Below are 976,200 nucleotides of genomic sequence, written 5' to 3'. Positions count from 1 at the left end.
GCACTTTTCGACTCTGATCTCCAGCATCTGCAGTGCTCACTTTCTCCTAGTTGTGAAAGACCAGTTCAAATTCGGGCTTGCCTACAGTCTTAAAATAGATGGTCTGCCTGTTTTCCCATTTGGCGAGATATGTTGGCGAGATGCAGATTTTGGAACAAAACCTTGTTATGTAGATTAAAAAAAGGCTATGAGATTGAAATAGAGAAAAAAGAAACAAATTTGGGCATTTTTCTTCAGATTGTAGAAAGAAAACTTTTATTACTTCTTGATAAGCCAGCAGCAACTTTATTCAACTTTTCTTTTTGTATTTGGTTTGTTAAGTTTTGCTCTGCTGCTTGAGTTGAGTGAAAATTCAAACGTGGCTGCTGCATGTGTGTTGACAGCCTGTAAAGTAATCCACTCACTGCAGAATAAACTTCTGCCTATTCAGGTTTTGACCATAAATTTGCTTCTATTTGTAAGTTGGTTTTGTTGATTAGGTGAAGGGCATAAATTTTAATGTCCCAACAGTGGTCAGTATTAACTGTCAGTATTAGACTGGGAGGCATCTTACTCTGGATCAAAATCCGACTTTTGGAGACCATAACTGAAACAGAGAATCTGCACGATTAAGACTAGTGGTATGTTAGTGCTTAAACTGACATTGTCAGTCCTTCCTGGGGTTTCTGCAAAATCTCAGACGCTGGATGGCAAATCACTTTAAATGTGCAGTGTTGAAGTTCGCGGGTTGCTCTGTGACAAATCACTTGCCCTAATTATAATGGCAGTGATTGAGAAATTATTCAGTATTCTTGGGTTTTGTGCTTGAATCAGACCCATGTTTATTTGGAGCAACCTTTACCTTTGACAGATGTGTAGGTTTTTAAAATAAGACATGTCTTGGCTCCAGTTTTTATATTTAAAATTTATATGCCCTACAGCTGAAAAGTTAACTGTTTGTTTTAACTTGAAAATAAAATATGAATTGCTTGTGATTAATGTTCTATGGTTTTTCTCACATTGCATTTGTATAATCCCTATTCCAATGATCTGTATTATTCTGAGGTTGGATGTAATGTAAGATTATATGTAAGGTAATTCAAGTTTAAGAAAATACACTTAATGTTGGGAGATAAACTTCGACGATGTTCATATTTCATCCGACCCTTTAGTAGCTCCTTCCCAATAGTTGTACCTAGCAATCCAGAACATTGGCAATGCAACTATCTTTCTTGGGAAAATTAAATTTTAAAACCAAAACAAACACAAATGTGCATAGAAACCGATCAAATTGAGTGAGGTAATAAGTGACAACCTTAATAAAATAAATTTGATAACTAAGCTCCTTGCCATATTCGCAGACTCGGAACACAATTCACATTCATTTCGGATCAATTAAAGACTTTACATTTAGCTCAAATGCATGGTGTTGATCAGTGATCTAAAATTCTGCTTCAGAACCTTACAAATGAAATAGTGACCTGCATTTGCTATGTGCCTTTGCAAAAAAAATGTTTGTTTAAAAGAACTGCATATCATAGGATTGCTGTCTGTCTATTCCTAATCTTTGCATTTACTTCTGAATAATTGACTTCCTGGAGGAGTGCTTCCACAAGTGCTTTCTGGAACATGACCCAAGTGATCCGACCGTCATATTTGAGCCTGGATGTTTGAGAGTGAGTAGGCTATTTGAGTGAATGGTTTTACTGGTGATTTAACAATTTTATGTAGAGGCCGAGAGAGGCGGTGGAAGCTGATTGTAGCGACAGCTGCAAAAGAGATGGGTATGTATGTTTGGTAAAGTAGTGGAACATGATACTTCATTCGCACTGGTGTCAGAGATTGCAGTGAGTGATCTTTTTTGGTCCTACTTTTCTGCATAAGCTGAGATCCATGTTTTTAACGGGAATCATTGGATAGGAATAATAATTCTGCTGAAATTACTTTTTCTTCATCTCCTGATCAAACTGATTGTACAGGCTGAGATAATTTAAGACGACAGATTGAACCTGGATCCTGCCGATATGTGTAGCTCAGCCTCACCGTCCAAGATGCTTTGAGCTATCACATGCATCAACATTGATTTTCTTCTGGCTGTCTAAGTTATTGATCTTTTTCTCTTAATCAATTTGAAATTCTGATTTTTTAATCAAATTTTTATTCACTTTCTCTTTCTGTATTTTGTTCTTTTAAGCTTGACTTTTCTACACTTTTCGTTTAAAAGTGGTGTTCTTTTACAAGTTTAGAATTGATGTGATCATGTGGTTGGGAAAGAAAATTAAAAAGTTAAAAATGGGCTGCTTGCCCCCGCTCATGTACAGTTCTGATAACCGAGACACAAACTATGGAATAGTTCAAAGAAGGCCTAGTATCAGGGAACTGAAGGGACACAACAGCAGGTAAACTAAACAAAGCAGTTCAGAGCTTAAAAGGTGTGTAAATTAGTATATCACACATGGCTACTACATACAAAGTTCTATTTCGGGTTACAGTCATCAAGTTCTTCACATGCTGGATGCTGAACACTTGGAATAAAGTTATGTTAAGAGCAGAGGTTAGAACCCAAGGAATTCATTTAGATTAATTGAGTACAGTGCTTGAAGGGTTTGTCTCTCAATGTTTATGTTGGTTACAGCCTTGGTATTAAGTTGTACCACATAACATGTGATTCTAGCTGCAGTTTATCATAGAATCAAAACAGTAATTTCGTGAGGATGCAGAGCTCTATATTCCCATCTTTGACTGTTAACTATAAACCATCTCATTTTGATACAAAAGAGATATAATACCTCCACATTGCACATTTTAGTGGCATATGTGAAAGAGATTTAATTCATTCCAGGGGAATGATAACTCATATTTTAACTTCCATTATTATAATTGGCTCCTTATTTTGCAGCATTGTAAGAGTGCAGAGTGAGTAAACAGTAGACTTGGATCAATTGATCCTGCAGTCGTAGGAGAAATTACAATGCCTGAAACAGCTAAACTCAGATCGGATGTACTCCCCCTCCAGTAATTGTAGAGCTGGCATGGTCTTGCAATCTGCACGTGCACCCTCTCGCACGAGTCTCGGACCTTATCAGGTCTTACCTGGACAAACGATATCTCAGGCTGCGAATAATGCTGCTAAGGTTCTGCCTCTGCAGATACAGCTGTGGTAGTGTAATAGTCAGGTACTGTAGATAATCGTGGCATTGTTTCTGCTGTTGTCGTTGATTTACATAGCAAATTCCTTGGCATGCACACAGTTTGAGGGAGAGGATTGGATATATCTTTTCATAATCCACTTGTTTCTTTCAAATGGTTGGTTCTTTCAGTCAGCTGTCTGATTTTGGAATACCCATGATTTTGGATGCGGAATGGCTTTTGGGGAGGTAGGGGTTGGGTGCGAGGTGGCAGCTTGGGGGAGGTGGTAACTTGCATGTGGCACTGTATACAAGTATTCTATCTTTGTCCTTCTAAGTGATAGTGATTCTGGGTTTGAAAGGTGCCATTGAAGGAACCTTGGTGATTTTCTGCAATGCACCTTTTTACCCCTGAGCTCAGTGTTGGAAGGAGTGAATGTTTGTGGGTGTCATGCCAATTAAACAGGCCGCTTTGTCTATCGTGGTGTCAAGTTTTTTGTGTGTTGTTAGAGCTACATTCATGGGAAGCATTACAGTACACTCCTGACTTGTGCCTTGTAGATGGGAGTCAGGAGGTGACTGACCGTCAATAGGATTCTGAGTTTTTGGCTGGCTCCTGTAATTACTGCATTTGTATAGCTAATCCTGTTCAGTTTCTGGTCCGTGGCAACTCCCAGGATGCTAATAGTGGGGGATTCGAAAATGGTAATACCTTTGAATGTGAAGGAGTGATGGCTAGTTTTTCTCTTTTTTGAAATGATTATTACCTGCAATGTCACTTGCTGCTTGTCGATACAAACCTGAATACAAAACCACTAAGTGTTGGTGTAATTGGACATGGACTGCATCAAGATATGAGGAGTTGTGATTGGTGCTCATCACTGAACAGCAAACATCCTCTCAAACCTTATAATGAAGGGAAGGTCATTGATGAAGCAGCTGAAGATAGTTGGGCCTAAGACACTTACCTGAGACACACCTGCAGCGATATCCTGGAACTGCGATGACTGACCTCCTATGACCACAGCCATCATCCTTCCTGCCAGGTATGACTCTAACCAGCAGAGACTTGTCCCCCTACTACCATTGACTCAAGTTTTATGATGGCTGCTAATGCCACGTTAAGTCTAATTTGGCTTTGGTGTCAAGGGCAATCGTTCTCATCTGACCTCTGGAATTCAGCTGTTTTGTTCATGTTTGAACTTAGGCTGTAAAAAGATCAGAAGCTGAGTGGCCCTGATGAAACCCAAACTAGGTGTCACTAAGTAGGTCATTGCTGAGCATGTGTTGTTTGATAGCACTGTCGATAACATCTTCAATTACTTTACTGATGATTGAGTATTAATTGGCTTGGTTGGATTTGTTTTACTGTTTGTGTCCAGGATGTACCTTGGTAATTTTCCACAGTGTTGGGTAGATTCCAGTGATGTAGCTATACCAAAACAGCTTAGCAAGTGCAATTGGTTGTAGAGCATAAATCCTCAAGGCTGTTGCTGGCCTGTAGCTTTGCAGTATTCAGTGCCTTGAGCTGTTCCTTGGTATCATGTGAGGTGTACTGAATTTACTAAAGACTGGCATTTCAAATGCTGGGGACCACTGAAGGAGGCTGAGATGGATCATCCACTCAACACTTCTGGCTGAAGATTGTTGCAAATATTTCAGTCTTATATTTTGCCCTGATGTGCTGGGTTCCCCCATTATTGAGGATGGGGATATTTGTGGAGTCACTTCCTTGAGTGAGCTGATTGATTGATTGTCCACCACCATTGATGATTGGATGTGGCAGGACTGTAGAGCTGAGACCCAGTTGTTGATTGTGCAATCGATTATCTCTATCAGTCATTCACAAACACTTTATGCTGTTTCGAGTTGAGAGTGTGGCACTGGAAAGGCACAGCAGGTCAGGCTGCATTCGAGGAGCTGGAAAATCGATGTTTCAGGCAAAAGCCCTTCACCAGGAATTCTGATAAAGGGCTCCTCGGATGCCGTCTAACCTGCTGTGTTTTTCTGCACCACACTCTGGACTCTACTCTCCAGCATCTGCAGTCCTCACTTTCACCTTATGCTGTTTGGCATGCATTTTGTCCTCTTTTGTAATTTCAATGGGTTGACATCTCATTTTTAGGTATGTCTGGTGCTGCACCTGTACTCTTCGTTTGTGTGATGACGTGGTAAAATTTGAATTTCATCCTTAAAGTAAAAAGAGACTTAAATTTTCCATTTCATTCCTTAACAATATGCGGGACTGATTTTGCTGCCACATCATTTCTGTGACATCAGCATGTACATTGTGTTCTACATGCCCCGCTGATATCTTAATTCTGTCTTCATATGTGTATTCCTGGCAAGGCTGACATTTTGTTAGCCACCTGACGATTGTATACATCATTGTAAATGAACTGGCATTTTAATACATTGTGTGCCTTGCAAGGCTACTCCTGATATACTTGAGAGTCACCCACATTAGTGCAATATGGGAGTCATACAGGCCAGACTTTGTAAGGGCAGCAAATTTCTTTCCTGGAAAAAAAGTGAAACTAGCATTTTTTTTCACACTTACTAAATTGCAGCAGGTGTCCTATGGATTAATCAATTATTTGAATTATGAGCCTGGCGTCAGGTAAGTGACTAGAAGTGAAACTCTGATGTAAAGTGGTAAATAATTAATGGCTGTTAGTTAATTTTGATGTTTTAGAGGTTGAAAGTCTGCAGTGAGTGGCAGAAGCATATCATTGTTCTCTGGCAAACTAGAAGGTTAGTGATTGTCTGAGGGGGCTCAGAACTAGAGGGTGTGAAGGCGTGAAAGAGGAATGAGCCCACATGTAGGGAAATAATCTGGAGGGGAGTGTGAAGAGGAGAGATTCTGTGGGCAGAGAGTTTGGTAAATTGCATCATGAGTCAGCAAGCACTTCTGCAGCACTAGAAAACCACCTTTCCACTAGCTGCTCATTTCTTTGTTCAGATGTTGACTTACGCCTTGAGAAATATATTCCGCTGCCCTTACACTAAACAAGCTGCCAGGATCTGAGGCACAGAGCTTCATACAAATGTTGAAATCACTGACACACCTCTCATAGAATCCCTCAAGTGTGGTAGCAGGCTATTCAGTCCATTAAGTCCACGCTGACCCTTCAAAGAGCATCCCACCCATTCCTGTCACCCTGCACTTTCCATGGTTTACCCGCCTAGCCTGCACATCCCTGGACACTGTTGGTAATTTAGCATGGCCAATCCACCTAACCTGCACATCTTTGTGATGTGAGAGGAAACCAGAGCTCCCGGAGGAAACCCACAAAGACACAGGGCGAACGTGCAAATTCATCACAGTCACTCAAGGCTGGAATTGAATCCGAGTGCCTGGCCCTGAGCTAACAACTGAGCCTGTGTGGTTTACTTGACCAATCACAAATATACCAGAGTTCAACTGCAGGTTAACATGATCATGGCAGTTTTGAGTTGTCTTTCACATTTTCATCTCTTTAAATCCCACCCTTACTCCTGTAGTGTAGTTACAATTATGCTGAATGTCAATTTCAGCAAATTGGAAACCATCTTTTTGAATGGACTCATTAAGCTCACAGTATTATCTCCCGAGAACTTTTCCTCGAAAAACTGTCTTAATAATATTGAGTCGTAACTATTGTGAATAACAGACTCTTGGCACTAAGTAGGGGAAATAATTTTTTTTGTGTGTCCTTTTTACAGCAAAAATAAAATAATGTCAGCCTTACAAGAAATGTTCTGAAATGAGTCCAAGCTTTAAGTTGAGATGCCATTAATGCTTTTCAGAAATCTCTTTAAAACACTGCAATAAATCTATCATTCTGTAGAAAAGTGCTCTGTAGGATAATGACAGGCTAATTATTCTCTTACAGGAAGCAAGCACATCAAAAAAAAACAAATGGAGCATCATTTTTTAATTATTGCATGCAGTTCAGATTATTTTGTATCTTTAAAAGCAGTTGTACTTTCTTTTATCTGATCATCTTTGTCAATTCTGCTGTGTGAGATATGGAGTTAACATCATGCCAGCAAAGCTTTACTGAATTTATCTGAAGAGGTTTAACGTTGAGTTTGTAATTATGTTTTGATTTTTTTCCCCTGAGTGACTACGCATAAATTGTACTGTCTGTGTCCATGTAGACTGTTTATAAAAGCATAATAAAGTGAAACAATAGACAAGGTACATTGGGATTGGGTTTTTATGCTCTATATCACTTTGTTTAACCTACTTTCCCTAGTTATATATTTAAGCAATGCATGTAGAATATCTTTATAGAATAGAATGCCATCTCTACAACAATTCTGAAAGCAATAACATTAATTTATTCAATATTAGTCATAATAGAGACCCTTTAATGAGGTGAGAAGTGTCAAAACAGCATTATATATTCATATTTATACTCATAATGTTCATGTCACAGGTACAAGATTGATCTGTGGTTTCTGCTTCAATCCAATGTATGCAAATTCTGCATTCTAGATTTATTTTACTTCTGTCATTGGATGAAGTTTGCTTAAGAAAGCATAAATGCGTTTTATTTGTTTAATAACCTTCATACTCTGCAGAGTGAAATTGTCTTCAAATTTGCTCCCTTTGACTAATACAATATTGAAGAAAATCAAGAAAGTCCTTGTGATTTTTCTGTATTTGTTCTTTGAAGATTATTATTTTGATGAAAATGTTTAGCCCAGTCTATGGTAATATTGCTTTTACAACAATTATATTTTTAATGCAGTAATTGTACCCAGACCCTTGATAAACATAGGAAGAGATATTGAACAATAGGATGATAAGGATAGGAAGAGACAGCTGAAGATCTGTATTAGAGACAGGTTTGAGGTTCCTGAAGGTGGCAAGTTAGGTATTAAGGTTTTAGAAAGAGAGGTCCAGACTGTGAGGGTGGAATCAAAGAATCATTGAAGCTTACATTACAGAATGAAGCCTCTTTTCCTCTCTTTATAGGTAAATCCATTAGTTCCTCATCCTCTAGTATCTGCCTTTATTCCTGTTACGTTTGTTTATGGCATTGGCTTTTTCCACCTTTACAGTTGGTGTGTTCCAACTCCAAGCAATTAGAGTCATACAGGTTTACAGCATAGAAACAGACCCTTCGGCCAGACTTGCCCATGATGCCCACTTTTCACAGTTTGTCCCATTTGAATGCATTTAGTCTGTATCCCTTCATACATATCCCATCCAGGTACCTGTCCAAATGTTTCTCAAGTAATGAAATTGTATATGCATCCACCATTACCTCTGGCAGCCTGTTCCAGACACTCACCTCCTTCTGTGTGAAAAAATTGCCCGTGGACCCTTTTCTGGATGAAAAAATTGTATCTTCCCTCTGCGTATTTTACCAATGATTTTGAACCCACGACTTGTAGTTACTGATTCACTTGACAGATGGAAGATATGTTTTTTTCTCTATTTATTCTGTTACAACCTCTTATCACCACAAAAACCTCTAATGTGACCCCCTCTTCCCCTCCCCTGTTCCAATTTGACTTCATAACTGAAGTTCCTGATCTCCAGTAACATCCCCGTACACTTTATCTATACTCTTTCTAATGCCTTTATATCTTTTCTGCAGTGAAGTGGCCAGAATTGTCCACAACATTTCAACTGAAACTTGACCACTGACTTATAAAGTTTTAGCATGATTTTACTTTTGCATTGTATTTTTTTTTTACTTGGATATCGAAGTACTCAAAATAATTTTTTTTCAGTCATACCAGCGTGTCCTGCCATATTTAAGAACTTGAGTATATGATTATTGAGTGTACTGTGCTCAAAATTATGCTATTTGTGGTAAACTGATTTTTAATTTTGGTGCCCCAAAAGTGCATCTCTTAACACCACCCAACATTGAAGTCCATGTCCATGCTTTTTGCTGATTTCACCATCCGGTTTGTCATTCTGAAGCCGATGGCTTTCTTCATCATGATCACAGCCAAGTTTTGTATTTGTAAGTTTCATTATATGGCTCCCTGCATCTACAAAGGATTCAAGGAAAGGATGTGCAGCAGGAAATTGGAGTTAAGGTATAATCAGACGATCATGGTTTTGTTGAATGGCAAAGCAGTTTTCCATCCAAGTGACATACCTCCTATTCAGAGTTCTTGGTTTAAGTCTAACTCATTTAAATAAATGACAAAAATTAATGAACCTAAAGTGATACTTGGGGAACATTGTTACAAACCAATTCCCAGTCTGAAAACATCATCCACCAGGGCAGTTTCTTTCCTGGATTTTGAAACTAGTGGTATGAGTTTGATCTGTTTCTGTGGAAGTGATTTTTCTCTAGCCATGGTGATTTCTTATAAAATGGTAAGAGAGAGATAATTCCTGGAGAGTTATGAGGTTATATTTATACATAGGAGAGCTCTCAGAGAGTACAAAGTAAACATGGGAGGATATGAGGAAATGGCTGAGGCATTGAAGAGGTATTTTGTGTTGGTCTTCACAGTGGAGGACACAAATAACATGCCAGTAATTGACAAGGAGGCAAAGGTAGGTGAGGACCTCGAAGCAATCATTATCAAAAACAGGATAGTGTTAGTCAACTTAATGGAACTAAAGATAGACAAGTCTCCTGGCCCTGATGGAATGCATCCCAGAGTACTAAAAGAAATGGCAGGAGAAATAGCAAGTGCACTTGCAGTAATTTTCCAAAATTCACTGGACTCTGGGGCAGTTCCAGCAGATTGGAAAACAGCAAATGTGACACTACTGTTTTAAAAATGGGGGTAGACAAAAGATGGGAAATTATAGACTGGTAAGATTAACTTCTCTAGTGGGGAAAATGCATAAATCTATTATCACAGAAGGAATAGCAAGACATCTAGATAGAAATTGTCCCGTTGGGCAGACACAGCGTGGGTTCATGAAAGTAGGTCATGCTTAACTAATCTACTGGAATTCTGTGAAGACATTACAAGCACGGTGGACAATGGGGACCCGGTAGGTGTGGTGTATCTAGAATTCCTAATGGTATTCAACAGGGTGCCACACAATAGGCTGCTGCATAAGATAAAGATGAATGATGTTACAGGTAATATATTAGCATGGATAGAGGATTGGTTAACTAACAGGAAGCAAAGAGTGGGGATAAATGAGTGTTTTTCTGATTGGCGATCAGTGACTAGCGATGTGCCTCAGGAATCAGTGTTGAGACTGCAATTATTGCAATTTACATGGATGATTTGGAGTTGAGGACCACGTGTGGTGTGTCAAAGTTGGGGATGTAACATGCTGCTGTGCAGAGGGACCTGGGTGGCCTTGTGCTTGAATCACAGAAGATTGGTCTGCAGTTACAACAGATAAGAAGGCAAATGCAATTTTGGCCTTCATTGCTGCAGGGATTGGGTTTAAAAGCAGGGGGGTTATGTTGCAGCTGGAGAGGGTGCTGGTGAGGCCACACGTGGCGTACTGCATGCAGTTTTGATCTCCTTACTTCGGAAAGGATGCTCTGGCTCCAGAGGGGATGCAGACGAAATGTTTATGAGGTTAATTCCAGAATTGAGGCAGTTGGTTTATGAGAGACTGAATAGACTAGGATTATATTCACTGGGATTTAGAGGAATGATGGGTGATTTTAGAGTCATAGAGATGTACAGCATGGGAACAGATCCTTCGGTCCAACCTGCCCATGCTGACCTTTTATGGAAACATATAAAATTATGGTACAAATAGATAAGATAGAAGTCGAAAGGATCTTTCCACTGGCTGGTGAATTAGGACAAGAGGGCATAGTCTCAAAATTAGGGGGAGCAGATTTAGAACCAAACTGAGAAGGAACCCTCTTCATCCAAAGGGTTGCAAATCTGTGGAATTCTATGCCCAGTGCAGTAGTTGAGGCTTCCTCATTGAATGTTGTTAAAGCTAAGATAGATTTTTTTTGCACAGTAAAGGAATTAAGAGTTATGGTGAGATGGCGGGAAAGTGGAGCTGAGGCCACGGAAAGATCAGCCATGATCTTATTGAATGGTGGAGCAGGCTCGAAGAGCCAGGTGGCCTACTCCTGCTCCTATTACTTATGTACAAATGACAAATGATGGCATTGCCATGAAAAATCACTTGCTCCTCTTCAAATTGTGCATAGTGATCTTTTATGCTCAACTGAAGTTGACACCTTGATTGAACATTTCATCCAAAACCTAAGCTCTCCATCAGTGTGGAATTCCCTCAACACTGCAATGAATACTAGTCACTGATCGCCAATCAGAAAAACACTCATTTATCCCCACTCTCTGCTTCCTGTTAGTTAACCAATCCTCTATCCATGCTAAACCACTTGAGCTAGCATTGGGCCCAGATCTGCCTGATAGAGAGTCAAAATTGTTACATCTAAGTAAAGGCCAGCCAGATGTTCAACAGAGACTGTAAAAGACTAACAGCATTGAGATGGCAAATACTTTTTTCAAGCTCATGACCTTAATGCATCTGTTTTTGTTTCTTTAAACTGTTAATGCCAGAATAAGCTTAAATAGCAGCATTGATATTTTGATTCTTATTTCCTTCTTTAGAAAAACTAAAGGCTTTGTGAATGAAGATATAGTTACTAGAATTCTTATTGTATGTAGTATTTTGTCGTCTCTTCGTATACAGGCCTGGATATCTTTCATATCAGCAGATGCACTCATTGTCACATCTCAATTTGTACAGCTGACTGTGCCTTCCATAAACTTTGGCCTGGCAAGTATTCAAATGACAGTTGCTAGGTTAAAAATCATTACAGATTATTTTAGTCTTCAATATTGATTGATACTTAGCAAATATTGACAGACACGTGTTCTTCATTTGTTCATGGGATGTGAGCTTTGTTGGCCAACCAGTATTTCTTGCCCATCTCGAAGTTCTCTCTCATTTCCTAAAGCACAGTATATAATTGACACTGCCATTTGTGATTCAGGAATAGTAGTTTAATTTGAAGGAAAAATTAAAGTTAATTTGTGTTTTTTTCTTCATTTGACTATTGCCCTAATTAGGATTTTACAAATTGTAATTTATATTATAACAGGTTACTCCTTAGCTGGCTCACTTTCCTATTACCATTTCTAATGAGATCATTGAAATCAGGAGGTTGCTGTATCATGCAGGTGATTTCTGCACTTACTGTTATTTTAAATGGTCATTGCCACCATGTTGGGAAACTTTCCAGGTGGGTTTGGCCCCAGCAACAATGAAAGACAGGTCTTCGTAACATGGAATCACAATGGCTAAAAGAAAAAAAAATCAAGCACATAGCTTATACTTTTCATTTTTCTTAAAATAAATTCAAACCTTTACTATTCATCCACTTTTTTTGGTGAATACAAAGATCTTGCAACCTGTGTGACTGAGCTGACAATGCAGCTTCTAAAATAATACTGATTTAGTTGGTATAAAATTAGTTGGAATGTGACAGTGATAAATTTTGCATTTGAGTTTAAATGTAACATCGTCAGAGTCACCAAATCAGAATGATTGTCAATGAGTTTTGTTTGTTCTGCCATGCTTGTCCAATGCAGTTTTTCAATAGTGGGGCAAATGGAAATGATTCAAAGTTGTTGCCTTTCTCCATCAAGACTGTCTTTTATTGGTTGAAGTATACTAATGATAATTCTAGAGAAAGGAGTGACTACGCTGTGCCACCCTTCCTGAAGCATCAAAGGACAAATTCCAAACTACAGCACAAGTAGCTTTTACTCATTCTCTAACACAACCTCAATTTAGTATGAAACGAATGCATTGGTGAGAAAATGCATACCTAGGAATTGTTAAGGCTTTCAGTCTATTGACCTTCTCTGCCATTTGCCAAAATTTTGGCTGATCTGATTGTGGCTTCAACTCTGTGTTCCTGTGTCCCTTTGACTCCATTCTCAATTGAGAATATATTTAACTTCACCTTAAAGATCTTCTTTGACCATCATAGGAGCCTAAAAGAAGTAGCAACAGAGATAGTGGATGTTCAGCAAGTCCAGACTGCAATCGGTAAGAATAGGCAACAAATACCTCCTCCATAATAATTGGCAACCCTGGTATCCCACAAGGCAGCAGTACTCAGACCCATACTATGCTCCTGATACAATCATGACTGTGTGGCCAAATTCAACTCCAACTCCATTTACAAATTTGTAGATGACACCACTAATGGGTTAGATCTCGAAACAATGACAAGACAGAAAACAGGATAGGAGAGCTTAGTGGCATGGTAATAAAAGCAACAATCTCTCTCTCAATATCAGCAAAATGAAGGAGCTGGTCATCACTTTAGGAAACGGAGTCGAGGACATGCCCCTGTCTGTATCAATGATGCTTAAGTGGAAGTGGTCAAGAGCTTCAAGTTCCTAAATATTACCATTAATCTGTCCTGGTCCATCCACATTCACACTACAGTGAAGAAAGCACCCCCAAGCCTCTACCTCCTTAGATGGCAAAAGAAATTCAGTATGTCCACCATAATTCTTACCAATTTTTATCGATGCATCATGGAAAGCATCCTATCCAGATGTATCACAGCTTGGTATTGACAACTGCTCTGTCCAAGACTACAGGAAATTATAGAATTGTGAATCCATTTTTGTCCCTCAACCTGAACACTAATCAGTCATGTTGTGATCACTGCTACCTGAAGGCTGCATTACTATGAGGTAATCAATTAATCTTCTCATTGCTCAAAGGAGAAAATAAGTTTTAAAAAGGCTCTTAACTACCTTTTCATTTGGCCCAGTTGCTTTCCAAACAGACCATAGGTGTTTCTTGCTCGACTCTGAAGCCACCCTTTGGAAAGCAGGATGGTGTGAGTTACTGTTGGGATGCCGATCCAACGTCAATTTCAAGGAGCTAGTTTCCTACATCACTGAAAGCTGCTTTCACCTAGATGTGAAAACTCCAACCTGGAGGGTTGTTCTCTTCTATTCACTAAATTTAGCAAACAGATCCTTAAAACTAGCAAACTATGGAAGTATGATCTGGGAGTTAATCTTAGATATATATAGATTCAGCATCTTGAAAGATTGATAAATTCACTCAATATTTAATGAAGCAATAACAATGATGTTTCTTTTCTCCTCGCAAATATAAAATCACTATACCTTAATTGAAGTTTTCTACTGTCATTATTTTCATGCAGCAGCACTGTGCGGGAAATTGTCTTGTTAGATTAACATTGCAGAACAGTAGCTTCTGCTTGTTTATTCAAGTCTTGTTTTTTGGTATGCAAGTTCCTTGTTCAAATAATTGTGTGCAAATTTCATCTAAGCTAGAAACATTACACTAATTGAAATGTAATGAAATGTATTATATTGTCATATGCAAAGTGCACATCAGTATATTAATTGAGTATTCTTCAGGCTGTAGTAGGTTTTCAGGTTTGTATTTTGCATACATGTTTCACCTTCTCTTCTCAGAAAGTAATGACTCAGTATTTTATGTTCCTTAATTTTCAGAGACTAATAGAGCACAGAACAAAATCCCCTTGGCCTAATTGAATTATTTAATAACAGTGTTATTTAGTAGCACTTCTGTTTATACCATATAGCCTTGCAATTTTTTTCATGAAAATATTTAGTCAATTCTCTTTTGATTGTTATTATTGAATCTGCTTCTATTACCCTTTCAGGTAGTGCACAACTACTGCTATACTAACAGTATAGCAGATTGGGATTGATTGATAGTAATATAGCAGCAGGAGTAGGCCATTTACCCGGTTGAGTCTGCCCCACTATTTAATGCGATCATAGCTGATTAAACACTTCAGTGCCTTTCACACACACTATCATCATAACCCTTTGATGCCATTGTTAATCTGAAATCTATCAATCTCTACTTCAGATATACTCAAAGATTGAGCTTCCACAACTCTTTGCTGTACAGAATTCCAAAGATTCACCGCCCTGTGAATAAACACGATTCTCCTCATCTTTGACCTAAGTGACCCCTTGTTTGTAAATTGTGCCCCCTTCTAAACTCCCCAACCAGGGAAGCAGCTAGCCTGCATCTGTCATCTTTAAGTATTTTGTAGGTTTCAATGAGATCAGCTCTCATTCTTTGAAACTCTAGAGAATACAGGCCCAGATTGCCCAATCTCTTTTCATAGGACAGTCCTGTCATTCTGGGAACAACTTAAGTGAGCCTTCATTGCACTTCCCCTATCACAATAATTTATTTCATAAGCGGAGATGAAAACTGCACACAGTACTCCAGTTGTGGTCTAACCAACTTCCTTTACAATTGAAGCAAGACTTCGCTCCTCCTTTACTCAAATCTCTTTGTGATAATGGCTAACATTCCATTATCCCTTGAAATAATGTGTTGTACCTGCACATTAACCTTCATTGACATATTGACAGGGACACCCAAGTCGATTTGCAAATTTACATTTGTCAATTTCTCACCAGTTAAGAAATACTCTGCAGATCTGATCTTCCTACCAAAGTAGATAACATCAAATTCTTCCATATTATGTTCCATCTGCCGTGTTCTTGCCCAATTGCAAAGCCTGTCCAAATCATGCAGGAAGAGTGTGCTTTTACCTGTATTAAGCTCCAGCTTAATTTTGTATCATCTTCAAATTTAGAAATATTACATTTGATTCATGCTTTCAAGCTATTGATACATACTGTGAACACGTAAGACCAAACCACCGATAGTTGAAGTACCCTGCTAGCCACAGTCTGCCAATGAAAGAATAACTCATTTATTCTTACTCCTGTCTGTTAGCCAATTCTTAATCTATGCCAGTACATTCCCTCCTATACCATGTGCTTTAATTTGGCTAACCCACCTCCTGTGTGGAACCTTAACAGATGCCAACTGAAAATCCAAATATGCTACATCCATAGGCTACCCTTTGTCAATATTTTTAGTGAAATCCTCTAAAACTCCCATCAATTTTCTTAAACATGGTTTTCCATTCACAAAATGATGTTGTTTATGCACAATTAGGTAATTTTTATACAAGTGCCCATTTTTCATATCCTTTCTAATAAATGTTGGCTTTTTTCCTCCCTACTGCTGATGTAACGCGAATGGATCTGTGGTTCCCTATATTTCCCTTGTTCCTTTCTTCAATGGGGTGACATTTGCAAGCTTCAAATTTTCAGAAATCATTCTATGATATATGGAATTTTTGAAGATGATTACAAATGCAGAGACTTTTTCTGTCACTACCTCCTTCAATTCTCTGGAATGTAGGCTATCAAGTCCCTGCGCCTTTACCAGCTTTCAACCTGAGAAATTTCTCCAATACAGATAGTTCTTCTATAACGTGATTGTCGTGTTCCTGTGCAACCCCACATTATGAAAATGTCGTGCTTTAGAAATGGTGCTTAAAGTGTTGGCAATGTAATCGTGTCACAGCCAACATGCATTTTAAGAGTTCGCACTTTAGAAACAGTGTCCCCAGTTCATTAATTGCATTACAGGTAATTCATGTTAACAAAACGCGCATTATAGCAGTACGACCTGTACAGACTTACTAATACTGCTTGACTTCAGCTCCTCATTCACCCTAGTCAATTAAATCTATAGTTCTGGGCAATTTCTTATACCTTAATGATTTTAACCAATTCTCCTTTTAACTTTAATTGTCCAAAGAAAGATCCAAATCATATAACTGAAGTCCCTCAACTCTGGATTCATTCTCTCTAAGGCCTTGACATCCTTCCTGAAATGAGATGCCTGGAATTGAGCACAATACATCAGCTAACTTCTCTCAAGTGATTTGTAAAGTTTTAGCATAGCTTCCTTGCTTTTATACTGTATTCCTCTATTGATAATAGAGCAATGTACAACTTTGTTTTGTATTTTTTGTGTTATGAAAGAGACAAGTTTTTAGCTCATTGTTTTTGCATTGTTCTTGTGAGCTTGATGTTTTTTTTCAAAATTCATTTGTGAGACTTGGGCATCGCTGGCTGGCCAACATTGATAGTCCATCCCTATTTGCCCTTGAGAAGGTGGTGGTGAGCTGCCTTCTTGAATCACTGCAGTCCACTTGCTGTTGGTTGACCCACAATACTGGTAGGGAGGGAATTCCAGGATTTTGACCCAACGACTGTGAAGGAATGGCGGTATATTTCCAAGTCAGGGTGGTAAGTGGCTTGGAGAGGAACTTGCAGGTGGTGGTGTTCCTAAGTACCTGCTGTCCCCATCCTTCTAGTTAGAAGTGGTTGTGGGTTTGGAAGGTCTTTGGTGAATTTCTTCAGTGCATCTTGTAGGTAGTACACACTGCTGCTACTGAATGCTGGTGGTGGAAGGGTTGAATGTTTGTAGATGTGGTGCAAATCAAGCAGGTTGCTTTGTCCTGAATGGTGTCAAGCTTCTTGCCTGTTGTTGGAGGGATGTAGATACCTTTTTGTATGCATGCCTTTTTCATGAGTTTTTGAAGTGAATAGATGGGGATTTGTACTTAGTGCGTTAACTTTTTGTTAAAATCTATGCTGTTGCCTAGTGACAGCAGTGCAAGGATACATGAAGATCCAAAAATGTGGGGCAGGGTGCAAATGTCAGAGAGTGGAGACAGGAATGTAAAACTCTTTCAAAATAAATCCCGCAAGATCACTGGAAACAGAGTTCAGGGAAATTGTGTTGGGTTTGAAGTTTGTTTTATATGCCTCAGGGAAAGATGCTAGTTGAAGATACAGCATCGAGTGAATACATAAGATTTTGCCAGAAGAGAACCATCTGCAGCTGTGCTAGCAACATGAATGAGAAGCTTTGGTGTGGAGATAATGGTAAACCTTCATTGGAGTTTTAATCTTTCCAAAGATGTTCCAGGGATAAAAAGAATAGTGAGTTTGAATCCTTTTCTGGTGCTTGTAATGACATTTTTCCAACCTATTTGCCTTGTGTAATATATTCAAATTTCTTTCTTGTTTAATAAGCATATTATTTTTTGTTAAAGGTACTCAAAACAGACTTTTGTGAATGTGTTCAGAGCTGAAGGCCATTTAAAAAAAAACAAAGTTCAAGTCTGTCAGAGTATGTTTCACTTTGGGATCTGACTTGTCCAGTACTAACATCAGCTGGGATCATAATGATAAAGTCAGCATTTTCATGGTATTCTCAATTTGTCTTGCTACCTTCAAAGAGCCAAAAATTTATATATGTACATCTCCAGATTTCATCTGTCATTTTTTCTACTCAACATGTATCTCTTCACACTTCTCTGCATTAAGTCTCATCAACTACATATAAGCCCATTTCACCAGTCTGTTTGAGTCTTGCTGAAATCTGTTTTTAACCTTCTCATTGTTTACTTCCTTCCTAAGTTTTGTATAGTAATGTAGAAACTAGGAGCAGGAGTAAACCATTCAACCCTTTGAGCCTGCTGTCCCATTCAGTATGATCATGGCTGAGCTTCTATCTCAATGCCATATTCCTACTTCCTCCCCATACCACTTGATGCCTTTAAAATCTAGAAATTTATTCACCTCATCCTTGAATATGTTCAGTAATGTGACTTCCACATTCTTCTATGGTGGAGGAATCCACAGGTTCACTAGCTTTTGTATGAAGACATTTTTTTCCTTATGTCAATCCGAAATGATCGATCCCGTATTCTGAGACTGTGCCCCCCCCCCCCCCCCCCCCCCCCCCACTCACCACCCTGCTGATTCTAGACTCTCCAACCAGGAAAAACATCCTCCCTGCATCCATCTGCTCAACTCTATTCGAATTTCAATCAGATTCCCTCTCATCCTATTAAACTCTCGTGAATACAGACCTAGTCAACCCAATATTTCTTATTAGGGTAGTCTTGCCAACCCTGCTTTCAGCCTAATGAAACCTCCACTGCCATTCTCTATGGCCTTTATATGTGAAGAGCTCGGATAGAGGATGTTGTGGTTTTACTAAAGCAGCACAAAGTTCTGGTTTGACCACACCTGGATTAGTTCTTTAAGCATTTCTGGGAATAAGATATTGGGAAGGAATCTTTAAAAATATGTTCTTTGGTATGATCATCAGCAAGGCACGCATTTGTTACTTGTCACTAATAACCCATGCGAAGATGATGAGTGTTTGAACTACTTTCCATCTGATGTATCTACATTACAGTGATGTTGATCAGAGAGTTCCAGAATTTTTACTGTGTTTGAAGAAGAGTGCTGTTCAAGGAGCATTGGCAAGCTGCTGCTGAGTACCTTGCAAATGTCCTGGCATTCTCGCCAGCTTTGCATCATCGACAAACATGCAAACATTACAAACAATCTTATTGTCTAAGTCATTAATATAAAGTGTAAATAACTGAGACACTAGCATTGATTCTTGTGGAACTCCATTAGTTACAACTTCACAATATATTAATGTCTTACATTCTGCTTCCAGTCCATTAGGATATCCTCTATCTATGCTAATATCCCAATTTTCAGTCTTTACCTCACGTAGTATTTCCTTGTTTGGCATTGTAGCAATTATGTTATGGAAATCCCACATACATACATTTTGGTTCTCCTTCAGTCAGTAAAGTTGTCAGAATTCCAGAGGACCACTGTCTGATTGGAGAGAGACAACTCGTGGTAGTTTAATCTGAGGTTCAGGTGAGGGGAGAGGTTGAGAAGCACAGACCTTTCTGGTAACCTCCACCACTGCGGGAATTGAATCCATGCTGCTGACCTTGCTGTGCATCACAAACCAGCTGACCAGCTAAGTGAGTTAACTGGCCCCAGATTCCTCTTCAGCATCCCGACTTGTTACATCCTCAAAAAAATTTTAATTCATTTGTCAAAAACAGTTTCTCTTTCGTTGATTGATTTGTATCTGATCATCTTGTGATTTTCCATATGCATTCATAGCATTTCCTTAATAGATTCCAGCATTTCACAATGACTGATGTCATACTTACTGGTCTATAATTCCTGCTTTTCTCTCTCCCTCCTTCCTTGAATAGTAGTGTTTCATTTGCTAACTTCCAATGCACTTCCATTGCTAGAATTTAGCAAATTTGAACATTTTTTGGAAAAATTATAATCTTTGCACCCACATCTCTGCAGCTTCCTCAGATACTGAAGCAGTCCCCATGGGAGGACCACATAGAGTCGCCAAGAGCAGAAGTCACTGTGTTGTACAGAGCATTGATTAGTTAACTGGGCTTTGCCTCATCTGTAAATGTGCACGCTTTCTTCTTCAACACTGAAAATATAGATAGTTGAAGCCAAGCGTGTGAGCCGTAACCAAAAATTCTTTAATGGTGAGCCAGGAAAAGGTAAAGTGAAGCAAGGGTCCTTAAGCAGGGTTGTGAAACCTCTGGACCAATCAGCATCTTTCATTAGCAGTAAGAATGTCTCTATTCCAGGCTGTTTTTAAAGCAAGTGTTCTCACTGGCAGCTGAAAGAAAATTCCAGACCTTCCGGACCCTCCTGTATGACAAGGACTCAGCTGAAATTTGGATTGATCAGTTGATCTCTGATGCTGATGGCATCCTGACAAAACCCTTGAGTCCTTCATGTGTCATGGCCTCCTTGCTGTGCAGCTGAAGCACCTCTGTGATCTGCAGCTTCCTGCTACTCCTCATCTTCCAAATCCTGTTCTCAGCCCTGCTCCACCTCTTCCTCTGATAATCTCTGTCCATCTGCAGGCACACCCAGTCTTTCCTTCTGGGTCATGCTGTGGAGAACATAACATCCCAGCAAAAAGGATAGCGTACTTGCAGTGTTGTATTGCAATGGGCCCTGTAACCAATGCAGCTACTTCAGAGGTCTAGTGGATTGTATGATCAAATAACTTTGGTTGCAATGCCCTTGTGGTTTTGTCTCAGGGTCACATAAATGCATGTGTAGCCATTAAGGGCAGGAGTGGAGAGGCAAGCAAGGGGTGAGATGAACAACTGCAGCACCCTATATTTTTAGTAAATGAATGATTCAGGGCAGTTTGCCAAGGAGTACTTATGGTCACAGACTAGTTGATTACAGAGGGTGGGGAAATCCTTTCTGCTTTTGAATCTCAGTGACTGTGAAATAGCTTAGTAGCTTGCTGGCCCCATGGGTGTAATCATTTGAGCTGTCAATACCAGTGTTGGCCTTTCTTGCACTCACCTGGGCTCCATTAACATCTGGAATCCTTGCCCTCTCCTCTTCTACCTGCAAAGTGCCAGCAGGGTGATGGCACAAAGTGACCACTCTCCCCGCAATTTGTTTGCATTTGCATGCCACTGTCTCAGTGCCCCTCTCACCAGTTCTTCCTGGCTGCCCACTGTGTTTCTGTGTGCCCCATATGCAGCATGCACCCAGTATGTCTCAGCAAGAGGTCAGACCGGCTGTCTTATTGAGCAAAGTTGGCCTTATTGCAGGCTGGGATTCCTCTGTGCTGAGGAAGCTCACAGATGGCAGGAGAAGAGCTGAAGACCAGTATGCCTGCCAGCATTGTTATTTTCACTGCATGCAGCCTCTGTTCCTATTCTCAGCAGGACCTAATTCCTGCTACATGGCTCCCACTGATTGTTAGATCACTCAATGATTAAATCTCAGATATTTATCTCCATGTCTGCCTGTAATTCATCTCTTTTTATGAATGTTGTACGCGTTTAGTAAAAAGAACCTTTTCTTATTTTTTGCATGGATCTTACTTGCTGATGCACTCTGTTGCCTCTTGCCCCTTTCTCCTTGTCTTTATTCAAATTGTTACACTGTTCCGTCGCTTTGACTTTTCAGATTTATAAATCTTTCTCCCCCACCAGCCTGTGGGTTTTCATTTAAAATGCTGAACACATGACCAAGTTATACAATTCACCAGGGTGTTGATTCCAGGGCAATTTAACTGGTATCCATCCCAATAGCCCAGATTTCTTTCTCACCAGTACGGATACCAGAATTGAATCACCTTCTTTGTACACATTTCATCTAATCTGTCCTGGGTTCCAAGGACAAACTACTTTTAAGCCTATTATCCTTTTGTAATCAATTCCTTGTCACTCTGCAAAACAAGGTCTTATTTTTTCTTTAGATTATTTCTGATTGCATTCATGAAAAGGTCCAAGCACATATTTCATTTGCATGCTGAGCTTTTGTTAGTTGCGAGGTTCGGTACTTGTCATCAGCAACAATGCACCTACCTGTGAGAATTATGGCATGAATTACCAATAAATGGCTGGATCAGCAACCAGCAATTACATGCAAAATCAATGTAAAATGTTTAAAGGGGAAGAGCTTGGAACAGCATGATGTCAAATGATTGAAATTGTCTACTTTAAGGTACCAGTAATTGTTTCAGCAAAGTCCTACAACTCCAGTCTGAGCAAACCAGTTTTGTAACAATTGCTATATTTTAGGAAGCATTCATACTGTTGATTATATTCATGATCTGAGCATTAAATTTGAATGCATCAGATATTTACATTAAATTTCACAGCAAGATTGAATGTAAATTTTGCTATTGTTCTTCAGAAATAGACTGAAGTCTGTTTATAATCAGTAAGAATTCCCCAGACTGTCTGCAGAGGCACAGTAAGCAAAGCTGATTGCCTTTTTAGTGCAAAAATGAAATGTGTCACATTTTTGACCCAAAATAAGTGCCCATTGGTCCTAACAGGGAAGATGTGCTAAGTCGGCAGTGATAAGGAATCTCTGCAACATCTATAATATTTCAATGCTGTATCCTCACATTTAAGAAGTTCTGCAGTGCATGTTTTATTAATGTACAGCAGGTCAAATTGTACCATGAATCTGTCGACTCAACATTTAAAAAAGTGTGACTGCTAAGGTTTTCTGGTTTACTGGATATTTGAAGAATTTGGTAGTTTTGGCCAAAGATTGCTAATTTTTATCTGCATTTTATGGATAGTTTGATCCATGTGTTTCATTAGTTCATGATTTTATTATTCCTTCATTGGGACTTGACTATATAATTCCAAATGGCCGCCCATTTATTCATGGTCTTGTCTGAAATGACAAAATAACAAGGAAAAGATAAAAGATCAGCTCAGAAAGAGTAGCAAATTACAATTATAAAATATACACAGCCACATTTGGTTTTGCTCTGCCAATATGTACTATTTGCTCTCATTAGACCATGCTAAACATTTACATTAGACCATGTTAAAAATTACATGGCAATTTCCTCTATGCAATGAGTAGCAGAATTTAAAACCCCTTGAAAAAGACCAAGTTAATAAGATTCCCAGTCCAATATGTCATAGACTGGTAGTGACAGGCCTAACACCCATCGCACCAATATTTGTTCCTGACTGCAATGCTTTCCGAAAGGTTGAGGGGAATTTCCAGGTTTTTTTTAATAGAGGTAGATGGGGTCCATTAATTGAGTAGGAGGCAAAATATCTGATACAACAGAAAGTCAAGCTTTTCATATTGCATTAGCAGAACCCTTCGGGAATGATAAGATGAGAAAATTAATAACTATTTACTGCATTGCACATATTATTTCGAGCAAAATAAATAAACTAACAGCACATGTAGAAGTTAATGGGTATGATTTTACAGTTATTTTGGAGACATGGTTAACGAGGAGACTAAAGTTTGGAACTAAATATTCAGAAGTATAATATTTTTGAAAGGATAAACAGGAAAAGAAGGGTGATGAGGTAGTTTTGTTAGAATAGGGTGGAATAACTGCAATAGCAAGAAACGATCTTGGATTTGAAGATGTAGAATCCATATGAGTGGAGGGAAGAAATAGCAAGAGGAAAGAGACACTGATAGGAATAGTACATAGGTCCTCTGACAGTAATTACATAATAGGACAAAGGATAAAATAAGAGACTATGAGGGCATGTTAAAAAAAAAGGCTGTGCATCAATCATGCCTTATTTTAATCTTCATTAGATTAAGATAGTTTGACTGGCAGGGATGACAATGAAGAAGAATTCATGGAGTGTGTTGGGGACGGTTTCCTAGAACAGTATGTTGTGAATCCAACAAGGGTTCAGGCTAGTTTTGATATGGTAATGAGGAAAATTTAATAAATGATCTTGGAGTAAAAACATCTCAAGGTAACAGTGACCAGAACATTGTAGAATTTAGCATTCAGTTTGAGAGGGAGAAACTTGGTTTGGAAACAGTTGTGTCAAACTTAAATAAGGGGACTTACAAAGAAGTGAGAGTAGAGCTAGCTGGAATAAACTGGAAAAGGAAATAAACAGCAAAGATGGCTCAGGAACAATAGCAGAAAATGGTTCATGACTCACAACAAAGACACATACAAGTGAGAAATAAGGATTCAAGGAAGGGGATAAGCCAATTATGGTTAGCCAGGGAATTTAAGAATAGTATCAAATTGAAAGAAAAAATATAATGTAACAAAGATAAGTGGTAATCGTTACATAAGGATGTAATGGCAGAATCTTTAGCAATGCACAATGTGTGATCAAGCAGAATCAGCATGGCTTCATGAAGGGGAAATCATGTCTGACAAATTTATTGGAGTTATTTGAGGATATAACAAGTAAGATAGAGGGCAAGTGGTGGATATAATATCTTTAGATTTTCAGCAGGGGGATTGATAAAGTGCAGTATGTTAGAATATAAAGAGGTCATGGTGTTGAAGACAACATGGATAGGGGATTAGGTTAGAGTGCTGCTGGAAAAGCACAGCAGGTCAGGCAGCATCCGAGGAGCAGGAAAATCGATGTTTTGGGCAAAAGCCCTTCATCAGGAATAGAGGCAGGGTGTCAGCAGAGTGGAGAGATAAATGAGAGGGGGGTGGGGGTGGGGAGAAAGTAGCATAGAGTACAATAGGTGAATGGGGGTGGGATGGAGGTGATAGGTCAGAGAGGTGGGTGGAGTGGATAGGTGGAAAGGAAGATAGGCAGGTAGGACAGGTCATGAGGGCGGTGCTGAGCTGGAAGGTTGGAGCTGGGGTGAGGTGGGGAAAGGGGAAATGAGGAAACTGGTGAAATCCACATTGATGCCATGGGGTTGAAGTGTTCCAAGGCGGAAGATGAGGTGTTCTTCCTCCAGGCGTCGGGTGGTGAGGGAATGGTGGTGGAGGCGGCCCAGGACCTCCATGTCCTCAGCAGGGTGGGAGGGGGAGTTGAAATGTTGGGCCACAGGGCGGTGTGGTTGACCTGGCTATCTTCCTTTCCACCTATCCACTCCACCCTCCTCTCTGACCTATCACCTCCATCCCCACCCCCATTCATCTATTGTACTCTCTGCCAATTTTTCCCCATCCCCACCCTCCTCTCATTTATCTCTCCACACTGCAGACACCCTGCCTCTATTCCTGATGAAGGGCTTTTGCCTAAAACGTCGATTTTCCTGCTCCTGGGATGCTGCCTGACCTGCTGTGCTTTTCTAGCACCACTCTAATCTAGACGCTGGTTTCCAGCATCTGCAGTCCTTGTTTTTACTTATGGATAGGGATTAACCAATCAATAGAAGAGAAAGAGTTGGAATAAAGGAGGCATTTTCAGGATGGGAATCTATAATCAGTGGAGGGCCACAGGGATCAGTGTTAGGGCCATAAATGTTTACAATATAAATAATGACTTAGATGAGGATGGCGAATTTGCAGATGACATGAAAATAGGTGGAATGGGAAATAGTGTGGTACAATGAGTCTGCAGACGGATATAGACAAGGTTAAGTGAGTGGGCAGAACCTTAGCATATGGAATATAGTCTGGGAAAATGTGAGGTTATACTATTTATTAGGAAGAATTGAGGTACCAAATATTATTTAAATAGAGAATGACTGCATAAAACTACAGCACAGAGAGATTTGGGAATCCTTGTGCAGATGTTGGCTTACATGTTTAATAGGTAAAAGCAAAGGGAATGGTATGTTGCCTTTATTTCAAAGGGAATGGGATCTAAATATAGGGGATCTTGCTAGGACCATACAAGTCACTAGTTAGACCACACCTGGAATATTGTAAGTACTTTTGGTCACCTTACCGAAGGAAAGACATCCTGATATTGGAGGTAGTCCAGAGAAGGTTCGCATGAATGTATCTGTGGCCACAGCGATGGAGTGAAGGTCCCCATGTGTACTTGCAGATTCTGAGTGTGCTGCTAGACTTGACTCTCCCTGGCAGCTGCCATATGGATGGAGTCCAGAGACTCATTATCTGGACTAGCCTCAGCAGAAGCCGGCTCTCCAGCAGTCCTCTGTCAGAGATTTTGACCAGTTCTTCTTCCTCTTGCTGTGGGCCCATGTCAGTGCTGTGTTCATCAGTATCTGGCCCGACCCTCACCTTGATGGATTGCCTCCTGAGATGTATGTCTCTGTGCTGTGGAGGGTGGGATGGAATACCTTGCTAGTGCATCCTCCAAGGGATCATGTTATCTCTGCTCAGAGATGTTTGCTGTAAAACTGGAAGAGAGAGATTTCAGGGCTGAGGCTCTTCCTATTCTGACACTTGCTTGTCTCTGTGTTCCGGAAGCTGCAGAGATAAAAGGTTATGGTGTTATGATCACTATCCTTACTCAAAATTTCATTAACTCGTGCAGCTGGCAGAGGCTTAACCTATGAGGAGTGTTTGAGGACTCTGCCTCAATACTCTGGAATTTAGAAAGATGAGAGTGGATCCAATTGAAATTTACAGAATACTGAATGGCCTGGACAGAGTGGACTGTGGGAAGATGTTTCCATTAGCAGGTGAGACTAAGACCCAAGGGCACAAGGTAAAGGGGAAGACCTTTTAGAACAGAGATGAGAAGAAACTTCTTCAGCCAGAGAGTGGGGAATTGATGGAATTCATTGCCACAGAAGGCTATGGAGGCCAGGTCATTGAGTATTTTTAAGACTGAGATAGATGGGTTCTTGATTATCAAGGGGTTACAGAGAGAAAGCAGCGGTATGGAGTTGAGAAGCTTATCACCGTGATTGAATGGCGGAGCAGACTCGATTGGCCAAACGGCCTAATTTCTGCTCCTGTGTCTTATGGCTGCTCAGAGGTCTACTCACTCGATGGCTGGACAGATCCAATTTCACCTCCAGCACAAGCCTATTCCCTTCATTTGTCTGCCAGCTCAATTGCTTGTTCCTCACGGGTTGAGCAGACTTACATCAGATGACCCCCTGTCTATGCATGCTCATGCTGGTTCTGCATGTTCTTCTCCTGTTGAAGGAAAGCACCTTGAAAATACATGACCATGGGTATAACCTCTCTCTGCCTGTATTGATGGATACAGAGAGAAATGTGAATCCCCGGTGCTTTGGTCTTCCATATGCACATGTAAGATGAATGTGGTATGGGGGAAGTTAAGAGTTGAAGGATTCTGAATGAACAGTCTGTTCACAGAGCTTGACTAGATTGAAATCGATAAAAGGACAAAAAAAAATCCAGTGTGTTCTTGTCACATGGCAGAGTTTAAGTGAATGAGAATAAGTTTGGTAGATGGAGTATGATGGTGCATTCAAGGCTATAGGCCAGGTGCTAAAAAATAGGATTAAACTAGTTAGGTGCAAGATTTGGACTGCCACAGATTCAATGGGCCGAAAGACCCTTTTTCTGTGCTGTTGACCTCTCTGACTCTAGAGCTTCACATGACGCCTGATATCTGTGAGGGGTATTCATTTTGAAGCTATGTTTCATGGTGTCCTTGCCCATGCCAGCCTTTGATGAGAAGCTGTGAGATGTGTATGTTCTCCTCTCCTGCTTCTGATGAAAGGTTAACAAACTGATAATGTGGGAATACTGAAGTTCCTTTTGTGTTTGAACTGTGAGCCTTGGCAGATGATAGAGAGGCAAGTGTGGAGTAGGTCATTCAACCCATCAAGTCCACATCAGCCCTCTGAAGAGCATCCCATCCAGACCTGTCCCCCACCCTATCCCTGAAACCCTGCATTTCCCATGACTACTCCACCTAGCCTATACATCCTTGGGCAAATGAGCATGACCAGTTCACTTAACGTGTACATCTTTGGACAGTGGGAGGAAACCGGAGCACCCAGAGGAAATATATGCAGACATAGGGAGAATGTACAAATTCCACACTGACGGTCACCTGAAGCTGGGGGTGATGGGGGTGCCTGGCACCTAACTTTGTGTTGCTGGAAGAGCACAGCAGTTCAGGCAGCATCCAAGAAGCTTTGAAATCGATGTTTCGGGCAAAAGCCCTTCATCAGGAATAAAGGCAGTGAGCCTGAAGCGTGGAGAGATAAGCTAGAGGAGGGTGGGGGTGAAGAGAAAGTAGCAGAGAGTACAATGGGCGAATGGGGGTGGGGATGAAGGTGATAGGTCAGGGAGGAGAGGGTGGAGTGGATAGGTGGAAAAGGAGATAGGCAGGTCGGACAAGTCCGGACAAGTCAAGGGGACAGTGCTGAGCTGGAAGTTTGGAACTAGGGTGAGGTGGGGGGAGGGGAAATGAGGAAACTGCTGAAGTCTACATTGATTCCCTGGGGTTGAAGTGTTCCGAGGCGGAAGATGAGGTGTTCTTCCTCCAGGCGTCTGGTGGTGAGGGAGCGGCGGTGAAGGAGGCCCAGGACCTCCATGTCCTCAGCAGAGTGGGAGGGGGGGTTGAAATGTTGGGCCATGGGGCGGTGTGGTTGAGTAGTGCGGGTGTCCCGGAGATGTTCCCTAAAGCGCTCTGCTAGGAGGCGCCCAGTCATCCCAATGTAGAGGAGACCGCATCGGGAGCAACGGATACAATAAATGATATTAGTGGATGTGCAAGTAAAACTTTGATGGATGTGGAAGGCTCCTTTAGGACCTTGGATAGAGGTGAGGGAGGAGGTGTGGGTGCAGGTTTTACAGTTCCTGCGGTGGCAGGGGAAGGTGCCAGGATGGGAGGGTGGGTCGTAGGGGGGCGTGGACCTGACCAGGTAGTCACGGAGGGAACGGTCTTTGCGGAAGGCGGAAAGGGGTGGGGAGGGAAATATATCCCTGGTGGTGGGGTCTGTTTGGAAGTGACGGAAATGTCGGCGGATGATTTGGTTTATGCGAAGGTTGGTAGGGTGGAAGCTGAGCACCAGGGGCGTTCTGTCCTTGTTACGGTTGGAGGGGTGGGGTCTGAGGGCAGAGATGTGGGATGTAGACGAGACCATTCCCTCCGTGACTACCTGGTCAGGTCCACACCCCCCTACGACCCACCCTCCCATCCTGGCACTTTCCCCTGCCACCGCAGGAACTGTAAAACCTGCGCCCACACCTCCTCCCTCACCTCCATCCAAGGCCCTAAAGGAGCCTTCCACATCCATCAAAGTTTTTCTTGCACATCCACTAATATCATTTATTTTATCCGTTGCTCCCGATACGGTCTCCTCTACATTGGGAAGACTGGGCGCCTCCTAGCAGAGCGCTTTAGGGAACATCTCCGGGACACCCGCACCAATCAACCACACCGCCCCTTGGCCCAACATTTCAACTCCCCCTCCCACTCTGCTGAGGACATGGAGGTCCTGGGCCTCCTTCACCGCCCCTCCCTCACCACTCGACGCCTGGAGGAAGAACGCCTCATCTTCCGCCTCGGAACACTTCAACCCCAGGGAATCAATGCAGACTTCAACAGTTTCCTCATTTCCCCTTTCCCCCACCTCACCCTCGTTCCAAACTTCCAGCACTGTCCCCATGACTTGTCCGGACTTGTCCTACCTGCCTATCTCCTTTTCCACCTGTCCACTCCACCCTCTCCTCCCTGACCTATCACCTTCATCCCCTCCCCCACTCACCCATTGTACTCTATGCTACTCTCTCCCCACCCCCACCCTTCTCTAGCTTATATCTCCACACTTCAGGCTCACTGCCTTTATTCCTGATGAAGGGCTTTTGCCTGAAACGTCCATTTCGAAGCTCCTTGGATGCTGCCTGAACTGCTGTGCTCTTCCAGCACCACTAATCCAGAATCTGGTTTCCAGCATCTGCAGTCATTGTTTTTACCTAACTTTGTGTGTTACGGTGGTGTACAACAGCAAACTTAACAATAATAAATCGATTTGATAGGGAGATGGAGCATTGGGTAGATAGTGACTGTTTTCACTCTCACTGTCTTCACTGTACTTCTTCAAAACACTCAAGGATGCATTACTGAGCCTTGGTCTTCAGTCAGACATCCCCAACAGGGCTTGGTATGAGTCAAAATGTGAGGTCCGTGGATCGTCCCTGAGATTGAAATGCTGACCAAGTGCCTTTTCTACATGGCCCCCAGAAGTTGGAGACTGGAAATCCTACTCAGGAGGAGCAGAGCTTCCTGACTGTCTGTCACCACAATGTAGTGTTTTACCGGCGTGTGAATATGTAACGAGTTTAAAAGATATAATTGCATGGGATAACCAACCCTGAGCAAAGCTTCCTCCCGTCATTTGGACCTGCCTTCATATGTAGACTTCGAAATTAATATTTTACTTGCAAATTTGCCATCAAGGCAGGCATAAAAGTTAGAGAGGGCAATCCACTGACAGGTATCCTTGTGAGCTCCTTGTAGCTGCCATCTGCATTTTTTGATTAGTCAAATGTTTGTGAGTTAGTCATGCTTTTAATTGCTTTATGTTTAAGATAGAGACTGACTCTTTAATGACCTTCTCCTCTACATAGTTCTTTAAATATTTATACTGGCTAAATGCTGAGAGGATTATTCTGATGACAGTGATGCTAAAATTGATTAATTTTAAAAGGTTTAATTTTTCTGGGCTTCTTTATTTCATAGAATCTCAGGACATCATAAAAAATATATTGGCCAAAAGTCTCCACTAACTGCTTCCACTTTGGAAACTGTACCCTTCCATATTCTTGCAGCAGAGCAGGAGCAGTACTGAGGATATTCCTAACCAATATATTCTTTTGATGTGAATCAAATGTCCGTGTCCAATTGACAGCAAAGCAGAATAAGATTCCCTTCTTGTGTTGATCCTAATGCAGTCAGAGAGTTATCATGATTAAACCATTTTGGCATATTTTGTTTTTTTTTCAAAATGAAATGTTCGCCACTGCTTTTCTTCTACTAATTTAAATACTGTGTCGAGGAAATTAATGCTTCCCCTGTTTGTCATTTCTTTAAGTTTTATGGAGTGTTGGTAATTATTGAGGCTATTAATGAATTATTATAATTCTGTTTGTGCAAGCATAAATACCCTAGATGTCAACAGAAGTACAGAACGTGTGATTGCTACATGATGGCATCACTTAATAAATGGGTTTGTGAGAATAAATAAAAAGTCTTCCCTGAAACCAAAAAGTCACCACTAAAAATCAACAAGTAGTCCTTGAGAAAATATCAAGTGGAGTCCTTTGAAGAAAAGTGCTATTTTTATTCTTGTCACCCTGACAACTGCTGCCTTACTCACCCCACCCATTTATAACCTTAACCACTTCGCTCACTCACCCTATCAACCTACCCACCAATACAGTCATCTGTTCATATACACGCTTGTTTACTAATACACAGAAAAGCTGTTTGGATGCTCCAAAATTGTTCAGTATATTAATGAATGAACTTGCCAGAAACAACTGGTGCCATTAAAAAGTGTGGCTAGGCTTCCCTTGAATGATCCAGAGGCAAGAAGGTAGACTCTGATTTCCAGTACACTCTGCATTTTTGAAGAGGCTGGGATTGGGCATCACAGCTAGAAATGTGGAGTTCCACTTGGGCGGCAAAGGTAGGAGCAGGAGTAGCAATGCAATGTGATTACCACTCTTGGAAGAGTCAGAGCAGCAGGCATGGTGAGTAGAAGCTTTGCAACAGTTGTACATTTTGTGGATCATCTTGGAGTAGAAAAGAAAAGCAAAGAAATGAAAAACCTTAGAGAGAAAATTTCAAAGTCTAGGGTCTAGGCAGCTGCGGATTTGGTTAGCAATGGTGAAATGATGAAAGTCAGGGATGCATATAAAGCTCGAATTGGAGAACCACAGACCATACAGAACAGGAAGAGCTTAGTGATAGAGATGGACAAAACTCTGGACGAGTTGGAAAACAAGCATAGGAATTGCCAGAATGGAAACCATTATAATTCAGTGTCATCTTTTCCAGACCCATCCCACCTTCCTAACTTCCTTTCACCTGTACTTTGAAATGGCATTTTTCCCTGTTTCCGGCCCAGGATATTTCATAGCAGATATTCACATACTCGCTTCAATAAATCAACCCAGTGAAATTAAGTTTATATATTTAACTAAACTCCATTATTATTGAAAAATGCTTTTTCTTTAATTCACATATTTCATAGGAATTAGAATAACAAAGAAATGTTCAACATAGTAATTGAAGATCAGTAGCAAAAAACAAAGGCTCTTTGGGCTAGAGAATGTAGCATTTCCACCTCTTCTTATCAATACTTTCTTTGTTTTGGGCTTTACGAGCGAATGAGCAGAAGCATCAAGAATCAATAACACAAGAAGAAAAGATCCAGCTGGGGAGGTTGCCCAAAGAGAACGGGCTAGAAACAAAGGAGGAGTGTTTCAATTTGAATAGAGTGATTCTGGTTATCCCTTTGAGACAGAAATAAAATTGAGAGAGAAAAATAGGAAACATTCTGGAAGGAATCAAAATTGATTTAACATACTTGTATATTCAGTTTAATTTTATTACACTGGAATTAATATTGTCTATTTTGTATTTACCCTCCAGATTGAGACAAGTAAAAGAATGTCATTGTTAACTTTTCAGAACACAAGTCACAATTTAACCAAAGGTAATAAAAATCACTTCTGCTCATGTTAATTTTGAATATCACGCTATAGATACATGTATATTCAATACAAATTACACCATTCCCATTTTGCTGCAAGCATGGATAAGGGGTGAGTACTGAATGTAACTATATAGCAGAGCTTTTAAGGTTCTGACCTAGAATACAAATGAAATACCAACAGAATTAAGAGACATGCAAAGGTAGCCATTTCCAAATCTTCATGAAAGTAGAAGCAAACACAAGATTGTGTTCATTCTAAATTGACACAGGGAGGAAAACTGTTGGGTATTCTGTTTACTATTGATATAACTCTCAACCAATTTATCAGGAGAATAATCTCTCCCCAATTTCAAACAAAATATAGTCAGCATAATGTAACTTAATGTGGCAGAGTTCTGGAAATAAATGAGAAACTAAACAGCATATATATATAAGTAACATTGAGAGCTGAAATGGAAAAGTTACTTCTGATGAAGCTCTCGTGTTTCATATTCTGTACATTGGATTGTCATCAAGTGCTCAACAATAATGCATAAACTAGCATTCCCTTTGACAAGACTCCACTTTCACTGCTAATGTACCGATTAACTATACAGGCAAGTGCTTTATGTCTAGCCAGTTTCTGGATTCAGAGACTTGATACTGATCTGGATTGGATCTCAGCATCAACAATTATAGCACTTGTCTATTAGTAGCCAGGCAATTAAATGAAGCTTCTCACAGTAGCAGTACATTAAGTCTTTAGAGTGTTGTAAACTGAAAACATGTTTTATATTAACCAAAAATGTTGCAAAGGTGCTTGGTGCCCCATTCAAATTAATTGAGTGTCAAATGGTGACAAAATGGTATGAAATAGATTTTTAAAGATATGCAATACTTATCTTTCAGAAAGGCTGCTGGAATGGCTGATGATGAACTTGAAAATAAAACTGGAGTTTTGAGGGGGCACCAAACATCTTTGTATCATTTTGGTTAATATAAAATATGTTTTCAGTTTATGTTACCCTAAAGACTTAATGTACTGCTACTATGAGAAGCTTCATTTAATTGGCTACTAATAGGAGTTTTAGTAAATTTTGCAGTGAAAATGTCCAAGTAATCAAATGATTAAATAAATTACTGAATTTTGCATGGAAAACAATAGTTTACAGTTCCAAAGATACAATGGTCTAAACTTAGTAATGCTTTGACCAAATCATTACCTTGTGTTATATCTTGTACTAGCCACTAAAGACACAAAGGAAGAAATTAAACTTTGGAAGTAGTACTTAGAAGAACCATAAGACTACTTGTTGATCTTATTCATTTAGACTTAAGAGTCTTTCCTAGGCTGTGTGATGACACAGCCAAAGCAATTCTGTTTATACAGAGAGATTTTCCTGGAACAGATCACCCAGTCTATGTGGAGTGGTACTCCTCAATAAAGTTTCATTGACTAACAGACTCTTCCATTCTTGCCATTGTTATGGACTATTAAATTAATGTGTAGACTAATAATCAAAGGTCTGAATCACCTTTCATGGTTATCAAGACCTGGAGTGCAACTGGAACCCAGAGCTTCTGATTCAGAGGCAGAGACATCACCTTCTGTGCCACAAGTATGCCATTTGTTGTTTTTAGAGATCCAAATGATGGGAAATAGTCATAGAAATTTGAGGTTTCATGACAAGAAAGGATGCATCCTAGAGGTGATCATACTTAGAGTATTATGATATCTTCAGAGTAAATCTTATGGAAATTCTAGAGAGTTTTTACAAAGGGGCTTCAGTTAAAATTACTAGAAGACAAATTTAGGTCTGTAAGCAGGAAGTTATTTTCCAGATAAGTGATTATTTTTGGGCTAGACCTACGGACAAAGTAGTGGAGATATAAATCCCAGAATCACTTAAGCCTACTCCGATACCACAGTGAAGGAGTGCAAGTTCCTTTTGGGTAAGGTCACCAGATCCTTGGGAACAATACAAACCTGCAGATTCCCCTCCAAACCACACACTATGTTGACTTGGAAATATGATCATAGTTCCTTCATTGTCATTGGATCAAAATTCTGAAACTTCCTTTCTACTTGCGCTGTTACATTTACCACATAGACTGCAGTGGTTGAAGAGGGAGGCACAGTACCAATATCAGGACTCATGGCGGAAGCAGTAATGCAAAGACTTGAACAAGTTGCCCTCCCATCCATCCAACCCAAATTTTTGGGTCCACTACACAGATGACACCTCTGTTATCACAAAATGAAACAAATTAGAGGAAACATACACCATCAATAATATCCTGACAGGCATAAAATTCACAAAAGAGGAGAACAACAAGGCTCCCTAGATGTGACAGTTGAATGTAAAGCTAATGGAGAACTTCAAACCAGCATCTACAGAAAAACAACACACACTGACCAAATACTTAACTTCAGATGCAATTAGCCCAACACCCACAAACCGAGCTGCATCAAGACATTATTTCAATGAGCTACATCACACTGCAGCACCCAAGGGCTACAAACAGCAGAAGAAAAAATCTATACAACGTTTTCAAGAAAAACTGATCCGCAATAAACGTGATTCGCCGACTCCTCAGAAACAAATCCAAACCAGCAGACAAAATGCAACCAAAAACTATAGCCACATTACCTTACATCAAAGACTTATCAGAAATGACTTCCAGACTACTCAGACCCCTTGGCATCATGATAGGCCACAAACCTACCAACAGACTTAAACAACAACTAATGAACCTGAAGGATTCAACCGATACCATGTAAGAACTTTAAAAACAAATACTACATTGGACAAACTAGCAGGAAACTTGCCTCCAGGTTACATAAACACCAACTGGCCACCGAAAAACATGACCCACTATCACTAGTTTCCATACAAACATACAAAGTTGGAAATCACTTTGATTGGGACAACACCCACATCCTAGGACAGTAAAGATAAGACACGCACAAGAGTTCTTAGAGACATGGCATTCTAACCAGAACTCCATCAATAAACACATCGATTTAGACCCTATCTACCTTCCCTTGGGAAAAAAAAACCTGAAATGACGTAACCCACCTTAAGAAACCAAGACCTCTAAATAGAGAGGTGTGACATACCACCAGTGGTTCACAAGAGACTCTCATTGATGATGTTATCCAATATGGTGACAAAATGTCTGAAAACAAACCTTCAAGGTCAGTGAGCTAACATACATGCTTATAATATTAAAGACTGTATCAGGTTGCCTCCCAGTCTTCTCTTTGTTCAAGTAAAATGTCTTTCCTGATGGCTTTATCTTCTCAAGCTCCTTATAAGCAGTTATGTTTTTTCAGTGCTTAAGGATTCTATAGATAGTGTGGGCACCAGCCTGTGATTGATTCCCTAAATGCAATCTAACCAAGGTTATTTTATAAATTTACATAACCCCTCTGTTTTTGAATTCTATGCCCTTACAAATGAACCACAGCCTTTGTTTGAATTTCTTATGGTTACATTAAAAGTACGCTTACATTTCCATCACTTTATGTTTAACCTCTCAAAAATTTTAAATGCATATTTATCAAAATTCTAATTCATTTAAGTGCATGCAGTAAATACTTTGAACAATCATGCACGTTACCTGCAAAATTCTGTTTTAGTCTCATTGGTTTACTTGTGAAGGTGTGATCAGCCAGCTACATTTCAATTATGGTTATTACTGGGCTATCTATTACAAGGTATGAGAGGACATTGTAACATAATACAAAAAACAGGAAAAAAGCAATTTATGTATATGTGAAGAATAATCTCACAAAATTGAATATATAAGCCTCCTCCAAATGCTTCCCCAATGAAGACAAAGCCTTTTTAAAATAAGTCACAATTATGAAAATATTTTATAGTAAGCCACAGAGCTGGTCTAACATAATTTTACCCGAAATGTACTGCTGGAGGAGGAACTGTTTCCATTCCCCAGTATTTCATGTTTGTGATATAATTACTGCAAAGTTCCTGGAGTTCAACCTTTAATTACTAGTCTGCAGGACTGCCCTGTGTGCTATGCACACCAATTAATTTAAATGTAGAGTTTTGTTCCATTTTATGAATATGCTATTGGAAGTTAATCAGACGTTAGAATTTGCCCACATTTGAAACAAGATGATGAAACTATTTCCTTAGTTTTTATAAAATCCTCTATTTCTATGAAAGTTTATTAATATACAGAAATGGTAATAGGGCTAAGAAAGGAAAAGGACCCAGCTTTCTAATACACAACAAAGCGGGGTTATCTTGGGAAATGATTTCTTGTTGACTGACCAAGGTGCCAGATAATTATAACTCGAAACCTGGTGCTGGAGGCGAATCTCGTAAATGTTAAAAAAAAGCTGAATTGCTTAATAAAATATATATGAAATATATTTACTTGGCTAAATGAAACAAGTATACATAAAATCACAATCCAGCATTCAGTTTGAGATCTGTGGTTTGAATCTCTAGTATGATGTAATGATCATAAATAATAAAACACTATTAATGTATGAGTTCATATTTCTAAAGTCAGTGATGTTTCTTAGCTGTGTTTATATATTAATCCCAAGTAATGAAATGCTGCAAATGCTTAACTAAGGTTTATTGAGAGTCACGCAAAAAAAAGGGACAAATATTTGTGTCATTTCAGTTGTGCCATTCAAATTAATTGTACACATTTTTGTGGAGCAGGTTGGTTCAGTTAAATAGATGTAAAGACTTAGTCCTTTATCTAATGCTGCTGTCATTTCAAATAAATCTACACAATATGTTATGCTTTTACAATGGCTGGCTGGTTTTATTGCTTTGCTTACTGAGCAAATGGGACAAAAAGATATTGGAAAGGGTGCAGCTGATTAACTATTTAATATAAAAAGACCCTGCCCTTTGTGTGCAATGAGGATGAAGATAGGATTGGGTTATGTAGATTTCCAAGATACAATCTTGCCTTGAAACTACAGCAAAAAATACAGTAAAACTAATGTCTTCAGAAGGAGAATCAATTTTATTAAAAGTTAATGTCATCAGTCCTGAATGCATACAGAATGTCAAACTGGGGCTTTTATTAATGTACTGTTTGTGCTTTTATATCGGTATAAAACTGTATCTTGTAACATTGATTCAGATGCTTTCTGCGCCATCGTTAATTATGTTAGACTTCTTCATTTTTTTGCAAATTATTTTTAAAAATAACCCACAAGAGTCAATTTTGGGGGGGTTGGGGTCAAAGTTAATTTTTTTCTTATTTAATCAAATTAAAGATGTAAAATACTAAGAGCATTGTTGGATAGTTCCCTCTAAGGCCAGTATCACTCAGATAGTGCCAACAGCATAAAGCAATAAATATTAAGACAGCATAGTTATCCAGTAAGAAAAATTGAAAATATGTTTACATTTAGGAAAATGAATATTAAGCAAAACAGCTTATATACCATAATTTGTGATTGAGTCCCTCACTTTGTGGTGTTAAAATATCAGATCAGATATATATATGTAAGCTTTTCATTTTCTGTATCAAAGTGTAAGATCCAGGTGACTTACTAAGTGAATAAAGCCACAAGAATCCATGATTTTTGACATGTAACTATGTTAGAACAGTAATGCGATCCATGTGTAGAACTTAGAACTAACACCGAGATTTTGCATGTGTTATCTATAGGTGATAGACTGTGATCAACATCCCACAGCGCACATTAAAAAGCAAATGCAATTAAGACAGACCTAATGATTTCCTCAGTAATTTCCCCCCAAGACAGCTGATTATCAAATATCATTAAAACTTCACAAGGGGTCACAATACTTCACACTTACTAGTTTAATCTTAAAACTCCATCTCAGGACCCACCCCATTATAGACTGCCCCCAGTGAATCTTCAGTTCTGGTTAATTATTCTCCTGAATTCCCAAACAGCACTCCAGTATTTGTTCACAAGCATGACTCCAGCTCTTCAGTGACAGCAAGCTTCACCAGGTCAGTCTTGCCCCTGGGCATTTCCCCAGTTTCAATCCCACTCAAATACATCAAGCAAATACTGCTTGTAAGCTTTTCAACTTCTACACTCTCAATTGCACTGAACTTTTTTTTATATAGGTATTTTTATTGAAAAAAGAAAATTTTAAAGATTTTTTACAAAAGTTATAAACAGATCCTCCATGAGTGAGGCAAAGCGTTGTGGGTAACGCATGGAGTATTGAATACTAAGGTCTCTCAAACGCTTCTTCACCTCATCGAATGCCTTCCTCTTGCAGACCACAGCTGGTGAGAAGTCCTGAAATAGCATTATTCTGGAACCCTTGTGCATCATGTCCTGGGGATCCTTCTCCAGGACTCTGGAGGCATCCAGGAGTGTTTGTTTTTCTTTGTAGCATTGGAGCCGGATTAGAACCGGGCAGGGGCGCTGGTCCGACCCAGGCCTGTGTACAGCAACCCGGTGAGCCCACTCCACCCACACCTGGCCCAATCCCTGCACCAACTTCAATAATTGTGGAAGCCATCGTTCCAAAACGTCTACAAGCTGGCCTTCCTCTTCTCATTCGGGAAGGCCCAGCAACCAAATATTTTTCCAACGGCCCCGATTATTGAGGTCGATGATGCGCTCCTCCAAGGTCCGGATTTGCTGTTCGAGAGCCCAGGCCTGACCAACGGACGACTCGACAGCAGTCTCTGAGGCAGATGCTGGAGAAGCCAGAGTCGAAAAGGGTGGTGCTGGAAAAACACAGCAGGTCAGGAAGCATCTGAGGAGCAGGAGAGTCGGTGTTTTGGGCATGAGCCCTTCATCAGGTATGTGGGCGGGGAAGAGGAGTGAGAGATAAATTAGGGGGATGGTAGTGGGGCTGGGGAAAGGCAGGTGGAAAGGCAATAGGTGGATGCAGGTGGGGGCTAATTGTGATAGGTCAGTGGAGAGGGTGGAGCGGATAGATGGAAAGAACAATGGGCAGGTACGACAGTTCAAGAGGGCAGTAACGAGTTGGAGGGTTTGATCTGGGATCAAGTTGGGGGAGGGGAGATTTGGAAAATAGTGAAGTCAGTGTTAATGCTGTGTGGCTGAGGGGTGCCAAGGCAGAAGATGTGCTGTTATTCCTCCAGTTGGCAGGAATAGAAGGTTCAGGATTTGCATATCCTTGGGGGACTGTAGGGGAAGTTGAATTGGTCAGCCATAGAGCGGTGGGGTTGTTTGGTGTGTGGATCCCAGAGATGTTCCCTGAAATGCTCCATCAGTTGGCATGCGGTCTCCCTGATGTAGAAGAGACCACAACAAGACCAGCGTATACAGTAGATGAGGGGGGGTGGATGCACAGGAAAATCTCTGCTGGATATGAAAAGATCCTTTGGGGTCTCATCCCACTCCCTCCCTCCACATTCCTGATGAACGGCTTATACCTGAAATGTTGACTGTCCTGCTCCTTAGATGCTGCCTGACCTGCTTTGCTTTTCCAGCAGCACCCTTTCGACCTGTACACACAATCAGTGCAGTTAACTGCCTTCCCATCAGTACGGCTAACTGAAGCACTCCGAAGGAGCAGCCTATTTCTGTCTTCACATCCTCACTGTTTATAACCTTTGAACTCCTTTCAGTGATCCAGTACTATGTTGACTGTCCTAGCAGAATTCTTACAACATGACTCCCCCCTATTGCTTGGCAGATTCTTATTAACATTTTGAAATAGGTTTGTATCCTTGGAACAGAGCATACCCTGAAACTTACACTTTCATAGAGGCAAATTAGGGCAGGACTTATACACATAAGGTGTAAGGTCCTGGGGAATGATGCTGAACAGAGACCTTGGAGTGCAGGTTCATAGTTCCTTGAAAGTGGAGTCCCAGCTCAACAGGATAGTGAAGAAGACATATAGTATCGAGAGTGCACAGCAGGTCAGGCAGCACCTGAGGAGCAGGAGAATCGCCGTTTCAGGCCGGAGCCCTTCCTCAGGCTTATGCCCAAAACGTCACCTCTCCAGCTCCTCGGATGCTGCCTGACCTGCTGTGCTTTTCCATCACCACACTCTCGACTCTGATCTCCAGCATCTGCAGTCCTCACTTTATCCAAGACATGTATTATGCTTTCCTTTGTTGGTCAGTGCACTGAGTACAGGTATTGGGAGGTGATGTTGCAACTGTACAGGACATTGGTTAGGCCACTTTTGGAATATTGTGTGCAATTCTGGTCTCCCTGCTGTAGGATGAATGTTGTAACACTTGAAAGGGTTCAGAAAAGATTTACAAGCATGTTGCCAGGTTTATTGGGTTTGAACTACAGGGAAGGCTAAATGGGCTGGGGCTGTTTTCCCTGGAGCGTCAGAGGCTGAGGGCAATCTTTATAGAGGTTTATAAACTCATAAGGGGCATGGATTGGGTAAATAGGTCTTTTCCCCAGGTTGGAGAAATCCAGAACTAAAGAACATTGGGTTCGGATGCAAGGAGAAAGATTTAAAAGGGACCTAAGAGACAACCTATTCACACAGAAGGTAGTGTGTATATGGAATGAACTGGGAGAAAATGAGGATTGCAGATGCTGTAGATCAGAGTCAAAACGTGTGGTGCTGGAAAAGCACAGCCGGTCAGGCAACATTCCTGATGAAGAGTTTATGCTCAAAAGGTTGACTCTCCTGCTTCTCAGATGCTGCCTGGCCTGCTGTGTTTTTCCAGCACCATATTTTTCAACTTTAGATGGATGGCAAATGGGATATGATGAATTTAGGATATCTGGTCAGCATGGAAGAGTTGGACTGAAAGGTCTATTTCCATGCTGTACAGCTATGTGACTCTATAATTAGATGTAATCACAGCTGTTTGGTATTACAGGCGATTTACCAACATCCGACTTGTGAATGCACATACCTACTCACTTGATCCCACTTTGTGTATTAAATAATTTTAGAGATTTGATTGTAGTTATGTGCAGCTATTGTGTGTTTTGACTTGCGTACAAATCCATTTAGAATGTACTCAAGAATTGTAACCTGGGGACTGTCTGTACTTTCTTGTATTGATTGTTCCAGTCCTTTCATTACCCAAGTCTCATTGTGCATGCACGTTGCTTTCTTACTCTGCTCTGTTGTGTTCGTCTGCCTGTCTATCCACTGTTGTACCCATCTTTTAGTGTTGATTCCATACTATACCAGCTTGCTTGTATGTGCTCACCATTTTACCAGTTATCTTGTATAATACTGGTCTACCTGTGAGCACTTTAATGTTGTACAAGATTGCGTATGTTCAGTGTAATACCAGTAGACTTGTGTATACTTGATGTTCTGCAATTTCTTTTTAAGAATCCCTACAGTATGGAAACAAGCCCGTTGGCCCAATAAGTCCACACCGATTCTCTGAAGTGTTACCCACCCAGACCCATTCCCCTATATTTTACTCTGACTACTGTACCTAACACCACGGGCAATTTAGAATGGCCAGTTTACCTCACCTGCACATCTTTGGATTGTGGGAGGAAACTGGAGCACCTGGAGGAAACCCACGCAGACACGGGGAGAATGTACAAACTCAACACAGACAGTTGCCTGAGGGTGGAATCCAACCACTGAGCACCCTGCCGCCCTTTAAATTTGCTGAGTGCATCCAACATAGCAGTTTGCCTGTGTGTACTCAGTTCTATGTTTCTGGGTAATCCAAGATGGAGGACAGGAAAAATTTCTGGCTGTAAGAGCAGCTCCTTTTTTTGAGGTATTTTAGGTGTTGGAGGTGATTTCCTTGAATTCCAGGAGCAGCAATTACTGTTTTATATGCTGTTGCATTGTTTTGGAACTTTGGAAAAAAAAGTCAAAACAACAGCAGTTTAAAAGGGAGAAGAGCAGACAAAGGAAACACATGGTGAGGACAGTGCAGGAGAGAGAGAGAGAGAGCGAGAGAGAACCTGCACAGTTACCGCCTTTGCTGTTTGAATTCGTGTATTGCTAGACATCGGAGTGCGTCTGGGAAAATTAACAAACAGTGAAATTCACAACTAACCTTGAAGGAACTGTTGGGCGAAGTTCACAGCACAGAATCAGAGAAGTTAATTGTTGTTTTAAGTCTGTCCAAGAGAAAGGCTGCAGTCGTGAGTATAGTGGATTCTTTCTTGATTATATGTTTTTGGAGATAAGTCTCTTGATTAAACTTAAAATATAAGCCATAGCTATTAAATTAACCTGGGGCAGTGTTTGTAGAGGAATAAGACGGTGTTATTTTCTGGGTCTGTAGATTGTGAAGGAGCAAAAATGGCCTTTGCAGTGATATGTACCTCTTGTCAGATGTGGGAGATTAAAGAGAGTTTAAGGGTTACTGCGGATTACATCTGCCATAAATGCTGTTGGATATGAATCTTATCAGATCGAGTGGATCGGTTGGAGAGACAGATGGAAGCAATGAGGAATTTGCAACAGCAACAGTATGTGATGGATGGCAGTTGTAGGAAGGGGGGGGAAAGTCTCAGATACAGTCACATAGATATCTTAATTCGAGGAAGGGTGAGAGAGGTCGGCACCTAGGGCAGGAGTCTTTTGTGGATATACCCATTTCAAACAGATTTGCTGTTTTGGAAAATGTAGGGATGATGGATTCTCAGGGGAACGTAGCATGAACAGCCAAGTTTCTGGATTGGAGGCAGACGTTTGCAGGTAAAGGGACGGCTGGAAAATGGGAAGCCTTCAGAAATGAGAAAACAAGAATCCAGAGAGAGTATATTCCTGTTTGGGTGAAAGGAAAGGCTGGTAGGTATAGGGAATGCTGGATGACTAAAGAAATTAAGGGTTTGGTTAAGAAAAGGAAGGAAGCATATGTCAGGTATACACAGGATGATCGAGTGAATCCTTAGAAGAGTATAAAGGAAGTAGGAGTATACTTAAGAGGGAAATCAGGAGGTCAAAACGGGGACATGAGATAGCTTTGGCAAATAGAATTAAGGAGAATCCAAAGGGTTTTTACAAATATATTAAGGACAAAAGGGTAACTAGGGAGAGAATAGGGCCCCTCAAAGATCAGCAAGGTGGTCTTTGTGTGGAACCACAGAAAATGGGGGAGATACTAAATGAATATTTTGCATCAGTATTTACTTTGGAAAAGGATATGGAAGATATAGAATGTAGGGAAATAGATGGTGACATCTTGCAAAATGTCCAGCTTACAGAGGAGGAAGTGCTGGATGTCTTGAAACGGTTAAGAGTGGATAAATCCCCAGGACCTGATCAGGTGTACCCGAGAGCTCTGTGGGGAGTGAGAGAAGTGATTGCTGGGCCTCTTGCTGAGATATTTGTATCATTGATAGTCACAGGTGAGGTGCCGGAAGACTGGAGGTTGGCAAACATGGTGCCACTGTTTAAGAAGGGCGGTAAAGACAAGCCAGGGAACTATAGACCGGTCAGCCTGACCTGAGTGGTGGGCAAGTTGTTGGAGGGAATCCTGAGGGACAGGATGTATATGTATTAGGAAAGGCAAGGACTGATTCGGGATAGTCAACATAGTTTTGTGCGTGGGAAATCACGTCTCACAAACTTGATTGAGTTTTTTGAAGAAGTAACAAAGAAGATTGATGAGGGCAGAGCAGTAGATGTGATCTATACGGACTTCAGTAAGGCGTTTGACAAGGTTGCCCATGGGACACTGATTAGCAAAGTTAGATCTCATGGAATACAGGGAGAACTAGCCATTTGGATACAGAACTGGCTCAAAGGTAGAAGACAGAGGGTGGTGGTGGAGGGTTGTTTTTCAGACTGAAGGCCTGTGACCAGTGGAGTGCCACAAGGATTGGTGCTGGGCTCTCTACTTTTTGTCATTTACATAAATGATTTGGATGCGAGCATAAGAGGTACAGTTAGTAAGTTTGCAGATGACACCAAAATTGGAGGTGTAGTGGACAGTGAAGAGGGTTACCTCAGATTGCAACAGGATCTGGACCAGATGGGCCAATGGGCTGAGAAGTGGCAGATGGAGTTTAATTCAGATAAATGCGAGGTGCTGCATTTTGGGAAAGCAAATCTTAGCAGGCCTTATACACTTAATGGTAAGGTCCTAGGGAGTGTTGCTGAACAAAGAGACCTTGGAGTGCAGGTTCATAGCTCCTTGAAAGTGGAGTCGCAGGTAGATAGGATAGTGAAGAAGGTGTTTGGTATGCTTTCCTTTATTGGTCAGAGAATTGAGTACAGGAGTTGGGAAGTCATGTTGCGGCTGTTCAGGACATTGGTTAGGCCACTGTTGGAATATTGCGTGCAATTCTGGTCTCCTTCCTATTGGAAAGATGTTGTGAAACTTGAAAGGGTTCAGAAAAGGTTTGCAAGGTGTTGCCAGGGTTGGAGCGTTTGAGCTACAGGAAGAGGCTGAACAGGCTGGGGCTGTTTTCCCTGGAGCATTAGAGGTGAAGGATGACCTTATAGAGGTTTATAAATTATGAGGGGCATGGATAGGATAAATAGGCAAAGTCTTTTCCCTGGGGTTGGGGAGTCCAGAACTAGGTTTAGGTTTAGGGCATAGGTTTAGGGTGAGAAGGGAAAGATATAAAAGAGACCTAAGGGGCAACTTTTTCACAGAGGGTAGTACATGTATGGAATGAGCTGCCAGAGGAAGTGGTGGAGGCTGGTACAATTGCAACATTTAAGAGGCAATTAGATGTGTATATCAATAGAAGTGTTTGGAGGGATATGGGCCGGGTGCTGGCAGGTGGGACTAGATTGGGTTGGGATATCTGGTCGGCATGGACGGGTTGGACCGAAGAGTCTGTTTCCATGTTGTACATCTCTGTGACTCTATGAACTGCATGGTGTGTGTGTATGAGTACATACTGGAATATATAAAATCATACCTGTGGGAAATATCTAACAGTTTGAATACTTCCCTTTTGTGTCAATGAATGGCACAATATGCAATTATAATTGAAGTGTGAGCCCAGGAAGTTGGCGCCGAGTAGAATCCTAAATGATTTAACTTTGCATGGTGTAAACAAAAGGAAAATAAAGGGGGTGGGGGTAGTGAGCTGCTCACGCCTAAAATGTCGCAACAGCTGGAGACAACAAGAAGATGTTGATTAATGACCAGCCGTTCTGGAATCGTGCTGAACCTTGATGGCTTGGTAACCTCGGTGAAGCCAGTTGTGGGGAGGGGAGTGGGGGTGGGGGGTGGACTGGTTTGATGTCTCTCTGGTGAAGGCTTTGTGGTGTTGCTGCTGTGATGGAGTATGTTTCTGTGCAGGGGGCGCTGCTGCCTTTTCATTAAATGCCTTTTAATGTTTCTCGATTTTACTTCGAATTTCAAGGCTCGTGTCTGCGCCTTCTACTCGGCAAGAGACGGTCGGGCGCGCCTGGTGGGGGGGGGGGGGGGGGGGGTCCTTCAACTATAACACTGTGAGCAGAGCAGTGCTTCGGGGAATGCCACCTCTTGGTCTTTGTTCTGGGATCTTGAATGCATTGCAGCTTCAGAGAATTCGGCGAGATGGAGGAGACTGAGTGTATTTCTGACCCTCCTTCCAACTCAGGCTTCTATTGAATTCCACACTGTAATCAGTCAGCATTATGTGCATGCGTGTGTGTGTGTGTGTAATTTATATAATTGCATGGCTTTATTGCACAGGTATTTTTAATGATCCGTTTACTAAGTAGCAAACGCAAAAGTTTAAAACCATGGTCATTAACAGAAATTCCGAACCAGGTCGACGCAGGATGTGGATTGATTAATGTCTAACAAGATGTGAATGATACCAACAAATGCAGTAATGGCTTAAAACTGAGCTGGAAACTCCAGCTCCTCCGTCAGGGCAGAGATCATGTATTTGTATTCATTGGGTGCTGGTGCAGTCAGGAGGATCGGACTGGGCGCCAGACGAAGCAGCAATCTTTCTCCCTGGTTTGTTTCGTAAATGATGGTAGGAATAAGACAGAAAACCAGAATAAACATGTTTAAAACACACAATTTGCTTGGGTATTGAACTTGAAAATGTGCACCTAAATGTACAGCGTGGCGGTGAAATATTAATCTCGGCTTCTACCCAAGGTTTCCAAGCCGGACCGTACAAATACTGAGGAGAAATGATTAATGTAGTAATAACGTTGAAACAGCTCGCTGCTCATACCGTATTCCATACCAACCTCTCTCCACCCAAGTTCTGATCTCTCCAGCCAGTGGAAACATGCTGGAAGTTTAATCAGATTCCTTTTTATCTTACCTTCTTAATTCATATGCAACATAAGGCCGGGAGTAACGTGTGTGTGTTTTTTTTATATAAATAGCGAGAGAGAAAGAGAGAGCGCACCTTTATTTAAAAAAAAGATTGGCGAGAGATTGTCATTGGCAGAGATTTGTGACGCGATGACCTAGGACACAGAGCTATCTAGACAGAGGGGTATGCTAGCCACTTTCGAGCTCTGGTGTGTGTCCTTTTTGCACGCTATCTTTCTCATATTTTCAATTAGTGCAAACGCGTTCTGATTCTAGTTCGGACGTCAGTACAGGTTCAACTCTTGGGTCTTTAGATGTTCTCAGGAGGCGTGTAGGTCATGCTTCCACATGTGTGTGGCATTCGCTTGTCATCTCGGAGGCAAGAAATGCACAGGGTGATGTATCAAATTCCTGGAGAGACAGGCCGTCTGTGTTCCCATTCAGTCAGAATCTAGGATACATATGCAATAGAACACAACCAATAAATCGGCTTTAGGATTCTTGTGGTGAGTGGTATTCCGGTCCGAGTTTAAGCCCCACCTGCTCCAGAGGTGCGTAATAACATCTCTGAACAGGTTGATTCCTAAAATAATAGGTAAATGTATCTTGGAACCCTGGACCCTAATATTGTGTATGTTTCGATGGAGAAATATAGGCGACTGGCCAAACCCAGTCCTCGTAATAATCTACTGTCAGTGGAATAGGTGTATGTGGGTCAGTGGGGAATCATCTCAGAATGCATGGATCTAGTTAGTGCCCCTAAAGTGACAGATATAAAGGACAAGATAGAAGTCGGAAAGCTGTTTTAATGTTGGGCTAGAAAACATGGATAATACAAATGACGAAGGAGCAATGTTAGAAGTGGAAGATCATTATACTAGTACAAAACGGTGAAGAAACTTCTCGATAAGGTAATTGATTCATTGAAACTTTTTTTTTCAAAATGGAGAAAACGTAATTAAAGATAATAAAAATATATATTGTTTTATTTAAGATCGTATCCCTGAGCAGCTAACATCCAGTGAATTAGTTGTGGATATGCCACATCCAACTGCTTCCATCAAGGGCCCACAAACTATAGCTGAGAGGAGTGGCCAGTCATGTCTCACATTTTGGACGGAGTTGACATGATGGTTATTCTCTTTTACACAATCAAGCCAAAAATCATGAATTTGATTGAACGTCAGAAATAAAATTTAACAGCGCCAAGGGAGACCGTTCGATTCTTAAACCTTGTGTCATTGGAGACGTTTAAAAATTTTAATCCGGTCATCAGGGCCTCAAATAGAAACGTTTTCTGAATAATGGCTTCCCTATTATCTCAAATGATGAGAGTGTGAAACATGGGCCTATCTGTGTAATGAATTAGAGTGCGCTATTGAATGAAATAGTCTTACTTCACTAAGTCACTGGTTCACCGTTCGGTACCAATCGACTGAATAACACTTTTGGTCCACTGTAAAGCAAGTTATTCTGTATTGCTACATTTGAACGCGGGTTGGTTTTGAATGATGTGTCGTTGATCACAATGTTATGGAATTCAGAGATCAAAAATGACCTCAGCAGGAGAATAATCCCAGTCCGCAATCAGTGCCCATGGTAGAGCAGGCGGGGAATACTCTCGGAGCATTGGCAGAGATGAGAGCGCAGTCAAGAGTACAAAGACACGCCGTTCACGTCAAAACATGTACTGCTTTAGGCCCTAACTACCCACAGTTAAACCCCCAAGAGAGTTAGTGGGCGTCCTATGCTACTGATAATGGGTTAACTCAGGCCCTAATAAAACATGAGGCGATGTCCCCCAGTGATGATAATACCAGAGACTATATCCATATCCAATATTCCTTTGTTTATACTAAGAATGTGTTATGTGTTGTACCTGGGTTGAAGTATTAGAAAGTAGAGCTCTACATTTTGGCTGTTTCCTTTCCTAAGACTAGTTATCTCTGTGCGTATGATGACGTGTGACCAAGAACATAACAATAACGCAATCATGTAAATGTGTTTCAAGCATTAATAAAAAAAGTGTCCAACTTGACCTAGTTTCCGAATTTTTCAGTCAGTTGCATTATTCGTTCCTACAAATGTTGGTGGCGTCACAAGAAATGGCGTCAGGAAAGTTATTTCCAACTTGTTTGATATGCCATTAACGATCATGGGTACCAAGAGAACTGAGGCTAATAGTGGAATTGCAGAATTTCCTGCTTTTACCGGAATACACTTTGAAATAAGTCAGTTTGAACAGAGGTACAAAGAGAAAGTGAGGTCTACAAATGCTGGAGGTCAGAGTCGAGAATGTGTTGCTGGAAAAGCACAGCAGGTCAGGCAGCACCCGAGGAGTGGGAGAGTCGACGTTTCGGGCCGGAGCCCTTCGTCAGAATGTGGGCTGTCAGACGGTTCTGTAGGCAGGTACTGAGGCCTGTATCAGAACGCCGATTCTCCTGCTCCTCGGATGCTGCCTGACCTGCTGTGCTTTTCCAGCACCACACTCTGAACAGAGATGCAGTCAATAACTCAATCTTTTGCTAATCCTTCATCGTATAGTCATGATGGATGTAGAACTCCTTAACGCCTCAACATCCTTAAAAAAAGATGTTGCTTCTGAGTAAACGTCTAATTAAGAAACTATGAGCAACCTTTTATTTCCCATTCTTTTAGTAAAGACTACATGTGAAAACTTAAGTGAGTTAACATACAGGAGCTTAACTTCTGAAACTGACAATATTATAGATATTAAGACTGTATTAACGTGAAGTCATCTTCAAATGAAATAGGTTTTTCTGAATAATTCTCATTACTAATTGACGATTATCCGTCTCCCGACTTATTTAGCAACTGTGTTAGAACGCTCCCACAGTCGCCCCGTGAGAATGAAGTAATAGAGAAAAAAGTGTGGGAAGGGATATAATTAGCAGAATGTAAATCAGACTCTTCTCTCTGATATTAATACATTCATGTGAGGTACGTCTTTCATTGGCTTCCAGTGTTAAAGCATGCACACAATCCAGCCAATTTGATGTTACCTGGGAACGGCTGCTACTCTGAAGATCCTCCCCATCATCCTGAACCCTGCTACTCATGTGACACGGCGTCTGTTTGGACAAAGCGGGCGCGGTGGAAGCGCTTTCGCACTGCCTAGGCTCTCCGAAGAGAAAGAAGGCACACGCTGGAACATCACACGGTCACCCGCCCCACACCCAACCCTTCCCGAATCCTTGGCTCAATCAGCATCCGCTCGAGTATGTCGCTGGTTTAACTTGGGATCAACTTTTCGGCTTTAGAGGGCAGATTGGACTGAAGGAGCAATGATCGCTTCAGCTTGGCCAAAGCGTGCAAGTCAACACAAGTGCTCGGGTGCCTGGGGCTGACTCCCTGCGATCTGAGTCAATGTACTTACACTCATATACCCCCCTATTGTTTAATCCTTTTTAATGGCTACGGCTGTTATTGTCAGTACACGAAAAGATGCCTGTCATGAAAGGGTTGCTTGCGCCGCAGAACACCTTTCTGGATACAATAGCAACACGATTCGACGGAACTCGTAAGTGAACTACATCGATGCATGTCTTTGCTTAGAAACCGGGTGAGTTTAGGTATGGGAGGAAGGAAGGGATGTTTCCTGTGTCAGTTCGGGAAGATTATTATTTAATCCGAGGACTTTTTTAAAATCTTTATACCAAAAGCGAAACTTTGCCAGCCTGTGCCGTGACTTTGAAAAGGGCTGATGGAACACACTCATAGACAGTATTCTCATTGTAAGAACACACTTTCACTCCAACTTAGTGAAATCGTAAGCTGAATATAGACCTCTGTGCAGCCGAAGGACACAGGGGGTGTCTGCTATTTTAATTACAATGTTCAGTCTGATCCACCGCCTCGACTGAAAGGGAAAGCGTGTTGGAACGGCTTCTTGTTAGTGATTATTGACCAGCTGTGATGTGACATGCATAGTGCTGTAAAACGACCCGTTACATTAAGGCAGTATTTGGACACTGGAGTTCTCAGTACCACGATTCCCTCAGACAGCCCAAAATAAATTGCTTGGCTGAACACTGAGCCCCTTTAGAAATCGCCCAGCCCATTCCTCTCTTTTTCGAATTGCTTAATAATGTAACAGCTACAATTCCCAATGTTCCATTCCCCTTTGGGAGCGCTGCAGCTGGTTTCCTTGTTTCAGCACCATGGTCAGAGACAATGGGGGCGCCGAAACAAACAGCCAGGAACCTGACCAGAAATGAAACATAGCAGAGTTCCTGGTGAACGTTAGTCCCTTCGCCCGCCCACGGTCAATAAAGGAACTAGATACGCTCAAATAGTTTCTTTTTTAAAAAATCGGTTTCCGGATTATGATTTCCTGGTTAAAAAAAAACACCAAACAATTGTCCGATTATTCAAATTCTCTTTTGATGAAGAGTGTGTGTCTCCCTTTCAGATTATTCAATTTAAATGGTACTCAGAAAAAAACATGAACGTGAGTGCTCTGAGATTACAACCACCAGAGTGCAGAACATGGGCTTCGGATAGGTTTGAATAGCTGTGTATGTTAAATGATCCAGACTCGAAAGAGTCATAATTTAATGAAAGATTTAGAAATCACTCGCTGTTTGGCATAGTTCTTTCACCCTTCCTGATGTCTAATTCATTCATGAGCCAGAGTACTTGTGACAATGAAATACCTTTGTTTTTAACTTGCAGAAAGTCTTTAGGTCCACTCTGTCAGGGAGACAACTCAGACCTGACATAATTCAAAAACAGCAAATGGGTTAGAAAAATAATGACTATTTATTGTCCACTACAGCCATTGAATGATAGATACTTTATGTAGGGAAAGCTGACATACTAAAAGTTAACAACTGCAAAGTAACACCATTTGTGATCAGCAGTAGATGGCTGGAGTGGGAGAGAAAGACACTTTGTGCACATTAGCACCCATTGTTTGGATGGGACAAGTGTCCTTGTACTACCAAATTGGCATCAGCAGTGGGTGTGCATACACTTGAGGTTCAATTGCACCTTATTAGTGAGAGCACATTTCAATGGACACCCCATTCGAAGCATACAGCACAGATGGGTCATGGCACTGTCTATTGTGCAATGCTGATTTAGTACAAGCAGTGCAATTTTGGACCTGAGCACTCCAGCTATCAGCCTCTTGTAAATTCACACTGTTGAATATACATTCAGCAGTTTGAAGAATTACCCCCACCTCCATTAAGTGTTTTTTTCTGCTGCTATGATTCTCCAAGTATTTAGCACTTCCTACAGTTGTTTAAATTACAAAAGTCTACATGTTATTGAATTAGTTCAATAACAGCTAAAAGAGTCTTCAAGACGTATGTACAAACCAATTACCTTTAGAGACTAGTAGGAACCCTCATTCAAATACAGCATAATGTTGGGGTATAAACAGAGATTGTGAAGTGCAATACAGGTTGTTAGAAGAGGGAAGAAAGCTTTAGGTGGAGGTCAAAAGCACATAAGGTGTTCAGGCAGCAGTTCTCCAATCTGTGTCCCAGTGTGGAACAATCTGTGAGACATCTGTGTGTCAACAAGAATGTGCTCTCTGGAATTTGCCACTTCCTGCAGCCACAATTGCATCTTCAGAACAAGGCAAGGACTGCATTGCCAATGTCTGTGAAGGTGACCATGTCAATGATTTTGTTTTGTTACTTTTTAAAATTAATTTGGAGGTATTGTAACTTTTCAGAGTTTGCTGTTGATTGCTGTGAAAGGCAGGTGACTGATTCCCTTTCTTACGACAACTACTGACAATAGATTTGTCTAAATAGAGAAAAGCAGGTGGAGCACACAGAGTTCTTCAATTGGCATACAGGCTTTCCCATGGCGCTGACTATTTATCATTTTATGAGTGCTTTATGTAAACTCCACCCTTTACAAGAGACAAAAGGAATTTTCTCAATGTCCAGTTAGTGTGTGGCAAATCACAAGGTCAATTGTTAGTATTCAGCAAGGTGTCACACAGTGGCATTCTGTGGTACCAGTTACATTCCAGCTACCAAGGCAAAATAAAGTTAGTTGCTGTGTAACAAGGGCTGATAACATGACTGAGAAACTGAGAGAAGACAATGGATTCATATTCTCTGGAGTCACTGCCAGCCCTCAGTAATCATAGTTATCTGGGAGTGACCAGATTGCTGGCTTGATGCAACACCATGTGAGCCATTTAGCAGATGATCCTCAACCATAATGGCAACAATCTGAGGTTGGGGACTAAGCTTATATGACTGTAGTCTCAGATTCTACTGCAGCACCCACATATTGTATGCCTGCTACTTGCACTGCAAGGGAAACTATGGCACTGGCTTTTGGAGGCTTCATCAATGTACCAATGGAATTGGAAACCACTTGCATTCTGGAAAGGTTGGACTACTACTTCTGAACAAACTTTGTACCAAGCTGGTACTAGAGTCAATGCTTTTATGAGATTGATCACAAGTTTTCTGGAATGCTTCCCAATGTATTGAACATCTCAGTGTGCATACCCATTAACATTCTTCTGTCAGCTTACACATCAATATCCTCAACTGAGGTCTGTGTAGCTGAAGCTGTGCCTTTTGGTAATCTGGCATCTGTACTTAGTCCTTGCTGTGACTGCATATTACTCATGGATATTTTTCTTATCAGCCTGTTCAAACATGTTATTGCAAAGCTCTGGAGCAGGTGGGGCTTGAATGCGGGCTCCCTGGCCAAGTGGTTGAGACACTATTGTTAAACTACAAGAGCTTTTCTGCACATTACTTGTGCCGTGTATCCCACCACATGCAGATCACCCTTCAGTTTCATTCTCAAAGGTACACAAAAAGTCAGTATTTGAGCTGATAGGTGCAAGTGTGCAATCGTTTGGCAGACTATGTCATCAACACTGCTTTACTTCTCCTTTCGTACCTGACTGGGTTGTACCTCTTGAATATATGACACTTAAAAAGCTAAGGTTAAGAGTCTGTTGCAAGAAGTTAGGAAAGTAATAGATGCTTAGACTACCTATGACTGGTAAATTAGAATAGAGTGTAGTATTAAGTGAAAGTTGGAGACGAGAAGGATGATTAGCTATCACTATAATGTTTAACCTCACCACTGGTTACGGTCTCAGCAGTGAGCATCCCGTTAATGGTCAGCACTATTTCCTCTTTGGGAGTTAGGAACGATGAGTGGCTGCCTCTAATTTTTTAGATTAGATTTCTTATGGTGTGGAAACAGGCCCTTTAGCCCAACAAGTCCACACTGACCCTCCGAAGAGTAGCTCACTCAGACCCATTTCCATCTGACTAATGCACCTAACCTTATGGGCAATTTAGCATGGCCAGTTCACCTGATCGGCACATCTGTGGGAGGAAACCAGAGCACCCAGAGAATACCCACACAGACATGGGGAGAATCTGCAAACTCCATGCAGATGGTTGCCTGAGGCTAGAATCGAACCCGGGTCCCTGGCGCTGTGAGGCAGCAGTGCGAACCACTGAGCCACCTTGCCATCCCTGGTTTATTGTTGCTGTCTCCATTTGTGTACCACCTTGTTCTGCAAATGAACTGGATGTGTGTCAACATGTGTTGTATGATCTGTTTGGTGATATGACTGTCATGTCAGGGTTTGTAATCTGTGAGATGTGTAGTGTGAGCATTGCCATAATGCTAAGTGTAAAAATACTATGTAAGAATGAAGGCATGTGAAAGTCAGGTATGAAATTTAATTGGTAGATATTGTTGATAGCTAAGTGATGGGGATGTGGCAATTTGAGCAGTGCCTGATACTACAGATGTAGTTGGTAGAGAGAACATGGTGTGTGAGGATGCATTTGCTGACCACTTATGTGAACGTGTGAGGTTATTTAGCAACATGTTTTACTGCATCTAGATCCTCGGGGCTTGACTTTCTGTGATTTGCTCCCACTGCTTTGAAAATATTTCAAGAGAATAATCTCAATTCTTAAATTTTTCTGTCGATTTCTTTCTTTTATATCTCTCTCTTTCACAGTTCAATCTTTTCGCCCACACCTTGGCACTGAATTTACTTACCTGACCCAGCAGTGAGATTAGGTCAGAAAATCCCAAAGAATTTGGAAGTCATGATTCTTACACACAACCCGTGGAGTGATAAGGACTTATTAAGACTGTACTTGAGAATGAATCAAAAACATTTGTGCTTTGTGACTCTGATCCATCGGAGCCCTGATGACAGCCTCAGTAAATGCCACAGGGCTGGGTAGCCTATGCTGGGATGCAGGAAGTTGGCTAATATCTAGCAAGAGTTAGTTTTGTAAATGTGGAGGCAAATGTGTGGTTTAACCATCAAATAGTGAGTGGGAGGTGGGATGAATCCCCAGGGAGAGGGGAGCCTCTGTTCTTGGGGAGCAGATTGGAGGCCTCATTGGGAAGGTCACTAGACTGGTGCCTGATCCTGAGGACCCCTCAGGCAGGCTGCCAGATCCAGGAAATGTGTATAAAGACATTCATGCCCTGCATCCCTAAGTCCTGCCTCAATGTAGCTGCTGTGTTTCTAAATGCCAGCAAACCCAGACAATAACAGGTAAAATTTAAAACAACAGATTAATATTTAAATATTATAATGAGGCTGTGAATTTCAAGAATTAAACTTTCTTTTTGGCGCTTGTTGCTACATTTTGCGTCTGTCCTATGAAAGGTGAGTCTCTCTTAAAGGTAAAGTAAGACCTGTAATTTCTGAAACCGTCATTAAACTATTCTCCTCACCCTTCTCCTATTGCATGCAAAGGAACCAGTCCCTGGTCCAGTTCTCAATCATCTCAAATCATCTCCCTCCAAAGCCTTCCCCTGGCATTTTTTCATGCGAGTGTAGAAAGTGTGACATCCATCCTTTTACATTTCTCCCCACATCGTCCAGGACCTCAGAAACACTCCTTTCAAGTAAAGCAGCATTTTACATTCACTTCTTTCAATCTAGTACACTTTGATGGATGGCTGGTTAAATGATACAGGGTGGCACCAACAGTTTGGGTTCAATTCCTGAACCAGCTGAGGTTACCATGAAAAACTCTCATTCTCAACCTCTCCCCTTGCCTGAGACATAGTGACCCTCAGGTTAAACCAGCACCAGTAGTCTCTCTCTGATGAGAGAGCAACCCTTTGGTCTGGTAAGTCAATGGCTACTTAATACTGTGTTCATTGTTCACAATGTAGTCTGCCCTACACTAGGAACACAGCCACAGATTTTGTGACCATTTTTCAAAACACACTCATGTAGCCCCCAAACATGACCCTTCCAATGGTCTTTCATTTTAACTTCAGTCTACACTTTGCTTTTGTGCTGATCTTTCAGGTTTAGACCTCTGCCTGTGTTCCAATGAAACCAAACTCAACATAAGCTGAAGGAACAACACCTTATCTTTGAGTGTGGAGTTTACAGCCTTCCAAACTCAACACTGAGTTTAACAGATTTCATGGTCCAGTCTCATCTTTTGTTTCTCTGTTCCTTCTTTTTTCTGTCCCAACATCAACCCCTTTGTCATTTATTGACTCCTGTTCTACCCTATCACGCTTCTTTTCTTTGGGTCTTTTTCCCCAACTCTCCCTTTCACCTGCTTAGTCTCTTATTAAATTTCTAACTTCTCTCCACTTCACTAAACTTTAACTTTGTTCCACTCTCCACAAAAGGTGTCAGACATGCTGAGTATTTTGGCCATTTTCTGTCTTTATTTCAGCCTTCCAGCATTAGTAGTATTTGGTTCTTATAAGTTTAGAATCCTCTTCTACTTCATGCACATTCATTTTCATTCAGTGACATCTTGCCTTTCTATTTGAAGCTAAGATATGGTGATGCAGGCCAGATTATAGTTATTGTTAAGAGCATAGTGCTGGAAAAGCACTGCAGGTCAGGCAGCATCTGAGGAGCAGGAGGATCGACGTTTCGGGCATAAGACCTTCATCAGGAATTAGGCTTGTGGGCTGGGGCTGAGAGATAAATAGGAGGGGGGGGGGGGGCGGGGGGGGGGGGGGGGGGGGGTGTTGGTGGGGCTGGGGGTAAAGTAGCTGAGAATGTGATAGGTAGATGAAGGTGAGGGAGAAGGTGATAGGTTGGAGAGGAGGGTGCAGCGGAAAGATGTGAAAGGTGATGGACAGGTCAGACGGGCAGTGCCGAGTTGGAGGCCTGGGACTGGTATAATGTGGGGGGGTGGGGAAGGGAAATGAGGAAACTGTTGAAATCCACATTGATACCATGTGGTTGCAGAGTCCCAAGGTGGAATATGAGGCATTCTTCTTCCAGACGTCGGGTGGTAAGGGTTTGGCGATGGAGGAGACCCAGGACCTGCATGTCCTTGATGGAGTGAGAGGGGGAGTTGAAGTATTCAGCCACGGGGAGGTGGGGTTGGTTGGTGCGGGTGTTCCAGAGACATTCTCTGAAATGATCCGCATGTTGGCGTCCTGTCTCCCCGATGCAGAGGAGACCACGTTGGGTGCAACCAATACAGTAGATGACATTGATGGAGGTACAGGTAAATTTCTGCTGGATGTGAAAGGATCCTTTGGAGTCTTGGACTGAGGTGAGGGGAGCGGTGTGGGCGCAGGTTTTGTACTTCCTGTGGTGGCAGGGAAAGGTGTCAGGAGTAGGGTGTGGGCTTGTGGGGGGCGTGGACCTGACGAGGGAGTTGTAGAGGGAATGGTCTCTCGGGAACACTGATAGGGGTAGGGAGGGAAATATATCTCTGGTGGTGGGGTCTGTTTGTAGGTGGCGGAAGTGGTGGAGGGTGATGCGATGTATGTGGAGGTTGGTGGGGTGGAAGCTGAGGACCAGGGAAGTACAGTCCTGGTTGCTTTGGGAGGGGAGGGATTCAAGAGCAATGATGTGGGAATTGGAGGAGATGCACTGGAGGGCGTTGTCAACCACGTGGGAAGGGAAGTTGCGATCTTGGAAGAGGGAAGCCATCTGGGATTTCTTGGAATAAGGAGGTTGTAGTTATTGCAAGCCCTGTTTGGTCATAAAGATGGAGATGCATTTCCTCTTTGAACTAAAGCAGTAATTGTGCACTTACAGCCTGAGAAAGTTCCAGAATATTGATGGCAATGATGAAAAATCACTGATATGTGCTTATCAGTTTGGTCTGAGACTTGGTGGGGTATTTAAAGATGATGATGATCCCAAGTTATTGCAGTTTTGCCCGAACAATTGAGAATGTACTTATCAGGCTTCACAAATTGAAAGAGTATGTAGAATGATAGATGGACCTATTTGGTTGGATTCTGTTGAAGTCTTTTGAACATATGAGTGTGTCAAGACTTAACAATTGTAAATTATGGCTTGCCTGTGTGCTGGATTGGGAATGCCTGGTTAGGAAAGTCTGCAAAGTTGTGAAGTACTTGATATAGATGAGCAGTAAGTGGACAGCCAATTGCCTAACAATCATTTCTGTCGTGCACACTTAGGGTCTTACGAGTTACAAAAGTAGTGCTTAGTAACTGACCCTGGCAGTCTTATTTATGATTTTCCTTCATCTACTACATCTGTTGCTGTACTGTGTGGGATGTGCTGAAATTGACAACAATCGCTTGTTGAAAAGGTTGCACTGTTCTTGTCTAGCGCAAGTTCCTCAGTGTAGTAAATGTAGGAACTCTACTCACTTCCATAGAGTAATAGACTTTTACATCACAGAAAGAGTCCCTTTAGTGTCTGCATCTATCAAGCACTTTACCCACTCTAGTCCATAGATTTGCATGCTTTGTGGTTTCAGGTATTCACCCCATCACATCTTAAACGCTGTGATAGTTTCTGCCCCCGCCACCCTTTCAGACAGTGAGTTCCAAATACCCATCACCCTCTGTGTGGGGAAAAAATACTCTTTTAAATCCACTCTAAATTTTCCTGCCCCTTACCTTAAATCTATGCCCCCAGATTAAAAGATATTAAACGGAAGAGTTTAAAAGGTTAATTCGTTTTCTATCATAATCTTATACAATGCAGTCGGGTTCCCTCTCCAATCCCCTCACCCACCCACCACCACCAGCAGGTTTCTCTCTACTAAGGAAAAAAACCTAACCTAGCTTGTCCGTTTTCACAGCTGAAATACTCCAACCCAAACAACGTCCTCGTAATACTCTTCTGCACAGTCTTTTGTGCAATCACATCTTCCTTGTAATGTGGTGACTAAAACTCAACACAGTATTCCCGGTGTGGCCTCATGGAATGCGTGCACATCTCAGGCATAACCTCCCTACTTGTGTATTCTGTGCCTCGGCTAATAAAGGCAAATATTTCATATGCCTTCTTAACTACATTAACTGCCTGTCCCCTGCCTTCAAGGAGCTCTGGGCATGCACACCAAGATTTAAGGCTTTCCTCCTCACTATTTACCACACCACAGATCTACATGTCACCTGAGAAGTGGCTGATCAAACCTTGTGCCATAGCTCTTCCAGGATCCATCAAATTATTCAGTGTGGTCAGAGGGGGGAGGTGCATGGACACCGTCTAATTCCATAAATTATCAGCTGCCACTGTTTATATTCATTAGATTAGGCTCTGAGTTAAAACAAAACTTCATTAACAATTTCCCTTCTATGTTCCATCTCTCCATTTATACTCTTGCTATCATTGTTTTTGATTGATAATTTTATTTACCCTGTACAGCCTTTGGAACAGTTGGAATATTAATTTTAACTATTTTTGTCTTCATATGGGCCGTAACTATTTTTTCCCACATATATGCAACCTTTAATTGCTCTTGCCTCTTTGAGATTTTATGGTTTTTTTCAAGCTATCAGGTAAGTGATTTCTTTCTTCTCCTTTTGTGGATCAAGAACCCACCATAGATAATGAATTGGGATTGATTGTGAATTCTACTTGGCAAGAGCATTAACTTTGCCGTACTCTAGTGTGAGCACCATCAGAAACTGTCCAATTGAATGGGGATAGGCAGGCACATTAACTTTCTAATACAATGGTCAGGCTGTGGCTGTGCTGTAGGGGGATGATATTCATACTATAACCAACTTCAGACAAAATTGGAATCAAGAATGAAACAATGCCCTGATTAAAGTTGATTAACAGTAAATATTACAAAATAAAGGTTCCTGTTAACAATGTAACCCATTGATAAGTAAAACAAAGAATAAACATTTTTCGCTTCTTCACAAGAGCTAACATACTATCCCTGACTGTAGCATAATGCAGTTCCTTAGTTTACCTCAAGTGCAGTGACTGTACTTGAAAAATGATAGAAGGGAAATTGTTAATGAAGTTTTGTTTTAACTCAGAGCCTAATCTAATGAATATAAACAGTGGCAGCTGATAGTAGACATCAATTTGCATAGTGGTTGCTGTCTGACATGTTCGCTCGTGTCATCGGAAGGCTTTAGATTGAAGTGGTATATGCAGGTAGCAGTACATGATGGAAGGGAAAGCAAAGCTGTTTGTTATCTCTGTGAGAACATGTAGTGTTTCTATAATACACTGGAAAGCATTGAGGTAAAAGGTCTTTATGCCAAGAACTATTAATCTCACTGCTCTGCTCTGCATCGAATTTATCCTTCAACCTGACACTAATTCCCCCCAACCTGCTATCTCTCTCCCCTTCAAAAGCCTCATCACATTGTGTTTCCACTAACTCTTCTTTCACCTCTTGCAGGCATAGCTATTTTCATTTCTGTGAAACGTGAAGGACATTGTAATGTTAATGCGCAGCACAAAAACAAGTTGTTCTTTGTGTGTTGACAGTATATTTGTACAAGAATTGATTCTTTGATATTAATTATTTAAAGTTCTTTTTATTGGCACCAGCAAGTAATAGCAGAAACTTCAGATCACAAAATATCTCAAGAGGGGTGACCCTTATAGAAGTTTACAAAATCATGAGAGACATGGATAGGTTGAATAGACAAAATCTATTTCCTAGGATGGGTAAGTCCAGGACTAGAGACCTGAGAGGGGAAAGATTTAATACGGACCTGAGGGGCAACTTTTTCATGCAGAGGGTGTGCGTGTATGGAATGAGCTGCCAGAGGAAATGGTGGAGGCTGGTACAATTACAACATATAAAAGGCATCTGGATGAGTATATGAAGGATTGAGAGGGAAATGGGCCAAATGCTAGCAAATGGGACTCGATGAGTTTAGGATATTTGATCGGCGCAGATGAGTTGGACTGAAGAGTCTGTTTCCGTGCTACATGATTGTATGACCTCAGGAGGAGCTTTAGGCACCAAGTAAAAATGGAGAGAAGCTGGGGAAAACACCAAAAACAAGGTGGAATAGATTGTTTCTGTGAAGAATTTGAAATTGGTGTTAGAAATCTGAGAACTGAAAGCATCATTTCTGATGGTACAGAAGAGGAAGAAGAGGGGAGTATGATGTTTAGAAAGATGAAGAACACAAACTGAAATTAGAATGGGACAAAATCACAGAGGTGGTTTGAATGAAAATCTGAGAGAATTTGAGATTGAGGAATTTGAAGCTCATAAGTCAGAAGCCAAGGAGTCAGTAGAAGTCGGGGAGGATTGAAGGGGTGCGATTGCTACTCTTTATTCAGTGTGAGATGTGGCTCACTTACCTCCCAACCAGGCCTAATAATAATCTGATAACTAATTGTTTATTTAATTGCTATTTGTGGGTGCATACTGTGCAAACATTGATCACTGTATTCACTACGTTGTAACAACGTCTAGACCTCTTGGTCATCAAATACTTTGAGAAGTGTTAAGACCAGGAAAGGTATTTTATAAATATAGCTTTTGTCATTCATTTGTGAATGTTTTGACTGCAAAAGTTGATTTTGTAACTGTAAAGAAGGGGCATGTGAGAGAGAAATCAAGCTCTTCACAGAACACCCTAACCACTGAGAAATTCGAGGGACTATCTCTCCTGTCTCCACTTCAACCAGAATCTCTATCTGAGTTGCTTGAATTTCAGAAAAGAGGTGGTCACTGAATAGTGTCAATGATAATAATACTTGGATCCTCACAGCAGGGTGAGAATAATATTGTCAGCAGCAATCAAGATCATCAATGTTGGGAGAGATGGCATCTACATTCAGAGTTTGCTGTCCATTTTTTTCATTATGGAGATGACAGAGGCCCTGTATAGAAGGTGTGGGGACTTACCACCTTCTCACTGTCCAAAGAGCAGCAGGTGGTTAGAGTGTCTGGATTTACGAAGCTGATAGGGTTCTTGAAGTTGCACAATGCCATCGACAGCACACACATGGATCTACAGGCACCATATATGAAAGGGGAGGTGAATCAAAAGTACTACAGCTTTATTAATTATTGTGCTCATGCTCAGATGTTCCACTTTTATGTCCTGGCATTTATTCTGTGCCAACCAGGTACACTGCCATCTTTCATCCACCCATGAAGTACTGAAGGCTGGTTGACAAGGGATGCCCACTCAATATTCAGCTAATGTCTCCCATCCATCACTCAACAATTGGAGAACAGCATGCCAATAATACAGCCAAACAGTCATCAGATATATCATAAAACGAACAATCAGCATTCTCCACGTGGAGCCCTCCAATACTCACCTCCGCCAGAACCTGAATAACATGATCCCTTGCTATTTGGAGCACAAAGGCCATCTCAGGAGAAGGAGGAGGAAGTGGAGCACACGAGAAAGATCCCTTCACTTTGGTCTAACTATTCCTGGGCCAGTACTCAGATTCTAGTTCCCCGAGATATCAGTCCCACATCTGCAATTCCCGATCTTTCAATCCATCTACCACACGCCATTGACATGTCCAAACTTCGAAAAAAGCCTTTTGCTGAATGTATCCTCACCAGCGTTGGTTTGGCCAACGATACATCAGGCAGATATACTGCCATCATTCTCCTTTGAGATTGGGATCTAAACAGACTGACTTGTCTAGTGTGGCAGAGGAAAGCCACTAGCTTGCCTAATGAGAAGAGGCTTTTAGTTTAAACTAGATCTAGTTTATTGCATGGTCAGAATCATGTAGAAGTTACATTGGTTTGGTAGACATTGTTGCAAAGACTAGGAGAGAGACCTAGATGGTAAGTCTATCTCCATTGAAATTCTGAGCTGTTCTCTCAACCAACTCCATGACAACATCATAAATACCTCAGGATTAACCCTTTTAAAGCCTAATACCTTATACAGCAAAGTCCACCAACATAAAATCATTCCATAAGAGCTTTGTCCAATAATACTTTGACTAATATATTAAAACTTGAACTATTCAGTCTTGTGCATTCCTTTAGTAACTATTTTTGTGAATAGCTTTTTCTTACACTGCTACCCAGTGGTATCACAGTGCTTGAAGTAGAGTTGACAGAAGGCTTCTGAATTTCACAGGGGACACTAAAGATGGCTTTGCAGGTAAATCTCAGGCCGCCCTGGAAGTAGAAAAGCCAGCTACAGGCTGCAACACCTTGGCATATGCAACAGTAGTCTGTGCTGGGGGTGGGGGGTTGGGGGGGCAGGCTGAAAAGTGATAGCAAGCAGACTGGTCAGGTGGGAGTGCTGGAAGCAGGACTGCTGCCAACCTGAAAAGTTAGTGCTCCAGAGAGTCACTTGCACATTCCTGGATTGTGCCTCAACATGTGCTAACAATCAGCTCAACTACAACTGCGTTGCTGCTGTGGGAACCTGCATATACTTTGAGCGCAGGTGTCAGCCATGATAGCAGCAATCTGAGCTGATATGGATCCAAACTTGCATCCCGTGATTTCAGTCTGAGTGTCCGCTTTAACATTAAGGTATTGGACAGTTTCTGCTTGTGCTGCAATGGAAACAAATACTTTGATCCCCAGATAAAATTTTCAAATGCTATAATGAATGAATTCTGAATTCTGCAGAAACCAAGTAGGAACCAGTGTTCTCCTGGTTCCTTAACAGTGATAAGTGGTTCTCTGGCTCAGGGTATGCCTTGTAGGATTCCTGGGTCCCTTTGGGACTTGGCAGATTTCCTCCCTTCTAGTTTATATCACTAATTGCTTCAGCACCCCATCATCTGAAATCCTGGGAGTTTGTTTGCTGACATGTGTTTCTATTTACTTGTTTTTCCTTCCAGATAATGTTAGAGGCATTCTTGTTGCATTAGTGCAGCTCCCCTTTAAAATAAGAAAGCTGTTTTTATACACTCAAAGCTAGCTGTGCTTCACACCAGCCACACGTGTCACTGTGCCCACTCTAGAGTACGCAACCAGTCAGCAGTATTAGTTGCACTGCCTTAAAAGCCAAAGTTATTAAACTGAAGAGTATGAAATTTGCACGCTGTTTACCTCAATACAACCAGATGTAGGGAATGTAATGAAAAAAAAAACAGGTCTTATCCAATTTTCCCCCTTCATGTTCTTCCAAATAGAGGATGTTCATCCTTGAGATGCAGCATTTGTTGCTTAAAAATACTTGTTATTTTAACTTTTTTTTTGACTCTGTAAGTTTTAAATAGATGGTGATTTATAACTCACTGGTTAGACCTCATCCACATTGTAGATAATTGGGAGCAATTTGGAAAAGACGTCAATGCTTTAGAAAGGACACAATAGAGGTTTTCTATGACATTACTACTGCTGAGGGGTTCATTCATGAGGAAAGGTTTGAAACTTATGATTTTTTCTTGGAACAGTGAAAATTAAGAGATGGCCTCATCAAGAGGTTTTGCGGAAGATGTGAGGTTTAAATAGAGATCAAATTTACTCTGTATCAAAGGGACCAAGAACCTGAAATCAGAAATGTTTTTACATAAAGAAGTGTTAGCATCTGTAGCAAGCTAGTTGATAGAAGCTGATTCCATATGTAGTTTTAAAAAGGACTGAACAGATAATTAAGCATGAGAAAATTAGAGTTATTGTCAAAGGGTGGAAGGTTTGGGCATAACTAAGTGCAATTATTCTTTTAATGAACCAGTAGAGGTAAGAAAAGCTAATGATCTCCATCTGTAGTGTAAGTTTCTATAGTTCTGCAGTTCTCAAATTATTGTTTTTTTTAATACTTATTCATTCTGCTTTGCATTAGTATAATCTATTTCCTACTACAATTTAATTCTGAGTTAATTAGAATTTTTGCCCACAAAAAAATCACATGCTTAATCAACAGATGCACACTATTTTCTGAAGGAGTCAAAATTCATAATTAGTTTTGGCAGTAGAACTGTTGATGTTGCAGTTCTACTCTTGCAGTACTGATGATAAATACTATAAATATAAACAGTGCTACATTTTGGCAGCAATTGCAAATTATTGTGCAAAACTGCAGTAATAAGATTATGACTTTTAGCTCATCATTTTGTAGTTTATAGTTGATTTAATTTTGCATAAAAGAAGATAGTTGTGGTTGTTGGAGGAGATCACTGCAGGAGTTTCTCAGGGTAGATATTTTGCTAATCAAAGATGTTATGGCACACCTATGGAGCAGATGGGACTTGAACCTCCTGGATCTCCTGGGTCTGAGGTAGGAATACAACCACTGCACCATAAGAACACAACTGAGTTTCTCAGGGTATGATCCTGAACTCACCCACTTTTAGCTGCTTCATCATTATGTCAGAAACAGGGATATTAACTCATGATTTCACAATATTCATCATCATTCATGACTCATCAGACACTAAAGCAGTCCATGCCCATGTGAAACAAAACCTAGAAAGATCCAGAATTGAGTTGCTAAGTGGCCAGGAACATTGTGCCATACCAGTACAAAGCAAATACCATTACCTACTGGAAACATCTAACCATTGCCTTTAAAGTTCAATAGCATTTTTCATCATTGAATCCCCCAATATCAATGTTCTGGGGTTTGCTATTGACCAGATTTGGAGTGGCCATATACATACTGTAGCTACAAGAGAAGCTAGGAATCCTGCAGCTCACCTCCTAATCCCTCAAAGCTTCTCCGCAAAGCAAACGTGAGGTTAATGATGGATGTTCCCCACCTTTCTGGATGAATACATTATCATCAACAATTAAGAAGCTTGACATCATCAGGCCAAATCAGTCTATTTGATTCATACTCCATCCACCATGTTCATCATTCACACCCTTCACCATTCTCTTTCTGTAAGAATTCTTCCTCTTAGAGAGTGGTGGGAATCTGGAATGCATTGCCTGGGAAGGCAGATGAGATAGGAAACCTCATAATCTTTAAAAATTACAGGGATGAGCTCTTGAAACATCATAGAAGTTAAGGCAGGTTTGGGCCAAGTGCTGGAAAGTGGGATTAGTGTCAATAGGCCTGCACAGAGTCGATGGGCTGAAGGGAATTTATGTGCTGGATGACTCTCTGACTATGATTATACATGGCAACACCACCATCTCCAATTTGCCCTCCAAGCCACACATTGTCCAGGCTTGGAACTATATCATCATTCCAGTATGTCACTGGATCAAAATCCTGGAACACCCTCCCTTAACAACACTGTAGGTAAATAGCCCACAGGTTTCAACAGCTCAAGAAGGCAGCTCACTACCACCTTCTTAAGAGGAATTAGGGATGGGCAATAAATGCTGGCCAGCTGGTGATTCCATGAATAATAAAAGAAAGACCCATCCCACATCTCACAAGACAAAATACAGGAAGGAGATAGACAGCTTAGTGGCTTTGTATAAAGCAAACAATCTCACCCTCAACATCAGCAAAATGAAGGTGCTGGTCATTGATTTCAGGAAGTGGAATGTCTGTACCAATGGTGCTGAGGTGGATATGGTTGAGAGCTTTAAATTCTTTTGAGTAAATATTACCAACAATCTACCTTTGTCCATTCACATTGATACTACAGTTAAGGGAGTGCACTGACATCTCTACTTTCCTATCCTGATGCATCACAGCTTGGTATAGCAACTGCTCTGCCTAAGATGACAAGAATTTACACAGATGTGAATGCATGAAAACCAGCCTTCCTTTCACTGACTCCATTTATATTTCCCACTGCCTTGGGAAAGCTGCCAACATAATCAAAGAGCCTTCCCACCCCTGTTATACCCTCTTCCATTGCTTCAATTGGGCTGAAGATACAAAAGGTTGAAAATATGTCCAAATATATTTAAATACAGCTTCTTCCCCACTGCTATCTGATTTATGAATGGACCTCTCATATATTAGAGTTGATCTTTATCTGTAGCTATAACGCTATATTCTGCATTCTGTTCTATTACTCTGATAAACTTATGTAGGGTATGATTTTTCTGGCTAGCACGCAAAACTATACATTTCACTGTAAATCAGTACATATGACAATAGTAAATGAAACTTATCCCTCATTTTTAATTTGAATTGACTCCACAAGTGACTTCAAAAACCTTCAAGTATCCTAGAATGGTACAGGAAAGAAGTGTGTCATTTGGCCTATCAAGTCAATGGCAGTTTGTATAAAGAGTAATCCCAGTTGGTCCCACTTCCTTGCTTTTTCCCCACATTCCAGCATTTTTTTTTCCTATTTATTCAATTGCCTTTTGAATGCTGCCATTCAATTTGTATCCATCACCCAACCATACGGTGGACTTGAAATCCTAATTTTCTGTTGTATACAAATGCTTTTCCTAATATTGCCACTGGTTCCTTTGCCAATGATATTAAATGTGTGCCTTCCGATCTTCAAACATTCAGTTTTATTGTGTTTACCTTATCTGAACTCTTCAATGAGTTTATATACAGCTAACAAATTTCCTATTGGCCTCTTTTGCCATAAAGCAAACAACGACAGCTTCTCTACTCTAGCCACATAGCTATCTCTTATCCATGGAACTATTCTAATAAATCTCTTCAAAACTATCTCCAGAGTTTCTGCAAGCCTGAACGGTGGTGCCTAGAATTGGATACAAGATTCCAGCTGGGTCTTAACTAACATTTTAAACAGATTTACCATAAGATTCTTGCTTTTGTAGTTTGTGCCTCCATTTATAAAGTCTAGGATTACAAATGTTTTCTTAACATCTACACACACACATTTCCCTCTCTTTGCAAATCATTTAACATTGCACTGCATTGTCTCTCCTCAATTTTCATATAAAAACACATCGCCATGGACTCTTCCATCACATGGTTATCTACTCACAGGGTGATGCAGCAAAACATTTCCTATTGATCCAATTTGTTCCATTCATTCACAGATTTCAAAATAGTGATCTCTACCCCATGTACAAGTGGTTAAGTCCCATCTCTGAACCAGAAGGCCTAAATTCAAGTCCTAAAACTATCCAGAGATGTGTAATAAATCTCGCAGCATGTCTATTAAAAAAAATCTCTCAGGTACCTAAGATGCACCCCAATTAAATTGTTTGACTTATCCATTTTATTTATGGCATGCCTTGCCGGTCCCTCTTCATCTGTTCTTAAGTCATCCTGTATTCTGCCAATCTCGTCATTTTTCATAACTCTGACTAAGTCCTCTATTTTAGGGAAAGAAATAAAATTGCTTACTGATTCTCAGTAACAGACCATGAATAAATAATAAATGCAAGGTCCACTAATTCATGGATAAGTAGGAACTGTGCAGAAGTGCAACTGAAACCTGAAAAAGCCACGATTGGATCTCATCATTGTTTTGTTTTTGCAAAGGTGGCTGGTTTTGAAGGGGGTGGAGGATGGAAGCTGATGGCAAGAGTCATTAGCTATGATCCCAGAAACTGGCAGGACAGGTAGCTGGAGGGGTGCTTAGTGGGATGAATTCAGAGCCCAGCGTGAGGCTTGAGATCAAAGTTTGTTGGGAGCTGAGGTTTCAGGGCTGGCAAGTGTAAAAGCTATGTGTTTTTATTTTGCTGTATTTTTGATTGTGGACTGAAGTGAGAAAAGAACTATGTTAAAAACAAAGGATTTTTTTGAAGGAATACTGTGACTTTTAAAAGTATGTACCCTGCCACTCATTGTACACACTGTTTACACAACTGCTTGTTCAAGCAGTAGTTGCAGCATAGTTTGCAGACAAGCTGGAGTTAAAGGTGGAGGTAACAAATAAAGATTCAACTGGCAACAAGAAGCTGATTGGTGATTAGTGATCAGTTATTGATGACAAAGACCTTCTGTCTGCCAACAGTTAGCTGAACAGCTTGAGGATGTGAACAATGGAGTAAGAAGCCATCAGATTTCCTCCAGCTCAGGAGCTCTCTCTGTTATCTGCAGTATGAGCCATTTTATGTCTGATGAGAACCAGTTTAATTTTTTCAGCAGTTGTAGGAAGCTGTCACTTTTAATTAATAAGTCAGAGACCTTTTATATGTGTGAACCACCTCCTTTGGGCCTCCTGCTCTCAGTGGAAGTACCTGGAGAAGAGAATTGAGAAGCAACATTCAAATGAGTATATGAATCATCTCAGCAAATCCTATGAACAGAGATGACTGAACTGCCTTCCTAGTTTTCCCACAGCCCCCAACACCCATGTTATTTTTATCCCTTCCTGTGTTTGTGCATGTATGTGTGTGAGGGGTTGTTTGGTAAGGGGCATGATAAGGAGTTTTATCTGTTGGAATTATATGCCAATAGTTCAGAATTGTTTACCTGTAGCCAAAATTTGATTATTGGAATAAATAGTTCTTCTTGTTAAGCACAGATATCTGGTCCGTGCTTTTTGTTAACCTGCATCTAAAAAAAACAGGTATGTTGGGAATTACATGTACTATATAAAAGCGCTAACTTCTGTCACAAGTCTGAGAATACTGGGCTTGATTTCTGGTACACTATTCCAGTAAGATACAACACAGGAAATGCATAACCGATTGTTTGGGGAATGTGGTGGTGAAAGAGGGTGGGGCGAGTCGTTGACTTCAACACGAAGGATAGATTCTGTTCAGAAGAAGCAAAGCTATATGGGTGGTTTTTAATTCCTATCTGAATTTTGCTTAAAGATTCTCTGAACTCTGTCCAGCAACTGTTAAATTTATGTCAGGCTGCTCTAGAGGAACCCCATTTAAAAATAACAATGATGTGTCCCACATGTTGAAGAGCTCAGACATTTGTGTGACATGCAACCCACACCATTAAAAGTGGCAGTAGGCTGAGGCCACACTCCCCAGTTTTTAATCCATTTCCCAACTCTCTCCCAGACTGAGAGGATCGGTATCAATGCTCAAGGTATTATTTTGCCCTTGGGATTCGTTGCATGAGTTCAGCTATGTGGTAAGGTAATAACTACCTTGTAAATGTTCCTGGATGTCCATTAGTCTCTTTGTTATTTCAAGTGGAATAATATTCCATCCACCCAGCTATAATTGTGCAGTGTGTCACTATATCCCAGTTGTTTGAATGGCTACTGACTGTTTCTGCCTGCTGACAGACTGTCAGTTTGTGGTATGCTGACAGTCTTGTTACTGTATCTTTTACATAGACCAGTCAAAAGGAAAGAAAGCAAGATAGCCAGGGAAACGATCACAATCAGCAAAGAATGCACAAGTTACTGTAAAGGGATAAAATGACGCGTTTGCATTATACTATGATTTACAAACAACTCCAATCAAGTTGAAAAGAGCATATTTTAGTAGCAATTTTTAAAATTCACTCTTGCGCAAGATCAACATTTATTGCCTGTTCTGAACTACTGTGGAGAAGGTGATGATGCACCACAGGGCTGTAGGGGAGAGAGTTCAAGGATCCTGACCAGTGACACTGAAGGAATGGTGATCTAGGCCTGACTTACACCAAGTCAGGATGATTCAAGAGCCCTTTACAAATGACAGACAATCCCAATTCTGAGATTCCTATCTCAATCCCGGAATTTCCGACTTTCACCATTGTGGATTAAGGTTCGGTTTATGAGGCTGAACCTTGGAAGCTTGACCCTGGCTGGCTCCATTGTGGGGGCAACCTCGTGTCATAGTTCTTCACATGGTCATGGAGTTGAGCCAGCTCAGAGTATTGTGAACCCTAGCTTGTATGCAAGTTAAGTTCAAATGGTCTGCCTCATGCCCTCCAAACTATGACCTTGTCTCTCCATAGCCACTGATTCACCCTATCCCTTGTTATTGGCCTCAACCCCCAATCCCTGGGGCTCTCATGCTCCCAAATCCCCCAAGCCAAGATATGCCTCTTCTCCACACACACATCCATGTTCCACCCATTCTGCATTATGAAGCAATTAACCCTCTGGTGACAATCAGACGTGTAAAAACAGTTTTAAAAGAAAGTTATTCTTTAATTATTATCTCCATAGAGGCATGCAGTCATACAGCATGGAAATTTACCCTTTGGTCCAATCAATCCACACCAACCATGTTCCTAAACTAAACTAGTTCCACCTGTCTGTGCTTGGGCCAAAAGTTGCTGCAAACCTTTCCTCCTCATGACTTATTCAAATGCCTTTTAAACTTTGTAACTGTACCTGAATTCACCACTTTCTCTGGAAATTCATTCCACACACAAACCACTCTTTGTGGAAAAAATGTTGCCCCATGTCCTTTTCAAATCTTTCTCCTCTCACCTTAAAAACATGCCCACTAGTTTTGAAATGCCCCATTTTTTGGAAAAGACTCTTTGGCATTCACCTTATCATTGGCCCTCATGATTTTACAAATCTCACTAAGGTCACTGCTCAACTTCCTACGCTCCAGTGAAAAAAGTGCAAACTTTCTGTTCTATTTTTACAGCTCAAACCCTCCACTCATGGCAACATCCTAGTAAATCTTTTCTGAGCTCTCTCCAGTTTAATAATATCCTTCTTATAACAGGGTGATGAGAACACCATGCAGTCCTCCAGAAGAAGTCTCACTAATGTCCTGTACAGCCTCAACATTATATCCCAACTCAAAGGTCTGAGCAATGAAGGCAAGCATGCTAAACACCTTCTTAACCACCCTACCTACCTGTGAATCAAATTTCAAAGAGTGATGTACCTGAACCCCTAGGTCTCTCTGTTCTACAATGCTTCCCAGGGCCCTACCATTAACTATATAAGTCCGGCCCTTGTTTATTTTCCCAAAATGCAATTCCTCACGTTTATCCAAATTAAATTCCATCTGCCACTTTTCAGGTCATTGACCAAATTGATCAAGATCTGTTTGTAATCTTAGTAATCTTCTTCACTGTCTACTAGACCAGCAATTTTGGTTCTCCAGTCTTTGCAATTTCTTCATATATCCATATACTTCCTGGGGTCAACAATTACTGTTTGGGTCAGTGAACTCTTGTAACTGTCTGGTCTTCTAGTGCATGACAGTGAGCCATTAGGTCAGAGAATGGTCAGAGAAGAAGACTGGATTGATATTGGTGAAAGTTACAAACAGGAAAATACCAATCATCTGGCCTTGTCCAGTTGTATCAGCTCAGTGCTCCATTTGTAGACTTGTTGAAGCTCCCAAGCACTAAAAGAACAAAGGATGCACCTTGGCCCAATCAAACAAGCAGCGAGATTTGACTTTCATGTCGGCAATTCTTGGCGTTTAGTTTCCTCACGGTGGATGGTAAGATAGGAAGCTGCCAAATAATGAGGCAAGATGTGCCGTTAACAAGGCTGACAACAACAGGCATTTCGCTGCTGCCAAGCGGGAATCTCATCTGGAACTCTGTAGGAAAAAGTAGTTAGTTGCGCCTAACATCCAGAACGACCTCACTGGACTTCCCAGATGATTCATCACAATTTCTTGTCACAGCCAGACACAAGCAGAGCCCTATAACATATCACCATGAGGAAATCATCTGTGCCTCATGACAGTATTGATTTGACTGACCGGCTAAATCTTCCTCACCTCACGTTGTAAAAAGCCCATTGACCTATTGATTCCTTTCTGATTTTGGTGGAAAGTTTCCCATGCCATTACGTCAGATTTCCTCTGCTCTGACATTGCCTTTCCATCTCAGTGTCTTTCCTGTCACTCTTAGTTTTACCCATTCCTTCCTGAGATTGGGCACTTTGTTTATTTTACTTTACCCTTGAACTGTGGTGTCCTATTCTACTCCTTAGTCTTTTCAGTTGTTGTGTCCTGAGTCTATTAATTCTTCCCTTACTTTATTGCCTTATTGATTAAAATGAAGCCCAACCTCTGCTAAGTATTTTCCTATCAACAGCCGTGTCTGATTTTCATGGGACTAGTATCTGAAGCAGACATATCTTCTGACTTTCCCTCAGACTAATGCCAACTCAGCCTCGTATCTCATTAAAACCCAAAATAAGCCAGATCCCTCAGGAAGGTTTTCTTCCACCCCTGCACAAAATTAAGTCACCAAACAAATTTCTAACATGTCAAACACAAGTTATGAACTGCGTTGCTCTGACAGGAACCAAAACATAACCAGGTAATTTCTTTTTTGTTTTTTTGAAAAATATCCACAATCTTTCCCTTCCCTAACTGATTTTCTATTTCACCCAGAATACAAATTGTAAAGCAGACTATTCCTTCATCTGTTCCTCATCCATTTACCAAATCTGTGCTTTACTTGAAATTGTTTCAACAAAAGGTGCCTTTAATCTAACTCACGAAATAACAGAGGGTATTCCATCACATTGCTAGTCTGTTCCCTTTAGATGGCAACTACTTCTGGTGTGTCAAGGGTTAAGTTATTTTTTACAAGTGGACAAAAATTTGGAAGAACTTTGGCAGGAAGAGCATAAAAGTATAGTTTTTTTTAATGGAGAGAGATTGAAAACTTGGAGATTAAATGAGATCTGGATGTTCTGGTACATGAATTGCAAAAACAACTTAGTCCAGTAAAGAAGCATAGCGAGTGATTAGGAAGACAAATGAAAAGTTGTTGCTTATTGCAAGGGAAATGCAATCTAAAAGTAGGGTTGCATTGCTACGTTTGTACAGGGAATTCACATCTAGAGTATGGTGTACAATCTAATATAGGATATGATTGCATTAGAAGCAGTTTGGATATGAGTTTGCTCAATTGATTCCTGGGATGACGAGTTTCTCTTCTGAAGGAAGGCTGGATACATTGAGCCTGTATCACAACTACAACCAGGTGGTTGAGGGCTTTCCCCCGATTCCTGTTGATTTCAGTTTTATTAGGGCTGTCTGATACCACATTTGAGAAAATACTACCCTGATATCAAGGCCAGTGATGCTAACCTTACCTCTGGAGTTCTTGGTCATGTTTGGATCAAAGTTCCTGGAAGACTTTAAACTGAGCCCTGGTGAGCATGTTATTGGTGTGTATGTGTCACTTGGTAGCTCTGTCAATGACATGTTCCATCACTTTGCTAAGATCTAAGTAGACTGATGGGCTAGGAATTGATTGGATATGCTTTGTCCTGCTTTTTGTGACAAGACACACTGTCCACTTTATCAGGTGTATTCTAGTGCTGTATCTGAACTGGAACATTTGTTTATAGACACCACTAGCACAAATCTTCAGCACTAACCTGGAATTTTATCAAGGCCCATAGCTTTTGCTGTGTCCAGACTGCTGAGACATTTCATGTTATCATACGGTATGAACCAAATTAACTGAAGACTGACATGTGTGATTTCAGGAAGAGACTGAGATGGCACTTCTGACTGAAGGTGGTGACTTTGTCACTTGCACTGATGAGCTGAGTTCCACCATCAATGAGGGCAGGGATAGGAGTTGACCGCCCTCCTGTTTAATTAATCACTGCTGTTCATGACTGGAATTCTCAGAACTACCTCTCCCTTTAATGCATGAATCATAAAGCTGTAATTCAAAACTCTCAGCCAGGATATTTCATGGGTGGACCACTGCAACTCTGCCTTTATATAGCTCAGATCAGAAATTGACAATGTATGGATCAAATCTACCTTTATATTCTACAATCTAGTTTGAGCGGTAGTATTAAGTGCACTGTGTAAAGAATTCTATGTGTACAGCACAGATTAATAATACATTGTAATTGTTCAGTATAAATTTTTTAAATGGTTCAGGTTTATAAAGACTGCTCTTGTATTATCTATGTAAAACAGTTAGGCTGACAATACTTTATCATGACACACATTGCACGTTTTCCTTGCTAGCAGTGATGCATATCTTAATCTCACTACACACAATGACATCAAAGGTTTTTATGTAATTGTGAAGGGGCCTAGATAAGGTGAATGAAAAGGGTATTTTCCCTAGGGTGGGGGAGTTCATGACTAGGGAGCATATTTTTAAGGTGAGAGGCAAAAGGTTTAAAAATAACATGAGGGGCAACCTTTTGCACAGTGAGTGGAATGAACTGGCAGAGACAGTGGTGGATTCAAGTACAGTAACAACATTTAAAGCACAGTTGGATAAGTTAATAAGTAGGAGAGGTTTAGAGGGAAATAGGCCAAGAACAGGCAGGTGGGACTAGTTTAGTTTGGGAACATCGTCAGCATGGACTAATTAGACTGAAGGGTCTGTTTGGAACTGTATGACTCAATGACTCTCCAACCTTTAATGTCGATGTAATCAGCACACATATTACTTCAGCTGCATTCAAAATTCAAAGAAAGAAATACTTGCCTTTTATTACTTCAGAGTGTTCCAAAGTGTTTCAAAGTCAATGGGTGCTTATGAAGCATATTCACTGTTGTAACACAGGAAATGCAGTAGCCGATTTTCACACAGCAAGCTCCCACAAACTGTACATTGATAATGGCCAGATAACCTGTTTTAATAACGTAGGTTGGTCTACTTCAAAATAATCTTATGGAATATTTTACATCAACTTAGTTGCTAAAGGGGGTTTCAGTTAAATATCTGAAAGATGGCACCTCCAACAGTGGAGTATGATCTTAGATTACTTTATATTATGTGGTCAAATCTCTGGAGTGATGGTCCAACCTACACGTTTCTGACTCAGGGGTGGAAATAACACTGATCCATAGTTAGCAGGTCTAAATTTACAAATGTTTTGCAGAACACATCTGAATAGTTAGTGCTAAATGCACCAAATAGTATGATACTGAACCATATAGTTCAAAAGCTCAAAATATTAATTCTTGCTCTGCATTGAGTTGGAAATCTTAGGTACAGCTATAATAGGAACACCACAAATTCTCTTATCATTTGAGGGGCAAGATTTGTTAAAGTTCTTACTGTTACTTACTATTCAGTGATATAGTGCAAAGGCATTGTATGCATGTTTGCATACATTCATCTGTGGGAACTTCAGTTGAATGGCTGCTGGCTTAGGAACCTAAGAGTTGTTAATGCTCAATAGTACCTTTGCGTGAGACTTTTAGAAGAGACAATGGAAGAAAATACAAACAAGACTACCTGCAATTTACGCAATACAAAATGGAAGTGAGCACTTAATATTATGTTTAGATTGTTTAGTTGACTATTTGTACATTGATCATTTCAAAATAATATTTTCGTTCTATCAGAGCAAAAGTAGCCATTCTTAATAAAGATTTTGATATCTATGTAAATGACCATTCAGAGCCTTTTGAAGAAGTTGATTGACAATTAAGTTTCCTGCTAACTCTCATTAAACATGCTGCACGCCACATGATGTGTACCTCCCCTAACAATGACTGATTGAAGCCACCTTATTGTGCAGTAGTAGTGTCCCTACCCTGGACTGAGAGGCCTGAGTTCAAGTCCTGCTTCAGAGGTGTGTAATAACATCTCTGAACAGTTTGATTAGAAAAATAGGTTAAATTTTAAATATTCTTTTAAAACACAATAACCAGTTGAACAGGAGTTCTGAAAATTCTCCAAGGACTTCACAAAGAAAAAGGTGCTGGTAGTTTGTACTCCAAAGGCGTTACCAGGAGAAAGGGAATGGGACCTCTGCTGATCTTCAGGAGGAATAGGAAAAGGAGTAAAGACCAAGAGGGACCAGACTAATGGGCTACAGGAGAAAGGGACAGTGGACTCAGATGGAATCCTTTCCTTCTATTAGTACATGATACCAGTTCTTCTAACTACATGATCTTGAGCGCATCCTGCCTCATTCTCTGAGATATTCTGCAACTGTTTTTGAGACTCACTACATGTGCACAGTACCACTGAAGGTGTGGAGTTTGATCATACTGTTCCACAAAAATGAGTGAGAGGTAGATCTGTGCCGATGTTTGATGTAATGTGTGCACTTAAGTTTATATTAGAAAAATAAGCAATTCAGACCAAAATTACATGTTAAGACCAGTCTTTCAGTTCTAGCATAGTATACGTTCATCACCTGTTTTCACCGTTTAATATCTGCCTGGTACTCAAGAGTTTGAACCCAAGTCCTTCTGACTTAAACTCAGGGTGATAAAAGCTGACCATTAATATCAGACAAAAAGTAGAAGAATAAAAGCAGATGCTGGAATCTGAAGCCAAAAGAGAAAATGCTGGAAAATCTCAGCAGGTCTGGCAGCATCTGTAAGGAGAGAAAAGAGCTGACGTTTCGAGTCTCACTGACCCTTTGTCAAAGCCAAAAAAAGGGAGAAATAGGGAGGTATTTTATACTAGGGTGAGAGAAGGTGAGTCATGGCTCCAGAAGTAAAGGTAGCAATAAAGAGGTGATAATGACAGTGCATAGAGAGATGATGGGGAGATTAGGATCTGTGAATGACCAAGGTTGAAGCCAGTGCTTTGTGACAAAATATGTGGGGGATGGGGGGGAGAGGTGAAGCAGAGGCAAAATGGAAAACAGGAAAGAAGGGTAGCAAAGGGGAAAGAGGAGTGGGAAAAGGTGATGAGAGAGTGGGGGAGCAAGAGAAAGAGAGACAGTCAAAAAATAAGAGGTACAGAACAGTAAAAAAAATATATAAAAAGATCAATAAAATAAATGAAATAAAATTACAGAGCAGAATGAAAACAGAGGGGTCGTGATAGCATAATCATCTGAAGTTGTTGAATTCAATGTTGAGACCGGCAGGCTGGAACATGCCTAGTTGCTGTTCCTCCAGTTTGTGGTTGAGCTTCACTGGAACATTGTAGCAGGTTAAGGACAGACATGTGGGCATGGGAGCAGGATTGTGTGTTGAAGAGGCTTCCCACCGACAGTTGTTGACAGGGCTCTCGACAGCGTGCGGTCCATCACCTGTGCCATGACCCTCACCCCCTCCCTTCCCTCCCAGAACAAGGATAGGGTCCCTCTTGTTCTCACCTTTCACCCCACCAGCCTTCACATGCAAAGAATAATCCTCCGCTATTTTTGCCAACTCCAACACGACGCCGCCACTAAACACATCTTCCCTTCCCTCCCCCTGTCTGCATTCCAGAGAGATCATTCCCTCCGGGATAACCTAGTCCACTCCTCCATCACACCTAACACCTCTCCCATCACACACGGCACCTTCCCATGCAATTGCAGAAGGTGCAACACCTGCCCCTTTACCTCTTCCATGCTCACCATCCAAGGCCCCAAACACTCATTTTAGATTAAGTAGCATTTCACTTGTACCTCTTTCAATTTGGTCTCTTGCATTTGTTGCTCCAATGTGTTCTCCTCTATAACGGAGAGACAAAACGCCAACTAGGTGATTGCTTTGCTGAGCACCTTCGGTCTGTACACAATCAGGTCCCGGACCTTCCCATGGCTAGCCACTTCAACACCCAATCCTGCTCCCATGCCCACATGTCTGTCCTTGGACTGCTGCAATGTTCCAGTGAAGCTCAATGCAAACTGGAGGAACAGCATCTCACCTTCCAACTAGGCACGTTACAGCCTATCGGTTTCAACATTGAATTCAACAACTTCAGATGATTATGCCATCTCAACCCCTCTGTTTTCATTCTGCTCCATAATTTTATTTCATTTATTTTCAAAATTTTTTTTTCACTGTTCTGTACCTCTAATTTCTTGATTGTCTCTCTTTCCCTCGCTCCTTTTTCCACTCCTTTCCCCTTTGTGACCCTTTGCCCTGTTTTTCATTTTGCCTCTGCTTCACCCATTCCCCCCATCCCCCACATATTTTGTCACATAGCACTGGCTTCAGCCTTGGTCATTCACAGCTCCTAATCTCCCTATAATCTCTCTATGCACTATCATTATCACCTCTTTATTGCTACCTTCTCTCAGCTGAGTATAAATACCTCCCTATTTCTCCCTTTTTTTTAGCTTTGACAAAGGGTCAGTTAGACTTGAAACGTCAGCTCATTTCTCTCCTTACAGATGCTGCCAGACCTGCTGAGATTTTCCAGAAAGTAGAAGACCTCATTCAAATGTAGCTTGATTGCTGCATTGTCACTGTGGACTGGGAATTAAGAAACAGCGACTTCAAGGAACAGGAAAATGCAAATTATGGCACAGCGGTGTCTGTGATTTATATTTTTACTCTCAACAGAAAGTCTGGTGACCTGCAATTAATTTATTGTGGTATATAAAGTTCTTTATTGAGCCCATAATAAACGTTAATGGAACCATAGAAACCTTTTTTGGGACTGTCTTTGTGAAGTGCTGTAACAAAATAAATGTGAGCAAGCGGTTGCCAGTTTTTCATTGGTGCAACCTTCACTGAAGTTATTAATTAATGTTGATACAAACTTGAGTGTCCTGCAAAGGGATGGACAACAGCTGTGAATATGGATCTTTCATCCCATTTCTGTGATTTGTGGCTGCACAGATTTTGTAAATAATGGCTGCCAATAAAGATGGTACCAGGTTTGTATGGAGATAGCCTAGAGGTTTGTAACTTTGAAACTCTATCACCAATGAAAGTATGTTAGGCCTTAGAGAGTTATCAAAAATGCACTGCCCTTTCTTTTGTTAACATTTCCCTTGCTCAATGTGAAGAAAACATAAATTGCCTTTCCTGAACAGGTACTTCGTCATGAAATTGGCATCTCCATAAGTTACATTGTCATTTATCAGATGTTCAGGTATTGTTTTCTAATGAAAACTGACAAGTATTGTTCTCTTGTGACACCTCTTGTTTTTCTCAAGCTTTGTTCTAAGATCCTAATTACCTCTGCATTTCCTTCTGACTTTCATTTATCATGAATGAAAACATGTACAATGTTTGCTCCCTGGTAATTTTCAGTTTGCTCCAGGCCGGCTGGGGGAGGTCGATGTTCACTGCTATTACCCACTCCTGGGGTTAACCTAAGAAGCTATTTCCCATGAACATCAGGTCCATGAAGCCCTTCAAATCACAAACCATGTGAGACTTTCAGCCGAGCGCAAAGCCCAGTTTTAGAAATTCGTGGACCATCCATCGGGTTGACTGAGGAGTTTTTATATCTTTTAAAGTCTTGCTCCCAACTGGACAGATACCTGTCCACCTTTGTTCCAATTTCATGGCATTTCAGATTCTGGCAAATTTGCTTTCCTTGGCTGGTACTGAACAATTTTGAAGAATTAATGTAGGAGTGTTTTTCGTGACCTCAGCATGTCTCAAAATGAAGTATTTTGAGGTGTTGTCGTCATTGAAATATAATAAAATGCAGGAGGGAAGATCCCTTGGACAGCTTTCTGTTAATGGACAGATTTTATTTTTGTGATGTTGTTTGAGGGGTAAATAGTGCTCAGGACACAGTCGTCCACTGTTCTGTTTTGAATTGCTGCCATGGTTTCTTTCAATACCACCTGAGAGGACAGACTGGACCTCATTTTAACTTCTCATCCATAAGATAGTACAATCTGACAATGCAGCATTCCCTTGTAATTTTTGCACAAGTCCTTGTAGTATGGAACAAGAATCTACAACCTTCTGACTGGGAGGTGAGAATGTCACCACTGAACCAAGCAGATGAGTTCGAGTGATAGAGCTATAATATAACAATACTTTGGTGCAAATTGCTTACAATGTAGCAAGGCGAACACAAATGGGTTAAACAAAATCCACAAGCAAAAAACAGGTAACTCAATTTATAGAATCTTGTTCATCCATGATTAAATCACTTTTGAATTACAGGGCTATATTAACCTCAAATAAATGGTGAGTTTGGGGTGAGCGGGATGATGAATATTTAAAAATCAGAATCCTGACCCAAATTTGCCAACAATCCACCCATTTCTTGCTTTAATTGAGATCAGGACACAGACAGATGACAATCTGATCCACGGAGGCTGGTTGGCACTATCATAGGCCAATGATTTTCTTTCTTCTTGAGTTTTATAACTTTAGCTCTGGACTGCTGGGCTTCCCAATCCTCAGGGGACCTGGCAGCTATACCCAGCTAAGAGCTTGGCAGATCCAGGAGGTATACAGCAACCACTGATTGGTCACTAAATCTGGCAGAATCCCTTTTACCTGCCTGTCAACCACCTCACATTCTTACCAGCCTCTGATCCCCCTCATGTGCATCTGACTAGCCACCAGACATCAGCCACCAACTAGGCTTCTGACTGTCCTCTTTCACTTTCAATTTCCCCATTCCCTCAGGCCTCTATTCTCCTCAACCAGCTACTACAGTATCCTCAAGTATCTAATTCCACTCTCAGGCCTTCAATTCTCCAATGCTCTCTCCAGGCCTCCCACCATGCTCTCCTACAACCCTCCCCTGAGCCTTCCCCAAGACCTCTGATTTTTCCATCTTCTGCCCTCCAAACTTCTTATTAGCTCACCTGAATGCTCTGAGGCCTTCAATTCTCATATTCTCTTCTCTGGCCATTTGAATCTTTCCTCTGATGTCATCCAAGACTTCTGCCTTTCACATCCTTTCCGCCTTCTCCTGGAATTCTCATTCCCCTAGGGTTTGCACATCCACCAAATAGAATTCCCTTTTGCTACTTCCGGTGCCCTACCTGAGATCGCTCTCATTCCCTAGCCCTACCTCAGCCTCTAGCCATCACCAGCTGGCTTGAGGGCCAATTGAAAGCCAAGCTTGTCAGTCAGGCTGACTTATGAAAGAGGAATCAGTTGATCATGTTATAACTCCAAGTGCCTGAGGGAATTTTAACTTCCTGGTTGCTTGTGCTTTGGAGGGTCAAGTAAGTAAAATTCAAGGCTGTATTTTCTGGGTGAAATTTCTACATTAATTGGTAAAAACAAACAATTAGATAAAATTGCCAACTATTAAGTCCAAAATGATAAGAGGACATAAAGCACTAAAAAATACCCTGGCCTACTCTTCCTTTAATACTGCCTATAAAGATCCCCCACTTTGTCGAAATGTTTGGTTGCCATTCTCGATGGGTTGCACATTACTGAGAAGGTAATGGTGTGATAATGACATAAACCATTATCATTGTACAGATCAGGCAACAAGCTCAGGAGATTAAGAGATATGCCACATGTTATAACTTTCCAGAACTTTCTGGTTTATTAACGTTACTTTGCCTTTTACATTACACATTGCTTGCTTCCCTGTAATTTTTAGGAACTTTCTGTATTTGTAAATTAATTACCAGAACTTTCTCTGCAGCAAGTTAGATTCATTATCTAAAAGTATTTGGACATTTGAACAATGTGATTTCATGGGCGGCACGGTGGCACAGTGGTTAGCACTCGTGTCTGCGTGGGTTTCCTCTGGGTGCTCTGGTTTCCTCCCACAGCCCAAAGATGTGCAGGTCAGGTGAATTGGCCATGCTAAATTGCCCGTAGTGTTAGGTAAGGGGTAAATGTAGGGGTATGGGTGGGTTGCGCTTCGGCGGGGCGGTGTGGACTTGTTGGGCCGAAGGGCCTGTTTCCACACTGTAAGTAATCTGATCTAAAAAGTTAATGGCTGCTATTCAACTTCTTGGGACCTGATAATGAATAATTACAAGTATGGAGTCTCATTCCTTTAAGTTGTAAATTGTTGTTGGAGATTTGGAAAAGGTTAATTTCAAACTTTTCTTCACATTCTGTCACTTTCAATTAATTTAATATTTATTTTCTTAATTCTTTGTCTGCATATAATTCTGCATCCAGTCCATTCTTCTCTGCCCTCCATCATTTTCTTTCTCAATACTTAGATTTCATTAAGTAGATACATTGTTGGTCCATTTATTCATTAAGGTCCTAGATGCTTTATCGCCATAGCCACACTGTTAGGAGGTCACGCCTAGAATTTGTTTCTGCGTTAAAGGCACAATATAAATACAAGTTGTCAGTATTTGGGACTTCATATTTTTTGATGTGTTAGTTTATCTGTGAAAGCTTAAAACTTGTGATGTTGCCTGTGATATGTAAAAACAGGTTGCAAAAGTGCAATGCAAATATCAATGTTGTCCAACATCGCAGGGTTGGCGATGCAGGAAAAGCAAAATGAAATGTCAACTAAGAAACCCCAGCACATAGTGTAAGGTTAAATGTGACAGATGTAGGGCACTGCAGAAGGAGACTTGTTTTTTAACGGAGGAAATTGTGTGGCTGGAGAATTCACTACTGGCATTTATGATTGAAGTAACATTTACATTAGTTGGGAGATCGAAGGAAAGTGGAACACCAAGACAGCAAAGCAGAATGCCTGCACGAATGTATTGATGCTTGTGTGGAGAATAAAAATCAAAATGCCCTGCTGGGTTGAATGGTCTGTTTCTACTTTGAAATTGTTGATGTAATGCTATTTAAAATGTAGACCATATCAGAATTTTCAAAGAATTAACAGATTATCTTGTTTTTAAGTGCATATCCTTTATCAAAATTCAACTTTTATTCAAAATCCAAGACATGACAAATAACATTTTAATTGCATGAGTGGTAATGATCTGGAACACGCTGCAGGCTCTGAGGCAGGTGGAAGTGGAGGTGGTCAATGATTTCAAGAGGAAATTGGATAGATGTTTGAAGGAGATAAGTCTGTCCAGTGACGAGCCGTGTCATGGAGACTGGGAAGATTCCTGGTTCAGTGCCTGCCTTCTGCTCAGTTGTCTTAAGTAGAATAATTGTAGGATTGTGCAAATGACCTCAATGACATTGATTCAAGGAGAGTAAAATGAGTGGAATTCTAACTCTTGCTCAATTTCTACTAATGCTTACTAGAATGGTTTATATATGGCCTTTATGTTAGTGCTTGGCCTAAGTAATAAGGGCAATTGAGCACAATCCCACATGAAGGAGAAAGTGAGGACTGCAGATACTGGAAATCAGAGTCAAAAAAGTGTGGTGCTGGAAAAGCACAGCCGGTCAGGCAGCATCGAGGAGCAGGAGGAGAGTCGACGTATTGAGCATAAGCTCTTCATCAGGAATGTCCATGCTGCAAAAGAGCCACTTTGACTCATTTTTTCCTCACTTACTGAAGTTTCATTGGAAAAGCTAGTTTAAGAAAGAATGGTTGTATCATTGTATGCCAGAAAACCTTTGTAGAGATGCAAGTCTAGGAACATATCAATAAAATTCAGCCAATTGAACCTGTTTCACCATTCATTGCCAATCTGTGATCTAGCTCCATACATCTGATGTGTTACTTAGTCCTTACTACCATTGGCTAACAAAATTCTACCAATCTCAGATTTAAACTTAACAATTGATCTGGCCTCAATTGCTATTTGCAGAAGGGAGTTCCAAACTTTGTGCAAATAAGTATTCCTGAGCATTACTCCTGAGAAATCCAGCTCCAATTTTTAAACTATCTGAAATTTGTTTTTTCTTAACTTAATCAAAACATTGCATGATCTCTAAAGCACAGTAGTTGTTTACCATATCAAGGAATGATAAAAAAAAATTAAAACTGGAAAACTTCCAAAATCAATGTATCTTGATTAAACCTGCATAAGCTTTAATAAAGAATGAATGTTCATACAATTTTATATTTGCTTTAACGTTGATAATTAAATTTTTTTAATTTCAGCTTTTAAATATCCTTATGTTTATTTGATGGCGTTGTGTATTTCTCAATAAATTTTATTGTCAGGTTCACGCAATAAATAATTAAGTGCTGTGTAAGTGCTGTTGCTAATAAATTTTTATATGTTTAACATCTGTCAATGTAGATGTTATTAATTTTGAGTTTGAGTTTTACTCTGGGCATGATAAAGGAAAATGAATGTAAATCTAGTTTGTAATCAGACCGTTTATTTGGGAGATAATGGGTAGTTTTAACAGAGGTCCCATTTAATTCTGTCCAAGCTTTGGGCTGGTTGGATACCAGGAGGAAGTGTATTAACTCACAGTAGAGGGGTTTGTAATTGAATGATTTGCTGGTTGTAGATTGGTGAGGGAGCTGTTGATGTTGTGGGAGATTACACAGGAGATCCAGAATGATTGTAGCCACTTAACTTCTGGATTTCCCAATCAATTGAACTCTATTATTTAAAAGAGCACAGCGAAAATGGTTTCTGGAGATGAAAAATGGAGCCCACTATTCTAACTGTGTGCCTTGCTGTTGTGATTCTTCCTTGGATGGGAGGCTGACTGCTGTAATGGTGCATAGAGAGATACTGTCCCCTACTGATGACATGAGGGTGGATTCCCACAAAAGGAGGAAGATGTGATGAAAGATTGTCTGTGAGATCAACAACAGAATTGTGGTATCATGCTCTTGGATCCTGTGCCAAAAGCATTTCCACAAATTAATCGGGACCGGAAAATATTTTAAATTAATGACGTTCTGATCTAGCCAACTCTGTCTCCCACAAATCACTCCTGACACCTACGTGCCCTCGGGATAAACCCACCAACATCTTCAGTGAAATTCTTCACACTCCCATCTGTCCAACTACCTCTAACTCTTATAGTCCTCTGAATATATCCCTCCCTCCATTGTTCTCAATAAATGTTGCCCATTCATACATTCAGCATATTCTATTGCTCTCTCTTTCTTCTTTCCCTATTTGCTGAGGAGGAAAGCAGAAAACCAGGGAGAGACAGATAACTTGAAAGGTCCTTTATTAATCCAACAATTCACATTGACAGAGGAGAAGCTGGAATTGAGTGCAGTGTCTGTGCTTTTGGCTAGGAGAGATGGGAGCTTCCTAACTATTTCACAGCATTAAATACTAAACAGGAAATAGCATCCGTAACAATGATTTCAGGTTAGCGGTAAATGAAAAAGGTTGTGTACATAATGTTTATTTGAAACATTTGTACAGAGACAGCTCTGATTCACATCTGTAATAATACCCAAGAGATGATGTCAGGTGACATCTCAGAGGAGGTCGCTCACTGTCAGAGAGTGCTGTCACAGGATCCATTTCAACATAGCAGCAGCAAGAATTCTTACACTTTGGTGGGATGCCTAAGGAAGACAGTTGTGTTTTCATCACAAGTGAGAAAAAGGCAGATAGTGGAGACAGGGACAGAAAGGAGAGTCCATATGGGCAGGCATTGGGCACTTTGAGCTCTGCACAACTAGTCAGAGATACTGCAGTCCTTCAATAAAGCAGACACTCTGGAGCAGCAGAAGAGAGCAACTGATCAATAGCGGGCTTTCAGGCTGCACTGTACATACTTGCAGAAAGATTGGTAGAGTCCTCCTCAAGCGTGGGTGTCTCAATGTCACAGGCATTTGTGAAAGTAGCTCTCTTCATGGAAAGAGTGGCCACCTGCGTGATGTATCAAAGACAGTGACCAAAAAGTGAGTGTGGGTCTCACCAGTGACTTGCCACCTTAAACAGGATTTCTGAAACCCAACTTTTGTCCATTCACTGCCTCACTGCTCTGCAGAAAAGTGTTTTCAAACTGCAGAGTGCAGCATACCAGAACCACAAAGGAGACCTTGGCTGATGTATACTACACTGAGGTGAGCTTCAAAAGGTATCAACGCTCTGGAAGTGCATTTTCAGCGTGTTGGTCAGTTTTGCCACATGCATCTGGCTGTTACATGGGCTTTCATTGTAGTGTTCCAAGGCCTCATTTGGAAGGTTCCTCATGGATGTTGTTAACCATATTTCACATGAATGTCCTTTGTCTGAGCAGTCAACTGGTAATCGTACTACATGATGAAGAAACTCAGGGAGGTGGGGTAGCTTGGGGGCAAATGGCTGGATAGAAAGTAAGTATTCCCCTTATCTGAAAGGTCAGTAACAATGGGGATACATTTTTTACGGTGAAAGGCAGGAGGATTAGAGGGGATTTGAGGATTAGTTTTTCACTCAGAGGGTGGGGGTCTAGAATGCACTGCCTGAGAGGATCGTTGAATCCCACGACCTTTAAAACGGGCGTGGATGAGCACATGAAATGCCATTGGACCAAGTACTGTAAAGGAGCACTCGCATTGATTTAGTCTTGTTATGGCTCGATGGGCCAAAGGGTCTCTTCTATATTATATGACGCAACAAAAACCGTCAAGACAATTGTCTGGGAATCTTGCATATGAATGCATCAAGATCTTTTTTGTGGTTGCATATTAATGGCGTGACACCCCCTGTGTTTATCTACACTCCCGGTCATTTAAAACTCACCAGATGACCGGTCTTATCCATTCTCACCCCCTCCTCCCACTGAGCTCTGCTACTCCTTGGCCTGTTGAAGTTTCTGGCTGGCAGTTCTGGAGAGTGAGATTTCCTTCCACTAAGGGGCAGAAGTCCTGTTTGCACTCATTCAGCTCATCGACTGCTTGTTTTGCATCTGTCAACATGTCTCCCAAGGCTCAGGAATAAGGCGTTGCGAGTTGCCCATAGCCCCCCCACAACCCCACCACATCCCTTCAATCTCTGCCCAGAATCTTAGTCCAAATAATCCAATCCTTGTATAATTTAATTCCAATTGTTACCTCAAAGGGTTCATTTAATTACTTGTTAAACAGTATCATTTAACATCTGAACGAATTTCAGTCATTCATTATAAAAGGGTTAATTTCATTAACTAGTCGATAGCATTTTTAGAATCTGAAATAATTGCTAAGTAATTAGTAATTATGTTGGAAAAGAGGATTATTAATACTTCATAGCATTTTAAAAATGTGATTCTTTTTAACTTTTAAAAATTACTTGAGGATAGAGAAGAAAAAAGAACAAAATGTATTTGAGAGAAGCCTCAGGTCCCCATTGTGATCTTGACATAGTAATGCACTATGTGAGCTGTCACACAACAGTTCAAGTGCTCATTATTAGCTGTGACATGCTGCTGACTGGCTTCAAATCCAAAAACCAAGCTTTGCATTAATTTCCATAATCCCCAGCTCTCGAGGGATTTAAAATTAAGGACAATACAATAGCAACCATCTTGGAAAATTCCCTTAGGCACCATATTTATTTGTGTCTAATTTAATTAATGCCGATTTTTAAAGATGTAGTCTTGATTATCAATGAGTGAGGAGAAGTGGCAAAGAGCAGTTTGTTAAGGTGTGGTCTAACATTTCGTTACCCACTTTTGGCGTTTTTGATTTTGACAGTTAAGTGTGGCCTTAATTTTATTTTCCAATAGCCCATTTTGCTTCTTCAGTAGAGCCACTTAATATTCCACATGACCAAGTTGGTCCCTGCCTCATCATCAAATTTATACAGGACTACTTTATGATCATTGTCATTATTGTAGCTCAATGGTAAACTACAGTGCAAATTCATAGATTAACCTACCTGGCATCTAATTACTAGTGTGCATTTGAAAGAAAGAATGTCCATATGATCTGACTAATAGCTTTATGATTGGATTGCAAGTTCTCAATGACAACATACTTGATTAAGCTGCAGAGATCGTCTATTTTGAATTTAGAATATTAAATAAATGCCTCTTTAGAATTTCAGAACTCAGAGACACTTCCCATATGTTGTAACTATCAGGCAATCTATCTAAATGAATCTGTAAGTAACATTTTAATTATTTCACTGTTTTCATAAAGTTTTCTTCATGTACAGTGATGTACTCACTGAAATACAAAGAATAGGGTAGAGAATGATCTGAAAAATACAATTTTAAATCTTTCTGTTTTAGCCAGCATTTGTGTGACCTTCATTGGACAACATCATTCTGCACAATGTCCAAGCACATTCAAGGGCTACACGGTGAAGGTGGGGGCTTGGCACTCAGAACTTAAGGGATCTGATGCAGACATTATGCACTGAATAGCTTCTTTCTATGCAGCAACTATTCAGAAATTTGCCTGCTTTCCTGTTGCAATCTTGTCAAGAGATTGGTGACCAAAGGACACAATACTGATAATTAAAAAAACAGCAGGGAAAGGAAGGGCACCTTACTGGGTGTGCAAAGGATAATTTCCGAATTTCCAGGTGGCACAAACCTTTGACCTGTTGTGAACCGCGGAGATGATATCTATAGTTTTCACAAGGCCATAGAAAGGTTTGTGGAATGGCCATTAAAACATAACTAGCCATTCAACAGTTTGGGCCAGGCCCAGCTTTCAGTAAATTCATTGATGTGTCTGATTATAATCTTAATTCCGCTCTGCTGTCTGCTGCCCATAGCCTCCAGTGTTTTTTGGAAGAGAGAATTCCTCCAAGGGAAAGTCTTTCTCCTTATATCCATCCCAAAAGGAAGGTCTCTTATTCTTAAACTGGGTCCCCTGGTACCAGTCTGCCCCACAAAAGGAAATTCACCGAAGCTTCTTCGCACATTCCAAACCCTTTGTAATTGCTATTCACAAAAACAAGAGGAGCTGTTACATGGAAACATCACCACCTGCTAAAGTCTCTCTAAGCTCGTCACCACTCTGACTTGGAAATATGTCATCACTTCTTCACTATCGCTGAGTCAAAAGTCTGGAACTTCTTCTCCAGCAGCAACTGCAGCAGTTCGAAAAGGCAGCTCATCCATCAATTTCTCAAGGACAGTTAACAATTAGCAATAAATTCTCACCTAGCCAGAGGTGGGATCAAGGCCCTGGATAGCTGCAGGAAAACATTCCTTCTTTTAACAATTGCCAAGATTCCACGTGCCTTCCTAAATCAGTATCTGCATACTAACTTTTTGTGATTCATGTGCTTTTAGAGACTCTAACTATCTGTTCTTATATTACCAGCTAACTTTCTCTCATACTCTATCTACTCTTATATTTGATCATTCATTATTCCTTGCTGGTTCTCAAAATGTGGAGAGATTTCCATCAGTGTACTTCCATTTGATTTAACTCTTCACTCTATATTAAACCACTCATGATGCATCCTTCTCAGAAAGCCTTTCTTTCACATTGGTATGAATTTTTACTGAGAAGTATTAAATAATATTTTAAAAGTGTACCACTGCATCTCTCTTGCCCTAACCTTTTCACCTGGTTTCCTCATTTACTTTCGATAGCTCTGCTTTCATATCTTATAATTACCTTTTTTCAATTTTAAGAAAATAAACTCCTTGACCCATATCTCTCACCTTCAAATGGAACTCAGCATTCTGTCATGCTATGACTGACGGTGTCTACTCTACTCTGAGATTATTGATTAATTCTGTCTCTCTGCTCATTACCAGACCTAGAATAACCTACTAGTAAAAACAGAGGAGTGCAGATGCTGAAGGTCTAAAATGAAAACAGAAAATTGCTGGAAGAACTCAGCATGTCTGGCAGCATTTGTAAAGAGAGAAACAGAGTTAACATTTCTAGTCCAATATGACCCTTCTTGGAAGTGGAGTTGTATAGGAACAGAAACATTTGGGCCAAGGGGTCGCAGGTTGGATTGGAAGACAGGCCAGACAACCCAGGAACAGCTTAGGAAGCTTACAGTGCTGAGGTGGACTTGGCAGAAAGCCTGGCTTTGGCTCTAGAATAGTGTCCAAACATTAAACTAAACTAATTAAATAGAAAACACTCCTACAGCTCCGTTCCACATAGTCCTCATGCCCGACCCATGCCAACCCATGGAATAATACCCCATTTCCAGCCCTATGGTTCCTTTGGCCTTCACACCACACCAAGCTTGGCTACCCACTTCCCCCATGGTTCCTCATGCCCTTATACCAACGTAGTACCATCTCATGCCGACACATAGTTTCATCCTTAACAGTTTGTACTTAGATAGGAGTAGACCACATAGCCCTTTGAGTGTGCTACATTATAAATGAGACTGTGACTGATCTGGTTGTGGTCTCATCTCCATTTTCCTGCCTGCATCCTAAAACCTTGACTCATTTTTTTTATCAAGCATCTATCCCAGCTTTGAATAGACTTAAAGACCCAGCTTCCATACATTCTGGGGAAGAGAATTCCACAGACAATGACTCTCTGAGATAAAATAATCCTTTATTATCTTTGTCTAAAAATGGAGAACTCTTATTCTTAGCCCATGCCACTATTTTCAGTATCCTCTACAAAAAAAATGAATTCCACACTATTCGGCCAGATCAAAGTCTTATATATTTCAATAGTTACCAATCATCCTTCTCATCCCTGATGAATATAAATCTAACTTGTTCAGTCTTTCCACATAGGATAAACTTTTCATCTGAGAGTGAGTTAAGTAAACTTACCTTCAATAATTTTGAATACATTTTTCAAATCATGAGATCAAAGCTGTACACAGCCCTCCAGATGTGGTCTCATCAAGTCCCTGTAAATGTCATCCCTCTTTCAATATAGTACATAGAACATAGAACATAGAAAGGTACAGCACAGAACAGGCCCTTTGGCCCATGATGTTGTGCCAACATTAATCCTAATGTAAAATATAGTAACTTAACCTACGCACCCCTCAACTCACTGCTATCCATGTTCATGTCCAGCAGTCGCTTAAGTGTCCCTAATTACTCTGCTTCCACCACTACAGCTAGCAACGCATTCCTTTCTCGCTTCCCGGAGCAGCCTAGGATAAATCTGGCCTGGCCCTGGAGACTTATCAATGTTTTCCAAAATTTCTAGCACATCAACTTCATCAATCTTGATCTAGTCAAGACTGTATCCCAGCTCCTGTAAGTTTTCCTTTACAACAAGTTCCCTTTCCTTGGTGAAAACTGAAGCAAAAAAGTCATTTAGGGCTTCCCCTATCTGCTCAGACTCCATGCACAAGTTCCCTACGCTATCCCTGATCAGAGAAGGACTGATGAAGCCCTGATGAAGGGTTTTTACCTGAAATGTCAATTTTCCTGCTTCCCGGATGCTGCCTGACCTGCTGTGCTTTTCCAGCACCACTGTAATCTAGACTCTGGTTTCCAGCATCTGCAGTCCTTGTTTTTACCTAGTTGATTTTAACCCTACTGCGAATACTCTTGCAAGGATGCCTGCCTTGAAGAAGTTTTGCTCCTCTCTCTACATTCCTAATGAAGGGATTTTGCCTGAAACATTGATTTTCCTGCTTCTCGGATGCTGCCTGACCTGCTGTGCTTTTCCAGAACCATTCTAATCTGTCCCTGATCGACCCTACCTTTTCCCTGATCATTCTCTTATTCCTCACGTATGAGTAAAATGCCTTTGGGTTCTCCCTAATCCTTCTTGCTAAGTCTTTTTTGTGTCCCCTCCTGGCTCTCCTCAGTCCAATTCTGAGCTCCTTTCTAGCAAGCCTGTAATCCTCTAAAGCTGTGCTAGATCCTTGCTTCCTCCACCTTACGTAAGCTGCCTTCTTCCTCTGTTCTTGTTATCCAAGGTTCCTTAATCTTACCCCTTCTTACCTGTGTCTCAGAGGAACAAATTTGTGCATCACTTGCAACAACTGCTCCTTAAATAGTCTCCACATGTCTGCTGTGGCCTTTCTATGGAAAAATTGCTCCCAGCCTGTACTTCCCAACTCCTGTCTGATCGTGTCATAATTTCCTTTTCCCTAATTAAATATCTTCCCTCGGTAACTGCTCCTTTCACTCTCCAAGATTATGCTAAATGTGAGGCAGTTGTTATCACTTTCACCAAAATGCTCTCCCACCGCGAGATCTGACACCTGTCCTTGCTCATTGCAGAACACCAAATCCAAAATGGCCTCTCCCCTCGTCAGTCTGACTACATACTGAGTAAGGAAACCCTCCTGAACACACCTGACAAAAACAGCTCCATCCAAACCATGTGCACTTAGGAGGTTCCAATCGATATTGGAAAAGTTGAATTCTCCCATAACAACAACTCTGCTATTTTTGCATTTTTCCAGAATCTGCCCACCTATGAGCACTTCAATCTCTCTACTGCTATTAGGTGGTCTGTGGAAAACCCCAAATGCGGTTGGCTGCTCCCTTGCTGTTCCTAACTTCTATCCATACTGACTCAGTAGACAAACCTTCCTCAACAACCTTCGTTTCTGTAGCTGTGATGCACTCTCTGATTAGCAATGCTACACCCCCTAAATGTTCTAAACCCTGGAACATCAAGCAACCCTTCCTGCTCCTGTGAAACCCATGTCTCCGTTATAACCACAACATCGTAGCCCCAAGTACTGATCCGTGCTCTAAGTTTGTCACTCTTATTTCGGACATTCCTGGCATTAAAGCAGACACACTTTAACCTATCCCTTTGTTCCATCATGTGAGAAACCTTCCTGATAGATTCAATATATCCTGTCACTGTCCCGTCTGCAACTGACCCCCTTTCAGACATGCGGCTCTGATTCCCACCCCCCCTGCCAAACTAGTTTAAACTCTCCTGAATCACACAAGCAAATCTCCCTGCCAGGATATTTGTGCCCCTCCAGTTCAGGTACAACCTGTCCTTCATGTAAAGGCCCCACCTTCCTCAGAAGGTATCTCAATGGTCTAGGTATCTGAAGCCCTTCCTCCTGCACCAGCCTCGTAGCCACGTGTTAAGCTACATTCGCTGATTGTTCCTCATCTCACTGTCTCGTGGCACCGGTAGCAAACCTGAGATCATTACTCTACTCTTCCTGCTCTTCAGCTTCCAACCTAACTCTCTGTAGTCACTTTTCAGATCCTCAATCCCTTTCCTGGCTATATCATTGGTGACAATACGTGCCATGATTTCTGGCTTCTCATCCTCCACCTTCAGGAACTTGTAAACTCGATCAGCGACATCCTGGACCCTGGCACCAGGGAGGCAACATCCCTTCTAGGAGTCCCGTTCCTGACCACAAAATCTCCTGTCAATCCGTCTAACTATTGAGTCCCCTACCACTAGCGCTTTTCTATTTTCCCCCTTCCCTTCTGAGCCACAGTGACAGGCTCAGTGCCAGAGACCTGACAACTATGGCTTTCCCCTGGTAGGCTGTCCCCACCGGCACTATCCAAAATGGTATACTTATTGCTGAGGGGAACAGCCACAGGGGATCCCTGCTCTGACTGTCGGTTCCCTTTCCTCCCCCTGAAAGTAACCCAGCTGTCCTTATCCTGTGTCTGGGGAGTGACCACCTCCCTGTACATCCTCTCAATTTCCCACTCAGCCTCCGGATGATCCGTAGTTGCTCCAGCTCCAGCTCCAGGTCCCTAACTCAGTTTTCGAAGAGCTGGAGCTGGATGTACTTCCCGCAGATGTAGTCAGCAGACACATGTGAAGTGTCTCTCACCTGCCACATTCTGCAGGAGGAACATGCAATTGCCAATAATGGACGGCATTCGAACATCTCTTCTCAGTTTGCTCAAATCTTGACAGTTCTTGATAAGTTTGACATGTCTTGACAGATCGTGACACTTTCTGACAGTTCATGGCAAGTTTGACATGTCTTACGAATTAGTGACAAGTTCAACATTTCTTGACTAGTTTCGAACTTCTTTGGTGGCTCCAAGGTTAAAGGACCATTCCCTTCTGGCATAATTTTCTCTATTGTTAACAATTCCAAAGGATACCTGATGCAATCCTCAGGGTACCTGACACTCTCCCATCCAAGGGTAATTGATTCTACCACCTTCCCACTCCCAGACCAAAAGTTTGAATAGGCTCACATCCATAGAGGTGCCTTACTCCTCCAAAAAGAAACCCTGGCAATCCGAACAAATCCACATAGTTCAAACACATTTTTTAACTGTTTCTAATAAGCGTACATCAGATTCCACTCTGCAGAGCTATAAAATTGCCATTACAGTTGAGACAGTAAAACACAGCCTGACTCCACTCCCATCCTTGAGTAAAGAGGGAAGTGCCATAATTGGGATGGTTCTTTTGTTTTGGGACACATGCACCATTTCCTTCATTCTCAGTGTCTGCATGAGGTGACAAACTACTCCCTTCATATTTGCTTATCTGCAACAGATGCATGCCAGATGAAATTTAGTAAATAGAGATGTAAGGTGATGCATTTTTGTGCGAAGAATGAGGAGAGACATTATGAAATGAAAGGTCATTCTAAACAGGGCACGGTGGCAGAGAGAGAGCGTTTATCTGCAACACTCATTGAAGATTGCAAGGTGGTTTGATAAAGTGCTTAGAAATACACATGGGGCCATGTACATTATAAATCAGAGTGCTGAGTACCAAAGCAAGGTAGTTATAGTTAATCTTTTTTAAAAAATACACAGTTTCAGCCTCAGCTGGAGTACTTAGTTCAACTGTAGTGCTGCAATTTGAGGAGGCTCTGATGGTTTTAGGCAGAAACGGTTTCTGAGATTAATGTCAGTGAAGAGGCACCTTAGTGACATTAAGCTTGGAGAAGTTTGGTTTTGGTGGTGAAACGGTGGTTTGGTGGAATTAGCAGTATTACTCCTGCAGAGAACCGACATGAACTTGATAAATTGAAAGGCCTCTTTATGGTGTAAACATTCAATGACTTTAGGGTGTAAATATCTATTCTAGATGTATTTTTATCATCTCACTGTTACTTTTTTTTATTGTAGAGTAACCTTCTTTCATTCAGTACCTACTCAGAATCTGCCACAATGAACTGGCATCATTCCCCTTAGCTGTGATGCAGCATACAGATTATTGTTTAAAACCATAGAGAGGGCTTTTCTAACTTACTTAGTAATGTCAATACTTGTGAGCCACATTGCTTCTCTTGCTTATGAATAAATTCTGGATTCCATTTTTGGATATGGCCAGCAGGGTGTCCCATTATAATGAGGAAACCTCTGCAATGTTAAAACTACCCATGAAAGGGTCGGTGTGTCACAGACACTGCCTGAATAAATACTTGTGAATAGTTGCAATATTTACTCTCACTATTTTCTAACAGCTTCAGCCTGCATTCTGAACCACATTCATAGTGTTGTGAATAAGCTATGGGTTACTGAAAAACTTAGCAAAAGAACAATGGCATACTTTAGCTTTTGGGATACTGGGGCTGGATATTTCCTGTACCTCAGTGAACCAGGATAGATGCCTCCTCCTTTCAAGATGCCAATGATGTTTGTAAGGGTGAAGAGGGAAGTGAGGTAAGGACAGGCCAGTGTCAGTCAGCAGCTTAATTCCAATAGTTAAGGAGTTCACAAGGTGCTTTTCTGGACTGTTGTAATTTTCACACAGGTTGTGAGGGGCAGCCTTCAGCAGGTTATATTGCAGCTCAAGGAAGGCGAAGATGATTAGCTGCAAACTTAGGTGAAATTCAGCAGTTTGAAGAAACTGAGCAAGACAGAAGAGTCCAACCCCATTATGCAACAAAACAAAATTAAAAGAAGAAATTAGAAACCTACTCTTTGCCAGATGCTAGGCCTCCCACTGCCCTCCACAATGTGAAGAATATTAACTTTTCCAACTTTTGTCTTAAAACCTTGCAGTATAAACAAACCTCACCAAGCAGTCTTCTGTGGATATCCCATGTCTCCAATGAGCCTTCATAAGGCTGCCACCATTCCCCTCACCCCACTCCAATAGGCCTTGCCCTTTTCTTTATCTGTGACCTGATCTCTGTGCATCAATGCCATCTCTCCCATGATTCAATAAAGCTTCCCATCCAAGAAAAGCAGCTCCCACTCAGTCCAAATCCAGTATGAAGACTACCTGACCCTCTGTTCACCACTTTTCACCAATTCTGAATCTGAAGGCTCAGTGTTTATTGTCACATATTTAGTTTCAAAAACGTGATTTAATCTGGGAGAGTTGTGTTTCAATGAGGATGTTTAATACACTTATGCATCAAAAATAGTTCCTGCTGCTTATCTTCAGGAAAGACAGTCTACCCTCAATTCATTGCCAGCTTAATGAGCAATTTTCATCCTGACTTAGGAAGTAGTCATTTTATCTCCTGTTGAATTTAATGTCCCTGCCTACCTTGTTTCCTGATCCTGGGAACTTCATAAGATTCCAACCATTCCAGTCTGTTCATATGCATGTTTTTAAAAAAAAGGTATCTGGCATCTAATTTCACATTCTACTGAGGAGCTTATATTTTCATTGAGAAAGAAGGAGACCTAATAGAAATGAAATAGCATAAGGACAGTAAAGTGGAGAGAAAACTACTATCAGGAACTTCCAATGTTGAAACGGAACGTCACTGCGCCATGCAAAATGGGCAGTTGTGATATAAACCAGCACACTATTATTCTGTTAAACAAGCTTCTGTTAATTGAGTTGGTCTTGATGGTTTCCTAATTTTTGTTTAAATGTCATCAGTAATTCTGTTGAACATGTAGCTTGTTTATCTAGCAGTACTTGCGTATTATACAGTTAAACTGGAAGCATTAGGTAATGATGCCCTTTACTGTAAGCCATAAGCATGAGTCAGAGCACCTCTAACTAACAACAAAAAAAGTCTTTGATGAAAAAGGATCTCCTATTTGCTTTAAGTTAGTAGAGTTGAATTTTAGGTTTGATCTGCATCATCTCTGTTGTAAGCAAATGTGCAACAATTGAGACAGTTGTTTATGCAAATGCTGACCAATCATTAATTGCTGCATGTTTGTGCCTTTATTCTAATTGGTTTGTTGCAAGTAGTACCCAGAGAATTAATAACTTATACCACCGATGTAGCTGAAAACTCTGAGAATCACAGAGAAATATCTGTACTGAAGACAGCATTTCTTACACATGAGCTTGTTGGAGTAACAATCTATGATACATCAAAAGTCTTGGCCATTTACCCTCAGAGAATTGGCATTAGCCCTGCTTGCAAGGGCAGGTAATCAAGCCAAACCTACACAGGGAGAAAATGGGAGTGTAGAAAATGGAGTATTTCCATATCTTTGTATATATGAAACAGAAAACATCTTTCAACGTTGTAATCGCAAAGTGCTTCAATGTTGAAGTTTTATGTTATACATCACATTACATTTGTTTTATGATAGCCAGCAATGACAATCTCTGATAACAATATAACATGGGTGATAGTGAGTGGGCAGCCTGTTTTGCATCTCTCCCCATTTTTAATTCGATTATCCATGAATGTTTTGTGTTATCTCACAATGTCCTTGCCCATCCCAGTGTGCACAATTGGTTAATACAGTACCAGATCTCAGTACTCATAATAATTCACACGTATCTCACATTTCCATGCTACTGCTTATTCATGTCCAGTGTACAATTGTGTCTAAGATGGCCCAGCTTAAGTATCAGTTGGTGAAGATGCATGGAAATAAGGTGACAGCAGTAATGGTCTGCTCTGGCTGAGACAAGGAAGGCTCTTTGCATTAGAAAACTAGTCACACTTTATTAATGCATTTTGATTACTGAAAATCCTATGTCTTCCTTTTAAATCTGAAAATAAAAAAAAAATTATGTATTTATGCAGTGCCTTCTGGATGTTCCAAAGTGTTTTGCAGTGAATGAAGAAGTCTTGAAATATGGTTATTTTTGTAATATAAGAAACTGGACAATCAATGGGCACACAGCAATCTCCCACAACAGCAAAGATTTCACTTAGTAATTTCTTACATGTTGATTAATGAATACATATTAACCAAGATACTGAGACAATATGTTCAGTTGTGCACACTATGACCACATCTCATACAGAATAAATGGAGTTGTGAAGAGAAATATAGGAATCCTTGTGACTAAGCTAATACTGCCTTAGCAATGTGTAATATGGCCACCTGAGAGAATTCTATCAATCCAATTGTCAAAGCACAGTTTATGAAGCCTTCATGAAACTCAGCACCACGACTGCAAGTATTAAGGATAATTGCATTTGAATTCATGTCATTTCCTTAGTTAAATCAGATGGCTGTAAAGCATGGAATGCAGGGCTGCACAAATAACATTAAACTGCTTATCATTTGCACAAATCATTGAAGCTGTTATTAATAACCGTTGTACCGAAAAACGAGAGAAAATTACATTTACAAAGCTGTCCAATTTCTCCAGTAAATGGATGATTTTCTGATTATCCAAATCATTTTATGTGTATATTTAAACAATAAAATCTATTTAGAAAAACTGTACAATTTACCTTGGTTGCTGCTTGTTGCCAAAGCAGAAGCTCTCTTACTCCTTCATAAACTTTTGTAAAAGATTTTCTGCTCTCTAGTTATTTCCATGGGAACCTCTAATAGGTGGTTTTTAGATGATTCCATAACTTTATAGAAACAGGTGTCTTATGCAAATGTTAGCAACAAGTTAATGAGTTTACCAATATCTTTGTTTATTTGTCTAGAAAGCTGGTTTATTTGCTACTTCACAGATAGTATCAACAAGCGTTAATAATGTTAAAATATATACTGAAGCAATACCTGCTGGAAAATGGATCCAAAGTGATCATGGTTAATTAGAAGTCTCTGCTATCTGACTCCTTGACCAAGATAAGGCAAACTACTATAACAATACATACGAATACCATAGGTAAAAACAAGGGCTGCAGATGCTAGAAACCAGATTCTAGATTAGAGTGGTGCTGGAAAAGCACAGCAGTTCAGGCAGCATCCAAGGAGCAGGAAAATCAATGCTGCCTGAACTGCTGTGCTTTTCCAGCACCACTCTAATCTAAAATACGAATACCATAGCAAAGAGAAAAACAATCTTAACTCTATTGCTTGGCTGATTGGTGAGATGAGGTCAATTATGTTTTTCCTTTGTAACTGTTTCCCCACCACCTGCCACAGATCCTGTCCAGCAGTGATGTTCTTTAAGACAAGATCAGTTGAGTCAGTAATGATGGTTCTGAACCACTCTTCGTGGTGAACACTGAAGTCGTGGAATATGCCATTTTCAACCTCACTATTTCTTCCAACTGTTGCTCAACATAGAGGAGGTAGTGAGAACTGCAGATACTGAAGTGATCAGAGATGATACAGTGTGGTGCTGGAGAAAGCACAGCAGGTCAGGCACCATCTGAGAAGCAAGAGAGTCAAGGTTTTGGGCTTAGCTCTTTTCAGAGGGTGGTGCATGTGTGAAATGAGCTGCCAGGGGAAGTGGTGGAGGTAGAACATTTAAAAGGGCATCTGGATGGGTAAATGAAAAGGAAGGGTTTAGCGGGAAATGGGCCAAGTGCTGGCAAATGGGACTAGATTAGTTTAGAGTATCTGGTCAGCATGGATGAGTTGGACTGAAGGGTTGTTTCCGTACTGTACATCTCTATGATTCTGATTCATTGGCCAAGGAAGACATAACTTAGTAAGTAACAGGAGGGTTCCTTGCCAATGTTTAACCTATTGCCCTGAGACTTCATGGAGTCTGGAGTTAGTGTTGAGGGCTCCGAGAGCAATTCCTCCTGACCTTGTACAATGTTCTGCCAACCTGGTGGGAAAGGACACACCCAGGAATGATAATGGTGGTGTCTGGGACTTCGTACGGTATTATTCTGTCTTTGTGACTACGTCAGGCTGTTACTTGGCCCAGTTTTTGCACTAGACCCCGGATGGTAATAAAGAGGACTTTGCAGAAGTGACAGGACTGTGCTTGCTGTTGATATTTCTCGTGTCTCTGTCAGTGCCTTTTGGCCACCTGATGTCACTACTATTTTGAGCCGTTCCCATGCCTGATGCAGCTGAGTGGCTTGCTAGGCCATTTCAGAGTCCAGCTGAGAGTGAAACACATTGCTGTGGGTCGGAGTCACGTGGAACCAGGCAAGATAAGGTTGGCAGTTTCCTTCTGTCGAGGAGTTTCAGATGGGTTTTGATGACAATTGGCAATAAGTTCAAGGTCATCATTAGACTTTCAATTCCAGATTTTTATGGAATTCAAACTCACCCATCACCGAGGTCTCCCCTAATACGGGATAATTGCCTGCCTTATCATTTGCAAAATAATCTTGAGTGCGTGAAGAATTATTCTAACAACCAATTTAGTCTTAATTATATTGCCAATTTTGAACTGAGTGCAAGTTGTCTCAGATATTTATCGATGTAAAAATTCCCCAGCACTTCAATGCACAATAGAGTCATAGAGTAATAAAGGTGTACAGCACGGAAACAAACATTTCGGTCCAACCCGTCCATGCTGACCAGATTTACCAACCCAATCTAGTCCTACCTGCCAGCACCCGGCCCATATCCCTCCAAACCCTTCCTATTCATACACCCATCCAAATGCCTTTTAAATGTTGCAATAGTACCAGCCTCCACCACTTCCTCTGGCAGCTCATTCCATACATGTACCACCCTCTGCGTGAAAAAGTTGCCCTTAGGTCTCTTTTATATCTTTCCCTTCTCACCCTAAACCTATGCCCTCTAGTTCTGGACTCCCCCACCCCAGCTTTCCCCCAGCTTTAACTCTTGCCCTGCAGTGTATACCTATCCCCTTCCATCACTAAAGTAAACATAACCAAATTGTGGTCACGATCATCAAAGTTCTCACCTACTTCCAGATCTAACACCTGGCCGGGTTCATTACCCAGTACCAAATCCAATGTGGCCTCACCCCTTGTCGGCCTGCCTACATACAGTGTCAGTGATGGAAAGGGATAGGTATATACTACAGGGCAAGAGTTATAGCTGAGGGAAAGGCAATTACGATGCAATTAGGCAAGTTTTAGATTGCACAGGATAACACTAATAGTGCCTCGCCACCCCCTCTTTTATCATTTTCTCTGTTCTTACTGAAACATCTAAATCCCAGAACCTGCAATAGCCATTCCTGTTCCTGCTTTACCCATGTCTCTGAAATGGTCACAACATCGAAATCCCAGGTACCAACCCATGCTGCAAGTTCACCCACCTTCTTCCAGATGCTCCTGGTGTTGAAGTAGACACACTTCAAACCAACGACTTGCTTGCCGGTGCCTTCTTGTGATCTTGAAATCTTTGGTCTGTCTTCACTACTCTCAACTTCCCCTATACTCGAACTACAATTTCGGTTCCCATCCCCCTGCTGAATTAGTTTAAACCCAGCCGAAGAGCATTACCAAATTCCTTCCCCCCCAAGATATTGGTACCCCTCTGGTTCAGGTGAACCATCCTGTTTGTAGAGGTCATACCTACCCCAGAAAGAGCCCCAATTATCCAAGAATCCAAAACCCTCCCTCCTGCACCATCCCCGTAGCCACATGTTCAGCTCCTCTCGCTCCCTGTTCCTCATCTCTCTAGCACGTGACACGGGCAACAAACCAAAGACAACTCTGTTTGTTCTGGCTCTAAGCTTCCACCCTAGCTCCCTGAATTTTTGCCTTAAATCCCCATCTCTCTTCTTACATATGTCATTGGTGCCTATGTGGACCACGACTTGGGGCTGCTCCCCTTCCTCCTCAAGGATCTCAAAAATACAATCAGAGACATCATGAACCCTGGTACCTGGAAGGCGACACACCAACCATGAGTCTCTGTTGTTCCCACAGAACCTCCTATCTGTCCCCCTAATTATGGAATCCCCAATGACTTATGCTATGTTCCTCTTTCCCCTTCCCTCCTGAGCAAAACGGACAGACTCTGTGCCAGAGACCTGTGCCCCATTGCTTACCGCTGGTAAGTTGTCCTGCTCAACAGTTTCCAAAACTGTATATTTGTTGTTGAGGGGAATGGCCACAGAGAATCCCTGGACTGCCTGCCGGTTCCCTTTCTGTCCCCTGACGGTAACCGACCTGTCTCCTTCTTTTACCTGAACTGTGACTACCTCCCTGTAACTCCTATCAATAACCCCCTCCACCTCCCGAATGATCCAAATGTTCATCCAGCTCCAGCTCCAACTCCAGCTCCAGTTCCCTCATCCGGATTTTGAGGAGCTGTGCACTTCCCACAGATGCCGTCAGCAGGGGACACTACTGGTGACCCTTACCTCCTACATTCTGCAGGAGGAACATTCAACTGCCCTAACCTCCATTCTCACTATTCTAAATTCCCAACAAGACTACTGAAAAACTAAAAAAAACTAGTCACCTTACCAATCCAGAGCACAAAGCCTTTTTTTTGTTAGAGGAAGAGGATAGGTGGGCAATCCTACTGAGTCTTGGGTAAAGCAACCACCAAGATATAAAGTCTCACTTACCCAGCAGGCCCATGTCCACTCCTACTCAGTGTGTGCTCCACCTATACATGAGGTAAGCTTTTATACCTTTTAAAATTTATCTTCCCATTGGGCCTCTGGTCCTCGCTGTTGCTCCTCCCACTTCAACTGCCGCTAAGAAAGTGAAGGTAATGGGAGATGGGGTGCAATGAAGAAATGGAACATATGTTGCAAGGTGCAAAGCTTTGTGGTCACCACCGTCCCATGCTACTCAGCTGGCAGTGATGACGTATTAATGTAAGAGCAAGCTGACAACTAACACTTAACAGGTTCAGATCATTAACTAAAATATAACAGTGGCCAAATTGCTAGCTAGTACACTTCAGTAGATGGGAATCAATGGGCAGAAATCAAATTTTGACGTCTGAAACTTGGAAATTTCATAGCGAACAGCATGGTGAAATGGAAATAGAATTGGTGGAGGAGGGTGAAGGGATTAATACAAAACTCCAGTTACAGTCTAAAAACATTCCAGCCAGATTTCCTGAAACAGCTGCTAACTTGTGTAAAAATAAAGCTACCCCCATTTACTATATAGTAACGCAAATGCCGTCCAACTTTGCCTCTGGGTAGAGATAATAAGTATAATCCCAAACAGTACATTACTAAAAACATGCTTATGACAAAATATTTCATTTGTTTGCCTAAGAAATCATTTGAAAATGTGAAGATTGAAATTGCATGTTATGTATAAAACAAGGTTGTGCAGCGTAAATTGTTAGAATCCAGTTCAATCTGAATCAAAGTTCTGGATTGTTCTGAGTCAGGTTTAGCTAGGCCTGAGTGTGGATCAGTTGGCATCCATTTAACTGTAATCTTTTGAGCTAGAATTCAACAAGCTAAGACGGTCGATCAATTTGAAAAATTATCCTAATACAGTATTCTAAAAGTGTTTTATTTCTAATTAAGAAGCCAAGGACTGTCGCCTGTAGTAAAGACTGCAAGGTTGAGAAGTGTAGAGAGATAGAAAGATGTATAAGGTTGAGTATAGTTTTAGAAAGTTGAAACAGTGTAAGAAAGGAAAGAGGGAGTTAGAGAAGCAGTTCTACATTTTCTGAAGTCCTAGGGCTAGAATGAATTAGAGGAACAGCTGGTGCTATAAGTCTTAGGCTTCAACATGATTTCAACTGGGTAAGACGAAGAAGAACAGTTTGTACTGTGATAAGAGAAAGAAGAGAGAAACAGTCACAGGAGGGTTAATGTTCGTGACAAAATAAGAATTGTTAAGAAGGGTTACCATTGGAGGGAAAAGATACCAGGTAAGAGAAGGATTAGATGGTTCTTTGCAATACTCAGAAGCAAAAACTAGGCCTGAGTCACACTTCATCTGAACTGAAATACCTTTCAGGATTTGAACATTTTGGGATTTATGGATATAAACATTGCTGAAGGAAAAAGAAATATTTGGCACAACAGTAAAAAAGTGCAACTTTGAGAGAGATAACTTTTATTTAAAGATATTTGAGTGACTCTCAAAACATATACTTGGAGTAAAAGCATTCTTAACAGAAGCCCACGCTGATCCTGGAATAATATGCAGTGGTTCTTGTTCTATGGGTTCTTGTCCAGCTCTGTACACTGAGCTGCTGCTGATGATTTGAGGTTGTACCAACATCCTTTTTTCAGTGCAGGAAATTACAGGGGGTTGTGTAATCTAATGTAATGGAGGAAACCACTTCCTGGTCTAATGGAAGAGTCTCCCTTCGAAAAGATACAGGGCAGAGTTTTTATAGTGACCTGAGTGATGTGGGCTATGTCAAGTTGTGGCAGGACTAGATGAAAAATCTCTACTTCAAGATCAACAAATTCTATTTTTTATTCATTTGCTGAGCAATGAGGTGAGTTTTTCACTTGGCAGTAATGAGTCATCAATTAAGGAGCACTATTGCTTGTTAAACACTTTGTTATCCGCACAAGTCAATACCCTTCAACACAACTTACCATGCACACCAAACAAGTTAAATGTCGAGAATTCTTGACATGGAAATCAAAGGGTAGCTGGCGACTTCAGCTTGCTGCTTCTTCCAAGATGTGATTCCAAGATGGCAGCAGAGTAGGACTGTTCAACCACAGCTCGTTTTCTCTGTCCATTTCTTTTTCTTTGTTTTCTCTTTTTTCTCTTTTGTGTTTTCTTTTCTTCTTGGCCTCAGCACAGACTTGGACTCTCAGCCTCAGCATGGACCCAATATGGTGGTGTCCCAGCCCAGCATGGTGGTCTCTTGGCAGCTCATCTCGCAGCCCAGCGTGGCAGTCACTCAGCCCGACATGGCGTTCTCTTGACAGCCCTACATGGAGGTCACTTGGCAGCCCGACATGACGGTCTCTTGGCCTGGTGTGGCCTCAGCATGGACCTTCAGCCTCGAGATGATTCCAGAAGGGTCTCCAGGTTTCAACAGCCTCGAGGTGAAGCCCAGCATGGTCTGAGTGGACTGGAGGATAGGTGCCAGCATGGACTGTTATTCTGAATTTTTTATTTATTTTTCTAATTCATGCTATGAAATGTAACACCCGACTTATTTATTTATTTATTTTTCTAATTTTTTTTTTCCCCTAAAAATTCTTCAGCACTAGGGGAATGAATCCAGTACGTGGCTGGGAGGAGTGGAAGGGAGGAAGACGGGCTGAATTTGGGTGTCCTGGGGATTTGAAATTGGAGAACTCAATGCTGAGACCTCCGGGCTGTAGGCTGCCCAGTGGAAGATGCCATGCTGTTCCTCTAATTTGCGGTTGGGTTCGGTTTGACAATGGAGGAGGCCAAGGATGGTCATGTCGGAAAGGCGGTGGGAAGGGGAATTAAAATGGGCGGTGACTGGGAAGTCTGGTCGGCCCCTGCAGCCCCAGCTGAGATACTGTGCGAACCATTCCTTAAGTTTAGGTAAGGTCTCCCTGATGTCGAGAAGGCCACATCTGGAACACCTGATGCAGTAAACTAGGTTAGAGGAGAGACAGGTGAACCTCTGTCTCATCTGGATGGACTATATACAGGGATGGAGCTGAGGGGGGTGGTGTGCTGGTAGATTTTGCATCTTTTCTGGCTGTAGGGAAGGAACCTGGGGGTTTTGGTGGGGTGGGTGGGGATTGATGCAGAGAGTAGCGCAAACCAAGGACTGTCGAAGGGAATAGTCCTTGCAGAAGGCAGGGAGAGGTCAGGAGGAAAAGATATTCTTGGTGGTGGGGTCTAGTTGGAGTTGGCGGAAGTGTTAAAGAATGATACATTGGATGCGGGGACTGGTGGGGTGGTATGAGGACCAGGAGGACTCTGTCTTTATTGTGTTTGGGGTTGTGGTTTAGAGCAGTGGAACGGGAAACAGAAGTGCTGCAGTGTAGAGCCTCATCTGGATGACAGAGGGAGGAAAAGCACGTTGCTTGAAATAGGTGGACATCCTCATCTGAGCAGGTACAGCAGAGGCGGAGGAATTGGGAAAATGGGATGGGGTTCTTGCAGAATACTGGGTGGGAGAAGGTGTAGTTCAGGTAGTTATGGGAGTCTGTGAGTTTGTAGAAAATGTCCATCTGGAAATTGTTGCCGGAGATGGAAATGGAGAGGTCAAGAAAGGGGAGGAAGGTGTCTGAGATGGACCAAATGAATTTGAGGGCAGGGTGGAAACTGTGGGTGAAGTTGATGAACTGTGCCAGTTTAGCCTGGGTGTGGGACACAGCACTGATGCAGTCATCGCTGTAATAGTGGGAGAGTTGGGGAACAGTATCTGTGTCTGAAGAGTAGCTAGGGCCCATGCAGGTACCCATGCCCTGGAATTGGAGAAAGTGGGAAGAATTGAAGGAAAAGTTATTGAGGGTGAGGTTTAATTCTGCAAAGCAGAGGAAGGTATTGGTGGGGGAGGGACTGAATGGATATGTTGGAGAGGCAAAAACTGAGGGGTCTGCAGGCTGTCATTGTGGGGCACAGACATGTATGAGGACTGCACATCCACAGTCTAGATAAAGCATGGGTTTGGGGAATTGGATGTTTCTGAAGAGGTGGAGGGCATGGTTTCTGTTCTGGATGTAGGTGGGAAGTGACTGGTCCAAGGGGTGAGAATGGATTCGAGGTTGGAACAAGTGAGTTCAGTGGGGCAGGAGCATGCGGAGACAATGAGTAAGCCGGTGGGGGGGGGGGGGGGGGGGGGGGGGGGGGGGGGGGCGGGGTTGGACTTGTGGATCATGTAGAACACTGCCCAAGATTCTGCCGACAAAAGGATTGGGACCTGCCTCAACTATCCTGCAACTTCCACCTCCACTCCAGACTCCACCCACCCCCTAATCAACAAATGGACTCCAATCCCCAGGGTCACTCCTGGGTCCCACTGCCCACCTACAGCTAGCCAGTACCCCAGAGGGGACATGTATCTAGACATGACAGACATGCCGAGGACTTTCTTGCCAGAGGAAAGTGGATGCTCCTCAGCTATAACTTCCAAGGTTCAAAGTGGGTTAGGGAGGGTGGAGGTGAAGTAGTGTCCTGTGAGGGGATTCCTGAGGGGCTTGTGTGTGCTTCCTTGCCCAGCTGAGTGCCTCTTGGCACTGCCTTGGTCTCCCCATGAGGAAGGGCAGCTGAATGATGTGCCAGGTTCCCTGTCTCCCAGTTGACATGCCTTCGGTCCTGGAAGATGGTGGGGGGTTGACGGAGTGCAGGTCTGTGTGATTCTCCAGCAGACCCTGAGGGTGCTGGATCTGACTGTCCTTGCCATCACTAACCTGTAGCTAGGTACAGACAGTCACGCGCATGACCCACTGCCCTACTACAGTTTCTGGGCAGTGAAGGCCACTTTGTCCCATATCCCTGTCGGCCTCTCCTTTTCTCCCTGTGCCTGTGGGCCAAGTCTCTGATTGCCCACACCACAGGGTCCTCCTCCTGCCTGGGCCTCAGTTCCCCCCAAGTGCCCAGCATTGGGGCAGTCCTCTGTGTGCCAGTGAGCTGCTCTCAGACTGTGCTCCCACATTTTCCAAAGTGAATGATCCCACCGAGGTGTCAGTATCTGAGCTGGCGGAGGTGCAGGAGGCAGTCTTGTTGATGCTTCCTTTGAGGCCTCAGTACTGTCATCCTCAGAGAACAAGGAGGTGGCATTTCTCTGCCATGGTGTTTAAGGGAGTTGGCATGGTGGCCAGTGGTTAGAAGTGTGTGCAATGAGTGACACTGACATTGGGGTTAATGTGAGAATGGAATGGTACTTACTTGGTTGGTGGGAAGTGTCGACATTCCTGCAGAAGCAGTCCTGCTCTTTCCCAGTGAGGGCCAGGATTCTCTCCTGGGGGCCTAATATCTTGCAGCCTTTCACCCGTCTGGACTCACCTGCCTTGAAACAGGCTGTTTTGAGACAGAGAGTGATATAAAGTGAGTGGGACAGCCATTAAGCTCTGATCTCCAGCATCTGCAGTCCTCACTTTCTCCTAGCGATTAGTGTTGGTGTAAATGTGCAAAAGATGGTGAGGTGTCCTGAGCAGATGTATAGGCTGCACTGAGGGTGTGCAGGGTACGTGGGGTGGGGTGCAAGGATGGCACAAGACAGCAGTTGAGAGAAGATTTTACATGCAACAGTGAGAAGGTGGTAGAGCATGAACCTTAGTGGGAGGTGAAATAGAGTGAATGGGAGCTACCAGAGAGAATGCGATGGAACCTCTTAACACCAGTCTGCCTTTCAAATCAAAAAGAATATGAGCTTTTAGTGAATATCCCAAAGTGCCAATTGATGGAAAAGGTAAAAATCTATACAGATAAAATTACCTTGATTTTCGTTTCAGGTCAAGAGTGCAGAGAAGGGAAAATTCCTGACCCAATCTTTAATATTTTTCCTCAAACTTCCATTTCTTGGGATTGGGGCGGGGGTAGTCTTGTTTGGAAGTCAGCTTGTATCCAGTATGGGTAGAGCTCAGGACCCCTGCACAGCTGAGAAAGGGAAAGTTACATAAATTAGCTAAAGTGAGTGTACTACAGCCTTCACTATACTGGCAAATCACTCTAATTCATAAAAATAACGTCATTACAGTTTCATTCGTTCACCTTAATAAAACATCTTATCAAAATCAACTGCATTCTATTCAAGTGCAACAGACATTGGAATTCATAGATCCATATCAAAGAATCCAAAGCCATTTGTAGATAGCAATCAAACTGTGAAATAGAAGGCATCTCACTATGATAATGGATCCTCATGAAAACTAGTCATGCTGCACTAATCCAGGAAACCCTCAGGTTAATGTCTTCAGAAAGATTGGTATTGAAATAAATCTTCTTTGTAACTCTCCAGACTTTTATCACAAATTAGAAGACCTGAGGTTTTAAATACCTTATGCACCTTGACAGTGTGACAGTTCCATTGAGTTTGTGCATTTCATGCACAGGCCTATCTCCTCTTAACAATTCAAAAGGGGTACCCCACCTCTCCCACTAGGACACTTTTCCTCTCCTACTGCTGTGTTAGCTCCCCAAAAGAATGAATCCACTAGGTTCAATCTGACTCTGATCTGGTCTCATCTGGACATGTCAGCTTTGAGGTACCTATCTCACCAAATTCCCACAGTACTGGATTCTGGATTAGTGGTGCTGGAAGAGCACAGCAGTTCAGGCAGCATCCAACGAGCAGCGAAATCGACGTTTCGGGTGAAGGGCTTTTGCCCGAAGCGTCGATTTCGCTGCTCCTTGGATGCTGCCTGAACTGCCGTGCTCTTCCAGCACCACTAATCCAGTATTTGGTTTCCACCATCTGCAGTTATTGTTTTTACCTCCCACAGTACTGGAGGCAGGTGATAATGTAAATGGTCAGCTGACTCTGTAAACTGCACTTGAGCAAATCTCAACATCATTCCTGCCCCTGTGAAAATGGAAATGCTGTGTTTGGAGACAAAATGCAGGATTTCTGAGAACCCGCTCTGTTTTTGCCACATTGGAGAGGCTGTCTGGTGTGGCAAAATTTGGGTCAGCATCTTTAAATATGAGTCTCCTGACCTGTCTGTAACTCTTTGTTACTTTGCGTGAAAATAATTCAACAATTTATTAAATCACGGCAGTATTTATTCATCTTTGACTTAGAGGGGCTGAGAAAACTAAAGACCTACTTTCAGGTATCAGCACGGACTGTCTCTGAGTTAGCACCAGTTACATTGCAGCTTGAGAAACATGACAAGTGATTCTGAAATTAAGTTCCATTTCTCTTATGGAAGGAACAATCCTTTTATATGGAGCGGGACTGAACAGTCTCGACTTTGATAAAAATTCAATTTGAACCAAAACGAACAATGCATTAGTGCTTTTCTTTTCAGCCATGTGATATTCTTCTATTGTGAACAACGGTGGAAAAGTAAACAGAAGGAACAAACTGATCACTGGTTTAAGTGGAGCAGAATCTGTAACAACTGGAGACTGTCATCTTTAGGACAATGACTTCAAAATGTTGGCTCAAGTGCCACAAACATTCAGTGCAACAGTTTTCTTCTCCCATTAGTTTTTGTTCTCACTATTTTCATTTAGATGGTAAGCTTAATGCCAAAAACATGGGAGTTGGGATCATCTGGGAAGGTAAAATGTCAAAAAATCTGGAACAGGAAACCTAACCCATCTCACACTCTTCTACCTCTGGACTGGACTGAAGGGAGCAGATGATTAATCCACTTTCAGGGAATGAATCAGCCATTGAATTATTTTAAAAGGGCTATGTGCCATTATTTTAACAGCGATTGTATTGTTGACCACAGTCAGACTGTTTCCAGATGTCAGGGAACTGGTAAAAGAAGTGGCAAGGGTTGGATACAGTATGTAAATGTCTTTTCAACACGGTGTCTGGGTCAGCAGGAAGCAATGCTTTTCCTTCAGACCCAGCAAGCTAACCTGCAAAATCATCCACACCTCTGTGACTTCCATCCTGAGCTCTCAGGATCACCAACCTCCCTCTGTGATTGCTGACCACCTACTCCCTCTTATCTCTGAACACACACACACACACACACAGTCTTGCCGACAACTCTACCACTCACAACGTTTCCACCCTCCTGTCATTACCCAACCACTCACCAATTCTCCCATCATGATCCATATGTCAAGTGTGGTCTAAGTGTTCCTATACTTTGGCCTTTTCTGAAGTCTCTCCCACCAGTTGGGAGAAAAGTCAGTCAATCAGATTGGCTTTGAAAGAGGAAAACCTATCGTAAGAGAAAAACCATAATCAGAACTCTGTAGCATTTGGCCTGACTAGAATTTCACCCCCTTTTGAAATCCCATCTTGTAGTTTGTAAGATTTAATACAGATTAGTGCTACATTTTAGGAGAAAGTTTCATGATAAATAGTTCTTAAAATAAATTAGTTACGGTCACTACAATTAAACAAAAACAAGTAAATCTGACTTGTATAATATCTATTCTGAGCTAAAATTGCAGCACTGTTGTGCTTTCTAATCCTTATTCTCTCCTGCACTTGTAAGGAAGAATGTTTTATTCATATTTTAAAATTTTGTCATCAGCATTTCTTCTCTGGACCAAGGTTATAATATTGTGAACTTGACAGGTTTACCGAATGATAATGCTCTTCTCTGGGCTGAAATATGTGCTAAAATGGTGGAACTCATTATAAGCAATCTTCAACAAGACTTGACTTTAATGTCAGATATACTGTGTTCTCATTATATGTCGCAAAGCTGCATTCAGGAATCTGGGGTTACTGATTTAAAAGAGTACTTACTGAAATAAGTGAAGCTTTAGAATTAAATGAGAAATTTCAAATGAGAAATCTTTGAGATAGTTTGCTTTTAAAATTGAAAAGACAACTCATAAAACTGGAAACTTTAATGGTCTGTCAGAATGTTGAGTAATAAACAATCTCATTTAAACAATGCTGTTTTATTGCTGGCTTTTAACACACAACAAATAACATTCTGAAGAAGGGTCACTGTACTCAAAATATTAACACCACTTTCACTCCACAGATGCTGCCAGACCTGCTGAGTTTATCCAGCAGTTTCTGTTTTGTTTGCAGAATAATACTTTATTGGAATTTTGTATTGTACACCAGTTGAACTAATGGTTTGGGTTTATATGATGGTGTGGTGATAATGCTAAATGTGTTGTGAACAACAGGCATAGTATACACCGATTGTACACTGTAAGTTAGGGGTAAGGAGGCAGATAGAGAATGTGTTACCACCAGGCAGTCCAGGAGATACATGCATAGCTCCCTTGTGGTTCTGCTTACTTACCAATGTTCTGTTCTGGGTATTGGTGACGGTGATGGAAGAGAGCAGCAAGAGCTCCATGGCCCAGTTGTACAGAGGGGATGGAAACAAAGACAAAAGGCCATACTGATATGGGACTATTTATTTGGGGAGTACACCAGTGTTTCTGAGGCTGTCAATGTGACTCCAGGATGGTACATTGCCTCCATGGTGCTAGGGTCAAGGATGCCACAGAATGGCAGGACATTCCTCTGGTGGAGAACAAACGGTGGAGGTCTTGGTCCATGTTAGTACTAATGACACAGTTAGGAAGGGAATGTGGTGCTGCAATCAAAATTTAGCGGGTTAGGTAGAAAACCAGCAAGACGAACCTCTGAAGTAGTAATGTCCAGATTATTCCCAATGCTGCATGCTTGTGAGTACAGAAAGATAAGGCAGAGGAATTTATTGTTGGAAAAATAGTACAAGAGGGACATTGGGGCTGGCTGTAGGGGAGATGTACGAGCCAGACAGGTTGCAGCTGTCAGGGTGAATCTAAACTAACTCAAAGGATCCTGGGAACCAAAAGGCAATTTTAGAAAGTAATAAAAGGGTGCATTAAATTCTGGCAGAGGCAGATATCATTAAAATAGAGAATAGGAAATGAATAGATGGAGTTGGAGTCAGGACGATAGCAATGAGGTCTGCATGTATGCAAATACATAGCGTATGGTTATTAGACTGGGAAGTTGCAGGCACAGATTGTCTTGTTGGATTATGATGACGTAGCAATAACAAGACCTAATTTAAGGAAGGACAAAACTGGATGCAAAAGATTCTTGGTTACAAGTTATTTAGAAAAGATAAGAAAAGGAGAAAAAGAGGGAGCATTTTTGATTTTGTTTCAGAGGGCTCAAGGATAGAGTTGAATTGGCTAGAGCTAAGAAATAAAATCCTGCATCCCGTAAATAGATTGGAGCAGTGATAGAGTAAGGGACCACATAGGCCAAGTGTTCCTAGGCAGTGTTCAGAGCATTTCCTATTGTAGTATGTGTCCAGTCCAACTGTTGTCATGTTTAAATGACACTAGAAATGGATGTGGTTGAGAATCTGAATAAGGCAAAAGATTTATTGCACAAATGTGTACCCAGGTGATACCGCTTGTGAAGAGACAGTTTCTCTGTTTATAGCTTGGACTGCATATTTATAAGCTATAGAGTCATGTTAGTATCACTGCCCCACAGTGCCTAGGGACTCAGGTTTGAGTCTAGCCTTGGGTGGCTGTCTGTGTGGAATTTATATGTTCTCCCCATGTCTGCGTGGATTTCTGCCGAATGCTCCACTTTCTTCCTACAGTCCAAAGATGTGCAGGTTAGGTGGATTGGCCATGCTAAATTGCCCCATAGTGTCTAAGACTGTGTAGGCTAGGTGGATTAGTCATGGTTAATACAAGGTTATGAGGATAGGGTGGTGGAGTGTGTCTCGGTAGGATGCTCTTCAGAGGGTCAGCACAGCCCTGAAGGGTTGAATGGGCTATATCTGCATTGTGGGGATTCTATGATTAATCAGTTCCTCTACTTTGCACATTCCACAACGTATATATCCCTTAATGTGACTGAGAGATGGTGAGGACTTCAGATGCTGGAAAGTCAGAGTCGGTAAAATGTGGAGCTGGAAGAAGCACAGCAGGTCACACAGCATCAGAGGAGCAGGAGAGTCAACATTTCAGGCAGAACCCTTCATCAGAACTTCTTCAGAGTCTTGATGAAGGGGTCTTGCCCAAAACGTCAACTTTCCTGCTCCTCTGATGCGGCTTGATCTGCTGTGCTTTCTCCAGCTCCACATTTTATTGACTATGTTTCAAGTGACAAACAAAAACAGAAACTGTTTGAGCAACTCAGCAAATCTGGTAGCATCTGTGAAGAGAAAACAGAGCGTACATTCCAAATCCAGTGACCTTTCTCGTGCCAGTTTCTCCAGTCATTTCTGATGTTGTTTGTTTCAGATCTCCAGCAGCTGCTGCTTACAATGAAGCTATAAATCTATGTGTATTGGTTTGATCACACTTAGTGGTTTTGAACAGGCTCACCCTCTGTTCACTGGAACCATTTCTCTATAGGGTTCAACAACTTCCTGCTTTGCACATACTGAATTGGTTTTGGCCTCCTTTGTACTTTTAAATAGTCTCATTTTTGAGCCCAATGAGCAAGCATCAATCACTTTTGATGTCTACAGCCAAATTAGCTGGCTAATAATTTTCATATCTATGCCTTACTTCACTAACTTGAAAGGAGGCACTGCTAGACCTGGTTCTTGGGTATAAGGTGGGCCAAATAGATCAAGAGACAGTGATGGAAGGGGCCGGTGATCTCTGCATCTAGGGTTTAGGATCATGGCAGAAAATGATATTGGTCAATCTAGAATAAGGATAAATAATTGACTTCAATGGTGCAAGAATGAATAGGAATGAAGGTTGGCGGAAGAAGCAGGAGCTAAACAATGGGCTATCTTCAATGCAGAGATAGTTCAGGCACAATCAAGGTATATCCTCTCAAAAGGGAAAAGTAGAACGAACAAATCCTGAGCTCCTGGATGACAAAAGAGACAGCAATTAAATTAAAAAAGAAAAAAAAGTATACTTACAACAGGTGTCATATAGTAAATAGAATAATAGAATCCCTACAGTGTGGAAACAGGCCCAACAAATCCACACCGACCCTCTGAAGAGTGTTCCACCCAGACCCATTCCCCTACCCTATTACAGTAACTAATGCACCTAACCTACACATCCCTGAACACTATGGGCAACTTAACATGGTCAGTTCACCTAACGTGCACTTCTTTGGACTATGGAAGGAAACCAGAGCACCTGGAGGAAGTCCACGCAGATATGGGGAGAATGTGCAAACTCCACACAGACAGTCGCCCGAGGCTGAATTGGAACCTGAGTCCCTGGCGCTGTGAGGCAGCAGTGCTAATCACCGAGCTACTGTGCCACCCAAAATGTTTAAGAATCAAGCAGTATACAGAAGATTCAGAAAGGTAATGAAAAAGCAAATACATGAAGCAAAGAAGAATCATGAATAAAGCTGTCAGCTAACATAAAAGGAAATGTCAAAGTCTCCTGTAAGTAGATCAATAGTAAAAGGATCATAGAAGGGGGTGTAAGGCTCTAGGACCTGTTTTCAGCAAGAGCTGCACAAGCTTGTCCAAGGCCTGACTCAAGAATTAAGTGAGGTCATAAAGTAACAGGAAACCAGGATAATAAAAGGATAGCATGGTGGCTGAGAGGTTAGCACTGCTGCCCCACAGCACTTGCGATTTGAGTTCAATTTCAACCTCGGGCAACTGTCTGTGAGAAGTTAGCACATTAACCCCATATTTGTGTGGTTTTCCACCAGGTCCTCTGGTTTCTTCCCACAGTCCAAAGATGTACAGGTCAGATGGATTGGCCATAGGAGGTTGTGCCTTCATGCCTCAGGTGTGCAGGCTAGGTAGATTTGCCATTGTAAATGTGGGGTTATGCGAATAGGGTGGGAGGCTGTGTATGGGTGGGATACTTTTTGGAGTGTTGGTACAGATTTGGTGGGCCGAATGGCCTCTTTCCATACTGCGGGGATTCTATAATTACAATGGAAGTTTAGTAAACACCTGTTAATGCTGGCATAGAGTGTTTGGGCAGTGCAGAATTAGCCAATAGGTAGGCTACAGTAATGAGAGTGTGTATCTTTAGATAAGTAATATTGGCAAAGTAAAAGTATTGGAGAAGCATAAGGGTTTAAAATCCAGCAAATCCCCAGTATTGTCTATTTCATATTATTCTAAAAGGAGTAGCTGCAGAGATAGTGGCAGCGTTAACTTTGATTTTCTATTAATTGGCCAAGTAAGGGTCTCAGTTAGCATAAGGGCAGCTTGACTGGTACTTCTCCTGCTACTTGTAAAATTTCAATGGGAGAAACAGATATTGATCATTATCTTTTCCAGGCCTTGCTGCCTGAAAACCCATTGCAGCAGGTTGTAAATTTCTGTCCCTGAAATACCATGCACAATGTTGGTCTCCATATCTTAGGAATGATATATTTGCCTTGGTAGCAATACAGTGAAGGTTCACTATATTAGTTCCCGGGGTAAGACACTAATTTTGTGCAAGACCATTAATGGAGAAGTCATACATTTTAAGATATTCTTTTAAGATTGCTCCTCATCAACTGATCAACGAATTGACTTAACATAACTTAATGCATAGACCAACATTAACTGTTTATGTTGGTTATTAATTACAATTTACAAGATAAGATACAAAATCACACATGCTGATCTAAAAGTGCACATGATGTCTATTCAAGGGTGATGCCTACTTAAACAGCAGAGAGGATGGTAGATGTCTGAGACATGTGGTTGAAAGGGATTGAACTGTGTCACCTTCCTTGCAGCAAACCTTTGTTGCACACATTGGTATAAGAAGAAGGACCCAAATGTTGAAGAAAGGGTTGGAGGATTGACGCAGATAAGGACATTTTTTAATTTGTGCATCTACAGATATCTTGAAGTTTCATCTATGCAAACAAAAGGGAATTATCTGCAGAACCTGCTTGCAATTCGGCAGGCAGCAGTCGAAGTTTGGAGGTTCTTGTTACCCAGCATGACAAAAATAGTTGTCCTATCCCAGATGATTAGCTTTCTGTCTCTCCTGGAGATATGGATGCTGGCAAGAGATTGCTGCTAGTTTTGAGAGCCTGTTTTGACACACTGCACTCATACCATTTTTGGAAGTTGAACCCTGCTAACAGAGATCATTTTGGTTTATTGAGCACATCAGAATCTCACATATCCACAGAAGTTTTGCATTCATGTACAGAAACAGTCCTACAAGATGCTCCAAGTGCCTATATACTTGAAGTATTCACTGACTGATGTCACACCAGCTTGGCCATAATCAAAACTGTAGACAAGTCTTGCTGCATGACTTTACAACAGTTTCTGCAACAAAATAATGGTTAATAGTTTTAGCTGGACTCCATAAGTATCTTCCATGGAGCAACCCGATAGGAACTTTCTTTAGCAGCCAATTCTATCTATGCCTCCTGACAAAACGTACTTGCCTCTGGGCACACTCTTCTAAATCATCACAGTCATCCACAGTGTCTCTTTCTGGATCAGGGTCAGTCTCAAGTTGTGGTAGAGTCACTGAACATCACAGTGAGATTTATTGGTCAGGAAGACATACTTGTTACTCTGGGATGCAAATAGATACAGATAGACCCATCATATATAACGTTATCCATGTATTGTAATATCCATATTTAGGTTTGTCTGCCCAAAGTGCACATGTTTACAGAAATGCTTCCTTATTTAAAATGAACTCGCCAAGCAGTCAGATGTTGACTTTCACTTTGAAGGAACACCGTGGTAGATTTCAACTTCACGTTTTGACCTGAGCAGAAGTCCTCTCTGTGATGAAAGGTATCTGAACTCCGAAGGTAGAAATGACTCATACTGCTTTTAACAATATTTTAACCAGATTTCCTGTCAGTTATTGCAGTGGTGCACATTACTTCCAGACTTCCCTGCTTTGCAACTGTTATGAACAATTAATGAGTATTTCCTGCAAAGGTTTTCTGTTTCAAAGCTCATTCGGTAAAGCTGCTCGTCTGGTTTCAGAGTCACTTGCTCAATGTCTGGTAATGATGTGTAACATAAACCATTAGTGTCTAATGGATTCTCATCTCAAATTTTTACAGGTTCACTGTCATAGTGCAATCACATTGTGCTTATTTCATCAGTGAAAGTAATTCCTTAATTCATATTTTATATGGACTGTTATTTAAATACAAAATATCTGCATGCTACTATCAGCAAAGTGATTCAGATGATATATAATCTAATAGATCCACTTGTTATTCAAAATAATCACAAATCTAAGAATTGTGATAAAGCCAAACCCTGTTTATGCTAGAAATCTGACATTAAAAACAGAAGGCATTGGAAATATCTGCAGGTCCGGCAGCATCTGTATAAAAACATGATATCAGGTCTGTGACCATGTATCGGTATTGTGAAGAGTTGGGCTTGTAAAATGTAAATCACATCTACTAAGACTAGTTGATTTTTTTTTAGTGATAATTAGTGTGGTAGCTAAAAGAAGGTCTAGAGATATTTATATGGATTTCCAGAAACTGTTTACAAAAATGAGAAAATTGATTGGGAGGCTGGAGAAAGAAAGAATGGATATGTTCTTAAATTAGCAGGATGTGATTAGGGATCTGCAACGGGGCTTCAGCCTTTTATTGTATTTATAAAATAATACTAAAATTTTACAAATCCACGGGACTTGATGACCTACATCCTAGGATTCTAAAAGAGGTAGCAATAGGATGTACTGGTTATAATTTTCCAAAGTTCCTTAGATTTTAGAATCTAGTGGAATGAAGGTTAGCAAATGATTATTGCCATATTTAAAACATGATGGAGAGAGCTCAGAGGTCAGTTATTCAGCCATCTGGGAATAGCTAAAAACCTATTAGAAACACAGAAAGATTACAGAAAGAGACCATTCAGCTCATTGTGTCTGCACTGACTGACAAAACCCATTGCCCGTACAAATCTCATTTTTCAACATCTGAATTCCAGACACTCATTAACCCCATATGCCTTCTCTACCACTTTATCAATTAAACTTTCCAGCTTCAGGGACATGTAGTTATGGCCTTCAAATTCTCTCACTGCTTCCTGTGATGGTATTACGGCTTTAAGAGGTTATTTCATCCTGTTTTTCTTTTGAAGAGAGGTGTTAAGGCAGACCTAGTGAGCAGCTTGCCAAATTCACTAGAGTAAACAGTTTGTAAAGCCTTGGGTTTTTTTGTTTAAGTTGGAACAAGAGAAACAGCTTGTACAGGTATGGCCAAGCTCCACAGAACTAGGATTTTTAGTTTTAGATTTCAGCATTGCTGTTGGGACCTTGAAGAAGGGGAAGCTATTTTTTTCTCTCTCTCAGGTACAGCCAAAAGCTGGTGGTTCTCTTCCTGATGCAGGAGTTGTGTGTGAGACAATCTGTTTCTGAATTTGCCTTTGCCATGGGCATGTTTATGGGATGTTCATATATTGGAACAGTTAATTCATAATAGTTACTGTATCTATGATTCTGTTAAGTTCTCTAATAGAGTTAAGCTATTCAAATTTCTCCTTTTTTTTACTGTAGTGGATGAATTTGACCAATCAATTTGCATCTGGAATGCAATACTTTAGATTTACTTTCAAAATAAGAAAAGGTTAGGGTCTAGTCTATCTTCTTAATATATTTAGAGGGTCTTTTTATTTGGTCCATAACATTCCACCCCTCTTAATATCCTCTCATTGATTGTGTAATCCTTGCTTTGTTTGCCATCCCCAAATGCATAAATGTGCCCTTCTCTGGATTGAACTCCATTTGCTGCTTTTCCACCCAATCTAATCAAACTATTGATAACATCCTACAGTTGACAGCCAACAGTAAGCACTTTAAACCAGTTTTCATTCATGAAATTGACATTTGCCTCCTGCCACATCGTCACTGGATTTTAATTGTTTCAACTGGTCTGCGACATGGGACTTTGTCAAATGCTTTATTAAGATCCATGTAGACAACATCTGCCACATTATCCTTATCAATGCTCTTGCTCACTTACTTAAAATTAAATTAGACTATTAAGACACAACCTTCCCTTCATTAAAAATGCTGATTATCCCTGGTTACTCTGTGCCTTTCTAAGAAACAGTAAATCCTATCCTGTAGTCCTGCTTCTACTATTTTGCCACCACTGCCTTATCCTTTGCAGCTCCTTTGAATAATTGTACAACATGCACGGAAGGCTTTGTCAGACCTTTGACACAATTCTCCCATATTTCTCATGTTGTTCAGGTCCCCGTGAGATTCTACTCAGGGACACCTTGACTATAGTGCTTGCTGTTGCTGACAACACAAAGCAAAGTGGGAATGTATGACTTGAGGAGGACAGAATTTGGAAAGGTTGATATAGACAAAACAACACTGCTATTCACTGGATTTGTCTTTGGGCTGAAGCTCTCATCCAGTGTTAAGAGTTTGAATGCATTTGGTTTTCACTCCCTAAAGTTTGTCAGAATAAAAAGTGATTCCATTGAATTATACATGATTCTGAATGGGTTTGAAGGGGTAGCTTCAGAGGGAATTTTGTTCTCTTTTGTTTAAGAGCGCAGAACATGAGAGCACAGTTTCAGGATAATGGGCCAAGTATTTAAGACAGAGTTGGGGACACATTTCTTTGCTCACATTCTCATCAATCTTTCAAAACCTCCACTTCAGAAGTTGCTGGAACTCCACCGTCGAGCTCAGTTCTGAGGAAGGGTCACGAGACCTGAAAAGTTAACTCTGATTTCTTTCTGCAGATGCTGCCACACCAATTTAAGGGTTTTTGTGGGTCACTAGAAGTTGTTGGAAAGCTGTAAAAATTAATTTAAAATGCAATCAGGGTGTTGGCTTATGCCTTAAGGAGGATAGAGTACATAGGACCGAAAAGCTTGGCTTGGTTTGGCTTCGTTTTAGAGAAGGATCAATTGGCTTTGCAACGAGTGCATCGCAGTCATCTGAATGATACTGAGGATAAAATGGTTAAATTATGAGGACAGGGGTCATGTAGATTAAGTTTGTATTCCTTTTAAAATAGCAGACTAAAGGAAGCATTCAGTTGAAATGTTTAAGATGATTTAAGGTGTTGATATGTTTAAGAAAGATAGAGGAACTATTTCCTTTGGGATCACATCTGGGATTTCAGAAGAAAGGCATACAATCTCAGATGGCAGTTCAGGAGTGAGGTCTGTTTTTCACACAAAGGTCAGTTGAAATCTGGAGCTCTCGCCATACAAAAAGCTGTTGAGACCAGGTCGCACGAACTTTTCAAAAGTAATATTGATAGATCTTTGTCAAGAAAGCGTGATAAAAGTCGTGGAATCAAAGCAGATAAATGGAGCTGAGAAGCAGATTAATCCAAATCTCATTGAATAGGAGAATTGACTCAAGGGGCTGAATAGCCTATTCACATTGCAATGTTCTACAGCAATCACCCTTTACATAGTGCAACAATTTGAAGTGATAACATTTTAAAAACATTTTGAAGCCCGAAGTCTTGAGAGTGGTAACAAAGTAGACTTATGATATGGCCATTAGTACAAAGGATTTTGTTTTAGTTATGGCATTATTACAATGGATTACAAGGCCCTCTGAGCCCGCATGAAAGTTGTATTAGAGAGATTTACTATTATGACAAGTTACAATGGCTATTCCAATTATTGGTTGGCAAGTTCCAATTAATAGCCTAATCTACAGTATTAAAAATCATACAACATCAGGTTATAGTCCAACAGGTTTATTTGAAAGTAACTGTGTGACTATAACCTGGTGTTGTGTGATTTTTAACTTTGTCCACCCCAGTCCAATTTGGATCATGGTATAATATCTCTGCTTGTCTTTCTGCTGCTGAGTTTCTGGACGTTTTATTTTGCATATTCGATCTTAAGTTGCTTTCTGATTTCCTTCAATGTCTTTTCTTCGTCTCAAAGGTGAATGATCATTTATAATGTTCTGAATTTTTTTTGGAATCAGATTGGATTTGTATTTTTCTGTTACAGTACCAGAAGGCCAGATAGTATTGCGTATCCTCTCTCTCATCACTGCACCATCAAAGATTTGATAGATGGACCATTGTCATGGCATCACATACATTACACCTGCTTGTCTATTAGTGCCATCTCACATCACAAGTTTTTTTCCAGAATTGATTTATATAGAATTACATAGAATTTCAGCAAAAAAGGGATAATTTAGTCCAACTTGTCTAGTACAGTATTTTTGCTCTACAAGAACTTACCCTTTGAGAACTTTATCTAACCTGATAGGATTACCTTTATGTCACTGTCTCTCAAGTATTGTCCTTGAAGGTTTTCCTTGAACTTCATCAATGCTATCCACCTGAGCTTTCCCTTGTGGTACTAGTGTCCACATTCTCGTCACACTCAGGATAAAAAAAATTCCTGAATTCCTTATTAGATTTGTTTCTTACATCTGTCTTTTCACACTTTCGTCAGAGATAGCTTAACATCTACATTAGTTTAGATGTCTGTGGATTTATTTCAGGTGAAATGAATTATGAATGTTTGGCTGAGTTCCAAAAAACCCATGCATGTATTAGTTCAACAATTGTGAAAACATTCGAAAAAAAACTGAAGTGAAGTATTTACTCTAATCATAATTTTTTTTCTCAGTTATTTCTTTGGTCAATGTCTGTACATTTATTTGTGCAAGATTAAGTTTTAAAGTAAGTCATTACTACTGTCTGATAAATTTTATAGTGTTATATGATTATGCAACTTATTGCATAGCAGATTTCTGAATGGGCATTTTTTTCAGCATTCGACACTTCCTATTATTTGATGGCTCCTTGGCTCTGTACTTATTGCATATTCAAATAGGGTGAATGGGAGAAGTATGAATGGGACATAAAAAGTGGGTCAGTGATGTAAGTGGATGATGGATGAGCACTGAGGGACTAACTACTTGTTTAGTTCCCATGGAAAATAACTTAATACTATTCAGTGGTACTTACTCAGATCAAATCACCAAGTGCATTACCTGTGCATGAATCATCTACAGCTTTGCTGGTAGCTATACATTTTCTCTTGTAGTCACACTGTCGTCTTTGCATACACAGTCACTAATTTTCAGAGTCAGGAGACAGTGCAAGGCACATGCTAAGGACAACAGTACTCAAATGTAGTCCTAACATGGTGAGGCTACAACACAGGACAAAATGAATATTGAACCGTAGGAGCAGCATGTTATAGGTAGAGCTAAATGACCTCATAGTAAGAGATCATACCAAAATTCTACATTACTGCCTTGACTGATGGTCAACAATTAGAAAACAACCAAGAGAAAGGTCCATGAACATACAAGTTATGGAGAGCTTAGTACACCAGTGCAAATAACAAGGCTGAAGCATTTGCAACCTTCATCGATCAAAAGTGCCAAGTAAAAACAGAATGTGTTGGAGAAACATGTCACATCTGACAGCGTCTGTAGAGAGAACAACTGTTAATGTTTTGAATGCAACATGGCTGTTCTTCAGAACCCAATAAAGAGTCATACAGGACTCAAAATAGTAACTCTGCTCCATATCTCATTGCAGACTTGGTTTTTGAAGAAAAGGGCTAAACTCACAATAGTAATTGCTCTTGATATCAATACAGTATTTGACTAAGTATGGCATGAAGAAATCTGAGCAAATTTGAAGTCAGAAGTATCAGAGGGAAAGTTTTTCACTGGCTAGAGTCAGACCATCACTAAGGAAGATAGCTGTTGTCATTAAAGGCTAATGATTTCAGCCCCAGGACATCACTGCAGGAAATTCTCAACTCAGTGTTCTGGATCATATACCCTCCATTAAGAACTCAGAACTGTGAAGGTTTTGATGATCACTGTGCAGAGTTCCATACCATTCATAATTGCATAAAGCAAACTCAGGCCAAGATTTAGGTTCGGGCTGATAAGTGCTAAGTAGTAATCACACTTCCCAATTACGAAGTAATGACTAGTTCCAATGAGAGAGTTTAGACACCTCCCCTGAGTAATTGCCGAGACTGCCATCTCGGAATTTTCCACCATCAACATCATTGGGTTGGCATTGGCCATTAGGAACTAAGCTGTGGACCAACCACATATATACATGACATTTGAGGTTGGGTAATCTGCAGAAAGAAACTCACCTTCTGACTCCCTAAAGCCCGTCTGACATCTTCAAGGCATTTTTTAGGACTATGTTGGAATAAGCTCCAGTTGCCAGATGAGCGCAACTCCAGAACAGTCAAGAAGTTCAATGCCATCTGTGATCATGCAATAATTTTGATCAGCACCGCATCCACCATCTTAAAAAGTTTTCACCTTTTAGTATCCCTAATGTTCATATGCTTTAGAGATACAGCTTTTAGTTTTAGAAACTGAATCTTTAACGTAATTTCAGTACCATTCACAATTCTTCAGATAATCAAGTAGTCTGTATCTTGAGGCAGAATAAATCCTGTTGTCCAAGCTGCAGCCTGGAACTAAGAGCTCATATTTGGTACAAGACAAGGTTGGAAAGGGGCAAAAAAATTGAGGTCTTGAGTAGTTCAAAGCTAAAGGAAGAAATCTGCAGTAAGCCTCTCAATAAAAGGATATCGACCTTGTTTTGGAAGTAATCGGCTTGGTTGCAAGCTATTCTCACATCAGTTTCCTAGGCCCAAGCGTCTTCCCTCCATTACAAGTGGCCGTTGGAAACCAAGGTGTTTTCTGATGTTATAAGTTAGGGAGTTGCAGGAAGGCCTGTGCTTGAGCTATGGAATCCAGAATTGTGATGGAGATAAGGAAATTGGAGGGTCACTTGCCAAAAGCTATAGAGCCCCATTTAATCTTGTACTGTCACTGAAGAAAAAGCAGAATGAATTCTGGAGGATAGTGAAATACCTTTTGAAGAAGAGTGAATAAACGTGAAAGATTACATGAGATAAGGGATCTCTTGCAAAATGCAGAACTGAATTTGTAGTTCTGGAACTCACTCGCTGACAGCAACAGTATAATAACTTCATCACACAGAGCGTAACAATTCAAAAATGCAACTCACCACCAATTTCTTGAGGGTCATTAGTTATGTGCAATACATGCTGGCATTCCCATATATGAATAACAGAATAACTCAATATAGAACAGCCCATTTGTAAGATATCAGCATTTTCTATTTTTAGCATGACCAATGGAGTGATGTCAAAAAGGGTAGCATGTGACTACTTAGATGACATCTTGATTGCATAAGTGCTGCAATTCCAGCTAATGCAACACTTAACCCTGAAGGATGCTGTGTCTGCACAATTTGCAGATCTCACAATCTGTGATACTTTTGCTAATATAATGCTTGTTATTATTTTGTCCCTGTCTTATGGCACCCAGTCTATCAGCCATGCAAAGTGCTCCCTGAACAGACATAAAGCAGTCCTCGCATATGGCAGGGTATTCCAAACAGAAAGCATTTAATGTCAATTTATTGCATGATGGTATTTTATTTTTAGTTATTCTTCAGTAAAATGCTGCAACTTTGTTGAAAGTGATCATGATTGCAAAGTATAAAAATAACATTGAACATTGCAGTGGCATGGTAGCTCAGTGGTTAGCACTGCTGCCTCACAGTACCAGGCTCCCAGGTTTGGTTCCAGCCTTGGGTGACTGTCTGTGTGGAGTTTGCACATTCTCCCCGTGTCTGCATGGATTTCCTCCCACAGTCCAACGATGTGCAGGTCAGAAGAATTGGCCATGCTAAATTGCCCATAGTGTTAGGTGCATTAGTCAGAGGGAAATGGGTCTGGGTGGGTTACTCTTTGGAGGTTGGTATGGACTGGTTGGGCCAAAGGGCCTATTTCCACACTGCAGGGAATCTATTTATGCTGCATGGGCTATGAATCCAGGCGAAACTGTTTGCTAAATCACAAGACATTGTTAGAATTTAGTGGAAGCCATCAACTGGAATAAGGAAGAGTTGTTAGACAATGGCAATCTGTTCAGACATATTGTTAGAGCTACGGCTGGTCATTTGGCTTCAGTTAACCTCGTGAAAGCTGAATTTCGTTTCACGTGATGAGATCTCTCAAATATATTGAACATGGTGAGTTGAAGGGGCAAGTTTCTTTTTAATAAAACCAACAAAATGTAATAGGCAAGTGCTGTGCGCAGACTCTTAAGATATGACAAATGTTTATAATAAAGATCTATGGAAAACATGAGAAAGCAAAATTGGGAAGAAAGCAGCGATGACACTTTGTCAACAGAGTCATCTGATGTAAATATCGTTTTATATGTTGACACATCTTGATAAGGCAATGCACTTATTATAATTGATGGATGATTTTGAGGTTAACTTCAAGTGTACTGGAGACTAGATTGAAATATAATTTTAGTCTGAATAGTTACAAATGAATCCTCTATTCTTCATTTTTCTCTGATGTCTATATTAGTCCTCTTTTCACAAACCCTCTTAAATTTCTTCTATGATCTGGGCAATCCCTATCATTTATGTAATAGCTACAATCAGCTTCCCACTATTAACTTCCCAGTATTATCACTCATTTTAGTTATTACAGAACCATATGTAAGAATGGAAAGATGACCACAGACAAGGATTAATGTATAATTGCTTAGCGTGCACATATATTAAATATATATCTGCCATTTTATTAATGTGATTCTTTAAACAACAAACAACAGAATCCTATGTGAACATGTTCAGCATTTGGATACTGGTATTTACAGAAAATGAGTTCAAGAGCAAAGAATGCAGTGAACAGAAGTTATTCACCCTGATTTTTTTAATGACAGGCAATCAAGATAATTGGGGAACTGTTTGGAAATGTATCTAACCTCATTCATTTAACTTGGCTCAGAAGAAAAATAAACATCAAATTATCTAAATCTGAAAACAAATCCCTAAGTTCTAAAATCTGTACAGGTCATTCTCCTGTAATGTACATTTTGTCCTCATGTTTTGGCTGTCATGCAATTGGTGAATTGGGGGAACGGTTTTCTGAAAATGCAAACTCCCGTTGGCTATTATGTGATTCTGTGAGATCATGAACAAAGGAACTTGAGGAGATGGAATAGCTTCTAAGTGTGTGGATAGAAGATCAATTGAAAAAGCGATCTGGGACCACCTTTCTGACTGTAAAACAGAAAGCCTCATCAAGTTATGAGGACCTGAGGAAAAAAGCTGAAAGCCTTACAGATGTGCCTAGTTTCAGTGCTAGTAATGGCTGACTTGCTGGATTTGAATTGCTATGTTTTCATAACGTGAAGTTATGTGGTGAAGCTGTCAGTGCAGCTGAGGAATGTGCGCTGTCATTTCCTCCCGTGGTGAAAAACATTGATCAAGGAAAAAGGTTACACCTTAGATCAAATCTTCAATTTGGACGAGACAGGTTTATGATAGGTGGAAATGCCATCCAGAACCTACATTCCTAAGAATGAAGCAAAGGAGGTTGGATGATTGGGCAATTTTTTTCTGACTTTATTGTTGATGTTTTCAAGGATGTTTTTAGGAATTATTGCAGGAGAAAAAAATTTGGCTTTCAAGATTCTCCTCATTCTGGACAATGCTCCAAGCCATTCTTACATCATTGATGAGCTTTTTGAAAACATCAAAGTGCCATTTTTGCCTTCAAACATAACCTCTCTTATTCAACACATGGACCAGGATGCAATAGCAGCTTTTAAAGTTTATTATTTAAGATGCACACTCCGGAGGCTGATCGCAGTTACTGAAGGGGATATCGAAGACAGTGTTCTCCAATTTTGGAAGAGCTTTAACATTAAGAGTGCTATTGACATCATTGTGGAGGCCTGGGGTGATGTCAGTAAGGACTGCTTGCATGCAGTTTTGCGGAAGCTTTTCCCAAAATTTCTTCATGATTTTAAAGGCGTTGAACCGTGAAAGGAGCTTCCAGCAATCAAAGAACATTGTGTTGCTCTTGCAAAGCAAGTTGGATTTGAAGAAACGGAGACTGAGATGTTGAGGAGCTGCTTGAGTCCAATTGTGAAGATCTCTCCACAGCTGATCTACAACACCTTGTTGCAGTGGGGGAAATTGAAGCTCGAGATGAAGACAATGAAGTCCAGGATGCAGCACCATAAGAGCTTTTCACTTCCCTTTTGTCTTTTATCCTGAGGGAAGTTGAGAAGCAGTTGCAACTCTTAGAAGACCATGACGACAACGCAGAATACAGCAAGATAGTAGTTAGTGGAGTGAAGTCTTAGCGGGCACCCTATGAACAGCTTCTTCATGAAAGAAGAAAGATGGCAAAACAGCAAAGATTAGATGTTTATTTTAAGCCAACCCCCAAGAAACACTCTGAGGACAATGAATCACAACCATTCACACCTGAGCTAAATATTTTATTTTGTTGTAACCTTGCACTTGAAAGGGATGATGATGCTGACGATGACCCTCAGCCCCTGCCTTAATGCAGTACTGTTACTCAGCAAACTCAGAAACTCTTTAAAGTGTTAAATTTACTGTATTATTTCATTAAAATCTATCATGTAAAAATTTACTTAGACTGTTTTATCATTTGTGTCAGGCTAGCTACTAATTTTGTTTTGATTTTATTGATATTTTTGGTGGTTAGCCCCGAACGCTGTTTTTCCCATAGGCTCTGTTATTTCTATTGCACAATTTCCAATAACATGAGGTCGCATGGGAATGCAACTATCATGTTATAGCAGAACAGCCTTTAAGACCATACATACAATGAAAAAGCAACGTATTTCCTTTCTTCAGAGAGAGCAAGCCAATCTAGCAGGTCTGAAAGCTAATGTTTCTCAGTCCAGATGCTGATGGAAAAGCTATTTGAAAGAGTATGGGTAGAAATCTATGGTTAATAGTTCCATTTATAAAGTGACCTTAAACAACTTATTGGCTTTTCTATTCATAAATTAGCAAAGTGCAAGTTACTCCATGTCATGGATTTCTGATGAGTTGTGACATGTCCTGATGTATGAAGGCAACTCATAAAAGAGTTAAGTATCTGTGAGAGCAGACACAAAATGCATTAATCTACCTCAGAATTTCTCAAAGTGCCCATTGGAGAATAATGCGTGGTTAATAGTCCATTTTTCTGGCATCAGGTCATCCTTTTAGAGTGTCATTTTAGACTGGAAATACTACCTCTCAATTTGTCCTAGTTCTTAATTAGCATTGGGTGTATAGACCCAGCACCAAATTACTTCATAATTCTAATCAAATATCCAAAATTCTATTCTTCCCTGTGAAGCAGGAAATGAACAAATCATTCTGAAGTAATAATTTTGCAGAAGACTTCAGTTAGTCCATTTTATGCTTTTGATATAAATGTCAACTGCATTTTTTGAGACTGGAATATATGTGGTGGATGATTAATTATAGAAGTGGGAATAGACTTCCCTTAATCTGGGGAGGGTATTGCAATGATTAGCTAATAAAAATAATTTATAACGAATGCATGTGAACTTTACAAAACTTCAGGTATAATTGAGATTTCACTTTTAGTTTATGATGTTAGCTGAATTTTAAAAGTGAATTACAGCTAAATATTCCTAATCATGCAGAGTAATAATTGATTAATCAATAATATCACTGAAAAGCCAGCTTGATCAGATTTTCCTGTTCTCCTTTCATTAGTGTGAATTATGTATATTCAGTGACAATAAAGATGCTCTTTGGGATGAAACTGGAAACCGTCAACTAATGACAACTCTGCACAAATTAGAGTTGTAGTGGAAAGGCGGAATCCAAAAAGATACATCAACACAATAATTTATAAAAATAAATAAAGCTTTCAATCAAACTAACCTTAATTGAATTGTTAGAATAATTACTGCGAAATGTATTTTGTGACAATATGATTCACCATGCATGTTGTCAACAGCATCCATAATTAGGAGGGCAGCTAGTGCATTGGGTGATCTGAAGGAACCTCAGAGACAGATGGTACTAATCCAAAAATAGCACCCTGACTAATTTTTGTCACTCATCCAACATCACCAGAAAGAAAAGAACATGCATGTATGCGGCACCTTTCTTAAGCTCAGGATGTTTCAAAGTGCTTTCCACCTAATGAAGTGAATTGAAATATATTTCAGTTGTAACGTAGGAAATGCATCAGCCATTTTGGCACAACAGTTTGAAGTCCCACAAACAGCAATGAGCTAACCATCAGAAAATCCTTAAACAAAAGAACCAAAGAGCTGTGGATGCTGGAAATCAAAAACAAAACCAGAAATTTCTGGAGAAACTCAATAGGTCTGTCAGCATCTGTGGAGAGAACGTAGAATTAACATTTAAGGTCCAGTCTCCTTTTTACAGAGCTGAAGTGTTTCTCTAATAAATTAATTTGACTGAGTGTAGCATCAAGACCACTGGCAAGAATGGAGTCATCAGGAATTAGAAAAAAACCTCTCCGCTTTGCTGGCATAAGGAAGGTGGTTGTGATCGTTGGGATCAGTCCTCTCAGTTCCAGGACATCTGTGCAGGAGTTCCTCAGGGTCATGCCCTGAGCCCAAACATCTTCAGCTGTTGCTTCAATGACCTTCCCTCCATCAGAAGGTCAGCAATGGGCATGTTCATTGATGTTGCACAATGTTCAGCACCATTCGCAATTCCTCAGATACTGAAGCAGTCCATATAAAAAATGATATATTAGTCTATATATGATATAGCGCTAGGATTCGAGAACAGGAGCGGGATGTCATGCTGCAGTTACAAAGGACTTTACATGAGATCACACCTGAAGTATTGTGTAAAATTTTAGTCTCCTTAACTGAGGAAAGATGTTGTAGCTATTGAAAGAGTGCAACAGAGGTTCACCAGACTGATTTCTTGATAGCAGAAAGACTGTATGAAGAAAGACTGGATCAGTTAGGAACTAAATTCATGGGAATTTAGAAGGCTAAAGGAAGACCTCTTGGAAACCTGTAAAGTTTTAACAAGATTAGATAGAGGAAATGCAGGAAGGATATTCCCAATGACCAAAAGTCCACACCAGGGTCACAATCTAAGGATACAGAGAAGTCTGTTGAGGACTGAGATGAGGAGAAATGTCTTCACTTGGAGATTGTCAAGCTGTGGAAGTCTCTGCCACAGAAAGCAGTTAAAACTGAAACATTGACTGTTTTCAAGAAGGAGTTAAGCACAGTTTTTAGGGCTAAAGGGATCAAAGGAGCAGGGCACTGAATTAGATAGTCAGCCATGATTATATTGAATGGATGAGCAGGCTCGAAGGGCTGAATGATTTACTCTTGCTTCTATTGTCTATTTTTCTATGTCTCAATGTCCAAATGCAAAACATCTGGACAATATTCGAATATGGACAGAAAGGTAGCAAGTTACATTCATGCCACACACAAAAGTGCCAGGCAGTGTCTGTCTCCAACAAGAGAAAATCCAATCATCACCCCATCACTCTCAATGGTATTCTTATTGCAGAGTCCTCACTATCTACAACCTGGGGGTTACCATTAAACAGAAACTGAACTGGACCAGCCATTAACAATACTGTGGCTACAAGAGCAGGTCAGATGCTAGGAATCCTGTGGTGAGTAACTCACCTCCTGACTCCACAAACCTTGTCCATTATCTACAAGGCACAAGTCAGGAGTGTGATGGAATACTGCCCACTAGCTGCTCTAGCAACACTCAAGAAGTTTGACACCATCCAGGACAGAGCAGTCTGCTTGATTTGTATCACATCCAAAACATTCATTCTCTCCACCTGTGCAATGTTAAACAATTATGTGTCATTTACCGCTGCAGAAATTTACCAAGATTCCTTAATCAGCACTTTTCAAACCAATGGCAAATATCAACTAGAAGGACAAAGCAGCACATACATGGGAACTTACAAGTTCCCCTCCAAGCTACTCACTGTCCTTCTATGTTGCTCAGTCAAAATCCTGGAACTCCTTCCCTAACAGCATTGTGGGTACAGGGGTCCCTGATTTATGCATGTCCAATTTACGAATGTGACCTTATACAGAAGTATCTTAATATTAATTTTAAAGATCTGACATACAAACATTTCTTTGTCCTTACAAACTGCTACTTTATGTTGTCCTGCATTTTGCTTTGACTCGCATACAAATCAGATTGCGAACGAACTCATGAATGGAACCATACGTAACCCTGGATATGCCCGTGGAGCAAATCAAATGGTTGTTAGCTTACCACCACCTTCCCAAGGGCAACTGGGTGCAGGTAATACATTCTGACCCAACCAAAGGAATACAAAACCCACAAAATTATCAATTTCTTATTTAAAAAAACTCATCCAATGGAAAAGTAGAACTTGTTAATGTACACAGTTTGTAATCTGAAAATATAAATGTTTATCTCTCAATAGCCCAAAACATGCAGACAAGCCAGCTCACACATGCATTACAGATAAAAGGGAAAATAAAATGACGTTCTCACTTTGAAAAAGAAAAACACTTGCTTTTCTTGAGTGCAAAATTGGAAATGGGATAAAATGTCTGGAGTCTGGTGTTTTTGGTTGTGTCATCATGTCTCTGGGGTCTTGGCAGACATGGTTTTGCTCAAGAGATACAAAATTGAGAAGTTTTTTCAGTCACTCCCCAGAAGAGCAATCAGTTACATCCCTGATCCCAAAGCAAAGGCTTTTCAGAAAAGGCATCGTGGGCTGAGCAGCTTGTTTGGTAACAACCTGTCTCCGACTGAAACTTGAAACACAGCTCAGAGCTGGCAAATATGCTTAACAGGCCAGTCACAAATCCAATCCCAAAACAGCTGGGTGATTTCCCTGTAGAGTGTTTAAGCAATCAAGACCAAGAATTATCTGGTTCTAAGTAGTTCCCAGAAATGGCTTGTTTTTAAAAAAAAAATCCAATATCTTTTCATTGATCTCTTGAAACAACAATTCGGTCATCTCCACAATCTATAAGATTAGACACAGTTGTGGGGTACGCCATTAGCATGGATAGAGGATTGGCTAACTCACAGAAGACAGAGTCTTGGTTTAAAGGGTGGCATTCATTCATGGAATGTGAGCATTACTGGCTAGGCCAGCATTTATTGCCCATCCCTAATTGTCCAGGGGACAGTTAAGAGTTAACTGAATTATAGTGTGTCTAGAGTCACATATAGGCTGGAATGACAGTTTCTTCCCTAAAGAATATTAGTGAACTAGATTGTTTTCAACAATTGACAACAGTTGCTTGATTATCATTGAAGTATTGCTTTTGTTATTGAATTCAGATTCCTGGGTCCTAGACACTATCTTGGTCTCTGAATGAATAGTTTAGAATATCATGATGGCATCACCTTCTTGGAATCATAAAATTCCTATAGCGTGGAAACCAGCCATTCAGCCAAACAAAAATCCACACTGACCCTCAGAAGAGCATCCCACCCAGACCCAACCCCCTACCCTATCCCTAAATTTCCCATGGCTAATGCAGCTCACCTATACATCCCTGGACACAATACATAATTTAGCTTGGCCAACGCACGTAACCTGCATATCTTAGGACTGCGGGAGGAAACCGGAGTATCGACAGAAATCCGCGCAGACAGCAATGGGCATGTTCATATATATATATATATATATTGAGTCGCCCAAGATTGGAATTGAACTTGAGTCCCTGGTGCAGTGAAGCAGCAGTGTTAACCACTGAGCCACCATGTTGCCCTATAAGTTTCAGGATGGCAACCTGTAACTAGTGGAGAGCCACAAGAATCAGTGCTGAATCCACGATTATTTACAATATATACCATTAACTGGGACAGGGAAAGTGAATGTACTATTACCAAATTTAAGGGTGATACAAAAATAGATAGGAAGGCAAGTGGTGATGATGACACAAGAGTCTACAGTGAAATATAGACAGGTTGTGAGTGGGCAAAAACTTGGCAGAGGGAATATAATTTGGGAAAATATGAGGTTATGCACTTTGGCAAAAAGAATACAGGGGCGGCACGGTGGCACGGTGGTTAGCACTGCTGCCTCACAGCACCAGAGACCTGGCTTCAATTCCTGCCTCAGGCAACTGTCTGTGTGGAGTTTGCACATTCTCCCCGTGTCTGTGTGGGTTTCCTCCAGTGCTCTGGTTTCCTCCCACAGTCCAAAAAATGTGCAGGTTAGATGAATTGGCCATGCTAAATTGCCCATGGTGTTAGGTGTAGGGGAATGGGTCTGGGTGGGTTGCTCTTCCGAGGGTTGGTGTGGACTTATTGGGCCGAAGGGTCTGTTTACACACTGTAAGTAATCTAATCTAATCTAATACAAGTAAGAAAGTCTTGTTAAAACTATAGAAGGTACTACTTTGATCACAGATAGAATACTGTGAACAATTGGTCCTTGTCTCTAAAGATATATTACTTTTGAAGGCTGTTCAGGGAAAGTTCACTAAATTAATCCCAGGTATTGAGGCTTTTTTTAAGAGGGGAGGTTGAGTAGGTTGGGTCTGTATTCATTGGAGTTTAGACGAATAAGGGGTGATCTTGTTGAAATATATAAAATTCTAAGGGGTCTTGGCAGCTTAGGTGCTGAGAGATTGTTTTCCCTTTCTGGCTTGGTTAATGACCTGAGGATGTAGTCTCAGAATAAGGAGTTGCCTGTTTAATATAGAGATGAGGAGGGATTTCTTGTCTCAGCGAGTAGTGAACTCTTTTAAGTAGAGGGCTCTAGAGCTGGGTCATTATCCATATTTGTGGCTGACTTTTAGTAGGTTAAGGAATCATGAGTTATGGAGAAAAGACAGAAAAATGGAGGTGAGGATTATCAGATCAGCCCTGATCACATTGAATAGGCCAATGGGCCAAATGACCTACTTCTGCTTCTAAGTCTTATAATCTTCAAATCCAGGTTCACAATAAGTATTAAACATGGAGCATCTTCATCATAAATATGGGCCAAAACGCTACTTCCAAGTATTTGGAGTGGGACTCTGAAATCAAAAGGGCTGTATTTAATGTGGCAGGACACAAAATTTGGGTTTGAGAGGCAGCAATTAAATGAGAGATGTAGGAAAAGTCATTACTTACTGTAATTTCTTCCTAACTTCAAAATTAAATCAGCAATGCATAGGAATCTCAAGGCAGTCAGATCACATTCATGTATAGGTGATATGTAACAATTAGTTAACTTGGTGCTGCTGAGGAGTATTCAGTTTTGTTGTTGAACTCTGTCTAGAACAACAGAGAGGAGCAGAAGAATAGCAGCTTTCATGGACGCTCAAGATCAGTTGGAGAAAGTCCGGGGTGGAATGAGGTTAGGGGCATGGAGAAGTCAGGGATACTGCAGATGGTAGAGGCTGGAGACCGGAGTGGGAGGAGATGGTATCACAAAGGAGGGCAAGCTGCAGTAGAGGTGGAGGCTGGTCAGGAAGCAGCCATCCAGGGAAGGCACGGCATCATAGAAGACAGGTACCGACGTCCTCAGGAGAAGAACTAACAACCCACACATTTTTGAGTAGTAATGTCAGAGACAGGCCCAGGACATTGTCACTGAGATCTATGGGATTGTGCAGCAAGTCCTGCAGCCACATGGATGGGGTGGGACCTCAATGTCAGTGGCCCTCAAGATAACTGTGTTGTTCAATTGTTTTGCCATCAGTAAATTCCAGAGCTCTACGTAGACATAGGTGGCTTTTCACAGATTGTCGCATGCAGATGCCTTCTTCCTCATTGTGTGAATTTGATAGGCGCTACGTAAATGCGGTTTCTTTTCTCTGTCATGGTCTGAAACAGAATGAATCCTCCTAGTCTATCGCAGTTCCTCAGAGATAATTTCATAATGAGTTCTGTAGAAAAGGGGTTTGCGCCGGTATTAGTCATCATTTTAGTAACATCAACATTAATCAAATGAAGATGAAGGTCATTGGCTGCCTGCAGCAATGCAGTCAACTGCAGAAAGCTGCTCAATCTACTATTGGACTTGTCCTAATTCTTTCAGTCCTTCTTAAAATAAAGAAGCTCCACAGCCAGGAACTAATCATCATTATAACTAAAATACACAGATTTCATGCATGCATTTACTCCAGTGGTTGCTTGTTAATTCTTTTATTGCAAATTGTTAGGAAAAAGGCTTATCAGATCAGCCATGATCTCAGTGAATGACAGAGCAAACTTGGTAGGCCAAATGGCCCAAGTCTGCTTCTATCTCTTATGGATAAAGGAAAAATGGAGCAGTCTTGTTGGGGATGTGTGTGGAAGTTCCATCAATCGAAACTAATCGTTCACTGAATTTAGGGGATTTGTCATTGTTTGAGAGAGAGATTTTGAAAGAGATAAGAGTAATGTTGAATCATAGATCAGCATGATGGCATTTCCTAACAATGATATTTGCCTTCCTTTACTGGGCACCCTGTCATACGCTGTGAAGGAAACTCTCCATTAAACTGAACTAACATGCTCTTTTTAAGACTAGGCAGTGTTCTGTTCTTAGGCTGTGTTATAAGTAAATTTTGGTTCATACATCATATCAAGATGTACTTTGCAATTCATTATCTTTCTTCCCTCCTGGGCTATTAGATGTCTGGTATTGGTTTTCAAAAGGTTCAGACAACATAGTAAAGCAAGTGAGCAAAGATCAGGAGCCATTGGAATCCAGGAACGAGGAATGGTCTGGTTTAAGGGGACAAGTCGCAGATGAGTGAAGACATCTCAGTGAAGGAGCTTTTCATGGACAATACCCCAAAACAAAGTTGAGTTTGGTGGGTGGAAAAGGATGAGATGGTCAAATAAGGGAAAACTGCTGTGAGATTTTGATATAAGCATCGCACCATCAACATAATGGAGAGATATAAATCTAAATGTGCAGTGGCTTTCTGAGGGAAAGGTATTGTCAGCTATGAACCAGTCTGTAATCTAGGTCAGGTTAAAATGTTCCTGCAGCAGAAAGATCATGGATAAAAAAGCATTTTTGAACCATTTTGAACAAAGACGACAGGGTGCAAGGGGGGGTGCTGGCTAGTTAATCGTGAGAAAGGAGATTGGCCACAGGCATTAGAAGAATCAGAAGTGTAGCACAAAAATAAGATGAGCGGTTTGCTCAGGTAGTCACTGGAATTGAACCAGCACTCAGTCAGTGTGACAGAGGAAGCTCAGCTTGAGGAATAAGGAGGATGGATGAGTATTAGTCTTGGAGAAACAAGATGCAGAAAGAAAAATAATAAAAGTAAGCAGAAGCCAACTGTGAGAATTACAGTTATGCAGGATGTGATGAAGATAACTGCAAATAAAAGGAGAGCTTTGGAAAAGAGTGTAGGTAGAGGGACTTGGCAAGGGAGCAAGGGTGATCAATCCATATCAATCCACAGCATCATTAGCACTGCTCAGGATAAGCTGCAGGACAAATGGACAATATTCTAAGGAGATGCTTAGAAATTAAGGATGCAGCATGTCATAGAGTCATAGAGATGTGCAGCACGGAAACTGACCCTTCGGTCCAACTCATCTATTCCGACCAGATACCAAACCTAATCTAGTCCCATTTGCCAGCACTTCCCTCTAACCCCTTCCTATTCATATACTCATCCAGATGCCTTTTAAATGTTATAACTGTACCAGCCTGCACCACTTCCGTGTTTTCTATTAAATCTGGATCCACCCTGAAAAAACAGTGAAGTGATAGAATTTGTAAAGGTGGCCTCAGAATTATGCCTGGAAATTGGTCTTGAAATTGTCTGTTTGAATGCAGGATGATCCACAATGAAAATCACATTTAACCACATATTTCAGTTGAAAACACTATCACAATCATTGCACATAGACAAGTACATTTGTCAGGAGAAATATTCTGTACTCACTTTAAGCTAATTAATAAAAAGAAGATTATATTCAGCTCATAAATACCAATTTGCCTTGCTTCTAAACTATATACTAAACAGGATAGGTGCACCAAGGATACAACATAGAACATAGAACAATACAATGCAGATCAGGCCCTTCGCCCTCAATGTTGTGCTGACCTGTCAACGATTCTAAGCCCATCCCCCTACACTATCCCATCATCATCCATGTACTTATCCAAACATTGTTTAAATCTCCCTAATGTGGCTGAGTTGACTACATTGGCAGGTAGGGCATTCCACGCCCTTACCACTCTCTGAGTAAAGACCCTGCCTCTGACATCTGTCTTAAATCTATCACCCCTCAATTTGTAGTTTGCCCCCTCGTACAAGCTGACGTCATCATCCTAAGAAAACGACTTTCTCTATCTACTCTATCTAATCCTCTGATCATCTTGTATGTCTCTATCAAATCCCCTCTTAGCCTTCTTCCTTCCAATGAGAACAGACCCAAGTCTCTCAGCCTTTCCTCATAAGACCTTCCCTCCAGACCAGGCAACATCCTGGTAAATCTCCTCTGCACCTTTTCCAATGCTTCCACCTCCTTCCCGAAATATGGGGACCAGAACTGTACACAGTATTCCAAGTGTGGCCGCACTAGCGTTTTGTACAGTTGCAGCATGACATTGCGGCTCCGGAACTCAATCCCTCTACCAATGAAACCTAACACACCGTATGCCTTCTTAACTGCACTATCCACCTGGGAGGGAACTTTCAGGGATCTATTACATGGACTCCAAGATCCCTCTGCACATCCACACTATCACACATTAGATGTTCCCAATGGTGGGAGAGTCCAGATTCAGAGGTCAAAGTCTAAGGATACAGGACAAATCCTTTAGGACTGAGACAAGGAAAAACATCTTCACCCAATGAGCCTGTGGAATTCACTACCATGGAATACAGTCAAGGCCAAAGCAATGTATAATTTCAACAGGAGTGCAATAGAGCACTTGGGACTAAAAGAATATGGGGAAAAGTGGGAACAGACTATTAAGTTTGAAGATCAGCCAAGATTACAATGAGTGGCATAGAACATTCGAAGGGCTGAATGGTCTACCCTTGTTCCTATTTTCTATGTTTTTATGTAAAGACCATTAGCTCCAAATAATTGAGGTTTACTGACAGTTTCTACTTAAGAGAGAGTCCCTAATGTAATGATAATTGAATCATTATCATTACATTGTGCTGAATTCCTCATTTATAACAGTTTTATTTTCAGCCAAGGTGCTACGTAGTGAAATGAGATAAATGTGTATGATTTGTTTTGTCAGACTAGTAATCTCTTAGGCTATTAGTTGCTTTGTTCGGAAATGGAGGCAAAAACTTTAGGAGGTATTACCATGACTTTTTATTGACCAGTTCAGGAGTGAATTGGTTGTTACTGTATGTTTGATTATTGCACTGTTTATAATAACAATCACTGTTGAAAACATGAATTTCTTCCCCATTTATAGTCAATCTGCCTCATACTCCAACTCAAATAACTCATCTGTAGCTTCCTCACATCCTGTGACAAATAGATGACGGATATATTTCTGGCATTTGAGCTTACAGTTGTACACCAGCTGACTGAAAGGCCAGCATTTGGCTGTACGGGAAAGGCACTCACACAGGCAGAAAGGTAGACTGATCAACAATGCACAAATGTCATGTTGTTACTGGATATTTGAAATTAAAACTGTAACAAAAACAAATCAAACTCAGAATCAAAAGCCAGTATGCTTCCATGTTAAGTGTAACTCGACACTAAAAAACAACCATAAGTGAAATTGCCCACAACTTATGAAGTGTCACCCAACTGTTACGCAAGTATTGGACAAAGGAAACATGCCATTGGTCCAGAATGATACACAATGGACATGGCCATTATTATAGACACACATCAATGATCACTGACACATCACCCTTCACAGATACACATCATGGATCACAGACACGTATCATCAATCACACACATCACCAATCACTGACACACATCATCGATCACTGACACACATCAATGATCACTGACACATCACCCTTCACAGATACACATCATCGATCACAGACACGTATCATCAATCACACACATCACCAATCACAGACACATCATCGATCACTGACACACATCAGCATTCACTGACACATCACCGATCACAGATACATCACTGATCACACACACATCATCGATTACAGTCATACATCATTGATCATAGACACACATCATCGATCACGAACACATCATCAATCACAGACAGGCATCATCGATCACTGACACATCATCAATCACAGACACACATCATCAATCACTGATACACATCATCGATCACAGACACATCATCGATCACTGACATGTAATGGATCACAGACGCATCATTGATCACAGACACATCACCGATTACAGACACATCATTGATCACAGACTCATCATCGTTCACTGATACACATCATCGATCACTGACATATCATCGATCACAGACATACATCATTGACCACAGACACACATCATCGATCACAGACACACATTACCGATCATAGAAAAAACGCGGATCACAGACACATAATCGATTACTGACACACATCATTGATCATAGACACACATCATCAATCACAGACACACCATCAATCACAAACACATCATTGATCATAGACACATCACCGATCACAGACACACAGCATCTATCACAGACACACATCATCGATCACAGACACATATCACCAACCATAGACACATCACCAATCACAGACACACATCATTGATCACTGACCATTGACACACATCATTGATCACAAAAACATCATCGATCACAGACAAATTATCGATCACAGACATACATTGACCATTGACACATGACCGACCATTGACACATCACCGATCACAGACACATCATCGATCACTGACACAAATCATTGATCATTGACACACCACTGATCACGGATACATTATCAATCACTTGACACACATCACTGATCATTGACGCACACCATTGATCACAAACACATCATCGATCACAGACACGCATTATCGATCACAGACACATCATCGATCACAGACACATCACTGATCACAGACACACATCAGCATTCACTGACACATCATGGACCACAGACACATCATCGGTTACTGACACATCATTGATCACTAATTCATCATCAATCACTGACACACATCATCGATCACTGACATATCATCAATCACAGACACATCACTGACCACAGACATACATCATTGACCACAGACAAACATCATCGATCACAGTCACACATTACCGATCATAGATACAACACAGATCGCAGACACATAATCGATTACTAACACACATCATTGATCATAGACACACATCATCGATCACAAACACATCATCAATCACTGACACACGCCATCAGTCACAAACACATCATCGATCATAGACACATCACTGATCACAGACACACTGCATCTATCACAGACACACATCATCGATCACAGACACACATCACCAACCATAGACACATCACCAATCACAGACACATCATTGATCACAGACTCATCATCGTTCACTGATACACATCATCGATCACTGACATATCATCAATCACAGACATACATCATTGACCACAGACACACATCATCGATCACAGACACACATTACCGATCATAGAAAAAACGCAGATCACAGACACATAATCGATTACTGACACACATCATTGATCATAGACACACATCACCAACCATAGACACATCACCAATCACAGACACACATCATTGATCATTGACCATTGACACACATCATTGATCACAAACACATCATTGATCACAGACACATTATCGATCACAGACACACATCATTGACCATTGACACATGACTGACCATTGACACATCACCGATTACTGACACACATCATTGATCATAAACACACCTCATCAATCACAGACACATCATCAATCACTGACACATCACTGATCACAGACACATCACCGATCACTGACACATCATTGATCACTAATTCACCATCAATCACAGACACATCATCGACCACAGACATACATCATTGACCACAGATACATATCATTGATCACAGACATTCATCATTGACCACATAAAACACATCATCGATCACAGACACACATCACTGACCACAGATACATCATTGATCACAGACACATCATTGATTACAGACACATCACCAATCACAGAAACATCATCAACCATAGACACATCACCGATCACTGACACACATCATTGATCATAGACACTCATCATCGATCACAAACACATTAACAATCATTGACACACATCATCGATCACAGACATATCACCAATCACTGACACATCACTGATCACAGAAATATTACCGATCACTGACATACACCATTGACCACAGACACACATCATCGATCACAGACACACATCACCGATTACAGATAGACATCACTGACCACAGATACATCATTGATCACAGACATGTCACAAATCACAGACACATCATCAATCATAGACACATCACCGATCACAGAAACATCATCAATCATAGACATATCACCGATCACTGACACACATCATCGATCATAGACACACATCACCAATCACAGAAAGATATCACTGACCACAGATACATCATTGATCACAGACACATCACCAATCACAGATATATCACCAATCACAGACACACATCACCGATCACAGATACACATCATTGATCATTGGCACACATCATTGATTACTAACTCACATCATTGATCACAGACACATCACCAATCACAGACACATCATCGATCATTTGACACACATCACCGATCACAGACACACATCACAATTGCTGACGCACATTATTGATCACAGACATGCATCATCAATCATAGACGCAAATCATCGATCACAGACACATCACCACCTATCACATAAACATCACCGATCACAGACACATCATCGCTCACAGACACACATCATCGATCACTGACACGACACTGATCACAGACGCATCATAGATCACAGACACATCATCGATCACAGACATACATCATTGGTCACAGATACACATCATTGATCACAGGGATACGTCATTAACCACAGACACACATCATCGATCACAGACACACATCACCGATAATGGATAGACATCACCGATCACAGATGGACATCATTGATCACAGACACATCAGCGATCATTGACACACATCATTGATCAATGACACATTACCGATCACAGACTCATCATCGATCACTTGACACACATCGTAGATCACAGACACACATCACAAATTACAGACACATCAATGATGACAGACGCATCATTAATCACAGGCACACATTACCAATCACAGACACACATCATCGATCGCAGACACACATCACCGATCACACACACACATCATCGATCATAGATGCATCACCAGTCACAGTCACACATCATCGATCACAGACACATCATCGATCACAAACACACCTTATTGATCACAGACACACATCATTGATCACAGACGCATCCTCGATCACAGATACATCATCGATCACAGACACATCATCAATCACAGACACAAATCATCAATCATAGACACCTCATCATCAATCACAGACAGACATCATTGATCACTGACACATCGTCGCTCACAGATACACATAATCGATCACAGATGCATCATCAATCGCAGACACATCACCGATCACAGATACACATCATTGATCACAGACATACATCATCGATCATAGATGCATCATTGATCACAGACACATCATCGATTACAGACACATCACTGATCATTGACACATCATCGATCATAGACACACATAATTGATCATTGACACATCACCGATCACTGATACATCATTGATCACTTGACACACATCATTGATCATTGACACACATCATTGATGACAGACACAACATCGGTCACTGATGCGCATCATTGATCACAGACACACATCATTGATCATTGACATACGTTATTGATCACAGACACACATCACCGATCACAGACACATCATTGATCACTTGACACACATCACTGATCACAGACACACATCATCAATCACTGACACACATCACCGATCACAGACATATGATCAATCACAGGCACATCATCGACCACAGAAACACATCACTGATCACAGACACACATCATCAATCACAGACACACATCATCAATCACTGACACACATCACCGATCACAGACATATCATCAATCACAGGCACATCATCGACCACAGAAACACATCATTGATCACAGACACACATCATCAATCACAGACACAAATCATCAATCACAGATACACATCATTGATCACTAACACGCATCATCAATCACTGATACACATAATTGAACAAAGACACATATTCCCGATCACAGAAACAAATCATCGATCATTGACATACATCATCGATCATAGACACATATCATCGATCACAGACACATCACCGATCACAGATACATCATCAATTACTGTCACACATCATCAATCACTGACAGATCATCGTTCACAGACACATCATCGATCACAGTCACATCATCGATCACAGACACACCTTATTGATCACAGACACACATCATTGATCACAGACGCATTCTCGATCAGAGATACATCCTTGATCACAGACACATTATCTATCACAGACACACATCATCAATCACAGATACATCATCGATCATAGACACCTCATCATCAATCACTGACACACATCATTGATCACTGACACACATCATCGATTACAGACTCATCATCGCTCTCAGACACATATCATCGATCACAGCCTCATCATCAATCACTGATGCACATCATCGATCACTGACACGTCACTGATCACAGATGCATCATTGATCACAGACGCATCTCTGATCACAGACACACATCATCAATCTCAGACACATTATTAGCGATCACAGACACATATCACTGATCACAGACACATCATCGATCACTGACACATCACCGATCACTGACATACATCAACGACTACTGACACAGATCATCAATCACAGACACTTCATTGATCATTAACACATCACCGATCACAGACACATCATCGATCAACTGACACACATCAACGATCACAGGCACATATCATCAATCACTGACACACATCAGCATTCACTGATACATCACTGATCACAGGCACATCACCATCGATCGCAGACACATCATCGATCACAGACACACATCATTGATCACAGACACATCACCGATCACAGACACATCATTGCTCACAGATATATTACCGATCATTGACACATCATTGATCATAGACACACATAATTGATCATTGACACATCACCGATCACTGATACATCATCGATCACTTGACACACATCATTGATTACAGACACAACATCGGTCACTGATGCGCATCATTGATCACAGACTCACATCATTGATCATTGACACACATAATTGATCACAGACACACTTCATCAATCACTGACACACATCACCGATCACAGACATATCATCAATCACAGGCACATCATCGACCACAGAAACATATCATTGATCACAGACCCACATCATCGATCACAGACACACATCATTGATCACAGACACATAACCGATCACAGACACATCATTGCTAACAGATATATTACCGATCATTGACAAATCATCAATCATAGACACACATAATTGATCTTTGACACATCATCGATTACTGACACACATCATTGACCACAGACACATCACCGATCATAAGCACATCATTGATCATAGACACACCACTGAAGACAGACACACATCATCGATCATAGACACACATAATTGATCATTGACACATCACCGATCACTGATACATCATCGATCACTTGACACACATCATTGATCATTGACACACATCATTGATCACAGACACACATCATCAATCACTGACACAAATCATCAATCACAGGCACATCACCATCGATCGCAGACACATCACCGATCACAGACACACTTCATCAATCACAGACCCACATCATTGATCACAGACACACATCATTGATCACAGACACATCACCGATCACAGACACATTATCGATTACAGATATATTACCGATCATTGACAAATCATCAATCATAGACACACATAATTGATCTTTGACACATCATCGATCACTGACACACATCATTGACCACAGACACATCACCGATCATAGGCACATCATTGATCATAGACACACCACTGAAGACAGACACACATCATCGATCATAGACACACACATCATTGATCATTGACACATCACAAATCACTGACACGTCATTGGTCACTTGACACACATCATTGATCATTGACACATCATTGATCGCAGACATATCATCTGTCACAGACACGCATCATCAATCACCGACACATCATTAATCACAGTCACACATCATCGATCACAGTCACACATCATCGATCACACAGACACATCATCAATCACAGACACATCATCGATCACAGACATACATCATTGACCACAGAAACACATCATCGATTACAGACATACATCACTGATCACAGATATACATCACTGACCACAGAAACACATCATCGATTACAGACATACATCACTGATCACAGATATACATCACTGACCACAGATACATCATTGATCACAGACACATCACCGTTCACAGACACATCACTAATCACAGACACATCACCGATCACAGACACACGTCACTGATCACAGATACACATCATTGATCGTTGGCACACATCATTGATTACTAACACACATCATTGGTCACAGACACATCACTGATCACAGACACATCATCGATCACTTGATACACATCACCAATCACAGACACGCATCATCAATTGCTGACGTACATTATCAATCACAGACATGCATCATCAATCACAGACACAAGTCATCAATCACAGACACATCACCATCGATCACATACACACATCACCAATCACAGATACATCATCGCTCACAGACACACATCATCGATCACAGACACATCATCGATTGCAGATACATCGCTGATCACAGATACACAACATTGATCACAGACACATCATTGATCACAGACACATCATTGATCACAGACATACATCATCGACCTTAGACACATCACCGATCACAGACACATCATCGATTACAGATATATTACCGATCATTAACGAATCATCGATCATAGACACACATCATTGATCATTAACACATCACCGATCACAGACACATCACCGATCACAGACACACATCACCGATCACAGATACATAATCGATCATAGACACATCATCGATCATAGACACATCACCGATCACAAACACATCATCAATCACAGACACACATCATTGATCACAGACACATCAGCATCAATCACAGATACAAATCATCGATCACAGACACATCACTGATAACAGACACACATCATCGACCACAGACACGTCATCGATCACGCTCATACATCACCAACCATATACACATCACCGATCACAGACACACATCACAGATCACAGACACACATCACTGATTACTGACACAGATCACCAACCACAGACACATCACCGATCACAGACATTCATCATTGATCACAGACACATCATCGATCACAAACACACCTTATTGACCACAGACACAGATCATTGATCAGACACATCACCGATCACAGACATATCATCGATTACAAATATATTACCGATCATTGATAAATCATCGATCACAGACACACATCATTGATCATTGACATGTCACCGATCACAGACACATTACCGATCACAGACACACATCACCGATCACAGATACATCATCGATCATAGACACATCACCAATCAGAGACACATCATCGATCATAGACACATCACCGATCACAAACACATCATTAATCACAGATACACATCATCGATCACAGACACACATCATTGATCACAGACACATCATCAATCACAGACACATCATCGATCACAGGCAGACCTTATTGATCACAGACACACATCATTGATCACAGACACATCATCATCGATCACAGATACAAATCCTCAATCACAGACACATCACCAATCACAGACACACATCATCGACCACAGACACATGTCATCAATCACAGACACATCATATATCACAGACACATCACCAATCACAGATACACATCATTGATCACAGATACACATCATCAATCACTGACACACAATATTGATCAAAAACACATATCACCGATCACAGAAACAAATCAACAATTATAGACATATCATTGATCATTGACATACATCATCGATCACACACATATCATCAATCACAGATACATCAATGAACACAGAAACACATTATCAATCGCAGACACATCACCGATCACAGACACACATCACAAATTACAGACACATCATCGATCACAAACACATCACCGATCATTGACACATCATTGATCATAGACACACATAATTGATCGTTGACATATCACCGATCACTGATACATCATCGATCACTTGACACACATCATTGATCATTGACACACATCATTGATCACAGACACAACATCGGTCACTGATGCGCATCATTGATCACAGACACACATCATTGATCATTGACATACGTCATTGATCACAGACACACATCACCGATCACAGACACATCATTGATTACTTGACACACATCACTGATCACAGACACACATCATCAATCACTGACACACATCACCGATTACAGACATATCATCAATCACAGGCACACATTGACCACAGAAACACATCATTGATCACTGACACACATCATCAATCACTGATACACATAATTGATCAAAGACACATATTCTCAATCACAGAAACAAATCATAGACATATCATCGATCATTGACATACATCATCAATCACTCACACACATCATCGATCACAGATACATATCATCAATCAGATACACATCATTGATCACAGACACACATCACCAATCACAGACACATCATTGATCACAGACACATCATCATCGATCACAGATACATCATCGATCACAGACACACATCATCGATCACAGACACACATCACTGATCACAGACACACATCACTGATCACAGACACATATCACCGATTACTGTCACACATCATCAATCACTGACAGATCATTGTTCACAGACACATCATCGATCATAGATGCATCACCAGTCACAGATACACATCACCGATCACAGACGCACATCATCAATCACAGACACATCATCGATCATTGACACACCTTATTGATCACAGACACACGTCATTGATCACAGATGCATCCTCAATCACAGATACATCATCGATCACAGACACATCATCAATCACAGACACATATCATCAATCACAGACACAAATCATCAATCATAGACACCTAATCATCAATCACAGACATACATCATCGCTCACAGATACACATCATCGATCACAGACGCATCATCGATCGCAGATACATCACCGATCACAGACACATCACTGATCACTGATCACAGACACAGATCATCGCCCACAGACACATATCACCGATTACTGTCACACATCATCAATCACTGACAGATCATCGTTCACAGACACATCATCGATCATAGATGCATCACCAATCACAGACACACATCACTGATTACTGACACACATCACCAACCACAGACACATCACTGATCACAGACATGTCATCGATCACAGACACACCTTATTGATCACAGACAACATCATCGATCACAGACACATCATCAATCATAGATGCATCACCAATCACAGACACACATCACTGATTACTGACACATATCACCAACCACAGACACATCACTGATCACAGACATGTCATCGATCACAGACACACCTTATTGATCACAGACTCACATCATCGATCACAGACACATCATCGATCACAGACACACCTTATTGATCACAGACACACCTTATTGATCACAGACACACATCATTGATCACAGACGTATCCTCGATCACAGATACATCATCGATCACAGACACATCATTAATCACAGACACAAATCATCAATCATAGACACCCTCATCATCGCTCACAGATACACATCATCGATCACAGACGCTCCATCGATTGCAGGCACATCACCGATCACAGATACACATCATTGATTTCAGACACATCATTGATCACAGACCCACATCACTGATCACAGACACACACCATTGATCACAGACACATCACCGATCATTGACACATCATCAATCATAGACACACATAATTGATCATTGTCACACCACCGATCACTGATACATCATCGATCACTTGACACACATCATTGATCATTGACACACATCATTGATTACAGACACAACATCGGTCACTGATGCGCATCATTGATCACAGACACACATCAGTGATCATTGACATACATCATTGATCACAGACACACATCATCAATCACTGACACACATCACCGATCACAGACATATCATCAATCACAAGCACATCATCGACCACAGAAACACGTCATTGATCACAGACACACATCATCAATCACAGACACAAATCATCGGTCACAGGCACATCACCATCGATCGCAGACCATCACCGATCACAGACACACATCATTGATCACAGACCACATCATTGATCATAGACACACATCATTGATCACAGACACATCACCGATCACAGACACATCATCGATTACAGATATATTACCGATCATTGACACATCATCGATCATAGACACACATAATTGATCATTGTCACATCATCGATCACTTGACACACATCATTGATCATTGACACACGTTATTGATCACAGACACACATCATCAATCACTGACACACTTCACCGATCACAGACATATCATCAGTCACAGGCACATCATCGACCACAGAAACACATCATTGATTACAGACACACATCATCAATCCCAGACACAAATCATCGATCACAGGCACATCACCATCGATTGCAGACACATCACCGATCACAGACACGCATCATCGATCACAGACCCACATCATTGATCACAGACACATCACCGATCACAGACACATTATCGATTACAGATATATTACCGATCATTGACAAATCATCAATCACTTGACACATATCATTGATCATTGAAACACATCATTGATTACGGACATAACATTGGCCATTGATGCGCATCATTGATCACAGACACACATCATTGATCATTGACATATGTCAATGATCACAGACACACATCACTGATCATAAACACATCATTGATCACTTGACACACATCACTGATCACAGACACACATCATCAATCACTGACACACATCACTGATCACAGACATATCATCAATCACAGGCACATCATCGACCACAGAAACACATAATTGATCACAGACACACATCATCAATCACAGACACAAATCATCGATCACAGATACACATCACCATCGATCACAGACACACATCATCGATCACTGACTCATCACCGATCACAGATACACATCATTGATCACTGACACACATCATCAATCACTGATACACATAATTGATCAAAGACACACATTCCCGATCACAGATACAAATCATAGACATATCGTCAATCATTGACATACATCATCAATCACTCACACACATCATCGATCATAGACACAAATCAGCAATCAGATACACATCATTGATCACAGACACACATCACCGATCACGGATACTCATCGATTACTGTCACACATCATCAATCACTGACAGATCATCGTTCACAGACACATCATCGATCATAGATGCATCACCAATTACAGACACACATCATCGATCATAGACACATCATCGATCACAGACACACCTTATTGATCACAGACAACATCGCTCCCAGACACACATCATCGATCACAGACGCACCATTGATCACAGACGCATCCCCGATCACTGACACATATCATCGATCACAGACACATCATTGATCACAGACCCACATCAATGATCACAGACACATCATCGATCACTGACACGTCACTGATCACAGACGCATCACTGATCACAAACACATCATCGATCATGTACACATATCATTGATCACAGACACATCATCGATCAATGACACCTCATTGATCATTGACACACATCGTTGATCACAGACACATCATGTATTACTGATGCACTCAATGATCACAGACACATCATCGATCACTGACATGTCACTGATCACAGACGCATCATTGATCACAGACACATCCCCAATCACTGACACATCATCGATCACTGACACGTCACTGATCACAGACGCATCATTGATCACAGACACATCACCGATCACAGACACATCAATGATCACAGCCATGATACAAATCATCGATCACAGTCACATCATAATCAATCACAGACACACATCATCGATCACAGAAAAATCACTGATCATTGACACATCCCTGATCATAGACACATCATCGATCTCCGACACATCACTGATCACAGACGCATCACTGATCACAGACACACATCACTGATCACAGACACATCATCGATCATGGACACATATCATTGATCACAGACACATCATCGATCAATGACACCTCATCGATCATTGACACACATCGTTGATCACAGACACATCATGTATTACTGATGCACTCAATGATCACAGACACATCATCGATCACTGACATGTCACTGATCACAGACACATCATTGATCACAGACACATCCCCAATCACTGACACATCATCGATCACAGCCATGATACAAATCATCGATCACAGTCACATCATAATCAATCACAGACACACATCATCGACCACAGAAAAATCACTGATCATTGACACATCCCTGATCATAGACACATCATCGATCTCCGACACATCACCGATCACAGACACATATCACTGATCACAGACACACATCACTGATCACAGACACATCATCGATCACATACACAACATTGATCACAGACACATCATCGATCACAGACATACATCAACAATTACTGACACACATCATTGATCATAGACACACATCATTGATCATTGACACATCACCGATCACTTGACACACATCATTGATCACAGACACATCATCAATCACAGACACATCATTGATCATTAACACATCACCGATCACAGACACATCATCGATCAATTGACACACATCACCGATCACAGTCACATATCATCAATCACTGACACACATCAGCATTCACTGACACATCATCGATCACAGACACACATCATCGGTCACAGAAACACATCACCGATCACTGACATGTCCTTGATCACAGACGCATTCCCAATCACAGATGCATCCCCAATCACAGACACATACCATCGATCACAGACATATCATCAATCACTGACGCACATCATCGATCACAGACACATCATTGATCACTGACATGTCACTGATCACAGATGCATCATTGATCACAGACACACATCATCAATCTCAGACACATCATCACCGATCACAGACACACATTACTGATCACAGACACATATCATTGATCACTGACACATCATCGATCACAGACACATATCATCGATCACAGACACATCATCAATCACTGACGCACATCATCGATCACAGAGACATCATCGATCACTGACATGTCACTGATCACAGATGCATCATTGATCGCAAGCGCATCCCCGATCACAGACACACATCATCAATCTCAGACACATCCTCACCGATCACAGACACATATCACCGATCACAGACACATCATCAATCACTGACACACATAACTGATCACAGACACACCATCTATCATTGACACAACACCGATCACTGACACATCATCGATCACTTGACACACATCATAGGTCATTGACACACATCATTGATCACAGACACATCATCAATCACAGACATATCACCAATCAAAGACACATAATCGATCAATTGACACACATCATTGATCACAGACACATCATCAATCACTGACACATCAGCGTTCACTGACAGATCAATGATCACAGACACGCATCATCGGTCACAGAAACACATCAGCATTCACTGACACATCATCGATCACAGACACATCATCGATTACTGGCACACATCATTGATCATAGGCACACATCATCGATCACTTGACACATTATCGATCACTGACACACATCTTTGATCACAGACACATCATCACTCACAGACACACATCATCAATCGCAAACATGCATCACTGATCACAGAAACACATCAGCAATAACAGATACACATCATCGATCACAGACACATCATCGATCACAGACACATCATCGATCACAGATACATCCTCAATCTCAGACACATCATCATTGATCACAGACACATCATTGATCACAGACACATCACCGATCACTGACACATCATTGATCACCGACATATCATTGATCACTGACACATCACTAATCACAGACACCCATCACTGATCACAGACACACATCATCGATCACAGTCACATCATTGATCACAGACACATCATCGATCACAGACACATCATTGATCACCGACATATCATTGATCACTGACACATCACTAATCACAGACACCCATCACTGATCACAGACACATCATCGATCACAGACACATCATTGATCACCGACATATCATTGATCACTGACACACCACTGATCACAGATGCATCATTGATCACAGACACATCCCCGATCACTGACACATCCCCGATCACTAACACATCATTGATCACTGACATGTCACTGATCACAGATGCATCGAGGAGGTGACCAAGCATGTGGATGAGGGTAGAGCAGTGGATGTAGTGTACATGGATTTTAGTAAGGCATTTGATAAGGTTCCCCATGGTAGGCTTATGCGGAAAGTCAGGCGGCATGGGATAGAGGGAAATTTGGCCAATTGGATAGAAAACTGGCTAATCGGTCGAAGTCAGAGAGTGGTGGTAGATGGTAAATATTCAGCATGGAGTCCAGTTACAAGTGGAGTTCCGCAGGGATCAGTTCTGGGTCCTCTGCTGTTTGTAATTTTTATTAAAGACTTAGAGGAGGGAGTCGAAGGGTGGGTCAGTAAATTTGCAGATGATACAAAGATAGGTGGAGTTGTGGACAGTGAGGAGGGCTGTTGTCGGCTGCAGAGGGACTTAGATATGATGCAGAGCTGGGCTGAGGAGTGGCAGATGGAGTTCAACCCTGCCAAGTGTGAGGTTGTCCATTTTGGAAGAACAAATAAGAATGCGGAATACAGGGTTAATGGTAGGGTTCTTGGTCAGGTGGAGGAACAGAGGGATCTTGGGGTCTATGTACATAGATCTTTGAAGGTTGCCACTCAGGTGGATAGAGTTTGTAAGAAGGCCTATGGAGTATTATCGTTCATTAGCAGAGGGATTGAATTCAAGAGTCGTGAGGTGATGTTGCAGCTGTACAGGACTTTGGTTAGGCCACATTTGGAGTACTGTGTGCAGTTCTGGTCGCCTCACTTTAGGAAAGATGTGGAACCTTTGGAGAGGGTGCAGAGAAGATTTACCAGGATGTTGCCTGGAATGGAGAGTAGGTCGTACGAGGATAGGTTGAGAGTTCTCGGCCTTTTCTCGTTGGAACGGCGAAGGATGAGGGGTGACTTGATAGAGGTTTATAAGATGATCAGAGGAATAGATAGAGTAGACAGTCAGAAACTTTTTCCCCGGGTACAACAGAGTGTTACAAGGGGACATAAATTTAAGGTGAAGGGTGGAAGGTATAGGGGAGATGTCAGGGGTGGGTTCTTTACCCAGAGAGTGGTGGGGGCATGGAATGCGCTGCCCGAGGGAGTGGTAGAGTCAGAATCATTGGCGACCTTTAAGCGGCATTTGGATAGGTACATGGATGGGTGCTTAATCTAGGATAGAAGTTCGGCACAACATCGTGGGCCGAAGGGCCTGTTCTGTGCTGTATTGTTCTATGTTCTATGTTCTATGTTCTATTTATCACAGACACACAACTTTGATCACAGACACATTACCAATCACAGATAAACATCACCGATCACAGATACACATCAGTGATCACAGACGCACATCACCAATCACTGACACACATTATTGATCAGATACATATCACCGTTCACAGAAACAAATCATCGATCATAGATATATCATTGATCATTGACATACATCATTGATCACACACACACACATCACTGATCACAGATACATCATCGATTACCGACACATATCTTCAATCACAGACAGATCATCAATCACAGACACATCGTCAATCATAGATACATCACTGATCACAGACACACAACATCGATCACAGACACATCATCAATCACAGATACACATCGTCGATCACAGACACATCATTGATCACAGATACACATCATCGATCACAGAGACACATTATCAATCACAGAGACACATCATCGATCACAGATACACATCATCAATCTCAGACACATCACTGATCCCAGACACATGTCAGCGTTCACTGAAATATCATCGATCACAGACACATCATCAATCACAGACACACGTCAGCGTTCACTGACACATCACTGATCATACACACACATTGTCGATCACAGACACATAATTGACCATAAAAATACACCATCGATCACAGACACATCATTGATCACAGAAACATCATCACTCACAGACACACATCACCGATCAGAGAAACACATCATCAATCACAGAAACACATTGTCGATCACAGACACAAAATCGATCACAGAGACACATCATCGATCACAGACACATCATTGATTACAGACACATCATCGATCACAGAGACACATCATCAATCACAGACACATCATCGATCACAGACACACGTCAGCGTTCACTGACACATCACTGATCATAGACACACATCGTCGATCACAGACACATAATCGATCATAGAAACACATTGTCGATCACAGACACATCATCAATTACTGACACACATCATTGATCACAGACACACATCATCGATCACAAACACATCATCGATCATGGACACATATCATTGATCACAGACATATCATCGATCAATGACACCTCATTGATCATTGAAACACATCGTTGATCACAGACACATCATGTATTACTGATGCACATCAATGATCACAGGCACATCATCAATCACTGACACGTCACTGATCACAGATACATCACTGATCACAGACACATCCCCAATCACTGACACATCATTGATCACAGACACAACATCGCTCCCAGACACATATCAATGATCACAGACACATCATCGATCACTGACATGTCACTGATCACAGACACGTCACTGATCACAGACGCAACATTAATCACAGAGACATCACTGATCACTAACACATCATTGATCACTGACTCTCATCGATCACTGACACACATTAGCGATCACTGACATATCATCGATCACAGACCCATCATTAATCACAGACACATCACCATTGATCACAGACACATTATCAATCACAGATACAAATCATCGATCACAGACACATCATAATCAATCACAGACACTTCATCAATCACAAATACATCATCATTCACAGATACACATCATTGATCACAGACACGTATCATCGATCACAGACACACATCATCAGTCACAGACACATCATCGATCACAGATAGATTACCGATCACAGATACACATCATTGATCAAAGACATATCATTGATCCCAGAGACGCATCATCAATCACTGACACACATTATTGATCAAAGACACATATCACCGATCACAGAAACAAATCATCAATCATAGATATATCATTGATCATTGACATACATCATTGATCACTCACACACATCACTGATCACAGATAAATCATCGATTACTGACACACATCATCAATCACAGACAGATCATCAATCACAGACACATCGTCAGTCATCGACACATCACTGATCACAGACACACATCACAGATCACAGACACATCACCGATCACAGACACAGATCATCGATCACAGACACACATCACAGATCACAGACACACACCATCGATCACAGACACATCAGTGATCACAGACACACATCATTGATTACAGACACATCATCGATCACAGACACACATTGCCGATCACAGACACACATCATTGATCACAGATACACGTCATCGATCACAGATACACGTCATTGATCGTTGACACACATCATTGATTACTGACATACATCATTGAACACAGACACATCATCAATCACTGACACACTTCACTGATCATAGACACACATCATTGATCAAAGAAACATCATCGATCACAGACGCACGTCAGCGTTCACTGACACATCACTGATCGCAGACACACATTGTCGATCACAGAAACATAATCGATTACTGACACAGATCATTGATCACAGACACACATCATCGATCAATGACACCTCATTGATCATTGACACACATCGTTGATCACAGACACATCATGTATTACTGACACACATCAATGATCACAGACACATTATCAATCACTGACACGTCACTGATCACAGACGCATCAACGATCATAGCCACATCACCAATGATCACAGACACATCATCAATCACAGGCACATAATCAGTCATAGACACATCACAGATCACAGACACACATCACAGATCACAGACACACATCACAGATCACAGATACAGATCATCGATCACAGACACACATCATTTATCACAGACACACATCATCGATCACAGACACATCATCGATCACAGATACACATCATTGATCACAGACACACATCATTGATTACAGACACACATCGATCACAGATACACATCATCGATCACAGACACATCATCGGTCACTGAGACATCACTGATCACAGACACACCTAACTGATCACAGACACACATCATTGATCACAGATACACGTCATTGATCGTTGACACACACCATTGACTACTGACACACATAATTGATTACAGACACACATCGATCACAGATACACATCGTCAATCATTGACACATCACTAATCACAGACACACTTAACTGATCACAGACACACATCGCCGATCACAGATACATCATCGATCATTGACACATCACTGATCACAGACACACATCACTGATCACAGATATATGTCATTGATAGTTGACACACATCATTGATTACTGACACACATCATTGAACACAGACACATCATCAGTCACTGACACACATCACTGATCATAAACACACATCATTGGTCAAATACACATCATCGATCTCAGACACACGTCAGCGTTCACTGACACATCACTGATCACAGACACACATCGTCGGTCGCAGACACATAATCGATCATAGAAACACATCGTCGATCACAGACACATCATGTATTACTGACGCACATCAATGATCACAGACGCATCATTGATCACAGACACATCCCCAATCACTGACTCTCATCGATCACTGACACACATGAGCAATCACTGACATATCGTCGATCACAGACCCATCATTAATCACAGACACATCACCATTGATCAGACACATCATCGATCACAGACACATCACCGATCACAGGCATATCATCAATCACAGATACAAATCATCGATCACAGACACATCATAATCAATCACAGACACACACCATCGATCACAGACACATCACCGATCAGAGACACATCACTGATCACAGACACACCTAACTGATCACAGACACACATCGCCGATCACAGACACATCATCGATCATTGAGACATCACTGATCACAGACACGCCTAACTGATCACAGACACACATCATTGATCGTTGACACACACCATTGACTACTGACACACATCATTGATTACAGACACACATCGATCACAGATACACATCGTCGATCATTGACACATCACTGATCACAAATACACATAACTGATCACAGACACACATCGCCGATCACAGACACATCATCGATCATTGACATATCACTGATCACAGACACACATCACTGATCACAGATACACGTCATTGACGCATCATTGATTACAGACACACATCATTGAACACAGACACATCATCAATCACTGACACACATCACTGATCATAGACACACATCATTGGTCAAAGACACATCATCGATCTCAGACACACGTCAGTGTTCACTGACACATCACTGATCACAGACACACATCGTCGGTCACAGACACATAATCGATCATAGAAACACATCGTCGATCACAGACACATCATGTATTACTGACGCACATCAATGATCACAGACGCATCATTGATCACAGACACATCCCCAATCACTGACACATCATCGATCACTGACACGTCAGTGATCATTGACCCATCATTGATCACTGACTCTCATCGATCACTGACACACATGAGCAATCACTGACATATCGTCGATCACAGACCCATCATCAATCACAGACACATCACCATTGATCAGACACATCATCGATCACAGACACATCACCGATCACAGGCATATCATCAATCACAGATACAAATCATCGATCACAGACACATCATAATCAATCACAGACACACACCATCGATCACAGACACATCACCGATCAGAGACACATCACTGATCACAGACACTTCATCAATCACAAACACATCATCATTCACAGACACACATCACTGATCACAGACACTTATCATCGAACACAGACACATATTATCAGTCACAGACACATCATTGATCACATACACATTACCAATCACAGATAAACATCGTTGATCGCAGACACATCATTGATCACAGACACACATCATCAATCACTGACACACATTATTGATCAAAGACACATATCACCGATCACAGAAACAAATCATCAATCATAGATATATCATCGATCATTGACATACATCATTGCTCACTCACACACATCACTGCTCACAGATACATCATCGATTACCGACATACATCATCAATCACAGACAGATCATCAATCATAGACACATCGTCAATCATAGACACATCACTGGTCACAGACACACAACATCAATCACAGACACATCATCGATCACAGATACACATCGTCGATCACAGACACATCATCGATCACAGATACACATCATTGATCACAGACACATCATCGATCACAGATACACAACATCAATCACAGACACATCATCGATCACAGATACACATCGTCGATCACAGACACATCATCGATCACAGATACACATCATCGATCACAGACACATCATCAATCTCAGACACATCATCGATCACAGACACATGTCAGTGTACATTGACACATCATCGATCACAGACACATCATCAAACACAGACACACCATCGATTACAGACACATTACCAATCACAGATAAACATCACTGATCACAGACACACATCATCAATCACTGACACATATTATTGATCAAAGACACATATCACCGATCACAGAAACAAATTATCAATCATAGATATATCATTGATCATTGACACACATCATTGGTCATTCACACACATCACTGATCACAGATACATCATCGATTACTGACACACATCATCAATCACAGACAGATCATCAATCACAGACACATCGTCAATCATAGACACATCACTGATCACAGACACACAACATCAATCACAGACACATCATCGATCACAGATACACATCGTCGATTACAGACACATCATCGATCACATATACACATCATCGATCACAGACAAATCATCGATCACAGATACACATCATCATTGATCACAGACACATCATCGATCACAGATACACATCATCAATCACAGATACACATCATCGATCACAGACACATCATCAATCTCAGACACATCATCGATCACAGACACATGTCAGTGTTCATTGACACATCATCGATCACAGACACATCATCAAACACAGACACACCATCGATTACAGACACATTACCAATCACAGATAAACATCACTGATCACAGACACACATCATCAATCACTGACACACATTATTGATCAAAGACACTTATCACCGATCACAGAAACAAATTATCAAGCATAGATATATCATTGATCATTGACACACATCATTGGTCATTCACACACATCACTGATCACAGATACATCATCGATTACTGACACACATCATCAATCACAGACAGATCATCAATCACAGACACATCGTCAATCATAGACACATCACTGATCACAGACACACATCACAGATCACAGACAAACATCACCAATCACAGACACACAACATTAATCACAGATACACATCATCAATCACAGACACATCATCGATCTCAGACACATGTCAGCATTCACTGACACATCATCGATCACAGACACATTATCTATCACAGACACATCATCGATCACTGACACATCATTGATCACAGACACATTATCTATCACAGACACATCATCGATCACAGACACACGTCAGTGTTCACTGACACATCATCAATCACTGACACATCATCAATCACAGACACAACATCAATCACAGACACATGTCAGCATCACTGACACATCACTGATCACACACACACATCGTCGATCACAGACACATAATCATTCATAGAAACACTTCATCGATCACAGACACATCACCAATCACAGAAACACATCATCGATCACAGACACATCACCAATCACAGAAACACATCATCGATCACAGACACATAACCAATCACAGAAATACATCATCGATCACAGACACATCACCGATCACAGAAACACATCATCGATCATAGACACATCATTGATCTCAGACACATCATCAAACACAGACACACATCACCAATCAGAGAAACACATCATTGATCACAGATACACATCATCACTCACAAACACATCATCGATCACAGACACACATCATCGATCACGAACACATCATTGATCATGGACACATATCATCGATCACAGACACATCATTGATCAATGACACTTCATTGATCATTGACACACATCGTTGATCACAGACACATCAATGATCACAGACACATCATTGATCACTGACACTTCACTGATCACAGACGCATCAACGATCATAGCCACATCACCATTGATCACAGACACATCATCAATCACAGACACATAATCAGTCACAAACACATCACTGATCACAGACACACATCACAGATCACAGACACACATCACCGATCACAGACACAGATCATCGATCACAGACAAACATAATTTATCACAGACACACATCATCGATCACAGACATATCATCGATCACAGACACACATCACAGATCACAGACACACACATCATCAATCACAGACACATCATTGATCACAGACACACATCATTGATTACAGACACATCATCACTCATAGACACACATTGCCAATCACAGACACAGCATCGATCATTGACACATCACTGATCACAGACACACATCACTGATCACAGATACACATCACTGATCACAGATACACGTCATTGAACACAGACACATTATCAATCACTGACACACATCACTGATCATAGACCCACATCAATGATCACAGACACATCATCAATCACTGACACGTCACTGATCACAGACGCATCATTGATCACAGACACATCACCGATTACTGACACATCATTGATCACCAACTCTCATCGATCACTGACACACATGAGCAATCACTGACATATCAATGATCACAGACCCATCATCAATCACAGACACATCACCATTGATCCCAGACACATCATCGATCACAGACACATCAATGATCACAGCCACATCACCATTGATCACAGACACATCACCGATCACAGACACATTATCAATCATAGATACAAATGATCGATCACAGACACATCATAATCAATCACAGACACTTCATCAATCACAAACACATCATCATTCACAGACCACATCATTGATCGCAGATACTTCATCAATCACAAACACATCATCATTCACAGACACACATCATTGATCACAGACATGCATCATCAATCACAGACACACATCATCAGTCACAGACACATCACTGATCACAGACACATTACCAATCACAGATAAACATTGTTGATCACAGACACATCATTGATCAAAGACAGACATCATCAATCACTGACACACATTATTGATCAAAGACACATATCACCGATCACAGAAACGAATCATCAGTCATAGATATATCATCGATCATTGACATACATCATTGATCACACACACACATCACCGATCACAGACACATCAATGATTACTGACACACATCACTGATCACAGGCACACGTCATTGATCAGAGATACACATCATTGATCATTGACACACAGCATTGATCACAAACACATCATCGATCACAGACACGCATCATCGATCACAGACACATCACCAATCACAGACACAAATCATCGATCATAGACACCTCATCATCGATCACTGACTCATCATCGATCACTGACGCACATCAATGATCACAGACACATCATCGAACACTGACACATCACTGATCACAGACCCATCATTGATCACAGACATATCCCCAATCACTGACACATCATTGATCACTGACTCACCATCGATCAATGACTCATCATCGGTCACCGACACACATCATTGACCATTGACATATCATCAATAATAGACACATCATCGATCACAGACACATCACCGATCACCGATACATATCATTGGTCACAGATACATTATTGATCACAGACACACATCGTCGATGATAAGCACATCACCGATCAGAGATACACATCAATGATCACTGACACACATCATCAATCACAGAAACAAATCATCAATCATAGATATAGCATCGATCATTGACATACATCATTGATCACACACACATCACTGATCACAGATACGTTATCGATTACCGACACACTTCAACAATCACAGATAGATCACCAATCACAGACATATCATCAGTCAGAGACACATCACTGATCACTGGCACACATCACAGATCACAGACACACATCACCGATCACAGACACACATCATCGATCATTGACTCATCATCGAACACAGACACAATACCAATCACAGATACCCATCATTGATCACAGACACATCATTGATCACAGACAGACATCATCAGTCACTGACACACATTATTGATCAAAGACACATATCACCGATCACAGAAACGAATCATCAATCATAGATATATCATCGATCATTGACATACATCATTGATCACACACACACATCACTGATCACAGATAAATCATCGATTACTGACACACATCATCAATCACAGACAGATCATCAATCACAGACACGTTGTCAATCATAGACACATCACTGATCACAGACACACATCACTGATCACAGACACTCATCGCAGATCACAGACACAAATCACCGATCACAGACACACATCGATCACAGATACACATCGTCGATCACAGACACATCATCGATCATTGAGACATCACTGATCACAGACACACCTTACTGATCACAGACACACATCATTGATCACAGATACACGTCATTGATTGTTGACACACACCATTGACTACTGACACACATCATTGAACACACACACATCATCAATCACTGACACACATCACTGATCACAGACACACATCATCGATCACAGATACACGTCATTGATTGTTGACACACACCATTGACTACTGACACACATCATTGAACACAGACACATCATCAATCACTGACACACATCACTGATCACAGACACACATCATCGATCACAGACACATAATCGATCACAGACACACGTCAGCATTCACTGGCACATCACTGATCACAGACACACATCATTGATCACAAATACACGTCATTGATCGTTGACACACACCATTGACTACAGACACACATCATTGAACACAGACACATCATCAATCACTGACATACATCACTGATCATAGACACACATCATCGATCAAAGAAACATCATCAATCACAGACACACGTCAGCGTTCACTGACACATCACTGATCACAGACACACATCATCGATCACAGACACATAATCGATCATAGAAACACATCGTCGATCACAGACACATCATCAATTACTGACACAGATCATTGATCACAGACACACATCATCGATCAGTGACATCTCATTGATCATTGATACACATCATTGATCACAGACACATCATGTATTACTGATGCACATCCCCAATCACTGACACATCATTGATCACTGACACGTCACTGATCACAGACGCATTATTGATCAAAGACATATATCACCAATCACAGAAACAAATCATCAATCATAGATATATCATCGATCATTGACATACATCATTGATCACTCACACATATCACTGGTCACAGATACATCATCGATTACTGACACACATCATCAATCACAGACAGATCATCAATCGCAAACACATCATCGATCACAGACACATCACCGATCATAGACACATCACTGATCACAGACACTTCATCAATCACAAACACATCATCATTCACAGACGCACATCACTGATCACAGACACGTATCATCGATCACAGATACATATCATCAGTCACAGACACATCATTGATCACAGACACATTACCAATCACAGATAAACATTGTTGATCACAGACACATCATTGATCACAGACACACATCATCAATCACTGACACACATCATTGATCACAGACACATTACCAATCACAGATAAACATTGTTGATCACAGACACATCATTGATCACAGACACACATCATCAATCACTGACACACATTATTAATCAAAGACACATATCACTGATCACAGAAACAAATCATCAATCATAGATATATCATCGATCATTTACATACATCTTTGATCACGCACACACATCACTGATCACAGATACATTATCGATTATCAACACGCATCATCAATCACAGACAGATCATCAATCACAGACACATCGTCAATCATAGACACATCACTGATCACAGACACACATCACAGATCACAGACACACATCACCAATCACAGATACACATCATTTATCACAGACACACATCATTGATCACTGACTCATCATCGATCACAGACACATCATCGATCACAGACACACCATTGATCGCAGACACATCATTGATCACAGACACACATCATCGAAGATAAACACATCCCCAATCACAGATACACATCATTGATCACTGACACACATCATCAGTCACTGACACACATCATTGATCACAGACACACATCATCAATCACTGACACACAGTATTCATCAAAGACATATATCACCGATCACAGAAACAAATCATCAATCATAGATATATCATCGATCATTGACATACATCTTTGATCACTCACACATATCACTGGTCACAGATACATCATCGATTACTGACACACATCATCAATCACAGACAGATCATCAATCGCAAACACATCATCGATCACAGACACATCACCGATCATAGACACATCACTGATCACAGACACTTCATCAATCACAAACACATCATCATTCACAGACGCACATCACTGATCACAGACACGTATCATCGATCACAGATACATATCATCAGTCACAGACACATCATTGATCACAGACACATTACCAATCACAGATAAACATTGTTGATCACAGACACATCATTGATCACAGACACACATCATCAATCACTGACACACATCATTGATCACAGACACATTACCAATCACAGATAAACATTGTTGATCACAGACACATCATTGATCACAGACACACATCATCAATCACTGACACACATTATTAATCAAAGACACATATCACTGATCACAGAAACAAATCATCAATCATAGATATATCATCGATCATTTACATACATCTTTGATCACGCACACACATCACTGATCACAGATACATTATCGATTATCAACACGCATCATCAATCACAGACAGATCATCAATCACAGACACATCGTCAATCATAGACACATCACTGATCACAGACACACATCACAGATCACAGACACACATCACCAATCACAGATACACATCATTTATCACAGACACACATCATTGATCACTGACTCATCATCGATCACAGACACATCATCGATCACAGACACACCATTGATCGCAGACACATCATTGATCACAGACACACATCATCGAAGATAAACACATCCCCAATCACAGATACACATCATTGATCACTGACACACATCATCAGTCACTGACACACATCATTGATCACAGACACACATCATCAATCACTGACACACAGTATTCATCAACGACACATATCACCGATTGCAGAAACAAATCATCAATCATAGATAGATCATCGATCATTTACATACATCTTTGATCACGCACACACATCACTGATCACAGATACATCATCGATTACTGACACACATCATCAATCACAGACAGATCATCAATCACAGACACATCGTCAATCACAGACACATCACTGATCACAGACACACAACATCGATCACAGATACACATCAATCACAGACACACATTGCCGATCACAGAAACACATCATCAATCGCAGACACACAACATCGATCACAGATACACATCATCAATCACAGAAACATCACCGATCATAGACACATCATTGATCACAGACACATCATCGCTCACAGACACACATCAATCACAGACTCACATCACTGATCACAGAAACACATCATCGATCACAGAGACACATCGTCAATCACAGATATTTTGTTGATCACAGACACATCATCGATCATAGAGACACATCGTCGATCACAGACAGATCATCGATCATAGAAACACATCGCTGATCACAGATACATCATCAATCACAGACACATCATTGATCACAGACACACATCAGCATTCACTGACACATCACGGATCACAGACACATCATCGATTACTGACACATATCATTGATCACAGACACACATTATCGATTACAGACACACATCATCAGTCACAGACACATCACCGATCACAGACACATCATCGATTACTGACACACATCATCGATTCCTGACACACATCATTGATCACAGACAAACATCATTGATTACAGACACACAACATCGATCACAGATACACATCGTCGATCACAAACACATTGTCGATTAATGACACACCATCGATCATAGAAACACATCATCAATCACAGACACACGTCAGTGTTCACTGACACATCACCGATCACAGACACATCATCGATTACAGACACACATCATCAGTCACAGACACATCATCGATCAAAAACACATCACCGATCACAGACACAAATCATTGATTACAGACACATCATCGATCACAGACACACGTCACCGATCACAGACACAACATCGATCATTGACACATCACCGATCACAGACACGTATCACTGATCAAAGATACATATCATCGATCACAGATACACATCATTGATCATTGACACACATCATTGATTACTGACACACATCTTTGAACACAGACACATCATCAATTACTGACACACATCACTGATCATAGACACACATCATCGATCACAGACACATCATCGATCATTGACATATCACCGATCACAGACACATCAATGATTACTGACACACATCACTGATCACAGGCACACGTCATTGATCAGAGATACACATCATTGATCATTGACACACAGCATCGATCACAAACACATCATCGATCACAGACACGCATCATCGATCATAGACACCTCATCATCGATTACAGACACATCATTGATCACTGACTCATCATCGATCACTGACTCATCATCGATCACTGACGCACATCAATGATCACAGACACATTATCGAACACTGACACATCACTGATCACAGACCCATCATTGATCACAGACATATCCCCAATCACTGACACATCATTGATCACTGACTCACCATCGATCAATGACTCATCATCGGTCACCGACACACATCATCGACGATTGACATATCATCAATAATAGACACATCATCGATCACAGACACATCACCGATCACCGATACATATCATTGGTCACAGATACATTATTGATCTCAGACACACATCGTCGATGATAAGCACATCACCGATCAGAGATACACATCAATGATCACTGACACACATCATCAATCACAGAAACAAATCATCAATCATAGATATAGCATCGATCATTGACATACATCATTGATCACACACACATCACTGATCACAGATACGTTATCGATTACCGACACACTTCAACAATCACAGATAGATCACCAATCACAGACATATCATCAGTCAGAGACACATCACTGATCACTGGCACACATCACAGATCACAGACACACATCACCAATCACAGACACACATCATCGATCATTGACTCATCATCGAACACAGACACAATCACAGATACCCATCATTGATCACAGACACGTCATTGATCACAGACACACATCATCAATCACTGACACACATTATTGATCAAAGACACATATCACCGATCACAGAAACGAATCATCAATCATAGATATATCATCAACAATCACAGACAGGTCACCACTCACAGACACATCATTGGTCATAGACACATCACTGATCACAGACACACATCACCGATCACAGACACACATCATTAATCATTGACTCATCAGCGATCACAGACACACATCATTGATCACAGATACATCATTCGTCACAGACACATCATCGATCAAAGACACCTCGTCGACCACAGACACATCATCAATCATTGACACATCACCGATCACAGACACACGTCACTGACCACAGACACACATCATCAATCACAGATAGACCTCACTGATTTTTGACACACATCATTGATTACTGACACACATCATCGATCATTGACACACATCATTGATCACAGACACCTCATTAATCACTGACACACATCATCGATCACACACACATCATCGATCATTGACACATCACTGATCACAGACACATCAATGATTACTGACGCACATCACTGATCACAGACACATCATCGATCATTGACACATCACCGATCACAGACACATCAATGATTACTGACGCACACCACTGATCACAGACACACAACATCGATCAGAGATACACATCATTGATCGTTGATGCACATCATCAATCACTGACACACATTATCGATCACTTGACACACCTCATTGATTATTGACACATCATTGATCACAAACACATCATCGATCACAGACACACATCATCGATCAAAGACACATCACCGATCACAGACACATCACCAATCACACACTCATCATCGATCACAGACACAAATCATCAATCACAGACACATCATCGATTACAGACACATCACCAATCACAGATACACATCATTGATCACATATACATCATCGATCACAAACACATCATCAGTGACTGACACACCAACAATCACAGATACACATCATTGATCACACGTACATCATCGATCACTGACACATCATCAATCACAGACACATCATTGATCACTGACATATCATCGATCACAGACACACATCATTGATGAGTTACACATCATCGATCACAGAGATACGTCACTGATCTCAGACACCTTCCTGGACCCAGCAAGACCAGATCACCATGAAGGACCGCATTATACTATGGGGAGCAAGAGTGATTGTCCCAAATAAAGGTTGCTGCTAAATACTGGCTGATCTCCACCAGGATCATCCAGGGATTTCTACTATAACAATGTTCGCAAGAAGCTATATCTGGTTTGCCAAGGTTGGATGTCGAAATAGCTGTGTTGGTGGTGCAGTGCCCAAAGTGCCAGCAAGCACAAAATGTACCACCAGCCTTTCCCCACATTCATGGGAATGGCCAGGTAATTCCTGGACCCTGTTACATGATGACTATGCCAGCCCTTTCATGGGCTCATTGTTCCTGGTCATTGTGGACACCCTTTCAGGGTGATTGGACGTACATAGAATTCATTTGGCAAACTCAGGCATGACGAGTGAAAAGCTGTCAGCATTTTTGAGAAAATTTGTAGCTCAGGTTGATAATCTGGAAGGTTCATTTTCAGATGTTTCATCACCATAACTAGATAACATCATTAATAAGCCTCTGGATGAAGCACTGGTGGTATGGCCCGCTTTCTACTTATGTGTTCAGGTTTCCTTGGGTTGGTGATGTCATTTCTTGTGGTGGTGCCATTTCCTGTGGTGATGTAATTTTCTGTTCTTGCTAGAACTGTAACAAACACTACATTGGACAAACAGGCAGAAAACTAGCCACCAGGATACATGAACATCAACTAGCCACAAAAAGACATGACCCTCTCTCACTGGTTTCTCGACATACAGGTGAGGAAGGACACCACTTCGACTGGAACAACACATCCATCCTAGGATAAGCCAAACAGAGACACTCAAGAGAATCCCTACATTAGGTTGATTAGATTAGATTCCCTACGGTATGGACACAGGCCCTTTGGACCAACAAGTCCACACCAACCCTCCAAAGAGTAACCCACCCAGACCTATTTCCCTTTGACTAATGCACCTAACACTATGGGCAATTTAGCATGGCCAATCCACCTGACCTGCACATCTTTGGACTGTGGGAGGAAACCGGAGCACCCGGAGGAAACCCACGCAGACACAGGGAGAATGTGCAAACTCCACACAGGCAGTCAACTAAGGCTGGAATCAAACCTGGGTCCCTGGCACTGTGAGGCAGCAGTGCTAGCCACTGAGCCACTGTGCTGCACTCTAGAAGCATGGCATTCCAACTGCAACTCTATCGACGAACATATTGACTTGGATCCCATTTACCACCCCCTGAGAAAAAGAACAGGAAATGATATCACCACAGGAAATGGGGTCACCACCAGAAATGATGTCACCAACCCAAGAAAATCCAAACACAAAAATAGAAAGCGGGCCATGCCACCAGTGCTTCATCTGGAGGCTCACTGATGATGTTACCTAGTATGGTGACCAAATGTCTGAAAATGAACCTTCCAACTCATCGAGTAAACCTACATCCAGAAGATGTTAGCACCATTCACAATACATGGACTTCTGGAAACATTGGTCATGGACAATGGGACTTCATTTACCAGCAGGGAGTTCAAATATTTCCTGAAGTTGAATGCATTTTGCATGTTCGGACAACTCCATACCATCCATCTTTCAATGGTCTAACAGAAACATTGAAGGAAGGCTTAAAGAAACAGCCCACAGCTTCATTCAATACCAAACTGTCCTGGTTCCTGTTCGATTATCGGACCATACCTCAAACATCTATTGGGATAGTTCGAGTAGTGTTCCTGATGAGGAGAAGGTTAAACTTGGTATTCCTGGGCCCTGGGGAGAGGGTGAAACAGCAGCAGGAATGTCATTGCCAGCCATTTGCTTCCCCTAAGTGCAAGTTTACTGCAGGAAGCAAAGTTTGGTGCCAGCACCACAGAAATGGCCCAGCATGTGTTTGAGACGAAATCAACTCAAGGTCAGGTCTCCTGACATATAAAGTTCGGGTAGGTGAGGTGGTCTTGAACAAACATATGGATCACCTGAAAGCTGCTACCTCGCAAATGGGGCAGGAGCAAAATACACCTGGCCCCTCAGAACAGCCTGAGGGTATATCAGAAACCATGGATTCTCCCCCACTGAGTAGCATCAAGGAAATCTCAGAGACCAAGATGGATGCAGCCTCAATACTATTACCACCAGAAGAAAAGGACAAAATTCTCCCAAAACACTCTGGACGTAAGAGTTGGGCTACAGTCCAGAACCTGCCGACATGCTCACGTCTGAGTCAGAGGAACTGGATCTGGGGCAAAGACATCTCAGGTGAAGCTACTAGAGAAATACCAGACCTACATCCTCAGACTTAGTCGAGGAGGGATATAGTAATGGGAACCAGGTGGATCTCTGTGACTATGAAATCCTTAATCGGAGTTGTTAACCTGGGCCAATCAGGGAGCCCTAGCTAACAGGTTTAAACAGGAGATTACCCCTTCACTGTTTAATCATGCAGCACTGCCCTTTGATGTTAAGGACACTGCTTGTCACTGGCCACTTGGATGTTTCTTTTCTTCCTGGTGGTGGAAAATGAATAAAGATTTGTGCACCTTGTGTAAGAAAAAAATATAAACAGGAGCGTCAGAGGCTCTGTTCACTCTGAGAGCTGGCTCTGAGGGAGCTGGATCAGTATGGAGTGAAGGACTCTGCTCTTTAAAGAGGAGAGGAGACAGATTCTGTAGGTGTCTTCCCATTTAGGAGAAAGAGTTTATTTTAAAGTTTTTGTTTCTTCTTTATTGTTCATTGAAAAAAAAATAAACAGGAGTGTCAGAGGCTCTGTTCACTCTGAGACTGGCTCCGAGGGAGCTGGATCAGTGTCAAGGACTCGCCATGTGTAAATAAAGGGTGAATTGGTGATGGGACCCCAGCCTCTGTAGAGTTATTTAAGAAAAAAAAGAAAAAAAACCCAAAATAAATAGGAGATACAAAGAGTGTCCTAACTTTCGGGACTGACTCTGAGCTGACTGGCCACAGCCAATGCACATGTAAATAAAGAGTGCTGGGATATTGGCCTCTATACAATTATTTCAATATGAAATTGCCCATTTTGGCAGGAAGAATAAAGAAGAAATGCATTATTTAAACAGTGAGAGGTCACAGAGCTCTGAGATTCAGCGGGACATAGTGCATGAATCAGGCACATTTATCACAAGTATTGGGGAACACTAGTGGAATGTTATCATTTATCACAAGGGGAGTTGAATACAAAAGTAGAGCGGTTATGTTAAAATATACAGGACACTAATAAGGATTTAAATGTGTTGCAGGCCATTCAAAGAAAGTTTGCTAGACTAATACTTGGAATTGATGCATTGTCTTATGTGGGAAGATAGGACAGACTAGTCCTGTAGTGCTGAAGTTTAGAAGAGTAAAAGGCAACTTAATTGAAACAAAGAATATGGAGAGGATGTTTCCTTTTATGAAAATCTATAAATGGAGTCATTGTCCCTTGCTAATTACTTAATTATAAAAAGTCTTTGAGCTTGATTAGATACAGTGTGGAAACAGGCCCTTCGGCCCAACAAGTCCACACTGACCCACAAACCACCCAGACCCATTCCCCTACATTTACCCCTTCACCTAACACTACGGGCAATTTAGCATGGGCAATTCACCTAACCTGCACATTTTTGGACTGTGGGAGGAAACCGGAGCAAACCCACGCAGACACGGGGAGAATGTGCAAACTCCACACAGAGAGTCACCTGAGGCGGGAATTGAACCCGGGTCCCTGGTGCTGTGATGCAGCGGTGCTAACCACTGTGCCACCGTGCCACCCAAAAGCTTCTCTTGATTATATTTGCCATTACATTCTCGTATTATTTCTTTGTTTTCCTAATTTCTTTTTCTCATTTCTCTCCTCCATAAATGAGGATCCCTGGACTCTTCACGGAAGAGCATGGAATCTTCCTGGCATCCTGATTAATATTCATCCCTTGACCAGGATATCTTCCAGCTCCTTGGGGAAAACTCTTTGGTGGCTATTCAGAGGCTAGACTAGATTTATGGTGTCTCAAATCTGATTCTTCCATTCATCAAGCATAAGAATTAGGAGCAGGAGTATGCGATTCAGAATCTCGAGCCTGCCTATCCTCGTGATAGCTGATCTCATCTTGCTTCCACCTTTCAGTCCACACTTCATAACCGTTCACCCCATTACTATTTAAAAATCAGTCTATCTCCTGCTTAACATTACTTGATGCTTGACATCCCACCACAATTTGGGGTAGTGATCTCCAAAAACTCATGGCCTTTTAACATAAGTAATTTCTCTTCATCACTATTTTAAATCTGCTACCCATTATCCTAAAACTATGACTTCTCATTCTAGAGTGCTCTGCACGAGAAACATTGTCTCTTCATCTACTTTGTCAATCCCCTCTAGATTCTTATATACCTCAATTAGTTCTTCTCTCATTCTTCTAAACACTTGAGAATATAGGTCTAAGCTGCTCAATCTCTCTTCATAAGACAAGTTCCTCACCTCGGGAATCAATGCAATGAATATCCTCTGAACTGCCTCAAATACAAGAACATCCCTGCTCAAGTAAGGGGAACAAAATGGTAAGCCATACTCCAAATGTGGTCTCATTGATTCCCTGTACAGTTCCTGGAACTAATAGTTCAAATGTAGGCCAGGCACCCATTTCCAACATTTGCTTCAACTGTTTCATTCTATTAAGGGTCTCCAATGAAGATTTGCAAGTGTCAGCAGCTAAGAGGTCAGAGCATATGGGAAGGATATGAATGTGTTATGTGTTCCCCCGTGATCCATTACCCAGTCTACCCTTTTGTTTTAGACTCTCAGTTGAAGAGTAGTTACTTCAGTGAAATATATTGGGCTATTTCTCCTGTGATTCAACGTCAGAAGGAGAGGGTAACCTTTTTTTTTATTATGTGGACAGTCATCTGAAGGATGCATGCAGAGTTCTGAGCTATATGGATCCTAAAAGATTTTCCAGGGTGAGATTATGTTCTTTCATTTCACTCTTGGTGATGAGTCATGGACACGTCTGGTTTGATCAGGGAAGTAGAATACAGTAGCAGAAGTGGCTGAATTCCATGAGGACTGAACTTTAACCACTCTCCTCCACCCAGACTGCATGAAGTTGAATTTCTCTTAAATTAATAGAGGATCCACCTCTGCTATGAAGATGGCACCTGCTTTGAAGAAACACCTTGAAAATCAGGTCATTAGGAGAAGGTAGCTCTGGGAAATCTTATGTCAGGATTTCTACTCACTGGCACTGCCCTCTCTCTGCTCCTTACACAATAGCACATTTTTGGACTATACACAGTGCCCATGTCTCAGCCTATAGTTTTAAAGAAGCCCCACTCATTTCCCATTGTGGAGAGCAATAGATAATCCATGCTTTTTTTGATCCCAACATTTCTTGTTAAGGTTAGCAGGCACGCCAACCGAACAGTTTGGATTCGTTTCCCAAAGAACATAGAGTAAAATGAATTAATAGACTGGTTTGACAGTCTATTCTCAAACAGGCAATGGCTGCACAATTGGCTGTAGCTGTACTCTTTACTATAGCAACCACAGTGAGGTACGTATGGTGACCTTGCTGCACCATGACAACAAACTCCAAAAAAACTTTGACCTTTTACACTAACAATAGATTTCAACATGAGTGAGCAGACAGCATTAATTAGTACCTGCTAACATAGATGCTAATTACCATAAAGAAATCAATATAAATGACGCTTGCTGTACACCTTTAAGATAAGACAAAATGGTTTAATCAGTCTACTAACCATTTTAAAACATGAAATAACTGTGAAATAATATCCATAATATTTCTTGAAATTTTATAATTGGCTAGAAATTACTGTTGTCAATGTTAACAAATGAACATTTAACACATTCAAGCGGCATTCATTGTTCTGTGTGGAAGCATTAATCCAGTGGGCAGAGGAATGTGCCTTAAGCATCTATCCACTAATGTCATCAGTTAATAACTTCTACCTGTATATATTATTCATCTATCACTGCTTTAGTTTCATACCATGAACTGTGGTCTCTAGTTGAATTTCCATTGACAGAATCTGGTCCATTAAAAGAATTGCTCTTAATGTGAGATGTGTTGCTCTTTATTGCTCTTAATAAATCATCACTATAGCACATGCAGTTTTCTACGTACTTATAATGTTGACCCAGTGGTGCCTACGAATTGTTAAATATTTTGTACAGTTTGACCTAAATTGTCCTTTCTCACAAGTGAGCATACTACACAACTAAAATGACTCAAAATTACAGATCTCATTAGCTAATTTTATTCTGCTTTTTGACTTATGTTTGTACAGATTAGTGTTTCCTTTCAGTACTTGAGAATTCTATCCCATTGACAATATCATTAGTACTTACATGGATTACGTAAAATCAAAAGTAGGAGCCCATCATTACATTGTCTCAAGATAATCTAAACTTCCCCCTTCTTTGGTGCTCATTGAATTCTAGTTTCTTGTAACTCTAGACTGTGGCATGTTTTCTTGTAACTCTCGACTGTGGCATGTTTTTACTGAGAATAGTTAGTTAAATCATCATTACCAGTTCCACAAACTCTGCTTTTGTCTAATGGAAGAGAAATGGCTGTCAGAGCCCTTTAGTGCTATTTGATGTATCTTTTTAACCCTACTGTTAGACTAATAATTTAAAAAGAACTCATAGCATAGTCAGCTTGACATTGACAAATACAATCTAAGTAACTCTGCTATCAGTCTGTCAACACATTTACTTCATAATCCTTCTGTTCTCTTGACGTTGTTCAGTCAGAACTTTGTTAATGCTCTGGTGATTTGAGTTCCACATCTCAATATTTCTAATTAAATTGGTACTGGTAAAACAATAATTGCTCACATTTTCAAGCAGGTGTCGCTCTGTTTATTTCACCTTCCTAAGCTTTTCTCTTATAATCAGCTAAGTAGTAAAATAATATTATCAGATGATGCTTTGACATAAGTTTCTGAAGCAAGTCACAATTTGACATTGGCAGAATAGTTGATCTACACAGAACAGCTGTACTTTCACTCACTTAACTGTCTTCCTCAAAACAGTGCTATGGAAACATCTAGGATCTTGTTTAGTGACCATTTTTCATTTGGGAGTCTATACAGTGATTGTTTGCAGGTACTCAACACTGGAATCATATTAAAACAATGACTACAAATGTTAAAACTGATCTCCAGCCTATCCTCATCTGTGCCATCCATAGGTGCACTCGTCCAACCTGATATTATTGGTTAATGCTCAGGAGCAGGACCCCTGTCTGATTTGCCTCCTCCTGAGCCAAGGAGAATTGACAAAAATTGCGATGTTGCAATCGGCAACATGTCTGAGGCCAGTTAACCAAAAAAAAACTGGAGATCGAGCCTGAACCTGATTGGCTCAAGCACATGGCAACTGAATAAAAGCTGATCAGGAGCCTCAAAGATGCTGGTATCACCTGAAAAAGTCTAAGAACTAAAACTGATTTTGAATGCAGGCAATCCATTTAATTATCCAGCAAGAGTCAGGAGATAGGTGATTGTCATTATTTACCCAGAATTCCATCATGTGTATAATGGATGCAAACACCTTTCTTCACTTCTCAGCTGGTATTGGCACACACCTCCCTAACTCCCTCCACATCTGATCAATTCCTCTCCAGTAGCCAGTGTTTTGCCTTATCTTCTACAATGTGGCTGTTCCATTGATGACCCAATTAAATTAAACCATCTCCCATTCTGCCAACAGAAAAGTACTGTGGTTGCCAGCAACAAATAAGAGCAGAAATTACTTGGAATGCTCGACAGGTCTGGCAATCTTGGTGGATAGAGAAGCAGAGTTAGGAGGTGGAATTTTCTACCATCTTTTGAGCAATACAGGCAATGATGAGAAAGTTGGAAAAAGGCAACAAATATTGAGAAATCAGATTCTTGTTATTGAGAACTTTTTTAAAAAATCCCATTAGTATTTAAACAGCAAGCTGGAAGTGCAGAGTAGATGTTTCAGTGGTCCCCAGCATTATATACCGCAGTTTTCAGCCAATTCAGTTCATTCCACATAATATCAAGAAACTGTTGGAGGCACGGGATACTGCAAAGGCTATCGGCCCTGACAACGTTCCAGCAATACTACTCTAAACATCTGGTCCAGAATTTGCTGCTTCCCTAGCCAAGCTGTTCTATTAGAGTTACAACACTGGCATCTACTTCACAATGTGGAAAATTGCCCAAGTGTGTTCTGCACAGAAAAAGCAGAACAAACCCAACCCAATCATTTACCACTCCATCCGTCTACTCTCGATCATCGGTAAAGTGATGGAAGGTGTCATCAACATTGTTATCAAGCAGCACATGCTCATTTACCCCCAGTTTGGGTTCCACCAGGACCACTCAGCTCCTGACTGTATTATAGCCTTGATTCAAACATGGACAAATGAGCTGAATTCCTGAAATGAGGTGAGTGAAAGCCCTTGACACCAAGGCTTCCGTCTAGAAGGATAGGAGCAGCAGATACTTGGAGACACTTCTCTAAGCCACTCACCCATTCTGACTTAGAAATATATCGTTATTCCTTCGCTGTTGCTGTGTCAAATTTTCACAATCAGTCTGGTTTCAACACAAAGCCAACAAGGGCATGGCAATTCAGAGGCCAGACAAAAGCTCACTGAAACCCACCATCAGGAACAATAAGTTGGGTTTGCACTTTCTTTTTTACTTGCATTTGGTTGTATGGCAAATAGCCCTTGGTCAGTCAAAGTCACATGTGCGCCTGGTGGTTCCTGGACTTCTTGAACTTTTCTGTTGGCATATCAATGTTTCCTTATCTGTATGATTGTACAAGTGATATCTTCAATTGATCTCATTTTCAAGTGTCTGCACTTTAAAGGTCCTCCTGACTATTCAGATGACAGCAGCAGTCAATGAGGCAGGACTGCAACATGGCAAGACACTGAAATCGGGTAGCTCTTAAGGCTGCAGCTGGCATATGGAATCTGAGTCCTGTTCAGTGCAGTGCAGGCCCTCATAATAGAAAGCAGGTTAGCAGTACTTCTGAGTCATTTTTCTAACATTACTTAGCTCTCATGTTTCAGAGTTTGCATTGACTGCTAAATTACCAAGATCATTTTATGGGGCATAGTTAACCCTGAGTGCAGTTTCTCTTGGCTAAGTTATGAGAGAGAGTGGAGATGTGAATTTCCCATGGTGCATCTCCCAGGTTTGAATGGCAATGCAACTCCCTTGAAGACTGAAAGACTAGTCGCTCAGCATTTTCCTCATTACAGGACGAAGAGGCTAATGTCTGCCCTCTTTGCCCGGTTATGAGAGATTTTTTTTCCTGCCATGACTCAAATGAAGAGAATGCATACATTGTAAGTGTATGGAAAATCTATGTTAGGCCTCATTTAATCATATTTATTAATGGCTTGAACAAGGTGATACAAAGTTAGGTTGCATTATAGACATCGCTAGGTCTCGTGGTGAAATGGGTGCCAGTTTCATTTTCTGGGCCATTTCCTCAGTTGCTCCATGCAAGGCCAATTCCTGCCTTGCAGTGTCAGAACTGCCATGGAACTGTGATTTAAATAAAGTGCCAGTGGCATGAACATTGCAAAGTTCAAAGGAGCAGCATGCTCTACCACCTCTACTGGTGCACAGTGCCACGGCAAGGGCAACCGTGGAGGTTGGTTGCGTATCTAATGAGCTGAAGAGCAGACCATTGCATGAGAAAAGTTGACATGGGCAATGGTGGGCCACCCATCATGAATCTTACTAAAAACATTGCCAAAAAATGGGAAAATTCATCCCACGTTTTTATGTCTGTCCATCATTAATAGTGTCATCCCTATCTCCAAACCACGGGAACTTTCTGGACATTAGTTTCAATAGTGTCTGGATTATGCTGCTGCATTTGCAAGTTGAAATTTTGGCATTGTATTGCCTGTAATTTCTAGTATCACAGCAGCAATTCTTTACCTGCATCATGGTCTAAGGACCTGCCACAGGGGTTGAATGAGCAGTTTACCATTTTAAATTTGCTGTCTTGTAGCTTACCTTGCAGTAACATGGAATTATCGCCTAATTGGAAATAAACAAATTGTTAAGTCAGGAACTGATGAACTGAGTCATTGAATTTATGGTTATCTCTTGGTCCCCATGCTTTCATGTGCTATTATTGTTTTCCTTGACACAATTTTTCCATCTCATATTACATCAGTAGGCCAGAAGTAATTGAGGGACATGTTTTTGACCATTATCTGCACTGAGGTAAAGCTGTTCGTCTCTTTACAATGGAGAGTCATTCTTAAGAGTCCAGTCAAAGTGAAATCAATAAAATCTTCAGTAGCACCAGTGTGTAATTTAGTCAATGCATTATATTGTCTTTATTTCAGTTCTCTGGAGAGCCACATGAGACCATGGGAAAGGAAAGAGTGAACTTAATTACAGACATGTATTACACTGGACTTCAGGTTTCAGGTTTAATTTTTTTTTCTTGTGGCTCAGTCTCCTGAATTTATGTCCTACTAAAATATTCAGACCAAAAGAATATTGCTGCATATTTAATGTTTTCAACAAAAATTGATTTAAAGAACCTGCCAGCTAGTTAATATGTAATTGGTAGAAGGCAATATGGAACAATCTGGATTTTCCAACTTTCCCTTCAGAAGTGGCTGGAATTTGCTCCTGAATGGAACTAGTTGTACAGTTCAAATCTCTGTATCAGACTGGGAGTTACTGTGTACAGTTCTAGTCTTCATATCAGACTGGGAGTTACTGTGTACAGTTCTAGTCTTCATATCAGACTGGGAGTTACTGTGTACAGTTCTAGTCTTCATATCAAACTGGGAGTTACTGTGTACAGTTCCGGTCTACATATCAAACTGGGAGTTACTGTGTACAGTTCCAGTCTACATATCAAACTGGGAGTTACTGTGTACAGTTCTAGTCTTCATATCAAACTGGGAGTTACTGTGTACAGTTCCGGTCTACATATCAAACTGGGAGTTACTGTGTACAGTTCCGGTCTACATATCAAACTGGGAGTTACTGTGTACAGTTCTAGTCTTCATATCAGACTGGGAGTTACTGTGTACAGTTCCGGTCTACATATCACACTAGGAGTCACTCTGTATGGTTCCAATTCCTTTATCAATTGTGAGTTGCTGTGTACAGTTCCAGTACCTGTATCTCATTGGGAGTCATTGTGGACAGTTTCAATCTTGGTATCACACTAGGAGTCACTGTGTACAGTTCGAGGACCTGTATCACACTGGGAGTCACTGTGTACAGTTCCAGTACCTGTATCTCACTGGGAGTCACTGTGGACAGTTCCAATCTCGGTATCACACTAGAAGTCATCGTGTATAGTTTCAATTTCTGTATCACACTGGGAGTCACTGTGCACAATTCCAGTCCCTGTATCACACTGGGAGTCACTGTGTACAGTTCCAATCTCTGTATAATTCTGGGAGTCACTGTGTACAGTTCCAATCTCAGTATCACACTGGGAGTCATTGCGTACAGTTCCAGTCCCTGTATCGCACTGGGAGTCACTGTGTACAGTTCCAATCTCTGTATAATTCTGGGAGTCACTTTGTACAGTTCCAATCTCAGTATCACACTGGGAGTCACTGTGTACAGTTCCAGTACCTGTATCACACTGGGAGTCACTGTGTACTGTTCTAATCTCAGTCTCACACTGGGAGTCACTGTGTACAGTTCCAGTCCCTGTATCACACTGGGAGTCACTGTGTACCATTCCAGTCTCTGTATCACACTGGGAGTCACTGTGTACAGTTCCAGTCTCTGTATCACACTAGGAGTCACTGTGTACAGTTCCAGTCTCTGTATCACACTGGGAGTCACTGTGTACCATTCCAGTCTCTGTATCACACGGGGAGTCACTGTGTACAGTTCCAGTCTCTGTATCACACTAGGAGTTCTATTGAGGGAGGTGATGGCCACATGGTATTATTGCTGAATTGTTAATCCAGCAACCCTGGTTATGTTCCAAGGACCCAGGTTCAAATCCTACCAATAAAAATATGGAATTAAGAATCAAATAATAACCATGTTGATTGTTGGAAAAATCCATCTTGTTCACTAATGTTCTTTCAGGAAGGAAATCTGCTATCCTTACCTGGTCTGGCTGACATGTGACTCTAGACTCACAGCCATGTGGTTAACTCTTATCTGCCCTCTGAGCAGTTAGGGATGGGCAATAAATGTTGGCCTACCAGTGATGCTCTCTTCCTGTCCACCAGCCTAGTTGAGCTTCACTTTACTGCTTGAGCAGAATTGTCGCAGCTGTTTGGAATGTGTGCCTCAGAAATGTGTGGTGCAAGGGTGCTATAGGCTAACTTCAGTAGTGTCCCAAGCTTTGCGCTGACCACTGCAGTTTAAAGAGCCATTTTCCCAGTTGGAATAATAATAATAAAACAATTGTCTGAGTGGGGTATCAGTTCACTGAACCTATGGTCCGTAGGTTTCTTGGGAGATGTTTCATTGTACTCGATAACGGGAAGGAGTTATTCACATCAAGGCATGGATTTCAAACAAAAACAGCATGCTTTTGATATAGCACACATTTAAATTCTTGAAATGTCTGGCTAGCCCCACACAGGGTTACTCAATGACGTCAGCAGGGAAGCCAAAGTAAGGAAAGGTAAACTTATGCATGTTTTAACCTGCTCTTGTCCCCCACCCCTCCCTGTTGAACATTGCTTAACTGTTTGCCGCAATATATTTCATGCAACTTTCTCATTACACAGTACCCTTCTAAAACCTCACTATCACTCCCATTAAAGAAAGATTACTCATATCCAGTTGTACATTGTACTTGTGTGTGCAGCCAGGGATGTCTGAAGAAGGCTTTTGTTAATTATTTGTATGTAGTGGAGACTGACAAATGTTTGAGCTGGAATTAATTGCTATTTCTGTAATGGATAAACACGGTGATGTGACTGCATATGCAGTGGGCACAGGTGGTAATTTAAAAAAAACATTCTTCCAACACAGCTGTTACCGTAGAGATCTGAACTTGACAAGAGATTTAGCTCTGTTGTAACAAATGCAGTTCTCAGGCTCTGATCTTGCAATCCTGAATCTTTCTGATGAGTCCTCTTCTCAGTACTAAATTATGAGAATACAATACAGAATAACTCCCCAGTTTGTTGAGAATATGGCTTTATAATTTCAATTATCTATTGTAGAACCATAGAGCCATACAGCATGGAAACAGACCCTTTGGTCCAACTAGTTCACACTCACCATATTCTCAAACTAAACTAGTCCCAATTGCCTGCATATCCCTCAAAACCTTTCCTATTCATGTACTTATCCAATTATAACCCACGTTCACCACTTCCTCTGGCAGTTCACTCCACATACAAACCACTGTCTGTGTAAAAAAAGTTGCCCCTCATTCTACTTTAAAAGATTGGTAGTGAGGTAGCATTTTCATTTTGGTGCTCAGGTTTAGTATGAATGGTGCTAGGGTCATCATCCATCACTCCAGTAAAACATCCACCACCTCACTGACTTTGGCCAGTGAAATGTCGTGACACAATGAGCTAATTGTCCAAGGTTTGTCAATCTCACTCAAACTGCCACTCGGGTCCTACTCTTTTCTGTTAAGATTGAACCCTGAATTTCAGACAGGAGACTGTGATCACTGCTCCTTAAGATCCTTCAAAGTGCAAGATATTAAGAGAGATCAAACCTCACCACCTATTTAAAAGCAAAAGTCATTGTATTCTGTAATTTAAATGTCCATCAGCAAAAGACAACATTTTGATAGCTCAATTTAAAAGGTATGTTTAATCGGTAAGTACAACTTTAGCGTGCTATGTGTCTGATGTCCCAGGATGTGAGAGGTAGGTGGGTGCCAGGTAACTGATGGAGTGTAGTGATACTTTGCAGTGGGGATGGGCATCATGTCCAGAAAGCAAGGAGAGGGGTTGTCGGGTCTGGGTGTGGAGGAGGGTTATGTTGATCTTGGTGTGAGGGCAGAGGTGGGGTGTCAGGTCCTGAGGGGAGAGGGAATTGTTGGCTCTATCAGTGGGGCAGGAGAGCGAGAGAAGTCGATTCAGGTTCCGATGAGGGTGAGGAGTCTGGGGAGGTGCAGTAGGATTTGGTGAATGGACAGTCAGGGTTGGGGTTCATTGTCACACAGGCAATCAACTTGGTTTTAATCTTTTAACTTTTCCTCTGTGACAGTTAACAGCAGATGAACCTTCTGAAGTCTGATTACAATTGATATTTTTGGAGAGTTGTAAGCACAGGGAAATTACCCATCAGAGTCTTCAACTTCCTGCAATATCCCTCATAATCTATTATTTCGGGGATACTACAGGATCCTGATGCACAACACCCATCTACAGTGTAAAATTGGCTATTTGGCCATTGAAAACTCCAGGGGATTAGTTTGCCTTTTGAATTAATAGTAACAGATATTTTACACCAAATATTTATACACAACATGATGCGTTGATCATTAACCAATGATTGATTCACTGAAACACTTTCCTGTTCAAGCAGTTGATAGCCTTTTGAAAAATGGTAGTCAATGATTCATTGAACCTATGGAAATCTTATCACTCAATAAAATTTATGTAGCTCTCTTTCACTGATGATCTGTACTTATTGGGAATGCAAAGAACTAGCTGGATTGAGAAAATGATGCAGAAGTAATTTGTTAGGACTGATGTACAGCTGATCCACTAGCACATCTGAAATTATCTCCTCAGACAACAACCATTAAGGACAAAAGTTAAGGGCTGTGGCTAGTTTTTTGCCACTTTATTTGGTGTGTCAAAGTAGCCTGTGTGAGCAAGCATGTGGGTTTACTCACTCTGCCGGGAGGCCAAACCATCTCACGCTTACTCATTGTTGAACTTTTGATTAAAGTCAGAAGTCACACAATTCCAGGTTATAGTCCAACAGGTTTATTTTATTTCACCCCTTCATCAGGTGAAGTGCAAGGGAAGCAGACAGAACACACAGGATTTATGACCAGAGAGATCAAGGGCAAAGAGATCAGAAGATCACACAAATGGTGTGAGTTGAGTGTCGAACAATAAATCTGTATAGGTGACCAAGGGTGTTAGACAGTGTGAGTAAAGTAGGAGAAAGTGAGGACTGCAGATGCTGGAGATCAGGGTCGAGAGTGTGGTGCTGGAAAAGCACAGCAGGTCTGGGAGCATCTAAGGAGCAGGAGAATCAACGTTTGGGACAAAAGCCCTTCATCAGCAATGAGGCCTCACTCCTGATGAAGGGTTTTTGCCCCAAACATCGATTCCCCTGCTCCTTGGACACTGCCTACTTTTCCAGCACCGCAATCTCGGTGTGAGTAAAGTATCAATAGCAGAATAAAAACCAAACGGATGGTCTATAATCTAATTAAATGAGACAGAGAGATACAAAAAACATTTTAAAATAAGGTGGTGCTGAAGACATGCCAAATGACTGGAGTAACATAAAACAAAAACAGAAGTTGCTGGAAAAGCCCAAGAGTCCAGTGGCATCTGTAAAGAAAATCAGAGGAAGGATCACTGGAGCCGAAACATTAAATGTGATTCTTCTTCACAGATGCCACCAGACACCCCACTCCCACAACTTGCGCTCCGGCAACCCCTGCCCTTGCTCCTGATTTACAATATCGGCAGTTCTTTCGGTTTTTATTTGACAGGAATGGCATATGAATAGGCGTATGAATCACATGCTGAGGGTCTAACCAAAATAATATGTAATCCAAAACTACACAAACTGTCTCATTTAATGGATTATAGGTCATTCATTCAGTTGTCATTCAGCTATTAACACTTTACTCACACTGTCTAACATCCTTGGTCACCTTGGTCACAAACTAATTATTTGATGCTCCACTCACACCATTTGGATGATCTTCTGATCTCTCTGCCCTTGATCTCTCTGGTCATAAATTCTGTGTTCTGTGTGCTTCCCTCACACTTCACCTGATGAAAGGGCTAAGCTCTGAAAGCTTGATATTTCAAAAAAAACCTGTTGGATTATAACTTGGCGTCATGTGATTTCTGACTTTGTCCTCCCCATTCTATCACTGGTATCTCCACAACATGAAGTTCTGATCGGAATATATTGCTTAGGTAGATGGGAATGTGTGAATCAATAATGTGACAGGTGCTGAGGGAGTCCCTATCCCCATAGAGCTCCTGTTCTGCTGCTTTCGTATCAGAAGAGGACTCACAGTGTGTGCCCAGGGGTCCATTGTGAACTATTGTAGTAAATTTCATACAAAGAACCATAGCAATAGTCTCATGCTGAATTTTGGAAAGTGTCAAAATTATTGATTCAACCACAGCATAGAGCCTTCATCAATATTTCTGCCCTTTTGTATTTGTGGTCATTAATACTTTATCATATATGGGAGCTGGCTGAGTGCATATCTGTGGTTTGTTTCCTGCATTACAACACTGATCACAGTTCAAAAAAGATCTCATCCACAAAAGTCTAGGTATAAGCAAGTACTTCTTTCTTTCAATTATACCTCTTGCACAGGCCTGTTTTGAGGTATGCACCGGGTAGTCATGGAAATAAATACCAATATCAAAGGACCATTTAAATTCAGTGCAGTGGCAGAACTTATGTGCATTGGAGAAATCTTGAAACATTGTTTACAGTAGGGAATTCAGCAATGATTCAGCAATCCTATTTTGTTTCATCCACTGAAAATCCATCACAGAGCAGGAGATATTTAAGAGGAAACCTTAGGCCAATGCATTGAACAGATGGAGATTGCAGTGGTATTGTAATAAAATGAGATATTACAATACCCTGGACCAAAGAACCTTCACTCTCCTGCGCACCACTATGAGCAGGTGTTAAGGCCAGACCAAATGGCAAGACAAGGGGTTAATACAGACCATTATCACATTGCCCCTACCAGATGGTTAGAACCATCTATAGATTAATTGGCAGAGAGCCAGGAATAGGTTATAATTTGGACAGGGTGATTTGAAAAGCAAAACATTGGAAGGCAAAACGGGAAAATATCTTTAGCTACACTACACCTTGGCAGTCTATGTGCTTGCTGGAACAGGAACATATTTTTCTTTTTTCTTTCAAGTTTATATATGAATGCTTTAATCAAGTTGGAATTATCCTTCCTTTGCTAAATTTCTTTGGCAGTACAAATACAGGTTAGCTCTGTCCATACCAGAAATCAGTTCTTGGTTACATCATAGAAATACCTCCCCATCCACATTTTGCTTATCTAACTTAGTTAGTTAATATTTAAACAAGGAACAGTTAGGTTTAATGAGAATTGTTTGATGATAATGGATAGCAAAACCTTACCTAAATAATAGACTGATGAATCAAGACATTTAAGGTGAGATAAAATGGGTAGATTGGCTTTTCTTCTTTCATTGTTTTAAGATTTCTGTAATCTTGCAATATGCAAAAAATAAGAAAACACTTTGGATTGCTTATTCCATCATTATTCTTACCAATGAGGTAAACAGTCAGTCTCAACATGCATTATGTGTAAAGTAATATCACTCCATACAAAGTTACTCCAGTTTTATTGTGATGTTAATTCCTGTGTTTTCTGAAGGTTATCCGTGATGTACAGATGGCTATTTTAAGTCACAAGAGAAGCTTTCAATAAACAATAATCAAAGTTGAATGCTACTTCCTTTTTACAGCTCAATACATGATTAATTAACTTTGAAGTGTTTGACTGCACCCTGCACACAAGGGTAACATGGCCAAACTACATCAGCAACATCACTCAAACAACAGGATTAGTGTCCAATTAATCTCTGCCCATCTCTTTTAGCAAGAACAAAAGTACAGATGTATTTGGACTTTGGATTTAATACTTAAAGTAAGCCAGCAAAAAAAGGGAAATCTTCTTTGCAAAGTTGTAAAAATACATGATAGTATTAGAAACTCAGAACCATGAAGTGCTATTATATAGAAGGAGGCCATTTGGTCTGTCATGTCCATGCCAGCTGTTTGAAAGCGCCTTTTAATTATTTCCATTTACATGCACTTTTCTCTGTAGCCCTGCAGTTTTTCCACTTCAGGTATTGATCCAATTGATTTCTAAAGGTTATTATTGAACATGCTTCCATTACCCTTTCAGATAGTGCATTCCAGATCAAAACAACACTCTGGTTAAACTTTGATTTATTTTGTTACCTTTAGTTCCTTCACCAGTTACATTAGATATGTGTCCTCTGGTCAACAGCCATTCTACAACTGGAAACAGTTGCCCTTAATTTACTCCCTCAAAACTCTTGCGTTTCAATACCAATATCATCTGGGATGTAAGGTTTATTATATTTATGTAAATTATGTATTTTTAAGTTTGATTGTTTGATTTTGCAACAGTGACATCTGGGTTTTTCTGTGTGTCTGGAAGGTTTAAGGATTAACTTATAAAGACATGTCATTCTGATATAAAGTGTGTTTTTTAATGCGAATTCACTATAACATGATTGGTGAATTGCGGATACTGTTTCTAAGGTGTGAACTTTTAAAGCGTGTGTTTGTTATAAAGTAATTCTAGTCCCATTAATTTAAAGGGTGCTGCTATTACGTGATTTTCTTTTAACATGGGTTGAACGAGCACAGAACTACTGTGTTATAGCAGAACCAACTGTATTTCCATAGCCATAATGATTTCTTATGAAACAAATTGATAAGTAGCATCTTCTAGATGAATGGGCTTTTGTATATATTAGGAGATTTTAAAAAAGATCAAGGTAAACAATTGTACTTGAGGATTCCCATTAGAAATTTCAGTGATTGTCTCTTTTAAGTTTAGAGAAAACATCCATAGTTTGAAAATCAGTGTTTTTGTTTGAGACTGTGGCAGTTCTGCAGAAGTCCTTGGATAAAGATGAATATAAAAAAACAGTACTCCTGAGAAATGGGAAGGAGGCAAAAATAGATTACCTTAGAGAATGGAATTTAGCAATAGTTCCTTGCAGAACTGTTTTACTAAAACTCCACAAAGGTTGTTTGAGGCTGAGAATGTTTACGTTCAGGCAAATAATGGCTCCAGAAAAAGGTGATCAGATTTTATAGTTTGAGAGTTAAGTCACAGTTAAATTAAACCTATGGGAGATGTAAGAGGAAGGAATTATTCTCTGGTATAAGTTCTACACAATTGGAATTTTTAGGTGCTTCACAGGTTGTTTTGGGGATTTGTAAGATTTTTTTTAGATTAATGGGGCTGTATTTTACGATGTTGGTAAATTATTTCAAGTTTTCCAAAACTGTGTGAAATGGAAATAGTTTGATTTTATTCAATTTTATCTTCATGTCTTTTGTGACATAACCTTCTGTTATATTGGTAAAACCCAATCTGCAACATTGTTTCCTCCTGTTTCACTTAGAGACCATCTCATTTATACCAAAACAAACTAAATAATGATTTACCAAGCCCAGATTCTAGTCTGAGATCTGACTTGTCCTGCAAGAACATCAGCTGAGATCAGAACACAGGTCTCCTCTTGCCCTACTCTGCTCTAAGGAGAACAACACCAACATTTTCTCGTCTCTTCAGAAAAAAAAAACTTTCATCACTGGTACTGTTTCAATAAATCCTGTCTGAACACTTCCCATTGACATTTTCTTAAAGAATGCTGGCTAGAATTTAACACAATACTCTAACTGGGGCCTAATCAGTACTATCCATAAGCTGAGCATAATCTTCTTGTTTTTGAGTCATTTATTTATGTGTGTTAGGCCAGGAATTTTTTAACCTTTTCACTTGTTTCTCCAGAGTCTGTGTTTAGGTATGTTTTCAATTTCTCAGACTCCCTACCTTCTTTACAGTTGTGTCATTTATTTTGTATTGCCTTTCTCTTTCTTCTAAAATACTGAGCAATTCTCGGCACGGTGGCTCAGTGGTTAGCACTGCTGCCTCACGGCGCCAGGGACCCGAGTATGATTCCAACCTCGGGCGACTTCTGTGTGGAGTTTGCACATTTTCACTGTGTCTGCGTGGGTTTCCTCCGAGTGTACCAGTTTTCTCCCACAATCCAAAGATGTGTAGGTTAGGTGAATTGGCCATGCTAAATTGCCCAGATTGTTCAGGGATGTGAAGGTTAGGTGTATGAGTCAGGGGTAAATATCGGATAATAGGGTAGGGGAATGGGTCAGCGTGGATTATTCTTTGGAGGGTCGTTGTGGACTTGTTGGGCCAAAGGGCCTGTTTCCACACTGTAGGGATTCTATGATCTATGATTCTATGAAAATGAGTTGCTCCACATGTTTCTTTGTTGAATTTCATTTGTAATATATGTGCCCATTTTACCAATTGTTCAATTGCCCCTTGGCTCTGCTACTATCTTCCTCACTGTTTACTAAATTTACAAGTTTTGTATCATTTGTGGATTATGATATTCTGCAAAGTTTACCCAAGCCAGCATCATTAGTATATTATATATATATATATATATATATTAGAGAAAAAAAATTGAGAGCCAAACATTGACTTCTGGAGATCACCAGAGCAAGATTTCCTCTGGTCCAAAAACCAAACATTCACTACTACTCCTGACTTTCAGTTCCTTGACTAGTTTCATATCCAAGCTGAAAAGGGGTTGCTGGAAAAGCGCAGCAGGTCAGGCAGCATCCAAGGAGCAGGAGAATCGATGTTTCGGGCATGAGCCCTTCTTCAGGAATGTTTCATATCCACACAGCCACTGACCCTCTAATCACAGGGATTTTAATTCTGCTTACAACTTATACTTTATCGTGATATTTTTGGAGTCCATATTCAGAACGTCAACTGCACTATCATCATTAACCCTCTCCATTACTTCAATGAATTCAATCAAATTAGTCAAATACATAACCCCAATGATGTCTTTATTATCCAGGTTTGTCTAAATCTCAATTAATTTTGTTCCGGATCTTTGGTTCTAAAGGTTTATCCTGTCCAACGTTAGGCTGACTGGCCGATAGTTGCTGGCTTTGCCATTCTTCCATTTTTGAGAGAGGTGTAACATTTATGATTCTCCAGTCCTCTACCATATCTAAGAAGGATTGGAAGATTGTGGCTCAAACAACAGCAATTTCCATTTCCAACCTTCCTTTCCGCGGCAACTTAAGACTCCCTTGAGACTGAGTGACATTATTTCTTTGAGGACAGCCAATGTTTTTACCGTTTCCTCTTTTACTATAGGTTTGGAGTATTCTATTCTCATGTAAAGACAGCAAGTACATCAGTCATGTCTTCTGTCTATGCAGGAATGTCCCTTTCATGCTCCCTTAACAGCACTTCAACTACCTTTTGGCTAGTAAAATATTTATAAAGACTGTTGGGTTCAATTTTTTTGCTCCCTGATAATGTATTCCCATAGACCCTTTTTTCCCATCTCATTATCTTTTTCTTTTGCATGTATATCTTTGATCAAACCTGCTCTGACACTATGAGACAGGTGAGCCTGACCTCAATGGCGGGCAAGTTGTTGGAGGGAATCCTGAGGGACAGGATGCACATGTATTTGGAAAGGCAAGGACTGACTAGGAATAGTCAATTTGGCTTTGTGCATGGGAAATCATGTCTCACAAACTTGATTGAGTTTTTTGAAGAAGTAACAAAGAAGATTGATGAGGGCAGGACTGATTAGCAAGGTTAGATCTCATGTAATAAAGGGAGAACTAGCCATTTGGATACAAAACTGGCTCAAAGGTAGAAGACAGAGGGCGGTGGTGGAGGTTGTTTTTCAGACTGGAGGCCTGTGACCAGTGGAGTGCCACAAGGATTGGTGGTGGGTCATCTACTTTTTGTCATTTACATAAATGATTTGGATGCGAGCATAAGAGGTACATTTAGTAAGTTTGCAGATGACACCATAATTGGAGGTCTAGTGGACAGTGAAGAGGGTTACCTCAGATTACAACAGGGTCTGGACCAAATGGGCCAATAGGCTGAGAAGTGGCAGATGGAGTTTAATTCAGATAAATGCGAGATGCAGCATTTTGGGAAAGCAAGTCTTAGCAGGACTTATTCACTTAATGGTAAGGTCCTAGGGAGTGTTGCTGAACAAAGAGACCTTGGAGTGCAGGTTCATAGCTCCTTGAAAGTGGAGTCGCAGGTAGATAGTATAGTGAAGAAGGCGTTCGGTATGCTTTCCTTTATTGGTCAGAGTATTGAGTACAGGAGTTGGGAGGTCATGTTGCAGCTGTACAGGACATTGGTTAGGCCACTGTTGGAATATCGTGTGCAATTCTGGTCTCCTTCCTATCAGAAAGATGTTGTGAAACCTGAAAGGGTTCAGAAAAAATTTACAAGGATGTTGCCAGAGTTGGAGGATTTGAACTATAGGGAGAGGCTGAACAGGCTGGGGCTGTTTTCCCTGGAGCGTCGGAGGCTGAGGGGTGACCTTATATAGGTTTACAAAATTATGAGGGGCATGGATAGGATTAATAGTCTTTTCCCTGCAGTTGGGGAGTCCAGATCTAGAGGGCATAGGTTTAGGGTGAGAAGGGAAAGATATAAAAGAGACCTAAGGGGCAACTTTTACATGCAGAGGGTAGTGCCCCAGAGGATGTGGTGGAGGCTGGTACAATTGCAACATTTAAGAGGCATTTGGATGGGTATATGAATAGGAAGGGTTTGGAGGGATATGGGCCGGGTGCTGGCAGATGAGACTAGATTGGGTTGGGAGATCTGATTGGCATGGACAGGTTGGACCGAAGGGTCTGTTTCCATGCTGTACATCTGTATGACTCTATGACTCTATTTCATTCTCTGTCTTTACTGAATGCATTTCTCACCATTCAGCCTATTGTTTGAGCCAACTTTTCATTATGATTTGTCCCATTGCTCAGTGTGTTTTTTATTTTCTTATCATGCCCCAGTGGACCACTTTGTATAAGAGGCCTTATATGTTAAGGTTATTGTGGGGTCTTGTGTCCACAGTTCAGTAATTTTATTTACCATGTCTTGTACATTTATGCATATGTAATCTAAACATATCTTAGAGTCTCTCTCATGTTTCCAAACTGTTTGCTCCTTCCTATTCCTGAACTACTTAGTTGTATTGCTTCCTTTTCCTTCCCTGTCTCAGAAGCAGGGGTCGCTGTCTCAGGTTTTGGGGGAGGCCATTTAGAACAGAGATAAGGAAAAATAGTTTCTCCCAGAGAGTGGTGGGTCTGTGGAATTCTCAGCCGTTAAAGTGGTTGAGGCCACAACATTGAATGTTTTCAAGAAGTGATTAGATGTGGTTCTTGGGGCTAAAGGGATCAGCAGATATGGGAGAATACAGGAAGAGGATACTGAGCTGGAGATCAGCCATGATCATACTGAGCTGGAGATCAGCCATGACCATAATGAATGGCAGGACAGGTTCAAAGTATATATGAGCACTGCTGCCTCACAGCGCCAGAGACCCGGGTTCAATTCCCGCCTCAGGCAACTGTCTGTGTGGAGTTTGCACATTCTCCCCGTGTCTGCGTGAGTTTCCTCCGGGTGCTCCGGTTTCCTCCCACAGTCCAAAAATGTCCAGGTTAGGTGAATTGGCCGTGCTAAATTGCCCATAGTGTTGGGTGAAGAGGTAAATGTAGGAGAATGGGTCTGGGTGGGTTGCTCTTCGGAGGGTCGGTGTGGACTTGTTGGGCCGAAGGGCCTGTTTCCACACTGTAAGTAATCTAATCTAATTTCTGTTTCTATGTTTGGGCAATTGCATTGAATAACCCTTTACAATTTCGTACTAACTCTAGGCTAAACCTTCTAATCAACTTGTCACAGAATTGCATCCCAGGCTCTAAACCGACAGATCTAATTTCATCTTCACCCAGTCCCTGCAGATACTGTGGGCACCATGAATTGAGTTAAAGGACAGCTCATTTAACACATTCCTCAGATATATTATGACACACATTCAGGGCAGGTGGGACTTGGACGCCATTCTGCTAGCTCAGAGGTAGGGACACTACCCATGTGCAGCAAGAGCCCCAAATTAACATTATTACTCACACATATTTTTAATCAGCCCTGTTCAGACAGAATTTTGATCCAGCTCTGGAACAGTGTGACTTGAATCCAGGCCTTTCTGGCTCAGAAGCAAAGATACTGACAGGGCACGGTGGCTCATTGGTTAGTACTGCTGCCTCATAGCATCAGGAATCCAGGTCTGATTCCTGCCTCAGACATTTGTCACTGGTGGAGTTTGCATGTTCTCCCTGTGTCTGCATGGGTTTCCTCCAGGTGCTCTGGCCTCCCCCCCACAATCCAAAGATGTGCAAGTTAGGTGGATTGCTAAGGAGAGGGCAGGGTAGATGGATTAGCCATGGAAAATGCAGGGTTACAGGGTAAGATGCTCTTGAAAGGGTCGGTGTGAACTTGATGGACTAGATTGCCTGTTTCCCACACTGTAGGAATTTGATTACTTTACTACCACATTACACAAGACCCAACACTTTCTCCTAACTTTTTGGTAAAACGCTGTTCTAGTCTAGATATTTTACCTGTCCTCTTATGACCATGCTATAATGGCCATTGCAATTTGCATATGGCAAATTATGATTGTGTGAAGGCACTGAAAATGTTCAAGGATTAGGTCTACCATTGATATGTAATTATAATGAATGAGTTACACACTTGACCTATCCAGAATACCCCCAAATTCTAAGTTCATGTAAAAAGAATGAATTAAATCACCTTGTTAATTTCAGAACCATCACTGAGTTACACTTTTAAAACTTGAGCTGCTGACCTTAAAGATTGCTGTTTTGTTCAGTACAGAATTGTGGGTTAGCTAATCCATAGACATGGCTACTAATTAGCAACTGCTAATCTCATTCAGTCTTCACATCTGATAATGAAAAGATTACAGAGTGGAGATCAGATGAATTATTCTTGTACTGTTAGCAATCTTGTCATCATTAACAGGGCTATCAGTTTTGTAATGAGTTTTTTTTTAATTTCAGAAATTAGATTACTTACAGTGTGGAAACAGGCCCTTCGGCCCAACAAGTCCACACCAACCTGCCACCCACCCATACCCCTACACCTAACACTATGGGCAATTTAGTATTGCCTGCACATCTTTGGATTGCGGGAGGAAACTGGAGCACCCGGAGGAAACCCACACAGACACGGGGAAAATGTGCAAACTCCACACAGTCACCTGAGGCAGGAATTGAACCCGGGTCTCTGGCGCTTTGAGGCAGCAGTGCTAACCACTGTGCATAATGGCATGTACAAATAGATTAGATAAATTTACAATAAAGCTTATATTTTTTACAATTCCCATTTTGTTTATAGAAATCATTTGACACATGAGCATGACATTTGTTGACTCTGAGGGAAATTATATGCTTTGGTCCAATATCCATCACTTCAAATCATTTCATGTTGGATTTATAGCAATCAGAGAGAAATTCACTTTCTACAAGTCTGGGCTAGAATTGGACCTTTGCAAGTATGGACCTCAGCATAACATTTATTCAATATCAATCATATAGTTCTTTTTCTAAGGACTCAAGAATGCCTGCTTTTGAAAAATAAAAATACATTTTAATGTTCATAATGTCGCACCTATTTTGCTTGAGGCTTCAGATGAAGGTATATCACTTGACAATGCAGAAGGACTTGCTGTACTTAGCAACGCTTTCACTGTTTACAGGATGTAGATGTCACTGACTAGGCCAAAACTTCTTGTCTATCCCTAATTAACTTTGAGAAAGTGAAGGTGAACTGCTTTCTTGAATTGGGGAGTAGATAAATTTACAGTGCTGTTAGGAAAGGAATTCCCGGATATTGACCCAGCAACAGTAAAGGAGCAGCAGCATAGTTCCAAGTCAGGATGGTGAGCAACTAGCAGGTGGTGGTGTTCCCATGTACCTGCTGCCCTTGTCCTTTGAGATGGGAGTTGCGAAAGGTGCTACTGAAGGAGCCTTGATGCATTTCAGCAGTGTATCTTGAAGATGGTGCACTGATTGTGGAAGGGCCTGTTTCCGCACTGTAACTAATCTAATCTAATCTAATTTCTGTTTCTATGTTTGGGCAATTGCATTGAATAACCCTTTACAATTTCGTACTAACTCTAGGCTAAACCTTCTAATCAACTTGTCACAGAATTGCATCCCAGGCTCTAAACCGACAGATCTAATTTCATCTTCACCCAGTCCCTGCAGATACTGTGGGCACCATTAATTGAGTTAAAGGACAGCTCATTTAACACATGATTGTCATAGAATCATGGAGTTGTACAGAGCAGAAACAGACTCTTCAATCCAACTCTTCCACGCCAACCAGATATCCTAAACTGAGCCAGTCCCATTTGCCAGCATTGGCACACATCCCTTAGAATAATTCCTATACATTTGTCCATCAGATGCCTTTTGAATGTTGTAATTGTACCCGACTCCACTGCTTCCTCTGGCATGCATACACTGTACATGTACCACTCTCTGCATGAAAGAGCTGCTCCTCAGGTCCCTTTTAAATCTTTCCCCTTATTGGGTTGCATTTATTTTTTGTGTAAATATATCTATTAGCAAAAAAAAACTTTCTTTGACTTTACAAAAATATAGAGCTATTGAAAATATAACAAATACTAGTATAACACAAAAAACACAAATTACAATTACTGTCTATGAACTATTACTCAACCTATATTACAAAACACAACCAAACACTGTGCAAAATGACACCATTAAATAAGTAAGTAACTAATAAAACAAAAGAACACACAAGAACATAAAATAATGATGCTCGGTGCAAAACTCCCAAACAAAAAGTGTGAGTGTTGTATATATGGCTGGATTAACTCAGGAGTACCCCCCTTCAGGGCCCATGGCTCAGCAAACCTAACCATCCTGGTTAAACAAACACTCTAGTTAAGATGATTTGGAAATGCCGGTGTTGGACTGGGGTGTACAAAGTTAAAAATCACACAACACCAGGTTATAGTCCAACAGGTTTAATTGGAAGCGGACTAGCTTTTGGAGCGACGCTCCTTCATCAGGTGATTGTGGAGGGCTCGATCGTAACACAGAATTTATAGCAAAAATTTGCAGTGGGATGTAACTGAAATTATACATTGAAGAATTGATTGTCTGTTAAGCCTTTCATCTGTTAGAATACAGTGATAGTTTCACTTCTTTCATGTGTAAATCACAAAACCTTTTTTTTAAAGTTCCATTCTCGGGTTAGCTGTTAACAATGGTGATAGCTAGGCAATATGTTGAAGGTGTTAGCCCCCGTGTTCTCTTTCTATGACCTGATATTTAGATTGATTCCAATCTAAAAAGTGAGATAACAGAGTTTTACATAAATTCATGCGGTTTTTGAGCTCAGAGTTCTACATGAATGTATGCAGTTTTTGAGCAAAGTGCAATGTAACTCTGCAAGTACAAATTCACCCCACAAAATATATGTGTGCATGTGGGTCTTTGTCTGTGTGTGTGTCTGTCTGGGGTGGGAGTTGTGAGTGTGAGAAAGTGTGTGTGTGTGTTTGTGTGTGTAGTGAGTGCAGAGTGTCTTAAGTCTGTGAGGGGGTGCATGTGTGAGTGTGGGAGTGTGTGTGTCTATAAGGGTGTGTGTGGGTGTCTGTGTGCGCATCTGTGTGTACCTGTGTCTGTGTGTATGTGAGAGTGTGTGTGTATAATGCAATGGTGATCACCTGTAATGTGACATGAACCCAAGGTCCCGTTTGAGGCCCTCCCTATGGGGACCGAACTTAGCTATCAGCCTCTGCTCGGCCACTTTCCTCTGCTGCCTGTCCCGAAGTCCACCTTGGAGGATGGTCACCCGAAGGTACGAGGCTGAATGTCCTGGACCACTGAAGTGTTCCCCAACTGGGAGGGAACACTCCTGTCTGTTGATTGTTGTGCAGTGCCCATTCATCGTTGTCGTAGCCTTTGCTCGGTTTCCCCAATGTACCATGCTTCCGGGCATCCTTACCTGCAACGTATAAGATAGACAATGTTGGCTGAGTCACATGAGTACCTGCCATGTACAAGGTGGGAGGTGTTCCCATGTGTAATAGTGGTATCTATGTCCACAATCTGACAAGTCTTGCAGCATCCACCGTGACAGGGTTATATGGAGTTGTCCTGAGAGCCGGGCTGTTTGCTACGAACAATGATCTGTTTGAGGTTTGGCGGTTGTTTAAAGGCAAGTAGTGGAGGTGTGGGGAAGGTCTTGGTGAGGTGCTCATCCTTATTGATAATGTGTTGCAGGCCACAATGAACATGGCGTAATTTTTCAGCCCCTGGAAAGTACTGGACAACGAAGGGTACCCTGTCAGTTGCAGCACGTGTCTGTCTCCTGAGGAGGTCATTACGGTTCCTTGCTGTGGCACGTCGGAACTGGCGGTCAATGAGTTGAGCATCATACCCTGTTCTTGTGAGGGCATCCTTGAGTACTTCCAGGTGTCCATCACGTTCCTCCTCATCTGAGCAGATCCGGTGTATGCGTAGGACCTGTCCATAGGGAATGGCTGTTTTAATATGTTTTGGGTGGAAGCTGGAGAAGTGTAGCATTGTGAGGTTGTCTGTGGGTTTGCGGTAGAGTGTGGTGCTGAGGTGTCCGTCCTTGATGGAGACGCACGCGTCTAAGAATGAGACAGACAGTCGAGAGTAGTCCATGGTGAGTTTGATGGTGGGATGAAACTTGTTGATGTCACTGTGTAGTTGAGATAGCAGACAGATCTGTGTCCAAATAGTTCAAGTAGAGCTGCCATGTCTTATTAAAAAATGGTCTGTTGTGTGGTGCACTATGATTGTAAAAGAGTCCAAGGGAATGTGCTCCATAATTAATTTCTGCCAACCCAGCAAGTCCGGCGGGTTCTCAGACACCCAGTTCATCAGAATATTCTTCCGTGCACAGTATGCAAGAATATTAAATAGTTTCTTCCCATGCCCATCTAAAGATGATAAATTCAGTAGACCCAAGAGGAAAGCTATCGAGGTCTACTTTGATTTCAGTCCTCAATACCCTCCCTATCTCTCCCGCCACAGTGCTCCAATAAACACGGAGCCTGTGGCATGTCCAGAAGCAATGGGTAAGAGTACCTACACTTATTTTACATTTGGGGCATGCTGAAGATGCCCCTCTTTTAAACTTTGCCAGACGGTCTGGTGCCAAATGAACCCTGTGCAGAACTTTTAACTGCATAGTGTGTGTCTTATTACAAATTGAGATCTTTCGTACATTCTCCCATATGTCCTCCCACATTTCAGAAGAGATCTCCACTCCTAGCTCTTGCTCCCAGACCTCACATAACTGATTAATATCCTGCCAGACCCTCCCACACAGCAGGTGATAGAAGACACTCACTGAAAGGGTGCTTGTGGAGCGTAGCAACATCCTCTCTGTATTGGGCTTCTCGGGCTTAGTGAGAAGTATAGTCTTCTTCTGGATGAAATCCCTAACCTGGAAAAATGGAAAAGGTCTCTGCTGGGCAACCCATATTTGTGGCTCAGTTGCAAAGACATCAAAACCTCTCCTTCAAACAAGTCTCCCAAACTGGAAACTCCTCTCACTGCTCAAAGTTTGAGCCCTGAGTCCATCATCCCTGGTCGGAACCCCAGCATACAACTATGGGAGTGAGTGGCGAAGTCTTGGATAAGCAACCCTCACTCTGACACATCGCCTTCCATGCCTTGACCGTACTAATAACAATGGGGTTCCGGCTGTAGTCCATAACTGTCCTCATCTTATCCATGAACAGCAGGTTAACAAGAAGGCACTTTGCCTGGGATCCACATACAGTGTATTCTTGTGTACCCTCGATCCCACTTCCGAGTGGTTATGTGGATGTTCTGATGAATGGCCTCTGCCAGCGGCTCTATTACCAATGTAAACAACAGCAGTGAGAGGGGCAGTCTTGATGATTATCCCTGCCAATCCTAAAGTTCCCAGACTTCACCCTGTTGGTGATGACCATAACCAGAGGGTGGCAATATAAAGCCTCCACCCATCTAGCAAAGACACCCCCCAACCCAAACTGCTCTAAAAGGGATACAGCCATTCCACCTGGTCAAATGCTTTCTCTGCATCTAAGGAAATCACCAACCCCTGAACTGATTGTTGCTAACATGCTTGGACCATATTCAGCAACCTTCTAATATTATTAGAAGACCTACAGCCCCTTATAAACCCTGTCTGGTCCTCTTTGACAATATGGGGCAACACCTTCTCCAATCTCAGCACCAAAATCTTAGACAGAATCTTAAAATCTTGGCCAGTTTGAGGCACAATCCTCAGGAACCTTCCCCTTCTAAAGAATGAGGAAATTTTTAGCTTCCCTAGAAGATGGTGGTAGGCATTCATGCATATAGGAGTGATTGTACATTTCCAGTATTGGCCCTGACAGAATCCCTATAAACCCCTTGTAAAACTTATCTGGGAGACCATCAGGGCCAGGCGCTTTCCCATTCTGAAGTTGCCTAACTGCCTTCTATATTTCCTGAACCGTCAAAGGGGCATGGAGAGAGGCCTGTTCCAGGGTTAGCCCTGGGAGGTCTAGGCTCTTAAAAAAGGCTTCCATCTTGGCCTTCCTATCCTCGCAACCTTCAGGCCGATGCAATTCAGAGTAAAAACTCCGAAAAGCCTCATTAATCCCTTTGGCATTGTATGTAAGGACCCTGGCATTGTCTGTAACTGCAGTAATGGATTGGGGAGCACATGTTTTCTTAGTCAGATACGCTAACTACTTCCCTGGCCTATCCCCACTTTGAACAGCCTTTGTCTAGCAAAAGCAAGTTTTTTCTTTGCGGTTTGTGTCAATGTTGAATTCACGGCAGCCCAGAGGGCCATGATCTGCTGTAGCTTAGTCACCGAAGGCCTCACAAAATGTGCCGCCACAGATGCTTTCAACTGCATCTCAAGTAGACGCTGCTGCTCCCCCTTCTATTGTTTCCAGCTAGCCGATTGGGAAATAGCTAACCCCCTGACAAAGGCCTTAGCAGTCTCCCATAGTCAAGAACTCCCAAAACTCCTTCAAACAGTATTCCACAAATTTGGAATCCTTAAGGAGAAAAGGATCCAGATGCCAGTACCGCAAACCTAGCTCCTCACTCTTAACCTGGCCTTAGCCTCCAAATGTACTGCCACATGATCAGAGATAGCTATATTCCCAATTTTACAACCCATGGTTGAATCCAGAAGGGTTGAGGGACCCAGAAAAAGATCAATACTCGTGTGACAATTACGTGGGTTTGAAAAAAAGGTGAAGTCCCTGCTGGTAGGGTGAAGACATCTCCAAATGTCCACCAGACCCAACTCCTCACATAAGTCAGCCATCTGCTTAGCCTGCAAAGAAATAGTTGGGGGCCCACTAGACATCCTGTCCACTGTTGGATCCAAAAGGCAATTGAAATCCCTCCCTATAATAATGTGCCTTATTCCAAAGGCACTCAGATTAGAGAAGGCACTAATGAAACATTTGAGGGGATGCGCCGGAGGACAGTAGACATTAAAAATGCAATATTCTTCCACATGTATCAGGGCCTTTAGTATCACAAATCACCCCTGCTCATTTTTCACCTGCTTTAATAACGTGAATGGAAGAATTTTCTGGATAAGTACTGCCACTCCCCTGTTTTTAGTAGTAAAGGATGAAAAAAAACCCAATCATAACCCCCTTGTTGTAACTTCAGGTGTTCCCCATCATCAAGAAGGGTTTCCTACAACCAGGTGTTATCAACCCTTTCCCTTTTAAGGCTAGGAAGCACTTTTTTCCTTTTAACAGGTGAATGACTTTTCATGATGTTCCAGGTGCACCATTTCACAAGATACTTAGCCATATCCCCTTTCAGACACGCTTGAACCCTGTGGAGGGAGAACCTTGCTTGCAATGCATCGAGCATTGCAAGTAAATGGAAACTCATAAAGTTGCAGAATTGTGGATACAAAAACTACTCTATCATAACTACAAATAACTATTGCTAGCAAAAAACTATAAAGATAACCAACTATAAAACCATGAATGGGAGACTCTCCCCCGCTCATAGGGGGCACTCACCTTACCCATTCCCTCCTGCACAGCTTCTTCAGGCCCAGACTGTGCCCCAGCCTTAGGCATAAAAAAAAACAAAGAGATGATCCTTAAGTTAACAAAAGAACAGAAAGTCAGGATGAGCACTCCACCCATTCCCGGCTTCATGTCACCCTTACTTGTGATTAAAAGAGAAAAAGAATAGAAAAAAAGGGAAAACAACAAAGGGCACCCACAAAATTTCCCATGATCAAATCCAGTTATAGAAATATAATAGGAACAACATATTCCAAAATGTTTGTTTTTTTAAAAAGTAATTATTAGGGAAAGAGTTTAAAAAAGGGAACAGGAAAAATACAGGGAAAGAAAGAAACAAAGACAAACATTAACTGTATTCTTCAGATCAATCAGTCTATTTGAATGTGTCTACAAAGTTCTTGACTTTATCCAACTGAGTCCTCATGGCTGGAATGTGGGGTATCTCATGGAGTACTGGATGGCCAGGTTCCTCAGCTCCTTTTAACTTCATCAAAGGGCCTCCTCTTTCGAATTGCAGCTGTGGAGAAATCCTGGAAAAACATGATAGTGGACCCCTTATGCAGCAGTTCCTGTGGATCTTTCCCCAGTGATCTGGAAGCTTCTACCACTCTATGCTTGTACCTGTATGTGAGGAAGTGCATTAGGACTGGGCGGGGGGGACTGTACCAGCCCAGACCTGTGCACTGCCACCCAATAGGCCCTTTCAATCTGCAGCCGGCTGGATTCTATTTGAAGGCCCAGAAATTGTGGCAGCCTGTTTTCAAAGAAGCTGACTGGCTGCCCACCTTTTTCACCCTCCGGGAGCCTGACAATCCAAAGATTCGTCCTCTGACCTGATCTCGCAAGGCCCGCACTTCCTGCTCCCCAGTACTTGGATCTGTCCGGATGAAGACTCGATCATTGCTTCCGCGGTCGTGGTTTGACCCTCCACTTCCTCCATCCGCTGTCCAAGGCCCTGGATCTCCCATTCCTGCTTCTGCAGCATGGACACGATGGGTTGGACCTGGGCACACATCTCCTCGATCGCAGCCTCGACATTCGAGGTACGTCTCGCCATCCCCACTGCCAATTCCTGTTAGTCAGTCAGGTCCCCCAGGGGTTCGGGAGAGGCGGCTGCTGTGGCCTCTGGTGTACCTGGTGCTGCAGGAGAGTGTCCTCTTTGCTGCTGTTTGCTCGCTCCTTTTCCTTTTGGCATCCTTCCCACTCCAAATTGTCAATGAATATGTGTTCTTCAAGTTTTTAAATTAACAATTCCTCCATATAATTTGGCCATGGATGGTAAAAAATACACCAACGTGCCGTGGCTGTTAGGCAGAGCCATCCACGACAGTTCTACTGAATCGCTGCCATCTTGCCCATTCCGTGTTGTGTTTCTTAAATGTTGCTGGTATTGCACACATCCAGGCAAGTGGAGAGTGTTCCATCACACTGCTGACTTGAACCTTATAGATAGTAGACAGGCATTGTTTTATATTGAATTAGAGAATTGACACTCTTGGCTAAATGCAAAATTCCAATGGGTACTGTTCCAATTTAGATTACTACAGTGTTTAAATGAGCCGACCCTATTGAAAGAGCAGTACTGCTACCCTTGGGTACAGGATTGGAAATTATTCCCCGTCAACCCATACAGGCAGTGTTCTTGTGACAATGTTTAGTCTGGTTTGACTATAGGTCTTTTAATGTTAAGTACTTGAGTGCATGAGAAAGAAATGATATATGAGTAGAGAGTTGACAGGATACTAATGTTTGGAGCCAGGCTGCTACTTGGGCAGAATAGGAGAAAAACTAATCTAGTGATATCTAAATAAAATAATCAGTTTGACAAACAACATGACTGATGTAATAGATGTAAGGTTATGATATTTTGGGTCCCTTGTCATAAAATGGTAATCAATATAAATAATTAATTTCCAGGTGAAGACAGAGCTTGGAAATACAAGAATACATTTTGAATTGGAGGTGGATTGGGATGGTGTTAGGTGCCAAACAAGAGAAAATAAATGTATGAAAACTGCAGGCCTTAAAGCTGCTTTGCATATAGTTACTGTACAGTGTTACAATGAATGCACTGTCTTTCTCTACTTCCACTATTTTATGGCTCATAACTATTGATTTAATTATCTTACCCAGTTTCATTACTTTCGGGGCGCATACGTCAATTAATCTCAAGGGATCATTCCTATACATGGCGTTTGCTACAAGGAGGTGTCCCCCCCACGACCTCCTTAACCTCGGAGATGGTAAATTTGCCTCCCTGCAGTAGAATAGCCAGGCCAGAGGAATAGCACTCATTGGCCATTGGGCCAATAATATTGACCATTTCCTGTAGCTGCTGAGGTATGATACCCATCGCCTAAAGAAACAGGAGGTCCACTTTGTCATTTGTCAGGTAAACCAACATGGAAACACATTATGTAGTAATCTACACATGTTGACACTGGCAATTTTAAAACCCATTTTGAGAATTTATAGAATTACCCAATGTCTGTTCTTGTCACTGGGGGAGTCCCCGCAGCCTCTTGGGGTGGGTGAACTATTGGACACTCTCTGCACTGAGGTAGCTGTCCTGCTCCTCCCTGGGACCATTGTCTGACTCAATGTCATTGAGGTGAGGACAGAGTCCGGAATTGCTGCTCTCAGTTGGCCAGAGCAATGAAGTAATGGGTATACCGTGGTTCCCAACAGCCAGAATTTGAGTTTCACCTGACTTCTCACGCTGTCCAGCATTTCTGGATTGGGATGTGCTCCTCTTCTTCTCCCCTGTGGTGCTATTGTGTCTCTTTTTTTGTTGGTGGCCATCCCTCTGCACAGGAGAGGAGCTGCTGATGTGTCCGTCATGCAGCTGCCTCTTTCCATTCTGCTGCGGGTCTGTGGGGCCCTGATGTATTTTCCTTTTGCGGTCGCTTCTCACTGGTGTCCATTCCCCTGCCTCCTTCGTTTCTCCCTCCTCCATTGACTCCATCTGTTCAGGTGGAGGTGGAGTCAGTACACTGTGCCTCTGCACTGGCTACTTTTTCCTCCTCCCTGGCCTGCCCCTCCTTCTGGGTGTCCCTTGTTACAGTTTTCTTGCTGGAGGATGACATCTTATTGGCCTTTGAGGGTCCATGGCTTGCATTGCCACGTCCAGCTATCTGAGTATATGTGCCCACTCCCCTGCCTCACCTTGTCCAGGTGGCCTGCATTCCCATACAGGTTGCAGCTCTTGGACATCTTGCAGTCCTTAATCAGGTAGCCCTCCTGTTTGCAGTTTCTGCAGAGGATCACTTTGCAGTCCACTGTCATGTTGCCTTGACCATCCACAGGTTCGGCGCATTCTAGGCTCCCCCCCCCCACCATCTACATATGTTGGGTAGCATCAGCTGTCTCCCATAGCAAATCTGGGGGGCAGGTGGAGGATGTTCATATACTGTTGGTTTTACAAAATGAAACATTACTCAGTACAGAAATGATTACTGAATCAAATTAATGACATATGCTTTGATTCTAACTGTATGTATTTTGAAATACGGAACTGAAGTTTTTCCACAATGAATCAAGGTTTACAGAAATTAAATGTTCAATGATTTCTTGTGAACACAAACTGCTCTTGTTCTTTACTAGATTTGGAAGTGACCCTTATTACTTGGAGTCTCTGGTCAATTTGGCATTGCCTGAATGATTCTGTACCATGATGGAGTGCATTTTGAGAAAGAACTTCCCTCTTGATTAGAGTTAGTGGAAAAATGGCGTACCCATGTTGTTGCGTTTATTTAATAAAGTGTTGGAAGGCTATTGAAATGTCTGTAAAAGGGTACTCACATAATATCAAATTATGCTATGGAGCTAATTCTAAAAGTATTATCCAGCAATTATATGCGAACTGCCTTTCAGAATTACTGGCTGTTAGGCCCAATGAGAGGGATCATGGGTCTTGTAGTTGTGCCCGATTCTGAGGCCGTATTTCCATTCACTAGCAGCCCTCCAACCTTTCAGCCTCACATCATTCAGGTTCCAAGAATTAACCCCCTGTGGGGTTGAAATATTTTGTATAGTTTTACCAAAAGTTCGCAGCTTTTTGTCTTCTATTGTTCTTTTTGTAAAGCTCATCAAAACCTCAGGTTTCAAACTGATACATTTTACAACCACAGATTTGACAGACAATTACAAAAAAAAAGTCTTGGTCATTCATATTATCCAACACGATCTGCTTCTTTGAACCTGGCCCAACGCATTGTCTGAACAGTTACATCCAAAAGATTTTGACTTGGTCAACAGAAGATTTTTTTTTCTTCCTATATTCATTCACGGGATGTGGATATCACTGGCTAGCAGCATTTATTGCCCATCCCTTTGGGCAATTAAGAGTCAAACATATTGCTGTGTGCTGGAGTCAAACATTGGCCAGACAAGGTAAGAATGATAGTTTCAAAATACATAGTTAGAATCCGAGCATATATCATTAATTCGATACAGTAATCATCCCTGTACTGAGTAATGTTTCATTCTGTAAAACCAACAGTATACTAACAACTCCCTTCATTCTATAACCAGACCAGTAAGATTTGTTTTAATAAAGCTCCTGTTCTGTGTACCAATGCAAACTCATTAAGCACTTTGCGTTAGTCTATCAATATTAAGTATATTGTAATAATGAACAGCTTTCAATTTTCTTCTATTTTCATAAGATTGGAGGTCTTGCGGGTTAGGCATATCCCCAGTTGCTTTTGAGAAGGTGTTAGATCCTAGCAGTGGTCAGGCTGATGGAACTTAACATATCTTTGACATTTAAAACTCTGCCCTGTGCCTCAGTGATTCACAATGGCTGTTGTTTGCCCTTTTGCATATACTGACATATGGCATCTTGTACATCATGCTGGTGCCATGAGTGAATCCATGAGGAAATGCATCATCACCCTCATCGACAAGCCAAAGAGGGAGAGGGAGGAAGTTAAAAATTGGCGGCCAATATCTTTGTTGGATGCAGACTACAAAATTCAAGTTTCCTTCCTTAAAGGACGTTATTGAAACAGATACCACCAGAAAATTGTCACTACAATTAGAGCAAAAATAACTCCATTTGCCATATCTCTGAAAAGCAATCAGTCTTAAAGTGAACCTTTCATTACTTTCCAGCAAGAAGTTCATTAGCAGCTGCCTGAGATGAGGTTTGGCCCAACATTGAACAGGAATTAAAAAGAAGTTAAGGTCAGTAAAACATCAGGTGATAGATGAAGGAGCGTCGCTCTGAAAGCTAGTGTTCATCCAATTAAGCCTGTTGGACTATAACCTGGTGTTGTGTGATTTTGAACTTTGTACACCCCAGTCCAACACCAACATCTCCAAATCACAAATAAGTTGCTGAGGATAAGACATATCAAAGTCGATCACATTTTGAAAAATAAATCATGAATAAAAAAACTAACCATGACGAAGTTGCTGGGTTGTGCAGGAATTTGTACTTTGGGATTTGAGTGTGTGTGAGGTGTATGTCAGACTGAATGTGTGTACGTGCATGTGCAATGATGTGTGATGCTGTTGTGCAGCTCACTAATGCTAGGGTTTTGTTTCTTGTGCTTTTTGAGTCAGAGGAGATTGGGTCTGGAAAGGCCCAGCTCAGGGTCACATGCCATCAAGACAGAACAGTTTGGGAAGGGTCTTTGTGATGTTAGAGTGTGTTACGAGGCATTCACCTTACCTTGTGCTCCCTCCAGCAGCAAGTGAGGACTGCAGATGCTGGAGATCAGAGCTGAAAATGTGTTGCTGGAAAAGTGCAGCAAGTCAGGCAGCATCCAAGGAGCAGGAGAATCAACGTTTCGGGCATGAGCCCTTCTTCAGGAATGAGGAAGATGTGCCAAGCAGGCTAAGATAAAAGGTAGGGAGGAGGGACTTGGGGGAGGGGTGTTAGAAATGCAATAGGTGGAAGGAGGTAAAGGTGAGGGTGATAGGCTGGAGTGGGGGTGGGGGCAGAGAGGTCAGGAAGAAGATTGCAGGTTAGGAAGGTGGTGCTGAGTTCGAGGGTTGGGACTGAGACAAGGTGGGGGGAGGGAAAATTAGGAAACTGGAGAAATCTGCATTCATCCCTTGTGGTTGGAGGAATTGGGAATATGGGATGGCGTTTTTACAGGGGGCAGGGTGGGAGGAGGTGTAGTCTAGGTAGCTGTGGGAGTCGGTCGGTTTATAGTAAATGTCCGTGTAGATTTGGTCACCCGAGATAGAAATTGAGAGGTCTAGGAATGGAAGGGAGGAGTCTGAGACAGTCCAGGTAAATTTGAAGTCGAGGTGGAAGGTGTTGGTAAAGTGGATGAACTGTTCAACCTCCTCGTGGGAGCACGAGGCAGCGCTGATGCAGTCATCGATGTAGCAGAGGAAAAGGTGGGGGTGGTGCCAGTGTTCCCCTACACTCAGCCTCACCTTCATTCCCCTACGCTCAGCCTCACCTTCATCCCCCTACGCTCTCGGATTAACGAGTTCAACACACGGCGAGACATCGAACAATTCTTCTGCCGCCTTCGCCTCCATGCCTACTTCTCCAACCAGGACTCCCGCCCACCCTCTGACGACCCCTTCTCCCACCTCCAACACACCCCATCCACCTGGACACCCTGTGCTGGCCTCTTACCCGCCCTCGATCTCTTCATAGCCAACTGCCGCCGTGACATTAACCGCCTCAACCTCTCCACCCCTCTCACCCACTCCAACCTCTCAACCTCGGAACGTGCAGCCCTCCACTCCCTCTGTTCCAACCCCAACCTCACTATCAAACCAGCAGACAAGGGAGGCGCGGTAGTTATTTGGTGCTCTGACCTTTACACCACGGAGGCTAAACGCCAGCACGCTGACACATCCTCCTACTGCCCCCTTGATCATGACCCCACCTCCCAGCACCAAACCATCATCTCCCAGACCATCCATAACCTCATCACCTCAGGGGATCTCCCATCCACCGCTCCAACCTCATAGTCCCACAACCCCGCACCGCCCATTTCTACCTCCTGCCCAAAATCCACAAACCCGACTGCCCCGGCCGACCCATTGTCTCAGCCTGCTCCTGCCCCACCGAACTCATCTCTGCATACCTCGACACGGTCCTGTCCCCCTTAGTCCAAGAACTCCCCACCTACATTCGGGACACCACCCATGCCCTCCACCTCCTCCATGATTTTCGCTTCCCCGGTCCCCAATACCTTATCTTCACCATGGAAATCCCAGTCCCTGTACACCTCCATCCCCCATCACGAAGGACTCAAAGCCCTCCGCTTCTTCCTTTCCCGCCGTACCAACCAGTACCCTTCCACTGACACCCTCCTTTGACTGACTGAACTGGTCCTCACCCTGAACAACTTCTCTTTCCAATCCTCCCACTTCCTCCAAACCAAAGGAGTAGCCATGGGCACCCGCATGGGCCCCAGCTATGCCTGCCTCTTCATAGGATATGTGGAACAGTCCATCTTCCGCAGCTACACTGGCACCACCCCCCACCTTTTCCTCCGCTACATCGAAGACTGTATCGGCACTGCCTTGTGGGAACAGTTCATCCACTTTACCAACATCTTCCACCCGACCTCAAATTTACCTGGACTGTCTCAGACTCCTCCCTCCCCTTCCTAGACCTGTCCATTTCTATCTCGGACGATTGAATCAAGACGGACATTTACTATAAACCGACCGACTCCCACAGCTACCTAGACTACACCTCCTCCCACCCTGCCCCCTGTAAAAATGCCAGTCCATATTCCCAATTCCTTCGTCTCTGCCGCATCTGCTCCCAGGAGGACCAGTTCCAATACCGTACAACCCAGATGGCCTCCTTCTTCAAAGACTGCAATTTCCCCTCAGACGTGATTGACGATGTTCTCCACCACAACTCCTCCACTTCCCGCTCCTCCGCCCTTGAGCCCCGCCCCTCCAATCGCCACTAGGACAGAACCCCACTGGTGCTCACCTACCACCCCACCAACCTCCATGTACAGCGAATCATCCACCGTCATTTCCGCCACCTCCAAACGGACCCCACCACCAGGGATATATTTCCCTCCCCTCCACTAACAGCGTTCTGAAAAGACCACTACCTCCGTGACTCCCTCGTCAGGTCCACACCCCCCACCAAACCAACCACCACTCCCAGCACCTTCCCTGCAACCGCAAGAAATGCAAATCTTGCGCCCACACCTTCCCCCTTACTTCCCTCCAAGGCCCAAAGGGATGCTTCCATATCCGCCACAAATTCACCTGCATCTCCACACACATCATTTACTGCATCCGCTACACCCGATGTGGCCTCCTCTATATTGGGAGACAGGCCGCCTACTTGCGGAACGTTTCAGAAAACACCTCTGGGACACCGAGACCAACCAACCCAACCGCCCCGTGGCTCAATACTTCAACTCCCCCTCCCACTCCACCAAGGACATGCAGGTCCTTGGATTCCTCCATCACCAGACCATGGCAACATGACGGCTGGAGGAAGAGTGCCTCATCTTCCGCCTAAGAACCCTCCAACCACAAGGGATGAACTCAGATTTCTCCAGTTTCCTCATTTCCTCCCCCCCCCCACCTTGTCTCAGTCCCAACCCTTGAACTCAGCACCACCTTCCTAACCTGCAATCTTCTTCCTGACCTCTCCGCCCCCACCCCCACTCCGGCCTATCACCCTCACCTTTACCTCCTTCCACCTATCGCATTTCCAACACTCCTCCCCCAAGTCCCTCCTCCCTACCTTTTATCTTAGCCTGCTTGGCACACCTTCCTCATTCCTGAAGAAGGGCTCATGCCCAAAACATTGATTCTCCTGCTCCTTGGATGCTGCCTGACCTGCTGCGCTTTTCCAGCATCACATTTTCAGTTCCCTCCAGCAGCCTCCAGTCAGCTTTGAAAAGCAGGAAGCTCTGACAGAAGCCTCGTTTGAATCCTGACATGAGGTGACTAAAAGAGGAGAATCTGGGGTGTTTGGTAGCAGCTACTTAGCTAACGATTGCAGTTGCTCATAACAATTTATATCTCTGGATTGGAACCTGACCTGACAGCTTCCTGTCTCAGGTCAGAGCGTGTCTGACACCCAATTGTCTTTCATTCCTTTTTATTGCGACTCTTGATGTCCTCAAATTTAAACAGAGGTCATGTCCCCCCCACCATTTGGAAAGACAGCGATTGTTGTCAAGTGTACTCTGGGCTCATTATAACTCACTTGCTTGAGTTGGTAATAATGTGATTACTCCAAACATAGTTTAGACGCTGTGTTGTACGCTAATGTAATTCTGGTGCAGTTAATTAATAGTTTGTTCAGATAGTTTATCCAAGGTCAATTTTTAATGGCATTTCACCAACTTACAATATTTCCAGCAATTGAGCATGAAAAGTGTCTTACACATAGTGGACCCCTATTGAACTTAGCTGTTTGTTGCAGCTTTGCTACAAACTCTGTTTATAGAATCCTTTCTATATTGGCTATTGTCAATTAGTTGATAAAGTTGTAAATGAAACCCTGATTATCATAAAGAATACTGATAATGTCATCTGGATTAGAATGTTTTGTGAATTTACTTCCAAAGTAATTTATTATGCTGTGTCTTGTTTCGAGTGGTTTATAAAGAAATATGGCATGAAACATGCTGTAATGTTATATGAAAGGATCTCATTGAATTTGCCAGTTGGTGTGGTCCTATTTGTTATGTACTTTGAACAGATTGAGGCTGTAATATTTCCCAGAAAGAAACCTGAACTGTCAACTCATGTCTTGGTGTTCTGTGCTGCCATTCTGGTCATCAGTTGCCTGCCAAGGTCTTAATCTGAAACAGCAACCATCAAGCATGCAAATGAAGGAAGTAGCTAAATATGTAGGGGAAAATTTACCTCAGAACCTTCATTTCCCAAGCGTGCTAACTGTTTTATTTTACTTCATAGAGTTTTTTAAAGATTCTCTTTTATTATAATTGTAACTCTTAATGGTGCCTCATTGAATATTCCATATGAAGACAAGGCCCAGGAGTATATTCATAGGGTCTAGTGCTTCTCCTGTTTCCTGACCCCTGCATCTGTGGCCACCTTTAATTGTTGAGGGTGAGTGAGGGAGAAGAGGATGGACAATGTGAGTCTGAACAGTGTCATGTTGATAATTACACGAGAGAAAGGTTCTTCAAACAAAGCAATGGGATTTTTTATTGCCAGGTGAAGTAGCAAGAGAGGGAAGTGACTGCTTGGATTAGGAGGCCTTCTGCCATTGTTAAAGGGAACCAAACTTTAATCTTGAGTTGCTTTCATCTTGGAAAGAGAGCGAGAGAGAAATTCTTCGAAGCTAAAGCCAACCACTGCCAGCTTTGTTGATCTTCTTCCACCTTTAATACCAGCTATTACAGGATAGAAATCCTGGCTATGCCAATCCTGGGAACAGCTGATTAGGAACAATTTCATGCAGCTCAGTCATGTTTGCGATGGCTAATATCACCCCATCTGATTTCTTTCTACTCGTGCACCACTGCCTCTGTCACTTTGCCTCCCCTCCCCTCAAACCCTGATGGCTCCCAGCACCCCATCCTACCCAAAGTGTTCCCACTGTCAACTATCACCCATAAGGCCACCTTGACCCTGACACCACCAATCAGAGATCTCATTCCCACAACAGCAAGCATCCATTGCTGTTCTTTTGACCATAATATAACCCTTGTCACACTAAGGGTGAACTGGTGCCCAGAGCTGCCTAGCACATGAATCCATCATTGTTAATCACCACCATCTGCTGTCCAACATGTCACCCTCTCCTGACAGGATTTTCTATTTGTCTCTTTGACTGTCTTTGATATTGATTGTGTCCCATAGGGCAACTTGCACATCCCCTATCCCGGACCATTTTCTGAGGATGCAAAATATTAATTTGAAATAAAATATAACAGATTATCTTCTAAACATTAATAACAATATGTCATTTGCCAAATGGTTAACTGTCTGGAGTTGGCATGTACTTAGAAAATAATAATATCAGATTGTGTTTTGCCTTTACAATAACCTACAAGAAATGTCTCATTGTGCCTTATTGTGCCTGGATATTCACTCTGAAGCACTGACAGCTCTGAAGATTCATTATAATTAAATAGAAGTCTCAGAACACACAAAAACAGAGCTGGGAGATGTTAATCTATTCAAGCGTGTATAATGATAAATGAACATGTTTGAAGTTCAACAAAGAAAGCATGGCAAGATCACACAACTTTGTTACGTTTCATTTTAAAATTGTTTCTTTCCCTATTTATCGCTCCAAGGCACTCAGTTTTGATGTTCAATCCCATAAGCAGTGACTGCCAAGTGATCGTTGTTCATTCATAAGACTGAAACTCTTGGGAGCATTGGTAGGTGGTCAGTCATGGAGGCTATCATGACCAGTTGGTCTTATGTGATCTGCACACAAGATGACTTTTAAATTTAATTAGGAGCAGCAGCTGTACCCAATTTCCCCTTCCTTTCCTGCAATTGAATGCAATATTAGATACTAATGCTGTGATTGATTAAGGGGTTTAGGGTGTAGGTTTGCTCGCTGAGCTGTAGGTTTGATATCCATTGATTAAGCTGTGCTCCTAATAGCAGTTTGCAAAATATGGAATTGCTAGCTGCCAACATCAAAAAAGAAAATCAGCTTTTATAATTTGCTAATGCCATTGGCTATTACATTGTGGTCACATGACTAGGGACAGTACTAACTGTAAGAATTCTCAAGGAAGATTTCCTAGGCATTAGGAAGGAAGATCTGTTGACCCATCCCCACCCACCCCCAGACAGTTCCCACAAGTTTATTTATAGTGTTGTCAGTGACTGCAGCACATCTGCAGCTCAGTAGTCTTCAAGGCACCAACATTGTGTAAAAGCAATCATAAAAGTTCAAAATTTGTTTATGGTTAAGGGAGATTAAATTTGTTTTACCCAAATGCTGATAGGTTTTGGAGTTTGGCTAACTGTTCACTGTGTGTTCTTAAATGGCTGCAGAGTCCCTTCGACTTCATGTCTTGAAGATCTACAAATGCATAAATCTGACTCGATTTGTATGCTTTTTCAGCAGCACAACATTTGGGTGTGTCCTGTTGTTGATATCATTGTGCCAGAAGTTCGCTCATCAATAGTGGCCAAAGGATCAAGTATTCACTGATTATTGAAATTGTTCTGGCAGCTGCTGTACATGGAAACTGACTGTACTCCTTAAGACAAACACAGAAGGTAGCATAATTGGCAGATCTTCCATTACCTGGACAATGGAGACCAAATTAATAGCACCTTAGCACCTTGGGATGAGAAATATTCATTAAGCACAAATCAGGAATTGAGTAATGCACTTTTAGTATGTGTAGTTATGGTTAAACAACATGGTGATTGTTCCGTTTGCATCCTGAGAGATGGGTATTTGGCTTTTACTGCTACATACAGAAAGCATTTTGATCATAAACCAAAAGTTGGGGATTTAAACAGAAGGGATTTACTCACAAAAATGAGTACAAAATTTACTTATGTATCAATGTCCCACCGGGTGAGAAATGTACTCACTGAGTCATTGATCAAATTACGCATAACGTTGATTTGTGCTTATTGAAGTATAACATCTCCCATCCAAACACAGTGCTGTGCAATGCTTGCTAAATATGATGCAATAGACAGCACCTCCAACCTGTTTTTTCCTTGTTTTATATATTTACTAATCAACCTGTTCAGAGATATTATCACATACCTCATGAATAGGTGTGACTAGAACCTGGGCCTCCTGGCTCAGCATGGGGACATTGCCGCTGCACCACAATTGTCCCTTCACCACTTAAATTGGAAGGTGAGGAGAGATACATCCTAAAGTGAAAAGGCACATACTTTGATAGAGCCAAAGTATATTTGACCATCTTTATTTGCCAAATAAATAACATGCATCTCACATCAAAACGCCTTTTACTTTTCTTAAAAACATACTATTGTGCACAGGCTGATAATAGGTGTCTAAGGTTATATCAATTGCTTTGACCTATAGAAACAAATACTAGCAACATGTACCATCTGAGAGAAAAAGAAAAAATTTTTTTTTGTGTCAGTCTTCAGAAAAAGCCCAACCTGAAATGTTATCCTCACCTATTTAAAATACTAATTAAGCTGTTGTGTATTATTTTAGATTTCCAGCTTTTATATTTTTTCATTTTTAGTTTTGTCCTGATCCCTAGCCCGTCGAAATGTGCCATATAGGAAGTACCAGCAAAAGTAGGCCATTTGCCCCTTCCAGATTGGGAAAAAAGATTTTTCCTCATCTTTGTCTCCCCTTATTTGTAACCATGTCCATTATTCCCTGAGCAGGGGGCAACGGGCTAGAGATCAGGACAAAAATAAAAATGTAAAAATGTGATCAACAGAAATTGGAATGTCTACCATTACTGTCCATTGCGTTAAAAGTCTGAGTCCAACACTTAATGTACCTTCAGCTCAATTTTAATAGGGTAAGCTCAGGGGTTAACAAGTTCGCCAAGTTCACCAATATCAGGTTGCCAGTTGAAATATTATAATAAAGTTGCATGCTTCATAGTTATCCACCAATTCATCTCTAACATTGAATGGGTTTCCTGAGCCCCCAGAAACAGTGGTGAAATTATGATGAGGGTTGCTGGTCATGACTGGACACACTGCCCCACCCTTCTGATCTTCAACTTTCCACCTCTCCCCACATGTAACTAACCCGAGGCTGTGATCTCTCAGACTTCTGATCCCCATTCATTTTTCCTCATGATCTCAAAACAATTGGGCCTCCCCCCTCCAACTCTAACACTAATAGCTTAGAGTTCGTGCCAATGTGTAGAGCCCTCTTTTCTTGCGTTCTCCACCCAAATGGGAAGGCAAGGCTGTTAATCCAGCTGACACTGATGTTACACAGATGTTTCCTCTACCAGAAAAACCCCAACTTGTAGTAAATCATGGTGTCCCTTGCTGTGACTTCCCTCTGAATCTTCTTTGCAGCTCAAGCATATGCTTTTTCTTGCTAGGAATGATGCATGAGGTGAATTCTGAAGTTTTTGTATGTATCAACAACACAAATTCTACCAGTAGTTTAACTTGCTTTTTTAAAAATACTTGTTAACGAATAAAACTCTTGCCAATTATCCAGGGGAGATGATGGCCTAGTGGTTATATTGCAGGGTTGCTAATCTAGAGACCCTGTGTCTGTTCTAGGGGGCCTGTGTTCAAATCCTACCATAGCAAATGATGGAATGTGAATTTAATAAAAATCTGAAACTAAGAGTCTAATGATGACCATGTTGATTGTTATAAAAACCCATCTAGCTCAGTAATGTCCTTTAGGGAAGGGAACTGCTATCCTTATCTGATTTAGACTACATGTGACTCCAGATCCACAGCAATGTAGTTGACTCTTAACTGCCCTCTCGGCAATTAGGGATGGGCAATAAATGCTGGCCCAGCCAGTGATGCCCTTGTACTGTGAATGAATGAACAAAAAAGAAGTGACTGCCTGTTAGTTATAATCCTAACAAATTCAAAGTTTATCAGGATGTGTTGGTAAAAGAACTTGCATTAGTTTGCATATGATCTGAGAGACAATAGATACTGCCTCAAAGGGATTGAAGTGGAAAAAAATACTGGAGCAAATAAATTAAAAATAGCATTAAAACTATAGTACATGAAAATGGCAACATGAACTTCTTATTCACTATTTTAATAGAAAACTTAATGTGTTCCGTAATTAACCTGGGTTAAACCTGCTTATATTAGCAGAGAATTTCACCTTAATACCTTGATTTTCCCATAATTCCAACTCATAGTTGTTATATTTGTCGCAGAGGTGACTTACTCTTGCCCTGTAGGCAAGCAGTTGGCTTTGCCACAAAACAATACAAATTGTGTTGTATTCAACTTAATGCACCGCCATTTATATGCTTTAACTTGTAATACTTTTATGAACGTACTTTAAATTATACCATTTATATATTTATACTGGTGAAAGATCATTCACTTACAGATGATTCATGAATATTTTTGGAAACTACAAATATAATTATTACTTTGCTATAGTAACCACAGAACCTCCTAAAATAAATACATTAATAGAGCATCATTACATTCACATTTCCTTTATCATATTTGATTCACCTAAACAAGAATACTGATCTTGTGTACAATGTAACAATGGATTTGTTGTCCATTAAATTCTCTCTTTGCTAAAATCATTTCACACTAGTTGACAAAATAATGTTTCCTCTGCCCCTCTTACTGACACACAAATTCACAAATCAAACATTAAACAACTTGTGGAAATCTGCCATTATGGGACTGAAAATGGGAAGAATGCTGGTATCTTTTGTGTACTGTATAACCAACACCATTAATTTTAGCGAAGGAACTTCTATTTTAAACATTTATTTGCATTTAGATGTTTACAAATAAAATCAATTACATTGAGCCAACCAGGAAGTTAAAAATACTTAATTCTTCACTCTTCCTTTACATTTTCAGATATACCAAATAGATTATTATGATTGAATCAAGACAAAAGCCAAAATAATGATAAATAAACAATATTGTATCTTTATTTTGAAACCTTTTTTTATCATAATAGAGAAATTTGACATATTACAAATATAATATGATTTTTTTCAAGTTGAAAAACAAATAACTACAAAACGCAGTAAGTAGCCCAGTTTTTAAATATTTACTCATGGGATGTTGGCACCTGTGGCAGACATTAAGAAATTGGTGGTGACCACCTTCTTTAACTTCTGCTGTCTGTGAGATGTGGGTACATCCACAGTTCCAAGTCATGATGGTGTGTAGATTGCAGGAGAACTTGCAGTTAGTGGTGTTCTCATGCATCTGCTGCCATTGTCTTCCCAGATAGATGAGGTGATGGGATTTGAAGGTGATGTATATTGAAGGAGGCTTGGTGAGTTGCTGCAGTCCTTCTTTGCTATAGTACACATAGCTGACACTAGGTGTCAGTGGTAGAGGGAGTCTATGTGCAGGTTCATAGCTCCTTGAAAGTGGAGCCACAGGTGAATAGGATAGTGAAGAAGATGCTTGGTATGCTTCCCTTTATTGGTCAGAGTATTGAGTACAGGAGTTGGGAGGTCATGCTGCGGTTGTACAAGACATTAGTTATGTAACTTTTGAAATATTGCATGTAAATCTGGTCTCCTTCCTATTGGAAGGATGTTGTGAAACTTGAAAGGGTTCAGAAAAGATTTACAAGGATGTTGCCAGGGTTGGAGGATCTGAACTATAGGGAGAGGTTGAATAGGCTGGGGCTATTTTCCCTGGAGCATCAGAGACTGAGGGGTGACCTTATAGAGGTTTATAAAATCATATGGGGCATGGATAAGATAAATAGACAAAATCTCTTCCCTGGGGTAGAGAAGTCCAGATCTAGAGGGCATAGGTTTAGGGTGAAAGGGGAAAGATATAAAGAGACCTGAAGAGCAACGTTTTGACGCAGAGGGTAGTACATGTATGGAATAAGCTGCCAGAGGAAGTGGTGGAGACTAGTACCATTGCAACATTTAAAAGCATCTGGATGGGTATATGAATAGGAAGGGTTTAGAGGGATATGGACCGGGTGCTGGCCAGTGGGACTAGATTGGGTTGGGATATCTGGTCAGCATGGATGATTTGGACCTAAGGGTCTGTTTCCATACTATGTGAACATACTGTGTTTCCATACTGTCTAAACATAGAGTCATATGACTCTATGTTTAGATTTGTAGATTGAATGCTGATCAAGTCGGCTGGTTTGACCTTGGTTCTGACAAGCTTCTTGAGTGTAGTTAAAATTGAATTAATCCAGGCAAATTAGTTGCACTCCTGACTTGTGACTTATACATGTTGGAAAGCCTCAGGAAGTAAATCACCTTAAAATTCCTGGACCTGTGCTCTTAGTCAGAATATTTATATCACTGGCTCATTCAATTTCTAGTCAATGGCAACACTGATAATGTTAATACTCGGGGATACATTAATGTAATGCCATTGAATGTTGAGATTCTCTCTTGTTGGAGATGGTTGTTATCTGGCATTTGTGTGGACTGGATATCACTTGCCACATATCAGCCATAATTCTTAATATTGTTCAAGCCCTGCCTTGTATGGACATAGAGTGTTTTGGTACCTGAAGAGTTGTGAATGATGATAAATATTACCAACAAACATGATTTGTCTCCACCCAGGGCAGGACTTCCAGTTAATAGTAGGGCCCAGGGGAGAGTTGTCAAACAGAGAGACCTAGGGATGCAGATTCATAGTACCTTGAAAGTGGAGTCACAGGTTGACCGGGTGATGTAGGCAGCATTTGGCACACTTGCCTTCATCAATCAGAGCACTGAATATAGGAGTTGGGATGTTATGTTACAGTTGATGAGGCCCCAGTTGGAGTACTGCATACAATTCTGGTCACTTTGCCATAGGAAGAATGTTATTAAACTGGAAATAATGCAAAGAAAGATTTGCAAATATGTCACCAACATTGGAAGGTTTGAGGTATCAGGAGAGGCTGGATAGACTGGGACTTTTTTCCCTAGAGAGTAAAAGGCTGAAGGGGCCTTATCCGGGTTTATAAATCGTGAAGGGCATAGAGAAGGTAAATAGCCAAGATCTTTCCTTTAGGGAAGGAGATCCCAAAACAAGAGGGCATACATTTTATGGTGAGAGGGGAAAGATTTAAAAGGGAACTGAGAGGCAACGTTTTCATCATCGGGCGGTGTGTTTATGGAACAAGCTTCCAGAGAAAGTGATAGAGGCGGGTACAATTATAACATTAAAAAAAAGTTTGAACAGCTACATGAATATAAAACGTTTTGAGGGATATGGGCCAAACACAGACGACTGAGATTAGTTCAGTTTAGGAATCTGGTCAGCATGGCTGAGTTGGGCCAAAGAGCCTGTTTCCATGCTATATATTTCTATGACACTAAGACTCTATCTGGTCTTATGCTGAAGGGAAGCTCATTGATTACACAATAGTTGGGCCTAGGACTACTAGACACTGAAGAACTTCTGCAGTGATGTCCTGGGGCTGAGATGATTGACCAACAACCTGTCTTCCTTTATGTTCCATATGAATCCAGCCAGCCGAGAGTTTTCCCTCAATTTCAGTTTTACCAGGGTTCCTTGATGGTGTATATTTGGTAAAAACAATGACTGCCGATGCTGGAAGCCAGATTCTGGATTAGTGGGGCTGGAAGAGCGCAACCTGATGAAGGGCTTTTGCCCGAAATGTCGATTTTGAAGCTCCTCGGATGCTGCCTGAACTGCTGCGCTCTTCCAGCACCACTAATCCAGAATATATTTGGTAAAATGCTGTCTTGAAGTCAAAAATAGTCACCTGCCCTCTTGATTTTGACTTTTTTGACCCTGTTAGGGTGCCAATTGTAATTCGGTCAGAAGCCACGTATCAGAACTTCAACTGAGCATCATTGAGTAGGTGATTGCTATGTAAATGCTGTTTGATAGTTTTGTCATGATGTCAGTTTGCTGCTGATCAGGAGGCTGACAGGTGATCCTGATTGGATTTGACCTTCTTTGTGTATTTCATTGCATCTTGTGATATATTTCCAGCATAGCTGGGACTTGAACCTACACCTGATACAGAGGCATTTGTGTTCAATCATTGTATCCAAGCATGTAATGACATAGCTCCGAGACAGGTAGAACTTGAATCCAGATCTTCAACCTTATAGGTAAGAACACTATCACTGCACCATGGGGAGCTCTCTGGATTGTAACCTCCTTTTAATGACCAGCCTGGGCTTTTTTTACATTGTTATCTATATGTCAGTTTGTAGATGCACTGGAACAGTCAGTGATGTGGCTAGTCCTGGAATACAGTATACGTCTTATTTACTAATGCCAGGATGTTGCATGGCACAGAGATTTTTCAGTATCCAGTACCTTTAAGTTTCTTGATCTCATGTGGATTGAATCGAAATAGCTGATGATTGGCATCCGTGATTCTGGGAATCTCAGAAGGAGGTTGAGATGGATCCCCTATTCAGCCTTTCTGGCTGAAGTTGAATGCAAAGGTTTCAGCCTTGAATTGTCCTCTGATATGCTGGGTTCCCCTGCCACCCCCCCACTCCCCTTACTGTTAGTTGTTTAATTGCTAACCAATATTGGGTGAGAGATCACTTCGCTCTGTCTATCATCCTGTTTGTCACCCAAGTAGTCGTATGTTGTAGCTCTACCTGGTGAACTCCTTATTTTTAAGCAGAAACAGAAATTGTTGCAGAGACTTAGTAGACCTGGTAGCATCTGTGGTGAGGGAGCAGAGTTAATGATTCAAATCCAGTGACTCTTCTTCAAATCTTAATTTTTATGTCATGTTTTGTGCTGTTCCTAGCATTCTCTGCATTTGAAGCAGGTTTGATCCCTCAGCTGATAGTAATGGTAGATTGAGGGGTATGTCGAGCAATAAGGTTACAGATTGTGATTAAATGTAATTCTTCTGCTGATGTCCCTCACTGTCTCCTGAATACCCACTTTTGATCTGCTTGATCTGTGGCAAATCTTTCCTGTTCATCAGAATGATCATGCTACATGGTACAAATGATATTATGCTCAATGCGAAAACAAAACTTTTAACCTCACAAGAACTGCATGGGGGTCACTCGAACGTTTATTACCATGGACAGATGCATTGACGGCAGGCTGATACACCTCATTCAACATAGTATGATTTTTTTCTCTCTGTGAGACTAATAGTGTAAGGTTGGAAGTTTTTTTGTGAATTCACGGATTTTCAATTGATTTCAGAATGGCAGAGGTAGGAGGATTATGTGCCACAGATGTCCACACCCCACTCCCAGCACCTTCCCCTGCCACCTCGCCACACCCCACTCCTGCCACGTTCCCCTGTCACCGCACCACACCCCACTCCCAGCACCTTCCCGTTTCACCGCGCCACACCCCACTCCCAGCACCTTCCCCTGTCAGCGCGCCATACCCCTCTCCCAGCACCTTCCCCTGCCACCGCGCCACACCCCACTCCTGCCACCTTCTCCTGTCACCGCACCACACCCCACTCCCAGCACCAGCTCCTGCCACCGCACCACACCGCACACCCCAGCACCTTCCCCTGCCACCGTGCCACACCCCACACCTGCCACGTTCCCCTGCCATCGCAAGAAGTGCAAAATGTGTGCCCACACCTCCTCCTCACCCCTGTCCAAGGCCCCAAAGGATCCTTCCACATCTAACAGAAATTCATCTCTACTTGTGCAAACGTCATCTACTGTATACGTTGCACTCGATGTGGTCTCCTCTACATCAGGGACATAGGATGCCAACTTGTGGATTGTTTCGGAGAACATTTCTGGGACACCTACATCTACCAACCCCACCACCCCGTGGCTGAACACTTTAACTCCCCCTCCCACTCCACCAAGGACATGCAGGTCCTGGGCCTCCTCCATTGCCAAACTCTAACCACCCGACCCCTGGAGGAAGAAGGTCTCATCTTCCTCCTTGGGACCCTACAACCACATGGGATTAATGTGGATTTCACCAGTTTCCTCGTTTCCCCATCTCTCACCTTTTCCCAGTCCCAAGCCTCCAACTCGGCACCACCCTCTTGACCTGTCCATCGTCTTTCCCATCCATCTGCTCCACCCTCCTCTCCAACTTATCACCTTCTCCCCACCTTCATCTACTTATCGCATTCTCAGCTAAATTCCTACCCCCCAAGCCCTACCCCCCCTCCCATGTATCTCTCAACCTCCCCACTGCATATGGGTTGACTCCAAATGCTTCTGGCAGTTTCAGTGTAATCAAGATGGTAAATACTGACATATCTTTTGTTTTAAATTTGACAATATCTATGGTATTGACCATGACACACAAACAAGAGAGCCATTTAGCTACACTAATGTGCCTTTCTCTACAATAGCATTTAAGTGGCATTATTATTGGCATTTTCTGTTTATATGATTGATGCAGATCTCTGGGAGGTGTGCAGAGGAGAGAATCACGGAGACATGTCCTGATTGTTGCCAAACCATGGGCTTTATGACCATTAACATTTTGGAAGTAGGCTCCCTGGTCTGTACTTTTACATCGCACGGTGGCCTTTGCTGCACTATATTATTTCATGAATCTATGCAAGTCATAGAATGGAAATGGTATGCTTGTAAAAGGAAAATGATGCCTTACATCTCAGCTCCTGCAAAGTGAGTGTTTACATGGATTCTAGTTCAATCAAAAAAAATCCTCACTGCAGAGCCAAGACACTTTGACCCAACAGCATCCCATTTCAAAATTGCACAAAATAAACAGAAAATGGTATGTTCCTAATTTTAATTTTATTGAAAAATGTTCTCATAATCTACCTTCTCGACCCTCCTCTTTCCCTACTGAGATGCAATTGGAGTTGAATGATTTTTAAAGTTTTAATTCCCACATCTGAATCATCCCTAATATTTGAGGTCATTGAACCTTGGCCAGAATTGTTCTGTCAAAACGGCTATTGCCCTGAAACCTTAACTCTGCTTTACTTCTCCACAGGTGCTACCTGACCTGCTGTTCGTTTCGAGCATGTTCTACTGTTTGTGAGCAGCATGTATAATGTTCATGCTCAGTGACCATCTGCCATAGTGCGATAAGCAGATCTAATATTTAGCAGTAAAATGATTCTCTATTTTCTTAGCGCAGATGATGCATCCTAATAGCGAAACCTAAGATGTGCTCTTGTTGGCTTTATTTAGAATCCATGGCTTGGAACTATATTCAATAGCTCCATGTGGCTTAATTGTGCATAAGGAGTTATTTATCTAATGCCATTTGCTGTTAATTTTTGTCTGGATGGTAAACAGAATCAAAGTTGGAGCCATTCAAGCTGCCAGTTTTCTTTCTAAAATGAGCTATGTGACCACTTTGATATTTAGCCTCATACATTAATGGAGGTAGTTTCCATCCTCCTGCAGCAATTAGAATTCAAAACATTAAGGGGTATAATTACATTAGTAGCAGTTTAGACAAGGTTCACCCAACCCATTCCTGGGATGAAAGGCTTATTTTATGAGGGGAAGGTAGATCAGTTTGAGCCTGTACCCATTGGAGAGTTTAGAAGAATGGAAGATGATCTAATTGAAACATATAAAATGCTGAGATGGCACATACCCAGGAAGATAATTCCTCTTGTGATGGAGACTAAAGTAGCAAACATGGGTTAAGAGTAAAAGAACTCCCTTTTAGGACAGAGATGGGGGTTCTTCTTTTCTTTCAGAAGGACAACATTCTGTAGAGTTCTCTTGCCCAGAAAACAGGGGAGGCTATGGCAAGGAATTTATGAGACTGAATGAGTGAGACAGATTTCTGATAGATAAGGGACTATGGGGGCAGATATGAAATTGGAATTGAGCGCAGACATGATCCTATTAAATGGCTGAAGATGCTGGAAGGGCCAAATAGCCTTCTGATACACCAATGTTCTTTTCCTATTATTACAATTAGTGCTGTTTTAGATAATTGTTGTTATGGACTAGGCTAGACCACTCAAAACATTCTTAAGCAGGCAGCCCAGACCATAACTTTGCAATTTGTTTCGGTAAGTGTACAGTGAAAATTACCTGGAGTAAGGTAGCTAGGTCGACCACCAGGTTTTAAAACAGACAAAAACTTACTCACAAAAATATACAATGAAACACAAAGAACAAAATAAGGAAACCCTACGGAACTCAATCTATCCAAACTAGACTTAATTATGTTGTTCCAAATATACACAACAGTCTCAATAAGCAAACCCCCTTTAAAAACAGTAAAAATGGAACAAATGCTCACAGGTTGAAGTGAGAAGGACAGAGGAGAAAGCGAATTTTGCAACCTGTTTCCACACACCTCAGTGTTGAGCACCTAATTAGTTCTGGACTGAACTGTTCAGCTAGAGAGCTGACCATTGCCCTTCCATTATATAGGTCACTTCTAAAATATGACCAATTTGGCCTGAAGTCTCATCTATTTATATATAAACAAAAGGCCTCTCAAAATTTTTTTCATCTCTGCACCAAACCGGTCAGCTCGGAGCTGGGAGTTGTTTATGACCCCTGTGAAAAACATTAAGGGCCCCGTATCCTTGAGAAAAGGAACAGCTTTTAGAAAAAAGTGACACTGTATTTCAGGTTGTTCTATTTTAAGATTGATTGGAGCCTTTATGTCTGTTTATCTTTGAGAGTTTTGTTTTAATACTGTTATGCAAGACTCAAGATAGTACTTTTCATTCTGAGGGACTATCTCAAGATTTTCTCAGGAACTTTTTTTTATTCCAGAGGGTACGTTTTTCATTCTCAGGCACCTCTTCATTCACATTATTTTATTCATTTTGCAAAACAGTCATTACCTTGTATTATGTCGTGGTGCTTGTGTTAACATATAGGATACGTGGACTCATACAGCGCAACATTTGAAGAATTCATCAATATCCCCAATAAAGTTGTTGCTTCATTAAACTTAAAACCACAAACCAAAAAGCTTTCAGATCTGAAACACTCCATCATTTAAGTTGGTGCAAGACAACAGGCATAAGCTTACAACAACAGTGTTTTGAAAAAATAACTGATGCAAACTCATATACATAAAAAACTATCAATCTAAACATGCTTTCCACAGACTAATGAAGCCACCATTAACCAGTATATGAAATATGAATCATAAATGCAAACTTTTTGAGTGCTTTTTAGGTGAGTATTCCTTTGTGAAAAGGTTTAAAGCTGTTATCTTTATTTGGACACCCCATTCTCAATCATCTAAAATCTAATGTGAAGGATGTCTGGCACGAGGACAATCAACTGAGAGGCAGATTAAACAAGGAGATTCCGGGAGAGTGTGATCCACTGAGATTGTGATCTGGTGAGGGGGGGATTCTCCAAGAAGCGGAGATGGGGTGCCAGAGAACTGAAGAATAGGGAAGTTCAATGTGAACGGGTCTCGGTGCCAGGGAGGTTTGGCATGAGAGTGTGCTCAGGAGAGGGAGATTCGACAAAAGGGTGGAACAGGAAGAGGGAAAACCTGCAAAAGTGACAGTTAGAGAGTTAGTGAGAGCCCGCAAGGAAAATTGGTGTGAGGCATTGTTGATGAGAGGGAGTGTCAAGCACAGGAAGATTTGGCAATATGTAATTCTGGTGAGAAGGAGAATCAGGAAGCTAGATACTAAGGGATATGGAGTGGGTGACATTTAGAATCATTCGAATCATAGAATCCTTACAGTTGGGGAGAAACAAAATAGAATTAGAAAGTGCCTTTGACACTTTTAAAATCTCTAAATAATTCACCACCTGGAGAAATGAACCTCTGCACTTTAAATTGTCCAGTTTTTGAACCAGAAAGTTATTAGGGAGTGATATTCTAAAAGTAGTGTTCTCTGTTAATTACCAAACCTGACTCTCTCTGGTGAATTCAAATGATACTTGCAGGTAATTACCAGTTAGGAGAAAGTGAGGACTGTTGTGCTGGAGATCAGAACCGACAGTGTGATGCTGGAAAAGCACAGCAGGTCAGGCAGCATCAAAGGAGCAGGAGACTGAAACTAATTCCTGATGAAGGGCTAATGCCTGAAATATCATTTCTCCTGCTCTTCAGATGCTGCCTGCCCTGCTGTGCATTTCCAGCACCACACTCTCGGTAATTACCAATCACCCAAGTTTTTTAAATTCAATATGGAAGCTAAGGCCAAGTTGTAGTACATGTGAAGGAAATGCTGGGCCAACATGAATCAGCAGGATGTGGAATTATGGATAATCTCTTCATACCCTTAACGTGCTAACCGATTCAGACATAGCTGTCTACATTGTCAACATGCCATTCTTTTTCAGCAAAGTATTTGTACATAAATATTACTCCATGTAATTTGTGCCCTCCACTGTTTAGCCTGAAGATTGGCCTCATTGGAAAGGAGGAAAAGGGAGTCACTTTGCACCATAGATATCAGAGTCGATACTTCCAAGAAATGTTGCCAATATTAGCTTGTGCTCCAAATTCAAGATTTGAAAACTGACTGATCTTTCATTTCTTTACTCTTTATGGAGCTATGTACAAACTGACTAATATGTTTACCTATACACGAGTAGTTGCACTTCAAATATAATTGTTTTGTTGTAGAATCATTCTTCTATCCCTTCTTTTGTTTAAAAAATGCAACATGATTGAACTGTTCAGTGAAGCCAATAACAGTCTGTTGTATACTTACAAAAGTAATACAAAGAAAAGCTCAAATGACAAATACTCCACATTTCCCATTTGTTTCACAAATGAGGTAACACCAAGATGTTCTTGGTTATATTAAGTTTATTCTTGTGTTCATCAGTACTGTTGAAGTATTCAACTTGTGTATTGTTTTATATGGACTGATGATGGAGGAACCTGCCACAACCTGGAGAGGTACTGGGCACTGAAGTGTAATTTTCCAGCAGTCTAGGATAAAGGGGCATGATGTTCTATTTCCTAATGATTTTTTCCTGCAGATGTTTTATGAGAGAGAATACCATTCACAAAGAATATGCTTAGCATCAATTTAGTACAATTTATATTATCTGTGGGAATATAACAGAGGTGTGCATATTCCTGTAATCTGATTTCCCAAAAAATTCAGTGAATACTGATTGCAAAAGAATAGGCTAATCAAACAATAGATCGAATTCAATGTTGGTAAACCTGAAAGGGCACAATTTCATTAAAAATAACAGCAGTACCTATACTCTGAATGGAAGTGGGCTTGTTGCTGAGGGATGTGGGGACAATTGTTCACAGCAATTCAGGTTGATAATGTTATAAAAAGGGAATGGAATCCTAGGTTTTATCACAAGGTGTTGATATAAAAACTAAGAATTAGCACGGCCCTGTAAGACTTTAAGAAGACATTCATTAGGAAACAGAGTGCATTAATTGACTAAGTTCTACAAGAATGGTATTCAAGTGAATGGGGAAATGGATATAATGTAGATTAACAAGTTGCCGTTAGCTTTATGTGGAAATTAAGAAGTGAAAATATTTTAAAAGTGGTTTTATTTCTAAATGAGCAGCTCAAACATGGGGTAAAATGATAGAAATTATGAAAGGATGAGACTTAATATTTACAAATTGATTAAAGTGCTGAGGGACCTAGACCAGAAGCCAAGAGGCATGATTAGAGGAGAGATTTGGCAGAAAACCCTTACACGCACACGCACACGCACACACCCAACACAGACACAGACACACGATTGTGTTAATTACTTGTCAGGTTGCTTGAGGCAGAAGCTATGTTGACTTTCAGGTTTGATTAGACCTAAATGACCCTTCGAATTCTTTAAAGATGGTACTGTCTAGTGACAAAGTGATTCAATTCCACTTTTGGGTGGTGAGGTCAGTGCAGGTATTTTCAGAGATCCTTCAGTGTAGTGGCAATGTCTCTCCCCCTGTGCCAGAGGTCCTGATTCAAGTCTGACCTGCCCTAAAAGTGGTGTTATAGCATCTCTGAACAGGTTGATTATAAATAATTTTCAAATCTTCCAGACTAGTTGGAGGCTGGGCTTTGTCATGCTGCACTCCGACTACATTTGCACACATACTCCCTCCCCACACAAACAAACACACACACTTACCGTCCTTAAAAGAAATAAACGTATTGGAGCAGGGTGTGTAAACACGATTGGAAGTTTTTTCTTCGATGGAAAGTAATGCGACCACAATCAGATCTGACCAAATACCCAGTTTCTACAATATGACTTCAGTGTATTTCTAAAGTGTGACCATGGTGTACAATCAGTTATCATAAACAAGAGGTTTGCATTTATAAAGTACTTGTAAAATAAAATAATGTCCCACCTGCTTTCCAGACATAATCAGGTGGGTGCCAAAACCAAAAAAAAAAGATGTATTATGGAGGATAACCAAAAACAAGGCATGGTGTGTATTACGTAATGTCTTGACAGGAAGTGGAAGAACAATGTTGAGGACTTAGAATTGGATCTAGATACTGAAAACAGAGGGGTGATGACAATGTAGATTGTGCAAGAGATTGAGACCAGAGCAGCAAAGAACTCTGCATAGGTACATTGATAGAAAGCGACAAGAACATGAAACAATATGAGAAGGAGTGGACTTTTAAAATTGGTGAACTGGAAACTTATAAAAGACAATAAGAGCACAAATGACCTGTCAGCAAGAATTTGGTGCAGAGTATAGACAGCAGATTTTTGGATAAGCTGAAATTTATGAAGCGTGGTAGGTAGGAGGCTGGCCAGTGGAACACTGGAATAATGATCTTCAGCAGCAGGTTATGATGTGGAGATGGAAGTGTGTGGCTTTTGAGATGCACAGGACATAGACTCCCAATCTTTGTCAGTTTGAGGTCAGTGCGGATGTCATGCTTAAAACTATTCTGTTTCAATTTGAAATAAATGGGGAGAATGATGAAATCATTTGCAAAGCTCCAATGTGTAAGGTGGAACCTGATATAAGGCAATTTTAATTTCAGCCTCTTCATCATCTCTCTTGGTCTTCATTTTCATTGAAGTAAGCCAGTAAAGGCAGTTCCTCAAATCTGAAGAACAGAGAAGAGGCATTAGAGGATGACTATTTGATTGACTGTGTGAAAGGCTATAGTGTGGGTGCAAAGATAAAAATTATTATAGTCATGAGTTGTGAAAGATCATCTGTGAGATTTATCCAAGTATTATCAAAGATGCAGAAACCTCGTGGTGTTGTACAAAACATCGACACCATTTTCAGAGAGGCATGCTAAAGAAACAAAAAAACAGAAGTTGCTGGAAAAGCTCAGCAGGTCTGATAGCATCTGTGCAGAGAAATCAAAGTTAAAGTTTTGTGCCTGGTGACCCTTCCTCAGAACATGTTCAAGAAGTTTGCATCAGTATTTGAAGAAAAGTGATGAATTGTGGGGTTTTTTTGAGGAGGGAGAATGGATGACAGTAGATTTGAAAAGAAAGTGAATTGTATCCAAGGAAAAAGAACGATTTTCATCTTTTTGACATTTTGAGTGTCCATGATCCTGCATGAATAATTTTTGCATTTATTAGAAATGTTTTATTGGCTGGATAACATTTCTGCAAAATGTTTACGTATAGCTTTGGTGAAAAATTGTCTGATTCCCGAATGTCCGTCTTACAAATGCTCATACTTACAAGTGCAATCTCATACTGAGGTGTAATTTTTAAAATCCGATATGTGAATGTTTCCTCATACTTACAAATGACTATTTTCTCTTGTCTTAAATTATGTTCTGGCTTGTATATTAAATTGAATCGAATTGAATTGATTGTCATGTGTACCAAGACACAGTGAAAAGCTTTGTCTTGCAAGCAATACAGGCAGATCACATAGTTAAGTAGCATAGATAAGTAGGTAATAGATAAACAGCAGCAAAACCTAAAACACAGATACAGGCAAATGTTAAGAGTTTGTGGGTCCATTCAGTATTCTAACAACAGTAGGGTAGAAACTGTTTCGAAACCAGCTGGTGCATGTGTTCAGGCTTCTGTACCTTCTCCCCGATGGTAGAGGTTGTAGAAAAGCATTGCCAGGGTGGGATGGATCTTTGAGAATGCTGGCAGCCTTTCCTTGACAGTGGGCCTGGTAGATGGTTTCTATAGATGGGAGGTTGGCCTTTGCGATTGTTCACCACTTTCTGTAACCATCTCTGATCTTGAATGGTACAGTTGCCATACCAGGTAGTGATACATCCAGACAGAATGCTCTCGATGGTGCACCTATAAAAGTTGGCAAGGGTATTTGCCGTCATGCCAAATTTCCTCAGCTGCCTGAAGAAGAAGAGATGTTGTTGGGCCTTTGTAACTAGTGTGTCCACATGAAGAGTCCAAGAAAGCTTGACCACTCCCAGGAGCTTGACTCTCTCCACTTGTTCCACCTCTGTGCTGTTAACGTGTAGGGAGTTGTGTAGGGCTGACGTTTCTACTGAGTAATAGGGTTTAGACATGTATCTTTGTGAACTTACTCAATAATTCCATATACTGTTGTTTAATATAATTTGCATTAATTTTAAATATATATCTTGAGATGTTCAGAACATTTTTTGTTGCAGCTAGAACATATACATGAGAGCTAGGTTGTTCTCAGTGCACCACTTTTCCAGGTCTTCCACCTCCCGTCTGTAGTCTGTTTCATCGCCATCTGAGATTTGACCAACTATGGTGGTGTCATCAGCGAACGAGTAAATGGCATTAGTCTGGTATTTGGCGATGCAGTCATGGGTATACAGTGAGTACAGTAGGGGGCTGAGTACGCACCCGGGGGGCTCCAGTGTTGAGTGTTAGTGAGGATGTAATAGTGTCCCCAATCTTCACTGATTGTGGCCTGTGGGTCAGGAAACTGAGGATCCAGTTGCAGAGAGTGGGGCTTAGTCCGAGAACACTAAGTTTAGTTTTCAGTCTCAAGGGGATAATAGTGTTGAAGGCTGTACAAATCCACTTGCAAACAAACTGAAGAACAGAACCTGTTTATAAAGCAGGGACAGTCTGTATGTATAGAATCATTGAATTTTACAGCGCAGAAGGAGGCCATACAACCCATTGTGTCTGGACTGGCATCTAAAAGAGCTACCCAACTAGTCCCACTCTTAAGCCCAATCTCCGTAGCCGTTTAACTTTATCACTTTTAATACACTGATACATTAATAATATGAAGTATTGTCTTATGTGACGCACATTACTCTTTCCTCTGTTTACAAGCTATGAATCATTTGCAAACTTTGAAATTATGGCAACTTGTATCTAAATCCAGTACCTTCTCAGCAGTGTACAACTTCATATATTGGTGGATCTTGGATTGTGCTTCAAGGAAATAAGTGGTATATATTGTGCAGGCGCAGTTTCTTTGACATAAAGACTTCACCTTTTTAATTGAATTCCTAGGCTATTGCAGCCAATATTACTTTTGTTAGTTCTTGCTGAAATTGAGGCAGGTAGTTAGATAGACCTGAAACTTGTAATGTCTCTTTATTATATGTCCTACGCATCATTCATCAGTTTCTTTCTACTGCAAACCGTTTGCTGACGTTTCTACTGAGTAATAGGGTTTAGACATGTATCTTTGTGAACTTACTCAATAATTCCATATACTGTTGTTTAATATAATTTGCATTAATTTTAAATATATATCTTTATATGTTCAGAACGTTTTTTGTTGCAGCTAGAACATATACATAATACCTTTGCTTTGTGTTTGAAACATCGAATGGTCATTTTCAGTATGCACATCTATCCTGTGGGTTTGATTACAGCTGTTTCATAGCATTGTCCACTGGAGCCTGTAAGAGTTTGCCAGTGATGCACGTCTTTCTCTATTGCTTTCTGTGCTCAAGTAGTAAATGCCTGATGTGCCTCATTAACAAATATTCTGACTCCACAGCTGGAGTCAGAAAGTATTTCCATTTTAAACAAAATAAATAGAGCAATTGATGTCAAACAAGTGTCCTCATAGCTTTAATTAGTTGTGTCCTAATTGGCTCATCAATGGCATATGCATTTGAGTAGCACAAATCTCTCAAGAATTATCCTGTTAAGCATCTACGCCAATGCCTTTATTACTGAAGACAATAGGCAAAACGACACCATGGTGACACTGGAGTGAACAATTCTGTATTGTCAGAAGTTAAAATGAAATTATTGCTGGCATTTTGTTTATGATAAAATTACCATCTCTTGTCAACCATTCAATTAAGACAATGTGGTCTGTTCTAATCCTCTCTGCCCAGGTTACACGGTTCTAAAGTGCAATTTGTTGTTGGTCTGATGTTTATTGCATGTGACAGATCAACCAATCAGGACCTTTTACGTGATTTTCATGCAGAGTTCAAGTAAAATATATCTATTGAAACACAAACAGGAATTGCTGCAGAAACTCAGCGGATCTGGCAGCAGAGAAAAGGCAAAGATAACGTTTCTGATCCAGTGACACTTCTTCCCTATTTACTTTATTTATTTTATATAATGTATATTATATTCAAACATTTCTAATCTTAAAATGTGACATTAGAATACAATAGACACTTTACAGGCAATACATGCCTGTTTATTTAAATGCCACTTAAGAGTCATAGAGCATATGAGCAGACCGTTCAGTCCAACTTGTTCATGCTCACCAGGTATCCTAAACTTGAACTAGTCCCATTTGTCTGTGTTTAGCCCATTTCCTGCTTATGTACCTTTCCAAATGCCTTTTAAATGGTGGAATTGTACCCACCACTACCACTTTCTCTTGCTGCATGTTCCTTTTACGCACCACCCTCTGTATGAAAAAGTTGCCCCTCAGATCCCTTTTAAATCTTGCTCCTCTCACCTTAAACCTAGTCAGAAGTCACATGACATCAGATTATCGTCCAACAGGTTTATTTAAAATCATAAGCTTTTTGAGTGCTGCTCCTTCATCAGGAGTCTGACATCAGGTTGGACTGTAACCTAATGTCGTGTGACCTCTGGTTTTATCCAGCCTAGTTTAACATTAGCATCTCCACGTCATGGCTTCTACCTTAAACCTATGCTTTCTAGTTTTGGACTCCTCTATCCTTGGAAAAAGACCCTAGCTATTCACCTTATCTACACTCATGATTTTACAAGGCTCTATAAGGTCACCCATCAGCCTCCAACACTCCAGGGGAGAAAGTCCCAGCCTATCCAGCCTCTCCATATAACTCAAATCCTGAAGGCCTGGCAAAATCCTTCTAAATATTTTCTGTACCCTTTCTAGTTTAACAACATACTTCTTTTAGTATACATAAAGTGTGTGTATAACAGATCTATTGTACACTTTATCTGTTGAAGGAAAGTACGGACTTAGGTTGTGATGTTTAAAGAAGGGAATCATATTTGTCCACAACCCTTCTGCAAACTGTGTTTCAGTACAGTAAATTTCAAATATGTGAAATTCACTTCTATGTAGTGGAAATAACTCACTGTTTTACTAGTAGATAAACTAAGAAAATGTTTTAGAGAAAGACTCATTGGCACTTTTGTGGTCATTTTCAATATCTGGAATTTAGGCGATTATTTTGCTGCACTGTTTCTCACAACAGGCTTTCATAATTTAGGATGGTACATGCAAGATACTTTGGATCCATAACTAAGTGAGAGATTAAACATTTGTTCCCTGCCCAGAAACATGAATATTGATTACTGCCAATTTAAAAAAAAATTCCATTGAAATTTAGCTTTGAAACTATACTGCAATGACAATTTGTTTTAAAGTGAGCCGTTAACTCCAAAGGATTCTGTTTGAAACAAATATCTTAAGGTGATTGAAGTTGAGTTCGTTAACTGAAAACTTTGATGGAGAAAAGTGGCAGGTTCAATTTTGAGGGCATGAAATCAGAGTTAGGAGGATCAATTGTTGGGCAGTTGGTTCCTTTTGGAAAATTGCTTCTGGAAATGCACAGGTTGGCAAATTGGTAGCCAGCAAATCACCAGCACTGGGGCGTCCACCCAAAACAGGGGTTATTCCTGTTGTTGACAATAACCTATACGATGACACCTGTTTCAAGATCCCAATGCCAAATTCGTAAAAATTGAATGTGCCATATGTTTCACCGTAAATAACTCTGAATAGGAATGTATTTGACAAGGTACCTCATGGTGGGCTAGTCCAGAAGATTAAGTCACATGTGATCAATGGTAAGTTGGCAAATTGGTCATAGGAGACAAAGGGTATTTGTGGAGGTCTGTGACCAGTGGTGTTCCACAAGGATCAGTGCTGTGTTCTCTGTTTGTTTGTTTGTAATATGTATAAATGACTTAGATGAAAATGTCGGTGGTCTGATTAGTAAGTTGGCAGATGACACTAAAGTTGGTGTACAGTGAGGAAGGTTATTGTTTGGAAAGTTGGGTTTAAAAATGGCAGATGGGGTATCATCTGGTCAAGTGTAACATTGGGAGGTCAAACACAAGAGGAAAGTATATCATTAAAGGCAGGAAACTTAGCAGCATTGATTTACAAAGAGATCTTGGAGTGCAAGCCCATAGCACCCTGAAAGTGGCAACACAAGTGTACAAGGAGGTAAAGAAGGTGTATGGCATGTTTGCCTTCATCAGTTGGGAGTTTGAGTATAATTTTCGGTTGGGGGAATTGAGTATAAACATTGGCAAGTCTTTTTGCAGATGTATAAAACTTTAGTTAGGCCACATTTGGAATATTGTACACAGTTCTGATCACCAAATTAGGAAGGATGTAGAGGCTTTGGAGAGGATGTAGAAGAGGTATATCAGGATGTAGCGTGGATTGGAGTGTATTAGCTAAAAGGAGAAGTTGGACAAAGGGCTGGATTATTTTTGCTAGTGTGTTAGAGGCTGAGAGGCTTCCTAATACAAGTGTATAAAATAGTAAGGTGTGGATAGGGTGGATAGTCAGAGTCTTTTCCCAGGATAGAAATGTCAAATACAAGGAATCATTGGTTTAAGGTGAGAGGGGCCAAGTTTAAAGGATATGTGCGTAGAAAGTTTTTTAAAGTGGTAGGTGCCAGGGAGGTGATAGAAGCAGAGACATGAGCAACTTTTAGGGGCATTTTGACAGACACGTGAAAGGCAGGGAATAGAGGGATATGGACTGGGTGCATCCAGATGGGATTAGTGTAGAATGCCATCATGGTCAGCACCGACATGGTAGGCCAAACGGTTTGTTCCTGCACTGTTCTCAGTTCTATATTTGAATCACTCCTCCTCATTACTGCAGTTGGTCTGTTCTCATCCCCAATACTTCCAATTCACATTTAACAAAAGCCCCCATCATCCATGGAACTGTTACAGAGCTACTGCTGACTTCACAGCTAGCCTGAGTTGGTGCTCTCCAAAGCAGCAATCTACACAACAATCAGTACCCAAATGGTGTCCAGAGCTTGTCAGTTAAATGCAGACATGACCTGCCACTAATTTGGCATTGAGCCTTCCATTGGCTTGGATCAAACTCACTGCTCCCTGTCCATCTGTTTCAGGCAAGTGTCTAATTTCTAGCCATGTATTTTGTTGTACTCCACTCCACTATGCATTATGTATTACATCAGCCTTCCGGCTGGGCTTTGAGCAGCGTTACATCAGATTTACAAACATATGAGCAAGGAGTAAGAGAGGCCACTTGTATTAAAAAAAAGTTGAGAAATATTTCACATCAGGGAAACGTAGAAGGTAGGAACAGGAGAAGGTCACTTTGCCCTTCGAACTTGCTCTACCTTTCAATAAAATCACAGCTGATCTGACTGGAACCTCAAATTCACCGACATACGTATGTACCTACTCCTGGTAAACTTTCACCCTCTGCTTCACAACAAACTAACCACCCATGCCTTGAAAATATCTAAAGACTCTTCATTCACTACCTTTTCAGAAAGACAGATCCAAAGATTTGCAACCCTCTGACAGAAAATATTTGGCCTGAACACCGTTTCATTATGTAAATGCATTATATATACACACATAACACCTACATATATGTGTGTGTATAAATATATATATATTACAAAAAAGTATATGTATATATAATATTAGTGTAGGTGACTGAAGTGAGGTCCTGAATTGACAACTGTCTGAAACTAATGGTGATTTTAAAATGCATTCACTGAACTTGATCATTCATACATAGTCACTAAACTTCTAGCAGTACCACACCCAGGTTGTCAGCATTTCTGGCATTGACTATCTGGCATTGCTCTCTCAGTATCCTACTGGAGTGCATCCTGGCTGCCTGTGGGTAACAGTCTCTCTCTGTCCATCCCTTCCATCAAGACACAGTGTATCATTTTCTTGATATCTGTTGGGCCAAAATATTGAAACCTCCTTCCTAATGGTGCAGTTGACTTCCTTCTGGACTGTAATGGCACTTCCAACCACCCTCTCAAGGGCAATTGGAGACGGGGATTCATTTCTGGCTTGACCAGCAATGCCCACATCCCATGAAAGTCTTTCCCAGCACTGCTAGCACCTGCTCTAGTCAGAACTCACCCACCCTTTTGAAATGCAGACTGACTTTCAGTAATGCCAGTTGGTTTTAAATGGCTTCATGTGAATCAGCCCCACCCAAAAAATTTGAGGACTGTCGTTTCTCAACAGCATGTTATTTGGATCAGCAGTTAACACTAAGTTTCCATGCTGCCTTCATCGAAAGGAAAATGTTAATTGCAGATTGTGACCTCTGAGCCCAGATTTTGGTCTCATCTGTTTCCCCAACCCTACTCCCCCATTGCCTTTAATGAATTCTGAAGGAGATTTAAGAAAAATTATATTCTGTTGACCAAGTTTTATCTGAACTTTGGTACTAATAAAAGTCTCCAATAACATTTATTGTCTCCTCATATTTAATCTTTAAGTAAAACAAATGGATTACCCATCAATTACTTTCTCAATTGGATTTAATTCTTCCAGTAAAATAAAATCTGTAAATTCAACAACTGTCAGACTTTTTGTCTACCAGGAATCTGCTTAATATATATTTGCCAGTCCGTGACCAGATCCCAGATAGCAAAATGAGCAGACTTTCAGCAGTGTTCAGTGTTTTGTTGGCAGCATCATTCAGTTATTTGTTTCATTTGTTAAAGTTGAGTCCTTTCACTTAAATAATGATTGCAGAAAAATTGTACATTTTATACTTAATAAACAAAAGACAAATCCATTGAAGATTTGTGCTTTGTTTCAGATATTTATTTCCTGTAGGTTTACTTGTGCAGAGAATAATTCATTGAGTTTCCAATGAGCTGCATTCTACGCCTTTAGTCTCTCTGTTTTGCTTCAGCACAGTATTTGTCTTACAAATAACTCCAAATCACTGTAAACTGCTCATTGAGATATACATAGAATATCTTCCTCCTCCTTTTCCTCAATTAGTGGAAGCATACCACATCATTAGACATATTGTGTACAATATAAAGCTACTGTTCAGATTGACTTGATAAAGTGATACAAAGAAGCAATAACAAGGTACTATGCTGTAAGTAATCAAACTTAAACTATTTATAGTGCAATAGAAAACATGTACAAAACACACTTTTCCAGTCTATAAACCTTACATTCTGTGTCACAGTTTTGAGTCATATTTTAATGTCAGCACTTAATATTGTAGATCACTGTGTAGGCATATTGGTGAGAAAAATGGACATATTTATATACTTAGTTAGAAATCACACAACACCAGGTTATAGTCCAACAGGTTTATTTGGAAACACTAGATTTCAGAGTGCTGCTCCCTCATCAGGTATGTGATGAAGGAGCAGCACTCAGAAAGCTAGTGCTAGTGTTAGACTATAACCTGGTATTGTGTGATTTTTAACTTTGTCCATCCCAGTCCAACACCAGCACCTCCACATATTTATATACTGTCTTTAATTAGCTCAGGGCAACAACTGTAGTGATTTTAATGAGGTCAGCCAGGTGGACCTCAGAGTATGAGTTCCCTGATTAGGGCTGTTAATCAAGTCCTGGCTGATAGGAATAAACAGGAATGTCAGAGATTCTCTTCACTCCAGCAGCGAGCTCTGAGCTAGCTGGGTCAGTGTCATGTACTATATATATGTAAATAAAGAGTGACTTAGTGACAGGATACCAGCCTTCATGGACATATTTCATCAACAAATGATCTTCTAGCCGATGAGCTATTTTTTTAAAAAACGTGGGCATTAGAAGTTAGAAACACCATATCCAATTTACATACAGCAAACTACACAAACTGCAATAATATCATGACCAGATCATTCACGTTTATACTGATATTAGTTAAGGAGATGCCCTATCTAGTATTGGAAATATTTACACTCAAATATGCACACCAATTCACTCATTCAAGATGCTTTTAAAAATCTTTCCTTTGGTGAATGAAATTTCTAATCTGTAAAATTAGTATTAAAAAAAATTTTAAAATGCATTTTAAAACTAATTAGTTTTCTTCAAGTGAATTGTTATTTGTATCTTAAAGCATCAATTAATAGTTTGCATCCAGGAAACATAGAAAATACGAACAAAAAGAAACTATTCAGTCCTTCGAGCCAGCTCCACCATTCAGTATGATCACCCAATTCATTACTCTGTTCTTGCTTTTTCCCAGACCTATTCATCCCTTTAGACCTAAGAACTATATCTATCTCCTTCTTGAAAACATGCAATATTTTGACCTCAACCAACTTTCTATGGCAGAGAATTCCACCTGTTCTTTATTTCTTCACTCTCTGGATGAAGAAATTTCTCCTCAAGAAATGACCTGCACCAAATCCTCAGACTGAATCTTGGTCATTGGAAACAGCTTTTCTGCGTTTACTCTGTCTGGTCCTGTTAGTATTTTTAATGGTCCTTACGAGATATCCCGCTCATCCTGTAGTCCTAACTGATCCAGTTTCTGAATTAACCTGTTTCACTAGCCAACATTTCCACTGGAGTGCTGAAGGGTGTGAGTGGCTGGAACGGGGTTGGGTAGTTTCTACTGTTCTCTGAGCTGCCTTTAATGATGACCAAGGTACTTCTATAATACTATTTGGTGCATTCACTTCTGTTAGTAAAAACCTCTTGAAATTCACCCACTTTCTCTTCACATGTTTTTTTAAAAGAAATATACAGAAATATATTCTGCTATAATGTGCATTTCGTTATCGGGAATTCATTATAATGCAATTGTCGAATTGGGGATAGTGTTTCCATAGCACAAACCCTTAAAATGTGTGTTTGCTGTAACATGGTTACATTGCCAACACTTAGTGCTGTTTCTAAAGTGAGTTTTTTAATAACTTGGGGTTGCATGAGCACTCCACCATCACGCCATAGAAGAACTACCTGTACAAACTGCTTCATGGTTACAAAACTGTCCAAAATATTGTGGAATTTCAAACTTAGAATTAACATGAATCACAATTCCATGAACTTTTCCACTACTTTAATGAACATTCTCATAGAGACCTGCCCCATCCATAAAACTGGCCATACCCCCAAGATGAACTAATGATTTCTGTAATTTTCTGTTACTTGCATTAATTTCCAGTCCTTCAAGTTGGCATTTAGAATTAAGCTGGATCTAATAGACACACATAAGCTTTTGAATATAACTTTTTAACATTCATTCAAACTGAATACCATACACCAATGCAATTAATAAGTGTCTTGATATATTTTTTACTAGTCATTTTCAGTAATTTAAACTCTAGGTCATTCACAGGGGCTGAATTAATATTCAGTGAAGATGCATACCTTTTATGAAAACCATCATAAAACATATTAATCAACTGCACTGGCTTACAGCTCTTAAATATGTAAAAAAAATTAAAGCACATTTTCTTTTTATTGTTTCATTGGAAAGGGCTGCCAGATCATCTGCTTACAGTAGATTTCCCCTTCAAGTGATATCCACATGATTTTGAGCCAAAATAAGCAAAACAAAGAAATATAGATTTGGAAATCTGAAACAAAAACAGAAATCACTGGAGAAATCTAGCATCAGAGTTAACGTTTTGAGCCCAATGACCCTTCTTCAGTACTGAAAGCAGCTCAAGTAGGGGTGGTATTTGTGCTGTTGACAGGGCTAGGGTTGGGAAGGAGTGATTAGAGTACGTGGAGACAGTGCGAGAGAGAGAGGGAGAAAATAAGGAGAAGCGAACAAAGAAGTTGCTGATGGAGATAAATGCCGAGAAGAGTGCAAACAAAAAACATGAACAGTTGCAAATGGGATGGCTGTGCTGGGAGCAACCCATCCAAAACAGACCTAATGTTGTGGTGGTGAATAATGAACATGGAGAAAGGTGTTCACATTTTGAAGTTATTAACCATGTTGAGTCCTGAAGGCTGGAGGTGTCTCGGCAGAAGATGATGTGTTACTCCCCCCCCAATTGCATTGACATTTGCAGGAGTACTGCAGCAGGCCCAGGACCAGAATATTGGCCTGGGAACATGGTGATGCATTGGAGTCGGAGGCAACTGGAAGCTCAAGGTGATTTTTATATCCAGATGTAGGTGTTTCTCAAAGCGGTCACCCAGTCTATGTTTCACCTCCCCAGTGCAGGGGAGATCACATTGTGAGCAGTAAATGCAGTAGACTAGATTGAGTGAAGTAAATTGCTGCTTCACCTGGATGGTTTGTCTGGGAGTTGGATAAATAGAATAGAATAAAATATCCTTAATTATCATGTGCACTCAAATGAATGCAGTGAAAAGTTTGTAATGTTGCCTCTCAGTGCCATCTTAGGTACAGACTATCTAGGTATAGGTACTCTAAATGTTGTTGCAGCGTAGAAAAAACATAGGTTAGCATGGGAACAGAGTTTGAAAAGTCCAGAATGAAAATGGAAAAACTATAAATACTTGAGTTCCAGTCCCTCTCCAACATGAGTCTGTACCCGCCAACCCCAGAACACGAGGCCACTATGCCTCCATATGCCGAAATCCATCCAGAACTTGCTAAGCCACCACTCTGGCTCTGGCTCTGTCCTGCTCCACCGATCTGGGAATCAGCCCATGCTTGCTCCGCCACCATGGGACTCAGCCCACTCGCTCTTTTCTCAACCGGACTCCAGCCACAATCCGTCTCCCTCAATTCCACTCTCAATGTAGGGCCAGGCACTCAAAAACTGGGGGGCAGAAGAAAAAAGTAATAGAGAGGAGAAAAAAAGAAAAGAAAAGGAACTGGTGAGCAGAGGAGCTCCAACAGGAGGATTCTATTCTGCCGCCATCTTGGACAATTTGGATAGTGAGGAGCGAGGAGGTGGATTGGCAAGTGTTGCACTTTCTGCATTTGGAAGAGAAGGTGCAATGCCGTCTGGAGGTGTCTGGGGGGAACATTCCTTCGCAGAATGCTGACAAGGGAGGAGGAATATACAACTAGGGTGGTGGCATCCTGTCAGAGGTGATAAAAATGGCAGCTAATGATTATTTGGATGAGATGGCTGTTGGATGCTAAATGTAGACCAGAAGGGAGCCAATCATTGTAGTGGGAGGGAAGAGAACAAGTGAAAACAGAAGTGTGGGAAATGGATTGGACACGGCTAAGGGCCCTCTCAACCACAGTGGTGGGAATCCTCAGTTGAGGAAAATTATGTATATTTCTGAGGCCCCCCTTGGAGAGGTGGCATGATCAGAACATATGTAATGGAGACTAAGAAACTGCGAGAATGAAATGGAGTCCTCAAAGCAAGGTAGGAGGTTGTATAAGCCAGGTAACTGACAGAGTTGGTGGGTTTGTATTGGGTATTGGTGTCCAGTAAAAGAAACATGTTGAGGAAAGGAGGAGTCAGAGATAGATGTAAACACTTTCAACTGCCTCTCGACATTAACACACTCTAGCTGTGAGTTCCTGCTATGGGCAAGCATCGTCCTTGTTCTGAGGGATTACCACACAAACGCTACTCCAAAACAAGCAAGAAAGTGCTGACAGTAGGTGCTATCCTAAGAGAGAAAAACAAAGGTGAATTGTCAAGAGAATGGCTACAAGTAAAGCCAGTCTTCAGTCAAATTGATTTAGTCCTTACTATCAAGAGATGGATAGAGGAAAGGTCATGAACCTTGAAAACATTACAGCTATCATGCTGAAGACTTACTTATGCATTTGAACTAGCCCATCCCTAGCCAAGCTGTTCCAATTGAGCTACAATACTACTATCTATCCCACAATGTTGAAAAAAAACTTCCAAGCAGGTATTGTCCAGAAAAAGCAGGACAGATCCAATCTGGCCAATTACCACCCCATCAGTTTACTCGCAATCATCAGCAAAGCAATGGGAAGTGTTGTCAGCAATGCTATCACTTGGCACTTCACTGAAATCTGCTCACTGATGCTCATCTTGGGTTCCACAAGTGCCTTGACTCCAGGTCTCATTACTGCTTTTGTCAAAACATAGACAAGAGAGCTGAACTCAAAAGGTCAGGCGAATACAACTGCCCTTGGCTTCGAGACAGCATTTGACTGTGCCAGTAAACTTGATCTAATTGGAAGTCAGGTGAATATTCTCCATTGGTTGAAGAAAAAAAACTAGCATAAAGAAATATTAGTTGAAGTTTGTTTTCTTTAAGGCAATCTCTCAACCCCAATATATTGCTACAGGAGTTCTTCAGGGCAGTGTCCCAGGCCCAATCATTTTCAGCAGCTTCTTCAATGATCCTCCTTTCATCCCAGGGTTACTGGTAGGAATTTCAGTGATTGAACAATGGCCTGTGTCATTCCCAGCTCCTCAGATAATGAAGCAGCACATATGCGCATGTAGCAGAACCTGGGGGGCAAAGTACATTTAGGATCATAAGTGGCACATAACATTTGTGTCACATAAATGCTGGACAATGACCACTTCCAACAAGAATGAATCAACCACTTCCATCTAATGGCATTGCTGTTGTTGAATAAAAACCATTACCATTCAGGAGATTACTATTGACCAGAAACTTCACAGGATTATCCCAGAAAAATAAATTGGCCTCAACAACAGAACAAGGGCTGGGAATTCTATAGGAGCTCACCTTCTGATTTCTCAAAGCCTTTCCATCATATGCAAGGCCCAATCCAGAGAACAATAGAATATCCTCTGCTATGAGTTCTGCTCCAGCAATGCTTCAGAGACAGAATAATTCACTTGATGGTCATTCTCTTCACCATTGACTCTGCATGAAAAAAAAACAGTATCTACAAGTTCCTCTGCAAGTTACACCATCTTGACTTGGAATTACCATTCCTTTATTGCTGTCGGGTCAATATCCTGGGAATTCCCTCCCTCCCAGTGCAGGTGTACCTACACCACATGGACTCTTGTGGTTCAAAAAGGTGGCTCACTATCACTTTCTCAAGGATAATGTATGATGGACAATAAATGCTGGCCTTGAATGCCTAAATCTCATGATAAATTGTTAAAGTTTGATATTGGTTTAAGAAGAGATGAATCCTGCAGTTTGAGGAAGAAAAGTAGAGATAAAGTCCTATACACACACTCCCTGTATGTTAGTGGAGGAATCCTACTCCAGTCACTCCTACTTACAAAATACCACTACTGTCTCTTTTCAGGTGGTTACACAGCTTTTGAACTAACCTTCATTAGAAGCCTCAAACATCTAAAAAGTCACTATGCACAAAAAAGAAAGGTCATCCACATAGAATCAGTTGAGTGGGCTAATTGTATTGTGAGTGAGCGTGTTCACTGTTCTTATACAACCCATCTTTACTTGAGCAAAGGAAACTTCAGACACCCCAGAGCTGGTGCTTTGTTTAATGCGGGTTTCTCTTAAATAGTTAATACTCTATCAATTAAAGATAAAACAAACCCTATTTTTATCTTAGTGAGATACCCCAGTGTGCAATAGAGTACATGGCTGTTAATTGGATGCATTCATTGAAATAAATTTTTAATCTTGTCCCTACTCACCTCTGTTCATTTAGTGTTTGCTTAAAGGAAAATGTCATCAGTGAATAGGAGAATGCAGTGGAATGCTCTAGATTTGTCTTTCCTTTGTCTTTTATTTGACAAGTGTTAGCTAGATGACTGACTACTAATGCCAAGTGACGTCAACAAGTTCAATTCCTGAACCATCTGAGGTTACCATAAAGGACACTCCTTCTCAACCGCTCCTTTTTCCTGAAGTGTGGTGACCCTCAGATTAAACCATCAACAGTTGTTGCTTTCTAATGAGAATGCAGTCTATGGTCTGATAGATCTGTGGTGACTTGTTCTTTTATTTAACAATCCCCCCCTGTGGAATGAACCAGAGGCAAACATTATTGAGGTGACTGAGAGATATTCTAAATTCTTGAATGAGTTGTTTCAGACCGTAAGGGTAATGGTAAGGGTAATGCCTAATACTGGTCTAATTTACCAGCTTCTTGCCCTTTTGAGTAATCATTTGCTCCAAAGTGGTGGGTAGTGGCATAGAGGTAATGTCACTGCACTGGTACTCCATGAGGCTTGAATAATGATTGGCTATCATGGAATAAAGTATGTCCTGTTTTAGACAAGAACCTGCTCTCATTAAACTACCAAATCATTTTCCTCTCCCACCCAGCAGCAAGCAGGCCCTTTATATATCAATCTGAAAAGAGGATTGTGCAGCAAATCTGTCAGATGGATCTTACATCATGATGAGGTGTGTTGAGAATTCACCTTACAACAGGCTTTCTTGTAAATGATAGATCCCTTTAATTTTAAACTGTGTCCCTTAGATCAAGATTCCCAGAAACTACCCTGTCAAGCTCCTTTCAGATTCTTTTATATTTTAATATTATCGCCTCTTAAACCCTTTTAAAGTAGAGGCCCAACCTGCTCAATCATTCCTCCAGAAGTCAAACTTCTCAACACAGGAATCATCTGAGTGAAGTTTCTCTGAGCTGCTCCCAGTGGATGTCTGTCTTTCCTTAAGTAGGTGACCATATCAGACAGAGTCTCTAGGTATGGTGTCACTAATGTTCTGAACAGCTGAAATCAGACTTCCAAATGTACACATTCCATCCACCTTGCAGACCTTTTCTGCCATGGCAAACTGCAGTCACTCTCCCCATTTAAATGCCCTTTTCTATTCTTCCTGCCAAAGTGGATAATCCCACATTTCCCACACACTGTATCTGCCAATTTTTTTCTCATTCACTTAACCCATCTGGGCCCATTTGCAGACACATTAGACCGGATTTAAAGCTGAAGGGGAATTTTAACTGCATGGGTGGCCATAATTCAGAAACCCAGTCTGGGGTGGAAAGAGCACTTGGGAAGTATGGAAAGGCTATACACCAATTTCTAGCTACAGGTGGGGATCAGTCTTTGACATTTGTTTATAGCTACCATTTTATATACACATGAAGCTAAGACTGTCCACATTTAATCCCTACATGATTAAAAGGATTACAAAAGCAAAACCTCTTTTGGTACTTTTCGTACCCCATTGTGATTAGTGATGGTAAGACAACTTCTACATTCTGTTCATGAGTTTAATCAATTAATCTTCGAGGTGTAGAGGTCTCCTATGTTAGTGCCAAGGCTAACAATGTTATCATTGGTGTTCAAGATGATTATCTTGATGAAATAAATGATCAACATTGGAACCACCTTTCATGACCAGAATTTCTGGTTTTATTTGCTTTGTACCTCCAGTATCTACAGGTCTTCGTTTTATCACCAATGCGATTATATTTTTAAAACTATCATCATAAAGAAATTGTGTTCTCTAGTGGCACCAATTATCCTTTTATGTTTATGGCCTTTAAATAAATATTTGGTTTTGGTCATATATGCTGCCAGACTTGAGCAATGTATCCATTTCCCAATATAGGGAATGTGTTGAGAGTGTGAATGATTTTATTCATTGGATTTCACATACGATATTACTGCTGATAAGGCTATTTGATATGTTGCCACACTAGTTCATGCTCACTTGTCATAAACTAGTGTGTCTTTGTGCTTTATTTTTGTTGACATTGTAGGGTGAAATTCATTGTTTGCCTTGTCCCACATAGCATTCATGGAATCATTAGGATCCCTACAGTGTGTAAGCAGGCCATTTGGCCTATCAAGTCCATACCAATTCTTCAAAGAGCATGACACCCCACCTCCCCCCCTCCCATCCCTCCACAATCCCTGTACCATTGCATTTCCCATAGCCAATCCAACTAATCTTCATATAGAACATAGAACATAGAACACTACAGCACAGAACAGGCCCTTCGGCCCTCGATGTTGTGCCAACCCTTGAACCATTCTCAGCTCATCCCCCTACAGTATCCCATCATCATCCATGTACTTACCGAAGGATTGTTTAAATCTCTCTAATATAGCTGAGTTGACTACATTAGCAGGAAGTGCATTCCACGCCCCTACCACCCTCTGTGCAAAGATCTTTGGACTGTGGGAAGAAACCAGAGCACCCAGAGAAAATCCACATAGACATTGGGAGAATGTGCAAATTCCACATAGACAGTTGCCCGAGGCTGGATTGGAACGCAGGTCCCTGGTGCTGTGAGGCAGCAGTGCTAACCACTGAGCCACCGTGATTTAATTTCTTGTATTTGAAACCATCATTGTATTTGTTAAAACAGTTTTCAAGGCAATTTGAAATCACTTACACAATTGTTTAAGCAAGTGATGTAGAGACTGAATGAGATTTAGTGAATGGATTAATGATTATCTTTTCAGTGGGAGATTAGTTAGCACAGAACAGTAGGAGCAGTACTTTTCATTGCCATGTACAAAGGTTTCTAAGTTCTCTCTATAATGATAATGAGCAAACGTAAGTCTATGCTGCATGCATCACCTAAATCAGTGTACAACAGCTACAGAAAGGAATAATATGTGAAGCAAATAGGTTTATCATCCCCTTTGCAATCCTGTTTTTTCTCCACAGAAGCTGCAAGAATATTGAGACTGTTGGACAATAGTAGGGGCTGAGGTTTCCCCATTGCTCTTCTGTAGATCTCCATACTTGCCTTACCTGCAGTCACAATGTGCAGAATCTTCCAAAACACTGAACAAAATGGACATTGGCAAGAAAATTGTGTGATGTGGGCAGCGATGAGCTTCTTGATGTCAAGAGCAAAACATTCCATTTCCCAACTAGTTAGAAAAAGGGGTAGGAGATGGAGCATTTTAAGAGTACATTTATGGTGGTGGTAATGGGGCAGCAGCATGGAAATGGATGGTGCTTCTTACTTGGTTGGCACAATATGGACCTTTGGCATGAGCACATGAATGGTCACATCTTCATTGGCCAGTGCCAGCATCCTTACCTCATAGGGGAGAAGGAGCTGAATGTCACACACCTGACCATCCATTCCAGCTCTCTCAATCCCAGGCTGGGCCATTATGTCCTGCAATAAGACAAAAGAGGGGATTGAGTAGGGAAGGTTCTGCAAGCTGTTGTGAGAGTGATAGATCTTGAGCGTTGATGGGAGGTGTCTGCAGAATCAGAGAGGGGGGTGTGTGAGGGAGCAGGGGGGCATTGATACTTACCCTCGCAAACGGGAGAATGTCATTGATGTGCTTGCAGTATGGTTGGCTGTTTCTCCTGACTGTCAATAATGCATTGACCCGTTGGCAGGGTGCCGTGGATTCCTCTGCCAGTCCTGGAGGAGAAGAGCTGCCTTCCTTTGCACCTCCTGTTAACCACGTCCTTATCTGCAAAGCAGAGTGCTAACTTCCCTTTGTCTGAACTGTCTGGAGCAAATGCCAGGAATCATGAAGAGCAGCTCCAGACTGTGAGCACTTGGCTGAGTGCACAACTGCATTTTAAATACAGTGTCAGCACTTAGTGCAAGTGGAAGAATATAACGAGCATGTCCCCATAGATCCATAGTGCATAAGCAATGAGGTAAGTTTAGCAAGATAGGATGAGGAGACTCAGTGCTTCTTGTAGGGAGAAACTTTCCAGTGAAACTTGCCAAAAGTGACACTTAGTTGATTTCCAGTAAAGTTCAATCCAATCAGCTTGACTGCAGGTCAAGTCTGAAGTAACTAGCCTAAGAAGTATAATTGACTCCTGGAACAAAGTTTCCATGTAACTTTCCTCCTTCCTGATACTTAATGCCTTGCATATGGCAGAAACACTGTGGGAAATCAGGAGATGAATTAGTCCCTGCAGAGTAGACCACTTCTGACCTCCTGTCATCCACTGTGTTCATGTGGCTGGTCTAGTTACATTTCTGGCTATGCAATACCTGCAATAATTTCTGGTTATGAATGCTAATTTCCATGTAGTACTCCAAGCCTGAATTTTATATCAATTTTCTTTTCAGTTATACGGTGCTTAAGTGTCTGCGAAGTTGCAAATGGAACTGAACACTATGTAGTGGAGTGCCACAAGGATTGGTGCTGGGCCCTCTACTTTTTGTCATTTACATAAATGATTTGGATGTGAGCATAAGAGGTACAGTTAGTAAGTTTGCAGATGACACCAAAATTGGAGGTGTAGTGGTCAGCGAAGAGGGTTACCTCAGATTACAACAAGATCTGGACAAGATGGGCCAATGGGCTAAGAAGTGGCAGATGGAGTTTAATTCAGATAAATGCGAGGTGCTGCATTTTGGGAAAGCAAGTCTTAGCAGGACTTATACACTTAATGGTAAAGTCCTAGGGAGTGTTGCTGAACAAAGAGACCTTGGAGTGCAGGTTCATAGCTCCTTGAAAGTGGCGTTGCAGGTAGATAGGATAGTGATGAAGACGTTTGGTATGCTTTCCTTTATTGGTCAGAGTATTGAGTACAGGAGTTGGGAGGTCATATTGCAGCTGTACAGGACATTAGTTAGGCCACTGTTGGAATATTGCATGCAATTCTGGTTTCCTTCCTATTGGAAAGATGTTGTGAAACTTGAAAGGATTCAGAAAAGATTTACAAGGATGTTGCCAGAGTTGGAGGATCTGAGCTACAGGGAGAGGCTGAACAGGCTGGGACTGTTTTCCCTGGAGTGTCGGAGGCTGAGGGGTGACCTTATGGAGGTTTACAAAATTATGAGAGGCATGGATAGGGTAAATAGTCAAAGTCTTTTCTCTGGGGTCGGGGAGTCCAGAACTAGAGGGCATAGGTTTAGGGTGAGAGGGGAAAGATATAAAAGAGATCTAAGGGGCAACCTTTTCATGCAGATGGTGGTACGTGTCTGAAATGAGCTGCCAGAGGAAGTGGTGGAGGTTGGTGCAATTGCAACATTTAAAAGGCAGCTGGATGGGTATATGAATAGGAAGGGTTTGGAGGGATATGGGCCGGGTGCTGGCAGGTGGGACTAGATTGGGTTGGGATATCTGGTCGGCATGGACGGGTTGGACCGAAGGGTCTGTTTCTATGCTGTACATCTCTTTGACTCTATGAGTCTAGTCATCAGCAAGTACCCACTTCTGATCTTATATTGAAAGAAAGGCAATTGATGAAACAACTAAAGATGGTTAGACCAAGGACACTATCCTGGGGAGCTTTTGCAGAGGCATCCTGGACCTGTGATGATTGCCCTTCAACAAGCACAACCATTTTCTTTTGTGCCAAATATGACTCTAACCAGTGGAGAGTTCTCCTTCTCATTCCCATTGACTTAAGCTTTAATTGGATTCCTTGGTGCTGCACTTGATCAAATGCTGCCTTGGTGTTAAGGGCAGTTTCATTCACCTCCGCTCTGGGAAGTTCAGCTCTATTGACCATATTCAGACAAAGACTGTAATCTGGTCAGGAGCTCAATTGCCTTGACAGATCCCAAACCAAGCATTGATGAGTAAATGCCACTTCACAGCACTATCGATAAAACCTTATATCAGTTTGCCGATGAGCAAGAGGAGACTGACAGGGCAGTAAGTGGCCAGGTTAAATTTGTTTTGCTTTTCATGGACAGGATTGCTTAGGAAACCTCATCCTTTTGTTGAGTGGGTGACAGAGATATAGCGGTTCAGGAACAGGTTAGCTCGAAGCTTGGGTACTATGGTTTTCAGTACTCCAACAGGGATGTTGTTAGGCCTGTAGCCTTTTCTGTATCTAGTGCCCTCAGCCATTACTAACTTTCATGTGAAGTGAATAGAATTGGCTGAAGACTTGCTTTCATATGATGGGGCCACAAAGTGGGCTGAGGGGTGTCAACTTCAACCATGCGCAAGGTCTGCCAGTATTTAGGGTTGGTATATTCAGGGAGCCACCACCTCCATTGTTTCTTTGCACGGCACCTCACAACTGGATTTGATGGGACTGCAGTGTTTTGATGTGATTAACTGATTGTGGGATCACATAGCAGCAATCGCACCATGTGCATGTAGTTGTGTATTGTAGCTTCACCAGGTTGGCACCTCTGCTCTTTAACACAATTGGTGCTGTCCTTGGCTTATATTTCTATGCTCTACATTGAATCAGAGTAGATTCCCTGGCTTGATGGTCAAAGTAGATTAAAGGGTATGCCAGGTTATGTGGTGAATGACTGTGGCGAAGTAAGTTTTGCTGCTATAATGGCCCACAGTGCCTGATAGATGTCCAGCTTTGAGACTTTTCTTTTGACCTAAATGATCAGTCTCAATCACTTGACACAGCGGGCATGCTATACAATATACTGGAGGGTATTGTCAGTCGGAGCATGGGATTTTTCTTTCTCCCTGAGGACTCTGTGCTGGGTAACTGTAACCCATACTGTTATGGAGAGAGACATGCATCTGTAAAGATAGATCAGTTAGGACAAGGTCGATGACTTTTTCCTCTGGTTCTCTCATTAACTGACGCTTGCCTAGCCTGGTCCAAACTAAGACCTGTTTGGTGATTAATATTAAAGCTTTTCACCTAGAGTACATGCTGAGTGGATTTCAATGTGTAGGAACTTTTATTCGTCGACTGAGGGAAAGAGATATGACAATTGACACGTTTCCTTGCTCATGTTTGAATGGAATAGAATAGCCTTTATGGTCACGTGCTCTCAATGAGCGCAGTGAAACGTTTGTAATGTTGCCTATCAGTGCCATCTCAGGTAGAGGGCACCGAGGTACAGATACTTTAAGTGTTATTACACAGTTAAAAAAAAACACATAAGCATTGGAATAATTTAATAAAAGTCCTGAATGACAGTGAAACGTGACTATAGAATACAAGTCTTTTTGCAACATGAGTCATTGCTTGCTCGGCTTCAGAACACGTGGCAATGCTGCATCCACGTGCTGGCCCCATACAGGATTCTCTCTGCTCCCTGCTCTGGGACCAGGCTGATCATTCTGCCAGTGTTCTGGCTCAGTCCATGCACGATCTGTTCCCCACTCCAGGACACGGCCCGCGACTCAGTGTGTGCTCGCTCTGCTCCTCGCTCTGGGACACGGCCCGTGACTCAGCGTGTGCTCGCTCTGGGACCCAGCCCATGACTCAGCGTATGCTCGCTCTGCTCCCTGCTCTGGGACACGGCCCGTGACTCAGCATGTGCTCACTCTGCTCCCTGCTCTGGGACCCAGCCCATGACTCAGCGTGTGCTCGCTCTGCTCCCTGCTCTGGGACACGGCCCGTGACTCAGCATGTGCTCACTCTGCTCCCTGCTCTGGGACACGGCCCATGACTCAGCGTGTGCTCGCTCTGTTCCCCACCCCGGGACATGGCCCGTGACTCAGCATGTGCTCGCTCTGTTCCCCGATCCGAGGTCCGGCCCGTGACTCAGCATTTGCTCGCTCTGCTCCCCGCTCCGGGACACGGCCCATGACTCAGCGTGTGCTCGCTCTGCTCCCCATTTCGGGACCCGTCCCGTGACTCAGCGTGTGCTCACTCTGCTCCCTGCTCTGGGACACAGTCCACGACTCAGTGTGTGCTCGCTCTGCTCCCCGTTCCGGGACACGGCCCATGACTCAGTGTGTGCTCGCTCTGCTCCCCGTTCCGGGACACGGCCCGTGACTCAGCGTGTGCTCGCTCTGCTCCCCATTTCGGGACCCGTCCCGTGACTCAGCGTGTGCTCACTCTGCTCCCTGCTCTGGGACACAGTCCACGACTCAGTGTGTGCTCGCTCTGCTCCCCGTTCCGGGACCCGGCCCGTGACTCAGCGTGTGCTCGCTCTGTTCCTCGCTCCGGGAACCGGCCCGTGACTCCGCGTGTGCTTGCTCTGTTCCCCGCTCCGGGACCCAGCCCACAACTCAGCGTGTGCTCACTCTCCTCCCCATTCCGAGACCCGGCCCGTGACTCAGCATGTGCTTGCTCTGTTCCCCGCTCCGGGACACGGCCCGTGACTCAGCGTGTGCTCACTCTCCTCCCCATTCCGAGACCCAGCCCGTGACTCAGCATGTGCTTGATCTGTTCCCCGCTCCGGGACACGGCCCGTGACTCAGCGTGTGCTCACTCTCCTCCCCATTCCGAGACCCGGCCCGTGACTCAGCATGTGCTTGCTCTGTTCCCCGCTCCGGGACCCAGCCCACAACTCAGCGTGTGCTCACTCTCCTCCCCATTCCGAGACCCGGCCCGTGACTCAGCATGTGCTTGCTCTGTTCCCCATTCCGAGACCCGGCCCGTGACTCAGCATGTGCTCACTCTGCTCCCCGCTCCGAGACCCGGCCCGTTACTTCGCGTGTGCTCGCTCTGTTCCTCGCTCCAGGACCCGGCCCGTGACTCAGCGTGTGCTCATGCTGCTCCCCGCTGCAGGACCCGGCCCGTTACTCCGCGTGTGCTCGCTCTGCTCCCCGCTCCAGGACCCGGCCCGCGACTCAGCGTTTGCTCGCCCTGCTCCCTGCTCCGGGACACGGCCCGTGACTCAGCCTGTGCTCGCTCTGTTCCCCGCTCCAGGACCCAGCCCGTGACTCAGCGTGTGCTCACTCTCCTCGCCGCTCCGGGACACGGCCCGTGACTCAGCATGTGCTTGCTCTGTTCCCCGCTCCGGGACCCAGCCCACGAGTCAGCGTGTGCTCACTCTGCTCCCCGGTCCGGGACACGGCCCGTTACTCAGTGTATCGTCGCTCTGCTCCCCGTTCCGAGACGCGGTCTGTGACTCAGCATGTGCTCGCTCTACTCCCCGGTGCGGGACACTGCCCGTGACTCAGCGTGTGCTCACTCTATACCCCGCTCTGGTACCGGCCCGCGACTCAGCGTTTTCTCTCCCTGCTCCCCGCTTCGGCAACCGGCTCATGACTCAGCGTGTGCTCACTCTGCTCCCTGCTCCAGAACCCGGCCCTTGACTCAGCGTACACTCGCTCTGCTCCCCGTTCCGAGACCCAGCCCGTGTCTCAACGTGTGCTCGCTCTGTTCCCCGCTCCGGGACTTGGCCCGCAACTCAGCGTGTGCTCACTCTGCTCCCCACTACGGGACCTGGCCCATGAGTCAGCGTGTGCTCACTCTCCTCCCTGCTCCGAGACCCGGCCCGTGACTCAGCGTGTGCTCGTTCTGCTCCCCGTTCCGGGACCTGGCCCGTGAGTCAGCGTGTGCTCACTCTCCTCCCTGCTCCGAGACCCGGCCCATGACTCAGCGTCTGCTCGCTCTGCTCCCCATTCCAGGACCTGGACCGTAACTCAGCGTCTGCTTGTTCAGCTCCCCGCTCCGGGACACCGACCATGACTCAGTGTGTGTTCGCTCTGCTCCCCGCTCCGGGACACCGACCGTGACTCAGCGTGTGTTCGCTCTGCTCCCTGCTCCGGGACACGGCCCGTGACTCAGCGTGTGCTCGCTCTGCTCCCCGCTCCAGGACACAGTCCACGTCTCAGCGTGTGTTCGCTCTGCTCCCCGCTCCGGGACACCGACCGTGACTCAGCGTGTGTTCGCTCTGCTCCCCGCTCCGAGACCCGGCCCGTGACTCAGTGTGTGCTCGCTCTGCTCCCTGTTCCAGGACCCAGCCCACGACTCAGCATGTGCTCACTCTCCTCCCCATTCCGAGACCCGGCCCGCATCTCAGCGTGTGCTCGCTCTGCTCCCCGCTCCGGGACACGGCCCGTGACCCAGCATGTGCTCGCTCTGTTCCCCGCTCCGGGACACAGCCCGTGACTCAGCGTGTGCTAACTCTCTTTACCCACTCCGGGACACGGCCTGTGACTCAGCGTGTGCTCACTCTTCTCCCCGCTCCGGGACCCATCCCGTGACTCAGACTGTCCTCGTCCTGCTGGCGTCGCTCTGGGATTTGGCCCACACGCTCAATTCTTCACCGGTGTCCAGTCACAACTCTCTCCCTTGACTCCAGTCTTCAGGTAGGGAGTAGTTGCACCCTGGAGCAGAGGAGCTCCAACTGAGTTGTCTTGGTCAGCATCAGACCGGGGCCTCAAGCTTCTCTCTCCGACCAGGAGGATTTTCCAGCATTTACAAAGTTTTCCAATCTATTCTCGTTCCATTCCTCTGTACTTGACTTATGCTTACCTTTTATACCGAGCGCCTCACCCCCACATTCCTCAGCTATTCCCTCAGTTTGACCTAATACCCTGAGATCTTCCTGGATTTGGAGACAATGTTGCAGATTCCTAGGTCATTTCCTCCTGACTGCTGTGGAAGACAGGAATTACCGTTAGATATTGTCTGAAATATATAGGTCTGTGGATACACCTCTGTCAGACTGATGCTTAATTATTCTTTGGGACAGGTCTCCCATTTTCGGCATGGATGCCCAGAGATTAGGGAAGGCAATTTGTAATGGTCAACTGGGTAGAGGGTACCTTTGCTATGTCCATATCCAATGTTTAGTTCAACGCTGAAAAATTCACCTAGCTTTAATTTTATGCATTTTCACAGCAATTTATTACAATACTGGGCAGTTAAGAATCAAACACATTCTAAGTTTTTTTTGTGGTATTCTTCGCATTTAATATTCATGTGAGTTGTTTTCCTTTTTCCATTAGACATTATTTCATTATTGGCGGGAGCGACAACTTGACAAAGTAGTCCAATCAATATATTGTTTTCAATTCAACAGACAGCAATTTTGTTCTGGGAAATGCTCAGGTATTGAACGTGTATCCTATTGTGTACTGCTCCGATGGATTCTGCGAGCTGACTGGCTATGCCCGAGCTGAACTCATGCAGAAGAGCTGTGCTTGTAAGTTTCTCTATGGAGTAGAAACGAACGAAGCCATGAAAATTCAGATCCAAAACGCATTGGATGAGAAACGTGAGTTCAAGACTGAACTGATCTTCTATAAGAAGAGTGGTGAGTAAACAAGATAAAATTATTTTTCACTTGCTTGCTGTTTGTAATTTAATGTATCCTCCTTTTCCTCTTCCAAGTTGCTCTTCCCTTGTTGCCATTTTAATCTACACAATATTATCTCTTCCCTTCTCCACCCACCACTGGTATGAAGTTCCTGATGCTGCAGGGGAGGCTAAAATCCACTCAAGAAGTGACCAGGCTTGGGAAATGGAGAGTGGCCCTGGTGATCGTTGGGCACGGTGGTTTACCGGGTTCGATTCCTGCCTCGGGTGACTGTCTGTGTGGAGTTTGCACAATCTCCCCGTGTCAGCATGGGTTTCCTCCAGGTACTCCGGTTTCCTCCCACAGTCCAAAGATGTGCAGGTTAGGTGGATTGGCCATGCTAAATTGCCCGTAGAATCCAGGGACGTGCAGGTGAGGTTGATGAGCTATGGGAAATGCAAAGTTACAGGGGATAGGATAGGGGATGGATCTGGTTGGGATGGTCTTTGGAGGGTCAGTGTGGATGCAATATGCTAAATGGACTATTGCCACGCTGTAGGGATTCTGTGATTTTAACCTCAGTCTCTCGTTTACTTATTCGACTTCACATCCCGGGTCCATCTGCGTGGAACCTGCCTTGTTAATACCTTGATCCTACCTTTGTGGAAAATCCAAACCTATCATAACAACCCCTCCACTATCGTATCCTCAGTTTTTAAGAATGGAATATTTAGTTTTTTGAATGGAAATGTCAGTTGACTGTCAGAGTTACTGTTGAATTGTTCCAAACACTTTGGTTTATTTCTTTTATTTTATTGCATTTAATTTACCTGTTAGTATTGTACATATCAACTGTTCATAATTTCAACTAATGGGTCATCAACACATATAGTTTGGAAGCAACTTGTGTAACAGCATGACTGGGAAAGGTTGGATTATTGACATCATTGCCTGGTAGGGGATATTTTTAAAGTATTGGATTTTAAAGTACGAAAAGAGCAGATGTGTTCAGGGAGCTTGTTGTGGAAGCTGATGGCCTAATGTCTGAGTATACAGCAGTCAATGATCAAAGAGAAATGTTTGGAAATGAGGAGTGCACCAAATGTGGGAGAAATAGGTCAGTTGGAATAAGGGTGCAGGAGACAGCTGGATTTGGGAGGATATCAACAGGAGAAACTTATGTTTATTTACACGATCAGGGTGAATGTAGAGGTGCCGAATGCACAGTTTGGAATGTGGGCTACAGCATTCTGTATGAATTGTAGTCTTTGCAAGAAAGCTGGTGAGAGATGTTCGTTAAAAAATCACTCCAGAGGGAATAGTAGTATTGAACTGTAGTGAAGCAATATTAAGTGCAAGCAGAGTGACCAAGATGGAAAGTATTTCAGAGTTGGAAGTGGTTGGTTTTAATGCAGATCACATTAAGGTTGGAGGAAGAATGGTGAGAGATTTGAGTTTTAATAGTGCAATATATCAAAGCTTTCTTTGGCCTGGTCTGAAGTGGCAAACCGATGTGTTTAGTATGGGAAAGGCCAAACAGAGTGGTCTTCTGTTTGGCCAATATTGAGCTGAAGGAATTGGAAATTATCAGATCAGTTGTTATAAATGAAATGAGTTGGAATATGGGACTAAATTTAAAACTGGGACCAGAGACTACCAGAAGCAGACAGTTTGGTTAAAACGTGGGATGTATGATTTTCAAAACCATTTAGTTTTCATTTGTCCACAACTGGTTCCATACAAACTTGAGGAAGGAAGGATTAAAGATGAACTAATAATATCTGAGAGTTGTAATTATGTGGAATTTGTTCCTTTACAAGTCACATGTAGCAAACAACTAGCTAAACCAATTTAAAAGAGCATTTATGTTTGTCAAAAGTATTTTCTGTGATACCAGACTGTTGTCACATGTGAAGTTATTCTTGACAGTCTTCAATTGCTTACTTGAGATAAAAAAAGAATGTTCACTGATGTAAATTCATTTGAAAGATTTACTTAAACATTACTTAAACTACTCTCTTAAAACAAACCCAAAGTCTGGTTAAACAGTCTTCAAACAGGTACTATAGCAAAATATGATCAAATGAGTAACAAAAACTTGAAGATGAATGGAAATCATATTGTCCAGGGCATTCCTTAGCTATGTTTGTAGAGTAGCGAGGATAATTAGCAATGATAACTTTGACTTCCTTTTTACGAATTCCACTGACGCTTTTCAATTTAAAACTTTACCTGTGGTTGGCCTTGAACATGTTTTGCAGAATCTGGTTACTTTTCTGGAGATGTGGAGGTTATTTACAAGTTTATGGTTAAGTTCCCTTTGTTACCATTCAATAACTGGGGAGACCCATGCACTAACCCAGCTGGAGAGGTGACAGTACTAACTCTTCTGAAACAAAATCCTGCTCTTCTGATTGATTGGTTAGCGTAATGATGAAGAGGTGTTTAAGATTCTAAGTTGGGCAGTGGATTAAAGGATTAACCTTTGCAGGTGAGAGGTGAAAGATGTTTAAAAGGATTGGTGACTGTATTAAATGGAAGTGAAAGCTTCAATTATCAATTGTCCCCTGATCCTCTTCCAGGCAGTCACAGAGTGATTGTCATTTTGGTTCTCTGCCCTGCCATTCTGTTTCATTTCTAGCCTACGCCCATATCTTTTTGGATGAAGAAGAATCAGGGCACAGCAAGCTGCAGAGAGCTGGAGAACACTGCAGAGAACCTGTCAAGGCAATGAAAATGACTTTCACATGACCTAATGATCCTTCATCACTCGTCCATTGGAGACATTTTCCTTGCCGCACAGCTCCACTGCTGTTTGGGCTGTGGGAACAGGGGTATGCCTCACTAACCAATAATCATCCATTGACGTGATTCACTTCCCTGAGTAACTCTGCAACAGAAGGATTCTGATGGCTGAATGCATCATGTAAACTGTACATTGCGAATGTTGGTATTGATTTGTATTTTAGGAAGTGGAAGCTCTTTACGTAAACTGGTGTAACCAAATGAGATCTGAAAACAACATAGGCGCTACTTCTCACACCCTTAATTTTGGAAAGAAGGCTTCAAGATCGAATATTCTTCATTTTAGCTAAATGCACAAATAGTTTAATTTATTAGGTAATTCATAGGGTGAGGAGATGAGTTTTGTAGTGTTGGTTGGGCTGTGGGGTGGGGCGTGGTCGCATATGACCAATATGGCTTTTATCACAATTTTCTACATGACAGAACTGCTTGCTGCAAAAACAAAAGCTGCAATTTGTATGGAATTTCAGGGCTAGTGAACTAGTCTATTAGGAAAGAAAATGTTTTTCCTACTGATTGTAAATCAAATATGTCCACACCAGTCATCTGATGAACATAATGCATGAAAATGACCATCTAAATCCATTTTGCAAAAGGCTTGTGTTAATTATCTCCAAGTATATTCAACTAATATGGTCCTATCATCAAATACCAGTGAAACATGGTATAAAGTCCAGACTGTCAGGAATTGGACAGTTAAATAACATTTAAGCAAATGCAATAAGCCTCTCCAGACATGGACCCCAGCAAACACTGATTATTCTTCTATGAAGACTTGTCAGACAATGATTAGATACATTTAAATCTGCTCATATCAGTGTGACTCAGTTCCTTTGCAATGAAGTCCTATGACACTCTTTCTTTTGCAAAGTGTATCTTATCAAATGAAAATATCAACTAAATTAGCTTTAAAACTTTTGAGTTCTTTAATTAGAATTTCAGCTGATTTCTTTAATTGAAATGGAATCATCAATCATGTAAAGTGTCCCGACCTCACCGCTGACACTCCAGGCTATCATTCTTACCTTGTGTTGGAAGCGCCAATGAATTGAGGTTGTGTGATCAAATAGTGATAGATTCCACATCAGAGTGACACAAACTCTGCCTCAGATGGATGGATTGCCCCATTTGGCAACCACATTGAGCAATCTTTAAGAATGAGGCTTCCATTTTAAGAGAGTCAGAATCTTGACCAGCAGCTCATGTCTACCCCGCACATCAGCCACTTTCTTGACTCCACCGTTGACAGCTGGGCATGTGGCTACAATTTGGAATTCCCTTGACACCTCTCTGTCCTATTCAATATGTTCTTAACTTGGTGCTGTTTGTCCTAGCATTTGGTAACTTCTAATGTTTCCTTCATTTCAGATTTTCTGATTAAACTGCTCTGAAATATTTGGAACAGTTTACTTTGTTTAAAGCTCTACAGATTTTTGTTATTTGTAAAGATGGGAATTTCTTAGCCAAGCTTCAGAAATTGCCTGTAAAAAGGGAAATATTTGCAAGAATACTTCAGTGCATTACTATTGAGCAATGTTTGCACATCACTTGAAACACTTAATTCCTAATAGTACTGAATATTCAGGGCTAGAAGCTCATAAGCAGCTGTGACACATAACTCAAAAGGACTACAGATGGGCTATAATTTGCCTTTATCTAAATAGTTTTGACAAGTTACCTCCACAGACAGGCCATTGGTCTGCAAAACTAAATTTAGAGGTGCGCATCTTATTAACTGTAGTTGCAGTAAATACCACTAGAGGCAAATAAACAAGGTTGTAACCAACAGGATTTGAAGATGCCAGTGTTGGATTGGACTGTACAAAGTTAAAAATCACACAACACCATGTTATAGTCCAACAGGTTTATAGTCCATCAGGTGGTTGTGATGAAGAAACAGTGCTCCGAAAGCTAGTGATTCCAATTAAACCTGTTGGACTATAACCTGGTGTTGTGTGATTTTTAACTTTGTGTAACCAACAGGAGTCCACATCAAAACTTTTATTTTAATAACTGAGTTTGGACTAATCTTTTTGTTGACGACTTTTTACTCAACTATATTGCCACTTGCAAGATGGTAATCTTGCTCCTCTTGAACAGCCTAATTTCCTAGAAGCATCCTAAACAAGTGAAAGACCCCGCAATAGAACATAAGTGCTGTTTTAGACAATTTGAAACTGGCTCCGCCCAATTTCAGGGTTGGGCCTTAAGGGAATGGACAATCCCCATATTGTGTTCACTTTATGCCCGAGGAGAAAGTGAGGACTGCAGATCCGTCCAGTGAACCCAGTGAGATCCAGTTTCTAACCATTACTGTTTCTGCAAAGTCTGATCCCCGCATCCAGCAGGAAAATACAAATGGATTCTCCAAGTTGATTTCAACCCGACTGTGAAGCCTCTTCCAAGGATGCCTACCTTGAAGATGTTCTCCTCTTATGCCCAAAACATCGATTCTCCTGCTCCTCGGATGCTGCCTGACCTGCTGCACTTTTCCAGCACCACACTCTCAACTCTGACCTTCAGCAGCTGCAGTCCTCATTTTATCCTAGTTTCCGTTCTTTACCAAATAAACCAGAGACTCAAAGTGTTGACTATTAGCAAAGAAAACACACTGCTCTCTGATGCATCCATCAAGATGTTTCAATGTTTCACACCCAGTGAATTGTTTATTTGAAGTACAATACTATAATGTAATGGTTTTTGTGCACTGTGTTGGACAAAATTGTGTTTTACTGTGATCTACCATTACTGTTATCACTTCCAACTGAATTACAGGCATGCAGAGCTATCAATGTATTTTAGTTTCATTGTGCCACATGGAATTAAACAATAATGAATGAAACTGTATTTATTGATGTAAAAGATTGTTTGGTTAAGTTAAATCATGAGATTTACAGCTCATTCTTCCGTTGCACAAATTGCACGCTTCATCCGGTAATCACCAAAAGAAAAGATTAGAAATGATTGCTCTTTTATGTTGTTCTATATTCAGACATTTATTTTTGTAGTTCTACACTGAGGGTATTCTGGAGGATGATGGTCATAGATGCTGTGGTGTCACCTTCAATGTAACTCTTGAAGTTGAGGCCCGTTGAGCAATTCAGAATGGACAATGCTGGCAATCCAGTTATATGACTCTGCTCACTCACCCGTCTTTCTGTCTGAATCACTCTGGATCGCCTTTTTATAAAACTGTATCCTTCTCCATAACCAGATAAGCCCTAGTGTTCAATGAAGTCCACATAAAAGATCTCCCAGTGCGATCCAGTTAAGGGGTGCACAATGGGAAGACAGGCTCATGCAATAATTAGCCTGAGACTCTGTTTAAATAGGGGAATGACCTGGGCGTAACATCACAGACCCTTTGAGAAAACAAGCGACTTCAGACAATCTTCTCATGTTACATTCACAAGAAGCTTCCTTCCTATAGTTCACATCCATCACTCACACAACTACCATTCTTACTCTTGGTTAAGCTTGTGTCAGAAATCTGGCTGAAGCAAGAGCCAGGTTTTCTCGGGTCCGTTTGCTTGTTCACTCTGAAGATTCTGCAGTAGGTTTAAAAATGCAGTAGTATCATAAGAAAAATGTTTGCGATGGAAGTGCTTTGTAAGAAGATTTTTTTTTCCCAAACAGGTGAAGGTGAAAATCACATTATGTGAGTTGAATCTGAAGTTATGCCAAAAATGGCTTCTGGAATTTATCTGTTCCTCCATCTCTCTCCTCCCCCCTACTTCCCCAAACAAATTGTTACATAGTACTTCAGGTTAAGCAGTGCAACTTTAACAGCTCATTGTTTAATCTTTCAATCACTCTTTATTTTGTTGTACCACAAGCATGGATTCAATCACCTTGCTTATCCAGAATGACTGAACGTTGTGTTGCTTTGTATTTGAACACTATTAAGTATTAATAAGGAGTATTAATCATTGATGGTACCTGGTTGTGACTAAACGATCATGCTGTGACTTATTATAATATGCTGATTAATGGCAAGCGTTCCCTCTTCAAGTCTTGTTTCTTTCCAAGTAGCTGTATTGTTAGCTGCGTGGATAAATGAATGGTGCCCCAGGCATTGAAATCCAAATGACACATGTGGATTTAAGGACATTAAAGATGGTACTTATTTTGAGACAAGTTATCTGACAGTCAAGTGATGACCTTTCTTAAATATTTTAATAACTCAACATGCTAGAGTAGCAGTAAGATCAAATGCATTATGATGTAACTGAAAACTCTCTTGAAATCTCAAAGATTAGCTCGAACTGCTTAGATCAGAAAACACTTCCATAATTTACTCTGCATACTGTATGGCCTCTCAGTACATGACAGAACTCTGGCAATGAACTGAAAAGGCTGTCATTGCCATCATTGCAAAGTTGCTGTGTGGAACTTTCTAGATATTTTCTAACCAACCTGTTCAGAGAAGTTATGACACACCTCTGTAGTATATGGAACTTAAACTCCTAACTCAGAGGCAGGGATACTATCTAAAAGAGCATTCAATTGTTAACAATCTAAATTTAACAATACCTTATTGAATATAAGGCATCAAAGAACACTCTCAGTGTGCTGGCATTGTGCCAGTGACAACATTAACATAGGAATATAGGAATAGGACTAGGTCATTCAGTCCCTTGAGAGTGCTCTGTCATTCAGCTGGATCATAACTGATTATTTCCCTTTTCATTTTCCACACTATCAAGAGTGTGTTGCTGGGAAAGCACAGCAGGTCAGGCAGCATCAGAGGAGCAGGAGAATCGACGTTTCAAGCATATACCCTTCATCAGGAATGAGGCTTGTGCATTGGGGCTGCGAGATAAATGGGATGGGATTGGGGTTGGGGGGGAAGGTAGCTGAGAAAGAGATAGTGGATGAAGGAGAAAGTGATAGGTCAGAGGGGGCAGTGATAGACAGGTCCTGAGGGCGATGCTGAATTGAAGGCTTGGGACTGGGATAATGTTGGATGAAGGAGGGAAAATGAGGAAGCTGTTGAAATCCACATTTATCACGTGTGGTTGCAGGGTCCCAAGGTGAAATATGTGGTGTTCTTCCTTCAGGCTTCAGGTGGTAAGGGTTTGGCGGCAGAGGAGACCCAGGATCTGGATGTCCTTGACGGAGTGGGAGAGAGAGTTGAAGTGTTCAGTCAAGGGCGGTGGCAATGATGGGTGCAGTTGTCCCAGAGATATTCTCTGTCTCCCCGATGTAGAGGAGACCACACTGGGTGCAATGGATGCAATTGGGAGAAGCACAGGTGAATTTCTGACAGATGTGGAAGGGGCCTTGGATGGTGGTGAGGGGAGTGGTGTGGGCGCAGGTTTTGTACTTCCTGTGGTGGCAGGGAAAGGTGCCAGGAATGGAATGTGGGCTGGTGAGGGGTGTGGACCTGACAAGGGAGTCGCAAAGGGAATGGTCTCTCTGGAATGCTGATAGGGGTGGGGAGGGAAATATATCTCTGATGGTGGGGTCCGTTTGTAGGTGGTGGAAATGGCGGAGGATGATATGATACACACAGAGGCTAGTGGGGTGGAAGGTGAGGACAAGGAGGGTTCTGTCCTTGTTGCATTTGGAGGGATGGGGTTCAATGGCAGTAGTGTGTGAATTGGAGGAGATGCGCTGGAGGGCATCATTAACCACGTGAGAAGCAATGGTGGAAAAAGGAGGCCATCTGGGACTTTCTGAGGTGGAATTGGTAATTCTGGGAACAGGGGCAGCGGAGGAATTGGGAATAAGGGATGGCATTTTTGCAGGTGTTAGGGTGGGAGGAGGTGTAATGTAGTTAGCTGTGGGAGTCGGTGGGCTTGTAGTGGATGTCTGTGGTTAGTCGGTCGCCAGAGACGGTGATGGAGAGGTCCAGGAAGGGGAGGGAGGTGTCTGAGATGGTCCAGGTGAATTTGAGGTCGGTACTGAAAGTGTTGGTAAAGTTGATGAACTGTTCAACCTCCTCATGGAAGCACAAGGTAGCGCTGATACAGTCATCAATGTAGCGGAGGAACAGGTGGGGGTGGTGCCGGTGTAACTGCAGAAGATGGACTCTTCCACATATCCAACAAAAAGACAGGCATAGCTGGGTCCCATGCGGGTCCCAATGGCAACCTCTTTGGTTTGGAGGAAGTGGGAGGATTAGAAGGAGAAGTTGTTGAGGGTGAGGACCAGTTCAGCCAGGCGGATGAGGGTGTCGGTTGAAGGGTACTGGTTGGGACAAAGGGTTTGGAGACCTTCATCATGGCAGATGGATGTACACAGGGACTGGATTTCCATGGTGAAGATGAGGCACTGGAGGCCAGGAAAACAAAGATCTTGGAGGAGGTGAAAGGCATGGGTGGTATCACAAGTGTAGATGGGGACTTCCCAGATTGAGGGAGGCAGGACGGTGTTGAGATAGGATGAGATAAGTTTAGTGGGACAGGCGCAGGCTGAGACAATGGGTTGACTGGGACAGTCAGGTTTGTGAATCTTAGGAACGAGGTAGAATTGGGTGGTGGGGGGTTCATGGGCATTGAGGTTGGAGGCTGTGGGTGGGAGATCCCCTTTGGTGATAAGGTTGTGGATGGTCTGGGTGATGGTTTGGTGAGGGGGGGGTGATGTCGTGATCAAAGGGGCAGTAGGAGGCGGTGTCTGCAAGTTGGCACCTGGCTTCAGCAGAGGTAGGTGCGTCACACTACTACTGCACCCCCCTTATCTGCAGGTTGGGATTGGAGTGGAGGGCTGCGTGTTGTGAGGGCGGGAGGTTGGGGTGGGGAAGGGGGTTGGACAGGTTGAGGCGGTCGATGTCTCAGCGGCAGTTTGAAATGAAGAGGTCGAGGTGGGTAGCAGGCCAGCACAGGGTGTGCTGTGGATGGAGTGTGTTGGAGGTGGGAGAAGGGGTCCTCGGTGGGTGGGCAGGAGTCTTGGTTGTAAAAGTCGGCTGGGAGGCGGAGGCGGCGGAAGAAGCGTTCAAGGTCGCAGCATGTTTCAAACTCATTAATCTGGGACCATAGAGGGATAAATGTGAGGTCTTTACTGAAGACTAGACATTCATCCTCAGTGAGGGGGAAGTCTGGGGGACTGGTGAACACATGACAAGCCTGGGAGTTAGGACCTAGGGTGGGGCTGGAGCTGGAGGTGGGGGGGCAGAGACAGTTGCTTGCTCCCATTTTCCCACTATCTCAAAATCAGTAGATATCATTAGCTTTCAGAAATCTATTGATGTCCGTCTTTGCCGAACTCAGTGATTGAGCTTTCATAACCCTTTGGGATAGAGAATTCCAACTTATTACAATTACGGAAGGCACTATATAAATACACGTTTTCTCTCTCTTACTTACTTAACATTAAGACAAGACTTTCTTCTCTATAATATCTGCAATGATATACCCTCCTAGCAATATTTATGATGCTGGTTGTTATAAGGTAGAATTACATGATACAAGGTATATAAGGATAAGCAAACAACTACAAGACCTTGCAATCAATCCTGAAAAATCTTTAAGAAGTACTATTGCAGGCGTCCTGCCCAGTGATCGCAAATAACTTTATAACTTTTAAACTGCAAACTTTCTTTAATGTTGGCTCTGAAACTAACCCTTTGTTTCAAAACTCATGATGAATGTGGTATTATAAGGATGGCTGCAAAAGGCCAGATGAGCTTTCTTGTGTATTCAAACTGACTGTGAAATAGAGACAAAAAATAGTGGAGACCCGGCAATAAAAGAGGGCCAGCAACCTTGTGAGTTTTAGCTGCAGTACTCTTTCTAATTCAGTGTGCCACTCTGTGGCAAGCATTTGACAGCATTAGGAAGTACGCAGAAAATATTTGCAAGAATGGTTCTGGTGATGAGGAAATTCAGTTGGAGAATCTGGGCTGTCCTTAAGAAAAGAGAAGGTTGAAATGGCTGTAATAAGACAGTTCCCCATCATAAAGCATACATACAGAGTTGATTGGGAGAAACTGTTCCCATTGATAGTAAGGTTGAGATCTAGAGGAAACTGATTTAAGTTCATTGACAAAATAATCAAAGGCAACAGGAGGTTTGTTATGCAGTGAATGGTTAAAGCCTGGAATGCATTGCCTGATAGTGTGGCAGATGTAGATTTAATCATGGCTGTTATAAAGAGAATTGGATAATTATCTGATGTGAAAGTATTTGCAAGACTGCAGAAAAAAGATAGGAGAGTGGGAATAGTGAGTTGCTTTTGCAGAGAATCAGTACAGTCACAATGGACTTAATGGCTGAATTGCAAACAAAAAATACTAAATTACACTCTCTCTTTGTTCCTGAAGTAGCATAAAAATTTATATGTACAGTAGAATCTTTGGAGAGAGAAACAACTTTAATGTTTTAAGTTCAATATGACTTGGGAGAGTTCCAAACAGGAGTAATTGGTCTTGAAATATTAACTCTTGTTTCTCTCTCCAATGATGCTGCAAGATGTACTGAGTTTCTCCACCAATTTCTGTTCTCCAGAATCTATGGAAATATGTATGTCTGTCATATATTGTGCTGCTGTTATATGGTAAACGGAGGTTATTTAGCTCGGTTGACTGGACAGCTAGTTCGTGATGCAAAATGATGACAACAATGGAGTTTCAATTCCTGTACCAGCTGAGGTCACCATAAAGGTCCTGTTGTCTTCAACTTCCCCCTTCTCCTGAAGTGTGGTGACCCTCAGGCTTAACTCACCACCAGTCATCTCTATCTCTCTCTTTTATTTTTTCTCTCCCTCTTACGTTCTCTCTCTTACATTCTCTCTCTCTTTCATTTTCTCTCTCTTTCTTTCTCTCTCTCTCTCTCTTTCATTCTCTCTCTCTCTCTCTTTCATTCTCTCTCTCTCTCTCTCACTCTCATGAGTGAGCAGCCCTGTTATTGTTCTGGGATGATGGTACTTTACCATTGGAGTACACAACCATGCATGTTGAGAAAATATTCTGAGTAAAGCTTATGAACAAAAGTTGAGAAGAATCATAAATCTCTTTAAATACTTTGTGATTTAATCTTCATTGTTATGTTAACAGTTAAATAATTTCCTTAAAACTGAAACAGGACAGAAAAAGAGAGCTGTGATTAAACACAATGCACCCAGCATTTGTTTTCTAGTGGTCATTAAATAGGTTACATTCTTCCACGAAAGTAAATGCAAGATGTAAATTGAGGAGGAGTTCTCTCAATTATGGGCATGTTACAGACTGACAAGATTTTGAAGCTTGAGACAGCTAATAGCCTGATTTCACTTTTACGTTTAGGCACAAGATTTCAGGTTACCTTATCCTTCAAAAAATATTTTCTTGAGTTTATTCTCTGAAATAATTCTTCTAATCAACTTGAATCTTCTCAGGAAATAGCTTCAGTTATAATATTTCTTCCATTCCAGAAAACGATATCATTGTATGTGTTAAAAGACTTGCCAGAAAAAATATTGAACTCTCGGTATGAGCAGTAATAAAACCCTATTTCAGAGGAGTACACTAATATAATTTTGTTTAGCTAACGTCTAGAATTCGGCATGAGAGTTTGATCTCCACTTCAGTGGTAGTACTCTGGCCTTGACTTTCAGTCTCCTCAAGATAGGTGGGAGATGGTCAGGAGATTAGAAATGAAATACATGGACCTCAAATTAAACCACTGCACGTGCAGCTGGATAAGTTTTTCCAAGAGTTGGGAACTTCGGCTCTCTCAAGGTAAGTAGCTCTGTCGGTACTCCTTGTGGTTCTAAAGGTGCTGACTCCTATGAGGTCCTCGGCATTCCCAATAACAATTTCCAGTTGTCCTTTCCCAACACCATTCTGCAGCCTGCCTCATCAGGTCTCTTTCCAGTCCCTGGCCTCCTGCCGTGGCTGTTTGCTTCCACCCACAAGCCAGGCTTTCCCTTTGGCTGGATGCAGGTTGGGAGACAGTGCTACACAATGTTCACTGCCTCCACATTCCCAGCTGTGCCAGATTCTTTAACTGTTTAATTGTATTTACAGACTAGTTTTTACAGGAATTCGAGGATCAAGGGAAGTTCAACATCAAAAGTCCAATTGGCTTTCCTCGTCCAGAAGTGTCCTTTGACTAGATGTTACAGTTTGGACACAGATGACAAATATTGGGCACCCATGTTAAAAACATGATACAACAAAGGTTGATTTTGCTGACAAAACATGCAAATACTAATTTTCCAGGAGAATGGCTTAATGATTTTGTCATGTCGATGTGCAACTTTAACAAAAGTAAATCTGTTTTTTTTTGGAGATACATCTAAAACACTCCTTCTGAATGACCTGGATTCCAATTCTGAAATGTTTCTTTTAATCAACTTGGTCTGACCTGTTATGGCACATCTCCATGGTAGGTAGACTTCAAACTTGAATGGGATGCTACCATTCTGCTCCAAGACCCTATTCAATTTTTGTTCCAATTTTTAGCAGTTGGCTCTGAATCCACCCCTCAAGTGGATCAGAATTTGACTCTGGCATGTCGTCTCTGCATTTGCAGAGGAAGGCCGTGGTCTAAGATGCTACACAATTCTTGGCCTTTCTGTTCTCTTGGCCCTCTTCTCAGCTTGAGCTTTTTGTTTCTGCCCACCTCTGGCAATGCCCTTCTAAACAGTCACTAATGCATTGGCTTGACCATAATTTTGACGGGATGTCCAGAGACTTTTAACATCCATTCTGTTCTAAAGAGCCATAAGAGGGAAGCCATTTAGGCTAGCACAGTTTATATACACCTTAAAAGAACTCACTTTAATCTTTTGTATTTCTGTGGAATTACATACTGAAAATGTGAGTTTATGGGACCCATGTTGAGTAATGGTGAGCTAAGTTAGCAGTTTGTTTTAACTGGGGAGAGACACTACCTGAAGAAAATCCTATCGAGTGAATGTGCAGCAATTTGCCAGTAGGAAGCCAATTACAGTCATCCAAGCTGAGCAAGAAGCTTTAATGCGAGATAGTTACTCCACTGAGTTTGAGTATCTGTAAGGTTATTGTTGGGGTAAAAGTCATGAATCTTTATTTCTGACATTTGCAGTGGTATTGTTCTAATAGCTTCTGTCTAATGGTAATGGTTGTGTTTTCTTTTCTTGTGTAACATACTTTGATGCTCATTTGTTAAAAAAAAGTATGTTGGCAAATCTTGTCAATTCATTTAGTGACTGATTTTCATGATAAATAAAAAGAAATAAAAACTTGCGATCAATCAAACACTCTGATTTCTGAATGGTCCTGAACTATCATTGGCTGAGATCATAATAAAGGATTATCTCCCAACTCTCCATAGATCTGGCCCATAATTATAAGTCAGGACAGTGTGTGGCTGGAATAGGAATGTCGAAGGGATGGTGTTCCCGTGCATCTGCTGATCCTGTCCTTCCAGATGGTTTAAGGTGCTGAATAGGATACCAATGTGTTTTCTCCTGTTGAGCTGCTTAAGTGATTTTGGGATCCCACTCATCCTGGCAAGTGGGGAGTATTCCATCACTTTCCTGACGTATGCCTTGTAGATGGTGAATAAGCTTTTGAGAGTTGGGAGGTTGGTAGATAAAATGAAGTCACCATAGTTCCAGAGGATCATAGTGCTGCTCTTATCAAAGAGAGACAACCAGTGGTGAGTTTAACCTTACTCACCATAGAATTCGCAGCCTTTGGTATGCACTTGTAACTGTTGTATTTATAGGTTGGTCCAGTTAAATTTCAGTTCAATAGAATTGTAAATAGCAATGTGATATACAGAACTCCTGTGTTCTTATGACATGATAAGCATGTCTAGAGAGTTGAAACCAAATGCAAGAACTCAAGACCCTGAGCGCTCCTACTTCCTGGTTTAGTTCAGATACGTTGTATCACTGCAGGGTCACACAGTGAGTGTGCTGAAGTAAACCAGCCAATGGATGGATGAAGATGGAACACATTATCAAACAGGTAAAGGTAATAAACATCTTAGTCCCACCAAGCAAGGTCTACTTTAATTTTTCTGACCATCCTATTTATATCGGGGTCAAGCGGGAGAGTATTAGGGTTCAGAGATGTCTGATCAGTGTCGAGTATTCCATAATAAACCTGCTCAGGGATGTTATTACACACACTGGGGCCACTGGGACTTGAAACCTGGGCATCCTGGCCCAGAGGTAAGGACAGTACCACTGCACCACAGATGTTCAATCAGTGTACCCCTCTCACCATCCCTCATCCCAAGTAGACAGGCGAGGCACGTGGACTAAGTTTGTGCCCACTTCCAAACAGTGGCAGAAGAAGTCATTGAGGTCACTGACTGGTGAAACACTGATAGCACCTAGAATAACTCCCAAGGAATTTTGTACCATTAATATTTTAAATTCCCATCGCAATCCTTGACCACTTTGCTATAGTTCTGATTTGTTACTGCACAGGGAAATCTTGTCACATTTCATTTATACTGTGCATTCATTGGTATCAAAATTATATTTGTAGAGGCATGCTTAATATGGTAGCTTTTCACTTGCAATATGAAATTATGGAAACTGTCCATCAAAGTATACGAAACTAAAAAAAAAGTTCGTTTAGCTATCGAAACTTTAACCATTTTATTCTTTTTTTTAAAGTTAGTGCTAGGTTAATAAGATATTGATTGGGATATCAAACTGCAATTGTTGGATTCCCAGGCAATATAGTCCGATTGAATTAGAGTTGAAACCTGAAGCAATCAGATCATTTTGATTTAACTTGTACCCACGAAATAGTGAATGCACCAAACTCTTGCCATTGACATAAAGCAAAGTTTTGAAAAACCGAAGATGTGAACATGAATTCCATTAACATACAGATTTAATTCAAAATAGTAGGATTCCAAAGTAATGATGAATGGCAATGTGGTAAGAATGGGAGGTAACTGCCATCTCTTTTTATGGTACTTATATTTGGATTTGTCATTTTAACTGATTTACTGCCAGTATTATAATATAACATAGATTGTAAATCCCAATAAGTAACTCTGTCCAAATGGTGAAGAATGAACCAAGTGCAGATAGTTAGCTCTCGGGCCACAGCCACAACATGACAGCATGAAGAAGGAGAAACCATACAGTCCAGTCCCACTGTGACCTTTTAGTCTATTCCTTCTGAAACCACAATGGTAAATTTTCTTTTGATTGGAGAGCTGTCGACCCTGCGAGCATTGCAAGATTGCTTATGTCTATGTGCATGTTTGTTGTGAAGTTTGATCACTGAGCACATTGTACTTTAGTTACTTGACCATCCTTACAATTGAATTTACATGTTAGCATTCATATATTGGTGCTTCAATATCAGAATATTGGGGACTGAGGAGATTTTGGATTTGGCTCATACACTCTGAATGAAACAATTGTGCTTCAGATGACTACTAAAATATTTGAATTTGATGATAACATAATTGTAATTAAATTTTTACTCGATTATTCCTACTCATCATTAGTAGATATTGAATAAAAATGGGTGTATAAGGATTTTATATATAAGAACTTAGCACTGTCTTTGTTTCTGATGCTCTTCTTAATATAGGTATGACTTCTGTGTAGTTTTCCTTACTAGTTTTACAAAATTGTAAGTATGTTTGTTAACGTTGCATTTTGTAAAGTGGAAGCAGGCTCCAACACTGTATCTCTCTAGCAGCACTATGCTGTAAGAACAACTTAAAAACTTAACAGAATACGGACAACTACTATGAGTTCAGTTCTCAGAATATTATCTCCCTTTTGGATTTTCCCAGTAATGGAACTATTTATTTTTGTTAAATATTATAACTCTCCTATTCCTTCCCTTGGCTAGCCTAAGGTTGGCAAAGTGAACCTGAATGGTTCAACACATGTTCAGACCTCAATGTGCCCAACTTTGGTGGGCAGATCATCAGCACTCGCCCAGTCACGCCTTCAGGAGAGGCCTTGCACTGGAAAATGTACAGGAGCAGACCTACAGTTGTGGAGCTGATTGTGCATCTCTAGCTTCAGGGCTGCAACCGAGAAAAATAACCAGAAGCTTGGCTGACCTTGTGGTATATTAGGATGCTGTAAGGAAAAGAAGTACTGACCCTGCCTTGATGCCCATGCTCCCTCCTTCAAAACTACAACTGAGGGGGTTCCATGCTGACATACCATTGCCAGCTGTTTTTTTAGTCACCTACATTCCACAGAACCAGCAAATCAAAGAAGCTCTAGAAATCTCAGAGTTGCATAAAGATGGCTGAGATCCAATACAAATAGTTCTGCTCCTCTTGTTCTCAGTAGCGCCAAGGAATTGAGCAGTTTCGAGTTGCTCAGAGGGACTCAGCTCTCTGTCTACATTTCAGTTCTTTAAAAGTATACAAGAATTTAGTCCCAAACAACAAACTCTCTCCAATCTTCTTTCTATCCTATGATTTTTGGACATCCTTCAGTTAATCCAATCCCAAGATTGATTTTTCATTTTATAAACACCCTGACGTTATTAGTAACGTGATTTCACGGATGTGTCCAAAATCAAAATGATCTCAAAAGAGTTGAAAGACCTTGGAGAGTTTGTTCATTTTTTGTTAGTGCTTTTTGACCTATATCTCACAATTTAAAATATCTGATTTCATTGCTTTATTCCAATACATTATCACATATAAAGGAGAATGGGATTGAAAAACATCAGCCATGATTGAATGGCAGGGCAGATTCTGGACTGGATGGCCTAAATTTGCTCCTATATCTTAAGGGTTAATGGTCACTAGTTTTACTCCTTTGCTAAAATCAAAACAACAAAAAATATAATAGTACATGCACTCCTTTCTGAGGCTTCTGCTGTATCTTCCAGTCACAACATTTTCAGACTGCATTTCTGCCTGAAGTAATGAATGCCAGTGCACCTTGGTAAATCATTGGGAATGGAGATTTTAAAACCAATTACAGGAGAGAACTTTGACACTCTCACTGCTCCAAAAAGACTTTGATTTTTTTCACAGTCAGATGATCTTTTGCTTTCTTCTCAGGCTGCCATTGAAATGTTCACAGTTATCTTTTAAAGGGACAACGTGAGAGCTCTGTCCTCCCTTTGTTTTGAAGTATTGAAATGGTACTGCATTTTTATTGTGTTTCTGAATTTTACTCAAACCTAAAAATATTCTAAAGGGTTCTGCTGTAGCAAATATATCAATTGTTGCCTCAAAACTCTGCCAATCATCAGTAACATTCTGATCCAGTAACTCAGGTTTCAGAAATCAACGCTGTTTGAATGCTCTTCAAACCACCACATTTGAAGTTCTATTTCTTGCACTGTAAGGATTTTCATTGCAAAAATCCTGGGTCATCTTCATTTGCAATTTTTTTTTGCTAATTAACTAAAACTAACTTATGGGTGGCACGGTAGCTCAGTAGTTAGCACTGCTGCCTCACTGCACCAGTGTCCCAGGTTCGATTCCAGATTCAGGTAACTGCCTGTGTGGAGCTTGCACATTCTCCCAGTGTCTGCATGGGTTTCCTCCGGGTGCTCCAGTTTCCTCCCACAGTCCAAAGATGTGCAGATCAGGTGAGTTGGCCATGCTAAAATTGCCATAGTTTTAGGTGCATTTGTCAGAGGGAAATGGGTCTGGGTGGGTTACACTTCAGAGTGTCGCTCTGGACTGGTTGAGCCAGAGGGCCTGTTTCCACATTGTAGGGAATCTAATCTAAATAAACTGACTTTTTTTTTAAGCATCATTGTTATGCTAAATGAGATTTTTAGCTATGTTTGTATAAACATCCAAGAAGTCACATGACGTGTATGAATCGCAAAACGCCCAAGTAATTAGGCGAGCTAACAGTCTATTAGTATTTACTGTTAGGGGAATTGAATACAAATAATGATGTGTTCAGGTACAGGAGATTGATGAAATCACATTTGGAGCAATGTGTACAGTATTGGCTAGCTTATTTACAGAAGGACGCAAACACAGAGGAAGCAGTTCGGAGAGGATTCCCCACATTATTATCTGGAATGGGCAGTTTGTTACAAGGAGATGTTGGACGAGCTCTGCTAATACCATTGAAGTTTAACAGAGGTAGTGGTGATTTGATTCTGAGGGGTTTGGACAGGGTAGATGTAAACAGGATGATTTCCCTTTAGACTTAGGCTCACTGCATCAAACATGAGGCTTTTTTTTCACCCCCCCGGGAGAGTTTTGAGTTTTTGGCACTGTCTTCTTGAGAAAGACAACAGAAGCAGAGACTTTGAATGGTTAAAAGCAAAAGTAGACAGATTTTGTGACAAGCAAGGCTATCAAAGTATTTCAGGAGTAGGTGAGAATATGGAGTTGAGATTCCAGTCAGATCAGTCACGATCTTATCGATCGGCTGGGATCTTATTAAATGGTGGAACAGACACGAGGGGCTGAATAGCTTATTCCTGCTCCTTGTTCATATGGGCATATGATAGTCTGCAGTCTGGGCTTACTTTGACCCAGGCAGTAATCACTTTCAGATTGCCACTGCATTCCTACTTTATTTTCAGTACCAACAGAGCTCCACATTTCTGTCTAGGTCTTCTGATGCCAATTCTTCAGAGATCGATGCAAAGTTTTTGACACAACACAGAACCATAAGTTAGTACTGCAGCTCCTCTTGGAGGAGAAAGAAGGAGATTGTGGCAGATGATGAAACGTGTCCCCAGAATGTGACATCCCTGAACTGTAAGGAAAGGGTGAGCTTACAGAAGATGACATTTGACTGTCTGCAATAACATTGACTGTCTCTTATAACATTGAATGCATATTAGATATCAATTGTAAAGAAGGGATGTCTCTCACTTTGACATAACCTCCTTTAATGCAACAAAATGCAGCACACTGTGACAGTTTTGCCTAGGAAAGCCCATCCAGCATTCAGAGCTTCATTTAAGGCTGAATAATTCAACACTGTAGTCCCATTGAGGTCATCACGACGGGAGCTGGAGACCCTCTGAGTGGGGAACACTGTGCTTCTGACACTGTTCATATGAGGGAGAGGGTTTGCCTGGGCTGTTATGTATATAATTGTGTGGTGTTGCCCCTTTTAGAACGTGGGTTCGGGGAGACTGTCTAGAATTGACTGTGGAGCTGAGAGGATATATAATAAAGTAGTTTACCTTCCATCTACCCTGTATTAGTTCTAGTGAATACATGCAGTGAATACATCAGAAGCTTTAAACTGGCCAGTTCAATGCCTCAAACAGCTGTTTGGGAAAATTTGGTGCATAATTCCAAACTTGGGCTGTGCAAGTCCTTTCACAGCACTCTCATCATACTCACCTAACAGCATAAATTCAACTGCAAAAGTGAACACACTCTTCCATTATTTAAAAGACCACCAATCCAACTTGCAAATAAGATGACACAGGCTAATCAGTGGTTTTGGAAGTACTGTGAAGTCATATTGGAGATGTTCTGGTGTATTCTGGAGTGTTGCTGCATTCTACAGATAAGGGAAAGGATTTGGTGACCCACTCAAATGCAGGGGGCTGATGCACAGCCTTTGGGTCTGTAACAGAGTAAAAACTCTGGGAAGGGTGACTCTTCAGGCTACTGTTTGCCAAGTTGAAACCAATCTGTTTCTTAGACAGTGACTGGACTTCTCCGGTAGTTCTGCTAGTGCCTTAAGCATCTAGGAGTGCATATGTGTCAGCCTTCTCCTGTATACTTCTCCCTTGAAATCCTTATCTCTGTCCCCTGTTGTAGAATCCCCTACGCTCCTGCTTCAATGTCAACTGACATATTTGCTATCCATTTCCCAAGCCAGGCTCTATATAAATGCCTGGTGGAGCACTACGTTCAGATTCAGTTTCTGTACTGATCTTTAAAGATCACTCTAAGTGCCAGATCAAGTAATGAGATCTCTACAATAACTGTGCTCTTGCACTCCCTCTTCTTCCTGTAACTGCTGTAGCTGGAAAGATGACTGGGCTATATAAAAGTAGAAAATTACTGGACTGTTAATCCAGAGACCCAGGTGATGTTCTGGGGACTCGGGCAGAACTGTCATCTGAAATATGTTATGGGAGATGGTGGAATTTGAATTTAATACATGTCTGGAATTAGGAGTCAAATGATGACTATGAATCCATTATCAATTGTTGGAAAGCCTTGTCTGATTTGCTAATGTCCTTCAAGGAAGGAAACTGCCATCCTTACCTGGTCTGGACTCCATGTGACTCCCGACCCTTAGTTATGTGGTTGGCTCTTAATTGTTCTCTGGGCAATTAGGGATGGGTAATAAATGCTAGCCTCACCAGAGAAGCCCTTATCCCATGATTTTCCTGTTCCAAGGATGCTGCCTGACCTGCTGTGCTTTTCCACTCTAATATAGAATCTGGTTTCCAGCATCTGCAGTCCGTGTTTTTACCTAAAATAAAGCATGAGTTGAATGTGAAGCTAGTAACAGTGGAACTCGAATGGGGTGAGGTAGACTGTCTGAATGTCAGGCCTGAGCCTTGAGTGCCAGGGAATGCAGTTGAGTAAGTGATGGGGTGTGTCCAATGCTTCAATCATTTAAACATGGAGACAGTTTTGCATGCTGCCTGCTTTAACAAGAATGAGCAGAGGTGATTTCCCTGACCTCTGGTCCGAGTTTATTTTTGTCCAATGTCTTTATTTGGTTGGATATGCTGCCTCCCTCCCTTGGGAAATTGAAACTTCCATTTTCACTCATTCAGGGTGGTGTGTATGAACCTCTCTTTGTAGATCCAGGTATTAGAAGACCAGTGGCACTTTTCTGACCTGACTCTCATCCTCCATTTCTTCCTCCAAACTGTTTGGGCATATGGGGATTCCATTTGCTGATACTGCATGTGGAATGGTAATGTCGTTATGAGTAACTTGAATACCAGTTCAATGGAGACTAGACCTCCTAACAACCTTTACATTGGACACTCATTATATTAAGTTTAGTGTTCTACACACACAAACATCAGGAAATATTGCATGAAATAAACTGACATTCCTGTAGTTCTAATATAACAACATTGAGATCAGTTAGATTAGTTAGCTGGACGGCAGGTTTGCGATGCAGAGTGATGCCAATAGCATGGGTTCAATTGCTGCATTGGCTGAGGTTAGTATGAATGTCCTATCTTCTCAAACTTTCCCCTTGCCTGAGATGTGGTGATCCTCAGGTTAAACTCACCACCAGTCTTCAGTCTCTCTCTCTCTCTCTAATGAGACAGCAGCTCTATGGTCTGGTAAGACTAACGTGGCTTTACCTTTTTTATAACAACATTCCTGCCTGTTTCCATCTGTGCCTGTCACGTTTTACATGCTGAAACACCATTAACACAGTGGCCATCTGACAGAATAGAATTCTGTTGAATTCCGATGCCATTATTCCTGTTTGTTAGTGCACAAAGCTTAATGGACACTAAGATTAGGCTCACTGGCCATCGTTACTGTGAAAATGTAGAACTGTTGTCTGAAATATGACACTTCTGAGTCAGGTTTGAATAACACATCAGTCATTTCGAACCTCTGAACAGCCAATCATTGTGGGTAGTGAACAGAGCAGAGATATCCAGGCTGCAATTAGTGATACATTATAGGTATTACATGCAGTGACTAAAACATAGTGCATTTAAAGCAAGCTAAATAAACCATTAGAACAGCATTTTAACCCATACTGCAGTTAGTTCAAAGCTTTTCTAAGGACTGAAAATAAATTATATAAGCCATCATCTTTGAATTTAGTACCATTCTGGAGTTTTACAATTACTCACTTCAAGCAATGCTGATACGAAGAGTGAAATCAATTATAGTAATTAAAATTTAGCTAAACCAACGAACAATATGTAAACAATGAAGGTATTGGTTTTGAGCTGGGCTGTATTTGCCTTCCAGTTCCCAATACAAGGACTCATTCATCAGCGTGTGCAGTGAACTATGGCAAACATGTTGATCATGGGGGTATTATCCTATCCCATAGTCATGCACAAACATGCGCACAGGACCCCACCTGAGCTTAGCTGACTAGAAGCAATCATTTTTGAGTCTTCCAGAGTATAATCGAATTCCTTCTGGCTGTGCTAACTAGTTAAAGCATCAATCAGATTCTCGTTCTATTAACCAGCTGAGCTAATGGGGAAATTTGTTGTGTTTAAATACCGAATGCCAAATGCAGCTTTCAATCAGTACATGAATTTTTAAATTATTGTGTGTATTTAGTGCTGCATGTAAAAAGCAAACTGTTTCAGTGGTTTATGCACATAAGGCATGGTTGGACAATATGAGGATGAATCATTGTCCCGTGACTTCAGCTACTCATGTTGATTTGTTATAGTATTGGTATTGGTATGAATAGGTCTTATCAACAAGGATTTGAAGCAGTCCGACTGAATTGAATAGAACTGCGTGTAGTTACTTTTCATAGGTGTGGAAATAATTAACCCTAGAAAGAATGGCTCTACTGTTCACTGTTTTGTGATTTATTTTATAATGAAAGGAGAAAAATCAATGCATTATTCTATTCTTTCTGTAAGAAAAGCAAAATATGCTGGAAGTCTTTAAAAAAAGCTAGAAATTGCTGGAGAAACTCAGGAGGTCTGATAGCATCTGTGGAGACAGAAACAGAATTAACAATTTCAAGTCCTGTGACTCTTCTTCAAAACAGTTAGTCAAAGAGGTGTATTGCATGGAAATAGACCCTACAGTCCAACCTGTCCATGCGGATAAGTTATCCTAAATTAATCTCGTCCCATTTGTCAGTATTTGACCCATATCCCTCCCTTTTCATATACCTATGCAGATGCCTTTTAAACGTTGTAATTGTACCAGCCTCCACCATGTCCTCTGGCAGCTCATTCCACACACGCCCACCCTCTGCGTGAAAACCTTGTCCCTTAGGTCCTCTTTAAATTTTTTCCCCTCTCACCTTAAACCTATGCCCTCCAGTTTTGTACTCCACTACCCTGAGGAAAAGACCTTGGCTATTCACCCATGTGATCCTCATGATCTTATGAACTTCCATATGGTCATTCCTCAGCCTCCGACGCTTTGGGGAAAATAGCCCCAATCTATTCAGCCTCGCCCTATAGCTCAAATCCTCCAACCCTGGCAACATCCTTGAAAATCTTTTTTGAACCCTTTCAAGTTTTACAACATCCTTCCTAGAGCAGGGAAACCAGAATTGAACACAGTATTCCAAATGTGGCCTTACCAATGTCCTGTAAGTTGCAACATGACCTCTCAATTTCTACACTCAATGCACTGACCAATAAAGACAAGCATACCAACCGCTTTCTTATCTATCTGTCTACCTGCAACTCCCCTTTCAAGGATCTATGAACCCGCACTCCAAGGTCTCATTGCTCAGCAACACTACCCAGGACTTCACCATTAATTGTATAAGTTCACCCTGATTTGCCCTTCTAAAATGCAGCATCTCCTATTTATCTAAATTAAACTCCATCCGCCACTCCTTGGCCTGTTGGTCCATCTGATCAAGGTCCCATTATACTGTGAGGTAACCTTCTTGGCTGTCCACTATACCTACAATTTTGGTGTCATCTACAAACTTACTAACCATACCTCCCATGTTCAGAGTTAGTGTTTCAGGTCTGTAGCCTTTCAGCTGTTTAACGTATGATGTCTTGAGCAATGACTGTGTGGAGCTGGATGGTAGGGATGTATATCTAGTTGTCTCCTGATACCCTGAGTCGAATTAAAATGGCACTGAGAGGAGGAGAGCCACAGAGTCCACTACTCCTGATTCTGACTCACTGATTTGCTGAAGCATTTTGTCAGTGATAAACAAAAGTTAAAATGGTTGTTCACTATGAAGTTTTGGGTCCCAGGTTCCATAGTTACTGGCAATCACTTGTGTATTAAGAAGCAATTTAAAAAAATCAGGTGCTGGAAATCTGAAATAAATGCAAAATGCTGAGCAGCTCAAGCTGCATCTATGGTAAGACCAAAGTTGGAGTAAGGCTCGTCATTAAAATCTTGTATTGACCTTGTAATGACATTGCTGCCAAAATGAGGCTAAACCATCTCCTCCAGTGAAGCGGAAATTCTAAAGACAGCATCAATGGCTTTCATTTGCTGCAGTTAGTGAGAACGATCAAATAGTCCTTTTATTTGCTTTAAAGTTAAATAGTGACCATCTGTTGCTAAAGTGTGAATTCTAGCCCTGCCTTAAATACTCTCTGGGTTCAGTGGTGACAGCTGCTATCATAAACGGACCTCATGTTTCTCACAGTGACGGCATTCACTGTACTGAATAATGACCAAAGAAAATCTAAGTTATAATTATTGTGACTCAAATTGGATGCCAAACTTTCATTCACATCATTGTGTTCTCCTTTTATTTTTTCAGTGATTGAACTGAACTCACTTTAGTGAAATGGGGAGAAATGTAAATTGTTAATCAATTTAATTTATAAAACATAGGAACTCAGGATTTGATTTATTATAATCACATGTACCTAAGTACAGTGAAATGTTTTGTTTCGCATATAGTACAGGCAGGTCAGAGCAAACAGTGACACACAGATCATAGGGTGCTTAGACAGAGTGAAGCACACAAGATTATGACTGCACAGGAAGTGTGCAAAGCAAGATCAACATTAGCAAGATCAACATTATTTGAAGTTAGTTCACTCAGCAGTCTAATAACAGCAGGGAAGAAGCTGTTCCTGAAACCTGTTAATGCGTGTGTTTGAACTTTGTATCTTCTGCCTGATGGAAGAGGTTTAGGAGAGTATTATCTGGGCGGGATGGGTCTTTGATGATGTTGGCAGCCGTTCCGTGGCAACGAGAAGTATAAATGGAGTCATGGAGTCATAGAGTCATAGAGATGTACAGCATGGAAACAGACCCTTCGGTCCAACCCGTCCATGCCAACCAGATATCCCAACCCAATCTAGTCCCACCTGCCAGCGCCCGGCCCATATCCCTCCAAACACTTCCTATTCATATACCCATCCAAATGCCTCTTAAATGTTGCAGTTGTACCAGCCTCCACCACATCCTCTGGCAGCTCATTCCATACACGTACCACCCTCTGTGTGAAAACGTTGCCCCTTAGGTCTCTTTTATGTCTTTCCCCTCTCACCCTGAACCTATGCCCTCTAGTTCTGGACTCCCCGATCCCAGGGAAAAGACTTTGTCTATTTATCCTATCCATGCCCCTCATAATTTTGTAAACCTCTATAAGGTCACCCTTCAGCCTCCGACCTCCAGGGAAAACAGCCACAGTCTGTTCAGCCTCTCCCTGAAGCTCAGATCCTCCGACTCTGGCAACATGCTTGTAAATCTTTTCTGAACCCTTTCAAGTTTCACAACATCTTTCCGATAGGAAGGAGACCAGAATTGCATGCAATATTCCAACAGTGGCCTAACCAATGTCTTGTACAGCTGCAATATGACCTCCCAACTCCTGTACTCAATACTCTGACCAATAAAGGAAAGCATACCAAACACCTTCTTCACTATCCTATCTACCTGTGACTCCACTTTCAAGGAGCTATGAACCTGCACTCCAAGGTGTCTTTGTTCAGCAACACTCCCTAGGACCTTACCAGTATAAGTCCTGCTAAGATTTGCTTTCCCAAAATGCAGCACCTCGCATTTATCTGAATTAAACTCCATCTGCCACTTCTCAGCCCATTGGCCCATCTGGTCCATATCTTGTTGTAATCTGAGGTAACCCTCTTCGCTGTCCACTATACCTCCAATTTTGGTGTCATCTGCAAACTTACTAACTGTACCTCTTGTGCTCGCATCCAAATCGTCTATGTAAATCATGAATGGGAGGTTGGCTTCTGTGGTGGTCTGGGCTGTGCACACAATCTTCTTGTAGTTTCTTGCAGTCCTGGGCAGAGCAATTGCTCGACTAGGCTGTTATGCACCTGAATGGAATGTTTTCAATGGCACATCTGTAAAAGTTGGTGAGATCCTTATGGACATGCCAAATTTCCTAAGCCGCCTGAGGAAGAAGAGGTGTTGTTGTGCCTTCTTGACTGTTTCATCTACGTAACAAAAATTGGTTATTGGTTATTGTCACTCCGAAGAACTTGGTGCTCTTGACCCTCTCCACCTCATCTCCGTTGATGTAGATAGGGTCGTTTTGTCCTCTTTTCTTCCTGAAGTCAATGATCAGTTCTTTTGTTTTGCTGACATTGTTATCATTCAACCACATCACCAAGCAATCATGTAACTCAGTGCTACATTTGTGCACTATCCCTCAATGTTATTAATGACTCGAAATCTATCAATCTCTGTCTTGAGCAGACATCAAGTGAATATACAGGGCAAGAGTTGTCGCAGATCTTATTTATTCCAATTAATTTTCTTGATGAACAATTAGCAACCTGAAATATTTTTATCCTTGTAAATATCTCTCTCCAAAGATGCTGCCTGAGCTGGAGTGTTTCTTAGCTTTTTCTTTTTGTCTTGTCTAGGACTAAACATACCAGCTTGTAGTCATTTGTTAATATTAAATCAAGACAAGATGTGTGTTTGGCCTGGTAAGCTGTAACATCTTATTCCTACTCTTCACACACTCTCAACAGACTTGGCAAAAAGACACTGATCTTGTGGCTGACAAAATACAACTAGGTGTGTTCATTGATGCTGAGGTATAAATGACAACAATCAGATTGCACAACTTATTTTGTATTTGTTTCACATCTGGACAAATGTGTTTTCTGCCTTCTTGTCAGTGACTACTGGCAGCAAATCCTGCAAGTGATGAAAATTGGCAGAGAGCAGCTGAAAAGGGTTCTGTGTCATTTCTCTCTGCATTGCATCGGCTCCCAATTTTGGTTCTAATGGACTACTATGTTTAGTCTTCATTTATAGTCGGACAAAAGAGAGAATTTCGAGATTAATGAGCAATCACTAGAACTGTTGCTTATAACAATCAAGGGCAACTGCTGAGACATTACCTCATCTCAGACACTCCCAGTAGCCATACCCATCCTTGGGCTTGAAATGTTTTTTCCTGTTGCACTGCGTAATAAAACTAAAATAGATTGTTGTATAAGCATGCCAGCTCATTGCACTGTATGAACTGTTGATCATGATGAAGGTTGCTGCCACCATTCTCTTTCAATACCATTCCACCCTTGAATTATGAACTCAGGGACATAATAAAACAGAAACCCTGATATAGTCAATTGTTTAGACTGAGTGCTGTAAGAAAAGCAGATGAAAGAAGATAGGAATCATGTTAAGAACCGAAAGAACTGCAGATGCTGTAAATCAGAAACCAAGACAGAGGTTGCTGGAAAAGCTCAGTAGGTCTGGCAGCATCAGTGAAGCGAAAGCATTCTGGGAAGGGGTCACCAGACCCGAAACGTTAACTTCGATCTCTCATTCACAGATGCTGCCAGACAAGCTGAACTTTTCCAGCAACTTCTGTTTTTTATTGGGAGTCATTTTGGTCCATTCAAACAAGTTGATCCATCGGTACTGGGAGGGAATAGCCTTCGTATTATTTTAATATTATTCTGTGAAGACAAGTTACACTGATTTAATTAGTTGTGTCTGTTTCCTATGTGTTCAGTTGTTTTTAATGAAACAAAGCAACTGAACAATTTATATCAGGCCTTATCTTGCACATTGTGTTCTCTACACATTTTAAGAAGCTCTGAGACACATGAAACTGTGAATACGACATGAAAATGTCTGGTTGAAATTGAAAGGGTTGCAATTGATATTCTTCTGGGTTGTTTTGTTCTTCCACGTAGATATAAGATATTGAGAATCTACCCTTTTGTGTAAAGGTCATGGATTTGACTTCAAAAAGGAACAGAGACAGAGTCCAAACCAGTATTTACAAATGACCCTGAACTTTTAGCATTGAAAATAAAGGACAGGCTTTGGGGAGTTAAGAGGCAAGTTATTTGCTAACCGATTCCTAGGCCCTGACCTGCTATTGTAATGAAAATACTGACATGGATCATGCAGTTCAGTTTCTAGTCAATGGTAACCCCAGGATGTTGATAGTGGGAGAATGTTCTCAGATTTCTTCATAGTTATAGGAATTTTCTTACAGACAAAGCAAGGTGAATAGGTTAATACATTGAATTTCAGAGGCTGGGTGTGGTCAGGACAATTGAAGGCTTGACCAGTAGGAGTAGAGCAATTATCATTAGGAATATACAAGGGACCAGAATTTAAAGAATGTTGTCATCTCGAGGACTCTTGGGGTTGGGGAGTTTAGAGGGGGGGGGAAGTGCAAGGCAAAAAAAAAAAGAGTGATTTGAAAACAAAGGCAAAAATTTATTTAAAGTAAAGGTGTAATTGACCAGGAACTTGTGTGAGCACAGGACTGATCGTGGAATGGGACTTGAACTGTGAATTACACAGGAATATGAATGAGCTCCAGTTTACAGAAGGTGAAATGTGGGAGACCTGCCAGGCGTGTGTTGGAATCGTCATGTCTCAAAGCAACAAAGGAGGAGAGCAGCGTTTCAGTAATGGACGAGCTGAAACTGAGGTAATGTCAGGGGATGTTACAAGACAGAAATAGGCAGTATCAATGATGGCAGAATTACAAATACCCCTTAAAATTAAAAAAAAGTTAAAAAAATAAATTCAATAAAATAAAACTCTTTCCATTGATTAGTTGTGAATATACCTACCCTTTGATCAGTGAACCCAAAGTGGCATACTCATCCCGAAGCTGAGTTAACCAGCCATGATAATGCCCACTCTGAGTTATCAACTTCCTGCTTCACTACAAGACCCCCTTCTGTAAGCAAGTCTGTTTCTTTAAAATGTTATTCATTTTCTTCTGTTTTGATAATAACTGAAAATTCTTTCCATATTTTAGAAACACTCTGTTTTCCAACTTCCCATTTCTCCTTCTTGGAATCATAGAATAGAATCCAAACAGTATTGAAACAGGCCCTTTGGCCCAACAAGTCCACACCAACACTCCAAAGAGTAACCCACCCAGACCCATTTCCCCTACATTTAACCTCTGACTAATGCACCCAACCTATGCATCCTTGAACACTATGGTCAATTTAGCATGGCCAATTCACCTAACCTGCACATCTTTGGATTCTTCTATTCATGGCCCTGAGTTTATGTCCCTACTTTATGCCAAACTTTGAAAAAGCATTAATCTGACCCTAGCTTTCTCCATTGCAATGGAAGAATAACCAAAATGTCAATGAACAGGAATGTCTCACTTTAGAAAGGAAAAAAAAACTAGTTCACTAAAGCAGAAGGCAATTGGCGCCTTGTGGAAGGATGAAAGAAAGAGTTTAATACTCCAAATATTCTTCAAAGATGAAAAGAAACAGAAACAAATTCAAGGCATATATGAAATAAAGACTCAAGGGACACTCTGAAAGCTTTAGTGTCACCCAGATAATATGACAGCAAAGCATCAAGATTGCAAACAGATACATTTCCTTTCTGCTACATAACAAGAAAATAGACAGTTGACAAGTGCTGCACAGAACTAAACCCTTAGGACTGAATATATCAAATAATTTATTCCCATCGGTTTAGTTCTGCATCATTATCTTCAATTCCTACTAAATGTCAGATCATAACATGTACACAATTTCAATTATACAGCTAAATACATGTAGTACACTGCCACTCAAATACAGGGTGGATATGTTTTACATTATGATCCTGTTAGAGTCCATTAACTTTTAAACAGGCATTATCTTAAACAATAGAACTACATCACAAGATCTCACATTTTTAAACAAAAAGCACTAATTTTAAGGTAGTAAGAAAGGAAAACAAAGCAAGCCTGAGTTACTCAGCAATATACTTTAAAGCTACACTTTTTATGCACTCAGGTTTATTTACTTCCCCACAAATTTTCTTATACATCAAAATTAAATAAAACAAACAACAAAGATTTGAGACAAACACAGACATAAATTTCTGGAGAAACTCAACAGCAACTGTGGAGAAAGAAACAGATTTAATGCTTCAAGTCCTGTTACCCTTCTTTAAAACTGATCATAGTTTGGAAAAGGTGGTTTATATGCTGATGATGGGGTATGTTGAGGGTGCAGGGAGGGAGGAGTGAGCAGATAGATGGAGACAGGGTCCAGAGAGAGAGAGAGAGAGAGAGAGAGAGAGATGTTAAGCAGACAAAGGGATTATTCATAGTCAGCTAGAGAAGAAGAGAAGCTGGTTAAGGGATAACTGGAACTATGAGTAGCTGGAAATATAGAGGCTATGCTCAAAGCAACCCATATCATGACAAGACCTGGAGTGTGGGGATGGATAATAGGCTTGGAAGGAGGTGTTCATGTTCGAAAATTGTAAACTTGATGTTGAGTGCTGAAGGCTACAAGGTCCTCATGTGGAAAATGAGGTGTTATTCCACCAGATTGTGTTAAGCCTCGCTGGAGAACTGCAGCAGGTCTGACACAGAAGGGTTAGCATGCAAACATGGCAGAGTGCTGAAGTGGCACTCCACTGGATGCTCAGGGTCATTTTTGTGGACAGAAAAAAAACATAGGTGCTCCTGAAAGAGGTTACCGAGTCTGCATCTCATCTCCCCAATGTACAGGAGACATCATTGTGAACAACAAAAACAGGAGACTAATAGATTGAAGTGCAGGTAAATTGCTGCTTCGCCTGGAAAATATGTCAGGACTTTTGGATAGTGAGGAGGGAGCAGGTAAACAGGCGAGTGTTGGAAATTGTGGATTTGCGTGGCAAAGTGTCTTGTGGCCGTAGGAAGATGTTGGAAGTGATGGAAGAGTGGAACAGTGGAACAGTCTTCCACTCCCAGAGGGAGCAGTCACTGCAGAATGCTGACAGGCGGTGGGCGGGGGGGGGGGGGGAGGATGGTGGGTGGGTGGGGGGAATGTGTGATGGTGGAAATAGGGGTGCTGGTTACTTCTCCAAAACTTACAAGTTACTCTGCTGCTTATTGTCTTGTTATACATGACTCTGTGAACCCCACTATCAATTCTTACACTACTTAAAATTAGACAAAATTCCAGCTCTGTTCCCTCATGACATTCAAATTGAAATTAAGCCTCATCTTCATTCCATGTGGTGAATGATGAAACTAGTTTTTCGCTCAGCTGATGATACACGTTGGGCTAAGTGTCATTTACCTCAGCTATCTCTTAGTGGTCCAAGTGCAGTCAATGACCACTGAGGTTCAGCATGAAATTGTCACCTTGGCCAGGGTTGAAATGTTTAAGATGGGCTTGGGAGAATTTCTTCATTGCACAGAGAAGAATTTTTCAATGAAAACTTAATCCAACTAGAGAGTCAATAAGTTGGATAAGAATGTGCTGAAACACCAACTCCATCAAGTTTTGAAAATGAAGCAATTGTCAACAGCTCTCAAAATAATGGAAGAGGCAATGAAAATCTTCATTGAGGATGGTCCAAACAGAAATAACACAGTGCTAGAGCAAACAGGATGATAAATGATGGCATTAACTCCTGCAGAGAACTACCTAAAGAAACAAAGGGAAACTGTACAATTTCTGCAGCAATTCTGCTTTTGTCAGCAATTTATTTCACTCTGCAGATTATATCAGCTAGGAATGCAGAGTATTGCACATGTCCACAATAGTGTTATGAGTTTTCTTGGAAAAGGAATGTCTGAATGAACCTAGCTGAACCTTTAACATTGATTTCTTTGGGAATACATGATTCACTTCAATTGTTCCACTTAAAATCGCAATGCTCAGGAATGGAACCATTTGTTAAGAAAGAATGAACTGCGCAAGACTCTTGTCGATGCCCTTTCCATTGAGTCAGATGGAGAAATGATTTTTAAAAGTTCAAAATATTGTTCATGAAGACCTATTTGTAAGTTTTGTTATGTTATGAACTTTTCAGATTAATGTGTAAAAAAGCCAAAAACTAGAAATAAAAGTCATCAGCTTTAGTTGGAGATTTTAACTTTAATATTTCTTATCCTGTGAAAAGACAACTGATTGCCACTGGCTCTTACCTGTATTTTAATGCTGACTGCTTCTTAATGCTTCTATATACTGATTGCTGTTTTCTGTTTGGTGTGATTACATCTTCACTGGCTGTCATGGATTTTGGAATTATGAAGTTAGATATTTCACTTTTACAGCATTGTGGCTCTTTTGCACAGAGTATGCAGAATGCCCTATAAAAACCAACAGAACTGCAAATGCTGTAGAGCAGAAACAAAAAAAAACCAGAAACTGTTGGAAAAGCTCAGCAGGTCTGGCAGCATATGTGGAGAGAAATCAGAGTTAATATTTTGGGTTGAGTGACACTTCCTCAAAATTGACGATAGTTAGGAAGATGTCAATTTGCATGCAGAAGATACGGTGGGGGGAGAGGGTAAGGATTAAACAATAGATACTGATAAAGCCCAAAAAAAGAGAACAGTTGGGTAGACAAAGGAGTGGATATGGACAAATATTAATGAGGACTGTTGGTGACCGTATGTAATAGCAGACTATGTGAAAATGAGGCCTGATATGTGGGGATTGGAGGGAGAGCTCAAGCCCTAAAATTATTGAACTCAATATTGAGTCCAAATGGTTGCAGTGTCCCCATGTGGAAAATGTGAAGCTGTTCTTCCAGTTTGTACTGAGTCTTGCTGGAGCACTGCAGCAAGTCCGAGACAGAGATGTTGGCCAGGGAACAGGGTGATGTGTTAAAATGGTAGTCAACTGGAAGCCCAGGGCCTTTTTTTGTGCACAGAATGTAGGCACTCTGTGAAGTAGTCACCCAGTCTGCACTTAATTTCTCCAGTGTAGAGGAGACCATATTGTGAGCAGTAAATGCAGTAAACTAGATTGTATGAAGTGCAGATCAAGTGCTGCTTCACCTGGAAGGTGTGATTGGGCCTTTCTGGAAGGACCATTCCCTATGGACACCTTGATCCTTCACTCTCTTTGCTCCACACAGCCCCCCCGGCACCTTCTGCTGCAACCACCCAAAGGTGTAACACCTACCATTTACCTCCTTCCTCCTCAGTATTCAAAGGCCCAAACATATGGTGCAGCACTTCACCTGCACTTCACACAATCTAGTCTGCTGTATTTGCTGCTCACAATGTGGTCTCCTCTTCATTGGGGAAACGAAGTGTAGACTGGGTGACCGCTTCACAGAACACCTATAGTCTGTCCACAAAAAAGACCCTGAGCTGCCACTTTAACATACCATCTTGTTCCCCTGGCCAACATCGCAGTCTCAATCTTGCAGAAGTGCTCCAGCGAAGATCAACGCACGCTGGAAGAACAGGTGATGGTCATCGTTGACCTGTTCTTTTTTTAAAAAAAGAAGCTGAATTGTCCAGATGATAAATTCATTTATGTATGCTGACATTAGTGATGGTCTATAAGCCATTGGAGCAGAATTAGACCATTTGGCCCAGCAAAATTGCTCTGCCATTCAATCATGGCTGATATGTTTCTCAACCCCATTTTCCTGCCTCCCCTCCACCCCTCCCTCCACCCCGTACCCCTTGATCCCCTTAGTTGTCAAGAGCTTAACTCTCACTGACTTATATACAGTCAAATATTTGATCTCCACTGCCTTCTGAGGTAACGAGTTCCACATATTAACCACTCGCTGATAAAGAAATTCCTTCTCATTGAATATAGACCCAGAGTCCTCAACTGCACCTCAAATGACATCTTTTCATCCCCAGGATCATTCTTTTAACCCTCCTCTAGACCCCCCTCCAAAGCACGTTCTTCCTTAGATACAGGGCCCAATACAGCTCACAATATTCCAAATGTAATCTAACCAAAGCCTTATACAGCATCAGCAGTACATCTGTTCTTGTATTCTAGCCCTCTTGAACTGGATGTGAATGTTGCATTTCCCTTCCCAACTGCCAACCTCCGAAGAGAATCCCAAACTAGGATTCCCACCGAGTCCCTTTATGCTTTAGATTTCCAAAGCTTTTCTCTATTTAGAAAATAGTTGATGCTTTTTATTCTTTCTATCAATGAACATAACCTCACACTTTCCTACATTGTATTCCATCTGCCATTTCTCTGCCCACCCTTCTAACCTGTCCAAGTCCTTCTATAACCTCCCCACATCCTTCTGAACACCACCTGTCCCTCCACCTATTTTTGTGCCATCTGCAAACTGAACTTTTTCCTCAATTCGTGATTGATATACTTGCTATCCTCTATCTCTGCCTTCCTAATATTTACATTAGATTTCTACTGTGTGGAAATAGAATTTGCACAAGGATAAAAATCCTTTCCTCCATTTTTATGCCATTATGTGTTTATTTGAGGAAAGAGCCCGGTGCAACAATATTTAATGGTTAAATGATGAGCTGTGGCAATAGTCTTTAGTCAACACTACTCTCAAGATAGTCGAGGTAGCAACAGTTTCTATGCCAGATATCACTGCAAGTGAGGACTGTAGAGCAGTGAATCAGCATTCGGTCTGGATCTCCCTAACATTTTGAGTGCCACTTTGTTTGTCCAAACCCATTTGTGTGTGGAGAAATACCTTTTCTTCTTCATCATTCCTGGTTGGCATGTTAGCATTGCTAGCTAGGACACTATTTTCTTGGCTTACCCTTAATCTTCCTCATTGAAACTACAATCTGAAAGGCAGTTGGCCTGACACCTTTTATCATGGTTCTTTCGGGTTTGGCAGATAATTGATTGCATTTACATTGGTAGTTACACATCCTTTGTTAATTGTGCAACAGTGATAAATTGAAAGACCTCTGTTCCCTTAGCATGCAAATGATTTTGGCTCCTACATGCTTATGAGCTAAACCCTGGAAGAATCCATGATCCATCTATTTGGTGGCTAATCGAACAATTGCTGAACATTTTCAAGGTGACAGAGGCTCAATTTAATAAAATCTGTGCCCATGCAGCCTCTGCAGGAAAAATGCAGAGGTGGCCCAGTGGTTAGCACTGCTACCTCTAGGTGCCAGGGACTGAGTTCGATTCTACCCTCGGATGACTGTCTGTGTGGAGTTTGCATGCTCTGCCTGTGTCTGCATGGATTTCCTCTGGGTGCTCTGGTTTCTTTCCACAGTGCGAAGATGTACAGGTGAGGTGGATTGGCCATGTTAAATTGCCTATAGTATCCAGAGATGTGCAGACTAGGTGGATTAGCTATGGTTAATGCAAAGTTGTGGGGGTGTGGGTCTGGGTGAAATGTCCTTTGGAGGGTCAGTATGGATTCGATGGGCTGAATGGTTTGCTTCCACACGGTAGGGATTCTATAATTCTATGAAATGCACAAGTTTGAGTTGTGTAGCACCATTATTAATGATAGGACCAGAATGTTAAGTGAGATGTTTGACAGTGGATTCAAGTCATTTGAGTCATTCAAGTGGATGCCCGATAGAGTCATAGAGATGTACAGCACAGAAGCAGACCATTCGGTCCAACTCATCCATGCCGATCAGATAGCCTAACCTAATCTGGGAGGAGGTGTAGGATATATTGAATCGCATAAAAGTGGATAAATCCCCAGGACCTGAATTGTTGTACCCTAGAACTCTGTGGGAAGCTAGGGAAGTGATTGCTGGGCCCCTTGCTGAGATATTGCTGTTGAAAAAAAATGGTCTGACAAGTTTGCTGCAGGATGCAAACATTGCATTGTTAGTGACATCAGCATGTAATTCACTGATGTTTGGCAGGCACCAAACAGAAGGGAGAGGAGTTGCACAATAAATTACCATTAACTTACAGACAGCCAGGGGCTGATGATTGATAGCTTCCAAGAGAGAACATAAGATCAGAATTTGAACTAATTTAAAGGATAATTCAGGAACAGTTTTTCACAGGGAAAAAAAAAATAGTTTTGAAGTATGATACAACGTGCTGTGGAAAGCCATAGTTGCAAAATGAATTTACATATCGAAAAAGGAGGTACTGACTTAGGAGGTAAGGGACATGAAAAAAATACCAAGGACTTACGGTTAAAATGATAAATCTGTCATGGGAACCAAATTTATGGTTCAAATGGCCACCTTATGATTTTGTGTTCTTGTGCTGATTTCTTTGGACTCTTAGATTTTGTATGGCTGGATGAGACTGAGATGGATGGCTGAGGCTGTGGAACAACACAGGAAGCCATTCAGCCTGTCCTGCCAATGCCAGCAACTCAATTAGTCACCGTCACTTATTCTTTTCTCATGGCCCTACAAATTTTAGTCTTTTCATGTAATCACTTCGGAGTATAGAACCTGAGTATTGTTGGGGACAAAGGGCCATGCTGTTGAAGCTTTTTGGCTTATACTGTTCAAAATAGAATTGTAAGTTCTCAATGGAAACAAGAATTTGCACAACATCTAAACTTGCTAACCAGTCTCCCATGAGCTCCCAGGTGAAGTGTTAAAGGGCTGGAGTGGTTTGAGTTTTTGGTTTATGAACAAACCACCAACCTCATCACAATCATTGTGTTCTTGGACCAACTCATAAACCACTGCAGCCCTTCAACACTTTACCTGCGAGCTCAGGCCTTACATGCTTCTGCCAGGTTCCTCAGTGCACAGGGACACACATGCACATAATATATCTAAACAGGTTGTATCTAATGGTTCTTAGCTTGCTTTTTCAGTCTTTATTCATTTCCACATACTCGGAATCTACCAGTCTTGATGCACTTCAGATTGCATCCTTAGCACACACTCACCGACCTGACCACTGAGTTACTGGCTGACAGCCTCTGTGTGGATCACATTCCTTCCTTAGCACACAGGGTCTTTAGAGTTCAGTTACAGGCTGCCAGCCTCTCTGGATTGCATTGTTACTTCAATGCAGAAGGAGAAGCAGAAAGCTTGTGATAGTGGAGAGCTCTGAACAGTCAGTCTGTCAGATAGGTTGTGCACATATCACTGTATGACCCCATGCTACATTAATGTCAAAACTGCAAAATGTGCTTGCTGTTTGCAAGGAGAAATACTGCTTTTCCTTCGTCAAATGGTCATGTGTGAATTTAAGGGAGCAGTGGGTGCTTAGTGGGGTGAAAGGGGTCAGTCATGGGGTACTGTAACAGTCAGCCACCAAGGTTATCTTATTCCAGCCCATGAAGTTGGCCAATCTCAGTTAGGCCTCTGGTCTTACCATGGTCCGGAACTCGATGTCTCTAGGGAATGGGCCAAGGTCAGGCCTGCAAGTCAAATGCAAACAGTTTGGTATTTGCAAGAAGGTCTATTGGGAGTTGTGGAGACATCAGTACAGAGTGATGTATTGAGGCTGTCCTGCTGACTCTGTCTGGGTATGCAACCGTGGTCAGTTTTGGGAGTTTAGTCAATAACAGAAGTGCCTAATCGGGGACAATCCATGTAGTCCTGGGGAAATGGGAAACTCAAATATAAGGATTGGCCTCACTGAATTAGTCACTGAGGGAATGGTGACAATAATAGAGACCAATTGTAGATAGTAGGGTTGGACCTGATAGCGAATAGGCCAAAGCCATGATTTTCTCCTTGCAGGGTTTGGGGAGCTTTGTATCTGCGATACTGTAACAGGATTGACTCTCACATGCACACCTATACATTACCATACTAAAGTCATTACAGAAGAAGTAGCATGCATTTAAATATTACAAATCCACAAAGTCACTGCGACATTTGACTCTATTGAGATGGAAGCCTGAAAATTACAGGACTGATTTTTTTTTGGTGTGGTAAAAAAATGGACTGGAGGAGGTTTCTGCTGATGAATTAGGAGTGGCTTTTATTTTGAACAACAGGTTCCATTCACAGTGCAGTTGAACCCAACTGCAGCAAAAATCTGATTTAGCTCTTTAAATCAGTTGATCAAAACTCGTCCAAAACGTTCTGCCTACCGATGGATTTCATGCAGGTCCCCATTTTTCTGAAGCCTCTCTGTCTGCCCAAAGTGACTCACTGAGGCTGCTCTTGAAATATGTTTTAATGATGTGCCCCTTAGCACAACCTGGTCTCTGTTAGGTGACCATTGCGTTTCATAGAGATATGCAGCATAGAAACAGACCTTTTGGACCAACTCATTCATACTGATCAGGTTTCTGAAACTGAACCAGTCCCATTTTCTTGCATTTGACCCATATCCCTCTAAACCTTTCCTATCCATGTATCGGTCCAAATGTCTTTTACATGTTCTTCTACCATTTCCTCTGACAGCTCATTCCATACATGCACCTCCCTCTGTGAGAAAAAGTTGCCCCTCAGGTCCGTTTTAAATCTTTCCGCTCTCATCTTAAACCTATATCCTCTAGTTTTGGACTCTCCTACCCTAGGGAAAAGACCTTGGCTATTCAACTTATCTATGCCCCTCATGATTGTTTCATATTTGTTTCTCATCTGTCCACACTAGTGCTCCCTGATCAATCGACTGTTGACACACAACAGTGTTTGAGTTTCAACTATTGACATCTGCATGTAATAGAGTAGCTTTCTCCTCACAGCCATTCTGAAGAATTCCATTCTGAAGTCAGGAAGCTTGTCAGGCTGTTATGGATGAGTCTCTGCAGCTGCTTGAACAAAGGCAGCCATTAAGTCAACAAGAAAAATCTGTTGCACTTTAATGTCTTCTCAATGACATTGTTTGAAAAGCTGTTTGCAACTCAACGCTCTGATTCAGCAAATGGGCTAACATCCAGTCTTGTAGTCCCTTGTTTATTGACAGACAAGAACAGACATGACCTCTGTTTTGTATCTGAGCAGGTTTTCCATTGTCCATTTTTTTAAAAAAAGTCCATTTTTGAGCAAACCCATGAATATAACTCCGTGTACTTAATAGTTTCAACTTGGGCTCACAGGGCAAACTTGAACTTTGAGGCAAGTTAGAACTCACACTTCAGAAAGAAGAAAGACCACTTCACAAATAGCATTTATACTGAAAACAAAACGTGCTGGGAGATCACAACAGGTCAGGCAGCATTCATGGAGAGAAAACAAGCTAACATTGCCAGTGTTTTCAGTACAGATTCCAGTATCTGCGGTAATTTGCTCCTAACACTTATACAGGTTTGTTGTCAGGACACAAGAGCTTTTCTGAGGGCCTTAAAGGGAAATGTAATTTTATTTTAATTTCCAAGTTAAATTCACCCTGAAATCAGTTTGTGGAAGACAAAACACTGATCATGTAACCAAAAGAGGCTAAATGAATGAAATATTTAGGGAGTGTGTGGAAGGTGATCTTTCCAAACAGCACAGAAGTGTGGGAGTGAGTTTACATCACATTTCACTGATGTCAATGTTAAGAACGACCAGGATATAAATAGACTTGCAGTTTGTCATCACCTATTTGGTGTTATCATCAAAGGTTAAATTCACAGTTGTAATATATAATATCCTGTCAGTGTGTCTGTCTGAGAGCAGACCTTCCAGTCAAGTCATTATTTATCTCCTTTTACGTTTTCCATAATAAGCCACTGAACTTCCAATGTAAGTCACTTGAAGAGGTAAAATTTGTCAGCATGCAGTTGCTGTGGCACTCTAGGATCTACTGTTAACACTCAGCTGTGCTTTTAGCAGACAGTTATATTTTAATTTGTACCTGGTATGCGACAGATGTAGGAGGAACTACATCAAAATTCATTTTCTCCCATTTCTGTGATCCCTGGCAGAAAAGATCTATGAGTAGCTGTTTAAAATAGTTGCTCTTTCATTGCCTCACATAAAGATTCCAGTTCTCCCTCTGAGAAACTAGTTATTCCAATATTAGTGCTATAAATATTGGTGGAATTTGGCTTTCTTCAGAATATGGAATTAGAGGCTCAATAGTTTGTGATGGTTACACAATGTTCAGCACCATTTCTGAAAGGGAAGCAGTCTGTGTCCGTGTACAGCAAGACGAACCAGCATCTAGGCTTGGGCTGATAAGTGTCAAGTTACATTCAACCCACACAAATGCCAAGCAACAACCCATCTCCATCAACAGAGAATTATCCCTGGCATTCAGCAGTGTTATGATCACTGAATTTCTTACAGTCAGTATGCCAGGGGCCACAATTGTTCAGAGACTGAACTAGGCCAGCCGTGTAAATACTGTGATAATAAGAACTAGTCAGAAGTTAGAAATTCTGTAATGTGGAACTTGCCAGTCTCCCCATTTCCTATCTCCCAACAATAAGATGCAAGATAGGAGTATGATGGAATACTCCCCATTTAACTGGTGGAGCAGGACGAGACGTGCTCACGTTTCTTCTTCCAGAAGGTGCACAAAGAGAGCTCCGTGCTCAGCAGCCTGAAGAAAGAAGATGGCTCGGTAACGTCATCTCAGGCTGACGTCATGAGGATCAGCAAATCCTTCTACGCCAGCCTGTATGACTCGAAGCCGACCGACAGCGCGGCCTCCCAGTCGTTCCTGTCCTCTATCACGGAGGTCCTAGATGACGGAACACGAGAGAGGCTGGACCAGCCGCTATCTCTGGATGAACTGACCAAGGCCCTCGAGTCCTTCGAAAAGAATAAAACTCCCGGAAGCGACGGCTTACCGGTCGAGGTTTATTCCGCTCTTTGGGACTTGATCGGCCAGGACCTGCTGGAGGTGTATGTCAGTATGCTCCGGGCAGGTACCATGAGTGAATCCATGAGGAAAGGCATCATCACCCTCGTCTACAAGCGGAAGGGGGAGAGGGAGGAAATTAGAAATTGGAGACCGATCTCACTGTTAAATGCAGACTACAAAATCCTGTCAAAGGTCATCGCCAACCGGGTCAGGTCTGCTCTGGGATCGGTGATCCACCCGGACCAAACCTGTGCTGTACCGGGCAGGAAGATCTCTGAGAGTCTCGCACTCCTCAGGGATACGATCGCCTACGTGCAGGACAGGGGGGTGGACACCTGCCTCATCAGCCTGGACCAGGAGAAAGCCTTTGACAGGATATCGCATACATATATGAGGGATGTCCTCTCCAAAATGGGCTTTGGGGAGGGAATCGGAAATTGGATCAGACTGCTCTACACCAACATTGTCAGTGCAGTCTCAATCAATTGGTGGGAATCAGATAGCTTCCCTGTAAGATCTGGAGTCAGGCAGGGATGCCCCCTCTCACCCGCCTTGTTTGTGTGTTGCATAGAGCCATTTGCCGAATCCATCAGGAAGGATGCGAGCCTGAGAGGGGTGACTATTCCTGGCAGCGGGGGCCTGCAGGTTAAGGCCTCCCTGTACATGGATGATGTCGCTGTTTTCTGCTCGGATCCGCTGTCCGTGCACAGACTCGTGTGCATCTGCGACCAGTTCGAACGGGCCTCGGGGGCCAAGGTAAACCGAGGCAAGAGCGAGGCCATGCTCTTCGGGAACTGGGCCGACCAATCCTCTATCCCCTTCACCGTCAGGACTGACCACCTGAAGGTGCTGGGTATTTGGTTCGGGGGGGCTGGGGCGTGCGCCAAGACCTGGGAGGAGCGGATCAGGAAGATGAGACAGAAACTAGGCAGATGGGGGCAACGGTCGCTCTCCATCGCGGGAAAAAACCTGGTCATCAGGTGTGAGGTACTCTCAGTATTGCTATATGTGGCACAGGTCTGGCCTATCCCCAGGACCTGTGCCGCCGCAGTCACCCGGGCCATCTTCCAATTCATTTGGAGATCAAAGATGGACCGGGTCCGAAGAGACTCTATGTACAAAGACCGGTGCAATGGGGGAAAAAACACGCCCAATGCCACCCTCACCCTGATGGCCACCTTTGTGTGTGGCTGCATCAAGCTGTGCGTGGATCCCCGGTACGCAAACACCAAGTGTCACTACGTACTGAGGTTCTACCTGTCCCCGGTGTTGCGAAGGATGGGCCTGGCTTCGCTGCCGCGGAACGCTCCGAGTAGTTGGACCGTTCCGTATCACCTGTCCTTCGTGGAGAAATTTATGAGGAAAAACACCTTTGACCACAAGTCCATCAGGAAGTGGTCAGCACGTAGCGTCCTTGAGACCCTTCGGGAAAAGGAGAGGGCGGATCCTGTCGAGCGGTTCCCTGAGCAGACTGTCAAAGCCATTTGGCAGAATGCCTCATCGCCAGAACTTTCCAACAAGCACCAAGACGTGGCTTGGCTGGTGGTGAGAAGGGCTCTGCCTGTGAGATCCTTTATGCACGCCCGGACTCTCTGCCGCACCGCACGCTGCCCTCGAAGTGGCTGCGGGGGGGACGAGACTGTCACACACCTCCTTCTGGAATGTGCCTATGCAGAGGAAGTCTGGAGAGGAATGCAGTGGTGCTTGTCGAGGTTCGTCCCGAGCAGCGCCATGACATGGGACTCCGTGCTCTACGGCCTGTTCCCCGGGACTCACACCGAGACGAACATTAACTGCGCCTGGAGGATCATCAACTCGGTGAAGGACGCTCTCTGGGCGGTCGAAACCTGTTGATCTTCCAGCTGAAGGAGTTGACCCCGACCGAGTGTTGCAGACTGGCACATTCCAAGGTCCAAGACTACGTGTTGAGGGACGCGCTGAAGCTTGGGGCAGCTGCCGCCAAGGCGCGGTGGGGAAAGACCACCGTGTAAGATCGGCCTGCCGAAAGAAGAACAGGGGGCCCATACAGACGTTTTTTTGGGCTCTGCTGATGCCTCAGCCAAATATATGTATATATACAAGATTGAAAAAATGCACAGGATTGTAAAGGACAAGAATAAAGTCGAATCTGTGTTTGTAAATATGGACATATGTATGGCATGATCCAATGTACAGACCATCAAATCATTTATGAATAAAGTATATTTTTGAAATAAAAAAAAACTGGATGAGTACAGTTTGAATGACATTCAAGAAGCTTGACACCATCCAGGATAAAGCAACCTGCTTGATCTGACTCCTTCCCTATAGCTGGATGGCTATTGTGTGATGCTGAGTAACATCAGCAGCTTAAGACCAATTCCTGCATTGGCAAGGTAACCATAACAGTCCTGCCTTCTCAACCTTGCTTCCTACCTAGGGTGTGGAGGCCCTCAGGTTAAACTCATTGCAATTGTCTGTCTAATGAGATGGCAGCCTATGTCCCTTTGTACTATGGCACCTTTCACTTTGTGAAGTCTTTTCTTGTCCTCTGTTATATCCTGATGGATAGGTCTTATACAAAGAAAGCTAACCTTTTAGTTTACCTTTTCCACTTACTTCAATCTCACTAATATTAAAAACAAAACTAATTCCATGACTATATTTTGTTACACAATGTAAGTACCACTTATGTTTGAAAATAATAGTCTGGTAAAATGGAATTTGGGATACAGCTGTGTTTCAGAGAATGTGCTCTTTTTACAATGTGGATCCTTTGTGGTGCTTATGTTTTGATGCTGCTTCTTTAACAAGGCTATTTTGTCCTTGGGTTTTGTGAGAGGTTGTAAAGGCAGATGTGTAGAAATGTCTGGGAATGAACCAAGTTTAACAATGGAGTGGCCAGTTCTCCAAGTTCAGATTTTTTCTAGTTTCTTTTAGTTGTAACAGTGAGAGGCTGCTGTAGTCCAAGCTCAGCAGATGGTTCCTGACTGGCTTTCTTACTGAAATCGTTTTGGAAGTTGTTTCCTCCTGCCTATAAGAACCTGGGTTTGAATTTACCTTTTGCCAAGGGATGTGTTTATGGGATGTTGTGGGAATCGGAACAACTCCTTAGTTAAGTTGTTATATGAAGTTAGTTGGGTTTTCATTTAGTTAAGTTATTCTAAACTCTGTTTTCTTTTGTTAATGTTTCAACTATAGTGTTTAAATAGATTCTTAAAATCAAGTGGTTTGACCAGCTACATCATACCTGGAATATCCACTTCACATCTGCCTTTTAAAATAAGAAAAAGTTAGGGTTGAGGCTACCTTCTTGGAAGATTTTGAGGGGGTCTGGCCTGGTCCATAACACTTATTTGGTGACCAGATGTCTTTTGGGTTTAAAAAAATACCTAGTGGGGGGAATCCAAGATGGCGGTGTCCTATTAGGATCATGTTTGCTGGGCTCTGCGCTACAACACCAACCTGACAGAGCTAGAACCCATCCCATATACCTTACTGTGAATAAGAACACAGTAAAGGAGCTAGAAACCTGAAAAAATCTACTTACCTTTGTCCTTGCAGCTGGAGAATGCCAAGGAAAGGAGGAAGCTCACCCGAGGCCAGGACCACGGCCTAGCCCATTGAAGCAGCAGGTTTGCTTACTCACCAGACCCTGGTTGAGGAGCTGGCCAAATCCCGCGAGGTCCTGGGGAAACAGATCCAGGAAAAAAAATTAAAGAGAAGCTGGTTCCTGTATCTGCCATGCTGCAAGACCTGGGAGAAAGGAACGATGAGCTCAAGCACCAGGCTGCAAGGGTACAGGCAGAGACTGACTCCTCCAAGAGTCAGATTGAAGCCCTGGAAACACAGGACTGTGGTCTGTTGGATCTGGTAGATGATCTTGAAAACAGGGGCAGAAGAAAGAACCTACACGTTGTTGGCATACTGGAGGGGACAGAAAATGAGTGGCTGGTGGAGTTCTTCGAGGAGTGGTTCCTGGAGTTCCTTGATTTGGAGGTTGAGAAGGGATGGATAATAATTGAAAGAGCCCATTGGATCATGGCACTAAAGCCAGGTGCAGATCAGCGTCCACACCCTGTCCTGGGAAGGTTCCATCATTATAAACCACAAGGGATGAACTCAGATTTCTCCAGTTTCCTCATTTCCCCTCCCCCCACCTTGTCTCAGTCCCAACCCTCGAACTCAGCACCACCTTCCTAACCTGCAAACTTCTTCCTGACCTCTCCGCCCCCACCCCCACTCCGGCCTATCACCCTCACCTTGACCTCCTTCCACCTATCGCATTTCCAACGCCCCTCCCCCAAGTCCCTCCTCCCTACCTTTTATCTTAGCCTGCTGGACACACTTTCCTCATTCCTGAAGAAGGGCTCATGCCCGAAACGTCGATTCTCCTGTTCCTTGGATGCTGCCTGACTTGCTGCGCTTTTCCAGCAACACATTTTCAGCTCTGATCTCCAGCATCTGCAGTCCTCACTTTCTCCTCCATCATTATAAAGACAAGCACACGGTCATGGAAGCCTCTAGAACCCAGGGGAGGGATTCATTGGCATTGGTATATGGTGGCTCCAGTGTCTTATCAGTGGCAGTGGTATGGAAAAGTAATTCTTATGATGGTGTCAATAAGAGATTCAAAGATCTTGGTATCCAGTATTCTCTAAGATATCCAGCAGTGCTTCAGATCAATCATAATGGATCCATACATGTATTCGACTCACCAGGGAAAGCAACAAACTTTGTGGACAGGTTGACTTAAATCGACGGTCGAATAGTCATAGAATCAGAGCTGTTCGGGTTTGTTCTTCTTTAAAGAGGACTTGGTGGAGTCTGCTTTCTGGTAATAAATTGCATGAAATGATGTCCGGAATGGATGGAGTATTTACCTTTAATCTCTATGTTAAGAAATGGGTGACATATTTATTTTTCGTTTTCTTGTTTATAGTACTAACCTTGCTATTAGTGTTTTGTTTCTCTCTACCGGGTGGTCGGTGTATGTGGTGCAACCCTAGCTGGTAGGAGTTGAGAGGGTAGTTGGGATGGTTAGTAGGGTTGGAGGATGTGTAACCCTCTTTGACTGGTGGGTAATTTCATCCAAACAGAGCCTGTGGTGATTTATTTTGTTTTTCTGTTTTTGCTCTATATAGTTTTTGTACGTTTTGTAGATTTGTTGGCTGTAGTTATTTTAGTCTGTGCAGTTTTTGGGTTTTGTGGATTCTTTTGCATTAAAGCTCAGCGATATGTATTTCGGGTTCTTCCTCTCTGGAGTCTAAATGCTAAAGTTATGGCTAAGGATGTGTTTAAGTGGTGGACCTGGAATATTAAGGGGAGTCATTCGCCTGTCAAGAGGAAGAAGGTACTTTCCAGCCTTAAAAGGGAGAGGGTGGATATTGCCTTATTATGAGAAACACACTTGGATGATGCAGAGCATTTGAAGCTACAACAAACTGGGTATGACTGGGTTTATTTTTCATCTTTCAAGATGAGGAGTAGAGGGGTGGCCATTTTAGTTAGAATCTCCCATTTAAGTTATTACAGTGTATTAAAGACATACACGGGAGATTTATAATCTTTAAAGCTTTGATATGGGGAAGAATATGGGATCTTAAATGTTTACTATCCCCTGGCTCACCCTCTTAAATTCTTGACAGACGCACTTTCTAGACTGGTTAACCCTGCATCTCAACATATTATCAGAGGAGGGGATTTCAATTGTCTCATAGTCCCTACGGTAGACAGATTGCCCAAAGACCCGCTGATATTTTCTTTGTGATCTAAACAATTAAGGGATTTGTGTGCTGATTTAGGGTTGGTAGATGTTTGGAGGCACCTTCACCTGACTGGCAGGGGCTTCACGTTCTTTTCGAACCCACATAAATGCCATACCAGGATTGATCTTTTTCTGACCCCCGCAGCACATCATGTACAATTGGCAAGCCACAATTTCCAATCAAGCCCCAGTGTATTTAATGGTTAAGAGTAAGGATACGGTAATAGGCTCGAGGCACTTGTGACTGGACACCTTCATCCTCAAGGATAGCAAATTTACTGAGTTCTTTTCTAATGAGTTCAGGGCATTTTTAGATATTAATTCAGGTTTGGCCAGTAGCCCATCCATTCTTTGGGAAACAGCTAAAGCCTATTCCTATTCAACCAGTAAGAAGCAACAGACAAGTGAGCAGCTACGCTTGCTCGAGATGTGTCTGAAAGTTGCAGAAAAGGCATATTTTGACAGGCCCTTGGTGGTTAAACTGCAGAGGATCACAGCTCTTCGGTCTACACTGAACTCCATGATCACATGGACAGCCAAGAGGGAGCTTACATTTGCAAGTCAAAGGCTGTTTGAGTGTGGGAATAAGCCAGGCAAGTACCTAGCATATCTTGCCAGGAAAAGGAGTGCCCCCAAGCCACTACCTCGATCAGAGAGGACACTGGAACTTTAACCTACAATTCTAAAAAGATTAATGCAACATTCTAGAAATTTTACTCTGAATTATACCAATCTGAAAGTGTGAGAGTGGACAGGTTAGGATGGAGTATTTTTTTAAGAATGTGAACCTTCCAGGACTCATCCCTGAACAAGAGTCTCTCCTCAGTGCCCCATTGTCAGAGCAAGATGTGCAGGAGGATGTGAGGCAGCTCCAGAATGGGAAGGCGCTGGGTCCTGACGGGCTCCCCAGTGAGTTCCATAAGGAATTTATAAGTATATTGTCAGGGCCAATGCTTAGTATGTTTAATGACTCACGTAGATGTGGCATCCTCCCACCATCTCTGAGAGAGGCGAGCATCTCTCTCATTCTTAAAAAAGTAAGGACTGTGCTTCCTATAGACCCATTTCACTCCTGAATGTTGACTTCAAAATCCGATCTAAGAGTCTGGCATTAAGGCTAGAAACTGTACTGCTCTCCATCATTAAGGAGGACCAGACGAGGGAGAGATTAAAGATGGCAGCGACCCAGTAAGTCTGAGTCTGTAGTGCTCTACCTAAGACTTGGGCAAAGTGGGGAACCCACTTCACCTCACCCTTTAAATCATTTAGAATAGTTTTTGCCCTGTGTACTCAGTCATTTTACACCAAACTTGGATAGTTTAGTGTTTTTTTTAAATGACTAAGGACAAAAACTCCCACAGCTTGCAACAGGCAGGGACCCCTCCCCCACCTCCTCCCATAGCAGCCGAGACGTCCGCGGACGCTTCGAGGGACTTACCTTCGGTGGCGAGCCTGCTCTCCGGGATCAACAAACTCCAGGAGAAGATCAACGCTTTCATCGAGGACACCCCGTCCAGAAGCATGACTGAGAGATCAAAAGACTTGAGCAGCGTGTCGGAGGGGCAGAGCAACAGGCCGCGGCCTCGGAGACTGCTGCCGAGTCATCTGTGTGTCAGATCCGGGCTCTCGGTTGCTGGGCTTTCTGAACGGGAAGAGGAAGGCCAGCTTGTGGACTTTTTGGAACGATGGCTCCCACAATTATTGAAGTTGGAGTAGGGATCGGGCCAGGTGCGGGTGGAGTGGGCTCACCGGGTTGCTGTACACAGGCCTGGGTCGGACCAGTGCCCCCCACCCGGTTCTAATCCGACTCCAATGCTACAAAACAAATGCTCCTGGAAGCCTTCAGAGTCCTAGGGAGGGATCCCCAGGCCGTGATGCACAAGGGTTCCAGAATAATGTTATTTCAGGACTTCTCTCCAGCTGTGATCTGCAAGAGGAGGTGAAGAAGTGTTTGAGAGACCTTATTATTCAATAGTCCATGCGTTATCTGGCAACACTGTGCCTCACCCATGGAGGATCTGTTTATAACTTTGGATCACCAGAGAAAGGTAAAGAATTCTTGGACTCTCTTAAGTAGACTACCGTATGGATAACAACTTTATTTTGCTCCCCCCACTCCCTCTTTGTTTACCTTTTTTTCCTTCTTCATCTCTCTTCCACTCATCTTTCCCTGGGAGTGAGGGGGGGCTTGTTCTTTACTCTTCCTTTGGTCTCTTTTTTATAGTTCATGCGGCTTACTCGATTTGTGGGGGAGGGGGCATGTCCTGTTTTGCTTTGTTTTTCTAGAGCGGGGTTTTCCTCTTGCTTCATCTTACTTAGTTGCCTCTTACTTGCTGGGATTGTAATTTTGTAACTTTATATATTTCTATTTTGTATTGCGTTTGCTAAATGCACCCAGGTGTTGGTGTTGGGGGGGGTGGTTGGGTCACTCACTTTTAACTCAGGTTTGAGAAAACATTTGAATCTGTTTACTCCATTCTATAATGTCTGGGCCGAGGGCAGGGCCCGAGCTAGGAGAAGTTATGGTGGGGTTATTGATTGGTAGTTATGCCTCCTAGGAGCAAGGGGAAAAGTCTCCTTTCAAATATGTTTTGCGTTTTTTTTATTTAGGAGTAGTTTTTAATTGTGTTGGTTTAAATGTTTTAAAGAATTTTTGTATCTGTGAATTTTCTATCATCTTTATTCAAGGTCTTTTGGGTGGGGCTCTTCCTCCTGGGGGGGTCTCAGGCTTGCCTGGACCATCATGGCCAGCCATTCGCTTGCTATTCGCATGCACCTGGAATATCAAGGGGACCAATTCACCAATCAAAAGGAAAAAGATATTATCAAGTCTTAAAAAAGAAAGGGTTGATGAAGCTCTCTTCCAGGAGATACATCTACTTGATGAAGAACACTTAAAGCTACAACAGGGTGGATTTGATCAGGCTTTCTTTTCATCTTTCAGTTCAAAAAGTACGGGAGTAGCCATTCTTATTCAGAAGAATCTTCCTTTCCAAATGTTAAGCCAGATAAAAGATGAGTCTGGACAGTATATATTGATCAAAGCCCTAATACATGGAGAGGAATACGGGATTTTGAATCTTTATTGTCCCCCAGCACACCCTTTTAAATTTGTAATGGAAGTGTTCTCTAAGTTGATGGCTTCTGGGGTCCGCCATACAATTATAGGAGGAGATTTTAACTGTATAATGGACCCAGAGACGGATAGAATACCTAGGAGCACTACAGGTACCTCTCTGAGATCTAGACAACTGGCAGATCTGAATAAGGAGCTAGGACGAGTAGATGTGTGGAGGTGCCTTCATCCCCAGGGTGGAGACTTTACTTTCTGCTCTGACCCACACAAGTGCCATACCAGAATTGATATGTTTTTTGCCCCCTCAACCCTTTTGAATTCGATACTGTCTTGTAAAATAGGTAATATAGCTATTTCTGATCATGCTGCAGTATATATGGAAATGAAGACTAGGGATGAGTCCCTGACATTGGCGTATGGATCCCTTCGTATTGAAGGATAACAAATTTATAAAGTATTTTTCGCAGGAATTCAAAACCTGCTGGGAAATTAATTCAGGTATGGCCAGTAACGCGTCATTGATGTGGGAGCCCACAAAGGCATATGCGTGAGGCTTGGTCATCTCATATTCTGTGACCCAGAAAAGACAAAAGGGAGAGCAACATCGCCTGCTCGAGGTTCACTTGAAGGCAGCTGAGACAGTGTATGTTGACAGGCTCTCCAGTACTAAGCTACAAAGGATCACAGCCCTTAGGGCAGCCTTGAATACCACACTTACCCAAACAGCAAAGAGGGAAATATTATTCGCAAAGCAGAGATTATTTGAATATGGCGACAAGCCTGGCAGATACCTGGCGTACCTTGGTCGAAAGAAAAAGGCTCCCCCAGCCATTATGTCCATTAGAGAAAGTGCTGGTACCTTGACTTGTGATCGTAAAAAGATCAATACAGCCTTTATAAAGTTCTATTTTGAACTGTATAAATTGCAGGATTGTGAGAATAGAACTAAGATGACATCCTTCTTTAAAAATTTGGCCCTTCCAGGTATTTGGAGCAGGTATTGACCTTGAATGCCCCCCTGACAACCCAGGAAGTACTGGATGCGGTTAGGCAGCTTCAGAGTGGCAAAGTGTCTGGGCCAGATGGATTCCAGGCTGAGTTCTATAAGGAATTTATAGTGGAACTGGCTGGGCCACTCAGAAATATGTACAATTACTCACATAGTCAGGGTTGCTTCCTGCCTTCGTTGAGAGAAGCAAATATCTCTCTCATTCTTAATAAGGGAAAGGCCCCAGAAGATCGCTCATCATATAGACCCACATCCTCACTAAAGGTGGATTTCAAAATTCTTTCCAAAATGTTAACATTAAGACTGGAGAGGGTTTTACCATACATCATAAAAGAGGATTAGATGGTGTTTATAAAGAGTCGCAGGTCAACTAATAATATTAGAAGGGTCTTAAATATGATACAAGCCTGTCAACAGGGAACAATACCAGGTTTAGTTGTCTCCTTGGAAGCAGAGAAGACATTTGATCGGGTAGAATGGACATATCTTTTTTATATACTGGAAAGGTTAGGTGTCGGAGAGGTATTTACTAAATGGGTTTCAGTATTATAAAATGATCCCAAAGCAGCGGTGATCACCAATGGTTTAGGTTTGGATAGCTTCAGTGTTGGCAGGGGCTGTCATCAGGGATGTCCTCTCTCACCATTATTATTCACGCTAGTGATTGAACCACTCGCGGAAGCTGTACGAACTGACCCTACCATAACGGCTCAGAGGGTTGGATCGGGCAAGCACAAAATCACTCTCTATGCGGATGATGTCCTCCTCTTCTTAAGTGATCCTTTGATATCTGTGCCCCGCCTAATTCAAGTGGTCAATCTATTTGGTAGGTTCTCAGGTTATAAAATCAATTTTATGAAATCAGAGGCCATGCCGTTGGGAGGTCTTGCCAATGTATCCAATCTACTGGAAGGATCTTGCTTTCCCTTTCATTGGTCACTAGAAGGTTTTCTAGACTTAGGTATTTTTATCACTCCAGTACTTGGTCAGCTGTATAAAACCAATTTTGTGCATTTATTAGAGAAAATAAGGCAGGACCTTCAACGGTGGGGGAGATCTCCCAATATCCTGGCTAGGCAGAGTAGCATTAGTTAAGATGAATATTCTACCTCGTCTTCTATACCCTATGAGAATGCTCCCCCTGATGCTGCTGTGACAGGCGTTGTGTAAGCTCTACAGCTGGCTCGGCTCCTTTATTTGGAATCGTAGACGGCTCCTTATCAAATTAGAAAAGCTGCAGCTCCCACAAGTAAGGGGAGGACTGGACTTTCCAGATTTCAGGAGGTATCAGTTGAGCTCCTTATTATCCTATGTAGCTGATTGGGTCTCTTGTGACCCACAATCAATTTGGTTAGATATTGAGACCTCCCAATCAAAATGTTCCCTCATCAATCTTTTATTTATGGACAAAATGAGAACTATTATGTACTATTGTAAAAACCCTATTGTATTAAATACAATTAAAGCCTGGAGGATAATGAGACAAGATGAGGGTAACCTGCAAAAAACCTCCCCTTATACCTTTATAGTGGGAGCACCGGGATTTCAGCCAAGGGTGACAGATACTACATTTAAAACTTGGAAGTCCAGAGGTATCTCCTGCTTGGGAGACCTGTTCAACGGGGAGGTTATGATGTCCTTTGAGCAGTTGATATCAAAAACAATCAGTTAAACCTGTTGCCATCTTATGTGAACGATTGGGCCCGGGGGCACTCACTCACTTTGGTTGGACATTGAAGCATCTCAGGTAAGATGCCCCCTTATTAGCCTCCTGTTCTTAGACAAAATGAGAACAGTTAAGGAATATTGTAATAGCCCAATAGTCATCAATAATGTCAAAGCGTGGAGGGCAACGTGTCAGAGGGAGGGCAATTTTGCCAAAACATCATATTTGACACCAATAGTTGGTATGCCGGGCTTTCAGCCAGGGATGATGGACTCTGAATTTAAACTATGGGCAGCTAGGGGCTTGTCTTGCCCGAGTGATTTATTTGAAGGGGACATATTGATGTCTTTGACCAGTTGGCTTGGAAATATGAATTGCCCAGTAGGGGACCTCTTTCGTTTCTTTCAAATTAGAAATTTCATACAAAAAGAGACCATACTTCTAACTGATCCTTATAGGTCCGACATGGAAAAGAAGGTGTTGAGGGCTAAGGGTACATTATCTGTTAGCAACACTTATCATCTGTTGGGAGAGGGTCCCTCGTATGAAACTGAATGGCTCTGTAAGGTATGGGAGAGGGAGTTGGACATTGAGATCTCTTCTGAAATATGGGAGGATATCTGGGAAAATGAAAGAAGGATCTCGATTTGCAAGAGGACCCATACCTTGCAACTGAAGATTCTCCACAGGGTCCATTTGACCCAGACTGCCTCGCTACATTTAAAGCAGGATAGCTCCAAAGTGTCCTAAGTGTCCAAAGTGTCCTTTGTACTCCAAAGAGTACCACGCTTACTTATTGTCTTTAGTCCTGCCACAGACTGTGGGCATACAGGAGCACTGTGGTTGGCGAAATAGAGAAGGCCTTGGGGACGCAGGTGGAAATGGATCCGGTATCTCTTCTTCTTGGCTTTGTTAATTCACTTTCATTAGATGCACAAAAAAAAAGCTTTTCAGTATCCTCACTTTTTGTGACAGAAAGAACATTCTGTTATGGTGGCTGTAAGAAACTCCCCCCAGGGCTGGAAGGCTGGCATAAGCTAGCTATGGAGTACATCCCCTTGGACTTTCTGATGAGTATGGTGCACAATAAAACCGAGAATTTTCTCCCTCCAACTCTATTTTGATTTAGTCCCTACCCTCCCCTTCACTGTTTTGCTCACACAGCATTGCCCTGTGGTTTGAAGGGCAGTGCTTGTCACTGGCCACTCGGGTGTTTTTCATATAAAAAAGACAAAAAAAAACCCGAGAATTTCTATAAGATATGGTAGCCCTTTTGGACTACATGGATACAGATTTGTCCACCTTATATAGCCATGACAATTCTATGTAATGAATCTGGTATCCAGAGGGGAGGAACTACGAACATATGAATATGTCTAAATTTGCGCTCGATGATCCAGGGCTATTGCTTTGTTTTGCTGAGTTGTGTTATGGTTATTATTGTTAAGATGTTCTTTTTTTAAGCTTAGTTTAAATTAGATTAGATTACTTACAGTGTGGAAACAGGCCCTTCGGCCCAACAAGTCCACACCACCCCGCCGAAGTGCAACCCACCCATACCCCGACATCTACATCTACCCCTTACCTAACACTACGGGCAATTCAGCATGGCCAATTCACCTCACCTGCACATCTTTGGAGTGTGGGAGGAAACCGGAGCACCCGGAGGAAACCCACACAGACACAGGGAGATTATGCAAACTCCACACAGAGAGTCGCCTGAGGCGGGAATTGAACTCGGGTCTCTGGCGCTGTGAGGCAGCAGTGCTAACCACTGTGCCACCGTGCCGTTATTAGTTATTACTTATTTATCAATGTAATTAATGGGTTTGTTTTCTAACATTGGTTTGAATTGTTTGGTTTTGTATTTGTTGTAGTATTCAAAAGAAAATCTATTTTTTTTAACAAAGTATATTTTTAAAAAATGCCAAGCAACAACTTAAATCGCACCTTCTCACAAACTGAGGAAAGTGAATGTTGCATTTTGAGTTACAAACGAAGACAAGCCTCTGTCTCTCTCTTTTGACCTCTCCACCCTGCACCCACACCCCTTCACCTTTTGTGAATGGAAAAGAAACAGAACTCAAAAATTCTGAGAACACCTAACACAAGCAAAAACCCAGGATCAACTGACAACCTATTGAATTGAACATCGCTATGGCAAAAAAACAAGATTATATCATTGCCAGAAATTAAAAGAACCCTGGGAATGTCACCTCATTCCTACCTTTGTGATTTAGAAACTTAAACAGTCGACATTTCTTTTTGCCTATGGATCTCACCCATGATATTTCTGCAGGGCTGTCTTTCTTGTTTGTTCAATTTGTGAATGAATCTGTACATGTTTGAATAAAGTGGCTATAGTTTAAGTTTGCAAAAATAAGAATTCATAATCTATTTTGACACTTGTTAAAGAATATGTTTGTTATAACAAATAAGTTTTATTTTCTTGTTTATTGATGAAACCAGATGAGTTTATTTTGTCCTACATAGTCATAGTCAGACAAATTAATAACCTTACTGATAATATTGGCCACTTATGCATTTTATGATAACTCATGGAATATTAGTGCTTGAATCTCATTGCATAATTCCCAGCAAGATTATGACAAAAGGTAAATGACAACAGCACAGGTTTAGCACAGTCACCATTCCCATGTACATTGCTGGAACATGAGCTTCACTGGCTGGTCCAGCATTTATTGTCCATGACTAAATGCCTTTGAGAAAGTCTTGGAGCTGCCTTCTGGGACCACTTCAATTCATTTGCTGTGGTTGACCCATAATGCCACCAGGAGGGAATTTCAGGATTTTGACCCAACAACAGCGAAGGAAATGCGATGTATTTCCAAGTCAGGATGGTGAGTGGCTTGGAGAGGAACTTGCACGTGTTCCCATATATCTGCTGCCGTTGCCCTTCTAGATGGAAGTGGACATAGATTTAGAAGGTGCTGGCTAAGGATCTTTGAATAATTTCAGCAACGAATCTTGTCAATGATATACATAACTGCTACTGAGCATCAACAGTGGGTGTTTGTGGATATGGTGCCAATCAAGTGGGCTGAATTGTCATGGATGGGGTTGCATTTCTTGAGTGTTGTTGGAGCTGCACTGTCCTGGTTCCACTGGTTCCACAAGTCGTGGAGGTGATGGGGAGGCTTTGGGAAGTCAAGAGATGAGTTACTGGCTACAGGCTTTGTAGCCTCTGTCTTGCTCTTGTAGCCAATATGACTAGTCCAGTTCAGGTTTTAGTCAATAATAAACCCCCAGAAAGTTGATAGTGTGGGATTCAGTGATGGTAATGCCATTGAATGTAAAGGGGCAATGGTTCAATTCTCTTTTGCTGCATATGGCCATTGATTGACACTTGTGTGGTTTGAATGTTACTTGCCACTTGTTTCATTTAGTTTTAAAAATTGAATTGCTTTTGTTTTTTCACAAATCAACAATAATTTTACATTTATTAAACGATCCTGGCTAATGGACCTTTTTCTTTCAAACTTAATGAAGTAGAGAACATATGATTGACCATATCGAGAACTGGGTAAATTGGTTAAAAGTATGTTGTAATGGTGGAATAGTGGGACTAAAAAAAGTCAGTCCATTCTTCAAATCTTAGCGTGAACTCCTGTTAATCACAACTCTTCAATTCCATCCCTCTTACTCACAATTCATTTGTTCTTGAAATTTGCTTTTTTTTCCCCTAGCCTTTCTAAATACTGAGCTAGATCCCTTTTGGTGTGCTTTCAATATTATGTAAACTGTTGTGAGGTGTCAAATCATGCACCACTTTGTAATTTCTGGTCAAATCATAACTACCCATATAATTTTCAAAATATTTGTTCCATTTGTGATATCTTTATGCCGAAGCACCCAGATCTCCCCATTCACACTAAATACTTATCTCTCCCCAACATTTGAGGAGCATCCCCAGTTCTGGGCATGGTCTAAAGGGTATCACGGTGGCTCAGTGGTTAGCACCGCTACTTCACAGCACCAGGGATCCGGGTTTAATTCCAGCCTCAGCCGACTGTCTGTGTGGGGTTTGCATGTTCACCCTGTGTTTGCGTGGGTTCCTGCTGGGTGCTCCGGCTTCCTGCCACAATCCAAAGATGCGCAGGTTAGGTGGATTGGCCATGCTAAGTTACCCATAAATTTTCAGGGATGTGTATATTTGGTGCATTAGCAATGGGAAGTGCAGAGTTATAGGGATAGAATAAGGAAATGGGTCTGGGTGGGATGCTCTTTAGAGGATTCATGTGGCCTTGTTTAGCTGAATGTCCTGTTTCCACAGTGTGGGGATTCTATACTAAAAAAGAACATTCAAGTCTTGGTTTTAATTGGGCTTAATAAAATATGTCTTGTGCACTTTTAGATACGATGACAATGTTCTTTTCTGATCAACTCTTAGTTTCACTTAAGCATCCACTACTGTCGTCAGTGAACTAAACGTCTTACTCTTGTTCCTCAAGGTCCAAACATTCCAACCTATGGAGCTTCCCTCTGTGTTTAAGGCACATCACATAATCTTTTATTCTGATATACTTCCTCAGGATTTCAGAAATGCAGAAAACCTTATCTCCCTGAGTATACAATTCCTCCCACCATCTTTGGCCTTCTAATATCCACACTTGGCATTACCCAATAATAACTCTCTGATTTAACTCATACCCTTGTACTCTTTTCAGCCTCAGTGGTTATCATTTGCCTTTCACCCATAACTTTGTGTTCTCAAATTTTGTTTCAAGAAGTAATTTATGAAGATTAAGTTTTCACCATTAATTTATTATTAACCTATTTGTTTGGTAAGTATTCCTAATAATGTGTGCTTGCCCTTCATAATAAAATCAGCATATTATCCCATTCAAAAGACCACGAGAAACAGGAACAGGGGTCAGATATTCAGCACCTCAGTCTGCTCCACCATTCAATAGGATCATGGCTGATCCGAAATTCCTCATGTCAATCCACCAATCTCCTCTAATCTTTTAATTTCACTCCATGGTACACCACTATGGTCAATGATCTGGAACATTTTCACCTGTTCTTCCTAAACTCCATATTGCTACCAAAAAGCTAGTTAGTTGCTCAAGGTCTCCTCTCCTGACTACTTTGTTTTAAACCATTCGGCATAAGATTTACTTTTCCCCAGCATGCTGTGAACAGTTAAGCAACACTATGTGAGTTGCAAAGTGCACGTAATTTTGTTTTCCTTTATTTTTGACTGCAAACTAAAATGGGAAATTATACAGATTTTAAATGGACTGTGGGAGGCGATTTTGCAATATTAAAATGAGTTACTGGAACTCACCGTGAGATGTATTGACACTTGCCTTGTTCAAGCAATGGGGGACAATGCTGGAGAGTCAATGATAATATGGGCGTGTGAAGCAGCTTTGCATAGAGACAGGCTATTCATTGTTGTTTTCAATATGGGTCAGAGTACATTAGCATGATGATAACTATCTGATTGGCTGCTGGCCGCTGGACAGCCTGTGTGTGAACAAAAAGTAGCAGAAAGCCTCCAAACTCTTAAAGGGACAACATCTTTACTCCTTGCAGAAAAATAATAAAGAATAGAAAGATAGCTAGCTACTCTCAGTCACCATTTGCTTCTAAACGGTTGTCTCTAATTAAGTAATGGAGAGACTGAACAGTGTGCCAAATGCCCTATGCCTGCAGTGTTGAACCGATAAGATGTGGATGAGAGAAGATTGGAGATCAAAATAACTCAAAAGAAGCAAAAAGATCTCATTAAATTCTGCACATTGTTGTTGTCAAACAGTATTCCCCTCTTTTTTTTCCCTCCATCCAAAAAATCTTTTTGTCTATCACTGTCTACATGTCTGTGTAGGGGTTTAAGAAGAAGTAGAGTTTAAGTTAGAGAGTTATGTGTTGATAAGTCATTTTGCTTGTCAGCAGGTAGAACTGATTTATTTGGAATAAATAATAGTTTTTTTGTTAAATACAGAGGCCAGGTCAGTTTTTTTTTGTTAACCTGATTTTATCAGGCAGGAAAGTCAAGGACTTTGATTAAATTAATTAAATCCATGGTGATCCTGAAATTATTGGGGTTGCAGCATGATGTTAAAAATAACACATCACCAGATTATAGGAGAAAGTGAGGGCTGCAGATACTGGAGATCAGAGTCGAAAGTGTGGTGTTGGAAAAGCACAGAAGGTCAGGCAGCATCCGAGGAACAGGAGAGTCAATGTTTTGGGCATAAGCCCTTCATCAGGAATCATCTCAATTCAGTTCTGCTTTAATGCATTGTCTGGGCTGAGAGGTCACCTTTTTTATAAAACCTTAAATTATCTCAAGACTATGACTTAAAAGAAGTTCTGGGATTTACACATTAATGAACCGAAACCTACAACCCATTCTAAAATTTGAAAGACTCAACAGCAATCTAGGTTTATTCAATATATCGTTTCAGTTGCATGACACTAATTTTTTTGCAATGAGTTCTATGTCTTATGATCCTGCTCCACAATCACCTGATGAAGGAGCAGCGCTCTGAAAGCTAGTGCTTCCAAACAAACCTGTTGGACTATAACCTGGTGTCGTGTAATTTTTACCTTTGTCCACCCCAGTCCAACACCGGCACTTCCACATCGGAAATATAATAATAAGCTTTTATTGGCCTGAACTCTCATCTGCTGAACAAATAAAAGCCTTTGAAGTGGCTTACAGGCACTAGAAATAAAATGTTCTGAAGTTTTCTTTTGAGAAAATGTATTTGTGAAAGGCTAAATGATATTGTGCACGAATGGTATCAACGTGCAGCTGAGGCAGCAGAATTATTCCATCTAATGTGACTTAAAATTACAATTATATAGCTGGAGCCCATGTTTTAACTTAACCTGCCTGATAGAGGTGGGAGTCATCAAAGACCTTGGAGCATGTAATCTGATAGTATAAAAAGATGCCCAACTCAACACCCCCACCTCCCCCCTCCCGCCCCCCCCCCCCCCCACACCAAACTTTAATTCTCATGAAGCTACGTTAAAATTGGGGCTGTGTAGGGATAAGGAAATGTAATGCTGAGATAAGTAGAAACTATTTTAATTGATCGGCCACGTTTAACTAATGTGATACTGACTTTTCCCCCTACAAACTTGACAAAAATTCCAACTGGACCACGAAGTGGGAGCAGGTCGTTAGGCAGTAGTAGGCCAGTACCAGGGACATGGGAATGGTCCTCAGCATAATTCATAAAGGGGAAGAGGGTTAGCAAGTTTGAGAAGATTTGGGAAGAGGGTTCCAGAGGTTTTCAAGTGAAGCAGTGTGAATGGGAAGTCTCACCTTTTGCTTGTGGGTTCTTGGCCTTGTACAAGCTTCTCCAGGCCCAGAGTAAGTCAAAAATAAATTCACGCCTTGCTACTGCATAGCATTGACTTTCAGTGGACACTGACATCACAACTGCCAGTGATATTTCAAATTGAGTCAAGTCCAAACCAAATAATCAGAATCTGATATTGCAATATTAATGAAGCCTTTGCCTACTGTATCTAAAAGCCCCCTGGTTAACTGGCTGCTGGCTCAAGCACCTGCTAAATTCCTAGTTAAAATTTGGACGAAACTGTGTGTGTTACAGAACTTCAAATGAAACCTTCTGACCCAGAAGGAACTTTCTGGGTATTCATTGTGTTTTTTCCAGGAATTATTTGGGACAGTTTAAAAAGACCATTTATTCATAGGCAAAAACCACTCAAAACATTAACCAACGTACCTAAAAGCATTTTCTCTGATTTTCACATGCTTTTTATGTAACATGGCTTTAAAAGTGCATGGGAACTTTAACAGATAGTCCTCAGTTACAGTCATAAAGTCCTACAGCACGGAGAGAGGCCCTTTGGCCCAAACTGCTTCATGCCAGCCAGAATGTCCATCCACGCTAACCCCATTTCCCTGCAATTGGCCCATATCTTTCTAAGCAAAAGTGAGGACTGCAGATGCTGGAAACCAGAGTCTAGATTAGAGTGGTGCTGGAAAAGCACAGCAGGTCAGACAGCATCGGAGGAGAAGGAAAATCGAAGTTTTGGGCAAAAGCCCTTCATCAGGAAAAGTCCTTCATCAGGAATGGATGAAGCCCTTCCTGATGAAGGGCTTTTGCCTGAACCATCAATTTTCCTGTCCCCTGCCCATATCTCTCTAATCCTTTCCTATCCACGTATTTGTCCAAATGCCTTTGAAATGTTGTTAATGTACCCGCCTCAACCATTTCCACTGACAGCTCATTCCATGCGCATACCATCCTTTGAGTAAAAACATTGCCCTTCAGGTTCCCTTTTATTCTTTCCCCTCTAAGCATAAACTGATGCCCTCTAGTCCTCTCTTCCCCAACCCTGGGAAAAAGACTGAGTGCATTCACCCTATCCATGCCTCTCATGATCTTCGACACCTCTATAAGGTCCTCCCTCAGTCTCCTATGCTGGAAAGAGAAAAGTCCTAGCTTGTCCAACCTCTCTCTATAATTCAGACCATTGAGTCCTGGCAACATTCTTCTAAATTTCTTCTGCATTTTTTCCAGTTTAATAACATCCTTCCTATAACTAGGTGACCAAAACTGTAACACAATATTTCAACACCCTGCATAACTGCAACATAACTTCCCAACTTTTGTACTCAATGCCCTGACTGATGAAGGCCAGTGTGCTGAAAGCCTTCCTCACTGCCCTGTCTACTTGTGACTCCACTTTCAGAGAACCATGCACCTGAACTCCAAGGTCCCTCTGTTCCACTACAATCCTTATGGCCCAACCATTCACCTTGATTTGACTTTCCAAAATGCAAGACCTCAGGCTTATCTATATTAAACTCCATTTGCCATTTCTTGTCCCACTTCTCCAGCTGAATAAAGTCCTGCTGCAATTTCTGATAACCTTTCTCACTGACCATGTACCACCTGTTTTAGTGTTATCTGTAAACTTATTAATCATGCCCTGTACATTCACATCCAAATCATTGATATCGATAGCAAACAGTGATGGGCCCAGCACTGACCCCTGAGGCACTCCACTGATCTCAGGCCTCCAATCTGATAATCATCCTTCTACTATTACCCTCTACTTCTGACCATCAAGCCAAATGTGTGTCCAATTTGCCAACTCGCCCTGGATTCCACATGATCTATCCTTCCTGAAGGGCTCATGCCTGAAATGTCCAATGTCCTGTTCCTTGGATGCTGCCTGACCTGCTGTGCTTTTCCAATGCCAAACCTTTTGACTCAATCTTGTAGGGCAGCCCATCATGTGGGACCTTATCAAAGGCCTTACTGAAATCCATATAGACTAACTCTTCCACCGAATCCTTAGCAACCTTCCTGGTCACTTCATCAAAGAACTCTAACAAATCTGTGAGGCATGAACTCTCATGCACAAAACCATGCTGACTAAACCTAATCAAAACCCTGTCTTCCAAATGCATGTCTATCCTATCCCTCAGAATTTTCTCAAGTAACTTACCTACCACAGATGTTAGGTTTATTGTTCTATACTTCCCAGGCTTTTCTTTGCAGCCCTTCTTGAATAATGGTACAACATTCGCTACCCTCCACTCTTCCGGGACCTCACCGTGTCTAATGATGATGCAAAAATATCAGCCAACGCCCCTGAAATTTCTTCTCTAGCCTCTTGCAGTGTTCTTTGATATATCTGGTCAGGACCAAGAGATTTATTCACTTTCATACAATCTAGTACATCCAACACCACCTCGACTGTGATATGGACTATCCACAAGGCATCACCACGAACATCCCCAAGTCGTCTTGTATTCCTCAATGGTAAACACAGAGGAGAAATACTCATTGAGAACCTGACCCATCTCCTTTTGGTTGTACACATACACATCCTATATGGTCCTTGAGAGGCCGTATCCTCTCCCTCATTCTTTTTTCCTTTATTATACTTAAAGTACCTCTTTGGATTCACCCTGATTTTCTCAGCCAAGGCTATCTCATGCCATCCTTTTGCCCTCCTGATTTCCTTCTATACCTCCAGGGATTCCCTTCATCCCAGCTGCCTGCCCCTGAGCTACTCTTTTTTTCTGATCAAAGCCTCAATATCTCAAGTCATCCAGGGTTCCCTATTCCTGCCAATCTTGCCCTTCACCCTCGTAGGAACATATAGACTTTGAACTCTAGCTATCTCATTTTTTAAAGGCCTCCCACTTGCCAGAGGTCCCTCTCTCTGCAAACAAACTACTCCAATCAACTCCTGCAAGCCCCTGTTTAATTCCATCAAAATTCACCTTGCCCCAATTTAGAACTTGAACCTGTGGACCAGTTTTGCCCCTCTCCATAACTATTTTAAAATTATTTTAACTATGGTCACTGATCCCAAAGTGCTCCCACACTGTCACCTCTGTCACCTGTCCTGCCTTATTTCCCATTGAGCTTTACCCCTTCTCAAGTCGGACCATCCATATACTGCCTAATATCCCCTATCACTCTTGCAAGTCTCCCCAATTTCCCAGCATATTTGTTCCTCTAATTCCCGTTGACTAATTGGGGGCCTATAGTACAACCCTAATAACATCACCATCCCCTTCCTATTTCTTATCTCCACCCACAAAGCCTCACTGATGATCCTTCAGTTATTTCTTCTCTGATTACTGCAGTGATACTCACCTTAATCAAAAATGCAACTCCCCTTCCCCTCCTTCCGCCACTTCTGTCCTGCCTAAAGTACCTGTATCCTCACACAATAAGCTGCCAGTCCTGTCTCTCCCTTAGCCATGCTTCTGTAATGGCTATAATATCCCAGTCCCACGTATCTATCTATTTCAGCTCATCGGTCTTACCCGTCAGCCCTCTTGCATTGGAACAAACGCAGTTTAATCCAATAGGCATTCCTTGCTCCTGTCATGTTCCAACCTGACCTGTCCCTTCAATTTATTATTTCTGATTACCGTATCTCCTTTGAGCCTCGCACTTGCCTCCCTGCCGTTGAGGATCCCCCTCCCCCCACCAATCCAGTTTAAACCCTCCCTTGCAGCACGAGCAAACCTGCCGCCAGGATATTGGTCCCCTTCCATTCAGGTGCAAACCATCCCTCTGGAACAGGTCACCTCTGCCCCAGAAAAAAATCCAAATGATCTAAAAATCTGAATCCCTGCCCCCTGCAACAATTCTTTAGCCACACATTCATTTGCCATATCCTCCTGTTTTTACCCTCACTAGCCCGTGGTACTGGGAGTAATCTGGAGATTACCACTGATGGGCTCTTGGCTTTTAACAGTTATCCTAGCTCTCTATAATCACTCTGCAGGACCTCATCCCTATTTCTACAATGTCATTTGTGCCTACAGGCACAATGATTTCTGACTGTTCCCCCAACCCCTTGAGAACATTCAGCAGCCGTGCTGAGACATCGTGGACCCTGGCACCCTGGGAGGCAACACACCATCTTGGATTCCTGCATGCGACCACATCTCCTATCTGCCCTCCTAACTATTGAGTCTCCTATCTGTTCACAGTTCTGTTCACAGTTACCCTTTCCAGTTGTGCCCCAGGCCAATTGTAGTGCTATCAAACTGGCTACTGCTGCTTTCGCCTGAACTGTCATTGTCCCCCCAACAGTTTCCAAAAACGGTATACTTGCTTTTGCAGAGATTGAACACAGGGGCTTCCTGAACTTGCTGCCTACTCCCTTTGCCTTTACTGGTGGTCACCCAGTTATTCTCTGCCTACACCTTAGGTGTGACCATCTCACTGAAACTGTTATCTATGAAGCACTCCGCATCTCTGATGCTCCTCAGTGCATCCAGTTTCAGCTCCCTGACACTGTCTCTCAGCTGCTGCAGCTTGGTGCATTTCCCACAGATGTAATCATCAGGGACAATGGAAGTGTTCCTGAGCAGGAGGAACATGCAACTGCCCTAACTGCCATCTTAACTGCTGTAAAACTAAAAAGAAAAGTTAAAAGGACTTTACCTGAACTTACCTGTATTTTTTGTTGAGTCATTGCTATCCGAAGCCTCTCAAGCCAAAACCTACATTCTTATTCTCTTACCAACAAATTTTGTAATAGCACCTCTCTCGACACCTCCACTTTTATTTTGGTTACTTTTTTTTATTTCAAAAATATACTTTATTCATAAAATGATTTGATGGTCTGTACATTTGGTCATGCCATACATATGTCCACATTTACAAACACAGATTCAAATTTATCCTTGTCATATACAGGCGTGTGCATTTTTCAGTCTTGTACATATATTTAGCTGAGGCATCAGCAGAGCCCAAAACAACGTTCGCATGGGCCCCCTGTTCTTCTTTAGGCAGGCCGATCTTACACGGTGGTCTTTCCCCACCGCGCCTTGGCGGCAGCTGCCCCAAGCTTCAGCGCGTCCCTCAACACGTAGTCTTGGACCTTGGAATGTGCCAGTCTGCAACACTCGGTCGGGGTCAACTCCTTCAGCTGGAAGATCAACAGGTTTCGGACCGCCCAGAGAGCGTCCTTCACCGAGTTGATGATCCTCCAGGCGCAGATGATGTTCGTCTCGGTGTGAGTCCCGGGGAACAGGCCGTAGAGCACGGAGTCCCGCGTCACGGCGCTGCTCGGGACGAACCTCGACAAGCACCACTGCATTCCTCTCCAGACTTCCTCTGCATAGGCACATTCCAGAAGGAGGTGTGTGACAGTCTCGTCCCCCCTGCAGCCACTTCGAGGGCAGCGTGCGGTGCGGCAGAGAGTCCGGGCGTTTTGGTTATAGGAGGGAAGGAGGGAAACAGTGCAGTAATGTCGTGTTCAGGCCTTAAGCACTCCTTGATACCACTCCCACAACAATCTGCTGTTCAGTGCAGGTGACTGCTTGATTTCGGAGGGCGTCTTGCTGAGGTCCTCCTTCTGATAGTGGTGACTGCGCCAATGCAAGTCCTCACTCCGACGGCCAATCTATGTTGTTGCAGTCATCTACTCGTCCTGCTTGATCAATCGATATTCAATGTTTTGCCAAATTTCCCCCCAAAAATTGTATTCTTATCATAGTGACACTAGTAGACTGTTAATGGTGCAGAATGGGAATTCAGTCTGTTTACATCAAAGATCAATAAAAATTTAAATCAAGTAAAACACCTTAAGGCATTTTGGTACAAAAGGTCATACTTAACTTTCATTGTAATTTTGCAATGGCTTTGAGATGAAGATGTATTTAATCATTTAATCAGATTGACATCGAAAATGAGCCAGAATCTTATTAAATAGTGGTGTCATTCACAGGGATATGTAGCCTAATCTTGCTCCCGTTTTTTTAATGTTCTTACATGACAAGTTGTACCTACCTCTGGCTTTCAGCTGTGGACATGAAGATATTTTCTATTTCTTGCAGAAAATTCATTCATATGTGGTGTTACATAAAAAGCATGAGAAAAAGAATGGAAATTATCTGAGTACATGTTCCAGGAGAAAAGCAGGAGGCTACAAGATAAACAAAGAGTTAACAGAATTAAAGTAGACAGTTGATAATATGGTTGGTGTTTTAGGTAAGTTGTAGTCATTTCTTGAACAGATTAGAGCCCTTTTTACAAAATCATATATAATAATAAAATTATAAAATCTCCACAGTGCGGAAAGAGTCCATTCAGCCCATTGAGTCCACACTGATGCCCCGAAGAGCATCCCTCCCAGCCCCATTCCCTTGCCCTATCCACGTAACCCCACATTTCCCTTGGCGAATCCACCTAGCCTGCACATCCCTGGACATGATGAGCAATTTAGCATGGCTAACTCACCTAACCTGCATATCTTTGGGCTTTGGGAGAAAACCGGAGCATCCATAGGAAATCCATGCAGACATGGGGAGAACATGCAAACTCCACACAGACAGTCATCCAAGGATGGAGTCGAACCCAGGACCCCGGTGCTGTGAGGCAGCGGTGCTAACCACTGAGCCACCATGCTGTTGTCATATTATATTTATGATGATAAATATAATAATGACATCTCTACAGTCAGATAAATAGAGATGTTTCTGCTTTCTTACCAGGTCCAAAATATTTTAAAATATCTAACCTGACGAATTTAAGGGAGGATTCGAACATCAATCATGTTCTAAAGGTGTCTGCTTTGAAGTGTGATTCAAGGTGGTTTAGTTTTGATTTGTATGACAGCACTTTGGGGATCACTGTAGTCAGGTTGAGTGCTGGGCTTGCTTTGTCTGGAGGTTTTTACTCTAAAGAAAATCCTGATTGAAGTAGCAAAAAAGAAAATGTCAGTTTGCTGTTTCCAATCTAAGAATTAGGAAGCAATCCCATAAGATTGTTTCTCATGAATAATTTGAAGAGTTTCTGAAACGATTGGAATCATCACCGAATTGCTTATCAGAGAGTGGCATAGCTAATGAATAATTATGATATGGAATGCATGCATCCAACAAGGACAGAGTAATGCAATAGGATTCATTTCTATGATTAGTATGGAGTAGGAATTTGTCCGTTTATATTTTTTTCATGTACACATCAATCTATTCAGGAGTGAAAGATTAGTTATTTCTCTCACTCAAAATTTTTTGCTGAGGAAACTCTTCATTAAAATCAAGTGAAGTTCAAACCAGATGCCCCAGACTGCGGTTTGAGAGAGAGAGAAGCTGGAATCAAATGTAACAGTCTTACAATTGAGTAAAGGTAACTATAAAAACGTGAGGAAGGAGCTGGCCAGAATTGACAGGAAGGGGAGCGTGACAGGGAAGATGGTGCAGCATCAGTAGCAAGAGTTTTTTTGGGTAACTCGGGATGCACAGCAGGAATTCTTCTCCAGGAAGAAGAGACATACTAAGGGGAGGACAAGGTAGCCATAGCTGACAAGAGAAGTCAGGGACACCATGAAAGGAAAAGAAAAAGCATAGAATGGGGTGAAAATGATTGGGAAGCCTTTAACCACCAGATGAGAACAACTAAAACAGCAGATAGTAGGGAGAAGATGAAATGTGATGGAAAGGTAGTTAGTAAAAGAGCATAGAATCATACAGTATAGCACAGGCCCATCGGCGCTCGATGTTGTGCCAGCCTTTTATCCTACTCTAAGATCAGATGAACCTGCATACCCTTCGTTGTACTAACTTCCATGTGCCTATCTGAGAGTCACTTAAATCTCCCTAATGTACTTGTTACTACTACCACTCTCTGTGTCAAGAACCTGCCTCTGACACCTACCTTGAACCTTCCTCCAATTACCTTAAAATTATGCCCCCTCATGATAGGCATTTCTGTCACGGGAAAGGGTCTCAGGCCATCCACTCTATCTATGCCTCTCAACATCTTGTACACCTCTATCAAGTCACATCTCATCCTTCTTCGCTCCAATGAGAAAAGCCCTAGCTCCCTCATCCTTCCTTCATAAGACATGCCCTCCAGTCCAGGCAGAATCCTGGTAAATCCCCTCTGTACCCTCTCAAATGTTTCCACATCTTTCCTATAATGAGGCGACCAGAACTGACCACAATATTCCAAGTGTGGTCTAACCAGGCCTCTATTGGCTACAGCATAACCTCACGGCTCTTTAACTCAATCCCCCTGCTAATGAAAGCCAACAGACCATATGCCTTCTTAACAACCCTATCAATTTGGGTGGCAACTTTGAGGGATCTATGGACATGGACCCCAAGATCCCACTGTTCCTCCACCTTGCCAAAAATCCTGCTTTTATCCCTGTATTCTGCATTCAAATTCAACCTTCCAAAGTGAATGACTTCACTTTTCCAGGTTGAACTCTATCTGCCACTTCTCAGCCCAGTTCTGCACCCTGTCAATTTCCCATTGCAACCTACAACAGTCCTCCACATTATCCACAACTCCACCAACCTTCATGTCATTGCCAACTTACTAACCCACCCTTCTATTTCTTCATCTAAGTCATTTATAAAAATCACAAAGAGGAGAGGTCCCAGAACAGATCCTTGCGGAACACCACTGGTCATCAATGTCCAGGCTGAATATTTTCCATTTACCACCCTCTGTCTTCTATGGGCCAGCCAATTCTCTATCCAGACAGCCCAATTTCCCTGTATCCCATGCCTCAAAGAATTCAATAAGGTTTGTGCAACATCACCTGCCCCTCACAAAGCTATGCTGACTATCTCTAATCAGACTATGGTTTTCCAAGTAATTATAAATCCTGTCTCTTAGAATTCTCTCCAACACTTTGCCCACCACAGATATAAGACTAACTGGTCTATAATTCCCAGGATAATCCCTATTCCCTTTCTTGAACAAGGGAATAACATTTGCCACCCTCCAATCATTTGGCACAACTCCAGTGGACAGTGGGGACGCAAAGATCATCGCCAAAGGTGCAGCAATCTCTTCCCTCACTTCATGTAGAAACTTTGGGTATATCCTATCTGGCCCAAGGGATTTATCTAAATTTTAAAAATTTTCAGCACATCTTCTTTCCTAACATTAACCTGTTCTAGCATATCAGTTTGTTGCACATTGTCCTCACAAGCATCAAGATCCCTTTCAGTAGTGAATACTGAAGCAAATATTCATTAAGGACCTCTCCTCCTTCTTCCGATTCTACGTGCAAGTTCCCTCCACTATCCCTGATCGACCATACCCTCACCCTGGCTATCCTCTTGTTCCTCACAGTGTAGAATACCTTTGGGTTTTCCTTAATCCTACCTGCTACACTTTTTCGTGCCCCCTTCTACCTCATGTAAGTCCATTCTTCAGTTCCTTCCTGGCCACCTTGTAACCCTCTGAAGCCCTGACTGATCCTTGCCTCCTCAACCTTAGGTAAGCTTCCTTAAGAAACAATAAGTATTACCTTGGTCTTCCACACAATTGGCAAATGACCAGCAGCAAGGTTATTTTAGCAGTAAGCAGACCCACTTGGACATCAATCAGCCAAGAATATTCTAGTCTTCTGCTGCCCAAAGGTAGTCCCTCTGCTGAGAACATGGCATGGGCCTGTAACTGCAATCCAGAAAGGCTGATATGACCTTCACGAAGTAGTCCACCCACGGATGGCCTCTGTAGGCAAAAAAAGATCAAAATCACTACCGTTTGTGTTACGGATGTTAAAATCTTTATTTAGTTTATTTTGCACAAGATTGAAAACTGAACAAGTATCAGAACTGCCTAACTAAAATATCTCAAGCTACAAACAAAATCACACAGCAAAATTAATATTGGAGCTCAGAATGTTTTCATTTTTCAATCATATTAAGAACTAAAAAGTTCAACATTCCAATAGCAATCTGGCTATAAAGGCAGAGACATTTTGCATCAGGTAAAACATGCAATATACATTGATATCATATAAAGTTTTAAAAGTTACATTGGATAAAGTTTTAAAATACCATTAGCGAAACATTTCTCAAAGTTGCTTCTATATAATTTCCTATCAGCAAAAAGATAGTTTGTAACTGATGTTCACATGGTTGATTGGACTGTAATTACATTTGATGCTTTCAACTTGAATGGTTGTCCTGAATTCCTTCTTCTTGTTTCAGTGCCTGTATAGTTGTTCAAGATACAATAAATTGTTAGTTGAGAAGAGATATTCAGAATTTCTACATATAAAATAAGATTGCAAGAGTGTCTTAGATATATAAAAGGTGGGAGAGGCAATGAGGGTGGAGAAATAGCAATGGGAACAAAGAAATAGCGGAGGACCTGAATAGGTTCTGAATGTAAGTTTGCTTGCTGAGCTGAAAGGTTCATTTTCAGATGTTTCATCACCATGCTAGGTAACATCGTCAGTGAGCCTCCGGTGATGCACTGGAGTGGTATGGCCTGCTTTTTATTTATTTAGGTTTCCTTGGGTTGGTGATGTCATTTCCTGTTCTATTTGTCAGGGTGTGATAAATGGGATCCAAGTTAATGTATTTGTTGATAGAGTTCTGGTTGGAATGCCATGTTTCTAGGAATTCTTGTTTGTGTCTGTGTTTGGCTTGTCCTAGGATGGATGTGTTGTCGCAGTCGAAGTGGTGTCCTTCCTTATCTGTATGTAGGGATAGTAGTGAGAGTGGGTCATGCCTTTTTGTGGCTAGTTGATGTTCATGTATGCTGGTGGCTAGTTTTCTGCCTGTTGTCCAATGTAGTGTTTGTTACAGTTCTTGCAAGGTATTTTGTGAACGATATCAGTTTGCTTTTTGTCTGCGTAGGTTCTTTCAAGTTCATTAGCTGCTGTTTTAGGGGTTTGATGGGCCACCATGATGCCAAGAGGTCTGAGTAGTCTGACAGTCATTTTCAAGATGTCTTTGATGTAGAGGAGAGTGGGTAGGATTTCTGGAAGTGTTTTGCCTGCTTGTTTGGATTTGTTGCTAAGCTTCAAATCTTCTCAAAACTCATGAACTAAATAGATATTTTGTATCAGTCGTCATGATGGAAAACACCAGTAGCATAATAGAATTTCAAGAGAGTCAGGGAATATAAATGAATATTGTGGCCATCACTAAGCGTAATACGCCAGGGAAGCTAAAGGTGTGAAGGTTGAAAAATCAGCTGGACCGGATAGACTACACCCCAGGGCTCTGAAGGAGATAGTTGAGAAGATTATAGCTGCATTGGTGGTGAACTTTTAGGAATCACTGGAGTTAGGGAGGGTGCCAGTGGACTGGAAAGTGGCTAATGTAACATCTCTGTTTAAGAAGGGAGGAAGGCAGAAGATAGGAAACTATAGACCTGTTAACTTGATCTCAATTTTTGCTAAAATTTTAGAGTTCATTATTAAGGATGATATTGCAGAATACTTGGAAGCTCATGTTAAAATAGGGCTGAGTCAGCGCGGCTTTGTCAAGGAGAGGTCATGCCTAATAAATCTGTTAGAATCCTTTGAGGAGGTGACTAGCAAGTTAGACAAAGGAGAGCCAGTGGACTTGATCAATTTGGATTTCCAGGAGGCTGTGGATTAAAATAAAAACCCACAGTGTTAGGGCAAGGTATTGGCATGGATAGAGAATTGGGTGACTGGTAGAAAGCAGATAGTGAGGATAAAAGGATCTTTTTCAAAATGGCAGCCAGTGAGTAGTAGAATTCCACAAAGGTCAGTGTTAGGACCACAACTATTCACGTTGTATGTTCACAATTTGGATGAAGGAACTGACAGCATTGGTATAGAGCAGACCAGACCCTTTCAAAATATTTTAAGAAAGTAGCTTAGACGCTGTTTTTTTCTTAATTTAAAGATAGATGTGAAATGCATGTTCCAGATGTGATGTGACTGGTCAAACTACTTGATGCTAATTTACTTAAACACTGTAGTTAAAATACAAACAAAAGAAAGAAGAATTTAGAATAACTGAACTGTTGTAAAATTTAACTGAATAGTAGATACAGTACTCATTAATAATTAACTGTTCCAATATAGTAAAATCACATAAACACACTCCTTGGCAAAAAGTTAGATTCAGGCACAGTTTCTTACATGCAGTTCTCCAATCCAGGAGGAAACAATATCAAGAGATATTTCAGAGAATGTAGCAGCTAGGAATCATTTACAGAAACTTTGAATCCTTCTGGGACCCCAAACAGCTTCTGACTGCTATAGCTAAAAAAAACTAGAAAACCTGGTCTATAAGAACTGGCCACTCCCCTTCCACAGTTACAACCGTTTAAAAAAAAACCTAAAACCCCCTAAATTGTTGACTTAGGCCATCTCCAGGGGTCAGTTAAGCACCTCTGTCTTCGCAGCCTCTGTTAAAAAAAAAACAGGACAACATAACCTTTTAAATGGATAGCATTGTCACAGCATTGTTCCTAAGTTTTCAGAAGACACAAAGAAAGGTGGGGGGGCAGGCAATATTGAGGAAGTGGTGAAGCTACAGAAGGACTTAGACAAGCTAGGAGAGTGGCAAAGAAGTGGCAGATGAAATACAATGTGGGAAAGTGTGAGGTTATGCACTTTGATAAAAAGAATACAGGCATAATCTACTTTCTAAATGAGAAAAGGCTTCCAAAAACTGAAAGGGACTCAGAAGTCTTAGTTCAGGATTCTTCTAAGATTAACATGCAGGTCAGTTGGCAGATAGGAAGACAAATATAATGTTGGTATTCATTTTGAGAGTTGAGAGTGTGGTGCTGGAAAAGCACAGCAGGTCAGGCAGCATCCGAGAACCAGGAGAATCCACGTTTTGGGTATAACCCCTTCGTCATTCCTGATGAAGGATTTATGCCTGAAACGTCAATTCTCCTGCTCCTCAGATACTGCCTGACCTGCTGTGCTTTTCCAGCAACACACTCGCGACTCTGATCTCCAGCATCTGCAGTCCTCACTTCCTCCTAATTCATTTTGAGAGGGCCAGAACACAAGAGCAGAGATGTAATGTTGAGGCTGTATAAAGCTCTGCTCAGACCACATTTGGAACATTGTGAGCAGCTTTGGGTCCCATGTGCTGGCTCTGGAGGGGGTCCAGAGGACATTCACAAGAATGATTCTGGGAATTAAGGATGTGTCATATGAGGAGCATAGAGGACTCTGGGTCTGTACTCGATGGAGCTTAGACGGATGAGGGACAAGTCTCATTGAAACTTAGAGAAGACTGAGATGCCTGGATGAAAGGAGAAGATGTTTCCACTCGTAGGAGAGACTAGGACCTGGGGGCATAACCTCAGATTGAAGGGACCACCCTTTAGAACTGAGATGAGGACGGATTTTTTTCAGCCAGAGGGCTGTGAATCTGTGGAACCCATTGCTACAGAAGGCTCTGGAGGCCAAGTCATTGAGTGTCTCAAGACCGAGATAAATAGATTCTTGATTATTGAGGGGAGCAAGGGGTATGGGGAGAAGGTGGGAAACAAGTCAGCCATGACCGAATGGCAAAGCAGACTCAGTGGGCCAAACCGTCTAATTCTGCCCCTATATCTTATGATCATATAATGGAAGAAAATGAGGTTGGCCACTCGGCAGGAATAATAGAAAAACAGAATCTTATAAATAGAGCGAGACTGACAAATGTTGCAATGCAGAAGGATCTGGGCGTCCTTGTACTTGAATCAGCACATCAGTGGAATCGCTCAGCAAGTAATTGGAGAGGCAGATTGAGGTGGAGCATAAAAATCAGAAAGTCTTGTAACCATGGAGATGAACCACACCCGCAGTGTGGTTTCAATCTCCACATTTAGAGGGATATATTTGCATTTGAGGCAATCTAAACAAGGTTCTCTCACCTTGGTTTAAAAGGGTTTTCTTCCAAGGACACATTCAGCTGGTTGGACCAATATTTAATGGAGTCTAGAAGAATAACAGATGATCTTCAAAGATCGTTGAAGCAGAATTAGACTATTTGATCTATCGAGCCTGCTCTGCCATTTGATCATTGCTGATATGTTTCTCAACCCCATTCTCCTGATTTCTCCCTGTTACCCATCCATGGTGACCTCTGAACCATAGCAGCAATGCTTTGGATAATTCCCAGCTGTCTGTGCTGTCCACCTCACATCACAGATGGTTTTCAGATTTTCATGACTTCCTGGGATAGTGCCACTAGAAATCAAGCCAGAATGAGAAATTATTTTATTTAAACTGTCTAAAGTCATCAATTTATTAAGTTAACACCAACCGTCATTGAGTGTACAGGAGGGAGTCATATTATAAGAAAAAAATCACTAGGTTTCTGTATTTGATGTGAAAACAACTTTGTTACAAACAAATTATCTTTAATCAGTAATAATTAGGAAAAATTAATTGCTAACTTATATTTTAAATTCTACCCCTTTTCACATGACAGACAACATGAATATTAAGGGTGGAGGAAGAATGAAAGTATCAGGGAAACACAATTTGATCCCACCTATCTAGACCACATGTTTCAATTAGCCATTTGTTGTCCTTTCAATTCTTTGATGTTGATATGTAGTTGTTTGCACATCAACGCTCACTCTTTCTCTCACTGAGCATTCTTCCCCCTTTGTTGTCTCCGAAGGTGATCTTTCCCTTTTTTTGCTGCAGCAGTAAGTGGAAGGCAGCTTGCTGTTACAGGACACTTTCTGCTGCCCTCACAAGAGACAGGGAAACAGACAGAGACTCTTGATGCTCTGTCTTTATAGGGTAGGTGCTTCTCTGCCACACTGGCTCCACACAAGCTTTGGTCACCTGGTCAGGAGCCAAAGCTTTGTTACCAATCAATTCTCCTTCCATTCAGAATGCATCAGCTCTGTGGTTTCTGCTTTTACTCACACACTGTTTCAGGAAAATGCAACAATGTGCTTCAGTAAATATGATTTCCAAAAATGAACACCAGGATTTATGAACACCAACTGGTCACCAAAAGACACAACCAACTATCACTAGTTTCCATATACGCAGACAAAGAAGGACACCACTTTGACTGGGACAACACATACATCCTAGGACAGGCGAAACAAAGACATGCACGAAAATTCTTAGAGGCATGGCATTGTTACCAGAACTCCATCAATAAACACATCAATTTAGACCCTATCTACCTTCCTTTGAAAAAAAACCAGAAATGACATCACTCACCCTAAGCAACCAAGAGCTATAAATAGAGGGGTAGGACATACCACCAGTGTTTCACCAGAGAACTCTTACTGATGATGTTACCTAGTCATGGTGACAAAACGTCTGAAAGCAAACCTTCAAGCTCAGTGAGCTAACTTACATACTTGTCATCAACCTGAGCTAAAAACCTTCTCAAAAATCGTGAATGGACCAATCTCTTTGCACAGTCTCCTTGATTTCAAGAATATCTTCCTTTTTTTAGACCACCATGCAAAAAGTAATGGAAATAAAAATGTGTTTTTTCCAAGGTTATCATTGGCAGGGGTGACTGCTGGGTTTGTTTGGGCCAACATAATTAATGAACAAACACAATCAAAGCTTTGCATAAAAATGTGTTAACAATTGACAATTAAACCACATTTCCCTTTTTTAAAAAACTGCATTAATGGGAACTTATTGCCAAAGTAGCATTTGCTACATGCAGTGGCTTGGCACTGTATTTGACCTTGCATTATACAGTTGGCAAAAATCTTCTGGCATGGTTCTGCATTTCACATCGTTCCACTTTGTATCGTGTATTTACTTTATGGGATGAAGGATTATTATGGGTTACGCAGGCCTTTTGCCTTCTGCAATGTGGTACCAGGATGATTATTGCTCCATTGCTGTAGCCTAGAGACAGCCCCTTTGTTTTGTGAACACTGGGTGATTTTGTTCAGAAAGCCATCTATATAATTAAAGTTGACTCCCTGCCGTACTCTCAGCAATGGCTGGTGTTAACTTGATAGTATGGACTGAATATGTAGCTCAACATTCCCCAGTAAAAGTATGGACTGAATATGTAGCTCAGCATTCCCCAGTAAAAGGAATCAATTGAAACAGATCAAGAATATTTTGTAGCTTTCTTTCAAGATAAAATCAATTTAAAACACAATGATAAAACACAAAAGGAAAACCTGACCACATATTTAACTGTTTAGAATGAAATATTGTAGGAAGTGCCCTTTTAAAACTGAAGTATTTGCAGTGGTTTATCTAGTTTCCCTCATTTGTGACTGAATTTGCATCATCTTTGTCGGATTTTTGTTTGAATTGATTCTCTATAAATGGCTAGATTCTAAAATTAGCATCATAGCTTTGCTCTGTAAATTAGATAAACATTTCTTCTGTTTCCTTTTTTTTGAGGTAGACCATTTAAGAGTTTCAATTTATCTACATTATTTGAAGATATCAAAGCTTAGACGTCAGTTCTACCCATACTGAAATCCACCCTTTGTTTGATCTGAAATTCATTGGACAACCATGCTATGTTTAGTTGGCCATTTAGCCCCTCAAACCTGTTTGACATTCAGTGAGATAAAGCACGATCTTAACTCCAGGCAAATCGTGCGAACTAATTCAAGAGAGCAGGCCTGCTCAGGTACATAATCGTAGCTATTAATAGTGTAGGAAATTTAATCACAGGATAAGCATTGAAAGTGAACTACAACAGCCATGGTCAAAATGAAGTTTGGTTTCTTTTGTGCTTTTAACCATTAACAAGGAGAGTATTTGTTCTGTTCTGTCATGTTTCCATCCAGATAATAAACAAAACTTTGCTACCAGTCATGGGACTGGAAAGACATTTTGCTTTGTTTCATAGGTCGCAAGCTAACAAACAGCAGTCGACCATTCAGTCTCCTCTGACATTCATTTGGATCACAGCTGATTTGTTTCTTAACACCACTTACACCAATTGGCCCTGGTCCTTATTACCCTGGCTCTACTGTCGTCTGGTTGGGTGGGACAATTCTCACCTGGTTCCATTCTTATCCATTTAACTGTAGCCAGAGAATCACTAATAATAGGTTATTTTTGCTCTAATGTTTTTACTCCTGCTGTCCCAAAAGATCCATCCTTAGCCCCTTAGCCCTCCTGTTTCTTATCTACTTGGCAACCTTTGGAAACAGTAAATACATGCTGATGACATTCAACTTTACCTCATAACTACCTCTCTCGACATTTCCACTGCTGCTAAATTCAGAATATTTATTCCACAGCCAGTTCTGGATGACCAGTAATTTCCTCCAATTAAGTATTGGGAAGATGACAGCCATTGTCTCTGGTCTACGCCCAAATCTTTGTTCATTATCTCCCAACTCCACCTCTGCCGCTGCCAACAGACTGAGATGAAGTCAGTTAGATGTAACACTTGTGCGTGAGATTTGATTCCAAACCCGCACTGTGCCATCATTAAACCAATCCTTTCCACCTCCATAATATCACCTGACATATATTCCCTGTCTCATATATGCTTCTTTCACCTCAGGGAGTGACCATTCCAATTCAGAAATTAACCAACGATCCTTAGATAGCACCTTCCAAATCCACTTCCGCCTAGAAGGACAAGGGCAGCAGATGGATGAGAACCTCACCACCTGCAAGTTCCCCTCTAAGCCACTCACCATTCTGACTTAGAAATATATCACCATTCCTTTACTATCACTGGGTCAAAATTCCTGGGATTCCCTCCCTAAGGACATTGTAGGTCAACCTACAGCACATGGACTGCCGCGGTTCAAAAAGGCAACTCATCATCACCACCTTAAGAGGAAAAAGGGATGGACAATGACAGCTGGCCCAGCCAATGATGCCCACATCCCACGAGTGAATAAAACAAATTCCTGGCTGGTCTTCCATATTCTACCATGGGTACAACTGGGATAATTTGGCTGCTCATGTCTTAATATTCCGTATATTTATGGGCTATTATTGGCTTCTGGTCAAGCAACACCTTGATTTTAAAATTTGTGTCATTGTTTGCAAATCCTTAATGGCCTCAGCCTGCCTTATCGCTGGTATCTCCTGTAGCCCCTCAATCCTTCAAGCTCCTCTAACTTTAGCCTCTTGTGTATCTTCAGTTTTAGATACTTCATCATTTGTTGCCATATCTTTACATCCTAAGGCTCCAGCAACAGCTTTCTACAGTTCTTCACCTTCGACCTAGCTCTCCTCAAGTGACTCGGTATCATATTTTTAGAATTAGAATCCCTACTGTGTGGAAACAGGCCCTGCGGCCCAACAAGTCCACACTGACCCTCTGAACAGTATCCCACCCAGACCCATTCCCCTATATTTATTCCTGACTCATGCACCTAACCTACACATCCATGAACACTATGGGCAATTTAGCACGGACAATTCACCTAACCTGCACATCTTTGGACTGTGAGAGGAAACCCACACAGACACAGGGAGAATGTGCAAACTCCACACAGACAGATGCCAGAGGCTGGAATTGAACCTGGGATCCTGGTGCTGTGAGGCAGCAGTGTTAACCACTGAGCCACTGTGCCACTCCAGGTGGTGTTATTGAGATTTAATTTCTTATTAATTGAATTTTGTTTTCCTAATAATCTGTGAGCAACCTTGGAACATTTAACTCCCCAAAAGGCACAATAGAAATATAGGTTGTTGTTCTTGTAAAATGTTGCTATTATCTAACAGTCTCTCAATCTCAGTTTTGAGAATTAATTAAACTAACCTCAACAATGTTAGGGGCAAAAAGATTTTCAAACAATGATTTTGATTTTAGCTCTTGCTCTGTGGCTGCAGAAGCCTGATGCAAATCAGGACTAAACGCAAAAAGCAAGTTATCTCCAACTAGGCTGGAGTGCTCATCAGGGCTCTTTTGATGGGCATTCCACCTGGCATTTTACAATGCTGTGACTCCTGGTGGCAGATTAATTATAAGTGAAGTCTTTTGACAGCATTTCTACAACACACCATGGGAATGTGTGGTTGCGATGGGCCATCTCTTACCCAGCCGAGAAACTAGAAACAAATACTATGGAAGGACAGAAGCACCTGAAGCCTTTGATTTTTATGAGACCACAGCCCTCAAACAATGAATGTTCAAGGTAATTAGAGAAGAAGCATGGAAGGGTTGGATGAAAGAATCTGTTTCCATGCTGTATAGCTGCTAGACTCTATGACTCTACAAAAGGAGGTCAGTTTTAAGCAATTCAAAACAATAAATTCCTAACTTCCCTACAAGCAGGTGGTGTTATTGGGATTTAATTTCTTTTGAACTGAATTCAGCTTAATATTGTCATAATATAAATAATTAGAAATTTATACCAGCCTTTTATTGGTCAGTGCATTGAGCATAGGAGTTAGGAGGTCATGTTGCGTCTGTAGAGGACATTGGTTAGGCAACTTCTGGACTACTCCCTTCAGTTCTGGTCTCCCTGCTAAGGGAAGGATGTTGTGAAAATTGAAAAGGTTCAGAAAAGATTTACAAGGATGCTGACAGGCTTTGGAGGGTTTGAACTTTCGGGAGAGGTTGAATAGGCTGGTGCTGTTTTCCCTGGTGTGTTAAAGGCTGAGGGGTGACCTTATAGAGCTTTATAAAATCAAGATGGGCGTAGATAGGGTGAATAGCCAATGTATTTTTCCCATGGTAGCAGAGTCCAAAACTAGAGGGCACAGATTTATGATGACAGGGGAAAGATGTAAAAAAGACCTAAGGGGCAACTTTTTCATGCAGAGGTTGTTGCATGTATGGAATGAGCTGCCAGGGGAAGTGGTGGAGGCTGGTACAATTACAACATTTAAAAGGCACCTGGATGGGTCCCTGAATAGGAAGGGTTTAGAGGGGTATGGTCCAAATGATGGCAAGTGGGACTAGATTAATTTAGGATACCTGGTTGGCATATATGAGTTGGACCGAAGGGTCTGTATCCATGCTGTGACAAATAGTCAAAAACTGAAAAAATTAAACACTTAAACACCAGCTTGTTTGTGGTATAATGAACCACCCTTTGAATACACAATATGAAAATGGGCATTAGAAATCTCATGGCACCTTGAAAATTATAGAATTTTGTCTATGTACCTGAGTCAGCATTCTTCACTCAGTAAGCCGCACAGAAATTGAAGGCAAATAGTCTAATGTAGCGCTAAAGGAATGTCTCACTGTTGGAGATGCCATCCATCAGGTAAGGTGTTAAACTAAAATTGCATGTTTGTACTGGAGGTTGAAAACACTTGGAAGATTTTATGGCAGTATTTCTAGAAGAGCAGAGATTCTTTTCAGGCCACCATTCCTGCCTCAACCACATCACAGATTCAAAAATCTGAGCTAACTGGTTCTTCATCCAGTTGTTAATGAGCAAAGTAGCAGTTCTTTCACTTAGAAGTAACTCATTATATACAAAGCACTTGAAGACCTTTGTTGAAGGTGTTGGATACTGTGCAAACTCAACTTTGCTCTCAAAAAATGCCTTAAAGACAAATTTTAAGTGCCCCATTGTGGTTTTATATAAGATGCTTTTGCGACAAAAGTGGATAATGCATTTACCAAAATAACAATGGATTCCAAAGTAAATAATTCAGTTCTTGAGTTAGCATAAAAATCGGTGTATATATACATGTAAATGTATCGATAAAAACTCTTAAAAAAAGGCAGAATAAAATAGCAGTACACCATTCATACTTATTGTCTTGTACAGTCAATATTTAAGGACTGTGATCACTTAAAACATGTGATTTATCCAAAATGCAAACATTTTAATAGCAAGTATGAAAATTTTCAATGCTCATTCGAAGTAATTGATTTTGTTTTAAATTAATGTCAAAATAGCCAGATTTATTGTGAACGCCGCCACCAGGTGGGGCAATGAATGTGTATGTGCAGGAACCCGGTATTACAGGGTCATGTCACTGCTCAGTAAAGGATTGGTGGCAAAAGCTGTCTGTTACAAAGGTGGCACTGCTGATATAATCCTTCTGGGTATATACACTGGATGGAAACAAAGCATCACACACTTTCATCGAGGCTTCCCTTTCGATATAGCAGGATGTTTGTCATCAGTGACTGATGTCTCTGGGCATGTATGTTCATATCTATGTGGCAATTTTGAGGACCATTTTGTATTTGGCCAATTATTCAAGTCAAATGTAGTAACCCTTCTGGCACTTCTTGGAATGCAGAGCTCTGAAAAGATATCAAAGCACATTCCCAGCAATGAGGCTAACTCAGTTATGATGAGATGGAGCTCCCATTTCTTTTACCTTAACCAAATGCATACAATTATAAAATGATTACAGCACTGCAGTAGGCCACACAGCTGTTGTGTACAAGCTGGCTCTCTCAGAGCTATCCATGCTCATTTACCCTCTCCTTGCAACATTCCAAATTTTCTCTCATCATATGTTAGTCCAATTCTCATTTTGAAAACCATGATTGTATTTGCCTCTATCACACTGTTAGGCAGCACACTTCAAATCCTAACCACTTGCTGCACCAAAAAGCTTCCCGCATGTCCAATGGAACTTTGGCTAATTAAATGGGAAAGTGAAGACTGTAGATGCTGAAGATCAGAGTCGAAAAGTGTGGCACTACGTACTTTTCGACTTTGGCTAATCAACTCAATCTAGTGTCCTCTAGTTCTTGACTGTTGTGATTAGGAACAATTTATTTCCATATTCTTTGACTAGTTCCCCTCACAATTTTGAAACTCAATTAGCAAATATCCTGTCAATTTTTTTCTTCACTAAAAAGTGTTATGTACAAGTATTAGGATAGACAGAATTTCCAATACAGAACACTAGAGATATAAAGACAGCCAGTAAGAGTCTCTGCAAATATTTAAGTCAGTGAAGAGTAACTAAAGGTCATGTTGGTTTTCTAAAGTATGAAGCTTGGGAAGCAATAATGGAGAACAATAAAATGGCAGAGGCATTGCACAGGTAATTTGTGTCTGGTTTCACTGGAAAGGACTTTGAAAACTTCCCAAAGATACTTGAAAATCAACAGATGAAAAGGAAGAAGGAAGGTTCATGATGTATAGTCATGATTATTATTTGGAAACTTTGATTGTAATGTATAGCTTTAAGCTTGGCTTATACTTCTATGTTGTATGAGTTAAGAAGGGGGGGATATAGTTTTAGTTTCATTCTGAGTTCTGAGATTGGTAAAGATTGTCTGGACAATCTTTATTTACATGTATTTAAATGATTCTTCTAAAAAAAGAGAAACAATACTTGGGGTGAACAGCTCTGCCTTTTAGAAAATAAGAGTCATGGTATCAAAATCAACTTTACTCTTTTCCAAATCTCCCTTTCTCCCATATCCACCATCTAACTCGGCACTACCCTCATGACCTGTCCTATTTGTCCATCTTCCTTCCCACTTATCCACTCCACCCTCCGCACTGACCTATTACAATTAACTCCCAACTGCATCCACCTATTGTCTTCCCACCTACCTCTCACCCCCATCCTCCCTGTTAATTTCCCATCTCCCTTACCCTTCCACATTCCTGATGGAAGGGCTTTTGCCCGAAACATCGACTCTCCTGGTCCTTGGATGCTGTCTGACTTGCTGTGCTTTTCCAGCGCCACCCTTTTTGACTTGAAAATTGAAAAGTATTGGGCTGTTGCCAAGCACCAAGTTTTCCTATACAGAGACAGTGACAAAAACATATTTCCTTTTAGAAAGAGAGACAAGAATGTCAGTTGAGTGTGTAGGTTTCTTTCAGAGATATCGATAATAGTAGCCATATAATTTGTCGGACTTCAAATAAATCACGTGGCTTACAAGTTAGCATAAAGAAAGCTTCAGAGACAGAAGAGCTGAAGATGTCGGAGAGGAAGGCATCCTCCAAACATAAATGCAACACATGTGATGGAGTAAGTGAGCTGTGTTAGTGGTTTGTTTAAATGTCTCACCAAGAGACATTAATTAAGGAAGATTGGATTGAGCAAATTCAGAAGTTTGCCAGAAAGGAAGCAAGTACAGCTGGAAGTTTAAAATAATGAAAGACGATCTTCTGAAACTTATAAAAGTCTGAGAGAACTTGTGAGAGTTAATGCCTGGAGGATACTTGCTGCTGTGGATGGCTAGAAGTAGGGGACACAGTTCAAGAAAAAGAGATTTCCCGTGAGAAGAAATTCTCTCACAGGAATTATTTTTTCCTTTAAGCACTCATGGTTGGACTATTAATTGAATCAAAGCAGAGTTAAGTAGATTTTGGATAATCAAGTCAGCCAAGGATAATGGGAGGTAAACAGCAAAGTGGAATTGAGACTACAAACAGATCATGATCTGAATGAAAGGTAGGACAGATTTAAAGGGCCTGCTGCTTTGTTCCAAATCCCATTAGACCAACTGCATATAACACAAAGGTAAATCGGAAACTTAGTTGTGAAAATGACCTAAGGAGGCTATACAAGAAACAGGAACAGGAATAGGCTCATTGGCTCCTTTAGCTTGCACTGTGTTCTAATACTGAGTAAACCCCTCTGCTAACTTAAACCAGTAACAGAAAAGATTCACTCCATGCTCTAATCTGTTAAAATTCAAGAGACAAAGAACAATCCCCAAAAGTCACTATTTAAAGTAAAAATTAATATTTTTTTTAGGTCTGACAAAGAAAGGTCTGACAAACTAACAACTATTTACAACTCCTTTCTGTAAACCTATCTTTTAGCTCTCCTCCTCAATCTGGTCTGATAAAAGTCCTGATTATGACTTGCAAAAAAAAATCATGTTTCAAAACCAGTCACCTTTGCCGAGTATCCTCTGTAGATTTTGCTTTGTCTTTTCTTTTTCTAAGGGATTCTGTTTCCCAGGTCTTTGATAGATAAAGGTACCTTTAAGAGAGCAGATCTCTCTGCAAGCAGTCTCTCTAGTTGTTGGTGCTAGCTGCTCTTTGCTGCTCTGGGTAACTGCTCAAAATGTCTGATATTTATACTTCAAAACATTGGATCATTTCATTGGTTTTAATATTGTCAAAATATTACATTCAAACTTAATTAAAGTTTGGTATCTTGGGGCATAATTTAAACTGATTGGCCAAATTTGGATTTGTTTTTGTATCCAGGCAACACATTCTTAGCTCGTTATTTCCACCAAATGTTAGACTGTTACCTTGTTATGGACACTCTGTGCTTCTTTAAGTCCTTGATAGCTTTTCAGCTCTTTGAAAGGTAGAGTACCCCTACATCTTCATAACATCCCCTCCCCCCTTAAGAAGAAATGAACCATCGTAATGAAAAGGTGGCCTCATTTTTTTTCTAAACATTAAATACAATATCATGACATACATATGACTTTAATCTAAGTTCATTATTAACTTCCTCCCACTGATATATAACATTGAATAGATGTCCTATCTATACTTTATCAGTTAAATGCACAATAACGCCTTTTGCAATTACATTCTTACAACCCACAACATGTACAATATGTAAATTAAAAGTCTGTAACATAAGACTCCAAAATAATAGTCTCATATTCTTGTCTATAAAGTGTCTGAGAATGTTAGCAGATTGTGATCCGTGTACACAACCGTCTTCGACACATTGTTCGTGACATGCACATGAAAATATTGTAAGGCCAGTACCAAACTCAATAGTACTTTTTTGATTGTGGAGTATTTCCTCTGGTGGAAGTTGAGCTTTTTCAAAAAGTAACCAACTGGTTATTCCCATCCTCATCTTTCTATAGGAGTACAGCTCCAACTTCTATGTCACTAGCATTGATGGCGACTATAAAAGGCTTTGAAAAGTTTTATGTAGCTAAAACTGGTGTGATGTTTAATATTGCTTTTAAATGGTCAAATACCACCTAGCATTGTTCTGTCCACCTAAACTTTGTGTTCTTCTTCAGCAAATTGGTTAACAGTGCCACTTCACTGCTTGAAGTTTGGAACAAACATCCGAAAAATCTGCTTAGTCCTAAGAATTGAAGCACCTCTTTCTTTGGGGTTGGTCATGGAAATTCCTCAATGGTCTTAGTTTTTTCGTTCCATGGGGTCAACCTTCCATGACCGATATTATGTCCCAAGAGCGTCACTTGCGCTTTTGTAAATTCTGTTTTGTTTGTTTATCACCAGTTTTGCTCCTCGGAGTTGTTCAAAGTGCTCTGCCAGCTGTACCATGTGATCTTTCCAGGACTTACTAAAGATCATTACGTCATTCAAATAGACTGCACAGTTTGTTAACCCAGCCACAACTCTGTGCATGAGTCTTTGGAATGTGATGGGGGCGTTCTTCATTCACTTTCAATTGATAGAGCCCATTTGGGTTTACAAATGCAGAAGTTTATTTCGCCATCTCTAGTAAAGGTATCTGCCAATAAGCACGCAGTAAATCCAACTTGGTGATGTAACCGGCTTGCCCAACGTTCTCGATACAGTCCTCCAATCTCGGAATTGGATATGAGTCCGTTTATGTAACGATATTGACCTGCCGATAATCAATGGAAAATCACTGAGTAGCATTCGGTTTGGGAACTAAGACAATCTGTGAACTCCACTTGTTGTGCCTTGGTTTGATGATATCCTCATCCAGCATGGCCTCCACTCCGTCTGGCTGGCTTTGAGAGGATTAAGCCGATAGAGGTGTTGTTTTATCGGAGCAGTATTCCCTACATCTGCTTCACATAAAATAGCATTAGTTCTCCCCATCTGATTCTTACATATGTCCTTATACTGCAGTAACAAACCTTTCAACTGCGTTCTATGCTCCTGAGATAGATAGCTTACTAACCTATCCAGCTCCTCAAGGACTTCTTCATTTCTTAATCTATTTTGAGGCTCATCAAAATTCACAATGTCTGGGTTAGATTCCTGACTCTGTGGGGCAGTAACTAACACCTGTTTCTCCAGTTATTTCTCTCTAGTCAAATACAGTTTCAACATGTTCACATGACATACCTAGTACTGTTTTTGCCTATATGGCATGTTTACTAGGTAGTTCACCTGACTTAACTTTTTCTCAATTTGATAGGGATCACTATACCTAGCTTTGAAGGGATCTCCTGTCATTGGTAACAGTACTAACACATCATCCCCTCAGGAAAATATCAGAGTCTCAGAGTTTTTATCTGCCACTTGCTTCATTCTATGTTGTGCCCTCTTTAGGTGCTGTTTAGCTAACTCACCTACTCGACTTAATCTCTCCTTTACTTCGGATATATAATCTAAGTGTGAAATCTCCGACTTTGGTCCTGTTAAAGGGCCTCTCACTTCATGCCCGAATATTAACTTGAAGAGAGTGAACTGAGTAGATTCATTTGGGGCATCTCTAATGGCAAACAATACAAATGGGATACCTTTATCCCAATCATTCAGGTAATCCTGACAGTATGCTCTTTACAAGGTCTCCAAGGTCTGATGCCACTTTTCTAAAGCTCCCTTGGATTCAGGATGACATGCAGTGGATTTAAAATGCTGTATACCGAAGCTATCCATAACCTCCTTTTAACAGCCTAGCAGTAAAATTTGACCCTTAGTCCAACTGAATCTCTCTAGGTAACCCCTACTTGTGAAAAATGCTACAAACTCCTCTACCACCCTTTTTACCTTGATACTCCGTAATGGAATACCCTCCAGAAATCTGGTGGACACATCCATTATGGTTAACAAGTACTAGTTCCCACTTTTAGTTCTTGGGAGGGGACCTACGTAATTAATTATAACCCAGGTGAAAGATTCTTCACATGCGGGAATTGGCAACAAAGGTGCTGGTTTTATTACCACCTGTGGCTTATCTACTATTTGGCATGAATGATATGTACGGCAAAGGTTAACCACATCTAGTGCATTCCAGGCCATTAAAAATGTTTTTGTACCTTAGCCTGAGCCTTTTGTACCCCTCGCTGACCTCCTACAGGTAGTTCATGTGCTACCCGTAACACCTCCTGTCTGTATGCTACTGACAACACGATCTGGTGCACTTCGGCCCATTTCTTCTCTGCACTAACCTGCCGTGGTCTCCATTTCCATCTTAGGATTTTGTCTTTCAGATAATAAACCTCTAGAATATCCTCTGCCTCCTTTTCAGAGAATGCGTCCACATATATATCTTTTATTGTCTTGTCTTGCTGTTGCAGGTCCGTTAGTGTTTCAGGAGTAAGCACTTCTGTCTGACCCTCTGCCTTTTCAGGTTTTTCCTGCACCATTACATCAAATGGGGTGTCCGCTATCTGAACCTCAATTCCTTCATCTTTCTCTTTAGTTTTTGCTTTGTACAGTGACTTATGATAATGGGATCTGGTTAATACATAGTTTGTGAAAATACCAGGATATTTCTGTTTTAACTCCTCAGTTTCTTGGTCTTCCTTGGGCTTCTCCACAACAAGGGGTGTTACTCCCATTTTGGGCCCTGCTAAGTCATTCCCAAGAACAAACTGAATTTCTGGAACTGGCACTGTCAATCACTCCCACTGTAACTTCCCCAGTCTTAAGTTGGCAATCCAAACTGAACTTCCAGAGGGGAAGGCTAAATTTCTGTCCATCTATTCCACAAATGACCACACTCTCAGGTAACAGATCAGAAGAAGTGCAAATTCGCTCATCTCACATCATCAGCAATTGGTTAGATCCTGTACCTGGTTCCTTCTTTATGATTCTGAACCACTGACTATATGCTCCTGGTGCCAATTCAGCTGCGCTTAAACTAGCCTGTTTGACCTCTTCATGATCTCTTGACCTCTCAGCTGACAGCACAGCAAATGCCTCACGAGCTTGGACGACCAATTTAATCTGAACTAGCATTACCCATAAATCCTCGGACTACTCCATCTGCCTAGCCAATTTTTCAAATGAAATAAAGAAGGCTTCAACATCTTTGTCATCAAAATGTGGCAGAGTTTTTACATCTTTGTGTATATCACTAGCTTCTCTTTTAATCTCCATCCTGTTAACTTGACTTTGTTGACTAAATCACATCTTCTCAAGTTCAAATTTTCTCTCTTTTTGTCTCCCCCTTTCTTCTCTCTGTCTTTCTCTCTCCCTTTCTGCTCTCTCTCTCTTTGCTCAGCTAAGAACCTTCTCTCTCTCTCTCCCTTTTTCCTCTATTGCTTTCCTCTCTCTCTTTCTTTTTCTCTCTCTCTCCCCCTCTCTCTTTGTTTATCTTCTCGCTCCATTTTCCTCAATTGTAATTTAAGTTTTTCTACCTCTACTGCACTTGTCTGTTTCTCTGATACACCTAAGTGATTGAGTAATTCCCTTATAATTTCCACTTTACTTTTGTCCTTGCTTGCACCCAAATCTAACTTGTTTGCTAATTCTAAAAGTATAGCCTTTTTCTTTCCTTCTAAACTTTCTTGGCAAATTTGAGGATCATGTTCAAATCCCAGAACCTCTTTAGCAATTTTAAGAGCCGTTTCTCTCACTTTTAATTTAATCAATCACAAGTCACCAAAATTAAATAAATTGTCTCATCTACATTTTATTTAAAGATCTAGGACACTACCCTGCAAATGTTTAAATCTACTGAGCTTTTTTGCATGCCAAATCTATTCAAATCTGTCCAAATCTCAGTCTGGATCTATCTAAACCATTCCAAACCACGCATCCTTGACCCAAATTGTTCAAATCCTGGCCACAAGCCTTTAAACTGTTTGGATCCTGCCCGAGCCCCCAAACTGTTACGACTTGGGATAAACCCCTCTGATAATTTAAACCAGCAGCACAGAAAATATTCACCCCATGCTGTAACCTGTTAAAATTTCATGGAATACATGGAGAACTAGCCATTTGGATACAGAACTGGTGAAGGGTTGTTTTTCAGACTGGAGGCCTGTGACCAGTGGAGTGCGATAAGGATCGGTGCTGGGCCCTCTACATTTTGTCATTTACATAAATGATTTGGATGCGAGCAGAAGAGGTACAGTTAGTAAGTTTGCAAATGACACCAAAATTGGAGGTGTAGTGGACAGTGAAGAGGGTTACCTCAGATTACAACAGGAGCTTGACCAGATAGGCCAATGGGCTGAGAAGTGGCAGATGGGGAGTTTAATTCAGATAAGTGTGAGGTGCTGCATTTTGGGAAAGCAAATCTTAGCAGGACTTATACACTTAATGGTAAGGTCCTAGGGAGTGTTGCTGAACAAAGAGACCTTGGAGTGCAGGTTCATAGCTCCTTGAAAATGGAGTCACAGGTAGATAGAATAGTGAAGAAGGCGTTTGGTATGTTTTCCTTTATTGGTCAGAGTATTGAGTACAGAAGTAGGAAGGTCATGTTATGGCTGTACAGGACATTGGTTAGGCCACTGTTAGGCCACTGTTGAAATATTGCTTGCAGTTCTGGTCACCTTCCTATCGGAAAGATGTTGTGAAACTTGAAAGGGTTCAGAAAAGACTTACAAGGATGTTGCCAGGGTTGGAGGATTTGAGCTACAGGAAGAGGCTGAACAGGCTCAGGCTGTTTTCCCTGGAGCGTCAGAGGCTGAGGGGTGACCTTATAGAGGTTTACAAATTTATGAGAGGCATAGTTAGATAAATAGACAAAGTCTTTTCCCTGGGGTCGGCGAGTCTAGAACCAGAGGGCATAGGTTTAGGGTGAGAGGGGAAAGATTTAAAAGAGACCTCAGGGGCAGCTTTTTCATGCAGAGAGTGGTACGTGTATGGAATGAGCTGCCAGAGGATGTGGTGGAGGCTGGTACAATTACAACATTTAAGAGGCATTTGGATGGGTATATGAATAGGAAGGGTTTGATGGGATATGGGCCGGGTGCTGGCAGGTGGGACTAGATTGGGTTGGGATATCTGGTCAGCATGGACAGGTTGTACCGAAGGGTCTGTTTCCATGCTGTACATCTCTATGACTCTATAACTATCCACAAACGTCACTATTTAAAGTAAAAGTTGACAACATTTTTTAAAGTCTAACAGAGAATAGTTAACTAACAACTGCTTACAACTCCTTTCTCTAAACCTATTTTTCCCTTCCCCTCTACAATACTAGTCCAATAAATCTCCCAATTACAATTTACAAAAAAAAACATGTTTCAAAACTAGTCAGCTCTGCCGAGTATCCTCTATAGATTTTCCTCTGTCTTCTTTTCTTCTTCTGTTTCCCAGGTCTTTGATAGATAAAGGTACCTTTAAGAGAGCAGATCTCTCTGCAAGCAGTCTCTCTGGTTGTTGGTGCTAGCTGCTCTTTGCTGCTCTGGGTAACTGCTCAAAATGTCTGGTATTTATACTTCAAAACATTGGATCATTTCATTGGTTTTAATATTGTCAAAATGCTAAATTCAAACTTGATTGGAGTTTTGGTATTTTGGGGGCATAATTTAAACTGATTAGCTGAATTTGAATGTGTGTTTGTATCCAGGTAACACAGCTCTTAGCTAGTTGTTTCAACCAAATTGTTACCGTGTTCTGGATTCTCTGTACTTCTCTAAGTCCTTCTAGCTTTTTGACTCTCTTAAATGTACAGTACCCATGTATCTTCATAACAATGCCATTTAATAAGATCATGGCTGATGCGACAGTCCTCAAATCCACTTTCCTGCATTTATTTCCATTACTCTTGACTCCACTACTGATCCTGAATCTATTTATCTCAGCTTTAAATACACACGAACATCTGCCCCCACAGCTCTCTCTGAAAAGGAGTTCCAGAGACTCTCAAGCCTTGGAAGAAATTCCTCCTCCTGCCAGAATTAAATCAACACCATTTTAGTCTGAGGCTATGCCCTTGGGTCCTGGACGCTCCCATGAGGTGAAATATATTCAGCACTGACCCTGTCAAGCCCCTTAAGAATCCTGTATATTTCAATGAGATTACCTCTCATTCTTCTCAACTCCAATGAGCATATTTCCAAACATTTTAACTTTTGCTCATAAGACAATCCCTCCACCAGGGATTATCCTATTGAACCTTTTCTGAACTTCCTCCAGTGAAATAATATCATTCCTTAAATAAGGGGATTTTAGAAATGGTTTGTAACTCAAGTTGTGGATCAGGTTGTACATTTCCTCGCTGAGCTGGTAGATTTGTTTTCCGACATTTTGTCCCCATGCTAGGTGACATCATCACTGAGTGTCTAATGAAGCACTGGCATTCTGTCCCATTTGCTATTTATGTGTCTTACTCTGTTGTGGTAGGTGATGTCACTTCCGGTTCTGTTTCTGAGAGGTTGGTAAATGGGGTCCAGATTGATATGTTTTTTGGTGGAGTTCTGCTTTTAATGCCAGGCACCAAGGAATTCCTGTACATGTCTTGGCTTAGTCTGTACCAGGATGGATGTATTGCCCTAGTCGAACTTGTGTCCTTCTTCGTCGGTGTGTATGCATACTACTGATAGTTGGTCATGTCTTTTGGTGGCTAGTTGGTGCTCAGCTGGAGCCTCATTGGAGACTCACTGATGATGTTACCTGGCATGCTGACAAAACATGTTGGGGCAGCATGGTGGATCAGTGGTTAGCACTGTTGCCTCACAGCACCAGGGACCCGGGTTTGATTCCCATCTTGGGCAACTGTCTGTGTGGAGTTTGCACATTCTTCCCATGTCTGCGTGGGTTTCCTTCGGGTACTCCGGTTTCCTCCCACAATCCAAAGATTGTGAATTGGCCATGCTAAATTGCCCATAATGTTAGGTGCATTAGTCAGGGGTAAAAATAGGGTAGGGGACTGGGTCTGGGTGAATTACTCTTCAAAGGGTCAGAATGGACTTGTTGGGCCGAAGGGCCTGTTTCCATACTGTAGGGAATCTAATCTCTAATCTAGTCTAAACAAATCTACCAGCTCAGCGAGCAAACTTGTAACTTGACAAGGGGATGAAAACTGTTCATAGTACTCCAGATGTGGTCTCACCAGCACCTTGTACAGTTGCTAAAAGATCACCCTACTCTTATACTCCAATCCCCTTGAAATAAAGCCAACATTCTATTAGCCTTTCTGATTACCTGCAGCCCCTATGTGCTAGCTTTCTGTGTTTTGTGCACAATTATTTCCAAGTCTCTTTGTGTTGCAGCTTTCTGCAGGTTTTCTCCATTTAAATAATATTTTGTTCTTTTGTTCTCCCTTCCAAAATGAACAACTTTGCATTTTCCAACATTATATTCCATTTGCCGACTTCTTGCCCATCACTTAACTGATCAATATCTCTTTGTTAACTGTTTGTATCCCTCTCTCAACCTGCTTTTTGTGTTTGGCTCCAGTGCAATTGCTTCCTTCCTCCAAATCATGATATAATATTGATCCATTAATTGAATGGGCAAAGATGTGCAAAATAGAGTATAATGTGAACTTAGTACATTATCAAAACGATGAGAAATTGTTTGGCTCTGAGATGCAGAGGGATCAGGCTGTCCTAATGCATGAACTGCAAAAAGGCTCATATGCAGGTACAGCAAATAATTCAGAAAGCTACAAAATTATATTGTTTATTGCAAGGGGAATTGAATACAAAAATAACGCTATGCTCCAATTATATGGGGTATTGTTCACAACATCTGGAGTACTGAATCCAATATTGTTTCCTTTATTTAAGCAAGGATGTAAAAGCATTGGAAGCAGTTCAGAGAAAGGTAACTAGAATGGGTGGATTGCCTTATGACGAAAAGTTGGACATGCTAGGCCTGGGTCTGTTGGAGCTTAGAAAAATAAGAAGCAACTTGATTGAAACATATAAGATCCTGAGGGGTCTTGACAGGATGCATGTGGAGAAAATGTTTCTCCCAGTGGGAGAAACGATAACTACATGTAATCGTTTAAAAATAAGAGATCACCCATTTAAGGCAAAGAGAGGGACCTCTGGCAAGTGAGAGGCCTTTAAAAAATGAGATAGCTAGAGTTCAAGGTCTACATGTTCCTATGAGGGTGAAGGGCAAGATTGGCAGGAATAGGGAAATCTTGATGACATGGGATATTGAGGCTTTGACCAGAAAAAAAGGTGTGGCTCAGGCACAAGCAGCTGGGATCAAGGAGATATAGGAGTTCATTTAAGAAGGAAATCAGGAGGGTGATAAAGGGGACATGAAATAGCCTTGGCTGAGAAGATTAGGGTGAATCTAAAGAGGTACTTTAAGTATATTAAAGGAAAAAGAATAACTGGAGAGAGAGTAGGACCCCTCATGGAAATAGTGGATATGTATCTGTGGAACTGCAGGACATGGGTGAGGTCCTCAATATTTCTCCTCTATGTTTACTGAGGAGAAAGATGCGGGAACTTGGGGAAGTTGGTGGTGGTATCTTGGAGTCAGTCCAAATCATAGTAGAGGAGGTGTTGGACATATTAGAATGTATGAAATTGAATAAATCTCTTGGTCCTGACCAGATATATCCCAGAACATTGCAAGAGGCTAAAGAAGAAATTGCAAGGGCCCTGGCTGATATTTTTGACTCATCGTTAACAATGGGTGAGGTCCTGGATGACTGGAGAAGAACCGGAAAAAAAAGCCTGGGAATTATAGACCAGTAAGCCTAAGATCTGTGGTAGGTAAGTTACTTGAGAAGATTCTGAGAGATAAGATATATGTAAGGATAGGGTTTGTTTAGGATTAGTCAGCATGGCTTGGTGCATGGGAGATCATGCCTCATAAATTTGTTCGAGTTCTGGAGACTTTGATTTGGACCTGGAATGGTCCTTGCTCTGAGATCAAGAATGTGACCTGCTCTTTGAAGCACTGCCAGACCGACTTCGACTGGTCCTACAACTTCTGCTACGTGAATGACAATGGCTTCGGGACCTGGATCGTGATCGACTACCAGAAGAGGAGCATCGATTATGGGGGGGGGGGGGGGCGTCTTCAACCAATCAAACCTTTTTTGCATTGATTTCTAAATTACTCTGAGCAGGAAGTGCAAATAGGGCTGTTGCTTTTTGCTTCTATTGATAACCTTTTCAAAGTGTATTGTGCTACGTGAGGGAGCTTTGATTTTGAGTTCCTACTTTTTTTATTGCTGGGATGTTGCACAAAGTATTGTGCATGAAGAACTGTACAAAACATCCTGATAGTTACACTTCATTTTGGTGCCAAAATTCTAATTTTAAAATATACAAGTCATGTCAACTTTAAAAGTTTGAATTATCTAATTTGGCTCTCTGGCATGATCTTGTGTGCAGCAGGTAATTAAGCATTTCTTTGGAGGTGGCAAGACTATAATTGTGTATCATACTCCCTGAAGTATCTAATGTAATGCTTATGAATCCTAATCTTTAACAGTTGGTGTCTGTGTAGCCAAACTATACATTTTTTTAAAACTGCAACATTTAAGAGGCATTTGGATGGGTATATGAATAGGAAGGGTTTGGAGGGATATGGGCCAGCAGCTGGCAAGTGGGACTGGATTGGGTTGGGATATCTGGCCGGAATGGACAGGTTGGACCGAAGGGTTTGTTTCCATGCTGTACATCTCTATGACTCTATGACTCTAAGTGACCAGGAAGGTCGTTGAGGGCAGGGTAGCGGACGTAGTCTTTATGGATTTCAGTAAGGCTATGGTAGGGTGCTCCAGAAAGTTGGAAAGTATGGAATCCAGGAGGAGCTAGCAAATTGGATACACAGTTGGCTTGATAGTAGGAGGCAGAGAGTAATAGTGGAAGGATACTTGTCAGACTGGAGGCCTGTGACTAGCGGTGTGCTTCGGGGCTTGGTGCTGGGCCTATTGCTGTTTGTTATCTCTATCAATGACTTGGATGAGAATGTACAAGGCTTGATTAGCAAGTTTGCAGATGACACTAAAATAGGCAGTATTGTGGATAGTGAGGAATGTTGTCAGAAATTGCAGCAGGACCTTGATCAGCTGAGGAAGTAGACTGAGAAATGGCAATAGCGTTTAATATAAACAAGTATGAGGTCTTGCATTTTGGAAAGTCAAATCAAGCTGCAAAAGATAGAGCCTTAAGGAGTGTAGTAGAACAGAGGGATCTTGCAGTTCAGGTTCACAGTTCTCTGAAAGTGGAGTCACAGGTAGACAGAGCAGTGAAGGCTTTTAGTACACTGACCTTCATCAGTCAGGACATTGAGTATAGACGTTGGGAAGTTATGTTGCATTTATACAGAATGTTGGTGAGGCTGCACTTGGAGTATTGTGTTTAGTTTTGGTTACCTCGCTATAGGAAGGATGTTATTAAATTGGAAAAAGTGCAGTATAAATTTACAAGAATGTTGCCAGGATTTGAGGGTCTGAGTTATAGGGAGAGGTTGGTCAAGCTCTGACTTTTTTCTTTAGAGTGTAGGAGACTGCGAGTGGATCTTACACAACTGTAAAAGATCATGAGAGGCATGGATGGGGTGAATGCACTCAGTCTTTTTCCCAGAGTTGGGGAATTGAGGACTAGAGGGCATCAGTTTGAGGTTAGAGGGGAAAGTCTAAAAGGGAACCTGAGGGGCAAGTTTTTTTTGCACTGAGGATGGTACACTCATGGAATGAGTTGCCAGCAGACATGGTTGAACCATGTACATTAAAAACATTTAAAAGGCATTTGGATAAATATATGGATAGGAAAGGTTTAGAAGGACATGGGGTAAGTGCAGGGAAATGGGGTGACCGTGGATGGTTTGGTCGGCATTTTGGTCGGCATGCACCAATTTGGGCTGAAGAGCTCATACACTTTTTCTTTTGATTTCCCTTAATAGCCATGGTTGCCTCGCCCTCCCCTCAGTATGTTCCACTCAGCCGTAACTGTGCCTCTAATTTTGGCCTTTTGAGAACCCCCCCAACGATAATTGCTCCCTTGTTGGCCATGCATTCAGTAACCTAAGTTCAAACTTATCTTAAAAGTAGACTGTCATTTTGCTCAGGAGAAAGTGAGGACTGCAGATGCTGGAGATCAGAATCAAGAATGGGGTGCTGGAAAAGCACAGCAGATCAGGCAGTATCCGAGGAGCAGGAGAATCGACGTTTTGGGCATAAGCCCTTCATCACTTTGCTCACCCTATCTGTCAAAAGTATGAAAAGTACATGAGGTTAATAGGAGAAACAAGTGAAAATTGTGCAATCTGTAAAACAAACATTGAAGTATGTGTCAAGTTGTATTCTAACTCTTCCACTGGCACATAATTTTAAATATATGTTTTTATGGATCTAAAGGTTAGGACAAAGACAAAAATATTCTCCCTCTACACTTCAGTAATCCTATATAGTATTTTCTAATAATATGAGGAGAGATTGATTAGACTGGGATTATATTCATTGTAATTCAGAAGAATAAGAGGGGGATCTTATCGAAACACATAGAGTTATGAATGAAATTGATAGGACAGACGACGGGAGGTTGTTTCCACTGGCAGGTAAAATTAGAACTTGGGGGCATCGCTTCAAAATAAGGGGAGTAGATTTAGGACTGAATTGAGGAGGAATATCTTCACCCAAAGGGTTGTGAATCTGTGGAATTCCCTCCTTAGCAGTTGAGGCTACCTCTTAAATATGTTTAGGATAGATGGAGCTTTGAACAGTAAAGGAATTAAGGGTTATGGAGAACTGGCAGGGAAGTGGAGCTGAGTCCATGAAAAGATCAGCCATGATCTTATTGAATGGCGGAGCAGGCTCAGTGAGCCTGATGGCCTACTCCTGCTCCTGTTTCTTATGTTCTTATGTCAATCAGCTGAAAAAAATGTTGTAATTAACTAAATTGTAGAGAAATTGATTGAGATATTGCTGAATTTTGATTTGGAATAACATGAAGTTTCTGACTCATACTGGAGCATATTTACCAATGATGAGTTCGGAGGTACATATGAAAACATGAGCATGTTGGTGATGAATACTTCATCAAGATCACTCAAACAGCGATGTGAGGACAACCAGGTCATCTGGTTTTCATTTGTGACATTGATTGAGGACAAATGTTGGCCAGGATATGTCAGTTCTTCCACAAAATAGTATCATAGCATCTTTAAATCCACCAGTAAGTGAAGCTAACAACTTAGTTAAACCTCTCGTTTAAAAGGCTGCATTCCCTCAGTGCTGCCCAGAGTGTTATGCTAGATTTTGCACTCGTGTCTCTGATGTAGATCTTGAGCCCATAACCTTTGGTCTGTAATTACTAACAATGAGCTGTGGTTGACAGTATAATAGTAAGAAAGCATTTGTCAATACTGACTACATATTAACATGGCTTGTGTGTGCTTCCTTCAGCCCCCTCAATTGTAGCTTTGTATTCTCGTACACACCAGAAAGTCATGTGGTGAATGATAGAACTGGAGTCAATCTTTATACATCTTTATAAGCATCTGCTTACAGGAATACCCATGTATGCACCTCCTCACTCAACAACTTCATTATTTTCCTATGTATGCAATTACAACTGAATTAAAGTTTACACGAGAAAACAAAATTTCAAACAAATTAAATGAAGACTTTGATATCCTACACTAAGCTTTGCATTGTGAAACACTCCTGTTCTAATACCCAAACATATTCTTCATTTTTCCTTTTGTAGAACAGTCAGTCAATTGATGACTTGGATTTTTTTTTCTCTTCAGCAATTATTTTAAGCTTGCAAGGTTAGCATGTAATCTTTTCTCAGTCAAACCCTTCATATACAGAACCTTTTTTTAAATAGAATCACGACAGTGTGGAAACAGGCCATTTGGCCCAACAAGTCCACACTGACCCTCCAAAGAGTATCCCACCCAGACCCATTCCCTTCCCTTATCACCTTACACTTACCCTGAATCATGCACCTCACCTACACATGCCTGAACACTATTGGCAATTTAGCACGGCCAATTCACCTCACCTGCACATCTTTGGACTGTGGGAGGAAACCGGAGCACCCGGAGGAAACCCACGCAGACACGGGGAGAATGTGCAAACTCCACATAGTCAGTAGAGGCTGGGATAAAACTCAGGTCCATGGCACTGTGAGGCAGCAGTGCTAACCACTGAGCCACCGTGAACTTTGTACAATAATAAGTGATTACTTATTTAATGTTAATGAATTTTTTCACAAATGCGGTTCCATGACTCAACAAGACCCAGTATTTCTATAGCTAAAATGCCCTGTATAATTAAAGCATAAAATCCTCAATTTAACATTCAGTTCCTCTTGTATGCTGTACCTGTTTAATAACTTGTTGTCACACATGCACAAGGACAGCTAAATCCAGAATTCTGCAATCATTCTCAATTTCTTCACTTCTATTTCTTCTTCTTGCTGCTTTGAATCCATGTAGAATCCATTCAGACACTTGCTTCTCTTTTCTTCTGAAGTCCAAATTTTTTCAATCTGAATATTTTGAGTGTCACTCTGAATGCTAGAGTTGCAGCAACATTCAGCACATCTACATCAGGCTGACCGAAGGGGAAACCTAGCAGGAAAATGATATTGAGGTGACCGAATTAAAAAGGCACTGTTAAGTGTACTGCACTTACTTCCTGGTTTCTCATCTGCTATTAGATCACCCCTCCCTCCTTCCCAAGATCCCTGAATTAAAAATGTGGCCCAAGTTTCTAAATAGGCAAATCGGCATTTCCTTAGATTAACATTCCTCGTTTGATGAGTCGAATAATCCAGTGAAATATCCAAATTCGAACTGAAGATTTACTTTGAGAGAATAATACTTATTATTCAGAATTGTGGGATGCGTTGATAAGGGATTCATTTGTCACAAGATAACAAACTATTCCGAATTGTGGATAAGGTTACTCAGCCAGAATCGCCAATTAATTGTAGCAAAGTGGAAGATATGTGACTCCGTGGGACAATAAAGATATCTTAATGATTAACTGCTTGCTTCCTTAGAGAACTGGGGCAAATAATTTCTTTCATGGACATTAATGTTTTCTTCAAGCTCTTTTAATCAGCTATATCTTCTTTTAATATAATTTGTCAAATTGATTTACCTTCCACTGTGGCTAAACTACTGATCTATTGCTGAATTATTATTAAATGTTAAATAATTCTACAGTAGACAATAGTGTGTTATCTGTTTCTTATACCACTTTGTGTTCTGAAAGGCCAAGAACCATGAATTGAATTTTTTTCTTTTAAAGGAAGATTACGTTTTTGTAATTTTTGAGTTCCCAAACCATCTTGGCAGTGTTACGTGATTATCCCTTCCTCAATACATGTTTATGGAAGGATGAGCTACTGAAAATATGTTCAAGAATACTCTTAGACAGTGCACTCATGGAAACACATTTGAACTCTGTGGCCTAAATTTCCACTTCTGAGTTGAGAGTGCTGAGTTGAAAAAAAATCCTGACTCCAAAAAGCCGACCTGAGATAAAAAATTCTCGATTCTCTAATTTTCATTCTGGGGGCACTTGATATATTGGAAGCAATGCAGAGGCAACCACAGACACTACTGAGTGTAGAGGTAGGCTATGGCAAAGGCCCACATTGCTGCATTCTCCCAGTTCTTCCATCTCCATTGGATCTGTTCTGATGATACCACCTTCTATAGGGTTGCCTCTGACATGTCTTCCTTTTCCCTCAACTTGTCATTATGGATTGCACCTGTGTCTGCCTTGTCCCACATATTAACACATCAACCAGCTATTCAATTAATTAATTTAGATGTTATATATTTCAGAAGTGAATTTCCAAACTATTCTCCTTTGTTACAGTAACAGTTCCTTACTTAAACCATGTGGCCAAATGAAAAACACAGAAGAAATACCTACCAATCACCCTTTTCTTGTGATGTCGCCTTTGACTCTGACAGGGATAAACCAGGTTAAGGGGCTCTCTGCCACCAACTTTATCTCCTGCCACCACTGTCCTTCTTATACAGGCGTGTTCTTCTCTTTGTGAATTTGCTGTCCCCACACTGTCATTGGAGAAGCTACTGTGTCCCTGCTCTATTAGAACATTCGCTCTCTCTCTCTGCCGCCACAGATGCTGCATGATCTTCTGCGTTCCTCCAGCACTCAGTCCTTTTATTACAGGAATCATATTTTGGACACCCCACGAGAACCTTGGACCTAATGGAAGACAACTGCTCTTTAACATTTCACGTCGGTGAAAACAGTGGGTGCTGTAATCAAGGGCAGAAGCTCTAGAAACAGTGTGCCAGGGCTGCTTTGGTTAAGATGGAGACCCTCTTTGATTGGCACTTTGTGCATACAAAAGCAGGCACTGTTCTGTGTGAACATAACACTAGACTCTTGGTGTATGTGGACACTAGCTGCTTTGTGTACATGACAGCAGATTTTCCATACTGTGTACATGAAAGGAGATAACTGGGCTGCCTCCAATATCTGGGAATACACCGAGCGTTCTGGAATTGACTGCCCTTTATAGATTGCACCTAATTTACCATTTCATTGACATAAAATTGTTCACAGTATGTAATGGTGATCCATCTACTATCACTCACTTTGACAGAATTAGAATGTTACCCCGAGAACCAAGTCTACAACCTTTTTCACTGGAGATTGGCATTCAGAGTAAATTATATGCATTGTAGAAGAGAGAAGCCTGAGATTTGCTTAGTAACTTGGGCACATGGCACTGTGTAATTCATCTTGCAGTTTCCTGTTGTGCTCAGAGTCAGCACATGTGCTAAGGTCACAAGAAATATACAATTGAGATCTAGGCCCGATAATGTGCTCCAAGTGCCTGAGCAGTGTACAATTACTTAGCATTCACTTAAAAGAAGTGCTCTGTGGGGCAGCACTTTAGCTGCTTCCTTGCTGTGAAAGGTGTTTTTATTTCTGTTCTACTGATTGTCTGCTGCTGTTTGGTGATTTGTAGGATCCAGATGTTATTTGTGTTTCTGTACACAAATCACGTGCACTGGTGTAAGAAATCATCAAAAATACTGATAGGTTGTACAGAGTGTAAATGAGAAGCATCACTTTACTCAAAGAGCAGTGGAAATCTGCAACTTGCTCCAGTTTGACCTTGAGGACAATTGGAGATTTAGATAGATTTTGACAATGTATCACTGCTCGTCAGAAAAGTCAGGTAAAATGGAATTGCTGTACAGATCAGTCAGGACCTGATTAAATAACAGACTGAATAGCCTACTCCAACTCCTATTTTTGTTAGTCTTTGCTCCGGGAATACTTTTCTATAAGGGATGAAAGGGGGTTACTGAAACTTGCAGGAGTAGTACTAAAGTTGCACTCCATCTGCATCCAGTGTCCAATACTCTCAAACAACTTACTGTGTACTGCCGTGAAGGACTAAGTTTATACCTTATCCCATACCCAACTATTTGCAATGTTTTGACAGGATCATAAGTCAGAAATGCACCTGAACTGCTCAGACCAACATAACTAAGAGCACACAATGTTCACATATATGCTGTATAGTAAAGCATAACTATGTTAATAGTACTCTATAATTCTACTTATTTTAAATTTTATACAATTATTCACCATGTTATGCTTTTTCTATTGTTGCATGGAAAGTGGTTGTTTCTAGCAAAGCCATTATTAGTTCCATATCCCTACTTGCCTTTTGAGGTGGTGATCATGAGTCACTTCCTTGAAACATTCAGACTATAAAACCAGAAGACATGGGAGCAGAAATAAAGTCTGCTCTGTCATTTAATGTTGGCTGATAGGTTTCTCAACACCATCTTCCCACTTTCTCCCCGTAACCCTTGATACTTAAGAACCTATCTATTTCTGTCTTAAATATACCCAACAATCTGGCCCCCACAGCCTTTTGTGGCAATGAATTCCATTGGTTCATGACTCTCTGGCAGAAGAAGATTCTCCTCATCTTTGTTCTAAAAACTCTTCCCTTTTCTCTAAGGCTATGCCCTCAGGTCCTACTCCACCCGACTAATGAAAACATCTTCCCAATATCTACTTTGTCCAGGCCATTCAGTATTCTGAATGTTTCAATTAGATCCCCCCTCATCCCTCTAAACTACATTGAGTATAAACCCCATGAGAGTCCTCAAGCGTTCCTCATATGTTTAGCTTTTCATTCCTGGGACCATTCTCATGAACTTCCTCTGAGCACGTTCCAGGGTCAGTACATCCTTCCTGAGATATGGGGCCCAAAACTGCACACAATACACACAATGTAGCCTGACCAGGGCATTATAGAGCCTCAGAAGCACATCCCTGCTCTTAAATCCAGTCCTCACAAAATAAATGCCATTGCTGTATTTGCCTTCTTAACTACTGACTCAACCTGCAAATTTACCTTGAGAGAATCCTTGACTAGAACTCTCAAGTCTCTTTGCACTTCAGGCTTCTGAATTTTCTCCCCATTTAGAAAACAGTCCATGCCTCTATTCTTGAAAAGTGTTTGGTGCTGGAAAAGCGCAGCAGGCCAGGCAGCATCCGAGGAGCAGGAGAATCAACGTTTCGGGCATAGGCCCTTCTTCAGGATGCCCCAAATGTCGATTCTCCTGCTCCTCAGATGCTGCCTGGCCTGCTGCGCTTTTCCAGCACCACACTTTTCAACTCTGGTCTCCAGCATCTGCAGTCCTCACTTTCCCCTATGCCTCTATTCTTGCCACCAAAGTGCATGATTTCAAACTTTCTCATGTTGTATTCTGTCTGCCACTTCTTTGCCCACTCTCCTAACCTGTCCAAAACCTTCTGCAGCCTCCCTATTTCCTCAATGCTACCTATCCCTCTACCTATCATTTTACATATGGGCCCTTATCATACTCAGTAGCCTCCCTTGTGGCACCTTGTCAAAGACCTTTTTCAAGTCCAGGTAGATAACATCCATTGGCTGTCCTTGGTCTAACCTGCTCATTACTTCCTCAAAGAATTCTAGCAGATTTGTCAGGCATGACCTTCCTTGATGAAACCACGCTGTCTTTGCTCTATTTTACCATATATTCACTGTAAGTGCACCCACAGTTAGTTTTGGAAGGGGCTTATGGGATTTTGACTCTACTACAGTGAAGGATCAGTGATGTTGTTCCAAGTCAAAATGGTGTGTGGATTGGAGTGTAAATTGCTGTTGTGTCTGTTGTGCCTGTTTTCCTAGGTTTTAGAGGTAATGGCTTTTAAAAATTCTACCAAAGCAACATTGCTGTAGTGTATTTTTTAAATCATATACATTACCTCCACTGTGCATTGCATTGCTGGTGGTGGGAATGAATGTTTAAGATGTTGCATGGGATACTTTCTCCTGGGTGATATCAAGATGTTTGAGTGTGGTTCAAATAAAACATTTCATCCAAGCAAGTCAAGAGTATTCCATCAAATTCACTTGTGCCTTATGGTTTTGGAATCAATGATCGAGTTTCTTCTGTCAGAATTCCCAACATTTGCCATAGTGCTCATATTGTTGGTTCAGTTAACTCTTTGGTCATTAGTAACCCCAAGGCTGTTGATTGTTTATTATTTAATATGGACAATCCTTTTCATCAAGGTTCCAGTGCAGAGCATTAAACATTTCATACCATTATAATTATCATGAAAAGTGTATAATTTTAATGCGTGTCAACATTATTAAGATGTCTTTCCATTATGTTGTAAGTCTGTGTCTGGTGTAGCAGTCAACCTTAATATTACTTATTAGTCCATATTGATCATGAAATACCATAAACCAATCAGATTCACTCAGACTCGCTCAGTAATATATAAGAGCCATTGTTTAGCTTTTGTACTAGCCGTTGTATCCAGTTTCGGATTTCTTTACCTTCTGGCAAAACCTTCTCTTCACTTAATCCATTTGTTGCTTTCTTGCATTTTTGATTGTCTATCTAATTACACATGAAATAAATACTGGAAACACACAGCAGGTCAGACAGTATCTTTGGAGAGAAACAGAGTTAATGTATCTGATGTTAAGTAACAGCATGTAAAGTTTCTTACCACAGATGCTGTCTGACCTGAATGTTTCCATCATTTCCTGTTTGAGTTATTGATTTCAGACATCTGCAGTATTTTGCCTTTGTATTCAAAAATAATTAAATGCTTGAGTATTAATTGGGAAAATGGCAGAAGTCAGATCTTTATGATTCACAAACAAAAGAATTGCTGGAGAAACTCAGCAAGTCTGGCAGCATCTGTGGAGACAAATCAGAGTTAACATTTCAGGTCCGCTGACACTTCTTAAGAACAGTTTTTGTTTCTGATTTCCAGCATTCAAAGTTATTTCTTTTATTTTATTCTTTTGGATTCATGTCTCTTAAGTGAATTCAATCAATTTGATATTTAAGCAGTATACTACTTACAAATTACACTTTGTGAATTCATGATTCAGTGTTGACAAATAAGAGAACGGTGGATGTTCATTGCTACCTTTGAGTTACATGCAATGGTGCCATGATATTTGAAGCATTAATCTGAAAAGACAAGTGACATTTTCTGACAGTTAAAAACATGTCATGGCAAAATGAACCTTAAAGACTTAACGTTCACAATATTAATGGTTTTTGGCTGACAAGGGATAGCAAGAGGCAATATAAACAATTAAACAATTCCAGAAAGTGTGCAGAAACAAAGAGACCTGCTGGTTCATGAGTAGGTCTTTGAAGGTGGTGAGACAGATTAAAAGGATCTTGAGATTTGTAAGTAAAGGTATTGAGTCAAAAAGCAGCAAAATTAAACTGAAGCTTAATGAAAGGTCACAACAAGAATATTGCTTCCAGTTCTGCTCATCAGGCTTTCAGAAGGACATGAAGAGCTTTAGATGGATGCAGAGGACAGTTACAAGAATGGTTCCAGGGATAACAGAAGTTGTTTTCAGTGTTAGGTTGGAGAAGCTGGTGCTGTTCTCCTTGGAGCATAGGAGATTCAGGGGAGGTTTGATTGATGTGTAGAAGATTCTGACAGGTTCAGATGGGTAGATAATGATGGAAAGGGAAACAGACTTATATTTTGGGTAGGGGGAATCACAGCAAGTAGTAATGACCTGTAACTTGCTGCCCACAAAGTTGGTGGCAGCAGGGTTAATGAATTATTTCAAAATGAAATCAGATAGGGTCTTGAGGGAAACAAAATTGTAGAGTTATGAGAAAGAATCTGCGAAACAGGACTGATTTGGATCTCGAAAGAGAAATCCACGTGAACCTAATGGGTTGAGTGTCTGTTATAATTCTGTGACATTCAGAGTAATTGACAGATGACTATGTATTTTTTAATGGGTTGCATTGAAAAGCAAAATATTATTGAGAGCGAAGTCATCTAAAGTTGGTGATGCATGTAATGAATGTAAGCTGAAGTTGGATGCCTTGAAATTTGTACCTTCTCAGACTGTAGTTTTCTAACTATTCATATTAATCAGCATAAAATAATTACCTAACACACATTTCTGGAATCACTGGGACAAAATAATCCTGCTTGTAGTACAGGTATAAACAATTTGAACAGTTATTCATTTTATTAGATGATCAGCCATGTAGCTGAATTCGATTCTTTTAAATTATTCCCTTCTTTAAGGGTGAGCTCAGGTTTTCTGATCACTGTAAACAATGTGAAGAACCATTGCAAATTATTAAGTACTAGAAGTGATGCATCAAGCCTCTTGAGTGATTGTGTTTATCTAATAAAATAATGGAATGCTTGAAGCTTCACTCTTGGGTATTAGCACCGATATTTCAATGCCACTTTGAAATGATGTTGAAAAGATTAAGAGAGAATAGATTCAATGGATAAAGAAGTATTGAGTTTAGGTAATGCTAAGATTGAATTTTCAGGTCATGGAAAAGAATAATCAGAATGGGTCGGTTACCTAATCAAAAATACACCAACAGACCCATTTCAACATCACAGACCACTCCAAACCCTCAAACCCTCTAGCTTCTACAGACTAAAATGTTTGAGAAAATCTGTGGTTGGTGTTGGAGTGAGATTTGTTTGATATTTGGTTTTCCTGTACAGGTAAGTAGGAAAGAAAGTTGTACTTTCCTACCGAAGGAGGTTACAAAGGGATACAGGAAGTGGCAAAAATCTTCCAAATGGAGGAAAATGAGAAAAAGTATGAAATTGTCTATTTTGGCATAAAGTATAAAAGATAAAGGACTCTTTAAATGGTGAGGGATTGCAGAGCTCCAAGGTGCAGACAGATCTGGGTGTCCTAGTGCATGAAACACAAAAGTCTCTTATGCAGGTAAAGCAAGTCATTAGTAAAAATCATTGAATATATTTGCCTATTGCCAGGGGACTTGAATGCAAAAGGAGGGAGAGTACATTTCAGTTAGAGAGAGCATTGTGAGGCCATCCTGAGGGAAAAGATTTACACACTTTTAGAAAAGCAAGGACTGATATGGGACAGTCAATATGGCTTTGTGCATTGGAAATTGTGTCTCACCAACTTGATTGAGGTTTTTGAAGAGGTAACTTATGTTGAAAGATTGGAGTGACTGGGCTTGTATACCCTTGAGTTTAGAAGACTGAGAGGGGATCTGATTGAGACATATAAGATTATTAAAGGATTAGACACTCTGGAGGCAGGAAACATGTTTCTGCTGATGGGTGAGTCCCGAACAAGAGGACACAGCTTAAAAATAAGGGGTAGGCCATTTAGGACAGAGATGAGGAGAAACTTCTTCACCCAGAGAGTGGTGGGTGTGTGGAATGCTCTGCCCCAGAAGGCAGTGGAGGCCCAGTCTCTGGATTCGTTTAAGAAAGAGCTGGATAGAGCTCTCAAGGATAGTGGAATCAAGGGTAAAGGAGATAAGGCAGGAACAGAATACTGATTGAGGATGATCAGCCATGATCATAATGAATGGTGGTGCAGGCTCGAAGGGCAGAATGGCCTACTCCTGCAACTATTGTCTATTGTCTATTGTCTATTGTCTATAACAAAGAGGATTGATGAGAGCAGAGGAATGGACGTGATCTAAATGGACTATAGTAAGGCATTTGACAAGGTTCCACATGGTAGGTTGGTTATCAAGGTTAAATCACATGGAATACAGGGAGAACTAGCCATTTGGATACAAAACTGGCTTGAAGATAGAAGACATGGGGTGTTTGTGAATGGTTGCTTTTTAGACTGGAGGCTTGTGACCAGTAGAGTGCGACAAGGATCGGTGCTGGGTCCACTGCTTTTGTCATTTATATAAATTATTTGGATGTGAACAAAGGAGGAATGATTAGTAAGTTTGCAGATGACATGAAAAATGGAGGTGTAGTGGACAATGAAGAAGGTAACCTCAGACTACAATGGGACCTTGATCAGATGGGCCAATGAGCCAAGGAGTAGCAGATGGAGTTTAATTTGGATAAATGTGAGGTTTTGCATTTTGGAAAGGCATGACTTATCCACTTAATGGTAAGGTCCAAGCGAGTGTTGCTGAACAAAGAGACCTTGGAGTCCAGGTTCATAGTTCCTTGAAATAGCATCCTAGATTGATAAGATAGTAAAGAAGGCATTCAATATACTTTCCTTTATTGGTCAGAGCATTGAGTTTAGGAGTTGTACAATGTTCTGTTGTAGTTGTACAGAACATTGGTTAGGCCATTTTTGAAATATTGTGTTCAATTCTGGCCTCTCTGCTTTAGGAAGAACATTATGAAATTTGAAAGAGTTCAAGAAAGATTTCCAAAGTTGTTGCCAGGGTTGTAGGTTTTGAGCTATAGGGAGAGGCTGAATAGGCTGGGGCTATTTTCTCTGGAGCATTGGAGGCTGAGGGCTGACCATTATACAGGTTTATAGAATCACGAGAGGCATCAAAGTAGGGTGAGTAACCAAGGTCTTTTCCCCGGGATGGAGGAGTCCATTGAGGGCATATGTTGAAGTGAAAGGGAAAAGATTTAGATTACTTTAGATTAGATTACTTTACAGTGTGGAAACAGGCCCTTCGGCCCAACAAGTCCACACTGACCCGCCGAAGCGCAACCCACCCATACCCCTACATTTACCCCTTACCTAACACTACGGGCAATTTAGCATGGCCAATTCACCCTAACCTGCACATCTTTGGACTGTGGGAGGAAACCGGAGCACCCGGAGGAAACCCACGCAGACACGGGGAGAATGTGCAAACTCCACACAGTCAGTCGCCTGAATCGGAAATTGAAACCAGGTCTCTGGCGCTGTGAGGCAGCAGTGCTAACCACTGTGCCACCGTGCCACCCAAAGAGTCCTAAGGGGCAATGTTTTCACACAATGTGTGGTGTGAGTATGGAATGAGCTGCCAGAGGAAGTGGTGGAGGCTGGTGCAATTACAACATTCAAAAAGCATCTGGATGGGTATATGGATAGGAAGGGTTTAGATGGATATGGGCCAAATGCTGGCAAATGGGACTAGATAAATTTAGGATTTCTGGTCGGCATGGATAAGTTGGACCAAAGAGTTTGTTTCCGTGCTGTACTGCTCTATGATCGTAGAGGTCTATGTACAGTATTAATCTCTTTATTTAAGCAAAGATATGAATGTCTTTCAGAAAAGTTTTACTACGCCAATACTTGGAATGGTGTGTTTTGTTGTGAGAACAGATTGGACAAGCTAGGTTTGTGAAAATTCAAAGACTAAGTGGCAAGTTGATTGAAACATACAACATTCCAAAAGACAGGGTGGATGCAGAAAGGATGTTTCTACTTACAGGAAAATGGGTCACTGTTTCAAAATAAGGGATTGTACAGGGTTGAGGAGAATTATTTTTCTCATAGAAGGTTATGAGTCTTTGGTCCTCATACTCAGAAAGCAGTGGAAGCAGAATCTTGGAATATTTTTCAATTTTTAAGGAAGTTCTTGATACATGAAGGAGTAGAAGATTAGTAAGGATAAATGGTAATGTGGAGTAATCAGATCACCATGATCTACTTGAGTAATGGAGCAGACTTGAGGGACCATGTGGCCCACGTCTGTTCCTAATTAATATATTTGTATGTTTGCATAATCCTGTGGAGCAGTATGAAAGGAAATCTCATTCATTGCTAACAACTGTCAACTGATGATCTGTACATAACTTTCAGATCTTCAGAAACATCAACATTTGACATATTGATGCCGAACACCATTATAATTTAAATGTACAACAATCAAAAGAAAACAGGTAGAGAAAAGACCAACCAATTTAATTTCATGCATCCTGTGAATTTATACAAGTAGAGACTTGAGCTGATCATTTATTTATACTTTGATACTCAGTGGGATTTGCTCAATCATCTCTACAAAACTTTCATGTAATGTTGCTGATGAGGAGATCAATGCCCGTAGCATTTTTTTTAAATTGGCAAAATAGTTTGCTCAAAAGAATGAGCACAGGAGTTAACTGTTACTAATATCCAGTATGGGTACCTTGACGAGGTAGTTCTGAAGTGAACATTCAGCTCTCGATCCAGGGTCGAAAATCACTATTAGCACCATGCCAAAGGGTGCTTGATTTGCTGAAACACCAGAGGGAGCCTTTGATCATCAGTAGGTTATGAGTGTGTTGCCTCTGTCAGGTATTGATGCAGGTTTTCATATTTAAATGATTACATCTTTAATATGTTTCTTTAAACGAGTACCTATAATGCACTCATCATGACAAAAACTTTATTTTCTGCTTTACTGTTAATTGCTTTGTTTGCTGGGGCAATCTACTCCTCCTTCACGTATTAATAACAATTTCTTCATCTTTGATAGTGCTTGAGGATTATACACAATTTGCAGAGTATGTCACAAATGGAATTAGTGGTGCTTGCAAGATTGGAGTTGATAGGTTGTTGGGAAAGTGATGCACTATCTGTGACCGCTACACTCTGCTGAAATGTGTTTCATGCCATCCTGAAAAAGCTTTCTCAGTTTTGGTTGGTCATTAGCCAGCGACTCTCAGGAGTCAGCCAATACGTTTTCCTCTTCAGAAATTCTTTGAGGCCATCCTTAATTCATTTCTGATGTCCTCCTTCTCTAACAGAGTTCCACGTACAGCACGTTTGGAGCCAAGTAGTCAATTTAAAACATGCTGTACTCTTTAATTTATAATGTACTCCAAGACCATTAGTGTCTACAGTGCAAACAATTTGTTTCCCAGGAATTGGTAAATGAATTCACTACGAATTATTAAGCAAACCAATTACATGAGTGCAATTGTTCACGTTACAGTTCCACAGCATGGAAACCATTAACAATGTAAAACAGACCTGTCAAATGTGCTAATGACTATTCACTCCATTCACAGCATTGGCTTGCTGGAACTTCTGCCTCTTAATAAGAACACAACATATAAAAAATAAGAACTAGGAACAGGAGTATGCAATTCAGCTCTGTGAGTCTGCTCGGCCATTTAACACAATCATGGCTGATTGTAGTGACTAGTATTCTTGCTACCTGTGACGAACGGGCAGAATTGAAGCAATCAATATCAATCTATTCCTTCTCTTTAGATTCTGTTACTAACTAAAGAAACTTATTCTTGCTGATTTGGATTCGGATATAGTTAAGGAGATTCCATGAGATCAAACCTTCCAAAGTCAAATCCAATCCTAAATTATGAAGGCTTTTAAAGAGAATGGGTAAGAATGACTGTGATTTAGAGAAAAATAATGTTCTAGTTTCCCCCCTCCTTTGATGCTGACCTGGAGATTCTTTCTTCTGTTCTTTATCTAATTTAGACAAGTCATTATAAATACTGTACCCTGCAAGTAGTACTGACATGGTTTTAACACACTGTTCTACACCTTTGAACATTTCATTTTTAACTAAATAAACAGGTGTGCATCAGGGCTTAATATAACTTTCATGAATAAGTTTGCTTTCAATAACTACAACCTATTTGTTTTTGAAAACATAATCTAAAGTAACTTAGCTCATTGGAAGAATTCATGATCACAGTTTTTTAGATAAGCTTTTCAGCCAGTTTACAAACTATCAACAACTGAATCCAATTTCGTGAAGCTACCTGCATATTGTTGTTCGAATTGCTGCTCGTTATCTTTATTATGAATCACTGAATCAGTTTCCTTCACTTAGTATTTTGGCTGATCAATTGGTTACATGTATTCTGGATTCCAAGTGGAATGCTTGGGAAGATGCTGTTATGTTATGCCACATCATCAGTATGTCAGTGAGCCTTTAAGTTATATGTTCATGAAATTATTCCTGAAGATAATTATGACCTGAAGAGATAGCGATCATGTAAACCATCTTACCTTGGATCAAATAAAGAATAACACCTTTCTGGAAGGATACTGTTCTGTTGTATTAGACCAGTTACTTATATGCCTGAGGGATGATGTATATACAAAATAATTAGTTGTAATAATTATCCACTTAGTTCTTCAATACTATGATATCCATTCCCAATTTCTTATGTTATGGGAGATACTATTGGCATAGCTGCATCCTATTGAGCACAAACTCTCACAATGGTAGCAGCAGTGGTTGTCTGGAAAAGACACTAATGTTAGATATTTGGAAAGTTAAGTGATGATGAAGCAGGCAAAGTTTTGGACAAGAGAGAACTCAGTCAAATGTAGAGTACGCCATCTTTAGTAGCATCACCTTCTGTTTCTGTGAGTATTAAGAGCTGTACAGACCTTTAATAAAAATAGAAATTGCTGGTGAAATTCAGCAGCTCTGGTAGCATCTGCGGGAGGGAAACAGGGTTAACATTCTAAGTCCAGTGACTCTTGATCTGAACTGATAGCAGCCAGGAAAAAGTGGTATTTATGCTAAAGACAAGTTTAGAGTGAGGGTGAGGAGTAAGATAGGTGGTGATGGAGTCCAGAGAGAGAGAGAGATGAAAGGGGTAGGGAAACAAGTAGATTATTATGACAGGCTAGGACAGAAAAGAAGCTGAGGGTAGCAGAGAATGAGTACTCTGAGATGAAAGCAAACCATGTAATGTGATAATGGGCCAGACTGGTTGAAAATGGGCTGGTGGTACGAGAAGCAACCCATGTCATAACATGACCAGGTATGGGGTGAATCAAAAAACAGTAGAAGGATGGAATCGGACTGTAAAGTTCTTGAATTTGATGTTGAGTCCCAGAGGCTGCAGGGTCCCTAACTGGAAAATGAGATGTCCTTCGAGCTTCCTTGAGCCTTGCTGGAACACTGCAGCAGACGTGTGACAGAGATGTTGGCATGGGAACACAGTGGTTCATTGAAGTGACAGGCAACTGGAAACTCTGGGCCACCACCACTCTTCCTTGTCAGCATTCCACAGGAACTATTTCCTCTAGGAGGTTCTGGTCCATTCCTCTTCCATTCCCAATGCCACCTCACTCTCCCACAGCACTTTCCCATGTAATCACAGAGAGTGTCACCTGCCCATTTCCCTCCTCCCTCCTCATTATACAAAGTCTCAGGCACACCTTCCAGGTGATGCAACGATTTACCTGCACTTCACTAATCTAGTCTCCTGTATACACTGGTCATAATGTGGTCTCCTTTGAATTGGGGAGGTGTAAGACAGGCTGTGTAACTACTTTGCAGAACGTCTACACTCCGACGGTAAAAATTGTCTCGAGCTTCCAGTGTCATAATTATGACTTTGCCGTGAAGTGTTTATGGATATTTTATTGTGTTAAAGATGCTACACAAAGCCAATTTTTGTGTTTATATTATTCTTAGATTGGAGTTATTAATAGCATAACAATTTTGCATGCTCTAGATTCTATATGTATGCAAGAAGACTTCCAAAACAACAAAGATTGATACTTGCTTTGTGATTTCCCTTCATGCCAGTCTTATGGTGCCTTTGTAAACCTTATTGTTACACGAGGACCAGGAGCACGGCTGGGGAAGGCTGCAGACTTTCACTGAGAGATACTGCACGTGGCCTCACAGGATGGACCTTTACCAGCTTCAGATCTTCAGGGTTCTGAAACCAAGTCACACTGGACTCCAAATGTTAACTCTGTTTCTCTTTCTACAGAAGCCGCCAGAACTGCTGAATTTCTCAAGGACGTCCAGCTTTTATTTCAGATTTCCAGCAAATGCAGTATTTTGCTTTTATCTGGACCTTAGGGTCAGAGTTTAGACTGTACCACTGCAGCGCGGGAGGCAATACTCTGGGCTAGGTGGCACCAGTGAGGTTATTGGTGAAAGTGACCATGAATGCAGTCATCCTGAGTACAAGCTTTGGAACTGCTGAGAGTCTCCATGGTGGCTCTACTGCCTGTCTAATAATCTGTTGGTGCACAGGCTAACAGACAACCGGTTCATTTGAGTACAGGTATCCATGGCCTTCATGATGGCATTTACATTTTCAATGGCAGAAAGCTGGGCTTCTGTGGCAATGTGCATGCTCAAGACCTCCAAGCTGTTTGCAACTCTAAGATATTGAGGGGCTTCTGTTCCTTGCGTTATACGCTTAGACAGTGGGCATCACATGCTGCAGCATGGTTGGGTTCACTAGTCAGTTTTTGTGGAGTTTATCTCCACATCAATGCTGGAGAGGTTAGTCTCCAAGCTCAGTGGCACTGTGGCTCAGTGATTATCACTGCTGCCTCACAGTGCCAGGGATCCAGGTTTGATTTCACCCTTGGGTGGCTGTCTGTTTGGAGTTTGCACATTCTCCTCATGTCTGCATGGGTTTCTTCCAGGTGCTCCGGTTTCCTCCCACAGTCAAAAGATGTGCAGGTTAGGTGGATTGACCATGCTAAATTGCCCAGGGTGTCCAGGGATATGCAGCCTAAGTGGGTTAGCCATGAGAAATGTGGGGTTACGGGGATAGAGTGGGGATCTGAGTCTTGGTTGAAAGGTCTTAGGAGGCTCAGTGTGGACTTGATAGGCCGAATGGCCTCTTTCTGAATTGTAGGGATTCTATTCTTCTGCCCTCAGCCATATTGGCACTGGACTCCTCCTTGCTTCAAGCGGCTTTGTTGACAATCCTGCCAATGTACCATGTATGTTGGTACACATGCCAATCAACCATCTCCTTACATTGTTGATTTGATGTCCTTATCTGAGTAGTTTGGAGTAGAATCCATTTTCATCTCTGCCCTCCAGCAAGCTGGTACATGTGATATTCTCTCACTGTGACCACTTGTATCAACAGCCCGTTTACACTGGGCAGCACCCAGTGATTATTCCCATTAGCACGCAATAGTAACTGCTGCCAAAAAAAACCAACATTTTTTAGTCCTACGTGTCCCAGCGAGGATTCTTCAGTTTAACTGGTTGAGAAATCAATGCTGGAGAGGTTAGTCTCCAAGCTCAGTGGCACAATGGTTCAGTGGTTATCACTGCTGCCTCACAGTGCCAGGTTTGATTTCACCCAAGTTGTATAACAGCTTAAAAATACAGACAGCTTCTCTTTAAACACTGTTGGGGCGAGGAGCTCTGTTTGGCATCTGCACATTCTCCCCGTGTCTGCATGGGTTTCCTCCAGGTGCTCTGGTTTCCTCCCACAATCCAAAGATGCGCAGGTTAGGTGGATTGGCCATGCTTAATTGCCCGGGGTGTCCAATGATGTGTAGGCTGGTGGGCCTGGACTTGCTTCCCTCTGTCACACATGCTACAAGACCCTTATAGAGACACTCCACTGAATCACAAGCTGAATGACAGCTACTTACCACTTGAAAGCCCACAAAAAATATTTGGGTAGCTTTTTACATGATACTGTCACAACAAACAGTTGTTGGTCTGGTAACAGTAAAACCAATTGTGATTCACATCAAGCTTATTTTTATTATTATTATTCATTTGGTCTTCAATATTTTAAATGATACACAAATAATACAACCAAGTCCTCAAGCTCCAACTACATTGAAGAATGCAGTCTACTATGAAAGAGCAACGCAAGGCTTGGGGTGACCAGCTTTAAACTCTCTGCATGGTTTCAGGGGTCCTTGCCTCAACAGTGTTTAAAGAGAAGCTGCCTGTATTTTTCAACTGTTATACAGCTTGGTCTGCTCTTAAGTAAGACATTGGTACACAAAACTGGCATTGCTGAGGATCACATTTTTAGCTGCTTCCCATATATAATTTTTTTCAGCGCGTATTGACATTGAAGTTTCAAATCAAGGTTACGTTAAATCATTAATCAGACTTGTGTACCAGGCAGTGATATGTAAGGGAATGGATGTGTGTATTTTGCATATAAATTCAATACTCAAAAGGACAAAACAAGGTACTCGTGGGCAGTTCCGAGCATTATAATCACTGCAGTTGACGTTTCCACAAGCCGTTATTTTTTTTTGTGCATTGCAAAAACTGCAAATTGCAGCACATCTAATGGAAGAAATCAAAAGGCTTCTTATTTGAATTCATCCTGTACAGCTTCCCTTACTCTTGAAATGCCTTCTTCTTGAAAGATATACATTTTTAATGTACATCAAAAATAATGGGTAAGCTGCCCTGTAAGCTTCACACCTTTCTGACTTGGAACTAGATCACCATTCCTTCACCATTACAGAATCAAAATCCTGGAACTCCCTGAAGTGTGGGAATGCTTGCACCAGATGGACTTCAATACCACCATCTCATGAAAGGCCATTAGGGATGGGCAAAGCTACAGGCCTTGCCAGCAATGTCCACATAATGTGCAAAATCTTGCCTTTTTGAGAATCAGGTGTTGGGGCATTGATAGATTTTTCTCATTCACGTTCTTTATTGTAGTAGTAGGCAAGATCATGACTTATCCTTCCAACTTTTATGGTCCTAATCGTTCATTTTATATGTTCCCATTTTCAAGCTTAGTGAACAATGACATGCATGACAAGGGAAAAGTGCTAATTTGGTGCTTTCCCATTGCCTTCCTAATGTGGGATTAAACAAAATACAAGTTCTCTTTCTGAAGGATCTTCTGCCTATGATCAGCCACTGTTGTTCAACTCTTTACTGCTCCTGTGTAATTTTAGTTGCTGTGTTTTGCAGTGATTGCATGTGTTCTCATTGCTGTTTGCAATGAAATTCTACTAACTCACCAGAATTTATTGTTGGAATACTCCTGGCTCTTCATCATGTTACTTTTGAAGAAATTTAGTAAGTGATAATAAAACACATAGGATTAGAAATCCAACTGAGGGCAATGGTTCAAAATGGGTGGTATTCAATCAACCATTCGTCAAGCACCACATTTGTTATTTAACTCTTGACTGCAATCGAACTGAACATAAGGCACTGTACATAATGGATGGCCAACCAATATCACCCAATTTGTACAATCTCCAGAGACAAGTTTCTAGCCCACAGTACAATGGTAACTCTCCAGCCCTCCAATGCTGTGTGAATTGAGTACAACTTTATTTCAAAATTTGAATCATCTAAGGTGACTGTTTAATGTGCAAAGGTTAAAATCATGCACCCAACTTTAACAGAGAGGCTCCAAAGCTAGCTGGGACCATATGTTTAATGTTCAGTCTACCACAGCTAAATATCCATGGCCTAAAAAAGTAACTACCTATTCTGTATATCTTAATGAGACATCTTAATACATCATTCCTTTGGTAAATATCCTGTTTAGAACAGTGTCAAATCGAACTGAAAGATTCCAGGTTCAATCACAGGTCAGCACAGAGTTGGCTGCTGTATATTGACCCAATAGGGAAGAGCCTGGATTATGAGGAGAACAACTCAGGCCCCTTGTCACGGTCACTATTCTGTCTCTCCCACTGTAATCCATCCTTGTGTGTAGATACTGCGTGAGGATAGCATTGTGCTTGGTTGTAATAACTGTCACAACAAAATAATGTTAAGATATATAAGGCGCCAGTGGAATTCAGAGGAGAGGAATGAAAATAGGGAAAATAAAATTGTAGTCTTTAGTTGGATTACTTTTACCTGAAAGGTATTTTCGGGCTATTCGGTCTTGATTATAACTTGCAGTTACAACTGGAGGAAAGAAGACGCATCACTCCTTCACTAGCTTTGTACCATACACAAGACTGGATAATCGGATAATCAAGAGAGAATATTCTATTCAGGCATTCTTCATATGTGGTAGATCTTTAACAAACTATTTTAATATAAAGCAATATTAAACAAGCTGCTCATGGCTTGCATGAGAAGTGAAATTTGCACCCTGCTTTACTCACATGCCTATCAAAACTTTGAGGCTTGCCTCAAAAAAAATTATAAGTTTAACAACAGAATTAATCTTCTTCACAGAATAAAAGGCATTCTCTACAGGAAGTGGTGATACCTACCTAACTTGGAGTGAAGGCATAGCAATGAACAAAAACGTCCTTGCATTGTTCTGAACTAATTGCCGAATAAAGGAATATATCAAAAAAAGAGATGAGCTTATTTATAGCTTTCTGGGGTTTATCTGAGTGTTACAGATTGAGCTGACTAATATTTCTTCAGTTTGTGTACTATTTCGGACCTGTATAGTTTGGAGGCTTTCTGGTAAATGTAGCGACATGCCCCACTTGTACATTTGAATGATATACTTGGTACAGGTAATGTACAACAATCAGCATTAGGGACAAATGTAGCTCCACCTTTTCAATAAGGTAACAATGATCTGATTACTTCTCATTCCTGCCAACCTAAGGTACATTTCACTGTCTTGCTCATCACAAATCTATCTACCTTGGCCTTAAAAATATTCAGTCTCTCCTTGCACTTTTTTTCAGGCACCAAGACTCATATCCTTCTACAAGAGAAAAACAACTGTCTTCATTTCTGTCTTAAATGACCAGCAGCTTTTTTAAAAATGTGACTCCTAACTCCAAATTCTCCCACAAGTAGAAGTGTCTATCGCACATCTACCCTGTCAAGAAGTTTCAGGATCTTACAAGTTTCATTAAAGTCACCATATTTCTTTTCCTTCTAAACACCACCAGATGCAAGCTTAATCTGTGCAAGCTTTTCTCACAAGACAGTCTTCCCATTCCAGGTATTAGTCTAGTGAACTTTTTCTGAACTGCTAATGCATTTATATTCTTCCCTTAAAAACTATAGAACTGAAGCACAGTTTTGGATTCAAATCATCTCATAATAAATTATACCATTCTATCAGCTTTCCTAAGTACTTGCTGTACCTGCATATTAACCTTTTGCGATTCATACATCAGAACGCCCAGATACTCGTGCATCTTAGAGCTTTGTAATCTCTCACTATTCAAGGAACATGCATCTTTTTTATTTTTCCTGCCAAAGTGAGCAATTTCACATTTTTCAACAACATGCTAAATTTAGAAGATCTTTACCCCACCCCAGTCCCTTATTTAACTATTTTTATCCCTTTGTAGACTTCTTTATTTGGTGAAGTCTTCTCAAGATTGAATAACATGGGCTGTGGTGAGACTTGTGGCAGAATCCATTTGGAAGTTGTAACCACCTGATGAAGGAGCAGCGCTCCAAAAGCTAGTGCTTCCAAATAAACCTATTGGACAATAGCCAAGTGTTGTGTGATTTTTAACTTTGTACACCCCAGTCCAACATCGGCACCTCCAAGTCATGATTTTTAGTCTTTGTTTCAGGAAACCAATATAGCCTAGTTTTCATATTAGTGTCCAGCTGTTGTGTGTATCGCACTGTTAATTTGACTTTGGAGAAACCTTTAAGTACAATGGGACAAACAGCAGCATGTTGAGCACTGCATCTTTTCTGTATTTACGTGACAAGCTGCCTGCTGTATGTGACAGGGCAGCTACAGTTCCCAACATGGCCACTGCCTGTCACTGCTGCTGGCACCAGGCAGACAGCTCTCATCTCCTGGAGCCACTCAACCCCACTAATTGGTGCCAAGCTCACCGGCTGTCCAATTAGCATGTTTAAATTTGAAAATATTGTTGTGGAGAGTGAGGCAGCTGACTTGCAGGGTTTGGACCCAGAATCGATCAGCTTCCCAACCCTGCTTTGACAATTCCACTCTGGTCTGAACAACAAGAATATTGGTGTTTTAATAGAGTAATGTTAAAACATAAGGTTTCGGTCTACCTGTAGGTATTATGAATTGAATTGAATTGGATTGGATTGAATTTATTGTCACGTGTACCGAGGCACAGTGTCAACCTTTGTCTTGCAAGCAATACAGGCAGATCACAGAGTTAAGTAGCATACGTAAGTAAATAATAGGTAAACAGCAGCAAAAACAAAAACACAGGTACAGGCGAATGTTAAGAGTTTGTGAGTCCATTCAGTATTCTAACAACAGTAGAGTAGAAACCGTTACAAAACCGGCTGTTGCATGTGTTCAGGCTTCTGTACCTTCTCCCCGATGGTAGAGGTTGTAGAAAAACATGAGAAAATGCAAGGCACTTTTTACTAGAAGCTTTAGTGCAGTGGTATAGACAAACTTAATGGATGAGATCATTGCTATCATGTTCAGTTCTTAGAAGCCTGGAGATAAGCGTCAAAAGTTGTTATAGATGAAATTGGCATGGTTTCAGTGCTGCTTGCTGTTTCAAATTGTGTGTGCCATGTATTTCCATGCATTCAGACAAACCACTGTAATTGGTTAAAAGCATCTCTAAATCCCATTACATTGTACTATCCACTCTAGGATATCCACAGCCCCCATCTAAAGTATTTATTACATTCCTGAAATGAAATCTTGCACTTAGAAATGGAGTAATTTTCTTTAATTTCTAGCTCTAGGTTAGAGCAGAGTCACACAATGTTTTCTGAAGTTTTCACTTAGATATGGCATTGAAACCTTTCTTTGATGCTTATGGCATATTTTATAAATTGTTGAACTGAATACAGATGTCACTATAATTAATGGACGTAGCCTTTCCAGTTCATAACGGAACAACAATGAGGGAGAGACCCTAGTCCATGTAGAGCACTGAGGCAGCAGGTGTGCCAGCTTATAAAGGAACAGCAGTGACAGGGTATCCTTAGTCCAGGTAGAGCACTTAGGGAGCAGCAGTGCAGCACACACAGCAAAGGATTCTCAGAATTTGCAGAACAAAAGAGACATTTTGCAAAGATTTTCACCTTGCACATATTAGGACAGATATGAGAATGACAAATTTTAAACAGATAAGTCACTTATACTGAATAAGACAAAGATATTTGTTGATTAGTAATTGGTCAAGATGTTGCCTTGGAGAATGCAGAAGGATGTTCCAAACTCTTCTATTTAATTCATAAAGGGCACAATTCTTTGATTTATTCTTTTTCCCAGCAAAGGGTATGTTCCTCATGTGAATATATGTAAATTCTATGAAAATGTACAGGTTGTTCTGCTATACCACACGTTTCATCAATGCAAATTCATTGTAATGTGGTTGATGAAGATGGGATGTTGTTTCTAAAGCGTGAACATTTAAACTGTGTGGAGGCGATAGCATGACTGTACTGCTGATGCTTTAAATATAATTTGTATAGCATGATGTTTGTGTAGCGTGGGGTCACACAGGAACACAACTGCTATGTAATGGCAGAACTACCTGTAATTTGTTATGAAGGTTCATAATTGCAGGAGAATGGGGCTAGCTGGTTAGCTCTTTCAGAAGCCAGTCCAGACATGATGGCCTCCTGGACTCTAAACTTCGATAATTCTATAATATATTACTGTTTGGGAATTGGGGTTTTACATTTGAGGAACGAAGTATATCAAGAACTTTCATTTACTGTATATAGTTCATTCAGAGAGAAAAGGTTTGTAACAACAAAATTGCTGTTGGGTCAGCAGTCTCAAATATATTGTGGGCAGATAGGAGAAAAGTGTCTGAGTGGCTTAGAAGAAAGTGGAAATAGAACGACCTTTGATTGAGGTTGGAATGTTTGTGATATTGTTGTTGAGGTAAAAGGGTTTAAGTTTACATAATTTCATAGTAATGTAAGCAAGAGTAGGCTATTTGGCCCATTTTATTCCTGATGAAGGGCTTTTGCCCGAAACGTTGATTTCGCTGCTCGTTGGATGCTACCTGAACTGCTGTGCTCTTCCAGCACCACTAATCCAGTATTTGGCCCATCGAGCCTGCTCTGCCATTCATTAAGATCATGGCTGATCCGTCCACTGTCTCAGCTCCTCCTATCTGTATTATCGTCATTTCCCTTAATTCACCTACCATGCAAAATCCCATCCAACTGTGTCTTGAATATATTTAATGAAGTTGCCTCAACTGCTTCCTTGGGCAGAAAATTCCATAAATTCACTATTCTCTGGGAAAAGCAGTTCCTCCTCATCTCTGTCCTAACTATATTCCCCCTAATCTTGAGGCCATGTCCCCAAGTCCTTGTCTCACCCATTAGTGGAAACAACTTGCCCGCCTCTATTTAATCTATCCCTTTCATAATTTTATATGTTTCTATACAATCCCCTCTCATTCTTCTAGTTTCTAGCGATTACAGTCCTCTCCTCATAGGATAACCCCCCCCCTCCCCCCATCTCTGGAATCAACCTGGTGAACCTCCTCTGCACTGCAGGAGATTAGAACTGTGCTGAATACTCCAGGTTCTGCCTTGTACAAGTGCAGCAGAGCCTCCCTGCTCTTAAATGAAAGCAATGAAAGCCAATATTCCACTTGCCTTCCTGATTATCTGTTGCACCTCCAAATCAACTTTTAGTGATTCATGTATGAGCACTCCAAAATCCCTTTGCACAACAGCATACCGCAATCTTTCACCATTTAAATAGTACTCTGACCTAGTATTTTTACTTCCAAAGTGGATAACCTCATAGTTACCAACTTTGCACTCCTTTTATTTCTGATACTTCTAATAGGACCTTTTTAAATAGTTCTTGTATAGTGCAACATAGTTTGTGTATTTTTTTCTATTGTGTGTAATAAACTTTAATGTCTTTTCATAAAAAGTGCATTGACAGCATCTTGTGAATATTTTCAGTGACTGACCAGCATGGTAAACAAAAAGCAAGAATGAGACATATTGTCTATCAAGCAAGGTTTCACTCTGGAATCTAATTTATGTAGTGTTCCTATCATATCAACATAACTTCATTACAATCCCAACTGATAATCATAAATTACGTTGTTAGTGTAATTCTTAGCAAATGGCTTAGCTTGTTTAGCAAGTTCTACCCAATTGTGGAATTTGCTGGGCAGCACGGTGGCACAGTGGTTAGCACTGCTGCTTCACAGCACCGGAGACCTGGGTTCAATTCCCACCTCAGGTGATTGACTGTGTGGAGTTTGCATGTTCTCCCTGTGTCTGTGTGGGTTTCCTCTGGGTGCTCCGGTTTCCTCCCATAGTCCAAAAATATGCAGGTTTGGTGAATTGGCCATGCTAAATTGCCTGTAGTGTTAGGTTAGGGGTATGGGTGGGTTGCGCTTCGGTGGGTCGGTGTGGACTTGTTGGGCTGAAGGGCCTGTTTCCACACTGTAATCTAATCTATATCTGTCATTATACAAGATATGCTGAGTGTGCCTAATACAAGTTGTTTGAGCATAATCTGCCAATGGGAACAACCAAAGGAATATGTTGTTTGATTATGATCCAAGATTAAAAAAACTGCAGATGCTGGAATCCAAGGTAGACAAGTAGGAGGCTGGAAGAACACGGCAAGACAGGCAGCCATCGGGAGGTGGAAAAGTCAATGTTTTGGATGAAACCCTTCTTCAGGGCTGTGGGTGGGTGTAAGGGGAGCTGCAGATAAAGGGGATGGTGGGGGTAGGGTGCTGAGATGGGGATAGGGAGAGACAGGTAGAGGGTACGACCTGGTTGGTCAATGGGAGGGATGGGAAGGGAAGTTATTTGAAACTGGAGAACTCAGTGTTGAATCCTCTGGGCTGTAGGCTGCCCAAGGGAAGATGAGATGTTGCTCCTGCAATTTGCGGTTTGATTTATTCTGGCATTGGAGGAGGCCAAGGATGGTCATGTTGGAAAGGGACTAGGAAGGGAAATTAATATGGGCATTGACTGGGAGTTCCGGTTGGCCCCTGCGGGACCAGCTCAGATGCTTGGTGAAATGTTCCCTTAGTTTATGTTTGGTCTCCCCAATGTAGAGAAGACCACACTGGGAGCACCAGATCCAGTAAACTAGGTTGGAGGAGCTCACCCTGTTAAGGACTCCCTTTCCCAAACGTGTAGAGGACCTCTACTATTCTACATCCAATGCAGAATCTATCAGCTCAACAGTTTTTTTGTTTCATATCTGATATAAAAAAAGTTTGAAAACTCAATTCTAGTCACAGAATTCGCACACTGTTAAAAGTTCACACCCTGGTTCCAGCCACATCGAGACCCCGCCCCACACTACAACCACCTCCAGACCCAGCCTTACAGTACCACCATCTCCAGACCTATCCCCACACTACCACCATCGCCAGACCCCGCCCCACACTGCAGCCATGTCCAGACCCCACTCCACACTGCCACCACTTCCAGGCCCCACCACACACTCCCACTACCTCCACAGCCCACCACACACTGCCAGCACCTCAAGACCCAGCACCACACTGCTACCACTTCCAGACCCCGCCCCACACTGCCACCACCTCCAGACCCCGCCCCACACTGCCGCCATCTCCAGGCCCCGCCCCAGACTGCCACCACCTCCTGACCCCGCCCCACACTGCCGCCATCTCCAGGCCCCGCCCCAGACTGCCACCATCTCCAGATCCCACCCCACACTGCCACCACTTCCAGACCCCGCCCCACACTGCCATCATCTCCAGGCCCCGCCACACACTGCCACCAGCTCCTGGCATTGCCCCACACTGCCACCACAACCCAACTCTGCCCGACACTGCCACCACCTCCAGACCTTGCCCCACACGGCAGCCACCTCCAGACCCCACCCCACTCTGCTGCCACGTCCAGACCCCACCCCAGACTGCCATCATCTCCAGACCCCACCTCACGCTGCCACCACCTCCAGACCCTGCCCCACACTGCCACCACCTCCAGACCCTGCCCCACTCTGCCACCACCTCCAGACCCCACCCCACTCTGCTGCCAACTCTAGACCCCACCCCAGACTGCCATCATCTCCAGACCCCACCTCACGCTGCCACCACCTCCAGACCCTGCCCCACACTGCCACCACCTGCAGACCCTGCCCCACACTGCCACCATCTCCAGATCCTGCCCCACCCACCCCACACTGCCACCACCTCCAGACCCTGCCCCACACTGCCACCATCTCCAGACCCAGACCCACACTGCCACCACGTCTAGCCCCTGCCCCATAGTGCCACCAACTCCAGGCCCCGCCACACACTGCCACCACCTACAGACCTTGCCACACACTGCCATCATCTCCAGACTCTGCCCGACACTGCCACCACCTCCAGACCCTGCCCCATACTGCCGCCACAATCAGACTCTGCCCCACACTGCCACCACCTCCAGACCCCACCCCACACTGCCACCACCTCCAGACCTTGCCCCACACGGCAGCCACCTCCAGACCCCACCCCACTCTGCTGCCACGTCCAGACCCCACCCCAGACTGCCATCATCTCCAGACCCCACCTCACGCTGCCACCACCTCCAGACCCTGCCCCACACTGCCACCACCTGCAGACCCTGCCCCACTCTGCCACCATCTCCAGATCCTGCCCCACACTGCTGCCAACTCTAGACCCCACCCCAGACTGCCATCATCTTCAGACCCCACCTCACACTGCCACCACTTCCAGACCCAGACCCACACTGCCACCACGTCTAGCCCCTGCCCCATAGTGCCACCAACTCCAGGCCCCGCCACACACTGCCACCACCTACAGACCCTGCCCCACACTGCCGCCACATGCAGACCCTGCCCCACACTGCCACCACCTCCAGACACTGCCACACACTGCCCCCACCACCAGACCCCACCCCATACTGCCACCACCACCAGACCATGCCCCACACTGCCGCTGCCTCCAGACTCAACCCCACACTTCCACCACCTCCAAAACCCACCCCACACTTCCACCACCTCCAGACCCTTCGCCACGCTGCCATCACCTGCAGATCCAGTCCCACACTGCCACCACCTCCAGACCCAGCCCAACACTGCCACTACTTCCAGGTCCCAACCCACACTGCCACCATCTCCAGATACTGCCACACACTGCCACCACCTCCAGACCCTGCCCCACACTGCCCCCACCACCAGACCCGACCCCACACTGCCACCATCTCCAGACCCCGCCCCACACTGCCACCACCTCCAGACCCTGCCCCACACTGCCCCCACCACCAGACCCGACCCCACACTGCCACCATCTCCAGACCCCGCCCCACACTGCCACCATCTCTAGACCCCGCCCCACACTGTCATCATCTCCAGACCCCGCCCCAGACTGCCACCATCTCCAGACCCCGCCCTACACTGCCACCACCTCCTGACCCTGCCCCACACTGCCCCCACCACCAGACCCGACCCCACACTGCCCCCACCACCAGACCCGACCCCACACTGCCCCCACCACCAGACCCGACCCCACACTGCCACCACCTCCTGACCCTGCCCCACACTGCCCCCACCTCCAGACCCTGCCCCACACTGCCCCCACCACCAGACCCGACCCCACACTGCCACCATCTCCAGACCCCGCCCCACACTGCCACCATCTCCAGACCCCGCCCCACACTGTCACCATCTCCAGACCCCGCCCCAGACTGCCACCATCTCCAGACCCCGCCCCACACTGTCACCATCTCCAGACCCCGCCCCAGACTGCCACCATCTCCAGACCCCGCCCCAGACTGCCACCATCTCCAGGCCCCGCCCTACACTGCCACCACCTCCTGACCCTGCCCCACACTGCCCCCACCACCAGACCCGACCCCACACTGCCCCCACCACCAGACCCGACCCCACACTGCCACCACCTCCTGACCCTGCCCCACACTGCCACCATTGCCAGACCGTGCCCCACAATGCCAGCACTTCCAGACCCTACCCTGGGTGGCTACCACACAGTTGCCGCTGCCATTACCCCATTGGAAACTCCATCCAGCTCTGGGCGTGTCCAGTCCAAAGATTCTTCTGGGTTGGACTCTGCTTCCAATTAGGTTCCCTGGTCTTCGCGACCACCTACCTGGACCCCCAAGTACTCACCCACAATCTCCATCACCGCTCCAGACGTCTCCTGCAAGGCTGCCCCAGATCCTTTCGACAAAAAAACACTTGGACCACCTTGACCTTCCTCCAGCTTCTGGCTCTGCCCACTCTGCAATCAAGACTCGGACTACATTTCCCAGGGTCACCCGTGGGTCCTACTGCCTACCTGCAGCCAGCCAGCACACTAGCTCTCCCTCCTCACCCATCAACCCCCACAATGCACCCTATCCTTCCACCTCTCCCTCTTCACCTCATCCCCCTGTATCCCAGTTCCCAACCCACCCCCTCACAATCTCCTTTCTCTTCCGCACCCACTCCACCCCACCCACTGCTCTAATCCCCCCCGCCATAAAACACAATAAATACAGGTTCCCTCCTGTCCTCACCTACCATTCTCCAGACTCCGCATCCAATGTATCATCCTTAAACACTTTCGGCAACTCCAACTAGATCCCACTACCAAGAATATCTTCCCCTCCCCACCTCTCTCCATCTTCTTCAAGGACCATTCCCTTTACCAATGCTTGGTTCCCGCCACTCTCCCCACAAACAACACCCCTCTCCACACAACATGCGGGTACCTTCCCCTGCAACTGTAAAAGATACAACATCTGCCAGAGCACCACCCTCCTCACCTCCATCCAGGACCCCAAACAGTCCTCTAACCTAGTTTATTGTATCCAGTGCTCCCAATGTGGTCTTCTCAACATCGGAGAGACCAAACATAAACCTAGGGAACAGTTCACAGAGAATCTCAGCCAGGCCCACAGGGGCCAACCTGACACCCAGTCACCACCCATTTTAATTCCCCTTCCCACTCCCTTTCCGACATGACCATCCATGGCCTCCTCCATTGAAACAACAAATCAAACCATAAGTTGGAGGAGCAACACCTCATCTTCCACTTGGGCAGCCTACAGCTCAGAGAACTCAACATTGAGTTTCAAATAACCTCCCTTCGCATCCCCAGGACTCCTTATCCAGCCTATCCCCCTCCCTTCCATTCCTCTGATCAATCCTTCCTCCCTGCCACCAACCGGATTCATTCCTCCCATTGACCAACCAGGTTGTACCCTCTACCTGTCTTCATTAACCCACCTCACCAATCCTCTCCCCCACTCCCTTTATCTGCAGTTCTCCTTACACCCACCCTCAGTCCTGAAGAAGGTTTACACCCAAAACATCGACTTCACCACCTCCTGATGCAGCCTGACTTGGTGTGTTTTTCCAGCCTCCTGCCTGTCTACGTTTGATATGATCGTCCAGTCATTGGAATGTGCAGCCTGTGTAGCTGGAATTGTGTTGATGTGGAAATGTATATTCCATGCTATTCATTTGTTTTGTAGAATCTTGGCAGAATCCTGTTAGTATAAAACACCAAACACTTTTCTACTGCATTGCAGCACAACGAAGTGGCTTGGAAAACATTTTACGAGATGAGTGGTTAAAATTTAGAATGTAGTGCCTGAGAGTGTGTTGGTAAGCAGATTCAGTTGCGGCTTTTAACGGGGAATTAGATAAGTACCTGAAGAGAAATAAATGCTCATCGAAAGGAAAGAGCAGGGGCTAGGTCTGGCAGTGTTGGCCTCACTGAGACCAAGCCAATCCCCAACTCACTGAGTAGCTTCCTTCTGTTCTAGAACCATTCTATGATACTACCATTGAATGATATTATACAATCAGGAGGGGACAAGCCATTGAGTCACTTTAGTGGTCTGTCGTCTTCTCTCTTAATGCATGTTCGATTTTGAGAGATAGGTGTCTTAATGTGAATGTGATTGACTTTGGAGAGGTGATCTTTTATTCTGTGTTATTTTACCAAATAACATGCAAAAAGCATCAGTGCATGAGAAAGAAATGTAAACTATGTGACAGACATCAGAGATTTGGATTGAATCTAGATACTATAAAAATAAAAAATTGTGAATTTTAACAACTTATTACATGATAATGTATTAATTCGACCCCATGTCATAGGAACTGGATTCCGTGATCCTCATGTATAAATCTTCTGTATTTCTCCAATCTTCTAGAAGTTGCACTATAAAATAAATCGGTTTATTAGCCAGTTTTACGGCTATTAAACTGACTTAATTTGTAGTTGGCAGTTGAACCTACAACGTAATGAGCACAGCTAATTTTACCTTGAAACTGAATTCATTACTTCCTTGTTTAAAAGAAAACAATAAATGTGCTGTACTGTCCTGTTCACGAGCTCTAGCATTTTTCTTTGGTTAGCTGTTTCTCTGCACAAGGCAGGCTGTGAACCTAGGAGGAAGTGAGGACTGCAGGTACTGGAGATCAGAGTCAGGAGTGTGGTACTGGAAAGGCACAGCAGGTCAGGCAGCATCCGAGGAGCAGGGGAGTCAATGTTTCGGGCAATAGCCCTTTATCAGGAATGAGGTTTGTGGGCCGAGGAGAAATAAATGGGAGGAGGGGTTGGAGCTGGGGGCAAGACAGTGCGATAGGTAGGTGGAGGTGGGGATAATGGTGATAGGTCAGAGAGGAGGGTGGAGTGGATAGGTGGGAACGAAGATAGGCAGGTAGGATAGGTCATGAGGGCAGTGCTGAGTTAGAAGGTTGGATCTGGGATAAGGTGGGGGAGGGAAATGAGGAAACTGGTGAATCCACATTTATGCCGTGTGCTCGGAGGGTCCCAAGGCAGAAGATGAGGCGTTCTTCCTCCAGGCGTCGGGGTGGTTAGAATGTGGCAATGGAGGAGGCTCAGCACCTGCACGTGTTTGGTGGAGTAGAAGGGGGAATTGAAGTGTTCAACCACAGGGTGTGGGGTTGGTTGGTGTGTGTTCTGGAGATGTTCTTTGAAGCATCCTGCAAATAGGTATCCTGTCTCCCTAATGTAGAGGAGACTGCATCAGGAGCAAAGGATACAGCAAATGACATGTGTGGAAGTGCAGGTAAAACTGATGGATGTGGAAGGTTCCTTTGGGGCCTTAGACTGTGGTGGGAGTGAGGTGTAGACACAGGTTTTGCAATTCCTGTGGTGGCAGGGGCAAGTGCCAGGAGGGGAGGATGGGTTGGTGGGGGACATGGACCTGACAAGACAGCTGTGGAGTGAACAGTCTTTATGGAAAGCAGATAGCGGTGGGGAGGAAAAACTATCTCTGGTGGTGGGGTGCTTTTGTAGGTGGTGGAAACGGTGGATGGTAATGCGGTGTATCTGAAGGTTGATGGGGTGGGAGGTGAGAATCAGGGGGCTTCTGGCCTTGTTGCGGTTGGAGGGGTGGGGTTCAAGGGTGGAGGCTTGGAAAGTGGATGAGATGCGCTGGAGGGCATCATCGACCACGTGGGTGGGGAAAATGTGGTCTTTGAAGTGTCACAAAACTGGTCCCTTTTTTCTGAAGCATACTGTGTCCTTTTTTTTTCAAAGGGATCATAAAATCATCCTGGCTCCAAGGTGACAAGTTTGGTACAGAGATTAAAAAGGATTTTGAGAGGCCTTTTGTTTATGTGTAAACAGATGAGACTTCAGGCCAAAGTGGTTATGTTTTAGAAGTGACCTGTATAATGGAAGGGGTGTGGTCAGCTCTCTAGCTGAGCAGTTCTGTCCAGAACTAGCTAGGAGTTCAGCTGTGTGGAAACAGGCTGCTAAACCCTCTCTCTCTTGCCCTTCTAACTTCAACCTGTCAGCATTTGTTCCATTTTTAAAGGGGGTTTGCTTATTGGGGCAATTGTGTATATTTGGAACAGTATAATTAAGTCGAGCTTGGATAGATTGAGTTCTGTAGGGTTTCTTTATTCTGTTCTTTTGTGTTTCATTGTGTAATTTTGTGAATAAATTTTTGACTGTTTTAAAACCTGGTGGTCGACCTAGCTACCTTACTCCAGGTAATTTTCACAGTACGCTTACCAAAACAAATTGCAAAGTTATGGTCTGGGCTGCCTGCTTAAGAATGTTTTGAGTGGTCTGGCCTAGTCCATAACAGAAGAAGGAGGCCATCTGGTGGTGTTCTTTGGTGGAACTGGTCCTCTCGGGAGCAGGTGCGGTGGAGGCGGAGGAATTAGGCATAAGGGATAGCAAACCTATTCTGCTCTCCTCTTAAGATAACTTTGCCTTTCTCAGCAAATCGTACTAAATTATCTCTTTTTTTTTCTTTTCATGATGAAGCAAGACAGGTCCGTTTCTCCTACAGTGAGAGACAGTGATGATGTAGCAGTAATGTTCCTTGATGTTCATTAATGTTCACAACTGATGCTGTTAGGACATGAGCTCAAAATCCCGGTGGAACTCAAGGTTCTTTAATAAATCTGGAATGTAAAGCTTGTTTTGGTAATGGTAACTGTGAAACTAGCATTCATTGTTTAAACAAAACCCATCTGGTTCACTAACATTCTTTTAGGAAATCTGCTATCGCTACTTTCTGATCCAGCCAACGGGTAATTCAAGATCCACAGTAAAGTGTTTGACTAGCATTCTATGAAGGTACTCTCTTCAACGGCAATTAGAATGAATGGCAAATCCTGGCCTTGCTAGTAATGCCTACATCTGAGGAAAGAGTAAAATTTTAAATGTCTGTTGTGGTTCTGTTCGCCGAGCTGGGAATTTGTCTTGCAAACGTTTTGTCCCCTGTCTAGGTGACATCCTCAGTGCTTGGGAGCCTCCTGTGAAGCGCTTCTGTGCTGTTTCCTCTGGCATTTATAGTGGCCTGTCTCTGCCGCTTCCGGTTGTCAGTTCGAGCTGTCCACTGTAGTGGCCGGTATATTGGGTCCAGGTCGATGTGTTTGTTGATAGAGTCTGTGGATGAGTGCCATGCCTCTAGGAATTCCCTGGCTGTTCTCTGTTTGGCTTGCCCTATAATGGTAGTGTTGTCCTAGTCGAATTCATGTTGCTTGTCGTGTGTGTGTGTGGCTACTAAGGATAGCTGGTCGTGTCGTTTCGTGGCTAGTTGGTATTCGTGTATACGGATCGTTAACTGTCTTCCTGTTTGTCCGATGTAGTATTTTGTGCACTCCTTGCATGGGATTTTGTACACTACATTAGTTTTGCTCATGTTGGGTATCGGGTCCTTTGTTCTGGTGAGTTGTTGTCTGAGCGTGGCTGTTGGTTTGTGTGCTGTTATGAGTCCTAGTGGTCGCAGTAGTCTGGCTGTCAGTTCAGAAATGCTCCTGATGTATGGTAGTGTGGCTAGTCCTTTGGGTTGCGGCATGTCCTCGTTCCGTTGTCTCTCCCTTAGGCATCTGTTGATGAAATTGCAAGGGTATCCGTTTTTGGCGAATACTTTGTATAGGTGTTCCTCTTCCTCTTTTTGTAGTTCTGGTGTGCTGCAGTGTGTTGTGGCCCTTTTGAATAGTGTCCTGATGCAACTTTGTTTGTGTGTGTTGAGGTGGTTGCTTTCATAGTTTAGGACTTGGTCTGTGTGTGTGGCTTTCTTGTGAACCTTTGTGGTGAATTCTCCGTTCGGTGTTCTCTGTACCTATGAATGCCAGAGGAAACAGCACAGAAGCGCTTCACAAGAGGCTCCCAAGCACTGAGGATGTCACCTAGACAGGGGACGAAACGTTTACAAGACAAATTCCCAGCTCGGCGAACAGAACCACAACAACGAGCACCCGAGCTACAAATCTTCTACCAAACTTTGAATTTTAACTGTCTATTTGAGGAAGTAGCTAACAAATTGTTAATTAAAGTTGCTACCTGATTTTCCCTGTCACTGATCCCCTGCAACCTCAACCACCAGAAACCACTGCCTATTCTTAAAAGGTCTGACTGCATAATAATGAGCGTGGAAGATTAATTTTCTGATCTGAGGACAGGGAGTAGTCCGTACAAAGGGTGGTGATACCCGATAGGTATTATCACAAGACTGTTAATCCTGAGACCTGGTAATGTTCTGCAAACCCAGGTTCAAATGCTGCCATAGCAGATGGTGGAACTTAAAATCAATAAATCTCTGAAATTAGGATAATCTAATCATCACCATGAGTTCAATGATGTGCAGGCTTAGGTCGATTGGCCATGCTAAATTGCCCATCGTGTCCAGGGATGCGTAGCTAGGTGGGTTATCCATTGGAAATGCAGGGTTATAGTGATAAGGTAAGTGGTTGGGTCTGGGGGATGCTCTTCGGAGGGTCCATGCGGACTTAATGGGTCAAATGGCAGGCTTTCACACTGTAGGGTTTCTATGAAACCATTGTTGATTGTCAGGAAAAACCCATCTGTTTCACTAATGTATTTCAGGAAAGGAAGCTGATGTCCCTATCTGGTCTGGACCACATATGACTCCAGACCTACAGCAATGTGGTTGATTTTTGATTGCCCTCTGGGCAATTAGTGATGGGCAATAAATGTTGGCCTTGCCACTGACATCTTCATCCCAAGAATGAGTTTTTTTTAAACTCCTTCGCCCTGCTTGGTATGAATATACAGTTTCTTCCCGAGTCATATCTCTTGTTGAAAAGGAACTGAATTTTAAGTTAAAGCTTCAATATTAATGATACCTGGAACCTCTGTGGTAAAATGATCAAACATTTTCACACATTACACAGATCCGGATGTTACCTCAGCATACATGTCTTATTTGAGTCGCAGAAGCCTGTTGTATAATGAAAATAACTTTTTACAAAATGTATTTTATATTATCTCATATATTAATGTTGGGAATTCGACTGCTAACTAGGCTGTAAACAGCATTCACGCAGCTTGTCGAACACTCTCCTTGTAAAGTAAATATAAACCCATCTTTAACATATTTTGTCAATTTGCTTTGTAGTGGTCTTAACTGTGAGGACACAAGGCTTTAACCAATAAGGGAGTTAAAGGTTAAGGATTATGAGGGCCGGAAAGTGGAGTTATAGCCACAATCAGATAGCTAAATCACAGAGCAGACTTGAGAGATCAAATAACCGAGAAGTAAATATTAATGTGAATGTTGGCCCAGGCTCAGTTTTGATGGCTGGTTGGAGAGAGAAGTTCACTGCCAGTAGATATCCTGGGCAAGCCACTGGAAGTTGTCCCCTAGGAGCATTAATTGGCTAATTACCTGCATCCCAAGCTTTGACAGTTCCATCACTGTCATTAGCAGAGGCTACTACTGGGTCTACAAGCCATTTCCATGATTAAGGTGCCTGAATGCCAGGAGAGTTTGAGACAAGGAGGAAGGTAAGGCCCAGACAAGGTAGTGTAGAGGAACAGAAACACTGGGGGGTGTGATGGTAAATGAGGTGGAGGATACGATTGGAAGGGCAGGCATGAAGAATGCACCAGAGATATCCTGACGGTCACCTTGGGGAAGGGGACAGTAACAGAATCACCTTCTATTTCTGCCAAAACCAAGCAGGATAACCTGTTGGCCTCAAAGTTGAGACTGGGGTGGGATGTGACCCATGAATGGTCATTAAATGGGATAATTATGGGAAAGCTGCCAAAGGCTTCCCTATCACCTTTCCTATCCATCATGGCTAGGCGTGACGACAGAAAATTTATAGACCATGTGTTTTAAGCCAGAAATAATACTTGCTGTCTTAATGAAATTTAAAACAGTCTTCTGGTCCAGAATGGTAAGTAAACATGATTGTGACGAAAATAGAGTCACGGTCCTATATATTAGAAAAAGATATTTCAGTTCTTTCCTTTTTAAAGCTTTGAAATCTTTGCAGCAAAAGGACTGATTCGCTTTCTGTTAGTGTGATTCACAAGCTACATACAGAATATTGTGATTGAGTGATCAAAACCCTTGATCTTTCCTGCATTTAAATAAAATATCTATTAACCATCATAGCACTTGGAACAATAATAAGATCTGACATGTCATTGCTGATTATGAGGTAATAATGTGGAGGAGGTATCAATCTTTGTAATAACTTCAAGATACATCCAAGTGTGATTTTTTTTTTAATAAGATGAGGACCACCCTATGAGACAATGAATTAAAAAGTAACAGTTTGTTTTTTGGTTGTCAAAAAATGTTCAAATATATAAATATGAATACTAAGAAGATTAATTCACTGTTCAAATGAGAAATGAATTAAACAATAACTGAGACATTTGAAACTGATTTGAATTAGAGAGTCACACAGCCTGGAAACAGACTCTTTGGTTCAACCAAGATTAGAGTGGTGCTGGAAAAGCACAGCAGATCAGGCAGCATCTGAGCAGCAGGAAAATCGATGTTTCAGGCAAAAGCCCTTCATCAGGTTGAACTTTTGGTTCAACCAGTCCATGCCAACCATGTTCCCAAACTAAACTACTCCGACCTGCCTATGGTAGGCCCATATCCCTCCCAACCTTTCCTACGAATGAACATATCCAAATGTAATTTAAACATTGTAACTGTGCCTGCATTCACCACTTTCTCTGGCAGTTCATTCCACATGTGAACCACTCTCTGTGTAAAAACATTACCCCTCATGTACTTTTTAAAACTTTTTCATAGCACCTTAAAAATATGTTCCATAGCCTCATTAATGTATTATACAACCTCATCATGACATCCTAGCTCCTATACTCAAAGATCTGAGCAATGAAGGCAAGAACATTCTTCACCACCCTTTCAACCTGTTTTCAATGTGTAAAATGGGCACATAATATAATTATTTAGCACTATCTATACCTCAGCAATACAAGTGCTAGTTCCACTGCTCATTTTTAGGCAGAGTAAATGGACATCTTAATTTACTTGGGTAGCTTGAATATCTAAGTGGGAGGCCTAACTCCTGGTCAACCTAGTGTCCAGTTTCTGCAGTGGCCATTTAGGGTAGCAGGCAAACCCACCTATGTACAAGCCACATATCTCCCTGTGATCATCCCCCAGTGACTCCACTGAGTGCAACAGCTTCTGCAGTGTCTGTAATAATTCAGTCAAGGGCCCAAGAAGCAACTTCTATTGATGATTATGCTTTTTGCTTCAAGTGTGTGCTTTCTTGGCAACTTGGGTTTCAGCCCAAAGATGAGCATTTTTGAAATTTTAATCAATTGAACATTGCCACTGCTTCCAAGTGTTCTCTTTGCATTAGTAAAGAAAAGGTCAAATAGAGATGTAACAAAACAAAGAATTGCATATGTTGGAAATCTGAAACAAAGGCAAAAATTGGTGGAGAAACTCAGCAAGTTTGACAGCATCTGTGGGCAGAAGGCAGAGTTAATGTTTTGGGTGCAGTGACTCTTCAGAAGTTTAGCTCTTCATGCTCCCCTAACCAAGCTTTTCCATTACAGTTGCAATACCGGTATTTACCTGACAATGTTAATAGTTCTGGTTGTTGGAAGTCAGTTATCTCAGCTCCAGGACATCTCTGCAGGAGTTTCTCAGAGTAGTGCTCCTGGCCCAACCACCTTCAGCTACTTCACCAATAGCCTTCCCTCCATCATAAGGTCAGAAGTGGGGATGTTTGCCACATATTGCACAATGATCAGCCCATTCGCGACTCCTCAGATACTGAAACAGTCCATGTTCAAATGCAACAAGATTTGGACAATGTACAGGAATATTGAGGTCAGTTTCTCACTTCCTGACTCCCGAATGTCTGTCCATCATCTGCAAGGCACAAGTCAGGTGTGGTAGAAAGCTTTTCACTTGCCTGGGTGAGAGTAGCTTCAAAAACACTCAAGAAGCTTGACACCATACAGGACAAAGCAACCTGCTTGATTGGCACCATATTCACAAATCTCCACTCCATGCACTACCAAAGTTCAGTAATAGCGGTGTATAATATCTACAAGAAATTCACCAAAGACAGCACCTTCCAAACCCCAATCATTTGCATCTAGAATGACAAGGGCAGCAGATACATGGGAACATCACCATCTGCAGGTTCCTATCCAAGCCACTCACCATCCTGACTTGGAAATATATCTCCATTCTTTCACTTGCTAGGTGAAATCCTGTAATTCCTTCCCTAACCACAATACAGTTCAAGAAGGCGTCTTACCATCACCACTTTAAGGGCAACTAGGGACATGTTATTAAATGCTGGCCAGCTAGCAACACTCATGTTCCATGTACAATGTGAAAAGTATAGTCTTTTCTTTGCAACCTGAGTCTAAAAAACAAAGAAATGAGGATGCTTTTCCAACTCCATAGAGAGAAACGTAGGGGCAAGGGAACAATGTTTAAATGTTAAAAGAAAATTGTACTGGGATGCATCTTTAAAATTATTGAGCTGTGCATTTTCCACTCATATGAATGATGTCTCTGCTAAGGTACAGAGCAACCGCAATGTGCAATCAATGTCATTTAAAGACAGTCAACTATTAACTACCAGTAGGAAGCGATGTCCCACTGTGATTTAACATTTTCCCATGTAAATGTCACACCTTGTAAAATAACACAGAAAGACAGGAGTCAGACATGTTTATGCTGATGGCAGAGTTTGTGGTCATTAATGACTGAGTGAAATTAACACAGAAAATATTTTAAAATGAAATAGATGTAGTTTTAACTTGTCTAGAAAGTTTTCAGTGCTTTCCTAAATGCTGTGCCCTTCTCTGATTTTTTTTTCTACAGTTCTTGTTACTATAAACCTCTTTGTCTCTTATTCAGCAGATCGAAGGAACTCCTTTCAAAGCAAATAAAGATGTGAATTTACGTTTCCAGGATTCATATTCATATGAATGCATCATAGAGCTGTGTCTTCAAGTCACTGTTGAACATGGGTATTTGACTCAAGGATTGTCAAGCAGTTAGGCAAATCTGTATGCAATGGTCACTTGATACTGGCCTTTTAATGTACAAACTTCACATTCAAGAGGTTGGATGGAATCGTATCCACTTACATGGGAGGTCATGTTGTGGCTGTACAGGACATTGGTTAGGCCACTGTTGGAATATTGTGTGCAATTCTAGTCTCCCTCCTATCAGAACGATATTGTGAAACTTGAAAGGGTTCATAAAAGATTTACAAGGATGTTGCCAGGGTTGGAGGATTTGAGCTATAAGGAGAGGATGAATTGGCTGGGACTGTTTTCCTTGGAGCGTTGGAAGCTGAGGGGTGACCTCATAGAGGGTTATAAAATCATGAGGGACATGGATAGGATAAATAGGCAAAGTCTTTTCCCTGGGGTGGTGGAGTCCACAATTAGAAGGCATAGGTTTAGGGAGAGAGGGGAAAAGTTTAAAAGGGTCCTAAGGGGCAACTTTTTCACATAGAGGGTAGTCCGTGTATGGAATGAGTTGCCAAAGGAAGTGGTGGAGGCTGGGACAATTGCAACATTTAAAAGGCATCAGAATGGGTATATGAATAGGAAAGCATTGGAGGGATATGGGCCAGGTGCTGGCAAATGGGACGAGATTGGGTTGGGATATCTAGTCGGTATGGACTGGTTGGGCCGAAGAGTTTGTTTCCATGCTGTACATCTCTGTGACTCTATGATCCAGATGGAATGGTTGGACCATTTCTAGGTTGGAAATGGTTTTCCTAATGGACAACCTTTGCTGGGACTGCTTCCCAGGACTATATTCCACCACTAGACTCCCTGACCTATAAGGAACATCCACTGGGTCAAAAGGAGGCTTTCTAATGAAAAGGACAATGGGTGTGGATTACAAAGATTAATCAGCACCTAGAACTTTGCCTGCTGTAGCCACAGGAATGGGGAGTAGACCTGGAAGACTGCTCCTGGGGCTTCACAGTTTTACTTGGAGGGCCTGCTGTATTGAGGTGAATTCTCCCAAGAATGGAAGGAAGGTAATAATCTCTCTAATCCAGCAGCCACAGATAGAAATGACAGTAAGGTAGAAGTTAGCAGCAGAAGTGTGTCTCCTCCACCCTGATAACATTGCACCAAGTGGATCCATGACCTCAGAAGAGCATGACTGGCAAATGTCGTAACACGTTCGGGTGCCAAGCTCAACACTTTCACAGTATCAGCATTAACGACCAAACTACTCAGGCCCCTAGGCATCATGGTAGCCCACAAACCTACCACCACACTGAAACTGCTACTGATGAATTTAAAGGACCCCATAACCACAGCCAGCAGAACGAACATCATATACAAAATACTCAGCAAGAAACTAGCCACCAGGATTCATGAGCACCAACTAACCACCAAAAGACATGACGAATTATCACTAGTATTCATACACATAGACAAAGAGGGACACCAGTTCAACTGGGACAACACATCTATCCTAGGACAGGCTAAACAAAGACACACGGGAATTTCTAGAGGTCTGGCATTCAAACCAGAACTCCATTAACAAACAAATAAAGTTGGACCCCATTTGCCAACTTTTCAAAAACCGAATTAGAAATTATGTCACCTATCACAACAAGCCAAGACACATAATTAGCAAGTAGGACAGAACATTTCACCTGAGATTCACTGATGATGTTACCTAACGTGGTGACAGAACATTTGAAAACAAACCCACCAGCCCAGCAAGCAAACCAACAAACTGATACACAACCTGAGTTACAAACCTTCTCCAAAATCTCAAAGAATTACATTTCCTGTATAGTATTCCTCAAGTCAACACAGCTTACAATTCTGCTCATTATTCTTTCTGCAAGCCCCTCACATCTGAAGAGCAGCCAGACCTCACCCACAATCTATTGTCCCCTCACATCTACGCTTCACATTCACCGTCTAGAAATGGTATGCTTTCCTCCTCTCCAAACAAGCCATTTTGAAGCTTCAAACTTCCCTGCTTTCTCACTTTGAGGGAGAAGAAAGCATCTTAATTTACCAGAGGGTGATATTCAGGCCAGAGGAGATGGAGGACAGGTGGCCTTCTGGAGCAGATACCCCATTGGCCCCATTGGCAACATGAGGCACTGACGCTCCAGGGAGGAAAATGAAAGGCGAAGGAAATCTGGTTCCAGGAGAATATAAATGTCAGCAGGCATCTGCATGTGAGCCTGAACGTCTTAGAGTTGATCTATTGCTTGTAGACCCAGTGTTCAGGAAGGTCTTGCCACCTTTCAATTGGTTCTCTATGTCTATTCTATGAGGAGAGTGGTGTGCAATAAAAAGAAAGCATTTGGAGCGAGGGTTGGTGTTACTGCTGCTGCTATCATTGGTGGTATGGTTTCTGTAGTTGCCCCTCAACAGAGGTGGTCGATGGAACTGCCATGCCATGGTGAAGACTGATGCCAAGGAAGAGCAGCTGAAAGTGAATGATGTGCTAAACAAGTGAAGTGCCTTCCAAAAAGTTGTCAATTGCCTGTCAAATAGTGAAAGAAGAAGTGCTTTTAACAGCAGCCACTTAGTGGCCAGGAAAGCACCAACAATTTTACAGTCAGTAAGGATCACTAGAACTCACTGACATTTACTGTCTAGTCTAGCTTGTTGCACTTGACACTGCTGCACTCTTAACATGCAGAGAGTGGTGCATCTCCTATTCAGTATCCTCAGCTTCCTCCTTGGAAGACTACTGCTGCTCTCTCAACTCTTCAGAGTTTGTTGCACCCCCTCAATGCTTCTGTAGATGTGTAGCATATAAGGAGTACATGGTACACTATGTCTGAACTGAACTTCTGGCCTCTACAGGACAGTCCACCATCGGAACCACATCTTCAACAGGCATATCATTTGCTTCATGGTGACTTTGGTCAATGAATGGTTTGCACTGCGTCCATGCTAGGCTTCAGTCAAGCAATTGCATAACAAAGTCATCAGCATGGTTACAGTGGGTAACTTTTCTATCCTAGTAACCATCCTTTTGGAATAAATTTGGTCCTTGATTCAAGCAGGAACATGAATACAGTATTGTCAAAGATATAAATACCATATGAACTTTCCAGGCAACCTGGAACAGACTTCTACGTTGTGGTGATAATAACCACAGATGACCTTGTTGGAATGGAACCCTTTTCTGTTGATGAATTCAGCTGCATCATAATATGATGCTCTCATTTCAATGTGTATAAAGTCTGTAGCATCTCGTAACTAGGGGAAACCTCATGCCTGAGCAGCACTGACTTTATCACTGAGAAATGAGATGAAGTGGCATGATCTGATAAAAATTGTATTGGTAACAGTTATGATATATTTCCGAGTTGAGGGTTGTGAGACCCCACATGGGTCCCCAGTGGATCCTTGGAAGCAGCCAGTTGCATATATGTTTAGCACAGCTGTCAACTTGCTAATCGCCAGGATAGGGTGGGCTCCTACACCTTGTATTGCAGGTTCTGCTCCAGCGGTTGGTATAGTTCAGTGACAGCATCCTGACAAATCTTCTGTACACAGTGACATCACGTCTCTCTCATCAGAAGGAAATGGCTTAGACGATGATAGACTTGAGGGACATACAACTGCAGCCTCTTCATTTGTAGGCAGAATAGCAACCATTGGAGGTTGCTGACTCATCTATTGTTCTTCAATTTCTCTGCAGCTTTGTTACACTTTGGCTACAATGATAGTGACCCCTACTGTGACTAGATCAATTGGTCGTGGTTCCAAAGATCCAGTATGAGGCGTGTCAGAATCAGAACCGATCCTGAGTAATGTCAAAATTTGCAGCACTCTCAACTGATGGATTAGCGCAGTCCTCAATACAGTCAAATATGGAGGTCTCTGACAAGGAGGGCTTTGGAATGCCTCAACATGGAACTTTAAAATCAGGATGATGTTAGACTGGTGAATGCAGCAAAAGCTATGTCATTGTAAATTAAGAAGGGCATTAGAAGTGTTGCACAATTACTAATGCTTTGTACTCTCACCACAAGTCACTCAAGAAAGACACCATTGTACATATGAGCATGTTGGTGAATACTTACAGTTAAAGTGATTGTGCAGCCTGTCAAATCTTACATTGTCTTTGTCAATTGCGACCTGCAAATGCCACTTCTATAACCTTGCGTTTGATTACATCTACTTCAGAGAGATGACTAGCTTCAATCTGCAATGACCAATGAAGTAGTCAAGGGACCTGCGACCAGGATAATTGGACACTGTATGCATTTCCCATGCAGGATACTATGATTACAGATGATTTCACTCTACCTGTTCTGTGAAGGTGCCTGATTAATGTGATTGGCTCTTGTAGGACATCACACCATTTACAAGTTGAGCCATAGAAAATAGAATGTAACACTGTAGTACAGGCCCTTCGGCCTTCAATGTTGCACCAACCTGTGGAACCAATCTGAAGATGATTTATTCTACACTATTCAACTTTCCTCCATATATTTATCCAATGACCATTTAAATGCCCTTAAAGTTGGCCAGTCTGTGACTGTTGGCAGGCAGTGCATTCCATGTCCCTACCACTCTCTGAGTAAAGAAACTACCTCTGATATCTGTCCTATATCTATCACTCCTCAATTTATAGCTATGTCCTCTCATGCTAGCCATCACCATCCAAGGTAAAAGGCTCTTACTGTTCACCCTATCTAACCCTCTGATTATCTTATATGTCTCAATTAAGTAATCTCTCAGCCTTCTTCTCTCTGATGAAAACAGCCTCAAGTCCCTCAACCTTTCCTCAATATTTACAAGGATGTTGCCAAGGTTGGAGGATTTGAGCTATAAGGAGAGACTGAATTGGCTAGGGCTGTTTTCCCTGGAGTGTTGGAGGTTAAGGGATGACCTTCTCAAGGTTTATAAAATCAAGAGGGGCATGGATAGGCTAAGTAGACAAAGTATTTTCCCTGGGGTGAGAAAGTCCAGAACTAGAGGGCATAGGTTTACGGTAAGAGGGGAAAGAAATAAAAGAGATCTAAGGGGGCAGCTTTTTCACTCAGAGGGTGGTGTGTGTATGGAATGAGTTGCTAGAGGAAGTAGTGGAGGCTGGTACAGTTGCAACATTCAAAAGGCATCTGGATGGGTATATGAATAGGAAGAGTTTGGAGGGATATGGGCCAGGTGCTGGCGGTGGGACTAGATTGGGTTGGGATATCTGATGGGCATGGACGAGTTGGACCGAAGGGTATGATTCCGTGCTGTACATCTCTATGACTCTATAACACTATAAGACCTTTCCTCCATACCAGGCCAAATCTTGGTAAATCTCATCTGCACCCTTTCCAATGCTTCCACACCCTTCCTATAATGTGGTGACCAGAACGGTACGCAATATTCCAAGTGCGGCTGCACCAGAGTTTTGTACAGCTACAGCATGACCACATGACTCCAAAACTCAATCCTTCTATTGTATTCTTTCTTAACACCCATATCAAACTGGGAGGAACTTTCAGGGATCTATATATGTGGACACCAAGGTCTCTCTGCTGTTCTACACGACCAAGAATCTTACCATTCGCCCAGTATTCTTTATGCCGACAACTCCTTCCAAAGTGAATCACCTCACACTTTTCTGCATTAAACTCCATTTGCCACCTCTCAGCCTAATTCTGCAGCTTGTCTATGTCCCTCTGTAACGTGCAACATCTTTTAGCACTATCCACAACTCTACCTACCTTAGTGTCATCCACAAATTTACTAATCCATACTTCTACACCCTCATCTAAGTCATTTATAAAAACGACAAACAGCAGTGGCCCCAAAACAGATCCTTGTGGTACACCACTAGTAACTGAACTCCAGGATGAACTTTTCTCATCAACCACTACCCTCTTGTTTTCTTTCAGCAAGCCAATCTCTGATCCAAACCGCTAAATCACCCTCAATCCCATGTCTCCATTTTTAGTGCAATAGCCTACCGCAGAGAACCTTATCAAATGCCTTACTGAAATCCATATACACCACATCAACTGCTTTACCCTCCTCCACCTGCTTGGTCACCATCTCAAAGAACTCAATAAGGTTTGTGAGGTATAACCTACCCTTCACAAATCATATCTCTAGATGATTATAAATCCTAAATCTTATAAGCTTTTCCAACACTTTACCTACAACTGAAATAAGGCTCACTGGTCTATAATTACCAGGGTTGTCTCTAACCCCCTCCCCCCTGCCTCTTGACAAGGGAGCAACATTTGCTATCCTCCAGTCTTCTGGCACTATTCTTGTAGACAATGGTGACATTAATCTCAAAGCCAAATGCTCTGCAATCTCTTCCCTGGCTTCCCAAAGAATCCTAGCATAAATCCCATCTTCTAGGGGTCTTATCTATTTTCACATTCTCCAGAATTGCTAACACCACCTCCTTGTGAACCTCAATCCCATCTCATAGCCTGTATCTCAGTATTCTCCTCAACAACATTGTTTTTTTCCAATGTGAAGACTAAGGAAAAATATTCAATTAGCGCTTCCCTTACCTCTCATGCACAACTTCCCATTACTGTCCTTGATTAGTCCTAATCTTCCTCCAATCATTCTTTTATTCCTGATATACCAATAGAAAGCTTTAGGATTTTCTTTGATCCTATCTGCCAATGACTTCTCATGTCCCCTCCTGGCTCTTAGCTCTTTCTTTCGGTCTTCCCTAGCTAACTTGTAACTCTCAAGCACCCTAACTAAGCCTTCATGTCTCATCCTAACATAAGCCTTCTTCTTCCTCTTGACAAAAGGTTCAACTTCTTTAGTAAATCAAGGCTCCCTCATTCGACTACTTCCTCCCTGCCTGACGGGTACATACTTAGCAAGATCACACAGTAGCTGTTCCTTGAATAATTCCACATTTCAGTTGTGCCCATCCCCTGCAATTTCCTACCTCATCCTATGAATGTCTAATTGTATCATAATTGCCTTTCCCCAGCAATAACTCTTGCCCTGTATTATATACCTATCCCTTTCCATCGCTAAAGTAAACGTATCCGAATTGTGGTCACTATCACCAAAGTGCTCACCTACCTTAACGCTCAGATGGGGAGAAGACACTTAATCTGGATACTTCACTTGTGCCCGCAGTTATTTTCATTTCCATTGCAAGCCACATTAGAATGGACCGCAGTGCAGGTCACACTTGGTACAGTGAGTCTCAGGCTCAGCCTGGTCATCAAGTCTCCCCCGCACCCCTCAAAACTCCATATTCTTTTACTCTGTTGGGCCCATTATTACTGAACTTCTAAATGCTCCCACATATCAGTCTGATTTGCAATGTCACCTTTCAATGGAATCATGAACCCAACCATTGGGCTGCACTGTCTCTGCACCCCCTTCCCACTGAGGCCAGGGTGACTGTGACCATCGATGTTCTCCCCTTCTGCAGTGACCCATGTCCTCCAATGCAATGTTGTCTTCTGCCAATTAGGGAGTTCCCCTCCTTCACAGCGATTGTCCTCTCTGCATTCTAACAGGTTGCTCCTGATAATGGGCTTTTGACTTCCACTAAGCTGATTGCCAGGATTGCCATCGCCCAATCCCTTGAATGACTTGGGCAGTCAGCCCAGACATGTGTGTGACTAGACTCCTGACTGATCTCTGACATAGCTCCTTGACTGACCTCTCCCTAATCCTCAAAATGGTTTTACTGGTCCTGCAGGATTGATTGTGATCTACTCCCCAAACTGGATTGGTAACTACCTACTGACCCTGACAGCTCCATGAAGCTGATACACTATGTCCAAGCTTGTGGACAGATATTGACTTACTACACTGGGCCCAGACTGAAAGCTGTCTTGTTTGATTTGACTGAGGACCAACCCCCCCCCAAGACCTCGAGACGTGGCCATTTGGTTGATGAACATGCAGTTGGCATAAGGTTCAGTCTTGAGATTGACATAATGGAGTGGTTCCAGCAGTTTCAGGTGGCCAGCATCTGCAATCATTCTTTCCCCCTGTAATTGGATGTAGCAATAATTAGAGAAAATCAGAAACCTATTCTGGTGTCCTGGGCAATATTCCTTCCTCCACCAACTCTGCACTTAGTCATTTATGCTCTTGCGCAATAACCTTGTACAAATTTCAGCCCATTGGTCTCAAAGTGGTGGCTATTGTTTCCTTTGCATTCTTCACACTTGCCTGTTGTGAACAGTATCTCTTGACCCTTCACTTAGATTCTTAAGCTAAAAACAGTGCCATCATTGTGGGGATATTGCAAACATTAAAAAAAATATTTTGTATTTGTGTACTGCGTTTCATGTCGTCAGCATGTGCCACAATGATTTACAATCAACCAGCTGCTCATTGCCCGAAATCCAACCCTTCCACTGCCCACCAGCTAAATCAAAATCACATGTTGATGATGAAATGTGGGTCATAGATCCTAATCCTAAAAGTTGCTATACTGAAAGTGAAAACTTCAGATTCTTGAATTCTTAGCTAAGTATACAAATAAATGTATTTCCAAATGTAACAATAGAAAATCATTTTCTCTTCTGTTTGTTCACTTTACACCAACCTTTGGAAGAAATTGACCGACATCTGCTCCAAACATGTTGTTATTTAAACTAGAAACACCAGGATTTGTTGTACCCTGAAACATGATTGAAATACTCCATTAAGAAAAGAAATCAGTTTCTAATACTGAATGTTGTAATCACTAAGACTTCAAAAATGATTAATGACCTAGGCAAAAGTGAGGACTGCAGATGCAGGAGACTAGAGTCGAGAGTGTGGTGCTGGAAAAGTAAAACAGGTCAGGCAGCATCCAAGGAGCAGGAAGACCGATGTTTCAGGCAAAAGCCCTTCATCAGGATTCCTGCCAATACCACTGATGTCACAGACAATCTGTGAATGGAGACAAGGAGCAGACGTGTCTGTCCCAGCTCACTAAGGTTCTCATAATATTCCAGACTAAATACGGTTGCACTAATTGCTGTCATGCTAAAAAGCCTTTTTGAAATTTGTTCATAGGATATGGGCATTGGCAGTCTAAGCCAACATTTATTGCCTAACATAATTGCCCTGCAGACATTAGTGGTGGACTGTCTGCTTGAACTGCTCTCATCCTGTGGGTATAGGAACATCACAGCACTATTAGGAAGGGAGTTCTGAGATTTTGACCCAGCAACAGTGAAGGAACATTCACCTTGTTCCAAGTCAGGATGATGTGTGGATTGCAGGGGCATTTGCAGGTGGTTGTATTATGTGCATCTAATGCCTTTGTCTTTGTAGGTGCAGGAGGTTTGGAAGGTGCTGTCAGAAGAACCTTAGTGTGTTGCTGCTGTATATCTTATAGATGATGCAGACTGTTGTACTGTGCATCAATGAAGGGAGAAAGTGTTGCAGGTGGTGTATTGGTTGTCAGTCAATGGGCTGCTTTGTCCTGGATGATGTCAAGCTTCTTGAGCGTTGTTAGAGCTGCACTCAAGCAGACTAATGGGGAGTATTCCATCACACTCCTGACTTGTGTATTGGAGATGGTGGACAGAATTTGGAGAGCTAGAGGTGAGTTACTTGCAACAGAATTTGTGTTGCTAATCCAGTTCAGTTTCCAGTGAATGGTAAACCTCAGGATTTTGATAGTTGGGAGTACAGCAATTGCAATTCCAGTGAATTTCAAGCATGATAGTCAGATCCTTTCTTGTTAGAAAAGGTCATTCCCTGACATTTGTGCAGCACAAATATGACTTTGCTACTTATCAGTTCAAGCTTGGATATTGCCCACATTCTGCTGCATGTGATGTAGACAGTTTTAGTATCTGAAGAGATGCAAATGGTACTATACATGGTGCAATCATCAATATATCTCCCCACTTCTGAATGTATGATGGAGAGAGGATCATTGATGAAGTGGCTGAAACTGGTTTGTCTCTGGACACTTGTCTAAGGAAGTCCTGCATTGATATCCTGAGGCTGGGAAATTGAGCTCCAGCAATGACCACTATCTTCCTTTGTGTCAGGTGTGACTCCAACTAGCAAAGAATCTTCCCTTGATTCCCATTGACAACAGTTTTGCTCAGGCTTCTTGATGCCACACTTAGTCAAATAATGCCTTGTTGTCAATTGCAGTTACTTTCATCTCCCCTCTGGAGTTCACCTCTTTTGTACAGATTTGGACTGAGGTTGTAATAAGGTCAGGTTTAGAGTCTCCATGGCAGAACCAAAAGGAAATTAGCGAGCAGCTTACTTCATTGTTAATTGCCAATTGAATGCACTGTCAATGATCCCTTCCATCACTTGGCTGTTGATGGAGAGTAGACTGATTTGTGCTCATACAAAGAACTGCAGATGCTGGAGATCTGAATGAAACAAAAACAGAAATTGCTAGGAAAATTCATCAGGACTGGCACAGGTCTGTGGAGAGAAAACAGTGTTAATGTCTTGAGTCCTGTGACCTTTCTACAGAACTGATTCGCTGTAATTGGCTAGGCTGTATTTATCCTTCTTTTTGCACACAGGACATACCTAGGAAAATTTCCACATTGCAGGGAAGATGCCATTGTTGTAGCTGCACTTGGAACATCTTGGCTCAGGGCCAGGCCACTTCTAGACTCGGGGTCTTCAATACCATTTCCAGAATGTTGTCAGGGCATATAGACTCTTGCAGTATCCACTGTCTTGTTTCCTATGAACAATGCCTGTAGATACTCCACAGTGGTCTGTTGTTTACCATTAATCAGTATAAGGCCTAATGGAAAGCAAATTTAAAATTGGATGAGCAAACTGCTCCAAAAACCTAAACCAAGTATCACTAGTAGAGGTGCCAACAGAGTTCACCTGGGAAAATACCACACAAGCAACACTTATCTCTTTGAACAAACAGTCAGCAATTTTTAGCTATATATTCAATGCTTTTTAGTCTTTAACCGGGAGCCAGTTAGCTCAGTTGGCTTGATGGCTGGTTTGCAATGCAGACTGATGCCAACAGCATGGGTCCAGTTCTCACACTGGCTTAGGTTATCATGAAGGACTCCTCTTCACAACCTCTCCCCTCACCTGAGTCATGGTGACCCCTCAGAATAAACTACCACCAGTCACAAGAGCAGTCTTAGGGTCTGGTAAGACTATGATGACTTTACCTTTAATCTTCAAAAATATCTGTTTGTTGCGGCTCTGTCAGCCATGAAAATAATAAATCTGTGAACACTATAAATAAACACAAGTAAAAGCTGAAGATGCTGGATAGGCACAGCATCTGAAAGGGAAATAAAAATATGGCTAAAAATTATTGTTGGTAAAATTAGCACATACAAATACTTATCGCCATACTTGAAAATTATTTTATCCTTTAAACAGTGGCTGTGTATTGGACATTAATTAAAACCTCTTTTGAAATATATCAATTGCATCTGCAAAACATTATCACAACTAGAAATGTTTAGATTTTATTATTTCAGGTGATTTTGTTTTAGAACAATTCCATGCAAGGTTCCTACTTAGAGTATCAACTCAACTTTCTGTTTCAAATGCTGACTCATGAGTGTGTATCAAAATAATTTCAATTTTTATTTCAGAAAAATGATTCTGATTCTTGCCCGTTGTAATTGTAGTATATCAGTTTCTATCTATTGGTTTACTGCTTCATGGATTTTCCGTGCTCTGCATGCTGACATCAACTTTTAAATTGTTCCAAGTTGCTTTATGAAGACAAGCCCACCATATTAATAATTAACCTAAAGGGTTGCTGTGCACCATTCAGCTCCAATGAATTTTTTTCAGTGTCTTGATTTTGGTTTACATAGTCCAATCTGATGACATTCTATCTCAGCCTCATCGAGGACTCCCATGCTTGAAATCTCAAGTTGTTTAGTTTAAAAAAGATATTTATTGATTTAAACCAAAAGAGAAAATGCTGGAAAATCTCAGCAGGTCTGGCAGCATCTGTAAGGAGAGAAAAGAGCTGACGTTTCGAGTCTAACTGACCCTTTGTCAAAGCTTTGACAAAGGGTCAGTTAGACTCGAAATGTCAGCTCTTTTCTCTTCTTACAGATGCTGCCAGACCTGCTGAGATTTTCCAGCATTTTCTCTTTTGGTTTCAGATTCCAGCATCTGCAGTAATTTGCTTTTATTGATTTTAATCTGGGTAATGAATTGAAACAAATGATTGATTTGGAAATAACAGAACTGTGAAATTGTGATCAAAACATAATTGGCTTGAATATATGGATGGCACGGTGGCTCAGTGGTTAGTACTGCTGCCTCACAGCACCAGGGACCAGGGTTTGATTCCAACCTCGGGAGATTGTTTGCGTGGAGTTTGCACATTCTCTCCATGTCTGCACGGGTTTCTTCTGGGTGCTCCGGTTTACTTCCCCAATCCAAAGACGTGCAGGTTAGGGTGAATTGGCCATGCAAAATTGCCCATAGTGTTCAAGGATGTGTAGGTTACGTTCATTAGTTAGGGGAATGGTTCTGGGTGGGTTGCTCTTTGGAGTGTCAATGTGGACTTGTTGGTCCGAAGGGCCTGTTTCCATACCGTAGGGATTCTTTGGTATGAATGGGAAAGTACTGGATAATGTAACTTATAAGTAATTTGTTTCAAACTAACTCAGCAGATAATTTTGAAAAATAATTGTTAGATCAGTAGTGAGGAGGTGAAAAGACAGTTCAAAGAATAAACAGCATCTGATAAAACATTTGTACGTGACAAAAAGTAAAGACAAGCAGCAGATGTGGCTTGAGCATAAACAAGTAAAGGAGTAGAGAAGATTGCAAGAGGATGGTGTCCAATTGTAAAGTACAAAGTCTGTCAGGAATGTTAAGTAAATATTTGTTTTCATAAGTGATGATGAAATGAACATTTGGGTAAATTAGAAGAAAATGCATATTATTTCTTGGGATGCAATTCTTTTGTTCAATGAGGTTGGGAAGAAATCAGGTGACTAGTTCAATTAGTCAACAGTCTGTTGGTGTTAATGAGAATCCATAATATTATGATCTTGGTCAAGACTGGTACTTCTGCAAAAGTAGAATTCCAAAAGCTCGGTCATTTACTGAAAGAATTAAGTCACAAGATTGCACAGTTTCAGACAAGAGAGTTTTTAATATAGAAGAGTCATACAAAGCAAGCACTAAACACACTCTTGGACTGTACTCTAAAACACAGAATTAACTTAAAGGTTAACTTAACTTGGTGGTCATTTATGAACCATAAATTACACATTAAATAGCAGGGGTAACTCTCACAGATGGTGCACATTGGCTCAGCATATTGGCTTTTGATATCAGTCACAAAGGTCTTCAAAGTTCTGACTTCTTCACAGGAAATCACAGCTCCTCCTATTCTAGCATTTAGCCTGATACCCAGACAACTACAATGCACATTGAACTCATAGAAGCAAAGAAAACATTAAAGAAAAGCAACAGATGTAGGTCATTCGACTCTTTGAGCCTGCTCCACCATTCAGTATGATCATGGCTGATTATCCAGTTCAGTACCTTGTTCTTGCTTTAACTCTATTCCCTTTGATCCCGTTAGCCCTAAAAACAGTATCCGATTCCTCGTTGAAAGCATTCAATGTTTTGGCCTCAACTGTTGTCAGTGGTAGAGAATTCCGCAGAGTCATCACTCTGTGGGTGAAGAAATCTCTCCTCAGCTGAGCCTTAAATGGCCTATTCCATATCATTAGACTGTAACCTCTGGTTCTTGGCTGTCCGCTCATCAGGAACATCCTTCCAACTTGAGTTCCACAGCCATGGTCTTCTCCAAAAGGGCACATGTTTATAAAGCCTCTTTGACTTTGCTGTGATCTGGATGATGCAGATTCACTGATGTCAACAAAAGCAGCTATACTAACTGTATATTTGCCTATTTTCAACTTCTGGATCTCGCCTCTGTCTTCAACCTGCCCGTACTGCACCACTGAAATCATTATCCTGACCTGAGCTCTGATGGCTCTGTACCTTTTTAATATGATTTTAAACGGTTTCAGTCTCCCCTGAAGTCTCGATTTCCAATATCCATTTCAATCTTAGCTTCTTTAGCAATCAGAAGGGTCACTGTTTCTGTATACAATTTTTCCTTTTCTGTTCTCCTTTTCAATGATCAAATTGTATCAAAAAAAAACTTTGAAACGATAGATTCCATTCCAATAACTTGAAATAAAATTGATAAAGTTGCATGTTAATCAGTTTTTTTTTCAGCAAGTCACTTTTGACAATTTTTCATAGATGCAGGGCATCTGACAATGGAGGGGAGATAGCATCATGGTGTGGTTACTAGACTAGTAAAGCCATCATCTTACCAGACTATAAGGCTGCTCTGTCATCATAGAGAAATGTTTTGTGGTGGTTTAACCTCACATTCACCAGACCTCCAATGAATGGCAGACTTGAGAAGGCGAGTCCTTCATGGTAGCCTCAATCAGTGCATGAATTGAACCCACGCTGTTGGCATCACTTTGCATCACAAACCAACTGTCCAGCCAACTGAGCTAACTCCAAACCTATAGTAATGTAGTATACTATGAACTGCTCTCTGAAGTGGCCAAGCAACTGTGAATAGGCAACAAGTATTAGCCCAGACAGCAATGCCAATGTATCATGAATGAATCGATTTAAATAAAACACGCATAAGAGGAGATGTAGCAGCAATGACTGTGATTCATTGGCAATCTGTAATCAGCAGTTAAGGTGTTGTTTAGGTTATAGAGGATTAGAAGTGGTGTACTGCAGGAAGTGGAAGTGATTATCCTTTGCTGTAATAATTACAGATTATTTAAAGTTTAAGTATAGGATGCATATCTAGTTTGAGAAATTCATTAATGATATATAAAAAGAAAAGATGATGTTGGGAATTATATTCCAGAGTCAATCAAATTGGGTAAAGGTAACAAATGCAACTTAATATTGATGATTAAGACACATTACTTTTTGACAGAAAAATAAAACATGGAAACACACTGAGGTGGGAAGATGAGAGATCTAGGTGTTCAAGTATGTTCTGGAAATGTAAGTGCATGAGGATAAAGTTGCAGTTTTATAAAGTTGCAGTTTTAAAGGGTTTTATAAATCGTGAGAGAGGATTTAAGAGGAAAGGAGCGATGATAAATGTAAACAGCATTCTACAACAGCATTGATGGGTAATGAGCTGTTTTGGGTCCACTCTCTGCTCCCCAAAGATGGAAACAGCAAGGAAACCATAGAGAGATCATATACAGGAGAATCAATCAAATGGTGAAAAGACTGAAGAAGAAATACTTGAAAAACCAGAATTATATCCAAAGGCACGGCAAAGATGAAAAGAAAACTTAATAGATGCTTTTAAAATGAGCCCGGACATGTTTGACTGAAGAATTGGAGAGACTGTTTTCCCAAGGTAGGGAATTATTAAGAAGAGGTCATCAATTTTTAAATCTGAATTGGGAGCAGGAAGGTTAGAAATTGTTTTACTGACAAGCCCACTGGCATAAGAAATGCTTTGTGTCAAGAAATAGTTGAATCTATAGCTGAAACTGTTTAATACTTTAATATAAAAATTGAGAAACTGTTTGATGCAGAGCATAATGTAAGCTTTTGAGATGAGTGCTGGGGGCCCCATTCTATCCTGTGAGCACTGTGATTTCACTACAAACATAAGGCATAGTTGTCTAATTCAATCTTCTTCACTCCTACAGGATGGATTTATAAAATCCAGTAGTCCAAAAGCTGAGGTTGTTTGTAACCAGACATTTTTGGTATTTAGTTAAATTCTTCAGTTTCATAAATATGTTCAGAGAACACGGAAACAGTGATAAATGAGCACCCATGAGACCTGAGTCTTTAAAATCTGCCTCCCCCAGTCTTCTGTATTCTCTGTCACACCACACATCCAGCTGCAACATTCCCAGTGCTTTCGCATCCCATGTTCATAAGCCAAGAAAGTCAGAAATCCAGAGTGGGGGTCTCAAAGCTAAAGTTGCTGGATTTTCAATATGTATGTTCATTTTTCAGTCTTCTTGTTTGCCACCACATTCTATACCTGTGCTCTTTTGTATCTCTATTTTCGAGTTATATTCCTATTCTTCTATCAATATCTTCCAAATTCATCCCTGTGATTTCTCTGTGAAAAATAGAGTAAAAGAGAAAGGGAGCTAGAAGTATAAAAACTGATAGTAAGAGCTTCTATAGACATTTAAAAGAGGAAGGGTTAACAAACTACACATTGGTTTTATTGAGGGTATGAAGAATTAATAATGGAAAATGAGGAGATGACAGATGGATTGAACAGGTATTTTGCAATTGTCTTGACTCTAGTGGTCACAAGTAATATCGCAGGGATAGCTCTAAAAAAGAAAATGAAACTGAGAGGGTAGCTCAAGAAAATTATAATCACCAGAGAGGTGGTCTTGAGAAAACTGTTGGACCTGTAGACTTTCGTTAGATCTCCAGAACACAGTGGATATGGTGTCACTACAAAGATTATTGTGGAAAATAAAAGTTATGAAAATAAACATATGAGCATGGATTGAAGATTAGCTTCCTAAGAGGAAACAGAGGGTAGGTATAAATGGGCCATTTTCAGGTTGGCAAGAGATAAAGAGTGGTCTACTGCAAAGAGCAGTGCTGAGGCCTGAACCTTTTTTTTACAACTTACAGAAATGAATTTGATAAATGAAGGTGTGGTTACAAAATTTGCTAATGACACGAGGTAGATAGGAAAATAAGTTGCAAAGGGACTTAATGAGGCTACAAAGGGATATATTGATAGGATAAGTGAGTAAGCAAGGATCTGGCAAATGGAGTATAATTTGGAAATATGTGAAAATTTCCATTTTGGCAAGAGAAATAAAAATGCATTATCTAAAAATTGAGACTCCAAAGCTCTGAAATACAGAGAGATCTAAGTATCCTAATGTGTTAATCACAGAGGTTTCATCTGTGGACAACAAGTAAGTAGAAAACCTACTAAAATGTTGTTGTTTATTGTGGGAGGAATTGAATACAAAAGTAGTTAGGTTATGCTTCAGTTTCACCAGGGCATTTGTCAGACCACATCTGGAGTATTGTGTCAAGTATTGATCTCCTTATTTCAGGAAGGTTGCAAATGCATTGGCAGCAATCCAGGGAAGGTCCACGAGACGAAAATCTAAAATGGGTGGAATACATTATGAGGAACAGTTGGATAGGCTAGGCTTTTATTTGCTGAGATGTAACAAGACAACTTGTTTGAAACAAATAAGGCTCTGAGGGGTCTAGACAGCTAGCTATGGAAAGGGACAATCTTGGTTTAAGCTCATCATTTTAAAAAATAAGGGGTTACCCATTTACGACAGAAATAAGTGACTCTAGATCCATAGAAATGCAGTTTGACTCTTAATTACCTTCTGAAAAAGCCTAGCAAGCAAATCATTTCCAAGGAGGTTGGGAATGGAAAATAAGTTCTGACATTGACAATAATACTCACATCACATGAAATAATTTTTTTAAAACTCCATCAAAAACCAAAGATAAAGTGGATAAGTGGGGGCATGTCAATAAGAAACAATGCAGGCCTTCTCAGCAAAACTAATCATTGGAAGTAAGGGTTCCTAAAAGCCCAAAAGCTTTTATTTATGAAATGAAAAATACCCTCTCATTTTGGGGAATCTGAATAAACAGGCATTATGGACGCTGGTTTATCATTTTAGAGTTTGCACTGTTCCTGGAGCCTTAGATGACGATGAAAATATATTGTGGACTCATTCTGCCCTCATTTAAATAAAAGTAAGAGGATATGAGCAGAGAATGTCACTTACAAAATCCAAGAAATTTGACACTTTATGTTGTGTGCCAATTTTCACAAAATTGGACATAATATTTTAATATTTGTATCTGCTTCCTTTATTTCTTACTCCCAAAAGGTAACTATCTCATGTTTCTTCATGTTAAATTTCATCCAATTTTTATGTATTCCATCTTTTCATTTGTCTGTCTCCTTCTAACGTCAAGTAATTAATCACATTCCCTGTTTTTGTGATATATGCAAACTTTGATGATGCCTCCGATTCCAATCTAGATTGCTCATGTGTAAAACAAAGAGAATATTTCTAACAATAATCCCCAGGGAATTGAGTGTCTACATTCCAGCAACTGAAAAACATCCATGGGTTATAGTCTCTGCTTTTTATACTTCAGCCAACTTCCTATCCATGCTGCTGCATACAATTTAATCATGTGTTTTAATGTTATCAAGAAGTCTTGTTCATAGCAGCTTATCAAACAACTTCTAAATCCATGTGCACAAAATCACTGGATTTCTTTTGTCAATACATTCCATTGCTTTCTCAAATTTAACACATGTGAATTGTCACTATAGATTAGTATTGACATCCTCAGTTAGCCCATGTTTTTCTCTGCATTTTTCTCTGAACCTATTATCCCATTATAAGGAAACAACGTAAGTGCAGAAAGGTGTAAGGGAGGAAGTGCAAATTGTTTAAGACATATTGTTGATGGCGCATTACCGAGAGGGAGATGGAGATCTGAGGTAAGCTTCCTTGGAAAGTGTCAAAACATTACATTAAAAATGATTAAATTAAAATCTTTATTTACTTGATATAGAAATGATTTTCTGTATCTCAAATTTACTATCTAAATAATAACAACATTTTCAGCAAACTAATCAGAGCATCATTTTCCAAGCCACTATAGTAATTATTTACACAAATTTATCACTTATTTCTCTGAACATTTAAAACTCCCCCCCCATCAATTGTCCTACCCTATTCTCCTTCAATCTCTCTATTTCATGATATAATTGCCTCTGCCTTTTCATTGCAACTTGTCACTTAATTCCCATTTCAGTTTATATTAGTACTCTTCTTCCATTCAGTAAAGCTCCCATTATTCTTTCCTCCTCAAGTTAACAGCCTCCACCTCCATCATTCTGGCTTGCTCTTAGAGCTCCCACAGTTCAAATAGCCAGCCCTTCTTCCAAGCTTCTTTGCTCTAATACTCTTCCCTGGCCTCCATACCAGCAGATCTGAGAATTATTGACAATACTTGAGGACAAACTGAGGGAGCCATGCTCACTCAATAAGTGGTGCCCACACATGCATAATGTTTTCAGTAACTAAAGACTGAGCATTTCTTCTTGTAAGTTATACATGGGTTGATGTATGTCTGTGGGATTGCTGACCCCCCAGGGTTATTCTGGAGGCTCCATGAATTAAACTCCTGGATATTATTGCAAAAACCTGGAAGAAGAATCAGAAGCTAAGAGTCCAGAGTATACTCTTGCTCGTGTGGTGCAGTGCTGTAAAGGTAACCACAGGCCTTTAATTCTCACACTATGTATTTGGCAAACTTCATCAGCTATTTCATAGCAAACATAGCGAAGTTTCATCAAATAGCAGCAGACCCCCTTTTCCTTCTGCAAGTCAATTGTTGACATTAGAACAGTTCATCCTTTTACAGCATTTTCCCCAAATTCTGCTGATCCCAACGCTCTTCAGTATTCTGTTTTATTCCATGAGGTAAATTTAAAATGCTATGTGATCTATGCTCCATCCTATAGGATTCTTTGAAGGGTAAATTAAAGAGTGTTTGTTAATATTTACATTTAACAGGACAATGCATTGGCCATTATATACATCCATTACATATGTCTCTGTTTAACCATCATACAATACACAATCTTTAATTGCTTTAAAAATAAGTGTCTCAAAATCCATTCCCCAAGATGTCTGTTTCCTTTCATTTTGGTATAAAGTTTGCATTATCATAACCTAATTTTTACTGAAACACATTTATCGGGAATTCTTCTGACCAGATTTATTTAACACCCCATTACTAACTATTGGTTTCTAACCAATGTTGTCGTACCTTCCTAAAGCACCAAATAAATAGTATTTCATTGACTTTGTAACTTTATTTACCTTGCATATCTGAATAAAAAGAACTTGAAAAAAATCAGTGGCACCCTTCAATCAAACCAGGGATTTGCTCTCGATAAAAGCCACCTGCTGCCCTTGCTTCCTGATGAAGGGTTTTTGCCCGAAACGCGGATTTCGCTGCTTGTTGGATGCTGCCTGAACTGCTGTGCTCTTCCAGCACCACTAATCCAGTATTTGGTTTTCAGCATCTGCAGTCATTGTTTTTACCTCTTTCAGACCCTTGTCCCACTCTCTGCATGACCTCCATTTCCCAAAGCTCCCCGCCCACTTTGCTTACCAGCAGGATAAGCCCTCCATGATTGCAGGACTCCAGTAGGAAGAGGGTTTCTTCTGGCAATACGCACAGCCTCCTCTGTGGCATTGCTGACACAAAAGCTTACGGCCTCAATGTGACTTCTGCTCTTGGTAGGCCCACTGGTAGTCTCCTCCCTGGCTGGTTGGCATTGTTTCTGTAGGCCTTCCAGAAAATAGGCAGTGCACTTCTCAAGGACTCTCACATTTACAAATAAACATACATATTAGTGGAAGGTGTAGACCCCTCCAGCCCTGAATAAGATCACGGCTGACCGGATGATTCCACATTCCCACCTATCCACAATAGCTTGTCAGCCCCTTACTTAACAACAACTGATCTTCCTTTGCCTTAAAAATATTCAAAGATTTTGCTTCCAGAGTCTTTTGAGGATGAGTAATCCAAAGGCTCATGACCCTTTGTGCAATCCTTATTTGGAAGCAGTGACCCCTAGTTCTATGTTCTAAAGTAAACATGCTCTCCACGTCCTATCAGGACTCTTCACAATTGTAGGGAGTGGCATCACATATCTGAGGCTTTAATGGAAAAATACTTTGGAGGCTGTCTGCAAGAAAGGAAAAGATTGTGGTTATGTCAGTGGCAACTACCTTGTCCTTCTTCACTATTGAGTATTGGGAAGGGATGCATGGGCTGGAATGGGAGATGTTCATCTTTAGGTGAACCCATTAATAGAAAGATGCTACCAATCGGAGGGATTGGATTGTCCTTGTGAATGAATTACAGTAAGGCATTACGTCAGCATAGCAAGTAATTAGCAGGGCAAATGGAATATTGCCCATTATTGCAAGAGGAATGTGATATAAAAGTGGGACAACCTTGCTATAACTATACAGGATGTTAATGAGACTGTACGTGAGGATGATAATATCAACAGTGTGTGATTTCCTGGAGGTTTAACCTGAATGTATCATATTTCCATTCCCTTGTTTTTTTGCCAAGTGTTTACAATTAATTAAAATGCTGGCAATGTTCTGGGAAATTCTTGCTATCACATGGAAGGGAAGCCTCTCAGTGGTGGAAACAGTCATCAGCTGAAAATGCAGTTGGCACAGGCAAGCTGGAAAAGAGCCTCCTGGTCAAACAGGGAGGCTCAGCAACACATCCAAACTTGTCCGGCTCAACTCCACTGTCACTAACATTTTGAGAGCACAAAGATGTTCTGTCAAACTTAAATTTCACTTGTAAATAAATCACATTACATTGATTTCATGTTATACACATGTGCATTATCATCGTTTGTTCAGGTTAGCTTTGTCAGAGGGCTAAGTGTACTGCCACAGCTCATTGTTGGCATGTTTTACAGGGGAGTTGGGAATTATGTTATTGTGGATGAAACACAATTTTCTTATGTTTATTCTTTATTGAATGTTTGTGTTAGTGTCCAGTCTTGTACTCCCCAATCTGTGGGACTTGCTTAGTTGGCCCTCTGTTCTGGACATTGTGAAGGACATCGGTTGATATCACTCTCAGTGGGGTTAATTGAAACATTGTAGGTGAATTCAAAGCCCATTTGCAGACAGCACCCTGAGATGGACCCATATTTGGACAGACTGACACTGCCATTTAGGTCCTCTCATTATCTTACCTTGATTGACGATCCCCATGAGACTCCCAAATACCCCCAGGTTGCCAGGCCCTACTCATTTCACTCCTCATGTTCTAGCCTGTGTTCTAGCCTGGATCCTTCTTCCACCGTTCCACTCCAAATGCCATCCTTACCATTGACTCAGTCTCACTGGTCAGAAGCCTCTCTGCAAGTGTGGAGTTAAACAAGGAAAACTGCTGACTTCCTGAGCAAGTGCACAAAGCTGACTGCTGCACAGCCATTTTGAACAATCATTGAGTGCCATGACATTCCCATGCTCTGCTGACTTTATCCTGAAGGTTGCATTCAAGTTTTTTTAATCCCACCAGTCTTCAATGTAAATACATTTACAAGGATGTGTCTACCACAGGCCAGCATGAGATTACATAAATATATGACTCAATTCATGTCTACATTTCAAACTGCCATCGGGAAATCAAGATCTGGCATTCCATCGAATTCAGTGACCCAGAAAATCCATTCCTGCTCTTGAAATCAGTCCATTGTGGAATATTGATTTCCTTATTGAAGGGGAGACTTAGTTGCAGTAGAAGTAATTCACAGAAGGCTCACTGAGCTGATTATTGGGATGAGTGGTTTGTCTTTTCAGGAAGGGTTTGACAGGTTGGGCCTATACTCATTGCAAAAAGGAGTGATTTAGAAGAAGGAGAGATGATCATATTGAAACAGTTTGAACAGGCCTGACAGGGTAAATGTTGAGAATACATTTCCTTTCATGGGAATCTAGAATGAGGACACAGTTGTTTTGTAATTCTCTTTAGAGGGATCTGGGAGGTTCGGTGATTGAATATGTTCAAGGCTGAGTTAGATAGATTTTTGGTGAAGAAGGAAGTAAAGAGTTATTGGAGGTAAGTCCAAAATCAGATCAGATTTGATTTTACTGAATGACAGAGGGACAAAATAGTCTTCCACTTCAACTTCTTATGTTCCTATGTCTGTGATGCAACTGCAAGATCTTATGTAATGTCAAAGGAATCTTGCCTTGGACTTTTCCATGCCAGCACAAAAAGATGTTCCAAACATTCAGATGCTGGAGATTCAAACAGTGAAGCTTTCTTAAAACATAGAAACTAGGAGCAAGAGAAGGCCATTCAGCTCTCTGAGCCTGCTCAGCCATTCAATATGATCATGACTGTTCATTCAACTCAGTACACTGTTCCCACTTTTTCTCCATGACCATTAATCCCAAGAATATTATCTAACGTCTTCTTGAAATATTCAATGTTTTAACCCCAACTGCTTTCTGTGGCAGAGAATTCCACAGGCTCCACACTTCCTGGGTGAAAAAATTTCTCCTCATCTCAGCTTGAAATGGCTTACCCCATGTTCTTAACTGTGATCCCTGGTCATTAGGAATAGCCTTCCTACATTTACCTTGTCTAGGGCTTAGACTTTTATAGTTTCACTGAGACATCGCTCATTCTTCTAAATTCCAGTGAACATCACCCTAACCAATCCAATCATTCTTCATACTAATCCTGCCATCCCAGGAATCAGACTGGTTCACCTTATTTTTACTCCCTCTATAGCTAGGACATGGAACATTACAGCGCAGTACAGGCCCTTTGGCCCTCGAAGTTGCACCGACCTGTGGAATTAATCTGAAGCCCATCTAACCTACACTATTTCATTAACATCCATATATTTATCCAATGACCATTTAAATGCCCTTAAAGTTGGGGAGTCTACTACTGTTGCAGTCAGGGCTTTCCATGTCTCTACTACATGGACGGCACGTGGGCGGCACGGTGACACAGTGGTTAGCACTGCTGCCTCACAGCGCCGGAGACCCGGGTTCAATTCCCGCCTCAGGCGACTGACTGTGTGGAGTTTGCACGTTCTCCCCGTGTCTGCGTGGGTTTCCTCCGGGTGCTCTGGTTTCCTCCCACAGTCCAAAGATGTGCAGGCCAGGTGAATTGGCCATGCTAAATTGCCCATAGTGTTAGGTAAGGGGTAAATGTAGATGTAGGGGTATGGGTGGGTTACGCTTCGGCGGGGCGGTGTGGACTTGTTGGGCCGAAGGGCCTGTTTCCACACTGTAAGTAATCTAATCTAATCTACTCTGAGTAAAGAAATTACCTCTGTCATCTGTCCTATATCTATCACCCCTCAATTTAAAATTACGTCCCCTCGCGTTAGCCATCACCATCCAAGGAAAAGTACTCTCACTGTCCACCCTATCTAACCCTCTGATTATCTCTGATATCTGAGATTATATGTCTCAATTAAGTCACTTCTCAACCTTCTTTCTAGCAAAAACATTGTTCCTCTGAGATAAGGAGATCAAAACTTCACACAAAATTCCATGAGTGCACTCACCAAGGCATTGTGCGATTTTAGCTACTCCTGAATTCAAGGCCAACATATCATCTGCTTTGTTCACCACCTGCTACAAAGTTTGCAAAATGTTCAACCCTAAATCAGCCTTGTTCCCCTGTACACAGTGACTGATCCTTCATGGGGAACACGGCTTGCAGGCATCAGAGCTGTGGAACTGTCTGTTCCATGACTGTCACCAGTCATAGATTACTCATAGATTGTTTAGTAACAAAAAGTGACACAAATAGATGATTCCACCATTTCATTTCAATTATCTGAAAGCCAAAGTTCAATGGTTCGATACCTTAACAGGGAAGACCGTGGAGGAACAATGGCGGATATTTCTGTGTATAATGCAGAAGATGCAGGATCAGTTCATTCCTAAAAGGAAGAAAGATCCCAGGAGGAGACATGGGCGGCCGTGGCTGACGAGGGAAGTAAAGAAACATATAAGGTTAAAAGAGAAAAAGTATAACTTAGCGAAGATAAGCGGGAAAACGGAGGACTGGGAAGCTTTTAAAGAACAACAGAGGATTAGTAAGAAGGAAATACGCAGAGAAAAAATGAGGTACGAAGGTAAACTGGCCAAGAATATAAAGGAGGATAGTAAAAGCTTTTTTAGGTATGTCCAAGGCAAAAAAATGGTTAGGACAAAAATTGGGCCCTTGAAGACAGAAGCAGGGGAATATATTACTGGGAACAAAGAAATGGCAGAGGAATTAAATGGGTACTTCAGATCTGTGTTCACTGGGGAAGACACAAGCAATCTCCCTGAGGTAACAGTGGCTGAAGGACCTGAACTTAAGGGAATTTCTATTTGCCAGGATTTGGTGTTGGAGAGACTGTTAGGTCTGAAGGTTGATAAGTCTCCGGGACCTGATGGCCTGCATCCCAGGGTACTGAAGGAGGTGGCTCGGGAAATCGTGGATGCGCTGGTGATTATTTTCCAGAGTTCAATAGAATCGGGGTCGGTTCCTGAGGATTGGAGGGCGGCTAATGTTGTGCCACTTTTTAAGAAGGGTGGGCGGGAGAAAGCAGGAAATTATAGACCAGTTAGTCTGACCTCAGTGGTGGGAAAGATGCTGGAGTCTATTATAAAGGATGAAATTACGGCACATCTGGATAATAGTAACAGGATAGGACAGAGTCAGCATGGATTTATGAAGGGGAAATCATGCTTGACTAATCTTCTTGAATTTTTTGAGGATGTAACTCGGAAGATGGACGAGGGAGATCCAGTGGATGTAGTGTACCTGGACTTTCAGAAAGCTTTTGATAAAGTCCCACACAAGAGGTTAGTGAGTAAAATTAGGGCGCACGGGATTGGGGGCAAAGTACTAGATTGGATAGAGAATTGGTTGGCTAATAGGAAACAAAGGGTAGTGATTAACGGCTCCATTTCGAAATGGCAGGCAGTGACCAGTGGGGTACCGCAAGGATCCGTGCTGGGACCGCAGCTTTTTACAATATATGTAAATGATATAGAAGATGGTATCAGCAATAACATTAGCAAATTTGCTGATGACACAAAGCTAGGTGGTAGGGTGAAATGTGATGAGGATGTTAGGGGATTACAGGGTGACCTGGACAAGTTAGGTGAGTGGGCAGATGCATGGCAGATGCAGTTTAATGTGGATAAATGTCTGGTTATCCACTTTGGTGGCAAGAACAGGAAGGCAGATTACTACCTCAATGGTATCAAATTAGGTAAAGGGGCTGTTCAGAGAGATCTGGGTGTTCTTGTCCACCAGTCAATGAAGGCAAGCATGCAGGTACAGCAGGTCGTGAAGAAGGCTAATAGCATGCTGGCCTTCATAACAAGAGGGATTGAGTATAGAAGCAAAGAGGTGCTTCTGCAGCTGTACAGGGCCCTGGTGAGACCACACCTGGAGTACTGTGTACAGTTCTGGTCTCCAAATTTGAGGAAAGACATTCTGGCTATTGAGGGAGTGCAGCGTAGGTTCACGAGGTCAATTCCTGGAATGGCAGGATTGCCTTACATGGAAAGACTGAAGCGACTGGGCTTGTATACCCTTGAGTTTAGAAGACTGAGAGGGGATCTGATTGAAACGTATAGGATTATGAAAGGACTGGACACTCTGGCAGGAGGGAACATATTTCCGTTGATGGGGGAGTGCCGAACCAGAGGACACAACTTAAAAATACGGGGTAGACCATTTAGGACAGAGATAAGGAGAAACTACTTCACCCAGAGAGTGGTGGCTGTGTGGAATGCTCTGCCCCAGAGGGCAGTGGAGGCCCAGTCTCTGGATTCATTTAAGAAAGAATTGGATAGAGCTCTTAAAGATAGTGGAGTCAAGGGGTATGGAGATAAGGCTGGAACAGGATACTGATTAGGAATGATCAGCCATGATCATATTGAATGGCGGTGCAGGCTCGAAGGGCAGAATGGCCTACTCCTGCATCTATTGTCTATTGTCTATTGTCTATTGTCTATCAAATATGTATCCAATAACCACATAAAATTGTAACATCCTCTTAAAGCAACCAGACACAAAATCTATTCTGAAATCACGGTTTTTAATAACTGTCTTTACCTTCACACTGAAGAACTCAATGAAAGACGGGCCAAGGCAAGTTTTGCATTTTACTTAAAATTGTCTCTGCTCTTATGTGCTTGGTGAACTTGGCTGAACTGTCACATCCATAATTTCTCACATCATGAGACATTTATTTGTTGTGAAACAGCTTGATGTGTTGGGAATGTTTGACCTATCATCTGCTACATCAGTCACTGAAATATCGATTCAGAAGGATTCCCTTCAATTAGTCTGCACAAACCAGTATGTTAATCAGGTTAGAGAATCAGGACGAATGTTTGATGTGTGTATGTAAGTTAACTGATGCAATGTTTTATTGTTTTAACGTCTGTAGAATTGAAATTAATTCATTCGATCTGTAGCACATAGCTGCAGGCAGGATGGACTACTGTATGACAGTGTTTCAAAGTCGGTTGGTGCAGAGAATGATTGGTGGGTCAAAGAATACAAAATATAGCTCCTTAGCACTACTCATGCCAGTGCAATAGACTTTTCAGAAAGTTTTGACCCTTCTCCCATGATCCCTGAAATGCCCCACAAATCTGAGCACATTACCTCAGATGTGTCAGCAGCTTATGTGGCAAACACACTGCATGAGCTTCAACCAATTGAATTGAATTGAGATGAATTTATTGTCACATGTACCGAGGCACAGTGAAAAGCTATGTCTTGTGAGCAATGCAGACAGATCACATAGTTAAGTAGCACAAATAAATAAATAATAGGTAAACAGCAGCAAAAACAAAAACACAGGTACAGGTGAATGTTAAGAGTTTGTGAGCCCATTCAGTATTCGAACAACAATAGAGTAGAAACTGTTTTGAAACTGACTGATGCATGTGTTCAGGCTTCTGTACCTTCTCCCTGATGGTTGAGGTTGTAGAAAAACATTGCCAGGGTGGGATGGATCATTAAGAATGCTGGCGGCCTTTCCTTGACAGTGGGCCTGATAGATGGATTCTATAGAGGGGAGGTTGGCCTTTGTGATTGTCTGGGCTGAGTTCACCACTCTCTGTAACCGTCTCCGATCTTGAATGGTACAGTTGCCATAGCAGGTAGTGATACATCCAGGCAGAATGCTCTTGATGGCACACCTATAAAGGTTGGGAAGGATATTCACCATTATGCCAAATTTCCTCAGCTGCCTGGGGAAGAAGAGACGTCGTTAGGCCTTTGTAACCAGTGCGTCCACATGAAGAGTCCAAGGAAGCTTGTTGTGGATGACCACTCCCAGGAGCTTGACATTCTCTACTCGTTCCATCTCTGTGCTGTTAATGTGTAGGGGGGCATGAGTAAAGTCCCATCGAAAGTCAATAATGAGTTCCTTGGTTTTGCCGGCATTGAGATTTAGGTTGTTCTCAGTGCACCATTTTTCCAGGTCTTCCATCTCCCATCTGTAGTCTGTTTTGTCGTCATCTGAGATTTGACCGACTATGGTGGGGTCATCAGCAAACTTGTAAATGGCATTAGTCTGATATTTGGCGACGCGGTCATGGGCATACAGTGAGTACAGTAGGGGGCTGAGTATGCACCCCAGGGGGGCTCCAGTGTTGAGTGTTAGTGAGGATGAAATATTGTCCCCAATCTTCACTGATTGTGAGGTGTGGGTCAGGAAACTGAGGATCCAGTTGCAGAGAGTATGGCTTAGTCTGAGATCACTAAGTTTAGTAGTCAGTCTCAAGGGGATAATAATGTTGAAGGCTGAACTGTAGTCAATGAGTAGGATTCTTACATAGCTGTTCCTGTTATCAAGATGTTCTAGGGAGGAGTGAAAAGCAAATGATACGGCATCTGACGTGGATCTGTTGGTCCAATACGCAAATGGGAGTGGGTCAAGAGTAGTAGGGAGGCTGGAATTGATGACCAGCCTCTCAAAGCACTTCATGACCACCGAAGGTAGGGCTACTGGGCGGTAGTCATTGAGACATGCTGCATGAGCCTTCTTGGGCTCAGAGATTATGTTGGCCCTCTTAAACAGGCAGGGACAGTGGCCTGCTGCACGGAGAGGTTGAAGATGTCCACGAAGACCTCTGCCAGTTGATCTGTGCATGCTGTGAGTGCACTCTGTCTGGTCCCATCGCTTTCCTTGGATTCAGATGAAGGAAAACTGATCTGACCTCTGATGCAGTGACAGTTGGGATAGGTTCATCAGGACTTGTCAGACTCCCCAAAAGGCTTTTGGGGAGTAACCCTCAGTCAGGGAAGGCCATCGTGGGGCTTGGAGGCAACATGCTGGGATGTATAAAGGACAATAATTGTGACCAATGCATCCTCCAAGCAGCTCTGTGTGATTCCGTGCGCAGGGATCGGTGTTGGCGTACCAATCCCAGAATTAATTTCTGTTTCTGGAAGTCACGACGGTGTATGGACCTTGGAAGCCTGTACAGCCAGAAAGAAAATAAGAGGGAACACTGATTGTGACAGGGAGCACTTTGGCATGTAAGGTTGGGAGAGAGCAATATATCAGAGTATGCAGGTTCCTGTTGGACTGAGTCATCGATGGTCACCATCACTCTAGCAGCCTGATGATTGGCACGGCTACGGCTGAGGACTAGAGCTCTTGGGAAATATTGGGAGATGAAGACTTAATTGGAAATTTTATTTGGGAACATGTGGAAGCTCAGAATAGCTAGAGTTAACAGAGAATGAAGTAAGAAAGGAACGTGTATGTTAAGGGGTTACCTCGGTTGAGACCTGGACTCATTCTGTACTGTACGATGCATTGCTTTCCATCCTCATCCGAATCGCCAACTTGCATTGGAAATGAGAAATGGCAACAAGCACACTTTAGAGTTGCAGAGAAAAATTTCTGGAGGGGGCTCTATTTGTGGGCCTGTGAAACCCAGTGAGGGGCAATCGCATTCATCGGGCACTTGTGCGGTGGTGATCAAAGTCATCAATAATCATAGCACCTGCATGTGAAATAAAAATCCTGGCCACAATCAATCTTGACCATGTCAGTGATCATTACAGATTGATCATAGATGTCTCTATGAAACAGAAGTAATCACAGGTGACCATAAATGTGTTACATGTGTGTAGCAATTCACAAAGAAACCCAAGCTCTATCAAGCTGCACAAGGGCACAGAGCTGATTTCCTCTCACATTGAACTACAAGTATTCACCAGCCTGCTCTTCTCTTGTGTAATGTTGGGGATGGGGGTGCATGGTTTCAGTAATTCTCCCACATTTACAATCTCTGATTGTACAATACTTGCAGCACGGCTCCATACATCAGAATAAGGTCCACAATATCAGAGATCCATGTAGAGGTTCTCTTTGGTCTCCCTTTTAAGAGTCCTTCACATTCCACTGTATCAAGGACTATGCTAAACTGTTGATTGAGGTGTGATGTGGATATTGACTTATAATATTGCCCAAACAAATTAATTGGAACCATCACCGATGGGTCTAGCCACAGCAGGGGTCATTGTCACAGTAACCGCAGCGCAACAAAGGTGCAGAGAAATTGGGGAGGAACTGATGTAATTTGTGCAAGATCACATACTTTGTCTCATTTCCCTGTGATGGTTCAGTGCTGCAGTCCTGGCAACAGACTTCACAAATGTCGCTGTCTGCCCCAGCAACAGGGTGCTACTCGGGTAAATAAATTAAGCTGACTTCATCTGTAGAAAAGGATTTCATTCCATCAATTTACAGGTCACCTGTGATCTTCCTTACCACATCTTAGAAGTCTGTGCTAGATACATTGGAAGTTGCCATGCTGCCTTTATCTTTCATAACTAGATCCTGGATGATGTTCCCCAATTCATTACAGGTTCCAGATGAGATACCCCAACTATTAGGTGTGGAGGAACAAACTGGCTCCTCTTCATTATTCTCTCACCCCTTTAGTTGGTTACGAGAAGGTTAATACATAAAGGATCCTTTCCCTTGTGGATCTTTCTATTATTTAAGAAAGAATTGGATAGAGCTCTTAAAGATAGTGGAGTCAAGGGGTATGGAGATAAGGCTGGAACAGGATACTGATTAGGAATGATCAGCCATGATCATATTGAATGGCGGTGCAGACTCGAAGGGCAGAATGGCCTACTCCTGCATCTATTGTCTATTGTCTATTGTCTATCACTCTTTCCCGGACCCAATAAAATTACAAAAACTGAAAGAATGGCAGATGCTGGAAATCTTAAACAAAAACTGAAATTGCTGCAAGAGGTCAGCGGGTCTGAGAGAAATCAGAGTTAACATTCCAGATCCTGTGTTTGGAAGAAGAGTCACTGGACCCAAAGCATTAACTCTGATTTTTCTCTACAGAAGCTGTCAGACTAAATGAATTTAAGTTTTAAAAAGGAGCCAATTTCAATAGGCTTTCTTGAATTAACAAGAAGAGTGAACTTATTGATTATTAAACTTACGAATTAGTAATACATCACACATATACAGAAATTAGAAATAAAAAATGAATTCAAAAACTTACAAGTTTTAAGAATGGTTATGCAGATCACTTTCTGAATTGTTTCTGAAAAGTAGATTCTGATCATTGTCGTGGATGTTAATTGACATTGTTAGGTGAACTCTTCATTTCATAGATTAGTTGAAAGTCTGTAGTTCTGATGCTTTATGACTGTGAATGGATTCTAGCATTTAGGATGGAACAGAATCCTTTGCTGTCCTGTTCTTTTCTTTTAACCGGTTCACAGCCCTGTGTTAGAGAGGGTTTTTATCTGCAGCCTCAGTGTAACCTCAGGGATAGTTCTTCGATTATGACTGTCACAGCACGCCACACTCTATTGTAGGGTGGTACACACAAGAGTGTTCAGTCTCACTAATCCACATTAGAGTTAAAACAGACTTTTTGACCCTTGTCTTTGTGTACTCTTGAACTGTAAAATACAACATGTGTCTGCAGTTGGAGATGTAATCTGCAGGGATGGCTTGCTCTTCGGCAGGTAATCATCAGCACCTCTGTAGTCACAAGAGGTCAGTCCATTAAATTTCTTTGATTCCTTGAGGTATTACATCCCTGAACCCCAATATCTAAGAGAGGCTGTGGTGGTTCATCCAGAGTGAGATTTCACATCACCCTTGGTCTCCCTGTTCGGGCTGTGATCAACTGCACTGATAATACAGGGGCCCAGAAACTGTATATCATCTGTCATAGGCATCAAGGGACATTTGAACAGACTACCAGCCACTGGTGTTGATGACATGATCATGCCAACTATAAAAAAAAGGCAAACCAAAGCTCAGGAAGAAAGGTGCAAACAGCAGTATTGATACGGCAACAGAAAGCTAATTAGCCAAAAGATGGGGTATTTCTCTTCTTGAAGACAATGAAGGGGTGACAGTAAATAATGAAGGAGCAGTGAAAGGCACTGAACTCACAGGCCCTGTTGCCAAGGAATGTGCAGATCTGTGGCCCAGTATTGCTTCCAATGCTGGGAGCATCACACAAGAATTGTAAACATTTTCTGCAATGATATCTGTACAATTCAACAAATTGTACCCTCAGAAAAAAAATACATCTCATTGATCAAGAGGAGCTTTGATGGATATAAAAGAGTTGTGAGAATGGCAGCAGTTCTCTAAGGAGGAAGGTAAGAACATTGAGCAGGAGGAACATCACTTTCAATGTGATAGACCAGTGCAGTATTGATGCAAAAAAAAACCAGACGGGACTTAATTGATTAAAAACTGAAAGAACTGTGAATGCTGTAGATCAGAAACAAAAACAGAAATTGCCAGAAACATCTGGCAACACCTGTGGAGAGAAATCAGAGTTAATGTTTCAGGTTCAATGACCCTTCCTCAGAACTAGCTACAGATGGTAGCGAGGAAACAGTTGGTTTTTATGCAGAAGATATGTTGGGCAGAGGGGGTAAGGACTAAACGAAGGTGGACATAGAGTCCAAAGAGAGATAAGAACACTTGGACAGACAAAAGAGTGGATAACAATCCAGCTAGGAGGGTGAATAACAATGGACTAATTTGATACCTCCTTCAAGTAGATCAGAGCTGGGTGAAGTAATTGTTCATTGACTCACACAAATCACAAGTTAAAAATCACACAACACCAGGTTATAGTCCAACAGGTTTAATTGGAAGCACACTAGCTTTCGGAGCGACACTCCTTTATCAGGTGGTTGTCTCAGGTTCGATTCCAGCCAAGGGCAACTGTCTATGTGGGAGTTTGCACATTCTCCTTGTGTCTACTTGGATTTCCATTGCGTGCTCCAGTTTTCCCCCAGTTATGAGGACTAGCCATATTAAATTGCTATCCAAGATCAACATGCCTGACTACCCCGGCCGACCAATCGTCTCGGCCTGTTCCTGCCCCACCGAACTCATCTCCACATACCTCGATACTGTCCTATCCCCCCAGTCCAAGAGCTCCCAACATACATTTGGGACACCACCCACGCCCTCCACCTCCTCCAAGACTTTAGTTTCCCCAGCTCCCAATGCCTCATCATCACTATGAACATCCAGTCCCAATTCACCTCCATCTGCCATGACCAGGGCTTCCAAGTGCTCTGTTTCTTCCTGTCCTGACATCCCCACCAGTACCCTTCCCCTATCATTCTCATTCGTTTGGCTGAACTGGTCCTCACCCTCAATAATTTCTCCTTTGAATCCTCCCACTTCCTCCAGATGAAAGGGGTAGCCATGGGCTCCTCCATTGCCACTCCCGAACCACCCAACGCCTGGAGGAAGGATGCCTTATCTTCTGCCTCGGGACCCTCCAACTACATGGAATCAATGTGGATTTCACCAGTTTCCTCATTTCCCCTCCAACCACCTTATTCCAGAACAAACCTTCCAACTCTGCACTGCCCTTATGACCCGTCCTACCTGTCCATCTTCCTTCCCACCAATCTGCTCCATCCTCCTCTCCAAACTATTACTATTACCCCCGCCTCCATTCACCTAGCACACTCTCAGCTACCTTCCCTCCAGCTCCACCTCACTCCCATTTTTCTCACCACCCCTTTGGCTCACAGCTTCATTCCTGATGAAGCACTTTTGCCCGAGACATCAACTCTCCTGCTCCTCGGATACTGCCTGACCTGCTGTGCTTTTCCAGCAGCACACTCTCGATTCTAATCTTCAGCATCTGCAGTCCTCACTTTCTCCATATAAATTGCCATAGTGTCCAGGGATGTGCAGGCTAGGTGGGTTAACCATTCGAAATGCAGGGTTACACGGGATAGGGTAGGGAACTGGCTGTGACTGGATAGTGCAAACTCATTGGGCCAGATGGCCTCTCTCCACACTGTAGAGTACCTATGATTTCCGTAAGCATTCTGAAATGTTAATTGCCTTTACCACTCCATTGATGCTGTCAAATCTGTTATGTGTTTCCAGCAATTTGTGTCTATGTCAGATTTCCAGAATTCAGGGAACTTTACTTTTGGAGCTGAATGTGCTCATTTGAATCGTTGTTAATTACTGTGGCAGTGAGTTAAATGAGCAGTTGTAACTTGGATGTGAATCATAAACTCCACATATTTGCTATGGCACAGACTGTGAACGATTTATTGTGAAAGCTTCATTAACAATGTGCTAAACTTGTGAATATGGTGCAAATGATAAATCAGTATGGGGGAGGGGCAAGTGTTAATCATTATTTACTCAAGTAGGTGGTAAATGGTTTCCTTTTGTTCGTAAGCCAGAAGGCTGCAACTTTCTGAAGCTGCCAAAGAAGTAGCAGGTACAAAAGATAAACAATAGGAACTAAACAAATGTGTGACAAGCCTGAATGGTGCTTCCAGGGTGTAACGTTTTTTTCAGTGCAATTTTTTAATGAAAGTTGGGTTTTTGTTTCTTTTCATTCCTAGAAAGTAGGTATCCCTGGCTGTCCCATTTCTAGTTGCCTTTGAGAAAATGTTCACCTAAGAACAGATTCCTCTACAATCTCCTACTGATACCATGAAGGAAAACTATCAGCCTTCATGATATGTGTCAGGAATTTATTATGGGGTGGTACTGTGGAATTTGGGAAATGTATTTTTAAAATGATTGTTCAAATTTAAAATTGAAGTCAGCAGTGTATTTAAATATTAAACAAAGAAGCTACAGAATAACTCAAAATCAACAGTTCTGTTCATAGAATTTTACTCTGATCTCAGTTAATCATAATTCGCTCATCAATGAGAGACTATTGAATTAGCTTTATTGACACATGTGCCCAATTGGGTACAGTGAAAAGTTTACAAGTCATCACTTACAATGCCATCTTAGGTACAAGGTACCAATTCTTAGGAAGAAAAATAAAGAAATAAAAAATTCAGAATAACACTCATAAATGCACTGCTAGCGGTGGTAGTTGAGTCAGATACATTAAGGGCATAAAAACAACTCTTGGATAGGCACATAGATGATAGTAAAATGAAGGGTATGTAGGTTGGTTTGATCTTAGAGTAGGATAAAAGATCAGCACAACATCAAAGCCAAAGGGCCTGTACTGTGCTGCAATGTTCTGTGTTCTATAAAAGGTTCCGACCTGAAACGTTGACTCCCCTTCACCTCTGATGCTGCTTGACCTCCTATGCCTTTCCAAGCTCCAATTTTTATCCACCCCAACTCTCAAGCATCTGCAGTTCTCAACTATCTCCCAGAATAACAGTCCTTCCAACCCAGTCCACAGCAGCACATTACCTCCAGTCTGTGTCAGCATTTGAGTCACCTTGAGGCCAGAAGTGCAGGTTGAGGCGATGGCAGGCCAAGAGGACACCATTCTGGGCCAAGGGGACACCATGCTGGGTCAGTGCTGAGACTGATAGTCCAAGTCTGCTCTGAGGTTGGGAGTTCAGGACATCACTGAGAGAGAGGAAAAGAAAAATAAACAGAATGGACGGGTTCTGGCTGAAGCGTCCTACTTTGCCACCATTTTTGGAATTATAACTAAAGAAGGTATAGAGCAGTTACAAAGCTGGATGAGTCAGTTGAATTGGTTTGGTATTCAAGCTAGGCTAGGTATTTATTTCGGTGCATTGGAGTTATGTACCAGGATGAGACACCCTAAAGTCGAGAAGTTTAAGGGAAAACAAAAATATGAAAATTAAATCTGGAGAAATGCATACTTATACTTGCAATCAGTCCTTTTCAGGAATGCTTCACACGTTAATCTTCTTCGTGGGTGTTTCAGTACTGCTGGTTTCATAATGAAAAATAATTCCCTTTTCTTGGAAGACTAAGAAAATAACATTGTTATTCAAAAAAAAGTTTTCATTGCTAAAATGCTAGCTATACTGAGGTGGATTCTATTTGTCAAATATTTTAAGTTAGATTCTGTACAAAGACCACCTATTGACTGTTGTGTCATTCACAGTTAATGTTTGGATAATGTATTTATGATGAAAACTTAGTAAAAAAAAATTACCAGTTGACCTCACTAGTCATGGAGTCATAGAGTCATAGAGATATACAGCATGGAAACAACCTTCGGTCCAACCCATCCATGCCGACCAGATATCCCAACCAAATCTAGTCCCACCTGCCAGCAGCTGGCCCACATCCCTCCAGACCCTTCCTATTTATATACCCATCCAAACTGCCTCTTAAATGTTGCAATTGTACCAGCCTCCACCACTTCCTCTGGCTGCTCATTCCATACACGTACTACCCTCTGTGTGAAAACGTTGCCCCTTAGGTCTCTTTTATATCTTTCCCCTCTCACCCTAAACCTATGCCCTCTAGTTCTGGACTCCCTGACCCCAGGGAAAAGACTTTGCCTACTTATCCTATCCATGCCCCTCATCATTTTGTAAACGTCTATAAGGTCACCCCTCAGCCTGTGATGCTCCAAGGAAAACAGCCCCAGCCTGTTCAGCCTCTCCCTATAGCTCAGATCCTCCAACCCTGGCAACATCCTTGTAAATCTTTTCTGAACCCTTTCAAGTTTCACAACATCTTTCTGATAGGAAGGAGGCTGGAATTGCACGCAATATTCCAACAGTGGCCTAACAAATGTCCTGTACAGCCGCAACATGACCTCCTAACTCCTGTACTCAATACTCTGACCAATAAAGGAAAGCATACCAAACGCCGCCTTCACTATCCTATCTACCTGCGACTCCACTTTCAAGGAGCTATGAATCTGCACTCCAAGATCTCTTTGTACAGCAACACTCCCTAGGACCTTACCGTTAAGTGTATAAGTCCTGCTAAGATTTGCTTTCCCAAAATGCAGCACCTTGCATTTATCTGAATTAAACTCCATCTGCCACTTCTCAGCCCATTGGCCCATCTGGTCAAGATCCTGTTGTAATCTGAGGTAACCCTCTTCGCTGTCCACTACACCTCCAATTTTGGTGTCATCTACAAACTTACTAACTGTACCTCTTATGTTCGCATCCAATTCATGGTCAAGTGATGTGGAGAAAGGAAATCTCTAAAACTAAATGGATGCATGTGAAATATCAACAGTCTAAATGAAAATACATACAAAGAAATAGGTGTCCTGGGAGAGGAACACTTCACTTTGTACAGATTACGGTTGCCTATATCATCTCTAAATTTCATTTAAATAGAAAGGGGCATTTGTTAAATGAAGATCAATTGTATTTAATTATGGTCAGCTTACAGGTGTTAAATAGGAATTCACTTGATCCCTTGAAAGAAACACGGATTAAAACTATGGCTGTGCATTACGTGTAACAAGCTTTACATGTATATATCCAACTGGCTATGCAGCTGATTTACTGGTGGCAGTTAATAGTCTTTAAAAAAAGTCATGGTGATTTGGTGGTAGAAAAATAATGTTTGGTTGTGTGTGATAGCACTTCTAGATATTAAAAACAATTTTTAAAAACCGTGGCTATTGGGGGCTCTTGTGCTGCTTTACCATGTCCCCATCTCTGAGCCAGGAAGCCTAAGTTCAAGTCCCACCAACCCCTGAGGTGTATAAATGTAATGACATCACTGAGCAACAGTGGTTAGAAAATGCCGAAAACTGTAGCTATTGAGTTAGGAGTTGTTTACCAGTAATATGTAGTTCTGTAAATAAAAATAAAGGTGTGTAATAATGGTATCCTCTTCTAACTTTCACTGACTTTCTGGAAGAGAGAAATATCCTTCATTGTAAGACTGCACAATCTGGCCAAGGTCTTGGTTAAATTACAAGGAGAATTTTCTCTGGAATATAGAAGGACAAGGGTGATCTGGTCAAAGTCTTCAAGATATTAACAGGAAGATAAAGAAAGATAAACTATTTCCACTGGTTAGGGATTCTTGAACAGGGGGCACAGTCTGAAATTGGGACCAGACTGTTCAGGAAAGATATTAGGAAGCACCGCGCACACAAAGGGTGGTAGACCTCTCTTCCACAAGAGAAGGGTGATATAGAAGTGGTGGAGGCTGGTATAATTGCAACATTTAAGAGGCATTTGAATGGGTATATGAATAAGAAGGGTTTGGAGGGATATAGGCGGGGTGCTGGCAGGTGGGACTAGATTGAGTGGGATATCTGGTCGGCATGGACGGGTTGGACCGAAGGGTCTGTTTCCATGCTGTATATCTCTATGACTCTATGGAAGAAACTTCCTATTATCCTTCAATGTTTTAATGGCACAGCATTCCAGGGCCTCTGTCATTACAGCCCATAATGTGGTGCATTGAGGAATTCAGGTGATGCAGGTATTTCGGTCCCCCAATCTCCATTGGTTCTCCAATACTCCCTTCTCTTGTGTGCAACTTTGCCCTACGAGAGAGGTGAAGAGTTTTGGTGTGCATGTTGCAATGTATTCGGCTGTCATATGTACCATGGCTAAATATCTGAAAGCAAGTGTAAAGTGCAAGATGTGGTTTAAGGCTGGGAGCTTTGGCTGAGGGTGGGGTGGAGGAGCTGAATGTTAGGTAAAAATCCTATTGCTGAAACATGGAGCTGCGAAACATTGAGTAGCACAACAGGCTTGTGGAAAATGGGGTCAGTTGAAAATGAATTCATTAACCTTACTCACTCACAGCAGATCATTGAATCTTTGCCAGTCACGAAGCTTGATGCTTGCTGACAAATTCTGAAAATCGACCGTTGTTTCCTTTTACAGGCTCCTTGTCGTAATGTGAATGCGCTTCCCTCCCTCAGCCCTCGTGGTATGATCTCCGGTGCAATATTAGCAAACCTGGAAGCCCTCCTTCTGGTTTATGCTGCACCAGCAGTCTCATTCATCCTAAAGAAGACTTTCTAACACTGCTTCACTAACTTTGGTAGTGTTAGACATCCTCCCCATTTCGGAGAAGCAGGCTGTTATTTGCAAATGCAGGCTATCCACCCACAGCATGGAGCCCCTTGTTGAGAGTGCTGTTCTCAGAATGGAGGTTGTCAGTCAGAATCTTCCCCTCACGCATTCATGTTGGCTGCTCAATTCCCCCCACCCGCCCTGGCTTTTAATAAATGTTGCTGCTAGATCGACCATTGGAGAGAAATGGTAAGATGGTTAGCTACCATAGCTAGCTGTAGCCTGCAATCCAGCCAGAAACGTAAAAGAAAATCACCCTGTCTCAGTGACCAGTGGTTAGTGGAGTGGAACACAAATCTGAGTTATAATTCTTCCTTTGCTATTTGGACTGATCTGCATTTGGACAAACGTGCATGGGTCAGTCACCAGGGGAAAGAGGTGGATTAATAAAACATATTCCCATTCAAAGGAGAGGGCAGCATGTATGAGTATGATCTTTTAAACAAACAGATCTTGGATACAAATTAAAGAGTAACTGCTGACCAGCTTTTTTCTGCGTGTGTCCCTGATTTCACTGCCCTCAGCAAATGATAGAAATCTTAACATATCAATGTCCTTTATTCACTATAGAGAGAAGAGGAATTGAAAACTATTGGTGTAGATTTTCTGATTGATATTGGTTAAATGTGTCACAGCATTGCAATCATTTGGACCAATGTTAAATTTCCCTCATGGTATCTTGTCTTCATTTTCAGGTGCGTCATTTTGGTGTCTGCTCGATATTGTCCCAATTAAGAATGAAAAGGGCGAAGTGGTGCTGTTCCTAGCTTCGCATAAAGACATCACTGATAGCAAGATCAAGCTGTCACCAGACAATACAAAGGATTTAGGTAATGAATGTTTGTGAGAAAGGTGTATTGACTTATTTGCAAAGTATTGAATGAGTAATGCAGCAAACATTTCATTGTCCGATAAAAGAACATTTGTAAAGCATTGTCGAGAGTGTGGTGCTGGAAAAGCACAGCAGGTCAGGCTGTGTTTTGGGCATAAAAATGAGGAACATCACCTCATTCCTGATGAAGGGCTTATGCCCAAAACATTGATTCTCCTGCTCCGGATGCTGCCTGACCTGGTGTGCTTTTCCAGCACCACATTCTCGACTCTGATCTCCAGCATTTGCAGGCCTCACTTTCTCCTATTTGGAAAGCTTTACTGGGATTAAACAAATATTGGATTAGTGGTGCTGGAAGAGCACAGCAGTTCAGGCAGCATCCAACGAACAGCGAAATCAACGTTTCGGGCAAAAGCCCTTCATCAGGAATAAAGGCAGTGAGCCTGAAGCGTGGAGAGATAAGCTAGAGGAGGGTGGGGGTGGGGAGAGAGTAGCATAGAGTACAATGGGTGAGTGGGGGAGGAGATGAAGGTGATAGGTCAAGGAGGAGAGGGTGGAGTGGATAGGTGGAAAAGAAGATAGGCAGGTCGGACAAGTCAAGGAGACAGTAACTGAGCTGGAAGTTTGAAACTAGGATGAGGTGGGGGAAGGGGAAATGAGGAAGCTGTTGAAGTCCACATTGATGCCCTGGGTTGAAGTGTTCCGAGGCGGAAGATGAGGCGTTCTTCCTCCAGGCGTCTGGTGGTGAGGGAGCGGCGGTGAAGGAGGCCCAGGACCTTCATGTCCTTGGCAGAGTGGGAGGGGGAGTTGAAATGTTGGGCCACGGGGCGGTTTGGTTGATTGGTGCGGGTGTCTCGGAGATGTTCCCTAAAGCGCTCTGCTAGGAGGCGCCCAGTCTCCCCAATGTAGAGGAGACCACATCGGGAGCAACGGATACAATAAATGATATTGGTGGATGTGCAGGTGAAACTTTGATGGATGTGGAAGGCTCCTTTAGGGCCTTGGATAGAGGCGAGGGAGGAGGTGTGGGCACAGGTTTTACAGTTCCTGCGGTGGCAGGGGAAAGTGCCAGAATGGGAGGGTGGGTCGTAGGGGGGTGTGGACCTGACCAGGTAGTCACGGAGGGAACGGTCTTTGCGGAAGGCGGAAAGGGGTGGGGAGGGAAATATATCCCTGGTGGTGGGGTCTTTTTGGAGGTGGCGGAAATGTCGGTGGATGATTTGGTTGATGCGAAGGTTTGTAGGGTGGAAGGTGAGCACCAGGGGCGTTCTGTCCTTGTTACGGTTGGAGGGGTGGGGTCTGAGGGCGGAGGTGCGGGATGTGGACGAGATGCGTTGGAGGGCATCTTTAACCACGTGGGAAGGGAAATTGCGGTCTCTAAAGAAGGAGGCCATCTGGTGTGTCCTATGGTGGAACTGGTCCTCCTGGGAGCAGATACGGCGGAGGCGGAGAAATTGGGAATACGGGATGGCATTTTTGCAAGAGATAGGGTGGGAAGAGGTGTAATCCAGGTAGCTATGGGAGTCAGTGGGTTTGTAAAAAATGTCAGTGTCAAGTTGGTCGTCACTAATGGAGATGGAGAGGTCCAGGAAGGGGAGCGAGGTGACAGAGATAGTCCAGGTGAATTTAAGGTCAGGGTGGAATGTGTTGGTGAAGTTGATGAATTGCTCAACCTCATCGCGGGAGCACGAGGTGGCGCCAATGCAGTCATCAATGTAGTGGAGGAAGAGATGGGGAGTGGTGCCGGTGTAATTACGGAAGATCAACTGTTCTACATAGCCAACAAAGAGACATAGCTGGGGCCCATACGTGTTCCCATGGCTACGCCTTTGGTCTGGAGGAAGTGGGAGGATTCAAAGGAGAAATTGTTAAGGGTGAGGACCAGTTCGGCCAAACGAATGAGAGTGTCAGTGGAAGGGTACTGTTGGGGACGTCTAGAGAGGAAAAAACGGAGGGCTTGGAGGCCCTGGTCATGGCGGATGGAGGTGTAGAGGGATTGGATATCCATGGTGAAGATAAGGCGTTGGGGGCCGGGGAAACGGAAGTCTTGGAGGAGGTGGAGGGCGTGGGTGGTGTCTCGAACATATGTGGGGAGTTCCTGGACTAGGGGGGATAGGACAGTGTCAAGGTAGGTAGAGATGAGTTCAGTGGGGCAGGAGCATGCTGAGACAATGGGTCGGCCAGGGTGGTCAGGCTTGTGGATCTTGGGAAGGAGGTAGAACCGGGCAGTGCGGGGTTCCCGGACAATGAGGTTGGAAGCTGTGGGTGGGAGATCTCCTGAGGTGATGAGGTTCTGTATGGTCTGGGAGATGATGGTTTGGTGATGGGGGGTGGGGTCATGGTCGAGGGAACAGTAGGAAGAGGTGTCCTCAAGTTGGCGTTTGGCTTCAGCGGTGTAGAGGTCAGTGCGCCAGACTACCACTGCGCCCCCTTTATCCGCTGGCTTGATGGTGAGCCATCCCGTATTCCCAATTTCTCCGCCTCCGCCGTATCTGCTCCCAGGAGGACCAGTTCCACCATAGGACACACCAGATGGCCTCCTTCTTTAGAGACCGCAATTTCCCTTCCCACGTGGTTAAAGATGCCCTCCAACGCATCTCGTCCACATCCCGCACCTCCGCCCTCAGACCCCACCCCTCCAACCGTAACAAGGACAGAACGCCCCTGGTGCTCACCTTCCACCCTACAAACCTTCGCATCAACCAAATCATCCACCGACATTTCCGCCACCTCCAAAATGACCCCATCACCAGGGATATATTTCCCTCCCCACCCCTTTCCGCCTTCCGCAAAGACCGTTCCCTCCGTGACCACCTGGTCAGGTCCACACCCCCCTACGACCCACCCTCCCATTCTGGCACTTTCCCCTGCCACCGCAGGAACTGTAAAACCTGTGCCCACACCTCCTCCCTCACCTCTATCCAAGGCCCTAAAGGAGCCTTCCACATCCATCAAAGTTTCACCTGCACATCCACCAATATCATTTATTGTATCCGTTGCTCCCGATGTGGTCTCCTCTACATTGGGGAGACTGGGCGCCTCCTAGCAGAGCGCTTTAGGGAACATCTCCGAGACACCCGCACCAATCAACCAAACCGCCCCGTGGCCCAACATTTCAACTCCCCCTCCCACTCTGCCGAGGACATGAAGGTCCTGGGCCTCCTTCACCGCCGCTCCCTCACCACCAGACGCCTGGAGGAAGAACGCCTCATCTTCCGCCTCGGAACACTTCAACCCCAGGGCATCAATGTGGACTTCAACAGCTTCCTCATTTCCCCTTCCCCCACCTCATCCTAGTTTCAAACTTCCAGCTCAGTTACTGTCTCCTTGACTTGTCCGACCTGCCTATCTTCTTTTCCACCTATCCACTCCACCCTCTCCTCCTTGACCTATCACCTTCATCTCCTCCCCCACTCACCCATTGTACTCTATGCTACTCTCTCCCCACCCCCACCCTCCTCTAGCTTATCTCTCCATGCTTCAGGCTCACTGTCTTTATTCCTGATGAAGGGCTTTTGCCCGAAACGTTGATTTCGCTGCTCGTTGGATGCTGCCTGAACTGCTGTGCTCTTCCAGCACCACTAATCCAGTATTTGATTTTCAGCATCTGCAGTCATTGTTTTTACCTTGGGATTAAACAAAGACAGCATTGGTTTTTGAAACAAATGTACTGGAATTCTTTTGAGAATATAGCAAGTATAATAGATAACGGAGAACCATTGGATGTTCATAAAGATCACATGTACATCAACATATGCCTTTTGAATTATCAGATCTTCTTCTCTGATTCTAACTCTTCAACAAAAAAGGGTAAGCAGTGTACCTTGTCATCATCACTCCCGTATTTTCCTGTGACTTGAGAAATGTGTTTTCATCATCTGTTCAACATCTTGCCATCATATCAGATTTTTTTCCCCTAAACTTCTCCATACCTATGCTCCATCTCTTTCAAAATCACCTGAACCAAAATGTCTCACAGGCAATCAAATGTGATGTTTAATGTTCGGAAGTTTCGCAATGTGTCAGCTTTGATAAATGCTTTCCTGCCAGTATGTAACACATTTAGGTTAGCAGAGAAAGTGGAGGTAGTAGTAGTTGTCTCTAAGACTGGAGTGTCATCACATACAGTGAGTGGCAGTTATAGATTATATGTACCCATTTGTACAGGCTATACATCCACCATTTTTACAGGCCAAAAGTCCACCATTTGTAAATACATTTAGGCATAATCCAGTCATTGCCAGAGCAATATACAGCTTGTAATTTGATTGATTCGCTTGTGTAAGGTTTCATCAATTATGGTATTATTTCTTTCAAATAATTGCTGAATGGATTTTTTTTCCTAGTAGTGTCTATAACTGCAACTTCTAAGATCTCTAACAGAACCATAAACCTGTCATATTAAAAAAAAGGAACATTTGCATAAATTCATTGTTACTCCAAGACCCATACCAATCTATATTTCCCAAAACTGTATCCATTATTGTATGCTTGTCCTTGTTGTTTATTACTGACATTATGTTGAACCCAGTCACTATATCTATGCTTATGTAACAGATATGATTTGGAGATGCCGGTGTTGGACTGGAGTGTACAAAGTTAAAAATCACACAATACCAGGTTATAGTCCAACAGGTTTAATTGGAAGCACTAGCTTTCAGGGCGTCGCTCCTTCATCAGGTGATAGTCTAGATGCACTATCACCTGCTGAAGGAGCGGTGCTCCGAAAGCTAGTGCTTCCAATTAAGCCTGTTGGACTATAACCTGGTGTTGTGTGATTTTTAACTTTATGTAACAGATAAATATTTCGATCCGTTCCGCCACTCTTTCAGATCCATAGCCACCACTCCAATAAATTCCTGGGTTAATGGCATCTTTTGACGCATCTAGCACTTTGCAGTATGATTTGTTCAACAGGGGATTCATATTCCTTATCCACCACTCTGGCACCTCTCGATAGAAGCTTTAATATTAGTGGTGATGGGTGGGCAAATTGTCCACATAATCTTTAGATATTTCTCTTCTTGTTAGCCAGATTCTTGTCTTAAGTTCTGGAAATATTACTTCTCTCTTCTCAGCAAGAAATATTGGTTGCCTTTCTGGAAACCAAATGATGTTCTGATCCCGTGAATTGTAAATTTAAAATTGTACAAAATATAAATGCTTTGCTATTGCTCAAGTCCAATCTTGCCTTTGCTTTTTCCATCAAGGTCTACTTAGCAATAATTGTATGTCACATAGGATGACATCAGTGCTGATAAAATGATGCATCCCTGCTGTTTAAAAGTAGTCCTTCCATGTGAAAGGTGTGACTGTATTATCGTCCCTGAAATAAATTAGGTAGTGCTTTCAAATTATTTAACTTGATCTGCCTTGGCAAGGGATTTGAAGCAACAGTTTAGCCAATTGGCATTCCCAACATACACACAGTCTTGAATGAATCACCAACCAACATACTCCAGCCTCATTATCCTTTGTTTTGCTGTAGGATTTCTGACTTGTGACATGAAGTTATGCCCTTAATATATCTGACTCTACTACCACCGCTGGCAGTGCATTTATGAGTGTCTTCACCATAAAATTGAAATCCTATCAAATGTGTGATATTTTGTGCACAATCTAATAATTGTAAATAAAATCAATACTACAGTTTGAAAATGCATAGTTTTGATATTACTGTTCCTGGTAAAGACAAAACCAAGACCTATCTTGTTTCTTCAGGATTAGCAAAGTAACCCAAGTCCACATTTCCACATGATTCAGGGTGGGATCTGAAGAAGGGTCACTGGACCCGAAATGTTAACTCTGTTTTCTCTCCACAGATGCTGCCAGAACTGCTGAGTTTTTCCTGCAATTTCCTGTTTTGTTCCTGGAATATTTCTGTTGCCTCACTGAATAGATGCGTAAGATTATAAGAAAAAGGAGCAAGAGTCAGTTATTTGACCCAACTGCTTAAACAGACTCTATTTTTCAATAATATTATAGTTGATCTAATTACGTTCACTTTCTTGCCTGCCCTTCATAACCATTTAATGTCGCGTAGGTCAAAAATCTATCTAATTCAGCTTTTAACCTTTTCCGTAATCCTCTACTGCTATGTGGGGAGCAAAATCCCAAAGATTAACAACTTTCCGAGAGAAAAGACTCCTTCTCATCTCTGTTTTAAATGGGAAATTCCCCTCCCCCATTATTTTGAAATTATAGCCCTTGTTCTAGATTCCTCATGAGTGGGCGTATCTTCTCAGCACCATTCTGTCAAGCCCTTAGAATGTCTTTTTAAATAAAATCACTTCTCATTCTCCACAAAGGATAGGATCAAGCTTTTTCAGAATTTCCTCAAAAGAAAACTCCTTTGTCCAAGAAATCAGCTTCTTGAACCTTCTCTGAACTACTTCCAATGCAAATATATCCTTCCCTAACTAAGGAGATCAAACCTGTACATAGTACTCGATGTGCAGTGCCACTAATGTCCTACACAGTTGTTGCAAGACTTCCTAATTGTTATACTCCATCTCTGTAGCAGTTCCTCATTTACTATTTCCACTATTAATTTGTATGCCTATGTTCAAAGATAACTTCAGCAACTTCAGGCCAGTCAGTTTAACCTCGGTGGTGGAGAAACTACTAAAAATGATCATTTAGCACAAACTTAATACCGTATGTACCCAATTAATATTCAATATCATGTGAAAGTTGACCCTTGACTTGAGGCTCAAATGTCCTTTATCTTACGTATACCTCACGCTAGATTTGAGAATGTGATTAATCAGGTATTGTGTAGTAAGTTTTTTTTTTCACAATTGCTGTTTCCCCCTCTTTAAATTGATGGATATAGATAGCTGAGACAGAAATTTCTTGCTGAATTTAGGACCATGGCTAGCTACCACAAGGTTGTAACATTATCAGCAATTCACAAGGACTGATATGGATTTTCAACCCCTCAAAAATATGCATATTTGTATGTCAGTCAATTCCTGATAATCTGACTATACATTTGTCTCAAAAACCAAACCTTTCCGTCAGCACATCTGTTGAGGTCAAGTCATGATCATTCCAGAGGACCATAGAGTTGGTGGTGGTTTGACCGGACCATCACCACATTTCAGGAAAGGGCCAGTATTGAGAAGTTGGGGTTTTTGTGGTAATCTCAGCTGGCACAGGCTTTGAACTAGCTAATCCCCAAGAGTATATTTGGATCAGTTATGTAAATGTAGGTTAATTATTGAATGCCCGCATGATTTGTGACAAGCAATTTGTGTTGAACTAACTTGCTCGAGTTACTCAATCAGTTAACAGAGAAGGCTGATCACAACAATACTGTTGTTGTGCTTTACATAGACTTCCAAAGGCATTTTGATAAAGCACCACATGACAGACAAGAGAGCAAAGTTATAGCTGACGGAATAAAAGGTACTGTAGTGACATGCATACAAAATTGGCTGAGTGGTAGGAAACACAGAACAATGATTAATTGATATCTTTCATACTGGAGAAAGGTTTGTTGTTGAATTCTGTAAAGGTCTGTGTTACGAACCTTCCTCTGCCTGTGATATGTCAATGATGTGTATATTGGTGTACAGAGCACAATTTGGAAATTGCAGATGAAACAAAACTTTGAAGCACTGAGAGCTCTGAGGACAATAGCATAGAAGTTCAAAAGGACTTGGATGGATTGGTAGAATAACAGGCAAGTGGCAAATCAAATTTACCACAGAGAAATGTGAGGTGTTTTTATTTTTGCTAGGAAGTACATGGACAAACAATATAAAATAAAGGTTACAATTCCAGAAAGGATGCAGTCATAAAGGGACCTGTGTGTATGTATGTATATGTTATTGAAGTTGGCAGGGCAAGTTGAAAGCACAGGTAATAAGGGATACAGCTTCCTAGGCTTTATCAACATGAACAGAGAGCGCAAAAACAAAGAAATTATAGTCAATGTGGATTAAACAGTGGTGTTATTTTGATACATTTTGTTTTGCATTTGGATGTTTGTGAAAGTCCTTGAGTACAACTGGCTGATTGGATAGCTTGCTGACATAATTGCAGCCCCACATTGTGAATGTCCAGTGAAGAACTTTGCAATCAGTTACAGGACCATTTTGGAGAGGTCAGAGGTAAAGTTCTCATGAGAAAGTTCATTGTTCTCTCCGAGGAACTCACTTTGTGTTCAGCAGTGAGTGCCCATGTTTTGTCGCTGACTGTAAACTTTCCAGAGGCAAACTGAGCTCAAATAGACCAATCAGTAGTCCGGCTGTGATTGTAGGTTTTGAGTGCATAATGTAAAGAAGTCAAAAGAGCAAATTGATATTGTATAGATATGGCCAAGATTAAATGGACCAGAATCTTAACTCACCTCAAAAAGAGTTAACAGCAATTTGGTCACTCAGTTACAGCACAGTATGTAGCAGCCGAAAGAGGTGGATTTTGCAAGGAGATACTTATGGCTTTAAGACACCACAATTTCCCTTAGCAGCAAGACCAAATAACCAATTGCTGCATCTAACAATCTGGTTACGTTCAGGAATTTGGGAGGGTTGGATACCAGACCGAAAGGCCTACAAGTCACCGTGCACCTATATTCTAGTATAAAGGTTGATGATCATGTCCCCAGAGGGGTCTCCTTAGTCAGTTGTTTATGCTGCAACAGAGTGCTGAGTCAGGAGCCAAAGAGTAATCACATCACTATGAATGGGAGTCCTTGTTCACCAGTTGCTGAAGGTAAGACAGGCAGATGCAGCAGACAAATAGTATGTTGGCCTTCAGAGAGAGAAGATTTGAGTACAGGAGCAGGGATGTCTTTGTACAGGACTTTGGTGAGAATAGACCTGGAAAATTGTATGTGGTTTTGCCCTCATTTGAGGGAGAATATTTTTGCATAAAGTAAGTGCAGCAAATGTTTACCAGACAGATTTCTGGAATGGTGGGTCTGACATATGAGCAGAGGTTGAAGCAGTTAGGATTATATTCGCTAGGGTTTAGAAGAATGAAGAGGATATCTCATAGAAACCTATAAAATTCTAACAGGGTTTGACAGGGCAGGTGCAGGAAGGATATTTCTGATGATGGGGAATCCAGAAGTAGGGAAAGGTGATTAGTTACAGTGCAAGGATCCAGGTAAACTATTCAGGACTGATACAAAGGGAAATTTCTTCACCTGGAAAGTGTTGAGCCTGTGGAATTTGTTGTCACAGAAAGCAGTCGAGGCAAAAACATTGTATGATTTCAAGAAGCACTGGGATATAGCACTTGGGACTAAAGGGTTCAAACAATGTGGAGGGAAAAGAGGAAACAGTCAATAGGTTTGGGTAATCGACCATGTTCCAAATGAATGGTGGAGCAGGCTAGAAGGCCAAATGGTCTACTCATGCTCTTATTTTCTATGTTTCTGTACTCATTTTCAGACTTTCCTCTTTCTATTCTGGTCCTATAAATTGATCACTGCTGTCCCAGGTGAGACCTCAGCAGCATTGGCAGGTGATTTGACATGGTTCCTCACTTCTGTGACTATATCACTCATTGGACAAATTCACTAAGACACTAGAGAACAAAATGATCATTTTATATGATAAATGAGGATTTCTTTGTGAAAAGCTTCACGTGGGAAGCACAGTAAGAAAAGCAGCAATATTTCCTTGTTAAGACTATTGCATTGAGTGTGTGTAGACTACAGAACACTAATCCCATTTGCACTTTATTACATCACTAGTGTTGACATTACTGCATGTCTTATTATGGTTTAGCCATTAGGAAATGAAAAAGTTCATTTATTTGATGCCTTTAATGGTCCTAGGATATCTCAATTTCTTTACAACATATTAGTTACCTTTGACATATAAGGAGACACATAAATGAATTTATGCACAATAAGGTTCCACAAACAGCAATTAGACAATCTGTTTTAGGAACGTTTGTTGAGAAATAAAGATAGGCCAGCACACCAAAAGAGGGTGCTTTCTCTATTTGAAAACATACCTGTTATCAACTCCAGTGAGAGATTACCAGTGACAGTGGAACAAGGCCCTCAAGGAACTCTGGCTCAGGGTTGACGATCTGGAATCTGAGCTTCAAACACTGCGGCACATCCAGGAGGGGGGAGAGTTACCTGGACGCTTTGTTTCAGGAGGCAGTCACACTCAGTCGATGAAGTAACTCAAATTCAGTCAGTGATCAGCAACAACAGGGTGTGACTGTAAGTGAGGTAGGTAGGGGGATTCTGAGCTCAGGAGTGGAGGAGCCTCAGCCCTTGACCTTGTCCAACAGGTATGAGATTTTTGCTCCCTGTATGGATGAGGAAAAGAGCTGTGGACAGGATAAGCCAGCTGACCCACGGCACCATGGTGCAGAAGACCATTCAACAGGGGGGAGCAAAAAGGCAAGTAGTGGTTATAGGGGATTCTATAATTAGGGGGACAGATAATATCCTTTGCGAGCTGATTGGGAGTCCTGTATGGTGTGTTGTCTGCACGGTGCCAGGGTGCAGGACATCTCCGAACAGTCTGAAAGGATATTGGAATGGGAGGGGGAGGATCCAGTTGTTTTAGTCCACGTCAGCACTGACAACATAGGCAAGGCTAGGAAGGAGGACCTATTTGGGAAGTATCAAGCACTAGGAAGGAAATTGAAGAACAGGTCCTCGAGGGTCATAATCTCTGGATTACTGCCCGAGCCACGTGCTAATTGGCATAGGGATAAGAAATTGAGGGAAGTAAGCATTTGGCTAAGAGATTGGTGTGGGAAAGAGGGCTCCATTTCATGGGGCATTGGCATCAGTTTTGGAACTGGAGAGATTTATACCAATGGGATGGTCTCCACCTGAACTGATCTGGAACCAATGTTCGAATGAAAAGGATAATTAAGGTGATCAGTAGGACTTCAAACTTGTGAGTCGGTGGGGGGGGGGGAAGGGAAAGGGAAAGTGACAGGGAGTATGGAGTCAAGTAGAAAGATAAGCAGCAGGTTAACATGTGTGCAGGGTTTAAGTTCAAAGCAGACTGGGAATGAAGCTGAAAGGAAGGACAACTTAGGAAATATCACTAGAAATGTTGGAAGTCATGAGGATAAGAAAATTAGCATTAAGGCGCTTTACCTGAATGCTCGTAATATTCATAACAAAGTAGATGAATTAACGGCACAAATCATCATGAATGGTTATGATGTGGTAGGCATCACAGAGACATGGTTGCAGGAAGTTCAGGACTGGCAGTTAAACATCCAAGGATTTGCAACTTATCAAAAAAGACAGGTTGAGGGAGCAGGGTTACCTTGTTAGTTAAGAATGAAATTAAATCTATGGCATTGAATGACATAGGGTCAGAGATTGTGGAGTCTGTGTGAGTGGAGTTGAGGAACCACAAAGGCAAAAAAACCACAACGGGAGTGGTCAGGACCAGGGGCACAAGATATATCGGGAAATAGATAGGGCATGTCAGAAAGGCAAGGTCACGGTGATCATGGGAGACTTCAATATGCAGGTGGACTGGGTAAATAATGTTGCTAGTGGATTCAAAGTAAGGGAATTCATGGAATGCTTACAGGATGGCTTTTTTAACAGCTTGTAATGGAGCCCACAAGGGAGCAGGCTATTCTGGACTTCGTGCTATGTAACGAGCCAGACTTTATAAAAGATCTTAAAATAAGGGAACACTTAGGAGGCAGTGATCATAATATGGTAGAGTTCAGTCTGCAGTTTGAAAGAGAGAAGGCAAAATTGGGTGTAATGGTGTTACAGCTAAATAAAGGCAATTACAGGGACATGAGAGAGGAACTGACGAAAATCGACTGGAAGCAGAGCCTAGTGAGGAAGACAGGAGAGCAACAATGGCAGGAGTTTCCAGGTGTAATTGAGGACCCAGTACAGAGGTTCATCCCAAAGAAAAGAAAGATTATCCGGGGGAGGGATTAGACAGCCATGGCTAACATACGAAGTCAGAAAATGTGTCAAAGAAAAAGAGAGAGCCTATAAAGTGGCCAAGAGCACAGGGAAATCAGAAGATTGGGAAGGCTACAAGAACAAACAGAGAACAACAAAGAGAGAAGCAAGGAAGAAGAGGATCAAATATGAAGGTTGGCTAGCCAGTAATATTAGAAATGATAGTAAAAGTTTATTTCAATACAGAAGAAAGAAATGAGAGGGAAAAGTAGACATTGGGCTGCTCCAAATTGATGCTGGAAGGCTAGTGATAGGACATAAGGAAATAGCTGAAGAACTGTGAAGAATAAGTACTTTGTGTCAGTCTTCACAGTGAAAAACATGAGTAATATCCCAACAATTAAGTAGAGTTGGGGGCAGAGTTGAGTACGGTAGCCATTACAAAAGAAAAAGTGCGAGAAAAGCTAAAAGGTTAAAAATTGAAAAATCTCCTGGCCCCTTTGAGCTACATCCTAGAATTCTGAGGGAGGTGGCTGAGGAAATAATGGAGGCATTGGTTGTGATCTGTCAAAGTCACTGGAGTCAGGGAATGTCCCAGATGATTGGAAAATTGCTGTTGTAACCCCCTTGTTCAAGAAAGGATCAAGACAAAAGGTGGAAAATTGCAGGAAAATTAGCCTAACCTCGGTTGTTGGTAAATTCTAGAATCCGTTGTTAAGGATAAGATTTCTAAATTCTTGGGTGTGTAGGGTCGGATTAGAACAAGTTATCATGGATTTAGTAAGGGAAGCACATGCCTGACAAAGCTGTTAGAATTCTTTGAAGACATAACAAGTAGGTTAGACCAGGGAAACCCAGTGGATGTTACCTATCTCAACTTCCAAAAGGCTTTTGATAAGGTACCTCACGGGATGCTGCTGTGTAAGGTGAGGGCCTATAGTGTTCGATGTGAGCTACTGGCATGGATTGAGGATTGGCTGTCTGACAGAAGGCAGAGAGTTGGGATAAAAGATTCTTTTTCAGAATGGCAGCTGATGATAAGTGGTGTCCAGCAGGGTTCAGTGTTGGGGCTGCAGCTGTTCACTTTATTTATTAATGATCTGGATGAAGCGACTGGGGACATTCTGGTGAAAATCGCCGATGATACAAAGTTAGGTGGACAGGCATGTAGTAGTGAGGGGGTAGTGAAAGCTGTAGAAGGATTTAGACAGTTTAGGAGAGTGGTCCAGGAAATGGCTGATGAAATTCAACGTGAACAAATGCGAGGTCTTGTACTTTGGAAAAAAGAATACAGGTGTAGACTATTTTCTAAACAGTGAAAAAATTCTTAAAGCCAAGTACAAAGGGATCTGGGAGTGCTAGTCCAGGATTCTCTAAAGGTTGATTTGCAGGATAAGTCTGTGATGCAGAAAGTGAATGTAATGTTGTCATTTATCTCGAGAGGGTTGGAAGCAACATGCTTCTGAAACTTTATAAAGCTCTAGTTAGGCCCCATTTAGAATACTATGTCCAATGTTGGGCCCCACACCTCAGGAAGGACATACTGACACTGGAGCATGTCCAGCAGAGATTCACACGGATGATCCCTGGAATGGTGGGTCTAACATATGATGCACGGTTGAGGATCCTGTGGTTGTATTCATTAGAGTTTAGAAGGTTCAGGGGAGATCTAATAGAAACTCACAAGATAATCCATGGCTTAGAAAGGGTGGATGCTGGGAAGTTGTTTCCGTTAGGCAGGGAGACTAGGAGCCGGGGACACAGCCTTAGAATTGGAGAGGTCAATTTAGAATGGAAATGGGGAGACATTTCTTCAGCCAGAGAGTGGTGGGCCTGTGGAATTCACTGCCACAGAATGCAGTGGTGGCTGGAACATTAAATGTCTTCAAGGCAGAGATTGACAAATTCTTGATCTCGCAAGGAATTAAAGGTTATGGAGAGAGTGCGGGTAAGTGGAGTTGAAATGCCCATCAGCCATGATTAAATGGCAGAGTGCACTTGATGGGCTGAATGGCCTTACTTCCACTCCTATGTCTTTTGGTGTCTTGGTTTCTTGTGGACCCCTCCCCCCCTGCCCTGGAACCCCCCCAACTTTCACCACTTTTGTACTCAATTGGATTAGGAAGGCTAACTTGGACTTTTCCTGCAGTAATGTAATCGGGAGAATGTGGAAGATATATACCTTCCTACCTGAGTAAATCCCATCACTCCCCTCCCCCCCGCCCCCATCTGTTCCCTGGTCAGAGTGAGAGAGGGTGTGCCCATTAAACTCCACTTACACATCCACAAAACACAGAGGGCTCAAACATGGAGATAAAGATCACTTCAGGACCTTATCAGCTAGGCTTATTTTAATCTTTGCACTGACAAAGCTGTTTTCAGGTGGCAGGTGGGTTGTGTGAAGGAAATGGATGAAAGGTCGTCCCACATTTCTGTCAAGAAAACACCAAAACTGTTTTTTGTAACCAAAAGTCCATTGTCATGGCAATGGGGAGGGTCAAGGGGTAACTGTCCACAACTCGTTGTGTTTGATTAAAAATTGGTCAAAACAGACATTTATACTCCAGTTCTGTACAAAAGGCCCCTTTGTCAACCTTCTAATTCCTAATGAACTGTCTAATACATAAATGGAAGCTTTTATAACTGCATCTGACTTAGACCTTTACTGTAATCATACAGCTATTCTTTAACTTTAGTGAATATAACTTCTTTCTCAGACTTTGCATGTTTAAAGAATAGATTTTTTAAAAATATGTCTAACAAATCTCCTGGATAATGTTGAGATAATTTAAACTCTAGATATCCTGAAACAACTGACAAATCTATGTGAAACTTTACCACAAATAATTCCCCAATAGGTTTTCTTTGTCTGGGGCATACATCTTGAGTTATTTTCTCAACTTTCACCCTAACTTCAGCCAAAAGGGGCTAACTTGAAATAAAAATGGAAAATGCCAGATAAAATCTCAACAGTATCTGTGGAGAAAGAAGAGTAAAGTTAATGCTTTAAATTGGTGGTCTATTAGCAGTCTAAGGCATTACTCAAGGAATTCAAATTACCCAAGGAATTCAAACTTGCTATAAATGCTATTTGTAGATTTAGTGGAATTGGTTAACTGACAAAATTGTTCATTTATTTCCTAATCCATTGTACATTCCCATCTCACACAGTTCAGCACTAAAAGCAAAAATTCAAATAAAGCTCTGAATAACCTGTAACATGTCTGTGATTGTGACATTCATACTTGTGCTAAGTGGAAAATAAAATGTTTCTGGCTCATTAAGTTCTGTATATGGCTTAACGAGCCTTGCTGCAAGTGAAATATAGACTAATAAAACATGTCAATAATTTGTTAGCTAACTGCAGTAAAATAACTGCATCAAACAATAGTAATTAAGTGAGGCACTGATGTGCAACTTCACAATAGCAGGCAGTAACTGTGATGAGCCAATGTTTTACTCACATTTCACTTAGAGAAATTACTCAACCTCAGTTCCTGGGACAGTTTGCTTACAATAATCCCTGACCAACAACAACTCTGAGCCCTCAATTACATAATTGGGTTGAAGATCATTTTCTCCATGAGCTTACAGACAATGGATGGAACTTGTACCCTTGTCCTGTTTCAAGCTTGATAGAACAGGTAAGCGTTTAGATTGGTTGGGACACTTACCTGTTACAAATTCAGACCCTTATGTAGGTAATTGAGGTTCACTCAAGGGTCTTAATCCAGCAATGCTGGTATGGACTCAGCAACTACCAGGGAGTTTGCTGTCTAGGGAAACTGACAAGCAAATCCTAGCACATATGCTTTGATCTTTTGTCTCATATTTAATGTTTTGGCCTTTGTTACAAAATATACCATTTGGGTCACATTTGTGATTGAATTCATAGTGCGAGTAAAATTGAAATTCCTCATTGTTAATGCTTAAAATTGGAAAGGTGGTTGGTTGCTACTAAGGTCATAGACCCACTGCCTGCTCTATCATTTAACACAATCATGGTTGATCATCTACTTCAATGCCTTTTGCCCACACTATCTCCAATTGCCTTTACTTAATTGCTATTTAGAAATTTCTTGATCTTTTCAGCAAGGCTTTCAACAAGGTTCTGCACGGTTAGCAAGGTTAGATCACAATCAATCCAGGGAGAGCTAGCCATTTGGATACAAAATTAGCTAGAAGGTAGTAGGCAGAGGGTGGTGGTGGAGGGTTGTTTTTTTGGAATGTGACCAGTGGTGTATTACAAGTATCAGTGCTGAGTCCACCACTTTTTTGTCATTTATATAAATGTTTTGGATCTGAATATAGGAAGTATGGTTAGTAAGTTTGCAGATGACACCAAAATTTGTGGTGTAGTGAACAGCGAAGAAGATTACCTCGGAGTACAATGGGACCTTGATCAGATGGGCCAGTGGGCCGAGGAGAGGCAGATGGAGTTTAATTTAGATAAATGTGAGGTGTTGCATTTTGGAAAAGCAAAGCAGGACAGGACTTACACACTTAACAGCAAGGTCCTGGGGAATTTTGATGAACAAAAAAATCTTGGAATGGAGGTTCATATTTCCTTGAAGTTGGAGTCATAGGTAGACAGGGTATTGAAGAAAGCATGGAATGCTTTCCTTTATTGGTCAGAGCATTGAGTATAGGAGTTAAGAGGTCATGTCACCACTGTGTAGGACCTTGGTTAGGCCACTTTTGGAATACTGCATTCAGTTCTGGCGCCTCTGCTATAGGAAAGATATTGTTAAACTTGAAATGGTACAGAAAGCTTTACATAGATATTGCTGTAATTGGAGGGTTTGAACTATAGAGAGAGGCTGAATAGTGCTGAGGGGTGACATTATAGAGGTTTAGAAAATCATGAGGGGCATGGATAGGGTAAATAGCTAAGGTCTTTTTATGAGGGTAGGGAGTCCAAAACTAGAGGGCATAGGTTTAAGATGAGAAGGGAGAGATCTAAACGGGACGTAAGGAGCAACCTTTTCACACAGAGGGTGCTACGTGTATGAAATGAGCTGCCAGGGGAAGTGGTGGAGGCCGGTAAAATTACAACATTTAAAAAGCATCTGGATGGGTATTTGAATATGAACAGTTTGGAGAGATGTTGGTCAAATGGGACTAGATTAATTTGAATATCTGGTTAGTATGGGCAGGTTGGACCGAAGGGTCTATTTCCATACTGTACATCTCTATGATTCTACATCAAAAATACTCAATGACTGAACTTCCCCAACTCTCTGGGGGAGAGCATTACAAAGATTCACAACCCTCTGAGTAGAAAGATTTCTCCTTATCTTAATCCTAAATGGCATGCTCCTGATCTTCAAATAGGGTGTCCCTGGTTTTAGACTCCCTAACCAAGGAAAACATCTTACTTTCATCTACACTTTGTATTCCTGTAAATATTTTGCAGGTTTTATTGAGATCAATTCTCATTCTCAGAACTCGAGAAAGTATATGACAAATTTCCTTGATTTTTCTTTGTAGGACAGTCCTGCCATCTCAGGAACAAGTCTAAAGATGTTTAGTTAAAATTATGGCAATAATATCCCTCCTAAGATAGGGAAACAAAACTGCTCATAGTACTCAAGTACAGTGCAACCAAGGTTTATATGATTGAAGTAAAATTTTGCTACTTCTGTTCTCAAATACTTTGTGATACAGGCTCCATAATTGCTTGCTGCAGCCTTCAATGAATCACTGATGAGAACATTTACATCCACATCTACACTTTCTGACACCTTATCATTTACGAGAAAACTTTTCATTTCTCCACATTTTCTCCCTTTGCATGTTCAAGCCAACCCCTATCTCTTGAAGCCACTTTGTATCTTCCTCGCAGCACACATTCTCACCTAGTTTTGCATCATTTAGAAATTTGGAAATATTACATTTGGTCTCTACATGTAAATCCTACTGGGAGCAGTTGAGGCCCAAGCGTTGATCTTTGCAGTACCCAGTAGTCACAGCCCATCATCATAAGATTGATCTGTTTACTCTCACATGTCGTTCTGCTATAAAGCACATTTTGTCAGCGTGAGTCGGCTATAACACGAGTGACGAATTGTGGACACTGTTTGAATAACGTGAACTTTCTTCTATAGTGATTTTCTATTAGTGATCTTCTACAGTGCGATCTTCTATAATGGTTTTCCATAGCACAATTTTCTATAGCGCGAGATTGCAGAGGAACACATCTGTCGCGTGTATGAGTACTCTCAATTTTCTGCCCATTGGCCAATCCTTAATCCATGCCAGAACATTATTTCCTATCCCACGTGCTTTAAGTTTGCAAGCCAATCTCCTATGAGGGACTTTATCAATAGTCTTCTGAAATTCCAAGTATACCACATATTCCACCTTCACTTTAACAATTCTGTGAGTAGCGTGCTCAAAAACTCCAACATGTTTGTCAAACGCAATTTACCACTTGCCAATCCTTGCTGATTATGCCCAATCAGATCATTATTATATAAGTGTCATATCTTTTATAACAGATACACACATTTTCCCCACTACTGACGTACTACTAACAGGTCCATAGTTCCCTGGTGTCTTTTTTGCCTCGCTCCCCTCTTAAATAGTGGGGTAACATTTGCTATCTTCCAGTCTGCAGGAGACATACCAGAATCTACAGAACTTCGGAAGATGATCACCAATGCATCTATTAACTTCAAAAAGCCTGGGATTTAGAATGTCAGGTCCCAGGAATGATGAACCTTCAATCACAGTAATTTCTCCAACACAACTTTCATAAGAGCGTAATAACATAAGGATTAGCAGCAGAAGTAGATCTTTCAGGCACTCAAACTTACCACGTCATTTTATAAGACCATAGCTGACCTGTCATAGACCTCAACTCCTTTTTCACGCCAGCTCTACATAGCTCTCAACTCCTCAAGGTTTCAAAAATCTACCTCTTCTTTAATTACTTTCAGTGATCTTGTCTCTACAATTCTCTGGAACTCTAGACATTCATTATTCTCTGCGAGAGGCAAGTCCTTTGCATGTCAGTTATAAAAACATGTCTCCTTCTGTAATTATCTCCCCAAGTTCAAGATTCCCCAACTGGAAATATCTTATCAAACATCTACCTTGCCAAGCCCCTCGGAGTCTTATATATTTCAGTAAGATCATGCCTCATTCTTCTAATCTCTAATGAATAAAGACATAACCTGCTCTGCCACTTTTGAAATATCAACCCCTTCATCCCAGGAATCAGACTTGTGTATCACTTTTGAACAGTCTCCAATGCCCACGGACCCTTTCTTAAATACAGGGACAAATGTTTTAGATAGTAATCCAGGTCATTGTCCCACCAATAGACAATAGACAATAGACAATAGATGCAGGAGTAGGCCATTCTGCCCTTCGAGCCTGCACCGCCATTCAATATGATCATGGCTGATCATTCCTAATCAGTATCCTGTTCCAGCCTTATCTCCATACCCCTTGACTCCACTATCTTTAAGAGCTCTATCCAATTCTTTCTTAAATGAATCCAGAGACTGGGCCTCCACTGCCCTCTGGGGAAGAGAATTCCACACAGCCACCACTCTCTGGGTGAAGTAGTTTCTCCTCATCTCTGTCCTAAATGGTCTACCCCGTATTTTTAAGTTGTGTCCTCTGGTTCGGCATTCCCCCATCAACGGAAATATGTTCCCTCCTGCCAGAGTGTCCAGTCCTTTCATAATCCTATATGTTTCAATCAGATCCCCTCTCAGTCTTCTAAACTCAAGGGTATACAAGCCCAGTCGCTTCAGTCTTTCCGTGTAAGGCAATCCTGCCATTCCAGGAATTGACCTCGTGAACCTACGCTGCACTCCCTCAATAGCCAGAATGTCTTTCCTCAAATTTGGAGACCAGAACTGTACACAGTACTCCAGGTGTGGTCTCACCAGGGCCCTGTACAGCTGCAGAAGCACTTCTTTGCTTCTATACTCAATCCCTCTTGTTATGAAGGCCAGCATGCTATTAGCCTTCTTCACGACCTGCTGTACCTGCATGCTTGCCTTCATTGACTGGTGGACAAGAACACCCAGATCTCTCTGAACAGCCCCTTTACCTAATTTGATACCATTGAGGTAGTAATCTGCCTTCCTGTTCTTGCCACCAAAGTGGATAACCAGACATTTATCCACATTAAACTGCATCTGCCATGCATCTGCCCACTCACCTAACTTGTCCAGGTCACCCTGTAATCCCCTAACATCCTCATCACATTTCACCCTACCACCTAGCTTTGTGTCATCAGCAAATTTGCTAATGTTATTGCTGATACCATCTTCTATATCATTTACATATATTGTAAAAAGCTGCGGTCCCAGCACGGATCCCTGCGGTACCCCACTGGTCACTGCCTGCCATTCCGAAATGGAGCCGTTAATCACTACCCTTTGTTTCCTATTAGCCAACCAATTCTCTATCCAATCTAGTACTTTGCCCCCAATCCCGTGCGCCCTAATTTTACTCACTAACCTCTTGTGTGGGACTTTATCAAAAGCTTTCTGAAAGTCCAGGTACACTACATCCACTGGATCTCCCTCGTCCATCTTCCGAGTTACATCCTCAAAAAATTCAAGAAGATTAGTCAAGCATGATTTCCCCTTCATAAATCCATGCTGACTCTGTCCTATCCTGTTACTATTATCCAGATGTGCCGTAATTTCATCCTTTATAATAGACTCCAGCATCTTTCCCACCACTGAGGTCAGACTAACTGGTCTATAATTTCCTGCTTTCTCCCGCCCACCCTTCTTAAAAAGTGGCACAACATTAGCCGCCCTCCAATCCTCAAGAACCGACCCCGATTCTATTGAACTCTGGAAAATAATCACCAGCGCATCCACGATTTCCCGAGCCACCTCCTTCAGTACCCTGGGATGCAGGCCATCAGGTCCCGGAGACTTATCAACCTTCAGACCTAACAGTCTCTCCAACACCAAATCCTGGCAAATAGAAATTCCCTTAAGTTCAGGTCCTTCAGCCACTGTTACCTCAGGGAGATTGCTTGTGTCTTCCCCAGTGAATACAGATCTGAAGTACCCATTTAATTCCTCTGCCATTTCTTCGTTCCCAGTAATATATTCCCCTGCTTCTGTCTTCAAGGGCCCAATTTTTGTCCTAACCATTTTTTTGCCTTGGACATACCTAAAAAAGCTTTTACTATCCTCCTTTATATTCTTGGCCAGTTTACCTTCGTACCTCATTTTTTCTCTGCGTATTTCCTTCTTACTAATCCTCTGTTGTTCTTTAAAAGCTTCCCAGTCCTCCGTTTTCCCGCTTATCTTCGCTAAGTTATACTTTTTCTCTTTTAACCTTATATGTTTCTTTACTTCCCTCGTCAGCCACGGCCGCCCATGTCTCCTCCTGGGATCTTTCTTCCTTTTAGGAATAAACTGATCCTGCATCTTCTGCATTATACACAGAAATATCCACCAACACCCTTTCTACTTGTAAGACAACTTCTGTTTTTTAAAACACTAGCCCCTCTACCCCAGCAATAAAGGGCAAAATTCTATTTGCCTTCTTAATTTTGTGTGGTACCTGCATGCTAACATTTTGTGTTTCATGCACAAGAACACTCATCCCTCCACACTGCACTATTTTGGAGTCTCTGTCTCTCCATTTAACTGATGGTCTTTTGTCTTTTTTTTTACCAAAGTGCATGACCTCACACTTTCCTACATTATACTCCATCTGCCAAGTTTCTGCCCATTCATTCATTCACTAAGCCTATCTACGTCCTCTTGCAGTCCATTATATCCTCAATACAACATGCCCTCTTACCTCTATTTTGTATCATCATAAAATTTTGATATACTACGCTCTGCCTCATCTGTGAAAGTGTCTCTGAAACAGGAAGTATGTGCACACATGACAGAGAAAGGGAAGGTATGTGTGTGTGGGAACACCTGCATGTCAAAAACACTAAGTACCTGAACAACCTGCAGAAAGATGTCCAGTGAGATATCCCTATCTGATGTTAATATCAACACCCCTTGGCCCCTCTCGAAATGACACCAAACCTGAGAAACCAACTGTCTCCAGATGCCTTGCCATTACCCTGAATTTTCAAGGCAGTGCTGGGCTTTGATTGGCCAACAGCTGTCACTGCCAGGCAGGACCTTGGTCCAGGGGTCTTGGACGGTGGCTTTCTCATTGCTTTACCTTCCTTGCAAGAAGCAGCAGGAGTCCATCACCATCTCTGTCTGGCTGATGGTTTGCCCAGACACCTCAAGTAGATTCTTCTATTAGGGGATACAGGGAGAGTGCGGGTAAGTGGCATTGACATGCCGATCAACCATCTTTGAATGGCAGAGTGGACTTGATGAGCCGAATGGCCTGACCTCCACTCCTATGTCTCATGGTCTTATAGTAGCGTTTCCAGTAGAGTCCATCCAAAGGAGTAGGGACTCCAACTGAGAGTTTCAGAGGTTGACAAGCCTGCAGTGCATTTCCAACTGCTTTTGCTTTTATTTTCCAATGAATAAATGTCCTTTTCAAATTTCAATTAACTCTGGTGCCACAATATGTCAACAGTAATGAATGTGATAGTGTGCAATCAATTTAAAATCTGCTGTTCGGAGCATGGGGTCTTTCAAATCCTGCTCTTCATCTACTAGTCACAGATGTTGAGAGATTTCTTCTTCAGTGGCTCCATTAGAAGTTGTATTGGATTGAATTGTGAATCAACATCTCAAAATAAGTCACTAATTATTGTACTAGTGTACATGCTGCTGTTGCCCCGATGAGGCTTCCCTGTTTAGTTGTGTGAGCTATTTATAGTAAACAAGCACAGCATTAGACACGAGCTATTGTGGAAAGGAGCAGCTGATATTGATAAATTGTTCAATTAATTGAAATGTTCAGGCCCCTATACTTAATGAGAATTTTAATATTTATTTACTCAAATCTGCTTTGCGGGGAAAATGGAATAATTTTTTCAGTGCAACTAAAATGTGCAATGACTACTAATGATCAAACCATCCTCTCAGAGGCTTCAGTGTAACATTGCAATTGAAATGCATAATCTAAAGCAACTGAGTAGGTCCAATGCAATGTTGGATGAGCATGTAATTCATTCTGCAGTCCATACAGGATACAAAGCTCTTCTATCTTACTATTTGGTAATTGAAAGGAAAGACTTTTCAGGCTAGCCCAGCAAATACTTTAATCTTGATCAGTCTAAAGGTAATTTCTGCAATCGTAATTTTAAAAAATTCTAAACTGAAAAGGACTTGATCAGATTTTAGTGAAGTTTTTTTGTTGTGACCAATTCCTTAAGACCCAGTGTTTCAAAGCCATAGTTTGGTTCCGAAATGGCACCCATGCACATATTTCCATCATGAGCGATGCCACAACCATACCGGTAGGGGGTGTTGGAGCTTGTCAACAACCCATGTTATTTTCCTGTTCTTTTCCTCTTCGTTTGATAATAACAGGCGATTGGAAATGTAAAAGACAGTCTTGCCAATCTGGTGAATGTACCTAAGTGTTTATTTGCTGGCTGTAATGGATAAGTCTGACAGGTTTTCTTGACTTTTTAACAATCTAAGAGGTCAAGTTCTGAAACTTACCTGGGTATAAAAATTATACACTTAATATAAATCCCAAAATGCAACACGTGTAATTGAAATCCATGTCCACTATTACTGATTAAAAGGAAGCGGATAGATGAAGCAAATAGTCTCAAAAAATAAATAACAAGTTCACAGTTTATGGCTGGTATTCTGGTCTGACTTTATTTTTTGCAAGGGTTTAGATCTCCCATAAGATCATGTTTCAAAATGTAGTTGCAATGTTCTTCATTTCATCCGAAGACGTTGCTATCAAAATGCAAAGACTTGTCCTGTAGAATTCTCTGCTGTCAGCTTACAGAGATGTAAACACAGTTCACAGTTCAGTGAATGCTGTTTGAGACTCAGTCAGCATGAGAGTCCATTCTGCCACTGAAGCCTCTGTCAGGGCACAAAGCTTGACTGGTCATGTGGTTTTTCTCTACCTGCCATCAGAGGCTCAAAAACTAATTATACAGTCCAAAAGGTAGCTTAATTAGCAGGTGACTGCAGAGCCTCTTGACCATTGTTTCATGTACCGTACTTTTCATCTCCATTTCTGATTAAAGAAGCTGTTTGCCAATCTCCATGTTTAACATCTCTGGGGATCTTCACAGACAATGCACTCCATGCATTAGAGTGTGGCTTCCATGGTGCTGTAGTTTGGTAGCCTTTTTTTTTTAAACGCAATCCTTTTATTTCAGTGAAATGTCTTTCTGAGCTAAAATTTCCTCTCTTTTAAGATTAACGCAGTTGATGAATTCCTAAAATTAATCATTGATCCAACACAGCTTAATGGAGAAAGTGAGGACTGCAGATGCTGGAGATCAGAGCTGAAAATGTGTTGCTGGAAAAGCGCAGCAGGTCAGGCAGCATCCAAGGAGAAGGAGAATCGACGTTTCGGGCATGAGCCCTTCTTCAGGGCTGAAGGAGGGCTCATGCCCGAAATGTCGATTCTCCTGCTCCTTGGATGCTGCCTGACTTGCTGCGCTTTTCCAGCAACACATTTTTAGCCCCCAACACAGCTTAATGACATGCTGTTGACCAAGAGAAATGCAGACCACTGGAAGTGTCAACACTGGTATGCAGTGTTTTTTTTGCGTCGTTAACTAACATTGGCAGCTGATTTATTGGTGACATAGCTTGGGATCAAATTAATTTGAGCAGAGCTTTTGAACTCATGCTTGTGCCATCACTCGTACTGCTTATTTCCACCTCACTAACATTGCTCAACCTCCCCCGGTCCCAATTTCCCTGCTGCTGACATCCTCATCCATGCCTTTGTTACCTCGAGGTTAGTTGCTGATTGATTCCTATGTGTTTTTGCTGTGACTATGAAGGTGTTTCATGATTCCCTGAGTTGCTTAAAGTCGATGCTGTCATAAGGTAGATTTGCAGGAGTGAGGTGGAACATTCTGAACTTTGTCATGAATTTAAGAGTTCAACTAGAAACCACTTGCTTCCAAAAAGTGAGTGAGGTAGTTTAATCTAGACCTTCCCGGGAAGAATGAGCAGAGGCAACACAAAGTAGGTACCTGGATGGGGAGGAGGAGGAGGGGTAAATAACCTCTCAGCAGAAGCCTCAGGTATTTAAGGAGAACTTGTCTGACCTGAATTGTGATAACCATCAGCTTTGTTCCTCTGTATTGGTGCTTTGTAAACGAAAGGATTATTAATGCAAAACGCAAGAATCTCCGGTGCTTGAAATACTTGTTTCTGCCGAGCAACAAGGGGCAGAGCATACTGTGCAATTTTTAAGAGGTCACTCAAATGTTAATCAGAGAATGTCAATCAAAATGGGAATAAGTAAAACCTCAGCAGCACCATCTCACGAGAAGACATTAAACTACCAGGATATGATTTTGTCATTGAGGCAAGCCAGAATTGTTGCCACTTTTAAGAAAATTCAAAGGCTAGATCTTCCAAAGTGAAAATTTGATATCCCACATGCAGGAAATGAGGATTTTAATGAGATTTGACTCATAAGAAATAATTGATTGAATTGAATTTATTGTCACATGTACCGAGGCACAGTGAAAAGCTTTATCTTGCAAGCAACAGAGCATATAATTAAGTAGCATAGATAGTAAGTAATAGGTAAACAGCAGCAAAAACAAAGCTATTAGTAATTTTTCAAAGCTTGCTATTAAGTTTAAAGAGTGTAGAATGATTGTAGGAAATAGGAAACTTAGATCTGCACGCAGGAACTTGCAAGGACACAACTGTATCCGTTGCCATCTTGCTGTGAATTTGGTACCAATAATGGCCTCTATATGCATTTACGAGTCTTTAATCAGCCTTTACTTGAAAATACCATATGAGAAACAATTCATACCAGCAGTCCTCACTTTCTCAGAATTAATTTTGGGCCTGAAATATTGAGCAAACACACTGATTGTAGCTTTCTTTGGTATCCTTGACCAAAGGGCTGCAGCTGCCCTCTATCAGCCACCCTTAATCAGCTTCAATTACAATAGTGATGACCAGTGCCAGAACCAGGTGAATGACTCGGTAGTGGGAGTACCTGGTGAAGAGCACAGGGACACCTGGCCAACAGCTGGGGAGAAGGGTCAAAGCTACCATTCAACACCTCTTTCCTCACCAGAAACCCCAAGCCCACACATCTGAACACTGGATGATGAATGAAGCCAGTTCATTTCCCCACTGCTGTAAAAACTAGAGGGGTGCAGTCTCTCTCTGTGAATTCAGAAATGGACCTCAGCAATTGATATAACCTCAAATTTTGAGCTTATTGAACTCCTGAAGATCAAACAGCTCATCTTGTGTAAATTGTCCCTCAATATTGTCACTGGTGACTGTCTGATGTCTGACTGGGTTGTTGTGGAATCCAAGGAATCTGTCTGGACTGAGCAGCACTTTGATACGAACTGTAGTGTTTTCAACCACAGTTTGTCATTCATTAATCCATATTTTCCTCTTGTTAAATTTGGATGTTAGAGTATAAGTTGTACATATAGTAGATTGATTACTTTCCTAAGATTGTGTAATAAGGTTTATTTTGTTTGTTCAAAACTGTGGAATCTTGAAGTTCTATTCTGTTAGTAAGCAGGTGGGGGTTTCAAAATTTGCTTACTATGAACAAAGTTGCCGTATAAGTACTTGTTGTAAAGTAAAAGGTGTGTGAATGTACCCTGACTAATCTTGATCAGTTTGCAATAACCCTTTTTTAACTCAGGCACATTATGATATACAAAGAGGACAAGAGTCAAGGGTTCATTTAACACAGCTTTATCAAATACAAAAAATATTTATCAGATCCTGGCAACTCTACCAATCCCTTCACAGGACTCTTCAGTAAACAGCTTTAACTCACCAAATAAACAGCCTTAATTCACCAAGTAAATAGTCTCAAATTTTCACTAGTGCTTTACTTTTGGCATCCACTTCTGAGGATTCACTGCACCCTATCCGTAGTCCTACAATTGTTTTTGAATGTTCGTCTGAAAAGACCGGAAATACCCATTCAATAAGGTTGGGATAGGCTTTCCTCTATCTTGAGGGTTAGTTAATGTTATGGAATCTGTGGTCATCAATTTGGGCTTCCCATCTCATTTAGGGCTGGCTCTGGTCTTTGGGTCATCTCACCGAGGAAGTCTCTGTGGGTCTGATCAGCCTGATGATGCTCACCACGAGATACAAGGAGCTGAAGATGCTAAGCAGCTCAACTGCTCATCAAAGTTGCTCCCTGAAGACACTGTTGAAGAAGGTGAAAATGCAGAATGTGCTCTGTTTCCAGGTTGCTCCTTTTTATCCCCCTCATCATGTCCTCCTCAAAAATTCCGTGGCCTGTATCCAATATTAGCCTCAAGCAGGGGACAGAAGATCCAATAAGGTGACTACCTTCCATATTTGAAGGTCAGAGAACAGGATTTTGAACCTTCACCTGTCAAGTGCTGCCCTTGCCACTCTATGCCTCTGAACCTATACTGAGCTATGTGCCAGGTCTGTGGAGTGTTCTTCTTACATAGCAGAGTCACAGGAGATGGAAACAACAGTTCATTCTGAAACAATGGGACTATTAGCACCTGGTCAGGCAGTTCCAGATCTGTCTGGTTTCAATGAAAAGTTCATTGTCCCAAGCCTGGCTCATAAATACTGTTTGTTCCAGCTCCGCAGTTTCTAAATTGCAGAGTCCAGCTAGTTTTAAACTTGGCTTCCTCATTTCAAGTTTTTATCCATGCTTGTGAAAATATATCAACACTTCTGTAAAAATCCTGGAGGTCATGGGTCTCCCGACCACATGTAGTGGCTACAAAAGCAGATTAGAGGCTGGGAAATCTGCAGTAAGTAACTCACCTCCTGACCCTTTAAAACCTGCCAACTGTATACAAGTCAGGAATGTGATGGAACACTTCCCTTTTGCCTAGATGGTCCAGCTCCAACAACAATCGAGAAGTTTGACACCATCCAGGACAAAGCGTGTTTGACTAGCACACCAAAAAAAGGATAGACTGCAACAATTCACCTTGGTTCCATTGACAGTAACCTCCAAGTCTATGACCACTACCACTTAGAAGGATAGGTGTAGCAGATAAGGGGAGCATGCCAAACTGCATGTTGCTCACCAAGTCATACACCGTCATTATTAGGAACTATATCACCATTTGCACTTCTTCTTGATTTTTTACTTATCCCATTAGCATTTTCTTTGGCGTTGCTTGATCATCCCCTTGGTCATCACTTCTCTTCTATATTTCATCCAATTACAGATTTTCCTTATTTACCCCTTTCCCTGCCCCTTGATTTGTTTCAAATCTATTAAATCTCTAACTTCTTCCAGTTCTGAAAAATGGTCATTGACCTAGAATGTTAACGTTGGTGCTGCTCTCCTGGAAATTTCTGTCCTTATTTCAACATTTACCATATTTTACTTTATGTTAGCAATACAGGTTTACTTATTCACTTAGCGTAATAAGAATTAGTTGTTTCACTGGTTATAGATAATTCACCTGCAACTTTACTGTAGAATAACACTGCATTATTATTATTAAATGTATATGTTTAATAATATGTATCTACACAGTACACAGTCAACTTGTAATATTGTTGATTGGTCTGTAGTTACGGATTTCATGTAGACCAATTACACCGCAGAGTCATTGGATACTCTCCATTAGCCACTGCAATTCAATCTCACTTCGTGGAGAAAAAAAGCATCAATTTTCTTTAATCAACATTGTTCCTCAGCTTTGTGCCCTCTTCCAAGATGAGTCCTTCCCTTCAACATTTGTTAAGTCCTATAATCGTTATTTTCTCCAAGAACTGCTGCAGAGCGGCTGTTCTGTCTTAGTTCTGATTTCAGTTTTTCCCCAAACTATCCTAGATCTAAGAGCATAAGGTACAGAAGCAGAATGTGATCATTCAGCCCATTGAGTCTTCTCTGCCATTTGATCATGGCTGATAGGTTTCTCAACCCCATTCTCCTGCTTTCTCCCCATACCAATCAAGAATCTATCTAACTCCATCTTAAATACTCTCAACGGCTGGACTCCACAGTCTTCTGTGGCACTGAGTTCCACAGATTCACCACCCTCTGGCTGAAGAAGTTACTCTTCATCTCAGTTCGAAAGGATCATGCCTTCAGTCCGAAGCTGTCCCCTCACATCTTAGTCTCTCCTACTAGTAGAACATAGAACATAGAACATAGAAAAATACAGCGCAGTACAGGCCCTTTGGCCCTTGATGTTGCGCCGATCCAAGCCCACCTAACCTACACTAGCCCACTATCCTCCATATGCCTATCCAATGCCCGCTTAAATGCCCATAAAGAGGGAGAGTCCACCACTGCTACTGGCAGGGCATTCCATGAACTCACGACTCGCTGAGTAAAGAATCTACCCCTAACATCTGTCCTATACCTACCACCCTTAATTTAAAGCTATGCCCCCTCGTAATAGCTGACTCCATATGTGGAAAAAGTTTCTCATGGTCAACCCTATCTAAACCCCTAATCATCTTGTACACCTCTATCAAGTCACCCCTAAACCTTCTTTTCTCCAATGAAAACAGCCCCAAGTGCCTCAGCCTTTCCTCATATGATCTTCCTACCATACCAGGCAACATCCTGGTAAACCTCTTCTGCACCCGTTCCAGTGCCTCCACATCCTTCCTATAGTATGGCGACCAAAACTGCACACAATACTCCAAATGTGGCCACACCAGAGTCTTATACAACTGCAACATGACCTCAGGACTCCCGAACTCAATTCCTCTACCAATAAAAGCCAGTAAGCCATATGCCTTCTTCACCGCACTATTTACCTGGGTGGCAACTTTCAGAGATCTGTGTACATGGACACCAAGATCCCTCTGCTCATCCACACTACCAAGTATCCGACCATTAGCCCAGTACCTCATCTTTTTGTTACTCATACCAAAGTGAATCACCTCACACTTACCCACATTGAACTCCATTTTCCACCTTTCTGCCCAGCTCTGCAGCTTATCTATATCCCGCTGTAACCTGACACATCCTTCCTCACTGTCAACAACTCCAGTGACTTTCATATCATCCACAAACTTGCTCACCCAACCTTCTAGCCCCTCCTCCAGGTCATTTATAAAAATGACAAACAGCAATGGTCCCAAAACAGATTCTTGCGGAACACCGCAAGTAACTGCACTCCAAAATGAACCTTTACCATCAACTACTACCCTCTGTCTTCTTCCAGCCAGCCAATTCCTAATCCAAACCTCCAAATCACCCTCAATGCCATACCTCCCTATTTTTTGCAGTAGCCTACCATGGGGAACCTTATCAAACGCCTTACTAAAATCCATATACACCACATCTACTGCTTTACCCTCGTACACCTCCTTAGTCACCTTCTCAAAGAATTCAATAAGGTTTGTGAGGCACGATCTGCCCTTCACAAAACCATGCTGACTATCCTTGATCACATTATTCCTATCCAGATATTCATAAATCCTATCCCTTACAATTCTCTCTAAGACTTTGCCCACAACAGAAGTGAGGCTCACCGGCCTATAGTTACTAGAAAAAGCACCTTCTAGTGAAAACACCTTCTCCACGTCCACTCTATCCAGGCCTCTCATTATTCTGTAAGTTTCAATGTGAGCTCCCCAGTCCTTCTAAACTCCATTAAGCATAGACACAGAGTCCTCAACTACTCCTTATATGAAAGTCTTTCATCCCCACGATCATTTTTGTAAACTTCGTTTAAACCCCCTCCAACACCAGTACATCCTTCCTTAGATACGGACCCAAAACTGTTCACAATGTTCCAATATTGTAGCCCTCTTGAAATTAATGCTGACAATGTCTTATAAACTGAATGTACATGCTAACCTGAAGACAATCCTGAACTAGGGCTCCTCGTTGTGTTTCAGATTTCCAAAGCCTTTCCCTGTTTAGAAAATAGTCTATACCTCAATTCTTCCTACCAAAGTGCATGACCTCACACTTTCTCACATTGTATTCCACTTGTCACTTCCTTGCCCACCCTCCTAGCCTGTCCAAGTCCTTCTGCAGCTTCCCTAGCACTATCTATCCCTTCAACTATCTTTATCATCTGCAAACTTAGTAATTTAGTGTCCAGATCATGAATGTGTATAATGTGAAAAGTTGTTGTCTGAGCACTGACCCCTGCAGAACTCCACTAGTCATCGGCTGTTTTGCTGAAAAATAGCCCTTTATTCCTACTGTCTGCATATCAGCCAAACCTCTATTCATGCCAGTACCTTGTCCCTAACATCATGAGCTCTTATCTTATTTAGTAGCCTCCTCTGCAGTACTTTTTCAGATCAACCAGAGTCCTCCACCTTCAACTTTGTTTCTTCCCTCTGTAACTGAGAGATTTGTAATATGTATAATGTATTTAATATTTGGTATATAAAATAATGTATTCTAATATCATTTCTTGCAAGTTTGGACTTGTCTATATATTTGGAGTTAACAATTAGCTTTTTAAAAACTACAATTCTAAGCCAAGGGAAGTTACCCAGAGTTCCTCAGAAATCCCCCAGAGGGTTTAGGTGACAGAATGTTTGAGACGCTGACTTTCATTATTCTATGCTGGGAGGTGTTCAAAAGAGAAGTGCTGAACAATTGTTTGAAAGAGTAACATGTGCTAAGCAGTATTCCTAAGAAAAGGAGTTAAAAGTACTGAAACTATCCTTAGAATAAGAAGTTATTATTAATCCCAGATCAGATTATTATGTTACAGTCTGTGGAAAAGAAGGGAAAATAAGTTTTTAAAAAAAGAAAAATAATTGAAACTGCATTAATGACATTTAGCAATGGAAGAATGTTAAGTAAGAGCATAATAATAATGAAGGAATCATTATCTACTTCCAGCAGATAAAGTGAAATTTTAATCACTTCTAGCCCAAAAAGAAAATGAAGAAGAAAAAAATCCCTTTCTCCCTTGGAAATGAGTTGGTCTGGGTCTTGCGTGAAATGCAGCACAAAAAAATATAAAGTCACCACAGTCCCAGAGGACCGTAAGGCTGCTGTCTAATTTGAGACAACTGGTGATGGTTTAATCTGAGAGTCACCACATCTCGGGCGATAAGGAGTCTATCATGGTAACCTCAGCATGAGAGGCTCTTAGAATTGCAACAATGTTTGTACCAGGATGTACTCAACCCAATACAAAGCTGTGATTTCTGTTTAATCCAATAAAGAGTGCTTGAGTTATTTTTTACTGTGTTTAAAATCTTTGAATGTTTGTTATAAGAGAATAGAATAATTTGTTTCTTGTTTATCTTCATTTCTATTGTTAATAAACTTTGTTTAGTTTTATTGTTAAAGACTGCAGAATTGCATAATAAAGTTGCAGTAATAGATCACATCAGAAACAAAGATGAAAAGAAAATGACTGAGCTCTATCCAGCCAGGTTCCACCCAGGTATCTTATTTGCCTGGTACTAACCTCAAATGGGCTTTACCCATAACAATTTGGGCCACTAGATTATAATACCTGATGGAAGGCACAATCCCACTGTTTCATTAACTCAACAAATTCCAGATAGTTCCTACCTTTCAACAATTCTAGTGATCCCAGTGCCCATACTCTTTCTCCCCATTGCTGCAATGGATCCAAACCATCTTCATTAAATATTGGCACATGGTGTTGTAAACCAGCAATTTTAGGCAAATAGATAAATTTGCTCAGATCCAAGACAAACAGATCAGTGTCTCGAAGTTTGTTTGTAAGTTGACTTTTTTAAAAGGCGTAAATACATCTCAGCATCAATTGGATATAATGATTGATGTACTGATCAAAGCATTAAAATAACATCTTGATTGAATCTTAAACAATTTTTTTTCCAGATTCACCAATGAAATATTTGGTGAGATTTAATGCCCATCCTTTGAGTGAATAATGATTGGACACATTGAGAAAGATGTATATATCATCCTATCAGCTATGATGTAGTTGGTGGATATCTCACCTTTATGTTAGAAAATTCTGGATTCAAGTCCAACTAATGCCTTTAAACACAAAAATATAGGCTGACGCCTCAGTGCTGTGCTGGGGAGTGCTGTACTGTTTCATTTCAGGTGAGGTATTAAAAGGAGACCCTGTCAGATGGATGCAAAGGATTCCTGACATTATTTTGAAGACAGTTCTTTCCTGACCAATATTTATCCCTCATCAGCAAAAAGGAAGTTGGCTGGTGATTGTTACACTGCATTTAGAGGACTTCAAGTGTATCCAAATATCTGCATTACAGCAGTGGTTCCACTTCAGCACAGATATCATAATGGCATTTTTCTGTAAATAACTACAGGGGAACAAACTCAAATCTTAGTGTATCAGCTCTCACTAAATCAGAATAGTGTGTGGCTTCAAGCCCCATTCCCAATCCTTAATGCATAGCTCAATATCAACTCTCTAGTCAAGTTCTGGGCCCAATAATATTTGTTGCTCCCAGTCGTCACTCCTTGTCCATGCGATTCTATCAACATTTCTCTATATGCTTCTATCATTTTCAACTAATGCCAATGTTTTCATCTTGTCACCCCCACTGCAGATGATGTGGAAATCTACCAAAACACCAGGCCACCTGGTTTCAACGCCAACAGAAGAAGAAGCAGGGCTGTCTTGTACCACCTGTCAGGACACTTACAGAAACAGGATAAGAGCAAGCTCAAGCTCAACAATGTATGTACAAGAACCCACCGATTATTTGACCTTGTGGTTCAGACCCCTGTCTATTCTACAAGTCAATTATTAAAAAATTAAGCCCTGGTGATCAGTCTTTTGTGTAAGGAAGTGGCATCCATTCATGCCTTGTAGAAAGTAAGACAAAAGCAACAAGCACTTCCTTATTCTACCAAGACTTGGAGGTGTCGGTGTTGAACTGGGGTGGACAAAGTTAAAAATCACATAACACCAGGTTATAGACCAACAGGTTTATTTGGAAGCACTAGCTTTCGAAGCGCCGCTCCTTCATCAGGTAGCTGTGGAGGTTAAGATCATGCTCACAGAATTTACAGCCAACTGAGTCCATGTTATGGAGATGTGATACAGTAAACAATCTTAGATTAAAACTTTCATCTTTTAGAATAGGATATACTTTTTTTTCTTTGATGTGTAAATCCCAGAACTTCTTTTAAATTACATCCTCAAGTTAGCTCAACATTTTAAACAATTGGTGTGAAGTCTGTCTGTGTTCCAGTGCTATGTCAGACTGACAAGCCCTCTGTATTGTTTTACACGGACTCATGCAGTCTTTGAGCAAATAAAATGTAATTCTGCGAAAACAAATTCACCCCATAAGCTTATATGTGTGTGTATGTAGGAGTGACAGATTGAGTGTGCATGTGAGTGTGCGCGAGTGGGTGTGAGTGCACATGATAGAGTGTGTGTGTATGAGTGTGATTGGGTATGTGTGAGAGGGTGCATATGTTGGTGTGAGTGCGGGGCTTGTATGTGTGTGAGGGAGGATCTGCGTGGGTGTGTCAGTATGTTTTAATCGAAGATTTATTACTGTATCACATCTCCATGACACTGACCTCCACTACCTCCTGATGAAGGAACGGCGCTCGAAAAGCTAGTGCTTCCAAATAAATCTGTTGGACTATAACCCAATGTTGTGGCATATTCTACCAAGAACACATTTATTATTCCCAATTTTGTTTCATGTGCTCGACAGTCCCGATATGAACTAATATATAACATACAATATACTTTTACATGTGCTAAATGTGAAAGATTTCAATATTAAAATGTTTCCATATTGTTGCACTATGTCAGCATCAAGCATCACCAAAAGAAACCACATTGTGTGATAATATCAAATTTTCTCTGCTTTGCCGCTTATTATTTAATCACAGCTTCAGAAGAATGCCTCATACTGTATCGATGCATAATCTCTTACGATAATCCATACCAGCCTTCCTTATACATTTCCTGAGTTCCTTACAAATTGAGTGCTGATATATTATGACAAAAGTCAATTGGGTTCATATAGCAGCATAGCATGGAAAAATATCTGATGTGGTTTCATCTAGGTTTAGTTTACAACACCGAGATAAAAGAGGAAATATTGAGTGAGAGCATACCCTGAAAGGTTCATCAAAGAGTTGATTTGAAGATTGGAGGGAGCTGGAGAAGTGGAGGGGTCAGTGTTTTTCGTGAAGGCTTTTGAGAAAACAGGTATTTATTTGCAGATATCAGTGAGATAGGTGTATCTGCTACTCACTGCAGAGTTTGCCTATTCTTAATGCAATGTTTGAAAACAACACATTGGATTCAGACTGCCCAAATTTAATTACCCTATAACATTTAGTTAGGACACTGAAGCTCAATAGAAAGGAATACATTCCTTCAGTATGGTTTTGTTTGTCTACAAAGGCATGAAGTGTTCTAACCCACAGAGACCCTCCACTATAAGTCACATAAAACAACAGGGTCTTTGACAAAATAACCTTAATCGGAGTCAAGGAGTCATAATGCTCATTGTTCAGAAGAGGTTTGCTCAGGCTGGATTTGTCAAAATAGATTGGATTTCTGCTTTAAAATTGTATGTTCACACCGTTTATTTCAGGAGGGTTAATATTAAAGGAGGGTTAATATTACATTATGTTATTCCTTACTTTGGGTTATCTTTATTGATGTAATGTTTTTGGTGTCAACAGATGAGCTGAAAACCAATCACCAAAACAATGGGTTAATGTTAATTCGAAGTTGTGTTTCACTTATTAAAGAAAGGGGTAAATGCAGAATTAATTAAAATTTCCAACTCTGTTCCATGTCAAGTATTGTAACTAGGTGGTGCTTGGCACAGGATTGCTGGCTTTCATAAACTTACACTTAGCAGCAGAGGGAACAGTGGTGTATCTGAGCACTTTTTCTTATCCATTTACAACTGCTGAATACCTGACAGGCTTCATAGGGAATTAGCTACAATCACTAACTCCATCAATAAAAATCACTGCAGCTTGAGAATGCAGCAGACAACTCCCAATCCATCCCCACTTTGTAACATCTTATTTGAATACTATCTTTCAGAGACAATTAGAGGAGATTCCTGTTGACTCAGGCACACGTTTAATTAGTTTGTGTTGAAATGAAATGTTGAGACTCAGTCATGGAGGTAGACATTATTGTAACTCATTAAAATAGAACATTATGAGAGCTGTGCATGTATTTGATTTGATTTTGCACTGAATAATGATTCTTGACAGGGGACACTGAAACTGGTTGGAAAGTGTAGAGTCAAATTTATCAAACTCCAGTTTTAAATCATTAAATGTAAACATTGCACCCTTGACTTTTACAGCAACTAGATGAGTAGTAAATGTTCCCTTCAGTTGATACAAAAGTTATTCTGACAGCTCATGGCTTATAAAAACCTATACAAGTGCACATGTTATCGTATCCAGCCACGGTTATTGTCTAGGTGACCATAATTCACTTGAGCCTGAGCTGTAAATGTCAGTAGGCTCTTTCATGGAGGAAGTCACAGCTAAACCTGACTGCGCTCTTATTCAGCATCCATTCAGATAAAGCCTGGTAGGATTTATTGTACAGCAAACTGGAGGTGAGGACCCTTACCGCTTTTTCCCTCTTTCCCTGTGATTTGTCCTGCCGGAGAACATTTAACTCGAAGACCTTGGGACATGCCTAGTCAGTATGGTTTACCAGCAAATATTTTACTTGTATTTAGGCAGTCCCTGCAATCTTCAGACAATTTGAAATTAATGAGTTAAAACTGGGCTGGTGCTGTCACTGTCAATAAGTTGCATGATACTTTGGATAACCCATCTAAATTTTAACACTAACAAAAGCGCTACTGTTGAAAATGTTGTAACAATGCTTTTAAGTAAACAGGTATTTACTTGCAAATATCAGTGAGATGGGTGTATCTGCTACTCACTGAAGAGTTTGCCTATTCTTGATGCAATGTTTGATAACAACATATTGGATTTTATATAGAATGACTAATGTTGCTTGTTTCTCAGAGAAAATGAATACAATTGCCGAATACAGCCCAAAAAACACTTGTAAAAATCCATTTAAATTAAAATAACATTCATTGTTCTAATTCTGGTAAACCAGTGGGGAGACTGGTCGAAGAGTGGTCTGTGACTAATTTTCTGTGTCACCTCCTTGAAGAAGTGCACCAGTGCAGGAGACTGCTGGCTTGGTTAACTGGTAACATATTAATTCATGTAGGACTTTTGACAAAAGTGCTGATTTATGACATGACCATTACACCTTAGGTGCTCACTCCCTTGTACAGTACCTGCTCAGTAATCACAATATTTTACAAACACCCTGGAAATGGTCTAAGTTCATAACCACCTCCACCATCCCCACTCACTCACCCACCCTGTGATCCTGGGGACATAGTTTGAGATTACTGATGTTACAGGCAGAAAACACTAACTTTGACTCTGCGGCATCAAGATACTATGGCCACAGTATTGTTCTAGCCTAGATCCACACTATCTAGAATTTAGGATTATGGGTTCTTGTGGTGCAACACATCTGTTTCAAAATTGAAATATTTATCACGTTCATATCACACAAGGAATAGGCCTACCAAGTGTGGATAATAAATCTCATACAAATACAATTACTCATGGCATTGAGCATACTTTTCCATTTCAGAGTGGTTGCCAATTTTATGATAATAAATTATTGTGGAACAAACTAGTACTGCACTGGTAAGAATGAGGCACCATTATAACGCTACTTGCAATATTACCAGAACACTATTGGAATACTATAAAGTTGCCTTACATATTACATACAATTCTACATGTGGATAGACACTGTAAATTGTTGTGTAAATATTTCACATATCCATCATTCATCAATGTACCAAACTAGCCTTACAGAGTTTGGTCTGAATGTGTTTGTGATTTATTTGAGGATAAAATAAAATAGTCACATTCCCTGTGACTTTGAGATTTAAAGCATTACACATTATCCTTCATGATATCATTGGGCACAGCAGCAAGCAAGGAAACATGCAAACAAAGAGTCATGGTTACATTAACATGCTGTGAGATGTCTTCAGTTTTAAGTTTGAATGTTTTGTATCCAAAAAGAGGAAAATATAGGAAGGAGAGCAGCCTATTATTACCTATTATGATCCTGTTCCACTGTTTAATGAAATCATGGCTGATTTGTTTTCAATAATGTAAAGAAGCCAAACTATGTGAAGTATCATTGGACATCCACATTTGTCACTTATTATTTTAGATCTAATATTATGATTTTCTTCTGTTTAGTAATGCATGCATTAAAAATAAGGGGATAGAAAACACAAAATCTGGCAAGAAAACTAGACAAGAACAATCTCTCACTTCCCAGTTTGTGACTAAGTATTTTTAGTGGATGTTATGCTACAAAGCTGCAGTGTGCCCAACCTCATATTCACATCAAAAACATAAATAAAGCTCTTCATGTGATATCATGAAGAGAAAGTCTCTACAGAAATTATCTCCCTTGAATCATCCTCTGACTTCTCTGTTTTCCATGGGTTTGTTTAAATTTGTTTCATTGTGGTTCTCCAGAAATGATTAAACTCTTTAAATTAAAACAAGTGCCTGTGAACTTTGACAGAAAGGACAAAGGATTACTAAAAAAGTTTAGCTGTTATTGGTATCCTCTTTGCAAATACTTGAAAATATTCAACAAACTTCATAGATGGTAGTATAACCTTTTTGTTATTATTTCTAACTGTTTTTACATTTTTTAGTTACTGCTTATTTTATCTGTCAATTGCCATTGAACTCATTGAGAATACTTCATCTCGACCTATTTTCCTTGTTAGTGTTTGTTAGTTATGATTTGTTACTGCCTTCCACTGTTGGTGCAAAGTGAGGAGGCAAGATTCAAACCTACCTCAGCCAGGCCATAATTGAACCTATGGTGACAGTATTATTGAGCCACATGCTAGCCATCTAACCTGGCTCCCCGATTGTACAACATTCAGATAAGATACAAAAAAAAAGTTGCTGGAAAAGCTCCACAGGTCTGGCAGCATCTGTGCAGAGAAATTAGAGTTAACGTTTTGGGTCCATTGACTCTTCCTCAGAACCAGACCCAAACATTAACTCTGATTTCTCTTCATGAATGCTGTCAGACCTGCCGGGCTTTTCCAGCAACTTCTGCTTTTGTTTCTGATTTACAGCATACACAGTTCTTTGGGTTTTAATTCCGATAAGATAAATAGGTTTGCATTACCATATAAGTTAGCTACAGATTTCAACAGGAACAATATACATTTACAAATAAATAAGGTGAAATACTCTTGAGTTTATAGTGTAAACATACAAACCTTATAGTGAAATAAAAAAAATGGAAATATATCAATGTCAAATGCCTTTAATCAACAGTATTGCGGTATGCAGCCTACAGAACCTTAGAGAAAGGTTAATATCTTACAGTGAAAAGCAATGCCAAGGTTAAAAATAATAGAAGATGATGAAAATGAAGTAGCAATTGTTACATGATGAGCCAAGAGTCACAGCTTTGGTGTTCTTGAAAATAATTTGTTCAAGTAGAAGATGATACAATGAGTCTTGTAAAGGGGCCTGGATGTGCAAAGGGGGTAAATTTATAAACATGGTTTGGGAATGGAAGATCACGAGTAGCAGACAAGAGGAAAAATTAGGAAGGAGAGCCCTTCATGATAACCTCAGCTTGTGCAGAAATTGAACACACATTGTTGGTGTTACTCTGCATTAAGTTAAAAATCACACAACACCAGATTATAGTCCAACAGGTTTACTTGGAAGCACTAGCTTTTGGAGCGCTGCTCCTTCATCAGCAAGCTAGCTGTTCAGCCAACTCAGCCAACCGTCCCCTTTAATTGCAGTTTTTTTTTGTTTTTTTTTATTAGATTAGATTAGATTAGATTACTTACAGTGTGGAAACAGGCCCTTCGGCCCAACAAGTCCACACCGCCCCGCCAAAGCGTAACCCACCCATACCCCTACATTTTACGTCTACCCCTTACCTAACACTACGGGCAATTTAGCGTGGCCAATTCACCTGACCTGCACATCTTTGGACTGTGGGAGGAAACCGAAGCACCCGGAGGAAACCCACGCAGACACGGGGAGAAAGTGCAAACTCCACACAGTCAGTCGCCTGAGGCGGGAAGTGAATAGAAGAAATTGAGACCAAAACAGCACCCAAACAAGGGGTTGAATCCTGGATCCTCAGATTAAAAGTCTGATGTTCTTCTGATTGATCTACCCAAGCTTCATCTGACGGCCATTCTCTACTTGATGCAAGTGATGTAATTACTTCTGGACTGCATTAAAGGCACAGCTTCTCTTGTCGTACATTGATTACTGCAATTGCAGTGGTATATCTGGTGATCCATGCTTACTACATACGGTTGGGTGACAACTGCTCTACACAGGTCTCAGGTTGCTATGTGAGTTGACCCTTTGTGACTATTGAATGTCAGCTCCCTGGCAGTGCTCCATTCTCAAAATGACTTGGTAGTTGTATTAAAGTGAGGGAGTAAATTACTGCAAATGCTGGAATCTGAACTGAAAAAAAAAATTGCTGGAGATCACAATGGAGGAGGATGGGGTGGGGGGGAGGGGGGTGGAGTGCGGGTGTCAGGCAGCATCCATGGAGAGAAAACGAGCTAATGTTTGGAGTGTAGATGACTATTCATCGTCAGACTCTGATGACGAGTCATCTCGTTGTGAATGTTAGCTTCTGATGTCTGGCATTTTTTGTTTTCAGTTATTAAAGTGAAATTTGGCTTTCATCTTGATATTGTCACGATAGCTGTTACTATTTCTGGCATCAGTCATTTTTACACTCTTGAAAGAGTAGTTTGGGAATGGCAATGGCATTAGTCTTTGGACTAGAATGCTTCCACACCCTCAGAATTTATATTTATCCACTCAAGGATTACCTTGCACAAGTCTGTGTTGGATTAATTCAATTTCTTTATGATCATGGAAACAAGTCAGCCCATCAAGTCCACACAGACCCTCCAAACAGCATCCCACCCAGACCATCCCCCTACTCTGTAACCCTGTATTTACCATGGGCAATCCACGCAACCTACACAGTTTAGGACTGTGGGAGGAAACTGGTACACCCAGAGGAACACGCACACGCCTGGGAGAACATGCTAATTCCACACAGACAATCACCCAAGACTAAAATTGAACCTGGGTCCCTGGCGCTATGAGGCAGTAGTGTTAACCGCTGAGCCACTGTGCTGCTCTTTTGCAATTTTCACTGCCACCTCACCATTTTCATTTGAGCAGAGATTATGTGGAAATGATGAATGGTGTTGAATTTTCCCATTCTTTATGAATGTCTGAATTCTTCATTCAGATGATGCACTGCTGTCGCTTATCACGATGCCTGGAATATCAAAAACACTGAAGCGTGTTTTCAAACATTCTATAATCTCACCAGAAGTCAGCTAATCTAAATCCCCCCAGCTAATCAGAAGAGTAATCGATGGTGGTAAGAGTGCAGGTGTAAAGAAGTCTACTCCCAGTTTCATCCAAAGTCTGTCTGGGATGCATCCTAAACAGACATTCAGCTTGCTTAGTTTGGCAATCGTTATAAGCAGTACACCAGCTGATGTAGTCCTTAATCTCATTGTTCAGATGTGGACAAATGAGCACTTCCTTCACCTTCCTCAGACTAGACGCAATTTCTTGATGTCCTGCGCTAACATACTTCAGCATCTCTTGTCTCATCCTTTTGGACTGTCCCTTCATCTCTGTATGACTAATAGAGCAGCAGGTATGTCTTAATGTTTTCAGGAGAGTTGCACTGTTTTGAGCAAAATTCTTACCTTTCGTGCTCAATGTTTCTGCTGGATTGATGTTCTTCGGAGAATGCCAGGCAGATTCTTCTAATCAAATCTGCAAGGTTTCACATTCTCTATTTGTATGCTACTTCTAGGTGTTTCTCTGCAAATGCAGTAATATTCCTTCCAGATATTTTTAAGCAGAGAGAAGCCATTTGAGGAAGAAGCTTTGAAATAGTTTGTGCTTGGATTTCTCTGACATTCTCTTTCCCAAATAGATACTGGGGGATTAGAATGCTCACAAGCATAGCCAGGCACGTACACTCAATCTGAGCAGAGCATCTTTTTGTTGATGTTAATGCCCAAATAGAAATGCAACTGACTGTTTTTGCTGCATAAGAGTTTCTCCAAGTCCTGTCTCACTGGTATCACACTGTAAAGTGACTTCACATTGACACTGTAGTGCTTCAACACTGGCATTATCGACAGTGGTTGCTTGATCCCAATGAAAGCTGCTTTGTAACCTGTATCCTAATACCATTGTTTCCGTTTAGCAATAAGATTGCGTAAAGATTCATCCTGTGATGCCAACTAAGTCAAGAACTTTGCTGTATAATTCACAAATCCAACAACCTGATTGCTTTCACATCTGTTGGTTGCTACACCACTGTTACGGCTTGTCAGGATCTGGGTGAAGTCCTTTTGCTGTCAGGACAGGATTTGACTTCAGGCATCTTCAAATTGTATATTTTTTGTTGTTGAATGTCATGCTCATCTCGTGAACTCTCTCGAGCAGTTGCAAAAGATATTGGTTATTGGTATTTGCATTGACTTCTTTCATTGTGTCATCACACTGATACACTAGGCAGAAGTGGGTACTACAGATGCTGGAGATTAGAGTCAAGATTAGAGTGCTGCTGGAAAAGCACAGCAGGTCAGGCAGCATCCGAGGAGCAGGAAAATCGACGTTTTGGGCAAAAGCCCTTCATCAAGAACCTATATGCTATACACCTATATACTAGCAGACTGTATATAATACATCAACAATGGCAATATTGCTACCTCATATTGTCTGTATTTTTGCACTTCTGGAGTAATGGTAAAGTGACATGGGCAATGCACAATCATATGGGTGTCACAAACGGCATCCAGAATTCTGCTGCTTTCATCCAGCTTCACTTGCCAGTCTTTGTATTGAGGGTGGAAAAGACCTTTACTTTGGTAATATTTCTTCAGTGGTTGGCATGGGTATAAGATTTCCCCAAGGATTTATGAAGAACCTTTGGATTTTGCATGGTTTCACTTTTCCAGATTGTTAAGCTTCTTCCACGTTGTTCATCCAGTCTGTAGACATCATTATTTTCTTGATTAATTCCTCCTTTCCAGCTCCTCTATCTTGCTTTTCTGGCTGGATGTGAGGAGGGCTGGAACTTCCCTTGGCAGATGCTGAATTAGTCTCACACTAGCATTTACTTTGAGATGATACTGACCAGGAATAAATCCAGACCTATAAAGATATCTTTGTAATATTTTTGCTCCTGTTCAATCAATGGCATTTAATGGCCTGTGAAATGTTTCAGATCTCTTCTGATCCAAGTGACAAGTCCAAGATTTAGACTTGCTTCAGCTGACATGAGAGGATTTTGCTTAATGTCTGCTACCTGGAACTCTAGATCTTCATTCTTTCCATTGCACTGGGCTCTCACCTTCATGTTTCCTCTCAAGATGAGTATCGTTCTATCATAAAGCCTCACCGTTACTTTTGAGGGCTTCATTTTTGGGTCATCAACTTGATCCAAATTGTATCTCACAATGTGACACAAAGTCTATCTGACACTTCTCATTCACTTGCTGCTCTTCTTCTGCAGTCATTATTCTAGCTGTCACCAACCATTCATAGAATCCCTGCTGTGTTGAAGTAGGCCATTTGACCCATCTGAAGAGCATCTTACCCAGACCCACATTCCCCTCCCACCCGATCCCTATAACCCTGCATTTCCCATGGCTAATCCACATACCCTGCACATCTCTGGATGGGTAATTTAACATGACCAATCCAGCTAACCTGCGCGTCTTCATGACTGTGGGAGGAAACCAGAGCAAACCCACACAGACACGGGGAGAATGTGCAAACTCTACACAGACAGTCGCCCAGGGGGTGGAATTGAGCCCAGGTGCCTAGAGCTGTAAGGCAGCAGTTCTAACCACTGAGTCATCATACTGTCCCACTCATGAGTAAAATTAATATGGGGTCTAAAACCTCTGTCTACAAAGCTTCCAATATATCTGCCAACTGGCTTTTCTGCTCCTCAGTAAAGCTTGTAGCATTCTTTCCCCACAGGATAGCAGCTTTGCTTGTTTTATTTGCTCAGGCTTTTAAGTTAACTGTGTAGCTATTTGCTACTGAGAGCAGGAAGAGAAAAAAAACCTCCAATTCTGTATCATGTTTCTTTTCATTTCCACACCAGCAGAGAATGGAAACTGCCCAATCATTTCGGCTAATCCAGTAATTTAGAGTTGCAGTCTGCGGTCTTTTAATTTTTTTTCTCTTCTTAGCCATTTCTTTCAGTAGCTGATCCTCTTACACCACTGGAATTCCACACACTTTCAACTTCACCTTCCTTAGCTCCATGTCTGAAGTAATGTGTTTAATGGTTGCCACAGATCACACACTGAGGCACTTTAACAGAGCTGGAGGTCATTTGGCCTCAGCAAGACAGCTAGTAAATTAAAGTTAAATTGTATTTCTCTAAGAGGCACTTAGATTGAAAACTACCGAATGACAACCTTGCTGCCTTAACTCCGACTTCATAGAGTCAGAAATCAACCGTGTTTCCAACAAGATAGATAGATGATTCATTCATTTATCTGAATAATTGTAAATAAACCAACTATCATTTACTTTGTGTGTAAATAAATTCTCTTTAGCTTCTCCACCACCCATTGCCAATGTGACATTTAAAAAAAACTTGTATATATCAACATTTCTTTTAAAGGCCTGACATCAAACTAACTCTTTTCACAAATTATTTATAGAGAAAATGGTTAAAAGACTCCAGAACATGACAGGCAATTAATGTAACCTTGACAACATTGCCCACATCTCATTAAGAAATGATAAAAATAATTATTCTATGATCCAGTTTAAATTTTGAAGCAGGCCTCCAGGTGTCAGAAGTCTCTCTTGAATGCTTTTAATTGAAGTTTGATGTCAATTTACCTTTGAATGCTAATTGAAAACATTTCAACTGTGGTACTTTCTGTTTGGAAAGATTCAATTTCCCCCTTCGAATCTCTGATTCCACCCAGATGTATGTGCACATCATGATTGACAAATCGAAGATGCATATATGTTGGAGGATGTGATCTTGTAAACTGGGGTGGGGAGAACAAGGGAGGATTTATGTTATCCCTAAAGGCCCCCAATAGATAATCTGGACAGGTGCTATCACTGAAATATAGGAAAAGGAGCAGGCCATGTTGACCCTGTTCTGCTACTCCATAAAGTCATGGCTGGCCTGTGGCCTATGTGAATCTACCCATTTTTACTCCGTGTTATAGAATGGATTCAGCACAGAAGGAGGACATTTAACCCATTCTGTCCATCACATTCATTATGACCTTTCGCTCAGCAATAAACCTGTTGATCACAGTTATAAAGTTAACAATTGGTCTAGCAATAATATGCTTTCTGGGGATAGAGTTCCAGACTTTTAGAATCTTGATGAACTGAGGCAGTAACAGATAATACAACTGCTGGTGATGATTGGTTGCTTTACCATGGTTTGTCTGGTAAGTAGAAGTTAAAAGACAGACACAGCAAAAGAAAGCTACTCAGGTTGTGACAAGTATGGGGAGAAAGTTTTACCTTGTTCTGTAGGTCAGAATGCAGGGGAGTTGGTACACTTAAGTGAAATTATAAGACCCATTGAAGGGTATGTACATAATTTATATATTAAATAATTTAAAATTAAAACTAGTGCAGTATAGAATTGAGTAGATATTAGTATTGCTCAACAAACCCTTCTGGACTGGTAGATAGGGGCGATCATGTCTGACAGGTGTGATTTGGAGTTTTTCCAAGGAGGTGACTCGATGTTTCAATAAGGGTAGTGCAACCTGGACTTCAGTAAGGTCTCACATAAGGGTCTGGTGAAGAAACTAAGAACTCATGAGATCCAGGGCAAGTTGGCAAATAGGATCCAAATTTGACAGGAGGCAGAGGGTGATGTTTAAAGGTTGCTTTGTGACTGGAAGCCTGTGTCTAGAGGCATGCCACAGGGTTCAGCACTGGATCACCTGCTGTTTGTAGTGAAGGTGACTGATCTGGACATGAATCTAGGAGGTTTGATTGGTAAATTTGCAGATGACATGAAGATTGGTGGTGTGTAAATAGCGAGTATGAAAGTTTTGGACTAAAGGACAGTATGTACAGGCCGATCAGATAAACTAAACAGTGTCAAATCGAAATTAATCCTGAAAAATGAAGTGATGCATTTTGGGAGGACTAACAACATAAAAGAGCACACAATGAATGCTTAGACACTGAAAAGTACAGGAGTTCAGAGGGACCTTGGTGTGCTTATCCATAGATCCTTGAAGCAGGCAGTACAGGTAGATAAGGTGGTAAAGAAGACATTTAGGATATGCATTTATTAGTCAAAGCATTGATTAAATGAGCAGAGATGTTATGATGGAGCTATAGATATTGCTAGTTTGGCTACAGCTGGAGTACTGCATACTGTCTGGTTGTCACACAATGGGAAGGGTGCGATTGCATTAAAGAGGGTGCAGAGGAGGTTCAAGAGGATGCTGCCTTGGAATTCAGCTAGGAAGAGAGACTGGAGAGGATGGGATTGTTTTCCCGTGAGCACAGAAGGCTGAAGGGGAAGCTGATTGAAGCGAACAAGTTTATGAGGGGCATTGATAAGAAGAATCTTTTCCCTTTAGTCAAGTAATCAATAACCATGGGACAAAGGTAAAGGGAAGGAAGTTGGAGGGGTTTGAAAGAAGATTCTTTTCACCTAGAGAATGGTGGGAAGCTGGACATCACTCCCTTAAGTGGTGGTAGTGTCAGAAACCATCACAATATTTAAGAAATATTTAGATGATCACTTAAAGCACTCTGGCATACAGGGCTATAGGCCAAGTACTGGATAATGAACCTAGAGTAGATAGTTAAAAATCACACAACACCAGGTTATAGTCCAACAGGTTTAATTGGAAGCGGACTAGCTTTCGGAGCGACGCTCCTTCATCAGGTGATAGTGGAGGGGTCGATCATAACACAGAATTTATAGCAAACATTTACAGTGTGATGTAACTGAAATTATACATTGAAGAACTGATTGTCTGTTAAGCCTTTCATCTGTTAGAATACAGTGATAGTTTCACTTCTTTCATGTGTAAATCACAAAACCTTTTTTAAAAAGTTGCATTCTCGGGTTCGCTGTTAACAATGGTGATAGCTAGGCAATATGTTGAAGGTGTTGGCCCCCTGTGTTCTCTGTCTATGCCATGATGTTTAGATTGATTCTAATCTAAAAAGTGAGATAACAGAGTTTTACATAAATTTATGCAGTTTTTGAGCTCAGAGTTCTACATGAATGTATGCAGTTTTTGAGCAAAGTACAATGTAACTCTGCAAGTACAAATTCACCCCACAAAATATATGTGTGCATGTGGGTCTTTGTCTGTCTGTGTGTGTGTGTGTCTGTCTGGGGTGGGGGTTGTGAGTGTGAGAAAGTGTGCGTGTGTGTGTGTGTGTAGTGAGTGCAGAGTGTCTTAAGTCTGTGAGAGGGTGCATATGTGAGTGTGGGAGTGTGTGTGTCTATAAGGGTGTGTGTGGGTGTCTGTGTGCGCATCTGTGTGTACCTGTGTCCGTGGGTATGTGAGAGTGTGTGTGCAGGAATATCTGTGTGTGTGTAGTGCAATGGTGATCACCTGTATTGTGACATGAACCCAAGGTCCTGGTTGAGGGCCTCCCTTTGGGTACACACACACAGATATTACTAATTAGTCTACCAAGCCAAAACTTGTATTCAGTGAAGTGCAGGTAAAGTGCTGCTTCACCTGGAAGGTGTGTGTGGATCCTGGGATACTGAGGAGGGAGGAAGTAGGTGAGCAGGTGTTACACTTTCTGCTGTTGCAGGGGAAGACGGTGTTGGGGAAGGAGGAGTGAACCATGGTGACCCAGAGAAAGGATCCTTGCAGAAGGCTGACAAGGGAGAGAAGGTGAATATGTGTCTGGTGGTGGCAGCTCACTGGAGATGGCAGAAATAGCAGCTAATGATCTGCTGGATGTGGATGTGTGAGGAGTATTAAATGAGAAGCAGGGTACCCTATCGCTATTGTGGGAGGATAGAAAGAGGGTGAGGGCTGAGTGCGAAAGATGGGTCAGACCCAGCTGAGGGCCCTGTCAACTATAGTGCTGGGGAACCCTTGGTTGAGAAAGAAGGAACAGTTCAGAGTCCCCCTTGTCAAAGTTGGTATCATCAGAATAGATGCGATGGAAATGGAGGAACTGGGAGAATGGAATAGAGCCTTTCCAGGAATTCGGGTGTGAGGATGTATAGTCCAGGTAACTGTGGGAGTCGGTGGGTTTATAGTGGATTTTGGTGGCCAGAGTATACCCAGAAATGGAAAAAGATATCGAGGAAGGGAAGGGTGTGTTGTCCCGTTCCCTCTCAGTCAAAGCAAAATGCTCAGAGACACAGTATGACTTTACCTCCTTCATCTTTATTCTGAGCCCTGGAGGGAGAGAGAACGATCATCCATGTGCACAGAGACATGAGTTCACGGTCTTCTCTGGAACAGCAGTTTCTCAATGAAATTTATAGTCATTTTACAGGGAGGAGCATCCAGATAAGGCAACATACATATTAATTGGGTGACCATTACAATCAATAAGTTATCAATAGTAAAGATTAAGCCATCTGCTGTTACACAATGAATAACTGACTTCAGATAATATATACTTTTCACCTTGTTAACTGAGGTTATATACTGAATACTACCTCATCTTGTTAAATGGCTCTACACAATTACCACTTTTCTACCTTGTTAACCAAGCACCCTTGCCTTCAGCACCCCATTGTTAACTGTTAAGTTCTTATCTGATCTCAGTCATGCTCAGCTGAATCTCTTGTTTCACAAAACTCAGAACTTAACTCTTTCCCTGCCTGCCTATACCCTCTGCACATTCTCATTCCTTCCTTTTATCATTTCATGATAATCACCAAGATGGCACTACCAGCTTTCGTAAGTCTCTAAGAGCCAGTCTTTACGCAAGTTATTGACGCACAGCATACTATTATTATAACAACAAAAATTATTAGTCTGTTACAGTAAATAGAATTTGAAGAATCCATCCATGTGGAAAAAAAAAATCACCAGTTACGTTCTTAAATCCAAACGAAACTTCCCAAATAAAACAGTCGGAATTATGGTGGCAACTTTGGTAGAGATCAACATTCTTTGAATTTGCAAGATGAAGAGGGCCAATGAAGCCTTAACAATAATTAACAGAATTTAAACACCTCAGCCCCAAGTTCTGATATTCTCTTGAATCTTAACAAAACATCATACTCAAAATCCTCTTTTTGTGAACACTCTGCAAAGATATTATAATACAATATTAGATTAGATTACTTACAGTGTGGAAACAGGCCCTTCGGCCCAACAAGTCCACACTGCCCCGCCGAAGCGTAACCCACCCATACCCCTACATCTACATTTACTCCTTACCTAACACTATGGGCAATTTAGCATGGCCAATTCACCTGGCCTGCACATCTTTGGACTGTGGGAGGAAACCGGAGCACCCGGAGGAAACCCACGCAGACACGGGGAGAACGTGCAAACTCCACACAGTCAGTCGCCTGAGGCGGGAATAGAACCCGGGTCTCAGGCGCTGTGAGGCAGCAGTGCTAACCACTGTGCCACCGTGCCGCCCACAGTGGCTAAAGCATGACCATTGACCCAACTGCTTTTTTTAAAAAACAGGTAAACACAATAGAAGTTGTAACAAATCGGGGCTCAGGGCACTCAATCAATTGGTTTTAAGGTTCCAAGTTTGATCATTTTAAAAAGGACATAATGTTGTACAATTGCAACTTAAAACAAAATCTGCCCCATTACATAACCCATAAAACACATTGAGATCCTCATTCAAACAAGGCAAATCATTTACTTAAAAAGCAGTTTCTGAACCAGTATTTGAACAAACCAAAATTTTTAAACATCAAACACTCTCAGCAGGGCACAATTTATATTGAAACTTGCTCCCTCAACCCAAGTATTAGTACAACATTAATTTCAGCGTTTCTTGTTTTTTTTGCATCCTCTCACTGAAATTACCCTTATAAAAACAGAAAGCCCTCGCAGCAGACCACATGGCACTGCAATCCAAGCCACTCTGTTCCCCCAGAACAAAGACTCACAGAGCCTCAAATTTCACCACCTTGGGGACTTTAACCCCTTTCTCACATTGCTCAAACCGCACTTAAACACAGAGAACCCAAATGCCACTTAACACAGACAACTCGAACCCCAATTAAACACAGAAAGTGCGAATCTCACTTAAACTTAGAGAGCTCGAACCTCAGCATAGTGGGGAGGACTTGAACCTCAAATCAACCCACCCAGGGGACTTGAACCCCAATACTGTGCAGAGGACTCGAACCTCAATCACAACCCCCTCCTCCCACTGCAGCACAGAGGACTTGAAACTCTGCCTGCCAGTGTGCTTACGAAATTGTGTCTCTTGACTGAACTAATTACCGTTCGAGGAATCCATAGAAAAAAGAGCGAGCGAGCGAGGGGACCATCTCCGGCATACAGGAATATCAAGAGGGACCAAGGTTTAAAGCCTTATCTTGTGGGTCCATCCACCTCAAGGCACAGATGTTCCGGGTGCCCGCTGACACCATCCAATTGTAATTATCCACCTGGATGCTGCCGACTATGCCAATATTGTTGTCCTATATCCCCCCCCCCACCACTTAGATGAAGCAAAATGCTCAGAGATACAGTGTAGTTTTACCTCCATCATCTTTATTCTGGGCCCTGGAGTGAGAGAGAATGATCACCCATGTGCATAGAGACATAAGTCCACGGTCTTCTCTGGAACAGCAGTTTCTCAATAAAATATATAGTCATTTTACAGGGAAGAGCATCCAGATAAGGCAAAGTACATATTGATTGGGTGACCATTACAATCAATAAGTTATCAATAGTAAAGATTAAGCCATCTGCTGTTACACAATGAATAACTGGCTTCATATAATGAATACTTTTCACCTTGACAACGGAGTTTACATACTGAATACTACCTCATCTTGTTAAATGGCTCTACAGAATGACTGCTTTTCTACATTGTTAACCCAGTACCCTTGCCTCCAGCAACCCATTGTGAACAGTAAGTTCTTATCTGATCTGAGTCATGCTCAGCTGAACCTATTGTTTTACAAAGCTCAGAACTTAACTCTTTCGCTATCTACATATACCCTATACACATTCTCAGGAGTAATCAGAGATGGATCAGGTGAAGTGAGAACAGGTTAGGAATTGGAAGTGAAATTGATACACTTTCCAATTCAGAACAAGAGATGGTAGGAACACTGATGATATCATCAGTGTACCAGAGAAAGTGTTGTGGGTGGGGGCTGAAATAGGAGTGGAACAAGGAAATAAGCATAACTGGGGCATAACTTGATATCCTAACCTAATGAAAATCTATTGTTATCAGTCTTGAACACTGCAATCAACCTTCTGTCCACAGACTTGCAAGGATGAGAAGTTCAGGTGCTTTCTATCGTAAATGCAAAAACTGATTTCTGATCTCACTCTCACTTTCTGCACTGTAACTTCAAGATTGTAGTGCCTGTTTCTAGAGTTCTCATTCACTGTATCTACCTTATTAAATTGTTTTATCAGTGTAGAGATAGTTATGATCCTAGTGGAAGATAGGTAATGCTGGATATATTAGATCCCAGAGTGAAACATGGTTGGATGGATCATAAGTTTTATTTTTTCTTTTGCTTACTGTGGAGGTCAGTCACTGAACTTATTCACAAGAGGCTGTCAACACAGTTTTAGCAAAAGAATATCGAAGTTGATAACACAAAAGAAAAATAATGCAAACTACATTACATTAGTCATAACTGTCGAAATGATCTCATTACAAACATCAAAAAGATGGATTTGTTCCTTTCACCTTAGCAAAAGGCACTCAAACCTTTAGTGAAGGATCAGCTTATCTCCACACGAAAGCCTCTTGCTCATCTATGATCAGTTTTCTTTTGGGTGCACATTTACTAGATTTTTTTTCTTCCACTTAATCTATCTCTCAGACAAACTGCTGCTCAGTTCATTATTAGTTAGCAATGGGTTCTCTAATCTCACATCTTCACCTTCCACTGTGACAGCCTCAGAGCCCTCTGCTTCTGGAGCTTCCTTCGCACTGACATCTCAGCAACCTCAGACTGCTTGGACACTGCTAATAACAGCACTTCTGATGTTAAGTCCCTGCTTCCTACATGAACCGAACTCTCCCTCCCCCGTGCTCTCTCTCTGTCTCTCTGTGGGGACTAGAATAGCCAAGCCAGCCAGCTTGGTACATAGTTGTTCATTTTGCTGAAATCACGCAACTCCTTTTAAATGTAAGTTTGAACTCCATGTTCAAAATGACCTTCTGGTCCTTTTAAAAAAAAAGACAAGTCAGGCCTGTACAGAACAGAAAAATAAAATCCAATCTTCCTATATTTCCAAACCCAAGTGCGCAAATACTAAGGACATGTGCTGCACCTTCATCACAAGGCCCTAATGAGATCTTGAATTTTCTAAATGCAAGGGAATACAAACCAGGTTTAGGCAAGCTGCCCTCATGACCTAACCTTGACATTACTCTGATGACTATTGCTCTGTCATTTTTCCACGTCAATACTGAAGGTTGGAGCCTGAATCTGAACACAGGACTCCAGAAATAATCTACCTGTGGTTGTGTAGAACTGAATCATAACTCTCTTGATTCTGTATTCCAGCATCCTTGAGATAAAGGACGTCCTTCCACTTGATTTTTTTAAAATTAATCTCCATATCTGCGAATTTGTTTTTGTGGACTTCTGTCTATGGATGCTTAAATCACTTAAATCTCCACAGTCCCAAGTTTATCACCATTAAGAAACTATTCTGATTTGTCTTTCTTGTATCCATGATACCTCTTCCACATTGAATTGCATTTGGTATAATTCGCTCACATTTTTACTCAATTACTGGATGTTGTAATTATGCCAGCAGTTATTGGCCATCATAAAGCAACACAGTAGTGTGCTCAGTCATTTGAGAAGATAGTTAAGAGTCAGCCACATTGTTGTGGGTCTAGAGTCACATGTAGGCCAAATTAGGTGATTGCTATGAGACTGAAGTCAGATAAAGATAACAGATTTCCTCTCTAAAGGAGATGAACCAGCTGGATTTTTACTTATTTCTGGTAGTTCCATGCCCATTAAAAAAAAATAAATGTGTCTATTAATTAGATTTAAATACTCACAAGTGCTGTGGGTGGGATTTGAACTCATGTCTCCAGATCATTCATCCTGACCACCAGATCACTAGCGTAGTAACATGGTCCCTATGGTACCCTATCCTCAATCTAGCTCTGTCCCTTTATAAACATCTGCACAACTCACAGTTCCTTGTAACATAGCATTATCTATAAACTTGAATATATAGCAGTCATTTCCTTTATTCAAGTCATTAACTATAAATAGGGCGATCAGCTAAATCTTAGTACAGAATCTTTGGGATCACCATTTTCAAATTATGACATTCAGACAGCATTCTATATCTTACTTCTCCCTACAATCTTCCAACTAATTCCAAATACACATCATAAGAGTGCCTTCAATTTCATTCATTTTCTTCTTTATTCGTAGCTCTTTTTGAGAATGAGGCACTAGATAAAAGCCAAGAATGGGAATACAACTCAGTTTCATTCCCAACCTTGCAAAAGGTTCAGAGAGACCAATGATAACATGGACATTATTTGACCAAAGATCAGCCAGCCAGCTTACTAGGGACCATAAACAAGGGGTGCAATATTTCAATATTTTTTAAAGTGTCAGGCTGGACCTGTTAGGAGCTGACTAACCCACTACTGAGAAAACTTGACCAACTGCATGTCATTCGGTTTTTAGGAACAGACAGGCAGAATATAGGCAATTTTCTTGACATATTTCAGGCCTTAGCACTGGTGTCCATGATCACGAGAAGTTGCCAGCCCAGTCAGAGGCCAGCAGTTTCTGGATCATAAAGGATTCCCAGTCGAGGCCTACTCGTTAGGGGAATCCAGTGATGAGAAATTAAGTAACTTTTACACTCTTCTTGTGGAGTGGAGACATGGAGAGAGGGGGCTTCTGAGGCAGGACAGACAAAGGCAGGCTTTCAGAAATTACCCCATGCTTTTCCCATCACTGTCTCCAGATTGCCCCCCACCACAATCTGGCAGGCAGATCACCCTTGTTCCTATTTGAAAAAATAGTCAGGATGGCTTGAGATCAGGGAAATGGGAGGTTGACCTCCTTAAGTGGCCAACAATTGCCCATTTAAGTGCCTTGATTGGTGGCAGGTTGCCCGTGGATCTTCTCACACAAACCTTAGTTACTAAGGTAACCCACTCTGCGTTAGATTTGTATTCACTCATGATTGTTTCAATTCTGCGTGCATAAACTCTGTCTATCCTTGAATGTGGTCGTATCAAAAGTCAGACATCAACTCAGATCTGTATATTGAAGGAGAGAATCTGCAATATGTTAAGCAATTTCCATAGCTTAGCAATTGGCTGTCTCAAAAGGTCACCACTGACAAAGGAGATCCAACACTGAATCAGCTGCACCAACACAATATGATAACAAGTGTTGAACAACAAAGACCTCAACAGTCACAGAAAGTGTGAGAGAGATGTTCCATTAGTAATACCTCTGGTGCTTCATCTGAATTCAATGGGAGCACTGTTGAACAAATACTGGTATCCTACTTGAAGCCAGTTCCCTAACCTCTAAAGCATAACTCTTGCAAAATCAACATTGATGGATTGGATAACATGTTTGTATGCAAAACATGCCCTGTTCTTTCAACTCTCAAGTGGAAAACATTCCAGGAGACGACAAAGAAAGTGTTCCAGATAGACATTCTGAAGTTCTTCTTGATGGCATGGCAAGATTGCTATTAGCAACGAGGAGGAGATGGTACCAATCAAAATGGTAGCAAATCATTCCTCAAGCTCCATCACACTTTTAATTTAAAAATCTAGTGATTGGGCAGAGAAGGACAGAAAAAGCAGCAAATCCTGCACTTGAGCTCCCACTTTGTTGGACACATTGGGCAGAACATCCAAAGATCAGTGGGCCAAGAATCAGCAGCTGAGTCACATGAGGATCCCTTGCATAAATTTGCAATTTGTGAGAATGGCAACAATTTCCTTTAATTTTTCTAAAACTACAATGAAATCACCTCTTAATATCCAAAGTTCCAGGGAATACTGTCCTAGTTTGTGTCATCTTTCCTCATCATTTAACATTTGGAGTCCTGGAGTATCATTCTGTATCTCCATCAAGGCCAATACCTCCTAACTAGGTAAGGATGCGCGGAACTGCTTATACAGCTCTAAGCAAGGTTTTATATAAGTGAAGCATGACTTCTACCTCCTTATATTTTCATCATCTAGATTATAAAGGATAGTATTCCATATGATTATAATTATTTCTCGTGGTTGCTTATGACAATTCAGTGTTCAATGTACCCAGGCACCCAAGTTTCTTTGGGCCTTCTCTGTTTGATGCGCTCATATTTTCCTACATTGAATTCCATTTGAGATGATTTTACCCATTCACTTCATCTGATAATATGTTTGTAGCTTTATGGCTCTGTCCACATCCCTAAAGTTGGAAAAATATAGTTAATAAGTGGGTTCCCAACACAGAGCTTTCCATGATACTACTAGCCACACTATCGCTATTGCTTAGCCAATTTCCTAACCAGACCAATAATTTGCCTTCAGTTTCACATACCTCAGTGTCTCTGTGCCATAGAGATACATGACAAATACATATATGACACATTTTCAGACTAGACACACAATCTTTTCCGTCATGTATCAATGTATATTTTTCTTTAATTGGTGTAGTTTTCTTTCTGCTCATTAACTTGGTCTAAAATAAAACTGCATAAGGTCTCAAGCTTACAATAATCACTTTATGTTTTGGTGACAAAATGCAGCATTTTATTTCCCAATGCACTGAATGCCTCCGGTCACTAATTTTCCACTCTGCGTATGCCGCACTCTATTCTGCGATCATTCAATGCCGATCTCTGCAATATTAAACACAATATTTCTGGAATGAGAATTTGCATCTCCGTTTTAAAAAATAAATTCTCCAAAGAAAGATATCCTTATTTATCTATAGTTCACACTTGATTGGAATTGTCCTTCATATTAAGTCACTTCGTGGTATATTTACTGCATTCTGAATGTTTGCTTTGTAAAGTATTTTGGAGATAGTTCCAACAGTACACAGAACACTCTTTTTCTTTACTTGTTTTAAACAGAACGTCTTTGGAGAGAAGCCGGCACTTCCAGAGTACAAAGTTGCAGCTATTCAGAAATCCAGGTTCATTCTGCTTCATTATGGCACTTTCAAAGCCGGATGGGACTGGTTGATCCTCTTGGCAACATTTTATGTTGCAGTCACTGTTCCATACAACGTCTGCTTCAGCATCAGCAGAGATGACCATTCTGCTGCTTCAAGAAACCCTCCTAGCGTGAGTGACATCTTTGTGGAGATCCTCTTCATGCTCGGTGAGACTTCCATCTTATCAATTTATAATGTGTGTCCCCAAAATGAGCAACCATGGACTCAAGACAAATAGTCCATATTTCCCCAGTGACATGCACCATTGTTATAGTTCCTCCATAGCACAGGAATGCACAAGGAGAAGGAAATGTGGAGTAAGTGACTTACTCTGTAAATCACGATTTGGAGATCCCGGTGTTGGACTGGGGTACGCAAAGTTAAAAATCACACAACACCAGGTAACCACCTGATGAAGGAGCAGCGCTCCGAAAGTTAGTGCTTCCAAATAAACCTGGTGTTGTGTGACTTTTAACTTTGCAATCTGTAAGTAATACCATTCCATTGTTTCCTGGGATTTGTGCTCCACCTTTGACCTCACCTAAATCAGTTAGAAGACACTTATCCTAGCTACAGCCCCTTTAAATCAATTCTGTTCATGATTTTCATATATTTAAGCCTATTTTCAAGCTGATGCCACTTAAAAATAATGGCAACTTGACAGAAGCTTGATGTATTACCCTAAATCAGTTTTTTTTAAGCATGTTTGGTTAGCTTCATGTACTTCCCTCTTGTTCTTCATTGTGATGCTTTAGGAAAAAAACTTTTCCCAAAAAACTTGGTCCATAACATCAAAGAAATCTCAACAAATTGTAATTGCAGAAAAGAATAAACTGATAAATCAGTTGACATGCAGAGATACATTGGAAGGAATAGGGACAATGTGAGAAAGAACAGTAGGACAGAGTAAAGAACAGTACAATGTTGAAACAGGGAGAATAAATGGAAAAAGTTATATGCACTGGACATAATAAGGGACTAGTATGGTTTTTCTTTCTCTCTCTCTCTCTCTCTCTCTCTCTCTCTGATGTAGTAAACATTGTTCAGTAAATCCTGACATATGCATATCAACCATACAGAGCAGTACAGATCATTTTACTGTCAGCAAAGTGATAGCACTCACCATTGACCTCAAAGAAAACTTTGCATCCCCAGAGGTATGGATTTCCCCTTTCGTACTGTTAGTTTAAATCTGGCACAAATCAAGGAGATTCCAAGTATTTGGCAGAAATAATATCATCAGCATGGAAGCAACCAGTCACAATTCTCTCAAACATCACCCCACAAAAACTACCCTTCTATTTTTAATATTATTTTTCAAGTAACTAATAAATGATTGGGATGTACACATTGAATTAAGATAGAAACTAAAATATCCTAAGCAAACTTGTAAAATAATACTTCTAAAAGATGTTTTTTAAATCATAGCAGAGATCTTTCACACACTATAAATATAACATTTGTGCTTTTTCTGGGCCAGAGTGTTGTTCAATAGTAGTTAGAATCTTGACAGGGCATTGAAAGCCCAGTTGTATTTCATTCAACATGGTGTAACTTTTACAAGGCTTTTTACAGGGAGACTAACAGCACAAAATAGAACTTTTTATCACCCTCAAGGACAGTCTCTGTCCCCTCACCTCTGGAATTCAGCGCTCTCCTGACCATGTACAGGCCTATCTTATAATGAGGCCTGGTCCTTGCAGATCCAAACTGAGTGTTGGTGAACAAGTTATTGGTGAGTAACTAGAGAGGACTGTCAATGATTTATTTCATTACTTTGCTGATGATTGAAAGTAAACTGATAGTACAGTAATTGCCTAGATTTGATTCATTTTTGCTTTTTGGAGCCAAGACTGCAAAATTTGTCTACTTTCCTATTTGTGGAGTAGTTGCTCATGTTGTAGCTAGATTAGAATAGCAGGTAACTTTGGACCACATATCTTAAATATTTGCAGGCAGGAGCTGTCAGGCAAATAGCATTATCCATATCCAGTGGGCTCAGCCATTCCTTTTTATTATGTGGAGTAAAAAAAATTGAATAAAAGTATTTTTAATGCTTGTGACATCATAAGGAGGCCAAGATGGAACAATCACTTTGCACTTCTAGCAGAAGAGTTTTTAAGTATTTCCACATTGTCGTTTGCATTAATTTGGTGAGCTTCAACACCATCAAGGATGTGAATATTCATGGAGATGTCTCCAGCATGTAACTATTGTGGCTATTTACCATCTGTGTAGTCCATGTTGTAGCTTCTCCAGGGTAGGCACTTCATATTGACATAGCCTGGTGCTACGAAACCCAGCTGTAATCTCCTTTGTCCTCAATGTTAGTGTGTTCCCATGTACTAAGTAACCACATTCAGACGACTTACAATCCCTGTAGTGTGGTATGGTTGTATGATTATACATGCTATGAATGAGAAGCTGGAGTAGGCCGCTCCACCATTTAATTGGATCATTGTTATCTAATTTTAACTTCAACTCCATATTTCTTCCTATTACCAATAACCTTTGATCTCCTTGCTTATTGATGATGTATTTTTGGGCACTGGCATCACTAAGATAGTTAGTAACTTTAAGAACATAAAAACTAGGAGCAGCAGTAGACAACTCAGCCCCTCGAGCCTATTTCGCGATTTAGTATGATCATGGCTGATCCCATCTCAGCTAAACTCCACTTGCCTGCCCTACCCAACCTGTTACTAATTAAACATTTGTCAGTCTTCTCAAGCTTACTCAATGTCCCAGCATCCACCACACTCTGGGTTAAGTGAATTCCACAGATTCACAACCCTTTGAGAAAAGTTATTTCCCTCATCTCTGTGCTAACCCATATCCTAAAATCGTGACCTGCCATTCTAGATTGCCCACAAGAGAATACATACTTCCTACAACTAAGTTGTCAATCCGCTTTAGTGGATTATGTGTGGCAATTAAATCTCCTCTCACTCTTCTAAACTACAGCAAAGTATAGGCTAAACTGCTTAATCACTCTTCATAAGACAAACCCTCATCTTTGGAATCAATCTAATGAACTTCCTCTGAGCTGTGTCCAATATAACTATACCCCTCCTCAAGAAAAAGAACCAAAATTGTATGCAATACTCCAGGTACAGTCTCACTAATACCTTGTACAGTTGCAGCAGCACTTCCCAGCCAATTTGCTCCATTCCTTTTGCCATAAATACCAAAATGCTGTTATGTATGCACCTGCATTCCAGCTTTCTGGGATTCATGCACAAGAACACCCAGATCCCTCTGCACCAAAGCACCCTGAAGTTTCTCTCCATTTAGATAATAAGTTGCCTTTCTGTAGTCCTGACCGAAATGGATAATCCCACATTTATTCACCTTAGACTCTGTCTACCAAATTTTGGCCTTTTCATCGCCCTCTCCATATCCATTTGTAAAGTTCATTTTTCTTCATACCAACTTACATTCCCAATTATTTTAGTGTCATTTGCACTTATTCAAACTTTTACAAATGCACCTACCTAAACTAAAAATCATTTTTAGATGCAGCTGCCACTTGAGTGATTAAATAGGTTGAAGTCTGAAAAAAAAGACAAATTGATCATTCACTTTGCTCTTCACATCTCCCTCTGTCTCACTGAATTTGTAATAATGTCAAATGAAAGTCATAATGTGTCCTCTCCACAAATTAATCTCAATTGTGTATACATTAATTGACTACTACTGAAGAAACTAACTTGTGTAAAAGACTCAACAACAACAACCACTGTTGCGAAAAAGGTACAATTCATGTCAGATTAGTAGGTGCAGGAATTGGTCCTCACTGCACCTGTTATATGGACAAAAAGCAGGTACAGAGATTCCCAAGTTCAAGGACCAACATCCTCTTACCTGACAGATGCCTGACAACAGTCAATGCAAATTTGGACATCTCAAGTGGCCACTAATATATTAGAGAGCTTGAATATTTGAATGCAGGCTGCTTTAGGTCCCCTTGCAGACACTGGAATTCAAAATAGAGCAAGCACCAGATCTACTCTCCACATCTTCATTGGCTACTGGGGCCTAAGCAGCTGCTGCTAGCAAACTGTCAGTTTTTGTTAAATTGCAAACCATTGTGGTGAAGCCAGGTGGAGTCGAAACCTGTTCATTCCCTTTCTTCTTACTTTTCTACCAGCCTCATTGCCCCAGGATGTGACTTGGAGACCACTATTGGCAAGGTATTGGCTGATATTAATTTTCTAACATTGATGAGTTGCTTGTGGAAGCAGAACAGGATCCAGCAGGTTGTCCCAAGTTATTGAAATTAAGTCCATTGTCTAAACTACAGGCTGCTGTCAGGCGTCCTAGGTAGAATACGTCATTTCTGAAGTTGATGATTAAAAAATTTCTATTTATCAATAGCTTAAAGAATCTTTTTTGCACTATGTACAACTGTTTGAATGTTTGTTATTTCATAAACCCACTCGCAAAATAGGTCCAGATGAATTTCTACTCCATAAATGTGTTTTAACACTAGGAAGTTCAAAACTTTCAGTTATTTCAATGATTTAAGCAACCACTTCAAATTTCAGATATTTTCCAGGACCATCGAATTACTGTCATAGTGTAGGAAACACATCAGCCAATTTACATTTATCAATGTAACGTGATGTGCTTCTTACACTATAACAGTAATGATCAAATTGTAATGAAGCAAGATGACTGGATAAACTTGTTTGGGGGTGGGTTGGTTGCAGATCACCGAGGGAACTCCCCAGCATTTTTTTTTATATGAACAGTGCTGTGGAAATATCTATATCCAGGTGAAAGGTAGCAAGAGCCTTGGTTTAATATCCTATCTGAAAGATGACTGCCGATCACTGCAACCCCATACCACTGTACTGAAGCTTCAACCTGGATGTGTGCTCAAGTTTCTGTAAAGACACTGCACAGTCTTCTGGCTCAAAGGCAAAAGAGTTACTCCGAGTTGTGGCTGACACTTTACTCTCTCTCAAAACCTGCATGCCAAGGCTACAGTGGCCTTGCTATTCTAGTTAACCATATCATTTCATTTATTTGCATTTGGGCCATATGGAGATACTGACTGGACTAGCATTTATTGCTCTGAAGAACACAGTGATGAAAGCAGTGCTGACCTTGGGGTATAGAAGCACCAACAGTGATTTGAGGAAGGGTGTTCCAGGATTTTGATCCTGCACTCTAAAGGAGCAGAAATAGGATAATGGAGTTCCCGTGCATTTATTGCTCTTAGCTTTCAAGGTGGTTGAGGTCATGGGTTTGAAAGATGCTGTCAGAGGAACCTTGCTAGGTTACTATAGCACATCGTGATGATGGTGCACACTGCTGCCACGGTGCCTTGTTAATAAAGGAAATGAATTTTGAAGTGCCAGTCGACATATTCATTGAGGTCAGTGGAGAGTACTTACACATATCACACTCCTAACATACAGCTATAGATGGCATGTAACCATTATTGGGGATAGGAAGTGAGTTAGTCTCCATTGAATTCCTAGCCTCTGACCAGATATTGGAGACATAGTATTTACATGGTTGGTCCAGTTCAGTTCATTGTCAATATCAAGCCCTCAGGATGTTTGTGCTCGGGAATTCATGATAGTAATGCCACTGAATATCATGGAGCAATGGGCAGATTCTCTTTCATTGGAGATAGCTTTGTCCTGATTATGCTTACATGGCATAAATGTTACTTGTCATCTATCAGTCAAAACCTGGATTTTGTCCAGTTTTGCTGTATTTGGGCATGGACTGCTTCTATATCTGAAGAGATGCAAATAACGCTGAACGTTGTGCAATCATTAGCGAACATCTCCACTTGTGATCTTATGATGAGAGAAAGGCCATTGGTGAAGTAGCTCAAGATGATTGGGCCAAAGACCATGATGTCCTGGACCTGAGATGATTAACATCTAATAACCACCATCCCATGTTCCTTTGTCTGAGATATGTTTCTCATAGCAGAGAATTTATGCCAATATCCATTGACAGCGGTTTTACTAGGGCTCTTTGATGTTTTATTTGATCAAATGTTGCCAAGGTTCCAAAGGCATTCAATCTAACCTCACTCTGTAGTTCAGGTAAACTAAGGGAATGTTTGGCCGTGCATCTCAACTGGGTCCGCAGGGGCCAACTGGACCTCCCAGTCACTGTCCATTTTAATTCCCCTTCCCACTCCTTTTCTGATATGACTATCCTTGGCCTCTTCCATTGCCACAACAAATCAAACCACGCATTGGAGGGACAACACCTCATCTTCTGCCTGGGCAGCCTACAGCCTGGAGGACCCAAGTTCTCCAATTTCAAATAACCTCCCTTCCCATCCCCTGACTCCCTTCCCAGCCCCTCCCCCTCCCTTCCACCCCTCCCAGCCACCTACTGGATTCATCCCTCCTATTGATCAACCAGCAACTTGACAAGTGGCACTGCCATATATGATGCATATATATCTGTAACATCGCTGGGCCCATAGCCTCTGCAGTATCCAGTACTTTCAGTTATTTCTTGATTCATGTACAGTCAGCTGTGATGCTGGGAAACTTTAGTGGAGGCTGAGATGAAACATCTGCTTGACACTTCTGGCCAAGGATACAAATGCTTCTGCCCTGTCTTTTGCACTTACGTGCTGGAGCTGGGCTTCCCCATTGATGTAGATGGGGTTATCTGTGGAGCCGAAGGATCCTGTTGTTTGCTGCTCCACCACTACTCAAGATTGGATGTGGCAGGATTGCATAGCTTTGATCTGATCTCTTAGTTGTGGGATTGCTTAGATCTGTCTATTGTATGTTGTTTCTATTGTTCGGCATACAAGTAGTCCTGTGTTGTGGCTTCATCAGGTTGACCCCTGTTTTTCCAGCATGCCTGGGATGCCCTTCTGCATACCTCATTCATACTGGGTTGATCTCCCACCTTGATTTTAATAGAACATAAAACATACGAAATAGGAGGAGGAGTAGGCCATTCAGCCCCTCCTGCCTGCCCTGTCAATCAGTAGTATAGTATAGTGGAAAAAAGATCATAAAGTTACAGATTGTAATTGAATACGAGTGTGCTCTGCTCGTGGCTCTCAGCTCCTTGTAGTTGCCAGCTGGAGTTTCTAGATCTGTTGAAAGTCAATCCCATTTAGCATGATGGCAGTGCCACAGAACACGATAGACAGCCTCCTCAATGTGTGTAAAGACAGGACTTTGTCTCGATATGGACTGTGTGGTGGTCCCTCCTATAAAACAGTCACGGACAGACACACTTGCATTGGGTAGTTTGGTGGGGATGAAGTTAAACAGACTTGTGCCGCTTGGGGGTTCCTTTGCTGCCTGTTGCAGGCCCAGTCTGGCAGCTATGTCCTTTAGGAATTGGCCAGCTTGGTCTGTCATGTTACTCCCAAGCCACTCTTGATGACGGTCATTGAATCCCCAGTCTAGTATGCATTTATAGTATTTTACAACTACAGGCATTTTATCTGAAGTAAACAGAATTGTTTGCTCGGCTCAGAAGTCTTTGAACTGTTTTGTGGTCATATTACATATACTATGTGATCAAAAGAGGACACTCAACTCATTCACTCCTTTGCTAGCAGCTTTTTGAGCCTCATTATTTGCTGCCCAATAATTGCAAATGGTGTTCAGGTTGATATTTTCTCCAGATTAAATGTACAATAATTTGTATCAAGTTGTCTAAATGATCTTTCCTAATCTACTTCTGAATTAAGGTAAAAACAAGGACTGCAGATGCTGGAAACCAAGTTCTAGATTAGAATGGTGCTGGAAAAGCGCAGCAGGTCAGGCAGCATCTGAGGACCCCCTCGGAGGCTGCCTGAACTGCTGTGCTTTTCCAGCACCACTCTACTTCTGAATTGATGCTCAATTAAGTCTATGAGGCTAAATTCACACTTAACAGTCAGTATTGTACTTGATGTCTCAAATTTTCCACAAACGTCCAGAAAAATATCTAAAAACTGGTCGTCTTTTAGAGCCTAATCCACCAAGTAACTGAACATTGGTATGGATTCCATCTTGACTTTTTCCACAACTGTAAGTTTAAATCATATCTTTGTGGCCACACTTTCTTCATAGCTTGGAATAAAGGTGGAATATTTTATTACCAATCGCACAGTACTAACTTCTACAAATTCAGAGCCGGTTGAGTTGACAGCTGCAGCTGATCAAATGCATGGCACTCCCATTGTTCCACTAACGGAAATTTGCTTTCCAAGTGATTACAGAGCAGTTAAACAAATGGAAGGACTGCGGCAGCATCTACATCATGATTGATAGCAGACCTTTTAACTTCATCACTCCAATATCCACATTCACCTAGATACTGAGTTTATTAACTTTGGCCTTTGCAAATTTCATCCCTTCAACAGCTTCTCTGCAAGAATTTGCACAGTGATGCTAGTTCACAAAGTAAAGCGTTGAAATCTGTCAATGCAATGCAATATAGTCCCTTTGAGAGATTTTTAAGGCAATATTTGTTTGTTAGATTGTTACAATTATTCACTTGTCCTGTGCTGAACATGATCAACATTGTATTGTAGTTTTTCATTAGTGCATCCATTGCATTGCCTTAAAAATCAGACACTTCATTCAGAGATTGAAACGCCACTGCATCACATGCTATGACTTTCGACACAATCTTCAAATTGTCCTTTCTTCACAGTTGGCCTGCTGAACATTGTGTACATTGCTCTCAGCAACAGAGATTCAAACTGTTGTAGACGTCACCATCCTTTGTATATCAAGGTTTCTGTTAACATAAAATTGCTCGATTGCTGTCACAGTGGAGGCACTGTCACAAGCAGTCAGTTTTAAAATTCCTGCAAAGACAGTCTTATAAGCAACATTCTGGTCAAAGCTTGAAACACAAAGCCAACATTTTTTGTGCTGAAATATTCGTGCTTTTGCCCACTATCAAGTTATGAAAAAGCAAGTTGCACAATTCATCCAGGAACCGTACACTCGACAAATCTGAAGGTGTAATTCTTACTGTATAATTCAAGGCATGATCATGAATACCTTGCATAAAATGCACGGACTCTTTCATCGTTACTGAAAGGATAACATTATCAATGAGAACTTTCACCATATCTTGGTCTTTTAGCGGCCTGTCTGCTCCATCCTCATCCCATAATCTCCTGGTGTTTTAGTGAACAATAGTAAAGTTCAACCTTTGCTTTGGTGTGATAAACTAAGAATGGCACCCATGTGCATTTTGTGGTCAAAAGTCGCTTTAGGTAGTCCAATTTCCAATCCTGCCACATTTCCCCCAGTGCTGAACTCACCGCCAGTGCCTGCATGAGAGTAAATAGTGCATACAACATCATCCGTTTAACAATAAGTGAAAATCTCACTGACCTGTCTGTTCTGTTTCTGTGTTGAAGATGACATTTCGGTTTCAATGACTCCAGAAAGCCATTCCCTTTTGAACTGAGATTGAAGATTCATTTGTTTTTTTTCTGGACATTTTTGAGAATTATCAAGAAAACAAAGCTTTAAAACAGGAAAGAGACGTGTAACCTGCTCTTTGCGTCACAATACTTGCTTCTGGAATGTCTGCCCACTTCCGGGTCTTTATGGCTTATCCTTATGGTTATGGCTGCAAAGACTGTAAAGACTCCAGAACTTCCCAGCCTTGTTCCTATAGCTTTCAACTCAAGTCCCAAACAGGAATGATGTGACCTAACTTCTTCCCTGTTTATCAGATCAGCCAGGATCTCAGCCATGAACAGATCAGCCAGGATCTCAGCCATGCACAGATCAGCCAGGATCTCAGCCATGCACAGATCAGCCAGGATCTCAGCCATGCACAGATCAGCCAGGATCTCAGCCATGAACAGCAGAGCAGACGTGATGGGCTGAAAAGCCGACTTCTGTTTTTAAGTTTTATGAGCTGCTCAGTCCCAGCTGTGGGAGCAACCTCCAATTGTTCAACTACAGACGCTGCTTAATCTGACTGAACATTTTTAACTCCTTCACCTTGAAAGGAGAATCCTCAAGTAAGGCAAGCTAGACATAGCCTTCACCTTTCCTTTAAAATTTTGAACCTGTATTTTAGCTGGTAACTATACAATTTCTCATTGAAATAACTTTCAACAATTGTTGCATATTAAACAAATGTGCTGCCTTGTTCAAAACATAAAGCTGTGCTGCTGGCAATGTTTAAATGGAAACATTCAAAAACTAAAAGTGGGCTACAATCAATCTTCTACAAATTTAAAATTATGTGGCGCAGTGACACAGTGGTTAGCGCTGATGCCTCACATTGCCAGGGACCTGGATTTGATTCCACCCTCGGGTGACTGTGTGGAGTTTGCATGTTGTCCCCATGGTTTCCTCCCACAGTCCAAAAATGTGCAGGTTCGGTGGTTTGGCCATGGTACAAACCCCATATGGGATTACAGGGATCTGGTGGGGGAAGAGGGTCAAGTTAGGATGCTCTTCAGAGGGTCAGTGTCAACTTGGTGTGGCTGAATGGCTTCTTCCTGCACAGTGGAGATTCTATGATAACTCTCAGACCACTCTGAGGACACGCCTGGCATATTTGTGACACATCATTAACAATATTATCCAGGACTTTTTCTTTCAATGGAGAAGTTTGTCCCATGACAAGTTGTTTGTCTGCATTTTGCTTTCAGTTGAGCTCAAACCTTTTCAAAAAATATTCCAAAATTTGTCTTTTGTTTTCCTATTACAGGAGAGGTTTCAGCATTGGAGCTTTTTTTTCTGATTTATATCATTGAGTAGCTTTCCTTTTTTTTTGAGTTCCAGTTAAAATTTTTATTGCATTTTCAAAGGGTAAAGTAATTGTCATGATCCTTGACAGAATCAGTGTGACTATGGACCTTCTAGAAAGCAACAAGAAACTAGTGAAGTTCCTCAACTTCTTTTGACTATGGATCATTTTCAAACCGTCTACAAGAGGCCAAGAAGGAAAGAAAGTGTCTGCAACTTCAAAGAAGATTGTTTTAACAGCTGTGCTTGAACAACATAAAATGCTACACTTCATCTGTTTAAACTAAAATATCACTTTTCTCTCTTGCAGTTATTACAATTCAATACATTCCTATCATACTGCAAAGGCTTTTATCTAGTGAGTTTTTGAGTTCTCCTTCCAGAAGATTTATTCAGGGATTTGGAGACAAAGAAAAAAGCTTATCTTAAAAATACACCTTTCTGCCAATGTTTTAATTCTGCCTTTTCCCCCTATGTTTACCCAATGGTGGTGACGTTTCTGATCGAGTAATCCACAGATCCGTCCAGTCATAGAAATACCCATAATTCTTAAATCAGATTAGACGCTAATATAGGTGCGCAATCCGTTATCTGAAATGGTCGGGACCAGCTGGTTTTTGGAATTCAGAATTTTTTGAATTTCAGAATAAGTGACAGTGTGATGGTGATTTTTTTTTTAAATCTTACCAATCAGCAGATGCACTGTGAGTAAAACAGGTCCTGAAACAGAATTGAGGCCTGCCAGTGCTGGGCCATTCCCCCACATGTCGCATCTGAGTGACACATATCGAGTTGGCGTGGAGTTAAGTTAACTATTTGCACACCAAACAACCTTGTTAATGAGAAAAACACCTCACCAAAAAAACCTTTGGGTTTCGGAGCTTTTCGGATTTTGGATAAAGGGTTGTCTACATGTACTAACTGAACTAGCACACATAAAGATTTATAAAGGTAAGAAAAGTGGCTCCATTATGTCTCTCGGATAATTAACACTGGTGGTTATTACAACTGTAGTAAGTACAATCCTGCATCATTGAAGTAGACAGAGTTGGAGAAAGAAAACATTCAAGTACCAATTGCCCTGCAGCCATGTGTACAGTGTATGATATAGCTACCTATAGACTAGAACGCTAAACTTGAGGGTTAAGTTTTAGAGATAATTGCATCCTCTGTGGTTTTTAAGGTGATTGCTCTGCTTAGTGTCGACATTAGAGTTGTAAGGTCTTCAGAGCCTGCAGGTTATTATCCACTATTTAGTCCAGATGCCGCAGATCTTGTGACTGATGCTTAATTTCACCATGTCCATTGAAAAATAATTGTTATTCAGAGACTGAACCTAGGATCTCACTGGTAGTAGAAATGACACCAGTTTGCTGTTTCCTCAAATTTAAGGCTCGTCTATTGCACCCTGTAAGTAAGGACTTTGAAATGTATCCACTCCTTCAAGTTCTGGATGGGACTTGGCCTCATCCGCTCCATTTTCCAATTCAAGATTATACATACTAATGTATACTATTTTGGATACCTATGAATCATACATATGGAACTGAAGTATTTCAAAGGCAGGAAAAGTTTGAAGGAGGGTGTCTTCCAAACCTACAAAGACACTATTTGCACTGTATGAGTTACAGCAGTCCCTCCTGCAAATGTAGCCAATTCTTTTGTTATTGGAGAAAAAGCAAATCTTACCAATGTCCACAAACTGTCACGTATCGTGTATTTGAGAATCCATAGGATTCAAACGTTTTTGTAAAAAATTCTTATGAAGCTTCCTACGAAAAGATTCACAGCAGCTGATCCTTGCAGAAGCCTTCCTTGATCATGTTATTATTGTGATTCAGGTTATTCAAGATTTGTGACACCAACTCTTATTAAATTTTGCAAGAAAAATGCGCTTCCAGAAATGAAATGATGCAGATTCAGCAGAAGAAGATTCAGCATTCTGTGCTCAAAGGTGCCACCAGAAAAGTCTTCTTTCGCTGTGCTTATAATGAATTTCCAATGGCTATTCTTTTACTGCTAATTTTTGAATCTCTCTGAAGATTGTTCTGGTAATGTCATTTTATTAATAAAATGTGAGCGATTGAACAATGAACTATAGCCTTTATTAGGTAATTTGTCCATTGTAAAAATAGGCTCTGGAATTTATAGTCTGACTTCAAACAGACCATAAACTCTTGGACCTATTAATCACACAGTGAATTAACAGTGAATGGTTGTGAAATCAGCCCTGCAACCCTAATCGTGTAGTAATAACCCACAATCTTAAGTTAGCAGACAGAAATAGTAAAGGCTTTCTTTTTAAAAAAACACTCAGGTAAGTTTATTTTTCAAATACTTAAAGAGGAGTTTCAAATACCTTGAAAACTTGATAGCGCACATTGACAGCTCTGTTGACAGTTCCAACAGTTTTTTTGGCAGAATTATTGACACAATCCCAACAACCTGAATTCTTCCAAACTGTTTCTGCACATTCATTCCAACGTTTATGTACATTCATGTCAATGATTGTATGAGATTGCACTTCTCCTTGGCCAAAGGGCACCCAGTCCTCTCCCAGAGATACCTGCTACTATACCCAAAAGAATGCTACACCTCACCAAAAACACAGATGGCTTTAGAATTTCTCTTTCATTGCCTAAATAGTACAAGTTGGGGTGTTTGATATCCTACTAGTGAAAACCAGATCAAGCCATGGCAGCTGCACAGCAATAGGTAATCACAGGTGTACAAATGTGTACCTGCATATTTTCATTACCACTCCACCTCCTGCCAAAATGATAGATGCCAGAGTCAGAGCTGGAGCTTCCAGATTCACACCAGCACTTCCATTTTCTGAATGATGGAAAATCTCTATGCCTACATGAAAATCCAGGCACTAGAATAATGGGGAAGGGCAATGTATTCATACTTACAGTAATGGAATCAAGGTTTATGGGAAAAGGCTGGAAATTGGAGTTGAGGATTGTCAGATCAACCATGATCTCATCGAATGGCAGAGCAGTGTAGAGGAGTTGAATTGCTTACTTTTGCTCCTATGTTTTATGATCCTATGGTCTAGTCCCATCAGGGCCCAGGTGATTGTGTATTCAGGTCTTTCCTTCTGGACTGATGATTTGAAACCGAACGGAGTATCATTTTAACAAACATTTAGTATAAGACACTAAGCATTAAAAGCTTGCTAAGTTTGGTTTTATTTTCAGTTCATAACATCCTTTGAACCCTTAAGCAACTCTAATGAAGTCCAAGTTTCTGTTTTGTATAACTCAAAGAAACAGCATGAATTTTTCAATTGTGTTTTCTAGTGTCAAGTAGAAACCTTGTACTCCTTAATGGTATTCTTTTAAGCTTTAGGTATGTTAATTTCAGTACCACCTATAACGTGGTTTTACATTGTTTACAGTCTATCACCCCTTCACTTGTAGGATTAAGCACACTAACTGTTTAGCAGAAATCTGAGCCTCCACTAATTGGACTGTGTGTGAAATGTTGAGCAAAAATGAGATGCTTTCTCCTTCATTTTTTCTTGTTGCGAAGGTAGTAAAAGTAAATCTTTATCAAGTTTCCTCTGTTGTGTTTGGATTTTCTCGCTCTTCCTGTGGAGAAGAAATTGACAATAGCTAGAGCATTTAACAGCAAGAGTTCAGTGCGTAGAGAATTGTGTGTGCAGAAAACCACTTGCAGGAGACTAGCCCTTGAGGAAGGGCTTGTTTGTGACTATGATACCTGGGGGAACAAAGCTAGTGAGCAAGACTAAATAATAGCGGTAATTATTTGTATCTTAATTGGCTGATAGGGTTTGTTGCACCAGCAATATCTCAGAATTTGGTGAAACCCATGGTGACTGAACCTTACCAATTGTACACATTAACATTAAAAACAAAATTGATTTTCTCCAGCCTTAGCCATTCTAAGTTGTCTAAATGAATTCTGGAGATTGTATTGAATTTCATGGTATGTTCCCTGTGCCCATCTGCTCACCAAAGGTCCACATGAGGGTTAATTCTGCAGGCTAGAAACATGCAAGCTCCTGGCTTATGAAGCTATTCCACAAACAGAAAAAGACACAATTTCCCTGTCATTCTAAGAAAATGGCAGCTTTTCCTGTTCTCTTAGCTGGTGCCTACATTTCTCCTTCAAGCGACACCATAAAAAACAGATTATTTCATTATTAACTACATCTGCTTTTTGTGGAATCTCAGTTTGCCAAAATAAAAGGCTGCTGTCTTCACCTACTTGGCAACATTGACTGCACTTCAAAACAATTCATTTCTTATGAAGAACTGAGGGATAAAAGATCATACTAATTCATGTTCTTTGAACTTCTATTACGCTACGTACTTTTGATAAATAAGATGTCTTCGATTCCCCCACACAAGTTTCAGACAATACTTTGATGCTTGGAAAGTGATACATTTGGAGAATGTTTTCACTTGACTTTACAGTAATTCTGAACAATCTCACAAAGAAAGGCAGACATACAATAATCACCAGGAAAACATGTATAAAGTCCTCTGAACTATCTTGGTGCATGCTTTTTGAGCAGAAAAATGTACCTTGCAAACAATTCCTCAGTAAAAATGGAAACCTGGAACTCTTGAGATTTGCTCTGAATGTCCAAATACAAATCTCTTTACGTTCTCTTTGTCAAACAAAAAAGTTTATTTTGTTTATAATTAGCCTATACCTGCTAATTAGTAAGTATTTACTATTTATAGTAGTAAAAGTCAGAATCAAACAAGTTTCCCTTATGTTTAGAAAATAAAAGTGGATAACTTTTATTGTACTTGGCCCTGCATAAGTTACATAATATAATATGCTCTGACCTTCACAACTCTACACTCGGAATTCTCATTCAGTCTCTCTCTCTCTCTCTCTCTCTCTCTCAGACACATACAAACACAAATAGATTTGAGTGAGGAAGTTGCTTTTAAGCAGTTTGGACTCCAGTAGAATTAAAGTGATATGCAGTTTCTCGTGGTTTGTCTGCATTCAGGCTGACTTTGACAGAACTCCTGCTTTTACTTGGTGGCTGTAATGCTTCCAGCATCAAGGCAGGACTGATTAGGGGTAGTCAACATGGCTTTGTGAATGGGAAATCATGTCTCACAAACTTAATTGAGTTTTCTGAAGAAGTACAAAGAGGATTGATGAGGGCAGAGCGGTAGATGTGATCTATATGGACTTCAGTAAGGCGTTCGACAGGAAGAACTAGCCATTTGGATACAGAACTGGCTCAAAGGTAGAAGACAGAGGGTGGTGGTGAAGGATTGTGACCAGTGGAGTGCCACAACGATTGGTGCTGGGTCACTACTTTTCATCATTTATGTAAACAATTTGGATGTGAACATAAGAGGTATAATTAGTGAGTTTGCAGATGACTCCAAAATTGGAAGTGTAGTGGACAGTGAAGGAGGTTACCTCAGATTACATCGGGATCTTGATTAGATGGGCCAATGGGCTGAGAAGTGGCAGGTGGAGTTTAATTTGGATAAATGCTTTGTGCTGCATTTTGGGAAAGCAAATCTTAGCAGGACTTATACACTTAATAGTAAGGTCCTGGGGAGTGCTGCTGAACAAAGAGACCTTGGTGTGCAGGTTCATAGCTCCTTGAAAGTGGAGTCGCAGGTAGATAGGATAGTGAAGAAGGCGTTTGGTATATTTTCCTTTCTTGGTCAGAATATTGAGTACAGGAGTTGGGAGGTCATGTTGCGGCTGTACAGGACATTGGTTCAACCACTTTTGGAATATTGCATGCAATTCTGGTCTCCGTCCTAGCAGAAAGTTATTGTGAAACGTGAAAGGGTTCAGAAAGGATTTACAAGGATGTTGCCAGGGTTGGAGGATTTGAGCTATAGGGAGAGGCTCGGGCAGTTTTCCCTGGAACATTGGAGGCTGAGGGGTGACCTTGTAGAGGTTTATAAAATCATGAGGGGCAAGGATACGATAAATCAACAAAGTCTTTTCCCTGGGTTTGGGGAGTCCAGAACTAGAGGCATAGTTTTAGGGTGAGAGGGGAAAGATATAAAAGAGACTGAAGGGGCAACTTTTTCACGCAGAGGGTGGTACGTGTATGGAATGAGCTGCCAGAGGAAGTGGTGGAGGCTAGTACAATTGCAACATTTAAAAGGCATCTGGATGGGTATATGAATAGGAAAGGTTTGGAGGGATATGGGTCGGGTGCTGACAGGTGGGACTAGATTGGGTTGGAATATCTGGTCGGCATGGACGAGTTGGACCGAAGGGTCTGTTTCTATACTGTACTGTATACATCTCTATGACTCTATGAATTCTTTCAAAAAGCTACATCTGCGGATCCTGACAAATTCATTATCAGCAGACAGGCTTCACAAACACATGATAGGTAGGGAGGGGGTGGGGGAGAGAGAGAGAGAAAGAGAGAGAGAGAGAGAGAGAGAAGGTGATTCATACTCTTAGTCTTTTCTCAGCTGCTTGCCTTGTTCTGCAGAAAAAGCAGGTGCTTACAACACCAAAAGGTCATGTTATCTCATGACCTTCTCTCTCCAGCTCATGTTATGCCAAATAATGTCATGACCAGCGGATTCCATTTGTAGCCCGAGTAAATCATGTCTGGGAACATCTCTCAGCCAGGGCTTAAATTATTTGTCTCCATCCAGTTAAATGGATGTTGCGCTCATGGAATAGAAGATGTTATTTCATCAACATTCTCCAGAGGTCATTGTCTTTGGTGCTTTTTTGCATTCCATCCAAATGGGAACCTGTAAGATGAATTGGTCTAAATCGTGCAGCCATCTTTATCTATCAGGCCAAGTCCCTAGAATACAGATATAGTTGTTACTTTTTAAAAAAAAATCAATTTGGAGTTTCCAGTCAGTAGATTCAAATATCAGTTTTTGAACTAAAAAATATAATTTATGAGAACGAAATTGAATACTAAATTATTACCAAGTTTCATAATGCTGAAGAAAGTAATGATACCCTGTCTTTGTATCAGTGACAGGTATTAACTTACTATGGCACTATTGGAATTAATTCATTTGCTTCACAGTACTTGGTTATTTAAGGTCCCTCCTGAATGCATAGACTCTCATTTTAGGGTGTTCTTTTTTGTCTTCAAATGCTTATTTCTATTTCCATTTCCTTCCATGTGATTTCCTTCTAATCACTCACTATATCTTTCATTTACACATTTTCTAATCAGCATGTTAAGAGATGTTTTTACACATCCCCTGAGCAGGTGGGACTTGAACCCAAGCTTCTTGGCTCAGAGGTAGGGACAGTACCGTTACATCATGAGGACCCCTGGTACTTTTTATTTTCCATCTTTTATTTATATCCTAAAGTACTCTTACAACAGAATGGTTTTTCAATCACCCAAAATCACTCGTAGCTTGTTTTCATCTATTAACCATGACCAATAAATCACCCATGTTTCCAATTGATTAATTGACATGTAAAGTCCATTGAGGGCAATGCAGGTCATCAAAGGTGAGAGAGAGTCATGGAGAAGCGGGGAGGGAGCTAGTGGATACATTTATTATTTATTTCACCTCTTCATGAGGTTTGCATTTGGGAACTTCCCACAGTGGACCAATTAACACAATCAATGTGGAATGCAGGCACAAATGTCTTTTCTATCACTATCATAGGGCTATACTGAGACAATCCTCTGACCATGGTGCTAAAGCAGTAAGGACTTGGAATGATGACCAGGCTGCCCAAAACTCAAGCTGAGCCAATCTCATGATATTTACGTAAAAACATAAGAACTTGGAGCAGGAGTAGACCATCTGGCCCTTTCAGTCCACTCTGCCATTCAATAAGATCATGGCTAATCTTTTGATGACCTCAGCTCCACTTACCTGCCCTCTCACCATATTCCTTTAATTCCTTAACTGTTCAAAAACTATCTACCTTCGCTTTTAAAAATTCAATGAGGAAGCCTCAATCACTTCACTGGGCAGGGAATTCCATAGATTCACAACCCTCTGGGTGAAGAAGTTCCTCCTCAACTCAATCCTAAATCTGCTCCCCCTAATTTTGAGGCCATGCCCTCTTGTCTTAGTTTCACCCACCAGTGGAAACATCCTCTCTACTTCTACCTTATCTATTCTCTTCATAATTTTATATATTTCTATAATATCGTCCCCCCCCATTCTTCAAAATTCCAATGAATATTATCCCAGTTTACTCAGTCTCACCACATAAGCCAACCCCCTCAACACCGGAATCAACCAAGTGAACCTCCTCTGCACCCCCTCTAGTGCCAGTACATCCTTTCTCAAGTAAGGAGACCAACACTGCACATAGTACTTCAAGTATGGCCTCACCAGCATCTTATACTGCTGCAACATAACCTCCCTACTTTTAAACTCAATCCCTTGAGCAATGAAGTACAAAATTCCATTTGTCTTCTTAATTATCTGTTGTACCTGCAGACCAACCTTCTGTGTTTCATGCACAAGGACACCCAGGTCCCTCTGCACAGTAGTAAGCAGAAATGTTTTACCATTTAAAAGTAGTCCTTTTTACTGTTATTCCTACCAAATAGATGACTTCACATTTATTAACATTATATTCCATCTGCCAGACTTTTGCCTACTCACTTGAAGTATCTATATTCATCTGTAAAGTTTCACAGTCTTTGGTCTACCCTTCATCTTAGTGCCATCCACAAATTTTGACACACTATTCGTGGTCCCCAACTCTAAATCGTCTATGCAAATTGTTAATAATTTTGATCACAACACTGATCCCTGAAGCACACCACTAGTCACTGATCGCCAACCATAAAAGCACTCATTTATCTCCATTCTGTGTTTCCTGCTGGTTAACTTATCCTCTATCCATGCTAATATGTTGCCCATAAATCCTTGTATTTTTATCTTATGCAGCAGCCTTTTGTGCAGCATTTTGTCAAATACCTTTTGGAAATCTAGATACACCACATCCACTGGGTCCCCATTGTCCACTATGGTCATAATGTCTTCATAGGATTCCAGTAGATAAGTTAAGCTTGACCTACCTTTTATGAACCCATTTCTCTGTTGTGTTCATGATAAACTCACAATATAGATTTGATTCACCTGTAAGAGTTTGCTGAATGCAGTGGACAGGAAAAAGAGCATAATAATTATTAAATGATGGCATTTAAGTTTTGTGGAGCAGAAAGAGACAGTAACAGAAGCAGGACAGAAATGATCAACGCAATTTTTAGAACCATTTTGGAGATCTTTTTTTGTAAAGCACGGCAAAGTGATATTGTCCCTTATTTTGCTCTCAACAAAAGGCATCAGCTATTTGGCGAGATGTGGTACTCAGGAAAATTGCAGTCAAAACCAAAGTACTTGTCCACAGGTAGAAAATAGGTTAATAGCTTCTTTAAAGCTGTCTAGATGAGCGAGCTAGAGCACCACTATAAACATCAGATGAACAAAGGAGACAGCCCATCAATGCTAACTTTACTGCACACTGAGCATGTAAGCTAAGATCTGACAAAGATCTTTCTAAACCATACATGCTTTCTCAGACTGCAGAAGCATGCACTTTATTACGAGAAATTCAACCAAACTGTCTTCTTATAATTGATTGGCACAATGTTTCCACATCGAAATCTCACGGCATGACTGTCCTTAGCTAAGCTTGTTCGGATACTCAGTCACAATCTGTTACATTCATTAACCACTCAAACGTGAGTATGTACAGTATCTGGCTTATTATTTAATATTTCAGCAAACAAAAAAGAAACGTGCCTCAAAGTATTTTTCATCTTTAAAGTAGAGAGCCCTGTAGTATTTGGGAAAGAACGTAAACAAGCAAAAAACATTTGCACTCATGATATCATGAGAGTCTGCATCAGCCTCCCACCCTCACCGCTCCTGTGGTTCAGTGAGTAACGACACCAAAGAGGAGCAGAGTCATTCAGAGAGAGCTCAGCTTCAGTCACTAGGTTGTAGGGATGTAGCACCTGCTAGAGTGTTGTTAATGTTAGTGTTCTTTCCATTGCTTGGAAGAATTCATTCAGAATTCCCATTCCTTAGCTCAGTTCAATGATCTGCTTTGAATATTTGTGAAGTGTCTATGGGCTCAGAATCAATGCCTGTCAGCACCCACCATGTACACAGACAAAAATGAAAGGTTGGTCTTTATTAAGACAAGCTACTCATGGCCTGTCAATATTCAGGTAACGTGGTAAAAAATCAGCCCAATTGGAACAAGGAGGAACAAAAAAAAAATGCAGTGCACTCTTGTAATCAGTCTCTGTAGTAAAACCGAAGAATACAATGTGGTAACCACAACATGTATAGTAAACCTTGTGAGAAACTGCATTATAAAAACATGCTTGCAAGATTGTCTTTTATTTGTGGTTCAAACTCAGTTTTGACACCAGAGTTGCAGTTTGGTTTTTTTTCTTTTTCAGCCATTCTCCTAGAATTAAATTGATTGCAGTGTTTCCGAGAAATTGAGCTTTTCTTGGCTCCACAATTAAGATTCCCTTATGAAGATTTGGGCCACCTGAAATCTGTGCTCTGTTCAGCTCCACTGAAACAATGCTGAGAATTTATGTTCACAATATTCCAATCAATAGGGCAGCATATAGGATGACATGAGTGGGACAAGTACTTGCATGACAATTTTGGAGGCGGGCTGTGAATAATAAATTTATAGTTCAAATCCTTTTCCACGATTTAGATGCATAATCTATTACCTTCCAGCTAAGTATAGGAGTGAGAATGTAGTGAACTTGTGGATGTCCTCTGCTGCTAATCTATGTAATCAAATTGATACTAAAGATCGAAGGATATTTTCAAAGTAAAGCAAGAAGATTAAACAAAGTAAATCAGGAAGCAAACCCCCAAACCTTATTATCACACTATCTGCTATTATACATAACCCACGGTTAGCCTCTAATGGTCCCCATTAATAGCTATTCATCCTCCTAATCTGATCATTATTCAATCTTGTCCAACTTTTTTTTAGATTAGATTACTTACAGTGTGTTCTTCTTTGTCTTTGGACTCTATTTTCACCTATCATTTATTCCTTACCCCTTCCCCCATCCTACCTCTGCATAAGAACCACCATTTTTCTAGCTACCATCAGTTCTGACAAAGGGTCACTGGACCTGAAACGTTAACTCTGCTTTCTCTCCACAGATGCTGCCAGATCTGCTGAGCCTTTACAGCAATTTCTGTTTTTGTTTCTGATTTCCAGCATTCGCAGTTCTTTCTGTTTTCAAACCAGGAAGATGCCTGACCAAAATACCTCTATCAACCGTAGCAAAGGCAAATGAATCACTTCAGGAAGCAATAACTATACTGCTGCCTCACAATCCTGTTTTGCTGGACTCACTCGTACCCAAGTGTATAATTTGCTAGTACCATGCAAAAGTGACTACGACTTTAAAGAGCATTTTCGTTAAATGTGACAATATAACGAGCCATAGGATTGGGAAATACTTAAATGATGTGTGTGGTTTGTTTAAGTTATTTGGTCTCCAGCCTTTTTTTTAATCAAGAACCTTTCCTCTGGTACCACATTATTTCCAATGTCAGCAGAGAGACAGCTTAGTGGAAATTACATAGTTCCTATCAAGAGATCTAATTTTGATTGCTTTAGATCCATACCTTTGATTATCCTTAATGATTTGAATAAGTGCTTCTGCTGAAACAAAGAAGCTCAACACCATCCAGGCAAACCAGCCTGTTTGATCTGTTCAACATCCACCAATGTAAATGTATATTCCTTCCATCACTGCTGCACTTTGCGCAATCTACAGGATGCACTGCAGCTACTCCCCTAAGGTAATTTCAACAGCATCTCCCAAACCCCACAATCTAGAACCACTAGGGGAACGTGCACACAATGACACAAATTCTTGCAAGTTCCATTCCAAGCCGTACACCTTCCTGATCTGAAACTTCATCGGTACTCCAATGCTGCTGGGTTAAAATCTTGGAACTCCCTTCATAACAGTTACTGTCTATGTCCTTAAGCCACATTGATTGCAGCAAAGAAAGTGGCTCACCACCAACTTCTCAAGAGCAGTTGGGGTTCACAACAAACTCTGGCCTAATCAGTTACACTCACATCCAATGGACTAATTAAAGAAGGGCAGACTATAAAATTTACTCCTGCAGCAGGTTATGGCCTATTGTAATTAGGAAGACACTAGATATGTTGTTGAAATGGATGATCTTGAAGCATGTTTTTGAAGAGAGTTTTTCCTATACCCTTCAATTTAATTTGTTGCATCTTTACTTATTGGATATGTGTGCCAATAACAATGTCAGTAGTGAATAACAAATTAATAATAGCACCAAAAATGTATCTTTTTAATCAATAACATTTAAGGATTGAGACAGAAATGGAGGAACAGCAGAGAAGGAACTGGAGTGGGTGAATTAGAGTCACATCAGGTGCCGAGAGAGAAATGAAATTGGATAAAGAGAAAGAGAAAAAGACAAAAAAAAGTAAACATTTCCTTTTCAGGATTTCACCTTCCATCACAATTGGAATCAATATGAGATTTGACATTTCATATCCAAATACAGAGTCAGGGAAAAAGTGGGGTTTGGATGTGGGGGAGCTCAAAGATATTCCAGTTTTGATAAAAGATCTTCGACCAGATGCTTTTATTCTGTTTCTTTCTCCCGTATGCTGCCTGACTTGAGAATTTTCTCTTGGTATTTCATATTTCCATCAAATACATAATTATGAATGATGTTTTAATGATTGATGAGAGTTGCTTGATATAATTAATCCAAATTCTGCATTTGTGCTGTTATAAAAATAAAGAACATACATTCACTGATTCAGTCAAAATCAAATCCAACTAAAAGCATAATCTCTTTGTAACCCCTTATAACATCCAGAGCAGATGTTCACTCCCTTCTGTTCCTTGACAACCACTTGGTTTCTGTGATTGAATTTTTAAACCCTCACTTCATAGCTCCCACTGAGAGTTAAAAATGAGTTTCCTAAACCAAGGAACGGTGTCCTTTCAAACAACTGGGTATAATAAATTATTTATCTGCTTTTAGAATTCATTTTTTTGTAGTGTCATTTGCTGTACATCTTTAGTTGTCCTTGGTAAAGTGGCAGTTGGCTGCTGCAGTCTTTGTGGTGTTTGGAAGAAAATTCTAAAATTCGGACCCAGTGAGCAATGGCCATAGAGTTGCAGAGTGTTTGGTTTGAGGGAACATGCAGGTGGTGTGGTTGTGCTATGTATCTGCTGCCCTTTTTATTCCAGGTAGTAGAGATCACAGCTTTAGAATATGCTGCCAGATATCCATTTCTAGCTACCGCTGTGCATTCTATGTTAGGGTAGTGCTAAAATATGCACCATCAGTTTCAACTTGCATAAGCTGATTTTAATACCAGGGACATTGAATGGACTAAGGTAGTTTTAAAAGCTGAAGAACACTGACTTAAGATGACTATAGTGAGCAATTAAGCCGGGTAAAGCCAAGTTTCATTAGTCGTCAGTAAACAGGAATCAGTCGGAATTGAAACATATGCCATCAGAATGACAGACTAGTCACCTCCTGCTAGATTTACACCTTTCTGGAAATTCCACATGTTGGGATGAAAACTCACCTGTCGATTATCTAACTTGGAAAAACAAACAAGTCAGACACAGGAATACACAAATTAACTATATTTCAGACAACTGGTCTTGGCAGAGCAGAGAAAAGAATAATGGATTTGTAACAGGAAGAGTTATTCTCTCTCTCCCTGTTTTGTCTCAGCATCTGAGAAGGCAAGGCCAACATCAATGTTAAAAACATTTAATGACCCTCAGAGAAACAAAAGTCTCCACTTCTCTGTCCTAAAAGGCCAAACCTAATTTTGAAACAATGCCCTTTACCATAAGAGAAAACATCCTATCCACATCAATTTTGCCAAGACCATTCAAAGTCTTATGACCTTAAGGTCTTAGATCATAAGGTATTGAGTCATAGAATTGTAGAATCCATACAGTGTGGAAGCAGGCCATTCAGTCCATCAAGTCCACAATGATCCTCTGAAGAGTATCCCACCCAGATCCATCTGGGATTAATCCAAATTCTGCAACCTAACCTTGTAACCCTATAATTCCCATGGCTAACTCACCAAATCTGCATACCTCGAGACACTGTAGGCTATTTAGCATGGCGAATATACCTAACTTGTACATCGTTGGACTGTGGGAAGAAACCGAAGCATCCGGAGGAAACCCAAGCACAGACACACGGAGAAAGTGCAAACAACACACAGTCAGTCAATCAAGGGTGGAATCAAAGCCGGCTTCCTGGTGCTGTGAGGCAACAGTGCTAACCTCCACTCTTCCCGATTCCTGTTAGGGTGAAAGGAAAGGATGGTAGGTGTAGGGAATGCTGGATGACGAAAGAAATTGAGGGTTTGGTTAAGAAAAAGAAGGAAGCGTATGTAAGGTATAGACAGGATAGATTGAGTCAATTCTTAGAAGAGTATAAAGGAAGTAGGAATATATTTCAGAGGGAAATCAGGAGGGCAAAAGGGGGATATGAGGTAGCTTTGGCAAATAGAATTCAGGAGAATCCAAAGAGTTTTTACAAGTTCATTAAGGACAAAAGGGTAACTAGGGAGAGAATAGGGCCCCTCAAAGATCAGAAAGGTGGCCTTTATGTGGAGCTGCAGAAAATAGGGGAGATACTAAATGAGTATTTTGCATCAGTATTTACTGTGGAAAAGAATATGGAAGATATAGACTGTAGGGAAATAGATGGTGACATCTTGCATGTCCAGATTACAGAGGAGGAATGCTGGATGTCTTGAAACACATAAAAGTGGATAAATCCCCAGGACCTGATCAGGCGTACACTGGAACTCTGTGGGAAGCTAGAGAAGTGATTTCTGGGCCTCTTGCTGAGATATTTGTATCATCAATAGGCACAGGTAAGGTGCCGGAAAACTGGAGGTTGGCTAACGTGGTGCCACTGCTTAAGAAGGGTGGTAAGGACAAGCCAGGGAACTATAGACCAGTGAGCCTGACGTCGATGGTGGGCAAGTTGTTGGAGGGAATCCTGAGGGACAGGATGTACATGTATTTGGAAAGGCAAGGACTGATTAGGGATAGTCAACATGGCTTTGTGCGTAGGAAATCATGTCTCACAAACTTGATTGAGTTTTTGAGGAAGTAACAAAGAGGATTGATGAGGGCAGAGCAGTAGATGTGATCTATGTGGACTTCAGTAAGGCGTTCGACAAGGTTACCCATGGGAGACTGATTAGCAAGGTTAGATCTCACGGAATACGGGGAGAACTAACCATTTGGATACAGAACTGGCTCGAAGGTAGAAGACAGAGGGTGGTGGTGGAAGGTTGTTTTTCAGACTGGAGGCCTGTGACCAGTGGAGTGCCACAAGGATCGGTGCTGGGTCCTCTACTTTTTGTCATTTACATAAATGATTTGGATACGAGCATAAGAGGTACAGTTAGTAAGTTTGCAGATGACACCAAAATTGGAGGTGTAGTGGACAGTGAAGAGGGTTACCTCAGATTATAACAGGATCTGGACCAGATGGGCCTATGGGCTGAGAAGTAGCAGATGGAGTTTAATTCAGATAAATGCGAGGTGCTGCATTTTGGGACAGCAAATCTTAGCAGAACTTATACACTTAATGGTAAGGTCCTAGGGAGTGTTGCTGAACAAAGAGACCTTGGAGTGCAGGTTCATAGCTCCTTGAAAGTGGAGTTACAGGTAGATAGGATAGTGAAGAAGGTGTTTGATATGCTTTCTTTTATTGGTCAGAGTATTGAGTACAGGAGTTAGGAGGTCATGTTGTGGCTGTACAGGACATTGGTTAGGCCACAGTTGGAATATTGCATGCAATTCTGGCCTCCTTCCTATCGGAAAGATGTTGTGAAACTTGAAAGGATTCAGAAAAGATTTACAAGGATGGTGTCAGGGTTGGAGGATTTGAGCTATAGGGAGAGGCTGAACAGGCTGGGGCTATTTTCCCTGCAGTGGTGGAGGCTAAGGGGTAACCTTATAGAGGTTTACAAAATTATGAGGGGCATGGGTAGGGTAAATGGGCAAAATCTTTTCCCTGGGGTCGGGAGTCCAGAACTAGAGGGCATAGTTTTAGGGTGAGAGGGGATAGATATAAAAGAGACCTACGGGCAATTTTTTTCATGCAGAGAGTGGTATGTGTATTGAATGAGCTGCCAGAGGAAGTGGTGGAGGCTGGTACAATTGCAACATTTAAGAGGCATTTGGATGGGTATATGAATCGAAGGATTTTGGAGGGATATGGGCCGGGTGCTGGCAGGTGGGATTAGATTGGGTTGGGATATCTGGTTGGCATGGACGGGTTGGACTGAAGGGTCTGTTTCCATGCTGTACATCTCTATGATTCTGTGGCCGATGTGCAATACAATCAAGTCACCAATTGCTCTTCTATAATCCAGTGGGAACAAGCACATACCTGTCTAACCTTTCCTCATAAGACAACCCATTCTATCCAGGTATCAGTGTAGTAAACTCCTTTAAATCATCACCCAATATATTTACCTCTTCCTAAATGGGAATAGCAAAACAGCACTCAGTATCTGAGTAATGATCTCACTAATATCCTGTATAACTGAAGCAAACCATCCACATTAACATTTGAGAAGGTGGTACCATTGTGGTACATTTCATGAGCAAGCCATTAGGGAGGGAGTTACAAGTTTTTGACAAAGTGATATTGAAAGAATGACAATATATTTCCAAGTCAGGATAGTGAGTGATTTGGAGGAGAATTTGGAGGTGGCAGTGTTCCCACATACCTGCTGTTCTTGACCGCTAGATGGTGGTGGTTTTTGGGTTGGAGTCTGCTATCTAAGGAGCGTTGGTGAATTTCTATAGTGCATCTTGTAGATAGTATACACTGCTGCTACTGAGTGTTGATGGAGGCGGGAGTGAATGTTTGTGGATGATGTGGTGCCAATCAAGTGAATTGCTTTGTCCTTGATGGTGTCAAGCTTCTTGAATATTGTTAGAGTTGCATTCATCCAGGCAAGGGGAGAATTTTCCATCACACACCTGGCTTGTGGCTTGTAGTTGGTGGACAGGATTTGGGGAATCAGGTGGTGAGTCAGTTGCTCTAGGTTTCCTGGCCTCTGATCTGCTCTGTAGTCATACTATTTATATGGTTGGTCCAGTTCAGTTTCTGGTCAATTATAACCCCCTGTTTGTTGATAATGGACCATTCAATTACAGTAATGCCATTGAATGACCAAGGGGAGAAGTTTAGACTTTCAGTTGTTGGATGTGGTTATTGGCCCTTGTGTGGTCTGAACGTTACTTGATGCTAGTCAGCCCAAACCTGGGTATTGTCCAGGTCTTTCTGCATTTGAACATAGTCTGCTTCAGTATCTGAGCAGTCGTGAATGGTGCCGAACATTGAGCAATTATCAGTGAACATCGTCACATCTGATCTTATGACGGGGGGCAATATCATTGATGAACCAACTGAAGATGCTTGGCCTCAGACACTACCCTGAGGAACACTTACCGCAGACATAGTTGCCTTGAATCACAATGGTATCCAGGAGCTCATACATACTGTGGCTTTGACACATCACCTGTCTTGCCATCCTTAATGAGTTTTAATTGTTTATTTGATTGTATTATTTATTTACTTATACTTTGTTAAATTTACCATCAATTTGAAGACTATGATAAAACTTATCAATGAAGAAATCTTAACCACTTACAAGAGACTCCCCAAATAATTCTTTGTAGTAGAGCAAGAACCAATTCCAGTCAACTCTGAAGAGTTGACTTTATTGAAACAATGATTCATATTTACTTTGGCCCTGTCTAGAATGTTTAGATAACTTTTTAAGTAGCACTCAAACATCTTAATTCAAATCATCAAGTTTCTTTTGTACATTTGGATTGTCAGCTGTTCTTATCAGAGTGGATTACAAAAAATGACATTTCTATTCCACGTTCAAGCTTAAGAGCATCATGAGACATTCTTGTCCTTCATGCTTTGCTTCAGTGTATGTATTGCTCAGGAGAGGACTAAATGCTCTGCTGTATCAGTCAGTGGTTGTTCATCCTTTATCTAAACTTTGTAAACAGGGCCAAAGTAAATATGATGCGCTGTTCCAATAAGATGACAGGTTAAGTAGTGCTGCTCCTCATTAATCTATCATGCAGTGAACCATGGTGTCAATGACCCTTTCACATCCCCAGCTACTTTCTCTTAATATAATGCTGATGAAAAATAATCACAAAGATTGGAATTTCTGCTTAGTTTAACATTTGGTATATGAATATTTGAATGTGAGCTGAAACGTTCATTAATTTTATTATTATTAACTAAAGAAACCCAATCATAATCTTTCTGCTTTTGCAAACTATCACTCATCCGCTCACCCCCTCTCGTCTCCTAAGCCCTTGACCGCGGTGTTGCCTTCTAAACACATCCCTGTGTTTGAATCCTTCTGAACAAGTTTCCACTCCACCCACAGTACTGAAGTGCCCCTAACCAATGACATCTGTAATAATTAGAACTGTGGTAATATGTCCATCCTCTGGCTTCTTGACCTTTCCCCAACTGACAGACTACAAGCCTCCTACAAACCCTCACCTCTGTTACACAGTTAAATGCGACTGCCTACAACTTATCTCCGTCCACCCATGGCTGGAGAACCACTTACAATAGTTGTTGCTTTTCCCACTCCCACTGTTACCTCTGGTTTGCCCCTGGGGATCTATGCCCCTTCTTTATCTCACCTGCAGGCTGGCCCTTGTCGACATCATTTAAAAGTATAAAATCAACTTGACTCGTTGTTCATCCTATTTGATTCTGATTTAAACTTCCAATTCCATCCAGCTCTGTAACATTGCCCATTTCAGCTCCTCTCTCAGTTCATCTGTTTCTGAATCTCTCACTCAAGCCTTTGTTATCTGTAAACCTGATTACTTTAATGCTGTAATGGTCAGCGTCCCATCCGTCCTACAATTTGAGTTCACCCGTAGTTTCATAAGAACGTAAGAAATAGGAATAGGGGATAGGCTATTCAGCCCCTTGAGCCTGCTCTGCCAGTCAACAGGGTTATGGCTGATCTGACATTCCTCACTTCCACTTTCCTGACCTTTCCCCGTAAATCTTGATTTCCTTACTGATCAAGAATCTACCTCAACCTTGTATATATATATTATATATATATATATCCCTCTGTCCCCACTGCTCTCTCTGGCAGGGAGTTCCAAAGACAGTCAACCCTCAGAGGGAAGAAACTCCTCATCTCAGTCTTAAACTGATTTACTTTATTCTGAGACTATGCTCTCGGGTCCTAGACTCCCTCATGAGGGAAACATCCTCTCAGCATCGACCCTATCGAGTCCCTCAAGAATCTTATTATTTCAATGGCATCACCTCTCATCCTTCTACTCCAATGAATAGAGTCCCTGTTTAATCTTAGCTCATCAGATAATCTCTCCATGTTAGGTTTCATTTGAGTGAATCTTCTATGAACTGCCTCCAATGAAATGATGCCTTTTCTTAAAAAAAAGACTAAAACTGATCATAGTACTCCAGATGTTAGGTTAATCAGCCTATAACTACCTGCTTTCTGTCTCTCTCCATTTTTGAATAGGGGTATCACATTAGTAATTTCGCAATCCTCTGGTATTTCTCCAGAATCCTAAGATTTTTTGAGAAGAAAAATAAATGCATCCACTATCTCTTAGTTACTACTTTTGGGATCCTTCTCGGATTCAATTAATCAGGACTAGGGGTCTTTAGCTTTGTTTTTTTGTCTAATACTACTTCTCTAGTAGTGATAATGGTACTTAATTCCTCCCCTGCATTCTTTTGAATTAATGGGATGTTCAAGGTATCTTGCACCATAATGAATGAGACAAAATATTTGTTTAACTCCTCTGCTATTTCCTTGTTCCCATAACTATTCCAATGACTGTTCCATTGCTCTATGCTAATTTTCACCAAGTTCCATTTGCTCAGTACCCATGTGCTCACTGAGTACATTTGATCATAGTCTAGGTTAGAGTGGTGCTGAAAAAGCACAACAGGTCAGGCAGCATCCGAGGAGCAGGAAAATCGACATTTCGTGCAAAAGCCCTTCATCAGGAAGGGATCATAGTCTGGCAACACTTTAGTTTTAAAGTTTCACCCTCATTTCAAATCTCTCCATAGTCTCTTCCATCCCTATCCCTGTACCCTCCTCCAACTCTAGAACTTCCAAGCGCTCTGTGCTCTTTAAATTCGAAGCCCTAGAAGCTAAGCTGTAGAATTTCCTTCCTGAACCTTTCCACCTTTATTCCCTCTTTGCCCTTCAAAATCTTCCTTATAAGTTATTTCTTTGACCAAGCTTTTTTTCACCTGTCTTAACATCTCTTCTTTGTATCTCATCAAATTCTTTAGAGAGCACTTCTGTGAAGTGTCTTGGGATGTTTTATCCTTACTAAAAGCGCTAGCTTATTCCAATTTGTTGTTATTACGGTGAACTGCAAAATCTAATGAAAGTAATGCACTTGGAGTTATCTTCTGACTTGTGCTGCTTGACATGTATATTGAAAACAGTCTTCCAACTATTTTATGGTTGGGAGATAGTGCAAAGCCAATGCTGAAATTAACATGATGCAAGACCAGTAGGCAAGGCTCATTATCCAGCTCATAGTTGGAAAATCACTTTCTGACTTCACAGTTCACACCCAGACTTGGGTTATGGATTCAATCATTTCAACCTCTGTTGTGTAGAGTTTGAAATTACTAAATCTCTTTCACCTACACTTACAACCTACAGTTCCAGTTGATCTTAATACCCTTGTTTGCATCTACAGAACACAGTTCCAATGTGTCACATGACTTTTATTCACTCATACTGCAAATTACATAGAGCACTGGATGTCGAACAAGGTCTAGATTAGAGTAGTGCTGGAAAAGCACAGCAGGTCAGGCAGCATCCGAGGAGCAGGAAAATCGACGTTTCAGGCAAAAGGCCTTCATCAGGAATCTGGTAACACTGAGCCAGTAGAGATGTCAGGAAATAATGGCAGGGCATCATCAGTGTGCAAACAGAATCTGATCAAATCACATTAAAACTTGATAAGGCACTACAAATTTCACTTTTGACAATCTGGCCTTAAATTCTTCTCGAGAAGAATTCAGTCAGGGGCTGCTCATGGCTGGTTGGTCAGCCTCCTTTCTTGGGACGATACCACCCTAGCTACAGTACAGCACTTACTCATCTACATAACTCCAGCTCATCACCGACAGCTAGCGTCACCAAGCCACTACTGCCCCTGCATTCCTCAAAGCTCCAAACTTGTTCCACTGGTCAAAGTAAATAGTACTTCTGTGCTTCTTTCACCCTCACTGTGAGCCATACTGAAATGTATATGGCTTCTTCTGAGACCCAATATCTCCCAGGGCTTTTTCGATTTCTAAACCCCAATTGAGCATATACCCTGGAAGCCAGGAGGTGCTACTGAATTCCAATGGCTCAGAACTTACTACAGCAAAATCTTTTCAGGATAGGAGTCTCTTCTCCCTGCTCCTAATTACCAGGTTGAGTAGCAGCCCAAATTTCTCAGACTCCTCATTGGAGATTCCCCCATCTTCCACAGAGCAAAACATGCCGGTCAGTAACCCTTGAACTGTTCGGAGTAACCAATTGAAATCTTGCCAACAGCTTGTTCCTAGGATGTATTGAATATAGCTAACGCTTTGTAACAGTCAGATGTAACAATGTCTTGGAACACTCTGTCCTTGGATCTTACGATTTTCAGATTGCTAGCTTACGTAACCAAATTATAAACAATTAAAATTGATTTTATCACACCTCCCGGCTTCCAAGAAAGGAAACTTCCCGAGATTGGATATTTCAAGCATCAGAAGTCCAAAGTATTTTCCATGAAATTTTAATTCTACATTTATTTGTCCAGGAATAATATTTAATACCGAGTCAAATCCTCACATACAACTATTTATTTTCCATTTCTTTGCTTTTTAAAATGATTTGTGCTCTATCCTTTTCTACATAATGTGCCATTACCGTTGAGTGAGTATTTTGAAATAATTGCTTTCATGATTATTTTTATTTTCTAGACATCATGCTGAATTTTCGGACAACATATGTCAGTAAGTCGGGACAGGTTGTCTATGATCCTCGCTCAATCTGTGTGCACTATGCAACTACCTGGTTCTTCGTGGATCTTATAGCTGCACTTCCCTTTGACCTTCTCTACGCATTCAATATCAATGTGGTGAGTCTATCTGCTTAGGAAATATTGCTCTGTGGAAAGTTACAGATTACAATGCAAACAAATGAACAAACAGCATTACTTCATGCTCTTTAAAGCTATGTATCTTATGTCTATTTGCTTTTAGTTCAGAAGCTAATTTTAGGAGCCCAGAATAAGACAGATTCTGCCATCAGCTTGAATCAGCATTTAGAGAAATGGATTGATTTAGTTCATGTGTTTTAAAAAAAATACTTTCCACATTTCCTTCCCTTCACCATGTGGATACTGCCACCTGCTTATGAAATGTGCAGCGAGCCCTTTGGCAACACAGCAAATGATATTGGAAACACAGAAATGACAGGCAAGAAAGAACCATTTGGCCCACCAAGCCTAGCCCATACTCATGGTGCATAGAACCTTGTGATGAGATATTTACTATACCCTCATTCTCCTGAGACTCCTGGAAGTGGCAAAAAAGTAGGAAAAACTGAAAACATTAAGGAATGTAGAAAAAGATCTGGAAAGTTCCTCCCCAAGCCCCTTAGGTAATAGAAATCAGTTCACAATTTTGATTCTCCACTTGGCATGCATGACGTCAGACAGACATGTTCTTTTCTAGTTTGACTAATCAATGAGACGCCAAGAAATTGAATACACACTAATTGAATGAAGAGTCTCTTCTTCATTTTTGAACTAGCTGACTTGGCATAGGAAGTAGCAATGGAGGAGTGTTTGGAGTCTGAGGTTGGGTTAGACATGGAAAAGGTGCAAGCCAGTTTGTTAATGCCGTTCTCACTTTCAAAATCTCAAATCTAACAGAGTAGAGCAATAGATTGGGGATTTGACAGGAGAAGAGGGTACAAGGAGATAATGTAAATTGAAGTCGAGTTGACCGTGGGCCATTGGTCTCCTCTCTGGCTGGGAGCATTGACACAAAGTTTGTCCAATAACAAATCAGTAACCTGTGTATTGGCCTTCTTAGGTGAGGAAAGTAATATTTCATCCTGCAAAGATTGCCAGCAAACAGAACAAGGCTACCACTGGATACAGATTAGAATCTGTAGTGGGTACATCCTCCCAATTTCTTATTGTCTCACGGAGGGCCAGAAATTAAGATGATGGATTTTGGAAGTAAACCGTCTTGTTCCCAGCTGAGGTATCCATTGTAGGATTTACTTGCCTTGTGTTATCTGCCTGATTTGACCGATGCAGCAACGTATAATTAGGTGTTGCTTTCACTCACTGTAAGTACGCTTTGAATGTGTTTTTTAATCATCGACAGAAGGATATGAATCCCAGTGGACAGAAACTAGGAAGAATTAGTCGAAGCAACTTTTCTGTAGTTTCCAAAAACTAGCTACCAATTGATTATATAACTAAACAAAAAAGGATGATGGAAACTGAATTTGTAACACTTTGCTTATGTCAGGTTCTTGCTCACAACCAATCCTGAGTTTGGGTTCCTTTCAGACAGTGATCTAATTCCCTTTCTGAATTTGAATCTGCCTTAACTACACTTTAGAGCAGTGCATTTCCAAATCTTGACCACTCCCTCATTTAGATGTTATCTTTATGTCTTCTTTATCTCCTCCTTTTGTGAATAACCTTCAATATGTTCTCTTGTTCTCAATTCCAATGGGAACAGTTTCTCTCTGTCCATTCTGCCTGGTCCCTCCAGGATTTTGATTCCTCAATCAGCATTGGATGGTTGAAAATATTTATGGCACAAGAAAAGTCTGCATTTTTGGATGGATCTGGGCCTTTTATATTACTAGTTCTTAATCATTTTTGAAACAACCCGCTGAACTACCCTCAAATCAAGCTTACGAGTCACCAATTCCAAGCACTGCTACCTTTCAAACTGTCCTGTCAAGACTACGCTTTTATAAATTATATTTGTGGTCGCAAGATTTTGTTTTCATAGTGTACTGTTGGATAGTTTGTTCCTATGATTTGTGCTGGAGTCCAACTCTGACAAGGCCTTCTAAGCACACAAATATTAGGAAATACCATTTAACATTTTAATATATACATGCTTAAATAAAGTCTCAATAAATGAATGCCAGCTGGATCTAGCTAAGTGTTTTATTTCAATACCAAATGGTTTGGAGTTACTTCATGGACTTACAACCTACACATTTTTCTTGAGAATACAATACAGTACTGAGAATATAACTTTTTTTTTGCAAAACTACTTCACAACCAAGTGAGGCTGATAGTGCCTTTAATTCGGAGGATTTTAAGACACTGAAGCAATTTTGCATGCGAGATGGAAAGAAATTACCACTTACGATGGACTCCCTGTTGTGGCAGGCGGCAGCAGCATCTCACTGAAACACGGTAATATTTCCAGAACTGAAATTACAGTAGTACTCCCAGAACATGAATTGCCTTTGTCTGCGCTGCTGTAAGGGAATTTTCATCTTCCATTTCCAGTCATTAATTGGTTAGCCAATGGACTTTTGAAGAGGCTAATTACTTTTCAAATTTGACTAATTATATAGTTTGTGTATATCAGCTCTATCTTTTCCACTTCCTCTTCAATTGTTGAACAGATTTAATTGCCCAGAGTAAACTCCAGAAACTAGATCATTTAATGAAGTTTCAAGGTCAAATAAAACAGCTCAAATAGTTCTAGTGACAAGATGATCATATTATTGACTGAAGACCATGGGATGAAACAAGGTCAAAAGAAATCATTAAATGAAGTAAAAGGGGTATATAATTACTTTCATGAGCTATAAGGAGGCTGCAATCTCTGGCAAGCAAGCTTTTGTTGCCCAGCTCTAATTGTTTTTGAGAATTCTTTTCTTCATGTAAAGTTTTGCCAAGTCACAACAGAATATTGGCAAGTCATGGAATAATATATTTCATAAAGCTCCTTGCAATGAAAAATCTGTTTTTTTTCCTGAAATTCTCTTGTTCCTCTCTGGACAGTGCCACTGATTTTGAAAAGGAAACCGAGGCGGCTAGGGTTTAATATCTAATTCATCAACCACACTTCACACAAGGCTGCACTATGTTAATGCTACACTACATCAATTAAAAAGGTATCTGTATGGGTACATGAATAGAAAGGGTCTAGAGGGATATGGGCCATATGCTGACAAATGGGACTGGGTCAGATTGGAATATCTGGTTGGTGCAGATGAGTTGGACTAGAGTCTCTTTCTGTGCTGTGTGCCTCTATGAAGCCTGAGTCCAAATTTGTGCTCAAAGTTAGTTTTAAAACAGTCTTGTTCCAAAATAATACAGCCTTAGTTTACACTTAAATTTAGATTGATAAATTGATCAAATTTCTGTCACTTATAGATGACAGTTTTCTGTAACATCCTGCAATAGCTTTAAAGCATTGGTTTCCAAATTGGGATATCCATACCTCAAGTTCATAAGGGATTGCAGGGAGCACTGTGAGTCAGTCACACTTCTGACATCCTGTCAGACTTCCTTTTTCCATCATCTTGTTAAGCTACATACCTAAATACAATAGATAACCTGGTTTTCTTTGGAGAGTCGACTCTGTCTGGAGGTAACAGCCTTTGAGGATGAGCACAAAACACCTGAAACCCACTGCTGTGATCTTCCCTGAATGCAGTGACATTGAGGAATAATTGCCTGCAACTCTATTACTGCATGGTGTATTGGCACGTGTTCTGCGACTGATAATCAGCAATTAACTGGAAGTAGCATTGCATTCTTGGCAAAGCAATAAGCCTTCTCTAAGTTGAAAAAACATTTTTGTAATGGAATTGTTTAAATTTCCACAGTATTTTGGCGTTCATCTACTGAAAACTGTGCGCTTACTACGTCTGCTACGGCTGCTTCAGAAACTGGACCGCTACTCTCAGTACAGTGCTGTGGTCCTTACACTCCTGATGTCCATGTTTGCCCTGATAGCACATTGGATGGCCTGTATCTGGTACTTTATTGGACAGAAGGAAATTGAAGCCAATGACCTTTCCACCTGGGAAATTGGTAAGTGACACTACTTTTTATAGGAGTTATCAAAATGCAATAAGGTTTCTGAATCTGCACAGCAGAAAAGGGATAGTTTTTCACAGGTAAAATATCACTTGAGGCAGGAAGAGATGGCAGTGATATTCACTTGTTCAGGTCTTTTGTAATTTATATTTGCTGGGGTTGTTTTATTCAAGAACAGTGAAAGGCAGCCCTTAATTTCCACCCCATAAAAATTGCACAATAATCCGCCAACACACCATATGGCATTGTATTGCCTATTTTATTTGCAAACATTTACAATATTCCTTTTTTAATGTCACTTGACAGTACACAGGAAGCAGTACGTTCACGGGCTCTGAATTCAATTGGGATAAAGACATTTGTTTGATGAAAATTCTAAGAGGAAGCTGGTTGAACAGTAATGATTCAGAAAGGCGCTGTGAACTTGCTGTTTTTAATATAGTTTTAAAGAGCTTCACTGCTGCAAGTTGCCCTCCAATAAAAACCTTGAATTAAATTTCATCCAAATCAATGTCTGTTTTAAGAGTACCAAGAAGAAAGTCAGAGTTTTTTTTTAAATTAGCAAGCCTTATCAGGAATACTTATTGTTACAGGTCATCAAAATAATGTGAATGACCTTTAAACTTGTATTTGCCCTCAACTGTAATATTTCCTCCGGGTGCTCCGGTTTCCTCCCACAGTCAAAAGATGTGCAGGTTAGGGTGGATTGGCCATGCTACAAATAATTGCCCGTAGTGTTAGGTGAAGGGGTAAATGTAGCGGAATGGGTCTGGGTGGATTGCTCTTCGGAGGGTCGGTGTGGACTTGTTGGGCCGAAGGGCCTGTTTCCACACAGTGAGTAATGTAATGTAATGTACTCTAATCTAATCTAATCACTAGCTCACCAACCAGAATCATTGGTTTAATGTGTACTCCGAAAATGAACAATAAAAACTTGTATTTATATAATGCCTATCACAACTTCAGGACCATAACGAGCTTCAAGTTTTAAATGTTGGCATGGTACAATGTTGGGTACATTGCAATGCTGGATATATAGCAATGTCAATGATCTGTAAGGTGATAATCACCAAATAATGTTTTTTTTTGAGGAATTTGATTTAGAGACAAATCAACCAGGACAGTGTTCCACTCTCCTGCTCTTCTTTGAGACAGCATCGTGGAATCTTTTACCTCCATCTGAGATGATAGACGGAGCCTCGGTTTAATGACTAAGCAAAAGACATCACTCCAACAGTGCAGCCCTCCCTTGATTCTGCACTGGAATGTCGATCCACATTTTTGTGCTCGAATATCTAGAATGGTGAAACCTGAATTCAAGCCATTCCCACACTAAGGCAAGAATGCTCCAAACTGAACCATAGATATAGCTTTCCAAAGTTGATGGAGTTGCCCACTGAGAATTTAGATCTCTTGCAGCAATGAATGTCCTGGGGAGCGAAGACTAAATTATAACAGTTGTGCTCCACCTCGAACAGAGCCTTAGTCTGTGTTTCTCACCCAACGTTTGGCTTCCAAATTTCTTACTGAGGGCTCACAGTAATTTTCAGGCCTTGAAACTGGGTCATAGTGGAAACACAGTTAGGGAGTCCTGGCCTATTCAATGCCAATTATTCAGTGGGAATGTTTAATGATTTGATTTATTTCTTGTTTCATGTACCTAAGTACAGTGAAAATCTTTGTGTACAATCAGTACAGGCAGATCATAGTAAACAAGGACACACAGATCATAGAGAGAAAAAAGAACTTAGAAGTGTACAGGATCCATTGCACAGGCCATGATCTAGACAAGATCAACATTAACAAAATCAGCATCATTTGGAGTAAGAGACCCCATTCGTCAGTCTAATAACAGCCAGGAAGCAGCTGTTTCTGAACCTGCTGGTGCATGTGTTCAAGCTTCTGTATCTTCTGTCTGACAGAAGAGGTTGGAGGAAAGCGTTACAGCATGCTGTGGGTCTTTGATGATGTTGGTAGCCTTTCCACAGCAACGAGCTGTGTAAACGGAGTCCATAGATGGAAGGTTGGCTTCTGTGATGGTCTGGGCTGTGCACACCACCCTCTATTTTCTTATGGTCTTGAGCAGAGCAGTTGCCACAAAGCATTCAGTTTGTGAAGGAAAACATTACTAGAGTATATTTTCCATTGCGGGAAATCCCATGCAAGCATTGCACTGTCATATTTCATGGGAAATTGTTTTTATTTATTTGTAAACAAATGAAACAGCTTTAAAACCTTTTAATACAAGACACAGGATTATTATATTGTAGAACATTTCAGTTAAAGAAAATAATTTACTCTTTTTGACAGACAAGGTCTTGCAATATTATAAAATGGGTCAAAAGTACGTGCAAGGGGAGATAGGGAAGAACAATCTGTCAGACATCTAGATACAACACTGGAAGAGGTTTCATTACCCATTTAATGCCTGGACATGGCACATTATCCTGCTGTGCATCTAACCCAAACCCCCACTCTTCTTTCTCAAGCTAAATCCAGTATGCTGCATAGAACATCCTATTTCCTAACAACTTGGCTAATCAATTTGGCATAAATACTTCTATTGAACCATGAAAGTAATATTAAATAAAAAAAATGCAGTAAGAATAGGGTTGGTATTCATGACTTTGAAATAAGGTGAAATATTAAATAGGCAGTTGTCCCCATTCAGCTTCAACTACAGACTGCACTTGTTTTTGACTTCAGGTATGCAATGACATGCTAGCTCATCAAAACAAGTCAATTTACACTATAAGTAACATAAAAGGAACTACTAAAGTCTTAAGAATGAAGAAAAGAATAGTTAGAGGAACAAACCGACCAATTAGGTACCAAAAAGGAAATTGGTGGAAATAATATGCATAGCTCAGCAACTGAATGAGCATGTTGGCTGTGTATTCACGAACTAAGATGTTACAGTAAAGAAGGAGCTTAAGAAATTGGATAGGAGGAAAAAAGATAGAAATAAATAAATGATTGGAATGGCTCAAAGTAGTCATTTTCCAGCCAGAATGGATACATTTTAGGTTGATGAGAGAAGCAAGCATAAAAATATGAGATTCTAGTCACAATCTTTCAATCCTCTTTCAATACTGATGTAGTGACAGATGAATGAAGGGTATTACATCTCGGAAAATAAAATAAATAATCAAGCAATCATGAACCAGTCATCCAAATGTCTGTGTTGGGGGGTAACATTATAGAAACCATGATCTGCGATAGAATTAACTTTCAGTTAGAAAGTCAGGAGATAATAAATGACAACCTATGTGGGTGTTAAAAATAAAAAAATCGCAAACACTATTGAGTTAATGAAATTAGGTGAAAGATGAAGGTAGTCCTGTTGATGTTATGTATGTGGATTTAATAAGATGTCCTGTACTATTCTTACATATTACCAAAATTAAAGTCCACTGGATTAGCAAGTCCTGGCAGTCATAGTATTGACACAATATTGACTACGGGATAGAAAAGATGAATTGGTGGTGAATGAATATTTTGCAGAATAAAGGGACATATATTGAGATGCCCTTTAGGTATAAGTATTCAGATCACTGTTCTTCTAATGTATATTAATAATCTGAGTATAATTTAAAAAGTTTATAAATGACACACAACTTGCAAATGTAACAAACAGTGAGGAAGAGAACAGCAAACTTCAAGAGGACATGGACTGCAGAAAACAGCAGATACATAGCAAGGCTGAGAAGCGTAGGAATGAGAATAGGCAATTTAAACTAAATAATATACACTATGTTTGCCCTAAGATCCACTATAGCGAAGAAGGTGTTTCCATGCTTGCCTCTATTGGTCAGGACATTAAATATAAGAGTTGGGAGGTCATGTTGCGGCTGAACAGGACTTTGGCTAGGCCACTTCTGAAATAGTGTGTGCAATTCTGGCTTCCCTCCTATAGGAAACTTGTGAAACTTGAAAGGGATTCAGAAAAGATTTGTAAGGATGTTGCCAGGGTTGGAGGGTTTGAGCTACGTGGAGAGGCTGATTAGACTGGGGCTGTTTTCCCTGGAGCATCGGAGGCTAAGGGATGGCCTTAAAGATATTTATAAAATCATGAGGGACATGGATATGGTAAATAGACAATATCTTTTCCCTGGGATGGGAGTGTCCAGAGCTAGAGGGTATAGGTTCAAGGTGAGAGAGGAAAGATTTGAAAGGGACCTCAGAGGCAATGTTATCACGCAGAGGGTGGTGTGTGTATGGAATGAGCTGCCAGAGGAAGTGGAGGAGGCTGGTACAATTACAACATTTAAAGACATCTGGATAAGTATACGAATAGGAAGGGTTTAGTGAAACATGGGCCAGGTGCTGGCAAATGACACTAGATTAATTTAGGATATTTGATCAGCATAGATGAGTTGGACCGAAGGATCTCTTTCTGTGCTGACTATGACTCTACATCAGCCACCCATACCAACTCATCTTGCAGTTTCAGGCATCCTTTTCTGCTTATCTTGTATTCCCATCTGACCATCCTTCATTTATAATCATCCTCATCTTAATGCAATGTCAAACCTAGACTTCACCTTCACCCTTCTCAATTGTTTTCCATCTATTGACTGAGCATATTCTATTGTTATCATAGGTCAAATCCTTCCCTCCTTGTAAGCAAAGAATACACAGAGGGGTCCCTGAATTAGAGCAGCCAGGACAGCAATAAGTGCCATTGCTGATGCCCCTACTACAGTAAGTCTCTCTCCCAACTTCCTGTGCCTGGTGTTGTTCCTCTTCCACCTCTCTAAAGAGACAGTGTGCTCAACACATTCCTTTTCCTGGAGTTCCAGTCTTTGTTGCTTTGTTAGATTGTGTGAAACAGAGTTCAGCGCCTTCTGCCCAATGAGAGGAGTCTCCAGACCTGTCCAGGCATCTAAAGCACTTTTTAAATATCCTGTGCAGAGACAGCTCACATGTCAGTCTATAGTTTTATGCTTGAGTATCTGGAAGGTTGAGACCTGAACTATCAGCCATCCAACACCAAGGCAAGAATTGAACCACAAATAAAGCCTCATACAGGGCTTTCTAACATTGAGGTTGGGACCTCATTAAAGGGTTGCCAGTTGAGAATCTCCCTCCTCAGAGGCCTATAGTCTGGGCCAATGACAGACTGGTGTCTACTTTTTTTAAAATTATCAAGGACAAGAGACAAAAGCCAATTTCAATCCTAGTAATGTGAGCTAGTGAGTTGAGATATTGTGGTGTATGAGTTTGGATTCAACTTCTAGTGTGTTGGAAAGTCACAATCAGAACTATCCACCGACCACCCCTGCATTGCAGATGAAAAACTCCCTCACTCCGTGTGCTAGAAGCTAGTCAACAAGCCAGACAAAAGACACCGGACAAAAAAAAACTCAGCTAATCAGCAAAGACAAGTAGCTCAAAACCAACAGCTTAACTACCAAAGTTCCACTCCCTACTCTTCATGAGTGACCTATAGACTGATTGGTAGATCTTTTAACTTTGTTATTGCATTTTTGTGTATTGTTATTGTATTGTATTTTTGAAATCAATTCTCATTTCCAATCCGTTTGTATGTGTGTTGCATTGTTATTTCTTCTCACATTTAGTAACTAATAAACTTACTATTTTGTTAACTCAAGAATGTCTGGGTTAAATTAACTCTTTTTAAAAGATAAAACTATTTGATCTGGGAGAAAGTTATCCATGAAGAAGGGGGTCCTTTCTAATTAACCCTGTTGTGACCAACCAAGAGGGCACGTGAATCAAGCAACTCTCCGGGGATCTTGACAATCTGAAACCGCAATAAATTCAGTAACCCTCTCTAGTGACAGGATACAATATGAGGTACTGAGTCTTCCTTTTTCTTTTACTCTGAGTTTTTCTTCTCACCAAGACAAGTTGTCTGATTTCACTCTCTCTTTGGAGTTGAAGCTTTTTAAAATTCCATCTCTTTCCAATTTTTCTTTGCCTTTCTTTTTCAGTTCTCTTTCGTGTCTGATTTAAGTTTTCATTCAGTTTTCTTTTTCTATCTTTTCCCTCTAATTCAATGTTTTAATTTCTAACTGAATCATGGCTAATCCTAGCAGTGATGTTGTCCTTTATTCATATTTCCCTTTTTTGAATCCTAAATACTGAGCATTCACTTTAGACACCACATATTAAGATCCTGATTTTATTTCTACCTGCAATTAACCCATTAACACTCTCACTCTAGCCTTCATCGAAGATTTCAAATAATCTACTGTAAGAAGCTGCAGAGAGTTGTGAACACAGCACTGTGCACCACACAAGCCAACCTTCCATCTATTGATTCCATCTATATTTCTTGGTGCCTCAGGAAGGCAGCCAACATAATGAATGATCCCTCCCAGCCTGGTTATAATCTCTCCCAACCTCTTCCATCAGGAAGATACAAAAACTTAAAAACATTTACCAACAGATTCTAAAACAGCATTTTCTCCACTGTAATTCAATTTCTGAATAGACCTCTCAAATTTTAAACTTAATGTTGATCTTTTTCCTTGTTCACCTTCACTGCAGCTGGACCATTGTGTTCCTCATTCTGTTCTATCACCCTTATTGATTTTTTATGGTATGATCTGCCTGTACTGCATGCAAAACAGAACTTTTCACTGTACCGATTCAATTCAATTTTAAAAAATCAAATCAAAAATCTCCTCCCAGAAAAATGGTAACAGCAATCAAACCCATTTTGAAATCCTAATGTAGTTATATGTCACAATTTTTACATCTGTGTCCACTCCACCAATGTCCTAATTTTTAAAGATCCATATATCCCTCTTGAAGAAAGTTATTGCATTTCCCAGCAAGAGTGCCAACTTTGTTATGATCCCAATTAATGGTAACACTGGGCAAGTCAAATTCCAGAGTGGAATCTGGCTTAATAAACCATACATTTTATTTATGCATCTTGCCAATGTTCTTTTAACAAACAACATCAAAACGTTTATTACGTACAACAGGAAAAATAACACAAACTTTACAAGAACTAGTTGAAACAGTTTTATTACAAATGTCAGAAATAAAGATTCAACCCTTTTGCCCTCAACAGCAACCTTATAGATACTCTAACATCAGTCCAATATCATTCTGTTTCCATTTCAAAATGGTCTTCAGTGGGCATGACTTGGTTTCTTTTTAATTAACTTCTGTATTTACTCACATTATCTGCTCTAGTTAATGTCTATTCACGAGACCTTTGAACAAATGACTAACACAACTCACTTATTTTGTTATCTGCTTGCTAAGGCATCTTTTCCACAGCTTTCTGTTACTGGAGCTTTCTCTTCCTGACATTAGACTCATCAGGACTTTTTCCACATCAGGACTTCTTTCCTCATACCCTAACTATTCTGGAGACTGCTCAACTGAACCGCTTATTCTTTGAGTAATCTATTTCTACCTAAAGCAAACCTACACTTTCATTGGCATTCTATTCATTATCTTGTTCTAAAGGGAAACTGTCTCTATATCCTTGTGTTACCACTGTTCAATTTCTTTTCTTCTCCCTTTGTTGTTCTAAAGCATTGATCTTTCACCTCAAGGCCTTTTTTTTTAAAATAAAAGGTCTCACTTAAATGTATATCAGCACAGTCCCAGTCATCCCCACACAAATCATAGCACTCAAAAAATTAAATCTTTTCGTCCTGAGCTTACACAATATGGAAACAGAAATCAAACTTAATCATGGTGCTGTTGATATTCAAACTCCTGCCTCCATATAATAATGATAAATCATTCACCATCGTCCCAAGTGAAGAATCCTGAATTGTACATTTGCTGTCAATATTTCCTGTTTTATTCTTGACTATGAAATTCTTACACAGTGATTAACTCTGATGTTTTAAACACACAAACTATGGCATATTGCTTTTAATTCCAATAATATACAACTGACCAAATAACTCAGATGCACGTTTTGGATATTACTGAAATTTAAACCCTTGATATCAATTTGTGTATGATATTTATCATTATGTATCACTTTCGAAACTATTTCTAATCTAGGTCACAAACAAGTAGGATTGATAATTTTGTTTTATAATCATCATAATTCTAAATATCGATTGTGCTTTTAATTTTTTTTAATCATTTATAAGTACTAATTTAGAAAATATGGTCAAAACAAGTTACAGAACTTGAACAATAATTACATTACTTGTCAAAAGCAAAGAGAAAAGAGAGAAGAGAGTTGAAGAGGTTAATCCCAAGAAGTGTCATATTCTGCATTATGTGACAGAAATTGGTCCTGTACATGTACTGCATATATTTTTGCAGAAACCTGGAACAAATTTGCTGTGATTGAATGGTCGATGATGAATTGGTTATTGAATTTACCTCTGTTGTCAGCTCAATTGACACAGCCCTTCATAGCAATAAGAAAACACCATGGATATAAAAAATATATAAAGACACCACGGAGAAGATTGTTGCCTCACCACTTGGCAAATAAGCATCTCCTGGGCAAAGAGCAGAGGGGAAAATCCAGGGAAGGATTAGGTGGTTTGTTGGAGGGAGGATTGCATTGTGGTAACAGAGTATGGCTGCTCATTTTTCAACTGATGGAAGGGCAATTGTTGCCTCCTACCTTTTTGTCCAGGCAGTGTAGATGACAATCAACAGCCATTTTGTTTTCTCATTAAATCCTTAAACTTACAGCCAGGGTGTAGTTTTCAGAGTTTTCTTGGATTTAATCACTACTCTGAGCCATTCGCTTGATAAATAATGCTTGGTAAAGTTCAATCATCTAAACCCTGGAACTCATACTAAAAAGAAAATGTTCTCAACAGAGCATTCATTGTTAAAATTCATTTCCCCAACATCAAATGTTGTGTAGCAGTAACTTCCTCCAATTAAGTCTATAATAAACTATTTCCTTACATCCCCACCACTAATTTCCCCCAGTTATGGATCCTATTGTAATCCAGATGAAGAAGAAGATTGAATAATTGTTACAGCAATCATACATCTACCACATTATACTGAGAGAGAAGGTGGGATCTACTTAACACAAAATACCTATTCTTCACTGACTGTGTTTTGTTGGAGAAATCGTGTTGCTTTTTCTGGGGAATATTATTACAGTTTCAGTCATGAATACTGTTTGTTGTATTTTGCAAAGATTCCTTTTAAATGGATAGTGCATTGTTTATCAAACCTGTTTCTTAAGACTTTGGTTTCTATGAAATAGACCGTTTGCCCATAGTCTCCATTTTGGTAGCACCAAATCGCTTTCTCTGGCCAGAGTTTGAGACTGAACCAGACAGTTCACAACTTTGGTATTGTATTTGAACCTGAGCCAAGCTGCAGACCTTAAATCCTCTCCATCACCAAATCTACCTGCACTGCGGCATCACTTGACTCCACCCAGGCCTCAAACTATCAACTGGTGAAACTCCCATTCAAGTTTATTTTTAAGCTCTAGATTTAATTATTCCAATGCTCTCAAGGCTGACCTCCCACCTTAATTCGTCTGTGAGCTTGAGAGCAACTGAAATTTTTTTGTCCGTGTACTAGCTCATATTGTGTTTCAATCACCTGTGATCCCTGTGCTTAAGGGTCTATAAGGAGCTATACAAATACAAGTTGCCATTATAGCTGATGCTTTTAACTGTGAAAATCAGCTTTATAAGCTTGGAGGTGACCTTCCTCAGCAGCACTGTATTAGAGTAGAGTGAAATTTTTGGATAGTGTAGGGGGACAAGCTGAGAATAGTTCACTAGTCGGCGCAACATCAAGGGCCGAAGGGCCTGTTCTCTACGTACTCGGAGAATCCTACAATGCCTTTGACACTGGCCACTTGGAATGCTTATACTGCAGCAAGCAATATCTGTTCCAAAGTGAAATTTCAGAATGCAATTCAATGCAGTCATCCCAATTTTAATTTATTCTTTTGACAGTTACTTCTTCCTTTTGATGCGACTCCACAAGTGCTAGCAAACCTTTTGTTAAGCAGCCATTGCAATTCTCGAAAATAAAGATGCAACTCTGTTTACGTTCCAAATGAGTATGGTCCTACTCAATATCCAAACATGTGGAATATCACGTGGCAGGTTGGGAACATTGTAAGGCTTTTCCAACTCATGACCATACGGTTTGTTCCGTCCAGTCAAACATCCCAGCTAAGACCAGGTGGTTCAAGGTTCAAATCTGGAAACTTTGACATTGCATTGCTCAGGTGAAGCATCTCTTATCCACTTCTAAATTATTGGATAATTTAGATTCTTTATTCTAAAAGCATTATTTTGACTTTACAAAAACTGTTATAAAACTAGAAATTGTAACATTATCTTTTTCACTTGCTTAAATAGAAATGATAAAGTAAAAAAATTAATTACAAGAGCTTTGGAAATTTTTCAGTTGAATATCAGTGAAAAGGTCAAACTTGCTGGAATTCTTGATGTTGCTATTTTTAATTCAGAAAAAGCCTTGTGCTCTAATATCTGTGGATTTAGTCTCATGAATTATTTTTAAATCTGGTTGCCTAAACATTTCACTGACAAGGCATTCAAATGATCAGCAAAAGCTGAAAACGTTTTTATGTTAGCTCCTTGACCAATGTTAGTCACAAAGGCTAAGAATGTATCCAGTCACAATAAGCAATAGCATTGTGAATGCATTTGTGAAGATCTCAGAGTGAGATTTGAGCCTGGGTTTTTAAAATACTGGATTAGTGGTGCTGGAAGAGCACAGCAGTTCAGGCAGCATCCAACAAGCAGCAAAATCGACGTTTCGGGCAAAAGCCCTTCATCAGGAAAGTCCAGTGCAAACTAAAGCCCTAAAGATTGATAGAGTTCTGTGCACTGAAGGCAAGTTGTTGCTGCTGCTTTGGCCAGGTTTTGAGAGGCAGATCACTCAATGCCTGAAGATTATGTGGGGCTGTTTGCCTCACCAAATACAACCCTCAGGTACGTTTGGGATGGCGAAAATGATACCTTTGGAAATAATAACATTTCAGTGACATGAGTTCAGGAGCTATTTTATTGTACTGATTATGATCAAACTTCACCTTCTTCCAAATTGCTTCTGTTCACTCTTCACAAAAGAGAACAGTAATACAAATATATCACAGTCGCCTTTATAGTACATTAAAGAAAATTGTTTTTCGTATACTGTCCTTTTTTCTGGCAGCTGGCCAGTCATTCACCAGAGCCAGCTTTCTTCTTAAAGAGAAATTGCTTATACCTTACTGGCCTGCTTCCCAACATGTCACACACATCTTTCCTGCCCCAGAGCAGGTCAGAGTTGGGTTCTCAAACCTCTCTCTTTGGGTTTGGTGAGACAAGTGGTCAATCAAGCATTACATAGCCTCTTTTCCAAATTCCTAAAAATAGTGTCCTATTCTTAACATGAATGGAACATCTTGAAAACAATAAATTAGTCAATTTATTCTCTCAGTTCAAAGCTGTATGAAAGTCACATGATTGCACAGAGCGAGTTAGCTTTAATGAGAATAGTCCCATCAGTCCCCTCACTGTGACAAATTTGAATGGCTCCTTTGAGAACTTAAAAAGTAATATTTTTAATAATAGAACAAAGGAGCAGTGTTTTTTTTTCCTGTGAAAAGTAGGTTAGAATCTTTTAAATAACAACAGGATAATAGTTTGAACTAAAACCAAAATATGTTTATGTTTATTCGGGAGCACAATATAGAGAAGCAAGATGTTGGACGAGAGTCACGACCTGGGCCTCGGTGCATTAGTGATAAGGAGAGGCTCGATAGGCTCAGACCTGTTTCCCTGGAGTGTAGAGAGGTTGAGGGGTGACCTTATGTCGTTTATAAAATCAAAACGGGCACAGAAAAGGTGCACAGCCGAGGTGTTTTTCTCCAGGGTAGGAGACTCCAAAACTAGAAGACATAGGTTTAAAGGCGAGTGGGAAAAGATTTAAAAGGGACCTGAGTGGCAACATTTTGACACTCAGCGTGGTACATATATGCAGCAATCTGTCAAATGTAATGCAATTACAACATTTAAAAAGATAGATTAGATTAGATTAGATTAGATTTTTGATTAGATTACATTACAGTGTGGGAACAGGCCCTTCGGCCCAACAAGTCCACACCGACCCGCCGAAGCGTAACCCACCCATACCCCTACATTTACCCCTTACCTAACACTACGAGCAATTTAGCATGGCCAATTCACCTGACCTACACATCTTTGGACTGTGGGAGGAAACCGGAGCACCCGGAGGAAACCCACGCAGACACGGGGAGAACGTGCAAACTCCACACAGTCAGTCGCCTGAGGCGGGAATTGAACCCAGGTCTCTGGTGCTGTGAGGCAGCAGTGCTAACCACTGTGCCACCGTGCTGCCCCCTATTGTATATGGACACGGATAGGAAAGATTTCAATGGATATGGGCCAAACTCAGGCAAACGGGACTAGTTCAGTTTAAAAAATCTGGTCAACATTAACGAGTTGGGCCAAAGAGTCTTTTTCATGCTATATGACTCTGGGATAGGGCCAGACACTGGACCCTGACTATGGGGAGCATTCTCTGCTGACATTCCCTGTGGTTGTCAGGCATTCTTTTGGCCAGGCCTTTACCACCAAGTGGCAGAGATGGAGGAGGTGCCTGGTCAGCCTTTCTTTGTGCAGGGAGTGATGTTCATAGCAGTCACAGGTTAAATCAAGAAGCCATGAGGGATCTGCTTGAGGCCTATGCTGAGGCCTGGAGAGGAGCGCAGTGGAGTGGCCATCCACCTATTAGAGATCTGGGAGCATGGTTTGGACAACATGAAATCCCTCAGATTCTGAGGGGTCTCAAGACCCTGAAAGTATTGTTTATTGCCTGGATACGAGCCATCATGTGGTCAAGGGGAACTAGCAAAAGAATATCTATGAATACGCTTGCTCAGCACTTTGTTTCCTAACCCTATCCATCAGAAATTGAACATGGTGAAACTATCAAAAAAAATGTCTGGGATCAGGACACATCAGTCCTGCTGAACTCAAGGAAGACTGGCTCCTTTGTGTTTGAAACATGCAACACGGCAACACTGCTGATTCACGCGGGTTCTCAATGGCTTTTTTTCTGAAGAAGAGTTATGTATTGTCAAATTAAAAGTTAAGTTAAGATAAGCTTTTTATAGGTATGCTGTGGGTAGAATAAAACAATCACTAGAATTTCCATGCATTCTCTCTGCTTAAATTCTGTGTTACATAGAGCATAGAGGCAGCTGAACACAATAACTGACTTACATCTGCCTGTTGGGGTATTTTAAGCTTATATGGTGCCTGTTCAGAAATAGATGCATGTTAACCATTGGGCCTGTACTCAATGCTGTTGGCCATCATTTGACAAATTGTGCAGCTAAATTAGTAAACAGAGAACAGTGACTGTAATTCCAAAGTACTTTATTGGCTCCAAATGATTTGTGATATCCTAAGGTCATGAAAGCTGTAAAGCTGCAAGTTTTTTTTCCTCTTTTCTAACAAATCCATGTTCAAACAAATTGATTTACAGCCAATTAAGTATTTGAAGTCTAGTTGCAGTTGTACAAACAAGCTCTCAATGTGACAACAGCCAGATAAACTGCTAATTGAGGGATAATTATTCACCAACACTACCCTGGTAACTCCTGACAATGTAGCACTCCCTCAGTAGGATGTGCAGTGTTCATCCAAATATTTGTGCTCACATGCTCACGTACCCACAACCTTCTGACACGAAATGAGAGTTTTATTTTAAAGGTTATGAGCGTTGCTGACAAGTTAAGTATTTGTTACCCGTATCTTAATTAGCTTTGAAAAGTAGTTCAAAGCTACAGTCTATCTGGTATACATGTGCCCATAGCACTGTTAAGAAGGAAGTTCCAGATTTTTAGCTCTGCAACAGTTTAAAAAAATGATGACAGTTCCAAGTCTGCACTATATAGAGTCGTACACCATGGAAACAGGCCTTTCAGTCCACCAAAGGCGAAAAAGTGAGGATTGCCAATGCTGGGGATCAGAGTCTAGATTAGAGTGGTACTGGAAAAGCATAACAGGTCAGGCAACATCCAAGGAGCAGGAAAATCGACCTTTCAGGCAAAATCCCTTCATCCTAATGAAGGGCTTTTGGCCGAAAGGTTGATTTTCCTGCTCCTCGGATGCTGCCTGACCTGCTGTGCTTTTCCAGCACCACTTTCGGCCCACCATGTCAATACCGACCAACCAACACCACACACATGGCCTACTATGCCCTGGTATTTTAAAGGAGAAAGTGAGGACTGGAGATCAGAGCTGAAAATGTGTTGCTGGAAAAGCGCAGCAGGTCAGGCAGCATCAAAGAAGGAGGAGAATCGACGTTCTGGGCATGAGCCCTTCTTCAGGAATGAGCCCTTCTTCCTGAAGAGGGGCTCATGCCCGAAATGTCGATTCTCCTGCTCCTTGGATGCTGCCTGACCTGCTGCGCTTTTCCAGCAACACATTTTCAGCCCTGGTATTTTAAGCACTTCTTAAATGTTGTGAGATTACATGCTTCCACCACCCTCTCAGGTAGCACATGCCATATTTCTACCACCATCTGGCTCATATCTCCTCTAAACCACATACTCCTCACCCTGAGCTTATGCCCTCTGGTTGTAGACACGTCTGCCTTGGGGAAAGGATTCTCACAATCTATTTTGTCTATTCCTCTCATAATTGTGCACACCTCAATTAGACCTCACCCCCAACCTCCTCTGCTCCAAGAAAAACAAACTAAACCTATTCAGTTTCTCCTTATAACTGAGACGTTTCACTTCCAAGACAATATCCTGGTGAACCTCCTCTGCACGCTCTCCAATGCAATCACGTCCTGACAGCATGTCGACTAGAACAGCATACAAATGATCCACCTGTGGCTTAACCAATGTTTCATAAAATTGTAACTCGTTGCTACAGCCCAGCTAATGAAGGCAAGCATCCCATATGCTTTCTTCATCAGCTTGTCTCCCTGGGCTGACACCTTCAGGGATTTGTGGACTTGTACACCAAGATCCTTTTGTTCCTCAGTACCTAGTGACCAACCTTCATTACATGCATCTTTCCCTTACCAGACTTCCCAAAATGCACCGCCTTGCACTTGGCAGATGGAATTTAATTCTGCTATTGCTGTGCCCAATTTACCATCTGATCAATATCAGACTGCAGCCCAAGACCATCCTTCTCCTGATCAACAACACAATTTGTATCAATTCCAGACTTGCCATTTATATCTTTTACACTCACATCAAATATGTAAATATACATAATAAACAGCAAGAGTTGCCAGTATTGAACCCCGTAGTATACAACTGGTCACAGGCTTTCAATGACAAAAATATTCTTCCACCATCACCCTTTGCCTCCTGTTTGTAAGCTAATTTTGGATCCCATTTGCCAACTTGGGCAAAGTGGCTTCGTGGTTAGCACTGCTGCTTCATAGCACCAGGGACTTGGGTTCAATTCCACCCTCAGGCAATTGTGTGGAGTTTACACATTCTCCCTGTCTGTGTGGGTTTCCTCTGGTTTGCTCCCACAGTCCAAATTTGTGCAGATAAGGTGGATTGACCACACTAAGTTTTCCTATGGTGTCCAGGATGTGCAGGTCAGGTGGATTAACCATGGGGTATGCAGGGTTATAGGGACAGGTTAGGGAGGTTGGTCTGGGATGCTCTTTGGAGGGTCAGTATGGACTCAATGGCCTGCTTCTACACTGTAGAGATTCTACATTCCAACGTGCCTTTGATCCCATGGGGTCTTACCTTTTGAACTGGGTGTTGCCAGAAAGCATACTACTTTTGAAATACTCCTACTTTCCAAATGTCAACTTACCTACAAGTTGCTTTGCCCGTCCATGTTTGCCAGTTCTTCTCTTGCTCTGCACCATCTCTAACAGGACTATGTACTGGCACAAAATGCTCTCCAGGATGCAGTTTAAAAATACCAGCACGTGTAATCCTTTCACATGAAGGCGATCCTAGTTAGTGTTCACGAAGTTGAAATCCCGACAACTATAACCCTGTTTCTCTCACACCTTTGTGATTTCCCTACATAACTGTTCCTCTAAGTCTCTCTGACTGTTGGAATGCCCTTCACATAATCCCATTTTTGTATTTCTAAGATCTACCAAAGTGGCCTCATTTGAAGACCCTTCTACAACATCCTCCCCCGTTACTACAGTGACGGCTTTCTTTATCAATCATGCAATGCCCCCACCTTTCTGACTTTCCTCCTCTTCCCCACCAGCATCTGAAACTTCCATATCCTGGAATGTTGGGCTTGCAGTCCTTTCCTTCCTACAACCATGTCTCAATGATTGCAACAATATCATGTTCTTTTGTGGCAATCAACGCTCTAAGTTCATCCACCTTACCAATCAAGCTCCTTGTATTAAAAATAGATACAATTTAGCTCCAGCGTGAATTATCCTGCCCATGTCATCCCCACCAACTGGGCTGTTGTAGCATTTTTTCTATATTTGATTGAATATTGCTCCCTACATTACATCTACTCTGTGCCCTATCCACCTGCCAAATTAGTTTAAAGCCCTTCCAAAACCAAGAGCAAACCTCAGGCAAACTCAACCTCAATACTGCTATATGCACATTGAAAGAGAGGTCTGGACTATCTTGGAGCTGTGAATGACTGCATATGCATTTTGCCTGGGATTGATTGCTCCTTATCTCAGATTCTTCAACATCTTATGTACTGTAAACACTTTTTTTCACATCAGTACATAATATAGCTGTACTGTGTTATATCTACAAGCTAACTTTTCATATGTTCATTCTAGAATTCTCTCTTTCATAGCAAAAACAGGAATGCTGATATGAATGGCAATACTTTGGGAAAGAGAGAGATGCAACAAGACTTGGGTGTGTTTGTCCACCAGTCACTGACACTTCTTCACCTAGAGAGTGGTGAGCCTGTTGAATTCTCTGCCACAGAAAGCAGTTGGGGCAAAAGTGTTGAATATTTTGAGGGAGGAGCTTGATATAGTTCTTAGGTCTAAAGGGATCAAAGAGTATGGGGGAGAAATAGGGAGAAGGCTGTTCAGCCGCTATCATACTGAATGGAGGCTGGAGGGATGAATGGCCAACTCGTGTTCCTATTTTCAATGTTTCTTACTAATGTCAGAGTTACACAATCAGTTCCGTCATCATGATTAAACATGAAACTTCATGTACTACAGTCAGGATGTTGTATGACTTGGAGGGAATCTAGTCAGTCAACCAAAGCCAACTTACAGCAATCGCTCAGTGCCTTTTGGACGGTGTGCAACAAAGGATGCGAATTCAACAGAGTAATGTGGATTTGTGAATTTTCCTGATCTTTGATTTGAGGGATTCCCAGCAGCAGTCCTTCTACACTTGGATATGTGACTGCTGGCCACAAGCACTGATGGAAGCAGTGAAATCAACCTTGATTTTTCCTACATCATGCCTCACTGCACATAACTAAAGGAGCCATAACTGTTAATTGAATGCCAAGGATTTGGCCAAGCACTAATATTTGGACAAGCACCCCATTGTCATTGCCTTGCTGAAAGCACTGCTTTTTTTTTGTGGGCAATTTTCTCACCCGCTGTTCATGCAACAAACCCTTTCAAACTGGCCCTAAAGATCTGTTCTGAAACTTTTACAAGCTAGGAACAGGAAATATCTACAAATGTATGCATGACGTTAAAAGGGGAATACTCAAATTTTGTTTTAAAATGTAATTATCAGTTCAATATTGTCACAGAAATACTAATTACGAAGTTGTATCTGCAAAGAAATCTTTCCTAGTGTGTTCAACCCTTGTGCCCAAAAGCAAACTAATCACAAATTACCCTGCAGGCAAGGAATTCTCAATCACGTACGCTGGACTCATTAAGCCAACAAGAATGCCGCAACTTTAATCAGCAGAATGTCATTTTAATTTTGATATAAAAACTCCTAGACTTAAGTATTAGTATTCAATCTGATACACAAACAAAAAACAATTCTTTTTCACCAATTAAGTTCAACCTTCTGTAATTTACTTAATTCTCTGCAAATTGTAGCTTCTGAGAATTAGCGCAAACTTAAAGGGTCTAGAATGTACTATTTCTTTAATTATGTTGTCTGCTGCAAGCACTTGACAGCAGCTTTTTGAGTCAAAGTTAAAAAAAAACTTGGCAGCTGTGATAACACACTGGGGTTTTTAACATCCTTTGGGTATTCTAATTACATGTTGCTTACATATGTCATGAGACACTTTGCTAATCCAGAGAGTTTGACAATATTCCTTAAATTTCTAGTAACATCTTGTTAAAAGTGGTGATACAGGCATTATTCTGCATACCCAGACAAAACAGCTGTCTAATGACTACTGGTGTATGATTTCAACTTTCCCCTTCAGTGGAAATAGTGCTGCTAGCATTTCACAAGAAACAGGAACCGAGAAAGCACAGTTATAGAGCTGTTGTATCAGGATCTGAATAGCCATGTCTGTGGCTCATCCCAGATGTCCACCTATTTGAACAACACACTTTTCCTCCCTCTGTCATCCAGACAGCTCTCCATCGCATCAACTCCATTCCCTGTTCCACTGCTCTAAATACCCCCCCGCCTCCCAACGCAACTAAGACAGAGTCCACCTTGTCCTCACCCACCAACTGATCAGTCTCCGCATCCAACACTTCATCCTTAAACATTTCCACCATTCCAACGAGACCCCAAAACCAAGAGCAGCTTCCCCTACCCATCCCCCTCCACCTTCTATAAGGACCATTCTCTTCGACAATCCTTGGTTTGTGCCACTCCCCCCACCACCCCCCTATCCTGCCCTGCAACCAGAAAAGATGCAAAATCTGCCAGCACACACTCCCTCACCTCCATTCAGGGCCCAAAACAGTCCTTCCAGGTGAGACAAAGGTTCACCTGCCTCTCTTCCAACCTAGTTTACTGTATCCGATGCTCCAGATGTGGTCCTTCCGTACATCGGGGAGACCAAACTTAAACTTCGAGAACATTTCACCGTGCATCTCAGCCAGGCCCGCACTGGCCCACTGGACCTCCTAGTCAGCGCCCATTTTAATTCCCTTCCCACTCCCTTTCCAACATGACCATCCTCAACCTCCTCCATTGCCACAATGAACCAAATCGCAAATTGGAGGAATAACACCTTATCTTCTGCTTGGGCAGTCTACAGCCCAGAGGACTCAACATTGGACTTCTCCAATGTCAAATAACCACCCTTCCCATCCCCCGACTCCCTTCCATTTCTCTCTGCCACTGACTGGATTAATTCCTCTCATTGACCAACCAGGTCGTACCCTTTATCTGTCTCCACCTTTCCCCACTTCATCACCACCTAATGCTGCCTGGCTTGTTGTGTTCTTCCAGCCTTCTGCCAATCCCTTCAAATGGGCAAGTTATTGACAAATGTCTATCTTTCAAATGCAAATTACGCCAGTTTGAAAGGGTTTGTTGCATGAACAGCGGGTGAGAAAATTGCCCACAAACAAAAGCAAGGCAATGACAATGGGGTATATTTTCATTCCCAGCATCTGAGGTCCATTGAGGAACTCTTTGGTGTGGAGAATCTAGATGAGATTGTTGTCCTGAGAGCAGAGAAGGTGAAGGGAGATTTAATAGAGGTGATCAAAAATTATTAAATGTTTTGCAGAGGTAGAAAATTTTATAGGAGGAACTTCTTCCATTGCGAGGGGGCTTAGTTACCAGATGATGCAGATTCTGGGTAATTGGCAAAAGAATCAGGGTCACAAGCAGTTGTGAATGAGGTATTGTTTCTCCATGATCTGGAATGTGCTGTCTGAAAGTTGGAAAAGCAAATGCATTAGTAACTTTCAAAAGGGAATTGGATAAGGAATTAAAAATCGTAGTTGTTGAAAACAAGTGGATCCAATTGAATACCTCTTTCAGAGATCTGACACAGATTCAATTAATCAAATATCTTCCTTCTGTACTTCCTAGAAACTCAAACCATTTTTATTTTAAAAGAACATTACTCAACCTCAACTGGCTGCATGTTAACTTCTCTCCAAACTCCTTAAGTTACTCTGAACAGCTGACCCAGTGCTACATGGAAAGATTAGACTATTTTTACATGTAGCAAATAGATTTGATCAGGCTTCAAAGAGAACAATCAGTACAGCTATCTTATTTCTCTGAATTTAGTTACAAAAGAAGACTTCAACTAAAGCAGTTCAGGACAAGTTTGTTTGATACCTGACACAGTATCAAAGGCTTGTTGCAGTCAGACTGATTCCATCAAAACAAGATTCCTCCCTCAGTGTAACAGTGCCAAAAGTAGAATTGGTCTCTGACATTCTTAACAACTTTAACACCTCATATTAAGTGTGGATCAGATTCGTGCAATGTGCTTATGGCAGAGATGTGCAAAGCATGAAGCAGCTCAATTAAAGCAGTACCTCTTTCAGACCAGACTCAATGTTCAAATTAAACATTGTTTCAGAAGGGAGTGATTTCATGAGTTAGAATGTCCAACAGGATTCATCACTGACAGAAAACTTGTCACAGGAAATTATGATCACAGGACTTATAATTGTACAACCATTAAAATAAGCAGACAAAAATATCCACTGAAGCAAGATAGTGATTTTCCTGATTTTTTCCCCTGCAGATCCTATTCCTCAGTGAGGGTATTATTAAAAGGATTAGGAGAAAGTGAGGACTGCAGATGCTGGAGATCAGAGCTGAAAATATGTTGCTGGAAAAGCACAGAAGGTCAGGCAGCATCCAAGGAGCAGGAGAATCGTGTTTCGGGCATGAGCCCTTCTTCAGGAATCCATTCCTGAAGAAGGGCTCATGCCCGTAACGTCGATTCTCCTGCGCCTTGGATGCTGCCTGTCCCGCTGCGCTTTTCCATCGACACATTTTCAGCTATTATTAAAAGGATATCCTCTTACATTTGAACATATTTTGCATTTGTTTCATGTTAAAAACATTCATAATTATTGCAATCACTTTTGAAACAAATAACTGCACAAAAGTGATTACATTTTTTAAATCACCAGCAACCAAGAGAAAAAAAAAGATAAAATTTCAAGTTTTAAGACATTCACTGTAACAAATAAACTAAATTTTCTTCATAACACTATCAAAATACAACAGATTACAACATTACAAACGTTTTAACAACTAAGTTATCAAACATAGTACAAGTTACATGCTCTCTGGAGTCTTAATTTGCCTGCATACAAATTCTTTTGGTACTATTGTTTAATTTACTTTCCTTCAGTACACAGAGGATTTTTTTTGTTTTGTATTGTCAGTGCAATTTTTCATATCCTTAGTTAAAAGATTGTATTACAGTTTTTCAGCCTTCATGTTGCTTTGTAAAATCTGTGTTGCATTCTATACAGTTGAAACACTGGGACAAGAATTGTAATGTTTTTGCAATTTGCCTCATCTGGTTAACGTTGACAAGAACAACATTGTTGACAACACATTTTATTGAGAGGGTATTGACAGCAGAGAACTGCAATCCAAAAAGGAATCTTAACCTTTGATTCCGACAGGTCAAACCACTGGTGATAGGCTTCAGTTTTGCTTATCTTGGAAGATACTTCTCAAAGTTGAGCTGAATACTGTTTAGAGCTTTATTATACCACAAATAATTTATACTAGAATCTTCCTAATGCCTCAGGACCTCTTCACCACACTGGCCTCCTCCTGGACTGTCTGTTTTATGATTCAACAACCCTTTTATCCCTTCCGTACAAGCAGTCTCACCTTCCTCCTTTGAACATTTGAGAAACTGCTCAGTGCTCAATCTGGCAACTTATTTCAAAGGTCAGTGACCTTCTTACCTTGCAAATTTGCCAATTTTGCACAATTTAACTGATTTCTCCAAGATTTTGCTTTTCCATGATATCAGAAAATGAGACTTTTGTTATTTTAATTAATTTTGAGGAGAAAGATCTGCTATCCATGATATGTTGTCTAGTCTTATGCACTATTAGTGCTTTTACATAGGGACCAATACTTTTGATAGACAACTAATCTGGAAATAAAACGGTGCAGAGGCTTGACTTTTTTTCAAAAACAAGCAAGTTGTTATTTGGTCTCTTAGATGAACATTTTTAAAAAAATTTCAGTCAAACCAAAATCAAGCACATCAATCTCTGTCAAAAGGACAAAAGACAGTCTTTCATCAGAGTGCAGTTTCTCACACAGTTTAGGAGTTAGAACTTTCAGACATATAATTACATATTTCATGCTGTCATATCCATTTCACTATGCAAATTATCAATCTGACAGATTTTCTTTACAAAGCACTTTGAGCAGTATTTTTTGCCACTTTAGGCTGTTCTGATTGATTAATCAGAGAATATTAGGCGACTGTTAATGACAATGGAAAACCCTTTGTTTCTTCTGCAGCTACTGTGTTATCCATTGAAACAATATATCATAGGTCAGTAAGTAGATCTGTATTGAATATTGCTTTTGGTCATCGTTTCAGTTATCTACCTTCATTACTTCCATTTCCTTCCTCTGAAATTCCTCCCTCCAATTCCACTCTCTCTCACCTGGCACGTCCTTTCTGAATGTGTGATTCATTCTGGGATTCAATGTATTGGGCCTCCAAGACAAAATAAGAATTTTGAATCTCATACAAAGGGTTATGAAGTTAAGGAATCATGCAGTCCATGATGCATGAGCAGCCTCTTTGAAAATGAATTCCACTCCCCAGCTCTTACCCCATAGCTATACAAGTTTTTCTCTTCACAAAGTTGTGTAATAATTTTTGTAAGTTACTGTTGATTCTGCTTTTGACTACTCTATCGTATAGCTGCACAAACTCCTATCTTCCATTTTACATAAACTTGAGACTATCCAAAAGTCTAGTTGCCACACTCTCAATAAATTCAGTTCATCTGTTACCATTAACTGCATTGCTTCCTGGTTCAACAATTGCTTGATTTTAGAATTTGCATCCTTGTTTTCAGAACCTTCCATAGCCTTTCCCATCCTTATTTGTGTAATCTCCTGCAGCCCTACACCCTGCAGACACCCAGATAACTACACTCCAAATCCAGCCTATTAATGATTCCTGATTTTAATTATTTCTAGCTGTATCCTAAACTGCTGAAGTCCTAAATTCCAATATTCCCTTCCAGAATCATTCTACCTCCTTAAAGTCATTCCTTAAAATGTCTCTCTTTAAATGCCTACCCAAATATCTCTTTATGTCATTCAATTTCAACTTTTCTCTTTTGTAAGAACCCTGTGAAGTACATGGAAATGTTTTACTCTGTTAAATGTGCTATATTATGCAAGTTGATGATGTTGTTGCTTTCACATTCATTCAGATCACATACTTCAAATTGTAACAACTTGCTGTGTAAGAAAGTTGTCCTGACTTTGCCACTGCTTCTTTTGCCAATTACCTTAAATCTGCATACTCAAGCCACTGATTGTCCTGCTCATGAACAATAGACAATAGGCAATAGATGCAGGAGTAGGCCATTCAGCCCTTCTAGCCTGCACTGCCATTCAATATGATCATGGCTGATCATTCCTAATCAGTATCCTCTTCCTGCCTTACCTCCATAACCCTTGATTCCACTATCTCAGAGCTCTATCCAACTCTTTCTTAAATGAATCCAGAGACTGGGCCTTCACTGCCTTCTGGGGCAGAGCATTCCACACAGCCACCACTCTCTGGGTGAAGAAATTTCTCCTCATGGTCTACCCCGTATTTTTAAGCTGTGTCCTCTGGTTCAGCATTCACCCATCAGCGGAAACATGTTTCCTGCTGCCAGAGTGTCCAATTCTTTCATAATCTTATATGTCTCAATCAGATCCCCTCTCAGTCTTCTAAACTCAAGGGTGTACAAGCCCAGTCGCTTCAGTCTTTCAGTGTAAGGTAATCCCGCCATTCCAGGAATTGACCTCGTGAACCTACGCTGCACTCCCTCAATAGCCAGAATGTCTTTCCTCAAAGTTGGAGACCAGAACTGCACACAGTACTCCAGGTGTGGTCTCACCAGGGCCCTGTACAGCTCCAGAAGCACCTCTTTGCTTCTATACTCAATTCCTCTTGTTATGAAGGCCAGCATGCTATTAGCCTTCTTCACGACCTGCTGTACCTGCATGCTTGCCTTCATTGACTGGTGTACAAGAACACCCAGATCTCTCTGTACTGCCCCTTTACCTAAATTGATTCCATTGAGGTAGTAATCTGCCTTCCTGTTCTTGCCACCAAAGTGGATAACCATACATTTATCCACATTAAACTACATCTGCCACGCATCTGCCCACTCACCCAACTTGTCCAGGTCACCCTGTAATCTCCTGACATCCTCCTCACATTTCACCCTGCTACCCAGCTTTGTATCATCAGCAAATTTGCTAATGTTATTGCTGATTCCATCTTCTATATCATTAACATATATTGTAAAAAGCTGCGGTCCCAGCACAGATCCATGCAATACCCCACTGGTCACTGCCTGCCATTTCGAAATGGAGCAGTTTATCACTACCCTTTGTTTCCTATCAGCCAACCAATTTTCAATCCAATCTAGTACTTTGCCCCCAATACCATGCACCCTAATTTTACTCACTAACCTCCTGTGTGGGACTTTATCAAAAGTCCCGCTAGAGGGCACAGGTTTAAGGTGAGAGGGGAAAGATATAAAAGAGACTTAAGGGGCATTTTTTTCCCACACAGGGGGTGGTACGTGTATGGAATGAGCTGCCAGAGGAAGTGTTGGAGGCTGGTACAATTGCAACATTTAAGAGGCATTTGGATGGGTATATGAATAGGAAAGGTTTGGAGGGATATGGGCCGGGTGCTGGCAGGTGGGACTAGATTGGGTTGGAATATCTCGTCGGCATGGACGGGTTGGACTGAAGGGTCTGTTTCCATGCTGCACATCTCTATGACTCTGACTCTAAGAAAGAATGGTGTGGTTTCAATTGGAACAGCACAAGTTATACTGGACACCCTTTCATCTTAGAAGTAAACAAAGATTTACTCAGTCTGAGAATTACATCCTTTAACAACATTATTTACGACTCTGTAAAGTGAATTATTAATCGACTTGGTGAGAACATGAGGATTATTTGTAGCTGTGACTTAAGAACTGGAGTGCCATCAAATTGTCTCCCACTTGTTCTTTTCGACCAGTTTTCAAAGAAGAATCAGCCAGATAGATCTCTTCCCTCCTTCAGTCGTAAAGGTTTTCACAGTTTTTTTTGTTTTGCCCTCCCCTGTTTGAGGAGAACTTGAAAACCAGATGCCCAGCTCACCAACATAATTGATGATGTATGACTGGTACAGTTGTTTAGTAATTGAAAACATGTTGGTAAAATGGGGAATTGAATGGATCACAGAATCACTCAACACCCAGGTCCTACCCAATTGTCAAAGGTTTATTATTACATCAGTTGGCAGTAAGCTGCTGAGAAGCCCAACCTCTCCACCGAACAAAGGAATACATACATAACAGCTCTACTTTTACATTGTTCATTACATAATCACATACTATTAACTGATTACATATGCGTACAATGAGGTTCATCAAGTGCCTGTGTGATCAGTCCACGGACAGCTTTGGGTCATTTCATGATCTCACGATGTTTACCAGATTCCCCTTATCAATTACCTTGGGCCTTCGCAATACATTTTATTGAACCACCTTCTAATCTTAGCTCCTGTACCTGTTTTACAGCACTCCAATTCTGAAAGGAAGGGAGCCTCTTCTATCTGCCTTAGACAGAATATCTGCAGGAATGCAGTTAAGTCCCATAATGCCTATATACTTAATACTCCATTTTAGTATATCACATATGGCTACCCTTCCTTATATAACATAAAGCATCACGCAACATGTTTCTATAGATAGCTGCTTCTGCTATAAATTGTCCCAACAGTGGGAACACTGCATGCCATTATACAGTGAGCCTTGCACTACTTTGAAACATAGGCAATCATTGAACTACAGAGATACAAGGACAGGAATAGGCCAGTCAACCTCTTCAGCCTGATCTCCCACCATTTGGACAGAGCAAGACTGCTCTATGTCTTAATTTCAGCTACCATCCTTGGTCTATAACCTCAATATGGTTGCCAAACAAAAAGCAATTATACTTTTTTGAAATGTTCCATTGGAATTATATTTGTATTTCTTGGAGGAGCAGGTTCCATATTTCTACTATTTTCAGGAAGAAGTACTTTCTGTCATCGTCCTAACATCAGGCCTAGTTCTGAGGTGCCACATGTTTCAGTGTTGACTTCCATGTTCATAAAACAATTTTGTGAACCAGTGCAAGTAACATTTTTCATAGTTTCTTGTATTGTAAAATAAGGCTCATATATATCATGCAGTGGCACAAAGTTAAATCTGTTGGTGAGACCATGTTTGATAATTACATTAGCACATTTTGCAATTACTTAACCAATGTGTACAAGACATTGTGTGATCGGAGTGACTATGGAGTCGTCTCTTAGCCTCTCCCACCCAATTGTATATAATTGATATGCCCATCTTGACAAAAGATATCCAGGAATTAAGATAGACATGTCTTTATGTTGATTTGACGAGTACAAGAATGTCATGCTGTGTTTGATTGATCTGTGGGACAGTTCCACTGAGACTTTGCTGCCTAGCTATTCCAAATGCAAACAAACAATCTCTATTCCTTCAGGCAGTAGTCACTAATTTTCATTTAAGAACCTGGACAATGATTTGGGTTCACATTAAGAGGTTGTGACTCTCATCTGTCACCGGCAGTCCCTCACAGACAAGGATGACACTTTTCCACTCTCCGGGTGAGTCCATAGTAGTCTGTGCAGTCCGACACTGCTTCTGCAGATTTTGCCATACTTGGAGCAGAAGATGGTCATGGGAAGGGGTGGGTGGGGCATTGATGTGGCAACATGCTCCTTACGCTGTTTTCAGCTGGTTTCCACTATTTCCCCTACATCAAGTCACAATGAGCTTGATGCCTTCCTGGATGCTCTTCTTCCACTTTGGACGGTCTTGGGCCAGTGATTCCCAGGTATGGGTGGAAATGTCACACTTCACCAGCGAGGCCTTGAGGGTGTCACTGAAGAGCTTCCTCTGTCCACCTGGGGTTTGCCTGCTGTTATGCAACTAGGAATAGAGCACATGCTTGGGGAGTCTCATGTTGGTCATGCAATGTATGCAGCCAATCAAGGGTGGTCAGTGCCTCAATGCTGGGGATGTTGGCCTGGATCGAGGATGCTTGTGTTGGTGCATTGCCAGTGGATTGGCAGCACCTTGCATAAGCAGAATTGGTGGTATTGCTCCAGTACCTTGAGGTGTCTGCCGTAGACAGTCCACATCTCAGAGCCATATAGGAGGGTGGGAACCACCACAACCCTGTATACCACGAGTTTGCTACTGGATCTGATCTTCTTGTCCTCAAACACTCTTTTCCTCAGGTGGCCCAAGCCTACTCTAGCACACTAAATTCAATGCTGGAACTCTTCATCAATAACTGCTTTGGTTGACAGGACACTCCTGAGATACTGGAAGTGGCTAACATTCTCCAAGGCCTTCTCATGGATCTTGATGATTGGGGTTTTCTCTGCAATGCCAGGCCAGGTTGGTGGAGAACCTTTATCTTGTGAATCTTTCAAAAGTGAGACCCAGGCTCTCATATGCCTCCATAAAAGATGCTTTATCTTGATCTGGAGTACTTCCTTGGAGTTTGCATATATGTAAACATCAATATACTCAATGACACTGGTTGGGGTGACTTTGGCTTTGACTTGAAGGCAGCAGAGATTGAATAACTTACTGCTGGTTCTGTAGGTTATCTCCACTCAGCAGGGAGCTTGCCAGTGGGGAGGTGAAGCATTGCAGTGAGGTTGGTTGAGAACAATGTTAGGGCGATTACACAGCCCTGCTTGACACCGTAAGAGACTAAGTAGAAAGTTACTGAAGTAAATAATGTCATATCCGACGTGACCCTGAAGTTGTAGTTGTAGACTGACGGACTAAAAAGGGGTTTTAACATACTCCTGTACCCACAGTGGGTATACATGTTCCAGTTTAAGTTATAACATAAAAATCCACATAGTCATTGTATATTATTCATATTCCTATGACTCCTATAACAGTTACGTAGTAAATAAGCAAATAATATAACATGGTGGTGGCAGTTGTGAAATTGTGAGGAACACTAAATACAAAAGAATGGGAAGTGCTAAATGAATGGGGGAAGATGATGGCTTATTGGCATTATTGCTGGACTGTTAATCCAGACACCCAGATAATTTCTGGGAACCTGGGTTCAAATCACATTACAGCAGATGGTGGAATTTCAATTCAATTTTTGAGAGGTCTGGAATTAGAAGTCTAACAATGACCATGAATCCATTGTTGATGGTCAGAAAAACCCATCTGGTTCACTAATGTCCTGTAGGGAAGGATTACCATCCATTCCTGGTCTGGCCTACATGTGACTCCAGACACAGAGCAACATGGTTGACTCTTAACTGCCGTCTGGGATGTTAGAGATTGGTAAGACATGCTGCCTAGCGAGTGTGACACCCTCATCCTATGAAGGAGCAAAGAATTCTGATTATGAAGTCTGATAAATTGAGTTAGACTGGCTGAAGATATCTTAAGTGTTCAATAGTGCTAAGTCCCCAACACAGGGGAGATGTACTGTGTGAGTTCAATCCCTACATAGTAACGGTGACTCAGTGGTTAGCACTGCTGCCTCACAGCTCCAGGGTCCCAGGTTCGATTCCAGCCTCGGGCGACTGTCTGTGTGGAGTTTGCATATTCTCCCCGTGTCTGCGTGGGTTTTCTCCGGGTTCTCCGGTTTCCTCCCACAGTCCAAAGATGTGCAGGTCAGGTGAATTGGTCATGCTAGATTGCCCATAGTGTCAGGTGTGGGGGAAATAGGTCTGGGTGGGTTACTCTTCGGAGGGTCGGTGTGGACTGGTTGGGCCAAAGGGCCGGTTTCCACACTGTAGGTAATGTAATAGTAAGCAGATCAATGGTCAAGTGACAAGTTAACATTCAGAGGATAGGTGTCGCAAGCTGTTCTGGCAGTGGGACAAAAATTAGCAGTAACGATGCATCAGTGTTGCTGACCATGGATTTTATGAAAGAAAAATGCCTGAGCTTAAATTAGTTCAACATTTGAAACTGTGCTTCCTGAATCAAAGAATGTGAGTGAATCAGAAAAACAGGCTGTAAAGATCAAGAATGAGCTAGACAACAAGGGACTGCAAAAGACCAATATGTATGTCATGATCAATAGCTCAGGCGAGTTCTAGAAGACCGACTCAAAGTAATGGTCAGCTTCCAATCCATAGGTTAAAACAAATGACTATTGGCAATAACATTAAGCATTTCATTAAAAAATGCTGAAACAAAACCCAGGGGTGCAACATTTTGGTTGTTGAATTGTCAGAATGGATTTGGGGAACCCATTACATGGCTTTCAAAAACGGAAAGAAGAAATGGTATGACATTGATGCTTTATTAAACAATGGAAAGAAATTTGAAATCATTGTGGCTGGTCCTCAGCAGTTACAAGCGTTGGTAGCATCCTTACAATTAGTGTGGTAACTGTCGCTTAGAAACAAATCAAATCTTTTGGTAAATGTGGCCTGATTCTTACAGTTTGCAATCGTCTGTCATAATGGGTCTATGGAGGTTGTGTCACGCACAGACATTGGACAAGGCAGTGCAGGAGGCCAAACTTGGAGCATGCAATTAAAAATGGCGAGGAGTCATACAGAGGAAAAGCATGCAAGGCATGGCAACAGTTACAGTCAAACGTAGGTCAACACATGATAGAGTTCTAACAGAGTGTTGGTGACACAGCAAAGTGGGAAGAGGCTCCAAATGAGATCTATATTCAGGTGCTGGTTGAACAATGTTCAGTATTGTCAGCATGAATCAATTTGTTAATCCATCCTCAGGCAATCAAGAATGGGATTACACATCCATTAAGAATGGGAAGCACTCTTCTAAGATTAAAATCAATATGGGAGCAAACACTAAAATTTTGCCTTTTCATAGATTGAAGGCTATTTATGGAGAGAAACGAAAATCTATGACTGGACCCATCATTAACTTCAGACAGTGATTCACTAATCAAGTGTATTTTAACAATCTTTCAGTGAAGCTGGTAATGAGTTTTAATGGGTGAAACTGTTCCATACCATAGACATAGCAGGACCAAATGTCACAACACATGAAGTCAACACTGCACCAGTTAGAGAAGATTATAGTTAGCCAGTTAGAGGTCTGAAATTGCTGCAACCAGACAGGTTTGATGTAACTACTGCACTCATAGGAAAGGGAGGATGGAGCTTCTACAATTACTGCACCTTGGAAGAGGAGTTTCCAAAGAGGAGAACATTAAATTTGAGCTCAACGAGAAAGAATGCAGCAGAGTCATTTGCCAGCTGTACCATCATAGAGTTTGGTACAGCTCCACTACCTGTATGCTAAAAAGATGACACATTGAAGATTTTGATAGGGATGTCTGAATTTGGCTGTCAAGTGATGTCTGCAGAACATCCCAATCCATGAGGAACCCTAAGCTTACTAGTGATAAGTATTTTTTTAAAGCTCAGTGTGATGCAGGACAAGTGTTTTTTTTCATGTAGCCAAATAGTGTCAGCTGCTTATATTACTTGCAAAGCCACTTGCAAGATATCATTTCAGATAGTTAGCATTCAGACTGAGTGAGCTATGTTTCAATAATACAATGAAAAGGGGGGGGGGGGGGGGGGAAAAAAAAAAAGGTATTCCAGACTGAATCTATACAACCAATTACATTGGGTAATGGGGCAGAATACTACCAAAACTTCTGGCTGCAGATTGTGATTAATAGTGTCAGATCAACATTGGTCTTATCAACTTCTGTGGGTCAACATATTCAGCCACAGGCACATGCTCAGACCCAAACAAAACAGGGGCTGTAAAGGTGGTGCAAAATCCTTAGAAGCGGGAGGACTTCAAACAGTGCCAAGATGATGTTGAGAATCTGGTGAATCCTGTGAGGCTGTTAAATATTAACAATAAAAATCACCAGAAGACTTTTGATAAGGTCCTCCACAGGAGGTTGATGAGAAAGATTAAAGCACATGGTATGGGAGGTAATTTACTGGCTTGGATTGAGAATGTACTAACAGACAGAAAACAAAGAGTAGGAATAAATAGGTCATTTTCACATTGGCAGTCTGTGACTAGAGATATTGTATGAACATGACAGAGAAAATAATGTAGAAAAATAGGAGGTGATCCACTTTGGTAGAAAGAACAAGATAGAGTATTTCTTCAAAGGTGAGAGGTTGTAAAGTGTACAAACAGCCTTGGGTATCCTCATCAATAGGTCACTGAAGACTAACGTGCAATTGCAAAACATATTCAGAAGGCTAATGAAAGGTTTGCCTTTATTGCAAGAGGATTTGACACAGGAATATTGGGGTCTTGCTTGGTTAAACCAGAACTGTGTGTAGGCTTGGCCTTTTTATCTCAGGGACAATAGTATTATCATAGAAGGAACGCAAAGATTCACTAGACTTGTTCCTGGGATGATAGACTGTCTTTTGAAGAGAGATTGGACAAACTGCACCTGCAATCTCTGGAGAATGAGGGGTGATCTCATTGAAAAGCACAAAATAGTTAAAAGAGATAGACTGGATGGTGTAGTTTGGGAGTTTACAACTGGGGGACACAAATTATTATTGCCTACAAAATCCTGACAAGTACATTATTGACATGGACTTAGTTCCTGTACAAGGTAATAAAGTTATCTTTGTTACAACTATTTCATAAAATGATTATCAAACAGCTATAGAATACATCAAATGCAGTAGTTGCACAAACAATCAGTGCTCTTTACACCTATTACCACACCAGAATAAATTGCCAAGTTAATTGGCTGTAATAGAGTCATGGAGATGTACAGCATGGAAACAGACCCTTCAGTCCAACCTGTTCATGCCGACCAGATATCCCAACCCAACGTAGTCCCACCTGCCAGCACCCGGCCCATATCCCTCCAAACCCTTCCTATTCATATACCCATCCAAATGCCTCTTAAATGCTGCAATTGTACCAGCCTCCACTACATCCTCTGGCAGCTCATTCCATACACGTACCAACCTCTGCGTGGAAACATTGCCCCTTCAGTCTCTTTTATATCTTTCCCCTCTCACCCTAAACCTATGCCCTCTAGTTCTGGACTCCCCGACCCCAGGGAAAACACTTCATCTATTTATCCTATCCATGCCCCTCATAATTTTGTCAACCTCTAAGGTCACCTCTCAGCCTCCGATGCTCCAGGGAAAACAGCCCCAGCCTGTCCAGTCTCCCCCTATAGCTCAGATCCTCCAACCCTGGCAACATCCTTGTAAATCTTTTGTGAACCCTTTCAAATTTCACAACATCTTTCTGATAGGCAGGAGACCAGAATTGTATGCAAAATTCCAACAGTGGCCTTATCAATGTCCTGTACAGCCGCAACATGACCTCCCAACTCCCGTACTCAATACTCTGACCAATAAAGGAAAGCATACCAATCGCCTTCTTCACTATCCTATCTACCTGCGACTCCACTTTCAAGGAGCTATGAACCTGCACTCCAAGGTCTCTTTGTTCAGCAACACTCCCTAGGACCTTACCATTAAGTGTACAAGTCCTGCTAAGATTTGCTTTCCCAAAATATCTGAATTAAACTCCATCTGCCACTTCTCAGCCCATTGGCCCATCTTCCTAGATCCTGTTGTAGTCTGGGGTAACCCTCTTCGCTGTCCACTACAAATTACTAACTGTACCTCTTATGCTCGCATCCAAATCATTTATGTAAATGACAAAAACTAGAGGACCCAGCACCAATCCTTGTAGCACTCCACTGGTCACAGGCCTCCAGTCTGAAAAACAAATCCTCCACCACCCACCCTCTGTCTTCTACCTTTCAGCCAGTTCTATATCCAAATGGCTAGTTCTCCCTGTATTCCATGAGATCTAACCTTGCTAATCAGTCTCTCATGGGGAACCTTGTCAAATTCCTTACTGATGTCCATATAGATCACATCTACTGCTTTGCCCTCAATCTTCTTTGTTACTTCTTCAAAAAACTCAATCAAGTTTGTGAGACATGATTTCCTACGCACAAAGCCATGTTGACTATCCTGAATCAGTCCTTGCCTTTCCAAATACATGTACATCCTGTCCCTCAGGATTCCCTCCAACAACTTGCCCACCACTGAGGTCAGGCTCACCGGTCTATAGTTCCCTGGCTTGTTTTTAACCGTCCTTCTTAAACAGTGGCACCACACTTTCCAACCTCCAGTCTTCTAGCACCTCACCTGTGCCTATTGATGATACAAATATCTCAGCAAGAGGCCCAGCAATCACTTCTCTAGCTTCCCACAGAGTTCTTGGGTACATCTGATCAGGTCCTGGGGATTTATCCACCTTTAACCATTTCAAGACATCCAACACTTCCTCCTCTGAAATCTGGACATTTTGCAAGATGTCACCATCTATTTCCCTGCAGTCTATATCTTCCATATCCTTTTCCACAGTAAATACTGATGCAAAATATTCATTTAGTATCTCCCCCATTTTCTGTGGCTCCACACAAAGGCCGCCTTGCTGATCTTTGAGGGGCCCTATTCTCTCCCGAGTTACCCTTTTGTCCTTAATATATTTGTTAAAAAACCCTTTGGATTCTCCTTAATTCTGTTTGCCAAAGCTATCTCATGTCCCCTTTTTGCCCTCCTGATTTCCATCTTAAGTATACTCCTACTTCCTTTATACTCTAAGGATTCACTCGATCTATCCTGTCTATATCTGACACATGCTTCCTTCTTTTTCTTAACCAAACCCTCAATTTCTTTAGTCATCCAGCATTCCCTATACCTACCAGCCTTCCCTTTCACCCTAACAGGAATATACTTTCTCTGGATTCTGGTTCTCTCATTTCTGAAGGCTTCCCATTTTTCAGCCGTCCCTTTGCTTGTGAACAGCTGCCTCCCATCAGCTTTCGAAAGTTCTTGCCTAATTCCATCAAAATTAGCCTTTCTCCATTTTAGAACTTCAACTTTTAGATTTGGTCTATCCTGTTCCATCACTATTTTAAAATTAATAGAATTATGGTCACTGGCCCCGAAGTGCTCCCCCACCGACACCTCAGTCATCTGTCCTGCCTTATTTCCCAAGAGTTTATGCCATAAGAACATTTCAGGACACATGTTGTCATGTTATTTAATGTCTAATACAATCAAATTATTCATTGTACAGTGTAGATATATAGGACAAGGCATTAATATTGCAATGTGACATCTGAGCTTCTGCTTTGCAAATGGATGCACAGTTGACTGCATACTTAAATGTTTGGGAAGATGATAAGAAATGTCCTGCCTAGTCTTCTTTCCCAGTTTTCAACTGTACAGATGGACTTCTTTCCAAACAAGTGCAGATGAATGTGTCAAACAACTGGGAAACAGAGCCATTTGCAAGCAAGATGTAAAGTCAGTCATTCATTAGGGACCTTATCACCTCCGGAGATTGCTGGAGTATGTGACAGGCTCAGATCAAGACACTCAATGGTACAATTTTGGAATGAACAAAAGTCAACAGGGTTGTACAAAGTTGCCGCATCTGATAATCTGGTTATGTCATAGTCAAAGACAGGGTTGGATGGTGAGGATGTGGATGTCACATTTACGAATGAAGGACAAGTTGGAAACGTTTGCAGCTGTCAGTGAATCAGACAGTCCTAAGAGGAAGTTTACAACCACGGAACGTGATAAAATAAGTGGACTTCCTTTACAATTTCAAGGGTTTACGTCCTTGTACCTTATACTTTGTTATATCCCTGTTTGATAATTACTCTGTGGGCGGCACGGTGGCACAGTGGTTAGCACTACTGCCTCACAGCGCCAGAGACCCGGGTTCAATTCCCGCCTCAGGCGACTGCGTGGAGTTTGCACTTTCTCCCCATGTCTGCGTGGGTTTCCTCCGGGTGCTCCGGTTTCCTCCCACAGTCCAAAGATGTGCAGGTCAGGTGAATTGGCCATGCCAAATTGCCCGTAGTGTTAGGTAAGGGGTAGATGTAGGGGTATGGGTGGGTTGCGCTTCGGTGGGGCAGTGTGGACTTGTTGGGCCGAAGGGCCTGTTTCCACACTAAGTAATCTAATCTGGTACAAATGTTTTCTGATTAACATTATCCTTGGGAAAACAATGGGATTTTAGAGGATTATTTTTAGAGACTGTAAGTGGAGAGTCACTGAAGGAAGTGAGTTGTGGGTGTAAGTTGACCAAGGCAAGTGTTAATAGGTTTCTGTACTCATAGCATATGTACATATAGCATATTTGTTTGAATTGCAATAACAAATCTACATATTTGTTCTATATTGTTTGCATTCCTGTGACTCATACAGCAGTCACTACTGAAAGTGGATTTAATATCGCAGAAAGGTGTCTGGAGGAGTGTCGCCCAGCAGTCACCTGCTGCCCTTAAAAAGCAATCAGGAATGTGGTAACATTTTCCCACCTCAACTCCATGGCACTGGGGCTAAAGTGGTCTCTCTATCATCAACCTAGTGGAATTCAGGGAACCCAGTACAGACAGTGGTCAGATTTGGTAACTTATGTGTTCAGTATAGGGTTTTCCTTTATAGACCAATGGATTCACTGAAAAAGCCTTTAGTTAGGCATTCAACTCACAATAGAGCAAGTAAGGTAGTAGGTGATTGTGTCTGTTTAAATCCAGGTGACAATAGAAACGTCCACACCGAATGTGACAAATACTACTAATGGAAACTAAGATCAGACAACGTCTATAATGGGCGACTGATCTGATTCTCTATAGCCAAGTTCAGAGTATTAATGTTTTAATTACAGAACGTCTGTGCTCCTGTTGTTCGAGTGCACGTGTGCGCTAGACGGGTGCCTACACACTTGACGACAAAAGATATGAACATAGCAGCAGACACAGAATTCAGTATGTGTGAGAAGACTCGTGATCTCAAATGCTAACTTCTGGTAAAAATTTAAAGTTTCCCGTCTGCCATATACATGGCAAATGTGAGGAACTGTGCAGGTCAGCTACAGATTGGATGCACAATAACCTTGGAAAGATTGAGCCAGGAACGCCTGCCAATTCCATATATTCTGGTAGTGAATTGGTCCAGGAATGGCATGTGATGGGACAAGGTAGCATCAGATGAAAGGGATACCTCAGGGACAGGCTGGGCAGTTGATGAGGCATGTTTGATAAGATGCAGCAAGGAAACGCACTCAGCATCACAGTGAGAAACCTTCCACAATGTTAGTTTTGCTGAGTATCGAGTCAAAGAAATGTAAATTTCAACCCTTGGCTTTTGAAAACCATCACTAATGCCACTGATTCATGTGGCACACTGAAAAATTTTGTGACAGTGATCATGCCTCCTTTCCAGATGAAGAGATATTAAAATATAAGAAGTGGAGGGAACTTGTGCCCAGATGTTGATAGGGGAGGTCCTTATTTAATACTTTGCTTCAGTATTCACTACTGAGAGGGGCATTGATCATTCGGAGGACAGCGTGAAACAGACTGATATGCTCAAAACAAGTTGATATTAAGCAGGATGTGCTGAACATTTTGAATAACATAAGAAAAGATAGATTCCCTGGGTTAGACGGGATATACCCTCGGTTACTACAGGAGGCAAGGGAAGAGATTGATGCACCTTTGGCGATGATCTTTGCATCCTCACTGTTCACTGGAGTAGTGCCAGATGATTGGAGAGTGGCAAATGTTATTCCCTTATTCAAGAAAGGGAATAAGGAAAATCCTGGGAATTTTAGAACAGCTAGTCAGTGCGGGCAAAGTATTGAAGAGGATTCTGAGAGACAGGATTTATTACTACTTGGAAAACGATAGTTTGATTGGAGATAGTCAGCATGGCTTTGTGAAAAGCAGATGATGCCTCACAAGCCTTGTTGAATTCTTTGGAGGATGTGACAAAACACGTTGATGAATGTAGAGCAGTGGACGTGGTGTATATGAATTTTAGCAACGTGTTTGATAAGGTTCCCCATGGTAGGCTCATTCAGAAAGTAAGGAGGCATGGGATATAGGGAAGTCTGTCTGTCATAATTGGCTGGCCCATAGAAGACAGAGGGTGGTGATAAACAGAAAGTATTCAGCCTGGAGCTTGGTGACCAGTGGTGTTCCACAGGGGTCTCTTCTGGGACTCTGCTGTTTGTGATTTTTATAAATGACTTGGATGAGGAAGTGGAAGGTTGGGTTAGTAAGTTTGCCAATGACATGAAGGTTGATGGAGTTGTGGATAGTATGGAGGGCTGTTGGAGGTTGCAACGGGACATTGACAGGATGTAGAACTGGGCTGAGAAGTGGTAGATAGAGTTCATCCTGGAAAAGTGTGAAGTTATTTACTTTGGAAGGTTGAATTTGAATTTGAATGCAGGGTGAAAGGCAGGATTCCTGGCAATGTTGCGGGATAGAGAGATCTTGGGTCCATGTCCATAGATCCCTCAAAGTTGCTGCCCAAGTTGATAGGGTTGTTAAGGCAGCGTATGGTGTGTTGGCTTTCATTAACAGGGGGATTGAATTTAAGAGCTATGAGGTTATGCTGCAGCTGTATAGAGCCCTGGTTAGACCACACTTGGAATATTGTGTTCAGGTCTGGTTGCCTCAGTATAGGAAAGATGTCAAAGCTTTAAAGAGGGTGCAGAGGAGATTTACCAAGATGTCTTATGAAAAAAGGTTGAGGGAGCTAGGGCTTTTCTCATCAGAGTGAAGAAGGGTGTGAGGTAAATTGATAGAGGTCTACAAGATGTTGACAGGCATAGATAGAGTGGATAGCCAGAGACCTTTTCCCATGGCGGAAATGTCTATCATGGGGGGGGGGGGGGGGGGGGGAAGAATAATTTTAAGATGATTGGAGGAAGGTTTAGGAGAGATGTCAGAAGTAGGCTCTTTACACAGAGTGGTGGGTGCATTGAATGCACTGCCAGCAGTGGTAGTAGAATCAGATACATCTTGTACGTTTAACTGACTCTTCGATAGGCACATGGAAGATTGTACAATGAAGAGTATATAGGTTAGTCTGAACGTAGAGTTGGATAAAAGGCTGGCACACCATCAAGGGCCGAAGGGCCTATACTGTGCTATGCTGTTCTATGTTCTATATTCCATAACTAAGTATTGATAGGAGCATAGAGTTAGAGCTATACAGCATGAAAGTAGACCCTTCAGTCCAACTCATCGATGCTGACCAGTTATCATATATACATCTAGTTCCATTTGCCAGCATTTGGCCAATATCCCTCCAAACCCTTCCTTTTCATATACCCATCCAGATGCTTTTTAAATGCTGTAATCGTATCAGTCTCCATCACCTCCTCTGGTAACTCATTCCCCACACACACCACCCTCTGTGTGAAAAGGTTGCCCCTTAAGTCCCTTTTATATCTTTCTCCTCTCACCCTAAACTATGCCCCCTAGTTCTGGACTCCCCAACCCCAGGGAAAAGACTTTGGCTATTCACCCTAGCCATACCTCATGATTTTATAAATCTCTGGAAGGTCACCCCTCAGCCTCCAGCTCCAGGGAAATAGCCTCAACCTATTCAGGGTCTGCCTAATGCTCAAATCCTCCAACCCTGGCAACATCCTTGTAAATATTTTCTGAACCCTTTCAAGTTCCACAGCACAGCATCCTTCAGATTGGAGGTGGACCAGAATTACACACAATATCCCAAAAGTGGCCTAACCAATGTCCTGTACAGCCACAACATGACTTCCCAACTCTGATACTCAGTGTACTAACCAATAAAGCAAGCACACTAATTGTCTTCACTATCCTGTCTACCTGTGATTCCATTTTCAAACAATTATGAACCTGCGCTCCAAGGTCTCTTTGTTCAGCAACACTCCCCAGGACCTTACCATTAAGTGTACAAGTCCTGCCCTGATTTGCCTTTCCAAAATGCAGCACCTCACATTTAGCTAAATTAAACTAATCTCCCATTTCTCGGCACACTGGCCCAGCTGATCAAGATCGTACTGAGGCAACTTCTTCGCTATTCCCTACACCTCCAATTTTGGTGTCATCTGCAAACTTACTAACATACCTCTGATGCTCACATCCAAATCATTTATATAAATGATGAAAAGCAGTGGACCCAGCAACGAGCCTTGTGACACTCCATTGGTCTCAGGCCTCCAGTCTGAAAAGTAACCATCCATCTGTCCCCTACCTTCAAACCAGTTCTGCATCCAAATGTCTAGTTCTCCCTACGTACCAAACCTCCTATCGTCTTTCTCCTTATGACTCTAATAATGAGTACCAGGCTTTTCCATTAATGTGAAAAACCACAATGGGACATAAACAACCAAAAAAAAAATCAGCAGATTATCTCTTAATGAGTTGAAGACCATAAGACGTACAAGCAGAAATTTAACTATTCAGCCCATTGAATGGCAGAGCAGACTCAATCATGGTGCTAAGTTTCTCAACCCCATTCTCCTGCTTTCTGCCCATAAACCTTGGTCTCTTTGATATTCAAGAGCCTATCTATCTCAATCTTAAATATACGCAAGGATTTGGCCTCCTGTCTTCCGTGGCAATGAATTCCATAGATTCACCACAATGGTATAAGAATAAAAGGAACTTGCAATTATTTAGTGTAGAAATATATTGTGAAGCATTCTGCAGAGGGGCTCCCGAGAAAATAACACAAAAAGTGTAAGTGTTTCATGTATTTCATCGGTTCTTTTGACAAAACATGGGAGAATAAACAAGTGTTTCTTTTCGCTGAACAAGCACTCTTATGTTGCGAATGCTGCAAGAACATACTCATTATTTTGTTGCAGGGTTAGCATCGTTTATAACAAAACCTTCACAAAGAATTCAGGTTGTAATATTGTCTTGGAAAGGAGACTGGCACCAGATCTGTATTAGCTGGAAGAGATCAGTTAAGAATTTGGACAATATCCATTCAAAGGATACAGTTGCTGTAGAGAATTATGCACATTTCTTGAAGGTTGGATCTGATAGATCACGATAAAGTGTAGAATTGGCTGCTGGTGTTAATACTGATTATTACTTCCAGAACCATTTCATTTTTCATCTTGCCACCAGTAATTGTAGCAAACACATGGAAATGTGTAATATTATAAACTCTACTGTAAACTAATTAACATAGAGTAACCATTTTATTGTATTATTTTGAAACTGATAAATGTTTACTGAGGCATAATAATCTATGGGACCACCACACTGGAATTCAGGCTATTCCTGAAGTCATCGCATAAGCTAAAGATTCGATACAAGTGTGCAAAGTTCTCCAATTTAACTGTCTTTTCGACCCAGGTTGACAAAGTAGATACTCGCTTTCTGTACTTAATGATTGCTCTTCATTACAAATAAATAAATAGTAGCTACAAGTAAATAATTATGAACTGTTGATATATAACTGTACTAGACACAAGAAAATGGAAAAGACTAGGAAGGCAATTCTGACATTTGATCATAGCTGATATGTTTCTTAACCCATTCTCCTGCTTTCTCCCCATAACACTTGATCCTCACTAATCAAGTCACTTGATTGAGAGTTTTCTATATCTCCTCCCAATAGCAACAGAGACACGTTGGAGCAGGTTGGGAGGCAGATTTTGGAAAATGGAAAAGACTAGGAAGGCAATACAGAGTTCACTGAGATGATTTGTCAGGACTTGCTGTTCCTCGATCTTTCTTTTTTAAGTACATTCACTTGCTTACAGAAGGCGTAGAGTAACTGATTCACACTTGTTCTCTGATTTACTGATTGAAAGCCATAGCTTTTAACTGATGACATATATTGGCTTTCTTCAGTCTTAAAGTTTTTTGCTGTAGAGAAATGGACAGTTCCTTTCTTCTCAGAGGCCTAAAGGCTTTTGTCCAAACATTCACACCCAATCACAGACTGTTCAGCTTCCTGGGAGCCAAGCACATAGCTGTTGACAGGGGGAAGGCCTTTGCCATCAATAACTAGTGACCATTTCACAGACCAATCAGCTACTTATTGCCAGCTGAACCTCCCTTCGTACACACACCAGAGTTCCATTCCCAAATACTTAAGCAAATCAGCAGTGTAACAGCACTTAAAAAGTTCCAAATAACTCATTTTTAAAAAGCACAACAATCCTTTTAACAATCTGTTTTTAGAAATAGTCATGTTCCCATTTCGGTCCACAGTTGAAGATATAGAAAAATCAAAAAAGAATTGGTGCAGTGTTGATTTAAAGGTTAAAGAGGGTCTTACCCAGCTCTCTGTTCTGCTAGTGGATGCCAACATTGAATGTCCAATAACGAAAGACTTCCCAACAGGCCTGAGGCCTAACTAACTGAGTTTAAATACCAAACGTGGTGGGATTAGGTCCTTCAACATTCACAAGGGCCTCGATTGGCCAGAGGATGGGAAGGTCATCCTTGAGCATTCCTTCACTGGACTACATTGGAAGGTTTTGGTATCTCCACCCATAAGATATAGGAGTAGACTTAGGCCATTTGGCCCATCAAGGCTGCTCTGACATTTGATCATAGCTGATATGTTTCTTAACCCATTCTCCTGCTTTCTCCCCATAACACTTGATCCTCACTAATCAAGTCACTTGATTGAGAGTTTTCTATATCTCCTCCCAATAGCAACAGAGACACGTTGGAGCAGGTTGGGAGGCAGATTTTGGAAAAGTTCATAAGTGCTAGGGTTGTTTTCATGGACGACTTCAACTTCCAGAATACTGATTCGAACCTCCTTAGTGCAAATAGTTTGGATGGAGCTGATTTTGTCAGGTGTGTCCAGGAAGGATTCCTGACTCAATACGTAGATAGGTAGATTAGAGGGGAGGCCATATTGGATTTGTACTTGGCAACGAACCAAATTAGGTGCCAGATGTCACAGTGGGAGAGCATTTCGGTGATAGTGATCACAGCTCCCTGACCTTTACTATAGTCATGGAGAGGGATAGGAGCAGATGGTATGGGAAAGTTTTTAATTTGGGGAGGGGAAATTACAATAGTATTAGGCAGGAACTGTGGACCATAAATTAGGAACAGATATTCTTAGGAAAAAGCATGACAGAAATGTGGAGGTTGTTTAAGGAGCATTTGCGGAGAGTGATAGGTTTGTCCCACTGAGGCAAGGAAAGGATGGTAGGGCGAAGGAACCTTATATGACAAGAGATGTGGAACATCTAATCAAGAGGAAGCAGCAAGCTAACTTAAGGTTGAGGAGGCAAGCATCAGACAGGACTTTAGAGGTTACAAGGTAGCCAGGAAGGACTTGAAGAATGGACTTAGGAGATCTAGAAGGTTTCATGAAAAAGCTTTCGCGGGTAGGATTAAGGAAAAGCCTGAGGCATTCTACAATTAGGTGGGAACAAGACGATGGCCAGCGTGAGGGTAGGGCCGATCAGGGGTAGTGAAGGGAACTTGTGCCTGGAGTCGGAGGTGGTAGGGGAGGTCTTTAACGAATACTTTACTTCATTAGTCACTACTGAGAGGCATCTCATAATTTGTGAGAACAGTGTGAAACAGGCTCGAACAGGTTAATGTGAAGATGGAGGATGTGCTGGAAATTTTGAAAAACATGAGGATAGATAAGTCCTCTGGGCTAGACGCGATATACCCAAGGTTACTGCAGGAAGCAAGGGAAGAGTGTACTGCGTCTTTGGCGATGACCTTTGCATCCTCATTGTCCACTGAAGTTGTGCCAGATGATTAGAGAGTGGCAAATGTTATTCCTTTGTTCAAGAAAGGGAATAAGGAATTAGAGACCAGTCAGTCTTACATCGGTGGTAGGCAAATTATTGGAGAGGATTCTGATAGACAGGATTTATGATTATTTGGAAAAGCATAGCTTGATTAGAAACAAACAGTCAGCATGGCTTTGAAAGGGGCAGGTCATGCCTTACAAACCTTATTGAATTATTTGAGGACGTGACAAAATACATTGATGAAGGTAGAGCAGTGCACATGATGTATATGGATTTTAGCAAAGCGTTTGCTAAGGTTTCCCATGGTAGGATTATTCAGAAAGTACGGAACCATGGGATACAGGTAAATCTAGTTGTCTGGATAAAGAATTGGCTGGCATATGAAATACAGAGGGTGGTAGTAGATGGAAAGTATTCAGCCTGGAGTTCGGTGACCAGTGGTGTTCGGTGACCAGTGGTGTTCCAAAGGATTCGGTTCTGGGACCACTGCTTTTTGTGATTTTTATAAATGACGTGGATGAGGAAACGGAAGGGTAGGTTAGTAAGTTTGCCATTGACACAAAGGTTGGTGGTGGTGGATAGTGTGGAGGGCTGTTGTAGGTTTCAACAGGACATTGACAGGATGCAGAGCTGGGCTGAGAAGTGGCAGATGGAGTTCAAACTGGAAAAGTGTGAAGTTATTCGTTTTAGAAGGTCTAATTTGAATGGAGATTAGAGTGTTAAAGGCAGGATTCTTGGCAGTGTGGAGATATAGAGGAATCGTGGGGTCCACGTCTATAAATCCCTCAAAGTTGCCACCCAGGTAGATAGGGCTGTTAAGAAGATGTACAGTATGTTGACTCATTAGCAGGGGGATTGAGTTTAAGAACCGTGAGGTTATACTGCAGCCTTTTCATTGGCAACAACGAAAAGTGGCCGAGCAGAGGCTGTTAGCCAACTTCAGTACCCATGGGGATGGCCTCAACCGAGATCTTGGGTTCATGTCACACTGCAGGTAACCCACTACACTATACACAGACAGACAGACACACACACACACGCTCAGACCCTCTCTCATACACACTCTCACACACCCTCTCACAGACACTCACAACACACACAAGTTTGTGGGGTGAATTTGTACTTGCAGAATTACACTTTACTTTGCTCAAAAACCGCATAAATCCATGTAAGATTCTGTAAATCCATTATTTTAGATTAGAATTCAGTCTGACCATTGTGTCACAGACAGCCTCACTAGGAGTTAACACTTTCAATACCTTATCTGGGCTGACACCAATTGTTAAAGTGCACTTGAGAATGTAACTTCTTTAAAAAAGTTTGTCATTTACATATAAAAGAACTGAAACCAACATGGTCGTTCTAAAAAATGAGAGACTTAACAAACAATCTGGGTCTTTTTCAATATATAATTTCAGTTACATCACACCGTAAACTTTTGCTATAAATTCTGTGTCTTACAATCTTATTCTCCACACTCACCCAAAAGCTCCAAAAGCTAGTGCTTCCAGTTAAACCCGTTGGACTATAACCTGGTGTTGTGTGATTTTTCACTATGAAAATGACTCATTTTTTTACAACCAAGAGTTGTCATTGTTGCTCTACAGTCCCTGATTGATGCATTTAATTTGCCATAAACCTTTCTCTTTTTAACCTGCTTGTATTGAAAAGTCAGTCTTGCTCAGGGGCAAAATTTTTTTGTGTGTTTAAGCTCCACTAGAACAGATCGGATTTGATTTAAGCAACTGGTAGTAAAGGCAGCGACCACTTTGTCCAGGAGCAGGAACAGAAAAGCTAGCTCCTTTTAACTGGTCTGCTCGCTAGATGAGACCGCACCTGGAATATTGTGCGCAGTTTTGGTGTCCAAATTTGAGGAAAGACATTCTGGCTATTGAAGGAGTGCAGCGTAAGTTCACGAGGTCAATTCCCGGAATGGCGGGACTATCGTACGCTGAAAGATTGGAGCAACTGGGCTTATATACGCTTGGGTTTAGAAGGCTGAGGGGGGACCTGATTGAGACGTATAAGATTATTAAAGGATCGGACACTCTGGAGGCAGGAAGCATGTTTCCACTGATGGGTGAGTCTCGAACTAGAGGACACAATTTAAAAATAAGAGGTAGGCCACTTAGAACAGAGTTGAGGAGAAACGTCTTCACCCAGAGAGTGGTGGGTGTGTGGAATGCTCTGCCCCAGAAGGCTGTGGAGGCCAAGTCTTTGGATACTTTCAAGAAAAAGAGTTGGATAGAGCTCTTAAGGATAGTGGAATCAAGGGTTATGGGGATAAGGCAGGAACAGGATATTGATTGAGGATGATCAGCCATGATCATAATGAATGATGCTACTGGCTCGAAGGGCAGAATGGCCCTGCACCTATTGTCTATTGTCTAATGTCTAATGTGCCAGTTCCCAAATTCCCACAGGATCGGTCTCAAAATTTTTGAAGAATCCAAAATGGACTTTGAAAAGAGCATTCTACAAATTGCTCAAAGTCTCTTTTGATTTTTTTTTTGTCACACTCAAGTTGAGATGATTTAGTTGTTTTTTAAATTGCCAAGTGTAAAAGGTGCAATTTTATCAGATTCACAACAGAGGGAATATATTTGAGTGTATTTTAGTCCACACAACCCCTCCAGCTGCCCCCCCCCCCACCAACTTTCTTTTCATCAGAGCTCATGAGAGAGGCGAGAGTAATGCATTTATTTTCTCAGCAGGAAGAAAATGACAGTAGTATTGAATAACACGATTCAAGCTGGGCTGCTAGCTCGCTTTAGATGACCCTACCTTGCTTCACAGAAAATAGGCCCTAGAGCCAAGCTGATGACACGATGTTGAACAAATAATCAAAACGTTAGAAGATTGGAACAATCAGCACAACATTGACGCACTCTTTCATTTTTAGATAGAAGGTTGATTTTTCTTTTACAATTACCTTGCATGAAAAGCATTCACGTTTTTAAATCATACCAATTGCCTGAACAAACTCTTGAGTGATATCCTTCTGAGTAAATTAAAGCCAAACATCACTAGTGGATTCAGATGCTCAATTTATGCCTTCAAGAGAATGTTTGTCTGCCACTTTGTTGATTGCCTTGTTATTTTTAAAGAGTCCTCAACTGGAAGCAGTCACCAAATTTTGTGGAAACAATGACAGTTTCTGGGTGCACAGTTCTAAAAGATGGATTTAATGGTTTATGCTAAGTCATTAAAATTGATGCAGACAAACTATTATCAGGACCTCTACACAGAAATGTCTGATGAAGGGCTCCTGCCTGAAACATCGATTTTCCTGTTCATCGGATGCTGCCTGACCTGCTGTGCTTTTCCAGCAACACTCTCATCTGGACTCTGATCTCCAGTATCTGCAGTCCTTACTTTCACCTATCTTAATGTGTAGGCTATTGAATCATATTGTCTCAAGTGCAATATATGTACAGCTTATATAAGGGGTGGAAAAATATTTGCAGAAAAAGTCTTTGCAGACTTTAGATCTATTCTTTTGTGAATAGATATTTTTTGAGAAACAGTTGTGGTTTATTGGGTGGAAAGTATGTTGATTTAATGGATTATATTCAACATTTTATTAATATGCAAACAAACAATCTATAAATGAATAACTGCTAAAATAATACACAACTGTTTCTCAAAAAATATCTATTCAAAAAAAAAAGAATAGATCTAAAAAAAAATCTGCAAAGATTTTTTCTGCAAGTATTTTTCCACATCTTATAGAAATGGCACAGATTCATTGAATGAAAAATATTTAAGTCATCACTTAGACAAATGGATCTCAAACTTTCTGAATAGAGATATTGATTACAATAGTGGGAGAGATATGCTGAACCATCATAAAATCTGGTTAAGCCAAACTGGTAAATTGCATTCAGTTCTGGTCACTATCTTTTAGAAAGGGTATGAAGATTCTTGATATGTTATAGAAAATATTTACTGAAATATTTAACTAAAATCCCTCATCCCGATAAAATATTAGGCTGGAGATGTTGAAATTTTTCAACTTAGGCCAAAGAAAATTGAGGGGTGAATTCATGAAGGAGTACAACATTATGACAGGTTTAAACGACAAACAAAAAAAAACTGCTGTTCCTGTTAGCTGATGATGCAAGGACGAGGGAATGCAGATTTAACATTTTGTATAAGAGATTCAGGGGAATTGAGGAAGAACATTTTTTTGAATTAAATTGAATTGAATTTATTGTCTCAAGTAACGAAGCAAAGTGAAAAACCTTTGTCTTGCGAGTAATACAGGCAGATCACAGAGTTAAGTAACGTAGATAAGTAAATAATAAGTAAACAGCAGCAAAAACAAAAACACAGGCACAGGAGAATGTTAAGAGTTTGTGACTCCATTCAGTATTCTAACAACACTAGGGTACAAACTGTTTTGCAACCAGCTGGTGCATGAGTTCAGACTTCTGTACTTTCTCCCCAATCGTAGAAATTTTAGAAAAGCATTGCTAGGGTGGGATAGACCTTTGAGAATGCTGGTGGCCTTTCCTTGGCAGTGGGCCTGGTAGATGGATTCCAAAGGTGGGAGATTGGCCTTTGTGATTGTCCGGGCTGAGTTCACCACTCTGTCGTTTCCAATTTTGAATGGTACATTTGCCATCCCAGGTAGTGATGCATCCAGAAACAATGCCTGAGGAAGAGGAGACATTGTTGGGTCTTTGTGGCCAGTGCATCCACATGAAGAGTCCAAGAAAGCCTGTTGTGGATGACAACTCCCAGGAGCTTGACCCTCTCCCTCATTCCACCTCTGTGCTGTTAACGTATAGGAGGGCATGAGTAACATCCCGCCGAAAGTCAATAATGAGTTCCTTGTCTTTGCCGGCATCGAGAGCTAGGTTGTTCTCAGTGCATCGTTTTTCCAGGTCTTTCACCTCCCATCTGTAGTCTGTTTCATCGCCATCCGAGATTCGAACGACTATGGTGGTGCCATCAGCAAACTTGTAAGTGGCATTAGTATGGTATTTAGCAGTGCAGTCATGGGTATACAGTGAGTATAGTAGAGGGCTGAGTATGTACCCCTGGGGGGCTCCAGTGTTCAGTGTTAGTGAGGATGAAATATTGTCCCCAGTCTTCACTGATTGTGACGTGTGGGTCAGGAAACTGTGGATTCAATTGCAGAGACTAGGGCTTAATCCGAGATCACTAAGTTTAGTAATCAGTCTCGAGGGGATAATAGTGTTGAAGGCTGAACTGTAGTCAATGAGTAGGATTCTTACGTAGATGTTCTTGGTGTCAGGATGTTCTCATGAGGAGTGAAGGGCAAGTGGATCTGGAACTCACTGTCTGTAAGGATGCTGGAAGCAGTTTCAACAAAAGGAAATTGGATGTGAACTTAATGGAAATACAGGGACAAAGTGGGAGTATGAGACTGATTGTTTTCTGCACAGAACGTCACAGAATGGATGGGCCATGACCTCCTTGTGCAACAATGTTTCTCAATGTGGATTAAAGTCATGGCATAACCCGTTAAAACTCTTCTCGTAATAATTTTTCTGACAATACTCCAGGTAGTGATTCAAAACTGGGATCCATCCTTTGTCTTGTATTGACAGAATTGTATTTGAGCCCTTTTTAATCTCATAGCCCAACAGATCCCCAATCCTCAATTTCTACCAAACAGGAGACTAAAGCTGGTTCAATGTAGAATATTAAATGGTCTTTGAAGAACAGATTTGCCACACCATAGAATGTGGTATCAATATATGGAAGCTGTTTTACAGAGCTATCAACCTGCAGCATACAAAAACCATAAGGTTACAGAGAAAGTTAAACAGTGGCACAACAAATTGATTGCAAAAGTGACTGGCTGCATAATATTGTGCTGTGAATGGTAGGGAACAGGAAAAGGAACTGCCAAAACATCTTCGTTATTTTGAAATAATCACTTGACTTGGTGGTGTAATAATGTAAGTTTTTTTTGGGGTGTCTGGACTGTCTGAAATATTTGCAGTAGGGCTATTAAAAGCAATATAAGAAACATATTGGAATGTGCTTACTTTGAATCTAGGATCATCAAGTACCCGTATTCAGCTAGCAATATGCAGTGTCATTCATAACCATCTCTATTCTCAAACATTATGTGACCCTGTACACTTCAATAATAGTTGTACTGGCTGATCATTGGTAGCCATGCAGAATTAAGTCCAAATTGCTGTGTCCTTTGATTTCCTGAAAAGACAATAATCTGTCTACCTCAGCCTTAAATATATTCAGTGATGGAAAATTCACAACATTTTAAGGTAAAGAGTGCCAAAGGCTCACAACCCTTTGAACAAATTTCTCTTTGTTTCTATCTTAAATGATCTAACCCAAACCCTCAGACTATGCCCTCATACTCGAGAATTCCCAAATCAGGAAAATAACCTCACAGTGTCTACACTGTCAACTCCCTTTAGGATCCTGTATGTTTCAGTGAGATGACCTCATTATTCTAAAATCCAGAAGTAAACTCCCAGTTACAAATGTTTCCCATCAGATGATGGGAACATTCGCATCCCAGGAATCAAACTGAGTGAAACTTTGCTGCAACACCTTCAATTCAATATATTCTTCTTTAAATAGTGAGACTAAAACTGCATACAGAGTCCAGGTGTGGTCTCATGAAGACGTTGTATAATTGTTTAAATAAAAGTACTCCAATCCCAGATCATATTTATCTTCACAAGGGCAATAATAGCCACCAACACTCAATTGTCAATTAACAAAAATACACTTTCAACTATTTGCTTTTCTGGGCTTTTTGTAACTAACTCCAACTCCTCTTCATGTCAGTTCTTTGTTTTCATATATCTAAATTAAGCACCTCTACTTCTTCTCACCTACCTGCTTTGAAACCTCACCCACCAAGCCCCTTCCAACCCCACCTTCCCTAAGCTTTCCAAACTTTCTTAAGTGCCCCCGACTTACCCTTACTCAAGGATCAATAGTTCCTCCTCAAGGCCAGCCTACAATACTGGCAACAATCACTGTTGAGATAATGGTATTGCTAAAACTGCTGGAGCAGCCAGGAAATATGATTGGCCAGCTTCACCCAAGGGAAGTACTCCTCTGTGGTGAAGGGCACAATGTTATCATCTAACATGATCTAAAGGGATTCCTCAGGCTTAAGAGAATGAGCAACCAGATGAAGGATATTTTAATTAAGGGTTTATTGAATAGGAATGAGTTGTATGACAACGAGGGGCTAGTAATCATTGGGGTGAGAGTTTTATGGCATTTGGTTCAAGGGCTGTTGTGGCACAGTAGTAGCACCCTACCTCTGACCCAAGAGACCCGTGTTCAAGTCCCACCTGATCAGGAGGTGTGTAAGAACATCTCTGAGCAGGTTGATTGGTAAAATAGGTTAAATGAAAAAGAATTACAGAGTAATATTAACTGAAATAAAGCTCTCATTAAAATGATGGATTTGGACTTTAATCAAAAAGATTTATCTTCTAATGTTGTGGAACTTGTATGCTTTTTGCTGTGTTTGCTCACTGCAGACTTCCCCATGCAACCACCCCCCCCCCCCCCCCCTTTCAGAAACTTAAACCTCCCCACTTCCCCCAATGCCTCCCCCCATCCCAGGAACTTCAGTCTCTTATTACGACTTTTTTGACTATAATTGCTCTTTATGTGCTCCTTTATATATTCACCTTGCAACAGCAAATTGTGATAAAGCACTCTTTAGCTTTCTGTTCATAACTTAAATGAAAAGACAAAGAAAGGCTTGTTTCACAAGTCTTTTCCATGACCACATATATCTCTAGTATGTTTATTATTTTAATATAGAAAATGCAGCAATCAAAAGGCAACCAACAAACTGCCACAGACAGCAATGTGATAATAACCAGAAGTTGGTTTTGAGATGATGTGGATTGAGGGATAAATATTGCTGGGACACCAGGGATGACTGCACTCATTCTTTATAATAGTGCCAGAGGATCTTTTACATCTCCCCGAGCATCAGATGGGCCATCAGATTTTGGTTTAATATGTCAGCCAGAAAGTGGCATCTGTGTCAGTGCATTACTCCCTTCGGGACACACAGTTGGGTCAACCTTGCGCATTTGTTCTTAAGCCCTGGAGTGGGATTTGAACCCAGAAGCAGGAGTGCTGCTGAGCCATGACTGACACATAAATTAATGCAGACTGTAAATAGCTACAGCCCTGGCAGTGATCATTGTGGCACTCTAATAGTCATAGTTTGTAAATGAAAAGGTCTCATTTATCCTCTCTTTGCATACTGTCTGGTAACCAAGCCTTCATCTACACTCATTATCCAGTATTCCATGAGTCTTTATCCTATGTATGAATCTTATTCAAGGTCTTTTGGAAATCCAGCTTCATTATTTCAATTGTTTCCCTTTATCTAAGCTACTAATTCCATCCTCAAAAACTTTAATAAATTTGTCATAATTTCTCTTCCATAAAACCATGTTGAATACACTATAATTTTCACAGTTAAAACTTCCATAAGATTCCAGCATTTCCCCAAATAATAGATGTCTGTCTAATTGCCTCCAGTTTTCTCTCCTCCTCCTTTCTTAATGGTGGAGTTACATTTGCTAACGTTCAATCTGCTGAGACTGCTCTAGAATCAATGAAACGGGAAATTCATAACCAGTGCATCCACCCACTCTACAGAACCCTAGCTGTCAGATGCTTGGGATTGGAGGGATTTTAGACCTACGAGTTTCTCTTGATTTTTTTTTTCCCTTCTGCTGATATTAACCCCCTTAAGTTGAAAAGAATAAGAAACTTGTTAGTTACCCTCTGTTGGTAATTTATCTCCACTACAGTGAAAAGAAAAAAAAAAGTTTTTGTTCAATGTCTCTGCCATTTCCCCATTCCCTATGACAGAGTCAGGAGAAGTTGTTAATAAGGGACAATGTGTACTTTAGCTACTCTCTATATTTTTATATGCCTGTTAAATGTTCTTACAATCTGCTCTTATATTCCTGACTAATGTACTCTCATTCTTTTCTCCTTCCTCCTGTGCTCCCCTTCACTCCCACACCTTATAGTCACTTTTTCATATCTAACTTAAAATATGTAGATACATGTTAAACCAACATTTAAATGTTAGTTCAAATCAACATCCAAAGCCAAACTTTTAAGAATCCTAACAAATGCAAATCTAATATAAATGGAAAAACAGAAATTGCTCGAAAAACTTAGCAGACCTGGCAGTATATGTGAATCTAATGAAGGGTCCGGCAGCATCAGAACTGAGAAAGGGCCACTGGACCCAAAACGTTAAACCTGATTTTTCTCCACAGATGCTGCCAGACCTGTTAAGCTTTTATAGCAATTTGTTTTGTTTCTGATTTACAGCAGTTCTTTCGGTTTGTATCTGATGTAGATGCACAATATAGTGGAAATACTTCAATTGCATTATGTTGTAATTCACCATTCTGCCTTAAATGTTTGCAATTTAAAATTAAGTATGACATGTTCCACAAAAGGTTTGGTGAGTTATTCTGTGAATTACCTATTTAAATATGCTTGTTTAAGGAGCCATTCAGAATTTTCAACCTTTAATTTCCATGAGAATAATCTGTTGAGTGGTACTTGTGATTTATCTCAATTAATGGTGCAAATTGATTGTTTTGTGTACAAACTTTACATATGTGATCAAGGGTCATATAGAAATCATTTGTAGCCGTAATTCTGTGTAATTGAGTGTTATCATTTTCCATATTCAATGTCCTGAGAAGGTACTGTAAATTTTAAACTTGCTACACCAACGGGGAAGCTGAGAATGTTAATTAAGTGTTAATCCACCCACATTTTTGAAGAGCTATCAAGAGCAATGTGACAAACTGTTATGACATTATAATGCACCGATTCCAGTTAGCTTAATTCAGATTTCCAACTGAAGTTGTATTGTGTAGAAGGATTAGTGCAACAGTACCCAGCAACAAGGAGAAAAATGTTTTCTTTTATCTCGGTCAGACAAAATGTCAGATTAGTATTTTTATGGCAACATCACAATCCAAAAGAAACCAATTGAAAAAGAAAACGGCACTATTCTTTCAAGGTAGTCATGATTAGGAGATGCTGGTGTTTGACTGGGTGTACAAAGTGGTTGTTACCTGATAAAAGGAGCAGCACTCCAAAAGCTAGTGTTTCTAAATAAACCTGTTGTGTGATTTTTAATCTTTCAAAGTACATTGTCTTACTTCATTCAATGAGGCTTCACTCAAAGAAAGATGAGAAGTTTGATATTTAAAAGGTTTTGTCACATAACAAAAGCCACTTGACATCTGGAGGTGTGACAAGAATAAGCCATGTCATGTTGCTCGATCACAATAACAACAATTAACAACATAAAAGCTCCTCTGACAGAATAGTAAAGGAGAATATGGAGTATGAAACACAATGGTACTAGGCCAGGCTTGGAGGAGCACCTGAGGCACATTTGAACAGTTGAAAGGGGCATCTCAAAAGGAGTAGTAGTGTGATGGATTGAAGTTCAACAAATAGAAAGAATTTGAAAAAGCAGCAAAAACTGAGCCTCAGTGAAGCAGAGAATATGTGTAAGTGATAAATAATATGGAATCAGAAATGGGGAGGGGTTGGAATGGGGAATGGGGAATGTGGCTGCAAATAATCAACTATGATGAAATAAAGAATGCTATGAGGTAACAGAGAATAAGTTGGGCTATTCAAGGAAAAACGTAATGGCTGTAAAGGTTTATGTCTGAGAAAGGACATGACATTCAAATTGACTGGTGTTCCAGAAGGCTGGAGAAGACAACTTTGTTAAGGTAATTCTCAACTTCAGTTGGAAATCTCAGTTAAACTAACTGGAATTAGTGCATAATGACATTATATAACAAGATTGTCATTGTCCTTGATGGTTCTCAAAAGTGGGGATGGATTAACAAGGCACTGATTCTTACACTAATCAAGACATAGATTTCACAAGAGGCCAGTATTGGAGGAACATTGCCAATTTCTCGTGAAATAAAAACAAGCAGGGCTAAGTGTCAATTTCATGGGGTTTCATGTAGGATTTCACTTATGAGCCCTAAAGAGTTCCTCATTAGCTGTGCACTATGTCTCTGAGGCACCTCGTCATACTCTAACCAAGCACCCGGTCAAGTGGCTACCAGCCAGGAATTGCCCTTCACAGTGCATGGAGTGGGAGCAAACCAAACAGACATGTTTCTGAGGTCACAAAAGTGGTGCAGACAACATTTCATTGCAAATGCAAGTGTATGTCGCTATTTAAGAATCAAGCTACACAAATTACCCAGTGTCACCCATCTTAAAAACCTGTCTGACAGAGTGCTACTCTTTTCCCACTGTCAAGCATAGCATAGCACCTTCTCATTGTTCAGGGTAGGACATCACATTGCCTCTAAACAATCAAAAATTGCTCTCTTTCAATCAACAATAACAAAAAGGGAAGAAAACAAACAGCAAAAGAAAAAGCTGCATTTGTTTCTGGGGACACATTAGGACTACCTGCCTATCAAGCAAGAACATATTTACAGTCAGTGAATGCTCACTGCACTGTGCCTACAATGACAAGGACCCTGCTGTGGCTGCATCCATTGGTCACAATCTCAGTAAAGCGGTGTAGGAAATATTGCAAACAGATCCAGCTCTTGGCAATCTGAGCAGGCAGCATTCAGATACACACATGATGGTTTTGTGTAATCCTCTGTTTGTGAAACACGGATGACTCTGACAAGGCGGCTAAGGCAGTGTGGTAGGATTACTGATATCCTGCCTCCCAAATCCTAAATACAATTACTTCCACCTCATCACCCAAGAAAGGCAGCATTGCATATAAAATCATGTTGTCACATACTACAGTTCAAGGTGGGAGAAAGTACTTTCCTGGGCCCTCACATGACCAAAGATCTTGGATAGTCTTTCCAATAGTGTCCTCCGGTCGCTACTTTTATGGTCATCTGTATTTAGAGGTGACTGTGATCAATCTGTAACAATCAATGACATGGTCAAAATTGATTGGGATGAGGGTTGTATCCCTCATAGTTGAACGCATTGTGCATCTCACGTCAACCAACCTGTACAGAGTTGGCACCTGATTAATCTAATTGCCCCATGAAGGGCTTCACATCTCACATATAGATCCACGTACTCATAAATAACACACTTGCTCTGCCCACTCCAGGCGTGGTCACAGTCACTTTGCATATCCTGTATACATTCACAATTTGCATTAGGATGGAAGGCAATGCAAATCATACTTGGCAAAGTGAGTCACGACCTCAGCCTGGTAGTCCCACACCGAAACCTCTGGGTACCTATCTCTCTTATAATCTATGTCAACCCTATCAATTCTGAGCTTCCAGACACCTTTTTGAATCACTCTTTCATTTCTCAACATTGCATCAAGCCACAGCCCTGCATCTTGCATCTGCCTCTATCCTTATCCTCCTGAACCTGTATTTACACCCTTCCACCACCAAACACCACCACCACCACCACCCCCCCCCCCAGGAGGAGCTGGGAAGTTGTTACTGGCAAAGATGAGCCACTGCATCCCTCCCACAGTATGCCATGTCCTCCAATGCACTATGATCTGCTACTTTGTATATTGAGATTCCTGCCATCATAATTTTTTTCCCCTCAGCATCCCTGAGTTACTCCCCGATAACCCTCTTGACATTCATTAGTTGACTGCCAGGACGGATTATGGTCTATACCCCTGACTATTTTAGACAGACAACTCTGATTGATGAGTGAATAGATCCCAGACTGGTCTCTGTGCAGCTCCCAAACTTCCCTCCCACAAATCCCCAGACTGGTGGCCCTGCACCTGCAGGACTGACCATGGCCCACCCCCCAGACTGTAACGATACAGAATCTTTGACCCTGATAATCTAATTGGCTGAATATCCATGTCCAAACCCCTAGATTGATATCAGAAAATGCCTTTGACTTAATGTGCTATACTCCCTCACTGACAGCCTGACTGAAGACTACTCCATATTCCCTGAGACTTGGCCATTTGGTTGAAGCACATGCAGTGTCCTTGTAGCATGAGCTGATAGCACATATTGCAGGGAGAGATTGACTTCGCACAATGCCATACAGCAACATATTCATCACCTTTACTGACCAATGTTTACAAAATTACAAGCTGCCCAATTTTGTATGTTCTCTAAAAAGGCAAGACAGATATTCTGTGAGCCTTTATGCTCTGGCTGAGTGGACAAAGTGCAAAACAAAACAAGGCAGAAATGTTAGTGCAAAATGAGAGAGAGTAAGCTAGCAATCCTCAGATGCACTCTGATCCAACCAGAGTTGGATGCATGACCCTATGCAAAAAATTGTCCAAGCAGCATTATGATTGTAGATGCCAGTGTCCTCCAGCATGCATCAATGAAGCACAAAGTTGTATTGTGATGGAGTTTGAGCTGTATTATGAGGATGCAAAGAGGCTAGTGCATACCTCATGCCACCTCCCATGGAGAGGCAGTTGCTGGCAATAGCATGTGTCCCAAATGTTAAGGACTGCTATCTAAGGAGGAGGCCAAGAAGAGAGAGTGTGGAGAGCTTAAGTCACCAGGTACCCGCACTGACTTTTATGTTGGGAATTGTTGCTGTCTAGTGTTTATTCACTCCATGGGAGAATAGGACAATACATATCCAAGAGGTGAGATTTGGTACTAAGGGCATGCAAATTCATGTAAACAGACTGAAATAGATCTTTTGCTGCTCAGGAGTGAAATTCTCATCTTAATATTCAAAGCCTCTTTGAAGATTAAGTTTTTGTTTTCTCAGCATTGAGAGAATCTCATTCTAACATTTTCCCAAATGACTCACCCATTTTGACTTTGTCCAGGGTTGAAAAGATCCTGCCCACGGAGTTCTTGGAGGGTTGTAGGACTGGAAGAGGTTAAAGATAGGGAGTGGACAAGACTGTGGAGGGATTTGGAAACAGGGATAGCATTTAAAATTGTCAGAGCAGAAGCCAATATGGGTGAACAAGATCAGCATTCACCCCTGAGGACTATCCTTCTTTCACAGTCATCCAGCTGTGTAGGACTGTTCACACATGGTTCCAGACTTCGTTCTCTAATCATAGCTAGAGAATCACCTCTTTTATTAGGTTCCTCTTCCTGCTCTCACACTGGTATTCCCCCAGGATCTATTCTTAACCCCTTTCCTCTATTTCTGATCTACACACTGCTCCCGTCAGCAATATTAATTGAAGAAACAGCAATAGATTTCACATGTACACTAATATACCCAGCTCTACCTTTCCTCTCAATTCCTCCATTGTTGTTAAATGATCGATTTGCCTGTCTGACATCCAGCACAAGATGTGTAGAAATTGTCTCCAATTAAATATCAGGGAGACCGAATCCATTGCTTTCAATCCCCACTCCAAACGCTGTTTCCCGATAAATTGCTGATTGCTTCCCTCTCTCACGTAACAGCCTGAAATAAATCCAGTCTGTTTGAAACCTTGGTGGTTTGATCATCTGATTTCATATTCATGCCATCAGTAATATTTCCTATTTCCACCTATGAAACATCACCTGACCTTACCCCTGTGCCAGTTCATCTGTTACTGAAACACACATCCATGCCTTTTCTTTTACCTCTGGACTCAACAATTCTAATACACTCCTGCCTGGCCCCTCATACTCTATCCTCCATATAGAGGCCTCCTAATGATTGGTGCCCAGGTCTTATCATTAAGGAAGCCCCGTTCCTCTGTCAACTCTGTGCCTCAGGTGACTTGCATTGCCTCCCTACTAACTAATTTTTTGACTTTAAATATTTTATTTTTGCTTTCAGACCCTTCATCCTTACCCCTCCACATTTATGTATGTCCTTGAATGCTCAATATACTGACATGTCGGTTGTGTCCAGTTCTAGCATCTTGCACATTCCTAATCTTAATTGCTCCACTATTAGTGGCCAGGCCTTCAACTTCCTCAGCTCCAAGCTTGGGATTCCATCCCAGTACTTCTGTCACTATTTCACTTTCCTCCTTTCATACACTCCTTAAAGATATCTCTTTAACTAAGCATTTGGTCTTCCGACCTCATACCTCCTTAAGTGACTCAATATTGTGTGTTCTTTATAAAGCTCCTGAGAAGCACCTTGAGATATTTAATCATGTTAATTGCACTATATAGACGCAAGTTGTTTTTTTTGTTGTCGGAAGATTCCTTAGTATATGATGAAACTGTAAAGACAATTATGAAGAGCGGTTTATGCCGTCAAGGCAGTGAGAAAATTGAGCTGCTGCTGCAAATTTTATAGAAATCTGCTCCATTATCTTGCCATCGACCTTACATAATAATTTATCGACTTAAGTAATGGATCTTAATGAATAATTTCCATAATGTGCCAGAAAAATGTGGTTATAGGACTTAAAGATTGGCAGCAAACTTGAGAAAGTGTCAATGGGATGTGTTAAATCTAAAGTTTTAGTTGCCTTTTAAATATGTCAATACTACCTATAACATGTTGGGTGCTCTGCTGGTCTCAGAGATAATGGTCTACTGCTGATGAATGGGAGGAGTATTCTGGGGTTTCTAGATACTACTAAACAAGTCAGTTCTCGGAAGAAAAACTGGTTTGATAGATTTTTTTTTGCTTAGTTATTTAGCATGGCAGTTTGTCACTAAAACATTCACGTGACTGCAGGTTTTCTTTAACCCTGGAACACAAGTTTATTACACCAGACTTTTTAAGAAAGCTATCTAAATACAGAAGACAAATTAGGAAGATCTCAAAACACTAAAAATAAAATTTCCTGATATTATCCATTGCAGAAAAATAGGTCAAGAAATTACACCCCAATCTCAACTCTAAGATTTTACTTGACTGAAACCTTGCAGTTTCTTTGACATGGATTGTGGAAACCATTCAACAAGTCTTTTCAAAAATCAGTCAACATAAAACTGTTTATTAATCCGAGAGTCTAAACTTTCTCAACTCTAATAATGTGCAGATTTCTAATCAAAGCTTCCAAACCAGAAGCATTTACAGACCAAACTCTTTTACTGAAGGGATTGGTTCCCTGAACTCCTCCTCTAGACCCGTTTCTGGACTCAACCCTTCTATTTTCTCAACTGATTTTTTTTATTTTTTTTTTTAAAAAATAGATATTTTTATTGAAAATTTAACATGCTTTTACGAACTTACACAAAAATACAAACATTAATATACAATTAAATATTAAATAAATAATAACCAAAACCTAACAGACAAAAAAAATTTTAAAAAAAAAAGAGAAAACAAAACTCAACTAACTACTAATCTAACCTATAACTAACCAGAGCGTATACTAAAATGTCTTACATTATTCAAAAGAAAAAAAAAAGGATAACATAGTAATTAAATAGTGAAGTACATGCTCGGAACAAATTAACATCAAGTCATAATAAAACCCGTATTCATGCGGGATTCCTCCCACTCAGGGACCCCGGACCAGCCAGAACTAGTACCACAGCTAGGTGAAAGCCCTTGACAAAATGGCCAAAATATCTGTATCTATAAAATTCTGGAAGGGCTGCCATATTTTATAGAATAATTTAAAAACAGCTCATTCTTAGATTAATCTGAACTGAAAAAAAAAGAGCTAACAGCTCAAAATATTTACCCTTTGTACATCCAACAATACAAGCATTTTCCCAACAATGCCACAAAGGCTCTGATTTCTCACAAATACTGGATTTAGATCACTGTTCTCGAAGGACCTCAGCTTTTTTTTTTCCAAAAAAGAATCCTTCACATGACACCCATCTGCCTCTATTTTAAAAATCCAAATTCCACAAAATGATTAGATATCTTTCATCACACTTTGATAAATCAGCTGTGCATTAATAAAGTGTTCGACTGAAATTAAACATGGGCCATAGCATGGACTCACGTTCCTAGTGACAGACACGAAGTACAAAGCTGCTGTGCTTGCAACCCCTACTCGCAAGTAAATCTCGGAGCTAAACTTAATCTGTAAACTCCCTGGCATTCTGTTTTGTCATAATAATGTTTGAAAGTTATCAGCTGAAGTTGACCAATTTTTATTAAGATCTAGATTTGTGCACAGGAGTAAAATATGATCTTGATGACTTTAAAAAATAAATTAAAGATTCCAATTATTAACTGAAATAAGTAGTGTAATTACACCAAAAGACTTCATGGTTTTAGACAAAGACTTTTTACTTTACAGGAATCAAAGCTTATACAACCACCTTAACATTAACTCTCATAAACACTGACACAAATAGAATAGAATCCCCACAGTGTGGAAGCAAGCCATTCAGCCCATTGAGTCCACACCAACCCAACAAAAAGCATCCCATCCAGATCCCCCTCCCCACCATTCTATCCCTGAGACCTTGCAACACACCATTCTGAGAGTGAGAGCGAGAGAGAATGGAGTTTGAATTCATATATAGCTGGATATCGGAGTGCATCTGTGAAAATTAACAACCAGTAAAATTCACAACTGATCTTGGAGGGCCTGTTGGATGAGGTTCACAGCACAGAAGCAGATAAGTGTATTGTTTTAAGTGTGTCCTACAGAAAGTCTGCAGTACTGAGTAGAGTGGGTTATTTCTTGATGTTATTGGAGAGATGTTGCTTGATTAAACTTAAAATACAAGCCATAACTATTAATTTATCCTGTGGCAGCATTTGTAGAGGAATAAGACGGTGTTATTTTCTGGGTCTATATATTGTGAAGAAGCAAAAAAAAAATAAAAAATGGTCTTTAGTAGAGTGATATATGCTTCTTGTCAGATGTGAGAGTTTAAAGAAAGTTTAAGGGTTACAGCAGATTATATCTGCCATAAATGCTGTTGGTTGTGAATCTTATAAGATCAAATGAATAGGTTGGAGAGACAGTTAGAAGCAATGAGGAATATGCGACAGCAACATTATGTGATGGATGGCAGTCATAGGAAGGGGGAAAAGTCTCAGATACAGTCACAGAGATGGGTTAAGTCTAGGAAAGGTAAGAGGTAGGGCAGCTAGTGCAGGAATCTTTTGTGGCTATACACATTTCAAACAGTTTTGCTGTTTTGGAAAATGTAGGAGGTGATGGATTCTCAGAGGAACAGAGCATGAGCAGCCAAATTTCTGGTATTGAGACTGGTTCTAATGCAATGAGAGATATGTCAGGTTTTAAGAGATTAATTGTGTAAGGGGATTCTGTAGTCAGAGGTAGAAACAGACATTTCTCGGGCCAAAGAAAAAAATAGAATGGTGTGTTGCTTCTCTGGTGCCAGGATCAAGAATGTTTCAGAGAGGGTGAAGAATGTTCCTTCAGGGGGGAGGGGCCAGCAAGAGGTCATTGGCCACATTAGAACCGACACAGGAAGGGAAAAGGTTAAGAGTCTGAAGGGAGATTATGGAGCGTTAGGCAGGAATTTGAAAAAGGAGGTCCTCGAAAGTAGTAATATCTGGATTACTCCCAGTGCTACCAGCTAGTGAAGGCAGGAATAGGAGGATAGAGCAGTTGAATGCATGGCTGAGGAGCTGGTGTATGGGAGAAGGATTCGCATTTTTGGATCATTGGAATCTCTTTTGGGGTAGAAGTGACCTGTACAAGAAGGACTGATTGCACCTAAATTGGAAGGGGACTAATATACTGGCAGGGAAATTTGCTAGAACTGCTCAGGGGGTCTTAAACTAGTAAGGTTGGTGGGAAGGGGGGGGGGGGGGGGGGGGAGAAAGGGGGAGGTGGGGGGGCGGGTTTGGACCCAGGGAGATAACGAGGAAATAGATCAATCTGAGACTAGTACACTCGAGAACAGAAGCGACTCAAATAGTCGAGGCAGGCAGGGACAAGGTAGGATTAATAAATTAAACTGCATTTATTTCAATGCAAGGGGCCTAACAGGGAAGGCAGATGAACTCAGGGCATGGTTAGCAACATAGGACTGGGATATCATAGCAATTACAGAAACATGGCTCAGGGTTGGGCAAGATTGGCAGCTGAATGTTCCAGGATACAAATGCTCCAGGAAGGATAGAAAGGGAGACAAGAGACGAGGGGGATGTGGTGTTTTTGATAAGGGATAGCATTACAGCTGTGCTGAGGGAGGATATTCCTGGAAATACATCCAGGGAAGTTATTTGGGTGTAACTGAGAAATAAGAAAGGGATAATTACTTATTAGGATTGTATTATAGACCCCCCAATTGTCAGAGGGAAATTGAGAAACAAATTTGTAAGGAGATCTCAGCTATCTGTAAGAATAGGGTAGTTGTGGTAGGGGATTTTAACTTTCCAAACATCGACTGGGACTGCCATAGTGTTAAGGGTTTAGATGGAGAGGAATTTCTTAAGTGTGTAGAAGACAATTTTCTGATTCAGTATGTGGATCTACCTACTAGAGAAGGTGCAAAACTTGACCTACTCTTGGGAAATAAGGCAGGGCAGGTAACTGAAGTGTCAGTGGGGGAGCATTTTAGGGCCAGCAACGATAATTCTATTTGTTTTAAGAGAGTGATGGAAAAGGATAGACCAGCTCTAAAAGTTGAAGTCCTAAATTGGAGAAAGGCCAATTTTGATGGTATTAGGCAAGAACTTTCAAAAGCTGATTGGACGCAGATGTTCGCAGGTAAAGGGATGGCTGGAAAATGGGAAGCATTCAGAAATGAGATAAGAATCCAGAGAAAGTATATTCCTGTCAGGGTGAAAGGGAAGGATGATAGGTAAAGGGAATGCTGGATGACTAAAGAAATTGAGGGTTTGGTTAAGAAAAGGAAGGAAGCATAGGTCAGGTATAGACAGGGTAGATAGAGTGAATCCTTAGAAAAGTATACTCCTACTTTCTTTATACTCAAGAGGGAAATCAGGATGGCAAAACGGGGACATGAGATAGCTTTGGCAAGCAGAATTAAGGAGAATCCAAAGGGTTTTTACAAATATATTAAGGACAAAGGGTAACTAGCGAGAGAATAGGGCCCCTCAAAGATCAGCAAGGCAGCCTTTGTGTGGAGCCACAGAAAATGGAGGAGATACTAAATGAATATTTTGCATCAGTATTTACTGTGGAAAAGGATATGGAAGATTATAGATTGTAGGGAAATAGATGGTGACATCTTGCAACATGTCCAGATTACAGAGGAGGAAGTGCTGGATGTCTTGAAACACATAAAAGTGGATAAATCCCCAGGACCTGATCAGGTTTACACTAGAACTCTGTGGGAAGCTAGAGAAGTGATTGCTGGGCCTCTTGCTGAGATATTTGTATCATCGATAGTCACAGGTGAGGTGCTGGAAGACTGGAGGTTGGCTAACGTGGTGCCACTGTTTAAGAAGGACAGTAAAGACAAGCCAGGGAACTATAGACCAGTGAGCCTGACCTCAGTGGTGGGCAAGTTGTTGGAGGGAATCCTGAGGGACAGGATGTACATGTATTTGGAAAGGCAAGGACTGATTCAGGATAGTCAACCTGGCTTTGTGCGTAGGAAATCATGTCTCACAAACTTGATTGAGTTTTTTGAAGAAATAACAAAGAAGATTGATGAGGGCAGAGCAGTAGATGTGATCTATATGGACTTCAGTAAGCGTTCAACAAGCTTCCCCATGGGAGACTGATTAACAAGGTTAGATCGCATGGAATACAGGGAGAACTAGCCATTTGGATACAGAACTGGCTCAAAGGTAGAAGACAGAGGGTGGATGGTGGAGGGTTGTTTTTCAGACTGGAAGCCTGTGACCAGTGGAGTGCCACAAGGATCAGTGCTAGGTCCTCTACTTTTTGTCATTGATATAAATGATTTGGATGAGAGCATAAGAGGTACAGTTAGTAAGTTTGCAGATGACACCAAAATTGGAGGTGTAGTGGACAGCAAAGAGGGTTACCTCAGATTACAACAGGATCTTGACCAGATGGGCCAATGTGCTGAGAAGTGGCAGATGGAGTTTAATTCAGATAAATGCGAGGTGCTGCATTTTGGGACAGCAAATCTTAGCAGGACTTATACACCTTAATGGTAAGGTCCTAGGGAGTGTTGCTGAACAAAGAGACCTTGAAGTGCAGGTTCATAGCTTCTTGAAAGTGGAGTCACAGGTAGATAGGATAGTGAAGGCGGCGTTTGATATGCTTTCCTTTATTGGTCAGTGTATTGAGTACAGGAGTTGGGAGGTCATGTTGCGACTGTACAGGACATTGGTTAGGCCACTGTTGGAATATTGTGTGCAATTCTGGTCTCCTTCCTATCGGAAAGATATTTTGAAACTTGAAAGGGTTCAGAATAGATTTACGAGGATGTTGCCAAGGTTGGATGATTTGAGCTACAGGGAGAGGCTGAACAGGCTGGGGCTGTTTTCCCTGGAGCGTCGGAGGCTGAGGGGTGACCTTAGAGGTTTACAAAATTATGAGGGGCATGGATAGGGTAAATAGGCAAAGTCTTTTTCCTGGGTTTGGGGAGTCTAGAACTAGAGGGCATAGGTTTACAGTGATAGGGGAAAGATATAAAAAAGTGACCTACGGGCCAACTTTTTCTTGCAGAGGGTGGTATGTTTATGGAATGAGCTGCCAGATGATGTGGTGGAGGTTGGTGCAACTGCAACATTTAAGAGGCATTTGGATGGGTATATGAATAGGAAGGGTTTGGAGGGATATGGGCCGGGTCCTGGCAGGTGGGACTAGATTGGGTTGGGATATCTGGTCGGCATGAACAGGTTGGACTGAAGGGTCTGTTTCCATGTTGTATATCTCTATGATTCTATGACTCTATCTTGAAGATTCCTCTATTTCTCCAGCAATCAAGCTACGTTGTGCCATGTTTTTATAAATTCACTTCAGATTCCCTTCATGTTCCCATTATCCTTCAAAGATATTTCATTCAGAAATTTCCATAAAGAAAAGATTGAACACCCTATTCACATATACAAACCACAAAGCATTAGAAAAGTTTTCTAGTGCCTTGGTCAGTTCCCATTTAAAATAGTGTTAAATTGGGTTTGGATGGGAATCAGCCATAATCAAATTGAATAGCAGAACTGGCATGAGTTGCTAAATGGCCAACTCTTGTTCAGATAGATCTTAGCAGTGAGTAGTTATTATAGCTGAATGGTGTTAAAAAGGTTTTCCTAACTGGTGAAATCGTTTACCTGTCAAAGGAAAACTCTAATGGCCAGATAAGTGCTAGAAATTGTACATAATTGTACTAAGCCCTTTATAAATGCCAGCTAATTCATTTTTTAAAGAGTATTTGTTCACACTAGTGTTTCTTAGACCACTCTTTTATAAAGTCAGACAACAGAAATATTTTTGTGGGTGTAAGACACAAGATTTCAGTTACTGCAATTCAGCTGAGCAGGACGTCTACTTGTGACATAAGTGCAACACCAGTTGTGCAGATTAGTCATTCCACATTTACAAAAATACATTTCCTTGATTCTCTGAAACCCAAACTGCTGTTATGCAGGTCCTTCCATTTTAACCAAAGAGTGATTATTGCCACTAGTGGCAGATAGACACTGAACATGTTCATGTGATATTCCGTCATCCATTATTTAGCAGCACTATAACCCATGAAACAAAAATATAGATGATCCCCTCCAATAAAAGGGTGGATGGAGGATCAAAATCCTTCAATATTCATCCATTAATATCAGCAATATTTGTTTCTGCTTCTACTGGTTCAAAAATTTTTGAAAGTTGACTGTCAGATATGTCCTAGTTGTGCTTCAGATGCCAGTGTGTGGGGCAGTAGTGACTGAACACTTCAATATTATATATACCTATTGAACAATCAACTCCTAGCCTGAATAATCAGAACCGTACTTGGTGAGTATGAAGATGTTGAAGCTTTTTTTGTCACCGTTATATTCAAAAGGCTCAAAGGCTGTAACATCATTGCTGTACATGTGCTACTGAAAGCAGCTTTTCTCCAAATGACCCACAGCAAATACAAATACTTGGCCTTAACAACTACACAAAACCATTTTTGTGCATTTGCAGTAAATTACAGACCAGCAGGAAGCAACACAAAACTGCGCCTCATCGAAATGTTTGTCAAATTTGTGCCTTCAGTCATTGTTCTAAGCTTCAATCTTTCTTGGCTTCACACACCTCGGCTGGTATCATGCTGAGCTTCAGAAGATAGCAAGAAGTTAATCCTGTGTTACAATGCCACACAGCTAGAGTTCTGGAAAAGTGAATACTCTACTTGATTCATTTGTTTTAATTGAAACCAATTGTTTTTCTCCTGTATGCCCACTAAAAACTGATGAAGTGATATTCTTTTCTGTTTATGCCTGGAGTGTTTTGCGTGCAATATAGTTGGAGGGGACTTGTGAGCCTATTCCATTTCGTAAACCAATGAAATTTTGCTGTTGCATAGCTGCAATTCTAATTTTCTAGAACTACCACTGGGGTCCTAACCTTTCCCAACCCAACATATCAGTATTTCTTGATTATGGACCAGAAGTTTTACTTCCCAAGGGTTGGCAACTATAGTCAGATTTCCACTCATTTCTTAACGTTTTATGTTGAGAAGGAGACCCACATTCCTGACAGAGGATTCTTGTCAGGACCCCTGTACAAATGCATAGCATATCTGAAATTTGACAGGTCCTTTGTGGTGCAGGATAATCAGGGTAATTTTTCACAACAGAAGTAGTAGTTGCAATATTCTGTGTTTAAATGTCCAGCCAAGAATCCACCAAGATGTAGGCCTCGGGAATCTGTATGGAGATGAGATATAATCACATTTTAAAATGTGCATTTAAAACTTCCCAATTTGAGAAAGATATCTCATCATTAAACAGTTACTACATTTATGTTCCTTCAACAGAATAAATCCTCTTAAAAGCAAACATTTAATCCTCCTAGTACAACAAATATTGGAATTCATGGTCCTGCAAAATGTCTGAAACCACTTGTAGTTGTCAATCAAACTGTGTATTAGACGCCACCCCATTGTGATATTGGATGGTTTCAAGATTAATCACACAGCAATAATTCATTCACAAAAAGCCTGAAGGTTACGTCAACAGATGGAAATAGTGAACAACCAATTTTAACACTCCAGAGACTTTTTCTAAGATTTCAAAAGGTAGCTCTAGTCTTGGCTTGCTACGTTTGATCTTTCGCTTGTCAGCTCCCTTTGATGTTTTTGACAGCCTCTCAAGTTCCTTTGAGAAGTGCTTCTGAAAGCACTGACATGGAGAAGATGTTTCCACTAGTCAGAGACCACCAGAGGGAAAAACATCAGAATGAAGGAATGACCTTTTAGAACTGAGATGCTGAGGAATTTCTTCAGCTAGAGAGCGGTGAATCTGTGGAACTCATTACCACAAAAAGGTTTGGAGACCAAGTCAGTGAGTGTATTTAAGACAGTTCTTCATTAATAAGGGGATCAAAGGTCACGGAGAGAAGACAGGAGGTTGAGAAACATATCAGCCATGATTGATGACAGAATACACTTGTTAGGCTAAACGAACTAATTATACTCCTGTATCTTATGAGATTATGAAAAGTTTGACATGGTTGACTTTGACAGGTCTATTGACTATTCCCAGTGAGTTTGATAGCACCATAAAATCCCGACAGTGTGGAAACAGGCCATTCAACCCAATAAGTCTGCAGAGCATCCCACCCAAAGTCAACCCTCTTGCTCGATCCTTGTAATCCCATGGCAAATCCACCTAACCTACACATCCCTAGATACAATAGGCAATTTAGCATGTTCAATCCACTTAACCGGAACATCTTTGGACTGTAGGAGGAAACTGGAGCCCCGGAGGAAACCCATGCAGACACAGGGAGAATGTGCAAACTCCACACAGACAGACAGTAATCACCAGAGGCTAGAATTGAACCCAGGTCTCTGGTGATGTGAGGCACCAGTGCTAACCACTGAGCCATCAGTAATCAATTTATGGACATTATGCTTCCTTTTTCCTTACTGTTTGTCCTACTGTTGTATCTCAGCCTCAAATACTTAAAGACACAGCCCTCTGTGGTAAAGAATTCCACATACAGAACAACCTCGGTTATCTGAACGTCAATTATCCAAATAAGATGTCAAGATCCTGTAAAAACATTCAGTTATCTGACAGTTATCTGAACAATTAGTTATCCGAACAAAATACTCCCCTCCCATCTCATTCGGATAACCAAGGTTGTTCGGTATGTGGCATTCTTTACCACAGAGGGTCCTTAAGTATTTGAGGCTGAGATACAACAGTAGGGCAAACAGTAAGGAAAAAGGGCAAAAGGCAGATAAGTGGAGTTGAGGTTTATTAGAATAGGTTCTCATTGAATGATGGAGCAGATTTGATGGGCCGATTGATCTAATTTCTCTCCAACATCTCATGGTCTGATGGATTAGAAGTCAAATGTTAATTAGATGAGTTGAAGTAAGGTGCGAGGAGACTGTGGAGGATAAACATTGACATAAGTTTGTTGAACTGAATGGTCTCATCTTTTGCAGTAAATAGTTGTTAGACTACTACCAGAATATCTCTATAATGTCTTTTAATTCAACAGTATGGTTTTTAATACTAAGATCACACTCAGGCTGCACGCTCATAAGGACCCATACGTCCATCCGATGTGGCATACTGAGCTAGACATACGAGCTGAAGTGTAGCTAGAGCTTTATAAAGGTTCAACATAACATCCCTGCTTTTGTACTCATTTATGTGTTTCTATGTATGAAGTCTACATGCCTTATCTTTTTCTATTCTTTCAAAGAATAATGTGCATGCAACCCTCAAAGCCCCTATGTCTCTACACATGCTTTAGTCCACACTCTATTTTACCTCTTCTGTATGGGCCAAGTGCTGGCAAATGGGGCTAGATTAATTTAGGATATCTGGTTGTTAGGGATGAGTTGAACCCAAGGGACTGTTTCCGTGTTGTACATCTCTATGACTCCATGACCTCACACTTGTCAACACTAAATTACATTTGCCACTGCCTGCATAGTCTGGCAGCACATCTATGTCCTGTTGCAATTCACTGGTGCCACCCTCACTGTTTTCCATACCTCCTAGCTTCGTATCTTCGGCAGGTTGTCCTCTATTCCGATACCTTAAAAATAAACAATTATTCTAACACGGACCTTGGGGAATGTCACTTTTATCATCATTTAAACTGAAGGTCATTACCATGTTTCTTTCTTGTATTACTCAAGGCTTTTTTTAGATCCACCTGACCCTCCTATTCCATGAGCTTCTATTTTGTTAATTTGCATTTGTCATAGACTTTCATGAGGTCTGTGCAGACAACATCCATTCCCATCACCAACCTTCAGCAAAACCTTCTGTATTTCACCAAAAAATTCGATTAGATTAGACCAACTCAATCTGCCTAAACAAGTCTTTTCCAATTAATTCAAATTGTTCCAAGTGGCCTCTTTGATATTTTCATACATTATTATTTCAAAACCTTTACCAACCATTGATGTTAAACTGATTGGCCTGCAGTTACTCAATGTTTTTACACATTTTCCTGCCTAACACTGTCACTTTTGCCACTTTCCAATTTACAACACCACAACTTCCTTTAGCAACTTGGATGTAAGCTGAAAGTGTGTTGCTGGAAAAGCGCAGCAGGTCAGGCAGCATCCAAGGAGCAGGAGAATCGACGTTTCGGGCATGAGCCCTTCTTCAGGAATCAGATTCCTTAGTTGAAGGTAATCCAAAAATCTTCTATGTAAAGACCCATTATGTTCTCATATTTTTCCTCGGCCAGTATTAAATTCCTCTTTCCTTACCCCTGCAAATTTGTTCTGGTTTTTTTTGATAAATTTATTTGATGTCCTTTTAAAAAATAATCATTTTTCCCTGGGGAGCATTGGGTGCCCTTTAGGATTGTTAAAAGTAAGCATAATGTCCATAAATTGATTACTGGTGGCTCAGTGGTTAGCACTGGTGCCAGCAAAATACTCCCCTCCCGTCTCATTTGGATAACAGAGGTTGTTCTGTATTCATTGCACTTAGAAGAAATTCTTCCTCATCTGTCTTAAAATGGGCAATCCTTTGCCTGTGAGATTATGCCCCTTGGTTTTTGCTTTCCCTTGTGGAAAAATCTATGTCTCAGCATCTACCCTGTCATGCCCGCTAAAAATCTTATGTTTCAACAAGGTCACCTCCCATTTTTCTAAACTGCAGTGAATATAGACCCAACTTCCTCAACCTCTCCATAAAAGCACTCCATACCTTGCATCAACCTGGTGAACCATTTTCTGACTTCAATGCTGATGTACCTTTCCTGACAGAAGGGGAACAAAACTATTTACTGTATTCCAGGTGTGGTCTGACTAGTGCCCTTATTTTTATACTTCATTTTCTTTGAAAGAAAGACCAACATTCCATTTGCCTTTTCTTTTACTTGCTGAACTTGAATGCCAGCTTTGAGATTTTTGCACAAGATTAGGAAGGGAGGTTGGGTGGCCAGCAGGGTAGTGGGAAAGAGTCCAGGAAGAAAGGGTTCAAGTTCATGGGGAAGATGAGCTCAAAAAAGTACATGAAGGGAAATAAAAGAGAAACTTGACAAAAATAGGGAGTTCAAGGCCAGGAGTAGCTCTGAAAGAAACCTGTTCTAGTGGACTCAGACAGGACGAAAGCAGCGAAGGCTGTTCACATTCAACCAGCCTACTCTCCGCCATTGTATAAACCCATATATGAAGAGTGGCTGAGGCATCAGTTGTTGTTGGTGCCGTTGGGACATATTCACATTTTCAGGGGGAGGAGGAGAAAATAAGTGAAACCAGGCATTGTTATGTCCAGTCTAATAAGTCATAAATTAGTCATTTAAAAATGTAGGCGAGGGTTCATTTAAAAAGTCCATGGGATTATACCATATGTGGAGGATAAGGGCACAAACTAGTTTGAATGAAATACCCTCATTTAATGTTATAGCTCTATATAAACCTCCACATAAATAGATTAAAGCCAGGGCTAATTCCACATTAACTATTATATCTAATGTTAAAAAAGCCAGCTGGGTGTGGTTTCATGCAAATATTTTGCAATTGTGTGGCTCTTTGGAATTTCTGTGATCATTCTGATTTAGTTTTCTCATATCTATGGTCCTCTTCAGTGATAAATATCCCTCTTAATCTGCTACCATCTGTAAAATTACAAACTGTGGTTTTGATTCCAAAGTCTGTATCCGGACTAGAAATTGAGTAACACTGATCAATGTGGGAATCACATTCCCTACCTGCTGCTTTACCATGTTCTACCCTAGTTTTTGCCTTCTGCCTTTAAACCAGTTAGCTATCCATTCTGCTAATTCTGCACTAACTATGAATGCTCTGGTCTTGTTCGTTTAGTCTATTATGGAATATCTTGTCAACATTCTTTTGGAAATCAAAACAGATTTAAACGACTGAATTACCCATTGACTCTTCCATCTCCTCAAAGAATTCAGTGCAAGACTTTCCCCTTTTGAAAGTTATGTTGACTAATCATTGCTTTATTTTTGATTTCAAGATTTTTTCTATTTCCTCCTTTAGTAAGGATTCCATTATTTTTCCTGCTACCAACATTAAGCTAATGGTTGCACAGTTTCTTGGGTGTTTTCTATCTCCTCCTTAAATGTAGCAATCCACAAGCCCTCAGGCAATGGACAAGTTTCTAACAAATCTCTAAATATGTGAAGTGGCTCAGTTACCTTGGCCCTAGATTTTATTTTAGCATCAGATGCAATCAGACTGGGCCAGGAATTTTAACCTAAGTTTGATCAGTTAATTTGATGTTTATTTTAAATGCAGTTATACCTCTTCTAATCTAACTTCTGCTGCCATGTCCCCCACATAAATGCGGAACCAAAATTATTCAATATTTTGGCCATATTGCTATTGGTGCCCCTGATTTTATCCTGTGGTCCTTTTCTCATGACGACTTTCTTTTTTAATGTTCCATGGTAGTTTGATTCCATAGTTCCTCTTTCCCTTCCTTTTTTTTTCACATTTCTTTCCTAACTACTTCATATTTTCCCTTGGCATGCTTCTGTCCTGTCCACGTTATTACTGTGTCCCTTATGCTTTTATTCACCCATATTGTTTAATTAAGGATTAGTTTAACATATTTTTTGCAAAATATCTATTTTCCTGGACTTCACTGAAAACTGTATCAAACATTTCCAGTTGTTCCATTGTTTTTTTTAATATTTTTGTCTCATTTTATTTTCCAAAAGTCTGATATGGGTTTTTCAGATTTTGTTTACCCCCACCCGCCCTAAAACTACAAACCTGGTCTTTGTCACACTTGTTTCTTTCTCAATTATCACACATAGTGTACTGTTAGCACCATTACTTAGATGTTCCCTCATTTTTACTTCCCCTTCCGACCAGATCTAGAAAAGCATAAAAATAAGGATTCTTTACATGTAAAAAGTGTTAGAAAGGGCTCATGAACACATTGTAGGAAACACATTCACTTAACCTCTTTACCTAACTCTGATCAGTTGCGGTTCAAATCCCCTATGATTATTTCCATCATTTAATTATTTGAATAAAACTAATGTGCAAGGTTAAAGGGGACAAAGCAAGGTACTTGGTAATGATGTTCATTTAACGAGTTGGCATAGGTTTTCTCCCTGCATTGTAACATTTCTGTAATTATTAGTTTACAAGTTTCACCCTCCACCTTCCTCACTACTAAGTAATCACTAATAATGTGCTAAGTCCTCCTTTTTATCTCTTAGTTCTAAGATAGCTGCAATATCCTTTTCCTTTATTACTGTTATCTCAGAAATTATTTATTCCACCCTCCCTTTTTCTGTCCTTACAGAGCATAAAATCTTTACGAAATTCCCTGTTCCGATTTGGTTTCTTGAGCCATATCTCAGTAATCCTTACTATACATAATTCCTAATATCATAATGCTGCCTCCTGCTCCCCTGTCTTGTAGAGTTTTACAATTAGCTAAAGGGGAGTCAGTGACCAGCACTCCCCCTTTCCCTCTCCTCATTTGAGCACAACAGGGTAAAATAATTTGGAAAAACTGAGTACTGCAGATGCTGGAAAGTCAGTCGAAAAACATGGAGCTCCAAAAGCACAACAGGTCAGGCAGTTTCCAAGGAGCAGGAGAATCAATGTTTCAAGCATAAGCTCTTCATCAGGAATGTTGGGGGCTGGGAGGTGGAAGCTGAGAGATAAATAGGAGGGTGGGGTGAGGTGAGGTGGCTTGGAAGGCAGGCGGTAGATGCAGGTGGGAGGGTGATGGTCAGCAGGGAGGGTGGAGTGGATAGGTGGAAAGGTAGGACAGTTCAAGAGGGCTGTGCCAATTTGTAGGATTGGATCTGGGATGAGGTGGGGGGGGGGGTGTGCGCAGGGAGAGGAGATGACGAAACTGGTGAAGAGGACATTGATACCATGTGGTTAAAGGGTCCCAAAACAGAAGAGGAGGTCTTTTCCGTTCAGGTGTGGCCATGGACTTAGCGGTGGAGGTGGCCCAGGACTTGCATATCCTCGGCAGAGTGGGAAGGGGAGCTGAAGTGGTCAGCCACAGGGGCATGGGGTTGCTTGGTGCATGTATCCTACAGATGTTCCCTGAAACGATCCAGGAGTTGGTGTCCTGTCTCCCCAGTGTAGAGGAAACCACTTCGAGAGAAACAGACAAGGTAAAAGGCGTTGTTTGTCAATTCAGTAAGTGTTTAACTATTTAAACATTGTGATTGTAAAGTTATAAATAGGCAGGATTCCTATTTCTTTTAGAGAAAGGCAATAGAACTTATTGTACTTAACCCTGTCTGAGAAAAAAATTAGTGTTTGACTTTCTTTCACACACACAGAAATCGACTAGGAGGTGGGAGAATAGCTTAAGCAATTTAAAGTCTATAAAGTAAATCCATATATAGCTCTTGAAGGCTGGCTTCAGGCTGAACATGGTGGTCCAGCTGGGTTTGGTATGAGGTAATTTGAGGAAGCAGACAGATGATTTATTTGATATTTTGAAGACAGCAGCTACAGAGTTCAGTTATTTCTTTTTTAAAATCTGTCTGCAGCACATGAAACGTCAAAATTAAACAAAACAAAACCAGCAGTAAGAGTTTGAAACTTGCAAGTTGCATGAACAGAGAAACCCACAGGGATCTGGTTTCTTCAGCGTCTCCTGGCCTACAGAGAGAAACAGGTGCTTAAACACACAACGGGTTAACTGGCTTGTCACAGAATCTTCTCTCTCCAACTATCCAGTGACTCAATGTGGCTGTGGCATAGTGGATTCCACTTACCTGGCTTGTCTGACTAGATTGCATTTAGGCACATTTTCTGCCAAGCCAGAGTAATATTGCCCAAATGATTATAATCATAGAGTTATTCCCATTTAGTAGTACTTTTTAAAAAATTCATTCAAGGCATTTGGCATCAAAGACTGGACCAACATTTATTGCCCCAACCCTAGTTGTCCTGGAAAAAGGTGGTTTCTTCTAGATCCATCACCATCCATTTGGTGTCAGAACACCCACAATGCTGATAGCAAGTTCCAGAATTTTTTGAGCCAGCAACAATGCAAGAACAACAATGTATTTTCAAGTCAGGATGATGATGAGTGGCACAGAGGGGAACTTGGAAATAGTAGCGTTCCCATGTATCTGCTACCCTTGTTCTTCTAGGTGGTAGTTGTTGTGGAATTGGAAGTTGCTTTCTAAGGAACTTTAGTGAATTTCTGTACAGCGACTAGTAAAGTTGGGCTCTCAGACTACTCTTCTCTCAGGTTAAGCCACCATTAGTTGTGTTTCTCCAGAGGTTCATCACCCCTCAGGCGAGGGAAGAAGTTGAAAAGGATGTTCCTTCATGGTAACCTCAGCCGACATGGGACTTGAACCCATATTGTTGGTGTCAGTTTTCAGCCAACTGAGAATTGTCTATGCTAGTGAGGCAGCTGCTAGGTGAGTGACATTGGGGAATCTAGTGGCCAGATGCAGCTAGTATTTTAGGTTAATCTTTGATGAAGCAGAAAATAAACTTAGCAATAAATTACTGAATGTGCTATGAATGGAGATGTCATTATAGCCATAAAGAGGCTATGATGTCTCATTAGGACAGCTCCAAAGTGATCATCCTGGCCATGTTCCAAACTGGAAATGCAGCAAGAAATTGTACAGAGACAGGTGCCTTCTCTCCTCATCTTTGAGTGATTCTAGACAATTGTGGCCTGATTATATTAAAAAATGCAAAATTATGCATTTTGTGATTATCGTAAGCAGACTCATGGGATTGAAAAGCTTATCACTAATACTTATCAGGACAGAGTAATGTTCAAGTTCAGAAAAAGAAAGTCATAGGAACCTCCACAGGAACTATTGAATATTACTTAGTCACAGCACGGAAACAGACCCTTCGGTCTAGCTCATCCATAACAAATCAGATATCCTAAATTTACCTAGTCCCATTTGCCAGCAATTGGCCCATATCCTTCTAAACCCTTTCTATTCATATACCCACCCAGATGCCTTTGAAATATTGTAATTGTACCAGCCTCTCTCACTTCCTATGGCAGTTCATTCCATATGTGCACCACCTGAGAGAAAAGGTTGCCCTTTAGGTCCCTTTTAAAATCTTTCCCCTCTCACTTTATACTCTCTAGCTTTGGGCTCTCCTACCATGGGAAAAAGACCTTGGCTATTCACCTTATCTGTTATACCACACGATTTTATAAACCTCTAAAGTTCACCCCTCAGCCTCCAGCACTTCAGGGAAAATAACCCTAGTATATTCAGCCTCTCCCTAAAACTCAAACCCTCCAAGCCTGACAACATCCTTATAAATCTTTTCTGAACACTTTCAAGTTTAACAATATCTTTCCGATAGCAAACAAACTAGAACAGAGTGAAACAAGAAGTACAAAATGGCTTAGGAATAACCGTTGTTGTCGATAAATTAGAGGGACATTACAGAGACTACAAGGAATTACATTCCTCACCCACAGCACTGTCCTTATTTAAGAAAACGGATCATCTCCTGACAATGCTGTACAGATATGTCCAAGTGTTTTGAGAAAACCACATTACATAGTACAGTACAACACAATACAGGCCCTTTGGCCCTCAATGTTGTGCTGATCCTACTCTAAGGTCAAACTAACCTACATATTCTTCATTTTACTATCATCCATGTTCCTATCCAAGAGTTGCTTAAATGTGCCTAACGTATCAGACACTACTACCACTACTGGCAGTGCATTCCACACACTCATCACTGTCTATGTAACGATACAAGCTTTGACATCTCCCCTAAAACCTTCCTCCAATCACCTTAAAATGATGCCCCTTCATGATAGCATTTCCGCCCTGGGAAAAAAAATCTCTGGCTATCCACTATATCTACGCCTCTATCAAGTTCTCTCTCATCCTTCTTCACTCCAATGAGGAAAGCCCTAGCACCCTCAACCTTTCTTCATAAAACATGCCCACCAGTCCAGGAAACATCCTAATAAATCTCCTCTGCGCCCTCTCAAGTTTCCATATCCTTCCTATATGGAGGCACCCAGAACTGAACACAATATTCCAAGTGGAGTATGTGGAAGTGCTTACCTTATTAATAATCTGATTAGAGAAAAGGAAAGGGCTTTGCAGCTTACATTCATGGAAGTTTAAAGCCATGAGTGCATCTGGGCCAACGGAGAAATAATTGTTCACACGTTAAAGTTACTTTCCAGTACAACTTCCCGTCCTTTATTATTCCTGAAGCAGTTCTTAAAACTTGATGTGCTAAGTCAAAATGTTCTCAGCAAAGATCAATTTCTCATTTGAAAATGTGTAATTCGGGTGGGTTCTGTTCCTGACCTATATAAATGGTAAAAATTATACCTATTGGTTAACTTGAACCTAACTGGTCCAAAAATCTATTACTAACTTTCAATAATTTAAAATTATAACTCTTAACTTGCTCCCTTAACTGCTTGTCAACTTTCCCAACTCACCACCCACTCTTCCTGCTCACCACTTCCCAACTAGCCACATCATTCAACAAGCCTCCTGTCTGCAATACTCGGGCTCACGCCTCTCTCACTCACTACCCCCTTTGAGACCTTCCTGCCTCCCTCAACTCCCATATTCTCTGCAAACTCTCATTCTGCCATTCCTCAAACTTCCTGACCCTCAATCACCATCTCTCCCTTTTGCAGCACTCCTCTCCAACACCACCTGTCTCTCCCAACTCTCTTCCTGACCTTTCTTTTACCCAACTTCCCTATAAACATGAAGAGGAGACCATTCAGCCCTTGAATCGCGCTCGGTCATTCAATAATAACATGGTCTCAACCCACAGGCCACAATCAGTGGAGACTGGGGACAATATTTCATCTTCACTAACACCACTGGAGGCACCCCCCCCCCACCCAGGTGTGTACTCAGCCCCCTACAATGCTCACTGTATACCCATGACTGCATCATCAGATACCAAACTAATGACATTTACAAGTTCGCTGATGACACCACCATAGCTGGTCAAATCTCAGATGGTGATGAAACAGACTACAGATGGGAGGTGGAAGACCTAGAAAAATGGTGCGCAGAGAACAACCTAGCTCTCAATGCTGGCAAAACCAAGGAACTCATTATTGACTTTCAGCAGGATGTTACTCATGTCCCCCCTACACATTAACAGCACAGGTGGAACAAGTGGAGAGTGTCAAGCTTCTGGGAGTGGTGGACTCATGTGGATGCACTGGTTACAAAGGCCCAACATTTCTTCCTCAGGCAGCGGAGGAAATTTGGCATGACAGCAAATACCCTTGCCAGCTTTTGTAGATGCGCCAGAGAGCATTCTGTCTGGATGTATCACTACCTGGTATGGCAACTATACCATTCAAGATCAGAGATGGTTACAGAGAGTGGCGAACTTGACATGAACAATTGCAAAGGCCAACCTCCCAACTATAGAATCCATCTACCAGGCCCACTGTCAGGGAAAGGCCGCCAGCATTCTCAAAGATCCATCCCACCCTGGCAATGCTTTTCTACAACCTCTACCATCAGGGAGAAGGTACAGAAGCCTGAACACTCACCAGCCGGTTTTGAAACAACCAGTTTCTACCCCACTTGTTAAAATACTGAATGGATTCATAAACTCTTAACATTCACTTGTACCTGTGTTTTTGTTTTTATCATTGCCACTGTTTACCTATTATGTAAATATCTATAGTATGTGATCTGCTCGCAAGACAAAGCTTTTCACTGTGCCTCGGTACATGTGACAATAAACTCAATTCAATTCAGATTTTAACCTTAAAGCTACATTCGTAATTACCAAGTCAACAAAAGACTATCTTAAAGCCTTAAAAAAAATGGAAAGAATCCACATCCATTACCTTTTGAGGAAGGAAATTCCAAAGACAGTCAACCCTCAAAAGAAATGTTTTTCTCTCATCTATCTTAAATGGGTGACCTCATATTTAAGATATGATAATCACACAAGAGGAAATTTTCTTTCCACATGCACCCAGTCAAGTCCCCTCAAAAGGGGTGTTTCAATTGAGTCAGCTCTGACATTTCTCAACTCCAGAGGATATAGACCTGGTTTATCTAGCTTTTCAATTCAAGGAAATCTACTCATAGTTACAAGTCTATTAAACCTTCTCTGTACTACAAGTGACACAATAAAATCCTTCTGCAAGTAGTGATCAGTACTGCACAGAATAGTGTGAATGTGGAGTCACCAATGCCCTGTATGTCTGAAGCATAACTTCCTTACTCTGGCATTCAATTCCCTGTCCATCCTGAAAAATACCCTTATTATTTCCTACTGTCTGCTTCCCGTTTACCAGCCAATATTTCACCCCCTCCATCAGAGCTTCTGTTTTGCACAATGACCTTTATATGTCACCTTATAAAATGCCTTCTGGAAGTTTAGGTATATTACATTCACCTTTTATCCACAGCACAAGTCAATTCTCCAAAAGAACAGCAGTAAATAGTTAAATATGCTGTCCCTTTGTCAAAACCATGTTGGCTCTCCCCTGTTACCTTAAACCTATGCAAGAGATCTGTTGTAACATGATTAATAATAACCAACATTTTTTTCTATCACAGATGTCAAGCAAACTAGCCTATAGCACCCTGCTTTTTTTACTTCCCTTCCCTGTTGAAAAGAAAAGAGTTGCACTGGCTGTTTTTCTCAGGCCTCGCATATGCTGGTTCTCTTACTGACCTCTCTCTAATTCTTATGAACACCAACATTGTTAAAGTTTAGTTACAATATAGGTTTAATCAAGAGGAAAAATTCCCTCTGATCTGTCAAACACTGAAAGTTTTCAATTGAATCCTCAATGACAGCAATCTACATCATGTTTCTCACTGGAATTGTCCATTTGTGTGAGATTAGAAACAGACCTTTGTCTGGGACTAGGACACATTAGTAACATTAAACTGCAAATAACATAACATAGATGCTAGAAATCTGACAAAAATAAGTACTGAAAACACTCCAGCATCTGTGGAGAGAAGAACAAGTTAATATTTTGATACAAAATGACCCAGTTCCAAGGAAAAGTGGTTGTGAACTCAAACCATTAAGTGTTACTCTCTCCACAGATTCTACCAACCCCAATAGGAACAGGATTGATACAGTAAATTTAACTTCACTTACCTTCTCATTAAGTTGCAAATTTCATTTTTACACTACACCTTCTGCAAATACTGTTTTCTTTCCAAAGAACAATCTTTTCAGAAACATATTCCACTAGTAAAGGATAGAGAGGGAGTGGGTAGGAGAAAGAGTGTGCAAGATGTTATGAACCACGAGCAATACTTGATGTTTCAGTAAAGGTGGAATCATTCTCTCCTTAGTCCCAATGATTGATTACAATTCTTTTCCCTTAATCAGGTAAACTAGTGAATAAATTATTTCATAAGTCAGAGAAAGGTTAACAATGGGTAGCTCATTTATCTAGGTGATCAGTTAATTGCTTTTATTATCTAACAAATACCTCTGACTTCCAGCTGCTTCTTGTTTGATTTGCCACCATCATGTAAATGCCTGCTGATATACTATTGTCTCCTACCTGATTAGCCATAGGTTCTTGTATGAAACACTCTTTACTCAACAGCAGCAGAACATCACAGCTGATTGAGGAGGATAACTGTCCTATAATTGTGGGGAAGCAGCGACTGGTGGAATTTAAATTAAATGAAATATAAAGCTAGTCTGAGTAGTGGTGCCATGGTTGTAAAAAATCTAGCTAATTCATTAATGTTCTTTAGGGAAGGAAGTTTACCTGCCTGACCTACACCAATGTGGTTGGTCCTTAATTAGGCCCTTAATTATCTTCTGCAATAGCCCAACAAGTCAATCAATCCAAGGACTGTTAAGGATTAGTAATAAGTTATAGCCATGTCAGCAATGCCTATGTTCCATGAAAGGATGACTTAAAAATAGTTAATGTTAGTCATCTCTTTTGGTAGCAGCTGTTCACAATTTACATCTTTATGTTACAGTCTACATTCTGATTTGTCCTTTCTGATCTGTATATGTTTCTTTATTGTTAAATTATGTGTGAGTATATGGCATTACAAGCAGAGCTAGTCTCCTATTGTGTTTATTTGATGTGCTATTAATAATTAAAGTCATAACAGAAGGTAGGTGAACAGCTACCATCTGTTGCTGGATCAAGTAATAAAGATGGATGGTCATGCATTTATTTTTCCTTCTGGCATTGCTGCTGATCAAATGGATAGCACGATTGTATGCCTTTCAGGTCAGCCTCCTGGAGCTGGAGTGGAGAAGTGGTGAAAGAATGGGAGGGCAGTTGTATGTAACTGCATACCCCTGCCTCTTCTGCATAATGGCCTAGTTTCTATGTCTACATAATTGGTGGGACTTTTAGCTTTTTAAGCATCCAGAATATCTCCAGTAATTTTCCAATTCCCATATTTCTGATATTAAATATTTTACCAGGTAAGCAAGAAACCTATTAGAAGGTAGGAGGATTCTAATTTAAATAATCTAATAAAGCTATTTGTGCTTGACCATAAACTTAAGCTTTAGCCCAGGTGGAAAAGCAGCAGAGATTGGTAGATTTCATGAGCCTTTTAAAAAGATGCAAGCTGGATAAATTTCCATATTCTTACAGAAAACAAGGTCAACAGGCACTTTAATGGATGTTGTGTATATGTCACCTGGTGTAATTTGTAAAGCTGCAGCTTGTTTTACTGCTGATATCAGAAAACATGTAAAACATTGTTTCCACAAGAACATTTAAGAAGGTGGGAATTTTGTGGTGAGTGACTCAACTTTTCAGTCTCTAAAGCCTATTCACCATCCACTCAAAGCAGGAATGTAATGGAACTCTGTCCACTTCTGTGGGGGAGTGTAACTCCATCATATTTAAAACAAAACGCTATCCAAAATCAAGCAGCTCACTTGACTGGCACCCCATCTCGAGATGTGTGTTTGTAGATCATTGTGTTTTATTTTTTGTAGCAATGTTTGTGATCTCATATAATATTAGAAACCAGACATAGATATTGGAGAATCCATACACATTTATTGTAGATGCCTGTCATCATTACAGTTCTCAGACATATAGGTTTCTAATCTAATATTGATCTAGTAGGTTACAGCAGCGAAGTAGGCTTCCAGAAAGTTGTCATGCTTCAAGTGATCTGACGTAAGATGAAGTATGAAACCTTTATATTTTCAGGACATAAGTTATGATACAGTGATAATGTCATGAGTATGTCTCTGACTTTCTGACTATAAGACATAACATAACTTCTACCATCTTTAAACTTCCATTCCCTTCACCACTCGGTGCACAGTGATAGCAGTATTTGCCATCTACAGGAGGCACTGTAGCCAAGGCACCTTCAACACCACCTTCCAATCACCACCAACAAGAAGGACAAGGGTAGCAGAAGCAAGAGAATGCCATGACCCACAAGTTCTCCTCTAAACCATGCACAATCCTGATTTTATACGTCATCATTCCTTCACTGTCACTTACTCAAAATTCTGGAATTCCCATTCTAATGGCACTGTGCATATACCTACATCCCATGGACAGCAGCAGTTCAAAAGGATCGCTCACTACCAACTCCTAATAAGAAATTTGGATTGGGGAATAAATTCTAGCCTAGCTAATGATGCTGACCTCCCAACAGCAAGCAAAACAAACACAGGAAATTAATGGTGGTTTTATTGGGGGATTTTAACTTCTACATTGATTTGGAGAAGCACATTTCACAAAGTTAATGAATTTCTTAAATGAGTAGGAACAATTTTCTGAGGCAATATATGTAAGAACCTACAAAGGGTAAGCCATATTAGATTTAATAATGAGTAATGAGTCAGATTTAGTTAAAAACCTAGCAGCACATGAACATTTATCTTGTAGTGATCTTCATATGATCAATGTTTAAGACATAATGTTTGAAAATAATATGAAACAGCTACTAAGATTTAGGTGAGACTGACTTCATGAAATATAAACTCCTACCATAAACTGTGTAAATCGATTACTGGGAAATTACCTGAGAATGAGTATGAGATGAAAAAAAACCATCAAAAATGGCAAAAAATATAGAATGGACAATTAAGAGAGAAGTGACAATGTAAAATAAATGAAAAAATCATACAAGGTTGCACATGTTGTAGATCCTGAATAGGAAAGATATAAAGAGCAGCAAAAGGTGACAAAGCAGATAGTTAGACCTTAGCAAAGAGAGCATGGAAAAAAGATCTAAGAAATATCAAATTCATGACAAAAATCTTACAAGAAAACAATGAAGTGGGTGGAAGAAGTGTGTACTCATGAAAACACATAATGGTGACGTTGCAACGAAAATAAAGATAATTACTTTGGATCATTATTTACAGTAGAGCATGCCACATATCGCATGGAAACCATCATTCTTTCAGTAACAGCCTCATCCAAATTAATGCAAACAAACTCACATTAATGGAAAAATAATGGCATTAATGCAGCAAAGCCCAAGTTGGCGTTGACCTCAGGGTTTTAACTGAAGTAGGTGAGAAGACAGCAGATGCAATCATTGTTATCTTCCAAAATTCTCTTGATTCAAGATCGTTTTTTGAAACCGGTAAATTAGATGGGTCATTCTGCATTTTAAGAAAAGTGGCGCTTAAACTAGCATATTTGTTGGAAATTTTTAGAGTCTATAGTTAAGGATAAGGTGACTGAACATTTAAAAATCTTTAGCTGATCAGAAGCAGCATAGATTTGTAAATGAAATGCACGCCAGATAAATCTGATTGACGTTTTTGAAGATATGGCAAAAGTATTGGACTCAGAAAAGTCTGTAATGTTGTTCATTTGAGATTACAGAAAGTAGCGGGTAAAGTCCCCCATAAGAGACTGTTAAGTAAAAGCGAAGCTCGTGGAATTGAAGGACAATTTTTGGCCTTGTTCAAAAATTAGCTGAGCATAACGAGACAGAGAATATGGTTAATGAACAGGAACATCGATTGGCAGAATGTTGTGTCCTGCAAGGAATGTGTGCTGGGGTCTTCAATTGTTCCGTATTCGTCAGTAATATAGATGGGAGGATAGAAAGCCACATATTCAGTTTTGCCAGTGACAAAGATAGATTGCTGGTAAATAGTGTAGATAGAAGCATGTAAATACTAAAAGATATTGATAGCTTGGGTAGCTGGGCCAAACTATATAGGTAAATATAAGGTAATTCATTTTGGACTTAAGAAAATAGATTAGTATACTTTCAAAATGAGGAAAGTCTAGAAACACTGGAGGCCGAAAGTGCCTTTATGGGACTTCATAAAGGACGACAACATAATATGCTTGAAGCCAAACCTAAGCTATACAAATTTATACTAGCCCATACCTGGGTAATACATGCATACAAATCTTACAATGGATATATGACCCTTGTAGGGAGTGCAGCATACATCCACTAGAATGATGTCTGGACACCAGCAACAAACTATTCTCTAAAATTTGAATAAAGTTTCCAAGATAATAAGAGAAACAGACAGTTGAGGTAGAGAGAGGCTATTTATGCCAATTGGAGAGCTACAGATTGGGCACATGGTCTAAAACTTTCTGGAGTGGTAGCAAATAGCAATTAATTCTAGATCAGCTTTTAATTTTAGAACTGAAATTAATAGATTTTTGTTACAAAAAGGTGTCTAATGTGATCTAAGGGTGTACGGAATTAGATCACAGATCTACCATCATCTTTTAAATAGCACAACAGCTTGAGGTGCTAAATGACCTACTCCTGTTCCAATGTTACTAATACCCATGGAATTTGGATCAAAGTTTCTGTCTACAGGTGGCTCTGTTATAATGTATGTTTCACCAGTGCGAATTTGTTGTAACATGGTTAACAAATTGGGGATGCTGTTTCTACGACGCAAACTTTTAAAACGTGTAGGCTGTCACGCGATTACAGTGCCAACACTTTAAGTGCTGTTTCTAAAGTGAGAATTTTCTGTAACACGGGGTTGCTCAAGAACACAAACCTTGCGTTATAGAAGAACTGACTGTACTTTGAACTTGGACCTTTATGTTGAAAGGGCATGTTTGGTAAATAGTGTACTAGCCCACTGATCATCACAAGGAGGGCCCACAAAGGGGTCCAGATCTGAGATGCGGCTTGGGCCACTGCACGTGCAAAATAAAATTCACTGCATATTTTGACTTTTTGTAATAACGAACTGATTACCCATTTAAAGGATGTTTTTGAACCAGGAGCAAAAAAGGTAGGCAGCAACATCCTCCCCTATATGAGAAAGATTAAAATTTCTGGATCAAGCAGCTATAAAACTGTACCCTAGAGTGCTGTGGGGACCTTCCATGCATATTTTAAAAAGACGACCCAGTATATTTTGATGGGGACAATGTAGATCACAGGTGGATAATCCTGGCACTTATATTGCTTCTCTGTACTTCAACTCCATGATATTTAGATACAGAGAGGGTAAAAGCTCTAAAGATTTCTCATGTGATCATTGTTTCTATTACTTTGGACTGAGGGCCTCCACCTCATGTGGCTCTCCAATACTGATTTTCTTGAGCTATAAAGTTCCTTTTTAAAGTTTATAAATTATAAATATTGTGTTAATATTCCAGGTACCACAGCAGGTGGCTATGCAGAGAAATTGAAAGTCTAATCCCTTCTCTACAGACTCCACAATGGTGGAGCTAATCTGAATGCAAAGAGAGATAGACAGAAAGCAGCAGCAACATAGACAAGTGATAGATCATAGGTTATCATTATATTCTTCAACAATTGCAACTGTGCAGTTGAAGAACTCTAGATAAGAACGTCAAAATGTTTTAGATTAGATTACTTACAGTGTGGAAACAGGCCCTTCGGCCCAACAAGTCCACACCGCCCCACCGAAGCGCAACCCACCCATACCCCTACATTTACCCCTTACCTAACACTACGGGCAATTTAGCATGGCTGTGGGAGGAAACCGGAGCACCCGGAGGAAACCCACGCAGACATGGGGAGAAAGTGCAAACTCCACACAGACATGGGGAGAACGTGCAAACTCCACACAGTTAGTCGCCTGAGGCGGGAATTGAACCCGGATCTCTGGCGCTGTGAGGCAACAGTGCTAACCACTGTGCCACCGTGCCGCCGTGTTCTGCTAATACAAAAAAAAGGGAAGTGTCCAGAACAAATTATCTTTATTTCCTTCATAGATTTCTACTGATGTTCATCAGAATTAACTTTAATAAATATGCATTGCTCCAATTTCTTCTAGGATGGCTTCATGAATTGGCAAAGAGGTTGGGAACTCCATACATATCCATTTCTTCAATGAGTACCTCCAACTCTGTGAACTCTACGAGCCAGGCCACCTTTGTTAACTCCAGCACTAGAGCTAACAGTTCCAGCTTTGAACTGCTCGGTGGACCCTCAATCCGAAGCTCCTACATCACTTCACTCTACTTTGCACTCAGCAGCCTAACCAGTGTGGGTTTTGGGAATGTGTCGGCTAACACTGATGCTGAAAAGATCTTTTCCATATGCACCATGTTAATTGGAGGTAGGTTTGCAGTATTTTCCAGTGTAAGCATGTTTTCTCTTCCCAGTATTGATAGGAGAAATGCTGAGGATAGAGAAAATAACAATTCCAAATGCCCTGAATCTAGTTAACGTAAGTTTAGCAAATATCAAAATTTGCCCCAATTCAGGCACTTTAACTTCAACTCAATCCCTATCCACAAGAAGTGAACTCAGTTTTGAATCAAGTCAGAAAAGGCAGGGAAGATTCAGCAGGAATGGCATTGTGGAGGAACAAGCAGAGTTCACAGGCTGGACTTCTGGCTACCCCTGAGACAACAATGGTTGCGGGCACTGGGTCACGATGCCTCCAGAACGGAAACCAATTTTCAAAGTTCTAGTAAATAACATCTACCACTCATTGGTCTTCTTGGATACTTCCTCAAAAAATTCATTGAAGGTAGTGAGACACCAGTTACCTGTTACCAGTTGCTGTGCTGGAGATGGTTATGATTTAAAGTTGGTGAACTCATTGTTAAAGTAGGAAGCCTTAAAGAACTCAATCAAAAGGTGACGAGCTCTTGTTCAAACCTTACTTTTATTATTTTCTCCAGATTACCACAAGATTGCTCCCATCACAACTTTTGTTTGTGTGCCCCAGCTGGAACTCAGTGGTAGATGAGTAAGATTTTTCTGTATTTGGCTAAGGTTCCAACAATTTTCAAAAAGTGCTTTTTACGTCTCTTTTTTTTTCAAGCTCGCTTCAGCAGCAGTTAAAGCATAACTTAGTGCATATTTCAGAACAGTATTTCAATCCTTGAGCAGAAATTTCTTGTAAACTTTGCTAAAGGAAGAGAATTGCATCACATATTAGTAAATGAGATGTTGATAATTAATATGGCCTGAGGCTAAAATATTAAAGTTGCCCAAACTCTCAAAATTAATTGGGTCGCCCTGTTTTTGATCTTCAACTGGCTTGATTCAGATTGGATTCCTATTTCTTCTTCAAAGGTTTCTTCTTCAAGTGATGCCAACCTGGAATTAAAAACATTCAGCTGAGTCAGGTTCTAAGTATTGGCTTTGAATTTAATGGTCTTGAGTGGAAAGAAAATTCGCATCTGCTCAGGTGAAACTGAGGACTGATTCTTTCATATTTTGTGGATAGGTGTCAGTTAGAGTGTATGAATGCAACAGTGTCTAAGTAATTCCCTAGGATAGCAGCTCGTGAGTGCTCAGCCTGTTGGCTTAAAATGTATAATTTGAGCAACGATGTTTGAAATCAATTGACAATGGTGGTTTCATGTTACACAGAAATAATTTATTTAAGGTCATATGAATTGTTTCATTTCTGGTTTTCGTTCCAACAATTCTCCTATGAATATAGTAGCATCTACAGTCAGGATGGTTTGGCCTGAGCTGTATGATTTTCTGAGACTTCAGCTGTTTCTGTTTATATGTTGAACTAAAGTACCAGAAGGAGAGTATCAAGTATAGAAGTATTTTTATTTACAGCCATCGTAAAAATGTCAGCAATGAAATAATATCGCTTGGGTTTATAGTCTCTGCTATGAATGCTGAAGCTTTAGTTGTTGTTTGATTTGTCAATTGGCATTGCTGCATAAAGATAATAAGATCCTGAATCAAGTTTGTTAATTGTATAAGTTATTAAACAATCCATGGAATTGCAGGCTCCCTTTTAAGCTATTTTACAGCATTATTTATGTGCCAGCTATTGAATACTTCATATTAATTTCATGCACTATATACTTTAACTTCAGTTTCTTTTTTTTAATATGTACTAAATGAGAAGGATCACAATATTTACAGTAGTCATCAAAGCTCAGATTATATTTTCATTTCAGTAGGATATGAATGCTTATAATAAATTGAGTTTCTTTTATTATTTTTTCTTATATTCAGTTCAGGAATTACTTCTCCAGTCAGACAGCAATTAATTTCACTCTTTTGACGATTTCAATGCATGTCAGTCTTTACCATCTGTGAGAGTGTAGATGCTCCAGTCATGCTTCATTAGCTTTTAGTGGGGGAAGTAAAAATTCCTACCACTCTATGGAATTGTTACCTAGTGCTAAACAGTTTTTCACAGAATGTCAGTGTAAACAGTACCCCAGAGAGGAACTTAGACAATTAAAGCAGCTAAATGGGCTTTTGCCAATTTTTGCATTCCCACTGTGTTCTCACCTGCTTTCATGTAAAGGTGTTGATTCACACTCAAATAAAATTCAACAGTGTTAATTACAAAAGGTTTAATGCTGATTTAGACAGAATTCAGATATATGCTTCTCTAGTCAGAGTTTCATTTCAACTGTACATCACAAAGCTCCAGAATACGAATTCCTTACTTTCACTTCTGCATTTCACTTAATTCGCCCCTCAGGATCTAAGGAAAACAACACTACCCTTTTCAATCTTTCCTTACACCTGCAATCTTCAGTCCTGGCAACATTCTTGTAAATTTCCTTTGTATGCTCTCTCGAGCAATTATGTCCTTATTATAATGGCATAACTAGAACTCTACATGCAACTCCAGCTGTGGTCAAACCAAGACCTTTATTTGTTCCAGCATTGCATGCTTGTTCTTGTATTCAGTTTATCATCAATTAAGAAAAGTATCTCATGCGTAATAGTTTGCCTACTACCTTATCTACCCATCTTGCCACATTCGGGGGCCTATGACAGCAAGAGCTCTCATTTCTATCCATCTCTGTATACTCACTCCTTCTCCATGGACATTGTCCTCTGACATCTGTCACCCCACATTTACCCTCCTAGCATTTCTACTATGTATTGGCAGTGTGATCTCGTTGCACACTTGCTTTGCAGGTCTGACCAAGAAACTTGCATTGGCAAAAAGTAGCGGGTTGGCTTTTACACAAACAATAATTATGAAATGTTGGAACCCATGTCAGCTCCTTGTAGCTGCTAATAACAACATTGATGTGGAGGTGCCAGTATTGGACTGGGGTGGACAAAGTTAAAAATCACACAACACCAGGTTATAGTCCAACAGGTTTATTTGGAAATACAAGCTAAGGAGCAGTGCTCTGAAAACTTGTACTTCCAAATAAATCTGTTGGACTATAACCTGGTCTTGTGTGATTTTTAACATAGAACAATAGTGACATGGACTGCTGGTCATGGTGGTGAATTCAACCAGAATTGTCTGTCCCAGCCTATTGACTGGTATTATTAAGAATGTTATGATTGAATTTGTGTTAGATGTAAGGACATAATAATGAAGTGATTTAAAGGCTGTTACGTAGCACAGATGTATTTAATATTTGGGCTATTTTTACAATGACATGCAATAACAAAGAGAACAGTGGACTCAGAGGGAAGAGCAACATTTCAGACTTTGCGTGATTTGAGAAATAAATGCATAATTACACAGTTGGGCAATAAGTCAGACCAACCTGAACACAGCTTGGACCAGACCAACTCTATTTGAGAATCTCAGGCCTAAATTTAGCCTAAATTTGGTCTCAGTAGCTAGAAGTTTATAACTGCCTTGCGAAATATGGAGCTAGGAGGTACAGTTGAGCTTCTTCTGGATCCACTTCACTTCCACAGACTACTACCAGTCATCACATTCCCATTTGGCATTTGTCCCACTCACTTTCATTCCCAGTTATTCCCTCACCATTGCCATCCCTTTCTGAACAGTCACTGCTTGATTACCATCCTTTCCAATTACTCACCCTCCTGGCTGATATCTTACTACTTGTCAACCTATCCTTTATAAGTACCAATCTGAAGCCACTGCCAGGGAAGTTGTGGCTTCTAATTCAAAACATTAATCCTCGCAAGATTCCTCACACATCAACATGCTCAATTACACACAAAAATGGTAAGACATCTTGCCCATTATGAAAGTAAGAGTAGATTTTTGACGTCACAAGCACACAAAAAAAATGAATATGTTATTTCTTACTGACATGCTTTCGACTTCTGTCAACATAAAGTTGGTAAAGATATACGAAAGTATAAATTTGTTGAGATCCAATTAGCTCAGCATTTGCTGTATTAAAGAAACATGATTTGCTTTGAACTTTGCTTTGTGCTTTCCTTTAACAGCTCTCATGCATGCTGTAGTATTTGGAAATGTGACTGCTATAATCCAGAGAATGTATTCCCGACGGTCCTTATACCACACCAGGACAAAAGATTTGAAGGATTTCATCCGTGTTCATCGAATTCCCAAGCAGCTGAAACAGCGAATGCTCGAATGTTTCCAGACTTCATGGTCTGTCAATAATGGCATTGATGCCAATGAGGTATGTGACACTGACACTTTCTTCAACCATGTTAACCACTGGGCTCCCACTTATAGTCCAGGAATTGAATAGCCAATTACTCTGTGGGGTATAATAACATGTCAAGAAAGAAAAGGTCATATTGCATTTTTTCTCACTTTGTTAGTAAACTGTTCCCTTACCTATACAGCCAAACTATTCTATTTGAATAAATAACAATCTGTTTTCAGTAGTTTAAATCGCTTACAGCCAATTAACATGGCTGTGCACCTGTATGAATCTTTCCTCACCTGCTAAAAGACCCATGAACACAAATTTAAAACAATGAGGGAGAAACGGAGACCAAGAAACACAATGCACAGGTGAGTGTATCCAATAATCTTTCCATATTGTGGCTTCTTCTCTTCCAAAAATGATGGTTGCATCTCGCCAGAGAAGTTTGTATCTTGAAGGAGGTATTTGTGTCAATACCAATTCCTTGCCAGAAAAGACAAAACCAATTCTGTTCTCTCCTTGGCGTTTTGATATCCTCTGTTTCAAATTATCTCTTCTTCCCTTAAAGATAATGGCATCTGCTTCAACTACTCCCTGTGGCACTGTATTTCATTCTTTAGAAACCATTAAAAACAACTACTTCTATTCTATCTTCTTAGCCTTTTTTCTCATCATCTGCAAATTCCTCAGCATCTACTCCAACCTAAAAAAATATTTATTTCTTTTTCTTTCTGTCAGCAGCTTTCATCACCTTAATATTTTCCTGTTACAGCTGTTTTAGACCAGTGTCATTTTTTTTTGAATTTCTTAATTTTCTTCCTGGCAAAGCAATTGTTGTAACATATCCAGATTTCCCTTCCCCATCAGTTGAAAATCATTTTTGTGGGAGCATGACTTTAAAACCCAAAGGTGAGTGGGTCAGAGCAGCATGCAGAAGTTATGCTCAGACAAGGGATAGGGGAACTGTGCTCCTGAGTACAAATCTGCTATTCAACCAAAGAAGGCCAACAGTGTGTAATCTGAATTTACACACTTTCTTTGGAGTGTCAACAAATAGGAACCAGATCAAAGAGCCAGGAATGCCTGTAATTCTCTCTTCTTTAACCAGAAAAACTGTGTCCAGTCCCAAAGCCTCTTACAACTACCACAGAATAGTGTTAAAATTTGGAACCTTCATTGCTTGTTTGTATGATTCAGTGTTATAGCAAATATTAAATCTACCTATTCAGCCACACAGAGCCATCCATCATCCTTAAGCCTTAATCAAGACCACAGTTTTAAAATGGATTGACTCAATTTTTCTGACCGGTGTTGAAACCATTGCACCCAATGTTGATCAGACAGAGAATTGCAAACTTAGACACATTTACAAAGACTCTAACTTCCAGTGCAGCAGCCAGAACTCACTCAATGCAGGACACAATGTAGAAACCTCCAATGAGAGTAAGGGCAAAAGGCACACACCTTTTTATGGCACTCTCTATCATAAAGTAAGGTTAATGTCCAGTGCGAATATTACTGAATGGGTGAATGCATGAAAATTATAGGGTGGGATTGTAGGATGGGCTAAGTGAGTGCATAGATCAGCAACTGATGAAATGATAAACCAATAGAGTGGTTGATGGATACGTTAGCCAGCAGGTAAGTGGGGTGGTAAAATGGCTGGTGGATAGGTTGATAGGTGGTTAGGGTGGTCACTTGGTAAGGTTACAGATAGTAAGATGGTATGTTAATACAACAAGTGGATAAGCAGATGATTGGGAATAACTTATTCTTTAATTGACTGCATAGATATAAAGGGCGAGCAAAAATAAAGAGCTGGTATGTCATAGTGGTAGTGTCCCTACGCAGCTCGGAGGCCTGCATTCAAGTCCCACCTACTCGAGAGGTGTTTCACAACATCTTTGAAGAAACTACCTTGAAATTATCTAGAAAGCAAAACTGGTTTGAAAGAGCAAAGGGAGAACAGGTAGGGCTGGTCAATGGAAGGAATTGAAACACTGAAAAATTAATAAACTCTATTTACATGGAAAAACTTCTATCTCACCAACTAGTTTGGTTCAGAATTGATAATGGCACTCAAGGATAGTTTCCAAAGATAGAAAGATAGGTCTTGGAAGATTGAGACAGAAGACTGGCCTTGGAGAGGGTACAACAAAGATGTGCAAGACTGGTACCTGAACTTCAGGGATTAAATTATGAAGAGAGATTATACAAATTGGATTGTTTCTGCAGAATTTTGAAGGTTAAGTGGTGATCGGATTGAACTCTTCAAGATATAACCAGAAAAAGACAGAGTAGATAACAATAAACTAATTCCACTGATTGAGGATTCTAGAGCTAGGTGACATTGACTAAAAATCAGGCCCAGACTGTTCAGGAGAGATGTTAGAAAACACGTTTAGCCATAAAGGATGACAGATGTTTGGAACTCCCTGCCACAAACAGCAATTGATGCTGGATTCAGTTGTTAATTTTAAATCTGAGCTAGATTAAGTTTTGTTAAGAAAAGGTATTAAGGGATATGGGGCAAAGGCAGGTATATGAAGCTAGGGTACAGATCAGCCATGATTTCATTGGATTGTGGAACACTCATGGGACTGAATGGCTACTGCTGTTTCTATGTTCCTAAAATTGAAGTTGGAGTTACTTTGGAGAAGAATGGTTGAAATTAAAGTTATGTGCTATGATTTACCACTGACACTTTGTTAAGCTGAACCTTACAGTTGATAGAAAAGTAGATATGTGAACACAGGGTACATCTTTCCTGAAAAATAAGTATCATCTTAGCACTGTTGCTTCTTGTTAACCAGTGTCATATCCGAAGTATTCTCAGAGCAAGAAATTCAACAATTAACACTGAATAAGGTTTGCAAATTCTATCTGAATTTATGGACACCAATTAAAAGAAAGGCAATGTATTAAATCCATATGACACATGGTCTGGCATTGACATAGTTGGAATTCAGAATGGATATTCTATAAAAGAATTTATAATAAAATTTAAGAAACTCTACGTAAGATTGCAACAATTCTACTTGGAAATTCCTAATTCAGTACTTGCCTTTACATTGTTGGACTGTGCTAAGGTGTCAAACTTGGGTAGACTCCTAACATCAATCTTCAGAAATAAACAATATACTGGATTAGATGGCAGAAGCCTTAAAAAGGATCCTTGTGAAACATTCATCTTGCAGCCTTCATGGCTCACATTGGACATTCAGCAGTCATACAAAAGATGGAGAATTCATTGGTGCCGATAACATGGGACCACCCAGATCCAAGCTGAAGGTGGGTAGATGAAAGGAGAGTCACAACTGCCTCTGGAAATTCTAGCAGAGGACAGGAATTATGGAACTTAAACAGAAGAATGATCCCAGTAATGCCCAAAGTATGGTCAGCAGATGCCTTGGATATGACTCAAAATAACATTATGCAATGAATTTTCTTAAATGGACTAGCAGGGTTTTGAAATTACATACAGCTCAGAATAAGAAGGTGGTGGTACTAATCAGGGAGAATTACAAGAATTGTTACCAGTTACAAGAAGCTTCAGTGCAATAATGAATATTTTGTTCATGGACACATGCAATTGTGTCTAGCCTACCTTCTATTGACTCCATTTATACTTCCCACTGCCTCAGGAAAGCATCTATCATAATCAAATACCTCTCCCACCCTGGTTATACTCTCTTCCACCCTCTTCCATCGACAAAAGACACAAAAGTTTGAAAATACATACCACCAGCTTCTTCCCTGCTGTTATCAGACTTAGGAACAGGCCTCTCATATATTAGAATTGATTTTTCTCTGCACTTCTCAGTAGCTGTAACACTATACTCTACATTTTTTTTAGTGGGCGGCACGGTGGCACAGTGGTTAGCACTGCTGCCTCACAGCGCCAGAGACCCAGGTTCAATTCCCTGTTCTCCCTGTGTCTGCGTGGGTTTCCTCCGGGTGCTCTGGTTTCCTCCCACAGTCCAAAGATGTGCAGGTCAGGTGAATTGGCCACGCTAAATTGCCCGTAGTGTTAGGTAAGGGGTAAATATAGGGGTATGGGTGGGTTGCGCTTCGGCGGGTCGGTGTGGACTTGTTGGGCCGAAGGGCCTGTTTCCACACTGTAAGTAATCTAATCTAATCTAATTCTGTTCTATTACCCTAATGTACTTATGTAAGTTATGATTTGTCTGGATAGCAAGCAAAACAATACTTTTCACTGTATCTTGGTAAACGTGATAATAATAAATCAAATCAAACAGTAGATTGGTATCTCAGTTTGGATGTAGGATTGGTTAAAATATCATAAATCATAGAGATGTGTGCAGAGGGAAAGTTTTTCATTAAGTCTCAAAGTGTGGTGCTAGAAAAGCACAGCCATAATGCAGCAGCTGGGGAGCAGGAGAATTGACGTTTCAAGCATAAGTTCTTCATCAGGAATATCTGATCTCCAGCATCTGCAGTGCTCACTTTCTCCCTATTCATTAAGACTGAAGATTTAGAGGAAATCCAGCAAGCTGAATCATATCATGTAAGGTTATCAGAAACAAATGATAATCCAAAGTGTAATACAAAGACAAGCACATTAGGAGTAGAAGGGCCTGGATAAGTTTACATGCAGTGTTGGAAAACAGTAATTATACTGCATGGCAGCCAATATGTTTGGGAGCTTAATTGTAGTTTAAACCTCCTAGGCAAATGCCATAGTGTGAACAGATCAGAGTTTCCACAATGCAGAGACCAAAGGTCTGGTCCATGGTTTGAACGTTCTGGCACTCATGCTTTCTCAGGTTTAGATGCTTGACTCCAGCTGACTCCTGTCATATTTAATTCTGTGGATTTTGTCCCAAAAGGATGGCATTAGCACAGATGGCAGACTGTTCTCATCTACACTGTTAATAATTAGAGCTTCTGTTGCAGCTCCTTTTGCACTCACAAACAAGTCGAGGCCAGAAACCTATTGGTGGAGATAACAAAAATCAGTAACGGCTACTATTCTAACAAAACAACATTATACATTAACAACGGAGCAGATGGTGCAGGACATTTTAATGCAGAATAGAAGAACAGTTTTTTTTGTGTAACTGTCTTCTTTCAAAGCAACTTAAGTTTAAGTGTCTGACCTGTGTCATAGGTATTTGAGCTAATCAAGGACAAATGTTGCATTTACATTCACAGGAGTAATTAGTACGAAGACATCCAGTATAATCCTCAAAGCAGGCAGCATCATACTTACATATTGATAAATATTTCTGAGCTTTCCTTTAATTGCTCATACTATGTGACTGCAACCATCTTCAACAATGGAATGGCAAATGGATTTTGGTTTCATACTGAGATCCCCACCATGAGAGAAGCCAGTTTACAGGCAATTCAATCCACTCCATGTGATCACAGGAGATAGCAGACTGCACTGAATACAGCAAAAGCTACTCGCTCCACAAACAGCCCAGCTGTGGTGCTGAAGACTTATTTTCCAGAACTAGCCATGCCATTAACCAAGTTGTTGCAATGCAACTACAATACTGTCATTTACCTGGCAAAGTGCAGAATTGCTTAATTTTGCCTTTTCCACAAAAAGAAGAATAAATCTATTCCACCCATCCTTCTACTCTCAATCATCAGTAAAGTCATGGAAGGTATTGCTGACAATGCATCTATTCACCAAAGCTTATTCCCTGACACTCACTTTGCATCTGTCAGAACCAGCCAGCTCCAGACTTCATTTTGGCCTTGGACCAAAAACAGACAAGAGATTGCTAAAAGGATGCAAGAATCAAAGCTTTTTGATAGGTGGTAGCCAAGAACCTGAGAACCGACTGGCAGATTTCTCAACTGATTGTTCCATTTCAATGGTAGGTGTGAGTGCAGAGTGGAGCCCATTAAACCATGTTAAAGAAATTCTTTGATGCAACATAAATTCAAATATTGCAAATATGTCATCCACATTGTGTAAGCGTGTGACTGTTAGGAGGTGAGTGGTCATTGCATCAAAGACACGCTTCTCATTGTAACCAACTATGATGTTAATAAGAGCTCAGCATGGAGAGAATCCCATAGTCACATCATCTACTTAGACAGACATGGTGTCATTGACACTGAACTTAACTGCAGAAGTTGCCATAGTTCATGAATTCAATTAATACAAGTTCAAACAGCGTTAGTACATCTCAATTGCCATGCTATAGTGACATACTGCCGATGTCAATGGCTTCCTTGAATGGTATGTTGATAAATTTTGCTGGCAATGTTGAAAGGGCACATGGACATGCTATTGCTCTTAAAAAATAGGAGAGCAAAAAGCTACAAAGACTCGCGGAAGTGAAAGAATCCTTCACTGTGTGGGTAGGAAACTTATTTGAACTGGTTGCAACAGCTCACATAATCATTTGGCCAATGCATGTTGGGCAAAACCAGTCGTAGATAAAACAAGATATAAAGGGACATTTCTTTATGTGCCTTGGATAGCCCATGGTGAGTCGTGAGGACAAATTATACCATATACATCACTCGGAAAGTTACCACCCTTATGCAAGTCTAACAAGTGGCTGTGTGACTTGCCCTGAAATGAAGCTGTTCGGTTATGTGTAGTGATAGGTCCTATAAGTCTAAATTTGGAACTACCAACATTCTGGCATGGTCCAAACAGTTGTCTAGGAACTTAAGTGGACCAGCCACATGAAGACTGTAAGTACAAGAGTAGGTGAAATGCTGAACATTCTGCAACAAGTGGCTTACCTCCTGTGTCCCCAAAACCTTTCCACCATCTCCAAGTCAGGAGTATGATGGAATACCCTTCACTTGCCTGGATGAATGCAGTTCTGACCACAATCAATAAACTATGTGGGATAAAGCAGCATCTCACCAATCAGCTTAAACATTTGCTCCATCTATCATTATTACTTTGTGGCTACAATGTGTGCTATTGAGAACTGCACTGCAACAACTCACCAATACTCCTTTGATAGTAATTCTAAAACCTGTGGCCTCTCTTATGCAGGGAGAAAGTGAGGACTGCAGATGCTGGAGATCAGAGCTGAAAATGTGTTGCTGGAAAAGCGCAGCATGTCAGGCAGCATCCAAGGAGCAGGAGAATCGACGTTTCAGGCATGAGCCCTTCTTCAGGAATCTTCAAGAAGGGCTCATGCCCGAAACGTCGATTCTCCTGCTCCTTGGATGCTGCCTGACCTGCTGCGCTTTTCCAGCAACGCATTTTCACCTCTCTTATGCAGAAGACCAAACAACAGCCTCACCTTCAAGTTTTCTTCCAAGTCACACACCATCCTGACCTGAAAATGTGTTATAATTCCTTCATCAGCACTGTGTCAAAATCTTGGAGCTCTCTGTCTAACCACATCTGGGTGTACAATACCACACAGAGTCCTGTCCTTCAAGAAATTGTCCTTCTCGAGAGCAAATAGAAATACACAATAAATGCTAGATTTACCACCATCACATGGATGACTAAGAAAAAGTAACAGAATATTTTTAGTAGTAATTGCTTCTTGTCACAGTTCTGTGTTCTGACTCTCACTCAGCTCCTTTCTTAATTTGTTGTGCAGGCTCTGTACTTGAAGGTCTGTACTCCAGCTTTGCACTAAACCCTTTGTTCTGGCCCAGCCCTATGCTAATGCATCTTGACACTTTTATTTCTCTGATTTGGCCCTCTCCTAACATTTTCTCTGTTTCTCTATCCCTGTTTCAGCCTTGTGCATTGAAATGGTGTGCAAGGATATGGGGAAACGGCAGGAGATTGGCACTAGAGAAGAGACATGATGGGTCAAATAGCCTCCTATTGTGCTGTACCATTTCTGTGCTAATCCCTTCCTTCATTTTACACTTCTGCTGATTAGGTTGGAAATTTGAGTATAGAGGTATGCACAACACATATCACTTACTGTGTAGTATTTCCATATTGTTTATCATGCACACTATCTCCCTTGTTTCTACATACATTGTTGTGAGAGGAGTCCGTTTTATTCAATCTCGAACAATATAAAAAAATTGTGTCACGGTGGAGGAATATGTCACTTAGGTTTGTGTAGCAAAATTCATGCAATATACATTGACATTGAAAAGTTTCGACATCCCATTGCTGTATCTAATACCTGCATCTCTGGCTTGTATTTGCAATGCCAAAATGTATCATGGATAAAGAAAACCATTGCAATTCTCATGAAACCGTCAACTTGAACATGACTTGGGCATGACCCCTTCTGGGGATGAAATGCAATTTAACAAGTGTAGTGAAATGGCATTTGAGTTTCAGAAACTGTGAAGTTAACTGTCGGTAAATTGACTCAACTGAGAGGCAGAGATGAGTAAACCTAGCAACCTTGTACACTATTTGAAGAAGTGCCAGGGATCTGCAATCAATGTCCGTTTTGAAGTGTGACAATCATTTTGACAACAAGTCGATTTTGCTTTGTCAAAACATCCATCTGGTTTTCCCACCTGAAGGTTGCCTTGCATAATGAGATCATGAGCTGTTGTTGATGAGAGAAAGATTCTTCGTGGGCTGACTCAAGTGCGGTCATGCCAAAGCTTACAACCCCTTCCCCCTCCACCACCACCCCAATGCCCATTCACTAAATAACAATATGCACAGAACTCCTGAGGCCCAAAGTACCATTGAAAAATGAGGTGCAAGATAGTTGTTTAAAATAGTCAATCAAAAACCACTACCCCAATCCTGGTATGGCAGTGGGAGGCCAGACAATGGTACCAGCTTTTCCCCTGCCAGATGTAAATAATGCTAGGGTCTCAAAATTATGACAGTCTACTAATCAGCTGGCCAACTGTCAAAATCAACCCCAAATCTTCTTGTCGATTCAAACAAAAATCAAAATTGAACAAGCTATTGCTTTAACTCTTAATGGTCATTTTCAAAGTAGACTTTGTGAATGTACTGTTTATAAAGTTAGGAGGATTTTAAATTCACTGTGTTGAAATCAGAATTTATCATTAAAGAGGCTGAATGATTCCGTGAGCTAGAACCTTTATCCTGCAATTTGGGTCCGCATCCATTTCAAATTGATGGTCGAAAATTTCTTAAATGGAATGTTTTGGAAAATCTGACACCAGTTCTCAAAATACCAAACTGTCCATTTGTATCACTAAATTGTGGATCCTGTTTTTCAGACATGGAAGCATAATTTCAGGAAAAGAGATACACTGTGGGGTTTCTACATGAGTTATGTGCAAGGTGATGAGGTTCAATATGTCCCCATTTAAAAAATAGGTTGGGCTTTAACATGAAGATGGTGTGGATGTCCAACCAACTGGCCTGAAGTTTGGTATCAAGGCCCCTTACAGTAGCACTGGAAGCTTTGCCTGTATCTTGGGTGGTTCAGGCAAATAGTTGCCTGAAGGTATGGCCTCAGACCTTTTGAAGCAACAAGTCTGTCTTTAAGAGTAACCAGCTAGCCAGTAGCTTCTTTGTCATAGCAGCACCACAGTGAGTGGTGGCCACTGCTGGGACTGCAACAAGTCTTGGACAAGAAACTTCATGATGTGGGTTTGCTGGGATCGATCAAGGCAGGCAGGCCCTGGCTAGATGGGCCTTGTCCTAAGGCTAGACGGATTCTGGCAGAAGCTGCTGAAGGTGTGTCTTCTTTGGATTGCCTGTGCACCGAGCCTGTAAGTAGTCCACCGGGATATACCTTGCAGTCTCACCAAATGCCACTAGCACCCTCCTCCCCACATTAATTTACCAATTAAGGATTTCAATTGGCCTACTCTCTGATAAGCCACTCACCACCTACCTAACTGCTCACAAAATATGGACAAAGGCAGAAAGGAACAGTATGGTGCCCAGCCATCCATTTCACCCACTTTCTTTGTCCCTCCTCACTTGCCAGCCCTCCCATGGAGGCTGGGCATATAAATCCAGCCATCATGTGACCATGTGTATTCAATCACATTTGACTTAATGAATTTACCACAGGATTGTATCTTGGTTGTTCATATCAATAGACAATAGACAATAGATGCAGGAGTAGGCCATTCTGCCCTTCGAGCCTGCACCGCCATTCAATATGATCATGGCTGATCATTCCTAATTAGTATCCTGTTCCAGCCTTATCTCCGTACCCCTTGACTCCACTATCTTTAAGAGCTCTATCCAATTCTTTCTTAAAAGAATCCAGAGACTGGGCCTCCACTGCCCTCTGGGGCAGAGCATTCCACACAGCCACCACTCTCTGTGTGAAGTAGTTTCTCCTCATCTCTGTCCTAAATGGTCTACCCCGTATTTTTAAGTTGTGTCCTCTGGTTCGGCACTCCCCCATCAACGGAAATATGTTCCCTCCTGCCAGAGTGTCCAATCCTTTCATAAGCCTATACGTTTCAATCAGATCCCCTCTCAGTCTTCTAAACTCAAGGGTATACAAGCCCAGTCGCTTCAGTCTTTCCGTGTAAGGCAATCCTGCCATTCCAGGAATTGACCTCGTGAACCTACGCTGCACTCCCTCAATAGCCAGAATGTCTTTCCTCAAATTTGGAGACCAGAACTGTACACAGTACTCCAGGTGTGGTCTCACCAGGGCCCTGTACAGCTGCAGAAGCACCTCTTTGCTTCTATACTCAATCCCTCTTGTTATGAAGGCCAGCATGCTATTAGCCTTCTTCACGACCTGCTGTACCTGCATGCTTGCCTTCATTGACTGGTGGACAAGAACACCCATATCCTTTTGGAAGAAACCCTTTGGGCTGTTTCACTATCTTAAAGTCTTGATATAAATGCAAGTTGGTGTTCCAAATGATTAAAAGACATATTTTGTTTAGGATGAATCTCTCTCTCTCACTCTCTGTCTCAACCCTGAAAGACAGTTATGGTGACAAGGAAAACATAAGGATCACCTTTGTCAGAAAGCAGGAGAAAAATACACAATCTTGCAGTCTGTGTGTTGTTCCAAGTGACAATAGCAAAGCTAATCTTCAAGTCCTAAAATGTAAGATCAAGGTCAGAATGCATCTGAAATCACCCAAGCATTGAGCAGCTCAAAAATTGGCTGAATAAATACATACTTTTGAGCCACTGTCTTCAAATCCAAGATATTGAATCTGGAACACTGGATCGAAACACGTGAATAATTTATTGAAATATAAAATTATTTTCAACAGTGTTGAATTTCCCAATAATCCTAGCTTGCTGTTTTATTTGGAAGCAATCAAAAAGGGATCAATATCACTGAATAAAAATGTATTTCACATTTAATTAGGTATCAGGTTTTTGCTACAGCATTGTCGATCTGCTGCGTAGTGACAACCTAAATGGAAGCTGGAGACATGGAAAAGAATTGACAACTAACAAGGTTAAAACTGAGGAAGCTCGGCAATTCAACGACAGACAACAGTGGATCAAGAAGTGTAGGGGGTTCAAGGGGAAAGAGAAATGGCTTGAACCTTAATATTCTGACTGTGTCACAGTATTGTGGGGGGTGCGGGGCATATCAGCGGTCAAGGATATGGAGATTTGTCTAATCAATGACTTTTAAATTCAGATACTGCATATACGTGGGATTTCCAGGTTTCCCGATCAAATTGGGTGGGCAGGTGTAATGATGACCCACACTGTTTAGAGGAATTCAAGAGGACATGGTGGTCAAAAGTGCCAGGAATATTCGAAAAGCTGGACAAATGGAGGACACTTGGCAAAGGCTGCACTTATAAATGGATCCCCATGACACCTTACTGCAGATGGAAAGGGTATCAGGAATGCTCAGTTTCTCATCAACAGGAGGAAGAACTGAGCCACAGAGAAAAAGCAAGGCATCGTTAGAAATGGCAGCGAAGAGTGTGGTACTATACTCCAAGATACAGTGCCAAAGGTCAGTCTCTTTGGGCCAGGAAAGCTGATGGCCTGGCCTACTCAGGGCCCTCAGTACCTTGTCAAGCCTTTCCTTGTGACCACGTTGCATGCCACAGCAATTGTAGGGGTTGCACTCACAGTCCATGCCACCTCTGTGCATGTGACATCACTGCCAGAAATACCACAGGTCTTGTGTAATGGCTGCATACTCCCAGTTTATTTAATGTGGCGGTCTGGTGCCCCTGCGATGAATGATAATAATGTTCATACAGAGGACCCTGAAGAATTGTTGCTGGCTCACCCACTGTCAAGCCAGGCAGTGAGCAGGTTTGCCACAGGAAGCATCTAGGGATGTGGTGAGTGGATCCCAGAGCAGAGAATGGTGCAGTAAGGGAGGGCAGCAACAACGGTGCATGATGATGACATAAGTGAGTCAAACTTCTGGTCAAAAGTGTGGTGCAGATACTTAGGGACAGAATCAGTGACAATGACGCCCTATTTCAGTGCACCACTGGGCGGCACAGTGGTTAGCACAGTGCCACAGTGCCAATTACCGCCTCAGGCAACTGTCTGTGTGGAGTTTGCACATTCTTCCCGTGTCTGTGTGGGTTTCCTCCGGGTGCTCTGGTTTCCTCACACAGTCCAAAAATGTGCAGATTAGGTGAATTGGCCATGCTAAATTGCCCGTAGTGTTAGGTGTAGGGGAATGGGTCTGGGTGGGTTGCTCTTTCGGGGGTTGGTGTGGACTTGTTGGGCTGAAGGGCCTGTTTCCACACTGTAAGCAATCTAAAACCAGCAGGAGGTACAGCATTCTCTTTCACGCACCCCTTATTTCAGCACAGCTTATTCCATCCCCCTCAGCCTGGGGATGAGGGCGAGATCCTTCTGAGAACCTGATCTGACCGGCCACCAATGACACTTGTGCTCAACTTATTGCAATGTTAGGCCTATCCCTCACACAGTTCCCTGTTCACCATGTTCCCCAACTCGCATTCTTCGTTTTCTCCTAGAGCAGAGGAGAGCGCAGAAGAGCAAACCAAATCACCAGAAACCTCATCCTCCGATGATAGCCTCCCCCCAAGAGGGGAGAAGGAAGCGCTGGAGATAAACTAGGTCTCTGCATGACTAACCACTGGAGACAGCAAGGTGGACACCTTCCAGCTGCCTGGCAACAGAATTAAATGACAGATAGCCTTACTGTATTGAGCACTCTCTAATGGCGAATCGATGTCACCAACCACTAAAATATGACTATCTGCAAAATATGGCTTTGAACCTTTCACCTTGTCAGTTCTGATTCATGACTTTTGTCTCGCGATCCCAACAAGTGTTTCTGAGTGGCTGTTGCCAGCAGAAGATGAAAACTACTCACACTCAACAGGTTCCTTCTGGTGTGGTGCAAGACAGATACTAAGAAAGGTCTTGTAAAGCAATGGGGTTGATGTCAGATGCCTGCAGAATCATAGTGATGTAGCAATGCTGTCAAAGTTACACAATTAACAAGAGCTGGAAGGGAGCAGAAGCTCTAATCTCAAACTGAGAACTTGTACCTTTAGGATCCTATCAAGCCTAAATAAAGAGTTCTTGCAGGAAGTTTAATGGACTCCAGCAGATTTACCTTGGAAAATTAAATAGAGATAGACTTAATCAAACAACAAAACATGACTGCAATGGAAAAGGCAGAACAAAGCTTCAAAGTCAGCAAACAAAGCAAACTCATAGTCAAGAAGAATAGAGGAAATTGTTTGAAGACACACCGCAACAAGAGCCACCACAAGAACAAAAGGACATTACAAATTTAACCTGGAGACCCAAACAATGATGAGCACTGAGCAGCGGATCAGACATGATGGCAGATACAGAAACATTTCCAGACCTCAAAAGTGTAGTCCAGATACTTAGGGATGGAATCAGTGACAATGATGCTGGAGAAACAGGGAAGCCAACACTCTCGGAAATGTTCCACACAACTGAGTAAGGGCACCAGGTGCAGGAGTGGAAGAACTAGGGAGAAAAAGCTCACTAAGTAACAAATATCTGCTGCTTTGGGTAAGCAAGTCCAGAGGACCAAGTTTGTAGACTACTGTATGTTGTGGGAACGAGCACTAACCTTGATGAGAATGCAGCATCATGTGAGTAGGCATAATTGGTGTTCAATGCTTATTTCAATGTTTGAAGATACTTAATTGTTGAGCTTGCAAAGTTCAATAGAAGATGACAGAGGTCAGGTAAAAGCATGGATTTATTCAATAATGATTGTTATTGGATGGTAGAGAATTGTGCTTATGAAGGATTGAAAGCAGAATTGATTCATGATTGGATTATGTTTTGGGTTGCAGATGAGGCCTTATCATACTAATATAAGCCAGAAGCAATTTGCCATTAGACAGAGCTATGCAGATTACCAACCAAATTGAACTTTGAAACAAAACAGGATGTATGTTCGAGGAGAAACTAAGGTGCTGTATGTAAAAAAGGAACAAAGTGATTGAGTTCATAGGCTGCAACGAAGAAAGAGAGCATACACTACAGTCTGGCAACATGGAGAAATTGGCATCAACCCCCATTTTGAAGTGTCCTCAAAATGATGGGAAATAGCTACACAACTGAAAAGAATACTCTGTTTTGAGAGCACACTGCCATTACTATGGAAAAGTGTGTCTATTTAAAATAAGCTGTCAGTTTAAAATCCGACAACAGTGAAGCAAAAGGACCCATTCTTTAAACAATCACAGGTCCAGAAAAAAGTCGTTTTTGAGAAAAATTAATGATTCTGAAAACAAAATCACTGTCACCCCCTGAAGATAAACGGACACCCCACACAACTTAAACTTGCAATGTTAGCCAGTCTTTTACTGTTATCAGATCAGCTCAGATAATCTTAACGTTGCAGCCATCCTCAATAAAGTTGCAAAGTTCTGCAGGAAAAGCATTACAAGTACTCATGGCAAAGCTTAGGTTTGAGGGAATGGTAGTCGTAACATATCTTCGTGTCATTCAGAATCAACAGTGTGCTAAGCAGAGATTAAAGCTGAGATTAATCTGTAAATCAATAACACTGGAGACACAGACCATGTAAATTGATTTCAAAGTGAATTACTAAAATAGTTCTCAGGTTTGGGGAAATTGAAGACACAATATCACATCATCCTATGGGATAATATTAAATCAGTCTGATGATCCACACCAAGAAAGCTGCCTCAATCACTCAAAGTTAATAAAGTAATTGAGAATATGCTGTGACAAGGAGTGTTTTCACCAGTCACTATGCCAAGAAGATGGTGTTCAAGTACAGTTACAGAACCAAAAGTCAATAGTTCGATAAGATTTCTGTGTGATTTGACTAATTTAAACAAAGCAGAGGATCGTGTGATTTAGCCAATGGAGTCATTAGAAGTAAGCCTTGCAAGACTAGCCAAGAATACCCGACAGAATGTAGATATGATCATTAATTGAGAAATGTGATTTTCAAACCAAAGATAAAATTACATGGGCATGTTACTGGAATTAAAATAGATCCACAAAAGACGTAAGTAATAGAAGAATTTTCAAAGCCTTGGACCTTCTATGATTCCTGTGATGATAAATCAGGTGAGCAAGTTTCTACCAAATTTTCTGAGGTTAGTGAGCCTTTGAGGTAGTTTTTACACCATGGTTAGCAATGTGTTCAGGACACAATGAAACCACTCATACCTCTTCAGAAATCTTAGTACACTGTGACCCACATCTACTGACGATAATAGCAAATGAGGCATCCTCAATAATATTGGGGCAGTAATCTTTCAAGTGCAGAAAGTTGCAAACTATAGATTGGTTTATTGTGCTTGTAGCTCATTAACAGTGACAGATCAACATGATGCAACAAATGACAAAGAAGCTTGAACAGTAACATGTGCATGTGAAAAATGTATAGATTATGTGATGGATTTATATACAACCTAAGTTATATGCTATAAGTTTGAAACTGATCATCAGCCACACTTCTGAACACAAACAAAACAACTAAGATGCCCGAATTCAATAGTTAAGATTGAGGTTAATGCAACACATCTCAATTACAGAATGTATATACAGGGAAAATATCAAACAACAGCAAACGTTCTGTCATGAATGCAATCAAATGGAATGAAACAAGCAGACTAACACTTAATTGAAGAGATTATAGCCTACAGAATCATTTGCCAACCACTGAATGAGATCTGCAAGAAATATGGGAGCACAACAATGGGATGAAGAATGTATACAGACCTGGAAGTAATGACTGGATGAATAGTCAGATTGTTTATCTAACGATCCAACTACATATTTTGGTATTTTTAACAGTACAGACACCTCACCGTCAGGAATAACATGTTTGTCTGCAATGAGAGATTGGCAATACCAGGAGCTCTTTGACTTGAGATACATTAGAGAATGTATTCAAATTAGCTTTATTTTCCCATGTACTCAAATGAGTACTGTTTACAAGTTGCCGCAATGGCACCATTTTAGGTACAAATGGTACTATGTACAGAAATATAAAGAAATAAAAGTCTAGTATTATAGGTCATAAGATTAATTCAGAAAAATTTATCAAGGACAATTGGGAATTACAGAGTCAGGAAATGATTGCTAACTGTGTTCCATGCGTTGTAAACAGCCAAGCAAAAAAGTAGCCACTTTAACCTTGATCTTTTCCATCAAGGCCATGCGAATGGATTTATTTGAGTTCAAAGGGATGATCTTCATTATCATCCCAGACCATTACTTAAGATGGATTGAAGTCACAATATCATGGCAGGTGAAGTAATAAAATCACTCGAGAGAATCTGTTAAAGGAATGGGCTTCCAGATATTGTAGTAACAGATAATGATCTGAATTTGTAAGTGAGCAATTTGTTCTCAAACAAATGAAGAAACTGAGTGAAGAGTGAATACTGCAAAAATATTACTGAAGAAGAATGAAGATTTGAATCTTATGTTTTACATAACTGATCCTCACCAGTATAAAATGGGCTATCACTATTAGAGTTACTTGTGGACAGGACATTGAGGACATAACTTACATCTCTGCCGCAGAACTGACAACCCGGTTTGAAATTTCAATGAAAAGTACAAGAGTTACCAGATCTGCACACGAGGAGCGAGTATGAATATTAGATCAACAAAGGAAAGGAGTGATCTTAGAGAAGACACGACAACTAAAATCATACAGGATTGAAATAGATCATAGAATTCTAAAGAGAAATCGTAACACATTTATATAAATTGAGCAAGAAACAATAAAAATGTGGAACTAGTTCTCAGAAAACCAGAAAGAAGAAAGATCCATAACCACCAAAGAGAGTAATCATCCTGCTGACAACCATCCTCAACCTCAGAATGAGATCAGAGAATGTTTGCATTGTAAATATAAGGGGACAAAGGCTTTGGGAAAGATGTTGTGTAATTGGTGTAACATAGAAGCAAAAAGATTTTGATGCAGTAATGATGTCAGGGCCATTTGATTAAATGGAGCTTGCTGGCATGGAAGAAAATGACATTATGACAGTTCTCTGGATAGCTCACACAGCCAAAAATACTAATCTTCTGATGGTTATATGGTAGCTGTACATTAAAAAAGGGGAATTCCCTTCAATTTATGCTTGTTGCTGTTGATCTGGGGTCATGTTGAGATGGCCACAAATGCACAATCTATAACTCCCTGTACTTGGTAACCCAGACACAGCAGAAAATGTAAGGGCCTCTTATTGTCATTGCTGTAGTCAGTAGCAAAATAGATATAAATAGCAGCCCTGAGCATTGATTATTTGGGAGATGTCATTATTGGCAGGAGATTGTGAAATCCTTGCAATTGCCACCAATATAGTTTGTCATTTGAAAATGAACTTGATCACCTTGAGAACTTATATCAGATGAATAAACTTCTTCCTATACTGCAGGATTACTACTACTCCTACACAATGAATGGATTAAACATCTAACCTTAATATATAGTGATTTTGTAAAAAGACATCAAGCAGCCCTGCTGTTCTCTCATGATTGGACTAAGTAGTAATCTTCCAGAAGTGTCTCAGACATCAAAGTCAGCCAGTCATTGCTTCACATAGACTCTGATGGGATTGGAATATTTACTGTTGCATTATGGATATTTTCAGATCAACCTGTTCAGAAAGATTATAACATACATCTGGGGCGCATGGGACTTAATCATGGACATCCATGCTCAGAGGTAGGGACACTACTACTGCACCACAACAGCCCTTAAAATGGCATAGTGTAGCGATAGTTATTCCAACAAACTGTTCAGATATGTGGTGACTCATACCTGGAACAGGTGGGACTTGAACCTAGACTTCCTGGTTCAGAATAATGGGACACTACCATTGCATTATAAGCTGACACAGAGAGCAAATGTCTCCAAGAAAGCCCCATATGCAATAGAATTGCAAACCTCTTTTATCTGGTAAGAAGTTGAGATAATGAATTCCCACTTAACCTCTGAGATGGGCCATAAAGCTGTTGGATATCTGAAATTCAAGCCTTTGTCTCATTGGTAACTGTTCCCCAACCCCTCCAGAGGATTTGTGACATTACTCTCAGAGTCCTCAATCCAGCTGTCTTTTAACAATACACTTTTAAAATACCAATTAGTAAAAGGGGTCGACACTGTTTCGTATATCTACCAACAATATCAAAATCTCTAACTCTAGGCGACATAGGAAAAACCGCTGGATTATAAAAACAGCTATCAACCTACATTTTCTGCTCTCTAACCCTAATTACATTTATTTGGTCAAAACAGAAATTACAGTTCAGCAAGATTCCTCTAAAGATCTTCAACGAAATTTCAAATAGAAAACTGCCTGTGACTTAACAGTTTTATGAACTGTTGGTTAGTCAATTAATTATGTCCACACTGAACTCCAGAGTGTTAATTCTAGCTTAAAGCTGTTGCATTCTCTCAAAACCGAGGAAATGGAAAACCTAGTAACCTACCATTTGTTTTGTAAACAGGTTGTTGCTAATTGAATAAACTCCTAATCCTTTTGATTTTGGTTTCCCCTTGTACAGTTGGAAGTTTTCCAGTGCTGCAAAGTATTCCCCCCACCCCGTAGCATGTCTAAGAATGTGTGGAATAAACCCTGTCTCTCGTTAACCTTAGAACAGTGTTGTTGCAGTTCTCACAAAATCAGAGTTTCAGACAGAGGGAGTGGAGCAATATGCCACCATTGTTTAAAAAGCCGAAAAATTAAGTCACAATTGACTTATGGATAGCTGGTGAGAAGAGAAGAGAAATATGTTTCAAAACTCACAATCTGTCTAGAACACTGACATTAACCTCTGCTGCTAAATATTCCCACAACATTCTGAGCGGGCACAGGCCTATGTCTCGACAGATAAAGGATGCTTCTGGGTTCGTGATAGATTTTTGAAAATTAAAGGAATTAACCGTTAGGCTGACCGGGTGGTTAAGTGGAGCTGAGTCCACAAAAAGATCACCCACAATCTTATTGAATGGCAGAGCAGGCTCCATGGGCCAGATCACCTACACCTGCTTCTCTTTCTTATGCTCTTCTGGTCTTTCCATGTCTTGCACCAAGTTCATTATCAAAATAAAAACCTTGGTGCATGCCATCTCACACGGCCAGCCATTCCTCAATATCAGATACACGTTTTTAAAAACATCCAGCATTTTGGCAGCCACAGTGTCTCATCCCCTTTAAAGCATACAGGCTGGCTTTGAGTAATAGTAGCCACTTATAATAGTTCCCTGTTGGTGTGTGCAGAGAGTAATCAGTGTCGAATGCATGCAGCAATCATTTAAACTAGCAGACAGCCTAGATATAACATGCTGACTACAACACAGTGGAAGGGCATGGGTTAATTATGTACTGTGAACCCCTTTTTTTCAGAAATGAGCCAATTTAACCTTCAGAACATTTTGCTAGTACATGAATCTTAAGGCTTCTAAATTGAATGTTGCTTCCAGTATTTATTGAGGTAATGAATAATCCTACTAGAGAGCAGAATACTTTTCCACTACCTGCAGGTCTTCTGTCCTAGACTGAAGACAATGTATTATAAATTATAAAAAACCCTCAACAAACATTCTTCACCAGAAAATCTCAGAATGAAAACCTCATTAACTCTGCCACCTTGAATCCCACTCTGAATTCAGCTGTTCCTTTGGTACAGTAAATCTCAGTGGAATTAGTTAACAATGTGATAAGAAAGCTCATGTACATTCTGGACTTTAGAAATATTGCACAATTGTTCCCACAGTGGGTATATTCACTGAGTGAAGTCAATTGAACAGAATTTATTTTCCCAGAACTACCAACAAACTTTCAGAATAATGAGACTCACATTAATTCATTGAATTGCAATTCTGTGTGAAGAAAGTGAGGACTGCAGATGCTGGAGATCAGAATTGAGAGTGTAGTGCTGGAAAAACACAGCAGGTCAGGCAGCACCTGAGGAGCAGGAGAATCGACGTTATGCCCGAAACATCGACTCTCCTGCTCCTCAGATGCTGCCTGATCTGCTGTACTTTTCCAGCACTACACTCTCGACTTGAAATTCTGTGTGCCAATTGCAATTGCTGGAACTCCCTGCATGCCATAGATCTTATACTCGAAACTCGACTTCTCTACCTCCTGATGCTACGTCTTTCCAGCCTCCTGCTTGTCTATCTTGGAGTCCGGATTTTGCAGGGTTTTTTTGTCTGTAGACCTTACACTTGCAAGAGATTTGGATCCGACATCAGTTTACTTTTTTTAATACACAACAGAAATTAACACGTAGTGTTTCAGCAGTCATTTACAATGCCGAGCAGATCCCATGTCACTTGTTGAGGTTTGGACAGAGTAGCATTGTCTTGTTCTTTAACTAGACAAGTGTGAGTTCCAATTGGAATTATGTCGACCTGCTCAAGCCCCATACCATCTCCTTGTCTTCTAGCCCTACATCTGATTGTTAAACTTCCTCTTCATTTGACCCCATGAAGATTTTGGATAGCTGACTTAATTGATCAAACTTTGTTAGGTAAGTTTTAATGCCCTGGAGGCAGAAAAGAAGGTAACGCTGTCCAATTAGGAACAGTGACTGTGATCCATTCAGCGAGATAGGTGGTGCCTTTAACCATGCTTACTGTATGGCTGCTGCTCAGAGGCCTACAGCAGAAAAGCCCATATTGTCACGATGGTGCCTTCATAAGGACAGCAGCAGCTGCCATTACATCAGGTATGACATTGCTGGAGTCATCGCTCTCCCAGAAGTAGCTTCTGCTTGTGAAGGACCAAGTCCTTTGAGTTAATGCTGGGATCCAAAGTTTCACATCTCAGACCACCTGCTGTGAAGTCACTGCATTGAAGGATTCCTGACACAGCAGAGAGTACCTGAGCAGCCAGATATAAGTACATCAGAGGCAACCTAATGCAATTCTATCAAAGTTCCAACCTCCCTCAAACACGTACAAAGTCAATTCTAAAGCATTGGAAAAGTTCAGCCCAATGATTCCAATCAATTTTGCCAGAACAATTCAAAATTCATTTTCCATTTACCTAGCAAGTTTATATATCCTAAGTTAATTATTGGCGCACATTTCTGACCCCCAATCCAAAATCTTGCCGAGATATCCCCTTAAATCTGGACCATCAACCATTGTTGTAGTTATTAGCTTAGTTCAATGATTTTACATAAGCAATAGTAAATGCTGAGGTGACTCACATGCCTAGGTTACTCATTAATGATGAGAACTTTCTGAACCTGTTTGAACAGAGAGGGCAGTTCAAACACACAGTTTACATTTTATGATTACTCAAATTGTTGAGTTGCCAAACACAGAGGCCTATTTTACAAGTCTATCAGTAAATTAATTAATCAATCAGTCATTAGTAGATTATCCTATGATAATATTGCTTTCAAAAATCTTAGATCAAAGATCAGACATGTTAATTTCATCCAGAACTTGCAATGCATTGTGCATAATTTCAAATCAAAACATTAAAATTTATCAAAAATGAATGAGTGCAATCATGTATCCTATTGGTACACCCTAACCACAAGAAATGGCACGTAAACATCCACATTATGAAATGCTTCCGAGATGACAGGGCTTGCCAATTCGTGGGGTTGGGCTGAAAGTTTGGGATCATGAGTTCATAGCCAGCAATGGCCACCATGGAGTACTGTATAGATTTTAGATACGTTAAGTGAGGGGCAAAAGTATGGCAAATGGAGTATAATATGGAAAAAGGTGAAGTTTTCCATTTTGGAAGGAAAAATTCAAAAAGAGCATACAATCTAAATGGTGAGAAGTTGCAGAGTTCTAAAATGCAGAGGGATGTATGTGATCTAGTGTATGAATTCCTGACAAAGAGTTTATTTTGGGAACATCAACTCTTCTGCTCCTCAGATGCTGCCTGACTGGCTGTGCTTTTCCAGCACCACACTTTTTGACTATGAATTGCAAAAGGCTAGTATGCAGATACAGCAAGTAATTAGGAAAGCTAATAGAATGTTGTCATTTATTGTGAAGGGAATCAAATACAAAAATAGATGGTTATTGTAGTGATTGTAACGAGGTCAGCCAGCTGGAGCTCATAGAATATGAGTTCCCTGTTTGCTGTTGTTAACCTGATCCAATCAGGGAGCCCTGGCTGACAGCTTTAAAAGAATGTCAGAGATACTCACACCTTGATAGCTGACTCTGAAGGTCCAGTACTGAAATCAAAGACTGTTCATGTGTAAATAAAGGGTGACATAGTGATGGAATGCCAGCTTCTGTGGAGTTATTTCGGTTATGCTTCAATTATACAGAGTACTGGTGAGATCACATTTGGAGTATTGTATGCATTAGTGTTGATTTTATACAAGAAAGGATGTAAATACAATGGAAGCAGTTCAGAGAAGGTTTGTTCAATTAGCACCTAGAATTGGCAGATTGTGTAATGAGGAAAGTTTGGACAGGTTAGGCCTGTAATACTGGAGTTTAGGCAAACAGTGAATTGACTGAAACATATAAGATCCTGAGGGGGCTTAACAGGGTGTGGAAAGGATGTTTCCTCTTGTGGGATAATCCAATAGTACACATCACCATTTAAAATCAGGAGTTACCCATTTAAGGCAGAGGCAAGGATTTTTTTTTCTGTCAGAGGGTTATGAGTCTTTGAAACTTCCTTTGTCAATAGGTGATGGAAGCAGTGTCTTTGAATAGTCTTAAGGCAAAGATTCTTGGTTTGCAAGGGGGTAAAAGGTTATGAGGGGTAAGAGGGAAAATGTGTTGAAGTCACAATCAGATCAGTCATGATCTTATCAAAAAGCAGAGCAGGCCCAAGAAACTGAAGGGCTTTGCCCGAAATATCGATTTTCCTGCTCCTTGGATGCTGCCTGACCTGCTGTGCTTTTCCAGCACCACTCTAATCTTCAACATCTGCAGTACACACTTCCGCCAAGAAACGGAATGGCCTACCCATTGTTGGTAAGTTTGTACATGATTGAAATACTTTTGTTTGCTAGTTATAAAAAAAGGATGTTAAAGCCTGAGTGGATTAGGGGTGGGAAATGGAAGCTGGAGATTATATGATGCAGTTTCCAGGACTTCAGCCAGCCAGAATTAGAAATCACAACTTGGATCCTAATTCAGGAATTTCCTCCGTAAACCTTTACAACTCATTACCTGTCTCTCCTCTTTTAGGATATTTTTAAAACTATCCTCTTTGACCAATTTTTGGTAACCAGCCCTAATAACATCTTATGGTAGCTTGTTAGCTGATTTTACTTCATAAGGCAAGTAAAAGTTCTTGCAAAGCACTTTGTGACATCTTATTATGTCTGTAAATAAACACAACGTTTTGTATTTGTTTTAAGAATGTGCTTCCTGTGCTCATGTAGGAAAAAGTATTTTAATGACATAGAAGATTCTCAATCTCTATTGATATGTTTGATTGGAAAGTGGACTCAGAGTTTGTGTACTATGGATGCATTTCAAAGCTTTTAATAATATAGGTAGCTACAATAGCTGACAATTTTTATTAATTTCATACTCCATCACTTTCAATACTTATTCTCCTGGAGCACTTAAGGAAATATTTTCCTTTTTTAACCCCACCTTTTATGGCAAGTCAATTCAATTACTTTTGGACAGACCGAAGATGATGATGAGTTCCTAACTTTATTCCTGTTGTTAACCACCATGTTAATCCAGTAGTATTAATAGCCATCGATATCAATAATATTCTATTCACAACTCTTTAGTAGCTATTCATCCAATTAAACTAGGAAGGATGCAGCACATTCAATGCACAGAGCCTAAAGTTCACAATGTTTTATGTTGCTGATTGAAACATTTTTCAGGGTTGACTAATAGTGATTTAGGTGAACTGATAGACTCTGTTATTAGGAAGTATGAACTCCTTCAGCAAAGGAAATATTAGAGAAGCAGTTCCAAAAGTGGGACATATGGAAAGATGAAAAGTTAGTGAACTTAATATCCTGGCAAGCCCAGACCTGCACACTCCAACTTTCACCCCACAACCATTAAATCTCACTTAAAGTATATCTCATATCTTTTTGTAATTACCATTCCAGCCTAAATGTTGGCCCCAGCATTAGGACATTTATAATTTAGGAAATGGCGGTAAGCAGATTAATCATATTTTACTTTTTAAAATGGTAACGCTCATAACTTCAGGTCAGGTACTGAAGGCATTGGATGTACATGGCAGGTCATGTTAACTTTTTAAGTTATATGTTAAATTGAATGGAAGATGAATAATGAAAAATAACTGCATTTATATAGTTCCATTCATGATATTCTAAAGAGCTTTAGTCAATGATTGTTCAGAGACTATTCCCATTCAGTTGAATATGCAAGCATTCCCTATTCCAACAAGATTCACGCCTACACAGTGCTCACCCTTTTGAAAGAGCTCGAATGTTTCATTTCTGATAATGGCATGTTATGGAATAATTGGACTGACCTTTATAAATATCTACGTAAGTTATCTAAATACAAGGCCCTGTTCCAGAATGCTGAGCAACTGTACATTAATCATAGAAAGTACTGACTTGTAGTTCCAGGCACCAACGAATACCTTGCTACTTCTATCCTGTTTGAAAAGCATTGTTACAGGATGCCCTATGTTTACTTAGACAGCAAAGGCAAGACAGGAAGTTGCTGTCATATTCTGGTTATTGTTATTTGCCTTCCATTATTACATGTTGCATATTAAAATTGCAGTTGTAATTATATTTATTAATGTACCAAAGAATAAAATTGCATGAGAGCTAATATTTATGGATTCCCATAAATAAAAAAAACTGAATTACTGCCCTTTCATTTTCAATTGGCTTGAACATGTAGCCCATAATATGTAATTATCACTTTATAACGTTATCTTCAGTCTAATCAAATTGGTGGATGATTGCATAGAAAATAGAATAATAATTTCATTTAAAAAATGAAAGTAGCCTCCAAATACAGTGTAAGTTACATTATTAATGCAGCAAGGAAAAGAATAAAGTTACAGGCAAGGTCGATAGCTACTCTGTGTTTGGACAGGCTTGAATGTTAACGTTGACCTGCTGTCTACATGCAATGCTGGTATCCTCTAATGTACACTTAGTCACAATATCCTCTGATGAACAACCTAATTGTATATCTTCCAAAATATACCCAGTGGCAATATCCTGTAATGTACATCCAATGGTAGTACTCTCTAATGTGCACCCAGTGACAGAATTCTCTAATGTATACATAATGGCAGCATCCTCTAATGTACATCCAATGAAAGTATCCTCTGATATACACACAATGGCAGTATCTGAAAGTGAGGTTTAGGCCATTCGTCTTCTGAGATATCTTCCACTTCTTTTAAGCCTTTCAATGTGCCTCGGGGATCTGAACAGTTAACATTTCCCAGCTATCTCAAACTACAAAAACATAATGGATAGATCGGGGTAAAGGAAAGAAGTTTGGGAGAGGAAATCAGAAGGTCATGCTCATTTTGATGTCTGTTTTCATTTCATGACACTTCTCAGAATGAGAGTGTGGAGTGACTGATGAAGGTATAATAGTCATCCACAATGTCTTCCAGTTGCACCAGTTGTTTCTAGGTCTGAGATGTTGATGGTCTTGCAACTAGGAACCTTCACCTCCAGGGTACTGAGAGAATGCATTTTTTGTGGGTCTCTGCAAATACTCCATCTTTCTCTCTTATTGTGGGTGACCATCTACAGGAAGGGAGAGAGCAGAATATCATTGACTATGAGTCAGTGTTTTGGACCAAGTCCAGCATAGCTAAATAGCAGAAGACATAGGAAGCAGTGAGAGGTGTGGGCCCCCATGGCTAGTATATGAGCTATAGTATCAGTATGTTAGGAAGGAGTTCTAAGTATCAGGATGTGCTGCTAGGTTCCTAATAGAGGTCTGGAATATTGAATAGTGTGAGAAAGTATGGAGCCAAATGGGTATGAGACGTGCCCCCGCCCCCCTCACCCCACCCTGCCAAACATAAGGATGATTGATTTTCATACTCCTTACTTTTTTTGTTGTGATGTTAATGGAATTAAAGTAGTAACCTTGAGCAGATGTAATGAAGAATGGGGCCAACTTTGAAGTTTCCATTCGATCTCAGTATGTAAGATTGTAAAGGAAGGAGGGAAAAATTAAAACTAAAAAGATAGTAACCAAAGGCAGATGGCAACAATTTTGCACTGAAGACAAAGTGAAGAATAAAAGTCAATTTACTACCATAAATTTCAAGCGAGAGTATATGTAAAGGTCCAGTAAGGTCGAAGGAAGGATTTATGCTTAAATTTATGTTCTAGAATTCATACCAAGACACTTACTGAGAGAAAGTGGAAATCTATAACAGTGTGAATTATTTCTGGTGTCGAGGGACACATGGAGTGTTTGGTTGACCAATTTTCACAATGGGATGCCGCAAGCCTACATATTTTATTTGCTATCACATTGGCTTCCTACAATTGCATAAAATTATTTACTTCAGAGATAGTGCTGTTGAAATGTGCAAATGGAATAACTTCTTTTTCATCAATAAACTCACAAACATTTTAAAACACACAGTGCTGTGAATTCATCCTGTCTGACTTTGAATAATGAACTCTTTTTGATCTCCTTCTGATGTCAGTCTATTGCAGCAACAGTGTTCATTAGCATAAAAATTGATTCTCACCGGTTTTGTAAAGGCCATGTAGATTCTGCTATTCCACAAGGCCAAAGCAGTGCCACTCTTTGTGGAGTTTTATTTTTGTATTAAACTGGAGATAAATGTTTTTTATTTTTATTTTTGTTTCTTCAATTCAGTTGAAGTTACAGTAGCTCTTGAGGTCAATGCTGTTAAATGAAGGCAAACCAGCACACATAATGCATTTTTAGAAGTTTCTCCTTACTATTTGCATGACAATTTCACATCCCATGTAAAGCTAGTTACTGAATGAGTTGAATTTACAGTAACATAAAGTTTTTGGCCATTGTTGTTATTTCAATAGTGAGACCCAATGGTATTTACAGTCATAGAGATGCACAGAACAGAAATAGACTCTGCGGTCCAACTCATCCATGCTGACCAGATAGATGTCACATAATATTGCTGCACTGTGAGGTATATACCCCTTTGACTGAGAACTAATGACCAGCAAGGAAAGTTGGCTGGTTAGATATGACTGCCCTAACTGACAAGGCAATGCAAGGCAGAGATACTGCAAATGTCCAGGTGACCAAGCATTAGACAGCAAGTGAGCAGCTCTGAGATGTGACGCTAGTTGCCAGTATGCCATGGAGTACAGATCTGAGCTTCCTCAATGTCCTGCAAATGTCCTGAACAGGTGCCCCAATGGTTAGCAGATATCAGATGCCAGTGTCCGTGGACAAGGGGCGCATATGGCTGGTGCCTGTGGATTGTGCCCTGAGATGCAGTTTGGTGCTGAGCAACATGAGGGTGGGTTGCAGCCGGTATTGAGCTGATGTTACCAGGTACCAGTTCTGTCATCCATGTTGAGAATTTTATATATAAAACAAATATATATATGTATATATGTATAATACATAAACAAAGTTATATTAATGAGGTACGTTCTATATCTATAAAGGTTCTTTAATGCTCTCTAGAGAGAAAGTCATGTCAGCATTCAGCAACTGCACAAAAGTTGCTGTGTTTTGCTCCTAAGGTTGAGATAATCCTCACTGGATGTTTCACCCAACTCTGCCACATTTCATACCCTAGTCCACATCACTCAGGTTTTTATAGGATTCCACCCTCTACGTCTAACAAAACATTGAATTTACACCTGGGACTTAGAATTGACACAGAATTTACTAGCCGAAGAAAAATTGCTTCTTATTCAGGTCTGATATGAGTTAGTTAGTTATAAAGCCATGGAAGATATAAAGTAACATTGCCATTGTCTTACTAAACCATAGGGCTGTTCTCCCATTAGAAGGAGGGAAAGATGACGGGTGGTAGTTTAACCTGACGGTCACCATGCCTCAGGCGAGGGGAGAGGTTGAGAAGGAGAATCTTTCATGATAATCTCATTCAGTGTTGGAATTGAACCCTTGCTATTGGCATCACTCTGCATCGCAAACCAGCCATCTGAGCTAACCAACACCTCCCCCCGCCCCCCCCCCCCGCCCCCCCAGAACAATATGCTTTGCAGTGCAATAAAAAAAGTTCAAGTGCTTTTTAAAAAAATGACATTACTCCTTTTTCTTTTATTTTACTGTTTTAAAAAAAAAGTATTATTGAGATAGCAGTAGAATCTTAATTTTCATGTTGCCATGTGAGTGTGTAATTCACAGGCTGATCGAATAAGACCATGTTCAATGAGCGCAACTGTTATATGTCAATACATCATTTATTTTTAAGTAACTTATTTGGTAGTGTTCAGAAAAAAAGTAATGATCACGTCTTTGAGAAGTGTGATCTTTCCATCAAATAAAAATGCAATAGAAGCAAGTTATTTAACTTCTACACAACGTAATCCAATAAATATAACATTTCAGTAGCTGCCACATGGGTCATTTACTCTCTGGTCTCTATTTCAGTGATACTTATATCAACATGCTGTGTTCCAGCATGATAGGGCATAGATTTATGATAAAGCATATTCTCAACATTCACTATTCAAAATACTAAACCCCGAAGCTATTATGTCTGGTTTCAGTAAGTGGTCTGAAAATACGTCACCTCATTTTTCACACTTAGTCTATATTTCACTGTAGACAGAATTTAATGTGTTGCAGAAATGAAACCTACAAATACATATGTAGCTTAAACAGCTATGTGTGGTGAATGTGTTGAACATATCCTGTAGGAATACTGCAACTTAGGTTTTGAATTTCAGGAATATTGAATGAGTTATATTTTGGCTATCTGTATTTTTCTCCCGTGTGTAATATTTGACCTTATGTATTGCTGCACATTGCAAAGAGAAAATAAATATTCAGCAGACGTATTTCATCTATCACTTCAGATAAGCAGTTTTATCTGCAGATGGAACATCGTCCTTTACTTGAGTTAAAAACAGTTGGCTAAATGTATGGATAAAGAACTAAACATGATTGGGAACAATTTATCAGCTTGTAAAAATGTCTGCCACTGTCATACTTATCTAAGTTGTTTTACTTAACAGAACTGGTATACTTACAGCACATAATATATGATTTGGGGCCTTTTTCTTCTCAAAAATATTTTGTGATATTGATTAATATCACCAGTTGCACTTGTATTTTCACGTTTCCATCACAGAATCAGAATCAGAAATAATTGTTACAGTGCAGAAGGAGGCCATTCAACCCATCATGCCAGTTCTTTCTATCTTTCAATCCCCTCCAGTTTGCTTTATAGCTAGAGGCCTTTTTACAATTTCATCCTAGTTTTATGGCATAAGGAAGGGATTAAAAGAAAGGTTGAGTAGTGACAGCACCTGCATGCTCATGTAACTTTACTGAAAAACAATTATTACCATCTTACCAGGAAACATGCTTTTATTCCAGGCCAGTTTTAATCATGTAATATGTTGTCCTCATTCCAGCTTCTGAAAGATTTTCCTGATGAACTGCGAGCGGACATTGCAATGCATTTGAACAAAGAAATCCTTCAGCTGCCAATATTTGAATCTGCTAGCCGTGGGTGCCTTCGATCCCTCTCCTTAAGCATCAAAACTTCTTTCTGTGCTCCAGGGGAATACCTCATCCGTCAGGGCGATGCCTTACAGGCTATCTACTTTGTCTGCTCAGGTTCCATGGAGGTCCTGAAGGACAACACTGTGTTGGCTATTCTAGGTGAGTGAGCACTGTTTTGCCTTTGATACCCATTCCTGCCTGTCATTCCTGCCGTGAGCAGCACGGTGGCACAGTGGTTAGCACTGCTGCCTCACAGCACCTGAGACCCGGGTTCAATTCCCGCCTCAGGCGACTGACTGTGTGGAGTTTGCACGTTCTCCCCGTGTCTGCGTGGGTTTCCTCTGGGTGCTCCGGTTTCCTCCCACAATCTAAAGATGTGCAGGTCAGGTGAATTGGCTATGTTAATTTTCACCGTAGTGTTAGGTAAGGGGTAAATGTAGGGGCATGGGTGGGGCGGTGTGGACTTGTTGGGCCGAAGGGCCTGTTTCCACGCTGTAATCTAATCTAATCTAATAATTTACTTGATGGTCGCTGTTAAACCCACATCCCTCTAGTCCTGACTAAAAATCAGAAAGATAAGAGGAATCGATGAATGCAGTGAATTTAAATTTGCAAAATGAATTCAATAAAGTGGTGATGCCATCAATTCAGGACTTGTAGAAATGAGGTATAACATATGAGCACAGTTTGAGGATTGGTTAACGGACAGAAACATGAGTCATTTTGTAGTGGCACACTATGACTAATGGGCAACAGCAAAAGGGCCTCAACTATTTTTGCAATTTAAATCCATTACTTAGATGAGAGGACCAAGTTAAATGTATCCAAGTTTCCCGAGGATATTAAATGAAGTCGGAAAATAAATAGTGGAGAGAAGCTAAAGAAGTTGCAAACAGATGTGGACAGGTTCCAACAGTGAGCAAAGATGCAGCAGGCAGATGTGGAGAAATATGAAGTTATCTACTTTGCAGGACAACATAGAAAAGCAGAATTTCTTCTAAAATATGTGGCTGAAAATGTTGGCATTTAAATCGCCCTTCCATAATTACAGCAAGTCAATGTGCAGGTGACCAGCAATTCGGACAGCAGATAATGTGTTGCCTTTTCTGATAAAGAGATTGTGTATAAGAATAAAGATGTTTTATTACTATTATATAAGGCCCGAAGTAGAGTACCATGTTCAGTTTGGCTTCTTAAATAAGCCTGTGTGTGAGGTTCAGACAGCAGGAAAGGTGCTTAAGTAGGGCAAACGTAATTGTGTCACAAATTCTACTCTAATGATTATGAATCCTTGGGATTCTCTAGAAAGCTATGGCTGTTCAGTCATTGATGGATTTTTGGCTCAAATGTTATTGGGATAGAGCAAGAACATATCTTGCAAGAATCAGCTATATCTTATTTAATGACAGAGAGAGCTACCTCAGCTCCAATTTCTAATGTTTTTACATGTGGCACTCAGTCTGCACAAAGCAAGATGGTACAAACAGTCATGAGATAAATAGCAACATATTCTGCCTTAGTGATGCTGAATAAAGGAAAGATGTTGGACTAACCACCCTGCTTTTGTATGGAATAATAACATGGCATCTTTTATGTTCACCTGAAGGAGAACATGGGCCTTGTTTCACCATCACATCCAAGTCTCCAGTTAATGATGTGAAAGAAAACAAACTTCTCTCTCGAATAAGTAATCATGATGTGGAATTGAGACATACAGGCCAGAATAAATCAAAAATATTCAGCCAAACTGCAATGTAGGCTACCATGAATTACTTGGAGGGGAAAGGAAGGATTGATGACAATCTTGCAGAATGTCATAGATCTGTTCACTAGATGAAGACTGGATTTAACTCGGCTTTAATATTCCATCCATCAAATATGGTGCCAATACAATGTCAAGATTTGGGTGTGATAGTGGAAGGTGACCACTACCCATGGATCTGGATAGTTTAACACAGGAAAGGAGAAGAATTTGAGAGAAAAGTAAATGCACAAATCCTTTTAAAATAGAGTTTCTGCACTGAGTTTCACATTTAAATATGTACAGACTTTTAAAAAATATATACATTCCGCAATTTAATCTCTATAGCAGTCTCATTATCTAAAATTGAAGGCGAACTTTCAACTTAAGTCTACAGCTCAATCTTACATTTCAGATACTTTCTGAAAATCCATATTCTTATGACCAAGTTCATAGGAGTGAACTGATTCATTTTCTTGTTCCACTCTTGGTCACAACAATGTTTGAATTTAAAAAGGTGACATTGACAATTATTTTATATTGATATTTATTATTGATTAGGTTGTAAATAGCTGTGTATCAGAAATAAATCTGTTAGGTTCTTTTTGTAACAAATAAAGAACAAGTTTATTGCAAATAAAACAGACTCAAGCAAAAATGCAAAATCAAGAGGACATTTAAACCATGTGCAACTTTCCTGCACAAAAACAAACAGAGACGCAAATAGCCTCCAAATCTTCAGACTGTTATCTTGAAAGTAATGTGGCCAAGCAGTAGTTAAATTCCAGAAAATAAAATGTAAGATTGTCAAAATGTTGGTCCATAGCAGAAAGGTGGCTTCTAGCCAGCAAATATGCTATTGGCATTGGTCAGCACTTCCAATCTAGAAAGGATGGGTACCAAGCTCCTCACAAAGCCTTATTAGTACCTAAGCCCTCCTCGTTGCTTCATATTATCCATAGAATGTCTGGCTGGCCTGCCAATACACCAAGCATTTCAGTATGCATCCCCATCAGCATTTTTCTGTAGGCCAACCATTTATCTTAGTCACTGTTTGGCAAGCCAACAGCTGCACTCTCCTGTTCCGCTGCCTGGCTCCAAATATCTCAATGCACACAGTCTCACTATGAGCAGATCCTGCCACTGTACTATCCTCAAAGTGGATGCAATTGACAATCTGAATTGGTGAAGTGCAATATGACAGTGTTTCTTCACCGTTCTGAACAGTTTGTCTTTATTGCAGTTATCAGGTCTCTGAAAGAGGAAAGACATAAGAGTCGAGTTGTGGTGCACAGAGGCAGAGAAAGCAATAGATGAATTCCTACATCATCTGCAGCTCCTATATCAGAAGGGGGAGTGGTTTGAGGGGCAGTTAGGATATGAGAAGAAAAATTAAGTTGGAGGATATTGGCATCCTTATTGGTTTCAGCCTCACTGCTGGATATAACCTCAGTAATTGCTACTCTATCGTCTCTTCCATTGGGGTTAGGACATATTGGTATGGCATTCATTCACTGGTGAGGTGCTGCCTCTTCTGATTGAGCCATTTTGCCCTGCAAGGGAGAGGGAGTTTTAGCACTATGTGTCAGCTGTGACTTGTGGTTGCAAGGTTTGCATCACTGCTAATTTTGTAATTATCACGCATGAAACAGGATTGATGAAAATATTTAGGAAGTGAGTGATAGGGGCTGGGGTGTGAAGTTGGTAGCACATGGAAGTAACAGACTGTGACCACTTGTGTGAGGTCATTAACTTTCTTGTAGGACTGCATCCAAGTCCTTAAATTAAGACTCTTGACACTGAACATATGGTTGTCTACTGCCTTTTGTTTTAATCCCTGTGAGCAGATTACATCATCCTCTTTAACTCCAGAATCAGGGCCCTCTGTGCAGGATAGAACATCATGGAGCCCCCTATTTGTCATGCATGTCATTGCCTTCCTTCTCCCAAACCTATGTCCATAAAAGTTGTGGATTTTTTTTCACATCTACTCCAGTCATAGTGCAGCTCCCTTGCAAATGTTATGAACTTGCTTTAGGTAGTGCACACTCATTCTAGCCTCTTGTGATTTTACATCCCCTGCTCAGCATATAGCTACTTAACAACAAGCTTATCCCTGGCTACGAACATTTCGATGAGTAGGAAAGATGAAGTTTCAAAACTACCTGAATCAGAAGCAAAGAACATGAATTAATCTTAGGAGTTCAAAGGACGAAGGTGTGAGATCGCCCAGTTTAGGTCTAGGAAAGACAAAGCTGAGTTTTTTAAAAATAAGGGCCTAATTCCATGACTCTGGTTAAGCACAACTCGTGGACTGTTGACCATTTTCTCAGACAGGCTGGACAGTAAGTTGACTTTAATTGGACAGGCTCCAACTGGATTACTGTTATGGCCAGGGAAAGCAAGCCAAACCAAATCAGCCTTAGTATCACTGGATTTGCAAGATGGTGAAATTAAAATATTCGATGACACTCAAAATTTGCATGGTTGTTCCTAACCAGATTCTAATTAATAAGGGATCTTGGACACCACATTTATAGCTCAAACAAACATTAACAATTTATTATTAATATTGTAACTTCAGCAGGACAAAATTAAACAACAAGGTCATCAAAATAATATTCAATTTAAACACAATCCTCTTTGATCGTAACCCCACTCATAGTCAGACAGACTGACAGACACAGTTAAGGGATATATTAAAAAGAGAAACAAAAGAATTGTAATTTGCCACTTCAATTAAACTATTTCAAACAATGGATGCCAAGTCTTCATACAATGCTTGGATAATAAGTTGTTCAAAGGCATGCTTGTATATCTAATTTCAAAGTCACTGGTGAGTGCAAACAGCTTCAGTAGACTTCCAGAATTATGCACTGATTTCTTGCAGACTCATTCTTTTCTCAGGACATTCATCAATTCTTTAACTGGAAGAAACCTGGAGAGAGTTAAAAAAAGCACTGTCTTAAAGTTTCCAGAAATCACTCTATATCTGCCAAAACCAGAAGTGGTTTTCTCTCTCCTTTTTTTTGTTAATTAATATTTTCTGTAGGTCGGCTGGTTAGTGTGTTCCTCCCTGGATTGACCAACTCAACATCCAACCAGCTACCATCTCCAATCATGGCAACACTTGGTCTCGAATTATTCCTGCAATTAGTAATTAAGTTCCATTATCCTCCAGGCCAGTCACCGATAGCTAACATCTGCGTCTGTTCTCCTCCCTTTTTTAGAGCACCCACAGCTGTTCAAAGTTCAACTAACCCTAACCTCAGTTGACAGTACCACCAACAAAAATGAGAAAAAGAAATTTAAAATGGGGTGCCAACAATGTAATGGACTGAATTTATACTCAGCCAGAAATCCCCTGGCCTTGATGCAAATATCAGAATGAAACCTCTTTCTGTCCTGGCAACTTACCCAATAGTGCATTAGCAGATGGTGGATCAGAAGTATCTTGAGCTAGGACTGCTGTTCCCATTTGAGGTGCAAGTCTTTCCACTTCTGGAAGTTCTCAGTCAATCAGGCAGTTGGCAGCTTGCTGGACCCAGCAGCGCCACAGAGAGATGTGGGTGGTTCTTTCTGGGACTTGTCCAGTCTGAAAACAGATCAACCTCCATCCCCACCTCACAAAGACCTGGATATTGAGGGGAGTGTGATGTTTATTGCTGGAGCCCTTTTGGCAGGCCCAGGGAGGGAAATGGGGGTCCTGAGGTGGCAGGGCTGGCTGGGGAGGGGAATGGGTGGGAAGTCCCTGGGTGCAGCCTATAAAGGAGAGATCTCCCCTTGCTTCCCTTATCCTGTCCAGTGGCAGATAGTTGGACTTCACAGTTGGCATCACTGAGGAAAGAGCCAAAAGTGAAACTGATGTGACTACTAGTTGAACGTTGAAGGTCTTTGCTTCTTCCACCACATATAATTTTGTAGCATGGGGTAGGTATGCAAGAGGACAGTGCCCAATTATACCCCACTCTCCCGCCAACCCAGCCCCTGGGTATGAATAGTACAGTGCAGTTTTCAGGTCTGGGTACTGCGCTTCAGAAAGACACATTGTTGATGGCTGAGGTACACCATAAAAGAATGATATCAGGATTTAAAGGGTTAAATTATTAATACAATCTGCATAAACCTGGCTTGTATACCTTGATTGAGGAGATTGAATGATAATCCAATTGAGCTGTTTAGAAATATAAATGAGTTTAATGGGGTAGTTACAGAGGGTGCTATTTTCTCCTCCTCGGAGATGGCAGAGGAGATTGCATGAAGAGAAATCATTTGGTGCAATGGCCGTGGAAAGATACTCAGCCCGTTCTAGTGATGTCAAAATTTAAGTGCTGGACAAGATGAACATTGTGAAATTTCTCAACTTGCCAGCGATTAAGCCCTTACATTAGTAGCCCCTTTGGGCCTCAATTCACCATCCCCTCAATTACCAGCCCTCCCATCAGGCAAGAAAAGAGGCTGCCTTCCCAGCATTGTAACCAGGGTAACCTGTCTGCCCAATTGGGGGCAGCAACCCATTTTTCACAATCTGGGAATGGCTGCTGGCTTGGGTGGGGGCAAAGGACTGACCACTGAAAGTCAGCCACTGCCTTTGCCTCCAATCCCACTTAACCCCCACCCCAACTCCTCATGGTACCCACCCTGCAAGAAGCCAGAGGTAAAGGCTACCTTTTCACAGTTGGATCCCCTGATGAGTAGAACTCAAACAGCAGTCTGAGGACCCAAAAGCTTCCATCTCTAATTGGCTGCAGTATCTGAGGAATGGGGGGGGGGGGGCACCACTAGCAAGGCATGTGGTAGGATGAACATCTCACTGAAGTCCATGAGAACAGAAAGCTTATGGACACTTAGTGCAACCAGCCCCACACATAGCCTGAAAAAAATGAAAATCACACCTGATTAACTATTTCCCTTGGAAGGAGAATCAAGAACATTGGGAATATTATCTTAAAACATCTCGAAAGAAAAGTCAAAATCTGTATCTCTTCACTAAAATGTCATGTTACACACTAAGTAGAAATTTCCAAAACTGAGATTGGTGGATTTTGGTTGTGTATGGAGCATGAGTGGGTAATTAGAACTGATTAAATTATTGCAGCACAAGCCTTGGGGCACTGAACACTGGGCTGTTACCCACATATTGTTCGGAAAGGAGTGTAAGTGTAGATAAGCTATGTTCTAATTGAAAGGCAAAATTGGATCGATGGGCTGAATGGTCTATTTTGGTCTTACATTCCTTATCTCTCCCACATTATATCTCGGAACAGAAAAATAGGTTATCTTACTTCATAATTAATTTATATTTAGAATAGCAAATTTTCTTTCCAGAACTTATTTGCAAAATGGCAAATTAAGTACATTTCAGTTTAATAAATTATGTAAAATTAATGCTTAAAAGATAAATGCCTGACTGGAACTACTGGAAAGGCACTTCTGAGGATTTGGTTCTGCTTGGTTTCGATGGAAATTGTTGTATACAATATGGAAACAAATATAAAGCCTCAACCTCCAACCTCTGCGTTGTTTTATTTACAATTGATTCTTTCTAAAATGTTTGGAAATGAATGACAACTTGAATTTATATTGCACTTTTAAAATATTCCAAGGCACTTCAGGGAAGCAGAATAAAATAAAATGGGATTTGAAAACAAAGATGAGAATTTTGAAATCAGGGCATTGCTTAATCAGGAGTCACTCTGGTTACAACATCAGGTGAAAGGAAGTTTGATGTAACTAAGGACACAGCAGCAGTTTTGGATGAGTGTAGTTTACCGTGGATGGAAAATGTGAGGCTGGCCAGCACAGCGTCGGAGTAGCCAAGTCTAGCAGAAAGAAAGACATGGATGAGGCTTTCAGCAGCAGATATGAGATGATGGTGAATTGGAGTTGGGCAGTGTCACTGAGATTGAAATCAGTAGACTTTACAATGGCACAAACATGAGGTTGGAAGCTCATCTTGGAGTCAAGTATGCCACCAAGGGAACATACAGTCATGTTAAGCATTGTTCATGGATTAAAAATTTCCAGTGTGACCTTCAGCACTGCTGACATTCTGAATTTTACTGTCACATTGAGGAATCTGACCTGACAGCAGTGCCATACCTGATTTGGCATTGACTGTGTCTGCCTTAGATTCACACCCATGTGATTCAGTCTGAATCTTTATAGTTTCATTTTAACAGCATTGATTTCTATTTAGGAAATCAGCCTGCAGTTTAAGTGGGATGATTCCTCATTACAATACCACTTTAATTAGAAGTAATGCAGGAAAATAGGTTAATGACAGACAGCAGAGCATGTCATTAATAGATGTTTGTTCGAGCCTCAGTTTTCCAGGACCCCAACTTCAGTATAAATGTGGCCGTAGATTTGAGACTTGAATTCTCCAGGGGAAAATTGCATTCAGCCACTGGCGATTAACGCCATGCAATGATTGTGTTTACATGAGTCCTGAAGGGGACATAGAAATGGTTAAACTCTTAATCTTGTGGTGCCTGAGGATATTTCTATCTTGCATCCAGAGAAAGACTGGAGAGGATTTAACAATGTCATACGTGTTATTCACATTCTAGTTATTGCTCTGAAGTGTTTATTTCTAATATAATGTTAGTCCTCTGAATATAGGGCTTGGGAGAAGCAGCAGGTCATTCTGCCCCTCCATGTAATAAGATTGTAACTGATCTGGTTGTGGTCTCAACTCCATTTTCTTTTCCACCCCCTTGACCTTTGACTCCCTTAATCCTCAAAAACCTATCTAATTCAGGCGAGAATAATTTCAGTGATTCAACCTCTACTATTTTCTGGGGAAGAGAATTCCACAGACTAACAATTACCTGAGAGATAAACAATTTTGATCTCTATCTTATTTTTAGATAGTGTCCCCTAGTTCTAGGCCCCTCCATCACCTTCAAGAGGTCATTCCTTCCTAGCATCCACCCTGTCAAGTCTCCTAAGGTCTTTAGATGTTTCAGGAAGACCACCTTTCAATCGTTCTCAATTCGAATAGGTAAAGGCTCATTACCTATCCAATTTTACTCCACAAGATAAGCCCTTCATCTTCTACAGTGAAGCAAGCCTTCCTGAATTGCTTTGAAGCAATTATATCCTTTTCAAATAAAGGGAACAAAACTGTACACAGTACTAACCACAGATATGGTTTCAATAATGGCCCTTACAGCTGCAGTAACATTTCCCAGCTTCTGTACTCTATTCCACTTGCAATAAACACCAATATTCCAATTGCCTTCTGGCATGCTGTATTTATGTGATTTATGTACCACACTTGCTGTTCTGGTCTGGAATGCTGTATTTATGTGATTTATGTACCAGGAATCCCAAATCCTTTTGTACAACTGACTTCTCAAATCTCCAGTTAAATATCATACTGTACTCCTGCCAAAGTGGACTACTTTACATTTTCTGACATTATACTCCATTTGCCCAATTTTTCTCCTTCACTTAACCTACTTATTTCCCTTTGTAGAACTTTTACCTCCTCTTGACAATTCACTTTCCTACCTATCTTGCTGTCATTGACAAACTTAGCTACCATACATGCAGTTCCTTCATCCATGCATTGATACAGATTGTAAATGGCTATGATCCCAGCACCATGCCCTGTGGAACTCCAGTCAACTGCCAACTTGAAATAGTACCAGTTATTGCTGCTCTGCTTCCTGTTAGTTAGCCAGTCTTTATCTGACTAATACATAATTCCCTGTACCATGAGATCAATTTTGTGTAGTTCAGCACATCTGTGGGTATCTTTCATCCAGCTCATTTATTACAGTTTTGTATTAATTCACAGAATGTGGGCATCACTGGCTGGGCCAGCATATATTACTCTTCCCTAGTTGTTCTTGAGGAGATGGTGTACTACAGCAATCCATTTGCTTTTTTTGTAGATCCACAATGCCCTTCGGGAGCGAATTCCAGGGTTTTCCCAGTGCCACTGAACGAACAGTTGACATCCTTCCAAGTCAGGACGTTATGTGGCTTGGAGGCGAAGTTGAAAGTGGTGGTGTTCCCATGTATCTGTTGCCCTTGTCCTTTTAGTTAGGAGTGGTCATGGGCTTGGAAGCTGCTGTTGAGTGAGTTGGTGACTTGGTGAGTTTCTGCATGGCATCTTGTAGATGGTACAAACTGCCTGTTCGAAGCGATCAGTGGTGAAGGAAGTGAATATTTGTTGATGTGGTGCTAATCAAGTGGAGTGCTTTGTCTGGAAGGTGTCAAGCTTGCTTCTTAAATATTATTGGAGCTGTCTTCATCCAAGCAAATGGGGAGTAATTCTACACACTCCTGCCTTGTCCTTGTAGATGCTGGACAGGTATTCGGGAGTCAAGAAGTTATTCTTTGCAGGTTTCTTAGTCTTTGCATTTGTAGCCACAGTATTTACGTGGATAATCTAATTTAGTTTCTGGTTAATGGTAACCACAGGATTAGATTTCGATTAGATTACATTACAGTGTGGAAACAGGCCCTTCGGCCCAACAAGTCCACACCAACCCGCCGAAGCACAACCCACCCATACCCCTACATTTACCCCTTACCTAACACTACAGGCAATTTAGCATGGCCAATTTACCTGACCTGCACATCTTTGGACTGTGGGAGGAAACCCACGCAGACACGGGGAGAACGTGCAAACACCACACAGTCAGTCGCCTGAGGCGGGAATCGAACCCGGGTCTCTGGCGCTGTGAGGCAGCAGTGCTAACCACTAAGCCACCGTGCCGCCCACTAAAAAAAATAATGTAGAGTATAGTGTTACAGCTACTGAGAAGTGCAGAGAAAAATCAATTCTAATATATGAGAGGCCTGTTCCTAAGTCTGATAATGTTGTTAGTGGTGGAATTCAGTGATGGCAATGCTATTGAATGTCAAGCAGTGATGATTAAATTGTCTCTTATTGGAGATGGTCATTGTTTGGGACTTGAATACCATGGAGATCATTTGCCATTTGTCAGCTTAAGCCCAGATATTGTCCAGATCTTGCTGCATTTGGGCATTGGCTGTTTCAATATTTGGGGAGTTGTCAATGGTACTGAACATTGTATAATCATCAGTGAGTATCCCTACTTTATGACCTCATGATGGAGGGAAGGTCATTTTTGAAGCAACCAGAGATGATTGAGCCTAGGATACTACCCTGAGGAACTGGAGTTGCGGTGACTGACCGCCAACAACCATAACCATTTTCCTATGTGCCAGGAATGACTTTAGCCCTGATTCCCATAACTCTATGACTCTATGACTCCACTTTTTCTGGGGTTTCTTGATGTCCCACTAAGTCAAATGCCATCTTGATATCAGGGGCAGTCAATCTCACTTCACCTCTGGAATTCAGCTGTTTTGTTCATGTTTGATCTATAGCTGTAATGCAAACGGGAGCTGAGTGCCCTTGTGAACCCTCAAAGAGTTCTAATAAGTTAGTTAAACATACTTTCCCTTTCACAAAACCATGTTACATATGAACAAATTAATTAGGAGCAGTGGTAAACCATTTGGCCCATCAAACCTGTTCTGCCATTCACTAAGATCATGACTGATCTGATAGTGACCTCAATTCGACATTCCAACTAGTTTAGTCTGCCCGGATTCCATTACCATATTTTGTGTGACCTGGTATAAGCTCATTTTTAATGGATTATAGAAAGTTTCCTGTTGAGAGATGTTATGCTAAATGCCCAATATCTTCCTGCTTGTTACCTCTCTGTTTTCTCAATACAAATTTGCTAGTTTCAAGTGCCCTGGTACTCATCCCGAACATAAGGAATTCTGAAATATTTTGGACCCTTGCCAATCATGCACTTTGAATCTGGCTTTCTAAATTAGATAATCAAATGATTCATCCAGTGATATGAAAATAGCTCCAAGTCAAATAGCGAAATAAGTATTAAACATGAAATACGTGTGGATTAATTCACATTGCAAGCCCATAACTAATCAGGCACATTTCTGCCCTGCAGTCAAAATACTTTTTTCTTGCCTTTTTAATGAAATAGAGCTGAAACATTTGAAGAGATTGGTCTTTAGGTTACGTAAGTAAGTGACATCGCACTTGATGTACACTCAATACTGGAATTGTACTTGAGACTGCATTCTACTTTTTTTAATATGCTCCTTCTATTTTTCTAACTAACCTGTTCAGAGATGTAATTACACACCTCTGGAGCAGGTCTACACTGGGTATTACGTAAAGAGTAGCTCTCCCTTGATGGGATAAGCTATGTTGCTTGGTTCTTAAACAGCGATAGATGTGAGAATGTACAATGTACATGCAATAAAGTGTCCCTGACCAAGGAAGTGCTACTCTTTCCCCCATACCCAGTGGAGCCCAGCATCATATCATTGTGTCTGCACTAAGCAACATAGCAAAACAGAAGTTCTGTGAGCATTTAAGCTCTGGCTGGGGGCCAAATGCTTAAAGGTAAGGCAAGGCAGGGCAGGGATGCGAGACCATCAAAGTAGGCACAAAGTGAATGAGTACCAAGAAATTGAGCCTTGAAATGCACCTTGGTTAAAGCCATGAGATGGGCACTTGTCCCTGTGTGCAAACTGATCTGGCAGCAGCATTTCCGGTGGACAGAGCCAGTCTGCCCTAAAGTGCAGCTTTGAAGTACTGACCGTAATGTAAGTGGATAGGACCTTTGCCATGATGATGTAATGTGTCAGATATTAAGGTTCATGAATAAGGGGTTACCTGCAGTCATTTCCCATGAAGTGTAGCCTGAAACATTGGTGACTGGTGTCCACGATGGTTGGAGTAGCAAGCAGCGGTGTCAATTTGCCAAGCCCACTCTCTGACGTTCATACCAGGAATTGCCCTGCCTAGTTTTGATCCAGCTGGTGGGAGGACAGTAGAATGACATTTCAATAAGATGTTATCATATGCTAATGCACGCAAATAGATCTCTCACCACTCACAGATGAGAATCCCAACTTGCCATTCAACACTTGGTTGGAAAATGGGATCTTTTGCTTTCGATGACAAGCAGTTTCTTGCTGGAATCTCCCACATTTTCCCAACTTTCTCACTATCCTATATTATTCAGGGACCAAAGAACTCTGTCCTTTAAAATTAAAGGCTAAAATTGAGTCTTTTTCAATGGAAGACAATTTCAGCTTACAACATTTAAAATACATTTGTAAATATTTATGAAGAGAAAAGGTTTAGAGACACATGGGCCAAACGGAGGCAAATGGGGCTAGTTTAATGTGGGAACCCTGGTTGGCATGGATGAGTTGGACTGAAGGGTCTGTTCCATGCTGTGTGATTCTATGGCTCTATTACAGTGGCTTTGCTAATGCCTTATATTTAGCAGTGAGCTGACATTGCTGCCATATTTCATTTCATGAGATACAAAATAAAGATATAACACTAAACTCTACACAATATAGTCAGGAGCAATTGATGCCACTAATAAAATTGAAAAGAAACCTCGCAATATAGATCCAATCATTCCTCAAACCTCACTACAAAAAATATTTTCTCAGGAAGTTATCAAAATCAAGATCCCAGCAAAAATCGGTTTGATATCAGCTTCTCATTTCACTTTAGGAATAAAGCAGCCACGGAACATTTTAGTTTAAAAGCAAGGGAAGCAATTCATTCATCAGAAATTATTGAAACCATAATGAAGCTTGCAGGTCAAAATCCCAAATACAGTGTCATTGTTTCCCCTCTGAACGACTTCCTGACTGACCTTTCTGAATCATTTCAGGAAAGACAAGATGCATCATTTTATCTTTCTATTGAGAGTACTATGTGGCATTAACTGAGATTGGAATAGAATGAGTGACACAATATAGACACTTTGGGATCAACCGAGAATTCAGGAGTGAGTGCCATACTATTCACATCGTAAGATCAGTGGAGAGGACTGTGTAATATTTAACTGACAACAAAATAGCATGCATAATGCTGTTCAATTTTCTGAAAGTAGCAATAGTTTGTGTTTTACTTTGATTTATTTGATTAATTGGAGCTGCCTAAACTAAAGCTATGATGTGGAGGTGCTGGTGTTGGACTGGGGTGGACAAAGTTAAAAATCACATAACACCAAGTTACAGTCTAACAGGTTTGTTTGGAAGTACTTCAGTGCTCCAAAAGCTAGTACTTCCAAATAAACCTGTTGGACTATAACGTGGTTTTGTGTGATTTTAAATTAAAGCTGGCATAATCAAATCAAAGAGATTTTGATTTGCTGGGAAAGCATCGATTTAAATGCTCATGTAAGGTACTCCTTGTCATTCTGAGGTTATTACAACCAGTCCCCAGTAAAGGTACCCAATTTGTTACAACTCTGAGTGAGTTCCCACAAATCAATATGCACCCAGACAAGGAGGGATGAATTGGCTCCTGTTCTTCGATCAACACCTCTCTTAGTTAGTTGCAAAAAGGTAAATCTAAAATGGCTGCCACCACTGATGGATACCTTTCTCCAGTCCAAATATATTTCAGTTTAAAAGGAGCCAGGTGATCTGGAGTTTAAAAAATTGAGTTTATTAGCTATTAAAATACAAGAGAATATAATAAAACATAACACAAATACTCGCATATTAGAAATGAGGTGAGTCCAAAAAATAAAAGGCAAAAACAAAAATGAATTAATCTGTTGTTTGTCCATGATGATAATAGATTATAAAATGATGTGGTCGTTAAAGTGGGTGATTCCATTAACACTAACTTTATGACCATTGAATATTTGTTTTGAGTGTCTTGGTTCTGCAGTTAGCTGAAAGGAATTTGTCCAGTTTCCTCAACAGACCATTGAGTTTAGGAGTTGGGACGTCATGTTGCATTTGTACAGGGTATTGGTGAGGGCCCTTTGGAGTACTGTGTACAGTTCTGGTTTCCCTGCTGTGGGAAGGATATTATTAAATTGGAGACGATGCAGAAAAGATTTACCAGCATGTTACCAGGAATGAAGGGTCTGTGTTATAAGGAAAGGCTGGGTCTTTTTTCACTGGAGCATTGGAGATTGAGAGGTGATCTTACAGTGGTTTATAAAATCATGAGGGGCATAGATAAGGTGAATAGTAACGGTCTTTTCCCTAGAATAGGGGAGTTCAAAACTAGAGGGCATATATAATTTTAAGAGGAGAAAGACATAAAGGGACTTGAGGAACAACTTTTTCATACAGAGAGTGGTTTGTATGTGGAATTAACTGTCAGAGCAAGTGGTAGATGCTGGTTTAGATACAACATTTAAAAGACATTTGGATATATACATGAATAGAAAGGGTTTAAAGGAATATGGGCCAAATGCAGACAAATGGGACCAAGTTTTGTTTGGGAAACCTAGTTGGGATGGACGAGTTGGTTAAAGTGCCTGTTTCTGTGCTGTGTGACTCTATAAGAGTCTTAGCAAGTTTTGAGAAGATTTGTAGCTCAGGTTAAGGTTCTAGATGTAGGTTTGCTTACTGAGCTGGAAGGCTCATTTCCAGACATTTCATCACCCTACTAGATAACATCTTCAGTGGGCCTCTGGGCGAAGCAATGCTGATAATTACCCGGAGGCCCACTGAGGATGTTACCTAGTAGGGTGACGAAACATCTGGAAATGAACCTTCAGCTCAGCCAGCAAACCTACATCTATAAGAGTCATTTGCATTTTGCTGATGCCTCATTTTTAGTAATCAGAAAGAGAGACTTGATATCATTTTGCCTGTACATACAGGGATGTCTGGTGGAAATTCTCAGCTATGTGACCTTCATACCATATCTTAGCACAGTGAGAGCTGAATGCCAAGCAAACCTGCTAGCACCCACAAACCAAGGGCTACAGCTGGTTTGTAACACACTCCCACCACACCCACTCCTACCACCCCCTTCCCCTAGCCCCCATCCCCCCACGCCTTTGTGTGTATTCCTGGAAGAGTAAAGCACAATCATGTCTTTCAAATCAGGACAGTCTTTCTTTCAGATGATCTAACATGTCCACAACTGAACACAACTTACAGGAAATAGTATTTTTTGTTTTGAAGAAGGTAATCAGCTCCTCATTATCTCTGTAGCCACAATAGATCACAGTTCATTTTGCTTTTTGATAAGCATCTCTCCATTTGAAGTGTGGCTGATGAAGTTCCTTTGACATTCTTCAGCTGCAACTTTCCATGGTGATCACACAGGCATTTTCCAGACAGCCTTCATCTGTCATCTTTTGACTTTTTTAAAAAAATACTTAAACATTCGATATATCTGTAAGTAATTTGGGATTATTGTCTAGTGACATACAAACAGTGAGTTGAGAACCTGAGACACAGAATCTGAAGAATTCTGCTCCGCCTGATGCAACAAGACAAGTTGAAAAAGGAAGATATTACACTTGTATCCCTGTGGTGCATTATTCCTGTTACAATTGCCAACATTACTCTGTCATCAGCTACAAGGAAGTAAGTGCAGAAAACTACCTGTTTTCTTAAACTGACCAAACCTCCCAACCACACGGTAATTCAGTGGTTAGCACTGCTGCCTCACAATGCCTGGGATCCAGGTTCAATTCCAGCCTCAGGCTACTGTCTGTGTGGAGTTTTCACATTCTGCATGGGTTTCCTCCCACAATCCAAATATGTGCAGGTTAGGTGAATTGGCCATGCTAAATTGCCCATTGTGTTCAGGGATGTGTAGGTTAGATGCATTAGTCAGGGTTATGTGTAAATTAATGGAAAGGGTTTGGGTGTGTTACTTTTCTGAGGGTCAGTGTAGACTTGTTGGACCAAATGCTCTGTTTCCACACTATAGGGATTCAATGATCTACTTATCATATTTATCATATGCTACCAGGTATAAGATGTGTCCAGGGAAGTTCCATTGGATTTGCTTGACGATATGAAGTTTGGCTTAGCCCTCTATAACTTTGAATGTCAGAGAGGAGAAATAACTGCAGAGCACCTTCATGAGGTTGATACATCCCAAATCAGTTCACAGTTGGTAAAGTACTATTGAAAGGTCATTGATCTTGTAATGTAAGAAAGTGAGCATCCAGTTTGCAAACAGCGGTGTCCACAATGTAAGAATGTGAGAGATGTGATAATGACCAGATGGTAGTGTTGGTTGAGGGATTAGTTTTAGGTGGTATCAGGGACTACTTTAAGCACATCCTTTGCAATCTTAAAAACATCATTACTGTTAAGGGGTTATATAAATGCTTCCCTTCCACAGGAGACCCACAAAGCAGGCGATCTGGAAGCTGTCTTATTATCTGCCACTGAATTGTCTATTGCAGTTTTCAGTCAGCTTCTTCTAACAATGGCTCTTCTCCATCACTTTAATTTGATCTTGCAATTCACAATAAAATAAAACTCATCAAATCAGATGAACATCAAATCAGATGAACATCACACTGAGAATTTTAATCTTCTCTATTAGATGCCTGATTTGTTATAAAGAAGTGAAGAGTATGTGAAAATAGTCTTTTTTTCTCTCTCTCTGCTAGATGAAGTTTGTGGAAAATCAGTTCCCACTGGTGGAATATATTTTGGAATAGACTGTCACTGGTGTGTTTTGAATATATTATGATTAGAAATTGCACAATTGTTACAATTCTACCTGATGGTGATATTCTACAGGTCAGATTCCAAAGCAAAACCTGGTTTGTTAGATCTTAGCTTTGTTTTTTTTTTAAATCTGTGGAGGTCAGTTACTGAGTACATTCGTGTACTAGTGTATTCTTAAAAGAAACATTGATTAAAAAAAGGAAATAATCAAAAAATATATTATAACAGACAAAGGTTGAAAAGACTGCATTACACCAGAAAAGGATTCAAATTCATACTTTTTTTTTTAGATTAGATTAGATTACTTACAGTATGGAAACAGGCCCTTCGGCCCAATAAGTCCACACCGCCCCGCCGAAGCGAAACTCACCCATACCCCTACATTTACCCCAGCACCTAACACTACGGCCAATTTAGCATGACCAATTCACCTGACCTGCACATCTTTGGACTATGGGAGGAAACCGGAGCACCCGGAGGAAACCCACGCAGACACGGGGAGAATATGCAAACTCCACACAGTCAGTCGCCTGAGGCGGGAATTGAACCCAGGTCTCTGGCGCTGTGAGGCAGCAGTGCTAACCACTGTGCCACCGTGCCGCCTTTTATTCCTTTTATTCCTTTTATTCCTTTTATTCCAGCATTATCCTTAATAATACTGAAACCTCAGTGAAAAGTCACCACTATCTCCACATTAAGGCTTCTCTGTCAGATTTGCACATCTCTGACCAGCTTGCTTTACGTCCACTCACCAAATGCTATTTTCCATCTCACCCTGAGACACCTAAAGCAAACCATAAACTCAACACAATATTGCCTTAAATTTAGAGCAAACACCATGGATTTGTTAAACTCAGTTTCCAGTAATCCTTCACTCTCTGGCACATACCACTAACTGACTTATTTGCTGAATTGTTCTGTCTCTCTCACTGGACCTCTGTCTAGAGGCAGCAGAACCCTATCTTTTCTCAATTTTTCTTTTAATACAATGAATACCTGCCACCACCCCCTGCCCCCCCACCCCCCCTCACCACCCGCTCCCAGATCTTCACTTAAAGGTAGTAATACCTCATTAAAATGCATGTAAACAAAATATCCAGCCAGATTCTTGACACCAAGGCACCAACAACTCTAAAAATGACAAACCATGGCTTCTCCTTCTTAACACAAGATACAAAATGTAAATTAAGCATAAAGTTATACATTGTTCTTAACACAATCAATGTATAAGTAGTGAACATAGTGTACATGGTCGTTCTTAGGAGGAGCATAACTTAGCCAGTGTTCTACTGTATTGATTGATAAACCAATATAGGAACAGTGGTTGTAATATCAAGGCTGTCTGTTCTTCATCTCAGAACATAGGAACAGGAGTAGATATTTCAGACCCTGAAGTCTGTTCTAAAATTCAGTTATACCATGTCGATTTGTTTTCAAACTGTTTACGTTTTTAATACTGTCTGCGTTATTATTATTACAAACACTTTTGTACTTAGCCAACTGGGAACTAATCTGTTATTCAGTGCCGAGGGCTACTGAGGAGATAAACAAGTCAGCTAGCTGGCTGAGGATCAAACAAGTGGAGGTAATCAGCTGGGAAACACAGCATCAACAGAGCTAGAATGGAATCAAATATCTAAGAGCTGCAGAAAGGAGATTTTTGTGGCTTGTGTTGGTAGATGCTGAATAAATGCACCATAAACTTTTCTGATGTATTTTTTAAGAGAATGAAAATTTTCCAAAACGTTTTTTTTTCTGTTTACAGCTTTGATTCACTAATGATTCGGGTGCCATTCATTCAGGCACTCCATGGCTCTTTTTCATACCAGGTCTTTAAATTGACCATTTTGGACTTGAACGGTCTGTTGCAAATTCTGGAGCGGTTTTGTTTCAGAGTACTTGGTTGTGTTAAAGTACCAGACACAGTTCAGGAAGCCATCCAATAGCACTGGTGAAGATTAGACTTATTTCATTTGTGGGGGTGTTAAAAGAAAATTAATCACAAACAGCTTCCATAAATATCCACTTGACAATATATATTCCGAATTATTATCAAAGCAGTGTAAATGCATTTGGAGATTTGTGATAACTGGAGTGGTTCCCATTTTCTCTGCTATCTCATAAAGATAATGTAATTATCAGATTGGCTGGTTTGTTGGATAAGCTTTAGATCATATATCTATGCTTTGAAGAAGTCTTAGTGAATCCAAACAAAACACAGACAGAACTAGTAGTCGGTCTTTATTTTAATGAGCAATATAAAAGCAATCAACTTTTTAAGGCATATAATACTAATAATTATCAACATTTCTTATGATTACACCTATACTTGGGTGCGCTACAGTTTTATACCCACCTTACTTTCTTTAAATGATTCTTTTTCAGAATTGTAACAGGACACACAAACAAGGACCAGTGTTTTAAAAAAAAAATGACTCTCTCTTACTTCTATTTATCTTCATTCCTTAAACAGTTTACTTTAAATAATGAATGGAGAAACCATGGGCTGAATCTCATGATGTATTTTGGTTAAATGTGATTTTTGTCAAGTTTCATGGAGGGCTTCTCTCCCTGGAGCGTCATTGGTTTTCTCATTACTAATGTCTCAAATGCACCCCATTAACAACTTACTATGGCACCCCTCTCATCTGATACTAGCTGGATTCTCCCACTCTGGATTAGTGGTGCTGGAAGAGCACAGCAGTTCAGGCAGCATCCTTCATCAGGCTTTTGCCCGAGACGTCGATTTCGAAGCTCCTTGGATGCTGCCTGAACTGCTGTGCTCTTCCAGCACCACTAATCCAGAATCTGGTTTCCAGCATCTGCAGTCATTGTTTTTACCTCGGATTCTACCCCTCACTGAAGCCGGAAAAAAAACGACCACTGCTGGGATATCCTGAAATAGACCATCATTTCCAGCGCTGGTGACATCTTTGAAAGCCAGCCAAGTACCTGGCCAAGTGTCGACAGTCCAGAATTGCCCTTTACCATCAACATAGTGACACAGCAGCCAAAAACTAGTGCTTCTCACTGCACACAAGTGGCATGATTGAAACCTTCTTACACATACAACTGCACATTCCTACCCCAATCACCACTTACGTGTCAAGCCACAAAACCCGCTAGTCCATGGGGAGATCCCATCTTACAAGCTTGTCTAAGTCATTGCTACTCTTTCCCAATGCCCAGTGTAGCCCAGCACATTATCATTGTTCAGTGTGGGGCCATCACGTTGCAGAGAGTCAAGATTTGTAATGAGAGATGCCATTGTGGCCCAAATTGGAGTGTAATAATGCAGAATCATCCTGGAAATGAATTGGAAATGTACCATGATGATGCAGAGAAGTTGGCATGTGTTGGATGTCAGCATTCATTGACATGGGTTGTACATGGCCATTGGCTTGGAGCATGCCCTGAGATGTTGGCGCTGACTGTACAAGATTGCAGACTGGTGGAGCAAACAATTAGCTGCTGACGACTCTGACTTTCATGTTGGGAATGCTCGGTTTTGTATCGTCCAGCAGGTGGTAGAATTGGAATGTGTCTATTAATGAGGTGAGCTTCTGTAATAATGAGAGTGGTGACAAGAAATAATCCCCCTTCATAGACATCTTGCCATGCCCTTGGGTAAATCTCATTCTCAACATCTGGAACTCTGTTGGAAACCACAACTTGTTGCCCTTGAAGTTGAGAAAGACCTTTCTCAGTTTCTCATGTGGTTCTTCCAGATTTCTCATTAAAGCCAACGTTGTTCAGGACCTCATAAGATTCCAGACCATGTATTGACATGGATAAATAGATAATTATCTGTTTAGCTCATTTGAATGCACCCATACAGAATGATCCTTAAGTCCTCTTCGTTACAGCCCCAAATTGATATGAAGTGGATCCAGGCTATTACTTGCAGTGTTCTGAGCGTCTGTTTCAGAAATTTGTGTGAAGATGGGCTTGCTAACATCAATCTGTCATTTTCTTAAACCTGTAATCCACACCTTCTCTCCCTTGTTCTACCTCCTTAGTTCAAATTTTTTATACTTTTTTTTGTACTATTTATAATCTTATACGTGAAACTTTTTGAGTTTCCCATTTCAGATCTAAATATCCCCAGTTTTGTTGGTTCCTTGTAATAACTGAGGTACTGAGGCTAGGGGTCAACCTTGTGGTTCTTCTCTCTGACAACCGAATATCTCCCGTATATCTCAGTGACCAGAACTGAATGCAATGATGTTTAACCTGAACATTATGTAGTCTGTTTGTAACTTTCTATCACTTAAGATCAATTGCTTTGATACCATAATTCAACAGTCTATTAGCTTTGTTAACTTCTATTGTGCCACGGTCAGACATTTTAAGAATCCTGACATCTTTTTCACCTGTAGCTATTTCAGCACAATTTTCAGGGCACATGTGTTGCCTGTATTTCCTATCAAAATTTAATATTTTGTTTTTGTCTATTATTGCACACCTCCAAGATATGTTAGGAGCCGGAATTGGTGTTTTCATTAGCTGGCTCAGTGATATAATTTGCTCCAATTTATGTTTTCCTAGCCATTCCACAAAAGTGGGATTGGCTACTTAATCCTAAAGTCACCAGTTAAGTAATAAATGTCTTCTGGTCTTTCATATATCTTAACCAAACATGCATAAAAGAGAGGGGACAGCCTGCTTATCAGTGCAAATAGTTGGAGCACAGACTGAGTTTCGTTTGCTTGTTACTAGGACAGCTACAGGCAAGTCAGATGCTTTTTTAACCCATTGCAAACTGAACACTCAAATAGTTCTCTTAATTTTGTGAGAAAAGAGTTCGCCTATATGCTCGTGTCTACATGTGTGGTGCCTGATGAAGCCTGAAGTTGCACAACTTAAGTTGTTATTGATTTCAAATTCTCAATTGCCTTGAAGTAGTGTGGTGCATCAGCAATGACAAAAACAAAATGGTATTTGGGAAATCATTTTACTTGTCCTCTAAGGGCATTTACATCTGATAATTATCATCAAAATGTGAAGATCTTGATTAAATACTGGATAAAGAAAATTAGATTTTTTATCAACATCCTTATCTTGCCTTGGAAGTGTTTAAAAGGGTCTACTTTCTTGTGTTAATGTGACATCCATCTTTTTGAATCATTTCAACCTTCAGGAAATCAATATGTCTCTTCACTGAGTGAACATAATGATCTTATGATTTTATCACTTCATTGCTGTGTTTCTATCACAACTGGGCTCCTATTTCAAGTGCTTGTGGTATTGACAAATATAGCAGCTGAACTTCATCCAAACTCTTGGAAGCATTGAGAGTGTCTAACTTTATCTAGGTACATACATTGAGAAAAACTGAGAGGAAAGGGGCTATTAACTATAGGAGTAGTACTGTAATCCTACACCCCTGGTAGAGAAGCTATTATTCAAAGAATTGAAGCAGCAATATCATAATCTTATCTCCAATTTTGTGAGAATGGTTTCCTGCTAGGAGAACCAAATCCTTTTGTATAGCTGATGTTTTAAAGAATTGATAAAAGTTATCTACTTGATCAGTACAAGTCATTCATTCTAAAAGAATGATATAACTGTAAAGAAGACATTTGGCCTTTCATTTCTTGCAGGTTCTTTGAAGAGTCTTCCAATTAGTCACACTCCTATGACTTTTCGCCATTGCCTTTCATATTTTAGCTTTTCAAATATTTGCCCAATTTTCCTTTTAAAATTACTATTAAATCGCCTTTCACCACTCTCCCAGCAGTGCTTTCCAGATCACAACTCATTGCACAAAAGAAAAATTACCCCATCTCCTTTCTAGTCTTTAGCCAATTGCCATTTGATCAATGAGTCCAACCCCCATACCCCAGTCCTGTTCCTGAAAACCATTCCTCCAATTTACTCTGACAAATCGTTCATAATGTGGGCCATCTCTATTGAAATCTTCTCATAACTCTTTTTTGCTCGAAGAACGCCAATCCCATGTTCTATACTGTGATTAATCAGGGGGTCCCACCCAATTAATATCCAAGGTTCTCACAAAGCAGTTTGACCTATAAGTATGCGAACTGTCAGTGGATAATCGATCAGTGGCATCTTTAACACTGTATATAGTAACTACAAATTCCCCACAAGGGTCAGGTAAGACAAACTTCTTCCCTACCCTCTTTTTATTATGATCTCTTCCCCAACACAATTATTCTGCCCATCCAAACCTCATCAAATTTTCTCACGAATATACTTAAACAAAACCTTGAAAATCTAAGAAGCCAAACGTTTTTGAAATTAGTTGCTTCAAACACAATGTTGCAAGATCCAAAGTAGCATCAAAATATTACAAAACCGAGTACTGTATTCTGCCACTCTTTGTCATCTGTTTACTCATATCTGCCAGCACATCAGTGCAAAAGATAAGGCTGAAGCATTCACAAAAGTCTTCAGCCAGAAAAGCTGGGTGGATTGATCCATCTCAGCCTCCTCCAGAGGTGCCCAGCATTTCAAATACCAGTCTTCAGCCAATTCGATTCACTCCATGTGAAATCAAGTGATGTTGAAGACACTGTATACTGGAAAGACTACAGGCCCTGACAACATTCGGGCAATTGTACCAAATACTTATGCTCTAGAACTTGCCATTCTCCAGCCAAACTGTTGCATCTCTTGATTTCAGGCGAATCAGTGGTGGAGAGAATGGATGTTTGTCGATATGGTGCTAATCAATTGGACTGCTTCATCCTGGATGGTGTCAAACTTTTTGAGTGTTGTTGGACTGGTTTTGGGGACTCAGGAGATGAGTTACTTGCCACAGTAATCTTATCCTCTGTCCTGCTTTTGAATGAATGAATGTATTAACTAATGTTAATTGTTACACCATACCTAATTGATAACTGAAGAAGTTGTACTTTGGTACCTTTGTGCAGAAGTTGGCACTGTAGGTGGAAGCTTATAAACTTTTCACTGTACTCATTGAAGTACATGTGACAATAAAACTAGTTCATTCATTTGTTCATTAGTAAATTCATTCAGTTATTCATTCATTCAAAAGCAGGACAGAGGATAAGATTACTGTGGCAAGTAACTCATCTCCTGAGTCCCCAAAACCTGTCCACCATCTACAAGGCACAAGTCAGGAGTGTGATGAAATATACACCCCACTTGCCTGGATGAGTGCAGCTCCAACAACACTCAAAAAGTTTGACACCATCCAGGATGAAGCAGTCCAATTGATTAGCACCATATCGACAAACATCCATTCTCTCCACCACTGATTCTCAGTAGTAACGGTGTGTATTGTCTACAGGTTTCAGTGCAGAAAATCACCAAAGATCCTTAGACAATACCTTTCAAACCCACGACCAGTTACATCCTGTATGACAAGAGCAGCAGATACATGGGAACACCCCTACCTGCAAGTTCTCCTCCAAGTTACTTGCCATCCTAACTTACACAGACAACAAGCAAAACTAATGTCATTTACAAAATACCGTGGAAGGACTGTAACAAACACTACATTGGACAAGCAGGCAGAAAACTAGCCACCAGCATACATAAACACCAACTAACCACAAAAAGACATGACCCTCTCTCACTCGTATCCTCACATACGGATGAGGAAGGACATCACTTTGACTGGGACAACACATCCATCCTTGGACAAGCCAAACAAAGGCATGCATGAGAATTCCTAGAAGCATGGCATTCCAACCAGAACTCTATCAACGAACGAGTTGGACCCCATCTACCACCCCCTGAGAAAAGGAACAGAAAGTGACTTCACCACAGGAAATAACATCACCACAGAAAATGACATCACCAACCCAAAGAAATCCAAACATATAAATAGAAACTAGGAATTTTCAGCATTGCTTTGCCTGAGGCCCACTGATAATGTTACCTAGTAGGGTAACGAAATGCCTGGAAATGAACCTTCCAGCTCAGTGAGCAAATCTACATCCAAAGCCTCAACCTGAGCTACAAATCTTCTCAAAAATCCTGACTTGGAAATATATTGCCTTTCCTTCAGTGTTGCTGGGTCAACATCCTGGAATTCCTTCCCTAATGGCGTTGTGTGTTAAACTGCAGCATGTGGACTGCAGTGGTTCAAAAAGGCAGCTCACCAACACCTTCTCAAGGGTACCTTGAGACAGGCAATAAAATGCTAGCCAGCCAGCAACAGTGAATAAAGCAGTCCCACTTCATCAAAGTGGCCGCACAGAAAACATGATGGCTCCAAATGTTTTTCTTCCTAACAACAAACTACACTTTCATGGAATAAATGTCCCACAAATAAACACCAAGCATTCAGCGAATAGTCAGATTTTAAAGAATTGGAATGTTGTTTTGCTGGGAAAGTTAAAATGTGTTTTTCAATGATCACACAGAAAATTAAAAACCTAGGATTTAAATGTCTCTGTAGAGTTAATCTGAACCTAGGAATAATTTAAAAATCTTTGATGTTGAAAACTACAGTAGCATAGCTTAACCTTACCTCGGAAAAACATCTGAGCAACAATTTTGGTGACAGTTTTGCATGCAAATGCTGTACTTAAAGAAATGCCAAAGAATCTGCTTTTATCCATCCTTCTCTGATGTAGGTATGAAAGTTTAAACTGTTAATTTACTTACTTATCTGTTTCAGAACATTGACTTCTTGATGTTGTCAGCTGGAATGAGACCAGAACCCATACGCTACTGTGAATATTGATAACAATGCATAGGTTTCATATCAAATTTCTTCCTTTGCTGTTTTTGTGGAATTGCCAACACTTGTTTTAATAAAATAATCCACCTGAGAAAATGTTACAAGCTGCAGAAGTTAATCCAGGGTGCTCCCAAAATTTAAGATTAAATTTGTTGCTTAAATTCACAAGAAAGGATCCACCATCAATCATTACTTTTTCAAATGAAATTCCAACAGTTTTTGTGAAATATAGAGGTCCTCAATCATGATTCTGTGTTAATGCACCTCAGTTGGTGGTAACCCACCTCTGAAGCAGTTGGTGGGGTCTCAATTGTCTCAGCTCCAGGACATTTCTGCAGGAGTTCCTCAGGGCAGTGTGCTCGGCCCAACTACCTTCAACTGCTTCATCAATCAACTTTCCTCCATCGTAAGGTCATAAGCGGGGATATTTGCTAAGGATTGAATAATATTTAGCACCATTCATGACTCCCTGAATACTGAAGCAGTGCGTGTTCAAGACCTGGACAATGTTCAGAACTGGGCTTATAAGAAACCACTAACATTCATGGTATGTAAGTGCCAGGCAATGACCAGCTCCAACAGGAGAGAATCTGACCCTCTGCAATCTAACCCTTAACATTCAATTGCATTTTTGTCATTGTATACCCCACTCCCAATATTTCAGCAGCAGTCACTCTGACCTGCCCTCTGGAGTTTAAATCTTTTGTCCATGCTTGGTCCAAGATTGTAATGAGCATCAAACTGGTGTTGTCCATTACACCTTGGCAACAACATGGTAGAGAGTGTACAAGCAAAAAAGAAACTGGAATTGAATTGAATTTATTTATTGTCACGTGTACCGAGGCAGAGTGAAAAGTTTTTTTCTTGCGAGCAATACAGGTAGATTGCATAGTTAAGTAGCATTGGTAAGTAAATGATAGGTAACAAAAACAAAAACACAGGTACCCTGCACAGGTGAATGTTAAGAGTTTGTGAGTCCATTCAGTATTCTAACAACAGTAGGGTAGAAACTGTTTCGAAACTGGCTGGTGCATGCGTGTGTTTGTGTGTGTGTGTGTGTGTGTGTGTATGTGTGTGTGTGTGTGTGTATGTGTGTGTGTGTGTGTGTCAGACTTCTGTACCTTCCTCCTGATGGTAGAGGTTAGAAAAGAAATTGCCAAGTTGGGATGGATTTTGAGAATGCTGCCGGCCTTTCCTTGACAGCGGGCCTGGTAGATGGATTGTATAGATGGGAGGTTGGCCTTTGTAATTGTCTGGGTCGAGTTCACCGCTCTCTGTCACTGTCTCTGATCTTGAATGGTACAGTTGCCATACCAGGAACCCAGGGTGTCTCATTTTGCACTACTTTCTGTCTCTTCCTTTACTTTTCCCAGCTTGTTTGGTGATGCTATAAAAGTCACTGAATTATCCTCAGAACTTTAAAACTGTAAATTAAACAGCAGGTCAGCAGATTCATGTGGCCCAAATCCACTGCTCTCTGTATTTCCAGAAAGTAGAAGAACAACAGAAGATGTGGAGGTGCAAATGCACCAGCCTTTGTGGAAATTGCACTGGAAAGTTTAATCTTGCAATGGGTAATTTGTCATTCCTGACAAAGGGCTTATGCCTGAAACATTGATTCTCCTGCTCCTCGGATGCTGCCTAACCTGCTGTGCATTTCCAGCACCACACTCTCAACTCTGATCTCTAGGATCTGCAGTCCTCACTTTTTCCAACGTAATTTGTCAACTGGTTGAGACCTTCTGGAAATGTCCCTGATCCTCAACTGGAGTTGGAGATTAATAAGCACTTACTTAGTACCTTCCTGGATAATGCACCCAAAAGTGTTGGACACTTTAAAACCTGGTCTGGTACCTCAGCAACTTACCATCACCTCCTCACCTTACTTTCCCAGTCACCAGTCTCTGACCTGTTTGCTCATCCCGCACAAAGAGAACCGTCTAACTCTTGAATATCCTCTGAAACAGACCCAATCCCTTCTTGACCTGGCTCAACTACCTTACTGATAAATTGACAAATCAACCGCACCCCAAACCTACGTGTCCTGATCTGACTGTCCCCTCACCTGACATCCATCACCCCTACCTATGCGCCCACCCATTTCTCTCAGTTCAATCTTAAATGATCAACCCTTTACCTTGCTACTCTACAGTAAATTCAGGTCCTCTTCATTGTTGTTTGACGTGCAGTCCACATTTTGGCTGTGCAAGAGGTAGAAAACTAGGAGATGAGGGCAACTTTTTTTGTCAAGTCTTCCCGGATGAGGAACCAAATGAGGATTCAGGTAAGGAACATCAAGATGCAGTCCAGCAAGTTCATGCAACATGAAATTCAGCAGTGGGTACCAGGGAGATCCCAGAGTCCTCGATCATAAGGCTGTTCAAAGATCCAGAAGAGTATTGCAACCAGTAATCAAACACCGCTTTGTATCTGTTAACTTGATTGGTGAGAAAACACTCACATACCCATTGCTCACAACACCATGTTGTGTTGCCAGCTGTCTTGAATGGTTATGTCTGACTATATATATCCAGGGCATATCCAGGAAATGGTGCTTATTAACTTGCTGCACTTACCTGTACCGATATCACTTAAAATTAAGAAGCAAACTGAGGAGAATCCAAACCATTCAATCTTTGTGAAATTATCCCACTTACCATGTGCAGTGAAAATATCAATCAAAGGAAAAAGCCAAGTGTATGCAGAGAATAAGCCAGCTGCCAGACTATTTGCTGTGTACTGTCTTCTGTAGTTTTAGCAAGACATCTCCGCTATACTACATCCCTTTTGCAATAAAACCAACTTACCTTTCATCTTCCTAATTATTTGTTGTACCTGCATACTAACCTCTTGTGGTTTATCTACAAGGACTCACAGATCCCTCTGTACTACAACAGTCTGCCAAAGAGCTAGCCAGTGACATGTTTTATTCAAAGTATCACCAACACCAAATAGTAAACAAAAGCTCGTAAAGTTTTATTAAAATGAGATGCTTGGTGCTGAATCAACAACAACTCCACAGTACATTTTGCTGTTCAGTAAGAATGCATATTTCCAGAGGCACAGTAACGGTGGAATAAATAAATAAATAAATAATAAGATATTTAGTAATTCCAAAATTTGAGCAGATTGGATTCAGTCAGTGAACCTCGTCTATTGCATTTCTGATTTTGCATGCATTCCAATAGTTGGCCCAGAGAGATTCAGAAAATTATTGATTTGGGGTTTCTCTTCATCTATCCAGGTAAAGGCGACTTGATTGGCTCTGACTTTTTGGCAAAGGACCAAGTGATTAAGACCAATGCAAACGTGAAGGCTCTGACCTACTGTGATCTGCAGTACATTATCCTGAAGGGTCTGAGGGAAGTACTGGAGCTGTACCCTGAATACGCGCAGAAATTCATTGAGGACATTCAGCATGACTTGACCTACAACCTGCGAGAGGGGAATGATGCTGATGTAAGTTCATGCCCTTAAACTATCTTAGATGTATTCTTGGGTGTTTTTCAAATTTACAAATCCCACAATTTATAAACTGTGTGAGGGACAAACTCTTGAGCTTCCTTATAGCTTAGTAGTCTATGCACAGTTGATGCAGAGATAAGTGATTGCAGCTTAGACTAGATGTAGGGTTGGCCCAATGGCCTTGAAACATTTGGGCTAAGGAAAAAAGAAACAGAAAGAGTTGGACTCAAAAATCTCATGTAATCAAACTGACTCTGGCCCTGCATTCTGAGGCTCCTATCCTAAGCCACTTTGTCTCTATACGTTCAGCCACACCTTATATCACTGAGTGTAATTTCTCTCTTCAGCATCCTTTTCCTCACAACCAGCTGAAGAGCACTTCAGATTGTTTCCTTAAATCACACAGATTCGATTCATAGATTAGAATCCTCACAGTGTGAAAACAGGCCCTTCAGCCCAGCAAGTCCACGCTGATGTTCTGAAGAGTATCCCACCCAAACCCATTCCCCTACCCTATTATTCCACATTTACCTCTGACTAATGCACCTAACCTACACATCCCTGAACACTATGGGCAATCCACCTAACCTGGATTGTGGGAGGAAACCAGAGGACCTGGAGGAAACTCACGCACACATGGGGAGAATGTGCAAACTCTACACAGACAGTCACCCAAGGCTGGGATTGAACCCAGGTCCCTGATGCTGTGAGGCAGCAGTGCTAATCACTGGACCACTATACCACTTTGATTCAGTGTGTATAAGAGAGGAGGGAAGAAGGATGGATAAAAATTAAAGATAAAAATCTGTCTTTTTGCAAACCTCATACAAAAGAAAGCATGAGGGCTGCAAAATGTGGCTGACATTATTCATCACTGACAAGCACAGCATGAAATGGATAATGGGGGGGATGGGAAACGATATTTTATAATGGTGGTGAAATCAGACAGGGCATTTCTGAAGGATTTTCTTGCCATTAGTCTGCGAGATTGAAAGCAACCAAATTTAGAAACATATAATTGTGCAGTGCTAGGGCTTTTACTGTTGGGAGTTAAAAGGTATTTCTGCTTCAAATGAGTACTGACAGACTGTTTCTAATAATACCTGGCACAGCTTAAAATAACAGCAGCTTGTCCTGGAGCTCTGCAAGTCTCTCAGGGACTCTGGCTGATACTAGAGCTAAAAATAGCAGGATGTATTCTCCCATCTCTCTAGCCTCATCAATAACACAGACAGGGCAGGTTTCTCTGCACATGCTGATACCACAGTTTCAAGAGCATGGAAGGGGAAGAAATAATTGATTTGCAGATTCTTGTAATTACCTCCCAGATAATATGTGGCAGTCGAAAAATGAGAAAGACGGTTTCAGTAATTCGAATAAATCCTTCCTTTCGTTTGCAAACTGTCTGAAAGAGTCATGACTGCACATAAATTGAAGCCTGCTTGTTTGCTCAAAGGATTTGTGCATGCGGGCAATTTTTTAACCTTTCTTCTGGCTAGCTAGCACTTCTGAGTTCCTGAAGGGATTGCTTCTCTGGCTAAAAATAGAAGTTGGAAGGCTGAATGAATCCAGGTTCATGAATTATTGATAGCGAGAGTTAAAAATACATGGCAGGTTTACGATGAGAAGCCTCCATGAAATCCCTTGTACTGTTCTCGTGTCACCAGATTCATCTCCACTAGAAATTTCAGAAGGAGGAAAGGGATTGCATGTATTTCCCAAAAATATGGCTCAGATTGACTTTTTTTTTTAATTTTTGAGGTTAACAAAGTACTTTTGATAACCCCTTGAAATTAGTATATTTTTTCACTTCACAGATAGGTTAGGTAACATCACCATCACTGCACATAACCCAGTGAGTATTAACACTTTCAATTCAGCAGAAAGCTGCATTGCTTTTTCTAATTTATATCTTTTGGCGATCTTGCTTGTGCTTATCCATAAAAGACACAACAGAGATATGATCTTCCTTATTAATACGATGATGGCAGCATCGAATTCTCTCATCAGTTATAGCACATGTCTGAACCTTGCATTGCGGTGATGTTCAATCCTTCCTATTGCACACCTATGGAAGAGAATTTTTGGTGCAATGTTTTCTGAATTTGATATTTTATTGAGAAAAACCCATAGTGCTAGCTGAAAGAAAGCAATTATGTGGTGATAATGAGAGTGATGGTGAGCAGGGTAGCCTAATACAAGTGCATCTTCTAAGATTCTTCAGCCATTTTAAGTCAGACAGCTTGTTTTAGCTTAGAGATTTGACCATATTATAGGCATATTTAATCCAAATTGGTAGCTGGTCTGCACACACCCATTCTGTACTAACCCACCTTATTGGGTCAGGATTCTCCATCAATCTCCAGGTGGTGGTGCAACAATGCATTTAAAACGTTCATTCTAATATTGAAATAAAGGCTCTTCCTTGTTTTTCAACCCTTTTTTGGAATAGATTTGCCTCATTGTCTGGCGTAACATGTGATGAATTCAGCCAGAATGCAATAGCATCAAAAGATAGGAAGGACCCTGTAAGTGTTCCATTTAAAGGGTTCATCACAGTGCTGAGAAGCAGCAAAGATGACAGGAGCAGTTGGGAGAAGGAGAGCATTCACCAGCAATAGACTATTCTTGCAGTGGGAGCAGTCTTAAGAGCTCAGCATCACTGAAGGGCAGTTCCTCCTGTATCTCTGTTTCACAAAAGAGGCGATCTGTTAAGCTATGTCACTTATTGCAACCACAGCTGGAGCCTCAAACCATGGCGAGGACTACTCTGGACTCCTTCCAAGCTGTAGCTGATCACATAAGGGACAGTTCAAAGTGGCAGCAGTATGTAATTGGACTGAGGAATTACTGACTTCCCCAGAATGTAGGAGACAGAAAATTACACTCATAGTACCCTTACAAACTCCCTGCCTTCATCCTAGCATTTTTTGCAATGGAAAGTGTTCCACTTTTGTACTCAGCATCCAGATAGCATTATTAGTTAATTCATCCTGTTATAATGCTATAGTTCACCTTTATTCCAAATACGCAATTAATTGCAATCTAGTTCTTTGCAACAAAGATTCTCCCCTCATGAGTCTGTACAGGAGCCACTCATCTAAAAGCATTTCGTATGAAGCATCTTTCAACAATAGTTAGGCTACCCTGCTCACCATCACTCTCATTATCACCACATAATTGCTTTCTTTCAGCTAGCACTATGGGTTTTTCTCAATAAAATATCAAATTCAGAAAAAATTGCACCAAAAATTCTCTTCCATAGGATTACAATAGGAAGGATTGAACATCACCGCAATGCAAGCACCTTAATGCCTGTCTTTTGTGCTCTATTTTAATTCGCCTTCTAGATGTACTCCCAGCTGATAATGTGCAGCTTAAACATATGTGAAGCTGCAGTCTTCAATGCTTTGAATCATCACACAGCCAGTAACTTGAAATTCCTGATATATCCCTATCAGCCCATTCAGAAGAATGGGTACTTAATTCAGCTTTTGAAACCTCTTCAATAAGGCTAGCATGTAATCTCACTTGTGCCACATTATTCCCCTCCCCTGGTGCCTAAACATTGATTTATCTTCATGTGACAATCCTTCCTTTGGGCTATCCTATAAAGTACATGGTAATTTTTTTATCTTTACAGCACTGATGAGGTCACTGAATTATTGGATCCGTCTCCTGGGAGTAAGCATTGAGCTCCTCTGCAACACTGTATTACTTGCAGTCGAGAAGATGCCTGGTGAACCTCCTGGCTCCCAAAACCCGAGGGGGAAATAGAAATTCTTTCCCTTGGTCCTGATCTGTTGGAGAGACAGCCTGATCATTCCATTCCTCTTACAACTATTTCTCCACTTGTGATGTTTGTCTAGTGTCTGCAACCAGATTTGCCTCCTTTCAGATGTGCTGACTAGCATTGATTGGCTTAGCAAATGTTAATTTTCCACTTCTCCCAAAGGCTGTGCAGCCAACAAACATACTGTGTCATTCTGTCTGTACACCTGCCAGTTGCCACATGAATGTCACATTGTCTTTGTGTCCATATGAACAAGTCCATGAAGAGATATTAAACATTCTAGGCCATGTTCTGGATGGAGATCCTTTCCCATTAGAGTTTTTGTTCTGTTAAAGATAGTAGAGAGATATGATATATTTTCTCATCGTTTGCCTGCAACGAGCTGAATATATGGGAGTGTTTTAAATGTCTTTTGAATGTTGTGACTTTTAGTAAGAATTCATATTAACAACTAATATTAGACATGAGACAGGCTTTCTGGTATATTTAAATCAGAGCAAAAGGTAAACACCTATTTACAAAACACCCTGAAATGTAAAAGCAATGAAATTGCTCCCTCAAATACAGAAACACACATACACACACACAAATGCAGTAGTAAAAATGAATTTGAGAGATAAAGCAAACATTTAGATAGAATAAGGAGCATGTCACATGCTTAATTTAATCCTTAAAGATGCATGTGTTACTTGCCTGGATGAGTTTTCTCTCACGGTTTTATGGAGATAAATGGAAATTGGAGGTCTCTGGGTTTCCAGAGAAAGATGTGTACAAGTTCCTGTAGAAAAACATTTTGAAGGCAAAGATAAATTAGACACTCTGTCTCTGGCTGGATTGACTGGTTATAGTAGGCAGGCTTCCCTACTTCCCCTAATGTTCTGTTGTCCCCAGACTGACTTATCTCTGGTTCATTCCTGAAATAATCAGTAGCCAGTTTTGATCATGTGACCAGGTCCTACATAGTGCACATCAGTCAAGGGAATCAAACCAGTGGTTTGCCGTAATAGTTTGCCACAACAGTGGTTGCTTTATTCTCTGTTATAAATGTCCAGCATCACAGACAGCCACTTTGACAGCTCCTGTGAAAGGATAAGAAAGTAAGGTAGGTTTGTGGTCAGTGAGCCAGGACAATAGGATACCAGGTGGATGGGATACAAGGACAAAACGTGGGAAGCAGACCAAGTAAGTGATGGAGTGTTTTGGGTAGGTTATGGTGGCTTGGGGATATTGTATCCAAATGGGGAGTGGTGGGCTCTTGTGTTCAACAATAAGGGGGGCTGAAAATGTGTTGCTGGAAAAGCGCAGCAGGTCAGGCAGCATCCAAGGAGCAGGAGAATCGACGTTTCAGGCATCAGCCCTTCTTCAGGAATGAGGAAAGTGTGTCCAGCAGGCTAAGATAAAAGGTAGGGAGGAGGGACTTGGGGGAGGGGCGTTGGAAATGCGATAGGTGGAAGGAGGTCAAGGTGAGGGTGATAGGCCAGAGTGGGGTGGGGGCGGAGAGGTCAGGAAGAAGATTGCAGGTTAGGAAGGCGGTGCTGAGTTCGATGGATTTGACTGAGACAAGGTGGGGGGAGGGGAAGTGAGGAAACTGGAGAAATCTGAGTTCATCCCGCCTAGGAACCCTCCAACCACAACCTTGTCTCAGTCAAATCCCTCGAACTCTGCACCGCCTTCCTAACCTGCAATCTTCTTCCTGACCTCTCCGCCCCCACCCCATTCCGGCCTATCACCCTCACCTTGACCTCCTTCCACCTATCGCATTTCCAACGCCCCTCCCCCAAGTCCCTCCTCCCTACCTTTTATCTTAGCCTGCTGGACACACTTTCCTCATTCCTGAAGAAGGGCTTATGCCCGAAACGTCAATTCTCCTGTTCCTTGGATGCTGCCTGACCTGCTGCGCTTTTCTAGCAACACATTTTCAGCTCTGATCTCCAGCATCTGCAGTCCTCACTTTCTCCTCGAACAATAAGGGGGGCCCTGGTCCTGCAGATTGAGGGGTGTCAGGTCCCAGGGTGGTGGAGGTTGTCAATTTCCTGAGCAATTCCTACCAATGTCAGGGATTCTGCAGGATTCCAATAAGCAACTCTCATCAACACTGCAGATCAACTGTCTGATTATTGGACATCCCAGGCCATGGGACTTTAGTGGAAACTGCCCAAACTTATTTTACATTGCCTGCACATCTTCACACTGCACAATTTCCATTGATTCATCTTGTTGAATCAAAAGGCTAGTCTTACAGCACCATCTGTCGTAATTCGGAGAACCAAAATAGAAGAGAAAACTGCCGTTCATCTGCACAAAGATAGGGTTTGCTACACTTTTAATTCTTTTTCCTTGTGATCTTCCCATGATATTTCATCATATCCTGACCAAGAATCCAAGGAGACTGCCTGTTCTCCAACTTACATGTTAGATCATTTGGGACATGCATAACAGCCACTTAGTGAAAACATTTTTTCCAATCTCTGACAGATGTAAGATCCAACTCCAAATTATCCAAATCAGAGCTTATGCTTGATTCTTTCTTAATGTCCAAATGGTAGTGAATAGCAATGCAGTTGAGTGAAATTTCACCTAAGAATGAGGCACATTATTCATATTGATTACATCAAGGTAAACCCTGTATTTAGCCCTGTAATCCATAACCAGAGTGTTCTCAGTGGGAATGCTCGAAATGGGAAGTACTTCATTTTCCCAGAAGGAGTGAATGAGGGGAACAGTCTATATCAAAGCACAGCAGATCAGAAGCATGAGGAAGGTAGATATAAAGCAACGAAGCTGAAGAGGATGTGAAATGGAACACTTCTGTTCTTGTGCATTTCTTCGCATTTCAGATCCTCACAGCTAAAAAGGCCTCTCCGTTGCTGAGTTCTAGGATTACTCATCCACGTCTTTACAAAAATACCTATTTTTGAAACATAGGCTTAAGTGATTTTCTTTTCAGAGTTCTTTGAGACTTACATTTTATTGATTGTTTGGGGCTAAGACTTCATGCTCCAAGTATTGGAGCATCTTGACAATTCAGCTTCTGTTCAATACAGGGTGAATGCTGTAAAGATCGGCCAAATTGTGTCCATGCAACAAGTGCAAAATTTCCTCATTTATCACAGTTACAGAGGATTCTATCTGTGATGATAAGGAAATGAAACATCGTGCTTGATCCTATCCCTTCTGAGCCATCTCGGCATCTAACATTAAATTCGAATCTGTCATAGCTATTTGCTCACCAAACTTGCACTCCAAGTTACACAAGTTATAGATTTATCTCTTCACGGCTGTCCTTTTAGGAAATAACATGTAACATCCTTACCTAGCCTGGCTTATATGTAACGCCAGACTACAGCAAGATGGTTGACTGTTAACTGTCCTCTGATTAATAAGCATGGCAATAAATGCTGGCCTTGTCAGTCATACCCACATCCTGGAGTATAGTTCTGCTGCTGTTGATGGCACACAGTGCTTCATAGATGCCCAATCTCAAGGTATTAGATTTGTTTGAAGTCTGTCCCATTTGGCACAGTGATAGTGCCACACAACACGATGGAGGTTATTCTCAGTGTGAAGGCAGGACTTCACCTCCACAAGGACTGTGCAATGCTCAATTTTACTGATACTGTCATAGACAGATGCATCTGCAGCCGGCAGATGGGTGAGGATGAGGTCAAGTATGTTTTTCCATCATCTCCTGTCACTGACCCAGTCCAGCAGCTATGTCCTTCAGGACTCAACCAGTTTGATCAAGGGTGCTGCTACCATGCGTGGTGCTGGACACTGAAATTCCCAAGCCAGAGTACAATTTTCACTCTTGCCATCCTCAGTGCTTCCTCCAAGTGTTGTTCAACATAGAGGACTGATTCATCGGCCAAGGGAAGGCAGTATGTGATAATCAGCAGGATGTTTCCTTGCCCGTGTATAAGCCATGAGACTTCATGAGGTCCAGAGTGAATGTTGAGGACTTCCATGATGACTCCAACCCAACTGTGCCGCCACCTCTGCCCTGCCAGTGGGATATATCCAGGAATGGTAATTGTGGTGTCTGGGACATTGTAAGGTATGATTCCTTGAACATGATTATGTCAGGCTGTTTCTTGATTAGTCTGTGAGACAGACCTCCCAATTTGGGACAAGTCCCCAGATGTTAGTAAGGACAACTTTTCAGGGTTGAACAAGGCTGTTTCTGCTGTTATTTTCCCTCTGTTCCTAGGTCAGTGCCAGTTGGTCATCTAGTTTCATTTCTTTATTGAGACTTTGTTGCAATTGAGTGGCTTGCTAGGCCAATTCAGAGGGCAGTTGTGAGTCAACCACCCTGCTGTAGGTCTGGAATTATATGTAGGCCAGACTAGGCAAAGATAACAGCTTCCTTCCTTGAAGAAAATTAGTGAGCCAGATAGAATTTTCTGACAATTAATGATGGTTTTATGGCCATCAGTAAATTCTTAATTCTATCATGGAGGGATTTGAACCTAAACATTAGCTGAGTTTCTAGCTAGCGATAATACCACTGGGCCATCACCTCCCCTAATGCTGTTTTGGCTTCTAGTCTACTACTTTGTCACTGTAATCTGGATTTGCATCACCCTGAGTCTGCACTTTTGGTTTAAATTGTTTGTGTGACCTTTGATTTCCTTTACTATGGCCGGGCCTCATGATGCTCACCTGCTGTGGTGGTGATGCTCAATCTGAGCTGTCAGTTCTTTCCTTATTTTTTGCTTTCTCAGCCTGTGATACTGAACAATTGCTTAAAGTTAATCCTCACCCACCAGAGATTTTAATGTTACTCATGGGACCTCTGACATTCATGAGCTCTCCCAGACTCAGAGCCTTTCCTCTAGACTACCACATTTTGAAGCAGTCCGCTCTGGAGTGGATTAGATTAGAATCCCTACAGTATGGAAACAGGCCATTTGGCCCAACAAGTCCACACCGACCCTTTGAAGCATAACCCACCCAGACCCATTCCCCTATCCTATATTTACCCCTGACTAATGCACCTAACACTACGGGGTAATTTATCATGGCCAATTCACCTTACCTGCACATCTTTGGATTGTGGGAGGAAACTGGAGCATCCAGAGGAAACCCACACAGATATGGGGAGAATGTGCAGACTCCACACAGACAGTCGCCCAAGGCTTGAAACGAACCGGGTCCCTGGTGCTATGAGGCAGCAGTGCTAACCACTGGGCCACTGTGCCACCCACAGAGTAAATCCAGGGAGCTCCTAACTCTCCTACTGTAGTCTGTTTCCTATCAGGTCTGAAATGCTTTTACTATTAACTGTAGATTCTTCATTGTTGCATACTGCAAGGTCCTTAAATCATTAGCTCTTCCTGACTATTGACCTCACAAACAGACAACATAAAGCTCGGTTTGAAATTTCAGACCTCCAGCACTGCCAGCATGTTGTATGTGCAGCTAAAGGGAATGTACACCGCTGCTCACCAAGTTGTATGTGCAGTTAAACAGAGACGGCACCTCACTATGAGGTGTGTTTGCCGCCATCATCCTCAAACAACCTTTTGATCGCCTTGTCCGGAGTGCTAAAGGAAACTTTCTTGCTGGCCTAACTAGAAGAGGCTCTTTTATTAAATAGAAGTGGTTTGCTGCAAGTTTTTAATTGTAGGTTACTTTTGTGCAATAAGCATTATGACAGGGACGTTTCGGGCATGAGTTTTCCTGAAGAAGGGCTCATGGCCGAAACGTCGATTCTCCTGCTCCTTGGATGCTGCCTGAGCTGCTGCGTTTTTCCAGCAACACATTTTCAGCACTTAAAATCGTAGAATCCCTACACTGCAGAAAGAAGCCATTCTGGATATCAAGTCTGCACCTACCCTCCGAAGTGCATCCCAACCAGATCCACACTGCACCTGGATGAGTTGGGGTCACTAGCACTTCAAAACAAGATTATATCAGCTTTAGGTACAACAAAATATTTGATTCATTTCATCATTTATTGATTTATTTGGATAAATTTCAAAACTGTGGTCACATCCTCAAACTTTAACACACCCAATCATGAAAGTGGAAAGTTGGCTTTTTTTAATACAGGCAGATATAATGGCCACTTATAGAAAAGTGGCCTAGTTAAGTTAACAGAAATAGTGAATAAAGTGATAAACTAGGGAGGAAATTTTAACCATGTAGTGAGTCACCATTTTACAACAAGAAGGCAGTGTTAAAATCATTGCTCGTGCCTAAATGCTTTCTACATGAGTTTTTTTTAAAATGACATTTCTTAATGCACACCTATGGTTGCCTTGTTATGTTAACTCAAAAGACCTCATGTGTAAAGTCTAATAGCACTTACTTTGAAGGGCTGAATGATCTATTGTTGCTCTAATATTATACATTTACTTGTCATTCTCTCCGCACTGGTCACTTGAATGCTCTTGTTTTTGTTTTGTGCACTTTTGCAGTTGGAATATGAACGTAATGGAGGTCTTATCCAAAAGCTGCCCTCTATCCTGGAGGATGAAGAACTTGAAGATGACGAGAACACACCCCTGGCTCCCAATGCAAATAGTACTACAGGAATAATATCGCCCATCAAAGCGTTTTGTTCACCTAAGATTAGTAGATGTTCGCTGCCAGTGAAGCATTTGTCCAAGCCAGCTACGCCCCCTGCAGGAACCTTGAATAATAGCAATAAGGATTTTGGCAAAGGCAGACTTGCAAACAGTAATGGAAGCAAGCCATCCCAACTGCAAATCCCTGCTATAAACTGTACTGCAGCCCCTGACCTCAGCCCAAGGTAAGTGACTTTCATACCTATTAAATTCTCAGTTCAGTGAAGTATTTATACAGTTCGTCATTCCTATGCAGCCAGTCCAGATTGCATAAATCATTTTTAACTGACCACAATCAAGGTGTTATTTTTAATGTCAGATTTAATTGTAAATCAAGTTGAAAGGATAGTGGGTTATGTGGGAAATGTGGATTATTGCCAAAATCAATATGTGCATTAAAGATTTCTTCATATTTGTAAAATACAGCGAATGGATTATCTTTTGTATAAGCAAAAAGGGGAGGTAATTGTAGATATTGGTATACTTACCACAACTCAATGAATGAGCCACATACTGATCTTTTTATAATGTTAATAATCTCTATGCAATAGCTGTTGATATCTACAGGTGAACAAGCGATTTGTGACTATTTTCTGGAGTTTAGTGCATGCCTTATGGTATATTTGCAGGCTCTTGTGAATGGTGTGTTTGCTAACATACATCAAATGTAATAGGTAATATTTTTTAAAGATTTACTGAATGGGTTATTATAGTTAATGCTTTCTGCGTGTGAAACAGTACGACAGTGAATGCTCCAGGAATCTGTATGTCTGTCTATTCGTCTATATCCTGTTACTTGGCAAGTCTACTGGGTATTTTCTGTGTGCATAGTAAACTGTAACCTGATCATTTAACCAACAACTCAACAAAGTCAAAACTTAATCCACAACTAACCTTTAAAGAGAAACTCTCGATTATTTTTTTCCTGAAACATGTCTAATATTATATTCGGTGAAGTTACACTTCACTGGGGATATATGCTGGAGATCAAGCCCAACCCCCCAATTCCCAGACTCATTACAAAAGTTAAATATTCCCCAAACTTGTGTTTTTAGACCCAGGTTGATGAAGGTATGGACTAGGTTTCTGTACTTAATAAGAATTATGACTTATTTCAAATATATAGATTCTAGTTATGGTAAACAAATATGAACTATCAACATATAATTCTATTAATCAAACTCTAACACTTTATAAAACTCCCCATAAACACTCATGCAGACAGATACAGACAGACACACACAGATACAAAGAAAATAACTGGTTTTATTTTATTTTATAACGCCCACGCTACCTCCTAACTGCGGTAGTGCTTATATTTTCGCCAGCATCATGCTGTGTGTGTGCAGGTGTGAGACACAGTGAAAGACAACAGGTGTACAAATCCTTATTCAATTTCCACCACCAGGAAGAAAGAAAACACCCGAGTGGCCAGTGACAAGCTGTGCCCTTCTCAGAGGGCAATGCTCCGTGAGCAAATAGCGAGGGGAAGGCAGGGATCAAATCTAAATAGAGTTGGAGGGGGAAACAATACACTCCACTCCCTGCGGTGCCCACTTTTCCCTGAAAAAGCACTGGTTTTATTGGTGGAGGAGGAAATTGAAGCCCGTCCACAGGTTCACTAAGATAATCCTTTTGGCTTGTCAGACGTACTGTTTGTTGATTTTGTCTTCTCCAGGTACATTCTATAGGGATTGTAACAAGTTCAGCCAGGTGGACCTCAGAGACTATGAGTTCCCTGATTCGGGCTGTTCATCTGGCTGACGGATAAAAAGAGTAATGTCAGAAGTTCTGTGAGCTGGCTCTGAGGGAGCTGGATCAATGTCAATGACCCTCCATGTGTAAATAAAGGGATACCAGCCTCAAGTGAGTCACATTCCTGAAATGATGATCACCTAAAATCTGTCCTGGTCCACACATTTTGACGCAACAGTCAGGAAAGCACAGCAACATCTCTACTTCCTCAAGAGGCTAAGGAAATTCGACATGTCCACAAGGACTCTTTCCAGGTTTCATTGGTGCATCATAGAAAGCATCCCAGTGTGGTATGGCACCTGCTCTTCCTAAGACTGCAAGAAACTACAGAGAGTTCTGAACACAGCCCAGTCTGTCACACAAACCAGGCTTCCATCTATTGACTCCACCCTTACTTCCTGCTGCCTTGGGAAAACAACCAATATAATCAAAGACCCCTCCCGCCCTCCTCCATAGGGCAGAAGATATAGAAGTTTGAATATACATGTACACAAATTCAAGAACAGCTTCTTCCCCGCTGCTATCAGACTTTTGAACAGACCTCTCAAATTCTGATTTCTCTCTGTACCACCTCTGCGGCCATATTCTGTACTCTGTTTCGCAACCCTAATGCACTTTGTATGTTATGATCTGCCCATAGAGCATGCAAAACAACACTTTTCACTATATCTCAGTACACGTGACAACAATAAATCACACTATACCATATGGACGGCAAATCCAGAAGAATTCTGCATTCTGTTCTGTTACCCTGATGTACTTATGTAAGGTATGATTTGTCCGGATAGACAATACTTTTCACTGTATCTCAGTACAGGTGACAATAACAAATTAAATCAGATCAAAAATCAAGAACACTTAGAAATGAATAATAAATGATGATCTTGCTTGTGATATCCACACACCACAAATGGACAAAAACAAAGATTCCTTTAATGATCGTCAACACTTCAGTTCGCCATTCTCTTAACTTCCTTTATTCACAGAAAAAACCTCTGCCCATTCAACCCTTTCTTGTGATTGACCCTTTTAACCCTTTTATCGTTCCAGTCAATCTGTGCTACATTCATCCCAAGTCCAATGAATGATGTGATACCCAGAATTGAACACAATATTCCAGATAGGGTTTATGCAGAGTTTTGGCAGGCTCAAGCTTCTTTTCACTGTTTGTTTCATTCTCCTTTTTGAGTACATATATGGATTTCTGTCAACCTGAATCACTTGCACCTATGTGACTTCAGTGCTTCTTAACATATCCACAGGTTTCTGGAGATTTAATCCAGCTCCCACAATTCTCTGACTTCAAACACAATAGTTTCATGAAACAGTGTATCACCTCCCACTAGAATCAGAATCTGCCAGATGCCAAATCAGAGTAAGGCAGTGATCAATCAACTTCCTTAGGTTTCTTAAGCTAAGTATGCATTTTTCATAAATTGTATTTTATTCTTAGGTGGGAAAGCTCTCAGAAATCCCAGTCTACTTTATGTCTTTCACTGTAAGACTGTGATATTACTACCGTGGCACAGAGTTTTGTGCAAGTTAGAAGAGAGGGACTGCTTTTTCAGTTATTAGGAGCCTAGCTTTCCCCAAGGCACCATATACTAAAATCTTTCAAGAATTGATGGATTTCGTTAAGGAATATTATGACCCCAAGTCTCCTCCAGTTCTGAGATGCTATCAATTTTACTTGGCAATTCAAGGACCAAGGGAATCTATATCAGGATTTTTGACTTGGTTGAGACAATGACTCTATGACTGGCAGAAGCATGTTAGTTTGGTTTAATGCTGAATGAGATGCTGAAAGACTGTTTGGCATATGAGATTTATAAGGTAACCATGCAAAAGGACATACTAGCTGAAATCCAGCTGGACTTCACACAGGCAGTATAGCTGGCTTTGTCTTTGGAAAATGTGGCAAGTGGAGCAGACGAGTTATACAGTATTCCGATTGAAGTGGACAGCATCGCCAATCCAACTGAGCTTGTGAACACCACTTCAGTGAAGGAAATTGCACAGCCTCACTCAGGACCTATCCTAAACAGAGGGACTCCAGGGTCATCTCGCAGCAAAATGTCAAAACAAAGCCAAGCCTTGGTTAAATTTTTCTTCAGGATCTGGACTGGCAAGCCAGTGTGGTTGCTGATGGTTTGTGGACTCAAGGCAATAAGAGAGTCCCACTGGACCTAAATTGTGTAAGAAAACTCATAGGTCAGTATCCAGGTGAAGACACTCCCTGGAAAGTCCACCTATCACTGGTTTGGAATTGTTAAATTGTTTAGAAACATTCAAATCAGAAACAAACAAAATAAACATCCAGTTAAATGGTCATTGTTGTGGTTCTGTTCACCGAGCTGGGAATTTGTGTTGCAGACGTTTCGTCCCCTGTCTAGGTGACATCCTCAGTGCTTGGGAGCCTCCTGTGAAGCGCTTCTGTGATGTTTCCTCCGGCATTTATAGTGGCTTCACAGGAGGCTCCCAAGCACTGAGGATGTCACCTAGACAGGGGACGAAACATCTGCAACACAAATTCCCAGCTCGGCAAACAGAACCACAACAACGAGCACCCGAGCTACAAATCTTCTCACAAACTTTGAAGTTAAATGGTCACCCTGTTCTATTGAGGTTGATACCAGCGTGGCCATTTCAGTGATCTCAGAACCAGTTTTTAACAAACTTTGCTCTGGACTCCAATTCTTAAGTTTACACATGACCTTGATTAAACTAATGGTGGAGGCTAGTACAATTGCAACATTTAAGAGGTATTTGGGTGGGTATATGAAGAGGAAGGGTTTGGAGGGATATGGACCAGGCGCTGGCAGGTAAGGCTAGATTAGGTTGGGATATCTGGTTGGCATGGATGGGTTAGACCGAAGGGTCTGTTTCCATGCTGTACATCTCTATGACTCTATACTGGGTAACCTTTATAGATTAAGCGTACAACTTCAGTTCCGGTCTCTTATAAGAAGCAGCTAGTTCAGTTACCACTGATTGCAGTGAAAGCCTCAGGCCTAAGCTTGATGGCATGAAATTAGTTGAGAAAGATTCATCAAGGTTGGCTTAACATTTTTGATTAGAAAATGGCTGCCTGAATGAAGTCCGAATTAAAGATTTTTCAGGACAGTCTAGGGACTATCAAAGAAGCCAAGGCCACCTTACATTGTTAACCACTGGAGGTTATGTCTATGCTCATGTGCAAACGCATTAAAAGTAAAAACTCTCAATTTGACATGTAGCGATCAACTGCCTAAAGGATGAATGATATTTCAATTTGACACCAAAAATTAAGAGCTTCCAAACTGGACAAAGTCTAACAAAAAAACTGAAAAACTGGGAGGAAGAAAAGATGTGCTTATGATAGAAGTCAGATGAACAATACAGTCAAGGATCAGGCAAAAAACAGAAAGTTCAAAGGGAATCAATAAAACTTATCAGAAAAGCTGAGGGAGTATGAAAAATTATTGGCAACTATCATAAAAGGGAGTACGAATGTTTTCCATGGGCATATGAAAGGTAAAAGTATGATGAAAAGAGGGGTGGAGCCAATTAGGGACCACAAATAAGATTTATACTTAGAAGCAACTGAGTTATTAAATAACTAGTTTGCATCTGCCCATGACCAAGAAAAATGTGCTACTCAGTTTGTAAAGGAGACAATTTCAGATACTTGAAAGGATTAAGACGGATCAGGATGATGTATTGGATAGATTAGGAAGGGGTGTGTGTGTGTGTGTGTGTGTGTGTGTCAATTACAGAGGCACCGAGGATAATTTTATAACCTTCAGAAGCGCTGAGTGGTGCCAAAGGTCTGCAAAATTGCAAATGTTGCAACTTTTAACAAAAAAATGGTGTAAACCTAAACTCAGAAACCACAGATAATCAGTTTAACCTCGGGAGAGAGCTTCTAGAAATGATAAGACAGGGCAAAATTAATAGTCCCCTGGGCAAATGCAGGTTAATTATGGAAAATTAGTATCACAAGTCCAGTGGGAATAGTGCACTAGAAATCAAGCCCCACTATTCAATGAGTCATGAAATATGATCAATTTAATCACCTGGATGGTTCATGCCTAACTGTAACCACTGTCTAAGGTAAAAGAACCAGGTTTCATTAACGATCAAGAAATGAAGTCCTATTTATTGTAAAGTAAAACCTAGCCTCTAGCATGTAGCAAATACAGAATACTAAGTACTGATATAAAAACATAAACAACACTTCTTTGAAATCTGAACACGTACACATTCATTCACACATAATTCAAACAGATAGATGAGGCAAACAATATATTTAGAAATGTCATGGGTGGAAAGTATTGACGAAAAAGTGTGTTGATCAAATTCCAATCCAAAAGAGCATTGTACTTTTTCAGTTTTTTTTGTTTGTTGACAGCAGAGATCCTCAATTCATTAGCTGGTCAGTTGGAATTAGTTTTTGGCTTGAATTCAAAGTTTTCTTTTATTTTGCAAAATTGTTGTTTATTATTTATTTTCTAATTAAAAAGACACAGGGTGATTTGGCTTGCTACAGCATTTTTGAAGGCCTGCATTCGAACTTCTCAGGTCTGTGATAAACTTCACTTAAACTAATTCAAACTCGATGTTTGGGCAGTTACTATGTTTTTCAAAGATAACTGGTGCAGCTATGTATCACAAAGTAGTCACATCCGACTTCAGACAAAACTGGATGCTCTGGTAACTATTAAATGTCTGCACAGTTCTACTTTTCTTTTTAAGTTGTAACAGAAAATAGCTATTGATCCAAACTTTCATTTTTCCACTGACATTTCCAACTAAACTACCTGAGTTCTTAAATCAGCAAGAATATTTCAGGGTGAATAGCGTTTAGCTCAGTTGTTTGATAAAATAATAGAGAGAGGGTAATGCTGTTGATATAGTTCACACGGACTTGTAAAATCAACAAACCCCCCGTGAGCAAAGTCATTGCTCATGGAATAAAAAGAAAAGCAGCAACATGGATACAGGATGACTTCAGTAACAGGAAACAGAGTAATGGTAATAGATGACTTTGGACCAAAGAAATGTTTATAATAGAGTTCCCCGGTATTTGTTTTCAGGACTCATGCCCTTTCTGAAGGGTATTATTGACTTGGACCCTTGGGACCTGGGCATTATTTCAAAATTTGCAAATGACACAAAAGCTTGACAGTACTGTGAACCCGAGGAAGAAAATGTACACCTTCAAAAGGACAGGCTGGTGGAATAGGCAGGTCGGTGGAAGAAGAATTTAATGCAGAGAAGTTTGAAGAGATTTCATTGGGTTGGAAGAACACAAAGAGACAGAACAATTTAAAGGGTACAATTTTTAAAGGGGTATAGGAGCAGAGGTACCTGAATGTACACGGACACATAACATTGACTGCAACAGGACAGGTTGAAACAGCTGTTAATAAGATCATCCTAGGCTCAATAAATAGGAGCTTAGAATACAAGAATACAAAAGCACATAGGTTCTATAAAACATGTACAAAACACTGGTTCAACCTCAACTGGAATATTATGACTAGACATGGACACCACACTTTAGGAATTAGATTAAGTTGTGGGACTGCCTTCTTCTTTCAGGAGAGAACGTTGAGAGGAGATTTGATTGAGATGTTCAGAATTTCAAGGCATCTGGAAAGAGTGGATAGAGTAAACAGAGAGAGCAGATAAGCAGAGTAAATAGGGAGAAAATGTTTCTGTTGATGGAGGGATTGAAAATCAGAGGGTATAGACATAAGGTAATTCGTGAAAGGAGCAACACCAGAATTATAATTAGAACAAACAGAACGTGGTTAGGATCTCAAATGCACTACCCAACAATATGGTAGAGGTGACATGACATAGAGTAAACCCCCCTGCTTAATTTAAACCAGCAACACAGAAACAATTTATCCCGTTCAGTAATATATGAAAATTGGAGAGGCCAAGAACTAGTTAAAGTAATAAGTAACAACTTTATTTCTTAAAGTATAATGGAAAATAATTAACTCATAATTATTTACAGCACCTATCTTTACTTTCCCTTCTGTAAGGTTAGACTGATAAAACACCCGATTAAGATTTACCAAAATTCAAATTTCAAAACCAGCCAGCTGTTGAATCTTCTCTTGGTATCTATCTCTGCAGATTTTCTTCTTCTTAGGGATTTCTATTTCACAGGTCACTGATCAATAAAGGTACCTTCAAGACAGCTAATTTTCCAGGCAGTCTGCAGATGTTGGAGGCTTGGCAGCTCTCTCTCAACTGTTCATGTTTTCCCAGTCTTATACCCCCAAAGCATCGGATTGGGTCATTGATTTTTAATACTGTCAATATTACTACATTCAAACTGGATTGCAGTTTGATATTTTTTGGGGTCTAATTTAAATTGATTGGCCTAATTTGAATTTGTCTTTGTCTCCAAGCAACCAGCTACACTAGCTGCTAGACCAAAAGATTATATTGTATCTTGTTCAGAACTCTTGGTGTTGTCAGGTTGTTCTGCTAGCTTTTAACTTTCTTAAAGGTACAGTACACTTCTACACCTAAACAGAAGGAAGATCAATCAATGCATTCAACAGGCAACTGGATTATTATCTGAAAAGAAAGACAGTAACAGGGCTGTGGAAGGAGGAGGGGACTATTGGCTCATTCAAAGAGGCAGCATAGACACAGCATGGTGAATGGCTTCTTTCTGTACACTGCAACCATTCCCTAATTCTTTTTATAAGTTCACTCTATGTTTCGTGCCCTCAGAGCATTCTGGATTATTAGTCCAGTGGCATTACCAAATAGCCACTGTTTTGCCCTTATTAATACAAGTTTGTGATTACAGCAGGCAAATATGTTAATAAATCAGCACAAGCTAGCACAATTAGCAAGCCCGCCCAGTAACCATAAGGATGGCTGAAGTGGAAGATAAAATATAGGAACAAGAGTAGGCCATTCAGCCCCTCAAGTCTGTTTCACCATTCACTGAGTTCATGTCTAACTCCATACAGCTACATTTGTCTCACATCCCTTAATACAAATGCAATGTGAGATGCTTTGAGCCCGTGTGGGAATTGAAATACATTACTGGCACAGAAGTTAGAGAGATTACTCTAAACAAGTTACACTGTGTATCATTTGTTACCAACACAATGTCAAGAAGTGGAATTGGACTCTGTTCCCCCATTCTCGCAATATCTCATTACTGGTGTCTTGGATGAGAAACGGGAATTGTGTGTGGCTTTTTTTCTATTAATGAATACTATTGGAGCTCCATAATACCATTTGTAGTGCAAGTTCACACAACTGCAGCATTGCTGAGGGCATTCACATATGGAGCAAACATCTGCTGGAAATACTTGAGGAGCCACATAATAACATGGTTCAGTGTGGAGTGTTAATTTGATGACAGCAGTTGCATTTTGGATCTCAGTGTACCAGCAGTGCCCTCTCCTAAACTCACGCAGCTGAACACATGTAGGAAGTAGGTAGGCAGTAAGAATTCCTCCCTCCCCACACCCTGCCCACCCAGCACTATTTAAAGGGATCATCAATTATTTTGAGATTACTTACTGATGGATTTCTACTAGCTGTTGCATTTGTAGAAGTGGTTGGTGCTTTTTATAGTTATTTAACATTGCAAGAATTTATAGGCAGTGATATGGGAGGTGCCGAAGAATATTATTCAGACTTAAAGACTTCCACACATACCAGTTGCTTCAAAACACGGTCAGTCCAGAAGGCATTTGGTGAGGAATACACTATGGTTTTGAGAATGACCAGAGGCTGTAGAGAGCAAACTGCTGAAAGAGGGAGGAGAAGGGGGTAAAGAGCTTTCCGCAGAAGGTCCTTTATGCCCTGGATACTCAGAGAGCAATTGTCTGATGTGAACTTCAAAAAGGAACAATCTTTACATCAGTAAGAACATCTTTATTTAAATCTGTCAGCTGTTGCTATCTCGGAGCAGGGCAAAGGCTACATGGTCCGTGACTGTAAAGGTGACCATAGCAATTAACATGTATATGTTGGGCTCTTCCCAGGTTGACACTATTTGTAATATCTCAGTTTGCTGCCACCTTGGTGTAAGGAAGACCACTAAAATTCTCCAGTCAATGACAGCTAACTGTATTTTATTCTCTTGACACAGAGAAGCAGACAAAAAACAGTGCACAGCTTGAGTATGACTGGAGGCTTCCCTGTAGTGCAGTGTGCTAGTAATTGCATACACATCACTTTTTAGTCACTGCAGGTTAACTCTGTCCTATAATGAAACTGAAAGGGATTCCATTCCCTCAGTACCTGGCTGTTTTGTGTCCAGAAGGCAGAAAATTATACAGGTCCCTACTCAGTATCATGGCACCAGTCAAGATGTCTTCATTCTGGACGGTTCATTGTACCAGCTGCTTTTGATCCACATCAGCAAAGGTTGGCTAGTTGGTGACAAGGATTAACTGTTGATGACAGAGTAGATTTTCCGATCCCGGAAAATGCACGTTAGGGTATCTCAGAAATCCAAATGAATTCACAATGCAGTAATTGCCTGGCATTTTAAACTTATGTTAGGCAATTACATGGCATCTGGAGCCCCCCAACAATGTCCCCAATTCTGAGTCACAGTGCAAACTTCAGAGGGTTGCAACTCACTTACCTGAAGAAGGGTCACTGGACTCAAAACATTAACCGTTTTCTCTTCACAGATGCTGACAGACCTGCTGAGTTACTCCAGCAATTTCAGTTTTTGTTATATTTTGTTATATATTGTGGTATAACTTGACTTTGCACCTAACATTTTCTACGTGGTGGCTTCATAGCACCCTGTGTTTTTATTTGCTTTTCCATTTGGGGGAATATAAATAAACAGAAAAAAGGATATGAATTGCAAACTAAAACCTGGTTTCCGTGTTATTTTATTCATTTGTGGATAAGTGGTTGCTTTTCTCTTCTCTTGTTGAGGTATTTTGCCACAGAATCCAAACACACAGGAGTAATGGGTTTGTAAGATTATTCAATATTGAGCAGTACCATCAGCAACTCATTTTCGGTAATGTTATCATAGAATTAGTCCACTCTCGCCCATTCTAGCTTCAAATCAACTAATATCCATGATCTAAACTCATTGTTCATGGATATTCATTTAGTTCTTAAGTTAATTCCATTCAGTCATCATTTTGTTTTTCATCAAATTGTCAGTATGCTAAAAATAGTCACATTCTCCCATAAAACTGAGCTTACTGTCACTTTAGGTTAACTATATATCGAAGAACTAAGGAAATTGACTTTTGCCTTATTAATTCTGGTCATTAGTTTGGGCTTGTCAGACTTATTGATTGTTGTTAACCCCAGCGACTTGAGAAAAATTTCAATTTGCAACCAGGAGTAGTTATGTACAAACATCTCAAATACAACTGATTGGAGATCGTTTATAATTCTATTATCTATTCTTTCTCCCAGATTTTGCTTCATGTTTTTTGGAAATGTCGAACCTTTCCTGCATTCAGGTTAAAGGGGGCAAAGTTAGACTCAGTGGAGCCCCTTAAAAATTCAGTCCACTGTGCCCCACTGCACACTTCCAACTGGAAGTCATATTGTCACCACACACCTAATGAGCCCTGACAAAGTCCAGAGAAGGCCAATATACTTGGGCTTGATGGCAGGGCTCTATGAAGCTCTACACTGAAACCTAAAAGTCTTCTCCTTACCTTACACAGCTAAAGTTTATTTAGAAGGCTTTTCGATTACATGAAGGATAATAGCTGGTTGACTTTCTCGTGATGGTGCTATATTTCTCCGCAGGATTTTTCAGACTTGTCTAAGGTTCTGTCGCCCACAATAAATGAACTGGCTGATGCCGAGGCACATTTCGGTGGCTTAAAGACTTTTGCACTAACCAATTGTTTCTAGGCACAAGTATGCTAGTGAAATTTCCTGTTGGCATTGAGCATTATGGGGAATTTGAGCAGAACAGGGCAAGCTGCCTGAAGAGGGAGAAGGAAGAGTAGAAAAGGTTGTTGGGTTTAAAACATGAAGACTGCCTCCCCTTAAACCTTGCTGCCTGTGGTTGAACACCAGTAGTCTCCAAGAAAGAGTGACATGTCAGTGATTGTCATACAATATGGTTTGGGTGATATGACAGTCATGACTGAATGGTTGCCAGTTTGTGAGTCATGAGGCTTGCCACATTACTGTGTGTGTGAGGATAAGGTGACGCCTGCAGATGAGAGGTGGTAGTGCTGATAGTCAGCAATTGTTGATCGGTAAAATGATTTGTTTATAGTAAATTGAGTAGTGGATGACACAAGTGATAAAATTGGTAGGATGTAGTATTTGGAGATGCACTCTGTTCTTGACAGTCCTTATAAGATCATTAAAATCCATCCTGCTCCAAACATCACTGAATTCTTGCTGTCGTCCGAGCGTGTGTCAAGAGAGAGTCTAACCCCCACTGAGGATTGGGGATATCTTTCCTTGTTTCTATTTCTTTCACCAGGATCTCCAGTCTTAAAACTTTGTTGTGTGTTCTCACCAAAGGGCAGCCATTTGCAACACAATATTCAGACTCCCGTCAGTACCACCAAGAGCCACAAATACCTTACAACACTCATGATGTTGTTTTCAATAGTGTGGGACTTCAAGCCAGCTCAAAGGTAGGGGCACTACTCCCGTACTACTACAGCCCTTAGTCAAGATGGGTTAAGATATTTTCTACTTTAGTAATAACATTTAAATATTTTCTGTCAAGATGGCTTAAGGTTTCAACCTGAAATTGTTTTCACCTGGCAGATAAACAGTTTCCTGGGGACTAACGTCAAGCCACCAAGAGCTGGATGATGTTCTTTCAGTTTAGCCAAGGTTACTGGGTCCTGAACAGTGGGCGGCACGGTGGCACAGTGGTTAGCACTGCTGCCTCACAGCGCCAGAGACCCGGGTTCAATTCCCGCTTCAGGCGACTGACTGTGTGGAGTTTGCACGTTCTCCCTGTGTCTGCGTGGGTTTCCTCCGGGTGCTCCGGTTTCCTCCCACAGTCCAAAGATGTGCAGGTAAATTGCCCGTAGTGTTAGGTAAGGGGTAGATATAGATGTAGGGGTAGGGGGTATGGGTGGGTTACGCTTCGGCGGGGCGGTGTGGACTTGTTGGGCCGAAGGGCCTGTTTCCACACTGTAAGTAATCTAATCTAATCAAAGGAGAAGGCATAAATCCTTTGGCCATTCAAGCCTGCTCCACCATTCAGTACAATTTTGACTGATCTTCTGCATCACTATCCTTTTACACCAGCTCCTCATATCCTTTAATTCCCCAAGTTACAAAACCTGAATATCTGAATATTATAAGTACTCAACAGTGGAATAATTCTTTTCTTACATCTTAATACAGCCAATAAAGTTACCACAACCACAAGTGACAGCTTCTCCAGAAACAACAGTTTACCAGCCAAGATATGTCTGAATCTGAATCTTCTCCTCTGCTGTCACACCTCCTCCTCCTTCACTCACCTCACACTCCCTCCTCCTCCACCACCCTCACACTCCCTCCTCCTCCACCACCCTCACACTCCCTCCTCCTCCACCACCCTCTCACTCCACCTCCACCTCCCTCACTGCCCCACAACCACTGAGTAAGGGGTGAGAGTGTTACATTGTCATGTTGCTCACAAGAATGGTACTCTGAAAGTATGGGACCTGACAAGGTTTCCTGAAAGGTCTGACATTCATGGTCTAATTTCAGATAAGGTCTTTGAACATTGTATCACAAAGCACCAGTGGAACATTTACCCTGGCAAAAGTTAGGCACCCTGCAGCAATAGCAGAGGAAATTTTAAAGTTGAGAAGCATTTTGTAAATATTTTTGAGACTCACACATGTGGCTCAAAAGAATTCCAGTGACCCATGGAAGAGCTAATTCTTACTGGAGTAAAATTAAATGATTCACTGATTATCTGGAGTGTTGTAGATGGATTGACCATCATTTATTTCAGGATTTACACTCACTGCAGACAGGGAAAGGATTTTGGAAATGGGTCCAAACTCCAGTGAAACACCAGATATGCACCAGATCACGTTGTTTGTGCTAGTTTCATTTGCTTTATTTGTAATGGTTATAGTCTGAGGCGAACAATTTCTTTCAAACCTCCTCTGTGATGGTCTGTATCACTCTGCTACCTTTGGCTCCCAATCTTAATAAAGCTCCCCAGCTGTGAGAGCACGTCGCAACAGGCTCCATGTATTATTGCCTTGGTTGATATTGATTTCCAACACAACCTCTCTCTATACAGGGCGGTCTGTCAGCTTGATAGAAGTACAGTTTGAAACTTTGCTGATCCCACTGCGATGTTGTATGAGCTGTGAGTCCTTATTATATGCAATTTTCCATTGGTTATCTTGTTACTTCCATCAAGTGATATCAGGATTATTTTTTTGTTTAACTAGATGAATGCAGCAACTGAAAGTTGCCTTCTGTCAGATATGGTTCTTTTTTAATGAATGTCCTTCTTCACATCAGTCAAGAAATCCAGTCACTGATCTTGTCCTTCTAGATTGCCTATTGCTTCCATTGTTCCTTCCACAAAGATCCCCACCCAGTACAATCCTTACTTCCTACTGTAGTGACTGGCTTCTGGTAGGACAGCACGAGGGGCCATTTAGTTGACCCAGTAACCTTGGCTAAAAGAACATCATCCAGCTCTTGGTGGCTTGACGTTAGTCCCCAGGAAACTGTTTATCTGCCAAGTGAAAACAATTTCAGGTTGAAACCTTAAGCCATCTTGACAGAAAATATTTAAATGTTATTACTAAAGTAGAAAATATCTTAACCCATCTTGACTAAGGGCTGTAGTAGTACTGGAGTAGTGCCCCTACCTTTGAGCTGGCTTGAAGTCCTACCCAGTTCAGAGCTGTGTCATAACATGGCTGAAAAACTTCATTAGAAACTAACTCATTGTGATTGAAGTGTAAGAAGAAAGGTAGAACGCAAATATGGGAAACTCAAGGACCAAATTAACTAGAGGTTCCTTAGAGTTATATAAGAATGCAACCTCAAATGGACATGGGAAATTGGCACAAGCAGGTAAATTTCATTCCAAATGGGCCATATTTGATATGTTTTTGGGAATATTGCCAAATTCAATGGTTGAATTTATCAAATAGACCTAGGCATCTTGGAGAATGTTTTCGTTATTCCAAATGTTTGCGATGTCATTTTCAATTTATTAGACCAAAATTTGATCTGCAGAGATACACTTAAAATGCATGATAAACATGTAATATTTAGAGTTTAACAATGTTATGACATCATAAAACTAAAAAATGGTTTAATAATCCTAAGTATAACCTTTAACTAATTAACATATCATTTGTTAACAAACCCTGTAATGACCTAAAATTAAACTTGCAAACACCTTTCAAAATACCTATTTTCTTTGATAGACCCGATTGGTTCTTGATAGTCTATAGATTATTCACACATTTACTTGATAAACACAAATGAAAAAGCCAGATATTCAGCCTATCCCAACTCATCTATCAACCTCACATTTTCCAGGAAGATGCCAGGATTGTACCTGTACGTGGAACAACTTAGGTAGGTTTGTAACAAGTTCTGGAGCACAAGTATTTCATATTCCAGCTGGGATGTTTTCAGGACCCATGGCGTTTGCAGTATCCGGTGCCTTCATCCACTTCTTGATAACACATGGGTGAACTAAATTGGCTGAAAACTGTTAACTGTGATGCTGGGAACCTTTGGAAAAGGCCAAGATGGATCATCCACTTGGCACTTCTGCTGAAGATTGTTGCAAACATTTCAGCCTTATCTTTTGCACTGATGTGTGGATCTTCCTTCATTGAAGATTAGGTTGTGGAAGTTACTCCTCCAGCAAGTTGAACATTGTGTTTAAGTACAATTTTGCTGCTGCTAATGCTGCTAGGGATTAGCTTAGTCAAAGGCATAGGTTTTACAAAATACCTAAAAGAAAGTAAGAGAGGTAGAGAGCCGGAGATTTAAAGAGGGACTTGAGAGTTCAGAGTTTGTGCAACTGAAGAACCAACCACCATGTAAGTGCAAGAGTCCAAAATCGAAGGCATACAAACATATCAAAGTGATCAGTCTGAGATAAGTTACGGCAATTGTGATGGTAATGGTCATGGTTGAATTTGAACTTGAGGATGAATATTTTAAACTCAAGGTATTGGAAAAGGACCTCATGTTGGATTAGATGCAATAAACAGCTGGATGTGTTCACGTTTATGGATAATGTAAGGCTAATGAAGTGACCATTGCACTAATGTAGCTCAGCAATTTATTGTTTAATGTTACTGTCTTGGATGGACTCGCCACCAAATTGTGGCAAGAGCCGCAGCCAAAATTATAACTTCAGAAATGTTGGTTCACAGACACGTAGCCTCCAAAACCACCCAAAAAAGACTGTTCAGTCACTTCTCCAAATTCCTTACTCATCTCTCTACAGAAGCTCTTCCGAGAGTGTATGGAATTAGCAAAGGCATCTGTTCCTCAGAAGCAGCAGCAACCAAACTGAGGCTGTCAGGCTGCAGGGTATTCAGCTTCCTGAGTAGATTGAAAGAGGACCCAAGATGGGCACAGGGAGAAACTGGAGATGTCATGGAGGTGGGGAGAAGATCACAAAGCTAGAGATATGGGAGGAGGAGGAGGAGTGGAGCTTGCAGAGAGTCAGAGAGAGAGAAGAATATGGAGGGGGTTGGAGTTGAGATCACGTAGATTGGAGTTGGAGGTCATAAAAGGAACCAGTGGAAAATATTTGGAAAGAGTAGATTGCAGGCTTAGGAGTACATCATGAAAGCTCCAAATCATTTAGGTTGGATAAGGGGTGATTCTGAATGCTGGGGATGTTAACAGGTTTTGTTGGAAGAATTCCTGCTTCCTGTAGCTCACAAGCAGTGCTAGAAAAGCACTTACTGTTACATACAGCAATGCTAACCTCAATTTATCTGGCCTTTTAAAGCTGTTATCGGAAAAACCTAAGTCATTTGTCAATATATTTTAAATGAATGACCAGCTGGGAATGGGTTAATTTTCTGCTGCTCTCTCATCCTGTCTCCACTTAAACCTGAAATAGGCAGCTTTAAGAAGAGTTACATTTTAGTTAAAGACTTTTTATTTTTACTTTCCATATAAGTCAGATCCATATAAGTCAGAAATGTTTTACGTGAACTCAAATCCACTTAAAACCCACCATTCCTTCACTGTTATGGAAGCAAACTCCTTGAACTCTTCCTACTGACTCTGTGGGTGTACTACACAATAGAGATGCCAGCAGTTCGGGAAAGTGACTGAAATAAAACCACAGAGGCTAGTATCCCATCACCAAGTCACCCTTTATTTACACATGACTATCACCTGATGAAGGAGCGGCACTCCGAAAGCTAGTGTGCTTCCAATTAAGCCTGTTGGACTATAACCTGGTGTTGTGTGATTTTTAACTTTATTTACACATGCACTGTGACCAGTTAGCTCAGAGCCGGTGTCTGGAGTGAGGAGAATCCCTGAATCTCCTGTTTTTAGTGGTCAGCAATGACTCCCTGATTGACCCAGGTTAACAACCCCAATCAGGGAACTCATATTCATTGAGATCGACCTGGCCAGCCTCATTCCAATCACAACTGTGACTCACCACCACTTTCTCAAAAGTAATTGGGAATGGGTAAAAGGCTGGCCTTGCCAGGCGCACATCACAGGAGCTAATTTTTCTAAATAATAGAAAGACCACAATGTAATTACCAGGATTAAGGATGATGGATTTCTAGATGAAGTTTTGGATTAGGTCAAAATTTCCTTTAGCCTTACCGTGTAGATCGAAGAATTTTGTGTAGAAAAGGTTTCACAATTTCTGTTTCAGGCTAATCCATTAGTTCATTTCAAAAATGCAACACCAAGCGTAGTACAAAACCAAATGGATCATGTGGGCCACAGGGTTGCTTTCTGGTGTGTCTTTAATTCATTCAGCTCATCCAGCAATACAATCAATCCCAAGTGTCATTTGGTTAGTGAGAAAAAAAAATCAATCAAAACTCTTCTTATTTCTGATTACTTTTCAGTAACTCTCACTGGTGTGTGCATGGAGCACCAGGAGGGAGCACAAATGATTTGCTTTTCCGTGTACTTCATGGGGAGATTGCCTTCTAGTTCTTGATGCTTGTAAAGCATTACCTCTCGGCTGAGGTTTTAGGACTTATCGGCAAACTTTGATCCATAACACAGCAAAGGCCACTGTCCACAGGAATGGGATGGAGGGAGAAGAAAGCTGAGAGTGAAACCGTGTATTTTTGATGATTTCCTGCCATTTGTCAGAGCAAACAGTGTAGATCAGTTTGAATTGCTAGCTGACTGGTATTACAGAGAGCAAGTCAAACCTGTTGAATGACCTGACTGGCAGATCTAGTAAATAGAGTTCAGCTTGAAATGGTTGGACTGTAATTGCAGTGTTAAACTTGGATTTTAAACAAACAGATCATGAGAAATACTGACGAAGTTTGAAGTTTCATCTGCCCACTTGTATGCTGCAATGTGTTTGAAAACAAAAAAACATATCCTATTTGACCCTGATCTGGCTTTCAAAGCATATTCCCCAACCATCACTGGGACTGTCTATTTTTATCTCCACAGCACGATTTTCTTCATTTTCTGCCTCAGCTCCTGTATGAGAAAGGCTGATCCACACACTTAGCACCCCAATGCTATCCTTGCCAGCTTACCATTCACCTGTTCACAGTTTGTGATGCATCCATAGTTCTTCCTATTGCATCTGTGTTCAACATCTTTCACTAGCTCTCTATCCTTCTTCACACACATTCCAAAATGCAATCCTCTTTTATACCTCTAGATTTCCCTTCTTCCAGCTCCTCAACCTCTTTCAGTTCTATGGTCCTGCATGCTTCCCCCACTGCAATGAATTGAATCCCCTCTTTCACCTTAATTTTTGCCTTCCAGTTTTCTTAACAGAATCCTCCCAGCTTGGGAACAGGCCATTCGGCCCACCAGGACCCATCCCTGTATTTCCCATAGCTAATGCACCTAACCTATATGTCCCTGAATACTATGGCTAATTGATCTAACGTGCACATCTTTGGACTGCGAGAAGAAACCAGAGCACCCAGCAGAAACCTACGCAGGCTTGGGGAGAATGTACAAACCCCACACAGCCAGTCGCCCAAGGCTGGAGTTGAACCCAGGTCACTGGCGCTGTGAGGCAGCAGTGGTAACCACTGAGCCACCGTTCCACTGACGCTGCATTCATCCATATACAACAGCAATTTGTTTTATATTGCAGGTTAATGCAAGAAAATATTCCCAGGCACTTCACAAGGTGCATTTATTGAATAACATTTGACACCAAGATATATGAAGTCAGACAACCAAAGGTTTGGCCAAGAGGATAGGTTTTAAAACATGGCAATAAGGAGGAAAATTAGGTCACGAGATGTAGAGTTGTCAGGAGGGAATTCCAAAGTTTGGGACTGAAGCAACTGAAGCCATGGCCTATAACGATAAAGCAATTATGACTGAAAATGTACAAGAGGCCAGAATTAGAGGCATGCAGATAATTTGGAGGGTTCTGGGTTTGGAGTAATTGCTGAGATAGTGCTGAGCAATGACATAGGGAAATTTTGAAATTAAAGGTGAGAATTTTAAAATCAAAGACGTTGTTTGACTGGCATCTAGTACAGGCCAGCGAGCACGGGGTGATAGGTCATGGGAACATACTGTGAGTTAAAGGCACAGAATGTATTTCATATATATGAATATATACAGCAAACATTGTATTAACCAGCACTGTTGATAACATGGCAAAAACTATCTACCTCGAAAACCACAAAGTTCACTATAATATTCTGTCCAATTATTATAGTTTTCTGATTTATTTACCTCAGTGTAAGTTGTTTCAATTTCAAATAAATTTCTCCTCAAATACCATAATGTCCAAGTTGTCAGTCAAGGGTGCTTTTTGCTTGTCGGTTTTATATAAGACAAAGTTGCATTATTATATAAGTGATTAATGCTGTAGATAAAGTATAACAGTGATATGTATACCGCCCTTCCTATTACTTAGTGTCTTTCTTACATTGATTATGTGAACCTCTTGATTATCCAGAATATTTGATCAACTGGCACCCTCCTTGTCCCATAGGTGCTGGTTAATAAAGTATTTGCTGTGTATAAATACCGTGGAGGTAGAAAACTCTTTAAATAGTTCAGTCATGTCTTTGTCAAAACTAAAGAGCGCTACAGAGAAACATAATCTATAGAACTGCAGATCACTTCCAACGTCCTTTTCTTTCAAGTGTTTAGGCAAAAAAAGTCTGCAAGATCAATTACGTTGGATTGGACGCTGTCTACATAAGATATAAGAGCAGGAATAGGCCACCTGGCCCTTCGAGTCTGCTCCACCATTCAATAAGATCATGACTGATCTATTTGTGGCCTCAGACCCAGTTATCTGTCCTCTCACCATAACCCTTAATTCCTTTAATGTTCAAAACATTATCTTTCTTAGCTTAAAAAGCATTAAATGAGGAAGCCTCACCTACTTCACTGGGCATGGGATTCCACAGATTCACAACCCTCTGAGTGAAGAAATTCCTTCTCAATTCAGTCCTAAATCTGCTCCCCCTAATTTTGAGGCTGTGCCCATTTGTCCTAGTTTCACCCACCAGTGGAAACATCCTCCCTACTTCTATCTTATCTACTCCCTTCATAATTTTATATGCTTCTATAAGATCCCCCTCAACCTTCTAAATTCCAATGAATATAATCCCAGTCTACTTGGTCTGTCCTCATAATCCAACCCCCTCAACTCTGGAATCACCTAGTGAACCTCCTCTGCACACCTTCTAGTGCCAGTATATCCTTTCTCAAGTAAGGAAACCAAAGTACACAATATACCAGGTGTGACCTCACCAGCACCATATACAGCTGCAACGTAACCTCTCTGCTTTTAAACTCAACCCCTTTAGCAATGAAAGACAAAACTCCATTTGCCTTCTTAATTACCTATTGCACCTGCAGTTCAACCTTCAATGAATCATGCACAAGGACACCCAGGTCCCTCTGCACAGCAGCATGTTGCAAAACTAAATAGTTGCAAGCTGTCTCCTCTGCCTGGATCTATTTTGTCAACTCTCAAATGATCGATATAAAGAAAGTATTTCACCAACATTCTGAAGCTCCCTTTGAAGTGCAGCAGAATTGACATTAATGACTAGGAGGAGCTTGCTGCCAATCATTCTGAACAGTGACACTTTGTTCATCAAGCTACATCACAGTTTGACTGACATCTTTATAATCAGACAGAGCAGCAGGAGGAACGGAAAGAAAAGGAAGCACATCCTGAACTCCAGATCTCACTACCTCAAGGGACAACCTGTCCCATGTGCCAAAGATTAGTATTTCAAGAATCAACTTGTTCAGTCATGAAGATCCATGGCAGAAAATAGAGACTCTGATTATAGACACTGCTTTCCAGTGAGGCGACAGCAGAAACAGTGATACTGCAATGAGGATTAGATTTGATGGAGTTATATTATGGCTTATTGAGGTTGTTTACCTGTAATGTAAATGCCACCTGAACTCAGCAGCAGGTAGACATGTTTAGGTAATGGATGAGATCTAAGCTTCCAGCTGAAGTGTGTACACTCCATACGAAGACACAGAGCACCAGGGCCAGTCTGTTGCCATTTTATGAGACTAATAAAGCAAAATCACAAAAAAGCAGGCAGCCACTAACAACGACAGCATAATTGAAAATGCTCAGGGTAACTAAATAAAGAGCATTCAATTCTAGGTACAACAGGCTGTAGTACCAACAGATATTTACAGAGCCCTCTATATTTGTACATTCCAATTGTTTTGCATTTTTTTTCCTGAAGTAGCATTTTAAAAGCTTGTAAGGAGAATTGTTGCCTAAAATTTATCAATGATTCATTAACTTCTCGTACCAACATAATAGCCCAAACATTCATTCAAGCAGACTTTTAATTCAACTAAATGGATCATCTTTTTCTAATAAGGCTGTGATAGGATATTTTATAATTAATGTAGTCTAATCTCCTCCTGTAATGCTAGAGATTGGAAGGTTCTAATAATGAACAGAAGCAATGTTTCATCTTCACATTTTTCAGAATGAAGGATTTCTCTAATAGCTAGGAACTGGGAAAGGTGTTTGTACTGCTCTGATCATGACCCAATGATTGTACTACAGCAGTCTGGGCTGAAATCCTATATTTTGCACAAAACAACTGTTGGTATTCACATAGTTCATTGTTGCAATAGTTACTTAACTCTGTAAGACTAGGCTTATTTAGATAATGAAATATCCAAAGCAGGCTGAAGCCAGTTTGCATCACGAACAGCTCACAGATTGCAGAGTTCAGAAATTTAACCATAGGTTCCAAATTGTGCCAGATCTCTGTAATGTCAGTACAGTGGTATCCTACTACATTTCTAAAACAAAGCAAAAGTATATTGGACTAGGACTAGGTTGTGAAGAGGAGAGTGAGAACTGCAGGAAGGAGATCAATGGTGTTCTACACTCTGCCAAAGTAACTGCCACCTGTCTTCTCTCTGATACCTCATGTTCACTCTATCTCTGCTACTGTACCAACCTTCCATCAAGATTCAAGCTATTCATTCTCACCATTGCCTTCAACACCTTCCAAATTCACCCCAAGCCACTGGGCCCACTAAACTTGTTCGCTCACTGAGTTGCGTACTCATTTACTCGGGTTACCTCACCACCTGCACCAAAAGTAAGAGCTGTCCCACCCATTTTCATCCCCTGTCAGCACTGCCTCTTTCTCATTCCAGGAGGGTTGATCCTGTCAGGTGCTTCCCTAAACAGACAGTCAAAGTCATTTGGCAGAATGCCTCATCACTAGAACTTTCCAACATGCACCAAAATGTAGTTTTGCTAGTGATGAGAAGGGCACTGCCCGTCAGATCCTTCACGTATACCCGGTCTCTAGATGCCACCGCACACTGCCCTCGAAGCAACTGCAGAGACTGTGACACATCTCCTCGTGGAATGTGCCTTTGCAAAGGAAGTCTGGAGAGAGACACAGTGGGTTTTGTCCAGGTTCATCTCAAGTAGCTCCATGAAGCAGGACACTGTGCTGTGCAGGCTGTTCCCTGGGAAGCACACCGATATGAACATTGACTGCCTGGAAGACCATCAACTCAGTGAAAAAAGCTCTTTGGTCTGACCAAACCCTGTTGGTCTTCCAATGTAAAGAGCTGACCTCAACTGAGTATTGCAGACCGGCACCTTCCGAGGTGCAGGACTTTATGTTGAGGGACGCACTAAAGCTTGGAGCAGCTGCCACCAAGGCCCAGTGGGGACAGGTCAACATCTGAGGTCTTTCTGACAAAGTTTAACAAGGGTCTGTTACATTTCAAGATCCCTTCATACCCTTAATAGGAATGTAAATGGTTTTGTTTCGTGTTTGGAAAATCCTTTATTTTATTGCAACTGGATTGAAGCTCTCATGACTAGTGACAACATTTCATTGTATTTTCAGCAAAGTCTGAACTGAACTGTTTTAAATCTTTTGTACTTACTTAAAGATAATTAATGAATAAAGTGTATTTTTGAAATAAACAAAAAGAAATGTAGACACCCACAGCCTAAAACTATTCAGGAGAAGTATCTACCATCGCAACTTAGTCTAGAATAAAGCAGGAGAGGCATAGCCTTCAAAACTCCTCTGGTGTTCAAATGTGACACCAAGGTTATGAAGAGACTGGCTTCATCTCAGATTGTCACCGGGCAAAGGGATGGAGTCAGCAGCTAAATCAGCTCAGAGTTTAAAGCAAGCACACTGGAGTCAATTTCCTGCTGAATATAGAATGTATAGCTATAGATCTTTTGACACGAACCCACTCGTCCATTCTTTTGACTCCACTTATTGCCAGGGATAGTATAAAGATGAGGAGCAGTTCAGAAGCTTTTGTTTAACAAAGTCATCAGTCAGTGGCCCCTAAAGTAATGCTGAAGCTGACACTGAAGTTCAATGTGGCTCTGACATTGCTGGGGTGTTTGGAATGGCTCCAACAGGGTTATTTTGTGACTTGTATTATATTATGGCTGGAATCGAACGCATCAGTGTAACAAGTTGGTGACCTGCTATTTTATACACAGCCTGGTGATCAGCTGTTAGGCTCTATTGTCGGAGATGCTGATGTTGTACCTTCAGCTCCCTCTATTGGCCTTTCAGGGTAAAATTGGTTTCCTCAACAGGGCTAAAAGTTCATTAAGTATAAATTTCTGAAGGGTCATAGGGCAAGAGCACTTCACTTCGGACACTGGGATTCACTAAGTGGCTTACTGGTGGCGTGTGGCCATGCATCTTTCCTGCACTCTTCTTTATCAAGGCTCCCCCTGCTAATTTTGACCTGTATTAGATTAGATTCTTACAATGTGGAAACAGGCGTTCCGCCCAATCAGTCCACACTGACCCTCCGAAGAGTAACCCATCCAGACCAATTTCCCTCTGACTAACACTCCGAAAACAATTTAACATGGCCAATTCACCTGATCTGCACATCTTTTGGACGGTGGGAGAAAACCAGGGTACCCGGAGGAAACCCATGCAGACAGCGGGGAGAATGTGCAAATTCCACAGTTTGCCCGAGACTGGAATTGAACCAGGGCCCCTGGCACTTTGAGGCAGCAGTGCTAACCACTGTGCCACCGTGACAAATTGGTGACAAAATGACTGCCTGACCCCAAGGATTCCCAAACAGTGAGGCACAACCCCATGGGCAATTAGGGTCACAGGTTGCTCCTCCTCTGAGTCAGCAGGCCCGAATGCAAAGTGTAGAATCTTCAGGAGAACCCTGGATTTGACTTTGATTCCCAGTGACATACATAAACTCTCCCAACAGCCAAAACACCATGGCAAGAAGATAAAACAGATTTACCTTCTCATCACTGGATCCTCCGGAGAGTTGACCTCAACACACAGTTCTTAGGACCCAGGAGCTGCCAGGCCTTGATTGTTGTTTTTTTATTGGTGGTGGTGGTGACAGTATTTTTACCACCAGGCATGATGTCACCCATGATTTAAAAATAATAGGAAATTGCACCAAAAATTTACATTAATTGTGCTAATGTATATCACAATGATTTGTATTTGTAAATAGATATATATCTTACCTTAATCAAAGAGTAGATTAGCCTTTGTTTTTACGCCATGTAAACAAATTTGAGCTTGCATCAAAATTTCTCAACAGTTTTCGTCAGAGATTGGGCTAATTATTGTAGGAGGTTTTAACAACAAGTTCACAGAGTTGAATATTGTCATAAGACCATTGTGAGCATTGGTCTCCAAGTTCCTGAGTGTGAACTTGTCAGGTTTTTCTAACTGCACAAGTCCACATTTAGTTAAAATTTAATCAAATTTGATTAACTTCAAAAAAATTCGAGGTAACAGCACAATTTCACTTTGTGGCCCAGTTACTCTCTGAATTTTAAGAACAAGAACAAAAATAGTATCTGTGTTATATAAATGCTACAAATAATAATGAGATAGGAAATACAGAGAGGGATAAAGTATTTCAGTAAACAGTTAAGGAATATGTGAACATAAATGACTTTAGCAGTGCACCATTTTAAAGGATAAATTATTTCTAGTCCTCTTCGAGCATTGACCTTCTGCGCTCTATTAATGAAATAAAATCCACTTAATTGTACAGACTGTTTTGTAGCTAAAGAACTGCATTGAGTTGAGCTATGTGTCTGACTCCCATTAAATAAAGGTATCTGAAACATTTCAGATCACTGGAATAGTAAATAGACCCACTTAACAGAAAGTAGTTCAATATAGACAAATGTAAAGGGCTTTTGCCCGAAACGTCAATTTCGCTGCTCGTTGGATGCTGCCTGAACTGCTGTGCTCTTCCAGCACCACTAATCCAGTAAATGTATTATCCCTGCCTATTCCTAACATAATTTATACCCCACTGGTCTCTCTGTAGCATACTTGGTTCTTTTGTTCTCTGTGTAGTCATTCCATGTCATTGACTCTCTGCTATATAATTCACTTCTTGTTAACTATTGCTATGTACAATATGTCTTTACTTAAAGTTGTGGCTGCAATCCTTAAAATGATAACTTTTTAAGTGAACCAACTAAGTCAAATGTTGATCTCTAAAGTGGCCAGTGTTAAGTCTGTAATTTGGTTCCGTAGGATCTTCCTTATCAGAAAGAATAAATATTGAAACATTATATCCACTAAGTTGAATATCTGACATTACAAAAATCTTATGTTAGTAAGTGAATTAACTTCCGAAATAAAATGTTTGAAAATAAGAATGAAACGCGTAAATTGCTCTGTTATATCCTTGCCTTTTACTGTGAATTCTTCTTCGCAAATCTCCTGCTCACTGACACTCTTGGTCACTGCAGACTTCCCTGACCTTGGAGTTGCAGCCTCCCTGTTTCCCAACCTACCCTCTTGCCGCTTCGTCCTCCTGGAATTATGTTCCCATTTAACATCTAGATTCAGTCTGAAACTGAAGCTCCAATGTTGTGGAAAAGTGAGTCCAAATGGTTCCAAAGCACTAGGGTTTTTCCAGTCCATATGTTTTTCTTAATGCTCCCATTTACCAGTTCCTTCGCTTGTGAGCAATGCCTGGGGAGAGGAGCTGTGAGGCAGAGAGAGCTCTAAAAGCCATTATCAAACTACATGTACTTTGTGAGGTGGGTTTTCTCTGACCCAATCTGGGATTAACCATCTGGGATTAGAAGATCCTGCAGAAAATGGGTAATTTGGTTAAGTCAGAGAAAATCTTATAAGCAGCATCATGCACCCGGTATTGGCATTGACTTGGAAGGTCTAGGCCACTATTATCTATTCCACTCAGTACTTTCTTCTGTGATTCATCTCTCTGGCATTCATTCCCTGTTAATTGATATTCTATAAGGAAGCTAATCCCTGTTAACATGTGTACTTTGTGTAATTTAATTTTTCCTGATCCCTATATAACTCATTGTGTTGTTCTTATTTATTTTCTATATAACATACTCCATGTCTTTTACAGCTATTGGTAATGTTCTGTTACTATTTGGGACTCCTCAGTACCCATCTTATCTTCTTCAATTGTCCAATTCTTCTAAACTTTTGTCTTACACTATTGTTCTTTTTGGAACATATCCTGCTATTTATCTTGAAACATCACTCCCTTTCTGTGTCTCCCTATTATCTGTCGTTCAATGTGAAATGTACGTTCTCTGCTTGGAATTGTTAAAATAATTGCCATATTCATGGTTTCTACTTAAAGGATTTGGTTAAAAAAAATGTTCAATACTGGTTTTTATGCAAACTACATTCTTAGAAGACTGACAAAGGTGCTATGGTTAATGGAGAAAAACAATTCATTATTTTGTCAAGATGATCAAAAAATGACTTCTCAGTCATTGTGTTCAAACATTCTTTGCTTCTTATTGGCAAAGAGAGGCTTTTTGGAATAAGAAAACTTATAAGTCAATCATGTTAGCAAATAAGTAATGAGAAGCTTTCACATTTCACTGCATTAATCACTTTTCGCTCCTCAAGCCACTCATTGTTGGTTCCTTTCAAAACTGCTATAACAGCTGATAATTTCTTAATCATTATTTTACTTATTCTAAAGAGAAGTCAAAACACATTAATCTAATCTTACGTAAATCACTGATAGAAATACCATTTTAATACCATTACATCAGAATGAGCTCATGGGGAGTGATAAACATGGTTTTGTGGTACCTGAGATTCAAGGAAATGGGTGTGTTTACAGTGAAGGATAGAAAATTAAAAAGTAGCACGATGCAAGCACATGAAATGTTATAAGGCTTGAGTAAGGAGATATAAAGAGACCATTGTGAATTATGAACACATGACTAGAGCTCTTGAGCATAAAATTAAAACCCTACTAAAGGCTAGAAATTAGAAATAGTAATTTGTCTATTCACAGAAAAAGGACACTGCCAGCATTTAATGTTATACCAAGTAATTCATTTAAAATAGCTGTAATAAGTATGTAGTTAGGAACTAATTGAAAATTAGACAAAGGCAGAGTACTGCTATGGATATTGATGATCCCTGAGCTGTTAGAACTATAGTCATTTCAAAGTTATAAAATGGAGATTGTGTAAGTAAATTGATATTACTTGATTAGTTTTGCAGCCTGGGAGAAACTTTGCTGATCTACCTGCAGAATGTTAAATGAGGTGGACAGGTTATGCTGGAGCAAACCCATATTTTGTGGAAGGGATAAGCCTATTGGTCAAATAGCCTATTCTCTGCTTTCCTCTGCATGTTGAGAATCAATTCAAGGTCGACACACTTCAGCCCGGGTGCCCCGGCACAGTAAGACAAGGGCAGCTCTTGATATCAAACAGTTGACCACTCAGAGTAGTCAGGGCCAGAAGATCTGTACCTCTACACTCCAAACAATGGGCCACAGGCTGCCCTGTAGGTCCAGTGGAACCAGTCCAGGGAATCATGATAGCACAGCCAGATATCTTCCAAAGGCTGAGCACTTACCATTTGGGTTCCTCCAGGGAATGAGCCATAGGGATTCAGTGACAAAGGTTTAGGGGAGGTTATCAGCAACCACTGCTGCCAAAGGGAAGCTGGGGAACTTAATTTTGGGAATTGGAGGCTGAATGCTGGAATGTGGAGGGAATAGGGAGAAGGGGGAAGCAGCTCAATACATGAAAGGGGGAGATAATACAGTATGGCAGGGAAAGGGGCAATGTGGGATAGCGTGTCATTGAGAGTCAGTAGCACTCTGGCTTCATTGGATATAGTGAGCTACTAGATCTGGCATATTTACCCAAAATGCTATGAGTTAGGGCTGTAAAGTGCACAGATGTAGATTTAGATAGATGAGCTTGGTGGGAACCTAGGGAGGTTCAGAGCTGTTGGGGTTAATTGGGAATATGAGCAAGAAGGAAATGTTTACATTTTGATGTTCACAAATAGTAGGAGTCTGAGTCTGAGTCCAAGACTCACTGTGTGAGGAGTAGACTGCTTTTTGCCTTCCATCATGCTGTTAAAAAAAACAAGTGTGTGCATTGGAGCTCAAAATTGCTGCGACCAGACCTGGAGAGGGTGGGAGTAGGTATTTCATACCTTGAGGAAAGGGACTGCCACTTCAAGTAGTGAATGGTTCTTTGAAGGGAAACAGCGTGACACAAAAACTCACTCATTAAACCTGTAACACACCTACAAGCACTGCATGCTTTGTGAACCTTAGACATTAACTATTGTGTTCAATCCCAATCCTTGTCCCAAGCAAGACCACATTGTGCAACAGTATGAATCCATCCCACTAATGGCTGTGATTCTCTAGCAATGTGTTGCCAGCAGAAATCATCAACCCTGGTTGCCAAAGGAGCCAGTATCTGCCATTACTTTATAGATTGCACATGATGTGGGAGCTGCTTGTTTCACACCTTTGCTCATCAGACATCTTGCAGTGCTAAGGATGGTGAGAACTTGTGCCTTCAATGTTGTAGTTGCAGCTAGTCACTCACTCACAGACAATGAAGAAAAATGAACAATATATGTACAAATGAGATAATGTATTTGCAGCAATGTGTCACCTGTGCCAGCTATGTGTGCTCAGACAGTTTTTCCTTTTTCCCCTCCTACTACATCTCAGTGTGTTCTGAGCTCCAGAGTCATGGTGGAGCAGACCTGCTGGCATTAAAAATTTGCTTGGACAACCCCAAAATCATACGTTCGAGGGACCAGACCGTGGCCTACCCAGCAACAAATGCATTCTTCTTGGCTTGAACTCCGACAGGGCTGAAGGGGGAGATGAAAGGCCCAAGCACCGCTGAAGTGCTCTGAGAGGAGATTTCTGAAGGGCCTGTGTGTGCTTTCTCCTCCAGCTAGCACTGCCTTATCTCCTGCAGTCAGCTCATCCCTTAGCCCCTGTCACCTTGCTGTTGCTGCTGAGCGCCAGCAGCTGGAGCGATGGACTGTAGGTCTGAGCTTTTTTCTAGCAGATACTAAGAATGCCAGCGCTGGCTCTCCACCAAGCTGCCCACAGAGGCTGACAGATGGCCTTATGTCTGAGATAGTAAGCTCCCAGTCGTGTTGCTGCAGCCCTCCACTGCAGTTTGCTCCGTGCCCCTGGGACACCTGCCTGCTGCTGTTGGTCTCCCTGTGCATGTCCGTGACATTGTGAATTGCACGCACCCTGTATTTGTCTCCTGCCCGGGGCTGAGTAAGTGCCTGGTCTCTGGCAGTCCTCCGGGTGCCGGCTCTTTGCAGCATTGCTCCCTCGATCAGCTGCAGAGCTAGATGTAGCAAACATTGGAGGTGTTCCTAACCAGTTGTAATCCAGCCATAATGCTCCCCAGGGGTGTCAGTCTCCGAGTTGGTGGAGGGGCTAGCAGGCAGCATTGCTGTTTCTTCTTCAGAGGATTCTGAGCTCTCCCCCATAGCAGTGAAGGCAGAGGAGGGGATTTGTTTGAGCAGCATTTCTTGAGCATGGAGACCATCAACTCTGTGGTGTTATGAGCAGGAGATGAAAGAGAGAATATGTTGAGAATGGGGTGAGAAGTTGTGGAAGGCTAAGAATGCACTCACAGCAGGGGTAATGGGAGAATGACATAACACTGAACAATACTTTGTACTTGGTTGGTAGGTGAGACTAGGACCTGAGGGCATAGCCTTAGAGTAAAGGGAAGACCCTTTAGAACAGTGACGAGGAGAAATGTCTTCAGCCAGAAAGTGGTAAATCAATGGAATTCACTGCCACAGAAGGCTGTGGACGCCAGATCATTGAGTATATTGAAGACGGAGATAGATAGGTTCTTGATGGTCAAGGGGATCAAGGATTACAGGGAGAAAGCAGGAGAATGGGGTTGAGAAACTTATCAGCCATGATTGAATGATGGAGCAGACCCAATGAACCGAAAGGCCTAATTTCTGCTCCTATGTCTTATGGTCTTACAATATGGAGGTTCTTGCATCTCCACAGGAGCTGAGGAAAGCAAAGAGCATCTCTGTGAAGTGGGTGAGAAGCTGAATGTCAGACATCCCATCACCTGTACCCTCTCTTTTAACCCTATCATGGCCCACTTTCTCTGGGAATGAGAGAAAGGGAGGGATTGAGTGAGATGAAAGTGCCTGGCACAGCTGAGCTGGTGTAAGGGGACAAGGTGGCATGGTGCCCCGAGTGAGCAAACAGGCAGCTCATAGGGCATCCAGGGTTAGTCAGAATGGAGAGTTGGGATGAGAAAAGGCTAGTGAGGGAATATGTTGCATGCAGTAGCAAGGATGGTAGAAATGAGCCTAGGTGGGAGGTGGGTGCAGAGCGGAGATAGAATGAAGATGGGGGCACTTATCCTTGTGGGCATTTCCCTTCTTCCAGCACAGCCAGCTTCAACGCCAACTGGTGAAGACTGTACAGACATAGGAAACCAGGATCTCTTGACCTTGTCTGTTGGTCCTGGGAGAAAGATGTCCCTCCTTTGTACCACCCTGTCCATCAGCACCTTCCTGACAGCAAAGCAGTTGGCAATTTTCTCTTGTTTGCCATGGCTAGGCCATATATCTCTAACCATGATGGGGAAGTCTGGCCTGGCAGCACATGCCAGAGTTCACAACAGCCTTTTAAATATGGTGTTGGTGCCAGGGATCCCGAGATATCCCCACTTTGATGAATGCTTCCAACAACAGTGATGGTAGTTGGCAGGGGACAAGAGGGGAATCATAGGGCATTGTACCTAGTTAATGAGATTAATTTGGGATTACAGTATAAGAAAATCCTGAGGGCTTCATGGAGAGAAACCCTCCATGAAACTGAAGAATGTGCGCTATGATTAGAAAGGTTTACCACATCTAATCCTTATTACAAGTAACTGGAACTAGCCTAATACTTGCTAACAACAAGCAAAACAAGGTCATTCCTTTCTACTCTCTGTAAACCTCATCTCATCTAAAACTCAACTGTCCATATCCTAACTTAGACCTAATGTCTTTATTGTCCAACATCCTTATGCTCAGAGCCAGAGAAATACCTTTCAATTCCAGTATGTGATCAGCTATGTACTGGGCTGTAGCTGAGCCCTCCCAACAATGTGCAGAAAAGCAGACTAAAGGAAATCTATTTGAGGCCTGTATCCATTAACTTTCTCACATGGATTGTGCGCCAGGAGTAGAAGTGTTAGTTGAGTCTAATTCTTCATGATATTTTTCTTGTGCAAGAGACACAAAATGTTAGCATGCAGGTGTTGCAAGTAATTAAGAAGGCTAGTGAAGGTTTGTCATTTTTTGTCAAGAGGTGACAAGTAGGTTAGACCAGGGAAACCCAGTGGATGTGGTCTATCTACACTTCCAAAAGGCCTTTGATAAGGTGCCACACGGGAGGCTGCTGAGCAAGGTGAGGGCCCATGGTGTTCGAGATGAGCTACTGGGATGGATTGAGGATTGGCTGTCTGACAGAAGGCAGAGAGTTGGGATAAAAGGTTCTTTTTCGGAATGGCAAACGGTGTCCCGCAGGGTTCAGTGTTGGGGCCACAGCTGTTCGCATTATATATTAATGATCTGGATGAAGGGACGGGGGGCATTCTAGCAAAGTTTGCAGATGATACGAAGTTAGGTGGACAGGCAGGTAGTACTGAGGAAGTGGGGAGGCTACAGAAGGATATAGACAGTTTGGGAGAGTGGTCCAGGAAATGGCTGATGGAATTCAACGTGAACAAAAGCGAGGTCTTGCACTTTGGCAAAAAGAATAAAAGCACAGACTACTTTCTAAACGGTGAGAAAATTCGTAAAGCCAAAGTACAAAGGGATCTGGGAGTGCTAGTCGAGGATTTTCTAAAGGTCAACATGCAGGTTGAGTCCGTGATTAATAAAGCGAATGCAATGTTGTCACTTATCTCAAGAGGGTTGGAATATAAAAACACCATTGTGCTACTGAGACTTTATAAAGCTCTGGTTAGGCCCCATTTGGAGTACTGTGTCCAGTTTTGGTCCCCACACCTCAGGAAGGACATACTGGCACTGGACCATGTCCAGCGGAGATTCACACAGATGATCCCTGGAATGGTTGGTCTAACATATGAGGAACGGTTGAGGATCCTGGGATTGTATTCATTGGAGTTTAGAAGATTAAGGGGAGACATAATAGAGACGTACAAGATAATACATGGCTTGGAAAGGGTGGACACTAGGAAATTGTTTCCGTTAGGTGAGGAGACTAGGACCCGTGGACACAGCCTTAGAATTAGAGGGGGTCATTTCAGAACAGAAATGCGGAGACATTTCTTCAGCCAGAGAGTGGTGGGCCTGTGGAATTCATTGCCGCAGAGTGCAGTGGAGGCCGGGACGCTAAACGTCTTCAAGGCAGAGTTTGATAGATTCTTGTTGTCCCGAGGAATTAAGGGCTACGGGGAGAACACTGGTAAGTGGAGCTGAAGTGCCCATCAGCCATGATTGAATGGCGGAGTGGACTTGATGGGCCGAATGGCCTTACTTCCACTCCTGTGTCTTATGGTCTAAGTTGAAGTTTAAAAACATGGATGTTGTGTTACAGCTGCACAAGGTACCAATAGTACTGTGTACAGTTTTAGTCCCATATTTAAAATAGTATATACTGGCATTGGAGACAACTCCAAAAACATTCACAAGGTTGATTCCTGGGATAAAGGGGTAGACCTATCAAGAATGGTGAAACAGTTTAGGCTTTTATGCGTTAGAGGGGTGATCTTATTGAAACATGCAAGATTCTGAGGGAGCTTGATCAAGGCAATGTTGAGAATATGTTTCCACTCGCTGGGGAATCTCAAAACTGGAGACATGATTACAGACTAAGGGGATACCCATTGAAACTGAGATGCCTCCCCCATGACTGGGCTTCTCTACCTACACAGAGCTATAGAACACTGAAAAATATGAAAAGGAGTCATACTTTGGAAATCCTGGTCGGTTCTTTTCACCAAAAAATGCCAGCACCAGGTCTAGGCAGCTGTGTTTCTGACATTATCCAATCTGTAATTTCCCTGCAGGGATTCTCATTATTGTTGTGGTATGTCCATTTGAAGGAAAGACCACCTCTTTATATAAGGTTTGCTTCGTCCAAAAGGACCTCAATGGCAGTGTCTGAAAAGAGTAGTGTCATTGTGATTCTGCTTACTCCCTCAGTAATGCACGCTCCCTTCACCAGATTAGATTAGATTAGATTAGATTACTTACAGTGTGGAAACAGGCCCTTCAGCCCAACAAGTCCACACTGCCCCGCCGAAGCGCAACCCACCCATACCCCTACATCTACCCCTTACCTAACACCAGGACGGAATGGTTAAGTTCCTTCATAGCACCCAATGGTAGACCCACAGGATGCCTCCTATTGCCCATAGTCGATTCCCAACCCACCCACCCTCTCCTCCATAAATAGCAAATTAAGCAGGAAAATGTCATTTTGTACTGGGTGCTTTCTTGTACGTTCAAGTGTGGCTGAACAAAGTAATCAATTATACCTCCCACCAAGTCCATCAGACTGGTGGAGTAGAAATCGCACCCACTACTGACCTGACCTGCTCCGCAAATGATAAGCTGTCTCCAAGGAAATCAAAAGCATAGCCTTTAAAATAATGCTGGTGGCGTAATCTATAACCCTCATCCTTCCAGGTCAAGTTAATAAACTGGTTTTTTTTGTCCTTGGGGGGGAAAAAAACATACTTCAAATGTTTTGGAAATCCAAGTAATGTTTTCCACAGTAGAAAGTCCAGCCCCAGACTCAGATTATCTTGTAGACTCGGGAATTTGTTTCATTTGCTTCTGCAAGCACGCCAAGCCAGAGCAGATTGAACTGTAAAATGAGCTTGGAGGACAGAGAAATCATTGCCATGACATGTGTGCAAAGGTACTGATTAAGCTGTAATGGAAAACAAATGGGAAGCTTGGTTTTCCAATGAACAGCTTGAGCTTGTTCCGTGGTCCTTTGTTTGTCATGTGGGACTGTCAGCAAAAGTCTGGCTTCCCAACACAGCACAAGCTGATTAAGCATTACTGTTGAAAGTAGAAGCCAGCTAATGAACCAATTACCAGTGATGTAGACTTCTGGCTTTTTTACAAAGCTGATTTTAGTTGGTAAATAGAAACTATACAGGCATTTACTTCAGAATTGCACTGCATCAGTAACAATACAGCAGAATGCTGTGCTGACTACCCTCACTTAGTCAATGGGCAATATCCTCAAACATAGAATTGTACAGCATAGGAACAAGCCATTTGGCCCACTATATCTGTGCTGACCATGATGCCATTCTAAACTAATCCCATCTGCCTGCACAGGGTCTGTAACCCAATATTTCCTACCTGCTCATGTGTCTGTCTAAATGCCCTTTAAACTTTGCTATCATATCTGCTTCTACACCCCTCCCCTGCCAGCACATTCCTGGCACCTACCACCCTCTCTGTAAACAACTTGCCTCACATACCTCCTTTAAACTTTCCCACTCTCACCTTTAACCTATGCATCCTTGTATTTTACATGTTCACCCTCGCAAACAGACTCCAACTATCTACTCTATCCATGCCTCTCATAATTTTACATACTTCTATCAGGTCACTCCTCAGCCTCCACTCTCACAAAAACAAGCCAATTTGTCCAACTTCTCCTTACAACTAACAGTTTCCAACTGAGGCAACATCCTCGTAAACCTCTTTGCACCTTCTCTAAAGCCTCCACACCTTCCATATTGTGGTGACAACAACTGCACACAATATTCAAAATGTGGCCTTACTAATGTTTTATACAGCTGCAACATGATTTGCCACTTTCCAGACCAATGAAGACAAGCATGCATACATATGCCACTTTTAACACCTTAGCCATTTATGCTGCCACTTTCTGGGAGTTATGGACTTGCACTCCAAGACCTCTCTGTTCATGAATTCCCCTGAAGGTCTTGCCACTTACTGTACATTTTCCTCCTGCACTTAACCTCCCAAAATGCATCACTTCACACCCTGTCCAGATTAAACTGTATCTGCCATTTTTAACTTTCCAACTATCCTGCTGTATCCTTTAACAACCTTCTTCATTATCCACCATTTCACTAATTTCCATGTCATCTACAAACTCCCTAATCAGGTCACCTATGTTTTCATCTGAAACATTTTTATGTACTATAAACAACAGGGATCCCAACACTGATCCCTGTGGAACACCATTAGTTCCAGTCCTTCAGTCAGCGAAACAGCCCTCCAGAATTTAACTCTGTTTTCTATGACCAAGCTAATTTGTATTCAGTTTGCTAATTCACTATAGATTCCATGTAATGTAATCTTCTGGGCCAGAAGAGCCAGAAGAGGGCCAGAACTTTCTGGGCCAGAAGAGGGACCTAGTCAAATGCTTTAATAAACATCCACTGCTCTACCTTCACAATTACCTTTCCCACTTCCACAAAAAAATCAATCAAGTTTGCGAGACAAGATCTTCTCCTCACAAAATCATGCTCACTATCCCTAATAAGTCCATATTTATCTAAGTATGAGATAATCCTGTCCCTAAGAATTTTCTGTAATAATTTCTGGTGTAAGACTCACAGTCCTATAATTTCCTGGATTATTCCTGTTGTCCTTCTTAAACAAATCAACAACATTGACTATTCTCCAGTCTTCTGGGACCCTTACCTGTAGCTAAAGAGGATACAAAGACCTTTGTCAAGGTCCCAGCAATCTCCTCCTTTGCCTTCTGGGTTAGATCCAATCAGGCTCTGAGGACGTATCTACCTTAATGTTTTTCAAGACACACAACGTCTCCTCCTCCTTAAAATTGACATACCCTAACCTTACCATTATCCATGTCCTTCTTCTTGGCAAATACTGATACAAAGTATTCATTAAGGATCTCACCCACTTCCTCCATTTCCATGCATAAATTCCTTATTTTGTCCTTGAGTGGACCTAGCTTTTTCCTATCTACCGTCTTGATCCTAATATACATATAAAATGCCCTGTGATTCTCCTTAAACCTACTTGTCAAGGACATTTCATACCCCTTCTATCCTTCCTAATTTCTGTTCAAGTTCTTTCCTGCTTCCTTTATATTCCTCGATGGTCTTGTTTGATTTCAGTTCCCTAAATTTTACACATACTTCCTTTTGCTGTCTTAACTTTCAATATCTCTTATCATCCAGGGCTCCTAAATCTTGCCATTATTATCATTATCCTCAGAGGAATATGCTGGTCCTGAACTCTTATCAAACGGCTTTTAAAAGACCCACATGTCAGCTGTGGACTTACCCCCAAATAGCCATCTCCAGTCTGATTTTTCCAGTTCCTGCCTAACGCTGTTGTAATCAGCCATCACCCAAGGACTGTCTTATCCTTATCCATAAGTATCTTAGTATTGTTTTACATAACTATCTTAAGATTTATAGAATTATCATCACTGTTCCCATAACGCTCCCTCACTGAAACTTCAATCACCTGGCTAGGCTCATTCCCCAATTCAAGGCATATTTGACCCTTCCTGATTGGACAATATACACATATTGTTTCAATAAACCCTACTGGATGCACCCAACAAATTCTGCCCCATCTCAACCACTGATACTAAGGGAATACCAGTCAATATCAAGAAAATTAAAACCATCCATTACAATGGCTCTGGTGTTTTAGATCTTTCCATGATATATTTACATTTAGATTAGATTAGATTACTTACAGTGTAGAAACAGGCCCTTCGGCCCAACAAGTCCACACCGACCCGCCGAAGCGCAACCCACCCATTCCCCAACATTTACCTCTTTACCTAACACAATGGGCAATTTAGCATGACCAATTCACCTAACCTGCACATCTTTGGACTGTGGGAGGAAACCAGAGCACCCGGAGGAAACCCACACAGACACGGGGAGAATGTGCAAACTCCACACAGTCAGTTGCCTGAGTCGGGAATTGAACCCGGGTCTCTGGCACTGTGAGGCAGCAGTGCTAACCACTGTGCCACCGTGCCGCCCCTGTGCCACTGTTCCTCTATTTCCCTCTGGCTATTGGGATGCCAATAGCATAACCCCATCATAGTAATTGTACCTTTCTTATTCCTGAGTTGTACCATTGCGGGCTTGCTGGATGAACTCTCCAAGATGTCCTCCCTCAGTACAACTATGACAGTAATCAGTAACGCAACTTCCCCACTCCTCTTACATCCCTCTCTATTTCTCCTGAAACATCTAAACCCTGGAACATTGAGCTTCCAGTCCTGCATTTCTGTAATGGCTACCACATCCTAGTTCCATGTACTAATCCAGACTCTAAACTCATCTCCCCTACTTGTTATCTTCCTTGCAATAAAATAAATACACTTCGGACTGCCAGTCCTGCTGTTTTCATTGACCTCATCCTGTCTGTCCTTCATAGAAGACTTACTTACTTCCTTCTCCTCAATCAGTCCACATGCTGACCTACTCCTCTGGTTCCCACCCCCACTGCCACAACTGGTTTAAACTCTTCTAAGTGGCAATAGCAAAACTCCCTGCAAGGATATTGATGCCCCTCCAGTTTAGGTAAAACCCTTCCTTCTTATGCAGGTCCCTCATGCCCTGGAAGAGATCCCAATGATCCCAGGATCTGAAGCCCTCACTCTACGCCAGCTCTTTTGCTACACATTCAACTGTATTATCTTCCTGCTTCTGGTCTGACTAGCATGTGACACAGGAAGTAATCCAGAGACTACAACTCTAGAGATCCTGCATTTCAACTTCCTACCTAACTTCCTAAATTCACTTTGCAGGACCTCATCTCTCTTTCTGCCTACGTCACTAGTACCAAGATGGACCATGACGTCTGGCTGCTCACCCTTCCATTTCAGAATATCCTGTGCCCACTCAGAGACATCCTTGACCCTGACACCAGGGAAGCAATGCACCTTCTGGAGTCTTGCTTTCAACCACAAGAATGCATCTGTGCCCCAGACTATAGAGTCCCCTACCACTGCTACTCACCTACACTTTGACTCACCCTGCTGTACAAGAGTGCCAGTCATGTGTCACAAGTCTGGCTGCTGCTGTTTCTTTCTCCTGTGAGGCCATCTTCCCTTCCCCCCCCCCCCGCCCACAATCAAACAATGTCCACAATGGTTTACAACTATGAGAGGGGAATAGCCACTGTGGGCTCCTGCACTGTCTGCCTGCCCCTCCTGGTGGTCACCTATCTCTCTAGCTTTGGTGTGACCACATCCCTGAAACTCCTAGCTATAAAACCTCCAGACTCCTGTCTGCCCCTCACTGAGTCCAGCTGCAGCTCCAACTGATCCATGTGGAGGAGCAGAAATATTTCCTGCAGACGGAGTTATCAGGAGCATTGGACTTCTCCCTGATCTCCCACATCTGACAGGACAAGCAGTCTTTTTAGTTGTTATTGAAACCTGTTTTCCAAATGTAGATCATAATTTTTCAGAAAGCGGCATGGTGTCTCAGTGTTTAGCACTGCTGCCTCACAGCACCAGGGTTCGATTCCAGCCTCGGGTGACTGTGTGGAGTTTGCACATTCTCCCCGTGTCTGCGTGGGTGTCTCCGGGTGCTCCGGTTTCCTCCCACAATCCAAAGATGTGCAGGCTAGGAGAATTGGCCATGCTAAATTGCTCATAGTGTTAAGTGCACTTGTCACAGTGAAATGGATCTGGCTGGGTTACTCTTCAGATGGTTGGTGTGGACTTGTTGGACCAAATGGCCTGTTTCCACACTGTAGGGAATCAAATCTCTAATCTAAAGCATTGAGCCACTGGCCTGTGGAAGATGACGATTCCAGCAATGTTAATAATTTAATCTTGTTTTCTGCTTGCTGTTTAACTTCATGCCTGATGTGATGTGTCTTGAACAGGTTTGTGGATGGAATTGAAACTGACAATAGTACACCAGCCAGACAGAAATTTGAATTCAGCACAAATGAAGTAAATGGAGTTTCTCAGTTAAACTCAGGTAAATATTATTCCTAGTATGTGATGTGTGCAAAATGTTTCACTTCTGTAGCCTGCAAAGTCCAGCCTGGTTGGCAATTCCTTTTTGCAACTGCTCTGCTTTTCCCTTCTGTCCACCTCCGAAAATTCACGCCATCTCTTTTGCTCTAAATGCCCCGATACATGTTTGCTTTACAAATCTTAAACTTCTGTTCTGGCTTTTAAATAATAAAGCAACACAAATATCACAGGTCCATTGCTTTAACCTTAGTGGTGGCAAAACACAGAGACGATAACCAGAGACAAAATAAACAGTCATTTGGATAAGAAAGGGTTAATTATGTAAAGTCAGCAAGAATTTGTAAAGGCAAGTTGTATTTCAGTAAATTAAGTTATTTTTTATTAATTTATGAGATGGAGCCACCAATGACAAGGTCAGTATTTGTTGCCCATTCAATAATTTGCTCTTGAGAACATAATGGGGAGTTACTTTCTTGAATCTATTACAGTCCTGAAGGTGTAAGCATTCCCACCACGCTGTTAGGAAGGGAGCTCCAGGACTGTGACTCAGCAACAGTAAAAACCAGTGATATAGTTTCCAGTCAGTATGGTGTGTGGTTCAAGGCCTGGTATCAATGGAGGAGTATGGGAATGGTGCAGTGTACCAAATATCGTTTATGCCCACAAAAAGCAGGATAAATCAAACCGAGCCCATTACCGTCAATCAGAACACTCAAAATCGTCAGTGAACTGACAGTAAGGGTCATCAACAGTGTTCTTAAGCAGCACTTGCTCAGCAATAACCTGGTCAGTTTGTGTTCTGCCAGGACTAATCCACTCCTGATCTCATTATAGCCTTGGTCCAAACATGTACAAAGGAGCTGAACTCCAGATATGAGGTGGGAGTGGCTGCCATGAACATCAAGGTAGCGTTTGACTGACTGTTCCAAAGGAGGAGCTGTAGCAAAACTGGTCTCAAATAGCATCAAGGAAACCTCTCCATTGATTGGAGTCATACATACCATGTGTTGGGTATTATCACTGCTGCAATACTGTCATAGACAGATTAATCAGTGATTGCCAGATTGGGAAAGACAAGGCTTTTTGTTTGTTTTTTCCCTTTCTGATTCTCTCGCCACCTGCGGATTGTCAATTTGAGGCCATGCTATGGAGGACTCAATACGCAGTTGTGGCATTACATGGCTTCAGCTGCTGAAGGCCTCTCCCCCACCCAGAATGCACTCGGTGCCTTTGCTACCTGCAGTGTTTCTTTCAAGCAGTTTTCATGAATGAGGCGGCACTGATACATCAGCTGTGGGAAGGTGCAGGATTGTGCTGCTATTCTCTGTTTTAACTAGCCTCAATTAGCATAGTTACATTATCACATGGTTTAAAAATTCATGCCATCCCCTTTGCTTAGTGTACAGTCTGCCTTTTATAAAGTAGTTTAGCAAATGTTTATTAAATATGGAGTTGAAAGAGATGATGGAAAACATTCAAAAGCTGAATTAACATGTTACATGTCTTCAGGCAGCTCTTTCAGAGGCTCCAAAAAGGCTAGTTCTGATACATCTGTATGGAAAGTTCACAACGGCCCTTGAGACAGAGTTCACTGTGTATAGCATTGTGTCAATGAGCATGGAGGGTTCGAGGAGGAGTGCTCCCTAAGACAGGCAGACTGCAAGAATGTTCAAGCTGTAGCCTAATGGTTTTCTTCAATTTTATCCCTTTTAAAACCTGACTTAAGTCTGCAAGCTGGCTAGCAAACATACATTAAGTAGCAAAATAAAGAGGCATACAATTGCTCTGGAATGCTAAAAAGAGATTCTATAGTCTGACTCTGCTTGTGATAAGAAGTCAGCACCCACAGCAACTTCATTTAAGCTTCCACCAATGACAGTATGTACCATCAAGAAGAACAACAATAGGTTAGTGGACATGGTGCTGCTTCCCAACGTGCAATGAAGATCACCCGATTGAGCCAGTTTATTCTATTTTCCAAGACCTAGGGCAGAATCTTATAGAGGCCTGATAGGCCATGGTGAGATTTGAAGCAGAACTGGACAAGATGTCCAGCGAGACCCATCTTGATACCAGGAGCACCTCAGTGGGTTGTCAATGCATTCGCTGATCAGCAAGGCGGGTTTCTCAATAGGAAACAGTGAGATGCCAATGAAAGGGTTATAGTTCATTAAATGCCTTGTTCGTGCCACAACCTGTCTCATTAATATTCAGCTTGAACCCCTGGACAAGGAAGCCCGAGAAGGATCTTGGTGAATTAAGCAGCTCCAAAAGGCCTCCATTTTGGACTCCATTATGCCTGATAGGATCCATACACACGCACACCCAAAGTTCTCAAGCATTGACATTTGACATGTGCTATCCTTTAAGAACAGTCACTCATGGCACATTTTTCATTCCACTGACAAGATATTTCTACTATTCAATGCCGCACCTCAGGCTGCACCGATAACTATTGTTGTAATGCTGCAGCAAGGACACTGTGTGCTCATGGACTGGAACAGGTTGCATTTCCAGGTTGTTCACATGCTCACCAACATTCCCTGTAAGCTGTGCCCATTCCAAGGTCCTGTGCACTGCGATCAGCATCAGCACCTAATCACGGCATTGACTGGGAGAAACTGCGATGCACGGGCCCCTGCCCAGTCAGAAAGAAGAGGAAACTCGCTCTCTCTGACCCTATGTGGATAGAGTCATTTTGTCATGCAGCACAGAAACAGGTCCAAATTTCCCAAACTAAATTAGTCCCATTTGCCTGCAATTGGCCTTTATCTCTCTAAACATGTCCAAATGTCTTTTAAATGTTGTAAACGTATCTGTCTCTGCCACTTCCTGTGTGAAAACGTTGCTCCTCAGGTCCCTATTAATTTGTTCTCCTCTCACCTTAAAATTACACCCTCTAGTTTTGAACTCCACAATGCTAGGAAAAAAAGATCCTTGTGATACACCTTACCTGTAACTGTCATGATTTTATAAACCTCTATAAGGTTACCTCTCAGCCTTCTACACTCCAGGTAAAAAAGTCCCAGTTTATCCAGCCTTGCCTTATAACTCAAACCCTCCGTCTTGGTAAAATCCTGGTAAATCTTTTTTGTACCTTCTGTAATTTAATAATATCATTCCTATAACAGGATGACGAGAAATGTAGCCAGCATTCCAAAAGTGGCCTCACCAACGTCCTGTAAAGCTGCAACATGATGTCCCAACTCCTAATGGTCTGAGCAATGAAGGCAAGTGTGTCAAATGCCTTCTTTACCACTTCTCTACCTGTGACACAATTTTCAATAGACCTGAACCGCTAAGTCTCTCTGTTCTACAACACTCCCCAAGAACCTAGCATTAACTGTGTAAGTCCTGTCCATGTTCAACTTACCAAAATGCAACACCTCACATTATCTAAATTAAACTCCATCTGCCGTTTCTCAGCCCATTGGCCCATCTGATCAAGATCCTTTTGTAATCTCGGATAATCTTCTTCACTGTTGACAACCCACCAATTTTAGTGTCATCTGCAAACTTACTAACCATGCCTCCTAAATTCTCAGCCAAATTGTTTATATAAATGACAAACAACAGTGGATCCAGCACCAATCCTTGTGGAACACCGCTGGTCAGAGGCCTCCAGTCTAAAAAGCAACCCTTCCCCATTACCCTCTGTCTCCTACCATCAAGTCAATTTGCAAGCTATCCCTGGATCCCATGTGATTTAACTTTACTAACCAGTCTATCATATAGAACCTTGTCAAAGGCCTTGAGAAAGTCCATATAGACAATGTCTACCACTCTGCCTTCATCTATCTTCTTGGTCACATCCTTAAAAAACTCAATCAAGTTAGTAAGACATGATTTCCTGCACAGAAAGCCATATTGACTATCCTTAATCAGTCCTTTCCTCTCCAAATGTAGATTCTATCTCTCAGAATCCCGTCCAAAAACTTACCACCATTGATATCAAACTCACCGGTCTATAGTTCCCATTCCCACAGCATCCCTGCCCTGGTTTGCCCTGTTTTTTTGTACCTGACTCCTCAGCCAGAGATACCATGCTCACCATCCTGCCATACTTACCTAGCCGTTTACCACAGACACAAAGGAAGCTTGTCATGGTTGTGCGCAGTCCTCAGTTGAGTCAGAGTCAGGACCCCCCTTTGCTGTGGGGGTCCTACACAGTAAGTCAAGGACTGTCTCCAAAAGCAGCCCAGGGTCTTGAACATAGTAAGTCAGCCTGCTTGTGCAGTCAGAGAAAGGAACCTCTCCACATAAGATGTGATGAGCCAAATGTTAGGAAGCCTACCATGTGTCTTGCCTCTTTCTACTCTGCTGGAGGCTCTTTGCCTGCCAGAATGGGAGCGAGGCCGGTATTAAGAGAGAGGAAAATGAATTATGAAGCTTTGTTGATGCAGGTGGGTTCGTGTCCTGAGTGAATGAGTCTGCAGCAGAGAGAGCATTGAGGGTTAGTGATGTGGGGGTTGGGTTGGATGACAGCGAGTGGGGAAAAAGGTTGCATGCAATAGTGAGAGTGCTAAAGCATGGGCCTTGATAGGAGATTGGTACCGGAGCAGAGAGAGAGTATCAGAGACGAGATGTTGGCATTTATGCTGGCTGAGTGACCACTTTCCTACAATGCTGGGCCTTCTTCCAGACAATTGAGGTTGCATTGGTCCAGGTGATAACCGCATCAGGCTGACATGGTTGGATATGATGGTTTCCTCTGCAGGTCCCAGGAAAGGAAGAAGCTGTTCCAGTACATCAACCCATCCACAGGACAACAACTAAATAACAGTACAGCCCTTTGCTGATACATGATGTCTTTGTAATCTAAAATGTCATATCCCTGTATTCCCTATCTTTTCATAAACCTATCAAGATGTCAGTTCAGTGTTGCTAATGTATCCATCTTCATCAGCTCCTCTGGCAGCACATTCCAGGCAATTACCCCTCTCTGTGTAGAAAAACGTACCTCTCACATCTCCTCTAAGCTTATCCCCTTCTCCTAATAATTGACATTTCTACCCTGACAGAAAGACTCCAACTATCCATCCTATCCATGCCTTTCATAATTTTGTAAACTTCTACCGGTTGCCTCTCATCCTTTGAAATTCAAACAAAAACCAACAAAGTTTGTCCAATCTCTCCTCATAGCTAATACCTTCCAAACCAGGAAACATCCTGGTAAACCATTTCTGTACCATCTCCAAAGCCAACACATCCTTCTGGTAGAGTGGCAATGAGAACTGTACACAATATTCCAAATGCGGCCAAACCAAAGTGCTATACAGCTGCAACATGACTTGCCAATTTTTGGACCTCCAGCTTTCTGATGGCAAAGCGGTGTGACAAATTTCCCTTGACTGCAATGTCTGGGAAAAATGTCCGGAACCAGCTCTGTAGTGGTAGCTGTCCGGTATTTCAATAGAGACTTCTAGGTTTGAGTGTAACACAAGTTGACAACTTCAACAATGCTGCTAGTAGACACCAATGTGCTCCAAAATCTAACTGCAAAAAAAACCCCAGCAACATGAATAATCAAGATGTGAATCTATTAGTCTGCAGAAAGAAATGAACATTAAGGCAATTTTAGGGAGCAGTTATATTGAATTATTTATTTACTACAAATCTCAGTAAAAGGCTCCCTGGGACTGAGAAGCTGCCAAGTCCCACAACTCTCCATCTGCTATAGGAACTCAATTGTAGGTTTATTAATTTTTAAAAGGAAATGTTATTTTACTTTCTAGGAATTTTATGACATTTAATATTTTCATTGGGATCTTAGTTTGGGTTAAATCCAGTCCCAACATCTTTGTTGATAACAATCGGTGTATAGCTCTCGTTCTCAGGATCTAATTGACTGAACTGGTGTTTACTTTGTTTCCAGGGGAGGCTGAAGAGACCAAGCAAAATATCTCTAAACTTAATCAAGAGGTCAGTACACCATCGTCAAGACCTTTCAAATGAAGAATGACAAACTGAGCCCTGCATTCTCCTTCTCCGTACAACTACCTCTCCTTCCCTATAATCCTTACTTGATTATTTTTCTGAGTGCATTGACTGAGTAAGAATTGCCTAGGATGTTTGAACTTCAATTGGGCAATTCCTCTGCTCCACAGGGGCCTCCATAACTGTCTTCATCTCTGACTTGGAATGAGAGGAGGACTCCAAATTGCATATCTTATTACATACTGGATAGTTACCCAGTAAATGACACCAGAAAAATGGTACCGATCATTACTGCTGGGTAATTAAACAATGAAACTCTCAATTATTGACACTGACTCCTCCCCCCCCCAACCACTTTACCCCCAACTACCTCTCCTGACCCACAACTGCCCCCTTGCTCCTGGTTTCCTGCAACTCCCTTCAACCTGACCTGAGTAGTTTTGACCACCAGACTACCTTCATTGACACCCTGTCTGACCCCCGGCCTTTGATCCAACTACCTCCCTTACCCACCTGCTCATTCTCCCAACTGCCACCCTGACCACCTATCACCATTGCCATTCCCACCCTATCACTTTACCTCCTTGCCTCACCCACACTCCACCTCATGCCTCCCACCCCTTTAAACAACTACCTTGTCACCTTCCCATCTCACCCTTCCTATCCTCCTCACCACCCAACCCAATACCGTCTACCCATTACTTTGCCACTTTCTCTTACCCCTTATCTGTTCTACACCCTTATCCACTTACCCCTTCCATCCTTCCCTTTACATAATTGGAACACACTATAGCAAGAATTAGGGAGAAGTGTTGGCCTAGTGGTATTATCGCTAGACTGTTATTGTAGGGACCCAGGTAATGTTCTGGGGACCCGGATTCAAATCCTGCCATGGCAGATGGTAGAATTTGAATTTAATAAAGAAACAAAATCTGGAATTAAGAGAGTTATGATAACCATGAATCCATTGTTGATTGTCAGGAAAAACCCATCTGGTTCATTAATGTCCTCTCGGAAAGGAAATCTGCCATCCTTACCTGGTCTGGCCTACATGTGACTCCAAGCCCACAGTAATGTGATTTATGCTTAACTATCCTCAGGGCAATTAGGGATGGGCAAGCCATGTTGCTTAGCCAGTGATGCCCTCATCCTGTGAATAAAGAAAGAAAATCTTATGGGGAATTGGGAGAGAAATGGTCAGAGTTTGATTCTTCTCCAGAGTACCTGGGCCCAGGACAGAATGGAATACTATAGAGTTAAGTCATGGCATACAAGGATAGAATTCCCAGATTGTGTTTTATTTGATTGCTGAGCTCATAACTTTATAAATTGGTATTAATGGAGGATCCACAAACCCTGGGATTGTCTCCTGAAACGTGTGTGAGCCCTCACCAATTATTGGTCGAATTCATAGTTAGCACAAGTTGAGTAAATCAATAGATGTTCAAGACAATTTTTACTTAATGGAGCTTTTGAAGTTCCTAGAACAAACCAGTAAAAAAATCTATTCTCGGACAATCTATGCAGTACTACACGCTTTAATGGTTTTGAGTCCTGTGCCTTGTACAAGGCTCCAAGCTCCATTAAGTAAAAATTGATCATAGTGTTTTTAATTCAGTAAAGTAGATTGGAGGCAGAGATATGATCTTAATGAGTTTTAAGAAGATTTGTAGCTCAGTTTGAGGTTCTGGATGTAAGTGTGTTCGCTGAGCTGAAAGGTTTGTTTTCAGATGTTTTATCACCATACTAGGTAACATCAGTGAGCCTCTGGTGAAGCACTGGTGATATGGCCTGCTTCTTATTTAAAGGTTTAGGTTTCCCTGGATTTGTGACATCATTTCCTGTGGTGACGTCTCACTAGTATCTTTACATACAGATGAAGAAGGACACCACTTCAACTGGGACAATATATCCATCCTAGGACAAGCCAAACAGAGACATGCATGAGAATTTCTAGAAGCATGGCATTCCAACTGGAACTCTATCAACAAATATATTGACTTGAATCCCACTTACCACCCCCTGAGAAAAAGAACAGGAAATTACATCACAACAGGAAATAGCATCATAGGAAATGACATAACAAACCCAAGGAAACTAAACACATAAATTAAAAATGTGCCATACCATCAGTGCTTCACCAGAGGCTCACTGATGATGTTACCTAGTATGGTGATGAAACATCTGAAAACAAACCTTCCAGCTCAGTGAGCAAACTTACATCTAGATATGATCATAAGTGATTCAAAATGTTTGACCTGTATATCAATGGTGCAGCACTAAATTCTCAACAATCTGGAGTAATGGAATCTATTCATAGCCTGCTTCTCTGGAATTTCTGCATCATTTGAACATTAGTCACTAGAGCAGCTTTTCTGCAAATACAGGCCCATTACTTAGACCATAAGACCATAAGACATAGGAGTGGAAGTAAGGCCATTCGGCCCATCGAGTCCACTCCGCCATTCAATCATGGCTGATGCGCATTTCAGCTCCACTTGCCAGCGTTCTCCCCGTAGCCCTTAATTCCTCTAGACAACAAGAACCTATCAATCTCGGCCTTGAAGACATTTAGCGTCCCGGCTTCCACTGCACTCCGTGGCAATGAATTCCACAGGCCCACCACTCTCTGGCTGAAGAAATGTCTCCGCATTTCCGTTCTGAAATGACCCCCTCTAATTCTAAGGCTGTGTCCACGGGTCCTAGTCTCCTCGCCTAACAGAAACAATTTTCTAGCATCCACCTTTTCAAAGCCATGTATTATTTTGTACGTCTCTATTAGATCTCCCCTTAATCTTCTAAACTCCAACGAATACAACCCCAGTATCCTCAGCCGTTCCTCATATGCTAGACCTGTCATTCCAGGGATCATCCGTGTGAATCTCCGCTGGACACGTTCCAGTGCCAGTATGTCCTTCCTGAGGTGTGGGGACCAAAACTGGACACAGTACTCCAAATGGGGCCTAACCAGAGCTTTATAAAGTCTTAGTAGTACATCTCTGCTTTTATATTCCAACCCTCTTGAGATAAGAGACAACATTGCATTCGCTTTCTTAATCACAGACTCAACCTGCATGTTTACCTTTAGAGAATCCTCGACTAGCACTCCCAGATCCCTTTGTGCTTTGGCTTTATTAAGTTTCTCACCATTTAGAAAGTAGTCCATTCCTATATTCTTTTTGCCAAAGTGCAAGACCTCGCACTTGCTCACGTTAAATTCCATCAGCCATTTCCTGGACCACTCTCCCAACCTGTCTAGATCCTTCTGTAGCCTCCCCACTTCCTCAGTACTACCTGCCTGTCTACCTAACTTTGTATCATCGGCAAACTTCGCTAGAATGCCCCCGGTTCCCTCATCCAAATCATTAATATATAATGCGAACAGCTGTGGCCCCAGCACCGAACCCTGTGGGACACCGCTCGTCACCGGCTGCCATTCTGAAAAAGAACCTTTTATCCCAACTCTCTGCCTTCTGTTAGATAGCCAATCCTCAATCCATCCCAGCAGCTCACCTCGAACACCATGGGCCCTCACCTTGCTCAGCAGTCTCCCGTGTGGCACCTTATCAAAGGCCTTTTGAAAGTCCAGATAGACCACATCCACTGGGTTCCCCTGGTCTAACCTACTTGTTACCTCTTCAAAAAATTCCAACAGGTTTGTCAGGCATGACCTCCCTTTACTAAATCCATGTTGACTTGTTCTAATCAGACTCTGCTCTTCCAAGAATTTAGAAACCTCATCCTCATACTTGTTGAAGTTATGATAATTTCCAACTAATCTTTTCTCTTAATGAATCAATTTTGAATTGTGGCTTTAAGCCCAGGGCAGATGTAGTCATTAATTTGATCTGAATTTAAAATGGATAACATGAGGTTTAATTTCTGTGAACTCATCAAACTGGACCACAGAAAATGTTCTACTTGTGAAATGCAATTGTTCATAATCGGTTTCAACACTGGGATTCTTTTACCTTCCAGATGGTTCACCTGTCGGAGCAAGTCACCCAGCTGAGTAAAGACCTGCATGATATGATGCAACTCCTGAAGCCTTTGTTGACGTCCCAAAAGTACCTGGTTCCCTCTCCAGACCCCACCCTGAACCCCAGCTTGGCAGCAACCCACAGTAACAGCAGTGGACTTGACAGCATCATTCGATTGCAGGCTCCCTCCACGGCTCCGACTTTCCCCACTCTGTTGAGACCTGACTTTCAGCAGAGAGGCTCATGGCCTGACAGCAGCCCTTATCCCACAAGGTCATCAGTATCAAACCTGAATAGCACGACGGAGAAAATACAGACTGTTCAGGCCTCATTATCTCTGGACTCCTTTCTGGTGGGTTCATCCCAGAGTACAGGCCTCGGAGACTGTGAGCCCCCAAGTCAGATTCAGTCCGTGACGCCAGACATTAACCAATTAACTCAATTTCTCCAGGAAGATGGAAAGCCCCTTGTGCAGTCACCCTCCATTGTATCAGTCAGTTTGAAGCAGGTGGCTGAACATAATGCTCAGGAAAGTGAGGCGCCGCTAGTAAAACTCTCCCTCCCAGCAGATACTGCCTGCTTACCAGATAAAGTGGCTAACTTCCTAAGCCCATACAGCATAAGGTTAACAAGGGAGCCACAAAGGTCAGAAACCTGTTCCCTTGAATTGATAAGGACCTCAGCCGAGGACTCTAGCAATGATTCAATTCAATTCATTGATGATGAAGGGACAAATGTATAAAGGCCTGAGACTGGAGAAATGGATAATGTTTACCACGTCAATGGCACCAATACACCTCTTTTCTAGAAAAGCTTTTTGATCTGGTCTTGAACCTAAAACAAAAATAATTCTTCTCGTTGTTCCGAGAAGCTACAAACAAATGGACATTATTTAGCCATTAGAAATATATGATACTTGGAGCCAACTTGCAAGCTATGGAGCACATAGATTGACACAAGAATGTGCAGCCTGAGAAAGTAACAAATGAATGAATTACACTGTCTTAGGACGCCTATGAAGTTACTGTAAAATATAGGTTTAAATCCAGGCATGATCAGCTTTTAGCAATTTGTTTCTAGCATGTACCTTCCAAATGAGCCAAATTGTGTATAAATACAGAGTACAAACCCGCTACAAAGTGTTGGAACTTACTGATTATACATAGCAGAGAAAAGGACTTATTTTTCTACCTTTGTTACATGAAAGAAAATCTTTATACAGTTTATTGTTTCCTTTCTTTGCATAATGAGACAAGCATGTTTATTAACCAGGTTTTAAAAGATCAAAATAATTGCATGTAATGTTTTCCTATATATTTATGCATGATGCATATGGGTCCAAGGTGATTTGAGCAGGGAACCATGGGACCGGATATGTATTTATTAAAGGTGATGCAGTCTGAGAAGTACCAAACTCCAGTCCAAGTGATTCAAACTTTAAACGCTAAAGAAACAATGGGAAAAAATGCGTGTGCTGTAGAAAGTATAAGTATATCCTACGGTTGATTTTTCAACCATGAGCTTTCATTGGACTGTTGTATATTTTCTTCCTTAATTGGTAATTAACACAGATTTACTGGCATCAATTTGGTTTTACCTGGAAAGCTCAAACTGGTTTACTAACAGTTTAGACTTGCACTTAGGGTTAATAATGTGTACAACCTCCTCAAAGCATGCTCATTGCTGGACTGCACATTGCAGTTGGTCAAATGGTTTACAATCTGGTCCTTGGCTCATCAGTTTACCAAGCTTTTAAAGCAATGCAGCTCTTCAAACAAAAAAAAATCTCACAAACTGCTTGCATTCTCCCAAGACAAATTTACATATAATAGGAGTGCAAGAGTGTACACATTATAATAGTTGCAAAACTATTTACACAGAATTGAAAAATTGAATTGAAAAGTACAGCTGTCACGTGTATAATAAATGAAAGAGCTGTGGATGCTGGAGACCTGAAACAATGTAGATGGTTTAACAATCATTCCAGTGGCGGCATAACATTCCAGAGATTTGGACTTCACACTTTAGTGATCTCAGCTTGTAGGTGTATTGGAGTCTTGCGTGTTAATTGTTGTCCAGATAGTCTTCCACATTTTCATCACCCAAGCTTATTTTTCTGTGCTCTGTGCAGTGAGTATGATGCAGTTCCCTGTGTTTCTCCTCAATGTTATTCCATTCACTGTTGGGAATTCCTAGGATCTAGACTCACACTTTGGATGGATTTAGGCTGTAATATGGAAGCATTGTAGATGATTATAATTCAGTGCATGGGCAAAGGACTGTGAAATACAGTACAAGCTGGAAAAATGTGAAATTGTCCATTTTAGCAGAGAGAATAAAGATGAAGCATATTATCTAAATAGTGAGAGGTTAAAGGGTTCTGAGATGCAGAGCAATCTGTGTGTCCTCGTGCATGAATCAGAGACGATTAATATGCAGGTAGCAAACACTGGTCACCGTACTTACAGAAGGATGTTAGTATGTTGGGTGCAGTTCAGAGAAAGATTACTAGACTAATACCTGGAATGAGTGGATTGCCTTAAAAGGAGAAGGTGGATCACCTGCTAAAAGCCAGGCATCAGGCTTGCAGATCAGGAGACTCATTTAAATATAAAGAATCCAAGTATGACCTTCGCAGAGCCATTAAGACAGCCAAGGACCAATACCAATCCAAACTAGAGACCCAGACAGACACCCGGCGACTATGGCAAGGTCTGAACGACATCACAGGTTCTAAAAAGAGACAGTGCAAGTTAGCAGAAGATGACATATCCCTCCCAGATCGTCTCAACACCTTCTAAGCTCTCTTTGAGCAGACTTTTGGCGGAGAGGTAACACCTATTATGACAAGTCCTGACGAACCTATCCCAACAGTCACTGCATCAGAGGTCAGATCAGTTTTCCTTTGTGTGAATCCAGAGAAAATGATGGGACCAGACAGAGTACGAGACCGTGCACTCACAGCATGCACGGATCAACTGGCAGAGGTCTTCTCTGACATCTTCAACCTCTCCCTGCAGCAGGCCACTGTCCCTGCCTGTTTCAAGAGGGCCATCATCATCCCTGTGCCTAAGAAGGCTCATGCAGCATGTTTCAATGACTACCGCCCAGTGGCCCTACCTTCGGTGGTCATGGAGTGCTTTAAAAGGCTGGTCATGGCATTAATCCAGCTTCCCTACTACTCTTGACCCACTCCAATTTGCCTATCAGACCAACAGATCACTTGCCCTTCACTAGACACCAAGAACAGCTACGTAAGAATCCTACTCATTGATGACATTTCAGCCTTCAACATTATTATCCCCTCAAGACTGATTACTAAACCTAATGATCTCGGACTAAGCCCCACTCCCTGCAACTGGTTTCCTGACCCACAGGCCACAATCAGTGAAGATTGGGGACAATGTTTCATCTTCACTAACACTCAACATTGGAGCCCCCCAGAGGCACGTACTCAGCCCCCTACTGTACTCACTGTATACCCATGAATGCATCGCCAAATATCAGACTAATGCCATTTGCTGATTTGTTTGCTGATGACACCACCATAGTCGGTCAAATCTCAGATGGCAATGAAATAGACTACAGCCAAAAGGTGGAAGACCTGGAAAAATGGTGTACTGAGAACAACCTAGGTCTCAATGCCGGCAAAACCAAGGAACTCATTATTGACTTTCAGCAGAATGTTACTCATTCCCCCTACACATTAACAGCATAGAGGTGGAACGAATGGAGAGTGTCAAGCTACTGGGAGTGGTCATCCACAACAAGCTTTCTTGGACTCTTCATGTGGACGTACTGGTTACAAAGGCCCAACAAGGTCTCTTCTTCCTCAGGCAGCTGAGAAAATTTGGCATGACGGTGAATATCCTTGCTAACATTTATAGAGGGCCATCGAGAGCATTGTGTCTGGATGTATCACTACCTGCTATGGCAACTGTACCATTCACGATTGGAGACAGTCACAGAGAGTGGTGAACTTGGCCTGGACAATCACAAAGGCCAACCTCCCATCTATAAAATCTATCTACCAGGCCCACTGTCAAGGAAAGGCTGCCAACATTCTTAAAGATCCATCCCACCCTGGCAATGTTTTTTACAACCTCTACCATCGGGGAGAAGGAACAGAAGCCTGAACACACACACCCAGCTGGTTTTGTAACAACTTCTACCCTACTGTTGTTAGAATACTGAATGGATTCACAAACTCTTTACATTCGCCTGTACCTGTATTTTTATTTTTGCTGCTATTTACCTATTATTTACTGTCTATGCTACTTAACTCTGTGATCTGCCTCTATTGCTCGCAAGACAAAGCTTTTCACTGTGCCTTGGTACATGTGACAATAAATTCAATTCAATTCAGTTCAAGATCCTGAGGGGACTTGACCAAGTGGGTATCGAAAGGATGTTTCCTTTTGTGTGAGAATCTAGAAACGGGGACTGTAGTTTAAAAATAAAGACATTTAAGACAAATATCACATTTTTTTTTCTCTGAGGGTTGAGTCTTTGGAATTCCCTTCCTCCAAAGGTAGTGGATGCAGAATTGTTAACTATTGTAAAGGCAGAGGTAGATAGATTCTTGATTACCAAGGGGATGAAAGATTTTTGGAGATATGGAGAAAGGTTAAGGTTAAAATCAGATCAACTGTTATCTTATTGAATGTTGGAGCAAGCTGAAAGGGCATACTCTTGGTCTTACCTCTGTCTATACTCATATGGTCTACCTACACCTAAACAGACTGCAGCAGTTCAAGAAGGAAGTTCACCACGTCCTTCTCAAGTATAATTAGGCATGGACAATAAATCTTGAAACGAGCCTCCATCCCCCAGCGAATATTATTTTTGTAAAGAAATCATCCCTCTCTGGTTTGCTGGCAGCCAGGCTGTTGATGTTCCTGCCTTTGGAAATATCTAAGATGGCAGGAAGACTTGCTCTATGGCTGTCTTCCACTGCCAACTTACCAGCCCACCACCTTCCCATCTGTCTCCAATGACCTGGTCAAATCTTGAATGGGGTTTGAGTTTACTGGTCTCTGGGTGTCACCAACTTTAATATCTAAGAGAACATTAAAGCAAAACTTGCAGTGTTTGTGTTCCTGATTAGTTGGGATATTGTGAACATTTCTCTAAATGTAAAAGGAATGTACATTTAAACTATTCACAAAGGTTTCGCCATTAAGCAAACTGACAGCATAAATAGCATCATTATGCAGGGTCGTGAACAGACCACAGGCTCAGGAAGAAATGATAAAATCAGGTCAGAAAAAGATCATTGAGAAAAAGATTGCAGAGAGTTACTATTCTAGACAGAGAGAGAACTAGTGACAGAGAGGGTTGGAAGGAATAAGGAGAATGGCAGGGGGGGAAAGGGAAAGTGAAGCAGCAACATGATAATTCACAAAGACAAACTGCTGATGTGTCCAGAACAATCAGTGAGAGAAACTGAGAGGTGAAGCTGTTATTAGGTTGTTGTCAGCTTGTGTGCGGTTTATTGTTGGAATGGTTGCCTATATATTTATTCCTAGCAGGTTCTCAATCTGATTGGGAAATTGTTCATTTTCCTTGCCTACAGACTGATTAAATAAATAGCATAGAATTTATTGATGTTAAACCATTATTTAAAGATGCACTTTAACAATCCCTATGACAACTGATTTCAGTAATACATTTAAACTCTCTTTGTGCCTCACTGGCAAACAGGTTTGTAGCAAACAGCATGACAGCAAAGGGACATATGTTCTCTATGTATCAGCAATGTCATAACAAAAAGCAGTGAAGAATTTGTGCATTCACTCAATTCCACCAAAATCTCTCAATTGCTTTTCACAAAATGGAATTGTCTAGGACTTAGAGCTCATTGTGTGGTTTGATTGCTTCTCTCTCTCTCTCTCTCTCTCTCTCTCTACTGATTCCCATGGCCTCCATTTATCACTCGAAGTTTTTCTTTACATTTGATGTTTCTGCAGATCAGGTTCAAGGAGAATTGTAGCATGAGGTAGTTACTTATCCTTTTCCATCTGCCTTTCTCATTGTGGTAGTAGGAATTATAAACTGGGGCTTTCACCGTTTGAGATCATGGAAATGGGTTTGCTCTTGTAAAAGCAAGGAGATGGCCCACAAACATCACTCTACCCTGAATCGAACCGTGAAAGAGGCAAGTATAAAAGTGACCGATTTGACATTATTATGTAAGATGTATTCTGAAGAAGTTAATAATGATGATATTTTCCAGCATTCAGCTCCCTGCAAATGATGTACATGTCCTACTGACCTCACACATTTCACAAGGTCCTCAGTGTCAGGCTATTACAAACCAGCCATCAGGTTTGTAAAGAACCACGTTTCTCACATTTTTGAATGATTTAGCAAATGTTATAATATCTTACTCATTACATACCCAGAAGACACTAAATTACGCATGTTCCTCCCACGTAAGTTTGTATGCGGATAGAAGGTCAACGTTAGGGCTAAAAAACAAAGTTAAAAGTCACACAACCCCAGATTATAGTCCAGCAGGTTTATTTGGAAGCACTAGCTTTCAGAGCACTGCTTCTCCATCACGTACTTAGTGGGGCAGGGTCATAAGGCACAGAATTTATAGCAAAAGATCACAATATCATGCAATTAAAATGCTATATTGAACAAACCTAGATTGCAGTTAAGTCTTTCATCTTTGAGAATGGGTTGCAGGTTTCGGTTCATTAATAAGTAAATCCCAGAACTTAAACTTTAAGTTACATTTTCAATATGACAAGGTTTTATAAAAAAAGGTGACATCTCAGCTCAGACGATGCATTAAGCGTGTAAGGTTAGAGCCAGTCTGTATCCCAATCTTGAGTCAGACTAGTTCTATTTATATCTAGGAATTTATAAAATGTTATATGGATCGACTGCCTGCAGGTTGTGTGTTTTTTGAACAAAAATAGAATGTATCTACAAATACAATTCTGCGAATACAAATTCACTCCATAGATTTATGTGTGTGTGTGAAAGGCTTAACAGCAATCTAGGTTTGTTCAATATACCATTTTAATTGCATGACACTGTGAACTTTTGCTATAAATTCTGCTTCTTATGATCCTGCCCCCCTAGTTCCCTGATGAAGCAGCAATGTTGTAAAAGCTAGTACTTCCAAGTAAACCTGTCGGACGATAACTTAGTGTTGTGTGATTTTTAACTTGGTCCACCCCAGTTCAACACCAGCACCTCCATATCAGGGCTAAAAGCTCTCTTAGTTCATAAAGTTGCGGTTTTTTTTATATTTCAAAAAATCACATTCTCCACCAGCTATGGTATATATTAGCACATGTGGGTATACAGACTTAGCCTTGGATTGTGAAATAGTGTAACAAAGTGATAGTGAGCAAAAAATTACCTATCAGCCTTCTAACAGTTACAGCTAGGTGGTGGTTAACTCAGTTGGTTGGATGAATAGTTTGTGAAGTAGATTGATGTTAACAGCATGGGTTTAGTGCCTGTACTGGCTGAGGTTACCATGAAGGTGCCACTTTTTCAACCTCGTCTGAGGTGCGGTGACCGTCAGGTTAAACCACCACCAGTTTTCTCTCTCTCTTTCTCTTTGATAAGCAGATAGCCTTCTGCTGCATGGATTCACAAAAACCAAGCCAGAGATAAGTTTTAAACATTTGTAGCAAGGAGAGTAACATATTTAAAGACAAAAATGGAAATTACTGGAAAAGGTCAGCAAGTCTAGCAGCATCTGTGGAGAGAAATCAGAGTTACTGTTTCTGAGCAAGTGACCCTTCCTCGGAACCCCAGAGTGAAATATTAGTCCAGATTAGCCCAGAGGGCGGCACGGTGGCTAGTACTGCTGCCTCACAGCGCCAGAGACCCGGGTTCAATTCCCGCCTCATGCAACTCTCTGTGTGGAGTTTGCACATTCTCCCCGTGTCTGCGTGGGTTTCCTCCGGGTGCTCCGGTTTCCTCCCACAATCCAAAAATGTGCAGGTTAGGTGAATTGGCCATACTAAATTGCCCATAGTGTTAGGTGAAGGGGTAAATGTAGGGGAATGGGTCTGGGTGGGTTGCATTTCGGCAGGTCGGTGTGGACTTGTTGGGCCGAAGAGCCTGTTTCCACACTAAGTAATCTAATCTAATCTTCATTTGGAGAAGCAGCAAATGTTCAAACATTTGCCACTGTTGAGCATCAGAAGACAGAAGATGTTCAAATCTACAGTGGGTGTCTGGCTTACTCCAATAGGAAAAGCCCCAAGATCAAGGTCTGAGAGCAAATTCTAAAAATTGAAGATTCTCCAATAAGGACCATCAGAGAAAGTCATGATACCAGACCCTGCCAGCCTGGGTGAAGGTTGCAACCCAGGACAGTATGGTCTCAATTGTCCAGAGGTATGTGCGGAGTTATCTTAACCCTATTTGCCAAAGCATTTTGCTCTCCTGAGTCCCCTCTTAAGTATACTTCTGCTGCCTTTATACTCTTCTAAGGATTCACTCAGTCTCTGCTGTCTAAACGTGACATATGCTTCCATCTTTTTCTTAATCAGAACATCAATTTCTCTCATCATCCAGCATTCCCCAAACCTACCAGCCTTTCCTTTCACCCTAACAGGAATATATTTTCTCTGGATTCTCATCTCATTTTTGAAGGCTTCCCATTTTACAGCTGTCCCTTTACATGCAAACATTGTCCCCCAATCAACTTTTGAAAATTCTTGCTTAATACTGTCAAAATAAGCCTTCGTCCAATTTAGAACTCGAACTTTTAGATCTGGTCTATCCTTTTCCATCACTATTTTAAAACTAATAGAATTATGGTCGCTGGCCCCAAAGTGCTCCCCCACTGACATCTCAGTCACTTGCCATGCCTTATTTCCCAGGAATAGGTCAATTTTTGCACCTTCTCTAGTAGGAATACCCACATACTGAATCAGAACATTTTCTTGTACACTAACAAATTCCTCTCCATCTATACCCTTAACACTATGGCAGTCCTAGTCTATGTTTGGAAAGTTAAAATCCCCTACCATAGCCACCCTATTATTCTTACAGGTAACTGAGATCTCCTTAAAAATTTGCTTCTCAATTTCCCGCTGACTGGGGGGAGGGGGTCTATAATACAATCCCAATAAGATGATCATCCCTTTCTTATTTCTCAGTTCCACCCAAATAACTTTCCTGGATGTATTCCCAGGCATATCCTCCCTCAGTACAGCTGTAATGCTATCCTTTATCAAAAACACCACTCCCCTTCCTCTCTTGTCCCCTTTTCTAATCTTCCAATAACATTTGTCTCCTGGAACATTAAGCTGCCAGAACTGCCCATTCCTGATCTATGTCTCTGTAATTGCTATGATATCCCAGTCCCATGTTCCTAACCATCCACATACTGAATCAAAACAATTTCTTGTACACTTAACAAATTCCTCTCCAGCTAAACCCTTAAGATTATGGTAGTCCCAGTTTATGGTTGGAAAGTTAAAAACCCCTACCATAACGACCCTATTATTCTTACAGATAACTGTCCTGACTTCATCTGCTAGGCTCTTGCTTTGAAGTAAATGCAGTTTAATTTATCAGTCCTACCTCGTTCTCTACTTTGTTCCGACCTGCCCTGTCAGTTTGGTTTGCTCCTTTTCCCATCTGTCCTAGTCTCAGACTGATCTCTTGCCTTACTATCTGCATGGGTCCCACCCCCTCAACCATCCCGAGAAGCTCAGCAAATCTCCCTGCCAGCATATGGGTCCCTTTGCAATTCAGGTGTAATCCATCCTCCTTATACAGGTAACTTCTACCCCAGAAGAGATTCCAATGATCCAAAAATGTGAACCCATCTCCCGTGCACCAACTCCTAAGCCACACATTTGTCTGCTCTATCCTCCCATTCCTACCCTCAATAGCTCATAGCACCGGGAGTAATCCAGATATTACTACCCTCAAGGACCTCCTTTTTAAATTCCTGCCTAACTTTCTATATTCTCCCTTCAGAATCTCATCCTCTTTCCTTCCTATGTCATTAGCTCTAACGTGTACAACGACCTCCTACTGATCCCACTCCCCTTTGAGAACATTGCGCACCTTCTCTGAGATAGCCTTAATCATGGTAGTGGGAAAGCAACACACCATTCTGATGTCTTGCTGTCGGCTACAGAAATGTCTGTCTGTGCCTCTGACTAGAGAGTCCCCTATCACAATCGATCGCTTGGAATCTGACCTATGCCTCGTTACATTAGAGCCAGTCTCAGTACCAGAAATTTGGCTGTTCATGCTACATTTCCCTGAAGGTCCATGACCCCCTCCATTTTCCAAAACAGCATATCTGTTTTAGATGGGGTTAGCCACAGGAGACACCTGCAGTACCTGCCTACCCCTCCTATCTTTCCTGGGGTTAACCCATCTACCTGACTGTATTGGCAGTTTTTCTCCCTCCCTATACCTGCCATCTATCAAACCCCATAGCTCCTGTAAATTAGTCATTGACTCTAACTGCCGCTCCAACCGATCCATGTGATCTGATAGGATTTGCAACCAAACACACTTACTGCAGACATAATCAACAGTAACATAGGAATTCTCCCTAATCTCCCACATCCAACAGGAAGAGCACATCACTCTACTCAAGGCCAACTTTGCACCTTAACAAGCTACAGACTGAGAAAATAGCATAGTATTACTGTTTTAAAAAACACTGCTCCAGGCTAACATAGAACCTACTATGTTTTATATTTTTAAAATTTTAATCAAGAGACAGATCTCAATAAAACACACAACCAAGAAGAACACACTCTACTCATTATTGTAGATTTCCTGAAATTTCCTCCATAAAGACATTGTGTTTACCTGCTTCAAATGGATTCCAGTGGTTCAAGAAAACAGCACATCACCACCTCTGTAAGAGCAGAGAGGAATGAGCAATACATTCTGGCCCAGGCAGCAATGTCAACGTCCCAGGAATAAGAAAGAAAAGGCAATGGGCGAAAAGGAATATGGGAAGAAGGCACATGGGATGTTTTCCCTCATTGGGTAAGGTATTACATTCAAGAACAGGGGTGTAATGACAGAAGGAAATGAGACACTGGTTAGGCCATAAGAGAATACAAATATTACCACAGCTTAAAAATTGCAGCAATGAGGAATGTTTGGATAGACTAGGGTTGTTCTCCTTAGAACGAAGTAGGCCAAGGGATGACTTATTTGATATGTACAAAACAATGAGGCACTTGGGTAGAGAAGACCCTGTTTCACTTAGCAGAGAGGTCAGTTACCAGATTTAAGGTAATTGATGGAAAGATTAGAGGGGACAAGGAAAAATGTTTTCAGGCAGAGGGTGTTCGGTGTCTGGAGTGTTTTGCTGGGTTTGGTAGCTGAAAACACTCAAGTCATTTTAACAGGGGCCTGGATCTGCACCTGAAGCAAAGTAACCTGCAAGACTATGGACCAGGTACGAGAAAGTGGAGTGAGAGTGGGCAGCTCCTTTATGCAGCTGAAGCAGATATGATGGGTTGAATAGCCTCTTTCTGTAATTTTTCTAACGTGCTATGGAAGCAAAGATAATTTAAAGAGTTAAGAAAAAAAATCAGATGAAGGATAGAGATGAAATGACAACCAGAAATCTAAGTGAAAATAATAGGAATGTTCTGAAGACAGACCATGTGGGTGGAAACATCCAGAAAAAAGTACAAGGTTAATGAACACTAAATCCTGTTATGGTAATATCAGAAACTCCATCCTGTTTATCAGGAGTAAGCAAAGCTGCAGGGTCAGAACAACCTATCCCTCAAGCAAAAGGATTTTAAAATGCTTTAATTACTTTAAAAGCCTTCTCTTGAATATTGTACTTGTTCAACAAAGCAAATCACCCATGCAAAATAGAACCAGGTAATCCAGTGGCCTTGGCTGTCTGCAGTGTTTTTGCTAGTGTCTCTCAAATTTGTAGTCTGCATGAATTTATTCAGTTCTATTACTATTTTATTGGGTAATGAAAAACTGTACAGAAAATTTAATACACGACCTGATATCTTTGAATAATGGAAAAGTAGCACCCTACCCAACCACATCTCTCAGCTGTAAACTGAAAATTCATTACATTGTAATATCTAAAAAGAATAAAAATCCTGAAGCTTAGGTATCATTTGTTGAATTGTGTGTCTGAGTGAAAATTGGACTGTATGGAATAGTACAGCAGCCCAAAAAGAGTATTGCAAAACTGTTGGCAGGTGAGAAACTACCACACAAATCAGTAAGTCTCAATCATATTTTTTAGTTGTTTGAAGACAAGGGAAAAGTTCAAATCTGCTAAATGTAAACAAAATCATTCAAACTACAAAGCAGCATTCATGAACAGCCAGATTAATTATTCTAAAATTAAAATTGAAAAACTGAACAAACATTTTAGTGGACTAAAAGGGGAGAAAAAGAGGAACAAACAGAGCAAACAATGGTGTGCTGCTGGTAATGTAACTGCACTAATAATTCACAACTCTGGGTTCCATGAGTTCAAACCAACCACTGTGGCTGCTGCAATTTCAATTCAACTAATCAGTCTGCATTTAAAAATACGTCTCAGTAACAGTGACCCCCATGACAGCTAGGATGTGATTGCTGTAAAGCCAGTCTGGTTCTCTAATGTCCTTTAGGGAAGGAACCCCACTGTCCTTAACTTGGTCTGGCTTATTCATGCACAACCATGTGGTAACGGTCGTAACTGCCCTCTAGAATGGCCGAGCAATCAACTCAGTTCAAAGATAGGTAGGGCTAGGGAACAAATGCTGATCTTTCCAGTCATGATTTGGAGATGCCGGTGTTGGACTGGGGTGTACAAAGTTAAAAATCACACAACACCAGGTTATAGTCCAACAGGTTTAATTGGAAGCACTAGCTTTCGGAGCGTCGCTCCTTCATCAGGTGGTAGTCTACCACCTGATGAAGGAGCGACGCTCCGAAAGCTAATGTGCTTCCAATTAAACCTGTTGGACTATAACCTGGTGTTGTGTGATTTTGATCTTTCCAGTGACAGCCATATTGTATGAAAGAAGAAAAATTGAAAAGCTGTAATGAAACACAGGAAGATAATTGGTTGAGTGAACATAGAACCTGATCACATTTTTTTATATAAAAATGAAACAAGATCATTTCAGTGAGGCACTGAGAAAAGTATTGAGAGAATATTAAGGTGCAAAATGCTAGAAAAAAAGCATGAAATTCATCTGAGAAGAAGGTGATGCAACGAGGGAAATTGAAAGAAAAGTCAAAGCTGATAAGCATAATAGTGTTTGATCAACCTGGTTATGATTTTTTGATAAGGTCGCAGAGGGGTTGGATGAGGACAGTGCAGTTCATCTGAATTTGGGTGTTTTTTTAAAAAATTGATATGAAGACACTTTGACTTGTCAGCAAAATTGAAGCCCATGGAATAAACAAGCAGGAGCAGCATGGATACAAAATTGATTACAGGATAAGATCTCCAGTCTGTCCAAGTAAATGTAGCCTCTCTTCCATTCTGGGTTTTCTTCATTTTTGAGGAAGTCAATTCCATGAGGAGGAAAATGAAATAAAGGCCCAACAAAAAGTCTGACTGCACCAGAGTTATACTGAGGCATCGGGTCCACACAAAAATGTCAACCCACTGATTCAATGAGCAACCTCTAATATTGCAAAGAAAAGGCAAAGGTAAAAACAAAGCATGAAGTCACTAAAGTTAGTGTCTTAGAGCTGAGAGTTACAACTTGTTTAATGGAAAATGAAATACATCAGAGGATTTTAACATCTGAATGGAAAGCAACATTGAATAAGTGGAGGCACCTGCCCGGGAGCTGCATTAATCTATCATAAAGGCTAGTTACCATGACCAATCTGTCAGCTGGATACAGATGTTCAAAAACTGTACACTGGATTTACAAATATGAAGTGCCCTAAGTGCTGCCAGACTGACAGTCAGGGAAGTCACAGTTACAGGTTGGGGTGGATGTTCAGGTCCATAGAGGAGATCACACCATGAGCACCAAATGTAGACAGGAGGAAATGCATGCAAATTTCATTTCCACGAAGACTATTGGAGCTCTTGAAAAATATTATGGAAGGTGGTAAATAAACAAATATAGTACCTGCTATGGTCACACTGGAAAACGCTATGAAACGAGGTACAACCAAAGCTGGATGACTGCACTGTTGTTCCAGTCACACAGATCACATCATTAAAAAATTTCTTCCCAGTTACCAAGGTGACGAATGAAATATCATATCTATATCAGGCTTCAAAAAAGATCTATCAACGAAGTTTCTTAATAAAGTTCGACTAAGGTACAATAATTGGTTGATGCACAGAATCAGTAATGTACAGACATAAATGCTTACCCCTTGAAATATCCCCAAAATCCACATGCAAACATATTCACAAATACTTTAGGAAAAGAGGTAAGAAATAGATTTCTTTAAAGAGGTACACTTGATGAAAGAAAAGATCACTTTGGCCAATGGGCTATCCTTAAAATGATGAAGGATAGAATGACAGGGAGTCTTGCTCTATTGTTAGTTTCTAAGTCACTAATCAGGAATGGTTGGCTGTCAGGAATTACAATCTTGAGATGTTCCTTCAATTACTCTTTTAAGGTAACAAATAGTTTCACACAGAGGTCAGCAAGTGTTTTTTTTCCAGAAATAGGAAAGATAAGCTGGGCAGCTGGCCAACACAGCTTGTTCCGAGCAGGCTTACCTCCAACTTACCTGGTTGGTAGCAGGCTTACCTCCAACAGCACCAGATAAGGCAAGCCCCTCTCCAAACCAGCCACTGTTCAAAGTAGCCCCTGCAATTATCAACAGTCACATGTCTTACCAGAAACCATGGCAGAGAAAGTCTCCAGTCAGCAGTGAACATTTCAAGAAACCATTCCAGTTAGTTCCATAAAACGTGAAATAAATTAATTTTCCACAATCATTCAAAACCAAAGTCCTCGAAGCAAAATCAAATGTGAAGCATCCAGAGGGAAGAGAGGAATTCAGGCAGTGAAACAGTGGATGTGAACTTGCAGGAGATAATGTACACTTTGTAAAGCACAGGGAGAGAAAGGGAATACACACTTAGCATGTGCAAGAAAGAGAAAAGAATCTTTAGTGATGTCACTAGTGCAAAAACAAAGAGTCAGAGAAATCTGGGAGAAAGGGATGGAGGTTTTACAGAATGGGAAAAAGCATAGATCTGGTAGTGTGGAGAGTCAGTAACATAGATCATTAAAAAGAATATTGTTAAAGATGGAAACCAGAAATCCAGAAGAGGAAGCCTGAAAACTGTGAAAATAAGATCTGAATGCAAATTAGAAGCATAGTGAACACTATCATCTTCTGAGACAGGCACCAATACCTAAGGCATGTACAATAGCACATGAAATGTGTTGTAAATACAGAAATCTTCCTGTCCAGTAGTCAATGCTAATTACCCAGGAAGGTTGAATTTTTTTCATATTAATCTAATGAGCAGGAAAATAGTTGATTCCAGTCGTACATATTTCCTCAGATTTAATTAAAGGCCTCAGAAAAACAAAAGCATCAAAAGTCACTTTAATTAAATAACTGAGATCAACTGATATTGGAGTCCTGGTTCAAATCCCTAATGCATTTGACATCGTCAAACAGTTCTCAGCATGCAGCAACCTATCTGAAGGAGTCACAATAGTGGCACAGCGATAAACACCTCCCCTCAGTAAGTGCAATTAATTTTTTATTAAACAGACTGTCTTACACATACCTTATTAATGGATACCTTACTGTGAACTTCAAGAGAATGTTCCACTGAACTTATTGGGAGCAGTTTTAGGAACAAAGCTGGAGTTTAAACAACTGCTAATGAATGAAATGAACTACAAAGATAAAATCACAAATATTGAATGATGATGTGCAATGGAACATAAAAGAAATATTTACCCATCTAATTATCAAGAGGAAACTCTTTGTAGATAATGCATCACCGCAGGTGCTAAATATAGACATAGTTATGATCATATATCTAAAGTTACTTCATATTACTTATATCTTGAAAGAGAAAAAAACGCTTAATCCATAAATTAGCAACCAAACTGGGTTTCTTTTGCAATTCTCAATCTTGATTAGATTAGATTACTTAGTGTGGAAACAGGCCCTTCAGCCCAACAAGTCCACACTAACCCACCCAGACCCATTCCCCTACATTTACCCCTGCCCCTAACACGAATGCTGGACAATGACCATCTCCAATAAGAGACAATCTAACCACTACCCCTTGATATTCAATGGAATTACCATCACTGAATCCCCCAATATCAACATCCTAGGGGTTAACATTGACCAGAAACTGAACTGGACTTGTCAGGTAAATGCAATGGCTTCAAGAACAAATTGGAGTCTAGGAATCCTGTAGCGAGTAACTAACCTCCTGACTCCCCAAAGCTTGTACACCATCCACAAGGCTCAAGTCAGGAGTGTGATGGAATACTCCCCACTTGCCTGGATGGATGCATCTCCTACAACACTCAAGAAGCTTGACACCATGCAGGGCAAAGCAGCAGCTTGATTGGCGCCACATCACAAGCATCCACTCCCTCCACCACTATAAGATAGTACAAGATAGTATAAGGTGCACTGCAGAAATTCATCAAAGATCCTCAGCCAGTACCTTCGAAACTCATGATCATTTCCAACTAGAAGGACAAAGGCAGCAGATATATGGAAGCACCATCACCTACGAGTGTAACTCTGTTTTTTCACTGTTGCTGGGTCAAAATCCTGGAATTCCCTCTCTAAAGGCATTGTGGGTCAACCCACAATGGACTGCAGTGGTTAAAGACAGCAACTTACCACCACCTTCTCAAAGGGTGACTAGGGACGGTCAATAAATGCTGGCCACCCAGCAACACCCATGTCCCACAAGGGAATAAAAAGAACATCAATCATAGAAAAGTACAGCACAGAACAGGCCCTTCAGCCCACGATGTTGTGCCGAGGATTATTTCTAATCTAAAATAAAATAACCTAACCTACGCACCCCTCCATTCACTGCTGTCCATGTGCATGTCCATCAGTCGCTTAAATATCCCTAATGACTCTGCTTCCACCATGACTGCTGGCAATGCATTCCATGCATTCACAACTCTGTGCATAAAGAACCTACTTCTGACGTCTCCTCTATACCTTCCTCCTAATACCTTAAAACGATGACCCCTCATGCCAGTCAATCCTGCCCTAGGAAAAAGTCTCTGGCTGTTGACTCTATCCATGCCTCTCATTACCTTGTATACCTCGATCAGGTCACGTCTCTTCCTCCTTCTCTCCAGAGAGAAAAGTCCGAGCTTAGTCAACCTCTCTTCGTAAAACAAGCCCTGCAGTCCAGCAGCATTCTGGTAAACCTTCTTTGCATCTCTCCAAAGCTCTCGTAACAGGGCGACCAGAACTGGACACAATATTCCAAGTGTGGTCTCACTAGGGACTTGTACAGTTGCAGCAAAACCTCGCAGCTCTTAAACTTGATGCCCTGTTAATGAAAGCCAAAACACCATATTCTTTCTTAACAACCCTATCCACTTAGATGGCAACTTTGAGGGATATATGCACCTGAACACCAAGATCCCCCTGTTCCTCCACAGCGCCAAGAATCCTGTCTTTAATCCTATATTTAGCGTTCAAGTTTGAGATCTTCCAAAATGCATCACTTCATGTTTATCCAAGTTGAACTCCATCTGTCATCTCTCAACCCAGCTCTGCACCCTAAGTTGTGCTGCAGCCTGCAATAGTCCTCAAAGTAACCCAGTTCTCTGGCCTTGCAGAGCTAGGTCCCAGGTCACTACATGCCAATTGCTGGAAAGCAAACAGCCTTGCTTCAGCAAGAACACTAATTTTCCTTTTCTCCTTGAAGCAGAGAATGATTTGGAATTCACTCTGTCCTTGCTCACATATCATGCTTGGGATCATCCTTTCACTGTGTTGCCCCTGAAATTGCTTCTTACTTAGTAATTTATTTTCCAGGACTATTCAACCTTCACAGAATTACCTACTAGTGCCGCAACATTGTTTGCTCTTCTATTACAAGTCTAATCTGCACCTTCATCACATCTATGTTTGACTCCTTGAATGTCCACTATACCAATTTCTCCCCCCATCATTTATGGCAATGCAGTTAGTCGAGATGAGAAAAAAAAATTAAGCTGTACATAGAAAAAGCATTGGATCATTCAAATTATATCCAGCACTCTGGAGTCTTGTCTGGAAGCAGTGTGCATGATTGTCACCTCATTCATTAACTGAAATATTCCCCCCCACACCACACAATCTTCCTCCACTAGTGCTGTACCATGGCTGCAGTGTGTACTATCTAAAAGATGCACTGCCATAATTTCAGGTTGTACGTTTGCTCGCTGAACTGACAGGTTGGTTTTCAGATGTTTCGTCACCATGCTAGGTAACATCATCAGTGAGCCTTCAGTGAAGCACTGTTGTGCTGTCCCACTTTATATTTATGTGCTTTTGATATTCTATCAACAAAGCTTCTTGGGCAGATGAAAGAAAATCCATGAGAACCGAGAAAAACTGAGCATTAGTTGCATGAGGACACTGTAACGTCCACATTTTCTGCTAAGTTACACACCATTTTGACTTGAGACTACATCATCATGATTGGGTCAAAGTAGTCAATCCAATAAAATTATCAGACACCTTCACCTTACAAATTGGAGCAATTCAAACAGATCTCCCACTTTCTCAGAGCAACTAGAGAGAGTTTAATTCAGATAAATGCAAGGTGTTGCATTTTGGGAAAGGAAATCTTAGCAGGACTTGTATACTTAATGGGAAGGTCGTAGGGAGTGTTGCTGAACAGAGAGACATTGGAGTGCAGGTTAACAGTTCCTTGAAAGTGGAGCTACAGGTAGATAAGATAGTGAAGAAGGCATTTGGTATGCTTTCCTTTATCGGTCGGAGTATTGAGTACAGGAGTTGGGAGGTCATATTGCGGCTATTCAGGATATTGGTTAGACCACTGTTGGAATATTACGTGCAATTCTGGTCTCCTTCCTATCGGAAAGATGTTGTGAAACTTGAAAGGGTTCAGAAAAGATTTACAAGGATGTTGCCAGGGTTGGAGGATTTGAGCTATAGGGAGAGGCTGAACAGGCTGGTGCTGTTTTCCCTGAGCGTCGGAGGCTGAGGGGTGACCTTATAGAGGTTTACAAAATTATGCAGGGCATGGATAGGATAAATAGACACAGTCTTTTCCCTGGGGTCGGGGAGTCCAGAACTAGAGACCATAGGTTTAGAGTGAGAGGGGAGAGATATAAAAGAGACCTAAGAGGCAACTTTTTCACGCAGAGGGTGGTACGTGCATGGAATGAGCTGCCAGAGGAAGTGGTGGAGGCTAGTACAATTGCAACATTTAAGAGGCATTTGGATGGGTATATGAATCGGAAGGGTTTAGAGGGATATGGGCTGGGTGCTGGCAGGTAGGACTATATTGGGTTGGGATATCTGGTCAGCATGGACAGGTTGGACTGAAGGATCTGTTTCTATGCTGTAACATCTCTATGACTTTATGACCTGTAATGACTACATTCACAGAATTAATTATGAAAAGATCCAGAAGCTTTTCCCTGTTGCACCCCACTTTTTCCTATCCAGTTATATCAAAAGAGCTCCAGGAAAGGTTCCTCCTTGTAATGCTAACACCAGAAACATTAAAGGGTTGATTATTGCCTTATTGTTACATTGTTGCCTTATTGAAAACACTTGGTACTGTGTCCAGTAGTTCTGGGGCTTTTAACTCTCTTAAAAGTATACCCACATCTTCATAACATTTCTCCTCCCAATCGTAGTGTCAGGCTGAAAAAGGCTGCTTGCAACCTTAGCCTTTAAACACCTTCTGACTGTTGGTAGATCTCTTATATCTGAACCAAAGATTGTGGGTTTATTTACCACTCAAAGACTTCAGCAGAAAAACCAGGTTAACAATCCAGAGCATTACTAAGGAAATAACAGAGACATTATTGGATTGAATTTATTTTATTATAGCACAGTTTGAACTTAGTTATTGCAGTGTTAAATAGATTAATTAAAACTGTACTCTGCATGTAAAATGGCTACAAAGCCTAATGGATGAGCTCAGATGAATGCTAGCTAAAATCCTGTATAAATCAAGACATACTGTGAAGCTATTAAATGGTCATGAAGTCATGTAAAGATCTTTAATTTAAAAATCATTACAATGTGGATAATCCCAGGAAGGCTGCTAGCCTTTTAAACACCGAATACTGTGAATGTATTCGGTCTAGTTGAAAAGCTGTGAAATAAGATAATCACCATATCAACCCAACAATAGGTCATATGTGATGAAACAAACTGGACAATGACGCAGAATCAAGGTGTAAACTTTAGTCTTGGGCTCCGTGAAGAAGTTCATCGAGTCAAAAAAAGCACAAAGCTGGAATGACAACAATGATGACCTAAACCAGGCTCAACTCATTACTGACCAATCAGATAACAGAAATGGTATTTTACCCAATATGCCAGGCAGCCAAGTTGGAACCATGTATAAAATAAGGATTTTTAAGATGCGCATCATCATCAAGAAGAAAAAGCCAAGCGTAGACCTCAATCAAGAGATGAAGTGCCATACAAATGTCCCCCCATGGCAACAAAGGCTGACCGTTGCACTGTGTTAAGTATCATAATTTTGTGGTAAACTTAATAAAGTTGTGAAGCTTGTGAAAACAACTTTGTAACCATCCTGTTTGTAGCTAGTGTAAGCTGGAAGTCCCTTTGGATTTGCTGTCCCAGTTTAGTCTGTAATTGCAAATAACCAAGTCTTACAATTAAAGCAAATGCCAGATCTTACAATGTTAACTTTTGCAATGAAACATCAAACCATGATAATGGATGTGAAATATAACTGCATGTTATTTTGAAATGTTGCATAGACGTTATTTCTGGTATACTGACAATTATTTATCCCTCTATCAACATCATAAAAAACAGCTTAACTGATTACTATTACATTTCCATTAGCGGGAGCTTGCTGTCCACAAACTGACTGCTATATTTTTGACATTATAGTAGTATTGCACTTCACAAGTTCTTCAAAAACATTGGGATATCCTGTGGTCATAGAAGGTGCTATACACAAACAAGTTTTATTACTTTTCTTGATTGCCAATTTTCCCCAGTGTAACATTGCATGCATCTGCCCTTACCTCAGCTGATGCACCGTTAGAGCCCTCATTAATGCCTTTACCACATTTGAAATTGACTTTTTAAAATGTTTCCCCAAGTCAGCTGACTACTCATCATAAACCGCAACTCATTGAAAACTCTACATATCTCCTCGCTTCTCTCAGTGACACACTTGACCCCCAGCCTCCAACTCCCAACCTCCAAATCAGGCTCAATGGGGACGCCAGCGACTGGAACAGGGTGATGCCAGTGGTCAGAAGTGGAATGTAGCGCCAGTGGCCAGAGCAGGAGCAGGTATAACAGCCCAGTGCAGAGTGGGGCAACAGTCAGTGTTCAGACCACATGGAGGCGTGTCGGTCTGCTGTGGACAGCCTTTGGAGAGAGACTCTGATGTTTGTCTTTTTAACTTCACTTCTTGTTTTTTTTTTTACCTACAGTAATACTCTGTTTGGTTGTAATGTAATTGTTTTTCTTCATGTCTCTATTCTGTAACTAAGGATTGTACCTAGGATGGTACTGGAAGTGGTGACTTATAAAGTTTTCACTGTATTCATTTAGTATATATGACTATAAAGCTAATTCAATTCAGTTCAGTTCAATACTGCACATATTCTACTCTGCAGATCCCTTTGTAACCTTCATCCTGTCATTTTTAAACTTATCTCAGGCTCCTGGCTCAATGTTTACCAATTAAAATGCTTGTTCATGTAAATCTATCTGAAGAAGGGCTCATGCCCGAAACGTCGATTCTCCTGCTCCTTGGATGCTGCCTGACCTGCTGCGCTTTTCCAGCAACACATTTTCAGCATGTAAATTTATGCCCTTTTGTATCTCTCCATATTCACATTCTTGCCCTTTTTACACTTGCCCCAACCCAGACATTCCACCATTGTTGGTTGTATCTTCAGTACTCTTGGTCTACAGTCAGCATTTCACTTGTAGCTGTGTTGCCTTTTCTCATCCCTCACTTTCTTTAAAAACCTACTTAATAACTACCTCTTTGACTGTTTTTTCTCATTACCTTTACTAACTGCTCTTTGATAAAGCGTCCACTTATTTAAGGTTATACACTGAAGCACCTTGGGACACTATTCAAAGTTAAAATAAACAATAGACTATCACAGGCAATGAGATGGTGGTAAATTTCCAAAAATGAGTCTAGGCAGCCTCAGAGATGGAAAGAGGTACATGTCACTGCTGGATCTGAATCGCCCTCCATTAATATCAGTCATTTAAAACTAAATTTGCTAAGAAGCAGCTTCTGTTTATATAGCGTCTTTCATGACTGCCAGCTATCTTAAGGCTCTTAATAGCCAATGAATTACTTTAAGACATACTCACTGTTATAGGAAATGTGACATCGATTTGGACACAGCAAGTTCCTAAAAGCATCCATGTAATAAAGGACGAATCTATTTTAGATGATGTTGATTGAGGAATAAATATTGGCCAGGACATCAAGGATAAAGATCTTCTTGAAAAGAATGTCATGGGATCTTTTACATTTACCTACTATTCCTAAATTAATGGAATCTCATTATTTTAATGAAGTTAGGTTAAGAATGTTCGGATAGGGAAATCACGTGATTGGACATATTCTTGGAGGACTTTTCAAGAGACATTACATATGCAATACGTATTCACAGATATTTATTTCCACATACACCACTGCAACGTCTTTGGGTTTTTGAGTTTTTGAGTTTTTAAGACTCCTTTTCTCCCTCTAGTTGTCCGCTCATTCAACAATGGAGGAATTATATGAATTTGTGCGGCTATTCTTACTTCTATTAATGGCTACATACATTAGATCAGCCTTCTGATCTGCTTCAGAAATAACCCATAATTCTCTCAACCATCTTTTCTCAAAGCCATATTTTGTTATTTAACAATTAATTGTAACATTGATACATTTAGGCCATTTTTTAGGCTATCATTTCCAATTCCATAAGTTATTCAACCTATCTGTCTTATGAAAGGTGTTGAAAGCATTTTACTTGTCTGGAGATGTTAGTAAATTGACCTTCGAGTATAGAAGTTGGGAGGTCATGTTGAGGTTTTACAAGAGGTTGGTGAGGCCTCTTCTGGAGTATGGTGCACAGATCTGGTCAACCTTTTATGGAAGAATATTATTAAGCAAGCGAGGATTCAGAAAAGATTTACAAGGATATTGCTGGAATGGAGGGTTTGAATCAGAGGTTGGGAACCTTTTCATGTTGGAAGGCCACATTATGTTAGATGTAATCTAATAAGGCCGCATCCAAGAAACTTCAATTATATATTCTTCAAAATTCACATTATTTCATAACTACTATGTACTAACTAAAAACAAAGGTGATACGGTTAGACTGTGTAACTATTCACAAATTTCACTTCAAATGGAAAGCCACGTGCACTGTTATCATAACTTGATAAACACTGGCGCACTGGACACCCACAAGCTCTCGCCAACCAGCCTCGGCCGGTAGTGGTGTCAGTCAGGCGGGGAAGATAATGTACATTCTAGAGTCGCATTATAACTAAACCATGAGCATAGCAGGTATCGAAATAGCCCTTATGACTTAGCAATTTTTTAATTGTGGCGGTCAGTCTGTGAGGATTATTTCATTGAATTTTCTTTTACTCTCTGGTATTTTAAATACATTCATTTTAAGATTAAAATAAAAATAATAAAAGGACAAAAAACATTAATAAAAAATAAGAGATTTGTTCTGCAAAATTTGGACTGGGACCTTTTTCACTGGAGCATAGGAAGTTGAGGGGTGATCTTTTAGAGGTTTATAAAATCATGAGAAGTTTGGATAAGGTGAATGGTAGATTTTCTTTCCGTAGAGTTGGGGAATTTAAGACTAGGAGGCATATTTTTAATGTTAGAGGAGAAAGATTTTAAAAAGACATGAGGGAAAACTATTTTACACAGAGAGTGGTTCATGTGTGGAATGAATTTCCAGAGGAGGTGGTGGATGCAGGTACAGTTACAACACTTAAAAGGCATTTGGATAAGTTTATGAATAAGGAGGATTTGGAGAGATATGTGCCAAGTGCAGGCAGGTGGGACTAGCTTAATTTAGGAAAATGATTGGCATGGAGTGGTTGGACCAAAGGGTCTGTTTTCGTGCAGTATGACTCCAAGACTATTTTAGTTTCTCCCCTTGTAGCCTTTTTAAAATATTACACCTCAACCAGTACTTTGTTAAAATTCTGACTACTCTCTTCCACAAAGCCACATCAACCCTTTGCTTTAACTCTTGAACTCCAGGTATTATTAATTTATTTAATATGAATGGGATTTCTGGGTTTTGCAGATTCTCTTGCAATTCCTTGCTGACATATTTGTGGAATTCTGCAGTCATCCATTGTCTTTGTTTTTATTTCATCATACAGGACCGATCATAATTATTAATAACTATGGTCCTTATGAATGACTTGCTCATAAAATCATATTAATGGAAATTGGCTACTTAAGAACTGTATTTCCGAATGCTTTAATCATGAAACAGCAACTCCTGTTTTTTTATTACATCATGTGTTGCTACTTTAGAAATAGAGACAAGCAGCTACAACTATAGCACCTCAAAGGGAATATATTTCAACTTTTAAAAAATCTAATAAAAACTCTTCAAAGTTGAATATTATCACTTATGTGCAAACAGTAATTACTGTTTAATTTGAGGAGCTAATACTTACCCTAGAAGTGTTAAAAAAAACCTTGAGCACATCTAATGCTGAATAATTTTTTAACATAATACATCATACTGTTAAAAATATAGGCATTTATTGTGTCCATAAGAGATCCTTTTATTTTGTTCTTGTGTTCTGATGCAGAATCATACCACATTCAAAATGTTCTCGCTCTCTTTCTCTCGGTCAGATCCTGCCAATCTACTGATTTTCTCTAGTATTCTCCGTGTCTGTTTCTTTTATATTCAATGTTTATACTGTTAACCTGTTTTAAAACAGGTGGGACAGCAGCATTCCCACTGACTGAAGCTTATAAGAATAGGTTGAGCATTATCCTTAAGATTCATCTGATGGCAAGAATCCAATTTGATTCCACAGCTGAATGGCACCAATGTGAAAATACAAAAGACATGAGAAATGTTTCCAGGACACCCCGAACCACTTTATAATCCAGAATGTAGTTATAGCTGGACTGTTACTTATGAGCAAGGCAGTCTGGTTTTACCCCAACAGCTTATGCCATTGGAATTTTTGAAATCTTGATTATGGAATATTCAAATCTTATTGCAAAATCCTGGATGAATTAAAATCTTGGCTATATTTCCATACTGAAGAGCAGATTGGCGATCTAGTGTGATGCGTTTTGAGTGGTGGGTGCGGAGTAGGTGTTGACTAGGCCTGCCTCAGGCCAGTTAGGGACCAAATACCTCCTGTTGTTGGTAGGGTACAGTAATGGAGGATACCAGACCTAACTGATTACATCAAAAAGACAACTGAATGTGTCCATTCTTAGCTGCAGTACAGTTCCATTTAATCAGTCAAATCAGCAAAGATGAAGAAAATGAACCTGAAAACATTTTGACGTTGAGACTTGTGGGTAGGTTTATGAGCCTTCAAGATCTTGACTGTTGACTTTAAGTAAATGAGGCCGTTGAGGCAGGCAATGAGAAGTAAAAAGAAAATGATCAAAATGAACATATTCATTACATCAGTTACTAAACTGCACAAAATGCTTGATTTGCCCTCCCGATTTCAGTTTCATCATATTAAACTGTTGCAATTTGGGATTAATCTGAGCGAAATCCATTTTTGTAAATTGGGAACTATATTTGGAATCCATATTTGAGAGAAAATGGATAGTGACCCGATCCCTGAACCCCAACTTTGTGAAAGCTTCTGTGCCTGTGATGTTCATCATGCAGCAAGGTTATATTCTGATATTCATATGAACTTCATCCTGAATCATATGCACTTTCACACAAAAAGTGGAAATGTTGAAATGCTGAGCTCACTTTGGTGATTTGCTGCAAATTGGCCCACTATCTTGGCTATCATAAGATAAAGAAAGTGAAAACAACCTTTTCTATCCAAAGTCTAATAATTTCATCTAGTTGAAGTGGCCTAGAAGCATTTTCATTTCACCAAAAAGGGCTATTGGGAGTCAGTTGCTGGACAGCAGATTTGTGATGCAGAGGGATGCCAACAGGGTGGGTTCAATTCCCCACTAATGGAGATTTACTGTAACACCCAAGAAACTTGACAAAGCAGCTCACTTGATCAGCACCACATCCACTGTTGCTATGTGCAAGACACACTGCAAATATTCATCAAAGATCCTTAGGTATCACCTTCCAAACCCACAACCACTTCCAATAGAAAGACAAGGGCAGCAGATACATGCGAACACCACCATCTGCAAGCTCCCCTTTAAGCGATTCACCGTGCTGACTTGAAAACTTGTTGACATTCCTTCACTGTTGCAAGGTGAACACCCTGGAATTCCCTCCCTAACGACATTGAGAGTCAACCTACAGCAGGTGGACTGTAGCAGTTCAAGAAGGCAGCTCACTACCACCTCCTCAGGGCAACAAGGATGGGAAATAAATGCTGGCCAGCCAGCAATGCCCACATTCCACAAGTGAATAAAAACCATTGTGCTCCAGCAGAGCCCAGCAAATCTATGAAAACCTTGTGCTAATGCCAACAAGGGTAACAGGAGAAGTCACAGTGTGCCGATAACTGTAAGAAGCTGGCACACATTTAGCTCTTCTGATATCTCCTGGAATGTCATTCAAGACCCATACATTCAGTGCACCAGATTCAAGGATATGAAGGTCTATCTCTGTTGATTATGCTTCACCCTCTGCAAGCTTCCTGATTCTCTTCCTCCTGCTGCTCCCATCATTAAAGCAGCAACCACGAGAAACACTGGCAAAGGAGGCCTCAAGAGGAAAGTTTTGCAATTTTTTCTACATTCCTCTTACTTTGCTGATATAACACCAATTATTGAGGCTTAAAAAACATGAGGGGGATAGATAAGGTGAATGACAATGGTCCTTTCCCTAGGGTGAGGAGATCAAAACTAGGGGTCTTATGTCTAAGGTGAGAGGAGAATGATTTAAAAAGGACATGAGGGCAACTTTTTTTTTTAAATCCCAGTGGTTCATGTGCAGAATGAATTGCTAAGGAAAGTAGTGCTTGCAGGTACATTTACAACATTTAAAAGACATTTGGATAAGTTCATGAATGGGAAAGATTTGTAAGGATATGGGGCTGCTTTAGTTTGGGATTATGGTTTGCATGGACTGGTTGGACCGAAGGGTCTGTTTCTGTGCTGCATGACTTTATTAGCCACGGAATGGCTTACTGGTTGAGGAGTGTGAACAGAAATTGAGCAATACAGTGCACTCAATCACCCAGATGTGATGAGCTGGTATAGGCATGTGTATCAAACAAGCTTATCTTGAGAATTCAGACCACAAAGTTAGCACACCCGATTTCTAATGTGATCTTCCAAATTCATTTTAAATAAACAGAAAACTTCACCTGAATGCCAGAGTTCCCGAAATAGGGAGGAATTGGTTAACCTTGATAAAGAGCTTATGGATCGAGGCATACTAGTAGCGATGTTGATTCACTGCATTTCAGAAGGCGTGGTAAATTTGTGCTGTTTGCTGATTTACAAGATAACGCATGTACAGCTGACTCTCCCCAACTATTCCTTGGCTATATATATTCACAGGGGGACCAAGAATTGCTACATATAGATAGTGCTACTTAAAGATGAGTCAGCCATACCTCCTGACAAGTTTAGTATGCTGCGGAAAGACAGTCATGGAGGTCTGTATCAGGACTGTAGCTCCAAGAACATGGATTCAGTACAGGAAGTTTAATTACCTATTTGACCCACTCAAGATTTCATAATCAGAAAGTTGATATTCAAATACCAACTACATATTAGCCTCACCTGCTGCTCAATTTACTCCATCCCATCATCCATCTATCAAAATCAGCCTGAAATTTGTGCACTTCACTTCAGTCTCACACACTTAGCTCTGTTACAAGACCCACATACACAGGTTGTACACACTGCAATGCTGACACAGCTGCATCTCTCATAAATATCAAAAGGGCATTTACTGAGACTTTGCAGGAGAAAATGATACACAACGTCAGACAGTGAGAGTGAATGAGAGGAGTGCAAGCACATTGCATGTTTTAATTTCCATTAACAAAACAGTACTGGCCGTTATGGGAAGAGGTATTGCTGAGGCTGGACCACTGGGAGGACTGAAATGATTGATGCTGAGATTTACTTGTTCGCTCACCATCCTTTGCTCATCTCATTTCTCCTTTATCCCTCAATATCTGTCTTGAAAACAGCTTGCACATCCTGCCTTCTCTTCTCAACAGAGCCTAAATCCACAGCTCCCTTTTTTTTAAAAAATAAGGAAAATTTGAATAACCAAGATATGGTACATTCCCAGCCAGTGCAATTATCTAACCCCTCAATAAGTACTGTATAGTTGTAAAGGCACATTGAAGCAGCAACTTGCAGATGGGAATTATGAACATACAGTAACCCACAAGCATGCCCCTCCTCTTCCCTGTGTTTCACTACCAGAGGTTGCTTTCTCAAACTCTCCCCCACCTTCTTTTTTTTTTAAAACTGCTTTCATTAAAAAAAAATTGTGGTCGTCATTGGTGCCAACCTAAAAAGATCTAACAAGCCATTCTTTTTAACATGACACTGCATAGCAAGTTCTAGCAAAGTTGAAAAATGAGAAAAATCACTTCGCATTTACCTCTACATTTTCTAGCAGGTAGCAACCAGAGCAGGAACTTCAGATCACTTCTCTGACCTTCCTTACAAGGATCAATCATTTCTGACAGATAGACAAATCAATATGGGCTGAGAATTGAGCCAAGGACTTTCTTGATCCATATGATTCAGTACAATGGAAAGAAACATTTACTGGGATGTTCCCAGAAATTCTTCTGATTTGTGACACTAGGTAAGTCATATTCTCTGCAAGAACAGTTATGGCGTGCCAAAGGCAGATAGTTTATGGATTTTCTTTAAGATTTATAAACAGCAGGAGAAGTTCTTGAGGAAAGTAAGTCTTTGGATTCTGTACAATAGGTTAACTGAAAATCATTTTTAATAAGAAAATATAAATTTCCTGCACAGACACCATGTGAGTACATTATACTGTTTTCACAATAGACCCTTGTTAATTATAGGACATAACTAAAATTTCATAACCAGTGTTATATAAAACAGCCTAAGAAGCCACACTTTATTTAATTGACTTCTGTCAGCAGAGCTTAAAATTACATCAGAAAAATGTGATAGTCTCTTCGCAATATATTACACAGACAATGCTGCTAAAATACTTGTGTATAAAAGCAGAAACCTATTCAAATCAGCTGCAGGTATGTACAAAAAAAAACTGAGCAAGATCAGTTTAAACTGCAATGTAATCAAAATAATCCATTGGGAGGAGTGTACTTAAAATGTAGTGGTCACAACCTTTTTGTTTTGAAAAGCGTTCTTCAGATATTTTTAGAATTTGTTCCATGTTCAAACCCTTCATACTTAAATTATTTCAGCCTTTGATTACTTTGCTTACATTTTCCATCCATATTTCTGCACAGTACATTTTGCTCCAAAAAAGTACCTGCCAAAATAATGGTAATGGTTTCCTGCAGCCAGGCCCTGACACATGCAGCAACCAAGACAACACAAACATGAATACTGGAAATTTCATCGCAAATCCTTACAAAACTTGCTTTCTTTTTTATTTGTCAAGAACCAGAATGGAAACCCCTTTTCATATCGCTGTGTTAATCCCAGTTGTGTACAAATACCAACAAACCTTCTGCAACAGCGTAAAATGAGACAGGTGCTAAAAATTCATGAGCTAACATTTGAAGAAAGTTGTAAGCATCAAAAGCAAAAGCAACAGAATAAACCAGAGCTATCACATGACAGCAATTTGTGCAAGCTCGATAATTCCAATTAAAATGAAAATGCTACGAAAATAAAAAGAACTGCATTCTTTTCAATTGGCCTACACAAATTTTAAGTATTGAATTCAGATAAGGTTCTTTTAAATGGTCATCTAAAATACGCAGTGCAGTTTATATTTTTAACTGGAGATGAGAGCACTCTAGTGGATGCAAATATTAGCTATCATTCTTATGCATTCATAAAGACAAGGGGCAACAGTGCAAGATAAAAAGTTCACACACCAACAGTGGCATTTTTAACTCCAGCCATGGCACACCAAACAGTGTGCAAAAGGCAGGGTTGGTATAGGTGGTTACACAAGTCATTTATGCAGCAACACCCATTTGTGTGGAAGATGTATAATCTTTATGCAGCTACAATATCAGAAATATCATACATGCAGCTCAAGGGTCATGAGTGTCAATATACTCTGTCTTAACTCTAGATATCGGATTCATCACCTCAGATAATGCCTCCAATATGGCTGGAGTTTCCTTAAAGTGATTGACATTATTAACTTTTCAACAGCTCTACGCCTTACCGTCTCCTAAGTACCAAATATTCCACAACTGTGCAAGTAAGTATATAGGCAGAAGCAGTGAGATCAAGCCTACTGCTCATTGGACAAGATCACCAGTATTCAATCCATTCGAACCTGCTCACATGTTATAATTATGTTCTCCAACAACAGAACTGTAACATGTCGAACAAGCACTACTACCTCGCGTCAAAGAGGATGAGTGAGGGGATTCCTTCATTACCTGTCCCTGAGTTGAACTGCACCTGGGTCTTTTGTGGAAGTTAATAACCATATTCTCCTTTCTCAGGAATATCTTTTGGGGGTTATGGAAGGTTGCATTAAATAATTGATTTCTAACTGTGTGGGCCTATAAACAGATGCAGTTCCAAAGTAAACACAAATAACTGTAGTTCATCAAATACATACAATATTTTACACACTCCATAGAGCTTGCAATCAAAATTATATTTTTCCCCACACTTTTGTTTAAATATTACATTCTCTTCAGGATGTTGTGTATAAGTAAATTCTTTAGACTAAGTACAACCTTTATTCAGCAAGCAGTACTGCACCCAGGAAATCTGTAGAAAACACTTTTTAAAAAAAAACAGGAAGTAACCAATCTCACACAAAATAGCTGCAGCAAGTGTTGATTTTCTTTCTGACTCAAAAGGGGGTAAACCAATTGTTCTCTAAGTAGTTGTGGAAGTTGTCACACTGAGACTGAACCTCTTTCTCCACTGCATTGTCTGTTTGTTCTTCCTGAATGACTAACATTTCTTCATGAATCACTGCACACAACTGCAGTCCAAGGTGACTTGTGCAAACAAAAAAGGGTCAGGGGCAAGCTTTCCATTGAACCTTCTGCCTTCTGTCCATTTCGAGCTTCGGATGAGACCCCAGCAGGTTGTTTACTCAGGATAGAAATTGCTGCAGCGCTGTTTTTGCCCTGTAACAAATTCAGAAATTTTTTTTTTCAATGTTTTCAATGGTAGTCATTGCTCAGTTCAGTTTTTTTCAGAACAGCAAAAGAAATATGGGCAGATTTTTCACTGGGCAATCAAACAGTTCTTCCAGTGAAGATGGCAGTTGTACATGAAGACCCTGCAGAATACTCATCATAAGGGACTCCGAAGGAATTCCCCAGGAAATTGAAATTTTCCTCAGGCAAATACCACTATATCTGGAATTCTATGGAAGTCACCGTGAAAATCAGAGACTGTGGACAACACTGATGAAATTGGGTGAAATACCTGCTCAGGAAAATTTAAACCAATAAATGCATAGTCTAACTCTTGAGAAACTATTAAATAGACTCCATACTCCTGTCACTCTCAAACCTCAGACCCTGGGTCAACATTTCATAGGAAGCCATCACACCTTATCCCCATCTAATCAGGGACCCAACCCAACTTCCGACTGCCCTTGAACCCTGCCTATCTATCCCAACACATCTACTTCAGGACCTAACCATCCATTCTCCTCTGCCTTCCAGACCAGGAACAACCTCACCACTTACCACCCCCACCCCCCCACACATTCTGCGCCCCCCCTCCCCACACACACACCCCCTCACCCACACAGCAGCACTCCTCAACCCAATTTTCCAGCCCCTCCCAAACACTTACTTGCCCCTTGTACTGTACTCCCACGCCAGATGGTACCCTACTGAGTCACTTGGCTCCCAACAGCTTTCCTATCTGGCATCCTGCCACCTGGCACCCTACCCTCTTCCCAGCCAACACCCATTTACCTGACACCCTGCCCTCTGCGCATCCTAGCATCACACTTACTTTGTGACACCAGTAAAGAGGCTGACTGGATGTTTAAATTTCAGATTACTGCAGCTGATTGTGGTGAAAGGAGGGCTACACTACAATAGAGCTGTCAGAATGGAAGTATCCTTTCACATTTCTGAGGGACACTCGAGTGTCATCTCTTCCCAGAAACCTGGAGCTCCCTGCTTTTATTAAAAATAGAGTTGGTCTGGCAATTTACATGAATTTGCCACTCACTGAAAAATCTGGCCTAAACTGTCTACGTAAGGTCAGTATTGATTTAATGCTCCAGATTACTGTTAATAAATTACAAAACCAATTACCATGCAGACACTTTATACAAATGAATACTTTAAATAAAGCTGAGATCTTCAGCATTGCATCAGACAGAAAACAAAAACAATGAAAACAAAAATCAAGAATGAATTCAGAAGGGTTGTATATGGATTGAAGCACAGTAGGATTCACCTAACAATGCTAACCCAAAGTTGAGAAATCCTCTTTCTCTTTGCAAGATAACTAGATTTAAAATTCATCCAGGAAATGTGTTCTTGGTGGAGGTTTAATCTTTTTAACTCTTATTAATTCCACTATTATGCTACTAAAGTTTGCATTGTAACACACACAAAACTGCAAACATTGTACTGTTTCTGAATGTCATACATTACTCAAGGACTGACCACATTAATTTATGCTACATATGACTTAACATTTTGATTTTATTAAAAGAACAGAAGGTATTCAAATGAAGACTTAACACTTACTTGTCGCAAAGATTGGGATCTGTAGACTGAACTAATTTATGTAAAATATCTACTATTCCCAGCTCTCTGAGTTTACCTTGACGCTCATGAGAACCTAAGAACAAAATACAAATGAACTCTTTGTAATCATTGGTTATTTATCACTGCCCAGCACAAATATAGCGCTTTGTATGAAAATAACATCTATATTTTACACTATAAGAATGAAACAAGTCATCAAAGTCTCTGATCTTTTATTTCCTTTTGGAGGTGCCCTAATAAACCATCGCTGCTCTGGGATACAGAAACACTTGACGTGCTATAAGGAAGTAATCCCAGGATTTTGGCTTTCGTTAATATTAAAGTGTAGACAATTTGTGAAATAGAAAGTAAACATAAAGGTTAATAATTAGCAAAGGTTATCATTTTATGTTTTAAAAGAAAAAGAATCTGAAATAGTATTCAACTTGCAAGAAAATAATTGCCTAAACTGTAATGGCCTTACCTTCTTCTTCACTCCATATGAGATTAGATATACAAAAGGTAGCAGCTAACTGGAGTTTTACATTTGAATGACCCTGAAATATAAGTATTCCAAATATTACGGATATAAAGAGTAAAATGAGACAAAATGTATTGATTGCTAGCAAGCTCCTCAGCCAGTTAAACATCTCAATGAACATTCAACATTCCCTTCTCCTTAAGTAAAAACCAGATGTATGCTGACGTAGTGCAAATACTGAAGAACATTGAACACCTTGTCATTTGGGGTGAATTTAAGTCTGGTTGCTTCCATCATACAGGATGCCTGACCAATATAAACATCCATTGTCGTGCCTCAGTAGCATTATGTTAACTGGAGAAATTAACCAATTGAAGCAAATCTGAAATTTGGCAGCTCTGTCAAGGGGGCTCAAGCCGGTTTTTGCTAAGAAAAGGCAATCATAGAATCCATAGCATGGAAGGAGGCCATTTGGACCATTGAGACCACAACAACCCTCCAAAAGAACAGCCCAACCAGACCAACCCCACCACACTGTCCCAGACCACCTAGATGACCCACCCACATTGTCCACTTCCCCCAACTCAACAACACCCCACCCCTCATGAATTTCCCATGGCCAATCCATCTAACCTGCACATCATTGGAAGGCTGTGGAAAGTCAACAGGATTGGCACACAGTGGGAATGCTAATTTTGAATACATCATTGATACAAACTTTTTTTTTAAACTAATTAAGTAGATTTACAAGTTAAGTTTAATTATTCAGATTTTACATATGGAGTACACATCCCAGATTAAAAGAATCATATTGAACTACAGCAAACAGTTAGGTGAGTCAGATGTTCCTATTGTTGCACAAGACTAATTCCCAAATGTCAACCTTGCCTCTTGCCTACTGCACTTTTCAGAAGTTGATATGAAAAGCTCCAGAGCAACCATTTTGCCAATAGTTAGGTGACATTGCACAGATTCTCTTTAAATTATTTTGTAGACTTTAAACTTCGAATTTAAAAGCACTGTATGCTTAACCAATGCTTAGACATAGCTGGTTTGAACAGCCAGGCACCTACAAAAAATAACAATCAGGATTCTCAATGGAAGACAGTAGAGAAATCCAACCCTATGCCCTGCAAGTTCCTGCAGAGTATGACACTGAACCATATTTATACAGATGTATTCAAGCTGGAGCACAAAGGGCATTGGGCGGCTCGGTGACACAGTGGTTAGCACTGCTGCCTCACAGCGCCAGAGACCCGGGTTCAATTCCCACCTCAGGTGACTCTCTGTGTGGAGTTTGCACGTTCTCCCAGTGTCTGTGTGGGTTTCCTCCAGGTGCTCCGGTTTCCTCTCTCAATCCAAAAATGTGCAGGTTAGGTGAATTGGCCATGCTAAATTGCCTGTAGTGTTAGGTGAAGGGGTAAATGTAGGGGAATGGGTCTGGGTGGGTTGAGCTTCGGCAGGTCGGTGTGGACTTGTTGGGCCGAAGGGCCTGTTTCCACACTATAAGCAATCTAATCTAATCGAAAAAAAACTTTGAATCCCTACAGTGTGGAAGCAGGCCATTCAACCCATCAAGTCCACACCAACTCTCTGAAAAGCATTCCAACCAGACCCACCCCCGAACCAAACCCTGTAAGTCTACATTTCCTATGGCTAACCCACCTAGCCAACATATCCCTAGACACTCCAGGCAATTCAGCATAGCCAAAACACCTAACCTGCACAGCTTTGAACTGTAGGGGGAAACCAGGGCACCTGAAAAGCCATGCAGTCAAGGGAAGAATGTACAAACTCCACACAGTCAGTCACCCGAGGTTGGAATTAAACCCATGTCCCTGGCACTGTGAGACTGGAATGCCAATCACTGAGCCACTGCGCACCTGCCTCAGGGAGGGAATGCTGTGAAGTTAAAAGCAAAAACACATTGTCCTAGAATAGGATTTGTGACAACACACAGGACTCTGCTGAGAGACAGCCCCATGAGATAAGGATGTTATGGGGACAGAGGCCCAGATCAAAACCCGTAGAAACACAAGCGCCAGTTTTCACACCTTTGCTCAGAAGAGGAGCAGATTGTCTTGCTGGAGATAGACAGTCAGACAGAAGACCCAGACAGATGAGAAATAGTTCCTGATGTACTATTCAGAGGAAGAGATAGTTTTTGTTTTAACTACCATTAGAATGGAATAGAAAAAATTATGACTTATTTTACAGCAACATAGCTGTCAGCAACTATACATCCCTTCAAGTCACATAACCCGAAATAAAAGTCATGGATTAGTGGTGCTGGAAGAGCACAGCAGTTCAGGCAGCATCCAAGTAGCTTCGAAATCGACGTTTTGGGCAAAAGCCCTTCATCAGGAATAAAGGCAGTGAGCCTAAAGCATGGAGAGATAAGCTAGAGGAGGGTGGGGGTGGGGAGAAAGTATCATAGAATACAATGGGTGAGTGGGTGAGTGGGGGAGGGGATGAAGGTGATAGGTCAAGGAAGAGAGGGTGGAGTGGATAGGTGGAAAAGAAGATAGGCAGGTAGGACAAATCCGGACAAGTTATGGGAACAGTTACTGAGCTGGAAGTTTAGAACTAGGGTGAGGTAGGGGAAGGGGAAATGAGGAAACTGTTGAAGTCCACATTGATGCCCTGGGGTTGAAGCGTTCCTAGGCGGAAGATGAGGCATTCTTCCTCCAGGCGTCTGGTGGTGAGGGAGCAGCGGTGAAGGAGGCCCAGGACCTCCATGTCCTCAACAGAGTGGGAGGGGGAGTTGAAATGTTGGGCCACGGGGCGGTGTGGTTGATTGGTGCGGGTGTCCCGGAGATGTTCCCTAAAGCGCTCTGCTAGGAGGCGCCCAGTCTCCCCGATGTAGAGGAGACCACATCGGGAGCAATGGATACAATAAATGATATTAGTGGATGTTCAAGCAAAACTTTGATGGATGTGGAAGGCTCCTTTAGGGCCTTGGATAGAGGTGAGGGAGGAGGTGTGGGCGCAGGTTTTACAGTTCCTGCGGTGGCAGGGGAAAGTGCCAGGATTGGAGGGTGGGTTGTTTGGGGGCGTGGACCTGACCAGGTAGTCGCGGAGAGAACGGTCTTTGTGGAAGGCAGAAAGGGGTGGGGAGGGAAATATATCCCTGGTAGTGGGGTCTGTTTGGAGGTGGCAGAATATCGGCGGATGATTTGGTTTATGCGAAGGTTGGTAGGGTGGAAGGTGAGCACCAGGGGCGTTCTGTCCTTGTTACGGTTGGAGGGGTGGGGTCTGAGGGCAGAGGTGCGGGATGTAGACGAGATGCGTTGGAGGGCATCTTTAACCACGTGGGAAGGGAAATTGCAGTCTCTAAAGGAGGAGGCCATCTGGTGTGTTCTGTGGTGGAACTGGTCCACCTGGGAGCAGATCCGGCAGAGGCAGAGGAATTGGCAATACGGGATGGCATTTTTGCAAGAGGTAGGGTGGGAAGAGGTGTAATCCAGGTAGCTGTGGGAGTCGGTGGGTTTGTGGAAGTTGTCAGTGTCAAGTCGGTAGTCATTAATGGAGATGGAGAGGTCCAGGAAGGGGAGGGACGTGTCAGAGATGGTCCAGGTAAATTTTTAACCTAAATAAAAGTCAGTCAAACCGTGAGTAACAAAGGAAATTAAGGATTGTACAATATCGAAGCAAACTGAGCACTGGAGGGTTTTAGATTACAACAATGGAGAATCAAGAAACTGATTATAGCATAGGATAAATCTAATTGGTCTCGCTTGTCTGCACCGACTCAATGCCATTCCCTCATAACCCTGAATATCCTTCAGATTTAATAATCGTCCAATGTCCTCATGAACGCCTCAACTAAACTTGTTTCCACCATACTTCTCAGAACTATACCCCAAACCTCAAGTATGAAAAAGAGTCATTTTACATCATGTTTGCTGCTTTTTCAAATTAATTTATATTTGCATCCTCTGGTTCACAGTCCTACTATGAGGTGGAACAGTTTGTCTCTTCTAACTCTGCCAAGCCTCTTATGATTTTGAAAACATCAAATCGCCTCACAACTTTCTCCTCTTGGAGGAAAATACCACAGAATACAATGCGTGTGTAAACTTGCAAAAAAAAAGGAACAGACTATAAAAAGATTCTATTGGTAGGTATAAAGGAAATGTTTGGCAAAGATGACTGTGAGCCTATTACAGACAGAGTCAAGAAAGTTTATAGTAGGAACTACAGAAGTGGCACAAACGTAAAATGACTATTTTGTGTTATCATGACAATAGATCATAACTCCAGGTTTCTTATGGACAAATTAAACTTTTAATTACAATGTGTGTTGCTTGAAAGATGACAAACAGCTAAAAGATTACTGTAAATGTAAATTCAGTGGCCATGAGGCAAAGCCTTGAAAGGAACTTGGAACGTCACATCAAATAAAGTTGCCAACGAAACTTCAAACAAAAACTTCAAAGATGAAATTCAAACAAAACGGACTGAGATGACTATTCCTATCAGCAGAAAGCAATCTCCAATCTTCAGAGGGCATTGTTGCAAACAGCAGGCACATTTGTGTTTTACCCTTACAGGAATATACAAAAAGAAGGGGTTAAAACCAACTGCAACCAATGTGTCAGTGGACTGATGTGCTAATATGGATTAGCAAGATGCGAAGGTTACAGCTTGAGGACAGATATTAGCCACTCTTGTATATAAAGAAAGATTCTCTCTCTCTGAACACTGAATGCTAGCTATGCCAATAAAGTCACTACCAAAAAGGAAAGGGGAGACAAAAGCTTTTCAGCTGACTTGCAGAGCCCAGAATCTTGAAATTAACTGCTCCATTACCAAAATCAGGACTACCAGTATAATCCAATTTAATGGCTGCAACACTCACAGAACCCAGATGCTAACTGATACATCTTTTTAACTGTCATCTTTCGATTCAATTCACATTTCAAATCTATAACTGTGTGTTTAACTCACACTTACTTTAACTCAAGAAAGCCTGTTAAAATATTGCCCCTTTGAAACGTAAGCACATTTGGATTGGGAAAAGGTATCCAGGAGGGAAGAGATGCTTTTTAAAATCAACCAGTTGTTGCGACCATCAAGTGAGCGCTTAAATTGAGAAGGGGAGAGAGTTTGTCTCTCCTCACTCAAGACAATAATCATATGGGGTACCCCAGCCAAAACTATTAACAAATTTGGGACCCAGGGTCAGGTCATAACAGTGTTTGTCTTCACAGAAGGGGAGTATGCAAACAATCTCCAGTCTTAAAGATCCAAGAGGCTAGGGAGAAGTACAAATTGAAAGGAATCAGTCAGAAGGTTGCACTGGAGAAATTAATGGGACCAAAGACTGATAAATACTTGGGAGTTTGTATTCTAGAATTTTGAAAATCATAGCTATAGTGAATGCACTGGTGATCATATTTCAAAATTTTATAGATTTCAGAATGGTTCTGCAGATTGAAAGTACTAAGTGTCACCCATCATTCAAGGTGACAGGGAGAGAGAAATCAGGAAATTACAGACCTGCACTACACACCTGAGAATGCACTATAGTCAAGTTTGCAGATGACACAAAAATAGGTGGGAAGGCAAGAGGTGAGGATGACGCAGAGAGAGATATACAAGTTAAATGAGTGTGCAGAAAACAGACAGATGGAATATAATGTGGGAAAATGTAAGGTTCTGCATTTTGACAGTAAGAATACAGGAACTAAAAATTATTTAATTCAATAAAGGCTGCAGAAAGATACAGAAGAGAGGGTTTCAGGGATCCTCATGCATGAAATAGAAAGAGCAAGAAATCCAAGTTCAATGGGTTATATAAAAGGCAAATGGAATGATGGTCTTTATTTGAAAGGAAACAGAATATAAAAGTACGGAGGTTTTGTTAAAACTATTAAAGACTAGTTAGACCATAGCTGGAATACTGGGAACAATTTTAAGCCCTTTATCTAATACTGTACTGATTAGGCTAACACTAGGTATGGAGAGACTGTCTTAGGAGAAGAGGTGGAGTAGGTTGGGCCTGTACACAATGGAATAAAGAAGGAAAGGCAAACATTGCAAAGGCAATGGCATTGAGGTAATGCCACTGGACTGGCAATCCAGAAGCCCAGGCTAATGTTCTGTGACTATGGGTTCAAATCCCACTATAGCAGATGATGTAATAGAACATAGAACATAGAAAAATACAGCGCAGTACAGGCCCTTCGGCCCTCAATGTTGCGCCAACTGAAGCCTACCTAACCTACACTAGCCCAATAACCTCCATATGCTTGTCCAATGCCCGCTTCAATGACCATAAAGAGGGAGAGTCCACCACTGCTACTGGCAGGGCATTCCATGAACTCACGACTCGCTGAGTAAAGAATCTACCCCTAACATCTGTCCTATACCTACCACCCCTTAATTTAAAGCTGTGTCCCCTAGTAACAGCTGACTCCATATGCGGAAAAAGGTTCTGTCAACCCTATCTAAACCCCTAATCATCTTGTACACCTCTATCAAATCTCCCCATAACCTTCTTTTCTCCAATGAGAAAAGTCCCAAGTGCCTCAGCCTTTCCTCATACGATCTTCCTACCATGCCAGGCAACATCCTGGTAAACCTCCTCTGCACTCGTTCCAATGCCTCCACATCCTTCCTATAGTATGGCGACCAAAACTGCACACAATACTCCAGATGAGGCCGCACCAGAGTCTTATACAACTGCAACATGACCTCAGGACTCCGGAACTCAATTCCTCTACCAACAAAGCCCAGTACACCATATGCCTTCTTCACAGCACTATTTACCTGGGTGGCAACTTTGAGAGATCTGTGTACATGGACACCAAGATCCCTCTGCTCATCCACACTACCAAGTAGTCTACCATTAGCCCAGTAATCCATCTTGTTGTTACTCCTACCAAAGTGAATGACTTCACACTTAGCTACATTGAATTCCATTTGCCACCTTACTGCCCAGCTCTGCAACTTATCTATATCATGCTGTAACCTGCCACATTCTTCTTAGCTGTCCACAACTCCACCGACTTTCGTGTCATCCGCAAACTTGCTCACCCAGCCTTCAAGCCCCTCCTCCAGGTCATTTATAAAAATGACAAACAGCAATGGTCCCAAAACAGATCCTTGTGGAACACCGCTAGTAACTGCGCTCCAAGATGAACCTATACCATCAACTACTACCCTCTGTCTCCTTCCAGCCAGCCAATTCCTAATCCAAATCTCTAATGCACCCTCAATGCCATACCTCCATAATTTTTGCAGTAGCCTACCATGGGGTACCTTATCGAACGCCTTGCTAAAATCCATATACACCACATCTACTGCTTTACCCTCGTCCACTTCCTTGGTCACCTTCTCAAAGAATTCAATAAGGTTTGTGAGGCACGACCTGCCCTTCACAAAACCATGCTGACTATCCTTGATCACATTATTCCTATCCAGATGTTCATAAATCCTATCCCTTACAATTCTCTAAGACTTTGCCCACAACAGAAGTGAGACTCACTGGCCTATAGTTACTCGGGCTATCCCTGCTCCCCTTCTTGAACAAGGGGACCACATTCGCTATCCTCCAGTCTTCTGGCACTATTCCCGTAGACAACGACAACATAAAAATCAAGGCCAATGGCTCCGCTATCTCCTCCCTAGCTTCCCAGAGGATCCTAGGATAAATGCCATCAGGCCCAGGGGACTTATCTATTTTCATCCTTTCCAGTATTCCCCAGACCTCTTCCCTACGTACCTCAAGGCCATCCATTCTAATCACTTGTGACTCAATATTCACATCAGCAACAGTGTCCTGTTCCTGAGTGAATACTGACGAAAAGTATTGATTTAATGTCTCACCAATCTCCTCCGCCTCTACACACAACTTCCCACTACTATCCTTGACTGGACCGATACCTACCCTAGTCATCCTTTTATTCCTGACATACCTATAGAAAGCCTTAGGGTTTTTCCTAATCCTACCAACTAAGGACTTTTCATGTCCCCTTCTTGCTGCTCTTAGCTCTCTCTTTAGATCCTTCCTGGCTACCTTATACCTCTCAATCACCCCAACTGAACCTTCACGCCTCATCTTTACATAGGCCGCCCTCTTCCCTTTCACAAGGGATTCCAATTCCTTATTAAACCACGGCTCCCTCACAAGACCCTTTACTCCCTGCCTGACTGGTACATACTTATCAAGGACACCCATTAGCTGTTCCTTGAACAATCTCCACATATCATTTGTGTTCTTCCCTTGAAGCCTATTTTTCCAATCCACACATCCTAAGTCATGCCTCACCGCATCAATTTCCCTGCCCCCAGCTATAACTGTTGCCCTGCAGTGCACACTTATCCCTCTCCATCACTAGAGTAAAAGTCACTGAGTTGTGGTCACTGCCCCCGAAGTGCTCACCTACCTCCAAGTCTAACACCTGGCCTGGTTCATTACCTAGAACCAAATCCAGTATAGTCTCACCTCTTGGCCTGTCTACATATTGTGTCAGGAAACCCTCCTGCACACATTGGACAAACACCGACCCATCTAACGAACTCGAGCTATAGCTTTCCCAGTCAATATCTGGGAAGTTAAAGTCCCCCATAACAACCACCCTGCTACTTTCACTCTTCTCGTGAATCATCCTCGCAATACTTTCCTCTACTTCTCTCGGACTATTAGGAGGCCTGTAGAAAACTCCTAACCGGGTGACCTCACCTTTCCTATTTCTAACCTCTGCCCACACTACCTCAGATGGCAAGTCTTCCTCCATCACCCTTTCTACTGCTGTAATACTATCCTTGACAAGCAATGCCACACCTCCCCCTCTTTTACCCCCATCTCTGACCCTACTAAAACATTTAAACCCTGGAACCTGCAACAGCCATTCCTGTCCCTGTTCTACCCACGTTCCTGTCCCTGTTCTGTAATGGCCACAACATCGAAGTCCCAGGTACCAACCCATGCTGCAAGCTCACCTACCTTATTTCTTATACTTTTGGCATTGAAGTATACACACTTCAAGCCACCTTCCTGTTTACAGGCACCCTCCGTCGAGATTGATGCCATGTTCCTAACCTCCCTACACTCAAGGTCCTGTACCCTAAAGCTACAGTCCAGGTTCCCATGACCCTGCAGAGTTAGTTTAAACCCTCCCAAAGAGCACTAGCAAACCTCCCCCCAAGGATACTGGTGCCCCTCAGGTTCAGGTGTAGACCATCCTGTTTATAGAGGTCCCACTTTCCCCAGAAAGAACCCCAGTTGTCCAGAAACCGGAATCCCTCCCTCCTGCACCATCCCTGTAGCCACGCATGTAACTCTTCTCTCTCCCTATTCCTCGATTCTCTATCACGTGGCACGGGTAACAAACCAGAGACGACGACTCTTTTCGTTCTAGCTCTGAGCTTCCAACCTAGCTCCCTGAAAGCCTGTCTAACATCCTCACCCCTCTTCCTACCTATGTCGTTGGTGCCAACGTGGACCACGATCTGGGGCTGTTCCCCCTCCCCCTTGAGGACCCGGAAAACACCATCAGAGACATCACGTACCCTTGCACCTGGGAGGCAACATACCAATCGTGAGTCTCTGTTGTCCCCGCAAAACCGCCTATCTGTGCCCCTCACTATCGAGTCCCCAATAACTATCGCTCTACCTTTCTCCACCCTTCCCTTCTGAGCAACGGGGACAGGCTCTGTGCCAGAGGCCTGAACCTCATTGCTTACCCCTGGTAAGTCATCCCCCCCACAAGTATCCAAAACGGTATACTTGTTCTTGAGGGGAATGACCGCAGGGGGTCCCTGCACTGGCTGCTTCCTCCCACTCCCCCTCACTGTCACCCATCTCTCTATAACTTTTGGAGTAACTACTTCCCTAAAGCTCTGATCTATGACCACCTCTGCCTCCCGAATGATCCGCAGTTCATCCAACTCCAGCTCCAGTTCCCGAACACGGTCTTGGAGGAGCTGCAAATGGGTGTACTTCTTGCCAGTGTAATCAGGAGGGACGCTAATGGCTTCCCTCACCTCATACATGTTGCAAGAGGAACATTGCACTGCCTTCGCTGCCATCCCTCTAAAAGAGAAACTTTAAAAACTAGATCTAAAGAAACAAACAAGCAAAATGCAGCACTTACCTGCTTGTCACAATGGGTCTTATTATTAGGTTAGAGGAGGAGGGCGGGTGGGAGGCTCTACCCCTGTAGTGCCTCGGGTTCCTCGCCTGCGCGCTTTTATAAGAAAAAACCTTCCCAGGTAAGCTAGCGTGACACCAGCTTCCGGGTCCGCTATTGAATTCAATAAAAACCTAGCCTAATGGCAATCATGTAACTACTGTTGATTGCCGTAAAAACCCTTCACTTATATCCTTTAAGGAAGGAGACATACCATCCTTCTATTGTCTGGCCAGGATATGACTCCAGACCTCAAGAAATCAGACTATTAATCAGCCTCTGGGCAATCAGAGATGGGTGTTAATTGCTGGCCTAGCCAGTGACACCTATATCCTGCGAATGAATTTTTAAAAAAAATTCTTTGGGGACTTAACAGGGTCAAAGCAGAAATATTGTTTCCCCTTATGGGAAAGTCTAGGACCAGAGGGCAAAATCTCAGAATAAGGGGTCACATTTAACACAGAAATGAGAAGGAATTTCTTCTCTCAGTGTAGTGAATCTGTGAAATTCTTAACCTTAGAGCACTGATGAGGCTAGATTATTAGGGATATTCAAGGCTGCAACTGATAGTTTTAAATCAGCAATGAATCAAGGGTTTTGGAGGAAACAGGCAAGAAAGTGGTGTTTAGGATACCAAATCAGTCATGATCTCATAGAAAGGTGAAGCAGACTGATGAGCTGCATGGCCTACCTTTACACTTACATCTTATGGTCTAAATTATTGACATCTACATAGGTTGCAAAAATTGCTCCATCATGAATATCACCAACTTTTATCTTCAAGATATGATAAAATAAATCAATAAAAAAAGTTTACAGATCTGGAATCTTCCAGTAACATTTTCTTCTGGCAGATTTTAATAACTGAGCACTCAAAAAGAATTTCTCTCTGCATAAAGAATGATCCTGCAAGTCTGGTTACAAGACAGACAAGATAGAACCCTCAAAACTATGCATCAATTGATGAAACATCATGTTTCACTAGTTCTGTCAAATTCGATGAGGTAAGCTCAAGTCACAGTAAATATGTCGAAAAGGCAGTGACATCAAGGATTGTATAATTGTTTAAAACAAACTTATTGGGCTTGGAAAATTTTACTGGTGTAAATTAAATTTTAGCTGGATTATGCATCTCGTAATGCAACTTTAAACATGCAGTAACAAAAGCACATAAACAAGCTGCTGCCTTCGGCAGATAAGGTTTTCCACAAACAGCAGTTCCTGTAACACAAAGCCATTGTGCACAGCACCACACTTTCAACCTGGTTTGATAGAAGACTGTGAATCAATTAGTCTCAGAATAATGATCACATTCATTTGCTGCCATGGTCTATTAGCTACTTCATTAAATGAAAATCAATATCCAGAAAAACAACTAATAATTTATGGAAGTTTAAGAAAAATATTTACTTACCATGTAGTATTTAATTTTTTGTAAGATGTCATCATTGGTCATGATGAGGTCTTTTGCCGTTGTTCCATCTGCTATATTAGCAAGTATACATAATGTCTAGATAGCACATTTTAAAAAAAAGTTAATTAGCACAGATACAGAACTTACTGCAAGTGTCATGGATTAATATTGAAATAGATAAATTCAAAATAAAATTGTTATGTAAAACTCTGGTTTTGAATTGGAAACAATATAAATAGAATCACTGCGACATCATGCATGCTTACTGAAGCTAATAGAATGTGTTATTTCAAAACACTTCAAAATGGTATAGATAAACAGGAATGAATTTATAATTTTCTAACATGAGGCATTTATCTGCAAACACTTTGCCATGTCACGTATCCATATTAGCCTGAAGCATTTCCAAGTCAAATAGCACACAAGTAAATTCCTACAAAACACACCGTTTTACAGCAATGAAAGGTACAAAGACTAAGTTTATTTTAAACACTCTCAGGTGGAAACTATTTTTTAATTTATTACTTGTATTGTTGGCGTTATGGTTAATGTAATTTCAGTAATTTTTACTTATATATAATCAAATAATTGGAATTTAACATCCTGAAGTGTCATACTAAAAGGGAAAATCCTCCACTTGAGAGAGCTTACAAGACCAGACATTATCTACTAATGAAGTTTACCCTAATAATGACAAAATCGTATAATTTTTTTAACTTGCTGATTTGTGCTATGAACTCAAAAAGTTAGGTTATAGCTATATTGTACTTGCAGCTTTTAAGTTGCATTACAATGTAAAAACCTCTTATTGTCTGCAACTTGTGATATCCAAATGGCCTGAGAAAGTCCACATTCCAACAGCACAATAAAAACATTAAAATGCTTAGTTATCTTCTGTTCCAAAACACAGAATAAAACATTCATTTTAAACCCAGAAATTCCAATGCCCAGACAGTCAGACTGGGGTTGCACATTGGAGTCATTCAGAATCCCAAACTCCATGAGAATTGCTCAAGAAATTGAAAGTGGAACATCCTTCTTCATCTGAAATCCTCAGAGAAATGAATGAAGAAAAATTTGGAGTGTTCCACTTCGGCTGAACTAATAGTTACTGAGGCAAATTAGTGGATTAGAAAACTTAGTCTAAGTCTTGGGTAACTACTAAACTGACAGCCCCTTTCCACCCACTTGAAGTCACCAGCCCCATCTCCAAAAACACCTCACCCAACCCCTCCCACACTCTGGATTCCTGATAACCAAACCCCAACCAGCCCACATCCCTAACCCCATCACAGCTGAACAAGCACCAACCACTCTCATAAGAGAGGCCGGACCAAAGCACCCCTGCTCCTCACCACATACCACTTCTATTTCCACCAGACCTGACCCGACCGCACAACCCATTGCCCTGCCAGGCACAAACCAAACAAACATTCTCCAACTTGCACCCTGCCCATAGCTGATCAACACCTCCCTACTGCTGGACTGCACAGTCTCCCAAACCTGCCCAAACTTCCATGAGCAATCCATCACTTACATGCCGAGCATCCTAAACCACACTAACTTACAAACTTGCCTTTTCAGAGGAGCTGGCAGTGGTGATTGCCATTTAAATCACAGAACACAGCATTTACCACTTTGCAAAAAGTGACATGGTTGACTTTTTTTTTAAGATTAGATTAGATTACTTACAGTGTGGAAACAGGCCCTTCAGCCCAACAAGTCCACACTGACCTGCCGAAGCGCAACCCACCCAGACCCGTTACCACACATTTACCCCTTCACCTAACACTACGGGCAATTTAGAATGGCAAATTCACCTAACCGGCACATTTTTGGACCGTGGGAGGAAACCGGAGCACCCGGAGGAAACCCATGCAGACACGGGGAGAACGTGCAAACTCCACACAGACAGTTGCCCAATGCGGGAATTGAACCCAGGTCTCTGGCGCTGTGAGGCAGCAGTGTTACCACTGTGCCACCATGCCGCCCAAAATTACTGGCAATTCTTGGACTCACCTACACTGAGGGAACTGTTGAATTTCAAGTACTCTGCATTTCAGAAGGAGAAGAGCTTAGAATTGCTAGCAAGAAATGCTGAGGGCAGTCTGAATGCAAAGCAAAAGGAGCTGAGTGGCCACCTGACTAAGAATGCTACTCCTTGGAATACCCACGCCATCAACATTATTTTACCTTTACGAGACAATAATATTTACCATAAAATTATAAAGGGTCAAAAGCACACTTGACCTTTCATATCTGTTTACAGTGATATTAATTCATTGGCCAGCTTACACTCAATGCCTCAACTGAAGTTCTGAATATTAACCTAGTAAGTTACTACAAATAATTTTTTTGCTGACGACATGTATAAAATATAGTTCAAACATCTACTTAATAGATACTGCAATAAAGATGGAATTACTTTGATATCCTAGATTTAAAAAAAGTGTTTAAAGTATTAGAATAGGAAATGACAAAGACAATGTAATTACATTGATTATACAATTTAGATAACCATCAATTATTTACAGCATGTATAAATGGATAATTTGATCCATTTGCCCTAAGGCTCCTTGTCAAAAGAAGCAATCTGAATTTTACAGTACCTATTCAAACTGCCTGACTGCGAATTACAACACAGTAGTAGAAAGTGAGGATCACAGATGCTGTAGATCAGAGTAAAGAGTGTGGTATTGGAAAAGCACAGGTCAGGCAGAATCCGCGGAGCAGGAGAATCAATGTTTCAGGCATAAGCCCTTCATCAGGAATGTCGATTTTCCTGCTCCTCGAATGCTGCCTGACCTGCTGCGTTTTTCCAGCACCATGCTCTCGACTGCAAATTTCAACACAGACTGAAGTGGAGGTCCCAGGTTCCAACAAAGATTCTTCATCATTGCCAATTGAGAATAATTTTGCAGCAATACAAAGGCAGCTGTAATAACTATATAGGAGTAGGTTGTTTTTACATACACATTAAATTTCGAGCACTGGAGTATTTGGTCCCTCAAGTCTAATTTGTTCCATCCATTGCATGGCTGAAGTGAAACATGGGAGGCAGTGATAACTATAAAAGGATAGCTTGTTATACTAGCATAACTATTTCACTGTGTGCATCATTGAGACCCTTTAATGTGACAGGCTCGATACAACTGTTACCATAAATATAATTTAATTACATGAACAATTGTCTGACTGGCAGTTTAAAACTTGCTATCAACAAAACACAATTGCTGAGAAAAGGACATTTTTGATTACTTTCTAGTATTGCTCTCCAACTCTACCCAACTGCTTTCTAAAATTCCTTCCATCTGCATGCACCCATGGGGAAAATAAACAATCTCAATTAACTTAGAACTACAATTTCCAAATCCCAACTGGCCCTCCATTCATCACATCTCTGCAATTATCTATCTGCTCAAACATATCCTTCATCCCACTTTTTATGGCAAGTTCCCACTAAAACCAGAAATCTTTTTCGTGCTATTACCCCAGCACAGCTCTTAGCTCCAGTTCCTGAAACATAAGGGATCCAGCAGACAACTGCTCTAGCCATTCACCACTACAGCTGGCTCGATCGCATAAAGTATTATTAGGCCCAATCTTTTGTTTTATAATTGATTATTCGACCATCATCCTGGAATGTAAAGATAACCTCTGGCCTTTTTTTTGTCTCCTGTAACCTGTTTTCTTGAACCCCTACACCCATTTCTCCTTCTCAAATCCATCAATAGGTGAGGACTTCATGAACTTGTTTGTTACTAAAATTAAAAGCATTCAGTCAACTGCCTTGTCACTTTCTCGCATGAGCACAATGGACCTAACTACCTGTAAGGCACATGTTCTAATATTTATATTGCTCATCTCCCAAATTCTTTTCCCCATCTTTGCTCATGCTCCTGAGCTCACCCTGTCCATGAAGTCTATCTCTTGCTCACTCAACTCTACTTCCATGAAACTGCTGATCATTCAATTTCCCTTCCTGGCTTCCATGTTAGCTAATATTACCAAATTCTTCTCATTCTTCAGGTACTAACCCACTCTGCTGTCTAGCCAACAGTGACAATCCCCTCCATGGCAACTGTCTGAGGCTAAACAAGACTGTTCGTTATCGTGGTGTCATATTTGACTGAGATGAGCTTCCAGCTATATATCCAGAGCATCATGAAGACCACCTATTTCCACCTCTATTTATGTTACCAAAACTTTTATTCATGCTCTAATTACCTTTATGCCTGACCATTTTGTTGCATTCTTTCCACATTGTTACCTTTGTAAATCTGACACAATCCACTGCTCTGCTTCCTGTGACCAAGCTCATACCAAATATCACTCACCCATCATGTCTGTGCATACTGACATTCAATGCTTCCTAGTTAAGAACTGCCTTGCTTTTCTTATCTTAGTAAGCCTGCCCTGGCCTAAAAACTTCCACGCTTACCTAATCTAACCATATCTAATTCTGGCCACTTTAGGATCCCCAATTATAATCATTCCACCTTTGGTGACAAGGTGCTTTAACTCTGAAATTCTCATTGCTCCTCCTTTAAAATGCTCTTAAAAACTCTGGTTAAAGCTTTGGTCATGCAGTCTAACATCACAACATCTGCAGCTGGGCACTGAATTTTATTTGATAATGCAACACCTTGGGATGCTTTACTAAAGTAAACATGCTTTATAAGTGCAACTTGTTGATATTTCAATTTTTCCTCTTCTATTTGGTCTGCTCTCGCTGACACCCAAAATTCCTCTTATATAGCCATGCCAAATATGCTGTGATAGCAAGGGGTTTGTTATGTCATCTGATCATTATGGCTGATACTTTAGTCTGTAAACTGTTCACAACCTGATTATTGTATCAATTACTTATAGCAAAACTAAGTCATTTATAAAAATGGAGCCAAACACATTTGATGGCTGAATGTATAATTCTGTTTTGCCATCAAACATATAGAAGTAAATTAACACCATCTGGTGGACACTGAAGAAAGTTATTTTGCATTCAACCCAGCATTTCTGCATGTGGTAGCATCACAAACCACTGGCTATGGACAAGTGAAAGAGATTGCACCAATTTGCCTAGTTCAAAATTATATGAAATCATTGTGGTGTAACCTATCATCCAGAATAAAGCAATTTGTAGAGATCTCCCAATATTATCCCTATAATGCAGGGCAATGTCCTGAATAGGAAATCAAGCCAGGCTGTGTGAATGGGCTAACAGTATGCTTTCTGTATGAGACAGTATAAGAAAATGAAAAAAAGCGGTGCCCGGGAAGTGACCAATGACTACATCCATCATACAGTTTCTATCTTTTAGAATGGTTAAAGATAAATTTAAGTTGATATCAGGGTGTTCTTCACACAAATGTTTAGCACCACCAGGAACAACATTGTGGGTAGTACAGTGGCAGTCTACACCTAGTGGGTAAATCCAGTTCCCAGTGTCATACTGAGTAGTACAGAGCAGGAACCGCCATGCTTGAAACTATAGTCTGTTTCTCAATTCAAGCACATGTGGGAATGGTACGATGGCAAAGCAAATGGCCTTATTCCCTGTTTAACATTGTCTGCAGGTTCATATGTGAGAAGGACAGACAAGGCCAGACTGGCTCCACAGTGATGCCAATCACTGCTGAACTGCCTGCTGGAATTCACTTACAAGGCTCACAAATGAAGATGAGGAGAAAAAGTGATGACTACAAACCCTGGGGATCAGAGTCAAGAGTGTGGTGCTGGAAAAGCACAGGTCATGCAGCATCAGAGGAACAGGAGAATCGATATTTCGGGCAAGAGCCCTTCATCAGGAATGAGGCTTGAGGTAGCTCCTACCTCCTCAGCTCACAAGCCTCATTCCTGATGAAGGGCTTTTGCCTGAAACGTCTATTCTCCTGCTCCTCGAATGCTGCCTGACTTGCTGTGCTTTTCCAGCACCACACTCTCGTTACAAATGAATACTGGCTATTTAGATGAGACAGTGAAAGATTCGCTGTTCCCAAAAGAGTGAACACAAATGAAAACAGAAAAAAACCTTTCGCACACTATTAGTACCTTCAGCACAACATCCAAATAAATGATCAAAGTTTTGCTCTTGGTCTGTTTTTGTGGTGGTGCTGGTTAAGGGGAGAATGTTAGGAAGGTAACACAGAATAAAAAATAATAAAGTGCCCTCCAGTCAGTCAAATCAAACAGAATTTATAAGAGGAGGAAACGGAACCATGAAAGCTCAAGTCTGAAACATCAATTTTCTTCCTTTCTTTATGAATGCTACCTGACTTGCCCAATGTTTACAACATTTTCTGTTTTATTTCTATATTTCCAGCAATGACAGATAACGGAGATACAATTTAGTCTTATCAAATAATACTTTTATTTCTGTTAGCTGGATTAAACTCATGACATTTCTTCAACTTACTAACAATATCTTTTAATATTACAGGTGAATACTGAAATCTGCATTGTTAATCTTTAAAAATGTTGAGGGAGAGGTGTAAAGACAAACAGACAGCTATTTTTCCGAGAAGCAAATTCTAATTTGCAGTGTAACTCCAGTTTTGTGGTCTTTGCTTCACACTGTAACTCCACATTTGAATTACAACTTAAATTACAGAAGGGGTCCAGTATATAGCATTCATATTGACACCTCATCACTCCCAATGGGTGCTAGAACTACAATGTGTTAGGTCAGTTGGCTCAATGGCTCGTTTGTAACGAAGAATGATGCCAACAGCATGGGCTCAATTCATGCACCGGCTGAGGTTACCATGAAATACTCTTCTTTTCAACATTTCCCCTCACCTGACATGTGGTGACCCTCAGGTTAAACCACCACCAGTCATCTTTCCCTCTAATGAGACAGCAGCCCAATAGTCCAGTCGGACTATGATGACTTTACCTTTTTAATATGTGGTGATATGAAGGAAGCCTATATCCATATCTGAACAGGGCAGGTTTGACCTCAAATTATCCACCTTTGCTATTTGTTTGCACCTTCAAATAAAGTGGCATCTTCAGACAGGATGAAAGAATAGTAGTGATGCCTGGGACATGTTCACGGAAATCATTAAATTAAACTTTATTATCAATGACCAGCCATACGATAAAGTAGTGGATATTCAATTAATTAGTCTAAGTAACAAAATTGTAATTGGATAGGGATATAAAAAAAGAATTTCTTCCATCTTAGGGAATCTAACAAATCAGTGAAAGCAGGCAGCTCTGTCACAGTGCTACTCTGGTTGTAATAGTTGACCCAGTCAAACAGTGCATCTGTTTGGATACAGAAGTAACACAGGTAGCAACTTTGTATATGCTAGGTAAAAACGAGGACTGCATTGCTGGAAACTCGAGTCTAGATTAGAGTGGTGCTGGAAAAGCACAGCATCCAAGGAGCAGGAAAATCGATGTTTCGGGCAAAAGCCCTTCATTCCTGATGAGGGGTTTTTGCCTGAAACGTCAATTTTCCTGCTCCTCAGTTGCTGCCTGACCTGCTGTGCTTTCCCAGCACCACTCTAATCTAATCGCAACTTTGTACATGCCCCATGCAACGCTTTTGAAGGAACCATCGGTTTAAAGTTTTAGGGCAGTGCTGGTTTCAACATTCCTTGGCAGTGAGATACCTGCGATACCGATGCTTGCAAATCAATTTCCAAAAAATGGAATACTTCTGCAACTGCTTTTTGGCTGCACTTTTCCAAATAGATTTATTTTTGTCTGCAGAAAATGAACTTACATAAAGGAGAATGTCAATAGTGTCCTTGTTGCAACATCTATTTTATCAACTTGTCTCTGATGTTTTTCATCATCCTCTTTCAAATATGGCTAGAGATGCTAATAGTAACCTGACATAATTTTTCAGTCAATTACAATTCTTTGTAGCCAAATTGGAATATAGTTGTTGCACCAAAATCTAGCTTGAATTAGTGTGCTCAGCACCATCATGAATGCATGTGATAAATTTCAGAACTCTGCACGTTGGTCAGTTTGTTCTTGTGTTTTGCAAATTTTGTTATACATTTTGTGTAAAAGCAAGGACTATCAAGCCTGCAATTTCTGTTGGTGCGCTATAGGAGTGGGAACAGTATAAATTCAGATACATCTCAAATTCCACTTGTTTATTTCTGAAAGGCAAATCTTTACCCTCACATTTTCAACATATCTCCAATATCATTTTTGAAATAATTACCTTCTCTGTCTGAACTTGCTGCATTCCAACCTCTCAGGTCCATATGACTCTGTTATCAAACCTGCTGATAAGGGTGGTGGCTGCTGTCATCTGGCATGTTGACCCCTGTCTGGCAGAGACTGAGGGCCAACTCTCAGACACTTTCTTCTTTTGTCCTCCTTTTCCATGACCCCACCACTGAACATCAGGCTGTAGTTTCCAAGACTATTAAATACCTCATCTCCTCTGGAGTTCTCCCCTCCACAGCCTCTCACCTCAGACGCCAATGCCTGACTTTTAATTGACTAAGAGCACGATGGACTTATTTTGTACAAAAGCATCACATCATGATGTCATCTAGCTGGTATAGAGTCATTCTGAGACCCGTGCAATAAATCAACAGATTAATAATTCAAATGAAAAGTAACAAATAAACACTAGGTTTTGAAGTACTGTAAGAAGTTAACTCTAACATTAAACAGCCTCTTCTGTCTTCCTCTAGTTTTTACTGTGTAGTATCAACACATAAATGATATAATCTGACCATACATCACAGGTGTTGCTGCCTCTTCTCTTGAACGGGGAACAGACCTCACAGAAAACTCCGAGCATCAGAGGAAATCAATTAACCAAATAATCAATTATCCAAACGAAATAGTGCCTGCCCACCCTGTTTGGATAATTGAGGTTCCTCTGTATTTGTTTTTAGAATAGAGCCCCAAGTAGTCTGTATGTTTTGCCCAAGCTACACCATCAACTGTTGTTACTTACTACTGAGGAACAAAGGAATGTCAGATTTGTTACTGGATTTAGATTTCATTTCCATAACAAATAGCCAGACATTAATTTTAAGGTCCATATTTGAACAACTGCTTTTAATCTTTCCTCTGAATCCGCAACAGGGAGGCACCCAAGATAAATAAATGCTGACAAAGGGAGGCTGGAGAATAAATAATGACTAAGAATGGGCGGCACAGTGGTTAGCACTGCTGCCTCACAGCGCCTGAGACCCGGGTTCAATTCCCGCCTCAGGCAACTGACTGTGTGGAATTTGCACGTTCTTCCCGTGTCTGCGTGGGTTTCCTCCGGGTGCTCCGGTTTCCTCCCACAGTCCAAAGATGTGCAGGCCAGGTGAATTGGCCATGCTAAATTGCCCATAGTGTTAGGTAAGGGGTAAATGTAGATGTAGGGGTATGGGTGGGTTACGCTTCGGCGGGGCGGTGTGGACTTGTTGGGCCGAAGGGCCTGTTTCCACACTGTAAGTAATCTAATCTAATCTAATCTAATAGAGTTATAGATGGCAATAAGTAATTTAAGTACAAATATGAAACTAATTTTGAGATGCAACACTTCTACTGTTTCTAGTATAGACGTTAAAGACCTCCATTAGGTCCAAAGTTAACCTGAACTGAGCAGATTCTTGGTAAAATATTATTAACTGTCAGTGAAGGTAGCATTCAGCATCCTTCCATTGACTCCTAATTAACTGCAGAACCATAGTCTAGAAAAGACAACCTCATTTCTCCAAAAGTATTTCACTTTTGGGGGCAGCCCTACTGCCTCACAGTATCAGGGACCTGGGTTCGATTCCACTCTCGAACGAATGGAGTTTGGACATTCTCCCCGTATCTGCATGGGTTTCCTCCAGGTGGTCCTGTTTCTTCTCACATTGCAAAGATGGGCAGGTTAGGTGGAATGACCATGCCAAATTGCCCATAGTGCCCATGGACGTGCAGGCTAGGTAGATGAGCCATGGGAATACAGGGATACAGGGACTGGATGGAATGCTCTTCAGAGTGTCAGTGTGAACTTGATGGTCTGAATTCCACATTGTAAGAATTCTTATTAAAGGAAAGATGTTTTACAAATATTTCCAAGAAAAATTAAGCTTACCTGTTCTTTAACTTCAATATTATGCTCCCCTTCTAGAATGAGGGTCACCGCTTGCATTATCTGTTTTCCATGTGTGTTCATTATCTGGTCTATGTGCTAACAATAAAACAGAGCTCCATTACATTCTGAAAATTAAACTGAGCATACTTTCTTTCAATGTTGAATTGGTTTATACAACAACTCCAAATCCAAATGAATGGGTCTGCACAGGAGACAAAACTAAACTTGCAAAAGTTTATAGATGCTGCTGTAAATGCAAAAAGATAACCTAAACCAAAAATTACTCCTTCCAAAAATTTTTTCGCTTGTAAATAAAACTGAATCTGGACTCCTTCATTTTTAATTGCAGATGTTGGTGAATTCAATGGAAAAAAAAATGAAGAATGACAAAACAAAGTTTCTTTTGTTCATTATAGGATGTGGGCTTCACCAGTCGGGTTAGCATTTATTGCCCATTTCTAGCTGCCCTTGAGAAGGTGATGTTAAACTGCCTTCTTGAACTGCTGCAGTCCACGTGCTGTAGCTGATCCTACAATGCAATTAAGGAGGGATTTCCAGGATTTTGACTCAACAATATTCAAGGAACGGCAATATACTTCTAAGTCAGGCCGGTGAGTGGCTTGGAGGCGAAGGTGCAGGTGGGTGTGTTACTATGAATCTGCTGCACTTGTCCTTCTAGATGGAAGCTCCACAAGCATTTAGGCAGGACGACCTATCCACTCCACCCTCTCCTCCTTGACCTATCATCTTCATCTCCTCCCCCACTCACCCATTGTACTCTATGCTACTCTCTCCCCACCCCCACCCTCCTCTAGCTTATCTCTCCACGCTTCAGGCTCACTGCCTTTATTCCTGATGAAGGGCTTTTGCCCGAAACGTCGATTTCGCTGCTCCTTGGATGCTGCCTGAACTGCTGTGCTCTTCCAGCACCACTAATCCAGGACTCCTACAAAATCAGCTTTGATTAGATGCAGGGCCTGGATGGCCAAAAAACAGCCTGCTTGACAGGTCCTGCTCTGAATTCAGGGAAGAACAAAGACAAGGCTTCAAAGACATTCTAAAACACCTCGTGAAGCAATGTTGTGCCCACTTGTACACTATTATCCACAGGAAAAATATATGGGAAAGACTTGGAATTAAAGAAGGAAGTTTCAGTTGAAATGTTAATATCAGATTAGGATAGATGGGACGCAAGCTAACTTCTGATACAATTTCTAAGATTTTACTATGAAGTTCTGAATTATGATGTCTCACTAACATTACTTCTGAGAGTATTATAATCTCTGAATAATACAAATGTCATTATCCCAAGACAAGGCCCACAAATATAAATATTCAGCATTTTAATATTCTGAAATCGGATTTTGCATAGGTACCTTGTCAACTATTGTCACTATACTAATTTATTCACTGGAATCCCAATCACATATAGTGTGCATTTCAAAGCTGTCAATGTGCTCCCCTTTAAGAGGGTCTGTCAATTTTGGCTGCACTCTCAGTGATGAGCAGGGGTTGCAAGGATTAATGCTTCCTACCAGTTGAATTAAATGTTCCTTGGCAGTTCCTTCTAAGCTTAAGGAATTTCAGAACACAATTGGTGAAAGTCTGGGTATTAAATTGCATGCCTGCCCTCTCAGCTGAATCATGGTAGAAGGAATCTCAAATGAGAAGAGAGAAGAAGAATGCTGAAATAAAATTTGCTTTTCACTAATCAAGTCAAGTGAGAAATGGTAAGTTGTGAAATTCAAAAGAGCAGAGCAGAACAATTTTATACGTCAAGCAACGGCAAAAATAACATTTCACACACACAAATCAAAAACTCTCCAGAACCAAAAACCTCTCCTGGAAATACTATTAATAGTTATGTATACTTTTTATCCACGCTGATGTACATATGGCTGTCTGCAAATATACACAAGATAATATCTTACGGTCTCATCTAACAACCATAAAGGTTCCATTTATTGTCGTACTTCATGGAAGCTCTCTATAAAATTGAAAACCGAGCTAGGTGGTATTTGGAAAGGGCAATTTGTAAATATTGTGAAATGTTACACACATATATAACAAAGTTTAAATCTTTAAATTGACATTGACCATGAGCTTGAAATGTATAATCTTGTATGCTTAATTTCGGATTGATTTCAGTACTTTATTCATATTTACACATTTGATCACAGACTTAAAGGTAAAGGCCATTTTAGCAGCTTGATATCACAGTACTCAGGACTGGAGAGAGAATTGTTAGAATAGTAAAGTTTTGATACTCAAATTACAAATACCTACAGGTCTAGTAGAAAGGAGATTCCTGAGGAGTCCCAGAGTCTTCATTAGTACATTCACATCTGAATCAGAGAGCAATCTGAAGAGTTGTTCTGTACTCAGACCTCGCAAAATATCTGTTTTTATCTTCTGATCAGCTTGAAAAGCCATATTCTAAAATGAATAAATCGCATGATTTAAACTGCAATTTTTTGCCATCTACTTCTGAAAATTCATGCGCCATACATTTTACGCAACATGTTTCTTAAACTTCAAGACTTCCCTTTGAAGTATCTATAGTATTTGAAAACTGCGCCTAAGAGAAATGGGAGAAAGTGAGGACTGCAGATGCTGGAGACCAGAGTTGAAAAGTGTGGTGCTGGAAAAACACAGCAGGCCAGGCAGCATCCAAGGAGCAGGGGAAATCGACATTTCGGGCATAAGCCCTTCTTCAGAAATGAGAAATGTGCAGGCAATATGCAAGGGTAAAAAAACAAGGAATCCAACATGAGGTATAGACAAAAAGATGCTTTCACAAGTTTCAAAACTCAAGTTAAAAAATATTCTTTTTAAAAAAAACTGCTGGTCAACTCATATCAGATGGCAGATTGCCAGAAGTTAAATTATATTATGTTTAACATGAGTTTCATTTTATAACTTTGCAATATTCAGTAAGAAGGGTATTCAACATAGTGACGAAGTAGTGCCAGTAATTTTTTTATGCAAAATATGACATATAAAAAATGTTTAAATTACTATTTAAACATTAGAGATGATCTTTCTCTGCACCTACTTTGTAGCTGTAACGCCATATTCTGGATGTTGTTCTGTTACCGTAATGTACTTATACAAGATATGATTTGTCTGGTTAGCATGCAAAACAAAACTTTTCACTGTATCTTGGTACATGTGACAATAATAAATCAAATCAGATCAAATAATGTATGCCATTATTGCTGAAGGCAAGTGTCCCATATACCCTGGCTCTCAATTCTGATCTCTAGCACTTGCAGTCCTCACTTTCTCAAAATGGAATTTAACCCAGATAAGATTTACAAGGCTGTTACCTGGGTTAGAGAGTTTGGGCTATAGAGAGGGGCCCCCTAGACTGGGGCTATTTTCCTTGGAGCGTTGGAGGCTGAAAGGTGACCTGATAGTGGTTTAAAAATGATGAGGGACATGGATAGGGTAAATAGTCTTTTCCCCGGGTTAGGGGAGTCCAAAACTAGAAGGCATAGGTTTATGGTGAGAGGGGAAAAGATTTAAAAGGGGCTTAACGGGAAACTTTTTTATGCAGATTGGTGAGAATATGGAATGAGCTGCCAGGAGAAGTGGTGGAGGTTGGTACAATTATAACATTTAAAAAGCAACTGGACTGGTCTGAGTAGGAAGGGTTTAGAGGGATATGGGCCAAATCGGACTGGATTTATTTAGGATATTTGGTCGGCTGTATACCTCCAAGACTCTTTAGTGAGAGGCGATGCACTTTGGAAGAAGAAACAAGACAAAGTAGTCGTCAAGGAATAGCAGGATACTAGGAAATTCACAGGATTGAAGGGATCTTGAAGTGCATGTCCACAGATCCCTGAAAGCAGCATAATAGGGTTAATAAGGCAGTTAAGAAGGTATATGGGACACTTGCCTTCAGCAGTAATGGCATACATTATTTGATCTGATTTGATTTATTATTGTCACATGTACCAAGATACAGTGAAAAGTATTGTTTTGCATGCTAACCAGACAAATCATATCTTGTATAAGTACATTACGGTAACAGAACAACATCCAGAATATGGCGTTACAGCTACAAAGTAGGTGCAGAGAAAGATCATCTCTAATACATGAGAGGTCCATTCATAAGTCTAAAAACAATAGGGAAGAAGCTGTTTTTGATTCTGATGGTATGTGTTTTCATACTTTTGTATGTTCTGTTCAATGGAAGAGGATGGAAGAGTGTGGGGGATGGGAGAGGGTCTTTGACTATGATGGTTGCATTCCCAAGGCAACAGAAAGCGTAGATGGAAGGCTGGTTTGTGTGACAGACCGAACTGTGTTCACAACTCACTGTAATTTCTTGTGGGCTTGGGCAGAGTAGTTACCATACCAAGCTGTGATGCATCTGGGCAGGATATTTTCTCTGGTACATCTATGAAAATTGCTAAGAGTCATTGTGGATGCACTGAATTTGCTTAGGGCTTCTGAGAAATTAGAGACATTGTGTCCTTTCTTGATCACAGGAGCAGGCAAATTATGTTGGAGGTGTACAAAACTTTGTTTAGGTCACATCTAAAGTACTGTGTGCATTTCTGGTCTCTGCACATAGGAAGGTGATTGTATAGGAGAGAGAGCGCAGAGCGGATTCACCAGGCTGCTATGAAGAAAAGGCTGGATAAGCTCAAGCTGTTTTCTTTAAAGCAGAGAGAGGACTGGATTGAGACATATAAAAATACTGGTGTTTGGATAGGTTGAGTAGAGCAGCTATCCCCTCAGTTGAAGGGTCAATAACAAAGGGACATAATTTTAAGGGGAAAGGCAGGAGGTTTCAAGGAAAAGCTTTTTCAGCGAGAGTGTGGTAGAATCTGCAATGCATTCGGAGGATAGGTGAGGCAGGAAACCAAGACTAAGAACCAAGCGCTGGAAAGTGGAATGACTATAGGTTTAGAGTAGAGTTTGTTGATGTAGACTTGATGAGCCAAAAGGTCTCTTCTTTACTGTACGGTACTACAATGGAGGGAAGAAGAGTGAACCAAAGCCTTCCAAAGACGAATACCACAGATGCACCCAACACTCTTGAGAATGCTCAATGGCTAAAACTGGAAAAGTAAAAGATTACATTTCTCGTTGTGGTCTTTCACACCTAAAAAAATGAGTAAGCTGAAGAAACAGCACTTCAACCAAGTTCATATGGCCATATCAGGGTTTAATGACAGCCGCACAGCTTGGAGCAAGATCACTTCAACACAGGAGAGTTGCGAGGCTCATAATTACCTCCAACTCAACGGATTGAAGTTGCATTACAAACATCTTATTTTTGACTTTTCTTTTTAAAAAAGGTGACAGCACTCAGCAGGACATAAAATAGAGTACTGCAAGTTGGGCCTAGTTCTGAATTGCAATGGAATTCTTATCAGAAGGAAAAATCTCAGTGATCCACATTTGATGATACATTATCTAACAGTAGCAAAATTCTGATCTTCAAACTTATGTACCGATAAGGAAACAGATAAATCCAACTAATGTCACCCGGTCACATAATTTATATAAAACTATGCTAATTTTAATTGCTTCACAAGAGGCTCCCAAGCACTGAGGGTGTCATCTAGACAGGGGACGAAACGTCTACAACACAAATTCCCAGCTTGGCGAATAGAACCGCAACAATTAATTGCTTATATTTGTATTCTGATTTACATTTCTTGTCATGATACTTGAGACTGAATCCAGTCTAAAACAACATACTCATTCATACTTTTCTTTTGACAAGAATGCATTAACTGGGATATGTGACAGAAACAAAAAGGGTTACTCCAAGCACTAATCCGAATCAACAGGCTGCAATGATGCCGGTACTCTGAGAAAGATCTATGTATTGAACTCAGTCACACAAAGCATCAATAAATATGAATGCAGAGAGAGGGAAAACAGAAAAATAAGCAACCTTACTTTGATGCATTTAATTTCGAATTATTTTGCCCATCTCTACATACTGTTTGTCATAACTATTAAACGCATTTTGAAGGAATGCAGCAAGGGGGAGACAGACAGGGAGACAGACAGGGAGACAGACAGGGAGACAGACAGGGAGACAGACAGGGAGACAGACAGGGAGACAGACAGGGAGACAGACAGGGAGACAGACAGGGAGACAGACAGGGAGACAGACAGGGAGACAGACAGGGAGACAGACAGGGAGACAGACAGGGAGACAGACAGGGAGACAGACAGGGAGACAGACAGGGAGACAGACAGGGAGACAGACAGGGAGACAGACAGGGAGACAGACAGGGAGACAGACAGGGAGACAGACAGGGAGACAGACAGGGAGACAGACAGGGAGACAGACATTTAGGATCTTTCATTTTAAAATTTGAAGAGTAGCATACCAAAGTAAACATTTCAGATGAATCTTCACAAAGTGCCAGTTAGGTCGAAACTGGAGCACAGAGTATCTCCAATTGTGGGAATCACAATTTAGGATACATGGAGAGGGTGCACAGAAATAATACCAAGGATAATATCTTCAGTCATGTGAAGATTCAGGCAAGATTATGAAATCTAAATTTATGATAAACCCCACCAATACTCAAGAAGCTCAACATCACCCAATACAAAATAGCCCAATTAATTGGCAAATTATCCACCATCTTAAACACTCTCTCCTTCCACCATCTTTGCTCCACAGCCACAATGTGCATCACACACAAGATGTGCAGCAGTAACTCATTAAGGCTTCTTTGATTGCACATTCTAAACCCATTGCCCTTCCTACCAGATGAACAGGGGGAGGAGATCAAATTTCCTTACTTGAAAATAGATCACTGTTCCATCATCATCTGTGTCAAAATCCTAGGGCTCCCTATCTAACATATACTGTGCCCATATAAAATGGACTGTAGTGCCTCAAGGCTACAGTTCATCATCCTGAATTGAAAAGTGATGTGGTATAAATGCTAGCCTTACCAATGATGCCAACAACCCATGAGTGCATAAGAGATCTTCAGCGCAAACTTTGACCAAGTTTTTAAATGTAATAGGTTGCCCCCCTCTAGGGAAGTAATGGAAAAGAATGCCAGCAAGGCGAATTCAGTAGACCAGTATGAATAGAAAGCTTTAAACATTTTAACTTGGAAGTCACACAATTGTTTTTTGGTGACATGTATACACTAAGCTATTAAATACTGACCCTGTTCTGAAGAGATATCAAAAGAGAAGGGCAATTTTCTATGATATCACCAAATAATCTTAATATTGTTCATTGGAAAATAATTTTGCATGAAGAAAAAACTTGCAATCTCCTATATAAATTCTCAAATAATTCTCTCTTCTAGTGCAGAAACTGTTTCTGAATTGACTGCTGTTTTACAGAAAGTAAACTTTGCAACAATTATATTACAGAATTACAAACAAGGCGCAGACCAAAATTCATCCAGATATCTCAACAACTAAAGAGTAGCAGGCATTTAAGAAGTTCTTGAACCATTTTTAAATAACATTAGATTTTAAGAATTAAATAATTTGAAGTGCACCAGTGTGATTAGTCATTTTATGAAATACTCTTACCATTAAAGCCCATATCCCATTAACTCGGAGGGCTGGATTTTCACTCTGAGTCAAGTTGCACAACAGCTCTACAGCTCCTGACTCCAAGATAGGCTGTAACAGAAAATTAATTACGTTTTATTAAGAAGGAATTTTGCTAATTCCTCCCAAAAGGTCTGATTTTGATAAGGTACATATTAAAAAAAAAAAGTGTATTCTGACGAAAAGTATGCATTACATTGACACTCACCATTTCAGGCCAACTCACTAACAACTATGGCCTACTGACCATCTTTGTCTTAAATAAAATTCACTCAGGCATTTTAAGAGAATATGATTTTAAATCTTATGTTTTCAAGATATATGACCTGAATAATACATCAAATGAATGACTTTAGCAGTCACCAGTTATCATTCAGACGCATTCAATAATTAATATGAATAGCAATAGTAACTATATGTCCATTCACTTGATAATACATACCTCTTTGCTTGGAGAGAATTCAAGCAGAAGATTGCACAGTGTTGATGACGCTACCACAAGAACCTCATCAGGAGCATTTTGTAACAACTGGAAGATAAAGATATAAAGGAAAATTTCTTCAAATGCTTTGTTTATTTCAACATGTTTTATCAAACAAAACATTGGCTGCAATATGTTATATATTATACTTCAAAAACATTTAATTGGTTGTGAAGCACTTCGCTGCATTAAATGTCTTCTGCAACATGTCCAGCAACCTGGCCTCTTGAATTCCAACCGCCTTCCTCACAATAATTCCAGGTTTCATGTCACATGTGAATTTTTAAAAACTGTGCCCTGAACCCTGAACCCCAGAGAACTAATTATAAAGCTTTCTGGAGTCTGATAATTAATCATTTGCCACTACTGTGTCCAGCTCCCACAATCACTTTTAACATGCAAGACCAAATATACATCAGCCTTTTGACACTCATCAATCTCTTTGTTAATGCACAAAACTCAGTCAAGTTTCTTAGACACAATTTGTCTCTCTCAAAACTATTCTTGCATTCCTTATTAATCCATATTTGTCCAAGTCTATCATTTACATTTCTTTTTCCTGAGCCAGAAGATCTAATTCAAAAGATCTTGTTCAAAAGTTCCACTTCCTGAAGATGTGTCATAACATTTGCAAATGGCTTGTTTATAAAGATATTCCACAGATTACATTGACTAGACTACCGTTGCTGAGCTTACCCTGAAGCCTTTTTTGGAAAAGGGCATTACAAGTCAAATTCGCCAGTCCTCTGGCACAAACCTAATGTGTGAGGAGGTCTGGATGATGACGGTTAGAATATCTGCAATTTCTACCTTACTTCACTTGGATCCTTGGATGTGCCCATTTGGTCCCGGTGACATATCAATTTTAGTTATAGCCAACTTTCCCATGTTTCAATTTCAAGGCCATGCAGCATCTCAATATTTGTGCCCTTTTTGCTGTGACCTCAACAGCACCTTCTTCCTTGGCTAGTAAGAATGTTCAGCTGCAATCATGAAGTCAACACATCCTTAAAAACTTTGCCCTACCTCATTCAACAAGAAAGTATCTTCTACCAAGGATTTTGTTTTTTGCAACAAGATTAACAGCATGATAGTGAAATGTTTTGCCAATTTGTAGAGGGTGAGCCTCACTGAGGTTTCCTAGCATGGTGACAAAACATCTGCAAATGAACCTTCCAGTTCAGTGAGCAAACCTACATCCAGAACTTCAACCTGGGCAACAAATCTTCTCAAAACTCACTAACAATGAAAGCTACACCAGTAAAATTGCATTACTATTGCAATGGGTCCCCAAGTCCAATTTATGTGTCATTGTAAAATATATGAAACATTTCCTAAGTGCATCCATGTTTATATTCCCAGTATTGTTCACAAATTCAAGTTGTTCAGTATTTGAAATGAATGAGAAAAGTTTGCTAATTTAGTAGACACTATTTTGAGAAACTAGCTTTAAAATTGGAATTTTTTGTTCATTAAAGCTTATCAAAAAGTTGACAAGGTCAGGCTACAAGCAAAGTACAGTCATAATGCCAAAGAGCACCCTTACTAACAGCTTGATTTATGAATTGAGCTAGTTTCACAATTTAACAATGAAATATTAGCAGTTCAGAAAACTATAAAGTTTTGCTGAGCTGACATTTTTTTAAAAGGTAGAACAGCAGTGATAGTATCCTGCTGAGTCATGGATATTAGTCTGCAGCAGTAACAATGTAGAAATTGCTCACAGTTGCTGACAGATTCCCGTTCTTAACTCAGTTAAATTATTAATGGCTGGGATTTTGGAGTCAACAGCAAAACAGCATTACTCAAAGAAGCTGTGCATTAAGGTCTGGTGATTTTTGTGGATTTCACCTTCCTCGTTGTGAAGTTGAATCTAGCATCAAAACAATCTGCAAACATCCAGCAATAATGATGTAATCAAGCATGCTACGCAGCCTCTGAGGTATTCTCACAGACAGCAACCATAAAGTAAAATTCACTGATTATCTTCCAATGTTCATCCATTTCACAAAGCAAAATAAATGATTGGGACTTGTAGATTGCCGAAAATAAAATCATGATATTTAATAATCAATATGGAAAATGTTGACATTATACAAATATTGAAACAGAGAAGTTCTTCAGCAGTACTTTGACTTACATGATGATTAAAACTCCAACTATAATTCATTAATAAGGCTTACTCATTTTGTGATTTCAACCAAAAAAGCTTAAAAAAGGGAAGTTCTCAATAGTCAATGATTTCTAATTTAGTACCATTTACAGAAACTCATCTGACCACCCAGTGGCGAAGCATTGAATCAATGAAAACAACTTTCTGGATTTCCACATTTAATTGAGCACATGCGGTCTCCAGAAGTTACTGCCAGTTTCAGATGACTAATGATGATAAATGCTGGCAGTTTCCCCTCCATTACTTAAAATATCGTTCACTATAATGTCGCTTTTAAAATGGTTGACTTTTCCCTATTTCAAACTCATTTTGATATTTAATAGTCTGGTTGCTAACAAGAGAAAATACAAAGAATTCGACAAGCATCTTAAAGTAAACAGAATGAGAGAAGTGGTTGGGCTGATTTGTGGATTGAATGTCTTCTTTTATGATATAATGACACAAATTGAACTGTGTTGATGAAGTTAGATTAATACAAGGTGCTACAAAATGGAGACCTATTGATGGTAGCAGAAAACATGGATGAGAAACTAAATGAATGCTTGCTTCACTGTCAATCAATGAAGAGGACTTTCCTAAAATGGTGGTAAACAAGGGTACTGCTGGGAGACTGGAGTATATAAGAACAGATATAAGACAGACTCGTAAGATTAGAAGTGGAGAAGTCACCTATTTAGATGGAGTGTGTCCAAGGTTCCTCATGGAAGTAAGGATAGAAATTGTAATGCCATTGGCCACAATGACGCTTAGATTCACAAGCACCACCAAAGGGCTGGAGAATGTAAAATTTCGTATTTTTCAAAACATGACTTCAATTATTTTCAATGAAGGGAAAAGGGTAAACTTGGCAACTACAAGTCTGTTTAACATCAATGATGACAAACACTAACAATCATCCAAATGAAACTGGCAGTGCCATTGACATGCCTTGCTTGACTAATTTTAAGGTATTGGATGAGATAACAAAGAATGGATAAGTGTAACGCAGCTATCTCTATGATTTTAAAATAGATGCTTCATAAAGTATTACGATTAATAGAGAAAAATTAAATCTATGGGATAAAAGGGGCAGTACTGTCTTACGTACAAAATTGGTGAAAGGATAGCAAGATAGTTGTGCCAAATAGCTGTTTTTCAGAGAGGTGTATGATTCATATGGTATAATGGGAGAGGTACATGGTAGAAGGGTCAGTTCGAGGCCCAGTCATCTTTGATCTCTGTGAATGACTTGGGCATTGGTGAAGCACAATTTAAAGATTTGCAGATGTCATGGAACAAAGAAGTGTAAAAGACAGTGACTTAGATTGCCAAGGCCTTGAAGAAAATGGAGATTGACTGGTGGAATAAATGAAAACATGACAGATGAAAGTTAACACCATTCAGTGCAAGGTAATACATTTGGATATGAAGCATGAAGAGACAAATATGCTAAATGATATAATATTTTAAAGAGGTGCAAGAAGAGAGATACTCAGGAATATTTGTGAACAAATCTTTGAAGATGGTAGTGTAAGTTCTCAAAACAATTAACAGAATTATAAAATTCTTCATAAATAGAAATACAAAGTATAAATACATTCTGCAAAACGTGGTGTAATGAGCCTAATTTTGGAAACCACACTATACGAACACGAAGTTTTGAAGAAGTTTACTAAAATGAATCCAAAAAGATGTAATGTAGATACACTACAGTAGCCGGGGTTGTTCTCCTTCAGCAGTGAAGGCTAACAGCAGATCTAATATATTTTCAAAATTTTGAAGGTTTTACATCAGGAAATAGGGAAATATTTCAATGGTCCAATAACTGATAAGCACAGCATATAGATATGAACTAATTGGCGTAAGAATCAGAAATGGAATGAACGTTTCTTTTTCTTACTCAAGAAATGACTAGGATTTGGAATGCATTGCTGATTGAATGGTAAATGCAGATTATATACTAGCCTTCAAAGGGAACTGCATAAATATTTGATGCAGAAATACATTCTAGAAAATTAAGCAGTAGCAGAGACATTTCATCCTGCCATGTTAAACTTGCTGCGTTTCACTCTGAAGCATGTCCTTTTACAAAAAAACAGTTACATATGACCATTATATCTTCAGATTCGACGTATACCATATCCATGATTATAAGTTAATGAAAAAAACATTTTTGCTCAGGTTTATATAAATTATATTTTAGCCTGTATACCAAGTACAATCAGTTGTTAGTAGTGCACTTGGTATGTGACTTACCCAGTGCACCAGTGACCTTTCTGGTTACTGGCAAAGTGGCACAGTGGTTAGCACTGCTGCCTCACAGCACCAGAGACCTGGGATCAATTCCCGCCTCAGGCGACTGTCTGTGTGGAGTTTGCACATTCTCCCAGTGTCTGCGTGGGTTTCCTCCGGGTGCTCCGGTTTCCTCCCACAGTCCAAAAATGTGCAGGTTAGGTGAATTGGCCATGCTAAATTGCCCGTAGTGTCCGGTCCAGGGGTAAATGTAGGGGAATGGGTCTGGGTGGGTTGCACTTCGGCGGGTCGGTGTGGACTTGTTGGGCCAAAGGGCCTGTTTCCACACTGTAAATAATCTATGGAATAGTATCACATACATAACTGATTTATTTTCTATTACACTTTACACCTCTCAAATTAGTGATACCAACAAAATTAATTTCCTAACAGCTGGAGCTCTATTGAGACAAAATATTTTAAAATTATTCTGGAATTACAACAGAATTGAAGTTCCTTAAAATAAGTGCCGTTACCTACCTTCATTAGTGGTTTCCACACTGTATGATCCTGAAAGCTTGTCCGGAGTTGTTGTACTGATCTAGATAGGCTATGCAAACACCTACAAATGGCAATCAGAACAGATACTAGTTTTTAAAAAGGAAACATAATTAAATGAATGGGAATGGAATGTTTGATTATCCGTTAACCATGCAAGAATAAACAGCGATCAAACATTAGTGATCATTAGCAGACAAATTAAGCCTAACTCCAACAATACCTGAAGGAATCAATCAGGTAATGCTAATCTAAGAATTGCGTCAAAAAAATCTGACAATATACTCAGAACATGAGCAAAGGATAAAAGCTTAGCAGAAGAACTGTACAGTTATTTTAAATCTTTACTTTGTAGAACGAGATATAATACATGAGAGTTTACAGAAAACTAAAGATTATTGTAGGGAAGAATTCAAATTAATTTAAAATATACAAACTATGACGAGATAAGTTGATGAAATCACGTGAAATCATTAGACCTTAATAGCATCTACACCTACTAAATGTAGGAGGCAAATAAACTGAGGGCATTCATTATAAACCCATATGGCTCAATGAATTTTGGGACAAGAAGGTAGAGCTGAAAGTAACATTTAAAAAGATGAAAAACCAAGTAATTACAGATGAATGAGACCAATGTCAGTAACAGGAAGATTTTAAGAATACAATTAAGAGGAGTAAAAGTTCTCTTCAAAAAATGATTTTGGAAAAGGTGGAGCATGTCAGTCAACTTATTAGAGGTCCTTGTCACAGTAGGGGTGCACAGAGACAGAGACAATTAAGTGATATATTGCTATTTTTGTTGCATTGAATTGTATTTGAACTGTTTTGAATTTCATTGTTTTGTATTTGTTGTAATATTTAAAAGTCTATTTTTTCTTAATAAAAATATATCTTAAAGTGATATATTGATTGGTTTAAGATTCCAATCACGAGCTAAAATTGAGGCATGTGGAAGTGAATGGAAAACTGTTTGGAAGGTGAAAGTAGACAGTATAGCAATATCATTGTTAATACTCCCAAAGATCCATATTATTTCTCAACTTTTCATATTAGATTTTGAGATAGACTGTAGGTACGCAAAGGTAGCAAACACTAAATTGTGAAGACAATAGTACAAAACTACAAAAGAACCTAAATGGAAAGTGCAGATGCAACTTAACGAAAAGTGAGGTAGCACACTGAGAACTAAGACTGTCAGATATGCTTAAATAATTGGAAAATACTGGAGGAGTTATGCAATGGTTTAGGGGTGCAGGTACACAAATCATTCAAAGTTTGCGTTCAATTGAAAATAGCAATCAAAAATGACACAGACTTTATCACAAGCAATATAGAATACAAACAGAAGTATTACTTCAATTATACAGACTGCCCTTGAAAGAAAACCCAACAATTATTCACCAGTAAAATACCTGGAAGATTAAAAAAAATGTCAGTAGACATTGGGTTGTTACTCAATAGTTGAGTCTTAATGATTATTTGAAACACAGTCGGATAATGAAGACAAATTTATTGGAAATCTACAACAAAATAGCACATTATTAGGACTCCAGTTGAAAGCAAACCTAGGAATGATTTTTCCTCATTGTACTTTGACAAAATCAACTGATACACTTGATGTATGTCTCAAGAGAAGTGAAGAAAAGGCAGCTAGATGGGACTAAAGAGAATCAGCAGGGTTAACAGAGATGATGGCTTGAGTGGCCATATCAATGTCAAATTTGAACTTGCATTCCAGACTAAGATTGCCTACTCAAAGTTCAATTCAAAAGTTAAAAATCACACAACACCAGTTTATAGCCCAGCAGATTTATTTGGAAGCACTAGCTTTCGCAGCACTGCTCTTCATCAGGTAGCTATGGAGCAGGATTAAAAGACACAGAATTTATAGCAAAAGATCAGTGTCATGCAACCGTTACAATATATTGAACAAACCTAAATTCTAAAGGATTAGTGCCAAAAATCAAGCCATCCAACTGAGTTTTGAACAGATCACAAGAAAAATGAGAGGTTTTTCAGTTTACCTACAGACAAAATCCCTATTACAGTATTAAGCGTTTTCTTAAATAAACCAGCATCAATATAAAATCTTTCATTAATTATTTGTCTCCTTATGCCATTATCAAAATGTAACTTGAGAATTTACTATTTCTACACACCTACTATACTGGCATAACCAGAAAGGTCGCCCCCCCCCAATTGCCTCATTCTCAGGCTGAACAGCTGAATTATTTTTGTCTTTTCTCATAAATCAGTCTTCTATGCCTGAGATGAGTCTCTACCACCTCAGATCAATCTCTTAACCAAGGGGTTCTCTAGTAAATCTGACATTTATCAAAAGAATAGAAGAACTTCAGTCCCTCAAACCTACTGTCATTCAACAACATCTGCCCCAAGCGTCAACTACACTTGTGTTCTACAGCATAGTTATCAATGCCCTAATATTTCAAAAATCTTCCCTTTAAATATTTTCAGAAACCAAGCCTCCACAACTCTCTGCGATAGAGAATTCAAGATAGTCATTGTCCTCTGGGAGTAGAAATTTCTTTGCATCTCCCTTTTAAATGAGCGTCCCCTTATTCTGTAACTTTATCCCCTAGTTTGAGATTCCTCCACTCATGGAAATCTCTTTTCCACATCGATTCTCTCAAGTTCCCTCAGAATCTTGCAATTTTCATCTTTCATTCTTCTAAACTCAAATGAATAAAGGGAGTTTGCCTGAAACGTCGATTTCGAAGCTACTTGGATGCTGCCTGAATTGCTATGCTATGCTCTTCCAGCACCACTAATCCAGAATCTGGTTTCCAGCATCTGCAGTCATTGTTTTTACCTCCCTGAATAAAAACCTGTCTAGTGTTCTTGTTAAATGAAACTCTTCAGCTCAGGGATCAGGTTGTGAATCTCTTCTGAACAGCCACAAAAATTTGGTGACCAAAACTACATACAGTATTCCAGGTGTGGCCTCCACAGCCTGTACAGTTGTAACAAGACTCTGTTTTTAAACTCCAACTCCCTAACAATAAAGACCAAAGTTCCATTTGCTTTCTTAATTACTCTGATGTACCCGCGTGCTAGATTTTTGTGTTTCATGTACTAGAACTCCCAGATCCCCCTGTGCTGCACGTTTTGCAATCTCTCTCCAGTTAAATACTGACTTTTAATTCTTCCCACCAAAGCGCATGACCTCACACTTTCAAAGATGATGTCCAAGACTATAACTCAAAACAATCTTGTGGACAAAATCAAGTTAACATACAAGTTTGTATGATTGCACATTGCACAAAAATCAATATCAAATTGGAATTTGCCTAACTAGTTATACTCATTAAAATGCATCTTAGAATAATTTACTAATTCAATTATTCCCAGATCAATAGATTTGCTGAATTTAAATTTCTGGAAAAAATTACATTTCAACCATGAATGCTAAAAGTTGCCCTCCAGGCAGTTGAAAGCTTAGCCACAAAAGGATCAGATCAACTTTTATTTTAATTAGCTCTTTAATGTGGTCATTCTTTCTCAAAACTAGAATTTACTTTTTATCTGCCATGCAACTAATCATTTGAAATTGACAATGCATATGCATTATATTGCAGTAAAATTTTTATTAGTAGTAGTTTAAGAATAACTCTTCAAAATAAGTACATAAACTTCAATTTCATGGATAATCATAACCTAGCCAGTTGCTATCTTTCATTATGTACTTTATTTTCCTTGGAAAGTGCTATGACAGTATTTATTGAGACAATTAAATATTCAGTATCTGTTGAGCCAACGCAACATGAATCGCTACTTTTATTTTAGAATGATCAAATTGTATTTCAGACAGGAAAGATCAGGAATCCATACCTTACAGCAGCTAACCGCACCTTGATACTAGACTCAGCTAAGCCAGTCACAATTCGATCCATCATATTTTCAGTCTCAATAATCTGTAACAAAAAGATAACAGGAGCATAAGCAATCATCATGGTTTGTGACTTCACAAATTCACTGAGACATAATCAAATTAAGTCTTTGTAATTTACAAATAAATTACTTTAGCCAGGGCTTAGTAAAAAGTATACAAAATATTCAAACAGTTTTCACAATCATTGCAATTTCCCAACACACTCATTACAAAATTTATTGTATCCAGATGCTGTAATGAAAACATATCAGCTTGAAACAACAGAAGACAAGCAATCATTATCAACCTATTAGTCATAAATTGGGATCAAGTTGGTCTCCATATTCTATTGCCCAATATCATCACTCTCTGTTTTATCATCTACAAAAGAAACCTCAACAGAGTAATAATGTTTGCAAGCAAATAAAAAGCCATCCATGCGGCAATTGTTCCTGAAATGAACTGGTCTTGTAGGAAGCTCCCATGCAGTAACAATCGTTCATCTCTTGGTAACTCAGCCAATCTAAGAAATAGAGATCATCAAAAGTATCATCTTGGTTGGCATTGTTGGTCTTTCAAAACAGTAAAAGGTTAAGTTTTCATAATCTTTTAAAAGTGATAGTAAAAGTTGACCACTAAGAGACAAATTATAGATAAGTATTTCTCAGATTTGGTTACTTTGATTTCTCTGCATCAACGTCTTTATTCTAGAGATGGAACAAAACATAAAAATAATTTGTTGGACTGATTTCTTTCATAACATTCCTTCCTTCATTCATGGAATAAACATGGATCAAGTAAAGCAGAAATCTATCTTGGTCAATTTGTAGAGATACAAAGGCTTGTAAAATCTTTTTTCCAGTCTTTGATTAAACCTCTCAAATTAGATTTTCATCCTGGCCACAGCACTGAAATGACTCCCAAAATCTAACCTTACGTCCTGTGACTAATTGTTGTGCATATGACTCTATGACTCTATTGTCTCTTTCCATCCTCCTTGACCTGTCTGCAGCCTTTGATACAGTTACCACACTACTCTGATCGAAAGTTATCTTTTCCATTATCCAGCTGCTTTCACCAAATTATATCGTCTCCTGAAATGGCACTGTTACCTCCGGAATACACCATGATCTATCTTCAGTCCTCTCCTAATTCACATCCCAGCCATCCCTTACCAATATTTCCACTACCATTTCTCAAACTATCTGTTGTCTTGGATTTGTCATTCTGTTTGTCTAATATTCAATATTGGATGAGCAGAAATTACCTTCAAATAAATATTCAAAAACAGAGACCCTTACCACATGCATTGGAAGGAACATAGGAACAGGAGTAGATAAGTCAGTTCATCAAGTCTGCTCTACCATTCAATTAGACCATGGCTGATCATCCAGCTCAATATCACTTTCCCTCACCATCTCCACAATCCTCAATATGATTGATTTGGAGGAATCTATCAATTTCTGTCTTGAACCAGTCCAAGGATTGAACTTCCACAATAGGAACAGGAGCCGTATTTTAAAGTGCTCATTTCCATCTTCATGTTATTCGATTCTGCCTCAGCTCAAACTGTGGAAATCTTCATCTAAATGTATATGTATTCCAGACTCAATTATTCACCATGTTTCCCCATCTAGCCAATCACCTTGATAAACTGGAGCTATGGGCTGTATCCTAAGCTACCACAAATTCTGTTCATACATCATTTATGTTCATTATCCTAGTCCAATAATGCTTAAATCTCAACCTAATGTTCAATTCACTCAATGACTTTGTCCTTCCCTATGCCTGCAATTCTCTCACATCTCTCTCTTCTTTCGATTCTGGTTTCTTTTCCTGAACTCTCACTTTCAGCCAAGGATCTAGATTCCCTCAAATTTTTCATCCATTCCAAAACCGCACCTTTCATAAGGTGTCTCCATAAGCTCAACAGCAATTTTCTTTTTTGAGAAACATCTTGTAATATTTTATGACATTAAAACGTGTTTATTAAAATTCTGGTAGCAGTTGTGAAGGCAACACTCAGTCACAAGTTCCAGGTGATCACTGAATTCAATCCCTTAAAATCAATTTACAATTGCCCTGTCCTTGTGCAATACTTCTCAAAATGCAGTGGTCTTCAAGAAAAATCATGTACTTAGATGTTCAACTGGGCAACACGCAGCCATCCAATCAAGGATATCATTTCCAAGGCAGACCTTCTGTGAAACAGATATTTGCATCAAGCCTCAGCATCACAACACTCCCACATACTCTCAGAAATAACTGGCTCACCAGCTTTCAAAAACAGTCTCCTTAAAATGTCTTTCACTAAGCATCTCCCCTCCACAAAGACTCCAAATCAAGAAGCAAAATGTTGTTTTTAAGTTGATGGAGCAGTACTTACTGCCCCTTGAGAACATTAAGAGACAGACAATAATGCAGTGCAGGACTAGAGTTCAATGTAGACTAAGTAGAGAAAGAAGCCCCTTCCGGAAGGGCACAAGTGTTCCACTGGCTTTTATAACAAACTGGCAGTTTTGTCAATTTTTTTTTCCTGGTGCTGGTTCAGCAACCAATTAAATTTAGTTTTACTTTTTACCATCATGGCATTTAGCCTCAGGATTTTAATAGCATTGCTAGCCCTGTAACATAACCACTCAGTCCCTGTACTCTTTAAGGAAACGCAAAGACAACACATCCTCTTTCACGTTAATCGCTTTTGTTAAATTATCACTCCACATGCAAGCAATTTTGAAGTTAAAATGAAGTATACTAAGATGCATTTCGATATAGTTATTTCAAAACTAACTTTAGGTCACACAATGTGTATTAAATATAAATCCTGAAGCTACTGAAAATTTTCCAGGTTGGTCCTGGATTGAATGGACTTAACTTTAAAACTGATCATCACAGAGTACATTTTATCAAAACCTTGTTCATAAATTGGGTTATACAAAAGAGATAAAATAACAACAGCACAATCATTGATTAGACATTACTGCATCTCTATTATTCAACTGATACAATCGTTTTTAATCCCAGAGGGAGAAAAACAGCATTTTAGCAAAGCTATATAGCATCTGTTTTCAAAAAGGTTCTTTTCAAAAATGTTCTTGATTAGATTAGATTTCTTTATGACTTTATTTTAGCAATGTATTTAATAAGCATTTAAAGTTAAGTTGATTTAATGTAATAACTTAAGTGACCATGAAACTCTTGCAAAGTGTAACTTTTAAATAGCCATTATAAGGTAACCAGTCTCAACTCAACTAACATCATCTATTGAAAATTGATGCCTATAACAAAAACCTCAACATTAGGGTGTAGAATCAGTTTTGAAAACTTGTACCCCCAAAACATTTGTTCCTGGAAATTTACATCTTTATTAACGGTGAAATTCAAATTTATGTTAGAAAATGAAATAAATCCCATTTCAATTTGCAACTTTAATTCTTTACAAATCTTCTGTTCTAAAGGCCTTCTTGACTGAAGATGGTTTGTAAAAAAAAAATGCCAAATTCATATTTAGTTAATTATTTTGTGGTATAGTGGAATCATAGAAAACTATCACACCAACGTATCAAGCTGCAGTTGTGACAAGATTCCCTCCCAGTCTTCATTGTCACACGTAGCTCCCAACTGTAGTTGCAATAACAGTTACTATTTCGACAACCGGTTTAGATTAAACCCCAAGCTCAAAACATTTGAGGCTTAAGGCTGATGGTGATAATAGTATGATAATATTGTTGAAAGACTGATAGATCACAGAAACACTGTACTGTCTTCCCTATTTCCAGCCAAGGAAGGTGGCAATAAAATCTCGGCTTCAAGTCAACCCCAACAAAATGACTTGCTCTGCTTCTTGGAGGAGGAGTAATCGGGTGGGGGCAGAGAGAGACAGGTGGATGGAGACAGTAGTAAACCACATCTAAATATTTCATGTTCAGTGGCAAAAGGATCCAGCATGCAACTTTAGGAGGGTGTATTTGATTTCACACGCACAGATTATATTTCTTTAAGAGAAAGTACATCTTGAGCGCATATTATTTTAAAACCTCTCTGAAAGCTTTTTGCAGTGGGACAGGATTGACAATCCCCACTGCTTATACTAGAATGCTTGTGTAAATGAAATTTGTTCATTAAGCACAGACAGACAGAGGTATAAGTCGGACTCATTGAAAATTAAAATTTTGTCTTCCTTAGACTACACTTTTACTATACAACCTTTGAGCAACTACTGTAGAGCATCAGCAGCCACAGCCATTCCTCCAAGAAATTTCACTCTGATTTGTTTCCAATCAGGATGCATGCCATCTCAGTTTGTTCGATAATTTTAGCATTGATGCAAAGTGAAATGATACTATAGTTGTAGAAATCCATATTTAATAAAAGTAAAATTGGAATAGTTATTTCTATCCAGATAAGCATCATTTGTATACACACTACATGTTGGTTAAATCCTTCTCCTCCAAATAAAACATGCTTTTATATTGCATTTAATCACATCTCAGAATGCATCACTGTGTATTGCAATTATTTCTATGTTGGCAAACGTAAAAGCCATACTACCAGCAACAAAAACAAACAACAGAAATAAGTTGTTTCATGACATTAGCTAAGAAAACATGCTCTGAAAATTGATACAACTCTGTTCTTTTTGAATAATGAAAAGTCAGCTTTAATATCCACAGAAACAGGCATCTTAGCTTAACATCTCACCCAAAAAATGTTACCATCAAGCACTCTACATTCAGGTGTCATCTTAGTGTTTGAACTCAAACCTAAAGGACAGAAATGGAACTTTCAACCTTCTCATTCACTGATGGAACTGCTGCTTAATGAGCAAATCAGCCAGAGTTGTAACCATCAAACTAACAAGGCTTTACTACCATATTTCTACTAATCAATAAGCAATTAAATATGGTAATGTTACATTACAATGGTCCACTCTGAACTTGCTGTTCTATTTTATTCATTAGAAAAGTTGTTGAATGAACATAACAGAATAGCTAGCACATAGTGGACCACTGTAATGTTACCATGTCTAATTACTGTGCCCGAAAATGTATGCACATACAGTCATCAGTTATTCAATGACTTTTCATATAGTTTTAATTAGCATTGAGATTTGATCACCATCATCAACACATCTCTGAAATGATCAATTATTTTAAAAAAAGTAATCAGATATTTCAAGTATAATTTTAAACAATGTCTATTGATGACATTCAGGGCTTTGAGCCAATTGCGGTTATTAAAAAAGTTCAAGGAGGTAAATGATCAATGCAACTACTAACTGGTACATCAGGCATTCTCCTTTACACTGCCAGCCTAACTCCCAACTAATTTTGATCAGGACCTGTTAATAAAACTACTGATATTTAAAGAAAACCAGATATGTTGGTTGATGAAAATGCTTTGTAATAATTTAATCATGCACCAAACCCTTCAATTATTTTTAATATTAGGAAGCATTAGAAGGATGTAGACAGAGGTGACTGAAAAAAAAGACAAAAATGTATCAATTTTGGTGGTTACAAAGAATAAAGGAGATTATGAATAGGTAGTGCAATACCAATAGCAGTCACAGATTTCCTAGTACACAATACATGCTTCTTCAAGAGAAAAGATACATCTTCAACATACATTTTATTAATGTAACTTATGACATTTATGGCTCATGAAAGTTTTAACAACTTTATTGAAAATAATCTTAAATTGGGAATCATTATAATCAAAATTTAAATTCCTTGCTGATATGGAGCTCAATAACCAGTTTATTAAAGTTTGATATCATACATTATGTTTTTTAAGATTGCATTTTCAAATCTAAATGTTTCATAACATGTCTTCATTGTTATGTTATTAACTAAAGCAGGAATAAGCTTAAAGCCTCATTAAAAGGCAAACCAGATAGACAATATGGTAAAAGGAACTTTCCTATAACGTGTAATATGGCAGCCTCCAATAGGAATGCAATGCCATCTTAGAGTCAGCTGCTGATTCACTGTAAAATGAGGAACTTAAATGCATTAAGGAAATTGAAAATTGTTACCTAATCTTCAGATTGCTTGGAAAATAATTTAAACCCCAGTTTTAGATCGTCCTTCAAATCACTTAAAATCCCCAAAAATATTTAATGCAACAAAAACATGAAATCTGTAGCTTTAATAAATCATTTGCTCATACCTTTATCAAAAAAGTCAGTCAGTCATTAGGAACCAAAATAAATAATTAAATCTACTGCCTTCATATGTAAAAATCGAACATATATCTATCCTTTCATAGTCGATAGAAGCAAATCTATTAGAACATACCCAATCTACAACGTTCTGAAGGTACTTGTACCTTAAATTTAGTGTAACTTTACAGCAGTTAGTCAATCCCATGAGAGTAAAACAGTTTGCAGAGATTTGCAGTTTAAACCGCTAAATTGCTAACAGAATGAGCAGCATTTTAAATACTGGAAATTGTTTTACATCTACAGTTTTAACAAATTACCAATTAAACAGCAGTTAAAATCAGAATGCCATCAAAATTACTTCTATCCAGGGCATCAATTTTGCTAAGCACATTTGTATTGTTCTGTTGCTTGGAACTGAATCACAGCATAGATTCCCTACAGTACACAAAGCTATTCAGCCCATCAAGTCTGCAGCAAAAAGTCTCCCACCCTGTTCCCGTAACCATGTATTTACCACGGCTAATCCACCTACCCTGCACATCCTTGGACACCATGAGACAATTCTGCATGGCCATTTCACTCAACCTCCACACCTTTGGACTTGTGGGAGGAAACCAGAGCACCTGGAGTAAACCCATGCAGACACAGGGAGAATGTGCAAACTCCACACAGACAGAGTGTCATCTAAGGCAGGAATCCAACCAAATTGGAGGGCTTTCGAAGTCTTCTGAACTCTTCACTGGTTTTTGAAATGAACTATTGATGGTGAGTATTCTAATTTTGTGGGGGACCTTTCTGTACTGAAAGCTGAAAGATGAGGAATGTCGGAGCTAAAGAATGAAACACTTCCTTCAGGGAGTATTTTGCACAACATATCCTGCCATGTGCAGCATAGACAGGTACAGTGACAGCTTCAATTATGCTGTTCCAATAATGAACCTTAAACACAACCTCATAAAAAGGCTTTATTATATTTTAGATGTATATTTTTCTCTAGGTACTAAGTTGAATTTCCTACTTACTGTTCCAAAAAGGAAAATCATTTAAAATAAATTGTTGAATTGAAATTGCTTTTTGCAAAAGCATCAAAAAAGGAGAATCACACTGGCAAACAATGTTTATCCTGAATAGCTATGGTAAGAAATGGGATGGGTGGAATACCAATGTCTTTAAGAAATCATAATATTACCAAGAGGAAAGTTCACACAAATAAGCAAAATAATGAATAAAACAGTCACAAAGATTTTCAGTTGCTACTATAATGCACATAATAAGCCACATGGCAGTACAATTCTAAGCTATTCATAGGCATATTCATATACAGCTGTCCCCAGCAACGCAAAAGAAATCTAAAAGCCTAAATATTGGACAGCATGCAAAAGGTTATTTTTAAATTCACAGTACAGCACAAATTGGGTAACTATCTATTTTGAATAAAAGTAATTACTATGATAATACAAGAGGACACCGAACCAATTGGAAATTAATTAAAAACATTTAAACCTTATTTCAAAACCAGAAAACTGCTTTGGAGTGGACAGGAAAGGCAGAGTGCAAACAAAAATGTCAGACAAGTTACTACACTTGATTTAATTCAGACACTATGTGATGTCAGTTATTGGCCTAGGATCTCTTGAAAATATTATGAAGTATTTGAACACAGAGTGGAAAGAGTTTAAACGACTCGTGCTGTAGGAGATGACTTCATGCAGAAAGTATCTCAACTATGCCCTGGAAAACAATTTCTATTCATTTTCCAACTGTGAAAATAAATCAAAAACATATTTATAAATGTTGTCAACAATGTTGACTAAGCCCAAGGTAAAGGATCCTATAACTCATCAATTAAAATTAAGAAGATGTGGAAACAAATTATTTGGCGCAGTGAGATGCTATGTCCAGTTTTACACAAGCCTTGGTTCAGTGGCTCAAAATTCTGGGCACGGAATATCACAATTTGTTCTTTTAATATTCTTAAATTATAGACCCAACCTGTCATGGGTTGAATTTTTATCAAATAATGCAATTGATAGTTATGCATGAATTACCATATTGATGATTCATGCAAAAACATATTCAAAAATCAAAGGATATACTTCATGTTAGAGCTATATAACTGCACAGGCCATGGGTAGAGGACAGCAGAGGCCCTGGAGCATAAAGGCACAAATGTGAACATGGAATGTAGTAGAGTGCATCTTTTCAGGTATTTGAAAATGCAAAATTTCCAGTAGTGGGCACCGTCTTGTTTCCAAGGTTCTACCTGTGTTGTATATTTACACCACTAAATTAATGCTATTTATTCTGAATAGCAAATATTTTGCATAACTTAAATGACTGAGTTTCATAACTTGCAGATTTAATAAGTCCAATTGCTCATTATGTTGAGCCTTATGAATAACCTTTGAAATTAATATTCTTTCAGATAGTGCCCAATGTTTGGACAGCAAGGCAGACAGCCACAATCACCAATAATTAGTAACAGTAGAGCTTTCTAATGAGACAGCAAACAGCACAAAGCAAGCATGTGAATGCTGAAAAAGGTTATATTTTAAATTTTAATGAAAATTTTTCATTGAGGGAGGTGGATTTGAGAAATAGACTAATATGAGACTATAACTCAGTCTCCCAGTCAATAGATTAAGCAGTGGAACACCTGCTTACTGTCTACAAATGAATAATGAATGCTTCAAGATAAGGCAGTTAAGGGTAATGAGTGAATTTTGAATCGATTTGGTTCCCAGCTATGCTGATACAAGGTCAGATCCAAATAAGTGCTTATATATAAATGTAATGCAATCGTTGGTCTTCTGTTACATTAATATAACATACATAGGACTGTTTTATTCCACGTCCAAACATAATAAAGGACATGTTAGCATGAACAACAGCGGTCAGAATGCAGTTGTTAATGAACAATACATGCATAAAGAACAAGAAAAAACTAGCATCCTCTAATAAGGGAATGAGGTACTATGCACCTTTATTTGCAAATCCCTAATTTATAGCTTATAAAACTGCCTTAAGCTCTAGGACAGGACAGCGTATGAACACTATTTGAGTGTATTTGCATTGAAAGTACTTGCACATAATATAGCCAAATTCACATTACTTTTCCCTTGGGATAGTAACCCAAAGTCAAGTTTATAAATTAGGCCACACAAATTATAATCCAAAAAAGGTTTATCCAAAAAATATTCCTCAATCATTGGTCAAGTCTCACTGCACATTAGAAAGGATGTCAAATGGCTTGAAGTTGGAACAGAGATTCACCAGAATGATAGTGGGTCTTCAGTTATGGTAAGAAAACAAGAGAAGTGGGATTGAGTTTCTCAAAACAGGTGTGTTTAAAGGGAGATTTTATTGGTGGGGGGGGGGGGGGTTCAAAATTATGGTGTCTAGAGTAGATAGGGAGAAACAATGTTACATTTAAAGAAAAGTTCAAGCAAAAGAAAACAATCGGATATAAAAATACCAAAGTGAAGGAGGAATTTCAATCATTTGAAGAGAGATCTAGACTGGGTGGATTAGAACAAAGGACTGAGGACTAAAACAATAAATTACAATGGGGGCACTCAAAGAGAAGATAGTGGAGAAAGGCAGCAATTCAAAGTTAGGATGACTATAGATATTGAGCTAAAAACAAAAAAAAAAGAGTAATCATAAGTTTCACCTAATAAATTCAGTAGGGAACCAAGCAGATCATAAAACGTACAACAAAGGGATGAAAAAAATAGGGGATAAAGTCTGGCTCGAGGATCAGTTAGCAAGTAACATAAAAGAACGTGGAAATATATTTTATAAATATACAGAAATGAACAGGATGGTCAAAAGCAAGGGAGATTGATTATGAACAAAAATATCTTGCAGAGGCAGTGGGCATAGCTGAAGGACTAAGAAATCTTTTACCTTTGTTTTATTAAAGAAATGCTGTTAATGTCACAGCAAGAGAAATTATATAAATAATAGATATGGATACAAATATTAACAGTATTCAAACTACAAAAGTCACCTGCTTCCAAAGAGCTACATCCTACATTTGTTGAAAGAAGCAAGTGCAGTGGTTATGGCCACAACGGGAGAGGTATCACGAGGAATCACGAGGACTGGAAACCTTAACATATTACACACTTGCTGAAACAAGGGACAGAAAAAGAGGGAGAAATCCAACCATTACCAATCAATTGGTCATCTATTGGCAATGACAAAACAGAGATCTTAATCCAGACCAGAACTGGATGGTATTTAGAAAAGTATGGATTAAACAACGACAGTCAGAGTGGACCTATGGCTACTTGCTTAACCAATTGCTTTCTTTGATGAGAGAAATGTTGTTGATGTGTAATTAAACTACCAAAAGACATTAGATAAAGTACCACATAGTAGACGTCATAGCAAACGTTTGTAGGATTAAAGGCATAGTGTGGATACAAAATTGGCTGAAAGACAGAAATCAAGAGTAATGGTGAACGCTTATTTTCTCAAGCCAGGACAAATGCATGGGCAGTAGTGTCTTCCAAGTGTTGGTATTGGGATCTTCGCTCTTTTTAATATTCATTAATGACCTGGATTCAGCATCCTTTCAAAGCACTGTTTCAAAAGTTTGCCGATGACAAAAAATTCAAATGTACATTGAAGAGTATAGTAACAAACATCAAAAGGGCAAAGACTGATGAAAAGGGCAAACATAACTCACCTCAATTTCAAGTCCCATCATTTACAAGACACCAACTCAGGAACATGAGTGGAATTTTCACCACTGGCCTGGATGAGTGCAGCTCCCACAATATTAAGAAGCTTGACCCCATCAAGGGCAAAGGAACCCACTTGATCAGCATCCTAGCTACCTTAAACATTTAGTCTGTCGTCACTAGGATACAGCGGCATGAGCATGCTCCATATACAAGATGTACTGTAGCGACTCGTCAAGGGTCCTCCAACAGTATCTTCCAAACTTGCAACCTCTACCATCTAGAAGGATAAGGGCAGCAGATGCATAGGAACACCGCCATGTGCATCCATTCCGAAAAGGAGCCATATTGGACTCGAAACATTAACTGTTTTTCTGTTTCCACAGCCGCTGCCAACCTGTTGCGTTCCTTCATTTCTTTAATTTTTATGCCACCCGCAAGTTTCTCTCTAAGCCACAAATCACCCAGATTTGGAACTAGATCATTGTTTCTTTACAGATACAGGGTCAAAAGCTTTGAACTTTCTCCCTCACAGCACTGTGGGTATAACTAGTGTTCAAGGACTACAGTAATTTAAGGTATCTCACCACTACCTTCTCAAGAGATAGAAATTAATTAGGAATGGTCAACAAATGCTGGCCTTTCTAGCGATACTCATATTGCATGAATGAATATTATAAAAACGTGAAGCAATTAATTTTTGTAAGATTAATGAGATGATGCAAATTATACCATTAGTTTATATTGTTTATATTTTTATTGGCTGCAGGAAGAGAGAAAGACCTAGAGAATCAGAAACAGCAAAAGTACAATGAGTCAAATAGACTTCTCCTATGTTCACTTTTACAACTTTGATTAAATTGACCTGTACATTTTTGCACAAATTTCACAGAAGGTTGATAGCAGTATAACATGTACTTAAACAGTCCAACAAAAAATTGATTTCACAACAATCATGCAAAAGCCACTGAAGTGAAATCATTGTTTTAATTTTGTTGCTTTAAAAAAAAAGGGATTTTTTTTGGGCGTTTCATCCCAACTATCATTTTCAGTTAATTTTAGCATCCTCAACATTCAGTCCAGTGATGCTAGAAAGGCACTTTAAGCATGTATTACACCCTGACAACCACATAATCAAAGTAGAATGAGGCATTTCAGGTGCCGTGACCAATAACCATATATTACTATATAACAATCACTAACAGGGGAAAAAAATATATACTGCAGACTCATAGAATGCCACATTCGGAGACTGCACACCTACAGTATCAGATCTGTTCACATTTAGGATCAGATTCTGATTTACCTGCATTTTGTCCTTTCTAGTTTTCATTCCTGTAGCCAACTCACTTTTGTTAGAAATTATTGATGAAAAGAATTTCAATTTCCAAACAAAGGTCAAAATGTCATTTTTCATATTGTAAACCTGAAACTTACAACAAAGCTATGAGATGATTTCAATAATTAGTATAAGATCAGATCCCACACCAAGTTAGAGGTGACAATTATTTGAGGAGGAAATTGTGAATAAATTATTTTCAAAGTCCATGGCATTGCTTTGACAATCTTGCTCATGAAAAGCATAGAAAGTATATGAAATGGATATTGCCACATTGTCACAAGAAGAGGACACTAAAACTTTGAGACTTCAGTCATATTGTCAGACCAATATCGAAGTGTACACATTTTCCAGTATTGGTGGCTCTCTATTTAGATGGATACACTGCATGCACAACACAGTCCTCTTTTATTTAATATAAACTAAAGGCAAAATGCCATTTTGGTGGCATATCTTATCGCTGTGTGCTGATCAGAATTTCAACTATATTTTAGATGCAGTAATTCAAGTTACCTGAAAACAGTGTTTTGCTTAACTGTAGATTCAGAAAACAAGCTACCAGCAATGTCATTGCACAAAGCTTTATTTACAATTAAACTTGCACATCAGCAACACAAATGAACACATCAGCAGGCCACAAATTAAAAAAGTGATACAGAAACAGAAGTTGAGTACTTCCGGTTTGCAGCAAGTAGGTAGGCAAGCATTTATATAACTGGAATTACAGTACTACTGTATTATGTGAGTCAGTACTATACACTACACTTCACAGTGCTTATTTTGTTACTATTGTTACGAACTCATGCAAAGAATGTAACTTAAGGATCCAGTGCAGGTTCAACACAGGGAACACCAGTACTTCTCAATCCAACATGAACACGTCACAACTCATTTCTCTAGACAAATGAGTCTCAATCCCATTCATTCTTCAGATCTGATTATGCTCTTTCGTAAAGTCACTGTTAATTCTCTTCACCTTGTTCTCAGGTTGACGTCACTCCCTGCCTGTTGGTTGCCAGGACCGGGGGACGCCCCTCTCCCAGACTCACCTTCTTCCGGATGTCTTCATCATTCGCTCCAAGAGAGGCATACAGCTTGAACGCAGCTTGGCGAAGTTCATGAGCATGCTTGAGGTCATGGTCGAGCTGAAGAATATTAGGAAAGAAACAAAAATGAAGTATTCCTGCAACTTTGTAAATATTACAATCAATTCATTAATAATTAATAAAAATAGCATTTAAATTGATTTAATATCAATTATTATTCATGCAAATTGTAAACACCAGATAATTCTTCAACTGTTATCCATTTGAATTATGTGAAGAGGACATTATTGCAAGAAGAAACAACTGCCAATTTAAATTCTGAAATTGTATGGCTACAATAAACAAAGCATGACAGGTAAAATTAGATCTTTTTTGTTGACATTGTACAGAACAAACAATTCACTAATTGTAACAAATAAATGCCAGCTTTGTCATGTAGCAATACAGTCTCTGCTTTATCACTACAAGTTACAATAATTCAAACAGCTGTTTTTACTGAAGGTTTATCAGAAATAGTGAACTAAGGCTTGATTCAAGTGAATGGCCCCATCTTCTGGAGATAGTAGGGAAAATACCTCCATCCTATCTCTCAGTGATGTGGCGCTGCCTTGAAGACAGCAGTGGAACAAAACATTCACAGGTTGCTGCCCTCTGGCTGACCAGTGTCAGTTTAAGCAATGCAATAAGAACTGAAATGTGAAATGTTAGGAGACAGAAAAATTACTAGTGTATAATTATTTAAATTAAAACCTTGAATAGAGATGCTTTTTATAATGAAATATAAATATTTTCAAATACTGAAAACTAGTCATCTACATGTTTATAATAAACTTTATACACTTTATAATTAGCATTATAATTCCTTAAAATAAAGCACTTACAGAATTACAAATTAGAAAACTTACCCTTTTAATATCTGTGATTGCACTGACTGAACTTGGATACTTGAAGTAATCAGCAAGCATTGCAATAAGATGATCTGTGATGCTGGCAATTCTCTGCAGCTCTACATCCGGTTCTATCAAGTATGCTAAGGTTTCAGCACCTTCCACCCTCTCCTCCAGAAGCCTCTCTTTACTGCACATTCTAACCAAGCATGGGAGTGTCTAGACAGAAGGAATTTGTTGTGATTAATCAAGGTACTTTCAAAACACAAAACAGGCTACATTTCTTATATATGGTTAGGAGATCCACATGAACATCAACTGAGAATTTTTCAAGATTGAAGAACTTTTAGTGTACTGCCATCTTATTATCACTCAACTGTGTTGTTTGATTCAACAAACCCACACTCTAAAAACTGGTCACCTTAAAACTCTATTCTGTTATCAGTTAGATCCACATAACATTGTGTAAAGTAACTAACTCTACAATGTATATTTGGGTGGGAAGTGGTACCACAACAAAGAATACCAAGTTAGTTTCAATGGACAATTTGATCTTATGATTCAGACTGGATGAGATCTTGCCGGAGCAAAACACCTCTCACTGTGCCCAATGAACTCTACTCCTTTCAGCATTCTTAATTCAGAAATTATTTGAAATTGCAACCTGCTTCAAGTATGGCGAGGCAAAGGAGTATCTGAGACTCGAGTTTTTCATCATTATTTTATGTGGGCATCGCTGACTAGACAGGTTTACCAACCATTCTAATTATCCTTGACAAGAGGGCAGTAATCTGCTTTCTTGAACATGTGGGGCATGTCCAATATGACTTATAGTCTATCTCAATAACCAAAGGGATTTAACAATTGCAAAAGAAAGAGGCGCATCAGAGGAATCAAAATCAGAATTGGAATCAGAAAGATAAGATCAGAAAAGATAAATTTGGAAAAAAGTCAAAGGATCAAACAAGAAAACAAAACTTCTGGATCACTGGGCATTTTTAAAACAAACACCAACTACATGCAGTAATGAGATTTAACATTTCAATGAATGTTCCCCTGCTGGACCAGCAGGGCTGATTCACATTGGATAAGCAATTATCACGTTCTTGTCAAAGGTGCTTCATGTTCCAGCAGGAGGTTAACAGCAGTGAATCCTGTGGGTGCTTAAAACACAAAAGGAGTGATGTCGGTTTTGTAAAGCAAACAGTAGAATGTCACAAAATAATCAGCATGTGCCCAGAACATGCCATTAGCTTTCCTGTAAATTTCAGCCTAGTGGCTGATAAGACTGAAAAGCAACTTTTTTTTCGCATGTCTTCCCAACCCATGGCACCATTAAAGATGACTGTTGTGAACCATTTGCACATGCATGGAGGGCCCAGATGGCATTAGACTCCAAGAATCTCAGTTGTCAACATTACCTTGCTCAAGCAAGTGCAATCAATAATGAGCTGAGCTGAAATTCTAAGTTAATGTCCACAATCAAACAAAACCTGTGTGAGGTATGAATGCCAAATAAAAATTATTTAACTCATGTCTGTCATCCACTCAGGAATCACAATCCATTGCCATTCTCACAGAATCGTAGAGAACTTTCTGCACGATATAGAGTCATAGAGATGTAAACAGACCCTTCGGTCCAACCCGTCCATGCCGACCAGATATCCCAACTCAATCTAGTCCCACCTGCCAGCACGCGGCCCAGATCCCTCCAAACCCTTCCTATTCATATACCCATCCAGATGCCTTTTAAATGTTGCAATTGTACCAGCCTCCACCACTTCCTCTGGCAGCTCATTCCATACACGTACCGCCCTCTGCATGAAAAAGTTGCCCCTTAGGTCTCTTTTATATCTTTCCCCTCTCACCCTAAACCTATGCCCTCTAGTTCTGGACAACCCGACCCCAGGGAAAAGACTTTGTCTATTTATCCTATCCATGCCCCTCATCATTTTGTAACCCTCTATAAGGTCACCCCTCAGCCTCCGACACTCCAGGGAAAACAGCCCCAGCCTGTTCAGTCTCTCCCTATAGCTCAGATCCATATCTTTCCGATAGGAAGGAGACCAGAATTGCACGCAATATTCCAACAAAGGCCTAACCAATGTCCTGTACAGCCGCAACATGACCTCCCAACTCCTGTACTCAATACTCTGACCAATAAAGGAAAGCATACCAAACGCCTTCTTCACTATCCTATCTACCTGCGACTCCACTTTCAAGGAGCTATGAACCTGCACTCCAAGGTCTCTTTGTTCAGCAACACTCCCTCAGACCTTACCATTAAGTGTAGAGGTCCTGCTAAGTTTTGCTTTCCCATAATGCAGCACCTCGCATTTACCTAATTAAACTCCAGCTGCCACTTCTCAGCCCATTGGCCCAGATCCTGTTGTAATCTGAGGTAATCCTCTTCGCTGTCCACTACACCTCCAATTTTGGCACCATCTGCAAACTTACTAACTGTACCTCTTCTGCTCGCATCCAAATCATTTAGGTATATGACAAAAAGTAGAGGGCCCAGCACCAATCCTTGTGGCACTCCACTGGTCACAGGCCTCCAGTCTGAAAACTAACCCTCCGTCTTCTACCTTTGACAACATCCATCCCACCAGAATAGCTATTTGTATAGATTCAGGCTTCAATCACGAAACAACCTGCATAGAATTCCAACCAAAAACCCCTCATGTATCTAATTCAGGGGAAAGAAGAGGCCTTTCAATTTCTTGCTTACCCTCAACCATATTAACAAATATGTAGGCTTAGAGACATTGTTGGCTGAGAAAGAATCAAATTTCATTTAGTCATCCTTCCAGCATCTTCTTAGTGGCAAGCTATGATAGAACAGTTCCTAACTAATCCTAGCGGTCAGATTCTGAAATGCTTAGGTAGAGACAGATCATCCTTTTAAAAACGATGGAGCAAACACATAAAAGAAATATTAAAATATCTGAAGGGGATAGGTTACAGGAAAGAACACCAGCACTGATGCCAAGTGACTTCATGTAATGGAATATAATTTCTAACATTTCTCAAGAAGTAGCTTTAAAATGTTGCTGCTGCACCAAATTTAGGATGATATATCTCTTGAGAAATGCCCTAAACATAAAGTCTACTGCCATTTGAGCAGTCTCGCAACTTATCTGGTGCATGGCTGAGGATTCTAACACATGAAGTTCTAGAATCAAACAGCTGTGACTGAAGCTCCCAGTCTAGAGTATTCAGCTTTACACTGATATAAGGACCAAATCAGAGTCTGGGGACACATTTTCAAACATCATATTGTGGTTACTATATCACATAACCAAACTTCCAGTAAGGCCTTCAACAGCTGGCAGCCATGCTGTCTTCTAGGAAAAAGTGAGGACTGCAGATCAGAGCTAAAAATGTGTTGCTAGAAAAGCACAGATCAGGCAGCATCCAAGGAGCAGGAGAATCGGCGTTTCAGGCATGAGCCCTTCTTCAGGAATGAGGAAAGTGTGTCCAGCAGGCTAAAATAAAAAGGTAGGGCGGAGGGACTTGGGGGAAGGGGCGTTGGGAATGCGATAGGTGGAAGGAGGTCAAAGTGAGGGTAATGGGACAGAGTGGGGGTGAGGGCGGAGAGGTCCGGAAGAACATTGCAGGTGAGGAAGGCAGTGCTGAGTTCAAGGGTTGGGACTGAGACAAGGTTGGGGGGGGGGGGTAGAAAAAAAATGAGGAAACTGGAGAAATCTGGAGTACATTCCTTATGGTTGGAGGGTTCCCTAGGCGGAAGATGAGGCGCTCTTCCTCCAGCTGTCGTGTTGCTATGGTCTGGCGAGTCCAAGGACCTGCACGTCCTTGGTGGAGTGGGAGTTGAAGTGTTGAGCCACTGGGTGGTTGGGTTGGTTGGTCCGGGTGTCCTGAAACATTCCACAAGTAGGCGGCCTGTCTCCCCAATACAGAGGAGGCCACATCAGGTATTCCCAATTCCTTCATCTCCGCCGCATCTGCTCCCAGGAGGATCAGTTCCAATACCAAACAACCCAGATGGCCTCCTTCTTCAAAGACCGCAATTGCCCCCCAGACGTGATCGATGATGCTCTCCACCGCATCTTCCCACTCCTCCACCCTTGAGCCCCGCCCCTCTAATCGCCACCAGGACAGAACCCCACTGGTCCTCACCTACCACCCCACCAACCTCATATAAATCATATCATCCATTGTCATTTCCGCCACCTCCAAACGGAGCCCATCACCAGGGGTATATTTCCCTTCCCTCCCCTATCAGCGTTCCAAAAAGACTACTCCCTCAGTGACTCCCTCAAGTCCACACCACCCACCAACCCAACCTCCACTCCCGGCACCTTCCCCTGCAACTGCAAGAAATGCAAAACCTGCGCCCACACCTCCCCCCTTACTTCCCTCCAAGGCCCCAAGGGATCCTTCCATATCCGCCACAAATTCACCTGCACCTCCACACACATCATTTACTGCATCTGCTGCACCCGATGTGGCCTCCTCTATCCTGGGGAGACAGGCCGCCTACTTGCAGAACGTTTCAGAGAACACCTCTGGGAAACCCAGACCAACCAACCCAACCACCCAGTGGCTCAACACTTCAACTTCCCCTCCCACTCCACCAAGGACATGCAGGTCCTTGGACTCCATCGTCAGACCATAGCAACACAACAGCTGGAGGAAGAGCGCCTCATCTTCCGCCTAGGAACCCTCCAACCATAAGGAATGTACTCAGATTTCTCCAATTTCCTCATTTCCCCTCCCCCAACCTTGTCTCAGTCCCAACCCTTGAACTCAGCACCACCTTCCTAACCTGCAATCTTCTTCCTGACCTCTCCGCCGCCACCCCGACATATCACCCTCACCTTAACCTCCTTCCACCTATCGCATTTCCAACACCCCTCCCCCAAGTCCCTCCTCCCTACCTTTTATCTTAGCCTGCTTGGCACACTTTCCTCATTCCTGAAGGGCTCATGCCCGAAATGTCAATTCTCCTGCTCCTTGGATGCTGCCTGACCTGCTGAGCTTTTCCAGCAACACATTTTCAGCCATGCTGTCTTGTGCGGAGGAAGATAGAAGTAAATTTAACTGACGAAAATTACCGTTTCTAACATGTAACATTCTAAGGCTGGAAAAATACAAGTACAATAAAAAAGCCCAATGTCCACATTCCTCAGCTTTATAAAAATTGTCCTATTTCTGAAATATTCACCATGCTACAAGATGTCAAACTAACCAGTGTTTTTGCCTCAAATTCTTCCTATGAAATGGCTGAATACAGTTCTGAGGTAATTTCCTTAGCCATCTGACTTAAAATGCGTGAAATGACAATTCTGTCAGCAATGAGGAAGCAGAAGCAGGCAAAAACATGCACCCGGGAGTAAAAACCCATACATTATTGCTCAACAACTAACCCTCCAATCAATCTTCTCTTGGTGTACCATACAAGTCAGAGAATCTCCCACGATAGAACAGAGACATTTCATTTAAAGCCCGATACTGCCATCACCTTCCAGCCTTTTGGAGTGTGTGCACCCACATTATAATTGCAATATGTACATCAGAATACATAGTTTTTAAAATGCAGGCACCAGAAGTCAACAGGACTGTGTGAGGCATAGACCTCAAATGGGACTGTTGTGCAAGACATTAGACCCTAGGTTCATTAAGCCAACTGGGCATCCAGAAATGGTCAATTGAATTCCTAATTGATAAGTAAAAAGGGGCAATAGCAACTCCAAAAAGCCTGTAATTTCAATAAATATTCCCAAGTTGAAGTATCAATAGTCACACAGGTAAGGTGCCAGAAGACTGGAGGTTGGCTAACGTGGTACGATTATTTTAAAAATGTTAAAGACAAACCAGTCAACTATAGACCAGTGAGCCTGACATCCATGGTGGGTAGGTTGTTGGAGAGAATCCTGAGGGACAGGATTTACACGTATTTGGAAAGGCAAGGACTGATTAGGGATAGTCAACATGGCTTTGGGGGTGGGAAATCATGTCCTACAAACTTGACTGAGATTTTTGAAAAAGAAAGAAAGCATTGATGAGGGCAGAGCAGCGGACGTGATCTATATGGACTTTAGTAAGGCATTCAACAAGATTTCCCATGGGAGACTGATTAGCAAGGTTAGATCTCATGGAATACAGGGAGAACTAGCCATTTTGATACAGAACTGGCTCAAAAGGTAGAAGACAGAGGGTTGTGGTGGACGGTTGTTTTTCAAACTGGAGGCCTGTGACCAGTAGAGTGCCACAAGGATTGGTGCTGGGTCGACTAATTTTTGTCATTTTATATAAATAGTTTGATCGGAACATCGGAGGTATCGTTAGTAAGTTTGCAGAGGACACCAAAATTGGAGGTGTACTGGCCAGCAAAGAAGGCTACCTCAGATTACAAACGGGATCCTGATCATATGGGGTAATGAGTTGAAGAGTGGCAGATAGAGTTTCATTTAGATAAATGAGAGGTGCTGCATTTTGGAAAAGCAAATCTTAGCAGGACTTATACACTTCATGGTAAGGTCCTAGGGAGTGTTACTGAACAAAGACCTTGGAATGCAGGTTCATAGCTCCTTGAAAGTAGAGTGGCAGGTAGACAGGATAGTGAAGGCAGCGTTTGGTGTACATTCCCTTCTTGGTTAGTGCATTGAGTAAAGGATTTGGGAGGTCACGTTGCAACTGTACAGGATGTTGGTTCGGCCACTTTTGGAATACTGCATGCAATTCTGGTCTCCTTCCTATCGGAAGGATGTTGGAAAACTTGAAAGGGTTCAGAAAAGCTTTCCAAGGATGTTGCCAGGATTTGAGCTATAGAGAGAGGCTGAATAGGCTGGGGCTGTTTTCCGTGGAGCGGAGACTGAGGGGTGACCTTATAGAGGTTTATAAAATCATGAGGGGCATGTAAAGGATAAATAGACAAAGTCTTTTCCCTGGGGTGGGGTAGTTCAGAACGAGAGGGCATAAGTTTAGGGCGAGTGGGAAAAAAAAATATAAAAAGGGACCCAAAGAGCAAATTTTTCACGCAGAAGATGATGCGTGTATGGAATGAGCTGCCAGAGGAAGTGGTGGAGACTGGTACAATTGCAACATTTAAAAGGCATTTTGATGGGTATATGAATAGGAAGGGTTTAGAGGGATATGGTCCGAGTGCTGGCAAATGGGACTAGATTAGGTTAGAATATTTGGTCTTTTTCCATGCTATACATCTCCATGACTCTATGACTCTAAGTTGAAAGGTTAAAAAGCAGAGTGTGCATTACTTTATGCCTTTAAGCTTTCCTTCTTTGGTTACTAAATGATAGAAGATATTCATAAAGTAAACTTATACTCAAGAACATTTACAATTACCTGTGGGTGCATGTTGCTGAAACCCTCATGAAGTTCCATTTCCTAAACATTACTACTTAAATATTGTCCACAAACTACAGCTCTTCAAAAATCGTGTCAGTATATTATATCCTGCAAGTTTCCTTTTCATTCATAGGAAGAGAGCTACACTGGCTGTGACAACAATTATTGCCCAGCCCTAACTCAAACTGCTGCAGTCCATTTGATGTAGGTAGACCCACAATGCCATTAGAGAGAGAAGCTTAGGAATTTAACCTAGTAGCACTCAAGGAACGGCAATATATTTCAAAGTCAGGATGATGAGGAGCTTGGTAGGTGCGTTCCCATGTATCTGCTGTCCTTGACTTTCTCGATGATTATGGTCTGAACAACCTTGATGAATGTTTGCAGTGCACCTTGTACAAATTGTTGCTACTGAGTATCAGTGGTTGAGGTAATCAACAGCACCATGTTGAAAACAAATGAAGCGGGCATCAAGCTTCAAGTGTCGTCGGAGCTGCAGTCATCAGGCAAAGGGGAAGCATTCCATCATATTTGTGCCTGATAGATGATAGATAGGCTTTGGGAAGTCAGGAAAGAAATTATTCCCTGCAGGAATCCAAGCCCTGACCTGCTCTTGCTGGCACAATGTTTATATAGCTACTCCAATTCAGAGTTTCATTCATGGTAACACTAGGATGTTGACATTTCTGGATTCAGCAATGATAATGCCATTAAATGTCCAGGAAGTGATAGAGGCATAGAGTCATAGAGATGTACAGCATAGAAACAGACTCTTTAGTCCAATCCGTCCACGCCGACCAGATATCCCAACCCAATCTAGTCCCACCTGCCAACACATGGCCCATATCCCTCCAAACCCTTCCTATTCATATACCCATCCAAATGCCTCTTAAAATGTTGCAGTTGTACCAGCCTCCACCACTTCCTCTGGCAGCTCATTCCATACATGTACCATCCTCCACGTGAAAAGATTGCCCCTTAGGTCCTTTTTATATCTTTCCCCTCTCAGCCTAAACCTATTCCCTCTAGTTCTGGACTTCCCAACTCCAGGAAAAAGACTTTGTCTATTTACCCTATCCATGCCCCTCAAATTTTGTAAACCTCTAAGGTCACCCCTCAGTTTCCGACGCTCCAGGGAAACCAGCCCCAGCCTGTTCAGCCTCTCCCTGTAGCTCAGATCCTCCAACCCTGACAACATCCTTGTAAATCTTTTCTGAACCCTTTCAAGTTTCACAACATCTTTCCGATAAGTAGGAGACTAGAATTGTACGCAATATTCCAACAGTGGCCTAACTAATGTCCTCCTAACCCCTGTACTCAATACACTGACCAATAAAGGAAAGCATACCAAACCCCTTCTTCGCTATCCTATCTACCTGCAACTCTACTTTCAAGGAGCTATGAAACTGCACTGCAAGGTCTTTGTTCAGCCACACTCCCTAGGACCTTCCCATTAAGTGTATAAGTCCTGCTAAGACTTCCTTTCCCAAAATGCAGCACCTCGCATTTATCGGAATTAAACTCCATCTGCCACTTGGAGAGGTTCATTACCTGGTAATTCTTTGGCTCAGACATAATTTTCCACTCGTCAGCCCAAACCTGGATACTGTCCAGGTCTTGCTGCATTTGAGCATGGACTGCTTTCATATCGGAGTTATGAATAATCTAGACATTGTACAAACTATCAGCAAACATCCTCACTTCTGACCTTACGATGGAGGGAAAGTCGTTGATGAAGCTGATGATGATTGGGCCGAGACTACTATCTGAGGAGGTCCTGCAGAGATACCCTTCATAGCTAGAACATCCTTCCTCAGATACAAAATTGCACACAATGCTGCAGGTGGGGTCTCTCCAAGCCCCTGTACAACTGCAGCAAGACATCCCTGATCCTGTACTCGAATCCTCACTATAGAGACTAACACATCATTTTTCTTCTTCACCACCTGTTAATCAAGGCAAGTGCTGCTTGATAGCACTATTGGTGACACCTTCCATCGTTTTATTAGTCAGAGTGGACCCATAGTTAGAATAGATCTTGTTGGATTTGTCCTACTTATTGTGTACAGGTCATAAGAGAAATTATCAACATCGTCCAGTAAGTGCTAGTGTTACAACTATATTGGAACAAGCTGGCAAGAGCACAGCAGGTTCTGGTGTACACATTTTCAGTACTATTGCCGCTTAGTTATGAGAGCTCATAACCTTTGCAGTATCCAGTGCCTCCAGCTATTTTTTGATATCAAGTGGAGTAAATCAAATTGGCTGAAGATACCATCTGAGATGGTGGGGTCATCTGCAGGAGGCCAAGATGGATCATCTATTTGGCACTTCTGGCTGAAGATTGCTACGTGCTTGTTCATGACCGGGTATGGCACAATTGCAGAATTTAGTTGTGGAATTATTTAGCCTTCCCTACACCATTTATCACACAAATAACCCTGTTTTATATCTTCACTGGGTTGGCACCTCATTTTTTGGTATGCTTGATGATGCTCCTGGCATGCTGACTTTCATTAAACCAGAGCTGATCCCCTGGTGATGGAAATGGTAGAATGGGCGATATGCATAGCTATGAGTGTGTAGATTATGTTGAAGTACAATTCTGCTGCTGCTTGTGGTCCACAACACCTAATCGATGTAGTCTTAAGTTGCTATATAAATTCAAAGTCAATTCCATTCAGCACAATGGAGGACATTCTCAAATGTGAATCTAGCAGCTGTGCCCTTTACAGTTCAGTCAGCTCAGTTGGTAGCAGTATCTTTTTTTAAACTCATTCACGTGGTGAAGACATCGCTGGCCAAGCCAGCGTTTATTGCCATCCCTAATTGCCCAGAGGGCAGTTAAGAGTCAATCACATTGCTATGGGTCTGGAGTCATATGCAAGCTAGTGCAGGTAAGGGTGACCGATTTCCTTTCCTCAAGGACGCGAGTGAACCAGATGGGCTTTTCCAACAATTGACAATGGATTCAAAGGTATCATTATAGGTCAATCAGCTTAACCTCGGTTGTTGGTAAAATTCTAGAATCCATCATTAAGGATGAGGTTTCTAAATTCTTGGAAGAGCAGAGTCTGATTAGAACAAGTCAACATGGATTTAGTAAAGGGAGGTCATGCCTGACAAACCTGTTGGAATTTTTTGAAGAGGTAACAAGTAGGTTAGACCAGGGAAACCCAGTGGATGTGGTCTATCTAGACTTTCAAAAGGCCTTTGATAAGGTGCCACACGGGAGGCTGCTGAGCAAGGTGAGGGCCCATGGTGTTCGAGGTGAGCTGCTGGGATGGATTGAGGATTGGCTGTCTAACAGAAGGCAGAGAGTTGGGATAAAAGGTTCTTTTTCAGAATGGCAGCCGGTGACGAGCAGTGTCCTGCAGGGTTCGGTGCTGGGGCCACAGCTGTTCGCATTATATATTAATGATTTGGATGAGGGAACCGGGGGCATTCTAGCGAAGTTTGCCGATGATACGAAGTTAGGTGGACAGGCAGGTAGTACTGAGGAAGTGGGGAGGCTACAGAAGGATCTAGACAGGTTGGGAGAGTGGTCCAGGAAATGGCTGATGGAATTTAACGTGAGCAAGTGCGAGGTCTTGCACTTTGGCAAAAAGAATAAAAGCATGGACTACTTTCTAAATGGTGAGAAAATTAATAAAGCCAAAGCACAAAGGGATCTGGGAGTGCTAGTCGAGGATTCTCTAAAGGTAAACATGCAGGTTGAGTCTGTGATTAAGAAAGCGAATGCAATGTTGTCTCTTATCTCAAGAGGGTTGGAATATAAAAGCAGAGATGTACTACTAAGACTTTATAAAGCTCTGGTTAGGCCCCATTTGGAGTACTGTGTCCAGTTTTGGTCCCCACACCTCAGGAAGGACATACTGGCACTGGAACGTGTCCAGCGGAGATTCACACGGATGATCCCTGGAATGACAGGTCTAGCATATGAGGAACGGCTGAGGATACTGGGAGTGTATTCGTTGGAGTTTAGAAGATTAAGGGGAGATCTAATAGAGACGTACAAAATAATACATGGCTTTGAAAAGGTGGATGCTAGGAAATTGTTTCTGTTAGGCGAGGAGACTAGGACCCGTGGACACCGCCTTAGAATTAGAGGGGGTCATTTCAGAACAGAAATGCGGAGACATTTCTTCAGCCAGAGAGTGGTGGGCCTGTGGAATTCATTGCCACGGAGTGCAGTGGAAGCCGGGACGCTAAATGTCTTCAAGGCCGAGATTGATAGGTTCTTGTTGTCTAGAGGAATTAAGGGCTACGGGGAGAATGCTGGTAAGTGGAGCTGAAATGCGCATCAGCCATGATTGAATGGCGGAGTGAACTCGATGGGCTGAATGGCCTTACTTCCACTCCTATGTCTTATGGTCTTATTAGACTCTCAGATTTTACGGAATTCAAACATGTGTCTCTGGATAGGTCCTGTGACAATACCACCAGGCCATTGTCTCTCCCTAGCTTCACTGGCTGCCAAGCCAGTCTTTATAGTAGACATTGAAGCTCCCCCACCTAGTGTTCTGCACACTTGCTATCCTCAGTGCTTCATCGAAGTGGAGTTCAGCACAGATTAATCAGCCAGTTTGGAACATGTATGTGGTAAATTGCAGGAGGTTTCCTTGCCTATGTTTAATCTGATGCCACGAGGGTGTGGAATCAATGTCAAGGAGTCGTTGGGGCAACATCCTCTCAATGGGACAGGACATACCCAAGCATGTGAGGGTACTATCTGGGACAGTGTGTGTAAGGTGTGATTCAATAAGCATGACTATATCAGACTGTTGATTCACTTGTCAACCCAATTTTGGCATATGCCTCCAGAGGTTAGTGAGGAGAACTTTGCAGCGTCAAGAGGGTTGAGTTTACCATTGCTATTTTTAGTGCCTTATTTGATGACAGGTGATTTGTTTGGTTTCATTCATTTTTGAAGATTTTCTTGCAGTTTTGTACAACCAAGTGGTTTGCTCAGTCACTTCAGGGGACAGGTTATTTCAGAGAGCCAACTGCATTGTTGTGCATCTGGAGTGTCAGTTAGACCAGGTAAGGATGGTAGATGTTTCTTCCTGAAAGGACATCAGCGAACCAGATAGCCATGAAATCATTGTCTATCATTAGATTTATTGCATTCAAATTTTACCAGCTTCTATGGTGGGACCCAAACCTATACCCCCAGAAAACAAACTGAGTTTCTGGATTCCTAGTCCAGTGACAATACATCTATGCTATCATTTCTCAGGCGCAAGTGCTACTTAATGGATAGTCCTATCTTTACTGAATTATATTGGCTACCATTTTTCTATGCCTCAAATGCAAAATTCATCTGCCCACGCTTAAATATTCTCTTTGTGTTGCCATTCCTCTGTAACCTTCATTAGTACAACATCACCCTGCTCCCCGAGCTCACTCTTCCCATTAACATAGACTACTGCATGTTCCATCTCAAATTTCAAGTACAGACAGATTGTCAGCCAGCTAAACAAGTTGGAATGCTCTCAAATCAGTGTCTTAACCTTCACTTCATCCTTTAAGATCTTCTTTGCAAAAGGTATCATTGATACAGCCTCAAAGTATTTTTGTGCCAGTTTCCTTTTGAATTTTCCTTTTCTTTTCCCTACAGCCCTTGTATAATATCCCAATTATAGTACAGACTCCAAAACAAAACACTTGACAGCAGAAACATGAGGGGCTTAGAGTGTTTTGATCACCAAATTTGATCATTATTGTCTTTTATAAAACTCTTATGTAGGACTTGCAATGCTGTACGTAAAAGCTGCCAGAAATCGTATTATGACCATCACTAAAACAGCAGAGGACACAAAGGCACAAAAAGAAAGATACTCTCTAAACAAGTTGAACATACTATTGAAACCTCATACCAACCTTTAAAACTATACTGTTATCATCTGTCCGGATTGCACCAGCCCTGCACATATAAGTCAAACTGTAAAATGATAAAATGAGAACATAAGTTACAGAAACAAATGTTCAGACTTTATGTTTGCTAGTTATGCAAGGTAGACAACAAACTTGATTAACACATTAAGAACAAAGTAAATATCCCAAATGATACTATAAGCCACAATATTTTGAACAGCTGTGATCCAAAGCCATGGAAACAGTTTATCTGTAGATTTAGTTTAAATGGCAATACACATATCTTTAATATATTACCAAAAGCAAAAACAAGTTAATAGGTACCATTTTGCAGATGTCAGTTGCATTTCAATAGGTTTATCCCTCTGCATCATCTTCACAAATACTTGGGGCAATAACTCACCATCTACCAGCACTAAAAACAGAAAAATATGGATTAAACATTTTATAACCAAAATGTTTGAAAGTGGATGTTTGTACTGGCTTAACAGTAGCTTTTAAAAGAATGAACTTGTATTGCACTGAACAAAATTGCAAATGGTGGATTCATTATATGAAAACAAATGTAAAATTAATAAAATAAACAAAATCATAAAATACTAATATGAAAACCAACCCTGTGGCTTTTGAGTCCTACAAAACATAAATGAGCAGTGTCAATTCAATCTCTGGCCGAGAAGACCACAGAATGTCTCTGATCACAAAACCATCATTTCAGACATCGAACATCCATGTAATGGGAAAGCACACTAAATGGATTGTTAGATTACTTCTATAAAATTAGATCCAAAAAATTCTTATACTACATCTATTTTATAGACTTAGTAGTTAGATTCAATCTATCACAATGATTCTGAATAGTGTCCACAAAGAATATTTTATTAATAGTGGCCGTGGGTGCGAACACACACATTACGGTTCTACCCATGCACTGGACTTCATACTAAACAGCAGTTATTTGAAACAGGATGTTCTATGCTTCTTGAAATGATAGCAAGTGGACAAAGAAATTCTACAAAATACAGTACTCACCATTTACAAGAGTCATAGAAACTTGAGGGTTCTCATAAGCCAAGACTGAAAAGCATTTTAATGCTTGCATCTGAACCTATTGAGATGTAAAAGTTAAATAAATATTCTAATTATGAATATATTTGTTTATAAGTCAATTTAAGATACAACTTGAAAAATTGGTTTCCACTCATACGTCAACAACATCTAGCTCTGCATTTGCAACAACTATAACCACCCCTAGTGGTTACAACCAACTAGTCTTATAGAAGGCAAGTTCACTATTTGATCATTGAGAAGCTTGGTGATCAAATCCATCTCTCTCCTTCACCTTGTTAAGGTTAGATTATACGAATTAAAGCTTCATCATCTTGTTTGACTTCAAGCGGAGTTTCAGACCCTAATATTCTTTACATCAGAGGGGTTGATTGATTTCCAGCTCCACTGGTAGTTTAGTTCATTTGCTAAGAAAACTTTTTTCACAACTTTAAGAACTCCATACAGGATTATTATGACATTCTCATGGTTGGTCTTTCATTCTGAACCTTTGCTCCAGTAAACTTCACAGATGCTTCTCATCTCCAACACGATAAGTATCTGTCACAGATCACATCCCCTTTCTGGCAGAAACCCTTGAATACCCCAGATTTAAAATTCTTAGTCTTGTGGTTAAATTCCTCTTACAGCCATGCCTTTTCTTAAAGCTGTGGCATCTTCATTCCTTATAACCATTTCCTGAAATCTCTGTGCTCCGACATTGGCTTTTTTTTCCCCCCCAAATATAATAAGGGGGCCAGATGGAGATGCTCATTCAACATCAACTGAAAGAAGTGGGCAAAGGTTGGTACTGGCAAGTAATACACAATGATCAGCTTAGGAAAACACCAACAACTCCTACAAATGTGAGTCATTTTCCTGCACAAAGAACTTCAGTTCCTCAAATGACATATTGGAAAGATTATGAATGGTTCTCCAGCAACATCTCAAAACAACTTGACAGTTTTCTAGGCTGGCACCTAACATAGCACACTAGACAAGAATACATAAAAAGGATTTGGATCATAAAGGGGTAAGAATTCAAACTAAATAAAGTTTATTTTCATAAATAAAATAGTTCTTCATTTTTGTTCAGAACTTAAATTGAGCATTTCCAGTAAAAACAGGATGCACTATATTTTTTACTTTAAGGGTCTTGGAAACATTAAGATTTCTTTAGTGAGGCCTCAATATATTTCTACTCCACATAAATTTCAAGACTTACTTTGTATGAAGGTGAAGTCAGCAGGTGGGCAATGTTCTGAACTGCACCATGGGTGAACAACACAGTCTGGTGTTCTGGAGTCTAACGAAGACAAAAAGCATTTTAATATTTCTGTGCAACTTCACTGACAAAAGGGCAGCAAGTTTAAAGTGAGGAAGGAAAATGTTGAGGGAAACAAACACCCTCATATTTAAGACATTCTTATATTAACAATAATTATTTGGCTAATACTCCAAAGACAGGGTCAGTTCATCTTAAGTATGGACCAAAAGGGCAAAATTCAATCCATGCAGAAAGGAAAATGATTGACTTAAAAACTGCACTATTTTGAAAACAAACGGACAAAACATTACAATTTTATTTCAAGTATTACTGAAGATTGTTGCCCCTACATTCTGTCTATAATAAACTGTTGAAATGGCTGAGCTATATTGCTAAACATGACCACCGAAAAGGGCCCTGGTCAGTAAAAAAAAAGGTTAGAAATGTCACATTTAAACAGCAACTTCTTACACTCGGCAACTTCTCAAAGTACTTCATAAAGATTGATGTACTCAGCAAAAATAAGGTTAATCAAAAGACAAAAGCTACTTAAGAAGTGAAAAATACATCTCACTAAGCTTGAATTTTTTTGATCAATGATTGGGAAAATGACAAGAGAGACACCAGTTCATTCTCTCCTCCATGAAAATTACAGCCGAGTCAAGCTATTCAACATTCGAACATTGTAGTTACAGATTTAATCACTAAAAGCATGAAAATAACAAAAGCGGAGTGTTAAGAGAAAGCCAGTGATCATCTTGTATAACTTTCAAATGAGAAAATTTAATGTTCAATATCCTCCAGTAGGAATGTATAAATTGGACTCAAAAGTGCCATTAAATGTGCCAATCTGGTACAAAATAAATGCACTTAAACACAATTAAGCACAAACAGGAAAGTATATTGTAAATAAAATCACTTTGTTCAGTGTTATATTTGCCAATTATTAGTCACCACATTTCTTTTCTTTTTAACTCCCAATTTTCTCTCCCACTGCAGTTCAGAAGGATGTGGTGGCGGTTGTGGGGTGGGCGATCTCACTGAAGAATAATGAGAACTGAATCGGATTTACTTGGAGGTGTTTCCACTTGTAGGAGAGACTCAGTAGGAGGGCACAGCCTCAGATTCAAGGAACAACCTTTTAGAACTGAGACGAGGAAGAATTTCTTTAATCTGTGGACCTCATTATTGGTGAATACTGTGGAGTCACTGCGACAGAGATAGATAAGGCTCTTGATTCGTAAGGAGAAATCAAAGATTACAGGGAGAAGACAGATTGAAAAACATATCAGCCACTGGACCCAAAACATTGACTCTACTTTCTCTCCACAGCTGCTGCCAGACTTGCTGCGTTTCTCCAATTATTTCTGTTTGTGTTTCAACTGGTGTTATATTCTCTATCATAGCCAGCCAAGCACCATCCTACATAAATTTCAACTCGCTTAGCCTAACATGCCTTCCTCCATTTGTTAAGTCTTAACATATTTATTTCCAAATTCTTGTCATAATTTACAAATACAGCCAGTGATCTTCAGGCTATTTAAACTAAGACTCAACACACATCTATTTCAAACCCAACAAATCCCGCAGCTACCTGAACTACACCTCCTCCCAGCCCCACTCCTGTCAAAATGCCATCCCTTACTCCCAATTGCTCTGCTATATCTGCTCCCAGGAAGAGCAATTGCACTCCAGAACATCACAGATGGCCTCCTATTTGAAGGGCCACAATTTCCCTTCCACATTGTCAACAATGCCCTCTAGTGCAACTCCTCCGGTTTCTGCACCTCTGCCCTTGAACTCCACCCCTCCAACTGCAACAAGGATAGAACACCACCACCTCACCACCTCCTTCCCAGTCCTCATCTTCCACCCCAATCATCCTCTGCCATTACTGCCACCTACAGTCAGACCCCATCACCGGAGATATATTTTGGCCCCCACCCCATCAGTATTCCACAGAGGCCATTCCCTCCTCAACTCCCTCGTTAAGTCCACGCTTGAAAGGGTCCTTGCACATCTATCAGAGATTTTCCTGTTCAGGACATTGGTTAGGCCACTGTTGGAATATTGCATGCAATTCTGGTCTCCTTCCTAACGGAAAGATGTTGTGAAACGTGAAAGGGTTCAGAAAAGATTTACAAGGATGTTGCCAGGGTTGGAGGATCTGAGCTATAGGGAGAGGCTGAACAGACTGGGGATGTTTTCCCTGGAGCGTCGGAGGCTGAGGGGTGACCTTAGAGGTTTACAAAATAATGAGGGGCATGGATAGGATAAATAGGCAAAGTCTTTTCCCTGGGGTCGGGGAGTCCAGAACTAGAGGGCATAGGTTTAGGGTGAGAGAGGAAAGATATAAAAGAGACCTACGAGGCAGCTTTTTCACACAGAGGGTGGTACATGTATGAAATGAGCTGCCAGAGGACGTGGTGGAGGCTGGTACAATTACAACATTTAAGAGGCATTTGGATGGGTATATGAATAGGAAGGGTTTGGAGGGATATGGGCCGGGTGCTGGCAGGTGGGACTAGGTTGGGTGGGGATATCTGGTTGGTATGGACAGGTTGGTCCGAAAGGTCTGTTTCCATGTTGTACATCTCTATGACCCTATGGCCTCATCTACTGCGTCCATTGTTCTCTATGTGGCCTCCTCTACACTGGGGAGACAGGACACCAACGTGCAGAACATTTCAGGGAACATCTCCAGGACACACAGACCAGACAACCCCACTGCCGTGTGGCCAACAACTTCGAGTCAAAGAGATGTATAGCACAGAAATAGACTCCTTGGTCCAGTCGCCCATGTCGATGAGATATCCCAACCCAATCTAGTACCACCTGCCAGTACCTGGTCCATATCCCTTCAAACCCTTCCTATTCATATACCCATCCAGATGTCTTTTAAATGTCACAATTGTTCTAGCCTCCACCACTTCCTCTGGCAGATCATTCCACTCAATCTCCACCCTCTAAGTGAAAACGTTGCCCCTTAGTCACTTTATTGAAGTCTATATAGATCATGAAGTCTATACTGCTCTGCCCACATTAATCCTCTGTTACTTCTTCAAAAAACCTCAACCAAGTTTGAGAGACATGATTTCCCATGCACCAAGCCATGTTGACTATCCTTAATTAGTCCTTGCCTTTCCAAATACATGTACATCCTGTTGCTCAGAATTCCCTCGAACAACTTACCCACCACCGACGTCAGGCTTACCAGTCAACTGTTCCCTGGCTGGTCCTTACCACATTTCTTAAACAGTGGCACCACATTAGCCAACCTCCAGTCTTCCTGCACCTCACCTGTGACTATTGATGATATAAATATCTCAGCAAGAGACCCAGCAATCACTTCCCTAGCTTCCTACAGAGTTCTAGGGTACACCTAAATCAAGTCCTGGGGATTTATCCACATCTCAAGACATCCAGCGCTGCCTCCTCTGTAATATGGACATTTTTCAAGATGTCACCATGTACGTCCCCACATTGTGTATCTCCACGTCCTTCTCCACAGTAAACACGGATGCAAAATACTCGCTTTGTATCTCTCCCATCTCCTGCAGCTGTACACAAAGGCTGCCTTGCTGATCTTTTTGGGGCCCTATTTACTCCCTAGTTACTGTTATGTCCTCAATGTATTTGCAAAAACCCTTTGGATTCTCCTTAATTCTATTTGCCAAAGCTATCTCATGTCTCCTTCTTGCCCTCCTGATTTCCCTCTTACAGTATAAAGGCAGTCGGAGTATACTTAACAATTCACTTGATCTATCCTGTCTATACCTGACATCTGCTTCCTTATTTCTCTTAACCAAACCCTCATTTTCTCTCGTCATCCAGCATTCCCTACACCTACCAGCTTTTCTTTTCACTCCAACAGGAATACACTATCTACACTCTTGGTACCTCATTTCTGGAGGCTTCCTGTTTTCTAACCATCCCTTTACCTGCAAACATCTGCCCCAATCAGCTTTTTAAAAGTTCTTGCCTAATACTGTCAAAATTAGCCTTCCTTCAATTTAGAACTTTGACTGTTAAATCTGGTCTATCCTTTAAAACTAATAGAATTATGGTCGCTCACCCTAAAGTGCTCTCCCACCTCAGTCACCTGTCCTGCCTTATTTCCCAAGAGGAGGTCAAGTTTTGCACCTTCTCTAGTAGGTACATCCACATACTGAATCAGAAAATTCTCTTGTACACACTTAAATTCCTCTCCATCTAAACCCTGAACACTATGGCAGTCCAGTCTATGTTTGAAAAGTTAATATCCCCTACCATAAGCACCCTATTATTCTTACAGATAGCGGAGATCTCCTTACAAATTTGTTTCTCAATTCCCTCTGACTATTAGGGGGTCTATAATACAATCCCAATAGGGTAATCATCCCTTTCTTACTTCAGGTCAACCCAAATAACTTCCACCCAAATGTATTTCCGGGAATATCCTCCCTCAGTATAACTGAAATGCTATCCCTTATCAAAAACTCCACTCCCCCCCTGCTCTCTTGCCTCCCTTTCTGACCTTCCTATAGTGTACGCGCCCTGGAACATTAAGCTGCCAGTCCTGTCCATCCCTGAGCCATGTTTCTGTAATTGCTATGGTATCCCAATCCCATGTTCCTAACAATGCCAAATTCATCTGCCTTCCCTGTTAGGCCTCTTACATTGAAATAAGTGCAGTTTAATTTATCAGTCCTACCTTGTTCTCTGCTTTGCTGTTTCCTGCCCTGACTGTTTGACTCACTTCTTTTCTCAACTGTACCAGTCTCACATTGACCTCTTTCCTCGGTATCTCCTTGGGTCCCACCTCCCGCCATAATAGTTTAAATCCTCCAGAGCAGCTCTAGCAAATCTCGCTGCCAGTATATTAGACCCCATCCAATTCAGGTGCAAGCCATCTTTCTTGTACAGGTCATTTCTACCACAGAAGAGTTGCCAATGATCCAAAAATGTGAATTCTTCTCCCACATATCAGCTCTTCAGCCACGCATTCATCTGCTCTATCCTCCTATTCCTACCCTCACTAGCTCGCAGCAACTGGAGTAAATCCATATATTATTACTCTCGAGGACCTCCTTTTTAAATTCCTGACTAACTTTCTATATTCTTCCTTCAGAATCTCATTCTGTTCCCTTCCTATGTCGTTGGTACCAATGTGTGCAATGACAAAGTTTTCCCATCCTCCATCTTGGATTACCCACAAACTCTCCCACTCTGCCAAAGACATGCATGTCCCGAGTCACCTCCACCACCAAATCCTAGCCACCTAAATACCTGGAGGAAGAACGCCTCTTCTGCCTTGGGACACTCCAATCACACAGCAGCAACATCGATTTCACCAGTGTCCTTATCTCTTCTCCCCCCCACCGCATCCCAGATCCAAACCTCCAACTCAGCACCGCTCTCTTAAGCTTTCCTACCTGTCCATCTTCCTTCCCATCTATCCACTCCACCCTATCACCACCACCCCCACCTGCATCTACCTATCGCCTTCCCAACTACCTTTTCTCCACACCCAGACCCACTCTCCACTCCTATTTATCTCTTAGCCCCTATACCCCAACCCCACCTTCCTGATGAAGGGCTTATGCCAGAATCATCAATTCTCCTGCTCCTCGGATGCTGACCTGACCTACTGTGCCTTTCCAGCACCACACTTTTTGACTATATAAACTAAGCCCTGTGTGCTAGCAAGTGCCTTTGTATGCATAACCTCTCTCTCCCTACTTTGCATAATTGGCAGCAGAAACACTTGGTTCCTCAGCTCAAACCTTCTCCTTCAACGTACAACACTTCTGCACACTTTCAAAATCATCCTCAAACTTTACATTATCTACTGTCTTTTTGATCATGTTCTCACCTTCCACCATCGCCACTTATTAAATATTTTTCGGCATTTCAGAAGTCAATTTATAGTGGCTAAAAGAAAGAATCATAGAATCCCTACAGCACAGAAAGAGGCCATTTGGCCCATCTAGTCTGTGTCAACCTCCAAAGAACATCCCATCCAAACCCAGGCCCCTACCCTATGCATGTAACCTCATATTTACTACAGCTAATCCACGTAACCTCCACATCCCTAGACACTGGACAATTTATCATAGCCAATCTACCTAACCAGCGCATCTTTGGACCGTTGGATGAAACCAAAGCACCTGGGAGAAACCCACACAGACCCAGGGGAAACATGCAAACTCCAGTGTCAGTCAGCCAAGGCTTGGATCAAATCCACGTCCCTGGTGCTGTGAGGCAACAGTGCTAACCACTGAACTGCCCTATGACGGTCAACTCATTGACCTCACCTGGCTCATACAGGATGACTACAACATGACATGCTTTTGTTGATAATGCTTTATTTGTTAAATTTTATCTAGTTACAAACTCCAGGATTAAATCCAGCTTCTACCACATAACATTCCAAGCTCAAAGGAATATGAAAGTAGCAACATATGTCTGAAACAAACTAAATGCTATCGTTTTTGGGTCAGCTACCTTTTGAACCCTATAGCTGATTCGCTACTTTATGCAACAATGAGACACTTTTTAACATCCTGAACTTCTATATGGCAGGCTTTATTTCCACATGAAGCCAGGGAAAATATAGGGATAAAAAGAGCTTTTAACAAAAACCATTTATGGTTAGTTTGTTTAAAACCAAGCTCTGATAAAGACTTTTCTGTTTCCTGAAGTTAAGGAGATCAGGTACCTGAAGGGTTTTTGCACGAAACGTCAATTTTACTGCCCCTCGGATGCTGCCTGAACTGCTGTGCTTTTCCAGCACCACTAATCTAGAACCTGATAATATCCTAGGAAGCCACAATAAACATTTGCTGGCGTATTGTGTCTCTACTATCAAATAGTTACATTTAAAGCGTCTTACCTTGCAACAATGGGAGAAAATCTGACAGATATACTCCTGTGTATATCGAGATCTACTAAGCAAGGACATGAGATGTGGGACCACAGTAACATCCTAAGAACAATATTAAAACAAAAGTTAAAAGAAATTATTGGATATGCTAAAACTTCCAAACATTAGATTCTGAAGGCATGCATCTTCTCCCATTCCCTCCAGTTTCTCACTCCTTAATGGCCTCCCCTCAGAAGCCATATACAGCTAAGAAGGAGGCATGAATTTTGTTGTCATGCCAACAGTGACTGACAATAAGAGAGAAGCTCTCGGAAAGCTTCAATGATGGCCTTACTCTCCATGGTGAGATACACTTGATGAAATGAACAAAGCCAAGAAGAACGCAAGTAAAAATGGAAATGGAAACTATACCTACTCCTATGCCTGAGGCTTTGTACTTACCGTATAAAGTACCTCCACTGGTGTCACAGGACTTGTTAAAATTGTGCGAAGACATCGAAGGCATGCTTCTATAAACTTCAGGTCTGGAAGGAGGAGACCTAATTCAGGATTAGGAAATGTTAGAATGATTTACTACACTCCATGATTTACAATATTTCAACTCAGCAACAATCACCAATTAACTATTTAGAACAGCTAAAAGTTTAAGGTTCAAATTAAATTTCCTATGCAAGTATATGAATGCACAGAATGAGATTAATAAGGTTGCTGAGATGTAGCCATGGTTGACCAAACCAGAACATTATATTATGGTTACAGAGATCTGGCTCAAAATAAGGGTGGAAAAAGGCACTAAATACTGCTGTATAACAAGGTATTTCTGGAAGGAAAGAATGTCAGTGGGTTTGCAGCACTGATTAACAAGAACAATAGCATTGGTGAAGAGAATGCTCCAGAGGAGTCATAGCCATAATTAAGTAATTATGTCCAAGAAATATTAGTTACAATTATACTACATAGATGGTATTGCATAGATTAACAGCTAGTATCAAAGAGATGAAGGAACTAATGCAATAGGAAATTATAAGTGTGCAAGATAGATAGTCATAACAGTAATTTTGGTTTTCCTCATGTCAACTGAGATAGTAATAGTGCAAAGGGCAGAAAAGGGGAAGAGTTTATGTTCAGGAGAATTTTCTAAATTAGTATATTTCTTGCCCAATGAAGAACATACTGGTAGATCTGATTCGGGGGCATAAGTGGGACAAGTGGATCAACTGTCATTGGGGATGTATGGATGGAGAAATGATCATAAGGTTTAGGTTCACAATAGAAAAGAACATGGAATAATCCATAGTAAGAATTATTAACTGGAGGAAGGGCAGCTTCAACTGGGCGAGAACAGATCTACAAAATAAACCGCAATCAAAGTTTAGCAGAAAAAATAAAACTGAACTTTCTCTTCTAAAGAGGAGACTTGCATATATTTGAGATACATTCATGAAGGGGAAAGAAAAGACAGACAAATCCAAACTCCGTGGTTGATGAAATGAAGATAAAGCAGAAAACCTGTGTACATAACAGACATTAAGTAGATGTTACAATGAGAACCAGATTGAATAAAACAAAAATTCAGAATAGAAATGAGAAATGAGAAATGAGCAAGGGAAAAATTGAAAGGAAACTGTCAGCTAAAATAAAACGGAATATCAAAATCTTCTACAAGTATGAAAATAGCAAAAGGGTAGCAAAAAGAGTAGAGCAGATTAGGAACAAAAGGCACAGGTATGGTTAAACCTAGGAAGAATTTGCCCAAATTATAGTTAAAGGGCAGGTCACTGAGATGCTGAATGGGCTAAACATTAATGATAGAAGATAATGGATAGGCTAAGTGCTCTTAAAGTTGGTAAGAAATCAGGGTCAGATGTAATCATGTATTCCAGGCAAGAGTGAAAATTGTGAAGAGTTAGCCGTAATCTTCCATTCCTTCTTAGAAATACAAGGATGGTGACAGAGGATTGGAGAACTCTGCATGTTACAGGTTTGTCCAAAAAAGTTTGGAAAGATAACACAGCAACTCAGTTTCATTGAAATGGTGGAAAAGCTTTTAGAAACAATAATTCGGGACAAAATCAACAATAACTTGGACAAAAATTAAGGAAAGACAGTATAGTTTTGTTAAGGACAAATTATGTTTAACCAACTTGCTTGAATGTTTGGATGAAGTAACAGAGCGGATTGATGAAGGTAATGTGTTGGATGTGGACTTCCAAAAAACATTTGATAAGAATAAAAAAAATTGCCAACAAAGCTAAAGCCACGGAAAATGGACAGTGGCAGCAAGGAAAAGAGTGACAAGTTTCCTGATGAAGCGTTTATGCCCAAAGTGTCAATTCTCCTGCTCCTCAATGTTCCCTGACCTGCTGTGATTTTCTAGCACCACACTCTCAACTCTGATCTCCAGCATCTGCAGTCCTCAGTGTTTCTCCTCACTCGGGAGATAGAGGTCTACAGGTTCAAACACTCTTGAAAGGAGATATACAGTGGGGTTCCCTGTATTTAGACTACTTGCTTTTGTGGCAACTATTAATGACTTATACTTTGATGCACAAGGCACAATTTCAAAAATTTGCAAGGCCAAATATTTTGCAGGAATTATGAATTGTGAATGCCAAGTGGATAGTGAGAAACTTCTAGACGATTTGGGCAATACTGTGGAATGGGCAGACAAGTGGCAGATGAATCAATGTAGAAACATGGAAAGTGATTCATTTTAGTAGAAAGAACAAGGGCAGATAATACAACAGAAAGGATTCAATTCTGAAGTAGATGCAGGACAAAAGAAAGTTGCTTGGTAGCAAATATGCACACATCACATGGAGTTTGAGAAAGTGGTTAATAAACCATATTGCATTCTGTGCTTTATAAACAGAAACAGAGCACAAAAGCAAGAGATTCATAACTAATTTGTATAAGACCCTGGCTCAGCATCAACTGCAGTACTGGGTAAGACTTGGAGCATCAGAGGCTGCAGAAAAAGATTCCTGGGTATGATTCAAGGAATAAGGATGTTCAGCTACATGGATAGATTGAAGAAACTGGTGTTTTTTTATTCCTTGGAGAAAAACAAAGTCAGGAGATTGGATTAAAATGATAAGGGATAAAAACAAAGAAATTGCCAGAAAAATTCAGCAGGTCTGGCAGCAACTGTAAAAAGAAACCAGAGTTAACATTTTGGGTCCAGCGACAGCTCCTCAGAACTGTTACTGGAACTGAAATGTTAACTCTGATTTCTCTGCAGAAATATTGCCAGACCTGCTGAGTTTTTCCAGCAATTTTTGTTTATATTTCCAGCATCTGCAGTTCTTTTGCTTTTTCTTTAAATTATAAAGAGATCTGGGCCAAGTGACATGGAGAAATTGCTCCCTTCGGCAGAAGAATCAAATCAGTGGAAATTCAGTTCAAGTGATTAACAGGAGCAACCCTGACAGGGGGAAAGCAGTTTTTCATATTGTGTGGTTAAGATCAAGAATGCTCTCCACGAGAGAACATTCCAGACTGATTTCACTCAAGCCTCCTAAAGAGGATCAGATAAATATCTAAAAAGTGAAACCGTTGCAGGACATTTGTGGAAAAAAGGTTGGGGATGTGGGATACGATGAGTCACTCACTCAAAGAGTCAACATACATACAATAAGTTGAATAGTCTCTTCCAGTGCAAAAAACATTGTATGGCAATTTATAAAAAGATCAAGGTTAACACTTGTAATAAAATTCTCAGCAAGTAACTAACACCTTCAAAGATAATTAGGGTTAGGTACAAAGTGTTTTGCTTAACTAATCCTATGAAGGAATTAAAAAAAAACCTTATATTCAATAGTTTCTATAATCTTGATTTGGAAATGCCAGTGTTGGACTGGGGTGAACAAAGTTAAAAGTCACAACACCAGGTTATAGTCCAATAGGTTTGAATTCATGTATCTCTGGACATCAGAGTACATCTGGAAAATTAACAAACCGTGAAATTCACCACTAATCTTGGAAGACCCTGTTTGGGAGAGGTCACAACACAGAAACAGATAAATGAATATTTTTTAAGTGTGGCCTCACAGTAAGACTGCAGTAGGGAGTAGAGTGGGTTCTTTCTTGATTATATATTTTATCGAGCTAGGTCTCTTGATTAAACCTAAAAATAAAGCCATAAGTATTAAGTTAGCCTTAAGTTAGCCTGGAGCAGTGTTTTGTAGAGGAATAAGACAGTGCTATTTCCTGGGTCTGTAGACTGAAAGCAGCAAAATGGCCTTTAGTAGAGTGGATATGCTCTCCTTCCTGATGTGGGAGTTTAGAGAGAGTTTACGTATTACTGAGGATTATACCTGTAATAAATGCCATTGGTTGCAAATCCTATCAGATCGAATGGATCGATTAGAGAGACAGTTAGACACAATGAGGAATTTCCAAGAGCAAGGGAATGTGATGGACAGCAATTATAGGAAGAGAGAAAGGTTGCAGATACAGTCACATAGATGGGTTAACTCCAGGAAAGGTAAGAGAGGTAGTCAGGTAGTGCAGGTATCTTCTGTGGCTATCCCCATTTCAAACAAGTATGTTGTTTTGGAAAATGTTGGGGGCGATGGATTTTCAGGGGAATGTAGCATGAACAGCCAAGTTTCTGGCATTGAGACTGGCTCTAATGCAATGAGGGGTACTTCAGGTTCCAAGACATCAACTGTGTTAGGGGACTCTAGTCTGAGGCACAGACAGATGTTTCTGTGCCCAGCAGCGAAAAATCAGAACGGTGCGTTGATTCCTTGATGTCAGGATCAACGATGTCTCAGAGGGGGAAGAGGGAACCAGCAGATCATCATATACATTGGAATCAATGACACAGGAAGGGAAAAGGATGGGATTCTGAAGGGAGAATGTAGAGAGAGTTAGGCAGGAATTTAAAAAGGAGATGCTTGAGAGTATTAATATCAGGACTACTCCCAGTGCTGCGAGCTAGTGAGGACAGGAATAGGACGATAGAGCAGATGAAAGCATGGTTGAGGAGCTGGTGTATCAGAGATGGATTCACATTTTTGGATCATTGGAATCTTTTCTGGGGTAGAAGGAAGGAGGTTCTGAAACTTGAAAGGATTCAGAAAAGATTTACACAGATGTTACCAGGGTTGGAGGATCTGAGCTACAGGGGGAGGCTGAACAGGCTGGGGCTGTTTTCCCTGGAGCGCCGGAGACTGAGAGGTGACCTTATAGAAGATTATAAAATTATGAGGGGCATGGATAGGGTAAATAGACAAAGTATCTTCCCTGGGGTGGGGGAGTCCAGAACTAGAGGGCATAGGTTTAGGGTGAGAGGGGAAAGATATAGAAGAGACCTATTGGGCAACCTTTTCTTGCAGAGGGTGGTACATGTATGGAATGAGCTGGCAGAAGTAGTGGAGGGTAGTACAATTGCAACTTTTGAAAGTTATCTGGCTGGGTATAGCTCTGAAACCCAATTCCTCTACCAATAAAAGCTAACACACTGCCCGCCTTCTTAACAACCTAGGTGGCAACCTTCAGGGACTATACACATGAATGCTATAGTAAGCTAACGGGGTTTAGCACTACTGTCTCAGTGCCAGGGACACAGGTTTGATTCCAGCCTTGGGCGACTGTGTGTAGTTTGCACAATCCCCCCAGTGTGTGTGGGTGTCCACCAGGTGCTCCGGTTTCCTACCTCAGTCCAAAGATGGAGGCTAGGTAGATTGGCCATGCTAAATTTACCATAGTGTTCAGGGGTGTGTAGGCTAGGTGCATTAGTGAGGGGGAATGTAGAGTTAATGGGAGGGGAATGTGTGTGGTTAGGATACTCTTCGGAGGGTCGGTATGGACTGGAGGGGTCAAATGGCCTGTTTCCACATGTAGGGATTCTATAAAATACAGGCCAAATTTGGGATTGTTCTGATCTAGCTGAATCGATGCTGTATGATGTAAGCCACTTAGCTTCATATCAAACATGATGTTCACTCAACTTTACCACACATTCCTTCACGATAGTAGTACCTTGCAGTAATGCTGGAATTATGTGGCAATCTAACAAAGACTTGACATTATTTTCTGTGCCCATTGCAAGACTTCCTAAAACTACTGCACATTCGGTTTTAAGTTCCACAGTTGAAGTCTCTTGTTGTAGTAGGTAAAGTAATCTGCAAAAAAGAAAAAAAAAAAAAAGAGTATTTCAACATGTATTTAAATTCAAATTGAAGTCAAAAACATTGTTCAATTCATATCTACAGTTACTCAAGCAGATTTCTCTAACTGGCCAGATATAACTTCTTTAGAACCAACAGGCACTTACAGGGAAATGGTAGGGTAGTAGAGAATGTCACTGAACCAGTAATTCAGAGACCCAGGCTAATGGTCAAGGCACTTTGGTCCAAATTCTACCAGGACAGCAGGTGGCATTTTAATTTAAATAATAAAATCCATAATTGGAAGCTAGTAATTGTGACCATGAAACTATCAATTGTTATTAAAACCCATCCTTCAGGTCCTTACTTGGCCTACCTAATGTGACTCTCGATCTAAGCATTGGTTAACTCTTGACTGTCAAGGACAATTAATGACAGACAACAAACACAAATGCCCAAATTCCAGAGGTATAAAAATCCTGCAAACATTAATACTTTCCTTTGGCCAAAACGTAAACCAAGAATTGAAATCATAGAATACAGTTGTATATTTACCCCTTATATGACCAGTGGTCACAAAAACTGTGGTCCATATTTCATTTAATAACTGTTTCAGATTAATTAATTAAACTAAACTAATTTGTCAGATTCCACAATCAGATGTAAAATGTTGACATTCATGGCATTTAACATTTGTAAAAGAATCCTAATACAACCAACATACAATACACCAGAATGAAAATATCAAACTTTGCTAATTAACACGGTCTATTTCTCTTGATTAAAACTCACATCACAAATGAAACAGCAATTCAAGTTTTACAAAATTCCCACTTTGCCATATTACTTAGCTTGCTTAATGCAACATTTTGAAAATGTTTTATCCCTCTGCACAAATGACAGCAGAAACTCAATTAAAAGTTGTGTTTCTAAGATTTAAGCTTATCAAAACAGAAAAGGGGGAGGTCTACATTTACATGCACTGGATTTGGAAAAGGTGAAACTCACCACCTCTTAGCACTTTGCTGTTGGAGAGTTGCTGTTTGTCACCCATGCCATACCCTCAAAAATAATACAAGGTGTCAAACAGCTGCCTTCAATGGTATGCTAGTCTATGAATCTATCCAGGAGATCTAAACCAGGGCAACTTTGATTTCAACATGGAGTGAGTGGTAAGCACAAAGACTTTGGTCTTAGGTGAGATCAGTCATTACTCTAGTATATATGGCAGTTGATACTGATGCTAGAAGTAGAAGGCTTCCTCTATGCCAAAAACTATTAGTAACACAGGTTGAATTTCAGCAAAGAACCCTCTTTTTTACTCAACTCTTACTACATAACCCCCACAGAAAGCGAAAAGGATTGTGAGAGGATAATTCGAAAGTGTCCCTTCTTCAAATCTTTATTTCTAAGTTGAATGATCAACCTGCCCCAAATCAATCCATGCTCTGGAATTATGAAGCCTTATACACACACAAGGACTTATTCCTAATATTACCAAGTTATCGAGTTAAAATACTTCCATACCTTAGTAGTGGTGAATATTAGCAGTTTAAGATATTGAGAGTGAAACGAGAAAAGGTCCAGATAAACTACTCCAACCAGTTAATGAATCAAGACAGAGCCTAAATGTTGCGAGTCAAAATGGTCGAAATCCTGGAGTACCCTTCCCAAGGACATTATGGGTCAACCTACAGCACATGAACTGCGGTGGTTCAACAAGGCGCTCATCACTACCTCAAGTACAACTAAGGAAGGAGAATAAATGCTGGGCAGCCAGCAACACCCACATCCCACAAATTCATCAAAGCATTAGCATAAAATTGCAACCAGGCCCTTAAGGTTTAAGGTTGGGAAACAACTCCACATGCAAATAAAAAACACTGTCATTTTGGAACTCTTTTCCTAACTGACAGACTTTACAATGAATGGCGCACTTCTGAAGGATAGCAATGTTGTATTGTAGGAAAGGTAGTAGTAAATTTGCACAGAGCAAATACGCCTAAGTAGCAATATGTTAATGAATAGATAATCTGCTTCTGTGATGATGATTCAAGCATTAAATATTAGTTTAGCAACCAGGATAACTGCTTGCTCTTCTTCCAAGTAATGCCAAGGGAGGACTTAAAGACAATGAAAGGGGAGACAAGGATGCTGATTAACAGCTCCTCTGAAAGATGGCATCTCTAACAGTGCAGCACTCCATCCATTCTGCACCAGTTGTCAACCAAGATTATCATAATCAAATTGCAGATTAGAACATGGAATTTACAACTTTTTGACTCAAAGGTGAGTGCACTACAAACTGGACCATGACCAAGCTCTGTTTCTTCCTCTCATGCCTTCCCAACCAGTACCTTTCCACCAACCCCCTCATCCACCTGGCTGAACTAGTCTCCCCCTCAATAACTTCTCCTTCCAATCCTCCCACTTCCTCCAAACCAAAGGAGTAGCTGTGGGGACCCGCATGGGACCCAGCTATGCCTGCCTGTTTGTTGGATACATGGAACAGTGCATCTTCTACAGTTATACAGATACCACCCCAACCTGTTCCTCCGCTACATCGATGACTCTATCAGCGCCGCCTCTTGCTCCCATGAGGAGGTTGAACAGTTCATCAACTTTACCAACAACTTCCACTCCGATCTCAAATTCACCTGCACCATCTCGGACATCTCCCTCCCTTTCCTGGACCTCTCCATCACTGTTTCCGGTGACCGACAAACCACAGACATCTACTACAAGCTCACTGACTCCCACAGCTACCTCGACTACACCTCCTCCCACCATACCTCCTGCAAAAACGTCATCCCTTATTCCCAAATCCTCCGCCTATGCTGCATCTGTTCCCAGGATGACCAATTCCACCCGAGACAGTCCCAGATGGCCTCCTCCTTTCGTGATTGTAACTTCCCTTCCCACATGGTTGACGATGCCCTCCAGCGCATCTCCTCCACTTCACAAAACTGCCCTCGAACCCCACACCTCCCAACGCAACAAGGACAAAACACTCTGGTCCTCACCTTCCACCCCACCAAGCTCCGCATACATCGCATTACCCTCCGCCACTTCCGCCAACTCCAAACGGATCCCACCACCAATGATATATTTCCCTTCCTACCCCTATCAGCGTTCTTGAGACACCATTCCCTCGTGAGGTCCCCACCCTTCACCAGCCCACACCCCATTCCTGGCATCTTTCCTTGCCACTGCAGGAAGTGCAAAACCTGCACCCACATCTCTGTCCAAGGCCCCAAGGGATCCTTCCACATTCAACAGAAATTTACTTGTACCTCTCCCAATGTCATCAACTGCATCTGTTGCGGTCTCCTCAGGGAGACAGGATGCCTTAAGGATCGTTTCAGAGAACATCCTCTGGGACATCCGTATCCACCAACCCCACCGCCCCATGGCTGAAAACTTCAACTCCCCCTCTCACTCAGTGAAGGACATGCAGGTCTTGGGCCTCCTCCACTGCCAAACTACTAACACCAGACGCCTGGAGGAAGAACGCCTCATATTCCGCCTTGGGACCCTGCAACCATGCAGGATAAGTGTGGATTCCAACAGCGTCCTCATTTCTATTCCTTACATATTAACCCAGTCCCAAGCTTCCAACTCAGCACCACCCTCCGAACCGGTCCATCACTACCCCCATTTGACCTATCACCTTCATCCACCTATCTCTCTCAGCTACCTTCCCCCCCCCCCTCTCTCCCCCACCCCCATCCCCATCATCTCTCAGCCCCAACCCGCAAGACTCATTTCAGATGAAGGGCTTATACCCGAAATGTTGATTCTCCTCGGATGTTGCCTGACCTGCTGAGCTTTCCCATGACTAACCCAGATCAGTAAAAGTTTGTAACAGTCTTCTGCAATTGGTCACTAATGTTGGGTAAAATCCTAATTTTGAATGATTCTGTTGATCAAATGTATTAAAGGGATAATGGGCAAAAGTGGGTATAATGGAGTTAGCTTCTAGATCAACCGTGTTCACTAAATGATAGAAGGGGCTACAGGACTGTTCCTGTATTTATGATTCCACTATGGAAAAAAATTAAACTGTTACAATACCTTGGTACTGCTCCCAGGACAATCAGATTAGCTTTTTGTTTGTTATTTCCAATAACAGCATTCTTCATGTCACTGCCAAAATAAAAATGAAGCACAAACACAAAACGATTACTGAAAACAAAGTGCTTTGATAGTTTAGCACTTCATTCAAATGTAAAAGATTTTGTTTCCAGAACTGATGTACCTGGATACTCTACCCTCAATAATCAGTAGACCCACTAACTAGCAACCAAACCAAAAACAGTTGACCACCTGGAAACCCCATCAATCCTAATTCATTTTAAATGGCTACCTCTGCTTCAAGGTGACAATATCCTATGCAGTGCTTGGTCAACTTCCTAGAATTTTTTTTAATATAACAAGGTCCCTCCAATACACTTTGTTGAGTTAACATTGTAAATTCTCAGCTTCTCTTACATTTCAAGGAAGTAACTTAAGACTGCTCAAAACAGGAGGGCAAAAAGGGGACATGAGATAGCTTTGGCAAATTGGATTCTCCTTAATTCTAAGGGTTTTTACAAATACATTAAGGACAAAAGGGTAACTCAGGATAGAATAGGGCCCCTCAAAAGATCAGAAAGGCGGCCTTTGTGTGGAACCACAGAAAATGAGGGAAATAATATTTGAGTATTTTGCATCAGTATTTTACTGTGGAAAAGAACATGGAAGATACAAAATGTAGGGAAATGGTGACATCTTGAAAAATGCCCATATTACAGAGGAGGAAGTGCTGGATGCCTTGAAACGGTTAAAAGTGGATAAATCCCCAGGACCTAATCAGGTGTACCCTAGAACTCTGTGGGAAGCTAGGGAAGTGATTGCTGGGCCTCTTGCTGAGATATTTGTATCAATAGTCACAGGTGAGGTGCCAGAAGACTGGAGGTTGGCTAACGTGGTGCCACTGTTTAAGAAATGTGATAAGGACAAGCCAGGGAACTATAGACCGGTGAGCCTGACATTGGTGGTGGGTAGATTGTTGGAGGGAACCCTGAGGGACAGGATGTACATGTATTTGGAAAGGCAAGGACTGATAGTCAACATGGCTTTGTGCGTGGGAAATCATGTCTCACAAACTTGATTGAGTTTTTTGAAGGAGTAACAAAGAGGATTGATGAGGACAGAGCGGTAGATGTGCTCTATATGGACTTCAGTAAGGCGTTCGACAAGGTTCTTCATGGGAGACTGGTTAGCAAGGTTAGATCTTACGGAATACAGGGAAAACTAGCCAGTTGAATATAGAACCGGCTCAAAAGGTAGAAGACAGGGTGGTGGTGGAGGGTTGATTTTCAGACTGGAAGCCTGTGACCAGTGGTGTGCCACAAGGGTCGGTGTCAGGTCCACTATTTTTCGTCATTTATATAAATGATTTGGATGTGAGAATAAAGTGGTATAGTTAGTAACTTTGCAGATTACACCAAAATTGGAGGAGTAGTGGACAGTGAAGGAGGTTACCTCAGATTACAATGGGATCTTGATCAGATGGGCCAGTGGGCAGAGAAGTGGCAAATGGAGTTTAATTTAGATAAACGCGAGGTACTGCATTTTGGGAAAGCAAATCTTAGCAGGACTTAAACACTTAATGATAAAGGTCCTAGAGAGTGTTGCTGAACAAAGAGACCTCGGAGTTCAGGATCATATCTCCTTGAAAGTGGAGTCACAGATAGGATAATGAAGGCGGCGTTTGGTGTGGTTTCTTTTATTTGTCAGAGTATTGAGTAAAGTAGTTGGGAGGTCATGTTGTGGTTGTACAGGACATTGGTTATTGGAATATAACATGCAATTCTGGTCTCCTTCCTATTGGACAGATGTTGTGAAATTTGAAAGGGTTCAGAAAAGATTTACTAGGATGTTGCCAGGATGAAGGATTTGAGTTATAAGGAGAAGCTGAACAGGCTGGGGCTGTTTTCCCTGGAGCATTGGAGGCTGAGGGCTGCCCTAAGAGGTTTACAACATCATGAGGGGCATGGATAGGATAAATAAACAAAGTCTTTTCCCTGGGGTGGGGGTGCCCAGAACTAGAGGGCATAGGTTTGGGTGACAGGGGAAAGATATAAAAGAGACCTAAGGGGCAACTTTTTCACGCAGAAGGCTGTACATATATGGAATGAGCTGCAAGAGGAAGTGGTGGAGGCTGGTACAACTGCAACATTTAAAAGGCATTTGGATGGGTATATGAATAGGAAGGGTTTGGAGGGATATGGGCTGGGTGCTGGCAGGTGGGATTAGATTGGGTTGGGATATCTGGTCGACATGGACAGGTTGGACCAAAAGGTCTATTTCCATGCTGTATATCTCATATTACCCTAAAACAAGCCAAATCAAAAAAGTATATAGCAGTGAAATTTGCTCTAACACTCCAACTCTTTTGAAGTGACAACTTCAGTCACTATTTAGAAGCCTAACTATAATATTACATACATTTATGAATAATCATTGAGATCATTGTTCAAATATGGTTCACTTAGTACTTTAAACCATAAGCATGTCGAATTTTTTTTTAAATCACAGAATTATGGTTTTCAATTAAAGTTCATAAATGCTTTTATAACAACTTCCGTACATCCAGTTACACAGAGAACAAAGTATCTTTAATTGCTCTTTCATTCCTAGAATAAAAAAACTTGCAAATATTTATTAACTTCATTAACTGTCGTCTTCAGGCTGATTAGAGACTCAAGACCCTGTAATCTGAAAATTGCAATGAACTTTAGATAAGGATCAGGAGAGATGGAATGCTTATTCTCATACAGTACTTACATAACACCTTGCAACACCTTCTGGGGGTCAGGATCAAAGAGCCGGTCAACATAATGACGACTGCTGGCTGTAACTTCCTAAACAGAATGAAGTGCTTAAATTAATAATTGCACTTTTCACTAATAGCATTCCTGTTGTTAGCAACCAAAAAAAATCATCAAGATTAACCTCACGAGTAGCATTAATCTTCTACCCAAAATGCATGAGGTTCTGAGTTATTTATTATATAATGATTCAAAACCAAGAAAAACTATAAAGACAAAGTGCATCATTTTAAAAATAAAACTATTCTTTTCTAAACACCAGAAGCTGTTGTCACAGATACGGCTAATTTCAAATGGAAAATGCCTTACACAAAATAATGGTAGTTTTCCTTCTGTACATTTATTTAGCAAATATCTACCCTTCAGTGCAAACCCCATCTTTTGACATCTTACTCTTTCAATGTTTTCAATTCTGGCCTTGAATTTATCATACAGGACATTTATTGCCTCTTCTAAATTTCTGTCCAGTAACTGTTCATGGTAATCGAACTTCAAAATTATTCCCGAGAAAGTTGACTTGTGTGCCAGGTGCCAGACCATAAGTTCTCAAGAACACGATGTAGTTTTCCTTTTGTCACATTGTCTCTTGTTGGACTTGATTTTTTTCTGACATATGGAGCTTATTCTGACAGGTAAACTATGGATTGAGAAAAGCTATCAATGCTGCTGGCATTTGCATGATGTCTATTTATCCATGGTAAACAGCACTTTAGCAGAAACAAAGCAGCACACACAACAATCAAAATGTATTACCATGTTGCTAAGAAACACATGAAGATTAAAGAGCATGTGCACCATATAGCACTGAGGTTATACGCCCAATGACAGTCTCTAACTCTCACTTATGAATCAAAGTGACAATTAGCACCATATGGATTCTAATTTACCAGACGGTTAGTGAATATTTTTTATTGGACAGAACTACACTCTACCTCTGCATTAAATAAATATATTAATACTGTCAAAGCTATGGCCTCAGATTTCAAATATTAAATGTCCAAATTTCAAAAGTACTTGTTATCGTAATATAATGGTTCCAAACAAAAAAGTCTTATCCCACAGTGCTAGTATTTAAGACAAGAATCTAGTTTGAATGTGTACACGAGTCATCACAGTAGCAATTACTAAAGTGGATTTCTCATATACTGTATTAGTGAAGAGCATGAAAAAGGACTTGATGCAAATTCCTAAAATAGTTTATTACAAATAACCTACACTTATAGGCAGTCAACATAATATACCAGCACAAGGTACTTAAAACCACATAACGCTTTACAACACCTTCTGGGGGTCAGGATCAAAGAGCCGGTCAACATAATGACGACTGCTGGTTACAACTTCCTAAAAGAATTAAGTGCTTAAATTAATAACTGCACTTTTCACTCATAGCATTACTGTTGTTAGTAACCAAAAAAAACTAATGTTAATCTCATGGGTAGCATGAATCAACTACCCAAAATGCATGAGGTTCTGAGTTGTTCATTATATTAAAAAGTTCAAAACCAAGAAAAACTATAAATACAATAGTTTTATTTTTAAAATGATGCAAGAAAGCATCACAGAAGCAATACAAAACAAAACATGGCACCAACATGTCTTCGGAGACATTAAGGCAGATGACCAAAACTAGGTCAAAAAAGTATATTGTTTTTCTAAATATTTAAAATCTATGAAAGACAAAAAGGGTAAAATGGTGCAAAAAGGAAAGAGCTTAGGGCCTGGGCAGCTGAAGGCACAGGAACTAAAAGATATAACATTTAAAACAGAGTTTGCTGAAAAGGCTAGAATGTTTTTTTAAATTCACTCACGGGATGTGAGTACCATTGGCTGAGCCAGCATTTGTTGCCCACCCCTGGTTTCCCTTGAGAAGGTAATAAAGAAATGGTTTCTTGAACCTCTGCGGTCCATTTGGTGTAGAGAGAGAGAGAGAGAGAGAGAGAGAGAGAGAGAGAGAGAGAGAGAGAGAGAGGGAGAGAGAGAGAGAGAGAGAGAGAGAGAGGGAGAGAGAGAGAGAGAGAACCAAGACGATATCTCAGAGGGTTTTAAGGATGACGGAGGTGTCAGAGGGGCTAAGGACATGGTAACTGAATAATGCTGCTAACTGAATTATTTTAATTCACTTGATTTCATTTAGCACAGTCACCAGTAGGATTCTTATTCAAAACTGAAGGTCATACAAATATTGCAGAAAGTTGGCTCTATAGACAATAAAAGATAAACAATTTTGTAATGATACTCTAGTTCAGTGGAAAAAACAATATCTTGATTAAGCCGGAAAGACTTAGTGGCAAACCAGGCTCCTGACTCATGAGAAGCCAGTTATCTGTTGTAGTTTTATAGATATATAAATCCAGCTGTTATACAGAGAACCTAGCAATCCAAACCCCACAGTTATAATCATTTCTGTAATCCATGAATTTCGCCTAGCTTTACTTCTTAGGTTTCTCCAACTTCTCCTGAATTCTCAAATACTAAAGGCAAACATGCTAAACAAGAGAATGAAAAATAACCCTTTCAAGCAAAATTCAACATCCACAACGCACATCTTCCTTCCACTCTTATTTTGACAAGAATAATTAAATCAGTCAAATCTAATGGCAACAGTTACTTTAAAAGAAAATCAAATTTTATCACATAAACTGGCATGTGCTGAAAACAATTTGAATTCTATCCAAGTCAATTTGACAGAAATCTCAAGTGAATTTAGCCAACATCATTTGAAATGTACGTAAAACCCACAACACCTGATATGCCCATAATGCTGCAGCATTATGACTGAATCAGTTCAAACTTCTGACAGGTATTTCTAGTTCATAACCAAATGGCTGACAAGTTCATAACCAGATCCTGAACAGCATCATTGTTGCAGCAGCAGGAAAATCTGGAGAAAACCTGCCCTCATCTGACCACTGTCATTCTGGATATTGAAATTTGATCAGGCTAGAAAAAGATGGGAAAAAAGTATTACATTACAGGCAGATGCAGTTTGTTGAGAATAAGTCAATTGTTAAACAATTCCTGACTGCTTCCTTTATGGCCACGTTTGACACTTTCCAATGGCTTATTTTGTCAGCATTTCTTCCGCAACTTAAGGTGGTTGCAATTAATTTGTGTGACGGCAACGTTGCAGCATTAATCCTTAGTCCAGATTCAACCCAAACACGAGAATGGATGGAGTTCTGCCAGATGAACACAATCCAAACTGAGGGAATACGACAGATTTAAGATGTCTCGAGACCATCCCAATATAAGTGGGCCATTTTAAATTTAATCTATTTCATTTAGATGTCTAGGAAGTATTCACTGCATTCTAGAAATATTTAAAGTTTACTGAAGGAAGATCTAGCGACAAGACACAAACTTCACTTTCACAGGGTAACGAGGACAAGGGAGGGGTGTGAGGCACCATCAGAAAAATTCCCTCTAAATTGAATTATTTCCAATTTATTTTTTCTTCCTCTTTCCCCATTTACTTAAATACAGGTATACAAAACAATAAGCTCATAAATAATAAAACTAAAATAAACATCATGCCAAATGAACAGGTACAGCCTTGTTTGAGTATACCCATATCTTCTGTTTGCAATATCAAGTTTCCAGAATCCATGATATTTTTCTTTAGGTTGAGTGTTCAATTCCTTCCACTTCACTTTCAGAAATGCTCACCTTTAAGTAGTTCTGTTCTCCACTCCAACAAGGTTGCCATTTTATCCTGGTACAGTCCATCTTTATTACTTTCCGTGCTCCTTCTCACACTTGATTAGGTAGCTAGTAAAAACTGACTTTCACAGCCATACCCTTTTCCTCGGCATCTGTTATGAAGCACTACATACGAATTCTGACTTGAATTCTACTTATGCAGTTTAGATCCATGCATGATCTCCATACATTGCACTCTTAACATTTCTACAATTAATATTGAACAATGACTTTCTCAGACAGCAAGGACTAGTAAGGTTTCTGTTCTATCCATTCACTGCTCTGCACACATTTGTTGTTTCTTTATTGACACCTTTGCTCTGCAACAGCATCCTTTTAAGACTTAAATCTTAACATCTTTCAGTTCTGAGGAAAAAGCATCAACCTAAACATTAACTCAATTTCACTGGTTCCAGACCTGAGAACTTCCAGTCTTTTTTGTTTGTATTACAGAACTAAGTTGATACATTTAGATTCTGTAAATTACTCCAAAACTGAAGACAATTATTATCCACAGCCAGCAGAAACAAGTAAGAATTAGGATGTTTTGTCTAGAGTGTAAAATGTTAAGCAGTGATTTGTTCAAAGTATTCAAGCCATCATGGGGGATTAGGCTAAGTCAGGAGTGCCAAGCAATCATCAGCTCCAACAAGAGAATCTACATTGCCCCTTGACATTCAAAGACAAGGTCATCATTGCATCCCCGCACAAATCAATATCCTGAGAGTTAACAATGAGTAGAAATTAAACTTAATTAGGGTTGTTGTGGCACAGTTGTAGTATCCCTATGCCAGCAAGGCTGGGTTCAAGTCCCACTTATTGCCGACATGAGTCATAAACAGGTGGGTCTTAAACCCAGCCTTACTGGCTCAGGGATAGGGATAAACATCCATAAACAGGTTAATGAAATTATATCTGTAAATACTATCGCTCCAAGAACGAGTCAAAGACTAGGAAACCTGCAACAATTAGCTCACCTCATGACTCCTCACACCTTGTACACTACCTACATGGCACAAATCTCCCTACTTGCCTGGATCAGCACAACTCTAACACTCATGAAGCTTGACACCATCCAAGCTGAAGCAGTCAGCTTGCTTGGCACATCTACAAACATTCACTCCCTCCACCATCACTGAAATACAGGAGCAGCTGCATGTACCATCTGCAGGAGACACTGCAGAAATTCACCTAGGTTCCTTCAACAGCACCTTCCAAAGCCATGACTAATATCATCAACAAGGACAAGGGCAGTAAACGCATGGCAACACCACCACCACTGGCAAGTTTCCCTTCAGGCCACTCACCACCCTGACTTGGAAATAGATAGTCATTCCTTCAGTGTCGCTGAAGGAAATTTCAGAGTCCCTCCCAAACAGCATTGTGGTTCTATCTACACCAAATAAGAGTGCAGCATTTCAAGAAAGCAGCTCAACAACACATTCAAAAGGGTGGACAATCAATGCTGACCCAGCCAGTGACACTGACATCCCATGAATGAGCTTTTTAAAGAAAAAATTCTTAATGAGTCTAAAATTGAGAAATGTGGGATAAAAATCAGATCCAGTCAGTCAATTTGGAAATTAAATTATAAATATTTCTACATACAATGGTAGAAGCTTCAAATTCCTTTATACAAGTGATAGTAGATCTAATATCTATTTTAGAAGTGAAGGATAGACTTTTCTGACAAAATGTCACTGATCTGAAACATCAACTCTGTTTCTCTTTACAAATACTGCCATCAACCTTTAAGCATGTTCTGTCTAAGCAGTGTGATTGCACAACCACTGCAAGAGTCCACGTATGGTAATTGTCATGTCAATGCCATTCACAACAATGATTTCTGGTTTCAGAAGTCATTGCCATGATCAAATTTGACAGGAAATGTAGGCTACTGTTCCTGCTAAAAAAAAAACCCAGAAAATTCTGGAAATAATTTCAGATTTCCAGAAAACAAAAAATGTTTTACTTTTGAATTGAGAAATATTTTTCTGCATGATTAGTGATGCATGAAATGCTTTGTCACAGGGAAAGGGCAAGGCAGAGACCATCACATCTTTTAATGAGAATCTGTACAAAAACTTAATAAACAGAGCTAGTTATACGAAAAGTGTAGGGCAAGGGGAATTTGTCTTGGATTGCTACAATAATAAAACAGACATTTTGTGCTCAAAAAAAATACTACCAATATAACCTCAACAGCAATCTTTGAATCCTTTACAGTAATGCTCAGATCCAAAAGAGAAGCTCTGATCAGTCTCTGGATATCCATTTATATGGGATACCAGGGAATTTACTTCAACTATGCCCTAGTTGTTGTAAGATGAAAGGTTGCAAATGGTATGAGCATTTTCATAGTTTGTCTCCTCAAAATTCATTGGTGTTTATCATAGCTACAGAATCACAATCTCATGGAATGATATAAAACAGGTGACATCCATTTGGTACATTGTGGCTTTACTGGCCCTTTGAAAGAGCTTTCCACTTTGTTCAATTCCTCTGCCTTTACCTTGGAAGCATACAAATCTGAATGTACGTCAAAAAATCTAAATACTACAAAATTTCAGTAGGTTTTAAATATATACAATAGCATTCAGGAAAAGCTATTTCATATCACTGTACTGAATTACAAAAATTTCAATTTCCTAAACATAAATTTTATTTCAATTATTAAGGGATGTGGCTGTTGCTAACTGGATCAGCATTTAATGTTCATCCATACTTTCCTTTCAGATGGTGGTGATCTACCTCCTTGAGCCGCTGCAGTCCAGTCGGCATATATACATCCACAGTGCCATGAGAGAAGGGGTTCCAGGATTTTCACCAATCAACACTTACGGAACAGCAATGTATTTCCAATATAAATGGTAAATGCCTTAGAGACAAACTTGCAGGTGGTCTTCTCATGCATTTGTCCTTCTAAGAGATAGTGGTTTTGGAAGGTGCTGTTCATGAAGTCCTGGTAAATTTCTACTGTGCATCTTGAAGTTGGTGCATGCTGCCACTACAGACTGTCAGCCGTGGACAGAATTATTTATTTGTGGCTGCGATGCAAATCCGATGGGTTGCACTGTCCTCAATAGTCTCACATTCTTGCATCCTTTTCAAGTTGCATTCATCCCAGAAAAGTATGGGAAATTCCATCACACTCTTGACAACGTGCCTAGTGAGTCAACAAGATTTGAAGAGTCAGGAAGCAAGGTACTCAATGCAAAATTCCTGCCTCTGACCTGGTCTTGAAAACACAGTATTTACATGGTAAGTCCAGTTTAGTTTCTGGTCAATGGTAACTCTCAGAATGTTGATAGTGGGGAAATTCAGCATCTACAAAGTTACTGAATATCAAGGGGTGGTGTAATATTCTCTCTTGTCGGAAATGGTTATTATCCGACAATTATGTTGCACAAACACCAATTGTCACTTGTCAACTCAAATGTAAAGAGCCTGCATTTGGACACAGTTTGCTTCCGTATGTGAGAAGTTGTGTGCAATGTTTAGCACTATTCAATCAGCAGCATACATCTCCACTTTGACTTAATGATGGATGGGTGGACAGTGATGAACAACAGCTGGCAGCTGATGATGTTCGAGGCCAGGATAATATCCTGAGGAAGGAAAGGCTCCTGTGGTACAGTCATGAAGTCCCTACCTCTGGACCAGGAGGTCCAGGTTCAAGTACTATCTGCTCCAGAGATGTGTAATAACATCTCTGAATAGGTTGATTAAAAAAAATCTACCCTAAGAAACGCTTGCAGAAGTGCATTGGAGTCAAAATGACTGACCTCCCAAAACCACAACCATTTTCCTTTGTGCTTAAGTATAACTACAACCAGCAGACTATTTGTCCCCTCCATTTCCATTGACATTAGTTATACTAGTCCTCCTTGATATCACACATTATCAAGTGCCAGTTTGCTGTCAAGAACAGTTACTCTCAGATCACCTCTGGAATTCAGCTCTCCGGTCAATATTTGAACTAAGGCCATAATGAGGTGAGGCGTTGAGTAGCCTGACAGAACCCAAAATGAGCATCAGCAAGCTGGTCATTGCTAAGCAAGAGCTACGTGATAACACTATTGATGACCCCTTCCATCACTTTACTGATTAGCAAGAGGACATGCCTGGGAAATCTTTGACATCGTTGGGTAGATGTTAGTGTTGTAGATATAATGGAACAGCTTTGGAACTTTGCGTGGTGGTACAGAAAGTTCTAAAGAACATGGCTTCATTAATATTACTGGGGTCTATAGCCTGTGCAACAGTCACTGCCTTCAGTCTTTTCTTGATCCGATAAGGAGCGAAATAAATTGGCTGAAGACTGACATCTGCTATGCTAAAGACCTCTGGAGGATGCGGAGGGACGATCCACTCGATGCTTTGATAAAGATTATTACAATTGCTTCAGCCTTACCTTTTGACTGATCCATTGGGAACCCCTATCATTGAGGATGGGGATATTTGCACATCCTTTGAGTGAATTGTTAAGTTGTCCACCACCATTCAAGACTGGATTTGGAAGGACCGCAGAGCGTAGATCTAACTTGTTGGTTGTAGAATCATCTAGCCCTATCTATCATTTGCTGCTTATGCTGTAGGCACACAAGTAATTAATCCTGTGCTGTAGCTTCAACAAGTTGATACCTCACTTTTAGGCATACCTGGTACTGCTCCTGGCATGACCTCCTGCATTGTTCATTGATCATCTGGCTTAATGGTAATGGTGGCAAAGGGGCTACGTCATAAGATAGCAAATTGTGTTCAACTACAATTCTGTTGCTGCTGATAGCAGCTCATGAATACTCTGTCGAGTTGCTAGAACTGTACCCAGTATATCTCATGTGGCACCGTGACAGTGTCACACAGTTGATGGAGTGTGTGCTGAATGTGAAGCTGGGATTGCGCAGCAGTTACTTTAACCAATATTATAATGTATAGGTGCATCTGCAACAGGCAAACTGGTGAGGATGAGCTCAAGTATGTTTTTCCCTTTTGTTGGTTCCCTCCACATCTGCTGCAGATTCAGTCTGATAGCTTTGCCTTTTTTAGGGCTTGACGAGTTTGGTCAGTAGTGATGCTGCTGAGCCAGTTTTGTTATGAACATGGAAGTCCACTATCCCCCTATACCTGCCATAGTACTGAATATTGCCAGCATTTTCTGCTTTTATTTTCCCATTTTCCAAGTCATGTTTAGCACCATGCAATACCTATTCATGAGTCGTCATGAGGACCAGAGTTAACGTTGAGGACTCAGAGGGAAACCCCCTCCTGATTGTATACCATTGTGCCATCACAACTGCTGGGCTTGTCCTGCTAGTGATACAGAACATTCCCATGATAGTGATGGTGTTTATCTGGGACAGTGTGTAAGGTATAATTCTGAGTGTATGATTATGTCAGTCTTGCTTGACTAATCAATGAGACAGCTCCCCCATTATTGAGAGGAGCTGTCAGACGTTGAGTAGATCAAAGCTGCAGGTCAACAGGGCTGAGTTTGCTGTCGTCATTTCTCCCCTCTGCATAAAATAACAATCAGCTGATTTAACTTACTGTTTTCAAGTGATAAAGTGTCTGCCAAAGTATTTTTAAAATAAAGGCCATGTGGTGTTAAAATAACAGGAATTTATACAGGGTGCTAAAAGTAACAGATTAAACCTGGTGGAATTGTAATTATTCAACTTGATTTACAAATTATAAACAAAGTTTAAAATGCTAGGTTACAAACAGCGCAAAAGCTAAAAGTAATGACAGTAATTCAGTCAGAATTCACTGTGCCTTACATTTTCAGAGAAATTAAAATTTTCAGTGCTGGGCTAAATACAAAGCATGAAACAAGGTAAGGCAATTCAATCATTCAAACATTTTTTTCATAAATCAGTTCCAATACCAATCACCCAATACACAAAAATCTCTGAAGGGAGAGTGCAAAGATACTCCTTGCCAAAAATTAATGCAAAGAAAATTCTGGCCTCATTTTGCAAGTTTTATTTCCTCAGCAACAAGCATATTCTTAGCCTTCGATCATTTACAATTGCACTTAATCTTTAAGAGAAAGTTGAGAGCTTTGACAAATGCATTTAAAATTATGAAGAGTCCAGCAGTAGATAGATGGCAACTGCTTCATTGGCAGAAGTTTCAAGAACCAGAGAAGACATGTTTATGATAATTGACAAAAAGAATCATGCGGCAAAACATTTTTTGTGCGTTCAGAATCTACGGTGCACTTGAGTGTGTGGTGGAAGAAGATTCAATTCTAGTTTTCAAAAGTGAAATGGAAATACAGTCAAAGAGAAAAGATTTGCAGGACCAGTGGAACAGGCAGGGGAGTTGGACCAGCCAAGTTTCTCTTTCAGAGAGCCAGAACAGACACAGTAGGCCAAATGGACTCTTGTTTTTATCTTTCTGTAATATGACTATTGTTAGATTTAGGTGGGATTGGTTCCATGATTGTTTAAAGTGGTATTCCATGACTCTGCCAGGTTATTGTCAATTTTACAGAAAATAATTTACAACTGACCAGATGTACACAATACCACACACTGTTTTATATTTGGCAGTCCACTTTACTATAAAAGTAACAGCTATGCAAATAATATGCTATATTCAATTTGTACTGATTTACTTTTGATATACAAACGCGGTATTTGTATACATGAGCACTTTGGTCTCAAATCACAATTTAATTAGCCAAGGAACAGTAGTAATGTCATTTATCTATTTAAAGATATTGTAGTGCCAGATCTTTTCTAGCTAGACTATATTCTGCTAAAACTAATTACAAAGAAATGCATTGCTCTGATACTTCCAATCACCATGCAAATGCTGGTTGAACTACAGAATAATATCTTACCCTTTAGTAAATATTAATGAGATGAAAGAATAAATATCATGTATTAGTAGCACTTGCATCTAACACATCATTGTATTACATTTTAAACCTCAACCAAATTCTCGGTGAAACTTGATGAAAAACATTTCTGTGAATTATCACATTTTTGTCACACCTACAGAGAAAAGATGCCTCTCATACTCTCCAAAAGTAATCAAAAACAAATTGGCATGCTCCTAGCAGTATATAGTGCAACAATCATTGACTTTTTTAGTTCTCTATTCCACTGTCCCTTTTTCTTACCTTCATTGTTACACTCAGTGTTCCACTTTATTGCTGTTCTGTAGTGAGAAAATCAAGAAACTGCAAAATTAAGTGACAATGACCACCAAAAGAGATCTTTAAAATCTGCACTGGAAAACAGCATGCTCTTTAATTTTAGAAATAGCACCTCAAGAATTCAATAAGAACTAGTAAATTGAATAAACAGAGCTAATATATCTAAGATGTAAACATTAGGTTTTAAGCATGAAGAATTACCAACATGTTTTGCATTATCTACACAACTGAAAGTGGTGAAATCTTGTACTGATCAGTCTGGAAAGAACTCTACAATCATTCTAAATTAGAATTCAAAGCAGGCTCAGTGAGATGGAACAAGTTAGATTGTGTATTCTCTGGAAAGTGACTGATACATGCTACAACTGGGGCTAGCTGAGAAAAAAAGCAGATTGGAATCAGGTCCCCCTACTCCAATTAGCAATTTCATAAAGAACTTCAACTAAACAATAGCTTATTTTATATATATATTATTCTTTAGTTCCTACATTAAAAAGTACATGTTCTAGTGTGTTAGAACTGCAATGTATAATCACAGTTCCAGGACAAAAAGTTGAAAGTTCCAACATCATTACAGTAAAAATTACATTTGCTTTCAATGGGAAAATAGCAGATAAACACTGATCATTGCATTTTTATGCCTGAATGTTCTGAGAAAAACTTGTGTTTGTGATTTTAACAATATTGATTAAAATACAATCAGTGAGATTTTGGATAAAGAGAAAAAAAAATCAATGATTGAGAAGGAAGAGAGCTAGTACTTTTTCTCTATTATAGTCAAAATAACAACGCAACCAGAACATTTCAAAAGGAGTTAATGCAACTAACAATGAGATATGCAAGTAAACGTAGCCCCTCTTATCAGTATCTGACAATTCCATAGTTGAAATGTATCATTGTAATATTGTACATTAATTAGTCTTTGAATATTATAGCAAATTCAAAGAGCTATGGATCAACATGAACAAGATATAAATTGCTTTTCTCAACACTGTTCTCCCCCCTTTACTGGAGACGTTGAGCCTTAAGGTGGACATGACATCTTCCCCAAATGGCCATTACTTAGGAGGGTGCCTTGATTACAGAATTATCTAAACTCAGAAAGCCATTTAACCTGTCATGGCTGCACCAACTCACTGAGTAAGCAAGTCAGAGATAGAATATTCAACTGCAATTATACCCAAGGCCGTTGCTTGGGGTGCAATTGTAGGTCACTTTCTATTTTCTAATCTCAAGATATTGAGGACAATTAAAGAAAATAAATACAAAAAAAACTGCATCAATATTCAAATCTCTCTGTTGCACAGTTTAAATAGTTTATAAGAGTTCAGGCTGAACATGTTCCCAATGTGGGTAGGCAAGGATAGACTCCAGAAAAAGAAGTTAGGTCACAGTGTTCCTAAAACTTGGGCTTCCAAGACTCCAAAACAGGGTAGCAATTGAGTGATACTCATCTTACACTACGCAACAGGCAAATGCATCACTCCAAAGTGCATTTTGCCACCAGCAAACAAGTGACAAGGATAAATCTCAAAAAGCTAAATGTTCATGATATAATTTATTTTTGCTGACACATACTGAAATGCTCACAAAAAACTATAAACTCGCCACTAAAATCACACATACGGAATAATTTAAATGGCAGTCCATCACTATAGTGTCACTTTAATATAAGTTGATAAATCAAATACTATAAATAACCAATTCTCCCAACTACAGAAGCACAAATATGTTAAACTACAATTAAAAAAATTTATATAATGTTGTTCAGGCTATATAATATACAGCTGCCCTAACGTAACAAAATGTCACAGGTGCTTCACAGAGATCTTGTAAAACAAAAATAAGACACCAAGTCACATGTTGGAACCACAACTACTCATGTCATACAATAACAATCTTATCAAAAGGAACCAAGGACACTGCTACTACGTTTGCAGGTGACACAAAGGTAAATGGAGGGATAGGGTACTGTTGAGGAAGTGGGGAGGCTGCAGAAGAACTTGGACAGGCTGAGAGAGGAGGTAAACAAGTTGCAGATGGAATACAAGGTGGAAGGGTGGGAGTTATGCACTTTCGTAGGAAGAATTGAGGCCTAGACTATTTTCTAAACAGGGTAAAAACAATGACTGCAGATGCTGGAAACCAGATTCTGGATTAGTGGTGCTAGAAGAGCACAGCAGTTCAGGCAGCATCCGAGGAGCAGTAAAATCGACGTTTCGGGCAAAAGCCCTTCATCAGGAATAAAGGCAGAGAGCCTGAAGGGTGGAGAGGAAAGGCTTCAGAAATCTGAAGCACAGAGGGACTTGGGAGTTCTGATTCAGGATTCTCTGAAGGGTAACACACAAATTCATTTGGCAGTTAGGAAGGGAAATGCAATGTTAGCATTCATTTCAAGATGGTGAGAATACAAGGGCAGAGATGCTGAGGCTGTATAAGGTTCTGGTCAGCCTGCATTTGGAATATTATGGGCAGATTTGGACCTTAATATAAGGAAGGATGTGCATGCATTGGGTCGAGAGGAGATTCACAAGAATGATCTCAGGGATAAAGGGCTTGTCATATAGTTGAGGATTCTGGATCTGTGCTTGACAGAGTTTTAGCAAATGAGAGGCCCAAATAGAGCAGACATAGTGAAAATGTTTCACAGTGGGAAAGACTAGGTCCCAGAGGGCACAGCCTTAGAGTGAAGGAACAATCATTTAGAACAGTGATGGGGAGGAATTTCTCTAACCAGAGGGTAGTGAAGGAGGCCTGCAGAAGGTTATGCAGGCCAAGTCTTTCACTCTATTTCTTTTTATTCATTCAGGAGATGACAGCATTGCTGGCTAGAACAGCATTTATTGCCCATCCCTAAATGCCCAGAGGGTGGTTAAGAATCAACCATATTTCTGTAGGTCTGTAGTCACCTGTAGACCAGACTAAGTAAGGATGGCAGTTTCTTTCTCTAAAAGACATTAGTGAGCCGGATGGGTTTTCTCCAACAATCGGCAATGATTTCACGGTCATCACAATCTCCTAGCTCCAGATTTCTATTGGAGTCAAATTCCACCATCTGTCATTGTGGGATATGAACTCAAGTATCTAAAACTTTAGCTTGGCTCTGGTTTAACAGTCCAACGATAATACCAACAGACCACTACCTTCCCTATTTAAGACAGAGTTAGATAGGCTCTTGATTAGTATAGGGATTAAAAGGAGGGAGCAAAAGAAGGGGGTTGAGATATTTATCAGCCAGGATCAACAGGCAGAACAGACCCATGGGCCAAATAGCTTAATTCTGTTCCTATATCTTATGGTCTTAGGGCATATTGGACATATGACCGAAAGCTTGTTGATGAGGTGGATCTTAAGGAATGCCTGAAAAGGAGGAAAACAAGAGGTTTGAAACTATAGAATGGTCACAGCACAGAAGATGTTTGTCTATGCTGACTCCATAATGAATTCAATAGCTGAGGATGTTGGCATTATCACAAATACAAAGCAAATAAATTTGTGGATGCGCTATAGACCAAAATTAGAGAAGCACAGATATCCAGGAGAACGGGAGGACTACAGATATAAGGGGCCAAGTCATTAAAAGATTTGAAAACAAGGATGAAAACGTTAAAAATCAAGTCTTTTCTGAATCTGGAGGCAATAAATATATGGATGACAGTATTAGCAGTACAAAAGCCAAAGTGAGGCGTTAGATGATGTTATGTAGATAGAAGTAAGTCTTAATGATGCAGAGCTACTTGTTGACAGGACATTTTGTGGCTACATGACAATGTTGCATTATTAAACCTCAAAATAACAGGGCAGTAGATAGGGAGTAAAGTATATAGCATCACCCAAAGACAACAGATTACTTCATTGTTTCCAATATTTAACTGGGGAAGACTTCTCCTCACCCAGTGCTACATATGAGACAAGCAATCTGACAATTTACAGAGGTGCTCGTGAAATACAGAAAGATACTATCAGTGTACACATATGCAAAGGTGATACAGTTTCAGATGTTTTAGTTGAGATAGTATTCAAATGTGAATTAAAAGTAGGCCAAAGATAAATTCCTTGGGGCGGGTTGGGAAGATGAAGCATGGAGGAGGGAGAGATGGACAGCAGGTGTAACTGTGCAGAAATAGGGAGAGAAGTCAATGATCGCAATTCTTTGACTGCAGCAAACTAAAACAAGAAGATTGATTAGGGTAGAGTGGTGGAAGTGATCTTTATGTACTTCAGTAAGGCATTTTGGGAGACTGATTAGCAAGGTTAGATCTCATGGAATGCAGGGAGAACTAGCCAATTGGATACAGAACTGGCTCAAGGGTAGAAGACAGAGGGTGGTGGTGGAGCGCTGTTTTTCAGACTGGAGGCCTGTGACCAGTGGAGTGCCACAAAGAGTGGTGCTGGGTCCACTACTTTTCATCATTTATATAAATCATTTGGATGCAAGCATAAGAGGTATAGTAAGTAAGTTTGCAGATGACACCAAAATTGGAGGTTACCTCAGATTACAACAGAATCTTGATCAGATGGGCCAATGGCAATGGGCTGAGAAATGGGAGATGGGGTTTAGTTTAGATAAATGCGAGGTACTGCATTTTGGGAAAGCAAATTTTAACACGTCTTATTCACTTAATGGTAAGGTCCTAGGGAGTGTTGATGAACAAAGAGATCTTGGAGTGCAGGTTCATAGCTCCTTGAAAGCAGAGTCACAAGTATATAGGATAGTAAAGGTATGCTTTCCTTTATTGGTCAGATATGGAGCACAGGAATTGGGAGGTCATGTTGCGGATGTACAGGACATTGGTTAGGCCACGTTTAGAATATTGTGTGCAACCCTGGTCTTCTTTCTATCGGAAATATGCTGTGAAACATGAAAGGATTCAGAAAAGATTTACAAGGATGTTGCCAGGGTTGGAGCATTTGAGCTATAGGAAGTGGTTGAATAGGCTGGGGCTGTTTTCCCTGGAGCGTCGGAGGCTGAGGGGTGACCTTATCAAGGTTTATAAAATCATGAGGGGCAAGGATAGGATAAACAGACAAAGTCTCTTCCCAGGGGTGAGAGAGTCCAGAACTCGTGGGCATATGTTTACGGTGAGAGAGGAAAGATATAAAAGAGACCTAAGGGGCAGCTTTTTCACACAGAGGGTGGTACATGTATGGAATGAGCTGTCAGAGAAGCGGTGGCAGCTGGTACAATTGCAACATTTAAAAGGCATCTGGATGGGTATATGAATAGGAAGGGTTTGGAGGGATATGGGCCAGGTGTTGGCAAGTGGGACTAGATTGGGTTGGGATATCTGGTCGGCATGGACAAGTTGGACCAAAGGGTCTGCTTCCGTGCTATACATCTCTATGACTGATCAGGTTCCTGAGAACTCTGTGGGAAGCTAGAGAAGTGATTGCTGGGCCTCTTGCTGAGATATTTGTATCATCGATCGTCACAGGTCAGAGACTGGATGGGCCAAAGACTGGAGATTGGCAAATGGTGCCACTGTTTAAGAAATATGGTAAAGACAAGCTAGGGAACTATAGACTGGTAACCCTGACCTCAGTGGTGGGCAAGTTGTTGGAGGGAATCCTGAGGGACAGGATGTACATGTATTTGGAAAGGCAAGGGCTGATTAGGGATAGTCAACATGGCTTTGTGCGTGGGAAATCATGTCTCACAAACTTGATTGAGTTTTTTGAAGAAGTAACAAAGAGGATTGATGAGGGAAGGGCGGTAGATGCGCTCTATATGGAGTTCAGTCAGGCGTTCGACAAGGTTCGTCATAGGAGACTGGTTAGCGAGGTTAGATCTTACAGAATACAGGGAGAACTAGCCATTTGAATATAAAACTGGCTCAAAGGTAGAAGACAGAGGATGGTGGTGGAGGGTTGTTTTTCAGACTGGAGGCCTGTGACAAGTGGAGTGCCACAAGGACCGGTGCTGGGTTCTCTACTTTTTGTCATTTACATAAATGATTTGGATGCGAGCAGAAGAGTTACAGTTACTAAGTTTACAGACAACACCAAAATTGGAGGTGTGGTGGACAGCGAAGAGGGTTACCTCAGATTAGAACAGGATCTGGACCAGATGGGCCAATGGGCTGAGAAGTGGCAGATGGAGTTTAATTCAGATAAGTGCGAGGTGCTGCATTTTGGGACAGCAAATCTTAGCAGGATTTATACGCTTAATGGCAAGGTCCTAGGGAGTGTTGCTGAACAAAGAGACCTTGGAGCGAAAGTGGAGTCACAGGTAGATAGGATAGTGAAGGCGGCGTTTGGTATGCTTTCCTTTATTGGTCAGAGTATTGAGTACAGGAGTTGGGAGGTCATGTTGCGGCTGTACAGGACATTGGTTAGGCCATTGTTGGAATATTGCTTGCAATTCTGTTCTCCTTCCTATCAGAAAGACGCTATGAAACTTGAAAGGGTTCAGAAAAGATTTACAAGGATTTTGCCAGGGTTGGAGGATCTGAGATACAGGGAGAGGCTGAACAGGTTGGGGCTGTTTTCCCTGGAGCATCGGAGGCTGAGGGGTGACCTTATAGAGGTTTACAAAATTATGAGGGGCATGGATAGGATAAATAGACAAAGTCTTTTCCCTGGGGTCGGGGAGTCCAGAACTAGAGGGCATAGGTTTAGGGTGAGAGGGGAAAGATATAAAAGAGACCTAAGGGGCAGCTTTTTCACGCAGAGGGTGGTACGAGTATGGAATGAGCTGCCAGAGGATGTGATGGAAACTGGTACAATTGCAACATTTAAGAGACATTTGGATGGGTATATGAAGAGGAAGGGTTTAGAGGGATATGGGCCGGGCGCTGGCAGGTGGGACTAGATTGGGTTGGGATATCTGGTCGGCATGGACGGGTTGGACCAAAGGGTCTGTTTCCATGCTGTACATCTCTATGACTATGTGACTGCAGACCAATGGAGCTGTGGAGAGTGGAGAGATGTTGGAAAGTGATGTGATGTGTGTCAAAGATTGAGGACAGTTGGAATAGATTGCCTTTGTCACAGAAAACCTAGTTCAGGTTGGATAAATTTAATTCTGGATATCAAAGAGAACTGCTCTGCTCTTTTCTTACAGTGTAGTGAATCTTTTTTGTCCCACCTCAGAGGAAACACTGAAATTGTCTGTAGAATTTCCAACAATGTAACACTCTATTCAGAGACAAGAGTTTAACCATTGAAGCACAGTTACCATTGTCATTTATTTTTATTCTTAATATATTACTTGGATTCTCAATATTTTGCTCTGCTCCTATGTAAACTTATTTCCAAACTTGTGATGTGCAAATTTCTGGCCAGTTAAGCATTTTCAGGTAGCTAACATTTTTTTTTGAATTTGGGAGTAGCAGAGGATCCAGGAAATAATTACTATCCGTTCCAATTCATTTGCACATGTTTACACAACGAAAATTCTGTTTGTGTCTGGGACGTGAGTAAGGACTTTTTTTTAATGCAATGAGTCGCAATGAATTGAAACTTACAACGAATAATTTCAATACGAAATTCATTGGTCATTTGAGTAAAATAAACTTGCAGGACCAGGTGAATGGAACTGACTGGATTGTTCCAGAGTGCCCTGCATGAACTGGACAGCCCAAATGGCCTCCTTCTCTGTCGCACATGACTATTATTACTCTCATCAGTTGCTCGTTCCTAAATTAAAGAAATTGCGATTTAAGGGAATGGCCAGTATCGAGTAGCAAGTGTAAACATGAATACGGAACGAATAAACAGATTAGAATTGAAGCCAATTAGAATTTTAAAAACAGATTTAAAAAGCCATAACGTGTAATTAAATACATCCCATTTTGTACAGATACGTACGAATATTAAACGGTCAAAGGAATGCATCGAAGCTGGCGAATTATATTTTAAAGGAGGCAGGTTTACAGCAACTCCCAGGCCCAAACCTGCAGCACTATTCCCGGAGGTCTAACATTAAAACACAGGAGCTGCTGGGGCAATGGAAACACCGCCCACATCGCACGAACACAATGTCGAACCCTTCACTTGGGGATCACAGCCCAACCGAGGCCTGAAGAAGGCCAAGCGGACGATCACATACTCACCGAAAGCACGCTCATCCGCATTGGGGCCTCCAGCAGACACGCCATCTTCCGCAGCAGCAGCACAACGACCGAAGCCCCGCCCCTTCACACGGGCCTACCCCCGCCCTCAGCAGCTGCCTATCCGAGCCCCGCCCCTTCACACGGGCCTATCCCCACCCTCAACAGCAGTTTATCCAAGCTCCGCCCCTTCACACGGGCCTATCCCCACCCTCAGCAGCTGCCTATCCGAGCCCCGCCCCTTCACACGAGCCTATCCCCACCCTCAGCAGCTGCCTATCCGAGCCCCGCCCCTTCACACGAGCCTATCCCCACCCTCAGCAGCTGCCTATCCGAGCCCCGCCCCTTCACACGGGCCTATCCCCACCCTCAACAGCAGTTTATCCAAGCTCCGCCCCTTCACACGGGCCTACCCCCGCCCTCAGCAGCTGCCTATCCGAGCCCCGCCCCTTCACACGGGCCTATCCCCGCCCTCAGCAGCTGCCTATCCGAGCCCCGCCCCTTCACACGGGCCTATCCCCACCCTCAGCAGCTGCCTATCCGAGCCCCGCCCCTTCACACGGGCCTATCCCCACCCTCAACAGCAGTTTATCCAAGCTCCGCCCCTACACACGGGCCGAACCCCACCCTCAGCAGCTGCCTATCCGAGCCCCGCCCCTTCACACAGGGCTATCGCCATCCTCATTAGCTTCCTGAGCCCCGCCCTTTCTCTCGGCCCACCCTCACAAGCTTCCTCTGAGCCCTGCCCCTTCACACGGGCCTGTCTCTACCCTCACAAGCTTCCTCTGAGCCCTGCCCCTTCACACGGGCCTGTCTCTACCCTCACTAGCTGCCTCTGAGTTCCGCACCGTTCACACTGGCCTGGCTCCCTCCGGCTCCGCCTCCCCTCCACGTCCTGCCAATCACAGCGCCACCCACATTTAACACCCCTTTACATAGGCCCAGCCCAGCCCAGCCCCACCCCCCAACTGTCGAACAGGGCTCCCTCCCCCAGACCGGTCCCAGTCACACTCCTTCGCCCGGACACAGTCACGCCCCCTTCGCACGGCCCCACCCCCTCCTGCTGACGAGTACAACCACGACCTTGGCACCAGGCAATGGCCACGTCCACTTCCACCAGACCCCAGACACTGACGACTGGATTCCGAATCGTTTCACCAATTCACGTCCCTACCTACCAGATTCCGGCCCCACCCACTAGGCCCTGTCCCCTCCCACCGGATCCTCCGCCACCGCGCTTGCACAGCCCCTCCTCTTTAAAAATACCCGGATCCACCCACCAGCTCCCAGCCCCGCCCCTCCCTCCCAGCCCACATCAGCCGGGCCTGGCAACACGGCACTGCGCAGTCGCACAACCGGCGCAGTCCTCCCCACACCCGCACAACAAAAACATACAGTGCTAGACCTTTATACGACAGACTTTGCCCGGTCAAGTGCCTGTTTATTGATTCATTTTCGTTGTGTACTTTTCTCTCAAACTTACCCTCGCGTTTCACCTTAATCGAAAGTGAGGCTTCCAGTTATTTGCATTTACCTTATCCATTGCCAGCAGATTCGGATGAACTGTAAGTTAAGGCTCTGAGATTACTGAACAAGCACGTTTTTTATTTTGTCTGTTTCGCCGATCGATTTTTGGAAGGATTTTTTTTTTTGCTGAGTTATTTTCTCTCTCCTTCCAGTGAAAGTGTTGAATGTTGCGTTGCACCCGGTGCTGGGTTTACTTGAATGTAGGGATTGTGGGGGGGTGGGGTTGGAAAGGCGCGAGTAGCGCATGCGCGCGGCGCTGACCGGGCGGTTGGGCGCTGTGGCTGATTGAGTGCGATTGACAGCATCCGCCTGCTATCCATCCGTCCATCTGTCCGGGGAGACAGAGGCAGAGAGAGATAGAGAAGGAAAGCAGGTAGGAAGCGGCGGACCGAAGATCTGGCTTGTCGGTGTCGGGTTGAGGGAGGAGCAGGCCTCTCTGTTCCCGCCACCATCCCTGTCTATGGGGGTGGAGTGGACAGAATAAAGCCCATGTGTGTGTGTGTGGGGCCCAGCCTCAAAGGTGATGCCCTCAGCATTCAGATGGCCCACCTCTATTCCCACGTCCGCAATCTATTGGAGGGGAGAACTGAGGGGGTTCTATGAAAACTGGAGAATGTATTTTTGGTTTAAAAACCGAAACGATTGCTGGGTTTGGTTTCAACTAAGATATTCCTCGTTATTTAACTCTATATTTCCTTGTAAATCTCCTGAAAGCTCCCTGATATTTACAGGCCTGAAAATAATTATGCACACATACCGGTGTTTGTCTTGTCACCTGTCTCATTGATTTCTGGTCATAAATCTGACGCGATTTCACAAGTCAGCTGGGCAGTGATGGTATTTTAATGTATTACATGTCTATCCACAGAAGTTTTACTAAAGGTATTCTGGAGATGATGAACCCCAGTGACCCTTTTATGTTTTTGAGTGAAATGTTGCTGGTCAATAATTTGAATTGTTTTAAAGGATCAAAAATGTTGTACTAATTCCTGCATTTATTGTGTATTTTTGTTTGGAAAGTCAGGAAAGGAAATTTAATTTCACTGAAAATTCTCCCATCCTGTTTGCTCTAACAATAACCTTAGACCATTGAATGAACCCCAGGGTGCACGATTTTTTCCATCTGCCATTTACTTTTTTTTTCCTCCAATAGATTCTCTAACTTTTAGTCACTCTTAAAAGCCTTTGTTAAATTCAACTGATGATTCATCTGGTGTACCTCTGAGGTGGACATAGACAAAAGCTGTTCGCTTAACTCTGTAGGTTATTTGATGCATTGGGTCCTGTGGGTTAGGGATAAACAGTTGGCTAGAGTCCTTGATCTTGATTGAAAGTTTGTATGCATAAGTACCAACTATTAATAATTAGGCTGGATCGTAAATCCCAACTCGGTCAAATTGCTTATATTTGCAGCTGTAATTTACCTGATTACTTGCTATTTCTGCATAATATTTAACAGCAATAATTTCCCACTGAATTGCTTCTGATCATGCTGTTAGTGGGGGATGCTGGAGATTTTTAAAAAACAATTGAAACAAATATATTTGCCTGTATCTCAATTTTTAGAATCTGATCAGAGTTATATCCAGACTTAACATATTTGATAACATACAAATGATTCACTTCATCTCCGAATAACATGGAGTAACAGTTGGAAATTGCTCACCCAACCATGTTCAAATAGCAGGTTTTGGTCGTAAAGCTAGAGTTCTACTGCACTTACTGTTTAATATTAACACTTTTATAGTGGGATTTTCTGGACACAATGGTAAAGGTTTTGCTCAGTTCCTCTAAAGCTTGTTGGATATAATTCTTATTTCTCTACTTTGCATCTTTTTACCTCTAAAGTTTGAGGTTTGTGAGTTGACTGTCTGAGTGGGACATAATCCCTTACTTGTGGTGATTCCTTGTTATTGGCTGTCAGGAGTTGGTTAGTTAATTTGGCTGAATGGCTGGCTTGTAATGCAGAATGACGCTAACAGCATTCAACAGTTCAATTTCTGTACTAGCTGAAGTCACCATGAATGTCCCCTTTCTTAACCTTGCTGCAGTGTGATTACCCTCCAGTTAAACTCACTAATGGGAGAGCAGCCCTGTAGTCCTCTCGGACTATGGTGACTTTACCTGTATTGTCTGTCAAACAGTCATGTTCAGCTTGTGATGAACTACACAAAGTATAATCCTGTTTTAAACATTATAACTGCCTTTCAGAAGTGTGCCTATGAAGTATGGATTAATAAATTTGGTACAGATGTTGATATGCTTTGTGAGTGACTTGGATTTAGAATCTTAAGCTTGGATCTAAAATACATATAATGAGAATTAGTTTAAACTAAATACTGCCATTTGCAGATGCAATTTGTATTATTCAGATTGCCATGCTTTGAAACGTGGTTAAATGAATAAGAATTTAAACTCTTTCAACCAAATTCTTGTTTGATAGGATTACGTTTTATAGCATCCTTAATTCATTAATTTCTTATTGTTATTTGATACAAAATATAATCAAACTGCATGTTGTATTGTTTATGGTTTGTAGGATTAGGCATGTTTTGCTATTTTATCATCCTGGTGAGTTATTAAGCTGATAGTGATGATTAAAAATGTTTTAATGGTTTGATCAGAATATAGGCCTAATAGGACGTTGACAGTTATACATATTTCACTGCCTGAATTTAAGGAGTCATACTTTAACTATCAACTCCATTGTCAAATGGTCTTTGAAAATTCAATTAAATGTACATTTGTTTTGTGTCTGTCTTGAGTATTTAACAGCCTGCAAGAAAGAAAACAGCTGTATTTTATGTATATCTGTAAATTTAACTTTAATAATTAATAAATATTGCCCTTTCTTTAATTTCAGAATCTATGGTAGTTTAATTGGGTCAGTACACTGAGACATGAGCGTGTAAATAGGGCCCAGGAAGGGAGATTGCTCCTAAAGGCACCCAGCTCATTGGAACTTGTAGTGCAAGCTATTGCACACTGTTACAATGAAGGTAGCAGTAGAAGGTTGCTGCCATGGTGAACTGGACAAAATCTATGAGAGTATTCAGTTTTTGGAGAAAAAGGACAATGTTAAGGTGGACCTCTTGTTATGCTGTGGAGATTTTCAAGCAGTCAGGAATGAAGCTGACATGATTTGCATGGCTGTACCCGTTAAATACAGACAAATGCAAAGTTTCTACAAGTAAGTAGGTGTTCAAGGTTGTTCTTTTTTTCATATCTCCTCGTTACTTTGTCCTTTTTGAAATTAAGCATTCATTTTTGTTTATAATATTGAATCTCTCAAATAAGTTATTGTATTCAAATGCTTGCAATATTAAGCATTTGCAATTTTGTTTATAATGTAAAATATCTTCTAACATTTCCATGTAGAGATTTTTTTACCTAATGAAAAGTACACACCAGTAAATTGTAACTAAACTTTTGTCTCAAGATGAACTATTTATGAACTTAAATGGTATTTATTGAATTGTTACATATAGATACTACTCTGGAGAAAAGAAAGCCCCTATTCTCACGATCTTCATAGGAGGCAATCACGAAGCCTCTAATTACTTACAGGAGTTGCCTTATGGAGGATGGGTGGCACCAAACATTTACTACCTAGGTATTAAACCTCTTCTTACACTTTTATGTAGTAAATAAGTATGTATTACAATGCCAGGTTTCGAGCTCAATGTGTTATCTGATAACAGAATTAATTATTTCCTAATTTTGATAAAGACATTTGATTATATATTTTATTTGGAAAGATGGAAGCAAATCTTTTTCAGAATTAGTAAATCAGTACAAAATCATGTCTCAGTTTTAAAGTTGTCTATTTATCTAATTGCTCATGCTGAAAACTTTTATAGTCTCGAAGTATCTTTGAAATGGTGTTCAATACATATCTTGAAAATAAGATTTAAAATTGGCTGTAAGGAGTTAGTCAGAAATTCAGGGTTATTGTGGATGTGATAAATGGGAAACTGAGGAAGAAAGACAGCAAGGTTTGCATCATCTAGCATATGACAGGTTCTGCAGAATCAATGAGTATAGTTTCTCTTGCCTTATTTGTAAATGATTCTACTTAGTGAGAAATGGTAACACAGCAACAACGTAAGATAATGGCTGAGTTTTTTAAAAATAACATAAGTGCTGGAGAGTGTGGTGATTTGTTGCACGTAAGTTTATTCAGAATGTGTATGATAGAGTAACATGTTGTTTCTTTCTAGGGTATGCTGGCGTGGTAAATTATCGTGGCATACGCATTGGAGGGCTCTCTGGTATTTTTAAGCCACATGACTACAAAAAAGGTAACTTAATGTAGCTTAGCCAAGTTCAAATTCCCAAGACGTAAATTCCAAATGAAAATTACCATAATTCTGATTTTTCTCAAAACAAATGTCTGAAAGCTCAACTAAAAGTTGAAACTATAGATTCAAAAATAATGTATGTTGTTTGATTTTATTGTTGGGAATACTAATCTAATGAACAAAAAGCAAATTTGATTGAAAATTGATATTTCAGTTCCAAATTTTCAATTCAGTGTCAATTTTGATTAATATGAGGCAAAAGAATTATGAAGTTTCTTTGAAATATATCCTGAGGAATTATTTCAGTTTGGTGAACATTTTGGGTTTTAGTGGTACATAATAGGGAAAAATTTACACTGAACCTCTATCATATACAACTTTTCTTTTATGGTTTTCAGGCCATTTTGAATATCCACCATATAATCAGCAGACAATGCGGAGTGCATATCACGTCAGAAATATTGAAGTGTTCAAGTTGAAGCAGGTTAGAAGAATTACTGCTGTCCATTTCATTCCTAGTGCCATGTATTTTGGAGATTTGATCTGGTTGGTTGGTTGGTTACAATGCTTTTCACTTACTCTAAGTTTAACTATTGTGTTTTCTACATTACATGTTTCCTATTTTTTATTACAATTTGTTTAAAGATATGGTCAAAATTGGGATGTCAGCTGATGATTGCAATGTTCAGCGCCAATCACAAATCCTCAACCATTGAAGCAGTCCATGCCCATAATGCAGTAACACTAATGTTGTGTGCCACATGAGTGCCAGACAATGACTATCTTCTCTTGATATTAATGTCACTATCTTTATTGTATCCCCCAATGTCAACATTCTGAGGGTTATCATTGGGCAGAAATTTAAATGCACAAGTCAGATAAATAACATGGCTGTAAGAGCACATCAAAAGTTGAATTCTGTGCTGAGTAGCTTCCCTTCTGATTCTCCAAAGGCTGCCTGCTGTCGTTAACACACACAGCGGGAGTGTAATGGAATAGGTGTTTCAACAACCCTGTAAGCGCAACATGATCTAAGTTAAAGCAGCCTATTTGATCAACATTTTGTCCATCATTAAAAAGCTACACTCCCTTTACCTCTGTTACATAGTCATAACTGTGTATGATACATACACTATGCACTACTGTAACTCACCAAGCCATATTTGATGGGAAGTACCTTTCAATCCAGGACTTATCTTCAAAACCACCATTCCCCCATCATCACATGAAGTGCGCCTGCTCAAATACTAAAGCTAAATCCTTCTTGTAGATAATGGCTTTTGTTGGAGGAACAGCTTATATGGCTATGACCCTTATTGATTCTGATATAATTAAGACAATAAATTATCCTGGATATGCTGTTAGAAGCTATTTCTTTATCTTTAAGGATCAATAGATTCACCCTCTACAGCTAGAGTTAATTTGTTTGGAAGATTATCTAATGACAGAATTAAAACAGCAAAAGTCAAAGTTGTGTATTTTATGTCAAGCCTGCTTTGGCATTCAACACGATCATGATTGAGCAAACCTTTCACCCACGTTCGCCACATAACCCTTTACTCCATCGATAACCAAACATTTATTCATCTTTACTTTAAATATATTCAAAGACTGAGCTTCCCCAGTACTTTGAGATAAGAATTCCAATGTTTCATAACTCTCGTCTCAGTCTAAATGCCGTATTTTTAAGTTGTACCCCCGGCTTTAGGCTCCCCAATCAGGGGATGCACATTGCATCTCCCCTATCTATCACTAGTATTTTGTAGGTTTCGATGAGATCACCCCTCATTCTTTGATAGTCCAGAGAGTATAGGCCAATGCTGTCTAATCTCTTTAGATGTCAGACCTCTCATCCTGGGAGAAGTTTGTTCCAAATCCTTCTATGGTGGTAATATCTTATGAGATAGAGACAAAAACTGAGTTCAGTATTCCAGGTGCAGTCTAACCAGTGACTTGACAATTGAAGCAAGACCTCATCTTTAATCCTCTTGCAATAAAGGCTAACATTCCATTAGCCTTTTCTGATAGGTTGATGTACCTGCATAATAGCATTCAATGACTTATTGACAGGGATGGCCAAGTCTTTTGCACATCGTAGCTTTCTGATCTGTCACCAATTTAAAAAATACTGTGCACATCTGTTCTTCCTCGGACTTGATAACCTCACATTTTTCCACATTATATTATCTGCTATGTTCATACCCAATCACTTAACTTTTCCAAAACCTCATAAAAACATTTGATCCTTGTAACACACAGTTCTGCTTAACTTTGTATCATCCGTAAACTTGGAAATATTACATTTCATCCCCTCATTCAATCATTGTTGTATATTGTGAACAACTGAGGCCCCAAGTACTGTAGTGGCAGTTGCTGGCCTATTTAACTAAAAGCAATGCATCTAACACGTTGTAGTCAATGGTTTTCTTCAAGTACTTGATCATTACCATTCCTTTTTATTCTTTATTTTCAGTTAAAACAACACATGGACATCTTCCTGTCGCATGATTGGCCACAAGGTATCTATCACTATGGTAACAAAAAACAACTGCTTAAGAAAAAAGCTTTCCTCCGCCCAGAAGTTGAATCTAATACGTTGGGCAGTCCTGCAGCCACAGAGCTTCTGCAGCACCTCAAACCTTCTTATTGGTTTGCAGCACATCTACATGTGAAGTTTGCAGCTTTAATGCAGCATCCGGTAAGATGAGAATGGAAGAAAAGCAAACTTGCATCGATACTTTGTATTTTACTTGCATTTTACAGACATTAATTATACTTGAGTAATTTGTAGTTCACCTATTTCTAAGAAGTTTCTGTAAAAATATTGTATCATGAGTGAACTGGGTATGTTTTGCTTTTCATGTCAATCTGAGAAGAAAGCTCGCTGATCTGACTCTTGTGATTCTAGGTCACAAGTGTAGTTGTTTCCCAGTTTCCCTCTGAAATGTCCTGGCACGACACTACTAACAATTCAAGACTGTAGCCTACAACGGCCACATCAGGACAACCAGGAATGGAGAACTAATGGCAGTCTTGTCAATATCACTTGCATTCAGAGAATTAAATTTTTAATTATTATTTGGGCTACGACTCTGATGAATGAAGAAATGATTTGTTTGTTACAAGTGTATGTTTACCCAAGTTAATGTTTAGCAGGTTTATTCAAATTGTTTTCTATTTTCTTCCAGAAATGTGATGGTGAGCAGCTACCTAAAGCAACAAAATTTTTAGCTCTGGATAAATGTCTACCTCACAGAGACTTTCTGCAGGTATTAAAAGTTACTGATATCGTTTTGATTTTAAAAAATATAAATAAATACTCATACTATTTTCTACCTAAAAACAGGTCATTCTACTAGAACGCATGTTTCATTAACACAAATTTGCTATAATGCAATTGACGAATTGAGGACACTATTTCGAAAGCACAAACTTTTAAAACTTATGTTGGCTGGAAAACAAATTATCACCCACAGTTTAAGCACTGTTTCTAAAGCACGATTTTTTTTTAACAGTCGCACAAGAATGCAACCATTATAGAAGAACTATCTGTAGTAAATTCACATGTTTGTTAATGTGTCGTTCAGTGACATGTCTGAGAGAAAATACAGTGGTTATCAAAGTAAATTGGGTTTGCAGAACAATTGAATATAGTATATTCATGTCGACATATACTGAAGTATCTGGAATTCCCTTTTGGAATCTTGTATGCAGTTTGCATGACAATTCGAGGTGCTTGGGATAATGGGAACTTATCTGGTGTCATTGTTGGAAGGGAATAATGGGTCAGGAGCTTTTAAAGCTAGTTCAAGGCTTACCTTATCAATAAAGGCAGAAACACCCAACACAGCCTGACATACTGATCCTGGCTGCTCATTTCTAAAACACATGTTCATCTTTTGGTAGTGACCACTTAAGTTCTTCCAGCCACCCCTAGTATTTTTCATGCAACTGACCGATTCAGCAAACCAGCATGCCCATTCCCTGTCACGCTGGACACTATAGGAATAAAAATATCAATTTTGGATCATTTTCTTTAATTGTTTTGCCTCTTAACATTCGACATATATCTAACTGTACCATAGCTTACAGTTTTGCTGAATTTAATGTGCATTTTTAATCCTGTTTTCTCTCCCCTTCTGACTGTAGATTGTTGAAATAGAGCATGACCCAAATGCTTCTGAACATTTAGAGTATGATTCCGAATGGCTGGCCATTCTAAAAGCAACAAATGATTTAATTAATGTTACACCTAAATCATGGAACATGCCAGAAAATAACAGTCTCTATGCAAAGTAAGTCTAACTTAGTTATATTGAATTGTGCATTGTTTTACAATAAGGTGAATAGTTTGGAAAAACTAGATATGAAAACTACAGATTTAAAACTGAAAATGCATGTTTCATTGCATACTAGAATAAAGTATTTTATCATATTGTGCAAAAGCAAAGAAGTTGTGTTGAACCTTTGAAACATTTGTTTCGTCTCCACGAGAATATTATATCCGTTCTAAGCCCCACACTTAAAGGTTGATGAAGGCTTTAGAGAGGGTGCAGGAGAGATTCACAATAATTTCGATGAGGAGACTTCTATTCTTGTGATCTGTACGTCCTTGCTTACTATGATCTGCCTGTATTGCTCGCAAACAAAGCTTTTCACTGTACTTAAATACATGTGACAATAAATCAAATCAAATCAAATCCGCTATAAGGATGGGTTGGAGAAGCTGGGGTTATTCTAAAAGGAGAGAATGTTGAGAGAAGATCTAATAGAAATGCTCAAAATATTGAGAACTATGGGCACACTGAATCAAAGGCTGTCAATAGAAAAGATTTTATGCTGTATATTAGGATCTGAAATACCTAATGCTATGATTCTGTTATTCTGGTATTTTCTTGTCTTATCTATAAGCCATTATATTGATCATTTCTCTTTAATGCAGGTGGGACTATAGTGTGTCTGAAGATGACATTAAAGAACTATTGGAAGAGCAAGCTAATAACCTCCAGATCCCCTGTAACTTTAGCCAGGTAGCACCTGTCTATGATCCAGCACATCCACAGAGATCTAGAGAACCTGTCCATGTGATTAATCCACAGACAACTGAGTTCTGTGCCACCTTTGGCCTCACAGATCTGAATGCCAAGGTGAAACAGATGGAAAGTGAGGGTCTTATGGAGGAAGAGGATGAAATGGATGGTGCAGATAACCCAGAGGAGCCCAGTTTTTATACTACAGACACTTCTGGACTTTCCTCCTCTATAAATCCAGATGAAATCACACTCGATGATGATGACGACGATGATGATAATGGGGAGCTGAGTGCACATAGCATAGAACCATTGCCAGATAATCCCTTTACAGACTCTTCAGCGAATTTCTCTGATGTGAGAGATCTCCCTGATTCTATGGTTGTATCATCTGATGAGACACAAGACTCTGCAAATGAGGAATTGGACAAGTCTGGAGACAGCAGCATGACTGAGGGAGAAGGAAAGACGACACGCACAAAAGCTGTGAAACGAATTAGCAACGAGCATGAGAATGGAAGCAGTGGAATAAAATTAATTAAGAGGCGCAACCAGAGCATCTATCATACACAGGGTAATGAGAATGAAGATATTGAATGATTATAAATATTAATGGGATATTGAACTTCAGGAGAAGCTGTAGCTTCTGTGCACAATTGAGTTTTTAAGATTGTATTTCAAGTCATTGCTAGCAATCAACATTAGTTTTCTGTTTTAAAAGCTGGACTTAACTCAGCAAACTTTACATCTCGAATGCATATGTTATAAAGTGTTGAAACACACTAAATAAATGTATTTTTACATCATGAATAAATTTTCTGCATATATTGGTTCTCAAGAGTTGGTCCAGGTAGTGAATAGTGAAATAGGTAGATCATTTGTGTTTGTGTGACACATGATACCCTTTAAAAATGCTGAATTGATGATCCATGTCACCCTCATTCTGAGATCCTCACCATCATACATTCTAGCCTTTAGTCAATTTGATTCACTCCCTGAGAGATCAAGAAACAGCTAGAGGTCTATGGGCCCTGACGACATTCCAGCAATAGTACAGAAATCTTGTGCTTTTACTCACCACACCCTCTAGCCAGGCTATTCCAGTACAGCAACTACACTGGAACTTATCTGGAAAATTGTCCACAAAAGACTGGCCAATCAGACTGATGAACATTGTCATTGGCAGTGCTATCAACAATAAGCTGCTCATTGACACTCAGTTTGGGTTCTGTCAACCTCTGACTTCGTTTAGTATGTGATGGTACTTTCCATTTGCATGGATGAGTGCAGCTTCAAGATTGCTCTAGCTCAACATCATCCAGGATAAAAATGATTTTCCACCATCTCTTTCCTCCCACCCTCACCTCCATTGATAGTCAGTTTTGCTATTTTTAAGTTCACTTCTGATTTCTTAGTTTTGTTCATTATTATGGACACTAAATTACAGCATTTTCAAAAAGATTCCCCTTTATTCCAGAGTGGTGCATGTATTTATCTTTAGTTTTTCTCCACTCTTCACAAGCTGTGATTAGAAGTAGATAGTTCAGCTGATCGGAAATTGAGAGGCACTCCTGAACTAAGATGAGATGATCCAACTTCGAAAAGACCAGAGACTAAATCCAGCACTGGACTGCAGTACACAACTCAGTGTCACGTCATAATTGAATCTGATCATAGTTACTGTCTTGTAATGAGGCCTTGCTACAAAGTATTCATGATGCAATTTTTTAAAAATAAAGTTATACTTTACTATTGCTTGTGAGAGACAATGTTCGATTAAAATGCAAATACCATTCATCTCTGAATACTTCAGACCATAGATCACAAAACATTGGAGCAGAATTAGGCCATTTGGCCCATCCTGTGCACTCTGACATTCAATCACAGCTGAGATGTTTATCCACTTCATTCACCAGTCTTCTCCCTGTAACTGTTGATCCTTTTACTAATCAAGAACCTTATCTCTGCCTTAAAGACATTCAAAGGCTTGAGTTTAATAGATTCACCACCCTCTGGCTGAAGAAATTCATCCTTCTCTCCGAGTTGACCCCTCACTCTTTGTCTCTCTCACTAGTGGAAATATCTCCATCTTCACTCTATCAAGGCCTCTCAGTATTTAGGTTTCACCATACTCCATTGAGCACAGACCAGAATCCTCAAACACTCATCCTTCAACGTGGGTCCAATACTGCTTACAATATTCCAGACTCTTTATACAGTTTCAATAGTACATTCTGCTCATATTTTAGTCCTCTCAAAATTAATGTAAACATTACATTTGCCTTCCTCCCTGCCAATGGAGCCTGCATGTTAACCTTAAGAGAATCCTGAGCTAGAACTCCCAAGCCCTTTTGTGGTTCAGTTTTTAGAAGCTTTTCCTCACTTAGAAAATAGTCTACACCTCTATTCTTCCTACCAAAGTGCATAACCTCACACTTTTGTATGTTATTACTTCTTTGCCCACTCTTCAAGCCTGTCCAAGTCTTCTGCTGCCTCTCTGCTTTCTCAACACTACTTGTCCCTCCACCTATCTTTGTGTCACCCGCAAACCTGGCAGCAAGACCCCAGTTCCTTCAGCAGTAAGTTGTTGGTTTGTAATCAACAAATTCTGCCCAATCAGTTAATTTCTGGTCCATTTATTAAGGAATTTATTGATTGTGTCCACTGATGAGCACAAAAACATGGCAAACAAAGAGTTAATTTAAGATTTTGAGCTCTGAAGAAAAATCTCACTGGCAAGGCGTTAATCCAAAATTGGATGCATACTGTATGTGACTTTCTAACCACAAGGCAGAGATAAATTTATAAAACATATCCAATTGTCTAATGTAATCAGTGAATGAGATTCCAAACACAATCTGGACTCTACAAATGGGTCGTACTAGCCTAAACTGCTAAATTTGCCTACTTTCATCACAAGTTGTTCTTCCTCTTGACCAACTCTCAACAGTCATACATTTTTTTTAAAAAGGCCTTTAAATCAAAATAACGTGCCACCTCTTTCACAATAATTAGCTTTCTCAATTCATTCCAATATATGTCTAACACACGAAGGGAATAAATGCTGTTTAAAATCAAAACTAATGTGGTGAAACTGTTAATATACTGCATGTGAACAAATTTCAGTAATTGGTCAACAACTTGAAATGCTGACTGTTTCTCTTTCCATTGATGCTGCCAGACATCTTGTTTTTATTTCAGATTTCCTGTATCAGCAGCATTTTGCTTTTGATTTAGAGTTTGGTATGTGTTGTTCCTCCATATCTCTATTCTGTGCTCTATGATCATAAAGTTGTAACAACCGCCTTCCTATTATGTGCACAAATATATACAGAATGTTTTTGCAAATAATTTATCTAACTTAAAAACCATAGGCAACAATGTAAAATGCAATGAATGAGCTAATGACTAAGTATGTTTTGGATTAATGAAACAATATATGCCTTATTCTTTGCTCCTCCGTTAAAACATCAACAGAATCTGTATACAATCTGAAACTTTAGAACACATTTGCATCTCTTTTTCAATTTACAATATTCCAATCAATGAGTGGTACAAGACCTAGCTCATCACTTTTCAGGGCGATGTGCCTCATACTAACCTCAACACTGGGACTGGTGATCTTGCAAACCACTCTACTTCTCTAGTTGAGTGGACTTTTCAAACTAAAAGGGCAAAATGTGGGGAAAATGCTACAGAGGAAGGAATTAATGTGAGAAATTACAGCAAGGGATGTAGAATGCAAATTGACGAGCAAAGCAGCAGATACAACTTAAAGAGGTTTATAAAATCATAAAGGGGCATAGATAAGGTGAATTACAAATGTATTTTCCCTAAGGTGAGGAGTTCAAAACTTTTAAAGGTGAGAGAAGAGAGATTTAGAAAGACATGAGGGGCAAACTTACAGAGAGTGGTTCATGTGTGGAATGAACTGCTAGAAAAGTGTTGAATGCAGGTACAGTTACAACAGTTAAGAGACATTCGGATAAGTACATAAATAGTAAAGATTTGGAGGGATATGGGCCAAGTCAAGCAGACGGTACTGGTTTAGTTTGGGAACGTGTTTGGTGTGGAATACTTGGACCGAAGAGTATGTTTCCACTCTACAGCTAAACTTAAGGCACTGTATTTGAATACAGTTCAAAATAAAACAGGTGAATTAGTTGTTGAAATTGAGATTAAATAAGTATGACATTGTGGCCATAATTGAGATGTGGCTGTAGATTGGGACCTGAATTTGAAGAATATTGACATCTAAGAAAGAGAGCAAGTTCGAAAAGTGTATAATGGCCCTTAACCATATGATAGAAAAGAGTATAAAGGAAGAAATAATGGGAACTTGTCAAAAAGGTACAGCAATTATCATGCAGAATTTTAACTTACATATAAGACTAGAAAAATCAGATAGGAAAATTTAGAGGAGGAATTCATTGATTGTTTTGGGGACAATTTCTTAGACCAGTATGTTATGGTACTTGAGAACATGCAATAGAAGATCTGATTTGACTGAGGAGGTAGGTTAATTACCTCAGTGAAAATAACCTTGAGTAGCAGTGACCATAATATGACTTGAATTTTACATACAGTTTGAGAGAGAAGTGTATATCCAGGACTAATTTTTTTGCATTTAAACAAGGGTAATCATGAGGGCATGAAATCAGAGTTAGTGGAAGTGAACTGGCAATTCAAGGGATAAGTCAATAGGAGATGTAGTGGCAAAGTTATGGGGATATTCCAGAAAGTGCAGAATAGATACTTTACATTCCAGTAAATAAGAATTTTAAGGGACCAACCCACCATCCCTGGTTAATTAAAGTCAAAGATAATATCAAACTCTGAGACATATAATTGCACAAGGATAAGTGGTAGGTCAGAAGATTAACATTTAAAAATTGCAAAAAATTACTAAAGGATTAAGGAGAGAAAAATTACCTATGAGAAAGTTGGGCAAAATTTAAAAGTGAGATGGGAAATTTTCTTCAGATGTTTAAAAAAGTTAAAGTAAGTGCTAGTCTGATTTATTTTAAAAGGAGTCTGGAGAATTAGTAATGGAAGGTACAGAGATGGCAATTGAATTGAACAGATATTTGTGCTGGTCTTCATTAGAGAAGATACAAGCCCAGAACTAGCCATAAATCAGGAATTGAAAGGAATGGAGGAAATAAAAAAGGAAGGCAATTACCAGGCAAGTAGGACTGCTTAAATTGTTGGAATTGTGAGTTGATAAGTTCAAGGTCCTGATGGATTTCATTCTAGTATCTTAAAAGAAGTGAAGTGAGATAGTTGATGACTCTTTTACTTTTCCAGAATTCATTCAATTCCAGAAATGTTACTTTAGATTGTAAAATAATGTAACTCCTTTATTCAAAAAGAGAAAAAGCCAGGAAGCAGGAAACTACAGGCCAGTTGCCTTAACATCTATCATAGGGAAAATGTTATAATCTATAATTAAAGAAGATAAAGCAAGCCACTCAAATCACGTAGAGACAACATGGTTTTGTCAAAAGGAAATCATAATTAACTAGTTAATTGGAGTTCTTTGTAGAAGTAACTTGTGTAATAGATAAAGGGAGAACCAGGGGATGTATAGTACTTAGACTTTCAGAAGGCAATTGATAAGATGTCATATCAAAGGTTATTGTGGAAAATTAAAGCTCAAATATAGGGCTAACATAGCACAGAAAGAAGAGCAGCTTACAAGCAGGAAGCAGAGAGTTGGAATAAGTAGGTCTTTTTCAGGCTGATATGAGTGGTATATTGCAGCAGTCAGCACTGGGCATCAACTCTACAAAACTATTTGGATGAAGGAACTGATAACATAAAGGTAGGTAGGAAAGTGAGTTGTGAAGTGGACATAAGGAACCTACAATGGGTTATGGATTGGTTAAGTGAGTGGGCAAAAATCTGACAAATGGAGTACAATGTGGGAATGTGTGAAATTGTCAATTGGCAGAAAGAATAAAAAAGAAAATTATCAGAATGGTTAGAGGGTGAAGAGCCCTGAGATGCAAAGAGATCTAGGTGTCCTCGTTCATGAATCATATGGTTAGGACACAGGACAGCAAGTAACCAGGAAATGTAATAGAAAGTTATGTATTAATGCAAGGGGAATTGAATGTAAGAGAAAGGAAGTTATACTTCAATTGTACCAGACATTTGTGAGACAGCATCTGGATTACTGTGTACAGTACTAGATTATACTTAAAAGAGGATGTTAGTGCATTTGAAGTGGTTCAGAGAGGTTTACTCAGCTAATATTAGAATGAGTGGATTACCTGACAAGGGAAGGCTGGACAGACTAGGCCTTTGTCCTCTACAGTTTAAAACAACAGTAGTGATTTAATTGAAACTTATAAGATGAGGGGACTCGATAGGGTGGGTAGCGAAAGGATGTTTTCTCTTGTGAGAGAATCAAGAATTAGGGTCATAGTTCAAAAATAATAGGTTGCCCACTTAAGACAGAGATGAGGAAACTTTGTTTGTATTGTGAATCTTAGGAATTCCTTTCCTCAAAAGGCAGTAGATGCAGAACCTTTAAATATTTTCAAGGCCGAGGTAGACATATTTTTCATCACCAAGGGGATGAAAGATTATCCAGGGGGGATGCAGGAATGTAGAGTTGAGGTTAAAATCAAATCAGCTATAGCCTTATTGAATGGCAGGGCATGCTCAAAGGACCAAGTGGGCAACTCTTTTAGAACATATAGAACATTACAGCTCAGTACAGGCCCTTCGACCCTCGATGTTTCGCCAACCAGTCAGACCAACCTGAAGCCCATCTAGCCTACACTATTCCATGTACGTCCATATGTTTGTCCAATGATGACTTAAATGCACTTAAAGTTGGTGAATCTACGACCGTTGAAGGCAAAGCATTCCTTACCCTTACTACTCACTGAGTAAAGAAACTACCTCTGACATCTGTCCCATATCTATCACCCCTCAATTTAAAGCTATGCCCCCTTGTGCTCGCCATCACCATACTTGGAAAAAGGCTCTCCCTGTCCACCTTATCTAATCCTCTGTTTATCTTATATGTCTCTATTATGTCACCTCTCAACCTTCTTCTCTCCAACGAAAACAGCCTCAAGTCCCTCAGCCTTTCCTCATAAGACCTCCTCTCCATACCAGGCAACATCCTAGTAAATCTCCTCTGCACCCTTTCCAAAGCTTCCACATCCTTCTTATAATGTGGTGACCAGAATTGTACACGATACTCCAAGTGCAGCTGCAGCAGAGTTTTGTATAGCTGTAGCATAACCTAATGGTTCCAGGACTTGATCCCTCTGTTAATAAAAGCTAAAACACTGTATGCCTTCGTAACAACCCTGTCAACCTGGGTGGCAACTTTCAAGTATCTATGTACATGGACACCAAGATCTCTCTGCTCATCTACACTGCCAAGAATCTTACCATTAGCCCAGTACTTTGCATTCCGGTTACTCCAACCAAAGTGAATCACCTCACACTTGTCCGCACTAAACTCCATTTGCCACCTCTCAGCCCAGCTCTGCAGCTTATCTATTTCTCTCTGTAACCTACAACATCCTTCGTCACTATCCACAACTCCACTGACCTTAGTGTCGTCTGCAAATTTACTAACCAACCCTTCTACGCCCTCATCCAGGTCATTTATAAAAATGACAAACAGCAGTGGGCCCAACACCGACCCTTGTGGTACACCACTGGTAACTGGACTCCAGGATGAACATTTCCCATCAACCACCACACTCTCTTCTTTCAGCAAACCAATTACTGATCCAAACTGCTTTATCTCCCACAATCCCATTCCTCCACATTTTGTACAATAGCCTACTGTGGGGAAACCTTATTGAACGCTTTGCTGAAGTCCATATACACCACATCAACTGGTTTACTCTCATCTACCTGTTTGGTCACCTTCTCAAAGAACTCAATAGGGTTTGTGATGCACGACCTATCCTTCACAAAACCGTGCTGACTATCCCTAATCAAATTATTCTTTTCTAGATGATTATAAATCCTATCTCTTACAACCTTTTCCACCACTTTACCAACAACTGAAGTAAGGCTCACTGGTTATAATTACCAGGGTTGTCTCTACTCCCCTTCTTGAACAGGGGAACCACATTTGCGATCCTCCAGTCTTCTGGAACTATTCCTGTAGACAATGACGATTTAAAGATCAATGTCAAAGGCTCAGCAATCTCCTCTCTGGCTTTCCAGAAGATCCTAGGATAAATCCCATCCAGCCCAGGGGACTTACCTATTTTCACACTCGGAAGGATTTCTAATACTTCTTCTTTGTGAACCTCAATCCCACCTAGTCTAGTAGTCTGTATCTCAGTATTCTCCTCGACAACATTGTCATTTTCTAGAGTGAATACTGTCGAAAAATATTCATTTAGTGCTTCCCCTATCTCCTCTGACTCCACACACAACTTCCCACTACGATCCTTGATTGGCCCTAATCTTACTCTTGTCATTCTTTTATTCCTTAAATACCTATAGAAAGCCTTAAGGTTTACCCTGATCCTATCCACCAACAACTTCTCATGTCTCCTCCTGGCTCTTCTGAGCTCTCTATTTAGGTCTTTCCTGGCTACCTTGTAATCCTCAAGCACCCTGAGCCTTCACATCTCATCCTAACATAAGCCTTCTTCTTCCTCTTGACCAGAGATTGCACTTCCTTCGTAAACCACAGCTCCCGTGCTCTACAGCTTCCTCCCTGCCTGACAGGTACATACTTATCTAGGACACACAGGAGCTTTTCCTTGAATAACCTCCACATTTCTAATGTGCCAATCCCCTGCAGTTTCCTTCCCCATCCTATGCTTCCTAAGTTTTGCCTAATTGCATCGTAATTGCCTTTCCCCCAGCTGTAACTCTTGCCCAGTGGTATACACCTATCCCTTTCTATCACTAAAGTAAACATAACAGAATTGTGATGGCTATCACCAAAGTGCTCACCTACTTCCAAGTCTAACACCTGGCCGGGCTCATTACCCAGTACCAAATCTAATGTGGCTTCACCCCTTGTTGGCCTGTCTACAAACAGTGTCAGGAAGCCCTCCTGCACACACTGGACAAAAACTGACCCATCTATAGTACTCATACTATAGTGTTCCCAGTCAATATTTGGAAAGTTGAAGTCCCCCATGACAACTATCCTGTCTCTCTCACTCCTATCGAGAATCATCTTTGCTATCCTTTCTACATCTCTGGAACTATTCGGAGGACTATAGAAAACTCCCAACAGGGTGACCTCTCCCTTCCTGTTTCTAACCTCAGCCCATACTACCTCAGTTGATAAGTCCCCTAACATCCTTTCTGCAACTGCAATACTGTCCTTGACCAACAATGCTACACCTCCCCCTCTTTTACCATTTTCTCTGTTCTTACTGAAACATCTAAGTCCTGGGACCTGCAACAACCATTCCTGTCCCCGCTCTATCCACGTCTCTGAAATGGCCACAACATCGAACTCCCAGGTACCAACCCATGCTGCAAGTTCATCCACCTTATTCCAGATGCTCCTTGCATTAATGTAGACACACTTCAAACCAACTTCTTGCTTGCCGGTGCCATCTTGTGTCCCTGAAACTTGATTTTGGACCTCCCTACTCTCAACCTTTTTTATACTCGAACTACAATTTTGGTTTCCACCCCCCGCTGGATTAGTTTAAACCCACCCCAATAGCCTAAGCGAATTTCCTCCCCAGGATATTGGTATCCCTCTGGTTCAGATGAAGACCATCCTGCTTGTAGAGGTCCCACCTACCCCAGAAAGAGTCCTAATTATCCAAGAATCCAAAACGCCTCCCTCCTGCACCATCCCTGTAGCCACGTGTTCAACCCCTCTCTCTCCCTATTCCTCACCTCACTTGCACGTGGCACAGGCAACAAACCAGAGACAACTCTGTTCATTCTAGCTCTAAGCTTCCATCCTAGCTCCCTGGATTTCTGCCTTAAATCCCCATCTCTCTTCCTACCTATGTCATTGGTGCCTATGTGGACCATGACTTGGGGCTGCTCCCACTCCCCCTTAAGGATCCCAAAAACACGATCAGAGACATCACGAACCCTGGCACCTGGGAGGCAACACACCAACCGTGAGTCTCCCTCGTCCCCACAGAACCTCCTATCTGTCCATCTAACTATGGAGTCCCCAATGACTACTGCTCTGCTCCTCTTCCCCCTTCCCTTCTGAGCAACAGGGACAGACCCTGTGCCAGAGCCCTGTGCTCCACTGCTTTCCCCTGTTAAGTCGTTCCCCCCCAAACAGTATCCAAAACGGTCTACTTATTGTTGAGGGGAATGGCCACAGGAGATTCCTGCACTGCCTGCCGGTTCCCTTTCCGTCCCCTGACTGTAACCCATCTGCCTTTTTCTTGTACCTGAGGAGTGACTACCTCCCTGTAACTCCTCTCAACAACCCTCTCTGCCTCCCGAATGATCCGAAGTTCATCCAGCTCCACACAACCACACAAATATATGACTTCCCAGAAGTCCTTCGCTCCTCCCTCGCACCTCTCAGCAAATGGAGACCCAACTCGCAAGCTAAGTCCCTTTTAATGCGGGAAAACTCACCCTTCCCGGCAGCCCTCGCTTCACCACTCCTTCTCTCCTTGCCGCCTGTTCTCCTCAACTATCTTGTTTTTTACTCATATGTTGGTAAGCTAATTTTCTATCAAAGTCCCTAAATTTTGGACCATAACCCCCTTCCTCCTACTGTCGTTGGTGTCAACACAGGCCACAACTTCTACTTGTTTACCCTCTTCCAAAAGAGTGTTCTGCAGCCCTTCTGTGACTTTCTTGACCCAATGACAACAGTGACTGCACTTAAAAATTCTTTAAGGCGGCTAGTGGTCATGAAAGTTGTGACACAAATGCCAGTCTTTATTATTCCCATTTTTTTGGGGGGTGGGGGACATGGGGAAATGCTGCAGCACCTCAAGTCTGTCCTTGTTAGAACATAATACAATTTTTAAAATGACAGATTAGGTGCAGAGTCTCATACTGCGTATTTTACCTGCATTTTACATTACTGGTATGACTATCTTTTTATGAAACAAAGGGAGAAACAGTAAAATAAAAGTTGGACAGCGAGTTTGAAATGTAGCTTGAGATTTTTCCAGAACAGTATGCATCTAAACAGCTTAACAAGTGCAAAAGATTAAGGTATGTCAATCATAAATTACAGCTAATACAAATTGAGTTTGATATCTTTTGTGCTGTTTTGAAGTTAGGTCCCACCCACAAAATTAGCCATGCTTCCAAATTAATTGCAACAGTGATTTTCCACAAGTTAAATTTGTTTGTAAACCTTCAAGACAACTTTCAAAGCCCTCTTTTTAAAACGCAGGAACCCTAATGTACAATATTTAGGAATTTGCTGCCAAACAATATTTTATATTGCAATATTTAAACAAAATTGAAGCAAATATGCAGTTTACCAGTCTCCTTTATAAAATTTTAAACATTAAAAGATCTCATTTACAAAGGAACACCATGTAGCTCAAATGCTGGAGAAAATGCTCACCCCTTGTGATAAATCCATTTTCAGCTGTATGTATAAAACTAGGTACACCTGAAAACGTCAACCAACTTGTTAGTTCCAGAGAAAATAATTATAGTACACGGACAGATTTTGCTGTTCATGTAAGTTTTTAAATATGATTATGCAAATGAGCTTGAACATAAACTTGAAATATAAGATCTAGTTGCAAACCTAGTACAACTTCCCGGGCAAATTCTATTTAGATTGACAATTGCATCAGAAGCAGAAACTATTGTACAGTATTTAGAATACTTTTGTTGTATTAAATACTATTATATAGCTGTCACTTTAAAATAGTTTAGAATCCTCAAACTCTACTTTGAACAAACTTGGGCTGTGCATGAATAAACAAAATACGGTAATTAAGAAAACAATTCACCATTTCCTTAAGAACCATCCCTTTGGTTCAATACCTGAAGAATGATTCTTGCGTTTTCTTTCCCTCTCATCAAAAGAGGACACCATTGTGACAAATGCTTGCAGAATTCAGAAGAGAGATTTCAATTAAAATGGAACTATGAAGGGTGGACGATATTGAAGGATGTAGTGGCCAACTGTACTAAAGGCCAAACAGATGCTCCGGAGAATGAGGGACAATATGGCACTTTGTAATGTGTCATCACTGGCGACTTCAGCACAGTGCTGTCGGGCTGCAGCGATTTAAACAGGAAGTGAATTGGGAGAAATTTGCATCTCTAAAGACGATGTCATTCATTCATTCCGTTATGAAGAAACGACTCCACGCGAGTGTACCAGTTTCTCAATGGTTCAAGCAGCCAAACATCCACACTTAGCTATATTATCTTCTAGGACTGAATAACTAATCCTCGACCACTGCTGCTTCAATGTGAAGTTAGTTTTGTTTGCCATGAAATGAGTGCAAGTACCAAAAGCAACAACATTGTTGGCTCGAGGCAAATTGCCTCCTCACACCGAGCTTTTCTACAGGTTCAATACAACGCCCAATCCTGTTTCCAACAAATGAACTTACTAACGCAAAGGCACTTAGTAATTCTGACAGTTTACATTCTGTGATATTGCAGGAAATATTCATGTTCTCAACAAGTCCATTCTATGCATTTGGTGTAAGGATGAAGGGAGTTAGCATGCTTCCCACTTTCTGTGGCTTATTTGCTTCTCGTTTCCTGTCTGCACTGCTGGCTAGCAGCAATGCAAACAGAGCGACCTATTTGTAATTCTTACCTGGCAGTCATCATGATAACGTAAAAAATGGAGTATTAATCTTTGAATTCTCATCGATTAACTTAATAACCTTGGATTTTGGATTGAGAAAAATACATTTGGAAGTGAGCAAAGATACTTTAAAATGGCCAAAGTCATCGGACCTGGAAGTACCCAAAGGAATTTACGAATCCATTACTCGGCAGCATGACAAAGACTTACATTCTGAAAAGGCCATCTGAGGGATAATTATCTAGACTTCAAAATTCTCAGGAGATAACCTTTCGTAATGTTGCAACACGTATATCTGAAACACAATATCTAAGAGGAGGATTGAAGCTGAAAGCTTTCACCCCCAATCCATCCAAGGATCACAGGGGAACTTTGCCAATGGACCAAGAAAATGCCCAAAAATGGATTGTCCCGCGGAACGCTCTGAGTAGTTGGACCATTCCGTACCACCTGTCCTTTGTGGAGAAATTTATGAAGAAAAACACCTTTTGACCACAAGTCCATCAGGAAGTGGTCAGCACGTAGTGTCCTTGAGACCCTTTGGGAAAAGGAGAGGGCGGATCCTATCGAGCAGTTCCCTGAGCAGACTGTCAAAGCCATTTGGCAGAATGCCTCATCGCCAGAACTTTCCAACAAGCACCAAGACATGGCTTGGCTGGTGGTGAGAAGGGGTCTGCCTGTGAGATCCTTTATGCACGCCCGGACTCTCAGCCACACCGCATGCTGCCCTCGGAGCGGCTGCAGTGGGGACAAGACTGTCACACATCTCCTTCTGGAATGTGCCTATGTAGAGGAAGTCTGGAGAGGAATGCAGTGGTATTTGTCGAGGTTCGTCCCGAGCAGCACCGTGACACAGGACTCCGTGCTGTACGGCCTGTTCCCCGGGACGCACACTAAGACGAACATCAACTGCGCCTGGAGGATCATCAGCTCAGTGAAGGACGCTCTCTGGGTGGTCCAAAACCTGTTGATCTTCCAACTGAAGGAGTTGACCCCAACTGAGTGTTGCAGACTGGCACATTCCAAGGTCCAGGACTATGTGTTGAGGGATGCGCTGAAGCTTGGGGCAGCTGCCGCCAAGGCGCGGTGGGGAAAGACCACCATGTAATATCTGCCTGCCTAAGAAGAACAGGGGGCCCACGCAGTCATTTGGGCTCTGCTGACGCCTCAGCTAAAAATGTAATCGTACAGACCTGTAAATAGGAATGATTACTCTGTTTCGGTATGCAAACAAATGGAATGTTTACATATGTATGGCATGTCCAGTTGTATAGATCAAAGTATTTTATGAATAAAGTATATTTCTGAAATAAAAAAACTAATGGATTGTCCTCATTCTGGGCCAGTAGCCAGGCTTAATATATCAAATCACCCTTCCTGTGAGTGATGATAAGCCTGTGGTCTTTGTGAAAGGAGTGCTCAGAAATATGGAGTAACATCCAAGAATTTGCAGTATCATCAAAAGTAAAGGCTTCCTCTTTCTTTGGAAGAGGTGCCTGGATCTATGAACAGCCCTGAGTTAAAAAAAAGCTGTAAACTGAGATATTTTTAAAAAATCAATTGCAATAATCATGACTATGGACTGCATCCAAGAAGTCAGCTAAAAAATGTCAGCATTGGATTACAAAACCTTATCCCTCAAAAACAAAGAAATTATACATCCTTTCCTCACAATTTGTGTTGGATGCTATTAACTTCGTGTAGTCGTACATAGATGTGGATGCAAGTCATTGTACGAAGGCTGTATGCTTGACATTGCGCTGTTATTAACTTTCTTGGATGTAGCAGGTAACAATTTGCTCCATCTTTGACTCAAAAACACTTTTTTGAATTGGCTCCTTCTTGCTCACGGGAATAAACATATTTTTAATTGGATGGAGGTATAGCTTCAAGCCGACCCTTGATGTGGCTAACCAAGTAATTTGATCAGAGGATAGCTGGTTCACCCCTCCTTACCGGACTGTAAGACAGTTGATCACCTCTCTAGAGGCAAGCCCTTGTTTTACTGCTTCAGTTTATTGGCACACAAAAACGGAGTCTCCTACAGCTCTGCCTAAATCTTCAGGAGAACTCAGTGAAGACTTGGCCTCCAGATGCATAGTGTACAAGTTCACTGGCGTGTGGGCACACTGTAGTACTCATGAATCAAACTCCCAGCTACAGGCAAATAGCTTCACTATTTTATGGATAGCGGAGGGAAATTGAAGGCTCAAGGAGTAAGCAGTGACAAACATAATCCGGTGTAAGTAGCCTTTTTAGTAACACCACTTACAACTACTCATGTAGAAAATGGTGTTTTGCAGCATTGTGAGCCAACTGGACAGGTCGTGACTGGAAGCCTGATCTTTGGACAGCCCAGTTTCTCTAGAAATAGACACAAGACAGCCCAGTCTTGTGTCCCGGAGAGGGCGCTTCAGTTTTGCTTTTGAGTATTAATACAATGTAGCAAACAGTGATTCTAAGTGGTATTGAAGGGTTCTTGCTCAAATTGAATTAATAACCTTAACAACTTGCATTGCATGAAAAAGTCCATAACTCAAAAGGGCGGCACTGTGGCTCACTGGTTAGCATTGCTGCCTCACAGAGACAAGGACCCGGCTTTGATTCCAACCTTCAGCAACTGTCAGTGTGGAGTTTGCACATTTTCCACGTGTCTGCATGAGTTTCCTCCGGGCGCTTCAGTTTCCTCCAATAGTCCAAAGATGTGCAGGTTAGGTGGATTTGTTATGTTAAATTGACCATAATGTCCAGGGTTAGCTATGGAAAATGCTGGGTTACAGGGATAGGACAGGGGGTGGGTGGGGTGGGATGCTCTTTGGGTCAGTGTTGACTCAATGCGCCAAATGGCCTGCTGCCACATTATAGTTTTGTAGAATTCCTACAATGTAGAAAATGAATACTATGGACAGTCTCCAATGTTAAGAGGGGCTATGGGATCATAGTGGCCAGCTGCCATTTACCTCAAGCCAGCAAGGAGCAAGCTGCTTATCCACAGACTTCATTGGGTGTTTTTAACTTAAGCTCTTCATTCAATAAGTGGACTGAGTCCAGCGCACCAGGCATTTAAATAAAATCAAGAAACAGAAGATGCCAACTCTTAGACTGGAATGCTGGAACATCAAAACTGTGTGCTCCGAATTGACAGGAAACTGCTTGATAATGTTTTGCAAGTGTCTTATTCATTTGTGGGATATGCTGACTGGGCCTGCATTTATTGCCTAGATCCGAATTCATGCAAGACACCAGTGATCCACAGTGAATTTGGTTAGGTGAATATTGGCACAGCAGAGTCCAAGCTCATGTTCATCTGGCATGGGCAAAGTTCAAAGGAAAATCATCAGCATGCAGACTTCGCTGGAAGGAACCCACGCACTTCAATGACAGAACCCACCACAAATGCTTCAAAATTAATTTTCTTCATTTGCTTCTCAGCTCCAGCAAGTCCAGTTACCTTCATGGGTTCCTATGTTTCGAAACTATGCTCCATTAACGGGGTGAAGGATCAGTTCTATGAGGAGACTGACAATCCCTATGTCAGAACATTATTCCCTATTTTGTCAGTGTACTTCAATGCAAGGATGCAGATCATGAGACACGGCCCTCCTGTTTCAGACATCATGGCCTGGGAGAGATCAATGAGAATGGACACAACTATGTGACCTCAGCTGCTGCCATGAGCTTCGTGTAATCATCACTTTTTCTCAGAACAAACAATGTCACAAGCTGTCCTGGATCCAAGGTCAGGGCATTGGCACCACCAGCCGAATCTGATCATCATCCAACTTACACTCTCAGCAACATTCTCCACACATAGAGCTGCCACAAGGCTGGCACTGATACTGATCACTCCCTACTCTGACCCAGACTGAGAATGCAACCTTTGAAGCATTTCATCCAAAGCAGAAATGCCATCCTTGTATTCAACAACAGCAAGCCTTGCTGCCTTCCCAGATAAAAGCAAACAATGCCTCCACATTGCTGGAGAGTACCTTTTCAAACATTGTCACACAGAGTACAGGAGCTAAATGGAACACAGTTCAAGATACTATCTACAATCCCAAACTGTCAACATACAGAAAGCTACAGCAGAAAACTATCAACTCATTCAAGACTAACATCACTGTGATTGAACCAAAGCTCTCTCTTCTCTCCAAGAGAGATCCAGTTGAGAAGACTGAAGGTGCTCACAACTGCTTGAAGCAAAATCGAACTAGCTAGACGCTGCAGCAAGGACTACTTTGCCAGAACATGCAGATGTCCTTAAACACTGAGATTGTTAGGAAAAAAACATTTCCAGTAGCAAAGAAAACAGATCCATTGAAATCAAAGGTTTTGGTCATTGCCAAATGCAATAAATATTTGAGGATGGGTGAACAGCACCTGAATTGTACTCCAGGGAGGACATGGTCACCAAAGAAACTTTAAACAACATTGGAGGTGCTGCCTGGTTTGGGCGAGTTGACATCAAGCACACAGTAGAGGAACTCAGCAAAGCTATTGACTTGCTTCCTATGGGCAAAACTCTGGGTGCAAATGCTACACCAGCTGAAATCAACAAGCTCAGTACTAGCAAGTCCTATAGGATCTGCACAAACATCACTGCTTCTGCTGGAGGAAGCCAGCAGTCCCCTAGGATTCAGCTCATGCAACAATCATGACCCTGTCACAATTTCAAAATAAAAGTGCAGAGATTGCAACAACTATGGAGTCAGCTCACCGCCGGACAGCATGGAGGAAATATTTGTCCAGGTAGACTATGTCAGATTACAGATCATAGCTGAATGCATCTATCGCACATATCATAATGGTTTCACAACTGGAAGATCCACAATTAACATGATTGTCACAGTCCAGCAACTACAAGAGAAATACTGGGAACAGAGGAGACCACTATGGTTATAACTTCAGAAGAGAGATGTCATACCTGACTGGGCAAGCCTCTATTCCTGGAGTTATCACTAAAGTTAAAGAGTTTAAAATGAATACACAAAATTCCTCCAGTGTGCCTGACGTTCTGATTTAGGTTGATAGAAAGCAGAGACCAGATTTCTGTACCTAATCAAGAATCACTTCCTTCTACGATATTCCCAGCTCCAAGCTGTTCAGCTACTTTGGGAACCAATCATGTGGTAGTTGACAGGCAAAAGTCCTTTGACATCGATAACTGGTCACTACTTCCTAGACCAATCAAATTCTTGCACCATCTTAATAGAGAACATTTCAGCCCCAGTTCCCAAACAACTGTCACAACTTGAAGATGGTGGTAATTGCATGTATCTGCTACCCATGCCCTTCTGGATGGTATCTGCTGCAGGTTTGTCCATTTAGAAGGACAAGGGAATCCTCTCCTACAAAGCAGCCTTCTAAAGAGCCTTGGTGAATTTCTGAATATTAGCAAATTTAATTTGAGTACTGTCTGGGCCTCTTCTGCCTAATTCTCACTACCTCTTTTGCCCTCCTCCATCCTGACTCCATATATTTCTTATCCTTCTATTGATGAAGATATTGCTTCAACATATTAACATACGCAACCAATTTTACTTCCAGTGAACTTGAGCGTCAATCAAATAATTTATTTTACAATACTTCTGACTAATCCATATCAAGCACTGAACATTACATTCAACAGGTCGCCTTGTATTGATATTAACACTTCATTGAAATAGGTGAAAGTGAGTACTGCAGATTAGAGTCAAGAGTCTAGTGCTGGAAAAGCACAGGTCAGGCAGCATCCGAGGAGAAGGAAAATCGACGTTTTGGCAAAAGCCCTTCATCAAGCATAATCATGCTTTTCTTCATAGTTGTTGGTGACAGTTTATAAATGTGGTAGACTCATTAGGTAAATCTTGGACAGTGATCGAAATAAATTTTGACTCTTTATCTAAATCATGGAGATATTAACAACAGTACAGTCTGATCTTCGGTTTGAGGGTTTGATGGTACAATTCTAAAGCCCCTGTGTCTATGGGTAGTACAATGAAGGCTTTAATTATATTCAATCCAAATTATTCATGACTTCCTTAAGATTTTTAAAGGTATAAATTTGGAACTTTGATCAACATTGATTGAAGAACTGGGTCAACATCTCCCCACTCCATCAGCAGGAATTGTTTTCAAGGGTATAGCCTCTGAGAAGCAGGGGTCAGAGGTCACAGTTTCAATTAATGGTGTTTCACCATTTAGCTTACTATCCCTCATTTTCAGTCAAGTGCATCCGATTCACAGTAATGCGATTCATAGCTGACTCTGTCCCAGTGGCAGGAAGGAATTAATGTGTACCATAAGTGCGCACGGTGGCTCAGTGCTGCTGCCTCACAGTGTCAGGGACCTGAGCTCAATTCTACCCTTAGATGACTATCTGCATGGAAGTGCACATGGTCTCTGTGCCTGTGTGGGTTTCCGTCGGATGTTCTTTTTTTTAAAAGAGGAATTCATTTGAGTGAGATATGGATGGTAGCCAGTATTTATTGCCTGTTCATAGTTGCCCTTCAGACGATTGTGGTGATCTGCCCTCTTGAACTGCTGCAATCCACCTCCTACAGGTTGCCCACAAGATTGTTAGGGAGAGATTTCCACGGTTTTTGCCCAGCAACAGTGAAGAAACAGCAATATACTTCTGCAGAGAGGTCCTGGAACAGAGGTGACTGACCTCTAATAACCATCTTCCTGTGTGTCTGGTATAACTCCAACCAGTAGCAAAGAATCCTGCAGCATAACTCATTTTTGACTGTCCAAAACCTGTCCATTGTCTACAAAGCACAAGTTAGGAATACAGTGCTTTGCAAGCTGCATTGAAGATCCAGGACAAAGTATGGTACTCTATTATCACCAGATCCATCAACATCCACTTCCTTCATCATTGATGGACGTAAGCAGCAGTGTATATCATTTACAAGATGCACTGCAAATATTCACCAAGATTGCTCAGACAGCACCTTCCAAACCCACGACCACAATCATCTTGAAGGACAAGGGCAGCGGACATATGGGAATCACTTGCAAATTTCTCTCAAAGTCAGTCAGCATCCTGACTTGGAAATATCTCACCATCGATTCAATCTCAATAGGTCAAAATCCTGGAACTCTTCCTTAACAGTATTGTTGGTACACGTACACCAAATGGACCACAGTGGTTCAAAAAAGCAGCTCTCCACCACCACCACCACCACCACCACCACCTTCTCAAGGGCAGTGAGGTATGGACAATAAATGCTGGCACAGTGATGCACATATCCTGTGAATGATTTTTTTTTTTACATTGAAATGCAGGTTTCCCACAATTTGACATGTACAGGATGTTTCACAAAACTACTCCACATTCTTGTGAAGATCTGGCCAGGAAAAATATTAACAAACACATGCCTAGGTCTTCTGCATTTCTACTTCTCTTGCGATAGGAATTTCATGGACCATCTTTAATATTTCACATTTGGGCACCATCATTCTTCATCTGCCAGTCTGTAATGAGGTCTCTGCTGCCTCACCACACTTCCATTTTTGATATACTGCACTTCAGCTTCAGTCTGAGCTAATTGGACAGCTTTCCTTAATTCTGCATCAGCTGACCGATCTTCGATCAGAAAAGACGGAGTGAAAATTTCTTTTGAATTACCCAAATCCCCAAAAGAAAGTTTCAGATCACCAAATATCAGTTTACGGTGAGAATTAGACTTCCAACATGGGACTTTGTTTTGCCATTGCGTGGGTCACTAAACATGAAGGAAAAGTTCCTGGAAACCTTATCTTTGTAACTGTTCTAACTCTTCAACTTCATTTGGCCTTACCATGACTACAAGAAAAAATCTATTACCTTCACCAGCCAAATCTTGACCATCTCTAACCAGAGATTCTGATCATTGCCCCTAAACACTCAATGGCATTATCATCACAGAAACCCCCACTACTCAAAATCCTGGAGATTAACACCAATAATCCAATCCATAAGACCATAAGACATAGGAGCAAAAATTAGGCCATTAAGCCAATTGAGTCTCTTCTGCCATTCAATCATGGGTGATAAGTTTCTCAAATCCATTCTCCCTGTAACCCTTGATCCTCTTTATGATCAAAAACCTATCTATCTCCGTCTTAAATACAGGGCAACCACTTTGAAACTGCGAAAAATGATTCCACAGTTTCAGTTACCCGCAGACTGAACCAGGGATCAAAAGGCTGGAATTTTCCATTGAAATGGATAGGTTTGCTCCATGTCGTGGAACGTATTCTCCGTGGGTACGGGGGACTACTGTATACTCAATGACTTGGCCTTCACAGCCTTCTGTAGCAGTGAATTCCAAAGATTCATCACTCTCTGGCTGAAGAAATTTCTCATCTGTTCTAATTTTCTGCCCATTCAGAAAATAATCCATGCCTCTATTCTTCTACCAAAGTGCATCACCTCACTTTCCCATGTTGTACTTCACCTGCCACTTCTTTGCCCACTCGCCTAACCTGTCCAAATCCTTCTGCAGCCTCCCCACCTCCTCAATGCTACCTGTCCCTCTACCTATCTTTGTACCATCTGCAAACCTACCCAGAATGCTCTCAGTTCCTTCATCCAGATTGTTAATGTATAAAGTGAAAAGTTGCAGTCCCAACACGGAGCCTTGTGGAACACCACAAGTCACCAGCTACCATCCTGAGAAGGACCCTTTTATCTGCTTTCTGCTTATCAACTCTCTGCTTTCTGTCAGACAGCAAAGCTTCTATGCATGCTAGCACTTTGCCTCTAACACCACAGGCCCTTACCTTACTCAGTAGCTTCCTGTGCAGCACCTTGTCAAAGGCCTTCTTGAGGTCCAGGTAGATAACATCCATTGGCTCTCCTTGGTCTAACCTGCTCGTCACTTCCTCAAAGAATTCTAGTTGATTTGTTTAGCATAATCTCCTCTTGACGAAACCATACTGACTTTGCCAAAAGTCAAAATCATTGTTTTTGCTCAGAAATAAATTCCAATGGTTCCTTTAATTCATCTTTTAAAAAAGGAATCCAGGTATCTCCACAGAACTTGGAATAAATTGATTTTCCCACAATCTTTCAAGCCCCTCAAAAATGAAATCTTCACAAAATTATATCTTGCCTTCGTCAATCTAATCAAATCATGTCAGCATAAACAGTTAAGTCACTGCAGAAAACTGTCAGCCCTCCAAAGCTGCTCAGTGTGATCCCTTTCCATGACAAAATAATAGATAAGGTTACGATGGGGCAAGATTGGAGCCCTTCGAGAATCACAGTGAAGCCAAACAGGGTTATGTTCTGGCACTGACTGGCTTTGGCATGTCCTTCCTTTTACTGCTGTCATATGCCTTCGTTCATCTATAAAGGGTGTTGACTTACATCCCAGAATTCTCAGATTCCTGTTTAGCCTTGCATACCTGAAACTCAAGTGTGTCAAATCCTCATGCAAACATTGCTCAGATGTTGACAATATCACATCAGCATTCCATATCAAGGAATATGGTGGCAAATGGACAAAATCTCTCACATCTGTAAAGAACTTGTTTTGATTGTCAACATGAGAAAAACATGGTCAGGATGTTACCACACCACCATCTATCAACATCGACAATGTGACACTCAAAGTAGTTGATAACTTCACATATCTGGGTTCTACAATTGCCAGCAATCTGTCATTTAATGCTGAAATAAACATAGACATTACAAAAGCTGCAGCTGTTAGATCTAAGCAAAGTAACAGAGTTTGGAAAGAAGAACAGCATCAGACTGCAAACACCAAACTGACATACCGACTCTGCATCCTCAGCATATTTCTTGACTGTAGTGAGACTTGGACAACATAAGCTAGACAGGAAAAAAGCCTGAACAATTTTTACCTTTCCTGTCTCAAATCTATTATATGTCTTGGCAGGACAAGATCACTACTCAGAAGTCCAGGAGTAATCCATTATCACTTTCTCATTACAAACGGCATCAGTTGGCTTAGCCACATTCACCAGGTGGATGACAGCAATATACCCAAAAATCTTCTGTATGTGGAAATTGCCGCTGGGTCATCATCTGCTGCCAGCCAATTCTTGGACACCAGCAAGCAAGATATAAAGATGGTAGAACCTAACACTGATAACCGTAAGACAATCACCATCAGCCATTTACTTGGTGTAATGGCTACACTAGTCCTGCAAGAAAGAATTAGATTTATATTTGGGCCATGACTCGCATTAAGTCAGTCACTGTGCAAAGCAAAATCAAGCATTGAATCCTGACATTCTCTCCTTGTCAAGATAGCAAGTTCCCTCAACGTTACAGTTCTAACTGGGAACTTTGCTGAATATCAGGTTGAATATACAAACCACAAAAGGTATAGCTAACACCAGAAAATGTGCCGGTCAAAAACTGCATTATTCAACTGTGTGGGTTGTTGGTTAAAATGCCCAGAGAATCTCTGTGTAGGTTTGTAGCTACAGAGCGGCAGTCCCACCAACATCTTGCTAAACTCTGGATGTGGTAAAATTATACTTTTGACTGGAGGACAGTATTCATTTCACATACACCAAATCTATCCTTTTCACTTACTCTTAAACACAATAGATTTCCATGCCAGACCAAATGCCGTAAACCAAAACGAGTTTGCTACAGCCAATAAATCAAATCATCTTTTATTTTTTTTCTCATGGCAGTCAGTTAAAATTATAGTAAACAAGGATAATTTAATGTTAGGTGCAGTTCTATTAGCACTTTTTAATGTTATAATTCTGTATTTATTTCAAAAATCATTAAGTGGGCTGAAGCTACAAGTTCAAAATTTAAAAACAAAACGCTGACCAGTCAACTTCTAAGTGGCCTAAACAGCAGTTCTCAAAATGGCCAATCATTTATGTCGTTTTGTAATTTGCCAGAAAAAGTAATCAGAAAGTAGTCCAAAGCTATACTAACTGCTGTGTACATACTGCCACAAGCAAAGGTGTGCTGTACTGCACCATTAACACCCTAGAGACGAGGCCCTGTTTATTGTATCTAACAACTTCAATCAAGCCAATCTAAGGAAGCTGTTGGCCACCAGGGGCCCAAACATTTTAGACCACTACTACACCACTGTGAAAAGATGCCTACCACTCCATCACTCACCCTCATTTTGGGAACTCTGACCACAATGCCATGTTTCTTCTCCTGGCTTACATGCAAAAGCTCAAACAGGAGACCTCCTCATGGATACGGGTCCAGTGCTGGTCGGAGGAGGCAGAGGATCAACTCCAGTGCTGTCTGGAATCGGCTGATTGGGCCACGTTCAAACAGTCCGCAGGTACCTTGGACGAGTACACCACCACGGTCACAGACTTTATCAGCAAGTGTGTGGAGGACTGCATACCGAGGAAGCAAATCTGGGTGTTCCCAACAGGAAACCCTGGATGAATCAGGGTTCTCCCTGCACATTGCCCCTCACCCCTACACATTAACAGCACAGAGGGTGGAACGAGTGGAGAGTGTCAAGCTCCTGGAAGTGGTCATCCACAACAAGCTTTCTTGGATTCTTCATGTGGACGCACTGGTTACAAAGGCCCAATGTCTCTTCTTCCTCAGGCAGCTGACAAAGTTTGGCATGAGGGCATACGCGCTTGCCAATTTTTATAGATCTGCCCTTGAGAGCATTATATCGGGATGTATCACTACCTGGTATAGCAACTGTACCATTCAAGATTGGAGACGGTTGCAGAGAGTGGTGAACTCAACCCAGACAATCACAAAGGCCAACTTCCCATCTATAGAATCCATCTACCAAGCCTGCTGTCAAGAAAAGGCTGCCAGTATTCTCAAAGATGTAGCCCACCCTGGCAATGCTTTTCTACCATCAGGGAGAAGGTACAGAAGCCTGACCACACGCACCAGCTGGTTTCAAAACAGTTTCTACCCGACTGTTGCTAGAATACTGAATGGACTCTCAAACTCTTAGCATTTGCCTGTATCTGTGTTTTGGCTTTTCCCGCTATTTACCTATCTATGCTACTTAACTCTGTGATCTGCCTGTATTGCTCGCAAGACAAAGCTTTTCACCGTCCTTGGTACACGTGACAATCAATTCAAATCAAAGTCATTCCATGCCACTCAAGGGCACAAACAAATACATACTGACACTCCCATGCAAATTGGAAGTAGCCCACCAAGTTTTAAAAGAGCGAAAATGCCCCATCCCTTCAAGTTCTCACAGAAATAACCTGTTTATTCAGGTGGGTGTGGGCCAACTTTCCCACTTTCATTTCAGTCACTGTGGCGAGTAGACGTAGAATGAAATAAAGAAAAAATACTGTTAAAAAGTCGGCAGGTATGGCAGATCAGTGGAGAGAGTCATATCAGACTCAAGACAGTAACTCTGTTTCTCTCTCCACAAATACTACCAGATCTCCTGAGTTTCTCCAGTAGGAGCAAATTACTGCAGGTGATGGAATCTGTACTAAAAACAGCAAATGCTGGAGATCACAGCCGTTCAGGCAGCATGCATGGAAAGCAAGCTAACATTTTGAGTCTAGTTGACTCGTCATCCACAGTATTTTGCTTTTGAGTTACTAGAATGAGGGTTCCCCAGCACTTATAACTATATTTTTCAACTGACTAGTTCGTAAATGGAGGTGCTAACCTTGTATGTTAAGTAAAATGCTGTTTCTCCAGAGCCAGTTGAGAAGATAACAACTGGGAGATTGTAGTTTTCTTTCTACCCAGCCACTAAGCATGTAACTGGTTTACATCTGGCCAGCCAAACACTGCCGGCATCATAGACCAAACAGCTGCTGACTTCAGATCTTTGCTGACAAAGATCATCCTTTAAGATTTTAAATCATTTCTGTGCAGAGTGTGGAAAAATAACTAAACATGGCTTGAAAACATCCAATGCAATGACCTACAGGCATCATGTGCAATTGACATTTTGGATCCTGAAACACTCCCTTCCTTGTAACCTCATTGTGTGCATGCACATGAGTCTTGTAGACACGTGTGAGGGACTATGTCTTTGTTTAATCATCTTCTTTCTTTTGGAACTTACAAAAAAACCCTGCATTTTTGCAGCCACAGCATCTGAACAGATACTCAGTAAATTGACAGTGGCAGAAAGAGAACCCAATTCTTGGGTTGCTATAACAAATTCATTTTAGACAATCATGAAACTGATGATCCCTGTACATGGATGACGTCGCCATTTTCTGCTCGGATCCGCTGTCCATGCACAGACCCATGTGCATATGTGACCAATTTGAACGGGCCTCGGGGGCAAGGTAAACCGAGGCAAGAGCGAGGCCATGCTCTTCAGGAACTGGGCTGACCAATCCTTGATCCCCTTCACCGTCAGGACCGACCACCTGAAGGTGCTGGGTATTTGGTTCGGGAGGCTGGGGCATGCGCCAAGTCTTGGGAGGAGCGTATCAGCAAAGTGAGGCAGAAACTGGACAGATGGAAGCTACGGTCGCTCTTCATCACAGGAAAAAGCCTGGTCATCAGGTGTGAGGCACTGTCATTGCTGTTATACGTGGCACAGGTCTGGCCTATTCCCGGAACCTGTACCACTGCAGTCAACCGGGCCATCTCCTAATTTATATGGAGATCAAAGATGGACCGGGTCCAAAGGGACTCAATGTATAAAGATTTGGGCAACGGGGAAAAAAAACACACCCAATGCCACCCTCACCCTGATGGCCACCTTTGTGTGTGGCTGCATCAAGCTGTACATGGATCCCCGGTATGCAAACACCAAGTGTCACTACGTACTGAGGTTCTACCTGTCCCCGATGTTGTGAAGGATGGGCCTGGCCTCGCTGCCGCGGAACGCTCTAACTAGTTGGACCGTATCACCTGTCCTTCATGGAGAGGTTTATGAAGAAAAACACCTTTGACCACAAGTCCATCAGGAAGTGGTCAGCACGTAGTGTCCTTGAGACCCTTCAGGAAAAGGAGAGGGCGGATCCTATCGAGCGGTTCCCTGAGCAGACTGTCAAAGCCATTTGGCAGAATGCCTCATCGCCAGAACTTTCCAACAAGCACCAAGACATGGCTTGGCTGGTGATGAGAAGGGCTCTGCCTGTGAGATCCTTTATGCACGCCCGAACTCTCAGCCACACCGCACGCTGCCCTCGAAGCGGCTGCGGGTGGGACGAGACTGTCACACATTTCCTTCTGGAATGTGCCTATGCAGAAGACGTCTGAAGAGGAATGCAGTGGTGTTTGTCGAGTTTTGTCCCGAACAGCGCCGTGATGCGGGACTCCATGCAATACGGTCTGTTCCCCGGGCCGAACATCAACTGTGCCTGGAGGATCATCAACTCGGTGAAGGACGCTCTCTGGGCTGATGAAACCTGTTGATCTTCCAGCTGAAGGAGGTGACCCTGACTGAGTGTTGCAGACTGGCATATTGCAAGGTCCAGGACTACGTGTTGAGGGACGCGCTAAAGCTTTGGGCAGGTGCCGTCAAGGCCTAGTGGGGAAAGACCAGTGTAACGTCTGCCTGTCTAAACACAGGGGGCCGATGCAGTAAGGGGGCTCCGCTGACCCCCCAAGTTAAATGGGCATAGTAATCGTACAGACCTGTATATATGAATGATTAGATAAAAACAATGACTGCAGATGCTGGAAACCAGATTCTGGATTAGTGGTGCTGGAAGAGCACAGCAGTTCAGGCAGCATCCGAGGAGCAGTAAAATCAACGTCTCGGTCTAAAGCCCTTCATCAGGAATAAAGGCAGAGAGCCTGAAGGGTGGAGAGATAAGCTAGAGGAGGGTGGGGGTGGGGAGAAAGTAGCATAGAGTAGGATAGGTGAGTGGGGGAGGGGATGAAGGTGATAGGTCAGGGAGGAGGGTGGAGTGGATAGGTGGAAACGAAGGTAGGCAGGTAGGACAAGTCATGGGGACGGTGCTGAGCTGGAAGTTTGGAACTAGAGTGAGGTGGGGGGAAAGGGGAAATGAGGAAACCGTTGAAGTCCACATTGATGCCCTAGGGTTGAAGTGTTCCGAGGCAGAAGATGAGGCGTTCTTCCTCCAGGCGTCTGGTGGTGAGGAAGTGGCGGTGAAGGAGGCCCAGGACCTCCATGTCCTCGGCAGAGTGGGAGGGGGAGTTGAAATGTTGGGCCACAGAGTGGTGTGGTTGATTGGTGTGGGTGTCCTGGAGATATTCCCTAAAGCACTCTGCTAGGAGGCGGCCAGTCTCCCCAATGTAGAGCAGAGCGCGTCGGGAGCAACGGATACAATAAATGATATTGGTGGATGTGCAGGTAAAACTTTGATGGATGTGGAAGGCTCCAATAGGGCCTTGGGTGAAGGTGAGGGAGGTGGTGTGGGCGCAGGTTTTACAATTCCTGCGGTGGCAGGGGAAAGTGCCAGAATGGGAGGGTGGGTTGTAAGGAGGCATGATATGAATGATTACTCTGTCTCTGTCTGCAAAGAATTGGAATGTTTACGTATGTATGGCATGACAAATTGTACAGATCATCAAAATATTTTATGAATAAAGTATACTTTTGAAATATATGGTCGGGGGGCAACGATAGCCGCAGCTCCGGACTGGGTATCCTGTTGCGAGGAGACAACTTCACCATCTCCGAGGTTAAGGTGGTGGTTGGCGGGCACCTCCTCGTCACTGACGTCATGTACAGGAACATTCCCGAGACTGATTAATGTGTACACCCCAGTGGGTAAGAGTGAATGGTTGGCTGTCCTGCAGCAGCTTTCACGGTTGCTGGCTACGTCCAGGCCAGTCATTCTGGCCAGAGACTTCAACTGTATCATTGATGCAGATGGACGATCCGGCGGCGGGAGGGGGGGGGGGGGACAGTAAACTAGACGCCACGTCCAGAGCCCTGATGAAAACGGTCAAAGATGCCAAGCTGCATGACGTCTTCAGCACCCCTGCTGACGGAGCGCAGCGTAGATACACCTGGTCACAGGCAGACAGGTCTATCCGCTCAAGTATAGATTACCTGTTTGTCCCCCGAACGCTCTCGGTCAGATCCACCGACATCAAGCCAGTGTTCTTCTCTGACCACTGCCTCCTGCTGGCTGACTGTCGCTTACAGGACGAGCAGCGGGCTGGTGAGGGAATTTGGAAACTGAACACAAAGCTGTTCATGCCGGGAAACATTGAGGAGCTCAAGAGAGACTACGCAGGTTGGAGAACCGTGAAGCCCTTTTTTGAGTGCCCAGCGGACTGGTGGGAAATAGTAAAAGGGAACATCAAGAGGTTCATCATCCTCAAAGGTGTTCAAGAGACGAGAGAGAGACTGGGAAAACTGTCCCAGCTCCAGGAAAGAATACAGAACCTGCTCCTGCTGCAGACGATGGGGGTCGATGTCACAGAGGAACTCAAGGAGGTGAAGGGCCAGCAAGCCTCGCTGTTTGCCTCGGAGGCCTCCAAGATAATCTTCCGGTCCAGGGTCCGCTCAGTGGAGCAGGACGAGATGTGCTCACGTTTCTTCTTCCAGAAGGTACACAAAGAGAGCTCCGTGCTCAGCAGCCTGAAGGAAGAAGATGGCTCACTAACGTCATCTCAGGCTGACGTCATGAGGATCAGCAAATCATTTTATGCCAGTCTGTATGACACAAAGCCAACCGACAGCACAACCTCTCCGTCATCCCTGTCCTCTATCACGGAGGTCTTAGACGACAGAACACAGGAGAGGCTGGACCAGCCGCTATCTCTGGACAAGCTGACCAAGGCCCTCGAGTCCTTCGAAAAGAATAAAACTCCCGGAAGCAATGACTTACCGGTCGAGCTCTGTAGGACTTGATTGGCCAGGACCTGCTGGAGGTATATGTCAGTATGCTTCTGCCAGGTACCATGAGTGAATCTATGATACAAACATACAGGGGAGAGGGAGGAACTCAGAAATTGGAGATCAATCTCACTATTGAATGCGGATTAAAAAATTTTGTCAAAGGTTATCGCCAACTGGGTCAGGTCTGCTCTGGGGTCGGTGATTCACCCTGACCAAACCTGTGCTGTATTGGGCAGGAAGATCACTGAGAGTCTCGCACTCCTCAGGGATATGATCGCCTACATGCAGGGCAAAGGGTTGGACATCAGCCTGGACCAGGAGAAAGCCTTTGACAGGATATCACACACGTATATGAGAGATGTTCTCTCCAAAATGGGCTTTGGGGAAGGAATCTGCAATTGGATCAGACTCCTCTCCACCAACATTCAGTGCAGTCTCCATCAATGGGTGGGAATCAGATAGCTTCCCAGTCAGATCTGGAGTCAGGCAGGGCTGCCCTCTCTCTCCTGCCTTGTTTGTGTGCTGCATAGAGCCATTTGCCGAGTCCATCAGGAAGGATGCGAGCCTGAGAGGAGTGACTATTCCTGGCAGCTGGGGCCTGCAGGTTAAGGCCTCCCTGTTCATGGATGACGTCGCCATTTTCTGCTTGGATCCGCTGTCCGTACACAGACTAACGTGCGTATGTGACCAGTTCGAATGGGCCACGGGGGCGAAGGCAAACCGAGGCAAGAGCGAGGCCATGCACTTCGGGAACTGGGCCCAACCAATCCTCGATCCCCTTCACCATCAGGACCGACCACCTGAAGGTGCTGGGTATTTGATTCGGGGGGGGCTGGGGCGTGCGCCAACTCTTGGAAGGAACGTATCAGCAAAGTGAGGCAGAAACCGGACAGATGGAAGCTACGGTCGCTCTCCATCGCAGGAAAATACCTGGTCATCAGATGTGAGGCACTGTCATTGCTGTTATACATGGCACAGGTCTGGCCTATCCCCAGAACCTGTACCGCTGCAGTCACCTGGGCCATCTTTCAATTTATATGGAGATCAAAGACGGACCGGGTCCGAAGGGACTCAATGTATAAAGATCTGGGCAACAGGGGAAAAAAAACACCCAATGCCACCCTCACCCTGATGGCCACCTTTGTGTGTGGCTGCATCAAGCTGTGCTTGGATCTCCGGTATGCAAACACCAAGTGTCACTACGTACTTGAGGTTCGGCCTGTCCCCGGTGTTGTGAAGGATGGGCCTGGCCTCGCTGCCGCGGAACGCTCTAACTAGTTGGACCGTATCGCCAGTCCTTCATGGAGAAGTTTATGAAGTAAAACACCGTTGACCACAAGTCCATCAGGAAGTGATCAGCACGTAATGTCCTTGAGACCCTTCAGGAAAAGGAGAGGGCGGATCTTATCGAGCAGTTCCCTGAGCAGACTATCAAAGCCATTTGGCAGAATGCCTCATCGCCAGAACTTTCCAACAAGCACCAAGACATGGCTTGGCTGGTGGTGAGAAGGTCTCTGCCTGTGAGATCCTTTATGCATACCGACTCTCTCCCTCACCGCACGCTGCCCTCAAAGCAGCTGCGGGGGAGGGGGGGAATGAGACTGTCACACATCTCCTTCTGGAATGTGCCTATGCAGAAGTAGTCTGGAGAGGAATGCAGTGGTGTTTATCGAGGTTCATCCCGAGCAGCGCTGTAATGCGAGACTCCGTGCTTTACAGTCTGTTCCCTGGGACGTACACCGAGACAAACAGCAACTGTGCCTGGAGGATCATCAACTCGGTGAAAGATGCTCTTTGGGCAGTCCGAAACCTGTTGATCATGCAGCTGAAGGAGTTGACCTCAACTGAGTGTTGCAGACTGGCACATTCCAAGGTCCAGGACTATGTGTTGAGGGATACACTGCAGGTTGGGGCAGCTGCCGCCAAGGAGCGGTGGGGAAAGACCACCATGTAACATCTGCCTGCCTAAGAAGAACAGGGGACCTGCCCTGTCATTTGGGCTCCGCTGATGCCTCAGCAGATGAGCTGGATAATAAATGTACAGACATGTATATATGAAAAATAAATTTTGATGTCTGTATGTAAAGCAATGTAATGTGTGCACAAGAACGGCATGACCAATTGTATAGAGATCCAAATAACTTTATTCATAAAGTATACTATTGAAATAAAAAAAACAAAACTGATGCAACTGATAAAAAAAAATCTAGAGTTAAGTTGATGTGTTACTTTAAAAGCTATTTCCCACACTGTTAGTTTTTGCTCTGTTGCCAAGTTCCACGCACAGCATGGGCTCTATGTTGAGGAGGAATTCAGAGGGCAAGGCATTCCAAAAATTCTTATGCACATTTCATAGTCTCCAATCAGCTATGACAGCAAACAGGCAGAATTCATTTTTGACATCAGTTCTCTTTATCTTCGTGTTTATAGTCAGCTGTATTGATCACTTCTGTTCCAATGTAGACCATGAATAAAATAAAAACTTGGCATGAGCTTCAGATCCTCAATGACTTCAGCTGTGCCTCATCCATCCAAACCCCAAAAAACAGAGACCAAAAGTTCCTGAGCCCACAATTAATCATCAGACAAAACAGAAGCTAATGTTGTAAGGTTGGGAAGAGCACATAAGGAATGCGTAAAGGAATATGATTGGTCATAGGTAGGCAAAGAATTTGGAAGATGGGAGTATTAATGTAGGAAATGTAGGAATTTTTTCACCTTGGTAAGAATTTAAAAAGCATATTGTTTAAATAGAGAGCGCTTTCAAAATGAGGTTCAGAGTATTCTGGTATATAAGGTTAACACTCAGATATATAGCAAGTGCTTGGGAAGACATATGGAATTTGTTGTTTACTCCACGTATGAAGTTCTGAGGAAGGGTCACTTGACCCAAAACATAAACGCTGATTTCTCTCCACAGATGCCGTCAGACCTGTTGAGCTTTTCCTGTAATTTCTGTTTTTGTTTCTGATTTACAGCATCCACAGTTCTTTCAGTTTTTATTAATTAGCTAGCATACAATATACAGATCAGGCTCCTTGTTTAAGGAAGGACACAGTTGCATGAGAAGCAGTTTGGAGAAGGTTCATCTTAACAGATTCCAGGGATAATAATTATTTTAATGAGGGAAGGTTGGGTATAAGACCATAAGACAATGGAGTGGAAGTAAGGTCATTCGGCCCATCGAGTCCACTCCGCCATTCAATCATGGCTGAGGGGCATTTCAACTTCATTTACCGCATTCTCGCCATAGCCCTTAATTCGAGACAACAAGAATCTATCAATCTCTGCCTTGAAGACATTTAGCGTCCCGGCCTCCACTGCACTCTGCGGCAATGAATTCCACAGGCCCACCACTCTCTGGCTGAAGAAATGTATCCGCATTTCTGTTCTAAATTGACCTCCTCTAATTTTAAGGCTGTGTCTACGGGTCCTAGTCTCCTCACCTAACGGAAACAATTTCCTAGCGTCCACCCTTTCCAAGCGATGTATTATCTTGTACGTCTCTATTAAGTCTCCCCTTAATCTTCTAAACTCCAATGAGTACAATCCCAGGATCCTCAGCCGTTCCTCATATGTTAGACCAACCATTCCAGGGATCATCCGTGTGAATCTCCGCTGGACACGTTCCAGTGCCAGTATGTGCTTCCTGAGGTGTGGGGACCAAAACTGGACACAGTACTCCAAATGGGACCTAACCAGAGCGTTGGGCCTGTATTCATTGGAGCCTAGAAGAACAAAAATGTTGTCTTAGTAAACATACAAGATCCCGAGGGGCATTTTCAGAGTGGATGTAGAGAGGATGTTTAACCTTGTTTGAGAGATTCCCATTTAAGATGAGGTTTTTTTTTTCTCCCCAACATTGAGGAAGAATATTTCAAACTGTTAGAGGGTAATGGAAGCAGAGTCATTGAATATTAAGGCAGAGGTAGATAACCTTTCAACTAAAATTCAAAAGGTACTCGAGGTAGGGAGGAACATGGAGTTGAGACTACAGTCAGATAAGCCATGATCCTACTGAATGGGAGAGAAGGCTGAAGTGGCTAAATATCCTATTCCTGCTTCTAGATTTTTAAAATGTTACTTGTTCATGAGATTGGATATTGCTAGCTAGGCCAGTATTTATTGGCCATCCCAAATTACCCTGGAGAACGTGGTGGTGAGTTGCCTGCTTGATCCAGTGCATCCCTCAGCGTAGGGATACACACAGTACTGTTAGGAAGAGAATTTCAGGATTTTGACCCAGCCACAGTGAAAGAATGGTGGTCTGGTTCCAAAGACAGAATTGGTGTGTCGCTTAACAGCAACTTGGCATCCCCTTATATCAACTATCCTTATGTTTCTGTATTAGAGATAGCAGGCTTGGAATGTGCTATCAGAAAAACCTTTGGTGTGTCATTGCAATGTATCTTATAGATGGTATGCACTGCTGCCACTGTGTTGGTAGTGAATGGAATGAATGTTGAAAGTGGTGGTTGGGACATCAAAGTGAGTTGCTTTGTCTTATGGTCATAACAAGATTCCAGCCAGTTTGAACAAATGTCAAGCTGAAACAAAGGGAAAATGTATTCATGCCCAAACCCCTGGCTTCCTCCTATAAATGGAGATGAAATTAGCATGCTCGATTGTGGAGAACTCAGTCCGCTCCCCATAGAATCTACAGCTGACACCTTTCACAGACTCACCAGCAAACTTCTCCAATGTGACATTTTTATGACTGTCATCTGAAATATAGAAAAGTGCAAGTGAGAAACTAGACAGAACTGAAGGCAGCTGCATTGCCAAGGGAGAAGAAAAGCACACGTATAAAAGATTCTGAAAAGAAATCTCGAAGGTTGGGAGCATAAAAAGCTAAGAAAAAAATTGAAAGCACCAATCAGGATTCTGAGAAACAAACTCCAGAATCTGAAAATGGACACGTTCCTGTGGACAGGTTTTAAATGCATTCCTAATTATTGGTCATGGTCTGTATACTATTTTACTGTGTTTGGATAATGATTTAAATTAATATTATTTGAAACTAAGGCATTTTTCAAATAAAACTTGCAATGTTTTAGTGAAACTACATTTTACATTATATTTTAAAATTTACCCACCACATTGGAGTCAGTATGAATGCAATTAAATCATTGGCACAACCGAGTAAAACTTGCAGTTAATTTGAACAAACATATCAGAGAAGCTTTTTTTTTTAAAAAAAGGCCTCAATAAAATTTTTCATTGCCCTGTGAAAGACTAACCTCTTTTACTCAAGGGAGGGAGGAAGAGATGGACCAGGAAACTACAGGCCAGTCAGTCTAACCTCAGTGGCAGGGAAACTATTCTAAGTAATTCTGAGAGACAGAATTAATCTGCACTTGGAGAGGCAAGAATTAATCAAAAACAAAAACAAAAACAAAAACAAACAAACAATCAGCATGATTTGTTTAGGGGACCAACTTAATTTTTCAAAAAGAGGTGACAGGTGTATAGATGAGGGCAATATATTTGACAGTCTTCTTGGACTTCAGCAAAGCGTTTGATGAGATCCAGCACAGGAGACTGATAAAGCTAAGAGCTCATAGGATCCAAGAAAATTTGGCTAATTGGATTCAGAATTGGCTAAGTGGTAGGAAATAGATGGTATTGGTCGAGGAGCGATTGTGATGGAACCAGTGTCCTTTGGGTTGCTACAAGGATCAGTGTTGGGGCCCTTGTTGCTCATGATATATACAATGATTTAGACTTCAGGAGGGTTGATCGGTAAGTTCATAGATGCGTTAAAATCAGTGGGGTGGTAAATAATGAGGAGGAGAGCCTTAGAGTACAGAAAGATATAGATGACTGATCAGTGGCTGAAGGAATTCTGAAAGATAGGTATGAGGTGATGCACTTGGGCAGGACAGACAAGGCAAGGAGTTGATGACATGGTGAACAGCAAGACCCTGGAAAGCACCAAAGAGGTTCTTTGGTGTGTATGCATACCAGTCCTCTAAAGGTAACTAGATAAGTAAAGTTGTTAAGGCAGCATATTGGATACTTGCCTTTATTAGCTGTGGCAGAGTGTTTACAAGCAGGGAGGTTTTGCTGAAACTGTACTGTGCACAGTTCTGGAATCAACATTATAGGAGGGATGTGATTGTACTGGTGAGAGTGTGGGAGATTTACCAGGATGTTGGCTGGGTTGGAGAGTTTTAGTTATGTTGAGAGATTGGATAGGCTTGGGCTGTTTGTCTTGGAGCAAAGATGATCAAGAAGAAAGTTGATTGATATATTGAATTAGGAGGTGCATAAAACAGAAGGAACTTTACCTTGGGAAAATAATAAATGACCAGAAAGCATAAATTCAAAGGTCAGGTTTAGTGGGGATAAGGGGAAACATTTCTTCACCTAGAGGGTGGGAATCTGGAATTCTCAGCCTGTGAGGGTGGTAGAGGCAGAAACCCTCACAACATTTTAGTCATATTTGGACGTTCACTTGAGATGCCAAAGCATACAAGACCATGTACTGGAAAAGTGGATTAGAATAGTTAGGTACTCATTTTTGACTGGCACAGACTTGATGGGCCAAAAAGCCTGTTTCGATACTGTAGACCTCTATGACTCTATATAAAACTATTAGCTGCCATGTTTAATTCTTGAATGGCCAGAGGGAGATAAAGGAACAGCATTTGCGGAGTTGGAACTCACCTATACAAGACACAAAGATTTTCCTTCAAATCAGCCAAGATTCAAGTTCCTAATCATTCTTCTGTAAAACAGTGAAAATGGAAGCCAGTCGACTTTAGACAAGGTAACATTTGCCTCAATAGAGATGCTGTCCACAGCCAAATCACTTACTGTCAAATGTTAATACCAACAAATGAAGAACTGTTGTTCGGGAAACATGTCAAAGAGCTGTGTAACTACAAGTATTACCACCTTTGAGATAGTGGTTTAAAAAACAAACATGCATGTACATCATCATCACAGCCGTCGAAATGTAATTATAAAGTTGCAGCTTCAAAAGCATAAGCAACACAAAAATATAAAATGTTAGTATATTTTCATCTAAGGTGAAACCAAAACCAAAATTGCTGAAAAATCTCAGCAGGTCTGGCAGCATCTGTGGAGAGAAATCAGAGTTAATGTTTCAGGTCCAGCAACCCTTCAGAACAGTTAACTTTGTCTCCACAGATACTGCTAGACCTGCTGAGATTTTCCAGCAATTCTTTTTTTTGTTTTAGATTTCAAACACCCAGTTTTTTTTTTGGTTTTTAAACTCATCTGATCCTGGAAGATGCTATTGGCTGTTAAATGTAATTTACTAAAGGGGAATGGAATAAAAAGATAGGAAATCTTGTTAAAGCTGCACAAGTAATTACACCACCCTCTGAATACTGTGTACAGCTTTAGACTGGGGGGTAAAAGGTACACTAGTATTGAAGGCAGTCCACAGGAGGTTCAATAGGTTGCTCCCTAGTATGGAGGATTTTCTTATTAAAAGACGGTGAGTAGATTGGGCCGATACTCATTGGAGTTTAGAAGAAAAGCAAAATATGAAAATCCTTAAGGCCTTGACAAGGTAGATGCTGAGAGTTTGTTTTCCCTTGTGGAGAAGTCTAGGACGAGAGGGCGTAATTTCAGAATAAAAGATCACCCATTTAAGGCTGACAAGGAGAAATTTCTTCTTAGAGTCGTGCATCTGTGGAATACTTTATCACAGAGAGCTGTCAAGGTTGGGTTGGTGAGTACATTCAAAGCTGAATGGACAGATTTGTTTAAAATCAGTAAAGGGAAATCAAAGCTATGGAGGAAAGAGGCAGAAAAGTGAATTTGAGAATAATCCCATCAGCCATGATCTCATTGAATGGTGGAGAAGACTCGAGGGGCCAAATGACCTACTTCTGCTCCTACATCCTATGGTATTGTGGGCGACACAGTGGCACAGTGGTTAGCACTGCTGCCTCATAGCACCAGAGACCCGGGTTCAATTCCCACCTCAGGCGACTGACTGTGTGGAGTTTGCCCGTTCTCCCCGTGTCTGTGCGGGTTTCCTCCGGGTGCTCCGGTTTCCTCCCACAGTCCAAAGATGTGCAGGTTAGGTGAATTGGCCATGCTAAATTGCCTGTAGTGTTAGGTAAAGGGGTAAATGTAAGGGAATGGGTGGGTTGCGCTTCGGCGGGTTGGTTTGAACTTGTTGGGCCGAAGGGCCTGTTTCCACACTGTAGGTAATCAAATTCTTTTATTAACAGATGGCAAAAAAACTTATGAGGAGGAAAGAACAGCACTCATCAGAAGCCAAATGAAGAAATGAACAGCTCAGGCAAACTTCTTTCTTTTATTAGACTGGCTGTCATTTTAAAAGACAGCAGAGTCAAACCTCCTCCCAACCATCCACCCATCCCACCCAGATCACAGTCGTGAAGGCTAATTTCAGGATGACTACTGCTACAGTTGCCCAACTGCAGCACCTTCCCACCAGTTCACCCCTGAACCTACCATTGGATAATGGAATGGTGGACAGTTTTCCCACTCTGTAAAGCAACACGAGATATCCCAGGGGGGTGGGAAACCAAATGCACCAGAAATTATACTTTTGCAGTTCTGAAGCTTCTTTCGAAGAATATTTAAATTCTTTGAAATATTGCAGCTGTTGTGAACTTGAATGGGACAATTTTTGAGTCAGCAGCAAATTAGTCAGGACTCTGGTCAGAGAAGAACGAACAGGAATCCAAAGAATTTATTATTAGCAAATGTTTAGGAAAAGACTCAAATTCAGCCTATATTTCTCCACAGATGAAAGACAATATTAATCTACCAGCTGCTGACAGGTACAGTAATCTCAGGATGGCTTCAGAGTTTGATGATGATTCCCTTGGAGACCTCCTTCAGAATGTGAGAGGGGCACAAGAAGTCACTCTGCCAGAAAGCAGAATAGATCTCTGAGCCAGCTAAAACCTGCCTGGATGTAATTGCAAGTGGTGCAGTCATGGGATTGTCCAGAGGACCTGGTTGCAATGCTGGAAAAAGACTGAATGACCTCGTGAGATCTGCCAGGGCAAGTTGATATTTTGGAGGTGGAGCCAAATAGAAAGATGCAAAGTGGCTCAAATGTAGGGTGCCTCTGACAAAGACTCACCACTCTGCATAGTAACAGGGGCTTTATTTATGTGTGGGTGTTGGATGGGAGGAGAATGGTGCTGCAGCATGTGGGCTGGCAAGGCAAACTGAGAAATGTTGACCCTGACAAAGTACTCGTTGGCCACACATTTGAAGGTATCATTACAGCACATCACATGGTTCCCCATTTCCAATGTAAGATACAGCAAAAGGGCTAGGACCAAAGACTGTCAGCCCAACCTCGTTATCCTCACCCTGCCAATTTATTAGAAAAGATGAGGTTAGAGGATGAAAGTTGAGATGCAAGAGCTTAAAGCTATCTTATGCAAGATGCTTTTGAGGAATGGAGGTAACAATCTTGAAGATAAGGAAGACGGCTTTTGGCTGTTGAGGCTTGCATAATTCAGGGAGGATTGTCTGGCTGACAGGAAGACTCAAACACTGTCTATCATTCCCCAGTGGTGTCAATGTGTTTCAGTACAAAAGGATCCCAATTAAGAAACTGCTGGTTAATTTCCTTCCTACCTTGCATCCACCATTAGGAAAGAATATTAAGCAGTAAATTTATTTTTTCAAATTAATCTGTGAAATATGATATTAGTGTTATTAGTGACCAGTTGCCTCAAATCACACAGTTTTGCTTATCTGCATTTATTGCAATAAAATAAGACAACTAAAAACATCATTACAAAGTTATATCCACTCTACTGCTCCAAAGAATATTAGTGTGTATTGTATATAGTGCTTATTTTCAAGCTGTACTCATGTTACAGCATCAGCTTTCATCAGAACAGAACAACAGTTCTAACACTTCTGTCCTCTATCTGTGAAGGAACAAAAACAGAATAACCAATTTTCCAAATTATCTTCTCCTCTCAAAACAGGACAAGGGAAAATATTTCCTTCTTTCCAATTTTATGTCTTTTTTCCTGATGCTAGGCTAACCTTATTGAAAACAGACAATGCTCTGCTATCTTACTGTTTAATCATGCAGAGCACTAATGTCCAAAAAATGCAGTTCAATGTTCAAAAATGCAGTCTTCTCAACATCAGTTAGGAACCCTAAGACTCCCAAGCAATGGAGTACCCAGGCTCAAAAATGTGCCCAATTACAGCCACGACTGAGTTCAGACCACATCACAGACCAAGAAACATACTTTTAATTAGCTTGGTCAAGTCTAGATAACAGACAGTTCTGCAAGCTAAGTTTCTGAAACATTGTTTGGTTTTGCTCAACTTACAAGGTTTCTGGGTAATTTTAAAATTACTGCATTTTGTATGATGAACAAATGTTACTGTTCAGGATTTTGAAAAAGTGAATAGTATCTGGTTTAATATAATCTGATGTGCACAGTGCTTTTTTTTGTTGCACAAATCTGGGAATAAAAGTTAGACCATACACTGTTCTCAAACATTTCATAAACTAGTCACCATTACATATAATCTTTTAAATAAGAATAAAGATCCATTTTAAAAATGATTTTGCTATTGTAAAGAAAGATGAAATATCAATAATGCAAACAATTGAAAGTAATGTTACCACTGTTTAGAAGTGTTACATACTGAATTTTTGAGGAACAAAAGCAGAATGCATCAACAGCACCATAATAAAAGCCTTATAATGGGTGTGAAAATGTATCCTAAATTAATAAAAACATTATGTCTGGTATCGCAGTATACTGAAACACCAACATGCTACATCACAGAAGTGAGGCACTAACTTTCATCAGATCCATTCTTGTCAACCTGCAAGGGGAGTTGGACAACAACAGAGTGTGATTTGGGGTGGAGGGTGAGGAAATAGAACAGAAGGGCTATCATCCTCTCAGTTGGAAAAACATATCTGCCAGCAAGCCAAGAAGAAAGTAACATTAAACAAAAAATATCATTTAAATTCCAAAAGGTTGAGCTTTCCATTAAGCACAATTTAAACTTAATGTAATAACACTTCTCAAACTTGACAAGTACATCCTCAAATGTTAGTCAGATCTCACCTCCATTCATTTCTTCCCTCTAAGCAGCATCTACTTTTCTGACATTCTTCTTTATGGGATAAGTGTTATGCAAAGCTTTCAGTCCTGATCCTCAATGTGGAAGGAGCCATGCTTTCTAGGTTGCATTGAGATAATTGTATCTTCTTGAACCACCCTCTAGCATGGTCAAACATTTGCACTGTATATTTAGTAACTAACTGATGAAATTAGCTATACACATAAACAATTAGATTTGAACAAATCTGCACTCTGGTACAAAACTTTATCCATCAAGACCATAATATGGAAATTTAGCTTGGAAATCAGCATGTTCCATGATGGATTTTCAATTATTGATGAAAAAGCACCTGTTGAACTCTTTGCCAGAAATCCCAAAGTGCACTATTAGCAAAAAAAACTCCAGGGCTACAAATTTGTAAGAATCTATCCTTTAAAGTAAAACACACGTTCATAGAAAAGTAACAGATGTATGTTTTCACAGCAGGCTTTGATTTGATTCAGAAAGGCACGTAACTCAATTTCAGATGTATTACACCCGTGTTCATCTCGCACATTCTATGCATTAGACAAATTAAATCAATTGAGGCAGGATGCTTTGGAGTATGGGTGTGGAGCATGGAGTATGCAGTGAGTACTGCAGTTCCAAAGGCAGGAATGAAAAGGCATGTCAACTAAGTCCCCTTATATAAATGTAAAAATTAAATTGAGGGGTGATTTAATGACTGTGATAAGCCTATCTCTATCTTATCTAGATTTGGTGTTCCACGAATGTACCCTAGTCTAAAGGGGTTCTTCAACAGCCTAGCCTTTTGGGATACTTTGCAAACTAATTGCTAAGCAGGGCAAGACTTGGTTGTCCTATTTTGTGACCCATTTATTGAGGCATTAACAAGTCCTTGATTTTTCTAAATTATCAAAAGCATTAAAATTTTCATTCAGAAAAGAAGATTGAAAGATGAATTGATCATACTGTTTAAGGGAAGATGAAGAGGAAGTATTTGCTCTGGGGTAATGAAGAATGAGGGGGCACAATCCCAAGGGCAAAATCAAGAATCACTTCTTTGACATAAAAGGTAGTACAAAACTGAAATTTTCTCTCCGGAACACTTTTGGATTCAGGGATGATTAAAGTTTTCAAGTAAGAAATGGAATTACTTTTGTTATGTAAGGGTAATAAAGGTATATGGAGCAAAGACAGGTACGTGAATTTGAAGTATACATCAGGCATGACCAAACTGACTGATGCAGAAGTCCTAAGCAACTGAATAATCTTCACCTCATGCTTCCAACAAACAAGACAGCTACAAAAGTTAATAAATATGGTCTAGCTCTGAGGCAACCCCAATACTATAAAAAAATTAGTACAATATATTCTGATGGACCTAGAAAATGTGATAATAAAGTTAGAGCAATGGAAGAGATTATCTGCAAGAAAAATACCAAAATCAATGATACAGCTTCATTAGTAGTCTGTTTAATTGCACTAAATCCTTGTAAGTGGGTGTTGATACTAAACAGCATCAAATCGCAAATCAATATTTACCTTTTTCACCTAACAAATCAAGGCCCCAAAATATCGTCTGTCACTTGTTAACAATCTTTGCTGTTTTAGAATAACTGGTCAAAATCAAACCCCAACATTCATTTCTGTAGTATCAAAGTTTTGCATGTTTTCCAACCATGAATATTTGTCTTGCTGTTCTTTTGACAAATGAATCAAAAGTGTCTAGCTTTAAGCCGTGTGGCTCAATAAAGCACTAAAAAGTTCATAAATGGTACAATGTTCCATTGCTATTAAAGCCTCCTAGGGTGGTCCCTGCTCTGCATGCCAAACTATTCGGTCAATAAAAGAACAATGTTTTTGGTCTCCTTTTGTCAGGTAGCTGATGGAAACTTCAACATTGAAGCAATATACGAGGGAGATCGGATGCCAAGAGCTTACTCTGAGCTAAAGCACCAAGAGCTTTTTTTTTCATATGGGCTTAGGAAGAGCAAGACTTTGTAGGACAACTTTACACACACCTTAAAATTTGACCGAAAGGGATCATTTCAGACTGTTAACTTGAACAACTTCACACCCCACTAATAATCCATCACAAGAATTTGTTAAAAGAAGAGACATCCTGCAACTAATACAGATTTGGATGCAACTTTTTTTTCCCCTTGCGCTGTACAAGAATATCTAATATTCACTCAATTTACTATACTGAGAATAGACATACAAAACACACCGTCAGTACAGCATTTTCTCCCCCTACTGATGTACAGGAAGAAATATATACATGGCTAGGGTCTATATGTGAAAAGAAAAACATCAATAGCACAAAAATAAAAACAGGCAACTGTAACAGTTTATCCCAATAGCTCTCTTTGACTTAGCCATGATACATGGAAGATAAATGAAGAAGGGCACTGCCACTTGCATTATAGACAAGCCTTGTTCTAAGCAATCTTCATTTATTTATTAACAGGATTTAATTATCTGTTATTATGGGTAAGACTTTACTAGGGTTTCAAACTACAACAGTGAAAAGCAATGTTGAGCTTCTAAATATTGTGCCCAAGTATTCAGAACCAGCACACTCTTGTTCTTAAAGATTTGCATAAGCAACTGTTGAAAGCTTTTCAAAACTGTATTATATTACATTTTAAAAATACTTTCCCTACACCAAGCTAAACTTGTGTATGAAGTTAAGAGAAAATGCATTCAAAGAAAGATTTTGAATATTGCATTTCAGAATACCTGCAAATTAGGCTCTCTTATTGTACATGAAATAGTAATCAAATTAGATAACAGGAAGAAATTATAGTGGATTGAGTATAAGATTAGGAAAGTGTGGGAGAATATTTATCCTCAACAAAGTTTGATTTGCAGAGAAAGCCTTCATTGAATCTGGTGAAAAGGAGTAACTAACCTTTACACATAGTGATTTGACAAGCTATTTACATCATTTACTTTCTACAGGTGCCAGGTAAAAGCAGAAGAGACCTGTAGTCAACCATGAGAAGAATGACTCATGCAGTAGTCCAAAATGGAAGAGAATAAAAGGAATTAGCACAGTAAAGCGTGCTAATATAAAAAGGAAAGAAAATCTCCAATATCCATATTTTCTATTGTTCATGTTGTTCGAGGTCCAAATACTGTTAATTGCCACAGCAACCCCTTTGGCTTTGCTGGTTTGTTTCCTGAAGATTTACCCCTCGGTTTCTGGCAGCAGTTGCTGGATTTTGAGGATCATTTTTTGGCATTTTCTTTGCTGTGGAGAAAACAACAAAACAATTTAACTAACATAGCTAAACAGTTTACTCTTAAAAACTATGAGACATTGTTTGTACTACATCTCATGCTGTCTACATTTTTAACTTACTGAGTTTCTGTGGAGCAGTATTCAATATAAAAATCAAGCAACAGTCATATTTAATGACAAGCTGTTGTTAATGATCTTCATTTCTTTGTCGATATGTTGCTTTAACCACTTTTGTATTTTGGTATAATATACTGCTACTTATACTGAATAGCAAGTGTTTTATCCTAACTACATAAACATGAGCTGGTTTCCTTACGTCGCATTGGAATTTTGCATACATGTTCTTCTATTCAGCTTTCAACAGAAGCTCTACAGTAAAAACTGAATTTTGAAAGTTAAGCTTTAATTAATGGACAGGGCCATCATTGCTTTATAAATCCAATAATTTTTACTGAAACATTGTGCATTAAAGAAGAAAATTTCAGTTGGCACCAGAAACCCCTCTCATGAGACTTGTCACATAATAAAGTATGAAAAGCAACTTTTTGTTTGTAATGCTATGCATTAGAATTAAATTCGAACAGTCAAAAATGGCTTTATATAAGACCCAATAAGCCAGAAATGAAAGTTGGTATTGCCAATAATTTGCATTAATTAAAATCTAAATTGGAGTTGAAAAGGATTATGTATTAAACTACACTGTCACCTTGACTGTCAAATTTTCCAATGATTTTGTAAATCCACAACATACGAATGCCATTTGTATGTTGTGGATTTGCTGTGGAGAAAACAACAAAACAATTTAACTAACATAGCTAAACAGTTTACTCTTAAAAACTATGAGACATTGTTTGTACTACATCTCATGCTGTCTACATTTTTAAACTTACTGAGCCATCAACATACATGCTATGGAAAAAGCATGTAACAGTGGGTTTAGTTTTATATTGCTCAATATAGCAGACATGCTGATGGCCCAAATGGATTGCTGATGCAAATAGCTTTGGCTCAAATTTTGGATTATTAGAAAGATCATATAATTTCCAGAACTTAAAATAAATGCTTATAGATTTGCAAAACACTATACATTGGAAATCTGAAATCAAACTGTACATTCATAAACATGTTTAATTTTTGTTTGGATTAAAACTATGGTATGGCAATGCATATTGTCAGTCCCTTGAAGAAGTGAGGAAGATGTATCCCAAGCATGACAAATATCATTTCCTCAGGTGTCTCAGTCACTCACTCCTGGAGCCACAGGGCTCTCAGAGAGGACATGAGTTGCTCTGAAAAAGGGAGATTCTCAAACCAGGACTTTGCCCTCTCTTTCCACTTTTGTAAACTATCTACAGCAGAGGTTCTGCAGTCAGTTGTGGTTTGATGATCAAGATAGGAAAACTTTCATTAAAACTGTTTAAACTCCTTAATGGAACAATGCATTTATATAGACTTCTATTAAGGGCTTCTATTAAATTGAGATTTAAGGAACTGCACTACTCTCCTGCTCCACAAAGTAAGACAAATTCTGTGTTTTAAGCTAACAAGCATTTAGATTTTTCACATTTTTAACCCATATCTAAATAAACAATTAAAACAGTGCCATCCAAAACTGTACCTATTGCGAGAAATATGTCATTGACATTCATTGCTGTCTTAGCTGATGTTTCCATGAACAGCAAACCACAATCTTCTGCATATGCTTGTGCTTCCTGCAAAAAAAAAACAAGGAAATATCATATTCAGTGTTAAATGTAAGTTAAATGTGTTTATTTATATGCAGATGGTAAAATTAACTGGGAGATTAATCGGAGCTCCTATAGATGGACAAATTGTGAATAAAAATGCATGTAATGATTCAGTTCTGTCTTTCATGAAATTATGTTTGAGTTAGATGTGGCAGCAGAAAATGGACAAACAAGGAGAAGGTTGGAAAATATTGCTGGACTTGCCAGGTAGCAAACCAAGTCAACGTGGAGAAGTATGAGTTGAGGGAGGTGAAATAATGCAAGCGAATACTCAACTGATGGGAGAGTAATAAAGAGTAGGACAGGGTTAGAAGTCACATGATACCAGGTTACAGTCCAACAGGTTTATTTGGAGTCACAAGATTTCGGAGCGCTGTTCCTTCATCAGGTGAAATGACACTTTGTCTGACGAAGGAGCAGCAGTATGAAAACTGGTGATTTCAAATAAAACTGTTGGACTATAATGTGGTGTCGGGTGACTTCTGACTTTGTCCACTCCAGTCCAACACCAACACCTCCACGTCATAGAAGAGTTGTCCAACCTTTTTACATGGGAAGAAAACATTTCATTTTTTTTTCCGCTTAGGGGGCGAGTGAGCAACTGTCAGAAATTTAAGATTTTTGACAATAGCAACATGAAAAAAGGTTTCAAAGCAATAAACTGATCATTTTAATGAGTAATTTTAAAAACAACGATTAACACTGCCAAGCAGCAAAGCTAATTAATAAAGCATTTCTTTTCCAGATTTTAAACTACAAGTCCTGGTCACCAACTAAGAAGGGCGAGTATGGGCTGAGTCAAGCAGTTGGGTTTAACTACCAATGCCCTCAGTTTGTCCCTCATAAGTCACAAGTCAGAGTTGCATTTATTTGAGACGTGGGTTACCTTTCAGCCTATGCTTTCCTCTCCTCCCTCCCAGGATATTATGTGGGGGCAGGAGGAGGATGGGAAGGATGCGTGGCTGCCGCTTCAGTCTCATGCAGCCACCCACACAACCCAGTCACTCAGACATGACCAGTAGGCTTAATGATTAATACCATTAAGAACATGAATGGATGGCTGTGACAATACCAAAATGTGCCTCCTCACTCTCAGTGTAACAATCCAGCTGCCAAACTGTGCTGTTGTTGAACCATCACTTTTCCTGACCTCCCTGTACCAGACCCACATCCTGGTGAGGCAATGGCTCAACTCCCCTTCTCCACGATAGAGCATCACATCTGCTCCTCACAGGTTCAAAGCCTGAACTTTCAATGCCTCTTTGCTCTAGTGGCACAACTCATACTTCCATCACTCCAGCGACTAGGCAGCAGCCTGACTTTCATTCCCCTCCATCCCAGATGCCAACCCAACTCTCGTGTCCCTCCTCCACAAGCCAGCATCTCCACAAGATTCTGCCAATTCGCAGACTCACTCTCATGGTCCCAAGCTGCAAGCCAAGTGAAACCATTCACATTGCTCTGTTTGGTGCTCCTCCAACCACAGATTTACTCTCTCATTTGCGGCTAAGAAGTGAGCCTATCAGCAGCAAACACAGGAAATAACAGACTGTGAATGGATGAGTAGCTTCTTCAAAATCCTCTAATTAGACATACCCATATTTTGAACAATGGCTTGGCAGGCCACCTGGCCCCCATAGCAGGGAGCATGTGGTGGCCCATAGGCTGCCTGTTGGACAAGCCCTGATCTAGAGGAAGTGAAGGACGTAGGTGTGTAGATGCAAAGATTCCTGAAGTAGCAGGACAGTCATTACGAAAGTTAAGGTGGCACATGGAAGCCTTTAATAACTGAGGCTTACAGCATAAGACCAAGAAGGTTACAGTGAAAATTTATAAATAAGTAGAAAAGCCACAGCTTGAGTTCTGTATGCAATTATGGTTATCTCTTGAATAGAAAGAATGTAATTGCCTTGGAGATGGTACAGAGGAGACTACATAGTGCCAAGGGTGGAAAATTTCAGTTATGAGGAAAAACTGAATAGTTTGGGGCTGTTCTCCTGACAAGAGTGGAGGGAAAATGAGATATGATTGAGATATACAGAATTGTGTGGGGCCTAGATACAGTGGATATGTACAGCCCATTGAGGTGAGTAACTAGAAAACATAGATCAACATTGATCAGAGGGGAGGTGAAGCAAAGAGGGTAGTTGGTAGGTGGTCTGGAATATACTGCCTGAAAAAGGGTAGTGGAGACAAATCCTTCAATTCATTTAACAGATGTCGGGATATGCACCTCAAGTGCTGTCAACTTGCAGGGCCATGGACCAAATGCCAGAAAGTAGGTGGGTTATTTTCAGTTTGCACAAACAGGAAGAGCCAGGTGGTCTCTGTGTCATAAACTTCCTAGGATTCCAAAAACAAATTCAAACATGCAGAAATACCCTGACAGACTAAGTGCATGCATGCAGAGGTCATAGCTTAAACACTTTAAATAATGAGATTATGATTACAAAACAGTCCCTAAACACAACCAGAAGTCAAAGTCTTCATAATTATAAAGTTTTGATAGCTGCCAATAAACCAGAGGATAAAATGACAAGAGGAGTGAAATATATGGAATTAGTTACTTGGAGTTTATTTTGAGGTAGGAAGTAAAGTGTAACCAGTTTTTATGAGGTAGGTGGAAAAAATCTGAACACACGGGGCTTAAAGTCAAGGCATGCATAGTTGCAAGGAGCTCTGAAGAGCGACAGTGATTGGATGTTAGTCAACTTTTCCAAAACTAGAAAAGTTACCTGGAACATCCTTTTAAGACTTTTAACCACATTTTTGTGATGGGTTGGTAACTCAGCATACAAGTTGCACTTCTGCAAGGAAATACTGTTCAAATAAAGTTTCTGAAACAGCCCAAAGAGGTAGCAGATACAGAAAGAGAACTCTGGAAACTAAACAAAATGTGTCTGTGGCTTTAATAATATTTCAAAGGTGTAGCGTTTTAAATGAAATCTGCTTTGTGAAAATAGTTGGTGTTCAATGACAAATATCCTGCAATGCTTTCATGATATTGTAAAAGAAAATTTTCAAGAACCTTCACAATACAAATTAATGATTTCTTATGGAATGATATTATGGAATTGGAGAAATTTGTTATTAATAGGATTAGAGTGGAATTTATAATTGGAAGTCAGCTCAGGCTAATGGGGGAAGCATACTGGTCGAGATCAATATTGCCCATACACTCCCACATGGTGAATCCATCAGAGTCATGTGGTCGACCACATTTAAAGTATTATGTGCAATTTTCGGCCCCAAATCTCAGGAAGGATATACTGGCCCTGGAGCGTATTCAGAGGAAGATCACAAGATTAGTCGCAGGAATGAAAAGCTTAATATACGAGGAATGTTTAAGAACTCTGGGTCTATACTCAATGCAGTTTAGAAAGATGAGGGGGGGATCTAATTGAAAAATACAGAATACTGAATAGACTGGGCAGAGTGGATGTTGTGAGGATGTTTCCATTGGTCAGAGAGACTAGGATCAGAGGACACAGCCTTAGATTAAAAGGGAAAACCTTTTACAGCAGAGATTAGAACAAACTTCTTCAGCCAGAGAGTGGTAAATCTATTGAATTCATTGCCACAGAAGGGTATGGAGGCCAGGTCACTGAGTATATTTAAGATAGAGATTGATAGGTTGTTGGATTGTCAAGACGATCATGGGTTATGGGGAGAAAGCAGGAGAATCAGCCACGATTGAATGGTAGAGCAGATATGGGCTGAATTGCCTAATTTCTGCTCCCATGTCTTTTGGGCTTCCTAAGAAGGTAACCAGATTAAAGATGTGATCCTACGGCAGCCATTCAACTGCAGATACCATTCTGCATTCCATGTGACATTTTTGTCATGACCACAAACTAAGTATAAAATCCTGCTCAAAAATAATCCTTTACATTAAAAAACTGTTAGGAGATTAGCTCCATTAAGATATGCAGTAAAGAGTCTCCATGGAAGGACATTATGTTGAAATATTTTAGTTGTTACACCACAACGGAATGCCATGTAGCAATTAGTTGCTGCTAAAAATATTGTTTGACAGTTCTGCTGTCACAATACAGTGCAATATTACTCAATTTAGACCTGTCCGATATCCTCAGTTTAACACAGACTGCTACAACTTCACTCCCTCCTTTACATATATTTTGTTTTGCATGGGCAAATATGGCAAGCTGATCACTAGGAGTTTGTTTGATAGGATTTCAATGTTCACCAACACTGGCTTACTTTGAGGTGTGGGAGTATAGAATAACTTAAGATCAACATTTCTATTTACATTGTTACTCCTATCCTAGTTAATCACACTCAGCTTCATAGAAGATGATATATTTAAACATGAAGCAAAGCAATTATAAAGCTTGATCAATCAGCTGAATTGGTTCCATATTTAAACTAGACCAGAAGCTACTTTTGATATGATGCAGTTAACTACTACGGTAATAATATTTTATTTCATTTCCTTTTAAAACAAACTAAAATTGAAGAATTGTGTATTTCAATTCTCATCAGGTGAACCAACTTGTTTCAAAAATTTCTTGGAGTGAAATTTTAAACTAAACCTGTTCAGATATGCTATTTCACACTTCTGACACACGTGGGACATGAACCGAGGCCTTCAGGCTCAAATTTGCAATACTACTGCACAGTATGCTTGTAATCTATAACGCTTTAGACAAATATTCAGCATGGCAGGCACAACGGACATTTTCCTACCTCTGTGCCAGAACATCTGGGTTCAAGAAATACCTGTCCAGGAGACAGACCATAACTGAGTGACTGAAAAAAATTGATGTACATAAGGTCCATTTCTATCCATTACCAACTGGCTTCCTGCATTAGAAGATGTGAAGACTTTGAAGATAAATTCAAAACAAATTTTAGGCTAAGCACAGAAGTCATAAACATCTTCATATGTCGGTCACATTTTTTGTGCACTGTGCAATTAAACTCTAATTGCACTGTCTCATATTTAAAGTTTTTTCCTGGGTGTATTTACTCATGAGTATCAAACCTCTATAATTCACATTATATTTCTGTAAAATAAAAGCTGGATCTTTGATATAAGTTTTGTTTTCTAAAAATCTAAGAGTTGGGATCATTACAGATCTTTGTACAGATGGAAGCTCAAACAACAGTAATTAGTGTTAATACCCAACTCTTTCACTCAATATATGTGTAGTACAATACATTGTCGTCATTAGTATGAAGTGCTTGGTTTCATTTCTGGCCAGATTATTATTTCAACATAAGGCTTAAAACAGCATTAAAAGGGAAATTATAATTCGTTAAATGCTGTACCATTGTAATTATGAGATTTCCGTATGCTTACATATCTGAGTAACCATGTGCAGCTTGTGTGTTGTCACCAGACTGCACACTTTCAACATCATAAGAGGAGGAAGGTTGGCGGGTGTGACCTTAAACACTAAGGTTCTGAGTCATTCCAATAGAAAACATCAAAAGCCTGATAGCAGGTTCTTTAAAAGGTACACCATCAGGGAAAACTGCCTTCTGATTTCTAGAGAACTCCATTAAGCTAATTATTTTACATGAATTAAAGAAGTCTCCCATCAGTGTAATGAAGAAAGATTTCAGCAATATTGCAGCCCACGGGCAGTCAATCTCCTGATCAGAATCCTTCAAGGAAGAAGAGCTCCAAAAGACAGATTCTGGTCATGTGGAAACATTTTGCTTTACATGTAGTTTGAACTGAACTACTCAGCAATAATAGAATTTATTAAATTGCAAAAATGAGTAAATATATTTGCCTGATGTCAAATAATAGGAAACAGAAGCAAGAGAAGACTAGTTGGCCCTTTGACCTGAAATGCCATAAATAGATAAGCTTACCTTCTGCCTGGATGTTATTTTGTTGTAGTGAAGTCAAGGTGACTGCCCTTGACATGAGACAACATTTGATTGAATACAGCATCAAGGAACCTCAGTAAAACTAGAGTCAATCGAAATGGGGGAAAACTCCACTGATTGGATACGTAGATAGCACAAAGAAAGATGACTGGGTTGTCAATGGTCAATCATCTTGGCCTCAGAACAGCACTGCAGGGGTTCCCAGGATAATATCCTAAGCCCAAAATATCTTTTGCTTCAGCAATGATATTCGATCCACTGGGATGAGGATGTTTGTTGCTGATTGTACTATGCTTCTCACCATTCACGTTTCCTCAACTATAAGGTAGTCAGAGACCAAGTGCAGAAAAACCTGGACAATATCCAGATTTGGATTGACCAGTTGCGCAAATGTTACTTGCCACTTAAATGCCAGACAATACCATCCCCAATAAAAGAGATTCCTTCACATTCAATGTCATTACGATCACTGAATCCCCCACTCTCTTAAATATTCTTATGATTAACATTGGCCAGAAACTGAACTGGGCAGGCCATATAAACACAATGACTACAGAAGCAGGTTTGAGGTTTGGAAATTGAGGCAAATATTTCATAATTGCTGGACCATCCACAAGGCACAAGCCAAATGTCACATATTCTGGAATCATCTCCACTTGAATGGATGACTGCATTTCCAAAACCATTCAAACAGTCTGACACCATCCAGAACAAAGCAGCCTGCTCAACTGGTACCACCATCTAACACTTTCAACATCCACTATTTGACACACAGTGACAGCAACGTGTATTATCTTTAAGATGCATTGCAAGAACTCAAAGCTCCTTACACAACACTTTCCAAACCGGTGACCATGATCACCTACAAAGAGATTAGATATTTGGGACATCATCACTTGCAAACCCTCATCCAAGCGACAAATCAGCCTAGATTGGAACTTTATTGCCATTTCTTCAATGTCACTGGGTCAAATTCGTAGATTCCCTCCTTCACATCCCACTTCCCTAGGGCAGTTATGTTTTAAGAAAGCAGTTCACAGACAAATTCTCAAAAGGTAATTAGGGCAATCCATGCTAGCCTCACCCAAAAAACTCTCCCCAAATCCTTTGATTTCATTACTAACCAGAGATATATCCATTTCTGTCTTGAACGTGTTTGTTGACTATCCCTCCTCAGAGTTCTGAAAGAGAACAAACAATCGCCACCGGGTGAAGAAAATCCTTCTCATTATAACCCTAAAAAGCATACCTTTTACTCTAAGATTGTCAAGCCCATTCCAGTCAGAAGAAACATTGTTCCTGAAACCACCTTGTTGAGCCCTGTAAGGATTTGTATGTCTCAACAAGGTCCCTTTTCATTCTTTGAATGCCAGAGAAGCCAGGTCTAGACTCCTCATTCTCTCCATACACACTATGTCCACCACGTCAGGAACCATAACAGTACACCTCTCTATAAAGTATATGTCCAAGAGGTAAACAGTCTCAAAGTTCATTCAACTGCAGCAACAATTCTTTACTTCTGCAATAAAAGGTCAATATACCATTTGCCTTTCTAACTGCTTGTTGCACTTGCACATTAGCTTTCAGTAACTTGTAAACAAGTACCTGTAAACAGGTTCCTTTGGACAACAACCATTTGCAATCTTTCATCTTTTTAGAAATACTGTATGCCTGTATTTGTTTTTGGTGTTATTTTACACATGCAAAACTACAACAACAACAAATTACACTATTTAAGGAGACAACAGGGGCTTAAGCACGCTGATAAATCCTTAACGCTCTCCAAATGCTCAGCTGCTTTAGCTGAAATGTATTCAAAATAGTAATGATAAAACATAGTTGATCATAATTGACAAACTGAATGTTCTCCTTGCCAAGCTCCTGTCCTCCACCTTTCATCTATATCAGTGAAGTTCATACCCTCTTGCTAAAAGTCCCACACACCTATTGTTCCTGTCCAGATTTCTTGGCTCCCCAAACGCTTGTGTGGATAACCCACTATCCTAAAACCTTTCACATCTCTGGACACAGTAAAGTACTAGCAATTTATGTTGATATCTTTAGGCCCATACATTACTAATTGAAGACATCCATCCATGAACCTCAATGTACATATATCTACAGTTTTACTGAAAGCAAATATTCTTAAATTTTGTTTTGATGAAAGTGATAATACAAATTTGGAGGGACAGAAGCCAACAGCAGCTTGTTTTTTTAAATTTAACACATTAAATACCAAAGATGTCAAAACACGTGGGATGTTTCAAATAGACAGTGTGGTGGAAACAAAGGTTGCTTGTCAACTCATCAGGTTATTTTAATATGTCAACAACATGACAGCACGAAGCAAATTGCAAAGGCAAGAAAAAAAGGATCAAGACTAGTGTGGTTGAAAAAAGTGAATGTCGACTTGGGTGGGGTTAAAATAAATGTATAGTACTGTATCCTCTTCTATCCTATATAGGATCTGAGACCTCCTCTGTAATGAGTGCTTTATAAATGTGAACAGTTATTGATCATTACCTCATACTCCACCATTCGTTTATCTGCTAGGTCAGCTTTGTTGCCAGCCAAGGCTATCACTATATTAGGACTGGCCTGTCTCTGCAATTCTTTTACCCATGCTTTCGCTCGATCAAATGTTTCCTGGAAAAAAAAACAGAAAAGCAAATGTATAAATGCAATTTAATTTTTAAAAATCTCAAACACCGCATAGTAAATATAGTACAATGTAGCAATATCTGGTATACACGGTGAATGGGGGTCTGCCATAACATGAATGTGACAGTTGCAGCCAGGGCTGCTCATAAATTCCAATCAGCAGAGGATGATCAATAGGAAAGAGACCACCAAATGTTCAGTTCCCAGAACAAGGAAACCCAACTCCCGTCCATTACCAGTTGCATGAGAATTCTGGGTAAGGAGTACTGGATACCAGGCATTTTACTATAATTATCATAAATTGTCCCTTATTTTGAAACATTTACTCAAATATACAAAACAACACATTGGTTAACACGTCTAATCAATATATTTTCAACTAATGCATACCAATAAAAGTTTCACTCTAAAACAAAATATACCAAAACTATTTTAAACATCTACCCCTTTAATCTGCAAAATGAAATTCCTCAGATTTAATCTACTCTTAATCAGATAGCTACCGCATTTTAGCATTCACAATTTAAAACAGTTTTTGGACATAATCTCTAGCTTTACTAAAAGTTGCAAGACCACCTGATTTCTATTGTTTAGCAGGGTCAACAATGTTAGGATTGCAAAACAGAACAGATCTTCAGCCGATACAAATCAATTTCCTGTGTTTGGAAAAACTCCCATTCAGTTTTCATCAAAACTTGATGTTAAAGGTGTCACCTAATGGGTTACGAAGCCATTATAGCCTACGAAATCCTAAACTTGATTTGTGATGAATTAGCAGATCTTAATTAGATTGTTATATAACCAATATCCGTTTCACTTGAAGGAGGAAATGGAAAATAAAGCTACATTAGCCAGACTTTCCCTTTCATTCAGTGTTATTCATGTTAGAAAATTAACATTTAAATTATGCAGTTAGGTGACGGCTTGGTCTGGTTGGGATATCCTCCACACTAGGATATTAGCATTTCACTTATTTAATAAAATGAATAATGCCTATTTGGATCAAGCCTGAATAGCTGAGGTTGTTGGAAAGTCATTTGTGACTAAGTCAGTAACCTCAGACCATAAGATATAGCAGAATTAGGCCATTTGGTTGATCAAACCTGTTCCACCATTCGATCATAGTTGATATATTTCTCTACTTCATTCTCCTGCCTTCTTCCTGTAACCCTTGATGCCCTCACTAAATAGGAACCTATCTCAGTCTTAAAGACACTCAATGACTTAGCCTCCACAGCATTCTGCAGTAAAGAGTTCCATAATTTACCACCATAATTTTGGTGCTAGTGGGAAAAGAAATTTTTAAATAAAAAATGTCCCTGTACAGAAAAATGCAAAGCACAGTATGTTCAATCAATATGTATGGTTATGACCTACACAATTTTACAAAGTGTAACCTGTCTCAATGCATCAACATATGTCACATTGGTTTATTGAGATTCATCATTTACCATCTAACTATCAAGATGAGATACCAACTGTGGCTCCTTTAAGAGCAAATCCAATAGACCTTCAAACTTTCAATGGAACATAAAACCCCTTTATAAAGCTACCTTTAGTATGTTTACAATACACTTTGGTTCTTAGCATCATTTTGATTTGGCCATTTAAAGTTTCTGAAACAACACAGATACTTAAACTGAATTTAATAATCCAAAATGAATCTGGTATACAGCTAGTTTGAAATGGTGAACCCAATTCTTAATCTATAATTCCATTCCAATGTACTTACCAGTTTTCAGGGTCTTTTCTGATTTACGGACATTTAGAGGGGCAAACATTAATTAGGGATAATCAGCATGGTTTTGCGTGAGAAAAATCATGTCTCACAAACTTGACTGAGTTTTTTTTGAGGAAGTTACCAAAATAAAGTTGATGATGGCAGAACAGTAGATGTTGTTGATTTGGATTTCAGTAAAGCCTCTGACAAGATTCCACATGGTAGACTAATTAGCAAAGTTAGGTCACATGGGATTCAGGGTGGGCTTGCCAATTTGATACAATATTGGCTTAACAGCAGGAGACAGAGTAATAGTGGAGGGTTGCCTTTCGAACTGGAGGCCTGCAACCAGCAGTGTTCCACAGGGATTGGTTCTGGGTCCTCTTATTTGTCATTTATATAAACGATTTGGATGAGAATAGAGAAAGCATGATTCGTAAGTTTGTAGATGCCACCAATTTTGGTGTTAATGGCAATTGATTTTTCCCTAGGATGGGGAATTTCAAGACGAGAGAGGAGAGAGATTTGAAGACGACACGGGGCAATTTTTTTTTTAACAGAGGGTAGTTCGCATGTGGAATGAACTTCCTCAGGAAGTGGTGGATACAAGTACAACTACAAATGTTTAAAAGACATTTGGATGGATACATGAATAGGAAGGTTTGGTGGGATATGGGCCAGGAGCAGGCAGGTGGGATTTGTCTAGTTTGAGATTTTGGTCAGCATGGACTGGTTGGACCAGAGGATCTGCTTCCATGTTGAATGACTCGACGACTTTATGACTAGCACTACAGGACAAAGCCCAAACTCAGCTTAGATAGGGATGGCTTTACATACAAATAGAAACTCTGTTACCTTATTTGTAGGTATTGAACACCTTTGCTGAAACTCTGACAGCTATAAAACTTCGAAAAAGCTTTATTCCTTCCAACAAATAATAGGGATTAAATTTCAATTGTACTGTTACCTGTTTTGTGATATCAAAAACCACTATGGCAGCTTGAGCCCCCCTGTAATACATTGGTGCTAAACTGTGGTAACGTTCCTGACCAGCAGTATCCCAAATCTCAAATTTCACTGTTGTGTCATCCAGACAGACTGACTGAGCAAGAAAAGCAGCTGCAAGATAAAAATGAAAAGTTGATTAATTCTATGCAGTCAAATGACAGAGCTTGTTTACCCCTCTCAAAAATGTTTTCGATCCTCTTCATGTTAGGCTGCAGATGCAAAGCTACATCCTACAAAACAGTGCAACTTGCAGGAGTTCTGGATCAATTCTGTATGATCAACTATCATCCTGAAACAAAAATATTGCAGCACAATGCAATGTTATAGTGTAACACTAAAATACTGATTAAAAACCAAAAGAACTGCAAATGCTGTAAGTCAGAAACAAAAACAGAGGCTGCTGGAAAAGCTCACCAGGTCTGGCAGCATCTGTGAAGAGAAATCAGAGTTAAAGTTTTGGGGAAGGGTCACCAGACCCCATTCATTAACTCTGATTTATCTTCATACAGATGCTACCAGACCTGCTGACCTTTTCCAGCAACTTCTGTTTTTGGTAGTAAGACTTTGATGATTCATCCCAGTGACAACACAATCTCTTAAGAGTTCACAGATTTTCTAACCTACTCTGTCACTTATTCCTCAATTCTGTATTTGCAGAACGTGAACTTTTCCTCACCTGTATTGTCTATAACACAATTTCAGTCCCATTCATTTAAATGGTGCTGCTATTATGCGATTTTGTTGTAACACGGGATCGCACAGGAACAGAACTATCGTGTTATATCAGAACAGACTAAGGATTAAAAAAAAATCTGTTGCAATATTCAAGCAGTTTTCCTCCATCATTCCAAATCACCACCACTGCCTTTATCAATTCTTTAATCACTTCCTTCTCTGAAAACAGAATAATCTCCTCCCCCCATCCCGCCCCCTGCCTTCCAGGGAATTCTGTAATTTTGTACCAGAAAGCACATAACTATTTGATTGATTAAAATATTTGTCAAATATACCTTTGTGGAGAGAGGACATCTTATTACTAAACCTCAACATCTTTAACAGAGTTCTTCACAAAAACAGTGTTTTCATCAAGTCAGTTACTCATCCACTGGCAAAGTGTAACCACAACTCCAGCATCTTAAACAACCACCAATAATTGCTCCTTACCCTTCTCAGACTCTCAGCTTTAAAATATCAGCAAATTAAAAGAAAACTCATGGAGTAACCTAAATCACTATTTTTAGATTTATTTGAAGTCAAAATGCATACATTGTGAAAGTAAACAACCCCTGAAATGCAAAATTGAAGGCTGTGATCCATCAATCTAATGGTGGCAACCTTTGCTCATGCTACACTATTGAAACTGACCATGGGAATTTAAGAATGGCATTAGAGGGGTTGATATACATTGGTGCATCATATCCAGATAGGCAAAGCTTTATGGGCAAGACAACCTTTTCATGCATTTTTATGCTTTTAAGTTAGATATAAACATTAACAAACCTGTATCAAAGTTCCCAAAAAGATTAACACTTTGATCTAAAACATTAAAGTTGTATTTCTGTGTTAGACCACAAATGTTGCACTTGTCAATCTATTCATATTCTTACACGTGAGTCTATCTTCTTGATCTTTAGAAGGAGAAGCGCAGTTTAACACTTTCCTGTCTGATTCTCCTTACCTCAGATTTGGTTAGAAGGTAACATCCTTTGCAAAGACCAAGGTTTAATTAAAAAATGCCAAATGCTGCACAATTTAAAATAAACACTTACCACCAATTGTTGTCTCTTGGAATTCATCAAACTGGCCTTTGACAAAACGCAGGACTAAACTTGATTTCCCCACCGCCATATCTCCTAATAGAACCAGCTTGAATTGACAGATCTTTGTCTGGCCAGGACCATTTGGTCTAGATGCTCCTCTGCTTGCCATGATTCTTTCAGTTAGTAAGTTCAGTATTTTAGTTGCAACGATATTTCAAATTGCACAACCATGGAAGAGGTGATCTTTATAATCTTGCCGTTGAGTAACCACTTCGAAACTGTAAAAATAAAGACTCAAGATAAGGTTGAAGCATGCAGGCTTTTTCTGAAACCAATTTAACATTGCTGTAGATAACGTTCATTCAGAATAAAATGCATTACTGAAATGCCACTTCTCTAGGCTGTAATAACAGCATAATTGTAGCAATAGCACAAGATACTTTGACTTCACAAATGAAACTGTACTGGAAACCCAGAGACACATTTGGCTCTGACTATGGATTTGTACTAACCTCATAACACTGGTGTGAGATGAAATTAATTTGCATTGTACAGAGCTATACCTTTAACGTAAATGAAACCTATGACGTAACAGATCTCTTCTAGAATTATTTTACAAATTAGCAAAACACATTATGCGATTGGTAACAATAGGTTTGCAATAAAACATTTAGTTTCCCTTAAACTAAAGTCACCCAATCACCTAGCTCATTGTGTAACTTTCACTAAGTTTAACAAGAGCTAATGAATACAGTAGCCAAACTGAATCCAAATATACCAGCTACATGAATGTCAAAAAACAAGTTATATCTTAATCTAGTTTACCAAACAATCTAGAAACACACAAAAATAATTACACAAGCAAACAATGTTCACGATTTCATTTAGAAGTACTAGGATTTTTGTTTGAAATCAAATCTGTAGATGGACTTATTCAACATTGATATATCCAGTCCAAGGTGGTGTTGAGAATAAATTACAAATATGATCTCAGCTATATTTGAACTGAGAATTGTCAAAGTTGAGGGAGTCGTTTTTTAATTCTCTCGTGGGACGTTGTGGTGTGCAGCCTTCCTGAACTGCTGTTGTCCATGTGCTGTAGATATACCCACAATGCCATTAGGGAAGGAATTCCAGGATTTTAATCGAGTACCAGATAACACAGTTTAGCCGAGCATCAAGACCTTGCAATCTAGCCGGATAATCGAGGTTCCTCTGTATTTATATGGCTAGTTCAGTTCAGTCTCTAGTTAATGATCAACTCCAGAATGTTGATAGTAGGGGATTCAGTGATGATAATGCCATTGAATGTCAAGGAGTGATGGCTAGGTTGGATTTTATTGGAGATGGCCGTTGCCTGGCATTTGTGCAGCACATGTTACTTGCCACTTTCTAGCCCAAGCCTGGATATTGTCCAAGTCTTACTGCACTTGGAGGTGGACTGCTTCAGTATCTGACTTTCCATGAATGGTATTGAACATTGTGCAAATATTGATGAACATCCCCACTTTGAGGTAAGGAAGATCATTGATGAAGCAGCTAAAGATGGTTGGGCCTAGGTCACTATCATGAAGAAATCCTGCAGAGATGTCCTAGAGCTAAGATGACTGACCTTGAACAGCCACAACCATCTTCCAATGCGGCAGGTATGACTCCAGCCAGCAGATTACTTTCCCCTTGATTTCCACTGATTCCAGTTTTGAAAGGACTCCTTGATGCCACACTGTCAAGTGCAGCCCTGATGTCAACAGCAGGATAGTCACACTCACCACACCTCTCGGTTCAGTAAGTTTGTCCATATTCAAACCAAGGCTGAAATGAGGTCAGGAGCTGAGGGGGCCTTGTGGAACCCAAACTGAGCATCAATGAGCAGATTATTGCTAAGCAGTGCATATGATCCTCAAAACCAGACAGATTGCACAAACTGCAATGAACCATCTCCAACTGCTACACATTTAGTTTTTGAAATAATTTCCTGCCAACCGTCAACCGTACACCCCATGGCAGAAAAATCACAATTTTCCATGTACAGCACATATCAGGATAAAGTACTTCTGGGATGAATCTAATTTATGTTTGTATAAAAACATTTGCTAAAACAGCTGTTCAACAAATTAACATAGATATGTTCTATTCAACTCTAATTTTGTTATTGTCACTATACTGTTCAGTCATTATACACCTTGTAAAAGAAAGAAATGTTATAGTTAAATATCAATTCATAAAGATTTTCTTTCAAATTGCTGATTAGTCTAATAACGTTCGGTGGTACTGCACTGTCAAATGGAATTCTCACAATAATATCAATTTTATTTTGTTTTCCATCTCCACATGCGGAGGTGATAGCCTAGTGGCATTATTGCTGGACTATTAGTCCAGAAACTCAGTTAATGTTCTGGGGAGCAAGGCTTGAATCTCACCAAGCATTTGGTGGAATTGGAATTCAATTTTTAAAAAAACCTGGAATCAAGAATCTATTGATGACCATTAATCCATTGTCAACTGCTGGAAAAATCCACCTGGTTCACTAATGTCCTTTAGGGAAGGAAAGTGCCATCCTTACCTCATCTGGGCCTACATGTGATTGTGCACCCACAGCAATGTGGGTGACTCTTAACTGCTATCTGGGCAAATAGGGATGGGCAATAAATGCTGCTTACCCAGCAACACCCTTATCACGTGAATGAAGAAAGGGAAAAAAAACCCACCTCACGTTTGAAAGCACATGTACTTCCTTAAGTACTGATAAAGGGGCTGATTTTCACCAGCCAACCTATTTGACTTTATAAATATTAAACCTGTGAACATTATGGTCAACAACAAGAGCAAGCCAAGTACAATGTACTGGATATTGGTAGCCAGCATATCCTTAAGATGTCATCTTAATTCCTCTGCACTCCCCCCATCACCCATTCAAACAGATCTACCTCTGAACTCACTGTATCTGTGCTCTCAGGTCCAACCCTGACTTTGTAATCATGGCTGCAGACAAAGGTGGTAATGTTGTTGTCTGACATACTAACGCCTACATTCTCGCCTTGTCCAGTCCCTTCCCGTTACATCTGCAATTCTTCTGATGTTTTACATAGGTTTCAAATTTTCCAGTTCGAGGGGATCCAGCCACCTACTCTTCACCATAATACGCAATCCCATTACATGATGCTCTCAAGACTCTCTCCCTGGAAAGAGAGGCTAAACTGTCCCCACCCACCAACACTCTCCTCTGCCTGGCCAAGCTCATCTTCATACTGAGCAACTTCTTTAACTACTCACTTTCTTCAGGTCAAAGGTGTGGTTATGGCTACCGGCATGGGGCCTGGTTATGCCTGTCTCTTTGTGAGCTATGTGGAACATTCCTTATTCCAGTCCTACACATACCCCTCGCCACAATGCTTTCTCTGGTATATCAATGTCATTGTTGGTGCCGCTTCCCTCTCTTGCCTGGAGTTGGAAAAGTTAATCAATTTCACTTTCAGTTTCTACCCTGTCCTCACCTTCAACCTGGCTCCTCTCTTTCTCAGCATCACTGCTTCCATTTCTGGGCAAAGGGTGACAACTAATATCCACCACAAACCCAACTCCCACAGTTCTCTGGACAATACACCTTTCTGTAAGGACTCTATTCCAATCTCCCAATTTCTCAGTCTTCAGCACATCGCTTCCAATAATTTCAGCTTCTCCAAGTGGGCCCCCAAAACGTCCACCATTTTCTTCAACAGAGGATTCCCCACCACTGCGGTTAACAAAGTCTCCAAGCTGTGTCTGACATACTCCCGCACATCTGCCCTCATCAATTAGTTTCCTTCCCATAACACTGACAGGGTCCCCTGGTCCTCACTTACAACCCCGCCTCATCCACATTCAAAGGATCATTAACCGCCATTTCCCCACCTCCAGTGAGATGCCACAACCAGCCGCACATTCCCTTACCCTCCCTTCTTAGCATTCTGCAGGGAACATTCCCTCCAGGACACCTTAGTCCACTCCTCCTCCATTCCCAACATCCCCATGATCCGCTTGGCACCTTCCTTTGCAATTGCACAAGTTTAACACCTACTTGTTTACCTCCTCCCTATCCAAGGCTCCAGACACACATTCCAGGTGAAGTAGCAATTTTCCTGCACTTCATTCAACCTATTCTAATGTATCTGCAGCTCATAAATGTGGTCAGATCTACACGTGGGAGACAAAATATGCAGACTGGGGACCACTTTGCAGAACACCTACATTCTCTCCACAAAACATAACCCTGAGATTCCTGCTGCTTGCAACTTCAAAACACCACTCACTTCATTTCTAGCCAACATCTGTCTCAGGCTCACTACAGTATTCCAGCGAAGCTCAGTGCAAACCAGAAGAATAGCATCTTATTTTCCACTTGGGACCCTGCAGCCTCCAGGACTCTAAAGAGTTCAATAATTTTACGGCCTGGGCACCTTCTCACATGTCCTTACCCCAAAAGATCAAAAGACTAAAGTTTCACTTTCGACTCTTTGGATGGCTAAATGGCAGCATTGCTAAAGGTTATGAAGATGATGAGAATGACTTGTTCATCATCTCAGCTAATGCCTTGGTGAACAAGAGAAAAAAAACTCTCCATATTTAAAAATTTAACAGTTGCATAAAAAGAGCTAAACTCCAGGGAGCTTCTCATATTTTCATTTGTGCCCAAGCAGATCAGACATTAACACTTACGTAACACGTATTTTGCAAAAAAAAAGCACATTATATTCTATAACTTCCTGTTAACATTTAGCAAGCATCCAGTATGCTGACAGAGTCTTTAGAGGGGGAGAAATTAAATATACAAATCACACAGCAAACAAAAATATCAAATGCTCCTGTTCTACATTTATATATAGATTATTTCAACATTCATGGGTAGCTGCAAGCTGTAGAAAATAAACTGCAAGTTCAAATGATTGAAACATTATGGACGCTAGTTCTTTTTTCAAACAATTAATGCGGGCTACATCGATCCTCTCTTCAAAATGTTCTCACTCTCTTAAGTAATCAGAGCCATAGAGATGTACAGCATGGAAACAGACCCTTCAGTCCAACCCGTCCATGCCAACCAGATACCCCCACCCAATCTAGTCCCACCTGCCACCACCCACCCCATATCAGTCCAAACCCTTCCTATTCATATACCCATCCAAATGCCTCTTAAAATGTTGCAATTGTACCAGATTCCTGCACTGGTTTTTGCCATTGAGAAGTCTAACATAGTTTCTGGCTTCCCAAAAAAAAACAGATTGAATTATAATTTTACTTTTAAGAGGAGTACCAGCACTGTTAAATGCTTACACAGTTATTACTTATGGAAGTAACATAATTAAACGGGCCATTTATACTGTCGACACATCTCATTCGAAGCTTGCAATCCTACTTCCTTTAAAATAGCTTTTCATGGGAAAATTGAAATAAATATTTAGAATGCACACATGATCAAACTAATCACGAGTTGATTCTGTTAACTCAGCAATCCAGCTGGGGTTTCTAATCCCTCAGCACTGATCAAAAAATGCTTCCACTTCACAAACACTATTATAACTTATAACTCTTAAAAGTATGGAAAATAATACTATTACAGTGGCTTTAAATGATTCCACCTAACCCAACGCCACTAAGGACAGGTTGCAGACAGGCAGGTTAAAGATATAATACCTAATCAAAATTCTGTTCAGGATTGGAAACGAGGGAGATTCGGGGTAAATTCAGCATTTGTCACAAAAAAAACATTCTGAACAGCTTTATCAGATAAAAGTCAACTCCAAACCAGATAAGCTGATTTTACAGTAGCTTATTTAAAAATTGTTGAGAGAGATACATACTGAGCAGATTCAATGAGAAAGAGGAAATGAGCTTTAGGGAGGGATTTCTAGGTTCAAATAGTACTGATATGATCGTTCAGCTGTACCTAGGGAAAGTAACAACAAGAGTAGATTTCTAATTTAATTTGAATTCATGAAGACTGGGAGAAAAGGAACATTCAATGAGTTAAGTTTACAGGTAATAAGGGATCAAACAAAATTAATCAAAATCCCCCCCTCCCCCATCATTCAGATCATTCTCCAGCAGAACCTCAAATACTATATGGATAGATGGTACTGATAGGAGTTTTGTGGCGCAATGGTAGCATTCTTATCTCATGACCAGAAGATCTGGATCAAGTCCCATCTGCTCCACTTCTCATTAAAAAATATCATAGTTGAGAGATGAAAAATATGGGCAAACTTCTAAGAAAGTATATTTGTAATTAATTCAATGTTAGAACTACAAATAGTATTGCTTAATCCTTCAATCGTATGGATAAATTTTCTCCTGTTGTCATTGTGTACCCGACATTCATACTTTATATAGCATATATCACAGAATTCCTACAGTGCAGAAAGAGGCCATTTAGTGCATCAAGTCTGCACCAACCCTCCAAAGAGCATCCCACCCAGACCCAGATCCCTAGTTTATTGCCACATTACCATGGCTAACCACCTAGCCTGCACATGCCTAGTCAATACAGGGTAATTTAGCACAGCCATTCCACCTAATCTGCATATTGTTAGACTATGGGAAGAAACCACAGCACCTGGCGGAAACGCATGCAGATGTAGGGAGAACAGAGTCACAGAGATGTACAGCGTGGAACCAGACCCTTTAGTCCAACATGTCCACGCTGACCAGATATCCCAACCCAATCAAGTCCCACCTGACAGCACCCAAACTATATCCCTCCAAACCCTTCCTATTCATATACCCATCCAGATGCCTTTTAAATGTTGCGATTGTACCAGCCTCCACCAATTCCTCTGGCAGCTCATTCCATACATGTACCACCCTCTACGTGAAAAACTTTCCCCTGAGGTCTCTTATCTTTCCCCTCTCATTCTAAACCTACACTCTAGTTCTGGTTTCCCCCCACCCCAGAAAAAAAGGCATTGTCTATTTATCTTATCCATGCCCCTCATGATTTTATAAACCTCTATAAGGTCACCCCTCAGCCTCCGACGCTCCAGGGAAAACAGCCCCAGCCTATTCAACCTCTCCCTATAGGATAGTTCCCTATAGCTCAAATCCTCCAACCATGGCAACATCTTTGATTAGATTAGATTACTTACAGTGTGGAAACAGGCCCTTCGGCCCAACAAGTCCACACCGACTCGCCGAAGCGCAACCCACACATACCCCTACATTTACCCCTTACCTAACACTACGGGCAATTTAGCATGGCCAATTCACCTGACCTGCACATCTTTGGACTGTGGGAGGAAACTGGAGCACCCGGAGGAAACCCACACAGACACAGGGAGAACGTGCAAACTCCACAGAGTCAGTCAGTCACCTGAGGTGGGAATTGAACCCGGGTCTCTGGCTCTGTGAGGCAGCAGTGCTAACCACTGTGCCACCCAACTGAACCCTTTCACGTTTCACAACTTCTTTCCAATAGGAAGGAGACCAGAATTGCATGCAATATTCCAGCAGTGGCCAAACCAATGCCCTGTACAGCCGCAACACGAACTCCCAACGCCTGTACTCAATACTATGACCAATAAACAAAAGCATACCAAACACCTTCTGCACTATCCTATCTACCTACGACTCCACTTTCAAGGAGCTATGAATCTGCACTCCAAGGTCTTTTTGTTCAGCAACACTCCCTAGGACCTTACCATTAAGTGTATAAGTCCTGCTATGATTCATTTTCACAAAATCCAGCACCTCACATTTATCTAAATTAAACTCCATCTGCCACTTCAGTCCATTGGCCCATCTGATCGAGATCTCGTTGTAACCTGAGGTAACCTTCTTCTGTCCACTACACCTCCGATTTTGTTGTAATCTGCAAACTTACTAACTGAACCTCTTACGCTCACAAACATGCAAACTCCACAGTCACCGAAAACTTGAATTAAACCCTGGCCCTTGGCGCTGTGAGACAGCTAACCACTGCGCAGCCACCCCAATAAATTTTACCAGTTACCTTGGCAGGATTTGAACCCATGGCCCCAAAGCATTCACCTGGGCCTCCATGTTATTACTACCTTACCAATTGGCTAGTCTCTTCCATCTTCCCAATTTGATAGAGCTCCAGACTTGCATCAACAAATCAGTTGTGCTACTTTCAATGTCCTTTCTGGAGTATCTGCGAGTTCAGCCATTATCACATCAGTTCTTATTCTGATTTATGGGGTTATAGATGTACACCAGGCTGAAAGTTTGAGAAATATTTTTGCCTGCATTAGGTTGATACTATTGCTTAGTACTTGTAAAAATACATATACAGGTCAAAGATTCAGTTATTTCCAGCTTTAATTTGTGTATACTTCTTTCTATTTACCCAAAATGAAGAGTATTTACATTTCAGTCTGGCCGTTTCAGTACAGAAATTTCATAGTTCTAAAAATCCTTAACTCAATACTGCTACATCTGGAAAGTGAACTTATACAGGTACATGAATTGGTATTGACAGGGGTATATTTAATCAAGAAATCTGTGATTGAATCTACTGAGATAAGGTTGGTTTGAGCATGCTCATTTGGATAAAAGTTACAGACAACATACTGTTTGAAGGTTACAGTATTTGACAAAGAATGGTGCTCATTTATTGAAGGAAAGTACAGATTTTGTGAACAAATTTTACTTAAATGCACCTTCAAAGCAGCTTGGTTTTATTAGTAGAAGAAACGTTCCAAGGCACTTCACAGTAAAGTTATAACATTTGAGACTAATCCCCATAAGGAGATACTTGGTAACCAAAAGCTAGGACGAAAGGCAAGTTTTAAGGCATAATTTAAAGAAGGAACTAGAGCTAAAGAAGTGGAGGGGTTTTGGAGGGAATTCCAGAATGAATTTGAACAATACTTCTACTGGCGTTTATCTCAATGGTTGATCCATAGCCTGTAATTAACAAAAAAGCTTGACTATTAGAGTGGCTCATCACATAAAAGGGGTAAAATGTGCGATAAAATACAAGGTGCATTGTTTTAATAATTTTTGATAGTGCACTGTGAAAGATAGCAGAATTTATAGCAATCACCCCTTATATATTGAATACTATTAATTTACCTGTTCTATGTTTATATCCTTAGTCTCAGTTTGATAGCGTCTGTATTCAATCCGTCTATTGAAGAATCACATGGTGGCACGCAGTACATTCCAGTAAGCTGACATACAGCAGCAAGGCCTCTCCATTTGCTCGTCAGGTTTCACTATTCATTATTTAGATCCTAGGCAGGTAAAGATACATTGGGGATGGGAGTAGTCATTGACGCTAAATCTAAGTAGAAAGTAAAATTCAAAATTTAGGCTGATTTGCCTGAACACTTCAAGGTGGCATAATCCTGGTGAAGCAACAATATGGAACTACTTCCACAGAGATCCTTTAACATTAAGTGGTATAATTATCATATCATGCTTTTATAAAACGCTCAAGACATCATTTTCAAACTAACTCTATAATCAATTCTCGAACCATAGAATGTGGAAAATTCAGCCTGGGACTCAAAACTAAGAAAGCTTAATTACAAATACATAGGGCATGAAGACACCACATCTATATGACTATATGCAGTTATGGCCTTCCTCTAACAATAGTTCACTAGATTGGTTCCTGCGAACAGAGGGCTATTCTGCAATGAACTTCTGAGCACACTGGAGGCTGTACTCTCTGAACTTTAAAATAAGGACTGGTGATCTCACAGAAACAATACAAGGCTCAAAGTGGGAGACAAGGGAAACACTGGGATTATGTTCCTGAGCAAGGAGAAAACAAAGACACAGCCTGAGGAAACAGGATAATCATTGAGAACGGTGATGAGGAGAAAAGCTTTCACTTGAAAGGTTTGGGAATCTTTGGAATCATTCTAGAGCTTTCAAACCAACTGGATGATCATGATGTGGAGGAACCGGTGTTGGACTGGGGTGGACAAAGTTAAAACCTGGACAACACCAGGTTTATTTGGAAGCACTAGCTTTCTGAGCGCTGCTCCTTCATCAGGTAGCTGTGGAGCAGGATCTTAAGACAACTTATAGCAAAAGATTACAATGTCATGCAATTGAAATGATATATTGAACAAACCTAGATTTCCCTTAAGTCTTTCATCTGTTAGAAAGAGTTATTAAAAAAAACCCAAGGTCTCAGTTGAGGCCATCCTCATGGGTACCAAACTTGGTTATCAGCCTCTGCTCAACCACTGTGTTGCAAGGCAGACTTCAGGACATGCGACAATGCAGAGTAGCTGAACAAAGGCTGCACGCCAAGTTCGGTACCCGTGAGGATGGCCTCAACTGGACCTTGGGTTTATGTCACACTACAAGTGACCCCACTACACTCTATACACACACACACACACACACACACACACACACACACACACACACACACACACACACACACACACACAGAGACACAGACCCTCATACATAGGCGCTCTCTCTCTCTCACACACACACATGCAGACCCTCTCTCATACACACGTGTGCTCTCGCTCATACACACACACCCTCCCCCCACCGTACACTCCCCCTCACAGGCTTATACTCCATGACACACACTCATACTGACACACTCTCTCTCATGCACACACAACTCTGAGGTGAGTTTACATTTGCAGATGCACTTTTTAAGCAAAATAGAATGTACAATCTGCAGGCAGTCATTCCATGTAATATTATAAATTCCACTTTTGAAATTGAACCAGTCTGACTCAAGATTGGGATACAGACTCTAATCTCACACCTTTAAAACATTGTCTGAGCTGAAGTGTCACTTTTTTTTTTAAAACCTTAAGTTATCTCGAGAATGTGACCTTAAAAAAGTTCTGGGATTTACATGTTAATGAACTGAAACCTGCAACCCATTCTAAAAGGTGAAAGAATCAAGAACAATCAGTTGCATCGCACTATAATCTTTTACTATAAATTCTGTGCCTTATGATCTTAATCCACAACTCCCCGTGGAAGGAGCAGCGCTCCGAATAAACCTGTTGGACTATAACTTGGTGCTGTGTGATTTTCAACTGGATGATGGCAGAGGTGGATGGTGTGATGTAGTCAACTCTGTTACCAGCTACAGCCAGGATGAAGACGATCAGTTTACCGCTCATAAAAACTATCTGCTGATTATAGGCTATAGGCTGTTGCTGCTCGCAGATGGTTTTGGATACTTGTAGAATAGTAAATACAATTTTAAAATAATCAATTAGGTAATGGTAGTTTTGAGAAATTTCAAGAACCTGAAAGCCCTAAACAAATGCAAGGCTTTTCATTATAAGAGGTATGGATACTTGGTTACTTGTATTAACTTACATCTGGCAGCACTGCACTCAACACCCAGATTTAAGTTTAGCTTTGCCTGATGATGTTAACAAATTACATGTATACAGCATCTTTAAATGTTGTGAAACTTGCCAAGGTGCCACAAGGAACATCAAACAAAAAATGCAAAACTAAATATTTTCAGGAGATATTAGGGGAATGAAAGGGGTGGGTTTTGAGAGTGTCTTAAAGGAAGAAAGCAAGTGATCAACCCTCTCTTTTAGGCAGGCAGATAAATTCAGGAAAGGCACAGCATTAACACAAGCACTTTCAGAAACCATACATTAACAGTGCCATTTCCAGGAATGGTAGATTGCTGTAAGGTACTAATTATGATATGACTGCAGAGTTAGATATGGCAGAATGGATTGTCCTGCTTTTTGTTATTCACAGCATTTCCTTCCAAGATGCTGTTGTCCAGAATTTCTGCAGGTCTTGTGCAACTGTGCTTCTGGAACCTTTGGTGTTTACTATACATATGCTGCTACGATGTCAACCCATTCCTGTCTGGAATTGGACTGGAGCTAAAGTAAGCATGGCAGAACTCTCTTTTTCACACAAGTGGCAGAGGAGCACTTAAGGTAAGGATCTGTTACCCAACAGGCTTCCAGAAACTGTGATCTTACGCCAGACAGGCAGGGAAACAGAAGCTCACCAATCCAATGGAGGAGCCCAGCATTCCCAAGAGAGGAAGCTCCAGCAATACAGGGATCCAGCTGGTCCAACAATAAGGATGCAAGACAGAAGGGGATTGGGACAGCACATTCACCATACCCTCCCCCTTCACTCCACACAAGTCAATGAAGGTGGCTCATCATGCCCATCCTATGAAGCATCCCTTATTTTCTGTCCTTCAAAAGTGTTCACTCTGGAGGAAACTGAGGTAGAGACATGACAGACTTAGCAAGAAAAAGTGAAACTTAGAACCTTAGTAGTTGAAGTCATAGCAAATGAATGGTACACTTATAAAAATCAGGATACATAAAAAGATCAGAATTGGAGGAGTGCAGACAGATTAGACAGGTGCAGCCTGGAGCAAAGATAGGAATCATGGGGGTAAGTGAAAACAATAAAGTTTTGAATCTTCTCCCACCATATCAGACAGTGCAATTGGATCATACCTGGAACCTTACAGCACAGATTGAAAACCATTCAGTTTACCATTCCTGCAAATGGCAGTATTAGTGTTGATGTTTTTGGAATGAGCTTGTGTTAATGCTATATCTTTCTAACTCATCCACACACTGCACAGAACTTCAATTTCTTTATAGAAGATCATATCAAATTACACATTCTAGACAAAGTGCTGTCTGCATTTTGTCCTCCCACTTGCTATTGGTGAAATTAAGAGATTTTCTATTTTGGTTGTGAAAACAAATGCAGTCATCTTTAAAAGAGGCTACTCAATAGTCCCAGTCCTCTGCTCTTCTCACTGTCCCTCAATATTGTCCCTTTCAAGTATATTGCCAATTCTTTTATAAAAGTTAATATTAAATTGTAAGTAGCAATCAGATCATTGATCAGAGCATTCAAGATCATAGTTATTGTGTCAAAGCCCCAAGTCTCAGCTGAGAATTTCCGATATTTCACCATTCTAGTAAATCTCCTTTGCCTCTTCACACTTTAAAAAGGATGTCAAGGCCTTGAAGTTTAAAATGAAACAATACTCCAACTGAAGCCAAACAAACATTAAACATTGTACAATTTAGCTTATATTGTCAAGTGTATTTAGAATGTTCCGCATTCAGGTTTGAACCCTTGAAATAAACAACCTTAAATTAAAGGGATACTGAAATTGTAAAAGTATAAATTGCTTGAATTAGGAACTTCCAAAGTAAATGCTGTTGGAAATTGCAGACTTTACAGCTCTAACATGGAAATACGCCAGAAATCCATTTGATCAGATCAGAAGTAGAACCTGACAGCACAGAATGAATGCCATTCAATCTACCATTCCCAGAAGTAGCAGGGTTGGTATTGACACTTTCAGAAAGTATTCGTTGTCTTTTCTGAACTGTCTATTGGAAACTGTAGACTCTACAGCTTCATCATAACATACATCAGAAATTCTCCTGGAGTACTAAATTTCTTCCAAAAGAGGAAGAAAACCTACATTGTATAATCTCAGGAGATCCCAAAGCAACTTAAAGCCAATATTTAAATATTTTAGAACCATAGTCACTGATGTATGTACAAACTCAGCAGCCAACTAACTCATTGCAAGATCCTAAGATAGTGACAAGATAATCTGTGCAAAAAAAACTGATCAAGGAGTAATTGTTGGCTAGAACATTGTGAAGAGCATTTTTTCCTGAATGTCTTTACATCTCTTTGAGCAGCAAGCAGTAGCTTTATGAAAATCCAACATCTTGAATGAGCGACAACCATTCTTCAATATGTGAAATAAGCAGTAAGATTATTCAATGTAAATATTGCCTGGCATGCAGTTACTTTTATTTTTAAAGATGAAAGTCAAACAAATGACTGTCCAGAACCATGATGACATCACAATTAAGCAAGACATACAACATCACCTAGTCAATGCCAAAACTTCAAATGTTATTTTTGACAAAGCTATCCACAAAACAGATATTCCGGATGACCCTTTTGTGTTACTCTGCAACTTCGGTATTACACAACTGTTGAAAGCTTATGTCCTTTTTGAACCCTGGATTGAATGTTGACAGTCAGTGGATAATAGAGTATTAATCTTTTTATACAAATCTAATTTTGTCCGGAGATAGAATTAAATGTAGACTTCAGGTAAATACTAAAATTCCCAGCATTCAGCAGGGCTTCAACAACTTCACTGAAAGAGCAGCTGGGCTTCAGTAATTAAATCAGCAGCTGCAACTGGTGCCTTTGATTAGCCTTTTGTAAGAAGCATATTAACTCCGTCAGATATAGTCTATAGATAAAGTTAACTATAATCTTGAGTTCCCTAGATACAGTTGTTGTTCCTCTGGAATGGAAAATTACAGATCACTCCACTTTTTAAGTGCAAAAAAAATCAGCGACTGACAGATGGGTTAGCCTCACAACTGTGGTGGGGTAATTGTTGGAACAAAATCAAGGAGGGAGTAACTGAACACTGAAAATTTCTATTTAATTAGTGAGGGTCAGCATGGATTTATGACAAGTAGGTCATGCCTGCCAAACCTATTTAATTTTTTGAAAAGGTGACAAAGTGGACAGGTACTGTTTAGATTAGATTACTTACAGTGTGGAAACAGGCCTTTCAGCCCAACAAGTCCACACCAACCCTCCAAACAGCATCCCACCCAGACCCATTCCCCTACGTTTACCCCTTCACCTAACACTATTGGCAATTTAGCATGGCCAATTCACCGAACCTGCACATCTTTGGACTGTGGGAGGAAACTGGAGCACCCGGAGGAAACCCACGCAGACGCAGGAAGAATGCGCAAACTCCACACAGACACAGTTGCCCAAGGCGGGAAATGAACCTGGGTCTCTGGCGCTTTGAGGCAGCAGTGCTAATCACTGTGCCACCGTTATATGGGCTTTCAGAAAGCATTTGATAAAATCCTACACTGTTAACTAAGGTAGAGGCCCACAGAACTGAGGGCAAATTACTGACATGGTTGAGAAGCAGGCGACAATGTTGGTATTCTGATAATAGTTAGGTACTCAAATTGGCAGGTTTTGAACAATGGTGTCCCAGAAAGATCTGTGTTAGGGCCTCAATTATTCAAATTAAGTATTAATAACATGGATAATGGCATAGAAAGCCATATCAAAATTTGCTGTTCACACAAAGTTAGGCAGCATTGTAGATGATTATCATAAAATTACAAAAAGATACTGATAAACTAGTTGAATGGGCAAAACTGTGGCAGATGGAGTTCAATGTAACCAAATGTGACTATCCATTTTAGACTGAGAAAGGATAGATCAGGGTACTTTCTAGATGGTATGAAATGAAATATAGTGATGCCAAAAGACATGGAGGGGGTGGGGGATAAACTATTTCTACTGGTTGGAGATTCTACAACTAGGGCCAAAGTTTGAGAATTACAATCAGACTATTCAGGAGAGATGTTAGAATCTGAGATGAATATGTGTTTGTTAAGAAGAGGTATTTAGGGATATGGGATAAAAACAATGACTGCAGATGCTGGAAACCAAATTCTGGAATAGTGGTGCTGGAAGAGCACAGCAGTTCAGGCAGCATCCAAGTAGCTTCGAAATCGTAGTACAGACTCAACTTGCTGCAAAACTGGTGCCATTAACCCATGCAAAGGAACCCACTTTTTCCACGAGTCTATGCATTTATCTCTTTATACTTTGCCACTTTTCACATACATCAGATAACCAAAGATGATTTGAGGTTGTTTAATTTGCTAGCTCCTCCTGCTGAATATATATAATCTTCTTGGTCTAGCCTATGTCACTGTTGCCTGCATCGACCACAATATCTTGATCTTTCTCCTACCACTGCAAATTCCTCTCCAGCCCTGAGTGGATGTCTGCAATCTGACTCCAGGATAACTGGTCTTTGCTGCAAAGAATTGAGTCAATCCCTTGGACTATACCGTCCCCTACCATGACTACATTTCTTCACATTTTACTGTACCACAGTACATAGAACATAGAACAATACAGCACAGGACAGGCCCTTTGGCCCACGATGTTGTGCTGAACATTTGTCCTAGCTTAAGCACCTATCCATGTACCTATCCAATTGCCGCTTAAAGGTCACCAATGATTCTGACTCTGCCACTCCCACAGGCAGCACATTCCATGCCCCACCACTCTCTGGGTAAAGTACTGTAGTCAGTCAGTCACTGTAGCCCTACTTTCATCTATGCAAGCTGAAAGAACTTATGCCTGCTGTACAATTGCAAAGACTAAGGCTCTGCCCTCTGGGTCCTTTATTTGTCTCACTTGCAGTCACACACTCGCATCCATGAATACTGACCAAACCAGAAGGTACTATCCTAACAGGTATGACTACTACCTAGTACAACAAATCCAGATAACCTTCTGCTCCCCGATTCATTTCAGTTTATCCTTGAGCTTATAAAGTAGCTGAAGCAGCTCAGAAATCAAACACTTCAAACCTGTTTGCCTTGGATCAAACTGGCATTTTGGAGCTCCCAGGTGCTGCAATTGTAACACTTCACCCATTTCATTATCCTTAACATGTTTAACTTAACTAAATTATTTTATTCAATTACATGTTTACTTAGTTTCTACATATTTTATTACCAGCGATTGCTATACTATTTTGTACTTTAGGAATAGAATAAACAGTGGTCATTTGGCTACACATCGTTCTTCTATAATGCAGTGACTGCGATCTTGTGCACATAGCATTCAAAATAAACAAAGCACAAAGAAATAAACTTGTATGATTTGGCAGTCATTGTAGAAAAATGGCTGCAGGATGACATGATTGATATGTGGATTCTGCGATGTACAGGTCATATGGGAAGGACAGGAAGCTCAGACAAAGGTTGAGTGGGGCTCTGTTAGTTAGCGATTGCATTAACAGAGGGAGGGCTGACCCAAGTGCATGAGTACAAATGAGAAATGATAAAGACAGGAACTCACTTGAGTGAGTTATGTACAGGGTCCCCAATAATAATCTCACAGTAAGACAGTGCATTAAAAAAGTCATAGGACCTTGTCAGAAAGACACTATCTTCATGGGAGATTTTAATCAATGTCAAGTAAAAAAGTCAGATGGGGAAAGGTAAGAAAAAAAGTGAGGGCTGCAGAAGCTGGAGATCAGAGTCAAGAGTGTGGTGCTGGGAAAGCACAGCAGGTCAGGCAGCATCCGAGGAGCAAGACAGACAATGTTTCGGGCATAAGTCTTTCAACAAGAAAGAGGCTTGTGGGTTGGGGGGTGTACCTGGAAAAGTGATAGGTGGATGAAGGTGAGGGAGAAGGTGATAGGTCACAGGGGACACTGATGGATGGGTCCAGAGGGTGGTGCAGAGTTGGAAGCTTGGGACTGGGATAATGTAGGGGGAGGGAAATGAGGAAGCTGTTGAAATCCACAATTATCCTGTGTGGTTCCAGGTTCCCAAGGTGGAATATAAAAACAGCAAAGAATAAAAATTAATAAGAAGGAAGAATTAAAGTGCAAGAGAAAGCTTGTCAGAAATATAAAATCAAATCATAAGCGTTTCGCTAAATAACTAATAAGTTAATAAAGTGAGCATTGGTTCTTTGAAAGCAAGTTTACAGCATTAATAATGGAAAATAAAGAGAGATGGCAGATGAAGTGAACTGGTATTTTGCACTAGACTTCACCATACACAATACAAAACAATATCTCCTTGTATCTACTGATACATTAATCAAGAAAAAGGATGGAATACCTCAAGAAAATTACAATCACCACAAGTGGTACAGAGTAAATTATCGAAACTGCTAACAAGTACCCAGGTCTTGATAGACTTTTTCCTAGAATCTTCAAAGAAGTGGCTGCTCATATAGTTGATGCATTGATTTTGATTTACCAAAATTCATTAGATTTAGGGAAGGTCCCATTAGATTAGAAGATGGTCAATGTAAATCCTTTTATTCATTAAGGAGAAAGATAAAAGTTGTGAAGTACAGGCTTGACATTTGTCACAGAGAAAAATAGTAGAAGCTTTTCTAAAGACGTTACAGTAGGGCCCTGAGAACTTAAAGGCAATAAGGCAAAGTCAACACATTTTTGTGAAAGAGAAACCAGGTTTAACCAATCTATTGAGTTCTCAGAAGTAACATGCCATAGATAAGGGGAATGTATAGAGGTGATGTACTTGCATTTCCAGAAAGTACCGATAAAGTGCCACAAAGGCTATTGCAGAAAATAAAACATTATGGTGCAAGGGTAGCATAATTGGCATAGATTGAAGATTGATTGGCTAGCATGAAACAAAGTAGATATATATGGATTTCTTCCAGGTTGGGAAGATGCAAGTAGTACACCAAAGGAATTTGTGCTGAAATCTTTACTGTTAACAATTTGTAGAATTTACTTTGATGAAGAGCCATAAGCTTTGGTTATCAACTTTGAGAGGACACAGATTAGATTCCCTACAGAATGGAAACAAGTCCACAATGACCCTCCAAAGAGTAACCCACCCAGACCTGTTCCCCTACCCTATATTTACCTGACTTGGCAATTTAGCATGACCAATTCATCTGACCTGCACATCATTTGGATTGTGGGAGGAAACCGGAGCACCCGGAGGAAACCCACGCAGGCATGGGGAGAATGTGCAAACTCCACATAGTCACCTGAGGTAGGAATCTAATCCGGGTCCCTGGCACTGTGAGGCAGCAGTGATAACCACTGTGCTACCGTGCCGCCCCTAGATAAGTATTCAGTTGTAAAAAAGGACATTAGGAGGCTACAGAAAGATACAGATTGGTTATTAGTTAAATGAGTCAAAAGGTTTAGCAAATGGGACTATAAAGTGGGAAATGTGAAACTATCCATTTTGACAGAAAGTATAAAGAGGTACACTACCCAAGTGTGTGGAGCTCTAAGATGCAGAGGGATCTGAACGTCATAGTTCATGAATCACAAAAGGGTAGTATGCAGGTACAGCAATTAAGTATGAAAACTAATTGAAAATTATCATTTATTCTGAGGGGAATTAGAATCAAAAATACAAGTACAACCTCTCTGCAAGGCACTTGAGTCATATTTGGCATACAGCACACAGTATTGAGTTCCTTAATTAAAGGAAAGATGTAAATATGTTGGAAGCAATTCAGAGAAGCTTTAGCAGTTTTCCACTTCCAGGAATGAATATCTTGTCAAGAAAAGGTTGGACAGGCTACGTTTTTATCTATTAGCATTTAGGACAATAAGAAGCAACTTGATTGAATCATTTAGATACATTTAAAGGTCTTGATAGGATTGTTGTGGAGAGGATATTTTGACTTATGGGAGAATCTAGAACTAGAGGTCATAGTTTAATCGGAGGCTGCAAAATGAGCAGAGTGAGTGGGAAGGCAGATGTGAAATTACAACCAAATTGGCTATGATCTTATGAAGTGACAAATGGGCCTACTCTTGTTCCTTGCTCGTATGTTTTTGATGTTATGGTCTGAAAGTTACCTTACAGTAAAATAAAAATCAAATTTATTTAAAACATCACAACTAAAAGTCTTGGGACAAGGAACCAGGCATAAATAAACACTGGATTGAAAGTGAAAGAAACTTCACTTTTATTTTAATTTTTCAGGATTTACATCACAGAAAAGAGATTAGCCATTAACATATGAAGATTAGTAAAAAGGTAACACATAATGCAGTGATTCTAAGATTAACTACATTAATCTAGAGTTAAAACTGCATTAAAAAAATCATTAAAACATTTTCCATCTGTGCAATAGATCATATAATTCAAAGAATATTGTGTTTCCAATATCTTACCTAGCAATAACAAGGTATAGTTATTTTATATTATAGCAAGAGGCACATTTTGGCAAACATCATAACACTTGGGAATCTCAAAAATATGAAAAATGCATTAGGCCACGGACAAAAACAATTTGAAAAGGACCACTACACATTCATGCTTTGAAACAGAAGACAGTTGCAAACAGCTACACAAGTTCGACAAGTGGAATTAGAATTCCACATAAAAATGTATTATAAATAATGAACAGACATCTCTCCATTAGCCAAACCACAAGGAAACATACAACACTGCAATTAGCCCATTACATAATTCAAGTAATCATTGCTGGTCTGCAACCCAAACCCATTTCGTCCTTTGCCAATATCCCTCAATACCTTTGATAGCTTTCTGCTAATCAACATCAGATTTAGAGTTAATGGTTGCCTCACTATTAATTGGTGTTTTTGGAAGAAAGCTCTCTATTTCTACCAACTTGTGTATAGAAGCGTTCGCTAATTTCACTCCAAAAAGCTCTGCCTCTAACTGTTAAACAGTGTCCTTAATCCAAGACTCACCAACCAGCAAAAATAGTTTCCATCTGAGATATTAAAGGGTTAATTTGCTCTGCTGACCTGCAGGCTAGAGTGGGATGCCTCTGACTTACAGGTAGATTGTAAGGAATTTACATTCCCACCCCTTGCCATTCAGAGACACTTGCATGGCTATTTCCTATTATTTAGAGTAAAGAAATAGATCATCATCCTATTCAAAACAAACAAGAACATTGCAGTTGGAATTCTGACTACTCCCTGTAGTTAAAAAAAAGATTCACAACACATTTAACTGTTAAAGGATGATTTACATTATATTGTTTCTGGAAACAATGTGGTCACTGCATTGTGCAGCATGTGACTGTGGGGAGTGACTGGGGAGGGGGCGTCTTGTGGGCATTACTTACTATGATGTAAAGATTGTGTATAAAGGAAGGTCTGTCCCTTTGTTCAGGGAGATCCTTTGATACGGCTTCGCAAGCATTGCGAAGTTTGTTAAAGGGTTTCTCTAGAAAGCTTGTATTGTACTGTGCTTAATACATTTTGCTTGTTCACAGAAGTTGGCATCTGCAGTTGCATCAAGTGCGCAAGAATCTCAGGAAAAAAAACCTAACACATCCACCCTGTATGTTCTCCTTAATATAAGGAGTTTGATCCAATTGCTACTCAGGATTCTAAATTTCAAAGACATACTCCCATTTTCTCTCTCAGTAACTCAGCTGTACATCTCCATAGCCTGTGCATCCTTCCTATGACTTGTGCAAAGTTGCTCACTGTGCAGCAGCTGTCCAGAATTTTGAATGTCAACTGTTTCTGGGTTTTCACCACTTAAAGCTCACTATTCTATCTTTTTTAGGCTCAATTTGGAACACCCTACTTTTGTCTGCTCCAAAATCCATTTGCCATATTTTTGCCTTTTTAGTTAATCAATAGCTTTTTGTAATGTTATGTTTGCATCTACATTGCAAACAATGCCATCTATTATTTTGTTATTAGCAAAATGCATATGTATCACATTTTAAAGGCCTTATGAAAAGCAACAAAGATTGAAGCCTGAGAGCTGGCTACCTTATTAAAAGCAGCTGGAAGTGATGAGTGTCATTAAGCATACAGTGCAGAATATAAAAGGCAGCAGCAGAAAACTGGACGCGCTTTCCCAATAATTTAGCATGCTGCACTGAGCCATGGCGCAGAATCTCTGATTTGGTCCTTAGGTTTGAACTAATAACATGTAACCAAATCCTAGAGTCCCATAGACTGTCCAGGAGCTATCACTATCATGGAATCTTACCACAAAGAATCTGTACTTTAGGTGAAAATCCTGAAAGTAGTAAATCAGGATGAAATAAGCTCTTGTAAATTCTGTTCTATTTCTGGATCATTTGAACTTTAATGTTTCTCTCCATGTTTTAAAGCAGTGACTTGGGAGATTGTTCATATTGTATTCAAAGCATTTAATTTTGACTTAAAGGACTTTGGATAATGATGAAGAGCGAGAAACTCACTCGTTTTCCTGCACATACCTAGTGGTTCCTGAACATGTTCATATAAGGTAAAATCAAGTCAATGTCAGCTGCAATGTTCTGACAATCAAGTAGCTTTCAAGCCACCATCTAGCTTAAAGTAAATATATTCATTGTCTTGAAGAAAATTGTATTTCTGAAGCACCATCACCACAAACTTTATCTATTCTTGACTGGATCTAAGATTGTATCTCCACTACTCAGCCCAAAGTTCATTCTAAGAATGGGCAATTTGTGCATGAAGTGGTTCCTCATAGTATTAGACCAGAATCAGCCATTAAACCACTTAAAGTTTTTTTTGTTTCTATTTGTTCACAGGATGTGGATGTCATTGGCTAAGTGAACATTTAGCCTATCCCTAATTATCCTTAAGATAGTTTAAATGAGCTACTTTCTAGAAACGCAGTTGACATTTTTTAGGAGAAGCTCCAATCTGCTGTCATATCAGCATTTAAATAGATTAGATTAGATTACTTACAGTGTGGAAACAGGCCCTTCGGCCCAAACAAGTCCACACAGCCTCGCCGAAGCGCAACCCACCCATACCCCTATATTTTACCCCTTAACTAACACTATGGGCAATTTAATATGGCCAATTCACCTGACCTGCACATCTTTGGACTGTGGGAGGAAACCCACACAGACACGGGGAGAACGTGCAAACTCCACACAGTCAGTCACCTGAGGCGGGAAGTGAACCCGGGTCTCTGGCGCTGTGAGGCAGCAGTGCTAACCACTGTGCCACCGTGCCGCCCATAAATTGGCTCTTGTGGTCTAGTGGTAACACCCCTACCTCCGAACGAGAAGGCCCAGGTTCAAACTGTATAATCTGAATAGTTTGATTACAAAATATCTAGTATTATTCAGACTTTGGTCAACAGTAATTCTCTATGTTAATAAATGGACAATTCATCAATGGTAATGCCATTGATTATCAAGATGAGATAGCTGCATTATATCTCACTGGAGACAAACGATCTCTGGTTCTGGGAGACACAAACGTTGCAACTTATCAGCCCAACCCAAATATTTTTCAGGCATTACTGCAAATGGAAATCAGTTGTTTCCATATGTGAGAGTTGTGAGTGGTGCTGAACACTACAGTCAAACATCCCTGCCACTGACTTTGTGATGATGGGAAGGTCATTACTGAGGCAACTGATGATGGCTGAGCCGAGCACGTTAGCTTGAGGAACTCCTGCAGGGATGTCCTGGGACTGAGATAATTGACATCTAACAGCCATAACCATCTTTCTTTGTGCTAGCTAAGATTCCAAATTGTCTGGTGTTCAAATTTCTTAGTTTTTATTGAATCAGTAAATTTTAATGACACTTTTATAAAAGTGTCTCTATATCTAAACTTAAGACTGCCCAGTCTTTCCTCAAAGTACAATCCTCTGACACCTTAGCTTCATGGCTCTCTGGACTGCTTCCACAACCTGCAAGTTTGGTTTACAAATTCACAAAAGTTAAAACATTCAAAAGGTGCAATCACAGCAAATAATTGTACAATATTAATGTCATACCCAACTACCTATTGGATTAGTAATAATTTGACATTCTATTTGCAGTGTTCTTCTAGTGATTTGGCATAACATTCCAGGCACCTACAGGTCCTTTTGATTTCATCTTTAAGTTTCCTAAACAATGCAAATATTTACTTTACATTAATATTCAATACAGTGTAATTTTACTGTATTTCACCTGTCACTGCTCTGCCAATTTTACAAGTATTATCCAGATTACTTTGAAGTCTTGTGTTGTTTCTCCGAACTCAACTGCCACTCTTTCCCTAAAGCAACTACAATCTTCACATTTATTTGCAGCAGTTTCATGAAACCAAATTGCCAATGTAAATTAGAACCCATTAAAGTTCCACCAAAGTATAGTCAATCCCTTTCATTTATTGTTCATATAGCCCAAATTAAGGTATATTAAAATGCACATGTTGAGGGGTAAATCAACAAGACTATTGCCATTTAGATCAGAATGCGCCAGTAACTTAGTATAAATGCGTGGTTTGGGCCAAGTCAATATAAAATTTAGTATTCTTTTGATCACCTTTACTATGAAACTTCTAATTTCCAAAACCAACCAGTTTATTTATATCCATGTCCTTCATTTGTTGTTCAAAACATAATCATTAACCAAACAAAAATTTGAAGATTACAAATTAAATATGTAATTTCAATCAAGGTGACCAGACTTAACACCAAATATATTCTTACATCTCTTTTCAGATGTACAATATTCAAATATAGCTTAAACAGTTTTAGCCAATATGGTCAAAGTGGACTTAATATTAATGCATTGAAGTATAAAGGTCTAAATAATATGAAGCGATCAATCAAGATTATTGAGGGAGTGTTAGGAGAATACTAAGCAACGCAATGATGGATAAAGTTCCAATCCACTTGTATCCTGAAAGTCTCTCGTTTTTCTGCATCATGTGAAATTAATAGAGACTTAGCAGTTGGTGGGGAAAACTGACATTAATTGCTGATTACACTTAAAGTTAGTTATCTTCTTTCACAGAGCGGTAAAAAAAAACGTACTCTTCAAACAAGTCTGACTTCATTCTCTGAAAAGGATAATAACAGAGATTCAAATGACACACAAAAATAACTCAATTTGTGGACAACAAGGTTTAACAATTCTCAGAATGCTGAAACTTGCAATGCAAACAGCTGTAGGAGTGCTATGTAACAGCCCTTGTGGTGCAGTGGTAGTGTAGGTTCAAGTCCACTGCTCTAGAAGTGTGTAACAACATCTCTGCACAGACTGATTAAAAAAAACATTGTAATAACCAATGCTATACAGCTCTCAAAGTCTTGAAATTGACTAGAATCATTTCCAACCCTCACACCATGTAGCCTCCGCTCCTAGAACTTAGCGATATTCCATCAAACAAAATCTACCATAAATGAACATCTTAAGATTAGGTACATCACTTTGCAGATGCAAAGTAAAGCTTTATCTAAACTTCCCCGTTAATATGGTTTAACTACAAAGAAAACAAAACACTTCAAATATCATCAATGTGCCTCTTAAATTCCAACACAGGACATTGGTTAGGCCACTTTTGGAAAACTGCATTCCAATCTAGTCTCCCTACTATAGGAAAGATGATGTGAAACATGAAAGGATTTAGGAAAGATTTTAAAGAATATTGTCAGGATTGGACAGTTTGGGCTTTAGGCAGAGGCTGAATAGGCTCGGGCTATTTTCCTGGAGGCTATTTTCCTGGAGCATCGGAGGCTGAGGGGTGACTTTATGCAAGTTTGTAAAACCATGAGGGACATGGAGGGTGAATAGCCAAGGTCTTTTTCCCAGATTAGTGGAGTCCAAAACTACAGGACATAAGTATAAGGTGAGAGGGGAAAGATTTAAAAGGGACCAAAGGAGACACTTTTTCATGCAGAGGGTGGTGCGCGCATGGAAAGAGCTGCCAGAGGAAGTGGTGAAAGCTGGTACAATTACAACATTTAAAAGGCATCTGGATGGGTAGGGAGGATTTAGAGGGACATGAACTAAATGCTGGCAAATGGGACTAGATTAATTTAGGATATCTGGTCGGCATGGACGGGTTGGACAAGAGTGTCCGTTTCATGCTGTAGAGTTATCTGCCTCTATGAGTTATCTACATAACCTTGGCAATAAACTGTGTATTTTGACAGCTTTATGCTCCTGATTCATGTCCAACAACGATTGAAACTCAGACTAATGGGAAGACTTACGTTCATCATTCTGGCCAGAAAATGGACAAAAACAGTGTACTAATCTAATGTGACACTTGCTCCTTTTCCAAACTTGCTTCTTACCATGCTCCTGATATTGGTATGGCTTTCATTAATTAAAAATTGCATTTTTTAAGAAAAAAGTAAAACACCAACATGTGATCTACAAAACCAAGATCTACACGATACTGAATCACAAGTTTTTTTTTTAAAACACTGTCTTCCAAATTACTGATTGCTCTGGGAGTGGTCAATTTCTGAGAAATGAAAATGATTCATTTATGCCATTCAAGAAATGGTTCCAGTGACGAGGAGATTCAGTTATATAGTTCAGAACTGCTTTCTCGGGATAAAAGGAGGGTGAGGGGCGATTTGATAGAGATATTCAAAACCATGAGGGATCTGAACACAGTAGACCCAGTAAAACTGGTCCCACCAGAAGGGAATTGTTGCCATTTACACACTTTTAAATCCATCTTTTGTTTACTTGTCCTATTATCACATTTTTCCATGCAGCTTGTCAGTTTCTCACATCTGCCTTCAAGAACCCTTCTCTCTTCCATACTTGCTTAAATATTGTAACATCTTTGATTTCTTACAACTTCGACAAAATTTATTAACATGAAATGTTAACTCCGATTCTTGTTCCACAGGTGCTGCATAACATTGTTATTTCCAAAATCTACTGTATTAATTCAGATTTTCAAAACCCATAGCATTTTGCTCTAATATTGATTCAATAAGGCCAGTTATCTTTGAAGATACAACAGAATATTAGTAAGAATTGGTATTCTGGTAGGATGAGATCAAATGTGTGTAAAGACATTTTCATGTAACTTCATCTTATGAACTTGTAGTTCTGTTACATAGTAACCATGATAGAGATATCAATATTTCATTCCAATCCATGCTACCAGCTGAAGGATTATGTAAAAACTGCACAAAAATTAAATAAGGCTATGATCCTGATAGAAGTTTGGTTCTGCATATTTCAGTTCTAATTTTAATATTAGGGAAGAGGTGTTGGAAATTCTGGAAAGGGTGAAAATAGATAAGTCCCCTGGGCATGATGGCATTTATCCCAGGATTCTCTGGGAAGCAAGGGAAGAGATTGCAGAGCCATTGGCCTTGATTTTTATGTCCTCGTTGTCTACAGGAATAGTGCCAGAAGACTGGAGGATAGCAAATGTGGTTCCCTTGTTCAAGAAGGGGAGTAGGGATAACCCTACTAACTATAGACCGGTGAGTCTCACTTCTGTTGTGGGCAAAGTCTTAGAGAGAATTGTAAGGGATAGGATTTATGAACATCTGGATAGGAATAATGTGATCAGGGATAGTCAGCATGGTTTTGTGAAGGGCAGGTCGTGCCTCACAAACCTTATTGAATTCTTCGAGAAGGGGACTAAGGAGGTGGACGAGGGTAAAGCGGTAGATGTGGTGTATATGGATTTTAGTAAGGCCTTTGATAAGGTGCCCATGGTAGGCTACTGCAAAAAAAAAATGGAGGTATGGCATTGAGGGTGAGTTGGAGGTTGGATTAGGAATTGGCTGGCTGGAAGAAGACAGAGGGTAGTAGTTGATGGTAAAGGTTCATCTTGGAGTGCAGTTACTAGCGGTGTTCCGCAAGGATCTGTTTCGGGGCCATTGCTGTTTGTCATTTTTATAAATGACCTGGAGGAGGGGCTAGAAGGTTGGGTGAGCAAGTTTGCGGATGCTATGAAAGTCGGTGGAGTTGTTGACACTGAGGAAGTTTGTGTCAGGTTACAGCAGGATATAGATAAGCTGCAGAGCTGGGCAGAAAGGTGGCAAATGGAGCTCAATGTAGCTAAGTGTGAGGTGATTCACTTTGGTAAGAGTAACAAAAAGATGAGGTACTGGGCTAATGGTCGGATACTTGGTAGTGTGGATGAGCAGAGGGATCTTTGTGTCCATGTACACAGATCTTTGAAAGTTGCCACCCAGGTAAATAGTGCAGTGAAGAAGGCATATGGCGTACTGGCTTTTATTGGTAGAGGAATTGAGTTCCGGAGTCCCGAGGTCATGTTGCAGTTGTATAAGACTCTGGTGCGGCCGCATCTGGAGTACTGTGTGCAGTTTTGGTCGCCATACTATAGGAAGGATGTGGAGGCACTGGAACGGGTGCAGAGGAGGTTTACCAGGATGTTGCCTGGTATGGTAGGAAGATCGTATGAGGAAAGGCTGAGGCACTTGGGGCTGTTTTCATTGGAGAAAAGAAGGTTTAGGGGTGACTTGATAGAGGTGTACAAGATGATTAGGGGTTTAGATAGGGTTGACCACGAGAACCTTTTTCCACGTATGGAGGCAGCTATTACGAGGGGGCATAGCTTTAAATTAAGGGGTGTTAGGTATAGGACAGATGTTAGGGGTAGATTCTTTACTCAGCGAGTCGTGAGTTCATGGAATGCCCTGCCAGTAGCAGTGGTGGACTCTCCCTCTTTATGGGCATTTAAACGGGCATTGGATAGGCATATGGAGGATAGTGGACTAGTGTAGGTTAGGTGGGCTTGGATCGGCACAACATCGAGGGCCAAAGGGCCTGTACTGCGCTGTATTCTTCTATGTTCTATTATTAATTAAGTCATACTCCATTGGGCAGAAAACATTTTTCTTTGACATATTTATATTTGAATGCCTTAATAAAAGTAACTGCATATAAATATTATTCAGCTATTTCCTCACCTGCATCCTTTGATGTTGTAGACCCTAATAAAACCATTACTCTGACCATGACTGTTCACCCAGTAGGGCTCACATCTCAGATCACTTAAATAAGGGATGCAAAGTATGTCAGGTAGCCATTGTCAGACAAGGCTGGACTACTTAAAACACCATCAGGTCTTTCTTGCATCTGTTAAAATTGTAAGGCAAAGATGATCCTCACTTCTGTTCTCGACACAAGACGATATCTTAAATCCCTCTGCCCTGTCTCCTACATCCTCACTCCATCAATGAGGGTAAGGAGCTCAGTAACTTTGCCTTAAAGATCGAGACAATGCTGAATCCCTCCCTTTTACTAGCACATTAATGCTCCCCACTGCCGTAACTGAAATTTTAATCTCTCTCTAGTCTCTCCATTCAGTCTCATGTCCTCTGTGCTCATCTTTTCCATGTTGAGCCAACCTCTGGCTCCATAAAGGCTGATTACAGAATTCCCTTTCTAATACCTATGTTAGTCAATACTGTAAATGGTGCTCTCACTTTATGTGTACATCCTTGTTCCTTTAAATTTACCAGTCTAAAATTTTATTCAAAAAACTATTCTTTGATCTCATCATCCATACAAAACTAACATATCATCTGAAACTGCACTTTCCCCTCCAAAATCTTTGAACATGTTGGTACCTCCAAAATTGTTTTCTATCTTCATTGCAATCAGGTTTCTGTCCATACCATGGTACCAAAACAAAGTCACAACTAATATCCTGTGAGCATGACAAAGGTTAAGAGGAATGAGGAGCAAAAGTTTTCTTGTCTGCAGCTTTTGACATTAGGTGGCCACAGCACCCGCTCTTACGTAGTTGTATTCTTATCTAACTGTAACTAATCATGAGCAGTGACTAGTCTCCCTACTCTCATGTCCCACAAAGGATCTATCCTAACCTATTTCTTATCAACATACTGCCTTTCCATGACATCAATATGGGTTTTCAATATTTGCATTTTTGTGGTTTTCTAAAGTTAATTTGAATCACTTTTTGTCATATATGATTTTCACAACCAAGGAGTTATTTTCAATAAATCAGAAATGCAAAACTAATTCATTGTTTTTGGAATACATTTCTTTATTATCCAAGATGGAGTGATTAATGCTGAAAATAGCATCCAGTCTCAGCATCATGCACTCTCTGGTCAGGTAGAATGCAGTCAGATTCACATACAAATAATTTCAAATGCATGACAAATACCCACTGGCCAATCTGGTGCCAAATTTAGGATAGATTTTATGCTTCAAGCCCGTGCCTACTGAGAGTAAGACTGATCCTGCCAAAGGTCATTCCACAAGCCCTTTACTGACAATAGATGAAATAAATCATCCCATTGACTTAGATGACTCAAAAGTCAGTTGAAAAATCATTTCTATCATTTTTTTAAACCAAGGCATGAAGAGCAACAGTCACAGCTTTATGTAAATAGACAGCAGAGGGAAAATACTTTTAAAAGATCAACAATTATAAAGCAGATGTCATGATAGTTTATGATTACCTTATCAACATGTAAAGTTATGCATACAATCCCCTACATTGAATAGTACAGATCAGTCATGTCACTGGAGGTGCTATCAAAAAGAGGCAAAAGAGAAGGGTAGGAAATATTATTTGACGGGACAACTTGTCCTACTTCAAATATATCTGCATTAGTGTCAAAATCCAGACTAAATTTCGAGGTCAGCCTCAGTGCAATTATTCAAAAATAATAACAGCCAGTTCCAGATTAATTTCCTTCGTGTTCAGGTGAGTTAAAGCTACCTGAGAAAGCTGTACACTCAATCCAACAGCTATAATAAACCTCTCAATAATGTTCCTTGTTGTAATCCCTCACAGATATCACACAAAGACAAAAAAATCCTTTCAGATCTTTAAAGGCAGATATCTATGTGAAATTTTCTCACTATGACTAACTAGACAATAAATCATAATTAAGGGGACGAGTTTCACATATCGTATTTTTTTAAAATCAACAAATCACGTCTAACTCATCTAGGTACAAACACAAGATGCTCTACAACGAACGACAAATATTCAACATGAACGCTTCTGGCTTTTAACCCATTGAAGTTCAATCGCACATCGGTACAGGTGCATGTAATAAGGCCATGTCTTACATTACCATCTCAAAAATAAAGACAATCATTCCTCCCATCTGTCTTACTTGGATCTTTGCGAAGCATTTTGTCGGAGGACACCGGTAAACTCTGCGAGCGCTTCACTCTTATGTCTGAGCCAACACCCATTCCATCAAAAACAAGCCCAGTCAAGTACAGGGATGGTGGGGAAACTCAACGCAGTCACTCGGGCTGAAACAAAGCCTCTACTGCACCCAGCACCACCCAGCCGGCCTCAAACCCTCTCCCCCACCCCCCCCAGCACCACCCAGCCGGCCTCAAACCCTCTCCCCCAGCACCACCCAGCCGGCCTCAAACCCTCTCCCCCACCCCCCCCTCCCCAGCACCACCCAGCCGGGCCTCAACCCCCCCCCACCTAACCCCCTACAAAGCAGCTACGCACCAAAATACACAAGCCGCCGGCCCGAGCAGCCTTTATATACCGCCCCGGCCACAACAGAATCTCCCCGATCACTGGGGGTGGGTTTAAAATCACTAACCCTGAGCTGCATGCCCCCTCCCCTCCCCTCCCCTCTTCTCCATCCCCGGGGGTGGGCGGCCAGGGAAATGTTTACTCCGGGCCCCGATTGGGAAATCTCCCACATCCAGCTGACAACCCGCGATCCGACAGGAAAGGGAGGCCGCACGGGGAGGGGCGGCCTTCTCTCTCTCCCTCTCGCCCCCATCTGGTCCGGTCCGGTCCAGGCCCCCGCCCCGCTCTCCCCTTTGGGCCTACGCCCCCTCCCATTCTCTCCGGGACCGGGCTAGGTTCCCCTCCCTCTCCCCGGACGGTGCGGAGCCAAGACTGAGCTCACTCACTCACTCTCCCCCTCCTCCCCAGGCCGGACCTTGATCCCCGGTGTGAAGTGTTCCCCCGGGCCGGGCCGGACCCCGCTCTTACCTGCTCCGTCGCCCCCTGGGGCCGCTCGACTCCTCACAGCCGCCGCACTCAGTTCGACAGCCGCCGCGGTGCCGGCAGTGTGTCCATCCGCCGCAAACAGTGCCCCTATTGTCCCGCGCGCTGTCTGCACCGCAACTGAGGGAAGCTCCAGACTGCGCAGTGTCTGCATCTGACCACAAAACCCGCTGCAATCACTTTCACAGCCTCCACACTGAGACCAAATGCGATGGAATTCCCCGCCCTTTCCTTCCATCAATCAATGACTGTAACTCACTCCCAAGTCTGTCCAAGCCACATGTCAAGAATGTGATGGAATGCTTCCCCCCCGCTTTCCTGGATGAAGCTCAGCACCATCCAGGACTAAATAACCCTACTTGGTTGGCCACCATCTCTCTCTTCTTGTACCATTTCCAAGATGCACTGCAACAACTCCCCAAGGTTCTTCCAAAAGCACACCCTCAACCCACGGCCACCACCATCTAAAGGGGCGAGGGCTGCAGAAACACCCTCCTGCAAGTTTTTTTTTACTCCAAGTCAGACCTGGAGCTAAGTTGCTGTTCCTTCCTTAAGCCTGTTTCAAAATTTTGGAATTTCGTCCCAACAGAGCAGTGGGTGTACTGCCACTCCTGCATGGGGGTGCAGCAGTCCAATAAGGTCACTGGTTAAAGGCAATTAAGGATGAGCAACAAATGCTGGCCTTACCAATAATGCAGATGTCCCATGTAAGAAATAAAACCTGGTTATCAGTATTAACATTTCAAAAGTACAATACTGAAAGTGTTGGAAGTCAAATAAAAATACAATGTTAGGAATATAAAGTGGACTAGGTAGCATCTGTGGAGAGATAACCACAATGACGACCATAAAATAATGTTTGCACATTCTCTCTGTGTCTGTAGGTTTCATCTCACTGTCCAAAGATTTGCAGGTTAGGTAGACTGGCCATGCTAAATTGCACATAGTGACCAGGGATGTGCAGGTTAGGAGGATTAGCTGTGGGAAATGCAGGGCTACAGGAATTGAATTGGAGAGTGTGGGAGGTGAGAAATGTAGTTTCTGCAGGTGGGGGGGTGGGGTGTTGCGGGGGTGGGACATTATACAAACGGTTGCGGAATTCTTGTAGCATGTAGCATACTTAAGGCTAAGGCTTTAATAAATATAGAGGGTTTTTTAAAGAAAATAGTTTTAAGCTAGGAAATAACAATGAAGGGTTGTAGCTGACCACAAAAGAAACAGCAGGGGCATTTCACAATAAAGCTTATAGTATGATAAGAGAAACTGGATAAAAGAACAAGGAACAAAGAATGCAGACATACAAGGACAGCAGGATGGCCAGATAAGAAAATAACTTGAGAGAAAAAAACTAGTGAGGTAACCGGCTTATGATAGAATGAGATTAGACCAATGAGAAAAGGGAGGCCTGATTCAGCAACTTGCAAACTGAACAAAGAAAGTTTACATGTTTTGTTACGCGCGCGTATTTTTGCTTGATTGCAGAGGAGTCCGGTACTTGCAAGGCCGTAATAAATTGTTCTTGTTTCCAAGGCTTTGTCTCAGGCTGATTTGTGAGTGAG

General features: G+C 41.0%; 4 protein-coding genes and 1 pseudogene across 14 annotated transcripts; 3 read left to right on the top strand and 2 right to left on the bottom strand.

The window, feature by feature from the left end:
- Window positions 1-49,832: 49,832 nt before the first annotated feature.
- kcnh3 (potassium voltage-gated channel, subfamily H (eag-related), member 3) lies at window positions 49,833-738,744 on the top strand. Its single transcript, XM_072578888.1, has 15 exons — window positions 49,833-50,277; window positions 255,098-255,331; window positions 430,891-431,025; window positions 464,481-464,611; window positions 487,314-487,563; window positions 520,194-520,351; window positions 524,098-524,305; window positions 609,622-609,906; window positions 613,959-614,158; window positions 643,983-644,232; window positions 673,237-673,451; window positions 683,670-684,004; window positions 723,401-723,498; window positions 729,373-729,419; window positions 733,413-738,744. Exons 1-15 carry the CDS (start codon window positions 50,202-50,204, stop codon window positions 734,154-734,156), a joined length of 3,366 nt encoding a protein of 1,121 aa, XP_072434989.1. The 5' UTR covers window positions 49,833-50,201; the 3' UTR covers window positions 734,157-738,744.
- Window positions 422,993-423,420, top strand: LOC140481741 (large ribosomal subunit protein uL14 pseudogene; annotated as a pseudogene).
- Window positions 738,745-762,661: 23,917 nt separating the features above from the next.
- Window positions 762,662-875,712, bottom strand: armc8 (armadillo repeat containing 8). 6 transcript variants are annotated; one of them, XM_072578892.1, is made up of 23 exons: window positions 875,485-875,712; window positions 865,915-865,952; window positions 855,040-855,116; window positions 852,283-852,354; window positions 848,081-848,223; window positions 842,534-842,631; window positions 842,102-842,194; window positions 835,186-835,266; window positions 833,946-834,021; window positions 833,238-833,328; window positions 832,920-832,980; window positions 819,723-819,923; window positions 818,821-818,916; window positions 805,536-805,618; window positions 801,666-801,747; window positions 796,703-796,789; window positions 796,240-796,332; window positions 790,984-791,133; window positions 788,698-788,793; window positions 778,641-778,736; window positions 767,091-767,163; window positions 766,607-766,700; window positions 762,662-765,013 (listed from the first exon to the last, which is right to left on the bottom strand). In XM_072578892.1, exons 2-23 carry the CDS (start codon window positions 865,918-865,920, stop codon window positions 764,980-764,982), a joined length of 1,983 nt encoding a protein of 660 aa, XP_072434993.1. In that variant the 5' UTR covers window positions 865,921-865,952; window positions 875,485-875,712; the 3' UTR covers window positions 762,662-764,979. The 6 variants fall into 6 exon arrangements, with proteins under 6 accessions (XP_072434993.1, XP_072434994.1, XP_072434992.1 ...); XM_072578893.1 differs by having other exon boundaries at window positions 875,536-875,712; XM_072578891.1 differs by lacking the exon at window positions 875,485-875,712 and adding an exon at window positions 874,005-874,097.
- dbr1 (debranching RNA lariats 1) lies at window positions 875,298-886,609 on the top strand. Of its 2 annotated transcripts, none has more exons than XM_072578896.1 (9): window positions 875,298-875,566; window positions 878,392-878,718; window positions 879,017-879,141; window positions 879,749-879,829; window positions 880,228-880,313; window positions 882,303-882,527; window positions 883,018-883,098; window positions 883,979-884,124; window positions 884,772-886,609. In XM_072578896.1, the coding sequence occupies exons 2-9, from the start codon at window positions 878,522-878,524 to the stop codon at window positions 885,457-885,459; spliced, it is 1,629 nt and encodes a 542-aa protein (XP_072434997.1). In that variant the 5' UTR covers window positions 875,298-875,566; window positions 878,392-878,521; the 3' UTR covers window positions 885,460-886,609. The 2 variants fall into 2 exon arrangements, with proteins under 2 accessions (XP_072434997.1, XP_072434996.1); XM_072578895.1 differs by lacking the exon at window positions 875,298-875,566 and adding an exon at window positions 875,752-875,901.
- Window positions 886,610-924,017: 37,408 nt separating this feature from the next.
- On the bottom strand, window positions 924,018-974,805 carry rab5b (RAB5B, member RAS oncogene family). Of its 5 annotated transcripts, XM_072578886.1 has the most exons (8): window positions 974,627-974,805; window positions 952,447-952,657; window positions 951,428-951,589; window positions 943,393-943,661; window positions 941,583-941,734; window positions 938,758-938,880; window positions 930,243-930,336; window positions 924,018-928,633 (listed from the first exon to the last, which is right to left on the bottom strand). In XM_072578886.1, exons 4-8 carry the CDS (start codon window positions 943,550-943,552, stop codon window positions 928,521-928,523), a joined length of 642 nt encoding a protein of 213 aa, XP_072434987.1. In that variant the 5' UTR covers window positions 943,553-943,661; window positions 951,428-951,589; window positions 952,447-952,657; window positions 974,627-974,805; the 3' UTR covers window positions 924,018-928,520. The 5 variants fall into 5 exon arrangements, with proteins under 5 accessions (XP_072434987.1, XP_072434983.1, XP_072434986.1 ...); XM_072578882.1 differs by lacking the exon at window positions 951,428-951,589; XM_072578885.1 differs by lacking the exon at window positions 951,428-951,589 and having other exon boundaries at window positions 952,447-952,607.
- Window positions 974,806-976,200: the final 1,395 nt, after the last annotated feature.

The sequence above is a fragment of the Chiloscyllium punctatum genome, chromosome 10 (genome assembly GCF_047496795.1).
Source record: "Chiloscyllium punctatum isolate Juve2018m chromosome 10, sChiPun1.3, whole genome shotgun sequence".
Lineage (NCBI taxonomy): Eukaryota > Metazoa > Chordata > Chondrichthyes > Orectolobiformes > Hemiscylliidae > Chiloscyllium > Chiloscyllium punctatum.
The sequence above is the reverse complement of the archived record's forward strand: the minus strand, read 5'-3'. Positions and strand labels throughout refer to the sequence as shown.

What these genes read in the sequence shown, in the direction of transcription:
- kcnh3 (XM_072578888.1), top strand. Translation starts at nt 50,202, where the DNA reads ATGCCTGTCATGAAAGGGTTGCTTGCGCCGCAGAACACCTTTCTGGAT. An exon ending in AACACGATTCGACGGAACTC is followed by an intron (nt 50,278 to 255,097) that starts GTAAGTGAACTA and finishes TCAATTCAACAG; the next exon opens with ACAGCAATTTTGTTCTGGGA. An exon ending in ATGCACCATGTTAATTGGAG is followed by an intron (nt 609,907 to 613,958) that starts GTAGGTTTGCAG and finishes TTCCTTTAACAG; the next exon opens with CTCTCATGCATGCTGTAGTA.
- armc8 (XM_072578889.1), bottom strand. Translation starts at nt 874,049, where the DNA reads ATGGCGTGTCTGCTGGAGGCCCCAATGCGGATGAGCGTGCTTTCG. An exon ending in TGCGGATGAGCGTGCTTTCG is followed by an intron (nt 855,117 to 874,004) that starts GTGAGTATGTGA and finishes CATTCTGTTTAG; the next exon opens with GAAGTTACAGCCAGCAGTCG. An exon ending in CATATGGAGTGAAGAAGAAG is followed by an intron (nt 766,701 to 767,090) that starts GTAAGGCCATTA and finishes TTTTGTTCTTAG; the next exon opens with GTTCTCATGAGCGTCAAGGT.
- dbr1 (XM_072578896.1), top strand. Translation starts at nt 878,522, where the DNA reads ATGAAGGTAGCAGTAGAAGGTTGCTGCCATGGTGAACTGGACAAAATC. An exon ending in CAGCTTTAATGCAGCATCCG is followed by an intron (nt 882,528 to 883,017) that starts GTAAGATGAGAA and finishes ATTTTCTTCCAG; the next exon opens with AAATGTGATGGTGAGCAGCT. An exon ending in CTCACAGAGACTTTCTGCAG is followed by an intron (nt 883,099 to 883,978) that starts GTATTAAAAGTT and finishes TTCTGACTGTAG; the next exon opens with ATTGTTGAAATAGAGCATGA.
- rab5b (XM_072578886.1), bottom strand. Translation starts at nt 943,552, where the DNA reads ATGGCAAGCAGAGGAGCATCTAGACCAAATGGTCCTGGCCAGACAAAG. An exon ending in TTTTTGATATCACAAAACAG is followed by an intron (nt 938,881 to 941,582) that starts GTAACAGTACAA and finishes TTTTTTTTCCAG; the next exon opens with GAAACATTTGATCGAGCGAA. An exon ending in TGACATATTTCTCGCAATAG is followed by an intron (nt 928,634 to 930,242) that starts GTACAGTTTTGG and finishes TTTTCTCCACAG; the next exon opens with CAAAGAAAATGCCAAAAAAT.